General features: G+C 43.5%; 8 protein-coding genes and 1 long non-coding RNA gene across 25 annotated transcripts in view; 5 read left to right on the top strand and 4 right to left on the bottom strand.

Annotated features, from left to right (window-relative positions):
- The window catches only part of LOC120518989 (neuronal PAS domain-containing protein 3), a 716,144-nt gene extending 579,767 nt beyond the window's left edge, over positions 1-136,377 (bottom strand). Inside the window, exon 1 of one of the 4 annotated variants that reach the window (XM_039742042.1) lies at positions 135,095-136,377. In XM_039742042.1, coding sequence (XP_039597976.1) covers positions 135,095-135,249 — 155 coding nt within the window. In that variant the 5' untranslated portion in view covers positions 135,250-136,377. Of the gene's footprint in view, positions 1-129,888; positions 130,544-135,094 lie in introns of those variants that run through there. The other 3 variants (XM_039742043.1, XM_039742044.1, XM_039742045.1) reach the window with 3 other exon arrangements.
- On the top strand, positions 46,664-47,026 carry LOC120518593 (Sjoegren syndrome nuclear autoantigen 1 homolog). Its single transcript, XM_039741466.1, has one exon. The coding sequence runs from the start codon at positions 46,664-46,666 to the stop codon at positions 47,024-47,026; it is 363 nt and encodes a 120-aa protein (XP_039597400.1).
- A 53,212-nt stretch (positions 136,378-189,589) lies between the features above and the next one.
- Positions 189,590-575,093, bottom strand: akap6 (A kinase (PRKA) anchor protein 6). Of its 2 annotated transcripts, none has more exons than XM_039741461.1 (15): positions 575,014-575,093; positions 521,146-521,479; positions 483,016-483,267; positions 467,044-468,642; positions 445,151-445,273; positions 442,802-442,898; positions 435,466-435,629; positions 338,444-338,592; positions 319,517-319,637; positions 257,475-257,621; positions 234,104-234,328; positions 223,036-223,251; positions 214,621-217,650; positions 202,226-202,360; positions 189,590-190,432 (listed from the first exon to the last, which is right to left on the bottom strand). In XM_039741461.1, the coding sequence occupies exons 2-15, from the start codon at positions 521,434-521,436 to the stop codon at positions 190,385-190,387; spliced, it is 6,597 nt and encodes a 2,198-aa protein (XP_039597395.1). In that variant the 5' UTR covers positions 521,437-521,479; positions 575,014-575,093; the 3' UTR covers positions 189,590-190,384. The 2 variants fall into 2 exon arrangements, with proteins under 2 accessions (XP_039597395.1, XP_039597396.1); XM_039741462.1 differs by lacking the exon at positions 575,014-575,093 and adding an exon at positions 546,443-546,556.
- Positions 575,094-575,232: 139 nt separating this feature from the next.
- On the top strand, positions 575,233-582,719 carry LOC120518591. The gene is made up of 3 exons (XR_005631259.1): positions 575,233-575,471; positions 578,842-578,930; positions 579,351-582,719. It is a non-coding gene; the product is annotated as an uncharacterized LOC120518591 (long non-coding RNA).
- An 11,097-nt stretch (positions 582,720-593,816) lies between these two features.
- Positions 593,817-785,182, bottom strand: arhgap5 (Rho GTPase activating protein 5). 2 transcript variants are annotated; one of them, XM_039741922.1, is made up of 7 exons: positions 784,958-785,182; positions 716,499-720,374; positions 706,116-706,266; positions 642,206-642,283; positions 639,394-639,525; positions 614,241-614,346; positions 593,817-595,012 (listed from the first exon to the last, which is right to left on the bottom strand). In XM_039741922.1, the coding sequence occupies exons 2-7, from the start codon at positions 720,216-720,218 to the stop codon at positions 594,688-594,690; spliced, it is 4,512 nt and encodes a 1,503-aa protein (XP_039597856.1). In that variant the 5' UTR covers positions 720,219-720,374; positions 784,958-785,182; the 3' UTR covers positions 593,817-594,687. The 2 variants fall into 2 exon arrangements, with proteins under 2 accessions (XP_039597856.1, XP_039597855.1); XM_039741921.1 differs by lacking the exon at positions 784,958-785,182 and adding an exon at positions 784,270-784,496.
- A 31,017-nt stretch (positions 785,183-816,199) lies between these two features.
- Positions 816,200-881,607, bottom strand: nubpl (nucleotide binding protein-like). Of its 2 annotated transcripts, none has more exons than XM_039741418.1 (11): positions 881,442-881,607; positions 869,077-869,224; positions 865,728-865,762; positions 863,682-863,772; positions 861,030-861,069; positions 860,847-860,937; positions 852,321-852,414; positions 839,254-839,339; positions 824,176-824,296; positions 819,274-819,356; positions 816,200-817,718 (listed from the first exon to the last, which is right to left on the bottom strand). In XM_039741418.1, the coding sequence occupies exons 1-11, from the start codon at positions 881,565-881,567 to the stop codon at positions 817,656-817,658; spliced, it is 978 nt and encodes a 325-aa protein (XP_039597352.1). In that variant the 5' UTR covers positions 881,568-881,607; the 3' UTR covers positions 816,200-817,655. The 2 variants fall into 2 exon arrangements, with proteins under 2 accessions (XP_039597352.1, XP_039597353.1); XM_039741419.1 differs by lacking the exon at positions 881,442-881,607 and adding an exon at positions 873,506-874,163.
- A 7,817-nt stretch (positions 881,608-889,424) lies between these two features.
- On the top strand, positions 889,425-894,204 carry dtd2 (D-aminoacyl-tRNA deacylase 2). Its single transcript, XM_039741938.1, has 3 exons — positions 889,425-889,753; positions 893,518-893,587; positions 893,778-894,204. Exons 1-3 carry the CDS (start codon positions 889,646-889,648, stop codon positions 894,101-894,103), a joined length of 504 nt encoding a protein of 167 aa, XP_039597872.1. The 5' UTR covers positions 889,425-889,645; the 3' UTR covers positions 894,104-894,204.
- Positions 894,205-900,506: 6,302 nt separating this feature from the next.
- heatr5a (HEAT repeat containing 5a) lies at positions 900,507-1,058,192 on the top strand. 3 transcript variants are annotated; one of them, XM_039742071.1, is made up of 38 exons: positions 900,507-900,669; positions 925,813-926,011; positions 928,386-928,597; positions 931,764-931,872; positions 937,880-938,029; positions 943,308-943,479; positions 946,338-946,447; positions 947,125-947,172; positions 953,487-953,736; positions 955,096-955,251; positions 956,569-956,819; positions 960,879-960,990; positions 967,401-967,553; positions 972,474-972,573; positions 973,375-973,484; positions 974,817-974,980; positions 977,182-977,354; positions 977,447-977,552; positions 978,301-978,491; positions 987,309-987,468; positions 988,199-988,388; positions 994,358-994,527; positions 996,986-997,012; positions 1,015,691-1,015,835; positions 1,016,130-1,016,309; positions 1,023,882-1,024,121; positions 1,027,514-1,027,695; positions 1,032,275-1,032,343; positions 1,033,598-1,033,777; positions 1,033,866-1,034,091; positions 1,037,314-1,037,553; positions 1,039,953-1,040,080; positions 1,044,857-1,045,004; positions 1,045,578-1,045,850; positions 1,048,577-1,048,801; positions 1,053,293-1,053,444; positions 1,055,212-1,055,425; positions 1,056,649-1,058,192. In XM_039742071.1, the coding sequence occupies exons 2-38, from the start codon at positions 925,880-925,882 to the stop codon at positions 1,056,954-1,056,956; spliced, it is 6,156 nt and encodes a 2,051-aa protein (XP_039598005.1). In that variant the 5' UTR covers positions 900,507-900,669; positions 925,813-925,879; the 3' UTR covers positions 1,056,957-1,058,192. The 3 variants fall into 3 exon arrangements, with proteins under 3 accessions (XP_039598005.1, XP_039598004.1, XP_039598006.1); XM_039742070.1 differs by lacking the exon at positions 947,125-947,172 and having other exon boundaries at positions 946,338-946,495; XM_039742072.1 differs by lacking the exons at positions 947,125-947,172; positions 996,986-997,012 and having other exon boundaries at positions 946,338-946,495.
- Positions 1,058,193-1,072,857: 14,665 nt separating this feature from the next.
- hectd1 (HECT domain containing 1) overlaps positions 1,072,858-1,153,433 on the top strand; it is a 90,481-nt gene continuing 9,905 nt past the window's right edge. The window contains exons 1-37 of one of the 9 annotated variants that reach the window (XM_039742353.1): positions 1,072,858-1,073,075; positions 1,084,833-1,085,049; positions 1,092,845-1,093,079; positions 1,093,223-1,093,450; positions 1,093,557-1,093,838; positions 1,095,549-1,095,819; positions 1,095,982-1,096,058; positions 1,101,797-1,101,895; positions 1,101,988-1,102,102; positions 1,104,141-1,104,315; positions 1,107,499-1,107,637; positions 1,110,819-1,110,989; positions 1,113,032-1,113,254; positions 1,117,187-1,117,450; positions 1,117,553-1,117,629; positions 1,118,538-1,118,672; positions 1,121,507-1,121,653; positions 1,121,736-1,121,830; positions 1,121,923-1,122,028; positions 1,122,982-1,123,116; positions 1,126,307-1,126,446; positions 1,127,685-1,128,008; positions 1,130,294-1,130,460; positions 1,130,550-1,130,726; positions 1,131,911-1,132,744; positions 1,138,065-1,138,283; positions 1,138,433-1,138,578; positions 1,140,560-1,140,716; positions 1,143,055-1,143,277; positions 1,143,384-1,143,438; positions 1,143,681-1,143,863; positions 1,144,268-1,144,481; positions 1,145,719-1,145,798; positions 1,145,894-1,146,021; positions 1,148,620-1,148,815; positions 1,150,455-1,150,592; positions 1,151,551-1,152,158. In XM_039742353.1, the coding sequence (XP_039598287.1) occupies positions 1,084,910-1,085,049; positions 1,092,845-1,093,079; positions 1,093,223-1,093,450; positions 1,093,557-1,093,838; positions 1,095,549-1,095,819; positions 1,095,982-1,096,058; positions 1,101,797-1,101,895; positions 1,101,988-1,102,102; positions 1,104,141-1,104,315; positions 1,107,499-1,107,637; positions 1,110,819-1,110,989; positions 1,113,032-1,113,254; positions 1,117,187-1,117,450; positions 1,117,553-1,117,629; positions 1,118,538-1,118,672; positions 1,121,507-1,121,653; positions 1,121,736-1,121,830; positions 1,121,923-1,122,028; positions 1,122,982-1,123,116; positions 1,126,307-1,126,446; positions 1,127,685-1,128,008; positions 1,130,294-1,130,460; positions 1,130,550-1,130,726; positions 1,131,911-1,132,744; positions 1,138,065-1,138,283; positions 1,138,433-1,138,578; positions 1,140,560-1,140,716; positions 1,143,055-1,143,277; positions 1,143,384-1,143,438; positions 1,143,681-1,143,863; positions 1,144,268-1,144,481; positions 1,145,719-1,145,798; positions 1,145,894-1,146,021; positions 1,148,620-1,148,815; positions 1,150,455-1,150,592; positions 1,151,551-1,152,158 (7,103 nt within the window). In that variant the 5' untranslated portion in view covers positions 1,072,858-1,073,075; positions 1,084,833-1,084,909. Of the gene's footprint in view, positions 1,073,076-1,084,829; positions 1,085,050-1,092,844; positions 1,093,080-1,093,222; positions 1,093,451-1,093,556; positions 1,093,839-1,095,548; positions 1,095,820-1,095,981; positions 1,096,059-1,101,796; positions 1,101,896-1,101,987; positions 1,102,103-1,104,140; positions 1,104,316-1,107,498; positions 1,107,638-1,110,818; positions 1,110,990-1,113,031; positions 1,113,255-1,117,186; positions 1,117,451-1,117,552; positions 1,117,630-1,118,537; positions 1,118,673-1,121,506; positions 1,121,654-1,121,735; positions 1,121,831-1,121,922; positions 1,122,029-1,122,981; positions 1,123,117-1,126,306; positions 1,126,447-1,127,684; positions 1,128,009-1,130,293; positions 1,130,461-1,130,549; positions 1,130,727-1,131,910; positions 1,132,745-1,138,064; positions 1,138,284-1,138,432; positions 1,138,579-1,140,559; positions 1,140,717-1,143,054; positions 1,143,278-1,143,383; positions 1,143,439-1,143,680; positions 1,143,864-1,144,267; positions 1,144,482-1,145,718; positions 1,145,799-1,145,893; positions 1,146,022-1,148,619; positions 1,148,816-1,150,454; positions 1,150,593-1,151,550; positions 1,152,159-1,153,433 lie in introns of all 9 variants that reach the window. The other 8 variants (XM_039742358.1, XM_039742356.1, XM_039742354.1 and 5 more) reach the window with 8 other exon arrangements.

Genomic DNA, 1,153,433 nt, shown 5'->3' with positions numbered 1-1,153,433 from the left:
TGTTAACTTTGTATAAAAGCCGTGGGATTTGCCCTGCATTCTCAAAGACACACATGTCATGTTCAATGTCAATTCTAAACTGGCCACACCTACTGGAGTAAGCCCTGTGATGGACTGGTATCCCATCTGCGGTATGTTCTTGCCTCATTGTTGCTGTCAGGAGGGCTCCTGGTCCCCGAAATACCTTGAACTCAAGGAAGCAAGACTGAGAATTTGTAAAAGTGACAACAACTTCTCTTCGCTGAGACTGTGTACCTTTTACAGTGCGAGCAACAGTCCACACCACACACAGACCAAGAAAAAAAAACACCTTGACCATCTAAGCCTAAAGACCAAGTGGCATTACACAACTTTCCAGCGATTGTCAGTTGTAGCCTTCATTTACATGATCATAGCAAGTCACAGGCAGTCGACAGTGTGCTAATGTGAATTCAGTCATATAGTTTGACATCCTTAGCATGACACCCCATCTAGTCCATGACTTGCCTTTCAAACAGGGTTGAGAGTGGTCTTTGTGTGCATGACAGCGGACAACCAACATGCAAGTGAAGTACAATGCCCGTAAGCCAGTCATGAGGAGTAAGGAATTCAGGTGTTTAGAGCTGACTAACAGAAGAGAAGTTTGTCTGTCTTATGTCTTGTGTTTTATGTACTACGACAGAATGGACAGAAAAAGAAAGACCGAGACTGCTCCAAACTCAGCGTGACTATTAAATCCTTCAAATAGCAACAGCTCCATCAGGCAGCACATTATTGGCTGTCAGAAAAAGTAGGCAAGCACAACTGTACTCTAAAATCAGCATACAGTCACTGAATGTGACAATCCCAGTATAAACTGGCATAGTCTGGAGACAAGATCAGCAACTGTGGTCAGTAAATAACATCCAATAACTAGACATCATGTTATGTGAGATTGGCTTACCTGCATGTAGCTTTTGATTAAGACTTCAGTCAAATATAAAATAGTAACCATTTCACGTGTTTATTAAGTACATCAGAATGAATATCATTAACATAAATCAGAGAAAAGCCAAGCAAAATGACACCTTTTACTGGCTAACTAAAAAGATTACAATATGCAAGCTTTCAAGGCAACTCAGGCCCCTTCTTCATGCGAGATGTAATACAGAAACTGTAGTACCCTATGTTTATATCCGCACACTAGGACAAGAAACAACACTGGTAAATCTTTAAATGAAAAATCTTAAATGTAAAAAATTAATAGATTCATTCAGGCTAAGATTAATTTAACAAGAGAGAGAAGAATAATGTGTGGTCAAGATCTTTGTATAAGATAAATGTCCAGCAAAGTCCTTTGAAGTTTGTGATGAGTTTTTTAGAACAATGTGGGTCTGTAGACAGGTTAGCTGTGTCAGTCTGAGAGATGCAAACAGTCCTCACACCTGGCCATAAAACTCTTGTCTCTATTCAAGTCATGTTGTAATGTATTCAATTTTAACATGACTTTAACTTCCCATTCTTTTCTCTCTTGCTGTGTTTTGAAGTTGCCCATAAGCCCGGTGACTTTAAAGTTCCTCTCACAGTGTCCACGGCTGTTGAAGTGGGCCGCTACAGGAACATCTGTGTTGCCATGTTTAATGTGGAACCTGTGTAAATTAATTCTCTGGCTGAGTGTTTGTCCAGTTTCTCCCACATAGAGTGCAGTGTCTGGACATTTCATGCAGAGAATTAGGTAGATCACATTAGATGATCTGCAGGAAAATGATCCCTTTATGTGATGTTCAAGTCAGCAGTGTGGTATAACTATACGGTCTGTATTGTAGATGTGGGCACACGTTTTACATCTTTTCTATAGGTAGGGAGATGTGATATTTTCTGTCGGTTCATTTAGGGAGCTTCGGACAATTAGATGCTGAAGGCTTGGTGGTTGTCTGTATGCCAGGAGGGGAGTTTCAGGAAATACATTTTTCAGTGTTTGTTCGTTGTTTAGCATTGGCTGAAGTTTTTATAATTTTTAAGTGTTTGTTTCAAGATGTGGGTTGTAGGTGACAACAAGGAGGATGCTTGTTGTCTTTGTTTTTATATTCCAGAAGGTTGCTTCTGGGTATGGCAGTAGCTCTTCTTATTTGAGTGTCTGTCGTTTTGGGGGTATAAACTTGTCTGATAAAATCTGGTCTGAGCTCCTGCAGTTGTTGTTCCCGGTCTGTCGGGTCTGAGCAAATACGATTGTACCGTATTGCTTGGCTAAAAATAATGGAGCACCTTATATGCTTGGGGTGGAAACTATCACTTCTTAGGTAGGTCCGTCTGTCTGTTGGTTTGTGAAAAACAGAAGCTACAAGGGTGTTGTCTTTCAGTTGAATGGTGGTGTCAAGGCAGCGGACTTCTGTTTTTGAGTAATTCAGCTTCATTGTTGGGGTGAAAAGAATTATATTCATCACCCTAGAACTATTAGCATAAATCAAAAAGAGTAAAAGTCAGCAGATTTTAACTGGGACTGCTCTTAGATGGTTTGAGTTCTACACCTCGGACAGATCCTACAGTGTGTCCTGGCAAGAAGAGTTGTCAAGGGTGCACCAGACATGCACAGGTGTACCCCAAGGATCGGTGCTGGGTCCTCTACTATTCTCTTTGTACACCACCATGTTGGGCTCCATCATACAATCCCATGGGTTCTCTTATCAGTGCTGTGCAGATGACACACAGCTGTATCTGTCATTACCTAAGTCTCTGCATATCTTACTGATATCTCAACCCGGATGAAGGACCACCATCTACAGCTCAACCTGGCAAAATTCCAGTTTTATGTGATCCCAGTCTGCCATTTTCCTCATCTCCTTATCTCTGTACTGTTTGGCTCACTGTCACTAACACCTGCCAAATCAGTACGAAACCTTAAGATGGTGATTGATGAGCAGCTATCTTTTTCTGATGACACTTTTAACGGTTTCTCGTTTACACAGGTTCACGCTGTACAACATTCACAAGATCAGAGCTTATCTGACAGAGTATGCTGCACAACTTCTGGTCAAGGCTTAGATCTTGTCCCATCTGGACTACTGCAACTCACAACTGGCAGGAGTACCCGTATGTGCTGGACCATCTGCAGCAGGTCTGTCTTGTATTTAACCAGCCAAGACAGGCACATGCCACTCCTCTCTTCAGGTTGATACATTGGCTCCTTGTAGCAGCACGCATTAAGTTCAAATCTCTGATGCTTGCCTACTGAGGAGTTCGTTGGTCAGCACCTGAGTATATGGAGACACTGGTGAGGTGCTATGCTCCTTCTCGCCCACTCAGGTTTGCCAAGTGCACACCGTCTGGTGATGTCACCTCTGCATGGTGTCAAGTCTCAATCCAGACTCTTTTCCTATGTAATTCCAAGTTGGTAGGACAAGCTGCCCACTTCCATCCATACTGCTGACTCCTTCAATGTATTTAAGAAGCAATTGAAAACCCGTCTGTTCTCTGAATATCTGTGTAATTGATTGGAGAAAACTTGCTTTGTAACACTTTATATTGTTGGTTAAGTTGTTTTTAGATTAAGTTCAATTGCTTTGTCAATTGTAACCTAGGATTGTAAATGTATTAGGTATTGCATCTATTCACTTTTGTTACCTGTCCTACTACACTTGCTGAAGAAACAGGCCCAAGCCTAATGTTTCTCAATTATGTTTACGTCTTTTGTAAGTTGCTTTGGATAAAAGCGTCTAACAAGCAAAATAATGTAAAATGTCCCCAACAATTTATTAGTCATGTAAATTTCCACTGTCCAGCAACGAGATCAGCAACTGCATTCAGTAAGTCTGATATATTCTATGTGTTGAAGTCACATAAATAAAAAAACCTGCTGCCCTCAATTCAAGTGACGAATCAGCCTTCTGACTGCCTGGTGTTCTCTTCTTTGCAGTTGGCTCAATTAGTTTGATCCGTGTACCAAAATCATAAATGGGGTGGAGAAAATGAGTTCCACAAATTTGAGGGTCAATAATATCCAGCCGCAGAGCCATACGTTAATGCAGCTTTTGACCCAAATGTTTTCAGACGGATGACACGAAACATAATAAAGTTGGAGAGCTGGAAGAACTGTTGTACAGGAGTTAAGATTAGGGGTCAGTGTGCTTAGCGTGTTGTATACACAGTTAAGATGGGGGTAAGTTAAGGTTAGGGGTTTAAGAGGCTAGTATGTGCTACAGACCTGAGGTAGCACCAGTTCCATCATGAAACTGCTGGTCTAGGACCCATGGCTTACACCTGCAGTGACATACGGCTTTGCAGCTCTGAAGTTGGATGCTTCTCAGGGTATTCTGTGCTCTTGGCTCTGATGATCGCACATAATTAAACAGACATACCATTGACTACTTCCGGCTCTAGCATTTTTGCTACTCCAGGTGTAGTTGTAAATGGCACTTCCAAACCTTATATACTGTATATCATACATATTTTACGCCAAAGAGTGGGGTTGATCTTGTCACCTACCACCTTATTATTTTGGGAGTGCTGAAAAATGTATATATTATGACAAATTAGTGAAGAGCAGTTTAAGGAGGGACAGCAAGGAGTACTTTTAGGTGTTGATGAGTGTTTCTCTATTGGGTCTGTAATGTTTAAAATAAAATTAAAAATGGAGCCCACACCAGCTTTGCTACCCTAGGCCACAGCCTGCTTTACTTAAATGGTACAGCCCACTGCTGACCCCATCTGTGGTAGTGACAGGCATTTCAATTGAAATTACTGATTTGTTTCTTTCAAACTACCCACTCAAAGTTAAACTAAATTTTTGGTTCATTTGAATCATAAACAGAAGGTTGGTGCATACACGGAGTCCAGGGGATTTAGAGGGTCTCCTCTGATTGCATCACAAATATATAATTTTAAATTTGGTACATTTTATAAGTTTCTTAATATAACATGATTAATCTTCAAATGACATTGTCCTCTCTCAGTATAGAAAGCATGATAACACATTTAAGAAATCAAGTATACCAGATATACTCGCGTTTAAGTTCTCCCACGGATAAGTCGAGCCTAGATTTTACCGTATAATTTCCGGTATTTTATAATATTGGGCGGCGCGGTGGCGCAGTGGTAGCGCTGCTGCCTCGCAGTTAGGAGACCCGGGTTCACTTCCCGGGTCCTCCCTGCGTGGAGTTTGCATGTTCTCCCCGTGTCTGCGTGGGTTTCCTCCGGGCGCTCGGTTTCCTCCCACAATCCAAAGACATGCAGGTTAGGAGGATTGGCGATTCTCAATTGGCCCTAGTGTGTGCTTGGTGTGTGGGTGTGTTTGTGTGTGTCCTGCGGTGGGTTGGCACCCTGCCCAGGATTGGTTCCTGCCTTGCCTTGTGCCCTGTGTTGGCTGGGATTGGCTCCAGCAGACCCCCGTGACCCTATTCGGATTCAGCGGGTTAGAAAATGGATGGATGGATTTTATAATATCGGTTGTATAAGTCTAATGCAGAAAACTCACATTATTGGTCCAAGAGATTATGATATTCTAACGCCCACGTGAGTGAGGAAGCGTATTAGGGCCACGGAGAAAACTTTAGAAAACATCCAAAAGAGTGTAACGGACATGCTGAAGACCATACCGGTTGAAGACTTCCAGCGCTGCTACCAACAGTGGGAACAACGTCTCCATCGGTGTGTAGCTGCCCAAGGGAACTACTTTGAAGGGGATAACATTGATGTTTGAAAAAAATAAAAACTTTGGTAAATAAAAAATCTGTCTAATTACTTTTCTGCCACACCTCGTAAGTAATGTAGCACATTTAATGCTTTGTGTTAAGGGTTCACTGACCCATGTTACTCGGTACATGCTTCTTAAACTGACTTTCACTCTTCCTCTCCTCGACTTTATTCTCGGCATATACTTTTTTATTTTTCTTCGCTGTGGCCCAATTACGCTTCCGTACCTGATAGAGTAACCGCAGAGCGCAATGCCTTCTATGTATTGTGCCTATGTGGCCACACGTTAATACCTGAACTATCCTGAAGCGATGTTTGCACTGTTTTGTGTTTTATCTATCACACATCCTCATACACTTTTATCAAAAGAGCATCCCTTATCTACGATACAATGTTCGACCAGAAGAAAATATGAAGCTGGTTTTAAATTAAAAGTCGTTGAAGTGGTGAAACAAATTGGTAACTGCGCTGCTGCAATAAAATTTGATGTGTCTGAGAAGCTAGTGCGAGATTGGAGGAGGTAAGAATATGTAGAAAAAAAAGTGTCATATTTTTGAATGGGCGTGTAAATCAGGATCTGATTTTATGATCGATTTTTCAGGTTTCAAGACCCGACTTATAGAGGGTGGTCCAGATCTAATTATGCAATTTTCATTACGCTATAACTTATTAAGTTTATTACTCCGAGCCTGTATCAAAATGAATGGAGGACAGGTGGGACATTAGATGGAAAATCAGTGAATTAATTCAAAGTAAGTCCATTTTCATTTATTACAAGATATTTCAAACTATTCTTTTGTCTTGTATTGTTTTCCTGCATTGCATTAAAAGTTGCATAATTAGATCTGGACCACCCTATACATGAGTATATACGGTAGTTACAATGTTACTGAGTTCAAGTGAATGAGAACTATTCAAATCGCTCGCAGCTAATGATTCTTTGATGAAATTGTGTGACTTGTCCTTGGGTAATGATTCAGTTGGAACTCAAAAGAATAATTGAATGATATACACTGCGAATTCAATGTGCCATAAAAAATTCGTGCTCAAATAAAGTTGCAATTGAATAATCACTTAAAATTAGAATAATATTGGACACGGTTCAGTTTCGTGCGTCTAATTTGTTGACGATACAAAAGGACATAAAAACATTTGCACTTTAAACATCTAAAGAGGCTGACAGTTTTACACATAAAATATACAGTAGGTCTCCTGTTGAGCACTACTGTGTCGATTTGTTCAAGCTCACAAATCGATTTTCATGATTTAGTGTAAAACATCGAATAATAAAAAAAAAAACACGTCCCCTCTGCCTCATTGAGTCCAAAATGTAAAAACGGGGCAACCATAACCTCCGTGTATTAAAGCGCTACCCTCGTAAAGACGCGGCTCAGCCCGGGTCTGCTACGGGAATCCCCGCCGGCTTTGTTCCCAGCCCAGGGGGTCGCGCTGCAAAACTTTGGTGCCGTTCTCATGCAAATCAGGCGCCATGGCGGGGTGGGTGAGTGGGGTATTCCACAGCAGAGACGCAAATCACTCAAGAGGCAGCCTCTGTTTCAAGCGGAATAAAAACATTGCAGCTGAAATTTTAAACTTTTCTTTAAAAAAAAAAAATTAATGGTAGTGGTAGGAGGGTAATCTGCGTGGCCCTTCTTGAGTCCGGCACGGCAGCGTCCCCGTCTCTCTCAAAAGCGCGCCAAAGAACTTTGACAATGACCTTAATCACCTTCCCATTTAAATCGTGTAGCACTTCTCTAATTAATTCCATTGAAGTTCGCCTAATTGAATTTGCCTAATATAAACCAGCTGCACTTCCATCCACACACGCTCGCTCCGCAAAACTCGACTCCGAACGTGGCCAACTTATCGGCGCGCTGTTTCTGTGAACAGTGATAATGGCCAGCTAAGCCGACCCTTTTTAATTCGTCCGTTAATTACATATCGTTTATCTGTAATTAACATGTAATGTATTAAACGGGGGGTGGTGTGTTACTTCATTTTAGGTGAAGAAAAAAAAATCAAGTCCCCACTGATTTCCTCTGCTGTTTTTTCTTTCTTCTTTCCAGCTATGGCACCCAATTTTTTCCATCCAAAACATCACTTTGTTTAAGCAGCCATTCAATGCGCTTTTTCTAACACCTTGCTCTTTCAAAGCTGCACCAATTAAAAAATATAATGCAGACAAAGCCGCCTTGGAGGGGCAGCCCCCTTCTGCTCTGCCCCCTCTTTCCCATGACAGAATGGAAATTCCTTGACTTTGGAGTCACAGCCTACAAAGAGAAGATTCTGAGAAAGAAATGGCCCGAGCGGAGGCGCCAGGAGAGCCGCTTTTTGTGTCGGCTAATCTGCCCAGGGCCTCGACTCGCCACTCCTCGCTCGGGGCTTCACAGGCACCTGATTTGGGAGAGCGAGGGCCACTTCATCAACAGCTAGGTCACCGCCAAGGACTCGCTTTTTCTTTTCCCTTTTTTTGGTTTCCCAGAGCTAAGCACCATTGTACCAGCAAAAACAAAAAAAGGCCAGCTTATTTGCATTTCTGTTGTCGCTATGGTTTTCCAAGTGGCGTGATTGGGGACTTTTTTTTTTTTCTTAGACAGGTCACAAACATTTTCAGCAATAACAATCTAGTTTTATATCTAGGAGTTCAAAATGCTGAACAAACTAAAAATTCTAAATCATTGACTTAAGCATAAACATCAAAACCTGCCTAAACCAATTTCGGGTCACCAGGGAATGGAGTACTGCAGACAAGATGGGGGACCAACCATAGATGGACCACCCGGCCATTGCAGCTTTCACATAAATCTGAGTCTGCATTTTACATAGTGCCTTTTACATACATAGCATAAAAAGACCTTCTCAAAACTGTCTGATCCATGTCAGGGTCACGGGGGAATTGAAGCACTGGAGTTAAGACAGAAACCAATCCCAAATGGGGAGCCAGTCCGTCAAACCTTTTCATACATTTGACTTTTTAAATACGTTGCCTTTCACACATATGACATAAGACCTTCTAAAAACTGTTTGAGCTAATTCAGGGTCACAGGGGCTGAAACACTGGGGTCAAGGAAGGAAGCAACCCCAAATGATACACCAGTGTATGCCAACTTTTACATAGACCTTAGGTTTTCTTTTTTAATATGGCCAATTATATATGTATCTGAATCATTACAAGAACTTCACAAAACACCCTCATCCAATTTAAGGCGATGTGATATTGAAGCACTGGGGGAGTCAATGCAGGAGCTTAAGAGGAGCACCAGGCTATTGCAGCTTTTACATACATCTCAATCCTTATTTTATAATGTGCCTTTAACACATTTAGTGTATCAAAACTGTTCAAATCAATTCAGGGTTACTGGAATGCTGGAAACAAGGCAGGAATCAGTCCTGAATGGGATGCCAGGCCAGTGCAACTTTCACATATACTGGAAGTCAGCTTTTTCACTACAGTGCCTTTCACATTCATCTCAATCATTACTTTATATAGTCCCTTTCACACATATAAAACACTAAAACCTTCTCAAAGCTGCCCGATTCAGTTGAGGGTCACGAAAGTCTGAAGCACTGCAGTCAAGGCAGAAACCAACTTTGAATGGGGTAACAGGACATTCCAGCTTTCACATATATCTGAGTCTACATTTTATACAGTGCCATTCACATACAATATACAGCAAAGCAAAACCTATTCAAACCACCTAATCCAATTCAGTGTTCTGAAGGGCTGAAGCACTGGGATTGAGGCAAGAAACAGCCCTGAATGGGGCACCAAGTGATCACAACTTTCACACAGGGCTCCGTATTTTTTTTTTTATATAAATACAGTGACTTCCACATAAAACTTCATTTTTATTTTATATAGTGCTATATTCATATATATCTCATAACAAAATCTCAAATCTACTTAATCCAATTCAGGATTACTGAAACACTGGAAGCAAGGAGGAAACCAGCCTTGAATGGGGTGTCAATCCATTACAAACAGTTACATACTGCATATCTGATTTTTTTATATAGTTCCTTTAACACATCCTAAGCATTATTTTACATAGTCCTTTTTACATATATAACAAGTTACAGGGAAGCTACAGCCAGCATCCCAGCCAGCAATGAGCGAAAAGCAGTAAAGATCCCCAAACAGGGCACCAGTCTATCACAGGGTGAACACACACACACAAACACACACACACGGCCAATTTATCAACAGTAATCCATTCAATTCAGTGTTACTAGAACAAAGAAAGGAAGACTTCTGAATGGGATTCCAGGCCACTGCACCTTTCATATACATTTAAGCTTTCCTTTATTTTATATAGTCCCTTTCACAAATATTACATACCAAAACCAGCTCAAAGTTGTCTGATCCAATTCAGGATCATATTGGGTGTCAGACCACTGTAGCTTTTACATACACTTATATACATCAGTCATTTTTTATATAGTGCTTTAAACATTTCTATCTACAAAAGAAATGTATCTTAATTGTCTGTTCCGATTCAAGGTCACAGAGTGTCTAAAGCACTAAGGCCCAGGCAGGAAGCAACTGTGAATTGGGGTAATGGCCAACGCACTTTTCACATTTATTGGACTTCACCTATCACTAACTAATCATGGTGCTGGAGAACAATGACATCTTACATGCTGATTAGAACATCCAAGTATAAATTTGATTGTACTCAAAACCATAGAAACATATATTCTAATATATACCATACTATATACAATCTATTATATAGCACTTTTTATACTTAATATATAGCACCTTTCATTTAAATGTTATATAGAACCATTAATTTCTTCCTACTACTAATCAAGGTGCTGGAGAACAGTGATGCATTGTATTTTTGAATGGAACGTTTAAGTAAGACTTTCACTGCACTCTGTGGGCAAGAACATGATAACCTTATAATTTATTATACAGACCTTTTCACATCTAACTATTACATGGAATCTTTCATATCTACTACATTATTAGTCAAGGCACTGGAGAATGGTGACTTATTTGTACGCAAGTAAGGATTTCACTGCACTCTGTGTAAAAGGTAATAAGGGCCCTAAAACCTATTATATTGCACCTTTCACATCTGCACTCACTGGCCACTTTATTAGGTACACCTGTTCAACTGCTTGTTGATGCAAATATGTAATCAGCCAATCATATGGCAGCAACTCAATGCACTTAGGCATGTAGACCCTATCAAGATGATCTGCTGAAGGTTCAAACAGAACATCGGAATGAGGAAGGTGATTTGACTCACTTTGTATTTGGCCTGGTTGTTGGTGCCAGACGGGCTGGGACTGAGTATTTTGGAAACTGCTGATCTACTGGAATTTTCTCCCACAAACATCTGTAGAGTTTACAAAGAATGGTCATAAAAAGGAAAAACATCCAGTGAGCAGCAGTGGTCTGGGCAAAAATGCCTTGTTGATGTCAGAGAAGAAAAGCCAGACTGGTCCCACCTGACAAAAAGGTAACAGTAACTCAAATAAGTACTTATTACAACCAAGGTATGCAGAAGAGCATCTCTAAACACAAAACACATCGAACCTTGAATCAGATGGGCTACAGCAGCAGGAGACCACGAAGGGTACCATTCCTGTTAGCTAAGAACAGGAAGACAGGGTTCATAAGGTGCTTGCCATCAAAGGTACTATAACAACAACAACAATATTTATTTCTATAGCACATTTTCATACAAACAGTAGCTCAAAGTGCTTTACATAATGAAGAATAGAAAAATAAAAGACACAGTAAGAAAATAAAATAAGTCAACATTAATTAACATAGAATAAGAGTAAGGTCCAATGGCCAGGGTGGACAGAAAAAAAAAAAAAAAAATCCAGACGGCTGGAGAAAAAAATAAAATCTGTAGGGATTACAGTCCATTAGACTGCCCAGTCCCCTCTGGGCATCCTACCTAACATAAATGAAATAGTCCTCTTTGGATTTAGGGTTCTCACGGAAGGATTTGATGATGAGAGAACAAGTGCAGCATTTATCAGTTGTTCAGTGACAGGCTAAGGTGCAGAGAATAAAATCTTCTACGGGTGGTGAGGAGTCAGATGAGGTGGGACGCCCTTGGACCCCTTCTGGAAGGGAATATACAAGGCTGGGCCCCAGACATACTACCTGCAGGGATTCCATCTCTCAACTGACCAAGAAGTATTTGGGAATTCTGCATGGAGAGCTTGAAAGAGCAAATGAGGACACCAAAAATTGGTGCACCCACCACAGCAACAAAAATAGATCAGAAGTTGTTTTCCCAAACTGGCACACCTCCCCATTTGCACTGATCATGGGTAATGTTAAGGCACTGTAATTCAGTCCAGGATTGGCTCCTTCTTTTCTCATGCCCAATGCTGCTAGGATATGCAATGACCCCCACACCACCCTGAATTGGATTAAGAAAGATCAATAATTTCATGTTAATCAGGTGTTTCACTATCAGCCTGCCCATTATAAGATAAGAACAGTAGTATAAGGGACTTGTAAGGCGGCGAAACGTGGCATGTGCATCACTCGAATATCCAGTTGCTGATAAACTAGAACCATAAATAGCCTCACGGCTGATGCTAATATTTTTTTGCGCAAAGACAAAGGTTACAACAGAAGTTCTTCATTACATTAGCTCACTCCATACAAGCTGAGGGAAGGTCAAGCTCCTGAATAAAGCGACTGCGTGCAAATGAGTCCATCAAAATGGATTTTTGATTGAAGCAGATTTCTCCATTTGCGTCCCTGCGCCGGGCTGTGTGTTTCAGGTTGGCGTGATTAGCCGTACTCGGGTTGAAATTAGAGGCCTAATCTGAAAGTGTCCTCACATCTTCATCCATTAGTCGATCTGGTCTGGGCAGCAGCAAAAGTAGGTTGGAAGATTTGACGAATTCTCTTACTAAAAGGTGCTTATTGAAAGCCTTTGACCTCATCAACTGAGCTAGAAATGCAGAATTAGCCACTGAGCCACAGTGACCGGCAACCTCATTCAGCCATTTCACAGAGAGAGAGAGTGTGTGGCTGTTCATACACTGGCTTTATATAATATTATACGTGTGTGTGTGTGTGTACCTGTCAATCTGCATATAGCATACTATAAGCACTATCCTTTAATTCACTTGGTATTAGATATCTTTGCTAATTCTATAAATAAAACAAGTTTAGAAATAAAAAAATGAATAAAATAAAAAAAAATCTGTCTGTTAACTCAAATGCCCTTTACTTAATATCGGTCTTTGGTTAAACACCTTCTTATTGTCAACATTTAGTGTCAAAAATACTGTATGAAATAATAAAGGAAATCAGGATAGGAAGAGGTACTGCTTCCAAAGCACTTTACCTAACTCTCAAACTATAAATTTTATGTCTATATTTATATCACTGCCTATGTATACACATGTACCTCTTTCTACATACATATCTATATAGTACATAGTGTCAGACACGTGAGCATAAAGAGTATTTTCAGGCATATGCTGAGTTAATACAAGGAATGATTTCAGTGCGACACCACCACTAACTTTTGTTCTGTCTGTTTCCATAGAGTGGAGGAAGAGAAACAGCCAGAAGACAGCTGAGGACACGAAACTCCACCCCTCTAAGTGATCACCGGCAGTCACCACTGGAACTTGGCATTCATTACTAGACCATCCTCGCAAGGACACGATGTTTGACGTCTTGCTGTTGTACAACAAAGCAAATGAAAAAGAGTTGTGAGAGATGACAATCTTCTTAGGCACATCTCTACTTTCACTTATCAAACATCAAAATTAAACAGGGCATCCTCCTGGATCTTGTCCTTTGTTTCCTTTCACAATGTCTGTCTCTCTCTTTATATGTTTTTTATTTTATTTATAAACACACAAGCATAGGGAGGGTCTCACGGGTGTCGGGTCACCTATTATTATGGGGATAAATTTAGATGTGATGCTGCAATGAACCCATCTTTTGTTTGCCTTAAAATGGAGAAGGAGGACTCATGAGGTCACTTCTGCACTGGACCAAAAGCGCTCCATGTCTTCCGCTTCTGTTTTGCTATATATTCCACCTGCACCTTTTCTGGCATTACTAATACTAAAAAAAAAACTAGAGCACACAGGGACAAAAAGAAGCTTATGGCTTATGGTGTAGAATTCCTGAAATTACAGGCTTCGATATGACTGAGACATCATGGGGAAGCCCCCCCTCCACAACTGCCATTTGCTTTGCACACTTTATGCTATCAACAGGGAAGCCGTGCATTGTGCGGCACACTAGGTAAGAAGGAGCCGTTTGGTGTTATCCATTATTTATTTTTTGTTTTGCTACTGGTACTGAGGTCAGAAAGATGGTATCAATACTGGAGTCAAAATTTTAGAACCATTCCAAATTTATTGTGGACCTAGCCTTCAATGAGAGTGGTACTCAGCGAAGAGCTACACACCTGGGCACACTGCCTTGCATCGTTTTTTCTTTTTTTCTTTCTTTGCTTTTTGCCCAATAACAGCATACATTAACCTCCTTAGCATTGTGTTCATATCCCCTAGTTGGTATCTTTCACTTCTATCACTTCTTTCATGTATCTATCAATCAGTGATAAAGTTAATTTCATTTTTATCTATTGATCATATAGCACCTTACAATACTATATATCAATAAAGCATATATTTTAATCTATTGATCGTGTAATGTTTCTCATTACTATTTTAATCATATACAGCCTTTCATTAACACCTACAGTATAGAGTTTATAGTGAGCATAATATCTATTACATGGTGTCTTTCAAATCTGTTTGTTATATACCACCTTTCATCTGTCATATAGAGTGTCTTTCATCTCGCTATCTATTCATCAGTTAGAGTGAATTTCATTATCATCTATCTGATGATCATATAGCACATTCCAATATCAGTCAATATACCTATACCTAATTTACATTATTGATCATGTAATGTTTTTCATTATTATCTATCAACCACATACTGCCCTTCCTTAGCTAAATATTATGTAGAACGTTGCATATCGATTACACAGTGTCAGGCTAAACTGTATCTATTATAGTATGCCTTTACTAACTGTTATACAGTACTTTTCATTTATCAGTCAATTATAAAGTGTCTTTCTATTGATCATCTTGAACCTTTCAATATTATGTATAAACCTATTGATCATATAATGCCTTTCATTTCTACTAATCAATCACACCATGCCTTTCATCAGTATCTCTATATTTTAGTGTCTTTCATATCTATCCGCTGTTTTACGCCCTTCCTATCTATCAATCTGTTATATAGTGCAGTGCCCTTCTTAGCTATACATAAGGCATACAGTGCCTTTCATGACAATTTATCTATCATTACATTGTTACCTCTCCACCTATCATACAGTACCTTACATTAACATTTGCTATTATCACGATGACCACCGCCACCACCACTCATGTCACGGCACTTCTCAGGATGTTGGTCAAAGTGGCACAAGGTACAAATGGGTTCACTCCAGTAATGTGATCCTGATGCCACTTGTGTCACAAGCAGCTGTTGGCCGACGGTCTTTCCTCAGGTGGATCCTACTCGCCGCCTACAGTCCACAGATATGTTACTCAATGATTGTGTGTGTGTGAGTTTGTGTGCGCGCGCATGTGTGTGTGAGGTCGACCTGCCTCTGCCTTCTGCTCACTGCCGTCAAGCACCCCCTCACATTCTGACTGGGTGGGGGAAAAAGATGAATGGATGGATTCTTTTCTAAATCAGTTGCCCATTGTTTCATTGTTTCATGCTAGGAACAGACAGCAAGAGTTACACAGTCACTCAAGAAGGTGAATTGATGTGGATTCCGTCAACAATAAATACCAGTCAGTCCTCGCCTCCTCTGCTGTCTTCTCTAAAGGAGAGTCTAATACTCGGGGAGAAAAGCTGCCAACAAATGAAAGTGCTGGACACTCAGGATAAATTCTGCAAGGAAGTCAACTTGAAGGATGAGTCAAAGCGGCAGCAAACACGATGACCTGTCACATCAGTCACAGCAAAAGCTGACACGTACCGTTAAGTCCATACAGTATATAGAGATGGACAGGAGTGTGGGTGTCATGCATCATGGGGGACATAATTAACATCCATCCATTCTCAAAACCATTCTATCCAGTCACAGGGTTGCTGGGAGCCAAAGTCAACCCCTTCATTTAAAGAGCTGTTCTAGCTTGTCCTTATGAGTGAGAAACTTCAATGAAATTCAGCTTTGTCAGGTAGTACAAAATACACCAACTTCATTAGCCTAAAGAATTGGGAGTGCCAGATGTGAAGGGAATTGGTTAGGGGGGCAGCGAGAACTTTCCTTCAGGATCAATAAGATTCAACAGTTTAAATAGTACCTTTCATATCTATCTACAATATCGATGTATTATAAAGTGCATAAAACATACCTATCATATAGTGGACCACCCCCCTGCACTCCCACATCTTCATTTGCTATATAGTGCCTCGGATTCTAAATTATTCTAAATTAATATGTCTAATAATTTCCTCTGATGATGACACCTGGACATTTCCCACAAAATGTGTGTTCGGGCTTTAAATGATACTGTTGCTCATTGGTTTTTGTGTGTTGAACATGATGGCAAACAGGCTGAGACATTCCTGTAAATCATCTTGCACATATGAAGTATACTTTGTGAATAAATTGTTTCTGCTATTCAAATGTTAACATAATTTTGACTTGCTATGTATACAGATATATACTGTATATAGAAATAGAGAGATAGATAGATAGATAGATAGATAGATAGATAGATAGATAGATAGATAGATAGATAGATAGATAGATAGATAGATAGATAGATAGATAGATAGATAGATAGATAGACTTTAAGTACGACAGACAGATAAACAGAGAGATAGATATTTTGCAGTGTTGCTGACAACATTACTTTCTTTCTGAGATATTAAAGTTTAAATTCTTTTAGGCCCAAGAGACTGGTGAGGGCCAAGACCAAGCAGGCCTGCCTGCTCACTCTGCTCTTGCGCTCCATGAGTCGGGGGATTCACCACTCTGAGCAGAAACAAAAATACTGCATCTAAAATGCGCCCAGGATGGTCTCCTTTTCTTATCATTCCTGCTATATGTTTCTTCCATACAGGTATACAATTTTCAGTCTTCATTTATGTATGCCTTATTTTTTTTTTTATGCTTGGCAAAGCAGCCGATGAGTGCCGGAAGTCACATCTGGATATTCCACACTGCTTATGAATCACTCACTATATAAAACGCATCAAGCAGGAAAAGGAATGTGTTGATCTTCAGAGAGTAAAACAAAAGTAATGTGGATTTACAGGATAAACGCAATGGAGTGTGACAGTGATTTTGTACGAATTTGACCCATGATGTGTATTCATCTGTACTGTCACTTTTTGTGGTTATGGTTTAAACAATTGTGAATTTAAAAGAATACTCCACCCGAAAGTGATATTTTTTATCTGTTACCTACCCAATGTTGCTTTTAGTGATGGCCAAGAAAAAATTTTACAGATAACAGAAATAAATACGAAACATTCTGACAAAACAGGTGTCAATGGGAAGCAGCACTGAACAACAGAAAACCAAATCAAAACATCCGTGGAAAATATCTGAAGTTACTGAAGTCACATAATCCCTATATTAGATACTCGGTCACATGCTCATAACGGCCCAAACACATTGATTTTGTCAGAAATAATATATTTTTTTATTGTTACTTACTCTGTGCCGTTTGTAGTGATGCCTGAGGAAAAATATTATGTTTATATAGAGAACACGTTTATTTGCTACAACTAGCATTAGTGAGGGCTGGCGTAGAACAGCAACAAACAATAAAAACGTCCATGATAAAAATCGAGTTAATCGTGTGGCATAATCCACAAGTCATTTATTCATTTGTATGCTCACAACGTTCGAAATGCATGCATTTTATGCTACAGTACTGTTAAATAAATATGTCTGGGAAATTAGATCAATGCATGAAAGTGAAGCACGTTCCAATGGGATTGTATTTTTGAACTGAAAACCTGCCAACCGCTCACTTATTGCTCAATCAATGCAAAAGCTTGAATAAGCTCAAATTCGCTGTTCAACGTTTAGGAAGGAGACAGTAAAAGTCCTGCTCATAATCCCTTCTCATCCAAATAAAATTCAGCTCAACTAAAAACCCCCAGCTCCAAAAATATGACCCTTAATCCTCTTATGGTACAAAATGACCAGAGAGGGTGTGATTCTGAATAGAAAAAAAAAACAGATTTGTACTTAAAAAAAAAAAAAAAAAACAAATTTGTACTTGTTTGTTCCATGGGTGGAAGAGATTTGAAAATGTTAATTAAAAATCCTGGTCTAAAATAAGCAATGATCAATCAATTGAGCGAACCTTTTTTAGAGAGGAACACCAAAAATCTTAGCCATGAATGTTTAGTTGGGAACCAGTAATTCTAAATCAAAAATTCCTTTCTTCTTCTTCTTTTTTATTAATATTATAATTTGCATCATGTATTACCATGTGTATAAAATAGAGTACACAGTCAATTAAGGATGTCCATTTATCTGTAATAACTTTCTCATATAACAGGATGCCTAGGGTCTGATCCAGATTACCTTGCCATGTAGTAACTTAAGTTTGTAATCCTTTCTGTTGTAGTTAACAGGTATCTAGAGGCAATCTTACTACACATACAGCCTATTTTGAACTTCTTACTTACACATGCTAATCAATGTACAACACTGCGCCACTCTCTAGTGCCATGATTACTGAATACAACTACCTGGCCTTAAAACATCTGTCTTCATGATGATATTTTTAGAAACCTTGTGATTCAAAAGGGTTTATAAGGCTTAGAAAAAGAAATCACAGAATAACAGCAATTTGTGTTACACACAGTGCTACAACAATGACTAAGTTGTGCTCTTCCATTCATACCTTGAGAGCCTTTGTGGTTCCTTTTCGTCGTGTTTTTTTTTTAGTACAATGCTTGATATTCATACTCAGTAGGAGCTAGTTAAGTTAGGCAGCTGCTCTCACTGACCACAGTAATAAATCTAGCAATCTTTCCATCTAAGCATTATGCAAAACTACATAATCATTCTATCCTTATTAATTATTTTTGGAGAGTCTCTTACTTGATTGTTTAGACAACTCATGAAAAATCAAGTCACACCTTACTTATAAAGCACATTTACAGAAACCGAAACTGAACCAAAGTGCTGTAAAAAAAGGGTAAATGAGTCATATGTGTATAATATTATACATATATATGTATATATATCTATACTAATAAAAGGCAAAGCCCTGACTAACTGACTCACTCACTCATCACTAATTCTCCAACTTCCTGTGTAGGTGGAAGGCTGAAATTTGCATCCCACGTAATTGAGTGCCTGCCCATATAAGGTAAATATTCGCGGGTGAAGGACTGTGCTTAGCATATTCATAAGTGCAGCTACTGCAGAAACCCTCTGACGTTGAACAAGCCTTTGTACACATATCAATAGAAAAGCAAGGTGTAAAGCTTAAGTTTAAATTACGTTCATAGACACGCTGCCGCTAAATATATGCAGGCAAATCGACAACTTAATACCGGGAATGCCTGTTAAACATCTTAGATTCACGAGTACCGATTTGGGTAGTGATCACTTCAATGAATGAAACCTGTTTAAAAAACACATTACACAATTGAGAAGGCAGCAAAAGAATATAAGCAAGTGACACATACAAGCATATTCATAAGTGAAGAAACAAAGCACAGTGTAAACCTAACGTTTAAATTAAGTTCATACACAGGCTGCCGCTGGCGTTTGTCATGCCTACGACGAATACGATATTCGCGAGATACAAGTTTAATGAGAAGACACACGGTATAAACGAGACTTTTGATCACTTTGTAACAGAGTTAAAATTGCTGTAATGGAGTTAAAATTGCTGGTGAAGGAATGTGCTTATGCAAACAAATAGGAAGGCAGGGTGTAAAGCTTAACTTTAAATTAGGTTCATAGACACGTTGTTGTTGGCGTTTGTCATGCCTAAGACGAATACGATATTAGCGAGATACAACTTTTAAGTGCCGGGTCTGAGCTAACATTAAATAAAGCCGTGGACATTGCGAGATCGCACGAGATAGCACAAGCACAGCTGAGAAGCTTCGATGCATGTACTCCGAGCAGCTCACGTGAACTACTGTGGAAACCCTCTGATGCTGAACAAGCCTTTGTACACATATCAATAGGAAAGCAAGGTGTAAAGCTTAAGTTTAAATTATGTTCATAGACACGCTTCCGCTAAATATTCGCAGGCAAATCCACAACCTAATACCGGGAATGGCTGTTAAACATCTTAGAATCACGAGTACCGATTTGGGAAGTGATCACTTCGATGAATTAAACCTTTTCAAAAAACGCATTACACAATTGAGAAGGCAGCAAAAGAATATCAAGCGAGTGACGCATACAAGCATATTCATAAGTGCATCTACTGCGGAAACAAAGTACGGTGTAAACCTAAAGTTTCAATTAAGTTCATAGACGGGCTGCCACTGGCATTTGTTATGCCCACGACGAATACGATATTCGCGAGATACAACTTTAATGAGAAGACGCAGGGTTTAAACGAGACTTTTGATCACTTTGTAACAGAGTTAAAACTGCTGTAACGGAGTTTAAATTGCTGGTATGCCAGGTCTGAGCTAACATTAAATAAAGCCGTGGACATCGCGAGATCGCACGAGATAGCACAAGCACAGCTGAGAAGCTTTGATGCATGTACACTGAGCGGCTCACGTGAACTGACTTTGCAGGACTGGGAAAGGTTAAATTAAGTTCATAGACACGCTACCGCTAAATATTCGCAGGCAAATCCACAACTTAATACCGGGAATGCCTGTGAAACATCTTAGATTCACAAGTACCGATTTGGGTAGTGAACACTTGGATGAATGAAACCTGTTATCTTTACAACAGTTGACAAACACGGAATATAACTTGAACGCAACACTTCCTCCAAACATGAGCCTGACTGAAAGAAATAATGATAATCAAATCCTTGATGACAGCAACACTCATAACACTCACAAAACAATTACATTGACAATCATGTTACGTTATTTTCAAAATGTTTCCTTTTCTTTTTAATAACTTCTTTAACACACTACTTCTCCGCTGCGAAGTGTGGGTATTTTGCTAGTATATATATATATATATATACACATACACACACACACACAGTACAGACAAACTTAATATATATGTGTGTGTATATATATATATATATATATATATATATATATATATATATATATATATATATATATATATATATATACATGCGTGTGTGTGTGTGTATATATATATATTATATACATACATATATATACACACTCACACACACACACACATATATATATTGTCAGGGATGCCAGGGGCCATGACCCGGCCGGGAGGTCATGAGGGACTGGATGTGGGTCTGTGCCCACCCTGGATCACGTGGGGGTTGCCTTCCGGGTTGCTCTGGGGGCCACGGGTACAGGGCATGGAAGCTCCACCCTGTAGGGGCCCGTGGTCACCGCCAGGAGCGCCCCAATGCCTTGGGGACCTGTTACCCCAGCACTTCCGCCACACCAGGAAGTGCTGGGGGGAAGATTTAGGACAGCGCCCGGAGAGCAGCCGAGAGGACAGCCAGCACTTCCGCCACGCTGGGGCGTGGCCAAAGGAGGAATGCCGGGAACACCTGGTGCTCATCCGGGAACCATATAAAAGGGGCCGTCTCCATTCATTCGAGGCTACAGTCGGGTGGAAGGAGGACAAGGCAAGAGAGGAGAGTGGAGGCGGCCCGAAGAAAGGGATTGTGGCCAGGACTGTGACTTTGGGGTTTGTGCACTTGTGGACTGTGGGTCTTAGTGACCATATATTTTGTAAATATTGTAAATAAACGTGTTTGTGGTAGACATGAACGTGTCTGCCTGTCTGTGTCCGGGTCAACTTCCACAATATATATACACACACAGTACAGAACTGCAAACTTAACCAACAATTACAACAACGATAACTCCTTACATAAAAGAAACTCAAAACACCCACCTATGCATATACATTTATAATCATGAATGTACATCAACAAAAACAACATTTATTTATATAGTACAATTTCATACAAATAATGCAGCTCAAAATTTTTTACATGATGAAGAGAAAAATACAAAATAAATAATAATTAAAATATGTGAACACTAATTAACATAGAATAAAAGTAAGGTCTGATGGGCAGGGAGAACAGAAAAAACAAAAAACTCCAGATGGCTGGAGAAAAAAATAAAATCTGCAGGGGTTCCGAGGCCACGAGACCGCCCAGCCCCCTCTAGGCATTCTATCTAACATAAATGATCAGTCCACTTTGTATTTAGGGTTCTCATGGAAGAACTTGATGACGACGGTCATGTGGACTTCTGGCCTTTAATCCATCAATGTACATGAGCGAACATATACAAACGTAAGTACAAACAAAATTCCTGTTGTAACCCACAGCCTTTAAACCGGCCACTTCAGATATGTCATTGTTCTGCTTCAGCATGAGACAGTGCTATTTCTTTAATAAATGGGATCAGTAAATTAAACTTAGTCAGGAAGTCAAGTAACGGTCAAAACCAAAAATCAAACTGGTCTGTTGTCAAACATTAAAATGTAAAAAGAATCAAAGACCTTTATACCAGAAAGAAGTGTGTTACCCTGAAAAAGTTTAAATCAAAGAAAATCACACCCCAAATGGTATTATTTTCATCCAAATCTTGAACAGACTGGAAACGCAGGGTCGATCTTTATACTGTCACACCCGTTAAATCAAGCATCATGCTCTGACTTGACCACAACAAAATGGCATCAGAGAAAAAGACTAAATACTCAATCCTGTTTGATTTTGTCAAGGTGAATTGAGGACTACTTCAAATGAGTTGCTGGATATCTCAGATTACACAATATGAAAATGAAGGCTATAACTGAAAATCTGTTCAAACATTCATCAAATTCAAGTTGGCCCTGTGGGAGTTTTATGCTGCTGCCTTAAGGTTTGAACACCACACCCTGGTCACTGTCCGAGAAGTCTGCACCTTGTCTCCATATATGATTGGGTTTACCTCCCGCATATCCAAAGACTTGTGGCCGAGGCTCAATGGTTATTCCAAACAGATTCTATGTAATCAAGCTATGCAATTTCTCCCTTGATTCCCCCCTTGTGCCCAGTTTTGCCAATAGAGATTCCAGCCCACTGCAACCCTGAATTGAATTAAATGTGTTAAATATGAGAATCTTGTTGTTGCGGAGGGACTGGAAAATTAAGCCCGAACTGAAACAGATTCATAGGTACAGTTGTCAATTAAATTTGCAATCACCACACACTGTCCAGGAAGAACAATTGATGATGGCCACTTATAATTATTCATTAAATATGCACATCCAAACCATTCACAGAAATGGCTGAATTAACAGTTAACTGTGTCGGTGTAGTCAGAAACATTTGATTATATATGTGTGGTTTCTATAAACATATCAGAAAAATTTCACGTAGAACAATCACTATAATTGTAATCATAACATACTCTAACAAGTATAAACTATAATGTACTCTAAAACACATACAAACAGGAGTATGATAAAGAACAGTAGTAAAAATCTTACATCATAAGAAGGATATTGTCACTTTAAATCAGATATTAAAAAGAGTAATAATTATGTCCTCCCATCAGCTCAAGCACACTCCTGCTGCCTGATGGGAATTGCAGTCTCCACTGACCAATATGATATATAGCCTATACCTTAAAGTTGGACCGACTAAAATGCATATGCAACATTTCATGAAAATCAGTTCAGCCATTTTTGGGTAATTGGTGAAAAACAGACAGTTTACAATTTTACTTATGTAGATTAGTAAATTCATCAGAACAAAAATGGACAGTAACATTATTCACCAGGCACCATCTGCTACGCTTAAATACTTAAGAGTGTCATCTTCTTCCATGTTGATTAGCACAGGACAACAGAGACATTACAATTATTATATAGCGCTGTTCACATCTGTTTTACTATTATATAGCAGCTTTCACATCTACATATCACTAATCATGGCACTGAAGAGTGGTAATCTGCTGCATGTTGACTAGTATGTGCAAGTAAGTGTTTCATTGGACTCTGCAAAAATAAGCATAAAACTGATAACTCTCATGCTAACCAAGGAAAAATGCTGTAATGATGGGGTTAACTGACTGTCCTGAAATACAGCATGGAAACACAGCTTTGCTCATGGTGTGCTTAGCACACGGGTCATCAAGTACGAGGCAGCTGGTCATCTGACAGCTTAAAAAATTGAAATTCATTTGCTGTGATAATAAAAAAGCCGTAACTTGCCGTTTTGCACACCAGTGGTGCTTCCTTGCTTTTCCCCGCTGCTATAGTATACTTATCCGAGCGCTGCCGAGCACCCGCACAAGGGTGAGCTCTGCTGTAATTACATGCTTTACAACCAAAGGCCGTGCTGAAATTGCCGCACACACATCTTTCCTGACAGGCTGCACCACACTCCTCTTTTTTTTCCCTCTCCCCAGCTCAGTATTCTTCCTTTCACTCCTGTCCCAGCTGCATCTCCCTCAGCTTTCTCCTTTTCTGACTCCCTGATCCTCCCTAGCTGCATAAGAAAACCTGACTATCAATTATTTGTCTCTCCACCAGGGGTCAGGATAAGAACCTTGACCTCTCCTGAGACTGCACGAGCTGCTCTATGTCTTTCTCCATTCTGAATGCATTTCAGTGCTCGGCTCTTCTGAGGCTCAGGCTGATTTGATGCAACAACAGAATCATAATTTTAAGAATTAAGCAGCAGGGTGAGAGGATTAAACTGGAGGACGTTTATGTGTAATGTCTGAGTGCACCACTAATTTTGATCCTGTTCCCCCCTCAGCATAAATGTCCCACAGATTAAGTAGCCAGATCCTTCTAGTCTAAGACACTATATTGGTGCCATTCACATGTACAACCACATCCCAAGTGAGGTGTGTCTTTCTTTCCCTGTGTGGAAGACCACCTAGAGTACTCTTTCATTCTTTGCTTCCGATTCTTTGTTTTGCTCCAATTTTGTAATGGTCTGAAACACAAACTACTCCTGCTGCCATCACACCCAACATGGCCTAATGAGTGCCATTACTAACCAAAACATGGAAGCCCACAAAACAAAATGTGTTTAAGCACTTTTTGCTTGTTTTGAATTCTAATTCTGAACAAATCTCATTACTGTTAGAAGTATGCGTTTCACAGACAGACCTTCGTTTTGTTTCTAAGTCACATTGGAGTTTTTGAGTTTGAAGCCTTTTTGGGGCATGCAGGCAACATAGCCTGTTCCTGAGTTTTAGGGTCAGGCCTTCTTTAACATTCAAGGGATATGTGGGTGTACAGGCCATAAAGCCTGTTGTTCCTGAGTTTCAATTCCAGGCCTTCTTACTGTTTTAAGGCCTCATTGGGGTCAAAACCTAAATTTGACTTTGAAGCCCTTTTAGGTGTACAGATTACAAAGCAATTTCTTACATTTCATGACCATGCCCTCTTTATGTATCTAAATCTCGTTGGAGTTGTGAGGGCTAGTTTGGGGACAAGCTTTCTTCATGTTAATAGGCTCACTAGAATTTTTGACTCAGAAGCTTTTATTTGTTTGTGCAAGCCACAAAGCCTGTTGAATTTCTGGGCCAGGTCTCACTTGACTTTTTGACTTAAGTCTTTATGGGTATACAGGTCAAAGTCTGTTCTTAAGTTTCAGGACCATTCATTGTTTATGCCATCCTTTATGGTGCTCTGTGACACCACCACCTGATCGAACCACTGTGTAGCTGCCTGTGATTCTCAAATGAAGGTGGATGCCCCAGGAAAAACAAAGGTGGAATAAATGAAGGGAGAAGACCCAGCTATTCATGAGACTCATTATAAGATAGACAGACAGTCAGGAAAGGCACTATATAATAGACAGACATTTTCCAGTAAAGAAAACAGCAGTGCCCACAACATAAGACATTTTTACAACCCTGAGCCCACGTGAACTCATAAAATTAAACATCAAATTTAAATTTCTCATTGTTCGAAAGCCCTACGAAAAAGTCTAAGACAGACAGACATGAAAGGCACTACAATTTCTGCTTTTGCTTCTTCTATACAGGTCTTGGGTCTACCAGATAGGCCTTAACCACATCACCCCCAAACCAAACCCACATTTACTTATTTGACAGACACCTTCAAAGGTGACGTATAACTTTTGAGCTACGACTGGCTACTTTTTCTTCTGACTAGAGCACAGTCAGTTAAAAGTGACATTCTCATGTCAGTAGCAGGATCTGAACCCACAACCTCAGGGTTTGAAGCCCAAACCTTAACCACGACTCCACACTGCTCACAACCAATGACCAACTTGTGTCCCATCTGAATCAATGCTCCCCAGCCATAAACCTGAGGCATCCACAAGCCTGTCTAAACTGACCCTTGAATGCTGTAGGGAGCTAACAGACAGACCCTAAAGGTTTCTCTTGTTGGCATTTTGGCAGCAACAAAAAGTGCTAAACTGTTACACGGCAAGCATCATCCAATAGCTATTTCTGATTTCATTTTGCACATTTTAAACAGCAACAGTTCAAACATTGTTCTAAGACATGCAAAACACAAGCTTGTGAGGACCGGGCATCTTTCCAATCTGGAATCTTACAATGTGCGATATGCTGGAAGCATGCCAGCTTCACTGAGCCTTCTGAAGCAAATGCTTGTGACAGTTTTTTGTATCCTCAGCCAGAGAGCTTGCATTTGAGGGGCCCATCATGGCAATGCACGACGTGAGTCCAAAATGTCAGAAGCGCTGCTTTCTAGCAGAGCAGAGGGCACCCCCTCTGCCCATCTCAGTCGTGAACATTTATTTACATAGAGCTTCAGTGCCTGACTGTGCCAATATTGGCAGGCTACATAGTTATGACTGCTACATGTGAATGAAATGGAGCAACGGAAAACAGTGTTACAGCAACCACATGCTCACCTGCCCCCTGTTGGTAGCTGTCAGGAACTTTAGCTGTTGTGGATTATTTCAGTGTTCTAGAAATTCTCCCAAATCATTTTCATTTGTGTCCTCTTTACTATCATCCAGTGTGTGCAACACTCTGGTTACTATGGATGACTCTGTCCCCATTACAGTGCCACTAGGGCACAAATACCAGTTTTGAACATACTCAGTACCATATCCATTAAGGACAAATGATCTTCTGAATTTGATCTAACAAATAAAGACTTATGAGAAAATTAAAAATCACAAATTCCCGACTTAAGCATATTCTACAGCATAAACTAGTAGCCCTCACTGGATTTTTGAGGCCTAATATGGACCTTTTTTATTGTTCCCCTCTCCCATTTCTGGAATTTATAGGCTTTTGAAAATGGTCCCAATGTATTGCCCGATTCTAAACTTACAATAAATTAAAGTCAGAATTTTTCCAGCTTATCTACAGAACAGCGAACCACTGGGCCTAATCAAAAGAAACAAAATGAAAACCTTTCAACAATTCACTTTTAGGGCAAATTCAAATAGTGACCTTTCAAAGGTCTTCCTCCCTTTTGTCAACCTCATGTTCTCATGTGCTGTTCATCACCTGAACATCTCCTCCAGTTTGCCTGTGGTCTCCAAATGCTGGCTCACCCATTCTCAGTTCATTGATGAGCCACAATCCCCTGTGTCTCTCACTGAGATGCAACAGTATGGAAGAGCAAACCTGTTACAAGGCAGCAACACAAAATGCAGAAAAAAAGGTGTAAGGCATCCAAAAAGGAACAAAACCAGACCAGGACCCTTACAAACCGGAACCTACAATTTAAACAGGCAGCCTTCAAGGCCTAACTCAGGTTCAAAAATGGGACACAGGCTTTTAACAGTTCACTTCCCAGAAACTGTAAAAACCTCTGGTGTAAAGAACAAGACCATGAAAAATATTTCAAAGCAAAGAAATTCATTCAAAAAATAATAAAAAAATGAAAGAAAAGGAAAAGTCAAAAAAAGAATTTTCATCAATAAACCATCCAAGGCAAACAAGTCCCAACAGCAAAATCTACTATTATTTTTTGGGGATCATTGGAAGTCTCAGAACTTTTGGTATCAGGCCCTCACCAAGGTGACCAAGGTGGGGTTAGTCAAACTCTGACTTGGGCCAAGGATGCACTTTCCACGAAAGTTCTCCTCTCCTTATCCACAGCTCTCGTACAGGCCACTTCAGCTGCCTCAGTGCCATCTTAGATGCTAGGAATGGTAAGCGCCATGAAAATGGACTGGCCAGCGAACCGTGTGCAGCCTAGTTGGCTCACACCTCGCCTGCCACCCATTTTCTCTGCACTACTCCACCAGCTCTGCATATCTTCACTCTCTTCTTTGAATTTAACTCTTGGATCCACATTTCCCATGGAACAACAAGCTCCCTAAGTATGACCTGCCCGGAGGATTTGGAGGGTTAGATGTCTAAAATTCAGTAAACCAGAAAAATACAAAGAAAACAAAACTCAGAAGAAAGATGTGTACTTCAAAGACGCAACTCCTCAAACCCGATAAAAGGCTAAATATTAAACAATAAGCATAACAAAATTAACAAATATTACAAGAAAATCAAAAAACAAGTGGAAAACAATTCAAAATTAACACAAAAATAAAAAAACAGAAAATGAACATAAGTCATAAACCCTGGCTGTAACATGACAAAACCCAAACGAAGACTAAAAGAGCATTGAAAACACGTCAGGAACAGAATGAGAGAGGAGAGGGATGGGGACAAGACCACCTCAAAGGCAATGAACAGACCTCAGAGCTCAGTGCAGTCCAGCATACAGAAATGGACAAAATGAGAATCTGCAGCCATAATGCCACATCAAGCTGCCCCACAAGAATGGCACGGGTCAGAGTTTTTACTGTGATGCCATGTGTCACTCCTGCCAGTAACTGTGACTGGAGTGAACAATGCAGAGCTCAATAATCTCCAAGGTACAGAAGAAAAGCCCATGGATGAAAATAAGCACATGTCCCTGCCCATCAAGAATCTGCAAAAAGTCACCTGGAAGACCGTGCAATAATGTGGCAGAAAGTCTTGTGGTCTTTAACAATAACCAGTCTTTGTGGCGTAAATCTAACATGGCACATCAGCCTGCTGATACCTTCAGCACTGTGACAGTGTCATGTTGTGGGATGCTGCACAATCCAGACAGATCATGGAGGACAGCCTGCTGCCCTTGGCCAGAAAGCTTCAGCTGGGCAGGAGGTCTGTCAGTCAACAGGACGATGGAGTGGCTTGAAATGAAGGAAATAGACATCCTTGAGTCCTAACCTCAACCTCACAAGAGGAGAGACTTCAAAAATGCTCTCCAGAGCTATTGTCCAAATACTTGGGCACAACTCAAATAATTTCATAAGAAAATCTTAAAATGATTAAAACTGTATACAGACTCATCAAAAAGAGGACTTGCTGCAACAGGTGAGAGAGGTGGGTCACCCAAATACTAAACATGAGGGATGGAGACTTAGAAATCTTCAACGCATTTGGAAATTAAACTGTTTTAATGGTTTATAACTTTCTTTCTTGCTCTGAAAAGGAGTGTCTGATTCACAAATAAAAATCCCTATCCAAACTAATCTGGTGGTGACAATCATTTATAGATTGGGGGACTGGGGGCTAAAAACTTTCTGAAGGCACCGAATGCCGGAGCTGGACATTATGATAAGGATAATATGAGAACAAAGGAACAAGAATGCCAGACTCATGTATGTTTCTTACATACTGAATTCTTTAAGAACTAATGTCACACCTAAAGAAAATCAGCAAAATAGTAATAATAAAATTATCAAACTTTTGTAAAGCTACCAGAAGCTCCCTGGCTGTGCTGTGCTACCAAGTCCAGCACTGTCTATTTGATTGCCCTTGCCTGCGGCATTAAGTTCAATCCAGCATGTCGCACCTCAGTAACTCCACACAGAATAGAAAATTCTCACCCACGGGATTTGTTAACTTTCACATATATTCAGTTGTGTTGCTGCCCGGCTGCATCTGATAAACTTGTTGTTCCTGGTGCCGTTTGTTTTTGTTGTTTTTATTCCTCAGGTAGGAAGGGGTGGGCAGTAAAGACAACCCTCCATTTACAACCCTTTTGATGTATGTTGCATTTTACAACAAGGCCCTTTGATTTCTTATAGGACATTCACACATTGTACAAAAAGCATGCCTGTCACTACACCTTCTCCTGGCAGAGTACAACTGATGAGGTCTGAACTACCAGTAAGAGACTTGGCATCACTAAAATACACAGTTTAATACTCTTCTTCATACCCTGATTGTAAAAGTGTGTCAACATGTTGCTTTGCACATCACTGAATCGTACAGTCAAGGGGGAAATGAAGGCCTAGTGCTGTCAGGATATGAACCAAGGAGTACATGTGACAATATTAATACTACTGCTACTACAAAGTGCTGCCATAATGTGCTTCAAACTGTCGAGTTGCAATGGCATGCTGGTAACCCAGATGTCAGGACAACTTCACTGTTACAGGAATAAAAATAAAAGCTTGACAGCTTCATTGTCTGCACTCATTTTGATAGATATATGGACAGATGAGAAAGGTGATATACAAGTAGATATGAAAGGGCAATATGAGAAAAAAATCACATAGTTATTAGCCTCATGGCTGATGCTAATTACTATTTAAAGTTGTACTTTGTAAGAGACTGGATATTCTAACTGAGGCACATGGTGCAACTTGCATTCTTACCAGTCTTTTACTCCACTACTCTTAACTTATAACAGGTTGGCTAATCTTGAAACATCTGACTAATATGAAATTAGTGATTCCTCTTAATCCACCTCAGGATTGTAGGGGGGTAACTGTCTACCCCAGTAGCACTGGGCACAAGGAAAGAAGAAAGGTAGGAAGTCAGGAGCCAAACCTGGACTGAACAAAGGATTCTAACATGACACATGATCTGTGCCAGTTTGGGAAAACAGGTCACATTTCACTTGGTGTGATTGGTGTACCAGGCCTTAATGTCATCACTTCTTTTGAACTATCCTTGCAGAATTCCCAACTGCTTTTTTGTTAGGTAAGAGATGGGAATCATGCAGCATGTCTTGTACCCTGTCTTGTGCATCTCCCCACATAAGATGCCCGGGCATATCCAACCTCATCTGACTCCTCACCACTCTGAGAAGTAGCTGCTTTGCCTCATGCACTGCTTCAATAAAGCCATTTAAAATCTGCCATAGTGTTACAGCAAATTAAATTTCTTCAGCCATTATAAAGTGTCTTGTGCACAGTATTATAATCACACCACACTGATATAAAATTAACCGCAATCCTGCAACTGCGATGCATCCTCTTGCACAGCGAGCACCAACAAAGAGAGTTCTTACAAAACAATCAAAAGAGAACTGTAAACCACTTGATTAGGCACATCCAAATAGCAGCAGGTAGGACTCCCAATTTGGCCAAAAGGACACCATGAATCCTTCTACAGGGTGATGCAAACATTTGTGTTGGATTGTAGTCCACTCTGACTCGATTGGTCTATAGGGTCACAATTTTGACATGTACAAAGTCCAGTAAAATCCTTATTTACAATGTAGGAATCAATATGCAACACATGCCCAGCCTTCAGCAGGCTGTTTAGTGATAGATAGATGTGACAGACAGACAGATAATGTGGCCTGGGGGAGTTACAAAGCCCCAACACCTCAGACCCAAGTAGACCAAATCAGTCCTAGGATCAAATATAGTATTTCAATTGAATTAAGTACCTTTTCACTTGCTCTTCTCCCAATGACCACAATCCCAGGCCTTGTCACAATTCCAATTCCTATACATTTTATTCTCCTCCACTCTCCTCCTTGCAAGTCTTGTCCATCATATCCAAACTCCAACTACAGCTCCCAGACTGAAGTGAGATGGCTTCTTTTATGCTGGAGTGCTCCTGGTGTCACAGCAGTGCACCGATGGAAGCTCTTTCGGGTCAGGTGGAAGCACCTAAAGGCAATGATGGCCCTTCCATGTGGCTCCCCCTGGAGGTAGCCAAGTACCCCAAAAGACCCCACCGATCAGGACTACATCTCCCAATACACCCTTATAGGTATACAAATGGGAGGTTCACCAGAGGGATGCTGCCACCCATGGCCCCGGGAGGCTGTAAACAGTTCCTTTAGGTAGTAAATCTGTGGCCCCAAGTTAACTACTTCACCAATCTTCATCTACGTGCAGCTACATTACAACATAAATTTGACCCCCCAAGGGGTGGCCATCTAATCAACATGTCACAAAGTAAGGTAGCTAAGAGTAAAATGTCATATGTTCAAAAGGCAACTGTGTCTATGAGATATAACAGTGTTATATGAAAACAAAAATAAAAACAAAATGCCTTTACATTTTTATATTAAATGCCCTTTCCTTTTGTCTCTCTCCACGTACAACACCCCTTCAGACTGGGCAATGATGTTTGGTTACCACAGGTCCGCCACCTTAGGCACTCTGCCACATGACACTCAGATGCCGAATGTCACATCCCAGCCAGTGTATACAGTATACGTGATAAGAGCCAGCAGTAGTAGCGTTCAAATTACACAAGTAACTTTTATGAATAAAAAGTGACGCATCAATCACACACACACACACACATACACTCGCAAGTCGGTGGAATTAAAAGATGCCAAGAATAAAAAGCAAGTTATTTAAATGTAAATACACTACCGGTCTATTTTATTTTCCTCTCTCAGTCTCCCTTTTAAAAAGTTGGGAGCATTATCATAAAAATGCCTTGGGCTTTTCTTGTTGGTATCTAAGTCTATTATGCATTTTTCGCTAAAGGCCACAACACGAGGCACAGGAGTGCTAATGTTAACCTCCGACCCGCCTGTGAGAATTAATAGGACTCTGCTCCTGCCTGCCGGCGCAGGCTCTTCTCACCTCCGGATGATTACTACATGTCATTTTCCTTTGCCGCTATGCCATATACTAATGTTTAATTTTCGACACAGCCGCCCCCATCCCCCATTTGGGCTGCTTCTTCTATGACAAGTCATTGTCTCTCACCTCATAGCCATAAACAGCACAATGGTAGCAAAACACTGGAGAGAAAATAAAAAGGACAGGAGATGGAAGCTAAGCTTTTTGGGAGATTGTGGGTGGGTTTGGGAATTTTAAACTAGTTACCTGAGCACGAAAGGGTCTATTTGCTTGTGATAATACTTTTACCACATTTGCATAAATATAAACAAACCTCAATAAAATATAAAGTGATAGAATATCTTATGAGGTGGTGTGAACAACATGGCTTTGGTTCCAACATCTTCCCTAAACACAAGCCATTCCAAGCACTGGTTAAATTCAACAGTAGCAGCAGCCCTCCTGATTCAAACTGAAGAGGAAGGAGTGCAAGTGGTGCCCCTCACAAAATAAACCACCAACTATCACACCACCAAGCCACCCTCTAGACCAAGATTTAAGTCGCAGTGTAACATTCTCTCAATCCAACTCTGGGTCTCAGGTGGTCAGAGTTGGTGACAGCGCAAGAATGAAACATTGTGTTGAGGCCCACTCACACACCTGTCCAAACACAGCCCACTGGAAATTACTAATTAACCTGACCTGTACATATCTGAAGATGTGGGAGGGAGGCCATTTCTGACAAAGTGAGGATGTGCAGATGGTATATGGGCAATGACTGGGCATGGGGTTCAGACCCAGCACTCCAGTATCCAAGAGGCAACAGCAGTAACCACAATAACATTATTGTTTATCCATCCATTATCCAACCTGCTATATCCTAACTACAGGGTCATGGAGGTCTGCTGGAGCCCATACCATCCAACACAGGGCGCAAGGCAGGAAACAAACCCACCGCAGATTACTGTTTATACCTCCACATTTTTCTATACCTATGAACAAGTCAATCATATAGTGCCTTTTCTATCTCAGTATCAATTATATATATTATTTATATCTATCAACCTATCTATCATGTCTATCGTATCTTCTTCTTTCCAATATACCTACTTAATACTGTACCACTTTTCATATCTATCTATATATACAGTATATATTAATACCATATCTATTAACTCTATGCCCCTCCTCTCCTTTTATATTCATGTATTTACCATATAGTGCCTTTCATACTAATCACACACTTCTTTCACGTGTATCTCTCTGACATAGTCACTTTTTTAGTCTATTTCTGTATCAAATTGTAATACCTATCTCATGGTGAGTGTCTCTCACTTCGTGTCTTTGATGCCCTTCCTTTCATATCTGTACAGTTCTATTTATCATATAGCACCTTTCACATCTATTTATCTGTCCAGCTCAGCTGGAAAGCCATACAAGGGCCAGTAAAGAAAATGAGCGACACCCGGGGCTTCTCTATTGACCCCTAGGCCCTGGGGCAATGTTTCAGGTCATGGCAAATACAGAACAGGTGAAGAGGGTGTAAAAGAGCAGAACATAAAAAGAAAAACAAAAAGTCAGTGAAATGGGATAAGTCACAGAGGAATGGCCATCATATTCCTTGGTGAAGCAAAGACCGCAAAAGAGGAAAAGGTGCCAGCCCCCTTAATGTACCTTCAGAAGAAATCCATTACTAGACAAGAGGCTGTGGCAGGAGCAGCGATTTTTATCCCCTTTGTGATATGAAGTGTGGGGGGGAGGGTACAATGAGGAAACAGAATTAAAAGTCTGCAAAGAAAGCAGGACCCTCCACACAAAGGAGGAGTGTGGCATGAAGACACCATCCAATTGCAGACCCCAAACTTTCTATCATTGGTAGGGTGTGTGGTGGGGGAAGTGAAATCTCCGCAGATCTCATATAAGCAATTATTGCCTTTTCCACATCTACAAATTGCATTCTGAAAAGGCTACTTTGAAGTCGAATGCATTATTTAGCAGCCTCTATTTTGAATTCAAACATCTAAAAAGTGAAATGCGCTCAATTAAAATAACACGCACTGCTCATGATCGCCCTCCTAAGCACCCTTAGCCTGCTGCATTTTTAATATGCAGCCAGCCTCCAAAAAGTTTAAACTTGGAACAATAACTGTTTAACTGTAAATTAAATAGTAACAAAAGTCTTTTATTCGCACCATTTCATTCATTCGCCGCTGCTGACAGGATGCATTGTGGAGTAACTGCATGTGACAAGTCACCAATGATTTACTGGATTTCCATGCATCACTTTTATCATTTCACTCTGGAGCTGACAAAACAAGGCACATGCGCACACCAAAACCCCCACACCAAAGGCTTCCTCCCCACCTTCCCCAATACCGCTGCAAACAAAACAATCCAACAAATTGGGAACGTTCATCATTTTTGTCTGAAATAAATCCGACATTAAAGAAGAGCAGAAGTTGTTTTATTCCTGGCTGTAATTTTGGCCGCCTGCACACTTGATTTTATATTTAGAAATACTGGCCTTGATTCAAATTCACAGCAGTTAGAGAAACCAGCGTAGCATAGACTGATTCAGGTGGCAAGCATTAAATCTTTTTCTTTTCCAGCTGTCATGCAACAACAACCTTAATACAAATTAGGAATGCTGAACTTCGTTTCACGTGTTCACAAGTCCTTGATTCTGCTCAATGCCTTCTGCTGCATTATTTTTCGGTTTAAGATCTCCGCTCTTCCAGAATATAAGTGGTGATCAAAATATTTTGAGCCTCAACATTCTTGGGCTTTTCTGTAAGTAGCCAAAGACTGCACAGAAATATATGACTGACTACTGAGCTTCAGAACCAAGTTGACATAGATGTCAAAAAATGTAAAATTGTTATGTTACTTCCAGGATCTCAAATCTGGCTCTAGAGATGTGTTTGTTTTTTTTTTTTAATTTAAAGGAATTTATTTTAAATGTAACTTACCCCATGTACTTTGTAGTGATGGCCGAGAAAAAAACAGAGGTAACAGAGTTTATGCTTCAGTGGGAGTGGACAGTGACTGGATTCAACAAACAATATCAAAACGTCCATGAAAAACTCTCATGTTAATTGTGTCACATGCAAAGTCATCCAGTCATATACTGAAAATGTGCAAATCTCAAGCATTTACTGGCAAAATATTGAAACGATTCCTCCATTAGAACAGAACCCTTTCAGACAGGGTCGTGCTTTTGAATTAAAGACAGGACTTTTGGCCAACGTATCAGTGGGAGAAGAGGGCCTTCCATTTAAAAGCACAACCCCATCTAAAAGGGCTCCATTTTAATGGAGGAATCAATTTCACAATATTTTGCCAAAAATGCACATGTTTTGCACAGTTTGAGTATCAGACTGGATGACTTTACCTGAATTACGTGACGTTTTTCACTGCCATTTTGATAGTTTGCTGTTTCAACCGTTGGCCACCATCCACTTCCACTGAGCAATACATTTTGTTAGCTTTGTTTTCCATGACATTACATTTTTTTCTCAGCCATCATTAAAAAATACACGGAGGTAAGTGACATTTCAAAAGAATATTTTTTGGGAGGAGAATTCTTTTAAATGATGTATTTAATATTTTGTTATTGTATTCATAAGAATTCCTTCTGAACACTTTCAAATCACTTGCCCTCCTGACTCACCAGAACAAGACAACCCCCTGGTATACAGTATGATATACTGTTCAATACATCGTGTTGTCTGGTTATTCAAAACTTTTTGGGGTTCACCCCTACTTTTGGCACTATAAACACAAAAATATTTTGGACATTTTTGGAATATATTTTGTGCAGAAATTATAACTTTAAGGTAAAAAGTAAACCAATGTGGGACATCAGTAAAAATTATCAGAAAGAGTTGAATATCCACCCTCTGTTGGGATACAAGTAGCCAAAATGATTGCATTTCACAAAACTTTGCAAAATGAGGATAAATAATATGGGTGGGTCCTTTAACTTTCTGCACACTTCACTGTGCTGTGGATTTAACACTAAATGGATAGGTTTGCCATTTTTCCCTAGCCATCTACAATATACTCAAAACATACTCAGAAAGGTTTCAAATTTTATTTAAAAAAAATCAAAAACAAACAACTGACTTTCACGCTTGTTACTGTGCAGAAATCACATTAGCAGAAGCATCAAAGACATTCTAATGTCAACTGATGAAGGAACTGGCATTGTGATTACGTGAATAGATAAAAGCACAGACTTTGACACCACTGACCACTCTGTTGTGTTACCCAGCGTAAAGGTGGGCCAACACAGACTAGAACTGCAGCACAAGTGCCTTTCACATCTATCAATCATATACTGCCTTTTACAACTGCCAATCATATTTTGCCTTCCTATAGAATTTTATCTATCTAAATATCATATAGCACCTTTCACATTTACCTACAATATATTGTGTTTCATGTTTACCTGCTATATAGCCTCTCCTTCATCTGGGTATCAAACAGTACCTTTTAAATTAATCTCTGTCTCAACCAACTGTATCTCAAATGTTAGAAGTTGCCTTGAAAAAGGCATCGGCCAAATAATAAAAATAATATAATACCTTTCACAACTTTTTTTTAGAATAAACTCTTTCAAATCTGTCTGTTACACAGTAATTTTCATGTCTACCTGTTATATTGTCCCTTTTCATATGTATATATTATGGGGTGCCTTTCATTTCTATCAACTATACAGAGACTCTCTTAGTGCCTTACATATCTTAATTATAACAACTTTAAATCTATTTATTATATAATGCATTATATATTTATCAATTATACAGTCCCTTGCGTATATTATATAGTGCATTTCATCTATTGTGACATCCTACCTATTATACAGTGTCTTTACATCTATCATATAGTGTCTAGCTACATCCACCTATGTATATATTTATCTTATAATGAATTTCATCTCTATATATCTACCATGCAGCACCTCTCAATGATCTGTATGCCTATTACATAGTGCCTTGCATATCTCTCTTATCTGTCTTTCTTATAATGCATTTTATTAATCACATAGTGCCTCCTTCTATCTGTTTATCTATCAATTATATAGTGCCTTACAGATGTATCTATCAATTTTACAGTGCTTTATATCTATCAATTATGTATTGCCTTTATATCTATCTAGCATATAGTACCTCCCTACATTTACAACATGTCTATTTATCTTATAGTGCCTTTTGTCTATCTATTATATAGTGACTTGCACATCTATCTATTCATTTTATATTGCCTTACATTTATCACCAGTCAAATGTTTTAGAACACCTGAGTTTTTACAGTTGTTATGGAAATGCGTGCAACGTAATATCTTAATGTTTCATGAAATCAAGGCAGAGAACAAATAAACAATGGCAAAATAAAAAAATAAGTCAAGGAGTCAATTATTGAAATTTTTGATTCATCAGAGTAGTCAAAAATTGGTCAGAAAGATCTTCCCAACATTGTTGCAGAAGTCCCCACAGATGTGTTGCACTTGTAGGTTGCTTTCCTTACTACCCTAAACTAACTCAACGGAGTTTAAGACTGGAGCCTGCACAGTGTGTACCTTCTTGTTCTTTTCTTTTAATGAAGTTCTGACATAGCCTAGAGGTATGTTTTGGGTCATTTGTCTTGCTGTAGGATGAACCTCCGACATACTAGATGCAGACCAGAAGGAATTGCGTGGTGCTGCACAATGCCGTGGTAACCCTTTTGATTCAGAATGCCAGTCACTCTGTGCAAGTTACCAACAGCAAAACAACCTCAGGCCATCAGACTTCTTCCTCCATGTTTGACAGTTGGTGTCACACACTGAGGAACCATCCTTTCACCAACTCAACAGCGTATAAACACCCTGCGTGATGAACTGAAGATTTCAAATTTGGATTCATCGGTCTATAAGACTTTCTTCCAGTCTGCAGTAGTCCACAGCCGGTATTTTCAAGGCTCTATTGTGTCCTTTAAGGAATGACTTTCTTCCTGCCACTCGTCCTGTCAAACCTGCAGCACAAAGTCTGTTCTTCACAGTACAAACTGAAACTTGCTTTTTGTCATCCTGCACTGTTAAGCTGTACTTGAAGCTGAGAAGGTTGGCATCCTTCAACATCTGCAGTAAGATGCTGCAGATGTTCTACCAGACGGTTGTGGCGAGTGCCCTCTTCTACGCGGTGGTGTGCTGGGGTGGCAGCATAAAGATGAAAGACGCCTCACACCAGGACAAACTTGTTAAGAAGGCAGGCTCTATTGTAGGATTAAAGTTGGACAGTTTAACATCTGTGGCAGAGCGACGGGCACTAAGCAAACTCCTGTCAATCATGAATAATCCACTGCATCCACTTAACAGTGTCATCTCCAGGCAGAGGAGTAGCTTCAGTGACAGACTTTTGTCACTGTCCTGCTCCACTGACAGACTGAGGAGATCGTTCCTCCACCACACTATGCGACTCTTCAATTCCACCCGGGGGAGTAAATGCTAACATTAATTTTATTTTAATTTTTTTCTTTTTTATTACTATTTAATTTAATATTGTTTCTTTGTATCATTTTAATTTAATATTGTTTCTTTGTATCAGTATACTGCTGCTGGATTATGTGAATTTCCCCTTGGGATTAATAAAGTATCTATCTATCTATCTAAGATGCTGTGAAACTTGTCTTCTGATTGGCATGTGACTTTGGCTCGGCCAGATCTCTTCCTATCAGAGTTTCTTCCAGTTTCCAATTTCCTTTGGATTGAGTACGACACCACTGGACTCACTGACACTTCGATTTACCCCCATAATTTCTATAAATGGAAGGGCAACACTTCTAAGGGTAATAATGCTCTCCCTCATTTCATTTGTTATGCCGTTTTCTTTCCATTATCAATGGAATTTACTACTTTTTACAGCGTAATATCCCACAAGTTGTACTTCAGAGGCTTTTGTAACGCAGTCTGTTCCAGTTCTGCTTTAGGAAACACAGAAGGTTTATAAGTAATCAACAGAAGTTGAAACACCTGTGCAAATTTTTTGCTTCTACTTGCAAGGCTACATTTACCTTAATTTAAGCAGAACATTTGTAGGTTGTGACCTATTAGTTGTTCCTTGAAGAAGACTGATTTGTAATATTTTGAAACTTCTTTTTTTCAGTTTATGCTAACCTAAACTTGAAATTTAAGTCTCTTGCAGTTTACTGCTTACCTTTTCGCCATTTTAGGTCATTTGTTGCATTTCAACTGATTAAATGGGAAGAAAAACTAAGGTGTTTTAATAGTGTATATTTCATATAGTGCCTTCCTATATTTACTGTGTATCTATCTTATGGTGTCTTTCATCTATCTATATATTACATTGTGTCTTACATATCTCATCTCTTGAACACACAGTGCCACCTTCTATCTCTCTGTAAGTCTGTCTGTCTACCCACCCATCCTTGTTAAAGCCAATTCTAGAAGTCTTCCTACCAGTCCATCTAGACTGAGAGGTGGGGCATGCTGGGTTGTGAGGTGTCAATCAGGATTACCCTGGAATTACATATGGCTATTCTGGGGATTCACAAGCACCAGATAACTGCTATGCTAATCATAGCAGGTGAGCAGCCCAATACAACAGGGGCTGCTAACTTTCAAAGTGCTGTATGTCTCCCTACACTCTGCACTTGGTAGATGCCAAGATTTCAAAAGGCCAGATTAAGAATTTTAGCTCTCAGTGTGCTTTCACTTTCAAGGAAGCAGTACGTTTGTTATCAGACTCAAAACCTAAAAGGGGGGGGGGAGTCCATATTTCATTCCTGAGTGGAAAGACAATTATATGAAGTGAATTGCATATTTCATACATTTTTCTCTGTTAAGATTGCGCTCACTGTAATTCTTTTTATTTGAGCCGACCTTGTTAACTGCTCATTTGCTTGTCATTTTATTCAGGTATGTTTCTTTCATTATATTCAATGTAATTTACTCAATTGGCTGTTCTGTACGCACACAAGCACAGACGTCTCACCATTTATATAATGGCAGTCCAAGGACTTTGAAGACAGAGCCAGGCCGATGCTGCAGCTCTAACTCTCTTACTCGGCTCCTTTTTCATTAAGAAATTAATAATAATAGTGTAAGCTTGTATGTGTAAGATCAGTAAAATGCATGTGGGATGGAACATCAGTCCGAAGTGTACACCTCTTAAGTGTCTGATACAATTTCTGTAAAGGAGTGTACCCCAACACCCAGAATGACGACAAAAGTAATGAAATGTACTGTAAACCTGCTTCATCTATATCAGGGTCATGAAGAGTCGCAGCCTGTCCCAGCAGCATGTGGTTCAAGGCTCTGCACTGGGTGCCAGTCCATCATAAGGTGGACCCATATTCATACTTTATACAGAGCTCATGTGCCTAACCAGTTTATTTCAAATTACCTAAACATGACAACAAGCTTCTCCAGCCTTTGCTAATAAACCCAAACTGAGTCCAATATAAATAAAAATAGTAACAATGCTTAAAAATTAACTATTACAATAAGCAGTGGATTAACACTGAGCAGCATGAACCCAGAATCCAACCTTCCAATCTAAGTCTTGTCGGTGTTCAGTCTGCACGTTCTCCCAGTGTCCCCATGGGTTTCCTCCTGAATCCCTAACTGGGTTAATTAGAAACTCTAAATTGGCCCCGTGTGTGTGCCATCTACAATGGACTGGCACCTTGTAATCATCCATTAATCCCATTTCTGAAACTTATTGTCTCATTATCACATCAAAAAAGAGTCAAAGTGTGTTGAAGTAACTGCTCTTGAATGAAACCCTGGTTTATTATAGGGCACACACAATTAAAAGCCTCCCACTCTTCTTATATTCTGCTCACAAAACCTCAAAAGACAGACCCAAATTAGTCCACAGAATTCAAAGTAGTCCTGCTCTAAAACTCAAAATATGGATTCCAGCACACATACTCAAAAGTGAGAGAGGAGAGCTAGAGGAAAAAAAAAACTAGTCCTAAATGGTATTGTTTCTTTTAAATACATATATTGTACTTTTTTTAAAATAAACAGTCAAAAACCATACTAATCAAAGTTTTGAAAAAATATAAAGAATCATGACGCAAAATTTTCAAATAGTGCTTCGTAAAAGGCAACCAAGTAACAGCAAAAAGTAGAATTTGTAACTGAAAGTGAAAACTAAATAATAGAGCCAAACATCCCTCCATCCATCCATCCATCCTCTTCCGCTTATCCGGGGTCGGGTCGGGTCGCGGGGGAAGCAGCTTAAGCAGAGAGGCCCAGACTTTCCTCTCCCCAGCCACTTCTTCCAGTTTTTCTGGGAGAATCCCAAGGCATTCCCAGGCCAGCCGGGAGACATAGTCCCTCCAGCGTGTCCTGGGTCTTCCCCAGTGGCTCCTCCAGGTTGGACGTGCCCAGAACACCTCATCTGACTCCTCTCAAACACCAAACACCAAAACAAAAATAAATTAAAAGTTAAATGACATTCAAAGTGGCAAAATTCAAAGCATACTGAAAGGGAAGCCAAAGAACACTAGCAGGAGCTACTGGCTCAGTGCTAAGCTAGGGCATATCGGACCAGTACTTCCAGAAAAGGCTTTGGTTCCCCACAACCCTGAACTGGAATCAAAGTATAAATTAACAGTAACACCTAGCTGTTCCGGCCTAAAACTCATGGAGCTGGAGACACCTGTGTATGTGTGCTACACAATAAAATGTAAACATCAAAAGTTTCCTGAACTTTCCTGATGTCTTCTGAAAATCAGCATTCTCCCCCTCTCGTTACCAAATGTGATTCATAATCTCACAGAATTTCCATACCATTTTTTCTTTGTGCCTATCGTCTATGGGGAAGGAGCGAAACCCTTCGATTTGTCAAATATTTTGATCTCCAGTTTTCAACGGATCTCAACATTTTAGGGTGCCCAATACCGAAAACATCAATATCTCAATTAGGCTATTGTGTGTGTGTGTGTGTGTGTGCACGTGTGTGTGTCAGTAGACGGTGTAGAGCTAAATCGGCTGGACGGAAAAATACCAAACTTGAAACTTAAGCCTGTTATGAGATGGCGATGTGCTGATTAGTTTTTGAGACAAATCATGCAAGAGAAAGGCACTCGAGAGGAACCCTCAAATACCATAATTCTACAATTATTAATTCTTCACATCAATTGCTATCATAATGACCTATTTTATGATCAGAAAGATTAGGATCAGAGTGGTAAATAATTACTAATATGTTATCAAATAGTTTGTGTAATTTGGTTCATCGGGCACAAAGCCTACTGATGTTCACACCCAATTTTTTCTGTTGTTGAAGAAAAGAAAAAAATAATCACTGATTTATTTTTATTTATTTATTTTTTTCAAAAAGCATAACCCCCACCTTGTGTATTGGGTTTCACACCCTTCCACTGAAATCAATGCAGTGAGTTGCTTTTAAATAAATAGCTATGCTTTTAATTTTACTGAAACCTTCCCCCACCAAAAATCAATTTTACAAACCTGGGATGTTTAACACTGGATGTTTTTAAAGTAAAAGAGGCCTACCATTTATAGCACAAGGTTGCTAGTTAGCCATTCTTCCTCACATCTAATGGTTCTTGAACTCATCCAGCTTAGCTAACTTCCATATGAGCACCCTGTGCTTAAAAAGCCTTGACAAAGCCACTCATAGGTAGCTGATTAGACTGTTACAACCAGCGTAAGGAAGCCATACAAGGGGTAGCTGAGAATTAACAGAGCTTCATGCGTATGGAGGAATATTTTGGAAAAAAAATTAAATAAATATGCAAATAAATAAATAAGACAGACAGACCATCACACCTATATCATCTCATTGGGCATTGCATTACAAAACCATGAGCATTAATACGGAACTGGCACCTCCTTTGCAACCATAACAGCCTCCACTCTTCTGTCGAAAAGACACTAGAGAATGTTTGTGAGAATCCATGCCTATTAAGCCAAAATAAGCATTTATGTCCGGTATTAATGTTGAACAAGAAGACCTGGCTCACACATGACATTCCAAGTCACCTCAAAAAGTGTTCAGTAGGCTCTGGGCTCTGTGCTAGCCACTCAAGTAACTCCATGTCTTTATGGACCTAACTTTGTAGACAAGGGCACAGTCATGCTGGAACACAAAAGGTCTTTCAACGAACTGTTAACACTAGGTTGTCTAGAATGTCTACTGTAATATTAACAGTACCATTCACCTGGAACCAAGGGATCTAGCCCAAACTTTTCCATTGTCCCTCATCTATCATACTTTACAGCAGGTATCAGCTTTGTCCATCAAACTACCAGTTACTGAAGCATGATACATTACTCCAGAGAATGCATGTGCAATGGTCCAATGACTGTGTGCTTTACACCGCTCCAGAAAATTTCTGTCATTGTGTATAGTGATTTTTAACCCTGGCCATGGAAATTCATTTTATGAAGACCCCAAGACACAGTTCCTGAGCTGATCTTGCTTTAGGAGACAAAATGGAACTCTGTTGCTAGCAAGTTAAATTTTTCCGTGCTTCAGCCACTTTGTGGCTGAGTTGTTGTTGCTCCTCAGCGTTTCCACTTCACAACAGTAGCACTTACAGTAAACCGGGGCGATCTAGCTGAACTGAAATATCATGAACTGACATGTGGCAAAGGTGATATCCTATGACAATGCCATGTTTAAAAATCATGAACTCTATAGTACATCCCAATGTTTACCAATGTAGATTGCATGGCTATGTGCTGGATTTTATGTACCTGTTGATAACAATAAAACACCTGAACTCAAGCATTTGGAGGAAGTCCACATACTTTTGGCCATAGAGTGCAGGTAGGTGGATGGATTGATAGAAAGTCACTATCCTCTTTAATAAAACCCCTGTGTTCATCCAGGTGTCCGTGTGTGTGTCTTCTGGTGAAGTGCGCATGTGCGGGCCGCACCGTGCCCCTCCCATGCGCACGGCACAGAGTATGCACACACACAAGGACACGTCAAGTAGGACAAAAGACACGAACAATCAAATCCTATATAAGCAACATCTCCTGGAAGAACAGTCAGCTGAACAAGTAAACATCAACAAAAGGCTGAAAGACAAAGAAAAATACAAGCAAATAGATCGATTGAAGAAAAAGAAAATGACCGTCAGAAAAACGGTAAAAGAGAAAGACTCAGAAGAACAAACCTTAGAAAAAGTTGGCATTTACTTGCCAGAGCCAGTATTCAGCCATGGTCAGTTATATATTGCATTATCAAGAGTCAGAAGTTTTCCAGATGTTGTTGTCAAGTTTGTAGATGGTCCTGATCAAGGAAAACTGTTGCCAAACTCAGACAGAATATTTGCAAGAAATGTTGTCTGTAATGAAATTTTATAGAAACATTTCATGAGGTAAAAAAATAGAAAATTTTTCCTAAATATCTTCTTCAGATATTGTCTCTCACAGATTGTTACAAAGTTTTATACTAAGAAAATATTAATTATACTTACTGTGTTGTCATATACGTTTCTATTTTATTTTTATTATTATTTTACTTTAGGCTTCTTGCAAAAATATTTTTGACAAAATTAAATTAAGACAAGAAACAGAATGAGGTCAAGGTCCCTTGCCATTTAATATAGACTGTTCCTACTAATGTTTATGCACTACTGTCTAGTATGATTGATAAAAGAGAGAGATAGAGAGACCGACAGAATGTACTTTCATATCTGCCTAGCTATCTATTACATAGCACTTTTCATACCCATTTCTCTTTATTGTATAGTGCCTCATATCTATTTATTACATACTCCCCTAGCTAGCTATCTGTCTATTATAACAAAACAACCATCCTTTTAAATAGACTTAAGAATTACAAAAAAAGAAAACTTCTGACTTGGCTACAGATAAGACAGCAGTCACAGTGAGACACTATAATGGCATACGGGTAGACACAAAGGCCCTCAGAAGCGTTTCTTGACAAAATTCTGTTAAATAATTTATTAGATGAATGTCCTCAGTGTTAGTCTTACACAGAGAGGATGGGCATCATTTTTGTCTTCATTTTCTAATCCAGGGGTCCAGAGTGCATCCCAGAACTGAGCCTGCCTTTGTAATTAGTTTGTAGATCTGGTGGGCCTCTCTTGAAGTGATGCTACTGGCCCAGCACACCAATCTGGCCATCACAGAATTGCAGAGGATGTAAATGATGTCACTACATGCATTAAAGGAGTGTGGTCTCCTAAGAAAAAAAAAAAACAGGTTGTTCTGCCCTTTCATTATCCTACTGATGAATTTGGAGCTTAATGAAGGACTAAAATCTGTGCCATTCTCTCCACAGAGAAATTCCTGTCCACATTTTCTTGCATTCATATCTGTGACAGACACATATGATAACAATTTTAAACATGTGTTCAGCTTGCTTTGTGGATTCTGCAGTTCATCGCCCAATTTCTCTATACCACCATCCACTTCTGTGGTAGATATGAGTGAAGTGGCCACTTCAGTACAAGTGACCCCAATTTCATTATCAGGAGTCTGCGTCTAAGTTGTTGGCTGTAAAGGTGGCACTCAATTGGTGAAAATATTTATCCACTTTCCAGACAACTCACCAATCAAAACCCAGTACTTGCCAGCGCCCACCCTCTCAACTGTGATGGGTGAAAAGGACAGTTTTTAATGATAGGCATGTTTCATATGCATGCAGTGTCACTGAAATAAATGAAGGAAATAATTAAAGAAATACACAACAAAAACACTTAATCATGCTCACGTCGCGTTGTTATTCTTTATTGACAAATTAAATTATTTTTTTTTAATGTCCAGAATACTTCCCCATACACATGTACAGAATACAGATTTAGATTAAATGAGATTAAAAGCTGCCTGTATGTCAAACAGAGTGACCAGACTAGCTTGACTAAGTGCCGGCCATCTTTGCAAGTTCTTGTTAAACTGAGTTCCTTTGTCCTGTTGCTGTCCCCCATCCCATCCCCTTGCTCAAACCCTAGATCTTTCAGGATCCACCACTCCAGTGGTCATCTGTGAATCATAATGGAGGGCTGTTGAAGGCACGACAACAGGACTGGCACTCTCGTCCCTCTCCCCTATGGTACCATGGCACAGCAGGGAGCAGCGCTGCAGAACTACAACACGGAGCTGGTCAAATGCTTCGAGGAGCTCTGCTCCAAGCGCGATGAGCTCAACATGCAGATTGTGAAGCAGGAGAGAGAAAAGGTGAAGTTACAGAATGACATCCGCCTCCTGACCGAAAAGTTGTGCGTGGTCAATGAGAGCCTGGCATGTAAGCTGGCAGCCCGTAACGACTTCAACCGCACAATCACTGAGACAGAAGCAGCCTATATGAAGATACTGGAGAGCTCACAGACCCTGCTGAATGTACTGAAGAAAGAGGCTGGGAACTTAAGGAAAAGTGCAGATCAGCGTGGCTACAGCAAAATGACTTTACACAGAGAATAGCCATCAGGTGCAATGGGAAACACCTACAATCACTGGGCGGCACACAGCCTGCCAACAAGGATGAGAGGCAAGGACCAGTAAAGACAGCTGACACATTTATTGCTCAAAGTGTGCCTGAGATTAGACCATGTGCAACTCGGGCGGGCTTTAGAAAGCTGACATGCCATCCAGTAAAGCACTCAGCTGCACCACAGACAAAATATCCAGACTGATGAAGACCTTGTGCCATCAAGATTGTGTGCAGTCTTCACAAGCTTTACCACAATTATGGAGGACTCTGTAAGATAAGCCAACTGCTTTATGTCAGTCATTCCATTACCACATGGCTTTAAGACAAGGGAGAAAAGACATCTTCAATGTGGGCCTCCATATAAACCCCTAAGTTAAGGACTGACTTGAAGCAACAAAACTGTTTAAATCTAGCAGAAATAATAATAATAATAAAAAAGTTCTAATTTTACTTTGCAGATAATTATTTATGGACCAGCTCTGCCACCATCACATTAAACTGTTGCCACATCCATAAAACATTAAGTAGAATCAATACCGGAAAAACATCAGCACCATGAAATGACCAGGGATGTACAACACCAGGCTCATGACACCAAAGACACAGACAAATCTGGAGGGTGCTATATACTAGACAGATATGAAAGACATTATGTACTAGATCAGATCTGATGGGCACTACGTAAGAGAATGAAAGGCACTGCATGATACATAGATAGATATGAAAAAGGAATATATAATAGATATGAAAGACAATCTATAATAAATACATGAATATGAAAGTCACCATATAATAGATATGAAAATGTTAGAGTGATATACAGACTGATAGGAAAGGCACTTTATAAGAGAGAGCACTTTACTTATGAAAGGCACAATATAATAGACAAATATTAAAAGCACTATAAACAACATACTGTAGATGAACAGATAAAAAGTACTGTAGACATCTCAGATAAACAAGACACTATATAAGGCATTACAAAATAAATATATATATATATATATATATATATTATATAATCCAGCGTCTATCTATCCGTCTGCTTTTCACGAGAGAACTACTTAACGGATTTAGATCGGGTGTTTTTCTATCATTTGCTTGAACATTCCGGTTGATTTTGCGACTTCCCTCATCACACTAAGAATCATAGTTCACTTGCAGGAGCAATATATTCCCACTAATCCAAGACGGAGTCTACGGACAGAGGAAAGCGCGACATCAGGAGTAGGGTGCCGGGCAGGGCCCTCGTCACTGTCTTGTTTCACTTCCAGGCAAGCGGAGCCACAGGGGACGGCTAGTTAGATATGAGATGCACTAAATAACAGACAGAAAGGGACTACATGATAGGCTTAGTTACTGCCTGTATCCAAAGATATCCATTTTTATTTTATGATTTATGATGATATTTTATGTTGGATCGATAACAACTTATATGCAAGAGGAAGGCCTAAGAGAAGGTTTATGGATGTGATGAGAGAGGACATGCAAGCGATGGGTGTAACACAAAAAAATGCAGAGGACAGAAAGATTTGGAAAAAGATAATCCGCTGTGGCGACCCCTAACGGGAGCAGCCGAAAGAAGAAGAAGAATGAAAATCACTTCAGCCATTTTTGCATGATTGGCCAACAGACAATATGCGATCTGGAGGATGACATGAGGTCCTTATTGAGCAAAAAAGGATAAATAGCATCAAATGAAGCCAAAAAGTCTATAAGGCAGACAGGGGGGTATTACAGTTTTACTTATATAGATGAGATTTATTTATGTTTTTAACAAGTTGAAACAATTCCCTCACATATGTTTCCAGTGTATATCCTAATCCTGCACGTTATCAGAAGTGCCCCATTAACAAGGTGCATCAGGATACCAAACTTCATAATACAAAAGACAATTTCACAGGGGGGCTAAAATGGCATCCAACTCTAATCACCTGCCTGCCCTCTCCAGGCCTTTCAAGATGAGCACTGGAATCTTTGCACTCAGAAAAGCCAACATAATCTCCTCATTCCTACTTTACTTTGTTCTCTCTTAGCCGCTCATCTCCTACTCCACATTTCGTTATTCATGGCACATCCGGGGGTCAATTCATGTGTCTCTCATGATCTCCAGTTCCCAGCTACCTAATTTAAAAGGTGCCTGAACAGCAAGTCCCCAAGGCTCCCACTCTGGGTACACTTACTGCCAGTTACACTGAAGTGGGCATTGGGTTATACCCTGGAATAATCATGAAATACTCAGCACTACAGAACTCCCGGGAAAAGTCGATGCCTCTTACTAAGTACAGTTGGATTTTGCCCCAAGGACTGGGCCAGTTTTCTACACTGGCTTTCCATTCAAGCCAGCTAGTCTGATTCCCTTCACAGACCTGTGGCTTTCTCCGTCTCTTGCTTTGTGAAGCCTCCTACTCCTATGGGACCAGAACTGCCTGCTGTTCTTCGGTTGTCTTGCTTAATGCCTTACCCATGAAAAACAGATCCATAATTTGTTTCTTTCAAAAATCTAAAAACCAGTCCTATGATGTGCAACAGCAGGAGTTACAGTCGTTCACTTGCATTTATTAACAAGATCTCCTGTGCATTATTTTCCATGAAATGCAATGTTGGCATGAAGGCACCCCCTAAGTTGAGCATAGCCCAGTGCTGAGGAGGAGCAATCATTGCACATCCACTTGATCAATCTGCTGCATCCATCTTGCTCAAGCTGGCGCTCCAATCCATAAAACAGGCATTAATATAAAGCTATCACATCGCTCAGAATTTTCGTTTTAACTGGAAAGACGCCTCATTCATCAAAGTAGATGGCCTGTGTACCAGCAGCAGGTCCTCCAGGATCACTGTGAAGAGGGCACAGCCAAAGGGGCATGCTGCTCCTCAGTGTCATACATAGTGTGCCCCGCATCGGCACAGCCATGGCACAGAAAGGCCTCATCCAGAATGACCATTTCATGTCTCAAACGGCCATGAAGGATTCACAAAAAGATTTGTGCTTCACTACTTGACTTTTAGGGACTAAACGCTACAATGCCCAATTTTTCATTTGGACTTGAAAACATCAACTGTAAGAATCTTCATTGCATGTAACTAGCATTGGAAGCAACTACAAGAAATCAAGTCAGAGCAGTTTTGGCGAAGAGCAAGTTCAGAAGACAAAGGTAGCGTTTTTGGTATAAGAATTGTACTTCTTCAATATTAACGTGAATTCACCTCTATAATCAATCGCTCTCTCGTTGTTGACCTTTGAGATGCAGCTTCATGTCAGAAAAAAGTCAGTCTGACAATGTGAAGCTGGTGCCTGGTCTGTCTGGACTGGCATTAGATCGTCATGATTCTCTTTGACATTGGCACCATCTGACAACACACAGCCATGGCGATTTAAATGTAAAGTGAACCAACTTCTGCCCAGGCTGTGAACTGCCTAAACACCTCAAGTTTAGAATCACTGAGGTCTGAGAAGACTCGAACACAAGACGCTGGGACCATCCAGTAGCAGTGCTGACCACTGTACAACCACGAGTTTGCTACTAGAGAGTGCAAGGCTAGAAAACAAATGAAAAATTGATTTTAAACAGACCTGTTCTTTCTGCACTACTCTGAAACAGAAGCAGCAGGCTGCAGCAAGTGGAAGAGGTACAGGTATCAATATTATTTTATTAGAATTTATAGGTTGTAATTATGTCATGTATTTCATTTTGTTTTAGCGAATGACATATGTATATGCCAGATACTTAAGTATTATGAGTTCATTTTTTCCTTACTAAAAGAAATGTTTATTTTAATGATTATCAAATAGTGAAAAAAATATCTGACAGTCACTGAGCAATAAGCTTACAATATTTTTTTTAATAAATGAACAAAAAACACTTCTGAAGTGCAGTTTAATTGTAAAAAATACCCTGAATGACACGAACATGGGAAATAAAAGTGAGGTGGACTGGCAAATAATTGAGAATCTGTTCAATCTTTACAGAGGGAATTGGACAGCACACAGGCTTGACACATTTGTGGAGAACGAAACAGTGTCAGTAAATTTGAAGTATTACATGTAGGAAACAAAAATGGGAGGTCTGAAAACTGAAAGAACGCCATATGAGAAGGATTTAGGAGTCATAGGGGACTTGTCACTATCAACTGCCAGTCAGTGTTCAGAGGACTTTATGAAGGCTAACAGAATGTGAGGTTATATAGTGCCTTGATGTGCAGAATACAAGTCTAAGGAGGTTCCTGTTAAATCTTTAAAATGCACTGGTGGGGCCTCATCTGGAGTTCTGTGTGCAGTTTTGCTCTTTGTGCTATAAAAAAGACAAAGCAGTGCTAGAAAAAGTCCTGAGAAAAGAGACTAGGCGGATTCCAAGACTGCAGGGGACGAGTAATGAGGAAAATTAAAAGAACAGAGCCTTTTCAGTTTAAGCAAAAGGTAAAGACAAGACATAATTCCTGCCTAATACCATCCCTGCCGTGAAGAACAGTGGTGGCAGCATCATACTATGGGGATGCTTCTCAGCAAGCAGGGACAGGGAGACTGGTCAGAATTAATAGCAGGATGAATGCGGCCAAATACGGAGAGGTTTGTGAAGAAAACCTGCTCAGAGTGCAAGCTACTGTAGACTGGAGTGACAGTTTACTTTCAGCTCAGCACAACAATGACCAAAGCATACAGCCAAGGCAGGATTGGAGGGGCTTGAGGACAAGTCTCAAACTGTCCTTGAGTGGCACAGTTAAACCCAAGGTTAAACTCCATAGGATATCAGCGGAGAGTCCTGAAGATGGCAGTTTACAGATGCTCAACATCCATTCTAATGGAGCTTGAAAGGATTTTCCAAGAAGAATGGGACTATCTGCCCAAATCATGGTGTGCAAAGCTTGTAGAGTCTTAACAAGAAAAATCGAAGCTGGAATGCCTATCAAAGGTTCTTCTATAAAGTTCTCAATTAAATTGAACACTGCTAAGAATGAGATATATCAAGTTATGATTTTGAATAAATTTGCAAATGTTTCTGAAAACGTGACTTTGTCATTATAGGTTAGTGAGTGTAAAAATGGCAAATGTATCCATTTAAAATTAAATATACAATACAGTAAAGTGTGCAGAAAGAGAAGGGATTTGTATCCATTGTACTGTATAAAGTTGGTTTTGATGCTGCTTCAATTCCTCAATTAAGAAAAGAACCTAAGAAGTTAGTTGGCACCTTTCATGTTAGCACAATAAAACATGCTTAACATGGGAACTTACAGTAAACATATTTTTAAAGGAAAAGAAAAATCAGGCAATTGTGATAACTGATCAGGGATTGGTACTGTATTACTACATACTATTTGGCTGAGGCGTTTATCTAAGGAAACTTGAAACATTTGAGATACAATTAATTAATTTCTACTGTTTTTCCAATTGGAGTGAAGTGACTTGCTCACGATCACACAGTTTCAGTACCAGGCTTTGAATCCACAACCTCAGGAATTGAAGCCCAAGCCTTAACCATTTTGCCAAGCACTGCATTCCTGGTATTGGCTCTAAAAAAAACTGATTGGGGCATCTGTAATGTGAGTGGGCCTGGCCCTTTGTCCTGGTTGCGTCTGATGCTGATTTATTACTTAGAGAGTGTGGAGGCACAGTATTTGGGTTTTACAAATCTACTATGCCACTTTAAGTGCCCACAGCTAATAGCTGGCACCAGTATGTAGTCCCCAGAGTGGTTTGAACACACACATATGTTTAAGTGCGGCATCTCTCTGCTGGTTGTAGGCAGATTCAATAAACATGCACACTTAGCTTAGAGCGCAGATTACAGGTGGAGTAGAGATTTTGCCTTAGATCATTCTTGTTATTGCTAATGATGCCGTTTATCAAGAAAAAACATATTGACATTTGCAGCATGAAAAATAATTTACAGGAGGGCCAAGACAAAAATTAATGTAAAACACTTGTACTCTTGAATATAATGAATGCTTTGAGATTTCAGTTATGATATTGTTAAAATATTCATGATTAATATGGTGAAACGAGTCCGGCAGAGCAAAGAAAATGAGTGAGGATTCTCAAGTACAATGAAGAAAGAAAGAGGGGAAAAAAAAAAAAAAAGATGCAGCTTATAGCACTCTCGAGCTGACCATTATTAAAAAGTTCCATCAGACATTTGTCTGGGCAGCTCTGATGGCTTCTTCAGCTGCACAATGAAAGCATAAATAAATAAGGGGAAGTTATTGTCTCCCAGCGCATATGGATATTGTCATGCATTCAGTTTTAATTTTGAAAATGAACATCAATTTTTAACGTGCTGTTTACATTGAGCAATCCTGGAAAAGCGGAGTACAAAGATTTCATTTGGGCTCCACTTCACTGCCCAACCTCCTTCCCCCTTCTACAAGATATGAATCATTTATTTCCCCCCCACCCCACCAAAACCCACCATGTTACACAGAGGACTGAAGAGAGACTTCCTAATCTCACTTTTGATCGCACCTTCCTCCAGTGGTAACACTGCTGTCCTCTTCTGCAGGCAAAAGGCTTTTAAAAATAAAAGCCACTAGGTTTGTCAAGTTATAGTGGTCCTTGCAAAGGACAATGCAAGAAAAAGAGCACATGTTGAGATGATTCCTTTAACAAGGACATATTTATTTATTTATGTAAAAAACACATTGACACCTTTGGGGACACTTGGATATAAATTCGGGGTATACAACAGGCCAATGCCACAGAGAAGCTCAGACAAAGACAAGAAGTTAACTCCCCCATTTCTGGTCAACACCAAATTGCAACAATAAAAGGCCAGCACCTCAGTCAAAAGGAGAGAACCAGGCCCCTCACAAGTATGCAGCTCGCCGGCCTGGATTGTCTTCCGAATCAAAAGAAATTCAACATTCTCCTTTCCCTGCGTTTGTCACCCCCAATGCACATCTTTCTCTTCCTGTCTGAGCCGCTTGCTTTAATATCTTCATTGTTAAGTGACAGCTGAGTTCATGTGAAGCAGGCAGAGTGCCAAAAACTGTTGGGGGGGGGAGAGTGTTGGGGAAAGAAACTTCCCAAAAGATAAGCCTTAGCAAACAAAGGGTTAACCCCATCACATCAAAAAAAAAAAAAAATCAGACGCACAACCGCATCTGATTTGGTGACCAGTCTGGGAGCGGCCTGTAACCACACAAATCCTAATGACATTCTATAATTTATCGAAACTACAATTTTGGCACTTCCATTTTTTAAAGCCCAGGTTTCCACAGTGACGCTTTCCAGACTTGAAAAATGAGCAGAGAAAAAGCAAACAAATACAATTTAAAAATGTAACAGCCTTTAGGGAATTTACAGACCTATGGTGCTCCTCACTGCCAGGTTTCATACGTGTCTCTAGCCTCCAGTTTTTAACATAATATATCATGAACTTCAGCTTTAAATTTTATAAAGCGGAATTCACAGAGATAAATTATATACTGTATAATGAGTTTATTCTGTAAATTCAGATGTGTCCAGCATGTGGTATCCCGACAAAAAGCTATTATTTTCAGTAGTAAAATTGTGCAGGGCGATTTCTTATGGAATATCAAGGAGGAAGCCACAAAAGCACAAAAGGTGCATATGAAATTATGTATCTCTATTTTCAGGTGGCTTTTGATAAGGGGCCACATGAGAGACTGGATATTAAACTAAAAGAAGTGGGCATTTAGGGCGCTCTATACAGAGGGGTGCAAAATTGGCTTAGACAGATGAAGCAAAAGGATTATGGTGTGAGGAACCTGATCTGAATTAAAGAATGTAAACAGTGGTTTTCATTCCTGGATCAGCTTCTAAGGAAAGAAGAGCTTTGTAATCAGAAGCTTACTTCACAACATAGTCCACTGGTAATCACTGCCTTTTCGATTTTTTTTGCCCTTGGGGAATTATTGTAATTAAAAAGGGCATTCTCCAGATCCCACAGAATGACTGTACAATAAATATTGTATATTCACTCACTATATATATATATATATATATATATATATATATATATATATATATTTGTGTGTATATATATATATATATATATATACACACACAAAAATATATATATATATATATATATATATATATGTATGTATGTATGTATGTATGTATGTATGTATATATATAGATAGATAGATAGATAGAGATAGTATAAGCACACATGCACATATAAATACATACATGATCTGTTTCTCGCAACTGAGAGGAACGTTTGCTGACTGGCTGACCATCCACAAGCATTACACACACACACACATTTTTTATATTATATAGTTGGACTGTGCAGTACACCAACACTGAAAAAGTACCAGCTTTAAAAACAGTACAGTACCAGAATTCATCAATGACAGCACTGGAAGAAAATGGTGGTTTTCAAACCCCTCACTCTCCTGAATCAGCGCCATTGACACTGGCGATACCACTCTTAGATGAAATATACAAATTAAATTTAGCATGATCCACCAAGAGGGACACCCCCTCACCCACGTTCTTTGAACAGATACTGTATATTAATATAAACACACTGGAGATTCCTAAAGAGACAAACAACTTTCTCCGTGCATTGATTTGCGGGAAGCATTAAGGCAGAGAGGCTGCTATGAGATGGAGAAAAAAGGAGCAATAGGCAAGGAGTTATCTGTTATTTGCCTCAGTACCTATACTGATTCCTAAAGGCGGTACTGATAATGATGTCAAAATTTTAGCACCAACCCAAAGCTAATACAAAGTTACATATGAAAGCATGGGGTGTCTCCTACAGGGGTCTTTTTTTGATTACACTGTAATAGTAAGGGGATGGAACAGTTCACTCAGTCCATGTTTCCCTCTACTCTCTAGAATGGTGGAACACCACCAGAATGAAGAATTGGATCATTTCCACACTGCTGCTTCCAACCAGGAAGTATAAAAACTCAGCGCCTCCTCCTCAGTCCAATATCATTTGACTAGCAGATACCCAGAAGGCTGGACCAGGCTCCTAAAACTGTGTTTCTAGTTGGTTTAATGTTTGTGGTGGACAACAAAATTATTGATAGCATTTTTTTTTTTGCATCATTTACACAAGTCCTTGTTTGACTAATCATCCTTCATTTTAGATAAAAAGACTGACAGACTAGTTGGATAGTTAGGACAGACAGAAAAAAATATCTAACCTTTTTTTATTGTGTCCCTTCATTTACAGTGTTTGGGCAACTGATAAAGCCATAACATTGTCTCTTTTACCTTCTATTCTTTTCAGCGTAAAAAACATTTAACATTTTTCTCTTTTGCAGATACGCCCTCACACAGCCCTTCACCAACTCCACACACACACAAACAAACAAAACAAACACAGTAAGGCAAATGCCGTTATCTCTGTAGAAAACGCACTACAAAAGGGAGCTTGCTCAAAATCAACAGGCTACTAGATTGTTACAACTGGGACAACTTTCATTTACTCTGAGTGATTCTGTTAAGGACACATTTGATATCAAGGTAGTTCATTTAGTCTGGTGTTTGAACAATACTAATTTTTGTTTTGTTGGGAAATGTTATTGTCCTCAGGTTTTTGTCAAGAGGTACTCACCATTTTGTGGCAGCAGATGCAAAATAATTCACATTTTTTCATTGAAACACTTTCAAAGACAGCAAAAGTGTTCAAAATTAAGGGTCTAAATCACAAATTAAAACAGAAGCAATATGTTGCCTCTCCTGCTTTAATTCTTGCTTTTTTTTTTCTTTTAAGATTTTTTTTTTAGTTTTAGTTCATATTTAGTTGAGACTGTTCTGAGCTTCAGTGTTTTCAGACCCAATCTGATAAAAGACAATTATCTACCTGAACCCTCTGAAATAAATGATTGTTGGTCTACATTGATTTTGCACAATTCAACTGTTTATAGTAGATCTGTTTTTGAGTAATCATGTTCAAAGACCCACATGCTCAACATAAGCTTCATACTAATAGCAGCCCAATCACATTCAGGCATGTCAAAAAAACATACAGTCAATACATGCAAAGTGTATATAAACATATACATATATATACAGTATACGCCCGGTCAAGACTCCCATCTGATGAGAGGACTGGATAAGAAGATATGTCAACAGCAGTACCTCCCCCAAAACACGAGAGTGCAGCCCCAACCACCCCCACCCCCTTGTTTGCATTGGGGCCATGGGACTGGAGCTTGGAAGCGCAATCCTGTTGGGGCCTGTGGCCACTGCCAGGGGGCGCCTGGACACTCCAGAGCCTTGGACTGCAGCACTTCTGCCACACTCAGAAGTGCTGCCAAAAGATGATCAGGAAGCACCTGAAGCACTGTGGTATAAAAGAAGTTTCATTAAATTTAAGTGCTCTGGGTGACTGTGTCCAGAGCCTCACATCTTGATGCACAGACCTCAATCCAGGAGTAGTCTGAATATGTTAAAGGATGCCTAAAGCGTCAAAAAGAATTGAAACATCGAAACTGAAAGTTCAGACTTTATCAAAACTGATACAGTATTATATAACTATAGTACATGCAGAAAAAGTGAAAACACTAAAATGTAACCAAAAGATAAATAAACAAATAGAAGCACACAAGGATGTGTAGATACTTCAAGTATAGATACCATGTAGAAACGACAAACCAAATTACAATTATGGTATTTTCCAAATTGACATTGTATTAGTAAATTGTGCAACTGGAAAATGAGTGATGACTTACTCAATAAAAAGGAATGAAAACAATGAAATTAAACTTTGATACTAAAGCACTTATATGTTTGCACACATTAAAAGAAAAGGATTTCTCATTATAATTAGCTCAAACAGGAAAGGCTGAAACTGCCAACAAAACTTGCCAACAGCAAACTTTTAATTTTGTAAATTCATTTACTAATTTAAAGAAAAAGTGCTAAAAATGCACAAATTCACATTTCAACAGATATGAAAAATCCAAATTCATAAAAAAATACAAAATTGTAAAAAGTTCAAACTAAGTCTAAATATTCAGAGACCGAAAAGTCCACAATCCAAAACTAGAAATGTCAAATCCAAAATATAAGTCAAAAGAACAAAAAATCAACAACATAACAGCAAACCTTAAACCTTTATGATGTGGAGTCCCAGATATTGTGATAAGGGTGTGAGGCTTCCATAATAAGCCCCAAACACCAGACCAGGCCTTTTCTAGTCTACCCACAACAGACCTCAGCCCACACAGCTTCAGCTCAAAATCTGCTTACTCTTGTGCGACTCTCCCTTTGCCATTAGGAGCATACACACATACATACATATATACATACATACACACACACACACACAGTATCTGCCAAAAAATACAAAGAGTACACAACAAGTGTTTCGCCCTTATTGGGGCTCATCAGGTGTACGCACTTTTGCATTCCCTTATAGGGATTGAACCCCAGATGTCACAGCTTCTGGCTGGTTGGTCAGCCAGTTGGCAAACGCCCACCACGTCCTCTCAGTTGTGAGAAGCAGTTCGTGGATATGTGATATAGTATCTGCCAAATAATACAAAGATTACACAACATGTGTTTTGCCATGCGTTATTGTGGCTTAGAATGTGATTCAGAACTACAAATGTAATACTATACTCCGATCTACACCCTTTCAAATAAGTGAACCAGCTGCAAAAGTGCATACATCTGATGAGCACCAACAAGGACAAAAAATATACAGTATATTAACATATATACTTTAATATAAATATATTAAAAAGATAAAATTGAAAGAGTAAACTTCTTCCTGGTTGAAGTTTCACAGAATAATTCTGTTTTAAGATAATTGAAGTCTCATAAAGTACTTACCAACGCTATTTAATGGCTGATTCTGAAAAAAAACATATACCTGTGTATATATATATATATATATATATATATATATATATATATATATATATATATATATATATATATATATATATATATATATATATATATATATATTTATTCCAAGCCCTTTACCAGAGGCCCCCAACATAAGCAGGACAGACGCCCCCTCGCGTTCTGGAGGAGGCACAAGCCCTCCTCTCGTCCTCCTGGAGCCCGGCCGGGGACAACAATATATATATATACGTACATAGTGTGCCCTATTCAAAATGAAAAGTGAACTTTCTTGGCAAATATCCTTGAAGAATATGTGTGCTAAATTTTAACAGACAGACATTTTAAGTGAATCTTATCTTATCATCTTTAAAAAAACTAGAAAAGCGGCTGCAATTACGAAAAGCTCCTGAAATCACTAGAGTTTTCTCTCAGGAAAGGGAATGTATAGTATACTTTTCAAAATATTAAAGGAACACTTTTGAATCAGAGTATAGCATGAAGTCAATGACACTTGTGGGCTCTTGATCTGGTCAGTAAAGTTGCAGAGGGTCTTGTTATTCAGTTTCAGCTGCTTTGGTGCACTAGAGGGGGGCAACAATGTGACAGGAATGAATGGTTTAACAGGTGGAGGGAGGCCACTGACATTTTTCCCTCCTCATCTGTTTTGTCACTCGTTTTACATTTGGCTACAGTCAGTGTCACTACTGGTAGCATGAGGCCATACCTGGACCCTACAGAGCTGACACAGGTAATCCAACTTCTCCAGGATGGCACATCAATACCATGTGTCATTGCCAGAAGGTTTGCTGTGTCTCCCAGCACATTCTCAAGGGCATGGAGGAGATTCCAGGAGACAGGCAGGCAATTCCTCGAGGAGAGCTGGACAGGGCCCCTCGGAGAAGGTCCTTAACCCATCAGCAGGACCAACCAGTATCTGCTCCTTTGGGCAAGGAGGAACAGGTTGAGCACTGGCAGAGCCTACAAAATTACCTCCAGCAGGTCACTGGTGTGAATGTCTCTGAGCAAACCATCAGAAACAGACTTCATGAGGGTGGCCTGAGAGCCCGATGTCCTCTGTGGAGCTCGATTAGCACTTGCCATTGAACACCAGAATTGGCAGGTCCACCACTGGTGCCCTGTGCTTTTCACAGATGAGAGCAGGTTCACCCTAAGCACATGTGACAGATGTGAAAAGGTCCAGAGAAGCCGTGGAGAACGTTATGCTGCCTGTAACATCGTTCAGCATGACCGCTTTGGTGGTAGGTCAGTGATTGTCGGGGGAGGCATATCCATGGAGGGACGCACAGACCTCTACAGGCTACACAATGGCAACTTGACTGCCATTAGATATCGGGATTAAATCCCTGGACCCATTGTCAGACCCTATGCTGGTGCAGTGGGTCCTGGGTTCCTCCTGGTGCACGACAATGCCCGGCCTTATGTGGTGAGAGGATGACAGAATTGATACCATTGACTGGCCCCCAACCTCACTCTCCTGACCTCAATCCAATAGAACACATCTGGAAAATTATGTTTCGCTCCATCCAACGCCACCAGGTTGCAGCTCAGACTGTCCAGGAGCTCAGTGATGCCCTGGTCCAGATTTGGGAGGGGATCCCCCAGGACACCATCCATCGTCTCATTAGGATTTTGTCAGGCATGCATACAAGCATGTGGGGGCCTTACAAACTACTGAGTACGATATGGAGTTGCTGCAATGAAATTTAGGCCAAATGGACTAGCCTGCTGCATCATTTTTTCCACTTTAATTTTCTGGTATGTCTTTGAATTCAACACTCTGTAGGTTGATAATTTTTATTTCCATCAAACGATGTGGCATCCTTTCATTCCTAACAAGTTACCCAGTCCATATCCGTAGAGATATCCAGCAGGATTTTTTTCCCATTTAGATCTGATGTTTTTTCGAAGTGTTCCCGTTTTCCAAGGCCATTTACAAAACAAGTTATAATACATACAAGAATGATTAGAAGGTGCAAGCATCAAACACAACAGAGAAGAGGAAGTCCTAATATTAATACTACTGCTACTAAATAAATCAACCTGCAACTAGACTGAGACACACATCAGTATCCTACACTCTTTTTCAGTACAACAGTAGCTGTCCTAAAGGAGACACTAAGCAGTTACAAACAGTTAATGAAAGGGTACATTTTCAAAAGACACCTAAATAGCAGTATTTTGGGTGTAGTTCAAATAGCCAAAATTAGATCATTCCACAGCTTTGGATCAAGAATGGAGAAGCATTGTCCAGTCTTGGCACGTCTGGAAAGAGGAATGACAGACAGCAGACAAGCGGAGCAGAGAACCACAGGTCAAGACAAGGGTTTTGAGGTAGATTCTTGCACCAAAAGGAAGTCAGTGAAGAGACCGAAGCAGAGGAGTTGTACAGTAGCACTGAAACGAAGAACAGAGAACACCTTTCAAGCAGCTGCACACTAGAGGAACTGGAGAGATCAAAAAGCAGTGAAAGGTAGTCCCACCAAGACAGAGTGAACTTCTATAGCCCAGTTGAGAGAAGAGTTGCTTGGAATTATTAATGAGAAAGGGTCACGTCCTCTGAATGTTATGAAGAAACTATACGATTGGGTCACTGAAGAAATGCTTTCAATGAATGAATTAGAAGAATCCAGAGTCAAGCCAAGATTCCTAACCTAAATGTGATATCTTCAACAAGAGCAATGCTTAGAGGAAAATCTGAGGAAGGAGAATCAGAAAGCTAGTACAGGATATCTCACTTTGAAATGTTAGGTTTTATGTGATGAGCATTCATCCATGATGAAATGGCAGAGACACAGCTAGAGATCTGGACTGAAACCAGTATTGTAAGAGAAAATTAGAATGTACTTACACTAGCAATGAGTTGTGTGCCAGTACCATGTTTGTACCTCCCCCCAAAGTCTAGTTTGTTTGAATAGTGTGATCGCTCTGTGCCAGGCCAACCATTCCGTGCCTTGGCCTGCTTGGAAGAGGTGTGCCAGGGCATGGTAAAGTAGGATTTGGTAACAGTGCGATTGCTCAATGTGCCCAAGCACGGAAAACAGACATGACGTCAACAATGTGACATTTCATTCAATGCCATTTAAGTTAATACCAGGTTTTAATTCTAACTTTTACAGATGAACATGAGTTGTAGTTTGCAAGAAAAGCTGCAAGTTCCTCCCTTAACATCAGTCGTCTCCATAAAAATCTTCTCATACATGCAGAACAATTAACAAAAACACTGCACTGCCCTACACAGCTCCAAAAAAAAAAAACACAAAATAAGTAAAATCATTTTGATATGCATGCCATCACTCCAAGTTCAAATTTTTGTCTTGGCTTTACACAAGGTCGCATGATTATAACAGAAGCATGTTCAGCAGCAGAGCAGGGAGGGTGACAATTGAGGTCAGGCACGGCACAGAACAAATGCACCTAGTGTCAGTACACCCTCAGAGTAATATATGTGCATCATCAGGAAAGCTGTGCTAGGAGAAGCCATGAGAAGAAATAACATTGCCTGAGGAACAAATGTAGAGAGAAAACAGAAATGGACCCAATAGTGATCCTTGAGGCACACCTGTGGAGTGTTTCTGTGGTGAAGACAAAGAGTTACCCCAGGAGACACAAAAGAATCAGTCGGAAAGGTAGGATTTGAATGACTCTAGAGCTGAACTATTGATTCCGAGTTTATCAAGGGAAAAGCTAAGAAAAGAGTGGTTAACAATATTGAAAGCTGATGAAAGAAAAATAAGGACAAAGAAGCAACTTGAGCAGATCTAAGAGCATTTGTGACTGAAAGCCATGCAGTCTTGTTAGAGTGACCCTTGCAAAATATAGACTGAAGAGGATCTAGTAGATTGATATCGCAGTGATAACGGGAAAGTTGTTTGTGGATGCAGGTGGATGCATTTAATGCATCAATGTGTATGGATGGTACCATAGATGCTTGTGCCCAGGAACTCCATACAGCCTTAATGAGTTGCAATGGAGGATGCCATTTACGCTATTCTGGCTTATCCACACAGTAAATTTATGCAAGACTTTTTTTTTTCATTTTTTCTTAATTTATGTTTTTACTCCAAATCACTCTGTCAAGATGGCAAATAAAAAACGTTCTATAAAGTTTTACTATTATTACTAGTAGTAGTACTGTTCATATAATAAATGAATCATTTGCATTTAATAGTGCAATGAAGAAATAAAAAATAGGATTTTTTTCTTTAATTTAAGAAAAAGCTCCACATTCTGATCTCTTACATCATGAAAAAAGCTTCAATACCATCATCACAACTGCCTACAGAGGCCACACTGCTCACGCTCTGTGGAGGATGTTGTCTTTGGATTTTGTCCAGAACTACTGAAAGCTGTGGAAGAAATGACAGGAAGTGAAAATTTAGGAAACTCTTACAGATTTACTTGGGATTTTTGAGCTTTCATACAGTAAATGTTGGAAAATCAGTGACTGAGTGAGAGTACTGTATACCCACCATGATCATTATTATTTGGTAGGGATGATGGGCTTCTATTATTACAATGACATCCCAGACTCAAGCAAACATTTCGCTGTTTTTTTTTCTCTTTATCAAATTTTATTATGTATACAATGTTATTAATGTGTGTTTTTTATTTTAATGATTTGAATATTGTTTCATATTAAAATAATTTTATACTCATTCATGAAGTGCACTTATGGTTTAGTGTTTTAATTTATAAACCTTGTGTTTCATGAGTGGAGCCTCGGGAGGTAGGGCCACCACTATGTGTCATTCTCTAGGCGTCCAATGTGTAAATATACTGGACAGAGAGCCAAGTACTTCAGAAGATCACTGTGATTTTGCCAGTCTTTGGATTTTTCTGGTTTATTTTCACATTGGTCTTGTTTTTGGAATTAAAGGAATACTCCACCTAAAACATATATTTTTTATATATCATTTACACCATGTAGTTTGTAGTACTGGCCAAGATAAATTTTGAATCTCACATTTTCATGCAAAATTGAGATAACAAGCCAATGGTGACCAAAGCTGTACAACAGTCAATGATGTAGAAAAACATCCATAGACCAAAAAAAAAAAAAAAGATATGTGTCACATAACCCAGTCTTATCTTCAAATCAAAAACTCAGTCTCATGTGAGTTATGTTTCCTGTTAACAATGAGTGCTGTTTTTTACCAGATATATCTATCTAACAATTTTTTACCAAAAAATGAACATAGTTAACTGTCATGTGGAAACTGCAACAAGTAACATTAACTTTTTTTCTTTTTTCCATGGATGTTTTTTTAACATTGTTTTCCATTGTCCAGCATTTCAACCATCTATCAGTTACATATTGCCTCCATTATTCAGAACTGATTGTATCTATGCAGCTGTCTGTCTGTCTGTCTGTCTATCCATTTATTATAAGGTACCTTTATTGTTATACAATGCCTGATACAAAAATTGGAGAAATAGCAGAAATTTAGGAGGCAGCAAAAACAATTAAAGAAGATTTGGAGAAATTTCAGGACTAGTCAAACAGAAGGAAAAGTTCAAAGTGATACACATGCACAAAAGGAATCAGTTAGAGATGCAACAGGAAGAAACCTGTGAAAAGGATTTAGGGGCATACAGACTTTTTCATCATCTAAGCCAGTGTCTGTACAAATTTTTTTTTGTTAGTTTGCAAAGGTAGGTCATGTATTTTAGCCCATTCTTTCCCAAATGCCAGTTCATGGCTTTTGCCACTCATCAATCTATTCTTATTAAATGTAGACACCCATTACTCCAAGGTACTTGCTGAATTCCAGTTTCCACCTACTGTACATAGTCTGCAATGAGCCTGTCATACTTCAGATGGTACACAAGTCAAAAAGATTGAAAACCACTGACCTGAACAAAGTGCAGAAGCTATTAAAAAGGCAAATAAAATGTTAGGTTGCTGTATATAGTCAAAACTGATGAATATAAATCAAGGGCCATCAAGCTCATAATATAGAATGCACTAGCAAGGCCTCATCAGGAGTATTGTGTGCAGTTCTGGACAGAACACAAAAAAAAAAGACAGCAGCAGTTGAAGGTGTGCAGTGTGGCTCAACCAGGTGGATCATGGGATTGAAAGCTGTGGCCTACGGTGACAGGCTCAGAAAATTACATTTGTTTAGTCTCAAGCAGAAACAAGACTACAACCAGATCTAATCCAGGTTTTCAGATTCCTCAAAGGTAGTAATAAAGTATATCCAGCAGACTTTTTCAGTTTAATGTCGAGTTACATACTTGAGGGCACAAGTGGAAATTAAGGGAAAGAGTGTTTAGGACTGAGGCCAGAAAGCACTTCTTTACGCAAAGAGTTGTGGAATTCTAAAAAAAACTACTCCAAGAAGGAGATGAAACAGAAACCCTGACAACCTTTAAGATGGGGTAGCTTAGCTATTCGCTAAACAACAGAATGGTCTCCTCTCATTTCACCAATTTCTTAGATAGATATGAAAGAATGTAAGAATAACATCTATTTTAAATCATCTTTCATATCTGTTAATCTAATGCCTTTATGCCCATCTCTCTATCAAATAGTAATAGGGTTGTGCAGTACACAAGTACAGAAAACAGTTTTAAAAACAGTATGGTACCAGTAGTTCAGAACGTTTGGTTCCAAAAGAAAATGGTAGGTTTACTGAAGTGAAAGTTTTATCCAGTATTTGCTTCCGTACCATTGTGGTGTCTAAAATCTACCATTGGTATCCAAGTAAAAATTTTAGTACCGATCCAACACAACACAGTACCTTTCCTTTGTATCAATCAATCATGCAGAATCCTTCATATCTGTTATATAGTGCCTAACCCATATATCAATCTAGCTTTGCATTATATAGCACATCTCCATTGTTATTTTTGTAACTTATTCTCTGACATCATGCAAAGCACCTTCAGCTACATTCTTTGTATGAAAGTGTGCTATACAAATAAATATTGTTATTATACAACGCTCTACCATATACTACTGTTCACATCTACAACATAGCACATCAATGTGTCTGTTTATCTCTTATTCAGTGTCTTTTCCTATCTGTCTTTCTATCTGCTACATACCTTGAACACTGAAGTCAAAATTTTAGTATCAATCCTACACTATAGAGTATCTTTGTTAGATATCAGTCAATCATGCACTCTCTTTCTATGTGTTATACTGTGCCTAACTCATACTTCTATGTATTATATAGTGCCATCCATATCAATGATTCTCACAATGATTTACCATTATAAGAAGTATCAGGATCTGATCCAGGTTTTAAAAATTTTCAAAGGCTTCAGTAAAATTGACCAATTATGTTAAACATGTCTGACTGACATTCATTTACCTGCACGCACCAAAAGATTTAGTAAAGCTGTATAACTGAGGGAAGAAGCACAGCAATACATTGTTCAATAATTTTTCAGATTAGGAAAATGTAAGTTACAAGGGAAACAGGTGTTTTGAGGTCAGGTAGTTCAACTCACTCATCATGGTGCTGTAGAATGACAATCAGCAGAAGCAAATAAGAGTTTTACTGGACATGTGACATTACTGATTGTCTAAACCTATTTAAAGACAAACACAAAACAAAAACACTACATTATTATATCACCATGAGATTTGAGTAATTTCTACCCCTAAAAGATCATAAGCCTCTTGATTGACCAGACCTTGCACTTTTCACAGTACCCCCTTTTTTCTTTGACTAGAACCCCCACCCCAAGGCTCACCGTGCCTCTTGGCTGCATGTCGGCAGCTCTCAAATCACCAGAGGAGATGGCTGGGCCAGTAGCCCTGATGCCCGCTGATCATTGTGCAGACGCAGCCGCTCGTTTTTACCAGGATTGAATGATTTCTTTTTCTGGCAAGGAACAATAAAAACTGTTTCAATCAACTAAAGTGTGAGAACATTCTATCAGTAGCCAATTGCCCTGCCAAATGCTTCTGTTAAATTTTCTCTCAGCTTGCGAGAAGCTGTAAATCAATGGCTTCTTGGGGTCAGTCCAAATAGTAACTATTTCCATAATAATGATGAAAAGGAGAAATACATTTTAAAAAGCCGCACAGAATAGATGCCAGTTATTTGCTGACAGCAATGCTGTAGTTTATCATCGTGTTTCTAATTTTATGTTCCATTCTTACACATTTTACTATTCCACTGAACTCTGCAATTACGTAATTTCACTCCCAGGATCCGTTTATTAAGCTGCCTGGAAGTGAACTTGCAGGATGAAGAACAACAACCTCCAGCTGCGGGCTTTTTGATTTTTTCCTCTGTTAAAAGTCAGAAGGTTATGACCTCTTCCCGTACCCTCAGATACGTCTCTCTCATCTACAGTATGCTGACTGCCATTGAGAAATTAACACCTTTTTCTAGTGCTGGAATCTGTCCAGGGATCCTGTTATCTCCTGCAACAGATACCTCCATAAATCTGGAAATTCCTTTTAATATCTCAGCCTAGAAATGCTGACTCAGGACCTGGGAGAGATTATATTAGCCAGCAGGGTGCACATAGTCCTAGCATTTTGATGGCTTTAGTGGTGGGGGTAGGGGGTGGCAAAGACAAAAATCTTTCTCAAAAGAAAAGTGTCACTTGGGCGGCATTTAAATAATAACCCAAAAGTTCACTTTGCCAGTTTCTCCAGACGCACAAAAGCTTTCATATATCCCTTTTCTTTTGGGCTGAGCAAACAATGGCCATCTTTCTTCTCGCCGGACAAGACAGTCCTGTGTGAGGCTGGCTCCATCAAAACAGAGCGCGAGGAAGCCAGTGGGGGAGAAAAGAAACAAAAATGTGTGCACAACGAAGGCAAGTAAGGGAACTCTTTCGGATGTCAGTTTTTTCATTTTTATTTCTATGCTTATATATATATTTTTATACGTTTTTATAAATTGCATTGCAAAAAAATAAAAATCATAAATTCAAGGCACCTCCTCCCCCACTCATCTAAAGATTTTATGTGAGGTGACCACTTCATGCATGAAGTTTGCCAATTCATTAAGAACAACTTTAACAAATGGCCCCGCTGCTCAGTGTTCCTAAAGTGAATTGCATTCTTTCTAATTTTAAGTAAAATAGCAAATCTGTGGAAAGCTGATACATGTCTGTCTTGTGACTTGTGATATATGGAGAGCTTGGAAATACAGAAACCAAAGGCTGCTTTTAATGCTGTAGTGTACAGCTACATGTACTGGAGCACCTGATTTTATTTCTCATTTTTCTGTTGTACCATTTATACACCCTGAGGTTCTAACAATGTCATGTTATTGTGTATACACCAGCATCATATAAACACATATATTAGTAGGTAAGACAGACGTTTTCAGGTCAGGTAGTTGTACTATTATAAAACGCCTTTCATATCGATCACTAATCATGCAACTGGAGAGTGGCACCACAATGCATATGTAAATAAGAATTTCACTGTACACTGTGTAAGGGACAATAAGGAGTCTATAATCTGATAGACAGATAGATAATTCTTTATCATTCATTTAAATAGTAGGGAGACACTTAATCCACCACCAATGTGAAGCATCCATCAGGATTTTCCACCAGTATGCTTACTACACATTAGCTCTTACGTGGTTAAAGGGTTCAAGAGATAGCCAATTAGAGACAGGGGATTGTTAGTGGGACAGAATAACTAGGCCATGCACGGCAATTTACCCTAGAAATCCATATACGCTCTACTCTTTATGAAGGACGCCCAGGGATCCTTAATGATCCCAGAGAGTCAGGACCTCAGTTTTACGGCTCATTTGAAGGATGACACCATTTTTTTAGCAAAATATTCCCATCACTGCACTAGAGCAATGGAATTCACACACAGACCACAGGGTAAGCACCCCCTGTTGGCCTCTTTAACGTCTCTTCCAAAAGCAACCCAATCATTTCCTAGATGGCCTCCCATTCAAGTACTGGCCAGACATAAACAGCTTTCAGGTGGATTACCTATTCTGAAATGCATGTGGTATGATAGATAGACAGATATGAAAAGCACTAAACAACAGTTATAAAGATGCACAAAACGCACTATATAATGATAATATGTGAAAGGTCTGACAAAATAGAACAATAACAATGAAAGGCACTTTGTATTAGATATGTGAAAACCATTATGATAAGACAGACAGACATGAAAGGCACTATAACAGATAGACAGACACTATCCATCTATTCACTAATCGTGGCTCTAGAGTGTGGTAACATGTTACATGATGATTAGCACATGTAAGTTAGAATTTCACTGGACTCTGATAATGAGCCTCTAAATTATTACATAGTAAGTTTCATATCAATGTATTATTCATTACAGAAGCACACACTTAGCACTAAGAAGAACTTAGAAAAGAAGCAACCTACACTTGGAGCACCTACTTCACCAAGGGGTAAGCATGCTGTGACCAACATGTATTTATAGATTCTACATTGTAAGGCATCACTGACACACATGATGTTTCTAATGTAGGTTGTGTAAACAAAGAAAAAGAAGACATAAACAAAAATAAACTTTGTAAAAGTAAATCAAAATGAAACACACACTAAAGTTTAAATTTAATTACATAAAAACTGTCTTTAAAAACAAGATGTTACATTACATCTACAGTCTGTTCTCTGGCTTATATCTATTTTCCTTTTTTGCACCTTGATATTTTTTAATTATTTCTTATGTATCTATTATAATTACATATTTTTGTTAATATTGCTCTGTTTATGTATTGTGCTTTGTTGTTCTCTCGAGTTCCTTATGCTTTGTGGGTGGAACCCCCAGGAGGCAGAGCCAGCCTGACACCACAGCTGAAGGACCATCCTAAGCCCTTTTATTCCAAAGCCGAGAGTAAATCTATCAGTTATACATTGATGTTTGGACCGTGCTTTGTTTTTAGTCAGTACTGGATTGCAGATGAAAATTTGCTGCTGTGGGTTGCTTTACAAGGCAAACCATTTTGCATTTTTCTATCATTACTAATCTCTATTTTTCTCTGCTTTCATTTCCATCTTGTCTGTGGTGGCATTTTACACTAACACCACCTGACTGAAGCACTGCACAGCCACTTGTGATGTCTGTATGAAGGTGGATGCCAAAACACACTGCATTGTGTCTTCTAAGACAAACCCTGGAAACAAAGAATCCCCAGTGGGGGCTGTGTGGTCTTTTGGTCATGAACCCCAGCAGATTGTTTTTGTTTTTTTCTTCAGTTTTTCTGGAGTCTTTTTTTTCCTGTCCTCCCAACAATCTAATTTTATCATCACAACTCATCATTTGAGACTATATATAAGGACTCTACCTTCGACTAATTATACAGAATATCTGTTTAATTTAAGTCAATATTGATTTATGTTGTATGTTACATCTTACATTACATCTTATTAAGCACTTTGAACTACCTCCTGTGTATAAAACCATGCTATAGAAATAAATGTTTTTGTTGTTTACATTTTGTCTTATTTTTACAATTTTTGTTCTTCTTTGGTAAGATCTGAATCTCAAGCTAAGGCTTTGTACAGTTTTTCTTTCCCTTGATAGGCATTTTCATATTATTTAAAGTTATTCTGATCTTTAAAAGGCCAAAAGCACTTCTAATCCCATATAGGACATTGCCAGCCAGTAGAGTATTGTGGTCAGGCTGCCTTAGGTGTGGCTTCTCATCAGCCTAGGGAGAGCCCTAGCCTGTTTTATGGACTTTTTAACTCAATTTTATGTGTTACTCATCATAACTGAAAGATTTTTAAAAATAAATCCTGCAAAAATTATGCTATGATTTAGTCTCACAAGTTCTGAAAAATGGTGTGAAGTCTTCACAAACACCCAGGACAGCAGACCTGAATCACTCCTCCCTGCCCAAAGAAGAACACTAAAAGTTAAATATAAATAGACGGACGTTATAATATATATATATATATATATATATATATATATATATATATTTTAGATATATTATATATATATTACATTTCTATTAATATTTTCTACACACACACACATACACATACATACCAGGGGGGACATATTTTTAAAACATGTTTAATTTAATTTTCTGTACAAACTTCAATTAGTCTCCTTCAAAGTACTCTCTATTGGCTGAAATACACTTATCTAACTGTTAGTTCCATTGTTCGAAACATTTTTTAAATTCGTCTGAAGTAATGCCCATTAATGCTCTGGTCGTTTCTTGTTTTACCTCTTCGACGTCAGCAAAATGCCTTCCTTTCAAGTCTTTTTTCGTCCGAGGGAACAAAAAGAAATCAAACGGAGCTAAATCCGGTGAGTAGAGTGTGTGGTTCAGGGTTGTCATACCGTTTCAATAACAATAGTTTCTGCAACACTTTTTTCAAGAAGAAAACAAAATTTCACTGCCGCGCGTTGCTCACGATAATCGGTCATCATAAAAAAACGACGTTTGCACAAAACTACTTTTACAAAATTCACTGAACACAAGCACAACCTTCCAGACCGATGGCACTTGGCAGACTGACTTGTGAGGAGTGTAACTAGACCACCCTAGCCCTAGTTACATCGCCTAACCACGTACTACAAGTACCAACCTAACAACAATAAAATTCCGGTTATTTTTGGTCCCCCCTTGTGTGTGTGTGTGTGTATATATATACATATATACATATATACATATATACATATATATATATATATATATATATATATATATATATATATATATATATAGACTTTATAATACACTGATGAAACTAGATCTGGAGCATTGTGTGCAGGTTTAGTCACCATACTACAAGAAAGACATAGCAGCATTGGAAGCTGTGCAGAACAGAGCAAGCAGGAGGTCATGTCCTACTGTGACAGACTCAGAGAATTAGACCGGTTTAGCCACAAGTAGAGGAGACTGTATGGGAACCTATTCTAAGTCTTCATAATTATCAAAGGCACAAATTGTATTCTATAAAATTAACACTTTAGAGTAGATTCAGCAGAATTATTTTGGCTTAAGGATGAACCACATGCTCTGGGACATCAGTGGAAATTTAGGAGAACTGCATTTAGGACTGAAGCCAAAAAGTTAAGGGAATCTGAAAAAAAAACTACTAAGACATGCAGTTGAAGGAGAATCCTTGACAACCTTTAAGAAGTACCTGGATGAGATACTGGGACAGCTTAGCAAACACGAGCTAAACAAACAAGGATGATGGACTAAAAAGTCTCCCCTTGTTTATCAAATTTCTTATGTTCTTACATCAGCCTAGTTTCCACTTGAATGGCTGACTTCAGCCTACACTAAGCCAAAATACATTTCATGCTCAAAGTTCAAAAACACACATGAAATGCCCCAGAAGCAAGAGGATAACCATCAACTCTAGGCTTGTACAAAGCAAGGCCACAAGAAATCTTTATGAAGGAGGTTTTATTGATAGGAAAGGGAAAATATAATAAAAGTGCAAAACAGCAAAAAAAAGATTTGCCTATAAGGCAGTCCTCAGCAGAACAGACCCAAATTAAAATCCACTATAACAACCTAAGTAACAGAGTAAAACAGGTTTAAAACCAGAGCAAAAATTCAAGTAAACACAATCCTTACAAGATCTACCAAAACCTACCACAGTGCATTGAAATGAGCCAATCTGGAGTTTAGTTCCAAGCTACATTTATAAGAATGGGGCAGACCTTTAACTATGATGGACGGGTGGACCCACATTTTAGAGATCTACCCACAAAATATAAGGAATATAAAAGAATGGCAAAACACAAGACACTAATAACCAAATAAAATAAAATTAATAGATAATATATAAATAATACATGAAAAATAATATAAAGCAATAAATGATAATGAAAAGAGAAGAATGAAGGCAAAAAGAAGCACTTTAAACAGGAGCCAGGCAAGGAGCCCTGGCTTGTCCACAACAAATTAAATGTACGCTACCTACATTGTTAAGTCAAAATGAAATGACAATGTATTTCATAATAATTAGATGACTCATTTAAATTAATTGCTGTACTTTTTAATGTGGTTGTTTAGTTCATAATTACCTCTTTATTTCATTTTGGCACAAATTGTATTCTATAAAATTAACACTTTTTTTGTGTATTAGGGTTTTGTTTTTTTAATATCAGGATTCTGTTTTTAGGTAAAAGTAATCAACATGAAATGATTTTTAATTGGAAGTAGGTTCAGCCAATTGGTATTGATTGACAAATGAAACCAATCATGAAAAGAGGCATTTTGAAATACAGACCACTGGTTCTAAAACTGACATTCTGATAGATACCATTTGGGAAAAATGTACTTTGTTAAATAGAAACGGTCTTTAAAAATACATCCATTTTGAAGTAACACATGCAATAATTAAAATGTAAAAGGTAACAACTACATGGTTAAAACCAAAATAAAATGATGACATTGGACTTCATAATAATTAGACTTGAAGTATTTAGGTTTTCTTTTTCACTATTTTATAACTCATTTATATACACTCACCTAAAGGATTATTAGGAACACCTGTTCAATTTCTCATTAATGCAATTATCTAATCAACCAATCACATGGCAGTTGCTTCAATGCATTTAGGGGTGTGGTCCTGGTCAAGACAATCTCCTGAACTCCAAACTGAATGTCAGAATGGGAAAGAAAGGTGATTTAAGCAATTTTGAGCGTGGCATGTTTTTGGTGCCAGACGGGCCGGTCTGAGTATTTCACAATCTGCTCAGTTACTGGGATTTTCACGCACAACCATTTCTAGGGTTTACAAAGAATGGTGTGAAAAGGGAAAAACATCCAGTATGTGGCAGTCCTGTGGGCGAAAATGCCTTGTTGATGCTAGAGGTCAGAGGAGAATGAATGGGCCGACTGATTTAAGCTGATAGAAGAGCAACTTTGACTGAAATAACCACTCGTTACAACCGAGGTATGCAGCAAAGCATTTGTGAAGCCACAACACGCACAACCTTGAGGCGGATGGGCTACAACAGCAGAAGACCCCACCGGTACCACTCATCTCCACTACAAATAGGAAAAAGAGGCTACAATTTGCACGAGCTCACCAAAATTGGACAGTTGAAGACTGGAAAAATGTTGCCTGGTCTGATGAGTCTCGATTTCTGTTGAGACATTCAAATGGTAGAGTCAGAATTTGGCGTAAACAGAATGAGAACATGGATCCATCATGCCTTGTTACCACTGTGCAGGCTGCTGGTGGTGGTGTAATGGTGTGGGGGATGTTTTCTTGGCACACTTTAGGCCCCTTAGTGCCAATTGGGCATCGTTTAAATCCCACGGGCTACCTGAGCATTGTTTATGACCATGTCCATCCCTTCATGACCACCATGTACCCATCCTCTGATGACTACTTCCAGCAGGATAATGCACCATGTCACAAAGCTCGAATCATTTCAAATTGGTTTCTTGAACATGACAATGAGTTCACTGTACTAAAATGGCCCCCACAGTCACCAGATCTCAACCCAATAGAGCATCTTTGGGATGTAGTGGAACGGGAGCTTCGTGCCCTGGATGTGCATCCCACAAATCTCCATCAACTGCAAGATGCTATCCTATCAATATGTGCCAACATTTCTAAAGAATGCTTTTAGCACCTTGTTGAATTAATGCCACGTAGAATTAAGGCAGTTCTGAAGGCGAAAGGGGGTCAAACACCATATTAGTATGGCGTTCCTAATAATCCTTTAGGTGAGTGTATATACAGTAATCCCTCGCTACTTCGCAGGTTCACTTTTTGCGGATTATCGACTTCGCAGGTTTTTAAATATAGTAGTAGTATTTCCTAGTCTAAGAACAACAAAACAAGTTCGGACACTAAGTGCGTTGTAACACGGGCTGTGATTGGTACATGGGAGAGAGACGACAAATCACAGCTTCCCGCTCTAATCGGGCCCGTGATTGGTGCTTTGACTGATGCCCAGATCCCACAGCATCTCCCCTTGTCTCTCTGTCGCGGCCATTTCGCTTCAAGCTTTCTCGCCGAGCGGTTTAATTTACACTGTACTGTGTGTGATTTTTTTGTGGTTTCTTTGTGTTGAACTTTGCTTCAATTTTCACCCCCTGCAATGGCTTCTAAACGTGCTCCTTCTTCCAAGGCTGGTGCTTAGCCTAAATGCCGTTCGATCGGTCCAATTTTGCAACAAGGTCGATGACATCATGACTGCCTACAAGCTGCTCTTCAACCGGAAAAAGAAGCAGAGGCAGCAACTGCCGATCACAATGTTTTTGCAGCCTCGCAAAAAAGAGCCAGTTCCTACTACTACTACTACGGATACACCTTCGGAAACTGTGGAAGAGGTGCCCCAGGAAATGTTAAGTAGGTCCCTGTTATTAATAGAGTAAAGGGTAAAGGGTGGGTTGTAAACAGCACAGGGAGGGTTTAAAAATGTCCAAATACAAGTTAAATAATTAAATAAATATGGTGTCCCTACTTCGCGGAAATTCAGTTATTGTGGCCGGCCTTGGAACCTATTTCCCGCGATAAACGAGGGATTACTGTATGTATGCATATATATATATATGTGTGTGTGTGTGTGTGTGTATGTATGTATGTATAATAATGTATGAATATGTAATTTTTTTCTTCATAACTGCCACAAATGGCATTACATACAACAGGGTGCTTGTCCCTAAAGTTCCTTCTTTGAGGTCAATCGGTCAACCTAATGAAACCTGGGTGAACCTAGAAAAAGGCAGCTAAACTGAGAGACAGACAGAAAAAAACATTCTGAAAGTAGCTTTATCTAATTCAGTATCACAGAACTTCGAAGTCTATCCTGGGAGAATTATGTGCAAGGCAGCAACCAAACCTTGGACAGGACATCAGTTCATTACAGGGCCCAAGCACATACATATCACCAAAGGAACCAGACTGGAATCACCAGCTAGACTAAACTACATGTTGCAGGGGACTGTCAAAGGACTTGGAGGAAAACCCACGCAAACTCTACATGGTTACTGACTGGACACGCAGGATCTATGAAGTGGCCTATTTAAATATACAGGTTTACAGGGTCAGGTGTGTCATGTGTGTAATGTACAGCAAAATCCTTACTTGTGTGTCCTAATCACCTCACTCCATCACAATGGTTAGTAAGCCTAACTACCTGACCTTGAAACTTCAGTCTTCCTGACCTGAAAAATCTTACAGCACATTTACTAATTGAACTTTGTCATTGAAACTCCAGACTTTAAGGTCTTTTCTCACCTTGAGTCTCCCCCATCTGTGCACAGCTGTGACCACGCACAACCTGCCAGCCTTCTCTTTTGTGTCTGCTGGTTAGAAAGCGGGCCTGATTACCAATGCATGGTAACCCTCCCGTCAGAAAGCACTAATTATAGACGGCTACACTGTTGTGTATTTCCTTTGCAGATATGCATATAGCGAGAGATAAGAGCTGAGCCCACGGCTGTTTACCTTGCTGGACAGCGTATCATGACCTATGGCGAGAGGCTGAAAGGGAGTCGGCTTTGAATGGAACCCTGATAGAGTTTCACTCTTCCATAAATTTGTGCATCTCAGCATTTTCAAATCCAGTTAATGCTTATATAGCATTAATGTAATTTTTTTCTATTTGAAAGTCTTTAGGATGTATTTAAATGAGAGATTTAGTTAATGAGTTTGGGCAAACTCTGGAACAGTCTTTCAAGTATTATCGTTCTCATTAATTTTCAGAGTTACCCACTGTGTTGTGATAGCTGTCATGGACTTTAGACTTCAATTAACTACACACTTTATATATGTTTGTTTTTAACTGGCCACAAATTGAAGACTTCACATTTTATTCACAAACTTTCATCATTTACATTTGCTTTTAAAGGTCTAATGAGAGTGGGAGCCCTAAGCTCACTATCACAATACTAAAAACTGGGGTGGGTACTCGTGTTGGACACAAATACAAAACCCCAGTCCAGAAGGGCTTATTTTACTTAATTCATAACTTTTATATCCCTTTGCTGAATGAAGAAAAAAAATTTAGTTAGTTCTGTTTAAAAGGTGCTACATAAAACATTGACTCATCTGGTAACCCCAAAGTCTTCTGATGTACGGAGTTATTTACAGTGCCATTTGTGGGTCAGTAGGGCACCACATTTTTCCAAAATAATAACCCACACTCAGTCTTTTAACTTATAATTATAATGTTTAGAAAAACCCTTGGCTATGTCTCCGTAAGTATTTTTTTTTTCAATTTTCTTACATAAATTGGCTTAGGTACTGGACCAGTTGTCCCCACAATGTGCATGTGTCCAACCAGAACTATCTAGTTTAACGATGTAGAATGAAGTTAATTGCTCATATCAAAATAAAGACTGTCTATTGTTGCTTTTTTAAATGGAGTTTTTGAACTTCTGGTTTGAGTTTATGCAAATCAACACCATGATGCACACACCAGTGAAAAGGTACGAAAGGTCCAGAACCATTTGCTCCCTTAAAGGCGGTCACAGTAATTTGAAATAAAAATGAAAGGGGGTCAATCTGATGGATGCATCATTCACAAGATATGACGCTACATCTCAATTATCAACCACCACTGAGGAGGACTGTGCTAAACTTGAACAAAAGCCGCAAAGAAAGACTACGAATACCCATTATACACCACCTAGTGCAAAAAAGCCAGCAGTCTGATGCTCCAGTTTCATGGAAGCGGAGAAAGAACAGGTCTGCATGCACAACACTGTTTTTTCACTGGTTTGCTGGCATCTCACTGTGCTTTACATATCTGACCACATGGTGGTGAGTGCTGCAACTACACATGCAATAGACAGTCCAGTGTCCATTTTACATTTACATGTCACTGACTGTATTCTGTCAGACGATGACAATGTCAGATAAGACAGACCAACCACCAACATCACATTTTGTGATTTATTGTGCCATGAAAGGTTCTGAACCTGCACGTCTCACCAGTCATTAGCAAAATAGGAACAGGAGTGATTAGTGAGAAAAGTTTGTGTTATTATTAGTGAAGTCTGCTCACAGAAAGTTAAATTCTGGCGTGTTGCCCACACCAATTTTCAAACTACCACTAGTTATTTATAATATTTAGACTTTTTTTAGTACTTTTTTTTTTTTTTAAAACACACCCAATAAAAAACAGCCTAAAGAATTTATACAAGAACACACAGAATCTGCAATCATAGCTAAACTCAAAACAGACACATAAAAAGGGACAGCAGGTTAAAAAAGTTGCACAAAACTTCTGAACTGGTCAAATCATTTGTAAAACTGCCTTTAATGGTTTGATAGGAGGTTTTTATACCCAGGCAGTTATACAACACGACAAATTCTGCACCACTAAATTTTTATTACCTCTGGTATTTATTAAAAAGTTGCAAAGCACTGAAAAGAAAATACATTTCTGTAGTGGTTTGTGGGGGTCTTTAAAGTGCCTGTCCTCCCTAATCTACTGAAGGAAAGTGTCAAGTGTAATGGCTGTCTGTCATTAGATGACACGACTTCCAATTTCTTCACTATCACCTTCCGCCATCCATGTTTACCAAATCATGTCTGTCAGCTCCAATAATTTTGGTTGAATGTCTGACAACCTGCTGCTGCTTTTCTAAATGTTGGTTTGACTGACCATTGAATCAAGAAATGAAGAACTCAAAGTGAAGGTAGACTAGATCAGATAACTCAAGTCCCACATCCATGTTAAAAAAAATCATTTTTGGGTGTCACTTACCCCAAGTGTTTTATAGTGATAACCAGGAAAAATACAGAATCTTGTGTTTTCATGGAGAATGAAGATAAACAAAATGTATGATAGAATAAAGGTCAATGGAGACCACTGATTTACAATGGAAAATGATATTAAACAAAATGCACTTGCAAAAAAAATGTGTGCATAATCCACATGTCAGTTATATAATCATTTACTCACAAGGTGAAAGATGCATGCACATTTTGGTAAAATATTGTTAAATAAATGCTTCCAAAAATCAGCACACATCACTAACAGGAAGCACAAGTTACATGGGACCGAGTTTTTGAGTTGAAGATCCACCCCTCCCTCTAATTCATTGGCCAAGAGTCCACTCTTAAATTGTGTACATTCTTTAGGATGTTTTTGTGGACTTTGATTTAAAAAAGTGCTAAAAAAAGAATATTGAAAATAAACAGTGGGGTTATGGCAAGAAAATAGTGCTGGCCACCACAAACTTTTCTGTGTGCACAGTTCATTAAATATTCGCATTAACTTAATGCACTAACCATGCCTGTCCCTTTTTTGCTAGTAACTAGTGAGACATGAAAGTTCAGCACCTTACATTCACAAAAAATTCAACAATCAGATGCCGATGCCTGGTCTGTCTCATAAGTTCACTGTGATAGGACTCTTGACCAATGAGGAATAAGAGATGGATCTTCAAATCAAAAACTCAGATCTCATGTAACTTGCATTTCCTCTTGCTAATGTATGCCAATTTTTCTGAAAGCCTTCATTTTTTCAAAATGTCTGCAAAAAATGCATGTAATTTGCATGTTGTGAGCAAATGACTGGAGAACTGATAAGTGGATTGTGTAACACAAGTAGCAAGAATTTTTTTTTTCTTTTGCATGGAAATTCTTTATATTACTCGCCATTCTCTAGTATTGGCTACCTTTGCCTTATATTATAACAGACATATCTATAGGTTGTTAGAAAATTAGACAGCTGGATAGATCAATCTTAATTTACCCCAAGTTTTGTTTTTTACAGTAGTCCAATAAAAAATACAGCAACAAAAACTCCTCTCAAACACACAAAGGAATTACTAAAAAAAGAAGAAAACTACTGACTAAAGATACAAGAGTTGTCATAGTCACAGTGAGGCATTATAAAAGCATATTGATTTAAGTACGAAGGAGCCCCAGCAGCATTCCATGACATTCTTCTGCTCCATAATTTGTTGTCTGAAAATACTCAATACTAGTGTGTCACAATACCAAAATGTCAAACTTTGATATGATGCTAAGAAAAGAATTGAAATTCAATGCCAATTTTAATGCCCTATACAGTAAGTGATTTTTTTTATTTTTAAACAGTATGTGATTTTTTAAATTTTTTAATTACCATTTACAATTTCTTATATTAGGAATTTGTCATTTTTCACATACCCCAACTTACTATCCAGAGAATTATAGGGTCAGAGTGCAAGGTCAGCAATTTGTACAGCAACCCTTGAACAAACCCTAACAGTTTAAAGGTCTTCCTCAAGGGCCCAAAGGAGCAACATTCCTTCTGTCACTGCTGGGATTCCAATCGGCAACCTTTAAGTTACCACTCCAGATCCCTAGGCCATTGAGCGAACTGTAACTCAATATTTAAATAAATTGCAATTCTGCATGCAATGAAATCTTTACCTTGATGAAAACAAACAGAGACTTTAATAATTTGAGCACTGAAATAATTAGCTACATGACAAGTCAATAGCCTTTGGCGTTAACCTTAATGCACATTACAGCACATTCCAAAGACTACAGTTCCCATCTACCCACAATCATAATTTATATAGGCAGATTAGAATTTTTAGCTGGTTTCTCCAACAGCAAGGGGAAACTGCAACAAAACAGAGCCATCATGAAAATGAAAAAATAAGAATAATAAAATCACAATCATTGTTGTGCTGACCAACATTTTTCTTGATGCTATCAAAGGAAAATGCACCACATTGCTGTGTTTATGGAGACCCCATAGGTCAGTGGTTCTCAAATTGTGGGCGGGTCCCCCTAGGGGCGTGAAGTAACAAGTTAGAGTAGTAGAGTTAGATAAATGTCAATAAAAGTTAAGTAGTGTGGGGTACAGCTCAGACACAGACAGGTAGACATAATGGTTTCACCACACACACGCGTTTATTTACACTATTATATACAATCAAGTGCACAAAACCCAGTGCCGCAGCACCAATCACCCCTTTAAGTCCAGGCCTCACAGTCCAATGCCTTTCTCTCTGGTCCGCCTCCACTCCTCTCCTCCAAGACTTCGTCCTTCTTCCACCCGACTCCAGCCGTCGAATGGAGGGAGTCGGCCCCTTATATCCACACCCGGACGAACTCCAGGTGCTTGCCGACACTCCTCCACCAACACTCCCCTGTGTGGCGGAAGTGCCGGCTGCGCACCCGGAAGCACTCCAGGTGTCCCCGTTCCTCTTCCCCCCAGCACTTCCAGGTGTGGCGGAAATGCTGAGGTCCAGGGCTCCAAAGGCAGCGGGGCACGCCCCTGGCGGCAACCACGGGCCCCTACACGGTTGAGCTTGCAAGCTCCCTACCCGTGGTCCCCAAAGCAACCAGGGCCATTGCCCCCACATGGTCTGGGAAAGGTGCAAGCCCTCCTCCAGTCCTCCTGGGCGCCCCAGCCGGGTTGCCACCCCAGCCATCTCTGAGAGTAGGTATAATAAAATATGCATCTATGATATATCATTAATTAAAGAACAAATTGGTATTAGTGGGCTCCTTTCAAAAAAACTTTAGGGGAGTACGATTAAAACTGTTATGAAAACTCGGGTTGCAAATACTTAAAGACTGAGAAACACTGCCATAAGTGAAGAAGATGCCACAGCCAGCCAAATCAAATCAACTTTAACTTTCGTCACCATTCCACACTTCAGTTTCTCCTGTAATACACTGAGTATACAAGCACACGGAAGAGAAGCAGCACTGTTTATATAATTGAGCACTGAAAACATATAGTGCCTTAACTTATATTGTAAATGTGATGAAATATAATTTTAAAATCACATGTAACAATCAAAAAGTAACCTGCTGTGACAGCTCACTTCGCGGAAAGGGTTTATAAATGAAGGGCCTGACGTATTCATAGTGCTAAAGTGTGTTGCTCTCGAATGAACTGCACAGAATAAAACTGGTGTACAGGTAAAAATAATTGCAGACCCCCCCCCCTTGACTACATAAACTTTTTAAACCGTAGTAAAACAAAATATGTCACATCCCTCGTTCAAACATACCAGTTTACAAGCTTGCACTGATTAATGTGCCTAGAATTTTAAAAGAATACATTGTAAGAAATAACGCTGACACTTGAGTCATACCCATTGACAGCCTATGAGGCTCAACTGTCAAAAGCCACTTGGCTGAAGGTTTGAAATCATGGAAGCAATTCTAAACATGTAACAATAGATACCAATATTTTGATACTTTTAACAAAGTTAGCATCATGAGAAGAAATAAGCACCAATTGCATTTGGAATATCTTATTATATTAACATTCCAACTTAGATCACTGCCAAATATTTATATCTAGCCTCTAGTTCTACCACCTCACTCAAAACAATGAAAAAGGAACATACAGGTTTGAAGTCAAATACCTTTTTTTTGTCTTTTTGACTTTCGGCTGTTATTACAACAGTTTACTAAACAAGGTATCATCAATTGTATCATTAGAAAACTAGATAAGGAACAGCTGGCCATTGCTAGGTCTTACGTCGCTAGTACAGTGCAGTGGTCTGACAAATGTTGGACTGAGAAAGGCACGCTGAAAGGAGCGTGACGTGAAAATGGCCACAGCTTGTAACACAACCATACACCCAAACCTCCATCGTTAGAGGTTGCCTTTTTTATTTAAAAAATACTGATAACTCATACAACGCTAGATAGAAACAACATAAAATAATGTAATAAACGGGTACCTGAACCGTGTAATTCAAGGCGACACTTCATGTGGAATCCTTCCCATCACCTGCCCGTGTGTCGGAATTAAATGCATAAAGCAACAGTTAAACTGGGCATAACTTGATTTAACTGTAGTAGATGTCGAAATAATGTAATTCTGTGTAGTTTTCATGCTGAAGGTTTTATTAACAATTCAATATCCATTCCATTGCGCTGCTATTCCCAAGAATTCGACAACGGGTCTTCGCGTTCTGCTTCAAATCGCGGGCTTTCCGCGCACAAGGCTGCACTCAAACGCGCCCAAACCAACGCGCAGCCGCAGTGGGGCAGGGCTAGCATCGCCTTTGGAAACAATATGAATGGCATTCTGGGTAATGGCTTTAAAGGGCTACGGTCACTTAATCGACAGAGAGCCTAAGACAATTCGCGTACGTGTTACTTGAAAGAAATTACAACGCCCGTATAAAGGCCCATTTTCAGTTTTATTTTAAGCTAAAACATGCCTTAAGTTTAATACTTGTGATCACATGCTTATCCGATGGCAAAGAAACAAATTTTAAAGCTAATAAGGTTCGTCGTTTTTGCAAGTGTCTACTAAAATTCTTGAACTTTTTCCCCACAACAGCAGCCAGAGATGGAAAGGAAAGCCACGTTGTAAATGCGCGGGTTTTTTTTTAAACGCACGGGTTTTTGTTTCATATTAATCAGTACGCCTTTCTCACCGCCAGTGGGTCTCCTTGTTTAATAGGCTGGCGTTTTATTTCGTCATTTGTATTGTGCTTATAAGCAGTCCTTATGAACGCTTTGAAATCACTTCAGTTTATTTTGCTCGCCGCTTACTGACAACATGAGAAAACCCCGACATAGTTATGCAAGACCTCGACGTTTTGCGGGTTTTTTGGCCACCTAGACACCCCAAAAAACTACTTTTCAAGCCATTCTTGAATCATATTTCGTATAGGGAATTACACCCTTATGATAAAGAGTAAAAATGATCAGAAGGACTTGAAGTTGCGAGTGACACATCAGCTGACCCCCTAATTGGGTAAGAGGGCTCAATGGTACTCCTTTTCACAAAACATAAAAAAAATGGGGAGCATAGTCATGCGGAGTGTTACTTAATGCTAATGTGTGTTACCTGATCATGAATATAATATTTTTAATAATTCATAACTTACTGGTGGTCCTAGCCCTCTAACAGCCTCTCCAAGAAGGTTAAAAACAACACATTTCAAGCATAAGCATGTTGGATATCGTTTTAGACTTCTTCATCGCCAATGATTACAAATATGATATTTTTTGATCCATTACTACGAATCACACCCTCTATGGACTTCTACCAGAGGGCGAAAAACGACAAATTTCTAATACAGTCGAGAATATTTTGACTTTAAACATTTAAATGAATGCACATATTCTACATTTAAAAAAGCCCAGATGTGGGATTTATATTTATAAGAAACTAGTTGTGTTACATGGCTTTGCCCAGGAAAATTTCCAAAGACTTCAGTGGGCTTCAGTTATTGTACTGTTGGAAAACGCAATTTTACAGAAAACTGTTCTTTTGAATTCTAACAGGTCATCAGTAGAAATAATCGGAATTCTGGCTATACGTTTAATTTCAACTTGTAGCACATGCCACAAAAGTGGTAGCTAATGTCAGATTTAACTGTACCACCTTTATTTGTAACCTTCCATTGTTACAAAGTTTTGGACGGATTAGAACACCAAGCAATACACACTGAATCGTGGTTTATTCTAACATTACACACAGCATTAATGGTTTACACTCTGCACATTTACATGGCTCATGCAATGGACTAAAATGTTATAAGCCATGAACTGAAAAGAACAGACCAAAAGAACTAATATGGTGGACTATGTACAATAGCCACCTCCTCTATGGTCAGTCTGTGGGGGACCCCTTCAGTGAGCTTTGCAAGTGTTTAATCTGTGTCACTCCTGGCTTGTCTTATATGTAGGAAGTCTTGAAGTGGGCCGGTGTGCTGTACTGGCACTTCACCATTTTTGATTTGATATATTATGCAGAGCATAGCAACACCACATGGTCAGACCTCCAATGGGACACCCCAGTTCTCTGTAATATTGCATATATCTTCTGACCAAAAGCGAAATCCCCCTACATACTGTATATTATCGCATTCAACAGTCCAAGGAGGACAAAGACACCCCCAAAGAATGCATCTGTATTATAAGCCACATCACGAGGAATAAGAAGAAGCTGACGGACCGGGGAGTACTGACTGTTTTTATTCTTCCACATTCTTTCTGCTGGCTGCCTTTATTTGCATAAACTGGCAAACTCCATTACTCTGCACGATTATGTCAATAAAATAACATGGCACCTTATCATAGCCTATTTGATACAACATTACTATTATCTACAAATATCAAAAAATTAAAAAAAAAAAAAAAAACACAGGTCAGCAATTTTTTTCTTCTATAACAGGGGTCCTCAATCACGGTACTGGAGGGCCGCAGTGGCTACAGGTTTTTGCTCCAACCCAATTGCTTAATGGGAAGCACCTATTGCTCAAGTAACACTTCTGTTTCACTTTAGTTGTCACACTCGTTAAAATTTGGAACCTTATTGCTTATTTTAATCTTAAACAGCTGTATTATTGGATTTTAATGGCTCCTAATTAGCAATAACAGGCAAATGACAAAAGAAACCAGCATTTCCCCATTTAACTTGTTACTATTTACACCGGTATGTATTTATCATGCACTATTGGGTTTAATTAAATACTTGGAAGGAAAGTGAAGAGAAAAAAGTGAAGGACTGAGAATTACTCGTCCATTTTATCCTCCAAATCATCTGGACGATATCTCTGAAAGGGGAAAAATATCTAGGATATGAGAATTACCTGACATGGCAGAGTTAAAGCACTAACAAGCCATGAAATCAAATTATTGGCAAGAATTGCCTTCAATTTAAGCAACTGGGTTGGAACAAAAACCTGCAGCCACTGCGGCCCTCCAGGACTGTGATTGAGGACCCCTGTTCTATAACATCACCAAATTTCAGTGAAATGTATCAAAGCATTTTTTAGATTTTTGGGATTTTAGGCACAATAGTTTTTCTATTGTAAGGGTTGCTGATCTTGTATGTTGATATTGAGATGTCCTTTGTTAGTGAATACCTATTATGCCAGACATACAAACCTGCCAAATTTAAGTTTTGTAACTAAATGGGAAATTGTGTTCTTGTTGAATAGCGAGCAAGGGAGTGAGCCAGTCAGTCAACTTTGAATTTTATTTATACGTGTTGAGACATATTTGGGTTTTTCCCCATAGCAGTTAACTGTTTTTTTTTCATGTTGCAGTAACTTTGTTTCTGCTCCCCTATTTTTATCTAAATAATGACAAGTAACAACAATGAGGTCAAAGAGCTGTAAATGCTGAAAGACCCACAGAAGTGCTCATTAGTAAATAACAGCTTAAATAATAAATGGAAATCACGATGCTGGTGATGAAAATCTTAACATCCCAGATGAAAAAAAAAAAAAGATCTCCATGTAACATATAGAAATGCTCTCTTCATTGCAATAAAAATGGAACCACACAATTTTGTAATTTCTATATTGATAACAAAAACAGAAATTAGGAAATAACTTGCATAATTAGGGTAGGAGTTTAATAAAAAAAAAGAGAAAATTGTTGGGAAGAAAAGAAAACCACATAAGGTCACCAGGACTTAACTCGGGAATCACTGCTCTGAGCAGAGCCTCCACAGGATAACGTGCTGAGCTCCCAGTATGACAGTGTCAACTCCAGCATCAAATTGACTGAAGACCCCACCTTCACAGGGTCTGATCTCCAATACAAAGAAAAGGTCCATCTGCCCAGTCCGTGGTGCCAGGACAACAATCTGACATTCAATGTCAACCAAACCAAGGAGCTGGAAAGAGGCTTCAGAAAGTAGAAGGCAGACCACACTGGTAAACTACATCAGAGGGAATGCTGTGGAGAGGGTGGGCAGCTTTACATTTTATGGAGTGATCATTACTGATAAATTGAAGAGGGCACAAAACATCTCGGATCTTGTCAAAGAGGCTCAGCAGCACCTCTACTTGCTCTTCAGCAGGTGCACAATGGAGTCCATCATTACCATTACCTGCTTATCTCAAGAGAGGACAGTGGAGACAGCACAGAATATGACTGGCACCCAGCCACCTTCTGTTCACCACACACACACAACGCTTGCTGACCGAAAAAGTCAAACAGGATTATTAAAGACCATCCTCCATAGTCGCTCCCTCTGAACTACTGGCCCTCACACAAGTAGGTTCACAGTTAGTTAGTATCCACAGGTCACTGGCTTACTTCACAGCCAGTCATAAAAACAAATATTGTGACATAAATGTGGATGTGTGTGCATTCAAATGGAGTGAAAATCTGTGTTTACTGCAGAGGATATGTCCCTTTGAACTGAGATGTCTGGATTCTGCCAAACCACTGATACTCGACTTGATGTTATGGTGGAGACATTAGATGTATAGAATTGGGGAGCTTGTTGGGCTGAATGGCTTGTTCTGATCACAATTGTCCTAATGTTTTAATATACTTATTACTTGCAAATATGCATCTTGTGTGACTGATATGTATCTATATATCCATGTATAGATATACTGTGTGTATATATATATATATATATATATATAAAATCCAAAGTCTGTCCAGTTGTCTGTCTGTCCGCTCCACGAGAGAACTACTTAATGGATTTAGATCGGGATTTTTTCTATAATTTGCTTGAACATCCCAGTTGATTTTGCAGCTTCTCTCATTGCACTATGTATCATAGTTCGCTTGCGGTACCGATTTAATTGCGCGAATCCGAGAGAGATACAGCAGGGTGAGGGGAGGGGGGCAGGGCCCTCCTCACTCATGCGCCAGCCTCAGGTCATACCTTACCTCAGCTTAGCTAGCGAATGAGTGAACTACTTAACGGATTAAGATTTTTTTTTTTTTTTTTTTGTAATTTGCTTGAACATTCCGGCTGATTTTCTGACTTCTCTCATCAAGCTAAGGATCATTGTTCCCTAGCTGGAGTGATATATTTGCGCTAATCCGAGACAAACGCAGTGGGCCTAGGGGAAAGGAAGCGTGACATCAGGCGTGGGGAACCGGGTAGGAACCTCCTCACTGTCCTGTTTCAGTATTACGCGGTCAGAGCCACAGGGGACGGCTAGTATAATATATAAATACACAGTGTATTTAGCTAGAAACGCCTATCTGGGGAGTGCCTCACAAGTTCTGAACAGAAAGAAGCTGAGGGGAAGGGTATAGGTGTGATACAGTCCTTAACGTCCTGCCCTTCTTCATCTTCAGTATGGAGTAGGATGCCCCAGAGGACCACGGACATCATTTGTGCCCATCTCCCAGAAGTCCTGCCTATTTCAGTCCTTCCACTATACAAGGATGAGAAATACCAGATGTTCATTTTCTAACCAGTTTCTCAATAAGACTGACCTCCAATATAGAAGAAGCTTATAGACCACCACTACTCTAGTCTAGCCAGAAGTATTAGTCTTTAGAGACAGCTCGATTCATCTCACACTCTTTACTGCAATTGACTAGCTCGTACTAAATGGGGTTTGTGAAACCTGGACCCCAACTCTTTTCTTGACTTCCCCTAGCTTTATTACTCTCTCTGCATGTATATAGATTATATAAAGCCACCCGCATGTGCCTGCAAGACAGCTGAAAGGCTCTGATGATGGTAGTTGTCCTCCAAATCAGGGTTGGCACTGTTGCTTAACGCATTCTCTTCTCCTCCCTCTGCAGCTCTGCTGAGTGACACTCCTACCCTCTCAGACGTCACTTCATCCACCCTCCTGGACCCGCCTCTTCCTGTCTACCATATAATCAGCTCCCACTCCACCTGGACTCAGTCTTACTGTTGACTCGCGTCTGAAAAGGCCTAATTGCTGTTATTTACTTCTGTTGCTCTGAAATATACAGGGACCACATACGTACCCCAACTCTTTATGATCTGTTGTGTCTCGTTCTGCATCGAGAGGAGTCAGATGAGGTGGCTCGGGCATCTGATCAGAATGCCTCCTGGACGCCTCCCTGGTGATGTTTTCCGGGCACGTCTAACCGGAAGGAGGCCCCAGGGAAGATCCAGGACATGCTGGAGGGACTATGTCTCCTGGCTGGCCTGGGAACACCTCGGGATCCCCCCGGAAGAGCTAGAAGTGGCCAGCGAGAGGGAAGTCTGGGCATCTCTGCTCAAGCTGCTGCCCCCGCGACCTGATCTCAGATAAGCGGAAGAGGATGGATGAATGGATGGATGAATATGAATATTGAGTGAAGGATGATGAAGTTATAACCAGTTAAATCAAAGTATCAGAAAACAGACACAAATGAGACGGACTTTGAAGGGCTAATGGCTTCTGAACATTGCCTTGCAGGTGATAGTGTCGAGTCCACTATGACTGCCAAGTCTTCTCTTAAGCTGTACTTTCAGCTCTCAGATATCCCATTGTGTATCCAAGCCTCATGTTTTTATTTACTATGTGTATTCATTTACATTTACTGACATTAAATTTCACCTGCCACAAATCTTCCTATAGTCCTCTGTGATGAGTCAATGGATTCTCGATTATCTGCCAGTCCACCTGGCTTGGTTTCATCTGCAAACATAACCAAACCCTTGGTTTTCTCCCCTCATTCCCAAAAACGTGCGTGTTAACTTTATAATTGCCCCTGAGTAAGAGTGCATGTGTGTGTATTTGAGTCGGCCCTGTGACCCTGAATTGGATTAAACAGATTTGATGATGTTTTTACATATGCTGTCACAAAGAACACTGATTGGATGGGAGCCCGGCTGGGACGGATGGTTTGTCATCTTCATTTATCGTGAACGGATAAAGGGAAGCAGCCCCCCCAAGGGCCATGTGCTCTCTCAGTGTGATAGGGGGCAGCATCCTTCTAGTCAATATCCCATGTGCACATCTGCAGGGCTGCATGGGAGTTGTAGTCTCAATGTGCAGCCCCCGCTGGGCTTCTTGGGAGATACCATGAGGTGCTTTGGGATGAAGCATTCCTTGTTTTTGGGATGTTCCACCTGGCCCGGAAATGCTTCCCAGATATACTGTGATGGCACAGGTCCAGTATTAAAGAAGGCGCCTCACCTCACTAAGGCGAGCTGGAGTCCAGTGTGGAAGAAGGAGCAGTGGAGGTGGAGAAATAGGAATGGAAAGAAAGAGTGGTGCTGTCCTGCATTTTGAACAAAAGAAGCTTGGATGAAGGTATTGTTTAAATTAAAATCCCGTTATCTAAACTGGGATGGTTGTATTGCAATTGTGTCTGAGGGTTTGGGGCTTAGTGGCGCCCTCTACAGTCCACAATGTATGTAAATGTTCCTCAAGAGCCCAAAGGAAAATACAGTCATGCAAACCAGGCCCCATAATTAGGCGAGGAGGCACCCCATAATATGAAGATTGATCAATGGAGTCGCACTGAGGAAAAATTAGCAGTGGCAGTTGATTGGAGGCCGCCATTCATGGCCTGTTTCCCCCATCCCTCCATCCTGTCCCCCTGCTACAGCAGACCATACATTCAAGTGCAACAATGGTCACAACGTGAACAGCCAGATGCCTTTGCTGCATTTTTAATTTTTTTTGAGCTGTTTTGTTATCTGTGTACTTACATCTGTTTATTTTTTACTTGTGCGAGTGTGTGTGCATTTTTATTGTTTCATTCTCAAGTGTTCACATATCAGAGCCATAAGTATTTCATTACTGGTTTATCTGTCCAGAGGCTTGTGAAGCAGTAACAATTAACCCTCCCTTCACAAAGATTGATATAGGCTTTGCTTTCAATTTGTTCCACTACACAGATCATGAAATTCTGAATGCGCCCATCCTTATTGACCTACACTTTCAAAAGCAAGGCTACAATGAGATGAAAGTAATTATTAAAGGGAAGAGAGCTACACAGCCATGAAACAAAGTCTTTAAAAATCTTTTAGATGACCTTCTCGCAAAATCCGCACTGCTTCAACTAGAGTAGAGGAAAGAAGGAAGAAGAAAAAAAAGAAAAAAAACGGTAAGGTAGAAAGTAATCGGATTTCAATAAAAACGAATAAAATGAATGCCCACATATAGCAGTTTATAATTTGGTAGAAAGGGGAATGTCAGTTTTTAGCAAAGACGTGTTATTCTCTCTCATTACATGAAGCATCTGCAATAGCAATTATTAGAGCTCTTCGGGCATTGGTGAAATTAATGCAGCCATTTAATAATCAGCACTGGTGTGCGAGTGCTGGGAACGCCCCGATAAACAGAGGGCACACAAGACGCTGGGGAGAATCAACACAAAAAAAAACGACGACGACTCAAATGATATCTGCATACCACACTCCCTTCTGTCACTTTGGCTGTGATATATGACCTTTAGCTATGGATTAATCTGCTGGGGAATACCGTGCATCTCCGGCAACTAATTTCAGAATCACTAAATGTCGGAGTAACGTATGAAGCCGCACTGAGATATATATTACCACAGCTCTGACACCAGTAGCCTGCCCAACCTGAAGAAGGTTATTACTTCGACTCTTTCCAAAGTGCACCCCCACCCACAATCACAATGCTCTTGAAACTTTCGAAGTCAGCGACACCCTTGGGCGACAATCACTAAAAATGTCGAGTTGTCAGTTACAAGGCACTTTTACAGCTCAGCCACGTTGGGTCCTGCCCAGGCTCACACCTTTCCAGTTCTTCTTTCTTTCATTTTGGACCTAAAGGGATGTCACGCATGGTGTGGACTGAAGCTTGAAGTGGGCACAACATGCTTCGCCTCTTGGGAAGAACGCACGCCATCAGTCTGAGGCCATTCTCACATTTCTCAGTTTTGTTACCACAGATGGACAGTGGAGACCATCCTGACTGGGTAAATGACATCCTAGTACAGTACCTGCATGGCTCAAGAGCGTAAAGCACTGCAGTGGGTGGCAAAGAAAATGACCGGCGCCCTGCTGTGTTCTGTACAGAATGAGTGTAACAGTCACTGAATTAGAAAGGCAAACAGGATCATTAAAGAGATCAGCCATCCTGCACAGCTGCTTTTGCCTCTCCTGCCACCTGGCAAAGCCACTGGCACCAACACCAGTAGGTTCAGGAAGAGTTTCTACCACAAGTCAGCCAATCGTAAGAACAATATTATAAGAAACACTGTATTGTCTCATATATATATATATATATATATATATATATATATATATATATATATATATATATATATATATATATATATATATATATACACACACACACAGTACACACATACACACACACTTGCTTACTTAGCTATTAGCTAAGCAAACAAGGTTATTGGACTGAATCGTCTCCTCTTGTTGGTCAAAGTTTTCATGTGCCCAAATATTCATAAAGCAAATAGTGATAATTCTAGGGCAGCCTGTATTGTCTTTCATTTTTCTTAACCTCTTTTGTAATTCAAGGCAGTGAGGAGCAAAGAAAATCCTTAATCCTTGCAACATCTGTGGGTCAAATTTGACCCTGTTTTGTGTTTAAAGTCAGTAAAAGCACCTAAATTGAATCTGTTCAGGATGAAACTTTGTGACTTTTCCAACATGTCCTCTAATTAAAGAACAGTAAAATAGTAATAATAAAAAACATTTCATAATTTGTGCAGCATTGTTTTACCTTGCCGTATCCCATCATTGACTTTAATGGATGATCCAGTAACTTTATGGTAGTTTGTTTACAACCTACAAGAATATTCTAAATGGTTTTTCAGCTCAGAAATGTGAAGGTTTTTTTATTAAAGTGCAGCCCTAACTTTATATATAAAAAAAAAAAAATAAAAATAAAGAATAAAAGTGTTTCCAAATGTCACATTTTTGTACAGTTGCTACACTTTTTGAACACTGCCATGTCCTTTGGGTCAATTTTATACCCCCATATACGTCTTTAGACAGATAGATGTGAAAGGTGCTATATAATAGATAAATATACAATCTATATGAAAGGCACTACATCTCTCTATTATAATAAAAAAATCTGGGAAGACAGACGAGACCTGATTTTCTCAGAGAGACACTTTCACGTCCCGTGAGACGAGACTTTGGGCCAAGAGGTTAAACCACACCCAGGGCCGGAAATAAAAGACAAAGAGTAGATGACAAAGTAGAACGTCGTAAAGAATTCAAAAACGGCGCGATACACATGCAGAGCAGGTTAGAGATAATGGAAGTACAAAAATTCTAATATCTTAAAAAAATAACAGCAAAGAACGCATTAGCGCAAAAAAATTATTACTCGGTGAAATAACAGAACAGCGAAAACAGATCGAATATATTGTACTGATTTAAACTTTAAGTCGGAGACTTGTAGATCGTTTAATTCGTGTTGCCATCAGGGAAAAGTAGTGTTCCTTCCCAATGAAGAGGCGTATCCGTGAGAATTAAGATTTGTTATTTGGTGAAAGTGAAATCCACATACGCAAGCGACAGAAACACAAATTTACTGGCACGTAACGCTGACAGGGTGGTTGGTGAGCGAAGCAAGCAGGAGGCGAGGCCCCCTAATAGATATATATGAAAGAAGTGAGATAATTTGATATGAAAGATATTTATGCAGATAATTTAAATGTAAATCTAAGAAAGAGACTGAGCTATAAGAAAGGTACTATATGACAGGTAGGTAGAGAGATGCATATGAATGGCAATGAGTAAGACGATAGATAGATTGATAAGTAAGGCACTAGTGATAGACAGAGAGATGAGAGGTTGCTTATGCACATTAAAGGATCTCCTAAGACTAAAGAGTCTGTTCTGTCCTTACTTATATGCTTTCTCTGTGTTACAAGTCTAGCTCAGCCTGTCACTGATGTGGACCCCCAAGTACCTCTAGCAATGCTTCACCTCTACATTCACTTCCTGAATGGTGACGGGCTAGAGAGGCTCTTTGTTGCGGTTCTTTGGTTTTTAAGCTGCAGACAATTCTCCAAGTTGTCCCCCTTATCAATACACCCTATTAGTGCAGAATCATCAGAGAATTTCCGCAAGTCTAAGTGGATTTTACTCTTCATTTAGGGTACTGTGTTTGTTTACAACCCATGAAAATATCCTAAATAGAATCAATTCTAAAACATAGGATCACCGGTACTACAGGGTATTACGGTAAATCATTATAAAATAGGTTTTTGGGTGAGAAATTTGACATCCACTGCACCTAAAATGGGGTGACAGAATGGGGTCAAAAATGACCTGGATGGCAAAGCATTGAGTCAGCATTTGAAGACATTATAACAGTTAAAAAGCACAAGGCAGGAAGCCACAATTGACCAAATGTCCTGACTAATGTATAATAGGCTATAGTCTATTAGGCCATAAGCAATAGGGTGGGGTTGCTTGGGGGCACAGTGGTCAGCACTGTACCCTCACTGATGCAGTACTCTGGGATCAAATCACACACCCTGTCTGTCATTTTGTGTGTGTGTGGAGCAATCATTATATTATAGTGATAATTCATTTAATGTAGAATTTCTTGTATTAGGAATTTGTCGTTCTTCTCATACCCCAATGTAGTCTCCATCCAGAGACACACAGAATCTTGGGATCAGAGCGCAGGGTCAGCTATTTGTACAGCAGCCCTGGAGCAATTGCAGGTTAAGGGCCTAACAGAGTAGCTTTCCTTCTTGCACTACCAAGATTCAAACAGGCAACCTTCCAGGTACCAGCAGAGAGTGTTTAGCCAGACAGCCACCACTCCACGTTCACTTTCTCCTGATGTGTGCCATGTGCAGGTCAACATTAAATTGGCTATCCATGTATGTGAGTTGGCGCCACCAGGTGCTTGGTATTCCCTTAACGCTTTTTTTCTTGCTTTTCACACATGCTGCCACACCCCCGTGACACTGAATTAGATTAAGCGAGTTTGAGAATGTCATGTTCTGTTACACTGTGACAAACTGCCACCCACTGCAGGGACGGCACCTGCTGCCCAAAGCCCTGAACAGGAAAAGCGGATAAGAAAATTAATAAGTAATATAAAGCGCCTATTGTGTCAGCATATAGGAGTGTATGGTGTAGTGTGTGGTGCCTTCTGTGTGGATATGTCTACCTCTTCCTACAACAATTCAGGACAGCACTCCTCCATGACAAGAATGGATCTTCAGAACCCACACAACTGGAATAAGGAAAAAGAGATTTAAGCAAAAAATAAATAAATAAATACCAAAAAATAATCCTCAAAAAGGTGGTGCACTGCTACAAGTTCTTGGTGGTGCACATTAATGGCAGGCTGGGCTGGTCTCAAAACACGAAGAAACTAGAGGAGAAAGTGCAGAGTGGACTCTTTTTTCTTTAGGAAACTGCATTCCTTTAATGTGGTAGTGACATCCTTCACATCTTCTACACCTTGGTGATCACCGGTGTGGTGAGCTGGACAGGTAACATCACACCAAGAGAGGCCCACCAAATCATCACGCTAATTTAAACGGCATGTCTTCTATGACTTTTAGTGCTTTAAGTCCTAATGATCACGTAGATATCGGGTTCAACTTATTCTGTGACTGAGCAAACAGAGTCTACAGGCCAATTATAGATTCTCCATGAAGAACTCGGACAGAATCCTGAAAAACTACAAGGGGATTCATTCGAGGAGCACAAAAGGCAAAAGGAGTTGCCTGACACAACAAGGTAATCCAAAACAAATAAGCCACAAAAACACCAATCCAAAAGGGTGAAGTCAAAAACAGAGCAGAAGGTCAAAACTCCAAGCAATCACAAAGCACAAGAATTCACCGACTCCCAAATGTATTCAAGATGAACAAGAATCAAAAATGCTTACAGACAAAAACAAGCAACTTTGCAAATAATTAACCCAAAACTCAGGAATTTAGAAAAAGGACATGAAACAAATCACGTATTTGGTGAGTTTTACCCCGGCACCCAACACAAGAGCAGGCAAGTGCCCCCTACTAGCTTCACTCGCCAACCCGCGTGCGGGCCCTACGCGCTCGTCATTTCCCGGATCTGTTGCTTGCGACAAATCATGCTGTGCTTTTGGATAAACACGAATATCAACTCTGACTTTCGAACCTTTTATTGCTGACAATTCATCACATGTTGGCTTATTATACACATGCGACTGTGACCTTTCGGATTCATATAGAAATCCAAGAAAACTTCTTTCTTTGTCCGTGTTAATCAGATAAATTTCATGTAAAGTGCAATAGTTTTGGACGTATGGATTTGTATCTATTATTGGCTGTAGAATTTCTAATGCGTCTAATGCGTCCGATCGTTTAACTCTTTCGATTCTATGTTGCATCGCTTTTCCGTGATCATAAATATAAACCTGACCGAACTGTGGTTTGTTTGAAATTAAACTTGTAGTAGCTTTAATTGTTGTGGGACCACAGATTCTCATAGCGTATGGTCCTGAATCATGTAAATCTACGTTTTGAGCACTGAATGATGCGAACAGGTTATTATAGATGCAGATATTTTGCCTGTAGCATTTGTGGATTTCACTTTCACCAAATAACAAATCTTTTATTTCTCGCAGATACGCCTCTTCATTGGGAAGAAATACTACTTTTCCCTGATGGCAACACGAATTAGACGATCTACAAATCTCAGACTTAAAACATTAAAACCGAACAATATCTACATACTTCTATCAATCACTTATGTCCATATATTCGATCTCATTTCGCTTTCCATTATTTCACCGAGTAATAATTTCCATTTGTTAGCGCTAATGCAATCTTTACTATCAGTTTTTTGAGAGTTTCGAATTTTAGTACTTTCATAATCTCTGACCTGCTCTGCATGTGTATCGCGCCAACGTTTCTGGACTTCTTTACGACATTCTAATTTGTCTTCTACTCGTTGTCTTTTATTTCCGACCCCGCTTCAACCTGGTAGGTTTTCAATTCCACTTGGTCTGGGCTGATTATGACTTTGCTTATTTTCCCAATTTGCACTTAGATTATAATTGTTCTTTTTTGAATTCTTTTCTCTGCAATGCTTTTGGGCCTCTTTTTGACAGAAATAGATTGTATGTCTTGTATTAAAATGAGGAAAACGTAAAAATGTAAAAGAGCTGAAAGCACAGGAACTGTGTCTGACAATAGCATTCACACGAATGAAGTGAGAGGACCGTGGGCCTGGTTAAATCTCTTGGCAAAAAAGTCTCATCTCACGGGACTTGAAATTCTCTCTCTGAAAAAGTCTCATCTCGTCCCAGGATTTCTTTATATAATAGAGAGAGATTTCCTGCGGTAATGGGCCTCATTTATAGTCCCAAGGGTTAATCGGAAGTACAGAAGTACTATGTAAGTACTTTTCTGTAGACAGTTTGATGTTTTTTGGTTTCTTTTCCCAGGGGCTAATGCAGAGGTTCCAAACCAGACCTAAATTGGCTTAAAAAATCTCAAGTGTGGAAGACTTCAATTAGTTCCTGAAGACGACATGAGACTTGCTCTTTCAACAACTGCACCAAGAATATCCAAAATGGTAGATGAAAAGCAAGAACGAGCATCTCAATGAGTTTCATTCAGGTATACCGCTACCTGCTGATCATTAGTCACTTTTAAATAAGAGAAGTAGTCTTATTATGTGCTATTGTTATTTGAACTTAAAAATTACAAACAGTATCTTACAACTTACGCTTTGTCGATTGCTTTATTATGGTAGAGGTCAGTCGTTGTCTAACCCAGCGGTTCTCAAACTGTGGGACGCACCCAAGCTGTGCAAGGAGGGCATCGAATAAATGAACAAGACATCAAAATTAATTTTTTACATTTTTATTTCAAATTTAAATTTGCAAGCATATAAACACAACGAATGCATTATAACTAAAATTAAAATAAAACATTGACTAATATGTGCCTGCTTTAAAGTACACAGCCTGTCCAGGTTTGGTTTGATATTCGAGATACGACACTCGGAGCTCCTTTTCTATTTGAAGTTTGTTTCTATGACGAGCGGCGCTGCTTCTGCTTTTATAGTCGCGTATTTTCAATCCAGAAAGTTCAAGACGTGTTGGTATCTGTCGCGAACATTCAGGTAACAGCAGATCAGGTGATAATACGGTGGGACTGTACCACATTGGTAATTAAATAATTTACTGCGTATTGGGTTATTTACATGATGCAACTAACAGCGGTATAATATTTGTCAGACGAAAATACGTTCGTCTCATGCAGATTGACTTCATCGGTGTCTTCGTTTACGAGATTTTTAAAAATGAAAACATATTTAATCGTTTCTTTACATAAAAAAATAATTAAACAAGAATAAATAATTTATTCTTTGTTTTTGGGATTAGAATTACTACCAAAAACCACATGAGGCATTTTAACAGTTATTAAAGCACTTTAAAAAAATTGCAAAGATTTAATTGACATTAGCCGAACACATGCAAATCTTATGGAAGTAAAAATGATAGAATACCGCGACACGGCACGGGTGTCATACCTTTGTTAGTTGTATCATGGGTTATTCTCATCTATCTTATATTATGCAGAGGGCACAGAATTATTCCAGGTAGAAAAGGGGTTGGCGCAAAATACGAAAGTTTGAGAACCACTGGTCTAACCCGTTTAATCCTGAACAGGGTCACGGGGGGTGCTGGAGCCGATCCCAACTATCATTAGGCACCAGGCATCAACACATTTATGTATGTACTGGAGATCTTCTGCAGTGCACTTTTGAACATGGTTTGGTTTTTATTAAAAGCACTCGGCACTTCTGCACCAAGCCCTTGCTGACTGCGTGTGCCCTCGTTTGCCCGGCTCATCTCAGTTTATGACTAAATTGACAGTTCCGGGTTCAAGAGACTCCTGGAAGCATCAGGGAGCATGGGGCCAACCCGGACTGTCACAGCAATACGTTTTCAAGTGACAACTTGACTACTTCATCTAAGGAATTCATGGAAAATCTGTCCAAGATTCCAACATACCTGCCCACCTACACGCCCGAGAAAACAAAATGAAGGGTGTTTTGTTCTCTATTCCCTGCCAGTGAGGGCAGCCCCTTCGAATCTACAGACACTAGCGCAGATAATCGGCCCGGGACTCACAAAGTGAGACAGACAACATGCTGGATTCCCCCTTTGAGCCGTCGTTTCAGTTGAACGGCATGTTAATGAGGACTCTGAAGGAATTCTCGGACTCTTTTGTCTCCCGCTGACGTGTACTGGTTTGGGTAGAGGCAGCTGGTAAAGGTCACACTTCCCATTGTGAGCATCCCCCCCCAAAAAAAAAAGAAAAAACGCATAGCCAGACTGTTAAAGTATGAATAAGCTGCAAACAAAAGAACGCAGATACAGCAGTGACAAGATAATCCATGCAAATTTATCTATGACAACTTTGGCGAGATTAACAAATTACATTTGCACAGAGCAAAGGGGTGCATATGAGGGAAAGAGTGCATTGAGGATCTGAATTACTTCCTGCCGGGGCGCCACACACCTCCCAAGGACAACGTCTGCTAGCTTGTAGATTAATGTTCAAGTTCGGCTTTATTGTCACATACAAAGTACAATGAAATTCATACTCAGAAGCCTCCCACAGACTGCCGAATGTCATACCCCATGGCAGCGTTTAAGTTCAGCACTAGATGGAAACTGAGGCCTTAGAAGTAATGCACTTCATGGTGTCCCCAAAGGCATCCGCGGAGGCTGGCGTATGCTGCTTCTGCTGGCAGGCTTGCTCCTGACATGACAAAACACAGTCACACGGCCTGGCGTTACAACTTCAGCCTCCCAAGCCAAGAATTAGCAAGGCGGCCAAATTTAAATGGATAATAGGAGGAATATTTTGACATGCAATCCTCTTTGATCCGCGTTCTCTGTGCGCTACATCTGCGCTGACAGACCCAAACACCCAAGATGTTTGAGGAGCGAGAGGAGAACGTTCAGTCCGTGTGCCACCTTGTTTGGTTCGCTAATAACCAAGCTGATCCCAGTCCCTCATTAAGATCTCTTTTAACTCTTTGTGTGAAAAAGACTTTCCTGAATTACACTGTAATTTCACTTCTCTTAGTCACCACTAGGTGGGTTCGAGTATACAAGTCACCATTCATAAGAATATAATAAGACTGACAAAAGACAGGAGACCACTTACTCCATGAGTGTCTGTGCCTATACAGACAGTGACACACGGCTCAGTACCCAAGTATAAGAGACATTTGGCAAATAAGAGACAGCCGTTGACCCTTAAGGACAGCTGATGACAAAGCTGTCCCAATCGCTCATTCAGATCATTTTAATGTGAAAAAGTGTCTACTTGGTTCCACCGGGATTTCACTTCACTTAGTCTCCACTAGGTGGCTTCAAATATACTGTATGAGTCACCATTTATAAGATCATAATAGGACTGAGGAGAACATTTACTCCATGTGTTGCTGTGCCTGTACAGAGGACAACTCAGTACCCAAGTACAAAACACGTTTGGCAAATGAGAGACATCCAGGGACTCTTTTGGTTAGCTGATGGCAAAGCCATACCAATCACTCATTCAGATATTTTTTCAAATTTTATATGAAACAAAAGTGCTCTCTGGATTCCACTATATTTTCACTTCACTTAGTCTCCACTAGGTGGCTTAGAGTATACAAGTCACCATTTATACCGACATAATAAGACAGAGAAAGGAGAGGAGACCATTTACTTCACGTGTCTCTGTGACCATACAGACAGAGGCACACAACTCAATTTCCAAGTGCAAGAGACGTCTACGTCTAGCAACTGAGAGAGACGACCCTTTTGGTAAGCTGATGGCAAAGATGTCTCAGTCTGTCATTCAGATAATTTTTCACATTTTGTGGGGGTAAGAAAAAGGGTCTCCCTAGATTTCACTATAATTTCACTTCTCTTAGTCTTCACTAAGTGATGTATATGAGTCACCGTTTCTAAGAACTTAAGACCGAGAAAGGAGAGGAGACCATTCACTCTGTGTGCCGCTCATTTGGCTTGCTAATGACTAAGGTGTCCCAGTCTCTTATCCTGATACACGGTGGTGCAGGGAAACAGGAAATTTTCAATTGATGTTCAATGCATGAATAAACACATTACAAAATACATTTAATGATGAAATGTATTGTACAGGATATGCAATTAATGATGGTAATCAAAATTCATTCAATATTCATTTTATGTTTTGATGAAAACATCACAAAGGTGTTGTCCATTTCTCCGTACACATTCTGACAGCCCATTGTGGAAATTCTGCATTGTTCAAAATAACGCATCAAGAGGAGTGGCAGCGATTTCCTCTTCAGTCCTCCTTTTTAGTTCAGCGATGGTTCCAGGACGTCTGCAGTTCACTTTGCTTTTAAGATGTCCCCACAGAGAAAAAAATAATCACAGTGATTGGCTTTGGAATCTCATTGTTGCGTGAAATGACACAGCATTACAAACAATCGTCAAATAGCTGCTGCCATCGATTCACAGGCAGTATGCGAAGTGGCTCCACCTGGGGACATCGTTTTTAAGGCTGAACCTGTTTCTTCGAAATTACGCACCCATGTTGTAATCGCATGAGCAGATGGGACACGATCATAACGTCGTAACTGGTAAAGATGCCAGACAAGGCCCACTGCTGATCTCAGCGCTGACGCCAGCCCAGCCAGACAAGGCATCCTGGCCAAAATGGGACAACTGCAGCAACTGCATTGCAAAACCCAAATCTACATCTATATCTATCTATATATATATATCTATATCTATATCTATATATATATATATATATATATATATATATATATATATATATATCTATATATATATATCTATATATATATATATATATCTATATATATATATATATATATATATATATATATATCTATATATATATATATATATATATATATATATATATATATATATAAAATCCAAGATGTCAGTCTGTATGTCTGTCCGCTTGTCACGAGAGAACTACTTAACAGATTTATTTTGATTTTGCGACTTCTCTCATCGCGCTAAGTATCAGAGTTCACTTGCCAGTACTGATTTAGATAGATAGACAGATACTGTAGATAGGCACCGTATGACTGACAGACAGACAGACAGACACTTTATTAATCCCAATAATCACAAATTATTCACGTGAATCCGGGACAGAGACTGCGGACTGAGGGGTGTGGGCACTCTCACACACCAGCTTCCATTCGAGTCGCTCTACCTCTCGCCACGTGTTGGAGTGCCCCTTGCCTCTGCTTAGCTAGCTATACCTGCTTGTTCAGCAGACATTATCGTCTACAGATTGTTAAGGAGTAACATTTGACGTTTTTTAGAGACAGATCAGAGCCGCGTGTGTTTTAGAGGGTAGCTGCTCATTGACAGAGATGTCACGGCCATGTGCTTTTCTCCCCACGCAGGGGACCCTTTCCCATCAGTGCTGAACACGATCAGGTACAGTGCCAACATCTACTGATTTTTAAAGTTTGTCCCGTTTCATTACTACGTGGGCACAGCAGTGTCTTGATTGGATGCAGTGATCCCAAACATGGCAGTGACAGACAGAACACTTGTAAACGCCCCACAAGTTCATGATGAGAGGTTTTCAAGGTTTCCAAGTGCATTGTAGCTTCTGTCTTAACTGTATTTCACGTTTTCTTCCGCTAGTGTCCTTCATGCACTTACAAATTGGGAAGGTCGGAACAAGATGAGAGTTTTAGGAATTCCACCAGGATTGTAGAGTTTGCAGAACGATAGCGAGTCAGCCACAGAACACCTCATAGGGGGCAAAAAAAATGAAAACTAAAAGGAAACCCTAAAACGTCAGGAGTACTGCTGCAGAGACTCCATTCAGAATGCCTACCCGAGCTTCTAGAAGAGCGAGCGTCACCTCCAGTTAAGGAGTTTACACCGAGGCTGGTAGAATGATAGCTTTGCTTAATTTGTGCCTTCCACGCTGAGTTCTTTTACAAATGTGTTATCAATCATTACACTCTCAGATCCGACCCTGGCAGCACTGGGTACAAGGCAGGAGACAACCCCGGGTACTCGCACTTGTCTAACATGGTGTCGCGCATCAATCCCAGTGTGCACATCCTTGGGGAATGTGGGAGAAAAACTGGAACCAAAGTAAAATCCGCTCCGACATAAGGAGAGCATTGTCTTCTCCATCTCCCGATTTCTTCACCATTACGACTCCTCTTCCATTCTGGGTGTCCTCTTGGTGCCACTGCTATACTTCCAAGCGGTTTCCGCTAAACTGGAAAGACATCTGTGACATTGGGAGCACTGGAATCAACCGATGGAAGGACTCTGTCATCGGACCACACAAAACTTTACTGCGGAAGGACTAAAAGGGATGAGCGGCCAATTGGCTGAGGTAACCAGGACTGTGACAGTGTTGGACTGACTGTGGACCCCATAGAGGTTTGTCTTCCCTATTGATGCTTCCGATTGGACTTTTGGGTTTTCCTCTCTTCTGTCATCAGCTGTCCACAGCCCAGTCATGACATTAATGGACGGTAGTGTTAGGTTCCAATTATCAGCTTGGAAACGCTTCAGCTGTGTATTTAAATAAATCCATATCTTTACCAAATATTAATTACATGAAGCGTAAAGTGATGATAGTATTACATCTATGAAGAGCGATACATACAAATAGAGCTGACTTGAAATGAACTGAATTTACAAGCAGCGTTTCGCATTCTGTACAAAGTGATTTCCATAAGGAATATTTTTCACAACACTCTTTACAGAGCAACCAGTCCGTCCACTCGGTTTTGTGTTTGTGCCTCTCCACGGCAGAATTCCCTCCTTGTCATACAGTACAAGAGCGGAGGGCCCCCAGCTGCATCTGCGGCTGGACAGAAGCCGGTGAACGCGGAACCAGGCGAGATGAGCGAAGCCAGCTGGAGAACATCTCGCTCTGCATTTGGCTAGAGAGGCGGCTCGTGGACGTCAGCAGTAGGCCTTGTCTGTGGCTTACTTGATGGGAAGTGGCACATGCAGATGGAGGAGATTAGGACGGCCAGTGAAGGCAGCAGACAGAAGGCGTCTGAATTGGCACATAGTCATAGAATGATCTGAAATGATCAATATCACCTGGTGGCTCTCTGCAGCTTCATGAAGACAACAAGTACTCTTGAGCCCAGTGGAGATTTGTGTGTGTGTGTGTTTGCATATACATATACATATATACACACACACACAAAAATAAATACTGTATATATACACTCACCCACCACTTTCCAGTCCCACCACATCCCAAAGGTGCACTACTGGATTGAGATCTGATGACTGTGGAGGCCATTTCAGCCCAGTGAACTCATCGTCATGTTCAAGACACCAGTCTGTGATGACCTGAACTTTGTGACACGGCATTTTACCCTGCTGGAAGGAGCCATCAGAAGATGGGGACAATGTGACCACAGTAAGATGGACGTGGTCAGCAACAATAAACAGGTAGGCTGTGGCATTTAAATGATGCTCAATTGGTACTAAGGGGCCTAAAGTTTGACAAGAAAATATCCCCCATACCATTACAGCACCAGCCTGAACTGTTGATACAAGGCAGGATGGATCTGTGCTTTCATGTTGTTGATGCCAAATTCTGAGCCTACCATCTGAATGTCGCAGCAGAAATTGAGACTTATCAGACCAGGCAACGTTTTTCCAATCTTCTATTGTCCAATTTTGGTGAGCTGTGTGAATTGTAGCCTCAGTTGCCTGTTCTTAGCCGACAGGAGTGTCACCCGGTGTGTTCTCCTGCTGCTGTAGCCCACCTGTTTCAAGGTTCGACATGTTGTGTGTTCAGAGATGCTCATCTGTAACAAGTGGTCATTTGAGTTCCTGTTGTCTTTGTCTCTCTCTCTATATATATATTATATATATATTATATATATATATTATATATATGTGTGTGTGTGTGTGTGTGTGAGCGTGTGTGTGCCTCACACATGCATCTGAAGGACAGCACAAGGGCTCATTAAAAGATTGTTACACTCCGAACTAGAGGGTGGCGCTGTTGTCGAATGCCTTTTCAATTCCTCCCTCTACAGAACAGATGAATGACGGTCCTTCCACCTCTGACATCACTTCCAGTTCCTGCCCACCTGAGCCTGCCCTTTCCGGGTCCTCTGATTGATAACCGGCCTCCACGCCATCTTGGAGCAGTCTGCAGAAGACCCAGTCTTAACAGGACAACAATGACTTTATTTATTTATTTGTACCTCAAAGACTACCTTTCATTTCATTTCAATATCTGGGGACCCTTATGATGTATCCTCTTGTTATATTACTACACTAGCCACGGTACCTGCTGAAGACAGGTAATATAACGATTAAAAAAATACTCGCTATCTCTTGTTCTTACCAGTACCTTCAGAGGCTTTTCTCCTTATGTTAGAACCTCTCTTTACCGGTGCTCCCTTTCTCGAGCATATTCCCATAAAGCCTTCTTTTCTGACTCTGTCATTATTTCTCGCACCTGTCCAGTTTTTTTCCTTCCCAAATTTGAAGGTAACTCTGAGTGTGCATCATACACCTTTATTCATCCAAAGCCAAACTGACCAGACTGCTCAAGGGGAATGGACACACACACATAGACAATAGAATACTATATATATATATATATATATATATATATATATATATATATATATATATATATATATACACACAGTATATATATATATATATACACACACAGTATTTAGAATTCAAGTATTGTCTTTTGGCATTGCATATAATACCTAGGAAATGCGGGACATATTAATCGTTTCATACTTTCAATTTTCAATTTTCGGCATTCTATACAATGCCTGCGTTTCATACATTGCCGATAACACTGTATATATGTATATTTATTATACATATATTATATAGATAGATAGATAGTGCTTGTGTAGTATTGAAACAGGACAAACTTTAAAAGTGAATTAAAATAAAAAAATGTAATAATTTGTATTGAGAAGAATTTATATTGATAGCTTAGCCTCCTGCTATGCAAAATTTTTGGTTTTGCCATCGGGGCGAGAATGTAGCGGTAATCTCTTTGCTAAAAATTTGAAATGTTGGCAAGGTAGCTCTGGCCAAGTGGAAGTTAGGTACACTCTATCGTCAAACATCGGCACTGAATCCGATTGTGTTCAGAGAGCGTCTCTCGCGTGGTGAGAAGAGCATGTGGCCAAGAAAAGGACTTTTTAATCTGTCCTGAAAGTGATAAGGATCACATGAACTGGGGATTGGAACACTTCCAGGTCAGGGACTATAAAAAGACTGACAGCTCCCATACGGCGAGCTGAGCTGGGTGGAAGGGTGGCAACGCGTCTGGGAGTGGAGGATTGTTTATTGCTATTGTGATAGTGTGTATTAATGAGTATTGTGGAGAGGAGGGTGCTTGTCGCACTGTTGTTAATAAATATAGTCTACTTTTGGACTTTTATCTGGTGTCTGGAGTCTTGGACAAGGGTTCAAGGGAGCGATAGTGCCCCCTATCTGTCACTATATATATATATATGAGAGAGAGAGAGAGAGAGAGAGAGGTGTGTTACATGCTTCGTAAATGTTTTTCAGCTGTTGAGTAGAGACACGCAGGTAAGACTTTCACCGTTCCACACATCCCAACTTGTCATTGATATAAGTGGGTGTTGAATATACTGTAAAACTCCAAAACTGTAATAAATAACTAAATAAATAAAAAACAGAATGCATCCCTTACTACAACAAGCTTCGCAGCTGAAAGAAGGATGTCCTGTTCATGAAAGAAATCAAATATCAGAGGAAAAGTGCCAAATACTAATGATCTCAGCTGAGCAACAGCGAGCTTTAGAAAAGCGCATCCAGGATCTTTAGTGACACTGCCAACTTTCACTTTGTTTTATTTATTTTTTTTAAAGATGGCCACCAAATGTCTGCAATTTTTCCAAAGTTCGTTGTTTTAGATCTTGCCTCTCATCCGTATACACTAATTGAAAAATACCTATTACTATTAATTGACAATGTGCTAATATCTGCTACTATCCATTACTAAATAGTGTGATGTAGTGATGACTAACTATCCAAATTACAGCCCTAATGTGACACTGTGGACCTCTAAAGACGTATGCGTAGTTCTGAAGTGCTCCAGTAGCTGACCAAGATCTTCAATAGTTTGCCTTAATCTTATTATAGCACCTATATCTGCTGCCTTGTATGGTGCCTATAAAATGTAAAAACCGAGCCCAAGCATCAATCTAAAGGGACACAGGAATGGCCTCAAAAACAACAGAAGGCACTTGGGGGAGTGTGAAGTCCACTGGAAGAAGGTTCTGTGGTCTGATGAGACCCAAGTTGAGCTGTTTAGCCATCAGACTAAGCTTTGTGTTACACACCATCCCTGCCGTGAAGGAGGCTGTGGGGATGACTCTCTGCAGCAGGCCCTGAAAGGCATGTGAGGGGAAAACGAATGCAACAAAATATGGGGAAATCCTGATGGGGTCTGCAAGAAGCCTTCAAATCAGGAGAAGACCACAAGCCCAAGTTTAAAGCCAAAGCTACACAGAAATGGCTTCCAAAAAAAAAAACACTCTCAAGGCACATGGTAGACTCTGACGTCTGTGGTCTGATGAGACCCAAATTGAGCTTTTCAGCCATAGGACAGTACACCATCACAAACACATTATCCCCACTGTGAGGCATGGCGGTTGGCAGCGTAAGTCTGTGTAGGACTTTAGAGGGTGAAGTGAAGGCAGCAAAAAAAAGGGGGAAATTCTGGAGGAAAACCTGCTGGAGTGTGTAACCAACCAGCACACGGGGAGAAGACGACAAGCTTAAACGGAAAGCCAAAGCTACACAGCAGTGGCTTCAGAACAACAATATAAATGTCCTGGAGTGGCCGAGTCGGAGTCCAAATCTTCAGTAGGTGAAACCACCTGAGAGAGCCCAACTAGCTCTGAAGAAAAATGGAAATATGGTTCACACATACAGTATATGGCTTGAATAAAATATTAAGAAAGAACCTACACTTATTAGTTACACCTGCTTATTGACACAAATATCTAATCAGCCAATCACATGGCAGCAACTCAATGCATTTCGGCCTGTCAGACATCATCAAGACTACCTGATGAAGTTCAAACTGAACATCAGAATGGATAAGAAGAAAGGTGATTTAAGTGACTTTGAACGTGTCATGGTTGTTGGTGCCAGAGGGGCTGCTCTGATTATTTAAGAAACTGCTGGGATTTTCACACACAACCGTCTTTAGGGTTTACAGAGAACGGTTAGAAAAAGGGAAAACATCAGTTAGTGGCAGGTCTCTGGGCGGAAATGCCTTGTTGATGCCAGGGTTCAGAGGAATATGGCCAGACTGGTCTGAGCTGTTAGAAGGGCAACAGGAACTCAAATAAGCATTCGTTACAATTGAGGTGTGCAGATGAGCAACTCTGAACAGACAACATGTCAAACCTTGAAACAGATGGGGGGCTACAGCAGCTGGAGACCACACCGGGTGACACACTTGTCAGCTAAGAACAGGCAACAATTCACACGGGCTCACCGAAAGTGGACAACAGAAGGTTGGAAAATTTTTGCCTGGTCTGATGAGTCTCGTTTTCTGCTTTGACTTTTGGGCGATAGGGTCAACAACATGAAAGCATGGATCCATCCTGCCTTGTATCAGCAGTCCAGACTGGTGCTGGTGGTGTTGTAATGGTGTAGTGGATATTTTCTTGGCTACTTTTAGGCCCCTTAGTACCAATTGAGCATCGTTTAAGTGCTACGGTCTACCTGAGAATCGTCACTGACCATGTCCATCCCTTTATGACCTCCATCTTCTGATGGCTCCTTCCAGCAGGATAACATAACATGTTACAAAGCTCAGATCATCTCAAACTGGTTTCTTGAACATGACAATGAGTTCACTGGATTGAAATGGCCTCCACAGTAACCAGGGGCCTCATGCATAACGCCATGCGTAGAATTCACACTATAAAATGGCGTATGGACAAAAGCAGAAATTTGCTTATGCACAAAAAATCCAGATGCATAAATCTATACATATGCCAACTTCCACGTTCTTCCGCTACATAAATCCCAGTCAGCGTGAAAAGTAACGCACATGCACGCGCCTGCTGTCACTCCCCAACTCCTCCCAGAATTACACCTCTTTGAATATGCAAATCAATACAAATAGCCCTTAAGCTCAGCCTTCTGTGAAAAGGCAATGGCAAAAGCACGGGGGAAAATAGAAGAATTTCAGCAAATACCAAGTGGAGGCAAAGAAAAACATACAATTTGTTGGTTTAAACAGTGGAATAAACAACAAAAGGAAGTTGATCAAGTGACACAGAGTGTCGTAGAAACTCGAAAGTTCAAGTTCAGAAAGTTGCACAGTGCCCGAAATAAAAAAAGAAGTTGTCAGATATCAAAGTCGCCGTGAAAAGGCGAGTCGTAGCCCACCATCTGAGTGTCAAAAGAAAGCTTATTAGGGTACAGAGAAAAAAAGGCACACAGTGAGAAAAAAGCATGAAATGTCAAATTTAATCTCTAAATTTCCACTTTAATCACATAATTTGTCATTAAAGTCATAAACTTAATCTTAAAATTGTTTAATTTGCTAGTTTATCAAACCTATTGTAACTAAAGTAGCACGTTAAATGCTTTTTTTTTGTATTTGATCTTCTGTGTGTGTGAATCGATACGTGCTTCAATTCTTTCTCTTCCTCCGACAGGATACAGAATCCATTACATCTGTGATATTACAGCTCTCTGAATAATTTAAATACTGAGATGTACACGTGATATCACTTTCATGATGATAGGAATTAAAGCCTGTTATTAAACATGGGCACACGGTGGTGCGGTGAATGTTCATGTCACATGCAAGATGCTTGCTGCGCAGTGTGCTACCTTCGATGAAATACTTTATTGTAGCAGTACTGTCTCTCTCAAATGTACTAATCTCCAATTCCTGTCCTTACTTTTCTTTCTCCAAATACCCAATCGCCACACAATCAGCTCTGTAATAGACATTAAGCCATCTGTAAGTTTAGAACACCGATTCTTCAAAACCTTTAAGGAACATCGAAATATCTCCGTAGTATGTATTTAATTATTCTATCCATCTATCCTTCCAGTGTCATGCCAGTCCCAGTAAGAATACAGCGTGAGGCAGGAACAATCCGTGAACAGAGCTCCAGCGGATTGCTAGTGCTGCAGCACCATGTAGTTAAAGTTAAACGTTTATCTGCATAATATAATAAACATATTTTGCTGCATTTCATCTTAAAAATGATGTCGTCATCATATGTAAATACACGCTTTATAAAGTGGCTCAGGTTGTGTAATATTATAACTGTATCGCAAGTTTACAGTAAGGTGATTGTACTTAGAAGTCCTAACAGTTCTACAAGGAGCACTTGATGGACTGACTGAGTGCGTTTAGAGCTCTTGGCATGAAACTCTTTCTGAATCGCGAGGTCTGTACAGGAAAGGCTCTGAAGTGTTTGTTGTATGGGGGCAGTTCAAATAGACAGCATGGCTGAGGCAGCGTATGCTTGATGCTGTATACTGTTAATTCTCTTTCCGATCAGCTGCTGTACAGCTGTGATTCACACTCAGATGCAGTGATATAAATACTCCAAGTGGTGCAGTGAGAGTAATATGGAAAAAGATAATCCAATGTGGGGTCCGAGGTGCAGTGAGAATAACAATGCTAAAGCAGCTATGGTATTTGGAATAGTTTGACCATTCTGTGAGCCATTATATTGTTACTGGTTAATTACAATCAGATGCATTAAACTAATAAACAATATGCGGTTCATTTCAGTGTATTTATAAAGCCGCATCAGGGATGTGGATCTAAAAAAGAAAGGATAACCACACAGGAACAGTAGCACTGCTTTGACGCTGGGTGCCACCAGTCTGCAAAACCGAGCAGAGAACTTGCGTACGACCGGGTATGAGCTACCGTGGAAATGTGCGTGGGTTTACACCAAGTTTAGGTTTTATACATTGCGATTTGAACGTGGAAACATTCTTACACAATATTTTTGCGCGTAGGCACCGTTTATACATGAGGCCCCAGATCTCAATCCAATAGAGCACCTTTGGGATGTGGTGGGACGGGAGATTCACATCCTGGATGTGCAGCTGACAAATCTGAAGCAACTGCGTGATGGTATTGTGTTAATATGGACCCAAATCAATGTTTCCAGCACCTTGTTGAATCTACGCCATGAAGAATTACGACAGTTCTGAAGGCAAAAGGGGGTCGAACTGGATACTAGCAAGGTGTGCCTCAAAAGTGGCCGCTTAGTATATGTAAAGGATGTGAAATTACAAGTGTTGATTTATTTTTTCCATCGCTTATGTAGTGTCCGTAATTATTCTACAATTCAAATATGTAAAAAAAAATGAAATCAAGATCCAAAAAAAAATAAGGATGTCGAGCATGTGGGACTTGAAGCGAGTTTCTTCAGAGCCGAGCACCCAGATTCAAGGCTGTCATGGCTGTTGTCTTGTAACTGCTGACTTGAAGGGGCTGAACACTTAGGCAATCGATTTTTGTGTTTTAAATTTGTCATTCATTTTGACCCCTTTGCAGAGAAGGCTTGTCACTTTGACATTAAAAAAAAAAAGAGTCTTTTTTCTGTTGATTGGTGTCAAAAACACCAAATTAAATCCACTGAGATTCGATGTTCTTTAACAAGGCAACGTGACAACCTCCAAGGGGGTGAAGACTTCTTCTGGACACTCGCTGCTCCTCGTGTTGCTCACTCCATCATATACATATGGGGTCTGATCTTGCAAGGCTGCGTACCCCCCCTTCAGATGAGCCCCGCTTGAGGGAAGTAAATCCTCAGCCGTTGCTTCGGTGTCAAGGCCAGCCGGCCGACCGGGCATTCAAACTGCCGTGACGGGTAGAAAGGGACACTGGGACTTCTTTCCTGTTTTGTTTCAGTTAGCTACTTTTTGCTCTGTAATTAAGTCATTATTCATGCATATTTTTGTTAATTGGCTAATTTACAAGGGAAGACAGGGCTGCTCGGTATTGCCTCTGAAAGGGGAGGAGGGGGGCTGCAGGAGGTCTCTGGGGGTCATCCCAGGCTGGTGAGAATGAGGTTGAGAGAGTGAGAGTTAAAAAGGCCCAGGGTCGAGCCAGGTGCCAGCAAAGAGAGAGAGACGAGCGCAATTAAGCCAGTCTCTTCTGCTCAATGTGGCCTGGCGAAGCTACGAGGTCACAGGTTTAAATTCCCAGCTGAAAGCCTTTATCTCTGCAAAACCCGAGAACACAATCATTTCATTGTACGGCTCAAGGGGAGAGATTCTCAGACGGTGCTGGCCATGAGAGACGAGGTACATGTGCTGCTGAAGGATTGATCTAATGCTGTAACTGGGCCCAGTTTCAGTGGGCTTGTTTGGGAAGTGTCACCAATTTCATGGCCTGCTTTGGCATGCAGGCACATTACAAAATCGAAAGGCCAGTCTGGGATGACTCCAGAAATGTCACTTGACAGCCCACTCGTCAAATTGTCCTTCAAACCGCGGACGGTTTTCACACCTCAGCAAAACTTCAGGAGAGTCTCGGAAACCAGCTGTCATGTGCATGCGCACAGGGGACAGACAGATTAAGGGAAATTGCCCGGCCGTTCCACAGATTGGCACTGTGTACCAACACAATTTCTCTTCCTCCTCTGCAGACCGGAGCACTGACAGCTTTAACATCGATGACATCACTTCTGGTGTCCGTTCACCTGGACCCACGTGGAAGTATTTAAAATCGAGTAACTGGCCATCTTTGATCAGCCACTGCTGGACACTCATCTAAAAAGACGTTTTTCAATGTTGTTCTCAAATTCAATTATACAGGTGCCCCAACACTATGTATCTCTGTTTCTTATACAGCTTACAATAAACCAGAGGGTCCAGTAAACACAGGAATGTCACCTCATGACAAGGTGTTATGTGTAAAAAGAGAATTCAAATCCCCAATCATGAGCAAATAATCCTTCCATCATTAGGATGCCTTTAAGATGTCATCTCTGTTGTTAGTCATTAGCACTAAAACATCAGTAATATGATTGTTATAACTTGTTACTAACCCTCACCTGTTCCATTTCTCTTCTCGGTACTCAAATGTGCCCACCTGACTGCCTCAGGTAAAGTCATCTCTGATTCGCAGGAATCATCAGGTAGAGGGGTCCTTTCATCGGATTGGCTGGCCCAGTGCTGACTGCTGTGGAATGGCCAATAGGAAGAGACAGCTTGATGGCCGAGGTCTCCAGGACCCTCTGGACAAATCCAAATCGTATTATGGGATATCATCTACTGTTGAATGCTGCTTTGTACTTTTAATATTTATATTTTACTACTAGGAGGCTCACCCCCTGCTTGCTTCGCTCGCCAACCCCCCCTTGTCTTACGCTACACACCAGCCACTTCACGTCTCTGCCGCTCTGAGATGCGGTCCCTCCTCTGAAACCCCCTCTTAAACGGTGATACAAAGGGAAACAAATACCATTTAATTTTTACCTCCTCTTTGCTCAATCAGCTGCTGCTGCCACATCTGCATCTCGCACGGCGCTTCAAACATTTAAAAGCCTGTACAGCCATTGTCTTTGTCATCTACTCTTTGTCTTTTATTTCCGGCCGTGGTTAAATCTGTTGGTACAAAGTCTCGTAACGTGGGACGCGAGTTCCTGAAATTTTTTAGTTTATAATTTAAAAACAGAACAAGAATCTGAAATTCTAACAACATCATATTAAAGTTCGATAAATTCGGAAAAGATTGATACCAAACATATCGTATATGTAGGTTTTAAAATAAGCCTGATTTAAAACAAAAAACGTGACATAAAATCGTGGCACTTTTAGGCTATGGATTTGATATATAGAGAGTAGATTATATTGTATCGAGGATGACTTGTGTTCTGTTCTGTATATTGTATTGTATTTACCCCTTTTTATGTTTTTGACACCCACTGTACACCCAACCAACCTGGAAAGGGGTCCTGACACAGAAACCCCCTTTTTTGACACCAACTTCATGCCCTACCTACCGAGAGCTGCCTTTTCCAAGGTGTTTTCCATTTTCTGCCTAAAAAGGGTTTTTTTTTTTTTTTCCTTGTCTTCTTAGAGAATCAAGTCTGGGGGGCTGTCAAAAAGCAGGGCCTATTAAAGCCCACTGCGGACCTCCTTATGTGATTTTTGGGCTCTACAAAAATAAATTGTATTGTATTGTATTGTATTGTAAAAACTAATGCCAAGCATACACTGTGCCATCTCGGCACAATTTTTAGCCCAATTTGCATTGGCCAACTAATATTACATTTACACTTCTTCACTTAGTAGGCATTTTTATTCAAAGAGGTCAAAATAATCGAGTAAACGTCAGTCTGGGTGACTGTGTGGGGACAAGTGTGACAGGTCAAGGATACAAAAGTAACCTCACAAGTGGGGAGCTCCAAACAAAATACTCCTAGATTATAAAAACCTAATATCAGTTTGATAGAAATTCACCAACCAGGAGGGTCTTCAAACGCTTCTTGAACACTTTGAGAGGGTCAGAATTCTGAATGGAGGTGGGCAGTTCAGCTCGATCCACCAGCCAGGAGCTAATGGACTGAGATCTGATATCACCCAGAGGTGGCATCATCACGCCATTCATCAGCAGACCTGAGAGTTTGAGAAGGGCCGTAGGACCTCACGTGTGTCTCCATATATAAAGCTGCCAACCCACTGACCACTCTCTAGCCAGGTATCAAGGACAGGAACGTAATGCGTTTTGCAGCATGGAGTCAAAGTAGCGATCTGAAGAAAAAGGAGTGACATGTGCCCACCTCCAGTAGTCAAACACCAGACGTGCCGTTGCATTTTGAATCTTCTGAGGCGGTTTGGTGGCACATACCAGTCCTCTTGCCAGCAGGGAATTGCCATATGCCCATCCAGGACAAGACCAAAGCCTGGAGCAGGTGTTGTGCTGCTCACTCTGTCAGATATGATCTGATCTTGTAGATGTTGTAACTGAGTGAATGTGTAAGACCAAAAGTCTGTAGCAACATGGTCCCTGAAGGACAGCTGGCCAAGATCACGTACCGACTTGGTGGGTGTTAGTAATAATGAGCCAAGCTGAATGGAGATGGGCTGCTGACGGGTGAGCTGGGACAACAACAAGAAGCTCCATCATCCACATTGGTATATGAGCGAGACATGCGGAGATCCTGAGTCAGCCCGAGTTTTGGCCATGCAGTGTGTTTACAATAAACCTCTTCTGCCCCAAATCTGCCCAGGCTTGGGTGTCGTTCAGTTCCCTCTCTGTGCTGATTTAGCGGAGTCTACAATATCTGCACTCCCACTTAGTTTGCCGCATCACCGTCAATACTTCAACAGCCTGTTCTTCATCTTCTCATCAGATCACTTATGTTTAGTAAAAAGGGCAGCCGTGCCAGTATTGCCCCTTGACGGATACCACTCGTATAACATCACCACATTTTAACCTAATTCAGAAAAGGATCCTCGTACCATAACCCATTTTTCCCTTTCTTCTGCCATCTTAAGAGGGCATTAATGGGTGAGCCTCAAGTGCGTCAGATGCCCATTGAAGGCTCCGTAATGAAGACTGACTCCTAACTGTTGGTCTTGGCACAGAATTTACCTTCATTACAAATCAGTCTAATAGGACAGACTGGCACGGGCAGCCCACTACGTGAAAGCGCGACCCAAAATACACCCGGGAGTCAGAAAGAAACTGGCAACACTCAAGGTCTACCAAAAAAAAAAAAAAAGGAGGAGGAAAAGCCGGAATATTCAATTTAAAAAACTTAAAAATTATGCAAACATCAGCTGAGCCAGATCACGGAGAAATTTCTGACAGCTGGCCTTGACAAAGTGTTTAAAACCACAAGGGTAATGTTGCTCTTTTGAAGCTTGCATTCTCTGCTAAAATTGTATTATGTAAGCTCTCGACTTCAGATGTATGATGTGTACTCCCTGCTCTCATATATGTTATGCAATTTTTAAATCACATACTTTAGTATAATAAATAAGCTCGATTTTAAGAGTACTTCAATAGACCAAGAAGGGAGAGCCAAAACAAAGTACCCCATTTCTCAAGGTCATTGTGCGAGGTGGGTGGGGGTCCTTTGAGAGGCGACCCCTTGTAGTTTTCAGTTGGCCATTGATTTTGCATGAGGACCTCGATTTCCATCCGTACAGAATGATGGCAGTGCAGGAACTCACCGAGAGTGACTGGGAGAGCCGTGGAGAGTCGTGTGCCAACATTCTGCAAACCGTTCATCGAGATGCCATCGTCAAGTGACCTCAGCCACGGGCACATTTCCATGTGAATGGTTGCGTAAATAAACCAATCTCGCTACTGGGCTGAAACCCACCCTCATGAACTTCATCAGAGACCCCCGCACAGTGAGCACACGTGTTACAGTTTGGTGCGCCGTTGCAGAATTTGCCATTTTTTTTTGAGGAGGGGGGAGCAACGGTCACCGTCACTTCAGAACGTTACTCTGAAATGCTGGAGAACTGGAGGAAATGGATGTGGTGGATGCCTGGAGTGGCAGCTCATAGCAGAGATCCATGCAAGTTTTACGGGAGATGTTTCCGGGGAAGCTGATCTCCCTGCGTGGCGTTTTCGGGTGGCCTTCACGTTTGCCCGAACTCGCTCCGTGCGATTTCTTCTCAAGTCGAAGGTTTACGCACACCGACCCCAAAACCTTGAAGCCCTCAAGGACGCTATTCCCCTTGAAATGGCCCAACAAGTCATGTGAGCGTTCAGAAACCGTCTCGAAGAGTGTATTGCTAATGATGGCCACCACCTTGACGACAACATTTTGAAAACACAGTGGAAAATAATCTATTTTGAATACCCTTTCTTGTGTCGTAATGAAATCTATTTTATCTTATAGCGTTTTTGTAGAATAAACATTTGAAATGTGGTACTTCTTTTTAGCTCGCACTCTCTGCAAGGTTTGGTTTTCATTTATTTGTTGTTGCAGAAATCATACTTAGTAACTGGCTGCACATCGTAAATCATAACTGATGAAATCTGCCAAAGAAATGAGTCAAAAAGCAAAGCAGCTTTGCATAATGGGCACAGCAGCGGCACTATACGATTACACAGACATACAGGGCCTATAGGGTCTTCACCTCCTGGGAAGTTCTCACACTTTACTGCTATATAATATTCAGTCCCCAGCGGGTTTCATTTGGGTTTTTGGACACTGGTCAACAGAAGACGACTCCGTAATGTCAAAGTAAAACACAGATCTCTGAAAACTAGCTGGAATGAATGCCAAGGCACTAGTAGTAGGGTGTTGTACCACATTAGCCATTACGGATACAGTGAGTGAAATGATAGTTTTTATCGGCTAACTGAACAGATTACAATATGCACACTTTTGAGGCAGCTCAGGCCCCTTCTTCAGGCCACAGGTGTGAAGAAGGTCCAGTAGTTGTCCCTTGACTCACTTCTGTTGACCAAAAAGTCCTCAATGCTAGGAATGTGCAGTCTCGTTCATAATGGCCGTCAGTTTTTATCATCCGCGCTGCAGGGGGTGGGGGGTCTGCCAATTAGAAATTCCAAAATCCCACTACAGATGGTGGCACTCTGACCAAAGTCGAGAAGCTCGGTGATCCAACCTTGTTCAAGATTGAGCTCTGCTCTACAAACAGCAGGGTGGCACAGCAGCTTTTCATTAACCAAGTGGCTCCAGATGGCATGAAGTGCCAGGAATTATGGCATCTTCTTTGGAACAGTCGAAGTGATATGCCAACTGATGGCAGTCCAAACTTTCTGGGATGTGCCACTTAATGTGTCCCATATCTCCAGTATCTCAAAGCATTTCATGTCACTTGTGGCGCAAAACATACCAGCAACCATATAATCGGATGGGGTGATGAGATAGAAGTGCGGGTTTTGAACTGGCCGAGTCACAAATTCCAATCTAAACCTGAAAGGATCTGAAAGGAGCCATCCAGACTTGAAGAGCAGGAAGGAGCAGAGTTGGATCAAAACTCTTCCACAGACGAGTGACGAACTGATGGACGTGGTCACAATTGGGTTTTAGGCAATTATTTAGTATGCCTTTGTACGTGTATTGGGGGTTAAGGATGGCCAGATTCTGGTCCTTCAGTTATATTTGAACATTAAAACAATCTAGACGAGAACGGGCCATTCAGCCCAACAAACCTCGCCAGCCAGTCCTATCCAGTTAATTCTTCTAAAATAACATCAAGCAGAATTTTGAAGGCCCCTAAAGTCCTACTGCAAAGTGTCCACCACACTACTTGCTATAAGATTGCAATGAGAAGTCAAGCAGAGTGACCCCTTTTATCGGTTAACAGAACAGATTACGGTATGCAAGCAGGCAGGCCCCTTCTTCAGGTAAGGAGTAATCGAAAGCTTGCATATCGTAATCTGTTCTGTTAGCCGATAAAAGGGGTCACTCTGCTTGACTTCTCATTGCAATCTTATAGCAAGTAGTGTGGTGGACACTTTGCTCGACTTACCATTGGATCCATAATGGTTAACACAGTACAAAACCCTATTAAAAGTGGTATATAAATGTAATGAATTGTTATTATTATTACTATTGGTATATGATTCAAATCTGTAAGGATTCAGATATTGTGTCTTACTTTGCAACGTCTTAGGCGCCATTTTAGGTCCTCGATCGGCACCATTTTGGAACTTCTCGGAGGTCATGACATGTGCTTAATCGACGCAGCAGGATAAAAGGACGGCTGGAGAGCCATTTCCTTATCCTTGTGCAAAACGTCTTGCATGTGACTTTCAGTTTTGACCTCTTGCTTGTTCCCTTAGCCTCGAGTCTTGTCTCGTTTTTGGCTTCAGTTTTTCTTTTGCTCTCATACCCTTGTTTGTTTCCACATGTGCATCGTCAAGCTCGTGCTCACAAAGTTTATCTTTCGAAGAGTGCCAACAGGACAAACATCTACACAAAACAGGTTTTGGTGCTAAAGGAAGAAATAGCCACTTTGACTTCAAGGGGCAATTACTTTTTCACATTCAGCAAAGTCGACTGCTTAAGTCAATGAGATAATGGAGATTTAAATTGTGTTCTCTCAGGGAGTCTTACTATAACGTTACGTATCGGTTGAAGTTCTGGTAGCACCCACTACGGCAAAGTACGCAATAATGCAGAAAATGGAACTTGACACCGTGAGTGTAGGACACGCGCGTCTAAGGAGATGGCGGCAGAAATCAACAGATGATTGCTCAAGTACGGAAAGAGTTCAGATGCAGAACTGGAAGGCAAATGTTTTACTGAGTTTTACACAAAAGTTAACATTTATCTGCTGCTCACGCGACGTGATCTCGGTGATCCACTCTGATAACGTTTTCAATCACGGCACGCAGGCCTGCGCGCCGCTCCCTGCCGCCAGACTGTGCCCGCTTTCTTCTAAGTGCTGCCGTCTTCTTTGTGACACATACGCGAGACGGCTCCTGGTAAATCATTTTAGGCACGTGTACCAACATCTCAAAACCATTTGCACTCTTGTCACTGGCGCCTTCTTCTTCTGTGCTGAATGTAAAGATGGCCGTTTCATCAAGCGTACCCGTGTGAGAGAAGGAAGTGAGCCGCAAATATCAGCGCTCAGCTGCGTCACTGCCATTTACGCTTTCAGACGTTTTCAGATATTCTTGCCCGCAGATTCGGCTTACATTTATACACACATGAAAAGTAGTTCAGCGTGTAAATAACAAAATAAAGTTAAAAAAAAAAACAAAAATAAAAACTAGTTACTTTTTAGTTTGAATGCTTTTTTGTAATTATTTTGATATAATATAAAATTACCATAAGCAACAACAAAGAAAAAACACTCATGCCGAGACAACTTGATCTAATAATCATATTATTTGGCGTTTTTTACACTGCTTTGTGTATCCACCTTAATAAAAGGATAAGTGTTGGTGAGTCTGGGTATCTTTTGGTTTGTCTGGTTGCTACGTCTCTGTCATTTCAACACATGGCGCATCACAAGCATTTATAGTATTAAAATACAATGCATTTATCACTCTGACAGATGGTGCATCACAGATATTGCCACTGCTTTTACAAATTCCATAACAAATGGCATATAACAGAGACATATGCATTGCATTTATCACTCCAACAGATGGCGCATCACAAACATTTATAGTATTAAAATGCACTGCATTTGTCACTCCAACAGATGGCACATCACAAACATTTATAGTATTAAAATGCACTGCATTTGTCACTCCAACAGATGCCACATCACAGACACTACCACTGCTTTTACGAACTCCATAACAAATGGCATATAACAGAGACATATGCATTGCATTTGTCATTTCAACAGATGCCGCATCACAAACATTACCCCTGCTTTTACAAATCCCATAACAAACCGTACATAACAGAGGCATATGCACTGCATCATTACAGCAAACGGAGCATCACAAAACATATGTAGTATCCTATGGGTACCTGGGGGTCAACATCAATGGCAGCTTGGACTGGTCACAAAACACAGAGGCGCTATATAAGACTGGGCAAGGCAGACTTCTTTTTCCTAAGGACACTGCATTCCCTTAATGTGGGAAGTGACATCCTTCACATCTTCTACAACTATGTGAAGGCCATTGTGGTGGGCTGGGCCAGTAAAAACTAATTAGAAGGGCTGGCTCGGTTATAGGATGAACTGTACACCCCCTGGAGGTTGTAGAGGAAGAAAGTATGAAGGCAAATCCGAGTGCCATTATGAACAATGCTGCACATTGTCCCTCTGACATACAGAGCCTATAGCCAACAAGTCATCCAGCAGAAGTGTGTCCAGGAACACAGCCAGAGGTCTTTTACACCAACAGAAATGCATCTTTTTAGCCCTTCATTGAGAATGGAATTGCCAAGTCAGAACTTTTCTTTCTTTTTAGTCATTCTGATGTGTGGTAAGACCACAGTGTGCGCACAATTAAATTTATTTATTTATTTAAAGAGCTTCTGTAAAAATATCTCTCTCTCTCTAATAAAATGCACTACATTTGCCATTGCAACAGATGGCGCCTCACAGACATTAACACTGCTTTTATGAATCTCATATCAAATGGCATATAACAAGAGGCATTAGCACTGCATTTGTCATTCCAACAGATGGTGCAAAGAGATTCGTAGTAATGCGTTTTATTTCTATAAATGTTTGTGATGTGCCATCTGTTAGAATGACAACTGCAATGTATTTTAATATGATAAGCATTACAAAATACATTCCAAAAGAGACAGTGAACTGCAAACATTAACACTGAGGTCTACAAGGACTTCAAATCCGAGATGAGATCTGCAGCAAAACATTTTGTGCACACCGAGAACAATATCCTTCCATCAGCCCCAGCACACTCCTGCTGCCTGATGGGAACTGTAGTCCACCTGTCTCCATGATCTGACATAGCATACATTTCAAGTACGACCAACATGCCACATTTTGTGAAAGCTGGTTCATCCATTTTTGTGTGGTTGGTGAACAAAACACAGACATGGTGCTCAATTCCCCCTGCTCTGATGATTGCACTCCATTCACCAAAGAGGCCAGCCCCTTATATGATGTTTGTGCTGAATTCTTCATTGGTCACAAAGACACTGTCCTAAAGAAGAACAAACTATTTGTTAGGTTTTTCTTTTAGTAATGAATTTAGTATTTTACTCTGGTTTATTGTTCTTTATTCCATCTCATGCTTTGTTATCTGTTTCATTGTTCTATTCAGGAAAACATTTGTATCCAATGTTACATATACCCTGCTCTTTTTTCTAAGACTATGTGAAGTGCCTTGAGCATCTCTCCTCTGCACATGTCCAAACCAACGCAATCTCGCCTCTCTGACTTTGTCTCCCAACACGTCCAACCTGAGCTGACCCTCTAATGTCCTCATTTCTAATCCTGTCCATCCTCATCACACCCAATGCAAATCTTAGCATCTTTAACTCTGCCACCTCCAGCTCTGTCTCCTGTGCCACCGTCTCCAGCCCATATAACAGAGCTGGTCTCACTACCGTCCTGTAGACCTTCACTGTCACTCTTGCTGATACCTGTCGGTCACAATTCACTCCTGACACTCTTCTCCACCCATTCCACCCTGCCTGCACTCTCATATTATATATATATATATATATATATATATATATATATATATATATATATATATATATATGTGTGTGTGTGTGTGTGTGTGTGTGAGAGAGAAACATCCTCGGAGCTCTGAACAGGTAAGCAATACCACCTCCTGAACAACAGGGGGCACTCTTGTTGACACATCATTTTCCCGCCCCCCCCCACAATTCAGAGAGAGACATTGGCCAGAGAACGAATGACCTCACATTCATCTCTCATCTTTAAGCCCCACCTCTTCAAGGAACCAGTGCTTTAAAGCCACCCAGCACCGGATGGAGGTAGAATACTCCCGAGTTCTGCATTTGTTTGTATTTAAAGCACCTGCGTGTGTCATTCTTTTGCTGTTTACCAGCTGCTTTAAATGCAGGCTCACTGGATGTCCAACCCTTTGTTTGACTCCTGCATAATTATTTATTTTATTTATATACATACACACACACACACACACATATATATACACTGACACATCTACACGTGCGTCTGTCATTCTACTCAGAGTGTCTTCTTTTCTTGCTCTCTGTACATGGAGGCCATCTAAGGAGTCAGACTAACCATCTCAGAGAAGCGGACGCTTTTGATTTTTGATTGTTGTGTCAGCACTGATTGAAAAGTGTGGAGATTAAAGATGGCTTTATAGGCCCCCACAGTGGTCTCTAACAAACTTATCTAACTCAGTCTCGCATTGATAAAGCATTTACATGGCTACCTGTGATTGATCATCCAAGTGATGCAGAATTGCGTTCTTCCAGCATGTTGCCTGCCCTATTTTTTTTTTTTTGGCTAGTCAGAGAGAGCTCTGAGGCACCGAGTATCCGTTCCTATTTTTAAAGTCAATTTTTGGACATTCCAATGGAGCTAAAGGCTGAACTCTCCTTCATTTCCAAGCGAGAGACAGAAGCGACATTCATTTACAGAAATGACAGTCAGGCGGTCTCACATACCAGCAAAACTGACTGTGAGTCCGCAGAAGTCACATGTATAATTCAGAAAGAAAGAAAAAAAAATACAACTAACTTCACCCAGTAAAGCTGTCCTAGCAGTCAGCCTGGTGTCATGTCGTTTTGCCCTCACGTCTGACCAGATGTCAAATCAATTTCATGCATATTTAACAAAGCTTCATACAGCATAATCTTAATCCGTGGGGATTATGAGGCACTAAAGTTTCTTCCCACTTGTTATGTTTAAAAAGAGAGAGCAAAGGACTGATTGACTGATTGATAAATTGTCAAACGCCGATTGGCTGATGTTGGAAAACGCACACAATCACAGCTTGGGCCCGACAAGACATTAAGGCGGGTGGAAGAATCTTAAAGGGAGCGAGAGAAGGAGTTTGGGGTGATCACTTGTGAAGTACAACCTGCAAAGGAACGAGTAGAAAAGCTTAAAAAAAAACACAACTACATTAAAACAAAAAAGACAGAGAAAGAAAGAGAGAGACATGGGCTACTTAAAATGGCTGTTTTCCATGAACCCACAGTGGGGGAAATGAATGCTCAACAGAACCATCAGAAAATGAAGGCTCATCTCATGTGCTGCGCATCGGTACTGCTGTTCAGTGTAACCAAAGGATACAAGGGCTGGTAATTCTATAAACTGCATTTCTGAAATTGAGAAAATACTGATTTTTTTTTTTTTAATCCATGAATGGAGTGCTGTACACTCAAAAGACTGCAGTAAAAATAAATCTACTAAAACATCACTTGAGATAATATGAGGCCTTAATGCAAAATTGCAATTGTCCTGCCATTATCTTTGCAGGGCGCATCTTTTCCGAGCGTCTTGCCCACACAGCTGACCTTCACAATCACAGAGCAAAGTGGCAACTTAACTAAAGCAGCAGCCTACGGTACTAACAACATGGGCTCTCGAGCTCGAAAAGTAAAAAAAAAAACACATCAAATGGAAACAACATAAAAACCACCAAAACAGCAGGATAAAGAAAGCATCGCGGCAATTCAAGTGCGCTTCACACCGACGTGGGTGACACCGGCCTGCGTAATATACAGGCAGCTCATCAATGTGCTACGCGGCCCAAGAAGCACCCCGCATCCTAATAAAGGACCGACAGGCGAGGACGGGCTGCCACTGCGCCGCTGGACTGGCATTCTCTTAAAAATCAGCATCTTCAGCGCAAGCCTTCTTAAAAATTACAGCCGGGCCTAACAGGCGGGGAGATCTCTTTAATAAGTTCCATTATAAACTGTTGGCTATACAACTGTAAGATCTAATATCCTTTCTGGTGGCTCAGTGATATGTCCATGCATTACTGTTCTTGCTGGCAGTCTGTTGCCTTGGAAATATTTCATTATTTCAGTTTTTCCATTTGTAGACCCTTGGCCTTGTGATATGAAGGCCACTCTCTTTCATATTTTTCGATTACCATTTTAGCAATCTCCAAAAACTATATATATATATATATATATATATATATATATATATATATATATATATATATATAAGAAAGAAAGATTGTGTGGTTAAACAATGAACAGCTAATTTTTCTCACCTGGCTACTGTAGTGGACAAAATGTGTCCCCCAAATTATACAATTATACACCAGAGAGCAGAGCCATGGCCGAGCTACACAAGTCAATGCCTTTATACCCATCTGGAATGACGGCAGAAAAAGATGCTGACCTTGACAGTCACTCCTGTCTCCTCATTCACATGCTTTTGATTGTTCTTTTATATGTACACATTCCTGAAATACCACAGTGGAAAATGTAGACCACAAAGTAAGTGGATATTTTTAATATCACAGACAAACACAAGTGTATATATAACAAAAACAGAGTGCACAAACATATGTAAAAACACAGTGTGTACACATATGTAATATATGTATAGTACATACAGAAAAATAGTCTGCATACAAACCTATATATATATATATATATATATATATATATATATATATGTATGTATATATATATATATATATATATATATATGTATATACACACACACACACACACACTATGTATAAATGTAGAAACACAGGAAGCACACAGTGTGCACCTATATGTGAAAACAATGCACAAAAATGTATCTATATATGTAAAAGCGCAGTGTGTACACAACTATTTACATATACAGTGCATAAAAACAGTGTGCTTGCACATTTATACGAGTATAAAAACAGTGTGTACACACATATCTACAAATATTTAAAAGATTGAAAGATTTTTACATATGTTGTCTATAAAAACCTGGTGTACACAATATATTAAACCACAATGTGAACACACATATTGTATACTCATATATGTAAAAGTACAGTGCGTAGACATGCCTCTATACATACAGCTTATGTAAAAGCACACTGTGTCCACACATTTTTGTATGTATATATATCTCATTTGTTTTCTACACACACACACACACACAGTGTTTACACTGCCTGAGTTAAACATAACCAGCATACATCATTACTTCTTAATATGACCATCCTGACTACTGTACACCATATCTGGCCGGGAGTCTTTAATCAAAGGTAACAATGGTCTCCCAAAATTTTCTTCTGTCACCTGCAGAAACAGCTCAGTGTCAGGCACTCGCTCTTGTATTTGGGGTCAGGGTAGTTAACATGGGGTGACGCAGTGTGTGTGTGTGTGTATGTGAGAGGGCCCTGCAATGGACTGAGAAAGACAGGGTGTACATGTATGCAGCATGTATACAGTATATATATATATATATATATATATATTTATGTGTATAAAAAGAGAGAGCAGGCAAGCAGATATATAGATATATATGTAATTATGTTTTGTTTTTTGATCCTCCAATATCATCTTATCATCTTATTTTGGACCCCCTTGTTGCACACCGTATGCCCAGCCCTGGGCATTAAGAACCGAGGTCCATGAAGTTGGGGTCAGGCCACCTGTCTGACTTGGAATGTTGAATTTTATTCCCCTGCATCTTCCTTTAGCACTGAATCAAGTTTGACTCTTAGTGTATAAAGATTTGACAGAATCAGAATAAAAATCAAAATAAAAAGAAAAAGAAGAAGATAACAAAAAATGGATCATTCCAGAGAAAGTTTAAGTGCAGGGAACACCACGAGAGTACACGGATTTCAATATTTAAAAATAATGAGGCGGCTTTTGCCTGGGGCTGTAAAAGTCTTCAACGTACTTTCTAGCAACATATCAAACACACAGCCTCTCGCACTCATGCCTTAGCAAACAAGGTGCTGGCGGCCCACCATTACATCAGACGGAAAAATAAAGCAATACATCCATATTAAATCGGAAGAAAAGACGGTCTGGCTCTCGACAGAAGCTAAATGCTAACAATTGGAAGCACTTGGATGGCAGGAGAAAAGCCCCCAGAGCACCGAGAAGGGACTACCAATGGTGGAGTATCGGCAACATGACAGATCCTTGGGCTGGTCCAAAAGGGGGCAGCATCATAAGCCGACGGTCCCCCCGATTAATCTCCGCGTGCCCATCACCTTCATCTGGGATACGGCAGAGTGTGGGCAGAGCGCGAGGAGCTGCCACGGCTCCCCCGTCAATGCCCTCTTTATGTGCGCCTCTGTTCTTCTGCTTTGGTTTCATTTGATTGGATTTGTTTTTCTCCCGAGCCTTGTGTCCAGAGTCTCCGTGAGAGACCGAGGCCAGCTTTGTGGTGGCACTGCTCTCTCTGAACCCCTGCCAGCCACATTTCTCCCGAAAAACGTCACTCCTCCCACTTTTTTCCCCCCTCTCCATAGAGCCGCATTTTCACAGATTTCAGTTGGCAGAATGGAAGTGTCGACGCCAAACAAGAAGAAGATGCTATTAAGGAGCATTAAATTCAATATATCCTCCTACAACTTCAATCAGAATTTCAGACCAAGTGTTATTTAGTTCAACTCTCAAGTGGAGCAGAATAACAAATCACACACTCTGATTTACCTTCTCCGAATGCCAAATGGAGACAGGTGATAAAGAAAGCACTCATGCACAGGCTATGAAGTTTCTCCTTGAAATTAATTCCATCTTCAAGATTCCGATCTCAGAGAAATACCCGGAATGGCACACAAATATGCTCCTGCCAGAGAGATTACTGAAGACTGACTTAGCATAAACATTTGCAACTGATGCAGCTGTAAATACTCTAGGAAAACATGTCACCCAAAAGACACTATACACACACTTCGGCCACATTTCACGCACTGGCCCAGAAAGCAGCAGGTGGCCATATTTGAACTGCCACCCCAGCATGGATGTCTTTCAAAATTAAAAAAAAAGGGGGGGAGGAAAAAATGAAGAAAATAAAAAGTTTCCAGGATGTGTGGTCACATAGGAAAGTGAGGGGCATCAAAACAGGGAGAGGTGGCACAAAACTGGCAGGCCCACCGCCACCATATACTGTATATAAACACTCCAATTGTGTACTCAATATCTCACTGAGTGTTTTAATAATCCAAGCGGATTTTATTCTCTTTCTCGTTTGCTCTTCAATCTTTTCTTGCAAACGAGCCCAGCTAAATCAGACGCCTCAATGAAACGCGTCCCACCGCTCCGTTCCTAACTTGTGCCACGGCTTGCTTGCTGTTGACTTAACCCCTCAGTCTGCACCGACTAACACGGCCTTCATGTGTTCATGGCACGGCCGGCTCATTACGGAGTCTCGGCAAGGCCTCGCTCACATTCTCATATGAGGACTTCAAACATGTCCTTATGTACACTGCACATCTGTACCGCACGGCGCATCTTTTAATGGTGTGCAAAGACGAGTCGGGGAGCGGGCTGCGCTTTTGTTTTGCAATAATTGGACGTGCCGTTTACATCTAGAAATTGCGTTTATAGCTTTTACACGTTATTTAGCAAGTTGTCAGCACGGGCTTATAATTTCTAAGTCACTTTGAATATGTGAAAATAAACATACACTGTATAGGCATTACATTCACACACTCAGTGCAACATCGACACACACATTTCCTTTTTTTTTTTTAATGAACACACAGTATTGTTTTTTTGGTAGTTTTTATTACATTTTGATAGCGGTATTGCAAGCACAAGTTTTAAGACCATTAATATTCACATAAAATTGGAATGACACCCGACAGGATTTTTGTTTTAAAACTGCCTCGGCCACAACTTAAATTCACCATATTTGTGTTGGTCTGTTTTAGCAGGGGAAAAGCAAAATGTTCACAAATGAATGACACGGCGTGTGAAAGCAGAAAAACACTTTTAACACTAAGGGGCACGAGAAAGAAAGAATGACAGACAGACATGAGAGGGGCAATTTGATAGACAGACAGATATGAAAGGCACTATATAATAGATAAACACAGTAGAAAGACAGGTAAATGTGAGAAGAGCTACTTGATATACAAACAGATAAAGACAGACAGGCAGGAAAGGCGCTATATGATAGATAGATATGAATGGCGCTATTTGATAGACAGTGAGACTATCACCATATAACAGACAGACAGAAAATGAGGATAGATACAGTAGATATCTTTTCTTTCTTTTTAGTTTTCTTACTTGTTATTCACCCTTGTGTGTATCTGAGAAGGGGTTTGTTATTTGTCATGATATAATAATTAAGATATATTGATTGGTTGTTTTAATTTATTGAGCTTCTGTAAAAAGCCAAACTTTCCCACAGGGACAAATAAAGTGCTGTTTACCTATAGATCTATATCTATCGAGCATTTCATATCTATCTACCTGAATATATAAAATGCTACATAAGCGAGAGACAGACAGATAGATATGAAAAATGCTACATAGATATTAAAATTGCTTTATAACAGAGACACTGATATGTAAATGGATGTAAAATATATAGATAGCGAGACAGACATGCATACACAGATAGATAGATAAACTATATACAGTAAAGAAATCAGATTTTAAAATTGCTGTATAACAAATGGATAGGCATACAGAAAGACGTACAGATATGCAGATAGATAATAAAACTGCCATGACACAACAGGCGAACTGATATCCATAAACGTTTTTTTTTTTCCCAGCTCCAATATGCAGATACGTAACTTCAATTTATTTCCCATCCTTTCCATTAAGCACTGGCGCTCGCCCAGGATCAATGTCTGTCTTGCTCCCGATGCTGCGGGGACAGACTCTGGACCTTGTGACCTTAACCCTGAATGATGCGAGTTCCGAATCGATAATGGATGGATGAATTTACCAATAAACAGGTATTCGACCATCCCCACCACCCCCTAAACCCCCACGTGCTGTGTTCGTCGATAATGGGGTTATTCTAACATTGACAACTAAATCTTTTTTTTCTTCTTCTTTGGCATAAAGCACAGCTTTAAAGATTTGATTCGCCTGCCTACTCGTTTGGTTGCCTCCGACCCTAACAAACGGTTCGACTGTTTGCCGTGGAGAGCAGTCCAGTTGGTTTGTCGTTGCTTTCCTTTCTTTCCTTTTTTTTTTTTTAATCTTCCTTTCCCGGTTACCGATTTCTTTTCTAGCTAAGCTGGCGGCGAGGTGATCCGTATCTCGATCACACTTGTCCGTGATTCGGTGACTGAGGATTTTCAGGCAAGGTCAAATGCCAGTACGGCGTGCACACGCAGTCCGAGTGTCTCTAGTCGAGTCACATCGCGGCGGCACGGTCGTTTTCTGGGATGAATTGAGTGAGTCGGTGAATCAGCGAGTGAGACTGGTGCCTTAAGGAACTCGTCCAATTCCCGGGCGGGCGAGGGAGCGAGCCAACGCGCGCACGCGCGCGTGCATGAGCGCGGGTGGAACTTTCCAAGGCTACCTGTCGTGCACTTTGCACAAGCCCCGCCGTGTGCACTTTTGACAGGCGGTCCCGACTCCGCAAGCTGCACGCCGCAGGACTGTTTCGATGGCCGAGAGCGCGTCCACCGATTTCTCCCTACACAAATCCCAGTCCAGCACTGCACGTCAAGCACAACCTTAAAAGCAGCGCGCCTTCCCCTGTAAACACCCGCCTGTACTTAATAAACTGACGAGTGCAACGTGAACATATGCGTGACCAAAAAAAAAAAGAAAAGTTTCCGCCGAGGTGATGTTTGCCGCGCCACCAGTGCCCCCCGGCAGACAGCTCGTCTCGGCCTAGCTGCACGCGAATGCACTCCAGCGAAGCGTGTCGGAGCCCCCCGGCCTGCGGAGAAGGGGCACTTGGCGGAGCCGTGCACACGCTCGCGCTGCCCGAGTCGAGTAACGGGATCGCCCCGCAGCTTGTGTTCGCAGCCCCCGCGGCGCCAGGCGCCGTGCTTTTTGACGCTGTACCTGTTACCCTATTGCGCGAAGGTCCCAAATCTCACACGTACTCCAGCCGGCAACTTGTGACACCGCACGCAACGCACCAGCAGCCAAAAGCGTCCCACCGCTTTCCCCCCCGCCGAGTCGCGGCGACAGTTTGACAAATAAAAGAATCCGCTCGTTACCGTTCTCGTCTTGAAGGATCTTGCTGAATGCTAGGCTTGGTGGGCGCCATCTTCCTGATCTCTCTCTCCCCTTCTCTCTCTCCCTCTTTTTTTTATTTCTTACTTTTCTTCTTCAGATGGATTCTGGCTTTGCAGAAGAAGGGCACGGCGACAATGCGATCGGCAACACTAGCGAACGTCTAAAAGAAGAGCCATAGCGCTTTCTCCGTTCCAGTTCTTGCTCCGGCTCCATGAATCGCCCGCTCACAAGCGAGAAGAAAGGAGGAAAAAAAGCCGAGATGAAGCTCTAAAGGCATGCCAAGAAAAGTGGAAGGAAAGCCGAGGGACGCTTCTGAAATCCGGCAAGCCTCGCATGGCAGTGGCCTTGGGACTGGAGCGTGCAAGAATTAGCATCTGGGCACAAGCATCAGATGCCCCCCGTCTCTGTTGCTCGGAAAATGCCTTTCTCTTTCTCTCTTTTTCGGTGCATTTTTCTGCTTTTCCTGCCGGAGTCTCTGTGAAAAGGGACACATTTTTTTCTTCTCCTACCGGCGCAACAACGCCACTCAGTTGTAGTTGGAGACAGTTTTCATTTTGTACATCCTCAAAGATGCACCGAACTTCACGTTTTCGCCTTTTTTTTTGGTCAATGGGAACCGCATGAAGCTGCAGGCTGGCTCGGTTTTTATTATTTTATTATTGGTATACACGTGGTCGTTTATGGTGGATTTTTATTTATGAATTTGACAAATCGGATTCTAAAATATTCCGGTTTAATTTCTGATAGTCAAATAATAATAATAATACTGATAATAATAATGTCTTCCGTAAGGGGTTGTTGGATGAATTCTAACTTGTCAATTAGGAGCACATAGCGCATATCACTCAAAATTCCGGCGTATCAATGAAACAATTTCTTCTAGGTAAAGACAACCCTGAACGTTTAGCGCAGAGAATGGTCCCGTCTAGAACTGGCACACGAATATCTTGAAAATGTCGTGGGCAACGAGGGCGAACGACCCATGGGGTTCTGTCAGAAGATGAGACGGCACCTTCTCTCTCTATCTCTGCCAAAACTTACTTCATAACAGATTGACTCTCCGGTATAACACGCGCGCCTTATCGGGGCATACGAGGTGGGATTAGTGCAGAGGTCTTCATCTGCCGAGTCGATCAAGCGATTTCAGCCTTTACAGTTCTCCAGGATATTCACTTGTGTCCTTGCGGGGAAAGCCGGCTGAGGAATGTGGGAAATAACTGCGTGAGGTGCAGGTGTGTGCACGCTGCGGACATTGTTATCGTGTGCTAGCTAGTTCATATACACACACGCACACATTTACTCTTACAGGTCAAAGGCGTACTCGTACACCTCCGAGTACATTTCAACATTTCTTTAATGGATGCATGCATGCAAAAACGTGTATATGTTTTACGTCAGCGTGTACACATATACAGTATGTGTTCGTGTGTTGGCTTGGTGTACATGTGCAGACATCCACGTACAAATCTGAACTCATTTTAAAATCCTTGGTTTGTACCTCCATGCATGTGAATGACTGATGTCTCGTTTTTTAAATATCAATTCAAGTTCGGTTTTTTTGGGTATATTCACCATTAATGCACGCGTTTATTTTGCGGTACACACGTGCGGACCACTAATGCATAGACACAGTCACCCTGCACAGTAGAATCAACCGATCGACTTTTTTGATGAGATAAAAAAAGGTGAACCTGAAATTACCGCAGCATACGAACGCGTTTTCCTTGATTTATTGGAAGTGAAATTTCGAAAGTGGCGAATATGAAGAGAAAATGAGCTGCAGGTTCCTAATGTCCTGTACATTCACCTGAAATACATGGGCAGAAATGGACACAAATATATAAATTGATAAATATAAAGGACACTAAACTGTAGACAGAAAAGGCGCTGTATAATAGAGAGAAAAGGACAGTATAGAAAAAAGAGAGGCGAACGACCCTATACGATAGATAGAAAAGGCAGCATACATTTATTAGAGAGAAATAATACATGGATGTATGGATGAAAGGCACCATATTAATGTATAGATAGACAGAAAGGAGAAGAACAGGTACAATATCACAGAAAAAACAGAAAAGGCAGTATATAATTAAAAGGAGTGAAAGTAAAGAGATTAATTGAAAAAGCAGCATATAATGGATAGATAAGAAAGAAATTGTACTGTATAATAATAAACAAAGAATTTATACAGATTGATGGAAAATGTACTATTATAAAAAGAGTAAATAGCATATTAATAGATAGATAGGACACTATAAAGGAATAACAGAAAAGGTAGATACTGTATATAATTAATAGATTTTAAGGCATAAATAATGGACAGATAATCATATGCTGCCTTTTCAATCTAACTGATAGAAATGGCACTCTACAATAGACAGAAAGATAGAACAAGCTAGTATATAATTAATAGATGTGAAGGACACTATACAATTGACAGACAGATGTAAAGGAAACTACTGTATATAACAGATAGAAAAAGGTACTACATTATTGAAAGAAAAAAGCAGTATGTAATTAATTGTGTGGTGTAGCGGTTAAGGCTCTTCAGATCCTGAGGCTGCGGATTCAAATCCCACTGCTGACACTGTGTGACCCTGAGCAAGTCACTTCACCTGCCTGCGCTCCAGTTGAAAAAACAAAAGAAATGCAACTACTTGCACCTCAAATGTTGTAAATACCTCGGTCGATATACAATAAAATAGTCAATAGATATGTGTGATGAGCATTATAGAATACATAGAAATGGAACTACATGCTAAATATAAAAGCAGAAAAAGCAGCATATAATACATATGAAGGAAACTATATAATAAATGGGAAGGTAAAATAGGTAGTATAAAATAAATGTGAAGAACGCTATATAATAGAAAAATAAGAGTTTAAAACAGATTTATGTGAAGGACGCTATATAACAGAAAGACAGAAAAGGAAGTATTTAATAAACTGATGTGAAGGACACTATATAATAGATGGGAAGGAAAAAAAATAATATCAAACTAAATGTAAAGGACACTATATAACAGAAAGACAGAAAAAGTAATATATAATATATAGTAAGTGCACGTGTGGGTGGTGAGTGGCTACTGTTTTTGCCAGCTGCCCCCCTCTGTGTAATTCCCAGTTTCCTTCACATTTCTCAGATCCCTTTAAAATTGCGCGAAGTGACATTGAAGGGTCGCCCGGGTTGGTGTTGTGTCGTGTCACGCAGCTTTACCTTCCACTTTGATTTGTGCACGTCTCGTTGTTTTAATTCCAAATGAGATTGTGTAGCCTGGGAGTGATGCGCTCGACATGTCACCTTCTTCTTCTTCTACCTGTAGAGACTTGTAACACTAACCTGTTGTAATTCGTTGCACGACGCTTTCGCACTTTTCGTCTTTTTTTCCAGCTTTTTAACTCACGGCTGACGACTATTTTCTTGATCTTTTTTAGTTGACTTACCTTGTGTACCTTACAGGACAAAATATGTCTGGGATTCAGTGCTATAAACTGCGTCTAACCAAATGAATAAGAATTCAATACAAGAAAAAAAAACTAAAGTATTCCCGAAATCTAAAATCAGGAGTTTTCCCTGCCCTGGGGAAAAAAACACAAGACGTTTTGAGCCTAAACGCTAATGTGCAAGTCAGTGTGTTGATAACATAAAAATGCGAAAAGGTAATGGTGTTGTTTTTTTAGTATTATGTATACTAAAACAAGCGCCATGGTGGACAAATCCGACATCCGTATTGTAACAGAAAAGACTGAGTGTAAAATGCAAGGATTATTATAGCGCCTTAAGCGCTACTTTAGCGCATTATTTCTTTCTTTAAATACGTTGAGAGGAAATATATAAAAAAAAAAATCCTGTCCGAAAAAAAGATGAAAGCGTGAGGTGCGCGTAGAGGTCTGAAGATTATAATCTGTAAAATAAGACATTGTGTGTTACTGGGAGATAAAACTGTATTGGTGACAATGAAAGATGTAGTTAGCTATAAATGGGAATAATCTGGGAATTCGAACAATAATATTTGTCATATCAATCAGCGAAGAGTCCGCCCTGATGGACACTGGAGTCAATGATGAAGTCGCTGTTAAAATATTTTCGATCTAATTGACAACAGACACGCAGCCACAGAAAGCATCAACTCTTGTCTATTGTAATGGTAGCCTGCCCGCCGTGACCCCTGACAGATGACTCCATAAATTGAATTTATTTCCCAAATAAAAAGGATTTTTTTCTTCTTCTCAGTCCATATTGATATTTTGTACAGAAAGCGTTGTTTGTATAAATGAATGCAGATGTGTAAAAGTTTTCCAGATATAAAGAAAGCGGTGTCTCCATAAGGAATGACACATGTGTGTCGCCTTCCTGCTGAGAATCGAGTTGTACTTCTAGCTGAGGTCATTACTTAACGTTTGTATGATGCTTTTATTTATATATATATATATATATATATATATATATATATATATATATATATATATATATATATATATATATCCCTCAAGTATTTAAAACTTTCGAGATGGAAATAATTCAACATTGGAACATATATATTTACATATGTCCCGAGTCCATTTGGAGAAATAATCAGATAGTGTGGCAGCGTCTAAATGGAACATCTGGAATTCTGCCACTGGCGACTTTCAAATGTTTAAGCCCAATTCTTCATCTCCGTCCAGCTTTGCTGTTCAAATTCACGGCTTTTCTTTGCCTACTTCGAAACTGGTAGGTTTGCGTTTTCCAAAGTCAAAACCATCCCATTTTCGGACCCGCTGCTCTGAAACTCTGAAGTGTCACTTAAAAAAAGAACAACTAGTTTGCCTGAGAGCGGTGACATGCACGGTTGTCCCTTCGTAGTCTTAATTACACAGAAGCTGTGTGATGGCGAGGGCACGAGATGAAAGGTTTGCTTTTCCGCAAGTTGAGGAAGAAAAGTTCCCAGGGACAGTTCACGATGAAATGAAAGGTGACATTTTTGGCAATACGTGTTTTCGTATCAGTGCACCCACCCGCTCCCGTAAAAACAACAAACATTCCCTTAACATTTGTGACATAAAACATCTTAAAAGACACTGACACAGACAGGCAGGTCAGCGCGGTGTGCTTGTTCTCCAAAGCAGCTAAATTAGGATGCATTGAAAAGAAATCCCTCAGAAGTACTTAAGAGCGACCAGAAGACACCAAAGAGGCCGGCATACCTTTGCTGATACGAAGTGATGCCCTGGACGTTCGCGCCGGTGCCGTTGGTGGTGCCGGGGACTCTTCCCACGCCGGGACCCGCTGTCACTCCGCCGGTTGCCCCGCCGGCCGCAGCCGTCACCTGAACGCTGAAATCCGGGAAGATCCTGATCATCCCCGCTCCAAGGAGCTGAACACCAAGCGAGTCTGTAGATGTTTACGCGAGTAGCAGCAGCCTTCCCTCCAGCAGAGCAAGTCACAGCACAATCCCATTAGTGATGGTTAGCAACTCTTCAGCCATCGTACGTCTTGATTTCTCTTGGAGTGTTAAGAGAGAGAGAGTGAGTGTGTGTGTGTGTGTGAGAGAGACAGAGAGAGAGAGACTGGGGGGCAGCAGCTTCTGATGAAGAAAGCAAGCGCGCGATCGGCGCCGCTGTTGCTGCTGCCTGATCGGGGGGCTCAAGTGCGCGCGCGGACCCTTCTCCTCAAGTCGATCAGATGCCGACGCCGCCGTCGCTGCTGCTGCTATTCTGGTTGCGGGCGCGGACACGCGCGCGCGTGCGTGAGTAAATATCTCCGCAAACTTTCACTCGCCCATCTGTCGGCGCAAGGAAATTATTCTGCTGCTGGATGCGACCGCACCACACGCTTGATCTCCATTGCCGGGAAAAAAGAAGGATGAAAAGAAGGTGCAACGTACTTGTCGTTTGCAGCAGTGTCCTCAACTTCTACTCAGGCTACAGAGATAGAAAAGTTAGCTAAACTATTTGGTCCTGTGCGCCTTCTTGCCAAGCGTGCGTTTCGATTTGCCACTTTTCCTCGTTCGTTCGTTTCGGTGGAAATAAACAAAGCGATCTTCTGCCAGTATCCAATATAAGCAGGGTATATAGCGCACGCAACTTTGCGCTCTCTTGATTAATGGCTAACTAATTGTCTTCTCAAGCGCGGATCGTGCAACGCGTTCTTGCTTGGCCAAAGTGATCTTTTTCAAATCCCAATGCCATTTTAAGGGTTCAGTACCACTTGCACATTCCATAGACCATCCGTTCGCAACGTCGATGGGCAGTTTAAAATAAAAAATAAAAAAAAAACACGAGAGCAATTCGGTAGTAATAAAACTCAGCTGGAAGATTGTTGCCTACTGCAATTCTTACATAACAATCTCAAAACCGCTTAATCCAGTTTTGTTTTTTTAATGTTGCATACATGTATGTACAGACAGAGAGCACTCGCAGATGTGTGCAGCTTGTTCCCTCTCTGCCTCTGCATTGCAATACGCCCAGTTGCTTGCAACTCTTTCTCTGGAGAAGTCGTGTCATATAAATGGAAGCGTTTGCTGCGCGGATTCTCCCAGTGAAAGTGTTGTGACGGGCTATGACGCGCAGCCAAGCCATGCCTGGCGGGGAAAGGGGGTATGGATGGGAGGGGGGAATGTGCTTGTGTGTGTGTAGATATTGAACTTGGCCTCAGCTGCAGCTGATTACCCTTAGCGCGCGCCTCCGAGCGCAGCCAATCGGAGACAAGCACAAGAGCGCGCCTGAGACTCGCGGAATTAACCCCGTCGGGCCCACAGCGTTCGGAGCCTTCCGCTTCAATAGACCTTACGGATTTTAACTCTTTAAACTCTGCCCCTTTATTATCCCTTTTCTACTACTTTGACTGAACTGGCTAAAACTTTATCTCCCATACTCGAATATTCATGTTCTACCCCATAAAATAAAGGTCAAATATTTCTTTGGAGAATTAGTTGTACACATATGTTGCAGCACAGCAAGTTACAAAATTCAGTAACGTTTTTATTAAAAAATAAAGGCGAACTTTGAATATTATTCTTAGTTTCATTAGCGTTGGAATAAGCTTAGAAACATTATTTAAAAAGTGTTAGCGATTCTGTCAGGAACAAAGAAAAAAAATTAATAAAAATATTTACAAGTAATATGTCCATAATAAGCGATCGAGTCACAGAATAAGCGTCTAAGTACTAGTGTGGTAGAGAACAGACTTGATTTTATTTTGGAAGAATTAAGTGGTCAGGACAGGCACGATGTGTTGGGCTGACTGGCCATCTTCATTGTTCTAATTTGTATAACAAACAGGATTTATTTTCCTCTGCTTTTATCGTTTTGACATAAGTTTCCATAGTATACCTATCCCTTACTGAAGACCTCTGGTCCATGTATCATTCTGAAGGGCATGTCGCAGTATATACAGTTGATAAAGAAACTATACTGTGTATCCAAATTAAAACACCAATAGTTGCAAGATTCAAAAACATCTTTACTTGACAAGATTATTAAAATTTAGAAAGAGGAATGTGCCACCATTTTAAAGTTTAAAACTGCCCTCTCATTTAGTTGTCTGTCTAAATTGCATACAACCGAATCAGAACATTAACAAATACCACAGAGGCAGGAGCTGCTGTGTTACATCAATTGGGCCATCTTTAAATTAAATTAAATTCTTTCCATTTCTATATTGCTTTTCTCACTACTCAAAGCGCTCAGCAATTGCAGGTTAAGGGTCTTGCTCAAGGGCCCAACAGAGCAGAGTCCCTATTGGCATTTGCAGGATTCAAACTGGCAACCTTCCGATTGCCAGTGAAGATCCCTAGCCTCAGAGCCACCACTCCGCCATCTTTGAGAGTATAAGTGCTTTGCAAGTGTTACAAAGGTCCAAAGAAAGACGTGTTACAAACCAGAAAATGAGGTGCACTTTTGCAGTACCTAAGCTAACGTGCTGTCAAGATTTCAGATTCCTACAACATATTAGGAAGTTTTTCAAAGCCCAAAGAACCAACTTCATGTGCAAAGAACCCATCCCAGAATAAAATGGTGTTTAGTCAAACCAGTAAAGAACCAGCATTTGTAAGTGTATATAAAGTAGGGAGTGTGATGTAGTGGTCAAGGCTCAGCCTAATATTAAGTAATAATAAATAGATAGATAGGAAAGGTGCTATATGATAGACTAGTTGTTCACCATGGCTACTCCCGCATAGTACTGAAGCAGGACAAACTTTAAAAATCAATCAAAGAAAATGTAATCATTTGTACTGAGAAGAATTTATATTGATAGCTTTCGTATCCGAGGGCCTCTTGATGTACAATAATTTTGGCTTCGCTATCAGGGACGAGAATGTAGCTGTGCTCTCTTTGGCAAAAATGTAAAAAGTTGGCAGGGTATCTCGGGTCAAACAGAAGGTGGGTACTCTCTAACGTCAGACATTGGCACTGTATCTGATTGTGTTCGGCTCTGATGGGTACCCTCTGAAACACATGGAGCTCTGATCTCTCTCTCAAAAACGTCAAGCGTTACTCCTTAACAATCTCTAGATCAGGGGTCTCCAACCTTTTTTCCCCTGAGAGCTACTTTTACAAAATTAAAATGGCTGAGAGCTCCTCATGTTTTCTAACATTTATTCTCATCGCTTATTTCAACCCAGACAAATTGAATAAGCTTGTTTTGCCTGAACAGTTACAAAACGTTGGTGTCCACAATTAACATTTTGCATATAAACATCAACCACAATGTCCAAGCAAATTATAGAAGAAAAAAAAAAGTTAAGTAATTCTTTTGGGAAAAGTGGACAGACATACAGACGTTGGGTTTTATAAAAATATTGAGACAGACAGAAGGCACTACATAGTAGACAGATAGGAAAGACACGATGATCGATATCTTGATAGATACGCAGGAAGTCTGGTGTAGCAGTTAAGCCTTTGGACTTCCAATCCTGAGGTTGTGGATTCAAATCCCACTGCTGACACCATGTGACCCTAAGTAAGTCACTTCACCTGCCTGTTCTCAAATTGGAAACACAAAACAAATGGAAGCAACTGTATCTCAAAGGTTATAAGTCACCTCAGGTGAGTAAACAATAAAACAGTCAATAGATATATGTGATGAGCACTATATGCTGAATATTAAAAAACAGAAAAGGCAGTATATAATAGATGTGAAAGAAACTATATAACAGAATGGAAAGACACAAGAAGGCAGTATTATTTTAAATATATACATATATATGTGTATGAAAGACACCATATGATAAAGAGGAAATGCACTATATGGTAGACAGACATACAGTATATGAAAGACACTTTATAATAGATACACAGGAAAGGCGTGATAAGACAGAGAGATTCAGAGATAGAAGAAGCAATATATTCTAGATAATTAGACAGGAAAGGCACTATATGATTGACTGATTGATTGATAGGAAAGACAGTATATGGACAAACAGACAGACCAGAAATACACTAGAAGCTAGTTCAACATACATGATAGATATTCAAGGTGCCATAGGATAGATACATTACATACTGTGTGATAGGCACCATGTGATTGAATAAATAATTGACTGAAAGGAAAGGCACCATTTTATATGATAGATACATAATGCTAGTTACACATACGAAAAGCACCATAGGATTGACTGATTGGAAAAGCACTATATTTATATTTATATACTTGGCCGACACTTTTATCCAAAGCGACTTACATGTGAGATACAATTGGTTACATTTCTTTTTTTTTTTTCTTCTAACTGGAGCACAAGCAGGTGAAGTGCCTTGCTCAAGGTCACAGTGTGTCAGTAGCAGGGTTTGAACTCACAACCTTAACCACTACACCACACTGCCTGCCAATATGATAGCTAGATAACTATATGATAGTTGCAGCACTATGTGATAGATAGATAGATAGATAGATAGATAGATAGATAGATAGATAGATAGATAGATAGATAGATAGATAGATAGATAGATAGATAGATAGATAGATAGATAGATATGAAAGGCACTATATGACAGATACATATGAAAAGCACTATATAAAGGACAGGAAAGTGATTATATGATAGAGAGACAGACGAGAGAAGCTCAATATGCTAGGCAGACAGACAGATATGAGAAGGACAATATGACTGATTGGATTGATAGACCAGACATGATAGGCAGATATGACAGGTGTAATACCACAGACAGATATAAAGGTGTCATACCAAATATTAGGAAGACTAATAGGTTCAGTATGGAAGGCAGTATATAAAACAGATAGATGTACAAAGTGCTCTATAAAATAAACTTTTGCTTTTTGGCCCTGTTAATACCAAATCAGTCATCACTTGAATGCCACGGCCCACTTAGAGTATTGTGCAGCTATTCATGTCCACAATCTGCTCATCTTCAAATGGTTACTTCCTATGCATCGTGACACAAAACAGGCTGCTTTCATGAACATGCCAAGGAGTTCAGTGTTCTTCAGTGGCCTTCCCAGTTAACAGATCTGAGTCCAGTAGAATGTGCTGGAATGGGAGAACCCTATAGAAATTGTCGACTTGGACCAGAGAGTCTCACCAATTGAACTTCAAAACAGCAAGAGCAGGGTAAGCGGAGTTTACCTTAATGTTGGAGGTGGACTTTTACATTGCGTGGTGGATTTTGTTTGATGTCCTTCCATTGCCAAGCTCCATCTTCTCCTCCTCCTCCTCATCCTGTCTGCTGGATGGTGTTTCTCAACCTTTCTGGTTTCACAGCCTACTTCATCCCATGTAAGTGTCTTCGCGACTCACCAAGTGGTGGGGGCAGTTCACTAATGAGGATGATCGTCAGAGTGGATTGGTGGGATTTAATTAAGCGCTATGATCACAGCAGGGAGTGGGTTGGACAAAGGCGATCATAAGAGAGGCAACTTGCTGCCACTATGAAGTGCAACTTGTGAGTCACCGGTGGCAGCCTGCTATCCAAAAGTTGCATGCAATGCTGTGGTTGAGAAACACTGGTTTAAAGTATTTGTTCACTGTTTTTCAGGTTGAAATTATCTCTTCAAAATTTCCCACATAGAATTATGTTCTGAATCATTGTCTTTTCTTGGTTGTTAATGGATACTACTGGTCCGTAGGGGTATATCTCTCTATTATAAAAAAAAAAAATCCTGGAAAGCAAAAGCAAGGTGACAATACGTGATCTTCTCGGAAGTTCTCGGAAGACATTTAAAAGACCTGTGAGGCAAAAGAGACTTGCCACGGAGCATCTCGCGAGGACCGTAAACATGAGACTTGGTGCCAAGAGTTTGTCCCAGGGTCGTCTCGCAGGGACGTGGAACATGAGATTCTTTCAAGACACGCCCTACTTACAAAAGATATCATATAAGAGCACACCCATCAAAAAACACTCAGACGTGTAAAAGCACGTAGTGCCCACACATCCTGTGCTCTCAGCACATATAAAGTGTATAAGGACAATATGGAGAATAGAGACCCAAAGGCGTTGGAGAGAAAAAAAGGCAGATAAGAGATTATGAAAGCAGTGGAATTCGAAAGGCTCAGACAAACGATGGCGCGATACACATAGAGAGAAAGGTACAGAATATGAAAGCAGTAAAATCTGAAAGTATTGTAGCGTCCCAGCCAGGTTGAGGCCTTTTTGGTTTAAAGTGACTGTTCAGTTCGATTGAGGGAGGGCGGAGTACAGCACAGAAGACTGATAGCGGGGTATTGATTGATGGGGTAAGGGCGGGGCGAGACCTGGGGAGGAGGGGTTGGAGAAGGTGCTAGAAAGTTGTGTTTGGGGTTAGGAAGTCGGCGACTGTTCAAGTAAAACTTTTGTGACACTTTATCATGTCAGTCGCTACAGTATCAAAGAAAAGATAGAAAAGATTGAATTACCGCAAACAAAAGGTGATTAATCATCAGAACCAGGTGTAATTGAAAAAATAGCAGGACAAATCGAGGTCAGAAATAAAAGGCAAAGAGGAGATAACAAAGTCTTTTCATATTCGCATCATTCAATGCACAAAACGTGGATTTACACACTAATGGACCATACGCTATGAGAATCTGTGCTCCCACAACAGTTAAAGCAACGACAAGTCGAATTTCAGAGAATAAACAATTCGGTCAGGTGTATATTGATGATCACGGTGAAGCGATGCAAATTTTAACATGCACAAAGAAAGGCAATGTATATATTCCGTAAATAACATTACACACCAAAGGAGATCGTGATACGCCATTCGTATTAAAATGGTTTACACTTTACCGTGAGAATAGGTTTTGCTATGACAATCAATAAATCACAGGGACAAACATTAGAAAAAGTCGGATTATTTATTAGAGAAACAGAAACAATAGTCACTCACAGGGAGTTATACGTTGCGTTGTCACAATGTGTCTCCGAAAAATATTGTTTTTAATGAAGCTTTAAAGTAAAAATGCAAATAATGAAATTGAAACAATTCCATAGAAAAAAAAAATTTAAATTGTTTATCCGATTAACCAAACACAGGGGTTGGCGAGCGAAGCCCCCTAGTTTATATAAAAAAAAATTTAAAAATCAGGTTTTCACACCATCTATCCAAAGAAATCTCACAATGGCGCAATCCCATGACTGAGTGTCCATGTTCATTTGGCCTTGGCTTTGACTAGACTAACAGAAGAGAGCTGCACTGTGCGTGTTCAGACCACCCATAAGCCATTATGAACGTGTTGTATTGCGACAGCTTCTATCCGTTGCAGTTACTGCCTTTACTTTTTGATTTACCCTCATATGTAAGAAGCACAAAACATCTGAGAAATGAGAGGAGAACATTCTGTCCATCAGGCCCATTTGTTTCACCAACAGCTAAGCAATCCCCACATCTCCTCCAGGGTTCTCAAGGTTTCTGCTTGACCTCCACATCTCTGTAGTTTGTTCCAGATTCCCACAACTCTGCGTAAAGGAAGAGCTTGCTGGCTTCAGTCTTAAATGCATAAACCCTCTGTAAAAGATGCCCCGGACACAGACAGCCACCGCAAAACACACACGTTTTTATTTTTGTTTCCGCACACAGCACAAACACAGTGCCCGAAGACTCACAATAATTTAGTCCTTAATTCCATGTCTTTCTTCCCTCTCTCTTCACCGCCTCCACTCCTCTCCTGCAAGTTCTGTCCTCTTCCACCAGACTCCAGCTCCCCCAGTGGAATGTGCCCGGAAGTGCTCCAGGTGCTTCCTGATTAACATCCGACAGCACTTCCAGGTATGGCAGAAGTGCTGCATGCCAAGGCTCAGGAGTTGCCCAGGCACCCCCAAGTGGTGACCACAGACCCCAACAGGCTTGAGCTTTAAAGCCCCATATCCGTGGCCCAGATGCAACCCAGGGTGGCCGTCCTTTCACGTCACTGGGAATGGCTTGCTCTTTTCTCGGTCCCTTGCACTTCCAGACTTTCCCGACAGGGCACAATCCCTGGCCATCCATCACACCTCATACCTCGATTGTGATTCCCCTGTGATTTACACAGTGGCAGGTGCCTGTCACAGGTGGCATCAAGAACAGCAGGACTGGGATGGACCTTCTGCAGTCAGTGGAAAGCAGCTCCATGGCTGCCAATTTCCTCAGCTTTTAACATCTTTGAGGTTTGTAAAAAAAAAAAATAAATAAATAGAAAAAGATAATGAAATCACCTCTGCACGCTCAATCTTATGTGGTTAATTTAGTCCCACTGCACCCATTAGAAAACTCCTGAGGACACATAAATGAATTTCAGGCTGCCAGACACTCAGAGCACAAAAGAAATCAATTGCTGCACAAATATCCAAATGCATAAAGCTTTAATACTGTAGGTGCACATTTGTGTGGCTGCTTGTCTTAAAGAGAGTTTTACCGATTAGGATGCATAAAAGAGAAAAGTAATAAACATTCAGGACATAAAACTTCATATCAAGGCGCATCCACCCTGAACGGATCTGCACTGGGGGCTCCCTTTAAAGCACCCTGGTTCAGCTCAGCACCGTACGGTAGAAACAGAAGAAACCTGCTGCCCAGCTCACCGCACCCCCTCAGTGGGTGTCAAAGCTATAAATCAGGGTGGGGAAAAAAATGTGTGGGCATAGGCCTACTCGGGCCTAGTCCTAGCACTGTGTCCATTTTACACCACAGTTGCGTCTTTACAAGCCCACTAAGGAATCAGCAAATAATGTCACAGAACAAATTTTATATGAATTATTTAAAAGGGTGCTGAATTTGACACCATAGTGATGACAGTTCTTGGTCTCCCTACATCTTTTTTTTTTCCTCCCATTTTGTACATGATGTAGAATATATAAGCGTATAATTATAAATATTGTTGCTTTTTGGAGACTTTTTTTTTCCTTTAAATTAACCTATTTCTTCCTATATCTGATGTGGTCTATGGCCGGCTTGTCATCCAGGCCAATACCCCCAGGACGCCTACAAATGACTCTCTGGGCTCTCCCTGCAGCATGGAGGTTCCCCGGATACCAACAGGGAATTATGGACGATGGAGTTTTCCTTTACAGCCCTGCTGAATACCGCAGGGGTCAACAGAGGACGCTGCAGGGAGGCCCAGAGAGTCATTTGTGCCCTATAACCCGGAAGTGCGTCTTAGTCACAGCGACAGGGGAGATGACGTACTTCCGGGATGAAGAAGAGGACTTTTTATCTGACCCGGAAGTGATAAGGAGTCACATGACCTGAAGGATGAGAAACACTTCCGGGTCAGGGACTATAAAAGACTGGGGAAAACACCAGAGCGTTGAGCTGAGCTGGGTGGAAGGGTGGCAACGCGTCTGGGAGTGGTGGATTGTGTATTATTATTGATTATTGTGGTGTATTTAATGAGTATTGTGGAGAGGAGGGTGCTTTATGCACTGTATAGTCCGAATAAAATGAATTATTGGACTTTTACCTGGCGTCTGACGTATTGTTCGAGGGGACGATAGCACCCTCTATCTGTCACATTGATTATTATTATTAAAATGTCAGAAGTGCCCAATATATAATACTACCTTTAATGTTTTATTTTAAAGGTGCATTTATGACATATCATTTGCCTGGAAGGTATTCTCTTTGCATAATTACTTCATTATAAATACCCTCATTATTTAAAATATCGAAACACTTCTTGGCACTTTTCTCTTTTTCAGTACATGCATACGTTCTCAAAGCCGCTTCTTCCAACTCCAAGTTGCAGGGGGGCAGGAGCCTATCCCTACAGCGCTGTGTGCAAGGCAGAAAAAGCCCAGGAGAGGGCGCCACTCTGGCACAACACACATACGTGTTCAGAGGCAGACTCTAGAACACCAAACTAAAGGATAAGTTCAGTAGTTTTCAGGTTGAAGGTATTTCTTTATAACATCGTATATATCCATTTGCCACATTAAATTGTGTTGTAAAGTTAAGCATTTTTTATACATTGTTTAAAAATACAGAGCCAGTCCTGCTGTTTCTCAATGGAGCCTTATGGGGTATGGTAGAGACTCAGCAAGCAACAGCTTAAAAACTTACCAAATACGTCCATTTCTCAAGGCAAGGCAGTTGTCAAGTCTTGGTCCACGCCTTGCGATTACACACACACACATAGTAAAATTGCTTACATGGGTCATTTTTGAATGAAAAGCACCACTATTACGAAACCCAGCCATTTTATTTTATTTATTTTTTAATTTTAGTGATTTTATTGACCTCACACAACATTCCATACCAATAAATCAATTTTTACAAAAATAGGATTGAAAACAAATCAACCCCCACCCGTGAGAAAGAGAGCATGGCCGGCAGAGTAAAACTTAAAAGCTAGTAAAAATAAGTAGACAGATGAATTAATAAGTGAATAAAGATAAACGGAGAAGAAATCGAAAAGGGGAGAGAATCGGCTTCCTCAAGTTTCAAAGATTCAGCCATTTTAAAAGAAGATCAGCTAGCTGAGCGCCTGTTTTCTTCCGTAATAACCTTTCACTCTCACCCCATAACCCGAGTGACAAGGCTTCCTCTCAAAAGACAAAATCCAAGTAAGCTTTTCATACCACTTGGTTGGATTTGTTTTTGATTTACTTCCGCATTTATCTGAGAACTCACACAAGCAAATAGAAAATGGATCCTTACTACGAGACAAACAGCACCAGGAAGATGCGATAAAACAATTAGTTTTCATATCCCTTTTGTTGTCACAAACACAGTAGGCAATACTTTCTTATATTGAAACCTTTTCCAGTTCATCGATATGATTTTATGCTTTTATTTTCCAGTGGCGCCTCCTGCCTCATAAATTTCCCTTGCTAAACAGCAGGACAGGCTTTGCATTTTTTTTAATTTATACAAAACACTTAACATTTGAACACAATTTTGCATGACAAATGCATATAATATACTGTACCTTGTTTAGGAAGAAATAACTTCAACGTGAAAAAATACCAAACTTATCGTTTAAGAATGTACAGAATTGTTTTTGGCATGTTGTCACACATGGTCACATGAAGATCACCTCAGAGCAGGGGTGGGAAGATTCGGTCCTGGAGGGCTACAGTGGTCGCAGGTTTTTGTTCCAACCCAACTCCTTAATAAGAAGCCTTATTGCTCAAGTAACACTTCTGCTGCACTTTAGTGGTGTCACTCATTAGGATTTTGAACCCTTATGGCTTATTTTAGTCTTAAACAGCTGTAGTCTTGGCTTTTAATTGCTCCTTTTTAGCAATAAGATGCAAATGACAAAAGAAACCAGCATTTCTTCATTTAGCAGGTTTCCATTTACACCTGTGTATATTTATCGTGCACTACTGGGTTCAATGAAATACTTGGAAGGAAAGTGAAGAGAAAAAAGTGAAGCACTGAGAATAACTCATCGGTTTTAGACTTCAAATCATTTGGATGATAACCTTAGAAAGGAAAAAAAATCTAGGATATGAGAATGACCTGACATGTCAGAGTTAAAGCACCGTCCAGCCATGACATTAAATAATTGACAAGGATTGGTTTTTAATTAAGCAACTGGATTAGAACAACAACCTGCAGCCACTGTGGCCCTCCAGGACTGACTTTGCTCACCTGTGCCTTAGAGGCTCAGACAAAGTATGCAGTATTAAAGTATATGGATGACAAATTGGACTGGACTGCCAATACTGATGCTCTATGTAAGAAAGCTCAGAGCAGACTTTACTTTCTGAGAAGGTTGGCATCCTTCAACATCTGCAGTAAGATGCTGCAGATGTTCTACCAGACGGTTGTGGCGAGTGCCCTCTTCTACGCGGTGGTGTGCTGGGGTGGCAGCATAAAGATGAAAGACGCCTCACGCCTGGACAAACTTGTTAAGAAGGCAGGCTCCATTGTAGGATTAAAGTTGGACAGTTTAACATCTGTGGCAGAGCGACGGGCATTAAGCAAACTCCTGTCAATCATGAAGAACCCACTGCATCCACTGAAGAGCATCATCTCCAGACAGAGGAGCAGCTTCAGTGACAGACTTTTGTCACCGTCCTGCTCCACTGACAGACTGAGGAGATCGTTCCTCCCCCACACTATGCGACTCTTCAATTCCACCCGGGGGAGTAAATGCGAACATTAATTTTATTTAAATTCTTTTTCATTTTTATTACTATTTAATTTAATATTGTTTCTTTGTATCAGTATACTGCTGCTGGATTATGTGAATTTCCCCTTGAGATTAATAAAGTATCTATCTATCAGTAACCCACTGGGGCAAGAGGGGGCGCCAACGCTAACAATCCTATCTTTTATTTCATCTGCAGCTCAGAGAAGTCGCGCAGTGTGAGCTCCTAAGCCACGCCCCCAATCCACCAATTCACACCCCCTTCCAGTCTGCACAAGATACATTCAGAGGCTTCTGGAAGACGTCTGTGATCTAAATAATCAAAGTGATCATCTTATTTAATGCGTTACCGTGGTTGTCTGTTTGTCTGTCCAGGATTTTAAATTACCTTTAGCTCGCAAACTGTTTGAACTATTGACCTGAAATTTGATACACATACACTACATGATGTCTACTGTTCGCTTTCAGGGTGAGGATTGACCTCTAAGGTTATTCCTCTTTTTATTTTATTGTAGAATCAACTCGTGCGGTGCATGTGTACGGGCGCCGTTCTCATCCCTACCACCTTCACCGTCACATCACCTATCTCTTCATATCTTGAATCATTCTTGAGGCAGATTGAAGACTTAAGTGCCAGCTTAAGTGAAAAATTAAGGAACACGTACTAAGTAATTGCAACACAAACACTGACTTAATCAGTTTTAACGCGAAAAGATGCTGACGAAAGAAGAGAAGAAGCGGCCGCAAGGGTGGAGAAAAGAGCTGCTCGGGAAGCAATAAGCATATCAACTTCTGAGCAAACGAATGCTAAATGTACAGAGAAAGAGGATAAAAACTAGGAATGCTCATGTCAAGTGTATTCAGTGCATGTTATCATTATAGCAGTGCAGCGTTACTGGTAAATAAATAAATAAACTACATACATCTAAATAAATCTGTCTGAGAAAGGCACACCCACATGATGGGAGTTTCCCAGTCCAGACCTGCTCGAGAGAACCTTTCAAAGCTTTGAAAAACTGACGCTTCTTATTTCTGTTGTGCCACCGTGTGCTCATTTTTGTTCCGTTTGTCTGGACTTTGGAAGTAAATGGGGTGACCCAGTTGGCACCACAACTTGTGTTTGGTTGTCCTCATTATCATTTGCACCTCACATTGTGCCTAAGACTGTTGTACTAATAGATTAACAATAACTAAGGGTGACACACAGGGCTGTCACAAGAAATGAGGCTACAGTACCAAGTCGATACCACAATTCCTACTCAGTACTGAGCTCATTTGTGACTGCAATTACTCTGCAAGGTACAATAATATGCAAGAAAAACGCAAAAACAAAACGACCTATAAAAGTCTCTACCAAAGTTTCTGATAGAACAGGACTCAATAGTGACCAACGCTGGCCAACACAAAAAGTACAAAAAATGTACATAAAATAAAAAATCTCACATCACTTGCGTTGCAGAATCCATAAGTCATCCAGTCATATGCTCACAAAATGCAAAATATATTCTTAAATAAATACCTCCAGAAAATGAAAGTAGTCAACAAACAGGATGCCCCTTTTCACATGGGGGTCATGCTCTTGTATTAAAGATCCGCCTTTCCTCTTCATTCATTGGTCACGAGTCCTGTCTGCTCTACAGGGGAAGAAGAAAAAACATATATTAAATACATAGACTGAAAATAACTGATGCACAATGCAATATTTAATAAATAAAACACTGAAAAGACAAAAGTAAGAAAATAATCAATAACGCAAACCACAAAAAAAAAAAAAAAAAGTTTGAGCCAGGGATTAAACCATAACTGAAAAGTAAGTTGGATATTAAAGGTGCTACATGACTCTATAATACAGACCGGTGCGAAAGACAGATACAAAACAGTTCAAGGATTTCATACTGATGTAGTCTGTTTATGTTATTCACAAAGGTTTATTCAATTTCAAGAAAGAATCCTACAGATGTGATGTTTGCTTTAGAAGTGTTGATGAAGAAATGCAGAAAAGGTTGTTACATCGCGTGTTTGTGGATTTAGAGAAAGCGTACATGTTGCCAAGAAAGGAGTCATGGTACTCTGTGAGGAACTTAAGACTAGCAGAAAAGTATGGGAGGGTGTTACCAGATATGTATGAGGACAGTGAGCCTACGGTGAGATGTGCTACAGGAATGGAGCCTGGTTCAAGGTGACAGTGGGATTACATCAAGGATCATCTCTGAGTCCTGACCGGTGTGCAATCGTGATGGACACGTTGACAGATGAGGTCAGACAGGAGTCTCCGTGGGCTATGATGTTCGCGGATGACAGCAGGTTGAGATGGATCTGGAGAGGTGGAGGTACACACTGCAGAGAAAGGGAATGTGAGTCATGAGGAGGAAGACGGGGTACATGTGCATGGAGGAGAGGGAAGGGTGATAGAAGAGTGCAGCGGCAAGGTGCAGTGGTGGTGAAGGTAAACAAATTTAAATACTTGGGTTCTGCAATCCAAAGCAACATATAGTGTGGCAGAGAAGTGAAGAAGAGAGTGCAGGCAGGGTGGATTGGGTGAAAAAGAGTGACAGGAGTAATTTGGGATAGGAGAGTACCTGCAAGAGTGAAAGGGAAGGTCTATAAAATGGTAGCGGTTTGGAGAGGATGGCACTGAAGAAAAGACAGGAGGCAGAGCTGGAAGTGGCGGAGTTGAAGATGCTACGATATTCGCTCAGAGTAACGAGGGTAGACAGAATTAGGAAGGAGTCCATTAGACCAGGGGTCCCCAACTCCGGTTCTGGAGGGCCCCCAGTGGCTGCAGTTTTTCATTCTAACCCTTTCCTTAATTAGTGACCTGTTTAAGCTGCTAATTAATCTGTTTTGAATTCATTTTAATTGACTTGCTCTTGAGTACTCACACCCCCTAATTGTTTCTTTTTCCTAAATTAGCTGCCAAATAATAATGAGATACAAAATGAGCCAAAACATGACCAGCAAACTGTGACCATCATACAATATCTGAAAATAAAAAGAGGTGAAGGTCTCAGGAATGTTGATCTGCTCAGGTCCCCAGTGCTCTTAGAAAAGAGAAAATCCACAATTTCAGAAATGTCTGGTATTGCACAACTAGCAAAATACCCGCGCTTCGCAGCGGCGAAGTACTGCCTTAAAATTTTTATTAAGAAGAAAATTAAACCTTTTTAAACTGAGGGAAAATATGCCAATAATTATTTGTTAAGGATCTCTTTGTATACCATGTTGTCAGTTCGGCCCTCCGGTTGTAATATGACCAAGCTGTGCGCTGAGCTTACTCTTGAGCATGCAACGTACAGTCGGCGATGTGAACAGTAATCTTGTCTCATATCTCACAGCTTGGATTGCTGCGGTCATAATCGGTTTGAGTTTCATGGTTTGTTTCAATTACGACAGTATTTGCAGGATTTGTTGTGTTGAAGTGACATTCGGCATCTGTCAAGCGTTGTAAGTATACAACCGGTTTCATTGATAACTTCACATCCAGCTTTTGAGAGTTTAAACATTCATAAACATCAAAGTGTCCACTACTGAAATCGTCACCTGTGAATCTAAGATGTTTAAGAGGCATTGGCGGGTGTCGAAAGGTGTAAAATATTTGGCCATTTTGGTACACTTGAAAGCGACAACCGAACAATTCAGCGGCAGCCATCAACTCACATGCAGAACTATAGGTGAAGGGCTTAAGCATTTCACTCTTCTAGTGCTCCTGTGTAGTCTAATTATCTCCTGTACCGTCATCAGTCCACACCTTGAACCTGTCCAGTCATTCAATACATAAGACAGAATGTTCCTCCGGATATCAAGAGTGAACCTGATATGGCCGTGCAATATGTAACAAAGAGAATGGAAAAGGCAGGTGCCATCTCCGGGCATGGAAACCACTCAGTAAGTGACAGTTCTTTGATCGATGGTGATCACCTTGATAGACATGGTAATGGGGGTTGGAATGATAAAGGAAATGGGTAACTGAGCAATGTAAAGTAAGTGTAAAATACCTATACAATAACTATAATTGTAATAAACAAACAATAAAACAGCGGAGAAGTCGTGGATTAAACAAAAAGGCTGTAGTTATCAGTAGGGAGACGTGAATCCCGTGGCAAAGTAAGGAAGGGAATGTAGAGACTGGAGCGACGGACGGCCTTATATAGGCAGGTAGCCAACAACGTGGGAGGCGTTGGGATGGGGGACCCAACGCCACCTCACATGTTGACCGAGGTGCAGGCTATGGACGTATATATATACGTAAGTAGGATTCAGTTAGCGTTGGGAACCCGTGTACCAAATTTCTTGAAGATGGGCCCATAAGTAACAAAGACTGTTGAAAAGTTCAATATGGTGGCCAACAGTGGCATCATACCACCGAAATAAGTACGTATATTGGTTTCGGTTAGTGCAGGGAAGCCGCCTACCAAATTTTGAGAAGATGGGGCCATAAATAAGAAAGTTCAACATGGCGGACGTTGTTGACCGTTATGACCATTACGTGTAGAATTTCGAAATGAAACCTGCTTAACTTTTGTAAGTAAGCTGTAAGGAATGGGTCTGCCAAATTTCAGCCTTCTACCTACACGGGAAGTTGGAGAATTAGTGACGTTTGGAAAATTCAATATGGCGGCCGACAGTGGCGTCATACCACCGAAATAAGTACGTACATCGGTTTTGGTTAGCGCAGGGAAGCCACCTACCAAATTTCGTGAAGATGGGGTCAGCCTTCTACCTACACGGGAAGTTTGAAAATTGGTGAAGTTGGAAAGTTCAATATGGTGGCCGACAGTGGCGTCATACCATCGAAATAAGTAAGTACATCGGTTTCAGTTAGCGCAGGGAAGCCACCTACCAAATTTCGTGAAGATGGGGCCATAAATAAGAAAGTTCAACATGGCGGACGTTGTCGACCGTTATCGACCGTTATGACCGTTACATGTAGAATTTCGAAATGAAACCTGCTTAACTTTTGTAAGTAAGCTGTAAGGAATAAGCCTGCCAAATTTCAGCCTTCTACCTACACGGGAAGTTGGAGAATTAGTGATGAGTCAGTCAGTGAGTGAGTGAGTGAGTGAGTGAGTGAGTGCTTTGCCTTTTATTAGTATAGATGAGAGCAGCAACAAGCCATGGAATTAAAGAACGGGTTTAATTAACGACAAGAATCGGTGCCCAATTACACAACTGGTTGGAGTTTTGAGGCCCCGACTTAGTTGGTCTTCTGTTGGCTCACTCACTTCACATTTCATTTCTGTTTAAGGAAAAAATGAAGCAATTCAGAGGAACGATAAAGAAATTCGGGGGAACAAATCTTTAAAAAAACAAGTCAATTAAAATGAAAGGAATAGGAGTTAGTTAGCAGTAAAAACTGGTCACTAATTAAAAAATGGGTTAGAATGAAAACCTGCAGCCACAGCGGTCCTCCAGGACTGGAGTTGGGGATCCCTGTATAAGATGGTCAACACAGGTACCAGAGTTTGACAACCAAGTGACAGAGGAGAGATTGAGATGGTGAGGGCACGTTCAAACGAGAGATGGAGGGGTACATCGGGTAAAGAATATTGAGGATGGAACTGCCAGGCAAGAGGAAAAGAGGAAGGCCAAAGAGGAGGATTTATGGATGTGGACGTGAAGGCACTCAGTATGGCAGAAAATGATGTAAAAGACAGGAAGAGAAGGAGACGGATGATCCAATGTGGTGACTCCTAAATGGGAGCAGACAAAAGAGGAAGAATCATCTCCATAAACGTTTGTATAAACCAATGACTTACATGAAATGCAGTAGGCCATTTTTGTTTTCCTTAATTTCAGAAACAAACCAAATCAAACAAACACTCTGTAAAAGCAAAATCCTCTAAGTTAAACTTAACACTTAACAGCACACTAACGTAAAATTCCCCAAAATAAAACAGGCAGGCGATGCCACAAAAGTAAGGCTGCAAAGCTTCAGCCAGGGCCCGATATCACGCAGGGGTCTGTCAGTTGGAGCTCCGTCCTATAGTGCAGGGGTCGCCAAGTCCACTCCTGGAGGACCACCGTGGCTGCAGGTTTTCATTCTAATCCTTTTTTTTTTTAGTGAGTGCCGTGTTTGTGCTGCTAATAAACTTTCAATTTTAATTGAATTGCTTTTTTAAGATTTGTTCCCTGAATTTCTTCTTCGCTCCTCTGAATTGCTTCATTTCCTTCCTTAAATGGCACCCAAACAGAAATGAAATGTGAAGTGAGGGAGCCAACAGAAGACCAACTAAGCCAGGGCCTCAAACTCCAACCAATTTCACTCCAACCAGTTGCTTAATTAGGTGCCGCTTCTCGTTGTTAATTAAACTTGTTCTTTAATTCCATGGCTAGTTGCTGCTCTCACTGTGCAATAGCAGACATTTCCAAAATTGTTGATTCTCTCTTTTCTAGGAGCAGTGTTAAAATGTTTTAGGGACCTGAGCAAATCAACATTCCTGAGACCTTCACCTTTCTTTAATGTCAGATACTGTATGATGGACACCAGTTGGTTTGGCTCACTTTGTATCTCTCGATTGTTTGGCTGCTAATTAAGGAAAACGAAACAATTAAGTCTTCAGGAGCAAGTCAATTGAAATTAATTCAAAAGAAGTTAATTAGCAGCAAAAACAGGTCACTCATGAAGAAAATGGTTAGAAGAAAAACCTGCTACCACGGTGGTCTCCAAGGACTGCAGCTGGCGACCCCTGCTATAGAAGGTTCAGATAAAGAAGGAGACGACTCCTTCCAGACAGAGCTGCCTTTATATGGTTGAGACCAGAAGGGGCGGGACATCTTTAAGCAAAGGGGGTGTGGCCAGATGTCCCTAATAGGGCGTCTTCTCTGAGCTACAGAGGAAAAAAAAGAGTTAGCGACAGCACCCCCTCTCATCCCACTGACCTGATCCAAGCCGGCAAGGTGACCCTCTTGCACACAAGCGCGACACTCTTCAGCCTCAACCAGGAGACAACAGACCAAGATTCCCTTTTTTTGTGTGTATTATCAACCTTTTTCCTTTTTAATTTTCTGTGAACTCTTTAATTTGAATTTCACTGAAATCTTTTAAACAAAGACACCTGGACTATGGAGCTTTTCCTTGTAGGACAAGTGATGCTACAACTTGAATGTCTTTCTGGTAACTGCATTTGCACTACTCTGAACTACTCGGAAACCCTTGACAAAAACACAGTTACACACTCGTTAACGCTTTTCATGTTCTTTCCTAGTCATTCGAAATGAAGCCATGAAGCACTACAGCCATGAATATCAATGTAATGGATGTTGCTTTCAGACTCTCTTGATTGAATGTGTTCATTTTCTCAAGTAGCAGCTCATCTGTACCAACAGTCTAGGTTGCTCCCCCCTTTAGCTTCGAGGTGGGCAGCTTGCTTGTCTGGGTGGTGCCCTTTTAGGCGACTAATTCAATTCTTATTAATGTGTAGTTTGCCGTACTCCCTCTAAACAGAACATAAATTTGTGTGCTGCTATTTAGTAATTGCTGGCATCCATGGTGAAAAATGAAAAGACAAATGGCGTTGTACCCCGCAGCTAAATGGTGGTCAGTTAACAGTCCTTCTTTCAGTGGGGTATACATGGTTGTTAACCCTTTGGAAGGACCTGCTTTTCTGCATTAATTGGTTACAAAACGTGATCTGATCTTCCATCAAGTCACAAGTGTAGACAAACACAATAAGGTTAAGCTAATGACACACAAACCCATGTACTCTGTCACGTCCTTGTGGAACACACCTATCAAATGTTCACAGTGGGTTATGGAAAAGGTAAGGGAATTTATTAACTAGTTGCATTATCGTGGCATTTCCCTCTACTTACCCTTTACCTATTTTCTTTAAGGGTAAGTGTACTCGTCAAGTTCGTTACCAGGTTGGTCTACTGTTGCACTTTAAGATTAACACACATACAGTTAGGTCAATCAATATTTCGACAGAGACCACTTTTTTCTAATTTTGGTTCTGTACATCACCACAATGAATTTTAAATGAAACAACTCCGATGCAGTTGAAGTGCAGACTTTCAGCTTTAATTCAGTGGGTTGAACAAAACGATTGCATAAAAATGTGAGGCAACTAAAGCATTTTTTGAACACAATCCCTTTACTTGTCAAGTAATTGGACAAATTAAATAACTGGAGATGAAATGTTCATTTCTAACACTTGGTTGAAAACCCTTTGCTGGCAATGCCAGCCTGAAGTCTTGAACTCATGGACATCACCAGATGCTGGGTTTCCTCCTTTTTAATGCTCTGCCAGGCCTTTACTTTCAGTTGCTGTTTGTTTGTGGGCCTTTCTGTCTGAAGTTTAGTCTTCAACAAGTGAAATGCCTGCTCAGTTGGGTTAAGATCAGGTGACTGACTTGGCCATTCAAGAATTTTCCACTTCTTTGCTTTAATAAACTCCTGGGTTGCTTTGGCTGTATGTTTTGGGTCATTGTCCATCTGTATCATGAAACGCCCGCCGCCCAATCAATTTGACTGCATTGAGCTGGATTTGAGCAGACAGTATGTCTCTGAACACCTCAGAATTCATTTCTGTCCTGTGTCACATCATCAATAAACACGAGTGTCCCAGTGCCACTGGCAGCCATCACACTGCCTGACTCCACCGTGTTTCACAGATGATGTGCTATGCTTTGGATAATGAGCTGTTCCACGCCTTCTCCATACTTTTTTCTTGCCATCATTCTGGTAGAGGTTGATCTTGGTTTCATCTGTCCAAAGAATGTTTTTCCAGAACTGTGCTGGCTTTTTTAGATGTTCTTTAGCAAAGTCCAATCTAGCCTTTCTATTCTTGAGGCTTATGAGTGGCTCTCACCTTGCAGTGCACCCTCTGTATTTACTTTCATGCAGTCTTCTCTTTATGGTAAACTCGGATATCGATACGCAGACCAAGCCCTGGAGAGTGTTGTTCACTTGGTGGGCTGTTGTGAAGGGGTTTCTCTTCACCATGGAAATGATTCTGCGATCATCCACCACTGTTGTCTTCTATGGACGTCCAGGTCTTTTTGCGTTGCGGAGTTCACCAGTGCTTGCTTTCTTTCTCAGGATGTACCAAACTGTAGATTTTGCCACTCGTAATATTGTAGCAATTTCTCTCAAGTGTTTTTTTCTGTTTTTGCAGCTTAAGGATGGCTTCTCTCACCTGCATGGAGAGCTCCTTTGACCGCATGTTGTCTGTTCACAGCTAAATCTTCCACATGCAAGCACCACACCTCAGATCAACTCCAGGCCTTTTATCTGCTTAATTGATAAGACATAACGATGGACTTGAACACACCTGCACATGAAATAGCCTTTGAGTCGATTGTCCAATTACTTTTGAGCCCCTGAAATGAAGGGATTGTGTTAAAAATACTTTAGTTCCCTCACATTTTTATGCAATCGTTTTGTTCAACCCACTGAATTAAAGCTGAAAGTCTGCACTTCAACTGCATCTGAGTTGTTTCATTTAAAATTCATTGTGGTAATGGACAGAACCAAAATGAGAAAAAAGTGGTCTCTGTCCAAATATTTATGGACCTAACTGTACATAGATATACGCATACACACAGACCCTAACCACAAAAGTACAATACAATACAGTTCATTTTTGTATTGTCCAAAATCACACAAGAAGTGCCGCAATGGGCTTTAACAGGCCTTGTCTCTCTAAGAAGACAAGAAAAACATCCAAAAAAAAACACCTTTTAGGGAGAAAATGGAAAACACCTTGGGAAAGGCAGTTCCTGGTAGGTAGGGCATGCAATGGGTGTCAAAAAAATGGGGGTTTCTGTGCCAGGAAACTTAGAAATGTAGTTGGACTCTACCAATCCTGCCAGAATGAATGGGTGAACTCTCCAAGTAGAATTCTGCCAGATGCTTGTTGATGGTTACCAGAAGCTTATGATTGAGATGAAATGTGCTAAGGGACATCTAACGAAGCATTAAGTGTGTTGTATGGATAATTTTCACCCTCTATGTATAAAGGGACGACACGGGGACACAGCAATAGTGCTGATGTCTCATTACAAGGAGACTGGAGTCACATCCATGGAGCTCCTCACACGGAGACTGTATCTTCTCCTTTTGCCCACCAGAGGTTCCTCCTACAGTCCAAAGATATGAAGGTTAGGTGGACTGGCAATTCTAAACTGGCACTATGTATGTGTGTATATACTCACCCTGCAATGAACCAACACCTTGTCCAGAAGTTGTTCCTACCTTGAATCTAATGTCTGCTTTGATATCCTCCAGATGTTTAGTAAACCTGCCCTGAATATACGTGATAAGTAAACGCGTCGATGATTCATAATTTTCTTTCATGGGCGGCTCTTTGGAAAAGGCTTTGTTTTATGAACACAATTTCCCAATCACACTGATCCAAATCAACTTTTATGTAGAAACGGCCTTTAAAGCTGAAGACTTCAAGGCACTCTGTGTATCACCAGGGGTGTAATTTGAATTAAACCCCACCTTTCATTTTAAGACTCCCCCCTGTGACTCATCTGCCAATATACACATTGTGCCACTTTTAAGGTGGTTTTGAGTGTCAGGTTGGGATGTCACATTCAGGGCATCTGCAGACTACCTGAGCCTCCATTTCTTAAGAAGGGAACCCGTATCAAGTGAGACAAGCTGCAAGGTAATAAATGATGTGGTGACCACCCAGTTAGTGAGGCGCTAGATCAATGGAGTGCCACAATTAACTCCTGATTGTGTACCTCCAGGGCCAAGAGGAGACGAGGACGACGACGGTTTTCCAAAGTGGCGTGTTTAATATCGGTGCCATTAGGTAATCACGGCTCCCTCCTTGTGAAGTATTGCAATGGTGCTTGAAGGAGGCAAGGTAGCCGCGCTAATCAGAGTCAATTTGTTCGGGACGCTCGAGATGTCTCGAGCACAAAGCCGTTTGTGCAAGTGGAGGATTGCTGGGGTGTCAAACAATTGAATAGCTCGCTCATCGTGGAGGGCCGACGCTAGCGGAGAATGAATTTTGATGCTCTCGAGGGTCTGCACTCAGCTGTCATCGTTTACTGCACGCTAACGTCACTCAACACAAAACACCCAAGATACCACAAACACATTGAGTCCTGTGACGAGCGCCACATGGGGAATGTGACACGGGTGGCCCTGTGCTAGCAGGCTATTGAATGGCCTTGGAAGGTTCAAGTACAATGAAAAAAAAAAATGGCTGGGTGGCTACAGGTCACTTTGTGAATCCCCTGTACACCCAATGACCCCAAAGTCTTCAGGCCCCCTTTTCTCTTTTGTCACACTTTGTGATGTTGCAGCCTTGTGCTGAAAAATCATTCAAATTTATCAACTCCCTTACACTGTCAAGCAACAAGGACTTTAGAAATGTAAAAAGAGAAATTTCACATTGACCCCCAGCATTCAGACACTTTAGTCAGTGCTTTGTTGATTCTGGCCTGGAGTCTTCTGGTGTGGTCTTGGGGATTTTCTGCCATTCTCCTCTGGTCAGCAGTGTGTTCTGCTCCTACTCTGTTCAATGCTGGCATGGACTGGATGTTTGGCAGGGTCGTGGGGACCAGAAGCTGGAGGGCATCTATTGGTGAAGAGAGATTCACCGATCATGACTTTGCAGACGATGCTGTGATCTTCAATGGAGGCTCTGATGGGGGCTCTCAAAAGACTGAGCAAGGAGTCCGAGGGTCTGGGCTTGTAAGTGTCCTGATAAAAACCAAGGGCCATCTTGGTAACAGCCATCAGCAGTGTGTCTGTCTGCTGAGAGAGTGTTGACCTCATCGAGAGCTTTACTTACCTCTGCGGGAACATTCACGTGACTCTGGTGACTCTTCCTATGAAGTCAGTACATGGATTGGGAGGGCATCGGAGGGGGGCCCATGAGGTCACCATAAAGGGGTGTGTGGCGCTCCCGATATCTCAGCAAAACGACGAAGGTCCAAGTCTTTAGAGTCCTGGTGCCCCCGGTTTGTCAGACATACATTATCCAGTGACCTGAGACCAAGACTGGACCCCTGTGTCTCCTCAGAGAATCCTTGGGTACCGCGGTTTTGAATTTGTGTCCCAAATGAGGCATGTGACCTCACACCTACGGCACTACAGCCATGTGCCACCATTCCCCAGGCAGGATCTTCTTTTTTTAATTATTTATTTTTTTTATTTTATTGAAATCACAAAACTTTCCTTACAAATAAATCATTTTTACAAAAATATGATCGAAAAACAAATCAACTCCCTCAGGAACCTTTGTTGAGGATCCGAGTGGTTGGACCAGGCCAAGAGGACGCCCATGCAACACCTGGCTGCAGCAGATAGAGGGTCATTTCTGGACGGTGGGTCCTGACCGCGTGTCTGCCTGGGAGGTTGCCAACCAGGGTTCTGAGATGTTTTGTCGAGTGATGGGTAGGGCAACCTGCTGTACCAGTGCATGCTCCCCAACCTGACCTGACCTTCTCAGCAGACCCTCTCAAGGAGACCACCGATGGAGGGCTATTTTCAGATTTCTCCAGAGATGTTGGATATTCCAAGAGTTACCTCTAAGCCACTTATTTGGTGTCTTTGCTTTAGGACCCTTTGGCTCTCAGTGGTCAACAGTTCTCTGCAGCAGATTTTCCTTAAGGATCGCGCTGTACTTTGCACCATTCAGCTTACCTTCAGACTTGACTAGTCTCCAACCACCATACTTCACCCTTGGAATGGTATTATGTAGGAGAGGAGCACTGCTAGGTTTCTTCCAGATGCGACACTTGGAATTGGGGCCAAACAGATCAATTTTGATTTCATCAGACCACAGAATCTTGTCTCTCACAGTCAGAGTCCTTTAGGTGCCTTACTGCAAACTCCAAGGGGGCTTCCATGTGTTTAACTGAGAAGAGGCTTCTATGTGACCACTCTGCCATAAAGCCCAGATTAGTGGATTGTGGCAGTGGGTGGTTGTCTGTCTTGAATGTTTCTCCCATCTCCTTACATGTTTCTCTGGAACTCTGTCAGATGGACAACTGGGTTCTTGGTCACATCTTCTACCAAGGAAAAGTTTATAAGAAAACCCAAGAAATTCTTAGAGGATGTTACAATTTGGAGGGATGATACTGAGAAGGCAGCGAAATGAATTCACAAAGACCTGAATAAGCTTTAGAGCTGGGCAAACATTTGGAAAAGGCAGTGCAGAAGTGCTACAGGTGGGCGAAAGGAGCTTCGGTTATCAATACAAGATCCAAGACAATGTCCTACGGGAAGAGACCTCTGTAAAGAATTTAAGGGTTTGTGTTGACACAACATTAGAACAATCTGGACAAGAGAGCCCAACAAAGCTCGCCAGTCCTGTCCACTTTATTCCTCCAAAATAACATCAGTTGCATTTTAAAGGTCCCAAACCTGCTGTCTACCACTCTACTTGGTCTCTCATTCCATGTGTCTGTGGTACTCCGTGGTACGTTTGTGTGAAATACACCCTTAACAAGTGTCCAGCTGAGTACCCTGGTGTTCTGGTTCGACTCAGTTCATCTTTTTATTTGTAACTAATTTTCGGACCGAGATAAGTTCATTTGTACTTACCGCCATGGGCCATATGAAAACAACAGGGTAACCATGTTCTAGAAATCGACAAAAGCAGCCGCACAAATACATTTTTCATTAATATCATTACTATCTCACTCAGTTTCACATGGTGTCTGACTCTTGGAGGGCCCTTTCAGGTTTGTTTTGATTGGCACCAATCCACATGGCCTTCCTTTACACCAGTATCTCTAAACCTTTATGGTCCCTCGACCCAGTTTCCCCTTTTTAAATTCATTGATGACCCGCCAGCAGCAACTGCAGACCACCCCTTGGTGAAATAAGCTTGATCAGGGGTCTCTCTTGGTAAAATGAGCTCACTTATAAACAGGGAAACACATCCTGCAGAGCTGCCGATCACTTAGGTGACCCACCGGCAACCCAGCAACAGCACCCCGTATGGCAGCTCAGTGGTTGAGACACACTACCTTAGGCAACCCGGCACGACCAGCTCACAAACCAACAACGGCCAGCCATGACACACCGGCAGCATGACCGTGCAATTGAGAAACCCTGCCTTACACGGACCCCACACAGAGATGCCAGGACTCAAAGATGGCTTTGCACTAGCCTTGTACCAGCAGTTAAGCTCTGCCTACCGTTGACCCACAGATGGCCTGCAGCCAAGATGACATACTGCCAAATGGCCGGTGGTCCCAAATGGAACTGTAAGTCGGTACATGACCATTTTGAAAATTGCTACTTCAAGGTTTGGTATTTTTCAAGTTATTTCTTCACAAGCATGGTCTATTTGTATTTACTGCACGAAACTGCGTTCTACAGTTGGCCATTTTCTCTAAGATAAAGTGAAAAGAAAAAAAAAAATACATAGCCTTCAGTGCAATCAGGATTTCACGGGACCCTAACCTTATTGCTTCGACGCAATCTGAACTTCTAAACGAGGGGAAAAAATGCAAAAAACCCCACCCCCAGAGTGCAGATCAAAGGATATGTGGAGTCATACACCCCCTCAGTGCCTGAGCACACGCCTCTGGATTTACCAAAATGTCACCCCTCGCTATTTACAGAGCAGGGGGGTTGAATTTCCAGAAAGTGCGCATGTCCCTTAACTTTCAGAAAGGGCACTACTCAGAAGAAAGCGTTCTAGATGGCCACCTAATAGATTAAACGGTTTTTCCCCCAAATGTGACCAGGACCATCACAGCTATCAATAGGGAAGCGGCGCGAAGTTCAGCACAATTAGGTGGTGCACCAGGAAGACTGGAATAAGACAGGGGAATTTTGAAGTTTGACATTATTTCCTTCAGAAGTGATTTGTTACCAGTACCAAAGTCCAAAAGTTGGTATCAATACCAACGACAAAATTTCAGTAGCGATCCAACACTACCTTGGGTAACGGTGTTGGCCAAATGAATAAATGCGTCATTCCCTAAGCGGGTGTTCTTGACTCTAGGTATGAATGTTATGGGGGCAAAGACTTTTTCACACGGATGGCAGGAGTGCTGGATAACTTGAATGAATAAAGTCACCATTTAAATATCATATTATGTTCTCCTTTTACTAATAACTGCATTTTGTCTCAAGGTCTGAGGCCATGCATTGAGGGAAATATGCAAGAAACAGAGAATATTAAAACTATTACTATAAATAACTCTGACTGAATCACTACTTATAAAAACAAGAGCTTTGGAGATGGGGGGATTATAAAAAAAAAAATTGCCTTGTATGTGGGGGCACAGTGAGTAGCAATCAAATCTTCTAGGACCCGAGTTCATGGATGGATGGACTTTATGAATACCCACAAATTTACACAACTTTTATTCTGTACTGGGTGGCCCAGTGCTGCCTCACATGTAAAGAAAAGAAATGTTCCCCAAGTACAAGTACATTTCCTTATTTGGCAGACGCCTTTATCCAACATTTATGGTACAACTGGTTTTCATTTCTTTTTTGGTTTTCCAATTGGAGCTCGGGCAGATCAGGTGACTTGCTCAGGATCACAGTGGTGTCATTAGTGGGATTGGAACCAACAGCCTCAGGGTTGGAGGTCCAAAGCCTTAACCGCTACATTACACTGTCTGTTTTATTCTCCCTGCATTCTCCTGGTTCTCAGACTTCATTCCAAAGATGCCCAAAGATGTGCCATCCTCTCTCAGCAGGACAGACTTTGGCATCCCACAGCCCTCAAATAATAATAATAAAAAAAACCAGAAAAAAGCGTCTTGAGAAAATAGATGGCAGTTGGACGTGATCTTGGTGACATCTGGCCGAGGGCCTTGTCTGTCTTAAAGAGAATCATTTGACAGTAATGGTGTCCGACTGGCGCACGTCGTACTCGGTGCTATCATGCGAATACACACATCTGTCGGCCGTAAACACGTCCAGTGATATGAGACTCTCAGATATTACACTTAATGGAAAATACGGCATCTCCCCCCCAAAAAAAGCTTATCTCATTAAAATGAGGCCGCATCAAGAGTGAATACATATCTGCGTGTGCCATTGTTTGAAATGCATTCGGCATTAAAGCGAGAGAATTAGCGCCCCGGCTTCTAGGTGTGCGCAGTAATACGTTTTGAAATATGGCTTTAATGTGTTTGCAGAAGGCATGTGGGTGAGGAAAATGATAAATTAAATGCTGAAAAGAATTAGGGCCGCAGCATTGAGGAAAACTTTCAATATGGAAATGGCTTGCTAGCAGGTCAAGTGACAATGACATCATCATTTTTATTTATTTTTTATGATAAGCACCGCATGCCCTTTCCCACCCTGGTGTGATTTTATATCGCACTGTTTGTTAAAGCGGCTCGATGACACGCCGGAAATCTAATCGGCCGGCGTTTAATTACGGCAGCTGGAGTCGTCTCCCACATTTTCATATCCAGTAATGAGCCTCCCCGTCTGCCTTTCCCTCGGAAGGCACGTGTGAAGAACTCCAACATCTGAGCTCGATGCACAAGTCCTCACCTTGACTGAAGTGCCAGCCCTGGAACTGAGAGCCACTGTTAACAGCCCATTTGCTGCCTTTTAGACAAGGCCACCAGGGTTGGCTCTGAAACGCCCTGAATGGCACTATAGAGCAGCAGGCCGACACCATTGTGGAGTGAAGCCATCGTGGAGTCCGAGTTCTAGGAACGCAAGTCGTCTTTGTAGTCCTTCACTAGCTGTATATTCATGAGCCACTTTATTGAATTAAGCCATAATAGATTCAATTCAAATTAGTCTTATTAAGCGCCATTAATCCTTAAAAGCCAAGCATGTTATGTAATTGTTACAAATATTAAAAAAAGCATCAAACACTAATCATTAACATTAATACAAACAAAGAAACCCCATGCAATATGTGAAAAAATAAACACGTGTGGGCAGTGACGGCCTGATCTGTGGGCACCTCAACCCAACATGAAGCAATTGATGTGAGCTTTGAGGTTTTAGTGTCGATTTCCAGCAAAGAGGAAAAAAATAAAAAAGTAAATGGAGAATGGCAGCACATGTGAAAAAGTAAGTGCACCCACCCCCAAGGAACCAGTTGACTTCCTCAACATATCTGAATAGGCCAAAACTGAATGTTCATGCAAGTGGTGCCTGCAGATACAGTTACAAACGCTACAAACTGAAAATCTGTCCAGGACTGGCCAGCCCAGCACATTCAGCCCAAGAGCTCCAGAATTTCATTACCATATCTTCAGGTAACTTCTTTCAGCAGTTGGCGTCAAAGGGCATGCATCAATAATCAGAAAAAGATGCCCCAAATGTGACCTGCAAGTGTTGTGTGTCAGGAAAATGTAAAAACATTAGACAAAGACAACAGTTTGTCATCTGTGGGCACCAGAGGTGCACCTGCTGCCCCAACCCAACACAAACAGGCAACGATACCAGTTTAGTCCAGCATAAAGTCCTTTATTCAGGGAAAGCACCCGACCCGGAGCAATCTCCAAGGACTGATACCAACGGTCACAAGCACAGTAAACACTCTCCCTTTTCCTCCAGAGCCTTGCAGCCTTCTTCCTCTTCCCCATTCATTCATTCATTCTTCCTTCCTTCCTTCCTTCCTAGCATCACAAGCGTTGTCCTCCAACTCTGGCTCGCCTCTGTGAGGCAGTTGGCTCCTTTTTAAGTCGCACCCTGTAGCACTCCAGGGGGTTCATTAGGGAGGTCTGGCATTGCTCCGAGGTGTGGCTCTGCAGCTCCCACAGCTCCTCCTGGCAGTACCCAAGGAACCCAATAGGGCTGTGCCGGCAAATAGTAATTCCCATAAAGCCCTGTGGGAATCTGAGGCACTGTTACCACCTGGCGGGGCAGGGGGCTGCATAGTAACAGTTCGTTGGAGGTAGTGTCCTCTCCCAATGTCCTTCAATTCTGGAGGCATCCTGGCCAGATAACGGCTCTAGCTGCCATACGTCACACATCGAACATCTAGGCCACGGGTGTGCAGCGTTGGTCCTGGAAGGCCACAGTGGCTGGAAGTCATCGTGCCAACCCAATTGCTTAATTAGAATCCAATCCTTGACACCCTCAGACTGAAGTGTAAAACAGATAAGAGAAAAGTTTGATATGACTAAATAGTGTACGATGAAGCCACACGGGTGTAAATGGAAACAAGTTAGATTAAGAACTGCTGGCTGCTTTTTCATTTGCATTTTATTGCTAATAAGAAGCCATTAAAAACAGTGAATGCAGCTGTTTAAGACTGAAATAAGCAATGACGGGTGGGGAACCTTAACAAGTGAGACCTCTAAAATGAAGCATCAAAATGTCACTTGAGCAATAAGGGTGTCATCAGCAATGATGGACTTCTCATTAAGAAATGGGGTTGGAACAAAAACCTGCAGCCACTGTGGCCCTCCAGGACCGACACTGCCCACCCCTGATCTAGGCCAACCCCAGGATTTCTGGAAGAGTGCAGTGGAAGAGCTTTGCAAGCACAGTAACAGTAGATACGTTTGGTACAATCGAAAGGCAGCATTTCAGGAGACAAACCTTATACTGAACCTGCTTTGAAGAAGGACGGTCGAAATGTTCTGGTTTGGAGTTGCTTGGCTGTCTGGGCAGCTTGCAGTCACAGAGTCGACTATGAATTCTGCATCAGATCAAATTGTGCTCGAGAGGAAAGTGAAGCCATCTGTCTGAAAGGTGAATCACAAATGGATCTTTCAACATGATAATCATCTGAAGTGCAATAGCAAACCCACCAGGGAATGGCTCAGAAATGAAGGGTCACGTCAAAGCTCTGATCGGAGTCCTGTTGAAACGGGTAGGACAAAACATCTTGGGGCACTTCACATAAAATGTCACGGAGTCTATGGCACAGACTGCAAAACGCCTGCAAGAAGTCATTTCTGTTAATGGGGGCAATAGCAAAACCGTGGACTCAGTAGGCCATGACATCTATGGATATTTTTTCTTAAATAAATGATTGAAAAGGCACATTTTCCTTGAGTTTTTATTCAGGTATATCCTCTTTAGCTGAAGGCACTATTTGCATGAAGATCTACCATCTGCCTCTTTAGAAATGTTGAAAAACTCAATTTCCATGGGATGCATCGACTTTTTCACACAATTGTAGGTCATGGGGGTGGGCACACAACATCGGTAATGGGTATCGAAATAGTAGAACTTTGTATATGTGGCCCAGCTATTTAAAGTGACTGAAGGTTACTGGACACATGAATGTTTTCTTAAATAAACGCTGCCACCTTTACCACTTAGATGTAAAGCCACCTTAAAGAGCCTGATAGAATTGTGACAGGGTGGATGGTAGACATTGCCACCCAAACACCAATTGTAAATAACGTTTCAGGTATCCCAAATCCACCTTCATAAAAATCTAGAGTGGTCTCCCCTCAACATTCTCGTATACTCAGATATGGGGATGGATATTTGAGGAGTAAACCACAAGACAAGGGTTATATTTTTATATTATGTACATTAAAAGAACCTTCAACAACAAACCAAATCAAATTAATCATATATTGAACAATTATAAAAGTAAAGATGAATAAATTGGACAGCTGCAAGAATAAAAAAGTACCACTTCTGATTAGTGAAAATAGCTCAAAAGTTGATAGAACAATTCCAAAAATGTTATTTTTGGAAAGCATTGAGATTCATCAAAATATCAAAGTCAAATTTTTGGGATATTCTAATACTTTGTATATCTTCTTCTTCTTTTGGCTGCTCCTGGTAGGGGTTGCCCCAGCAGATTATCTTCTTCCATATCTTTCTGTCCTCATCATCTTGTTCTGTCACACCCATCACCTGCATGTCCCCTCTCACCACATCAATAAACCTTTGCTTAGGCCTTCCTCTTTTCCTCTTGCCTGGCAGCTCTATCCTTAGCATCCTTCTCCCAATATACCCCTCTTCTCTCCTCTGCACATGTCCAAACCAACGCAATCTCGCCTCTCTGACTTTGTCTTCTAACCGTCCAACTTGAGCTGACCCTCTAATGTCCTCATTTCTAATCCTGTCCATCCTCGTCACACTCAATGCAAATCTTAACATCTTTAACTCCGCCACCTCCAGCTCCGTCTCCTGCTTTCTGGTCAGTGCCGCCGTCTCCAGCCCATATAACACAGCTGGTCTCACTACCGTCCTGTAGACTTTCCCTTTCACTCTTGCTGATACCCGTCTGTCAGAAATCACTCCTGACACTATTCTTCACCCACTCCACCCTGCCTGCACTCTCTTTCTCACTTCTCTTCCACAATCCCCATTACTCTGTACTGTTGATCACAAGTATTTAAACTCATCCACCTTCGCCAACTCTACTCCCTCATCCTCACCTTTCCACTGACCTCCCTCTCATCTACACAAATGTATTCTGTCTTGTTCCTACTGATATCATTCCTGTCCTCTCTAGAGCAGATCTCCACCTCTCCAGGGTCTCCTCAACCTGCTCCCTACTATCGCTACAGATCACAATGTCATCAGCAAACATCACAGCCCACGGGGACTCCTGTCCAATCTTGTCTGTCAACCTGTCCATCACCATTGCAAAATAGAAAGGGCTCAGAGCTGATCCCTGATGTAATCCCACCTTCATCACTCCTACTGCAGACCTCACCACGGTCACACTTCACTCGTACATATCCTGTACAACTCTTACGTACTTCTCTGCCACTCCCGACTTCCTCATATAATACCACAACTCCTCTCAGTCACCCTGTCATTTGCTTTCTCCAGGTCCACAAAAACACGATGCAACTCCTTCTGGCCTTCTCTAAACTTCTCCATCAACATTCTCAGAGCAAACATTGCATCTGTGGTATATGAGAAAGTAAAAAAGGACAAATGTCTGTGTATTCGTGTCCAAAATTTCCAACAGAACAAATACTTGAAGTGGTAAAATGCATTGCATTTGTCATTTCAACAAATAGTGTAAACATCAACACTGCCTTTTACAAATTCCATTCCAAATGACACAAAAGACCTATGCATTGCATTTTTCATTCCGACAGATGGCGCATAACATGTCTTGTAGTGCACTTTATTAGAACGAATGTTTGTGATGCATCACATAACACATTCCTACAGATGGGGCACTTCAAACGTTAATACTGAATATGCAGAGATCTACATTGAATACTGAGATTTCAACCCATCTAAGACAGGCAGCACAACTAGAGTCTGAATAAACGAGATAAGCAGGATTACCGGGCTCATGCTGGACTCACTGTCCATCATGACTAACTCTGCCCACTATCTCCATGACACCTTCAGTCACCGGCTCATTCTACCATGATGTGCTAGGAGACACTACTGGGGCCAATGACCATCAAACTATAGTGCAGTGTCTCCTCCAGAATGTGGTGTCCACCTTCACTCTCAACCAGGGGTTGGCAAATGTTTTGTTGGTGACCGTGCAGAAATATCAAAAAATGGCTCATACAGTATGAGAGGGGGTATATATAATTCTAGCATACGTGTTCATCACAGATATTAACTTTAAAAGTGTTTTCATTTATTTATTTAAGTGTTGTGAAGAAGCTGTCTGTTGTTACGGTTCTGCCTTTGTCCGGTCCGATAGCAGTCACAGGACATCGTATCTTTGATTGCCGGTACAACAAACAGTTCTGAGCAGACATCAAGCACAGCACTAACTGTGGCCATCGCTGCTGTTGTGAAAAGAATGGAGATAAACGCCATCAACTCAGAGAGGGAGAGGGAAGTTCATTGTACTATGTGAACGTCACTGAAAGAATAAAACTGAATAACAATTTAACAAAAAAAATAGTGAAAACTTTTACAAGTAGCCAAAACATACACTGGGTGTTACAGACTTGAATCAAATGTATGTTTTTATTTTATTAATTATAGTAGTAATAATAATAGCAGCTCACTACTCAAAACACAGACTCGAACCCAGAACCTTTTGGTTGTAAGGCAGCAGTTTTTACCCTCTACACCATCCAAGAACACGTATTAACTTTCTGTCAACTGACATTTCAGCTTGGGTTTTTAACTCATTGACGGAAACATGTAAATTGAAATTTTTTTTTAACTTTGGTTATATTTGCACGTGTTTATTTGATATTTGGACCAAAGTCTTCATATATTATACACTTCACGTCATTATTATTATAACATGGAAAAGGTTTCTGCTTTAAGTATGTGTTCAGCATCTTGCCTCACATTTCCTGTCATCCTACACTTACACAGATCATTGTAGGCACGGAAGACACATGAAATGCATGTATTCCAAATAACGATATATTATTTACCCTCTCCAACTCCAGGTACCTTACACCACGATAAAGAGATTTGAGCTGGGAGAACTTTTTGCCCGAGCTGAGCTGTGGTGGTCATGGAGGTGGGATAGCAGGCTGCCTGCTGCTTGTGCTGATCGACACATTTACAAAACAAAAGACACCGATGGAGAGGTGTGAAGGAATTTAAGATGGCCTGAGATTACGAGTTGTTTCGTAGGGATTTTAGTGTTAAGGAAAGGTTTTCTTCCTGCCACACAAACCTGAAGCACAAAGTCTCAACCTTCACATTACAAACTGTCACTTGGCTTTTGTTGACCTGTACTGTTAAAACTGTTGTGCTGCGAGGGGCCTGTGATCACACAAGCTAGTGACCCCCCAGAAATGTGTCTTCTGATTGGCTTGTGACTTTGGCACTTCCACATCTCTTCCTATCAGAGTTTCTTCCATTTTCACACCACTGGACTCACCGTTTTTTTTTTTTTTTTGCAAATAAAATGGAAGGCCTACACTTACAAGGGTAATAATGTCCTGTCTCATTTCCTTTGTTAATTGCCATTCTACAGTGGAATATGGCCCAAGTCGTACTTCAGAGGGTGTTAAAACGCATTCTGCGTTAAAACAGAAGGAGGGTTTTTAAGTAATCTACAGATGTTGGGACACTTGTGAAAATTGCTTGCTTCAACTCGCAAAGCTTCTTTTACTTGAACAGCTGTAGCTTGTAACCTATTAGTTGTTTGCTGAAGGAGGTTCCATTTGTAATATTCTGCAATTTACTTTTTTTCCAGTTTTTGCTAACGTAAACTTGAAATTTAAACCTCTGGCTGTTTACTATTTATCTTTTTACCATTCTAGGTCATTCACTGCATTTCAATTGATTAAATTTGAAGAAAAACTGAGGTGTTCTAAAACTTTTGACAGGTAGTGTACTTCCTGTTGAGATACTTTCAGTGGTTGGACTTTCACCATGACATTGTACATGAACATGATCATTTCTACTCAAATTGTTAAACGAGAAGTTTGGGGTTTTTTTTTTTTTATTTTACACATCAAACTTATATCTTCTTTAACATGCTATGTATGCAATTGCCACATGAAAAAGTTGTGTTTTCAAGTTAAGTGTTTTCTATAAATTTTCAAAAATTATCTTGCCCATACTGGTCCTTTACATTGCAGTCTGTGTGTCATGAGGGAGGAAAACTTAAAATAAATAAATAAAACTAACAAATATTTCTATTTTTCAAGCCAAAACAATTGAGAAGTAATTGTAGGAGTGCTAAATAAGGATGGCCTAAATGGTACGTGTGGTTTGTGAAAACGGTGGGTGTTGTCTCTTTAAGACACGAATTCACCCACCTGTATAAACTGGCCTGGTGCCAGTCCTACGCCAGGTATGTGAGGAGACCTACGGCTAACTGGGTGTTACAGTAAGGAAGCGAAATCTGTGCCTCAAAATGTTCAATTTTATGTGGTAGGTTTTTTAATTATTTTAAAGGGATTTTTTAATGGGAATTTTAAGTATTTATATTATTTGTAAGAGTCAAGGTGTTTTAACTAATCACATTCTGTTTTGTAGATACAATGGGGCTTGTCGCTTTTTTTACTCTTTACACTATAGTATTGTTTGTTTGCCTATGTGTTATTGCTGCACTGTTTATAGGTTGAGTTTTTTTTCTGTTTATCATTTCACTAGTTTTTGGGAGGTTTATGGGGTTTAATTGCACATTTCAAAGTTCATTTGTATTCGGGGTCTAACAGAAGCCTTGACGAGTCGTATTGTATTTATTTACCTGTAATAAGTGTTATTTATATGACTCTATAAAAGGTAAGACCATTTATCTTAAATGCCGGTCTTGTACTACATAACGATTCGTATCTTTCAACACACACACATATTGTAAAACAGCTTGTACATGTAGTTTCTAAAAACTATTTAAAAGATTCAATCATTTTGAAAGAAGAGATGTGCACATTATATAATGGATGGAGATGTGCACATCATCTCAGCGCTCCTCTTCTTCCATTGTCACCATACACCCTTCCCTCCATGGGACTGCCTTTTAAAAAGACCAAATCACAGTAAAACGTTTTACAACACGTGGCTGATTTTGCTTCGATTTACTTCCATATTTATGTGAGAACTCAAACAACCAAATAGAAAAAGTGTCCTCATCACGAGAAAAATAGTAGCAGGAATCCGCAGCAACGTGTGTCAGAAACATGGAAGACGTGTTTTCTTAAATGGAGACTTTAGCAGCTTCCCTGTAGGTTTTTAGGCTTGTAATTTCCCTTGACCTCCATTGTAAAGAGTCAGTGCGGGTAAGATACGTGTTTTCCACAAATATAAAAATATTTTTGAACACAATTTTATGTTTAAAAAAACATGCACGCCATTTTTGTGAGGAAATAACTTTGACTTGAAAAACACTTAAGTTCTCCTTTAACTAAGAACGCAGTCTTCAAAACAGTTCATTCATTACAAAGGTTTATATCGGTTAGTGCGCTCTTCTATTCTTGCCTTCAGTAATTTTCTTTTTTGAAATGAACTAGAAGCGCAGCCCAATAACGACGCCATGTGCATGGAACGCTCGCGGAGCCATGGAGGCCAAATGCGGCGTAATGTGCAGCTTGTAGAAATCAAGTAAAGAAAGCTTAATAAACTTACTTTCAAGTTCACATTTGCAGTGCAGTACGTTTTCTTTCGGCTAAACACTTTAAACAGCCAAAGAAGATGAATGGATTGAAAGAAACCTGTCTGGCGCCTTAAATCCTGTAAGCGAGAATCAAATTCACGACGAAGGAAGGCAACCTTCGCTGTAGAAGTCCTCACGTCGGTCTAAACAATGACCCCTAACATTAGGAAAAGTTGGCATGTTTGGTGTCTCGCAGTGGACTCCCATCATTGCGTAACACATAAATTAACAGCAGTTCACCAAACTCAAAGGAGCTCACCTGGAGCACCGTTAACTCCCGTCCTCTTCCGACTCCATGATGATGCATCTGAAGAAAAAAAAAACGCACGAATTTTCTAAAGGCACAGTCGCTTTGTCGCAGGCTGTTGGGACATTTTATTCTTTGTCTCACTAAACAAACAGACTGAAGGACAGAAATATTCCACGTTAGTCAGTCTGCTGCCAAAAAAACGCCACCTGTCTAACTAACCGCCTTCTTACACGTTTAGAAACGGCGCTTTGTAGTCTGATTTGTAGAAAGACCCGGATGTGAACTCGAAGCCACGCCTTCAAGGAGGCCCCCAGCCAATCGGATCCGTCCCTTTAAAAACTCTGCCATGCGGAAACTCCTATACTGTATTTAAAAGAGGAATATTTCGAGTTAATTTAATGATTCGTTTCTTTTAACTCATTTATTTCGTTTAAGTTCATTTAGAGTGCGGCGTATATGAATATTCCGGGGTCTCCTTTGGATCGCATCACAAATATATAGTTTAATAGTTCGTACATTGTTCCATCCATCCATCCATTCTCTTCCGCTTATCCGAGGTCGGGTCGCGGGGGCAGCAGCTTAAGCAGAGAGGCCCAGACTTCCCTCTCCCGGCCACTTCTTCCAGCTCTTCCGGGAGAATCCCAAAGGCGTTCCCAGGCCAGCCAGGAGACATAGTCCCTCCAGCGTGTCCTGGGTCTTCCCCGGGGCCTCCTCCCGGTTGGGCGTGCCGAACACCTCACCAGGGAGGCGTCCAGGAGGCATCCTGATTAGATGCCGAGCCACCTCATCTGACTCCTCTACTCTGAGCCCCTCCCGGATGACTGAGCTTCTCACCCTATCTTTAAGGGAAAGCCCAGACACCCTGCGGAGGAAACTCATTTCAGCCGCTTGTATTCGCGATCTCGTTCTTTCGGTCACTACCCATAGCTCATGACCATAGGTGAGGGAAGGAGCGTAGATCGACTGGTAAATTGAGAGCTTTGCCTTACGGCTCAGCTCCTTTTTCACCACGACAGACCGATGCAGAGCCCGCATCACTGCGGATGCCGCACCGATCCGCCTGTCGATCTCACGCTCCATTCTTCCCTCACTCGTGAACAAGACCCCGAGATACTTGAACTCCTCCACTTGGGGCAGGATCTCTCCCCAACCCTGAGAGGGCACTCCACCCTTTTCCGGCTGAGGACCATGCTCTCGGATTTGGAGGTGCTGATTCTCATCCCAGCCGCCTCACACTCAGCTGCGAACCGATCCAGAGAGCTGAAGATCACGGCCTGATGAAGCAAACAGGACAACATCATCTGCAAAAAGCAGTGACCCAATACTGAGTCCACCAAACCGACCCCTTCAACACCCTGGCTGCGCCTAGAAATTCTGTCCATAAAAGTTATGAACAGAATCGGTGACAAAGGGCAGCCCTGGCGGAGTCCAACTCTCACTGGAAACGGGCTCGACTTACTGCGGCAATGCGGACCAAGCTCTGACACGGTTGTACAGAGACCGAACAGCTCTTATCAGGGGTCCGTACCCCATACTCCCGGAGCACCCCCACAGGATTCCCGAGGGACACGGTCGAATGCCTTTTCCAAGTCCACAAAACACATGTAGACCGGTCGGGCAAACTCCCATGCACCCTCCAGAACTCTGCTAAGGGTGAAGAGCTGGTCCACTGTTCCGACCAGGACGAAAACCACACTGTTCCTCCTGAATCCGAGGTTCGACTATCGGACGGACCCTCCTCTCCAGAACCCCCGAATAGACTTTTCCAGGGAGGCTGAGGAGTGTGATCCCTCTATAGTTGGAACACACCCTCCGGTCCCCCTTTTTAAAGAGGGGGACCACCACCCCGGTCTGCCAATCCAGAGGCACTGTCCCCGATGTCCATGCGATGTTGCAGAGACGTGTCAACCAAGACAGTCCTACAACATCCAGAGCCTTAAGGAACTCCGGGCGTATCTCATCCACCCCCGGGCCCTGCCACCAAGGAGTTTTTTGACCACCTCGGTGACTTCAGTCCCAGAGATGGGAGAGCCCACCTCAGAGTCCCCAGGCTCTGCTTCCTCATTGGAAGGCATGTTAGTGGGATTGAGGAGGTCTTCGAAGTACTCCTCCCACCGACCCACAACGTCCCGAGTCGAGGTCAGCAGCGCACCATCCCCACTATATACATAGTTCGTACATTGTTTGAGTACGTATATACGTGTGTGCGTATATAAACGTAAATAATTCTGTGTATTGATTTATAATTAATCATATATTTAACCTGATAATTCATATGATTTTCTCCTGTTTCAGTACGCAATATAACACATTTAAGATGCATAATTAAAAATAGGATGCTTCATTACAGAATCAAGTATGAATGAGATCTGTATAACTCCTATCGATCTGTTTGTGAATCAAGACCCAGTCTTGGTTGTTGACATGTTTGTCAATCATACGAGTCGACACTGATAATGCAGGGTTACCAGGTCGAGTTTTCCCCCCCAAAAAATGGCCCGATACCTGATGTTGATAAAATGACACACCGAAAAAGGGCTGGGGGGGAGGAGGAGGAGATATTTGAAAGTGATAGAATGGGTATATACAGTAAGCCATTACACAAAAGAAGATTTTGCAACGATAAAGTACATAGATACTGCAAATAGCAGAGGCAGGGGTATCGGATGGATGAACAACATAGTAATTATGCGCGGGAGCCCAAGAAGTAGATCAAAAAACTGCAGCCCAATTTTTTTTTTCCGCGATCGCCAACAAAAAAATAAGCCCGATTGGGCGGGAAACCCATAGACCTGGCAACACTCACTCATGAGTCAGGCTGGTCCTGAGCATGCGCTTTAAACGTCTACTGGTGTCCGCCAAACGAACTATACTGATGACGTCACGCAGGATGCTCAAGAGCTTCAACCCTCCCGTTGAGCTCCACGGAATCGATTCGTATGAGTCACTGGGAAGACTCGTTCAAAAAGATCGAGCAAGTAGTTAAACCCTTAGAATGCTGCAGACTGACTAAGAGTATTTATTGATTTTTGTCCGACTGCAGCAAATGGGAAATTATTACACCATTCTGTAGCATCTTCACGTTAAGAACGACTCCTGAGGGCTGCAATATAACAAATATTTCTACAAGAAGCCACTGGGCCGATCGTGCTCAGACCGCGGGCCGTAGTTCGCGACCCCTGAAGGCAGTCACAGTGCACACTTTGGCATAACTCAAGATTTTGTATTATTATTATATCATCATTATTATATTCTATACAGTTTGAGTCTGGACTTAGAGCTTGTTTTGTATTGTGAATCAATAAATGACTATCTGTCTAATATATAGTGCCTTTCCTATCATCCATCTATCTACTATATAGTGCCTTTTGTACTTTTGTTACTTTTATATCCATGTTTTTTAGATGCTATATGTGCATTATATTATGACTTTTGCATATTATATATTACTTTTACATAGCGCCTTGCATGTCTTTCTTTTAATCATGTGGGAACCTGGACATACCTCTCTGTTATATAGTGCCTTTCACATCCAAGTATTATAGTGTTATCTAATTTCAATAACACCTTTCACATCAGTTTTATGTATTACATATGGTCTTTCATTCTTAACAATCTTATGTGATGTCTTTCACCTCTATCTATTATATAGTGCCTTTCATATACAGCATATCTATCTATCAATCTAGTGTCTATTTATTGTAGTTGTCTGAGCGAGAGAAGGTCACCGCAAGTGAAGAGTTTTGGGGCACCAACATGGCCCTACCCAGTTATTTTCAGTCACAAAAAAAAGCCTCACTCAACGGTGTACACATTCAACAAAAAGTAATTGCCACATAAAGAGAGTGGAAGCTTATTTAACTGGCTCTGACATTGGGTTGACTGTTATGGGTGGTTGTCCTTTTGCCCTCATTGAGCAGTTTCTTTTAATGCTACAGGAAGAAAACAACAAGACAGTTAGTGGCAGCGCCCACTCTCAGCCCAGAGTGGCATCACAAACCTGAGAAAAGCTTGGATGGTGATCTTTAGGCATGTATGCATGACATCTACAGTATCTATCTATCTATCTATCTATCTATCTACAGCACATCTGTAAAGTATTCACAGCGCATCACTTTTTCCACATTTTGTTATGTTACAGCCTTATTCCAAAATTGATTAAATTCATTTTTTCCTCAGAATTCTACACACAACACCCCATAATGACAATGTGATGAAAGTTTACTTGAGATTTTTGCAAATTTATTAAAAATAAAAAAATTGAGAAAGCACATGTACATAAGTATTCACAGCCTTTGCCATGAAGCTCCAAATTGAGCTCAGGTGCATCTCGTTTCCCCTGATCATCCTTGAGATGTTTCTGTAGCTTCATTGGAGTCCACCTGTGGTCAATTCAGTTGATGTGACATGATTTGGAAAGGCACACACCTGTCTATAGAAGGTCCCACAGTTGACCGTTCATGTCAGAGCACAAACCAAGCATGAAGTCAAAGGAATTGTCTGTAGACCTCCAAGACAGGATTGTCTCGAGGCACAAATCTGGGGAAGGTTACAGAAAACTTTCTGCTGCTTTGAAGGTCCCAATGAGCACAGTGGCCTCCATCATCCGTAAGTGGAAGAAGTTCAAAACCACCAGGACTCTTCCTAGAGCTGGCCGGGGAGAAGGGCCTTAGTCAGGGAGGTGACCAAGAATCCGATGGTCACTCTGTCAGAGCTCCAGAGGTCCTCTGTGGAGAGAGGAGAACATTCCAGAAGGACAACCATCTCTGCAGCAATCCACCAATCAGGGCTGTATGGTGGAGTGGCCAGACAGAAGCCACTCCTTAGTAAAAGGCACATGGCAGCCCGCCTGGAATTTGCCAAAAGGCACCTGAAGGACTCTCAGACCATGAGAAACAAAATTCTCTGGTCTGATGAGACAAAGATTGAACTCTTTGGTGTGAATGCCAGGCGTCACGTTTGGAGGAAACCAGGCACCGCTCATCACCAGGCCAATACCATCCCTACAGTGAAGCATGGTGGTGGCAGCATCAGGAACTGGGAGACTAGTCAGGATAAATGGAAAGATTACTGCAGAAATGTACAGAGACATCCTGGATGAAAACCTGCTCCAGAGCGCTCTTGACCTCAGACTGGGGCGACGGTTCATCTTTCAGCAGGACAACGACCCTAAGCACACAGCCAAGATATCTAAGGAGTGGCTTCAGGACAACTCTGTGAATGTCCTTGAGTGGCCCAGACTTGAATCTGATTGAACATCTCTGGAGAGATCTTAAAATGGCTGTGCACCGACGCTTCCCATCCAACCTGATGGAGCTTGAGAGGTGCTGCAAAGAGGAATGGGCCAAACTGGCCAAGGATAGGCGTGCCAAGCTTGTGGCATCATATTCAAAAAGACTTGAAGCTGGAATTACTGCCAAAGGTGCAGAGACAAAGTATTGAGCAAAGGCTGTGAATACTTATGTACGTGTGATTTCTCAGTTTTTTTATTTTTAATAAATTTGCAAAAACCTCAAGTAAACTTTCATCACATTGTCATTATGGGGTGTTGTGTGTAGAATTCTGAGGAAAAAAATGAATTTAATCAATTTTGGAATAAGGCTGTAACATAACAAAATGTGGAAAAAGTGATGCACTGTGAATACTTTCCAGATACACTCTATCTATCTATCTATCTATCTATCTATCTATCTATCTATCTAACAATAGCACCTTTCACATCTATCTCTCTATATGTTGTAGACAGTTAGAAGATTGCAGTTCACGGATGCTTCCCTTTTATTCTAATGGAGCTTAAGAGGCTCTGCCAGTAGAATGGGACAAACTGCCCAAATCCAGGTGTGCAAAGCTTGTAGAGACTTACCCAAGAATACTCAAAGCAGGAATTGGCATTTTCTGGGACTGTGACGTCACAGCTTAGTCTGTTTAATCGTGTGTGCAAAATGATTCAATGGATTTGTCCCCATTGTTGATGCCAGCAGGTCCATAATGTGTCACAATGGTGGTCAAATTCTAGATAATGTGAAGCAGGGATGATGCTGATGGTATTTGCTGTTCTTTGGCAGTGAGGTGGCCTGGACTCATCTGATCCTGATGTACCCAAGATCTTCTCCTGCTTTTTTCTTTTATTAATTCATGGTGCCCACCTTCTCAGGTCTACATTATATTCCATTCAGAAGCGCTCATTGGACAATACAACATTAACATGTGTGGACATGCAGGTGACACTCCAGGTTATCCGTGTCATTTTAAAATGATTGCATTACGCCATGACAGCCTCACCCTGGGTGCCATCCAGCCCAAATAAAGCCCGCCAAAAACTGACCAGGACTGAAGTCTTTGCTGACTGGGCCAAATGTTTCTTGGTCAGGATCCTGCAAGAAGGCCTACTTGAAAGGTGGAACTCTGCCACCTCCCTCATTTTATAAAGAGTCGTCCATGGTCAGACCTGTTTAATCCAGTTCTGGGCTGCGGTGTTAGTCCTGGCATCATCAGTTGCATGGCAGAAACCAGTTTTAAGTGGGGTGCCAGTACTTCACTTAGTTGGCATGGGTTCAAGCCTCACTGCTTCTTTCCTCAGTTTTGATTCCATATGTAAAAATAAATGACACTGTGAAAGGCGCTATATAAAATAAAAACTAATTGATTGCTTTATTACTTCACTGCCTGATACTTTGGGATTTACCCGAGGGGAAAGTCAATGCCTGAGGCATTAGCGCGAGGAATTCAAGCGGCTCCTGCCTTTTATTGGCACATCACTCGGCTCTAGGTAGGTTTACGGAAAATCAATTTTCCAATTAGGAAATCTTGAAGAGAATTGACATTTACATTTTTATATTTTAATGTCAGCTGCTATAAAACCTGCTATAGCCATTCTGAACTGGAGGAGCTGCTCCATTTCTGCTCGGATATGATGCCAGGGGCATGGGTGGCAGGTGCCATGGAATTAGGATGTCCGAGAACTGCAGCAGAGTGACACGTGAGACCCTTCTGTCAGTAATTCGATCCACCTTAAAAAAAAAAAAAAGTAACATCATGGGGAAAACTTCATCCGCTTTTAACCTTTTGTTGTGCTTGTGAAGGAATTCCCAGGGAGGAAGTGGCATTTTGTGGCATGAACAGATCAGTGCCCATTATTGATCAGGTGTTACTCCTAGGGACTAAACTACAAGTCTGAGATAAGAATCTGCCTGACGCCACAGTAGGACATCAGCAGTAGCTATGAAGTGTCCCTCACCCACTGCCAGCAAGGAGTGAGAGTTCATCTTGTGCCATCCTGAGGTGCAAACTGGCACTCATGAAAACTTTTTATAGTTTGCTTTTAAATCAAGATGACGTTTTGTAGTTTTCTGATACTAACGCTAAGGCTTGAAACCATTTACCAGAAGACCCCAACAATCTGGAGTCCTTTGGGACACCAACGTGGTGCAAATCCCATTTAAGGGCAGGCTGAAATAACAAAAGGTAATGTGTGCTCGGGGGCACAAAAGAAATATCGGCAACAATAGCCCAAGGTACTGCTCAGGAGCAACAATATTGGCTTTACAATGGAGCTCTGTCCACGTGTGAGTCCAGGTCTCAGAAGACACCTTCTGCCGGTTGGCACGTCAAATATATAGCACTGGGCCAGGAAGAGGCGGGGCTTACCCTGGAATTGCAGGCGGGATTAGACATCCTCACTGGCTGGTTTCTCCAAACTGTCGGTAAGAGAGAACGGGTTGTAAACGTGAGCACCCCTTTTTGCCCCTGGGTGGTATGGCTTACCTCATTTGAGCCTTGAAGGTGATCCTCAGGCACACATGCATGACAGGTTTCACCACAAAGATAACAGTAATAATTAAAGTAGTAGGAGAAGAAGATTAAGGAAAACATAAGGTAGGAAACTGTACTCAGCTGCACATATTTGTTGCCACTTAACAAAAGGACAAGTGTCTGTGTATCCACGTGTACATTTGTTTTCTGTTTCTCTTAATCCAAAAGATGGCACATCACAAATATTTTTAGTAATTAAATGCATTGCATTTGTCGTTCCAACAGGTGGCATGTCATTAACACTGCTTTTACAAATCGCATACCAAATGGCATACAACAGACATATGCATTGTATTTGTAATTCCAGCAGATGGTACATCAGAAACATTAGCACTACTTTTACAGATCCCATACCAAGTGGCATGTGGCAGTTATATGTATTACATTTGTAATTCCAACAGATGGAGCATCACAAACATTAACACTACTTTTATGACTCTCATACCAAATGGCATATGCATTGTATTTGTCATTCCTACAAATGGCACATAACACACAAAATGTATTATTGTTATTATTATTAATAACACTGCTTCTATGAATCCCATACCAAATGGCATATAACAGAAATATGCATTACCCTTGTGATTTCCAACAGATGGTTTCATGAGAAACATTAGCACTGCTTTTACAAAACCCATACCAAATGGCATTCAGCAAAGACATATGTTTTGCATTTGTCATTCCAACAGTTGGTACATCTCAAACATTTGTAGCAATGCATTTCATTACTACAAATATTTGTTATACGTCATCTGTTGGAATGACAAATGCAATACATTTGTTTTACGTCATGCATTACATTTCAATAGACGGTGCATTGCAAATGTTAACACTGAGGTCTACAGTATGTCGATTATTTAGATTTTAATCCAGTTTTGATGGATAGCACATCTATTATCAACAATTATACAGTAATGAGCACCAAGATGGAAAGACCAAGACACACACACAGAATGAGAGTTAAGCCCAATAGAAGAAATGTTTATTTATCACCTTCCCACTGTTATGGCCACAGGACAATACCAGTTAGACTGAGACCAGCCATGGCTTATTTCGAGGTGCTGACTCTTCCAGAGTTTCTGCTCGTCCTCCACTGTGGCCTGTCATGTCCCTCTCTGTGACCCTCTGTTCATCCAATGCCCCTGGGAGTCTCTGACTATCTTCGACTTGTAAAGTTTCAGGGGTTCTTGGAATGCAGAGCTCAGCCTACCTGTGTGACATTTGGCTGTCAATCATCCATCCAGCCCCGCCCATCTTCATTGTAATATGCTGGCTATTAGAGTTCAGTTTGCTTCAATGAGCACCTGTGTGTCGATATTGTGATATCGCTTGAGACTGACACACTCTGGGCAATGATCTCTATGGGTGTGGGCCGTAAATCCCACCAACAACTCCAGGAAGACCAGACACGTGATAAATACGGGCACAGATCTTTATTTCATAAAACAATCTTTTCAGGGTGGAAATAACCGTCAGCCCTCTTGTTCCTTTGCAGATGCACACTAACATAACATGGTCCTTCACCAACTCCATATTTAAATATAAATATAAACTCACCCACGGTTTATATGCAATATATATGTGTGTGTGTGTGTGTGTGTGTGTGTGTGTGTGTAGATAGAGATAGATGTATACACCAATCAGTCACAACATTAAAACCACCTGCCTAATATTGTGGAAGCGCGTCACCAGAAGAGCTGTGACCCATCGATGGTGTCCTCTGAAGGTATCAGGCACCGGGACATTAGCTGCAGATTCTTCAGGTCCCGTAAGTTGAGAGGTGAGACCTCCATGGACATCCACCGCATCCTCCAGATGAAATTGAGCTTTGAACTCTGTCATTTTCCGAACAATGTGTGCAGTGTGCATTGCGTCCTGCCGAAAGAGGCCACTGCCATCAGGGAGTCCCGTTGCCGTGAAGGGTTGTACATGGTCTGCGATGATCTTTTGGTGGGGGATACGTGCATAGAGTAACATCCACATGAATGGCAGGTCCCAAAGTGTCCCAGCAGAATGCTGCCCAGAGGGTCACACTGCCTCCACTGGCTTGCCATCTTCCCATAGTGCACCTTGCTGCCATCTCTTCCCCAGGTAAACGACATAAACCCACCTGGACGATCACACAATCAGAAAGAAAACAAATTTCATCAGACCAGGCCACCGTCTTCCATTACCCCATGGTGCAGTTCTGACTCTCACATGCCCATTGTAGGCCCTGTCAGTGGCGTCAGCAGGGGCACTCTGACTTGTCTGCAGCTACGCATTTGTGTGTTCTGACACATTTCTCTCATGATTGGCATTACATTTATTTTTTTCTCAGCAATATGTGCTCCAGTAGGCCTTCAGTGGGAGTGAACCTGATGGGTTAGCCTTCACTTCCAATGCACATCAATGAGCCCTGGGGGTCCATGACCCTGTCGTTGGTTCTTCAGTAGTCCTTCTTTGGACAGCTTTTGGTGGGTACTACTAACTGCATTCCAGAAACACCACACGAGACCTGCCATCTTGGAGATGCTCTGACACAGTTGTCCAGCCATCATCACAATTTTCCCCCAAATTCGCCTCAGTCCTTATGCTTGTCCATTTTTTCCACTTCCAACCCATCACCAGTGTATCTATTAACATATCCATATCTATATCTAAATCCATATGTATATGAATATTTCCATATCTACATCTACATCCATATCTATATGTATATCCAGAGCTATAGCCATATGTTTATCCATATCCACATCTATATCTATATTTACAGTATATCCACATCTACTGTATATCTATATCCACATCTATATAGCTGTATCTATATTCACATCAACAGTATATCCATATCAATATCCATATCTACAGTATATCCATATCTATATCCATATTCATATCTACAGTATATCCATATCAATATCATTTATCCATACCAATAACTATATCTATCCACATCTATATCTATAGCTATAATTATATCCATATGCACATCTATATCCTTATATATAGCTATATCCATATCTACAGTATATCCATATTTATATCCATATCTGTACTTATATATATATATCCATATCTACAGTATGTCCATATCTATATCATTTATCCATACCAATATCTATATCTATAGCTATATTTATATCCATATGCTCAACTATATCCATATCTATAACTATATATATATCCACATCTATTTCCATATCTATAGCTAATCTATATCTGTATCTATTTCCATATCTATATATGTTATTGTACATAATGCCCATCGCTCACAGGTGAAAGTGCACTTGATAAGAGTACATTGAATTTTGGGCTTTAGTGGCTAAAACACTGGACTGTAACCCAAACCCAGAAGGATGCCACTTTATTCCCGACACGTACCCCAGGGGTGACCCTCAGGATGTCACTTGTCCTGCCGGCTTTCCAACCCTGGACCCATATTTATAAACGGTTGTGTCCTCTCCTAACCCTGTAAGTCACCTTGAGTGAAAGTGTCAGCCAAACCTAAAATTCTAATCCTAATAGCTGAGAGTTTTTGTCTAGATGTTTATTGCCCCCTAGTGGCTAAGGGCAGCAGAAGGCCACCAGGTCATCAGCATCCATTGACCCTGTTAGTGGGGCTGAATGACTCACACCACCTGCTGGTGAGGGTGCCACAGTTGGGTGTCCTGTCCCCTTCTCAGCTCATATATGCCTGGGAGAAAGTGCAGCGGGTGCCACCATCACAGTTCTTTAACCCTGACTTTGCCAGACTTGTGCCAAGTTGACAGCCCCTCAACTCCCCGAGAGCCATCAGATCATCACGTCTGCCCGGTGTGGCTGTCCACTGCCATCTTGTCCTTTCTGCCCTTCTCTTGTGGTTCACCCTAATCCTAATCCATTATTTATTTGCCAGGCGTGAAGTTCTTTCTTCGTGCCGCTCAGTGATTAGCACAGAAGAGCAGATGCAGGACTTTTTCTATCAGAGGGAAGTCAGCTTCAATTGGGCAGGACTGGAGTGAGACAAACATCTCTCAGGTTAAAGCCAGAGGCGAAACAATCTGAGGATCTGTTTTAAGGCTCCCATCAACTGGGACTTATTGTTCGGCTTTGATCAAAAATGAACAAAGTGAAGAAAATATCGGCGCCGTTTGATATGGGATACAGCGCCTAAGACGCACCCTAATTCTCCGAGGAAGAAGTCGGACGCTTTATGTAAGTGGAGTGTTTCACCTCCAACTCTCCGCCGTTTCCTCCCACAGCTCTGCTCCGGTCTTTGAAGCACAATTTCACATTTTAATTCGACCTTGTGGCCTGTCACTGTGACACCGGTGTCTTTAGGTTGAGCAGGGCAGACTGCGTGGTGGCCCAACAGTTAGCAATGCTACCTCCGCACTGATTGACGGAGTCTCAACCCTTACTTGGGTGGGATTTGCATGTTCTCGTGTGTCAAAGTGCATCTCTTTCTGATTTTCAGGTTTCATGGACACGTAAGCCAGGTGAATTGGTGACCAGGGTTGTTCTTGCCTTATGTCCCATGCCATTTTGCTAGGCTCAGACCTCCATGACCCTGAACTGCAGTGTCCATCCAAGTCACATTTTTTCTCCAATGCTCCTCCCATCATATGACACACATGTAATTAGTAGGGCAAATAGAAGACAAAGGAGGGGCTAGGGGTGGAGCCTAACACATAGATAGGAGAACCCAGTAGCAAATAGTAGGCAAAAAAAGCCAAGGGGTGGAGCTTCGATACAGATAGGAGGAGCCAAGGGGCAAATATCAAGAAAAAGGAAGAGCTAAGGGTGGAACTTGAGACACAAATAAGAGAGATCAACAGCAAATACCAGGCAGAAAAAGGGCAGGGGGTGGCACCTCAGACACAAATGGGACTGGCCAGTGACATAGAACAGGGGAAAAAAAAGGGAAGACTGAGGGTGGAGTCCAAAATACAAAGAGGGGCTAAGGAAAGAGGCAGAGGCTCAGAGATAGATGGGTGGAGTCAGTGGAAAATAGCAGGAAAAAGCAAGGGTTAGGGTGGAGACTTAAACAGAGATAGGGAAAATGATGGGCTAAGGGTGGAGTCTCAGACACAAATGGGAGGAGCCAATGGCAGCTTAGCAAAAGGTTTAGGGTTGGAGCCTAAGACACAGATAAGAGAGATCAGTAGGCAAAAAAAAAAGGCTGGGGTTGATACCTTAGACACAAATGGGACTGGCCAGTGACATCTAGCAGCAAAAAAACGGAAGACTGTGGGTGGAGCCCAAAATACAGATAGGAGGGGCTAAAGAAAGAGGCAGAGCCTCCGAGATAGATGGGTGGATTCATCAGGTAAAACCAAGGATTGGGGTGGAGACTTACATAGAGATAGGCAAAAGGGAGAACTTAGGGTGGAGTCTCAAACACAAATGGGCAAGCTTAGCAAAGGAAGAACTAGGGGTGGAGACTAAGACACAGATAAGAGAGACCAGTGGCAAATAGGCTGGGGTGGAGTAAAAGGAAGGTTTAGGGCGGAGCAAAAATTTGGCAAAATAAGGGCTGGGGTGGAGTCTTAGTTACAGATGGGAGGGTCCAGAGACAAATAGTAGGCAAAGGCAAAGTCTAAGAATGGAGTCTTAGAGTTGATCCTGCCTTCAGCCCCATGCTGATATGATTGGCTCAGGCTTCCATGACCCAGAATTGGAGTATCCACCTGAATCTCTTTTTTTTTAATCTTCACTGCCCTTCCCATCATATGACTGCTTTGTAATTAATTAGGGAAATAACAGACCAAAGGAAGTTACAGGAGGGAGCCTAAGACGCAGTTGAAAGAAGCCAATTGGCAAGAAACAAAAAATAATGGATGGGGGTGGCGTCTCAGACACAAATGTCAGGGGCAAGCGGCAAATAGCAGGCAAAATAAAGGGTTTGGTTGGAACCTTAGATACAAATAGGAGGGGCAAGTAGCAGGCAAAAGGGAGTGCTGGGGTGGAGTCTTGCACATCAATAGGAGGAGCCAAAGGCAAATAAAGGGCTAGAGGTGGAGTCTTAAATTAGATACAAGTAGGAGGAGTCACAGGCAAACACCAACCAAAAGGAAGGGCTAGGAATGGAGTCTGATATACAAATGGGCGGGACTAAAGAGTAAACACCAGAAGAGCTACGGGCTGGACCCTCCGACACACATCAGCAAATAAATAAAATGAACAACAACAATAACATTTATTTATATAGCACATTTTCATACAAACAGTAGTTCAAAGTGCTTTACATAATAAAGAATAGAAAAATAAAAGACACAATAAGAAAATAAAATAAGTCAACATTAATTAACATAGAATAAGAGTAAGGTCCAATGGCCAGGGGGGACAGAAAAAAGAAAAAAAAAACTCCAGAAAGGCTGGCGATGGAGCCTTCGATATAGATAAAGCAGCAAGTGTACAACATAAATAGGAGGGGCCAAGGGTAAATAAGCAACACAACTGGGTGGAGCCTAAACACAGAGAGGAGAAACCAGCAGCAAATAGCAAACCAAATTAAATAGCTGGGGTGGAGTTTTAGTGACAGAGAGGAGGAGCAAAGAGCTGGCAAAAGGAAGAATTTGGAGATGGAGTCTCAGGCTCAAATGGGAGGGGCCTATATCAAAAATCAGGCAGAAGAAAAGACTGGGCTGGACTACTGGTTACAGATAGTAGTGGATAAAAAGTCAGGGCTGGGGGTGGAGTCTCATAGACAAATAGGAGGAGCTAAGGGCCAAAATAAGGTCTAGGAGTGGAGGAATCGGGGCAAACAGCAGGGATAAGGAATGGTTGGGGTAGAGCCCTACCAGCAGATTGGAAGGAAAGTGGAGTTTCAGGCACAAATGGGAGGGGCTGATGACAAATAATAGGCAAAATTAAAGGCTAGGTATGGAGGATTCAACACAGATAGGTGGGGCAAAAAGGGGTCAAAATGAGTGGTGGGGATGGAGTGTCAGGTACAGATAGGAGGAGCCAAGGGTAAATAAAAGTAAGAGTAGAGTTGTCCTTACCTTCTGCCTCATGCTGTTATGAAAGGCTCACATGTTCACCACCCTGAACTGGAGTATCAATCCCCCTTTTTGTTTCCAGTAAGCCTCCCATCATGCGACTGAGATGTCATTAGTGGGGTAAATAGCAGACAAAATGAGGGGCTGGAGGTGGAGCCTAAGACACAGTTAGGAGAGACCAGGAGCAAATAGCAAGTAAACAGAATGGATGGGGTGGAGCCAGAGGCAAACAGCAGGCAAATGATGTGCTTGGGTGGAGCCTCAAATGCAGAAGGAGGGTCGGTGCAGCCATTTCCTGACCATATATAGGAATTCCTCTCAGAGGTTAAAGCCATCTAAAGAGCAGTAAGAGTCCAGTGGACTTCATGTCCCTGCCTGGTACTGCTGCCATCAAGTCAAACTGCATAATGTGGTTGTGGGAGGTGTGACTGGACCTGTTTATGTGTACTTATGACCAAAGACCACGACAATGACATTTATGGAAAGCGGTGCCCATGTGATCATTTTTGGGTCAAGGAGGTGGTGTCCCAGCTCTCAGTGTTGCTCTGGAGTGATGAAGTAGACCACAGGGACAAATTCAGGTTGCCAGCATATGCTGAAGATTCCTCTTGTGCACCAGTAAGTGGGAACGAGATTCAAAGTCAAGTGTCGTTGCATTGGCAGCCTCATGGCAGTGACGACAGTGAACAGAATGGCATTGCCTCGCTCAGGACTCTCCGATGACAGGTAGCCCATCATTAGTCAGTCATGGGAGTAGTGCAGTTCATCTTGACGGTAACCCCCTTGTTACACTTCATGCCCTGGCACCACCATGTTTGGAGCAGTCGCTAAGCAAAATTCATCAGAAATTGCGACACCGCAATAGGATACCAGTCAGTGCTGACACTTCATGATCATCCGAGGTTGCGGATAAATCCTTGAAATCAGGAGCAAAATATTCTTCTGCTAGGCGTCTTCTTCCTTGCTCAGCTCCGAGTTAGAGGTTTTTTGTTTTGGGATTGTCAGCAGATAATTTTGGAATTCTTGGCATCGAACTTTGCTTCGTTTTAAGGGGTAACGTTTCCTCTTCTGCTCATTTTCTCTTTTCTTAACCCTGACCCCCTTTTTTCGACACCCATTGCACGCCCAACCTACCTGGAAGGGGGTCTCTCTCTCTGGATTACCCTTCCCAAGATGTCCTCTATTTTTCTGTTCTTCTTAAGAGAGTGAAGGCTGGGGGGCTGTCATAAAAAACAAGGCCAGTTAAAGCCCACTGAGGCATTGCTTGTGTGATTTTGGGCTATACAAGAAATACGTTGTTGTTGTTTGTTGTTCTCCTCTACTGGTTGCTTTGCTCGTGCAGAACACTGGGAGCCTAGCACTTGTGCCAGCATGGCTATCTGGAGCCATCTGATCAAACTCGGGCCATTCTCTGGTCTGGAACCTGAAGGGGGGCCTCAGAGAGGACTTTAGAGGGTAGGCAAATAGATTTAGAGGTTGGACTCTTTTTTTAGGTTAGTTACTTCCGAGATGGGAGGTGAGTTGGGGCAAAGGCTCGACGGTCACAAAGACATCGATTGGTGTAGACGAGGAATTCTACAGGCTTTCAAACCCAAAACGGGCACAAAAAGAATTTAAAAACGTAGCAGAAAGGCAACAAAAACTCAATCCATGAGACCAGCTATAAAGAACAATAGGTGTACCTAATAAAGTGGCCACCGGGTGATACAGAGTTGCTAAAAAAACAGTGTGCCTCTTATGGGGGTCCAGTACCAAAATTAACATTCCTGTATCCAGGTGACTAGAGAACAGAACTATGGCACTGGTCACATGACCGGGACCCACCCTGGCCTGGCAGCCAGTTCCTCATCATATGATATTAAAGTAAGTAAATAACTCAAAAGAAGTCATTAACAAATAAGAAATATGCCAGTGTTTGGGTGGGGTGATTCACCCGCCTGCCATCTCTTCCTATACCCCCAATCTGCACCCCCCCACCAAAGTGGCCCAATTCAGGTGCCAGGGCCACCTTCTCTTACCAGTCACACGTACAGAGTCTAGTAAAATTCGGATTTTATTGTCTTACCTGCTGCCACCTAGTGGTTATCAAGAGTAACGCGGCTGTCCAGCCAACTCCACCTTGGCCTCTTTTCTCTCTGTGATGCCATCCAGAGCACAGGGTTACCTGCCATGCCCTGCTGCCACGGCTTCTAATCAGCCCATGCTTATGCCATCTTGTTAAATATGAACGAATGCTTTTGACGTCAAGCTGGAGGAAGAAGGAAAAAGGAGACGGCCGAGTCGGCGGGCTTGTTTAATAAATTAACTTTATTTACCACCTCGTGTTTCCACGTATTGTGTGTTTGTCATGCAGTCTAGCACTTTTAAGGCGGATTATTTTTGCACATCACTGAACACTTGCCACTCTGACGTCAAGCTTACCGTTTCACATCGATATTTGCACATACTTGTACATATATACAGAGATTATTCACACGTCCTAACCTTGCTATTCCGTTGTGTTTACAGCCGCTAGCTGGGAAAAGCAATAGAGTGTGTTAACAAAGGGCGTAAGAAAGACAGCAAGGCACAGCGTTTTTTGGAGTTTCACACGTTTCCTCGACTCGGAAACCCCGACGTGTCGTGTTGGAGGAGTCCGCGCCCGCCTTCAGATGCAACCGCCGGATGTTGCATAGATAAGACATCGATGCACTGCAGTGGGCTTGACGATGGCAGCTCCAGCGCGGAGGGTCTCCTGAAAGCTGGGATCTTCGTCCCTTTCTTCACTACGACGTGTGTCTTTGCTCGTTCTGCCATGTGAGCACACTACTTGGAGGAGACAGAGCCAGAGAGATGCCGATACACCAGGTTTGGGGGACACAAGGGGGAGCTTGAGGTAGCCGGAAGTCCATAATGGGGGGGGGGTGTGAAGAAAAAAACAAATGGAAGAGAAGAGGAGCTGGCTGCTCTGTCTGACATCGCGGGAGTTATGAGGGTCACCGTCCCAACGCTACGAGGAGAAGCAGAAGCGGCCACATGACCTCGTGGCAAAGACGACGAGTGGGCAACTCTCCATCTCCGTCTCCGTAGGAACGGCAGCAGCGTCACGGGCCGGCTTTCGGGCGCGATGGAGCCAAGTTGCAGACGGGTCTCTGAAACAGAAAGAAAGAGAGAGTGAGAGAGAGAGAAGAGTGAAGAGAAGGCATTAGGGGCATCCCTGCAAGGCCACGCTGTCAGAACGTCCATGTGCAGCCATGGAGGCAGCGGTGGGATTGGTGAGCAGTCTTTTTACTTTCTTTTTGTTGCTCGGGCTGAAAAGAATTAAGGTTAGGGTTAGTTTTAGGCTTATACATAACATACATTAGGTGAAAAGAAATTTGACAAACGAGAATGGACCATTTGGACCACCAAGTTCATCAAACTGAGCTGTCCTGGTAGCTCCTCCAGATCCTTCCTAAAGGTTCTCCAGGTTTCTGCTTCAACTCCATGTCTCGGTAGTTTTGTTCTAGAGTCCCCAACTCTTTGTATAAAGAAAAGCCTCCTGGCTTCAGCCCTAAATGCACTTACTTTTAGTCTCCACGGGTATAATTCTGCCAGATCAATGCCTCAATTACAGCCGTAGCCAAACGTTTGGAGAAGGACCCAAGTGTTGGTTTTCACCGGGTTTGCTGCTTCAGTGTTTTTAGATCTTTGTGTCGGATGTTTCTCTGGTGTACTGAAGTAGAATCACAAGCAGGTCAAAAGTTTCAAAGGCTTTTACTGACAATGACATGAAGTTTATTTGTAGTGTAGTCCAGATTTACAGTGTTGGACCTTCTTTCTTTTTCAAGACCTCTGCAATTTGCCCTGGCAGGCTGGCAGTCAACCTCTGGGCCCAATCCTGACTGATGCCAGCCGATTCTTATATAATCAGAATTGGTGGGTTTTTGTTTGTCTGCCCACCTTTGGACCCCAAGTTCTCAATGGTCCCCAAATTTCAATGTTTTGTTCCCCGAGCCAATAAGTTGTCACTTTTGCCTTATGGCCTGGTGCTCCATCATGTTGGTCACCAAACTATTCTTGGATAGTGAGGAGAAGTTGTTCTTAGAGTTTGTTTGGGTCCCATTCTTTATTCTTGGCTGTGTTCTTAGGCCAAATTGTGAGTGAGCCCTGCACTCCCTTGGTTGACATGAATGGTCTCAGGATGTTTTACTGTTGGCCTGACACAGGACTGATGGTAGCGTCGCTCACCTTTTCTTTTTTCCGGATGCCCCAAACAATCGGAAAGGGGGATTCATCTAAGACAGTGACTTTCCCCCAGCAGTCCAATCCCAGAATATCAGTCTTGTCTTCTTTGCTGCCCTTCTTGACACCCACCAGGCCATCCTCCAAAAGTCTTCTCCTCACTCACACCTGCCCAATGTCATTCCTGAGCAAGCTCTGCACTGGTGGCGCCTAAGAACACAGCCCTAAATAAAGAATGGGACCAAAACATCCTCTGAGAGCAACTTCTACCAACCATCCAAGAACAGTTTGGTGACCAACACGATGGGGCACCTGGGCCATAAAGGCAAAAGGGAGAACTGAGTGGCATCGACATTTGTGTCCATGGCCAGGAAACTCCCCATTGAGAACTTGTGGTCAATCCACAAGAGGCAGGTGGACAAACAAAAACCCACCAATTCTGACAAACTCCAAGGACTGATTCTGCAAGAATAGGCAGCGGCCATCAGTCAGGATTGGGCCCAGACGTTGACTGCCAGCCTGCCAGGGTGAATTGCAGAGGTCTTGAAAAAGAAAGAAGGGCCAACACTGCAAATAAACTCATTGTCAATAAAAGCCTTTGAAACTTCTGAATTGTTCGTAATTCTACTTCAGTATATCAGAGAAACATCTGACACAAAGATCTAAAAACACTGAAACAGCAAACTTGGTGAAATCCAACCCTTGGCTCATTCTCTAAACCTCTGGCCACGACTGGAGATTCAGACAGGAATTTCTGTGGACGTGTTTGTAGTATTTTTTTTACAGATCTCTTGTACCCAATTCGGGTTTTCAAAGGTTAACATTCTTTAACTGTAAAATTCGAGATCTTAAGTGGTGGTGGGGGTCGTAAAGGGTTGGAGTGCGCACCACTTAAGTTACGTTACTCATCTCAATTTGAAATGGCACCCATTGGTACCCATAATGCACATTCACCACCTTCAGCATTATTAGATTTCAATGCCCTCTGTGGGTTGCCCCCTTTGCTGTCCAGAGCATGTGGCCCTTGAGTTAGCAAAAAAGTGCCCCTCAGTGCCCAAAAATTTGGGGGCCTTAAACAGTTAGAGTGCGCACCACATGGGTTACACAGTTAGTCTTGATTTGAAATGGCGCCCCTCGCTACCAACAGTGCGCATTCAGTATAACTGGACTTGAAGGTCCAAAGGGGGGCAGCACCCCTCAGTGTCCAGAGCACGTGGCACTTGAGTTAGCACACCAGCGCCCCTTGGTGTCCAAAGTGTAGGTGTAAAGGGTTGGCACATGGACCACTTGGAGTTACAAAAACAGAACCCCTCTGTATCCAGTATTATAAGATTTTTAAGGACCAATTGGGAGGTCCGCCTTGATGTTCCAAACATGTGACCCCTTGAGTTAACAAAATGGTGCAGTTTGAGATCCACAGCATGCTTTCAGTGTAACTGGATTTCAAAGACCAAAGGGGGGCTGTAACCCTCAGCGGTGTCTGGAGTGTGTGACCCTTGGGTTAGCAAATGGGTGTCCCCCCGTATCCATGGCATGGTGGCAGGATTCTGGAGCGCGTGATGCTTGAGTTAAATAAGCTGCACTTCTTGGCGTTCGGAGCGCATACCTCTAAACTTTCATAAACATAATGGCGCCCTAGGCATCCCCCCGTGTCACCTCTTGGATTGGCCGGCTCTGTTCTGCACGTATCGAATCCCCCCCGTTGACTGGTTCAATTAGCTGACAGACAGAATGAATGGCTGGACTGATACAAACCGAGATAGAAAGACGAATCTCTCTTTTTCATTGGGACGTCAGTAATACGGTGCTTAGCCACCAATCTTTAGAGGATTATGCAGAAGTCGGATGAGGAGAACAGCAACAATGGCGCCCCCTGCAGGAATGTGCTCTCAAGAATTCGGCCAACTTGCCGGTTGCCTCTAATCTCGTGTTGTCATTCTTAATCTTGATGGCGCACTAAGCAGGAGGGGGCGCTGCAGCAGATTAGCTTGGAGACGCTAAGGCTTGTAATCGCGGAGTAATTGGACTCCAAATCCGCTAGGTGCGCTGAAGATTATTAGGCACGCTTGTCAATCGAGACAGCTTTATAGGGGATTTCAGTTAAAAGCGGGTGGAGGCGTGAGGGGGGATTGGGGGGGCTTGCAGGGATAATTCTCTTTTCATTTCCACTGGCCACATCCTCCTTAACTCCTCCAGCAGAATGTCGTCCGTTCACGCTTTCCAAGTCGAAGCCACGTAATTGGAGGCACAGGGCGGTGCAGTCGTTAGCGCTGCTGTCTCAAGAACCCTGTGTTATGAAGGTTATATGATCTGTTTATTTATTTTTTTTTTAACTCCTGTTATTTTTTGGATATCCTTTTGTAAATTTTGCAACTGAAAAGTTTTTTGCTTTCTTTCTGCATTACTCCATTCTTCGATTCTCATCATCTTGTTTAGTACCTGTTGTATATTTTTTGTTAATTCTGTTAGTAATTGTATGTGTGATATACCTAAGGGGCGGGGCCTCCAGACACTGCTGCTGGAGGATCGCCCCGCCTAGGCCTATAGAAGTGTCTGCCATCGTTCCCGTTTTTTAAAAGTTAGGAGTTGTGATTCGTTTTTACAACTTCTGGTGCTGCTTCTTGCAGTGAGGTGTCCTATGGCGACAGTCTCTATGTATCCCCACCATTCCTGGGTATCATCCATGCATGTAATGGTGAAGTTAAGGGTTGGCACATGGTACAAAACTTTTTTAAGTGTCCTCCTAAATTAAATTCCAGAGATGGGGAAGACAACCAATCAGCTACTGTAGGTCGCCTTCCAGCCTCACCTAAGGTATGTGGTAGCACCCCAGGATGAGAGGGGGCGCTGTTGCAGTCTTGTTTCTGTTTTCTCTCACAACACTGCCCCTTGAGGGCAATGGAGTTGGAGCAGCCCCAACCACTTTGGTACAGCTGATATAAAATGGAGGGGGTGAGGGACGGTGCCTTCACTATCCATCTTGTCTCTTCTCTATGCAGCTCCAAAAAGAGGGGCTTTTGACCCGCCTCCAACGACCACCCTTCCGGGCAAAGCAGGTGTCCCCGTCTTCTTTTTGAACCGTTGTGGATGACTCCCAACGTGTAGGACCCGGAAAACGCCACTAGAGGGCGAAGAGAGGCCATTTGCTGTGTTAACTGCTAGCAGAATGTCACCCGTTCATGCTTTCTAAGTGGAAGCCACGTAATTGGAGGCACACGGTGGTGCAGTCGTTAGGACCCTGTATCCTAAGGCTTGTTTTGGTGCAGCAAGTCAAGTCAAGTTGGGGAGCATGTACTGGTACAGCGTGTTGCTGTACCCACTACACAAAGAAACGGCTAGGAATCCCGGTTGGCAACCCCCCAGGCAGACACGCGGTCCAGTCCCACCCTCCAGAAATGACCCTCTATCTGCCGCAGCCAGGTGTTACGTGGGTGACCCCTTGGCCTGGTCCAGCCACTCGGGTCCCCAACAATGAGGGTCTTACGAGCTGATCACCCTCGGGGAAACGTGCCACATGGCCGTAGTGCTGTAACTGGCGCTCCCTCACAGTGCAGGTTATGTGTCTCATTCGGGACTCCATGAGCAACACAAAGTCAAACCAGCAGGATCCAAGGACTCTCCAGAGAGACGCACATGAAGGAGTCCAGTCTTCGTCTCAGGTCACTGGATAGCATCCATGTCTCACAACCATATAGTAAGACAGGAATCACCAGGACTCTAAAGACTTGGACCTTCGTTCTTTTGCAGAGATATTGGAAGCGCCACACAGTCCGTTCCAGTGACCTCATGACCCCCCCATGCTTATTATATTATCTGATTATATTATCTGTTTACAATGACCACAGAAGGCCCCTCACCTTTTGGGTAAAGCGGGTGTCCCCGTCCTAAATTTGGACCATTAGGTATGACTAACAACTTGTACTACCCGGAAAACGGCACTAGGGACAATAATAGGCCATTGTCTGTATTAACTGCTAGCGCCACACTGTGCCTAATAAGTTCATTTTTTTTTCCGTTGTTTGGAATTCAATGGGGTTTGCCCAGTTGGCACCCCATTCTCACTCACGTCACCCAACCTGCAATTTCCCCCTCCATGTTTTTGTCCTGTCACTGAAGAGATGACAAAATTGCACACATTTTTACAGACACAATTTGGAGTTGTCTATCAACCTAAGCATGGAAAGTAACTGTAGGAAGCACACAAGGACACAGGGACCTGGCCAGGGCACACAGTACCTAGGAAAAGTTTTGGAAGTTTTCACATTTTTATTATTTTACAGCATTGAAATCCCACGGGATTTAATTTGGCTTTTTCGATAATGAACAATAGAAAACGACTCCTTAATTATCAAAGTGATCTACAATAATTACAACTAGAGAGCAGCAAATCACCGATCTTGTAAAAGCCACCCACCTTAATCCGACACATCGCTGGCACAGCCACTTAGCTTTACAAGTCACGTGACTAGCTCGACGGACATCACCTGTCCTGTATGAGGGAGGGCCGGCGCTCTGCCCAAGCAGCGGGATTTCCATGTCGGGACCAGAGGATGAAACGAGAACAAAATGGAGGACGCGCTGGGGTCCAAACCACTGAGACAAAACCCATCTTTTACAGGAGACCAGAATCGGAATCAGAAGTCCGAAAACTGAAAACACGGAGGAGCGCACGTGAAGATCTTTTAAATTTTTATCAAAAATACGGTGTCCTGCCGTGACAGCTGTGTTTCATTGTGGTTTGCAGCTTTTGGCAATGGGAGTGTTTTATTGAAGTTAACAGGCTGGTTTGAGTTTGGCCCACCACCACTAACCGATGCTGTCTGGTGTATGCCCCCGGTGTCAGGACTAAAAGGGGGCTTCATTTGAATACTGACGTTTGTGGTGGTTGTCTGCATTAATTGAATGTACAAACATATAAACAGTAACCTCTGCAGCAGAAAGTCAGTGTTGGGTGCAAAACGTCCACATAGAAGCTGCAATGAGGTAGAAACGGCAAACCCAGCATGACATGAATGTGAAGGAGCAAAAGACGTCTGGAAAACAGCAAAAGAGAAAAACAGAACATCGAAGCGGCTTTAAGTGGTGAGAAGGGAAAGACAGCAAAGCACAAGTATAACCCAACGGGTGAAAAAAAAAACAAGCAAATGATCGAGTTAAGGAAAGTAAGAAAGAGGACATTAAAGATGGCCAAAGATAACAAACGGAAAAAAGAGTAAAAGAAAAGGACAGAGAGAAGGTGAGAAAAAGACCGAAATCTCCAAGATGAGAGAACCCCAAAATTAAGAGAGGCATTTTGAATTTATATTTATGATTTACGACTGCTGTGGTGGGCAGGCGCCCTGCCTGGGATTTGTTGTGCCCTGCGTTGGCTGGGATTGGCTCCAGCAGACCCCCTGTGACCCTGTGTTAGGATAATGACTGACTGACTGACTGATTTATGACTAAACTAGGGGGCTTCGCTCGCCAACCATGCGGCCTGCATTACGCACCAGCAACTTCACATCTCTGCCGCTCGCAAACAACCAATCTTTTATTTCTTGTGGATACGCCTCTTCATTGGGATGAAACCCTACTTTTCCCCGATGGCAACACAAATTAGCTGATCTACGAGTCTCCGACTTAAAGTTTAAAGCCAAACAATACCTACATACATCTGTCATATCACCTCTGTCCATATACTCGATCTCGTCTCGCTTTTCGTCTATCGCATTGAATTTTGATTTCGTGTTTGGAATTACTACATCGTGACAACGCAACGTATAACTGCCCGTGAGTGAGTATCGTTTCTTTCTCTCTACATGAACTGTGTCTGACAATAGCATTCACACCAATGAGAGATGACTGAACCGTTTACATGGTTGTAAATGTTTAAAATGTGACCAAATCTCTTTGCATAAAGTCTTGTCTCGCGGGGCTTGAAATTTTCTCTCGCGAGATTTCACTTTCACCATACAAAAAATCTTTTAATTCTCACAGATACGCCACTTCATTGGGAAGAAACACTATTGATGGCAACAAGAATTAGACGATCTACGAGTTTAAATCCGAACAATATATATAATATATAATCTCTTTTTGCTGTTCTGTTATTTCACCGAGTGTTGTGATGTGAAATTTTGCATACAAGTTGCTAAATATTTTGTATGTCTTTATTTGTAACTTAGACAAATGTAATATTATAATAATAATAATAATTATAATAATAATAATACATTTTATTTATACAAGGACACCGAACAAACAATAAATAAATAAATAAAAAACACAATTATAAACAACTTAAAACATCAGAAAATCTAAAAATTAAAACCAAACAAAACCACTATAATTAGGAGGAAGAAGAAAAAGCCATTTTAAACAAATGTGTTTTAAGTTTACATTTGAATATGATTTGATATTTCGGAGATCCGCAGGTAATGAGTTCCAGTGCTTGGGAGCAGAACGGCTGAAAGCTCTGCTCCCCATGGTGGTTAGACGGGCGAGAGGAACGGTCAGATGGGTGGAGGAAGAGGATCTAAGGTTATGGGATGGAATGGCAACATGTAGAAGGTCAGACAGATATGGAGGTGCGAGGTTATGGATGGCCTTAAAAGTTAGTAGCAGAATCTTAAAATCAATACGAAACTTGATCGGGAGCCAATGAAGCTGCTGCAAGACCGGAGTAATATGGTGAAAAGATGGGATTCCAGTGATGATACGTGCTGCAGAATTCTGGACTAACTGAAGCTTGTGAAGAGATTTATTAGGGAGACCAAAGAGGAGTGAACTGCAGTAGTCCAGCCGAGAAGTGACAAGACTGTGAACACGAATGGCAGTAGTATGAGGAGTGAGGGAGGGACGAACGCGATTAATATTACGTAAGTGGAAGTAAGCAGACCGGGTGATGTTATTAATGTGACATTGGAAAGGTAAGAGTACTGTCGAGGATGACACCCAGACTCTTGACCTGAGATGATGGGGAAACAACAGAGTTATCAATAATAAAAGAAAGATTACTGGTTTTGGATAATGATGATTTTGAACCAATTAGATTTTGAATATTAGTGTTACATTAGTGAGAAGCATTCATGTTTACCCCCTTTAGGACTGAGTCTCTTTGTAATTTTACGACAGGATTGGGTGAAGTGCCTCAAACAAGTTTGGCAAATTTTTCTCTGCTAGAATTTCTCAGTCAACCCCCACAGGAAAGCCAGGCTGCCCAACTGCCAAGCTTTACCTTAACATATGGTTTGGGGGGATGGCAGGCGTGAGGGTATTCTGTGCCCCCATTGATCTGAAGTATGGCTGTTTTGAACTGGCTTGAATCAGAAGCCTTTATGTACCACGACGCCCTATTGGCTGCAGGGGTTGGACAGAAAACCTATAAATGTGCTACTTTACCTCACCCTCTCTCTCTCTTACCATCTCACATGACATGAACTGAAAAGGACAACACAATGAAGAGCATAGCTCAGGCAGCCATATTGAGACAGGCATGCTGACCACAAATGACGCCTTAACTGGAGACATTTTAAGTAACTAACAAGTCTGTGTGCCGCCTGAAACTACACATCACCATTGATCAGGTTGTATGGTTGCCAATATTCAAATGTACTTTGCATATTGTTATTATTTATGAATATTATCAATAATACATTATTTAAATTGTAACTTAACTCCTGCTTGTCTTTTACTACACCTAATTGCCTGAGGTTATAGATGTAGAAGGGAAGGTGGGGAGAAGTTACAAACTTTTACACAGAGGTAAGTCTGGGAGATTTGAGGCATTCTGACAAAGGCTACACAATAAAGAATACAAAAAGGGAAAGTAGAGTAATATATTACTCCACCAAGACAAAACACAGAGTAATAATTTCTGTTTATTTGCAATAATGCGATCTTTACTATCCTTTTGTTGAGACCTTTGAATTTTCGTACTTCCCTTATCTCTAACCTGCTCTACATGTGTATCACTCCAACGTTTTTCAATTCGTTACGACGTTCTACTTTGTCATCTACTCTTTGTCTTTTATTTCCGGCCCCAGGCGTTGGTTAAATCTCTTGGGTCAAAGTCTCGTCTCGCGGGACGTGAAAGTGTCTCTCTGAGAAAGTCACATCTCATCTTTCTTAACAAGATTTATTTTTATAATGGAGAGACTGGCATGTTCCAGAAGTGACCATATAAACAGACTGAGAATCCGGGAGTAAATCTAATTGTTTTTAAAACTAATAAAAAATTAGAAAAATAAAACAAATGTGAATTAAGAAAAAGAGTAAAGAAAAAGTGTTCCTCTTGATAAATCGAGTGTGTCAGTCTGTTTGTCACAATATATATATATTTTTTTTTTGGTCATGTATCCTTTGGGTGCTCTGTAGGATTCAATGTTGTCTAACAATAAAAATGTGAAAACTTTTTATAGTCCTCATAAACTCGGATCCCTGGAGCCAGCCACTTGGTGCCAGCCACTTGAGCTGCTGGAGGTAAAACACATCAACAGTTTAAAGGTGGGCATTGTGCCCCCTAGAGGCTAACAAGTCAGTCTGATTCCAAAGCAATCATGTGCTTTGGAATGGGGCTCACTGTGGTAAGGCACTATATACAATAAAAAAAATAAAAATAAAAAATCTGCTTCTATCCCATCATTGGGAGTCTTATGTTGAAAGGCGCTATACAAAATGAAAATCACAAGGTCATCGGCCTGACGGTGTGACCCTGAACTCTTCTTTGGAAAACGAACAGCAGCAGCGAGTGCCACTGCCTGGGTTCAAATCCTGTGATGCACACGGCCATATCTGTGAGGCTTTTTCCTAGAAGCCAAAAACGACCTGGCACCTCTAAATTGCCCCCCAATGTAAATGGGCCCTGGCGTCCTGTCCAAGTTGGTTCTTCACTAGTACTGCCCTGTGAGCCTGAATTGGACTGTTAGTACAGGGAGAGCCAAAATGAAGTACCCCATTCCACAAGGCAGCCGAGGGGGCTGGCGGTCCTTTGATAGGCGATTCTTTGTGGTTTTCAGTCGGCCACATGCATTGTTCCGGTGCACACCATTGCTTTTGCTGTCACAAGCGTTCTTCAAAAACAACAACTCCACCATCACTACGCAACGCGCCTTCTGAACGCACTTCAGCATTCCTCCTGACGGTGGCGTCCCAAATCAGAAGACAATTCTAAATTCAGACTGACGGGTAGAACGTTGAACAGAAAATCTCCAGGCCGTCCTCTGACTGAACGAACGCCTGAAAACATCCAAGCTGTAAGGACATCCATTTTGCAGTCTCCTAGACGTTCAGTGCGCTTCTGCCTCAGGCGTTTCCAGCACGTCTCTGATTTTGCACGAGGGCCTTCATTTCCATCCATACAGAGTGATGGCAGTGCAGGAACTCACTGAGAGACTGGGAGAACCGTAGAGAGTTGGGCGCCAACATTCTGCAAACCGTTCATCAAGATGCCATCGTCATGTGACGTCAGCCACGAGGCACATTTCCTTTTAAATGGTTGCGTAAATAAGCCAAACTTTCACTACTGGGCTGAAACCCACCCTCGTGAACTTCATCAGAGACCCCCACACAGTGAGAACATGTGTTACAGTTTGCAGAATTTGGCACTGTAGGCCCTTACATTTTTGAGGAGGGGGGGGAGCAACAGTCACCGTCACTTCAGAACGTGACATTGAAGTGCTAGAGAACTGGAAGAAATGGATGTGGTGGATGCCTGGTGTCAACAAGATGGACTGACATCTCATATGGCCTGCACGCAGATCCATGCAGATGTTTTGTGGCAGATGTTTCAGGGGGAAGCTGATCTCCCTGTGCGGCGATGTCGGGTGGCCTTCACATTCGCCTGATCTCGCTCCGTGCGATTTCTTCAAGCAGAAGGTCTACACACACCGACCTCAAAACCTTGAAGCCCTCAAGGACGCCATTTGACACGAAATCACCGCTTCTCCCCTTGAAATGGCCAAACGAGTCATGCGAGCGTTCAGAAATCGTCTTGAAGAGTGTATCGCTAATGATGGCCGCCACCTTTTTAAAACACAGTGAACAAAAAAAAAAATCTGTCCTGTATCCCCTTTCTTGTGTCATAATGAAGTTTATTTGATCTTGTAGCGTTTCTGTAGAATAAACGTTTGAAATGTGGTACTTCTTTTTGGCTCACCCTGTATTTTATGTAACGTCCCTCATAGTCGACTCTAGGGCACCTGTGGCAATATATGACTGGCATGATTATCAGTGGGACACTGGCACCCCAAAAGTCTCACTGGACCTCAGCAAGCTTTTCAGTTCCCATAAGAGCCGAGTGTGCAAAAAAAAAAAAAAAAGGTGACAGCAAAGAAGAAAAAGAGCAAAGAAAAAAGGCAGATAATAGCTGAAGCCGGCAAATATGCGGCAAATGTTACGCAACTGCAGCATTTCAAGCCAATTTGAAGGATAAGGGAATCTTCATGATGAAAGCGCAGTTGCCTGTAATTTAAATCATGCCACGGCTGGCGCAGATGAGACAAAGTCATCATCAAGGTAAAAAGCAGGTCCTTATGTCTGATCATGGCCAATTTGCAAGGGGCTGTATAGCACAAAAAAGAAAGAAAAAACCGCCAGGGCGTTTGATTGAAACTCTGATGATGAGCCTCATCAGCGCCGGCTGGCCGGGTGTGGGAAGAGGGGTCTTCACCGAGAGAGGCAGCTCTTGTCGCGAGCACGTTTAGTGGGTAAACACGAGAGTGTGATTGCGCGCCGTTCGTTACCTTGGGCAGGCCGCTGGCAAGCCGTGCCACCCTGGGGATCTGGGAAGTGGAGGGAGCGGCCCTGTAGTCGCAGGTGTTGGTGCCTTTGGCTGCTGCTCTCCGGTCGCCTTTCGGATGCTTGTCTGAAGTCAGCGCCTGCAAAAAAAAAAAAAAGTTGCAAATGATGAGAAATACGCGGGCATCGTGCAGATCTTCACGTAAAAAAAAAATTAAAATCCCTCCAAATGTTAAAAGTGATTATTTTTCATGGCAGAGTCGTAGCAAATCACAATCGATGTGGGGTCAACAAGCCGCTGCGTGATTACTACAGAACTCTCCGGAAGGGTCCCGTCTCTTCCACAGCTTTGAGTAGTGAGAACAGCGCTATACAAATGTAGTGAATTATTACTATTATTAGACGGTGCCATCCAACGGCTGAGTGTCGTGATTAGGTCTCGCGTGAACTCAGTTGGTATTTTTTTTTTAACGCCCTGAATGCTATTTTCTTAGGTCCTTCTATGGCCGCCATTCTGAGAACCAGTCGCTTTCCCACGTTGCTAGGGGCGTGGCTTCTAGGGTCGTGACCCGCACAACGGGATAAAAGGTCAGCCGGGAGATCCTTTTGTTATCCAAACCTCCTAAATTAAAAAAAAAGAATAAAAATAAATAAATGACATCTGTTGTGTTTGTGCTTCCTGTGAGTTTCGTTTGCCAGTTTTTTTCGACTTCAATTCTTGTCTATCGTTGAAATTTGGTCGCTACGTTTATTTTTTTAAATTTGTTTTGGCACTTTATGAGGTTCAGCTCGGTAAATAAGCCACCTTTGTCCGGTTCTTGGCAGGACACGGGGGGGTGACAGCAGCACGATGGGTGAGGACACAGACGCAGGGGTCGAGAAGAAGCGGCCCCAGGCTGGCGAGTGCGTGACTCTGCAACGGGAGAATGCCAGGTGAGTTGCCACCTGTCCTCGGGTCTCATTTATAAAACTTTTGTGTGGATTCGAGCGTGAAAAACAAAATCTGATTTGTAAAATGTGGCACATGTACAATTTCTACACAATTTCCTCGTATGAGTCACAATCCTCTTGTAAATGTGTGAACGCACCTCGAACCTGCCGCCCTGAAACAACCATGTATGGACAATGCTAATGCAGTCTCAATGGAGCAGAGCTTCATTGGCTGGTAGAGCAGCTGCCCACCTGACTCCCCGCCCCCTGTGTCTGAGCAGCCCTATGGCACAGCATTGAAGCGCCTCTCCTCTGTATTGTGGGAGTTGGGGAAAGGCCTAAGGCGCCAGCATCAGAGCGGGCAGTCGCTATCACCTGGCGCATGTAACAACGAGACTGCTGTTACAATAAACAGTACGCGCCATCTAAAAAACTGAAGGTTCAGCCTCCATGTACGTCACCATCAGAAAGTCATCTGATCAAAGATACTCGGCCTAAAAATAAATAAATCACACATTGACTTTGGCCACCGAGCCATGTTGTTTGTCACTCTCATCTTGGCATCTCAGGTGACTTTAACTGCCAACCATTAATAAACAATAATAACAAAATTGGCATCATTCTCGTTAGGCGATCCTTAAAGTGCTGTCAGTTGCCCCGATTACATTAGAAAACCCAAAGCTGCTGCAAATTTCATTTTAATGTCCGCACATACAACCCAACCATACGGAAACTGAATATAGCGCCCCATCAGTCCATTATGGCTTCCAGCACAGTGGGTATGATGAAGCTAATGTTGGGCTGAGATATTCCTGACCTGTTCCCTCCAAGGTGCCTGTTGCTAGAAAGTCAAAACCTCGTAGTGGCCTGAATTCGGACTGCCTGTCTGTCTTTCCAATGCTGGTGCCAACTCGGCTCAAAGTTCTAAGAGATCGGCTCATCACCACGGGCAAGATGATCCAACCAGTCCCTAAACGATCATTTCCTTCATATCTGACCACTTACATAGTCAGCACCAAACAAGCCGTGCTGTGTCAAACCATTGAGCTATGGAGAGGCTGTAGGACATGAGGTTTAGAGCTTTCTGTACGCGGCGGGTGAATCACCCGGGCTCTTTAACTTCAAGTTATTACTGACTAATCCACTTGGACCTCAGCGTTAACATCTGCAGTACACCATCTGTTGGAATGTATTTTGTAATGCATGTAGTAATAAAAGTGCATTGCAGCTGTCATTCCAACAGATGGCACATCACATTTTTGTTTGCATAATTTTACATCAGCTATTTATGTTTGAATGCCGGTGTACGTGTGTTCATGTACGTTTAACTTTTTACTTTAGCTGTTATTCTATACTTTTAATTGTTTTAAATATGCTATATAAATTAATAAAACCATAAAACCGTTATGTTTTGTTTTCTGTGTGTTTTAACAAATGTGTGTCCTTATAATGTACTAATTCTGTATTTAGTGATTAGAATGACTTATACTTGCATTTTCCCTCAGAATTTGTTTTACAGCAGTCGGTGAAGAGCGCTATACAAAAATTCATGTACTGTACTGCATTGTAATATTAACAAGAAATTATCATTAAAAATGAACAAAACTGAAAAAGACATAAAGGTAATTTAATAGCAGCCCTTGAAGGAATGGACCACCTGCATGGCATTGAAGCGGGCAAAGCTAAGCACACCTGACTGGCTGGCCTCCGACAAGACAACATGGAGGATTTGAACCCGCAGCATGTTAGTGGGGTGGGGTGTGGGATTGGCTGCCTGCTCCCTTAAGACATTCCGACATTCCTACTCTGAGTGAACGTAATTCAAAATCCAGTGATTCCGGGGGGGGGTTGGGGTGACTTAAGTTTAATGACTTATCTCATCACGAATGGATTATTCATTTATTAATTCTTATCTCGATTTATTTCTTCAAACTTTCAATGAGGGAGAAATTCCTCTATCTGGGCTGAGAAATTGGCTTCTGGGAGATAGCATCTTTCCTCGCATGATTGTTATTTTTATATTCTCTCTTTCTCGTTCTGAAGCTCTCTCCAGGAAGGCGGTGTGGCTCGACAGTTGAGGACGTGGAGTGGGACGTCCCCAGGTGACCCATATGGAGGCCTAAAAGGAAGAAGGCGGGTGATCCCAAAGCCCAAAACTCTTCCCTTTGGTAGGTGCATCTCCGGCCATTGACCCGTCGTTTTATGGAAACCACTGAGGTCCACGACTTGATGACACCTGGTAGGTGGCCTGTCATTGTCCCCCTAATCCCAGTGACTACCAGTGTATGTTACCATCTGTTATGGCTACGCCAGGGTTCCCCCCTCCGGCTCCTGTTTAAATTGCCTCTTTATATTCTTGCTTCTTTACCTTTCTTTGTGCTCCATTGTTTTTTATAATAGCATTGTGTTCATTAATTATTACTCGATCTGTTAATTTTATTCATTTTAAGTTATTCTGTAGTAGCTATGTGTGTCTCCTATGTTGCTTGTATTTTATGGGGGGATTCCCCAAGAGGCGGAGTCACCTGTCCATCACCATTAAAGCACCACCCCCAGTCCTATTAAGGGAAGCTGGGAATTGAAGTCCAGGGCAGATGATCCGCTGAATTGTGGTGGATCTCCTAAACGTTGTGTTTTCCTGGATATTCGTCTCTGGTTTTTGAATTCTGTTGCCACGTTACTTGCATCATTGTAGAGCTTTTTAATCTGAGGATCGCGAGTTGCCTTAGCGGGTTATCATATTCAAAAAAAAAAAAATCTGCCATGGCTTTCATGTTTTAGTGGGCCACTGCTGGCAGATTTCAGTTCTTCACCCAGGCAAAGTGATATTTTGCTTCTGCATACTGAAGAAAGTCCAGTTAGGAACAGATGACCACCTGTTTACACGGCATCACGCGCTTCATTCAGAGAGCCAACAAACACAGACAAGTCCTCTGGACTCTTCTAATTCCGCATCAGCCTCACAAGATTCATCCCAAAAAGCTGAACCTAACAGGAATGCCGAAAGTACGTAAATACTAAAGATTATCTGAGGTCAAGATTTACTTCTACCATGAAGCGTGGTGAGCAACGGCGTTACCTGTGGTGGGGTTCTACCAAACCAAACCAAAGCAAACCAAACCTTGGAGCCTTCCAGCCTTTCAAGACATCGAGAAACAAAAAAAAAAAAAACTTTCTACATACAGAAAAAAATTTGGTGGACTTTTTCAAATGAAAAAAAGTCTGCATTAGCGTAAGCCCCCCACTCATTCAAGGTGCTCAGAAGTGACTTCATGAGGCAGAAGTGCATAAAAAACAAGAAGAGGTGCATCCGATTATGTGAAATGTTAAAATGCGTGACTCACTTTTTAAATGTTAAAAATCAAAATACATTCTCGATTGTAATAGAAATCCTGTCATTTGTCACCCCCTAATGGAGGTCCATAAAGGGGGCTACGTCCTTCGCAAAGGATCAAAAATAACCTCATAGTCGTAATCTCTGACCTTGAAATTGTCTAAAACGACAGGCCACGTGCTTATGTTTGACATCATCTTAGTGGGCTAGGACCACCGGTAAAGAATCAAAAATCAAAAATATGATCATATTTGTGATTAGAAACTTCAAAATAGCATAAAACGACTCCACGTGGCGATATCAGTCGTCCCCTTCCTTTCAAAGTTTTGAGAAAAGGAGAAGCTTGTATCCTATTACAGGGAGTCGCTTTATGTGACATGCACAACTTCAAGTCCTTCTGATCATCTCCAAGGAAGACAACTATGGGTTTACTCCAGAATTCCCAGCACAAAAATATCGGGAGTGGTCTCCCCTTGACTTTCTCACATATACTCAGATATGGGGATGGATATTTGAGGAGTAAACTGCAAGATAAGTTTGTATATTCTGTACACTAAAGAACCATCAACAACAAATCAAATTAATAATATGTTGAACAATTATTATAAAAGTAAAGTTGAATAAATCGGACTCTGCAGTTCCATGAATAAAAGGTAAAGTGCCACTTATGGTTAATTCAAATAGCCCAAAGGTTGATAGAAATCCACGTTTTGTACCGAATACTTGTATGCAAAATGTGGTTGGCCGAAGTGAAAGCGAACTCAAGTTATCGTGTTTACACGCACAGACTTAATTCCTAAAATGGTATCACCAGACCTCGGGGAGGTCTAAAAAGTCACCATTCATACAGTAAAGTCTTGAAATTGAATTTTTGGACGATTACAATACTTTCCCTACGAGAAAGTAAATCGGACTCGGGGAGGTCTAAAACGGCGATTCACCAAAATCTCGAGGTTGAATTATTGGACGATTACAATACTTTCCCTATACGTCATATATGAGAAAGTAAAAAAGCTCATTTTTATGCCATTTTTGGACAAGTTTTTATGGGTCTAGAAGGCCAAAAATAGCGGGGCACCCCAAAAAGCTTGAAGTCTTGCATAACTTGACATCAAGACGAGTCCAACGGTGTGTCATATGTGGGGGTTCTCTTGGACTGTTATTCCTAACTCAGGCCCCTCCAGGACCCCGTGATTACCAGAGAAGACTGTGCAGAGGGTACAGACCTATAAATACCTGGAATTGGACTGGACTGCCAACGCTGATGGTCTGTGTAAGAGAGGACAGAGCCGACTATACTTCCTTAGAAGGCTGGCGTCCTTCAACATCTGCAATAAGATGCTGCAGATGTTCTACCACACAGTTGTGGCGAGCGCCATCTTCTACGCGGTGGTGTGCTGGGGAGGCAGCATAAAGAAAAGGGACAAACTGGTGAGGAAGGCAGGCTCTATTGTAGGCACGGAGCTGGACAGTTTGACATCCGTGGCAGAGCGACGGGCGCTGAGCAGACTCCGGTCAATCATGGAGAATCCACTGCATCCACTGAACAGGATCATCTCCAGACAGAGGAGCAGCTTCAGCCACAGACAGACTGCTGTCACCGTCCTGCTCCACTGACAGACTGAGGAGACCCCACACTATGCGACTCGGGGGATAAACATTAACATTATATAAAGTTATTGTCTGTCATACCTGCATTGTTATCACTCTTTAATTTAATATTGTTCTTTATCAGTATGCTGCTGCTGGAGAATGTGAATTTCCCCTTGGGATTGATAAAGTCTGTCTGTCTGTCTGTCTGTCTATCTATCTACTGTATGTGTTCATCAAGTAATTCTTATGAACCTAAAAATGAAAATCTTAAGGCTCCACAAAAACAAGGACATTCCTGCGTGTTGTTTTCAAAAATCTTTATTTGTGCGAACCAAATTTGGCTTCTTTGCGTCTTTGAGACCCAGAATGGTCCCCAACAGCCAATCCCGGGCTTCCCCATGGAGAATCGCCACTGACATTCGACCCTCGACAAGACAACCCGTGACCCTCGTTTAAGAAACTTTGCTCTGGCGTGTCTTTACACCGAGCCAGCAGGTAACTCGCTGCACGTCAAATTAGCAAGTTTCCAAAAGCACGCACGATTACAGGTGAACGTATCTTGTCACCTGTGACATTGTGCCCTGAAATTCTAGACGAGTCCATTGCCTACAAACTAACTCTCTTCACTTACTCCTGATTTCGACAAATTTGTGAAAAATCAGACAATCCCTGGTTGCCCATTCAAAATGGACGTCAAGTCTGATTCAGTAGTAAACCCCATCCGTCTCTTATGAGACTCCATGTCTGAGGATTATTGGGAAAACAAATAACCATGTGATGAATACGTGAGCTTCGAAACGTTTAAGAGAGCAAACAGGTCAGTATGAAAAAGTCGCAGTTCAACATCAACTTGTGGAGTGATGGCCTCCCATTCTCCTCAAGCACACTTTGATGTGACGCACAATTCCTAGTGGACTTGATGTCCTAAGCGAGCACAACAACCCCAAGCCAGAACATGTCCACCACCGCGCTTCACGCCCTGTATGAGGTTCTTCAAACACGTCATTGGTTACTGTGGCCAAACAACTTCATCTGTCCAGAGCTGATTGTTCCAGAAGGCCCCATCTTTGGGTCTTTGTCTAGATGCTCAATGGCAAACTCTGCTCTTGCTAGAAAGTTCTCTTTCCCTTTTTCCAGGAAAGTCAAATTCTGCACAATCTCGTTCTGATTGTAGCTGGACACACTTTGTCACCAACTTTTTGGAAGTGTTACCTGAAGATCCCAAAATGACATTCCGGGATTCTTGGAGACCTTTTTTTGTTTTAGTCTCAAACTGGTTGCTCTTGGGCTGAATTTGCTGGGTCGGCCAGTCCTGGAGAAATTAGTGGCCGCTTCAGATCCATGCCACTTGCAGATGGTTTTCCTCACAGTGGAATGTTTGATTTGGAGATCTTTTTTGAAATCCTTTATCAGACTCCTAGAAATCCACAACCTTCTTTCTGTGGGCCATAGAGAGCTCTTTTGATCTTGGCATGATGGCACCACAGATAACTATAAACGGAGAACGTTATACCAAGTAGTGTGGAAGGCAGCAGGGGCCTTCAGAGCTCAATGTGATGTTATTTTAGGGGATTTACCGTTGTGATGGATGGCTGGAAGCTCAATCCGGCCAATACACCCAGGACGCTAGATGCCGACTTCCCTGCAGCATAAAGGTGCCCCGGATTCCCGCAGGGCATCATGGGAAATGGAGTTTGGCTTCACAACCCTGCTGGGTACCGTGGGCGATGCTGCAGGGAGATGCTGGGATTTCGGTTTCCATTATAGTCTGGAAGTACTTCCAAGTCATGGGGATGGAAGCCCAGAAGTACGTCCGGGCTGAAGAAAATTCAAGTCCTCCATTTGATCGGAAGTACTCCCAAGTCATGGGGATGGAAGGACAGAATTACTTCTGGGCTGAAGAAAATGTGATTCTCCATCTAACCTGGAAGTGCTGACAAGTCACATGAACAGAAGAGGAGAAGCACTTCAGGGTCAAGGACTGGTGGAGACCCAGCAAGGGAGCCGGAGTTGGGAGGGAGTGTGATGGAGCTGCTGGGAGGAGAGAAGGAGAGAATCATTGTGTTTATTAATTGTGTTTGGTGGATGTGGTGCTTTAGAGGCACTATATTGAAGAAAATAATTACAATTCTGATTAGTGCTTTTAAACTTGTGTCCTGAGCATCTGTCTGTTGGGTTTCATGGGGCAATAGCACCCTTTAATTTCCACACCGTATATACTCGTGTAAAGCTGAAACCCAAAAAATAAATCATAAAATCAGACCCGACTTATACGCCTGTTCAAAAATACAACACTTAATTTTATTTTACATTTTCTTGTGGGCAATTTATCCAGGACATTGGGATACCCCCTACTCTTTACAACGGATGCCCAGGGATCTTTTATAATCACAGAGAGTCAGGGCCTCAGTTTTATATCTGATCTGAAGGACGGCGCCATTTTAACAGCACAGTGTCCCCCGTCACTGCACTGGGGTATTGGGATCCACATTCAGAGCACCAACACCTCTTCCAGCAGTCACCCAAGCTTTTCCTAGATGGTCTCCCATCCCAGTGCTGGCAGGGCCTGAACATGCTTGGCTTCAGGTGGGTGACCTATTCTGAAGTGCAGGTGGCATGGCTGCTGCTCTAATGTTTTGATGACGCCACATAAATCAGCAGCAAAGAGAACACCAGACCCTCAGTATCCATGGTTTAAAATCAAAGACCGTCTGGTCTACCTTCAGGTTCCATAAGAAGGTTCTACTCATTGGCACCTCCTCTGGAACACATGATTCTAACTTGATGGATCTGTGGTGGTGATAAATGGAGTGGTGGGCTTATTTTATCCATGTGACAACATTGTTTGTTTGTTTAGATTATGAGGAATCAATTTGGTATTCCACTTGTTCATGTAGACCACCTTTATCTGTAGTCACTGTTTGCATGAAGATCTGCTGTTCAAATATGTTGGAAAAGTCAGCAAACTTCACCAAGACTTTAACGACTTTCAAGACTCGACTGGATGTTGTTTTACTTTCTCGTATATGAACTATAGAGAAAGTATTGGAATTGTCCAAAAATTCCACCTCGATTTTGATGAATCTCAACATTTTAGACCTCCTTCATTTTCTCGTATACAAACTATAGAGAAACTATTTGAATCGTCCAAAAATTCCATTTCGAGATTTTGATGAATCTCGACATTTTAGACCTCCCTGACTTTTTTGTATATGAAGTTTAGGGAAAGTATTGCACTTCAAAGCCTGCCCTTGAAGAGCAAGGGGGTGGGATGTTAAGGGTGATTGACAGTTGACCCCACCTCTTGGGGAATCCACCTACAAAATACAAGGAACATCTTGGGACGAGACGTGACTTTTTGAGAGGCTTTTTGGAATGAAGTCCCGCGAGACGGTGACTTTTACCATGAGATTCTTTCAAGTCACGCCCTACTTAACAACCATTTTCAAACAAGACCGCGGTCATCTAACCTCTCAGTCGTGTGAGTGCTTTTGGCAGACACACTTCCTGTGCTCTCAGCTCGTATACATAATTTTATCCGTTCTAGATGACACGTCAACGACTAATCGAAGAAAAAGTTCTGTAATTTATTAGAGATAAAGAAACTAAATTCACTCATGTTTAGACCTCCCTGACTTTCTCGTCTACGAACTATAGAGAAAGTATTGGAAAGATTTTGGTGACCTCCCCGAGTCTGAAAAATGCCATTTTTGGAATTATGTCTGCCTGTATGTGTATAAACACGATAACTTGAGTTCGCTTTTACTTTGGTGACCAAATTTTACATACAAGTATTATGTACAAAACGTAGATTTCTATGAACTTTTGGACTATCTCCGCTAACCGGAAGTGGTACTTTACCTTTTATTCATGCATCTGCGGAGTCCGATTTATTCAGCTTTACCTTTATAATAAATGTTCGATATATTATTAATTTGATTTGTTGTTGATGGTTCTTTAGTGTACGTAATATAAAAATATAATCCTTGTCTCCTTAAATATGCATCCCCATATCTGAGTATACGAGAAAGTCCAGGGGAGACCACTCTCGATTTTTAGAAGAATTCAGTGGACAGCACTGGCGAGCTTTGTTGAGCTGAATGGCCTCTTCTCGTCCAGAATGTTCTACTGTACTCAGGGTGAGTAAGTGTTGGTGTGTCCTGTTGTGGTCTGACACCTTCCCAGTGTTAATTCCTGCTTTTCATGTAATGCTGTTAGAGTGGGCTGCCATCCATCCAACAGTGAATTGGAAAAGCAGGTTAGGAAATGGATGGATGGAGGTAAATGGTGACACTATGAGCTATGACATTGAGGACTATCTAATCAGATCTAAAGCTCACAAGCAGCATTAGGCAGACATTTGAACCCCTATTTATACAGGGAGATGTTTTGTTGTAAGGATGAAGCAATCTGAACCAAACAAATACACTATACAGTAGACCCCCGTGAAGTCACGGTGCAGAGTTCGCAGCCTCAGTTGTTCACAGATTTTTCCTGACAACCTAACTAACAGTTGTTTGCGGAAACCGCAAAATATCCTCTGCAATTTTTTGATGGTCTTTTTGTGGCAATACCGTAATGCAGAGAGAACAGGATGCAACCGTAGAGGAAAACGCGGCTTGCGATGGTGAAAGTAGCCAATCCGAGAGCGTTATTCATTTCTCCTTGCTGCCGATTGGCTGCTGCTCTGTGGCACATCTCCGGCAGATGCAGCCCAGCATTCCCGTTTATAACAGTTTACCGCGTGTAGCTCTCTCGAGTGTTTCTCTAAGTGTTGTGTTTTTCATTTTTGTTCTTCTTAAAGCCCTAAGAAGCCACCCAAACGCCCTGCACCTTCTAAGGCTTCTAGTAATGAACCAAAGCGCCAGAAGAAGTTTAAGACACTCTAGGAGAAGGTTGAACTACTGGATTTGCTCCCGGAAGTAAAAAGTTATGTAGCAGTAGCCCCCCGAGGAGCTGAAAATCCTCTGCTTTGCTGTGCAGTCGTTATCTTCATTACATGCCTACATAGTACTGCACAGCTAATTCATCATCATCATCATCTTCAATCAATATCATTCATTATTGGTGAGTACCCGTACATTTTGCTGTATTTTTATTATATTAAATTAAATGACTTCGTATTTACCGTACTTATACCAAAGAAAACGCACTTGCATGAATTCCAGTACATTGCGGGGTAACATCGGTGTTTTACATTCTAGCATTGCAGGATACACAGCAGTACAGTACTGGACAGTAGACGGGTTTACCTTTACATTCTTTTTTTTTTAGGGTAATCTATCAAGCTGAGTTTGAAATGAAATTAAAATGTTTTTGGGCATATTTAGGGTTTAAACTATAGAAATAGGCATTTATAGACATTTTTCTGGCCACATCCAAAATTATCGGTTTTTGACAATTCGCGGGTGCTCTAGGAACATAACCCCATGAATTTCAGGGGTCGACTGTACACCTTGATGTATGTGGAATCGATTGCATGACGTGCGATGCTGGTAGTTGTTTCAGTTTTCTGCCAGACACTCCATATTGCTGAACGTATTGGCAAGCGTCTCTGGGGGAATAGCAGCAATTTCACGTTGGATGTTTTCCTTCAAATCTTCCACAATGCAAGGCTTGCTCTGATAGACTTTTCCTTTGAGCAGACCCCAAAGGAAGTAGTCTGGTGGTGTCAGATCCGGCGAACATGGTGGCCAAAGCTCCTTTCAAATGACCCTGTTACTGCCATGCTTCTTGCCGATGTGTGACACGTTGCTCCATCTTGCTGGAAGTCACCTTCCGTTAACTAACAATCATCCATTCTGACGTCGCTTAAACGAATTAGCGACCCAATAGGTTCGCACCATGAAGACGCGCTGCTCAATACACCACCATCCTGATGAGAAGTCGAGTGACTGAGTGAAGGGGTACGTGTGTACCCCAGAAGTTACAAACGGAGGTTAAACGTCATGACGGCTGTCCGGCACCTACCTCATCGCTCTGATGCAGGGGCATCCCGGCTTGTTCGAGGAGCACATTGCATGTTGTTTCGTCCGAGCGAGAGTTGTTACAGAATATTCAGGGGCCTCTTTCGAGTGAATCTCCCTGTATCATAAGTACAGGCGACGTCTTCTCGCAGCTTGTCAGGGCTGGCAATTATCTGTTCTGCATGGACACCTTTACAAAATGCCTCAAATCTAATACCCGGGCCTGTTCACCCAAGGTACAAATATAATTTGGGGTCATTCCATGGGGTGCACTTACTTTTTCACAGGGTACATATTTGTAGGCTAGCTGGCTGAGCAAGGAGATCGAATAAAGGTAAGAATGAGGCACTGATTGTGAAATGGAATAAGAACCCTGTGGTCATAGGGGGTCCCGCAGGGCTGAACTTGAGGCTCACTGCTGCGGGTCATTTGGTTTTTTTTTGTTTTGGGTGAGCTCTAAACTGGTCAGAGTGTTAATTTCTGCTACCCAAAGGAGGCCAATAGAAGTTCATGCCGAATCCTCACAGTGACCCGGGGGACAGAGCCGGCACTGTCACACTAACCTAGTGTCACCTACCTGCACACGGGGTGACTTGGCCTCCTGAAGAGCGCGACATCCGCTTCTGCCGTGTTTCTGTTTCATCCGCGGTGAAGCCGGGCTTTTCTCGTCCCTATCGCCTTTCCTCATCTGAGGACAGTTAATTTTAGGATTAATATAAAGGCCGTCTTCCTCTTTTAAAGGATTTGTACTGGAGCAAGAGTCTCTTATCTTAGTCATTACAGGAGAAATATTGGATTCAAGCGTTTTAGTATCTGCAAAACATTCAGCAGTGTCTATCAGGGTTTCACACGGAAAAGGATTAAGATAAGACGCCTCATTATGGTCCTCTAACTGGCTCCGAGCCGCACTTCCTTTCAAAAGAGGAGCGGCCGCATTTGGCTTCTCGCCGCTCGTCCCGGTGGCCGGCCTGTGGCAGTCGAGTTTGGGGCCGTCGTAGTCGTCCTTCTCACAGGCTTCGAAGAGCAACTCCTGGTCTCCGTCTGCCAGGGCGGTGGGCAGAGGGGTGCTGCTTTTCTCCTCATCGTAGGTGTTGACTTCGCCGCAGTCACTGTCGTGGGAGGACAGGGAGAGGTAGGAGTAGAAGTCGCCCTTTTTCAGGCGGATCGGTCGGTGCGAGTGCTCCAGCACCTTGTCTCTGATCTGGGCCACTGGGTTGGGACTCCCGGCCTCCGAGTCCGAGTGAGTTTTGGGATTCAGTGCCTCCGATGCCATGTCGATGATCTCCATCACAAAGTTGTGCACGGAGCCGTCGTCTTCGCCATTGTCCTCCTCGTTGGGCCGCGACTGGTGGGTGCAACACGAGCTCCCTTTGTGTCCTTCTTCACAGTTTGCGGGGCAGAGGTCAGGACTGCTGTCATTGTCGGTCATCTCTTTGGTGTACCCTTTGGAGTTACGGAGGGGCAGGAAAGAGCGGAGGTGGCTGATGGAGCTGCAACAGGGAATTTCTCCCCGGAGTTGATTTTCCAGATAGGACTCCTTGTAGAGCGAGGATGGTAGGCTGCGTTTCGAAGATCCAGCACCCATGGCCAGGCCCTTTGCACTATCCGCCAGCGAACAGAGAGCCTCCCCGCCGTTGCCGAAAATCGTTTCCTCCTCCTCCTCGTCTTCATCCTCCTCCTTCAGAAGCTCATCCTCCTCGTCTTTTCCTTTCAGATGCCTACCGTCGACATTGCCGTTTTCCATGTCGTCGACATACTGACTCCGGTAAGGACGGGTCTGCTCGGGTAGAACCTTCCGACCGAACCCGTATTCCTTCTGGCGGATTCCTTCGCTTTTCGCCTTGACGCTCGATTCCAGCAGTTTCAGCGCAGAGCGGCTTAAGAATCGTCGTTCGTGTGCCGTTATCACGGGCTTGACTTTCTCGCCACAGAGGGCGCTGCACTGCAACTCGTCTCCCAACGCAGACTCGAGCTTCTCCCTCGCCGGGCTCGTTTTCGGTTTAATCCAGTTCTGGAGTTCGCTCTTCATGTACTCCAGTCCCGAGACGAAGCTGCTCTCAATGTATTCGTCATCCGTGGCAATGCTCGAGTTGTCGTCATCGTCGTCATCTTCGTCGTTCTGGACGCCCAACTCCTCTTCGGTCAGAGTCAGAGTGGAACTCGATAGCAGATCGCTGTCGTCTTCGTCATCATCCGTACACGCCGAAGTGCAGGACACGTTGACGATCATGCTGATGCTGACGTCGGCCTCATCGGGGATGGCTATGTGATGGACTTGCTTTCGAAAGGAGGCGTTAGAGTCCACGATTCGGTTTCTCTGGACGGCGATGTCCTCGGAACAAAGGGAGAAATCCTCGCTGCTGCTCAGCTCGGTGAGGGACGCCGCCGAATCTTCATTTATCGAGGAAGTGACGTCGAGGGCCAGCTGGCCGGCTGGCGCCGCTTTCAGGGAGCTGCTCTGTAGCGTGATGTCTGAGATGCTGCGCTTCATCTTCTGGCTTAAGGGGTTCTGGACGTTCTCCAGGCGCTTCAGCAGGTCCAGCGTCCTCTTGCTGAGCTCGCCCAAGGAATCGCTGCTCAGACCCAGCTCTGCCCGACTCTGATGCCTAGAGATTTCCTCAGTGCTCCTGCCAGGAGCTAGCCAGCTTTCCAGCGAGGTGCTGCGGTGGAGAGCCTCCCGGCTCGACGTAAACAGATCTCCGGCGATGGAGAGCGAGTCCAGAGAAGAGCCGCGTGAGAAAACGGCGAGCGCTCGGCTGCTTTTCGAGTCGCTTGAAGTCCCATCCTGAGCTTTGGTGGACTGGACTCCTTGGAACCCAATATCTCCCTCTACTGGCCGGGCGTCACCCCTGCAAGTGATCTGCTCCGTTTCTGATTGGCTCTCACCCGAGATTGGCTCCTCCTGATGCATGTCCTCATCGTTTTTGCAAGGCTGAGCTAAGCTGTACACTAAACCTGTGCTCTCCCTGGTTTCGCAGTACGACGAGTCATTGCTTCGGCCAACGTCGGTCTGGTTGGGGTCTTCACCCCGGCTGCCGGTGCTACCGCTGCCCTGCTGCTCCTCGGCAAGCTTCAGTGAGCAGATCTCTGAATTAGCGGTGGTCTCGGTGTCGCCTTCACTCACGATGCCACTCTCGCTTTCTGACCGCCGAGTCTCGTCACCACAGTACACGTATTTGCCTTCCTTGATGGTGATGATCCCCCCGAGTAAATCCGGTAAGGACTCGGTGGAGGAGAATGAGGAGTCTTTGCTGAGGCTCTTCTTCAACAAGTTGGGCTGCTTGACGTTTGAATCTCCGGCGGGTGTCTTTGGACCAAATGTGCGAGGACCACCGTACAGCTCGACGCCATGCAGACTGTACACTTGATATATCTGTGGGTGGGTGGGTGGTAGGCAGAGGCTGGCGCCCGGCGTGTGCTCATACCGATCCATGCAGACATCATGAGCCACGCTGTCCGGGGTCCGGCTGGGTGCTCCTTCAAAGTCACATGACTCCATATCGATGCTAATCAAGTTGTTACTGATGTCCGTCTCATCCCATTCCCAAGAATCCTCTGTCGTGGAGTTCAAATCCAAGAGTGCCGGCTCGACGATGTTCACAGGTACCTTAGCGTGAATAGAAAAGAAGAACAAAATGGTCACTTCAGAATACAATGATACCATTTACAGAATACAGAGATGGGGACTTAGAGGGTCAGGCAAGGGATTGTCGACTGGATGACCTGGGACGTCGGCCACTTCAGCAGCTGTGCTGTGGCATTTGTTTGGGGACCTGACCGGCTTCCCTGGTGGCAGCAGTCGAGCACAGGAAGATGGCTAAGCTGCTGGCTATCGTGTGGCATATAAAGCTGATTATAAAGCAGTGCTCCAGGGGGCGCTATTGGGGGCTTATTTATCAGCCATCATTACATGTGACAGTGTAATCTTTAGCTATGTTAAGATGCTCATTTTAATTGGGAAAAAAAGGACAAACCTATTTAATACACAGTTGATTCTCTCATTCTGAGTGGTTCCTGTGTGTTGGTTGCTTTAATTCTGCACTTTCCCCTCGTGATCAATCAAGTGTCTGTTTATAGCGCCTGTCCTGTCTGATAATAGCGGTCGTATTGTGACAAACAATGAGATTCTGACCTACATGTCTGACTGGTAAGCAACACATCATCTTCCTTGGGAACCATAAGAAGAACAGTTAAATACAGAACTCATTTTAATACGTAAATGTTTTTAACAAACACTGTGAAGGCGTCATGTCCAGGTTACAAGCACAGTTTACAGACTGGAGTAGCACCAGGGCAGCATGGTGGCACAGTGGTTAGCCCAGGAGACTAACAGACACAGCGTCTTGGATTCAAGGCAGAGGCCTGACGCGGTGACTGCACATGGATACATAAACATGAGATGCGGTACATTGTACAAAAGACACTGTGAAAGGCGCTATATAAGAGCGGTGTGTGCGATGAGTGCCCCGGCTTTCCTCCAATTCACCCATCTTATATGCTGCCTTTCATATCAGTCTGTATATTATACAGTGCTAGGAAACCTTTTAGTGCCTTTCACATTGTCTGTGTATTATATATACTGCATCTGATATCTATTTATCCTATATAGCGCCTTTTCACATCTTTCTTCCTATGTATTTTATAGTGCTGTCCAACTTGTGTAGTATCTTTAACATCTGCCTGCCTACCTACAGTATGTACTATATGGTGCCTTTCACATCTGTCTTAAGATTTTATAGTGCTATCTAGCTTATATAGTACCTTTCACATCTGTCTACCTGTACATTATATAGTGCCTTTCACACTGCCTTTGTGTGATATACTGCATTTAATATCTATCTTACACCGTGACGTTTAAAGATATTTAAGTATCGCATACTGCTATCTAACTTATATAGCACTGTGTGCATTGACTGTTTACTACACACTGCATTTCATACCTTATATTTTACATCTATGTATTTTATAGTACTCTTTCACATATACCTACTTCTTATATAGTGATATCTAACTTATATAGTGCCTTTCATATTAAGCTATTGTGCCCTGTGTTGGCTGGGATTGGCTCCAGCAGACCCCCGTGACCCTGTATTCGGATTCAGTGGGTTAGAAAATGGATGGATTATATAGTTAATTTCATATGTACTGTATATTCCTTCTTATATTGTGTCTTCCACATCTATCTGCATATGCATTATATAGCACCTGATGAATCCACGTATGTCTGAACAGTGCCTTTCACATCTATCTATCTATCTATTATATAGTGCCTGTCTATCTATCTATCTATCTATTATATAGTGCCTTTCACATCTATCTATCTATCTATTATATAGTGCCTGTCTATCTATCTATCTATTATATAGTGCCTTTCACATCTATCTATCTATCTATCTATGTATCCATTTTTCCAATCTTTCATCTACCTAAATGTCTAGTGTCTATCTATTATATAGTGCCTTTCGTATCTATCTATCAATAATGTCTAGCATGTTTTTCTTACAGTGTGCCTGTATATCATGTCATGCACATCCCCTCCGTGTCTATCTGTCCATTAATTTGTTTAGCTATCTTTTGTTTCGTGCCATGTACAGTCTATCTCTCTGTATCTAGTGATGCCCTTTATATGGTGCCCTTTTGATCTCTCTCTCTATTTATTCCACAGAGCCTTTCGTATCTGTGACCACCTTCACCTGCCAGTGCTGACACAGAGTGCCGATGTGTATACTTACAGTGCCTTATGCCAGCCCTGTGAGCCCTTGAAGAGTGCAGGTGCCGACTTCACATGGTACAAACACTTCTCATAGATAGATGTTAGATGTGAAGTGATCTGCCGATGTTCTGAGGGTTTTTCCCAAGCCCGCTTTTCCATTGGATTGGTCATATTTTACACATGGCATGCTTCAGTTATCTCTCTACTTCCCTGTATCTCTGCGTTGTGTTTTTTTCTCTTGTTGCCCAATGTGCCTGGGGACTGGAGAGGTGGCATCATGGTGGGCTCCTGTACTTGTTTTGACAGTTTAGGTGTTTTCTCTTTCTGCCTCCTCCCATCATTTCCAGCCCAATCTCTGCTTCGTCTGGTGTTACTGACACTGACGCTGGCATTCCCAGGATATGTTGCTCTTCCACGTCGTTCCACTCACCCGCCCCCATGTTTTATGCCCAGTTTTGTCATTTTAGTCTCAGAAGCTTAACTAAGCACTCAAAACCCCTCCACAGAGCCAGCATTGGACACACAGAGGGGCCGCCGGTCCAAACACCACAGCCACACTGCAGAGTGGGGATGAGCTGTGCAGCTGTAAGTACCAAGCGCCATGCCCGGTGTGGCTGTAAGTACCAAGCATTGTGCCCCATGTGGCTGTTTGTACCAAGGGCTGTGCTCAGTGCAGCTGTAAGTACCAAGGGCTGTGCCCAGTGTGGCTGTAAGTAGCAAAGGGCCGTGCCCAGTGTGGCTGTAAGTACCAAGGGCTGTGCCCCATGTGGCTGTAAGTACCAAGCGTCGTGCCCCATGTAGCTGTTTGTACCAAGGGCCGTGCCCAGTGCAGCTGTAAGTACCAAGGGCTGTGCCCAGTGCAGCTGTAAGTACCAAGGGCTGTGCCCAGTGTGGCTGTAAGTACCAAGGGCTGTGCCCAGTGTGGCTGTTTGTACCAAGGGCCGTGCCCAGTGCAGCTGTAAGTACCAAGCGCCGTGCCCGCCAGGCGCTGTTTCAGTTCCAGGCTGACTCCATGTAGCGGCCTGCCCAGCAAACTTCAACAGTTAAACAGATGACTTGAACTCGAGTCCCAAACACAAAGGTCTCCTCACATCGAGCTCCTTCATCTTGTTTAATCTCACGCGCTGGCAAATGGAACACTTGCTTAGGTGGGTCGTAATCTCCTATCATGAATTTTTATTCGATTTCGCTTTTGTTCTTTGCGTGCTGATAACAGAAATACTAATGAGTGAGAAAGGACGGCTAATGCATAATAAAAATCTCATGTGCGAGAATAATCAATCAGACTAATCAAATAAGAAAGACGCAGCGGCCAGCGACAGAGCCACCCGCTCAACACTGGTGGGCTCAAGGAGGATGGACAGAGGAACGGGGAGACAGACAGATAGGGCAAAGATGGGAAGAAGAACAGATGGACAGGAAGAGCAGCGAGCTTTCAAGAAAGTACAGACAGAGGGACAAGCAGAGGAATGGACAGATGGCCGAATGAATACAGAAAAAGTGATGGCTGAAAGGGCGGGCAGAGGTGTGAAAGTACAGAAGGGTGGACGGGTGAATGGAAGGATGGAGGGGATGATAGACAAATGGAGGGCAGGAGAAAGGGAGAGACATGTGAAAGTAGCCAAGGATGGACAGAAGGAAGACAGTTAGCTGGATAAATGGAAGAATGAAACCAGGGATGGAAAGGTGGGTAATGGTTCAGAAGGGGCCATTAAAAAGATGACAATAGATAGATGAATGGAAGGATAAACGGAGGGACATGTGGAAGTGTGTGTGGAAGGATGGAAGAACAGAAGGAAGGATGGATTGTTGGAGGGATGAATAGAAGGATAAACAGAGGGACATATGGAAGAACAGAAGGAAGGATGGATTGTTAGAGAGGTGAATGAAAGAAAAGATGGAGTGACATGTGAATGTATGAATGGATGGATGAATAGAAGGAAGGATGGGTGAGATGGAAAGATGAATGAAGAGATGGAGGAGGTGATGGGCAGAGAGATGGCAGGAGAAATGTTGGAATATATGAATTGTATGTGTGGATGGATAGATGGACAGAAGGAAGGATAGTCTGATGGATAAACAGATAAATGAAAGGATGGATGGATAGTAAAGCAATGATTACAGGAATGGAGGGAGATGACAAAGGATAGATGAAAGGAAGGATAAATGGAGGGGCATGTGGAAGTATCTAAGAATGGATGAATGGAAGGAAGGATCAATGGGAGTATGGATAAAATGATAAATAGAAAGACAGATGTATGAATGGAAAGATGCACATATTAAAAAATGTAAGGGTGGATGGATGAAGAGAAGGAAAAACTGTTGGATAGATGGATAATAAACAGGTTAATTAAGTGATAGAAGGAAGGATGGACGGATGGAAAATTGATGTTTGAAAGGGAGGATGGAGGTATGAATACAGGAACAGGTGGAATGAGGAATGAAGGGATGGAGTGGATGATGGGTAGGTGAATGGAAGGATAAATGGACGTATGGATAAAAAGATGATGGATGAACGGATGGATGCTTACAGAAGAAGATAACTTGCCATTCTCAGTTCAGGGTGGCAGAGGCCTGGCACTTGTCTATTAATGTCACAAATGAAACTGACAAGGCCTTCTTCCGCCTCACCAGCTCCGATAAACAAGCTTGTTTAAAGCAGACAAGGAGACACAGTTGTTCTCTGCCGAGCCCTTTGTCTTTGCTTAAACTGTTTTATGTGTTGTCCTCCTCCACTGCAGACTGGACACCTCATGTCGAAGTCTGAAAGGCTGGCAAAGGCAGTGCCACCACTGAAGTGTCACAGACTGACACGCTGAGTGAGCACTGTCACTTAAATGCACTGCGCTCATTAAAGGCTATCCCACCGCTACCACCAATTTAACCAACATCAGTTCTCCCTCTCGTGTTCACCCCTGGCTTGGACTGGGCAGTGCCATGTGCTGGCTGGGCAAACTCAATGGCTGAGCTCAAAAATAGCGTGCACAGGTACAGGCTGGCATGTCATGAATGACATCTGAATGTCAGATTAGCTGGATTAATTATCACATGGTGTACAGGGGGCGGGGCTAACCTCAAAAAACAATGACGTGTGCTTAATTGGGGACTTCAGTTAAACAACCCTAATTTCATATAGTGCCTTTACCTAGTGGCCATTACCTAAATATCATTTCTTGCTTTATTATCCTTAAAATAGAATGTATTCAGGTGAACACATAAACAAATATCTGAAAGCCTCAATAATTCTGTATGGGGGGCACAGTGGTTAGACAAACCTACCTGATCTTCCCCAAGACTTTTCTGCAGCCGATTTTGCCACTGAATAGCTTGCATGACAATGGCTTCCCATCTCCTTTCCAGGTTGACAACAATGAGTTGCAGGGATTGTCTCTCCGAATCGAGGACGCAGGTGTCTTGGTCTTCTAGAAGCCGCTGGCACAAGCGTAGGACAGAGGTGACACCACGCCGACGCTGCTTAATCTCAGAGCACAGGGACTGTGGAGACAGAGGCACGATCATTCAGAACAAGGACCACAGAAAGAAATATGAATGACATAACCTGACACTCTTAGTCTAGTTTAGGGTCATGGAGGATAGGGGTAGGTGGGCTGTCCCGGCAGCATTGGGTGCAGGGCAAGAAGTGACACCCCCACAAGGAGCCAGTCCATTGAAAATCCCACTGGAACACATGTGCACCCTGAGCCCACCCTGAGCCACGAGATAACTCAACCTTTGGTCAGGGTGGGGGTCTGGGGCTTGGGGGAAGAGGGGAACAATGGGGACTTACAAAGACACAGTGAGAACAAGCAAACTCAACAGAGACAAGGAGCAACAGGAGTGTGAGCTCCGGAGGCAGAAAGCAGTCCTGCACGCCTGTACCACCCAACTGTTAAAATGAGCTGGGGTCTTAGAGCAAAGAGCAGGAAACCACTCAGTTGTGAATGATCATCCACACGGACCTCCAAACAACATCTGTGGTCACACCAAGACATGAAAACAATGAAATGGGCCACAATAGTCAGACGTGATGATCAGCCTGTGATGATGAAAGACAAACAAAACAAAAAATGCATTTTAGGGATCTGTGCACACAGGATTGGTGAATGATCTGTTATATAGTGCCTTACATATAGATCTGCATGTATACAGTGCTTCACATCTATCTATCTATCTATCTAATCTTGCCACTATGCTATCTATCTATCTATCTATTATATAGTGCCTTTCATATCTATCTATCTATCTATCTATCTATCTATCTATCTAATCTTGCCAACTACGCTATCTATCTATTATATAGCGCCTTTAATATCTATCTCTATTATATAGTGCCTTTCACATCCATCTATCTATTATATAGTGCCTTTCACATCTATCTATCTATTCCTGCTGACTGCACTTTCTATCTATTATATAGTACCTTTAATATCTCTCTATTATATAGTGCCTTTCACATCTATCTATCTATCTATTATATAGTGCCTTTCATATCTATCTATCTCTATCTTTTACTGTCTTTCAAAAAAACAGCAAATATAATAAAGGAGGTGCAAGGAGAAGCCCAAAAGGCAATCCACAGCAAACAACGTGCCAATCACAATGCAGAAATCAGAGTCCTTAATGTGAAGCAAAAACACAGAAACTCCTGCGGCACACCCCTCTGCTCCCCAAACCACATTCAACCAGAATGTCCCAAATCGCTTGGAGAAGGCCGCTATAGGTGGAGGTGTGAGAAGATCCTTACGGATCCATCAGGCGGTCAAAATCCATGGACAACAAGAGTCACCACCTGACCTTGACTTCCAGTGCAAGGACAAGTTTCAAGAGCCCCCCTACCATTTTACGCCATGCTTCCGGTTGGGAAACGTAAGTGGATTTCAAAAATGAAAGTTGTCTTTCCAGCAGAGGTGTCACTCTGGCCAGATTTGATTCTGCTATCCAGAATACAAAAAGCCATCGTGGAAGCTGAACCTACGAGCTCCCTGGGGAAGCCGGCTGAGCAGATCTCACCTGATCAAGAGCGCCAAGTATCAGGACTTGATTGATGAGGTTCTTGTCATAGGATGCTGCTCAGCATTGTTCTCCATCAAAGTTGGATGCCATGGATTTCCAGCAGCTTTTTAATTATTTTTTTTACAGAACAACCCCAACAGCTGAAGAAAGCCACTAGAAAAAACTGCCATGACGACTGAGAGCAGGTCAAGATGGCTATGGCTGACAAAAAGCTGTAGTTGACACCCTTCTGCAGGTGAAGGTTAATGGAGTCTTCTATGCCCCACTCAGGTTAAGGGGTGAAGCTTTTGTGACCCTGAAATACTTACTGAAGACACAGATGGGCTTCCTAACCTAGCAGCCCCCGCAGGTCCTGCGTGTGATGGAGCATCTTTGAAGTTTACTGTAGTTGTATTAAGCCAAGAATCAGGATGGCATTGTCCCAAGGAAGAGGGCAGTCACTGCCATATTTCTATTCTGTTGGCCCTTGCAGGACTTTTGATGTTGCGGTTCCCTAACTGAGCCACTAGGGGCAGCTAGAGGGCCTGCTTGCTCTTTAATAGTAAGCATGTCGTGTGGTTGAGCACCCAGCTACAATCAAAGGGATCGTCGCCCCCTAATGGTTCCCCCTTGGGCTAACAGCATCACACAAGGGTGCACCCTGGTGGTGCACTCTGTCCACGGCTCAAGAAACCCCGTCCTCTAGGTGATGGCAGCACTCTGTAATATGACGAGAAGCCAAAGCTCAGCAGGGAAGAAGAAGAAGAAGAAAAAAAATGACAAAATGACCAACGTGAAATTGAAACCATTTAACAAATTTCTCCTTTTTCATCAGTTTTTTAATACGCATGCACAATATGGCACTAAGCACCGACGGAACCCACCAGAGATTTGAATCTCCTTAACCAACATTAAATAAAATAAAAGGAAGCTGGCCGTGCCCCCCTGCAGCAGCCCCCTTCATAATTGCATCTCTGTGGCGCGCCACTTTTGTGCGCCACATTAACTCGCGATGAAGAAGTAAATGGCTTCATTTGGCACTTCTACACGGACGCACCCGCACTGACCCGACATTGTCGACACTTGCCGGCGGACGGCTCTTCCTTATTCCTCATCATCACAGAGCTATTGATATTGTGTTTGTGCTGTCACATTCAATTAGTCTGAGGGACGCCATGAGAGTTGAGTGTGTGCGCCAGCCGGACGCTCCTCTCTGGACGCTGACCTCACCAAAGATCACTAATGACTTGACGTTGTTGCAGTTGAGTTGATGTGTCGGCGGCACGTGTCCCTCCTCGAATTGTCACACCTCATTATTTCTAAAGCCTTTGTGTAGCCGTGTTGTTTATGGCCACCGCTCTGCTAGACGTCGATATTCTTACCGGAAGAGGGTGGGTTGGCAGCGGTCCGCACACTCCTAAAAAGAGGAACATGTCTTGTACTCGGTCGCATAAACGGGCATGGTGGGCAGAGGGTGCCAGTAGTTGAGCCTGTGAGTATAAATGTTATAAAAGTGAATAGAAAGGTGACATCAAATGCTGTGACTTCAACTCAGAGAGCAAGTGAGTCTTAATGGGCGTAAGTTGTTGGTTTGTTGTCCCTCGCGGATGTCACATCACACAACTAACAACCACCAAATACCAAAAATATGACTCTATAGCCTCTCATAATGTAGGCACGCAGAGTCCTAGTGCTCAAAGTGGGCTTCCCCCCAAAACTTTAAGCAGGCTGCGGCCTAAACAGGCCCTAAAGCTGAACAGTGCAGCAACAAAACTTTCCTTGTGGTAGGATTTGTCCTTGTTTTTTTTTTGTTTTTTTCTGTGACATATTTGTGACTGGTGACCAATGGTGTCACTAGGGTTGATGTCACCCACAGTTGGATTAAGACCCCCACAGGCCCCTGGGAGACTTGATGAGTAGAGCTCCTTAACAGGGAGTTGATTGCATGTTAAACAATGGTGGGAATGCAGTACAATGAGTCCCACTATTAAGGGGTGGGGGGTTCTGAATACTGAAAACTATTTTCCTTTGTAAAGATTCTTTGGTGGACTATTCTTTACTCAAGCCACAAATTTTCTATGTTTTTTTCCCCTTCCCCTTGTTTTGAATTTTTGTGATATTTAAGTGTATTTAAACATTTTTGAACCCATAGCACCACTTGGCCAGGTGTAGGCTGGAGCTGGCCGGCCTTTTGAGTAGTCATTTGGTTTGCAGGGAAGTGAGCCTTTTTATTGGGGTGGGCTCAGCAGTACAGTTAAGAAGCCCCACACTTTCTTCCATTTCATAATAGATATCGATATTCTTGCGAGACTCTTCGATTCTGAAGCTGCATTTATTTTCTTACGGATGCCACCATTTGTTTACTGTTACCTAGGAAACGAACCAGATGTACAGGTGTGTTAGGTCATGGAAGTGACAGGTCAACAGGTCAATCGCCATGTCATCTATCTATCTATCTATTATATAGTGCCTTACACATCTGTCTATCTATCTATCTACTGTATCTATCTATCATATAGTGCCTTACACATCTATCTATCTATCTATCATATAGTGCCTTTCACATCTATCATCTATTATATAGCGCCTTTCACATCTATCTATCTATAATATAGTGCCTTTCACATCTATCTATCTATCTACTATCATATAGTGCCTTTCACATCTATCTATCTATGTATCATATAGTGCCTTTCACATCTATCTATCTATCTATCATATAGTGCCTTTCACATCTATCTATCATATAGTGCCTTTCCCATTATCTATCTATCTATCTAAGGTTACACAGAAGGCTCTCACAAGCGTGATCACGTCTTAATCATTTTGACCCCGCTCCATTGGTTTCCAGTCCTCTACAGAATTGATTTTAAAATCTTGTTATTCCTTTTTAAGCGTTTGACTGCGATGGCCCTGTTTACACGCCAACGAGAGCACTGCAGTCTGCAGTCTGATGCTCTTAGTGGTGCCAAGGTTGAAGTTGAAGCAATGAGGGAAATCAGGTTTTTTTCAGGGTTTGCTGCTCCCTCCCTCCATTCTGAACAGCTTACTTTATCATGTCAGTTCTGCTGTGACGTTGTTTACTTTTAGGTCTTCATTAAAGATATAATTCTTTTCGCTGGCCTTTGAGCCCATAAGAGATTACATATTATGTTGGTATCTTTTGGTCAGGTACAGAGTGTGTGTACTGTATGTGTGTGTTTGGGTTGAAGTCAGTCATTTTCTAATCTGCTTACTCTGCCTAGTGGCTGCTGGAGTCTGTCCCAGCTAGTGTAGGGCACAAGGCAGGAGCAAACCCTGGACAGGGCGCCAGTCCATCGCAGTGCGCACACACACACACACACACACTTACACAAGACAATTTAGTATCACTAACCCACCTAACCAGCCTGTCTTTGGACTGTGGGAGGAAACCCACTCAGACACGGGGAGGACATGCCAAATCCATGCAGGGAGGGCGCAGGAAGTGACCCGTGGTCTCCTTACGGTGAGGCAGCATTGCCACTGGTGTGCCGCCATGCCGCTCCTATGGTGTATTCTGGGTATATCTCTTATGTACAGTTTTCCAGGATCGTGCTTTTGTTACGTGTTTAAACATTTTCATTATTTCCTTTAGCTTATCTTGAACAGCACTTTGTTTCAGGTTAAGCTGTTCTTTTTTTAATGTGCTTTATAAGTAAAGTTTGACTCGACTTTGACATAAAATACATACATTTATCCCCTAAGCCAACACATTTATGGTTTGCTTGGCAACAATGTCAAATTCTTCTTTATCTGTTCTCTAATTCAAACGTGAGCTGCTGTCCTAAACACAAGCTCGCTCAGCGTCCATTTAACCCGGGAGCGTCCATTTTCATTTCATAGTGGTAAATACTGGCACAACGGCCCACCCGTCTATCGTCCTAACCCTGCTGGCCTGAATGACGGCCTACACATATCTGCTAAGCAGCGCTACAGTCAGGCTACTCCACTCTCCATATTGTGCGGTCCTGAAAGGCTGCTACGCCTCTCCGGGTTGTCACCAGCTGGCTGGCTGGTCAGAATGGCAGCCTTCGCTGTCTTAGACTACGCACTTCACATAGCGATGTCTAGTTACGTAAGTTACACCGCCGTTTTTTTAGCTGCATCTTTGTTTTTTCTCATAGGTTTCAAGAAGTAAACAGGGGATGATCAGGGGGCCAGAATGACCAGGCTGTGGTGGGCAATTGAGATGTACCCTTCTTTTTTATTGGGGATGCCCAGGGATCTTTAAGGACCCCAGGCAGTCAGGACCTCAGTTTTAGGTCTCATCTAAATGACGGCGCCATTTTTACAGCGCAGTGTCCCCGTCACTGCACTGGGGCACTGACCCCCTCAGGGTAAGCACCCGATGCTGGCGTCACCAACACCTCATCCAACAACTCTGTCGGTCTGTCTGTCTGTATGTGTCAGTCACTTCAAAAGGTGGAGCATCACAAACATTTTTAATAATAAAATGCACTGCATTTGTCATTCCAACACAGGGCGCATCACAAACATCCACATTAATCAAAAGATAACTGTCTGTCTGTGTGTGCAGTCACAATGTGTCCGTCATTTCAAAAGGTGGCACAAGCTTTTCCTGGTTGGTCTCCCATCGGAGGACTGGCTGGGCCCGAACTGGCTTAGCTGCAGGTGGATGACCTCTCCTGCAGTGCATGACAGCCACGGTTCCCACAAGGGGGCACAGTTGAGTCGAGGAGACCCTCATCTGGATGCAGCAGTTGGATTTGTACAAAGGGTTTCCCATAGTGGCCAGTCCTCCTATTGGATGGACAGCTGACAGGATCAATACGAGGGTGGGACGCAGCCGCACAAAGCGAGTGGCGACTTTGAATTAAATTAGGGAGCGTAACGAAATCAATGTGCTGTTAACGAGCGGCAGCCTTCGGCCTCAGCGGCCTGGACATGAAGCGGGAAGCGTGGAGAAGAAGTCCAGCGTCGCCAGCCAGTGCATCGTGGGCTCCGGCCAACAAGGGGGCAGCACTCTGGCGCCCCCCCCTCCTCCCCTTGGTGTATGGCAAGGCTGGAAATTGTTTCCATACAATCAAGTGGAACACGAGCCGTAAAGCAATATTCCCCCGCTGATAACCTTTCTCAAAGACTGTAATTATAGCGGCTCCACATATTGGATCTCTTTCTGCAGCATAGCCAAAGCAGATATGGGATCGTTAAACGCTCTTTGCTCAATTTTTTTCTCATTTTCTGCCTTTTTGCTTTGTAATGTAATGAGTGTTCTGTCCAGAAGACTTGTGCTCATCAATATTTCTAATCATTTTTTTTTAAGCCCCACCATCGCTAACAAATCAATGGTAGTGCTGACCGGCCGAGGACCACCTTTGGTAGTTTGATGATGTCCGCCTGGGTGCCGCCTAACCGTGGATGGGGGTCTCGCCAAAAATAACGGAATACAACTATTTGGTCTTCATTTTTATGAAATGTTACTTCAACCTTGATGTGAAGTGGTCAAGACGGTCACTGCAAGTGGATGAATGAATGAATGAATGAATGAATGTTAGCTTATTGTGTTCTTTCAGGTTCCTTTCTTTCCACATTTTTTTACTTTATGGCAAATTCCTCCTCACCTTCAGTTTCTTTTCTTAACCTCTTTAGTCTTAATGTGGACTGAGCAGACGTGACATGACATGTGGTGGGCAGGAGTGGTGGACGTTCCTCCATTTCTGTTGACTTGCAGGCTCAGTCTTTCATTTCTTTCTTCATTTAACCCCACAAATATAACTCGCCTCGCAGTCAGGAGACCCGGGTTCGCTTCCCAGGTCCTCCCTGCGTGGAGTTTGCATGTTCTCCCCGTGTCTGCGTGGGTTTCCTCCCACAGTCCAAAGACATGCAGGTGAGGTGAATTGGCGATTCTAAATTGTCCCTAGTGTGTGCTTGGTGTGTTTGTGTGTGTCCAGCGGTGGGTTGGCGCCCTGCCCGGGATTGGTTCCTGCCTTGTGCCCTGTGTTGTCTGGGATTGGCTCCAGCAGACCCCCGTGACCCTGTGTTTGGATTCAACGGGTTGGAAAATGGATGGATGGCAGTATAACCTGGGCTGAGTCTTGGGGGGCTGCACTAATGAGCTACGAAACACAGCAGCTCTGGATTATGTGGCTATCTCTTTCTTGTCTAATGAGTTAATTCATTCACTCACTCATTCATTCATTCACTTATTCCACCAAGCTACATACATACATAAAGTGAATATATGGGGGTACTTAGGGTTTTTGCCCTTTTTTTGTAAATTTCCCCTTGGGATTAATAAAGTATCTATCTATCTATCATATAGTGCCTTTCCTATCTATCTATCTATCTATCTATCTATCATATAGTACCTTTCATGTCAATCTATCTATCTATCTATCTATCATATAGTACCTTTCATGTCAATCTATCTATCTATCATATAGTGCCTTTCATGTCAATCTATCTATCTATCATATAGTGCCTTTCCTATCTATCTATCTATCTATCTATCTATCTATCATATAGTGCCTTTCCTATCTATCTATCTATCTATCTATTATATAGTGCCTTTCATGTCTATCTATCTATTATACATTCATTCTGTCATTCATTTCCCCCATGATAAGGAGGGCTGTGCAGACATTAAAATGAATGCATATGTCATTTTTAATGATTTTTATTACTTTTTACTTTATTTATTTGACTATTTTTTGTTCAATGATAAGTTGGACTGCGGTGGGCTGGCGCCCTGCCCAGGGTTTGTTTCCTGCCTTGCGCCCTCTGTTGGCTGGGATTGGCTCCAGCAGACCCCTGTGACCCTGTAGTTCGGATATAGTGGGTAGAATAATGGATGGATGGATGATAAGTTGGAACACATGGCTAAAATACTGAAGATTGTTATACATCTTCCATGTCTCTCTTGTTTTCATTTATTTACACATTCTTTCATCATTCATTCATTCCACCAACCATGGGCAGAACTAAACTGATATGAAACTGAATAGATGAGTAGTTATTTATTATTGCACTCGTCTACTTTTGTTTCCATGTCCATCCATCCATCATCATAAACTGGACTGAGTTAATATGAAATAAAATTGATTCATTCATTCATCCATTCATACCTTCTACCACGAGTGGCACAAAACAGACATGAAATCAAATTGAAATGTATTTTCCACTTCTCTTATTTTTTGTTCTTGTTTATCTGCATGTTCATCTGGGCCTTTATTCATCTCACCAAATCATTAGCCGGAATGAAATGATATGATAGCTAATAGCCATACTTATAAGAACTTCTATCACTGCAATTCTTTACTATATTTATTATTTACATATTAATTCCTTCACTTTTTCATTTGTCTGGAGTAAACTGATACAAACTGAATGAATGAGTATTCATTTATTTTGTATGACTCTATTTCTTTATTTCTTGGCATATTCATTCATTCATTCATCCATCAATCCATCTCCACCATCACGAGTTGGATTAAATACGTATGAACTTGGACAAAGACGACATTCATTTTGGATTTTTCTACTTCTTGTTTTCATTCATTCATTTCTTAAATTCATTCAATCCTTTGGCTCCTCGTCCATGAGCTCAATTCAACTGCTATGAAACTGAATGGCTGTTTATCGACTCTACTGTACTGTAGTTCTTTATTTATTTGCATATTCGCTTGTTCATTCATCATCCATCTAATCACCCACACAGTCATAAGTTGAACTAAATGAATATGAAATCAAACAGAGATTATATTTACTAATTTTTCGTTTTTACATTTCTTCTTTTCATTCATTCATCCCTTCTGCCATGAGGTGTACTAAACGGAAATAAAATCAAATAGATATTTATTTTCCAAGGTTTTCTATTCTTTGTTTTTATTTGCATATTCATTCATTCGTTTGTTCATCCCAGCAATCATTAGGCAAAGTGAAATGATACAAAATATGATATGTATTTGCATCAATTTAGAGTATATGAATGTCCCCTTGGGATTAATAAAGTATCTATCTATCTATTATATAGTGCCTTTCATATCTATCTATCTATCTAATACTGTCTTTCATATCTATCTATAAATATTGTGTTACTATAATTCTTTACTGTATTTCTCATTCATTCATTCACTTGTCTTCTCAACTATGAGTTGGAGTAAAGTGATAAAACCCGAAATGATGTGCTTTTTGCATTTCTCCATTTCTTTAGTCATTTGCCTATTTATTCATTCATCTACCAATTCACACCATTATGGGTTGGATTAAATGAATATGAAATCAAAAAGAGATTATATTTATTAATTTCACCTTTTAATGTTTTTTGTTTTCATTCATTTATTGATTCATTCATTCATTCCACCCTGAGTTGTACTAAACATGCCATTTATTTTTCCATATGTTCTACTTTTTGTGTTTACTTGAATATTCATTCATTCATCCCGTCAGCCTGACTCAAATGATACAATAGTTAAACATTCATTAATGTGGCATTAGTTATATTTCTTATTTACATATTCATTCATTCTTTTAATACCACATCCAGCAGTAGAAGAGAGTGGTTTGTAAACTCGAATGATAAGAATTTATTTTGCTTTTCTCTTTTTTAAACATTTCCCTGCAGTCTAGTTTATTCATTCATCCAATGGATAAGAATGGATATGAAATGACATGGATGGCTATTGATTTACTGTGTATCTGTCTCCTTCCACTTCACATTTTGCACAAGGAACCTGGAAGAACAAAATAAGAAAGTTCATTCATTCACTCATTCATTCAGGCCCCTACCGGCGCGCTGGGCTGTGCAGGTGTGATGGCACTTTGCAGTTAATTTGTTTGGATTTTTTCTATTTCAAACTTGATATTTTTTTACATGTCCATTCATTCATTCATTTGTGGATTCAGGAGTGAACAAGCCCAGTGGATGGTTTGGCATCTCTTCTCTCACCCGTCCCCCAATGTGCCCGCACAGGCCCAGAGCTGCTGAAGGTCGTGGCCCCGATGGACGCTGTGCCCACACTTGTGCCAGGACTGACAGCCTTTCTCAAATCATGGGACACCAGGTGGTAGCTGTGCAGCCCATGTGTAGAGACCCCCTGCCCCCGAGATGCTCCTGCTCAAGACCCCAAAAGAGAGTGCTGAGATTGGTCAGTGAAGCCTCACAATTTAGCCTCGTGACACGCGAGGGTCATCACCCCCTCAGTGGTCCCACACGGGCCCACACAAATGAAGAGATGCCACGCGGGGTACTGCAGGCCACCTCTTTTAGGGAGCTCAGGCTATTCAGGCACATCGCCCTGACCGAGGGGCTTGCCTTTCAGGGTTTGGCACGGCGCTGGGCCCAAAGCGGCGGGAGCTGGCGAGTCCACATCACCTTCAAGTACTGCAGCTGCTTGTGGCCCTGCTGGCTCGTGTCCTTCTCGTGCCGATGACAGGAGTTGAAGATGAAGAGCTCCGTGTCTCGCAGCCAGCCCTTCAGCTCTTTGATCCGCCCTTGCAGCTGTGTCACCAGACTCCCGGTCTCGGGGGACAGCAGGTCACGTTGAGCCACGGCAGCTGGTCCACCCGTCGGGCTCTGAGTCCTCTCAGCCAGAGTTTTCTGATACAAAAAGAAAACAGAAAAAGTAGAGAGAGAGGCATGGCGTTAGACACGTTGGACGGGCAGAGTGGCACTTTTGGCTTTTCTTTAAAGGGTTTCCTTTCTACTGACTGGCACCACCACCATCCACTAAAAAAATAAATAAATCTGCTCTGTCTCTTGGGAGTTTTAAGAGCCACATGCTGGTGATGTCTGATTCTAGGGTGGCACGGTGGCACAGAGGCTACACTTCTGAGCTCCTGCTTTGGTGGAGTTTCCATGCCCTTCTCGAAGGTCCTGAATTCATCCCCAATTCCCAGAAGTGTGCAGGTTAACCGGTGACACCACATTGGCCCCCTTGTGAGTGGGTGGGCCCTGCAGTGGACTGGTGCCCGATCACCATGGACTGGCTGGATAAGGCTGTTCTTTTTTGTGTTAGTGTATAGAAAATAACAAATCATGTAGACTTGGTAAGTGTGCCACCCCATGGCATTCATTAGCCCTGCCTGGCCACCCCACTAAAAATCTTCTGCAGGCGCCCCTTCCCTCTGGGTTAATAAAGTCTACCCTAACCTCACCCATGGCACCGGCATCCAGCCACCCTGAAAATTAAAATGAGCAGATTACAAAAGGGATGAATGGATTTTTTTTTCTTGCAATGAAAATGTTGTGTGCCAATACTTTTAAAAAGAAAAATAAATAAATAAAATGAAGTCCTAATCCTGGACAAAATCTAGCTGACCCCAGTGATGGCATCTGGTGCCCCTCATCTTCACATAATGGCACCAGTGGGCCTGTGACACCTGCGCAGAGGCCATAATGAATGAGCAATGCCGTGGCGATTTGGGCACATCGCTTCAATTAGCTGCTTGTTAATTGCCACACTCTGCATGCGTTTTTAATAATTACTCGTGGATTAGCGCGTTTGTGTCGCTCTCATTACCGGCAAATGTTTACCACACGGCTAATTAAGAGACCAGCAATGCAGACGGAGGGAGCGGCCCGCACCTGCCGCCCCCCATCATCAATATTACCCAGCATGCCAAGGCTGGGTACAGAGTAGTGAGCTGCACAGAGCCGGAGCCCCCACAATATGCCCAGACACTGACAGGCACACTCACGCCCTCCATCTTTAACGTCTCACTGAGAGGACTGGCAAACTGCCGGCCGATTCCCATTTCTAATTTCAAACGGCAGATTGTCTTTGACGCCGTTTTATTTCACTTGTTGTCCCCGTTTTGGGGTGGGTTTTCCACCCTGAGGTCCTCACCACTGGGACACCCTGACAACCCTAGCGAGGACAGCCAGAGGGCCCCGTCATCAGATCTCCTCAAAACCAGCACAGGAAAAATATGCCTCAGCTTTCTGAAATTAATAGTTTGTGTGTTTTTACGCCATAACCGAACAGTGAGAAATTGCTGGGCCACTTCGCATGGCCTTATAAATTCTCTCCGTGCCCATTGCTGAGTTTGTGATAAAATATTAAATCAGAGTGCGGAGGGCAGGGCTTCGCAGAGTGGGCGGGGCGAGAGGAGAGTCTGGGCGGGGCTTGATGTTTGAGTGGCGGAAGGCCACATTCTTTAAACCAGGGGGTGACTGTATCTTCATAGACCCAAAATGGGACACACACAAGTCATTAACAACTTATTAAGTGTTTCCAAAGTGGAGCTTAGAGCTCGTTGTTCGACGCTTATTAAATTGAAGAGTGGTCGAGGGGGTCTCCCTTGGAGTTTCGTGTGTTTTGTTAGATGAATATAAAATTAAAGATCGTTTGGAGGTGGGGGGCATCCCCTTGCAGTTTTGTGCATGTTGTCAGACACACATTAAATTGAAGATCATTAGGTGGGTGTCATCTTGCAGATTTGTGCACATTATTGGACGTATATTAAATTGAAGAGTGGCTGGGGGCCCTCCTTAGATTGTTGTGTTTGTTGTACTCCTGTCAGACAAATATTAAATCAAAGAGCAGTTGTATTCCCCTTGGAGTTTCAGGCACATTGTTAAGATATAATAAACTGAAGAGGTGGTTGTTGTGGACCTTGGTAGTTGTGTCCTGGCTGAAAAACAGCGCTTGTGCTATTCCTGACTAGCCAGTTACAAACGGTGACGTTTGACTCTATTCGAGTTATTTATACGAGACGCAGTGCAAAAAAAAAAATGGGACTGTCCCCGAAAAAAAAAACCCATAACGTCTCAGCAGTCTATTTATATTAAGAGGGTTCGATAAACAGGGCGGAGGATATTCTTAAGGAACTATTAAATCGGAGTGCCGCGCAGGTGTTGCTGTGCGGCTGAATCGATCTGTTCAATAAACAAGTCCGTCATTGGGATCATTCTATGGTAGTGCTAGCGAGAGGACTTCAGTTCCCAGCATTCACTACGGGTGCACAGGGGGCCGTTGGGAGTTGGCGCTCAAGTTCAGACTTGGGACGAAGCGGTTCATGCAAAGCCGCAGCGGCCATTGACAGGTAGCGTTTCGGTTATATATTCAATTATCGCACGTAATACCGGCGTGTTTTATTCATTTGCAGACTGTATAATGCAATTCGTATTCCCAAGATATGCGTATCTTAACGGTAACACTCTAAATATCTACTTTATTGGTTATTTTGTAGTACCAGATTAAGAGTTCAGTGCTCAGCCAACGCCGATAACCACAGGACATTTGGCACGCCGACCACATGCCTTTTAACCCAAGGGGATGAAAACGTTTCCTTATAACTGTTAACAGGACTGTAGTTTTACCCAGGAACTTAAATAAACTTTCGACGTACAACGCGGTCTCCGAAAGAACGTTTATTCGCATAATGGCTGACCTGAGGGGAGAGGCAAGTCGGATTCATAGGCAGGGCCACAACACCTGGCAGCATGATCGGCACAAGCCTTCCCTCCATATAACAAAGTTCATGCTTCACAGTTTCCAATACTGATTATTTTTAATTGAGGATTGGATTATTTTTTGTTAATGATAAAGACAGTGTTGTTGAATGGCATGTTATTAATCGGTACGGGTCAGTTTACGTGAAATGAATCACGTGATACGTGCTGGTCGCCATAACCGAATGATTACAAAATCGGTGATAATAGGGCGAAATAATAATGACAGACCCAGTAAAGATAATGCGAAAGTTTACATTTTCATAAAGATTTGCTTAATGCATGTTAGAAAAAGGCTATCATTTTCTAAAACTCCCTCCAAAGCTGTGAAGTTTACTAAAAAACACCATATTCCCACATTTGCATTTTCAGTTACGTTCTGACATTTCTTCAGTTTTATCAAAAGGAGAGCTTGACGTGTTAGCTTTAGTCTTGAAGTTTCACACGGGTATTTACGAGAGGGCAGCCCTGCTAACATTCTCAGACTCCAATTTGATTTCCAGGTGTATGTTTTTTTTTTAATAAGAACAGGGGCCCTGTTTTCATTCTGATCAGCCTCTCAATACAACACAATTTGAAGCTAAGCATGAAAATGATATTTTAATAATCGGATCGAGGTTGTCATTAGTGCTGTTAAAATAAGACTAAACTCCCTAAAATTGACTGAGTGATGAATGTTATTTTTATCTGCATTTACTGAGTCACCTTTACTTTGACAAAGAAAACAAACTCATTTTCATCATCAAATTAGGCAAATTTCTCAAGTGTTTTGCATAATATTGGCTTTTCAAACATGCTTATTTGGGCAGATCAGTTATACTGTCCAATGCACTCTAATTGCATTTAAAAAGGGGTATTTTTCCCTTATGACAAAAGCCGCTGACAGTGAAGCTTCACACTGTTATGCCTGGTACTGCATTACGCCCAACAGTGGGCTTAATGCGTTATAATTAATAATCAAACAACAAAATGTGCAACTAACCTACAGAGTCTTCAGTTCAACCCAATCCCTGTCATTTGGCCAGCAGCAGAGCGACCTGGAAGACGTTGCTCCCCCAGGAGTGTACAGTGTACAACACCACACTGGCTGCTGGGGACTGGTAGGACATTCCCGGCAGTTGCTGCACACACCAAAAGACCTGAGCCTCAGGAAGTCCAGTCTGCTCCGGCCCTTCTTGTACAGCACCACTGTATGGTCAGACCAGTCCAGTTTGCTGTTTATGTGGACCCCTAGGTACGTCTAGCTCTGCACCACTTCCACGTCCTCCGCCTGAATGGTGACTGATCTCGGAGGCTCCTTGACACGTGCTAATCAATATGCAAGTCATCACTAATCTCCAACACCATAGTTAATAATAGATACCGTAACACTGGATGGCACTATACCGACGCTTAACCCGACACACATACACTGACAGCACGTTTTAAAACACCAAGAAGCTGTTTAATTTCTTTTGCCTTCTTGCACAGTGCCCAAAGCACCTCCACCACAATAACCAAATACACAAAATAATATTCAGATCTCTCCTCCACACCTCCCAGCAAGCTCTGTCCACTACCACCCAACTCCGGCTGGGCTTGCTGGGTCCTGCTGGGTCCCCATCAGTCCTTTAAATAGTCTTTGACCTGGAAGTGCTTCTGTCCTTCTGACCATGTGACAAGCTGGCACTTCCGGGTCTAATGAAGAACTGAGATTTTCTTCAGCCCGGTTCTGTCCTCGTGACTACCTCATACTTCCGGGCTATAAGGAAAGAATACGTCCCCAGGTCCTTTGACAGCTCCTCCCGGCGGTACCCACGGCACCCAACAGAGCTGAGAAATCAAATTCCAAGTCCCAGGATGCTCTGTGGGAATCCAGGGCACCACTACACTCCAGGGGAGCTGCCATCCAGTGTCTTGGGGGAAGCAGTGTCAGCAAGTAGCTGCCTTCCCCCATTCTTCCATTCCAGGGGCGTCCATCACAATACATATGAAAGGTGCCTTGTAGTCAGAGGACAGGCAGGATATGAAAGGCACTATATAATAAATAGATACATAAGAAAGGTTCCAAATTATATTAATACAAAAGATCCTGTATAACAGAAATGTAGATAAATATGAAGGACAATACCAACGAAAACTACATAACGGGGGGATAAATATCATGTAAAAGACGCATTTTTAAATAAGAAAAGCACCATGTTTATATGTCTCTGTCTGTCTGTCTCTGTCTGTCTGTCTCTGTCTATCCATTCTCAATAAGCCTGTATAATGCCACACTGTGTTTATAATTGTACTCGGTTTTGTCTTCATTCTGTCATTCACTGCCCATAACTAAGCCTGCCTTCTTCATTAGCTGGTTCTCTCTTGAAGTGAGCACATCACAGTGACCATCACCAAGTCTGCTCTGGCCTTTCTTGTGAAGTGCTTCTGTGTTACTACACTGTTCACTGATGTAGACCCCCAACATTTTTGTAACAGTACATAATGTCCACATCTGCTGCTTAACAGTGGCTTGGCTTAGAGTCTAAATGGCATATAACCCATAACAGTGATGAGATGGCCTACAGAGAAGGAGGTCAGCAATGTTGCCACAACAACAATGTGATTCTTCATGTAGGCAAAACCAAGGAGCTGAGCACAGACCACACTGCCATCAACGAGAGAATGACTACCATTGATGAACTGAAGTGGGCACCACACACCTCGGCTCGCGGCAAGAAGGCTCAACAGCCCCTTAACTTCCTCAAGGTGTCTGAGAGCATCTGATGTTTATCCATCTGTTCTCATGAACTTCTACAGATGCACAGTGGAGTCCATGTGAATAAAATATCTATCTATCTATCTATCTATCCTCACCATCCTATTTTCATAAAACCCTGTATAGGTTGGTGAAGATGGCACAGAATATAACAGGCACCCAGCTTCCTCCTTTTCAGGACTCGTGTAACACTCGCTGAGCCCAGAAAGGCAAACGGAAATACTAAAGAGCTCAGCCGCTTTTCTCTGTCTTTCTTCAGGACCACTGAAGTGTTACTGCATTCTCCATCTTACATGGATGTGCTTATGCTTGTGTGTACAGTATGTATACCTGGTTTTAGTGTACACATGTATACATGCATATATATATATATATATATATACAGTGGATGTTTAAATATATATTTTATATTTACATCTAACATTTAAATGTATATACAGTATCTGCGAAAAATAGAAAATGGATATACACAGTATGTGTCTGTGTTCTTTTGTTTTATGCACACCTATGTTTACTGCATATATAGTTGATGCGCTTATGCTTTATGTTTGTTTTTTCTTGTATTTGTATGCACATTAAATGTGCATTTTTATCTTCATATATGTGTGTGTGTGTGTAATGTCACACATGTGCGACTGGGAGGCAGCTAGAGGGCCTGAATAATAGTAGGACCATGCCAGACCAGGGGTGGCGAGCTGCACTAACACTCTCTCAATCCTCTGTAGACCATCCACGGGAATTCCCAGTAGGTCCCAGCGCCATTGAGGACATCAGTTCCGGTCCAACAACGCTATTGAGGACATCGATCCCGGTTCAGATGATGTCACTTACTGTCCTGGCCTTTGAAGCCACCATATTTTTCCTCTTAGATCAGTTCTGTTTTGGACTCAAACCTGTGAACATCTCTTCAAAATTACCTAATTGCAGCCAGGGCACAATATACGGGTGGCTGCCCCAAACCTTTTCAATGTCTTCAGTCTGTTATTGTGACTCTATATATATATATATATATATATAATTGTATTTTTTTTGGTGTATATACAGTACCTGTGACGCTGCTCAGGAATAAGAAAATAGAAAATGGATGGCTAGATGGCTATGCAGTATTTATGCAGCATTCGTGTGCGTGTGTGTCCTTTGTTTTCAGTATACCTTATATATACTGTATATACAGTATAGTGGATATGCTTGTGTGTGTGTGTGTTTTCCTTGTCTTAGTGTAGTAATAATATTAACTTTATTTATATAGCACCATATCAGGCATTTACATGCAACTCAAGGTGCTTTCCACAGATTAACGGACAAAAACAAAGCTATACCACATTAGACTTGGATTATTATCATTAATTAATACTATGATAATTTCTAAGAAATGTTAAGTATACTAAATACAAAATCAACCAGGCATTGTTAAGAAAAATGTAATTACTAAAGTGCAAAGCAAACCTTCACTCTGATCAGAAGAATCTTTTCTAATTAAAATATTTACACATTAAGGCAGACAATAGAACCCCCAGATCTAATTAACATATATAAAACGTAAAAGTGTACACTGCACGTGTATATTTGTATCTTTATATGAATGTATACGTCTCGCTGTGTATACAGCACATCTGTGCCGTGCTTGAGTGTACATGTGGACACGCAGATGTTTGTATTTCTTGGTGTGTGTGTGGTGTTTGCACAAATGTGCCCGTTTGCCGTGCTCTGACTTTGCGCCACTCTCTTGTAGTGGGCACGCCGATGAGGGCTCCGCACACGGGGGGCTCTTTGACGGCCCAGCGCAGTAAATCTACGATTTCTGCTGATGAGGTCTCCAGGTTTTCGTGATGATTATTCAGCAATGCAGTAATCCAAATATTTAGAGGCGCGCCCGTGTCTCCCAGCACGGTGCCAGTGAAGCGTCCCCCCGATTCCACCGTGTTTAACACCCACCGCCAGCGACACACGGCTTGTCGTTTTTTGTGGTGTGAATATTGATAATTTGAACGCCCTCAATGGATTCCAGATTTAGCTATTGTTTTGGTGCAGTGACAAATGTAGCAGCAGGAGGTGAAATCAATGCCCTTGGAGGGTAGGGTTACAAAAAAGAATTTATTGCCACTTTATTTTGTTCTGGAACAGTTTGCAATCATAAATTCTTCATAAGCAGAATACTTCAGAGAATGGTCTGTCTTCATAAATATACGACAGAGGACATCAATTTCATTTAATTCACAATTTGTGTCAGTACAGCAGATGCCAATGCCTGCCTTGATAGGCTTGTTTAATATGCAATTGAGACAGAGTAATGTGCAGCACGGGGAACAAAATTTCACAGATTAAAGTCTACGCACCACTGACATTTCATTCGAATGTATTTTCATTCCGCATTGCTCACCTATGATGAAAGAACGATTCAAACCAACAGCATTTTATTTCATTTTTTTTTTAATTTGTCAGGATTTAAATTCCTCAGCCTGTTTTCTTCTTCTTCTTCTTTTAAAGCCACAGCATTGTAATTAATATCTGAAGCCAGTCTGCTGGAAATGTTTTTAGCATCAACTTCCAAATTAAAAGCCAGCTTGTTTATTTTATTTTGTTTTTTTTTTTTCCACAAAGCAAAACAAAAACACTAACAATAATGCATATGCTAATTAGGCAAATTTGATTTTCTCATTTCTATTTCATCCTCGATGTTCAGGGAATGAGACAAAACAATATAATTTGCCTTTTTTCTACTTAAATAGAAATGTAAATGACTCCGTGCTCTCTAACTGTGCGAGGCGTTTGCGTTTTTTTTTTTTTATTTTAGCGCTCGTCGTAATTGTCACCCCACTTTAAAAACGCCTCGCGCCGTCACTGCCTGCGTTGACTTCATCTCGTCGGTCAACAGTGCAGACTCTCAACTAAATTACCGCTTTCATCGGGTTCTTTGAAGCGCGTGCACATTACTGAAACACAGAATGTTATATAGTGCCTTTTAACAGGAGCAAAGTACGTGTCTTATGGAAACACGCGATGGGGTTGTACAGTCAGGTCCAGAAGTATTAGCACAGCGATACAATTTCCATAATTATGCGTCTGTGCGCCATCTCAGTGGATCTGAAATGAAACAGTCAAGATGTGACTGAAGTGTAGACTTGCAGTTTTAATTCAAGGCGTTTAACAAAAACATGGTATGATCCATTTAGAAAAGGCGGCCATTTTTATACATGGCCCTCCTTGTTTCAGGGGCTCAAAGGTATTTGGACAAACTAACATAATCATGAATACAACGATCATTGTCAATATTTGGTTGGAAATCGTTTGCAGTCCATGACTGCCTGATGTCTGAACCCACGGTCATCTCCAAGTGCTGGGTGTCCACCCTAGTAATGCTCTGCCAGGCCTTTACTGCCGCTGTCTTCAGGTGCTGCTTGTTCGTTGGACTTTCTGCCTTCAGTTTGGTCTTCAGCAAGTCAAATGCACGTCCGTCTAGGTTCAGGTCAGGAGACTGACTTGGCCATCGAAGAATATTCCACATCTTTGCATTGCAAAACGCTTGGTTTTCTGTCACAGTGTGTTCCGGCTCATTGTCCGTCTGTACTGTGAAGTGTCGTTCTATCAGTTTTGCAGCATTTGTCTGAATCGGAGCAGACAGTATAGCGCCCCCTGCACTTCAGAATTCTGCTCCTTATGTATACCAGCAGTCATATCTGTACTAATAAAAGGCAAAACCCTCACTCACTCACTCGTCACTAATTCTCCAACTTCCCGTGTAGGTAGAAGGCTGAAATTCGGCAGGCTCATTCCTTACAGCTTACTTACAAAAGTTAAACAGGTTTCATTTCGAAATTCTACGCGTAACAGTCATAACGGTCAACAACGTCCGCCATGTTGAAATTTCTTATTCATGGCCCCATCTTCACAAAATTTGGTAGGCGGCTTCCCTGCGCTAACCGAAACCAATGTAGATACTTATTTCGGTGGTATAACCACCATATTGAACTTTCCAACGGTCTTTGTTACTTATGGGCCCATCTTCAAGAAATTTGGTACGCGGGTTCCCAACGCTAACTGAATCCTACTTACGTACATATATATGTCCATAGACGCGGTGCACTATCTGAGAGCGGTTTCTCCACACTCTGAATCCTCCAGGCACTCCTGCTCATAATCTAACTTTGAAGGTTGGGGCACCAATAATGTTACTGAGAAACTTAGAGCCACCGAAATTTTGTAACGGCACGAGACTTCAGGTCACGTGTCTGCAAAAGAACCTAATTGAGGCAACTATTTTTACTGGCAGTGGCTCAGGGGAGAGAGTTTTTATTCCTCGCATCCCCGTTATACCCTCTGATCTCCCATTTCAATTCAAACGCCTTCGATTTCCAGTAAGGCTCTGCTTCGCAATGACAATTAATAAGTCTCAGGGACAAACCCTACCAAAGGTTGGCATTGAATTGAGACAAGATTGCTGTTCACATGGCCGACTGTACGTTACATGCTCAAGAGTAAGCTCAGTGCACAGCTTGGTCATATTACAACCGGAGGGCCGAACTGACAACGTGGCATACAAAGAGATCCTTAACAAATAATTATTGGTATATTTTCCCTCAGTTTAAAAAGGTTTACTTTTCTTCTTAATAAAAATTTGAAGGCAGTACTTTGCAGCTGCGAAGCGCGGGTATTCTGCTGGTCATCAATGAACTCCAGTAACTGACCTCCATTGGCAGCCAGGAATGACCAGGCCATAACACGGCCTCCGCCGTGTTTCACAGGTGATGTGGTATTCATCGGATCATGGGCCATTTCTTCTCTTCTCCATACTCGTCTCTGTCAGTCATTCTGGCACATATTGATCTTAAGTTCATTGTCCCCAAGAAAATTGTTCCAGAACTGGACAGGGGTTTAAAAAATATTTTCTACCAAAGTCAAATCTGTCTTTCCTATGCTTGAGGTTTACCAGGGGTTTGCACTATGTGGTAAGCCCTCTGTCTTTACTTTCATGAAATCTTCTCTTGCTTGTAGACTCGCCACCCGGAGAGTGGTCTTGGTTTGGCTAAATGTCATGAAGGGGTTCTTCTTCACCAAGGACAGAATTCTGCAGAGAATCCAGCACATTTATCTTCTGTGGTTTTCCAGACCTTCTGGTGTTTCTGAGTCACCAGTGTGTTCTTTCATTTTAAGAATCTACCAGATGGTTGACCTGACTGACCACTCCTGGTGATTCTGCTCTTTCTGATGGGTTTGTTTTACTTTCTCTGTCTAATGATGGCCTGTTTTTACTTGCATGGTCAGCTCTTTGGACCTCATAATGAGAGTTGACAGTGACAGTTTCCAAAAACAAATTCCACACTTGGAATCAACTGCAGACCTTCTGCCTGCTTAATAGTTAATGAAATTATGAGGGACCTGCTCACACCTGGCTATGGAACAGCCTGTCAGTCAAATGTCCAAATCCTTCTGAGCCCCTGGAAATGAGGGGGACCATGTATACAAATGGCTGTCACTATTCATACGATTCTTCTGTTAAACCCTTTGAATTAAAGCTGAAAGTCTACACTTCAGTCTTGTCATTATTTCTTTATTTCAAATCTACTGTAGATAGATAGATAGATAGATAGATAGATAGATAGATAGATAGATAGATAGATAGATAGATAGATAGATAGATAGATAGATAGATACTTCGACGTGCACAGAGCCAAAATAATGAAAACTAGCCCGACGCCGCCGTGGCATACGGCGGTGTAAGAATAGAAACGGAAAACGGTGAGAAACTAATTCAGAAATCAAGAAGAAAGAAATATTCTTGAAAGACACAGTTGTGAATTGGTATTTTGCTGGAGACGACAGATGATGAGTCGAAAGATCTAACCGTAGAAAAAGCCACGTACAACTGACCGTGGCTGAAGACTGGTTGTTGCAAATCTTTGCAAACGTTTGTCCTTGGGACTTGTTGATAGCCATGGAGAAGGCGAGTCTGAGTGGGAAATTGTGTGCGTTTAAATTTCAAAGGGAGATTGGTGTCGGAAGGAAGGAGAGAGATTGTGGGAATGAAGATTGTTTCAGAATTTTGGATAGCGATCAGTTTGCACTCAATAATCTCTTATATATATTTCTCTTCTGGTTCGTCCTGCTTCCTCTTCAAACCAGGTCCCCCCCACATACAGTCCACACAGCATTTCTTGATTCCTATTCCTCCTCTTCCAAACCCTTCCCCACGCTGGCTGCGGCCTCCCATACACCCTCACGCCGCTTTTCTCAATCCTATTCCCCTTCGGACTACCACGTTCCCCGTTCCTCTCTCATGACCCCAAAGTGAAAGGTCACGCGGTCAGGCTAGATATAGGGCCGTGACGTGACGTGACTGGGTTTGAAGAGGAAGCAGGATGAACCAGAAGAGAAATATATATAAGAGATTGTGTCCCTGTCCAAATACTTATAGACCTGACTGTATTTAGAGTTATTTGGTTAATTTTTTGGGGGGTTTCCCTGGAGTATCTAAATGAGATATATGTCTAATCGGGTCTTTTTTCCTTCTTATATATATATCATCAGTTTTACTCCTAAAAGGTTTAGATGTGTTATTATTTCTCTGCAATGCCATCTTTAACTTGCTGTCAACACCATGCATCAGGACTTTTCTTGGCAATCCTTCCCAGAATTCTCTGGGAAATGCAACATGCATGACGACTTTGATGCGACTGCATTTAGACCGGCACAGGTGTTTATTTCCGTATCCGAGATTGACGGATAAACCTCTAGTCGCATGCGATGAAACTTTTCAAATTTTTGTCTCCCAGTAATTCGAACTTAGGTTCTTTCTTTTGGTTTCAGGGGTTTCATTTTTGATGATCCGTACAATTGCTTTTCTGGCTTAAACCTTGGTTTGACTGGACTGTGTCTTTCTCCCAGTTCTTACGTCAAATCCTAGCTACCTTTTCCCCGAGTTGGAATAAATGGAAGGCATTGGCGGCCTTAGTCACTTCCGCTACCTTCTTCCTTTACCACCCACTGCCACTCTCCTATCATGGAGGCACAAATGAATTGCCACGGTGCCCTTGGTGATTTAGTGTACTCCCGGTCACCTGCCCATCCAGACTTACAGTTTAGAAGCCCACACTGCACTTCTTCATGGTTGATGTGCACCACAGCCATAAAACAGAACTGAGGCGAGTGGTGAGCTGCGGGTCGGAAAAACAAAAAACGCAGGAAAACACGCAAAGTGTGAATGAGGCTACTCCATCCACCCCAGCATACCTTTTAAAAGCCTTCGTTTTCGTCTGTTTATTGTTTCACAATTGCAGAATCGCATACGAAAGAAATTTCAGCGGCCATTTTGTATTTGTTCATCACTCCTCGTCGATCAGTAAAAAACTGAGAAGGAAAGAGTTTACCAACTGAATTGTATTAACACAGAAATGGGCTCGTTTTATTATGATTGGTATTCTTTATTCACGTTTCCCATTTTCTACTAAACCTATTCCTTTATATGGTATATATTGTATGTTTTTTGGATCACAGAATTTATTTCTGTCAGAGAGCTGAGACTGTTATGTTTTGGTTTGATGCCATCTTGCTTTTCTTGTAATCCCACTGCTAGGATGCATGGAGGTCATGGCACCTGACGTCACTGACGTAACATGTTCAAAGCTCTTCTGTAACGACCTTTGGCAAATAATTTAAAAGAAATTTCTGTGGATGTCGTTTTGCTCTTTATTAGAATTCAACTTTGATTTTCAATGTACGATTAAGCTTTAACGACAGATAAGATGGACCCTCAGTTGCAGTCTTTTTTGGTTTATATCTATTGACTTTTTGTCTTCCGTTTTCTTTTATTCAAAGTTTGCTTCCTTTTATGGCAAACAAAACACTTTTTAGGTATTTACATGAGATACAAAAGCATCTACTCTCATTGTCGTGTCTGTGTGTCCGCATGAAACAACTTTCTCCCAATTTGCATTATATTTGTCAAGAAATGTCTGTGAAAATGAAATAACATGCACTGGGAAAACAGAACAGCAAACAAAGGGCAGTGCAAACCGACCTAACAAATGCCTACCAAGAATGAAATAACATCCAGAAAATGGAATTGGACTGGCCATGTCCCGACAAGACAAAATGTCAATGCAGTGGAGCTCATGGGGAAACCACAGGGTAGAAGAAGATCCACAACCAAGAGAAGCCAGACGAGCTGCCAAGTCAGTCGTACGAATGCACTTGGCTCCAGTTCCCAGTCTGTGGAGGCTCTTCACTCAGAGGAGCACAGCCATTAAGGAAAGAATTACCAGATAGTACACTAGAGACTAGAAAACCTGACATCCTGTAAAGTGGATGGGATTGGAGAACTTGTTGGCCTGAATGGTCTGTTCTCAGAGAGGTGGTTTTAATGGCCTGTGTCACATGAGGGCAAATCAAAATGTAAAGGTAAATTGAAATTACGTGGTCACTGCAATGGACAGACGGCAAACATTAACAGCGCAGAACTCTACCATTAGTCAAGTTGAAGCCGAAGTCAAATGAACATGCAGGCTCTGCTGTGAGACTGTGCCATTGTTGACCCATGTGCCAGAGGGAGATGGGCAGAGGGACGGAAACCTGCTGCTGTATTTCCCTCTGGGGACAAATAAAGTTCTATCTATCTGTCTATCTATCTAGTGCCTTTCACAAGTATCTGTCTATCTATTATATAGTGCCTTTCACAAGTATCTGTCTATCTATTAATTATATAGGGTGGTCCAGATCTAATTATGCAATTTTCATTACGCTATAACTTATTAAGTTTATTACATAGAAAATCCCCCAAAAAATCCTGGACCATTGAGAAGTGTGCAAACTGACAACATGAAGAATCGTCTTTGCACCGAACTGGAATTGTCCCCACATAAATCAAAGTCGTCCAGACGATATGGATCTACATCATTAGATCTGGACCACCCTGTATAGTGCCTTCACGTCTATCTATCTATCTATCTATCTATCGTATCACGTTGTGTCCTTCATATCTCTTTATTCACTGACTATATCATGCCATTCCTTTCTACCTTTTATACAGTGCCTTTCATATCTGTCTTTCTGTCAGTTGTATAGTGCCTCCATCATTATCTATTTTATATAGTGTCTTTCACTTCTATTTATACTGACTGAAATTGGGAAACAGTACATCCTATTTATCCCTTTTATGTCATGCATGTTGTATCTGTCTTTTATAGCCCTTTCATTGTCTATCTATCCAACGGTGCCTTATATAGCGCTTTTCATTTTTTATCCTTCTGTATTATAGTGCCCTCTATCTATCCATCTATCTTATATAGCGCCTTTCACATTGTTGTCCTTCATGTCACATGCCTTGTGCTATGGGGCCACCTGACACTGCAGTGCCATTTAAGAGCCCAGCACATCGTCAGCAAGCTGCTGTCTCTTTGGTTTCCTACTTCTGTCTTTCAACTCTCATTTGGATTGAGATTTTCTTCATAAGTATTTTTTTTTAGTTTTAAATTGTTTAAAGGGTTTTTTTTTTTTTTAATGGTTAATTTAAGGTTTGCTCTTTTATTAGAGACACCTCTTTGATTCTTATTTTTGCTCTGCTATCATTTTTTGGTTCAGTCAGTCAGTCATTTTCTAACCCACTTATTCCAGAAGACCCGAACAGAGTTGCAGGGGGTGCTGGAGCCTATCCCAGCTACCATAGGGCACAATGCAGGAATAGTTCCCTGGACAGGGTGCCAGTCCAACACACACACACAGCAGGACTAATTAAGAGTTGCTAATTCACCTAACCTGCATGTCTTTGAACTGTGTGAGGAATCCCACGGGGAGAGCATGAAAACTCCATGCAGGGAGCCCTGATCCCCATACAACAAGCGGCGCCAAAGTGCTGCCTCAAGTCCAAAACAAAATTATTTAATTGAATGTATTAAGTAATCAATAAATAAAAATGAATGCTTAAAAAGGCAGCCCAAGGAAAACAAGTACTAATGGTTATCCCAAAACAAATTCCAAAAAACAGAAGCAAAAATTCAATAAAAACAACAGCCATAAGTTGACCGTCACTCCACAGCAATCTGAGTGAGAGGACCCGGGATGCGAACCCTGGGCTCCTTAACTGCAAGAGAGCAGTGCCACCATTTTTGGTTCATAAAACCTTAAAATTGAAAGACACATTGTTTGTGACTTGTGGACCATCCCTTCCTGACATTTTCTAATTTAATCCCTTCCTTTGCTTGCTTCTTGAGTTTAAAAAGTGTCGTGCATTTGCATCAGAGGGTCTTCTTCCAGGCTTGTCAGAGGGTAAGCATTACCATGATCTCTGACTCTTCTGTTTCTTTTTCCACCCCCAGCTTTGAGAAGTCTACGAGATATAAAAGGATTGAAGGGGTCTCACTCGGGAGTTGAGCCACCCGCGCTATTGAGCTCCGACCCTGAAGCCTGGCCACTCTCTAGAGCCATTAAAAACAAGAGCCTAGGGCTACATGTTGCGTTTGTTTTCTTGTCGTGGCATTTGTGTGCTTGCTAATTTAAGTAAACGTATTATTTTGATTCAATGGGGTTGGCCCGGTTGGCACCCCAGCGTTTCATCTTGACTCCTGTCTTACCCTCGACTGACGATAGAGGTGAGGCTGATTTTGGTAACTCTGCTTGTTTTGTGATCTTTATTTTTATTTTGCAGTCATTCCTCGCCATTTAGAAGTAACCTAGGCATTGTTTTGGGGGTTGGGGATGCCAAGTAAGTCGATGGTCGATGGTCACGCGTGTTTTTCATTTAGACATGTTCTTAATAATACACTTTGTGGTGCTGCCATTTTGTTTTTGTTATCAGTGCCTCTATTTTATTCATTTTGTTTGGTTCGGTTGCCAAGACGTTCCTAGGGAAGGTCAACAGGAAGTGTGTAACGCATGACCTCACCAGGTCAAAGGTTAAAAAAAACAAAACATTCATGGGGTTGACCTGGAGTTATTTTCACTTGTTTTCTAAATTTGGCCCAGTTTGCATGTTAATGCCTTGGTTTGGACCTTCTCAATCCAAATCTTGACACCTTTTCTTTCACGTTTTGATCTCTGTTTTCTCATTTCTTGCTTTCCCAGATTTGACCTTTGCTAGTTTTTTTTTATGTATTTTTTACTACCACAACCTGGCTCCTGATTCCACTTCTCTTTCTAAGCAGACGCTGCTCACTGCAGTCAGCACACCTTGAGGCCATCCTTTGGAGGAAAAGCCTGGGATTGGAGTTACGATCAGCTGGGCCTGACGTAGGAGGACTTTGAGCAACACCCCCAGGGTGATTCCATGCACCAGCCTCCATTAGAAGAAGCCATCTTCAGGGACTCCATATTTTTGCACTGTGAGGTTTGGCAAGTGAAACGTCTCACTGAGGTGACACACAAAGATGTGGTGAGGACAAACAGTGTGAACTCGGGCCTTATAGCCTTAGCCACTAGAGGGCGCACTGCCCGTTAGGCACTGTTATAGTGTGCCTGTGTGAGACTGGGAGGGGTCACTGTGGTCAGGGTCTCAATGTGGGGGCTTCATATGGCACCTTGAAATGTCAACAGCACCCAGGGTGTATTAAAGGTGTTGCTTCCATATTTCTACACTGTGGGGTTTGGTAAGTGAAATGCCTCCCTGAGGTGACACATGGAGACGTAGTGATGACTCATGATGGGACGTTGCCCTTTACAGCCTAGGGGGCACACTGCACGCCAGATACTGCTGAAAGGTAAAGTGCACAGTGTGTTTGTTTCTACAGTGGGATGCAAAAGTTTGGGCAACCTTGTTAATAGTCATTATTTTCCTGTATAAATCGTTGGTTATTACGATAAAAAATGTCAGTTAAATCTATCATATAGGAGACACACACAGTGATATTTGAGAAGTGAAATGAAGTTTATTGGATTTACAGAAAGTGTGCAATAATTATTCAAACAAAATCAGGCAGGTGCATAAATTTGGGCACCACAAAAAGAAATGAAATCAATATTTAGTAGATCCGCCTTTTGTAGAAATTCCAGCCTTCTAAACGCTTCCTGTAGGTTCCAATGAGAGTCTGGATTGTGGTTGAAGGTATTTTGGACCATTCCTCTTTACAAAACATCTCTAGTTCATTCAGGTTTGATGGCTTCCGAGCATGGACAGCTCTCTTTAACTCACACCACAGATTTTCAATTCTATTCAGGTCTGGGGACTGAGATGGCCATTCCAGAACGTTGTACTTGTTCCTCTGCATGAATGCCTTTGTGGATTTTGAGCAGTGTTTCGGTTGTTGTCTTGTTGAAAGATCCAGCCCGGTGCAGCTTCAGCTTTGTCACTGATTCCTGGACATTGGTCTCCAGAATCTGCTGATACTGAGTGGAATCCATGCGTCCCTCAACTTTGACAAGATTCCCAGTCCCTGCACTGGCCACACAGCCCCACAGCATGATGGAACCACCACCATATTTTACTGTAGGTAGCAGGTGTTTTTCTTGGAATGCTGTGTTCTTTTCCTCCATGCATAACGCCCTTGTTATGCCCAAATAACTCATTTTAGTTTCATCAGTCCACAGCACCTTATTCCAAAATGAAGCTGGCTTGTCCAAATGTGCTTGAGCAGACCTCAAGCGGCTCTGTTTGTGCTTCCTCTTGCATCACTCTCGCATACAGCATCTCCTTGTGTAAAGTGCGCTGAATGGTTGAACGATGCACAGTGACTCCATCTGCTGCAAGATGATGTTGTAGGTCTTTGGTGCTGGTCTGTGGGTTGACTCTGACTGTTCTCACCATTCGCTTCTGTCTATCCGAAATCTTTCTTGGTCTGCCACTTCGAGCCTTAACTTGAACTGAGCCTGTGGTCTTCCATTTCCTCAATATGTTCCTAACTGTGGAAACAGACAGCTTCAATCTCTGGGACAGCTTTCTGTATCCTTCCCCTAAACCATGATGGTGAACAATCTTTGTCTTCAGGTCATTTGAGAGTTGTTTTGTGACCCCATGTTGCTACTCTTCAGAGAAAATTAAAGGAGGAGGGAAACTTACAATGGACCCCCTTAAATACTCGGATTCACCTGTGTATGTAGGTCAGGGGTCACTGAGCTTACCAAGCCAATTTGAGTTCCAATAATTAGTTCTAAAAGTTTGGGAATCAATAAAATGACAACGGTGCCCAAATTTATGCACCTGCCTGATTTTGTTTGAACAATTATTGCACACTTTCTGTAAATCCAATAAACTTCATTTCACTTCTCAAATATCACTGTGTGTGTCTCCTATATGATATATTTAACTGACATTTTTTATCGTAACAACCAATGGTTTATACAGGAATATAATGACTATTAAGAAGGTTGCCCAAACTTTTGCATCCCACTGTATATTGTTACAGCCTGAGTGGGTAAAGAGGGGTCTCACAGGGGTGCAAGGCTGAATGTAGTGAATTTATATAGACTAAACAGCACCAAGAGTGTCTTAAAGGTGTTGTTTCCATAATTCTGCACTGTGGGCTCTGAGGTGACACATGGAGGTGTGGTGAGGACCACCGTGGTGCTTAGGGGACACATTGCCTGCCCAGCACTGTTCAAGGTAAAGCTTTCCATATTACATTAGCATGAGCCCAAGCAGGTAAAGAGGGGGTCACACAGGGGTCTGAGGCTGCATGCAGTGAATTTATATAGCGCCTTCAAGACTGAAGAGCACCAACAGTGTATTAAAGGTGTTGTTTCTGCACTGTCAAGTTTCACAAGTGTCACTGAGGTGACTCGCTGAGATACGGTGAGGATCAATGATACAACCTTGTGCTTTACAGCCGTGGCCACTAGGGGGCACGCTGCCTGCCTTGCCTTGTTCAAGGTAATGGCAGAGTGGCCCTGTTTCCATATTACTTAAGTATGAGCAGGTAAAGAGATTTTCACTGGTTACACACGGGTTGAGCTGCATGTGGCGGCTTTAAATAGCACCTTGAAGAATGAACGGCACCCAGGGTGTGCTAAAGGTGGTGCTTCCATATTTGTGCGTTGTGAGATGTGGCAGATGAAACGCCTCGATAAGGTGACACACTGAGCTGTGGTGATCACCAGTAATGTGACCTGGTGCTTTACTGCCTTGGCCACTAGGAGGCACACTCCTGCCCAGACACTGTTCAAGGTAAATGCGCAGCGTCACTGTTTCTAAATGAATAATGATAATAATAATGCATTTTAGTTATACAGGGTGGTCCAGATCTAATTAAGCAGATCCAGATCGTCTGGATGACTTTGACTTATGCAGGGACGATTCCAGTTCAAAGCAAAGACGATTCTTCATGTCGTCAGTTCGCACACTTCTCGATGGTCCGGGAGTTTTCAGGTGATTTTCTATGTAATAAACTTAATAAGTTATAGTGTAATGAAAATTGCATAATTAGATCTTGACCACCCTATATAGTGCCTTTCACAAGCTCAAAGAGCTTCTCAGAAATAAAAAAAAATAGCATTAGTGAACAAAGCGAAAAAAAAAAAACGATCAAATGCCCAATATGGCCAAAAGTATCTACAGCCTGAGCCTTGGTAGCCTTTCAGTGGACACCCGGGTTTGGGAGTTTATACAGCACCTTGAAGAATGAACACCACCCATGGTCTGTTCAATGTGTTAAATCTGCATTTCTACACTGTGGAGGTCGGCAATTTAAGGGTTCACTGAGGTGACACATAGTGACGACTGACGATGTGACCTTGTACTTTACAGTGTTAGCCACTAGGGGGCACACTGCCTGCCAAACACTATACAAGGTAAAGGTCACAGTGGGCTTCCTTCTTTATTACTATGACTTGAGCAAGGCGCCAAATAAATACAATGTATTCTTATTATCGGTGGAATTGCAGAGGTCACATTGGGTCAGGGGCTGAGGGGGGATTATATAGCACCTTGAAGAGTGAAGACCACCTATGGTGTGTTACAGGTGAGGTTTCCATATCTTTGTATCGAGAGGTCTGGGCGATGAAAGACCTCACTAGGATGACACGTCGGACCCATGACGCGACCCTGTATTTTACAGACTTAGCCACTAGGGGGCACACTCCCAGCCAGGCACCATTTAAGGTAAATGCATGGTGCGCTTCTTGCAGAGGTCACAGGGGCTGAACGTGGGGTCTTCATATGGCACCTTAAACAGTAAGCAGCACCCATGGTTGAGTTTTGAGTCTTGCCTGCTGATGCCCGCCAGAAGCGTACTGAAGACGCCACCACGGCCGTTTTTACTCCTTGCTTTGAACTTGATCTCCACTAAGCGTCCACCCCATTAACATGGCTCATTGCCAGTATCTGGGCCATTTATTCCTCCTTCCCAGCAGACTGCCCTCTAAAAACGGGCATCCTCATCGACTGCCAATGCGGCTCTAAATTCGCAGGCAACGTGTGCAATGATTTGTTGGCAACGCTGCTGCCCCGATTCCTTCCCTGGTCTGGAAATTAAAGATGGCAGGTAGTCATGATGAACGGCTGCTTTAACAATTCCGCATTAGGAAAGGAAAGGGCAAAACTGACTAAAAGATTGACGGATCTCATTATTAATACATTTTAAAGCAGATGGTGCTGAGAAAAATCAAAAAAAAAAAAAAAAAGGCAAGAGAAGCCAGAAAATGTCCGGCCTTGGAGGGTCCCGAGCATCAGCTGACGGGGCAGACGCTATCGGTACGGTGGGGCGGACGGCGGTGATTCACCAAAGAGCCAAAGTGTTAAGGATAATTGAAGATGCGGCGGCGATACGTTTGGCGTAATGGAGGAGATCAATTATGATGGCTCTGAAATTGGCTTTTAAAAGCAAAAGTGCCGGCGACCCCCCGCGCCATCGTGGGCCAAACTCAACAATTAATAATTTCGTCATTGAGCCTGCGGGAGGTGAGATTCCACTTTGGATCCCATCCAGGTTGCTGACTTTCCCCTTCTTAATGCTCTGCGCCTTCAAGGGAGCTTCAACGAAGGCCGAGATGAGCTTTGTGTTCACCTTGAAACCTGAATTCATATGAATAAATTGGGTGGTCACTTGGGGGGGCTGACCTTTTGAATTTTGGACCATTTGTTACCTTGTGAGGTGCAGTGTCCACCAAGGATCTGGTGTCCTGTATAGCAGGGCCATCATAACGCATGGGCACACTGGGCAGTTGCTATATAGCACCTTTCAGGAGAGGTGTCACCACTTCCTGAGCTGACCTGCTTGCGGTCTTAGAGCATTTGGTGAGCTCAGTTGCCCAATCGGGCCATTTGATGCCCACTTTAAAGCCATTGTGCATGAAAAAAAGAGAGGCTTAGGTGTGATTCTTCAGTTTGGATTTTGTAAAAGTGAAAATGTCGATTGACGTTTCAACGCTCCTTTAGCCTGTGAGACCCCCCACGATAGTGAAAGGGCACACGGCCCCCTCCGTTTAAAGTCTCACAGAGATGACCTTGCAGCCTCGGTCACTCCCACCCGATTATCGATAAACTTTGGCGGTGCAGGTGGGTTCAGGAGGGGAAGGGGAAGGAGAAGGGAATCCCATCTGAAACAATCGACAACTTCTGTGCTTTAAGACAACACCGTGGCAGCTAAAGACTGCAGCAGACTTGCTAAGTAACGTGTTTGGATTTGAGTTCAGCCTCCACAGAAATTCGAGTCGTGATCCCCTCTTTGCTCTGAAGTTTGGACTTTCAGCCAACTGGAAAAAATACTCTCAAAAATCGATCCGCCTAGCCACGCCTCCTCATGCAAATTAAGTTCCGATTGTCCAGTCAGATTAGAGAGGTTTGTAGTTTAGGGGCCAGGTGCCAGTTTGCTTCCTTGAAACAGACTAACCAATAGTGGGCTAGAGTGTGGGCAGGGCTTGACTGTGATTGGGCTGTAAAGTGCCTGTCAAATCTGCCCTGTGAATGGGTTGCTGAGACAGCAGCTGTTTAACCTCCTGACCACACGAGGCGCTGTCCCCCCAGCAGTGTAAGTGACAGACCATGAGGGGTGGACACTTTTAAAGGCTGAATCACTCGATCAGTAATATGTGACCAGCAGAGCACATGAGGGCAGGAGAAACTTGTCATCGGGAAACAAGCAGAAATGCAATGGGACTTGGGCTGAGCACATGGCTTGTCCTTTTAAAGATGGCTGCTATGGCCATGTGATGTCACACCTAGGCCACACCCCCTACAACATATGGCATCACAGCAGTGTGTTTCAAAATGGCAGTGCGTGGTGATGTCACCAACACCAATTACTAAATAACATCAACAAGAATCAGGACACAGTATATCTGATGTGTCCCTATTATCTCTAGAAGGTCACCAGCGGTCCATTTGTCAACCTGCTGTCGAGCTCAGGTTTGCACCTGGAGCCATTTGGAGGGAACCAACCCTAGAAGGGAATGCCAGCCCTTACCTGCTTACGCCAGGCCACTTCAGGGTTGTCCAGCTAACCTAACGGTCAGTTTAGGAGTCCCATGCAGACACAAGAACCCCAAAGCCAGGATCCTAAAGCAACCACTGCAATGCCCGACAAGCAACGATAGCACGAGACCCTCAGGCAGCTTCTCACTCCTGGAATCTCCCGGAGAGGGCACTGAACCTGCACTCACTGGCGCAAACTAAGACCAAAATTAAGACCAAAGTACCTCCAGGAGATCCCACTTTGTGGTCAATACCGCCACCTTCGTCTCCACGTCGTCCGGCAGGGCGGCCCCACTTCTCTGGACGGCCTCCACTCTGCTCAGCAGTTGCATCTTCTTTGGCCGCCAGATCACCATTTCTGCAAAGCTTCCCTGGGAGGAGCAAAAATAAATAAGTCATCAGATAAATATGAAAGGCGCTATATAATAGAGAGATAGATATAAACAAATAAAAGTGAGTAAATGGACAGGCATACTGGGCATGGCCTCCTCGCCTCAAAATCACTGACAAAATAACTTGACGTTGAACAAGCAAATCAACGCGACATCTGAAAAACTACTGACGACGTGCAACAATCATAACTCCGTCCTCCTGAAGTCGTTCACTCAGAACTGATAAATATGAAAGGCACTATATAATAGAAAGACAGGAAAGGCGCTATATAATAGATACAGTGACAGATAGGAAAGGCACTATATAATAAAGAATGAAAGACAGGGAAGGTGCTATATAATTGATACATAGATAGGAAAGGCACTATATAATAGACTAGGAGACTCGCCCACCCCGGGTTTGGTTTACCAGATATACAATTTAAAGAGATTGTTAGTTTCGTGGGAATTGTTACATATGCATTATTTTCACTTTTATTTTAAAGCTTTTGTAAAAACAATACTTTATTTCCGGCCCTGGGCGTGGTTACATCTCTTTCTCGCAGGACGTATAATGCTGCTCGCATTTTGAAGGGGGTGTGGCTGAATGCACGCTAGAAGGAGATGCCGCCGGATCATCTGCTGTCTTTTTGCTGCTGGCGAGCTGCATGTTTTGCTTGTCTCTTGTCGTTGTTTTAGGAGCTGGGAGCATGTGATGTGTGTCTGCCAACAGCAATCCAACAACTGCTAGGTTAGATGTCCATGGACTTGTTTTAAATGATGTCTCACAGCCTTGTATCGTATGACGTTGTAAAAACAATACTTGTCCTTTATTTCCGGCCCCTGGCGTGGTTAAATCTCCTTCTCAGGACTTATAATGGCTGCTCGCATTGTCTGGGTGGGGGGGTTTGGCTTCTTTACGCATGCTAAGGAGGTGCCATCAGATCACCTGCTATCAGTCTTCTGTGCTGTACTCCACCCTCCCTCAATCAGACCTAACATTCACTTAAAACAACAAAGGCCTCAACCTGGCTGGGACGCTACAATACTTTCAAATTTTACTGCTTTCATATACTGTACCTTTCTCTGTATGTGTATCGCGCCATCGTTTGTTTGAGCCTTTCGAATTCCACTGCTTTCATAATCTCTTATCTGCCTTTTTTTATCTCCAACACTTTTGGGTCTCTTTTCTCCATGCTGCTCTTTCTTCTTTGCTTAGTCGTTGACGTTTCATCAGAACGTATTGTCCTTATACGCTTTATATGTGCTGAGAGCACAGGATCTGTGTGTGCTACGTGCCTTTACACGACTGAGTGCTCTTATTTGATATTGTTTGCATCTCACGGGTCTTGTGTCTTCCGAGAACTTCCAAGAAGATCATGTCTCGTCGTCCTGCTTTTCCTTTCCAGGATTTTTTTTTTTATAATAGAGAGATACATAGATAGGAAAGGCACTATATAATAGAAAGACGGGAAAGGAGCTATAAAATAGATACATAGATAGGAAACAATATATTATAGATAGGAAAAACATATAATAGATAAAAAGATAGACTGGAAAGGTGCTATATAATAGATACATAGATAGGAAGCAATAGATTATAGATAGGAAAAGCATATAATAGATAAAAAGATAGACAGGAAAGGTGCTATATAATAGATACCTAGATAGATAAGAAACAATATATAATAGATAGGAAAGGCACGATATAATAAAAAGACAGGAAAGGCGCCATAAAATTGATACGTTGATAGATTGGAAACAATATGTAATAGATTGATAAGAAAGACACTATATAATATATATATAGATATAATAAGTTTAATTTATATAACGCCTTTCCCATGCATTATAGATGTAAAAGGTATTGAATAACTGATAGAAAGATGGAGAGAAAAGGCACTACATAATAGATATACAGATAGACAGGGTCGGCAGACATGAAAGGCGCTATACAGACAGATGTGAAATATAATATATAGATCAGTTATTCTATATACTGTGTATATATACCCGACTTACGAGCTGGAAATGAATCGCCTCAGAGGAGCCCAAGGGTAGCGCGGGTGCGCAGAGGCGCGTGTCACGTCGTCACCGTCGTTGAGTTCGCAGGCAGACGTTTAAAGCACACGTGCTGCACGTCGGAGTCGGGATTGGCGGTCATTCGAGTTTGATGTGAATGACTACAGGTGAAGAAGATCTTCTCTGTCCCGATGGGCGTCTCGTTCAACACGCGAGTATAACGAAGTAACGTCAGTGACGCCTTTAGGTACATCAGGACGTTCTGTTGGCTTTGTACCATTTGAAGTTGTACTCGTTATAAAGAGACCATAGACACAACATCAAACTAACACGTATTTAAAACACTAGTCAGACGAAATGTGAACTGATTAAGAGGATTATTTTAATATGTTAACAATGACTTCCTTTCTACTTTAATGGCTCATCGACTGCACCGGACTCGAATCACGCGGTTCTCCTTCGCATACGACTCTCTAACGGCTCGTCTTATTTTAATTATGTATTTTAACTTCGTTGTCATGCTTTGTGCCTTCACACGGGACGAATGATCGTTCGTATTTCACACATAATGTATTGTGTACAGTATAATTATGTAGAAATTATTAGATTATATATTTGCGATTCGATTCCTTCACAGGGGACCCCCGACCCCACCAATGTTTTTTTTTACTGCTGAAAGCCCCTGACTGCTGTAGGAGATGCATGCGGTGTGAGAAGAACTGATAGATCAATGTTAATTAATCGGTTAATTCATTACCAGCATTGTCAGTAAATGATTAAAAAAATAGATAAGTAAAATGGTAAGAGGCCCACATGGCAACAGCCAAACTAGTGCAGTATGTGCGTGTGTGTGCGTGTGTGAGGAGTTTGACTTCTGCTTACACAAGGATCTCTGTTTCACCATAAATATGTAGAGATCTCTGCAATTTATGGACAAGGAGAAAGTCAGCGGCATCACTGGGGGACTTTTGGAGCTTTAGCCCCTGATCTTTGAGAGCCAACATCCCATCTAATGGACGTGGGCTTCCATCACCAGATCCTCGAGAGCCCAACTCTTCTTTCATTCGTTTTGGAGAGTACAAGATCTTCATGCAGGAACCCCTACTAATTCTTTGACAGCATGCCCCCCTCCCCACCTCTTCATCAACACTTATTAGAGATGCATTATCGTGGTAAGTGCTTAAGCCAGTGAAAGTCTACATTAAAATGAGCATGGGAAAGGCGTTATATACAGTAAATAAAACGTATTATTATTAATACTAATAATAATAAATACTCGCACTTTCTCTCTTAGTGGTTCAGATGTGGTGTTAATACTCACTTTCAACTGGTAACCCAAACACGCTTGCTGCCATAAACCAAATAATACAACTTATAAATAACATAAGGATGCTAGAAGATGGATACACGCAAGTGTCACTTGCCCACTTACGACTCCATTTGGGACCACCACATTGGCCGTACGTTGGACTCAAAGTGTTCTGGTCAAGCACTGCACTAACCCGCCCCGCAAGCAATGACGGCACGAGACCTTCAGGCAGCTTCTCGCGGCACCACTCACTCCTGACAGTGGGGTCACTGAAGCCGCGCTCACCGGCCCACACCCCGAAATCTGAGAGCAAAGACCTCCAGGAGATCCCACTTTGTGGTCTACAGCTGGGGCAATGTGGGTGTGGCGGCCGCCTTAATGTTTGGGCATAAAGGGAACTGGTCGGGGGCCCCCGATGTTTCTGATGCCTACGTATGTACCTGTTTTGCTATCAACACAGGGGCCCCAGTGCGCGGTCCTATGATGCTGGTAAGATGGCCCCTGGTTAGTGGTACGCAGACCTTAACTGCCGGTACGGAGAAGCACAAACCGATCCTCGCGTCTTGGCGAGCGCACGTGAGCACTCATTCGTTTCCGTTTTTTTACCTTTATTTTTAGAGGTAGTGACGGATATAAACAAGTCAACGTTCAGTTTAACAGTCGAACCGCTAAATATTTTAATGCTGCAAGTCCACACGTTTATCTTTCTACAAAAACCGATGAGTGTAAAAAAGTAAAAAGAGCTCTGAACAGACGGCATAAGAGCGGCCGAATCGCACAAAGCAGCGCTGTGCGCGTTCACACCTCACTCGCTCAAAGTTCACTTCGCAGACTCAAATGAATACATTCACGCTCAGAGTTCACCATTTCAATTGTGAACTCGTTCATGTTCAGTTCTACTTCGATTTTTTAAGGAGTGAGAATAAGTGACCCGTGAGTTTATTTTTTTCAGTTTTGCATGCCTTATATTAGGCTATTACAGTGGACTTCTTAAATAAAATACAATCATTATGATGACTTTTTTATTTAAATACACTTTATTGAGTTATACCCAGCAACAAAAACGTGTCATCATATATGCTAACATCCTCCCGGTAAAAAAAGGAAATTAAACAAATGCAAGTAGACATATAAATGACCGCTCTGTTTCCAACCGTGTGACACAAAGGGTGACTGTGGAAGCCGCGTGTTCGTGAACTAACTTATTACGCTGCCAGTCAAAATTCGCGTCACATATTGTACGTCCAACGGGGGAAAATATAAAGTGGCCTCGTGAAGTCCGACGTTTTCCTAAAAGCGAAAGTGGAGCTTTACCGGGTGCTCGTGTCAGCGGGGGTGCACCTTAAGCACAAGCAGGCAGACACAGACAGGGCCGATTTGATTTGACGTTATTTTTTCCTAATAGAAAAAAACGGCAAAACAATAAATATTCGTAAAAATCCACTACTTGTGGTTATCCTAATACTGTATTCAGATTCGGCTCCACCCCAACATGACAGAGTAAGGCAAAACGTTTAACCAGATCCAGAATGTCACCTAAAACTGAACTCGCTCACCTTCAAGGTCTTCACCTGCAAATACGTTACGTTAAGTTCACCGTTCTCAGAAAAATGAGTTTGTTGAATGAAGGCGCTCGTTTGAACTCGTTCGTGCACAACACTGCGCCACACGCATTCAATATTTACATTGTGCAACATTGATTTTAAACCAAAGGGTCTTTTGCGGGCTTTTTTTGGCCGTTGACTTAACACACTAAACAACAGCAGACAAACGTAACACTTTCATAAACGTTATTGACTTGAAAGCGGGAGCGGGTTCTATTGCCGCACCTGATCTTCTGACCTAACAGCAGATTAGCGACGGGAAGTCGTCAACGATTCGTTCTTTTTCAGTGAATAATGAGATTTGATTTTCAACCCTGAAGAAATCGATTCAGTGGAGCCTAACGGGAAAGCTAAAGCCGCATGCGCGTCGCCACCCGCCTCCTTCGTTTAGATGTCTCAAGCGCGTGTGCAGATGCTGCCCACCATGATTTATGATTCTCGTAAATCGTTATCATCAAACGGGAATGCGGTCACTGACACTTCCCTCAATACGTTAATAACATATTTGAGAGGGACGTTCAAAAAGTTTCCACACTTTTGTTAAAACTCTATTTATTATGGATTTCCAAAACAAATTCTATCACTTTTTTACACAGTCACCTTCCTTTGCGATGCAATTTTCCCAGTCACATGACACTCAGACACGACCAGTTACTCCTCCCTCCTTCACCGTTTCTAACGAAATTAATAAAATTCGGAAACTTTTTGAACGTCCCTCGTGTATTAGAATGTTTGAATGGTTTGTTTTGTACAATTACTTTGCGGAATTGTTTTAAACAAACGATATTAAACAAATACATTTATAACTCTTTGATCATTCAACAAGTTAGTCACACAAAACAGAACCTTATAAAAGTATCCTTCTCAACTTTAACAATTATTTGATTCCGACTTTACTTTAGCACACACTTGTTAGTGACTCACGAGCCCGCGTCACTCCCGGATGCTTTTGATTTTTGAACTGACTCATTACCAGAGAACGATTCACATGATTCACATTCATTTGCTTTGTTAACTGAGTCATTACCCAAGAACGAGTCGCACAAATCTCGTTCTTCCGCGTTCATGTGCAGAATCATAAGCGGAGAATAAGTCACATGATTCACATTCATTTGATTCGTGAGCAGAGACCACCCAAATCTCGCTCATTTGATTCATGAAGTGGATCTTTACCTCAGAATAAGTCGCAGGGTTCTTGTTCTTCTGATTACTAAAGGGAATCATTAAGCAGAATGGGTCACAGGATTCTCATTCCTTTGCTTCGTGAGCTGAATCACTTCTTTAGGAATAAGTCCCATGATTCTCGTGCGTTTGGTTCTCAAACCGAATCCTTAATCAGAATGAGTCACATGATTCTCATGCATTTGATTCTTGAACGAGTCGCACGATTCTCATTGGTGTGATTCTCAAGCAAGTCAGACAATTCTCGTTCGCCTGATTCCCCCAAGAAGGAGCCACATAATTGTCATTCACTTGATTCATGAACAGAGATCACCCGAAATCTCAGTCATTCAATTTATGAATGTGAATCATTCCCTCAGAATAAATCACACGATTCTCGTTCATTTGCTTTATTAACTGAATCATTACCCAAGAACGAGTCGCACAAATCTCGTTCATCTGATTCATGAAGTGGATCTTTAGCTCAGAATAAGTCGCAGGGTTCTTGTTCTTCTGATTACTAAAGCGAATCATTAGCAGATTGGGTCACAGGATTCTTGTTCATTTGGTTCTCATATTGAATCGTTAATCAGAATAGGTTATGTGATTGTCATGCAGTTGATTCTTGAACGACTCACATGATTCTAATTGATTTGATTTCTCAAACATGTCAGACTTTTCTCATCCGTTTGATTCCTGAACTGAAACCCTGCCCAAGAATTAGCCGCACAATTGTCATTCACTTGATTCATGAACGGAGATCACCCAAATTTCATTCATTTGATTTGTGAATGTGAATCGTTACCTCAGAATAAGTCACAGGATTCTCGTTCGTTTGATTCTCAAACTGAATCAGTAATCATAATGAGTTGCATGAGTCTCATTTGTTTGATTCGTGAATGAGCCACACGATTCTTGTTCACTTTTATTCATGGACTGAAACATTACCCAAGAACGACTTGCACGATTCTCGTTCATTTGATTCATGACCTGAATCGTTCCCTGAGAATGTCATACAATTTTCATTCATTTGATCCTCAAACCCAATCTCTAATCATGGTAAGTCACCTGATTCTTGTGCATTTGATTGTTGAACGAGTCGCGTGATTCTCATGGATTTGATCCTCAAACAAGTCAGACGATTCTCATTTTCATGTGATGCATGATCCAGTCACACAATTTGCTTCACTTGTGAACTGGACCCCTGTCCGGGAACAAGCCACACAATTGTCATTCATTGGATTCACAAACTGAATCCTTGGTTGAAAACGAGTCGTGCGATTCTCACTTAACTGATTTGAAAGCTGAATCATTACCCGAGAACAAGTCGCTCAATCAGGGCTTGTTCATTTATGATTCCCAAACTCAGTGTTTTAATTATATATTTTCACCCTATTGTCGTGCTTTGTGCTTTCAAATAGGTTAATATGATAATAAGTGTCAGAATGTTTAATATACAGTATAATTTAATAAATATAAATTAAATAAATAATTTGCCATGCATTCAATGTGGACATCTGAAAAAAAGAGTTTAGTCTTTTTATAATGGATGAATCAAATAAATCGATTCACTTAATCAGGTCGTTCAAAAGCCTTGACTCACTGAAGTGAAATACTAAAGTGGATGCACCTCGATGTCCACAAACAAAGAAAAGTCGTTTGGGTCACCACAGTGGATGCCCAGCCTGACAGTGGATGTCTGCAGCTGGACCCTTTGGCCACATCCTGTGTCCTGTTATACGAGTGTTGCCATGTAACAACCGTGTTAGGTGTGTATTTATTCATTCGAGTCACTGGAGGTCATTTTCTTGGTAGTAATCATGCAGTTTATTTATTCATCAGCATCACCCAAAATTTACAAAACATCATAAAAGAAGAAAATCCAAAATGACCAACATTTGAATTTGTATGCAGAAGTGAATGATGTGAAAAGTCCAGCTCAAGATCTGCAGCACCATGGAGCACTGGGGGGTCCAGCCCCGGCCCCCTGTTGACCGTTCATTCATGCCAACCAGAAACCTAAACACACTTTTCCCATTTTCTTTTTTTTCCCCTCATCTGCAACTGCCATCAAGACGCCTGATCCACAAACAGCCACTACTGAGTAGCAAGCGCACTGCGACAGTCTAAAATGTCTCATCAGAATAAACTGCCAGAAACATTTCACAGGACCTGCGGCCGGTTCTGACATTGCCTGGTCAATAAATCGACTTGGGAGTGAAGATGGAGTTGGCCCCCGAATTCACAGCTGGAGATGGTGCGGTGAGAGGGTCTGGGGACAAACGGGTGAGCGGACGTCATTTACCTTATCAGAAAAGACGGTCCTTCTATCCGAAACTGCAGGCAAAAGCCACCTGATGTTATCAGTGAGCCACTAATCCCATGATGTGCCCGGAGGTCCTGGCCGACCCACTTCAAAGGCAGCCCACCTGTGGCTCCGCCTCTAAAGCCTTACAGAACAGAACTTTCTGGGACATTCAAGAACTTTTCTCCAGTCTGTTGGTACAACACGCAAGTGACATGAAACTGAAGTACGAAAAAAAAAGCAAGCGTTCACGATATGCCGGTCTCCCCCATCTTTGAAAACAGGCGAGGGCGGCCGTCCTTCCTGTGAGCAACTCACGGACTGGAGCTCCAGCTATGAAAAGAGTTTAGAGACGCCGTGGGGTCAAGTACGCCCGGGGGTCTGTGGCCAATCTGAGCAGGTTGCCAGTGTTTTTTATAACAAATCGTGCAGCTCAGACCTCGTGACTGTATGTGTGTTTGGGAGGAAAGCCACACAGCCATGGAAAACTTAATGGGGGAAATGGGCTAATCGTTCATTTACCCGCAGTTGGCACAACTGTCCCTCATCGAGGCTCAATGGAATCAGAAAACGATCTGAACAGCTCAGAAAGGGGAGAAAACGAAACGCAGCAGAGGGAACACCATGGAGAAAGGGAGAGAGCAGGATCGGGAAGGTGGGAACGAGGCGAGTGCCCCATGCCAGGCAGCCCAGTTTGGAGCAGGGTCGGTCATGGGCTTATGGGGGTCCTCCTGGACCTTTGGCGGTAGCAGGACGACAGACTGTCCCAAAGGGTTAGTGACGGAGGTGGCTGGGACGCGAGTCGGATGGTGGGCTACATTTGTTGGTGCTGAGCAGACCACTGTGGGTGAGCAGGGGAGACAAGAGATGGGAGTTGGATGATGGATCCTGACTTTGGGCCTATTCCTGCCGTTGATTTCGTCTTCTTCTCCTCACTACTAATTATTTGCTGAAGACGCTGTCCGTCTGTTTTAATAAACTTGTTGTTGGTGTCCTCATTCGTCGTACTCCATCTTGGTTATGACTATCGATGTCCCAGGTGACGGAAGCAGACACCCGAAGTATGACACGTTGATTTACAGGAAGCTTGTGACATCTGCTGCGTGTCATTCATACAAATTGCTCGCCTTGTGGTGGTGCCCATCCCAGCCTCCGGAGGTCTCCAACCTACTGTGGTGTCCCCTGAGGGTCCGGACCTGAGAAGCAGGGCACACACACTCCTCAGGTGACATCTACGAGGGGGTGGGGCTAAGTGAGGAAGCTCGACGAGTGGGGTCTTATCAGTCAGATACAGCATTTCTGGAGGCTGGTAGAATTGGCAGCGAGTCTTGGATGGGGACATTAGGATTAGGTTGGCTCATGGAGATGGGGGAGGGGGGTGTGGCATACGGGTTGCTTCTGACCCCTGGAATGAGTGGGTAGAAGTGGAGCCATGTGGCATGTACGAGCGGGCAGAGGGTCCACGCAGCTGGCAGCATGTCTGGCCACTGAAGATCTGAACAGCAGGGCACAAGAAGCCACCAAAGATCCATTTCGGGGCCACCCATCAGCAGCCCCAGGTTGTAACAATATTTTATAAAGCCCCCCCTTACAGGGTCTCAGTCAAGGTAGATTTCTCCTACCCTGAAGTCGTATCCGTCCTACATTTGTATGTTTGGTGTGCTAAGATGTGGATGGCCCTTGAAATTCACTGTAAAAGCTGGTGATTGTGTGTCGAGAAGTTGTGGTGGCGAATGTCCCTGACTCTGAAGATCAGTCCTGCTTTACCAGGTTGTCCTTCTGTCAAGATATTAAAATCTGCTCTAAGGAAAGTATACATCTTGCTAAAAGGGACGCTTAGGATTTGATAACGATGAGTAAAAAGTACAAGAAATGTGGCATGATGGCAGCTCCACAGGAACATTATGGTCACAGCCAGACCACAGGGGTCACGCGTGAAAGGGGACATCCTTAAAACCACGGATGGTCTCCCCTCTCTCTCCGGACTTTGAGAGGAGGCATTGAGCATTCCTAATCTGATTCCAAAGGTGATTAAGAGCATCTCTTCATCTCCAAAATGGAAGACATACGGCTCGTAAATATTTATAAGGTCAGCTTTATTGTATGGCGGACGAGACGGGAGCGGCAGTGGCACGCTGGCCAAATCAGCTGGCTTTTCATATTTTCTGCCTGACGTTAAAAGAGTCGCCAAGCGAAATTGCATAAATCATTTGTCTCCGAGAGCCACGAAAGCACGGCGAGAATTAAATGAGTGTAGACAGGCTCATATGAGCCTCGAAAAGAATGGCGAGCGGGCCGCGGCGAGATTAACACTATTAAAACAAAAAAAAAATAATAATGGAAGACCTCCGTCATGTGGTGGAAACCGTGGGGACAGGTAAAGTTTAGGAGACCAAAGAGCGCAGAACTGCGTTAGTGACACCGGCGTGGGCTCGGAGGTGACGTCTGCCTTGGCTTAATAAAGAAGTGCGAGAAGAAGTGGGACAAATGGGCATCCCAGCGGAAGCGTTCACGTGATCGTCCCTCCAAGTGGGACATTTCAGAGATAACTGTATTACCTAATTAGCTCAGATGTGGCATAACGCTGACTGCTCTCCTTCCGAATAATAAGAAGAATCCGATCAGCCAGAATGGCGTTTTTAGTTTACACTGAATATGGAGCGATGCCTTTTATTTGTATGGACACGTGACAGCGGCTCCTTTCCTGCTTTATAGCGGCGATCTGCACGTCATAAGCGATGACCGGGAGTTCACAAGTGAGAAGGAGCGAAAGCAGAAAAGCGGTAACTCCGCGCATCCTCTAAGCACGTGACGGCAGCGCTGGCCAATGAGCTTCTCGGCTATGCAGCAGCCCGAGTGTCCACCTCTCGTGTAACGACGATAATAGCAGTGCCCATGTGGAAATTTAACGTCACCAATTCACGTAATGTGCATGACTTTGGACTGTGGTAGAAAAGCAGAATCCCAGGAGGAAACCCACACAGAGATGAGGAGAACATGCAAACTCCACACAGGGAGGAACCAGGAAAGAAACCTCGGTCTCCTTACTGCAAGGTAGCAGAATGACCACTGCTCCACTGTGCCCTCCAAGGCACTCTATAATAGATAGATAGATAGATAGATAGATAATGTGAAAGGTGCTATATAATAGATAGATAGATAGATAGATAGATAGATAGATAGATAGAGTGAAAGGCACTATTAGATAAATAGATAGATAGATAGATAGATAGATAGATAGATAGATAGATAGATAGATAGATAGAGCACTATACCGAGTGATAAGACAGATGGCCCCCAAAGCCACCAGAGCATTAGTTTATGTCGCCCATTTTTGTGCTTTCAGGTGACACTGTGAAGTTTCAGGTTGACTGACTTGGAACGTACGCAGCGCATGAAGTTCAAAAACTGGAACAAGTTTTTTTGTTTAACGTTATTTTCCCCCCAGTGGTTTCACCAGCCACTTGTTCGCTCGTTACATGCTGCTGGCTCCATACTCGTTTGGCTCGGATATTCGTTGATATTAAATCGCAGGTTTGAGTTTCGCTCGCGCTTTAATCGCCCGATCGCTTCTTTTCCTTTGACACGACACATGGATGTCGCCTCTGACGTTGGAGTGTGCGGAGCTGCCACTCGATACTGAATTGGGATGTCGTCCGCCGGAGAGCTGCACTGATAACAGCAGGCCGGGTCCCATTCAAAGGGCACCTCAGAGAATGAAGCCGGCGCGGTGCTAAAGCACTGAGATTCATTCATAAAAACACAACTTCGTTCGCAACTCGCCGAGTCTTTTCGAGTCCCGCGCTGCCCGCAGTCGCTTAGTAAACGAGACCCTCTGTACACGGAGACCACTGGCACAACAGTTTATGCTAAGTGGATGCCTTTGTTAAAAGAAAAGGGAAAAAAAGAATAAAAGTTTTCACGAAAATTCACGCCCAAAAATTGGGCTTAGTCGGGAAGTGGAACAAAGCCTCGGAACACAGTTAATTGTTACCATGGCGACCAGAAGAATAAGCCGTTTTCAGGCCTCGGCAGAGAGCGCGCATTGAGCGGCTCGGGCATTTTTCAGCCTCCCCTGGGTGTCTTAGAACAAGGTGCCCAGTCACAGAGGGGATCAAAGAAAAAAAAGTGCGAGCGAGGCTGTGAGGGTCTGCCGCCAGTGAAACGCAAGTTTGTTTAAACAAAAAAAGGAAAGATGCGGCTGTGTCCGCGTGAAGAACAAAATCCACAAAGTTACTAAAAAGATCAAAGAAATGACGCGAAACATCAGAAAACCTGACGACTGACCGGCGGGAAGACTTAGGGGTCCGAGAGCAACAGAAATTGAGGACAGTTAAAGATCTTACAGAGCAGTTAAGGGTCCTAAAGTAAAAAGCCAAGTATGCTCTATCTATTATATAGTGCCTTTCAGATCTATCTATCTATTATATAGTGCCTTTCACATCTATCTATCTATCTATCTATCTATCTATTATATAGTGCCTTTCACATTATCTATCTATCTATCTATCTAACGGTATTATAGGGGCCCTACAGGGCATTTAAGGGTCCTAAAGCCCTGTTAAAGGCCCTAAACAGCAATCAAAGACCCTAAAGGACATTTAAAGATTCTAAAGGACCCAACCTCCCCCCATACACAGGGATAGCTGTCAATGGTGATTTTGGGTGTCAATGACAGAAAAAAAGAAAACTTGAATTGTGAGAAAAAAGGTGTAAGAACCATTATCATAAGGCACTCTGTCACAGACGCAGGATTGGGGACAACAAAAGGGCTTGAATAAATGAAATTCCATGCCTGACCAGGGGGTGGCAAAGTGTACGGATTCTCTCTCTCAATTCCTTGCAGAACATTCTTGAGAAGTCCCGCCTGATTCTGGGGCAACCGGCCCTAATGACATCATATCCTCTACGTGCATTTAAAGGCCGCCATCTTAAGGCAGCAGTCAGTTCTGTTTTGGACTCCGTCATGTGAACATTTATTTTGCAGCCAGGAAATATTATATGGGGGGCTGCCCCACACCTTTCCAATGACTCTTGGTCGTTCTTGTGACAACCGTTTAAGGCCCTATGGGGCAGGTGAAGGTCAGTGTTTCCCAGCCTAAAGTGGGTTGTGTGGTGTGGCTGGTGGGTGCATGAGTGGGTTGTGGTGAGTGGCTGAGTAAGGGGGACATATCACAAAGGGTGAACTCTTACAATTGTGACTATTTCACCAAGAGGGTCATGCTTGTGAGTTGTAAAACTTTGTTGCAAGACCATCATGGTTATTAAATGACGCCGTCCTAAAGAACGGCTGAGGGTCTTACAAGGCTGTTTAAAAGTCTTCAAATAACTGGGGTCCTATAAAAGGTCCTGAATGGTTGTTGAAGAAACTAAAGTATTTTCTGGTAGAGTCCCAATTCCTACTGTCTGTGTCAGGCTTGGGCTGAGCCATTGGGTGGTTTTCTGTGGCATGTGGCCTACGTGTAATCGTGTTTGTGAACTTCCTCACTTTGTATTAAAATGTCAGCTTTCTGTCTTTGTAAGTCGCTTGTCCCACACGTGTGTCGCAGGATCTGCTGTTGGGATGGATGGAGGGTGTAATAACCCGCCAGGGCGAGAGGGGGCGCTGACGGTAACATTCTCTTCTCCTCGTCTCCCTGCAGCACTGAGAAAAGCGCCCAGTGGAGGAGCACTTAGCCCCGCCCAGTGGAGGTGCTTAGCCCCACCCCCTTTCCAGTTTATCCGCTTTAAGAGACCCGTCTGCTCAAAAGGAAGAGAGAACCCCCCGGCCAGAGCTCCTGTGAATGACCCCCTAATTCTGTCTGTTTTGTTTTTTATTTTGCCTGAAGGCTGGAAACGTAACAGCAACTTTCGTTGGATTTTTTTTTTTTGATTTAACGGGTTGACCCGGTTGGCGTCCCAACTTCTATCTTTGTGTGTGGCCTGTCATTACGCACCTGGCCACGCTGGCCTCTAAGGGGTGTCCATAGGCTTCTGTGTGGTGTCTGTGGGACCCCAGCGGTGGACAGGATGATCACCTTGTACGTTTTCCACAAGTGCCGTATTTCTCCTGTCAGTTCTGCGCTCTTCTGCACTTTTATTTCTGGGCGTATTTCGTAAGTGGCGTGCGTTTGGTATGGCAATGCCATTAAACATATGGAGTTTGATTCTATGCGTCCACCAGGGTTGTGTCTGGTCTCTTATGGTGGGCTGGTGTTGTCTGTGCCAGTCTTGTTTCTGCATGCCATTTTCTAGTCCTTCTTACCTGGTGGGTTGGCATCTGCTGGTTTGTGTTGCAGCGCCACTCCTTGATGTTTGCCATCTGTCATGGCGTCTGTGCGGGTCAGGAGTTTACAACCTGACGTGATGTGGTGGATTCTTTATCTTCACGTCCTTAAGGGCGCGTCTCCTTTATAACACCATCTTGAACCACCGGTGTAAACCCCCCAAACATCTCACCAGGGGTTTAGCTGGCTACTTCACGAGGGTGTCTGCCATGCAGTGTTTTCTTGCTCCGTGCTGGTTTTTGAAGTTGCGTGGTGGTCTCATGTCCTGCGGTTTAGAGTTTTGTGTCTGCTGCTCTGCGTGGCATTCATGGGGGCTGCCGTGCGGGGAAATGCTGTGAATTCTGTCTCTGAGACCCTCAGCCCATGGAAGAGGGAGACGTTCCAAGGCTGCTGCTTGTGTTTGGGGGGGCAGCATGTGTGTTGTCCTGTGGAGCGGGTATTAACGTTTTTATTTTATTAACGTTGTTATGAGGATTAGCAGTACGGCCATCAGCAGTGTGTCTGTCTGCTCAGAGAGTGTCGAACTCGTCATTGAGAGGCTTACTGACCTCGGCGGTGACATTCATGTGACTCTGCTGACCCTTCCTATGAAGTCAGTATACGGATTGAGAGGGCATGGGGGTCATGAGGTCGCTGGAAAGGGGTGTGTGGCACTCGCAATATCTCAGCAAAAGGATGAAGGTCCAAGTCTTTAGAGTCCTGGAGCTCCCTGTTTGTGAGACATGGACGCCATCCATGACCTGAGACCAAGACTGGACCCCTCTGGTCACTTCAGAGGGTCCTTGGGCACCGCTGGTGTGACTTTGTGTTGCTCATGGAGTCCCGAATGAGGCACATGACCTGCATTGTGAGGAAGCGTCAGTTACGGCACTACGGCCATGTGGCACGATTACCCGAGGGTGATCCTCTGCAACCCAAGTGGCTGGACCAGGCCAAGGGGACGCCCACGGAACACCTGGCTACCACAGATAGGTGGTCATTTTCGGGGATGTTTCACTGGACTGAGTGTCTGCCTTGGGGGTTGCCCACCAGGATCCCGAGTTGTTTTGTCATGTGGTGGGTGCGGCAATGGGCTGTACCAGTATGTGCCCCCCACACCTGACCTGACTTGTCTGTGTCTTCAGCACAGCCGTCTCCATCCGCACTTCCATTATCCAACCCGCTATATCCTAACACAGGGTCATGGGGGTCTGCTGGAGTCAATCCCAGCCAGCACAGGGCACAAGGCAGGCCACCCACACTTGTCAGATTATTTTAGATAAAGTGTTTGGGGCAGGCTGCTCCATCGGTGCTGGTGTAATAATAATAATCATAAAAAGTGTGCCATTCATTGGCATCATGGCCATCTTCTGAGTGTGCAGGTGTCTTTTTATTGCTGTCAGAATCTTCAGCACAGATTGCTATGTGAGCAACAGCCTGATATTATTAACAATAATCATAATAATAATAATAATAATCAGAATATTTCCATTTGTCTTAATCTTTGGCACACTTGCAGTGCTGTGGATGCCGAATAACAATGCCTTTCATTTGTCTTCATCGTCCGGACGTCTTGCTCTATCAGCACTACTGTAATAATAATAATAACAATAATCGCCATAATCATAATTCTATTTGTCCTCATCTTAGCACGGCCTCTTCTGTCTGCTGCTCTCTTTATTATTGCTGTCCGGGGGACTCGTCTGCTCTGACTGAAGAGGCGCCGCACTATCAACAGGTGGCACAGTCGCTGGCGCTGCCCCCTCACACACTCACGGCTCTCCCAGTGCCCGTCTCCACCCGCAGACCCCAAAGCTGTGCTCCTGTAAGCTGATTGGTGGTCTGGCGTGTGGCCGTGTGGGTGACTGGACCCCATGATGACCTGGGGACCCAAATTAAGCCTTTTGTATGGTGGTGCTAGGGTGGGCTTCGGCCCCCCATCAGTCTGAATGGGATTAAATGGGTTTGGAGGGTCTAAATAATAATAATAATAATAATAATAACAGTAAGTCTTTTTCATTTTGTTTGTAACGTCAGCACTGCTGTCTCCATTTGGGTTTCATTACTCCGACGGTTTTCCTGAATCTTAAGCACAACCTGCTTGGTCAGCAGTGGGATACAAAGAAGAAGAACAACGACGGTGACACCCGTGACTCCATTTGCCTTCATCTTCAGCGCACTCCACGCTCTCTGAAGCACTTTTAGTATTTCTTTCTGTTCAGATCTTTGGTACACTTTGCCACATACGCAACAGAAGAATTCATTATTATTATCATTACTGTGAATGGACTCATCTTCAGCATTTTGTTTTCAGTTCTCTTCTATTCAGAGTTTCCATGGATGAGCTCCGGCTGCCCAGTGACCCTCCTGAGGAGACAGCGGGCTTGGAAGATACTTGGACGGGTGGATCCTCTACAGGCAGGACCCTACGAACTGCACTTCTGGTTTTATTTAAACCTTCCAGTCGGCCCACAACACAAATAACGGCGCTGCTGCTGTTAATTCTGCCATCTTCAGCACACTCGTGGCGCTCGTCCGTCTTCTCTTTGCTCTTTCATCATCATCATCATCAGCCCAGTCTCCTTCTTCATCAGTACTTCTATGATTTTTTTTTCCATGTAAATCTTCTGCACAGCCTGATCTATAAGCACTGATTATTATCATCATCATCATCATTATTATTAAACTACTGCTGAGAGAAAGCAGCGCTGATAATGAAGACAAATGAAAAGTTACAACAAGGCCTTCACCAGTCTGCACTACACTGCTCTTATTATTCCTCTCTCTCTCTGTATTGTTTTTATTATTATTATTATTATTATTAGTAATATCATTCAGATTTCCATTGGTCTTCACTTTGACACACTCCTACCTGCAGTCCTCTCCCTCACTTCTTGACTGAGGTTGTCTTTTTTTGCCTTCATCATCAGCCCCGTCGCCTCAAACTGCAGCCATTTTATTATTTCTGCCCTGTTCTGTCATCAGTGCTCTAGTATCATTATTACTATTATTGATATCATCATCTTCATCATTCTTACTGCTATTAATATTTTCATAGACCTTCACTTTGGCCATCACACCCTTTCTGTTCTCCATTTCCCCTTCAGTCCCCTGCACCTCCTGTACTTTTATTTTGTTGCTCTGTTCTGTCTGCAGTCGTTTTATTATCATCCTCATCCTCACTAATATCATTGGTCTTCACTTTGGCCCTCTCTGTTCTGTCTGCTGTCCTCTCTCCCTTTCATCTCTGGCCCAGACTTCTCTATCTGCAGTCATTTTATTACATCTGTCTCCTTTTATCATCACTGGTGTATTATTATTATTATTAATATAAATATTATTAATATTATTATGCATCAATTTTATATTCCACTTATTCATTTTAGGGTTTTGATGAGGAAGCATTGGACCCAAGGCTGTCATCAACCCTGAATGGGACATCACATTCACAAAGTGGGCCGATTTATTACTATTATTATTATCATTATTATTATTATTAATAATAATAATAATATTACTGGTCTTGACCTCCACATCTGTACTTGTCTCTTCAGTTCCCTTGACCTTTAGCGCAGTCTCCTGTATCTGCAGTCATTTTATTATTTCTGTCCTCTTCTATCATCACTGGTGTATTATTATTATTATTATCATTACCATTAGCATATTATCATTATTATTATTATTATTAATTCATTTTATAATCCACTTGTTCAGTTTAGGGTTGTGATGAGGAAGCGTTAGACCCAAGGCTGTCATCAACCCTGAATGGGACCTCACATTCATAATGTGGGCCCATTTATTATTATTATTATTAGTATTATTATTATTATTATTATTATTATTATTAGTATTTCCACTGGTCTTGACCTCCACATCTGTACTTGTCTCTTTAGTTCCCTTGACCTTTAGCGCAGTCTCCTCTATCTGCCATCATTTTATTACTTCTTGTCCTTCCTCTTCTATCATCACTGGTGTATTATTATTATTATTATCATTACCATTTGCATATTATCATTATCATTATTATTATTATTATTAATTCATTTTATAATCCACTTGTTCAGTTTAGGGTTGTGATGAGGAAGCGTTAGACCCAAGGCTGTCATCAACTCTGAATAGGACCTCATGTTCTCATAGTGGGCCCATTTATTGCTATTATTAATTATTATTATTATTAATATTATTGGTCTTGACTTTGGCTCACTCTTTTCTGTCTGCTGTCTTCTTGCTCTTTTCTTGCCCCTTTCACAGGCTTCTCTATTTGCAGTCATTTTATTTCCTCTGTCCTCTTTTGTCATCACTAGTGTATTATTATTATTAATAATATTTATTTATTTCTGTACTCCACTGCTGTCGATTTCAGCGCCCCTTGCCGTCCCACAGGAAGCCCCCCTACTTGACGCCACTGAGCTCTTAACAAAGCCTCCTTTACTGGGCGCCCCCCTGAGCCCGCCGTGCGCAGGAATCTGCTGGCGGTGGTCGGGTGTGCCCAGGCCTGTCGGTCCTGTGCCCATCTACAGGGGGTGTTTTTGTGGGTTTTTATTTCCTTTCGGCCTCGGATCGCCCTAACGGCGGCTGCCAGGCTCTCAGCGTTTGCCCCTCGGGCTCTGCCACTTCTGGGCGCAGTTTAAAGGGCGGTCGGCCTCTCCCAATATTTACTTAGCAAAGCCCCCACGACCCCGCTGTTCGCCGCCGTTGTGTCTGCTCCCATAATACGCATCATAGGAAGCAAATTGCAGACAATCAAAGCGCTGACAAGTTGCCTGCTTTCACTTTATTGATAATAATTTAAGGCAAATAACTGCAAGAATGCAATAGAAATTATAAATGCTTGGATGATTGTCCTTGTAAATTAATAATAGTCTCCCCTGATCAGGATAAATTTGCTGCCCGGCCTTTGAAGAAGGGGGGGAGAAAAAAAATTAAAAAGTGCAATGTCATTTAAAATCGGCAGAACTCGGGGTGTAAATTACATTTGAGGATTTGAATCGGTTTCTTTCTTCCAGCTTATTCCATTTGCATTAACTGAAAATCATATTACATAGGCCATGCATTGTTAATTGGACGTATATTGCATTACCCTTGATATAAATCAAACGACAAACATTGAAATGAATTGCAAATTCACTAATAGAAGATCATGAAACAATCTTTTTTTAAGTATCCCCCATTAATAATTTAATTCTAATTATATCACTGAGGGCTTTCGTTATGAGACGCGACATCTTATTCCCCGAGATTTTTCCAGTAGCGCCCCCCCCCCAAACGAACGCGGTGGGCCATTGTTTTAAATTTATGGGAGACACCACGGAGATAAATGAAGAGTCCGACTTCTAACATCAGGGCTGTGAAAGGCGCTATATACTACAAGAACTCCCCCACACACACACACACACACATACCCGCCCCCCACAGCTGGAGCGTTTCACGCGCTCGTCCCGAAAAGCCTTTTCAAGACGCCGTTATTTTAGTGGGATGATGGCCGTCACATTCGAAGAGTGGGCTCCATTGTGACCGTAATGGAACAAAAAAGGGTTTGCTTAAAGGAGCGCGTCCCGATAAAAAGGCGGCGGGGGCGTCCCTCTGATTTTCGTACAGATTGTTTTTGTGCCAGGCCCTTTTCTCTTCGCCCAAATAACCAATTAAGTGCTTCTATTTAAACCTCATTAAAAAAGCGTTTCTTTGAGCCAAAAGCGGAGTGAATGAAAAGAGTTAAATTCCCAGCAGCCCCCGGTGCCAAAGCAGAAGCCTCGAGTGATCCTCCTCCCCTGAATTGAGCGGAATGAAAAGAAGCAGTTGGAAAATAGCGGCAATCATTTAATGCAGATGACCTCTGACAGGCTCGCAGCTCTCCTAGCTGAACAGAAATTTGCATGGGGTCTGTGCGCCGAGGAACAATGTAACCTAAATGGTAGACAATCTTTATTCTAATGAAGTGGGTGTCAAGGTCAATGTAAAACTCTGATGATAAATGGCGCACTAGCAGGCAGGAGAAGTCGCGCGGGCATTAGGGGGCTTTCACATTAATTGTGAACTGAAACGCGCCCGGCCAATTCCGCCGAGGCCAGGGAAGATTCAACTGTCCGGGAGTTTCCTCGCATGTGGGAAAGTCGAGAAAGAGAAAGGAAGACGAGGCAAAAAAATAAATAAATAAATAAAATGAAACGTTCACCTGGTTAACTGGCACTCTGTGCCCACTGAAGAAAAAAGAAAGAAAGAAAAAGAAATGACAACGACGACATGTGAAGCACAATCTGCGCTACCCGAGAGTGGCGGCGGGTTTCAAGTTTGGTCAGAATTTCACCAGATTCCGGACAACCTGGCAATGCATCCAATAAGACCACCAAAACGTACCACGTCATACCCTGGCATGACAAACTGACCCACTAGGAGGCACAGCCTGTCACCACTGGGCACCAATACTGAAGTGAAGCTGTGGACATGCAAGTCCAAATTTCATAGGACTCTGGACACCTGGCAATGTGGATAATGAGACCACCAAAACGTAGTGGACCACATCATACCCTGGCACGACAAACTGGCCCACTAGGAGGCACAGCCTGTCCAGTCACCACTGATCACCAGTACTGGAGTGAAACTGGAGGTGTGTTGGACACCTGACAATGTGGCTAATGAGACCACCAAAACGTAGTGGCCCACATCATGCCCTGGCATGACAAGCTGGCCCACTAGCAGACACGGCCTGTCAACACTGGGCACCAATACTGAAGTGAAGCTGTGGACATGCAAGTCCAAATTTCATAGGAATCTGGACACCTGGCAATGTGGAGAATGAGACCACTAAAATGTAGTGCACCACATCATACCCTGGCATGACAAGCTGGCCCACTAGGAGGCTAATGAGACCACTAAATCTGGTTAACGAGACCACCAAAACGTAGTGCACCACATCATACCATGGCACGACAAAACTGGCCCACCCAGAGTCACAGCATGTCTGGTCACCACTGAGTGACACTTGGAGGTGTGTTGGACACCTGACAATGCGGCTTATGAGACCACCATAACATAGTGGTCCACATCATACCCTGGCGTGATGTCACATGACAAACTGGTCTAATCTAATTTAGGAACACAAGGAGCTTCAGTCTATTCCACCATCTATGGACACCAACACTAGAATGGGTGCCAACAAAATAAGGTCCACTTGTACTTACTAAATACTTGTTGGTCATGTCATACCATGGCATTAATTGTGGACTGAAATGCGCCCGCAAGTCTGGTGGCACCATGAAGATGCTCAGTTTAACTGTCTTGGAGTTTCCTCACATGTAGGAAAGTCAAGAAAAACAAAGGAAGACGAGGAAAAAGAAAATGAAATGTTCACCTTGTTAACTGCTGCTCTGTGCCCACGGAAAAAAAATAAATGTCAACAACAACATATGAAGGACAATCTGCGGTACCCGAGACTGGCAGATGTGTTTCGAGTTTGGGCAGAAACACAAGTCAGAATTTCACAGGAATCTGAACAACCTGGCAATGCGGCCAATAAGACCACCAGAACATAGTGGACCACATCCTACACTGGTGTGACAAGCAGGCCTGATCTAATTCAGGATCACAAGGAGACGGAGTCTATTCCATCACCAGTGGGCACTTTCTCGTTCTTTCTCCAAATGCCCAATCGCCACACAATCAGCTCTGTAACAGACATTAAGCCATCTGTAATCTTAGAGCGCCGATTCTTCAAAACTTTTAAAGAACATTGAAATATCTTCGTAGTACACGTTTAATTATTCTATCCATCTATCCTTCCAGTGTTGCGCCAGCCCAGCAAGAATACAGCGCAAGGCAGGAACAATCCGTGAACGGAGCGCCAGATCGTCACTAGCGCTGCGCCACTGTGTCCTTACATGTTTAATTTTTAACAATATAGATTATTTAAATGATGTTAACATTTTATCTGTATAATACAATAAACATATTTTGCTGCATTTCATCTTAAAAATGATATCGTCATCATATGTAAATACACGCTTTATAAAAAGTGGCTCAGGTTGTGTAACATTATAACTGTATCGCAAGTCTTTTAAGTCCTAACAGATCTACAAGGAGCACATGATGGCTGACTGAGTGAGTTTAGAGTTCTTGGGATGAAACTGTTTGTGAACCACGAGGTCCGTACAGGAAAGGCTCTGAAGTGTTTGCTGTATGGGAGAAGTTCAAATAGACTGTGCGCATGGCTGAGGCAGCGTGTGCTTGATGGTGTATCCTGATAATTCTCTTTCCGATCAGCTGCTGTAGATCTGTGATTCACACTCAGATACAGTGATATAAATACTCCGAGTGGTGCAGTGAGAGGAATATGGACAAAGATGATCCGCTGTGACAACCTAATGGGAGCAGCTGAAAGGAAAAGAAGAAGGAGCAGTGACAGGAACAACGCTAAAGCAGTTATGGTATTTGGAATAGTTTGGCCATTCTGTGGACCATTATATTGTTACTGGTTAATCACACTCTGATGCATTAAACTAATAAACAATATGCGGGTAATTTCAGCGTATTTATAAAGCTGCATCAGGGATGTGCATCTAAAAAAGAAAGGATAACCACACAGGAACAGTAGCACTGCTTTGATGCTGAGTGCCGCCAGTCTGCAAAACCGAGTGCAGAACTTGCGTACGCCAGGGTATGAGCTACCATGGAAATATGTGCGGCTTTACACCAAGTTTAGGTTTTAGACATCGAGATTTGAGCGTGGAAACGTTCTTATGCAAGATTTCTGTGCGTACGCACCATTTATACATGAGGCCCAAGGAGATTCCTCACATGTGGGAAAGTCGAGAAAGAGAAAGGAAGACGAAGGGAAAGGGAGGAAACCCGAAACGTTAACCTTGTTAAGTGGTGCTCTGTGCCCATGGAAAGAAGGAAACAACAATGACAACATGTGAAGCACAATCAGCAGTACCCGAGAGTGGTGGCGGGTTTCAAGTTGGACTCCAGACAACCTGGCAATGTGGCCAATAAGACCACCATAACATAGTGGTCCACATCATACCCTGGTGTGACAAGCAGGCCTGATCTAATTCAGGATCACAAGGAGACAGAGCCTATTCCATCACCAGTGGGCACCAATACTAGAATGAGTGCCAACTTGGGGAATCAACACGAGAATGGGTGCCAACAAAATAAGGTCCACTTGCATTTAGTAAACGCTTGCTGGTCACATCATAACAAGACATGACATGGCATGACAAAGTGGCCTGAACCAATGCAGGAGGGCCATGAGGAGCCAATAAAGTCAGCACTGGGCACCAGAACTAGAGACACCACATCATGACATCAGGACACACCATATCTATATACTGTATACACGTAGCCCACTTCTCCCACTCCATCACTTCCAGGCGCCTTTCTCTTCTCCTGTCCACTTTTAGGATTTCCGTCTTTGAAGGTACCTCTAGGTGTGCCTCCTAAGCCTTCACTAATCCTCGTGTGCCTCACATTTGCATTCCATCTTTCCATCGCAAAAATCACCAAAAGCCAAACTGACCAATCACATTGCTCCGAGGGACTGGACATACACTCATACTTTAGTGTTTTATTGTATAGTAGAAATATCCACCTTAATAAAAGGATTTGTGTGTCCTTCCGTTTGCTATGCCTCTGTCATTCCAACAGATGGCGCATCACAAACATTAGCACTGCTTTTACAAATCCCACACCAAATGGCGTAAAACAGAGATGTACACATTGAACGGTGCACTGCAAACATTCACGCTGAGGTCTACATTGATAACTTGGATTTCAATCCATCTTGGATGGGGAGCACAGCTGCTGGGTGAATATTCTGGCATATTGTAGCACCTGAGAGAGTGGCGACATGCTGCATGCTGATCAGATGTGCATGCTGGACGCTCTACACATGGCAGTAACACTCCTATGACCACACCGTACCATAACACGACACAACATCCAGTTTAGGACCACAGGGAGTTGTAGCCCATCCTGTCACCTTTGGGGACCCACACTAGAATGGGAGCCAACAAAACAAAGACCACCTCTGAGTAGTAGATACTTGATGATCATGGACCTGGAGGGGGCTAATGTGTGGCGTGTTGGTTAGCCATGCCAGTCAGAATGTCACCACACTCTGTACATGTCACAGTGCCACTTCTATTACTGCTAATACTACAGTCGGCCACCTCCCTCTCTCCCTCCTTACTGCTTACACTGCATTTCTTTTCTTTGGCAATTTTGCTCTGAATGCTGTTATAAAGTGAAGGACCGAAAGGTATTAGGGCGCTATATAAAAACTGCATATTTATTTACTTATTGAAATTCTGTAAAAAGCCAAACTTCCACCTGTGGGCAAATGAAGTTCTATGTTTGTTTTAGCACCTTTCTTATCTATCTATCTATTAGTACCTTTTACATCTATCTATGTATCTGTCGATCATATAGTGCCTTCACATCTATCTATCTATCTATCTATCTATCTATCGTATCATTGTGTCCTTCATATCTCTTTATTCACTGACTATATCATGCCATTCCTTTCTACCTTTTATACAGTGCCTTTCATATCTGTCTTTCTGTCAGTTGTATAGTGCCTCCATCATTATCTATTTTATATAGTGTCTTTCACTTCTATTTATACTGACTGAAACTGGGAAACAGTACATCCTATTTATCCCTTTTATGTCATGCATGTTGTATCTGTCTTTTATAGCCCTTTCATTGTCTATCTATCCAACGGTGCCTTATATAGCGCTTTTCATTTTTTATCCTTCTGTATTATAGTGCCCTCTATCTATCTATCTATCTATCTATCTTATATAGCGCCTTTCACATTGTTGTCCACATGCCTTGTGCTATGGGGCCACCTGACACTGCAGTGCCATTTAAGAGCCCAGCACATCGTCAGCAAGCTGCTGTCTCTTTGGTTTCCTACTTCTGTCTTTCAACTCTCATTTGGACTGAGATTTTCTTCATAAGTATTTTTTTTTCACATCTATCTATCTATTATATAGCACTACATAACAGATAAATAGACAGATATTTAGTATAGTAGGCAGGATAACATACAGTGGTGTGAAAAACTATTTGCCCCCTTCCTGATTTCTTCTTCTTTTGCATGTTTGTCACACAAAATGTTTCTGATCATCAAACACATTTAACCATTAGTCAAATATAACACAAGTAAACACAAAATGCAGTTTTTAAATGATGGTTTTATTATTTAGGAGAAAAAAATCCAAACCTACATGGCCCTGTGTGAAAAAGTAATTGCCCCCTGAACCTAATAACTGGTTGGGCCACCCTTAGCAGCAATAACTGCAATCAAGCGTTTGCGATAACTTGCAATGAGTCTTTTACAGCGCTCTGGAGGAATTTTGGCCACTCATCTTTGCAGAATTGTTGTAATTCAGCTTTATTTGAGGGTTTTCTAGCATGAAGCGCCTTTTTAAGGTCATGCCATAGCATCTCAATTGGATTCAGGTCAGGACTTTGACTAGGCCACTCCAAAGTCTTCATTTTGTTTTTCTTCAGCCATTCAGAGGTGGATTTGCTGGTGTGTTTTGGGTCATTGTCCTGTTGCAGCACCCAAGATCGCTTCAGCTTGAGTTGACGAACAGATGGCGGACATTCTCCTTCAGGATTTTGTGGTAGACAGTAGAATTCATGGTTCCATCTATCACAGCAAGCCTTCCAGGTCCTGAAGCAGCAAGACAACCCCAGACCATCACACTACCACCACCATATTTTACTGTTGGTATGATGTTCTTTTTCTGAAATGCTGTGTTCCTTTTACGCCAGATGTAACGGGACATTTGCCTTCCAAAAGTTCAACTTTTGTCTCATCAGTCCACAAGGTATTTTCCCAAAAGTCTTGGCAATCATTGAGATGTTTCTTAGCAAAACTGAGACGAGCCCTAATGTTCTTTTGCTTAACAGTGGTTTGCGTCTTGAAATCTGCCATGCAGGCCGTTTTGCCCAGTCTCTTTCTTATGGTGGAGTCGTGAACACTGACCTTAATTGAGGCAAGTGAGGCCTGCAGTTCTTTAGACGTTGTCCTGGGGTCTTTTGTGACCTCTCGGATGAGTCGTCTCTGCGCTCTTGGGGTAATTTTGGTCGGCCGGCCACTCCTGGGAAGGTTCACCACTGTTCCATGTTTTTGCCATTTGTGGATAATGGCTCTCACTGTGGTTCACTGGAGTCCCAAAGCTTTAGAAATGGCTTTATAACCTTTACCAGACTGATAGATCTCAATGACTTCTGTTCTCATTTGTTCCTGAATTTCTTTGGATCTTGGCATGATGTCTAGCTTTTGAGGTGCTTTTGGTCTACTTCTCTGTGTCAGGCAGCTCCTATTGAAGTGATTTCTTGATTGAAACAGTAATCAGGCCTGGGGGTGGCTACGGAAATTGAACTCAGGTGTGATACACCACAGTTAGGTTATTTTTTAACAAGGGGCAATTACTTTTTCACACAGGGCCATGTAGGTTTGGATTTTTTCTCCCTAAATAATAAAACCATCATTTAAAAACTGCATTTTGTGTTTACTTGTGTTATATTTGACTAATGGTTAAATGTGTTTGATGATCAGAAACATTTTGTGTGACAAACATGCAAAAGAATAAGAAATCAGGAAGGGGGCAAATAGTTTTTCACACCACTGTAGATAGATAGATGAAAGGGACTATATAATAGATAGATAGATGTGCCAAACGAGAGGAGACCATTCAGTCCATCAAGCTCATTTGTTCCCAAGCAGACAGACGAATATGAAAGGCGCTATATTCCGGACAGACAGCAGACGGCTGCACACCCTAAGGACTCAAGTTGATTGCTCAGTCTGCCCGGCTTGTTTCAGGCCTCCCTCAGTTTCATCTGTGTGTGATTCATCAGGCCTGCTAGAGTGACAGCCCCAGCCGGCAGACCCCAGTAGGTGGTGGGCTTCAGGCCTGTTAGGAGGTCTTAATGGAGGATGGAATTCCAACTAACCTTGATGTGACCTCAAGGAATAATATTGAAAAAAGAAAAAGAAAAAAAGAAAAAAGCACCAGTGAGTGCGCCGGTGGGGTCAGCCCAGTGGACCACCTCAGTCATGTGACTGTCCAGCCCATGATAGAGGTGGATGGGGGAGGGGGGGATGGCTGATTTGTGCCTGATGGCCACTGAGAGTCGAGCTGAGAAAGTAAAACAAGAAGGAATGAGGAGGAGCAGCCAGGCAGTTGAGTGAATGACTGGGCGCTGCAGAGGCATGTGAGCTGTTTGGAGTGAGTCCAGTCACACACACACAGAGTCACACACTGGCCAGTGCTGCGGTCAGCTGGGCCTGCTTGTTCATTCTTTCTTTCTTTTTTTTTTTTTGTTTTTCTTTTTTTGTCACCAACACAAAGCCAGGATGACATCAGCGCACTGAAATCAGCCACTGTGGCAGTCAATTGAGACGCCTTCTGTAGCTGCATGGAAGAAAAGAAAAAAACAGAACTGGGGGGCTGCAAAAGACCACATAGGAAAAGGAAAAAATAAACAAACACACAAAGGCGTCCATTTATAGCGTCTAACGGAAAATGAAAGTAAAAGCATGACAGAGTCAGAAGTGCTCAATCAAACTTGGGGAAGGTCTGTCCTGCTATCAATGGAAGCAGCACAAAATACAATGGAGCTTCAGTGTGAGTGGACCACCGGCCCAGCCTTCTGTGACACGACAGGCACGGCACGCAGCTGTAGATTGTAAACCTGCATGTGCAGAGACCCTTGTTGTACCACCTAGGATGGCAGGCACAACACAAGAATCTGCCCGGTTGTCCATATTATGTGCTAACAGACAAAAGAGGAGACGGCTCAGCCACTTGCCCACCCTCTTAACACCACCCACCACATCCCAACTCCTGCCTACTAATCTGGACACTCTTGGATCCACTCTGGAAACAAAATTCTGTACCAAAGACCACATCTTATGTCAGGGACACCACCAAACTGGTAAAGAAACCAAAAACACTGTCCTCTAGTGGCCACCCTGGGAACTGCAACCTGACACCTCAAAATAAAATATGTAAATGGTCGAGGCACAGAGCACACCGAGAGCACCGGGGACCAAGTGATGTACTAAGAGGAACAGACAGAGTGACAGGCGTCAAAAAGTACAACAACTAAACAGACAACAGATCGAGAGATGTGAAAGGCACTATATAACAGATAAATAGACAGATATTTAGTATAGTAGGCAGGATAAAATAGATAGATAGATAGATAGATAGATAGATAGATAGATAGATAGATAGAGTGAAAGGCACTATATAATTAAGACACTATATAACAGACAGGCATATAGATACACTGGTGGATTTGAAAGGCACTATTTAATAGAAGCTTTATATAAGAGACAGACTGATTGATGTGAAAGGCACTATATAATTGAGGAACTGTGTAACAGCTGTGTTTAAGGATGTGTAAGGCACTATATAACAGAGGCTCTATATAACAGATAGATTGATATGTAAGGCACTATATAACAGCTGAAAGAATGAGTGGCTCTACTCTGTGATCAGTCACCTTTGTGGCCTTCTCTAATTGTCCATGGCAGCACCAGCAGGAAGATGCCCGGACCTTCATGCAGGTCAGGTTGTCAGTCTGGCTGTGAGCTGGCATGGTCTTTGGTGGGCTGGTATCCATCACTAACTGGCATAGTTCCAGGCCCCTATGACTTCTTAACTGCAAGGACTTTCTAGCCATCCTGTATTGTGTGCCACTAGCCCCACGGGTGACTGAGTGCATGTCGTGGATTTTTAACACTCATAACTTTTGGCCAGGCTGGTCAGCGTTTCTGGTGGACTGGTCCCCGCCACGCCAATCCAGCCCTGATGGTCCTGCTGGATGCGCCGTGTTTTGTGTTTCTCTGATTCCTCGCAACGCTTTTGCTTATTTCACATTCAAAACAAGGAAAAGCTTCGTAATTTGCCAAAGCAGGCCTTTGATGGCACAGGGCTCTTCTAAGAAACTCCGCGCTTTTCAATAATTCAATTCTTCTACACAACTGAACGGCGTCCAAGAAATCCAATTGATCAAGTGAAACTTTCCCGAAGCCTCTGTGCAGAGATGGGGTCCGTGTGCCTTTGAAGCCCCGCTGCTCATCGATGAAGACCTCTGGCCAGGCAGACGAGTGTGGACTGCAGGAAGCCCAGTGTGCTGTCTGGGCCTGGTCCATGTCGTGCTGCTAGCGTGTTGGTGTCTGTTAGGAAGACCTTTTCTATCAGCTCTTCTTTGGTTTATATAGCACCTTTCACAATGAGCACCTCCAAAATGTTTTGTCCCTTTTTGTATCCAGTACCCATCATAGCAAATGCCATCTCAAAGTGCTTTATAAAGCACTCAAGAACTCAATATGAAGCAGGTCCAAAAAGAGTACTGTGAAAAAGTATTTGCCCCCTTCCTGAGATCTCTCTGTCACGATGAATGGCTTAATAGACATAATAGAGTATTGGATAAAGGAAACACAGAACATCATGTCTAAATTGCTTTTTAATAAATTTAACTAATAATGTAACAATGGGGCAGCACGGTGGCACTGTGGGTATCGCTGCTGCCTTGGAGTTGGTAGACCCGGGTTCGCTTCCTGGGTCCTCCCTGCGTGGAATCTGTATGTTCTCCTCATGTCTATGTGGGTTTCCTCCGGTGCTCCGGTTTCCTCCCACAGTCCAAAGATACACAGGTTAGGTGCATTGGCGATCATAAATTGTCCCTAGTGTGTGCTTGTTGGGTAAGTGTGTGTGTATGCGCGCCATGCGGTGGGCCGGCGCCCAGCCCGGGGTTTGTTTCCTGCCTTGCGTCCTGTGTTGGCTGGGATTGGCTCCAGCAGACCCCCGTGACACTGTAGTTTGGACAGAGTGGGTTGTATAATGGATGGATGGATGTTACAATGATTACTATTACTTCTAAAGGTGATGAAACCAAGTAATGAAACTGTGGGGGCATTTACTTTTTCACATTGGTGAACGAAATGTTAGTTGACTTTGTCCCTTGCATACTGCATGTTGTCTAAAGATCTGAAGCCATTCCCTATCTAAAATATGCACATATTGGCGAAGGGCAGCTACTTTTTCACAGCACTGTAATTCAAAGACTGGGCCACCCCAAACACTGGGCCAATGACACAGCCACCTCTCAGGGCTTGTGATCCCCAAGTGTTGAAGGAGCTGAGCTCTAGCACAAAGTCACAGGTTTATATTCCCCACCACTCATCAGAAATCGCACAGTGGCCAATCATTTGGTCTTCACTTGTGCCCCCCTTTCGAAGGTATTCACTCTGGAAAGGCGCTATATACAGCAGGCGTTATGTACAGTGTCAATGCTGAAGGCTAAGTCTGCCTGTAATGGGAAAGCTATACAGGGGGTGGGGGGGAAGGGCTTTTGGAGTGACATCCTGACTTCTTATTTGCTCTCATCCAGTGGCCCCGCCTCCAAGCCTGCCCCTTCATATCCTGCCCACATAAAAGCTTCAATGAATTGGAAGAGGATGTCATTCACTGGGCTGGCAGCAGACAGAAAGGATCCCTCGACGTTTAAAGGTTCCCTCTTATGATTTTTATTGATTTGAACTGCCATCATTTAACTGTCTGACTAATAAAGGGGGGGTCTTCAAATTTTGAACTTCCATCATTTAACCATCTGAATAATAGAGGGGGGTCTTCAAATTGGACCCCCCCACCCCTTACGGTTTTATTGATTTGAACTGCCATCATTTAACCTTCTGAATAATAAAAGGGGGTCCTCAAATTGGACCCCCCACCCCCTTGTGGTTTAATTGATTTGAACTGTCATCATTAAACCTTCTGAATAATAAAGGGGGGGGGTCTTCAAATTTTGAACTGCCATTATTTAACCATCTGAATAATAAAGCGGGGTCTTCAAATTGGACCCCCCCCCACCCAATTTTTGTCATCTACTCCTGTGCTTTGCTTTATTGGAACAGATGCTGCCACACTGGATCACTCTTGTGCCCGTGCACTGCTGCCACCGCAGGTGGTGTTGATGCTGCTGGTGGGGGGGTGTTATGGTTGGGGGCTTGTTGTCCCTTCTACACAAACAGGCAGTGAGGAGGTGGTTCAACATTTGGCAATGTGCTGCTTGGTTAAACATAAAAAATGGCTTCATCTTCAGTGCCGCTAGCAGCTCACGGGGTCCCTGATGTCTTGGAATGAGTTGTGCTAAGGCAGCTGTGAGAGAATCACAGAGCATTATGGGAAACTTGGCTAAACAAATCATGGAGCTAGAGCCCCTATATAAAGATGTCGAGATCAACTTCGGAAACCAGAGGAGCCATTGACCAACTGAAAAACGGTAAATCACCCGGTGGAGACTTCTGAGTAACAGCAGAAGCCCTTAAATATGGAGGAGGAGATATCATCACAGGATGGAAACGCCAGGTGAGTAATGAGGTCTACAAAGCAAAAAGAAAAAGCACCAAAACGATTCACGACATCGTTGACTGTTTTACGCTCCCAAAAAAGGGAGACCATTCACAGGTGACGATTCACGGAGGAATAAGCCCGACGTCGAAAGCATCCAAAGTACGCGGTGCGACTGATGGCAAGGGGGCCTACCTACCCTATGAAGGAGTCACGTCGGGTTGTCTTTAGTAGACCAGACCTCCTTTGTAATTTCCACCAACTTTTCCACCGATTCCAGAAGCTGAAAGTTGCCACTGCTAGGAAACGTCCCGAAAGGTCTTCCCTCGGAGTCCCCTCTCATTCCACCCATGATGTACGACACAGGAGGCATGTGACGGTGGGAACATCACGAGAGCACAACTTTGAACCGAGGCACCTGCTGATGTCCTTCTCTTTCCTGAGTTGGACCACCACTGAAAAGTTCGCAGACAGCCTCAATGGTTTCGGCAGGAACTCTGACAGAGTCCTACTCAACATCAGACACTTGAGGAAGGAGAAACTTCTGATGAATGGAAAAGTTGTAAATGTGACTCCAGCCGTCAAAAAATGGACGCTGCTAACTACAGGCCAGTAAGTGTTACTTCTGTGCCACACAGAATTCTGGAAACTATAACAAGAAATAAATTGGAAAAGTACCAGGATGAGTGGATGAAGTAGAAGGATGGAAGGGAGGGCCTGTGCAAAGGAATTAAAGACATCGGTGGTAGTGACCGGGACCCCATGGGGCCAGCCGCGTGCAGGACGACGAGGACAACAGGAAGTTGCACCTCGTTGGATGGACCACGGATGGTGGTTGAGTTGGTCTAAGTCAGGACCTCACATTGGACCTTGCTGACATGGGTGGTCCTGTGAGGCGTTAGTTTCAACTAGGCTAATGTTGGAGCGCTACACTGTGCTGCGCCACACAAGGCACACGTGACGGCGGGAGCATCGCGAGACTGCAACTTTAAACCGCGGCCTCCTTATTTGCCAGATTTGACACCTTCTGATGTCCTTCTCTTTCCTGAGGTGCAGAAACACCTGAGCGGTGGCCATCTTGACACAGACGGTGCCATCACTGATATGGGGGCTACAGTGGTGTCACTCGCAACAAGTCTCATTTCATTCTGAGGGCACCTGGTGGTTGGTGGGAGAAGTGTGCCCACCTTCTGAGAGATTATCTAACGGCATTGTGCACTTCCTTCTCAGGTGGGCTTGCTTCCCGTCAGACACCCCTCGTATGTAACAAGATCCTGCCAATCAGAATCAAGGACACTGAGAGGAAAGCAGGCAGGCTTTCTTTCAAAGAGGGTGAAATGGCAAAGAACGAGGACGTACTCAAAGAAGGAGAAACGAAAAGAAGATCCCAGCATAACGGCGTAGTTGTGTCGCCTGTGACTCAATCAAGAATACGGTTCTGTTCAGACCCCACAAGCCACTGCAAACACGTCACACTGCGTCACCTTCTATCCACTGCTGCTTTACGCTCGCATTTTGATTATTGCTGATTTTCTGGCCGTGGTGATATTTTTCCTGGTTTTTGAAATCCCCCTCTTGGATTTTATTTTGGGACACTTGAATGTTACTAGGATTGCCCAATTTTAGTTCCCTGGCTTATAAAGGGTGGTGTACGAAAAACCGAACTGTCTGTGACTGGCGGGCTTGAGCGATTATACAGGGGGGTGCCGTCGTGATGGCGGAGCCTCGTTGTCGCGACGGGGTCAGCAGCCCCAACTGTGCATTAATAAGGAAGCTGTGAGCCAGCGGGTACGCCGTCTTCCAACAGGATGGAGTGACATGTCGCACTTCTCACGAGTCACTTTCTCGAATTCACAACGTCAGCAAAGGTTTGTGGCCACCAAGATCACCGGACCTGTCCACTTGTGACTTTTACCTGCGGGGTTGGCAATCTGAAGGGAAAAGTGTATGTCAATAATCCAAAGACGTTAGAGGAACTGAAGGACAATATTCAGAGTGAAACTGGAAATACTGAAGTGGCTGAGCTGCGTCGCGTCTCTGACATTGTGGTGCGGCGTGCAGAAAAGTGTATTGACACACAAGGTCTCTCTAACCAATAAGTACAGATTTTTGTATTGCGTATCTTTCATTTTGTGTACGGGCTAAGAAACGTACGTTGACGTTGGAGGTGGAGATGTTTCGATTTTTCGTATGCCACCTTGTATTTATTTTCCTTTTTACTTTCTCATATGGAGAAGTTTAGAGAAGGCCAGAAGGAGTTGCAGTGTGTCTTTGTGGACCTGGAGAAAGCAAATGACAGGGGACCTCGAGAGGACTTGTGGTATTGTATGAGGAAGTCAGGAGTGGCAGAGAAGTATGTAAGAGTGGCACAGGATATGAACGAGGGAAGTGTGACCGTGGTGAGGTCTGCAGTAGGAGTGACGGAGGTGGGCTTACATCAGGGATCGGCTCTGAGCCCTTTCTTATTTATAATGGTGATGGACAGGCTGACAGACGAGATTAGACAGGAGTCTCCGTGGACTGTGATGTTTGCTGATGACATTGTGATCTGCAGGTTGAGGAGACCCTGGAGAGGTGGAGATATGAGAGGAGAGGAATGAAGGTCAGTAGGACCACCAAGACAGAATACATGTGTGTGAATGAGAGGGAGGTCAGTGGAATGGTGAGGATGAGGGAGTAGAGTTGGTGAAGGTGGAGGAGTTTAAATACTTGGGATCAACAGTACAGAGTAATGGGGAGAGTGGAAGAGAAGTGAAGAAGAGAGTTCAGGCAGGGTGGAGAAGAGTGTCAGGAGTGATTGGTGACAGACGGGTATCAGTGACAGTGACAGGGAAGGTCTACAGGACGGTAGTGAGACCAGCTGTGTCATATGGGTAGGAGACAGAGCTGGAGGTGGCAGAGTTAAAGATGCTAAGATTTGCATTGGGTGTGAGGAGGATGGACAGGATTAGAAATGAGGACATTAGAGGGTCAGCCCTGGTGGGACGGTTTGGAGACAAAGTCAGAGAGGCGAGATGGCGTTGGTTTGGACATTTGCAGAGGAGAGATGCTGGGGATGTTGGGAGAAGGATGCTAAGGATAGAGCTGCCAGGCAAGAGGAGAAGAGGAAGGCCTAAGAGAAGGTTTATGGATGTGGTGAGAGAGGACATGCAGGTGATGGGTGTGACAGGGCAAGATGATGAGGACAGGAAGAGATGGAAGAAGATGATCCGCTGTGATGACCCCTAACAGGAACAGCCGAAAGAAGAAGAAGACTTTCTCGTATACAAAGTACAATGGAACCTTGGATTGGGAGTAACTTGGTCCGCGAGTGTTTTGGAAGACAACCTAAAAATGTTAATAAATTTTGACTTGATAAACGAGTGGTACGTATACGCTTTGTCTACCGAGTGTCACGTGATCAAACTGAGCTGTTGGTTCTTCTCTCTCCACGGGATTGTGGGTAATCGTCTCCCATGCAAGGCCTCAGTCAGCGTGCCTCACTCATATAGGTCAACGTCCGTACGAGTGTATACTGTTCACTATAACATTGTGACCACGTGTGTGTGCTGTGACATGCGAGTCCCTGTCTTGCACCCAAAAACACCAAGCTGAGTCTCAGTACTTTAGCAACACCGTCTTTATTCAGCTTGAAACAGGAGCAGCGCGGTTATTTATTGTAGCGGGATCTGCAATACACAGACACAGCAGTCAGGCAGGGTTGTGCCCAGGTTAGTGGCCAAGTGATACTCTGCCCTGCGCATTTATAATGTTCCTTGTATCACCCATCAACGGCAGGTGCTTGACCGCGATCTTTTCGGATTCGCTTCTACGGTGAACTGCTACAGCGCTGGGAGCCTGCGGTTGCTTCGGGACGCTCTTCCGCATGTCGTCCCGTTGGGTGAAATCCCACAAGAGTTTAGCAACTCACTCACACCAGCCATGATTCTTTTCAAAGGCAAAGTGCAGGTTAATTTGTTTTATGTATTTTTACTTTATATTTTGTGTTAATCAGTTTTATATGAATAGTTTGTGGTTGTGCAATGAATCATCTGAGTTTCCATTATTTCTTATGGGGAAATTCGCTTTGATATACGAGTGCTTTGGACTGCGAGCACATTTACGGAACGAATTCCACTCGCAAACTGAGGTTCCACTGTATTGGAATCGTCCAAAAATCTGATTTCGAGATTTTGATGAATCTCGATGTTTTAGACCTCCCTGAGTTTGAAAATACCACTTTTGGAATTATGTCTGTGTGTGTGCGTGTGTGTGTGTGTGTGTGTGTGTGTGTGTGTAAACACAATAACCTGAGTTCACCTACACTTCAATCAACCAACTTTTACATACAAGTATTTGGTACAAAATGTCGATTTCTATCACGTTTTCAGCTATTTACGCTAACCGGGCGTGGTACTTTACTTGAAACGTTTCCCCCAAAATATTAAAAATGTGGTCATTTCACATCATATTAAGGTAAAGCACCACATTCTAAGAATTTTTTGTCGCTTTGCATTTCTTTGTAAAACGACCGGTTTTTTGAGATAACCGCAGTTTTCCGTTTTGACGTTCAGATGGTCATACGCACTGTATGTATTTGGACGCTGGATTACGTTTTGCTTTACGTAAATGAAGTGTTACACGACACACATCACTAAAGTCTCTGGCAACTTTTCACCCACTTCCGCTCACTGAATGTGGTAATTTACCGGAAAATAAAATGATCATGGCAAATTTTTTATTTATTCAACTCTACTTTTATAATTGTTCAATATATTATTAATTTGATTTGATTTGTTGTTGATGGTTCTTTAATGCACATAATATAACAATATAATCCTTGTTTTGCGGTTTACTCCTCTAATATTCATCCCCATACCCGAGTATACGTGAAAGTCGAGGGGAGACCACTCCCGATTTTTATTGTTATTTCTGAAGTATAATTCTTCATATTTTTTATTAATCATGTTTAAACCTTATCTAGTATTTATGAATTATGTATTTCTATTTGGCTACACTCCTCCTCGAGTTCTGTGGGTGGAGCTGCTAGAGGCGGAGTCACTGTGATGTCACTGGCGAGGGCCCGCCCCTTTATATTTCCCGCTGAGATTGCTGTGGACTGCGTGTCACCTCATGAGTGTTGTTTTTATTGAATTGTTGTTCCTGCTGTCTGGATTGTTGTCTTAGGGCAGCCATCAGAACTTGGGTTGTCTTTTTAGATGTTCCCCTTTTTTTCTTCTTTGATTATTTCATGGGCAACACGGTGGCACAGTGGGTAGCGCTGCTGCCTTACAGTAAGGAGACCCATCTGGGTTCACTTCCCGGGTCCTCCCTGCGTGGAGTTTGCATGTCCTCCTCTCTCCTCTGCGTGGGTTTCCTCCCACAGTCCAAAGACATGCAGGTGAGATGCACTGGTGATTCTAAATTGTCCCTGGTGTGTGCTTGGTGTGTGTGTCCTGTGGTGGGCTGGCACCCTGCCCGGGGTTTGTTTCCTGCCTTGTGCCCTGTGTTAGCAGGGATTGGCTCCAGCAGACTCCTGTGACCCTGTAGTTAGGATATAGTGGGTTGGATGACGGATGGATTGGGACACCAAGGCTGTCTGAAAGGCATTTAAAACTTTTTGTCCAAAATGTTGTTAATTTGGTACACATCACCCAGAAGATGTGGCCCAATGAGGCTGGAGCTCGATTACAATGTTCACAGGTTGAATCTTGACCTGGAAACATTGTGGACAATTTTAAAACGAGATTAATGTGCTTGATAAAAGATTTTAAGTCGAATAATTGATTCATTTGCACATACGGAGCTCGAGTGTATTCTGTGCATGGCTGCCTTCCTCTCTGTTTCTGAAATACGCAGTGACAGACCCTCTCCCCAATCGACTCTGGGGGACTTTAAAATGTTTGTAGAAGTTAGAGAGATTCTACCTCTGAGTCTTTTTAATTATTTCTTCTGGAACAGAACAAGGTGGGAGGTGAGGAAAATTGGGCAGATTCTGTTGAGCAAAGCTTCTCACTTGAAAGGAGTGGAAGAATTGTGTGGATGAGACGTTGAAGTTGAAGCGTAACTGTGAAGACATTATCTATGTACTAAGTGTTTTAATCCTGGACATTTTCCAGACATGCTGTAGATGTTTGAGAGGGCGGGAAAAGGTGGCTGTGATATGGAGGTGCAACAGATAAGAGCTTCTCTGTCTTAACGTGCATCCTATAGTCGTGGCCCAAAGTTTGGAGAAGGACCCAAGTGTTGGTTTTCACCAAGTGTGCTGCTTCAGTGTTTATAGGTCTTTCTGTCAGATGTTCCTCTGGTAGACTGAAGTAGAATGACAAGCAGTTCAGAAGTTTATGCACAGAGCCAATGTTGGCAGTGTTGGCCCTTCTTTTCAAGACCTCTGCAATTTGCCCTGGCAGGCTGTCTGCCAACTTCTGGGCCAAATCCTGACTGATGGCAGCTGCCCATTCCTGCAGAATCAGTGCTTGGAGTTTGTCAGAATTGGTGGGTTTTTTTGTTTGTCCACCTGCCTCTTGGGGACTCACTACAATAGGATTAAGGTCTGGGGAGTTTCCTGGCCATGGACCTAAAATTTTGATGTTTTGTTCTCCAAGCCACTTAGTTGTCACTTTTGCCATATGGCCTGGTGCTCCGTCATGTTAGTCACCGAAATGTTGTTGGATGGTTGGCAGAAGTTGCTCTCGGTTGATGTTTTGGTCCCAATCTTTATTCCTGGCTGTGTTCTTAGGCCAAATTGTGAGTGAGCCCTGCACTTCCTTGACTGACATGAACGGTCTCAGGATGCTTTACTGTTGGCACAGTGACACAGGACTGATGGTAGCGCTGCTCACCTTCTCTTTTTTTCCGGATGACCCCAAACAATCAGAAAGGGGATTCATCAGAGACAGTGACTTTCCCCCAGCAGTCCAATCCCAGAATATCAGTCTGTCCCTGATGGCTTCTTGGCCGCCCTTCTTGACACCCACCAGGCCATCGTCCAAAAGTCTTCACCTCGCTCACGCTTACCCTGGCAGTGCCCACAGCTGAATCAACTTGAGGAGACGGTGAGACGGTCCTGGCACTTGCTGGCCTTTCTTGGGCACCCTGACGCCTTCTTCACCTCTCTATTGTAACTCAGTCAGTGTGGCAGAGTGACCTCCAGCCTCGTCCTTGTCATTGTCACCTGTGTGAACGAGAGGAGGTCCTTTGGTGGCAGGGCTGACATGCAGTGGTTTTTTGGGGATTAAGTTCATTTTCATGGCAAAGAAGGACTTGGCAATGAATTGCAATTCATCTGATCGCTCGTCAGAACATTCTGGAGTCGATTCAAATGGCCAACATAAAAACGGAGGCAGCAAACTTTGTGAAAATTAATATTTGCGTCATTCTCAAAACCTTTGGCCACAACTGCACAATGGTTCCATATTCTGAGAGAATGAAGGGCAAATAGATTATTGGTGGGAGTTTGTATCACCTGGGGCGCACAGCAGGGAATATAAAGAAGTACGGCAAGATTCTATTTCTATTGCTATCAGTTTATGTCGATGTCTCCAGGTCTTCATAGCTTGTATATTTGCCACCCTGTAACAGAATTGAAAGTTAGGTTGTAGCAGTGCTACCATGGGAGGAACTCCATTTCCCAGCAGCCCAAGGGGGTTTACCTCCATAGGATGACTGAAACAGAAGACGGGGCAAAGAGGCCAGCGGGAAAACTGAAAAGGGAGTCCTGATGGAGCAACAGGAGATCATTATTTTCGTGTATCCTGTCCAACGTGTCGTCTAAAAACTGAATTGTGCCCCTGGATCATTTCCCGTTAGATCAATGGAGTGTTTCGTGCCTGCCTGTCGTGTGTCTAGTGGTGGATTCATCGTCGTGTGTCTTCAAAAGGAGCGCTCCTGCAAATCGTACCCCTCGCCGCTCAAGACGACCGGTAGGACTGTGACGCTCATTTATTACAGCAGCTGTCCTCGGGAATCTCATCTTCACGCCAAACCATTTCACCTGCTTTTGCTGTATTGGACTGTATAAGGGCGGCTTGTCGTGAGCGTTTATTACAATTGTATTGCCGTAAGGAAAAGGGGAGGTTGGTCTGATTGTTGTTGTTGTGTATTGGGTTTTCATGTAATATTTTATTTATTCATTCGTTGACTTTGTGTCTCTGCTTGTGAGTGTGTGAGTCTCTTGGACGGTGTGAATCTCAGTGGCACCGGAGCACTACCAGGTAGTGCCATGCCACCTTCTGCTTTAGGTTGCTTTAGAGTCGCCCTTTGGATGCCAAATAAATGAGGTTATGATTGAATCTAATTCCATTAAAATAAACGCGCCCGTTACCAGGTGAGTGTGTGTGTGTCTCCGTCTTTCACCTCGGCGCTCGTTACTTTATTATAACTGATGTTGTTGTTAAGTGGCAACAACTACGGGCAGCTTAGCTCAATATCCTACCTCATTATGTTCTCCTTCTCCATGTTATTATCATGCTTGTGTTAGTATCAGAAAACTACAGAAGGTCATCATGAGTGCCACTTTGTGGATTGTGTCACCATAAAATCGTAAACGTCATTCATTCTCCAACGTGAACTCTGACTGCTCGAGGGCGCTTCGAAACTTCTTCTCACGTCCAACTCTGGGGAAGGACAAGTTCTTATCCTAGCCAGCCTTTAGCACAATTGTTAGGAGTCATTCTGAGACGCTTGATAAACACGGGCACTGATCTCTTTAAATTGATTTAAATTACCAACAGTGAAGCCCCTGATGTTTCCTTCTCACGGCCCCCACAACCTTCTAAACTTCACAGCCTCCATGAATAAAAGAGAGAAACAGATGAAGTACAAAAAAACATGGAGTCAAAACGACATCTTCACACGATCGGCCCTCCTCATCAGGCCAATAAGCCAACACCACCCGTCAACAGGTATGAACTGAGGGGGCTTCTTCATGGGCAACAATGAAAGGAGCGAGTGAGCGAGAGTTCTCTGTAAAGCCTTCCCAGCATGCCGCAGTCTCCCCCTGATGTTAAAATAATGAAGACGGATCTGCAGGACTCCTCTTAAACTCATCAGACGAGCCTGTTTACATTTAACAAATCACGGCCGCGCTTGCCTGAGATTTATCTCTATTTATAAATATGGTGTGCATTAATATAAATGAGGCCTGTCAAGCGGCTTCAGCAACTTTAATCTCGGCTAATCCCGTTTTTAATTTTATTCGTTTTTTGATTCAGTGTAATATTTAAAAGGTTGACTTTGAGACTGGAGATAAAAATAAAACGTCCGATTGCAGCCCAAAGAAACCCGACGTTGTGCTGCGTCTCGCTAGCAGCTGACTGCCAATGGTGAGGGCACCACAGACATTTAAACCCTAATGCTCATCCTTAGAAGACGCACGCACCTCTCCTCATTCCTACACCTGTATACGTCCTCCACGGTCTGTCCATATGGCAGCTCAGTGGTCCGGAGACCCAAATCAGCAGACCACATGTAAATGGACCACAAGTGCAGCCCACCCTCCAGGAACAGGCTCCTCCTGAAAGTACCAGTGAATCAGGCACCTCTAGTGGTGTCTTGCTGCAACTGCAGTGAGTCAGGGTGATGTGTCCCAGCATGCACTTCTATCCCTTACCTGATCTCTGAGAAGGTCCTGCAGGATGTGGAACTGGGTGGAGTGAGGTGGGATGGGGTGGAGTCCGATATGAGATCCTTCATATATAACAGAGGGTATTTACTGTAGGCCAGAGGATTGGTCAGTTAGGATTGGGGTGGGGTCAGATTTTAGACCGTATAAGAGAAAGCACTGACTGTGAGACAGAGGACTGGTCAGGTGAGATGTGGGCGGGGTCAGATATTACCTCCTTAAAGATAATGTATTTACTGTGAGACGGGGGTGGGGTCAGATATTAAAGCCTTCACATTTAAGAGGGTATTTACTGTAGGCCAGAGGATTGGTCAGTTGAGATGTGGGCGGGGTCAGATATTAGACCACATAAGAGAACAGCATTTACTGTTTGATGAAGGATTGGCCAGATGATATTTAAGCAGTGTAAGGTATTTTATTCTTATCATATTAGTGGTAGTATTTACTGTGAGACAGTGAACTGATCAGGTGATATGTCGGTAGGGTCAGTTATTAGCTCCTTACCATAACAGATAAGGAGACGTAGGATTGAGTGGGGTTGAGATGTGGGTGTGGTCGGATATTAACCGCTTACCATGTAACAGAAGGTATTAACTGTGGGGCTGATGCCCTGACTGCCTGAGATCCGCTCTTCTTGTACTTAAATAGCCAGAAGGAGATCTCATGGGTGGTGCATAAGGGTGGTCCCGCCTTTTGGGGGTACCACTCACAGAACACTAACATTTAAAGTGACAGCATGTAATTACTAAAAAAACAGCAACAACATAACGGTATGAAGAATACCAATCTGAATATAACAAAAACAACAATATAAATAACATTAAATATATATCAACCCAAGGTGATACATAACAGGAATAAATATAAATATGCAAATACCTAACAAATTATAGTAACAGCTATAAAGGGGAGACACTGGCCTCCCAGAACCTGAGTTTGAGACCCCTGAAGTCAGACCATCAGTATGACTTTTATGGTTCAACCAGGGTCATCAACACTGACTTATTAAGTTTATTGCTTATTTATTTATTTATAAATAATTTTATATATTATGTTATTAACTCTGTTTTTGGTTTTTGTTTTGTCTGTCTGTATTTGTAATTTTATGATTTTCCTTACTTTTGTGTTCCTATGTAGTGTTGTTTGTGATCTGCCCCGCCCCCTGTGGGTGGTGCCTAAGGAGGCAGGGCCACCTAATCAGGCAGCAGCAGCCACACCCGGCAGCACCTCAGACAAAGCTTCAGTGAGCTCGTCAGCTCTGGCATTACTAGTGACGGTGGTGTATTTTCACTCTCCCTTTGCTTTTGTTCTTGGATGGTTTCCCTGGTGACAGTCACTGGGCTCCACTTCCTTTTTCATTATTTTGTCTTTCCTATCATTTTTTTTGCATTTAAAATTTCCCTTATTAGTTCATAGCGCTTGTTGTATGCACCATCTGTTGGAGTGAAAATTCAACACGTGAAATTAGCACAAGTGGCAGACGACAGCATGTTGAGAATGACAGTCTTGAGTGAGTGTGTCACGTGCACACTGCAGTTCCACTCCATTGAATTCACTTCAATAACGTGACACTTCTGAACTCTGACTTTAGCACAAGTCTGACACCAAATAGTTTATTAGAAAAAGCAAACCAAAAGATGACAAAACTGTTTAACAGAAGGGCAAGTCGAGTTGAGGCCACAATTTAAAATCAAAATCCTAATACAAAAGCATAAACCAAAGACTTACAAATTAAAGTACAAGGTCAAAAACTCAAAATTTACAAAAGAGCCCAACAAACACGAGTGTAAGCCAATGAATGCCTCAGCACCAACAGCAGCATCAGGAGGCCCCGCCCCCCTAGGCTCACCACACAAAGGACAAGGAAAGAACAAATAACATCAACCAAATGAAAATACAAAATACAAAATACATATATAAAATTAAATACATATTAAAGAAGAGTAAAAAAAAGAGAAGAGAAATATGTTTTAGCTAGAATTCCTTTCCTCTCTTTTTTATTCATTCTTTATTTTGCAATTACTATCACTTCTGTTAATATTGTTATTGTTACTTAACTTCTATGTGTGGAATCTTATTTTTCTTTGTTTCTTAATGTTTGCCCACCCCCTGTGAAGAGGCAGGACCATCAATGCTAAAGGACCACCCCAACACCCCGGCCCCATAAAAGGAAAGCTGGGAAGTGGAGTCCCTTGCGGTTCATTGAGTGGAGTGTTGATGTTTTTTTAAGTATTGTTATTGTCTTTTGATTTCTGTCCCCCAGATGCTTTTTTCTTCTAAGGACTATGATTTATTATTTTTTATTGGGACTTGTATGCTTTAAGATTGCCTTTTTGGCAGCTCCTTTTTTGCTCTTTGCAGCATTTTATTTTTTAAATTTTTGTTAATAATTCTCCTTTAAGATTTTTTGGTCACTTCTCTCTACAGGCCAGGTGTTTACAGTAATCTTCTCCCTTGTGAGGCAATTTTGATAATATTTTGGGACTATATAACTCTTGAAGCCATAGCCCACTGGGTCAGGTGTAGGCTAAAGCCAGCCAATCGGAGTAGGTAGTACATATTTGGGTGGGCTAGTAGGGGGCCTGGACTGCTTTATGGCTGAGGTTTTTAAGGCCCCACACCTTATTGGCATATTACATGTGTGAATCTCAACAAATATTCTTAGAAACATAAATTACAAAGGAATATTCAAAGAACAACATAATAAAGAAATCAAAAGAGGGGTTGCTAGAGGCGGTGATGAGACTGTGTCAGACACGTGGGCATCGGCAGTGCATCAAACTCTGACAGACTCAAAGAATGAAACCTGTTTAGTCTTGTGCGGAGGGGATGGCATCAGGTCCTCATCCAGGTCTTCAAAATCTTCAAAGACATCGAAAAAGAAGATCCCGCAGGATTCTTTCAATTAAACGGTGAGTCGCGTACTCGAGGACGCCAGTGGAAGTGCATTTAGGACCGAAGCAAGAGAACTCGTCTTTACGCAAAGAGTTGTGGGGTTCTGGAGGCGTGGAGATGAAGCAGAAACCTTGAGAACCTTACAGAAGGACTTTGGAGGAGATATTGGGAAGGCTTAACTATTAGCTAAACAAACAGGTCCAAGGAGGTGACGCTGAGGCGTTACGACGCACTGGTGAGGAGGCCTCAGCTGGGGTTCTGGTCTCCATAAAGACATAGCAGCACTAGAGGTGGTTCAGAGAAGAGTGACTGGGCTGATTCAGGGGCTACAGGGGATGAGTTAGTAGTGAAGATTAAAAGAGCTGAGCCTTTACAAAGATGAAGAGGAGACCTGACTGAAGAGTTTAAAATGATGAAGGGAATTAGTCCAGCAGATCGAGACGATGACTTTAAAACGAGTTCATCAAGAACACGGGGACGCAGTTGAAAACTGAAGGGTAAATTTCACATAAACATTAGAAAGTTTTTCTTTACACAAAGAACGATAGACACTTGGAATAAGAGACCAAGTAGTGTGGTGGACAGTAAGACTTTAGGAACCTTCAAGACTCGACTTGATGTTATTCTTGAAGAAATAAGTGGACAGCACTGGCGAGCTTTGCTGGGCTGAAGTGAATGGCTTGTCCTCATCTCGATTGTCCTGATGTGTGATGAATGGGCAGCACAGTCTCCTCCCACTGTTTTTAGTGGGAGCTCCTACTGGTCCTGAATTGGATTAAGCTGGCTTGTCCTGTAATGTCACTGTATGATGAGGTCCTTAACGTTCGGGTAGTAATATCCGTCACATGGCCAGGGGTACAGAGTTCAGTGAAATTCTGATTTTCACCTCCACCCCACCTCTGGTTCCATGATCAGCGAGTATTTGCTAATTCAAAGCAGACCTTATTTTGCTGCCCCCCATTCCAGCCTTGGTGCCAAGTGGTGACAGGACCGGCTCTGGCTCCTCGTGGTCCTGAATCAGACTAGGTGGGACTGAATGGTCTCCTCTCGTTTCTCAGATTTCTTATGAGCATTTTATGGGTTTATGAGTTGGACGAATACGGAGGAGGAATTCAGTGTGACACGGCCCCACAAAATTTGCTTCATCTCTTTTCTTAGAGTGGAGGACCACTGAGGCCATGTCTTGAACCTGTGAAGCGGGGGGGGGGGCAGATATATAAAACAAATGACCATAAATATGGACCCTCTTCAGAGGAGACCGGAGCTCTGCCACCCTGAGGAACTTCTGCTTTAAAAGGGTAACTGGATTGTGCCCCAACTTTATCCTTTAGACAACACAATTAAACCCACGGGACCCTAACCCTCATCTCCTTGTGTTTTATCTCTGTTTACAGGTGTCAGGATTAAGTGGCACAGTATACACATCAGGTTTACCGATAATAAGTCGTTTTATTGACATTCTTATCATAATGGCATCACGTAGATGGGCACCAGCAGCCCAAAAGCCTGACCCTCTCCTGAGGTCACGCAGGCCTCTCTAATGAGCACTCACGAAAGGGAGTCATAAAGTGAATAAAAACTGATTACCCATGAAATGGCACCATTTGGGCACCACATGCCACTTTTGCAAATGCAGCACTGGGCATGGCCATCCTCGCTCTCCTCGACACTTGATGCATTTTCATTAAGGCTGTCAGCAGTTGGCCGGCCTTTCCTTTTTCCTGGCCCCGCCTATCTGTGCCTGTTGCTATGCAACACCAGTTCCATGCCGGGAGGGGGGCGTGGCCAGACAGTGGGGATTTCAAAAGCTGCCATTCAAGTTGTTCTCCCATTTTGGGCTTTGGTCCTTGTGCTTCAGGATTTCTCATTTTCATTCAGCGCGGTTATCCTTGTTCTTGAACGTCAGCGCCTGTTTTCTGGCCATCCTCTCAGGTCAGAGACATTCGTTAATTAAGTAATAGTTGGTTTTTTACAGTCAGCGCACCCCAATGCGCACAATCACTCAGATACAAACAGCCAGCCGGACCACCACCCTGCATCTTGGCTTTTCTGTAATGAAGCATCTGTGGGCACGTCTGGGCACCTCGGGTCAAGGTGGTGTTTTACACACGTGTGCTTAGGGGGCACCTTCATGTCTCTTGCCAGATAAGTGATTTCACCCCAGTATGAGAGGGGGCGCCGTTGTTAACTTCCTCTCCTTTTCCTCCAGCAGTTCTGACGGTCAAGTCCCGAAGACACCTGACTTGACTTCTACCCTCTCATAAGGAAGCAAAAATATAAGAATTTCCAGCCAGAAGTAATCACCTGTTCCGCACGACCCACCCATTGTGTTATTGTGGGCTGCCAGACCACAATGCTTAGCAGCATCGAGATTTTCCCCGACATAAACATTGATGCTTGCTACCTTGTGAACCGAGCTTACGGGGGTGAATGTCTTTACTGTTCTTCAACTTGTCCCCGATCATTTCATCTTTTTGTCACATAGATACTGCACCCCACTGACTTAAGTCACTGGGCTGTCATGGTGGTTGGTCGCACAATTCACATTGTCATCACTTATCTCTTAAATCAACCCAAGGGTAAGCTTCAGTTTGTTCAAAAACTGGCTTTACAGCTTCTCATTTACATGCCATTGTGCATTTAGTTGAAGGCTCCGCCCTACTCATGAATATTAATGAGTTACAATACTGTAGAGTGGAAGTGTGCATCGACATACTCGTTTTTTTGCTTTTTTTTTGCCACATGATATTAAATCACTCACTAGATGGCAGCAGAATGCCATCCCGAGAGTTGTTCAGGATTAACGCTTAACGTCACTCCGAGTCCGACTCGGGCTGAACCGCATTTCCATTGAATTCTGATCCCGAGAGACGCTTGGGGTTGATGACAAACTCAAAACAATAGCAAAATGTTTCAAAAAAAGACTTGAGGTGTGTGTGTGTGGGAGAAGTGTGAAAACTGCAGCTTGAGAAAAGACAAGTCCACGTTCAATCTTTATTATAACAGAGGAGGTGTCCTTAAAATAAAACAAGCAAAATATAAAGCAAGGCTGTAAAGAGCAACAACAAAAACAAACGCCGCTTCCAAAGAGGCAATTGCTCAGCCCGAAATCCAGAGAAAGAAAGCTTTAAAGCCGATAATCAGAATTCCTGATTCCTGGTTGCCCTTCTGAATGGAAGACAGGACTCTCGACCAATGAATGAGGGGGAGAGGCAGGTCTTTGATTCAAAAGCCCAGCCAAGTGTCAGGGGGCTTCCTGCTTTCCTTTTGCAGAGTTATTTATTTAACTAATGCATTTTGCATATTTTGAGAATAAAACGGTTATAATTAGATGCAATTAGACCAGCGGGAGTCGCAAAATGGGCTACACTTCCATAACAGCGAATCATCGAGAATGGAATCCGTGGAGAGTGAGGAGTTCCTGTTGTCTGGCATGCACTCTTGAGGGTCTCCTGAAGGGCTCAGATAATCTGAACGTTACCGACGTCTGGGCAGGGGGAGGCGCTGCTGCTGCTGCTAATCCTATCTCTGGTTTCCTCTTGTGGACTATGGACGGCCATTCACCCCGGCCAATACCCCCAGGCCGCCAGGTGGAGCCCTCCCTGCAGCATGGAGATGCCCCGAATGCCAGCAGGGAATTATGGACAATGGACTTTTTATCCTCAGCCCTGCTGGATACCACGGGGGCTGCTAGAAGGCGATGCAGGGAGGAACAATGATGGTTTTCCGTACAACCCGGAAGTGCATCCTAGTCACATGGACAGAGGAAATGACGTGCTTCCGGGTTGAAGAAGAGGAGTTTTTATCTGACCTGGAAGTGTTACCAGTCACATATAGTATAAAAGTATAAAAGACTGAGAAAGATACCACATGATGAGCTGAGACGGGTGGGCAGGGTGGCAACACGTCTGGGAGTGGAGGATTGTGATTGTTTATTGTGTTTATTTATGAGAATAGTGGAGTGGAGGGGGCTTTGTGCACTGATTTGTCTGAATAAAAATAATATTTGGACTTTTATCTGGTGTCGGGCGTCTGATCAGAGGGTTCAAGGGGACGACAGCGCCCCCATCTGTCACACTCTACATTGTGAAAACATTGACACCTGGCCCCGCCCCCATGAAGGATTGGAGGTGTGGCCCCAGCCGGGAGCTTGCCGATTATAAACGGGCCGATTCCAGACTGTGGTCGTCATTTGAGCCCAGGAAGGAGAGGCAGACGGAGCTCTTCTCATAGACGCTAGTGGGGTTTTTCACGAGGGGTGTACCTCGTATTTATGTTGGGTTTCCTTACAAGAGACTTTTAGTTTGCTTTGTTCAGAAGTAAAAACGGGGGAATCAGCGGGTGGGCATCCCAACAATTCTTCACGTCTCAGCCAATCTTCAGCTCATGCTGTATATGAAGTGTTGCGACTCGCTTTACTGTTGTCTGCCTCCTGGAGTTTTATTTACGCTCCTCCTGTGACGCCATTTTGTTTTCGACGACAACAAGCATTGTATGGGTTGTCACCATGGAGATGACATCAAACAAGCGGCGGTGTGAAGTTCAGGCCCATTCATTTCTGGGGTATCCGATCTTGACGGATGATTAGCGGCCCACTGCAACTCTTCTTTTGAATGTCCGCTCATTTCTTGACTTTGGATTTTGTTTTGCGTCTTGGGCTGCTTCTCTCCGATTCGGTTTTCACATCTTCTGGTTATTTTCCCTTTTTTGAGCTCCGTCCTGCTGAGGCAGACTACTCTCGGCGAACAAGACTGTCAGGAGATCATCCTGCGCTCGGCACAAAATTTCAGGACGTGAGAAGAAACGGTAGACGAGGAAACACCAAAAAGAGACACCAAAAAGGGCCGTGTGCCTCATTAGGGGTATTCGGGAGTTTGTGCTCGAGGTTGTCAGGTCAGCTGGTGGTCTTCCGTCTGGCCGAGGCCCCTTCGGATCGGTCAGCGGGCTCCCACCTTTTGAGGGTCTTTCTTGGCGCTCTCCTCCTGCTCTCACAAGTTCTCTCTTTAACCAGACAAGTGGCCACGGTCTTTCACATTTAATATCCTCTCCAGATAATGGGATTCATTAAAAAACGAGGCCTTTTATTTTTACACCGAATACAAAAGCCCGTAGCTTTGCTGGGCGACGCGGCTTGAAGCACCATAGGCGATGGGAAATTGGAGTGCTCAGCGAGGGGAGCGCGCGGTAACCTTTGTAATTAGCCTAACTAAAACACAATACTCCGCCAAGTTGAACCTGAAAAGTGCTTGAGGCAACAAGTGGCTCGTTTTCATGTGAAATCATCTTGCTGCTCTGCTTTAAAAAAGAAATAAAATAAATAATAAATAGATAATAAAGTATTTCGTGCATTTGCATGCGGGCACCGCAGAGACGGCTCACTTGGGCAGATGCGCTCGGCGGCCTGGCGGGGATCAGGAAGGTGCCGTTTGCTCACAGAAAAGATAAGAGCCGGTGGGAGACGTTGAAAGTGGCGCCACCCTGTGGACACACCAGGCAGCTCGCCTCACTGATAGGGGAAGGCCAGCTTGGAATACACGGGGGACCCCTCGGAGGTGAGGGTTAGGTGGGATTGGTCTGGAATGATTTCACAGAAAAGATCTGTTGTGACCAGCAGGGGGCGCAGTGGCACCACAACCCTCAGACTCCACCACACAAACACAAGTCCTGGGTTCAAATCTAAGGTTTATTTTTACCAGTTGCCTTACAAAAGCCTTCTTTAACACACGCCATCACAAAGCCACACTCTTTCTCTTTCTTCCTCTCTTGCTTCTTCTCCTCCACTCCTTCCAGGTGACCCCTCGGTCCTGCCTTTGTCTGCTTCTGCCCGACTGGATGAAGTCGAGTGGTCTCTTTTGTCTTGGACCCGGAAGTATTTACAGTGCCACAGCATAGCCCAACGGAAGTCCAAAAACTCAGAGCACCCAGTAGCACCAACTGGTGACCCCAACAGGGCTGCTCTACAGCACACCAGCTCCCAGCATGCCCTGCTGGTGTCCAGTGGTGTACCTGACTCCAGGATTGCTGCCACCTATCAGTTCGGGGGAGCATGTAGCTTCAACAGTTCAGCTCCCCCAGTCCGTCCTTCAAGCTGGCCCACCGGGCGGGTAACATTCCTCCATCTAATCCTGCTGGGATGCCCAGATCCTTGTGTAGGCACCTCCTGCCACTTTTCATGCCTATTTACGGGAAGTGAGTCCATTCTGCCATCCAATACATTGTTGATGTAGGCCTGGCCCAGAAAGGCAGTAGGTGGTGGGCTAAGCTACTCAGCAGCCCTTCTTTGAAGACCCAATTGTAATATTTCCTCCGAAGAGTCTCTTGCCCCAACTCGGCCAATCTGCCCTCCTTCTTGGAGCCATGTGCAACACTACAGGCCGGGGTTCAAGTTTATCTGCGACTTATTTCATCTTTATGTTATTATTTAAATAGTAGGAGACACGCAGACCTCCGCTCCTCAAAGACGGGCGGTTCATGTGCTTCTTCTTCCTTCTTATTGTCCTGAAGCTGTGCAGACAGCTGTCTGTGTTTGTCACCCCTGCATCGTGTATCCCACCATGGGTCTGACTGGCCTGTGCAATGCGCTTCACTCTGAGCATCGTTTGCCATGAAAAGAACCCGCAGTCTGATTACGTTGCTGGGGATGCCCGCACCTCCACATTTTTGCTATAGGGGCACATATCACATCATAAGCTCTTGGTTAAGACAAAGCTCAAGGTTCAAGGCCCAGTGGTTCTTGAGTGTTTGCAAGATAGGCGGAGAATCCTTAGCATTTTATAGATATATAGATCATTTTTGACATTCTACGTAATTACGGTCAAGCCTGAGGCAGACACTCACCCATGTGTAATGATCAGAAATTTTACAATGTTACGCCGGAATTACTTTCTGGATGGTATTCTGCTGCCATCTAGTGGATGAAATAGCATCAAAGAGCATCATATGGCACAAATGAGTACACCCCAGGGAATTCTGGGAAGGAACTTAATGGAGAGGGTTGCAAGCATAGCCTAAAATGGTGGCATCTGTCACGATAGAATGTAAACAAATTATGATCTTTTTTAACAAGGCAAGAGAAACTGTAAATTCAGGATAAAAACGCCATAATCCATACATCATTAACTAAAAGTTCCACTTAGACCTGAATAAAAAAAAAGTTCATAATACACCCTGAGCACAACAACAAAACAAGAGCAAAGGGCAAAAATAAATGTAAAAAATCAAAATACGACCTGCTGTTAGAGCCAACGTGCGTGACTCGGGCTTGGAATTCAAGGTAAACACGGTTAAGCCCGAGTGAGACACTCAGGTGTAATGATCTGCGTTACAGTGTTACGCCTGAATTGCTTTCTAGATGTTACTCTGCTGCCATCTAGTGGATGAAATAGCATCACAAAGAGTGGCATTCAAGGTAATTACGGTTAAGCCCGAGTCCGACTCGGTGTGACGTCTGATGATTTGCGTTGGGACAGTGTCGTGCTGCCATCTAGTGGATATCATAACACAATGCTGCAAAAAACATCCAGAATATTTCCATTCGAAGGCAACCCATCAATATTCATGAGTGGGGGCGGAGCCTTCAACCCGCACACACAATGGTGTATAAACGAAGGGCTGTAAAGCCAGTTTTAGAACCATTTAGTTGACGACCATGTCAATTGGTCATCACACGTTAAAACAAAGAGTATACGGCTCGGTACGGACAAACCGCCGTGATATGCCCGGTGAATCCGGTGACATGAATGTTCACTGTTGTGCAAAGAGATGGGTGGCAAAAAGGCAAAATGACTGAAAAGCCCGCTAAGCACCACTGTGCCCCAAAAGTTGATGTCTATGTCACGAGAAGTCACTGTGGTAGGCCACAATAACACAAGGGGTGCATTGCGCAGATCAGGCACTGCCGTACTACCCTCTCACGGTCAAGCAACAGGCAAAGAAAGATGCATCCACGGTCTCGATTGTGACATCAGACTGTGTGTTGGTGACACAACGTCACATGAAGGACGAGTACAAAATACTGCATCAGTACAGCGGCGGACACTCGGCTTGCCTTTCCAACTGTGCCCACCTAAAAAAATCTCAAAAACCATACAATTACCGAAAGGCGTAAAGTTGCCAAAATCCTGAAACCGGAAATCCAAAAAACGAGAGTCGCCATGAATTAAAAATCAACAGGCATCTGCCCTGAAGCTGTTTGACTGTTGGATTCGGAATCTCGGACGCCGCACAGAATGCTTTTCGAGGTTATAAAGCAAAGGATCCCTGAGGTGCCATAAAGCACCTTGTGGGAGACGATCCCTAGCAACAGAGCAGCTCATTTCAGCAATGCAGTCACACCACGTCAAAGTTCCGAGTCACGAAATCAAGCGACGCGCCTTACTATGTGTATACACCCTGGAATGTAATTAATAATCCAAAAATGTGACTGTCAGAAGCTGACAACCTCAAGGCAAATTGACTCCAAAATCTCAAAAGCCGTACAATAACTAAAAGGCATAAATCCACCAAACTTCTGGCATCCAGAAACGAGAGTCGCCGTGAATTAAAAATCAACAGGCGTTGGCCCTGAAGACGACTGACTGTTGGATCCGAAATATTGGACGCCGCACCGAATTCGGCTTCAGAACACATAATGGCACCCCTTGTTGCTTAGCAACAGTGCAGCGCACCTTGGCAACACACTCACACAATGTCAAAGTTCCACGTGATGCACTTAGCAATAAAAGCATAATTCAATGACATTCACTTGTGGCTCATTTAATACCACATGATGTCCATGTTTTAAAATTCCTTGAAGCCTCTAAGGACCCACAGCAAAAAAGAAAATTGGCCGAGACAGGTCCAAAGCATAAGACAGAGAAGTTGAGGGAATTTGGGGTAAAATACTGAGGGGTCTTCTGATGAGCTGGGAATGCATTATTAATGTTCCTGGGAAATAGATGAACATAGATGTAGGAATAGCCCCCAATATGCCGAACCCCTGCCAGCTGTGCCGGAATCGTTGCAATTCCTCCGTCTTCTTCCGTCATGTTCTTTTTTGTTTTTTTGGCATTTGGTTAACATCTGGCCTCCATGCCCCCAGAGTGTGGTAAGCTCTAACACTGCATGCATTGTGCTGGCGCTACCAGCGTGTGCCCAACTGGACACTAAATTTGGGTTTTTATATCCATTTGTGTTTAGGCCCTAATTCCCAGCGTTTGTGTGTCTCCATTATTCCACTTTCTTTCCTGTCCATTAAAAAAAGAAAACAAGTCTCCCATTAAAGTCTGCCATGCTTGTGGTGTCCAGCGTCTGTGCCCAACTGCACGCCATTAACGCCAGGCGTCTAACGGATCTCTGTTGCTCTGCGTGCAGTCTACGCTGTCCTGTCCCTCCAGGAATGAAGATTTGGAAAGCGTCCCAAGAGCCCCCCCCCACTTGGCCACCCTAAGCCCCCTGAATAAGTGTTTGTGTCAGAATATGACAGGGTGCCAGCACAAGCCAACTAATCAACCTGAAGCTGGCAGATAAAAAAAAGCACAGGCTGGTTGGCAAGACGTACCTGTCATGGGCACTGGCGGGGGGCTTAGCTGTGCCGCTCTTTTATTACCGTTTTCTTTAAAAGCAATTTCTTAAAAAAAAAAAAATCATCAAAATACACACAAGAGTCATTCTGCTCGTCTTTGGGGGGCGATGCCCACGTTTATTTAAATGTACAGCCAACCCAACTCCTGCCAAGTGGCACCAATGGTTGCAAGCCGTCCCGGAAGACTTTTATTAATAGTCAAAAAAAAAAAAAAAAAACTTTTGTCTACTTTGGAAGTGAAACCCCGTTGCCAGGGAAACGTGAGCGAGGCCAGCGTCCCAGAGACACACAGCCGCTTTGTGTGCCCAAACTGATGTATGGCGCCCCAATGTGAACAGAACAAGTAAATTAAAGTTCCTACCAGTCTGTCAGCGACCCGAGGGTAGGATGATAGTGAGGGGCAAACACTGTGTTATATAGCGCCTTTTTGCAGAGATCCCCGTCTTATAGTGCTTTCCAAGTACTGAAGACAACAGACAATGAGACAGCAGCATCTACAGTGCAATATGTGCACCAGCGGGGGACTGACTGACCTGGCAGAACAGTAATTTAATATAGTGCCTGTCCATAGGGAACTCCCACCTATTGTGTTTTATGGGTACAGCACACTCACCTTTATGGAATGCCCTTCCAAAGTAAACCCCAGGCCAAGGTGTTTTACGGAAGTAGTACACTGACTGCTATATAGTGCCTTTCCATTATGAGGTGTTTAATAGCCATTATACGGTGACTTTCCATTGTAACCCTCTGAGGGTACAATACACTCAGTCTAATATAGCGCCACTTCAGAGTGACCCTGATGCCATGGTGTTTTACGAGTACAGTACGCTCATTTATATAGTGACACTTCACAATGAACTCTAGGCCACATTGTCTTATGAGTATAGTACAGTCACTTTTATATAGTGCCTTTGAAGAATGAACTGTGTTTTATGGGCATTTTACATTTATATAATGCCTTTCCATAGTAAACCATTCACCAACAAACAACCCCACTCCCCCATCCGGCCATGGAGTTTTAGGGGTACAGGACACTCATTTATACTGTATGTATAGTGCCTTTACAAACTGCTGCTGATGCCACAGTGCTTTATGGGTACAGTACACTCATTTATATATAGTGCCTTTTCTTAGTGTAGCCTAGGCCATGTTATCTTATTGGTAAAGTATATTCATTTATACAGTGACTTTGCAGAATAAACCCCATGCCATGGTATATTATGGGTACAACACACTGCCCGGGGTTTGTTTCCTGCCTTGCACCCTGTGTTGGCTGGGATTGGCTCCTGCAGACCTCCGTGACCCTGTAGTTAGGATATAGCGGGTTGAATACTGGATGGATGGATACACTCATTTATATATAGTGCCTTTTCTTAATGTACCCTAGTGTGCCCATTGTTTTTTTCTAGTAAATTATATTCATTTATATAATGCCTTTTCTTAATATACTCTACTGTACCCATAGTGCTTTATTGGTAAAGCATACTCATTTATATAGTGCCTTTTTCAGAATAAACCCCAGGCCATGGTGTATTATGGGTACACAACACTCATCTATATAGTGCCTTTTATAGTGAACACAGGATAGACAGATGGAGAGATAGGAAAATATGAAAGGCACTATATAATAAATTCAAAAATAGGAAAGGCACTATAAAATAGATATATCAGTGTGAAAGGTGGAATATAATTGCATAGGTATATGTGAAAGGTGCTGTATAGATAGATATGAAAGACACTGTATACCAAATATCTAGATATATATGAAACACACTATATAATAGATACAAAGATGTGAAAGATACTAAATAATAGGTAGATATGAAAGGTAATATATAATAAGTAAATGTGAAAGGCAATATAGACCGAAAGTACAAGGCACTATATAACAGATGTGAAAGGTGCTATATACAAGATACATTGATACATTTGAAACACATTATATAATAGATACAAAGATGTGAAAGGTGCTACATAATAGATAGATATGAAAGGCAGAATACAATAGGTTGGCAGAAACGACAGGCATTATAGAATAGATGGCTAGATGCATGTGAAATGCACGATATGAAAGGTGCTCTATAATAGATATACCGTATATGAACGACATATATGTAAACATCAAAGGCACTATTCAATAGGTCGACTGAAAAGGTGCTATGTAATTGATAGACATACATGAAAGATGCTGTATATATACAGTATATATATATTATATTGATAGAAAGATATGAAAAGCATTATATAAAAAAGAGTAGAAGACTCTTACACACACACATACACACACACACACTCGCCGCCTAGTCCACATTGTGCTCCACACAGCTCCAAATCCCGGCCCACTCCTGGACTGTGTGGAGTCTCCATGCTCTCCCAGTATGTCCGCTTACTTTTTTTTTTTTTTCACTGGACTTTTCCTCCCTGATTTCTTTGGGTGGGCCTGAATGCCGATGCCCTCAGCTGTGATCCTATAGAGCCGGCTCAGTGAGTTCAGTCAGCCATAAATGAGCGAGCGAGACTTCAGTTCTACTTCTAATATCCATGAAATGAAATGAAACTGGTGGCTCCGGTTTGGTCTGGCATGAGCAAGTGTGCCCTGTGGTGGACTGGCATCTCGTACTGGATCGGCTCCTGCATGTCACCCAATGCTGTCCAAATCACCCCACCCTCCCCGCTTTGCCACAAACCCACCTCCTCTCTCCTGGAGCCCCTGGAGAAGGTGTGGGGGACAACAGTCAGAGTGGCCGTGTCCTGCCACATGGTGAGGTGACAATGACAGCGATTTCCTGTCAGCTCTGAGAACGACAGGCCTGTCTGGGAGCCATGCAAATGAAGGCCACTCTTGCCATGGCTCGTTTGATCCACTCAGGGTCGCAGCTCGCAGAGCAGGACAGGAGACACCGAGAGCAGCGTAGGCTCACCCTGGGGAGAATAAAGGGGGCTTCGCCAGCAGAAGACCTGTCAGGGGACGCTTGTCAGAGGCTTGTTGTGTAGGAGGCGGAGGAAATGCACTGAAAACACCGGCTGGCTGGCTGGCTGGGTGAGGAGTCGAGGCCGAGTGTCCGGTGGGCTTCTCTTCAGCTCCGGTAGCCTCGGCAGAAACTCTCAGAAGTCACAAAAGCCCCGAAATCAGTGGCGAGGCAGTGTCACCAGTCGCCACTCCGAGTTTCCAGAAGCAATTTGTCAAGATAACTATTAGCCGCCGAACAGTGAATAGCGCGGAGATGAGTGAATACAATTAGTTAAAATTACAATTTAGTTAAAAATCAAAAGCACCCATTTAAAAGCCAATTAGGCTATCCACTAGACAGTAAGATTGTCGACATCTGTGGCTTTTAGTAATTATAATTAGATGCTGACATATAATTATAGCCATTTGCTTTTATTTTTAAGAAGACCTTCATTTGGGGCAATAAACAAACTGATGGCTTAGCGCGCATCTTGCGGCACAACAGCAACAAATTCTTCACATTTCGTCCACGATTTCAAAGTTCCGCCTGACAAATGGCTTTCTAACCTCAGCTTGGTGGCACTTCATACAAATTCAGTTGTGAAATCTTTAAGCTGGATGCTTAATGGCCAAGGCCCGGTAAACAGCGGAGGTCTTGTGGACTGCCGAAGGCGCAGACCCCCCGAAGGTGCTGTCCGCTCGCAGCGGGTCTTCTATACCAGGAAATACGGTAGGCGCGGAAGGCGGCTTTCATTTTACGAGCTGACAAAACATCAGATCTCAAAAAAATAAGAAATAAATAAATCTTCGCTTCATATTCAACATGCAGAATACAAAATACCGCAGAAATGGAAAGTTTAAAAGCACATCGAGCTGCTGGATATGGCGGAACCAAATCCTATCATCACCTCATTTCAGATATTCTAAGACGGCGCGTCTCTACATCTCAGTAGTTATCTGCTTTGCTGCAGGTTTATCGCCGAATCCCGTCTCATTGTCACTCACACCGGCAGGTCCCGTGTGGTAAACGACATGCAGGTCCCCGTTGTCAGCTTGTGCAGCCTGAATGCACTTCGCCGCAATACCTGCCAATAGGACCGGGCACGGCGGGCACGGGTGCGCCACATGCTGCGGTGGTCTGGACGGGGCTGGGGGAGCGTCACGTCACACGCAGGTCATTTTACGGGGTTTTTATTATACGAGTTCGGTGAAAGTCACAGACAGCTTTGGGGCGACAAACGAAACGAAAAACGGACGGCGACCAGTGCTGACATTCTGTGTACGAGAGACGAACACTTAAGTTTGGTTAATCGCTGCTCTTATTACACCTGCTGCTTCGCTTCCTGCAATTGGCACCACCATAAAGACTGACAAACGAATTCCTGGGGCCACACGAGGACAGACACGTGAAAGGCGCTGTATAATATACGGTATACTGTATATACATAGCGGGGAAGAAGAGCGTGTATGGAGGGCTGTGCAGGAATCATGATGTAACTGGCACCTCAGCAAGACACTTGGGCAGCGACCACCATCAGTGCAGCCTTCACTCGGGCATTTAACAGAGCAACTCCCTGAAACACGTGCCACGCCTTCCCACCAGTTAGGGCAGGGTCTCGTTTCACACAAGACAGACAGACGGACCACCAGGCTAGTGGAATGACAGACAAACAGACTTACAGAAACATAGATAGATAGATAGATAGATAGATAGATAGATAGATAGATAGATAGATAGATAGATAGATAGATAGATAGATAGATAGATAGATAGTCAGTAACTTCATCCATCTTTGCCTTTTTGCTCATCCACTCAAGTAAAATCTGCAGTCACAGTGATGGTGTACAAAAGTACTGACCTGCTTAAAATGCAGAAAGTTCTGGATAGACAGACAGCCCTCTGAGCTCAGAGCAGTGTTAACATGAGTGAACAGATTTGAGAGGCTATTGATCGAGGTCTCCTAGTGCTCCAACAAGCAACAAGATAAAAAATTAATACATCTTGTAAGGCATCTGCATGGCTGTGAAGCCTGGTGATCAGCAACCACACTGAGTCATAAAAACTCAAGACATCGGCGCACTTCTCTATAGGGCATTTCAGATCTGTCTATCCATCTCTCTGTTTACCACCTTTCATATCTAATCTATCAGTTACAAAGAAAAATGGGAATGGTGTTACATCTGTTGTAGAGTACACTCCATATTTATTTATTAAATCTGTTATATTGCACAATTATCTATCTATCTATTGATCGTGAAGCCAACCTGGACACAGACAGGCAGGGGGACACAGGTTCAACACAGCTCCCAGTTTATTTACAAAGCACACTGTGCACAAATCACCAACACACACAATTCAGTCCCTTACTTGCCACCAGTCCATCCGCATCCACTCCTCTTCAGGCTTTTCCTCTTATTCACGTCTTTGGCCTCCAAATGCTGGGGACTGGCCCCCTTTATAGAGCACCTAGAAGGACTCCAGGAGCCCAATGATCTTCTTCCTTCCACACTTCCACAAGTGTGGCCAAATAAGGCCCTGTAAATGTCCATATGCCTATCTATCTATCTATCTATCTATTATATAGTGCCTTTCTATCTATCTGTCTATCTATATTATATAGTGCCTTTCTATCTGTCTGTCTATCTATATTATATAGTGCCTTTCATCCACCTATCTGCCCATCCACAGTGCCCTTCATACGTATCAATCCGTTATTTTTTTATGGCTACTTACCTTTTACAATTTGCCGCCTTTCATGTCTGTTTTTTAGAGTGTCACAATGCTCCTAACCTGTCTCCCTCTCTTTCTCTCTTATATTTATCCAGCCAACTCATTTGTTTTAAGCACCGTTCACATCATATCTATTTCTGTCTAATATGTGGACCATTTTAAATCTGCTCCGTTTCTTTAGTTCCTTTCAAATCTGTCTACCTGTGTATCCATTGTATCCTGTGCCCTTCCTATGTATCATTTATTTTCTGAAGTACTGAGCAGTGTGATATTAGACTGAATCCGATTAACACAGGAAGTCAGCGCACAGCACAGCAGCTAGGAGGTAACTGCCCATGGCTGTACGTACCATTTATATAGTGCCTTTCACATGGACCTGTTTCATATAGTGCCTTTGTTGTACCTGTTTCACGCACTGCATTCACAGTGATCTGTTTGATACCTTGCCTTTCATTTTTCTCTCTGTGTTTTTTATTTAGTGTCCTCCGTATCCATCAACCTGTTTGTCTCAACCTAAATGTCACTTCATAAGAAAAGAAACAACGCAATTTGTGAGTCTGACGCAGAGTGAAGCATAAATAACATTAAATGTACAGCATCATCAGACATGGCTGAAGCGCCCAAGTACATACACACAGCACACACTCGCCAACAGCACCCGCACACGCAGACACACAGAACACACAAAGAGGACATGATCACACAGTTTGCACACTCACACCCACTTTTACAGAATACATGCACCAATAAAGCACCAACAGAGAACACTCGCCTACAGCACACACACACTCAGTACCTACAGAGCACCCACGGCAGGTGCCAGGCTCTAATGGGTAAGTGTGCCACATCCACACCATAAAGCGCCTTTGCGCCGCGGGCAGAAGCAGCAGGCGGTGAGGGGGGTGCGGGTCCGGGGCCCACCACAAGTCTATCAGCGGGACGCCGGAGTGGCCAGCGTGGCGACCGTGAGGCTTCAGGGCCAGCGAGTCAAGCGAGCCGAGAGAAGCCCACGCTGCGCGGGGTCCGCCGCCGCCTCAAAGTTTCGCGCTTACAAATGACTAATGATAAGGTCAATATCTGGGATGTGAGAGAAGATTAGTTTTGACCTTGACTGCAACCTTTGTGGTTTGGAAATGAAAATTTCGGAAGAAAATGCTAGGGGGTAGTTGTTTCCTGTCATTATGCTGTTTCCAGTTCTGAAGGTGGTTATTAATTTTATTTCTTTATGATTCACAATCTGCTCTTTGAAATATGCCATATGCTCAAAGCAATTCAAGGATGACGAGTGTCAGAATGCGTACAATAAAAATAGCCTAAATGAGGTTGATTTACTGCCGCTGACACCTCGGCACCCCCACCACTGCCACCCAACTCCCCCATAATAAAATTCCCAGCATCGGGAGATAACGTGCGGCCTGTGAAAGGACTTCCAAATTTTCCTTTTCATCAGTCTGATGTTAGGCAGCCGCATTGTGATACAAGTTTATTAGGAAGAGCAGGGCATGGAATCAACACGGGAGCCCAACATCAGCTTGTTTTAATCACAGACGGACATATTGACTTAACACAATACGCCCGGCTTTATCTTCCACTAATAAAAATTCACCGAGACGAGCCTTGCGTCGGGCGGGTGGGCCGGCGGGCAGAGCGGTGCACCACAATCCAGACGGACCTCCGTCCCTTCTCTCCGCCGCTCCCCGGCCCGCTCGGCCTCAGAGAAACATCTGAAGGACGGACCCCCCTGCAAATCAAAACGCCTCTCCTTCCATTTGCTCGCCGTCTGTTTACGAGCGCCGCTCCCCTTTTTGTTTTTTCCGTTCGTCTGGAGAGGAATCTTTGTTCTTTTATGAAATTACACCTAATGGAATGTGATAAAGGGAACTTTCTGGCAATTATGATGTCGGCTCAGGCTGCTGACAAGCAGGAGATGGAAATGAGACTGGGGAGCCGGGAAGGGAATTCTAATGGACGCCGTGATGCGGACGAGGAACATGGAGTTGTCCTCCAACGGCAGATTGGGGGGGCTTTGACTTGCCAGGCTAATCAGATTTTTTTTTCCAAAGCTAAGGTAAAATAAATAAATAAATAAAAAATAAATAAATAAAAGCACGGACGCCACGCGGCCAACTAACCTTGTAGAGATGCTGCTGCTGCTCCTCTGACATCATCAGGTCGTGGCTGTCCATCATTATGGATTCCATGTCAGTCAGCCAATCCCAAAGCTCCTGGTAGTCCAACTCAAAGTCCAGCATGCTGGAGGAGAGAAGGAGAGAAAGCAGAGTCGGAAAAAAGAAGAAGGCAATCAGAAAAACACGCCGAGACATCCATTCACATTACAGTCACACCGTAATACCAGTTAGCAGTGGGAGTACTGGGAGGAGGCCTCATGTTGGGTTTCTTGTCATGTGTGCTCAGAACAATGAAATGCTTATCTGCAATGTCTCCACAGAGCGGATCACAACACCAAATCACAGCACACACTCGGCCCGAGGAAGAGGGAAGGTGAAGATCGAGCGGCGCAAGTCTACAAGGGGAATGAGGGCCAGCCATCAGCACGGGTTCAAACTGGTGGGGGGGATAAAAGTGGCCCTTGTTTTTGAGACCCGATTCTACAAAATATTCATGGGAGGAATCAAAAACAGGTATGGGGGGGCAAAAAGAATTGGAGGGCTACAACACCGACAATAATCCATCAACAGCAATAATAATCGTCAAAGTGGCGGAGCGTGGGAGACACAGACGCAGCAAAATCAACCATCGACACGGCAACGGGACCGCCCTGCTTAAGGCTCATCTGATTCAACGTAGAGGCGTCTCTCAGGTGGGCTTCCAGTGACACAAAACATCGTCCAGCACCGTTCATCACCACCGTCCTGCACGGACTGTATGGTGGTCTTGTGTTATTCACATACTCTGATGTGGACAATGTTTAAAGATCATCCTCCTCCTACAAAATGTAGTGACTTTTCTGATTATATTACGAGAGTCTGTTTATTCCAGGGAGCTTCATTTAGTTTAAACTAGGGGGTGTGTGACAAGATGACGATTCTCCTGTCACCATTACTGTCAGTGACCTTTTAGGCTGGGGTGGTTAAATAAAGTGCTGGCCATTTCAACTCAATCTGCTGACTTGATTCTCACAAACCACATGACTAAGTTACTCAACTCATTTGATTTGTTTAATTCATCAAAAAAATTAAAAAAAAACAAACAACCCATTTTAGGTAGGCAGGGGGGTCCCCACTTGAATGACTCACAAATTAATTATTATTTATTTAATTACAATATACTGCGGTGGGCTGGCGCCCTGCCTGGGGTTTGTTTCCTGCCTTGCGCCCTGTGTTAGCTGGGATTGGCTCCAGCAGACCCCCGTGACCCTGTAGTTAGGATATAGCGGGTTGGATAATGGATGGATGGATGGATAATTACAATATATAATTTATATTTATTAAATAACATTCTGTTAAATCTAAAATGTATACTATTTACCCCTTTTAAAGCAAGGACCATCACAATATATTGAAAATGCATAATTAGGCATTGAGTTTGAGAATTATCAGTTAACAAGAATCATGTGACTCGTTCTCGGGTAACGACTCAGTTACTGAATCAAAGTGACTCACATGTTCTTGGGTAATGACTCAGTTCACAAATCAAATGAACAATAATCATGTGACTCGTTCGCAAAGCAAATGAATGAGAATCGTGGAACTCATCCTTGGGTAATGATTCAGTTCACGAATCAAATGAACGAGAATTCATTGTTGGGTAAAGAGTCAGTTCACAAATCACACGACAAAAGAATCATGGGCTTTTGAAGATCACCTGACTTATTCACAGGTAACGTTACGGTTCAGGAATCGAGAGGATGAGGACCGTGTGGCTCATTAGCACGGCAAACGAACATGAGTCATGTGACTTGTTCACAAATCCAATGCTGCAGAATCACGTGATTCATTTTCATGGAGATTCAGTTTGTTAATGAAATGAAAGAGAATCATGTGCCAGTATAATGGGTAGTCCCTAAAGAGTTTGGTGACTTTAAACGTGGCATTGTATTGGACGTCACCTTTGCCACAAGTCAGTGCGTGAAACGTCTGCTCTGCTATTTTTGTGAAGTGGAACCATCGAGGAGCAACAACAACTCAACCATTAAGTGTTAGACCAAGCGAACTCACACAGTTGGGCCGCCAAGTGCTGAAGTGCATAACAATGGCCTACCCTCTGTGCCATCACTCACAACAGAGTGGCAGACTCCTTCTGGAACAACTGTGCCGCTGTTGCTCTGGAGTAGTGAAAACGTACCCTCGGGAGTGAGAAATCTTGCTTCACTATCTGGCAGTCTGACTGGGAAATCTGGATTTAGGGGATGCGCCTACTGTAAAGGTTGGTGGAGGAGGGACAATGGCAGGGTTTGGATGGGACCCCTTGGTTCCACTGTTAATACTAAAACAGAGAGAACTTGGTGCCAACAGTTTCTTAAAGGCCCTTTTCCTGTTCCAGCACGACTGTGCCCCCGTGGCCCATAAAGACATGGAGGAAATTGAATGGTCTGCACTACCCTCAGCCCTACTGGACATCTTTTGGGATGAATTGGAACACCGACCGGGAGCCTGGTCTTATCGTGCAACATTCATCAATCCATCCATCCAGATTCCTTAATCAACCTAACCAAGGAATGTCTTAGGGAAACTGGAACCTATCTCAGCAAGCTTAGGATGCAAGGCAGGGACAATCCCTGGACAGGGTGAAAGTCCGTCTCAGACATCAACACCTGACCCTCATTAATGCTCTTTTCACTGAATGGACACAAATTCCCACACCCACATTCCAAAATCTTGGAATAAGAAGAGTGGAGGCAGGTAGAAATTCAAAATGGGGGCTCACTTGGCAATGGGGTATTCAGCAAACTTGGTAGGGTGATGGTCAGGTGACACAAACTTTCGGCCATATATTGCAATTGGGCCGTTTTTCTGCCACAGTTTTTGCTTTGAGGTGCCGTTGTTACGACGCGGTGTTGGTTGCAACAGAACACGTCTGCAGAAAAATCGTAAGTAACGTGCTCGACGATATAAAAATCGGGAGTGCTCTCCCCTCGACTTTCTGGTATATTCTCAGATATGGGAATGGATATTTGAGGAGTAAACTGCAAGACAAGGATTATTATTTTTATATTATGTGCATTAAAGAACCATCAACAACAAATCAAATCAAATTAATAATATACATCCATCCACTATCCAACCCGCTATATCCAAACTACAGGGTCTTGGGGGTCTGCTTGAGCCAATCCCAGCCAACACAAAGATTACAAGGCAGGAAACAAACCCCGGGCAGGACGCCAACCCACCACAGGACACACACACACACACACTAGGGACAATTTAGGATCGCCAATACACCTAACCTGCATGTCTTTGGACCCACGCAGACACAGGGAGAACATGCCAATTCCATGCAGTGAGGACCCGGGAAGTGAACCCAAGTCACCTAACTGCGTGGCAGCAGCACTACCCACTGCGCCACCGTGCCGCCCTATATAATGAATAACTGTTATTAAAGTAAAGTTGAATAAATCGGACTATGCAGCTGCATGAACAAAATGTTTTCACGCATGTGCGAATAGGAGGACGTCATATGGACCAAATGAGGGTAATTCCACGCCAGGCCAGGGGGTGGCGAGGTGCACTAAACCTCCTTCTATTGTCTCTGCAGACCAGCCGCAGGAAAACCTGTCTGACTCATCCCTGACGACGTCACTCCCGGTTGTGATGGCAGAAGAAGGTCACTTCCGGTCCCTTTACGTCACTTCCTGTCTTTACAGTTAAAACCGAAGTCAGTTCCATCACAGACACTTCTGTGCAATTTCAAAACCTATTGCAGCCAGGGATAACACACGGGTGGCTGCCCCAAACCTTTATGAGTGTGTCGAGTCTGATCTTTTCACAAGGTAAAGGACCACTTCCGGTTAGCAGAAATAGCCCAAAAGATGAAAGAAATCTACGTCTTGTAGCTAATACTTATATCCAAATTTTGGTTGACCTAAGTGAAAGCGTACTCGAGTTATCATGTTTATACACACACGCAGACAGGCATAATTCTAAAAACGGTATTTCCAGACTCGGGGAGGTCTAAAACGTTGAGATTCATTAAAATCTCGACATCGAATTTTTCGACGATTCTAATACTTTCCCTATAGTTCGTATAGCAGAAAGTAAAAAGCAACTTATCAGGCACGCTGTTATCTACGTTGGCGGATATCCTCGTTAAACAATCTTACATGCAGGTGCACTTCACTTCTTGTCCTTCAGATTCCAGAGTTTCCGACTCTCTCCTTCTGTTCTCCGATTAGCGTTTTGGTAGTGGCGATCGACAGGGCCGATCTCCTGGTTCAACGTTCGTTTCGGTTCACGTTTCCCCTTCCTGTCATCCTCATTTCTCATTTCATTTGCTCCCTTGCTCATGTGTTGTTATTATAATTTGAGGTTTTTGTTTTTATATAATTTTGATTAATATTGTTATATTTACTAAAAGCTGTCTGCCGTGGCTCCGCCCACACAGTAGCGAAACAGGACAAACTTTAAAAATCAATCAATAAAAGTGTAATTCTGGCCAGTTGGAAGGATGGTGCACTCCAATGCTAGACGTTGGCAGCGTATCTGATCGCGTTCAGCTGTGACGGGAGAGCGCCCCCGCGTGGCCGTGATATCTCTGCCTCTAAAACACACGTAGCTCTGATCTCCCTCTCAAAAACGAGTCTGCCGAGTCGCATTAGGAGTTGCTGTGATGAAATTCACGCCACTTGGATCAGCCTGGGATTTCAGTTTGTGATGTCTGGTGTGATGTCGAGTCAGCCCTCCGTGGGTTGGCAATTTTGCTTTCCACTGCCCGTTGGCACATCATTTTTTTTTCTCAACGAATTACGCAGCATTACTCAGTCAAGGTTTTCCACTTTGATTGCGATGGGATGTTTGATTTAAGCGTTCCCTTCATTTTTTTTTTTTGTGCAGTGTATTTCAGGCGGGCGACACGGCCCCTTCGGAGGTCCATTGCTTGTCAGAGTGTCAGCGGCGGTTTAATAATAATGATACATTTTATTTATATAGCGCCTTTGCCATGCTTTGTTGTAACAAGGATTTGAAAACACAGAAAAAAGGGCGCGTGGCCTTGAAAATCAGCCCCAAAAACAGGCCAGGGCCCTCACTGGCCTACCCAGTCCGGTTTGCGATTGGACTACTTATTTATTTGCTATTTTGAGGGATGTGATACTCATTTTATTTCTGGACACAGACTCGATCTTTTTTTAGTGCCACTTGTTTGTTAGTTAGTTGGGTTAAACTGACAGAAGGATTTTCTTAGTTATGTTACAACGTGTGCCCATTTAGCGGTGCAGAGGCAATGGGAGTTTCTATTATAACCCCACACGTTAAACCCAAAATGGAGTATTCTGATTATTTCTGGTCTCTCTGACTATAGCTGGCAGTTTCAAACCCCCAATATGTTCGTAGTGAATGTACTCAAGTTACCCCCAATGAAAGTCTGCCATTGAGAAATAACACAAACCCCACTTATAGTAAGTAGCTGAAGTGTAACACGAGAAAGCTAAGACTGTAATGAAACTGAGAAAAAAGCCCCCGTTTCCCTTTTGTTCTGCACAGTTAATAACTTCTTTCTGAATTGTTGTGATTTTTTCTTTTTGAATTTCCACTAAACCTTTAACATAAACCTTATTGGACTAAAAAATGTAATTTGTTACACGTTTGACTCATGCTGGAGCAACTCAGTAGCTGCTCGAATTTGGGAAGCCGGAAAAGACGCAGTTACTGCCGTTTCGATCAGAAGCTTGTTTTCTTCTTTTCATTTCCTTGTGGTTTTTGATCTGGACCCCATTTGTCTCGCAGTGCCTTTAAGTAAAGTCCTCTCTTGATTTTTTTGTTTGCTCTTCTGAGCCTTTTCTTTAAATTTGACTTTTCATTCAATGGATCCTCCTACATAAAGATTTCCTGTGGCCTTGCTGTACACAAGCCAGGGGTTGACGGTGATCCTCTCTCTTGTGGTGCACTTTGAGTGCGTTTTGGGACTTCGCAGAATGTCGTTTTGAACTCTGAGAGTGAAGTGCATTTTTGAATCCGGCCACTCAAGTGGAGGGTAGGCTGCTTTTTTGGGTGGACCTCCAATGGGCAGGCTGGTGGGATTCAAGCCTGCTTCCCTGTTTTTTTCTGCTAGCCTTGCCCACCTTGGCCACTTATGAGATATAAATCACAACAGCTGGCATCTGCGTCTGCCAGTCACCGTCATTTCAGTAAACATGGCTCTCGTGCTCTTTCTATAAAGAAAGACAAAGCTCTTGCTTCATTACCATGGCAATCACAGATCCTAATACCTGTATGTTTGTATGCACGTTATACATATTTATTTTAAAATATTGCTACAAGTTGGAGTAGGAGACCTGAAACAAGGGTGCAAGGCCTCTAAAATAAGCCACAATTAGCAGGACAGGACCTTCAGTGACCAGCCCAGAAGAGGCAGCAAGTCCCCAAACTGCTACCTGCAAGCTGTGACCTGCACAGTGTCCTGTTTCAGACAGGGTCTGTCCCCCCAAAAACTTGTGTTTAAATTCTTTTTTGTCTTTTTTTGCACATTTTTGATTTTTTTGTTAATGTCAGAATTGTTACTTATTAATATTAATTAATTACATATTAATAAAAGGCAAAGCCCTCACTGTCTGACTGACTGACTCATCACTAATTCTCCAACTTCCCGTGTAGGTAGAAGGCTGAAATTTGGCAGGCTCATTCCTTACAGCTTACTTACAAAAGTTAAGCAGGTTTTATTTCGAAATCCTACACGTAACGGTCATAATAGTCGACAACGTCCACCATGTTGAACTTTCTTATTTATGGCCCCATCTTCATGAAATTTGGTAGGCGGCTTGCCTGCGCTAACTGAAACCAATGTACGTACTTATTTCAGTGGTATGATGCCACTGTCGGACGCCATATTGAACTTTTCAACGGTCTTTGTTACTTATGGGCCCATCTTCAAGAAATTTGGTACGTGGGTTCCCAACGCTAACTGAATCCTACTTACGTACATATATAAGTCCATAGCCTGCAGCTCGGTCACCGTGTGAGGTGGCATTGGGTCCCCCATCTCAACGCCTCCCACGTTGTTGGCTGCCTGCCTATATAAGGCCGTCCGTCGCTCCAGTCTCTTCATTCCCTTCCTTGCTTCGCCACGGGATTCACGTCTCCCTGCTGATAACTACAGCCTTCTTATTTAGTCCACGGCTTCTCTGCTGTTTTATTGTTCGTTTATTACAATTATAGTTATTGTGTAGGTATTTTACACTTACTTTACATTGTTCAGCTACCCATTTCCTTTATCATTCCAGCCGTACCCCCATTAACATGTCTATCGAGGTGATCACCATCGATCAAAGAACTGTCACTTACTGAGTGGTTTCCATGCCCGGAGATGGCACCAGCCTTTTCCATTCTCTGTGTTACATATTGCACGGCCATATCAGGCTCACTCTTGATATCCATTGTGTCTTATGTATTGAATGACTGGACAGGTTCAAGGTGTGCACTGATGACGGTACAGGAGATAATTAGACTACACAGGAGCACTAGAAGAGTGAAATGCTTAAGCCCTTCACCTATGGATCTGCATGTGAGTTGATGGCTGCCGCTGAATTGTTCGGTTGTCGCTTTCAAGTGTACCGAAATGGCCAAATATTTTACACCTTTGATCAACCGCCAATGCCTCTTAAACATCTTAGATTGACAGGTGACGATTTCAGTAGTGGACACTTTGATGTTTATGAATGTTTAAACTCTCAAAAGCTGGATGTGAAGTTATCGATGAAACCGGTTGTATACTTACAACGCTTGACAGAGGTCGAATGTCACTTCAACACAAGTCCTACAAATACTGTCGTCATTGAAACAAATCATGAAACTCAAACCGATTATGACAGCAGCAATCCAAGCTGTGAGATTTGAGACAAGATTACTGTTTACATGGCCAACTGTACGTTACATGCTCAAGAGTCAGCTCAGCGCACAGCTTGGTCAGATTACAACCGGAGGGCCGAACTCACAATGTGGTATACAAAGAGATCCTTAACAAATAATTATTGGTATATTTTCCCTCAGTTTAAAAAGGTTTAATTTTCTTCTTAATAAAAATTTTAAGGCAGTACTTTGCCGCTGCGAAGCGCGGGTATTTTGCTAGTGTTTAATATTTGTCCAAGTCTATATTGAACAGTTTTAGGTGTTATTTAGTTTCTGTGAGCCTCTGCTTGCCCTGTTGTGTTGAAGCAGCTTGTGGGTGGTTCCCCAGTAGGAGGGGCCACCTGCCAATCACTGCACATGGACCGCCCTCAGCCCTATAAAGGCTGTGGAGACAAAAGGTCCACTGAATGTGCTTTGTGGTGGTGGTGGTGAGTTCTGTGCAATTGAATTTATTTAATTTCAGTACTTTTGGACTTTCTGCTCTGTTTTTGACCATTTCTTTTTACATTTGGTATTGGGACTTGTCTGCTACTGGGTTGCCCATTTCACACAACTCCTTCTGTGTCTTTTGTGCTCTTCTGCGCTTCCTTTGTTTTCAGAGGACTGTTGCAAAATAAATCTTTTATTTATAAAGAATCTTCTCTAGTTTGGCGTTTTGCTAGTGTCCTTGTCACTACTGGTACCATGAGGCAGGACCTGCTGCTGATTCACGTGGCACAGGTGGTCCTGCTCCTCTAGGATGGCACATCCATACATGCTGTCAGAGAAGGTCTCAAGAGCATGGAGGAGATACCAGGAGACGGGCCCTTACAGCAGGAGAGCTGGACAGGGCCATAGAAGGGCATCAATCCAGCAGCAGGACCGGTCTTTGGGTGATGAGGAACAGGAGGGGCACTGCCAGAGCCCTACAAAATGATCTCCAGTTAGTTAATGGTGCGCATGTGTCTGACCAAACAGACTCCATGAGACTGGCATGACAGCATGACATCCTCTAGTGGGTCCTGTGCTCACAGCTCATCACTGTGCAACTGGATTGGCATTTGCCACAGAATACACAATTGGCAGCTTTGCCATTGGCACCCCGTCCTCTTCACAGATGACAGCAGGGCACATGTGATAGACATGAAAGAGTTTGGAGATGCTGTGGTGAATGTTATGCAGCCTGCAACATCATCCAGCAGGACCGGTTTGGCAGCGGGTCAGTGATGGTCTGGGGTCGCACAGACCTCCACATGCCAGGCAGTGGTACCTGACTGCTGTTAAGTATAGCAATGAAATCTGAATCTTTTAATTATAAAGATTCTTCATTTGCCTTTTGGGCTTCAAACAGAAGGCTGGTGGATCCTTCCTCTTGTGTTACAGTTTTTGAGCCATTTTGCTCTATTGGCCAGTTTCCCATCCTTAGGACCCGCTTCCCCAGCTACTCTGATGGGCCATATTGGGATTTCATAAAGAAGCACTCCTCCATTTATGACACGCATGTCCAACAGCAAAGAGCTTGCTTTTCAAGTTCAAAATCATACGGAGAAATTGTTACCATCCATCCATCCATCCATTTTCCAACCCGTTGAATCCGAACACAGGGTCACGGGGGTCTGCTGGAGCCAATCCCAGCCAACACAGGGCGCAAGGCAGGAACCAATCCCGGGCAGGGCGCCAACCCACACCCACACACCAAGCACACATTAGGGACAATTTAGAATCGCCAGTCCACCTAACCTGCATGTCTTTGGACTATGGGAGGAAACCGGAGTACCCGGAGGAAACCCACGCAGACACGGGGAGAACATGCAAACACCCGGGTCTCCTAACTGCGAGGCAGCAGCACTACCACTGCGCCACCATGCCGCCCGAAACTGTTACAATGCTGGTTTATAAACAAGAGGGAAACGGTGAATCTTTGTAAATTCAGTTTGTTAACAAAAAATAGAGAAAGAAAATGTTCAAAAGAGCAAAAAGGGACGTCCCAAAAAAAAAGCAACCCAAAACAAACAAGACCCAGCACACAATCCAAAGGCGTCCAATTGAAAAATCAACACTCAGTGCTCCATCCACCGAGGGGTCTCGGTCTCTCTCTGCCAAACTAGTAAAGCCAGAAGGAGGAGCCAGCAGCAGTGATGGCTGGGTGACCCCGCCTCCTGGGGGGCTCCACCCACAAAGCACAGAAAAACGGCAGCATAATTAAAGAGACAATACAAAAAAACCAAAAAAAGAGCCAGAATTAGCATAAGATGCCCTAATAAGAAATATAATGATTGACTTCATGAGGCAGAAGTACATAATACACAAGAACAGTTGTGTCAAATATCTGAAATATTAAAATGTGTGCTTCAATTGAAATGTTTAATAATAATAATTCTTTACAGTTATAGAGTGCATTTCTCATTACTCTCCACACATGGACTATTAGCTGGTGAGAGACAATGAGCCAATCAGGGACGGGGGACAATTAGAGGGTCAGAATGACTAGACTGTGGTGGGCAATCGGGATACACCCTGCTCTTTATGAAAGATGCCCTGGGATCTTTAATGGCCACAGAGAGTCAGGGCCTCGGTTTTATGTCTCATCCAAAGGACGGCGCCATTTTTACAGCACAGTGTCCCCTGTCACTGCATTGGGGTCATTGAGAGCCACACACAAAGAACTGAGTAAGTGCCCCCAGCTGGCCTCACCAACACCTCTGCCAGCAGCAACTCAAGATTTTCCAAGATGGTCCCCCATCCAAGTACTGGCTGGTCCTGAACATGCTTAGCTTCAGGTGGGTGACCTCTTCTGAACTGCATGTGGTATGGCTGCCATACTGTATACTCTCCATTACAAGACAAATTTGCAATGTTTGCCCTCCTGACAGAGTGAGTATATCCCTTATAATGGATCAAAAATCAAAAATAACCTCATATTTGTCATCAGTGACCTTGAAATAGTCTAAAACGATACTCCACATGCTTATGTTTGACCTTTTAGGGGGCTCTTAGTGGAATAGGACCACCGGTAAAGAATCAAATGTCAACAATATGATCACATTTGTGATTAGCAACCTCAAAGGAGCGTAAACGACACTCCACGTGTCTATGTTACCGAGACCCGTTTTGAGTAAAGGAGTAACTTTGACCCCTCGTATCCCATTAGGGGGTCAGTTGAAGCGATCTGCACAACTTCAAGTCCTCCTGATCATTTTTTGCTGAAGACACCTTTTGGTTCACTCTTTATCACAGAGGGCGTCATCTCCTGCAAAAAATATGGGGGCCTAAAAATGAAGGTTTTTAAGCTCTAGGAGGTAGGTAGATTGGGAGAATGAGCTGATAACGCACCAACCACACGCCAGACCACCCAGGGGACAAAAAATAGGAGGAAACTCAAAATGTCTGAGGTCTTGCATAACTAGACATAAAGACGAGTCAAATGGCGCATCGTATGTTGGGTTTTTCTCATACTGGTGAGTCTGGAGGTGGCAGACAAAAAAAAAACAAAAAACTGAAAAGATCTCAAAGCGTTCAGAAGAAAAGCTGAATAACACAAAATCATATACGGGACAAAGACTGTCAGAAAATAAACTTTAGAGGCACAGAAACGACAGACAAAAAAGGGGTTTTGAATCCGCAGACTCGGATGATGAAATTCCCGAAACGGTGACCTATCATGTCGGAGGGCTCTGAAGGCACGAACGACAACGAGGAGCTGCTCTCATAGCGGAATGGCAATAATGGCCGTGATGGATAAACTGCGCAGATAATTTAACCGACATTACGCACAACTGTTCATTTTTGCAGAAGACACCTATGGGTTCACTCTTTACCAGCAAGGTGTAAATTCCAACACAAAATATGGTCCAACAAGTGGTTTTTTTTTTTTTTTTGGATCTAGAGGTACACAAACGGTTTGGTGGGGTAGGAGGGACCCCTAGACGACATCAAGGCGAGTCCAACGGTATGTCATACGTCGGGGTTTTCTTGTACTGGTGAATCAGGAGGCAGCTGGACAAACCGTTCAGAAGGAATTCTTAAAAAACGCAAAAATAAACAAACTGAAGAGAAATCAAACAAAAACATGGCAATGTCTGGCTGTAACACCACATTTTTATTATTATTTAAATATAACTTTTCATACTATGTTATTACTGGCTTTTTCATAATCTGAGTATGGACTGCTGTTTGGTTCAATGGGCTGTTTACTCGTATTTATGCATTTTGTTATCTGCCCTGTCTCCTATATGTGGAGCCCAAGTATATTGTGTCATTAATTCTGTTGTTGATTGTATTCTGTCTGAGTGCTACTCATTTACTGTTGTTCAACATTGTGCCATTTTAAGACTACATGCATTAATTTGTTTCGCCCTCTGTCCTGTGGAGCCCAAGGTGGCAGAGCCACCTGACTAGACAGCTGGGATGCTGGCCCAGCAGTACAAATGGAGAAGCTGAAGGAGGATCGACAGCCTCGACGTTGCGTTTATTTAGTCTGTATTTATATATATATATTGTCACAGGTGACTGGGGGGTGACCTGGCCGGGACGCTCTGGAGGACCGGAGGAGGGCTTACGCCTCCCCCAGACCACATCGGAGTGAATGCCCTGGTGGCTATGGGGACCACGGTTGCACAGCTTTGAAGCTCAACCCTGTAGCCTTGGGAGCCCTGGACCTTAGTACTTCCGCCACACCCGGAAGTGCTGGGGGGAAGAGGATCGGGGACACCCGGAGTGCTTCCGGGTGCGCAGCCGGCATTTCCGCCACATTGGGGAGTGCCGGCGGAAGATTGTCGGAATGCACCTGAAGCACATCCGGGTGATTATAAAAGGGGCCGCCTCCCTCCATACGATGGTTGGAGTTGGGAGAGCAGGAAGGACAAGGTCTTGGAGGAGGCAAGGAGGCGGCCTGAAGAAGGAAAAAGCATTTGAGTTGGCCTGGACTTTTGGGGTTTAGTGTGCACTTGTGTAAGATGGACAGTGTAAATAAACGTGTTGTGGGTGACCTGTCTGTGTCCGGGTCAGCTACCACAATATATATATTGTGGCTGATAGAGGGCGCTCCAACCGCCCCAACCCGGCACAGAAAAACACAGGAGGCACAAGTCCAAGCACACAGATTTTAGGCTTCTTTTTCCCTTGTGCACCTCCCCACAAGTAAGACACAGTTCCAGCAAGTACAACACTCTCTTTCTTTTTCTCTCTTTTCTTTTCTCCTCCACTCTCCCCCGACAAGCTTTGTCTCCCTCCTCCCGACTCTGTCTTCAAACTGAATGCAGGGTGAGCCCATCCGTTCTCAGGCAACCTCGGCTGGGTGGGAGACAAAGCGGGACTTCCCATCCTGCTTTCATGTCGATCGAGACTGCAACACTGTTATGAATGCCAGCATCTGGGCCACGGCTGGAGGTGCTGTCCGTTTGGATGCCAGAGGATGGTCTCAGGGCAACACCTCCCCATCCCTTTCTTCTTGTTTCATTTCAGGTAGAAGACATGGACCCAACAGCATCGACTCCCCTTCCTAAAGAAAGACAGCCCTTGCGGAACAGACCACTTCGCCCCACGTGACTCAGCTGAAGGAGGGGCAGTGTGGAGGAACAATGGCAGCTCCCCTGGGTTTCAATGGTGGCTAGGACTTAAGCAGGGCTCCATGGGAGTTGGAGTTTGGTGCTGCAGCAGCTGCTGAGGACTCATGGGCAGTTCTTTCGTCTCACCTGGAAGTGCTGCTGGAAGTCGGTCATCAAGCACCTGGAACACTTCCGGGTGCCTTATAAAAGGGGCCATAAACTGCTACTCTGAGAGTCGGGAGGAGGGAGACAAAGCTTGTCAGGGAAGAGTAGAGGAGAAAGGAAAGGAAAGAAAAGAAAAAGAAATCCCACAAGGGGAAAAGAAAACTAAACTCTGTGTGCTTGGACTTGTGCCTCCTGCGTCTGTCTGTGTCGGGTTGGGGCGGTTAGTGCGCCCTCTATTGGCCACTATATATATATATATATATATATATATATATAGATAGAAACTGTACTCTACAAAGACTCTTGTTGTTTGTTTGTCTGTTAATCACAAATGTCTTCTGAGATTTTGTGGGTGAGGAAGGCAGAAGCTTGTGGTTGCCTTGGCTGGAGCCCTGACGTTTGTTTTTGAAACCATTGAACATTCAGCTCATGAGACGCCAATGCATTATGCATGGTAGGCAGAGAAATACATGGTATAGAATCCGTCACTGTAAAGACTGGATACCAGAAAAAAAGACAGCGGAGAAAAAAAAAATCACCCGGCTCTGCCTGATAAATACAAGCGTAATGTCGGGACCCTGACGTACCACCACCTCTGACCCGTTTCCCTAAAGCCGTTGTCTCACTTGATTGGCAAAAATTGTTCCGAGCTGCCAGATTGAGTGGCAAAAATGCATGCAGTCCCGGCGTTCCCGACAGGCATGAGCGAGTGTGGCAGGCGGATGAGAAGTCCTCCGGATCCGGCCTTAGACAGGTCTTCCCCAAAGACGTGTTTCTGTGCAAAGGTAGGGCCAAGAAGTCAAAACAATGAATCCTTGAATAGGCAGCAATCGTTACAATTCAAAGGAGGATCATTACAGTTATCAACAAAAATAAATCATTAGGGCGAGGGGCTTAATGGGATTAAAGGGCCGCGGGATTCAAAGCCGGCTGACAACGTCGAGTCAGGACTTGGAGTTGAGGGATGAGGGGGATGAGGATCACAGCGGGAAAACAGCATCAAGGGCGCAGCCCACTGTCTGTGCTGACCCAGGGGGGGCAGAATGGACAGCCCACCCTCAAATGGCCCACAGTCCACCTGGTGGGCTGACATCGTTGTTGCTGTTCTGAGGGGCAGTTGACATGGTGGCAAACTGAGTGACGCTGTAACCCTGTTACTGATCAATGCCCGGGGTAGTCGTGGATGTGTGGTCAGGTGTACTGAGTCCGGGGACATTCTGACAACGAGAAGCATGCCGCCACCTGGCAGCGCCATGACGAACAAAGAGGGCACCAGAACAAATGTACTCTGTCTTTGTTGTTACTTGGCATCTTCTGCCAGCTTTCTGGAGTAAAAAAAATCCTCCATGTATACCAGCTTTCCTTCAACAGGCATACAGATGTGAAAGTCACTATATGATAGATAGGGAGAATATCAGGTACTATACAGATGTGAAAGACACTATATGAAAGAACTTTATAATACATTGGTAGATGGATGTGAAGTACCCTGTGCAACAGAGAAAGATATGAAAGGCACTACATAACAAATAGATAACTAGATGTGTAAGACATTAATAAGACAGACAGATATGAAAGACGCTATATAAGAGACAGATATTAAAGTCCATGTATAATACATAGGTAGATAGATAGAAGTAAAATGCAGTATAGAATATAAATCGATAAAAATACACTATATAATAAATGGATGTGAAGTATCCTATATAACAGAGATAACTATGAAAGGTACTACATAACAAACAGTTAGCTAGATGTGTAAGGCACTATATAAGACAAATAGTTATGAAAGGGACTATATAACACACAGGTAGACAGAGATGAAAGGCAGTAAATAAGATAGGTAGATATGAAAGGCACTATATAATATATAGGAGGATGGAGGAGAAGTACCCTATACAACAGAGATAGATATGAAAGGTACTATGTAACAAGGGCGGTATGGTGGCACAGTGGTAGCGCTGCTGCCTCGCACATAGGAGATCCGGGTTTGCTTCCAGGGTCCTCCCTGCATTGAGTTTGCATGTTCTCCCCGTGTATGCGTGGGTTTCTTCCGGGTGCTCTGGGTTTCCTCCCACAGTTCAAAGACATGCAAGTTAGGTGCATTACCGATCCTAACTTGTCCCTAGTGTGTGTGCTTGGTGTGTGTGTGTGTGTGCCCTGCGGTGTGCTGGTACCTTGCCCGTGATTTGTTCCTGCCTTGCGCCCTGTGTTGGCTGGGATTGGCTCCAGCAGACCCCATTGACCCTGTGTTAGGATATAGCGGGTTGAAACATGACTGACTGACTTAGAGACACTGGTTTCGGTGCTCAAAGAGTATCACTCGGCAGCTCTGGGGTCCTTGTCATGCACATACAATGATGTGTTGGGGGCTCCAATCACGAGAGCACAACAGGTAACGGGTCTTTCTGAAGCACACACACCAACTTCTCTTCCACTTCCTGCTCAAGAACGAAGGAGGAGCCAATGGAGGAAGAGCGACCTCACGTCCAGAGCCTCCCGGAGCTGTCAAATCTTCTTCCATCATGTAATCGGCGTCTGCAATTTGCTTCACACTCCACAGATGTCGCCACACTACTTCTTCTCGATCGGTCACCCAATGCAGTTTACCGTAAGAAAGACGTGAGCACTGATAACTTTGCGGAGGTCTCTGGTGGCCACCTCTTGTGCTTCGTCAGCGTATTTTACTTCATTTTCTTTGGATTACGATCAAGAAAGTTTTGTGAGAAACCACGTGACAAAGAGACACAAACCTTAGCATTTGATATAGCGAGATTTGGAGCCATGTTTGGACTCCATTTCAAATTCTGCTTGTCTACCATTTTGGATTTTTTAAGGTGGTGTTTCTAACCTAGAAGCGTTAGGGTCTCACCTCCAGGGTTTAATGATATAAGGGTCTTCTTTAGCACTTTCTCCCTGTCTGAATTTGTGGATTAACTATGCAATTCTCAGTGTGTTAATGTCCAATTTTCCGCTCTCTAATTTGGATTTTTGGCCAGCGGACGGGATTCATCAAAAGACAGGAGCCACTTTTGGGTTTGAGCTTTGATGGTCTTTCAATGTTTCTTCTCCTGCTAATTTTTCCAGGCTTCCTCTCACAGTAAATCCTAACAAAGTCACCTACTCACTCCGCTCTTTTTTATTTTTAGGTATGGGTGGCACAATGGCATAGAGGTAGTGCCGCTGCCTGGCCACCAAGAGACTGGGCTTAGGGGTTCATGTCCCAGGTGCGTGGAGTTTGTATGATGTCCTCGTGTCTGTGTAGGTTTCCTCCCACAGAGCAGACATGCAGGTAGGTTGCTAAATGGGCACGTGTGTGTGTGTGTGTGAGACAGAGACTGTGTGTGTGCTCACAGTGCAATACACTCACACCCTCTCCTGGGAGATTATTCTAGAATATTTATTATTACCAGAATATATGGAGCCCTTATGGTCCACCCACGATCAATGTCCCAGCCCTTGTAGGTCATGAGCACCAACAGGATGCACTCAGTGGCAATTGGGCCTGTCACTCTTCTTCATTCTATCATGTTTGCTTCGTGTGTGTGTGTGTGTGTGTGTGTGTGTGTGTGTGCTCACCCTTCAGGACACTGGCGCCCTCTCCTGGGATTATTCCTGCCTTGCACCCGATATTTGCTGCGATAGCTTGTTAGGAGGAGTATAGGAACCTAATCAAGGACTTTGTTAAATGGTGCGACTCAAACCACCTACACCTGAACATCAGCAAAACCAAGGAGCTGGTGGTGGGTTTTAGGAGGACCAGGCCCCTCATGGACCCCGTGATCATCAGAGGTGACTGTGCAGAGGGTGCAGACCTATAAATACCTGGGAGTGCAGCTGGATGATAAACTGGACTGGACTACCAATACTGATGATCTGTGCAAGAGAAGACAGAGCCGACTATACTTCATTAGAAGGCTGGCATCCTTCAACATCTGCAATAAGATGCTGCAGATGTTCTATTAGACGGTTGTGGCGAGCGCCCTCTTCTACGCTGTGGTGTGCTGGGGAGCCAGCATAAAGAAGAGGGACAAACTGGTGAGGAAGGCAGGCTCTATTGTAGGCACGGAGCTGGACAGTTTGACATCCGTGGCAGAGCGACGGGCGCTGAGCAGACTCCTGTCAATCATGGAGAATCCACAGCATCCACTGAACAGGATCATCTCCAGGCAGAGGAGCAGCTTCAGCCACAGACTGCTGTCACCGTCCTGCTCCACTGACAGACTGAGGAGACCCCACACTATGCGACTCTTCAATTCCACCCGGGGGGTAAACGTTAACATGATACAAAGTTATTGTCTGTTTTACCTTCATTGTTATCACTGTTTAATTTAATATTGTTCTGTATCATTAATTCCCCTTGGGATTAAGTATCTATCTATCTATTATATAGTGCCTTTCCTATCTATCTATCTATCTATCTATCTATCTATCTATCTATCTATCTATCTATCTATCTATCTATCAGTTATATAGTGCCTATCTATCTATCTATCTATTATATAGTGCCTTTCCCTATCTATCTATCTATCTATCTATTATATAGTGCCTTTCCTATCTATCTATCTATCTATCTAGTCAGTTACATTTCTATAACATGCACAAAGCACTTTACATAGACAGTGGGAGCCACTTCAGACCACCACCACTGGACAGCATCTCCTTGGATTGCGTGATGGAAGCCATTCTTATGCCAGCATGCTCAACACACTTTAGTTATTAGGAGGTGGGATGGTGAGATGGGGGGGAGGGATAATAGTTAGCCAATCAGGTACAGTAGACAATTAGGGGGCCAGAAAGGCATGGTGGGCAGTGTAGCCAGGACATCTTGGGACACTTTTATCTTTTATAACTGCAGAGTGTCAGGACTTCGGTTTTCCATCCCAAATGTGCAGCACACTGCACTGGGGGCACTGGGAACTGGGAACCACACACCACACACACTCACACAGACCACACGGCAGGGCATGTGCCCCCTTGCTGCCCTCACCAACACCAATCCAAGCGTCTCCCACCCAAGCACTGGCCAGGACCCAGCATGCTTCAGCGTCAGGTGGGTGAGCTGTACTGAAGGGCAGGTGCTACGGTTGCTGGCTCAGGATAAGTGGGATGGACAGAGGGGTAGATGGGAGTTTTAGGTGTCCCTGAACCTGATTTGACCCCCTTTGTTTCTGGAGTGATGTCTGTCTCACTGTGGAGACAAAAATTCAAAAACTAAAATGCCAGAAGCCTGCGGACTCGGACCTCAAGGGCTGATGCCGAACAGACATTTTTTTTCCAACAACATCACCAGCTAAGCAACACGTTTATTTGTGGACGATCATGTTGGATGTTTTTTCCCCTTTGGTACCTTTTGCTTCCTGTTGTACTGGCCTTGGACATCTCGGCAAACTCCTTCTTTCTCTGGATGCTGCTTGAGTATTGGTGGCTGTAGAGCTTGAGACTCATCTGCTCGACCACATCTCTCTGGGCATCCAGGTGGCACTTCTGCTCTTCTCCCTGTGGTAGGACATAAAAAAGAAGAACATGGCATTTGTGGATTAATAACTTAAAGCTCCCGTAACGCTGGGGTCACAGGAAGCCACGGATGCTGCAGCTCGGCCTTTGTTGGCTCTTACCCTTTGAAATACCCCTCTAAAATGTTTTATTTGAATCTGAAATTTTGTCTGTGGTTCGGGGCTCAGTGGCACCCCCTTGTGGTTACATCTGAATGTTTCCCTTCTTTTGTCTGCTAAGTCTGATCGCCTGAATTTCCTGGGATGGCCATTCCGGGTCAGACATCACACCAAAAACACCACAACCTCTGAAGATAGTGCCACCTGATGTCTACCAGCCAGTGTTGTGAACTCCAGCCCCACATTAAAATACCAGGTTTGGTTTCACCCAGGCAGCCTATCCCCAGCTCAAATGGAAGGCTTAAGGCTTTTGCCCCCCCCAAAAAACAAATGGGGCTTTTACAGCTGAAAAATATCAAGCGTGTCCTTAAGAGGAGAGGATGACTGTAAACCTCTAGTCCAAGGACACATCAACATCTTTAAAATGAGTTAAAAAGGCCGCCACACCTCCCTCTACTCAGAGCCCTCGTCCTCGGGGGCAACATCAACTCTGACCACTGGGATGGCAAGGTTTGCCCAGCCTGATGTATGTCTGCCTTGGGTCCAGCCGTGAGAGGGACACGCGGTCCTCAGTTGGCCAAAGCTTGTGCAAAATGGGGGGGCAGACCTACCTGGAGAAGCTGGCATAAACGCTGCTGAGCGAGTGGCGTTTGCAGACACTGCACTTAGGTGAGCACTTCAGACGTGTCTCCTGGCCACTAGAGTCCATCGGATGTGGTGGACCTTGGCCCTGGGACAACTCAAACTGGTGGCATCAGGGCCAATGGGCATTTAGCAGCCAAAGTGCTCTCCGAGTACTGTGTCTGCGCCACCCAAGACGATACCACTCGCCAAACTGCTTTCATGCTGGCCTTTCCAGATAGCACCGCCCCCCTCAGACAGGTTTGAGCCCCCTGATTGGTGTTTAGTGCTCAGCAATTTTCGGAAACAGTTTAGGAACGTCTCTTTACCAAAAGTTCTGTTTAACGTTTTAGGTTTGAGTCAGTGCTGATTTATCAACAAAGTTTTCATCTCCTGGTCCCTAAACCTCATATAAAAACCCTTAGAGTTGCTTTGCATCTGAATAAATAAATAAATAAATAAATAAATAAAACGTTTGGCTCCTTCCAGCCTGTGCAGGCCCGGGGCCTGCTTCTCAAGTTTGGAGGCTGGACGTGAGTCTTTGATGGAAGCCTTCTTTGTTTTTGAGTTTTAATTGAGCTCAGCAATCCTAACGAGTGCTCTGACCCACGAATGGCGCCCCCTGGTGAGTTGTTGGGCCAGAAACGCCTCTCTCTTGTACTTGTGGGGTTTTCCTTTTTTGTTATAACCTGTCACCCCCCCAATGGCTCAGATTTTCTTTTTGGCAACACCACACTAAACTTAAACGAATGACTCAAACCAACATTTCAGAAGTGACTCCAGAAATTCTCTTTCAGTAGATAAAACAGGCAGCCAGAAACTCTTTTGTGTATTTTTAGTCGATTCATAGAAAATAAAAAAAAAGAAAGAAAACGCAACCATCAAAGAGAAGGTACACGCGGAACACGAGGCGGCTGCGCTGCGTTACACAAAACCGGAGGCTGCCGTCCCTTCTGCAAGGCATATTTTGAAGTTGGCTTTCATTTCTGATTTATTCCGTCCATGTTGCCAGTGTCAGAATCCTAATTACCAAACTCCATTGGCGCTGCGTCTACTGTACACACAATAATGACTGCTGCAAACTACAGACAAAAGCAATTTAGCCCAGTCACCTTGAGCTCTAGGACAGCGTGGAGTGCGCTTCCTCGTGCCGTCATGGCTTCAGCGGAATTTCAGAGCCTCTTTTATTCTCCGGATTGGATGACAGCAAATATGGCAGTTACGGGATTCAAAGGCGGCACTCGCGGAGAAGATGAGAATCGGCTGTGAGGACTCGACCGACTTTACCGTAAGGGGAGTCGAAGGGGGGACCCACCCTGCACATCAACAGCTCGGCAGGACATTTCAGTAAAATAAAGTGCACCTTCCACTGGGCCGCATAAGGTGGTGGGGGGTGGGGGTGGGGGGTGCATGCCAATGTTGGGCATCAGAGAAATGGGGCGGTGACAGCTGGAGCGGAGCCCAACGCGGCCTGAAGTGAGGATGTGCGCTCAACATGGCGGCACTCATCAGAACACAGAAATCCAGGAGGGTTCAGGGTAGAAGGGTCTTCATTTCATGCCATTTTAAAAGGGTCACTAGGCATCTCCTTCTAAGTTACAAGAATCAAGTTGGCACTTTCCATTCAGTGCTACTGACAGCTGCAGTATAGTACAGTAATAATAATAATACATTTTATATATATAGCGCCTTTAGTATAGTAGTATAGTGCAATATAGCATGGTAAAATGTGTTATCTTGTAGTACAGTGTGGCATGGTATAGTGTGGTATAATATAGTACAGACCACCAAAGAGGGCATGAAAACCAGCCAGGCCATGTACCCACTTGGAGGTCTACCTGCCACTGGATTAGGCTGAACTCGCTGCAGCTGATCGAGTCCATTGGAGACCACCTGCTGCCCAATGTGCCAAAGAGCGTGGGAGGACCTAACTAGCCAACTAAATTAACTAGGATAATAGAGCATAGTGTGGTATATGGCAGTACAGTATAATAAGGTATTATATGGTGTTTTGTAGTATAGTGTAGTGTAGTGTAGTGTAGAGCAGTACAGTGTGGTATGTTATAGTATAGTATGGCATATTGTAGTATAGTACAGAATAGTGTGGAGTAGTATAGTGTGACAAAGTATACTATAGCATATGTGGTATAGTGCAGTATAGTGTAGAATAGTGCAGTGTAGTATATTATATTATAGTATGGCATATTGTAGTATAGTGTACTATAGCATCTATGATATAGTGTAGTAGAGTGTAGAATAGTGTGGTGTAGTATATTACGGTATAGTAAGGCATATTTTAGTATAGTGCAGAATAGTGCATAGTAGTACAGTGCAATATAGTATACTACAGCATATGTGGTATAGTGCAGTATAGTGTTATGTGGTATATTAGGGTATAGTAAGGCATATTGTAGTATAGTGTATTATAGCATCTATGATATATGTGGTAGTAGTATAGTGTAGAATAGTGTGGTAGTAGCATATTTTATTACAGAGTATAGTAAGGCATATTTTAGTATAGTGCAGAATAGTGCAGAGTAGTACAGTGCAATATAGTATACTACAGCATATGTGGTATAGTGCAGTATATATGTGGTATATTAGGGTATAGTATGGCATATTGTAGTATAGTGTACTATAGCATCTATGATATAGTGTAGTAGAGTGTAGAATAGTGTGGTGTAGTATATTACGGTATAGTAAGGCATATTTTAGTATAGTGCAGAGTAGTACTATAGCATCTATGATATAGTGTAGTAGAGTGTAGAATAGTGTGGTGTAGTATATTATATTATAGTATGGCATATTGTAGTATAGTGCAGAGTAGTACAGTGCAATATAGTATACTACAGCATATGTGGTATAGTGTAATATAGTGTTATGTGGTATATTAGGGTATAGTATGGCATATTATAGTATAGTATACTATAGCATATATGGCATATTGTGGTATTGTGTAGAATAGTGTAGAGTAGTACTGTACATTACAGTATAGTATAATATGGCATATTTGCTATAGCAAAGTGTAGTGTAGTATATTGTAGGAGAAAACAGAATGGTGTAGTGTAGTATTTTATGGTATGCTGTAGTATAGTGTAGTGGGGTATAATGCGGTATATCACAGTATCATTTATTTATTATTTTTTCTCTTTTTTGACGCCGCTGTAGGGATCAGTTGCTAATATTATTATCATGCCGTCTTGGGGTGGGTAAAGGGTCTCGTGGCGCAGAATAAATGTCTTTAGACACCTCCAGCAGATGACCCTCATCCACCACCCTTATTGATCATCAAGGGCCGGAGGGGCCCTTTGTCACCAGGACATCATCGGCGCCCACTTCCACTTTTGGGGACGTCGAGGCTGAGTGAAGCCGAAAAGCAAACACCCACCGGGGCTGCCTTTCCAGTGCAGATCTTCCTCGGCGTCTTTCACAAATTAAATCCATGTGCAGACCTGCATGACAGGCAAGCCCACCCCGACCCCCCTAAAACACACTCGATCCATGCTGTTAATAAACACTTCCTGCAAAACAAAAAGAGGAGGCCGCGCCAGGTAAGGTCCACTGCCTCGGCGCTGCTGATTTCACAATAAACCAAACCAACGAGTCGACTGGCTGGGAAGAGGACCAATCGACGGAGCTCGGCGTACGCCTGCCTGCCGCTCAAATATCCGACGGCCTCTGGAAGGCTTAGCTTCTGCAACATTTATCAGGGCGTGAAATTAGCAATCGCTGGAAACCAAATTGCTGCTTCTTATTTAATTTTGCTGCTGAAAGGTGACATTTAATAGCTGATCTTTGCCACCGCCGGCTCTCTAAAGAGGACTGAGACTGGCACATGTGACAGCGGGAGCGCAGATGTGGGTGCAAGTGGGTGAGGCGTCACTGTGGGTGGCTGGCGTGGAGTCCGTTTGTTACGAAACAGGGTCCTGTGGCAACATCAGGTGCAAGGTGGGCACTTTGGAGAACACAACTTGTCAGGTGGAAGCCCTTGGTTTACGTGAAAAAGTAAGTGCACCCCATGAAACGCCTTTTTCTTTTTTAACATGTGTGGGCATATCGAGACTTGACGTTCATTTAAACAAGCAACTACAGATAGAGGTGGTCTAACAGAACTGACGGTGGGCCACATTTGCATTGCGATGGCCACTGAATAATTTAAACAAACATCAATGCAAACTACACATGTGGGGAAGGTAACCTCAAACCACTCAGTGATGAGAGGGGACCTCGCCTGACTCTGTCGGACAATTTGTTTGCTTTGCTCTTTGTTCTCACCCTGTGCAGATCTAAAGGGTTCTCTGAGCCTTCAGAATGGGACCTCCAAGGTGCCTCCAAGCCTGGGAATGGGACTGAACAAGAAATCGAGCATCCCACAGTTGAGAAGATCATCGACAAGTTGAGAAGATTTCAACCCACTTGTCCAGAGCAGGCCGCCCCAGCAAGCTCAGACACATGAGAGCAGATATGTACTGAACAAAGTCTCCAAGAATACCACCGGGAAGCTCTGGTGATGTCAAAGTGCATCAGTCTACCATCAGAAAGTGGCTGCACAAAGGAGATCTGCATGGGAGGTGCACCAGGAGGAACATCTGGACAGGACTGGGCAAGGAACAGGACTCCTGGAACGATGGGCTCTGGACGGATGAGGCAAAGACAAAGAGGTGTTTGGCCAAAGTACCAGAAGACGCCATCTATCCAGAAGACCCTGACAGCAGCTGTAAAGCAGAGCGGTGGAAATGGGATGTTTTGGGGTGGCTTTGCTGCGTCACAGAATCCAGCGGGAATCCTTCATTGTACTGCAGGGGGTTTGAGGTTAATGTGAGACCACCAGTCAGAAGATTGAAACTCAACCAAAAGTTGACCTTGCAACATGACAACGAGCCTCAACATAGCAGGGAATGACTGAAAAGAAAGCAATGGAAGGCTCTGGAATGGCCAAGTTGAGATGCTTGGGTTTGTGCATACAACACACCCCTGAAACTCCACACAGCTCAAAGAATTCTGACACTGAGGATTGGATTAAACTTTCTGCCAGTCAACGTCAAAGACTTCTGGACAGTTGTGCCAAGTTGAGGGGGCAATGCCAGTTATTAGAGCCAAGGGGAGATCAAAGATGAAAATGGCATATCTGTTCATTTCTCGTTAAATAAATTATTAACAAGGTTACTATTATAATTAAATTATTGCAAAGTTACACTTTCATTAGGTTTTTTTCCAATTACATCAACAGTTATCTATAGATGCTGATTAAGTGAGGATCAAGTCTCGATATGTCCACATACGTCAAAAAAGGAAAAATCATATCATGGGGTGCACTTCCTGTTTCACACGGGACTCAATTTGTCTCCATTGGTACTTTTAACTGCACGTCTGTCTCAGCTGCACAAGGTGTCGTCTAGTGTTTGTCCTATCTATCTATTATATAGTGCCTTTCATATCTGTCTATCTATTACAAAGTCACAGTGCAAAAAAAGACAACCCTCAAAGTAAAACTCTCAAAAACTGAACTATTTAAACAGCTGTAATCAAAAATCCCTTTATACATCCATCTTTTTAACTTACTTATCCATGGCATGGTCATGGGGCAGCTGGAGCCCATCCGAGTTAGCACTGGGCACAAGGCAGGAACACAATGTTGCAAGTTGTCTTGGATAAACGTATCAGCCAAGAAAGAGAACAAAAGGGTCCATCAGAGGACAAACACTCACACACACTCATAGGGGCCAATTTACCAACACCAACTCACCTAACCTGCATCATGCATATGTAGGCCAAGAAACATATCAGCTGGGCTTAACACACAGAGTACAAGGCACCTAACCGCCAGTGTGTCAGCATCTGTTATATAGTGCCTTTCATATCTATCTATCTATCTATCTATCATATAGTGCCTTTCATATCTCTCGACCTATTACATAATGCCTTTCATCTTGTAGCATATAGTACTTTTCACACCCGTTAATCATAAAATGCATTTCACATCTATTTACTTATTATGCAGCATCTTTATCTATCCATCTTCCTCCTGTCTGTCTATCTGTGCATTATATAGTGCTTCTACTATATGATATCTATTCTCAGAAATTGGCCCTATCCCTAACTTCAAAATTAGGCTTCAGGCCTATAAAGTCCTTAAAACAAGCGACAGGCATTTAATATACTGTAAAAAGAAACAGAAATGTCAGTATTAAATCTGCCTTAGGATGTCATTGAGTGTCTTTTGTATCTTTCCATTATATACTGCCTCTCATATCTAATTATCTATTATATAGTACCTTTACTATTAATCTATCATACAGTGCCCTATCTATCTATTTATTTATCCATCTATCTATATAGTGCATTTCATATCTATCTATCTATATAGTGCCTTTTATATCTATCTATTATATAGTGTCTTTCACGTCTATCTATCTATATAGTGCTTTTCACATCTATCTATTATATAGTGCCTTTCATATATATCTATCTATCTATATAGTGCTTTTCACATCTATCTATTATATAGTGCCTTTCATATCTATCTATCTATCTATATAGTGCCTTTTATATCTATCTATTATATAGTGCCGTTCATATGATCTATCTGTCCAATCTATTATATGGTGCCTTTTCTATCTATCTTTTGTCTGTATTTGAAGCGTTTTATTTTATTTTGCACTTTTAAATAGAATGCGTTATTATTCTTATTGACCCCAACTCCATCACAAGGCTCGCCCACACTGGTGACACTTTAAAGTCACTGATTGACTTAACATGAAGACCTTTGGAGATGTGGGAGGACACAGGGAGAACAAAACAAAAAAAGCCCTCCCTGCAGACAACAAGAAGTCATGGGCTTCAAACCCTGGATGCTGGATGTGTGAGGTGGCAGCAGCATGTTAAGCTCTCACAAACAGACAGGACTTGTGGGGATGTTGGAGGAAAGCCGGGGTACCCACTACAAACTCACACAGACAAAAAGAGAGACACGGACAGCAGCCACATGACATGGAGACACAGACAGTGAGGTAGTTACACTAAGTGTGTGCTCACCCCCCCAATAACCTACCACAGTTCAGGGTCCTGGGATGAGGACTGGAGTATCGAGAGGAAACCCATACAGGTACGGGGGGAATGTGCAAATCCACACACACACACACACACACTGGGCAGGAGTCTCCTCCATGCGCCACTGTGAAAAGGTGTTATATAAAATAAAGTTAGAGTGTGGCTCAATGATCCTGCAAACACAATCCCACCTCATCTGTCACGGTGTGTCACTATATTAATGTGCTCGCATGTCCCACACGTGCAAGTGATCATCCAATTCTCCGCCTTTGTGTCTGAGGCTGTGCACCACATTTTTCTGAGGTCTTAAGAATCAAACTGGCACCTGCAATGCCCCCCTTGACCCCTGGCTGCCCTGCTGAGCTGACAAAGTCTGGATGTTTAAACGCCGACCACCACGTGCAGCGCTGGTGTCCCGCTGGACGGATTTGAGGCAGCAGATTGACGGCACGGAGGAGGCTTACAGGAGAGGAAATTAAAAAAGGGGCTGAATGTCCGCTCTCGTGACACACCAGGGATTGATGCTCTCATAACAGCTGCCTTCACACACGCAACCGAAGGCGACACAATCAGAGGTGGCCATTTCAGTTAAACGTGATGTCACAAGATGTCGTTTAGAAGAAGTGGACGCCAAGCTGAGAGGCCGCTGGTTTACTTCCTGCACCAAGTCATCCGGCCGGCCTTGGTGACACGTGTCACCTTTACGATTTTGGATCACGGATGTACTGCCAGTGGCCTCCAAGCAGCCTGCAAGCCCATCTTGTCCCCCCCAAGTCCATAAGACCTTTAGAGCCACAGACACTTAACTGACGGGGATGACGGTGGATATGAAAGAAGAGGGCAGGCCCACCATGGCAAAGATCCTCGCCCGTTATCTAGGCTGGCAAAGGAAGCCTTTTATGGAACATTTGGAGGCCTCACATCCCCTCTGCATTGAGGAGTGTAAAGGAACTCGCTCAGCTCAGTTTGCTTTTAAATTGAAATGCTTCCCCTTCGTTGTGGGGCCTGAGAACTTACTTACTGAGCCAAACCGAGAGGAGCACATAAAAAAATAAAATTAAACCAAAACCAACAAAGATAAAAACCAAATCCTAACGAGAGACGAGAATCAAAAGTCGAAAAAAACAAGCAATGAGGTCAAACCAAACGAAACTCACGAGAGGCGCAATAGCAAAAGATTTCTGTTTAAGTAGCTTAAGATGTTTTTACCCGCAGGTCAGAAACAAAAGGATCCCCCAGCAGACCTTTGATCCCGTTGTGCTGCTCTCCCGTGGTCTCAACCCATCAAGGCACCCGCCCAGCAACGTGGGGAGCAGCGCCAGCGATGGCTGTGACAGGAGAACGGAAAAATGGCAAATGAACAAATCCACACGCACTTCAGTCATGACACCTGAAACCAGACATTTTTGGGGACAGTTGATAGATAGATAGATAGATAGATAGATAGATAGATAGATAGATAGATAGATAGATAGATAGATAGATAGATAGATAGATAGATAGATAGAGTAGATAAGGCACTATATGATAGATAGATAGATAGATGTAAAAGGCGCTATATAATAGATAGATAGATAGATAGATAGATGTGAAAGGTGCTATATACTAGATAGATAGATAGATAGTCGAGACACTATAAATAATATATACCTGCATTTCTTTATATATTTAATGGATGAATAGACAGGCAGTGTATAATATATATATATATTGTCACATGTGTGCAGAGGGGACAGCTGAAGGGCTCTACTGACTGTAATTCTACCACCACTCCAGGGGTTGGCACTGTGTCCTAATGCCTTTTCTTTGCCTGCCTCTGCAGACCGGATGATTAACGGCTGTAACACCTCTGACGTTACTTGCGCAGTCCGTCCACCTGGATTCGCCTCTTCCTATCAGAAGGACTCAAAGCCGGAAGTTCCGTCATCTTTGCTAGTTTACTTTTCACTTTATTTTTCTTATTTTTACTTCATTACTTATACAGGGTTACCAGGATGGTACCCCATCTCTTTATCGTTGTAATGCGTTTCTCTCAATATATATACATGTATAAATAAAATGGTATCACACTCACACACTTGGAGGACACCATCAGGGCTTATGCAAGGTACGCACTCACAACACGGGACAAGAGGGGGCGCTGTCGCCAACTTCTTTTTCTCCTCCCCTATCCACTCTCCCCTAACCATACCTCATGAGCGCCACTGGAGGCCCCGCCCTTTCCAGGGCGAGCGCTATATATATATTCAGTCCCGCCACCAGAAGTGACCGTTTAGGTCAGGCTCCGTACGCGAGACAGTCACCTCACATCTTTTCTGTATGTCACTCACGGCAGTGGCTTTTTTGTTCTCAGCTTTGAGGCCGACACTAAATGAGGTACCCTAAGCCCTCCAGTTTGTGACAAAGGTTAGTAAAGCTTCTATATATTTATATTGTATATATTCCGAAGGACTGAAAAATGGCAAATATCATCCCATTATATAAAAAGGGTGACAGGGCAGATCCAAGCAACTATAGGCTAGTAAGCTTAAAGTGCATCACAGGAAAATTAATGGAAGGAATTATTAAAGATAAGATTGAGCAACACATGGCAAGGAGAGGAGTTATTAGGAACAGTCAGCATGGGCTCAGAAGAGGGAGGTCGTGTTTTACTAACATGTTGGAATTCTATGAGGAGGCAACAAAAGGATACGATCAAAGTGGAGCTCATGATATTATTGATCTGGACTTTCAGAAAGCATTTGATAAGGTGCCACATGAGAGGGTGGGCATCAAGTTAAAAGAAGTGGGAGTTCAGGGTGATGTTTTTAGATGGGTTCAGAATTGGCTCAGACACAGGAGGCAGAAGGTGATGGTGTGAGGAACCTCATCAGAACTGGCCGATGTTAAGAGTGGTGACCAGCAGGGGTCAGTGTTAGGGCCGCTGCTATTTTTGATATCTATAAATGATTTAGATAGGAATATAAGTAACAAGCTGGTGAAGTTTGCAGATGATACCAAGATAGGTGGATTAGCAGATAATTTGGAATCCGTTATATCATCACAGAAGGACTTGGATAGCATACAGGCTTGGGCAGATTTGTGGCAGATGAAATTTAATGTTGGCAAATGTAACGAATTACACATAGGAAGTAAAAATATTAGGTTTGAATACACAATGGGCGGTCAGAAAATCGAGAGTACACCTTATGAGAAGATTTGGGAGTCATAGTGGACTCTAAGCTACCGACTTCCCGACAGTGTTCAGAAACCATTAAGAAGGCTAACAGAGTGTCAGGTTATATAGCGCCTTGATGTGTGCAGTACAAGTGTAAGGAGGTTCTGCTCAACCTTTATAACACACTGGTGACGCCTCATCTGGAGTACGGTGTGCAGTTTGGGTCTCCAGGCTACAAAAAGGACATAACAGCACAAGAGAAGGTCCAGAGATGAGCGACGAGGCCGATTCAGGGCTACAGGGGATGAGTTATGAGGAAAGATTAAAAGAGCTGAGCCTTTACAGAGATGAAGAGGAGACCTGAGTGAAGTGTTTAAAATGATGAAGTGAATTAGTACAGTGGATTGAGACTTGTATTTTAAAATGAGTTCATCAAGAACACGGGGACACAGTTGGAAACTTGTTAAGGGTAAATTTTGCACAAACATTAGGAAGTGTTTCTTTACACAAAGAACAATAAACACTTGGAATAAGCGACCAAGTAGTGTGGTAGACAGTAAGACGTTAGGGACTTTCAAAACTCGACTTGATGTTTTCTTGGAGGAAACAAGTGTATAGGACTGGCGAGCTTTGTTGGGCTGAATGGCCTGTTCTCGTCTCGAGTGTTCTAAATAACTTGTAATGTGGTCTAAACTGGCACTAATTCACTCATTCTAAATATAAATAATGACTGGTTGGCGCTGCTTTGCCAAAGCTCCGGAACTCGAACTTTAAACCCCACCTGACGTGTTTCCCTGCCTTGTGTCAGCCCCCCATCCACCGCACCCTGCATGCCTGGACATCAATGTGTTACCCGAGGACTCACTAGCTTGTCCAGTAACTTAACGATCTTGAGCTGTCCATAAAAGACGCCATATAAAACGGCGGCCGATGCTTTGTTTCACCTGACATGTCAGTCGATGGCGCGCCTTGTCTCTTTTTTTTTTATTTTATACGTTTTCTTTTCTTTAAATGTGGAGCTGATCCAAAGCCCGTTTATAACTGCCATGCGTAACAAGTGAAGAAGTCAGCAAAAATAAAAGGCTCCCCCATCAGTTTATTAATTAAGGAACACTCCAGTTTCCAGGCAATATATCGCCTTGAGATAAGAGCCCGCCTCGCGTTATCTCGCCTCATAACACACTCGCGCGCTCGCTCGCTCTCTTCAGTTTATTAAACAAGCCGATTGCTGAATGGCGCTCTGTTTAATGCACTCTTCTTTTTTTACGGCACGGATGAATTATTCTGAAATACTTGTGTGCTTAGCAGCAGCAGCGGCAGCCCCGGCGCCGGTAAGCCCACCCGCCATCCATCCGACACTTGGTGCCCGCCGATGCTCGCTCTCGTGCGCGGCCCCGTCAGTTTAATGGCCGTGTTGTGCCACTGCCCTGCGTCTGGCCAAGGTGGGCTTCACTGCGCTCTGGTAAAGAGGCTTGGAAACGATCAGCCAACCGTCAGTGAGGAACTTTAACCCTTAACAGTTGTGGTGAAAGGTCCTCAGCCCCTCATCTAAGGGACATGCCTGTCAGGGGGAGGGTTAACTGGGCTTTCAACAAATGGCCTTTCTGTGGCTGAATGTCTGTATGACGTCCATCTTTATTACAAATCGGAGCCTGTGAATTTATTGTGGGTTTTCTGAAACCATCACTGGCTCAAAACTATCCTTCACCTATGATGTTTATGAATGAGGTGGGTCTGGAAGTTCCAGAATGTGCTTGAACTTGGGGGTCTCTAAACTGTCTGTCAGTGGTCAGGATCGACGTCAGCGGCCCACCTCTTTGTGTTGCTCATTTGACTGCTCATTGGACAGACCACCACACACTGCAGTGGAAAACTCCAAGGATGTGAGAAAGAGACCCCTGGATTTACACAAGTCAGGAACGTCTCTTGGTGCCATTTCTAAACTGCGTCAGATTCCGAGGTCAGTCACCCCTTCATACAATTGTTCTCTGGACTTGGGAGTCTCTTTGCCAAGGTCTGGAAGGAGACCCCCAAACTGTCACCCTCAGCTGAGAGGAAACTGATCCGGGCGGTTCAGATGCAAGCGATGAAACACCAAGAAGCAGGTCTGCCATGAACTGCCAGCAGCTGGACCACCAGTCTCACAGCCCACCAGACAAGCGAGGTGTGTAGTTCAGCGTGTGTCACCTGGGTGGACTGTGGCTGGTCCTCTATGACCTCACAGCTCTTAAACTCTAACTCTGAGGTGCTGCTCTCTCAGTTTAGGTGGGACATCGCTGGTGACTGTGAGGCATGTCACACGGCACCTCAGTGGCCTGAGGGGGCAGACCAGGCGCTGTGACGTGCACAAGAAGGACAGACATGACTAGCGAGGTATGTTCATGGGACCATTAGAGTGGAACATTCTGGGGACGGCCCACCATGAGCTTCAGGACAGAGATGCTGCTGCTGCAATTCTGTACATCAGACAATACACTTGAATGTATCAGTCCAATTACAGCAGCATACAGAGCCTGTCTATTATCGATGCGTTACATAGTGCCTTTCACATCAATGGATCGTATCTATTACATAGTGCCTTTCACATCTATCTATCTTTTATAAAGTGCCTTTAACTTCTACCTTTGCACTGCAGAGTATCTTTCACGTCTAGATATCTATTGCTCTGTTACTCAGTGCCTTTCACATCAATCTTTGTATTATATAGTGCCTTTCACATCAGTCTGTCGATTGATCTATTATGCAGTGTCTTTCACATTTAAATATTTATTATATAATATCTATCTAACTATTATATTGTGCCTTTCATATCTATCTATTCCTCTTTTATATAGTGCCTTTCACTACTCTGTCTATTATATAGTGCTTTTCACATTTAACTATAAATTATATAGTGTCTTTCAAATCTATTACATAGTGCCTGTCACATCTATCAAGCTGTTATACAGTGCCTTTCATATCTGTCTGTCGATCCATTATGCAGTGCTTCTCATATTCATCTATTTATTATATTGTGTCTTTCATATCTATCTATTGCTCTTTGTTATAGTGCTTTTCACATTTATCTATAAATTATACTGCGCCTTTCACATCTATCAATCTGCTACAAATGTATTATTAATATTATTATTGTTATTATGCAGTGTCTTTCATATCTATCTATCCATTATATAACCTTTCAAATCTATTATATAGTGCCTTTCATATCTGTGTTTTATGCAGTGCCTTTGTCATATATCCATCAGTCTTATAGCACCTTTAATTTCTGTCTATACACTCTTGAGTTTATTTCATATCTCTCCACCTATTGATCTTTTACACTGTGCCTTTCACATCTGTTATACAGTGGCTTTCACATTTATCTATAAACTAATACAGAGTATCATTCAAATCTATTATATAGTGCCTTTCATATCTAGCTACCTTTTATAATAATAATAATACATTGTATTTATTAGTAGGCACCTTTCTAAACAATCAAGGACACCGAACAATAGATAAAACAAACATTCTAAACAAAACTAAAATACAAAAATTTAAATCAGACAGAGCAATTGTAGCCAAAGAGAAAAAGCAGTTTTAAACAAATGAGTTTTAAGCTTAGATGTGAAAAGTGAGAATGATTCAATATTTCTAAGTTCAGATGGTAGTGAGTTCCAGAGGTGGTAAGACGGACGAAGTGGACGGTCAAGTGGATGGATGAAGAGGATCTAAGGGTGCGGGAGGGAATAGCAACATGGAGGAGGTCAGACAGATATGGTTGTGGAGAGCCTTAAAAGTTAACAGAAGAATTGTAAATGGAATGTGGAACTTAACTGGAAGCCAGGAGTGATCTGGTGAATAGAGGGGGTTCTAGTAATGAAGTGCATTTAACTTGTATCTGTGCGTTACAGAGTGTCTTTTACATCCGTCTATCTACTGATCTGTTATACAGTGCCTCTCATATCTAGCAATCTATTATAGTATGTCTTTCACATCTCTGTATTGAACTTTTATATAGTGCCTTTCACATCTCTTTATCCATCTGTGTTTTATAGTGCCTTTTACATCTGTCAGTTATATAGTGCCTTACGTATCTCCCTATCCATCTTTTTTATATAGTACCTTTCACATTTACCTCTTATCTGTTATATACAGCCTTTCACAGCTATCTGTTATATAGAGCCTTACATATTTCTATCGTGCTTCCTATTATATGGTGCCTTTCATACCTATATGTTAATATCACCTTTCCTATCTATTTATTATATAATGGCTCTCACATCTATCTGTTATACTATGCCTTACTTATCTCTCTATTCAGCTTTCCGTTATATAGCGCCTTTCATTTATACTATGCCTTACTTATCTGTCTATTCAGCTTTCCGTTATATAGCGCCTTTCACGTCACTATTATGGTGCGCACACAGTAAGCTGCTGACGCTGCACTCAGGTACCACTGCGGCTCTTGCGCCCCCTGGTGGTCTGGTCACTAACCGGTGTTGCTCTTCCCGTTAAATACGAAGAACGTTAACGTGGCCGCTCCGAGCTGAGCCAAGTGAAGTCATCCCGACTCTGCTGTGATTTTATTTTATTTTCGCTCCGTTTGAATCAGTAAAGCTACTAAGCCCGCTTTTTGATGGGTAAAGCACCGGGCTTACTTTCAACTTACGGCTAATCAGGGCTTCACTTGAGGGGGATGCATTTTAATCAGCGCCGTTGTGCTCGTTTGATGCGGTTTGATGTCCGATGCTTGCTTTCCCTTTAGTTCCCAAGTCATCGGGCATTAAGCGCCTTTTATCAATTAAAAACGCTGGGAACAGCCTGTCACTCGGCGGCTTCCACACGCCGCGGCAGCCTGACAGGTTTTTATCTGCACTTGCCGTTTATTTTTTTTTTTACGCAACCTTAAAGACAACTCTTTGTAGGCACAAAGGAGCGAAAGAAAGAAAGGAAAGAAAAGAAAAGTGGGGAAAAAGGGAGAATCAAAGAAACGGGTGGGAAGTGGCGGCTTTTAAAAGGTCGTATGGCTCCTCTTGGCAATCACAGACGGAAATTGATTTTACTCATAAGACAAAGAAGCAATTGTAAAGATCGATGCATAAAGCTGGAACGCAATGTAAAGAGGCAGACTCGACTATTTCATTAACAGCAGGACAAAAACCCGAACGGCTCACAATGACAAATGCCTGAGAACATTATATACACATTGCAGGTAAGTGCTCGAGGCCACGTTAAATTCGATTTCTCTGCTCCATTGTATTTCTATTTATTATTTGTTGTATTTGTTCCAGCCAGTGGATGCTGTAGCTTTTAAGGCTCTCATTTTTTTTTTTTTTTTTTTTTGCCCCCCAGGATGCATCCCTTCACTAGGAAATGTAGCATCACCATCATATCGAACTAGCAACCCATCATTTGTGCAGATAAAGTGTCAAGAACATGGGCTTTTTTTGGGGGGCACATGTCCACTGGGCAAATCCACCCCATGTCAACAGGAGGCGCTGTTATTGACTGCCATCTCCTTTTTTATTTGCAGTTCAGCTTGAAGCCAGACAGAGAAACTGACCTCACTTCCTCTCTGACCCAGAAAACCCCGCCCACTACTTCCTCTCTGACCCAGGAAGCCCCGCCCCTTCTGGTGGGCTGCTATAAAAACCTGCAAGCGCTGAAGTGGAAGAGGAGGAAGAAGCAGCTCCTTTCTTTTCTCAGGAGCGTTCTTCCTCTTTTTGAGACCTTTTATTTATTCATGGCAGTTACCGTTACATTTGCGCTCTAAGGTGCCACTGATTTCTTATTTCAATTCCACCGTTAAACGGGATTACCAGACTGGTACCCCCAATCTTGGCATCTTGTTGCCTGAGTATGTCAGATTACATAACCAGAAATAGCTGGAGATGCCACATTTGATACCACCTGGTTAGATGGGATGTCACAGTTGACAAATGCAGATGTTGATCTCATCGGCTAGGGATGTCAGATCACCTAACTAGGAATCACTGGGGGTGTCACATTACATGACGTCTAGGCAGAGGGGAAGTGAAACTTGACAACTTCTGGTGCCGATCTCATCGGCTAAGGGTGTCAAATTACAAGGTTTCTACTCGGGGGCGGGGGATGCCAAACTTGATGCCCGCGGGTTCTAATCTCATCTTTCTGATCAGCTCCTTTCTTTTCTCAGCAGCGTTCTTCCTCTTTTTGAGGTCTTTTCTTTATTCATGGCAGTCACCGTTACATTTTCGCTCCAAGGTGCCACTGATTTCTTATTTCAATTCTGCCGTTAAACGGGATTACCAGACTGGTACCCCCAAGTCTTCAGGCCGACCCTCTCGCTTTATTCTATCAAATGCCTTTCACAGTAACCTCTACTATGTGCCCAGTCCTTAACTGTAGAAGTAGGCCAATGCCAAATTACACGGAAATGTAAACTTGACAGTTCCCGGTCTCGTCACCTGAGGGGGTCACATTACATGACCTCCGGTCAGATGGGAGGTTAAACTTGACGAATGCAGGTGCTGATCTCATTGCCTCAAGATGTCAGATTACCTGACTGGGAATCACTGGGGATGTCACATTACACGACTCCTAGGCAGAGGGGACATCAAACTTGACAGCTCCTAGGACTGATCTCATTGGCTAGGGGTGGCAGATTACACGATTTCTACTCGGAAGGGATGTCAAACTTGACGACTGTGGGTGCTGATTTATTTAGCAGAGGATGTCACCTTATATGACCTCTAGTCGAAGGGGATGCTAAACTTGTCAACTGAAGGGACATCTTGTCACTGGAGTATGTCAGATTACACAACCAGAAGTGGCTGGAGATGCCACATTTGATACCATCAGTTAGATGGGATGTCAAACTTGACGACTGAAGGTGTTGATCTTGTCACCTGAGGATGTCAGAGTGCATGACGAGGAGTCACTGGGGATGATTTGGCTTCAGTTACCTTGAGCCGCTGATTTCCTGAATGGACGACGGCAATTTCAGCTTTTTATTTCTTCTCAGCGTCAAGTCTTTCATTCTCTTCCCTGAAATCCCAGCGATGTTTTAAAAACTCACGGACTGGAGGAATGGGTGGTGGGTGTTTTAGTTAGTAATCTTGTTGGGTGAGGTTATGCTGCGCCGGATTTCGCCGCCCTTCACTGCACACTTTGTAACGGGTTGAACCGCAGACATGCGTTCTTCGTCTGACCACCCTGTCTGCCCGCCGTGAGACTATTGGCTGGTAATATTGGCAAACACCAAATCTTTATCAAATAAAAAGGTTTATTTCACAAAAATCTCTGTAGGGTGTTTTCCTCTATGAGGCGCTAACTCCCTGGTTGGAATAATTTCTTTTGTAATTGCGGCATCTTAAGTAACCTGAAACTATATAGATATAAAAAGGCGATACCCCTCCCTTAGTGATACGGCGGTAAGAAATCAGATAGGAGAAATAACTTTAGCTTCCTTTAATGATGGTTTATGAGAAGACCTTCGGGAGTGGGGGCCCGACGTATAGAGTCTGCCATTTTCATCACTGCGGTGGAAGGATTTTCAGGATCGGATGACGTTATCTCCAGGGCCGGATTAAGGTGGGTGCTATTGATGCTGCAGCATTGGGCCCATTCCTGAAATAGGCCCAGATGAAAACAGACGAGAATTTTCCGGAAGCTGAATAGTTTTCCTTTGCTATATTAACCTCAAAATAATTCTTAGAATGAAATTTGGAATCCGACTTTCGGACGCCTAGACACAGCGTTACTTATTATACAGTTACTATTGTTCTTTGCACTGTGACGTAACTATAATGTCGTTGTGTTTATTGTTAACCGAAGATTTCAGGTTAATGCTATCAATTTTACGTTAAACTGTTTACTGTGTTTTTTTGCAATATCTTGCGGATTCTTGCCACTTTATTATTCTTCAGTAAGTGCCACGTAGTAAATTTTTCACCTTGAAAGTTAGTTGTACAGTAAAAATCGATGGCTATTTAAATAATTATCTGTAAAACTAAAAGCCGGCCCGCGGGCCTGGCATGGATGTTTAGAATTTTTAAAATCCTCGACAGGATTCTGGTCTAATTATGAAATTTAAATCGTGGACAAATTTTTACCCTCAAGAGCCTGAACTGAGTCACGTCGACCCAATGTCTCTGCAAATTCATTTTTTCTTCCTCTGTTTCGTAAGAGAATTGCGACATTTGGTGTATTTCATTGTTAGGTTTTCTGCATTAAGTGCACTTTTCAGACAATTGCTATTGAGTGTTGATGTTACATAGTCTGATGTTAGTCTCGAGTTGTTACGATACTACGTCGTTATTATTATTCGTGTTCAGTAAATGCTGGCTGGTTGCGTCGCAAGCAATTAAGTCTCCTTGGTCGGTCTGAGTGCGCAGGTACGGTGAGTGTCGAATACACAGGCGCCAATGCCGAGAAAAAATAGGGTTTTTTTTGCGCTGCAGCATCAGGCCCAATTTCGTCTTAATCCGGCCCTGGTTATCTCCTAGGTCTGCTCTCCTATCCGTCTGTCGGCTTCAAAGGTGTGCCGGGCAATGTGCCAAGGCTTTATACCCTTTCTCCATGTGTAGGCCCCCACTTAGGTGAATCATGCCATTCCAAACAAGGGAAAGAAGATCCAATGTCATGTTGACTGTGTCACACAGAAATAGTACAATGCCCATTTCCGTAGTTGTCCCTTTCTTGCCTAGCAGTTCTAAATGATGAGCCCCTGTGTGCTAAATCTGGCTTTCTGTTAGCTGTACACGTGAGAAGAAGCAGATGTATAATATTTGAGCACAATGACATTAAACGTATATTCTGATTACATAGGTTACAAAGATCTTAAAAAAAAAGGAGTTTTCATGGCAAACACGTCCAAATATGAGACCCCAAGATCAACAGGTCACAGAATCCAGCAAATCATTTGGTATCCGAAATTCACAAAAAATACGCAAGAACTCACTGACTCTCGAGTGCATTCACAATGAATCACTAGGGACTGTGGAGAACATAAGAAACATTAGAAATCTGACAAACGGTGGGAGACCATACAGTCCATCAAGCCCGCTTGTGAAGAGAGTGGAGGGCAGTAGGTGGCAGTGATTGGCAGGTGGCCCCGCCTCTTAGGGCATCAACTGTAAAATACGTGGAACAAACACACAGCATTGAAACACTTCACTACATCACTGAGCGTCTAAAAAACTCAGCAGAGCTCACCGACTCCACAGCGCATTCACAATGAACCGCCAGGGGACTGTGGGAGACCCTTTAGATGTAAAGGAAGGTAGGTGTGGTTCCGCGCCTCTTGGGAGACCATCCATAAAACACTCACATAACAGAGGCAGCTTACGGACATCATTGAGGTCAAATTGGACTGGACTGCCAATACTGATGCTCTATGTAAGAAAGGTCAGAGCAGACTATACTTTCTGAGAAGGTTGGCATCCTTCAACATCTGCAGTAAGATGCTGCAGATGTTCTACCAGACGGTTGTGGTGAGTGCCCTCTTCTACGCGGTGGTGTGCTGGGGTGGCAGCATAAAGATGAAAGACGTCTCACGCCTGGACAAACTTGTTAAGAAGGCAGGCTCCATTGTAGGATTAAAGTTGGACAGTTTAACATCTGTGGCAGAGCGACAGGCACTAAGCAAACTCCTGTCAATCATGAAGAATCCACTGCATCCACTGAACAGGATCATCTCCAGGCAGAGGAGTAGCTTCAGTGACAGACTTTTGTCACTGTCCTGCTCCAGACAGACTGAGGAGATCGTTCCTCCCCCACACTATGCGACTCTTCAATTCCACCCGGGGGAGTAAATGCGAACATTAATTTTACTTTAATTCTTTTTCATTTTTATTACTATTTAATTTAATATTGTTTCTTTGTATCAGTATACTGCTGCTGGATTATGTGAATTTCCCCTTGGGATTAATAAAGTATCTATCTATCTATCTATCTAAAAAACAGAGAATTTGAACAGTCAGGACGAGAACAGGCCGTTCAGCCCAGCAAAGCTCGCCAGGCCTCTCCACCTATCCATCCATCCAGCATCCAACCCGCTATATCCTGACTACAGGGTCACGGGGGTCTGCTGGAGCCAATCTCAGCCAACACAGGGCGCAAGGCAGGGACCTCTCCACCTAATTCTTCCAAAATAAAATCAAGTTGAGTTTAAAGCACATAAACAACTGTCACACACGTGCGCATGGGAAACGGCTAAAGGGCTTACAAAACAGTAGTTATACGCCAGACCAGGGGGGCAGCGGAGTGTGCCAACCGTCTCTCTCAGTCTCTTGCAGATAATTCTCAGGAATTCCTACTTGCTTCCAGCGCCAACTGTGACATCCCTTCCGGTCAAGGAAACATCACTTCCTGTTTTGGCACCGACGACGATGTCACTTCCGGTCAGGAAGACATCACTTCCGGTTCCGATGACATAATTTCCCTTTTGATCAGTTAAAACCGCCATCTTGTCTCCATGCGATCAGTTCTGCTCTGGACTCTGTCCTATGCACATCGTGCTACTTTTGCAGCCGGGATAAACAATATGCGGGTGGCTGTCGCAGATCTTTATGATGTTGTAGCGCTGCCACATAAATATAATATGTTTTCTGCTGTCGATTGGGTGTTGTGGCGATCGTTCTTGCATCTGGAGATTGACAGCGGGGACCCAAGAGGTGGAACTTTCGGTTTAACTTTTTTCTTTCAGGGAGTGATTTGCATAAAGTGCGCCGTTTTAAAGGGAGAAGGAAGAAGAGGAGGGGAAAAAAGAGGATTGGAGAATAAAAAACATGTAAGAAGTCCAGGAGCTCCTACAGTCCTGTCAGAAGGTGCAAGTGATTCTTTTGATCGGGGAATTGAACGTTCAGCTAATTCCTACGGACTCGGGTGAGCTATATCAAAGGACTTACTGTATTGTATCATGGACTGTATGTCTTTTATGACAAAGATGTGATTGCAGCTAGGAGTCCACAATTGTCAGAACTCCTTGTTTTGCCTGCCGGCATCAGCGGGGCAGAATTGTGGACAACTGTGGACTTATTTACCATCTCTGGAAGGGGAACTGGGGGAAGGAATATTGTTATTGTGTATATATATTGTGATGGACCGCCGGCGTTTTAGTCTGGCTGGGATGTCCCTCAACTGAAAGAAAGAGCCTTTTCAGGGCAATACATCCCCCGGGACACTAGATGGCAGCTCCCCTGGACGGAAATGGTTCCCCGCATTCCCTCAGGGCAGCATGGGACATGGAGTCCATTTCTTCAGCCCTGTTGGGTACCGTGGGAGCCACCAGGGGGAGCTCACTAAGAACCTGGGGACTATTACGGTGACGCTAACCCGGAAGTATTTCAGAGTCACGAGGACGGACTTCTGGGATATCTGAAGAAGGCGTTTGACCCGGAGAAGGAATACTTTAAAAGGACTGTGGGAAACCCAGCAGATTGAGCCGGAGTTGGGAGGAAGTGTGACGGAGCTGCTGGGAGCGGAGGATTGTTTATTTGTGTGATTATTGTTATTGTTTATTGTGGAGTGTGCGGTGCTTTGTGCACTTTTGTTGGAAGAAATTAATTAAAGAATCTCCTTGGTGCTTTTAGACAGACAGACAGACAGACAGATAGATAGATAGATAGATAGATAGATAAATAGACATGAATGGCACTATAATATAGATAGATAGATAGATAGATAGATAGATAGATAGATAGATAGATAGATAGATAGAGAGATAGAGAGATAGATACTTTATTAATCCCAAGGGGAAATTCACAATGTGTGTCCTCGATGTCTGTCTGGTGGGTTCAAATGGGCAACAGCGCCTCTAGCGTCCACAATATGTATATATTTGTGGCGCTACAATATAAGGGTTATTTGGGGGTGTGCATGTGTGAGGGATTGTATTCTTTTTATTTTATATATTCCTTATGTGACAATAGATATTGACTATTAGTTTTTTGTGGGCTATAAATGCATCAGCATTAAGGGACTGAAATGTGTAGAATAAAGGGTATACAAGAAATTTATTGGGGTGTGATATTGGCCTACCCTTTTATCAGCGCATGGGACGAATTGTTACAATGTCTTTGACTCATTCTTATGACAGTGTGTAGTCGTTTCTATTGTTTGGATTAGTTCCTCCATAGTGTGAAAGTCTCGGGCAAAATTAATGTTAAGACCTTTAGCAAACATAAAGCAGGCTACCTGCTGCACGACTTGGAGGGTGGAGAGCTCAAAAGGCCGTAGCCGTTGTGCCCACCAGTTCCCAAAGAGCAAAAGCTCGCTCTCGGGTCGATCTCTCTGGATTGTATTCCCAGGTTTGTAATATCTTTACCTGCTGGTCTGGGGATAGCCCACATTTCTCTGGGAGACCTCAGTCCCAATGGGCGGCTCAGCCCACGCCTGTGGGTCTCCGCCACACAACATAAAGCAAAGAATGACAAATGAATAAAAGACAGAAAACATGAATCTGAATGCCAGCCAGGGCTCCACACACACACACACACAGCCAAGGTTATGGAGGACACTGCAGGGCCAACTGTTCTGACCCTAAATAGAAAAAAAACAGGCTGGCGTGAAGAGAATTCCACAGAACGAACTACGAAAAGTCGTGAGGAATGAGAAAGTGGAGGGCAGAACGGCTTCCGAAGACCAAGCTCTAATATAAATAGTAATGTAATAAAAAGTGATTTGTGGTGACACATGTCCCATGTGACTTGCGTTTCCTATTTATGACACACGCCGATTTTTCTGGAAGAATCGATTTCACGATCCTTTCGCAAAAGCTGCCTGCGCTTTGCACTTTTGGAGCATGTAACGGGACAACAGCCAGCCGGATTGTGGGACACGACGGAGACAGGATTTGTTTTTTTTTTCTTCACGTTGTCGCTGCACAGCGTTGGTTGCCATTGACTCGTATTCCACCATAAACTTTGTTATTATCAGTGACATGGAGTAAGTATAACCCATGTGTTAAAAAAACAATAAACCCAAACGTGTCTGTGTGGAGTACTCCTTTCAAGTCTGACATTTTTCCAGCTGATCTACAGGACGGCACCCACCAGGGCAAATCAAACCCAAATCCAAAAAAAGGAGACGTTTCAAAAGTCTTCCTTCCTCCCTTTTGTTAATCTCGGTGCCGCGTCTCGCCTGACTGACTCCCCCAGCTTGTGGGTGGTTTCCAGTGTGTTCATGAGACTCAGTCCACCAACATCGGGCACTGAGGTCCAACAGTACGGTAGACCAAACCAAAATGAAGACAAAAGCGGGCGCTGAAAACAAATGAGAGAAAAGGGGGACTGAGCAGAAAAACCACCAAACATCCAAAGACAACCAGACTGACAAGAGATGCACGATTGGGACCAACGCCTAAACTTCAGCATAAAATCCTTGGGTGCAAGTCTCAATCAAGTGATGTCACAGTGGCCCCACCCACAAAACATCCATCTTAATAATAAGGATACGTGTCTGTGTGTCTGCCGGGTTGCTATGTCTCTTATGTTCCAACAGAAGGTGCATCACAAACATTAGCACTGCTTTTACAAATTCCACACCGAGTGGCGTATAACAGAGGAGTAAAGAGACGCGTGTATTGCATTTGTCATTCCAACAGATGGCGCACCACAAACATTAACATTGCCTTTATGAATCCCAGATCAAAAGGCAGATAGCAGAAACGCGGGCATTGCACGATGCACTGCAAACATCAACGCCGAGGTCCATGCTGATGATTTAGATTCCAACTTGTCTTGCACAGATATAGACAAGTTAAATACACATTCCAACTGATGGCGCATTACAGACCTTCACACTGCTTTTACGACTCCCATACCAAATGGCATATATGCCATACTATATATATTGTAAAGTGCCTCTGCTTTTATGCGACACATCTGATCCACCTTAATAAAGAGACGGGTGTATGTATGTCCATCTGGCTGCTATGTCTCTGTCATTCCAATAGATGGCGCACCACAAATATTAACACTGCTTTTACAAATACCATGCCAAATGGCATATAACAAATATATTCACTGCATTTGTCATTCCAACAGATGGTGCACCACAAACACTTAACACTGCTTTAACAATTCACATTCCAAGTGGCATATATCAGACATGGTGCACTGTAAACATCTACATTGATTACTTAAATTTCAACCTGTCTTAGATGAGTGGCACAGCTAGTTCCATATAAATTGCAAAATGCCTCTGCCCTGATGCCACACACCTGTTTTTATGAATCCCAGATCAAATGGCATATAACAGGCACACAGGCATTGCATGGTGCACTGCAAACGTTAACGCTGAAGTCTGCGTGGATTACTTGGAGTTCAACCCATCTTAGACGAATGACACAGGTAAGTTCCATATAAATTGCAAAATGCCTCAGTCTTGATGCCACACATCTGATACACCTTAATAAAAGCACGCCTGCCTGTACGTCCATCTGCCAGCTATGTCTCTGTCTTTCCAAACAGATGGCGCACTGCAAACATTAACACTGCTTTTACAAATCCCATACCAAATGTCACATAACAGAGACGTGTATTTCACTTTTCATTCCAACAGATGGTGCATTATAAACATTGACACTGTTTTTATGAATCCCAGATTAAATGGCACTGCAAATGTCAACGCTGAGGTCCATGCTGATGATTTCAATTCCAACATGTCTCAGACAGGCAGCACAGCTGGTAAGGAATAGATTTAGACAACTTAAACACACATTACATAAAGGCTAAGTCAAAACGAAAAATAAAAATATCAGACCCTCGTGACCCTGTGTTAGCATATAGCGGGTTAGATAATGACTGACTGACTGACTTTCAAACAAAAACAAAAAGAGGGAAAAAAATTCAAAAACAACAATAAAACAGAAAATAAACACAACCCTTGGATGTAGGAGAACAAAACCAAAATGAAGACTAATAGCTGCTAGGGTCCGGCTCCCGTTTAAGTGCTCCTTTTTATCTTCTTTGTTGACTTTTTATTATTGTTTTCCATTATTTTGCTAACCTTGTTCTCTTCATTTATTTGTCTTATTACGTAATGCCGACGGGGGTCAGGATCGGATTTAACAAGACACAATGCCGCAGACCCTTATGGCTACTCCTGCAGGTGTTGGGCCCACTGGAGGATGGACCTGTGTTGCCCCTTTGGGCTGTGGCCAGCCTCGTCCCATGGTTAAAGGACCCTCTCCCCCCCGGGGGGCTCCAGGGCCCCGGTTTCCCTTTTTCAGATGAGGTTACGGAGTCCATGCTTTGACTTCCCATTGACCTCAATACATCCACTTGAGGTCTGCATACTGTAATGGACTGCCTGCCACAATGGGCTTTCTTCCCATGCCCGGCCAGGAGGCCCGGGTGACAAACGGGTACGGAAAGTGGCAGCAGGTTCTCTGTCTACTCAAGGATCTGGACATAGAATGCCATCTGAAGACTGGCATTAGATGGAGGAACACCACCTGGCTGGGAGGCCAGCTTGAAGGAAAGCCAGGGGGGAGCTGAATTTTTAAAGCTACATACTCCTCCAGACAGCTAGGTGGCAGTCAGGTACACCAATGGACACCCGCACGGCATTCTGTGAGTTGTAGTGCTGTACAGCTGCTTTAAAATATTAAAGTGAAACAAAACTGAAGCCCAAAACAAGGAACAGTAATTGATCAACTCTGTACGTTTCAGAGATTTGGTATCCGCAGATCAGATAGGGATTTGCACCCATAGCCGTCCTTTAATCCTGGCACGTCGATTTACGGCCTCAGAGGCCACGCCCCTAGCAACGGTTACAAGCAAACCTAACGACGGAAATAAACACTGGCGGCCTCTGAGGACCCCAAAATCGTGTCAAATCAAGACACGTTGTGCATTGTCTTATCCTTTTCTTTATGGCTCTGCACTCCGTACTAATCCCTGCTTTCTCTGTTGTTCTTTTTCTGTTTCTTCTGTGGTGGCCATCTGTGCCTGATCAGGGCACCTTGCAGTCCCTGCGTTGATGGATTAAAGGCAGCACCCCAGACGTCTACATGACCACCATCATCAGATTCTGTCATGTGAAACCTGAAAACCACAAGGACTGGGGGGGCTGGGTGGTCTCATGGCCTTGGAAACCCTGCAGATTTTTTTTTTCTGTCCTCCCAGCCATCAGACCCTTACTTTATTTTTTGTTACTTAGAATAGCCTAAGCTTATTTGTTACATTTTTCTTTTTTTTTTTTCTTTCTTCATCTTGTAAAGCACTTTGAGCTGCACCATTTGTAAGAAAATTGTGCTCTAGAAATGAATGGTGGTGGAGGTGTTGACCCGGCGGACACTTAGATTAGGAATATCACACAGCGGTGGTAACCACACAGAGGTGTGCCCGACATAAAGAAACCCAAATTCCCACGTATACTTCAAAAAAAAAAAAAAAAAAAATAAATAAAAGAAAAAAATTATTTAAAAAAATATTTCAAGGAGAAATAAATCCTCATAACACTGAGAGGATCAGCCAGGAAGAATGAGAGAAAAAGCCCAAACGGAGGTGTGCAAAGCTTGCAGAGACTCGGACCGCCAAAGTGAACTGCATGAGGGCTCCGAATGCTGTTTATGAAGGAGACACTTCAGCTTTTCCTTTTTTTTTCCAGTACATTTGCAAACCTTTCTGTCAACACGTCGTCACTTTGTCATGATGGGTGATCGAGCGTAGATTGGTGCGAAGAAATGGCAACTTTATCTGATTCAGATGAATTCAACAGCACAATAAAGTGTGCAGCAAGTGTGTGTGCGGGGTCTCAATACATTCTGAAAACAATTAAATTACAAATTAAATTATAACACAAGATCAAGATGAGGCTTGGGGGTCCTGGAGGATGCCCCCCCAATGAAGTCAACAACACAACAAAGCATGCAGCAAGTGTGTGTGTGCATGTATGTGTGTGTGTGTGTGTGGAAGGTGGGGTCTCAATACATTTTTGAAATCACTGTACAGTCTGCAAAATTATAATGCAGGGTCAGAATGAAGTTTGGGGGTCCTGGAGGATTAAAAATGAACTCAACAACACAATAAAGCGTGCAGCAACTGTGTGTGCGTTTGTGTGTTTGTGTGTGTAGAAGGGGGGGTCTTAATACATTTTTGAATCCACTGTACACTCTGCAAAATGATTATGCAGTGTCAGGATTAGGTTTCGGGGTCCTGGAGGATGAATTAAGTCAAAAACACAATAAAGCATGCAGCAATTGTGTGTGTGGGGGTCTCAATACATTTTGGAATCCACTGTGCCCTCTGTAAAATGATAACACGGGTCAGGATGAGGTTTGGGGGTCTTGGAGCGTCCAAAGGACAAAAGAAAAAGCGCAAGGGACGCCACACGTGAAAAGGCGCCTCCTGGTGGCGGAGCTCCATCCTTGCTACAGCCCCATCATGTCAATATTGGCGACTAAGTGCAGCCTGATGGACTTCTCCATTTCAACTTCATCCTACAAAGCCTCTGCACTCTTTTGAATCCACTGTGAAAGGCGCTATATAAACTAAATGCATTATTATTACTGTTATTGCTACTGTACCCTTCTCTTATTTCACTTTCTGCTGGTGCTCTGACTGGGCAGCACTTGTAATTACTGTGCACCGCGCTGGGATTATAGGCAGAGGTTTCGCTTTAACACAATAAATTGAATTGAATTCTAATGAGCCCATACTTCAAAAAAAAAAAAAAAAAAAAAAGGTGAACGTCTCCTTTAAGGCGTCTCGTCTCGCATTCCCAGTAACTGAGCTGGAAAGATTTATTTTCTCGCCTGCATTTTCCACCTCCTTCTCCAGCTTTACACTTTGTACGGATTGTCGTCTCCTTCTTCTTCTCCCCATTTTATTAGAAACACCAATCAAGGTGCCCATGAATAATAAATACAGTATGCCGCCTTCTAATCCCTTATGTCGTCTCCACTCGGATCTTATGTCTCTGCAGTAAAGCCGGGGATTATCTCTCCTGGTGCCTCCTCTTGGGGGTCTGCTGTGGCCCTGGCGTTAAGATGGACGCCCCACCCTCACCGGTATCCCCCCTGACGCCGCAGCAGGAGCAACCTGAAGATGCGGGACGGCGTGGCCGCCAACGGGTTAAAGAGCCGGCGCGGTTTGAACCTGAAGAGTTGGCGGTGGCGGCGGCAGCGGGCCCGACTTTGGCTCTCCGGTGCTTAATTCAACCAGTAAGCCACCTTCAAAGTTGCTGTCAGGTAAATGACCTTGTATTTCATTAACTGATAATTAAATGGATTTATTCCACTAACGGTTTTAATTAAAATGCTAGAAATATTGATTACCCCTATCATCCCTACTCCCCCAGATGAAAAAAGGTTTTAGGAATGTTTATTTAGAGACGAGAGAGAGAGAATTAAATTAGATTGAATCTCCAACAGACCTAAAGAAGGCTTCTTACTTTTTCTGCTGCTCAAGCAGAAAAAAGGTTTCATTTTTTTTTTTTTTGGATGTTTGATTAATTATTTTGAAATCCATTTTTGCTTACCTTGATATTTAATTAAAATATCATTTTAAAACATAATTAACTTGGTGGATATAATCCATGGGGCAGAAAGCCTGGAATTGAGCCGTCTGTCAGCTTTCTACCATTCGACTTTCGACAAAAATGTCCTGCGGCTTGTTTGGAGTTACCACCGGTGTTGGCGCGGGGGTGTGGGGTGGTCCGGGGGGGTCCAGGGTTCAGGTGCCGTGAGAAGCCACTTTATAGTCAACATCATGACGCAAAAGTTAAGGGACTCAAAGCAGGGAAGGCCATTGGAAAGTGAGGGTGGGCATCACAGGCCAAGAGGTGGGCTGGAAATGGAGAAATTGACGGGTCGTCTCCTTAAGGAAACTCGTAGGAGCTTTGAATGGGGAAAAAAAAAAAATCCAATCGGGGTGCCAATCAATCACTCTGCTTGCCTGCAGATCTGGCAAATTGACTTGTGGAAATGTGGAACCACCTGAATGCCACCTCGGCCTGGTCATGGAGGCATGGGCCGCATGCTGGAGACCCGGAATGTCATCTTGGAATTGTTATTTTAATAAGAGCGTCCAAAGGGCACAAGAAAATGCACGAGGGATGCCACACATGAGGAGACACCTCACGGTGGAGCCACTGAACGTCATGTTAGACTCCTACTGAACACAATAAAGTATGGTGGAGCCAGTCAATGTAAACTGGGCCGCATGTTGGAAACCCTGAATGTCATGTTAGTCTAGTCCAGAATATCATTAAGCATAGTGGAGCCAGTGAATGTTATCTTGGCCTCGTTATTTTAATAAGAGAGTCCAAAGGATGAAAGAAAAAGCACAAGGGATGTCACGTGTGAGGAGACACCTCACGGTGGAGCCACTGAATGTCATGTTAGACATCATTAAGTACAGTGCAGCCAGTCAGTGTAAACTGGGCCTTGTGGTGGAGACCCTGAATGTCATCTTGGCTTCCATCCATCCATTTTCCAACCCGCTGAATCCGAACACAGGGTCACGGGGGTCTGCTGGAGCCAATCCCAGCCAACACAGGGCACAAGGCAGGAACCAATCCCGGGCAGGGTGCCAACCCACCGCAAGACACACACAAACACACACAGCACACACCAGGGCCAATTTAGAATCGCCAATCCACCTAGCCTGCATGTCTTTGGACTGTGGGAGGAAACCCACGCAGACACGGGGAGAACATGCAAACTCCACGCAGGGGGGACCCGGGAAGTGAACCCGGGTCTCCTAACTGCGAGGCAGCAGCACTACCACTGCGCTGTCCCTCATCTTGGCTTCGTTATTTTAATTAGTGGGTCCAAAGGACAAACGAAAAAGCACAAGGGATGTCATGTGTGAGGAGACAGCTCACGGTGGAGCCACTGAATGTCATGCGTCAAATGAAATGACAAGAGAGCCAGAAAAAAGGTTTGGGGCAGCCTTACTTATACTTGAAGCTCAGCTACAAATTTGAAATTTGGTTGCACAACGGAGCGATTTTTGAGTCCAGAACAGAGCTGCTGACATGGATGAGGCAAAGATGGCGGTTTTAAAGGAAGGCTGAGGAAGTGACATCATTGGGGCCAGGCGGAATTTCACGTAACTGGTCTGCAGTGCAAAGAGAGGACGGATTAGCACGCTCTGTTGCCCCCTGGTCTGGCGTGGAATTAGCCTCATTCAGGCCCTTTAGCTGCCTCCCATGGGCACGGGTGTGACAAGGCACATTCAGCCCAGACCCATCGGGACGGTTGTTCCTGAGAAAGAGTGTCCGCGTTGGCGTGGAGAGATCCTCGTCAGTGAACAAGCGAGAACTTATAAGGCAGTAGGTCAAGAAAACCACCTGGTGACCCGCGGATTCGACTCCTTGTGCAGGGCCGTCCATGTAAAGGAGCCTGATCTGTAACAGGGGTGAATTCCCGGCCTAAGAGGTAGTACCGCAGCTGCGTAATTGCCCATTTGATCGCCAAGGCCTCCCCTCTCCACCGCCGCATACCTGGTTGATCCTGCCGACTATGCCAGTTGTCAAATGAAAAGACAAGAGCCAGAAAAACTGTTTGGGGCAGCCTCCCATATACTCGCCTGCAAATTTGAAATTTGGTTGCACAACAGAGCGATTTTTGAGTCCAGAACAGAATTGACTTGAATGAGGCAAAGATGGCGGTTTTAAAGGAAGGCCGGGGAAGTGACGTCATTGGGGCCAGCACACTCCGCCACCCCCTGGTCTGCTGTGGAATTACCTTCATTTGAGCCCTTTAGCTGCCTGCCATGTGTGACAACATGTTAGACTCCTACTGAATGTCATTAAGCATGGTGGAGCCAGTGAATGTAAACTGGGCCTTGTGATGGGGGCTCTGAATGTCATCCTGTCCTCAAGGTGGGGCCAGTAAATGTCATCTTGGCTTCGCTATTTTAATGAGAGCATCTAAAGGACAAAAGAAAAAAGCACGAGGGATGCCACACATGAAAAGACACCTCACGGAGGAACTGCTGAATGTCATCCTGGCCTAAAGGTGGAGCCAGTGGATGTCATCTTGGCTTCATGGTACAGCCAGTGGATATTCTAAGGAAAGGAGAACCTTTAGCACTGCATTTAGCTGACCAGGTCACCAGTGTGTCACACCCGTAAAAGGAACTTCTTTAGCCAATACTCTGAAGAGCCACCAGGGGGCAGAAAATTCACTAGGCTTAATTAGATGCTTCACTTTATGGCATTTCAGTTGCTTTGCTCTTTACAAGCCAGGGGTTTACAGTTATCCCTTCCCTTGTATTGCATTGTTGATCTATTTTGTGACATCTCTGTAGGTTTTGAACTTTTAAAGCCTGCGCTATTCATTTTCTGAGGTCCTGGCAGACTTCAAATCTGCCTACCTGTGGAGCTGGCCGGTCAGGGCTGCCTTTGGTAAAGCCTTTGCATTGCAGGGTATGGAGGGCCCTGGCTTGTTAAGGGGTGTTTTTGAGGCGTTGACTTCTTTTTCACCACATTCCTGACTTTAAACTCTAATGGGAAAAGGAAAATTTGAAAAAAAAAAGGTAAACTAAGAGACCAAATTGTGACAAGCCACGTCACTGGAGTGAGGGAATATAAAGAGACTTCAAAAGAGGACCACCGAATCAACAATCTAGTTAAAAGGACACAGTTATGGGATGCACTCTGGACCCCTTGGAGGTTGTAGAGGAGGAAAGAATGAAGTCAAAACCGAGTGCCATTGAACAAAGCTGCACATCCTGGGCTCGCTGTGACACACCAGCACTGAGGACTCTCAGCCAACAAATCATTCAGGAGACGTTTGTCAAGAAACACATCTGGGTGTCCGTCATACCAACACAAATACCTCTGTATAGCGCCTTACTGGGACTGCCAAGTCAGGAGTTTTCTTTCTTTTTAAATCTTCTTCCTTTTTAGTCATTCTGGTGTGTGTTCAAACCATAGTGTGTGTGTGCGTGTGTATATGTATTTATCTGTTGATTTATGTATTAATTTATTTAAAGAGTTTCTGTAAAAAGTCAAATTTCTCCCTGGGGACAAATAAAGTTCTGTCTCTCTTTATATAGTGCCTTTCATATCTATTATTATATAATGCCTTTCATATATATGTATTATTATATAGTGCCTTTCATGTTTCCATATTTATCTATCATTATATAGTGCCTTTCATGTTTACCTATTTATCTATCACTATATAGCGCCTTTCACATCTATCTATTATTATATAGTGCCTTTCATATATATTTATTATTATACAGTTCCTTTCATGTTTATCTATTATTATATAGTGCCTTTCATATATATTTATTATATAGCGCCTTTCTTGTCTATCTATCACTATATTGTGCCCTTCTCACCTGTCTATCTATCTATGCAGCAATGAAAAGGATGGGCGACGGCGGGCCCCATAGCCGTGTGAATCTGGGGGTGAGGTTAGTGATGTGGTCCTTCTGCCAGGAGTGACAGTGAATACGTGAGGAGAGCAAAGCCCTGAACGAAGCAGTGGTGGGCGGCAGGCTCAGTCTCTTTGGTGTAAATTGTTTTATTAATTAATTTGTGGGTTTTGTAACTTGATCGATTTTCGCTTTCATTTTTTGGCCGTATCTTGGTCATGCCAGGGCTGGGTTGGCATGGGGTCTCACAAATCCTGACAACTGCGTAATGATGAAGAGGGCTGACGAGGGGGGTGGGCTGGGGTCTCAAATCCACCGGACCTGCAGGTTTTCATGCCAAACAAATGCCTCAGTGTAAGGTCCGTTTTATTGTTCATTGTTTTATCTCATCTGCGACCTCTGAATTATTTGTGATTTTATTTTATTTTTTGTGACTTCTTTCCGACTGCTGCCACGGAGTTTGACTGCCGAGGAATTGCTTCTTCATTTTGTTCTCTTTTGTCTCATTTTAATTCACTTGGTTGTCACTTCTTTATTGTTTCTTTTCACTAACTAGGAGGCAATTAACCGAGGCTCACATAACAAGCGAAACAACAGCTAATCAGTTCAATTGGGGCAATTTGCAGCACTTTTAATAAAATAGTCTGAAATTAAAAAATAAAGAAAGAAATAAAGCAACTGAAGGGGTTCAGGAATCCAAACACGCGCTGGTTGAAATTTCTAAAGCGGCACAACGATTAAGAGGTAAATGACGCGGCATGTCGAATTAAACGGCGTGTTCCCGAAACGACAGATTTGCTTTTTAATGTTAAGTTTGTTTGGAACAAAAAAGGCGCAGCCACTTCAGCCGGGAATTACGCGCCTGGGCTTGTCAAAGGGGCTCAGTGGATCCCCACCCTGTCCCGATCAAACGCGATCAAAAGCAAAGACGGGGCGGGAGGAAGCCGGCAAATGCCTCAAGGGAGACGAGGAGATCGCGAGGAGTCGGCCGTACGTGGGGTCTGGTGCAGGGAGTCGAGCCGCCCACCACTGCATTGAATCTTCTAGAACCTTTCATCAGGCACGGATCAATTTGAATGGAGAATGGACAGTTGGGGACTCAGGGGGCTTTAGCCCTCAGAACCATTGGAAGGTTACTTTTCTGCAGCATCCTTGAAATAAGCATTTATTTTATTTTCCTCTCCAGTCGTGTGACCACTGCACGTTATCATATGGACAGTGATGTTTGCTATTTGAAGCGTCAGTTACGTTCTTTTTAATACTTGTAAAGCCACACATACATGAAGTGTGCAATAGAAATAAATGCGGGTGTTGTTAGGGGGCCACAGCTCCATCCGCACTACTACGACGTTGCCGTTTTAAAACGAACAGACGTTACTCTGCGTTTTCAGTCTGCAAAAATGGAGATTGTATTGAAAACGCGCACTCGTACGAACACTCACATAACAGCACTTGCCGGACGGACAAGACACGCTAAAAGGAGAGAGAGATCTGACAAGGTAGACTCTGATTGGCTTGTGCTTGTCATGCGGCCGGGTCCTGATTGGCTCGTGCGCGTCCCAATGCGTCGTTCCATGATTGGTCAACCTTCACGAAAAAAACAAAAAAACAAAAACAAAAAACAAATATTCCAGCATGGCGGACACAAAGGAGTGACTTTCTATGGCGCTTGCTGTGTTTTTTTTACCTGTAAGAATCTAAATTGTGTTTTATACAGTTGTGATATCCTGTGAAGTGTATTGTACACTAGATAGAGAGATATGAAAAACTCTATATGAAGGACAGATAGCTGTGAAAGGCACTATATAACAGATAGAGAGGTACATGTGAAAGGCACTATATAGTAAATGGATAGATGTGAAAGGCACTATATAACAGATAGAGAGGTACACGTGAAAGGCACTATATACTAAATGGATAGATTTAGCTCTAAATCTCAATCGTTTGTCCAGTGACCAGCCCTGCCTTCTAAAGAGCCAAAGCCTAACAAAGCAGGACTGTCACCGTTTTAGATGATGCTTCTTCTCCTCGAGTCCTTAAAATCAAAAGTATCATATGCCATTCCAAGGGGGAGCACAGGCTATGGCACGGTGAGGTCCTCCGTGGTGCGCAGTTCATCCTGGAATCGGCAGATCAGCAGGTCTGGTCATGGGGGTCACGGCAGGAGCGTTCTCGTCACGACCCACGTCTGCAATCCTATTACACCCCTTAACCACAATAAAGTTACTATGCCTGCCAACAGAGGGCACCAAGGTCACGCGAGAAGGGCGCTGACTGACATCTCTGCCAATGTCGAGGGACTCACAGGAGCCAAACGAGATATCCTGGCAAAAACCACCACCGTCATGTTCTCTGTCTGCAAAGAGACTCGTCGAGGCTCAAACAACAACCACCCACAGGTCCCTGGTATGAAGCGAACACTTAGAAGGCCAGCATCAGAAATATGGCAGCGCCATCTTCACGCACAAGGACGCTTCAGCACAAGACCCAAACTAATGCCACATACGGCAACGTTGCCACTTTAGAATAAAGGCCATCACCGCCACCTGATGAAGCCTTAGCTTCTTAGCCTTAGCTACTTAGCCTTAGGGGGTTCAGGATTTCAAATTTTTGCAACTGCCGGCCCGATAGATAACAACGATGCCAGTCATTACGTGCTGCCAGCCTCTCGTAATCGCTGCAGACAGGTCTCCAGACGGTATCGCTCTTTATCTGTGAAAGCATTCAGCGGAGCGTTCCTTTCTGTGCTGCTGGCTCCTTTCAGGGAATTGCAAGTGCCAGAGCGCTTCCACAGGCGAGCGGGTGTCAGACGGGGTTAAACTCCCCCGACCAAATCGGCTCAGGCTTGTGAGCGGAGTTTCTCCTGACTCTCCGCAGCAGAGCAGATGAATTCCCCCTGCAGCCCCACCGCGTGCACAAGAAGCAGCGCTGCGGATCATGGGGTCAATGTGAGGCGACCACAGATACAGCTAAGGTGACGGCACTCGGCCGAGCCACGTGGCGTATTTCAGTCCAGCGGGCTCAATTTCCTCGTATCTTGTATCTACCCTCGCTGACAGGCATGTGGCACACAAAAGGGATGTGCAAAGCTACACCGTTAGGGAAGCAATCCAGCAATTCTATCAAGGAAGGAAAAAAGAAGCTGTGGAGTGACCACTAGTGTCCAGTGGAGGAACTGCAGGAAAGGACCTGGGAGATCTGAGAAGTGTGAGCCCACTCGGTCCATGTGACCAGTTCAGATAGAAAGTAAAAGAGCAGACCAAGTCATCCAGCATGACCAGCCGGACTCCACTTAAAGCACATGAGTGGGCTGTCTGGACACTAGAGGGCACTGCTGCTCCTCAAACCCAACACAACAGACACGGGGCACAAGTTAAAAAGCACAAAGATCTTATTTATTAAAGAGGAAAACTCTTCACAAGCGTTTCCCACCACCACAGCCACAAGTACAGTGAATACCTGGCATGGCACACAGTTATTCTTCTCTTTCTCCTCCGCACCTCCCAGCAAGTTTCGCCCACCTTCCACCCGACTCTGGCTCGTCCCTGTGAGCTCGTTGAAGTCCTCTTATATTGGCCAACCCCGAAGTGCTTCTGCTCTTCCACCCACGTGGGCTGCAAGCACTTCCGGGTTGGGTGGAAGCCTCATGCCATATAGCACCCCCTGGCAGCACCCACGGTACCCAACAGGGCTGACAAACAGAACTCCAAGTCCCATAATGCCTTGTGGGAATCTGAGGCCCCACTGCAATCCAGCTGCCGTCTAACGTTCTCGGGGGAAGGCAGTGCCCTAAAGAAGCTAAGGTCTCTTGGGCTGCCGGCCGTCTCTTCCGGCTCTTATTCTAGGAGGACAATAAGGAGCAGGAGAAGGAACACTGATGGAAAACCGGAATAACTGATGTGGCAAAACTAAAGCGTTACCCCAACTCGCAGTCAGAATCAAAAAGCCAGAGAGTTCACAAACCACAGCCTTCCAGTCATCCACAACCGCGGACGCCCGGGAGGTGAGCGACGCTGATCGTTGTCCCTGGCGTCACGCCTGCCTCAAGCTTTTCATTTGTTTTGGTGGCCTTCTTTCTGAATGTTGTTTTGTAACTTTTGTTAATGTTTATCTCTTCATTATAAACTGATTACTGATTCTAAGCCGAGGGTCACCGACGTGGACGAATTTGTTGGGCCTCCCCCAACGAAGAATTGTCACAAATTACCACAAATGTCACTAAAATCACTTGAAACTGAGAAAAATCATCGGCCCCCATCGTTGTTTATTCCGTACTGAACAAAAACCCGACTTTGCTTTATTGTTTGGATTCAACAGAAGGTGTCAAATAAAATGATGATGGGACCCTCAACCCGATATTTTGTCACACAGCCTTTAGAGACTCTGCAATCCATGCACACATGCCATTTCTGGAGGTCTCCATGGCACTTCTGCGCCGCTCCACAGGTCACCTGGCCCACTCGTCCTGAGCGAACTGCGCCAGCTGGGTCAGGTTTGAAGGGGGTCTTCTCCGGACTGCACGCCTCAGTTCTTTCCACGGATGTTTGATGAAATTCCAATCAGGACTCACAGAAGGCCATTTCAGAACAGTCCAATGTTTGGTTCTCTGCCATTCTTGGCGGATTCTCGCTGTGTGTTTTGGCTCCTTACCCTGTTGGAAGGTCCATGACCTGTGACTGAGATACTGGCCAGTATGTTTGGCTTGATGGCCTTGAGATTTCATCGTCCCCTGTGCAGACTCAAGACACCCCATGCCAGACAAAGCACAGCAGCCCCCAAAACATAAATGAGCCTCCTGCATGTTCCACAGTAAGTCTGGTGTTCTTGTCTTTGAAATGTGGACCACCGGGGGGCGCAGCAGCCACCCAAACACCCGACACGATGGACACAAATGCAGTAAAACAGAAGGCTTTTATTCTGTGGCAAACGTTTTTCAGTTGTTTCCCACGAGCACCAATCACAATAGAGCCCAGAAATACGGCACACAGCACTTCTCCTTCTCTTTCCCTCCTTTGCCTCAACTCCTCTACAGGCAGGCGTCGTCCCTCTTCCTCTTGACTCTGACTCCCCGAATGGAGTGTGGCGGCTCCTTTTTAAGCTGACCCTGGGAGTGTCCTTCTGGAATCGTGTGGTGAAGGTCCCCCCTGTAGGGCTCTGCAGCTCCCCCCGGCAGCCCCCATGGAACCCAACAGGGCTGTGCCACACTCCAGCTCCCAGTGTGCCCTGCAGGAATCCATGGTGCCACAGCTGCCAGGGGCTGCCCACTAGCATCCTGGGGAAGGTAGCGCCCTGCCAATACTCTCTCTACGGTCCTTCCATCCAGCTGGCATCCCGGCTTCACGTCACAGACAGGTTGTGTCTGAAGTGTGGCACACTGCAGCGCCCCCTAGTGGCCACAAGAGTTATGACCATTTCCACCGGTCAGTGGTTTCAGGTCGTCTTTAACCCTCTGAGAGGCGGGCAGTGGTCTCTTCAAAGGGCCAGAGGCCACAGCCCCCTGTGAGACCTTGTGAGTGGTCTACCTGCCAAAGAGCGTCCTCCTTGACGTATTTTAACCTTCCATCTAACACCCACTCCTGGGCAGGTCTCGATTCTCCCATCCAGCAGAGGTCCATGTGGCATAACATCCTGCTGTCCTTCACAGAATCAAAGGCCACATCTGGAGCACCATATGCACATCTGGTCACCACACAACGAAAAAAAAACCACGCAACGGTACTGAAATATAATGAGACCATAAGCCACCGAGGCAAAGGGGGCTAAAAGGAAAAGGGGCCACGTGAGGACTTGAGTCACAGAAATTAAAACTCTCAAACGGCAGCAGAAGAATTCTTGGTGTTACATTGGGAATTACCGACTTGAGGACTGGAAGGATGGAAATGAAGGGGAAGGGCACTGACGACGAAGACCACCTCTCTGGGCGTCTGGCACAAATAACCACATCTCATCCCCGGCTCACGTGGCTTCTCATGTTTGTTCCACCACAGATGTAAGCCAGCAGGCCATAAGGGAGCCGGGTGATGACAGGCGGGGGGGTCAGAGCCGAGAATCAACAACCCAAATCAGAGGCTTGGGTTTAGTCCACGCTAACGTCGAGACCTTTGAAAACGCCGTCGTTGTGTTAGACGTCTTCCATCCGCACCAGATAGTCTTCGAAGAAAGTCTGTCATCCGCAATGAAATGGCGAAAAATGCAGAAATCTTTCTTGTTGGGCCTGTTGGGTGCGCCAAGAGTTCTGTTTGGATACAAAGCAACCCAGAAGGGAATCGAAATGCCAAAAGAATGAGGAATAAAACAAATCAGACTTCTTTGTGAGGGCAGACATTGAAAATACAGCATCACAAGTAAATATAAAGCTCTTACTCAACAAAATGTTGCTGTGTAGCGTGTGGCCAAAGCCCTTCCCCGGCCAGGACGTCTCCACGCTGGGAGGACTGGGGGGAGCAAGCGTGGCCAGAAGCGTTACCTCACCCCTGGGACACTGGGACGCCTCCCCCCTCGGGTTGCAGTGGTGTCTCAGACCCCCGCAGGGCATCTTGGGAGTTGGAGTTTGGTGCACCCTTATTGGAACTCGCAGGTGCCAGCAGGGGGTGCTGCAGCAGGAGTGCAACATAAAAGAGGCCACCTCACTCCATTCAGGGAGGCGGAGGACAGCGCTCGTGCCAGCTCCTTTTATAGCCCACCCGGAAGTGCCACTGAAAATGAGTCATCAAGCACCTGAGCACTTCCAGGTGGGCTATAAAAGGAGCCGGCAGCCACTACTTGGGAGCCAGAGTCAGGAGAAGGAAGACAAAGCTTGACCGCAGTAGTGGAGGAGAAAAGGAAGAGAAGGAAAGAGAATTGTTTTGTGCTTGTGGGCTCGTGGGGACGGGGAAGACAAATGAAGGAAAATAAAAAAAAACTCTTTTTATAAGTGTGCCTCCCGTGTCAAGTCTGAGTCAGGTTGGGTGGCTGGCATGCCCACTTGGGGTTCTGTCACAACTGTTTGCACAGAAAAACAAGACGTGCATAGACGGTCTACCCTCCATCTTACTTTAGCAGGGAGAATGAACACAATCGAGGTGAATATCCTCCCTAAGCTTCTGTTCCTATTTCAAAACATCCCCATATAAATTAACAAATCATTTTTTGAAGAAATTAGATTCAATCATAACTTCATTCATTTGGAATTTGAAAAATCCACGCATTCAAAAGGGGCGACCCTACAATGACCTAAATCAGAAGGTGGCATGGCACTACCAAAAATAAATGGAGAGAAATATCTGAGGGTACCAGTCGGCTGATGCCAAGAAGTTAGGAAAAGCCAATCCTGACAACGAGGATGAGGTCACAGGGGACAAAATTGAAGTCGGGGCCTAATCACATGACCACAAATCGCATTTGGGATATTTTGGGACTTAATGACGTATTTTGAACTTTAAAACCCAATGTCCCCCATTGTGGGGCCCTCTCTACTGGGCTGACCGGTGAAGGTCCCGGTCTGCTTTAGGGATAAATTTACAAGACGCTGTGCACGTTCACACCTCACAAGAACTCCCTCAAAGTTCAGTTCACAGATTAAAATGAATACATTCACGTTCTCAGTTCACCATTTTGAACTTGTTTATGTTCAGCTCATTTTGTATTTTTTAAGGAGTGACAATAAATGACCTGCGAGTTATTTTTTTCAGTTTTGCATACTTTATACGTATTAGGCTATTACAGTGTTCTTGAATAAAATACAATAACTAGGAAGACTTCTTTTATTTAAATACACTTGATTGAGTTACAGTATACCCAGCAACTAACACATAGAACCATTGTAAGAGACGACTGGCAGCTCAACCCACCTGGGACGCCCCTGAAATGACAGGATGGAGGAAGGCAGCTTTTCCAGGACACGGCCTCCCCCAAGACGCTAGATGGCAGCTTCCCAGGACTGTGGCGGTGCCCCAGATTCCCACAGGGCACTATGAGATCTGGAGTTCGGCAACACAACCCTGCTGGGTACCGTGGGTGCCACCGGGAGATGCTGTGAGAAGATGGCCGGAGGAAGAGTTCTCACCTAGCCCAGAAGAACTAAGGGATCACGAGGATGGAAACCCCAAAGTACTTCCGGGCTGATCGAAGAACTTGAATTCTCTGTCTGACTTGCCAGCACTTCCGGGTCAAGGACTTTATAAGGGACTGCTGAAGACCCAGCAAGGGAGCCAGAGTCGGGTGGAGGTGGACGAAGCTTGCTGGGAAGATGTGGTGGAGAAAGAGAAAGAGAAAGAATTGTGCTTATTTATTTGTGGCTGTGGTGCTTAGGGCACAGCACAAGAGGAAAAGAAGAATACCAAAGAACTTCTTGGTGTTTGACACAGGAACACAGGGTCAGTCTGTTGGGGTTAAAGGGGCGCAACTGGGACCCCTAGCGTCCACTTCTTACACCAAATATACTAATAAAAAGAAATTCAACAGATGCAAATAGACATATAAATGGCCGCTCTGTTTCCGACTTTGTGACACAAATGGTGACTGTGGAACCCGCATGTAGGTGAACTAACCTGATACGCTGTTGGTCAAAATTCACGTCACATATTATATGTCCAATTGGGGAAAAATATAAATTGGCCTCGCAAAGTCCAACATTTTCCTAAAAGTGAAAGCGGAGCTTCACCTCGTGCTAGTGTCAGCGGGAGTGCAGGCAGACACAGACAGGGCCGATTTGATTTGACGTTATTTTTTCAAGAATACAAATAAATGGCAAAACATCTGAACAAAATAAACATTTGTAAAAATCCATTGTTTGTGCTTATCTGAATACCGTACTCCGATCCGGCTCTTCCCCTACATGACGTTTAAAGTGGACCTAAAGCAGAGCCAGAATGTCACCTAAACTGGTCTTCACTTGCAAATACGTTACGTTAAGTTCGCCGTTCTGAGAAAAATGCGCTTGTTCAATGAAGGCGCTCATTTGAACTGACTCGTTCACGCACAACGCTGGCTTTGACTACGTTTGTGACCGCGTTTCTGGTGTGCATTTCCGACGTCCTGCTCACAATAATACTAAGGCGGTGGTCTCGTAACAAAACATTAGCAAGTTCTCTTACACTTTCACATATTAAATAGAGGGAATGTCAAAGGCAACTGCTTTCAAGAAAAACTTTCAATATTGAGTTCACGAGAATGACTTCTAAACTCTTTGAAATTACTTCAGTGTTTTTGACTCGACGGTACAAGATGGCCCTCACATACGATATCCCGTTTGACGCGTCTTGATGTCCAGTTATGCAAGATGTTGAGAGTTTTGGGGTTCCTCCCTAGTTCTGGCCCTGGAGAGCTGACAAGACAACATGAAATGTCCACAAATCGATGAAAAAGTCACCACAAGAGGGAGGATTACCGTCAACCCCCAGCTTGAGAACTTTAAAAATCAAAGGTTCATTTATCAAAAATGTGAAAACGCTCAACAGAGGAAAAAAACAGACACATTTTTGTTTTGCCTAAAGATGACATTCCACAGTAATCAAGTCTCAATACTCAATCTGCAATAACAACAACAACACGTTGCACGTTTTCATGCAAATGGTGTAACTCAAAGTGCTTTACAAGATGAAGAAAGAAAAAAGAAAAATAAGCTAAGGCAATGCTAAGTGACAAAAATAACAGTAAGGTCGATGGCCAAGAAAGAAAAACTCCAGATGGCTGGAAAAAGAAAAAAAAAAAAAATCTGCAGGGGATCTGAGGCCAAGAGACCACCCAGCACCCCACCGGGCAAGAATTTAAAAATATTACAAGGATTTTTAACAAAATCAGAAACCAGTGTGGAGTTTCTAAAAAAGCAGCACTTGAATGAAATGATGCCCGGTTCCTGAGCCTTCTCAGCTGACTTAAATAGCCAGAGGGAGTGGTCAGGATTTGGTGATGTCACAGTGGCTCTGTCCTCCTGAGACTCCACCCACAAAGAACAAGGTGCAGAGTTACATTCAGAAGGACAGTCCACGCCACACAATGGAAAATACATCACGATACGAACACAATCAAACAAATAAATACACGTTAATATTTAACAATCTGCACTGCCGTTTTCATTGGTGGTTCAAATCCATTTGGTGCTCATAAGAACTCTGAGGGTATGATATGCCGTTCGACTCGTCTAGACGTGTAGTTAACCAGCAACAGGTCCAGGTTCTTGAGGAACGTCTGACCCTCATTGTTAGGACCTCACACCCTTATGGTAAAGAGAAAACCAATAGGTGTCTCAGCAAAAATGATCAGAAGGACTTGAAGTGGTCCGACCTCAGGGTCTCATCATCCCCAGTGGGGGAGGAGGGGGGGTGAAAGGTACTTTGAAAGAACGATAAATGGTGACATTGGCACGTGGGTTGTCTTTTTATACCAACTGAAGGTTGCTGATTGTGAATATCATCACACTGCATTTTTAATATCTGATTATTGATTGGTGGTCTAAAAGCCAATCCCAAACCTAAGCATGTTGGGGGGTGGGGGGTATCATTTTAGACCAGGGTTTCCTCGTTTTTTTTTGTTTTTTTTTTAAATTATTGCTCTTCTCAGTGTGTTTGAGACCCTTGACAATCGGCACAGTGTGGTGTGGGGGGCTGGAGAATCGCCTGTTCACTTGGTGGGCACGTTCCCATATAATACCACTGTGACTCACGACCTTACTCTGTTTCGGACCAATTCGAGGTCAGCGATTTTATGAAAATGCTGTTCATTTGACTTTTGATTCTCTACCAGCCTCCTGTGGACCTCAATCTGAGGGGCAGAAATGACAAATTCCTGTTACAATCAAGAATATTAAGGCTTTAAACATTTCAATTGAAGCCCACGCTTTAGTATTTCAGATATCTGATACAACTATTCTTGTTTATTATGTACTTCTACCTCATGCAGTACCTCATGACATTTGAGGCCCCCCCACCCAAATAAAGGCATTTTATACCATAGACATAGAATTACTAGACGACACATGACCAGCAGCATCGTACGTCAACGTCGCCGCCATATTGCGAGTGGCACTGCTGTGGAGTGAAGTAATGGATAATGCGCTGCTTGGGATTACAAACCGCTGTACGCTCCAAACCAGATCCCGGGGGATTACATTTCATAGGTAAGGCTGAACAATTGTTTTGGTTATATTTGGCCATCAGAAAATCCTGTTTTATAATCTTAGCACTCAAGGTCACCTTACAATAAAATTAAACAACATTAGTAGAATTAAAATAAGAGAATGATAAATTAAAAAGCAATAATTAGCAAACAAACAAAGATAACCGACAGTAACAGTGCAAAATTCACAATTGGTATGCCAGTTTGAAAAGATAAGTTTTGGGGGCAGTTTTAAAATGTGTTATTGAATCGAGCTGACGAATACGAGAGAGAAGAGAATTCCCGAGTTGAGGAGCACCAGGAGAGACGCTCGAGCTGCCATAGCACCGAGTCTGACGTGTGGCACAGAAAGTCGAGCTGCAGAGGAGGATCTGAGTGAGCGAGAGGAGTGCCAGTCTGGAGGAGATCAGCGAGGTGTGGACAGTTTAAATGGAAAGAGCGGGATTTAGTTATCGTACTCTGTAGTGAACAGGGAGCCAGTGAGGCTGAGAGAGAATCGGTGTGATGTGTTCAGTGGATTTACAGCAGCAGCTTATTATCCTGGCAGCAGAATTTTGAAGAAGTTGTAAGCGATGGACACGTTTTTGTGGGATGCAAGATAGAATAACATTACAGTAATCTATAGGTGAGGTGACTCGGGCATTAACTGATACTTCAGTACTGTGCTGCGTAAGAACAGGACGACGTCTAGAAATGCTTCAGAGATGGATGAAGGCAGTCCGAGAAATGTTACTTACTGTATATGGGAGGAATTATTTATTAATAATAATAATAATTATTATTATTTAATAATTCCCTTTATTTGTGTATAAACTGATATAAATAATTGCATGTAAACGATTCGCCAAAATCTGTTGTATGTAAACGATACTGTTTTAAACGTTATTGTTTTTTCATCAGAAAACCCGGTTTCCACGTCTAGCTGTATTAGTTTAAATGGCACTTTTGTCACTCGCAATATGGCGGACGCGCTGACGTATCGTGTCGACTGGCCAACACAGTGAATGCGGCGTCCACCTGTATATGTCTACGGTTTATATCAATGCTGAAGTCAGCGTCACCGGTCCAGATCACGACATGACGCGCCTTCCTAAGTGTCGTCATTCAGATCTCAAGTGTTAATTAACGTCGCGTTCCGGCACTCATTTAATAAAACGCGCTTGTCAATCATAAATGTCACCCCCAAGCCATCTGCCGTGGTCCACAGCGGTGGGAATAATGATCTTTTTTTTTTATTATTTACCGGAAGCGACACAGAGAAGCGGCTTTTTGATGAAAGAAAACGCCGATGAAATAAACCTCAAAATGCCATTGGTTTGTGGGCTGCGAATTCACCTCTTTATGCCGCTGCTTTTACACGTCCGGCTTCTGTCAGACCGAAGGGGAGCGAAGCTACAGATACGACGGCGACAACAACGAGGCTTTGCTGGAGGAACAACACGCGCGGGCCTTCCAGACGAGGGTCTCTTCTGCCATCTACTGGACACCCGTGGAAGCACAGGAGCCAAAGCAGAAGACGCTTTTATGAACCTCTCAGGACGGAAATGGGGGTGAGCTTTGGCAGTTAAGCCCGCAGGTGTTAAAGAAGCTGCATTTTAGGGTTTCGGCTCAGTTGAATTTCATTTACTCTTATTAAGCCCAGCATGCTATGTAACATGAAGGAAGACATGCAACAGGAAACAGTGAATCACCCACCCAGGAGTGTCAGCTTGCCGTAGTGGTGGTGCGGACTGCGCACCTTAGGGGTGCTCAGAGTTGCTCACCTGGAGCTTTGGGCGTCTGGTCAGGTACCCCCTAGGTGAACAGACAGACACACAGACAACAGTTCACAATGAGCATCATGACGGCAGAAATTAGCGGACCACCCTGTCTGGGATGGGGTCACCACGACCAGTACTTGATCGGAACTCAGATATGAATTTCAATATCGATACCAACTTTTGAGACTCAGTAACTGGTACCAAAATGGCACTGAAGCAAGTAACTGATAATTAACTCCTTGCCACCACCACGATCCCCACCACTGGCCTCAACACAAGACCCCCTGCTCCACAGCACAATCGATAGATAGATAGATAGAGAGAGTGAAGGGCACTATATGATAGATAGATAGATAGATAGATAGATAGATAGATAGATAGATAGATAGATAGATAGATAGATAGATAGATACTTTACAAGGACCAGATCTCTTTGGAGCACATTGTTATTGACATAAACACGGGTTCAAATGGCTGGTGACTGGGGACCCCCTTGGTGAGTCGAGCTACATGTGATATGTGCATTTCATTGAGGAGTGGTGATGGGCAGGTCAATTTTACCAGTTGCCATCACATTAATGAAGTGCTGAGCAAGAACTAGCAGGTAATGAAATGAACCACTTTGGGTACCAGATTGGGTTTTTTGGTACTCTTTTTTTTAATGCCATGCAGCCCTATCTGGAACCCAACCTACAGTAGGAGCGTGGTCAGGGGTGGCAAGAGATGATAAGCCACTGGCAGCTGGGCAACCCACAAAGCCCAGCTGGGCAATGTAGTGATTGGGGGTCACCTCCTGCAGGACAGAGGGTGGGTATCAGAGGGTAAGCTATTTTTGTGATGCACTATCTGTTGGAATAACAAATGCAGTGCTTTTTATTGTCATGATAGGGGGAGCCCCCCCACAATAATTTCAAAATAATGCCCACTTTTGGAAGAAGCCCATTAGACCCTAGCTAGATGTAATGGGTCACGTAGAATCTTAATGAAATGAAATGTTTATTCTTGACAAAATCACCCCATAGAACACAAACACAAAATGGATTTGCCTAAAAAACAAAGGCAATGCAAAGCAAAATAAGCCCCAATACGGTAAAGTTTCGATGCAGACGACTCAAATCCCAATAGAGTATCCCACATGAAGTCAAAAAACAGAGCAAAGGGTTCAAAAATACCCAAATATCCACCAAAGGCACCGCAGAACACAAGCAACTCACCAAAATCAGCCACTGGGGACTGCAGAAGGGGATCAGCTGGTGGAGGGCAGATCCTGGCTGTGATTGACAGGTGGCCCAGCCACACGGGGAACCACCCCTAATACACACACAAGACCCTAAACATGAACTTGAACCCCTGGGGGCGGGAACCCTGGTTGCGATATAACGTTTAGGACTACATGCATTACAAGATGCATTCCAACAGATGGCGCACTGCAAACATCAATGCTGATTACTCTCATTTCAATCACAGTGAGAAATTAATAATGAATCCTCAGACTGGCTCATCGTCAGAGATGTGGTGTCATGGCTACTGTCTGATTGGGTCCTTTGTTCTCCACTTTTTAGGTCTCTTTTGTGTAATTTAAATGAGCTTCTACCTGTGGTCACGTGTTCTGCTATGTCCCATGTGCTTTTGTGGGTGGAGCCCCAAGAGGCGGGGCCACCGGTCCGTCTCCGGGTCAAAGGAGGCTCATTTGAATACACTGGGTGGTTGTGGTGAGATTTATTGTGCTTGTTGTTTGTGATTCCTGGGTCTGTCATCTCCATGCTTGATTTCGTGACCATTGCTGCTGGATTTGTGTTTTTGGGGCTTTCAGGCAACTCTTGCTGTGTCTTTTGTAAAAGACGTATTTATTTATTAAGAATCTTCACCTGCCCTTAATGTCTACAAACCTACAGCTGACAGATCTTTCCACTTGTTTTTGAAAATTTATGCTAAGGTATCCCCAAGTTTGTTATTAATAGGTGGCAAAATAAAACGATGAACGCAGCAACACAACAGCAGCAGCAGACTTGGAAGACACCCCTAAAGACGGATTCTGTTCAAGTATAAGCAGCTCTCTGAGGGGCTTCCATTAAAACGCGCGTGAACACTCGGCACATCTCGTCCTCTGCTGTTCACCGCCATCAATTCCGCTCTTCACATTTCGTCACTGTCGACTCTTCTCTAGCACCGCTCCAGTGCGGCTCACAATGTCCAAGAGGTAGGATGAAAAACGCAACGGGTGTGTGTGTAATTCTCAGGGTGTCATGCTCAACATTTTTAATTTGATAAATCCACAATGACAATGCTGCCGTTACCAAAGCGCCATTTTTGACATGATATTTAAGTGGGGGTACTCATCCTGCCCAAATGCCCCCCTAGAGCCAGGTCTTGACCTACTAGTCCCCCATCTCCACCTCTGTCTTGCGTTGTACTGACTGATCAGCCGGCGTCTTCAGTTTTTTTTTAATGCCCTGACATGAATCTTCTAAATCTAATGGACGGAGTGCTATGTTGCCTTTTGCCAGATCACCAGGTGGAAGCAGGTGGCCTGAGCTGGTGCCCTTGTTGGCAGAAACCCCTACCACCCATGGACTCTAATGGCGGGTATCTGATCCTTAAACTCCCCACTTAGTTTAATTGTTTCAGATGTTTTGTCCTGAGTACCATATGGTGGTCTATATCTTCGTGCTTCATCCTTGGTGGGGGGGAATCCTGTGGACCTGTGCCCACTGTCCAGTCATCCTGCCTGAAGTTCCATCTGTACCACCGGGTCAAATATCTTTTTATCTCGTCTGCTCAGTTGGGCCATCATCTTCCTTGGTGTCTCAGCTAATAGATGGAATACTAAATATTGGGCTTATTAATCATCAAACTTAATTCAAATATAGGACAGCATCGTGACCCATGGTCATGTATTACTGCCAAAGTGACAAACCCCACAATGGCAGAAAGAAAATGAACAGCAGGGACACCTGCTGATTGTCAGGCAAATCGCAGAAGGCGATTAAGTGATGAAGAATGAGAAGACAAGACGGCGAAGCGCATTAACAAGCAAGACGTAGTCCTGAATGCAGCCTGAGATGTTCTGGAAATTCATCAGGTCATGGCAACCTGGTGACCCCTTTACTGGTGGCCACAAACCTTTTATTGTAATAAAAGCATCGTCCCCACATTCAGAATTAACTATCACGAGTAAGCATTGTGCTTATTGATCTCCGAACACTGAACTTAATTAAATATAAATAAAGAACAGAAACGTTACCTGTGGTCATGTGTTTACGGCTAAGTGACAGTAAAATCAAGTCGTAAACACCATAATGAAACAAAGAAAAAAGAAGAGCAGTGACATCTGCTGAGGGTCAGGCAAATCACAGAAGATGACTAAGTGATGAAGCCCGAGAAAGAATAAGACAAGATGCTGAAACGCATACACGAGCAAGAAATATTCCTGAATTAAGCCTGATATATTCTGGAAGCTGAAAACAATTTAAGTCATGGCAACCTGGTGGTCAGACGATTTTCCATGTTAATAAAAGGATAAGTGTCTGTGTATCCATCCATTTGTGATATCTCTGTCATTCTAACAGATGGTGCATCACAAACATTTTTAGTAATAAAAAGCATTGCATTGCAACGTGACCTGTGGTTGTGTGTTTACAGCAAAGTGCAAAATCAAGTGATAAACATCATAATGGCAGAAGGAAAAATGAAGTGCAGTGACATCTGCTGAGTGTCAGGCAAACGGCAGAAGAAGAACAAGAAAGAATAAGAAGACAAAATGGTGGACCACACTGACAAGTGAAAAGTAATCAGAGGTAGTGAATAAAATGTCTATTATATAGTGCCTATCTATCTATTTATTATATAGTGCCTTTCATATCTATCTATTATATATTCCCTTTCACATCTATTTATTATATAGTGCCTTTCATATCTATCTATCTAACTATATAGTGCCTTTCACATCTATTTATTATATAGTGCTTTTCACTCCTACAGTATCTGTTTATTTATCTATTATATAGTGCCTTTTATTTCTATTTATCTGTCCATCTAAAATCCATCCTGACTTGTAGAGGAGCTCAACGTGGCGGCCATTCAGAAACACACACGAAGTGACAACGGCTCCTCATCTTTAACTCGGTTCCTATTTGCATTTTATTTCAGGGCCGTGTCGTTATTAAGAGAATCGGCGGCTCGGGGCTCGGCGCACAAAATTAAAGCAAAGCTCACGCTGCAGTTTTCATCCTGCCGCGGTTTTACGGTGCGCCCCGCCTGTGCTCTTCCCTTCTCATCTGCCTTTCTCTCCTCTTCTTTATGCACCGTTGCCGCTATCTTACCTTCAGCCGTTTGGGTGCATTTCAGTGTCGAGAGAACCAGAGGGCAGACATTAGAATTTTATATTGCTGTGAGACGGCGGAGAGGGAAGACATATGAAGCCACAATGACATTCACTGAAGGCTCCCCAGGGACGCTAACACATGTTTTTTGCTTTTCACCTGCTAGGCATGTTAAATCAGCGCAATGATAAGGTAATTTCGGGAGAGATATTTCATAACAATTTCGACACTTTTATGTTTGCCATGATGTCGTCGAAAGAAAGAAAGAAAGAAAGAATGAGAGAAAGAAAGAAAGAAAGAAAGAAAGAAAGAAAGAAGGAGCCCGTGTGTGACTCTTGCCGGTTTGGACTCCCCTCATTGCAGAGGCTGCTCAGCCTGCTCGCCCCCGAGTGAATATTGGATTTTCGCCGCGTATCGAACATCTAAATAAATCCGACTTGATGCCGTGATTGCTATTCCGGCAAATCTTTGCCTGCAAGTATACTAAAATATTCATGTTCAATTATAGCACATGGTCAGCTTATTTACATGGCGTGATAAACGAGCTGTGAACACACAAGGCCGTGTTTGCGTGGTGTGTCGATTCTGCCCAGTCTTGTTTATTATGGAACTCTATTTGGGTCGTAAACGCCTGACAACGCTCCGCGGGTTTCTTTACCCTTTTTTGGTGGAGGAAGTTAACGGCGCGGCGCAACCGACGTGGAGGTGGTGCGGCGCGACTGGCAGATATGGGGACTGGGGCAGGACAGGGTACACCACGCAGTTTGGGAGCTGAAGACACTACAGTGTCACGTGTTTAACCGTCCTGTCCCTGAGGAAGTCACATTACCCTGGGAAACTTGAACTTAGGTGGGAAAATTAGATTTGTAAAAAAAAAAAAAAAAACGACAGGAAAACACCTTGGAATGAGGCTTACCGTGGAATACACCATATCAGACGATTAAGATTTACCTTGTGACCCTGAAAGAGAGGAAGTGGGCCCGAGAGTGGGACGTGAGAACCCTGGAACTGGACACACGTGACAGACTTATGACAGTGACATGCGTGCCGCACACTCACGACATGACGCTTAAAGTTGCAGCTTATGGACATCGAGGCACATTCACCTTTAACAGTGCTTTACAGGCAAAGAAAACTGAGTGGCAAAGATCTGATTCGAATAACGCTACTTATGAAGGGCACTATATGATAGATAGATAGATAGATAGATAGATAGATAGATAGATAGATAGATAGATAGATAGATAGATAGATAGATAGATAGATGGTGGTCCAGATCTAATTATGCAGATCCAGATCGTCTGGATGACTTTGATTTATGCGGGGACGATTCCAGTTCGGCGCGAAGACAATTCTTCATGTCGTCAGTTTGCACACTTCTCGATGATCCGGGATTTTTCGGGTGATTTTCTATGTACTAAACTTAATAAGTTATAGCGTGATGAAAATTGCATAATTAGATCTGGAGCACTCTATAGATAGATAAAATATGAAAGGCACTATATGATAGATAGATAGATAGATTTTCTTGACATGCTTCTGCTGAATAATTCATTGGCTGAAAGTCAGAATCGTCTTCATTTGCTTCCACTTGAACCCAGTGCCTCTCTCACCAGTAAATCCCCCCAAGTTCATCACCCTGGGGTTCTTAAGAAGGCTGAGACCCCGGTGAGTGCAGTAAACCTCCTCCACATCTTGACCCCCCCCCTTCCTTTGACGTACATAGGGACCCAATGTGAAAAAAAATTGGAAAACAATAGTATAGGAGACCTGCTATTATTCTAAATATGTGTTAATAAGCGCCTTGAGCATTGGAAAGGCGCTATATAAATAAAATTTACTATTATTAACATAGCATGTGCGTGTGCAGAACATTTTGTAAACCTTCCTTAAACTCGTCATACCCACCATAAGGCAGGCACTGAAGGGGCGCACTCAGAGCTCGTTTGTCGGTTTGCCTTTCCGTTCGTTTCCGTCTGTCCCACACCGTACACGGGACGAGAGCACAACAGCACCGTCTACCGGTGTCAAATTGTTTTCTCGTGGTGTTTGATTGTTTCTTTGTCTTGCTATGTTTGTACCTTTCAGTCTGCCGCTGCCGATGTGGTTGAATCGGTGGTCACACGTATCGCGCAGGGGTCCACATATGCGCCGCCGTGCAGACGCTGTCTTATTAGTGCCTGCTTCATTCTGCGCAGATAGGAAACAGACGGTCACTCCAACTGGAAATCACAGAACTAACAGCAGCCAGAAACAAAAAATACGCTCATTTACAAGGCATTTACTTAAATTTAAAATGTATATACTGTAAAATGGCTAATTCTGAGATGGTGTTTGTACTTTGAATAGATTCTTAGAACTTGACGGCCATATAAAGGGACACGAATTCTAACCTGAGTCAGGACTAATGGTAGCTTCCAGAAGGTGGGCGGAGTTAGAGCCTCTATAAAGGGGCCGTCCTCAGGAGACGCGGGTCTCAGGCGCTCGTTATATTTGTGTTTTTTATTCTTTCGTTATTTGCACTGTTATTTGGTTATTTTTGCTTTGTTTTTGGATAATATTATTTTCCTTAATTTTATTTTGCATGTATATATGTTTCTTTACGTTTTTTATTTTTTTGTACATAAAAGAAAAGTTACTGCGGCTGAGCCATTATTGCTTTCTTTTTGGAGATGTTTTTAACCTCACCTGAAGTGACCCTGTTTTGGGGGAAGAGACCATGATATTGGCTGATGACTTGGGAGAGCCCCCCAGAGTATCAGATTATGACATTTGGTGGCAGCAGTGGGATGATCAGTCACGGTACTCCATTGTCTCTGCATCACCCTTTGACGTACGTTGGACGATCCTGGGAGTGTTCAGCCACTGTGGCATCCCAAACCCCTGGAGTGCCAGTCCTCTGACTCATACTGGGGGGCCTCCTTGTTCTCCACATCGATTCGATCCCCCAAATTCCACCACTATCTCTCTTTTTTTTTTTCATCCCCTCATTCTTGGTCTTTTCTTGTCTCGGCTTCTCCCTCTCTGTCCCACTCGGACCCCTTTTATCATTGTGCTGTGTCACTAATGGCCCCCCCCACCCAGAGGGTGAAGGGCTCAGGGTGAATCAGGTACTCGAGGACACCTGGTGGAAATGAAGGGGAAGCCCATTTAAGACTGAAGCCAGAGTTGTGGGACCCTGGAACAAAACTACCACCTTGAGAACCTTAAAGACGAACCTGGAGGAGAGGCTTGATGGACTGAATGGTCTCCTCTCGTCTGTCCAATGTTCTTGAGTGTCAATGGAGAATATGGCTGTGCTGAGCTGAGCACACAACTTCATCATTATAACTCTCCACCCCGCCTGGACCAGCACCCCCATAATCTGAGCCACACTGTTTATAAAAACCAAATGCCACCACGGACCCCAAAGACACTTCATCATAGTGGCGAGCTGAGCGGACAAAACCAGTCGCGTCAGCAGTCAGCCTTTGCTTTGCCTGGTGACGATTCGCTCACCGGAGCACACAGAGCTGACAAAGCAGGCCTTGCATTACAGAGAAGGGAGCGGACCGGGGCAGCTGCTGGGCACCCACACCCGTTTGTCAAGTGCGCCCTCACTTTTTTAGATGCTGACAGTCAAAGCCTGCATTCCAGCGCCGTCGTTTAATTGAGATGGGCGACGGCGCTGATGTATCAGAGTGCTATCTGCTCGAGTCTTATCAGCCCTGCCAGCGGGCCATTGTTGTGCAGGGCCCGCTGTGAAGGAGGCACAAAAGGAAAGGAAATAAATATCCACTTAGGTCAATTAGCTGTGACCCGAGGATGTGAGAGGAAGACGTCTCCCTCCGCTTAGCAGGCACTTCATACCTGCAATAATACGGGAGCAGATGCGGCGGCCGACTGTACGAGATGTCAAGTGCGCGTCAGACACCCGGAGTTATTATATCACAACACTGCCTATCAGATTAGGCCTTATTGTGTTTAGCCTAATAGGATTCATTAAACATCTGCAGCTTTGGCAGGCAGACACCCAGCTCACCACAAAGGAAATCAAAGTAATAGCTCTCTATTATATTTCACATTTTCGAAAATTACTCAGACTCTAATAATTACAGCCTCGAGTGCTCCATGTTGGTTTTATTTGCTAGAAGCTTTTATGATCTTTGATCTAATTGCCAACTGTTGAATGCACAATACCAATAAAAAAATAAAAAAATAAAAATCTGTTTTCGATTGAAGTTTTTCAGCGCGCACACTTGTAGCCAAAGGGCGACACGGAGGTGAACTCCTGACTGGTGAGCACGTGTGTGTGCCGCTCTGTGTCAGCTTAGGGGGGAAGAGTGCTACTGTACTGGGTGCTGTGGAGGGGCCGCCGAATCGGGCAGGCCGAGCGGACTTCTCAAGAGGGGGCGGCGCTCTTCTAACGTGACCCTCGGGTGCCAGTAGGCTACGCTCACCGGCGTGAGGGGCACCACACTGTACAAACATGGTACACAATGTCGTATGCTTGCCACCATTATTCTCTTTGTGCTCTGTATGCCAAGGGGGCGCCACTCTTCAAAAGTGACCCCATGTGCCAGTAGGGGGCGCTATACTCACTGACTGAAACCTGCTACACAATATTGCACCAGTTTGTCACCATTATTCTCTTTCTGCTCTGTGTAACAAGGGGGTGCCACTCTTCAAAAGTGATTTCATGTGCCAGTGGGTTGCGCTCACTGGTGTAGGGGGTGCCACACTTTGACTGTATGAACACGGTACACAATGTTGTATGTTTGCCACCATTATTCTCTTTATTGTTTTGTGTACCAAGGGGGTGCCACTCTTTAAAGGTGACCCTCGTGTGCCAGCAGGGGGCACCATACTCACTGACTGAAACCTGCTACACAATATTGCACCAGTTTGTCACCATTATTCTCCTTCTGTTCTGTGTGCCAAGGGGGTGCCACTCTTCAAAAATGACCCCATGTGCCAGTAGGTTGCGCTCACTGGTGTAGGGGGTGCCACACTTTGACAGTATGAACACGGTACACAATTTTGTATGTATGCCACCATTATTCTCTTTCTGCTCTGTGTGCCAAGGGGTTGCCACTCTTCTAAGATGATCCTCGTGTGCCAGTAGGCTATGTTCACTATTCCCAGTGCTCCCCGTTTGTGAGACCTGGACGCCATCCAGTGACCTGAGATGAAGACTGGACTCCTTCATGTGAGTCCCTTCGGAGGGTCCTTGGGTACCGTTGGTTTGACTTTGCGTTGCATATGGAGCCCCGAATGAAGCTCAGGACCTGCATTGTGAAGGAATGTAAGTTACGGCACTACAGCCAAGTGGTGCGATTACCCGAGGATGATCCAGCTCATAGGGTCCTCACTGATGTTCAAACTGTACTATAGAAATAAATGTTGTTGTTGTTTCTTGGGCAACAATCAGTAACTTGAGACAAAATGTTTGGAGAGCATAGGGGGTCATGAGGTCGCTGGAAAGGGGTGTGTGGCGCTCCCGATGTCTGTGCAAAAGGATGAATGTCCAAATCTTTAGAGTCCTGGTGCCCCCGTTTGTGAGACATGGACGCCATCCAGTGACCTGAGATGAAGACTGGACTCCTTCATGTGGGTCTCTTCGGAGGGTCCTTGGGGGCCGCTGGTGTGACTTTGTGTTGCTCATGGAATTCTGAATGAGGCTGAAGATTACCCGAGATTGACCCTCGTTGTTGAGAACCCGAGCAGCTGGACCAGGCCAAGGGGACGCCCACGTAACACCTGGCTGTGTCAGATAGAGGGTCATTCAAGGTGGGTGGGACTGGACCGCGTGTCTGCCTGGGGGGCTGCCAACCAGGATCCCGAGCTGTTTCGTCGTGTGCTGTACCAGTACCTGCTCCCCAACCTGACCTGACCCGATACCCACAGCCCGACACTCAAGTTGTAACATGAGTCGTGTTTTATTTTCACCTTTGCAAACAGCAACGGCGTTTACAAATTCAAACAGTTAGGGGGCCAATGCAATGAATGGAATGGAACAGGAATTCTGAAATTGTTCTTCAAACTGGTTGAAATGGCAGCACATAACCTCCAGTAACACGCTTCGGAAGGCCTCTTAAATGATCACAGTCTACAGACGGAAATGGAGATTTGGACAGCAGGAGTGGGAATGTTAGAATGAGTACCTCGGTGGGTGGGGGGCTTTGTGAGAAGCAAAAAAGTGGTAAATGTCAGTACTGTGTTTGATTTTCTCCCTGTAAATATTGTGACAGACGTCCGGGGACGTTGCCTGTGGTAGTGATCTTTTTGTGGGTACAGGAAAAGAGATGCATCAGTCTCAAATGCAGGCAACCGAAGGAGTGAGCTTCAAAACAGGAGTGATGAAAGGATTGTACAGAGGAGGATAGGTATGAAGTGAACTACACGTAGTGCCCAGCTCTCTTCTCTTGAGGCCTCGTTACCCGAGTTTTGCTGGTGTTTAAACTTTTCCTTCTAATGAAGCAACACCGACAGTCGCAGCGGCTGGCTCGCCGTCAAGACTCATAGTGTGGTTGCTAAACATGTCTTACTTGAGTTTCACTTATTTTTTCTTCATCCACTTGACAGCTCACTTCCCCACAGTACTTCACCCAGTCTCTTTTTCCTGTACAGGACGCCTTGTCTTTTTCACTCACCGTCAGCCCCATTTTGTTACCACCACAGGTTCATCAGTTTGTACTGCTGTGCTGACACCTCGCCTACAAGCCCTGTTTCAACACATGATCAATTTTCAGGGCTGAGCCAAAAAAAAAAAGGACGTGGTGCCCAAGAACAACCCACCTGCTACAGCAAATATCAACAAATAAAAAAACACGGGGCAGCTTTTCTTTGTTTTTTCTTTTATAACGTCACCAAATTTCATTTAAATCAGTCAAAGTGTTTTTTGAGATTTTTGAAGTATTTAGTTTTTCTACTGGGGGGTTGGTTTACCCCTAAAAAATTAAATATCGAATTGCCCCTTCTTCCCAATGCCTCCAGTCCTAGACCGGCCTGTTAAATATCAGCTTTTTAACCAAATGGGAAATAGTCGTTGACTGATTTTATATTATATAGATATATATATATATATATACCTATATCTATATTAATAAGAGGCAAAGCCCTCACTGACTGACTGTCTGACTGACTGACTCATCACTAATTCTCCAACTTCCCGTGTAGGTAGAAGGCTGAAATTTGGCAGGCTCATTCCTTACAGCTTACTTACAAAAGTTGGGCAGGTTTCATTTCGAAATTCTACGCGTAACGGTCATAACTAGAAGCTATTTTTCTCTATTTACTATAATGGAGTTGAGCTCGATGGCCGTGGGGGGCGGAGTTTCGTATGACATCATCACGCCTCCCACGTAATCACGTGAACTGACTGTCAATGCAGTGCGTAGAAAACCAGGAAGAGCTCCAAAAAGCGCTGAAGAAAACATGCATTATATAATTGAGAAGACAGCGAAACAATAAGAAGCGAGCGACTGACACATACAACCATATTCATGAGTACTGCTACTTCGGAAACAAAGCACGGTGTAAACCTAAACAGGCTGCTGCTGGCGTTTCACATGCCCACAGGTAATGCGGGATACAAGTTTAATGAGAGGACGCAGGATATGAACGAGAGTTTTGATCACTTTGTAACTAAGTTAAAATTGTAGGTGAAGGGGTGTGCTTATGCAAATTCCGAGAGACTGTGTTTGTGGGGATTGACAGTTAAGGCGGGTGGGGAAGTCACGTCATCATCTCCCCTCCCATTCACCTCATTTCGCTCTGAGCTGAGCTCCACGGCTAACGCCGTCTTCTGAAGCAACTTCATCACAGTGCCACCAAATACTCACAGAAAAATCCACAAGTTAATACACACGCTGTCTCTAGAGTTTCTCCACACTGAATCTTCCAGGCACTACTTACAAAAGGTTACATTGACAATCGTGTTACGTTATTTTTAAAATCTTTCCTTTTCTTAGCACAAGCACAGCTGAGAAGCTTCGATGCATGTGCTCCATAACGCATTAAAAAATAATGCATTTAATCACACTTTGCAATACAAGCAAAGGGGAACTTCTGTCAATGCATGATTTCCTGGTACACCGATTACATTGATGTACACATCAGAGCTACAAAAATGTAAGAGTCGGAAGAAAGCGCGTTGCTAGGAATGATTGGAGGAAAATTTCGTTTCAAAAGACGGAAGCCTTGATAAAAGCGTGGTTTTGTGCACATATATATATGTGGATGTATATGTACACCTATATATATACTGTATATATGTGTCTGTGTGTGTGTGTATATATATATATATATATGACAGCAACACCCATGACAATGACAATGTCAATCATGTTACGTTATTATTAAAATGTTTCCTTTTCTTTTTCATTACTTCTTTAACACACTACTTCTCCGTTGTGAAGCGCGGCTATTTTGCTAGTATATATATATAAAAGCCAAACACCACTGACTCACTCAACACGAAATCACTCAAACCACGAGGACTTGGGACTTGACATTTGGAATGTAGGTTACCCTCGGCCCATAGTTGCTCGCTAAGAAACGTTTTTAAAAATGTCGTGGTCCAAGCGCATTCTGTCTGTATGTCTGTCCGCTTTTCACAAGAGAATTACTTAATGGATTTAGATCTGGTTGTTTTCAATAATTTGCTTCAACTTTCCTGTTGATTTTGCGATTTCTCTCATTGTGCTAAGTACCAGAGTTCGCTTGTGGTACCGATGTATTTATGCAAATCCAAGAGGGTGGCTGTGGGCCGAGCAGGGGGCGGGGCCTTCCTCATTCTCGCACCAGTCTCTGTTTGAGTCGCTGTACGTCTCACCATGTGTTGGAGCGCACCTTGCCTCTGCTTAGCTAGCGATACCTGTTTGTTCAGCAGACTTTATCATCTACAGATTGTTAAGGAGTAATCACTGAGAGATCACAGCTATGTGTGTTTTAGAGGGTAGCTGCTGATTGGCAGAGATATCACGGCCATGTGCTTTACTCCCCACGTGGGAACGCTCTCCTGTCAGAGCTGAACACGATCAGATACAGTGCCAACGTCTATTGATTTTTAAAGTTTGTCCTGTTTCATTACTATGTGGGCGAAGCCACGGGGTACAGCTAGTATATATATATATATATATATATATATATATATATATATATATAAACTGCTCAAAAAAATTAAAGGAACACTTTGAAAACACATCAGATCTCAATGGGAAAAAGAAATCCTCCTGGATATCTATACTGATATAGACTGGGTAATGTGTTAGGAACGAAAGGATGCCACATCGTTTGATGGAAATGAAAATGATCAACCTACAGAGCCCTGAATTCAAAGACGCCCCAAAAATCAGAGTGAAAAATTATGTGGCAGGCTAGTCCATTTTGCCAAAATTTAATTGCAGCAACTCAAAATTGTATGCAGCACTTTGTATGGCCCCTGTGTTCTTGTATACATGCCTGACAACATCGGTGCATGCTTCTAATGAGATGACAGATGGTGTTGTGGGGATCTCCTCCCAGATCTGGACCAGGGCATCACTGAGCTCCTGGACAGTCTGAGGTGCAACCTGGTGGCATTGGATGGACCAAAACATAATGTCCCAGAGGTGTTCTATTGGATTTAGGTCAGGAAAGTGTGGTGGCCAGTCAATGGTATCAATTCCTTCATCCTCCAGGAACTGCCTGCATACTCTCACCACATGAGGCCAGGAATTGTCGTGCACCAGGAGCCACTGTACCAGCATAGGGTCTGACAATGGGTCCAAGGATTTCATCCTGATACCTAATGGCAGCCAAGGTGCCTTTGTCAAGCCTGTAGCGGTCTGTGTGACCCTCCATGGATATGCCTCCCCAGACAATCATTAACCCACCACCAAACTGCTCATGCTGAATGATGTTACAGGCAGCATAATGTTCTCCATGGCTTCTCCAGACCCTTTCACTTCTGTCACGTGCTCAGGGTGAACCTGCTCTCATCTGTAAAAGCACAGGGCACCAGTGGTGCATCTGCCAATTCTGGTATTCTATGGCGAATGCCAATCGAGCTGCATGCTGCTGGGCAGTGAGCTCAGGGCCCATTAGAGGACATGGGGCCCTTGGGTCACCCTCATGAAGTCTTTCTGGTTGTTTGGTCAGAGACATTCACACCAGTGGCCTGCTGGAGGTCATTTTGTAGGGCTCTGGCAGTGCTCATCCTGTTCCTCCTTGCCCAAAGGAGCAGATACTGGTCCTGCTGATGGGTTATGGACCTTCTATGGCCCTCTCCAGCTCTCCTAGAGTAACTGCTTGTCTCCTAGAATCTCCTCCATGCCCTTGAGACTGTGCAGGAGACACAGCAAACCTTCTGGCAATGACACGTATTGATGTGCCATCCTGGAGAAGTTGGACTACCTGTGCAACCTCTGTAGGGTCCAGGTATCGCCTCATGCTACCAGTAGTGACACTGACTGTAGCCAAATGCAAAACTAGTGAAGAAACAGTCAGAAAAGATGAGGAGGGAAAATGTCAGTGGCCTCCACCTGTTAAACCACTTTTGGGGTCATCTCATTGTTGCCCCTCTAGTGCATCTGTTGTTAATTTCATTAACACCACAGCAGCTGAAACTGATTAACAACCCCTCTGCTACTTAACTGACCAGATTAATATCCCATAAGTTTCATTGACTTTATGCTATACTCTGATTAAAAAGTGTTCCTTTAATTCTTTTGAGCAGTATATATATATATATATATATATATATATATATATATATATATATATATATATATATATATATATATGTTGTCAGGGATGCCAGGGGCAACGACCCGGCTAGGACGCCGTGAGGGACCGGAAGAGGGTCAGAAGACACCCTGGATCACGTGGGGGCCGCCTTCCTGGTTACTCTGGGGGCCACGGGTACAGAGGATGGAAGCTCCACCCTGTAGGGGCCCGTGGTCACCACAAGGAGGCGCCCCAATGCCTTGAGGACTTGTTACTCCAGCACTTCGGCCACACCAGGAAGTGCTGGGGGGAAAAATTAGGACGGCACCCGGAGAGCAGCCGGGAGGACAGCCGGCACTTCCGCCACGCTGGGGCGTGGCCAGAGGAGGGATGCCGGGAACACCTGGGGCTCATCCGGGGACTGTTTAAAAGGGGCCATCTCCATTCATTCAGCGCTAGAGTTGGGTGGAAAGAGGACAAGGCAGAAGAGAGTGGAGGCGGCCCGAAGAAAGGCATATTGTGGCCAGGACTGTGTGTGTTTGGGGTTTGTGCACTAATTTGGGGTCTTAGTGACCATTGAAAACATTTGTAAATATTGTAAATAAACGTGTGGTGGTTGAGAAACAACATGTCCGCCTGTCTGTGTCCGGGCCACGTCCACAATATATATATATATATATATATATATATATATATATATATAGGAGGGCTTGTGCCTCCTTCAGACCGAGAGGGGGCGTCCGTCCTGGTTATGCTGGAGGCCTCGGGTATAGGGCTTGGAAGCCCAGCCCTGTAGGGACCCGTGGCCACCACCAGGCGGCGCCCCGCTGCCTGAACAGCCCAGGAGCCCAGTACTTCCGCCACACCAGGAAGTGCTGGGGGGAAGACGACAGGGGACACCCGGATGGCTTCCGGTGCGCAGCGGCACTTCCGCCACACTGGGGTGTGGCCAGGACTGATTGCCGGGAAGCAGCTGGAGCCCATCCGGGTCCCCATATAAGGGGCCGCCTCCCTCCAGTCAGTAGTGGATGTCGGGTGGAAGTGGACAGAGCTGGAGAGAGGACTGGAAAGAAAGGCACAGGAACTGTGAGCCCTGGACTTTGGGGAATTGGTGCAGAAGGCACTGGGGCTTGTGGTGCACGTGATCTTTGTAAATAAACGTGTGTTGGGTGAAACAAAGATGTCCGTCTGTCTGTGTCCGGGTCAGAGTTCACAATATATATATATATATATATATATATATATATATATATATATATATATATATATATATATATACCTACGTTCTGGACGTTATGTGATTGGGACGCTGGGCAAACAACACCTTATATACAGTACTTAGCAAAGCTGTATGAGACACTGTGGTGTACCTGTTTAGACTAAGTAGCCAAGACTGTCAAGGGTGGCCCCGCCTCCTGGGGTATAACCTACAAAATACAAAAAGGAACCTAAATAGAAGGCTAATAATAAAAAATAAATAATTACAAAAAGACACAAGAAGGGAACATAAACAGAGAGGGAGCACACCCTGACAGACACACAACACTGTACGGTGATTTTTTGTTTTCTGCCCTGTTTATTGGCTAATTTTCGGTCTCCCTTATTATATAACCCCTACCACTGTTAGTTTTTTGTTAAAAAAACCTCTTCATTTGTGATTAAGGTTATGTTATAATCAGGACTCTCAAATGTGGTGAAAGGGGTGTGAGGCCTCCCAAAAGAGCCACCAATCAAGCCCGGATCTTCACCAGCTCACCCCAAGCTCACCCCAAGTCTACCCGCAGACTCCAGCCTATGCAGGCCCAAAGATGGGGAGCTGGCTTTAAATGTTCAAGACTGCCCATTAAGAGAGAGGAACTATCAAACCTCTGGCTTGATGAGACATCTTTATGAAATGAAGGTATTTAATGACAAAAGGCAAAAATAAAAATGGGGTTTCCAAAGCAAGCAAGTCCCAATACACTAATATGAAGGAAAATCCAAGGGCAGAAGCAAAATGTCATCACAAAAACGGTAAATCCAAAGAAGAAGAAGAAGCACTGACAACGACTGCAATGCAAACTCAATGATCCGCTGCTGAGATCCCTGCTCTGACTTAATGTATACCCAGAGGGCTTTGCTAGCAACAGTGACATCATGGTGGCGTTGCCTCTTTGGGGGGGTTCCACCCATGACCATGCATTTAAAGAGACAGAGGACATAAACCCTCAGTCATATAGGTAACAGAATTAACATAAAAATAAGGGAAATGCCCTTATCACACATCTGCACATGGGACACAGCTAAAGGGCATCAATGAGAGTAATTCTACGCCAAACCAGAGGGTGGCATGGTGCACTAACCCCTTCTCTCACTTCTCTGCAGACCAGTTACGGGGAAATCCCACCTGGCCCAGATGACGTCACTTCCGGTTCCAGTCTAACGGATTACGGCACTTCTGGTTCCGGGCCCATGAATGATGTCACTTCCGGCTCCGGGGCCATCGATGAGGTCACTTCCTGACCCGGCCCTGATGGGGTCACTTCCGGTTCCATTGATGACATCACTTTCTCTGCCTGTCTTTCAAACTGCCATTTTGGTCATCTCAAGTCAGTTCTGTTCTGGACTCTGATCTGTACGCATCAAAGTACACTGATTTGCTCAGTTTGCAGCCAGGAAATAACTTGCAGGTGGCTGCCTAAAACCTTGCTGTGACTTTTGTCATTTTTTGTGACAGCCCTTAACACACCACGCCATTTTCTGAGCCTGTTTAAACTTGACCAGGGTTAGTGGGGGGCAAAGGGCTGCCCCAGCAAGCACTGGGCGCAAGGCAAGGTAAACAACACACACACACGCTGGGGTCAATTCAGCATCGCCAATCCACCTACAAACACCATGAAGAAACATCACAATGAGTGAATGAATAAATGCCAGCCAGGGAGAAAAACCCAAGTTGTTAACACAACAGCTTAGATTTTGCTTCAGATTACGGTAGCAGATGTCAACATTTATATCAGGAAGTACTTTAGCATGAAAGGCACTATATAAAGTGAAGACAGAAAACAAAAAACAGCTACCCATATAGTAGCCCAATTTGTTGTACTGTATTATTAGGCTGACGCCATTTCCCCAAGGTGACTTGCAGCATTTGAGATACAGTTGGCTCCTTTCCTTTTTTGTTTTACCCCACAATCAGAGTACTGGCAGGTAAAGTGACTTCCTCAGGGTCACACAGTGACAGCAGCCGGATGCCAACGCACAACCTTAGGGTTTGAAGTCCAAAGTCGACTATGCCACACAATTTCAAACGAGTGCCAGCTGTGCCACATTTCAACTTTCTTAAACAAGAAGCAGAGGTCCTCTGTCCCGCATATGAAGCAATGTAAGTGACGGCCTCTTCAGGCCTGCGTTTGTGGGCGCTCTGCTCTTTATATATTAAGATAACATGTGTACCTCTTAATCTGAATGAATCCCAAATACACTCTCCTCCTGGCGCCACGCGCACTTGCCAGTGAATCCTTTCACTTCTCCGCCTTTCTGTGTACTTACCCGCGCCATCAAAGCAAATTACATTTCCCTGCAAAATGTCATCCCCTGCTCATTCGAGCCCCGTCAAGTCAATTCCTTTTCTATAGGTTTAGCACCTCTTCATCACGAGTCCCTTAATACGCCAGATAGCGAGAGCCACCTGAATGCTAATGAGGCCATTTGTGCAGCCGTGGTTGTAGGAATTCACTTCAGAGGATGCACTCTCAGCTCCGGGCTAACGGCCACCAGTCGGCGGGAAGCTCACCACGATGAAGTCAGTTCAGGCAAAAGAGCCGCTCGGAAGGAACAGGAGGCGCCCCAAAGGTGGATTACAGAGCAAAAAGAAGGGCCGTGTATGATCACGAAGGGTCTGAAGGGGACCCTGTCCTCATCTGAGGACTTTCCATGTAGACCCGAGTATCTCCAGACTTTTCACTCCTGCTCTGCTAAGTCACACTGACCAGCCTATCAGCAGCCTGCAGCAGCTCCACTTGTGGTTGTCAGGATTAGGAGTCACCAATGTATAGAACAGGCTCACCCCATTGCGATTGCTGAAAATCACCCGTGCAGCTCCTAACTCTTAACCTGAAATTGCTGAGCGCTTTGAGTAGTGAGAAAAGCGCTATATAAATGCAAAGAATTATTAATTATTATTATTGCTATTAAAGAATTGTGGATCTGCACACTTTGCCTGGGGGGGACGCCAGCCTCAAAACCGTGATTTGCATGCCCTGTGATCTTTCTGTCTGACGTTTCTCGCCATTTTATTTATCTTATTTAGTACAATAAACTTAGACAACTTTCTAATCAATGGGCTCAAAACATATTTGCAGATTTTTACATTTAGGGGTTTCTGTGCCCCTAATCCCCGAGAATCGCAAGGGACAACTGTAATCACAAATCCAGAGAATCCAAAAGAAAAGGGCAACACCAACTCCTACAAACTCCAATGAACCACAACTAAGGTCTCTTCCCTGCTTCAATAAACCCAGAATTCCTCAGAGTGCACGTGTCTGTGACATCATCCAAGTAACGTGTTGTCAGGGATGCCAGGGTGCGACGACCCGGCCGGGACGCCCTGAAGGACCGGAAGAGGGTCTACGCCCGCCCTGGATCACGTGGGGGCCGCCACCCTGGTTGCTTTGGGGGCCACGGGTAGAGGGCTTGGAAGCCCATCCCTGTAAGGGCCCGTGGTCACCGCCAGGGGGCACCCCAATGCCTTGGGAACCCTGGACCTCAGCACTTCCGCCACACCAGGAAGTGCTGGGGGGAAGAGAAGCAGGCACACCCGGAGAGCTTCCGGGAGAACAGCCGGCATTTCCGCCACACTGGGGCGTGTCAGCTGGAGATTGCCAGGGAGCACCTGGAGCTCATCTGGGTGCGGATAAAAGGGCCGCCTCCCTTCATTCGGGTGATAGCAGGACAAGGCAAGAGAAGAGAGAGTAGAGGCGGCCCGAAGAAAGGTGTTGTGTGGCCAGGGGTTTGTGTGCACGTAAGACTTGTAAATATTGTAAATAAATGTGTGGTGGTGGAAAAGAACATGTCTACCTGTCTGTGTCCGGGCCACATCCACAGTGTGTAGATGCCACATGGGCATCCTGGCGGGAAGGAAACAAGAAGCAGACTCAGAAAGAAGGATACGAAAAGATAGACAGAGAGCCCCTGTAAAAGAAAAGATAATTGCTGGAGAGTTTTTATTCCCCCAGCATGCTAGATGGCAGCAGCCCCGGATATCCGTGCCCCAGTGGGAAGACAGTCCGGCAGGGCAGTCCTGCTGGGTCACTGGGTGCCACAAGAGGGTGCTGCAGGGAGACAAGCTTCCTGTTATAATGACCCGGAAGTGCTTCCATCGGGAAACCACCCTGGCATCGGAAATACCCCCGGGTCTGTAATAAAAGGGACCGCACTCCCTTATCCAAGTGAGTCGGAGCTGGGAGGTAGAGAGGCAACACTTGACTGGACGAGGAGGGCAGTGCAGTGGTGAGAGAATTATAGTAGAGAGAGAAACCTGTAATTTATTCTTATTGTGACATATTTTAAGGACATTTGGTTAATAAACAACCTTTATTTGAACCCGGGACTGTGCTTCTGTGATCGTGTTGGGGCTTGGGCTTGTTGACGCCTGGGTTTCCATCACACATGTTAAAGTTCGTCCTTGGCATTTTCAGGGTATCAATGCTGGACAGATTATTCCAAGATTGAAACATTAGTTTCTTGACGTTAATATTAGCGAATGTTTCGCTTGTGTTTTTTGACCCCCAGATTTTTTGATGCCGTTACTGGCTTTGATAAAGCATCTAGTTTTGACTTTGGCCCCCGTTCCCCGACTACTCAGCTACTGTTCTTTTTTTTTTTTTTTAGCACTGCCTCTTGCATGTCAGTTTAACCCCAACTGCAAACTCCACCGGCAGGCATCGGCCTAACCAGGCCCAAAATGGCAACCCTGGCTTTTAAGGCTCAAAATGTGCTTTTAAATTACAAAAAGATCTGAAAACACTGAAGCAGCAAACTTTGTGAAAACTAATACTTGGGTCATTCTCAAAACTTTGGGCCACAACTGTGCAGATCGGCCCTTATGATTCATCAGTCCTCATATTTGTGAGTTTGTCCTCAATAATTAAACAGAAATCATTCTGCTGGTTTTGCAACCTACTGTAGAAAACCGCAGATGAAGCTGCAGCGGTGTTACTTAAATGGACTACAAATCCCAGCAGCCCCGAGAGCACTGGGCAGCTTTGGTGGTGGCCACAAGGGGTGCTGGATGAAACAAAAGGAAGCCATAAGGTCGTCAGGTGTCTTTCTGTTTCAGTGTTTCACTTCACAAGGGGATAACAATCGCACTGTTTTCTCTGGATTGGTATTCATGTCCTGTGCCCGCTTGTTTGTGTGATTTCATCTGTGTAGGGGAAAGTCTTCGTCTGGGGAGCGCCACCAACTTCTACAAATCTTCACTTACATCAGCATCGCGTTAGGAGAAACCCTGACCTAATTTTCAGGAGGCTGTCCACTGGGGACTTCATTTCATAATAAACACCACCATCACCTGCATCTGCGAAACTGGACCGTGTCGTCAGTGGTTATCGTTTATCGTTTTGTGCTTAGAGTTTTGTTTGTATTTGTAATATTAATCATTCTTATCACTTACTACCATGAATACAAGTTCAACTTTGTAAAAAGCTACAGTTCACTAAAGAATTACAGATCTATAAACGTGATTCGCATGCCCTGTGATCTTCCTGTCTCACGTTTCTTGCCACTTTTTTCATCTTATTTAATACAATAAACTTTATAATCAATGGGCTCAAAATAGATTTGCGGATTTTTACATTTACAGGTTTTCTCCGCCCCTAATCCCTGTGAATCTCAAGGGACAACTGTAATCACAAAACCAGAGAATCCAAAAGAAAGGGCAACACCAACTCCTACAAACTCCAATGAACCACAACTGAGGTCTCTTCCCTGCTTCGATAAACAGCTAGCGGGAGGTCTGAGCAGTGGCGACATCAGGGGTACCAACCCACAAAGCACAAGGGACCAAAGTGAGGAACACATTGTACATAGATACTGTCCCAAAGCAAGTCAAGCCCATCAAGAGGGGCAAATCCCATCAAAAACCCTGGCTTGTAACACAGAGAGGGCACACAGAATCCTGTTTAAAATGTTTATTCTTAACAAAAACGTTCTGAAATAAAATGAAGCTCCATGGAGCACAAAAAATGCAAAAGTGAACGAAGTCCTAATGCACAATCTAAAGACAAAGACAAAAAGCAAAATGATCACAACAAAAGAAACTCACCGACTCCCAAGTGCATTCCAATGAACCGCCAGGAAACCCCCACCTTAAGAATGAAGCCAGGAAGTTTATGCAAAGGATTGTGGGAATATGAAACAGACTACCAAGAGACTTGGAGGGTAAGCATTTACAATAACTTATATGGCTGACACCTTTATCCAAGGCGACTTACAACATTTGTCATACAACTGGTTCCATTTCTTTTGGCTTTCCAATCGGAGCACTAGCAGGTGAAGTGGTGTCAGTAGTGGGATCTGAACACACAACCTCACGGTTTGATGTCCAAAGCCTTAACTGCTACACCACATTTGATAACCTGAGACAGCTTAGCTATTAGGAAAACACACGGGCTGGATGGACTGAATGGTCTCCTCTCGTTTGTCAGATTTCTTATGTTCTAGAACCTTCTTTGTAAAGTTTAGTGATAAACACACTTCAGGAAAACTAAATGTCTGAGGTTTAAATCAGAGGGTCAGATCTCTCTCGTGACATTCTGGTCATTTACACCTTGTTCCATTCTGAGGTAGGGGGATAAATGTTTGGGGGCACTTACTTTTTCCTCACATGCAAAATTTTCATTTCTGGTAATTTCAATTATCCAATGGACTATAAAATGTAAATGTGGCTTGATGTTTGCTCAAATATATCACCTTAATGTAAAGATCCTAAAATCTTGAAATGTCCGCATATATCAAAAGAGGAAAAAAAAACCAGCCGTGTCATAGGGTGCACTTACAGTGGGTACGGAAAGTATTCAGACCCCCTTCAATTTTTCACTCTTTGTTATATTGCAGCCATTTGCTAAAATCATTTAAATTAATTTTTTTCCTCATTAATGTACACACAGCACCCCATATTGACAGACAAAAAAAGAATTTTGAAATTGTTGCAGATTTATTAAAAAAGAAAAACTGAAATCTCATCTGGTCCTAAGTGTTCAGACCCTTTGAACCCTCAGTATTTAGTAGAAGCCCCCTTTTGAGTTAATACAGCAAGGAGTCTTCTTGGGAAAGATGCAACAAGTTTTTCACACCTGGATTTGGGGATCCTCTGCCATTCCTCCTTGCAGATCCTCTCCAGTTCTGTCAGGTTGGATGGTAAACGTTGGTGATCAGCCATTTTTAGGTCTCTCCAGAGATGCTCAATTGGGTTTAAGTCAGAGCTCTGGCTGGGCCATTCAAGAACAGTCACAGAGTTGTTGTGAAGCCGCTCCTTCGTTATTTTAGCTGTGTGCTTAGGGTCATTGTCTTGTTGGAAGGTAAACCTTCAGCCCAGTCTGAGGTCCTTCGCACTCTGGAGAAGGTTTGTGTCCAGGATATCCCTGTACTCAGCCGCATTCATCTTTTCCCTTGATTGCAACCAGTCGTCCTGTCCCTGCAGCTGAAAAACACCCCCACAGCATGATGCTGCCACCGCCATGCTTCACTGTGGGGACTGTACTGGACAAGTGATGAGCAGTGCCTGGTTGTCTCCACACATACCGCTTAGAATTAAGGCCAAAAAGTTCTATCTTGGTCTCATCAGACCAGAGAATCTTATTTCTCACCATCTCAGAGTCCTTCAGGTGTCTTTTAGCAAACTCCATGCAGGCTGTCATGTGTCTTGCCTCTCCTCAGTGTGTGGAGACAACCAAAAATTCTTTTTTTTTGTCTGTCAATATGGGGTGCTGTGTGTACATTAATGAGGAAAAAAATTAATTGAAATGATTTTAGCAAATGGCTGCAATATAACAAAGAGTGAAAAATTGAAGGGGGTCTGAATACTTTCCGTACCCACTGTACATGGCTGTGTTTGTCGTTTGATTATCTGTGGTGAATCTTTGCTTTCAATGACTGGTGGGACCCCCTGGTGCAGCAAAGGGACATTTCCACCTAACTGTCAATCAGCCCTGCACATCGGCTTCGAGGAATTTGTGCAGAACTGCTCAGAGATCTGGGTGGGCTTCCTGGCACAATCCGCTTGCCTGAATGCCAAAAAACGGCAAATGTAACCCACTGATATTCCAAGTTGTCCATCCATCCATCCATCCTCTTCCACTTATCCAATATCAAGTCGCGGGGGCAGCAGCTTCACCAGAGATGCCCAGACCTCCCTCTCCCCAGCCACTTCTTCCAGCTCTTCCGGGAGAATGCCAAGACGTTCCCAGACCAGCCGGGAGACATAGTCCCTCCAGCGTGTCCTGGGTCTTCCCCCGGTTGGACGTGCCCGGAACACCTCACCAGGGAGGCATCCAGGAGGCATCCTTATCAGATGCCCGTGCCACCTCATCTGACTCCTCTCGATGCGGAAGAGCAGCGGCTCTATTCTGAGCTCCTCACCTTATCATTATGGGAAAGCCCAGAACTCATTTCAGCCGCTTGTATTCGCAATCTCGTTTTTTCGGACACTACTCATAGCTCATGACCATAGGTGAGGGTAGGAACGTAGATCGACTGGTAAACTGAGAGCTTTGCCAAGCTGTATCACAATAAAATGTGAAAACTTCCAGGAACTCGAATAAAGTTTTATGGAGTTGTGAGGACACCATTGACCTTCTCATTCTGATGTCAAGTATAGTCATCATGGGCCCCTCCCACCTCGGCGTCCCACCCAGCACTTGCTCTGGCTTTACCCCACATGCTGCTGCCCATTGCCCTGTAAAACAGGCAGCCACTACTGTGCCCATCTGGAGTAATCCGCCTCGACACGCCGATGATGAAGGCAAACTCCTCACTTCACAGGTCTGTCTTGGCAGAGGATTTATGGTGCACTCTTGGAATAATGCGGCCTCATCATTAGCGCCACATAATGCAACCTGCTCGCTTATGGACAGAGTCGTAAAGCTTTGCATTTAAGCAGCTGACAGCGAGTTTGTTAGCCTGTCTTAGAAACACGCCGCTTGGTGGCATGTCGTGTTTCTAGTGCTTGACAGGCTGCCAGCCATGGTTAAGGAGGTGTGCCTGACGCGACAGGAGAGCCCGGAGTGGCGTCTGCAGTTAATCACAGGCTAATGACACCCAGGGAGGAGGCACACGTGACAGCCGGCCATTAACACTGCGGCCGCTGCCATGCGAGGGTCATGAAGGGACCACTGGAGGAAGACAGCACCCCTTGTTGAGAGACACTTTGTGTTTAGCTGAAGTGGACTGCCACCAGGAGGCGACCTCTTTATGTCAGTTCTTGAGGCTTAGGGGAGCGAGGGGCCTGGTTTTGGGGGGATTAGGAGAAGCTAATTTGCTTAGCACCAGTTAGCCAGAATACAAAATCATTGAATCAAGCAGGTCCCACGAAGAAATGATCAAGGCTACAGTGCACCTATTGGCCACCAGGGAGCAGCATGGAGTCTTGGGAGAGTGGGAAAATGAAGGGCCTGAGTGGGTGAAATTCATTTGCTGACCTGCAGAGGGGGCACTGTACAAAATGTCTGGTGGTGTTGCCAGAAAGCACAGGTGTAGAGGGCGGGGCTGTGCTGTGTGGAGGGAGGGGCACTAATAAACGATCACGGCGGCAGTACACCAAGTGGCCACTAGGGGCAGCATGTGGTCTTACATTTACATTATATTTGCTTAGCAGATGCTTTTATCCAAAACAATTTAATAACAATAATTATAATAAAACATTTTATTTAAAGGCACCTTTCAAGATACTCAAAGTCACCTCATAAAAAGTTCAAAGATAAAATAAATAAATCTATATAAATAAAACAGAATGCCTGTCTCTTTGTATGTTCCCTATATGATTCAACACCCACTGAACAATCTAGACCAAATCGTGAATGGTTGCTCTCCAGGACATTATGGACATGACAGACTACTTTGGAATCCAACATATTGACCCAGGGGGTTCCAGTGTTTTTCTGTGTGGTACAGATGGCACACCAGTGCCACCTGCTGACTCAGAGGAAGTGAAACACCTGAACGGATTGAAGACAAACTGCCAGACAGAATGATCAGAGCTCAACAACCGCATGTGCTGCTTCTGTCTGCTGTAATGTAAAATGGGGTACCGTGCACTTTTTTCAAGGGTGGGGTGTTAGGTGGGCTTGGCCAACAGTGGAAGTGCAGGGCAACATTAAGGAGAACCAAAGGGCTGTTGCTTGATTCCTGCATTTGTCAGCCTTCCTTTATAATTTAAGTACTCCAAAATGTCCACCTTGAACTGAGAGGACGAATCAGACATGACAGCCTTCATGGTTACAACCCAGCAAGGAGTTAGCACGATTCCGGAGTCCAATCGGACCCCAAAAGGAACACATTCTCGAGAGGCAGTGCGGGTGATGGATGGGAGAGCCAGCAGTAACAACAGGGGTTACCTTTGAAAAGCACCCACACCTTTGCTTTCATTCCTTAACCCATTGTGACAGACAGCCACGGCCATTACCTGGCTGGGACGCCAACTGTACGGAAGGACTGGGCGGAGAGAGCATCTGCAAGGCGCCACCTCCTCGGGGTCGCTAGAGGGCAGCCCTCCTGGGTGGCCGTGGCACCACGGATTCCTGCAGGGCACACTGGGACTTGGAGTTTGGGTTCTGTGGGGACCACCAGGGGGAGCTGCAGAGCACCTCTAATGGACTTCCACCACACCTGGGAGTGATTCCAGGTATTTCAAATGAGCCACCTGGAGCACTCCTAGGAGTAGAACAAAAGGAGCCGCCTCACTCCATTCGGGGAGCCAGAGACGGGAGGAAGAAGGATGAAGGGTGCGAGGAAGGACTGGGAACTGTCTGCGTACAGCGCTGTACTTGGGGGGAGTGAAGAGGAAAGGCTCCCCGGCTGTGTTGTGTGGCAAACTTGTGTCTCTGCCTGTGTCGGGTTAGGACGGCTGTACGTGCCCTGGTGATCCACACCATTTTATGAATGTACCTGGGCAATAAATTAATAAATAAATAAAAGCACCAAATGCAGTGACCCTAATAGAAACAAACATGACAAAACAACAGGCCGTGAATTTCCCAGTATGTGTACTCAACCTAAAGTGATGAGCTCTAACAGCTCTCTTAAATGGCGGTAAGACAGTCCAGTTGGCGGATGTGATATAAAAGTCAATTAAAGATCAAGGCCTCAACACACCTACTGGCCACCCGGGCAACATGGTGCCTGGCGGATTGGGGGAGGTGGAGGACACTCATCTGCTGGCCACCAGAGGGCAGCACTACCCACCATAGATGGTAGTCTTGCCAGAATACATATGAATAGAGGAACAAGTCAGGGGAATGAATGCAGTTGCAGTACAGCCAGTTGCCACTGGGGGCAGCATGAGGCTTTGGACAATAGCGCAGCACAGGGCCTGATATTTGGTAAGGGCTGAATTCATTTCATCACCACCAGAGGGCATCACTCCATGCTCTCACTGGTACTGTAGCCAGAATTCAAAGATCTAGAGAATGGGACAACTTGCTATTTGGATGGAAGAGCAGGTCACAGTAATACAGAATCAAGGCTGTAGTACACCATTTGGCCACTGGGGGTATCAAGGGGTCTTGAAGTTTACAAGTGCACGTGGCCTGATTTCGGAGTAAGAGAACCTCACATGGTGACCACCACGTCTCCGCCAGAGGGCAGCACTGTACATACTGGCTGATTTTGCCAGCCTTAAGCACTGTATAATGGGCTGACCCTGCACTCTGACCCCCAAAGTTCATGTGAAAAAATAATTTCACCTCAGGGATTAACAAAATATAACAGATTGAAAAAAATCTTAATTGTGTAGGCAGAAAGCAAGGGTTACGTTATGCTGATGGAACAGTAAACAGATCTGAGAAATTAATAATCAGAACAGCAGCAGCGCACCTACTGGCCACCTGGGCAACATGGTGCTTGGCGAATTTTAGAAGAAACTCATCTGCTGACCACCAGAGGGCAGCACTATACAACATAGTTGGTGGAATACAAAAGAATAGAGCAGCGGGCTAGAGACAAAAAAAATGCACTCGGCTGCAGTACACCAAATGGCCACCAGGGCAGCTTGTGGTCCTGGGGTTTCAGGAGCTCAGGGCCTTTGGGTAGGAGGGAAACGATTAGCTTCTTAATCTCTCCCTTCATCTTCTAATGTCAGCCTTTTCTCACCTCCCGTCTCCTTTTCCCATTTCTTCTGCCTTCACTTTGTTCCCTTTCTATGGGATATCCTGTTCAAGTTCCTTGAAGTTGTGGGTGGATCCCATTAAGGCGTGGCCACCCATCCATCACCATTAAGGGACCTTTCCCAGTCTTATAAAGTGTCACACATACACACACAGTGACATTCAGAACACTGTCAGGGCACTGCTAAGGTAAGCAAGTCCACCCCCCCCATACTCAACCAACGGCCCCGCCCCTTCCTGGGCTCTCCTTATAGCCTCACCCAACAGCCAGTGATGGACTTAATTTAGGGAGCCATAAAGCTTCTTAATCTCTCCCTTCATCTTCTAATGGCAGCTTTTTCTGACCTCCCATCTCCTTTTGCCATTTCTTCTGCCCTGACTTTGTTAACTTTCTATGTGTTATTCTGTTCATTTTATTTACGGGTGGATCCCCATGAGGTGTGGCCACCCATCCATCACCATTAAGGGTACTCCCCCAGTCCTATAAAGCAAGTCCACCCCCAGACAAGAGGAGGGGCTGTCACTAACAACCTCTATCTGAAGGGCAAGCCCACAGGCTGCCTCTGACCACGCCCCCATACCCAACCAACGGCCCCGCCCTCCAAGGCTCTCCATATAGCCTCACTCAATGGCCAGTGATGGACATTCACTTAGGGGGGCCGACTCTAAAGCAAGAGGACACTCTGCGAGTCCGTGTTTGATAGTGAGTAAGTAAAATGGCGAGTGCTGTAATTTCTGTTGCCATTTTGTCTTATTTTATTCATTATATTAAAATGGGCTGCCGGAGTGGAACCTCACCACTTGAACCCTTGTTTCTCATGTTTGACAAAGGGCAGGCAGGGAGGTGAAGTTCAGGAGAGTTCACTTCAAGTAAGCTCAGGAGGATCTGGTTGGTATCTGTGAGTCTTACGCTCTTCTTTGCATTTCGCTCCAATTCTCGAATTTCAGCTTCTGTTTCTCGGATTATTGTTGCGGATTTCAATTTTGGAACTCGTTTGGCTTTTAGTCATGTCCTTTTCTCACTATTTTGAACCTTTTCTTAAAAAAAAATACATATTTCTTGAGGCCTTGCTCTATACAAGCCAGGGGTTGACGGTGATCCTCTCCCTTGTGGGGCATTTTAAGTGTACTTTGGGACTTTACAGGATATCCTGAATGAACTTTGAGAGTGAAGCGCATGGTCACTCAAGGAGGAGTCTGGCTGCCTTTTGGTGCACCTCCACCTGGGTGGGCTGGGGGGATTCTGGCCTGCTTCCCTAGGTTTGTTTGAAGGCGTCACACCACCCTGGCCAATTTGTGAGATTAAATCATGCCAGCTGCCCTTGGCCAGAAGGCTTCAGATGGACAGAATGTTTGTCTGTCAGCAGGACAGAAACGCGCTGGAGTGGCTTAACATGAAGAAAGTGGCTCAGGAGGGGTCCTCACCTTCACATCGTCAGTGGTGAGATCAGAAAATGGGGGTCCAGCACCACACTCTGAATAACCTGGCATAGCTTGAGCAGTTAGGGAAGGAGGAGGAGAACTGAACAAATGTTATAAAAATGAGCAGACGCTCCGCACGAGACGACTGGCTGTCATGGCTGGCCGAGGTCACGCCACACGTTTGATTTATAAATAAAAAAATCCAATCCAACTAATCAGATTGTGAGACTCACGCATCTGAGAAAAGGTGGCTGATGACTTTTTTAAGCTGCTGTATTCTGGGCGGTCTTTTCGCTCTCTTAAAGTGAATTCTTGAGAAAAAAAGGGCATTATCATTCTGACAGCATCCCACAGCATTAAAACTTTATGGTCCTAGCTAAAATAATTCAGCCCCCAAAAAAATGACAACATGAGCATATGTTTAGCGCAATAATAACAAACCGTTATAGCCGTCAGGAGAGATTCACGTAGCTTTATGCACACCTTAATGGCGTACGGGGGGGAAATGTGAGTGGCTTCTCAACGTCGTATATCACAGGAGCGACAGACAGCGAGCAAGCGAGCGAGCGAGGGGCTGATGTGTGCCGTTTCACCAGGCGTAATTAACGAGCAGAGTGCTCGCGAGGTGCCACTCGACTGGAACGGTCCAGAGATATAACGCCCCTCACACGCGTGGCACCGACAGAAAACAAGGAGCAGCTTACCTCAGAAAAGTGACACGGGAGCTACGAAGCTTATGACAATGTCACGGTGACTGACTGACGGGCTGTTACACCAACACGTTCAGCGTCTGCTTTATACTCCACAACGCGACATCCAAATCAGCCGGCCGGGCTCAGCAGGCAGCACTAAAAGGGGCTGCAGGCCATTCAGCACCCCAAAGCTCGCCAGTCCCGTTCACCAACTTCCTCTAAAATAACATCGAGTTTTGAACGTCCATAGAGTCCTACTGTCCACCACACTACTCGGTCGTTTATTCCACGGGTCTGCATGTTCTCTCTGTGAAGAAAAAGCTGCGAAATTTACCTTCATTTACTTTAGTAATATCCATCCATCCATCCATTTTCCAACCCGCTGAATCCGAATACAGGGTCACGGGGGTCTGCTGGAGCCAATCCCAGCCAACACAGGGCACAAGGCAGGAACCAATCCTGGGCAGGGTGCCAACCCACCGCAGGACACACACAAACACACACTAGGGCCAATTTAGAATTGCCAATCCACCAAACCTGCATGTCTTTGGATTGTGGGAGGAAACCGGAGCGCCCGGAGGAAACCCACGCAGACACGGGGAGAACATGCAAACTCCACGCAGGGAGGACCTGGGAAGCGAACCCGGGTCTCCTCACTGTGAGGCAGCAGCGCTACCACTGTGCCACCGTGCCGCCCTTTAGTAATAATAACACAAAAATGAAAACCCCATTTCTCAAGGTCATTGTGTGAGCGGGTTGGCGTGGGTGGGGGTCCTTTGACAGGCGACCCCTTGTAGTTTTCAGTCGGCCACATGCCTTGGTCTGCTGCACGCTGTGCTCTCGCTGTCCAAGTGTTACAATACAATACAATTTATTTTTGTAGAGCCCCAAATCACACAAGAAGTGCCGCAATGGGCTCTAACAGGCCCTGCCTCTTGACGGCCCCCCAGCCTTGACTCTCTAAGAAGACAGGAAAAACTCCCAAAAAATCCCTTGTAGGGAAAAACATGGAAGAAACCTCGGGAAAGGCAGTTCAGAGAGAGACCCCTTACCAGGTAGGTTGGGCGTGCAGTGGGTGTCAAAAAGAAAAAGGGGGTCAATACAACACAATACACAGACCGGAACAAAGACTCAATACAGCATAAAAATAAAAATATTAGAAGTACGGAGTAGAATTTAACAGGAGATGATATCACATAATATGGTTTGGATTTGTTTAGAATCCTGGAGACCTCAGCCATCAAGCTGCCTCCCCTATTTGGCCATTCCACAGCTGAAATAGCGCTAATCCTAGACGCTAGACCTCAGTATGTGCGTCTCGGGCACTGCAGGTCAGACATTGTGGTCAGCAGCACAGGAGCGCCGCAGGGGACTGGACTTTCTCTGGTCCTGTTCAGCCATCATACATCTGACTTCCTATACAACTCGGAGTCCTGCCACGTGCAAAGGTTCAATGACGACACTGCTATGGTGGGCTGCATCATGGAGTGGGCAAGAGGAGGAGTATAGGAACCTAATCAAGGACTTTGTTAAATGGTGCGACTCAAACCACCTACACCTGAACACCAGCAAAACCAAGGAGCTGGTGGTGGATTTTAGGAGGCCCAGGCCCATCATGGACCTCGTGATCATCAGAGGTGACTGTGCAGAGGGTACAGACCTATAAATACCTGGGAGTGCAGCTGGATGATAAATTGGACTGGACTGCCAATACTGATGGTCTGTGTAAGAGAGGACAGAGCCGACTAGACTTCATTAGAAGGATGGCGTCCTTCAACATCTGCAATAAGATGCTGCAGATGTTCTACCAGACGGTTGTGCCGAGCGCCCTCTTCTACGCGTTGGTGTGCTGGGGAGGCAGAATAAAGATGAAAGACGCCTCACACCTTGACAAACTGGTGAGGAAGGCAGGCTCTATTGTAGACACGGAGCTGGACAGTTTGACATCCGTGGCAGAGCGACGGGCGCTGAGCAGACTCTTGCCAATCATGGAGAATCCACTGAACAGGATCATCTCCAGACAGAGGAGCAGCTTCAGTGACAGACAGACTGCTGTCACCATCCTGCTCCACTGACAGACTGAGGAGACCCCACACTATGCGACTCTTCAATTCCAACGTTAACATTATACAAAGTTATTGTCTGTTATACCTGCATTGTTATCACTCTTTAATTTAATATTGTTCTTATCAGTATGCTGCTGCCGGAGTATGGGAATATCACCTTGGGATTAATAAAGTATCTATCTATTTATCTATCTATCTATCTATCTAATCCGATGACAGGACCCCTCTTTCAACGATTCCTGTGATCCTCCATCAGGGATGTCTTTACCTTAGGCAGGCAAAACAACTTGGCAGGAGGGCCGTGGCACCAAGTGCCACATTGGAGTACCGATAAGAGAAACAGAATAGGTGAGGGTTTTGTATCTAATTATAACTATCATGTTACTTATGTTTTAGTGCTAATGAGTAACAACAGAGAGGCAGTGTGTTCTACAAAAACAACGAATCCATCATCACTACGCAATGCGCCCTTCAGCATTCCTCCTAATGGTGACGTCCCAAATTGGAAAACAATTCTAAATTTAGACAAGACGGATACAGCATTGAACAGAAAATCTCCAGGCCGTCCAAGCTGTAAGGGCATCCATTTTGCAGTCTCCTGGACGTTCATCGTGTTTCTGCCTTTGGCTTTTCCAACATGTCTTTGATTTTGCATTAATAAGTTCCAAAAGATCTCCAAATAATGCCCATTAGAGGGGGATACCATTGCATAACCCCAGCTAGTACTGAGGGCAACCACCGACTCTTTACGAAATAATAAATATTTTTCCCACAAAACACTCTGTGACTGCGGTGGTTTGTTCCCTGCTTTGAGCTCTGTGTTGGCTGGGATTGGCTCCAGCAGACCTCCGTGACCCTGTAGTTAGGATATAGCAGGATGGATAATGGATGGATGGATGGAACACTCCGTGAATACATGAAGTTCACAAGGCAAAAAATGTTTTTTTTTGTGCTTGTAATGGCGGTTCATTCATTCATTTTGTTATGAATCCAAAAATATGCACTAGAGGGGGAAGACCCGTCAAAAAAACCCCGGCTAGTAACGCATAGGGCCAACGTAGAATCTTTCTAAAATAAAATATCTACTTTCAACAAGGCTCTGTTAAACAGTGAAGCTCCGTGGAACACCAAAAAGGAGTTGCCTGCAATGCAATCCAAGATGAACAGAAGTCCCAATGTGAAATCCAAAGAGTTGTCAATATGAGCACAGAGTTCGGAAAATCCAGTAATTCACAAAGCACAAGAACTCACCACTTCCAAGCGCATTCGAAAAGAACTGCAAGGTACTGTGGGATACCCTCCATCTTTACAGGGCTGAGGGCAGGTGGCCCCGCCTCTTAGGGATCCACCCACAATACACACGAAACATAAGGAAAACAAAATAATAAAAAAAGCTAAACAAAGGAATCACAAATAGAAGACAAGAAAGACTCAAATTTTACATTTGAACCCCAGGCAGTGGGTAACCCTGGCTGAAATACTCTCCTTGTTTGTCGTTCTTACATTCTGTATTGCATGGATGTCTGGCATGGCGAGTATTAGAGCTCCTCGAGGGCTCTGAATATTCAGGCTTCCTAACATGTTGTCGTCGTTCATCACTGAAGCGGCCGTCACGGTGTGTAGCGCTGCATTTCTTGATCACAGGGATCACTTTGGTGTGAGGAGAGAAGCGGTCAAGCGCAGGCATTTGTCTTTTATCGTGTGTGTATTCTGTTTCCCACAACACAGGGGATGCACAAACCAGTGTGTTTCTTCGTGCCAGTCCCAAGCCCGGATAAATGGGGAAGGTTACGTCTGGAAAGGAATCCGGTGTAAAATTTTGCCATATCAATATGTGGACAAAGATGATCCGCTGTGGCGACCCCTAACGGGAGCAGCGGAAAGAAGAAGAAGAAGAAGTATTCTGTTTCCCATACTTCAAGTAAGTTCAGCAGAGGGCGCTGCTGTTCTTTCTCTTTTTAAACCCCTATAAGCAGCCTCTGCAATGCGCTTCATGCTCAGCATATCTTTTCTTTTCTGCCACGGCACCCTGTTGAGCAGTCTGCTGTAAGAAAGACGCAAATCCCAATAACTTTTAGAAAACCCCAATAAAAAATAAATAAAAATCAAATAAATAAATGAAACCCCAATGACTTTGTGGAGATTGGCCACTGCCTACATTTTTTGCTTCACCAGCATGTATCACATCAAATATTTTTGATTGAGACTAAGATCAAGGTTTTCGCACAAGTGCCACACGTGTAATCGCCTGACAGATGGGAACAACCTTTGGCATTTCATTTCTACAGATTGTTCTCTTCATTTGTTATTTGTCTAATTATGTGTTATCTATTAATGTTCTTCTGTTGTGTTATTACGCAGTATCTATGCCTGTTTTGCGGTTCTCTTACGCTCCCTGTATTATGTGGGTGCATCCCCAAGAGGCGGAGCCACCCATCCATTACTGATAAGGGACCACCCCCAAGCCTGTAAGAGGAAGCTGAGAACTGAAGCCCAGTTCGGTTCAGTCCGGATAGATCTGGTGGGGTAACGGTGGCTTTCTACGTATTCTGCTCTTTGTGATTAACGACTTTCTGTATTTGGTTGTCGACTTCACGTGGCTCTGGATTTAGGATACTCTTTCGGATTGTGTCTACTTAGGATTCTGTTTCTGCGGTTTTCTTTTGGTAACTGATTTTTGTTGCTGATTTTTTTGCTCCCTTTTTATTAATAATCATCCTCTTTTCTCCAGCCGGAGTTTTCATGGCTCTCCCTCTGGTGAGACTTTTCCGCTACTGTTTTTGATCTTTAAAGCCTGACCTCCCTTCTGAGGACTAGTCAGACCTGAAGCCTCCTATTTTCTGGGCTATTCGGGGAGGCCTGTGCTGTCAGAGCACAAAGGAGCCCCCTAGTGGTAGGAATGAAATGTCTGCTTTGTGACTTTGTTTCTGACTTTGCTTTCTTTCTTCCATTTTGGCCTTTGATATTTTGGTTACTCGATTCTGATTTTCTCCCTATACTTGACCCTCCTCTTCTCCTTCTCTCATTGTGTCTTTTCTCTCCCCTTTTCATCTTCTCGTCACTTTGCTCACAATCATCCTCAGGCATGGCACGTGCCCTTAACATTAAAATCCTTTTCTTTTTGGAGTTTCATGAGGCAAACTCATAATATTTATGTGGTAAAAGTCCTGTTTCCAGGGTAATGGCATCTTTTTATGAGGCAAGCATATTTTATTTTTGCAATAATGTCATCTTTTTAAGAGATAAGGATAGATTACTTGTGAGATAATGTCATTTTTTTTTTTTTTACAAGATAAGGTGGGATTATTTTGGGGTTCGTATCCACCTTTTATGAGATAAGGTTTGGCTATTTTTGAGATAATGTAATCATTTCGCCCGATAAGGACATGTTAATTTCAGGATAATTATTTTATGATGTGCGGAGAGCTTCCCTTTAAGATCAAGTAATTATTTTTAAACTGCAAGGGTCGCTTTTATTTCCTTAGGATAATGTAATCTCTTGAAGTGATAAGGATGTGCTTTCTTAGGCGATAAGAATCTCCTGCTTTTGAGGATGGTGCGATGTGCCACGATGAGGGGTGCGTCACGTGACAGGTGCAGGGTGCATGTGACCAGCCTGATGGTCACTGCGGTCCCAAATGGATTTGCAGGGATCTTCCCAGTTACATGTATGGGTCTGAAGCCCAATCCGGGGTGGGGGATCAAATCCTGCTTTGTGCCCCATGCTGCTGGGGTGGGGGTTCAGCATCCTGTCATGGCATGGATAATGGATAGAAAACACATTTTTGTCGATTTGTTTCAAACCAGTTTTGTTAAACTCGACTAGCATGTATTATTAAATAAGTAAATACTAAATAAAAAAATGAACACATTTACAGGATCACTGTTTTTTTTTTTGACCGATTGTATATTTCGATAGTAATGTCACCTCGTTTTAGAGCTCGTCTGTGTGCTGCTGCATGTTTTATATGTCACAAATGAACAGACAAAAGAGTCGAGATTGTAGCCACACTCTCTGTACCCAGAATGCACTCGTACAGCACATCCCGCATGAGCTCCAATGTCGTTGCTGCTCTTTTTGTGTGTGTAGCTCTGCATTTCTTGATCACAAGGATCACGTTGGAGTGAGGAGAGGAGCACACATCAGTAGAGCGCAGGCATTTGTCTTTTATCGTGTGCACATTCTGTTGCCATACTTGATGTTCAGCAGAGGACATTTTTTTTTTTCTGCTAGGGTTTGCCTCCTGCTCGCTAATTTTTTTTTTTTTTACCTCTTCTGTGCTCGATCAGCTGCTGCCGTGCTGCGTGATCTCACACGGCACACTTCTGTCATATCACCTACAGTATGTCCATATATTCGATCTCTTTTCGCTTTTACCTGTCAGTATTGCATTTAATTTTGATTCCGTGTTTGGAGTTATGGGGCGGCACGGTGGCGCAGTGGGTAGCGCTGCTGCCTCTTAGTTAGGAGACCCGTCTGGGTTCGCTTCCCGGGTCCTCCCTGCGTGGAGTTTGCATGTTCTCCCACAGTCCAAAGACATGCAGTTTAGGTGCGTTGGCAATTCTGTATTGTCCCTAGTGTGTGTTTGGCCTGCGGTGGGCTGGCGCCCTGCCCGGGGTTTGTTTCCTGCCTTGCACCCTGTGTTGGCTGGGATTGGCTCCTGCAGACCCCCATGACCCTGTAGTTAGGATATAGCGGGTTGGATAATGGATGGATGGATGGATGGATGTTTGGAGTTACATCGTGACAACACAACGTATAACTGTCCGTGAGTGAATATCGTTTCTTTCTTTCTCTCTACTAGAAATGTGTCTGACAATATCTCGCAGGACGTGAAAGTGTCTCTCTCTCTCTCTCTCGTCTCCTTCCAAGATTTTAGTTTTATAATAGAGAGGTAAGCAGTCTCTGCAATGTGCTTTATGCTCAGCATGTGTCGTCGCTCTTCTTTTCTGCCACGTCAGCCTGCCGGGCAGTTTGCCGTAAAAAGACGCGAACCCCAATAACTTTGCAGAGGTTGCCTCTACCTAAATGTTGCACTTCTCCAGCACGCATCACGCCATACATTTTCAATCTCAACCGAAAGCGATTCACAAGTAATCGATCGCATGACAGACGGACACAACCCTTAGGATCCTGTCGAGAAACGGAAGGTGATTTAGTTACTGAGCTAAACCTGGAGAAGTGCGTAAAAATGAAAAGAAAACATGAAAGTAAAACGAGCTACAAAATCCTAATGGGAGACAAGAATCAAAGTCAGAAAAAAAAAATCAAACAAGATAAAACTCGCGAGAAGCACACTAACAAAAGATTTCCTTCATTCAATTTTTTTGGAGGTTTGTATTCGCAGAGCAGATAACGAAAGGAAACCCCAGCCGACCTTTTATCCCATTGCACCCATTCTCTGCAGGTTATGACCCCAGAAGCCACACCCCTAAAAATGTGGGAAGTGGCGGCAACAGCGGCTCTCAAGATGGCAGAAGGAACTAAAAAAAAAAAAATCATGTTCTAAACATTCCAAAATACCAAATTTAAATCACGCAAAACCTAATCAGGACACTTAACAGGTTGACACCACACACAATGTGACACTTTCATGATGGCTTCACTGTCCGAGTGTATTGTGAAAGCAGAAGATTATTATGAGGAAGTACCGAACGTCCGGTACCAAACTCATCAGAGTTCGCCTGTGGTATCGATTTATTTGCGCGAATCCGAGAGAGACGCACCGGGGTGAGGGGAGGGGGGCAGGGCCCTTCTGACTCACGTGCCAGCCTGGGAGCGTATCTTACATCTGATAGCTAGCAAACAAGAGAACTACTTCATGAACTACAACATTTGTGTCATGATTGGTTGTATATGGAGCCCCTAAAGGGACATGAGATGTACAAAAAATATACATATATATATATAATATGATAGTTAAAACTTGTTATTAACCCTAGCCCTAAGCCTAACCCTCACCTGTTCTGTTTCTCTTCTTGGTACTCAAATGTGGCACTTGGTGCCACTGCCCACCTGCCAAGTTGTTCTGCCTGCCTAAGGTAAAGTCAGGATAGAGGGGTCCTTTCATCGGATTGGCTGGCCCAGCACTGACTGAGCTGTGGAATGGCCAATAGGGGGAGGCAGCTTGATGGCCGAGGGCTCCAGGACTCTCTGAACAAATCCAAATAATATTATGGGATATCATCTAGTGTTGAATTCTACTCTGTACTTGTAATATTTCTATTGTGATTTTGGGCTATAGAAAAATCAATTATATTGTAAATTACATTGAGGATTACATGCGTTTTGTTCTGTGTATTGTGTTGCCCCCTGTTTTTTGACACCCACTGCATACCCAACCTACCTGGAAAGGGGTCTCTCTTTGAATTCTATTTTTTTTCCCTACAAAGGTTTTTTTTTGGGAGTTTTTCCTTGTCTTCTTACAGAGTCAAGGCTGGGGGACTCTGAAGAGGCAGGGCCTGTTAAAGCCCATTATGTGATTTTGGGCTATAGAAAAATAATTGTATTGTACTGCAAAATGTCCTGCCAAATTTCAGCTTTGAAATTCTGCATGAGTGAGCGAGTCAGGCGGTCAACGTTGCCTTACGTATTTAGATTTTGAAATTGTTTCCTGTGTTGCTTTTGAATACTTATTTATTATATTTGTATGCCATTTCTGTTGCTTCTGTCCATAATTGTCACTTTAAGTGTGCTCATGTTCCATAAGCTTTGTGGGTGGAGCTCCCAAGGAGGCGGGACACTCTGACATCCCCCTTTCTGAGCCCGCCCCCTAGCTATTTAAGCCAGAGAAGCAGGAGCTCGAGCAGCTGCTCGTTGAAGTTGCTGCAGAGACTTAAGGCCTTTGTGTCTTCAGTATTTACATTTTGCTGTTTTTTCGATCGTTTTGCTCAGTTTATTGAATTCTGTTTTCTGAATGGCATTTGGGACTTGTTGGGTTGAGGACTGCCTTTTGGAAATTCCTTTCTGCTTCACCACTGCTTTAACTTCTTGCTCTTTAATAAAACATTGCCTTTTCACTAATCCTCATTGCCTTTCAGTCACAAGCTGGAGTTTTTACAGTTTCTCCTCCTCGTGAGGCAGTTTGGGATGGTTTATGTTTATATCAGGCTAAAGCCTCCTGGTGATAATGGGGGAGTAAACTGCTCTGGGCTGACCAATGAACCTTCTGGCCCGCTATATCCTCTTTTGTGGAGGCCTCACACCCACTTTTCCATTTTCAAGTCTCTTTCACAGAACAGCTAACCAGTCCTCCAAAGACACTAACAGGGTGGCACTCCAGAACTATAACTTCCAAGCACCAGAAAAGGAACATCAGAGGAACACTGCCACCTAACCCCTGGTCCTGGGAGGCCGTCCTCCTCTGTTCAGCCTAGTGAGCAGCAGCCATCCCATGTTGTCCTTTTACGGTGGCCACCTGTCCAAGACAGTGAGCGGCAGATGCCCTGGGAATGATGCCCACCCGGCTATGTAGTCCTTCCATTATGGCTGCATGCAAGTGTTCTCTTACTCGCCCCGCTATGCCAGTCTATCCATGTCGTCCATGACACCAGGTACAGCTTCAGCTTGCTTTTCCAAATGTTTACATTCAATTGCTGCTATTTTTTGCAGTCAGTACAGAGGCGCTGGGACTCCATCCCAGCAACATCGGGTACAAGGCAAAAGCCAACCCTACATGGAGTGCCAGTACATCAAAGAGCCCACTCATGCCCACTCACACACAGCTAATTTAGACCTACAAAAATACCTCTTTAGGATTTGGGGAGAAAACTGGAGTATCCAGAGAAAAAACGTAATATGTGTGGTTCATCAATTGAAGGAGAGGATTAGGCCGCCTGCTTCCACCTTAGCTAAAGCCATTTTCTTCCCTGATTTCCAGATTTACACAAGCTGAGTGTGGAGTCGGGACAGCGGGTGGTGGCACGAGTTTAGTTGGTGGAAGAAAAGAGATCCGAAGTGCTTGGTACCCCCTATCCTTAGGTGGGTCCTGACAGGATAGTTTATTTTCCCTATTCTTGGAGTATTTTTACCTTTTTGTAATAAAATGATCCATTTCTATATCGTCCTCTGTGCTATTCTGGGATCAGGGCTGACCCGAGAGCGTCCCCTAAACATACCAAGGGATATCTGGCTTGTTATGGCCAAGCATTCGTAACGATGTCACTTCCTGATTCACCAGCATTTGGATTACAAGGCGGTGGGATTTGCCCCTCGTGAGACAGGTTAGTCCTCCCCGACTGATTGTCCCAACAGTGACCGTGTGCCCGTACTGCGAGGAACTGGCAGGTTCAGACCCAACTTCGCCCAACCACAGCTGCACTGTTTGCCCACATCACCGCAAGTCTAACTCCCCGATACTCGGTGAATCTGGTCACCCTGCCTTGACTGGGCAGTACGAGACGCTATAAATAAAATGGACCTTGAAAACCTGGCGAGCTCGTCTGCTTACACGCACACACACACCTTTTTTATTTATTTATCAGTCCTGGCCCGGGTGCACATCTCCAGGGTCTGGTGGAGCTTTAACAAACACCTGCCGCGCGCGGCTCATTCCAAGTTAATACGGGCGCCGGCCGCGGGCTGTCAGTCACCGCAGGCAGGGAAGGTGCAACCCTGACAAGCTTTGTCAACAGGTGCTCTCCAGATCAGCGACCTCTCGGCCTCCTCGCCGACAAGCGCTTCTTTATTCAGTCCGCGAGCGGCAGCCGAGGGGATCTCAGTGCAGTAAGATTTGCAGCACAGCATATGACCTTCCTCCCACGACGCCGGCCATCCTCTAATTAGGCAATGCATCTGATAGTCATTAACAGCAATGAGATAATGAATCACTTTCTCTCTTCTTTGTTAATTTGCTGTAACCAAGCGGCTAATGGATGTCAGAGCTGAATGATTACACTGATTATGGTGATTTATAATTGCAACACAATCGTTTCGAGGCGTTCACATAGTTGCACAAACACTAGTAGTGTTTATTGAGCACACATCCACTCTGTCGGTCTGTCGCCGTGTGGCCTCCTCCTCCTCCTCCTCATCCAAACACCACATCACGGCACTGGGCTTTGACTCTAAAAGTCGTCTTCATCCTCCTGGGGGTTACGGACTGCAGGAGGGGCGTCCTTGGTGATTTGTATTCACCCACATCTCCTGCTGCATTTTGAAGAATCGAATCGTTCTTATATAGCGACTTTCACTGGACGCCTTTTCAACTTGGCCACCTCATATGGGTGACAAACATGGAACACAAAGAAAAAAATCCAACGTCTTAGTGTTCTTGGCGGTTATTAAGAATTCAGTTGTCCTCGTGTATCAAATGTCCTGCTGTCCTCGTGCTGGCGGCTGTTACTAACTGTCCTTCATCCCACTGCCCTTGTGTTCCTGCCTAATAGTTAATGTCCTGTTGTCCTTGTGTTACTGGTTGCTATTATGGTATATTTGGCTGTTATTAAATAGTCACTTTTACTTGAAATTGTCTGTTATTGTATTTGTGGTTTTTATTAAATGTCCAGTTGTTCTTGTGTTGTTGGCTATTACTGTGACCTTAGCTATTATAAAATGCCCCCGTGTTCTCGTGACATTGTCTATTAACAACAACAACATGTATTTATAAAGCACGTTTTCATACAAATGACGTTGCTCAAAGTGCTTTGTAAGAGGAAGAAAGGAAAAAAAGAAAAAATATATACAAATTTGACAATACTAATTAACAAAAAATAAAGTAAGGTCCGATGGCCAGAGAGGGCAGAAAAAACAAAAAGCAAACTCCAGAAGGCTGCCCTAATAGCCTTGTGTTACACAGTGGCACTGACTATTAAATGCTGTTGGTTATTATCAGATGCCCTAATATCCTGATCTTATTGGCTATTGTTATGGCACTGACTATTAAATGCCCTTTTGTTCTTGTAATATTTTTTTATTGCACTTTTTGATTCTTATTAAATGTCCAATTGCCCTTCAGTTACTGGCTAAGACTGTGGCATCAGCTATTAATAAATGTCATATTGTCTTTGTGATATTGTGTATTATTGTGTGTTTGTTTAATATGAAGTGCCCTGATGCCCTTGTCTTACTGGCTATTGTTAAATGCCCTTGTGTTATTGTGTATTATTGTGGCACTGGCTAATAATAAGTGCTGTCTTATCCTTTTGATATTTGCATTGTATTGTGTGTTTGGTTATTATCAGATGCCCTACCTGATCTTATTATTCATTATTTGTATTGTTATGGCAGTGACTATTAAATGCCCTATTGTTCTTGTGGTATTTTCTTTTGTCGTTTTTCCCTGACTAATATTAAACATTGTACAAGCCTTGTGTTATTAAATGTTCTGTTTTTGTGTTACTGGGTATTACTGTACATTTGGCTATTATTAAATATCTCGCTATCTTTCTGATATTGTCTAATATTGTTCTTGGTTATTATCAAACACCACTTTTAAATGCCCAATTGTTCTTGTGTTACTGGCTATTATTGTGGCATTGGCCGTTATTAAATGCTGTATTATTCTTGTAATATTGGTGATTATTGCAGCATTGGCTATTATTAAATGATACCTTGTCCTCGTGATAGTGTGTATTATTGTGTGTTTGGTTATTATTAAATGCCCTGAAGTGCTTGTGTTATTTATTATCTATGATTGTGGCACTGGCCACTGTTAAATGCCCTGTTTTTCCTGTGATATTGTCTATTATTGTGTTTTTGGTTATTATTAAGTGCCCCACTCTCCTTATGTTATTGGGGGTTATTAAATACCCAGTTGTTCTTATGTTATTGGTTATTATTCATCCATCCATCCATCCATCCATTATCCTATAAAGTCCTTGTGCTATTGTCTATTATTGTGGCACTGTCTGCTATTAAATGCCCTATTCTTCTTGTGATCTTTCCTGTTATTGTAATATTGGAAGGAGAGATGATGGGTATATTGAGAAAAGGATGCTAAAGACAGAGCTGCCAGGTAAGAGGAGAAGAGAAAGGCCTAAGAGAAGGTTTGTGGATGTGCTGAGAGGGGACATGCAGGTGATGGGTGTGACAGAACAAGATGACGAGGACAGGAAGATATGGAGGAAGATGATCTGCTGTGGTGACCCCTAATGAGAGCAGTCGAAAGAAGAAGAAGAAGATTGAATGTCCCACTGTCCGGGTGCAATTGGTGTTACTGTTTATTATTAAATGACCTGTTCTCCTCCTTGTGTTATTAGCTATAACTCTAGTATTGTTTATTATTTCATAAGGCGCCACATGAGATGGTGGGCATCAAACTAAAAGAAGTGGGAGTTCAGAGTGATGTTTTTGGATGGATGCAGAATTGGCTCATCCACAGGAAGCAGAGGGTGATGGTTTGAGGAACCTCATCAGAACTGGCCGATGCTAAGAGTGGTGACCAGCAGGGGGCAGTGTTAGAGCCGCTGCTATTTTTAATATCAATAAATGATTTAGATAGGAATATAAGGAACAAGCTGGTTAAGTTGGCAGATGATACCAAGATAGGTGGATTAGCAGATAATTCGGAATCCGTTATATCATCACAGAAGAACTTGGGTAGCAGACAGGCTTGGGCAGATTTGTGGACGATGAAATTTAATGTCAGTAAACGTAAAGAATAACACACAGGAAGTAAAAATGTGAGGTTTAAATACACAATGGGCGGTCAGAAAATCGAGAGTCCACCTTATGAGAAGATTTAGGAGTCATAGTGGACTCTAAGCTATCGACTTCCCGACAGTGTTCAGAAACCATTAAGAAGGTTAACAGAATGTCAGGTTATATAGCGCCTTGATGTGCGGAGTACAAGTCACAGGAGGGTCTGCTCAACCTTTATAACACACTGGTGAGGCCGCATCTGGAGTACAGGGTGCAGTTTGGGTCTCCATAAAGACATAGCAGCACTAGAGAAGGTCCAGAGAAGAGCGACTCGGCTGATTCAGGGCTACAGGGGGTGAGTGATGAGGAAAGATTAAAAGAGCTGAGCCTTCACAGAGATGAAGAGGAGACCTGACTGAAGTGTTTAAAATGATGAAGAGCATTAGTCCAGTGGATCAAGATGGTGATTTTAAAATGAGTTCGTCAAGAACATGGGGACACAGTCGGAAATTTGTGAAGGGTAAATTTCGCACAAACATTAGGAAGTTTTTCTTTACACAAAGAGCCACAAACACATGAAATAAGTGACCAAGTAGTGTGGTGGACAGGAGGACTTTTGGGACTTTCAAAACTCGACTTGATGTTTTTTTCAGAAGACTGGATAGGACTGGCGAGCTTTGTTGGTCTGAATAGCCTGATGGGGCATGATGGGAGTTGCAGTGCCGAGAGTTAGCCCTGCTAGGTCCCATGGGAGCTGCCAGGGGGTGCTGCAGGGATTCACAACTCCTAACTTTCGGGAAGTGTTTCCTTCGGGCTTTGCCCTGGCACTGGAAGTACTCCTGGGTCCGACATTAAAAGTAAGGTGAGTCAGAGTGTCGGGAGGAAGGAAGGAAGGGAACACACGCTGGAGGGAGGCGGACGGAGAGAGAAGAGACAGAAGGAGGAAAAAAGAAGAATATCGTTTACAGAGAAACCTTTGTGAGGTATTTAATAATAATAATAATAATAATACATTTTATTTATATAGCGCCTTTCCCATGCTCAAGGCACTTACAGAATATAAGAAAGAACGTCAGGGTATACAGTATATAACATAGTATTTCTATAATAAAAGCCTCCGTTTAAACCCGTGACTGTCTGTGTGTCTGATATTTCGAGGGTTTGGGGCTCAGTGGTGCCCCCTATCTGTCACACATTGCTCAACTCTAAGATAGTTGTGGTTGTAGCTTAGTGTGCAAGTATATTTCTGCTGTAAACCCGTCGTGGACGAGTCGCTCCGCTAGTCGTATAAACGTATCGTATGTCGTGTGCTCTTCATGTGAGTGTGTGTGTGTGTGTGTCTTGATTTGGAGTTTAATTTAGAGATGCAAGTAAGAATCACCCTGCAGTGAACTGGCACCCTGCCCGAGGTTTGTTTCCTGCCTTGTGCCCTGTGTTGGCTGGGATTGGCTCCAGCAGACCCCCATGACCCTGTAGGTTGGATAATGGATGGATGGAAGAAAGAATCACCTTACACAACGTATGCACGACAATAAACTTGACTTGACGATTCAATGACTAACGCTGGGCTAATAAACTGATGCTCTGTACCCCACACTGGTATGCATGTGTTTGCGGCCCGGGCGCGTACACAGACAGGCACAACACAAGCTCGACACACAACACCCGGTGTACTTACAGTTTTGTGCACACAGTCCCTTCTCTGCCGCCAGTCCGTCCGCCTCTTCCACTTCTTCCTCCCGACTGGCCACTGAATGGAGTGAGGCGGCTCCCCGGAGAGCTCCAAGGTGGCTCATCAGTATTACCTGGAATCATTCCCAGGTGTGCTGGAGGGTCTGCAGCTCCCCCTGGCGGCCCCCACAAAACCCAACAGGGTTGCACGAAAACTCCAGTTCCCAACATGCCCTGCGGGGAATCTGTGGTGCCACAGCCGCCCAGGAGGGCTTCCCTCTAGTGTCCCAGGGGAGGTATTGCCTCACCAATGCCTTCTCCCCTGGTCCTTCCATACAGTTGGCACCCCAGCCATGCAGTGGTAGTGGCCGCCCACCACACATGCTAACAGTCAATTCAGCCAATCATAGGATTTGACTCCATCATGCAATGTGACACGACGCCACGAGGGTAAGCACCCCTCATAAAACGTGACGCTCTTACCAGATAGCATCGTATAAAATAAGGGACTGCTGAGCACCACATAAAATACGATCAGAGCGCGACACACCAGCACGTGAGGGGCATGAAACATTCGACTACTGTGTGACGGAAAATGTGACACCAGTCTGCAGTGGAGAAGTATCGCTAATAAAAGGACACCAGAGGATTAGGGTACAGGAAAAGGTGACACTACCTGATAGCGCTACATACAGCCCAGAAAATACGATACAACTCCAGGTTAAAGGCTGGGTTTTTAAAACAGGGATAGGGCCAGCCATGATGTATAGAGCCGAGACAGCAACAACAACATTTATTTCTAGAGCACGTTTTCATACAAATGATGGAGCTCAAAGAGCTTTTCAGGATGAAGAAAGAGAAAAAAAGACAAAATAAATAAGAAAATAGAATTAGGGAATTCTAATTAACACAGAATAAAAGTAAGGTCCGATGGCCAGGGGGGACAGAAAAGAACGGCTAACAAGATGTGATGCTACTGCGAAAAACGACGTCCATCACGTCAAATAAAGTACAACTCCACGCTGTTCTATGTGGCATGTAAAAAAAAAAAGTGATCAGAGGTCCACAGCAGTAAAATATTTACCACGCCACGTAAAACACGACACCAGCCCAGGGCAGCAAGTGAAGCCAATAAAATGACACCCGAGGCCAACGGTGGGTGCAGCTCATAAAATGCAAACAGTTTGCACCTCAAATAAAGTACAATTACAATACAATTTATTTTTCTAATGCTCAAAATCGCACAATGGGCTTTAACAGGCCCTGTCTTTGGACTCTCTAAGAAGGCAAAAAAAAAAAAAAACTCCACACAAAGAGCCTTTTAGGGAAAAAAAATGGAAGAAACCTGGGAAAGGCAGTTCATAGAGAGACCCCCAGGGTGGGAGTGCACTGGGTGTCAAAAGTCACCCTCAGTACAGTACAATAGTACAATAGAAATACAGTAATCCCTCGACTTCACTCTATCGCGCATTTTATATGTAAGCATATCTAAATATATAAACGCGGACTTTTCACCGGTTCACGGATTTCTGTGGACAATGTGTCTTTTTATTTCTGGTACATGCTTCCTCAGTTGTGATCACTTGCTCACCTACCAGCGACTGGAACAGTCGGGTTTTACGCCTAAGAAGTCGACCATCGACCACATCCAGGCACTGAGGGTTCTCATGGAGCGCAAACGCGAATATCGGCAGAGTTTCTTTGCAGCCTTTGTCGGTTTTCGTAAAGTGTTCGACTCAGGTGATCGAGCTGCCCTGTGGGACATCCTGAGGGTTCGTGGGATCTGCTCAAGGTGGCTGGATATCATGGCCGGCCTGTCCACTGGTACTGTGAGTGGTGTGCAGAGTGGAGGCAGGACCTCTGCGTTTTTCCCAGTTGATTCTGGGGTCCGTCACCCGTGTGTTCTGCTCCTACTCTGTGTGCTCTAAACTGTGTCACACATGGGGGGCAGTCTAAGGGTTAAGCGGAGGCCTGTAAACAACAGAGAGACTGGGGTCAATGAACTGCACTAACACCTTCTCTCCCTCTACCACAGACCTTCAGAAGGAAAGGCCAGCGTAAACTCCGCCCACTTCCGGGATCAGGCCACTCCCTCCTTCTGACTTCACTTCCCCTTGTGTCCCGCCTCTTCCTCCCAAGAACACATAAAAGAGCAAACCCTCCACTTATCAGGCAGTCACTACTGACTCAGTCTCACATGTCTACTCTTTGCTAGTACATTATACGGGTTGGACTCCCCAACTCTTTATCGTTGCTCCTTTCATCTTTTTCACAACTGTTTTGAGCAGACCACAGGGTCAAATGGGGTGCTCATAGTCAGCCATGGTGAGTATCTGAAGAGGGAACAAACATGAACTGCCAGCAGGGTGTCGGGTGGCCGAGGGGTCTCTGAGATTCGTGCTAACACTGCAGTTCACCCATCTGTGTCTTCTCGGCCATGAATGCCTGCCCTCCATATGTAGGAACCCACCATACGCTGCAACACCGACGCTCCAGCAAACTGTTCACTCTCCCATATTGAACTGAAACATCTGGACTCCTCTGGCTGCCATGTTATTAAAATCCACCAATCAGTGAATGAATCTGTTAGTAAAGGCGGAGTTTTCTTACCCATCATCACTGAATTTGACACACAAGATGAAGAAGCGGCTGCTAATCTTAAAAGTGCGAAGAGCAGGAGCAGCATTGAGTGTACAGTCGTGGTCAAAAGTTGTGAGAATGACACAAAAATTAATTTTCACAAAGTTTGCTGTCTCTGTTTTTATGATGGCCATTTGCATCGACTCCAGAATGTTCTGACGAGCAATCAGATGAATTGCAAAGAACTGCCAAGTCCTTCTTTGCCATGAAAATGAACTTAAACACCAAAAACCCACTGCATGTCAGCCCTGCCACCAAAGGACCTGCTGACGTCACTTCAGTGATCCTCTCGTTCACACAGGTGACAATGACAAGGATGAGGCTGGAGGTCACACTGCCACACTGACTGAGTTACAATAGAGAGGTGAAGAAGGCATCAGGGTGCCCAAGAAAGGCCAGCAAGTGCCAGGACCGTCTCACCGTCTCCTCAAGTTGATTCAGCTGCTGGCACCGCCAGGGCAGAGCTTACCCAGGAATGGCAGCAGGCAGGTGTGAGTGAGGCGAAGACTTTTGGACGATGGCCTGGTGGGTGTCAAGAAGGGCAGCAAAGAAGCCATCAGGGACAGACTGATATTCTGGGATTGGACTGCTGGGGGAAAGTCACTGTCTCTGATGAATCCCCTTTCTGATTGTTTGGGGCATCCGGAAAAAAGAAAAGGTGAGCAGCGCTACCATCAGTCCTGTGTCACGCCAACAGTAAAAAGCAACCCAAGACCATTCATGCCACGTAGGGTTGCTTCTCAGCCAACACAGTGGGCTCACTCACAGTTTGGCCATGAATAAAGAATGGGACCACAACATCATCCGACAGCAACATCTCCCCACCATCCAAGAACAGTTTGGTGACCAACATGACGGAGCACCGGGCCAGAAGGCCAAAGTGAGAATTTAATGGCCCAGGGAACAAAACATCAAATTTTGGGGTCCATGGCCAGGAAACTCGCCAGACTTTTAATCCCATTGAGAACTTGTGGTCAATCAAAAAGCCACCAATTCTGACAAACTCCAAGCATTGATTATACAAGAATGGGCTGCTGCCATCAGTCAGGATTGGGCCCAGACATTGATTGCCAGCATGCCAGGGGGAATTGCAGAGGTCTTGAAAAAGAAAGAAGGGCTAACACTGCAGATTTTGACTTCATGTCATTTTCAATAAATGCCTCTGAAACTTCTGACCTGCTTGTCACTCTACTTCAGTACACCAGAGGTACATATGACACAAAGATCTAAAAACACTGAAGCAGCAAACTTGGTCAACACCAACACTTGTGTCCTTCTCAAAATCTTTGGCCACGACTGTAAAATCAGGGGTAAGAAAGTAAAGGGACAGTAGGACCAGTGAGGAAAGGCGTCCATTAAAATTGCAGAAGGGCATTCCTGGCTGTTCGCACTGCACATACGGGACCAGGGGTTAGAAGAATGAGAAAGTGCTGAACTACAATCAATCAGTTGGAATTATCATAAAATATAACACAGGGCCTTCAAGTCATGACGCGATAACATCTTTAATTTGTAACATTTAACATTTACTAATTCGGCTGACGCTCTTATCCAGGGCAACTTACAGCATTTATGATACAATTGGCTCCGTTCCTTTTGGTTTCCCAGTTGGAGGTCAAGTGATTTGCTCAAGAGTTATTTGAATTGAGAATTTGAACCCACAACCTCAGAGTTTCAAGTCCAAAGCCTTAACCATTATGCCACACTGCCTATGCCACTTCCCCAAAGTAATTAACGTCACACCAAAAGCCACCTATTGACATGTAGCGGACCCCTCCATAGCAGTCACACCAGCACAGCACATTAATTACAAGACTCCCCTTTAGAGTATCTATCTATCTATCTATCTATCTATCTATCTATCTATCTATCTATCTATCTATCTAGAGGGGCTGCATGGGCGGTAAACAGATCACAACACCCAGTAAAAACAAAACACCTTCCCTGCATTGTCTTTACAGAGCAACCCTACTTCTCTCAGACACAATCAATACACAGAATTTTATTTTTAATTACTACGTCACTGAATCTCTACTGCACAATAAAGACCGGGCTCATTTGGCTTGGATCCCATTAACTGTGCATTTGAGATCACATTTCAAAGTTTGCAACAATGTCGCCCAAAAAAAAGAAATTGCCAACCCAGTAAGGCTTCCTGCGGACTCGCCGCGCTCGCTGTATGCTAATAAGAGAAACGTACGCGTGCGCTCTCTTTAGTCATAATATGCATTCGGAGGAAAACAGCCCTGGGGGGACTGGACTTCAGTGTCAACCAGTTCAAAACGAGCCAGGAAATAAAGAGGAAATAAGTGCAACTTCAAGCCATTTACCTTGGGGCTGCCCGCTCCATCTTCTTCCTCCTGAGACACATCACTAGCCAGGATCTCCGCTTTGATGATCTCTAAGGCTCGCAGGATCCAGCTGTGCTGACGCTTGATTTGTTTCTGCAGCTCTTTCCACTGACTTAAAATCATCTGGAGCATGTCCTTCAGTCCTTGAGACACACAAGGGGAGAGAATGAGGCTCCCGCCTGGAACGGCATTTTACAGCTTTACTCCCTACATAATTATAAAGACGGGGTGGTACAGCGGCACAGGGCTTAGCACAGCTGCCTCTACAATCTGCTATGCTGGGTGGCACCTGCATGTTCTCTCCATGGCGGACTCAACTTGATTTACCTCCCACATCCTGGGACAAGTGCAGATTAGACTAAATGGTGACTCTAAACTGGGAGTGTGCAAAATGTATATGGACATTACCTAATTAATCCCTAAACACAGATATAATATAATATAATATAATATAATATAATATAATATAATATAATATAATCCATCCATCCATTTTATAACCCGCTGAATCCGAATACAGGGTCACGGGGGTCTGCTGGAGCCAATCCCAGCCAACACAGGGCACAAGGCAGGAACCAATCCTGGGCAGGGTGCCAACCCACCGCAGGACACACACAAACACCAAGCACACATTAGGGCCAATTGAGAATCACCAATCCACCCAACCTGCATGTCTTTGGATTGTGGGAGGAAACCGGAGTGCCCGGAGGAAACCCACGCAGACACGGGGAGAACATGCAAACTCCACGCAGGGAGGACATGGCAAGCGAACCCGGGTCTCCTAACTGCGAGGCAGCAGCGCTACCACTGCGCCACCGTGCCGCACATAATATAATATAATATAATATAATATAATATAATATAATATAATATAATATAATATAATAAGGACAAGTGTCTGTGTGTATGTCTGTGTATCTGTGTGTCTGTCCAGTTGCTAAGACTTTGTCATATGGTGTGGAACTGATAAAAGCAATACTAATGTTTGTGATGTGCCACCTGTTGGAGTGAAAACAAATGCAATACATTTTATTACTACATGTGTTACAAACCACCTTCCAATAGATGGTCCACTACACGTTATAACTGAACAAACTGTTAGGTTTGTGTTCATTACTTAGCTTTCAATCTGTCTTAGATGGGTAGCACAGCTAATATAATATAATATAATATAATATAATATAATATAATATAATATAATATATAATAAGAACCAGTGTCAGTGTGTGTGTGTCTGTGTCTCTGTGTGTTTGCTACGTGTATGCTTCTTTTACTTGCCATTTGGCATGGGATTCACAAAAGCAACACTAATGCTTGTGATGCACCATTAGTTGGAATGAAAAATGTACTTTTTATTACTACACGTATTACAAAATACATTCTAATAGATCAGTGGTCTCCAGCTCCGGTCCAGGAGGGCTGCAGTGGCTGCAGGTTTTCATTCTAACCCTTTTCTTAATTGGTGACCAGTTTTTGCTGCTAATGAACTCTTTTTCCTTTCATTTTAATTGACTTGTTTATGAGATTGATTCCCCTGAATTTCTTCCTCATTCCTCTGAACCGCTTCATTTCTTTCCTTAAGTGGCACCCAAACAGAAATGAAATGTGAAGCGAGTGAGCCAACAGAAGACCACCTAAGTCAGGTCCTCAAACTCCAACCAATTTCACTCTAACCAGCTGCTTAACCAGGCGCAGATTCTTGTTAATCAAACCCGTTCTTTAATTCCGTTACTTGTTGCTGCTCTCATTGTTCAATAGCACACTCTTCTGAAATTGTTTTCTCTTTTCTAAGAGCTCTGGTCAAATGTTTTAGGGACCTGAGCAGATCAGTATTCCTGAGACCACCACCCTTTTTATTTTCAGATGTTGTATGATGGTCGCAGTTTGCTGGTCCTGTTTTGGCTCATTTTGTATCTCACTATTGTTTGGCAGCTAACTAAGAAAAAAGAAACAATTAAGGGGTCTGAATCTTCAAGAGCAAGTCAACTAAAATGAAAGGAAAAGGAGTTAATTAGCAGCAAAAACAGGGCAGTACAGTAATTAAGAAAAGGGTAAGAAAGAAAATCTGCAGCCACTGGGGCCCTCCAGGACCGGAGTTGGGGGACCCCAGCAATTGATGGTGCACTGAAAATGTTAATGCTGAACATGCTGAGGCCTTCATTGAGTACTTAGATTTCAACCTGTCTTAGATGGGTGGCACAGCCAGTATAATAGAATAGAATAGTAAATACTAGAATAAAATGATAATCGGGCATTTGTATATAATAGAGCTACTATTTTATTAATCCCCAAATACAATCTAATAAGTTAACTGGTGACCCTGAATTAGCTGTGTGCATGTGCTGGGATGCCCAAGGAATGGAAGGATGGGGGAAGGCAGCTTCTTTAGAGCACAAAGAGGATGAAGCCTGCCAGAAGGGAAGTGGAGGCAAAAGAGAGGGAGAGATGGAAGAAGAAAGAAAGGAAAAGAAAGGGCTGTGTGCTGTAAACTGTGCTGGGTGCTTTGTACTGTGGCGCTGAGGGGTGCGAGGGAGAAGCACATCCCCACGTATAATAAAATGTGTGTATTGCTGAACTTGTGTTCTGGTGTCTGTTGTGCTGGGTGTTTGGGGAGCTGTGTCACCCCTGGTGACCACATATACAGACACACATACTAATTAACCCCTTAATATAATATAATATAATATAATATAATATAATATAATATAATATAATATAATATAATATAATAACAAGTGTCTGTGTGTGTTGATGTATCAGTGTGTTCATCCAATTGCTATGTCTCTGTTATATGCCATTTGTTATGGGATTTAAAAAAGCAACACCAATGTTTGTAATGCACCATCTGTTGGAATGGAAAATACTGTGCAATCTATTGCTATATGCATTACAAAATGTGCTCCAATAGGTGGTGCACTGCAAACAATAATGCTAAATATGCTGATGCTACCTTCACTACTTGGATTTTAGTACAGCAAATATAATATAATGTAGACAGATGGTATTTTATTAAACCCAGAATTTAAAAACTATAGTTCAATATAGTTCATTGGTTGCTCTATATTGGGTGTGTGCATAATAGATATATACAATTTTATTAAACCCTGTAATATAATTCAATCCATTGACTTATGTTTAGGTAGGTGTGTGAGTGGTCCCCAGTCCGGGGCTGATTCCTGCCTTGCACCCTGTGCTGCCGTGATTGGCTTCAGCAGGCTGTGACCCAAGTTTGAGGAGGACTGCATGTCTACCATGGCACTACCATTCTGTCCACTAATCTTAATGTAATGTGGCTCTTTTAAAAAGTGGCTTTACAATCAGCTATTTTCAATGAAAACAGTTAATGCCCACTATCGATCAGCTTCCACAGTGCCTTGCATAGTGAGCACCATGGCAATCATCATTGTGAACTCAATATATGTATGTATTTACAATTAAATCCTTGCACACTTATCAAATACCCATTTGGTAATGTATTTAATAACGTTATACAATGATTCATCTGTTTACTAAACCCACTTATTTCCGTGTTATTTCTGTTTCACAAGGTGCTGGCACAGCAGCACTGGGTATGTCAAACTCAAAGACTGTCACACTCAGGGGAGCACCCAGCATCTGCCTGTGCCTTGCTAAGATTATGTAATGAAATGTGTGACTAAAAGTCACTGGCAAGGTCGTCCAAAGTGACAGGGTCTTAATCTGCCCATCCTCAGGAGGTCAGAGGAGAACAGAGTAGCAGGAGAAGAGCAGGTGTGTGATAAAGGAGAACATGCAAGCACCACACAGATGCCCACAGAACTCTAAATTAAGTCCAGATCTCCAGAGATAAGCGGCAGCAGCTCTGACTGCTCTGCTGCTGTGTCACCTCTGCAATCGGTCAGAATAGCTGTTAAAAAAAGAAATAATTTGATGAATAAACCAATAAGAGTGTGACTTTCTAAAAAGAAAAAATAAGAATATGTAAAAAATGATTACAATAATTATTGTTTGTGTAAAATGGCTGACACTAACTAAGCAGAAGGATAATAGTGCGAAGAAGCACAAGAAAAATCAAGTAATAACTAAATGTACCCTGTGGTAGACTGGCGCCCTCTGCTGGCATGTCTCACCACAAGCCTCTCACTCCCACATTAAAAACGGAAATGGAATGAAGGGACAAATGAGAAAATGCTGAAGTGGTCATCATACATAAGTTGTTACAGCTGTTGCCCCATGGACCCAGTGTTCTGGGTTCAAATCCCACATTCTGTAGTTGGCATGCTCTCCTCGTGTGTGCTTTGATTTTTCTCTTTGGGTCTCTTTTCTGCCGCCTCCCTAAGACATGCAAGTTAGACTGACTGGCAACTCAACTTTGACCCAGTGTAGGCAAGTGTCCCCAGCGATGGACTGGCACCCTGCTGGCCCCTGCCTGTTAGGCTGGGTTAAGTGGGTTTGAGACTCTTATATTATTTAGAAGCAACAATAAAAATGAAACAAATGAAGGTGATTTGCTGATTTATGTATTCAGACGGCTGCTGTTTTCTTTTTTATAAGTGTATTCATTAATTGTTTCCCACTTTTATTTCATTATTGATTTTTTTTCAGTTTTATTTCTTTAACGTGGCACAAATTACATCCACAGTCAACACAGGCCACATTTCTTGCTCAGGGTGAGTCAGTCGACCTTCTCTCAGGCTGGCATTGTGGGGTCGTGGTGAAGGGAGGGTGCCAGTTCAAGTGCCATGGCTGACATGACTCCCAGGGCTCTAGCTGTACAGATGTAAAAACAACTAAAGAAAGACTTATATGAGATAAAGTGGAGGGTACCTTCAAGTGGTGTTCATTTCATAAAGGCACTTTATAAGATAAAGTGGGGACATGTTTGAGTACTGTTTACTACAGAAAGGTGCTTTATAAATTAAAGTTGGGGCACCTTTAGGTCACATTCATGAAAAAAATGTATATATGGTAAGGAGGGTAGCATCTTTTTAAGAGGTGCTTAAAATAGAAAGGCAAAGTAAAGTAGGCAGTACCTTCCATTGGCGGGCACTAAAGAAAGGTAGTGTATAAGGCAAAGGGGGTACTATCTTTCTAAGTGGTATGCAGTACAGAGAGGTGCTATATGAGGTAAAGAGGGGGCACCTTTGAATGATATTCATGATTAAAAAGTGCTCTACAAGGTTGTTGTATCTTTTTAAGTGGTGTTTATAACATAAAGGCACTATATAAGGTAAAGTGGGGGGCACCTTCAATTGGTGTGTACTGTAGAAAGGCGCTCTATAAGGTAAAAATCATGAAATGGACAGATTTGTTCTGGCCCCTCCTCTCTGGTGTTGTTAACTGGGTGGAGACAGACTTGGCTCCGCCTCTGCACACGATGTGCTGATTGGGTGGTGAGGACTGGCCCTGACTCTATATTTAATGAACTCATAGAGGGCAAATTCTGACCCCTCCTATGTGTCAGTTTCAGTGGGGGGTTACATTACAAAGTAGTGGAGACCATTCCTGGACCCTCCTCTCTGTATGTTACACTTGGGGGGTCACTGTGTGCGTATGATGAATTAAGTGCTCAGTATTAGCTCTGTCTCCCTATATAATGAGCTTACGGGGGTCACATACTAGCCCCGTGTCTCTGTGTGTTTTTAGCTTAACCAATAATGGACGGTAAGGACTTGTGGTGGGTGCACATTCTGACCCCCCTTCTCTGGCTGTTTGAGTGTTGGGGTGGGGGGGTATTAGGTCTGTACATGATAAAACTGTAGGGAGGGACTCTGCTTGGTGTGTAATAAACTAGGTGGGCATTTTACAGACCCTTTTATCTGTCCGTCTGGCACTCACTCTGTGAATGATAAACTATTGTGAAAGGGTGAGGACCAACCCCACTTTCTTGTGCAGAGGCCTACATTCTGCCTGTTTTACTTGGTGGGTTAGGCTTGGCCCATCCTCTGTAGATGATTGGTGAAGGGGACAACGATTGGCACTGCCTCGTTATGTAATGAGTTCACTGGGGGAGGGAGGCAAGTTCCAGTCCCTCCCCTCTATCTGTTTTTAACCTGTGGGGAAAGGCCTGGACCCCCAAAATGAGCTCAATGTACAAAGGGCCTGACCAGTCCTCACCTCCTCCCAATTCTTTATACACAAATGACGGGGCAGGCCTGTCCCCAACCCCACCATCTTACTGAAACAGACTGTCACCATCTTTTTTATATAGGTGGGTTTTACTTGGTGGGTTATGCCCGGCCCCTCGTCAGTACACAGTTGGTGAGGGGGGTAGGTCCCCTCCTCTTTGTCTATTTCTAACTGGGTGGGGTTACCTGACTCCTTCTTCTGTTAACGATTGGTGTCGTGGCTCAACCAGGACCCCTGGCAGGGAATCAAGTTCAGGTTTTATGTCATCTTTGTTCACTTTTGGTTCTTCTGTACACATTGTTTATTTGTGTTTATCTGCCATTGCCTTGGCTATGTTCTATGATTTTTGTGGATGGTCCCCCAGGGAGCCCTATAGCTGCCCTATAAATTGGAGGGTCTCCCATGGTTCTTGATGGTTCATTTTGAATGTGCTAGGGGAGTTGGTGAGCGTTCTTCTGCCTTTTGTTTTGTGATTTTTCGGGATTCCTGGCTCTTTTTTCCCCCTCTGTTTCCTGACCATTCTTTGGATTCTGTACTTGGACTTGATTGCTTTTGAAATTACCCTTTTGCATTGTGGCACTGTAAGCAACAGAGCTTTTGTGAAATAAACCCTAATAATTTGTTTTCCAACAATCCGTTTGCGGTTACTACTACCTGGGGTTTGACAGTGGTATTCCCCTCTAGTGGCCATTTTCTGAACTGTTTGAGACTTATGTGCTTTGTGTATCTCAATTCATAGCAATTGGTAAGGGGGCAAGGACTGGCCTGACCTGTGGGTATAGTGAATTCACTTGGGGAGGGGGGGGCTCGTCCTGCCCACTCTTCTCTATTCCATTGGGACGTGTGGAATGGCCACTGCTCTGTGTATAGTCATGTTGTGGTGGGTGGCATCATGGGTGGTTGGGGGCATTATGGGCTGTTCTCCCCACAGGCATGGGATTAGGAAGTAAAGTGAAGTATACCCCCAAACCAAGCTCTGCTACTCCCCAGTCACGCTCCCCTGTTCATTACATTGTGGTCATCCCAGTACATGACGGCTGAATTATGCCTTCCATCATAGCCTTCTTTTCAAAGAGATGCAGTTGCTGGCACATTTATAATTCCTGAAGGTCAGCAGTGTTAATGTAAACATGAATAATAAATAAGCAAATTTACCGCAACACCCGTCGCTCTCGCACAGGCCTGTCAGGCACCAGGCTGGGCCTACCTGATTTGTGGGACACGATGAACTCCAGGAGCTGGCGACCCTCCTCCAGTACGGCATCCTTCAAGGCAGCGTGGCTGTCCACATTCAGTTTGAAACTCTGAAACAGGAAAGCATCAATAAATAAATAAACAAATAAATAAATAAATCAGTGCTCTCATTGTCATGTGTGAACAAATCACCAAAAACCACGGCATCTCGATGGGATTCCAATCCCATTTGAAAAAAACAGTCTGTGGGGTGTACTTTCTTTTTCACATGTCCATATTTCAGTGGGTCAGTACTTGCGCCACCACCATCTACTCAAAGCACCGTGATGTTCCAACAATGATGGATGGATTAAAAGCCAGAAGTCTGTATGACCATCAACATCAAGTGACTCTGTGAGCTCCCTAATTACAAAGAGGACTGTTTCATTTATGTTAGGTAGAATGCCCAGAGGGGACTGGGTGGTCCCGTGGCCTGGAACCCCTGCAGATTTTATTTTTTTTCTCCAGCCGTCTGGAGTTTTTTTTTTTGTTTGTTTTTTCTGTCCACCCTGGCCATCGGACCTTACTCCTTTTCTATGTTAACTAATGTTGTCTTATTTTAATTTCTTATTTTGTCTTTTATTTTTCTTTTCTTCATTATGTAAATCACTTTTTGTATGAAAATGTGCTATATAAATAAATGTTGCTGTTGTTGTAATGCTTTTCCCTCATTTTTCCCCTACAGATGAGATGACCAGCAATTCTAGTGATGACACTTTCAGGTCATGGTCCCTTGGCCCCGTCCCTTCTGGTCTGGCTTCTTCTTAAGGAATGCCACCAGCAACTGGTTTTAAACTTTTTTTTTTCCATCAATTGTACAGAGTTTGTTCTGAGGGTGTTGATGGAGAAATAGAGAGAAGGCCAGAAGAAGTTACATTGTGCCTTTGTGGACCTGGAGAAAGCAAATGACAGGGTGCCTCGAGAGGAGCTGTGGTATTGTATGAGGAAGTCGGGAGTGGCAGAAAAGTATGTAAGAGTGGCACAGGATATGTACGAGAGACACGTGACTGTGGCGAGGTCTGCGGTAGGAGTGACGGAGGTGGGATTACATCAGGGATTGGCTCTGAGCCCTTTCTTATTTGCAATGGTGATGGACAGGCAGACAGATGAGATTAGACAGGACTCCCCGTGGACTGTGATGTTTGATGATGACATTGTGATCTGTAGCGAGAGTAGGGAGCAGGTTGAGGAGACCTTGGAGAGGTGGAGATATGAGGAGAGGAGATGAATGAAGGTCAGTAGGACCACCAAGACAGAATACATGTGTGTGAATGAGAAGGAGGTCAGTGGAATGGTGAGGATGAGGGAGTAGAGTTGGAGAAGGTGGATAAGTTTAAATACTTGGGATCAACAGTACAGAGTAATGGGGATTGTGGAAGAGAAGTGAAGAAGAGAGTGCAGGCAGGGTGGAGTGGGTGGAGAAGAGTGTCAGGAGTGATTTGTGACAGACGGGTATCAGCAAGAGAGGAAGGGAAGGTCTACAGGACGGTAGTGAGACCAGCTGTGTTATATGGGCTGGAGACGGTGGCACAGGAGACAGAGATAGAGGTGGCAGAGTTAAAGATGTTAAGATTTGCATTGGGTGTGGCGAGGATGGACAGGATTAGAAATGAGGACATTAGAGGGTCAGCTCAAGTTGGGCGGTTAGGAGACAAAGTCAGAGAGGTGAGATTGCGTTGGTTTGGACATGTGCAGAGGAGAGATGCTGAGTATAATGAGAGAAGGGCGCTAAGGATAGAGCTGTCAGGTAAGAGGAGAAGAGGAAGGCCTAAGTAAGAGAGGGCATGCAGGTGATTGGTGTGACAGAGCAAGATGATAAGGACAGGAAGATATGGAAAAAGATGATCCGCTATGGCAACCCCTAACAGGAGCAGCCAAAAGAAGAAGAAGAAGAAGAGGAGCAGAGTTTTCCTTCAAGGTGTCCCAACTCTTGTCTCCTGTTTTACAAGTGACTTCCATAAACAGGCATGTTGCTTGTCAAATCACCAGCCATGAAAGGTACTACACGCAAATAAATGTGTGGCTGGACCATCTAATCACATTATGTTGTCTGAAGAACGAGACAAGCTTCACTCATTCAGTATCCCCTCCCTGAGTGATGACCATCAGAGCGGTGCTTCGGCGTGCCCATAGTTAATCCCCAGTTTCCTGAATTTCCTATGAAATTAGTAAAGAATGAAGAATTGGCTGTTGACACGTCTGGTGAAGAAGATCTTGAGTTTCAGGCTGGTAGAATCTGACACCCCACATCAACTCCATGTTTGTAAAGCAGAGGACACACTGTGACAAAGTGACAAAAGGGAAATTCTAACTGCAGTCCTACCAGGTGGGTCTCCAGGTAAAGCTTGAGGCTGTCCGTCTCTGCTCTCGGTGGAGTCCAGTTCTCCGTCGTCTCGAGGGCCTCGTGCAGCCAGCAGATGAACTCGTCCAGCTTGTTGACAAAAGCCTGAGGATCAAAACAGTGATGTTAGTAAAAGCAGTTACTCTTTACTTCATCTGGCCAATAACAGACGGAGACCAGAATGACATCTCATTACAGGTCCCCTGAACACAAGGGGAGCACACAAACTCCATCAACACCCGTGCGGGACCCTAAAAATGAATGTAAGATAAAAAATACAATTCTTTTTAAAACACTGCCTTGTAAAGTGTACATCAAAACAAAGTACTGTGTGATGGACCGTGGCAAGGGTGGACTGCAATCTTGTGTAGTGGGTGGACAGGGGGAGATGGCCTCCCAAGAGTGCATGCTCTCCTGACAAGCTAGGTGGCAGCATTTCTGGGCCAGAATGCCCAAGCATGCTGGGAGTTGTAGTCCCATGCAGGTAGCCCTGCTGTGCTCCATCGATACCGACAGGGGGAGCTGCAGGGGAGGACTGTCCCTACTTTCTGGGTCTCCCATTTGACCCAGGAGTGTTTCTTCCTTGACACCGAAAGTACTCCCGAGTCCACCATAAGAAGAGGACCACCTGCGTCCACTCAGGGTGTCAAAATCGGGAGAGGAGCTGGGCAAAGCGAAGAGGTCTGGAGGTGCATGAGAGACAAAGGAGCACCACAGGAGTATGTGAGGGTTGTCCAGGGGGTGTATGATAGAGTGAGGACCTGGGGGTCAGGGTAACAGAGCAGATTCCAGTTGGAGGAAGTCTGCACCAGGGATCTTCTTGAGGTCCTTACCTCCCTGATTTGGTTAGGTATGTGTTGCCTCATGTGACAGAAGTCCATTCTCTCCAGCGCAGACTTTTTGCTGATGACATTGTGTTATGTAGCACCAGAAAAGAGGAAGTTGGAGGAATGGAGAAGGACTTTGGAAGACAGAGGATTGAAGATAAGCAGGAAGACGACGGAATATGTGAGGATTAATGATGATCAGGGTTCAGAAGATGGCCTGCAGGGGGAGCTACTGAAAAGAGTGGAGAAGTTTAAATATCTAGGATCAGTGATAGCCAAAGATGGAGAATTAGATGTTGAATAACCCACAGAGTGCATTGTGGACAGAACAATTGGAAGACCATATCAGGAGTGTTGTGCGATCACAGAATTAAGGTGAAGGTTAAAGGTTAGGCTTTTAGGGCCCGCCATGATGTATGGAGCCCAGACGTGGGCATCAAAGTGAGCACAGCAGAAGTAGAAGTTGGATGTGGCAGAAATGAGAAAGTGGAGAAGGATGTATGGAGCTACAAAAAAGGACAGGAGAGATTAAGTAGATTGAAGTGGTGTGGACATGTGATGAGGAGAAACAATGATGGACATGAGGAAGAGAAAGCGGGAGGCTGAGAGCTAAGGTGGATGGATCAAGGTGGGATCTGCAGGGGCTGATCAGCGGTCAAGGGGCCAAAGGCTGATTTGCTGCCACACCTTACTGCTGGACGGAGCACATAGAAGTGTCACTGCCCTGGCACGGCATCGGTCATATATTGACTGGCATTCTAAAGATGCACCAAGGCCCTCTCTGTCGCCCTCAGGCAAATCCTACAGTACAATCAGAGCTCCTCACGCCAGACGCCTGCCGCTACCTCACGTGCCCAAACGCCTCCCTGCCAAAAGCAGATGTAACTTTACGATTTTCATCCTAACACCCTATACTTACCCCCAACCATCTTCACACGACAAGGAACCATGACAAGGTGACATGAGCAAATGTGATAGCCTGCTGAGGAGCCAAACCTGCGGCTGGCCTCTGAAAAGAAATCAGATAAGCAGCCCCATCAAATATCACTCCTCGAAACGTCGCAAATTCATTTTTTAATATTTCCAAAAGCCAATTTTCCGCCTTACAAGCAGCCATCCTGTTGCTGATTGGAGGAAGATAGTATACTTATCATCATTCTGACCACCTGGACCCCTCGGAGTGGGCTGAAGGCTCTTCTTCGAAAGCAGCAAACAGTGACTGCAAGTTTTCATTCCAACGGCTTTTAATATTTAGAGGCACATCCCGACTCCAAGGGGCTTTCTCTGCTTGATTTGGCATCTCTAAGATGATTTTAGGAATAACTGGCTTGAGCTGGCACTACATGGACCCATGGAGAACACTACAGCACATCATCTGTGCAGTCCGTCTGCTGCAGATTGAGGTGGACAAAGCAATGGCTGACAGCCATGGACAAGCAGAGCATGCGAGGAGAAGGGCTGGGGATCAGGCTGATTAACAACTGGCGGGATAAAATCAAGCAATCAGCCCTTCATTTTACCAGATTCTTTAAGGAATGCATTATAAGAAAAGGAATCAGTATTCAACACACAGTATATAGTGCCTGTCACCGTGTCACAAAGTGCTTGGCTTAATTGTGGCTAAAACAAATCATTCAATATGTCGGTCAGACTTCATGGGGAAAAAAGCTTTTCACCCTACAGCATCAAACATGATGAGATTTACCAATGGTGGTTTCTTCAGTCATTCTGTATATTATATAGCACCTTCAGTTGTAAGACTACATGAAATCCATTTCATTTAATAGACTGCTGTGACCAAGAAGACATATACTGTATGGTAGATTCTGGCAGTGTGAGACCCCCGATTAACCCTTTGGACAACCCTGAAGCCTTTAAAACTGAAATGCTTTGTCCCTGAAAATACATCTTAAAAACATGTCATGGAGCTTTACATCACTCAGTGACCATTGCTGGGTTTGACAGAAAAGTACTGCAGCATCCAGCAGGTGGCGCATGACAGGCATGGCACACAGGCATTGAACTGGAAGATCTTTTTATGGGCAAGGTGGGGGCTAGAGGTGTGAGTGAAAGTATTGTAGGCAATGATACATGTGTGAGTGGCAGTAAGCTGGGTGGGGCTAGAGGTGTGAGTGGCAGCAGGCTGGGTGGGGCTACATATGTGAGTGGCAGTAGGCTGGGTGGGGCTACATATGTGAGTGGCAGTAAGCTGGGTGGGGCTAGAGGTGTGAGTGAAAGTATTGTAGGCAATGATAAGTGTGAGTGGCAGTAAGCTGGGTGGGGCTAGAGGTGTGAGTGGCAGCAGGCTGGGTGGGGCTACATATGTGAGTGGCAGTAAGATGGGTGGGGCTAGAGGTGTGAGTGGCAGTAAGCTGGGTGGGGCTACATATGTGAGTGGCAGTAAGCTGGGTGGGGCTAGAGGTGTGAGTGGCAGCAGGCTGGGCACGGTTAAAGGCATGGGTGGGATAAACACATGAGTGATATTTGGCCTTTCCTGACCAGCCTGTCAGCCTGATCCCTCTCCTTACTCTCAACTTCAGTTTTTACAGCTTGTTCAAATCATTACTTTCTTATGTTTCTTTATGCCAATTTAGTACTTATAAAAGCAGCATCTTAGACTTCTGTTTATTTCTGTTTCATTTTGGATGACTATCCATTTGTCTAACAAAATTATTTATCAATCTTATAAACAGCAACCATTCAAATCTTTAAATCTGTTTACATATCTATTTATTATATAATGCTTTTCCTATCTATCTATCCATCATATAGTGCCCTTCATATCTATCTATCTATGTATTCATCTACTATATACCTCCTTTCATATCTATGTATCTATTATATACTACCTTTCATATCTAACTATCTGTCTGTCTATTGCACCTTTGAAGTCACTACATCAATTTGAACATTTGTGCATTTATCCATTATAGTGTCTTTAATATCTGTAATGTAACACCTTTCATAACTCTACTTTATATAGTACTTTTTATATCTATCTGTAATATACAGTAAAGTCTGGTACATATTTATTTTAAACAGTGCTTTTCGTAGTTATCTTTTATATGGCACCCCTCATAATGTAGATATACCTATACCTATTATATAGTGCCGGTCATTTCTCTAATATAGTGCTCTTCATCTATTTGTCCAGTACGAAGCAAAAATTTAAATCTCTAAATCTATTCAAGTGCCTTCCCTATCTGTCTAGTACACTGTACCTTTCAAATCCTGAAATCTATTCGCATACCTGTGTATTTATGTATTATACTGTCTTTCATATCTGTCATTTACTAGCTGATATCTCCAGTTTATATAACACTTTACACATATTGTCTTGCTCATGCACACAGGGGACAGCTGGAGTGCTGTAGTGACTGTAATTCTACCACCTCACCAGGGGTTGGCGCTGTGTCCTAATGCCTTTCTCTCTTCCCCCAGTCCTTTGCAGACTGGATGATTGACAGCTGTAACACCTGTGATGTCATTTCCAGTATCTACCCATCTAGACCCGCCTTTTCCTGCCAGAGGGACTGAAAGCGAAATCTTTGTCAGTTCGATCTTAAACTTGCGCCTGAAACACCGTCTCCACAATTATTGTGTGTTTTTCTTTTTTTGCTTGTAGAGAAAAGCCAAGCAAAATGACACCTTTTATTGGCTAACTAAAAAGATTACAATATGCAAGCTTTTAGGCCCTTTCTCCTACAATTCAGTTATCCGGGGTTACTGGGCTGGTACCCCAACTCTTTATCGTTGTCATTTCGTTTCTCTTACAATATATGCGAGGGACATTCAAAACGTTTCTGCACTTTTATATTTTCATTGGAAACGGTGAAGTCGGGAGGAGTAGTGATTGGGCATTAAAACATTGGTATGACCCTGGGAAAATGACATCGCAAATGAAGGTGACTATGTAGAAAAGTAATTCTTAATAAATCAAGTTTTTGAACATCCCTCATACATATATATGCTGTCTGTAATATAGTGCCTCTTATATATTTATTTTATGTAATGCTTTTCATAGCTATCTTTTAAATTGCATTCTTGATATCCTTATGCCATCCATCTCTATTTAATATACAGTATTGCTATTCTCATCTATTATAAAATACCCTTTTATAGCTCTAAATATATCTGAATATCTGCCTATTATATAGTGCCTTTCAATCTGCATTTAATGTAGAGCTTTTTATATATATCATATACTGCCATTCATATCTATCTTTCTAATATATAGTGCCTTTCAAGTTGCTAAATCTTTTTGTCTATCTACAAGTTATATGGTACCTTCCATTTATGTTTGGCTTTCTTATATAGCGCCTTTCCCACGTACTTATGCGCCTATCAAAGCAGCCTTAACCAGGCCTTAATGGAGGGTCCTGTGAAGAGGCTTGTTTTTTTCTTGGATGTCTGAGGTCTGTGCCCACTGCTGCCCGGCCGTGCCCCACACTATCAGGCCTCACCGCACCAGCGTGCACCCAGCTTGTGTCCTTCACACTCATACTCCTCACCCTCTTCCTAGGGTCAACGGGACGCCATTCCCAGGGCCACGTCACCCACGTTTCTGGTCTTAGCTTCCTAAGGAGAGCTCTGCTAATCAAATCTTTTCCATCAGGTTTTATTCCACCGAGTGCCATCGGCTGTAGGAACGGCACGGCTGGCGCTGGCACATACGCACACCCACTGGGACGCTGAGCTCACATGAAATCAGTGGCCTGTTTGCCATATGCATATCAGCAGTGGCACGTGGGTGGCGCGGATGGTGGCGCTGGCTGATTCCTGCACTAAAATGCCTCATTTTGACCGGGTTATGTTTAATCGAGCTCATGCTTCAGCACATCGATAAGTGGCTCCCCACTGACTCCCAGTAGTGCTAACTCTGAATTGACCTGGCTGTGTAAAAATAAAAATGGCACAATGTGTAAATAGTCACCGCCAGGCTACTGCCACGCACCATAACAATGGAAAGCAGACAAAGCAACAACAAGACTTGTGGGAAAAAAAGAAACAACTGAAGCCGGTACCATACAGCAGGACGGCAAAAAAGTCCAAAATAATAAACAGCCAGCCATTTACTTACTTACAGTACTAAAGCCCCTCCTAACCACAGACCACCAGCAAGTGACCTCCTGGCCTCTCTGTCCTGCGCCTTGCATTTTCAGTTGGCTGCAAGTCAGGCCCATCTTCATGGTGTCTGCTGCCAGATCCCGGCGCCACAGGTTTCTTGGTTCTTCCTTTCTTCCTTCTGCGTTGGGACCTCCAGGTCAGGGACAGTCTAGTGATGGTGGGAGGCCTTCTAAAAGTGTGTCCAGTCCAACCTCATTTCTCCTTTAAAATCTCCGCTTCTGCAGGCATCTGTTTTCTTCTTTGCCAAAGGTCATTGCTGCTGATGTGGTGGGTGTTGGACCAGCCCTTTTGCAGGGCCCTTCGTAGAAATGTGCGGATGAAGGTCCTAACTGTCATCCTGCAGGCCTCTGTGCCATGAAGAAGGACCGGCGTAACGTTGGTATTGGGTGTGTAGCATAAGCTCCTCGGAACTCCAGATGTTTTTCAGTTGCAGAAATGCTGCCCTAGGCGTGATGATTGTGGGCCTAATCTCAACAAGAAGGGACCACACTGCCCAGGCTTCCCCACCCACTTGCAGTGGTTGGCATTGGTGTTGGTCGTGATGGCCCTGATGACCTTTGTCTTTCCATTTTTAATGTAAAGGCTAGTGTGGGAAGTGCTGGCTGCAAAGTTATTGATCTTATCTTGCATCTCCTGATGCGTCTCCAACAGTTCAAGTCAGGATCATTGAGCTTCTTCCAATGAGCTCACTGGATCTGACTGCACGTCTGACATGTTGATGACTTCATGATAAAGTCGATCATGAAACGATGAGAGTAGGCAGCAATCGCGGGTTGTCCACCATGGATGACTCTGCGTGACAACACAATTCCTGATGATGGTGGTGATGAGTTTTCGAGGCACACCACATCCAAAGGGATTCCCTGTCCACACCGTCAAACGCCTTTTCACAGTCTGATAATTAAACGGACGTAGGGAGGCAAATTCCACTCCATCATCACCTCCATTCTTCTCACTTCTCAGAATTCCACTCCGTCATGCAGTATTTCAGTCCGGTCCGTGACAGAGTTTGTTCTTGTGAAAGCCAAACATCCACCCAGCCAGCCATTGCCTGTACACACTTTGTCTGATTTGTGTAATGGGGCCATAATACGCCATAACGAGTGACACAAGTCAAATCTCAAATGCAAAGGATGCTGGGCCCACAAATCCATGCATTGGGGGTGGCGGTGGTCCCAATTCAAAATTCACACAACAGCATTGCGTCTCTCACTTCCCAGGCTCTAAATATGGTGACTCGCAGGAGATAGCAAGAGGGAATGAGATAACTGGGAGATACATGTGATCAGAAAAACAACCAAAGACAAAACCATAAGCCACTCACCAAACGACCCTCACTCAAAAACCAGGAACTGAGTAGGACAACAGCAAACGGCCAAACGTACGACACATGTAGCAGAGGGTTTTGTCTTTCCACAAATTCACATACCCCCAGAACTACCTTGGGCTGACCTTTCTACCATTAACTAGTGTAGAAGACCTACTTGGGTGGACTGCAAGTCCCAGCAACCCCGGAAGTACTAAAATATTGGGCCGCTTCGGATTTGCGCAGGGGTTGCTACTTCTGTTAAGTGCGTCTGAGTCAGCTGTGGTGGGCCAGGTATGTCAGGACGCTTTACATTCTATGAGCCCAAACCGTAAAATGAAAGATAATCACATGACCCCATTCAGTTAGCCTACCATCTGCTGAAGATGCCGTCTCACCTGCTCCTCATCTGGACAACAGAGACGCTTCTGTTAGGTTCCTTTTCATTGACTTCAGTTCAGCTTTCAACACCACCATCCCTCAGAAGTGGAGTGCAACTTGGTGCTGGACTTCCTGACAGAGGTTTCCCCCCTGACAGTCGGCGCTGGAAACACCATCTGCAGCACCATCATGATGAGGACTGGCGCCCAAGCCAGGGTTGTATAGTCAGCCTACTTCTCTACACTCTGATGGCCCACCGTTACACATACAACTCTAACACCATCATTGAGTTTGCAGATGACACAACGCTGGTGGTGGGTCTCATCCACAAAGGGGATGAGTCTGCTTACAGAATGGAGACACGACAATTGGAGGGCAGGTGCGAGTGTGATAATCCATCTCTTTATGTGGACAACGCGAAAGAGATGATCGTTAGCTTCAGTCAGGCCCGTGCTGTCCACATCCCACTTCACATCGAGGTCTCCGAGGTGGATATGAGCACCAAATTCCTTGGCATTACTTGGTCAACTAGCACCACTGCCATAGCCAGGAAGGTGCAGCAGCATCTCCACTTCCTTCAGTGGCTGAAGAAGCCGAGACTACCTCTACCCATTCTCACCACGTTCTACGGGGGCCAACATCAAGAACGTCCCGACAAGCTGCATCACTGTCTGGTTTGGGAACTGCAGTGTCTCTCCAGCGCGTTCCCATAAAGCCTGCATCTCAAACTCTCTTATTTCAAGGCTTTTTGTCTACCACCAATGGCAGACAGGGCTCCCTATTACCCTGGGGCAGATCCACCATCAAGGCATTCTGGGTATGTGCCCAGGGGACCTTGACAACAAGGGGACTTTTTGTTGGGTGCAAGGCCCATTTTCAATGTAATGACTGAGTGCCCATGTGCCAGAATCACCAAGTGGGATCCCAAATCCCCCTACCTTGGCAAAGCAATCAAGTATCCGAGCACCAACAGCTAAAGAGGTAATTACCATGTGCAAGAAACAACTAGGTATCCACATGCTGCATTTTTTAAACTACGATACTTCCTGCCATTGAAGGCGACTCTCAGGGTGTCTTCTACACCTCTACCTCTCCTCATGTCTCCCAGCCTTTCTTTCCCAGCAGTTCCCCTGTTAATCGTGTCACCAAGGCCAAACTGACCAATCAGATTGCTCGAAGGGTCCAGACACACACACACACACACACACACACATACACACACACACATAGAAAGCACTATTTTATTAGATTATATAGACATATATGTATCTATACACTGTCACATGTGTACATGGGAGGCAGCTAAAGGGCTCAAAAGAAGGCAATTCCCGATCAGACCAGGGGGTGGCAGAGTGCATTAATCCTTTCTCTCATCTCCCCGCAGACCAAATGTGGGAAATTTTGCCTGGCTCCGCCCCAGATGACATCACTTCTGGTTCAGCCCCCCAAGAAGTCGCAGCCCGATGAGCTCATTTCCGGTTCCAGTCCCAAGATCCCTCCTCTTCCTGCCGTCCAACAATATATCCGCCGTGCTTCCTAACCTGTGCAGTTCTGTTTTGGACTCTTGTCTGTAAAGACCGTTTTCTCAATATTTTTTCACATTTAAAACCAAGTATACGGGAGGCTTCCCCAAACCTCTTTGTGCATCAAGGCTTGATTATTAACCACGACACACACACACACACACACTGCATTCTGTTTATATACATTCATCTGTTGTATTCTAGGAATACTTGTGTGTATGTGTCTGTTGGTATTTTATTATTTGCATTGTTCTCAGGGGAGAAGCAAGTAAGAACTTCCTTGAACTGTGCATACATGACAATAAACTTGAACTTGGAAGAAGACACTTTGTTATTAGGCTACAGTCCCTCTGGTGGCACCCGATTCCACTCGACCTCTGATCTTCAAACGTATTTAATGTAACAAGAACTCCTAACTGATCCTGGCACGTCTGCTGCTCGCTGCCATAATAGGCAGCCTTCAGTTTTATTCTTACAGAGTGAGCTGATGCTGCCATCTAGTGGTTAAGGTAAATAAAGTCGGCAGCTTCCCAGTGATATCTATTACTCTCCTCTCAGTAAGGTCCTGACAGAGAATTTATGTTTTCCAGTCAGTAATGTGGGCTTCCCTCTCCTTTCCTTTGTCTGGTGCCAGTTTTGCTCTAATGCCAATTGTACAATGTGGTCGGCTGCACAGTTTATCAGGCAAATACAAAAGTACTTATTTATCTCAATGTGTGATGCATGTAAAAAAAATCAGGAGTGGTCTCCCCTTGACTTTCTCGAATACTCAGATATGAGGATGGATGTTTGAAGAGTAAACCGCAAGGGAATCATTATATTGTTATATTATGTATATTAAAGAACCATCAATAATAAATCAAATCAAATTAATAATATAATGAACAATTGTTAGAAAAGTAAAATTGAATAAATGTGACTCAGCAGCTGCATGAATAAAACATTTTCAAACAATTCTCGTAAATTACCACTTTCAGTAAGCGGAAGTGGGTGAAAAGCTGTCTTTAGTGATGTGTGTCATGTAATACTTCATTTACGTAAAGCCAAAACATTCTCTAATATGTATGTATTACCATTTGAAGGTCAAAGCGGAAAATTGAGATTATCTCAAAAAAATTTTGTTGAAAAATTGCAAAGCAACAAAAAATGTTTAGAATGTGGTGCTTTACCATAACATGATGTGAAAGGATCACATTTTTTAATATTTTTAGGGAAACGTTTCATGTAATGTACCACTTCCGGTTAGCGGAGATAGCTAAAAACGTGATAGAAATCTACGTCTTGTACCTCATACTTGTATGCAAAGTTTAGTTGACCGAAGTGTAAGCAAACTCAATCAAAATCAAATTCATCAAAATCACGAAATGAAATTTTTGGACGATTCCAATACTTTCCCTATACTTTGTATACAAGAAAGTAAAAACTGTTATTTGCATTATAAAAACTTGTAATGAAGACACAGACTATGAATTTTAATATTTCTTACCAATATAGGAAAGATGTCATATACTGCATGTTACATGTTGCCTATTATCTTTATTTTTAATAATTCTAGTGTGCATTTGTTTATTACAATATGTATGCATGTATTTACTTCATTATTGAAAGGCACTATATAATAGATAGATAGATAGATAGATAGATAGATAGATAGATAGATAGATAGATAGATAGATAGATGAAAGGCACTATATGATAGATAGATAGATAGATAGATAGATAGATAGATAGATAGATAGATAGATAGATAGATAGATAGATGGATGGATGGATGACAGGCACTATATGATAGATAGATAGATAGATAGATAGATAGATAGATAGATAGATAGATAGATAGATAGATAGATAGATAGATGAAAGGCACTATATAATAGATAGATAGATAGATAGATAGATAGATAGATAGATAGATAGATAGATAGATAGATAGATAGAAGGCACTATATAATAGATAGATAGATAGATAGATAGATAGATAGATAGATAGATAGATAAACAGGCTAGCTCCCCAGCCAAGATGGACCCCGCAGGGACACTAAGGCGAGGGATGTTCATGAAGGACCAAGTACAACTCCCACCGCTGGTGAGAAGGCGGGTGTGGAGAAGCACCGTGATAGCTGCCAGGCTGAGATTAAATGGAACTCTCTTTCCTGGCTGGGAGGCTAACGTCATGGATGGATGAACTCGAGGAACCAGGATGCTTGCTGGTCCTCTTTCCGGTCAGAGTGACCGAAGTTTCAGTAAGTAGCCCCGTGCACGACTGCTTATTGATAATACTGTAAAAATGTTCTGCCCAATCGCTAAGGGGCAGCATGCCTGCTGGTGAGCCCCAGTATGGATGTCAACAGAGCACCCTGGGAGTTGTAGTTCAATAGGGTTGCCCTGTTGGGTTCCATTTTAGATTTCTGTGATTAACTAGGTTATTAAAATGCAAGTAAACATGTTAATTAGAATAGAACAGAAAATCTGAGCATGAAGAAAGGAATTATTTCAAAAGCCAGACACTAATACATTAGAGACAAGGACAGTGTGAATAGCAAGTGTGTGAAATCCCATTTCAAGGTAACACCTTCCTCTTGTGGTTCCTGACATCACACCTCACACTGGACCGCATTTGGTATTGCAGCTAAGAACAAAGTGTAAAGATGACGTCACACGCTAGTTTTTAAGACTTTTTTGTCATTTCTGTTCCTGGCAGTCACTTGCTTTTGTGAGAACTGCAACTTCTGTGATCATTCTGTAAGGAGCACAGTGAACTGCAGTCGGGACACACGCGATTTGGCCGAGTGCCTCCTTAACGCACCCTTCACTCTGTGGAGTCCACGGCATTGAGGACAGCCCGCCACATGGGCAGCTCCTTGGTGTCTCGTATCCTTGCACATGAACCGTATTGATTGGATTTATTTTTTTTTATGTCCACCTTTAAATTTCACAGCCACAGACGATCCCAGATCAATAGATTTGCTTTAATGTGACCGTGCACAACCCAGCCTTTGTGCAGAACTGCTAAGGGTGGAAAGGTCAGGCATTTGGTTATAAACAGCGTTTGACCTTTCAAGTCGTAAAGAGCCACTGGAGTTTTTGTTACTGGGAGCACATTTCATCAATCAGCAGCGGGCAGCAACAAGCAAACCTCTGTGGTCTGATCTACTGAAGCCGTGTTTGTATAAACCCATCAATGTGATTTACATGGGCATCGTAATTTACAACCTGAGAAGTCGAGTCGAGTGACCGGCCTGAGAATACACGAGTACGATTGTGTGGAGTGTCACAAGACGAGCTGCGAGACCACCGGGTGAGCACTGCAGGAAATGGAATGGTGATGGCCTTCAGTCGGTCAGTCTTTGCCATAGAAGACACGATGCACAGTGAAGATTGGTAGCCCAAACAATGAAATGTGATAACGATGGGAACGTACGTACAATGAGGAATCTCCAAAGAAACAACGGACATGGTAGAGTCGGTCTAAAGCTAGGAATGAAGTTCTGGGGGAGTAGGGGTAAGAAAGGACTCAAAAATCTGCGATGAATTGGATGAAAACCATCATAAAATAGATTTCTGTAGGGGTTCAAACCATCGATCCACCCATTTGGAAAATTTCGATAAATCCCAAACTCAATTGCAAAAAACGAAACTCACTTAAAAGGGGTTTGTTTTGGGGGGAGGGAGGTTTATGGTTCCTTTGAAATTAAAGGGCAGACTCCCCTGTCAGGGAAGTGCTCACTGGTTGCATTGCTGATGTGCCAGAACTTCTCCCAGCTCCGGGTTAAAAAGATGTGCTCGAGCTTCCCCAGGTGAGTCGAAGTCAGACAAAGCTGACATGGGAGGAGTGGAGGAGAAGAGAGAAGGAGAAGAAGGAGCTGCAGAGTGTTTGAAGGGAGAAGAAGCCGAAAAGTGAAAAGTGACTTTTGTTAATAAAACATACTGCGCTTTACTTGAACCCAGAACTGTGTTAGTGCAGTTGTGTCTGGGGTTTGGAGCCCACTGACGCCCCCTACAGTCCACACCAGGCAGCAACAGACAATTAAAGGGGCGTAAAGGACACAAATTTGAGCCACACTCTATTAGCTACTGGCTATCCCCTGCGGCTGTGCCCGCGTAGCAGTGAAACAGGACAAACTTTAAAAATCAATAAAAACGTAATAATTAGCATTGAGAATAATTTATATTGATAGCTTTCGTATCCGAGGGATTCTTCCTATACAATATTTTTGGTTTTGCTGTCAGAGATGAGAATGTTGGCAAGGTATCTCTGGCCAAGTGGAAGGTGGGTACACTCTTAACGTCAAATGTTGGCACTGTATCTGACCGTGTTCAGCTCTGACGGGAGAGCGTCCCCCGTGTGGGGAGTAAGAGCATGTAGCTGTGATATCTATGCCAATCAGCAGGTACCCACTAAAACACACGTAGCTCTGATCTCTCTCTCTCTCCTAAAAACGTCAAATGTTACTCCTTAACAATCTGTAGATGATAATGTCTGCTGAACAAACAGGTATGGCTAGCTAAGCGGAGGCAAGGTGCGCTCCAACACGTGGCGACAGGTAGACCGACTCGAACGGAGGCTGGCGCGTGAGTGACGAAGGCCCTGCCCAGCTCTCCACTCCTGAGGTCCCGCCTCCCCCTCCCCTCGGCCCGCAGCCCGTTTCTTGGATTCGCACGAATAAGTCGGTGCCGTAACCGAACTCTGATACTGATGAGATGAGAACGCAAAATCAACCAGAACATTCAAGTAAATTATAGAAAAACACCTGATCTAAATCCATGAAGTAGTTCTCTCGTGAAAAGCGGACAGACAGACAGATGTTGGATTTTACATATATGAGGAGATGATTAAAATGGCTCATTCACAATTATGCCATAATGAAAAACAGCAATTTAAAAAAATACTAATCATTTAATTCCTTTCATAATGTGTGTTGTGTTCACAACCCTTTATGAAATGTGCTGTTAATAAAATGAAAAACGCACGGCCTAATGCTTTGAGGATGAATTTCCACCAACCGAACCTGTGTTGGGTTACACTCAATTGTGTGTTTAAATTTCATTGCCGGTGCCTTTGTGATACCGTAATCTGCCACAGGATGGTGCTGAAACTCTGTTTTCTTTTCTTCCACCGGTTTGTAAATGTTAAGACTTGTGGATTTTTATATTCTGCGAGTCTCTTTGACTTTCATATTATGTCGTTTCAACTATCAAATTAAGAAGGACCTCAGTTACATTTCACCTTTAGATCCCTCACAAAATTAAACTCCCTCTTCCCCTGCATTGGCAAAAGAGAAGACACCACTTCACTTGTGAGAAGTGTGAAAGAAGCTGATTGCGATCAAGTTCAGAGCCTAAAAGGGAGAGGATCTCGCATCGGGTCAGAGCCCACAGGGTTTGCAGTTATTTGAGCTGCAGTCACCTGATGGGAATGAAAAGACTCAAAGCAGCCCCAGCCATAGATGTAGTGGATTGAGAAAGTACGAGCCATGCCACCTGCACTTCAGAAGAGGTCATCCACCTGAAGGTTCAGGCCCGGCCAGTACTGGGATGGGAGACCATCTAAGGAAAGCTTGTGTTGCTGCTGGAAGATTTGTTAGTAAGATCAGCAGGGGGCGCTTACCCTGTGGTCTGAATGTGGAACCCAATGCCCCAATGCGTTCGGGGGTGATGGGGGACGGGACACTATGCTATAAAAATGGCGCCGTCCTTCAGGATAACACATAAAACCGAGTCTGTAGTCATTAAAGATCCCTGGGCATCCTTCATAAAGAGTAGGGGTTTTCCCAATATCCTGGCTAAATTGCCCACCAGTGCCTCATTTATTCTGGCCCCCCGTCTCTAATTGTCTCTCTCTTTCTCACCATTTCACCACCTAATAGCTCATGTGTGGTAAGTGTACTGGCACAAAAATGGCTGCCATTGCATCATTCAAGTGGGTGCTACACATTGGTGGTGGTCGAGGTGGATCCCCACTCACCAAAGCCCTTTGAGTAGCGAGAAAAGCACCATATACAGGTGCCGGTCATAAAATGAGAATATCATGACAAAGTTGATTTATTTCAGTAATTCCATTCAAAAAGTGAAACTTGTATATTAGATTCATTCATTACACACAGACTGATGTATTTCAAATGTTTATTTCTTTTAATTTTGATGATTATAACTGACAACTAATGAAAGTCCCAAATTCAGTATCTCGGAAAATTAGAATATCAATTAAGACCAATGCAAAAAAATGATTTTTAGAAATGTTGGCCAACCGAAAGGTATGAACATGAACAGTATGAGCAGGTACAGCACTCAATATTTAGTTGGGGCTCCTTTGGCCTGGATTACTGCAGCAATGCGGCGTGGCATGGAGTCGATCAGTCTGTGGCACTGCTCAGGTGGTATGAGAGCCCATGTTGCTCTGATAGTGGCCTTCAGCTCTTCTGGATTGTTGGCTCTGGTGTATTGCATCTTCCTCTTCACAACACCCCATAGATTTTCTATGGGGTTAAGGTCAGGCGAGTTTGCTGGCCAATCAAGAACAGGGATACCATGGTCCTTAAACCAGGTACTGGTAGTTTTGGCACTGTGTGCAGGTGCCAGGTCCTGTTGGAAAATGAAATCTGCATCTCCATAAAGTTTGTCAGCAGCAGCAGGAAGCATGAAATGCTCTAAAACTTCCTGGTAGACGGCTGCGTTGACCTTGGACCTCAGAAAACACAATGGACCAACACCAGCAGATGACATGGCACCCCAAACCATCACTGACTGTGGAAACTTTACACTGGACCTCAACGTGGATTCTGTGCCTCTCCTCTCTTCCTCCAGACTCTGGGACCTTGATTTCCAAAGGAAATGCAAAATTTACTTTCATCAGAGAACATAAATTTGGACCACTCAGCAGCAGTCCAGGCGAGACACTTCTGACGCTGTCTCTTGTTCGAGAGTGGCTTGACACAAGGAATGCGACAGCTGAAGCCCATGTCTTGCATACGTCTGTACCTGGTGGTTCTTGAAGCTCTGACTCCAGCTGCAGTCCACTCTTTGTGAATCTCCCCCACAGTTTTGTTTCACAATCCTCTCCAGGGTACCAGCGGTTATCCCTATTGCTTGTACACTTTTTTCTACCACATCTTGTCCTTCCCTTCGCCTCTCTATTAATGTGCTTGGACACAGAGCTCTGTGAACAGCCAGCCTCTTTAGCAATGACCTTTTGTGTCTTGCCCTCCTTGTGCAAGGTGTCAATGGTCGTCTTTTGGACAACTGTCAAGTCAGCAGTCTTCCCCATGATTGTGTAGCCTACAGAACTCGACTGAGAGACCATTTAAGAGTTCATTAGCTGATTAGAGTGTGGCACCGGGTGTCTTCAATATTGAACCTTCTCACAATATTCTAATTTTCTGAGATACTGATTTGGGACTTTCATTAGTTGTCAGTTATAATCATCAAAATTAAAAGAAATAAACATTTGAAATACATCAGTCTGTGTGTAATGAATGAATCTAATATGCAAGTTTCACTTTTTGAATGGAATTACTGAAATAAATCAACTTTGTCATGATATTCTCATTTTATGACCGGCACCATATAAATGTAAAGAATTATTATTATTCCAACCCCCTCAGTTTCTGCACACTTTACTGTGCTGCAGATTTCATCTTATATAGATAACGTTTGCCATTTTTGCCCATGAATCCCCACTCAATAACATGAAAACAGGTTTTCAGAACGGTCTTCAAAGTTATTAATATCCAAAACTGAAATCTCTCACCAGGGCTGTCTTAACAGCATCATAGGCCCCTGGGCAAAGTAGAGCACTGATAGCAAAACAGAAACATACACAGACATCAGAAAAAAACTTCACTCGTGGTGCCCCCGGGCAACTGCTCAGCATGCCCATGTGTTAAGCCGGCCCTGTCTCTCATTCCTAGAAGTATTCCGACCTTTTGCTTGGGCAAAGAGATGTTTCTAGAACTTGACTGGTGTCAACCTGTGGCAAACTGAATTGACTGGACATCATTTAGAAAGGGAGGCCGGCTCCTGTCCCACGATTCAAAGTGTGTGCCAGGATATGGCCAAGGAACTCTCTGCAGACCACCGTGATCAAATTGTGGTGGGGTGTAGATCAGGGCACAGGAATAAAACCAGAATAAGACCAAGAGCCTCATGGTCACCCTAACAGAGCTAAAGAAGTCCTCTGATGAGATGGGAGAAAATGTCAGAAGGACAACAATCTCAAGAGCACTCCATTAATCGGGTGTCTATTGTGGAGGGGTCAGATGGAAGCCACTCGAGTCAACAACATTTAACAAAATGAAGAGATTCTCTGGTTTGATGAGACAAAACTCTCTTTGCAGAACTCCAAGCACTGCATCTGGCAAAGACCGGGAACTGCTCATCAGCTGTCTAATCCCATCCTGATGAAGAAGTGCAGTGGTGGCAGCATCATGCTATGGGGGCGCTGAGACAGGGAGACTGGGTGTTTAGACTCAATGGAAGGAGGAATGCAGCTAAACACAGAGAAGTCCTAGAAGAACGCCTGCTCCAGAGTGGACGCCCCCTCAGACTTGGGCAACAGTTCAATGATCTGAAGCAGACAGCCAAGACAACGCTGGAGTGGCTTCAAGACAAGTCTCCGAGTGTCCTCGAGTATCTCAGACTTAAACTCTATTGAACATCTGGGGAGAGAGACCCCAAGATGGCAGTCCACGGATGCTTCCCCCATTCATTCTAATGGAGTTTGAGTGGATCTGTTAGGAGGAATGGGATAAATGGCCCAAATCCAGGTGTGCAAAGTATAACAAGGCGCTATATAGGCACCTGACCCGACACAGACTCACACCCGGAGGCATTTATAAAACAAAAGAACTTTTTATTTTCTTCACCTGTGGGGCACGTCATCCCCGTGACCCCCACAGGCACAACACATTCCCCAGTACACAAATAAACACACAAACACACTCTTCCTTGGCTCCACCACTCCTCCTCTAAGCTTCGTCCTCCACCTCACAACTCTGGCCATTGAGTGATGGGGTTGCTGGGCCCTTCTATAGTTCACCCGGTGTGGCGAATACGCTGCCCATACGGGCTCAGGAGTCCCAGCTGCAGCACCCCTTGGTGGCTCCTGCAGGACCCAACAGGGCTGCACCCATGGAGCCCTGTGGGAGATCGAGGCACCGCTCCAACCCAGGGGGGCGGCCATCTAGCATGCAGGGGAAGGCATTGCACAGTCCAGGGCTGCTCCCCCTGAATATACAGTGAAGGGGCGTCCCAGCCAGGCATGGACCCCAGCCGTCTGCCACAAAAGCTTGATGAAACTTAAAGCAGGAATGGCTGCCAGAGGGGCTTCAACAAAGTACTGAATGAAGGATCCGTACCCTTCTAGAGATTTCAGTTCTTTTTTTTTTTTTTAAATTTGCAAACCTTTCTGGTCACATGCTTCCACTTTGCCAGGATGTGTTATTGAGTGCAGATGGATGGGCAAAAATGGCAATTTGATATAAGTGACACCCTGCCCAGGATTTACTGAGCCTTGTGCACTCTGCCTGCTGGGATTGGCAAATTGCTATACAGTTGTGCTTGAAAGTTTGTGAACCCTTTAGAATTTTCTATGTTTCTACATAAATATGACCTAAAACATCATCCGATTTTCACTCAAGTCCTAAGAGTAGATAAAGAGAAACCAGTGAAACAAATGAGACAAAAATATTATACTTGATCATTGATTTATTAAGGAAAATGATCGAATATTACATATTTGTGAGTGGCAAAAGTATTGTGAACCTTTGCTTTCAGTATCTGGTGTGACCCCCCTTACTAAACGTTTCTGGTAACTTCTGATCATTCCTGCACACCGACTTGGAGGAATTTTCGCCCATTCCTCCGAAACAGAACAGCTTCAACTCTGGGATGTTGGTGGGTTTCCTCACATGAACTGCTCGCTTCAGGTCCTTCCACAACATTTCGATTGGATTAAGGTCAGGACTTTGACTTGGCCATTCCAGAACATTCACTTTCTTCTTCTTTAACCATTCTTTGGTAGAACGACTTGTGTGCTGAGGGTCGTTGTCTTGCTGCATGACCCACCTTCTCTTGAGATTCACTTCATGGACAGATGTCCTGACATTTTCCTTTAGAATTCTCTAATATAATTCAGAATTCATTGTTCCATCAATGAAGACAAGCCCTCCTGGCCCAGATGCAGTAAAACAGGCCCACACCATGATACTACCACCACCATGTTTCACAGATGGGATGAGGTTCTTGTGCTGGAATGCAGTGTTTTCCTTTCTCCAAACATAACACTTTTCATTTAATCCAAAAAGTTCTATTTTGGTCTCCTCCGTCCACCAAACATTCTTCCAATAGCCCTCTGGTTTGTCCACGTGATCTTTAGCAAACTGCAGACGAGCAGCAACCCTGCCATGCACACCATTGTTGTTCAGTGTTCTCCTGATGGTGGACTCATGAACATGAACATTAGCCAATGTGAGAGAGGCCTTCAGTTGGGGTCCTTTGTGACCTCGCCGACTATTACACGTGTGCCTTGCTCTTGGAGTGATCTTTGTTGGTCGACCACTCCTGGGGAGGGTAACAATGGTCTTGAATTTCCTCCATTTGTACACAATCTGTCTGACTGTGGATTGGTGGAGTCCAAACTCTTTACAGATGGTTTTGTAACCTTTTCCAGCCTGATGAGCATCAACAGCTCTTTTTGTGAGGTCCTCAGAAATCTCCTTTGTTCGTGCCATGATACACTTCCACAAACGTGTGTTGTGAAGAGCAAACTTTGATAGATCTTGTTCTTTAAATAACGCAGGGTGCCCACTCACACCTAATTGGCATCCCATTGACTGAAAACACCTGACACCTCACCTTCAAACTAACGAACATACTTTTGCCACTCACAAATATGTAACAGTCAATCATTTTCCTCAATAAATAAATGATCAAGTATAATATTTTTGTCTCACTTGTTTAACTGGTTTCTCTTTATCTACTTTTGGGAGTGAAAATCTGATGATGTTTTAGTTTATATTTATGCAGAAATATAGAAAATTCTAAAGGGTTCACAAACTCTCAAGCAGAACTGTAGGTGGCCCCCTGCCCACACTTTGCTCCTGCCTTGTGCCCTCTGCCAGCTGGGATAGGCTTCAGTGCCACCATGGCCCTGGTCTGGAATAAGCGGGTTAGAAAATGACATGATATAAGTGGGCTCAATAATGGACGAAAAGAAGTAATGAAGTTGCAATGGCTGCGAGAGGGGCTTCAACATAGTCTGAATACTTCTATGAAGGAGAGATTTCAGTTTTTGATTTTTAATAAATTTGGAAGTCGTTCTGAAAATATGCCGTCATTAAGGGTTATTGAGTGTAGGCTGATGGGCAAAAACAGTAAACTTCATATGAAAATGTGCGATAGAAATCCCAATCAATCTAATCTGCTGTACCCGCACATCACCGTAGTCACGACTTGACCCGATGAAGCCACCAAGGCCACACACTGCCACACCATGTACTTGTACGCATTCTTTTCAATATTTGCAAGTCGATTCTCTTGGCCGCCCAATGGCCTTCCACTTCTGCCCACTCATTCCTATCTCTACCCTCGGGATTGGCGCATTTCTGCACTTCCTTCAAAGCTTCCTTTAATCTCCCAGTTGCAGTCGATACTTCACAGCCAACAGTGACTGCAGGATCAAAGCCGAGTGTGCACCCGGTGAATGCTTCATTCATCTTTAATAAAGCCTTTTGCGTCTATTGACACACAATCAGAGCTAATGCCGCCCTAATTGAACGCTCATTAAAGACTTATTAGCCGTGATTGCGGTTGAATTAATGTCAGCAGTTGTCATTTCTGTCCAGCACTATCCTGGAAATCTTTTTTTTTCTTAAGATGAAAGAACCTAAAACTATCAGGCACTTCAGCACTGCCCCCTGATGGACACCACTTCTAAGGTCACTAATTCTGAATCGGCTCCTCTCAGCACAGGGCCACTGCAGGTTTACTCATCATCAGTATATGAGGACTTAATAAGCATGGGGCGCGACACCAAAACACACACAGTGCATGCTACACTACAGAACATTGGACAATAAATAAATAAATAATAGTGTAGGGGTGGCACGGTGGCGCAGTGTGTAGCGCTGCTGCCTCGCAGTTAGGAGACTTGGGTTCGCTTCGCGGGTCCTCCCTGCATGGAGTTTGCATGTTCTCCCCGTGTCTGCGTGGGTTTCCTCCCACAGTCCAAAGACATGCAGGTTAGGTGGATTGGCGATTCTAAATTGTCCCTAGTGTGTCCTTGGTGTGTGTTTGTGTGTGCGCCCTGCAGCAGGCTGGCGTCTTGTCCATGGTTAATTTCCTGCCTTGCACTCTGTGTTAGCTGGGATTGGCTCAGGCAGACCACCGTGACCCTGTAGTTAGGATATAGCGGGTTGGATAATGGATGGATGGGCAATAATATAATGCTGGTCCCAGGAGCAGACCACCCAGGTTTGGATATGTATGTAATTGTAAGGTCACACTTACCTCTCATTGTTTTCTTATTTCATATTGATTAAAACAAATGTGAAAATGGCTGCCCTTACCAAAGGGCCGCCTGAGGCGATTGCCTCGTTCCCTCACCCCACACGCCTTCCTTGCATACACGCATCACCCCACATCTTGCCGTTTTATTTCTAACCTCTGGTATGGCACTTTATCAAAGCATTCAAGCATTCAGGCCGAGCTCCTTACCTCCATCTTTTCCCAAATGGCCTCGTAATTGTCCTGGTGGCGAATGTCTTCAAGCAGCTGTTGAATGAGAGCCGATTTGCTGAGGTTGGGGTCGTCGGCATTGCGGGAGGTGGGCACGCTCCACTCCTCCCGCTGTTTGGTGCATTTTTCCGGTAAATGGAGCAGCTCTTCTTCCGACAGAAGATCACTCAGAGTCCCGGACTCGAGACTCTCATCCAAAGAGGGCGCAATGTCGCTGGAAGACGTAGGAGAAATCATCCCTGTGGTCAGTTCCCTGCCGTGTCTCCGACTGGGCTGGAAGAGAGGGTAGGTCTCACAGTCCGAGTTCACTTCCGACAATTCCCAGTCGTCAATGTCCTGGAAGATCTCCTCTCGGGGATTCTGAGGTACGACTTTTGCAAGGTTTTCCAGTTTTAGAGCTAGCAGTTCTGTTTTCTTCAGTTGTGACGGCAGGGACAAATACTCGTCAGAACCATACCACGTGTCACGGTTTCCGCGGCTCTCGATGTTTTTCGGTGACGCCGAGTCCTTGTCTTTTGCTGGGACAGTTGAAACCGGTAAATGCTGTGACTCTGTACGGCAAAATGGTGCTGCTGATTCTTTCCCTGATGGGATATCATTGTCTTTACTCTGAGCAGAAGTCTTTGGAAGAGTGGCTCGGGCTTTCTCTTCTCGACCACTTAGCATTTCCTGCCCATGATTGGAAATTCTTGGACTGTTGTCATGTTGAGGAAGGTCGAGAACTTTCTTTTCCTCGGTGAGTTCACTTTTTCGATTTCTCTCCAAAGAGTTTCTTTGGGTGCCCAGTGGCTGCATGTCCTTCTGCTCTTCGATTTTATTGAGACACTCGTAGGACTGGCTTATGGCCGAAGGGGGATTGCTGGGGTAGACCGACTTCAGTTCCAGCCAGAAGTTGGACCTGTCGGGCGGGTCAAGCAGAGAAGGGCTACTTCTGCTTACCTCTGCTCTGCACAAAAGAGAAGATGGCTGAATTTTGTTGAGGATGGACTCAATGTCATCTCTGGACATGCCTTTGAAATACATAGCCTTCTTTGGTTGTGACGGTCGGGTCGGCGACACTTCATTGTCATTAAAGCAGTCTCTGCTGGTCCTCTTGGACAGGAGGCTTTCACAACATGACTGATGGCGGCTTTTCATGGATTGATCGGAGTGGGGAGGTGACCCTGAATGCGTGATAGAGGCACTATCCACAAGCCCGGCGTTTTGTCCTACATCGGGCGGAGAGACGCTGATTGACTGATTTTCATTGGTCGCCACCTGGGTTTTAGAAGAGATGGGCAAAGAGACGTCCTGTTGGGTGACATTTTCTTGCACAGGGGACGTGCACTCAGCTGTTACCGTTAACAAGCCCATACTCTCGGTAATATCCGGAAAGTCAGGGTAACAGCAGACCTTGTGGGATTTGGGATTCACTTGGCTGGAGGTCATCGCGTCTACCTCGGTGGGCAGGTCTTCACTTGGGCTGTAATCGCTCAGCTCATACGCAGTGATTCCGCAATCCAGTGAGAAATAGTCCTGGCTGCACTTGATGGTCAGTTGGCCCGAGTCGTCCACCTCAGTTAAAGAGTCGAGACGAGCCTGCAAAATAAAAATAAAACAAAGCAAGTGTGAAGGAGACGTCTACTTGAGTATATGTGTGAAGAAGTCCTCACCAGAGCCGAAACAAAGGAGTCCCCCATTCTGGATTACCCAACCAGATCACTGATGTTTACAGGACATTCCTTTCATTCATCCATTTTCTCATCCTGCTTTTTTTCCGCCATAGTACCCACAAACAGTTCCATCAGCAATTGATGTAAAGAGGAGGACCAGCCCTGTAGGGGGCACCATTCTACATTAGATCTGACTCCTGCTAGAGCACTATGGAGATGTCAAGCAACCTAAAAGTATGCGGCATCATGAGGTGGCAATGCCACATGCTATAACCCCAAGCTGCCCGATCTGACATGCAAATTACTCGACTTGACTTAACCCTTTTGGCCCCAACATCCCATTACGAGTACAAATATATGCAGCCGTTTCTGTAAAGCACAGATACATTTGCAGCCGTTGGAACCGGGCATGCTACTATTAGTGCGGACAGGAGAGACTGGAATACAGTCCGCGAAACACGGAAGTGAAAATGGACGCCTCCGGACTGTGCGCACCACTTTCAATTTTATTTCCTCAGGAAGACTGAAGTATTGGACAGCTATTGTATAATAATAATGATGATGATTTTTTTGTTATTTGTTTCATTTTTGAGCTTCCTATAAACCCCAAAGGTAGAATGTCTCACAAAATAATTTTTTCCCATAAAAACAGAAAATCCAGGGCCAAAAGGGTTAAGATTATATTTTGTAGACGTTTGCAAGATATGGTTATCTGCTTGTAGGATATCAAAACGGCCATGAGACAAAGTTAAGATAACCAGAACACAAAGCCCATCAACTGTGACTGATAAAACACATTTCATCTCGCAGAATTGGAATAAATTGGTTTGAGAAATGGAAGGCTGACTGGGCATCTCCAGTTCACACCAAATCACCAGTAACCTGATGGAGGTAAGGCTCGAGTGCCACAGTTTTGTCCATGGCCTGGCCTATGCATTTACCCACAATAAACCCAGAGACACCGTCCCATAACAGTTGCGAGACCAGATGGAGTTTGTCCTCGAGTCCTTAAGGAGTGTGCCGAACACCTCTGTGGTGTCCCCTGCCACCGGGCCAGTCTGTCACTAAGGCTCCAGAAAGTGCTGCAGCTGCGTAAAACATGCTGGTGTTACAAGGTGGGCGGCTTTTCACTTCATGACTACAGACCAGTGGCCTTTATGTGAAGACCTTCAAAAAACTGACCCTGTTAGTCCTCTGGTAAAAGACCACTTGGGAGTTCTAAAGTTTGGCCTATTGGACACACACTGGATTGGAAGATACAATTATCTATCTACTCCACCAGGCTGGACAAAGCAGGTGGCATGGTGAGTATGATATTTTTTGATTTCTCTAGTAGCTTTAAAACCATCCAACCTTCCCTGTTAAGGGGTCACCTCAGGGATATGCAGGTGGATGAGCTTGTGGTGTGCCAGGTAATGGACCATCTAATGGGCAGACCACAGTTTCTGAGGTTCAAGAACTGTGTGAGGAACAGCGGAGCACCAAAAGGAACAGTCATGTCTCCTTTTCACTCTTCACCTAGAAGTACACTTGCAGAAATTCTCAGATTATTCTGCACTTAAGCGGTGTTGTTATCAACAATGAGGATGAGATAGAGGAGAGGAGTCAGGTGGAGGACTTTGAGGACTGTCTGCAAGTCAACATCAGCAAAACAAGGAGCTGCTGATTGACGTATGAAAAGAGTCACTACTGACGAGGGGATGTGTTGAGGTGGTGCACTGGTACTTGGGGGTCCACATTAGTGACAGGCTAGACTGGTCTAATAACACTAAAGTATCCATTTTCTTAGCAGAATGTGTTCATTTAATGTGTGAGTGAGATCCTTTAAATGATCTATAACTCTGTGATGGCCATTGTGGTATGCTGGACCAAAAACATCACTTCAAGTGAGGCCCACCAAATCAAGAAGCTGATATGAAAGGCAGGGTCAGTGACGGGATGCCCTCTGGACCTGCTGGAGGTAGTAGCGGAGTGTTTTGTTTTGGGTCTGATTCAAATTATTTTCCTCTTTTAGGCCTGTTATATCAAGTTACAAAACAGAAGTAATTTTTTAGAGGAGTGGAATCCAATTTTGGCCTCAGTTTTCTAAGTGGAAATTGTTTTTTTTAACAGTTAAATCTTTTTTATGTCTTTATTACCATTATCAGCATCAGTTGTATCAAGTTTTATAGTATGTCAATTTGGTTGAAGAGTGAGAAAATCTCTGCAATTTATCTTTGTAGACTGGCTGCAGTTTCCTGCCTGTTTAGGTCCGACTCCCAGAATGCTTTGCAGGGATTGCTATCAAACTAAACTGGCAGGCGGATATTTTAAGAAGTGGCACCTTGAAGGAGAAGACAGAGTCGCATTTGATGGAGGAATACTGTCGTATAATTTGCAATTGTCTTGGGGTGAGGAGCCGTGGTTTGTAGTCAGCAGTTGACGTAGCAAAGACTGAAGTGCGTGGGTGGATCCCCAAGAGGTGGGGCTGCCCATCTTTCACCATTAAGTAACCACACCCTCAGACCCATAAAGGCTGCTGGGAACTGAAGTCCAGGGCAGTTCATATTGAGTGCACTCTGGTGGATTTGAGAAGTTCCATATTTTCTTTGATTTTGCTCTCTGGCTCTCGCATTTTCTTTTCTGAATTTTGTATTTGGACTTGATTGCTTTGAATATCTTCCTAGGCAAGTCCTTTTTGCTTTTGTTTTGCTCCTGTGAACTATTTTGTTGCAATGTGTTCAAATGAATTACTTCTGGTCGCTTTGTATTCACTTCAATTTTGACTTATAGGTACAAGAAAACCCACAAATGTGACATACCGTTCATTGTGTCATGATGTGTAGTTACGCGAGACGTCAAGCTTTTTTGGGCCCTTCAATTTTTAGGATATTTTTGGACCATACTTTATGAAGGAAATGACACCCTTATGATAAAGAGTAGACCAATACGTGTCTTCAACAAAAATTATCAGAAGGACTTGAAGACGTGTAGTCACATCAGCCTTCCGCAGGGGTTCACCCCCTAATGGAATCAGTATTATCGACATGTGGAGTGTTGTTTTATGTTATTCTGAGGTTACTGATCACAAATATAATCATATTTTTGATATCTGATTGTTTACCTGTGGTCGTAGCCCTCAAAAAGGCACCCCCAGAAGGTCAGAAATGAGAAATTTCAGTTTTAGACTACTTCAGATTCAGTGATTTTGAGGTTATGAGGTTATATTTGATTTCTGATCCTTTACTAGGGATTAAATCCTTGTTACAGAAAATTCTTAGTCAATAAAGAAGAGTCTTCAACCATCGCTATATCTGGCTCAAAGCCCTCTTGTAACTGACATGGCATGGCAGACATCTGCTGACTGGCCAACCAATCACAAGTGTTACCTGGTAGATAACCATCCAGTATATTTTTTGATCGTGCTGAATGCCAATGACCCAAGTGGAAGCCAGGCTGCTTTCTGGTGCACCTCCACTGGGCAGGCTGGTGGAATTCAGGCCTGCTTCCCTGGCTGTTCTGTTTTTGAAGGCCTCACACCACTTTGGATAATTTGTGAGATGAAATCATAGCAGAGATGAAATGACATCCTTATGGTTTTCAGTCCAATTGCCAAGCCACTAGGCCACCCAAGTGCCTCTTTGTCATAACACAAGATGTTCAGCTTCTCTGTAGTCACAATGCTTGGCACGGAAAAGTCGGCTCTCCTAAGCAGGCCTCCGGAGTTCTTTCTTAAGAGATTATTTGAAATGAGCAGCTGGTGCCATTTTCTTCATTCTCTTTATAATTTAAAACTGCTCTGTCAGTCTCTACTGAGGGAACACTTACATCCCACAGTCCCACCCAGAAGCTCGTCGTACTCCGGGACCTCATTATTAAAGTTCAATCCAGTCCTCAGTGGCAGGCATGGCTAGGATCCTGATGTCGATTAACTTCCCGCCTCTCCTCGGCTTTAATGGTGTGTCACACCGGTGGAAAGCTGCCACCCTGCACTGCCTGATGGGGCTTCAACCAATAGAAAGAACTTGTGCTGCTACCGAAAATGTGCACTGGAGTGCCCCCTAGAGGTCAGCCTAACCCAAAATAAGAGTGAAGAATGTACAGAAGTGAAGTTGCTGAAAGAAAGTGCAGTGCAGCACCTCCTAGAGGTCAATCTGTCCCAAAGCCTAAAAACAATGGACTAAGGGAGCAAGAGGAAGAAGGTAAAAGGAGAAAGATAAAATGCACAATAACCAGAAGTGATTCACCCCACACTGTCCCCCATTTGCATCGTCCACTCTCCACCTGCAGTACCCTTGTTATGATTTGTGTTTTTCATTAATATTTTTGTGTCGTTCTGAATGGATTCTTTCTTTTTTATTGATTTTAATTAGAAGCAGATAACATTCTATACCATCAAGTCAAACTTAAGACAGCAAAATTAAATTCCCACCCAAGGGAGAGAGAGGAGAGCCAACAACCGCAGCTTCTCTTTAAAAATAGCTAGAAAAGAAGAGTATCCTTTTCCTCAAAATGGAAGCTTATTCTAAAATGTCATTGATTAGATCCTGTCGTATTTTTAAAACATTTTTAAAACTGACCCTCTGATTGAGAATTTGATTTTTTCCAATTTCAGATAGCATCGGACATCAGTTACCCAATGACTTAAAGGTGGTGGGCTGGGATTCTTCCCGTTGAGTAAGAGAAGTCCACGTGCTAATAGTGAGGTAAAGGCCATTACAGTTCCTTTGTTCTGCTCCACTTTAAGCCCCTCTGGGAGCCCACCAGACACAGCTGTTAGTGGCTTTGGAGTGATCGTGACGCCAAGGCTGTCTGAGAGGCATGCAAAGATTTTTGTCCAAAATTTTGCTAATTTGGTGCCCACTCAGAACACGTGGCCCAGTGAGGCTGGAGCTCGACTGCAACATTCACAGGTTGAATCTTGTCCTAGAAACATTGTGGACAGCTTTAAATGAGATAAATGCCTTTGATTAAAGGTTAAAATGCTTTGTGCATAAAGGAGCTCGAGAGAATTCTGTGCATGGCTGCCTTCCACTCCTTTTCTGAAATATTAAGTGACAGATCCTTTCCCCGTTGTGCCCTGGGATCTCTGAAAGGAACGGACATTTTATAAATTGTGGTGGTTCTGAGTTTTCCAGACTGCTCAAAATTTTTTCTGGAATAGAACAAGGTGGTAGGTGAGGAAAATTGGTCAAGTTCTGCTTAGCAAAGCTTCTCACTTGAAAGGAGTGGAAGAATTGTATGGATGAGACATTACATTTGGAGCGTAATTGTTCATAGGATTCAAAGATATTATCTACTGTATGTACAAGTTTCTGAGGGTTTTAATCCCGGACATTTTCCAAACATTATATGCTTGAGAGGGTGGAAAAAAGGTGTCTGTCATGTAGAGGTGCAGCATTTAAAAGCTTCTCTGTCTTAAAAGTGCTTCCTACATTGGTTCCATATTCTGAGAGATTGAAGGACAATTGGATTATTATTGTATTGATGATAATTTGTGTTAATTAGGGCACGGAACAGGGAATATAAAGAAGTATTGTAAGATTTTATTTCTACTGCAGACCAGGCCTGTGTATATTCATCGATTTATGTCAACGTCCAGGTCTTTATAGCTTGTACTGTACATTTGCCACCCAGTAATAGAACTGAAAGTTAGGTAGTGCCATGCCACCTACTGCTTTAGCTTGTTGTAGAGTCGCCCTTTGGATGTGTGGATGTTTTAAATTCCAAATACATGAGGTTATGATTGAATCTAATTTCTTAAAAAATGATTTGTTAATGTATATGGGGATGCATTGATATAGAAAAAGAAGCTTGGGAAGGATGTTCATCTTAACAGCATAGGTTCTCCTTGTTAATGTAAGATGGAGGGTAGACGAAGTAGTCGCATTTTGTTTAATTTTTCCATGCAGACAGCAAACTTTTGTTGAGAAAGAACTTTACATTTACTTTTGATATTTACCCCTTGTAACAGATGTCCGGGATGCCCAGAGACTGGACGGATGGGGGAAAGCAGCTACTTTCGGACACTGCCACTAGATGGCAGCTTCCCAGGACTGCAGTGGTGCCCCTGATTCCCACAGGGCACCATGGGACATGGAGTTTGACATCACAGCCCTGTTGGGTACCATGGGTGCTGCCAGGGGACGCTGTGGGACACTGGGAGACAATGTTCTCATTTAGTTCAGTCACAGGAACGGACACCCTGAGGTACTTCCAGGAAATTAAAAACTTCTCCATCTGACCTGGAAGTGTTGGCAGGTCACGTAGATGGAAGAGCAGAAGCACTTCCAGTTCGGAGTCTATATAAAAGACTGCTGAAAACCCAGCAAGCGAGCCTGAGTCGGGAGGAGGTAGATAACGCTTGCTGGGAGGTGCAGAGAAAAAAAGTATTGATTGAGAATTGTGTTTACTTGCCTGTAAACCTGTGGCTGTGGTGCTTGGAAGGCATTGAGAAAGAAGAGAAAGAATAAAAAATGTGCCTAGTGCTTTTACCCTGTGTCCTGGTGTCTGTCTGCTGGGTTTAAGGGGCAGCAGTGACCCCTACCGTCCACACCCTACATATTTAAACGGATCTGCTAAGATAAATAGGAAGGTATGCAGTCCAATATTGTGTGCTAGAGAATTCACAGGAAAAGGAACATTTTTATTCAAATTAATTTTGAGTCCAGATATCTTTTGGAAATCTTCTAATGCTTTTAGTACTGCTGGCATGGAATTTTGTGTGTCAGATATACAGCGCATCCGGAAAGTATTCACAGCGCATCACTTTCTCCACATTTTGTTATGTTACAGCCTTATTCCAAAATGGATTAAATTCATTTCTTTCCTCAGAATTCTACACACAACACCCTATAATGACAACGTGAACAAAGTTTACTTGAGGTTTTTGCAAATTTATTAAAAATAAAAAAAACTGAGAAAGCACATGTACATAAGTATTCACAGCATTTGCCATGAAGCTCCAAATTGAGCTCAGGTGCATCCTGTTTCCCCTGATCATCCTTGATGTTTCTGCAGCTTCATTGGAGTCCACCTTTGGTAAATTCAGTTGATGTGACATGATTTGGAAAGGCACACACCTGTCTATAGAAGGTCCCACAGTTGACAGTTCATGTCAGAGCACAAACCAAGCATGAAGTCAAAGGAATTGTCTGTAGACCTCCGAGACAGGATTGTCTCGAGGCACAAATCTGGGGAAGGTTACAGAAAACTTTCTGCTGCTTTGAAGGTCCCAATGAGCACAGTGGCCTCCATCATCTGTAAGTGGAAGAAGTTCAAAACCACCAGGACTCTTCCTAGAGCTGACCGGCCATCTAAACTGAGCAATCGGAGGAGAAGGTCCTTAGTGACCGAGAACCCAATGGCCACTCTGTCAGAGCTCCAGAGGTCCTCTGTGGAGAGAGGAGGACCTTTCAGAAGAACAACCATCTCTGCAGCAATCCACCAATCAGGCCTGTATGGTAGAGTGGCCAGACGGAAGCCACTCCTTAGTAAAAGGCACATGGCAGCCTGCCTGGAGTTTGCCAAAAGGCACCTGAAGGACTCTCAGACCATGAGAAACAAAATTCTCTGGTCTGATGAGACAAAGATTGAACTCTTTGGTGTGAATGCCAGGCGTCACGTTTGGAGGAAACCAGGCACCGCTCATCACCAGGCCAATACCATCCCTGCAGTGAACCATGGTGGTGGCAGCATCAGGAACTGGGAGACTAGTCAGGATAAAGGGAACGATGACTGCAGCAACGTACAGAGACATCCTGGATGAAAACCTGCTCCAGAGCGCTCTTGACCTCAGACTGGGGCGACGGTTCATCTTTCAGCAGGACAACGACCCTAAGTACACAGCCAAGATATCAAAGGAGTGGCTTCAGGACAACTCTGTGAATGTCCTTGAGTGGCCCAGACTTGAATCCCATTGAACATCTGTAGAGAGATCTTAAAATGGCTGTGCACCGACGCTTCCCATCCAACCTGATGGAGCTTGAGAGGTGCTGCAAAGAGGAATGGGCGAAACTGGCCAAGGATAGGTGTGCCAAGCTTGTGGCATCATCTTCAAAAAGACTTGAGGCTGGAATTGCTGCCAAAGGTGCATCGACAAAGTATTGAGCAAAGGCTGTGAATACTTACGTACATGGGATTTCTCAGTTTTTTTATTTTTAATAAATTTGCAAAAACATCAAGTAAACTTTGTTCACGTTGTCATTATGGGGTGTTGTGTGTAGAATTCTGAGGAAAAAAAATGAATTTAATCCATTTTGGAATAAGGCTGTAACATAACAAAAATGTGTAAAAAGTGATGAAGCGCTGTGAATACTGTCCGGATGCGCTGTATACAACACCATATCATCTACATACAGTGATTATTTCTGTTCAAGTCTTTCTCTAAAAATCCCCTTCATCTCCGATGCATTTCAGATCTATACCGCCAATGGTTCAATGGCAATTGCAAACAGCAAAGGTGATAAGGGGCATCCTTGTTGAGTACCACGTTCTAGTTTGAAGTATGAAATAATATTGAAAATATGGACTGAGGCTTCTGAACTAGCATAAAGTAGTTTGATCCATGCACATTTGTTTGGGCCGAACACAAATGTGTGCAATGTGGTAAAAAGGTTGCCCCATTCAACCATATCAAATGCTTTTTCTTTATCTAACGATAATAAGATCTCTGGAGTGTTAAATTTAATGGGTGAATATATTACATTAAACAAACGTCAAAGCTTAGAAGTGTCTGCTTTTAATAAATCCGGTTGATATTACAGAAGGAGGCACTTTCTCAATCCTTCTAGATAGAACTTTGCAGAGTATCTTGACTTCATTATTCAGACATGATTTAATTATATTAAACACAAGTACAAATAAGCATGAGCAGCAAACAAAGGGCTCAGAAAGAAACAGAAAACAACAAATATAAGGCAGCAAAAGTTCCAAAGTCCGAACCAGCCCCAAGTTTATGGTACGGCCTCCAAGAAACTGACCAGGAACAGATGGGCGAAGGTAGAGACCTACCAGGACCTGACACTGCAGCATCGTCTCCAGCCGAGAGAGTTAGCGGGAGCAAAACTGAGAGCGAGGAGGGCAAGGAGCATTCATCGATTCCAGCAGGATCATTGGAGCCGAGCATGGCCTTTTTATCCCCACTGTCAACTACAACTAACCCCCATGAGTTTGCCACATCATCCCTCACTGGACTCTCAATTCTGCCTGTGAAGCACGTGGATGTTCAAACCGCACTTTCCAAGCTGAAGGTAATGATTGTCGCACTTGGGAGGAACACAAATGATATAAAAATATAAAGAAAGACAATAAGGGATATAAAGAAAGAAATAAGGGGCCTAAATGAGGAAATAAAAGGCCTACTACAACCTTTACATCTCGCCTGAAGAAGGGGCCCGAGTTTCCTCGAAAGCTTTCATATTGTAATCTTTTTAGTTAGCTAATAAAAGGGGTCATTTTGCTTGGCTTTTCTCTACAACCTTTACTGAAATCCATCCATTATCCAACCCGCTATATCCTAACTACAGGGTCACGGGGGTCTGCTGGAGCCAATCCCAGCCAACACAGGGCGCAAGGCAGGAAACAAACCCCGGGCAGGGCGCCAGCCCACCGCAGCCTTTACAGAAATGCTACTAAAAATTGATGAAAAAAAAATACAGGAAAATACGAGTAATTTAGAGAATAAAAGATTGAAGATGTTAAATAAACGTTTATGACTCGTATTGTGATAGTTGAATAATCGACTTTGGCCGTGGATGAAAAAGCAACGGCTACAAAATTAGACTGCAAAGGGCTTGCTGACAAACTGGCTGGGCTGGAAGACAGATATAGAAGAAACAACATCAGAATTGAAAGTCTAAACCCAATGAAATTCATAGCTGAACCATTCTCTAAAATAACGACAGAGGACAACGTGATCTCGGAAGCCTACCGTATACGTGGATCAAATGCCTCCAAACCGAAAAGCCTGATAGCCTGTTCTGACAAACTACAGGCCAAAGAAAACATGAAGTCCCTTCTTAGATTGAAAGAGGAGATTATATTTTAAAATAACCGTATATTTGTATCTTCCTAGATTTCTCTTCTGTAACAGCTGCTAAACTAGCGCCATTTTACAGCAACAAACAGTGCTTATGTGGAGCTGAAATCGGAGGCAGCCTCGGCCAAACTGAACGTGATTATTGAAGTTTTACTTTTGTAGTTCTCTGGGTGAAGCAGACAATGAGCTAAGAAGACGGATCCCGACATTCTTTTGAAACATGATCATGAGTCACACTGTGCTCTGGTGAGGTAAAAAAGATTCTGCTTGAAGGTGGCAACCTGGACCGTTTGTAATGTGACATTTGCCCTAACTATATATTATATTTTATTTCCATTTTGACCACCACTTTCTTTTTCTTAAGTTTCAATTATTATATTGAAATCGCTTTCATTAATTATATGTACATTTTGGCTACCATAAAGTAACTAGCTATTGACAATATGTATTTATTTATTTGGTGTAAGTTTCATTTATTTATATTTTTTCCATTAATTATATAACCACAAAGTAACTTAATTATTATGTTGAAATTTCTTCCATCGATTATACAGAATATGCACTTTACATCATACCCTTGGTTTATTATATTGGGACTGTTAAAGATCATATCCCTGGTTTGTTGTATTTGGACCGTACCTGCACAAGATAGCTCAGATTTAAACTTCACTACATCGCTGCTGGGAGTTCATTTCTTTCTGGACAGAAACTGGACATGAGTTGTCATTTGAACATCTTTTTTTCAATCTTGCCCAACCTCCCTGCTGATTTGATTTTAGTTTTGTTAGGTTTGCCTTGACTTGATTGTATGGAGTGGTATATGCTTTTAATAAATTTAATTTAAAAAAAAAAAAAAAAAGAAAGAAAGATCCAGAAAGCAGTAGGCGGGCTAAACAAGAAGCGGAGGGGGGAAAGGTGGGAGGTGCTTGGTGATGTAGGGAGAGCAACAGCCAGATGGGAGGCTTTCTTTTAATTCAAAGAGGGTGGTACAATAGGAGAATGAGAGAAAGACAGAAGAGGTGGGCGTAGTAATTCATGCAGTACAAGTGTATATTTTGATCTTTCTAGTGATTTTGTGTTTAAGGTTTTATTTTCGTTTTGGGTTATTTTGAGAAGGGTTCATTTGTTATTTCCTGTCTTATTCTTTGTTTAGGCCAACACATTAGGAACCGTCACGTGACCACAACAGTCTCACTGGTTACGTCACACGGTATAAGTATGGCGTTGGTTTCAACATCCCGTGGCTGGATAAAATTCAATAAAAACAATTCTACTGTTAGTTAACTTTTTAAACTAGTAGGCCCGAGTGTCAGGTTTTGTTTTGGTGTATTGAACGATGTTCTGCCCTCGACTTTGCTTCTCGTGTTAAACCTCATGTTATGTCTGCCTCTTTCTGCACTGACCTGTTTGCTTTCTATTAAATGTTTCTAAGCTCACGTATTCATCTCCTGTTTATTGATTCCCCCTTCTCAAAATAATCCTTGGATGTGGAGTTTTATATGGTGGGCCCAGGAGGAGGGGTCTCGGTAATGACCAGACAGGGTGCAGGGTGACCCGGGCAATGCAGTCCACCTGCAGACCTCCAGAGCTCCACTCCACTTTGCATGATACATCACTGATGTTACGTGTTACACCCGGTTACACTGGTGTGGTTAGGGTTGATGGAGGGTAATCTGACTTAAATAATGAAGACTTTGGAGTAAACCAAATGACCTAAATGTGAAATCCAATTGGATGCTCGACAGAGCCCCCCGAGTCGTGGATCTCCAGAGGTCATGCGGCTTCACGTTCCAGGAGCCAGGCAGAATGCTTCCGATAATGTTACCGACAGGGAGAGGTGGGGCCATGTAGGAGGCACCTGGGGGATGTGGGCAGACATTGTGGGGGTCTGGGGGACTAGGCCAGAAGGGAGGAATTCATTGCTGTAGAGTGACATGTACAATATGAAAGCAGGTGGGGTTAGGTGGGATACGTCTGATAATATGAGGTGGAAGGGGACATTCAGAGACAGGAATGCAATGTAGGAAATTGGAGGGCTAAGGAGGGGCTTAGTAATGTGGACAATAGCAGAGTGATACAAGGAGTGGAGGGGTCTGCTGGCAGGGACTTCGTGTGGCACAAAGTTGGGACATGTCTGATAATAGAAAAGGTTGGAGGGGTCCTGGGAAGGTAAGGCCAGGTGAGAGGTACTTAGTAATGTAGGGAGGGTCAGTATAATACAGGGGGTTATCAGGCCAGGCAGGAGGTAGCTGGAGATATTAGGAGGTCAAGGGTCTTAAGGGGGGTACTTATTGATTTGGTTAGGGAGGATATGATACAAGGAGAGATGTGTCTGGTAATATATGCAGGGGTGTAGCAATCCTGGGACAGGCAGATGGACAATGCAGGAAGATCTGGGGCCAGGTGGACTGGAGCAGTACAATGGGAAGAGGGGTGGGATGTGTCTGATAATGTGAGGCGGGAGGGGGGCATTTAGATGTAGACATACAATGTAGGAAGACGTGGAGCTCAGGGGGGCTGTTTAATTTAATAGCAGGATCATACAGGAAAAGGTGGGGGTCTGGTGGGTGGCACTCAACGCAACCTGAAGAAGAGGAGCAGAGGAGGATGTGTCTAATTATATAAAAGAATTGAGAAACCAAGGGAAGCTTACTAGAAGGTGAGGCCAGGTGATGGGTACTTGAGAATGGAGGGGATGCCAGTAAAACGCAGGGGTGACCTGGGCCAGGCAGGAGGTACCTGGAGACATGAGAAGGGCTGGGAGGACCTTAAGGAAGGTAACTTCTGGATCCAGGTGAAGGTACAATACCCATGAGCCAAAGAAGACCGCATCTGATTATATAAAATAGAAGAATGGGGGAGACAGATGGACGAGGCATGAAAATGTGGAGCCAGGCGGGACGTACTCGGCGGTGAAGGAAGCACTGGGGCCTGGTGGGATACGTCTGCTAATATAAGAAGAATTTGGTGGTCAATTCAAACAAAGTCAGGGAGTGTTGTAAGGTACTCAGTTTTGCAGAGAGGTGTAAGGCAGATGTGACATGCCAGAACGGGTGGGACAGTGAAGAGTAAAGTGAGGGGGAGTTGGTAGGAATGAACTGTGAAGTTTGTGAGAAGGCCACCAAATAGCAGGTGAGGTCAGAGCTGCATAATACGACCACCTTCACCCTGACCCCATTGAAGACAGTGTTCAGAAGCCATTAAGAAGGCTAACAGAATGTCAGGTTATATAGCACCTTGATGTGTGGGGTACAAATCACAGGAGGTTCTTTATAACACACTGGTGAGGTCTCATTTGGAGTCCCGTGTGCAGTTTTGGTCTCCAGGTTACAAAAAGGACATAACAGCACAAGAGAAGGTCCAGAGAAGAGCAACAAGGCTGATTCAGGGCTACAGGGGGTGAGTTATGAGAAAAGATGAAAAGAGCTGAGCCTTTACAGTTTAAGAAAAAGGAGACTTGACTGAAGTGTTTAAAATGATGAAGGGAATTAGTCCAGTGGATCGAGACGGTGACTTTAAAATGAGTTCACCAAGAACACGGGGACACAGTTGGAAATTTGTGAAGGGGAAATTTCACACAAACATTAGGAAGTTTTGCTTCACATAAAGAACGATAGACACTTGGAATAAGCGACCAAGTAGTGTGGTGGACATGAAGACTTATGGGACTTTCAAAACTCGACTTGATGTTTTCTTGGAAAAAATAAGTGGACAGGACTGGCGAGCTTAGTTGGGCTGAATGGCCTGTTCTCATCTCGACAGACTGAGGAGATCTTTCCTCCCCTACACTATGCGACTCCTCAATTCCATCCGGGGGAGTAAATGCTAACATTATTCAAAGTTATTGTCTATTTTTACATTAATTTTTATTACTCTTTAATTTAATTTTTTTTTTTTTGTATCAGTATGATGCTGCTGGATTATATGAATTTCCCCTTGGGATTAATAAAGTATCTATCTATCTATCTAAAGTTCTCATATTCTAAAGACAGCTGGCCTTTCTTCTCCACCCAGTCACATTTGCAAATCCTAATGTCAGCAGGTAACATCACGCATGACTGATCTTTCTTTTTTAAATGCGATTCCTCTGTCAGAGGGTAATACACTTACTAACACCGACATATTCCCGGTCAATTAAAATACTGGTATAAAACAAGGGCTCAAAATATCCACCATTGCTCCATCCAGTTAAACAGACAGGGATTATTAACCCACACCAGCCTGTCCCACAAGAAAAACCAGGACCACCAAACTACCACCGCCCCACGACTTTCACCTTACCTCATTCTTATCTTCTGAGAAAGCCTGCAGTATGTCCGTCTGGCGGGTGTAGTTTCCGTTGGAGTCCTGGAGACCCTGCAGGACTCGTTCCTTGAGGACGAGGACGGAAACGCGAAGCTGATGCCACAGGAGTTGCACGGTGTGGATGTCCACGATAATGTTGACCGAATAGGAGAGAAGCTTCAGGGAAAACTCCGTCTCTAGCAAGGCGTGAATCTGCTCGACATGATCAGAGATGTCCTCATAAATATCCTGTAAAATGCAGAAGGAGGAATTATGAAGCTAGAAAAATCACATCTGAAGTTGCCATTCATGAAGTTGGCACATGCATGGCCATGGGTTGCAATAAATGTGCAGTCATGGTGACAAGTTTTGAGAATGACACAAATATGAATTTTTACAAAGTTTGCTGCCTCAGTTTTTATGATGGCAATTTGCATTGACTCCAGAATGTTCTGACGAACAATCAAATGAATTGCAATTCATTGTGAAGTCCTTCTTTGCCATGAAGATGAACTTAACCCCAAAAACCCACTGCATGTCAGCCCTGCCACTACTGACGTCATTTCAGTGGTCCTCTCGTTACCAAAGGTGAGAATGTCGACGAGGACGAGGCTGGAGGTCACTCTGTCATGCTGATTGAGTTACAACAGAGGGGTGAAGAAGGCGTCAGGGCACCCAAGAAAGGCCAGCAAGTGCCAGGAGCTTCTCCTAAAGTCGATTCAGCTGCGGGCACCACCAGTGCAGAGCTTGCTCAGAGATGGCAGCAGGCAGGTGTGAGGGAGGCGAAGACATTTCGAGGATGGCCTGGTGGGTGACAAGAAGGGCAGCAAAGAAGACAAGACTGATATTCTGGGATTGGACTGCTGGGAGAAAGTCATCGTTTCTGATGAAGCCCCATTTCTGACTGTTTGGGGCGTCCGGAAAGAAGAAAAGGTGTGTGGCGCTCCCATCAGTCCTGTGTCAGGCCAACAGTAAAGCATCCTGAGACCATTCATGTCAGCCAAGGCAGTGCAGGTCTCATTTACAATTTGGCCTAAGGACACAGCCAGGAATAAAGAATGGGACCACAACATCCTCCGAGAGCAACTTCTGCCGACCACCCAACAACAGTTTGGTGACCAACACCCTACACGGGAGAGCCGGGAACTGTAAAAGTCAAAATGCAACATTGACACTTTAAAAAGATGAGGATTTATCACAAGTGGGTAGGTGGCTTGGTTGGCAGGGTGGGTAGCCCTGCAGCTTCACACTTTTGGGTGCCCACTCCACACAGGTGGGGGCTCTAAACCGGCCAAGTGTGAGAGACGGATGGGCGCCATAGCCAGGGTTGCTGTCTGTTTTATGGCTGTGCTGTCAAGAAGAGCTCTGTGTGATGCCGGTCACAAGTACAAGGTGGCATGGCTTTTGTCTACAGATGGCCATCCTTAAAAGGCAGTTTGCTTAAAGTCGTGTCCGGTTTCCCTACCATAATCGGAGCACTTTACTGCACTCATATTACAATATGGGCACCAAGACTAAATGACGCTCGCTGCTTTTGTGAACTGCAAGCTGTCTCGTTCCATTAACGCACAAGTTATCTGTGATGTGGCCGACAAACTTGGTGAGTCTCTGTGGCCTTGTTCAGCCTGAGATTCATTTATTTTGAGGTAAAGTAGCTCTAGCAGAGGTGATGGTGCTGTACATGCTGGCTGGCTTATCGGAGAGATAATTGGGTGAACCCGCCAGGTCTCCTATGGCCTGCACTGTTCATTGTAACAGCAAGCACGTCATTACATGCGCCAGGTGAGAGCGGCTACCCCCTCAGACACCGGCACCTCATGCCTTACCCGGACCCCTAGAACGCAGAGGAGAGTCGCTATAATGTCATACATGCAGTTGAGGAGCACAGTCAGGTAGCGGGGTCTTGATGAGTCGGGTGGGAGGCTGTTCTATCAGCCAGTGAAGTTCTGCATGAGGCTGATTAGCATGCCCCACAATTAAATGTATTTAAGCAGCATTCAACGCACCTTCGTGTACGCGTATTTACAAGGTGATTGTGATTTATAAAAGGTAAACTGCGTAGAAATGTTTACCTGGCTTTAAAAATCAGATTTTTTTTAAAGTGCACATTTAAAAGTTTTATTTGGCCTAAACATATTTTCACATGGGCAGCCGGGTCCTCCCTGCGTGGAGTTTGCATGTTCTCCCCTTGTCTGCGTGGGTTTCCTCCCATAGTCCAAAGACATGCAGGTTAGGTGCATTGGCGATCCTAAATTGTTCCTAGCGTGTGCTGGGTGTGAAAGGGGGGCAAAAACAGAGCACAGAGGTGAAAATCCAAAATTAAGAAAAAGTAAAACAATAATCACAGAAAACTCTCCAACACCCGGCGCATACAATGCACACCACAAGGACCTGTGTGTGCCTAAAACCTTTATAGGGCTCAGGGCGGTTCCTTGTCAGTGATGGACAGGTGACCCCGCCTCTTGGGGAACCACCCACAAATACAACAAACATGGCAGAACAAGCATGGCCACCTAGAAACTAAATAATACACCAAACTAATCATTAAAAAAAACATCCATCCATCCATTATCCAACCCGCTATATCCTAACTACAGGGTCACGGGGGTCTGCTGGAGCCAATCCCAGCCAACACGGGGCGCAAGGCAGGAAACACACCCCGGGCAGGGTGCCAGCCCACCGCAGTAAAAAAAACAAAAAAAAAAAAACACACAAAATAATACAAATAAACTCAAATAAGAAAAGAAGTCTGAATTAGTGTAAGCCCCCCTAAATCGGGGTATTCATTGGAAACATTGTGATTTACTTCATGAGGTAGGTGCAAATAATAGATTAGAATAGTTATGTCAGATATTTAAAATATTAAATGTGTGTTTCATTCTAAATGTTTAAAGTCTACAGGAAATATTCTCGGTTGTAACAGAATTTTGTCATTTTTAACTTTCAGCGAGTGGCTCTTAGAGGGCAAGGACCACCAGTAAAGAATCAAAGGAAAGAGAAAGGTTTATTTTTCCTGTTCTGTCCACATATTAGAAAGCAGAGCAGGTCAAAGCCCATTCAGAGCCCTAGGCGAGGCAGCCAGACGTTGTCCCTCGTTGGCCAGAGTGGGTAGTCGGTGTTTTTAGACTTCAATGGCCTCTTTCACCTCGGTGTCTAAAGCATGCGCCCCTTTAGTAGCATAAATGGCACCCCTTTGTGTAAATATACTTTAAGGAGGGCGTGCCCCTTGGTGTCCAGAGCGTTACACAGTTTTACTTTCTGCAAGTTAACAGTGCCCACTCACTACCATCAGAGTTCAACAATCAGGGGACCCCCTTGGGGTCCTGAGTGCAAGCCCCTTAACTTTCATAAATGGCAACCCCCTATATTGCCCTAAGGATTGACCGGCTCAGTTAGAAACCTTTTCGAAGCCCAAAGAACCAATCTCAAACGCAAACAGTGTGCTGTAGCGATTAATTGGGTTCAAACTCTGCTATTGACACTGTGAGACCCTGAGCAAGTCGTTTCACCTGCCTACGCTCCAGTTGGAAAAAAAAAACTAAAGAAATGTAACCAGCTGCATCTCATATGTTGGAAGTCGCCTTGGATAAAGGCATCAGCCAAATAATAAGCAGCCAACCTTTCCACGAGGAGCCTCCCAACCCAGTAAAGTGCAATTACAGAAACATAAAGAGTGCTGGACTGAATATGAGAAGCCCTTTGCTATATTCCCTCGCATTAAAACAAGCACAAAATGTTACACTGGACCCCTCACCACCGTTATGTGCTGCCGCTCGTTACTGTGTACATCGGACATGCAATTACCCCTGTAAAGGTCACCCGTCCTGTCCCTGCCTTTTTACCATCAGATGTGCGGTGCAAAAATGAGATGCGGACCGAACCAGCTGACCGTCGTGTTCCTAGCGCGTTTCCGGTGCGCGCGCACACAAACCGCCCCGCTTGGCCGCAGAGGTCAGTGAAGTATCGGGAACGCGGCGCGCGTACATCCCTCCCGTTTAAAATCTCCACACCTGATCCTTACGAGCCTGAACCTCAGCGCAGCGCACCCGCTTCGGATTTTACCTTTTCTGACGACAGAAAGTTACGACATCTTGGTCCCCATGTTGAGATGTGCACCGCTTGGCGACTCTTCAGCTCCGGGGTCTCGTGGCACGACAGCTGAGCTCACAATCACAGCTGTTAGCGACTGTCACCGGACTTGTCTGTGTGGCTGGGGAGCGGCGAGCTGGGACTGGGAGGGCGAAGTGATTCACGCAGACCGCATCACGTGGAAGAAAATGCTCATCGTCATTATAATAATAATAATAATAATAATAATAATAATAATAATAAAAATATAAACTTTCATCCAGCCCCCAAAACACAATTAAAATCGTTTTTTATACTGCGATTTTCTCTGCAATCTTTCAAACTGGAAAAACGAACCAATTGAGGTATTTAAGTTATTTTAACTTTAACTGGTCAGGCTTTGTTGATATTGTGTAGATGTTCGTAGATATATTGACATAAATCTTTCAAGTGTCACATTAAATTAATGAATTGAGCCACTGTGTTTATTATTTTCTCATTAAAACAGGGACAGGTGTCATTATTCACCAATTTCAAGTAATCTCGCCCGAAATTATTATTATTATTACTTTTTTACACTTAAATCACAGTATGTCCATTTTCACTTGACACACAGTCACATTAAGTTGATTCAAACCGGGCAAGGTGGGCACTTGTCACTCCCAGCTTTAGCTTTACACTTATTAAGGGCTTAGAAAGCTCCCCAATAAAGTGGTTAGAAAAATTGTGGGGGGTGCATGGGGGGCTCCTTTAGAGTTTTTGTAGTGTCGAAGAGCTTTTGTCAGACCACTGAAACAGAAGGAACAAGGGCTTGGTTTGAGAACATTGGGGGCTAGAAGCCCAAGTGCATTGCACTGGTGGGGTTTCGCAGATCAGACGCTCAATGCCCAGACATCAGGGGCTTACTGCTGCTTTCCATTTGAACTGGGAAGTTAGAATTTCCGAGATCCTAGTTGGAATGCTCAACAGGAATGCCCCCACAAGTCGAATTACCTACCCGGACACTCAGGCCTGGTCTGTCAAGTGTGAGTCTGATGGACTTCATATTAAGACGTCAATCCAAATTTTAGTGAACGCTGTACGATTATCCTGTTTATTACCATTTCTGTCTATTTGTGTCTCACACTGCACTGTCCAACTTTATGTCGACATGTTGTTACGATATTTGAATACGCAGAACACCACATAATAGAAGAGGTGTTGGTGAAGCCAGCAGGGGGCGCTCACCCTGTGGTCTGAATGTGGATCCCAGTAATCAATGCAATGTTACAATTTTCATCAAATTCTTTTTGTCCATTTTTTAAGCCTTTTTATATCAAGTCACGTTATTTTTTAACCCACTTGATCTGGACCAGGGTTACAGAGGAGCTGGAGCCTGTCCCAGTTAGCATGAGGGTGCAAGGCAGGAACATCACAGGGTGCCTCTTATATCAGTTTTCCATTTCTGCCCATCAATATCCACTCAGTAACCCATAATGACAAAAGTGACAACATGTCTTCAGAAAGTTTTGCAAATTTGTGAAAAAACCGTATTAGTACAGTTGTGCTTGAAAGTTTGTGAATGTTTGATATTTCTGCATAAATATGACCTCAAACATCATCAGATTTTCACTCAAGTCCTAAAAGTAGATAAAGAGAAACCAGTTAAACAAATGAGACAGAAATATTATACTTGGTCATTTATTTATTAAGGAAAATGATCGAAGATTAGATATTTGTGAGTGTAAAAGTATGTGAACCTCTAGGATGATCAGTTAGTCTGAAGGTGAAATTCGAGTCGGGTGTTTTCAATCAATGGGATGCCAATCAGGTGTGAGTGGGCACCCTGTGTTATTTAAAGACCAGGCCGTGGAATGCCACCGTTGCGTGAAGTGAGCATGGGAAAGGCGCTATATAAATAAAATGTATTATTATTATTATTACCTTCCAAACAATTGTTGAATAGTTGCCATCGATTGTTGGGCAGTATGCAAAGTGGCTCCACCTGTGGACTTCTTTCTTAAGGCTGAATCCGTTCCTTTGAAATTACGCACCCACGTTGTAAATCGCATGAGCAGACAGGACACGATCGTGATGTCCTAACTGGTAATGACGCTGAAATTCCCTTCACTACCACCATTCTTACAAATGGCTTTCAGCACGAACGCTCGTCATGCACCACTCCACTGCTCCATTATAACTAATAGCAAGGGGTCCGACACCCCAGGGTCGCCAATACCTAGTTCCAACATTTCCCGATTCCCTGTATAATAGAGAGATAATTATAACAATACGCATAATCACGTTTGTGGATGACACCACCATGCCTGGCCTCACCAGTGACAAGGATAAGGCTGCTTACAGGAGGGAGGTAAAAGGGTGCCATAACAAAAAACCTCTCCCTAAATGTCGACAAGACAGGTCAATGTTGACTTCAGAAAGAACAAAGGCAGCCACGCTGCACCCCCCACATCAACGACTCCCCCCGTGCAGGCAGTTAGCAGCTTCAGGTTCCTGGGTGTCCAAGATCACCGACTGCACTTCATGGTCTGTCAATACCACCCTGCGTCCTTAAAAAGGCTTTTTTATTCCTGAGGAAGGTAAAGTGCTTTGGGGTGGAAACCAAAATACTGATGAACGTCTACCACTGCACTATTGAAAGCATCCTGGCCAGATGTGGTTTGGTCACCTGACTTACCAGGTTGGCCGACTCCTCAAAAGGACTGTCCGTACAGCTTCTAAAATCAGAGGGGCTAACCTTCCACAGTTTCATACCATCTCCTCAACCAAAATCCATCATCTCTGATGACAGCCGTCCTAGCTCACCCCTAGTTTGCACTACTGGAGCCCTGCCAATGGCATTACCCGCTTCAGTGACCTGACCCTGCCTGCTCTGTAATATGTGCTGTACCCACCTGCTGGTTTATGTGGAGGTGGACTGTATGTTACTTTTTTATAACTCCAATCTTATTTACTGTATTTATTTGTGCTGCATTTATCTGCTGCTACTCTTAGTTATTTACTGTATTTCTTCACATATCATCACAATGGCCGCACAAGCACTTCATTAAGCTCTTGCAGTGCAAGTGACAATACAGATCTCTACTCTCTAGTAATAATATTCAAAGAAGTGGTAGTAGTAAGAGGAGGAAGAAACATAATAAGGCAGAATATCATGCTAAGCCTCACAGAATTCTGGCCACTTCACAACAACATAAAGAATAAGCCAGTAATGGGCACCGAAAGAAGAAAAACACAAGGACACAGTTGGAAACTTGTTAAGGGCAAATTTCATACAAACATTAGGAAGTTAGAACCACAGACACTTGAAATAAGCGGCCAAGTAGTGTGGAGGACAGGAGGACTTGAGGGACTTTCAACACTCGACTTGATGTTGTTTTAGAAGAATTAGGTGGACAGAACTGGAGAGCTTTGTTGGGCTGAATGGCCTGTTCTTGTCCAAATCGTTCTAATGTTCTAAAGAAAAAGTCAGGAATCGCTCATATCACATCTATATTTAATACAGTATATCTATCTACAGTATATCTATATAAACTGCTCAAAAAAATTAAAGGAACACTTTGAAAACACATCAGATCTCAATGGGAAAAAGAAATCCTCCTGATATCTATACTGATATAGACTGGGTAATGTGTTAGGAACGAAAGGATGCCACATCGTTTGATGGAAATGAAAATGATCAACCTACAGAGCCCTGAATTCAAAGACGCCCCAAAAATCAGAGTGAAAAATGATGTGGCAGGCTAGTCCATTTTGCCCAAATTGAATTGCAGCAACTCAAATTTATGCAGCACTTTGTATGGCCCCTGTGTTCTTGTATACATGCCTGACAACATCGGTGCATGCTTCTAATGAGATGACAGATGGTGTTGTGGGGGATCTCCTCCCAGATCTGGACCAGGGCATCACTGAGCTCCTGGACAGTCTGAGGTGCAACCTGGTGGCATTGGATGGACCAAAACATAATGTCCCAGAGGTGTTCTATTGGATTTAGGTCAGGAAAGTGTGGTGGCCAGTCAATGGTATCAATTCCTTCATCCTCCAGGAACTGCCTGCATACTCTCACCACATGAGGCCAGGAATTGTCGTGCACCAGGAGCCACTGTAGCAGCATAGGGTCTGACAATGGGTCCAAGGATTTCATCCTGATACCTAATGGCAGCCAAGGTGCCTTTGTCAAGCCTGTAGCGGTCTGTGTGACCCTCCATGGATATGCCTCCCCAGACAATCATTAACCCACCACCAAACTGCTCATGCTGAATGATGTTACAGGCAGCATAATGTTCTCCATGGCTTCTCCAGACCCTTTCACTTCTGTCACGTGCTCAGGGTGAACCTGCTCTCATCTGTAAAAGCACAGGGCACCAGTGGTGCATCTGCCAATTCTGGTATTCTATGGCGAATGCCAATCGAGCTGCATGCTGCTGGGCAGTGAGCTCAGGGCCCATTAGAGGACATGGGGCCCTTGGGTCACCCTCATGAAGTCTTTCTGGTTGTTTGGTCAGAGACATTCACACCAGTGGCCTGCTGGAGGTCATTTTGTAGGGCTCTGGCAGTGCTCATCCTGTTCCTCCTTGCCCAAAGGAGCAGATACTGGTCCTGCTGATGGGTTATGGACCTTCTATGGCCCTCTCCAGCTCTCCTAGAGTAACTGCTTGTCTCCTAGAATCTCCTCCATGCCCTTGAGACTGTGCAGGGAGACACAGCAAACCTTCTGGCAATGACACGTATTGATGTGCCATCCTGGAGAAGTTGGACTACCTGTGCCACCTCTGTAGGGTCCAGGTATCGCCTCATGCTACCAGTAGTGACACTGACTGTAGCCAAATGCAAAACTAGTGAAGAAACAGTCAGAAAAGATGAGGAGGGAAAAATGTCAGGGGCCTCCACCTGTTAAACCATTCCTGTTTTGGGGGTCATCTCATTGTTGCCCCTCTAGTGCATCTGTTGTTAATTTCATTAACACCACAGCAGCTGAAACTGATTAACAACCCCCTCTGCTACTTAACTGACCAGATTAATATCCCAGAAGTTTCATTGACTTTATGCTTTTTGCTAAAACATTGCACACACGGCCCATTCGATACGATACGATACGAGACGAGATACAGTGTGAAGACTTCTAGCCATCAAAGCCTTACCAAGTGCAGGGCAGATTACAAACTGGGACTGATCTGAAGTCAGAGGGACAAGAAATAATTAGAATATTCCATTTCAATTTAGCCTGTGTGGGATATAACAGAATCTCCCACAGACTATGTATTAATATAAAGGCAAACATGTTAACATAAGGAAGAAAATACTTTTATCAATTTAACATAACCTTAACCTAACATAATAAATGGCTCTTCCACAGATACTTCTGGAAAGTTAGAAGAGTGCACAAAAGTGCCAGACAAACTCGAGCACTCTCTCACACACAAACACAGATTCTACTTTAAATATTAGACTAGCTGTGCTACCCACCAAAGACGGGATGAAATCTAAGTAATCAGCTTGGACCTCAGTCTTAACGTTTGCAGTGCACCGTCCGTTGGAATGTATTTTGTAATGCATACTGTAATATAGTGCATTGCATGTGTCATTCTAGCACATGTTTGTAAGTTACCCTCTGTTGGTAAGACAAATGCAATGCATTTTCTTATTTGTAAACGTCTATGCGTGGAAGTGTGTGTGTGTCTGTCCGGCCTGGAAGTGAGAGGTGGAGTTGGCATAAGGGCTCCGCCTACCGAGGAAACAGAAAACTCGCTTAGCCGCTAATAACACAAGCGAGGTGAGCACGAAGAAAGACAAAGTCCTTTAGCTGCTAACATCGGCAAAACGGTATCCCTTTAACTTTTTCTCCCGCTGCTAATGCACAAGCGATGCAAGGATGTCGATAAAACGAATCCTCCTAGGAGAGAGACGCCCAGAGTAGTTCCTTTTAATCACATGGCATCTCTACATTTCAATTGCTTTTCTGACTTTTTCTTTAGTTTCTAGGATCCCGGGCTTTTTACAGCATGGGAATACACAGCTAGAAATACTATAAATGTTTGTGAAGCACCATCTGTTGGAATGACACAGACATAGCAACTGGACAGACACACGGACACTTGTCCTCTTCTTAAGGTTTTAAAGGTTTATAAAGTTATTATTTTCACAGTAAAATTCTTCCGTGCATGTGCTAATCAACATGCAACATGCCACCATTCTCCAGCACCATGACTAGTGATACGCAAATGTGAAAGGTGCTATACAATAGGTCATAGGGCCCTTATGATCCAGCAGCCTTAGAACAGGTCATCCACCTGAAGCTAGGCATGGTCAGGCCTGGCCAGTAATTGGACAGAAGATCAACCAGGGAGAGCTTGGGTTGCTGCTGGAAGTGAGGAGTTGACATGGCCAGCAGGGGGCGCTTACCCTGTGGTCTGTGTGTAGATCCCAATTCACCATTACAGTGATGGACATGCCATGACTATTACGGTTTCTCAGCTTTAATTTTATATTGTATTGCTCATAATGATCACTCAGTCAAGGTTCTTTGCTAACTATCCAATCCTCCATTTTCTGAAGTAACTTAGTCCATGGCAGCCTTTTGAAGCTTATCTTGGCCACACTTGTCCCAAGACAGGAACCAAACCAAGATGAGATGCCAGTCCCTCACTTCAAGCACAAATTAACAGACACCAATTAATGCAACACGTGTATCTTTGGGCTGCCCAGTCTCAAACACAGATACGGGCAGAATGTGCAGAGTCCAGAATGGCATTGGCCAGGCACTGATTTGTACCAAGGCATTTGCCATTTTGAGATAGCAGCATTAAACACTGCACTACTGTGCCGCCCCACACCACTAATATGATACATTAAACTGCAGATCAAACATTTCCTCATCCAATGTCAAAGGCGCTACATACCAGCAGGGATTAGACCTCCTCACACAGGATGGGATGCCAATGCACTAATAAGGGACATGCCATCTGGGCAGACAGGGAATGGCACACCAGCGCCACCCTGCGTCCACCCTAAATCAAGCCCAACAGATGTCTGGTTCCTGCTACTCAGTACCTAATGCCACGTAGGGCAAATAAGCAAGAAAGTCAGGACACAGAGGTCGCAGTCCGTTCTGTCTGCTCCTCCTGGCGCACGTCCCAGAGAGCCGGAATGTCGGATCACAGGCATGGAGACAGGGAAGGGGCAACAGTCACCCGAGAGGCCCGATGAAAACACTTCACTTTTTGGCTCCCACACTTCCTGCTTCCCAAAATAAAATCGGCTCCGCACAAAGTCGGTCACACTTGTTGCCGAGGTAACCAAAATACACAGGCCATGTTTTAATTTTGGGCAGCGCTGATAAAAGGCTTATTGGCAGGCAGACAGTGGATGCCAACTGTAGGCTGAACAAATGGCTGTCCAGTGAATAACTGTGCCGGCGTTCTTTCATTTCTGGATTGCCTTTATGCCTTTGCAGAGACGCGTAGAGATGTACCACCCACAGGACTGGAATAAACCCGGGGTGGGATGCCAGTTGGTGCACATTCACACCCACTCAACACGGAGAAAACCAGTCAACCTTTTTGGTGTTGCGTCCCACTTTTTTCCCCTCATTCAAGAGTCTTCACAACCCATCATCCCTCTCAGTGAATTGGGTGTGATTTTCAGAGCAGGCTGGGTGGGGGGTCCTCAGTGAATGGAGTTTGATTGTTATTGCTTTTGGGGGTGGTGTTCCCCCTTGTTGAATTGAACACAATTTGAAGAGCAGGCAAGGGGTTCCCCCTCGGCAAATCCAGCGTGATCATCTGAGGCGGTGAAGAGCTCGACTTAGTGAATCGAGTGCGATCATGACAGTGGCAGTGAGGGGAGGGGGCTGTGTGAAGCTTGGCTGCTGGAGCAGCGACCCACCACAAACAACTACCAATAGAAACAACAGCAGCTGACCCAAAGGCTGGCCGTGACCCCGTGGTTGACAAACCCCGTCCTGCCATACATGTCCTCATTTCTAACATTGAAATACCCAATGGGTTTTTTATGGTGACATTGACCACCCTAACCCACTCTCCACCCATCCTTTCTGCTGAGAGAGTTTCTCCACCACCCACAATTACAGCAGCCCAGGTAAACAGTGAACTGAGGAGACTTCGTGCCAGCAAAGCAGCGGGTCCAGATGGAGTATCGCCACGACTGCTGAAGGCCTGTGCACTGGAGCTGGGGAGTCCTCTACAGCACATCTTCAATCTGAGCCTGGAACAGGGGAAAGTCCTGAGGCTTTGGAAAACATCTTGCATCACGTCCTGGTGAGCTGAATGACTTCCGGCCTGTCGCTCTGACGTCACATGTGATGAAGACCATGGAGCGGCTGCTGCTTCACCACCTGAGGCCACTGGTCCGCCACGCCCTTGACCCTCTGCAGTTCGCATACCAGGAGAAGGTGGGAGCGGAGGATGCCATCATCTACATGCCACACCGATCTCTCTCCCATTTGGACAGAGGCAGTGGTGCTGTAAGAATTCTGTTTCTGGACTTCTCTAGCACCTTCAACACCATCCAACCTCTGCTCCTTAGGGACAAGCTGACAGAGATGGGAGTAGATTCATACCTGGTGCCACGGATCGTGGACTATCTTACAGACAGACCTCAGTATGTGCATCTCAGGAACTGCAGGTCTGACATTGTGGTGAGCAACACAGGAGCACCGCAGGGCACTGGACTTTCTCCGGTGCTGTTCAGCCAACATACATCAGGCTTCCAATATAACTTGGAGTCCTGCAACGTGCAAAAGTTCACTGATGACACTGCTATGGTGGGCTGCATCAGGAGTGGGCAGGAGGAGGAGTATAGGAACCTAATCAAGGACTGGTGGTGGATTTTAGGAGGACCAGGCCCCTCATGGACCCCGTGATCATCAGAGGTGACTGTGCAGAGAGTGCAGATCTATAAATACCTGGGAGTGCAGCTGGATGATAAATTGGACTGGACTGCCAATACTGATGCTCTGTGTAAGAGAGGACAGAGCTGACTGTACTTCATTAGAAGGCTGGCGTCCTTCAACATCTGCAATAAGATGCTGCAGATGTTCTGTCAGACGGTTGTGGTTAGCGCCCTCTTCTACACGGTGGTGTGCTGAGGAGGCAGCATAAAGAAGAGGAACAAACTGGTGAGGAAGGCAGGCTCTATTGTAGGCACGGAGCTGAACAGTTTGACATCAATCATGGAGAATCCACTGCATCCACTGAACAGGATCATCTCCAGACAGAGGAGCAGCTTCAGCAACAGACTGCTGTCACCATCCTGCTCCACTGACAGACTGAGGAGACCCCACACTATGTGACTCTTCAATTCCATCCAGGGGGGTAAACGTTAACATTATACAAAGTTATTGTCTGTTATACCTGCATTGTTATCACTCTTTAATTTAATATTGTTATTATCAGTATGCTGCTGCTGGAGTATGGGAATTTCCCCTTGGGATTAATAAAGTATCTATCTATCTATCTATCTATCTATCTATCTATCTAACCATCGCTCTGCTGTCACTCCATATACAGTATTTATAATTACTGTCGTTCTTTTTGGCATTACAGGGTCACAGGAGCCTGAGCTCATCCTGACAGCACTGGACACACAACAGGGAGCAGCACTTGTTAGGTTGAGAGTCCAAAACGCTCACAGCCCAGTAATCCAAGGTAATTCAGATTTGACGATTTGTCTACCATGTGTCTCCTCGAAATGTAAGGAAGGTGGAGGAAACACTGGCACGGGGAGAGCAAGGTAATGCCACACAGAGAGACAGTAAATCAGATCAGCAATTGAACTCTGATCCCTAGAGCTGAATGGCTTCCGAACTAACCACTGGGCTACCCTGCAACTAATTTATGGTGGGGGGAGTCAGGGTGAACATGCAGACAGCAACATGTCCAGTAGTGCCACGTGAGCAGGCAGGGTGGGCATCACTTACGGGCCCACAAGGGTATGAAACTAGGACAGAATCACCCTCCACGTCTCACTTATACTGCAGCTTCACCACATAATGACCCAATTATCACCCAGCCACCTCACCTTCCTCAGGATGAACCCTCACCAGTTTGGTGCCCCTGCCATGAAAGGTGATTTATATATCTATATATAAATAAAAGCCAAATCCCACTGACTCACTCATCACGAAATCTCCCTGTTAAGGGGGAACCTCAGAGATATGCAGGTGGATGAGCCTGTGGGGTCCTGGATGACGGACCATCTGTCAGGGAGACTGCAGTTTGTAGGACTCATGGACTGTGTGAGCAACACTGGAGCACCACAAGGTACAGGCCTGTCTGCTTTACTCTTCACTCTGAACACCTCCGACTAACAGCAGGTCACTTGCAGAAACTGATTCTGCACTTATGGGGTGTGTTGATGATGGATGAGACCAGGGAGAGGACTCAGGGGGAGAACTTTGAGGATTGTCTGCAACTTAATATCAGGAAAACCAAAGAACTGATGATTGACTTTCATCACACCAAAGTGCTTCAATGTCCCATCACTGTTCAGGAAGAGGATGTGGAGGTGGTCCACTCCTGCAAGTACTTGGGGGTCCACATCAGTGGCAGGTTGGACTACAGAAGGAAGGGCAGAGCAGGACCTCTTTTTTCTTAGAAGACTGCGTTCCCTTAATATGGGACGTAAAGTCCTTCACGTCTGCTACAACTCAGTGATGGCCGGTGTGGTGCGCTGAGCCTGTAACATCACTTCAAGGGAGGACCACCAAATCAACAAGCTAATTTAAAGGATAGGCTCACTAATGGGATGCACTTTGGACCCCCTGGACGTCACAGAGGAAGAGAGTATGAAGACAAATCTGGGTGTCATAACACTGGGGACTTTTCAGCCAACAAATCATTCAGTAAAAGCATGCGAACAAACACAATGGGGGTCCTTTATACCAACAATAATAAGCCTGCATAGCGTCACCCTGGGACAGGGATTGCCAAGGCAGAAGTTTTCTTTTCTTTATTTTTAAAAGTTTCTTCCTTTCTAGCCATTCTGCTGTGTGTTCAGACTACAGTGTGTGCCTGTATATGCCGTATATAATGTTTACGCACTTTGTTTTTGTAAAAGTCTAAATTTCCCACTGGGGACAAATAAAGTTCTATGCATCTATCAGCCTAAACCTCATATTGAGCCGTTAAAGGATACGTTTGGTATTTTTCAAGCTAAAGTTGTTGTTTCACAAACACGCAATGTATGCATTTGCACGTGAAATTGTGTTCTAAAGTTAAGGGCTTTCTATAAATTTTAAAAACTCATCTGGTGCTTTACATTGTAGTCTATGGGGCACGGAGGAAACCTTAAAAGCTTACTAAATACATCCTTGTTTTCAAGCCAAGATGGTTGACGAGTATTTAAATGAATCACATGTAGCGTCAATTCCTTCTTTTGATAAAGTGCCTTTCTTCCTGCCCCGTTGAGTTCCATTTCTTAGTCTACGGCCGATGATGCTGGAGAAAAACTTAGAGGCTCCAGCAAGTTCATGGATGGATTCTGCTGCAGCACGCCATAGATCACAACAGGTTCCAGGCTACAATGGATGGAAGGTAAACTGGAGGCAAACACGTGAATTGCTAGTCTTTCAGATTCATTTGACGGGATGGCGTAAGCAAAAATAATCTGTAAGCTTTGGTAACGTTACACTCTTCCATGTGGAGGTTCCAGAAAGAGCCGCTTATTAATTTAGCTCCATACAGTAAATGGCCATAAATAAATGGTGTGAAATCCCAGTGGGCCCCAATTTTAAAAGGACTCTCGCAGCACACAATACCTGAACTTAGCCGGTGGTTTTCTTAATCTAATAACGTCCTGCAAGGAACAAGAAAGAATACATGTGTGTGAATGAGAGGGAGGTCAGAGGAGTGGCGAGGATGCCAGGAGCAGAGTTGGCAAAGGTGGATGAGTTTAAATAGCTAGGATCAACAGTACAGAGTAATGGGGAGTGTGGAAGAGAAGTGAAGAAGAGAGTGAAGAGAAGAGTGTCAGGAGTGATTTGTGACAGACGGGTACCAGCAAGAGTGATAGAGAAGGTCTACAGGGTGGTAGTGAGCCCAGCTATGTCATATGGGCTGGAGAAGGTGGCACAGGAGACAGAGCTGGAGGTGGCAGAGTTAAAGATGCTAAGATTTGCATTGGGTGTGACAAGGATGACAGGATTAGAAATGAGGACATCAGAGGGTCAGATCTGGTGGGACGGTTTGGAGACAAAGTCAGAGAGGCGAGATTGGGTTGGTTTGGACATGTGCAGAGGAGAGATGAGGGGTATATTGGGAGAAGGGTACTAAGGATAGAGCTGTCATGTAAGAGGAGAAAGGACTAAGAGAAGGTTTATGGATGTGGTGAGGTGGTGGGTGTGGCAGAGCAAGATGACGAGGACAGGAAGAGATGTAAAAAGATGATCCGCTGTGGTGACCACTAATGAGAGCAGCCGAAAGAAGAAGATAGCTCACTATATGTACATTTGGGATTTCAGGTTTTTCTACATTATTAGGAAATTTTCCAAGCCTGAAGAACCAACATCATGTGCAAACTTCTCCCAGAATTAAATGGTGCTTTGTCAGGCGATGGCTTTATGAGGAACCATACAACCCAGTAAAGATCCTTAAAGTGCTATTAAAGAACCAGCATTTTAAGAGTGTACTCTGGTATAATAATAATAAATAATAACAAGTGTGCAAAAAAAAAAAATACACTATAGTCCTAAAACGGATTAACTACCGATGTAATCACCCGTTATTCTTTCTTCCGATATAGCGCCTTTCCGGCTTATGCTTTCCACGTTGGATTCCGTCGCTTAGTCCACCACCGATACAGCTGGAAGCAAACTTCGATGCCCCTGATAGTTCAAAGATGGATGGATGGGCTCTGCTGCCGCGCATCACTTACCACAACTAGCGTGAGCGTCGTTTCTCGATTTATGAATAGGAGGGTACTGCACATACGACCCCCAGAGTAAGACGAGAAGCAGAAGAGCAAAGACAGAATCGTAAAAGGCGAATGTCCAGCAAAAGACCCCGAACAGGCGCGGGTCGCATCGATCATTAATTGAACGAAGCGGCGAGGCACAGTCGGCGGTTATACCGGCTGAGGTTTTGAGCTGATATTTTAATTCCACGTTGCAGTTCAGCGACACTCCGTCGAAAGCGTAACTCCTGTGTTAAAACGGCCGATGCCGACGCCGTTCATTCAGCAATTCGGCTAATGACACCTGCGCCGTGTTGGCGGACTTTGACAGGAAACATCGAGCCGAGCCCACACTTGGCTGTCCGCGTCGTGCAAACCTGTAATGCAATCGCAAAGCAAAGCGAGGCGCCGAGCAGCGGTGGGGGGTCTGGGGGGCTACGACCACCTGTCCACAAAAGTGTCACGTCAGTCGCGCTTTTACCTGCAGTCAGGAGTGGCTCAGCATTCCGTCACACACACGCCGGCCCCAGCCGTGACATGGCTCCTGCACCCGGGTGGTCAGCGAGGACAGCGTCTGCCCCCTTCTCTCTCTCTCTCTCTCTTCAAGTCAAACACCCCCCTCCCCACCCCCCCTTTTTGTTGCACTGCACGCTGGAATTCCTTAAGGCATGTGCTACTGAGTCTGAGATCGGGGGGCTATTTTAGGCTCTAACCAAGCCCCTAGCAGAATGCTGCCTGACTCATACTCATCATAACTTCCCAGTCAAATGTGCAAAGGCAGCTGGCTCAAGTTGTTCGTGATGTCATTGAAAGAGAAAGGTGGACGCTTGAGGTCGGGGCTCCAGTTTAAATCGAGGAAGTGTCCAAGTCCAATGTGCGCAAGCCGGGACCCCCCCCCAAAATATCCAGCCCACTCCAGGCGAATGTCATCAACGAGCCCAGTCTGCCACCTTCTGGCGGCTCGCCGAAATGATCCGCCTTCTGCAGGCTGCTCGATCAGTTTATTTATTTATTGTCAGTCAAGTTACAAATTGTCACATGTACTCAATGCAGTGACATTTTTACTTGCGTCTCCTCGGAAAAGTGAACAAAAATACGAAACAAAAAATAAACAAAAGGTGTACATAGCAAGCACCATATGCAGTGTGTGTGTGTGTGTATGAATAAATGTGTGCGTAAATACTGTCACGCCCCTGTGTCTGAGGACCACCTTGCCAACTTTGATCAGGCATGCGATACCACCGCAAGGCGAGAGTGGGCGCTGTTCACAGCTCAGAGAAAACACTCTAGTAAGCTGAGTGACCACGCCCACATCTCCTTCAAAAGACCCGCCCCTTCTGGCCCGAAATATAAAACATCTCACTTGTGTCCGGAGCCTTCAAGAGGCTGGAGGTCCCAGTTAGACCGATTGATACTGAAACGCTAGTTAAGCGATTGTTCATTTTCTAGCGCCCCTGTGCGCCTGTTTTATTTCTTTGAACTTTACTATTATTTGTGTCTTGCCTTGCATTAATAAATTTAGAAACCTTTCAGAACACATTTTCACTTTGTCATTGTGGGTTATTGAGTGTAGACTGATGGGCAGAAATGGCAAATGTATCAAATAAAAATTAAATCTACAACACAGTGTAAAGTGCCATACATTCTAAAGCAACTGAACGAATGTGTATGTACGCATACATATTCATATATAAAATACACCATTCTTATGACTGACTGTTCGGCAACTTTACAACTTGTGAGTAGAAGCTCTCTTTGAACGTATTGCTGCTGGTGCCAACGGTCCTGTCAGCAGCCATATTCCCTGTGGCTTCAGAACAGGTCATCCATCTGACGATAAGCAGATTCAGGCCCAGTCAGTACCAATGTAGGAAAAGCTGGGGTTGCTGCTGGAAGAGGTGTTGGCAAGGCCAGCAGGGGGCACTTACCATGTGGTCTGTGTGTGGATCCCAATGGCACAGTGCATTGACGGGGACACTGTGCTGTAACTATGACAACCATCCGTCAGAGGAGACGTAAATCCGAAGTCCTGACTCTATGGAATCCCATTAAAGGATTCCTGGGCATTGTTCAGGAAGAGTTAGGATGTATCCTGATGTCCGGAATAAACTGCCCATCACAGCCTGGTCATTCTGGCCCTCTAACCATCCGCTGTCTCTAATTGGCTCTTTGTCTCTCTCACTCCTTCACCAGCTAATATGTGGTGAGCATGCTGGCACCAATAATGGCTGCCGTCACATCAGCCAGGTGGGTACTACATATTGGTGGTGGCTAAATTGGTTCCAGAATGTCTAAGTAAAGCAATCTGAGTAGCGAGGAAAGCACTATATAAATGTAATTAATTATTATTATTATTATCACCATTTGCCAGGTGGAAGGGGAATACAAAAGCGACTGTGCAGGATGGCCGAGCCCTTTAATGATCCTGTTTGCCCTTCTCAGTCAGTGAGTGTTGTGTGGGTCCTGAGCAGAAGGCAGGTGGGCACCATAACTGTTCTGTGCCTCCATTATCGATCGCCCGCTGTGATGCTTTACCCTCCTGAGCAGAGCAGGTGTCACACTGGGATGTGATGATGAAGATGGGACTCCACTGTGCATCTATAGACGTTCACAAGAACACCGTCGATTCCTTACTTGTATGTGACACTGCACTGGACTAAACTGGTTAGATGATGGATGGATGGACGGACAGACATCTCTGTGTGTTCAATACAATCACAAAATTATGAAATCTGTCGAAAAGTCTTTATTTAATGCACATGCCTGCTCAAGTGTCATACAAATAAAGGCTCACACTAAACAATATTATCACACTTGACACACTCCATTTTCTGCTCTATTTTTTAATTTCCTTTTGGTTTTGTTTATAGCCTGTTGCTATGTTAAGGTGCTATAAGTTGTGCAGACTGAAATTTCAGCTTCAAAAGGCGTATTTTAATTAAGCACAAAACCTTCATAGTTTGTCTTCCACAATACATTTTTCTTTCTTTCTTTCCCTCCAATCCTCCCAGCCAAGCATTGCCCTTTCCTTATCCCGACTGTGACGCGCCTGGATGAGGCAGAGCGACTTCCTTTATGTCACACCCAGGATTACTTCTGGTGCCACAACCCCTTTGAAACACCTCCATGCCATAAAACAGGGGATTCCTCTTCTGACAGCACTCTCTGGTTACCCCTTATGGCAAACAGGGCTGCCTTCCTGGACTACAAGTCCCAAACCACCCTGCCGGTGTCCACACTGGCATGGCACGGACCAGAGGAGCACTGCCACCTATGGTACTCGAGGTGAACAAATGTTCTTGGCAGGCAGTCTCCCCTCCAGTCCATCTCTATATATAGAAAATCCATCGTCTGTCTGTCTGTCCGCCTGTCACGAGAGAACAACTTAACGGATTTAGATCTGATTTTTTTCTAGAATTTGCTTGAACATTCCGAGAGAGACACAGCGGACCGAGGGGACAGGTAAGCGTGACGTCAGGAGTGGGGAGCAGGGCAGGACCCTCCTCACCCTTCGAGTCGCTGTACCTCCGCGTGTTGGAGCGCACCTCGCCTGCGCTTAGTTAGCGATACCCGTTTGTTTATTGATTTTTAAAGTTTGTCCTGTTTCACTATTACGCAGGAAGAGCCACGGGGGGACAGCTAGTCCCATTATACGAGGGATGTTCAAAAAGTTTACACACTTTTTTTTTTTTTAACTCTATTTATTAAGAATTTCAAAAACAAGTGACATCACTTTTCTACACAGTCACCTTTCTTTGCGATGCAATTGTCCCAGCGTCTCACCAACTTTTTAATGCCCTCAGCAAAAAATGTTTTCGCCTTCACCATTTTCAATGAAAATATAAAAGTGCGGAAACTTTTTAAACATTCCTCGTATCTTCACCGTAATCTCAAAAGCAAATAGGACCCACATCGACTGGGATGAGTATCCATCTGTGCTGTTCTTCCATAATGACCAAGACCATTCACCATCCTGGTCAGAATGCTAGTCCATCTGTTACGTCTATCACAATATATTAAAGTTGAATTGAACAAAAATAACGTGTTTTTATCTGTTCAGCGCTCCTTCTGGTCATCTTTACTAATAATAAGACTAATACAGTAATACATTTTATTTATATAGCGCCTTTCCTGTGCTCAAGACACTTACAGAATTTAAGAAAGATCGTCAGGGTATACAGTATATAGCATTGTACTAAACCAGATAAATAAATAAAGAAGATTACGACAGTGAATTCAGAGAATAGCCTAACAGACAACATCATTGATGATCTGCACACACACACAGGTGACGTGAGCATCTTGACATGGAGGTAAACTGAGAGAAGGGGAATAAAGTCAAGTCGAGCTAAAAGCCTACCTGAACAGATGAGTTTTAAAAGAATTCATGGAGTCAGCTGACCGGATTCATTTCGGGAGGTCATTCCAGAGTCTGAAGGCCCTGCTGCCACCCATGGAGTGTAGATTAGTGTGGGCACAGAATCAGAGGACCTTAGTGGGCAGACAGGCACATAGTGATGGAGAAGGGCACTGATGTAGTTTGGCGCGAGGTCATTTAAGGCTTTGTAGGTTATTAGTAGGATTTTATATTCGGAGCCAATGAAGACGGAGCATGATGGCTGTGATGTGCTCGCTGCTGCTGGTTCGAGTGAGGACTCTTGCAGCTGAGTTTTGAATAAACTGGAGCTGTGATATAAGATTAGATGGGGCACCTGCCAGCAGCGAGTTACAATAATCGATACGGGATGTGATAAAATCATGGACAAGTTTCTCAGCATTAGAAAGGGAGAGGAAGGAGCGAACACGGGATATGTGATGGAGGTGAAAGTAAGAAAGTTTCTTAATGTGGTTTATGTGGGCGGAATAAGAGAGGGAGGAATCCAAAATGACACGAGACTCTTCACAGTAGAGGCAGGTCTGATGAGATCACCACCAAGATGGACTGGGAAGGAGCTCATTTTATTAAGTTGCATTTTAGTCCCAATTTGCAGGAGTTCAGTTTTGTTGCAATTTAATTTTAATGAGTTCTGCTCCATCCAGGTTCTAATTTCACTGAGGCAGGTTGTGAGCTGAGAAAGCTCTGATGAAGTTCCACTTTTAACATTGAAGTAGAGTTGAGTATCATCTGCATAAAAATGATAGCCCTGTCCATAGCTACAAATAACATGGCCAATAGGAAGCATATAAATACAGAAGAGAAGAGGGCCGAGGACTATATACTAATCACATTCTCTTTAAAATTAGAATACTAAATGGCTTAGTAAGCCATCCCTGCCCATGACAAAGGCGCTATAAGTAACACTGCTTGGATTGAATTGCATGCACCACTAAATATACCAAAGGCTCCAGAATACCAATATGTTCGTCTCTAAATTATGTCTATGAAGCACTGACAAGCTGTGACCACCACTGACAGACCTAAGAATGCCAGGCTGCAGGATTCCATTGGCACACCCAGATACAGACATGGACCAATCTGTTGGTCCCCATCCATGTCATTGAAAAAGGGCTGTATGCCTCGTGAAAAGTGACAAGAGGGAAAGCAGTTGTCCCCTGTGTACCTGCATATGTCAACTAGCACAGCTAAGCAAGTGTGACAAGAGATCAAGTGTGGCTTATTCTACAAAGATCTTCTTACACCTTAACACCAGCAAGACCAAGGAGCTGGTGGTGGATTTTAGGAGGCCCAGGCCCCTCATGGACCCTGTAATCATCAGAGGTGACTGTGCAGAGGGTGCAGACCTTTAAATATCTGGGAGTGCAGCTGGATGACAAATTGGACTGGACTGCCAATACTGATGCTCTAAGTAAGAAAGGTCAAAGCAGACTATATTTTCTGAGAAGGTTGGCATCCTTCAACATCTGCAGTAAGATGCTGCAGATGTTCTACCAGACGGTTGTGGCGAGTGCCCTCTTCTACACGGTGGTGTGCTGGGGTGGCAGCATAAAGATGAAAGACGCCTCACGCCTGGTCAAACTTGTTAAGAAGGCAGGCTCCATTGTAGGATTAAAGTTGGACAGTTTAACATCTGTGGCAAAACGACAGGCACTAAGCAAACTCCTGTCAATCATGAAGAATCCACTGCATCCACTTAACAGTGTCATCTCCAGGCAGAGGAGTAGCTTCAGTGACAGACTTTTGTCACTGTCCTGTTCCACTGACAGACTAAAGAGATCGTTCCTCCCCCACACTATGCGACTCTTCAATTCCACCCGGGGGAGTAAATGCGAACATTAATTTTATTTTAATTCTTTTCATTTTCATTACTATTTAATTTAATATTGTTTCTTTGTATCAGTATACTGCTGCTGGATTATGTGAATTTCCCCTTGGGATTAATAAAGTATCTATCTATCTAAAATTGCCTGGACACATCTTTTGAGACACCTAGAAAAAATGCTAAATAATTGGAGTTGAGGGATTTGACAAACTCGCTGTTTTCTTAAATTCGTATCAATCAGTCACTCAACCGATTTAAATGGAGAAAAGTCGTCACCCTGGTGTTTGGTGTCATCGTGTGTCCCCATACTGGACATGGACCAGAGAAAGCTGAGGAGAGAGTGGTCTGAGGGGATCAGAAAGAAAATGGTAGACAAGCATCTTCAAGCAGCGTGATGTTCCTGTGACAACACTGTCAAATATTATGAAGAAGTTTAGGGTCCATGGGACTGTAGCCAGCCTCCTTGGATGCAGCTGTGAGAGGAAAATTGACCACAGAATGGGCAGAAGGACAGTGGGAATGGCACACAAAAAGCCAAGGACAACCTCCAAAGAAATACAAGCTGAACTCCATGGTCAGGGTCCGTCCGTGTCTAATCGCACCAACCATTGTTTTTTGAGATACATTAGGCTCAATGGAATAAGACGCAGGAGGACTTCACATAAAAGCACCAGACTGGAATTTGATGAAATGCATCCTGACAAGTCACAGTGCTTCTAGGAGAATGTCATTTGGACAGCTGGGACACAAATGGAGATTTTGGTCAAGTCACATCAGCTCTGTGTCCACAGACAGAAGAACGAAGCTTTCAAAGAAGACACCACCAGCCCTACTGTGAAACATGAAGGAGGCTTTTTAATGTTTTGGGGCTGCTTTGCTGTATATGGCACAGGGGACCTTCAATCTGGCAAGGGAACAATGAAATGTCAAGAGCATCAAGACATTCTGAAGTGAAACGTATTGCCCAGGGTCAAAAAGTCCTGTCTCATTCGTGGGTCACGGATTCTCCAACAGGACGATGAGCCAAAACACACAGTGAGAAGCACCCAAGAATGGCTTATAACAAGACACTGGACTGTCCTGAAGTGAATCTCATCAAACATCTCTTGAAAGAAGTGAAACATGCAGTCTATGTATTGACATTGCTCTGACGATCATCCTTGATTCTCCAAGGATGACAACTGGAAATAACTGTTCAAGTGGAACAACGCAATGCATCGACAATTGTCGAGACATTCAACGCAGAGCAAGATTGGGTCACAACAAAAAAAAAAAAACAAAACTTGAAGAAACCCTGCCCCAGCTAAATGCCCATCCACCGCCCTCTAATGTGGACCATCGACACCTTCAGCTCTCTGCAAGCACCCAGTCATTTTAACTTTAGCCCTCCTCTCCCGCATGTCCTGCCGCCTGCACTTTCAGTTTGTGTTTATTTTGCAGATTTTCACTTAACTCCACCCTTTGACATTACCCCGCCCACTGTGGGCGTGGGACAGTAATAGAAAGCTGTCTGGCTGGAGCTCCTGGTTACAGTGCAAGCAACAATTGTGAAATGAATGTGGGCCAGCTGCTCCTTTCCAGTCATGTGCCCTGTGGGTGACACTTACGGCCATGAGCTGGCACGCGGAAGCCTTCCATTACGTCATGCATTTCTGCTTTCAGCTCTTCCAATGACAGATCAAGGGACATGCTCATCACGGCCCTCACTGGTCAGTGTCGAGGAAGATCACAACATAGAGGATAGAGTTATGATCTTGTGGGGGGAGCAACCCAGCCTTCCAACATCCCAGGAATTCCTCAGCACCCTGTGACATCATTCAGAGTAATGTGCCATGAAGCAGCTGCCCACCACTCCCATCTGAATGCAGCTGTTCTTTACAATGACATCTTCGTGCCTCACTGAGGCGAGGCCCATAGTGGCAGACTCCAGGAACTTTAAAGTGATCAGAGTGGCAGGAACAAGGAGCATGGGTGTTGACCAGGAAAGGCGCTATATTACGTAAAGAATGAGTGAAGCGGAAGCCCTCCTGGTTCAGTGCCTTCTCTTTCAGTGCACAGTGCTCAGCATGAAAGATTCCATGTGATTCTTGGGTCCATGAAGCACAGGCAGCAATGGGCAGTAGCGGGCTAAAGATCTGCTTCCATACTCTGCCATCCAAACACAACATTGCAGGCATTCTGGGCTTGAACTGTGTGACTAATTCAATAAATGGGTCATAAAATTTAAAGATGGATGGATGGATAAATAATAAACCAATTAATCATTCAAATCACCTGTTCAGACCTTCATCTTCCTGGAGTGGTTTCTTCCAGTACAGACTGTCAACAAGCAGCAGGCAACCTAAGAGAAGATGCCAACTCCTTGCAGGGCTCACATGCTCACAGACTCTGAGCCAATTCAAGGCTGGTTAATTTTAACATAACTAGGGGGTTCTGCCCCCTGCTCGCTTCACTCGCCAACCCGCAGGCGGGCGCTACGTGTTAGCCACTTTATGGTTCAGACTCTGGCGTATGAGTAAGCAGATGTACAATTTAAACAGATTGTTATTTTCATGGGAATTGTTACATATGCATAATAGAAGTAACTATTTTACATCATAGTGAGTAATTAACCATAGTAAAAAAAGAGTAAAATATAATAAATTGAAAGTAAATTATGTTTCACTTGGTGTTAAGAGTTACTTGTTGAGTAATACGATTTAATTCTGTTTGGCTTTGAAATTAACACGCAAATACTTTTTAAACATACACCTTTTACTGTAAAACCTCAGTAAAAACACATTTTTGAATTAACTTTTCGTCAATATCACATTGAATTTTGATTCTGTGTTTGGACTTTCATCGTAGCAACGAAACGTATAATTGCCCGTGAGTGAATTCCGCTTCTTTCTCTCTAATAAATAAACTGACTTTTTCGAATGTTTGTCTCTGTGATTTGTTCATTGTCATAGGAAAAGCTATTCTAACGGGAAACTGTTAACATTTTAATATGAATGGCATATCAAGATCTCCTTTGGCGTCTAATGTTATCCCCTGAAGATGGACTACATTACCTTTCTTTGATGCATCCTTCTTTTTATAGTAACTCATAGACCAGACGGTGTTGACAGTTGTAGATATTCTTCGTGATAATGTAAGTTGATGTTTTCATCTTCTGCACCATCACCACCAACTGTTTCAGCAGAGTCTATCGATACGCATTTAATCAATCTGCAGTGTAACCGATTGACAATTTTTGTGTAAATTCATTTGACTTCATCGTTTCTCGGTGCTGCGATTGCCTGTGTACTCATTTCTTCTGTTGACAACCCTTCGTCATGAAATTCTTCAATAAGATTTGGACACAATACGTCTTCTTTAATTGGAAACTTAAAATGAGGAAAACGTAAAAATTTATATGAGCTGTGAGAGCAGGAACTGTGTCTGTCAAAAGCATTCACGCCAATGAGAAGCGAGAGAGCCGTGCGCGTGGTTGAATATGGTTGAGAGAAGGGCGGGACTTGAAAAAATCTCATGGGCAAAAAGTGTTGTCTCGCGGGACTTGAAATTATCTCTTTGAAAAAAGTCTTGTCTCAGGATTTCATTTTATAATAGGGAGAAATGTCGATCTTTGAGGACATCCCAACAGCAACCAAACTGAGAATTGAGCCCAGGGGGTGTTGTGAAGGAGATCAATCAAATTCTGTGCCACCTTCAGAATTGTTTCCAAAGAGTTTGGTCAACTTACCCTGCCAGAGCAGACCCTTTACAGAAAAGCAAACAGCTGTTCTATACTGCAGCCGGTGGTTTAGGGGACTCCCACTAGGAGCCCATGAGTTTACTGGGTATTTATCTATGTATTTATGCACTGCACTTAATTATTGGACACTTTTGGTTTGAATAACATGCACTAAGCACCCTTGGAGGTGCCACTCTTGTTGTTTGTGTGTCATCATTGCACTTGTCCATCATCGGTTTTTGACTTTTTGACTTTCAATGTCCCGGGTTCAAGAAGCTAATCTCAGTTGAGAACAAAGACTAATGACTGGACTAGAGGAGCTCGTCTGCTAAAGACAATTTAATCCCAGAACGATAGGTGGTAGTGCTTCTCTGGCATGATCCCTGGGTTAGACACCCAGAGGGCTAAATGGGACCTGTAGTTCTGAAGAATAGCCTTGTTGGGGTCTCTGGGCACTGCCAGAGGATCCTTGAGTATGGGAAAGGTGCGATATAAATAACATATTATTATTATTAATAATAGTAATAATACAGTGCCAGCAGAGGACCTCCCTGGTTTGGGGAGCTTCTACATGACCCATTAGTGGTTCCACCATGTAATGCTATGGCACCAGAAGTATTCCCAGCTCCAGCATAAAAGAAGGCGCCTCATCTTGATCAGTAAGTCCATGTCAGGAGGCAGAGGACAAAACTCTTTATAGAAGTGGAAGGAGGAAGGACACTGATCCGAGTTTGTGCTGCTTTCACTGTGCTTACCTGTCTATTAAGGTACTGCGATTAATAAAAAGGGACAGAGCTTCACCCCATGATGGCTGTTATCATGTCTGCGGATTGGAGCTTGTTGGCGCCCCCTGCTGGTTACACTAGATAGACTGGAGGTCATTTTTTTTTGTCGCTACAGAAAACAAAGACTGAAGGAGTACAAAATGAAAGCAAAGCAAATGGTTGGCTATGCCGACTTGCACCCCGGACCATAAGGAGTCTGGCAGAGTGGCCACAGGAGGTATGACTTGTGCACTAATCTCCTCTAATGTAAGCGACACTAATTTGTATTTACCCACATAGTAGACATGAAAGAAAATAATGTGGATGTGAAGGGTTTTTTGTTTTTTTGTTTTTTGGACATTTTAGAAAAGAAGAGGAAGGGGAAGAAGAATGTGATGGGGGTTTAAAACAAGCTGATGTGCTGGGGTTCCATTTGCAGTATTGTTCATCGTTTTCATTTTGTGTTAAACGTTTGAGGGATGTGTGCTGCAGAGGGTCTTTGTCTCTCCATCCCCCTGCTGTCCCAAGCTGGTTGAAGCTTTTATAAGGTGCTGTTCCCACTTTGACCACTAGGTGGTAGCCCAATTCCACAATATCATGCTGTTGATTCAGGTGTCCATTTACAGAGTGAGACTTCAATGGCATGCTGTTAATGGAGGTCTGGGGGGACGTGTCGCATTTTTAAGACCTCTCCTACCTGCTTTCTAAAAACTTTCATCGTCCACACTTAAGTTGTGTCCCAGTTCCACCCAAATACTAAACAACAACAACAACAACATTTATTTCTAAGGGACATTTTCGTACAAAGGATGGATGTGCTCAACGTGCTTTACAACATGTTAATGAAGGATATTCAATCCATCCATCCATTATCCAACCCGCTATATTCTAACTACAGGGTCACGGGGGTCTGCTGGAGCCAAACTCAGCCAACATAGGGTGCAAGGCAGGAAACAAACCCCGGGCAGGGCACACACACCCACACACCAAGCACACACTAGGGACAATTTAGAATCGCCAATGCACCTAACCTGCATGTCTTTGGACTGTGGGAGGACACGGGGAGAACATGCAAATTCCACGGAGGGTGGACCCGGGAAGCAAACCCGGGTCCTCTAACTGTGAGGCAGCAGCGTTACCCACTGCGCCACCGTGCCGCCAGAAGCAAATTCAATTTTCAAAAACAAAATAAAAATGAATAAACAGTCTACAATACATAAATAAATAATGCACACTTACACAGGAAAGACGTATGATTAAGAGAAGTGGAGTCCTTAAATACAGATTGTTTTTGTAAGTTTCTTTACATCAGTCTGATGACAAGGTGAACAAAAAAAAAAAAAAACAAAATCTGCAGTGGTTCAGTGGTGGGGCAAAAGACCACCCAGCTCCCATTGGGCATTCTGCCTTCCAGAAATGCTTTTAAGTAGTTGTGGATGAGCCACCCAGGATACATTGATTGTTTTAGGCTTCATCTTAGAGGATCCAACACAGTGGGTCAAATTGGGGTATCCAGCTTCCTTCAGACATCACAGGCAGCTGCAATGGACATTGATCAGGTGGTGGCCTAACGTTTCCACGAGAGAAATGTGCTCCAATAGATTACTTGAAGGATGCTGCTAACCTGAATACCTGAAATGGCTGGAAAAATTGGGCTTGTTTGTTGTTTTCTCTGTATTTATGGGTCATTGTTTGGGCATAAATCATTTTTATCCCACCTAGCTTTTCAGAGGAAACCTTGGAAAAATAATAGTATGCAACATCAAAGGCCAGGAGTCACCTCAACTTGAATTGGCACTATAAAATAACAGCAAGTAGTGTGAGGGTAGCAATGGGCACATGAACACCCACAGCAAAACGCAGAAACAGTATCTGAAATGACATAATAAACAGTAGGGGTGTGTGTGGGTTTATGTTAGCGTTGGATCAAAATGTTGATTTTGGTATCGATACCAACTTTTGAACCTCAAAACCAGTACTAAAACAGATCTGAAGCAAATAACCTCCTATCTTACTCCAGCCTCACTGGTGTGCTGCACCATCACGCTGCACTACACACCGCGTCCCTTCTGAAACCCGTCAAGTTCCAGACGTGTCAAAGCAATGGGGGTGGTCCTGTGAAGTCCCAAATGTGACAAATCAATAAGGGGGTTTTACTTCCCCTGTGAAGTTTCAATCACATCAAAGCATCAAAGCTTCAAATTCACAAAACGGATGTTCTTCCACAAAAGCAATAGTGAGTGACGATGAGGAGAAATGAGAGGACAGACGAGGTTTACTTTCAGTACTGAAAAATGTGGGTACCATACAGTTTTAAAACTTGGGTTTAAGAGCATACTTCTAGTAGCGGTAATATCACCCAACCTTAATGTACTGTATGTATGTATGCAAATAAAATCCAAACGTTTGTCTGTCTGTCTGTCTGTCTGTTCCCTTTTCACGAGAGAACTACTTAATGGATTTAGATCGGCTTTTTTCCTATAATTTGCTTGAACATTCAAGGTTGATTTTGTGACTTCTCTCATCTTGCCAAGTATCATAGTTCATTTGCAGTACCAATTTATTTGTGTGAATCTGAGAGACACGCAGCTGGCAGAGGGGAGGGGGAGGCAGGACCTCAGGAGTAGGGAACTGGGCGAGGGGCACTCCTCACTCACGCGCCAGCCTCTGCTCGAGTCGCTCTCTCTCTCGCCACGTGTTGGAGTGTACCTATATACAGTACAGGCCAAAAGTTTGGACCCACCTCCTCATTCAATGTGTTTTCTTTATTTTCATGACCATTTACTGCACTCCATCACTCTCCTTCTTGGTCAAATAGCCCTTACACAGCCTGGAGGTGTGTTTGGGGTCATTGTCCTGTTGAAAAATAAATGGTCGCCCAACTAACCTGACTTCTGCACAACACAACTGCTGGTCCCAACCCCATTGATAAAGCAAGAAATTCCACTAAATAACCCTGATAAGGCACACCTGTGAAGTGAAAACCATTTCAGGTGACTACCTGTTGAAGCTCATCGAGAGAATGCCAAGAGTGTGCAAAGCAGTAATCAGAGCAAAGGGTGGCTATTTTGAAGAAACTAGAATATAAAACATGTTTTCAGTTATTTCACCTTTTTTTGTTAAGTACATAACTCCACATGTGTTCATTCAGAGTTCTGATGCCTTCAGTGAGAATCTACCAATGTGAATGGTCATGAAAATAAAGAAAACACATTGAATGAGGAGGTGTGCCCAAACTCTTGGCCTGTACTGTATGTGTACGCACACACACATATAGTGTCACACACACATGCACATGGGAGTTAGCTAAAGGGCTCGAAAGACGGCAATTCCATGCCGGACCAGGGGATGACAGAGTGCACTAACTTTTACTCTCTTTCTTCTGCAGATTCTATATGGGAAATTCTGCCTGGGCCCGATGATATCACTTTTGGTTCCGGACCCGCCAACATTACTTCCTCTGACCAGCATTAAAAAACGCCATTTTGTGTTTACAGTCAGTTCTGGTTTGGACTCAAGTCTGTAAAGACTGACCATTATTGCTTTTTAAGCAACCCATATAACCAAATATAAGGGGTTGCATTTCACTATATATGTATTTGGGATATAGCAGGTTGGGTATGGCGGCACGGTGGCGCAGAGGGTAGGGCTTCTGCCTCGCAGTTAGGAGACCTGGGTTGACTTCCCGGGTCCTCCCTGCGTGGAGTTTCCATGTTCTCCCTGTGTCTGCGTGGATTTCCTCCAGTTAGTACTCCAGTTTCCTCCCACAGTCCAAAGACAGGTTAGGTATTGCATTGCCGGTTCTAAATTGTGTGCTGTGTGTGTGTGTGTGTGTGTGCCCTGCGGTGGACTGGCACCCTGCCCAGGGTTTGTTTCCTGCTGGGATTGGCTGCGGCAGACTCCCATGACCCTGTTGTTAGGATATAGCGGGTTGGATAATGGATGAATGGATATATATATATATATATATATATATATATATATATATATATATATATATATATATATATATATATATATATATATATATATATATATATATACACACACATATACATACATATATACACACATACAGTGCATCTGGAAAGTATTCACAGCGCTTCATCACTTTTTCCACATTTTGTTATGTTACAGCCTTATTCCAAAATGGATTCAATTCATTTTTTTCCCTCAGAATTCTACACACAACACCCCATAATGACAACATGAAAAAAGTTTACTTGAGGTTTTTGCAAATTTATTAAAAATAAAAAAACTGAGAAATCCCATGTCCATAAGTATTCACAGCCTTTGCTCAATACTTTCTCGATGCACCTTTGGCAGCAATTCCAGCCTCAAGTCTTTTTGAAGATGATGCCACAAGCTTGGCACACCTATCCTTGGCCAGTTTCGCCCATTCCTCTTATCAGCACCTCTCAAGCTCCATCAGGTTGGATGAGAAGCATCAGTGCACAGCCATTTTAAGATCTCTCCAGAGATGTTCAATCGGATTCAAGTCTGTGCCACTCAAGAAAATTCACAGAGTTGTCCTGAAGCCACTCCTTTGATATGTTGGCTGTGTGCTGAGGGTCGTTGTCCTGCTGAAAGATGAACTGTCGCCCCAATCTGAGGTCAAGAGCGCTCTGGAGCAGGTTTTCATCCAGGATGTCTCTGTACATTGCTGCAGTCATCTTTCCCTTTATCCTGACTAGTCTCCCAGTTCCAGCCACTGAAAAACATCCCCACAGGATGATCAACTGAATTGACCACACATGGACTCCAATGAAGCTGCAGAAACATCTCAAGGATGATCAGGGGAAACAGGATGCAACAAGCTTCACACCCCTGGATTTGAGAATTTTCTGCTCTCCTTCCAGTCTAAGTGTCAGTGTGTCCAGTGATTTCCCACACAATCCAAAGGTGGAAACCGGAAGAAACTCTGATAGGAGGGAGACCTGTCAGAGCCCGAGTCACAAGCCAATCAGAAGGCAGGTTTCTGAGGGTCACCAGCCCCTCACAGCACAACAGCTTAACCATGCAGGTTGTAAAAGCAAGTGTCAGTTTGTACTGTGAAGAGGAGACTTTGTCCAGTCTGCAGTGGTCCACAGCTGGTATTTCAAGACCCTATTCTGTCCTTTAAGGAATGGCTTTCTCACTGCCAATCACCCTGTCATACCTGCATCACAAACTGTTCTGCTCCCTGGCATAAAACCAAAGCATGCCTCCTCTATGGTAGTCCTTTCTTAAGCATTCCCTCTATAACCCTTTCCCAAGTAATGTGTGTTGAGGAACGTGATGATTGCATTTTACTTTTGAATTTGTTTCAGAGCTCCAAGCTCGCACTTACTGTGTAGCGCTCAAGAAAAATAAAATGAATTGAACTGAACCAAAGAAGATCCTATGGTGCCCTCAGACTGTGTTATCCTTGCCTATTCTGTTAAATTCTGTGGTTTTAATGACACCCACTATGTAGCAGCCAGAACTGAGGCGTGGGTGGGATACTTTTTCTTGTCAAGGGTGAAGTACAATCCTGGGTGACTGCTAGGACTCTGAGGCGGCCGATTACCCAAAATCCATTTCTCATATGTCACTTACCAGGGCGGACATCTTGGGCAGCCGTCTGCAAACAAGACCACGTCTCATTAGTAAGTCAGTGGCGTCTACCTCTATTCAGGTCACAGCTCCTTCTGCGTGTCCTACTTTCTGTTCTACTTCAGTTTCCCCTGAAGGGTTTGGGGCAGAGGACTTAAAAAATGGGCTGTTATCCAACACAGCTTTAGACATTGACCAGCTTGATTCAGAAAGTACTCAAACTCCTCTGCTTTCTGCACATGCTTTGTAGATTTCATTTTAAATTGCTATTTCATCAATCAAATGACAAAACCTGTTTTCAGGTCTGCAAAATTTTATTATTTTTTTTAATTCAAAACTGAAATCTCTCATTCCTAGAAATATTCACACCCTATGCACTGGCACTCCAAATTGCACTCAGAGGCCTCCTGTTTGCTTGAATTATCTCTTGGAGATTTCCAGAACTTGTCTCGACTCCACCTGTGGCAAACTGCATTGATTGGATATCGTTTAGAAAGTCACATGTGTAACCTGTGTACAGAAGGTCCCAGAATTCTCACTGCACTTCAGGACCAAAACCAAGCCATTAAGTCCAAGGAATTCTCTATAGACCTCCAAGATAATAAGACAGGTTTGGCTGGGGAGCATGCACTGGTACAGCTCAGGATTCCGGTTGGCAACCACCATGCAGACATGCGGTCCAGTACCCCCTATAGAAATGACCCTCTATCTGCCACAGACAGGTGTTACGTGGGCGTCCCATTGGCCGGGTCCAGCCAATCGAGTCCTCAACAATGATTGTCCTGTGCGCCGGATCACCCTCGGGTAATTGTGCCACACGACAGTAGAGCCGTAACTATGCAGTGTGAGGGACGGCCGACAGTTCAAACTGGCCAGAATGTCCCAAGGATGGAAAGGAGGGGGGAAACAACTACTTTGAAACCCTGCTTCCCCCAAGACAATAGATGGCAGCATCCCTAGAGTATAATGGAGACCCGGACTCCCACTGGGCATTATGTATTTTGGAGATCGGAATCGCCCACCTCAGAAACATACAAGGACCTTTATTTTCTGTACAGCCCAGAAGTACAATCAAGTCACGAGGACGGAAGACCTGAAGTACTTCTGTGCTGAAGAAGAAACTGGAACTTTTACATCTAACCCGAAAGTGTGGATGAGTCACATGATTGGAAGGACAGAAGCACTTCGGGGTCAAAGACTATTTAAAGGACTGTTGGGAACCCAGCAGGCATGCCAGAGTCAGCTGGAGGTGGACAAAGGAAAGAGTATTGCGTTTATTGTTGTATTTAGGGAATTATTTGCCTGTTATTGTGGCTGAGGTGCTTAGGGAACACGGCTTATTAAGAAGAACAGAATTAAAAATCATCTTAGTGCTTTTACTTGGTGTCCTGCGTGTCTGTCTGTTGGGTTTAAAGGGGCAACAGTGCCGCCTAGTGTCCACAGCAGGTAATGTGCTTCATTCAGGACAAAGTAAAACCAGCGGTACCCAAGGACTCTCCGAAGAGACACACATGAAGGAGTCCAGTCTTCGTCTCAGGTCACTGGATAGCGTCCATGTCTCACAAATAGGGAGCACCAGGACTCGAAAGACTTGGACCTTCGGCCTTTTGCATAGATATTGGTATAATAATTCATTTACATTTCATTTATACAGTGGCTTTCCCATGACCAAATTGTGGTGAGGCACAGATCAAGGCAAACTGATTAAACATTTTCAAAAGCTTTGAGTGTTCCCAAGTTTGGAAGCACCAGGAGCTTCGGAAGTCCTCTGCCGAGACAGGAGAACCTGTAGGAAGGACAACCATCTCAGTAGCACTCTGTCAATCAGGCATTTATGATGGGAGTGGCATCTGTCCAGCCACACTGAGTACGTTTACCAAATGACATTTAAAGGTCTCAGAGAGCAGGAAGGAAAAAATTCTCTAGTTTGATCAGACGAAAACTGGAACTCTTTGGGCAAACTCTGATCACTATGACTGGCGAAGACCAAGCGTTGCTCATCAGCTGCCTAAGCAAGCAGCCTCAGTATTTCTCACTGTTAAATAGCTTCTGTGAAAAGCCAAATCTATCCCTGGGGACAAATAAAGTTCTATCTGTCTAATGCCATCTGTATGGTGAAGTATGATGGTGGCAGCATCTTGCTATGTGTGTGCTTCTCAGCAGTGGGAATGGGAGACGGTTCAGAACTGAGGGAAGGATAAAGGCAGCCAAACACAGAGAGGTCCTTGAAGAAATCCTGCTGGAGAGTGTACGCCACCTCAGACTGGAGTGATGGTTCACCTTTTAGCACGACAATGACCCAAAGCTGGAGTGGCTACGGGACAAGTTTCTGAACGTCCTTAAGTAGCCCAGACTTAAACCATACAGGACATGTGTGGAGAGACCTGAAGATGGCAGTTTCTCAGACGCTTCCCATTGTAGGAGAAGAACGGGCATCCCGGATGAGACGGAGGAAAAAACACGACCTGGACGGAAGGCTGGAGCGATGATGAATTGGCCAACAGAACGGAAAAATAGCTTTATGTCCAGATGGCAGGATATAATGGACGGACCAGTGTAGGCTGAGATTCGGGAAAGGTTCCATCCCTCATATGGAAGGTGGCAGCGGACCTCACATGGGGATTTGGAGTCCGGAAGAGCAGCCCCGTCGGGGTCTCTACATTCCAGTTGAGGGTGCTGTCATTATTGGCCCGAAAGTGCTTCCTGGAAGACACCGGAAGCATTCCTGGGTCCGGCATAAAAGGAAGCTCACTGCCACATATGGACAAGTCAAAGTCAGGAGGCAGAAGACGACAGTCAGTGGAGGAGAGAAGGAGGAAGAATAGTATTGGTGGCTTATAAATGTGGAGTATTGTGTTTAGAGGTGCTTGTGTGAATAAATAGTCTATTTTATTCACACATCCTGTGTTTTGTTACCGAGTCTGTGGTTTGAGGCCCCGGTGGCCACACCATCTAATCTAATGAAGCTTAAAAAGACATTTGCCAGGAAGAACGGCATAAACTGCCCAAATCCAGGTGTTCCAAGCTTGTAGAGATTTACCTAAGAAGACTCAAACCTGCAATTAGAGCCAAATAAGCTTTTACAAAGTACTAAAGGGGTCTGAATACTTCCAGGAATGAGAGACTTCAGGTTTTGATTTTTTTCTTCCCCGTGATTTGATTTTCTGAAAACGTTTTCACTGAGAGTGCTGTGGATTGTTGGGCAAAAATGGAAAGTTCATCCTTTTAAAATTAAAAATGACAACATCATAAGGTGTGCAGAAAGTTATGGGGTCGGAATACTTTGTGATTCCATTTCAGTGAGGGCACAGGTTTTTACCTAACATGTCCTCAACAGGTTCCCAGAGTATCCGTCTCGCACACAGACCCACATCCACCCTGAGAAGCTGCCAAGTAAGGTCAATGGGCTTACTGACTAAGAATGCCACGGACAGCCAGGTGATTCAAACCAGTGTACAAAAGAAGTATCACTAGGAGGCCATCATTCTTCAGACTGTGGAGTACAGAAATTCACATCCTCCATAACATTGGGAATTGTCACCATTGTCCTTTAAGTGAGTAACCTCTATTTGAATTAATTAATTTGACAGAGCACCCTTGAGTCACACAGAAAACTTGAAAATCTATCGGCCTAAGACAGGGGTGTCACACTCCAGGCCTGGAGGGCCTCAGTGGCTGCAGGTTTTCATTCTAACCCTTTTCTTAATCAGTGACCAGTTCTTACTGCTAATTAAACTGAAGGGAAGAGAAGTTAAGAGCCCTGATTTTAAGGATTCTGTCCTCCGAGTTGATTTGTTTCTTCATTAAATGGCAGCCAAACAGAAATGAGATGTGAAACGAGGCGACAGATGGCCAGCTGCATCAGGAGTGGGCAGGAGGAGGAGTATAGGAACCTAATCAAGGACTTTGTTAAATGGTGCGACTCAAACCACCTACACCTGAACACCAGCAAAATCAAGGAGCTGGTGGTGGATTTTAGGAGGACCAGACCCCTCATGGACCCCGTGATCATCAGAGGTGACTGTGCAGAGGGTACAGACCTATAAATACCTGAGGGTGCAGCTGGATGATAAACTGGACTGGACTACAAATACTGATGATCTGTGTAAGAGAGGTCAGAGCCGACTATACTTCATTAGAAGGCTGGCGTCCTTCAACATCTGCAATAAGATGCTGCAGATGTTCTATCAGATGATTCTTCTATGCGGTGGTGTGCTGGGGAGGCAGCATAAAGAAGAGCAACACCTCATGCCTGGACAAACTGTATGCTGCTGCTGGAATATGTGAATTTCCCCTTGGGATTAATAAAGTATCTATCTATCTAAAACTGGGATTTCCAACTCCAACCAATCTCTTAATGAGACGCCGATTCTTGCTGTTAATTAAACCTGTTCTTTAATTTCATGGCTTATTGCTGATCTCATTCTGACACAGCAGTCATTTCCAAAACTGTTGAGTTTCTGTTTTTTCTAAGAACACCGTCAGAATGTTTGGGTGACCTTACTGAGACCTTCACCTTTCTTTGTTTCCACATATTGTGTGATGGGCACATGTGAGCTGGTCGTGTGGCGGCTTGTTTTGTGCCTCATTATTGTTTGGCTGCTCATTAAGGAAAAAGAGACTAATGTGGGTTAATTAAAATTAAGGCAAAAGAAGTTAATTAGCAGCAAAAACTGAACACTGATGAAAAAGATGGTTAGAATGAAAACCTGCAGCCACTGCGACACCCGTGGCCTAAGATATGAGGGCATCAGTCAAGACTCTGCTTCCATTAACGTCAATGACTGAAATGGGTGCCTCATAATTTTCAAAAATGAGTTTATTATTAAAACATTCAATGCTCCTACTGGAATGTCCCAAAAGGCATCCTTACCTTGAGCTGCACCAGGTGCACATCGACGTGCTTGTGCTCGGCGTCCTGCTGGACGGAGTACGTCAGGTCCCGGACCCTTTCTGTGGTGAGGCGCAGCCACGTCTCGATTTCGGGCAGGTGAAGGACCACCTTCCAGTCCGCCACAGTATGCAGGGGTGGAAGCTTCTCGTAGCGCTGGCCCGGGTCGCATTTTTTCTCTGTCTCCTCTCCCCGGGGCTCCACGGTGGGTGTGACAGATGTGATCATCGGAGATGTGGCGTCGGTGGCCATTGGTGACACAGCAATACTCATGGCAAGAGGGAGAATCTCCTGGGGACAGGACCTTCAATATTAGCTGAAAATAGAAGTAGAAAGACGGCAAACTTAGCCCGAGGAATTTGGATTTCTACCCACTTCCTTGAAACCCCCAGCACTAAAATGATTATAAAAAATGTTAGATTTGAATTGGATGTTGAGGCACTTTACACAAACATCCCCCATGATGATGGCATATTGGCATGTGAAATGTACCTCAGACAAAGTCAGTAATAGAAATGATAAAATTCACTCGGACACATAATTTATTCTCTTTTGGACAAGATTTCCACTTGCAACAAATGGGGACTGAAATGGGCTGTCGGTTTGCACCTAACTATGCAAACCTATTTATGGCAAAATTGGAGGAAGACTTTATGTCAATGTGCGTCCTAAAACCAATGTTGTATCTCCGTTACATAGATGACATCTTCATAATCTGAACTGCCAGTGAGGAGGACCTCCTCCATTTTCATAATAAATAGAATTCTTTTCACCCCAACATAAAGCTGAAACTGAATTACTCAAAAACAGAAGTCAGCTTCCTTGACACCACCGTTCAACTGAAAGACAGCACCCTTGTGACTTCTGTTTTTCACAAACCGACGGACAGACGGATCTACCTGAGAAGTGATAGCTTCCACCCCGGCGCTCCATTATTTTCAGCCAAGCAATAAGATACAACTGTATTTGCTCAGACCCGACAGAATGGGATAAACAACTGCAGGAGCTCAGACAAGATTTCATCATACCCCCAAAACAACAGACCCTCAAATAAGAAGAGCTACTGCCATACCCAGAGACCACCTTCTGGAATATAAAAACCAAAGACAACCAGAACTGCATCCCCCTTGTTGTCACCTTCAACCCACATCTTGAAGCACTTCGAAAAATTATAAAAGATCTTCAGCCAATGCTAAACAACGAACAAACACTGAAAAGTGTATTTCCTGAACCTCCCCTCCTGGCATACAGACAACCACCAAACCTGCAGCAACTAATTGTCTGACGCTCCCTAAATGAACCAACAGAAAATGGCACAACTCCCTGCCTACAGAAACAATGTAAAACGTGTGCCCACATCTACAATACAGACCGTATAGTTATACCACACTGCTGACTTGAACATCGCATAAAGGGATCATTTTCCTGCAGATCATCTAATGTGATCTACCTAATTCTCTGCATGAAATGTCCTGACACTGCACTCTATGTGGGAGAAACTGGACAAACACTCAGCCAGAGAATTAATTTACACAGGTTCCACATTAAACATGGCAACACAGATGTTCCTGTAGCGGCCCACTTCAACAGCCGGGGGCACTGTGAGAGGAACTTTAAAGTCACCGGGCTTATGGGCAACTTCAAAACACAGCAAGAGAGAAAAGAATGGGAAGTTAAACTCATGTTAAAATTGAATACATTACAACATGGCTTGAATAGAGAAATGGGTCTTATGGCCAGGTATGAGGACAGACTGACACGGACAACCTGACTACAGACACACATTGTATGGAAAAACTCATCAGAAACTTCAAAAGACTTTGCTGGACATTTATCTTATACAAAGATCTTGACCAGACATTGTTCTTCTCTCTCTTGTTAAATTAATCTTAGCCTGAATTAATCTATTCATTTTTTACATTTAAGATTTTTCATTTAAAGATTTACCAGTGTTGTTTCTTGTCCTAGTGTGTGGATATAAACTCCAGTTTCTGTATTACATCTCACATGAAGAAGGGGCCTGAGTTGCCTCGAAAACTTGCATATTGTAATCTTTTCAGTTAGCCAATAAAAGGGGCCATTTTGCTTGATATACTGTAGCTAAGAAAGTTCTATCTCATATTAACTTAGAGGGGAGGCTATACCATAATCTATAGCTATGAAAGAAAATTATATTCTATTCAAATTAAGCAAACACTAATATGAATTTAACTTAAAGCATTAACTTTCAAAGACTGGCTCTTACAGTGCTAATTATTGCAAAATAACGCAATTCTTTTCCAAAATAACACACTAGTTATTGAGAAATAAGGCAATTCTTTTGTGAAATAACACAGTTCTTGAGTGGCAGCAGGGCCGTCTTAACAGCATTATAGGCCCCCCCCGGGCAAAGCAGTGCAGCGGAGCCCCCTACCTACACAACCACTCAGCAAGTCACAACACAGTGTAGATTAACACGGGGTCCCTGTGCTCGTGGGGAACTGCCCAGTGTGCCCATGCGTTAAGACGGCCCTGAGTGGCAGGAATGAGCTTCCGTCCCAAAGTGTTATTAGACGCTTTTCTCCCACAGTGCCAGTCAAATTCCGGATTTGCTCAAAGGACACAGACAGCAGGAAGGCACAGGTTTAGAACTCCTGATGCTGGATGCGTTTCTTAGTTTTACAAACATGCTATGCTGTTGCCTCCCATTTCTGATGTCAGACGTTTGGGCTAAAGAAGCCAATTTTGGAAACATGACTTTAATAATAATAGTAATAATACATTTTATTTATTTGTAGGTGCCTTTCTAAACACTCAAGGACACCGAATAGATAAAACACAGATTAAATACAAAATTAAAATACAAAAATAATTATCAGACAGAGCATTTGTAATCAAAGAGAAAAAGCAGTCTTAAACAAATGTGTTTGAAGTTTATATTTGAAATAGTGAAAATGATTCAATATTTCAAAGCTCAGATGGTAGTGAGTTCCAGAGCAACTGAATGCTCTGCTCCCCATAGTGGTAAGACGGACAAAGGGGACAGTCAAGTGGATGGAGGAAGAGGATCTCAGGGTACGGGAGGGAATGGCAACAGGGAGGAGGTCCGACAGATATGGAGGGACGAGGTTGTGGAGAGCCTGTAAAGTTAACAGAAGAATTTTGAATGGAATGTGGAACTGAACTGGAAGCCAATGAAGCTGCTGCAGGACGGGAGTGATGTGGTGAATAGAGGGGGTCTAGTGATGATGCGGGCGGGCAGCTGAATTGTGGACCAGTTGAAGCTTCTAAAGAGATTTGTGAGAAAGACCAAAGAAAAGGGAATTACAATAATGGAGACGAGAAGTGACAAGGCTAGGAATGAGGATAGCAGTGGTGTGGGGCGAATATGATTAACGTTATGCAGACCGGGAGATGTTATTGATGTGGGACTGAAAGGATAAAGTACTGTCATTGGATGACAACTGTGGGGAAGGCGAGACAGAGGAATCATCAATAACAAATGAAAAGTGATCGGTTTTAAATAATGTTGATTTTGTACCAATGAGGAGAACCTCAGTTTTGTCACTTATTTAATTTAAGAAAATTTGAAGAAAAAAAAAAAAAAACAGGATTTGATTTCTGCTCTGCAATCAGTAAGTGAGGAGGGTGGAAAGGAAACAGCAGGTTTGCTAGTGAGGTAGAGCTGGGGGCCATCAGCAGAACAGTGGAGGCTAATGTGATATTTATGAAAGGGGAAGGAGGTCAACAATGAGGAGGAGGAGGAGGGGGTCCCAGGACAGAGCCCACCTAAAGTAACCGCGGTGGGTTGGCATGTGAAAGTTTTAAGCTGAACAAACTGAGTGCGGCCTGAGAGGTGGGATCTGAACCAGTCTAGTGGAGTGTGGGTAATGCCAATCGAAGATAATCTATTGAGAAGAGTCGAGTGACAAAGAGTGTCAAAGGCTGCACTCAAGTCAAGGAGGATGAATGAGAATAGGAATTAAGCAGTTTATGAAATCAGTGAAAGAGCCAATCAAAATAAGAGAGAAGGGGGGAGTCAAAAAGTCCACCAAAACATGAGTTACGTATAAATCAAGACATTCCAGTTCAGTGCAATATTTTTTAATGCAGTGCCCATCATGTTGGCTATCACAGGATTCTCTATGAAACGATACAAATGTAAACTGGTAAATCAAGTCCCAGTAAGGGCCTGGTGGCAGCAGAAGAGGCGAAAGCGTAAATGAAATATGGAACAACGAAAGCCGGGTGGGCTTATGGCAGAAAGTTCAAAGTTTGTCACTGTCTAACCACTCCCTGAGTGACACATAAAACCCAGTCCCAGAATACTCTGCTGCCATTTAAATATCACCACTTGTCACATCCTTAATGCCAGACTGGTGAGTTGATCCCAACGGATGTGAACTTATCAGTAAAAACTATAAAAAAAAAAAAAAGTTTGAAGATTACCAAGAGACCTAATTCAACAGCCCGAAAAGAAAAACAGGACGCTGGGTACAGAAGTCACACAACAACAGGATGGGCACACTGAAAGGGTTAACCAGAAGAACAGTACTCCCCATGAAGGTCAATGGTATGAAGGTGGCGCTGCCAGCACCTGCCAAATATGGACATGCCAAATGACAAATGGCATATTCGCCCAGCAGCTGGGGCACCGTTAAGAAAACGCTCCACTCCAGCTTGTTCTTTGGCCAACTGAGTGTCTGCCGAGGCGATACACAGTCTTATCACTGTGAGATACCTTCGGCTTCTGTCTTCTCTCTGCCAAGTGCACGCTGCTAATCTCAGCCCATGAGCAGAGCGTCTAGGAATCTCCTGCTGCATTTCACCTAGTTAATGAAAATCAATGCCACATGGGAACAATAATGAGGACCCGGAGACACCTCTCTAAAGAGAGGGCATCCATAAGTGACAGCTTAGTGTCACCGACTCAGCAATCCGTGTGCCACCTCAGGCTTACTGGATGGCTTTTAAACACACTGGCTCTCAATATCCCATATTTCCATGTACTTAGGTGGAAGTAACAGCGGATATCAACATCATCAAAAATCACAAGCCCATCGAGTTTATTAATCTGTGTGCACACAGTAGTGGGTTATGGGGCACTGCAGGCATACCCTGGAGTTGGTGCCAACCTATGCTACTGGATATTGACACTCGCACATTCATTCTCGATATTTGCTTACAAAGGTCAGGCTAACACTGAGCAGGGTCCCAGACATGGGTGCAAGGCAGGAAGACCATTTAAACTTACCCTGTCTAAGGCAAGGGGTCCCAACCTTCCTACATTTAAGGATAACTTTTCTATTAGCATATAAGTTATAAAATAATAATAATAAATCACCTTTATTATTGTGTTGCATAACATATGGGATTGGGCATATCAGGGGTCATTATAAACAAATTAAACTCTTTCTCTAGGATAGATTTACATAAAATAATTTCTCAACTGAAACCCTCCACCTGCGTCCTTGACCCAATACCAACAATGTTTTTCAAAGTAGTATCGGGCGTGCTAATTGATGATATTCTGGACATACTAAATTCGTCACTAGATACGGGGGTCTTCCCAGACTGGCCTAAGACTGCTGTAGTTAAATCCCTACTCAAGAAAAATAATCTTGACCCCTCGGCTCTTCTCTAACCTGCCTTTCTTAAGTAAAGTTCTGGAGAAGGCAGTCATTATGCAGCTAAATAACCACCTAAATAAACCTGCTATTCTTGATAAATTAGTGTCGGGTTTTAGAACAAATCACAGCACAGAAACTGCACTCGTTAAAGTAGTAAATGACTTGCGAGTGAATGCAGACAGAGGCCATTTATCTGTTCTCATCCTCTTAGATCTGAGTGCCGCATTTGACACCATTGATCACAATATTCTTAGAAATCGCCTTAGTCAATGGGTGGGCCTCTCTGACAGGGTCTTAAATTGGTTTGAATCCTATCTGGCAGGGAGAAAATTCTTTGCTAGTTGTGGTAATCACATCTCAAAGACACATGATATCCGATATGGTGTTCCACAAGGCTCTGTCCTGGTCCGCTGCTCTTCTCAATCTACATGCTTCCGTTAGGTCAGATTATCTCAGGGCACAACGTGAGCTACCACAGCTATGCTGATGACACACAGCTGTACTTATCAATAGCACCTGATGACCCCGACTCTCTCGATTCACTAACTCAATGTCTGACTTGTATCTCAGAATGGATGAATAGTAACTTTCTCAAGCTAAATAAAGAGAAAACTGAAATCTTAGTGATCAGCAATAATGGATACAATGAGGCTATTAGAAATAAACTGGATACATTAGGATTAAAAGTCAAGACGGAGGTAAAAAGCTTAGGGGTGATTGTTGACTGTAATCTGAATTTTAAATCGCATATTCATCAGACCACTAGGACAGCATTTTTTCACTTAAGAAACATAGCAAAAGTTAGACCTCTTATATCACTGAAAGATGCTGAGAAATTAGTTCACGCGTTTGTTTTCAGTCGACTAGATTACTGTAACGCACTCCTCTCAGGACCACCCAAAAAAGACATAAATCAGTTACAACGAGTGCAGAATGCAGCTGCTAGAATCCTAACTGGGAAAAGAAAATCTGAGCACATTTCTCCAGTTTTGATGTCACTACACTGGTCACCTGTGTCATTCAGGATTGACTTTAAAATTCTGCTTATGGTTTATAAAGCCTTAAATAATCTCGCTCCATCGTATATATCGGAATGTCTGACATCTTATATTCCAAATCGTAACCTTAGATCCTCAAATGAGTGTCTCCTTATAATTCTAAGAGCAAAACTTAAAAGAAGTGGTGAGGCGGGCAGGCGTCCTTCTGCTGTTCTGCACCTCAAATCTGGAATTTCCTGCCAATAGGAATTCACCAGGCTGATACAGTAGAGCAGTTTAAAACACTGCTGACAACACATTACTTTAACATGGCCTTCTCATAACCTCACTGTAATTTAATCCTGATACTCTGTATATTATAATAACTATTCATGGTGGCTCTAAAATCTACACTAACCCCTACTCTCTCTTCTGTTTCTTTTTCCGGTGTCTTTTTGGTGGTGGAGCACCGTGATGTTCCAACAGTGATGGATTAAAAGCCAGAAGTCTGCATGACCATCATCATCATCAAAGAGGACTGTTTCATTTATGTTAGGTAGAATGCCCAGAGGGAAATGGGTGGTCTCGTGGCCTGGAACCCCTGCAGATTTTTTTTTTTCTCCAGCCATTTGGAGTTTTTTTTTTGTTTTTTCTCTCCTCCTTGGCCATCGGACCACCTTACTCTTTTTCTATGTTAACTAATGTTGTCTTATTTTAATTTCTTATTTTGTCTTTTATTTGTCTTCATTATGTAAAACACTTTGAGCTACTTTTTTGTATGAAAATGTGTTATATAAATAAATGCTGTTGTTGCCCCAAACCTTTATCTTTGTGCTTTGTTTCGTTTACAATATATCTCTCTATTATATAAAAAAATTCTGGGACGAGACGTGATTTTCTCGGAGAGACGCTTTAATGTCCCGCAAGACGAGACTTTGTGCCAAGAGATTTAACCACGCCCGGGGCTGGAAGTAAAAGACAAAGAGTAGATCACAAAGTAGAATGTCGTAAAGAATTGAAAAACGTTGGCATGGTACACATGCTGATCAGGTTAGAGATAATGGAAGTACGAAAATTCAAAAGTCTCAAAAAAGGATAGTATAGATTGCATTAGTGCAAACAAATGGAAAGTATTACTCGGTGAAATAACGGAATAGCGAAAAGAGATCGAATATATGGACATAGGTGATACGACCGAAGTATTAAGATATTGTTTGGCTTTAAAGTTAAAGTCAGAGACTTGTAGATCGTCTGATTCATGTTACCATCAGGGAAAAGTAGCGTTTCTTCCCAATGAAGATGTGTATGCACGAGAATTAAAAGATTTGTTGTTTGGTGAAAGTGAAATCCACGTACGCGAGCTGCAGAGAAGTGGCTGGTGCGTAGCGCGGGCAGGGGGTTGGCGAGCAAAGCAAGCAAGGGGCAAAGCCCCCTAGTTTTTTTAAATGTGAATGTTGTGGAAGAATATGCCTTGTCTCACACGATTGCACGATTAGGGGTCAGCCAACAGACTCGACAGAGTGTGGAAAACCGCAGGAAGGGACTACCAGGGGACAGGGCATTAACGCCTTTCTCTGTTTTGAAGATACGAAGTCCGACAAAACATAAAACGGATGCTCCAAGAAAGACTTGCCGACAACACACTTACGATCAGTACTACAGTTGTCATCCCTGGCCATCGGACTTACTTTTATTCTATGTTAATTAGTGTTCCCTTATTCTATTTTCTTATTTATTTTGTCTTTTTTCTCGTTCTTCATTCTGTAAATCACTTTGAGCTACGTCATTTGTATGAAAATGTGTTCTAGAAATACAGTAAATGTTGTTACAGTTCCCCCCGATGACTTCCTTTCCGCTCCCTCATTGATGTCCTCACTTCCGGCTTCCTGCGCTGACGTTCCCTTCATCCCGCCTCGCTTCCGTCTCCCTCATTTCCCCTACGACTTTACTTCTTCTGGTTCCACTCCATAAAACCTCCCTCTGGCAACTGTTTTATTGTCTGATGTGTACTTTTGTATGCATACGACCGGTACCTCAGTGCGAATTCATTGCCTGAGCAGTACACACTATACGGGGACGGTTTCCTCAACCCTTAATCAGTTTCTCTGTGTCTTTTAATTAACAAAGGAAAAGGTTTGGGATGGCCACCCGTATACTTGAATTAAGGCTGCAGAAAAATTAGGCAATTTGGTGCAAGTTGGTTACAGGTTCGAGTCCAACACAGAACTGTCTGACAGAAGAAAGATGGCAGGTTTTTAAGGTCGGTCTGGGGAAGTGATGTCATTGGGTCCAGAACCGAAAGTGATGTCATCGGGCCCTGTAGTGACATCATCGAGCCTGGGACCAGACATGTCGCCATCGGGTCCAGGTAGAATTTCCTGCGTTTGGTCTGAAGGGATAAAAGACAAAGGATTGTTGCACTCTGCCACCACCTGGCCTGGCGTGGAATTACCTAATTTTGAGTCCTTTAGCTGCCTCCCAAGCACACGTGTGTGACAAGGTATAGAAAATCCAAAGCAGACGGACTCATTTGTTCACTCATTCATCAACTCAAACACTCCTCATTTAGTTAAAAAGCTGTAAACTGGCAGGATGGTACATTTAGGACAGTAGGAACCCACTAAGCAGGGACATTCCAGTATATTTAGGGGTAATCCGTCCCAATAGAAAAATTAAATACGTACTAAAGAAGCACAAAAATGTTTTGTCAGATTCCACTGACATTTGGTGACATTACATGACTTTTTTAAAATTAATTTACTGATATTCATGGACATTATGCTAATTTACCGTACACGCTCCACACTGCACTAAAAGCCTGCTTTATGCCAACAAAACACAAAGCAGAAGCCACTGACGGGCCACGCGAATGCCACCACCAACCCATAGATTGGACAGACAACTGAAAATGAGACGAGGTCCTGAACAGGGAAAAAAAAAAAAAAAAAGAGAGACATGATCACGTTGTGAAATGGAAAGAGAAAGTGCAGCAAAACTCAAGGAAGAGGCAAATCTGACTGGTTAGCTAGCATTGATTTTTTGCACTTTATGCTTAATGGCTCTCATCTTGGTTATCCACTCTGCTCTTTTGACCTTAATTTCCCAGTAGAGGAAATGAACTGAAAAGGAGGACTGAACTACCACAAACAAACTACTCAATCACGGTGCTGCAAACGCTTAAGGAGACCCCCCTCAAACCCCACCCCTTGGAGACCACAGTGCTTAACTCGCGCAATACCCCAGGGTCAATCTTAGTGCCGCTTGAATTTCTCATGGGGAAGCCACAGAAATGATGTCATGACACTTAAAACTGCTGAATTAATGTGAATAGCAGCACTTTTAACACACAGGGTATCGGCACGTATTCACATCCACTGCTTTGCATATATGGACTCTAAAGGGGGTCTGCATACAACTGACGAAAAACACTGAAAGGGAACACTTGAGTGAACAACATGAATGAAAATCACACACATCTAATACTGATAATATTTCACATTACAGATGACCCCCGAAATTCGCAGGGGTTACGTTCCTAGAGCACCTGCGAATTGTGAAAAACCATGAATTTTGGATGTGGTCAAAAAAATGGCTATTTTTATAGTTTAAGTCATCATCATCTTCTTTCGGCTACTTCCGTCAGCTTCCATCAGCGGATCATCTTCCTCCATATCTTTCTGTCCTCATCATCTTTCCCTGTCACACCCGTCACCTGCATGTCCTCTCTCACCACCTCCATAAACCTTCTCTTAGGCCTTCCTCTTCTCCTCTTCCCTGACAGCTCTATCCTTAGCATCCTTCTGCCAATATCCCCAGCATCTCTCCTCTGCACATGTCCAAACCAACGCAATCTCGCCTCTCTGACTTTGTCCCCCAACCGTCCAACTTGAGCTGACCCTCTAATGTCCTCATTTCTAATCCTGTCCATCCTCATCACCCCAAATGCAAATCTTAACATCTTTAACTCTGACACCTCCAGCTCCGTCTCTTGTGTCACCGTCTCCAGCCCATATAACACAGCTGGTCTCACTACCGTCCTGTAGACTTTCCCTTTCACTCCTGCTGATACCCGTCTGTCACTCCTGACACTCTTCTCCACTCTGCCTGCACTCTCTTCTTCACTTCTCGTCCACAATCCCCATTACTCTGTACTGTTGATCCCAAGTATTTAAACTCACCCACCTTCACCAACTCTACTCCCTCATCCTCACCATTCCACTGACCTCCCTCTCATTTACACACATGTATTCTGTCGTGGTGGTCCTACTGACCTTCATTCCTCTCCTCTCAGATCTCCACCTCTCCAGGGTCTCCTCAACCTGCTCCCTACTATCGCTACAGATCACAATGTCAACAGCAAACATCACAGTCCACGGGGACTCCTGTCTAATCTCGTCTGTCAGCCTGTCCATCACCATTGCCAATAAGAAAGGGCTAAGAGCCGATCCCTGATGTAATCCCACCTCCATCACTCCTACCACAGACCTGACCACGGTCACACTTCCCTCGTACATATCCTGTGCCACTCTCACATACTTCTCTGCCACTCCCAACTTCCTCATACAATACCACAGCTCCTCTCAGTCACCCTGTCATTTGCTTTCTTCAGGTCCACAAAGACACAATGCAATTCCTTCTGGTCTTCTCTCAACTTCTTCATCAACATCCTCAGAGCAAACATCTCATCTGTGGTGCTCTTTCTTAACATGAAACCACACTGCTGCTCACTAATCATCACCTCACTTCTTAACTGAGCTTCCACTACTCTTTCCCATAACTTCATGCTGTGGATCATGAATTTTACTTCCCTGTAGTTACTCCAGTCCTGCACATCCCCCTTATTCTTAAATATCGGCACCAGTCCACTTCTCCACTCCTCAGGCATCCTCTCACTTTCCAAGATTCCATTAAACAATCTGGTTAAAAACTCCACTGCCATCTCTCCTAAACACCTCCATGCTTCCAGGTATGTCATCTGGACCAACGGCCTTTCCATTCTTCATCCTCTTCATAGCTGTCCTTACTTCCTCCTTGCTAATCCGTTGCACTTCCTGATTCACTATCTCCACATCATCCAACCTCTTCTCTCTCTTGATCTCTTCATTCATAAGCCTCTCACAGTCCTCTTTCCATCTGCTCAACTCACTCTCCTTGCATGCAAGTATGTTTCCATCTTTATCTTTATCATTTATCACCCTAACCTGCTGCACATCTATCCCAGCTCAGCCCCTCTCTGTAGCCTGCTGGTCCTTTTCCCCCTCCTTAGTGTCCAACCTCTCATACAACTCATCATACGCCTTTTCTTTAGCCTTCACCACCTCTCTCTTCTCCTTGCGCCTTATCTCCTTGTACTCTTGTCTACTTTCTGCATCTCTCCGACTATCCCACTTCTTCTTTGCCATCCTCTTCCTCTGTATACTCTCCTGTACTTCCCATTCCACCACCAGGTTTCCTTTTCCTCCTTCCTCTGTCCAGATGTCATGCCAAGCACCCTTCTTGCTGTCACCCTTACTACATCTGCTGTAGTTTCCCAGCTGTCTGGTAACTCTTCACTGCCACCCAGTGCCTGTCTCACCTCCTCCCTAAACTCAACCTTGCAGTCTTCCTTTTTCAACTTCCACCATTTGATCCTTGGCTCTGCCCTCACTCTCTTCCTCTTCTTGATCTCCAACGTCATCCTACAGACCACCATCCTATGCTGCTTAACTACACTTTCCCCTGCCACCACTTTGCAGTCTTCAATCTCCTTCAGATCAACTCTTCTGCATAGGATGTAATCTACCTGTGTGCATCTTCCTCCACTCTTGTATGTCACCCTATGTTCCTCCCTCTTCTTAAAATACGTATTCACCACAGCCATGTCCATCCTTTTGGCAAAATCCACTATCCTCTGACCTTCTTCATTCCTATCCTTGACACCATACCTACCCATCACCTCCTCGTCTCCTCTGTTCCCTTCACCAACATGTCCATTGAAATCCGCTCCAATCACCACTCTCTGTTCATCACATCATCCAACTCACTCCAAAAATCTTCTTTCTCATCCATTGCACACCCAACTTGTGGTGCATATGCACTAACAACATTCATCATCACACTTCCAGTTTCCAGCTTCATAATCATTACTCTGTCCGACACTCTTTTCACCTCCAAACACTCTTGACGTGCTGTTCCTTCAGAATAACTCCTACTCCATTTCTCCTCCCATCCACACCATGATAGAACAATTTGAATCCACCTCTGATCCACCTGGCCTTACTCCCCTTCCATTTAGTCTCTTCACACACAATATATCAACCTTCCTTCTCTCCATCATATCTGCTAACTCTCTCCCCTTACCAGTCATACTGCCAACATTCAAAGTTCCTACCCTCAGTTCCATTCTCTTTATCTTTCTCCTCTCCTCCTGCCTCTGGCCATGTCTCCCCCCTCTTCTTCGGCCAACAGTAGCCCAATTTCTGCCAGCACCCTGTTGACTAACAGTACTGGTGGCGGTTGTTATTATCCTGAGGCTCGACTGATCCAGTATGGAAATTTGTATTGTTGTCCGCATATTGATTTTGCTAAATTTTACACCGGATGCCCTTCCTGACGTAACCCTTCCCATTTATCTGAGCTTGGGACTGGCATGAAGAAACACACTGGTTTGTGCATCCCCTGTCGCTGGATTTGTTTAAACCCTAAATATGCCTCCAGAACAGTCAGTCAGTCATTTTCCAAACCAGAAATATCCTAACACAGGGCCACGGGGGTCTGCTGGTGTCAATCCCAGCCAGCACAGGGCGCAAGGCTGGAACAAACCCCGGGCAGGGCGCCAGCTCACTGCAGGGCGCACACACACACACACCAAGCACACACTTGGGACAATTTAGGATCACCAATGCACCTAACGTGAATGTCTTTGGACTGTGGGAGGAAACCAACGCAGACACGGGGAGAACATGCAAACTCCACGCAGGGAGGACCCAGGAAGCGAACCCAGACGGGTCTCCTAACTGTGAGGCAGCAGCGCTACCACTGTGCCACCATGCTGCCCGCCCACAAAACACTTTAATTTCATTTCAAACTCAGTCTAATACATTACCCAAAAAAAAAAAAATGTAAAGGTAAACCCGTCTGCTGTCCAGTACTGTACTGCTGTGTCTCCCGCAGTGCTAGAATGTAAAACACCGATGTTACCCCACTTTGTACTGGAATTCATGCAAGTGCATTTTCTTCGATATGCGCTGTCGTTTGCTTTGGTATAAGTAGGGTAAATACGTAATAATTTAATTTAATAAAAATACAGTAAAATGTAGGGTACTCATAAATAATAAATGACATTGATTGAAGATGATGATGAATTAGCTGTGCAGTACTATGTAGGCATGTAATGAAGATAATGACTGCAAAGCAAAGCAGAGGATTTTCAGCTCCTCGGGGGGCTACTGCGGCATAACTTTTTAGTTCCCGGAGCAAATCCAATAGTTCAACCTTCTCCTGGAGTGTTTTAAACTTCTTCTGGCGCTTTGGTTCATTGCCAAAAGCCTTAGAAGGTGCAGGGCGTTTGGGTGGCATCTTAGGGCTTTAAGAAGAACAAAACGAAAAACAACACTTAGAGAAACACTCGAGAGAGCGACACGCGGTAAACTGTTATGATACGGGAATGCTGGGCTGCATCTGCCAGAGATGTGTCACAGAGCAGCAGCCAATCAGCAGCAAGGAGAAATGAATAATGCTCTCGGATTGGCTACTTTCAACATCTCAAGCCGTGTTTTCCTCTACGGTAGCTTGATGTTTACTACTAAAAATGGGGCTTTGCAGCTGTATGCGGGTAATAAATTAATTAAAAATAAAAAAATCAATCAGTCGTTTCAAGAAGAAAGAGCCAATAGCAACAGTAGTAATTCCTCAGCTGTTTTAAAATCAGTTTACTGGTATCTTGTGCTATGCATGTGCCCCACTGGGTCAACTTCCAGGCTCACCCAACGTAAGTAGTACCACCCTATGATGACAGGAGGCGCTGCCACTAACAGACTTATCCCCTTCTTCCCTCACAGCCTTGAGAAACCGGCGTCCCTTCAGGTCCGCACAATATAAAAGCAGAGCGACCACAGAGGATGGCGTCTCATTTTGTTGTGTACCGACACAACCCTGAATCGTCCCACTAAAAAAAAAAAAAGACTACCCTCTGTTTAAAGCTGCACATTGAAGTGCTTGATGTTCGTTATTTTCCTGCTTTTTGCTCAAATTAAACAGACTTTTGTGGCTGACGCTTTATAACGCACTGGTGAGGCCTCATCTGGAGTCCTGGGTGCAGTTTGGGTCTCCAGGCTACAAAAAGGACACAGCAGCACAAGAGAAAGTCCAGAGAAGAGAGACTTGGCTGATTACAGGGCTAGAGGGGATGAGTTATGAGTGAAGATTAAAAGAGCTGAGCCTTTACAGAGATGAAGAGGAGACCTGACTGAAGTGTTTACAATGATGAAGAGGATTAGTCCACTGGAGTGAGACGGTGACTTTAAAATGAGATCACCAAGAACACGGGGACACAGCTGGAAACTTGTGAAGGGGAAATTTCACACAAAAACATTAGGAAGTTAGAACCACAAACACACAGAATAAGTAGTGTGGTAGACAGCAGATGTTTAGGGCCCTTCAAAACTCAACTCAATGTTATTTTGGAGGAATGAAGTGGATAGGATTTGTTGTGGTGTGAAATTCTGTATACAAGTTGATCAATATTTTGTATGTCTTTATTTGTAACTTAGACAAAGCAAATGTAGTATTACATTACACCTGGGGAGTCATGGTTTCCTTATAGCCCTGAAGTGCTAGGAAATCGTGAGGATGGAAGCTCCAAAGTACTTCTGGGCTGATTAAAGACCTGGAATTCTCCATCTGACCCAGAAGTGCTGGCAAGTCACGTGGGAGGAAGAACAGAAGTACTTGTGGGTCAAGGACTATATAAAGGCCTGCTGAAAACCCAGCAAGCGAGCTGGAGTTGGGTGAAGGTGGACGAAGCATGCTGGGAGGTGTGGTGTGGAGGAGACAGGGAATTTTGTTTATTATTTGACTACTTGCCTGTTTATTGGTAGATGTGAACGCTACGCGGCACTGTTGCCCCTTTAAATACAACAGACAGACACATCCACAGCTACCAATAAACAGGCAAGTACATTTTTTCAAAACAAATCAAAACTCAGGATAGAAAACTTGCAATGTGTGAAAATGAACAATCAAAGTCACACTTGGCCTGCCGTGCAGTTGTACTGGAAGTGAGCCCAACTTGTGCTGGTGGACGAACACCACGCTGCTTCTCTACTTGAGCTAAACATGTGGCACTACTCGGGTTGGGGAGAACTGGGGGTCAAGGGAAGGACTGGGTGGGGGTGTGGTTTACAAGTACATATTGTTAAAAAAAACATTCCGTATTCTGTAACCTGTGCCATGGCGCAGTATGGGATGAGTGGGCTGTGATTTATGTTGCTCACCTCATTTTTCCATCCTGAGTTTTAAGGATGAATTTTCTTCTTAAAACCTCAAGACGGGGAACTGTGTGAGCTGTCAGCACATGTTAACGTGCCAAGCTCAGTGTTTACTCTTTGAAACTTAAAAATAGGATGTGACTCAGAATTACACTTACAGCTTACATTTTAGTTTTAAGAATAAAAAAAGGAAATTGTGTGTTTTCAAATAATCACTGAAATTCTGTCTGTTTGTATTAAGTGGGCTTGATGATAGATAGAGCTCTATAAATTAGATAGGAAAGGCACTGATAGGTAGGTAGGTAGGTAGGTAGGTAGGTAGGTAGGTAGGTAGATAGATAGATAGATAGATAGATAGATAGATAGATAGATAGATAGATAGATAGATAGATAGATAGATAGATAGATAGATAGATAGATAGATAGATAGATAGATAGATAGATAGATAGATAGACAGACAGACAGACAGACAGACAGACAGACAGACAGACAGACAGACAGACAGACAGACAGACAGACAGACAGACAGACAAACTAACTAACTAACTAACTAACTAACTGGCTCCTGACCCTCAGCTTCCTTGTTCAGGGCTGTGATCTCCACAATCCCAAGGGACGCAATAACTGTCAGTCAAAGTATCTGAAGCAAGGTTATTCTAGTTTTGCCTTTATGTATTATTTTTTATTTCTATATTTTATTCTGACCTTACTTGAAAATTCAGTTTAGTTTTAGTTTTCCTTCATCGTGTATTTTTAGTTTTAATTTAGTTTTTTTTTTTTTTCCACAAAGACATTTCTATTTTATTTGTATATATATTAGTTTCAGTTTTAGTAATTATGGCAATGGAGCTCCTAAGGAGTTTAGTTTTTATGTCACAATTCAGACAGAACTGTACACCTAGCGGATTTGGATATAATAGGAGTTTAATTTTAGTGGAAGCTTACTACACTACATGGTTTATTTACTATTTGGCTTTGTTTTTGTCTGATAAAAACAAGCATAATCAACAATTTTATAATTTTTAAAGTATTTTCTATGTCATTTGTGCTGAACAGAAGTGTGCTGACTGTTGGCACCTATTATTGCCCAGAAATGGCCAAATTGTAATGAATTTTGGGTGACTTAAGGTTTGGATTTTTTGTTTTTTTCACTCTAAATGCCCACAGCACACAACATATCTCGCTACAAGACAATGTGCTTACAGTGAAGGCCTTCAATAACCCATTTAAAGATCTCCCATACTGTTCTTTAGTTTCTACCAGCCATATTGATCTCTAATTCCGTCTGAAGCACACACAATTTATAGACAGAATTTTGCCACTTGCAGGCCTGAAAAAACACCAAAAATGAGAAAAGAGATTCTGCTGTGTTCTGGATTTAGTTTTTCAACAGCCGACAGCCTCTCTTCACCTACCTATCTGTAGTTCAGTAGAGACATCGTCAACTCAGGACAAGGTTTGTGTTGCTTCGTTGTTAAATGACCTTTTTAAAGCAAAAGTGATTGGTCAGTAACAATACACTGATCTTGTATGATGGCCTAGTCAGTCTCTAGATCAGTGCCGTTTTATCTGTCTGTTATTAAAAAAAAAATCTTGGTAAGGAGACGAGACGTGATTTTCTCGGAGATACACATCACATGAGATGAGCCTTTGTGTCAAGAGATTTAACCACGCCTGGGGCCAGAAATAAAAGATAAAGAGTGGATGACAAAGTGGAACGTTATAAAGAATTCAAAAACGCTGGCGCGATGCACATGCAGAGCAGGTTAGAAATAATAATTCATAATTCTTGGCTTTTATATAGTGCTTTGCTCACTATTCAAAGTGCTCAGCACTTGCCAGTTAAGGGCCTTGCTCAAGGGCCCAACAGAGCAGAGTCACTTTTGGTATTTATGGGATTCGAACCGGCAACCTTCGGATTGCCAGTACACATCCCTAGCCTCAGAATGGAAGCAAGAAATAATGGAAGTAAGAAAATTCGAAAATCTCAAAAGAAGGATAGTAAAGATCGCCTTAGCGCAAACAAACAGAAATTATTACTCGTTGAAGTAAGGGAACAGCGAAAAGAGATTGAATATATTGTTCGGATTTAAACTTTAAGTCAGAGATCGTGTAATTTGTGTTGCCAGCGAGAATGAAAAGATTCCAAAAACGTTGGCACGGTATGAAGTCCCGTGAGACAGAGATTTTTAACATGAGATTCTTTCAAGTCACGTCCTACTTACAACCATTTTCAAACGAGACCACGGTCATCTAACCTCAGTCGGGTGAATGCTTTTGGCAGACACACTTCCTGTGCTCTCAGCTCTTATAAATTTTATCAGGACAATAATTTAATACGTTCTAGATGACACCTCAATGACTAAGCAAAGAAGAAAGAGCATGGACAAACATTTGAAAAAGTCGTTTTATTTATTAGAGAGAAAGAAACGATATTCACTCACAGGCAGTTATACGTTATCAAGATGCAAGTCCAAACCATATTCAAAATTCAATGCGATCTTAAAGAAAAAGTTAATTTCAAATATTGTTTTTACTAAAGTTTTAAAGTAAAATGTGAAAATAATGCAAATGTAACAATTCCCATGAAAATAACAATCTCTTTAAATTGTATGTCCGGTCAACCAAACTCAGGGGTGGACGAGGGAAGCGAGCAGGGGGCAGAATCCACTAGTTTTCAAAAAGGATTTCTCATGTGTGGAGTGTCAGGCACCTGAGAAATAAACTGAAACGTTACTCACTCGTGATTTTTCTGTCCATATGGTAAAGGTTTTGTTAAAAACCACATTCCGATTTCAAGCGTTTGGATTACATTACGCAAATGCTGTGTGAACACCTGCCCTCCATCACCAGCCGCCGTTCACTGGATGAATATATGCGAGTGGCTTGTTGTGGATGACTTTCCGTTTTAGAGTCAAAAGTTACAAGGATTATTATTTTATTTCAGTTAGTCTTTCCAGCTACAGTACTTTAATAGTTTTGTTAAGTTTTTCATTTCAGGTTTTGTTAATTATTATATTTCAATTTATGAAATATATAAACTATACACACACATACACATAACTGAACTGAAAAAGAACATGAAGATGAAAAGTAACAATATTTAAATGGTTATAGAGCAAAACAGACTAAGATTACCGGTAAATAAATAAGCTCCTATGCAAATACCGACATGAAATAAAATCTCTTTAGAAAAGAAAATAGATGAATACTGTCACACACGTGCACGGGAGGCAGCTGAAGGGCCTGAATGAGGGCAATACCACACCAGACCAGGGAGAGGCGGAGTGTACTGACCCCTTCTCTCTTTCCTCTGTAGACCGATTAAGGGAAATTCTGCCTGGTCCTGATGACGTCACTTCCAGTTCCGGTTTGGAATATATAACTTCCTATCTTCTACCTTAAAACCGCCATCTTTGCCTCATCAAGTCAGTTCAGCTTTGGACTCGAATCTTAACACTTATGTACTCCTTATTCAAATCCTTTGCAGCCAGGAAAAATTATACAGGTGGCTACCCCAAAACTTCATGAGACTCTTTTGACAATATATACTGAAATTATTTATATCAATAAATAAATAAATAAATATACACACACACACAATGCATGTAGTAAACGGATTGGAGTCAGGGCCTATCAACAGTCATAGATGCCCAAGCATAACATGGCCTGGCAGAGATACAAAATGGAAATGCAGAAAACAGCACCCCTTAAATTACTCAAAGGATGTATATATAGTGGGGTGATGGAGAGGAGCGCACAATAAAAGAGGATCCTGTCCCCAACCATGTAACTGCTGGCAGCAGGAGGTTGCTACTGGGGTCCCTGTAAGCTTTTATGGCCCTCTGGTTAGAAATGGGGCACCAGTCTGACAGGGAGCTCCAGAAAGACAACCCCAGGGGTTGTGTAGGGTTATGCCTGAGCCAGAGATACTTCAGAGGAGGCCAAAAGTGACCTCAGAAGTAGTCCAGGGATGGGGTGCAAAAAGAGGTCAGTGGCCACTGGTTTGGTGAACTTGGAATCGGGGGGGAGCCCGGATGAGAACTCACTTGGCAGGAGGAAGGAGAAGACAAGGGGTTCAAGGAGGGAGAAAGGTACAAGGTGCAGACAGGGGGAGGCAGGAAGGGTATTTTCAGTTTGCTTTAATACCTTGTGTGTTGCGATTTGCTTGAAATCCTCTGTAACCTTCTTTATTCAGTTCTAATAAAATCTTTCTGCCCTACTATTTTTAGTTTATTTGGCATTTTGTGCACTCCAAGAGACCACTCAATATAAAATTATATATATATATATATATAATTAGACTATGAAATCAATAAAATCAACAAGTCCCAATACATAAATGCTTGTAGAACAAAACAGAATAAAATGGGCTTACATGTAAAACAACGATTATGAAAAGGGATCACATAAACAAGAATTCATAAGGAAAACTTTGGAAAAAGAAAAGGGGTCAAAGGCAATCCATAGTGAACTATGAGGATGAGTTTAACTTTGCAGCTGGCAGTGTAGGTGGTTCAACAATAGGCACCCATTAGAGGTAGAGGTAGGCATGGCTGTCTTCTTATCTTCCGACATCATAAAAAGAAGTCATTCTGTGCCAGAATGGTAATTATTCAAATGAATGTTAGTCTTTACATCAACTTTGTTAGAGTACTTTTGTTGCTTATAACTCCCATTACACGCTGCTCTAATGTTAGGAGCTCTTTGCTATCTTAACTTCTTATGGAATAAAAAAGAAGACAATTAAACAAAAGACTAAGTGTGGAACATTCCGCTAGACTGGGAGTTTTACCACTGGGCTTGTATGTTTTGATCGGCCTACCAGTGGCTGACTAGCCCCATCCAGTCCACTTCATGGTTTCCAGGTGAATCTAATATGGTAGCCCCTGCAGTCTTCCTCTGTTCTCTCCTTCTGCACAGTAAACCTCAAGGCCCAAACCTCAAACACGGGTCCCTTGACTTCATTTGCATTACTAATATGGTGAAAGGAGGCAAGGCCTTTAAATTCGTGTCCAGTCTGGCATCCGTTTACCCCAAACTTTCAGAACCTGCTCCTTTGCATTGAGGGTCTCCAATTATTTCCCAGCCATAGGCAAGTAGGGGTATCTTACTGTCCAGCTTTTCAATTCATTCCTCTTTCTTTTATGTGCCACTTTGATCATTGTTGAAGACGAGGGGTTCCGATTTCCTCTGCTGTGTCCTCTCACCCTCATTCACTATCTCATTACTAAAAGCTGCCATCTACCTAATAACACAACAATATTTTCCTTCAGCCCTCCTCGTGTTCTTGCTTTCAAAAGTATTCCTTTGGTTTCCAAAAACCCTCTGATCCTTAATATCATTACAGTTCCTTGAGTATTCCACACACATATTTTCAGATCTGGGACCAAAGCCTTAAACCGCTAAAACAAACTGCCTACCAAAAATATTAAGCCTTCATAAAACAAACAAGTACTGTATACAGAGAGGAGAGGTTAGCAGCACACACTGATACAGCGCATTGCTGCACCCACCACACGACAAACCAACTCAGAATCCCAGATTAGGACCCGAGTGCAGCCATGCAACAGGTGACACTCTGGTTCAGATGGAATGGGACCAATGGGAGGTTTTTTATGATGGCCAGAGTGCCAATTCTGCCACCAACTCCCAGGTTTTTCCCTGCAGGTTGCAGGGCTGGATGCATCTCTGTCAAGATGCTCATGTAACCCATATGTGAGTGTGTGTGAGAGACCATCAATTCTGTTGTCTGTTAGGCTTTTTTTCTCTGAATTCACTGTCGTAATCTTCTTTATTATTTATTTGGTTTGTACTATGCTATATACTGTATACCCTGCCATTCTTTCTTATATTCTGTAAGTGCCTTGAGCATGGGAAAGGCGCTATATAAATAAAATGTATTATTATTATTAACGTCATACCCAGGCAGAGTAATTGCAGGTTAAGGGCTTTGCTCAAGAGCCCAACAGAGTGGAGTCACTTTTGGGTTTATGGGGTTTGAACTGGCAACCTTCTGATTACCAGCGCAAATCTCTCGCCTCAGAGCCACCACTCCGCCACTTTATACAGAAAAGCACTTCATTAGTTAGATAGTGATTCTGGGACACCAGATTAATCGCGCCCTTAGAGGATTAATAAAATATATCAAATCAAATATATGTGTGTTATTTATTTATTTATTTACTTGCACATTTGTTTTTATTTTGTCTACATGTTGAACATTGAAAAGCCCCTTTTAATTGTTTTTTTTTTTTTCTGTTCGACTTTTCTCCCTTCTTTTTAAGTTGATATTGTATTAGTCGTATTGTTTTAAATTGTGTAAATAATGTAGACAACTTATATTTTGTTAATTAATTATCCACTTCTGTGTGTGTGTGTGTGTGTGTGAGAGGGAGAATTCAACCTGTGATGGACCTTCATCCTGTCCAGGGACTGTTCCTACCTTGCACCTAATGATACTGGGATAGGCACCAGCTTCCCAGAGACCCTTCTCAGGAAAAAGATGGAAGGATGGATGAATAAGAAGGTTAGAATTTTAATGTCCTCCCTGTCACTGACATGTTGAGGCTTTTTTCTTGGGTTTTAAGGCCCAGAAATCTGTAAAGATGCCTTGTGATGATTCTAATTGTAAAATGTGCTACAGAAATAAAATTTGATTTTAATTGGCCCTGTTTCATTCACCCAGTATGTGCACATTAGAAGGATGACATTTCCTGTTTTTGTAGTCCACACAACATTTTGAAAAGTACATCTTAAAATATTGTCAGGGATGCCAGGGGCAACGACCCAGCCGGGACGCCTTGAGGGACCGGAAGAGGATCTATGCCCGCCCTGGATCACGCGGGGGCCGCCATCCTGGTTGCTTTGGGGGCCACGGGTAGAGGGCATGAAAGCCCAACCCTGTAGGGACCTGGACCTCAGCACTTCCGCCACACCAGGAAGTGCTTGGGGGAAAGAGGAGCAGTGACACCCGGAGAGCTTCCGGGAGAACAGCCGGCACTTCCGCCACACTGGGGTGTGTCCAGGGAGGAGTGCCGGGAAACACCTCGAACCCATCCGGGATGAAATAAAACGGGCCGTCTCCCTTCATTCGAGGCTGGAGTCGGGTGGAAGCAGGACAAAGCAGGAGAAGAGAGAGTGGAGGCGGCCCGAAAAGGAAGGCATTGTGTGGCCAGGACTGTGGGGGGGTTTGTGTGTGCACTTTTGATACTTGTAGATAATATTGTAAATAAACGTGTGGTGGTGTTTAACAACATGTCTGCCTGTCTGTGCCCGGGCTGCGTCCACAATATATTTAAGAAACATCTCCTGGATGCACTGGGACGCATCATTAGTGATGCATCCTGAGGTCATCGGGCGTTTCGGGTCTCGCAACATCATACACCCTCGCTCAGGCGACCCAGCCGGGGTTGATCAATCCCCAACTTGCGTCCCAGTAGCGATCCACGGATCAGCCCTCTTTACCCAAAGCCACATTGAGGCTTTATCTGCGGCTTCACTTGCAGATTTAATGGCCCTCTTTTTGGCCGCTCCTGTGGAGGACTCTGCAGAGCGAGCGTCCTGCAAATCCTCTGCAGCCAACAGCCAACTTCTATGGGCTCGATGTAGAGCGAGCTCAACCAGCTTGTGTGCTAAAGACCCATAAGCAATGTCTTCATTTTGTATGACCCTTGCGGGTTCGTGGAACTGCACTCGGGACCCAATCCAGGTGGTTCGTCATGTGGTGGGTGTGGCAACGCACTGCTGCTAACCTGGGAAATCTGGGGGGCTTAATTCAACTAACATACTAAATATACAGATAGTCGATTCAACTTAAAATGCTTCATTATTAAGTCTTGGCTTTTGTCATTGAGTTGGTATTACAATTTTTCATATTAACATTTTGATTGAACCTTTAAAATGATGCATTATAAAACACATTTTTAAAGTATATTTAAAATTGGAAACGCCCGTATTAATATACTGAATTTCTGAATGCAATACTATATTTTCTTTGTAGTGAAAAGTCAAGCAAAATGACACCTTTTACTGGCTAAATAACAAGATTACAATATGCAAGTTTTCAATGCAACTCAGAACTCTTCTCAGACAAAATCTTTTATTTTTTTTTTTCATAATTTTACAGTGAGCTCCATGTTAAACTAAAGGATATATAAGACCAATTTTGAGCAGACCTACCATGAATACCATATACCTACAGCGGAGGATCACAGTGTGAACAAAAACTGATATTTCCAAATAAACGCAAGAAATAACTGATCAAGTGGCAGTAACAGGACTGTCATCATGTTTTAAAGGAATTGCAATGACAAGGGTTTGGACCGAGTATAAAATTCAGGAGTCAGAGAACAAGCAGACATGAAACAATACAAAATAAATAAATAAACACACCTGCCTCTTCAAGGATTGGACAATTCAAGAAGAATGAACATAAATTCATGGAGCAAAGACGGCGTGCACTTCCAGAAAACCAACCACCAAGGGAATCATGCGACTATTGTATGTGAACACCACAATATCCCCCTCCCTCCCCGGGCTGTGTCCGAAGCCCCCAATGTGTGTCATCTTTTCAGAATATGCGCTGATGTAAGAGATGAGTCGATTCCATGGACTCCTGCACACCGCTCGCGGGCCCCCTTTCTGTTCTCGGGGTCTTCTGCATCACTGAGCCATTCAAGACACAAAGGCAGCCAAAGACACGGACGAGCCCTGCGATGAGAGTCCAGCTGGATGCTGACCAATCACCAGCGAGGATGTCAGCAGCCATGTGCTTGCGTGCGTACGCGTGCGTGAGATGTGTCGGGCGGCGCTACGGAGAAAACATAACGACCCCTGAAGCATCACAACTGTTTTACGAATGCAACTTTCCTTCAGATGCTGTGAAACACCAAACCTTTTTTTGCTGCCTTCTAACAACGTTAAGTGTTTTCCGCTGAAATTTGAAAAAAGGGCGACTCAAAAAGTACGCGTACAGGTGCAGCGGCACACGCCCCCGTGGGTCTTTCGGCGTGATTGAGGGTTTTAGTTTCACTCCCAGCAGCTGCTATTGAAACAACGGAATGAGAAAACTTTACGCAAATTATAAGAAAACACTCTGGCGACATAAACTCGACCTATCGGTCAGCAGTTCAGAGCTAGCTACTGTGCCTCATTTCTAGACCCCGAAAAAGAGCTCCGTATTAACGGTAATTTCCGTTATGTACGCAAACAGAAGTCACGTACCAGGTTGCAGGAAGATGTACGCCGTTAGGCAGCGGTGCCGATGCCAACGAGGACCACCTTCGAGAAGCCATAACGCCACCGGTCAGATACCAAGCAGGTCAAGCACGCCAAAAAAACGAAGCTGTCAGCTCAGCGAGGACCCGGCAGATCAGAGCGGCTAAGTCCCTCCCACGTGACACAACCCCGCCCCCGACAAGTGTCAAAGAAATCCTGCAGCCAGCGAAGAGAAAGACGGACGAGCCGTTCCAGTCAGTCCTCCCGCAGAATAGGACGGAGTGTGTAGTGTGAGAGGTGCTTCTTATTTCGTCTGCTCCCATTTAGGGGTCGCCACAGCTGATCAAACGTCTCTATCTATCCCGATCTATCATCCCTATCATTTTCTCTCACGCCGACTGTCTTCATGTTCTCCCTCATTACATCCATAAACCTCCTCTTTGGCCTTCCTCTTTTACTCTTGCCTGGCGGTGCCATCCTTAACATTTGTTTGGCGCTGTTTAGTGATATTATTTATACAATAATAATATATTTATTATTTGTTTTTACAAGAGCAATAAATATATCAATGATATCGCTAAATAGCGCAAGAAAAAAGCGCGTCATGCACTAACAAAATACAGTTCTTTCTTCCATGGACACAGTAATAGGATGGATTTAGGAGAAATGTATTTTGCCCATCTTGGATTGGTTAATAGTTATAATGAAGTAAAGGGTTAATTCGTGGTTTTCCACGGTGTTTTTCGCTTTACTGGGTTAAGCGCTTCAGGGAATCCTCTGTGAACAAAGAATCAATCAGACTCCGAGTGACAGAAGAAGAAAAAGAAGAAATGTATAAGGAACGGCATTTAGCAGGGCTGTGGATTCATAGCTTAACACGTGTAGTGTAAGTCAGCCAGGCGTTTCAGTAGCTCGTTACTCCATTTTAGTTTGCTTGCTGGGACAAAAAGAAATACTCCACCAAAAATAATATATATATATATATATATATATATATACATATACAGTGCATCCGGAAAGTGTTCACAGTGCAGCACTTTTTCCACATTTTGTTATGTAACAGCCTTCTTCCAAAATGGATTAAATTCATTTTTTTCCTCAGAATTCTACACACAACATCCCATAATGACAACGTGAAAAAGGTTTACTTGAGGTTTTTGCAAATTTATTAAAAATAAAAAAACTGAGAAAGCACATGTATAGAAGTATTCACAGCCTTTGCCATGAAGCTCCAAATTGAGCTCCGGTGCATCCTGTTTCCCCTGATCATCCTTGAGATGTTTAATTGGAGTCCACCTGTGGTCAATTCAGTTGAGTGGACCTGATTTTGAAAGGCACACACTTGTCTATAGAAGGTCCCACAGTTGACAGTTCATGTCAGAACACAAACCAAGCATGAAGTCAAAGGAATTGTCTGTAGACCTCCGAGACAGGATTGTCTCAAGGCACAAATCTGGGGAAGGTTACAGAAAAATATCTGCTGCTTTGAAGGTCCCAATGAGCACAGTGGCCTCCATCATCCGTAAGTGGAAGAAGTTCAAAACCACCAGGACTCTTCCTAGAGCTGGCCGGCCATCTAAACTGAGCGATCGGGGGAGAAGGGCCTTAGTCTGGGAGGTGACCAAGAACCCGATGGTCACTCTGTCAGAGCTCCAGAGGTCCTCTGTGGAGAGAGGAGAACCTTCCAGAAGGACAACCATCTCTGCAGCAATCCACCAATCAGGCCTGTATGGTAGAGTGGCCAGACGGAAGCCACTCCTTAGTAAAAGGCACATGGCAGCCCACCTGGAGTTTGCCAAAAGGCACCTGAAGGACTCACAGACCATGAGAAACAAAATTCTCTGGTCTGATGAGACAAAGATTGAACTCTTTGGTGTGAATGCCTGGCGTCACATTTGGAGGAAACCAGGTACCGCTCATCACCAGGCCAATACCATCCCTACAGTGAAGCATGGTGGTGGCAGCATCAGGAACTGGGAGACTAGTCAGGATAAAGGGAAAGATGACTGCAGCAACGTACAGAGACATCCTGGATGAAAACCTGCTCCAGAGCACTCCTGACCTCAGACTGGGGCAACGGTGGATCTTTCAGCAGGACAACGACCCTCAGCACACAGCCAAGATATCAAAGGAGTGGCTTCAGGACAACTCTGTGAAAAAAAATGATTTTAATCCATTTTGGAATAAGGCTGTAACATAACAAAATATGGAAAAAGTGATGCGCTGTGAATACTTTACAGATGCACTGTATATGTATGTATATATATATATATATATATATATATATATATATATAGTAGCGACGGATGGCACTGACTTCCCAGGAGGCTCTGCGGCTATGTAGCTAAAATTAAACAGTTAATTATGATTTAATTTACTATTCGCTATATTTTAAAAGTTATTGTGTTTAATGTTGGGTTATAGCTTTTGGTAACGGGAGTGTTTTATTAAAGTTTAAAGGGGAGGTTGGAGTTTGCCTAGCACTACTAACCAATGCTGCTTGGTGTATAAGTCCGGGTATCAGGACTAAAGAGTTGTGTTGAAGTTGAGTATTGTCGTTTTGTAGTCATTACATTACTTGAATGTACTGTACAACTCTAATAGTATTAAAAGAAAAAAAGTGTTTTTTTATACATTGAGTGTTTATGTGTCACAATATATTGTGACAGGCAAGTGGCGCACAGCTTCCCAAACCCAACACAGACAGATGCAGGACACAAGTTAAGTATGTTTCTTTATTTTTTTGTGGGAAACGCTTTCCTTTGTTTCCCACCACCAATGCACAGTACAAAGCTTAATATAATAAAGCACACAGCAGTTTGCCTTCTTTTCTTTCTGTTTCTCTTCCTGTCTCCCTCCCTCTCTATCTCTGTCTCTGTCAGTCTGTCAGTCTGTCTAAGAGTGTGTGGTTCCTGGAACAAAGGCAGGCAGCTCCCTTTAATCTACACCTGGGAATGCTCCCAGTTATGGTGAAAACCCAAAGTAGGGCTCTGCAACTTCCACAGCTCCTCCTGGTGGCATCCATGGAACCCAAAGGAGCTGTGGTAAACTCCAACTCCCAGAGTGTCCTGTAGGAATTTCTGGTGCCAGAGCAACCCACGGGGCTGCCCTCTAGCACCCTGGAGGAGATAATGCCCTGAACACACTCTGTCCCCAGGTCCTTCCATCCATGGGGGCCGGGCTCCTTTATATATATAAAATTTATGGGTTGGAATCAGGAAAGCCAACCAGCCATAAAAATCACTCTGGAACCTTTAAAATATCAATCCCACACAGAAATAGGAAAAGATGAAGAAGAAGCAAATACTGTATGTGTGTATATATATAGTGTCAGGCACCTGCACTTGGCAGGAGGTAGCTTAAGGGCTCAAGTGAATGCAGATACCTGCCATACCAGGGGTTGGCGCTGTTTTCCGATTATTTCTCTCTCTCTGCAGATTGGGTGAGTGTCAGTCCTTCCTTCCATCACTGATATCATTTCTGGTGTCCCTCCTCCTGGACTCACCTCTTCCTGCCATCTATCGGCATAACCCAGAATACCAGCTACCTGCTTTAGCTTTGTTGTGGACTCAACTAATTTCATGTTTATTTCCTTCAAACCTTTCAAATTATACAGGGTTACCCTGGTGGTACCCCAAGTCTTTATCTGTGTTCCTTGTATCATTCTACTATATATTTACTACTATCCACTTTGGGGGTGATGATTGACCTCCAAGGTTATTCCTCTGTTCAGTTTTATTTTATTTTATTGTAGAATCAACTCTCAACAATACAAAAACAAAGCGTACGGGTGCCATTCTCATCCCTACCACCTTCACCGTCACTTCCTCTATCTCTTCATATCTTAAATCATTCTTGAGGCAGGTTGAAGACTTAAGCGCCAGCTTAAGTAAAAAAATTAAAGAAAACGTACTAAGTAATTGCAACACAAACACGGACTTAAATCGGTTATAATGTGAAGAGATGCCGACAAAAGAAAAGAAGAAGTGGGTCGCTAGAATGGAGAAAGCAAAAGCTGCTCAGGAAACAGCAAGCACATCAACCTCTGAGCAAACGAATGGTAAACAGTGACAGAGAAAGAGGAGGAAACCTAGGAATGCTCACTTCAAGTGGATTCACTGCATGTTATCGTTACAGCAGTCTGCCATTATTGGTAAATGTATATGTTACTTACAGTGTTTTGTAGTGATGTCAGAGAAAAGTTTTCATTGAGAATGAAGATAAAAAGCCAGTGGTGACCAAAGCGGCACAGCGGCAACGGAACTGACTTTTTAAATTGAAAAGAGGAGACCCTTCACTGATGAACGAGGAGGAAATGAGGGTCCCATTTGATTAGCTTTAACTGTTTGCAATGTGCTCTGATTTTTTAAAATATTTTACCAAAAACAAAGCATGTGTTTTGCGTGTGGCAAGCAAACAACTGGACAGCTGACCTATAGATTATTCAAGACAAGTACCGTGATCATTTGTCAATGGATGTTTTTTCATGTAGGTTGCCAATCAGCAGCCTCTACACCACAGACTGTAATTGCAGCCTGCAATACCCGTGCATCATGTAACGTCCACGTCAGTCACAAATCACCCACTGAATGGCCATCTATCTCCCTACTGCACCACCTAATGACTAAAGTGTGGTGAGTGCATTGGCGTAATAAATGGCTGCCATTGCATCCTCCAAATGCTTCACATTGGTGGTGGCTGAAGTGGCTCCCCACTCATTGAAGTGCTCGGAGTAGTGAGAAGAGCGCTATATAAATGTAAAGTATTATTATTATTATTATTAGTGCCATCACTGACCTGCACTTACAGCTCCAGCCGAAGAGGCTCATCTTGCATTGTGTGACTTGTGCCACGTAAACTGAAGTGAAATATGTTTAATAACAGTAGAGCACAGTTCAGCTAAATACCTGCTCCTTATATACACAATAACATTGAATTAGTAGAGATCTCTTAAGAAGTTGCTGAGTCTGCCTGATCCTGCCATGCCATGTCTTTGTGGGAATGGCAGCTGCTGGCTCATTCTCATTTCTTGGCTCAATAACTTGAAGCCGGCTGACTTATTTTTTTTTTCCACAGTCCCTTCATGCCAGGCCATCTGGCCTTTTGCCATCTTGGAGCGTTCTTAGATTTTAATGGCCATCCATGCAGGAGTTGGCTATGTTGGTATTCACTGTCACAACCCCCTAAGAACCTTCATTAGGATGACCTTGGCTCCTCTCTTCAGTTTCTGTTTGACAACATGCACTTGTGACACCTCTCAGTTACAAATGATATCAGCGTGATGAACAGTTTGAGCATCGCCTATGGGCTTCTGACCACTGAAGGAAGCGGGCAGCACAGTCTCAAAACACAAGTCGAGCTCCTTTACTTCCAAAACTGCCAGCCGCTCTGCCTCCATACTGGTCACTTCTCATCCCAGTGTGTCTCCAGTTAGCTTGACGCCTCCTTCTTTTCCTGTAAATAGTCACAACCACAACTCATTGGGGATGGCCATTTATATCCAGAGGCCTCTTCACGTTCAACGACAAATCCAAATTTAAAAAGACTCAAGGCCTCCATACAATATTACCACCTTGTGGCCACTAAGTGCACTGCACCTGTCAGCCATATTCTTCATTTGCACTGCTAGCCACTCCAAGCAACCCCCTGGCTGCCTGCCCGCCCCTTGCCATTGCATGGGTAGCTCCGGAATTCCCTAGCTAGTAAGGCAATAAATGGGCAGGCACTTCATTCTGTACCCATTGGCAGTATGGCTGCACTGTTCAGGGCAGGATCTCCCATCACCGTAGGGACCTTTAGAGGATCCCCTCCAGGACCTACACTGCAGCCACATCCATTTTAGTCTATATTTTATCACAACGTACTTATAAAGGCGGATCCATACTTGACCTATCAGCCTAACCAAAATCCAATACAGCCTGGGGGATTGATCCTGTTAGAACATTAGAACAATCTGAAGGAGAACAGGCCATTCAGGCCAATAAAGAACAATCTGGAGGAGAACAGGCCAAGGAGAGGAATCACATTATACCCTGAAGGTGCACCAGGAGCTAAAATCCTCATCGGTTTGTCAGAATCGCCGTAAGGACTTGCTCAATGTTGTCATCAGAAGTGGCCATGGATCGGTGTCCCCCTCCTTCTTAAGGTTTAACACTTATCCAACCATTTTTGAACCCCTCAATCCATTTGTAAACACTCCACCATTGTGAAACACGGTCACAACATTGTGTAGGTTGTCTACGGATTTTAACCCCTGCTACACCTTCAGCCCATACAAAACAAATCGCTGCTTGCTGCTCATGTTTGGCACAAATGGAGAGCAGGAGTGGCCAAGTTTACTCCTTTAGAAAACAACAAGAGAGCCTGAATGGCTGATCAAAGTTGAAAGTTTACCACTTTGAGCAAAGACACACCACGTGTTTGCAGGGTTAGCTCTACAGCAGGGTTGTCAGGTCCTTAAAAAATGTATAGCCCAAGGCCAGCCTGAAAACAGTGAATTTGCCCAAATAATTGCCCAATACTTGCGGTAGTCAAAATGACACACTGGAAAGTGGGGGGCAGCAACAGAGAAAGAGGGTTAGGTAATACCAACTTGGGCTGGTGTGGAGGGGACCCCTCAAAGTGATAGAATGGGTAGATACCATCACACAAAAAATGGAGGAGGGGAGATTTTACAATGTTAAAGAACATATACACGTGAGAATAGCAGTGGAAGTGGTTCTGGATAGATGAAAAATATGGTAAAAATGGGGGGGTTTGAACAATTGGTCAAAATACTGCATTGTTTTTAACTGCAATCCTCGACACGCCATTTTTTCCTGTGGATCATCTTCTTCCATCTCTTCCTGTCCTCGTCATCTTGCTTTGTCACTCCCATCACCTCCATGCCCTCACTCACCACATCCATAAACCCGATTGGGCGAGAAAACAAACAGACCTCACAACACTGATGTACAGCCAGCCCAAGCAAAATGGTCACAGCTGTGAGGATAATTCGCGATTTGCCCTCATATTTTATTCTGGGTGGCGCACAAGTCAGCACTCCTGCCAGACAGCTTCAAAAGACTCCATATTTGGTCTGATATCCACCATTAATTGGCTCAAGATGAGTGTAGGGTACAGGGTTGGTTAACCCATTTAGGCAACATGAGCGGCTACCTACGGTGACGTCATCTGTTTAATTAGGACAAGGGGCGCCATTTCTTCTCTTTACTATAGTGTGACTGCGATACATCGATATTACCAACCGTGCACTTAAAGCGGTGGTGGACAAACTCCCAAATGTTTAATATGAATGACTTTGCAGACTTAACACTCGTAACACCAAGGGTACTCCTTCATCATTACGAGGTATGGGCTCAATATTCACAACTTCACCTACAGTATGGTCTCTTTTTAAATGGAGGTTTAATTGCATTGTTTATGCGATTACTTTGTCATGTTTTTTTGAGAGGAGGAACACCAGTGGTCGAACGACACTGGTAGTGCTGTGTGCAATGTGTGTGTGTCCCCTCCTGGGTCGTTTCCTGCCTTGTCCCTGATGCTACCAGGGTAGTCTCCAAGCTCCTGGTATATGTTGACTGCTTTAACTGACAGATTTAAACTAAACAGCTGAGATCTGACAGACTTGTCAATATGAACAGTAGTGCAGTGCATTCTGGGAAGGCTGAAAGGTCAAGCAGGACCTCAAAATGTTTTGTATGGCCAGTCAGTTTGCAGCCAAGTGCAGCTTTGGATTCCCACGGAAATCGACCTTAAGTTTGTGCTATGGCTTTCCAGTGTTTTGAGAAACTGTACAAGTGTTAGCTGCTGTGCTAGCGGACATTCAGCTAGAAATGTGGACTTAATTAAAGTTAGGTTCAGCATTTCTCAAGTCAGAATTAAACATGGTATACAGTATATGCATTTCCCACACAGAATTGTGTTCTAAAGTTAAGCGTTTCTTTATAAATTAAGAAAAATATCTTGACTGCACTGGAACTTAATAATGAAGCCTTATGGGCCACGGAGCACCAACGGAAAATAAAAGCTTAAAAACTAACCAAACACATCTATTTTTCAAGCCAAGAAAGTTACTCAGCATTGATCCACGTCTTGAGATTACACACATCCAGTAGCCACACCACCATCCACCTGAAGCTAAGACTGTTCAGGCCCAGACAGTTCATGGACGGGAGACCATCTAGGAAAAGCTTGGGTGGCTGCTGGAATAGGAGTTGGTGAGGTCAGCAGGGGGCGCTTACCTTGTGGTTTCTTTGTGGATCCCAACGCCCTAATGCAGTGATGGGGGACACTGTGCTGTAAAATGGCACCGTCCTTCAGATGAGCTGTAAAACCGAGGCCCTGACTCTCTGTGGTCATTAAAGATCCCAGGACATCCTTTGTAAAGAGCATTGTATATCCCGATGTTCTGGCTAAATTGCCCACCTCAGCCTAGTTATTCTGGCCCCCTAATGATCACTTGTCTCTAATTGTCTTTCTCTCTCTTTCACCACTTCACCACCTAACAGCTAATGTGTGGTGAGTGCACTGGTGCAAAAATGGCTGCTGTCAAATCATGCAGCTGGATGATGCACATTAGTTTGGTTGAAGTGGCTCCTCATTCTCTATGGAAAGCACTTTGAGTAGTGAGAAACACGCTATATAAATGTAAAGAATTATTAATATTATTATTATTGGTATTATGATATTGGTATATGAATTTCCCCTTGGGATTAATAAAGTATCTCTCAATCTATCTATTATCATACTGTAAAATAGCTTATACATTTAAAAACAAAAAACTAAACACCAATATTATGAGATTCGGCCATTTTGAAAGACAACCAGTTGTGCGCCTCCCTCAGTGCATGTCTTCTTCTGCAATAACCTTTCACCCCTCCAGGGGGCGTGGTTTCCTCTTAAATGATTAAACCGTAGCAAACGTTTCCTGCCACCTGCTGGTCATTGTGTTAATTTACATTTGTATTTATGTGAGAGAACTCCTCCCACAAAGTCACTACTGAGACACAAGCAAATAGAAAATGCATCCTTACCTGGAATATGCAATGTAACGATTATTTCCAGTTCCCTTATGTTCTCAGTAGCATGGAAGACATGTTCTCTTAGATTCTTGATTTTTTGAAGCTTCAAAGTGGACACTTTTTTGATGCGTTTTTAGGCTTTTATTTTCTACTAGCCAACCTGTAGCATACGCCGCATATAATTATTTATTGATGAGTGAACACTTCCTGAAAGACACAGTTGTCCAAATGGGGTGGGTTTGAGGATACGACTGTCAGTGAATGAAAAGATGGAACTCTGGAGAGAGCAACATACAATTGTCCGTGACTGAAAACAGGTGTTGGCAGATACAGGCATATCTTTTTGAAAGTTTGGCCCTGTGCCTTATAATTGTCATTGCAAATGCCAATCTAACAGGAAATTGTCTGCGTGCAAAAGTAAAAGGCAAATTTGAATCTGATGGGGTCAGTGATATTCGGGAAAAAAGGACAGTTTGTGAGGTAGCAGATGTGATAGTCTTACACTCCAGTACATTGCGGCGAATGCTGGTAACAGAAAGTCTAGTGTCATGACAGAGACGGATCTCCTCAACCAGGTGCAAATCCATTTGTCTGCAGCCACGCTGATGTGACGTCACCTTCCCACTATCCTCTTATTGAAGAACATTTACAAACGCATTTCACACCGGAATTTCAATGCAACATTTGCTCAAAAACCTTCACGCTCCAGAAACATCTCAAAGCACATTTAAACACACACTCCACTGAACAAACGCATTCCACACTGGTCTTTCAATGATGCACTATTTGTTCGAAAACGTTCCGACTGCAGAGATATCTCAACGCACATTTAAAATCACACTCCACTGAACGAATTATGCAATGTGAACATTGCCAGCAGTGCTTTAAAACAACTCGTGCTCTCAAGAAGCACTTACAAACTCATTCCAATTCCTTTCAGTGTCAACTCCCAAACCACAAGCACAGTCGGCGCATTCCGTTTTACACTGCTTTTCAAGAAGATACCGCCATTCTCGTCCAAGAACAGAACATTGGCCTACCTACCGCAGTATGTACTTCTTGTAATGCTCTTCATTGGCAATCAGAGGAGTTGGTGGGTCTGGCCCTGTCGTGCGTATCCCATGGTATCCCATGGTCTTAGAGTTGGCGGGCGGGGCTCGATGTCTTGCGTGCGGTGAAAAGTCAACGTGGCTCAGAGGTGCATGTGGACTTTTGCACAGACGAAAGCGACTGAGGCTGTGTTTGTTGAGTTGTTGCGTGCGGGCACATGAGCAGGCAGTGCACATGCCTATAGAGTGACGCTGGACACGGGAGGACGGTTACAGTTCCCATGCGTGGCTCTGTCGTGCGTATCCCATGACGTGGTAGGAGGATTAGAGTTGGCGGGCGGGGCTCTGTCGAGCGTATCCCATGGTCTTAGAGTTGGCGGGCGGGGCTCTGTGAGTTGGCAGGCGTGGCTCCCTGTCTTGCGTGCCCTTAGTGAATTATATATATAGACTGGTACTCCATGCCCCATTTCCTCCATTATAAAACACTGATGCAGGTAAGATTTGTTTAAAAATGTATAAACAATGCTCAACTTTAGAACACAATTTTGTGCAGTATGAAATTTTTAGTTAATATTAGCCGTCCCCTGCGGCTCCACCCGTAGTAATGAAACAGGACAGTGAGGAGGGCCCTGCCCTTCTCCCCACTCCTGACGTCACGCTCCCGCTCCCCTTGGAGTAGCGCGAATATATCGCTCCTATAAGTAAACTCTGATTCTTAGTGCGATGACAGAAGTCGCAAAATCAATCGGAAAATTATAGAAGAAAACTCGATCTAAATCCGTTAAGTAGTTCTCTCGTTCGCTGGCTAAGCAGATGTAAGGTACGCCCCAAGGCTGGCTTGTGAATGAGGAGGTCCCCACCCCCCTCCCCTCAGCCCGCTGCGTGACTCTCGGATTCTCGCAAATAAATCGGTACCGCAAGTGGACTCTGATACTTAGTGCGATGGCAGAAGTCGCAAAATCAGTTGGAATGTTCAACCAAATTATAGAAAAAAACCCAATCTAAATCCGTTAAGTAGTTCTGTTGTGAAAAGCAGACAGACATACAGACAGATGTTGGATTTTATATATATATATATATGGAGAGAAATATAATCTTTTTCAATCTATTATAAGTATATACCTAAATGATGTTCTAACAACAAATTATTGAAACATAAGGAAAAGAATTGAATGTAACTAAAGGGCTCACTAAATGTCGTGTTAAACCTGAGCACGTGAGACTTTTGCCTCATCTTAGAGGAGCCACCAAAGTAGTTACTAAGTTTAAAATGAAGTAAATGAGGAATGAACACCCCCTTAAAAAGTGAGGACAAACTAGTGAGAAAGCCCAAACACCCCTATTTTGAAGCAGTGATAAGATCAATGGGAAATCCCGTAAGACACCCAAAGAAGAGGCGCTTAGAATAAGGGAAGAATCAGCATGAATATGAAATCACTGGTGACTGTAGTTGATTGGTTAAGATGACAGAATTCTGCATATTAAGAGTCAGATGTCGTGATGTATCACATGAGGTAATGGGAATAGAAAAGTATAAAAGAAAATGAATGAAACATGGCGGCTTTAATAGACCTGCCACTGCTGTGAACCAAACATTATGGTGCCCTGAAATGGGGGGACCAGGTAGAAACAGTGGTGTGACCAAAACGTCTGCCAATCCCGTGAAAATGAACATCTGCAATGTGCACTTTAATCGCGATGTCTGAATTGTTTGATGTGTGATTTGTGGGGGACGGCAAGCATCCTTACCTGCCAGGGACACCCTTAGGAGGGAAGGACAGGGGGAGACAGCTTACACAGGGCTTTGTCTCCCCCAGGACACTAGATGGCAGCAAGCTCAGGCTTGAAATCCCCAAACGGGTGCCCGCAGAGCATGCTGGGTATTGTAGTCCCAGGGGACAGCCCTGTTGGATCCCATGAGGGCTTTTAGGGGGAGCTGCAGGGCTGGGGAGTCCCTGCCTCAACCAGAAGTGCTTACAGACCACATGTGCAGAAGATCGGGAATATTTCTGGGGCGGCTAAGATAAAATTGAACTGCCTACCTGGCATCATTGAGGACAGAGGAGTGGAGGAGGCAGTGGCTGAGAGAGAGAGAAGAAGATAAGAGTTGCATTTAGTCCTGTGTTGTACTTGTGGCTGTGGAGTGGGGAAACATTAACCTCTAAGGAGGTACCCACATTGAAGACATTTTACATTTGTGTCCGAGCCTTTATGTCAAGTATTTGGGGAGCTGGAGTGCCCCATGGTGTCCACACATTTTAAACTGTGGAGTATAGTGGCAAATCAAAGAGAAATGGGTCTTAGTCCCAAACACTATGGTGGACACTGTACCTTTGGTGCTAGGGCCACATCAGAGGTGGTCTGATGACACAATAAAACACTTGTATTAATGGATGGATGGATGGATGGATGGAGCAGTTCTTCATTTTAGCTCATGCTGGGGTCATCTCAACACTTTTGTTTAATATTGGGCGCCCCTGGATCTGTAATATGCCAATGGAATCATTTGCATCATTCTTGAATAATGAAAGCAATAAACAGCAAGCTGAAAGTTCAAGTTGCTGCATTAGCTGACTGCAATCACTGGAAAGTCTTAGGCGGTGACCTAACTGGCACCAGAAAATGACCAGCACAGAGGGTCTCTCAATCTCCGGGGACTTCTGGGGACTCTACTTTGTCAGATTACATCACTCCGACAATTGACAGAAGTCCTTTCTGTTTTAATGAAATGGGTATCAATCAATTGATCGATATAATAATCAATATTATCATCGGGACGCCCACCCTGAAGCACTTTTACTAATTAGCCCCGGGATTCATGGGACAGATCGTGACAGATTTATACCAGAAGCCATCTCTAGAAGGTCAACACCTGCAGAAGGGAGCAAAAGCATCAGAAAATGTAGGCAGAGCGTAACGTCCATGTGAGTCTGAAGGCTGACTGTTGGTTTGAAAATTTTCTAATTACCCCGTCAGAGTTATTTATCAATTCAGTTGAGTTTCTTTTTCTTTGCTTTCACCAAGAATTACTTCTTAACAATTGGAAATCACTTCAGTTTTGTTATTTTTTTTTTTTTACGTGTCCAGTACCTCCTGACTCACTGGTACAATAAAACCCCACATATTGATATGCCATTTGAATTGTCTTGACGTCTAGTTATGCGAAACATCGACGGTATTGGGGTCCCCCCTACTTCTGAATCACCTAGACCTGAAAACAAAACTCATTTTTAGGCCATTATCGGACAATGCCACCCTTATATGATAAAGAGTAAACCAATCACAAAAATGACCCTGAAGTTGTCTGACCCCTGGAGTTCACCCCCTAATGAGATATGAGAGGTCTTCACAAAACTTCAAAAAAATGGCAATCGGTAATATTCACATTCGGAGTGTTGTTTCATGCTATTTGGCAGTTTCTGATTGTGAATTATGATATTTCATGTTTTTGATATTTACCGGTGGTCCTAGCTCCCCTCACCCAAGTCAAGTCATGTCAAGTTGGGGAGTATGCACTGGTACAGCACATTGCCGCACTCACTACACGACGCAACAACTCGGGGTCCCGGTTTGCAACCCCCCAGGCAGGCACGTGGTCCAGTCCCACCCTCCAGAAATGACCCTCTATCTGCCGCAGCCAGGTGTTACATGGGCGACCCCTTGGCCTAGTCCAGCCACTCGGGTCCCCAACAATGAGGATCTTACGAGCCGGATCACCACATGGCCGTAGTGCCGTAACTGTTTTGGAGTTTTTTTTTGTTTTTTTCTGTCCACCCTGGCCATCGGACCTTACTTATTCTATGTTAATTAATGTTGACTTATGTTTATTGTGTCTTCTATTTTTCTATTCATTTTGTAAAGCACTTTGAGCTACATTTTTTTGTATGAATATGTGCTATATAAATAAATGTTGATTGATTGATTGATTGAACTGACGCTCCCTCACAATGCAGGTCATGTGCCTCATTCGGGACTCCATGAGCAACACAAAGTCAAACCAACGGTACCCAAGGATTGTCCAAAGAGACACACATGAAGGAGTCCAGTCTTCATTTCAGGTCACTGGATAGCGTCTCACAACCATATAGCAAGACTGGAAGCACCAGGACTCTACCTTGTGCGTAGATATCGGGCGCACCACACACCCCTTTATGGTGACCTCACGACCCCCCATGCTCTCCCAATCCGTCTACTGACTTCACAGGAAGAGTCACCAGAGTCACAAGAATGTCACTGCCAAGGTAAGTAAACCTCTCAATGACGAGGTCGACACTCTCTGAGCAGACAGACACACTGCTGACGGCCGTGCCCAAGAGGTCATTAAAGGCCTGGCTCTTGGTTTTTATCAGGACCCTCACAAGCCCAGACACTCAGACCCCTCACTCAGTCTCTCAGAGCCTCCATTGAAGATCACAGCATCGTCAGTAAAGTCAAGATCCGTGAATCTTTCTTCACCAACAGACGCCCCACAGCCGCTGGACCCCACGACCCCCCAACACCCAGTGCATGTGACCATTGAACAGAGTAGGAGCAGAACACAACCCGTATAGTGTACTAGCAAAGAGTAGACATGTGAGACTGAGTCAGTAGTGACTGCCTGATAAGTGGAGGGTTTGCTCTTTTATGTGTTCTTGGGAGGAAGAGGCGGGACACAAGGGGAAGTGAAGTCAGAAGGAGGGAGTGGCCTGATCCCGGAAGTGGGCGGAGTTTACGCCGGCCTTTCCTTCTGAAGGTCTGTGGTAGAGGGAGAGAAGGTGTTAGTACAGTTCATTGACCCCAGTCTCTCTGTTGTTTACAGGGCTCCGCTTAACCCTTAGACTGCCCCCCATGTGTGACACAGTTTAGAGCACACGGAGTAGGAGCAGAACACACGGCTGACGGACCCCAGAATCAACTGGGAGAAACACAGAGGGTCTACCTCCACTCTGCCCAGCACTCGCAGTACCAGTGGACAGGCTGGCCATGATATCCAGCAACCTCGAGGGGATCCTGCAAACCCTCAGGATGTCCCACAGGAGTAGCTCGATCACGAAAAACGCTTTACGAAAATCGACAAAGGCTGCAAAGAAACTCTGCCGATATTCCGAAGGTTAAAAATGGCAGATTTCAAACATAGGCATTGTGGGCTGTCGTTTTAGACCATTTCAAGGTCAGTGGTGATGAATTTGAGGTTACTTTTGAGTTTTGATCCTTTACTAGGGGTCTATGGACCTCCATCAAAGGGTGAAAAAAAGACAACTTTCTACAGCAATAGAGAATATTTCAAGTTTGAACCTTTAAAGTGGAGCACACATTTTTACATTTCAAATATTTCAAATATTACTCTTCTTGTCTATTGTTCATTTCTACCTCATGAAGTAAATCATCGCATTTCTTAAAACCACCCCAAATTAGGGGGACTCACGTTAATTCAAACTGTTTGATTATTAAATACCAATGCAACGGTGGGTCATATTAATGTAGTCGTGCACATTAACTGTGCGTGCACTAAACAAGGAAACGTGTGCTCATCGAGGGCACAAATGTGTGACGTGTCGCTGCCCACACCTACACAATCCAACATTAAAAGTCAACCAAATAAAAAGAGATTGTCATGAAAGATTAGTGATACATTAAAGGCAGAATTTAGAACGCGGTGTACGCATCACCTCTGTGAAGATAACGTGTTATGTTGGCTAGCAGCTGTAAATCGGCCTCCCAGCAGTGACTGCGATGGGAAATCACCGAGACCCTGGGAAAAGATGAACGTTTGCTTGGGCAGAAGTGGAAATGTCCGCAAGATCGATAAATAAAAGGCAAAGAAAAAGAAATAGTACTTAATACGATTAACAGACCTGCGTGCTCAGACATTGTTGGGAAGTGTGTCTGCCGTGGTCAGCGTCCAAGTATGAAAGGGTCTTCTGAGGGCCTCACTCCACCGTCCAATCGGCATCAAGGGTGGGCGGTGCGTACGAAGTGGGGTGACTTCATCAGTGCTATCTGTCGACGAGAAACTAAAGATCTTTGATTTTTTTTTTAAATTACGTTGCTGGCCAAAAGTGGTCTGTGAGGTCAGTAAGAACAAATCGAGCATTCGCGCAAAAAAAGCAGAAAGAAGCTGAAAACCGCGTGTTAGTGCGGCTCGTGATATCGTAAGTAATCTAGAGGTGATTAAAAGTACAGTATACCGAAGGATGTGTGCAGGTTATACGCAAATGGCGCGCCATTTCAAATAATGGACATGAGCGTCCGCAGATTTGGGTTCAAGGCCCCAAACCCGTGGATACCGTGGGACGACAGAATGGAAGGCCATTGTACTTTTCAATGAGACTCATTCCTCTAATTCCTGTGTCGTTCATTACCATCACTCATGCCGACAATTCACAAAATTCATTGAAGTCTGGATCATGCTGTTCATAAGAAACACCTGAGACCTTTCCTAGCCTTTCTCCATTGAAGGGTGCTGTTATGTCTAAGTTACCAGATCCTCCAACTTCTTCAGGGAATGCCTGGTAACGGCGGCCACGGTGGGCTTTGCTTTGCACCATCTTTTCCTTTGTTTCTGCCGGAGACTCTACCATCAAGAAAGGGGGGAAATATAGAAACTGCTACGTACTACCAGAATGTTCAGGGGAACATCCACTCACCACTGAATGACGAGAAGACCGATGTCGTTGTCTTTCGACCTCCTACAATATTGATACAATGCTTAAGGCGAGGCTGTCGTTTTACCAGTCGACCTACGTTCCTACCCTCACCTATGGCCACGAGCTTTGGGAAGTGACCGAAAGAGCAAGATCGCGGATACAAGCGGCCGAAATGAGTTTTCTCCGCAGGGTGGCTGGACTTTCCCTTAGAGACAGGGTGAGGAGTTCAGTTCTCCGGGAGAGACTTGAGTTGAGTCGCTGCTCCTCTGCATTGAGAGGAGTCAGTTGAGGTGGTTCAGCAATCTGGTCAGGATGCCCCCTGGGCTGGGGGGGGTGTTCTGGGCATGTCCCACTGGGAGAAGGCCACGGGGCAGACCCAGGACACGCTGGGGGGATTATATCTCCTGGCTGGCCTGGGAGCGTCTCGGGGTCCCCCCAATGCAGCTGGAGGAGGTGGCTGGGGAGAGGGAGTTCTGGGCTTCCCTGCTTAGGCTGCTGCTGCCCCCACGACCCGACCTCGGATAAGCGGTGGATAATGGATGGATGGATGCTTATTTCTCTGTCAGTCTACCGTTGAATTTTTACTAAAAACCTGGGAATTTTAATGGATGAGTGTTTTAATTTGCAGAAGCAAGTAAATGGCGTCATTCGTACAAGTTTTTATCAGCTGTGAGCTCTGGCTAGAGTTAAATAAATGCTTTTTAGCCCTCTGTAATTAGAAGAAGGTCATTCCTGCTTTTTATATCCTCAAGACTCGATTACTGCAACTCCTCATATTACGGAATTTGTCAGAAAGCCCTTTCTCGACTGCAGCTGGCACAGAATGCTGCTGCCAGGTTTCTCACTGGTACTCAAAGATGTGAGCGCATGTCGCCAGTACTGGCTGCCCTACACTGGCTTCCCATTCGCTATCGTGTTAATATTAAAGTTTTAATGTTAGTTTATAAGGCTCTTAACGGATGTGCTAGGCCTACACGGTTCATCTTTCAGTACCCTCTACTGCCGCCTGTGCCCTTCGATCTCTTGCTTGCCCCTCTGTGCACGAGATGAAAGCCGAGTGCTGATCGATCTTTTGCCAGCGTTGCTCCGAAATTAAAGAACAGCCGACCTCTTAGCATAAGAACGCCATCGTCTCTGGCTGTCTTTCAGAGTGGCCTAAGAACTCTTTAGTATTCAATGGCACGTCCGAGTTGGTTCTGTTAGGTTTATTCTTATTATTCTTTTGTACAGCGGCGGTTGTTTTAACACTTTGACCTCGATTGTTCTGGGAATCCCACCTTAGTTCTAGAATGTTCTCCGTTTTGGTTAGGAAGTGCCTTTGGTTTGAAATGTTCAGAACGGAGTGACCTCGAAATGTTTCACAATCAGGTCGAAATTTCACAGGTAACCATGCCACCCCTAAAGGACGAAACTTAAGCCCTGTGAAGAAAGGAGTCCCCGGAAACTTAAAGACCAACGCTAGACAGCTTTGCGACAAATTGCTAAAGCACTACGCTTGGGATAATGTTCACCGACCGCATCTCGAATTACTTTCTTTAAGAAGAGCAGGGTACTACGATGTACTGTCAAAATCCTCAAAGTAGTCATTTCTCCTGCCGTCTATTTGTGTGTGATCCACACGTCATCATCATCATCATCATCACCCCTCTTCATACATGGTGGGGACACCAGCTGATGTATGTCGTCGTCTGATTGGCTGCTGCTGCCCCAGTCCTGTGTGTCTGTCATCAGGTGCTGTAGCTTCAAAAGCCACTGGGATGGGCGCTACATAAATGGGTATTGTCAAAGTGACCCAATAAAACACGCCAGTGACGCCGGGTGGTCCTGTCCCGTTAGGAATGTGTCCATCCATTTTTGAATAGAGCCACAGGGTCCGGAGTCTAACCTGACTGTACTGGGGTGCAGCAGGAACCCACCCAGAGCTTTGTAGGATGCATCCCCGTGTTCATTCACACCAGGCTCCTTAGTGCCACCAGGTGATCATTTTAGATTGTTTCTGTGGCACTTGCTTTTATAAAATGATATAATTAGCTAACATTATACGTATATAGCTTTTATAAAATTAGTCAATTCCCATATAGCGCCCAGCACAGAGATGATGCTACACCTCCTTTCAAATAAAGTCCCTCTGATGCCCCCTGAGATTTCCCTCTTTCCTACATTTGAGCCTGGTGGCTGGCTAGTTGGCACAGCACAATATGGGGGTCCACCTTCCATGCAGGGTGTTTATCTGCTCAGTCGGTGTCTCGTTTCTTTTTATGCTGTCCTTACATTTCTTTCTCGGATGAAAGGCACTATATAAAGTGAAGCTATCCAACCTACTAGATCCTCTACCCATTTACTGAAACTTGGAAGACACCTTTAAAAACTAACCCACCGCTGACACCTGTACAGCCGCTCAGCCCTTCTCTTCATCAGCCTGCACCCCAAAAGCTGGAAGCAAATCTCTGAGCGTTGGCCTACAGCTCTAAAGCTCCTGGAAATGGAGTCCATTGTGGAAGATGCCGTAAAAAACATGGACTGAATATGTGACTCTACTTTGTAAGGGAGATGCCATTCCAATAATCTTTAGCCATCTCTGCCCAGTGGGCTCAGTGAGGCGGGTTTGCTCTGTATTTGAGATGCTGTCTGCCATGGAAAGGTGCTACATGAGTCAGAGGGTGCTTCGTTAGGTTGTGTCCTCAGCATACTGGTCAGCGTTGACCTCTAGGTGGGGCTCACATGCCATGCAGACATACTCTTCACATCCTGCTTGGTGGACCTCCAGAGTGTGCTCTTTGGTCTGTGAATTCCATAAGGCCAACCCTACCAATGCAGCAGCCGCCCTCAGGGCTCAGCTTTGAACCCACTGGCCCAACGGTCAAGACAAAGCACCTGCTTCTCAAAATGGGCATCAAAGACACCCAAAAACCCAAAGCTTCTTCACAGAGGTCAAAAGCAGCAAGAAAGAAAGAAAGAAAGAAAGAATGTGTCAGGCATGCACATCAGAGAGTCTCCTTCCAAGTTTCTCACAGGTAGGTGATGCCAACCCAAGCCAAGAGGGGTCGCTGTCTTTGCTAACTGCCTTGTCTTCTCTTTGTTCCGCAACACAGAAAGACCACCCAGTGAGGGCAACTAACTCCGCCCCTTCTGGTCCCTGACCTAAAAAATCGAGAACATCCTGAGGAGTGATGTCACTTAAAGCTTAAACCACCAACGAGAGGAGCTCCACAAGCTGACCGAAAGAGCCATGCGAGATGAAGCTTTGATTGTTTAGGGGCAACCTTGTTTTGATGTATGCTGTTATTAAACGCCATTGTGTGTTGTTTTATTTGTGCATTTTGGCAAGTAAGTGGGGGATAGCCAGCTGGGCACCCCGGAATGCTGCAGCTGTACCAGCCTGACATTCCTTGGATGACCAGAAAAGAAAGAAAGAAAGAAAGAAAGAAAGAAAGAAAGAACTAGCCTGGTTAGGAAAGGCACTATATATCCTCAATAAAGAGATGTGCAGCCTCTAGAATAGTTTGTATTAGTGCTGTTCATGAAAGGCACTATATGTCACAGAAAGAAAGACACATAGCTTTACAACAGTTCATATTAGTCCTGCTTATGAAGAAACACAATATACAAAAAGAAAATGCATAGTTCTAGAACTGTTAGGATTGGTACTGGTTATGAAAGGCACTATACATTATATAGAAACAAAGATATGCGGTGTTCTGGAACAGTTTGGATTGGTTCTAGTTATGAGACCTGCTATACTACACAGACGAAGAAAAAATATATACGGTTTTAGAACAATACATTACTACTGGTTATGAAAGGCATTATATACAGTATTAGACAGAAACAAAGAAATATGAATAGTTCAAGAACAGTTTGTATTAGTACTGGTTATTAAAGGCATGTGTTATACAGGAATAAAAATGTATAGACAGTTCTAGACGTCTGTGTTAGTACTGTTTATGAAAGGCACTATATGTTGTAAAGGAACAAAGAAACATGTATAGCTAATAATAATAATAATATGTTTTATTTATATAGCGTCTTTCCCAAGAGGTTCATGTTAGCACTGATTATGAAAGGCACTATATATTATACAGAGACAAAGAAACATGTATAGGTCTAGAGCAATTTGTGTTAGTATGGGTTATGAAAGACACTATATGTTGTACAGGAACAAAGAAATATGCGCAGTTAATAATAATAATAACAACAATAACAATAATAATAATAATAATAAAGCATTTATTTATTTATATAGAGCCTTTCCCAAAAGGTTTCTGTTAGTATTAATTATGAAAGGCACTATATTTTATACAGAAACAAAGAGATATGCAGAGGTCTAGAACAGTTTGTGTCAGTACTAATTATGAAAGGCACTACATATCATTCAGAAAGGATAAGAAATGCTAGTAGGTTTTTAGTTACATGTGAGGAAGGGGTCTGTAGAGGATGTGGGGTAATCTCTCCAAAAGTACAAAAGAAGGGGCAGTGGCAGGCAGTTTAAGGTCAGTGGATGTCTATATAGCGCCTTTCACAGTGTTGCCACTAATTGGACGAGTGTGGACCTTAAGCACAAGTTTTCGACCCACACCATTTCCGGTCTAGCAGGCGCGTTATTCTGATTAGCGGACCGCAAAGAGGCAGACCAACTTTAAATGGATTGAAAGGCGCTATATGAAAAACAGCAGTGTCGGGCATTATATCCAGACACCTAAAGTGACCAGAAATTTTGTTTTTTATAATTTCGACTCTCACAGATTATGCACAAAGCCTTGTTTATGTAACAAACCACACGTGCCATCCTAACGGCGAGCCCAGTTAAAACGTCGCCCTCGCGTCGCAGTCCCGCTAATGGCTACACGCCGAGCTCCGATCGATCGTGAGTGATGAGCCGATGAGCTCAGCTGTCAAACGAACCCCAGACCCTCCCCCAAATGACAGCCAATAAATAATTTAGCTTTGTCAAAAGGGGTAGAGCCCACGTGACAGAGGCACAAAAGCAATGCGCGCGCCCGAGGCCTCATGCTGCCCTACACAAGTCCATGCGCGCACCCCAGACGCTCGCATGTGAGGACTTCTCTGCACTCCGTGCACCTGAACTTGAACCTGAGCGCGAGCGCGAGCGCGCACGGAAACGTTTGGGACCACCAGGTGGGATCCCCTTCTTCGGATGGGTGCGTGTCGGCAGCATTTAGTGAGGCTGTGACCACTGTGAAAGGCGCTATATAAAACAAAGTATTTTTAGCCAACTTTCGGCTTTATTTTCACTGGTTTTGCTGATGTCCTTGAGGGAATACTACGGAAGGTGCTATAAAAACTAAACTGCCCACGTCATTTAGATAACTTACGTGTTTCTTCGTGTTTTTGTAATTAAAAAAGTGAAGTGAGTTATTAAAAAGTCCGACAGCCGGGAGTGATGTCTCTGATGTTTTCCTAGTGGATGTTTTAAAGGGGCGTGGTCCTATTAACGTAAGCGAGTGACGTCATTCTAGGTCATTAACAGCCGGCACTTGGGAATCACCTACGGCAAGCCGGATGCAAATACGGGGGTCTCATTTATAGTAAGCGTCATGTGAAATCCCGTTAACTAAAGTGTCCGCTTTCTGTGAAGACGCTGTTTGAAATTCAGGCTGATTGTTCTTTTAGTAAACACCATGCAAAACTCAGCTGATCTAATGCCACCTTATTGCAATGTCATGTACTGTATGAGCACACTATACCAGGGAAGGCGCTATATTAAATTCAGGCTGGTTGTTCTTTTATTACACATGAGTTAAACTGAGTTGATTCAGGGCCCGCTTACTGTTATGTATGTGCACACCGTGGAAGGGTAAATGTTCTTTAATTATCATGTAGAACTGAGTTGATTTAGGGCCCACTTATTATGATGTTATTTATGTGCACGCCATACCATGAAAGGCGCTATATAAAATTCAGCCTGATTGTTCTTTCACTCTAAGCATGGTATGAAACTCAGCTAATTTAGTGCTCACTTACTGTGATGTTATGTAGTTGCACAATGTGAAAGGCGCTATAAAGGTTCAGACTAAATGTTCTTTTCTTACAAGTGTGTGTGAAACTCAGTTGATTTAGTGCCCACTTACTGTGATATTATGGATGTGTATGCCAAACCATGAAAGGCGCTATATAAATCCAAGCTAATTGTTCTTTTACGCTAATCATCAAATGAGAGTCGTTTCAGTGTCCACTTACTTTAAGGATATGCATATGCACAGCATGAAAGGCGCTATATAAGTTCAGACTAAAAGTACTTTTCTTGCAGGAGTGTAAAACACAGTTGATTTAGTGCCCACTTACTGTTATTTATGTGCACATCATGCCATGAAAGGCGCTATATAAAATTCAGGCTGATTATTCTTTTACTCTAAGCATTGTATGAAACTCAGTTGATTTATTGCCCACCTACTCTGATGTTATGTATGTGCAGGCCCTGAAAGGCGCTATATCAAATAAGGACCCGCAGGGCTCTTTTATTTGTGTTTAAAACACTCTATAAAGTGCTGTCCGCTCCTGGTCGGCTCTGCCGGTCTGCTCTCCTCACTTCCGCCCAGAGGTCATGTTGCCCTTTTTATCATTCAGCTCTCTGGTTTCAGGCTTCTTCTGGCGTCTCTCCATTGAGAGCTCAGCCCAGCCTTATCGATCGCCATATGCAGCAGAACATGTTAGGCCCCATGTGCCAAGCCAGCATGGCGTGACCATGGCGTGGATGACCACTCCTGTTGTTCCAGGCCTCATGTAATGAGCCTTACATGCAAGCAGGAAGCTGACGTCACGAGGCCGATGGCATCTAACCAGGTGACATCATGCAGAGCTGACTGTGCTCCCTAATCAGGTGGTCTGATGTCTTTCCATAAACCCTTTGGCATATCATCTTGTTCTGATAGGAAATGCCCGCCAGCTCATCCTGTAAGCACACAGGCATGAGCTGAGGTGACCATTGATAAGTCGGACAAGAAGAGAATCCTTCAGAGAGGCAAACATGAAAACCTCAGGGCCAAAAAAGCTCAGCAAATAGTCATGTTACCACCATACCCTCCAGAGATACAGCTTTATAGCGCCTTTCATAGGAGTAACAAAATGGCTGTGTTCCTTATGACCTTACGTACTCGCTGTACTGACTGTAAACCTGTGCATATTTACAAAGAGACTGGAATCAGACCAACCCAGCAAACCAGTATATAGAGCAGCCCCCCGAGACAGTGCATACTTTCATATAACACAGGGGGTCTATTAGCTCAAGTGACTGAGGAAGAAGTGAACACTGATGGCAGCACTGCACTGACGCGGCACAATCTGTATGTCAACTGACCAAGGATTGTCTGTATGAACTGAATAATTCCCCCAGATTCTGCCGGTTAGTCGGCGTCTACGCCTTGCACTGGTGTCAGTAGTGGGATTTGTCAAATTTCAGCGACAGCACACTGAACCCATAAAGCTCTTTAGTGGGTGAGGCCTTGTACTTATCTTGACTTGTGGAAGGATGTCACCCAGGCTCCTGAGCCCAACAACTGGTGGGGTGGTGGGGGGGGAGACTGCTAATGTCAGATCTCTTTAAGATCCTCATTGGTGTGAGACGTCATGTCAAACTATATAAATTCTTATCAGTGTGGATTTACCTATTCAAAGAGTCATTGCCAGAACAGGGAAGTGAAAGGCACTATATAAAATCACAGTGGACAGACTGATCATCGGCATTTTTTGGGTCCCCCCCTCAGCTTCCCCCATATGTCCTAACTGTTCCTTTTGCCTGAAATTTGCCCCCAGCCTCTCCCATCAAGTGATTGATACTTAACTAGTGTTGCATAGCAACAGGCACAAATAGGAGGAGCCAGGGGCTGCTAGCAGGAAAAAAGAAACACCAAGGGTGGAGCTTTGGACTGTTATGGGTGGGGCCTCCGACACACATATGGACAGGACCTCAGAATCTTATGGGTGGAGCCTCTGACACATATGGGTGGAGCCCCAGCCAACTTCAGCCAGTCAGTTTAGCTGCCCTAATCTTTTATAGCGCCTTTCATTTGGTTTATTCTGTGTCAAGTGGTGTCTGTAGCTCTGGGAAAGGAAATGACTTTATGAAGGGTCAACGGTGGCCTTGTTCCTGTGCACGGCCTCCTCCAGAAGGTCCGGGGTTCAAGTGTCACATCACTACTCCCTCAAATGGCTCACTAGGACTCAACAAGTCTAATCCGGCATTATTCATTTGGTTATCAGTGCGTGCTTCATATATCCACTAGGTGGCAGTACAGTCATATTCGCACTCTTACCCGCAGGCACTCTTCATCACCTGTACACCCCCAGGATTAGCCAACATGGAAAGAAAGTCAGGATTCACTCAGATTCCAAAATTCAACCTCAGGAAGGCACTGCTTTATGAAGCATCACCCTACTGGTGGGTGGCCTGCTTATAATGACGGTCATCTCACACACACACACCATTTCACAGGTCAACCCACCTACTCAACCCCTTGGACGATGCAGATTTCTGGGTGACTGATCAAAAGCTGAGGTGATCGGTGACGTCTTCATGAAGCCAAAGTCAACATGGACTTGTGGTTCACATCAACAGGGGGGCCAGGGCTCACCTACCACCACCACCACCAGCAGCAGCAGCAGACTTTCGCTCAGGTGGAAAACTCTACTTTCATGATCAATACATCGAGACACAAAGCATGATAACGGGTTACAGCAAAGTCATGAAACGTGGACACCTGCAATCACAGGAGATCAGTTCACCGTATCAAATGACAGGAGCGTCACACCAGGTGAGTGCACTCAGGTCGGTTCTTATTAACACAAAAGTCAGCTGGAAGTCCATTGTCCTCAACCAAGCCAGCCAGACTGCAATTCTGTGAGGAGGACGCCAGCACCTGGGGACTCAATGGTCAAGCAGCATAGAATGTGTGTGTGAATGACCACAGGTCACTTGATAAATGACATCTGCCATCATAAGCAAGGGACACCTGATGATGATGATGATGATGGTGCTGATCATTTAATCAGCCTGCATCCATATTATAGCGCTGGGGATCTTTCCACATGAAACTCTTGTCACACACGGGCGCATGGGAGGCAGCTAAAGGGCCTGAATGAGAGCAATTCCACGGCAGACCAGAGGGTGGCAGAGTGCATGGTCTCTTTATCTCACATCTACAGACCAGTTATGGGAAATTCCGCCTGGCCCTGATGATGTCACTTCCAGTTCTGGGGCCCATTGATGACATCACTTCCGTTTTCTTTGCACCCTTTGTTGAGGTCACTTGCAGTTCTGGGGGGGTGGGGGTTTGGGGTTTGGGGGGATGGAGTGTGTGTGTGTGTGGTTCCACTGATGACATCACTTCAGGTTCCTGGCCCAATTGATGACATCACTTCCTCTTTAAAACCAATAGATGGTTAGCTGCTCCAAACCTTTCAGTGTCTCTTTGTCAAGTTTATGACACTTCTCTGTCTTCCCTCACAGTGATGGACATTTCACCACATGGTTTCATACTCGGGTGACCATATTGTAACCCAAATGGACACCACTCTGTTGTGACCAGTATCCTATCACGTAGTTTCTGCCTGTCAAGATCTTGAAAGTCCAGCTTGGACTTAGCAGAACATGGAATCTCAGGTCAGTCTTCATCCTCCGTACGCCCTTCTGTGTCACTCATTGACCCTTCAGAATGAAGGGTCTTGTCATCCCAGTTCTTCAGAATGGACACCAATTTGGACAAAATGTGTCTAGAGATGCCAACAAAACCAGCTTCACTAAATGGGTCAAGGTTGGCCAAGTGGGAGCAGGTGAGACCAACAGGCAAGGCCGGGAAGGGCAAATGAGGCATCAGCAGACCTCCTGGTCAGTCAGGACGTCCAGGGTAACTGGTGCTGGGACGTATCCACCAGCAGTCTAGGGTTAAAGTGTCCTCATGGATGAGTCCCCTTGGCCATTTGTGGACACACACACACACACACACACACACAGGTGAATCCCTGTTAAACATCTGGAGTAAGGTGCGTCACTCTGGTTACTAAACAGGAAATCAAGTGACCGAGTGACCCCCAGGACTAGACATGGGGACATCACATAGGTGTTCAGTAGCTGAGGACATCTAGTGGAAACTAAGGCGGCGGTCAATGGAGGCAGAAATCAGGAAATTTGCTGAGTCATGGAAACGAAGAGGAGAGTCATTGCCTTTAAAGGAGGAGACGGCAGACAGTTGAGCAAAGAGGACAGGACTGAAAGGCCACTAGTGATGGACAGGACTTGACCCCAAGTCACATTAACACTCAGAGGAGCTGGGATGATGTCAAACTGGGTGGGCTACAGCAGACATTGAGCGTTTCTTGGTTTCTTTTTATTTTTCAAAGGTGGAGCTGAGTGATCTGCAAGATTGCACTGGAGTGGTCTGGAGGAGAGACCAGTAAGTCCAGTGTAGCTCATTCACTGTACCTTCCTTTAAATGGATGGGGTAGGTGGTGACAGGACTGCCCTGTTTTGGGCATGGGGATGCCACTGTCAGGTTATGAGATTTCCACAAAGGAGTAAATTGGGATCAGCAAGTGGACAGATTTGAGCAGAATGGGGAGGGGCCTTCTGGTAAGCCACACCCTGTTTCATACACAGCCACACCCATTAATGAACCACTCCCACATCAACATATTGTGGCCACACCCATTCTTGATTTAAAAATGTTGACATGAAATCTCAAAATATTCAAAGCGGTGGGCTACACCTGAGATTTTAGCAGGCTGGACCCCCTCGATGTTTTCTTATATAGCGCCTTTCACTGAAGGTTGGCTCAAATTACTTTACAGGTAATAAAGTGCAACAAAGTTTGAATGAAAAGGAACCAGCAGACACTGGTAGTTAGGAGAGATGAGACCTGCTGGGATAGTCCATCCATTTTCTAACATGTCCAGGGTGGCAGTGAGCTGGCAGTGCCAGTTTGGGGGCATCGGGCACAAGACAACCCAGGATGGGCTGCCACTCCCTCTATCGATACACAGAAGACACACAGATGAGAAGAGTAAACACAAGGTGGTCCTGAAAGAGGTAGGAAGAACAGCAGCCACCTTACAGAGGGCCAGCCAGGATTGTATATAGCGCCTTTACCAGAATGGAGGTTGTGTTTCCCCCTTGGGCATTAATAAAGTATATCTAATGGCTGTAAACAGCGTCCATTCTGTCTACGTTAGGTGGTACCCTGGGCGGTCCCAGACATCAAGCTGCCCCATCCACACACAGGACCCCTGCTGGAGGGGCGGGGGGAAGGGAAGCTGGAGAGACAGCACATCCGCCGCCTCATTGATTTTCCTCAGCCACTCCCCTCCACCCAAAGCCAGCGAGACCACCGACAAGGTCCTCGGGGGGCTGGCGGGGAAATCTGACAGCAAGTATGGGCCAACAAAGTAGAGAACAAAAGGAGGCCAGACTGTTAAGACGGACACCCAAGATTGGGGTGGGGGGGGGCGCGGTGGTTGGTGAATGCGACTTGTGGCCTGCCAGCCAGCCTGGCCATCTCCCCTACACACAAAATAAAACAAGCGCCCACCAATAGCGGCGCAGACGTCAGCCCGAGTTCAGCAAGTGCATCGCATCAGCAGTCCGCGCGGCGTCTCGCTCTCCATGGCAGCCGGCTGAGCCGCTGCTCCACAAAGCCTCTGACAATCACGGCGGCACACATGGCAGTCGGGCCAGCAGACCCTGCCTGCCCACCCCTGCCAGTCGTAGGCCCCACTCGGAGCCTCGGGTATTTGTGTCTGCGACAGCTGCTGTCTCTCGGCCTTTCCACAACACACCCAAAATGCCAGCATCTCTCGCAAGCAGAAAAGCCTCAGCAAAGGAAACGTAGAAGAAGAAGAAGAAGAAGAAAGTGGCAAAGCCCCAGACTCACCATCGCCTGCCTCCTGTGTCTCCTCCTATGCCATCCTCCTCTCAGATGTGCTCAGCACATCTGTAGGGCACGACGTGAGCAAGTGAGGAGGTGCCTCAGTTGACCCGCTGCATGCTGCTGTTACATCAGAGCGGCTGATGCAGCTCATTATGGGAGAGAGCACCGTTGCCTTAGCAACCAAGATGGGATCTGCATGCCCTTCTCCAGCGCTATTGGTGCTCACGGCAAGGTGGTCCCTCGGCGAGGCTCAGCAGCTCAGCTGGGAGGGGCCGACAGGCAGAGTCCAGGAATGAGATGCGCAGAAGGGAAGAGGAAGACGAAGGGCCAGGAGAGAGAGAGAGAGAGGGAGAGAGTCAGGCCGAAGGCCACCACAGTAGCTGACGAGGTGGGAGGTGGAGGAGAGCCGGGGGTCTGCTGGATAAGCTGCACCTTCTTCAGCACAATTAAAGAAAGGACAGGTGAGGCTGGATTTACAGTCATCACAGCCATAGAGATGAAAGGCGCTATATTTAAAAAGAGATAAAACACTAAATGAAACAAAAGTGAACGGACACAAAAAGCACTGCGTGGCGTAGAGTTCGAGAAAAGAGGTGCAACTTGATCGATCCCCATAAAAATACATAGGAAAGGCACTATATGATACAGAGATAAATGGAGAGATTGGAAAAGTGGTGTACAACAGACACGAAAGACGCAATATAACAAACGGGAAAGGCGCTATATAAGGAATCAACAATACAGCTGTAAAGGGTGTTATAGAATAGATAAGGACAATATATGATGGGCATGTAAAAAGGCACTATATAACAGATACATGTTAAAGGTGTCATATGACTGAGAGAGAGAAAGAACAACATAGTTAAGGGGCAACACGATCAATAGAGGGAAAAGGTGCTATAGAGTAGACATGAGGGACAGATTAATATGAATGGAGCCATAATGAAGACAGAGAGATTGGAAAGTGGCTATACAACAAACATAAAAGGTGCTATAGAAGAGATAAGAAAGGCACTATATAATGGATTAACATGAACTGTGACGTATTAAAGACATATATTGGAAAGGCAATGCACAAGATTGAAAAGGTGGTGCTGTGATAGATAGACATGAAGGGCACAGTATGATAGATGTGAAAGGTGCTACAGAATACATGGCACTATACTTTAGATAGACATGGAAGGCGCTATATAACAGATAGAAAAGGCACTATATAACAGATAGATGTAAGAGATGCTATACCAGGGTGGCCCACCTCCACCGAGATGACTCCTGTCTGCCACCCAGAGTGTACACGAACACCGTGCTGAAATGGGCACAGAGATGTATCGACGCACCAGGAGATCACTTTCAGCATCTTCTGTAAATGTGAGGACCAAATGCGATCATTTTGTCTCTTCGCCACGTAACGCAGTCGCCTCACTGGAGGGGGGCCACCCTGTATAACTGATAGAAATAACAATATATAATAGATATGAAAGGTGCAGCATATTTGATAATGGAAGAAGAGTTACAGAGTAGATAGGAATGGCACTATATGATAGATAAATATGAACAGTGCCACAGTGAAATATCAAAGACTGACGGATCAGACATTTAATACGTGTGAAAGGTACTCGATTTTAGATTGAAAAGGCACTATATAACATAAATGAAGAAGTGATAGAAATAATACTCTGTAAAAGTTAGGAAGATGGCAATGTGATCAACATCGATTGATACACTGATCAACAGATTGGAAAGGCACTTTGATAGACAGATGTGAGAGATCCTATAAAATGGACAGATGGATACAAGAGCTGCTCATTTATAGCCAGACAGACAGACAGAACATGCACTCTGCAGTAGATGTGAAAAGACATGTCAGCAGGAAAGGAGGCACATTATAAATGGACAGAAAAGGCAGTATACAGTATGACTGATCGACGTGAAAGGTGCTATATTATACCCAAATACTGTAGATAGACAAGGCTATAGAACAGATAGGAGAGGCACTATATGGTAGACGTGAAGGGTGCTATATAAGAAATTGATACAGTGCAGTATTTAAGATAAAGAGGAAAGGCACTATATACAGTAATAGATATGACAGGAGTTATATAAAGACACAAAAGAAAGGCACTATATAATAGATAAACAGATGACCGTTACGTTTATTACTTGTATGATTATGCATTTTTGTCACTTTTGACGTTTCTGTGTATGAGAGTTTGTTCTGCTCTGTCCCTTATGTTTTGTGGGCGGGGCCACCTGTCAATTGACGGACAGCTCCCCGTCCAATAAAGGTTGATGGGAATTGCAGTCCCTCGCCCCCGTGTTGCCTGTTCTTCTCTTTCTGGATTTTTGCCGTTTTTTTAGCCCTGATTGAGGATTTTGACTTTTGATTAACGCATTGGGAGTTGGTTACTGTGGATTTCTCGGCTACTGACTCCTTGTGTGTCTTTTTTTGCTCTTTCAACTTGTTTTTATTTTTTGTAATTGATGTTTTTGTTCGTTTGCCTTGTCTGTACAAGCCGAGGGTTTCCGGTCACCCTCCCCTTGTGGGGCCCGTGTAAGTTTTCAGAGGCATTTCTAGTTCCCAGCTCTCCCTGTTTAGGGCCAGCTAGGCCTAAGCCTGCAGGGATTTTGGAGGAGTGACTGGACTGAGGTGGGCATTTGCTGGGCGGCCCTGTTAGGACTCCCAAGCTTCTTTTGGCTCAGATACACGAAAAAGGGAAAATTTCTCGATGGCAGAAAGTGTGATGGGACCTCTGTCTGCGATGTGAATGAACTGGAATGAGGCTCAGAACCTTCTGTGGTGAGGTATAAATCGAGTTTCCATTTTAAGAAGCCAGACACTGATAATAGGAACGAGGAGGTCATCGGTGTGTAGGCCAAGTAAGAGCAGGGGCTGATCCGTCTCCTGCTATTCCAAAGAAAGCACTTAAGGTCCATCAGATGGGGCGAGTGTCGCTCGATAACGGAGTGAAGATGAAACTCGAGACAGAGCCGGGCGGCAAGCATTCATGTGAATCACAGAAAAATGAAGAAAGAAGCAAAAGCGCCAACGTCCAACTGCTCCTTAGTGGGGGACCCCAGCCGAGCGGACCACACCACAGGCATTAAATGACACTCAGTGTCCCCACGTGAGGCTGGTTGTCACATTTCAGCCTGCATTTCCCTCCCGGCTGGCGTTTTCGGTCTGATTTTGTATCATTTATTTGTATTTGTGTTTCATTTGTTCATGACGTATGTTTTCGGTGTTCATTTGATTACGCCCCATGTTTTTTGTGACCTGCCAATCACGGCCCACCACCCCGATACGCTGGAGGGTATTCCAGGGAGTGGAGTGGAGTGGAGTGGAGAGTTTCTTGTGTCTGCTCTGCTTTTCGTGATTTTCTGCATTTTTTTGAACCCGTGCTCCATTTCTGACTTCGCCTTGGGATTCTGGATTTTGTTTGCAATTCCTTTGCGCTCGGAGGAGCGTCGTACATCGCAGCGCCTTTGATTTCATAAAGAGTTTCCAAGGCCCTTTTTTGTATCGAGTCAGGGGTTTTGATGTTATTTCCCCCCTTAGAGGTCAGTCTTCGAAAGTGCTTTTGGGATTTCTGAGCTTTAGGGACCCCCGAGTCACGACACCGCGACTGAATATGAAGTGACTTTACAAAAAAACCTCCGTCTGATGAAAGCTAACGTTCAACGCCAGTCGATTTATGGAATTGTGGTGGTCAACGTGAGTAATTTGACCGTTGTGTTCCTCTCCTCGATCTCGTACCCGACGCTGTCCGACTTTTGTACTTGTACTACTTTTTCCTCATTTGACGATGCCAGGGGACTTTTTTTCATCTGCAGGTGTTATACCCAAGGACAACCAGGACAAGAGGCAGTGAGGGGGGCTACGGCAGACCACCGAAGGCACAGCAGAATAGCAGCCACTTAAGGTAAGAAATGACAATCGAGTCACTCCTGTCTGAAAGGTCTGATATCGCACCGTCACCCACAATGCAAATGGAGTGCGGCCCCCTTTGAGAGGGAGAAGGCAGCAGCAGCCGCATTGCAGAGACTGAAATCAGACAGGCAACTCCATTTGGTTGTTTCTACTTGTCTCAAACTCCCTAAATCAGCTCAGGGTCCCGCATAAGCTAAGAAGCAGCGTAGCCCCCCTTGGTCAGGATCAGCCATCTGGCACTGCGCTGGATAATCTGCCGTCCATAGGCAGAGCGGGCCATGTAAGTGTTTGCCCCGTTTCGATGGCGTCACACGTGTGCTGCTGTGGATCATCGTCTAAAACGGGTAATACCACCCTGGGGGCCAAGAGGGGGCGCTTGTGCTGACCACGTCCTCTTCTTTTACCTCCACAGTGGTGAGAAGACCCCCACAGTGAAGACAACTGACTCCGCCCCTTTAAAACCCACCGCTATCAGAGAGAGAGGCAAGTCCCTTTTAAGTCGACTGAGCCCAAGGATGAAATTCTGAATACCTTCGAGAACTGAATGCGGTCTTAGGACGTCACTGTAGCTGTTGGAAGTTCTTCTGTTGCTTCTTCACTTGCATCCGCCATTTCCAGGAACCAGTCGACATGGCAGAGAATGAAATTGAAGTTTACAGCACCCGCTTAGACCTGCCCAGTGAGATCACCAGCCTTACCAACTTCACATTCACTGCCTTCAGCACATCCTCATCCTCAGCATTGGGACTCCCCTTAATGTAAGTGCCGACACCCAACTGTTCACACCTCTTAACTCAACTGTCGATGCCCACCTGTCGACGCCCCTTAACGTAAGTGCCAACACCCAAATGCCAATGTCACTTAACTCAACTGTCGATGCCCACCTGTCGACGCCCCTTAACGTAAGTGCCAACACCCAACTGCCAATGTCACTTAACTCAACTGTCGATGCCCACCTGTCGACGCCCCTTAACGTAAGTGCCAACACCCAAATGCAAATGTCACTTAACTCAACTGTCGATGCCCACCTGTCGACGCCCCTTAACGTAAGTGCCAACACCCAAATGTCAATGTCACTTAACTCAACTGTCGATACCCACCTGTCGACGCCCCTTAACATAAGTGCCAACACCCAACTGCCAATGTCACTTAACTCAACTGTCGATGCCCACCTGTTGACGTCCCTTAACGTAAGTGCCAACACCAAATTGCCAATGTCACTTAACTCAACTGTCGATGCCCACCTGTCGACGTCCCTTAACGTAAGTGCCAACACCCAACTGCCAATGCCTCCTAACCCTACTGTCGACACCCCTTGCCCCACCCTCTTGATGCTGATTGGTCATTTGTTCACCTGCAGCACTGGCTGATTCACGCAGGGTACTGAAATGCAATACGTCTGCTTTGCTCTTAGTTACGACCTGCGATCCACGGACACAAATTAAAATGTGCTTTTTATGCTGCATTTTATACCGACACGAAAAATTAGTTGACGTGCTTTTAATTCGGATGCACTAAAACTACACCAAAATAAGTGCAAATATATTGCATTGCAACATAGTCACTGATGCTAAAGATGGCGCTGCCAGGCAAGAGGAGAAGAGGTTTGTGGATGTGGCGAGAGGGGACATGACAGTGGTGGGTGTGACAGAGCAAGATGACGAGGACAGGAGGATATGGAACAAGATGATCTGCTGTGGTGACGCCGAACAGGAGCAGCTGAAAGAAGAAGAAGAAGATTGTGAAGAAGGCATAGCGTCCCCGAGAGCCAGCGCTGTGACAATGGCATTTCTCAAATTGCTGTGCAGTCCCAGGAGTCACATGGTGCTTCTCCTTCCTTCTCTAACCCTGTAGAGTTCAATGTCACAGTCACAGATAGCGGGTGCCTCTCCCGTTAGCACCGAGTGAAAAGCATGAAACGGGAGGATGAAGTTGACAAACACACAAATGCGTGCAGACGCGCACTCAATGCCCACACGGACAACGACCAGGCACACCATTCCAACCCTTGGCGCCAGACGTGTGACGCGGCAGCAGCGGTGACTGCCACTTCAGCAGAGTCATCGGTGCACATGCGAACAGGACTCACGAGAAGGCCTTTCTGAACTGAAGACCCGCCTCTCCTCTTCATTCATTGGTCAGGAGTCCTGTCTTCAGTTCAACAGTTCCACCCACAAGTCTTTGGGTTTCCTGTTTACTTGCATGCTGATGATTCCTGAATGGACTATTAGTCAATATTTTAGCACAAAGGTTTTCATTATGCACGTTTTGAGATGGCGGCTGGATGACGGACACGCGGATTATTCAACACGAGTAACGCGAGGTTTTTTCTTTTTTTCACAGTTTTTCCGATTTCTTCGAAATCTTAAACTTCTTTCTCTCCATTTCAAATGAATGTGTGGGACTGAAAATTGTTCTCGACCACCCATACAAAGTACACGGGGTATGGGACATATTAAAAAAAGGGTCATTTCTGGAAGGAATATTCGTTGACGGGAAACCAGAAATCAACACCAAAGTCAAAACCCAAAGCAAAACGTTCCCAGAATCCTTTGAAATGCTAACGGACGCCAAGTTCATTTTGAGCGTAGACTCGTCGGCCAAGAGGTACCTGACATATCGGCCAGCGGCGCGGCGATCGCCTCCCAGGAACAGCGAGAGGACTTCAACACCGTGCTGCCCAAAATGGGGCTGTGCTAAAAAAATGAAGAGAACGATAAAATAAACGAAAACAGCCGAAATCTGTTCGAGGAGAGTAAAACTGGTCAACCACCAAAATCAATTTAACACGTTAAAAAAGAAAAATATAGCGTTGTGTTGGGAAAGCAAGAAGATTGTAAAAGGACAAGCCAGGAGATCGATAAACAGAGAAACAACGAAACGAAAGAGCAGGACGAGAAGAGGAAAGCGAAAGTCGGGACAAACCCAAGGAATCACATCAGAAATCAAAGAACAGACACGCGACACGCTTAGCAAAGGTTTCTCAATCGCCGCTCGCGTAAAGACACGGCCAAGGGGGCGCCTATTTAAACCCACTGCTGCAAATATCGGTGGGTGACAAACGATGGGAAAGGTCACTGCCAGAAGAAATAAATTCAAAAATATAACATACATGCGCTGCATATATATATATATATATATATAGAGAGAGAGAGAGAGAGAGACACTAGCCGTCCCCCGCAGCATCGCCAACGTTGTACTGAAACACGACAGCGAGGAGGACCCTGCCCGGCCCCCCACTCCTGAAGGCCCACAGCCTCGGATTAGCGTGAATATGTCACTCCCATAAGTGAACTGAAAATCAACCGGAATGTTGAAGCAAATTATAGAGAAAAAAAAAAAACCCGATCTAAATCCGTCAAGTAAAAGCAAACAGACATGGGATTTTATTATATAGAGAGAGATCTGCGCACACACACACACACACACGGGCTTGTCAAGTCTCTGTCATGGACTTTTACAAAGAGGGTGTAAATAGCAGTAGGACATTTATTTACTAAGCATCTGCTCTCCTCTTTAGTGCGACATCATTTCCTTCATAAGCCCCGCCTTTTCCTGTTTGATGGGATAAGAGAGCCTGTGACAGAGTGACCAGCTGTCATTTGACAACAAGAGGCTATCGAGAGGAAAACTCCTGCATTTTCTTTTGAGAGCCACGAGAGGGCGCCAAACCCTCTTTTTTTTGATTCAATGGCCTGATTTTTCAGTGACACTCGTTTAGTTTTTCTTTAATTATGCAATGCTGCACATTAAACTGGGCATTCCTGGCAGGACCCCCAACACTGACTCCTCTGTTTGTATGTCACTATATATTGTGATAAACGGAAGAAAGGATGGTGTGCCAACCAGGTCCCAAAAAAAAAAAAAAAAAAAAACACTCAACACAAAGAAGCCACTCGGTGGCACAACAAAAATCAGGCTTCGAAAGTGCTGACTCGGCCAACTCGACTCTGCAGTAAAAGGGGCACATCTGAGTGGGTCAGTCATACGGGCTTCTGTCATGCTGAGGCTTCTCCCTGAAGTGAGTCGCCATCCTCTGGGAACATCTTGGTTTTATAGCATCCCAGTACACATGGGCTTGGCCTCTGGGGGGTGTGGCTGTCATCAAGGGGTGGCTTCTCAGTGCAACAGAGGCAAAAAGAGATGATAGGGTTAGTGACTGCGCCCTCTCTCGTCCTGGGGTGGCACTGCACACCTTACTAGAGTCCAGATGGTAATTCACAAACGCCCATGCATGGCAATACATATATACACCTGTGCAGATAGATAGATAGATACTATAAAATAAATAGGCAGACAGACAGACAGACAGACAGATAGATAGATAGATTTGAAAGGCACTATATAATAGATAGATAGATAGATAGATAGATAGATAGATAGATAGATAGATAGATAGATAGATAGATAGATAGATAGAGTGAAAGGCACTATATAATAGATAGATAGATAGAGTGAAAGGCACTATATAATAGATAGATAGATAGATAGATAGATAGATAGATAGATAGATAGATAGATGGATGGCACTATATAATACACACATTCACCCTGACATTACTGAAATGGAGACCACCTGGAGTACATGTTGGGGGGGGTCCATAGACTTCTCAGCGTTGTGTTTAATCCCAGAAAAAAATGTCCAAAATGGTGATTTTTTTTAACAAGTAAAACTATTGTCCCTTTATAAGCCGAACAATAAAGGCTGATTTACAGCAACTTCTCAAAATATTCCGACACCTTCCCTTTCTGTTATGTTGTAGCCTTGTGATGACCCTAATTTATTATTTATTATTATTATTATTATTATTATTATTCCGCTGGCGGAGTTTATCATTATTATTAAGTGCCGACTCTTCTACCTCCCGAGGGGGTTTGCGTCGACTCTGCCCGTCGCTGTATACGTCACACCAACTGCTAACACCAGAGGTAGGCGCGAGGAGCTTAATGAACTCTGCCAGGCCATCAGAGAACAACAAACGGCGCACCCGGATGGAGTCCTCATCACAGCAGGAGACGCCCGCCACGCAGATTTAAAAGTTTCATTGCCCAACTTACACCACATGTGGACTTTCCTACAAGAGGACACAACTCCCTGGATTTGGTGAATACGACCTGCCGAGCGTCCCCCCCACTCAGTGTTGGTCTCTCTGATCACATCGCCATCATGCGGAGACCTCAGACCCAGAGTGAGATCCATCAGACCAACACACAAGCAGGTCGCCTCCAGTGCACGACAGACTGGGACATTTTCAAACAAGCAGCCACTCACAATGACCACACAGGCACTGAGGTGGTTACAGCAGACATTGCAAAATGTACTGATGATGTCACACATTACAAAAATCATCTCACTGTCTGTGCTAACCAGAGGCCATGGCCGACAGGTTTCTGAGGGCCAGTGACACTGCAGGACTAGCAACAGCCGGAGTCAACCTGCCACGTGGCAGTACAGCAAGAAAAGATCTGGACACTTCAGCAACACCAGAGGCGCACAGTCTCTCTGGCGTGGCACCCAAACCCTCACTAACCACAGAGCTGTGAAGGTGACATCACACGGCTTAACTGGCCGGTTCGAGACACAGTAGAGCTCACCGGCACAGAAAACCAGTGGGCAAGCAGGCCACATGTCTGGCCCAGCCAGCGTGAAGAGGACCCTCTCTAAGGATCAACCCACGGAGCAGACAACATACCTGGTCGTGCTTTGAAGGACTGTGCTGAGGAGCTCATGGATGTCCTTGCTGACATCTTCGACGTCTCCCTGGACCAAGCCGTTGTTCCCACATGTTTTAAAGTCTCAACCATAATTCCTGTCCCTAAGAAGCTATAATGACGATCGGCCCGTAGCACTGACTTCCACCATCATGAAATGGTTATGCAGAGCATTCTTCATCCCATCCTCCCATACTGGTCAAACAGGTCCATAGAGGATGCCATTTCTGCTGCTCTCCATCCAGCCCTCACCCACCCGGACTCAAACAACTCCTACGTGCGACTGTCGTTCTTAGATTTTAGCCCAGCATTCAACACAATCAATCATTCCTCAGCAGCGAATACCAAACCTCAGCCATTTAGGACTCAAGACCTCTCTCTGTAACTGGGTGTTGGCCACAAAACGTGCGGGTGGGCCTGTAAGACCATCACGTTGAGCACTGGGCCCCACAAGAGTGTGTGCTTGGCCCGTTGCTCTTCACCCTGCTGACCCACAACCGTGTGCCAATCTACAGTTCCAATCACATTGTCATGTTTGCGGACGATACAACCGTGGTCTGCCTCATCACCAACAATGACGAAGCCAACTACAGGAACGAGGTGAGCCAACTGGTCCAGTGAGAAAGACCAAAGAGATTGTGGTCGATTTCAGGAGAGCTCATCCACAGCACCCACCACTGACCTTCGACAGTGCAGCTGTGGAAAGGGTGAGTAGCACCAAGTCCCTGGGGACGAACACCTCCGAGGACCTCTCCTGGTCAGGTAACACCACCTCACTGGCCAGGAAAGCTCAAACCCGCCTCTACTCCTACGCAGACTGAGGAGAGCACAAGTCCCACCCTCCATCATGTGCTCTTTCCACCGGGGTACAATCGAGACCATCCTCACCAGCTTCATCTCTGGGTGGTATGGAGGCTGCACTGCCTCCTGCAGAGGTCCCTGCAACGCAGAGTGGATGCGGCCAGTAAGATCATTGGTGCCCCCTCTGCCCTCCTTCAAGGACATTTTCCACACCCGCCTCACCCGTACAGCCATCAGCATTGCCGTTGACTCCTCCCACCCCTTTCACTCCCCTTTTAGCCGCCTCCCCTCCGCTCCACAGGACTGTCTAACAGCTTCATCCACCAGGCTGTCAGGATGCTGAGCTCAGTCCACTACCTTCACCTCCTGCCGCTGGACCGTAACAAGAGTCGCTGTCTCAGGTACCCTACCTGAGCTGGTATTATACACAGACTCCATATTACATGTGCTGCTACCTGGCCGTCTTTCTGTACGTCTCATAAGCTACTCCATAACGCACCTTCTCATTTTTTACTGGAATTGGCTATTGCACCAATGACTATTACACATTGTACGCAGGTCTACTTTACAAGTTCTAATGTTATTTATCTTATATGTTATACTTTTTTATATTTTATTGTGCTACAAAGATGAGAGAGGAACAGTATTTCGATTCTCCTCTATGTTCTGCACATATTGTGGATTCACAATAAAAGGCTATTTGATTTGATTTGAAATAATTTTCCAGAATTAAGCAATTGGGGTCTATCACTAACAGTTAAACTGGCGTTCTGCTTTCAGCCACTAGAGGGCGGCAGCAGACTTCAGTATCGCATAACGCGCAGGCGAGCGAGCCGAGGGGGCGGGCGGGAGACGTCAATCAAATTGGGAAGTGAAAGTAAAGTGGCCCGTGACGTCATGCGGAGCGTGCGCTCATTTTCTGAAACGAGAATAACTTTGGGGTGCGGGGTGGGGGTGGGGGTTTTGTTATTTCTTTTTTTCTTTTTTATGGCCATCCAAAATAAGGGGGGAGCGAGTTGAGCAGAACGAGGAAATGCGTTGGCAGACATGGAACTTTGGATCCAGTTGAGGTTATATAGCGCCTTTCGGTAGTGAACCTCATTGCAGTGTGGCTTTACTGATGCCCGTCCCATTTGCACAAGCAGAGCACTGGCATTCTGGGCGACTCCTTGGTCATCACAAAGTGGGTCAGCCTCGGGCACTCAACAGTCCCACTGTGCACTATATAGCGCCTTTCAATAATGGACTAAACTCGACGGCACTTTAAGATGCCACGCAGCCCTTCTATAAGTAGACCTGCTTATAGCTACACCGTCCTGGAGGGGCGCGCCCCCCGCATCTGGGTGATTGGCAGGGGGGTTTCCAGCGAGCTGGAATGGACTGAGAAACAATGGTGGCCAGAAAAGGAGCTGATGTAGCGAAGTGAGAAACTGGAATACTTCATAAAAGAAAAGAAAGGAGAAAAGCGCACTTGGACTTGCAGGCACGACTCAGTCCGGCCCGGCCTTTCTAAAATATCTAAATAAATAAAAGATAATAAGCGTCTGTCTGTCTGTCTGTGTGTCCCCTGAGGCTATAAAATGCTTGGCAGCTCACAGTTGAACCTTTGATTTAAGAAGCGGACACTGGAAATCCCAAAAGCTTTCCGTTTTATTTGCGATCCACGACGGTCCACCCCGACGTTGTACAACATTTTAAAATTCACTTTTCTAACATTTCATTTGTGGCACTCGTCTGACTACCCAGACATTGTAAAATACTTAGAAATGTCAGTCATTTTCTGATCCTTAGTAATGAAGAGGGCCGCGGGGGACTGCTGGAGCCAATCCCAGCCAGCACAGGGCGGAAGGCAGGAACTAACCCCGGGCAGGACGCCAGAACATTACAGGGCAGACAGACACACCAAACCACCCAACCGGGGCCAATTTAGAGTCACCGATCCACCTGACCTGCATGTCTTCGGCTTTTTGGGGGGGCACCCGAGCACCCGCAGACACGGGGAGAACAGGCGAACTCCAAACAGGCAGGACGCGAACTGCGATCTGCAGCGGCGCCACCACTGCGCCACCGTGCCCAACGACGCCATTCACATCTAACGTCCGTTCATTGAAAACGTTTGGACATCCCGGTCAAATTCTTCGTTTCACTGACGTTTCAAGTAATAAAAAAAGAAATCTGAAGTCCTCCCTCTTCACAGACTCCACTTTGGCGTCCATTAAAGTCTGACACTCACAGGCGCGGCGGTTTTGGTCTCGAGGCCCCGCCCCCTGATAATATTCCACGTGTTTCTCCGATAAACTAAGCGACATTTCAACACACGGCACGGCACCGAGACTGTATGATGTAGTTTTACCCACTAGAGGGCAGCAAAGCCCACGAGATAAAGACGACTCGCCATTCATTTTCAGGACAGGAAACGCCGGCAGTCGGTCTCGTCAAAATAAATCCTCTGCCGGGGAGGTGCTGTGGATTGTCGAGGACTCGGATTCTGCGCAGTAAGAGGAGGATTTGGGGCTGTGGGAGGAAAGTGACAAGGACAGGGCCGCGGAGAAGCCATTTTGTAAGTTTTATGTGTTTTTTCACAATCTGGGTTTGACCAAACAACAAAAAACGAGTTGCAATGAGCCGAGTTACGTGTTTATGTTATGTGGCCGACAGCCACGGACCTGGCCCGGCTGGGATGCCCCTGTGATTGAAGGTTCGGGGGGAGAGGCAATACCTCCCCCAGAACACTAGAGGGCAAACCCCCCTGGGCTCACAATGGGGCCATGGGGTTGGAGCATAGACACTCATCCCTGCTGGACGGCCAGGAGGTGGTCTTAGAGCACTTGTGGGTACCCTTTAAAAGAGGCACTCCATTCGAGGAGCCAGAGTCAGGAGGAGGCGGACGAAACTTGCTAGGTGAGGAGTAAAAGCGGTAGAGGAAGAGGAGGAGAAGAAGAAGAAGAAGAAAAAGGGGGACTCTGTTTTGGTGTTTTTTGTACTGTGCTCTGTAATGGAGAGTGAAGAAAATGAGCTGCCCCACTTGAAATGAATGTGTATGCGGGGCAGTAATTGCGTCTGTCTGTCTGTCTGTGTCGGGTGGCTGGTACGTCCTCTGGTGGTCCACAGGTGATGGGGTGGCAAAAGCGCTGAGTGAATATACTGTGCCAAGGGGGGCGGGGCCTAACCCAGTGTCTGCCAGAAGATCAATGCTTTGGTAGCCGCAGCTTCTTCAAGAACGACTCCGCCTGCCGATATTGAGAACTGACTGACTGACTGACTGGGCCACAAAGACAGCAAACAATGACAACAACATTTTAGAAAAACGTTAACGCGCTGCTACAATGTATTTGATGAAAAAACTGAACGTTAAGGTATCCCTTCATTATGTCATCCGTTAGTGTGGCTCAGCCCATTAGGCGTCACTCTGGTCAGGAATTGTACGCTGATAAGCCTCAGAAGTTCTTGGCCTCCTCAAACGTTGTGTAACACTCGGCGACCGTGGGCTTCACTAAAGAATTGAAAATTCCACAAAGAGATGCCTACGAAGCAGGAGAAGACTGCAGAAAGTTCTCAAAGCGCGTCCAGCTAGCCAGGTCGACAATTCAAAAGTGGCACTTAAGGGGAATCGTAACCCTACAGTCACACAATCACCTTCTGGGTGACACCAGGGGGCGCTGTGGCTGACGATGTTCTCTCTTCCTCCACCCACAGCCCAGAAGAACCGCCCAGTGAGGGCAGCTGACTCCGCCCATTCAGGTCCAGCCACTATAAAACTGAGAGGCTCCCAGCAGGAGTTGTCTTCATGGCTGGACTGGACAAGCAGACCGCTGGACGGCCATTGATCACCGAGCAGACATTGTCTCACTGTTTCTGTTATCGGCGCCATCGAGTGCCTGTTTCTTTTTGGACTTGTGTGTTATTAAAAGGGGAGACGCAGTTGGCGCCCCAACGTTACTTTGGTGGGTGCTGTGTGTTCCCTCGGTCCAGAGGACCACGAGAGACCTGCTGAGGAAGGAGTGGTGGGTGCTCTGGGCCATCGTGGAAGTGCCATCAGAAGAATGCGATCTCATCACTTCAGACTCAAGATGACCCCTGGCCGTTGCAGCATTTGAGGAAATGAACAAGGGGTGGATCAGTTATGGCAGCTAATGGCACAGGAAACATCATGCAGGTACAGCGAAGAACGGACTCCACTAAATATCAACAAATCCTCGAGGGGAACATCAGGCAATCAAGTCAGGAAACCGAAGCTGAAAAAGGGAGGAGGGCTTTGACAACAAGACAACGATCCTAAACGCCCCTGGGAATCTCCTGGAGAAACACGAGGTGAAGGTGAAGTCCCCCCCAGACTTGAACGTCACTGAAAATCTGTGCGAAGATCTTAGACGTGCTGTGCAAGCCAGAGAGCTGGAAGAGATCTGCAAGGAAAGAATGGGGGCAACACATCCAGAGCCAGAATTCAAAGACTCCCTGCTGGCAACAAACAACGTTTGCAGTTTGTGATTTTTGGCCAAGGCTGGTGTGACGAAGTTCTGACTACTGATGATCGGCAAAATACACCAAAGCATTTTTACTGGGAGACTTTGTCAAACTTATCCCAGCACCCCATGATGGGTTCTGAGGCCAATGTGACATCACAGAGCTCTAGCAGCCATGTTGGGTGGGGATGTCACTACCTCATCTGTGCTACCTGCCCGATTTGTGTTGTGCATATGCAGCACATTCACACCTGCGTACCGTACGTAAACTCCACCTCACGTTTTATGGCGCCGCCCAATCAGTGCAAGTAATTTACGGCGCATACACACGTGTGATGTCACCACCCGACTGGTGCCCCTGCCGGATTTGCTCCTGGGAATTGTCATTTGACGGGTACATTATAAAAATACTTCACGGCTGGGTTAAGACTGTTGTGCTCCTTGTTACGTGGCACAGATCAGGTATTGACAGGGGCATCAAGAGAGATTGTAATGCTGACCCCTTAGGCTCTGGTGGCGTCACTTAGTCGTAGTGACGGAAGCTCAGGAGACGCAGATGGAGATAAAGGACTCGGAGTCTGGCATGGGGGTGCTGCACTACTGCCTCACGCCACATTTTTGGTCACAGTAAGCGGTCCTGCATATTTAGCAGACGCTTAACCAACCCTCTGGGACACTTCAAGGACCCCTGCACCATTATAGGCCCGGCCATTACTGGGATGGGAGACCAGCCAGGAAAAGCTTGGGTGGCTGCTGGAGGAGGTGTTGGCAGGGACAGCAGGGGGCGCTCACTGTGTGGTCCCCAATACCCCCAGTGCAGTGACGGGGGACACAGTGCTGTTGAAATGGTGTCTTCCTTCAGATGAGACATAAAACTGAGGCCGTGACTCCCTGGTCATCCTTCGTATAGAGTAGGGGGTATCCTGAAGTCCTGGTCAACCTGCCCACCACTGACTCCCTAATCACCCCCCACCACCAATCTCTAATTGTCTGTCTCAGCACTTCACCACCTAACAGCTCATGTGTGGTGAGGGTACTGGCACAAAAATGGCTGCCGTCACATCATCCAGGTGGGTGGCTCAGGTGGCTTCTCATTCACTGAAGTGCTTTTAGAAAAGTGCTATAGAAATGTAAAGAGTTATTATTATTATAATCCACTCAAAGCCAAAGCAGTTTCCCCTGCCCATTCATTTCGCTGAAATCACCTGAAATCCCCCAACATTTCCGTGATTTTCGACCAACTCCTGGTGAGGCGAATTCAGCGGAGTTCACTCATCACTAGAGCTGACTCAGCCGGGTGTCCACACAGCTGCAAGTTTCACATTTGTTCTTTAGATTTTGTTTTCAGTTCATCAAATAAATCACAACCGCACACGAACACGTTCATAAATACGCCGTTGTTTCACTCGACATGTAATTTGGCCAGGGACGATGATAAAGATGGAGACACACAAGCGAGGAGAGGGTGATGAGCAGATGGAAAGAGGACTACGAGAGGCTGATGAATGAAGAGAACGAGAGAGAGAAGGTTGGATGATGTGGAGATCAGGAAGAGCAACGGATTAAGCAAGGAAGAAGCAAGGACAGCTATGAGGAGGATGAAGAATGGAAAGGCCGTTGGTCCAGATGACTACCTGTGGAAGCTTGGAGGTGTTTAGGAGAGATGGCAGTGATTGTTTAATGGAATCTTGGAAAGTCAGAGGATGCCTGAGGATTGGAGAAGAAGTGGACTGGTGGGCCGATATTTAAGAATTAGGGGGATGTGCAGGACTGTAGTAACTACAGGGGGGTAAAAGTGATGAGCCACAGCATGAAGTTATGGGAAAGAATAGTGGAAGCTCAGTTAAGAAGTGAGGTGATGATTAGTGAGCAGCAGGATGGTGTCATGTCAGGAAAGAGCACCACAGATGTCATGTTTGCTCTGAGGATGTTGATGGAGAAGTAGAGAGAAGAACACAAGGCGTTACATTGCGTCTTTGTGGACCTGAAGAAAACAAGAATGAGGAAGTCGGGAGTGGCAGAGAAGTACGTATGAGTGGCACAGGATATGAACGAGGGAAGTGTGACCGTGGTGAGGTCTGCGGTAGGAGTGACGGAGGTGGGATTACATCAGGGATCGGCGCTGAGCCCATTCTTATTTGCAATGGTGATGGACAGGCTGACAGACGAGATTAGACAGGAGTCCCCGTGGACTGTGATGTTTGATGATGACATTGTGATCTGTAGTGAGAATAGGGAGCAGGTTGAGGAGACCCTGGAGAGGTGGAGATCTGCTCTAGAGAGGAGAAGGAGAAGGTCAGTAGAACCACCAAGACAGAATACATGTGTGTGAATGAGAGGGAGGTCAGTGGAATGGTGAGGATGAGGGAGTAGAGTTGGTGAAGGTGGAGGAGTTTAAATACTTGGGATCAGCAGTACAGAGTAATGGGGATTGTGAAGGAGAAGTGAAGAAGAGAGTGCAGGCAGAGTGGAGAAGAATGACAGACGGGTATCACCAGGAGTGAAAGGGAAGGTCTACAGGACGGTAGTGAGACCAGCTGTGTTATTTGGGCTGAAGACGGTGGCACAGGAGACAGAGCTGGAGGTGGCAGAGTTAAAGATGTTAAGATTTGCATTGGGTGTGACGAGGATGGACAGGATTAGAAATGAGGACATTAGAGAGTCGGCTCCAGTTGAACGGTTTGGAGACAAAGTCAGAGAGGCGAGATTGCGTTGGTTTAGACATGTGCAGAGGAGAGATGAGGTGTATGTTGGGAGAAGGGCGCTAAGGATAGAGCTGCCAGGTAAGAGGAGAAGAGGAAGGCCTAAGAGAAGGTTTATGGATGTAGTGAGGTGGTGGGTGTGACAGAACAAGATGACGAGGACAGGAAGAGACAGAGACATCCGCTGTGGTGACCTCTAATGGGAGCAGCCGAAAGAAGAAGATGAAGAAGAAGAATGTAATTTGGCCAGGTGTGTCCAAACGTTTGCATGGCACTGTCATACTGAATAATAAAGGCAGCTCAGGCTGGTAAGGGTTACCGTCAGGCCCACATCATTTCTTTCCTCTCTGTTCCTCCTCCTCCGACGCCGACTTCCCCGGGGGTCCTGAGTGAGCTCGAGGCACCTCCGGAATCTTCATCTGGTCATTTCAAGGAGATCCGTGAAGGCCGCGACTGATTAAGGGGCTAAGAAACAACCAGAGGAGAATTAGACAAACATCTACAACAGAAGCAGAACTCGAGACCCAGTGAAAGAGGCGAGCCTGGCAACAACAAGACGAGACGTCGACCTCTTAGGATTAATATCTCAAAATCATTTATTTGACTATAATACATAGCATAGGGCCCTAAAATCTGAAGAGTTTGTACATCGTTCTAAATGAGGCAGTTCTTAGTGACAGATTTGTTATAAAAATGAAAAGAAAAAAAAAAAAAGAAAACCAACATACATGAAAAGTGGGAGAGCAGCTGCAGATTGGGACCCACCAAGGACAGACAGAGGGGCTCAGTGGATGTGAACGAGGACCACAGCGAGGTTCGTCCAAAGTCTCTTTAGAAGCAGCAGCAGCTTTGTACAGCAACGTAAAATGAGAGATGTACCAAATGTAAAAGAAGGGAAAGCAACGAGGTTGTTTTATTGGAACGCGGTGAATTAAGTACACAGGAAACCAATCGTTTAGTACAACAGAGGAACACAGAAAGAAACCGGAATACAAGTTTTACAGGATTATACAGAGAGGCCTACGGAACAGTACCCCACGGTATGTTTATTGCTACATCAGCAACGTTTCAGGGTAACACACAAGCAGACGAAGAAATCCAAAAAGAAGACGTTTCCAGTCCTGGAATAACCCTGATTTCAAAGACATCATTGTGGAGAACAAAATACCAAAAAAAAAAAACAAAAAAAAACGGTGGGAAAAAGAAGAAAAAAAAAGAAGAGTAGGAATTATGGGTAAAGAAAAAATAGATGAACAAAACACGCAATCACGTAACCATGAATATCACATAAGTGTGCGCATCCCACCACCAAAAACATCTTCCCAGAATGCATTTGGATTTTTAAATAAGCAAACCTGCAGCAACACCTCCAACACGCCAAACGTGGCATCAAACAAAGCTGCTAAACCAAAAAGGGGATGAGGAGGAAAAGTCGAGTTAACGTGAACCCCAGGACTTACTGGGACGACCCTGTGGAGCGAGCAGGCAGATGGTGTTAAGGTGAGATGTTAGACCTCGGACCCCCCCGTAGTAGCAGGGCAGGCCCCCACACCTTCCCACCCTGATGGAACTTCGGGTTTGGAAAAAAAAAAATCCCCCAAAAGGAGCAAAGACAGCCAAGAAAACAGGCTGCGCCGAGTTTGTAACGTTCACTGAGAGGAGGGGCGTCTTAAAAAACAAACCAAAAAGCAGATTCTTAAGTTTCTCTATAAATATGTCATCCACAACAATAAGGAGCTTTAGAAAGTTCCCACAGACAGTTGCCAGGTGATGGACTGAGACTTCATGCAGCAGCAGCCAAACGACATTTTGCAGCCTGCTCTGTTCTCTCCGGCCAACAAGACTTGGATAGCAGTGTGCAAAGCGACTCCGCGGGATAAATTAGGAAGCACTGCCGGCATGACGGTGCAGCTGCTGTCCAAACAAAAGCTTCGGTTTTTTTTTGTTGTTTTTTTTTGTGCATCTCCCCCCGCCACCCCAACCCAAACTCTGTGCAACTTCAAATGGTGGGCAGCCATTCTTCAAAATCCACGTCCAGGTTGGAACATTCCCGGCGGCGAGTCTTACTTTATTATACCAAAGGGTCTGCTGGCAGCGGATGAATAAGCTGAGGTTGTAAAGGAGGTGGCAACAATGGCATCAAGGGTTCTACCAAGGGTCCCGAATTGGACATTTGCATGGGTGGGGGTGTGGACACAGTGTTGCACGTTTCGACGATTTCACCGTTGTAGAAGAAGTACTGGCACTGCTGAATGAAGGACTCGATCACAGACTGATTGAGTTTAGTGGTAGACAACGTGTCCCGGTTTTCAAAGTCGGGTCTCATCAGAGTGGGCCAAAAGCAAATGGAGAGATTATCCGCCGTCATTAAGTTGGCTTTACTCTGCTGGCTCACCCTGCGGGGAAACAAAAGAGAAAGAGGTGAACTACAGGGAAGCGAGACGGAAAAAGACACAAAAATCAGCAACCCACCATAAGGCACCTGTCAATCAAACATTCATTTTGCACCATCTTATGTGAGACCGGGTCACAGGGGCAGCAGCCTTACCAGTGAGGCCCACACATCCCTCTTCCCTCAGCAACACTTAGCAACTCATACTGTGGGGTTGTTCCCAGGCCAGCATGGAGATATAATACACCCAGTGAGCCCAGGGGCTTCTCCCAGCATGTTGTGTCTGTAAAACCTCCACGGTGAGGCATCCCCACAAGATATCCAAACCACCTCAAATGGCTCCTCTCGATGTGGAGGGTCAGCGGCTCCACTCAGAGCCTCTCCTGGATGTCTGCACTTCTCACCCTGTCTCTATGGGAAAGGCCAGCCGATCTGTGGAGAGAGCTCATTACGACAGCTTACACCCAAACCTCACGGCCATCAATCAGGCTGAAGAAAGCAGCACTGAACTGGCAAAGAGCAGACGCGGCTTGTTTGGTTTAATTGTGATTTCACGTCAGTGCATCTGCAGGCCTTCACCGCTCCACAGTCCTGGTCATTTGTCATATCTGTTAGCATGTTGTCTTTGCTTTTATTGTCAGCCTTGTAAATTAAAATATGCCATTTTCCCCAATAATAAAAATGTGTATCTATATATCTATAAAAAACACTGTCACATAATTACTTGTGCACTACCCCTCGGTATTAATTGAAAGCTTACGACCGACCCGTCATGATCTTGAAACTCCGAACATTTTAGGTGATGTCAACCTCAGCAGAAGAGACTTGCATTTGTGTGTTTATTATGACAAAAAGAACCAGAGACATGACAGAAAGAGAAAGAAGAGCGGTGGCATCTGCCGAGTGTCAAGCACATTACACAAGGCAATTAAGTGACAAAGAACAAGAATAAATGAGCGGACGGGACTCTAAAGAACATAAAATAGCAAGGAGTAATCCTGAACGTTGCCCGGCATGTTTTAAGAAATCCAATAAATTTAGGTGCTGGCAACCTGGTGGGAACTTTACACTTTATTGTAATAAAGACGCGGACGCCACAAGCCCATCCATGTTCAGAATCTATCATCAAGTCGAGGTATTGCGTTGATTGCTCATCAAACACCAAACTTTATTACATTTACATTTTCTGATTAACGACATTGATTCTGCTGTAATTTGTAAACTTGTGAAATTCACAGTTAAAACTAAACTTCAAGGAATGGGTCAGAGTGGGCTTCTTAGAACACCATGGTGGAATGAGCCTGTGGCTAAACGTGCACCATGACAGGGCGCTTCCTGGAGGGGATTTTTCAAGATGGTGTCCAATTTTGCCACCATTCTAATTTCCACAACCACTTCCAGTGTGTCTGGGGCTCACTTAGTGATGGCGCAGGCCTTCCTGAGAAGTTTGTTCAGGTCATTGTGCGTCTTCTGAGCTCCAGTTACTTCCCCAGGAGAGCACAACATAGAACGCCACACAGGCTACTATGGACTGGTAGAACATTTCCAGCAGCTTGCTTGCACACATCAGAAGACCTGAGAATCTCCTCAGTAAGTCCAGTCTGCTGCAGCCCCCTCTTGTCCAGTGTCACCGTGATGTCAGGCGAGTCCAGTCTGCTGTTAATGTGAACTTTGAGGTTCTTGTAGCTCTGCACCACTTCCATGTCCTCTCCCTGAATGGAGGCTGATCTCAGAGGCTGTTTGGCATGCCGGATGTCCACCACCATCTTGCTGATGCTGGGCTGCAGGTGGTCCTTCCCTGCACCACAAGACGAAGTCCTCCAAAACCACCCTGACTCATCTCCATTATTAATGTAGCTGATGATGGAAGAAAAAAAAAACTTCTATAGATGGCAAGGACTGGCACTGTGGTGCGAATTGTGCAATGTGAATGGCACGCAGTGGGAATTGTGGGACCTTCCAGGTGCGGGTATACGTGTGCCCTTCTGGACAATGTTTCATTGAGTCTGCCACAGATGGACTCCAATCAAATTCGAGGAACATCTCAAGAAGAATTAAAGCAAACGGGACCACCTGACCACAGTTTGGATTTGAATACTTCTGGGAAGGAGAAATTTCATTTTGGATTTTATAATAAATATGCAAACAGGTCTTCACTTGGTCATTATGGGTTACTGAGTGTAGCCTGATGCACAAACATGGCAGATGTATCCATTTAAAGTTAATTCGTGTGCAGACGGTGAAGGGGGTCTGCATGTGTCGTATGTGTTCCGGTATTATCTCTGCCACTCCAGATGCGTCTTCCTCAAATACACGTCGACATTTTCTGCTGGCAGTGCGTCATTGTAAAGCACTAAACTGACACTTGTGCTTTTTGCACACTTATCGATGGTCTTCCTCGGTGCCGGCGTTCCGTCCGTGGAGGTAATCTGTGTGCACACGTCAGTGATGGCAGCCGAGCTCTAAAGTGACATCCTGCCTCGAGTGAACTGCTGCCTTTCTCAACGGAGCTGAAGCCAGCAGCGGGCACTTTAATGACAGGCTTTGGCCCAAGATGATTACACGCGCTAACCAAAATGTTCAAGAAAACATACTTGGTTCAGCTATTTTTAGCACCTTCATTGTTTCCCGGCCAATGTTATGACTTGTAAACACCATTTTAAGTAAGTAATTAACGTTCTTCCTAAAAGATGCACATCTAGCAGAGAAATGTGAATGGGAGACGCCAATCGCCACATTCAGATTCTCATGCTTCGAGCTTAAAACAGATGCCCAACAAATGACAGGTTACTGAAGAAAGCTGCAATCCTTCAACCACTAGGTGACACCCTAAGGGCACGAGACCGCCGGATCATGTCCATGGCTGCCTGCCCGCCCGCTGGAGAACAAAACCAAACCTCCTCAAGAAACTTTACATCTGCGACTTTCAGTCACCTCCCTGGGAATGGATGCCTCTCTGCCTCCTCCACATCCTGAAGCGACACTTTGTCACATGCGCTTGTGTTCAGAATAACAGCAGTGTGTTTGAAGAAGTGAATTAAGCTCAAAATCCTTATAATAGCTTTTATTTCCATACACGCTGAAGCATTGGGGACTCTGCACATTCTCTTCAAAACCAAAACATGAAGAAAAATTGGATCAAATCTGGTCTTCATTCCTTTACGGAAAGTGAAGAAAACGGAATGTTCGGCTGTTCAAAAAAATAGCAGGGTCCGCCTTCTTCTATACAAACTCAAACATTCACTGTATAAACTGAAAAATGTTCCAAGATTTTGCTTTCCCTTAAATCGCTGAACTCATATTTCATTGTTTCTGAGAACGGCTGCACGTCTGTGTTGCATGGAGTCGACCAACTTCTGGCCCCGGGTTTTCCAGCCCAGGATGACTGGACTCCATTCCACAATTCTTCTCCATTTCTTGGTTTTGCCTCAGAAACAGCATTTTTGATGTCACCCCACAAGTTTTCTGTTAGAGTAAGAAGGTCCAGGGATTGTTGCTCGGGTGCTGGGGTGTTTGGGGTCGTCGTCTTGTTGAAGCCCCCATTTCAAGGCAACATGAGCTCTTCAAGGTATTCAAACTGATCCCTGGTATGCGACACCATAGGATGAGAACCCCATATCCCCATATCATGAATGCTTACGCCGCCCTGCTTCACAGAGTACTGTGGCTTGAATTCAGTGTTTGGGGGTCGTCTGAGGCCCCTAGACCCCACAAGAACAATCTTGCTTTCATCAGTCCACAAAATGTTGCCCCATTTCTATTTCGTGTGTTCTTTGTAAACTGTAACCTCTTTACCTCGCGTGTCTTTTAATCCCAACAATAGGACTTTGCAGGGGCTTCTTGCCGACAGCTTGGCTTCACACAGGCGTCTTCTAATTGAAACACAGGTACTCGCAGTGTCACACACGTGCACATGGGAGGCAGCTAAAGGGTCTAAATGAGAAGAATTCCATGCCAGACCAGGGGGTGGTGGAGTGAACTGACCTTTTTTCCTCACTTTCCTATAGATAGATAGATAGATAGATAGATAGATACTTTATTAATCCCAAGGGGAAATTCACAAAACTGTTCATGGGAAATTCCACCTGGCCCCCGATGATGTCACTTCCGGCTCGGGGCCCTTAGATGACGTCACTTCCGATGAAAAACCTACGACTGAAGAGACTTCCGGTTCCGGCCCTTTTGACGTCCAGGTCCAAGCCTATGGAGGAGGTCCCTTTTGCTTCTGCCCTCGATGGCTTCACTTCCCTTTCTGGCCTTTACAGCCGCCATATTTGACTAACCTTATCAGTTCTGGTTTGGACTCCGTGCTGAGCACGTCAGTGCTTGCAATTTACTCATTTGCAGCCATGAAATATTACACAGGTGGCTGCCCCAAACCTTTTCATGACTCTGGTGTCTGCTTATTGTGACAACAGGTAACTTTAGACCTTCTTGGATCTTCCTGGAGCTGATCATTGGCAGAGTCTTTGCCATTTTGGCTGTTCTTCTATCCATTTCAATGGCAGATTTCCATTTTCTTCTTCATCCTTCAGGTTTTGGTTGCCATTTTAATGCATTTGTGATCATTTTAGCTGAGCTGCCTAATAGTTTTCTGCACTTTTTCATTTGTTTTTCCCTCTCCAGTCAACTTTTTAATCAAAGTACGCCGTTCTTCTGAACAATGTCTGGAACGATCCGTTTTACTCAGATTCTCAGAGAGGGACGCACTCTAAGCAGCATGTACAACATGAGCGGCCTTCCTTCCTTAAATATGGGCCTCAATTGACACCGAATGAACGACCTCACTAATTCAGCTATTATTGTGAATGATTCAATTACACAGAATCAGCAGCACGCATGTCATGACGGTCGGTTTTCTATTACTCTACTACACCTACTAGTAAATTATTTGCCTTGTAGAAATATAATTTTTATCAAAAACAGAGACTGATCAGGTTAGTGATGTTGGACTGCAATTATTTTGTGTTAAAAAAAAAAAAAAAGTCAGTGCGTTTAAGAAAAGTGAACTATTTTTCAATTGCTGTTATTATATATTTCTAATGTAGTGGAAACATTACATGCTCAATTCCAAATCAAAGCACTAACAAATTTGATCAAGCCTGCATTATTCTTTTACAGGAAGCAAAGCAAAAGACTATGAATCTGTTCAAAGAATAGCAGGGTCGCCCTTTTTCTCTTCAAGTTCCCGTGAATGTCTGGGTTTTGCTTCAGAAACGGCCATTTTTAATGTCACCCCACGGCTTTCCAGTGCGGTTGAGCTGCCTACTCCATTACCTCAATCCTTCTAGTCAGGAACCAAAGTGTCGCTTCATGTGCTTGGAGGGTCGTCGTCTCGTTGAAATGGCCACGTCAGGGGCATATGACAACGTAATCTCTTCAAGTCTTTCAATGTATTCAGACAGATCCGGGATCCCTGGTATACGATAAACAGGCCCAACACCGCAGTATGAACAACATCCCCTTACCGAGACTTTTGTGCCACCAGGCTGAATGGTCTTCACAGGGTCCGGGGTGCTTGAACTCAGTACATGGAGATCCTCTAATGTTCTGTTAATGACCACAAGGCCTGAAAAGAACAACTTTACTCTCAACACGCCATTTCTCTTTGGGCCAATCGATGTGTTTCCGATTCTGCTCATACCGTTTTTTTCCAACAGTTGCTGCTTTATGGGGGCTTCTTGGCTGATAACTTAGCTTCGATCAAACGTCTTCTGAGTGTCATTTTCGATCATCTTTGATCCTTCTGGAGGTGATGACTGGCTGCCATTCTGACTAGTCTTCAATCCGTTTTAACACAAGTTGTTCGTTTTCCTCTGTGTGTTTCAGGTTTTTGACTCCATTTTAAATCATTTAAGATCATTTCAGCTGAGCATCCTATGGTTTCCTGCACTTCTTTAAACGCTTTCCCCTCTCCAATTAACTTGCGTTGTTCCTCTCAACACTGTTTAGAACGGCCCATTTTTATTAGCAATTCAGAAGGGAAGATCTTTGTATCACACAACGTGTGAAACATTTGCTTCCCTGACGGCTGTTTTTTTTCTCACAGAATGAATGAATTCTCTAATTTAACTCCGCACTTATGCTATTATTATGAGCAATGAATGAGTCAATAACTCTGAACAAGCAGGGTACTTGTCATGACTCGACTGTTTTTCTACTACACTGCTACATCTACGTACAAGGAAATTATTTGCCGTGCAGAAACATCACTGCCACTACTAATCCGAGTGCTTCATCAGGTTACTGATGCTATTCTGCTCTTGTAATTGGGGGGAAAAAAGAGCCAAACTGGCTGTGAGCAAAGAAATCAGTTTACACAAAAAGAGGAAAATGATGAGCTAGAGCTCTGCCTGATGGGTCCTCGTTAAGATCATTTATGATGACAACAGAAGTGCATGTGGCAATACGCAAAAAAAAAAAAAAGATAGCAGCACAAATGTGTACGGGTGTAACGGCACAGCACACGTGAGTGTAATGATGAGCTGCTGCCATTTACAGTGGCTTGCAAAAGTATTCGGCCCCCTTGAACTTTTCCACATTTTGTCACATTACAGCCACAAACATGAATCAATTTTATTGGAATTCCACGTGAAAGACCAACACAAAGTGGTGTACACGTGAGAAGTGGAACGAAAATCCTACATGATTCCAAACAATTTTTACAAATAAATAACTGCAAAGTGGGGTGTGCGTAATTATTCAGCCCCCTGAGTCAATACTTTGTAGAACCACCTTTTGCTGCAGTTACAGCTGCCAGTCTTTTAGGGTTTGTCTCTACCAGCTTTGCACATCTAGAGACTGAAATCCTTGCCCATTCTTCTTTGCAAAACAGCTCCAGCTCAGTCAGATTAGATGGACAGCAGTTTTCAGATCTTGCCACAGATTCTCAATTGGATTTAGATCTGGACTTTGACTGGGCCGTTCTAACACATGGCTATGTTTTGTTGTAAACCATTCCATTGTTGCCCTGGCTTTATGTTTAGGGTCGTTGTCCTGCTGGAGGGTGAACCTCCGCCCCAGTCTCAAGTCTTTTGCAGACTCCAAGAGGTTTTCTTCCAAGATTGCCCTGTATTTGGCTCCATCCATCTTCCCATCAACTCTGACCAGCTTCCCTGTCCCTGCTGAAGAGAAGCACCCCCAGAGCGTGATGCTGCCACCACCAGATTTGACAGTGTGTTCAGAGTGATGTGCAGTGTTAGTTTTTCGCCACACATAGCATTTTGCATTTTGGCCAAAAAGTTCCATTTTGGTCTCATCTGACCAGAGCACCTTCTTCCACATGTTTGCTGTGTCCCCCACATGGCTTGTGGCAAACTGCAAACGGGACTTCTTATGGTTTTCTGTTAACAATGGCTTTCTTCTTGCCACTCTTCCATAAAGGCCAACTTTGTGCAGTGCACGACTAATAGTTGTCCTATGGACAGATTCCCCCACCTGAGCTGTAGATCTCTGCAGCTCGTCCAGAGTCACCATGGGCCTCTTGGCTGCATTTCTGATCAGCGCTCTCCTTGTCCGGCCTGTGAGTTTAGGTGGACGGCCTTGTCTTGGTAGGTTTACAGTTGTGCCATACTCCTTCCATTTCTGAATGATCGCTTGAACAGTGCGCCGTGGGATGTTCAAGGCTTTGGAAATCTTTTTGTAGCCTAAGCCTGCTTTAAATTTCTCATTAACTTTATCCCTGACCTGTCTGGTGTGGTCTTTGGACTTCATGGTGTTGTTGCTCCCAATATTCTCTTAGACAACCTCTGAGGCCGTCACAGAGCAGCTGTATTTGTACGGACATTAGATGACACACAGGCGCACTCTATTTAGTCATTAGCACTCATCAGGCAATGTCTATGGGCAACTGAGGGGGCTGAAGAATTACGCACACCCCACTTTGCAGTTATTTATTTGTAAAAAATGTTTGGAGTCGTGTATGATTTTCGTTCCACTTCTCACGTGTACACCACTTTGTGTTGGTCTTTCACGTGGAATTCCAATGAAATTGATTCATGTTTGTGGCTGTAATGTGACAAAATGTGGAAAAGTTCAAGGGGGCCGAATACTTTTGCAAGCCACTGTAAATAAAGTGACACCAGGCGTGCAAATGAACGCATCTTAAAGCTGACGTCACGTTACATGAAGGAGGTGAGTAAGGCAGGATCAAGTGCGGGCCACACACGTGCCGAAAGTTCGTTTTAAAACATTTTGTGAAACTTCAAAGCAAACAGTCTACACAAGAATAATGAAAAATAAAATATATAAAAAATAAATAAATAAATAAAAATTAGTTATAAATGCACTAAACAGCAAAAAATAATTTTTTCTTTAACCACAATTTTTGTGGTTTTATGTGACTAAATAAAATTGTGGGGTGCACATCAACTAATTGATTTAAACAATTTGTTTAGCATTGGTGGGGAATTACAATGTTGTTTTTTTAAAAATATATTTTATGATGAAAGTAGCTATTCTATTAATCGATTGAATGAATGAATTTATTTTTGTGCACCAATTCTTGAGTAAGAGTGACGCACAGGTGTGAACAGAAAGAATAGGCTCTTGAGTTTGGGTTTAGGAATCTCCAGGGGTCTGATAAGTCGTGATCAGTTACAAACTGTGTAATTGTCTTTGCTGTGTTAGAAGTCATTGCCCCTGTGGCAGGACAGCCATCTAGGTCTGGATTTCAAACACAATTAAAGTCACCAGCCATTATAATTTTCTGAGTGTTCACATTGGGAATGGATGCAAATACGCTTTGGATGAAGTCCCTATCATCCACATTGGGTGCATAGATATTTAATGATAGAAAATATATAAATATTTAATTACCCATGACAATCACATATCACCCTTCAGGATCAGATACTACATCTAATACTACAAATGACATTGTTCGACGTATAAGAGTTCCCACACCTCTAGTTTTCTTTGTAAAGCTGGAATGGAATATTTGGCCAGACCTGTCTCTGTGCAGCCAAAACTGATCCTTGCTCAATGAGTGGGTCTCCTGTAAAAATACTACTTTAGCGTTTAGACCTGCTAGGTGGGAGAATGCTTTCTGTCTCTTTTATTCGTGATTGAGACCTTTAACATTCCAGCTCACAAAGTTAACTGTTTGGTGATCTTTGGTTGACATTCTGTAGTCTTAATTTAAGTTAGTACATTATTACATAAGACAGGTTTGACTTTAATTTCCAATTTTGTCAGGGGTTATTGCCATGAAGCCTATTGTTACGTTGGTTCTTACAATTATAAGGATTAAAAGGATAGATAAGAAGTAAGTTGCTTTCCTTCTCCCCCCCAGTCCCCTCGCCCCCCCACGTGAGGCTGGACCCCACTTCACAAAGTCCCAGTCCTCTGACATACCACATCCAAAACACAACTAGCCCCCCAGCAGCAGTGCATGAGGATTAAAATAAAGATATCTGTTGATAAAGATATATATCTGTATCTATGGACAGTACAGTTCAAATACTATATACATAAAATGTAATCTTAAACAGATTTGAGAGAATAACCCAGGGAATGATGTTAAACAGCAGACCTGGATAAGCAGATAACGTTTGATAGTAAGCCCTAATACAACAAACCAAGGGTATGATGTTAAACAGTCCACTATAAAGAAAAAGTAATCATTTTTAATGAACAGGAAAAGCGTCTTTAAAAGTATTACATAATATATCTTCTTTGCAGAAATATCTGAAAACTAAAAAAATGTATTTTTTGGTCTCTATTTTTCTGTTCAGGCTCTTATGGGATTAGCGCTCAGTCGCTGAGGTAAAAAAAACTTTCGACGACAGAATGGCAAGCTTACGGCAATACTTCCTCACCGTGATCATCAAAGCTCCTGCTTCACAAGAGTAAACGAGTAGTAAACAAGTTGGCAGCGTATTTACCGACGTGTCTGTCACTCGTATGCTCTGATATCGCACTATATTCTCTCTCCATCATTGTTGTGTGTGCATTAATTGGAATTGCATAACCATTGATTATGGTGAAATTTGTCTTGTAATTGCATCAGTTTTGACAAATTATTGTATTGTCATCGTATGCAAAATTTGAAGAAAATTGCTTCGCCAAAAGTGGGCGTAAAAAATTTGACCCAGACAAAGACAGACAGAGGAGTCAAGTTAAATATAATCGTTTAACTAAAAAGGTTGTTACATACGTAGAATAAAAGGCAAAAAAACTGGAAAAATGTCTTCTCTAAACGTAGCTTTTCTTGTCAAACTTCAGTTGTTTCTACACTTAAAGATGCTTTACTTCACCTTCAGGACGCTGAGAGCATACGGCACTGAACGCTCAACAGAGCACGTTGTGTTCCATTCTATTGGGCACTTTAAGGCCCGGTTTAAAACTGTGTGCCCTCCATGCCCTACACACAGCAAGGCAGGTCACTAACTGAGACTAATCTGCAGTCAGAGAGACAAGAAAGTGTTAGAAAACACCACTTCAATTCAGCTGGTGGGATTACAAGAACCTCCCACAGATTATACACTAATATACAGGCAAACATTTAACAGAACTTAATAACTAGTAAACGGCTCTTACAGGAGGGGGTGTCAAACGTGACGATTTCAGATGCTGACCTCGTTGACTGAGGATGTCGGATTGCACGTCTAGGTTTTTGCTGGGGAAGTCGAATGACATGACTGTGTGACGACTTTCTGGCACAGTTTCACAATTCCAAAGTGTCACCTGCTCGCCCCTTTATCTGACTGAGCTGGGGGTCTTGTGTGAAGGGTTTACTGATACGGCCTCAATTTCGGCCCCATTCTGTCGTGATACGCAAAACATAAGACATCAGACAGACGAGTGTCTCTTCTGTTTGACAGGTCCAAGTCATCCGCATTCCTTATTCCTCGTATTTACATTATACGTATTGTACTTCCAACTGCATGCTCATTGGTTCTCAACTCACACACACACACACACACACACACACACAGAACCTGTCCCTACGACTTAAGATAAAACTGAACCTGTTGGATTCTGGCGGGTCGAGTCACCGAACGGTTGAGTCGAGCGAGTCACTGGGGACATCTCACTATACAACTGGTGGTTACGGGAGCGGCACAAAAGCCGAGGACTCATTAAAATTATGTAAATAAAATCGATAATTGAAAGATCCTACTTCTTTCTTATAAGGAACATCAATGGTGTCATCTACTTTATCTTAACTGCCAAAATGACTTTTTGGCTATCATTGGCCACGAGGTCAAACCCAATATCCTAGGCAACTGAAATCAAACTTTGGTTTTGTCTTCAGTCGTCAGAGCAGCTCGAGTGTATGCGAGTGCCAACAGCCAATTAGCAACAAAACACATAAAGCATGAAAGAGAAATAAAGAGAAATAAGGAATGACGAGGGTCCAACTGCGGCCTGCAATGCCTGACAAAAGGTCATGTAACGGCCACAATGTCTGTCCTGAAATGCCCTCTGAGTCACATTAGCCTCGCACAACCGCAGTCTTACTGGGCATACAATGGGTGTTTCGTGACTGATCTCATAAGTATGGCGGACTGCAGTCACACTCTGTTGTAAGGAACTCTGCTGTCTTGGACCTCGCACACAGAAGAGGGGCTTGTCTGTCTGATGTTGCGTGTTTTATGTACCACAACAGAATGAGGGGTGGGGTCCGAGGGCTGAGATTGTGTCTAAGCTTGACATACCTGTGAAGCCTTTGCGGTGGGCACCGACTGTGCGAGGCAGCAGGTTACTGGGCACGAGCTTATGATGCTTAGGAAACGTGAAACTGTGCTGGAAACTCATCACAGAGGCATCTTAATTTGTTATTGGCTGTGAGTGCTAATTGTGTAATTTGACATCCTCAGGCGACTAGAATAGTGAGTGCAGTCGTCAGGTCTGACGCCCCCTTCGACTAGAAAGTCATGTAATGTGCCACCTGCTTTAGCCAAGGTGCCAACCAGGCCTCTTGCACAACAATTGTCTCTCTTTTTTAGATGCACACCACGCCCCCCCCTCTGTGTGCAGAGGAACATCTAAGCAGACATCTGAAGAAAGTGCCAACCCCACGCGGGCATTCTGCTACAGGGGACATTCATGAGCCATGTGCCAGTCCATTTAAAGTCACCAATGAAATGAACCTGCACCTGGAGAACAAGCCATGCAGACAGGAGAAGAACATTCAAACTGCACCCAGACAGCAACCAGGAATGTAAACCCAGAACTCCAGGAGCTAACAAGCGCCAATGCTTACAGAGCTAGAGTGCCAGATCTGCCAGACGAGTGTACATGCAATATTTCTCTATTATATAAAAAAAAAAAAAATCCTGGAGAGAAACAGTAGAGAGACGAGATGTGATGTTCACGTTAAGATCACGGAAGACACTTAAAAGACCCGCAAGACACTCCGTGGCCAATCTCTTTAGTCCCGCGGGTCTAAGCACCAAGAAAAATGGACACACAATGGCGTACGAACAACACAGTGCAACGCCACTTGGCAGACTGCTACAGAATACTGCGAGTGTGCTACACCTAGTGGCGAAATTTGCAACGAAGTCGAGATTGCGCACCAGGTACAGATTCCGGTAATTTTTGGGTACCCCCTCATATATCTCTCTATTATAAAAAAAAAAATCCTGGAATGAAACAGTAGTGCGACGTGACATGATGTTCATGTTAAGATCACGGAAGACACTTAAAAGACCCGTGCGACTAGAGAGATTGGCCACGGAGCATCTCGCGGAGACCTTAAATGTGAGACTTTGTGCCAAGAGATTGACCCAGGGCCGTCTCGCGATGACGCAGAACATGAGATTCTTGCAAGACACGCCCTACTTATAACAAATAAGAGCACGGGCAGCCGGCAACACACTGCGTCGTGTTTTGACTTTGAGCACACACAGATCCAGGGCTCTCAGCGCATATAAAGCGTACAAGGACAATACGTTATAAATGAAACGTAGACGACTAAGCGAAGAAGAAAGCAGCACGGAGAAAAGAGACTCAAAAGCATTGGAGAGACAAAAAAGAAAAAGAATAATTGAGGTGCAAATTCAGAAAATAAGGAAAGTAATTATCAGCCTAGAACAAGTGGAACTGAAAAAAAAAAAAGCAGGTCCAATCTGGAAGTTGGTGCTATGCACATGTAGAGCAGGTTAGAGATTATGAGAGCAGTGTGATTCGAAAGGCTCAAAAAAAAAAAACGTTGGTGCGATACACATGTGGAGAAAGTTAAAGAATATGAAAGTAAGAAAATTAGAAAGTATAAAAAAAAAAAAAAAAAAAAGTAAAGATCACAGGAGCGCAAACGAGCAGAAATTATTATTCGAATAAGGGAAAATAATCACCACGGACCAGGTGTCACTGAAATTAAAAGCAGGACAAAGTGAGGTCAGAAATAAAAGGCAAAGTAGAAAACAAAGTAAAATGTCATAAAGAGGTTAAAAAACAAGGGAGGAAAACACATGCAGAGCAGGTTAGAGAAAATGAAAAAGAATTCAAAAGACTCAAAAAAAACATAGGAGCGAAAAACACATGCAGAGCAAGATACAGAATATGAAAGCAGAAAAAAACGACAGTGTCAAAACAAAGAAAGTGAAGATCGTATTAACGCAAAGAAAAAGAAATGATTACTCGGAGAAATAACGAAAAGGCCAATAGAGATTGAATATATGGACACAGGGGATATGTCAGAAGTATGGAAATAGTTTAAGTCAGAGAATTTCAAAAACGGAGTTTACCTCACATGCATTTATTGGTTACTTTGAAAAAAAAAATGATTATCTCCTGATGATGAAGATCGTTTTGTCTGTGCTGAAATTCCAAACAGAGAAGCCTATCCTGAATTAGAGTACAAAGTCATTAAACACGTCTCACTGACCTCATTAAAAAGATTCAGCACATTGGGACTCGAAAGATTTCAAATACTGATTTTACAGAAGTTCTGAAATAAAAGTGAAACTAATGAGATAGCAACAATTCAAAGAAGAAAAAAAAGTGTGTATCCGGAAAAACAAAAAAGGGGGTTGGCAAGCGAAGGGAGCAGGGGGCAAAGCCCCCGAGTAAAGATTAATACAAAGACTCAGAATACACCGTGGCCTAGAGGCCAAGTCTCTGGGCCACCAAAATCAGCCAAATAAAAATTAGCAAGACAAAAATGGACATAGAAACCTCAGTTTTAAGGTCTGAAATACTACGGGAGGTCAACCAGAAGGCAACTCAACCCACTGTGATCAACGTAATGAATTCTCATTAACATCTAGAAGTCCTTGTTAAGATCAAACAGTTAGACATCTTGTCTTTGCTTTTCATTTACAGAAGTGTTAGAAATTCCACTTAGTCATTAAAGAGACACATTTATACTGCATACATTAGCACGTGTTGGCAGTGAACTGAACGCACAGCTGTAAACTTGAAGAAATGCGCGCACACACACACACACACACACACACAGGCACACGCGGTTGCATCTTTGTATGGAATTTCAATATCTTGTGGTCGCAGTGAACTCTGCTTTGGCAGCTGGATTCAAATGCCCAATCACCACATCAATAACTGCATCTATTCTAATACTTCTTTTTACATTAGGCATCCACCAGTTACCTTGATATAACCTTCTCCACAAGGCCGATGGACACGGTCAACAAAGGGGCTTTTTCAAAAACACAAAGTTAATACTAAATCTGACGCTCTACACTTCAAACCTTGCTTGTGAACCACTCAGTAAAACACAGCAGAACCCCGATTACCTGAGATGATGTGGACCGATGATACAATGGAGAAAACGATTGGCCAAAGCCATTTTGGATTCAGCATTACAGATATAAAACATTTTGGCACAGTATCACTTCTAACACTTTGAAGGTGAAGTCGTATCTCACTGAGCCCGTCAAGGTGCTCCGTTACAAGAGAACGTAGGAGACCGCCACTATGGACGCAGTCAGCTTGCTGGCGTCTCAGTTATTTACTATGCTGCTGCAATCTAGTGGTGTTTTTTTGGTTTTCTGAAAATAGTGAGACAGTTCTGAACGCTTTTGAGTCCCTCCCTGATGGGACGACACATCGAAACGCGATTGACGTGTCCGTCGAGGGCTGCTTGTCCACCGCCACAGGTTCACAGCATCGAGAGAGGCAAGTGCAAGCTCACCGCCTACATGCGCAACACGTCTGTCGCCCGATGGGTGATGCAGCGAACGTTATAACTTAGCCACTGACCTGTCCCCGACCCCGGCCCTGTCAGTGTGTTGCAGGCTGTTAGCTCCTGCCACAATAAAGAATCTTGCCGTTCCTGTTTCGAATTGATTAAAGCTGATTTTGTAAAGAACCGAGTCTCAGTCTCGTCTTTGGGGTGCAAGGCACCGACTCACACGTCTCAACCGTCTGTTGTTATGTCGATGTGAAAAAAGTATAAAGCTGCTGATGTTCTAAAACAACTAGATTTAATGCAAGATGAACATTTTGATGATAATGGCGGAGACTGCGATAGTGACAATCGATTAGATGATGTGAAACCTGAAGGCTCTGAGCCTGATGCGGATCATCATCACAAGACTTTCGACTACCTGTCAGGACAGCACGACATGGACATTCAGCCACCCACTGAGCATAAATGGACACCAACTTCCAACTGTGTTATGTGCACCAAGTGTGGACAGCGCAAAGAATCCAATCATATTTAGGGCACGTGTGCTTCAGCGCCCGTACCATGCAAGGTGCCGTACCTTCTAGGACTCTCCTTCAAATGGAGGCTTTAAGTCGTGTGGCAGGTGAACACAAAGTCACTTCTTTACATTTTGACAGAATTACTGATGATAATAAGACCACCGCCTTTTTACAAGAGTTATTATTAATATTTATCAAACATGCATGGACCTCCACGGCAGCCCCCCGGTAGTAAGCAGTCCAGCAGTCAATTTGTTAAGCCTCTTTTCATACCTTAGTGACTTTAATGTTGTATAAAAGCAAAAAAAAAAGTTCACATTCACTCTTCTTTATTTTTGCAGTACATCACTTAATACACAACTACAGTTTTAAGGCCCGGGTTTCTACTTGCTGCAGCCGACGCTCCTGCTATGCAAGCGTTGTACTGTGTATACTTGCGTGCGTACTTTACGTAAATCTGGAGGAATCCACCAGAAGGCAGTGCGAGATATCATCACGGTGAGAACAGGTTCGGCTTCGCTGTGTTGTGAATTGCCTGGGTCACCCATTAAATTCAGATGAAACCCATCAGTCCAGGGATTTGTCCATTCCAGCAAGCATTGGGCACGAGGCAGAAGCAATCCCTGAACGAGGCATCAGCTCATCAAGGTGAATACAAGCACTGACATACACTGGCGTCATTTTAGTGTCACCAAATCTGAATATCTTTGGAAGGAAACCGGAGCACACGGTGGAAACCCAGCAGGAAAACATGTACACTCCAGGCAGGGAATATCAGCAACGTGACTCCCTGCGAGACAGCAGCGCTAACGCTCCACCACCGTGTCACCCCCATGTGTGTAATTATTAACAGGATTCATAATTTAAACAAATTACCGATTTATCTGTAAAATGTAACATACATACTTCAATGCATTTCATCATGAAAGTGATATCAAGTATAAATCGAAGAGTTGGAATATCATACATTTAATGTACTCAGTGTGGTGATCTATTGCTGTTTGCCGCTGCTGTCAGTACCGGAGGAAGCCCAAGAAAAAAAGATGGCACAGAAGACAGTATGTGAGACTTTTAAAATGCATCGTGTCATTACGATCGGGAATATGCGACGCTTGAATATAAAAGCATCACGAATGCCTCTGTATGTCGGCATTTTGCTTCAGCACTTCGAGCCATTCATCAAACATCGAAGCGCGCACACCGATCTCGTAGGATCTGCAAAGCGGCTTTCTGTCACATGTAGATAGTAAGCAGAGACTCTGACATCACGTTCCAACTTTTAGCACACTGCGCACCCTGACTTTTTGCTGGTACTGCAACTCGCGCACGCATCACATGAATTTCTGAGGACCTGCTCAGATTACGCATCAAATGAACACTGGATACGCGTGGCAGCCATGATGCGGGCACATACACGTTCTGAGTGTGAAGTATAAACAAGCCCTTAGAGTAAAACGGTGTACTGTTGGACTTACATTTTAATATGAATGGCTTGCCTCACATTGAAATTAAAAATCAAATGAAAAAAAGTTATCAAAAACAAATACATGCTATTGTCTAAAACTTCAGAGATTTGTTTTTGTTTTATAGCTATTCCTTGCCTCTTTTGTGTTGCATCTTTTTGCTGTTCAATGTGCACCAGTGCTGTTCTCAATGGCCATCCGTATAACACGGGGTGGGCAAAGTCGGTCCTGGAGGGCCACAGTGGCTGCAGGGTTTTGGTCCAACCCAGTTGATTAATAAGAAGCTCTTATTGCTCAAGTGACACTTCTGTTTCATTTTATTTGTGTCACTCGTTAAGATTTTGAACCCTTATGGCTTATTTTACTCTTATACAGCTGTATTCGCGGTTTTTAATTTCTCCTTATCAGCAATAAGATGCAAATCACAAAAGAAACCAGCATTTCTCCATTTAGCTTGTTTCCGTTTACACCGGTGTGCGTATTTATCGTGCACTATTGGGTTTAATTAAATACTCGGAAAGAAAGTGAAGAGAAAAAAGTGAAGGACTGAGAATTAGTCATCCGTTTTAGACTTCAGATCATCTGAATGATATCCTTAGAAAGGAAAAAAAATCTGGCATATGAGAATGTGCTGACATGGCAGAGTTAAAGCACTGACACGCATTGGAATGAAATTATTGGCAAGGATTGTTTTTTAATGAAGCAACTGGGTTGGAACTAAAACCTGCAGCCACTGCGGCCCTCCAGGACTGACTTTGCCCACCCCTGTTATAAGAAATCGTGTGTGGATTTTCATTTATAAGATTTTATCTACATATATATATAAATAAAATCCTAAGCCTAAAAGTGCAACGATTTTATGTGACTTTTTTGTCAGGCTTATTTCAACACCTACATATATATGTTTGATATCATTCTTTTCAGAATTTATTGAACTTTAATGTGATGATGTTGTTAGATTTTCAGATTCTTACTCCATTTTTAAATTATAAACTAAACAATATCAAGAACTCACGTCCCGCAAGATGGGACTTTGTGCCAAGACATTTAACCACACCCGGGGCCAGAAATAAAAGACAAACAGTAGATGACAAAGACAGCTGCTGTACAGGCTTTTAAACGTTCGAAGCGCCACACATGATGCAGATCAAGCGGCACGGCAGCAGCAAGCCAGCTCTTCACAATGCGAGTGGCACAGACGTGAAGTGGCTGGCGCACAGTGCAGGCCAGGGGGGTTGGCAAATGAAGCAAGCAGGGGGTAACACCCTAGTAAATCATTACGCTTCCTGGTTGGCATTCTGTAATGTGGAATTTCGGTTAACTGGGGTGTAGATAGTCGGAGCTCTGCTGTATATCAAAATCTAACTGATAAAATGGAGAAAAAAATCAAATAAGTAGGTAAATATGCAAATAATGAACTGTACTGTTAAATGCGACTATAAATAAATAAAAATCACAATGCGATGTCAGGGTAAATAATTAAGGTATTAACAATCCCTACTTTGTGGAGTTTCCGATTGACCCCGACGTATTTTCATCGTGCTGTGACCCAGCACCAGAAGTACTCCCGGGTCCAAGATAAAAAGAGACGACTTGAGCTCATCCAGGCACGTTGGAGTCGGGTGGAAAGTGGACAAAGCTCAACTGGGAGGTGTGGAATTGTGTTGTGCTGTATTTAGGATATGTTTGGCGCATTTGTTTGTAAATGTAAACCTTTTATTATATCGGGACTTGTGTCTGTGAGGTGGGGCCTGGGGTTTCCACTATCTCTCCACTTTGATGAACGAAAACAACAGTTGTCACTTCAAGCTGTATTATATGTTGTGTGGTGTCACTGCACTGAATAAATGAAGAACTGCCACCCCTGCACTTCTCTCAGAAAATCGGCTTTAGTCTTTGCACGTTTATTTTTTTTGTTTGCATTGGAACAACAAATAAAAAGCAGAGGAATAACATTTATTTATGCTCACGTATCACTGTGTGACTTAATTTATTGCCGCATTTCACAACACATTTACCTATTTGTGTTGAGCGTCCCGCCTGGAGGACACCAGCCATGGCTCATTACCTCTTGTGTAATTTATTTATTTCATTTTGCCTGAAACACTCCTCCACAGCATGAAGCCTGAGCGACAGCATTATCAATTCACCTACCTATTCAAGTGAGTGATGACGTATTTAAAAACTTCGTAATTCACAGGTGGGAATTTCTTCACAATTTCCTTGAGTGCCAGCAGTCTCTCCATTTTTTCAGGTATTTCTGCAAAGTGGAAAGAAAAATGAAGAAAAAAAATTAAATTAAATATCTATATCATAAAAATCTGACCATGGGCTGCCAATGTTCAACAATAAGCACCCGAAGCACATGCCGCACCTCGGGAGGTTAAAACCAATCTGGCCTGCACAAAGAAGCTCACAGGGTGTTGTGTGGCACTGAAAGGCGCTTGATTAAATTCAGGCCTCCACCAACCGTTGGAACGTGTTTGGATACATCAGAGAGAAAAAGCTGTGAATTTGCAAAGCAAAAATGATTTCAAAAAGTAAAGGAATGTGATTTATACTTTAGCACCCACTGAGCAAATCACAACTCATAAGGCCAAGCTGATCTACTGGGTAAAAAAAATCAGGAGTGGTCTCCCGTCGACTTTCTCGTAGACTCAGATATGGGGATGGATATTTGAGGAGTAAACCGCAAGACATGGATTATATTTTTCTATTCTGTACATTAAAGAACCAGAAACAACAAATCAAATCATTTTGAACAATTATTATAAAAGTGAAATTGAATAAATCGGACTGTGCAGCTGCATTAACAAAATAGTACCACTTCCGGTTAGCGGAAATAGCCCAAAAGTTGATAGAAATCTACGTTTTGTACCTCATACTTGTATGCAAAATCGGCTGATCTGAGTGAAGGCGTACTCAAGTTGTCGTGCTTACATACGGTCACACACGTGCGAGTAGGAGGAAGCTAAAGGGCCCGAGTAATTTTAATAAGACATCCAACCAGGGGGCGGCACAGTGCGCGGACTGTCTTTCTCAGTTCCCTACAGACCTTTGTTGGGAAATCCTGCATGCTTCGGGACCCCTTAGATGACGTCACTGCCGGTCCAGAAGACATCACTTCCGATTCCGGCCCCTTTGATGACATTATAGGCCTTTAAAGCCTCCATCTTTGTCTCATGTAATCAGTTCTGTTTTGGACTCAGTCTTGTGAACAACTCTTTGAAAATTTACTATGTTTGCAGCCAGGATACATTATACGGGTGGCTGCCCCAAGCCTTTATGATGTCTGGTGTGATTCTTTGTGACAATACACACAGACAGACCTAATTTCAAAAATGGTATTTTCAGACCCCGGGAGGTCTAAAACGATGAGATTCATCCAAATCGAATTTTTGGACGATTGCAATACTTTCCCTGTACTTTGTATACAAGAAAGTAAAAAAGCAAAGACCTGCATGTGTCTGTGTGTTTACAGTCCTTCAAAGCAATCTGATTGGTCCGTTTGGCTTTGGTGATGTGATCAAAAGAGGACGTGCGAGTGCGAGACACACAAGGAGAAGAAAAGACGTACGAGGACCACCAAGAGTCGCCTTTGAAGTATAAAAGCGGACAGGAGGTGAGCAAGGTGGCTCGAAAATGTTTGAGAGATCAGCACCGGGCGAGAGAGTTTCAGACACACGAGGATACCAAGGTAAGGTGCTGAAAGTACGCACAGAATAAATTAAATAAATATTTATATCCTCTTACCCTATTACCTGTGGCTAAAAAAAAATAAATGCTGTAAAAAGATCAGACTGGCAAAATTAAGTTAACTTCTACAATCCATTATTCTGGGCTTTATGGCACATGGAAGCCCACCTGAAGTTTACAAAATGGCACCTCTGCAAAGGATTCTCAGAGAATGTGAGAAACAAAATTTACTGGTCTGAAGAAACCAAACCTGAACAGTTTACCGTCAATTCTAAACGTTACGTCTGGAGGAAACCAGACATGGCTCATCATCTGTGTGTTAGCATTCCAACAGTGAAGCATGGTGGTGGTGGAATCAGGGACTGGGAGACCAGACAGGGTGGAGGGAAAGCTGAACAACTCAAACTTCAGAGGTTACCCTTAGAGAAAGCCTCCACTGAATGCTCTGGACCTCTGACTGGGCCAAAGGTTTACAAAGCAAAGACAGCACCAGAGTGGCTTAGGGGACACTTCTGTGAATGTTAAAGAGTGACGCAGCCAGCACCCTGACTTGAAGCCAATGACACATCTCTGGAGCAACCTAAAGACAGCCTGCCATCAATGGTCACCCCCATCCAACCTGACAGACCTTGAGAGGAGCTGCAGAGTAGAAGGGCTGAAAAATCTCCAAATCCAGGTGGGTGAAGCTCATTGCATCAGACCCAAGAAGACTCCAGGCTGGAACTGCTGCCAAAGGGGCTACTGCACTGATGCGATGCCCACTTAAAGGGTGCAGTTTGCTTTTGAATTTTCACATCAACAACTGCAGCTAATGTTTAACTGCTGCTTATTCTGCAGATCAATGATCACCGAGTATCACTGTACCACTCCAAATCACTGCACATACTGGCAAGTCGCATACGGCAAGCAAAGTGGGGAGATGAGATGTCACAAGTGAAAATTCACATAAAGTATGAGCACAGCAAATCACTCAGCACAATCATTTCAGACAGACAGACAGATAAACAGACAGGAAAGGCACTACATGATAGACTGACAGACAGACGGATAAGAAAGGGACTAAATAACTGAGACTGATAAATGTGAAAGGCACTATACAATAGACACACATAAAGATACATGAATACAAAACATGCAGTATCACAAGATTATACATACTGTAGCTACGTATGAAAGACACTATATAAAAGAAAAACAAATAGATAAATAGACAGACAAATACTTAGATGGGTATGAAAGGCACGTCACACATAGCTATGAAAAATGATATACCCAAAATTATAGCTAAATATAAAAAGCACTATATAACAGATAAATAGATTGACAGATAAAAGGCACTATATGATAGATAGATAGACAGACAGACAGAAGGCACTATATAACAGACTAGCCATGTGCACCCAACTACGTTGCGCGTGTTAAAGTTGTCTGTGAAGGGCTCCCTGTTTAAACGCGGCTGCCAGTCGTGAACTGGGCCCTTCGTCGCACAGCATTATGATTTTTTATAAGGGACACAAAATTACAAAAGAAAACTCCTTGGACAATGATTCGATAGGAACGGCCCACTCGGAATCACTGTCCGAATCGTAATTATGTGGTGGTGTACGAGCATTTCTGCTTCTGTCCGTTCACAGTCCGTCTCGTTTTCACGACGCTGTCGTTTCCTCTCATGGTCTCTTTTCAACATTTCTCCAATCTCGCAGGTTGCTTTGTGGCAATCCAAAGAGTAAGGCAATATACACGGAGCAATGGTTATAAAAGGGGGACACACAGGTATCCAGGCTCTTTAAAGCATAAATAGGGATCACTTTACTGACACGTGAGCATGTACAACTGTGAGACGCGCAGCACTCGCCGGCTACAACGTAACAATAATATTTTCCAGAACATGCTGTTACGTTGTCATTCATTTTACCGACTGTCTTTCTTTCATTCATATGGTATGTAGGCACCTACCTTTTATCTTCAGCAATCTCATTCTGCAACCAGGCCTCAGGAGCTAACCAGCGTAACACTGTCCACCACTCCTTTCATTATTCTGGCACATTGTTGACATCCGTGAGTAACAACAACGTACTAAACTGGGAGGTGGTCTACGCATGCGTGGAATTCGCGGACAAACAAAGATCAAGATCTAAATGAAGATCTCTTTAGTTAATTTAAAGCACAACAATTTGTTTAATGTTTGAATGTCTGTGTTTTGAGGTGTGACTGGCGTACTATAGTCTTCAGTAGTATAGGCCTGGAGGAGATTCTTAATGCAATGCCTATGTTTTAGCTGTCTCTACTGCCATCTAGTGCTGCTTCTTCTAATTCATTCACAGACAAACAAAGATCAAGATCCAAATGAAGATTATGTATAGAGATAGATAGATAGAGCTGTATTTGTCCCAAGGGGGAAATTTGGCTTTTTGCAGAAGCTCTTTAAATAAATACACACACACACACCAGAATGACTATAGAGCAAGAAAATAAAAAACAAAGAGTAAAGTTCTGACTTGGCAGTCCCAGTGAGGCTCTATAAAGGTGCATTGCTGTTGGTGTGAAGGACCCCCAGTTGCATTTCTTGACACTCTTTTGTTGAATGGCTCGTTGCCTAAAAGTCCCCAATATGGTGGCTCTGAGGCTAGAGATCTGCACTGGCAATCGGAAGGTTGCCGGTTCGAATCCCGTAAATGCCAATAGGGACTCTACTCTGTTGGGCCCTTAACCTGCAATTGCTGAGCACTTTGAGTAGTGAGAAAAGCGCTGTATAAATGCAAAGAATTATTATTATTAATGTTGGTGTGTCACAGAGAGGACGTGCAGCATTCTTCATTATGGCACTGAGTTGTGTCTTAGCGCTCTCCTCTTCTACTACTTCCATGGGGACCACAGTGTGTCCCATTAAACGAGTCTGCCCTTTTAAATAGCTTGATGATTTGGTGGTCCTCTCCTGAAGTTGATGTTACCAGCCCAACACACCATACTGGTGATCCCCAAGTTGTAGAAAATATGAAGGAGGTCACTTCCCACATTAAAGGATGAAGAGCTTGCCTGCTCTGCTCTGCCCTTTCTTCTCTAGTTCCTCCTCATCACCTGAACATCCACTCCATGAACTCTGACCAGGCATTTCGGCTCATTGGTGCAGTGAAAGTCAGTAAGCAGCTCTTCGGGTTTTGCTGCTGTTAAGTTGCTAAAAATTCTCAAACTTCTCCCCCTGACCCCTCTCCCTGTTCTCGTCCCCCTTTATCAATGTGCTGACCCCGGTCCCCTTTAAGTGCAGAATCATCTGAGAATTCCTGCAAGTGACCCGACCTGCTGTTATATTTATAGTCGCAGGTGTATCCTTCGTTGTTACTCATCTGGATCAAAGAGACGGCTCTTCAATGGAGTCGCAGTGCATAATAAACGGAGCAAAAAAACAAGATCTGCAGAAATCACTCCACCAGCATTGTGCACAAAATTACAGGCCTTCACCAAACTTAAATGAACGCCATCATGTCTTTGTGGATTGCAGCATGTAGGTATTACTTTAGAAGATGTGATGACTCCAAAGGAGTTGGGATAAAAGAGAGCCTTGTGTTCAGGGAATTGATAATACAGTAATAATAAATAAGAAACACTCCACTGTACAGAAATTACAAACCCCGAACATGCAGCCTTAATAATCATCATTTCCAAAGAAAGAAAAAAAAAAAAAATAAGTGGAACAGCTTTCTGAAGTCAGAAGAACGACTTTGTGAGTGTCTCTGTAATGTAGTGAGCACTTCACAGCTTCCACAATTCATTTTAAAACAGCAAAGTCCCTCGTGGTGTTTTCACACCAATTCATTTGGATAATTCAGTGACGACTTTAATATGAGGACAGGCGGCGAAATCTCACAGGGTCAGGAACAGCAGCCGTCTCTGAAACGGAGAGAGGGGAGGTCAGGCGCCTGCACTGATACAGCCACCACACCACGGCCCACCTCAGGATCCCAAATTAAGAGCCGAGCAGGTGGCGGGTGACACCTCAGCACCACACAAGTTCGACTGGAGTGGAACAGTGCGAGGTTTCTTATGGCGGCTGGAGTGCCAATCTTCACACCAAAGGTCGGAGGACCTGGATGCAGGTTAACAGCTTTGGCTCAGGTGGACCACATTGTCATTTTTTTCTTTCTTTTATCATTTAGATGTTTGGTATCCATCTGTGGTCAATTCAGTTGATTGGACTGATCCAGAGAGGCACACACCTATCAATCAAAGTTAGAACTTTACAACAGTCAGGACGAAGACGGGCCATTCAGTCCAACAAAGCTCACCAGTCCTATCCACTTATTTCTTCCAAAAATTACTACTATTATTATTTACTTATTTATTTAGTAGACACCTTTATCCAAAGTGACTTACAAATCAAGTAGTCAGCACTTTGCAAACCTTAAGTCCAGCCAATGAAACGAGATTGGAGGTGTGGTACGCAGGACAAAGCGATTTTGCAGGTTAAGGGCTTTGCTGAAGGGCCCAGTGGAGTTTACGGGATTCAAAGACGACGCGTTTGCATGAATTACAGTACGTACAGCGGTAACATCGGTATTTGACATTCTAGCACTGCGGGAGACACAGCAGTACAGTACTGTACAGTACACGGGTTTACCTTTACATTCTGTTTTTAGGTAATGTATTCAACGTATTAAGCTGAGTTTAGTTAAAGTGCTTTGGGGGCATACTGTATTTAGGGTCTAAACTATAACAATAGGCATTTAAAAGGCATTTTTAAACCACATCCAAAAGTCGTGGTTTTTCACAATTTGCGGGTGCTCTAGGAACGTAAACCCCCGCGAATTTCGGGGGTGTACTGTGTTTGAAATTGGAAAAAAAATCAAATCCTCAGTTAGAGGATCTGTGCAGAACTTTTTCAAAACCTGGCAGGATCTAATCCATAATATTTTAGAATAAGCTCTTAAAGCACCGAGGAAGTAATTCTCTTTGCATTTCTTTTTCTTCTCCATTCATCTTTATCCACCTATTAAACTCATCAATTTATGTATTTTTACTAGCTTTTAAGTTTTATTCCGTTGGCCATGCTCTCTTTCTCAGGGGTGGGGGTTGAACTGTTTTCAATCCTATCTTTTGTAAAAATTCATCTATTTGTATGGAATGATTACAATAAAATAAAAAGAATCTGTCATGTCTTTATTGAACTCTAAAAAAACAAAATAGAAAAAGTTAGCTCCCTTTAAAAGAGGGAGTTTAAAAACACAAACTCTGCTCAGGAGAGGAGCCGTGAATGCTCCACGAGTTACGAATCTGACAACGTGAGCGGCGTGAGCTTCAAGCTGACTCACAATAGGGCTTGAAAAGTGTTGGTTGCCAGTTCTGAACGTTTCTTTCCCCACATGACTAAAATGCACTTTTATTTTTGGTGCCGTTTCAATTCCAGTTGTTTGAATCAATGACTTCTCTCTTTATAGCAACCATTGACTTCTTGCAGAGGCCAAAATCACACCAGGAAGACTTCAATGGGCCTTGTTTTTTGACAGCCCCCCAAGCCTTGACTCTCAAAGAAGACAAGAAACCCCCATAAAAAAAAAAAAAAACACTTGTAAGGAAAACCAAATGTAGAAATCATCTGAAAGGCAATTCAAAGAGAGAACCCCCTCCAGGTAGACTGGGTGTACAAAGGGGGTCACAAAATGGGACATAAACACAACACAGAACACAAGTAGCCCTCTTCAGACAGCGAGATGTCCAGTCTGTCATGGCCACCTCAGATCTTGACTGCATAAATGACTTTTTTCTTGCACTGCACTCCCCACCAAGCGCAGAGGCACAGAGCACCACAACAACTCCCAAGGGGAAAATGGAAGAATATGTGAGAGCACTCACTAAATCCAGAACTACCACGTATGAGGATACAGATTTGTCAAATACACCAAAAACAAAGAAGAAACGAATGAACATAAATGAAAAAATGGCAACATCTGTACATCAACGAACTGCAGAGCCACAGCCAGATTATAGAAAAGAGCCGAGCCAGACACGGTCAGAGTCCTGGAGACCCCGTCCAACTAGCCACATCCCCCCTACTGACCATTCTACAGCTCTGATTAAAGAAAGGACCCCATAATTCCATGGCAGTACTCAGATAAAGGTCTATCTCCACATGCTGTGCTTTATGGGTCTCAGCTCTAACACCCCTTTTTTAGGTGCCCCGGACCCTGATATGGAGTGACCATCTTAACCTGAAGTACCGACGATCCTAACTTTTACAACTGATCACATTTAGGACATTTTTTTTATGGGTTCACCAGATGAGACACCGAAGGTGCTTTTGCTGATTTTAAAAGTCTGACCTGAAGACATCATATGGGTTAAGAGTAATGGAGTCCATCGGCTGTTTGTTTCTCTTAAATAACTTCCTCCAATGTTCACTTAGTGTTTTCTTTAGCTTCAAACAAAGATTCAGCAACAGTCAACTTATGCTCGACATTACCCGGAAGCTGCGATTTGTGTCATCCATTTCTACTAGATATTGCATAATGTCATTTGTACAGTCCTTACTATTTAAAAAAAATGATAAATAAAGAGCATATACAGAAAGTCTACTAACCATTAAGCCATTAGCTCAGCCAGTGTGCAGTGCACACAAATGATGAAGAGATCTTTCAATTCACCAACCCTCTATTAGGCTGACATAAATAAACTCTGCCCTCAGGATGGCGAGGATGTCGCACAGATCTTCAGTAACAACGTAAAAGAAATGTTTAAAAAAAGAAAAAAAAAACCCCTTTTTCATCACGCAGTCATGCAGACTGCTGCTGACACACTCGCCTTGTGCTTGGCTCTTACTGTCTTCTGAGGACATAGATGTCACTCAACTGTGTCTGGTCACAGGCCACACGGCTCCAGCACTGAAAGGAGGCCCTCTTTGGTTCAAGTGGTTCAGGGTTAGGTGACCAGTCATCAGCTCCTGCTGTCCCACCACATAACTCCTGCCATTCTTCTTCTTTTTCTTCTTCTTCTCTCCCTCAGGGCCTGCTATGGGTGCTCATTCCTCATGACGGGCTCAATGTGAACTGCGTGTTTCCAGAATGTGTGATTTAAAGTGCCTGCTGTGTTCACAGGAATGAACTTCTCAGTAATTTGAAATCACTTCAGTGTGTTTTGTCCAGTGCATGAAATCCACCACTTCTTAGAACAACCTGGACGAGAAAAGGCCATTCAGCCCAACAAAGCTCGCCAGGCTTGTCCACTTACTGTATTTCTTCCCAAAAAACACATCAAGTCAAGTTTCGAAAGTCCCTAACATCTTACTATCCACCACATTACTGGGTCGCTTATTCCAAGTGTCTCTCGTTCTTTGTGTAAAGACAAACTTCCTAATGTTTGTGTGAAATTTCCCCTTCACAAGTTTCCAACTGTGTCCCCGTGTTCTTGATGAACTCATTTTAAAGTCGCCGTCTCAACCCACTGTACTAATTCACTTCATAATTGTAAACACTTCAGTCAGGTCTCCTCTTCATCTCTGTAAAGGCTCAGCTCTTTTAATCTTTCCTCATAATTCATCCCCTGTAGCCCTGAATCAGCCCAGTTGCTCTTCTCTGGACGTTTTCTTGTGCTGCTATGTCCTTTTTGTAGCCTGAGACCCAAACTGCACACATGACTCCAGATGAGGCCTCACCAGTGTGTTATAAAGCCTCCTGTGACTTGTACTCCACACGTCAAGGCGCTATATAATCTGACACTCTGATAGCTTTCTTAATGGCTTCTGAACACTGTCTGGTAGTTGATATCATAGAGTCCACTACGACTCCTAAATCCTTCTCATAAGGTGGACTTTCGATTTTCTGACCGCCCATTGTGTATTCAAACCTCACATTTTTACTTCCTATGTGTAATTCTTCACGTTTACTGACATTAAATTTCATCTGCCACAAATCTGCCCAAGCCTGTCTGCTACCCAAGTTCTTCTGTGATGATATAACGGATTCCGAATTATCTGCTAATCCACCTATCTTGGTATCATCTGCCAACTTAACCAGCTTGTTCCTTATATCCCTATCTAAATCATTTATATACATATACATTTCCTCCATTGTTCACTTAGTGTTTTCTTTAGCTTCAAACAAAGATTCAGCAACAGTCAACTTATGCTCGACAAATATTAAACATAGCAGTGGCCCCCACACTGCCCCCTGCTGGTCACCACTCTTAACATTGGCCAATCCAGATGAGGCTCCTCGCACTACTCCACTACTCCACTTCCTGTGTCTGAGCCAATTCTGCACCTATCTACACACCACACTCTGACCTGCCACTTCTTTTAGATTGATGCCCACCCTCTCATGTGGCACCTTATCAAATGCTTTCCGAAGTACCGTTTGACTCATCTAGTTATGTAAGACATCAAGTTTTTTGGGGTTCCCCTAGTCCCCAAAAACAAACCTTGCTTTTAGGCCATTTTTGGACTACATTTTGTGCAGGGAATGAAATCCTTATGTCATCAGCAAAAATGATCCCAAGGACGTGAGGTTGTGCAGGTCACATCAACTGATCCCCCTGATGGTATCCAAGGGGTCAAAGTTACTGCTTTACACAAAACTTTGGAAAAAAACAGAACAAGTAGTATAAGAATGTGGAGTGTTGTTTTATGCTATTTCAAGGTTGCTTGTAATGAACATCATCATATTTTCAATGTTTGTTTCTTTTCGGTGGTCCCAGCCCTTTAAGAACCACTCTCGGAAATTGAAAAATGGCCAAATGCAAACATAACAAACACGTGAGGTGTCATTTTAGACAATTTCAAGGTCAAATTTCACTTTTGATTTTTGGGCCTTTCTATCAGACAGTGAAAATGACAAAATTTCTATTACAATTTAGACTTTAATATTTAAATTAAGGGCACAAATTTTAATATTTCAAATAATTGATGCAACTATTCCTGTTTATGAAATCAAAAAGTAAAGGTAAGTTTAAAATGACGCAGGAACTGCAACATATAGCAATACAACGTGTTTGCAATGGCTTATAGGTGATTTGAACAGGCACAGTGCAGCACTCTGTCATTAGTCGAGTGGAAGCCACGGTCAAATAAACATGGACTCTCCCCTATAGGACAGCACCACTGATGAACAGGGAGATGTCTTTGGGCAGAAGTGAAACCTGCCGAAATTCACCCAAGGATGGCTCAGCATGGAAGTGAAAACAGCAGGACTCGACGAAAAGTTTATGAATCAGCAGGAAGGTTTTAAAGCAGGAACAACAAGTGGAACCAACAAAGCTTGATCTGGGTGACCATCAGTATCACGCATACAAGCCCACATCGGCATGGCGAATGCCTTCATCACAGGAGACTGACGGGTTACGTTATCCGATGCTGCTGCACATTTGGATGTCAGCTGTGGATCTGAACACATCAAAGTGCAGGATAACTTGGGGCACCGTAAACTTTGTGCAAGATGGCTACCCAAACAGCTTACTGACCTGCTTAAGCCAACACCCTCCTGTGAATTTCAGTAAATTTCACTCCGTCTGCCCAAAGGTATATCGTTCAACAATGGTGCAATCCCCCAGCGCAGCGTCCATGTTTGTGTGGCCTTGGGTTCAAACGGCAGAACAGAGCACTATGGGTGGTCAAACTACCCATAAGCCATCGCAAATGCATTGTATTGCATCAAGGTTTATTATCTGTTGTGGTTGGTGCGTACTTTTCAAATTGCCTTTACTTTGTGATTTACATCGTATTACTTCTACATCGTGAAGAAAATCATTACATTTCTAATGAACGCCTCAAACTGGGGCAGCATACGCTAATTCAGACTATTTCTTTTTTCTTCTTATTTCAAAGCCAAAACAACCTGGCAATGAAAACCACAAAATCAAGATCTGCGCTGTCACCGACTGTGGCCTGTCAATGGCCTGGTGGTCCTCTCGAGGGCAGAAAGGAGCTTTGGCTTTCTAGTATTCGGATTTCAATGAGACCACAACTTTAGGTTATTTTCAGCCACAATATCCTTTCCCGATCTCTTTCATTATTAATAATTAGATTTGTAGATAATGACGCGTCAGACAGCAATTACAGCTAGTCATGAAAAAGCTTTACATTATATATATATATACTAGCAGAATACCCACGCTTGGCAGAGGAGAAATAGTGTGTTAAAGAAGGAAAGAGAAACAAAAGGAAACATTTTGAAAATAACGTAACATGATTGTCAATGTAATTGTTCTGTCACTGTTATGAGTGTTGCTGTCATATATATACTTGTAGCAAAATACCCGCGCTTCGCAGCGATGCCGTGTGTTATATATATATATATATATATATATATATATACAGTATATATATGAGCTACCTGCACTCTAATGGAATAATGGCTAAAAGCTCAAGCACTGATAGAGAAAAATAACCAAAATTCATCACAGGCTAAAACGGTTACAGGAAAATAAAGGGTTAACACCTCGCCGGGTGGCGTCTGCTCAAAAGGCGGGTTTGCCGGTCAGCACCAAGTGACCCCAGCATAAGACCACAGTCAGGTGCGCTCAGGTGAACGTCAAGAACAAATGGCAGGGGGGTCTCCATGTCAGCGGGGGGAACATAAAAACCCAACTGCACTGAGGAGGAATTGGAATGTTTTTATTTCAGATGCTAGGTTTCAAGTATTACAATCGGTTAATATATGTTAGTAAAAGGTTTATGAAACACGTCGAGGTTTATGGGAACTGATGGTAAGTTTGTCTTTTAGATGAACTGCTGCTTTCCATGTTACTCTTTTGTGGTTTACTTTGACGTTTCGATTTGACCCCATTTTTGACAGCCATTGCACGCTCAGCCTACCTGGAAGGGGGTCTCTCTCTCTCTCTCTCTTTCTCAATTGCCTTTCCGAAGTTTTTTTGGGGGGAGTTTCTTGTCTTCTTACTTAGTAAAGGCCGGTTGGCTGTGAAAAGCCCATTGAGGCATTCCTTGCGTGATTTTGGGATATTCAAGAAATACACTAAGGATGCACCACATCACCAAGGTGATCTAGTGGGATGAAATCTGGTGAAGGTGGAGGCCATTTGAGTCCAGTGAAGTCATTATCATGTTCAAGAAACCAGTTTGTGAGCTTTGTGACATGGCGCGTTATCCTGCTGGAAGGAGCCATCAGAAGATGGCGGTCATAAAGGGATGGACATGGTCAGTGATGATACTAAGGTAGACTGTGGCGCTTAAACGATGCTCAATTGGTACTAAGGGACCCAAAATGTACCAAGAAAATATCCTCCACACCACCACCAGCCTGAACTGTTGATACAAGGCAGGATGGATCCAGGCTTTCATGCTGTTGATGCCAAGTTCTGAGTCTACCATCTGAATGTCACAGCAGAAATTCAGACTCATCAGACCAGACAATGTTTTCCAATCTTTTATTATCTAACTTTGCTGAGCCTGTGTGAATTGTAGCCTCAGTCGCTTGTTCTTAGCTGACAGGAATGTCACCCAGTGTGGTCTCCTGAAGCTGTAAGCTCACCTGCTTCAAGGTTTGACATGTTGTGTGTTCAGAGATGCTCACCTCGGTTGCAACTTCTTGTTGTCTTTCTATCAGCTTGAACCATTCTGGCCATTCTTCCCTGACCTCTGGTATCAACAAAGCATTTTCACCCAGAGAACTGCCGCTCAGTTGATATTTTTCCCTTTTCCAGACCATTCTCTGTAAACCCTACAGATGGTTGGGCGTGAAAATCCCAGCATATCAGCAGTCTCTGAAATAATCAGAGCAGCCCGTCTGGCACTAAGAGGTATGCCACGTTCAAAGTCACTTCAGTCCCCTTTCGTCTCCATTCTGATGCTCAGTTTGAACTTCAGCAGGTGGTCTTGATGATGTCTAACAACACCGCGTTGGTGCTATGCTGCTATGTGATTGGCTAATTAGATATTTGCAATGTTAAAGAACTGAACAGATGCACCTACTAACGTGAGTGCACGTTATTTTATATTGATCCACAGTTCTATTTGGTGTGTTGTTTTGTTTCACAAAGCTGAACAGACTTCTTTTGTGTATTTTTGAACATTCATTTTCTTTAATAGATAAGAACTTCACCTGAGTTCTACTCGAGTTTACGTCTCAAAGGGTCTTTTTAGAGATTTTTTTTTTTTTCAATGATGTAAATTTTAAGACTTATTTGAAGGCTCGAGCTATTAAATGGTGGGTCTGCTTCCCGGGTCCCCCCTGCGTGGAGTTTGCATGTTCTCCCCGTGTCTGCGTGGGTTTCCTCTCACAGTCCAAAGACATGCAGGTTAGGTGCTTTGGCGATTCTAAACTGTCTCTAGTGTGTGCTTGGTGTGTGTGTGTGCCCTGCTGTGGGTTGGCACCGTGCCTGGGGTTTTTTCCTGCCTTGCGCCCTGTGTTGGCTGGGATTGGCTCCAGCAGACCCCCCGTGACCCTGTAGATAGGCTATAGTGGGCTGGATAATGGGTGGAAGGATGGATGGATGGACCGGTGGTACAGCGTTACACACAAACACACAGAAAAGCTGCAAGCCTGCAGTCCTGAAGAAAATACAAACCCCTGAACAATTGTTCAGCCCCTTGTTGCTTTATTACTTGTAACATTCTTCACAGGCCCCCAGAAATGCTTCAAACCTCGAATTCCGCTGTTGCCACCACCACAACACCTCCTGCCTGAGCACACTTGCTACAATGGGGAAGGCAGAGCGGCTCGGCTAGGTGTCATGGCTGAGGTGTTAAAAGGAGCCACGGCGTGCGGCTGATTAAAACTACGAGATTCAAATCCTGCACGACTAAACCGCAGACCTCAGCCCCGCTTCTGTCTTCTGTACTTTTGTCGCACCACCCACACAACTGATCCACCACTCCAAGGGGAATTCTGCAAAGCGTGTCTACTAATAATAGCACAGGAATTTTTACAGATCTTTACAAGGAAATTATTTTTGTAGCATATCAGACTATTAATGGCACACACACATATTCAAAAGGGGGGCTGCTGCTGCTCAAATGTAATCAGGACCTCACTACCCGTGTGATGTATATGTACACACACACACACATATTATATATATATATATATATATTGTCACACATGTGCGCATGGGAGGCAGTTAAGGGGCTTGAGTAAGGACAATTTCCGAGTCATACTGGGATGTGGCAGAGTACCCGGACTCTTTTTCTCCCTTTCCTGTAGACCATTCATGGGAGATCCCACCTGGCCCTCTTGACGTCACTTCCGGGACCGAGCCTATGGAAGGAGACCTTGCCGGCTCAGGCCCCTGTGATGTCACGTCCAGACTCGAACCAATGGCTGAAGACATTCATGAGCCTGACCCCTTTGATCTCACTTCCTGTCTCCCCCTTTAATAGCCTCCACCCTTTTCGTATTCCCTCAGTTCTGTTTTGGACTCGGTTTTGTGCACATCAGTGTTGTATTTATTTGAGCAAATTTGCAGCCAGGAAATTAATTATACGGGCGGCTGCCCCAAACCTTACACAGTGTGTATATATATATATATATATATATATATATATATATCTGTACTAATAAAAGGCAACGCCCTAACTCACTCACTCGTCACTAATTCTCCAACTTCCCGTGTAGGTAGAAGGCTGAAATTTGGCAGGCTCATTCCTTACAGCTTACTTACAAAAGTTTAGCAGGTTTCATTTCAAAATTCTACGCGTAACGGTCATAACGGTCAACAACGTCCGCCATGTTGAACTTTCTTATTCATGGCCCCATTTTCACGAAATTTGGTAGGTGGCTTCCCTGCACTAATCGAAACTAATGTACGTACTTATTTCGGTGGTATGATGCCACTGTCGGCCGCCATATTGAACTTTTCAACGGTCTTTGTTACTTATGGGCCCATCTTCAAGAAATTTGGTACGTGGGTTCCCAACGCTAACTGAATCCTACTTACGTACATATATACGTCCATAGCCTGCAGCTCGGTCACCGTGTGAGGTGGCATTGGGTCCCCCATCCCAACACCTCCCACGTTGTTGGCTGCCTGCCTATATAAGGCCGTCCGTCGCTCCGGTCTCTACATTCCCTTCCTTGCTTCGCCATGGGATTCACGTCTCCCTGCTGATAACTACAGCCTTCTTATTTAGTCCACGGCTTCTCTGCTGTTTTATTGTTCGTTTATTACAATTATAGTTATTGTGTAGGTATTTTACACTTACTTTACATTGTTCAGCTACCCATTTCCTTTATCATTCCAGCCGTACCCCCATTAACATGTCTATCGAGGTGATCACCATCGATCAAAGAACTGTCACTTACTGAGTGGTTTCCGTGCCCGGAGATGGCACCAGCCTTTTCCATTCTCTGTGTTACATATTGCACGGCCATATCAGGCTCACTCTTGATATCCATTGTGTCTTATGTATTGAATGACTGGCACAGGTTCAAGGTGTGGACTGATGACGTACAGGAGATAATTAGACTACACAGGAGCACTAGAAGAGTGAAATGCTTAAGCCCTTCACCTATGGATCTGCATGTGAGTTGATGGCTGCCGCTGAATTGTTCAGTTGTCGCTTTCAAGTGTACCGAAATGGCCAAATATTTTACACCTTTCGACAACCGCCAATGCCTCTTAAACATCTTAGACTCACAGGTGACGATTTCAGTAGTGGACACTTTGATGTTTATGATTGTTTGCCCAGAGGGGACTGGGCGGTCTTGTGGTCTGGAACCCCTACAGATTTTATTATTATTTTTTTTTTTTCTGTCCACCCTGGCCATCGGACCTTACTTATTCTATGTTAATTAATGTTGACTTATGTTTATCTTTTATTGTGTCTTCTATTTTTCTATTCATTTTGTAAAGCACTTTGAGCTACATTTTTTTGTATGAATATGTGCTATATAAATAAATGTTGATTGATTGATTGATTGATTGAATGTTTAAACTCTCAAAAGCTGGATGCGAAGTTATCGATGAAACCGGTTGTATGCTTACAACGCTTGACAGATGCTGAATGTCACTTCAACACAAGTCCTACAAATACTGTCGTAATTGAAACAAATCATGAAACTCAAACCGATTACGACAGCAGCAATCCAAGCTGTGAGATTTGAGACAAGATTACTGTTCACATGGCCGACTGTACGTTACATGCTCAAGAGTAAGCTCAGCGAACTCAAAATGTGGTATACAAAGAGATCCTTAACAAATAATTATTGGTATATTTTCCCTCAGTTTAAAAAGGTTTAATTTTCTTCTTAATAAAAATTTTAAGGCAGTACTTCACGCTGCGAAGCGCTGGTATTTTGCTAGTATATAATATATATATATATATATATATATATACACACACACACACATATACATATACATATATATATAAATTCATTCTTATCCAAGTCATTTATACATATTAAAAATATACACTGACCCCTCTTAACGTCAGCCAGTTCTGATGAGGTTCCTCACACCATCGCCCTCTGCTTCCTGTGTCTACACCCATCTACACAGCCCACCCTGAGCTCCCACTTCTTTTGTGGCCTTCAGAGCCAACATGAACTTTATGTCACACACACACACCAGCTTTCCTGATTGCACATTCAGCTTCCTACCAGTTAGGCTACTGTCGAAAACAATGGCACTGTTATTATTATCATTTTACTTGTGTGCAGATGTGAGCTTCCGTTTGTTGGGCACCATTTGTACTCATAAGTTGGCCCTGGATAGTAACGTGGCTCTGCTCAGTCCTTCTGGCTGTCACTTGATTCAAACTGCCATCTGTGCTTTTCTTTAAACCAAACCTGCACCACACATGACTTACACTGACAGCACGACATACACGTGTTACACGGGGAAACATACAAAATCTGTAGGTCTGCCGTTTGTTTAAACTCCGGTCCTGGAGGGCCACAGTGGCTGCAGGTTTTCATTCTAACCCTTTTCTTAATTAGTGACCTGTTTTTGCTGCTAATTAACTCCTTTCATTGTAATTGACCTGCTCTTGAAGACTCAGACCCCTTGTTTCTTTTTCCTTAATTAGCTGCCAAACAATGAGATACCAAGTGAGCCAAAACAACTGGTGTCCAAAGTCCAATATCTGAAAATAAAAAAAGATGAAGGTCTCAGGAATGCTGATCTACTTAGGTCCCCAGTCCTCTTAGAAAAGAGAAAGTCAATAATTTCATAAATGTTTGCTAAGGCACAATGAGAGCAGCAACAAGCCACGGAATTAAAGAACGAGTTTAATGAACGACAAGACTCAGAGCCTGATTAAGCAACTGCTTGGAGTGAAACTGGTTGGAGTTTGAGGCCCTGACTTAGTTGGTCTTCTGTTGGCTCCCTCACTTCACATTTCATTTCTGTTTGGGTGCCATTTAAGGAAAGAAATGAAGCAATTCAGGGCAACAATGAAGAAATTTAGGAGAACAAATCTTAAAAAAGCAATTCAATTAAAATGAATGGAAAAGGAGTTCATTAGCAGTAAAAACTGGTCACTAATTAAGAAAAGGATTCGAATGAAAACCCGCAGCCACTGCGGCCCTCCAGTACCAGAGTTGGGACCCCTGGTTTACACAGGCAAAGTCGATTTCTTGGATTTTATAAATACCAGCCAGGCTGCTGTTTGAAGTCACAAAAAGAGGACATTGTCGAGAATAAGAGGAGGTTTGGTCACTTTTATGTTTTCATCTATTTATGAATTTATTCTTTTTTGATAAAGATATATCAATTTAAAGGGAAAAAAACTGAGATTTACTCACAGCTGTTTGATTTTTTTGCCCCCTTATAGATTCTGCTGTTTAAAAAAAAATCCACTTGGGAGCCCAATTTACTCAAAGTGCCCTATTTAGGGTAAAGCAGTTGGCAGCAGATTGGAGCCTCAGGCAGGCGTGGGATAAAGCAGTCGGAGATGGGATTGAATTCTGGTACGACTGGCTGGGAGCAGTCAGGAGAAGGACTGAAAAATCAGTCCTGTGCAGACCTCCAAAAGACTCCACACGCACACGCCAGTGCCGAGTACCTCCGGTGAAATCTCTGCCAGGTCAGTCACGTCCGTTGTCCATACCGCAGTTGTGAGTTTTGTTTAGTGGCCGTTTCGGCGTACAGAGAGCTCTACAGCTCAACGTTGTTGTGTATCTTCATGCCCAGCTGGCAGTAGGTATGTTTTTAGACATTTCCCTCCGATGCAGAAACCCGATCTAAATGGAGTGCCGCTACCCGAAGAGAGAACTTTAAGGTTATGCTGCCCATACCTGAGTTGACTTTGTGGCCAGCATTTTAAAAAAGGAGCAAGGGTCTGAGACGGGGTGGGAGGGCGACAAGGGAGCGGTTCCTGCATTGTTCGAGTGGGGATACAAGATGACACACCAGACGAGGAGGAGCATAAAAGCCTTGAGGCCCACGACTACGCTTCAGCTATGGATCCAGTAGTTGTTGACCTAGTGCTTGATGAACACAGGTCTCTCACAGAGGAGGTCCTCCAACAGAGGAAACAAATGGAGACCCCTACAATGAAGCAGTGGTTTGACATTCACCGCCCACACAGGGGCATGAGCTTTTTTTACAAGGCAAGATGCCCTGCAGACTCCTGTTATTAAGTTTACATTCAAATTCATCTGTCCCTGAATAAAAATTAATAAATAATTATTGAAACTGTTTTTCTAATCACATATTTGACCCATGAAAGTTCTCAGTAGACCTCCATGTTTGTAATTCGTCCGGATCTTACCTTCGTAATTGTGGATGTAGCTTGAAACATACAGTTTAGGTTGAAGCCTTTCATTGTGACGTTTGGCCCAATGTTTGAATAACGCGACTCGTGTCGCTTTCCATTAGTGTGAGCACGGCGTAAAGTGACCAAATGAAAAAACGCCATAGTTTGTCTGTTTTGATATTAGCACCAGACGTGCTCTGTACTTGTATTGATGATGACTTGTGTTGTATTGACCCCCTTTTTCTTTTTGACACCCACTGCATGCCCATCCTACCTGGAAAGGGGTCTCTCTCTAAACTGCCTTTCCCGAGGTTTCTTCCATTTTTTCCCTACAAGGTTTTTTTTGGGAGTTTTTTCTTGTCTTCTTAGAGAGTTAAGGCTGGGGGTCTGTCAAGAGGCAGGGTCTGTTGAAGCCCATTGTAGTGCTGCTTGTGTGATTTTAGGCTCCTCACAAAACTAAATTGTACCGTAAATTGTAATTGTAATTGTATTTAGGGGTAATTAGTGACGCTGACCTATATTTGAAATCACATATTAATCAGATTACCAGGACAGCATTTTTTCACTTAAGAAATATAGCAAAAGTTAGATCCCTTATAACTTTTCAAGATGCTGAAAAATTCGTTCATGCTTTTTTTTTCAGTCGACAAGATTACTGTAATGCACTCCTCTCAAGACCACCCAAAAAAAGACATCAATCAACTGCAACGAGTGCAGAATGCGGCTGCCAAAATCTTCACTAGGAAAAGAAAATCCGAGCACATCACGTCAGTTTTGATTTCACTACACTGGTGACCCGTGTCATTTAGAATTGACTTTAAAATCCTGCTTATGGTTTACAAAGCCTTCAATAAACTCACTCCACCTTATATTTCAGAATGTCTGTCACCTGACATTCCAAATCGTAACCTTAGATCTTCAAATGAGGGTCTCCTTAGAATTCCAAGAGCTAAACTTAAAAGAAGTGGTGAGGCGGGCGGGCAGGCGGGCGCCCTTCTGCTGTTATGCACCTCAAATCTGGAATACGAGGTTACTGATAGAAATTCACCAGGCTAATACAGTAGAGCACTTTAAAAAGTCATTAATGTAACATGACTTCCGCATAGCTTCCTTTTAATTTAACCCTGATCTTCTGCATATGTATTTAATTCTCATCATCATTCATGGTGGCGCCATAATCCGTACTGACCCCTACTTTCTCTGCTGTTCTTTTTCCAGTTTTCTGTGATCTGCGCCATCACCACCTGATCAAAGCACCGTGATGTCCTTACATTGATGGGTTAAAGGTCACATGTCCACATGACCGTCATCATCTAATTCTTCCACATAGAGCCTGAAAACCATGAGGACTGGCTGATGTTAAGTAGAATGCCTAGAAGGGGCTGGGTGGTCTCGTGGCCTCGGACCCCCTGCAGATTTTTTTTTTTGTCTCCAGTCCTATGGAGTTTTTTTTGTTTTTGTTTTTGCTGTCCTCCCTGGCCATCGGACCTTACTTCTATTCAATGTGACTTAGTATTGCTTAATTTTATTTTTATATTTTGTTCTTTCTTCATCCTGTAAAGCACTTTGAACTACATCATCTGCACAAAAACGTGAACTAGAAATAAACGTTGCTGTTGTATTGTAATTGTTATATATTGTACGTGAAACAGCTGGTTGACGTGGAGTCCAGAAGAGAGTGTACATAGAGCCGGAACTTGTCACTGACAAGGACTAATAACTTGTATCAAACACAACACTCATCCTTTAAAAGCAGGCTTGAAAGTTCTCCAGATCGAGACTGTTGTCTAAGGACCCTGAAAAGTGAGCTGGACACATAATGAGTGAATAATAAACGAACAATGCAAAGCCTAAACTCACTGGAAAAACAAACCAAAGCAAACATCTGCCTTCATAAAGGGCACGCGTCCTAACGTCATTCTTTTAGGCGTTTTTTTTTTTTGACAAAATGGTGGGCCAACACAAACACTCTTTCAGCTCAGAAAACACATCTGCTGGTGTCGTCTTGATCTTTTAATGGAGCTTCCTCTGGTGTCTTAAGCCTTCCTTATTGTGAAAACCTGCACGATTTATGAGGCAAAGAGGGAAGGGAATTCAATGTGACATAAATCATAAAAACAGCAATGCACACCGTTCATGAATGATGACTGATGAAAAATTGTTAAAAAAGGAGCTCAAGAATGTTCAAGGAGCGCACCTGGAGTCAGACTCTGATGCAATTTTAAGTAATAAGCAGTTTAGTGAATTGGGTTATTTTAAAAATGTACATTTCAAGTATGTGAAAGCAACCTTAACGTGAACAGGCACGACAAGCCACAAGGGTGGTGGAGTAAGTGCGCAGTTCACAATCACAGGGAATATAATATAAAAAAATATATATATATGTTCTCTGGTCTCCCTGTTTAGCATGCCAGAAACAAACATTACTTAAAATGTTCAATTTTCTATTCATCTCCAGGTCCTCTTTTTTAGTTCGCCTACTTATTAACATCAATAACTTGCTCCTTCAGAGAAGAATAATAATTCTTTACATCTTGCTACTCAAAGTGCTTCAGTGAGTACGGAGCCACTTGAACTGCCACTAATGTGCAGCACCCACCTGGAGGTTGCGACGGCAGCCATTTTTGCACCAGTGCACTCGCCACACATGAGCTATTAGGTAGTGAAGTCCTGAGAGAGAGAGAGATAGCCAATCAGAGACAGGGGATGGTTAGGGGGACAGAATGACTAGGCCAGGAGCCCCCAACTCCGGTCCTGGAGGGCCTGCAGTGGCACCTCAGAACGTTACATTGAAATGCTAGCGAAGTTTTTGAGGCCCTAACTGGAAGAAATGGATGTGGTGGATGCCTGGAGTGACAGCTCATACGGCCTGCGCGGAGATCCATGAAAGTTTTGCGGGAGATATTTCCAGAAAGGAGGCATGGTGGGGCAGTGGTAGTGCTGCTTTACAGTTATTAGACCTGGGTTTGCGTCCCGGGTCCTCCCTGCGTGGAGTTTGCATGTTCTCCCCATGTCTGCGTGGGTTTCCTCCCACAGTCCAAAGACATGCAGGTTAGGTGCACTGGTGATTCTAAATTGTCCCTAGTGTGTGCTTGGTGTGTGGGTATGTTTGTGTGGGTGTCCTGCGGTGGGTTGGCACTCTGCCTGGGATTGGTTCCTGCCTTGTGCCCTGTGTTGGCTGGGATTGGCTCCAGCAGACCCCAGTGACCCTGTGTTTGGATTCAGCGGGTAGGAAAATGGATGGATTATGATTGCCCACTTAGCGTCTGCGTGGGTTTCCTCCCACAGTCCAAAGACATGCAGGTTAGGTGCACTGGTGATTCTAAATTGTCCCTAGTGTGTGCTTGGTGTGTGGGTGTGTTTGTGTGTGTGCGCCCAGCAGTGGGCGGGTGCCCTGCCCGACGTTGTTTCCTGCCCCCGTGATGCAGAAGGTTGGATAATGGATGGATGAATGAATGTTTCCGTGGAAGCTGATCTCCCTGAGCGGCAATGTCAGGTGGCCTTCACGTTCGCCTGATTTCACTCCGTGTGGGGCTCTCTCAAGTCGCAGGTATACACACTGTGAATGACAGCCGGGTCCCATGCCCGGCAGGGACGCCCCTGCTACTTATGTTCCGGGGGAGCTGCCCTGGGCAGTCCAATACCTCCCCCGGGACGCTTGGTGGCAGCCTCCCTGGCCGACGGTGACTCCCCAACCGCCCGCAGGGCTCCATGGGAGATGGAGTCCTCTACAGCTTGGTTGGGGTCCGGCGTGGCCGCTAGGGGGAGCTGCCTGCTTCCCACAGCCCGGCTGGACGAGCTTTCAACCCCGCCCGGAAGTTCAATTAGGACCAGGTGGTTAATCACCTGGAACGCTTCCGGGTGGGCTATTAAAGGGCCCAGCCACCACCACTCGGAGAGCCAGGGTTGGGAGGAGGAGGACTAAGCTTGCAGAGGAGTGGTGGAAGAGAAGGTGAAGAAGAATTGTGGTTTGGGTTTTGTTTGGTGCTTTGAGACTGTGTTTGGGCTGTGTGGCACGGGGAAGACGTGTCACACAGCTGAAGAAAAATAAAAGCCTGTGTGTTTTGTACACGTTGCCTCTGCATGGTCTGTGCCGGGTCGGGCGCTATATAGCGCCTTTTACAACACACACAGACCTCAAGGACGCAATTCGCCCCTATTCGCCGCTATTCCCCTTGAAATGGCTGAACGAGTCATGTGAGTGTTCTGAAATCGTCTTGAAGAGTGTATTGTGCAACACTGCAAAACAGCACCTTTGGGATGAAATGAAATGGAAAAATCTGCAGGGACGGTGCAATACTATTGAGCCAACAAGGATTGAAATCCCTAAGGAATGTTTTTAGGACCTTGCTAAGTCAACGCCTCCAAGAATTCAACCTGTTCTGGTGGGACAAGAGGGTCCTACCTGGTACAAGATCAAGTGACTGCTGAATAAATCTGTTGCTGCTCACACTGACACTATGAAACATATCATAATAAGACTCCATTACAATATCATTCAATATTTAGAATAAGAGCAGCACATGAAGTTCAAAGAGGCAAACAAACTAAACAAAAACTACAGGCTGGGAAAAATGTGCCCAAATTAGTAAAACAGCAGCATTCATAAAAAGGAGTCTGAAAAAAGAAAGTACAATGTATAAGAATACCAGTGGAATCTTAGTGGACTTGTCGCTGACGGCCATTTGTAATGCCAAACAGGTCATATCATGAGAAGACGAAGGACCTCGATGGTCAAACTAAACTTAATTACTACGTACCTGGATGGTAAGCACTGTACTTCTGTGCGATACAGCAGAGATGTTTTCAAATTGAGACTTTGTGTCGCTTTTAATTATTCACATTCTTTTTTTAAAGGATTATTTGCTAGTGACAAATGAAACACTCATTTAGAATTCCAAAGTTCTAGTAACAAGAACTACCTCCAGACTTATTTACTGTCTACAGAAAAGACAACTTGAAGACTGGGAATCAAAGGATGGAAGGACTCCACAATCAGATCAGATGGCCCAGCCTAGACTGGTACTGTGACCAGAGTGGTGGGTGGCCAGTTGGCCGAGGTCTCCAGGACTGCTGTTACGGTCTCTGACTTTGTGCTCTAACAGAGGTTTTTCTTCCCCATGGATGCTGCTGACTGGAGTTTGTTTTCCTCTTCCACATTTGTCACCTGGCCAGAGCTCAATGGTAATTTGAAAGGACAGATATTATAAGTTTCCATTCATGTTAGTGGCAGCATGGTGGCGCTGCTACCTCTCAATAAGGACACCCACGTTTGTGTCCTGAGTCCTCCCTGCAGGGTGTTTTGCATGTTGTCACACAGGTGCGCATGGGAGGCAGCTAAAGGGCTCAAACGAGGGTAATTATATGCCAGACCAGGGGGTGGTGAGGTGCACTAACCCTTTCTCTCATTCCACTGCAGACCAATTATGGGAAATTCCGCCCAGGCTAGATGACGCCACTTCCGGTTCCGACCCTGATGACCTCACTTCCTCTGTCATCCCAAAAAACTGCCGTTTTATCTCATCTGAGTCAGCTCTGTTTTGGACTCGAATCAACACACACAACTGGGAAACCAGTTCACTGATTTTTGCAGCCTTATTTCAAGTATACGGATGGCTGCCCCAAAACTTTTTTGTAGTATGTTGTCTGTTCATTTGATAACGTACTCCCCGTGCTAGCTGGGATAGGCTCCAGCAACAATGACCCTGGTCTGGATTGAGTGGGTTATCAGACAATGAGATGACATTCGTGATAGTCAGTTTGGAGCCGATTTGTTTTACTGCAACTTTATGTGTGTGCATTATGTCATTCGTAAAGTCTGTTAATGGCTCAGTGAAGAGTGCTACAGAAAAACAAATTGAATCGATTTACATTGAAGAAAAGCGTGAAATGATTCAAGATAAACCAGCTGACTTTCATGCATATTTCAGCCTTTTTGTGAACTCCACATATATATATTTTTTTTTTACTTACTAGCTGCTTCCACCAATTCTGGATGAAGGTTGTAGGGAATAAGTGGATCTGGCAGATCAGCGAAGAAAGCTTTAAGGGCCCCTGCAACGGCGTTTACTGCGACATCCATAGACGCAAGATCAACACTGTGGTCTGCAAAACAAGAACAGTAGCCATAAACATTCTCAGAAAAAACAATGGACACGCACCATTTAGTAATATCAATTACTGTACAACATGTCAAAACACAACTTATACTTAACAATTGGGTTCATTTATATAATAAACTAGCCGTCCCTCCGCGTAGTAGTGAAACAGGACAGTGAGGAGGGTCCTGCCTGGTTCCTCACTCCAAACGTCAGGCTTTCTTCCCTCCCCTCGACTCGTACCCTCTGTCTCGGATTAGCGTGAAAATATCGCTCCTGCAAGCGAACTATGATTCTAACCACGAGAAGAGAAGTCGCAAAATCAACCGGAATGTTCGAGCAAATTCTAGTAAGAAACCCCGATCTAAATCCACTAAGCAGGTCTCTCATTCGCTAGCTAAGCGGAGGTAAAGAACGCCCCGAGGCTAGCGTGTGAGTGAGGAGGGCTCCGCCCCCTTCCCCTCAGCCCGCTGCATCTCTCTCGGATTCATGCTAATAAATCGGTACCGCAAGCGAACTATGATACATGGCGCAATGAGGGAAGTCGCAAAATCAACCAGAAAGTTCAAGCAAATTATAGAAAAAATCCCGATCTAAATCCGTTAAGTAGTTCTCTCATGAAAAGCGGACAGACGGACAGACAGATGGATGGATGTTGGATTTTATATATAGAGAGACTTACATAATGGCTTTTCTAGAAACACAAAGAGCTGGACAAAGACAGTAGGGAGCCAATTCAAGTGCCACCAATGGGCAGCATCTCCCTGGATGATGGGATGGCAGCCATTCTTGAGCCGCTACACTCACCACACATTAGCTATAAGATGGTGAGAGGGTGAGAGAGATAGACAGGGATGATTAGGGGGCCAGAATGACAAGGCCTTGATGGGCAGTTTAGTTTAGCCAGGACATCAGAGAAACAGCCCACACTTTTCAAAAGATGCCCAGGAATCTTTTATGACCACAGAGAGTCAAGGTTTGGAGTCTTGTTTAAAAGGTGGCACCAAAATTATCAACACTGTCTCCCCGACATTGGGAAACACACAGAGGGCAGGACAGAAACCCAAAATGGCCTCTCCAGCACCTCTTCTGGCAGAAATCCAAGCTTTCCTGGTTGATTTCCCATCAAAGAGCTGGTCGGGCCCAAACACCTTTGGGATATTCTGAAGTGCAGGGGGTATGGCTGCTGGTTACAAATGTTTAAATGTTCTATGAAAATGCCAAACACCTTTTAATGAAAAGGCGGCTCTGCTGGGAAAAAGGAAGTCCTACCTGGAGATGGATCTACAGTGGCTTCAGAAAGCATTGAGACCCCCTTCACTTTCTGTACACTTTATTGTCTTTTAGATTTCATTTTGAATGGACAGTCAAGCTACACTCAGTTACCCATAATGACAAAGTGACAACATGATTTCAGAAAGATTTTCAAATTTATTAAAAACCACAAACTGCTGCAGCTCTTCACATTGTGCTCGGGTGTCTCCTGCTTGCTTTCTCTCTCCTTGAGATGTTTCTAGAACTTGATTGGTGTCCACCTTTGGTAAACAGAATTGATTGGACATCACTTAAAGAGGCCCACGTGTACCTGTGTGTAGAGGGTCCCACAATTCACAATGCATGTCGGGACAAAAACTAAGTCCGAGGAACTCTCTATGGAGCAGGACAAGTGGACAAAGCCATTTTTGAAGCTTTGAGTATTCTCAGTAACCATGAAAATGAAGAAATGTAGAAGCATCAGGACACTTCCTAGAGTTGGTCAGACTGCATCAGGTTCATCTCCAGGATTTCCATGCATTTTGCTACATTCACTTGACCCTCACAACCCTTCTAGGGCCTGCTAAAGAGAAGCATCACCACAGCCTCATACTGCCACCTCTGTGCTTGGATGGTGTGCTTTTGATAATGCCCAGTGTAACATGGCATTTAGTCTGATGGTGAGAAAGCTCAATCTGTATCTCAACAGCCCATGGAATCTTCTTCCAGCTGAACACAGTCTCTGTCATGTGCCTCCTGCCAAGATGTCCAGTGTGTTTCCTCTCTTTTCCACTATCATATAAAGCTGTGACTGAGTGTTGCGAGTGTAACGGCAGGCGCATAATAAAGGATACGGAACGCAAGACCGAGAACAACAGAGAGGTGGTATGCTGACAGACGAGCGGCACTCTCGACACTTCATGAGCATTACTCAGGAGCGCAAAAGAAAGTCGTACTCGACCAAAGAACTGGAGGTGCGGGCCTCTGCCGCCATGTGATTGGGCTTGGGGTCTTATGCAAGTCATACACTCTGAGTGCAAATGACCAACATACACACAGGGAGGCCACGTAAAAAGTGCCGGAGTGACTGGGGATTCTGGGTGTTTTCTAAGACACGTGTAAACTGCTTTTCTTTAAGGATCAGAGGTCCGAGTGTTTCCTACTGTGATAATACAAAACCAAACGAGAACGATAAAAGTTACACTTCACCGAACATTATAAGCAGTTTAAATACAAACATCACCTTACCAACAGTAAATCAATGGACAAATATCATTGGTTTCCATTTACGTTAATCAGCTTATTTGTTTTACGGTGTTTTCAAACAAATCAGTCTTTATGATGCAATTCTGAATATGGTAATTTGTAAAATTTATACCTGCATTTTACCGATACCAAATAAAAATATAAAAATAAAGAAATAATAATACTACCTTGGTCAAACTGCTTCTGAATATTGTCCTGATCCGTCTTGTTTCCGCTAACGCGGTATAAACCTTCAGCAGACAACCCTAGAGAGAGAAAAGCATAAACAGAACATCAATTAATGCTTAACTTAATCACTTTATAAATCGTTACCTTTTTAATCTCGTAGCCTCCATGGCCGTCTTTTTTTTTTTTTTTTTTGAATAAGCACCCCAGGCTCTTCACAAAGCCCCCTTATGGCTCTCACAAGGACTCTCTCGACGACTGTTGTTCGTTTCCTCAGCCCACCCCTTCAATGTCTGCTACTTGGCACACCAGTGGCTTCTATTCATTTTTTAAGCTATTAGCTAGTTATTTATTTAGCATATATTTTATCATTTTAATGTAATGCACAGTATTGCTGTTACCCTAACAGTGATTTTTATGAATAATTTTTAAAAAGTTATGCTTTACTCTTTATTGTCTTTTATATTCTTCTTTATCACAGCTAAGCACTGCACTCCACATTGTACTGCATGTACAACTGTATCTTCTTCTAGCTACTCCCGTTAAGGGTTTCACAGCGGATCATCATCTTCCATATCTTCCTGTCATACAACTGTATGTGACAAATAATATAAAATCTGACTGGCTTTTGATTGGTCTTCTGCATTAGCCACATAGGCAGTGCCACGGACACTTGACAATAGTGAATCGCTCAAGCCAGGCTGTCAGCTTGGTGACCTTCGCTCTTCTACCACAACATCCTGCTGCCACTTAAAGCTGAACAAAAGACCTCTTAGCACGTTCTGAAACTCTGATAAGGGTGACTCACTGGGCAGACATCGACACCACTCGGCCGCACCGGAGCGGCCCCACCTGCATCCTTAAAATAGTGTGGAGTGGCAGACAATGTCGCATTGTATTCGGTACGTGGCACGATCGAGTCGCCACTTCCTGTAAAGCGCACCAACTTGCAAATAACCTCTTTGCATTTTCTGGCAGGAGAGACTGCAAGGTCCTTGGCAGGTGGGCAGGAAGCTTAAGGTCACACGTTTAAAAAGCCAACTAAAGTCAGATAGAGCTATGCATTTACGAGGTCAGGTTTATTCCATTTTATGTTATGGAGCACAAAGTAGCGTTCAAGGAGCTCTGAATCAGTGGGTGGGGTTTTTACACTGAGTGGCTGAACATGGCAGAAGCGTGCAGTGAAAGAGGAAGAGGAGAGCATGGCAGACTTACTTTACGCTGCCGTTTGCTTTCCTTCCAAAATGCCACTGTGGCCTCAATCAGTCTGACAGGTGGGATATGTCATTAACACCAGTGGGGTACAAATAAAGAGTCTGGGAGAATTGTCACATTTTACTGTTCTACACTGAACCACAGCTGCTCCTGTTAGGGGCTGCACAGTAGATCATCTTCTTCCATATCTTCCTGTCCTCGTCATCTTGCTCTGTCACACCCGTCACCTGCATGTCCCTTCTCACCACCTCCATAAACCTTCTCTTAGGCCTTCCTCTTCTCCTCTTACCTGGCAGCTCTATCCTTAGCACCCTTCTCTCATTTATACCCCTCATCTCTCCTCTGCACATGTCCAAACCAACACAATCTCGCCTTTCTGACTTTGTCTCCCAACCGTCCCACCTGAGCGGTCCCTCTAATGTCCACATTTCTAATTCTGTCCCATCCTTGTCACACCCAATGAAAATCTTAGCATCATTAACTCTGCCACCTCCAGCTCGGTCTCCAGCCCATATAGCATAGCTGGTCTCACTACCGTCCAGTAGACCTTCTCCGTCACTCTTGCTGATGACTTATCAACAGAAAAAGTCTTGTTAATGTCAAAGAGATAACTGACTTTTGCAATGGGCTGTAAATTAACAACACATATAAACCTCAAAGGAATCGACTGCATTGGCATTCACCCCCAGCAAGTCCGTGTTTAGCAGATGGCGGCCATGACGGCCTCGAGCCGCTGTGTTCACCCCTATAGAAACTTTTTGGGGTTCAAGTTTCACCTGTAACCTTTTTATTTTTTTTTTAATTTTTTGATCTTAATATGCATGCAAACATCAGGATTTCTAACAGAAACCTTGACGGGGAGCATACATATATTTACGGCAAGTCTGACTCCACCATGTTTTGGAGAAAGTGGTAAGTAACGACCCTACTTGAGCAGTCCAGCCAGCCAGATGACAACTCACACATGGAATAATTCTTCTCACTGAGCCATTGCTGTAATGTGTGTTGGTTGATGTGACAAACACATGACACCTCAAAGGTGATGAATATGACACACAGACTCTGTTTTAGTTCCATTTTTAAGAGGGCCAATGCTGCGTATTTCCACTGAAGAGGTTTTCTTGTCAGTTTGTGTCAACTACCTGCTGTCACCTCTCAAGTCAATGGCCGACAGGCCTGGAATACCTCAGCCAAGCTTCACGCCGTCATATCCACTGCGCTGGGAGCCATTAACTCTTTCAGGGCAGGTGTCGACTTATGGTGACGATTAAGGCAGATGTCCATATTAGTCAACATTCAGTGGTAGTCAGCTGTAAACATCGACAAGACCCGCTCTTACGTTATAGTGCGACTCCCTTTGTTCGTAGTCTGCTGCTTGCAGTGTGTGTCACATCGGTGCCACTGTTTCTGTTGCAGTATGCAGCAACAGTCGCCTGAAACAGCGGCACCAGTGTGACTCAAACCGCTAGCAGGGTAATATGGCAGGGCAGGCCATTGGCTGCCTCAAACGTTACCGTGCCTTGCAGGTCTATGCTATGGAATAGGTAATGTGGTGGGCAGATGTGACACTCCGGTAATGGAAGGACTAGGGGAGAGGGCATATTCTGGGCAATAAGAGAGGGCAACCCCCCTGGCTCATAATGGGGCCACGGGCTTAGAAACTCAACTCTGCTGGGGCCAGTGGCCACTGCCAGGGGGCACCTGGACAGTTTCTGAGCCCTGGGCTGCCAGGAGGTGGTTTGGGAGCACCTGGAGCCCTTCCTGGTGCCCTATAAAAGGGAGAGCCAGAGTCAGGAGGTGGTGGATGAAGCTTGTTGGGAGAGGAGTGGAGGCGGCAGAAGAAGGAAGAACTGTATATTATCATCTTTGGTGCTTTGTGTGCTGTGGTGTGTAGTGGGGAGCAAAGGAAAAGCGTAACCCCACGTGAAAGAAAGGTGTGGTCTGTCATTGTCGGGAGGGGTGGCTGGTACACCCCTCTCGGTGGTCCACATGAATTCAGAGGCTCGTGGAACATAAAACACAGTGACATTCGTCATAAATAAATATGCTGATTCATGTATGAAACCAATGCTTTGTGTGCTTTTTCAGAAAATTGAGTTTTTTGGAAAAAATCTTCGGCCTTCAGCCAAAAACGTAAATCTAAGAATGAAGTGACTGGCGAGCCACTACTGCAGTTTGGGTACGGTGTGGGTGCACACACGTAAAACACGAGAGGTGTTCGCCAACATGCAAAGGCGTCCTAATGTAATCGGAGCACTCACTGACTGCGCTCATATGGGCACCGAGCGAGAAAGAGGCTGCTTTTGTTAACTGTGAGCGGTGACACGCCATTAAGGCACACATCTGACAAACATCGAGTCTCGATTGCCTGTGTCAACATGTGATTCGTTTATCTTGAAGCAAAGTAACCTTGGCAGATGTTATGGTGGCTGGCTAACTAGTAAGATAACTAACTGGCTGAGCGCCCCCCATGTCTCACAAGGCCTGCACATTGTAACTGCAATCATGTCATTACACGTGTCAGGTGACAGTGGCTACCCACTGAGACGCTGGCATCTTATGCCTTTCTGACCCCCGGAATGCAGATGTGGGGTGCTAGAATGCTACGTGATCTTCATACCCTCCGTTGTGGTGTACAACCATGTAGCGGTCCGGTGTCGCTAAGATTCACACCGTTGATAAGATGGCAATTTATTCAGTTTTTTGGTGGAGATTCCAGGGATGCACCCAGCCTTGGGCTGACCCGATACACACACACACAAGCAGAGACAAAAAAGCAACCCAGAAATAAAACAGCAATTAAAGAACATTTTCAACAATAATAAATGAAACAACGATCCCACCCCAGTTCCCCATACGGCGATGTACAATCGCCAACGAAAGCCACACGCTCTGAAGTCCATGAAAACGGCAACTGATGAACTGAAATGAAGGTAGATAGTCTAGAGATCAGCACGTTGTATGTGACTGTAAAGGTCAGTCCTACCGGTATTTCTTGATGAGATAATGAGATGATGGCATAAGAATGGGATCAGGAGCGCTCCTTTCTTCCTCCGACAGGCCATACGCCCAAAACAGGAGACGATCCCGGACAAAACAAGAATCCACAAGTATCAAAGCAGGCGACTCCCGACATGAAACACAAAAGACTTTTCCCTTTTTGGTATCACTGGCCCCCTTTTAAATGTTGTGCCGGCCTCCTTGCACCCCCAGCAGACGACCAATCGGAGCCACTGCAGGGACTGCTGGGAGTTGAAGTTTCAATCCCCAGTAGCACCACTACAACCAGATACTCAGGAATGCAGGTGGCAGGGGAGGGGTTTTGGGGGGCTAGTCTCAACACGTCATGTGGGAGGCGGCTTTCCCAAACATCGTGATAGCATATGTAACAAGACTGATTAGCATGCTCCATATATGGAAGTTTCGGGGTGGCGTTCAACATTCGTTCCCATACGCATATTTACAAGGTGACTGGGATTTCTGAACTGCGTAGCCAGATGTTTTAGATCTCATTTTTATTTGGTGTATGCCTTCTCAATTTTTTTTTTTTTTCTTTTTTGCCGTGTGCATGTTTTCAAGCTTGAAACCACACAAAGCTTTACAATTGAGGCCCACCTGGACATCTAAGGGGAATCACAGTCCCGTTACTTTACTTCAGGATTGACACCCAAAAACAGAAAATGGGAAATAACAGCCTGCTTAGTTACGGCAGGAATTGAGCTATAAGTAAATGCTGGTTGGGATGAAAAGCGGCAAACCACGGGAGGCCCCCCAGGGGTAATAGTGGGACACCCCCCCACTGTGAAACATTTGACATAGGAAATCAATGAAGAACAACATTAAACATTAAAGTGCAGCAGGTCCTCTACTAAGCGCCATGCTGAACTCCTGCAGTGGTGCCTTCTGTTTTGTAATTTATTGATTTTTTTGGCTCCACATCTCCTTTTAAAACATCCAGGAGCTTCTTCAGAACCAAGAAAATCAAATCAGATCACGTGAGAGCACACAGACACACACGTACTCATCTCCGTTGAGGTGTCCCACTGGTTTCTCTTTTATGGCTGCTCTGGTCAGCTAAAAGGGATCTGTGGCTCCAGAAACGACTGTGTCGCTGAAAACCACTAAAAGTTAGTGGGGAGTGTGGTGTGTCACTTCAAGTTATGTTAGGAGGTGCAGAGCAGGTTCAGCAAAAGGATGAATACAGCGCTCTAAAACCATCCATCCATCCCACTATATCCTAACTACAGGGCCATGGGGGCCTGCTGGAGCCAATCCCAGCCAACACAGGGTGCAAGGCAGGAAACAAACCCCGGGCAGTGTGCCAGCCCACCGCAGGGCACACACACACACGGGACAATTTAGGATCGCCAATGCACCTAACCTGCATGTCTTTGGACTGTGGGAGGAAACCCACGCAGACACGGGGAGAACATGCCAACTCCACACAGGGAGGACCAGGGAAGCAAACCCGGGTCTCCTAACTGCAAGGCAGCAGCACTACCCACTGCGCCACCGTGCCACCCAACCCTAAAACCACCTTCAGGGAAATCACGAGGGCCTGCAAAAGGGTCTCCTAAAGAAGGGGGAGTAGGCAGGTTGAGCTCAGTGGGGGCACAGTAACGTCACAACCCAGCAGTGGGGTATCAGCTGCAAATTAAATCCACGTGTTCTGACTCGAGGAGAGACAAGAGAGCTCTTTAAACTGAGACAGGAGTGGCCAATAAACACGGCAGGTTTAAGCCGGGAACTCAAACAATCGATTTTCAAAGCTCAAAACACAAATCAGAGATCAAAAGGCCATCCATCCATCCATTTTCTAACCCGCTGAATCCGAATACAGGGTCACGGGGGTCTGCTGGAGCCAATCCCAGCCAACACAGAGCACAAGGCAGGAACCAATCCTGGGCAGGGTGCCAACCCACCACAGGATCAAAAGGCCACAGATTTAAAAAATAAAGGTGTGCTGACAACAGGTGACAGAGCCCTAACCGCAGACGACGTGTAAGTAGATGGGTCAACTTCATGACAAGCGGCACAAACCCAAACATCTCTGAGTAAGACTTCCATGGGAGCAGACAGACACAAATGGCGGGCAACCTGTCACAATAATGGAGTCACGCGGAAAGACGCAAACAAATGTCAGCTTGTGAAGGACACATTCGGGGATGGAAGAAACAAACGCGCTTCACGGCGACGTGTGTCATTACTGTCACATGAGCATGGTGATAACGTGGCAACAAATGCGGACAGCCAGAACACTAGAGGCTAAAAGCAGGGGTCCCCAACTCCAGTCCTGGAGGGCTGCAGGTTTTCATTCTAACCCTTAAGTAGTGCTCTGTTTTTGCTGCTAATGAACTCCTTTTCCTTTCATTTTAACTGACTTGGTTTTTAAGATTTGTTCCCCTGAATTGCTTCATTTCTTTCCTTAAATGGCACCCAAGTGGAAATGAAATGTGAAGTCAGTGAGCCAACAGAAGACCACCTAAGTCAGGGCCTCAAACTCCAACCAATTTCATTCCAAGCAGTTGCTTAATCAGACTCTGAGTCTTGTCGTTCATTAAACGCGTTCTTTAATTCCGTGGCTTGTTGCTGCTCTCATTGTGCAATAGCAGACATTTACACAACTGTTGATTTTCTCTTTTCTAAGAGCACTGGGGACCTGAGCAGATCGACATTCCTGAGACCTTCACCTTTCTTTATTTTCAGATATTGTGTGATTGGCAATGTTGGTCATGTTTAGCTTCATTTTGCATCCCATTATTGTTTGTCTGCTAATTAAGGAAAAAGCAGTTAATTAGCAGCAATGGCAGGTCACTAATTAAGAAAAGGGTTAGAATGAAAAGCTGCAGCCACTGGGCCCATCCAGGACCGGAGTTGGGGACTCCTGGGCATCAGAGTGGCAAATATGGTGTCAGACACACAGGCACAAGCCTCCCGAAAGAAGCAAGGGCTGAAGATGGCTGTATTGGAGGCTTGGCAGAGCATCACCAGTGAAGACCCCTCAGTACCTGGTGATGTCTGTGAAGCGCAGGCTTCAAGCAGCCATTGTATGTCAGGGACATGCGACAAAGTCCCAAATATGACCTGCTATGTGCCAAACATTACGGTGCCCTGACAGTGCGGGAAAAAGTGTTGTGTGGTTGAAATAAGTGCAAGCCCCCTTAAATGAAAGTCTGCAGTGTGCACTTTAATCACAATGTCTGAACTGTTTGATTTGTCGTTTTAAACTGTGGAGCAGAGGGGGGAGAAAAATCAAGATAAAAATGTCACTTTGTCCCAAACATTGTGGAGGGCACTATAAAATCACCTAACACAGCAAAGGGTCCAAATTCTCCTACAAGTGAGACATCTCAGTTTGTGATTTTTAATACATTTGCCAGTCTTTCTCAGAAGATGTTTGCATTCTGTCATTATGGGTTATTGAGCGTAGATTGTTGGGCAAAAATGGCAAATGTATCACAAAACGTGCAGAAAGTGAAGGGGGTCTGGACCCACTGCATGTTACCACCTCTTATTTATCTGCGATCAGGTACTCCTCCAAAAAAAAAAAAAAGAGAAGAGAAAGTAAATGACATGACGCTCAAAAGAAATAAATAAATAAAAAGCTTCAATGACACGCTGGCAGAATTTGCCAATGCAGACAATCCACACAAAAGCCAGATCAGCCAGCTGCAGCATTCAAAGAGAAGCAGTGTGACCCCCGCACACAATGTACCACCTGAGCTACCGAAAGGGTCCACAAGAGTAAAGCAGACACAGGCGATGGCACACATCAAATAGATGCGACATCATTAGAGAAACGGCCCGAGGCGGAGAGGAAACTGGCAGATCAACACAGCTGCCTGGCGCCGCGGGCACGGAGCTGAAAACAGCAGCGGCCGAAATCAAACTGCAGCACTATGTCATGTCTGCTGAAAACCGAACGTGGGATGTGCCACATGGGCTCAGGTGCCAGGCTGGTTATTATCAAAAGATGGCAAAAGTCAAGATAACACTTAGGCCGGGTTTATACTTCACACGACGCGACACTTGCTGCAACGGACGCTCCTGCTACGCAAGTGTTGTACTGTTTATACTTGTGTGCGTACTTTACGTAAATCTGGAGGAATCCAGCAGGTGGCAGTGCGAGATACCATCACAGTGAGAACAGGTTCGGCTTCTCTGTGTTGTGAACTGCCTGGAACATCCATTAAATTCTGATGACACCTAACCGCAATATCTCTGAAAAGGATGTTTAAGGATTAAATCCATCAATCCAGGGATGTGTCCATTCCAGCAAGCACTGGGCACGAGGCTGAAACAATCCCTGGATGGGGCATCAACTTATCGCAAGGTGAATACAAGCACTCACACACATACACTGGCGTCATTTTAGTGGCACCAAATCCCCAAATCTGCATATCTTTTGAAGGAAACCGGAGCACAGTGTGGAAACCCAGCAGGAAAACATGCAAACTCCAAGTAGGGAATACCAGCGACGTGACTCCATGTGAGACAGCAAGGCTACCACTCCGCCACCGTGTCACCCCCATGTGTGCAATTATTAACAGTATTTAAACGAAATTAACAATTTATCTATAAAATGTAACGTACATACTTTAATGCATCTCATCATGAAAGTGATATCAAGTATAAATCTAAGGATTCTAAATGCGCAGAGTTAGAATATCAGACGTTAAATGTGTTCTGTGTGGCGATCTATTGCTGCTTGCTGCTGCTGTCAGGTCCAAGAAGCTCGTAGCGATTAAAAATTAGGATGACGTTTAAGACGGTCTGCTTTAATGATAAAGTAAACTACGAGGTTACGAGGTTAAAGCCAAAATTTCCACTTTTATCACAAAGTAGATCTTTTCACTGTGTCCTTAATTTTTTTCCTCTGTGGCTCAAATACAGCGCTGCACATTATGTTGCTGTTGCGAAAAAGACGGCACATGAGACTTTTAAAATGTATCGTGTCATTACGATCGGGAATATGCGACGCTTGAATATAAAAGCACCACAAATTCATCTGTATGTTGGCATTTTGCTTCACCACATCGAAACATTCATTAAAACATCGAAGCTCACACACCGATCCCGTAGTATCCGCATAGAGGCTTTCGGTCACATGTAGATAGTAAACGGAGACTCTGACGTCACATTCTGACTTTTATTACACTGCGCCCCCCGACTTTTTGCTGGTACTGCAACTCGCACACGCGTCGCGTTAATTTCTGAGGACCTGCTCAAAGGACGCGTCAAATGAATGCTGGGAACGCGTGGCAGCCATGATGAAGGCACATATGCATTTTGAGCGTGAAGTATAAACGAGCCCTTAGAAATAAAGAGAGAAGATAGGAACTCAGATATTCATTATATCTGATATATATACACACATACAGTGGGTACGGAAAGTATTCAGACCCCCTTCAATTTTTCACTCTTTGTTATATTGCAGCCATTTGCCAAAATCATTTACATTAATTTTTTCCCTCATTAATGTACACACAGCACCCCAGATTGACAGACAAAAAAAAGAATTTTTGAAATTGTTGCAGATTTATTAAAAAAGAAAAACTGAAATCTCACATGGTCCTAAGTATTCAGACCCTTTGCTCAGTATTTAGTAGAAGCCCCCTTTTGAGCTCAAACAGCCAGGAGTCTTCTTGGGAAAGATGCAACAAGTTTTTCACACCTGGATTTGGGGATCCTCTGCCATTCCTCCTTGCAGATCCTCTCCAGTTCTGTCAGGTTGGATGGTAAACGTTGGTGATCAGCCATTTTTAGGTCTCTCCAGAGATGCTCAATTGGGTTTAAGTCAGGGCTCTGGCTGGGCCATTCAAGAACAGTCACAGAGTTGTTGTGAAGCCACTCCTTTGTTATTTTACCTGCGGCCCAGTCTGAGGTCCTTAGAACTCTGGAGAAGGTTTGTGTCCAGGATATCCCTGTACTTGGCCGCATTCATCTTTCCCTCGATTGCAACCAGTCGTCCTGTCCCTGCAGCTGAAAAACACCCCCACAGCATGATGCTGCCACCGCCATGCTTCACTGTGGGGACTGTATTGGACAAGTGATGAGCAGTGCCTGGTTGTCTCCACACATACCGCTTAGAATTAAAGCAAAAAGTTCTATCTTGGTCTCATCAGACCAGAGAATCTTATTTCTCACCATCTCAGAGTCCTTCAGGTGTCTTTTAGCAAACTCCATGCAGGCTGTCATGTGTCTTACCTCTCCTGAGTATGTATTATATACACATATACATATATACATATACATACATACATACATACACTGTACTAGCAAAATACCTGCGCTTCGCAGCGGTGAAATACCCGTGGATTAAATAAAATCTACACAATAACTATAAAAATCGTAATAAATAAACAATGAAACAGCGGAGAACCCGTGGATTAAATAAAAGGCTGCTTCGTTGAAGCAAGGAAAAAGGACTTTCTTACATATCGTTCGTTTATAAAACAGTGCATATACATACACATATACATATATATATATATATACACATATAAGCTACAGCTCTTTAAAACCTGGCCAGGAGGGGGGGGTGGTTCCTTACCCGGATGGGAGACTCCTAATAAGCAGATAAGCATCTCGGCCGGGGAGGAAGAAGGGATCAGACAGGAAGGAAGGACCAAAAGGGATGGACGGACAGCCCACTGGGAAAGAAAGATGCTGAGGGAGGCTTTCTATTCCTCCAGCACGCTAGATGGCAGCAGCCCCAGAAGTCCATTATAACCAGAAGCTTGTCTCCTTGCAGCACCCCCTTGTGGCCCCCCAGTGACTCCAGCAGGTCTGCTCTGCCACACAATACTGTATCTCCCGGCATGCCTTGCAGGTTTCCTACTGGGCACCGACATCTGGGGCTGCCCCGACTTATACGTGGGAGAACTTAAACACAAGTATATATGATAAGTGTACACAATATACTGTAGAATTTAAAAAGGAAAACAGGGTCACCACAGGAACCCACACAACTTTTTTTTATTTATTAAAACTGGGGGAAAAATACAGTTTTTCCTTTCTTTCTGTTTGTCTGTCTCTCATATAGCAGCTTTACTGTCTGTCTATAGCTGAACATCGACTATAATCTCCCCAAAAGCAGTTGGGCCATGGATCAATATATAAAAGAGAGAAAACACGATGGCCCACTGGGAACTCGAGTGCATCCCACCACCCCTACTAGCCTATAATGGCTGGTGCTTGCGCCCCACTCACTGGTCAGTCTGGTTAGACTTAAGCAAAATCACAAGCCTGTTAAAATAGGAAAAAGGTTGAAAACATTGTGAAATGCGACTGACTTCAACTTTAAAAGTAGTGACTGAACAACATCAGCTGTAAACTGATGCCAACACACTCGTCACATAGGAATGCGGGCCTATGACCGCTGGATATTTTCTAGCTGTTTGTAATGCTGATTGGAAATTGTCCATCGCCTGGAATTCTTGTCCGACAGATGTGCGACACTCCCAGCAGTTAACACACGGCACCGATTGCACAAGCAGTCCTGATGACGCGCTGCTCAGAATATTTCCAGCTTATCCTGTTCGGCTGACTTGTTAAAGTCAAGAGTTTCATTCTGGTTTCGTTTTCCTCTGCTCTTCCTCACACTACACTAGATGTGGTGCACCCCATCCCATCTGCAAAGACGTGACCAACATAAACCTGCACACACAACCTTCTACCCTTGATTGAACGCAAACATGAAATTGAGTTCCTTTAGGTCATGTAGGGTATGGGTCAGAACTGTTCTGGAAGGAGAAGAAAGAAAAGGTGTGGAGCAATGAAAAGCTGAGACCCCCCCGGCTAAAAGTGCTCGTCGGTGCTTTAAGGCTTTCCTCTTCCACTAAATCAGGTACATACAATTTAAATGATAAACTACAATTTACAGAAGCTGATCAATTTCTCTTCAAAGACCTAAGCATACACTATACTGCCCAAAGTATTGGGACGTCTGCCTTTACCCACACGTGAACTTTAATGCCATCCCATTCTTAATGCATAGGCTTTAATATGGAGTTGGCCCACCCTTTGCAGCTCTAACAGCTTCAACTCTTCTGGGAAAGAGTTTCCACAAAGTGTAGGAATGTGTGTGTTAATGGGAATTTTGGACCAGGAGAGCACTGGTGAGGTTAGGCACTGATGCTGGATGAGAAGGCCTGGCTCGTTCACAGTCTCCCCTTGAATTCATCCCAAAGGTGATCTATCAGGGCTCTGTGCAGGCCAGTCAAGTTCTTCCACACCAAACTCGCGCCTCCATTTCTTTATAGGCCTTGTTTTGTGCACTAGTGAAGTGCAGTCATGTTGCCATCCCATAAACTGTTCCCACAACGTTGACAGCATGAAATTGTCCAAAACGGCTTTGTATGCTGAAGCATTAAGAGTTCCTTTCACTGAATCCAAGGGTCCAAGCCCAACCACACCATAATCCAAACTTTCCACTTGGCACAATGCAGTCAGGTGGGTGAGTACCACCAAACCCAGACTCGACCATCGGATCGCGTGATTCGTCACTCCAGAGGACATGTCTGCACTGCTCTCGAGTCCGGTGGCAGTGTGGTGGGCTTTACACCAGTGCATCCGACGCTTTGCATTGCGCTTGGTGACGTCAGGCTTGGCTGCAGCTGCTCGGCCATGGCGACCCATTCAGCCCATGAAGCTCTCTCTCTATGCTGCACTGTTCTTGAGCTTTTGGAGGTCTGTAGCTGTTGACGACTTCTGCCCACCTCAGCATGCGCTGTCCCCGCTCTGTGTCCTATCACTTGGTGGCTGAGTTGCTGTTGTTCCCAATTCCTTCCACTTTGTTATAATACCACTAACAGTTGACCGTGGAATATTTAGCAGCGAGGACATTTCACGAATGGACTTACTGCACAGGTGGCATCCTCTCATGGTGCCACGCTTGAATTCACTGGGCTCCTGGGAGTGACCCGTTCTATCACAAATGTTTGTAGAAGCCGTCTGCATGCCAAGGGGCTTGAGTGGCCATGTAAGTGATTGGAACGTCTGAATTCAATGATTTGGAGGGGGGTCCCAATTCTTTTGCCAATACAGTATACATACCTTTAGAAGACTTCGGTGTGGACACACATATAGAACAATTATTGAGCAAACGCTTTAAGAAAAGGAATACAGTAATCCCTCACTACTTCGCGGTTCACTTTTCGCAGGTTTTTAAATATAGTAGTAGTATTTCCTAGTCTAAGAACAACAAAACAAGTTTGGACACTAAGTGCATTGTAACACGGGCTGTGATTGGTGCATGGGAGGGAGACGATAAATCACAGCTTCCCGCTTTCTAATCGGGCCCGTGATTGGTGCTTTGACTGATGCCCAGATCCCACAGCATCTCCCCTTGTCTCTCTGTCGCGGCCATTTCGCTTCAAGCTTTCTCGCCGTGCGGTTTACTTTACACTGTACTGTGTGTGATTTTTTTGTGGTTTCTTTGTGTTAAACTTTGCTTCACGTTTCACCCCCTGCAATGGCTCCCAAACGTGCTCCTTCTTCCAAGGCTGGTGCTGAGCCTAAACGCCAACGAAGAATGATGACGATCGCTGAGAAGGTGAAACTTCTGGATATGTTGAAGGAAGGCAGAATGTTTGCGGCTGTGGCTGCAGACTGGCTAAGTATCTGCAAGAGCGGTCATAGGAATGGGATGACGATATGGTTCGATCGGTCCAATTTTGCAAGAAGGTCGACGACATCATGACCGCCTACAAGCTGCTCTTCGACCGGAAAAAGAAGCAGCAGCAGCAACTGCCGATCACAATGTTTTTGCAGCCTCGCAAAAAAGAGCCAGTTCCTACTTCTACTACTATGGATACACCTTCGGAAACTGTGGAAGAGGCGCCCCAGGAAATGGCACCGCCGTCTGAAGAGACATAAAACACAGTCATCGGCTGCGCAGTAAAAGTCATCGTCACCTTCATCGTCATCATTTTTACTGCACAGCATATTCATAACCATCATCACATGGTCATATATAGGTACGTGTACTTCGCTATACAGCAAGTGTAAACTTATTTACCGATTTCATATTGCTTAACAGTTGTCCTTGTTATTAACAGAGTAAAGGGTGGGTTGTAAACAGTACAGGGAGGGTTTAAAAAACGTCTAAATACACGTTAAATAATTAAATAAATATGGTGTCCCTACTTCGTGGAAATTCAGTTATTGTGGCCGGCCTTGGAACCTATCTCCGCAATAAACGAGGGATTACTGTACTTCAAGATGGCCACAAATTTCTACTAATTGTAAATGCATGTATACATTACTCAAATGTGGATAATATGCACTCTAGATGGTAGGCGATATATCGGTTGCTCTGATATAATGGATGAAATTCGTCTTGCAGCACAGATTTTAAGATAACTGTTATACCGTGTCAGACATGTGAGCCTAGAGGGCATTTAGCAGGCTCTGTTCAGCTAACACTTGAGTGGAACGATGGAGGGGTAACTCAGTCGTTAACTTCTAGTCGGGTAAAGAGGGAGAGGAAGTCAACGATTATCTTAGAATGGAGGAGGAGAGCCTCTGCCGCCTCTACTGCCCCAGCTGGCTCCAGAAGTTCCCTATTTAAAGGCCGCACAAGACTAGAAGTCCGTCTTCATTCAAGGCCCAGCTACTAGAAAGCAAGGAGCCACCCTCATGGAAGCAGCTTTTACTGGAAAAAGAAGCCTTCACATGGGCCGGATAGTCCAACAAAACAATGAAACCTTCAAATCAGTTTGGACCCCAATCCTTTAACTGCCTTCCATTCTAATTTTTACTTATTTATTTATTTTAATCTGGTACATGAAAATTAATGGAAAACCTGAGAACACATTTAAATATACAGTAGAACCTCTGGTCACAAACATTACCGAACACATACAAATTGGGTTACGACCAAAAAAGTTAGCCAAAATTTTTCATCTGTTCACGACCACACACTCTGGTGGCGAAGAAAAACACTGGCGGCCAGCTTCCCTACGCGCGTTCGTTCCATCCCGAGCGCACGCAAACAGCCGGTGACTTCCTACCCACACATGCAGTCTGCTGGTGTTTCATTACCTTGTATTGGAGATCTGTTTGCCGTTAGTGGCGGCTCTCGGAGGTGAAAAAGAGGAAAATATACAAGTTGGTGTAACCGCTGCCTAGGTAAGACTGAAACAGTAATCTGATTCACAGTTGAAGTCGCACGGGGCATTTCGTTGTTTTAGGTTAGATGAGCTCACAAATTCGCCAGTGCGAAGGGAGATTGAAATTTTAAAACTGTGTGCAGCACGACCGGTTTAAGATATCGCAACAAAAATTGAACTGTTTCAACTAATTTCCTTAAAGAGTAAGTGTGCCACATTTCAACAAAACTGGTCCACAGGGACTCAAAAGTTGTTTCATGCAGACAGACGGGCTACCACAATAGGTGCCTTGCACATTATATGCAAAACCAGCCATAAATGAGTGAATGTGGACGTACAGGTGGGCTCCTGTGCCCTCCCTAATACTCCAGATCATTTCTGAGGCAAACGTAACCTGGAGTGGGGTGAACATTTCCACAATGAGCTTTATAAATTGTGCTCTACTGCTAACGCACCCCCCACCCCCAAATGAACATAACATTCATTTTCAGCAGAACTACACAGAAATGACGACTTGAGGCAGCGAAGGCCAAATGCTCATTGCTTAAATGCATCCATCCGACTGTGTTGGTTTACAGGAATCCTGACAGCTAATTAAATGTTACGCAACTGAGTGCGGCTCACTTGGAGCTGATCTTCTGTTCACTGCGGACTAAACATTTGTTTCATCTTCAGCTCCCATCTTTTAGCCTGAAGAGAATATGGCTCGACAGAATGTGCTTGCTCATTTGCCTGTGCCAGTGTTGTGAGGAATTCAAGCCTTATTTTTTTATTTTTTGTTTGGTGGCAGTCGCCCAGTTAAGTCGGATGACTCATCGGCTGTGGAATCTTTTTTAGGTTTGGAGCTGTGACAACAAACCACATTCTTAATCGCTACAGGTCTTTTTTCCTCATTTTTGTGTAGGCAGATTTAAAGTGTGGGTTTTCCAGTGTAGTTCTCATCACCGTGACGCAGTGACAGACTCTCGCTGCTTTCTATACGACGTGCCTTCACTAGAAACGACAAGAACGGTGCGTAGGCTGTGTCTGCAGGGTACGAAGATGTATATTCTCTTAGGAACAAGCACCCCAACTAATTAATCTGACATTCTGAATATGCGAATATTATTAAACCTTAGAATTAAGTGCACGCTTGCAATCCATTAGAAGACGGGATACACTTCTGTAGGCTATGATGATATCAGTGCCTTTACTTAAGAGGCACCCAGGAGCAAGAAGGGAGCTCAGGGCCGACCGTCACAAATGGTGGCAGCGGTGGGATGAGGAACAAAGAGCTGAACAAGATTCAGCAAGTGGGTTTGGTGCCAGGCTGTTTTAAGAACCCACCCACTCAAGCCGGAGGAGGATGTTTCAAGATATTGTAAGAGAAGGCCGGCAGCTCAATCCCGGCCGGGAAACCCCTGCGATGGAAGTATGGGGGAAGGCAGATTTTCTAGGGCACGGCCTCCCCCAAAACGCTAGATGGCAGCTCCCCTGGAGTGTAACGGTGCCCCGGATTCCCACAGGGCATCCTGGGACTTGGAGTTTGGTTGCTCAGCCCTGTTGGGTAACCGTGGGTGCCACCAAGAGGAGCTGTGAAAGGACTGGAGGAGTCACGTGGACGGGAGCCCCAAAGCACTTCCGGACTGATTAAAAGAACTTTTAAATTCTCCGTCTGACCCGTAAGTGCTGGCAAGTCACATGGACGGAAGAGTAGAAGCACCTCGGGGTCAAGGACTATTTAAAGGACTGGTGGAGACCCAACAAGTGAGCCGGAGTTGGGAGGTGGAGGACCGAGCTTGCTGAGAGATTTAAATATTATTGTGTTTATTGGTTTAGTGAGGTGGAGGTGCTTTAGGCACTATTTATTTAAAGAAAAGAAATTAACTTCTTGGTGCTTTTAAAATGTGTTATCAGTGTCTGTGTGTCAGGTTAAGAGCTGGTATAGCGCCAGCTAGTGTTACAATTCATACTTTTAATGGATTATTTATTACAGATTTTTTATTGTCTTTTCAAGTTCTTATTCTTTTAATGTCCTGTTTTTACAAAGGGAGCTTGGGTTTCATGTTATGGGGTTCTTAGTGCGGTGCAGGGTCGCCATTTGCAGTGTGTTGGGAGGAGTACGGAGTTCTTGGTTGTGTGAGATAAGCGTTGAAGAAGATTTAAATAAAACGGCGCGAACCCGAGAGCAGGCAGGCTTGGAACGGGCATAGGGGTGCGCATGATGGCGCCACTCTGGGGTTAACTGTGGTGCCTGGTTGATCGCACATTCACATGCGAATGCGAGCAGATCAGTAAGGTGCCCGAGTCATACCTCAGAGTGGACGGGGCGTCACACCATTACGATAATGTAACGAGGAAAAAAAGGACTGGAAAGAGAGAACGGAGGTTAAAAGCAGATGAAAGAGAAAGAAAGACGGGAGTGAGAGAGCCCACGTGGAACAGAACGGAGGTAGGAGGTCGAGTGCGAGCATCGGGGCTGAGGAAGGGGCGACCAGATATGTGAGGGACTGGCGCTGGGAGACGTGTGTGGCTCAGCGCAGTGCCTCATGGATGTCGAGGGCCCAGCAATGGAAACCTGAGCCAGGAATACACGGTTAACCTGTACCGTAACCTGTCGGGAGGACGTCTTCTCTGGCTGCAAGAGGGGGAGATGTTAACATTAGAAGGAAGTATTGGAGCTCTTGAACGGTTTTTACTGGCTCAGGGATTTTAATCTCCTTTTTATTAATCTATTTATGGGATTTCCATATTGCCAGCACCAGTTACCTCCCAGGAGCATCATGTGACTGAAATCCAAATATATCTTACGATTTTGAAAAGGTGTGCCAATACCTGTGCCAAGTCCACTTATGGAGTTCGGTTTGGAATGACATCAGACTAGACTTTGTTTGTGTGTGTTGTTCCAATGCAAACAAAAGAGCAAAGCCTTTGGAATGGCAACAGAGGTGCAGGGGTGCCAAGAGATTTGTCCACAACTGTAAGAACTACAGCGTATTGTCAGTGTGGCTCAAACTCCATTTCCATATTTAAATCAAATGCAAATCTGTCACAATTTATGACATCGTGGTGTCTTAACACAGAGTCAGTGTTTCGACTTGTGCGACTGCGTTGTTTCCAGGCGTCCGCACTTCTGACATTAAACTCTTAAGGTTTTTTTTGAGGGCTGCCGAGGATGAGCAGCCACCTTCTTTTAGCTTCCTAAATGAGTTTTTAACAGACAGCCCCCCGAGAGAGGGATTTGCACAGTTTAACGCCTCATCCTTAATGTCGGCTCCAGGCTACGTTATTTGTGTAGTAAGCTAAGTGAAGTGAAGGATAGAAAAGCCATTAAGATCACCTTTCTGAGCTGCAATTAGCAGGAAAATGGCCTGTTAATTAGAGAAGAAAACAACAGTAACACTGGAGGGGATACGTTACAAGTAAAAGCGGATGAATATTCAAGAGATAAAATACATAGAGTCGCACCCTTCTTCATCTTCCACAGACCACCATTTCATGTTCAGTGGTCACGAGATGCAGGCATTTGGAGGGCCACGGTCTGAAATGCTAAGTCGGCACATGTGAAGGACCCGCCATTGTTCTTACCCAAACTGCCGCCTGCTCCCGCTAGTGTGGCGCGTTCTGCTTTGTTGTATTTTCACACGTGTAGAGTTTCATTCTGGGTTTACTTAGCACACTTTCATTCTTTTATTGTTTGCTCCCGTGTCCCGAGGAAGCCTTGACAACCGTGGCAATACAATGACTTCCTCTTATGGGCGGGTGCAACTGCTTGTTAACCCTTAAACCGCCACATACTTGGGGGGGTTAATGCGCCCCCCCCAACACCAAATATGTTTTTACTGCCCTTTTTAAGGAAACGTCACAATTCATCAAGAAAAAGTGAAATTTCAATGGAAAGAGCATCTCAATTATTGTAACACTGATCATTTCACACACTGCCAATGAACAAAACTACTGCAACCATCTACTATGATATGTACAAGGTGCGAGTGATGCCATTGATGAAATTCAGTAAATCCGAGAGCCAACTGCGCTTGAACTGGCTGCACATGAGCACACAGAGGCCGGCCAACGCGGACACCAGCAGGCCAGTCTAGTGCAGCGGCTCAATCCTGACAGTGAGGCCGATTCACTAGGGGGCACCAGTGGTCACGAGCTGACAGCTCAACGAATGCATGGCATGGAATGATCAGCTCTGGCGTGCTGGCACATTGCACTGGGAACTGATGATAGCTGGTTTCAGCGATTTAAGGGTTAATACAAATATCTAATCAGCCAATCACATGGCAGCAGCTCAATGCTTTTCAGCCTGTTAGACATCGTCAAGACGACCAGCTGAAGTTCAAACTGAGCATCAGAATGGAGAAGAAGAAAGGTGACTGAAGTGACTTTGAACGTAGTGTGGTTGTTGGTGCCAGAGGGGCTGCTCCGAGAGTTTCAGAAACTGCTGATCTACTGGGATTTTCATGCACGACCATCTCTTGGGTTGACAGAGAATTGTCTGAAAAAGGGAAAATATCAGCGAGTGGCAGTTCTTTGGGCGGAAATGCCTTGTTATGCCAGGGTTCAGAGGAGAATGGCCAGACTGGTCCGAGCTGAAAGAAGGGCAACAGGACCTCAAATTAGCACTCATTACAACTGAGGTACACAGAAGAGCAGCTCTGAACGCACAACACGTCGAATCTTGGAGCAGATGGGGGACTACAGCAGCAGGAGACCACGCCGGGTGACACTCTTGTCAGCTGAGAACAGGCAACTGAGGCCACAGTTCACACAGCCTCACCAAAATTGGACAACAGAAGACTACAATAATGTTGCTTGGTCTGATGAGTCTCGATTTCTGCTGCAACATTCGGGTGGTTGGGTCAACAACATGAAAGCAGGGAACCATCCTGCCTTGTATCAACAGTTGAGGCTGGTGCCGGTGGTGTAATGGTGTGGTGGAGATTGCCCCTTAGTACCAATGCAGCGTCGTGTAAATGCCACAGCCTACCTCAGTGTTATTGCTGACCATGTCCATGTGATATAGCGGCTCCGAATGAATGGCCAATTTTTAATAAATAATCAGTTTGGCCGTGTCAGTCTCCGGGGGCACACTTGTGCAACCGCAGTAAGTCGACGAGGTAATTGGGGCGAGACGCACCCACACGTGAAGGTGCCATCGTTCTCAATTGCTTCATCGGCTTCCCGCGTTGTGTGAATGAGACGCTGCGCCTACAGAGCCTTACAAGAAAGAGGAGACAGAAACGATAGAGAAAGGCATGCAGAACGGGAGTGTGGCATTGGGGCAGAAGAAGAGGACAAACCAGCCGGCTAGAGAAAGAGAGAAGGCAGTGTGGTCAGGGGTCCCACGCAGCGCTCTAGGGACGGATTGTACCCACTGATTGTGCTGAGGAGTGGGTGCGATCGAGGGGGCGTCCTCTCCAGGGATCCGGGAGACAACTGCGTGGGTGTGAAGGATGACGAGAGGACAACCGACCCCAGAGGCAACCAAGACGAGGGTCGGGATTGAGAGGGCTGCCGCTGCGGACGTCTCCCCAGCTTAACAAGCAATGGGTGAGCTGGGAGACTTAGGAGTTGGGCTCAGCTTGGCTGACCCAGTGTCTGGTGGTTTTTATTCTCGTTTCTAGCCTGGTTTCAAACATTTGGATTTTTCACTGTTTTTATGGACTATTTATAAACTTACACAAACGGTTTCGATTTTTTTTATTGTTAATAAAAGCCGTGTTACACTTTGCACCAACCCGTTGCTAGAAGTTTGTTTTGAATCCACCTGCCAGCTCATCTGGTTACGTCATCGACGATGGTGGGTTGAAGAGGCTCCCAAAACTGGAAGAAGGAGCATGGAGCCTGACCCGCACTGTCACAGCCCAGTGTCCCCATCTGGCAGGATAATGCTCCATTGTCACTAAGCTCAAACCATCTCAAACTGGTTTCTTGAACGTGACCGGACTGAAATGGCTGCCACTGTCAGCAGATCTCAATCCCTCAGAGCACCTTTTGGGATCAAAAAGCATCATGGATCAAATCTGCAGCAACTGTGTGATGGTACGACATCAATGTGGACCAAAATCCCCAAGGAATGTTTCCAGCACCTTGTTGAATGTATGCCATGAATGACGGCAGTTCTGAAGGCGAAAGGGGGTCCCGACCCGGTACTAGTAAGGTGTACCTAATATAAAGTGGCCGGTGCGTGTACGTTGATGCTGTAGCAGGAGGCAATGCCACACTGGGCCCAAGGCTCAGCTCATAAAGGCACCAATTAACCTAACGAGGGAATCTTCATGATGTGGGAGAAACGCTTACTGCCTTTACACTGACACACTGAGCGCCGTATGAAGTCACCATGATGCTTCATCTGGTAAAGACTGCAGCAGACATTTAAGGCCCTCTTCAGAGTGGATCACATCAAAATTCATCCAGCGTTTCCCTTCAATGTGTTCTGCTCAGCGATTTCCACCCGCGTGCTCCCGATGATGCACTCCCGCCTTTGCCGTTTTCACTTCGAGCGTTGTGTCCAAGGCTGTGCTCATTCAGCCGACAACGCAGGCCCATTACTCCTAATGCAAAGAGACAGGCGGCGAGCCACGGGCCCCTCCAGCAATGCCAGTGAAGGTGGCTCTGCAGTGCTTTAATAATCCACCCTGGAGACCGCGCTCGGTGTGACTGCGCCCAGCTGCAGGAGGTGCAAAGACACTACAAGGAAATCGGTGTCACTCAGAGAGCGCTCAATGACGCGCCCTGACAGCCCACCGCTTTACCGACACTCTGATCTAATCCATTATTAGGAGAGCGTATGGCCCCGCGAGATGCCACGGCCACAGGACGCGAAGAGGTTTTACTTTTTCCTCACAAAAAAAAAAAAACTTTGCCGACATTACAAACAAGAACATCTTGAAGCGAGGAACCTCAAAGGAGAACACACGTCCGGGGACAACCCGTTAAACAGTTGGTGATCAAGAGCGGCCGGAAAAACTATGCGCTCTAAAGGCTCCGCCCACAGGACTTCTTCCAAAAACTCCCGCCCCTCAATTCCTCCGGTATTTGCACTTCAATCTGCCGGGGTGGGAGAGAGCAAAAAAAAAACTGAACAGAAAACACGATGAAGATGAGAGGAAATAAAAAGCTAAAACTGCTGTTAACCGCTCAAGAGCTCAGAAACACAAGGGTACTGAAGCTTAACGATCTCCCTGCACGTTGTACTGTAATGCGCACACGTCGACCACCACAGCTACTGGGCTCTGCATGTTTGAGAAGAGTCTCCGTCCGCTACGGCACCTTTCTGACACTTTAAGTATTGCATCACAGTATGACACAGTGCGCTCCAAAAGGACAGGAATTGCAAGGCCAATCAATTTGTTTTCTGAAGACATTTGTGTGTGTACGGAAGCCGAGAGAGGACGTGCAAAATCGTTTTTTTAAATTGTCTCCTCGAGATAACAGACTAATTTTATCGAAATCTCGAGAAAACGAAACTTAACCTTTGCTCCTGGCATCAGGCTCGCTTAGATTGCGACGCTCATACAGCTGAAGCCTTGCTAACTGTCTTCTTAAATGACGGACACTCACGTTATTATTTTCTAAACTAAGGCATAAACATATTTCAGCCTGCATCAGCCCTTGATTGAACAAAAATGATCAATACAGTTCTGCTCTTCTGTCATTTCAAACAGGACGTGGCTTCAATAAGTTAAACACTAACAATTAGATACAATTATTTCATAATTTCGAGGAAATTTGTTTTATCGAGATCTCGATAAAATTATTCTGTTACCTTTGAGAAAACAATTAAAAAAAAAAATGATATTGCACGTCCTCTCTTGGTTTCCGTAGTGTGTGAGATCAAAAGATGAATATTAGAGAAGAGAGATACCATCCATCCCGCTATATCCTAACTACAGGGTCACGGGGTCTGCTGGAGCCAATCCCATCCAACACAGGGCACAAGGCAGGAAACAAACCTCGAGCTGGGCGCCAGCCCACTGCAGGAAGAGAGATTAGAGATTCGAGTTTCAGATTTTCTTTCCTGCTATTCCCATCTCGATGCGTGAAACAACACAGGACGGAGCACATTCTGGATCAAACCACCCTGTCTTTTCAAGCGAGCGAAAGTATTGGAACAGAAGGTTTCCAACTAAATTCAAGTCAGAAATACAGTAAAACCTCGATGATCTGTCACTCGATTAACCATCAGGCCCAAATAATAAATAAATAAAAATATATTGTGCACGCCAACGCCTGTGTATTACTGTACTACTACTGCCATGCGGTAAGCTGTGAGCTCTGTACGCAGTGACGTGTGGTGGGGTTCAAGGCTGGTGACTCCTTCAGACTCAGATTTACAAATATATGAACCCCAAAGAGTCGCTTATTCACTAATCATTTGGCAACCAGCCTGCACATCGACTACTGGTTATGTTTCATATCTCATTCTTTACACACACACACAGGTAAGGTGAATATTGGGCTAAGAAAGAATGTGACGTGTATAGCGGAGAGAGAGAGAGCGCATTTGCTCCTCACCCGCCACGTGTTCTCAATTTGCCGTTGCAATTCCACACTTCGTGCTTATTCAATACAAATTAAAGTATAGAGTGGTGTACAAAAAAACTTTTAAAATTTTGACCTGAATTGAAATATTTAGTATTTTTAAAAAAAGCTTTTAATTCTGACGCTTTAATCAATTTTAACACAGACTGTTAAACAAAAGGATAACAAGAAAAACAGAATATTTTATTTAAGGTCAAAATTTAGTTTTTCAATATTGCATTTTTTTTTTATACAACTGAAAACCGTTTATGGTCTTTATTTGTAAATGAAGTCCATGCGCCTATCCTTCTCCACAAAAATCTCCCGTCACTTTCTTGTAAAAGTCCTCCTTATTTTCCTTTAGTTTTAAACAATCTTAATTTTCCATTTTAGCAGTCAGTTGGAACAAAAAATAAAAATAAACGGAGCGCTGCACTGCACTTGACTTTCTGATGTCGCTAACTTATTGGCACCTCTGCGTAGACAAACAGCAGCAATGAGAACCTGCTGGGCTCACATGCGCCCCCTTTTAGGCGCCACGGTACTGTCTGCCTCCCCTTGTGCCTCATCACTGCGGTCGTATATATCCGATCAGCAAGACTAAATATGTCACACACATCCACTAAAGATATCAGCCAGACTGTGGAAAGTCAGGGTGTATAATAAACGTGTCTGCAAACCTTATACTGGCGACATACCAATTACACGCATCACCCCAGTGTGTGCAGGAGAGCGCAGTCCGAGGGGAGGTGAGGCTCGTCGCTGCCACACCTCGCGTTTTTCCGTGGTATTTGAATACGAAATGCACCAATTCAGCGATTCTGATTATAAGAATGATCAAAATTATTGGAATCACACAGAAAACAAATGTATAGCACAGGCCAGAGGACACATTTATTTTATGTTATCATTGTTAGTTTTTTTTACTTTTCATGACGACATCCCCTAACCGCACATCCCTGTCTGTACTAAGCGCTAGTGCGTAGTGTTCATTCCCAGCACCACGTATCACGCCACATTCTGATATCACGTTGTCAGTGACCTTCAGCTTTAATAGCGTTTCGGAGCTTTTCACTTTTGTTATAATTCATCTATTATACATTGTAATGGCTGATAAATGTATGCGTGTGGTGTCAGAATTATCCCAAAAAAAAATGTAAATTATTAAACATGTATGAAACGGCAAACATGCTTCAAGTGTCGCTTCAATTTACAGAGTACGATGAACAACAGTGGCCAATATAAAGCGCGATGCTGACAAAACCGAAAAAGCGTTTTGATTAATGTTAACATTCTTCCGTATTGGAATTTTCTTTTTAAATTCTGTTATATTATGTTTGTGTGGGAATGAACGCTGTAAGTGATGGGACTGGGGGAGGGGCGGAGACGTCTGTTAGGTGACGAGATGACAGGAGAAGTCAGGAGGACAAGGACGTTACGGTGGAAGGAAGTTTTGAGTAGAGAGTCAGGAGAAAGCCACAAAGTGAGTGGCCGGAGATCAGCTGACTGGTAGGGAAAGCTTTCTTTGACTGCTTTGGAGGTCTCTGTAACCCCGATAAGACAGGGCACCGTTTGTTACGGAACAAAGTCCAAGTAAAACGTAGAAAGCTCCAGTACCTCCGAGTTGTATTTGTCTATTAGGCTGACTGTTACAATATTATCTGAATTAATTCATTTTGTTAATAATACAGGGTGGTCCAGATCTAATTATGCAGATCCAGATCGTCTGGATGACTTTGATTTTATGCGGGGACGATTCCAGTTCGGTGCAAAGACGATTCTTCAAGTTCGCACACTTCTCGATGGTCCAGGATTTTGTAAAATTATGTAATAAACATAATAAGTTATAGCGTAATGAAAACTGCATAATTAGATCCGGACCACCCTATAGATATTTTTTTTAGGTAAATACTAGGGGGCTTCGCCTGCCCACCCCCGTCACTTGGCGTCTCTGCCACTCGCGTTGTGAAGAGGGGGGCTGAACGCACCCCAAGGAGATGCAGCCGCTCCTCCAAAACCCCCTCTTGAACGGCGATACAATGGGAAACAAAGACATTTGTTTTTTACCTCCTCTTTGCTCGATCAGCTGCTGCTGCCGTGCCACGTGATCTGCATTTCGTGCGGTGCTTTGAACGTTTAAAAGCCTGTACAGCAGCTGTATTTTTGTCTCACTGCCTTGTCTATCTTCTTCCCCAGACATCTTTAAACACTATTAAATCGGTTTTCGCTGCTCCGTTATTTCACCGAGTAATATTTTCCATTCTTTTGCGCTAATGCGATCTCTACTATCGTCTTTTTGGAGACATTCGAATTTTCCTACTTCCATTATCTCTAACCTGCTCTGCGTGTATATCATGGGACTTGCTTCCAAAGGTTATAAATATAATGTGAAAGTGTCTCTCTGTCAAAGATCATGTCTCGTCGCAAGATTTTTTTTTTTCTATAATAGAGAGAAATACAACTATTCTCTAAACTAGTCTACTGTATATCATTTTTAAAGCATCTGTTCTGTTATCCGTCACGGCCTTGCTCCTGTCCCCTGACAGTAATCGAGGTTTTATTGCACCTCACATGTGGTCACATATCCCCTGCTCGCTCACGACAACTGCATTAAGCCTACGACCCATCGACTCCAGCAGATCTCTCATTTCCTCATTGGTTGTGCCTTTCCAAATTTTTCCTACTGCATCTTTTAGTTGCTGTCTGTCTTGAGGGGTTTCTTCCTTCAGTCTTCTCATCAGGAGGTGAATGCATGTGCAGTTGGGTTAAGATCTGCGGATTGACTTGGCCAGACCAAAATCTTACGTGAGAACAGTTCATCGCTTCTAACACCCCCTCCACACCTCATAACATGGCGGCAGCGACGGCTTAACGTTAAGTTGTGTGGTTGAGTTTCATCATCACGGAACGGACAGGTTTGTTAAAACAGAGGATCGGCAAAAAGGACAGCAACTCGCATTTTATTACGACAACACCCTCAAAAAACAAAGGCAAAGCTGCACTTGAACGGCTTAAAAGGAAGAAGGAGAAACTTCAACAGTCCTGACTGAAATCCCACAGAAGGTGAGACTGCTGGGTATTATCACTGAGCAAATAACGTGCAAGAACAGTGGGAGCCATCGTGTAAGAGTGAATCAGCAAAGTGTCGAAAAACTAAAGACTTGAGGCTCGCAGTAAAATGTCAAACGCCTAAGAGTTAAAGGGGGCAAGTGCCTTTCACCTTTACCTTCCGTATCAAGTGTGATTACGGCCAATCAAAATGAAAGAATTGTTCTGTTAAGGATGTAAAAAATCCAAATTAAGTGAGAGAGAGAAAGAAAGAGAGAAAGAAAGAAAGAAAATCCATTCACGTAAATTACTTAGAGCAATTCAAAAAAAGCGCAGCGTCTCCTGAATGCCAGCCATGTACTTATTGACTGATGACAAGAAGATAAACTGATGCTGCTTTTGTGCAGCAGAAAACATTTTTCGTTTCAAAGCGGAGGCGATCGTTATCAGAAGGCGGCTCGAGCACGCGCCAGCAGGGTAATTGGCACTGCGGACTCCTGGCTTTTTTCCAGAAATAACGGAACACTCCCCAGTGACTTCGATACAACAATAGGGTCCAAATTGGGGTGGATGGGGGTCCAGAAGTTTGACTTACGCCTACCCCAGCAGCACCAGGAGCAGGGCAGGACCAAACCCAGGGTGGCCTCTTACATAAGAAGTTCATTTCAAATGCACAGCCACAGTGCCTCGGTCTGTCAGCTTACAGAATCCGGAAACCACCTGTAACTGTCATCTCTGAACGGGTCACAAAACCACAGTGTGTCTCTGAGATGGGTGCCAGTCCCTTCTTCAACTTTTTTTTTTTTTTTTTCTGAAGTTGTAGCGGGCACTAAATCAGTACAAAAAGAACACTCTTTCACGTTTCTTTTCTGTTAACCACATTGTGAATTGAACAATAAAGTGGGCGACAACACAAAAACAAACCCAAGCTCTGTAGTCGCAGCTCCTTCACAAGTGTTGCTCTCCTGTTCACATCTGCACTTCGCAGTATTTCCCACTTTCTTTGAGTGCGCAGCCATGACTGCTCCTTAGTAACTCTGTCATTTTAATCCGACGAACACTCAGTTTATTTTGTGACAGACAGACGGACGGACAGAATGGAAAGGCACTATATAACAGATAAGACGGGGAGATAGATAAAACAATACAAAAGGCACTATATGATAGACAGACCAACCAACTGATCAGACAGATATGAAAGGAGCTATATGAGAGCTGAATAGAAAGAGGTGAAAGGCACTATATAATAGGTAGCTAGACAGACAGACAGGCACTATGCGACTCTTCAGTTCTACCCCCTTTAAACTTTAATATTATACAAAGTTATTGTCTGTCTGTTATACCTTCATTGTTACCACTCTTTAATTTAATATTGTTCATCATCAGTATGCTGGAGTATGTGAATTTCCCCTTGGGATTAATACAGTGCAGTATCTATCTATCTGAGATCTGGAGTGAAAGAGGTAAAAGGCACTATATAATAGCTAGCTAGACAGACAGACAGGAAAGTCGCTGGCAGATGGATGGATGGATAGATGGATAGATGGATAGATGGATAGATAGATAGATAGATAGATAGATAGATAGATAGATAGATAGATAGATAGATAGATAGATAGATAGATAGATAGATAGATAGAGGCACTATATGACAGAGTGACAGACAGACCAACTGACCTTAAGTTGCCCCAAAGGGATAGTTTAACGTTGTACAGACGCTTTAGTAGATAAACATTATTAACAAACAACATCAGCGCCTCTCAAACACACACCAGCATAACTAAAAAGACTTGGCCATCCCAGTCCCAGTCCCAGTCCCAGTCCCAGTCCAGCGCGATACGGCATACTGTCATTGGTATAAAGGAGACCCAGTTGCGTTTCTGGTGACAGTATGATAACTCTCCGCGCCTCTCCTCTGTATCCTGGTGTGTGTGTGTGTGAACGTCTCTTGACCGGCGCTCCCATAAAGCCTGCGTCTCAGACCCTGTCATTATTTTTTTGAGGCACATTTCTCACCTCCTGTCGGGTTTTACTCTCACAGACTCTGAAGGTGACCCGCTCAGTGCACCTCGTACGTCTCACACTCGCATATCCTCTTTCGATCGCAGCACCGATGCCAAACTGACCAATCAGACTGTGGAGAGGGCAGGACCTGGACACTCACACACAGACCTGTGTTTTATTATACGCTAGACAGAGGTTTCATTCTGCCTATGCTTGCTTGCGTGCAAGTCTTTTGGTTGGCTTTGTATTTACTTCTGCTATTCGGAGAAGACAGGCAAGACAGAAAGAACTGAACTAGGTACACGTGACAAAGAAGTTAAATTAAAAATTGAAAAAACAGAACAATATCATTCAAAAATGACAGAAAATGTTCAAAAATAAGATATAACTATGCAGAAGCAGGAGGAGGACAGATATGGGGACAACACACAAGCTCCACACACACCCCTCCCTGGTCACTGTCCCACTCTGCACATAAAAAAAAAAAATAAATTTGAATTACACACACAAATAATGAATCCACCCACCTAACACCAATTCACATTTTGGTGGTCCATGAGAGGCACAGACCCACCGTCTGCGTTCACACAACAAACTGAATGACCAGCAACCTCCAGGTATCCGACACTGGCCACGGCTTGTGCTGGGCATGCTGTGCCCGTCTGGCCCTTGTCACTCACACATCGGTGTTTTGATTTTCATTAGGATTAGGTGGGCATCACCATACTGAGCGCCCGCACGTTTCTTTGAGGTGCTTGGAAATGAGAAAACAAAGAAATCCCAACTGGACGCACTTCAACGGCCGCTTCAGAAGGTCACATCGAGAACACAGACGACGTGTGACTTCAAGTCTCCCTCGTTGCGGTGCAGACGCTAATCTCTGCCCGCCTCACCTGCTCAGCCTCAGCCAGACGGCAGCACTGCATTTTCATTTTGAATAAATTTCGTTTTTGTCCAGGCAGCGAGTGTGTGTGTTGTTTTTTATTTTGGTTGGTGTGCACAATGTTATAAAACGCTAAGTGGGCAATCATAATCCATCCATTTTCCAACCCGCTGAATCCAAACACAGGGTCACGGGGCTCTGCTGGAGCCAATCCCAGCCAACACAGGGCACAAGGCAGGAACCAATCCCAGGCAGGGTGCCAACCCACCGCAGGACACCCACACACCGGCCAATTTAGAATCTCCAAGCCACCTAACCTGCATGTCTTTGGACTCTGGGAGGAAACGGACACAGGGAGAACATGCAAACTCCACGCAGGGAGGACTGGGGAAGTGAACCCTTAAGGGTCTCCTAACTGCGAGGCAGCAGCGCTACCCACTGCGCCACCGTGCCGCCCCGCCCTAAAACCACCTTCAGGGAAATCACGAGGGCCTGCAAAAGGGCCTCCTAAAGAAGGGGGAGTAAGCAGGGCGAGCTCAGTGGGGGGCACAGTAACGTCACAACCCAGCAGTGGGGTATCACAAAGTAAAATAATAACAAGAGGACAGATCAGCTGTGCAAGGCACCATTAAAAATAAGAAAAGAGGAGGAGGAAGGGGGGCAAAAATAAAAGAAGTAGACGTAAAAGAGGAAGGAATGGCATCTGGGACACTAATGCTATTACAACAGCTTACATAACAGAGCGCCCCACTACAAAACGCTAACGATATTTGCTGAATGTCAACCGCCCAACAAATGCACCGAACAAAGGCTGGAGCGGACCAAACGCATTAGTGTCATAAGCACAGAACGGCCGTCTGTCAAATGGCCCCAGACCGTTTCTCTCTATTTATAAAATGTACTGAAATGAAAGCGTAAGGAAAACCATGGTAACTGTTTTTATTTTTATATACGGCTCTTCAACAGCACAGACCACCCAATACGCCAACTATCACTCAAAACAAGCAAGTGCAGCGAAAGTACTCGGGGCAAAGGAAATGAACGTAGAAACGCTGGCTCTCTTTACATGTTTGGCAATTCTCGCCAGTAGGTTTCCCCATTACTGACCAATGAATTAACTGACAGATTTTGGTGGGCTTCGTTTATATTATTCACTTTCCAACCACTTTGTTTAAACAAATCTGTGTCTTTATGGGTACTCGTTATGTAATTCGTAACCCTTGAATATCCAATTGGGGGGGCACATGTGCCCTCTGGCATTGTTCTGGGCACTCACCCGGACACTCCGACAATCACCACGGCAGCAGAATCTTGGGTGGGTCGCGGCCAATCCCGGACAACACCTAGCAACCACCTCAGTGCTACCATTGTCATAGTCACAGCTTGCTAAGGCAACACTCAGTGAGGAGCGCTACCCCAAAATAAGCTGAATTCAAGTCAACGGTGGGCAAAACAACTAGGCTTTTTAGTTATAAGAACATTAGAACATGAGAACACTCTAGATGACAGCACGCCATTCAGCCCAACAAAGCTCACCAATCCTAACCATTTATTTCTTTGGTCTGGCCAAATTTTTCACTCTAGCTATACAAAGAAAACCAGGGGTGTGGGAATCTTAATACATAGAACTAACCCATTTGTAGTTCATAGTAGAACAGGTCATGCCAACAGACTTAAGTTAATTAGGAAGGTTGGCACTGATCCGGGCACTCACCTGGACACAGTGGAATAAGAATGATGTTAGCCAAGATGCTGGCCATGAAGAACATCTCACACGCTCTGTACGACACTCTGGTCAACCAGTGATGTCCCTCGATCAAGGCAGATTCTACCATGGTTCTTTCCAACATTGGGATGGTACCCATGCTCCCTCTGGTATTGTTCTGGGCACTCACATTCACAGTGGCAGCATATCAGATGGAATGCGGCCAATCCTGGACAACTTCAGCAATGTCAGCTCTTACCATCTCACTCGATTCACTCTGGAGGACCACCAAGTCCCATGGCGGACCACGAACACACAGGCACAAAACACCTTGAGCATGGGAAAGGCACTATATGATTGTATTATTATTATTACTACAAGCCATCTTGCCCCCCAAATTGGTGAATCTAAAACACATTCATCAAAGTGTTCTTCCTTGATTTCTCAATAGTGATCATGGTAACAGCTGGGTTTGGTGGAGGAGGTTTGGTTTGATGCTCCCCCTTGGTGAGTCAAATGCAATCATCCGAGCATTCCCCTTTGATTATTCAACTGTGATCGTGGCACAGAGTGGGATTGGTGGACTTTTGGTTTAAAGCAACCACCCCTCTGCATTGGTGAGTCGAACGCAATCCTCAGAGCAGCCCCTCCGTGAGTCAGGCACAATCATCCGAGCATTCTCTCTTGATAATTCAATTGGGATCGAGGCACCGGGCTGGTTAGGTGCTCCCTCCTTGCCAAGTTGAGTGCAATCCTCACAACAGCCACTCACTACCGACCAACGTGGTTGAGAGGCCCTGTGTTATCGTGGAGGTGCCTTGTTGCATCATGACCATACTTGGCCCCCTAACTGCTGGAACCATCGAGGACCTGCACTTCCATAGCTGCCATACTCGCCCAGTGCTTACCACTTCTTGGGACCACTCAAAGAGGCGATGGGCAGGAAGGCTTTCAAGTGAGATGAGGAGGTGCAGCAAGTGGTGCACGAGTGGCTGTGCACACGACCAATAGACACTTTGTCCCATTTCAAGCCTGTCACATTCTTCAGTGTTTTATTAAACCAAATTAGAGCATTAGAACGTTAGAACAATCTGGACGAGGGCAGGCCATTCAGCCTAACAAAGCTCAACAGTCCTATCCACTTGTTTCCTCCAAAAAAACATCAAGTTGAGTTTTGAAAGTCCCTAACGTCTTACTCTCCACCACACTATTTGGTCGCTTATTCCAAGTGTCTATTGTTCTTTGTGTAAAGAAAAACTTCCTAATGTTTGTGTGAATTCACCCTTCACAAGTTTCCAACTGTGTCCCCGTGTTCTTGATGAACTCACTTCAAAGTCACCATCTCGATCCACTGGACTAATTCACTTTATAATTTTGCACACTTCAGTCAGGTCTCCTCTTCATCTCTGTAAAGGCTCAGCTCTTATAATCTTTCCTCATAACTCATTCCCTGTAGCCCCCCATAATCAGCCTCATCGCTCTTCTCTGGACCCTTTTCTAGTGCTGTTATGTCCTTTTTGCAGCCTGGAGACCAAAACAGCACTCAGGACTCCAGATGAGGCCTCACCAGTGTGTTATAAAGCTTCAATGTCACCTCCTGTGACTTGTACTTCACACATCAAGGCGCCATATGACCTGACATTCTATTAAAAGTTGATATCTTAGAGTTCACTACGACTCCTAAATTCTTCTCATAAGGTGGACTCTCGATTTTCAGACCTCACATGGTGTATTCAAACCTCACATTTTTACTTCCTATGTGTAAAACTTTACATTTACTGACATTAAATTTCAAGCCTGTCTGCTATCCAAGTCCTTCTGTGATGATATAACGGATTCCAAATTATCTGCTAATCCACCTATCTTGGTATCATCTGCTATCATGAATTTCCCCTTGGGATTAATAAAGTATCTATCTATCTATCTATCTATCTATCTCTGTCTAACTTAACCAGCTTGTTCTTTATATTCCTATGTAAATCATTTATAGATATTAAAAATAGCAGCGGCCTCAGCACTGTCCCCTGTGGAACGCAACTACTAACATCAGCCAATTCTGATGGGGTTCCTCACACCATCACCCTCTGCTTCCAGTGTCTGAGCCAATTCTACACCACACCCTGAACTGCCACTTCTTTTAGTTTGATGCCCACCCTCTCCTATGGCACCTTATCAAATGCTTTCTGAAAGTCCAGATCAATAATATCATGAGCTCCACTATCCTATCCGTATCCCTTTGTTGCCTCCTCATAGAATTCTAGCATGTTCTGAGCCCATGCTGACTGTTCCTAATAACTCCTGTCCTTGCCATGTGTTGCTCATTCTTATCCTTAATAATTCCTTCCATTAATTTTCCTGTGATGCATGTTAAGCTTACTGGCCTGTAGTTGCTTGGATCTGCCCAGTCACCCTTTTATATAACAGGATGATATTTGCCATTTTCCAGTCCTTTGGAATCTCTCCAGTGCGCAGTGACCTCCTAAAAATATGAGTCAAGGGTTTATATATGTGTACGATGAATCCACACAGGTGCAAACGGGAACAACTTAGATGGAAAACTGCTGGCTCCTTTGTCATTTGCAGCTTATTCTGTATGCAATATTTATTGTTATTATCTGTATTCAATTAATTATCATTACTATTCATGGTGGCTCCAAAATTCATACTAACCCCTTCTCTCTCTTCTGTTCTTTTCCTGGTTTTCTGTGATGGAGACCTGCGCCACCATCACCTAATCAAAGCACCATGATGTTCCTACATTGATGGATTAAAGGCCAGAAGTCCACGTGACCGTCATCAGCAAGTCCTTCCATGAGAACCCTGAATACAATGAGGACTGACTGAGGTCATTGATGTTAGGTAGAATGCCTAGAGGGGGCTGGGTGGTCTCATGGCCTAGGCCCCCTGCAGATTTTTTTTTTTTTTCTCCAGCCGTCTGGAGTTTTTTTGTTTTTTCTGTCCTCCCTGGCCATCGGACCTTACTTTTTATTATGTTAATTAGTGTTCTCTGATTTTAATTCTGATTTCTTTCTTCATCATGTAAAGCAGTTTGAGCGACATTATTTGCATGAAAATGTATTATAGAAATAAATGCTGTTGTTGTTATTGCTAATAAGGAGCCAAAAAAAAAACAATGAATGCAGCTGTTTAAGAATGAAATAAGCAATTTAAGGGTAGCGAACCTTAATAAGTGAGACCACTAATATGAAGCATCAAAATGTCACTTGAGCAATAACTGACTTCTCAATAAGAAACGGAGTTGGGACAAAAACCTGCAGCGACTGCGGCCCTCCAAGACCGGCAGCGCCCACCCCAGTCTGTTGGAACCCATGTACTTTGTAAACGCTGGAGTTGAGAAATGATAAACTGTATGACACTTCTGCAGCAGTAACTTATGGGGGGTATCCAGGTTTTCATACGAGTTACCCTCATAAACCCGAGACTCCCAGTGAATTTAGGATTTGGAAACTAAAGAGGCTCCTATCAAAAACACAACACAGATTAATCAGAACAATGACCACGGAAAAGAATTACCTCCTGACTAATTGAAATTGCGAAACAAGAAAATATTTGAGCTGACTTTAATAAGATTAATAAGTTGCTATCAAGTCCTATTTCAGTCACACGCCTTCATCTGGAAAGTACAAGAATCCAATCGCAGCGGCGGCTAAAATGTGCAGCCATTAGCTACAATGAGCAGAGCTTGGAGGGCAGTGTGCTGAAGTGACAGCCCACGGTGGTCCAGTTCAGGCAGTGGTGAAGCGCAATTACTGCTCTAATTAATCACTGTCAGAGCAATCAGCCCGCGTCTCATCACGAGCGCCGAGAAGGCTACTGTATCATCTCAAAGAGCCATTAGGGATATCAGGCCAACTTAAATCTTCCTTTCTTGGTGTTACGGATTGCCACGGATTACTTGGCACTCCTGCCAGGACGCCCTCTGGCCTGCCGACATCACAGGGCATCGGGCACAATTAATGATGGAATCAGACTGGGAATTCAACTAATTATGTGTCTTGGTTGACCAACACGGAAACAAATAACAAAAGCGCATTCAACGAATGGGAACAGCAACAAATAGAAACACGAAAGGAAGTCTGATGGGAGGCTGAAGACCACATAAAGGTTTAGTTTATGCGGAGGATCACCTTCCATCTGAGTTAGGCGATACCCTACCAGGACGAGAGGGGCCGCCGTCACTAACAGTCTTGTCTTCTTTTGTTTCCCGTACAGTGCAAAGAAGACAACCAATTAGGGCTATTAAGACAGAGAAGCCCCGCCCCTTCCAGTCCAGAACAGTATAAAAAGCTGACGTCCCTGAAAGGTTTTCTGAGATCAGTGCAGAGCTCCCCAAAGCCTGACCCTTCCATTAAAGAGAGTTGTTTCCAGTCCGGGTTTTCAAGGCAGTTGCCCGTAATTTCAGACGCTGCACCCTTGGGTGTTGATTTCGGTTACTGAAATCTGTTTTTGTTCTGAGTCGCCTGGCTGACAACTCTTGCTTTTCTTCGGGACTGTTGTCAAGTTTGTTTTCCCAATCTGAAAAGGTTTAAACTTGAAAATGTAAACGAATATGACGATTTTATGTTATAGTTTTTATTGTTCACAAAAATTAGAAAAAATGCAAAGATTAAACAAAGAGATTAAGTAGACGTTCACCTACCAAAAACCCTATGATAAGCAATCTCACCGCTCCGGGGTCTCGAGCTCAAATTCCAGCTTGGCGTCTGCCTACGTGCGATTTCCATGGTTTCACCAAGTCACATTGCTTTATTGAGTTATCCAATCACCGGTGACACATTAGACGACTTTTCCAGTCTTTTTCAGATGTGGCCTTCAGTTATTTAATCTTAGCCAGCGGACCTCCCCTGTGAAGTCCACCCGTTGACCATCTTAACCTGTAGTACTTGTGATCCAAAGTTTGAGAACACAGGACGCTTCAGATGTTTTCATAGGTTGTGATCAAACACACTACCGTATATACTCACGGATAAATTCTCCCGTGGATAAGTCGGGACTTGATTTTAACGTATAATTTCTGGTATTTATCCTGCTGGTCGTATAAGTCACGTATGGGAAAACTTGCGCTATTGGTTCAAGAGATGATGATATGCTAATGCCCACCTGAGAGATTAACCACGGAGCACACAGCCTTTTTGTTTCTATGTATTGTGCCTACGTGACCACACAGTAATACCATTCAAAGCGACGTTTGCACTGTTTCGTATTTTTTGTATCTCATACACCTTTATCATAAGAGCATCCCTTATCTACGATGGAGCGTTCGATCAAAAGTAAATATGAAGCTGGTTTTAAATTAAACGTCACTGACGTAGCAAAATAAATTAGTGACTGCGCTGCTGCGACAAAATTCGATGTGTCTGAGAAACTGCTGCGAGATTGGAGGAGGCAAGAAGATGGTTGTAAGGTTAGTTTGAGGGCATTGGTTGTGCTGGATTTCATCAGATCCTTCTTTGGGATCAGGCAAATCCTGAGTCCGTTCTAAAAAGCAGCACATTTACCTGCAATATTTGGCCACACGGATCGCGTGATCTGGCTTAATCTGCAGGGGGAGCTGAACCCGGGTTTTTGGGAACAGAATTGGCCCGATTTCCGTGAGCCCCAATTCACTTTAACAGGATTTGACACTAATGCTGCTTTCAAGAACAAACCTCTGGGGTACTCCAAATAATGCTATTAAAGGATTAATAGTAAATCCAACACTAATTGATCATCAGCTCTTAGGTATGGCATGGTGTGCACTGCCAGATGGTCACTGGGACCACTCGAGGGACGTCTCAATTACAACCTCAGTTAAAGAATGGACTTGAGCTAATCACAAGATGCCTTCTCTCTTACTTTTAACCTACGCAAAAGCACGACAATGCGAAACAGCTTGCTGACACAACGATTAACATACCTCATATAACATATATACTCATGTTGAAGTTCTCCCACAGATAAATCGGGACTTGATTTTAACGTATAATTTCTAGTATTTCAGTCGTAGAAGTCGAATGTGAAAAACTCCCACTACTGGTCCAAGAGATGATGAATATGCTAATGTCCACCTGAGAGAGTCACCACCATGTACTGTGCCTACTTGACCACACGGTCATACCCAAACTATTCTGAAGCGACGTTTGCACTGAATCGTGTTTTTTGTATCTCACACTCTCATACACCTTTATCGTAAGAGCATCCCTCATCTACGATGGAGCGTTCGATCAGAAGGAAATATGAAGCTGGTTTTGAAATTAAACGTTGTTAAAGTAGTGAAAGAAATTGGTAACTGCGCTTCTGCAACAAAATTTGATGTGTCTTGAGCAACCGATGTGAGACTGGAGGAGGCAAGAAGACGTAAAAACAAAAAAAAAAATAAATTGGTCTGATTTTATGATTGAGTTTTCGGGTTTCATGACCAGACTTATATGCGAGTTTATACGGTACACAAAATGCAATGTAAAACCCAATAAAGCTAACGGTGGGTCAAAAGTGACTCGAAAGAAAGGGCAAGCTGTACAAATAATAAAAAAAAAAAAAAGTATAAATTGTCGAGAGAAATTCTCAAAGTTTCATCCTGGACAGACTAAACTTAGGGTGGTACTTCTGAGGAGGAATGGAGGAAATCTGACCGGACGACTTTGTAAACTTTAACAGGGTGTCCACAGAACCTCGGCTCTAAAGGAGGGTTTTTCCTTAAGCAGCTTCATCATCCATCGATTAAAGTCACATTTTCCAAATTGCTTCTCCTGCCCCAAAGGAGGGTGACATGACAGTCTCAAGGCCCGCACAAGACCCTATTCAGGTCTAACAATGGTCTCTGTTTCTTCATTTGTTTTTTTTTTTTTTTTTTAGTTCAGACCACTGTTACAATACATCTGGTTAAGCAGACCCCCCACTTAACAGTCTACTTTTGTTACAAATCCAAACCCAATATTATTATTTCAGGCATTAATATCATTTATAAAAACTGTTTGTAAAAAGCACAAAGCTTAAAGCGAAACACATCCGAGGAGGCTGGCGCACGCCGTTGACTAAAAACATCTCAACGCACACGTTACAATGCAACCAGACGTGCACTCTCCATAATCCCAAATACCACTTAATGCTCCTGGACATGTCCGATTTTATCGAGATGACAAGTTATACTAATTCAGCAAAAGTGCCTGCGGTCGTTGCTCTAACACAAGGAGAAGGCGGCTTTCAAGTCAGCACACTGTTGGGAGTAAGAGAAGGTAAGAATATTTCACTGTTGTGCTGACAACACTGAACGATACTCTGCTTTATTAAGGAAATAAAGAAATGGCTGATAAAGCAGCTGCTGTGAATCATGGGAAATCAAAGGCAATGATCTGCCGCACCATCCAGGATCGGCTCCTGCTTTGCGTCTAAGGCTAACACAATGGGCTCCGTCTTTCTGAGATTATGCAGGGCTTGACAATGGATATACAAATAAAAATTACAGGTGTCAAACAATTCTATTTTTTTTTTCTTTTATATAAACACAAGCCGTTGTAAAATTTTTATTCAGTTAGTCTCACAGATTTAGCTGACGTGATTTGGGTTCCTCAGTGATTTCCAGGAGTCCCCAGTCAATACCCCACAGCTTTATAACTTCTCAGCTGCTCAAACATTGAAGACTTGGGGCTTTCACATAAATCATCGATTTACTTAACGCCTCACGTGTCTCAGCATTGTCAGGCCTCGCTACCTGAAGGACGACATCTCTCAGCCTTAAGACTTCAACTGCATTTAGAGCTCTGCAGTCCATTTTTCAATAGTGGTAGTTCATGTTTTTTTTGATAGACGTGGATCACGGCCTGCCACTGATTCTGCGGCTTTTCACAGCATCATGTTTTGCTCTTGCTGTATGTTCTGACACCTTCCTCTCCTAGCCAGCATTACATTTATCAGCAGTTTGTGTTCCAGTAGCTCTTCAGTGGGATCAAACCAGACAGGCTAAAACCCACCATCCACGTGCATCAATGAGCCTTGAGTGCCCTGGACCCTGTCGTTGGTTCACCAGTTGGACCACTGTTGGCAGGCACTAACCACTGCATACTGGGAACACCTAAAACACCTGCCCTTGTGGAGATGCTCTGGCTCAGTCGTCCAGCTATCACAAAGTGACCCGTGTCAAAGTCACTCTGGCCCTTAACGTTTGTCCATTTTTCCTGCTTCCAAAAAACTGACTGTTCACTTGCTGCCTCATATATGCAAACCCTTGACGGGTGCCATTATGTGGCAATGGCATTCAACTGACCGGTCAATGGTGTTATAAACTGATCAGCCACAACACTATATTTAATAAAAAAAAATAATATATATATTATATATATATTATAAAATTTATATATATATATATATATATATATATATATATATATATATATATATATATATACACACAGTATATACATACACACAGTATTTATAGATATATGGTGTAGCGGAGAGCTGGGGCCCTTGCCCAGCAGGAACACGGTATAATGGATAGTCCTGGGGAGAGAGCGTCTTCAGGGCTTTATCTCCCCCAGGAGGATAGAGGGTAGGCCCCCCTGGCTGCTACAGCATTACAGATTCCAGCAAAGCATGCTGGGAGCCAAAGTTTGGTACAACCCTTTTGGGTTCCGTGGGTGCCACAGAGCCTGCACAGCGCCTACTACGTTGGGCTTCCCTCACACCCAGAAGTGTTGCCGGAAGAAGCTCACCGGAGACCTGGAGCACTTCCGGGTTCCCCATAAAAGGAGCCAGAGATGGGAGGAGGTGGACGAAACTGGCTGGGAGGGGAGAGGAGTGGAGCTGGAGAAACAAGAAGGAAAGGCTTTTGTGTTGGACTGTGCATTTGGTGCTTTGTGTACTGTGCTGTAGGGAGCAGTAAATAAACGTGTGCTGTGTGGCAAACTCGTGTCTCTGCCTGTCCATGTCGGATTAGGGCAGCTGCACACACCCCTGGTGTATATATATATATATATATATATATATATATATATATATATATATATATATATATATATACATACACACACACACACACACATATATATATATATATATACATATATATATATATATACAGTGGTGTGAAAAACTATTTGCCCCTTCCTGAATTCTTATTCTTTTGCATGTTTGTCACACAAAATGTTTCTGATCATCAAACACATTTAACCATTAGTCAAATATAACACAAGTAAACACAAAATGCAGTTTTTAAATGATGGTTTTTATTATTTAGGGAGAAAAAAAAATCCAAACCTACATGGCCCTGTGTGAAAAAGTAATTGCCCCCTGAACCTAATAACTGGTTGGGCCACCCTTAGCAGCGATAACTTGCAATGAGTCTTTTACAGCGCTCTGGAGGAATTTTGGCCCACTCATCTTTGCAGAATTGTTGTAATTCAGCTTTATTTGAGGGTTTTCTAGCATGAAGCGCCTTTTTAAGGTCATGCCATAGCATCTCAATTGGATTCAGGTCAGGACTTTGACTAGGCCACTCCAAAGTCTTCATTTTGTTTTTCTTCAGCCATTCAGAGGTGGATTTGCTGGTGTGTTTTGGGTCATTGTCCTGTTGCAGCACCCAAGATCGCTTCAGCTTGAGTTGAACAGATGGCCGGACATTCTCCTTCAGGATTTTTGGTAGACAGTAGAATTCATGGTTCCATCTATCACAGCAAGCCTTCCAGGTCCTGAAGCAGCAAAACAACCCCAGACCATCACACTACCACCACCATATTTTACTGTTGGTATGATGTTCTTTTTCTGAAATGCTGTGTTCCTTTTACGCCAGATGTAACGGGACATTTGCCTTCCAAAAAGTTCAACTTTTGTCTCATCAGTCCACAAGGTATTTTCCCAAAAGTCTTGGCAATCATTGAGATGTTTTTTTAGCAAAATTGAGACGAGCCCTAATGTTCTTTTTGCTTAACAGTGGTTTGCGTCTTGGAAATCTGCCATGCAGGCCGTTTTTGCCCAGTCTCTTTCTTATGGTGGAGTCGTGAACACTGACCTTAATTGAGGCAAGTGAGGCCTGCAGTTCTTTAGACGTTGTCCTGGGGTCTTTTGTGACCTCTCGGATGAGTCGTCTCTGCGCTCTTGGGGTAATTTTGGCCGGCCACTCCTGGGAAGGTTCACCACTGTTCCATGTTTTTGCCATTTGTGGATAATGGCTCTCACTGTGGTTCGCTGGAGTCCCAAAGCTTTAGAAATGGCTTTATAACCTTTACCAGACTGATAGATCTCAATTACTTCTGTTCTCATTTGTTCCTGAATTTCTTTGGATCTTGGCATGATGTCTAGCTTTTGAGGTGCTTTTGGTCTACTTCTCTGTGTCAGGCAGCTCCTATTTAAGTGATTTCTTGATTGAAACAGGTGTGGCAGTAATCAGGCCTGGGGGTGGAAATTGAACTCAGGTGTGATACACCACAGTTAGGTGATTTTTGAACAAGGGGGCAATTACTTTTTCACACAGGGCCATGTAGGTTTGGATTTTTTCTCCTAAATAATAAAACCATCATTTAAAAACTGCATTTTGTGTTTACTTGTGTTATATTTGACTAATGGTTAAATGTGTTTGATGATCAGAAACATTTTGTGTGACAAACATGCAACAGAATAAGAAATCAGGAAGGGGGCAAATAGTTTTTCACACCACTGTACATATACATACATACATATATCTATAAAAATTCAACGTCTGTCTGTCTGCATGTCTGTTCACTTTTCACGAGAGAACTACGTAACGGATTTAGATCAGGTTTTTTTTTTCTATAATTTTCTGGAACATTCCAGCTAATTTTGCGACTTCTCTCATTGTGCTAAGTATCAGAGTTCTGTTGCAGCACCAATTTATTCGCGCAAATCTCAAAGAGACGCGGTGAGCTAAGGGGAGGTGGAGGCAGGACCTCAGGAGTGGGAAGCCGGGAAGGGACCTTCCTCACTCACGTGCCAGCCTCCGTTCGAGTTGCTCTACCTCTCACCACACGTTGGAGTGCACCTTGCCTCCCCTTAGTTAGTGATACCTGTCTGTTCAGCAGACATTATCATCTAGAGATTGTTAAGGAGTAACGTTTGACTTTTTTGAGAGAGAGATCAGAGCTACGTGTGTTTTAGAGGGTAGCGGCTGATTGGCAGAGATATCACGGCCACGTGCTCTTCTCTCCACATGGGGGACGCTCTCCTGTCAGAGCTGAACACGATCAGATACAGTGTCAATGTCTTAACATTGGAGCGTACCTACCAGAGATACCTGGCCAACTTTTTACATTTCACAGCTCCATTCTCCATCCTTTTACTATTAATATATATTATTCTCAATACAAATTATTACATTCTTTATTGATTCTTTTAAAGATTGTCCTGTTTCACTTCTATGCGAGCGGAGCCACAGAGGACAGCTAGTATTCATATATACACACATACATAGTCAATGTAAAAATGGTGAAGCCCGAGCGTCTCTCTGGTTTATGCTGTTATGATCCCGGTAGACTGTTATGCCTGAATGACGCTCAGGACAGTATCCTATTGCTATGTAATGTATAAAAATAACACTGTGTGGCAAATAGGCAGGCAGTAGGGTGTAGTGGTTAAAGCTTTGGACTTTTGTTCAAATCCCGCTACTGACAATGTGCAACCCCGAGTGAGTCACTTGACCTGCTTGTGCTCCAACTGGGAAAACAGAAGAAATGTAACATATATAGTATCATAAATGTTATAAGTCGCCTTGGATAAGTTTGTCAGCCAAATAACTACACGTAAATAGCATCATGACTATTTCTCTGTGTCTTGAGTGGGGCTGAGCCGTGAAAACACACACACACACAATGGCAGGTAAATGAAGAGCTGTAAAGTCAGTTTTAGAGCAAACTGAAACTGAACCATTAGTTGAATTGAGGTATAGTGATGATCTTGTGAACTGGTCATTAGACGCTGATACAGACCGTTAAACTGATGTACATGGCGCTATACGACTGAACCTCTGCAATAGGCCTGGTAACTTCAGTCGTGTAAAGCTTCAGAGTGGTGCAGAATCTACGTGGCAACACTGCAAAAATAACTGTGATCAAGTGGAAAGACAAGACAGACATTTGCTTCCTATGCACTGTTCATAACACAGCAATGGTACAATAACACAAGGGGCATGACGATCTTGTGGATCAGGGACTGACACTCCACCCTCTCATGCACAAACAACAGAAACAAACATAAGAAAAGTGTGCAAAGAAACACGCACGCTTCTACTGTCCTGACTGCGTTGTCTGGCTGTACACTGGCACCTGTCTCAAGACACGAGGCATGAAGGACGCGTACTCAATGTGTACAGCAGTCCACCCCAGACAGACCTTTCTTACTGTATTTATTTTAACATTTTACTATTTAAATGTTTCTGTCACACGTACACGATTTTACATGGGGAACACTTAACACACGGGCGATCATCTGGGCAAAAACAAGGAGTGCGTCTCAAAGACACTAAAAAGGGCAAGACTGAGTCACAGCCAAAAAAAAGTTAAGAATCCCTGCCTTAGATGATCACCTCGTCACCTCACCCTGTGTGCCCACCATGCAGATCAGGGTGCCAGTGCACCCATAGTCACTCATGCCAGGCTGATTTACAGCCATTAAATTAACATACCCTGCACGTCTGTGTGTGATGTGACAGATCAAGAGAGATAAGGCCTATGACAATGGCCATGACTACAGAGAGAGCACCAGCAGCTGAGGCGAGACCCTCAGGGTACTGCACCTGTGTCCTTGATGGCTACAATCTCACACCTCTGCTTTTAAATCAAGCTGCCAATTTAAATCAATCCCTTCAGACTGGTGTCAACGACCTGTTTTCTTGTATGTGATACGCACAGCGACAGGGAGGCCCCGCTACTCATTGAACCTAAAAATATAGAAGATGGACGACAACAGGATGAAAACAAAGAACACAGCATGGACTCTGCGGTACCGTTTAAAATGTACACTTCACTGCGGGCTTTAAAGGACAGTGCCAGCTGCATATTTCACTTGCTGTGAATTTCACTTGTCTTACTTTTTCCCCCTTTTGTTTTTCTTGCCCCTTTCAAGTCAACCTGTGTTTCAATTTTTTTAGACATGGAGTCCAAGCAAGACTAACTTGAATCTTCATCACAAGCTCACAAGGCGGCAGATTTAAAGAAGTGGTGTGTGAACCCGGTAACCTGTGCCCGCGTGAAAAATGAGGAGCTGGTCACTCCAGTAGCCGAGGCACTAAGGGCCACGTGATGGACGCAATGAAGAGGAGGAGGAGTGAGGAGACTGACCTGCTCAGAACTGAGGTCTGTCCCGCAACTTTGATGTAATGTTTCCTGCTGCAGGAAACAGACGCTTGGATGGCATGGATGCTGCCTGAACACACAGAAAGGACTTTGCCAGCTTTGGATAGTGTGCTGCATTTGTTTCTAACTAGCCATTACATACGGACATAATTAACCCACATGCTGAACTAGCAATCATATTTTTCGTCATCTTTTCCCACTTCTATGTCGGGTCGATGAGCTTGATGAACCATCTCTACACAGCTCAATCCTGCACATCCTCACCGGTCAAGCCCTTTACCTTCAGATCTTCTTCTACATCTCTCTATTATAAAAGAAAATCTTGAGATGAGACTTTTGCCATGAGATTTTTTTCAAGTCCTGCCCTCCTCTCGACTATTTACGGTTAACAGCCCACACCCGCGATCCTCTCACCTCTCAAAAGGTGAAAAAAGCAGACTAATGTCTGCATTTTAAAACAACAATGTAGTAGTGTGGACGTGGCTTCAGCCTATTTGAACTGGCTGAGAAGGCTCGGGAGTGGGAAATCATTCAGCAATGCTTCTTCAACAATTTTTATTTTTTTCCTCAAGTCCCAATTTCACTTATGTTGTGTCTTCATTACCAGTAAGCGCTGCAGAAAGGCAGCCGATTATCATTCATAGTGGGGGATTCCTCCCTTAATTAATTGTCACCGATCACCGTCCACTTTGCGCAAACCAACACACAGCTTAAGACACACTGAATTAAGGATTTCCGGTTGTTGGTTTTCCGACTACATTTCACTTCATCTTACGGATTTCTGGACTGTGATTTGGACTTTTTGTTTGCTGTGGATTGCCTTTAGGGACAACTTCTAGTACCTCACTCTGCAACTTGGTGCTTTATTTTCTATTTTTTGGTAGCAAGTCTTTGTTTTATAAAGATTCTCTTTGTTGCACAAGCCAGAGGTTGGGGCTTTTGCTTTATTTTTAGGACTATGAATAGTGCTTTGAGCATGAGAAAGGCGCTATATAAATAAAACATATTATTACTATTGGTTGAATTGACAGCTGTTCAAATTTAGGCAGGTAGCCTTAGGGGCCTGGTTGAAATCAGGTGAGCCTCTGCCGGGCAGACCAGGTAGGATTCTAGCATGCGCCTATTTCATGACACTGTAAGGAATCTATTAGCAAACAGTCTTGATGCATGCTCAATAATCAGGGTAAGGAAATTCTAGAAAGTTGATTCTGTTCATCTGGACATAGTTTTTTCCCCCCATCCCCGGAACGTTTAATCACAAATCCAAGTGACTTCAGTAGTCTCAGTCATTTGGATGAGTGATGAAACGTATCGGGAAAAAAAACTATGTCCAGATGACATAGATCAACTTTCTAAAATTAGCAAATAATCAAAATAAAACCAATCTGTCACTTTACATTTTTCACTAAATGACATTTGAAAGTTCTAAACGTGTCCAGTTTGATGCCATTGTGTGTGTGATTGTGTCTTCTCCTTATCCGGGACTGGTTTCTAACCTTATGGCCAGTCCTGCCATGACCTTACTCTCGCCTCACAACACAGAAAAGCAGCGTTGAAAATGGCCGTGTGGATTGATATCGGGTTACACGATGTACTATAGGCCACTTATCCATTTTCCATACCCATTTATTCTGATACTGGGTGGCAGAACAAATCACAGCAGCAAGGGTGTCCTTTACCAAGCTTAATTACTGCCGCCAATCAATACAATTATATAAAGAGCCGGTCGAGAGGGCTTTGTCATTATGTGCCCTCAGTTAACCCGCAGGCTTCTATCAAAATCACACCCACCTGTGACGTCGCTGGTGTGGCTCAAAATAGTCTGCTGTACTCAATCTGCCTCTTTATTTCCACTTATTCATTAAGGGCTGCTTATCTCCTTGTGTAAAAGTTCCTTAGGATGTGGACACTTAACAATGACGTGACTGCATTTGTGTAAGCCAACTCGGTGGCTCCCAAGGCCGGTGCACACCTGGCACACCCTGTGCTAACTTTCTGTATTCTACTGTATTCTAACTATTTGTTAAAACGGGCATATCGTCATATGTGGCTGCAGTACAGAACTGACGTCCTGATTTTTAATTACAAAAGCAAATAAAAAAGAGGCTAAAGTAGAAACTTCAACTCATATAAATAACATAATGATTATACCAGTGGGCTGCAGAATACGCTGAGCAGCACAAGGAATGTCGACCCCACATAAATATGGGAATGGTGACAGAAGCAGAAGACAAAGAACACTGGAGCACCACAACGGACAGGCCCGTCTCCTTTACTCTTCACCGTGTACACCTCAGATTATAAACAGAACAGCAGGTCAGGTCACTTGTAGAAAGTCTCCAAGGATTCCGCACGTATGGAGTGTATTGGTGAGCAGGATGAGGCAGAGGAGACGAGTCAGGGGGAGAACTTTGACAATTGTCTGCAACTTAACTTTGGCAAAAACCAAGGAACTGCTTATTGACTTTGACCACATCAAAAAGCCTCGGTGTCCCGTCACTATCCAGGGATGTGGTACACTGCTACAGAATCTTGGGGGTCCAAATCAATGACTGGTTGGACTGGTCTCATAGCACGGAGAAGTTATACAAGAAAGGGCACAGCAGACTCTTCTTCCTTAGAATGCTGCGTTCCTTTAATGTGGGAAGTGACATCTGTCACAACTTGTACAACTCTGTGATGGCCATCTCGCCTCTCTGACTTTGTCTCCCAACCGTCCAACCTGAGCTGACCCTAAAATGTCCTCCTTTCTAATCCTGTCCATCCTCGTCACCCCAAATGCAAATCTGAACATCTTTAACTCTGCCACCTCCAGCTCTGTCTCCTGTGCCACCGTCTCCAGCCCATATAACATAGCTGGTCTCACTACTGTCCTGTAGACCTTCACTGTCACTCTTGCTGATACCCGTCTGTCACAAATCACTCCTGACACTCTTCTCCTCTCACTCCACCCTGCCTGTACTCTCCTTTTCACTTCTCTTCCACTCTCCCCATTACTCTGTACTGTTGATCCCAAGTATTTAAACTCATCCACCTTCGCCAGCTCTACTCCCTCATCCTCACCATCCCACTGACCTCCCTCTCATTCACACCCATGTTTTCTGTCTTGGTGGTTCTACTGACCTTCATTCCTCTCCTCTCTAGAGCAGATCTCCACCTCTCCAGGGTCTCCTCAACCTGCTCCCTACTCTCGCTACAGAAATTAGGACCACCAAATTAACAAGATAATTAAAAGGGCAGGCTTAGTTATGGAACACACTCTGGACCCGCTGGTGGTCGAAGAGGAAAAGAGAATGAAGGCAAACTTGAATGGCGTTATGTCCAATGCTGCACATCCTCTCTCTGACACATCAACACTAAGGACTTTAATCCAATGAATTACTGAGTAGACACCACTGGGGTCCTTCATACCACACCTCACAGGGACTGGGACTGCCAAGTTAGAAGTTTTCTTTCTTTCTAAATGTTCTTCCTTTTTAGTCATTCTGATGTCTGCACATTTATTTCTCGACATACTGTATCTATCTATTTAACAGGCTTCTGTCATAAAGGCAAATTTCCGCCCGTCTATTGATCTGTCTAATCGTGTATTGATGCACTGCAGGCTGGGAAATGCAGTTCTTGGAGTCCACAATGCAGAAGTGATGAATTTCCACCTGTGGCTGCCATTCGTCAACGTCCTTTATTAGCGCAGCTCATCACCAGAAGAGCTGCCACCACCACTCCCCACTCAATCACGTCATTCCTCCGTCTCTGTAAGGCAGGCTGGCCTTTGTAAAATGTGACCTTAAACCGCACGGCACTCAATCAACTGGCCTTCTGCGTTTCCAGTTCAACACCAAGGCCTGCACGCCGCTCAATGCGGACCGCTCGAGCCGAACGTTACGCTCCGTCAAGCAGAAATCTTTATTGTTTGAACGTGTTATTCAATTCCTGCTTTTGTGACTCAAACAAAATTGGGTATTAAGAAGTAAGCAACCCCGAGTCTCTTAAAGTGTTCACAACATCGAAAGAATCCGAGCTCCACGGAAAGGCCAGAGTGGACAGAAATCGAACCACAAGATTTTCTTTTCTTTTTTTTTGTTGTAGCTTTTTCTTCCAGCGTAATCATCTCCCTCTTGGCCTGAAGGGGACTGACAGTCTAAGCTGGATAATGAGGTGCGCCATAGCAACGAGACAGAGCCATGTTGACTGGTCAGTTGCTTCGTGGTCTTCTTATTAATCCACACAATTTAAGCGCACTGAGCGGTTGGCTAGAATGGGGGCTTCTTGGACTCTGGTCAGCAGTTTTGTTCTTTATTTTTTCTACTGAAAGGTTCACTTATTTTGTATTACTGAGGCTATTTCTATTTGTCTTTATACAATTTCAAACACATTCCTCAAAACAGAACTTGTTTTCATATAAAACGTAACGTTTGAATTCACGGTCACATCCTGCTTATGTGAGCTTCAGTAGATTAAAAAAATACTGAACACGGGAGAACAAAATGAAGCGGCAGGTCCCAGGCTGAATGGCCTGCTCTCGCTCAAATTGTTCTGATGGCCTAAATAAATTCCCACAAGTCTGGATTTACAGGTCATTTATCCCACCCCTGGGTCACCTTTCATGCCTGCCAGTTCTTATTTGCCAATCATCACCTTCACCTTCACGTCGTGAACACACATAACCCTAACAGACTAAAGCCAATGTCACTTCTAGTCATGGGGTATATGTCACATTTGCTCAGCAAAGTCGTCACACCATCTCAATATAAATACATTTAAACAAAATCACTGCCTACATCATACTTGGCGATCACGTGCCAACTGTCCACCACAGTTATGCTCACTCCTCTGTACGAAGGGTTAACAGCTACAGCAACTTCAGCAGCAATCTCTGCACTTTTATTTTCCTCTTTGCATTCTGTCGTAGTGCATAAAACACGAGACATCAGACAGACGAGCTTCTCTTAGAATTTGTGAGGTCCAAAGACCCCCCCACCTCGTTTTCCTTATTCACTGTCACTTTTTTTATGCAATGCAGTTCCAGATAAGCGTTCATTGGTGGCCAACTCTCATGGACATGGAGACAAAAATCAAACCCACCAGGCACAAGTTGGAGTGAGTAATTGGGCATGTCACATTACTGACTGCCTCTGACCCGATAAGATTATGTAAATCAGAAGCCATTAAGAAGACTAACACAATGTCAGGTCATATAGCGCCTTGACGTGTGGAGTACAAGTCACAGGAGGTTCTGCTCAAGCTTTATAACACACTGGTGAGGCCTCATCTGGAGTCCTGAGTGCAGTTTTGGCTACAAAGAGGACATACAGTGGGTATAGAAAAGAATCCCCCCCTTCGACATATTCCCATTTTTTTGCTTTACAGTCTTAAATGAAAACACACACAAAAATATTTCTTCCCAGCTTGACTTACTCAATGCCATCTCTAACATCGAAGTGAAAGATATCACAGCTACAGTTCAGAAGAATGATTAAAAATCAAAAACGAGACCTCCTGAGATTAATAAAGGATCAGCCCCCCATGTCAATGTCATTTTGCTGACCCCCCCTTTTGTTTAAATGACAGCCTCGAGTCTGTTGGCATTCTTCTCTATCAGCTTTGCACACCTAGAATGAGCCCACTCAATATTTGCCCCCCACTCTTCTTTACAATTTAACTGTTCGAAGTTTGGTCACATTGGATGGTGAGTGTTGGTGGTCTGCTATCTTCAGATGTTTCCACAGATTTTCAGTGTGATTTAGCTCTGGGCTCTGACTGGCCACACCAGGACTTTTTTTCTCCTTCAGCCACTGTGTGGTCCATTTTGCTGTGTGCTTCGGGTCGTCGTCGTGTTGAAAGGCGAACATTCTGCCCATCTTCAACTTTCTGGCAGAGGGTAGCAGGTCTTCCTCAAGAATTTGATGGTATTTTGCCCCATCCATTTTTCCTTCTACCCTAACGAGAGCCCCAGGTTCCCCACAACAGGATGCCTGCCCCTCCATGCTTTACTGTAGGTATGGTGTGTTGTGGATGGTGAGCTGCATTGGTGTACCGTTTGGTGTTGAGGCCAAATAGTTTGATTTTGGTCCCATCTGACCATAAGATCTTTTTTCATTTGACATGAGAATTTTCAAGGTGCTTTCTGGCAAAGCTCAAACGAGCCTCAATGTGGCCTTTCTTGAGAAGTGTGACCCTCCTGAACAAGCCACAATGGTGGAGCGCTTGTGAAATTGTCGTCACATGCATACCATCAATGACCACTCTGTGCCATCAAATCTTGTAACTCCTTCAAAGTGGTCATTGGCCTCTTGGTAGCCTCTCTTCCCAGTCTCCTCCTTGCTCTTCCATCCAGTTTGGAGGGATCAGCCAGATCCAGGGAGGCTCCTAATGGTACCAGACACTTCTTTATGATGGACTTTGCTGGGCTCATTGGGATTGATAAAGCCTTTGAGATGTTTGTGTCTCCATCTTCTGCCTTATGTCTGTCCAAAACTCTTTCCCTGAGATCTTTTGAAATTGGCTGGCCACCCATAGTCAGTTGCACTACCAGGCAGGGGAATGAATGGACCAGGAACAGCTTCACTAATCACACTCATTACAGTTAATCACAGGTGGAAGGAAGCCAGTAACCGCAATGGAAATGGTGGGCACTGACACCTGATGGAGTTTGGGGGGGGGATCCTTTATTAATCTCAGTAGGTCTTGTTTTTGATTTTATCATCATTTGTCTGAACCGTAGCTGTCATATCTTTCACTTGGATGTTAAAGACTGCATTGAGCAAGTAAAGCTGGAAAAAATATTAGTTTGTGTGTTTACATTTAAGGCTGTAAAGCAAAAATAAATTGGAATATTCTGAATGGGGGGGATTCGGTTCTATACCCACTGTAGCAGCACTGGAAAAAGTAATAGTTGGCAGACTCCCTGGTCTACGGCACATGCATGGATACTCGCAGGGAAGGCTGGGGATTGCAGTCCAGTGGGACAGTCTTTTCGGGGTTCTTGGGTGCCATTAGAAGAAGGTGCAGGGGAATGGCTACCCCTACTTCAAGGGACCTCAGTTTGACCTCTGGCACCAGAAGTACTCCGGGGTCCGAGATATAAGACGACGTCTTACCTGCCACAGGGAGTCAGGAGGCGGAGGATGAAGCCAATCAGAGGAGCGGAGAGAATTTATAAATTATCTGTCATTGTGGTACTTTGCTGGCGCTTGCCTGTTCTTTAAGGTATTGGGATTAATAAAAGACACTCTACTTGAACTTGTGACTTTGTTGGGTGCGATTGTGCCAGGGATTTGGAGCTCTGTGGCGCCCCCTACTGGCTACAGTGGCTATAGTGACTCGACATTTGCGTGATAGGCATATGCGCGCCGACAAAAAAGCACCGGTCAAAACGCGCCATCAAAATCGCGAAAGTTTCATTAAATATGAATTACTAGTTTAAAGCATATATAATAATGTTTATTTTAGAAGTCAATATTTATGAGACGCGGCATGCCATCAGCACGGCACGCAGATAGTCCTTAAGATCACGCCCTGCATATGTAGGAAGAATTGCAGCAAGGGCGTCCCACTCTCTTGGCCTCGCTCGCGATTTTGTCGAAAACCAGTTAGCGGCTTTGTCGGCACTCATTTGTCTATCACGCTTTTGTCGGTGCACCGTGGCTATAAAGTGCAAAAACTAACCTGCAAAATACTGCAACTCAATGGCAAAACAAACTATTGTCCTCTTACAATGGAAAGCCAGCTTTTGCTTTTGAGTAAGACCTTTTACAAATAAAGTCATTTTATATTTGAATAGCGACGCTCGGCCTAGCAGCCCTATTTACATGCACCTTGACAGTCTCCGCCCGGTGTGAGATTTCATTCATTAGTCATTTACTTTCACTACTAAAGACTATGCAACGTACAATAAGTGGGGGACAAACAACAACCTTTCAGGATCTTTCAAGTCATCCAGGGTTCGACAAACTCACGACAAACACAGTCCTAAACAGAATAAGGGGCACAAAAAACGTCAGGGAAATGGAAAAGAGTGAAGTCTGCTTTTGGGCGACTGGAGAGGACTCGGAAAATGAAGGAATGCGTAAATATTTAGCGCTTAAATCCTCACAAGGGAGCACAAGTTTCTCTGCAGGAATCAGTAAAAGTCTTTATTTGCTGCCAGTAAATCCAACATCCATGGCGAGCAAACGCATCCATAAATAAGCTGTAGATATGCAAAATGACTTGCTTCAGCTTTTCTTTTCCTCTTTGTGCCTTCCAAAAAACCTTTTACTGTAAATGAGAATAAAATAAATAAAGAAACAAATACATTTATAGAGAATTAACAAAATGTCAAGATAGAAGGTACATACTGGCTGGCTGTAAGTTACGAGTTCTCTCTGTTAACAAGCAGCAAATCCTTTTGGGGCTCCTGGCTGTGGACTTCGATCCCAAACACTAAACACCAACATGAGAGAACAAAGTACTAAACGAAAATGGAGGAGTAACAGCAGCAAAGGAAAGCAGGACTGGCACACAAGACAGTCAAACAACAAAACCTAAGCTTAGCTTCCTAAAGCTGTGGCTACAGAAAAGTAAATTCTTCAAGTTGATCTTCATCTTCTTTCGGCTGATCCCGTTAGTGGTCGCCACGCCGGATCATCTTGTTCCATATCCTTCTGTCCTCATCACACCCACCACCTTCGTGTCCACCACATCCATAAACCTTCTCTTAGGCCTTCCTCTTCTCCTCTTCCCTGGCAGCTCTATCCTTAGCACCCTTCTCCCAATATACCCCTCATCTCTCCTCTGCACATGTCCAAACCAACGCCATCTCGCCTCTCTGGCTTTGTCTCCCAGCCGTCCAACCTGAGCGAACCATCTAATGTCCTCAATTCTAATCCTGTCCATCCTCGTCACACCCACTGCAAATCTTAGCATCTTTGACTCTGCCACCTCCAGCTCTGTCTCCTGTGCCACCGTCTCCGGCCCATATAACACAGCTGGTCTCGCTACCGTCCTGTCGACCTTCACTGTCACTCTTGCTGATACTCGTCTGTCACAAGTCACTCCTGACACTCTTCTCCACTTTGCTTGCACTCTCTTCTTCACTTCTCTTGCACATTCCCTGTTGTTCTGAACTGTTTATTCCAAGTATTTAATAAATTCCTCCACTTTCACCAACCCTCCATAATATTCTTAAAGTTGGTGATCTGCATATATTCAAAGAGAATTGTGAGCATATATGAAAGTAAGCCTTATATCTTCGTACACCTTAGTTAACTAAGAGTTAATTCACAAAAAGGCCTGGGTATTTTTTTTATTTTTCTTAGTAAGCTAGAAACCATCAATATTTCATAAGTCAAGGTCAGGTATGCAGAGAGGGGCTGACAGGCAGATTCCACACACCGCTTCCCATCTATAAAGATGGGGAACACAAGCCGAGGACTTGGAATAATGGTGGCACGAACTGGATGGGTGCAAGGTGGGGAGAGGGCCTGTCAAGTGACCGTGATGGACAGAACACACTCATTAGGCTGGGAAATACTGGTGGAGCTAATTAGAGGCAGGACCAAAGTCATAGGATGCTGGGAGTCAGATGAGGGGGACAAATGAGCTAAGCGAGGTAAGAAGTTCTTGATAAGAACTGTAATGATGTAAGTAAGATGGCCCCACTGCATCGATTCTGCTGCCTGTCCTGAGACTCCAAGTGCCTTATTTGGGCTAAGGGTGCCCACCTCCGCTTCGACACAGCCCACAATCCTTTGCTCACCTTCATATGCCAGCAGCTCTCATTCTTTAACTTTCTGTTCTTTCTTCATCTGCAGTTACTGTCAACTCTGAGCTCAGCCACACTTTTGCTGGAAGGGGCTTTTCACCCCAGCCAGGCCCATATTAAGAAACAATGTGACGAGGTTTCTGTAGACCAGGGTTGCCAGGTTTGCCCAGTGACTGCTTAACACTAGAATTCCTGAAGCCTACGAAAAAAACCCGTAATCCTGGTCCACCTTAAATCCCTTCACACCTCCTCATCAGCGTCTTTTGTGTTGTAAATGCGTCGATCAGCATGAGCAGCAAGCAGCCTACTATCCCATCAATCGCCTTGACAGAGCTCAGCTCTCCCGGCTCAAGCCAAGGCTTCTTATCTGTGTATGATGTGCCTGGAGTTGTGGAGGGTAAATAACACAGTATATCGTTATTTGGAATACATGCATTTTATTTGTTTTCCATGTCTACAAAGATCTGGGTAAGTGTAGGATGAAAAGAAATAAATGCGAGAAATGCGGAACACATACCTAAAGCAGAAACTTTTTCCATGTTATACTAATAATGACGAGAAGTGTATAATGTGTGAAGACTTTAGTTATAACCAAAGAAAAAATTTACATGTGCCTGTCAATGAGTTAAAAAGTCAAGGGAGTTTACACGTATTCTTGAATGGTGCAGAGGCAAGATACAACCCGAAGGTCCCAGGACTGAGACCGGGCGTTCTGTGTTTTGAGTAGTGAGCTGCTGCTATTATTGTTATTTCTATAATATAACAGAAACATACATTTGATTCGAGTCTGTAACACCAGTGTAAATTTTGGTTACTTGTAAAAGTTAGCACGCTTGTTTTTGTTTATTATTCAGTTTTATTCTCTCAGTGACGTTCACGTAGTACAACGAACTCGCCTCTCCCTCTCTGAGTTGATGGCGTTTATCTCCATTCTTTTCACAAGAGCAGCGCTGTGGCTGATACCTGCTCAGAACTGTTTGTTGTGCTGACAATCAAAGATACGATCTCCCGTCACCGTTATCAGACTGGACAAAGGCAGAACCGTAACAAAAGACGCTTTCTTCACAGCGCTTTTGGTGGCTAATAGACTGCTGCACTCTGCTTGGCACTATAAAGTAAAATGGGACTTCCACCCGCAGCTAAAGTCACTTTGGTACGCGAGCAATTCGCCATCTGCCAGCATTGATAGTGTATGGACCCAAGAAGAAGAAGCCTTTGATTTCAGTCTGTTTGGGCACACAATGGCATCCTGGTGGGTGGTGCTGTCACAAAACGATTTTGCCCAAAAAAATAAAAAAGCCCAATGCCTGACACACCAGAAAGCGAAGGGCAGTGTGAAAGCGAGAGGGTTAGGTACATAAAATACCAAAGCCCGAGTCTGTGGAGGGGGTGTGGCGGTCCCCTTTCTGAGTGATAGAATGGGTATATACCATCACATGACCGGGGAAGGGGGATTTGGAATGGTAAAGAACATAACATAACTGCAAACAGAAGGGGAAGGGGTGCCAGATGGGTGAAAAATAAGATAAAAATTCATTTTGGTTGAAAAATAGCCCAAAATATCAGGTTTTTTTTTGAGAAAGTAGCCCAAAAAACTACAACCTGGCAAAAACCCATTTTATCCCATGGTTGGCAATCAAAAATAGCCCAACTGGCCGAGAAAACTGCAGACCTGGAAACACTGTTGTGGATGAACCTGTGAAAGGATGATCGCCAAGCGTCGAGGGGTAAAAGTATGGGGGGTTGCGGGACGGATGCCCAAATCCACCCCAAGCCGGCCTCCTGCCAGACCCTGACCTCATGTTCCCTATAGGATCAATGCTCAGAATCTGAGGGGACTTTCAAGAGCATAACCCCGAAGGGTAACAAGAACTGACCGTCTATGCAGCAAATATTAAACAACCAGACGCACCGCCTTTCCTTGTGACGGACCTTTAAGATGTCCGTGATAAACATATAATAAACATTGACGTTGCTTCATAGACATTAAACTGGCTCTGAATCCGAGTTAAAAAAAAAAAAATAAAAATTAACGACAGAATCAACTTATCACAGTCTATAAAATATAGAATGATAAGAGAATAATTATACATTTTTTTTAGCAAAATACGGAAACGCATTCAGTGGGCAACACAAACAAAACACACTTGAAGGATGAGCAGCCTGGCCTAAGGGGGATCGACCGGCTTCTCTGCGCTGCTCCTTCTTCTTTATTGTGAGACACAAGGCCAAGGCTACCTAGGTGTAAAGACCACTGAAGGTGGCAGATGCTCATTACTCACAGCAGATGACAGGACCCATTTTCTTGAAATATGCGAGTTAAGTCCAAGTGCCAACACTTAAATCAAACAACAATAAATAAACAAAACCAGAAAGCCACGGCGTAAATTGGGCTTCTGACTTCATGGATGGCCTGGCGTATCCCAGATGATCTTTCTGCTCATTCATCTAGCCTCCCATTTTCTGACTGTGCTTGCGTTTTTTACACTGCCAGCTTTAGAGACACACCGAGGTGCAGCGATCGATTTCCCACTGTGCTCCTGATTAACTGCTTTCTCCTTTTCTAAAGTGAAGGCAACAATATCTAATCAGACGGTGAAGACGGATCCACAATCGCAAAAATAAAATCCAATCCCGTCACCTCACAAGCTGGCTACTGATAGCTTGGAGAAAGTCAAACACACCGGCAGGTTCCCTGAAGTGCTGAAAACGCTAAGCAAGGGATGAAAATGAAGTCATGCAGTTCTTTACAGATGCAGGTTAGAAGTGTTTCAGCCTCCTGCAGCCCAGAATTTAAGTCTCAATGAGCAGCCCATGTCACATTAGACGACTTTTTCAGCCGTAGCCTTCACTGACATAATCCTAGCCAAATGGAGGCCGTCAGAGGCGATAGCCCAATGTGACATACCCAACGGCAGGCTACGATGAAACCAAACAGGTCTGTTTACCTCGTTAGTCCGAGGGGCACCTTCTTACATGCAGGAGTCCTGACAGACAAATGAACCAATGAAAGCACAATGTGTAGAATGTAGCAATGAGGGACAAAGAGCACACGTGCTTTGAAAGTCACAAATTGAAGAGAAGCTCGCCTGGCTCATGCCTTGCCCTTTACATACCACAAGAGAATATCTAAAAGACGTGAGGGGAAAGAACTGATTGACGCTCAACTCGCTGCAACTCTTAATCTTATGTTAAACAGACAGGTCCATCAGGCCACATGCTATTGGCTGTCAGGAAAAGGGGCGGGCACAATCGCACAGGATGATCAGCATTCGGTTGGTAAATGTGACATGGGCTGCAAGTCTCAGTCGGCGACCACAACCGGATGTGACTGAGTAGATGAACAAGTGGAAGGGGGGATAGACAGACAGACAGAGGATGAAAGGCACTATATGATAAACAGACAGCCTGGCAGACAGACAAACAGATGTGCAAGGTACTATATACTGTGATATAAATAGATAGAAATGAAAGGCACTACATAATAAGAATAAGAGACAGACAGACAGATATGAAAGGCACAATGTAACAGATAGATAGCTAGATAGGCAGACAGACATGGATGGATATGAAAGGCCTTTTATAAGATAGATAGATAGACAGACAGACGACAGGCACTATATAATATAGACAGACAGACAGACAGACAGACAGACAGACAGACAGATAGATAGATAGATAGATAGATAGATAGATAGATATAGATAGATAGATAGATATGAAAGGCACTATATAAGAAAGATAGATAGATAGATAGATAGATAGATAGATATATAGATAGATAGATAGATAGATAGAAGGCACTATATGATAGATAGATAGATAGATACTTTACTTGTCCATGTGGATTTTTGTTTTGTACAGAAGCTCATTAATAATAATAATAATAATACATTTTAGTCATATAGCGCCTCTCTTATGCTCAAGGCATTAAATAATAAATGTAACTAAAGTAAATGCACACACGCACACACAGCAGGGTCTGAGAACACCCCTGACATGGCAGTCCCTGTCACAGCGAGGTGTTACACTTCAAGCACAGCTGGCGTGATAACACGATGCGTATCATTACGCCACACACTTGAATGGTTCCATAAAAATCCCAACTGGGCTAGAACAGAAAATCTCTTTGTAACTTCTTGAGCAGCATTTGTTCTGTACTGTTATAAAGACGATTGCAGGAAAACATATTTAGTAAAAACTCTATGTGGAAAAAGGCGAGTATAAAGACTGGGGCGCACGGGGAGTTTCAAATGTTACTGACGATTTGTACATACGTCGTCATCAAAGAGCCAAACAAAACAGCCAGTCCCTTGAGCACAATGAGACTCATCCGTTTATCGAGATCTCTACACAGGAGGCCAGACAAGGCGTGCGCTCAAGTTATGCAGAATGAGCTTCAGAGCTCGAGTCAAAGCCACACTCCCTGACAGGTCAGATCAGCAGCCCGCACTTCACACGGCTCGACTATTTGCATTGCTAAACAGAGCTTTGGTTTTTCAGGTTAGACGTCAGAGTAGCCAGCAGTGCCTAAACGATTACACCCTTAATAAGTCACTTCATGAAACACTTAAAGACATCAGCAGAAACAGCCAGCCACATACCACATGTCGTGTCAACTGAGGCACATTTTAAAGCACTTTGTCGTCACTTAGGAAGGTTGAAAATGTCCGATGGGAACTGAAAATTCAAGTGCATTGTCAATAGATTGAGGAAAGCAAGCAGGAATCAGGCAGCACAAACACATACATTAGAAAACCACTTAAAAACAAAGGCTAACTCTGAAATCAGCGCTAAATGAAGCACCAGAGCAAATGACTGGCTGGTCTGCTTGGGAACGTAAAGTCATTGAGCAAACATTTAGGTATCAATGCAATTATCTAATTAACCAATCATACGTCAGCAGGACAATGCATCAAATCCTGCAGATACAGGTCAGGAGCTTCACTTAATGTTCACATCAAACACCAAAATGGACCATGGCGTGATTGCTGGTGTCAGGCAGGCCGGTTTGAGTACTTCTGAAAGTGCTCATCTCCCAGGATTTTCACACACAACAGTCTTTAGAGTTTAGTCGGAATGGAGTGGAAAAATGAAAAGCATCCAGTGAGCGGCAGCTCTGAGAACAGGAGCGCCTTGTCGATGAGAGAGGTCAAAGAAGAGTAGGCAGACAGGTCTGAGCTGACAGAAAGGCTACAGAAACGTAGAAGACCACTCACTCTGTGCAACTGGGGTGAGCAGAAAAGCATCTGGGAATGAGCACCACGTCAAAGCTTGAGGGAGATGGCCTCCAACAGCAGAAGACCACGTTGAGATCCTCTCCTGCCAGCCACAAGCAGAATTGGGCACAGGCTCACCTAAACTGGGCAGCTGAAGACTGGAACACCACGGCCTGGTCTGATGAATCTCAGTTTCTGCTGAGGCACACAGACGGCAGTCTCCATGCACACAACCCGCCCTGTTTCAACAATCCAGATTAATGGTGATGCTGGTGTAAAGGTCTGAGGAATGTTTACTTGGCACACTTTGGGCCATCACTTGAATGCCAGGGTCAGTCTGAGTATTACTGCAGACCATGGGCATCCACCCTCATGGCCACAATTTACCAATCTTCTAATCGCCACTTCCAGCACAATGCATCATGTGACAAAGCAAACTCGTTTCATGAACATGCCGAGGAGTTTGGTGTTCCTTCAGTGGCCTTCCCAGTCACTAGACCAGAATCCAGAAGAACACCTTTGGGATGTGGCAGAACGTTGAGATTCACAGCGTGAACGTGCAGCTGACAAAACTACAGAAATGGTCGACGTGGACCCCGATGTTGGCAGCACCCACCACACAAAAGGAATGTTACAAATAGAAAACACAAAATAACCAATGAGAATAAGAGCCCACCCCCCATGAATCACTAGTGGGGCTGCCAGCTGGCTGGCTTTAGGGGTCCCAGAATGAGTTCAGTGGGGGGGTTCTTGCCTGTCTAGGGATTTCAGTTGATTGTCGTCTAAATGCACCTTATCTGGAAGGTCCATCCTGTGCGAGCAAGCAACTCCACGGAAAGGGGGCTGAAAAGCACAAGTCAGGGGATGGAGACGAGAAAATAAGCGAGTCACTGAAAATCCAGGTAAGTCAACCGCAAAGAAATGGACGAGAACGCGGTGGAGCTGGAAATCTGCTAGAGCAGGACATCCATTACAAAAATGAGTGGCCAAGCAAAATGAAGCCACCAAGAGACCCCCGAGAACTCTGAAAGACTGGCAAGCTACAGTAAGCCGTGGAGAGACTGTGCAAACAACAATAGTTCCACCAGACGCAGCTTGGTGACAGCGTGGCAAAAAGAAAAACCACAGAGGCCATCTTGTGGAATCCACGTCATGAAGAACTGAGGCTGCTTTGACAACATAAGGAGGACCTACAGTGGGGGAAACAAGTATCTGATCCCGTGTTGAATTTGTAAGTTTGCTCACTTAGAAAGAAATGAACAGTCGCTCATTTTTATGGTAGTTTCATTTTAATGGAGAGAGACAGAATAGCAACCAGAAATCCAGGAAAAAAAAAAAACACATTCCATAAAATTTATAAATTAATTTGCAAATCATTGAGAGAAATAAGATTTTGGTCCCCTACAACCCAGCCAGAATTCTGGCTCCCAAAGTCTGGCTGTGTGCCCGCCCATGTGACACACCGATTACAATCAATCGATCAATCAATTACAGACACTTCTAATTTCAACTCGTCATGTGTATAAAGAACGCCTGTCCACAGAATCCATTTCTTCCATTCCATCCTCTCCACCACTGTGGGCAACACCAAAGAGCTGTCAAAGGACGTCAGGTTCAAGGCTGGAATGGGCTACAAGACCACCAGCAAGAAGCTTGGTGAGAAGATGACAACTGCTGGTGTGACTATTCAGAAATGGCAATGACTCCGGGGAAAATTGAAAATTAAGGTCAAAGTGTCTTATCTTAAATTAAGACTACGAAATGACAAAAAAAAAAAGTTCAGGTGCAATGACTCCATGACCAAACAGTTAACTTGGTGAGCTGGAATGTTAAAGGTCTCAATCACGAATTAAAGAGAAAGAAAATATTCTCTCACCTAACAGGTCTAAACGCTACAATAGTATTTTTACAGGAGACCCAATTATTAAGCAAGGATCAGTTTCGGCTGAACAGAGACTGGACTGGCCAAATACTCCATTCCAGCTTTACAAAGAAAACTAGAGGTGTGGGAACTCCAATACACAGAAGTCCCTCTCTGTTCACTGGCAAACTTAAGACGGGCCTGTACCTGTGCCTTCTTGAGCAGCAGGACCTTGTGGGCACAGCAAGAGTTCAATCCATGACAGCGTAATTGCGTTACCAGTGGAGTTCTTGGTGACTCTGGTGGTCCCAACTGCCTTCAGATCATTAACAAGCTCCTTCAGTGTAGTTCTGAGCTGATCCCTCACCTTCCTCATGATCATCCTCACCCCATGAGGCAAGACCTTGCATGGAGCTCCAGACTGAGGGTGATTGATGGTCAAGTTAAATTTCTTCCATTTCCAAATAAACGCACCCACAGCTGTCATTGTCTCACCAAGCTTCTTGCTGGTGGTCTTGTAGCCCATTCCAGCCTTGAACCTGACGTCCATTGACAGCTCTTTGGTCTTGCCCACGGTGGTGGAGAGGTTGGAATGGAAGAAATGGATTCTGTGGAGAGGTGTGCTTTATACACATCACTAGATGAGATCAGGAGTGTCTGTGATTGATTGATTGATTGATTGATTGTAATCTGTGTGTCACATGGGCACACAGCCAATCTTTGGGAGCCAGAATTCTTGTTGGGTTGTAGGGGATCAAAATCCTTATTTCTCTCATTGACAAGCAAATCAATTTATAACTTTTATGGAATGTGTTTTTTTGGATTTCTGGTTGATATTCTGTCTCTCTTCATTAAAATGAAACTACCATTAAAAATGAGCGACTGTTCTTTCTTAGTAAAGCGAGCAAACGTACAAATTCAGCAGGGGATCGAATACTTACTTCCTCCACTGTATCTAGTATTGCTCTAGTGGTCTGCACACTTTTCATGGCCTTTGTGCACAGAAACATAAATTAGTTGACCATTCTGTTGTGTTTGGAGATTCGCTGCAATTCTGGGGTTTGTGACAAATGTAATACAATACAGAATTTTAAATTCTCAAACGTCTGCATGCAGCTCAGCATTGCAGCAAGCAGCTCTGGAATGGGGCACCGAACCATCAGAGGAATTGGCGTCATCTACACAGGCTGAGTTAAGAATCGACAATCAACCCGAGATGTGTAACTCTGTGGACATGGGAGGAAAAGCAGACGTTGACATGGGGGTACACGCAACCGCCACTTAAGGAACCACCACGTCACTGGATCCATAAGCTGGAAGTGCCAACCACTGCACCAGTGTGCCACCCTTCCATTTTCAGGACGTTCACTTCAGTTAGATCTTACAGTAGAGTTACTTAGAGACGTGCAGAACGTTTATCTTTTTTGGTTCATCTTGACAGTAATCTTTTGTGTCAGCAGCTGCAGCATTACAATCTCCCCGTGGGATCTTCCCCTGTATGATAAATAGCAAAAGGGGTACGGCTACTCAAGCAAGGCCCGTATTACACTAATAATGTAGATTTATGAGGGTGAGGATGGCAATAGAGAAGACAAACTCAATTACATCAGAAGTGATATCAGATTAGACCATCAATTGCTAGTTCATGTCCTGTGGTTCAAACAGGAAACCAGCTTATATCAATATCTTCATACTTCAGAAGCTCAAAATGGCACACTCGTAGGCAAATAAACATTTGTAACAAGAAAACAGAACAATCTGGACGAGAACAGGCCGTTCAGCCCAACAAAGCTTGCCAGTCCTATCCACTTGTTTCCTCCAAGAAAACATCAAGTCGAGTTTTGAAAGTCCTTCATGTCTTCTTGCTTGTCCACCACACTACTTGGTCGCTTATTCCAAGTGCCTATCGTTCTTTGTGTAAAGAAAAACTTTGTTTGTGCAAAATGTACCCTTCCCAAGTTCCCAAATTATCTACTAATCCATCTCTGTTGGTATCATCTGCAAACTTAACCAGCTTGTTCCTTATATTCCTATCTAAACCATTTATATCTATTAAAAATAGCAGCGGCTGTGCTGGTCACCACTCTTAACATCACCCAATTCTGATTAGGATCCTCTCACCATCAGCCCCTGCCTTCTGTGTCTGAGCCAATGATGCACCCATCTACACACCACACCTTGATCTGTCACTTCTTTTAATTTGATGCCCACCCTCTTATGTGGCACCTCATCAAAAGCTATCTGATGTAACGTGCATAAGCGGTGACAAAAGAAAAAAAAACATAAAAACAATAAAAGAACCTTACCGGTAGCTTCAATGAAGTCCACGCACTTCTCAATAAAGAGTGGTATTGGCTTCTCTTGAGTGACCAAATCCAGAAGCGGTACTCCAAAGTAATTGCTGTCCCAATTCCGTCTGGTCGGTGGATACAACGGCTTTGTGGACTTTTGTTTGGACTGAAACAAAACAAAAATAATAGTCAGCGTTTGTGTCATGTAGGCCCAAGTTTCCTTCTTTTTCCAATCAGTAGGCAACTCTTAACCGAAACAGCACAGGACAACAGCCTCCATGTTCCTGCACTGCGGGCACGGACAGCGAGGTAGGGAGGTCAGGCAGACTTTTATTATCCCAGAGGGAAATTTGTTTGCAGCAGCAAAGTACAAAACATAAGGCACTGACACGACAGAAACAAGAAATGAAAGATGAAAACTGACAAGCAGCGTTATCATGGGCTCACACACTCGGGATTAGTGCAAAGAACAGGAATTAAACCTTTAACGGCACACAAGGTAATCATCCAGAATTCTGCAACCGAACTCAAAACACTTACAAGCTCTACGAAATAAAGGAGTCCTTAAATCTGACGCGCTTCATCCTGGGGAACCAAAACGGCAACAGCTGGAATTTAGGAAAAGGAGGACGGCACACAATCAGAGCGGCACACAGTCGGGCCACCCTCTTCTTAACCGGTTTGTCATACAGTCGGCTGCAAATCAAGATGTGAGCTGCTGATCTTGAGCTCTCATTAAGGTGGTTTAAATTCTGAATGCTGAGGTTGCTAAACCAACATACAAAGGCAAAAGTAACAGCAGCTGCAATAAAAGTGTCATTAGGGGTCACAGTACAGTAAGTATATAGTAAGTAGTAGGGCCATTATGGATGCAAATACAAGTCAAGCAAAATGACTCCTTTTATTGGCTAACTGAACACATCACAATGTGCAAGATTTAGAGATACTCAGGCCACGTCTTCAGGAAAGTTGAAATGTTTGAAGAAGGGACCTAAGAAAGCTTGGATACTGCACAGCCATGGCCAGAAATTTGGAGACGGACCCAAGTGTGCTGCTGAATAAAGAATGGGACCTAAACATCAACCGAGAGCAACTTCTACCAACCATCCATGAACAGTTTGGTGACCAGCATGATGGAGCACCGGGCCATAAGGCCAAAGTGACAACTAAGTGGCTCAGGGAACAAAGCATCGAAATTTTGGAAACTCCACAGACCTTAATCCCATTGTGGTGAGTGATCAAGAGGCGGGTGGGCAAATAAAAGCCCACCAATTCTGACAAACACCAAGCATCAATTATGCAAGAATGGGCGGCTGCCATCAGTCAGGATTTGGCCCAGAAATTGACTGGCAGACAGCCTGCCAGGGCGAATCGCAGGGGTCTTGAAAAAGAAAGAAGGGCCAACACTGCAAATATGGACTCTGCACCACATAAACTTCATGTCATTGTCAATAAAAGCCTTTGAAACTTCTGAACTGCTTGTAATTGTACTTCAGTACACCAGAGAAACATCTGACACAAAGATCTAAAAACACTGAAGCAGAAAACTTGGTGAAAACCATCACTTGGGTCATTGTCAAAACTCTGGGCTACGACTGTAATCTGTTCAGTTAGCCAATAAAGGGTCTGGATAGATGAGACGCACTATATAATACAGACAGACAGACAGACAGATGTGAAAGGCACTATATTATACACACAGACAGACAGACAGACGGATAGATAGATGGATAGATAGATGATGTGAAAGGCACTATATAATACACACAGACAGACAGACAGACAGATGATGTGAAAGGCACTATATAATACACACAGACAGACAGACAGATGATGTGAAAGGCACTATATAATACACACAGACAGACAGATAGATAGACAGATGATGTGAAAGGCACTATATAATACACACAGACAGACAGACAGACAGACAGATGATGTGAAAGGCACTATATAATACACACAGACAGATAGATAGACTCTCAATCACTCTATTCTCATTTTTTTTTCTTTTATTAATGTCTCACTAACTTTATCAGACTATATAGTGACTCAGATCATACTGCTCACCGAGCAGCACAGGCCCCTAGTGGCCAATGCTGCGTACTTTAATGACACCGGAGCATTTTGACAAAAGGATGAACTCTACAAGATTACTTGCGCGTGTAAAAACAGATTTTCAAGACGCCAGGTGACTGCCTTAATTGAGTTATTTTCCTTAACCCGGTTATGTCTATGCACGTAAAGGCACTGACTGACAGAGTCGCCTGCATATTTCTGGCGACGTCTGTCCTCGTGAAGTGGTGAAGTTGAGGTGACTCAGAGAGGGTAAACCATGGAGTTAATAAGAATTATTTTTTACATTTCTATACAGCTTTTCTCACTACTCAAAGTGCCTTCCATAGTGAGTCAGGAGCCATTTCACCCACCACTAATATGTAGCATCCAACTGGATGATGTGATGGCAGCCATTTTAGTGCCAGTACACTCACCACACATTAGGTGTTAGGTGGTGAATTGGAAAGAGAGAGAGAGAAAATTAGAGACAGGGGACAATTACAGGGCCAGAATGAATAGGCTGTGGTGGGCAATTTAGCCTGGACATCAGGATAAAATCTACTCTAAATGTAGGATGCCCAGGGATCTTTTATGACCAGAGTCAGTCAGGACCTCAGTTTTACAACTCATCTAAAATACAGTACATTTTTTAAAGCACAGCGTCCCCATCACCTCACTGAGACATGGGCATCCACATTCAAGCCACGAGGTAAGCGCTCACCAACACCTCTGCCAGCAGCAACCCAAATTTTTCCAAAATGGTCTCCCATCCAAGTACTAGCTGGCCCTGAACAGGCTTAGCTTCAGGTGGATGACCTCTTTTGAATTGCAGAGAGGCCATGAATTGGTGACAGACAGACCAAAGACCTGCCCACTAGACCACTCTGTGTCGCACAATTTAGAGGCACTCTACAATCAATAAAGCAAAACAGAAGGCAGGAGCCTCAATTAGAGAAAAGAAAGACGGATGATGTTGTAGTATAACGATATGGAGCACAATTAAGACAAACGAATCACAGTCGGAATTAGCCACTCACTGACCCTCAGACCATAAGATAATGGTCATATGCAATTAAACAAACCTGCCAAGTAATTATGCCTTCTAATGAAATTGGTTGCTGCAATAATTAACAGTGCAAAGCAAAGAAGGCCTGTGCAAGTGCACCACATCTACTGAGACACACAAAGGACCCTCAAAAACTCCAGATAGAAATCAAGCAGGTCTGCTTCCTAACAGGAAACCGCAAGAAACTGGCAATCAGCAAAGCAATGAGATGAGCAGAGCGATGAGACCTGAGGTGACGCGACAGCACAAAATGCACTTCATGCAGTGTTGTGAGGAAATCGGACTGCATGCAAAGCAAATTCTAAAGAAGTGAAAAAATGGAAATGAAAAAGAAATTGACACAGCAAAGCATAGGAAAAAAAAGAAAAAAGCGTCAGAGGGCTGATGTTAGTGGGTGTTGTAAATGCCACGAAAGGAATAGAATCAAAGATACAGTATATATACTGTACAAATATATAAATATATATATATACAGTCACCTAAAGGATTATTAGGACCACCATACTAATACGGTGTTTGACCCCCTTTAGCCTTCAGAACTGCCTTAATTCTACGTGGCATTGATTCAACAAGGTGCTGAAAGCATTCTTTAGAAATGTTGGCCCATATTGATAGGATAGCATCTTGCAGTTGATGGAGATTTGTGGGATGCACATCCAGGGCACGAAGCTCCCGTTCCACCACATCCCAAAGATGCTCTATTGGGTTGAGATCTGGTGACTGTGGGGGCCATTTTAGTACAGTGAACTCATTGTCATGTTCAAGAAACCAATTTGAAATGATTCGAGCTTTGTGACATGGTGCATTATCCTGCTGGAAGTAGCCATCAGAGGATGGGTACATGGTGGTCATGAAGGGATGGACATGGTCAGAAACAATGCTCAGGTAGCCCGTGGGATTTAAACGATGCCCAATTGGCACTAAGAGGCCTAAAGTGTGCCAAGAAAACATCCCCCACACCATTACACCACCACCACCAGCCTGCACAGTGGTAACAAGGCATGATGGATCCATGTTCTCATTCTGTTTACGCCAAATTCTGACTCTACCATTTGAATGTCTCAACAGAAATCGAGACTCATCAGACCAGGCCACATTTTTCCAGTCTTCAACTGTCCAATTTTGGTGAGCTCGTGCAAATTGTAGCCTCTTTTTCCTATTTGTAGTGGAGATGAGTGGTACCGGTGGGGTCTTCTGCTGTTGTAGCCCATCCGCCTCAAGGTGGTGCGTGTTGTGGCTTCACAAATGCTTTGCTGCATACCTCGGTTGTAACGAGTGGTTATTTCAGTCAAAGTTGCTCTTCTATCAGCTTGAATCAGTCGGCCCATTCATTCTCCTCTGACCTCTAGCATCAACAAGGCATTTTAGCCCACAGGACTGCCGCATACTGGATGTTTTTCCCTTTTCACACCATTCTTTGTAAACCCTAGAAATGGTTGTGCGTGAAAATCCCAGTAACTGAGCAGATTGTGAAATACTCAGACCGCCCGTCTGGCACCAACAACCATGCCACGCTCCAAATTGCTTAAATCACCTTTCTTTGCCATTCTGACATTCAGTTTGGAGTTCAGGAGATTGTCTTGACCAGGACCACACCCCTAAATGCATTGAAGCAACTGCCATGTGATTGGTTGATTAGATAATTGCATTAATGAGAAATTGAACAGGTGTTCCTAATAATCCTTTAGGTGAGTGTATATATATATATATATATATATATATATATATATATATACACACACAGAGAGATATTATATACTGTATCTGCTAGCACTCACTAACTTTATCAGAGCATAAAAATGTAATGCATGTAAGGTGTGTGGATAAAGTCACAGTATTTACTGACGCAAATCATAATGCTCACTGAACAGTGTACACTGTATACTGTGTATATAGACTATGTGTACTAAACTGAGCGATCGGGGGAGAAGGTCCTTAAGTCAGGGAGGTGACCAAGAACCCGATGGTCACTCTGTCAGAGCTCCAGAGGTCCTCTGTGGAGAGAGGAGAACCTTCCAGAAGGACAACCATCTCTGCAGCAATCCACCAATCAGGCCTGTATGGTAGAGTGGCCAGACAGAAGCCACTCCTTAGTAAAAGGCACATGGCAGCCAGCCTGGAGTTTGCCAAAAGGCACCTGAAGGACTCTCAGACCATGAGAAACAAAATTCTCTGGTCTGATGAGACAAAGATTGAACTCTTTGGTGTGAATGCCAGGCGTCACGTTTGGAGGAAACCAGGCACCGCTCATCACCAGGCCAATACCATCCCTACAGTGAACCATGGTGGTGGCAGCATCAGGCTGTGGGGATGTTTTTCAGCGGCAGGAACTGGGAGACTAGTCAGGATAAAGGGAACGATTACTGCAGAAATGTACAGAGACATCCTGGATGAAAACCTGCTCCAGAGCGCTCCTGACCTCAGACTGGGGCGACGGTTCATCTTTCAGCAGGACAACAACCCTCAGCACACAGCCAAGATATCAAAGGAGTGGCTTCAGGACAACTCTGTGAATGTCCTTGAGTGGCCCAGACTTGAATCCGATTGAACATCTCTGGAGAGATCTTAAAATGGCTGTGCACCAACACTTCCCATCCAACCTGATGGAGCTTGAGAGGTGCTGCAAAGAGGAATGGGCGAAACTGGCCAAGGATAGGTGTGCCAAGCTTGTGGCATCATATTCAAAAAGACTTGAAGCTGGAATTGCCGCCAAAGGTGCATCGACAAAGTATTGAGTAAAGGCTGTGAATACTTATGGACATGGGATTTCTCAGTGTTTTTATTTTTAATAAATTTGGAAAAACCTCAAGTAAACTTTGTTCACGTTGTCATTATGGGGTGTTGTGTGTAGAATTCTGAGGAAAAAAATGATTTTAATCCATTTTGGAATAAGGCTGTAACATAACAAAAATGTGGAACAAGTGATGAAGCGCTGTGAATACCTTCCAGATGTGCTGTAATAGATATATCACTCTGCACATGTAGAAATGACCAAGGGAGGGTGGGCGCAGCTTGATGAAACGATTGAGGCTCCACCTGTTAAAATGAAAACTCAACAAAAAGATCCACGTCTCCTCGTGTCAAAATGACCAATGGGAAAGGGTCGATAAAACAACTGAGTCTTGGCCTACCAAAATGACACCCAGCCCCACCACCACTTGATGAAATGATGACTGTGTGCCAAAACAAAAACCAAAGGGGAACACCTCAATGAAACAATCGATTCTCCATGTGCCAAACTGATCAAGAGGGAAGGTTCGATAAATCTATCAAGTCTTGGCCTACCGAAATGACACCCCGTCCGCTCAAACTTGATGAAATGATCACTCTGTAGAAGAGCGACACCTCGATAAAAACGAATGGAGTCTCCACGCACCAAAATGACCAAGGGGAGAGAGTCCATGAAACAAGTGAGCGGCCGCTTCCCAAAATGACAACATGATCCACCAGGGGCCTGTGGGGGTCTCAAGCTGGGCCTGCCATCACTGTTGCATGAATACAAACTACTGTAAACAAAAGAAATCAAGTACGGTGAGTAATAAGTGAGTAACCTGTGAAGGAGGAGCATCATTTTTGAATAACAGGAAAACCACCAGAACTCTTTTGAGTGTTTGCATGCATCACCATGGAGTAAATACAGAAAAGGCTTACTGATAGCTCTGAACTGCCACACCGCACCGTAACATCAGACTTTACACGTGAAGTCAAGGAACAGAAATTTCTCTTCATCATGTTTTGCATTTGACAAAACCTGAATCTGCACAATTCCTGCAATAACAACAGCCGTGTGACAAATGCACTGAAAATGTGTGCCCCTGTATAAAGTATTCACCCTCTTAGACGTTTCCACATTTTATTGTTCTACATCTTTGAATCACAGTGGACTGGCACGGCTGTCAGAGCACCTTCCTCCTTGGTGAATCAACATCAGTCATCAGTGTTTCTCAACCTTTTTTGATTTTGCAACCCAAATGTGTCTTCACCACCCACCAAGAGGGATGGGGGTCCCCCCCTTAATAAATCAAGCAGGTGGGGTGCAGTTTCCCCTTTGATGAATTGAGTGCAATTGTCAAGAGCATTAGAGCGAGTAGTGGATCGAGCGTGATCATCGGAGCGGTGACCCACTTGGCAACCCACTGACCATCGTAAACAATAGCATCTTGAGACCCACTGGCAGAGAAGCCTGCAATCCAAAAACGTGTTGTGACCCAGAGGTTGAGAAAAACTGCTGCAGTGGTTCCGATGCGTATCGCATGAACTCTTTTAGGGCGACAACGGGGTTGAGGGCAGATGATGACTAAAGTCGACATCCATGGCTGGAGAGCGATAATCAGCTGTAAACGTTGACAAGGCTAACCATTGCAATGTAGGTGGAATGTCGAATCCCTGCATGTGCGTGAGGAGCAATCCCTAGAATGGCATCAACATCTGGCAAGAGGGCAAAGCGAATACATAAAGCAAAATACTCAGTGGGAGACATTTTATGTATATTTTATTATTTCGAATTGGACTCTGACTTGTCGGACTCCAGTTTTGGTGCAGGTGATCTGGAGATCGAGATCTAAAACGAAAGTGACGTACCGGTATCAGCTGCGCTCTGATCTGCTGACGCCACCCCCATGCAGCGGCTGACTCTGCTGAAATAAGGCATTGCGTGCAGCAACAGATGCTTTACATCGACACATGTGAAAAACTGTTGCTTTATATGCTTTCAGAAAATTACGTTTTTTGGAAAAATATTCATACTGAAAAAAAAATGAGCCCTAAAAGAGTTAAAAAGATGTGTAAGAGTGGGAACAACCCTAGTGCTGGGGTGAACACAAACAAACACACACACACACGCTAGGTCTAATTATGCATCGTCAATCCAGCAACACCAAAACGCTGAAAAGAAAAACGGAAATGTCCAGAAATGCTTGGAGGTCCAGGCGGAGGAATTTCAGCCCACCACTGCGGGATTTGTGCTCATTAATATAAAAAAAAACCAAAAGACACACAAGCACAGGCTTTCGTTACTGACACGTTCACCTCATTATGGAGTCAGTCCAGAAATAGATGGGAGACGTGAGGTGACCATTCAGATGCGAGTTGTAACCATTTTAACTTTTGTAAGGGCAGATGAAATGATGGCGAGATGAATGGCTTTTTAACACCTCGTCCTACCCAGTCCGGAGTCTTTGCATTCACCCTTTCAGTTATTTAATTTTCATCCACTTCTGTCTGATGTCTCAAGTTTTTAGCACACACACATTAAACCAGGAAAGTCAGAATTGTAAGTGATGAGTGAAAGGAGCTATAAAAGACAGAGGCCAGCACGGTATATTTATTATGATTTTGACCAATCATATTTCAAATCTCTTGGTAGGTACTTCTTAAATTTGAAGTGTTATTGTGCGCGCGCACACACACACACACACACACACAAACACACACACGAGCACAACGACCACGACTTGTGTGCAACGAGGAAGGTCTAAGCTATTGGTAACACTTTTAAACCTGCTCTATCTAGCAGGGAACCAGAGACAAAAATACAATTTTTGCAGCATCTTATAAATAAACGTCTACGCACGTCTGTCTGTCTGTCTGTCGGGCCCAGAAGTGCGAGGCTACAGAATGAAGTTCAAAGAGCCGGTGAGGCGGCCCCAAGTTAACAAGAAGAAAGAATAAAGTAGTACAAGGCATGCATGAAGTACAGCATGAAGCTGAAAGAAAGCGACTCTGTCGTCAAAGGAAAAGACAAACCAGAGAGAAACTCGCTTAGCCACTAATACTACGCGAGGCAAGCACATCGGCAAAATGAAACCTCCGAGTAGAGAAAAACTCGCTTATCCGCTGATAGACAAGGGGTCCTCGCACATCCGCAAAATGAAACGGCCGACTCTGCATTTTAAATTTATTTTCGGACGATTTCACCAGTTTCTAGAAGCCCGGACTTCTTATAACATGGGCTTACACGGCTAGTCTTTCATGAAACATGCAGGGGATTCGACATTCCGCCTAGCAAGGATGTTCTACCTATATTGCAATGGTGAGTTTTGTCAACGTTTACAGCTGATTATCACCCTCCACCCATGGATGTCGACTTTAGTCATCATCTGCCCTCAACCCCGTTGTCGACAAAAGCCAACATCCGCCCTAAAAGAGTTCATGCGATACGCATCTGATCCACCGCAGCAGTTTTTGTCAACCTCTGGGTCACAACACGTTTTTGGATTGCAGGCTTCACTCAAAGTGAAACCGCCGAGGAAAGACAAACCAGAGAGAAACTTGCTTAGCCACTAATACATAAGAGAGGCAAGCACTTTGGCAAAATGAAACCTCTGAGTAGAGAAAAACTCGCTTATCCGCTGATAGACAAGGGGTCCGCGCACGTCCGCAAAACGAAACGGCCGACTCTGCATTTCAATTTTTTTTCCCCCAGACGATTTCACTAGTTTCTAGAAGCCCAGACTTCTTATAACACGGGCTTACACAGCTAGTCTTTCATAAAATGTGAAGGAGATGTTAGGTCAGGATCATTCCCGGCCTCAGTGTGAATATGCAGGCTCGTGTTTTGGGGAAAGAAAAGCGAATCTACATGGCAGACTTGACCGCGTTTTCTCACCCGCTTCATCCTTCACACATTCATTTGCATGTCAGGTTGACTCCTTACCTTATCTTTCGCATTGGTCTTAATCTTTTTGATTTTTCTTGGTGTTGTCTTACGGTAACTGCCTGTTTATCGACATCTAAATTTTGTTAGAGTGTTTAATTCTTTATTTATGTGGCTTTATTTAGCTATTGAGGTGCAGGTTGCAACAATGCAAGCCCCCAAAAGCTCCTCTCTTGTCGATGTGCAGAACAAGACTCTCAATTGTAACGCGTACGTCTACACATGTCCGTCCAAGCATCCATCCATATACAGTTCAAGGTCAAAGGGAAAACCATGCACACTTCCACAGTTACGGATATAGGACTGTGGGAGAACTTCATGACAGCTGATTTGACAACAGTTGTAGCCAATAAAAAGTCTGAAACGAAGCAGCCGTTTGGTTTGTCAACGCCAAATGGAGCCTCTCCATTTGTTGACATGAATTTTCACTGGTATTGATCTCGAATGCAAAAAAAAAAAAAGTGGTACCGTGACATCCCTAGTGCACACATTCATTCAATTTGGATTTTCGTGGTACTCAAAGTGACATCAGAATAAATTCCAAGTAACCTGTCAACTTTAAAACAACCCATTTCAGGCAGCACAGTAAAATATTAGGAAAAAAAGAAACGTGAAGTACCTTTTTGGGTTCTTTGGTCTTTGGTTGTTTCTTCTTTTTCAGTTTCTTATCATCCTGTTCGGGATCAGATGTGATGGCGGGATTATCTATTCCTCCCTTCCACGGATCCACAGGGGAAAGGAGTGGATCCTCTTCACTCCCTCGGTGACCCCGGCCCTTCTTCTTCTTTTGTACCGAAAGTCCAGTCTCTTCATCGCTGGCATCCGAATGGGTTCTTCGATGATAGGCTCTCGTCTTACTAAAGAGAGTTTTTGACCTATGCTTGTATTTAGATGGCCTCCTCCCACCCTGCGACTTAGCGATCCGGTCAAAACCATTTTCCTCGTCACCCCGTGAGTTGTGCATGCCTCCGATTTTAAACATACGGTACTGACTATCCTCCGGGACTGTGTAAATATCGTCATTCAGCCCTTTTGATTTTAGCAAGGTATCGGCGGGCTCGGCATAATTATCCGAGCCTTCTAAATCCTCAGAGTGGGTCATATGAACCCGTGACTGTTTCCTAGGTATTTTCCCAATCCCTGCTTCAATTGTCTTTAGGAGGTTTGGATCCAGTTTTTTGACGTTGGCCTTGGCCATCGTTGGCTTAGGCCTGACAGGGGGAGGCACTTTGTGGTTGCGTTCATGTTCGTGAATGTTAACTGGAGTGCTGTAAATTGGATACTCATTCCCTTCGTTATCTATCCGGCATCTGGCCCTCTCACTTGGAGTTGGAAGCAACTGTACATCATCTCCTATTGGGCTGTATGGAGGAGGTGCTTCGGTATCGTCGTCTGAATCGGGATAGTCGTTGTAGACCGGTGAATTTCCATGTGGTGACTGAGGGAATATATCTTCCCCTGGGTTGATGGAATCTCGTGTTTTGTCAAATATAACCGAACTCTCAATGTTGGCCTTCTTTTCTAGAACTTCACTGAAAAATGGGGTGAAGACTTCTGTCTGCCGATGGTACTGTGACAAAGAATACAACGCGGTAAATTTGGCGGATATTTCTGTGGCTATGTGCTCGCCCTCTGTCATTAACTCCTTGATGGCCTCGTTCTGAAAAAAGTCAGCCTGACTATCCGTGATGGCCACCATCTGTACCGGGATGACATCCTGCACTTCTGCGAGAAAGGCTCGAAGCATCGCCATGGAGGATTTGCGCTTGGCTGAATAAACCAGGATGTAGCCGTGTACCAATTCGTCCTTCCTAATTCCGATTGAGGAATGATATGAGAGAATAGTGATCTGGATACGCCGTCGACTATCGCCGATTATTTTATCGAGAATCAACGTGTTGTTTTGGCCCGGCTGAGCCGCGCTACAGGAATGGGAATCCAAGAAAGGCGAGAGAATGAGGTCTACGCTAAATGGGTCTCCACACATGGCACACATGACGATCCGCAAATCTGTCTCCGACAAGTCCTTAATGGAAGGCAAGGGGCTCATGCTATCAATATTGTGCTTTAGTGCCTCCAGGACTCCGCGCAGCGCTTGTTTGATTTGGGTCTCGCTAAACTTCCGTGGGAACGTTCCAGAAGGCAGGTCAATAAAAGTGCACTGTAGCTTGTTGGCAAGCTGTTGGCCCTGATGCCTTAAGATGGGCAGGTTTTTACACACACTGTCCCTCTGGTTGGCTAATATTAAAATAAACGGTAAATGAGGTGAATTTCGATCCCTCCGGTTTTGCATAGTTTCTGCTCTAATTCTTCCGATGCAATCACCCACAAAATTAAGTGACTCGATAGAGCTGAAAACACAAAAACAACCGTGAGGTTTGAAGGAAGAGGTCCATAAATTGCTCAAAAGGAGTGCGGAATTTGCATCAATCGGCCGAAGGTCTAGCTCGTAGATTTTGCCATCTAGAGTGTACTCGTCATCCGTCGACTGTGCTCGGATTTCATTTGCAAGTTCTTGTGCAAGGCCCTCCCGACCCAAAAGGAAAAGATTAACCTTATCGATGTTGGCACAATCGTGATAAAGGTTTGACCGCCCGTGGTCTAGCTGAACAAGACTATTAGAGAGGATGTGCTCGACTTTGATGTCAATACAGTTTGGGCCACTGAGGCAAGTCTCCTTAGTGGGATGATAAACAAACCCAATGTGCTTTAGTAGTAAAGACTCCCTGTCCGGCAGCAGCTTCTGCAGTGCCCTGTACCTCGGCTCTTCGTTCAGAACGGTATGGATTTCACTCATTTTATCACAGCTGGGGGTCGCATTCAGGTCCAAGTCGTAAAAAAGCTCGGCGTGCTCAAAAAGCATCTCCTGAAACTCTTCTTTGGCCTTTTCCACGATTTCCCGTTGATGCCTACTGTAGACGTCTCTCCGATCGACCTCGCTTATGTACTTGTAGGCCTCATCTTCCATTACGAAACACATGACTTCCTCCCACGGCTGCCCCGGGCTGATAAACTGCACCCGTTCCAAAGTTTTCTTGAACTTCTCCTTCATCTCCACCCTTCTTTTCTCTGAAATTAAATGCTGCACGTGATTTTGGTAAATCTTCTCCCCGTCGGGTGTACCGAGGAGGTCAAAGGGAACCCTCCTGTCATTCACTTTGTCTATGTGGTCAGTTTCATTCCACGGGGTGTAATCTAAAATGACAAACCAGTATGGAAACTCGGTCCGACTCTTCAAAAGGTTCTGAGCTTCCGGCCAGCTCAACGGCTCAACCTCCTCCAGGTCACTTAGTAGAATATTGAGAATTTTTGGAAGGGTTGACAAATATTCCTCTTTTTTCTTTCGGATGTGTTCCTGTTTGAGTTGTTCTATGTGTTTGGCGAATGTGTTTCGCGCCTTCTTCGTGCCTTCCAAGTTTATGTATTCCTCGTAATCGGGATGGTTTTTTAACTTGTTACTAACCGCTTTCCAGCTCGTGTGGTAATCTTTAGCAGACTGCACGATCAGCTTCTCAAACTTGTCCGTCGCGGTCGCAACTAGCTGCCTCTGAATTTTGTACGCATCAAGATACGGAACCGTTTTAGGTTTTCCTCGGGTTTTATCCATCAGCTGAATCAACGCATGAAAACATGACTCCACATTCACACTGGCACGCGAAGAGGTCTCCACCACAAGGAGATTCTTCTTGTTGGATGCAAAGGCTTGAACCTCCCGCAAGTACTGGTCCACACATTCGTCGCATTTTGTCGCTGCAATTACAATAGATTTTTTGGATTTCGCCAATTGTGCGTGGAGATTATTTATAAATTTCAACTGGTCGTCAAATTTCCTATTGCACCCTTTACTGACATCTACACACAACAGAAAGCCGTCAATGTTAAGCTTCCCGTCCGGCATTTGCTTCTGCTCAAAGTCTTGCTCCAAGCCAAGCTGGTCCGTACAGATGTACATCAACTTCTCCGCCGACTGCAGTTTGGCGGCGGCCGCCCGTTTCGTATACGGTTGTAAATTTGTGCTGCGGTGAGGAAGAAAAGTCTGGTCGTCAATGAACTCAGTCTGCTCAATGACATGAATTTTACACTCAAGGCCATCGTCACCTCTGTGCGTTACCTCACCCCAATACAAAAAGTGATCATTGTTAACGACGCGCCCTCCAAAGTCAATTGTGCTCAAGACGGAGGTATGCTCCGGGTAATAATCGTCTGCTTTGGGCCGTACGTATCTATTGCAAAGGCAGGACTTCCCGACTCCACAGTTGCCCTTTTCCTTCTCGGTTCCAGATAGCCCAACCACGCTAATGGCATAGGTTGGGGGGCGCGGCTCCTTGTTTTTTGCCATTATAGTCCCACTGTCATCGTCTTACATTCATCAATGGATTCAAGCCTGCCGATCATTCTTTTTCCATTTCAAGGGGTTATCAATGCCGTACTTTCATTTTGCTTCAAGGGCACGGATCTGCTTTCCCGCAGCTACTTCCATACTTTCATGGTTATCCTGTAAAACAAAAGAAACACAAATGAATAATCAATACTCAGGAGTTACACGCTAAACAGATACATGAATCATTCAGACTAAATCAATTCTCCGATAACGAATAACATTTACCTGAAACCTGTTAGGCCGCGAAACCCCTGACGCTACGCGACTCGGATGCATGCGGACGCTGCTGCTACGCAAGTGGTGTACTGACTGTACTCTCGTGCACACTTCATGTAAATCTGGAGGAAAACAACAACCCGGCCCGTTTTCGGTGCATTGTGAGTTGATGGAAGAAAGATGTTGAAGATAAATACTCTTTGTATTCTGATGCTGTTTGCAAAGGTGAAAACAAAGACGGCAACATCGACACAGAAGACGGTATGCGAGACCATTAAATGTGTCACGTCGGTACGATGGGGAATGCGCAACGCACAGAAAGGAAAACTTCCTAATGTTTGTGTGAAATTTCCCAGCTGTGTCCCCGTGTTCTTGATGAACTCATTTTAAAGTCACCGTCTCGATCCACTGCACTAACTCCCTCCATCATTTTAAACACTTCAGTCAGGTCTTCTCTTCATCTCCTGTAAATGCTCAGCTCTTTTAATCTTCCCTCATAACTCATCCTCTGTAGCCCTGATCAGCCTAGTAGCTCTTCTCTGGACCACCTCTAGTGCTGCTGTGTCTTCATGGAGACCCAAACTGCACTCAGGACTCCAGATGAGGCCTCACCAGTGTGTTATAAAGCTGAGCAGAACCTCCTCACGTCAAGGTGCTATATAACCTGACATTTTGTTAACCTTCTTAATGGCTCCTGAACACAATTTGGATGTAGATAATGACAAGTCCACTGTGACTCCCAGGTCCTTCTCCTATGGTGTGCTTTCAGACCTCCCATTGTCTATTCAGATCTCACATTTTTACTTCCTCATGTAATTCTTTACATTTACTGACATTACATTTTTTGGTCCATAAATTTACCCAACCTGTCTGCTGACCAATGATTCAATGGTTTTGAGATGAGCTGCCAATCCACCTATCTTGTTACCTCCTGCAAACGTAACCAACTTTTTCTTTACAATCATATCTAAATCATTTCTATAGGGTGGTTCAGATCTAACTATGCAATTTTCATTACGCTATAACTTATTAAGTTTATTACATAGAAAATCACCCGAAAAATCCCAGACCATCGAGAAGTATACGAACTTGAAGAATCGCCTTTGCACCGAACTGGAATCGTCCCCACATAAATTAAAGTCATCCAGACGATCTGGATCTGCATAATTAGATCTGGACCACCCTGTATATATTAAAAATAGCAGCAGCCCTGGCACTCACCCGCGCCCCCTGCTGGTCACCACTTTTAACATCACCCAATTCTGATGAGGTTTCTTCACACCATCACCCTCCACTTTCGGTGTCGGAGCCAATTCTGCATCATCGACACACCACACCACACCCTGAACTGCCACTTCTTTTAGTTTGATGCCCAACCTGTCATGTGGCACCTCATCAGATGCTTTCTGAAAGTCCACATCAATAATCTCATCTGCTCCACTCCGGTTTTATCCTAATGGTGCTTCCTCTTAGAATTCCTGCTTGTTGGTAAAACACGACCTCCCTCGTCTGAGCCCATGCTGACTGTTCAGTAAATCTCCTGTACTTGCCAGGTGTTGCTCAATCTTATCTTGTATATAAACATCTACACGTGTGTGTGTGTGTCTGTCTGTCTGTCTGTCCGGCCCAGAAGTGAGAGGCGGAGTCCGGGTAAGGGCTCCGCCTCCGAGGAAACAGAAAACTCGCTTAGCCGCTAATAACACAAGTGAGGGCAGCAAAGAAGAAAGACAAAGTCGCTTAGCCGCTGACATCGGCGACACGGTATCCCTTTTCCTTTTCCTCCCGCTGCTAATGCACAAGTGAGACGGACACGTCGGCCAAAGAATCCTCCTAGGTGTGAGATACCCAGAGTCGCTCCTTTCAATTACCTGACGTCTCTACATTTCAGTTTGCTTTCTGACAATTTCAATAGTTTCTAGGACCCCAGGCTTTTTACACAATGGGCTTACACAGCTAGTCCTTAATAATCCCTTCCATTAATCTAACGTGTTTCTACTCACAGCTGTGTGTATTCATCAGGAACTGTCTGGTGTACGGGGGGAGTGATGGACTGGGAAGGGTGCGTCTGTTTTAGGCTTCTGCTCATTTGTATGACAGGCTTGGAAAGGAAAAAAAAATGAAAACAATACAAGAAATGACCTGACAAGTCAAGAAATTAAATAAGATCTGCAACTGGCATGGACTGGAGTCTAATTAAGCAACTAGGATGCAACAAAAACCTGCAGCCGCTACGGCCCACCGGAACCGCCATTGGCTCACTCCTGTCCTAAACGGTTTTCAACCCCAAGCCGGTTAAAGGTCTAAACGTTTTTAACTCTCACCCCGAGTCTATGACGCTGATCGTCTGTAAACTGAATTAAAATCGGAGACCCTCCGCACAGGACAGGCAGCCTTGTGTTGTTTTGTATGTTTATGGTGGTCTAGTCTGAATAGCAACACTCACTACGGTACAAAAGCCACAAACGACATATAAAGCAACGCATTTATTATTGATTATTATTCCCCTTTTGTTCAGGCTGTTTCAAAATGTGACTTCCCGCTGCTGCTAAGAGTTACTGTAATAGCGCGATGCCCAATGGCACTTGGATAAGCAGCACCTAGAAAGCCAAGCCCACCTCAGCTCAACTCTTTTAGGGCGGATGTCGACTTTTGTTAACAGGAGAGGTTGAGGGCAATCATCGACGGTAAATGGGGACCAGAGCCACCGTTACGTGTTACTTCGACTCTCTGTGCTAGAAGGAAAGTTAGCTTTGTTGAGTTGTCCGAGATTCCCTGCGCTTGAATGAGTAGAGCAGAGCAAACAATGGCAAAAAATGGCATCGGCATCTAGCGAGACTGTGAAGCAAATGCAAAACAAAGCAAAATACCCCATGGACTGCGTTTTGCATATTATCTCTGAATTGGAATCTGATTTGTCGGACTCCGATTTTGAGGTGAGTGATCTGGAGATCAAGATTGGGGTACTGGCATCAGCTGATCACGTGTACCTGACCTGACTAAAGTAACGTTCACCTGGGAGGACCGCCACTTGACACAATGTACAAACCAAATTGCACTGCACTGAAACCATGACCTCCGTTGTCACCCCTGCCTCGTGAAGACAGCCTGGCAGCCAACCTGCCATGCATTCCTGCCAACCGTCGTGCCACCCGTGAGCGGCTCAAGCCACAAGAGATGGCAAACTGGCAGCCACAGCGCCAGATGTTTTATGTTGATTTTTGTGTGAAAATACTGAATTGGTATGCTTTTAAGAAAACTATTCAGCCGTCAAAGAGTTAAAGGGGGTGCTGGCCTCACATTACCCGAGGACCCCTCAATTCAGCCACCGATTCTCGTCATCCTCCCCGCCTTCAGCGGCCCCGCGAGGCTGAATCCATTTCAGAGATCCCACATATAAGAACACGAGCTGGTGGGAGGACACACAAGCTACAAAGTGGGCCGCGGAGCTGGGAACGCGTCTCTGGCCCGTGGGGGGCAGCCTGGTGTGAACGCGGAGATAACGAGCAAACTCCACACAAAAGGCAGCACAGCTGGGTCTCCCGCCGGGCTCCAATGGCCGCGATGCGGCAATTCTGCTGCCTGTGTCTTCATACGGACCCCCTACCGAGTAATTTGATATAAATTATGCATTAGGCCTATAGCTAAGTAAACAAAAATCTGAAAATAGCATCCACTCAGGCTTTAGTGTTTATATACTAATAATAAAAAAAACGAGAATATTTGCCGGAGTTCGAGACTTAGGAGCTTTTGTATTTTGACAAACAGTTGCCATTGAAAAAGCAATTTGACAAACACACAAAAAGCCTGTGAAGTGCACTTTTACCCCCAACACGGTCGAGGAGAAATGATGTCTGATCGGGTCACCTTTGAAAAGGCCAAACCAAGGCAAAGGCCACCAGAAACGAGGGAGAGGGCCACTGCCACACTGCAGGCAGGAACGTCACGTGCCAGTGTGGTCAGACGCTATGGATGAAGCCACTCCACCACTTCTGCACTGCTGTCAGCAGAATGGCAGGACAGATGACCACCCAAAATCTGGTTGTGATCGAGTGGTCACCCCAGAGCAGGACTGACAACATTAGACTGGACCATCTGAGGATGTGCCACCCATGCTGCTGCTGCTGCTTAAACCGCTGGCTGACACGATGCCCACATAAGTGACAGAGCCACAGCACAGTGGTGTCCTGTCAGAGGGTCTCTGTTCATGCCACTAAGATGTCAATGCCTGGACCGAAGCAACTGCTGTGGGGATACTGTGTGCAGGTCCGGCCTGCCATCCCTTCTGTCGCCCTGCCCCACAATATTTGGAAAGACTACAAAACTACGCACATTTGAAAGACACAAGTGACCAAGTAGTATGGCGGACGGTAGGACTTTAGGGACCTTCAAAACTCAACTGGATGCTGCATTAGAGGAATTAAGAGGACAGGACCGGCCAAGCTTTGTTGGGCTGAATGGCCTGTCCTTGTCAAAAGTATGGAGTGGAGACGTGAACAATTAGCCGGTGGTCAAATAATTTACACCAGGGGTTCGCAGCAGGGATTAAACGTAACCCCACAAGTCCTCTTGGGCTGACAAATATGCTCAGAAAATCGAAAGTCGAGAAGAAATTTGGTGAAATAGCCTCCTTACAATGTGCTACTGGTAGTGTTACTGTTACTTGAACGTAAAATAAAAATGTTAACCCTTAAACCGCCACATACTTGGTTTAATGCACCCCCCGGAATGGCAAAAACTCTTCTGCTGCACTTTTTATGGAAACATCACAATTCACCCAGAAAAAGTGAAATTTGAATGCAACAGAGATTATTTTCATGTAAACGGCATCACAATTACTGCAACACTGATCATTTTACACCCTGCCAATGAACTGCAAAAACTATAAAAATAAACTACTGCAACAGTCTATTACGATATGTAGAAGGTGCAAGTGACGCCATCGACGAAATTCAGTAAATCACCGAGCCAACTGCTCTTGAACTGGCTGCACGCGAGCACACAGAGGCCAACACTGACGCTCGCAGGCCAGCCTACTAGTGCAGCGGCTCAATCCCAGGGACAGTCAGGCTGATTCGCTAGGGGGCGCCAGTGGTCATGAGCTGAACGATGAACGTACGGCATGGACTGATCAGCTCCGGCGCGCTGGCAAATTGCACCGGGAACCGGTGGTTTAAGGGTTAAAAATAAATCGCGTCTTAAAAATTCCACTAAACTCAAATTAAGGAGCAAATCAGGGTGGTGGTAAATTTAGCTTCTCAAAGTTGCCATGTTGTGAACCCCTGACTCGTGTAAAGAGTTTATACAATACTAGCTGTGCCAGATGTCAAAGGCGGGTTGAGATCGAAGGACCTCGGCATTCAAGTTTGCAGTGCACCGTGCAAGGCCTATGTCTCTGTTATAATCCCTTTGGGATGGGCTTTGTAAAAGCGGTGTTCAGGTTTGTGATGTGCCATCTGTTGGAATGAAACATCCAGTGCATACATCTTTGTAACATGCCATATAAAACGCAATGCTATTGTTTGAGATGTGCCATCTGTTGGAATGGCAATGCAATTTAATTCTACAAATGTTTAAGGTGTTCCATCTCTATTACAATGACAAATGCAATGCACATTTGGTATGGGATTGGTAACAGCAGGTTTATTATTTGTGAGGCACCATCTGTTCAATTGGCCTTGGAACCCCTGCTGATTTTGTTTTCTCTCCCGCCTAACTGGAGTTGTTTTCTTTCCTGTCCTCCCAGCCATCTAAACCTTACCTTTTCTTGTTAGTTATTCTTTAATATTATTGCCTAGTCTTAAAAGTTATTTTCATGTGAGTTTCCTTTTGACGTCTGGTAAAGCATTTTAGCTACACTGTTAGTGTGAAAATATGCTATAAATGCTGTTGTTGTCATTTGGTTTGCAATTTGTAAAGGCAATATTATTGCTTGTGATGTGCCACCTGTTGGAATGAAGAATCCAATGTACTTTACTACAAATGTTTATGATGCGCCATCTATTGGAATGACAAATGCAAGCATGTCTCTGTTATGCGCTATCTGGTATGGGATTTATTGTTTAAGAAGTGCCACTGTCATTGTTTACACAAGTCTTAAACAACTATTATCATAAACTGATAATTTCTGTATTGTCTGCATCTATTATTTATTTATATTGCATATCTATTGATTATATTTATGTATCTAGATTGCAAATACCATACATTGCATCAATGTTCATATTCCCAACTACACATCAATGTTGCTGCTACTTCTTTGTCTTGTCTTGTTTGTGTTATAATTTTAATTTTTTTTTTTTGAATTCTATTTTTAATTTATTATTTGCACTTTATGTTGTTACACTGTGGACCCTGTATACTTGTATATAGTACTAGGGTGTTGTGCCGTGTTAGCCATTATGAATGTAGAGCAAAGCCAAGCAAAATGGCGAACTAAAAAGATTAGAATATGCAGGTTTTCGAGGAAACTCAGGCCGCTTCTTCAGGCGAGATGTATTGAGACGACAATAAAGTTCACTTTGACTTTGACCTGTTGGACTGAAGCATGCAGTACATTACGTCTCTGTTACATTCCAGCTAGTATGCGATTCGTAAAAGCAGTGTTAACGTTTGTGATGTGCCACCTGTTGGAATGACAGAGACGTAGCAACTGGACGGGCACACAATCAGATGCCTATTAAGGTGGATAATCTTACCGATTCTTTTTAAGACCCTTAGAACCATTTTGACAACAATTCAGTCCAACAAGCTTGCCAATCCCGTCCACTTACTTTGTCCAAAGTAACATCAAGTCGAGTCTCGAGGGCCCCTAACGTGGCCGCCCACCCTACTGAACTTGTTCCACGTGCCTGTGGTTTAACTCTTATTTTCCCCTTGACAAGCCTGCATGTGCCCCCATTTTCTTGGACACGTACAGTGCCTGTTGAGTGGATTTCATTTGACTTCCTTGACGTGACCCCCCCCCATGGCCTACAGCTTTGTCAGGCCTGTCCGCAGGTCTCGGATGACATCCCACAACAGCAGACTGTGAGGCTCTCTGGAGGTGGCGAGCAGTGGTGGCGGCCACAGGTGCTTCACCGAGACGTCAAGGACTACAATACGACTCTTGTTAATGACGACGGTTGCTTCGATTTTCCTGTTGTGCTGTTTTGTTTTCCGGTTCTTCTCATTTGTTTATTGTTATCTTTGGCGTGGGGAGCTGAAACTTCACTCCAACAATAAGGACTCTGTTTCGTGTTTTCAACAGTAAATGCAGTGTCTGTATATATAAAATAAAAAAACACACTAAAGTCTTCGCCCCCTCAGACGTTTTCACATTTAATTCTTTTACAAATTTAAAACCCCAGTGGATTTTATTTGCCTTTTATGACACTGACCAATAGAAAAAAAAAAGACTTTTTAACGTCAAAGTGAAAACAGATTTCTGCAAAGTAATCAAAATAAATGACAAATATAAAACACAAAAGAATCGATGGCTTTAAAATGACACACTACTGGGGCAGGCCACTGGTTTTTAGAAGTGAATGGAGGACTTGTGGTCAGTCAGCATGGTGGGCCTCACCTACACAATGAAGGCAGAAGAACTCAACAAGCAACCCTATGAATATCAGGGGACGGAGACGAGAAAATCGCCAAGTTGGTCGAATTGAAATCAAATCGCGAAGAAATGTGAAGAGTCGGGCAGAGCTGGAAATCTGTCCACAAAAACTCAAGAAGATGAGCGAGGAAGGCCATCAAGAGACACCTGAGAACTCTGAAGAAGGAGTTACAAGCTACAGTAAGTCAGATTGGAGAGAATGGGCAAATAACGACTGTACCCGAGTGCGGACATGGCCAAGAGGTTAGAGAATGACACAAATATGAATTTTCACAAAGTTTGCTGCCTCCGTTTTTATGTTGGCGATTTGCGTCAACTCCAGAATGTTCTGATGAGCGATCAGATGAATTGCAATGAAAGTCCCTCTCTGCCACGAAAATGAACTTCATCACAAAAAACCACTGCATGTCAGCCCTGCCACCAAAGGACCTGCTGACGTCACTTCAGTGATCCTCTCGTTGGCACGGGTGAGAGGGGCCTCTTCTCTTTTATTATTCATCTTCTTCCTCTTGGTGATATCTTTCGTAAATTTAACATTCATTTTCACTAATAGATAGATAGATAGATAGATAGATAGATAGATAGATAGATAGATAGATAGATAGATAGATAGATAGATAGATAGATAGATAGATAGATAGATAGATAGATAGATAGATAGATAGATAGATAGATAGATAGATAGATAGATAGATAGATAGAGATACTTCATGACACCCAGCCCTGCCTTGCTAGTAAACCCACCGCCTCTTCTTTTCCACCATCTTCACTTATTGACTGCATTGTTGTCTTCCTCACATTTTCTTAATTTGAACACTGAGGTTCTCCTGGTTGGTACAAGATCATCATTATCCAACACCGATCATCTTTCACTTGTCAAGGGTCTGGGTGTCATCCTTGACAGTACTCTCGTCTTTCCAGTCTCACATTAATAACGTACTTCCACCTACGTAATATTAAATCACATCCGCCCCTCCCTCACTACCCATACCACTGCCACCCTTGTTCACAGTCTTGTGACTTCTCGTCTGGACTCCTCTCTGATAAATCTCTTCATAAGATTCAGCTGGCCCATAATTCTGCTGCCCACCATATCACTCGAACCCCGTCTATTCACCATATCACTCCTGTCTTGCAGCAGCTTCATTGTCTCCTGATTACGTTTCAAACTGATTTTAAAATTCTGCTGTTAATATTTGAGGCCATTCATAACCTCACCGGGCAACACGGTGGCGCAGTGGGTAGCACTAGGAGACCTGGGTTCGCTTCCCGGGTCCTCCCTGTGTGGAGTTTGTATGTTCTCCCCGTGTCTGCGTGGGTTTCGTCCCGCAGTCCAAAGACATGCAGGTTAGGTGCATTGGTGATCCGAAATTGTCCCTAATGTGTGTGCTTGGTGTGGGTCCTGCGGTGGGCTGGCGCCCTGCCCGGGGTTTGTTTCCTGCCTTGCGTCCTGTGCTGGCGGAGACTGGCTCCAGCCGACCCCATGACCCTCTAGTTAGAATATAGCGGGTTGGATAATGGATGGATGGATAACCTCGTCCCTCCATATCTGTCCGACCTTCATCATGTTGCGGAGTCGGTGGCAATGAAGAACCCATAGATTAAGAAACTCCAGTCTACTCGAGTGGCTCTTAAACGTTTTTGTGTCTCGTGACCCAATGTGGCCAAGTGTGTGTTTTCGTGACCCGTTAATCACTGCAAAACAGCAGCTGAGCACTTGTGGTGTTACCCCCGAACATCTTTTACATGTCCCACTCAGGGAATCACCGCCAACCGCCATCCTTGGAGGTCCCCACTTGGAGAGTCGCCGCTGAACGCTTTACCAGCCTTGGACAAACCCCAGGGCATGTCGCCCAGACTCTCCTTTCAGAGGGATTGGCCCATGGGGTCCGGGTTGTTTCAGCCATGTAAGTGTCAAGCAGTCACAAGGCTCGTCATTTACATTCGATTGAAAGTGCGACCCAAGTAGAGATTAGAGACGGTTTAAGAAACAAACCCCTCAGTCAGGTCTGCGTGCACCACAGAGCCTCGAGCACGGGAAAGGCGCTATATAAATAAAATGTATTATTATTATTATACAGTCCGGCATATATGGATTGGAGCAGACTCTTCGAATCAACTCTCTTAGGGCGGATCACAAGGGGTTGAGGGCAGCTCACCGTCACGTCATAGGCAGACCCTCTTTGCTGGGAGGACCGTTGACCTGACATCAAATTCCCTGAGTGGGCCTGAGTAGCAAAGAGGAAACAACATCGAGAATGGCAGAGACATCGGGCGAGAAGGCAAAGCAGGTGTGCAAAGCGTATTTATTTATTCATTCATAACCTCGCCCAGTGGCGGGCGGAGGGGGCGGTCTGCTCCCGGGCGGCACATTTTTGGGGGTGGCATTATTGGCCAAAAGGCTCAGTACAAGTCGTGTGTAAGCAGCAGGGTTCGGAAAAATATCACACATGAATAAAAAAAAAAGGAAAATTCTCAGCTTATTATCTTCAAATGCTTCAAAAAGAATTTTCAGGCTGTCCTTGTGTGACGGCATTAGACACAGCAGCTGAAATTTAGGAGGCAATAACACAAATACACCTAAACTTTACACCGATAAGAACTTCTAATTTACAATTTAGAATTTTGTTTCACTATCAATCCCAATGCGTTGCTGCTCATCTCACCTATCACTGGTACTCTATACTGGTTCTGGTTTTCGCAGCGTAATTATATTAAACTAATAATTAGAACACGGCTTATCAGTGCGTCTATGCAATATTCTAGTCTAGCTGATGCTTATAAATGATTACATATGAAAAATTATTGCCGTTTCTCTATAGATGAATAAATCTATGCAAAATGTGTCTTCATTTTTTTTCCTCTATATGTCATTTTAATTTTCTATTTAAATAGTTTAACATATTCAGATATGCTGGAGGGCGGGAAATTAAAGCACCGGCCCGCCCCGAGTGGCACAAACCCGAGCTACGCCACCAATCTCTGATCCACACCTGTCTGACCTTCTTCATGTTGCCATTCCCTCCCACAACCTTAGATCCTCCTCCTCCTCCTCCTCCTCCGCCCGCCCCCCTCGCCCGTCTCCCCACCAATGGGAGCGGAGCATTCAGCCACTATGGCACTCACTACCTACTGAGCTCAGAAATACTGAATCATTCTCAACTTTCAAATGTCAACTTAAAACCCATCTGCTCAAAATGGCATTTTCTTTATGATTAAATGGGCTTTGTTTGATTTTAACTTTTACATTTTCTGATGTTTTAAGCTTTGTTTATAATGGGCTTTGTTATGTTTTTTTTTTTTTTAATTCAGTGTCCTTGAGTGCTTAGAAAGGTGCCTTTGTATAAATAAAACGTATTATTATTACATTTACATACTGCAGAGGCTCATGGAACATAAAAGAGAGTGATATTTGTCAAAAATAAGCATTTTATGTTGATTTCTGAATGATTTTAAAAAAATATTCAGCCCTGGGACAGAAGAGGGGAAAAAAAAATAATTATCCCAAGAAGAGTTAATGAAGAGGTGAACCTAATAATACGGCCACTAAGAGAGTGTGTGTGTGTGTGTGTGTGTTACAAGGTAGAACACCATAAGGCCAGCAGCTGGCAATCTGAGGAAGACTGACATATTAACATATAAAAAGAACTCCAAGCTCTCAAGATCGGATCTTCGCCTTTAATTCCCATCAATCTAAACCGCCACATACAGTATAACGAAGTGAACGAGCTCCTCTTCTTCACCGATATGCTGTGCCCACTTACACCCATTCAAAGGGCACTCAACAACACAGAACACTCCGTTTGTTTCTACACTCCTTAAGCACACAGGTAAAGAAGGAGCTGCGCGGCTCTCTGGGTCGCTTGCCGCTGCCTGGCGCTGCCACTCCCTGGGCGTGTTGAAAGAAGTCGGGCGAAACCAAGGAACTGAAAGTGAAAAAAGCTGGGAGGCAAACATCAAATAAAAGAGAAAAAAAAAAATGCAAGAGGTTGGCGGGTAAAGCCTAACAAGCACGGCGTGCGTGCACGCGGATGCCGAAGAGTAAAACGGGAGTGCGCGTGGTGAAAGGACTTCTGTATTTACAGCTAAAATCTCAAGGTCATGAGATGCCGACACCAGCCTTCAGTTTTATGATGCCATTTATCATTGCTGTTTCCTCTATGCTGCGTGAGATGGCACAGCTTTCACCCTGAATACAAGCTTCACATCCCACTTCAGAATAAGGCAAACCCCAGAGACATTTTGTGTTTATTAGCACCCATCTGAACAACAAACTTTTCAGTCCACCTTAATAAAAGGAGAAGTGCCTGTTTCTAGGTCTCCGTCATTCCAACAGATGGCGCATCATAAAAATTCACATAGCTTTTATAAATCCTGTACCAAATGGCATTGTATTTGTCGTTCCAACAGATGGCACATCACAGACGGTAACACTGCTTTTAACAAATCCCATACCAAGTCGCATATAACAGACACACAGGCACTGCATGGTGTGCTGCAAACATTAACACTGTGGTCTGTGTTGATTACTTATTAGACTTTAACCCATCTTAAACAAGGGGCGCAGCTAATTCTATATAAACTGCAAAAAACCTCTGCTCTGATGTCACATACCTGATCTGACTTAACCAAAGGACAGGTGTCAGGATGTTTGACCAGTTCCTAGTCTCTCTCTCTCTCTCTCTCATATTCCAACAGACGATGCATCACAGACATTTGCAGCAATAAAATGCACTGCATTTGTCACTCCAACAGATGGCGCATCAAACATTAGCAGCACTTTTACTAGTCCGATACCAAATGGCATATAATTGAGATATGTGTATTGCATCTGTCATTCCAACTGATGGTGCATCACAAACCTCTGTAGTAAAAAGAGTCCCATACCAAACAGCATATAACAGAGACATAGGCATTGCACATCACAAACATTTGTAGTATTTAAGAATTCCATACCAAATGGCATATAACAGAGACACACGGTACATATTGCACTCATCATTCCAACAGATGGCACATCAAACATTAGCAGCACTTTTATGATTGAGACATGTGTATTACATCTTTCATTCCAACAGATGGCGCATCATAAACCTTTGTAGTATTTAAGAATTCCATACCAAATGGCATATAACAGAGACACACGGTACATATTGCACTCATCATTCCAACAGATGGCACATTAATACAAACCTTTGTAGTAAAATAAGTCCCATACCAAATGAAATGTACCAGAGACATAGGCATTGTGTTCTTCATTCCAACAGATGGCACATCACAAACATTTGTAATAATGCATTTTAATACTGCAAATGTTTGTGGTGCGCCATCTGATGGAATGACAAATGCAATGGCAATGTTTTTTATTATTCCATTTCATTACCGCTACATACTAGATTGTGATCTAAGGTCGCATGTTTATTACGTGTGACTATCATTTAACTGCCCACTGATATCTTTACAACACCCTCACTGATGTCCCATTGTTAATATAGTTGGCCTGCCTTATCTGTAGGTTTGGCGTCTGTAGTTTTGACCCACAACGGTACAGAATTATTTCAAAAATAAACCCAAAGTATTCTTGTAAAAGAACAAGTGCTGCCCACTAAGAGCATGCACGGGCTGATGCCCCTCAGACACGGCGTACCCAAGCCCAGCTAACCCTCAGTGCCGCTCTCTCTCAGCCCTCACGGTCCCTTCATGAACACAACTGCTTTGATGCTTTTCTACAAATCCTGAGCAGTGACCATACAGTATAAAGCAGGGTGACTTGTATGCACTTTTTAAAACACATTTCATTTAATGGACTTCCTTCCAATCATGCCATTAAATCGAGGGTCTTCTGTATATTTTAAGGAGAAAAGTGAGTAAAGTGATAAATCCACCCTCCAGGTTTGGGCTTGTAGATTCTTCAGTAAAAACTCGAGGATGACTTCTGCAGACATTAGCTTTAGAGCGGCCAGCGGCCAACTGAATAAAGAGAGTCCAAGCATTAACTGGATGTCCTAATAAATTACAGAAAATCCATCCCACCTTTCAGCTCCCTGGTCTCTTCAGCTTCTTCATTCCCGCAACACCCAATGATTTTACCGAATCCCCTTTGGAAAAGTAAAGGCGACTTACCAATCCCAGCCCCACACCAATCACCCCAGGCATTAGTCTAGCGGAGCTAAGGCCCCGGAGCAGACACTTCTCTGTCCCTGCAATCAGCCAACAAACTAACATGGCGACTGAAACGGCAAAAGCAAAGCAGAAACTAACAATCAAGTCTGAGTGGCACTGATGCAGGGCGAGATAACAGCCATCATTACAACATAAAATGAAGGAGCGGCTTTATAGTGATGGCTATTTAGAGCTTTTAATACTGATTATTGTCACGGTGTTGCTGTGAGGGCTCATTTATACTTCACGCTCAGAACGCATACACGCACACATCATGGCTGCCACGTGTTCCCAGCGTTCATTTGATGCGTCCTCTGAGCAGGTCCTCAGAAATTAGCGCGACACGTGCATGAGTTGCAGTCCCAGTAAAAAGTCGGGGGCCGCAGTGTGAAAAAAGTCGGGACGTGACGTCAGAGTCTCCGTTTGCTATCCACACGGGACAGAAAGCCGCTTTGAAGATCCAACGGGATCGACGTGTGTGCCTCGATGTCTGATGAATGGCTCGATGTGGTGAAGCAAAATGGCGACATACAGATGCATTCGTGGTGCTTTTATATTCAAGTGTCGCATGTTCCCCAGCGTAATGACACGATCCATTTTAAAAGTCTCACAAACCATCTTCTGTGACGTCTTTTTATTTGCACCTTCAGTTCGGCCACAGAGAAAAAAAATAAGGACGCGGTGAAAAGATCTACTTTGTGATTATAGTCGAAATTTCGTCTTTAATCTCAAAATGTCCGCTTTAACCTCGCAGTTTACTTTATCATTAAAGTAGACTGTCATAAAAGTCATCTTACAACTGATTCGGGTTTAATCGCCACACAGAACACGTGACATTTATGATATTCCAGCTCTCTGCACATTTAAAATCCTTAGATTTATACCCGATATCACTTTTATGATCAAGTCGAGTCAAGTCAAGTTGGGCAGCATGCACCGGTACAGCGTGTTGCCGCACCCACCACACGACGAAACAACTCGGGATCCCGGTTGGCAATCCCCCAGGCAGACACGCGGGCCCAGTCCCACCCTCCAGAAATGACCCTCTATCTGCCACAGTCAGGTGTTACGTGGGCGACCCCTTGGCCTGGTCCAGCCACTTGGGTCCCCAACCATGAGGGTCTTACGAGCCGGATCACCCTCTGGGTAATGCGCCACATGGCTGTAGTGCCGTAACAGACGCTCCCTCACAGTGCAGGTCATGTGCCTCATTCGGGACTCCATGAGCAACACAAAGTCAAACCAACGGTACCCAAAGATTCTCCAAAGAGACACACGTGAAGGAGTCCGGTCTTCATCTCAGGTCACTGGATAGCGTCCATGTCTCACAAACATATAGCAAGACAAGAAGCACCAGGACTCTTAAAGACTTGGACCTTCGTCCTTTTGCTGAGATATCGGGAGCGCCACACACCCCTTTATGGTGACCTCATCACCCCCCACCTCCATGCTCTCCCAATCTGTCTACTGACTTCACAAGAAACGTCATCAGAGTCACATGAATGTCACTGCCAATGTAAGTAAACCTCTCAGTGACGAGGTCAACACTCAGACAGACACTTCTGATGGCCGTGCCCAAGAGGTCATTAATGGCCTGGCTCTTTGGTTTTTATCAGGACACCCGCAAGCCCAGACACTCAGACCCCTCACTCAGTCTCGAGACCCCTGATCAGAGCCTCCATTGACTCAGTGAAGATCACAGCATTGCCAGCAAAGTCGAGATCCGTGAATCTTTCTTCACCAACAGATGCCCCACAGCCGCTGGACCCACGACCCCCCAACACCCAGTGCATGTGACCATTGAACAGAGTAGGAGCAGAACAGACCCCTGACGGACCCCAGAATCAACTGGGAAAAGCGCAGAGGTCCTGCCTCCACTCTGCACAGCACTCACAGTACCAGTGGACAGGCCGGCCATGATATCCAGCAACCTCGAGGGGATCCCGCGAACCCTCAGGACGTCCCACAGGGCATCTCGATCAACTGAGTCAAATGCTTTACGAAAATCGAGAAAGGCTGCAAAGAAACTCTACTGATATTCACGTTTGCGCTCCATGAGAACCCTCAGTGCCAGGATGTGGTCGATGGTCGACTTGAAGATGAATTACAAACACACAACCTCTCTGAAGAGCAGGGGCAAACTGCCAGACAACAAGAAACACTACGACGGGATTAACTAACTAACTAACTAACTCCAAACAAGATATTCCATTTATATTACGGCATTTAGCATATCGTACGACTATCAGTGAGTCATAACGACAAACGTTTAATAACGTCAGAGTTTATTTGCCAGACCCAGTTGTATATTGAAACCCGAGTTAAATGTACGGGTATTTGCATGTTACACATGCACAATAACGTTTATGCAACAAATTGCGTTTTCTTTCAATTCTTACAGACGTCAGTGTACTACATGACCGGACGGCCACACTTCACACATAGTGACTTACACGTTCCCTCCGCTTCCCTTCTTATCCAATACGTTCTGTTGACCTGTTCATGTGACACTTTGGATTGTAAATATTCCTGCTGTAATGACATCCCATACTAATCATGGGACTATTCTAATATGGAGTCCGCTACTTATTAAAATTATCTCCTTCCTCACTGTAACATGTGATGTTCTTCTCTCCCTCGTCATCCTTTCATTAACGCTTTGATTCTTGCGAAATTTTCACAAGCACCCACAAGTTCACAAGTTGTTTTGTTTTTTTTGGGCAGTCTGCACCCTTCATTGTTTCCTAATAATGATAATTAAAAACAAACAGAACTGAATGACGAAAGGCTGCAATAACTTTAGCGTCAGACCCACTAATTAGCGGATAGTACATTAAAACACATCAGAACACCTAAAAGAGCAGGATGAAAATCGGGCTGAAAATTGTTGAAAAGTTAAAACTCTCTCCTTGTAAATGCTTACTACATTTTAATAAAAATTTACCAGACTCGCTTTTGTTATTTCTCCATTGACTCCAAAACACAGAAACTGGGAAATAACAGCTCACTTCAACTCATGTCATCCCTGATGGAGGATCGCAGGAATCGAGGGGTAGAGGGGTCCTGTCATCGATTGGCTGGCCCAGTGCTGACTCAGCTGTGGAATGGCCAATAGGGGGGAGGCAGCTCAATGCCCGAGGTCTCCAGGACTCTCTGAACAAATCCAAATCCTATTATGGGATATCATCTACTGTTAAATTCTACTCCGTATTTGTAAAATTTAGATTTTTATACTGTATTGAGGATTTGTTCTGTTCGGTGTATTGTATTGTATTGACCCCCTTCTTTTTGACACCCACTGCACGGCCAACCTTCTAAATTGTGCTTGATGTGTGTGTGTGTGTGGGTTGGCTGGCACCCTACCCGGGGTTTGTTTCCTGCCTTACGCCCTGTGCTAGCTGGGTTTGGCTCCAGCAGACCCCCCCGTGACCCTGTAGTTAGGATATAGCGAACTGGATAATGGATGGATGGATGGATGAACGGCCACCCTACCTGGTAAGGGGTCTCTCTTTGAACTGCCTTTCCTGAGGTTTCCTCCATTTTTTTTCCTGTCTTCTTAGAGAGTCAAGGCTGGGGGGCTGTCAAGACGCAGGACCTGGTAAAGCCCACCCATTGTGGCACTTCTTGTGTGATTTGGAGCTCTAAATAAACTGTACTGTACTGTATTGTATTGGGCCAGGAGTCCAAATAAAAACACAAGTTGGTTGGCACAACAGTTTGCAGCTCCCCAGGACTGAGATTGGGAAGCGCTGTCATATGTAATGACCAAAAGTTTGTCAAGTGACATTAAGAGTGTCTAGTGTCCCTGTAGATGGCCGATTTCCTTGACGTTGTTCACTTGATTCAGGCTCCTGTTCACTGCCCTCTACATTTACTTGTACACATTATGGTTACACGTTGCCTGATGAAGGGGCCATGAAAGCCTGCATTTGTAATCCATTTAGTTAGCCAATAAAAGGTGTCATTTCACCCTACTGACTTTCTCCCGTATCAATCTATGGCTAACACGGTACAACACTCTACTGCTTTGTACATATTAAATATGACACAAGTGAATATACTTGTGGGCTGGCGCCCTACCCGGGGTTTGTTTCCTGCCTTGCGCCCTGTGTTGGCTGGGATTGGCTCCAGCAGACCCCCTGCTGTAGTTAGGATATAGCAGGCTGGATAATGGATGGATGAATGTACTTGACTGTATGTTATTGCCCAGTACTGCTATGTGTATTGTGTTATTAAACCTTTAGCTGAGCAGCTTTGTGTGGCACCACTAAAGTGTCACTGCCAGGGATGTCCCGGGCGGCTCATTCCATACGCTGTTAGCAGAACAAGAGAATTCGCCACAAATAATCCGTGTTCATGTGGTGCTTTTCACATTAAAAAGGACTGAACAAAAAAACATTGAGAATACCCCCAAAAAAACAAGACAAACAAAGGTGGCATCCGTCCTGGTCAGCGCACTCCCCTTCACCACTTTATCTAACGGGAAAACACCCACTGGGAAGAAAAAAAAAAAAAAGATTTTTTAAATTGCACCTCATGAAGTCCCCCTAAATACTGTTTCCAGTTCCCTTTACACATCACAATGGACAGTTTAGGCCTTGTGCTCCGTCGTCAAGTTGATTCTCCGAGGAAGCGAAAAAAGATAAATAGACACGGCAATGAAATGTTGAGCCTGGCAGAGAGCGAGAGTCCATTACAGGAAGAGAAGAAAAGATCAGCTGGCTGCCTGTTAGAGGGGCTCGGGGTAACAAAAAGAAAAAAATATTACAGTTTAAGAGCCCAGCAGACAGCCGTTGTGCACAGACAGGAGAGGCCGTGCCAGCGCTCGAGACCCCCCAAGGTGTGATAACAGAGAAGAAAGAGAGGAGACAACCAGCGAGGAGCCACAGCACTTAGCAAATGGACGCCGCATGAAGTCCAGTGGATCGAGACGGTGACTTTAGAAGGAGTTCATCAAGATCACGGGGACACAGCTGGAAACTTGTGAGGGGTGAATGTCACACAACATGAGGGCATGGAGAAGACCAAGCAGTGTGGTGGACAGGAGGACATTAGGCCTGTGTGCTGGTTTAGAAGAATTAAGTGGAAAGGACTGGTGGGGGCTGAAGGGCCTGTCCTCGTCCAGATTGTTCTGATGTTCAAGCGGTCTGAAGCGTCTTGTTCCGGCACATTCTGCATGCTGCTTTATATTAACCGTGCTCTTCTCTTTCTCTCTCGTCCTCATTTTGCAGATCCGGCGAGCCGCACACACACACACACACACACACACACACACACGTCTGTGCGCTCTTCCTCCTCAAATATTTTTGAAAGTTACGACGCGGCACTTTCCCCGCCGAGTCTTCCCGTCTGTCTGTATGATTTCCCTTGACCCGCTGCTTTGTTTCATTTCGCTTTTTCTAATTGCTTCTCTATTTTAATCTATTGAAAGTTTGCCATTTCTTCAAAATTATTTGGCAACAGCGCTTCTCTTTCCACTTTCTTTTTGATATTCTTTGCATGTGGTTTTCATGTCTTTAACTTTACATAAATAAAACTAGTAAGTTCATTTAGAGGCTCGCTGTACAAAAGGTAGCTTCTGGATTTTCCGAGTCTGAGGTCAACGTAAAGATTATCTAGCCAGAACTAAACAGATGACATAATACAAGAAAATCATCTTAAAAAACGCGCTGCGGGACGTCTCAATTACTGTTAACTCAGAAGACACTACAAGGAGTTTTTAAATCTGCTGGGACAGACAGACCAACCGATAGACAGAACTTGATTGGTCCCCGAGAGGGCACTGTGGCCTTTTACAGAAGTTCAATAACTAAATAAATATTACTCTAAAAAAACAATGCCCCCCAACACAAATACACACTAGCAGGTTGGGAGCCTGCACTGATTACAGTGTGTTGCAGCCGCGTGACGGGTGACATCACGGCAAAATGATTAAAAAACATCAGACTTGGCTAAAGACACAAAAAGCGGTCAAGCGTCCCAGCGAGGCATCGGCCAGGCCCCGTTGCTCTTTACAGTATGTGTGTGTTTAAGAGCGCTCAGGTCAAACATCACAATTTGAATGTTAAAAACAAAACAAAGAGGCGGCCATTGGATTGTCAAAGTGCACTCGTCTTGGCATCGTGTTACTCCAGAGCTGCACTGTTTTTGCACTTCCCTTCCATGATCAGCCATTTTGAATGGTTAGCTCGTTTACCTGCATTAGTGAACACCGTACATCCGGACCCCTTTAAAACGTCACTTTTCACCTTTTTTCATCCTACTACTCTGCACTTTGATCTACAAGTGTATGAAGAGCAGTGTTTCTATATGCTTGTCCAGTTGTTATGCGCCTCCATCGCTCCCGGTCACTCGTACACTGAGGACCCCCGAACGCTGTTTCATACTAAGAGCTTCTCATTAAAGCAAAAGGGCTCAGAACTGTAACGGTCCCAAGTCCCGATTTTCCGCTTATCACCCTCACTTTCAAGAATCTCGTCAGTCAACACTCTTAGTGTCCGCTTCACGTGGCTGCTGCTGCTTTGACATATAATGATTAAAAACTAAACCTATTCAGCCACCTTTATTAAAATATTGCTTCATCTGTAGACAGACCGTGCGGACCGGACCCTGCCTTGATACTGTTGGTGCTACAGGTGCCAACCGGCTTCTTTTCTGGAATGGTGGGATATGAAGGGTATGCTGCTGCTGCCGCCCACTGGATAACAAAACATGGCCGCCTGCCTCTTGTCAGCTCTTGTACTTGGCTCGCTATTCTCACCCCCCTGATGGTGCCTGTTTGGTACCAAAGCACTAGTCTTCACCCCTCGAACCCCCTTTGAAAGATCGGAGTGACTTGTACTCTCACAAAATGGGCTTCTCCTGGGCTGCACTCCACTCGTCACAGCACCAAGCATGATATGTTTGTAGCACAGGACACCAGCTGAATGTAACAAAAAAAAAAAAAAAGATATAAATATTAATAACTGCAACATGCAGTGCAGTGCCAGCGTGTCCAAGGCTCCTTTCTGTGGCGGCTTTTAATCGTGCTGTCCCGAGAAGGACTTGAGCATCCGGCCATCACTACAGGACTGAAAGAAATACGGCAGAGCAGACGCTCGGAATTTTAATGGCTCTTATATTTAAGGAACAGTTGCCCGACTACTGCTAGAAATCTTTGTGACTCTTGTTCATCTTTCTAATTTTAATGTCACTGCAGCCGCTATCATAATAATAAAGGATTACAAAAGCACATACAGATGGACCTGCAACATCCACAGTCACGGAGCTCAGTTCAAATATACAGACTCACTTTTTAATTAGAACATTCAAACCTTATTTTAGGGCCAATCTGAGAGTCGTAATGCGTTCATCCTGGCAGGAGGGGCGACTGGACTCCCAGGGATCAACAAACGGGGTCTGCGGGATTTTACTTACCATGTGTGTGCAGGTTGTGTTGGGTGCTGGCAGGAGAAACATCACTTCAAACCCTGAGCTAACGTTACATTACTGTCTCAAAAAAACATGCAAAAAGCCTGGCATTCAGAATAATATATTGAAAATGGCATCACTTTGTAGCCTGAGAACGGGCGCAACGCTGAGCAGACATTGATGATCTGTGCAACAATGGTTGAATAAAACATTCCCGCAACACTGGATTGGCCAACGTGGGCCCGTGGAATGGCCATTTCCCCATTTGACCTTTTCCGGTGGGGTTACCTAAAAGACGAGGTGCATCAACATCACATGCACAATGGGGCTGAGCTACATGCAGCTATCACGGAAGAATTTCAGAGGATGCCAGTACAGATGTGCCAAGCCGCCTGTGACAACGTTGCTCTTCGTCTTCAGGCGTGTATCGATCTGGATGGCACATTGGTAGACCACGCCAAGGAGAACAGGGGATGACAAAACATGTAAGGTTCTTAATGTTCATGCGCCATTATGTTGTTTGATGATAACGCTGGTAGTTTCCTGACACTAACGCCTTTTCAATCATAACCATAAATATGGGCCACCCTGTGTGTATATATGATCTGCCTTTTTATGTATTTATTAATTTAAAGAGCTTCTGTAAAAAAGCCAAATAAAGGACACAATATCTATTTAATAAAGCCTCATTTTCCCTTTTAATCACCGAGGGTACCAATATGGGCAGAGGGTGGATTGTCAGGGGCTTCATTCTTTCAATCTTTCTTGTCCGCTCACGTTTTCTGTTGAGCGTCACTTGGCTCTTTGTGGCTTGTGGACTGACAGATTACTGCCATGTGGTTATCCTGCATCTGGCACACGTAAAGTTTTAGGTCAGCGAGCCGAGCGCACAGTAGAGGGGTTAATGACATTTCATTTTCTGGCCCCGTTAGCTTGAGTGTCTTCGTCTGCCTGTGCAGATCCAATCTGAAGAGGGCCGAGCGGATTTCTCCGACATGGACGACGACTCACACAATCATTCATTACAAATACGCTCTGTGTGGTTTGGGATCTGCCCATTTCACCCCCATAAGATGAGGTCTTCTTTTAAAGTTGCTAGGAAACTTCCACATTTGTTTTGAACCTCAAGACGTTTTACAAGCCCTAGCAAGTACCTAAAAATAGAAAAGAATTTCTGAAGCATCAAACTAATTTGAAACTTCCCTTCTGCCACTGCCAGACCAACTCTGTAGTTAAATGAACGTATAACAGCCCACTAATAGGAGTTTCCAGCAAGTCTTCCACTAATGGGACCGAGAAGGAGCCAAACCACAGCAGACCCCACCGACTGAGTGCCAAGGTGCACAAAAACCAACGTGGGCCACAGGGAAAGGTGCAACATCCGCAGAGACGCCAACCCACTGGAGACCCGGAGCTCGGCTCTAGAAGACATGACGGCGTGCTAGAAACACACAAACTCCTAAAGAGGTTCACTGGGTCCACAGTGTCACGTGTGCAGGCTCCAGTGGAACTCCGCACTTGTTTGTGCTCATCAACGTGCCACATGTCACTGCTCTCCGGTGCCAGAACTAAATGTAACGAATTATTATTATTATGTTACCGAACAATAAAAAAAACCAAATCCCTTGGAGAAGAAACGACAAGCACCCTGGCTACGGGGTCAACAAGGAGCTGACGCCTGCCCCAACAGCACTGGACACAAGGCAGGAAGCCCTCGGTTCAACAGCACCACCATTCATTTCCGTAAGCACATTTTCATACAAATGGAGCAGCTCAAAGTGCTTTACAATATAATATGAAACAAAAATAAGATTAGACAATACTAAGTAACAAAGAATAAAGTCAGGTCAGACGACCAGGAGGACAGAAAAAATAAAACCAAAAAAAATCTGCTGGGGCTCCAATGGCCAAGAGACCACCCAGCCTCCACTGGGCACGTCAAGTTAAATCTTACACAGACAAAGAGATATAGCAGCTATAAACAGAGGTCAATCATCACCCCGAAAGTGGACAGTAGACGTCACAAAGTATATGTGTACCAAATTTCAGGTCAATAGTTTAAACGGTTTGCGAGCGACAGGTGATTTACAATACTGGACAGACAAACGGACAGCCATGGTACCACATTATATATATACACATAAAGATAGTAGGGGCTTCGCTCGCTAAACCCCCCCCGGGCCTGTGCTATGCGCCAGCCACTTCGCGTCTCTGCCGCTCGCATTGTGAAGAGGGGGACTGAACGCACCCCAAGGAGACGCAGTCGCTCCTCTGACACCCCCTCTTAAACGCTGATACAATGAGAAACAAATAGTTTTTCTTTTTTTTTACCTCCTCTTTGCTCGATCAGCTGCTGGATTTCTGCTGCTGGGCCGCATGATCTGCATCTCGCGCCGCTGTGCAACTTTCTAAGACAGGAATAAAATCTATATATTCAGCACAGACATTATCGTTTGCACCACACCATGCAATGCCTACGTCTCTGTTACACGCCATTTTGTGTGGGAATTGTAAAGTCAGTGCTAATGTTTGTGATGCACCATCTGTTGGAATGACAAATCCAATGCCATTTGAGGATTATATGCAATTATGGGAGTCATAAGAGTAGTGTTCATGTTTTCAATGTACCATGTGTTGGAATGACAAATGCAATGCATTTTACTACTACAACGGTTTATCACCACGCCATCATACCATTTCACGTGTTATCACATATTGTCACGACAGACACACAGACACGTGCCTTTTTATTAAGGTGGATGACTTGTCATGCTACCCTTCAAAGACAGATTGAAATCTAAGCAATCAATGTGGACCTAATCGTTAACATTTGCAGTGCACCATTTACTGGAAAGTATTTTGTAATGCTTGTAAGTAATAAAATGAATTGCATTTGTCATTCCAACACATGGCGCCTCACAAACACTTGTACTAATGCTGGAATGACAAACCCACTGTATATGTCTGTTATAAGTCATTTGGGGATTATATGCCACTGTTGGAGGTGTAGACGCTGCGTAAATATTTTGTGATGCACCATGTGTTGGAATGACAAATGCAACACATTTTCTTACCACCACTGTTTGTTACATGCCATCTGTTGGAATGACATAGCGACTGGATGGACGCACAGACACTTAGCCCTTCATTAAGGTGCACAGAGATATTCACAGAAGAGGAAACCCCAGCATTGAATTCGGATTTATCCGGGAGGAATGAAAACACCAACAAGCCACATACCGAAATGCCAAGTGTTACTGTAAGTACGGACTGTCTTCCAGTTAGAAAATGTGGTTGGACTGAAAACCTGGAGCCTCTGTGAGACGTTGACGGTGGACCCCTGCACTTGGGTGAACAAAAAGCAGACATCAGTTGCAAAAAAAAATTTCTACTGAATATTACAGAGGGCTTGACTTGCCCTAAGGATGGATATATTCTGGGAGTGGGGGGCTGGTCCAACTAGTGACCCCTTTAGACACTTTTGAGCCTAACAATAAAAAATGTGATTTTAAGAGACAAATGCCACATAAACAGACCCAGCCTTGAAAATGGCAGAAAGAGGACGTCACTGTGGGCGCCGTTAGCGCACATCACAAAGGACGGCTACAGAGTGCGCAAGAAGAGCTGCTGACGCGACGCCCTGGAATGTCAAACTGAATCCAGGGAATCGGCGGAATGAAGGACAAAAGACACAATTCGGTTGCACAAAATGATTTTTTTTTCTCTTTTGCAGTCAGACATTTTGGTGAACGTATTTTCTTATTTTCTTGACCTTGGAGCACAAAACTGAAATATGCTGAATATGAGAAAGTGAGGACAATGAAATCTTAAGGGCGAACTGCGGCTCTCAGCTCAGCCACCAAGCGCACTGCCACTCTTACAATCACCTCAGAGCGCTGGATTCTGCCATAAATCACTGTGGCAACTTCCGGAAATAACACGCTGTAATGGAAATTACTCTACACAATTAAAGCAACGGCGCAAAGCACGATTCGCTTAAATGCCCGCTTTGGATAAAACTGCCTGATAAAAAATGCCATCAGTCCATGGGTGATGTTGAATTCAATGGGCAGAATTGGCATACTTCACCAGAAAAGAAAAGGGGTTAATGTGCCAAATTATATTTGTTCTTTATAACGTCAGAGTACTGAATGATTATAAACTGCTCAAAAAAATGAAAGGCACACTTTGAAAACACATCAGAAAAAAAATAAAATCCTGCTGGCCATCTTGACTGCTATGGACTGATATGGTGATGTGTGAGGAACGAAAGGATCAACTGACAGAGGGACACCCCGCAAATCAAAAGGAACAAATGATGCGGCAGGCAGGCAGGCAGGCAGGCAGGCAGGCAGGCGAGTCCATTTGGCCAAAATTTCACTGCAGCAACTTCAAATCGTACTCAGTAGTTTGTATAAAACCTGACAACGTCCTAATGAGACCATGACGGATGGTGTCCTAGGGGATCTCCTCCCAGATCCAGACCAGGGCATCACTGAGCTCCTGAACAGGCGTCGGATGGACCCAAACATAACGTCCCACCCAGAGGAGTTCTACTGGATTGTGGTCAGGCGAGTGAGCGTGTGGTAGGCAGCCAATGGCATCAATTCCTTCATCCTCTCGCCACACGAGGCCGGGCATCGTCGTGCACCAGGACGAACCAGCATAGGGTCTGACAATGGGTCCACGGATTTCATCCCGATACCTAATGGCAGTCAAGGTGCCCACCGTTGTCTAGCCTGTAGAGCTCTGTGCGTCCCTCCATGGATATGCCCTCCCCATGACCCACCACCAAACCGGTCATGCTGAACGATGTTACAGGCAGCATAACGTTCTCCACGGCTTCTCCGGACCCTTTCAAGTTTGTCACATGTGCTCAGGGTGAACCTGCTCTCATCTGTGAAAAGCACAGGGTGGTGGGCCTGCCAATTCTGGTATTCTATGACAAATGCCAATTGAGCTCCACGGTGCCCACTAGAGGACGTCAAGCCCTCATGCCACCCTCATGAAGTCTGTGTCTGATTGTTTGCTCAGAGATATTCACACCAGTGTTCTGCCTGCCTATTGGAGTTCATTTTGTAGGCTCTGCCAGTGCTCATCCTGTTCCTCCTTGCCGAAAGGAGCAGATACTGATGGGTCCTGCTGATGGATTAAGGACCTTCTACGAGGGTCCTGCAATCCTGGAGAAGTTGGACTACCTGTGCCAGTTCTGTGGGGTCCAGGTATGGCCTCACGCTACCAGTGGTGACACTGACTGTAACCAAATGCAAAACGAGTGACAAAACAGATGAGGAGGGAAAAATGTCAGTGGGCTCCCTCCACCTGTGAAACCATTCATTCCTGTTTTGGGGGTCATCTCAGTGTTACCCCTCTAGTGCCCCAAAGCAGCTGAAACTGATGAACAAGCCCTTCTGCTACTTCACTGAGCAGATCAACAGCCCACAAGTGATTCAAAGGTCTTCCGTTCATTTTGTGAGCAGTGTATATAAAGGTGTGTAATGTGAGGCAGCAAAGTGGTGGTCCGCAGCTCGCTCCCAATCTCATAGCTTCCTTCCTCTATTATGTTGATAGCATACTAAATCAGAGACCACACGCTGGCACTTGACCCTCACCGCTTTACAGCCCCAGTGTAATCAGACCTTGCGTGATCTTCATTAACTCTTTTAGGGCTAATTATTTTTTTTTTCTTCCGTTTGTCCCAGGGCTGAATACTTTTCCAAAATACTCAAAACGCACACAAAGCAATGGTCCCATGCATAAACTACTCATGTTGTCACTCTGTTTTATGTCCCAGGAGTCCCTACAGTAGGCACATTCACATACTTATTACATACGTGTTTGTCCCATCACATCACTCATAAGCATTCTGGGACTTTCAGGTACAAATACGGCTTCAAGTAGGTGAGTAGCCACTAATCTGAAGTGTCCAGCAGCAGGCCGTGTCGTCTGGTGAAGTCCAGTTGCCAGCTTGTCTCCCACAGATCGATATCTGTGTAGACCGCCCAGAGCGAACCTTTTTGTTGGCGCGTCAGCTGCACGAGCGTGTCCAGCACTATGATCGGCTGATGCAGGCACCGGACTTTCGTTTTCCATCTCCAGATGACGTGTATCATAATCGGACTTCGATAACTCAGCGAGTCCGATTCAGCAGTGATACGCAAAAAACAAAGAAAGAAAGAATACGCACAGAGTATCTCGCCCCGATGTCAATGCCATTCTAGACGTTGCTTACTCTACGCTACTCGCGTACACGCAGGGTTTCATCGTCAAGTCAGCGAGTCTAACAGTCCTAATAGCACAGAGGGTCTACCTATAAACGTAACGGTGAGTTTTACCAACATTTACAGCTTTCTTTTGCCCTCTGCCCCTGATATCCATCCTCAATCCCTTGTGTCGACAAACGTCGACATCTGCCCTAAGAGAGTTAAGGTGGATGTTGATGTTTGACTCACACTGACAAAAGTCGACATTCAGGGGCAGAGGACAACGATCAGCTGTAAACGTCGACAAACTTGCCATTACGTTTCAGGTGAACTCTTGTTTGCTTGGAGGAAAGTTAGACTCGCTGACTTGACATCTAATCCCTGTGTGTGTGTGTGTGTGTGTGTAGCGTAGCCAACGTCCAGAATGGCATCAACATCCGGCGAGGCAGCGAAGAGAAGGCGCAAAGCAAAATATTCATCTCATATTATTCATTTATTGCATATTATTGCTGAATCAGACTCGGACTACTGAACTCCGGATTTTGATGCCGGCGATCTGGGGACTGAAAACAAAGGTCGGGTATTTGCGTCAGCTGATCGGTCCCTACTACTGCAACGTTCACCCTTGGAGGACGACAGAGACCAAGATCTGTGGGAGGCAAGCTGGCGACTGGACTTGATCAGACGACACAGCCTGCTGGCGGACATTATGGATCACCAGCAACTCGATGACCTCAAGATGTCCCCCCCCACCCAAGAAAGTGCCTTTCAGCTGATGAGTGAATGTGCACACTGCAGAGGCTCATGGGACATATGACATTTGTCATAAAGAACTATTTAATGTTGATTTACGTGCGAGACCACTGCTTTGTGTGCTTTTCAGAAAACTGAATCTTCTGGAAACAATATTCAGCCCTGGGCCAAAAAGGAAAAAAAATAATTAAGCCTACAAGAGTCAACATACAGTGGGCTCAGAAGTATTGAGACCACTTCGCAAAATGTCCATTTCATGAACCATCTAGTGGGCTCTGGCAAAGGTGGCAACCCACTCCTGGGAAAAGTTCCAGAAGTGATTTGTGGCTACTTACAGCACATTCAAAAAGCACTGAGACCTCTTCACTTTCTGCACGCGTTGTGCTGCAGATTTCATTTGAAATGAATACATTTGCCATGGCACAGTGGGTAGCGCTGCTGCCTCGCAGTAAGGAGACCCGGGTTTGCTTCCCGGGTCCTCCCCGTGTCTGCGTGGGTTTCCTCCAACAGTCCAAAGACATGCAGGTTAGGTGCATTGGTGGTCCTAAATTGTCTCTAGTGTGTGCTTGGTGTGGGTGTGTGTGCCCTGCCCAGAGTTTGTTCCTGCCTTGCGCCCTGTGCTGGCTAGGACTGGCTCCAGCAGACCCCTGTGACCCTGCAGTTGGGATATAGAGGGCTGGAGACTGACTGACTGACTGACAGACATTTGCCATGGTTGCCCATCCATCCCCCCAATCAATCTCAATAACCCAAAATGACCAAGTGAAGACGTGTCCTCAGAAAGGTCTGCAAATGTATTAAAAGAAAAATATCAAAGACTGAAACCCAAACATTCATTCCCTTAATTCAGTGCTTGGTAGAAGCCCCTTTGGAAACACTTTCAGGTCTTCTTGGGGAGGTCTCTACAAGCTTTGCACATCCTGGGTTAGGGCTGTTTATGCCACTCATCCTGACAGATCCTCTCAAGCTGTGTGGGAAGCGTCTATAAAGTGCCATCTCCAGGTCTCTCCACACGTGTTCTGGGCCACTCAAGGATATTCTGAGAGACTTGGACCTAAAGCCACACCAGAGTTGGTCAGTCATGGTAGAAAGTCTAAGGTGGTGTGAACTGTGAAGCAGGTTTCCTTCAAGGGCCACTCTGCTTTTGTTGGCATTCGTCTTTCCCCCCCAATTGTGACCAGTCTCCCTGCACCCCTAAGATCAAGAGGCAGCCATCACCCTGATGGTGTTCGGCAGATGATGAGCAGTTCCTGGTCTTCACAGACACAGAGATTGGAATTCTGCCCAAAACATTCAATGTTTGTCTCGTCTGACCAGAGAATCACTTTCTTTAAGCTCTAAGAGTCCTTTAAACTGTTATAAGACTTTTACTCAAAAAACACGCAGAAAAAGTGTCACTTCTACATAGTGTGACCGGGAAAAAATGCAAATCCTCTCAAACAGACGTGTGCAATGTGCTCTTTAATCGCGACATCTGAATTGTGTGATGTGTAACTTTAAAGTGTGGAACGAGGCGGGGCAATCGAGAAAAAAAAAATGGCTCTTTATGGGGGGCACAGTGCAAGTCAAGCCAAGCTGGGGAGCATGCACTGGTACCGTGTGTTGCTGCACCCTCTACACGATTAAAACAACTCGGGACCCCCCAGTCAGACACGCGGTCCAGTCACCCCCTCCGGAAATGGCCCTCCATCTGCCGCAGCCAGGTGTTACGTGGGCGTCCCCTTGGCCTGGTCCAGCCACTCGGGTCCCCAACAATGAGGATCTTATGAGCGGCTCTTAGATATCGTTAGTCATTAGAACTAACATGTTTTCACTTTACGGGCTTCCACTGGGATCTCTCATTAGATGTTCAGGTTCACTCGTATGCAGATGATGCCCAGTTCTACCTTTCTTTAAGATCAAATAAAGCTTCTCCGATGTTGTCTTTAATTAGTTGTGTTAGTGAATTAAAGGAGTGGATGGATGAGAACGACTTGTCTTTAAACACAAATAAAACAGAGATGTTAATTAATGGAAGGAGTGACGCTGATCACAACGATATTCTCTCATCATTTAACTCCATTCATTTTACCGAATCAGCCCGCAATCTCAGAGTTCGCTTTGACTCTAGCAGGTCATTTAAAGTGCAACGTTGTCCAAATCAGGTTTCTTCCATCTTCAAAATGTTGGGAAATTAAGGCACTTTCTAAATAAACAGGATTCTATGTAATTAATTCCTGCATTTATTTCTAGTAGGATTGACTCCTGCAATGCGGTGTTCACTGGATGTTCAAACTGTTCTTTATTCAGCCTCCAGTTACACATAACTCCAGTTCTTCAATCCTTACACTGAGCTCCCAGTTAAGTTTAGGGCAGATTTCAAAATCCTCCTTTTAACATATAAAGCATTAAATGGCCGAGGTCCGGCTTACTTATCTGAACTTATCATGACTTACAAACCTGAGCGCACATTAAGATCTCAAGATGCTGCTCTGCTGAGGATTCCAAGAATTAATAAAATAACCGTGTGAGGTCGAGCTTTTAGTTACAGGACCCCCTAAACTGTGGAGTGGTCTGACGGCTACTATAAGAGATGCCCCTTCAGTCTCAGCTTTCACGACTTCAGTTTAGCACACCCTGACTAGAGCTGCTGATTAACTGTGCAGACTGTCATTAGCACTAAATCATAAGTAACAGGACAGTTCTCATTTGTTACTCACCCTCACCTGTTCTGTTTCTCTTCTCGGTACTCAAAGGTGCCACTTGGTGCCACTGCCCACCTGCCTGCCTAAAGTAAAGTTATCTCTGATAGAGGATCGTAGGAATCGTCGGGTAGAGGGGTCCTTTCATCGGATTGGCTGGCCCAGCACTGACTCAGCTGTGGATTGGCCAATAGGGGGAGGCAGGTTGATGGCCGAGGCCTCCAGATCCTATTATGGGATATCATCTACTGTTGAATTCTGCTCTGCACTTGTAATATTTCTATTGCACTATATTATATTGCATTGAGGTTGACTTGTGTATTGTATTGACCCCCTTTTTTTTTTGCCCGCCCAACCTACCTGGTAAGGGGTCTCTCTCTGAACTGCCTTTCCTGAGGTTTCTTCCATTTTTTCCCTTACAATGGTTTTTCTTTGTCTTCTTAGAGAGTCGAGGCTGGGGGGCTGTCAAAAGGCAGGGCCAGTTAAAGCCCACTGCGGCACTTCTTGTGTGATTTTGGTCGATACAATACAATACAATTTATTTTTGTATCATGCTGAGCACTGGGTGCCCCCTCAACACGGCTGTGTACTGAGCCCACTTGTGTTCACTCTGCTGATTCACGATCAGCTCTAACACCATCATCAAGCATGTGGGTGACACAGAGGTGACGGGTCTCGTCAGCTATGTGGATGACTCAGTTTACAGCAGGGGCCTGGGGGGCCGCAGTGGCTGCTGGTTTTTATTATAACCCTTTTCCTAATAAGCGCCCAGTTTTCACTGCTAATGAACTCCTTTTCTCTCCGTTTTAAGAGCCCTGTTTTTAAGGATTCAGTCCTCTGAATTGATTCGTTTCTTCATTATATGACAGCGAAGCAGAAATGAGACGTGAAATGAGCGGACAGATGACCAGTTAAATTGGGGCTTCAAAATCCAGCCAATTTCACTCCAATTACTTTCTTAATGTGAAGCCGATTCTTGCTGTTAATTTAACCCATCATTTAATTCCATGGCCTGTTGCTGCTCTCATTCTGCCACAGCAGAAATTTCCAAAACTGTAGATTTTCTGTTTTTTCTAAGCACGCCATCAAAAAATCTGAGAGATCAACCTTACTGAGACCTTCGCCTTTCTTTACTTTCAGATATTGTGTGATGGGCACAGGTGAGCTGGTCATGGGGCGGCTTGTTTTGTGTCTCACTATTGTTTGGCGGCTAATTAAGGAAAAAGAAAGAACACATGGAGGGCGGAGTCACGTTAATTAAAATTAAGGCAAAAGAAGTTAATTAGCAGTAAAAATGGCTCACTAATGAAGAAGATGGTTAGAATGAAAAGCTGCAGCCTCGGCGGCCCTCCAGGCTTACCGAAAGGAAACACAATGACTGGAGGACTGGTGTGAGTGCAACAAGCTGTCTCTCAACGCAGACAAGCTGAGAAGAGACGACTGTTAACTTCAGGAAGGCCCATGTGGTCCACTCCCCTCTGCACATCAAGGGCTCTGTACTAGAACTGGACAACAGCACCAAGCAGCTGACCTTACTTGGTTGAACCAGACCACCTCTACAGGCCAAGAGGTGCAGCAGCGTCTCAGCATCCTTTGGCGTCTTAAGGTGGTAAACTGAACCCCCCCCCATCATCCTCTAGAGTAGGGGTCTCCAACACGTCGCTCGCTTGCGACTGGTAGTTCATAACTGGTAGTTTCCAAGTAGCTCGCCAAGGGAGTTAATGAATCCTAAATAAATTTGAAAACTTGATCAGTCAGATTAGGGGAGGCCGATCTTCCCAAAAAAAAAAAAAATATCACATCACGATCCTTCTAACACAAAATCACGATCCACAATCTGAGTTGCAATCTCTCTTTTCAATGTGGCAGACGCTTAACAGAATATCCGGAAAGACCTCAGTAACACTTTACTTTAAATATCAAACAAAGTTGAATTCAATTGTTCTCTCGTTCGCTCACTAAGCCGAGTTAAAGCGCACGCGAGTGAGTGAGTGAGTGAGGAAGGCCCGCTGCGCGTTTCTGGGATTCGCTCAAATAAAGCGAATCTGCAAGTGAACTGTGATACACAGCGAAATGAGAGAAGTCACAAAATCATCAGGAATGTTCCAGCAAATTATAGAAATAAATTTGTTAAGTAGTTCTCTCGTGAAAAGCAGACAGACCGACAGCGAGACATTAGATTTTTCTATATTAGTAAACCTTCAACATAACCTGCAGTTAAAGTCTCAACAGCATTCTCAGCATTTCTGGAGCTTAGCAGAGCCTGATAACGATAAGAATCTTCACCAAGCGGCAGCTCTGAAAATGTCTGCTCTGTTTGGGTCTTCATACCTTTGTGAGTCTGACGTGAATGTCATGAAATCGAAGTTCAGAACACGACTGACAGACGAACATTTAAACGACTCCATCAGAGTGAACCTGAGGGGCTCCACTGCACCACACACCTCAGTGCCGGTCACCTGACTGACTGAAAAACACATCACACATGCGACTGGACCTGTGAATAAAGTGACACAGTGACATGTGACAAAATGATCAATGAAGAAGTCGCATCTGTGGATTTGGAATCGCATCGTTTGGTTTTGATAGCCTTCATGTTTTAATTCAATAGTGTGAGATACACGAGAAAATGCAGACAGACGTACAAAATGCACTTGCAGGTGAACTATTTATAAATATTTATTGTGACGATTTAATGCAAAATGTGAGTTGTGGACACCGACATTTTGTAAATGTGCAGGCAAACCAAGTGTATTCAGTTTGTTTGGGTTGAAATAAGAGATGAGAATAAACGACAGAAAACATGAGGAGCTCTCGGCCATTTTCATTTTGTAAAAGTAGCTCTCTCGGGGAGGGAGGTTGGAGACCCCTGGTCTAGGGGGTCCACCATCAAGCGCATTGACCAGCTGCATCACCGTCTGGTTTGGGGACAGCAGTTTCTCTAACCGGACACCCAGCCACAGGGGATGCACAAACCAGTGTGTTTCTTCGCACCGGTCCCAAGACTGGATAAATGGGGAGGGTTACGTCAGGAAGGGCATCCACGGTAAAATTTTGCCAAATCAATATGCGGACAAGATGATCCGCTGTGGCGACCCCTAATGGGAGAGGCCGAAAGAAGAAGAAGAAGTGTCTCTAACCGGAAGATCCTACAACAGATACGACAGGAAAGATCACCGAGACCTCTCTGTCCGCCAGTCAAGCCAGCATTGTGAAGGACCACGGCCACCCTGACCCCTTGTCTCTTTGTCCAAATTCAATCTAGCAGAAGGTACTGTAGTACTCAAACCAGTCCCGGCAGATTCTACAACAGCTTCAACCTCCGGGTGGTCCGCACCCTGAACTCTGTGCTGCCCCACCTGCCCTCAGATCTGCTCCTGGTAGTTTACTTGTATTACACTTCTTACTACTCTTGTTTTTTATTATTAGCTGCTATTTATTTATTACTACATATTTCAAATTATTACTGCCAATTCACTCTACCCATTATTTATCTGTTTATAGTACAGTACAGTTCTTTATGTAGGTTACACTTCTTTATCCATGTGCTGCGCTGCGGCCCTCTTATTTTGTGCCACTGTATGCTGTGTGGCGGATGCCTGGAAGGACCTGGAGAGGGACTTTACCTCCCCTGGGCCACAAGAGGGCAGCCGCCCAGGTTTGTATGGGGGCCACGGGAACAGAGCATAGAAGCTCAACCCTATTGGGGCTCGTGGTCACCACAAGGGGACTCCCACAGGATTGCGACGCCCTGGACGTCAGCACTTCCACCACACTCGGAAGTGCTGATGGAAGGAATTCCTGCGACACTTGGGAGTGCTTCCGGGTGCTCATGTGCCACTTCCGCCACACTAGGAAGTGCCGCCGGAAGATCGTCAGGGCTTCGTTATGACCTGTGCCGGCAATTCTCCAAGGGGCCGGGCGACAGATAGTCGGCAGCGATTCTGGGCATCAAAGACACAAAAATGGCAAAAATCAGGTCACGAGAAGTAAAAGTCCATTTCAGATGGCCTAAAAGATCCATCCATGTGAAGGTTCTAGAAAGCCCCTTGATTTATTTTGATCCATTACCGGCCCCCATAAGTAACCATGAATAGACAAGAAACTTATGAAATGCCAGTGGGTTCACTGCACACAATAACGGGTGGCAAAGATCGGGTTTTCTTGATCTGCAGACTATACATTGACGATAGATAGATCGATCGATCAATTTGAAAGGCACTATATAATAGATAGATAGATAGATAGATAGATAGATAGATAGATAGATAGATAGATAGATACTTTATTAATCCCTAGATAGATAGATAGAAAAGGCACTATATAATAGATAGATAGATAGATAGATAGATAGATAGATAGATAGATAGATACTTTATTAATCAATCTAGGGATTAATAAAGTATCTATCTATCCATCTATTTCTATTTTGTCCACATATTAGCAGCCTTCTCAAAGCCCAAAATTCAAATTCAAACACTAAGAACCCAACACAGACTAAAATGGTTCTTTGGGACGCGATGGTTCTGCAAGGAACCACACAAGCCAGCAAATTGCCATTACAGACAAGAGCGGACATTCGAGACCCTGAGCTACAACATTTCTACGGCAAGGGACGTCAAACTCCTGTGTGTATGTGTATATTTAGAGACGGCTCATAAAAAATGAAGGAATCACTTCAATCACACATCGGATCTCAATAAATGAAATATTCAAGTAGAAAACATTTAATGAGTATCCATCCATTACCCAACCTGCTATATACACTACAGGGTCAACTGCATGCCAATCCCAGCCAACACAGGGCACAAGGCTTTACTGAGTAACGCTCTAATTCATCAAGAAGAAAATGATGCCACAACGGTCAATAGAAACCAAACCCACCAACCCACTGAGGGGCCGACTCAAAAATCACACCAAGAATCAAAGTCAACAACCGAAATCCCAGGCCGATCCAACTGGCCTGAATTTCATCACAGCAACTCCTAATGTGACTCAGTATTGGGTATTGGATGTGGCCCCCCCACGTGTCTGTATAGACCCCCAACCACATCTGGACCTCCTCCTGATGAGACAGCAGATAGCATCCTGAGGCATCTCCTGCCAGACCTGGATCAGGGCATCAAGTGAGCTGCTGGACAGACTGTGGCGCTACTTGGTGGCATCTGATACAAAACGTCCCAGAGGTCCTCACTTGGATTCAGGACTGGGCGAACATGCGGGCCAGTCAATGATAAAAGTCGACCTCCGCCCTGAAAGAGTTAATTAGCGACCAATTACTGCTGCTAGTGGAATGACCTCCTTTTGCTTAAATTTCAAATGACTTGTTTTGATTTTTTTTAGATTTTAAGCCTTTAACTGTTTTCGTTTCCTTAACCAGCTGACAAACAATAATGAGATACAAAGTGAGCCAACTGAAGACCAGCTAGTCAATAAAATATGTGAAACCAAACAGAAAAGATCAGAGAAACATTCATCAGTTCTGGTCCATAAAACATGTTGATGGTGCCCTCGAAAAACAAAAAGTCAACAGCTTTGGAAATGTGTGGCGTGGTAGAATGAGCTCCAACTGGCAACAGAATGACATAACAGGCTTCATTAACGGCAAAAACAAACGCGCTATTAATTAAGAAATTGGTTGGAGCAAAAACAATGTCCTTCTAAGAACTGAACTTGAGACCCCCAGAGTGAGCTGGTTAAGGAAATTAAAAGGAAAGCAAATCACTTAAAAGTCAGTCAGTCAGTCATTTCCCAACCCGCTGTATCCTAACTACAGGGTCACGGGAGTCTGCTGGAGCCAATCCCAGCCAGCACAGGGCGAAAGGCAGGAAACAAACCCCGGGCAGGGTGCTAGACCACCACAGGGCACACACACACACACTAGGGACAATTTAGGATCGCCAATCCACCAAACCTGCACATCTTTGGACTGTGGGAGGAAACCCACGCAGACACGGGGAGAACATGCAAACTCCACGCAGGGAGGACCCGGGAAGCGAACCCTTAAGGGTCTCCTAACTGCAAGGCAGCAGCGCTACCCACTGCGCCACCCTCACTTAAAAGTACGGTCTGTAAATGTAAAGATGTAAATTCCGTTAAGGCCACGTAACCTGCGATTTTAAGCCATGGGCTCCGTTCGGATAATCTTAGCAAGTCGGAGGCAGTTGTGGTGTGCTGGTGTTACTACCCATCGTCCAGTCTGACATGCCCAGCAATGCCAACTGGGTTCTCGCTCTGCCCAGCGCTCTTTTAGGTAGCTCACCTTCATTAAAATGGTCGCTTGCTATGGCCGCACAAGTGGGAATTCTTTTTGAGACTTTGTCTGGCTTGCCTGTTTTTAACGGGTTCCCTGGAGCCGCTCATTTGGTTTGATGGAATGTCCGCTCATACGACTGATCTTCAGGCTAACGCGACTTGTCGGCAGTGTTTCAGTATTTTTTTATTCACTGCCCATTTCCCCAAACCTGCTTATCCTGGGCAGAGTCGCAGAGCAGCTGTGTTATATTTTACATAACCTATGCAGCGAGAGGTTTGCTCACCTTGGCAGTGACATTCACGTCTCTGGTGACTCTTCCTATGAAGTCACATATGGGGGGGGGTGTCATGAGGTCACCATAAAGGGGTGTGTGGCGCTCCTGATATCTGTAAAGGATGAAGGTCCAAGTCTTTAGAGTCCTGGTGCTTCCTGTTTGGGAGATTTGGACGCTACCCACTGACCTGAGATGAAGACTGGACTCCTTCATGTCTGTCTCTTTGGATTGTCCTTGGGGGACAATGGTGTGACTCTGTGTTGTTCATGGAGTCCCGTATGAGGCACATGACCTGCACTGTGAGGGAGCATCAGTTACAGCACTACGGCCATGTGGCGTGATTACCTGAGGGTCATCCTCATTGTTGAGGACCTGAGTGGCTGGACCAGGCCAAGGAGATGCCCACGGAACACCTGGCTGTGACAGATAGAGGGTCACCTGCAAAGGGTGGGACTGGACTACATGTCTGTCGGGGGGGGTTGTCAACCAGGATCCCATGCTGTTTTGTAAGTGCAGTCGGTGTGGCAACAAGCTGTACCAGGGCATGCCCCCGACCTGACCTGACCTGTATGTGTGTATTTATACACTGCTCAAAAAAATGAAGGGAACACTCAAATCACGCATCGGATCTCAATGAGTGAAATATTCAAGTGGAAAATCTTTACTGAGTAAAGCCCTGCAGTTCATTGAGAACAAAATGATGCCACAACGGTCAATGGAAACCAAAATCACCAACCCACTGAGAGCTGACTCAAAATCACACCAAAAATCAAAGTCAACAACTGAAATCGCAGGCCTGAATTTCATCAGAGCAGCTCCTAACGTGACTCAGTAGTGGGTGTGTGTGTGGCCCCCATGTGTCTGTATGGACCCCCAACACCCTCTGGACAGGCTCCTGATGAGGCAGCAGACAGCGCCCTGGGTGATATCCTGCAAGACCTGGATCAGGGCATCAGTGAGCTGCTGGACAGCCTGTGGCGCTACTTGGTGGCATCAGAGACACCGATACATAACGTCCCAGAGGTTCTCACTTGGATTCAGGACTGGGCGAACATGCAGGCCAGTCAATGACATCAATGCCTTTGCCATCCAGGAACTGCCTACACACTCTGGCCACATGAGGCCTGGCATTGCCCTGCAGCACCAGCATAGGGTCTGACAATGGCTCAGAGGATTTCATTTCGATACCTAACAGCAGTCAGGGTGGTCTATGCCACCCTACAAGGATATGCCTCCCCCAGACCAACACTGATCAACCGCCAAACCGGTCACGCCGCAGGATGTTCACCAATGCATCTTTCAAGTCTGTCACATGTGCTCAGTGTGAACCTGCTGCCATATGAGGACGGAGTGCCAAAGGCACAGCTGCTAATTGTGTATTCTCTGGAGAATGCCAATCGAGCTTTACGGTGATGGGCTGTGAGCACAGGACCCACTAGAGGATAGGCCCTCATGCCACTCTCAAGGCATCTGTCTGTGACAGTCTGGTCAGAAACATGCACACCGATAGCCAGCTGCAGGTCATTTTGTAGGGCTCTGGCAGTGCCATTCCTGTTCCTCCTCACACAAAGGAGCAGATACCAGTCCTGCTGCTGGGTTGATGCCCTTCTACGGCCCCATTCAGCTCTCCTGGTATAATGGCCTATCCCCTGGTATGTCCTCCAAGCTCTTGGGACCTTCTTGTGACAACACATATAGATGTGTCATCAAGGACCACCTGTGCTACCCGAATGAGCTGCAGGTACCACTTCATAGTACCAGTAGTGACAAATGGCGCTTTTCCACTGCATAGTACGGCACGACACGGTTCAGTTCAGCTCACTTTTGGGGCGTTTTCCACTGAGAACAGTACCTGGTCCTTTTTTTAGTACCACCTCAGCCGAGGTTCCAAGCGCGCCGAACCGTTACCAAAACGTGACGTGTAAACTCTGCTGGTCACTGATTGGCGGAGAAAATCGTCATTACTGCGTCACTGGCTATTCTTTTCTTTAAAGGTACACACGCAGAAGTTTGTGTCCCGTCTCTCCATCGCTGGACGCAGTTTGTTGCATAAGTGGATGAATGTTTCTTCAGACATTCGAAGGTTCTCCAGCCACTGAGTGTTTGTAAAACCGGGAACAATCACAACCCACCACTCTGAAGCACGGTTAAATGTCCAAACAGATGGTCTGTTGCGACTTTTTTTGCAAAATGTGGAAGATCTGTAATATACAGAATCAGCATTTTAATGTTACACTGGCAGTTAAGTTCATTTTATGCTTTGCAACAGTGATAAAAGTTAGCTAGTGATGTGCTTTTTTTAGATGCTTACCCTTGCGCATCGTCGAGCTAAAGTGTTGTCGTTGTCTGCGTGTTGTTGTAAAAGTTCCACGGTGTCACGGCAGTAGAGGCGGCGCAACTATAACGACACGTGAATAATCCCACCCACTGTAAAGCGGTACTGAACTGCAGTCGAAACGCAAACCGAGCGAACTGAGCCGAACCAAGGTGAGCTGTACTGAACCGTGCTGTGCCGTACTATGCAGTGGAAAAGCGCCAAAAGACACGAGCAAAACACCAAACTAGAGAAGAATCAGTCAGTCAGGAAGAATAAGGAGAGAGCAACGGTCTGTGGCCCCCATTCCCTTTTTGGAGGGTGTCTTGCTGGTGCCTCTCCAGGTCACCTGTTGTCACAGTCATTTGAACCAAAGCAGGTGACGTTGATTCAGAATCGCTTTTGCTTCCTTATTGGATATCCCTGAAGCTTCACTGACTTGGTGTTAGACTGGCATGAATGCATGTTCCCTTCGTTTTGTTTTATTTGGAACAGTGTATAAATATCAAAACACACATACAGTGCATACACTATACTGGCAAAAGTATTGGGACCCCCTTCAAATCACTGAATTCAGGCGTTCCAATCACTTCCATGGCCACAGGGGTATAAACCTGAGCCCCTCGGCATGCAGACGGCTTCTACAAGCATGCGTGAAAGAATGGGTCGCTCTCAGAGGCTCGGGGAATTCAAGCCTGGTACCGTCATAGGAGGTCAAATGTGCCATTCGTGAAATTTCCTCGCTACTAAATATTCCACGGTCAGCTGTTAGTAGCGTTACTAGGCTGACCCGCCTTTTAAGTTGACCACTTCTTAAGGCAATTCAATATTTAGATCAATCTGATATTTTATACAAACTTATTAATTTGGTTACATTTCATTTGAGCGGTATTACTTTAATACTCGTAGTTTCTGTTATTTTTGTGATGAAATTGAAACTTTTTTTCTATATTGAGGTCGCCCTTTTGAACCCCCCTGATATTTACTACGCGATGAGGCATTTGTACTCCATCAACATTAATTATTTCCAGAGACATATTTTTCCAGTGCATCGCGCACAAAAGCAAGGGAATGATGGGAGCACCAGAACTCTGCTCACATCGCGTCGCTTCGTACCGCAAGCTCCAAGTAGTAAGTCTGCGATAAGCGGAATACTACTACGCTTTCCACTCACGGGACGGAAGGACAATCCTGACCGCTTTTATATAGTAAGAAAGAAGAAGAAGAAATCGCAGTCTGGAGTAGAAAATCATGTTACCTGGAAAAACGAAACTACAAATCCCATCGTGCACTGCAAAATGGACGGGGCGTGTGTGAAACTCCGCACCTGCGTAGCACTCATGGGACGGAAGGACAATCCCGACCGCTTTTATATAGAAGGATGGCAAAGTGGAAGCAATTGGGAACAGCAGTAACTCAGCCATGACAAATCACAAGAGCAGGGACATCCATCCATCCATCCATCCTCTTCCACTTATCCGAGGTCGGGTCGCGGGGGCAGCAGCTTAAGCAGAGAGGCCCAGACTTCCCTCTCCCCAGCCACTTATTCCAGCTCTTCCGGGAGAATCCCAAGGCGTTCCCAGGCCAGCCGGGAGACATAGTCCCTCCAGCGTGTCCTGGGTCTTCCCCGGGGCCTCCTCCCGGTTGGACGTGCCCGGAACACTCACCAGGGAGGCGTCCAGGAGGCATCCTGATCAGATGCCCGAGCCACCTCATCTGACTCCTCTCGATGCGGAGGAGCAGTGGCTCTACTCTGAGCCCCTCCCGGATGACTGAGCTTCTCACCCCATCTTTAAGGGAAAGCCCAGACACCCTGCGGAGGAAACTCATTTCATCCGCTTGTATTCGCGATCTCGTTCTTTCGGTCACTACCCATAGCTCATGACCATAGGTGAGGGTAGGAGCGTAGATCGACTGGTAAATTGAGAGCTTTGCCTTATGGCTCAGCTCCTTTTTCACCACGACAGACCGATGCAGAGCCCGCATCACTGCGGACGCCGCACCGATCCGCCTGTCGATCTCACGCTCCATTCTTCCCTCACTCATGAACAAGACCCCGAGATACTTGAACTCCTCCCACTTGGGGCAGGATCTCTCCTCCAACCCTGAGAGGGCACTCCACCCTTTTCCAGCTGAGGACCATGCTCTCGGATTTGGAGGTGCTGATTCTCATCCCAGCCGAGATCCCAGGCATCCCAGGCAGAGCAGGGACAGCGCATGCTAAAGTGTGCAGAAGTCACCAAGTTTCTGCAGAGTCGATAGCGTCAGACCCCCCAAAAGCTCAACAACAGTGCAGCGTAGAGAGGGAGCTTCAGAGAATGAGTGGGTCTCCATGGCCAAGCAGCTGCAGCCAAGCCTGACATCACCAAGTGCAATGCAAAGCGCCGGATGCAGTGGCGTAAAGCCCACCGCCCGCCACTGGACTCGAGAGCAGGGCAGAAGTGTCCTCTGGGGTGACGAATCACACAATCCGATGGACGAGTCTGGCCAGGAGAACGGGACTCGACTGACTGCATTGTGCCAAGTGGAAAGTTTGGATTATGGCGTGGGGTTGTTTTTCAGGGGTTGGGTTTGGCCCCTTAGTTCCAGTGAAAGGAACTCCTAATGCTTCAGCATACAAAGCCATCCTTATATATAATTTGATACTCTCCGTATGTATGGTGTTCGCGTCAATACCTCGACTCAATACAAGATAGAACCATGCAATTTGGCATCCGTCCTTCTGACATCTATTGGCAAACTGAGCCATGACAGCTGGGTATTAACAACGGTCACTGTTTACATTTTAGCTGATCTCAGATCTAAAATGAGCGACGATCGCAACGCAGCCAGAAGACCAGCGGCCGCGGAAAGGATGCGTGGTGCCATGAGTCGGACTGTTGATCCTGACCATCACCTTTGCACATTTGTTACCATTCTACATACATACATCTTACATTGTGGGACTGGCCGCCGGTTCAGGCCCTCTGGTCTGTTCTTGCCAGTTTTCAGTCCTCCATTCTTTCTACTGTTGCACCTCCTTTTGGTGGATCTTCGTCTCTTCCTCTTAATGTTATTCTCTTTAGAAACGACTGCTGCCAAAACAATCTCCGCCAGTCACTGGAAATCCCCTGACTTCCCTCCGCTTTACCTATTTGGAACTCTTCTTCCTATAAGCCACTCTTACTTGAGCTCTCCGCTGCCGTAAAATACGGTTTGTTTGGAAAATTTGTTTGCCGGAAAAAATCACATGAGGTGTGCCGAAGAGCTGAGTTCACGTGTCACAGAGATAGATAGAGAGATAGATAGGATAGATAACTTTATTAATCCCAAGGGGAAATTCACATAATCCAGCAGCAGCAGTATACTGATACAAAGAAACAATATTAAATTAAATAGTAATAAAAATGAAAAAATAAAAATAAAAAAATGAAACAGGAAGCTCTTCGTTACATCGGCCGAGCAGGTTTACTTTAAGCACAAATCAGTGCCATGATAACAAAATCATTTCAAGGACTTAAAAACACAAATAATTATTTGCAGACAAAGTATGGACTTCACAAACGTCGAATTTGTAGGCCGTTTCAATCGGGCCCCCAGTCGCTATTTTTTGGATGATTTCAAGCTCCCAACTTGGGGCTGGCAACATGACTGCGCAGGCACCAGTGCACAAAGCAAGGCCTCTAAAGAAATGGAGGAGCGGGTCTGGTGTGGAGGAACCTGACTGACCCACTCAGAGCCCTGACCTCAACCCGACTCCCATCAACACACTCCTTCCTACACTTTGCTTTCCACAAAGGGTGGGCCGACTCCATATTAGAGCCTGTGTGTTAAGAGTGGGACGTCGTTAAAGTTCGTGTGTGTGTAAAGGTAGGCGTCCCAACACTTTTGGCAACATAGTGTACTTTTAAAACTGTGACCTCATAAACTTGAAAGAATAGGAAAAACCTCAAGTATATCTGACTGAACAACTCAACAATGCACTTTATAAAATCATCCACCATATAAGAAGCGCAATGAACACAAACGGAGGTCACACACACACACACACACACAGAGTGGGTCAGATCCCATAAAGTCGTCCCTTCACATACATTTTATTCAGAGGATGCCTTAAAGAATAATAGGACACCTGTCTCCATAGTTGTATGGTGTGAGCTCTTGCACATTAAAAGACTTGCTCAGGGTCAATAATTCAGTCCAAAGCCGTACATGTGAGCTCAACACTCACCTCAGCTCACCCCACCAGGCCTTATGGCTTATTGATGGCAGTTGATAAAGTTCATTTTAATGTCTCACTATGTTGAATCATTGATTCTCGAGTCATATTAAGCTGAAGTATCATATTCCTATAAATCAAGCTACACAGTTGAAGACCCCAGTGTGCTGCTATATGCATTACCAAAGGGTAAATTCAAAAGTTCAACTGCGGCTCGATACCACATCCATCAACACAACGCTTACCATCAAGCTGGTGGTCTGCCCAGTATGCGATTCTGTGTGCTGCGTCCTACAGGCCCTCACCAAGACCTAAAATGGCAGTGCAGCCTTTCCTGTGTCCCCTCAATCTCATGGAAATTGGCCTTTAAAAATATGACTTTTCTTTTTTTTTGCTAATAATCCAAACCACCAGCATGTTGTATAAACTTTATCAAACCTCCACCCCAAGCGTGGTGCCATGAGTCGGACTGTTGATCCTGACCATCACCTTTGCACATTTGTTACCATTCTACATACATCTTACATTGTGGGACTGGCCGCCGGTTCAGGCCCTCTGGTCTGTTCTTGCCAGTTTTCAGTCCTCCATTCTTTCTACTGTTGCACCTCCTTTTGGTGGATCTTCATCTCTTCCTCTTAATGTTATTCTCTTTAGAAACGACTGCTGCCAAAACAATCTCCGCCAGTCACTGGAAATCCCCTGACTTCCCTCCGCTTTACTCTTCTTCCTATAAGCCACTCTTACTTGAGCTCTCCGCTGCACAGACAAGCGGGTCATCTGGCCCCTTTATTGGAACGTGGGAGTCGGTGGTGAAAGGGGGTGCACAATATTCCAGTACCGAAAAACCCACATTTTGAAACAGAACGGTACCAGCATTTTGGCCTTTCCGTCCCATCCACTTCCCTCGACACTCGCGATCGCAGTTCAGGACTTCACAAAACGAACGTACATGCTTTGACGTGATCTGAACTTAACGGGAACCAAACCCTACTGCCTCAACGCAATCGCAGCTTCACGGGGGAGCCTTCCTAATTTCTTAGGTAGGGGTTTGTTCTTCGCACAACGCGACTCGTGCGCCAGTGGACGCTACTGCCACGCAAGCAGTTTACCGTTTATGCTTCATGTAAATCTGGAGGTGGCAGTGCGAGATATCATCACGGTGAGAAAACAACGAGCAGCTTTTTGCTGTGTTGTGAATGGTCTGAAACATTCATTAAATTCCCAGAACACCTTGTCACAATGCGGTGGGCTGGCACCCTGCCCGGGGGTTTGTTCCTGCCTTGCACCCTGTGTTGGCTGGGATTGGCTCCAGCAGAGCCCCCCCGTGACCCTGTAGTTAGGATATAGCGGGTTGAACAATGACTGACTGACTTTGCCACAACAATATATCTCTGAAACAGATGGATGTTTAGTAATTACGTTCATCAATCCAGGGAGGCACCCATTCTGGTAAGCATCGGGCGCGAGGCAGACTTTTGATAAAAACGTAGTGTCTTTGTTTCGTTCTGCAAGCTCAGTCTTATATTTAATGTCACTCAGTGTTTGTAAGCAGCAGTGGCCTCGTTACAAACCTCTAAACCCAAACTTTTTTAAACAGGTTAGCATGCTAAAACGCAGCCTGATGGTTCACAATGGCACTGACGAATGGCCTTGTGTGTTGTGTGCTTTCAATCAACGCAGTAAATGTAGGAGTTTAATTACAAACCGAGGAGCCGGAGTCGGTGGTACCAGAAATTGAGGAGTTTGAGTCGGAGTGAAAGCTTTTGTGTAGCAACTCCACAGCTCATCACAAGGGGAATACAAGCGCACACACACACACACACACACACACATACAGTAGAGTCATTTTAGCATCACCAGATCTCCAAACCTGCATGTCCTTGGAAGGAACCCGGACTTCACTGTGGAAACCCACCAGGAAAACATGCAAACTCCAGGCAGGGAACACCAAAGACACGACTTGCTGTGAGACAGCAGCGCTACCACAAAGCCACCGTGCCACCCAAACACGAATCAATTATTTAAAATTAACTTAATGATTTACTGGCAAAATGTAACATACATGTTTTAACACATTTCATCATGAAAGTGATATCAATTATAAATCTATGTATTCCAAATATGCAGAGAGTTGGAATATCATACATTTAATGGGTTCTGTGTGGCAATCGCTGCCTGCCGCTGCTGTCGGTGCAGGAGGAAGCCCCAGAAGCGTGGAGCGATTAACAACTGGTTCGGTTTTAAGAAGACGTTTACAAAGTTCTACGTTAATGACAAAATAAACTACGAGATTAGAGTCGAAATTTCCACTTTAATCACAAAACAGACCTTATTTTCTTCACTGCGTCCCTTCTGTAATAAAATAAAAAAAAAGACAGCACAGAAGATGGTGTGTGAGATGCGAGACCTTTAAATGTATCACATCATTATGGTGGGGAATATGCAGCGTTCGTATTGCCTATACAAGTACATCTGCACGTCAGCATTTAAGTTTGATGATTTGCTTCACCACATCGAACCATTCAACACACATCGAAGCACGCACGTTGATCCTGTAGGACGGCGGTTTGCTCTCACATGTTGATAATAAAATAATAAACAAAGACTCGGATGTCACGTTCCAGTTGAACACACTGCGCACCCCGATTTCTTTGCTGGTGCAGCAACTTGCACACGCGTCACATTCATTTCTGACATGAAGTTCAAACTGGCCCTTAGAAGTGATCGCAGCTTCATAGGGGGTCCCTGCCTAATTGCTTTGACGTGATTGCAGCATCACAGGGGACTCCCTCTGACTGTTTTAATGCGATCAGAGACTTTACACGGGACCCTCCCTAATTGCTTCGGCACAATCCGAGACTGCACTGCTTCAAGAAGGACTAAGTGCCAAATGCAGCACGATGGTGTATCGGGGAGGCCAGCAATGGTGTGACGTATCAGGAAGGCAGGAGTCCTTTAATTGCTGGTATTGACACCAAAGTCAACATTTTAGGACCGACCAGTGTGACACGAGCGATGAAGCGGATTCAAGATGGGATGGCGGGTACCCAGGTGCACTAACCTTGCTCACTCTTAATATCTGAATTTTTAATCTCCCTGTGGAGCCCCTCTCTCTGGGTAGCTCAGACAAACTCAATCTGCTTGATTGGTTTCTTTACCAGGCTGAGCTGGTCTGGGTAGGGGAGCACTGATCATCGATATTTAAATGTTTATAAAAGGTTATCAAACACACAAAAAAGTAAAGGCTACCCATCCCTCAAACTCACAAACAGGACTTGTCATCCACTGGTCAAGTGTCCTGTCTTCAATTCGACAGCTCAGTCTCGTCTGAAAGCATTTGCTGCTCATCAACTACTCTGGCTTTCCAGAAGTATTAAATTAACAACATTCGAGTAAAAATGCCTAAGCTTCGGTACAAATGGACGACTTGACAAGTGGATCATGGGACACAAGATTTTTATTTTTCCATGGACATGTTGTTCAATATTTTCGCACCAAAGTACGATTTAGTTTCACGAGGCACGCCGAGTCGCATTTTACATTTGCAAAATGGTAGAAACAGAACAACTGGGGACGCAGTATTTGACTTGAGTATAAGTAACTTCTGGTTTCCTGTTGGTAGGCATTTATTCAAATCTATTTCAGGATGAGGCAAATCTAATTTAAGAGTTTTGTACCAATATGGCATTGTGATATTGTAGCAATTTTAAATCAACTTGCAACAAATGACCTTTGAATTATCGTAATAATAACTGAAAACTGGTGCTTGTGCGGAGCTGCAGCAATCCATGAGACAACAAAAACTACCACATCCCGACCTAACACACCCGCGGGCCAATACCGCACCGCCCAGTGAAGATGCGTTCTGCAGTACACGGGTAGAGCAGCTGATGATTTGTAATCCAAGCATAAAACGATGATATCTAACATCACTGATGTTTTGAATGACGACGTGAACTTTTAAAACATCACACAGCCCTAAAGTGCAACGTAGATAAAGCAGCTATGAAGAATAAGGAGCGCGGGTGTTTGGACCTCGCCAAAAGAAGACGAGCTTGTCTGTCTGATGTCTCGTGTGTTAATGCTGTCATTTAATTTGACATACTCGCCGTTTTTTTTTTTTTTTATGTAATACATGATCAGATGATTAGATTTGCAGTCGTGCAGACCCCTCGTGTAATGGAACATCAGCTTAACGCGACTGCTTTTACAAAAATCTACTCAGTCTTCTTAAAGCTCCGAATCCACAGTTGAGTTACTCCTCTAGATTCGGGCCAGTATCTCTACTGCTTCTTCATTACACTCCACCTAATTTGTATGCACTTCTGCTCGTTGTCTGTACTGTAGGCACCTGCGTTCGATAAAGACTCACGATGAAACCCCACGGAAGCTCACTGGATCAGTCAAACTACAATTTAAACCGGATTGCTTATGTTTAACATGTTCCCCACAGTCCAAGCAGACACAGAAAGGCAATGGATGGACTTTACTCATCTGATAAACTCATCCTCCCATGCTGAACTTATGCAAATAATTAAAGATAGGCTTAAGAAAACCGCGCAATCATTTGGGAATTCTGTCACGCTGTTGTGGGTAGAAAAGCAAAGGAGAAAAACAGGGAGATGGAGGGAATGAAAGCAGGTGGGAGACCAAAGACAAGGTGGGAGGAAAGCATCAGATGATTTGGAAAGTACGGGTCTCAACCCAAAGGATGCCCAGGGGAAAAACCAGTTAGACCCAGAAAATGGCTGTGAAACCAGTGCAGAGTCTTAAGATGGCAAGATCTTCCACTTCCAATGCAGTTGCTTCAGGTGCCCGCAGTCTCTCTACTAATTCAAAGGTAGACACTGAAAACCTACTTTGGATTCATTTGTGCGAGTTTTATATATTTTGGGGTGCTGAATTCAAAAATCAAACCCATTTTTTTTTTTAAAATCGTGCAACGTTTGATCACAAATGCTGTCACTGCTCCACTGACAGACTGAGGAGACCCCACACTATGTGACTCTTCACCTCCACCACAAACTGGTGAGGAAGGCAGGCTCTATTGTAGGCACGGAGCTGGACAGTTTGACATCCGTGGCAGAGCGACGGGCGCTGAGCAGACTCCTGTCAATCATGGAGAATCCACTGCATCCACTGAACAGGATCATCTCCAGACAGAGGAGCAGCTTCAGCGATAGACTGCTGTCACCGTCCTGCTCCACTGACAGACTGAGGAGACCCCACACAATGCGACTCAGGGGGGTAAACGTTAACATTGTACAAAGTTATTGTCCGTTATACCTGCATTGTCATCACTCTTTAATATTGTTTTTTATCAGCATGCTGCTGCTGGAGTATGGGAATTTCCCCTTGGGATTAATAAAGTATCTATCTATCTATCAAATAACATTTTTTAATTGTCAATTTATTGTCGTTGCACTGAAAACAACAAAGCTACAAGTACCTGGGGGAAGAATGAAAGCCCAAGACGGTGGAGAGTGACGGGAATTAAGGCCACTAATAGCTAACCAGGGTGATGGCCAATAAACCAGTTGTCTTGTGGTGCAGGGACAACAACCTACAACTCAACACCAGCAAGACAAAAGAGCTGGTGATAGACTTCAGGCATGCCAAGAAGCCTCCGAGACCAGTAACCATCCAGGAGGAGGACATGGAAGTGATGCAGAGCTAGAAGGACCACCAAACTGGACTGGTCAAAAAACACAGAGGAAGAAGACAAGAAGGACCAAAGCAGACTGGACTTGCTAAGGAGACTCGGTTCTTTTGAGGTGTGCAGTAAGCTGCTGGAAATGCTCCACCGGTCCATAGTAGCCTGTGTGGCATTCCATGCTGTGGTCTACAAGGGAAGCAGCTTGAGCTCAAAAGAAGCACAATACCTGAATAAACTTACCAAGAAAGTCTGCGCCATTCCAGGGGGCACCCCAGACACAATGGAAGCTGTTGTGGAAAAGAAGATGATGGCAAATTTGGATGCCATCCTGAAAAGTCCCCTTCCTGGAGGTGCTCTCTTTGATCACGGTGTGCTAAGAAGAGCCTCTGGGGGCCTCGTCCAGCCTCTGCTATAAGGAAATTCAACGCTTCTGCTCGATGTACTCGTCAACTTTATTTTTATTCATTTACATACATATCGATTCACCGATTGGCTGGCTGCACTGTCTGTATCCTTGTTTTTTGTGTCTCTGCTGCTCTGTGAATCGGATTATACCCATGGGGTTGGTAAAGTTTATCGAATTTTATCTGTGATTCTCTATATTCTATTTTAAAGATTTGAATGTAATATTTTCTAATATTAAGATCAATGTTTAAAGCAGCAGAACAGTTATTTTATTTTCACACTAGCTGTCCCCCTCGGCAACACCCTTGTTGTACTGAAACAGGACAAACTTTAAAAATCAGTAATAAAAAATAATAATTTGTATTGAGAAGAATTTATATTGATAGCTTCTGTATCCAATATTTTTTCGTAACCAATATTTTTTGTTTTGTTCTCGGGATGAATGTGATCTCTTTGCCAAAAATGTAAAAAGATATCTCTAGCCAAGCGAACTCTCCAACGTTAGACGTTGGCACTGTATCTGATTGTGTTCAGCTCCGACGGGAGAGCGTCCCCCACGTGGGGCGAAGGGCACGTGGCCGTGATATCTCCGCCAATCAGCAGGTACTCTCTAAAACGCACAGAGCGGTGATCTCTCTCTGAAAAACACCAAACGTTACTCCTTAACAATCTCTAGATGATAATGTCTGCTGAACAAACAGCAGAGAGGTAGAGCTACACGTAGAGCGATTCGAACGGAGGCTGGTGCGCAAACAAGGAGGGACCGCCTGGCTCCCTACTCCTGAGGTCCCGCATGACGCTCCCCTCGGCCTGCAGCCCGTCTCTTGGATTTGTGCAAATAAATCGGTGCTGCAACCGAACTGTAATAATTAGCGCAATAAGAGAAGACGCAAAATCAACTGGAATGTTCGAGCAAATTATAGAAAAAACCAAATCTAAATCCGTTAAGTAGCTCTCTTGGGAAAAGTGGAAGCATAGACGTTGGATTTTATTTATATTATATATATATATATATATATATATATATAAAAAACTACTTTATGATACGCGATTCATTTTCTCCCTTTGCGGATCTCCAACTGAAAACAAGCAAACCGTATCACAGACCTTCTCTTCCATATATAAATATATATATATACACACACATACATATATATTACACACACATATATATACAGTATATAGATAGTGACGATTCAAAGTTCTATGCATCTTACTGGGTCGGCAGTCAGGCCAAACATAACTCCTAGTAGGACAACAAAGCCAAGATTTGACACTGGGATCAGAAGGAATGGCTAGCTAGGAAAAAAGCTACATCTCAGTGCCACAAACATCATCAGACCAGAGCTTGTTGGATGGAGACACCGTGCTACCACCATCACTCCACATCAGGCAGGGATTAATGCAGCAGTTGATCAAAGCACCTCTCCAAAGATGTTTAATGGATTGGTCTCGGACGTTTCCAGGGCTGCCCGAGGATAAATCGAAAGAGATACCAGAACACGCATTCCTGATGCAGCATTTGATGTTGCAATGAACGACCTGGAAAGAGAGGCGCGAGTATCACTCACAGAAGTCATGTCTACGTTTTTAAAGTAACAAAGATCCAAATCACAAAGGTGTTGGGAAAAATGCAAGTTGGATGAAATAGATTGCAACACAAGTCTCAATGTTCACTTTTTGTTTTCTTGTGTACGAAGTATAGGGAAAGTATTGTAATCGTCCAGAGATTCAATGTCGAGATTTTGATGAATCTCGACTTTTTAGAACTCCCCATGTCTGAAAATATCATTTTTGGAGTTACGCCTGTGTGTGTGTGTGTGTGTGTGTGTGTGTGTGTGTGTGTGTGTGTGTGTGTGTGTGTATACACGATAACTTGAGTACACTTTCACTTCGGTCAAACAAATTTCGCATACAAGTATGAGGTACAAAACGTAGATTTCTATTAACTTTTTGGTTATTTCCGCTATACCTTTTATCGGTGCAGCTGCAGAGTCCGATTTATTCAACTTTACTTTTATAGTAATTGCCCAATATATTATTAATTTGATTTGTTTTCTTTACCGTACATAATATAACAATATAAATCCTTGTCTTGCGGTTTACTCCTCAACTATCCATCCCCATATCTGAGTATACGAGAATGGCGAGGGGAGAGCACTCCCAATTTTCGCATTTGCACTTGAAATTTTTCCCTGAAACTCTTAGAGCGGGGCGTGAAGGACCAGGGAAAAGAATAGCAAGTGCTTGGAAAGAAGTCGTGAACTTCTTAGGATGTCAGGATGATGGCGGACTACCGCTGTATGATTCACAGGGACGCACCAGAAGAGGAGGACAAAAGGCAGGTCACCAAACGAAAAAACAAGAATAGTTCTGGGGAAGTCAAAGAATATGCGTTGTTGTCTTTACAAATATTTTTTTTAAATATTAGACTGACTAAATGTTTTCATATCAAATTGATTTTAGAGTAATACTGTATAAATGAATGGTGTAATTTGTTAAATTTGAACTGCGTTTCATTTCAAATTTGTACTTAAATGGGACGCGGTGAAAACATTCTGATTATTTTTTTTTATTGTGTTCATGAATGCAAATAAAAATAACTCTTCACAATTCAAACCCCACTTTTTACGACTTTAATTTTGCAGGCCTGTGATTTATTGCATTTCCAATCAGGATTATTCCCAGATGACTTAAAACAGTCGTGGATTGAAAAGGTGGTGTAACCACTACACGTGGGCCGTGTGTGCCAGTCTAAGGAAATTCCCAAACCGACCAGAGACGTTCATGTTGGATTTAATGAGGTGAGTGAGGCAGGGAGTCATAAATCTGCACTTCCCACTACAAAACAAGACAGACAGCAGATGAGCTGACCGCTTCAGTTCGAGAAGAGCAACTCCAGCCCCCTGAACAAGTGCAGGCAGCGTCCGATTGCAGCGTGCAGGACGTGTCGGAGCAGGCAGCCTTCTCGAAAGCCGCCATTCTCTAACCACTTCCTCATTTTAGGTACCACATAAGAGGAATGCTCAAGGTGTCTGATGGAGCGTACTGCTTTCTCTAAAGCAACAGAGAGCTTCGACCAAAATATACGCGACATTAGTGAAAATCCGAAAGGGCCTCAAAGTTTGGTCATTTTTTTGCGTAAAAAAGACAAAAGTACAACTCCACGTTAAAACTGCTGCCAGTCTGCCCTGAAATAAGTGAATACTCTTATCTACTCTTCCTGCTTTTAAGCTACTTAAAAATCAGTCAGGCAGTCCTTTCCTAACCCGCTTAGGCCTGAACATTTTTGGTGGTATGGGGGGTGTTGGAGCCTATCCCATCAAATACAGAACGCAAGGCAGGAACAAACTCCTGGATTGGTCTCGTCTGTTACGGGAGATGGACATCCGAGATGGAACTCCGCCAGCTGTGGTGTCATTTTACCTTTTTGTGTTATCATCTCGAGGTATCCTGAATTAACTCAACCCGAGGGCCTTTGATTACAGCATATACAAGTATATATAACTAGGACTGGCAGAAAAAAGACACGGAAAAGACAGCTAAAGCTTCGTCTAAGTTGAAATAGGCCTCAAGTTCAAGTTCAACATACAGCCTGGCCGAGACTGACCTGGAGCAGATAGGCGAAAAAATGGATCTCCGGGCACCTGACGCTGCAGCAGCGCCTCCGGCTGAGAGCGAAAATGGGAGCAAGTCGGGCTGGGAGACCTCGTCGATTCCAGAAGGTTCATTGAAACTGAAAATGGCCTTTTTTTCTGTGCTGTCAACTACCCCTGAGGTGGGCTGGCGCCCTGCCCAGGGTTTGTTTCCTGCCTTACGCCCTGTGTTGGCTGGGATTGGCTCCAGCAGACCCCTGTGACCTTGTAGTTAGGATATAACGAGTTGGATAATGGATGGATGTCAACTACCCACAGCGGGCCAGTGCCACCAACTCCGACTGGGCTTGCTACTCCATCTGCGGAGCTCGGAGGAGGAACAAACTCTGGATTGGGTGCCAGTCCATTGCAGGGTCTACACACACACCCCCCAAAAAATCACACACTAGGGCCAATTTAGGATCGCCAATTCACCTAACCCGCATGTCACGGGACTGTAAGTTTTCAAATAAGGTAAGAGCGGACCACATGTCATGTAAATACAACAACAACAACATTTATTTCTATTGCACATTTTCATACAAACAGTAGCTCAAAGTGCTTTACATAATGAAGAATAGAAAAATAAAAGACACAATAAGAAAATAAAATAAGTCAACATTAATTAACATTGAATAAGAGTAAGGTCCAATGGCCAGGGTGGACAGAAAAAACAAAAAAAACTCCAAAATCTGTAGGGATTCCAGACCACGAGACCACCCAGTCCCCTCTGGGCATTCAACCTCACATAAATGAAACAGTCCTCTTTGGATTTAGGCAAATAAAAGACTACAAGCACGTAAGTACCGTTCATTCAGTTTCATTCAACTTCCTTATTACAGTACAAAGATCCATGGCTATCCCAGCAGCCACCGACCCAAGCCGATGAGACTGCTGCTCGCAGAGCGCAAACACACACGCTCATAATGTAAAAATCAAAAGTCGCCAATGAGTCGAACTTGCATGTCTTCAGAAAGCATGAAAGCGCGAGGAGAATAAACTCCACATGGATAACAAGCAGCTGTGCAATTTGAACTTGGTGCCTACCAGGGCTGCATGGGCGCCAGAACAGGACTGCAAACCCCAACTTTTAAAATGGCACAGTGTCACCCTTTTGGGATTTTTAGTAGCGGACGTAAACATCAGGTTTCCTCGTAATCACTCATCCCCTCTCTCCCTTTCCCACAACAATTCCCTTTTGCGGTTGTGGAAAAACATCAGTTTCAATAAGAACATCAGAACAATCTGGATGAGGACAGGCCATTCAGCCCAACACAGCTCGCCAGTCCTGTCCACCTAATTCTTACAAAATAACATCAAGTCGTGTCTTGGAAGTCCCTAAAGTCCTACTGTCTACCACACTACTTGGTCACGTATTTCAACTGCCTGTGGTTCTCCGAGTGAAGAAAAACTTGCTAAGGTTTGTGTGACATTTACCATACATAGTTTTCTAACTGTGTGCCCGTGTTCTTGATGAACTCATTTTGAACTCACCGTCTCGATCCACTGGACTGATTCACTTCATCATTTTAAACACTTCAGTCAGATCTCCTCTTCATCTCTGTGAAGGCTCAGCTCTTTTAATCTTTCACTCATAACTCATCCCCTGTAGCCCTGGACTCAGCCTAGTCGCTACTCTCAGGACGTTTTCTAGTGCTGCTGTGTCTTTATGGAGACCAAAACTCACCAGTGTGTTATAAAGCTTGAGCAGAACCTCCTGTGACTTGTACTCCCCACGTCAAGGCGCTATATAACCTGACATTCTGTTAGCCTTCTTAATGGCTTCTGAACACGGCCTGGCAGTTGAGAGTGTCAAATCCACTACGACTCTCAAGTCCTTCTCATAAGGCGTACTTTCAGTTTTCTGACCACCATCTGTGTATTCAAACCTCACACTTTTACTTCCTACATGTAATCCTTCATATTTACTGACATTAAACTTCATCGGCCACAATTCAGGCCAAGACTTTGTAACAATTCAACAAGTTTGATATTAAGTGCCAATCCACCTAAGCTTGATATCATCTGCAAACTCCACCACTTTATCGTTTATACTGTACACTTATTCAAATCATTTATACACATTAAAACAGCAGCAGCATTGTTACAGACTTAAATCCCAAACTTGGGCAGATTTGGGTACAAAAAAGGAGTCCGCTGATTACCTCTGGCAGGGATGAAGTGCCTGGTGTCTCGTACGTTGAGAGCTTTCAATCAACACATGAAACACAAACAGAGGAGTCGCCAGAAATTGAGGAGCCCAAGGTTTTCTGTACCGACTCCAGAGCTCTGGCACAAGGGAGGCGAGTAATTATGTGGCACACCAGGTAGGCTGGTGTTAGACTGGGGGGGTTATGAAATTATTTGTTATTTGCAGGGCTGTGGAGTCGGAGACAATTTTGGGTACCTGGAGTCGGAGTCGGCAAAAAGTTAACCGACTCCGACTCCTACTAAATTTAAATGGGAATTAAAAAAGAAAGTTGAAATGTCCCAATTCACAAACAGTCATAATGAACTACTTCTCTGCTGTAAGAATAAAGCCCAATGCATGCAGTGCATAATGTTACCACAAAACGAACATGTCAAGTAACCATGAAGCACGCTTTTCATTGACTGTATGCGTCACTATATGGGATGTAATGCACAGCTAAGGTGCGGCACCGCTTTCCATTGTGTCGTGTTCCACTGTTACTGTGAACTGTGAACCTAGCCTAAAGCCCCCCATACATTTACAGATGCACTGCCGATTTTTCGGCCGTTCAACGAGTCATCACGTGTCAAACGCCTGAAAAATCATCTGGTGTGTTCTCAGCTCCGTCGGCTCCCCTTCGCTATGCGCTAGTGAAGGAGCCGAGAACACAGATCTCCCTACCGGTCTCCAGCAGAGGCTCGTCCTGCTGATCAGCTGGCCGGTGACTGACACAAAGCACTAAACTTCCGGCTGGCTGACAGAGGAGACGGCCACCGCAGCAGACAGAGGCGTCACGTTACTTTGGATGGGGGCTGTGGTCGAGATTTTCGGCAAGCTGGATCTGCCCGTCCATGTGGATACCCGCTATCTGCGGCCGCCAATCAATTGCCGCGATTGTACACGCACATCGGTCGGTGGCAAAATCGGCCACGGATCGCTGCGTATTTGGGGGCCTTAACTCTCGCTGATAATTAGGTAAATGTTTGTTGCAGGACTAGAGACACTTTAAAGGGAACCCGAGGTCAGAGGAATATGGAGGCTGCCATATTTATTTCCTTTCCTTTAACTATAACCGTATTCCAAGTTTAATATAGGTTTTCCAGATATTGTTTTTAGTTCATATAGTTAAGCTTTTTTTTTTTTTTTTTTTAAAGTTAAAACTACCAAAGAATGTGGTTTGTATTTTTGAACCAATACATTTCCTGTTCCTGATTTTTATGCCTGCTATTACTATCCAGACACTTGTTTAAAAAAAATAAATAAATAAACAAAACCTTGTTTTCATTGTGTTTGTCTTTAATCTGGCATTATAGTCGAGTGTTGGCTTCCTAGCCAGTAGTTCTGTGGTGAAATGACATGCATGTTGCCTTCCTTTCCTTCAATGGATGTAGAAAATACATTAGCATAGTAAATACATACAGAGGAGTCGGAGTCGGGAGATTTAGAAACAGAGGAGTCCGAGTCGGAGCATTTATCTACCGACTCCACAGCCCTGGTTATTTGCTTCTGAACCGTTTTAATAATAATAATACATTTTATTTATATAGCGCCTTCCACATGCTCAAGGCGCTTGGTAACGGTACTGAGGCCTGAAAGCTGGTATCGATGCTGAAGTAGCAGTCCAACACTACAGCCCACAGCTCTGCTGTCAAACTGCTTAACTGTCCACCCCTATCCATTCTCGATGTGAAGCACTTTGAGTAGTGAGAAAAGCGCTATACAAATGTAAAGAATTATTATTATCATCATCATCTCAGATGCTGGGAGCACTGGAATCTTTGGATGGAAGGGTTTGCTGGTCAGACTGGACAGCCCAGCACAGGCTCTATCACAGAATGCCCAGGAGGTGGTGGGCAGCCAGTTGGCGGAGGTCCCCCGGAGTGTGACTGAGCCACACTTTGTCTTTGACTTTCTCCGTTTTAACTGATTGTGGACCATCCAAAACCCCCAAGATGCTGACTGACTTGTGCCGCCCCCATCAGTGCCCACATCCTCATTTGTCTACTGGCTAGAGTTTGACATTAAAGTTATGGATGGATGGATGGATACTGCATCCATAACTTTAATTGCATTTCAAAACTTGTGTCTTTACGTGTATTGATCTGGGAAAGTTTACACTTAGGCTTTCCCTGAGAATGTGTCACAGCGCTCTGTCCCTGCGCTCCGTGAAGAGAGCCACACACAACCAAACTGAATTGAACTGAAGCCACCATGCCAGGTCACCGGTGAAGCTGACAATTCGTCTTCACTTCTTTTATGCAAAACAACAACGGAGGTCATGAGCCTTGTGCAGACGTTTCAGGGATCCTTAACCAGGATGAGATGCTTTACATGCGATCGCTCGCTGTAGGTCGGTTAGATTGGAGGCGAGGAATGTGGAGTGGTGATGCTGCGGCACTAATCACCCCAACAGCAGCGGGTTATAAAATGCAGCCGTAGCGTGTCCATACACAACTTGATGCGGATTTTCCTGCGTTATAAATATTTCTTTCATCATCGACGAACAACCCTGCTCCACAAAGCCCCACTCTGAGGGGGTCACTCTGAGCTCAACTGCTTTTCAGGTTTAGCGGAGGTCACTTTCTCAAAAAACTGACTTTATAAGGGCTTGGCATTTCAAAATCTGGGCCAGACGGAGGTCCTTAATGGTTCTCCCTGCGTTTATGTTGGTTTCCTAACACAGTCTATCAAGTTGGGAGTGCAAATAAAAAGGGGGGGAATGAAAACAAATCATGAACGCCGCGCTCTCCGACACACTAAAGGTCATGCATGTCACATGGTGTAGCCTCTATTTACACAATCTTAGCAATTCTGAGGGGCACATTTAGTGAAGCCAGTCGTGTAATGCGACGTGCCCAAGTTTGAGTTCATCGTTATTCGTACGGGTGGCTCCGTGTGCATGACAACCAACGACCAATTAATGCTCATCCAGAAGTACAACGCAGTGACGAGGAGTTTATGACTTTACAAATAAGAGAGAAGCCCGTCTGTCTGACGTCGCACGTTTTACCCACCACAACAGAACAGAAAAAGAATTTCAGTGACTGCAGCAGAACTTGTTCTACCTGCTCGAACCCTTCATACAACGCTGGCTCCATCAGAGAGCCTGTTATTGGCTGTCATGACATATGACAACATGTCACGTGCTGGAAAGTCGTCATGCATGCAGTGAAGTAAACCGACATGGCCTGGTAACTAAATCAGCAGCGGCATTCAGCAAGTCTGACATACCCAACAACTACAAGTCACGTAATGAGACATCAGCTTAACACGGAGGACTTTCAGCCAACAGAATTATTCAGCAGATGCGTGATAAGAAACATTCCATCATACCAACGGCAGGCAATACACGACTTACACCAAACACATTTTAGTCACCAATGCAATACACTTGACCCAGCACTTCTGCCGACGTTTTTCTTACAATCTCTACCGCCTCCCGTGATTTTTTTCCATGAGTAGAAAATTGCGTTCCCTTCAGTTTCGATTGAAAAAGAAGTCCAGTCACAGAGTGATCTAGTGAATTTGGGGGTTGTGAAAGAACCACCACAAAAGCTTTTGGTCAGAAACTCTTTTTAACTGACAACGTGATGTGGGCAGGTGGTTTTAAATTGCAGCTTTTACGAGCGCCACATCACTCCAAATGTGTCCCGCATACGCCTCAGCAGTCCAGTGAAACGTCGTCTGTTCACGAGGTAACAATTAACAAGTTTGCCAAAAAAGGGATCATCGTTGTTTCGATGTTCAACATGACCTGGCGTGCTTTTTTCGGCACATGCAAGTGTGACTGTAGACAAAATGTCAGAAATCCGCACTCGACCAACTCGGCACGATGCCACTCGGCAGATGGATTATCGAGATTGTAGGCGTCCGGTACCTAGCAGCACAGTCGATAACTACGCCTTAATCCCATTCTATTGACAGATTCCAGGATTGAGTGCCCCTTGCTGAATGCCGCAATGTGACTGGGACAGTCAAGTCAGGCGTTTTATTTCTTTATCATCATACTTTGAGAGGGGGTTGCTGGTTTGTCAATATAATAATTAATTTATTACGCTTCTATAAAAAGTTTAGTCTCCCCCTAACCTGTCCTGCCTCACCTATTGTAATTTGTTTATTTACCCGATAAAAGGGGTCATTTTTGCTTCACCCCTAAAAATGATAGACTGGCTGGGCCTGGCGTTGTACCCAACTCAATACCACCCTGTGCTGGAATAAACGTTGACTCCGATTATACGGGGTGATTCAAAAAGATTCATCCGACTACAAAGCGCCATATTTTTACAACCGTGAGGTGCCTAGAAGGCAATCAGATACCAAAGAGTGGGAGTTTCTGACTGTTACCAGAAGATGGCTCCCTCCCTCACCGCTGGATTGGCAGTACAGGAGCCCCCCTGATCACCACATGTCACACGGTGTGATTGTTTTTTGTCATCGCGGTACGTTAAGGATTCTATTTACATGCCACCACTCACAACAACACTGGATGATCTCCGAAATCACATTGAAGGAGCCGTCCCAAGTACAGCGACACTCGACATGCTCAGTTGACTACGGGATGAATTTGACTAATCACGTTGATGTCGTCCATACGTAGGTCAATTGTCAAATGACATAATAAACTTTACGCTCACCTAAACCATTTACAATTTACTGCACCGCTCTGTAATGATTTACAAGTGGAATAAATCATTTTGAAATCGGATGAATCGTTTTGAATCCCCCGGTATTAAAAAATAAATATAAAAAAAAAAAAATGAAGAATCAGGTTTGAAAAATTGGAAAAGGGGTAAAGGGGAAAGTTATGAGACCTGACAAGTTAATGCAAGGGCGAAGGGTAAAGCGTACAAAGCGGTGGTCAGTATGGATCAGACGCGCGAGCGGTTAAAAAGGTGCGTGAAAGGAAACAGAAATGAGGAGGCAGCGAGTGTGTTCACATGCGCTGTAATTACCCGGCTATTCACAGGAGCCTGCTTTCTGAAATGCCATGTAAAGTGTTATTCCGCTCAGAGAGTCCAGGTTAACATTTCTCTGCGAATAACCCAGCTATGTGGCCACGTAAACCCTTAATCAGGTTACACTTGAGGATTTGGTAGTCTGCGCACGTTTGCTGCTCTCTGATCGCCTGCGCACTTATTACCTTCGCACACGCTTTCAAAAGCCACGGGCAGAAGCGTCCACAACCTAAATTTCCTGAGGCAAATGCACAAGTGATTGTATTATTACGACTCCCGGTCACGATATTTCAGAAACCGCCAACATTTCTGGTGATGAGCTGAACGCACAGTGCGGAGCACAGCGGCACCATCTCGAGAACAGTGTCAGGGGTAACAGGTTAATAGTTAACATGCATTACGTAGTCCGATCACATGTTCAACTAACCTAACGCAATACTGTACTGGTTTTATTTAAGGAAAAATACCTGCGTTCTTCTTATCCCATCAGACATGCACACATACAGGTACGCCGCTGCATTTTAGGGCTCAATCGTACAGAAAAGCGTGTGCCGCGTGCAATCTGGTAAGACACACAAATTAGTAACGTGTCACTTTAGTTTAGTTTGATACAGTGGTGTTGAAACAGTGTGGTTTGGTGACGCAGCGGCTAGTGTCCATAACGGTCAGGGATGTAAAGAGTAATGAATGTGTTTAACAGCACATGAAGGACATAAGAGATTTGAAAAACAAGAGGAGATGGCCATTTGGGCAATGCCCGGTGGGCCATGGCCTCTAGTCTGGTCATACGCCGGCTGTTTCATGAAATAAATTTTATGTACTGGTTACTGTTTGACATTAAAATTAATGTTCTAAACCACAACTGCAATTTATATAGGCCGATACACCATATTACATCATCAAGTTGTTTAAGTTGTCAGTACACAACGTCGCAGCGCTGTTTCGATAGCGCTACATTTCGGTTAGCATATACATTACAAGGTGCTACTCCATTTGAAGCTCTTAACTGATGCTTACAAGCTCCTGCGAACGCTGCCTGTGTCGTAAGTGCAGTGTGAAAGATCATTCTCTGCGTTCAAGGGAATCAAAAGCCGCCTGAGAGGCACAATGACGCAAGAACATCTTGAGGCTTTCATGTTCATGTCGGTGGTGAAAAGTATCCTATAGCCAAACTTGTGGCTGCTAAAAGCAGTGAACTGCGTAAGCTACTAGAGTACTGGCACTTGGACATGACATTGACATCTGACATGTACTCGAATGACGTGTAAGCCGTGTTACTACATTTTTATTTTTCATTGAATGTTACTTCTAAGCATGTCGTCAAACTTGAAGTTGTGTCTAAACAACAGTGTAAAGATTAAGTCTGGCAACAGTTTAGATGGAGTTCATATCATAGGGGCTCATAGTAAGTAGCAGGCCGCGTACTCATCACAGATTTTAAGAAAATGACAATGAACAACAGGCCGAGTGGGTCGAACTCGTCACCTCACTCGTTGGCCGCTCCTGGAGACCACTCAATCCATCGAGCCCTAATAGCTAAGCTGTCTGAATATGTCAGCCAGATTCTTCTTGATGGACTAATGGCCTATAAAATAAAGGAGTGAACAATTTATAAAACACAAGAAAATGACCACAGGCTTTGTGCCCGTTTTCACGCTCATGGTGGCGGATGTTGACATTTAACTCTCTTTTTTGCCGAAGGAGAACTCCAGAAGTGTACCTGCACAGGTAAACAGGGATATTTAAGAAAGCCGCTTTCTGCCTTAACCAGGTTACTCACTCGTGAAGACATTTATGTGTGGAGTTGCAAAGCTTGAGAGAATCAAGAGTTACAATTAAAGTTGGGGAAGTCTCAAAAGAAAATATAGGAAAGAAGCTTAAGTACACAATGAGAAGGATCGTGGATATGTAGGCGAAGAGGACAACCAAAGAATACGAGGATGGACTGTGTGAAGCTGGGGTCCTAAGAGAGAAAGGGGTGTCAAGCGAGAGAAGTGAACAATCCAGCAGACTAGATGGTTAAACACAGCGACACCACATGCACAAGAATAAGCGATAATCAATTAATGAGCAGCACCCTAAGACGGTTTTATCGACTGCCATCTCTAACGTGTGTACGCACACATCAGCTGATGTAACGTCGTCCCGTCCAGAGTACGTTCAAGCTTGCCCTGTTCTCCTCGCGGCTAAATTGTAAATAAAAAATGCAACGATGAAAAGAAAAAAATATATACATATATGATCTGCTATTCGGGATGTGAAAGGAAAAACTGAACTTCCAGGAGCCACCGAATGCCTGGCGCTCGCCCGATCCACACTGGAATCCACAAGTCCAAGTGGGCTCCCCCTTCGCGAGGTGTGTCGCCGTTCGAGCTCTTAAAATTCCACACTTGCCCCCCGAGGTTTATTTTCTTTCTGCATTCATGTATTTATTATTTTAATGGCTGGGTCTTCCCTCAAGGACTGCCCGCCTTACTTCATGGGAAGGCTGCACAATAACGTGTGACGCTGGAGTTTTGTTTAGGATCAGTCAATTCGTTAAAAAAAAAAAAAAAATCTCGCCTCACAAAATCACCACTCGCAGAAGGGGGATCGGTGGTGGTGGGGGGAGAAGACGGGTTCGGCTTCGGTCAAGTAGCCGCCGAGCTTTCTGGTTTTATTTTTTTTTTTATTTATTTATTTGCTATTCGCCCCTGTGGGCCTGCTTTGCATCATCACCTGGCCGGACAGGCTCGACTAGCAATCTGCAGCCTAAAAGAGAGGCACACGGCGGGCGCACCTATCTGTCCGGCCGGCCGGCCGGTCCCTCGCTCGGCCGCGTCAGTCCGTCCGCACGCCTGCACGCCTGCCTGCCTGCCTGCCTGCCTGCCCGCCTCAAGTCTACGGTACGTCCGTGTGCGTCTCTGCTGTCTGTCCCCTCAAACCTGTCAACGTCTGCTGTTCCGAATACACCGTGAAACGGCCGGGGAGGCGCCTTACTGACAGCACCTGGCTAACCAGACTGGTTCCAGCCAGTCCCCTTAATGTATTCCTATCCCATTCCATTGAGTAGCAAAGTCTTCACAGTTTGATCCTGAAAAGAAGGGGGGAAAATCTCTCCTACCTAACATGGTCGCTCCCAGCTCCTCCGACGCGAACGAGCGGCGGCATTCCTCGCGCTTTTCCTATTTCCCAGTCAGCCCGGTATAGTCTCTTCTCCTCAGCGTTCAAAACATCCTCGAGTGGTGCACAGATAATCCCTGAACGGTTCCGTTAAGTTTTTTCGGGTGAATCCTTTTTTTACGGTACGCGTAACCCGAGCCTCTCTCTCTCTCTCTCTCTCTCTCTCACACTCACACTCACTCACTCACTCCTCGCTCGCTCGCTCGCTCACCCCCCCTCTCTCTCTCTCTCTCTCTCTCTCTCTCTCTCTCTCGCTCCCTCCCCTCTCGCTCCACTTCGGTAATGGCGGCGAATCCTGAGCCCGCTCTGCCGCTCGCTCTCTCTCCCAGTCGCGCGCGCACGCGCACACTTCTTTCACCCGCGCGCTCTCTCACGGTCCTTAACTTTCCTGTCTGGTTTTAGGATACGCGCAGAGAAGCGCGCACTCCTAACCAGTATCGCTCCGAGTACGCGCGTCAAGAAAAAAAAAAGAGGCGCTGCGCACGGAGGAATGTGTGCAGGCGCGCGCACACGCGTGCGTGCGCTCCCTCGCTGGCTGGCCGGCCGGCCAGATAGCTAGCTGGCTGATCGAGGTGAGCACGACGTGAACTTAGCCCCCGCATAAATTAAACAAATAAATTATGACTCACAAGAGTTGGCGAGCTAGGGCGTAGCAGACCCGATTCTTCGTTCCGCCTGCCTCCTTGTAAAATAGTTGCTATTCCCTTTTTCTTTTTTTTTCATTCCAGTGTGCTTAACGCCAAGTTCCTATTCGTCATGGTTACGTAGCAAGGCCGGTCTGAGTGCGCCCGGACCCCTCCGTGTTTTACGGTTTATTATCTCGTGTCTCCTACGGCCCTGAAGTTAGCAGCTTATTCTCGAGCAGCCAGCATTAATTCACTAAGCTTATGCAAACCAAAACTTATTATTCGTTAGCAATAAGACAGCATATTCTATGACGTATATGCCCATTTGCTTAATAAGTTAATAAGCACCCACATGGGTACAAAAGAGCTATTTGGATCACCCTACTTTTCACAGTTTTGTGTCAATCAGACTGGCAAAGTTGGTATACCCAAATATTTAATGAATGTGATTTACTTGGATGTTTACCGGGAGATGCAAACAGTTAAATGAAGTTGGCAAGTACCTGCATCAAATGGACTGGCAAAGTTGGCATATGGGCACTTATGTGACATGGGCTGGCAAAGCTGGCATAGCCCCATATCTAAAGAATGGGGTTTACTATGATGTCCCCACACACAATAGTAACATCGTCCATCTGCCCACTAAGGTCCACCAATTCTGGTCATCCCGTTGTGCTCCAAATCAGCCTGTGCTCTATGGGTGACAGAGAACTCCATTTTATATTCCTAAATTATTGAGATCAGACAACTCAATTTATTTTTTCCACAAAAACTTCAAACTCATTTGGTCAGGATGGCTGTGACTTTGCGACCCGTCCTCCTACTGTAGTTTGCCATCTCTGTCCAGATGCCCAGGAAGATTTGTGTTTGTATCACAAATTGTCTTATTTGTTCAGGGTTTTCTTGTAGTTTTCATATTTTTGTATTCTATTTTATTGTTGTTTATTTGATTTCAATGGTGTGTATGTCCCATAATTATCTTTCTTTAGTGTATTATGTGGGTGTTATTTGTACCCAATGCTGTATATGCCATGTTGTTCTTTCTGAATTTCTGTTAAGCACTTTGAGCATTGGAAAGGTGCTATATAAATAAAATGTATTATTATTATTGTGTTCAATGGGCAGTGAAAAGGGTTAAATGACATTGGACCACCCTCATTTTCACACATATTTGTTTTACAAAGTATAGACTCCTTTGATAAACTGCTGTCAAGTTTTACCAGGCCAACATGGGTACATAGGTCAGATGGGCTGGCAAAGGTGGCATACTCCAATGTCTAATGACAACATCTGTGATGTTTATTGCGCAGTGTAAATGACGTTGGACCCCTCTAGTTTTGACACCTTTTTTTAAATACTTTTGTTTAATAATTAATTAATTAGTTAATTCCTAATACAACTCGGAGTCCTGCCATATGCAAAGGTTCAATGACGACACTGCTATGGTGGGCTGCATCAGGAGTGGGCAGGAGGAGGAGTATAGGAACCTAATCAAGGACTTTGTTAAATGGTGCGACTCAAACCACCTACACCTGAACACCAGCAAAACCAAGGAGCTGGTGGCGGATTTTAGGAGGGCCAGGCCCCTCATGGACCTCGTGATCATCAGAGGTGACTGTGCAGAGGGTGCAGACCTATAAATAACTGGGAGTGCAGCTGGATGATAAACTGGACTGGTCTGCCAATACTGATGATCTGTGCAAGAGAAGACAGAGCCGACTATACTTCATTAGAAGGCTGGCATCCTTCAACATCTGCAATAAGATGCTGCAGATGTTCTACCAGACGGTTGTGGCGAACGCCATCTTCTACACGGTGGTGTGCTGGGGAGGCAGAATAAAGAAGAAGGACAAACTGGTGAGCAAGGCAGGCTCTATTGTAGGCACGGAGCTGGACAGTTTGACATCTGTGGCAGAGCGACGGGCGCTGAGCAGACTCCTGTCAATCATGGAGAATCCACTGAACAGGATCATCTCCAGACAGAGGAGCAGCTTCAGCGACAGACTGCTGTCACCATCCTGCTCCACTGACAGACTGAAGAGACCCCACACTATGTGACTCTTCAGATCCACCCTGGGGGGTAAACGTTAACATTATACAAAGTTATTGTCTGTTATACCTGCATTGTTATCACTCTTTAATTTAATATCAGTGTGCTGCTGCTGGAGTATGGGAATTTCCCATTGGGATTAATAAAGTATCTATCTATTTATCTATCAATTATTTGTTTAATACTTTTGTTTTGTTCCTTTGTTCAATTGTTGTTGAGTTTTGCCAGGCTAACATTGGTATACATGGGTGACATGATTTGGCAAAACTGGCATACCTCTGTGACTACTGAATGGAATTTATTGCAAGGTTCACTGCGTAGTGTAAAGGGTTAAATGGCATTGGACCACCCTAACTTTGACAGTTTCTAGTAACAACAGACTTTTCTAAAATGCAGTTGAGTTTTGCCTGGCCCAATGCGGATACACGGGTGACATGGATTGGCAAAGTTGGCATACTCCTCTGTGTCTAATGAGATTGAGTTACTGGCATGTTTAATAGGCACTGTAAGGTATTAAACATGGCAGTGTGCTGTCTCTACCGCTCCATTTCACCCAGGTACCCATGTTGGGCCTGGCAAAGCTCAACTGCAGTTTAACAAAAGTGGCCGTATTTTCTTAGGCATCCATCCCAATGGCATTTAGCTATTTAGAATGCCCATTACACATCACTGTTAATCCCATTCATTAGACATAGGATGATGCCAACTTTGCCAGTCCTTTTGCCCCAGGTACCCACATTGTATTGGGCTAAAACGTAACTACAATGTAACAAAGTGGCCATTCTTTTCTCAAAAGTGTTTCGATTACGGTGTGGCGACGTGATTATCGTAACTCAGGCTCGGCTCCAGGGGGTCCTGGTGTAGTCCTGCAGTGGAGGGTCCACATTCATTCGACGTTGGCTTCAACTGGACTAACGGCAGAGCACTTCGCTGTGAATATTCCAACAACCCATAAGCCATCCTGAACATTGCATCAGATTGCCGTTATTTTTTGATTTACCTGCACAACAATAATAATAATAATAATAATAATAATAATAATAAGACTAACGTGGCAAAACAAAACAATCAAAACAACAACAGAACTGCAGCTCTTGAATGCTCTGCCAAAGGCTGATTGAATTTAGAATTCAAACTATAATTATTTCCCAAATGGGCATGCATTAAAAGTTACGTTAAAACTTAGAAATATCGTAATCGTGCTCCGTTTTTCACCGCCATCTATGAGATTCACTCTTGTCACGGTAAAAACAAAGTGTCAGTGGATAAAAACGCTCTGAAGCAGTACATTGATTGGAGAGTTACAGTACATAATTTGCATACGTGCGGCTACGATCATTAGGAATTCTGGGTCAATATTTAAATGTTTCCATTATATTTCAACCTCATTAAAGTTTGTGATATTTTTCAAGTTTATCAACTTGTTTAATTCATTTCAATAAAATGTATAGTATGTTAAGAAGCTCCCTTATTAAAATGATAACTCGACTGTCACCATCATTGTAAGGCACCTGTAAGTAAGGGGTAACTGGTTTAAAGTTTATATTTTATTCTGCGCTTGCCAACCCCCCCCCGCCCTGCACTACGCGCCAGCAACTTCTCGTCTCTGCCGCTCACATTTGTGGATTTCACTTTCACCAAACAACCAATCATTTATTTCTCGCGGATACGCCTCTTCGTTGCGATGAAACACGACTTTTCTCTGATGGCAACACAAATTAGACGATCTATGAGTCTCTGAACAATATCTGCATACTTCTGTCATATCACCTCTGTCCATATACTTGATCTCTTTTTGCTTTTCGTCTATCGCATTGCCTGAGACTGTCCAGCCCCTTTGCTCCTTCTCTGTTGCCACACGGGAAGAGGTGGAGGACGTCATCAGGAAAATGAAACCGTCTACCAGTTCCCTGGACCCTTTTCCCTCAGCCTTGCTGAAGGCCAACATTTCTGCTATTTCTACACTTATCACCAGGATTATAAACCAATCCCTTTTGGTTGGCCATATTCCTTCAGCACTAAAAACTGCTGTCATCAGACCTCTACTAAAAAACCCACCCTGGATCCGGAAGTTCTGTCTAACAATAGACCCATCTCTAATCTTCCATTTCTTTCTAAAGTTCTGGAAAAAATAGTTGCAGTACAACTTCGTGATCATCTCAAACTGAATAATCTGTTTGAAAAGTTTCAGTCTGGTTTTCGCCCTGGCCATAGCACCGAAACAGCCCTGGTCAGGGTCACAAATGACCTTCTGATGTCAGCAGATACTGGTTCTCCTTCTTTACTCATTCTCCTTGACCTGACAGCTGCTTTTGATACAACTGATCATAATATTCTTCTTCACCGTCTGCAATACACCCTTGGACTTTCAGGAACTGTTCAAAATTGGTTTACATCTTATTTGACCGGTAGAACTGAGTATGTCGCACTTGGCACCCATAATGTTACCTGTGGTGTTCCACTGGGCTCTGTGTTGGGCCCCATCCTTTTCATCATTTATATGCTCCCCCTTGGAAGTGTCATTAGCAGACATGGTCTTTCTTTTCATTGTTATGCCGATGACACTCAGCTTTATCTTAGGACTATCCACACCTCCTCTGCTGCTCCTCTGCCAACATCTGCACTGACTATTTGTTTGGAGGAAATAGAGGCATGGATGAGGCTCAACTTCCTTCAGCTAAACAGATCTAAAACAGAAGCCATTTTAGTTGGCACACCACAGCAGCTTCGTTCCACTACCATCACCAGTATCACCTTTTCTGGAAAAAAGATACCTCTTTCTACATTTGTTACAAACTTGGGTGTTAAAATGGATTCTCAACTAACTTTTGACACCCACATTAAACATCTCTGTAAGTCATCTTTTCACCATCTCAGGAACATTGCTAAACTCCGTCCAACAATTACCCTGGCAGATGCAGAGAGGCTTGTCCATGCCTTTGTCTCGTCCAGGCTGGATTACTGTAATGCGCTCCTCATTGGGATTCCTGGCAAGAGTATCCAGAGACTTCAGTACATTCAGAACAGCGCTGCCAGGATCCTGATGAGGGTGCGAAAGCATGACCACATCACTCCTATCCTGAAAACCCTTCACTGGCTCCCTGTACCACTTAGAATTGAGTACAAGGTTTCCCTCCTAACCCATCAGTGCATTTATGGATCTGCTCCCCTGTATTTACAGGAACTCCTCATCCCTCAGACTTCCTCACGCACCCTCCGCTCTGTGCATACCAACACTCTTCAAGTTCCCAGAACTAAACTTAGCAGTCTGGGTGATAGAGCCTTTTCTTCGGTGGCACCGAGGCTGTGGAATTCCCTCCCCGACTACTTGAGAGCCCCACAGTCGATTGATGCCTTCAAAAGAAACCTAAAAACTTATCTTTTTAGAAAGGCTTTTTTGTTAAATTATTTCTATAGATTTTTTTGTTTGTTAATTTTATTCTTATTTTGTAGCACTTTGAGATTGTTAAATATAAAGCGCGATATAAATAAAATCTATTATTATTATTTATTATTATAATTTTGATTCCGTGTTTGGAATTCCATCGTGACAACGCAACGTATAACTGCCTGTGAGTGAGTATCATTTCTTTCCCGCTACACGAACTGTGTCTGACAATAGCATTCACACAAATGAGAGATGATGGATCCGTGTGCGTGGTTGTAAATGTTTTAGATGTGGGTGGGACTTTTCCAAAACTTTTTGCGTGAAGTCTTGTCTCGCGGGATTTCACTTTCACCAAACACCAAATCTTTTAATTCTCGCGGATCCGCCTCTTCATTGGGAAGAAACACTACTGATGGTAACATGAATTAGACAATCTATGAATCTCCGACTTAAAGTTTAAATCCAAACAATATATTTGATCTCTTTTCGCTGTTCCGTTATTTCACCGAGTAATAATTTCCGTTTGTTTGCGCTAATGTGATCTTTACTATCATTTTTTTGAGACTTTTGAATTTTTGTACTTCCATTAACTCTAACCTGCAAATTTCTACTTTGTCATCTACTCTACTCTTTGTCTTTTATTTCCGGTCCCGGGCCAGTTTAAATCTCTTGGCACAAAGTCTCGTCTCGTGAGATGTGAAGATATCTCTCTGAGAAAATCACATCTCGTCCCAGGATTTTTTTATTATAATAAGTCAAGTCAAGTCGGGGAGCATGCACTGGTACAGCACATTGCTGCACCCACTACACGTCAAAACAGCTCGGGATCCCGGTTGGTAACCCTCCAGGCAGACATACGGTCCATCCAGTCCTACCCTCCAGAAATGACCCTCTATCTGCTGCAGCCAGGTGTTACATGGGTGACCCCTTGGCCTGGTCCAGCCACTTGGGTCCCCAACTATGAAGATCTTACGAGCCGGATCACCCTCAGAGAAACACGCCACATGGCCGTAGTGCCGTAACTGACGCTCCCTCACAATGCAGGTCATGTGTCTCATTCGGGACACCATGAGCAACACAAAGTCAAGCCAACGGTACCCAAGGATCTCAGGTCACTGGATAGCGTCCATGTCTCATAACCATATAGCAAGACAGGAAGCACCAGGACTCTAAAGACTTGGACCTTCGTCCTTGTGCGTAGATCTCGGGCGCGCCACACACCCCTTTATGTTGACCTCACGACCCCCATGCTCTCCCAATCCGTCTACTGACTTCATAAGAAGAGTCACCAGAGTCACATGAATGTCACCGCCGAGGTAAGTTAACCTCTCATTGACGAAGTTGACACTCTCTCCGCAAACAGACACACTGCTGACGGCCGTGCCCAAGAGGTCATTAAAGGCCTTTATTATAATAGAGAGACATTAAATAGATCAACATTAAAAATCAATAAATGCTAATACATCCCAATTCCAACATGTATTGTTTGAAATGTCACCCTTCACGAGTGAATTTTTCAGAGACTGTGTCACACACGCACGATTTAGGGGGCAGCTATCGGGCCCTGCAGAGCGTGAAAGGACGTGGGATGGGAGTGCAGGACTGCTTTTAATGCCTTTCTCTCTTCCTCAACAGAAAGCACAAAGACCGACCCGAAGTCTGAAAATGTATAACTGAACATACCGCAGACGACCTCCCGGCCATGAAGCCCAACGCACTTCTGCACCCACTAACTGTCCTCGCGTGATGACTTCAGTTCCAGCTCCCGAAGATGATGTCACCTCTGCTCCACTCCGTTCATGTCACCCCCATTTCCTCTACATCTGTTATCCTTCCGGTTCCGACTCCATAAAGCCTCCCTCTGTCTTGTGTGTACTTTGTATGCAAATCGTTTTTACAGCTTGAGCAGTACGCAGTATACGGGGACTGTCTCCTCAACTCTTATTCGATTCTGTCTGTGCTTTGTACTTCACAACTGTCTTCTAATCAGACTTTGCAGCAAGTAATCAAACGTCCCGCCGGACATCCTCATATTGTAAACGCACTCTTTTGTATCCCAGGCCTCCATATGTGGCTCTCCTCTTTCATGTCTCTTGGTTTCTATGCACAGGTCTGGCAGCGATGATTTCCACGGAGAGCAAACAGGGCAGTGGCAGGGGAGCAGTTTATAGCTTCACCCATGAGCCAGCCCTGGCAGTTGGCATGTACTCCCCTTATCAGCGTGGGTGTCCTCCCACAGTCCAAAGACGTGCTGGTCTAGTGGATTGGCAATGCTAAATTGGCCTGTGTGAGTGTGTTCACCCAGCAATGGACTGGCACCAAGCCCAGGGATTGCTCCTGTCTTGTGCCCAATGCTTGCTAAGATGGATCTCACCTTCCTCACAACCCTGCTTAGGATGAAGTGAACTTGGAAGATGGATGGACATTTGTGACATGAAGTGGCATTTCCAAAGGTTCATAGGTTCACAGGTCAATATTGTTCGGTGGAATTCTTACTTGTTGACTGGAAGTATCATAACGTGTTAGCCATGTTGACCCTAAGATTTGAATTCCGCCTGATTGACTTCTCTTAATGAGATTTATTTGAAGTAGTTTGTGTGGAAACAAATCCAGTGATGTTGATCCAAATAACGTAAAGGGTTTACTTTCATTAACAATGCCACTCGATATCATCATAGTTTGACGACTGGTAGGGTGGGGTTTCCATGTCCTCGTTCCCTCAGTATTCGGAGCACATGCCCCTCCAATTGTACAAATGGTGCCCCTTTTTACATATTCCACGGACTTCATGGAGTGTGCCTGACCCTTGGTGAATGGAATGTGTGCACTTTTACTTTCATAAAATGACAACTTGGGTGGGAGGGTCCCTGGGTGGGAGGGTCCCTGGGTGGGAGGGTCCCTGAGGGTTCCCAGGTGGGAGGGTCCCCTCAGGTTTAGTTTCATTAATGACACCCACTTAGTAGCGTCAGAGTTTGACAACTTGAGTGGGAGGGTCCCCGGGTGGGAGTGTCCCTGGTGGGAGGGTCCCCAGGTGGGAGGGTCCCATCAGGTTTATTTTCATTAATGACACCCACTTAGTAGCGTCAGAGTTTGACAACTTGGGTGGGAGGGTCCCTGGGTGGAAGGGGGTGGCCCCCTCATTGTCCAGAGTAAACACCCCTTAACTTTTATAAAAGGCAGCACTCAGATGATGGCGCCCTAGGCGGTCACATATTTCGCCTAATAGATTGACAATCTCCGGGCAGACTGATTTTACAACATCCATCTTTATTACACATTTTTAAAAAATGAGAAACTTAGACGAGAAGTGTAAATGTTCTGTGGGTTTTCTGAAACCATCACAGGGTCAAAATTACACACACCAGGTCCAGACAATCCATGCCACCCACCTCACATTTGGTTCCGTACCCCTTGTAAACCCCAATCAGATGCGTCTGGTAGAACTCTAGTCAGATATCGGACCACTCTTCCTGATAGAGCAGTGGTTCTCAACCTGTGGGGTGGGCCTCCCTAGGGGGGCGCGAAGTAACAAAAAGGGGGGGCACAAAGATGTGAAAAAAAGAAAACATCTGTTGAAACCAAAACAAATGAACTTAAACTACACTCTGATACTCAAACAATAAATATAGAGTTAGATAAATGTCGATAAAAGTTAAGTAGGTATAATAAAATATGCATCTACATTTCAAAAAAATGTTAGGGGGGCGCGATTAAAACGGTTATGAAAACTCGGGTCACAAAAACTTAAAGGCTGAGAAACGCTGTGATAGAGGTAAACTCAATGTGTTCGTTTCCTGCCACGGTCCTGACTTTTAAGCACAGTCCACGTATTTTCAGTAGGATTTGGGGACCGGACTTTTGGAGGGCCAATCCGACTGTTTCATGTTAGCCTGATTCAGCCATTCCAACACCAGCTGTGACGGACATGTATTTAGGGTCCTTGTCCTGCTGAGACACCTAATTGTGTCCAAGTTTCAACCTTCTAGCTGATAGCCTGAGGTTATCCTGAAGAATTCCAAGGTAATCCTCCTTCTTCATTATCTCATCTACTGGCAGAGCAACAGCTTGAGGGCATGGTGCCACCACTACCAACCACCATGCTTAACAGTTGGCACAGTGTTCCTTGGGGTTAAATGGCTCATCCAACCATCCAAATGTCCTCCAAAAGGCTTTTTCTTTGTCCACCTTGAAGGTGCCCATTTTGGAGCAGGGGCTTCTTTCATGGATGGCAGGTTCTCAGCACGTGACAAATTAAAACTCGTTGGACTGGTGGACAGTGGCACCGGTTGGAGTTCCAGAGGCTTAAACGTCATGGTAGACGTGCTTCTTGCTGGTTCTTGGATTGATCATCCGGACCAATTTCCTGTCAGTTTGGGGTGCCAGTTTGGGCCATCTTCTTCTAGACCTTGGCAAAGTGAAAGCAACTCCAAAGAGCTTAGGAACAATTGTTTGACCTGATGATCTTGACCTTATTTAGAAATGGTGCCAAGCAGCGTCCTCTAAACCTCTTTGTCACGTCGACACTGAGATCCTTGGACTTTCCCCGTTGTAATGTGCGTTGATCAATCCAGTGAGTGGTCAAACAAGCCCAACGCAGAGAAGCTACCAGCTGTGCCCAGTCATGACCACTACTGGGTATTTAAGAGGCACCAAGTTCAAGTGCAATTCATAAGTAGGTGGATGGATGTTTTGGATATTTTGGACCTGCTGTGTAGAACTTTCATCCTGTGATGGTTACAGAAAATCCAGAATAAAATGTTGTGACCACCAGGGGGCGCCACTGAACCCCAACATCAGACACAACTCAATCACAGAAGAGTTCCACAATCAACTCAATGATAATGAGATATTAGATATTAGCACTGTACTGTACTGTACCTCCTCAGGCTGGGATCAGACCAACGCAGAACAACCACAAAGCTTCCGTCCCCTGCTTGTCCTTCTTTTGAGACTGCCACCCAACGGGACGTCCTCCTTTTATCTCACACCTGGGACCAACTCTTTGGCCGAGCCATTAGCCCAAGGAAGTATTTCCAGGTCATACAGAAGCTTCCAACTCAGATGGCACCCACGGACCCCAACAGGGTCACTCCTCCAAATTCCAATTCCCAAGCAACTGGGGCCCCATTGTTGGTAGCCAGCTAGACAAATACATTCAGTCAATTTAGATGAATTGTCCATAAACATCCGTGTCCCCTGGCCCTTCTATTATACGGCCTTCCCAAAGCGAATTGAGGCTCAGCATGGCCGGGTTGCACCTCCACTCCTGTGGTCCTTCCATTATGGCATCCTGGCCGGAGTGGCACCATCCTCTGTGGTATTTACTACATAAGCACTAATTTGTGGGATTTTTTTTGTTTGATAATAAAGATGGACATTATATAATCATTCTGCCCCAGAAGAAGAACGGATGAAGAAATCCTTGGAAGTCCAACTCCTGTCCTGACATGCAGGTCCATTTTAGGAGGCAATGGAAACGTTTGCCCACAACTGCATTTTAATAAAGGTATCACGTCCTAGTGAGCTGAATGACTTCCGGCCTGTCGCTCTGATGTCACATGTGATGAAGACCATGGAGCGGCTGCTGCTTCACCACCTGAGGCCAAAGGTCCACCACGCCCTCGACTCTCTGCAGTTCACATACCAGGAGAAGGTGGGAGCAGAGGATGCCATCATCTACATGCTACACCGATCTCTCTCCCACTTGGACAGAGGCAGTGGTGCTGTAAGAATTATGTTCCTGGACTTCTCTAGTGCCTTCAACACCATCCAACCTCTGCTCCTCAGGGACAAGCTGACAGAGATGGGAGTAGATTCACACCTGGTGGCATGGATCGTGGACTATCTTAGAGACAGACCTCAGTATGTGCGTCTCAGGAACTGCAGGTCAGACATTGTGGTCAGCAGCACAGGAGCGCCGCAGAGGACTGGACTTTCTCCGGTCCTGTTCAGCCAACATACATCGGACTTCCAATACAACTCGGAGTCCTGCCACGTGCAAAAGCTCACTGACGACACTGCTATGGTGGGCTGCATCAGGAGTGGGCAGGAGGAGGAGTATAGGAACCTAATCAAGGACTTTGTTAAATGGTGCGACTCAAACCACTTACAACTGAACATCAGCAAGACCAAGGAACTGGTGGTGGATTTTAGGAGGCCTAGGCCCCTCATGGACCCCGTGATCATCAAAGGTGACTGTGCAGAGGGTGCAGACCTATAAATACCTGGGAGTGCAGCTGGATGATAAACTGGACTGGACTGCCAATACTGATGTTCTGTGCAAGAGAGGACAGAGCCGACTAGACTTCATTAGAAGGCTGGCATCCTTCAACATCTGCAATAAGATGCTGCAGATGTTCAATCAGACGGTTGTGGCGAGCGCCCTCTTCTATGCTGTGGTGTGCTGGGGAGGCAGCATAAAGAAGAGGGACAAACTGGTGAGGAAGGCAGGCTCTATTGTAGGCACAGAGCTGGATAGTTTGACATCTGTGGCAGAGCGACGGGCGCTGAGCAGACTCCTGTCAATCCTGGAGAATCCACTGCGTCCACTGAACGGGATCATCTCCAGACAGAGGAGCAGCTTCAGAGACAGACTGCTGTCACCATCCTGCTCCACTGACAGACTGAGGAGACCCCACACTAAGTGACTCTTCAGATCCACCCAGGGGGGTAAACGTTAACATTATACAAAGTTATTGTCTGTTATACCTTCATTGTTATCACTCTTTAATTTAATATTGTTCTTATCAGTATGCTGCTGCTGGAGTATGGGAATTTATAAAGTATCTATCTATCTAAACGCCATCCTTCTGCTGGCATCTGGGGTGGTAGTGGGGTGGCCAACTCTGTGTGGCTGGGCCTTTATGACAAAACCAGAGTCAGGGATAGAGAAGAGAGTGCTAGCGACAGTGCCCCCTTGTGTCCTGGAGCGGCAGGGTGGTCCCTAGTCACACATGCGTGACAACATGTAAGTATTTATGTTTTCGTGGGTGTGTGAGGACGTGTTGAGGATTATGGAGTGGAGTGGGCATGGCTGGCATGATAGCCCCCACCCCATTGGGCGGCCCTGAGCAAGGAGCTCAAGTGATCGAAATCTGCGACTCCGCCGCACGACACATTGCAGATGAGCTGTTAACGACTTTATTTTCATTGAATCGTTTTAGATCTGCGCCTGAAGCAAACGATAAACTAAGCTTCACGCACAAAGCGGCCTTCTTATCTCACACGGCGGCACTTATAAGAAGTCAAAGCGCACATCAAGGCTTTGTCAGTGCCATGAAGATATGCATCACCAGGGGGGCTCCGCAGGAAGTCGTCAGCATGCGGACCACCAGATTCGGGCACATCAAGGTGGCACCGTGAAGAGTGGCTACCCAGTTTATAGCGCCTTCTGCAAGCCCTTCACGTTTTGTGATATTGAAGCCTTGTGCTGAAATCGTTTCGATTTGTTTTGTCCCTCATTGTTTAGCACTTGATACCCCAGAATGACAGAGCGAGAACAGGCAAATTTATTAAAAATAAAAAAACTGAAACATCGCACAAGTGACCCCTTTACTCAGCTGGGAGACTTCTTGGGTCTCACAACGACAAGCTTTGCACCCCTGGATTTGGGGATTTCCTGCCCCTTCTTATCTGGAGACCATCAGCGGAGGACGGCTGTCCTCAGGTCTCTCCAGTCCTGGATCAGGACGTGCCGCTCAAGAACCTTCCCAGAGTTGCCCCTCAGCCACTCCTGCGTTGTCTTTGCTTTGTGTTCTGTTGAAAGGTGAACCTTTGGCCCGCTCTGAGGTACCATGTGCAGGTTTTCATGAAGGCTACCTCCATACTTTGCTCTGTTTAGTTTTCTACCAACCTTGACTAGGTGTCCCTCTTCCTGATGGTACCACCACTGGGCTTCATCATTGAAATGGCATTGCACAGGGATGAGCGATGCCAGGCTTCCTTCAGACATACCACTCAGAACTGAGGCCAAACAGTTCATGTTGGTTTCATCAGACCAGAGAGTCTTGTTCCTCCCAGCTGTCAGACACGTGCCCATGGGTGGCAGTTAAAAGGCCCAATTCCACGCCAGATCAGGGGGTGGCAGAGTGCACTAACCCTTTTAACCCTTTCTCTCTTTTCTCTGCAGACCAGTTAAGGGAATGTCTGCGTGCCCCTGTTGACATCACTTCCAGTTCCTTTGGGGTGGGATTTGGGCTCCGCTGACCTCACTTCCTTTTCCTTGAACATAAAACCGCCATTTTGTTTCCAGCGAGTCACTTCTGTTTTGAACTTGGTGACTACGATCATTCATATCGTTTGCATTTTTGAACCCAACCTCTATTATGGGGGGCGGCTACCCCAAACCTCTTTGTGGCGTTTTGTCTGTTCATTTGACGCACTCTATGAGTCCTTTAGGTGCCTTTGTGAAAACTCTAAGGGGGCTTTCATGTGTTGATCCCCCTCTGCCATAAAGTCCAGATGAGCAGAGTGTTGCGCTGGTACTGGTCCTTCTGGAAGTTTCTCCCATCTTCACACAGGTTCTGTGACGCTCAACCAGAGTGAGCATCTGATTTTTTTTTTGGCCACCTCTCTCACCAAGGCCCTTCTTCTATGGTGGCTCCAAATAATGGAGGACACCTTCGATATTCCAGCCTTTCTCCAGCCTCATCACAATCCTGTCTCTAAGCTCTGAAGACAGCCCCTTCGACCTCATGGCTTGGGTTTTGCTCAACGGGTGGTCCTCCTCTTGACAGATGCGGGCCTCTTCTGGGCAGTTGAGTTGTCCTAAGCCACTCCTGTGTTGGAAGTTGAGCCATCGGCCCCCAAGTTCCAGGGGGCTTCAGAGCAGATCTGGATGAGGGATTTCTCTGTACTTTGCTCTGTTCGCTTTTCCCTCAACCCTGGTTAGACTCCTCCCAGATGCTGCCACCACCATTCTTCACTTTTGAAATGGCACTGGGCAGGTGATGAGCAGTGCCAGCTTTCATCTAGACGTGACTCTTAGAATTGAGGTCAAACTGGTCCATCTTGGTTCCATCAGACCTGAGAATCCTGTTTCTTATAGTCTGGGGGTCCCGTAGGTGCCTTTTGCGCCAACTGCAAGTGGGCTTCCTTGACTTTTCTGCCATAAAGCCCATCTCCACCCTTGGCTTCTTGGTCACCTCTCTTACCGAGGGCCCTTCTCAGATGATTCCTCAGCTTGGCCAACTCTTAAGAAGACTTGTGGTTGCTCCCAAATTCCATAGAGGCTCAAATGGTGGCATCTCTCAGTCGGCCCAGGGGTTGGCGCTGTCACCTGATCCTTTCTTCTTTCGTCCCTCTGCAGACACCCCTCAGTGACATCATCACCGGTTCACCTTCTGTTGACGTCACTTCCGGTACCCAAAAGCCACAGTCCTGCAACATCTGTTCCAAAACTCCCCCTCTTCCGCCGTTCAGCCATATTTACAGAGCAGACTACAACCTGCTAGTTAGTTCGGCTTTGAACGCCACCTTGTGAGGACGTGTTTTCTTTATTTTGTGGATTTTTCAGTATACGGGGTGGCCATCCCCAAACCTTTTTCTGTCTGCTGCTTGTTCTTTATTACGTAACCGGCCATGTCGATCTGGACTATACCAGAGCTGCACGAGACAAGCTGTCCTCGTCCTGCTGGACCACTCGTCTACGTTTGACGCAGTCAGCCCCCAGATCCTCCTCGCCACTAGAACCGCCCTCAGGTGGTTTGCGTCCTACCAGGAATAGGTGGTGACCCATTGATCTGTGCTGGTCCTCTTCCTCTTCTCTCGATGCTCTTCCTCACTTAGATGCACCGCCATTTACAGTGCACTCCAGTGGCCACAATCAAACTTAGCTGCTTTCTTAAACAGTTTAGACATCACATCTGACCACAGGACAGCCCAAAAACTTTGAACAACCTCACAAAATCCTGCCGACTACGCCAAGTGTTTGTGATAGAAACGGATATGCAAGAAAAACAAAACCAGGAATTCAGAATATAAATGCACAGCACTCGGAGATATCCAAACACAGATAGCAAAATTTGTGTCACAACGGTCTATGATGTTATACGTCATATCATGCAAAAGCACACCCCTGGCAACTGGGACTAGCAACTTGACGACAGATTCACAAAATGGCAGCAAAAACAAAATGGTGATGTGGTACATAAAGTACATAGCGAAAAATAAAATAAATCACTTTACATAGTGAATAATTACAGCACTTTAAACCTACCGGACTTCATAGAAGAAAAATCAAATTTCCAAAAGAAAAACTGAATAAAATCCTGCAAATCCAGAACATAATATGACGTCACACTAAACGTCCCTCTGAACGTGTAACAATCAGTGAGCTTTAGTAGGATTAGTAGTTCTTCTTTCAGCTTTTTTTATTTCCTATCATTTATTTCTATATCAAATTTTCTTCTTTAGATTATCATTTCAGTCATATGCGCCACCTGTTGAAATGAAAAATGTAACACACATTATTGGTACGCTGACAAACACCTTGGAATGGGTGTGTCAGGAATGATGACCTCAGATGAGCGTGTGGCAAGTGACCGCTACACACACACACACACACAAACAGATGCAGTCACTGCTCATATAGCGCCTTTTATGATATAATCATTATGTTAGTGTCAGCTGAGAGTTCCATTTTGCAATGTCCACATTCCATGTCCTTAAGTACTTCACACACACACACACACACACACTTAAAAGTATAGTCACTGGTCATATAGCACCTTACACAAAGAATACATTCTGAAATTACTTTAGAGTCCCCTAAGAGACTCCTTCTCCCACACAGGTCCTAACACACACACACACTCACAAATAGTCACTGCTCATATAGCGCCTTTCACAGGTGACCTCCGTGTCAGCCGAGAGGTTTGTTACATCAGTCAGGACTCTGTGGTCTCCAGGCTGGACTTCACACAGTCATATAGCGCCTTCCACTTCCAACCCCTTCTGCTCCTCAGGTGATGGGAATCTCCCACCTTTAAGCCCCCTGAGCCGTTGTGCACCCCTCCTCCTCAGTTTTCTTTTGTTCTTTCTTTGGGACTTCCCGCCTCTGTGTCTTTGGTGTCTTTCCACCTCGTCTTTAATTTTTTTTACCGTTGAGATTCGTCAGCCATCAGCTGTCCGTCTGTCTGTCTGTCCTTTCCCAGCTAAAGGGCTCATAAAAGGATCATTCCATGGCAGACCATCCACTGATCCCTTCTCTTTTTCCTCTGCAGAACAAACACAGAAAAATTCCGCCTGGGCTTGATGACATCACTTCCGTTTGCTAGGCCCGATGACATCACTTCCAGTTCCGGCCCAGATGACATCATTTCCCCCTGCCTGGCTTGACAACCACCCTGCTTTGTTGGTCTTGCCAGTTGTGTTTTGGACAAGTGTCTGGCTTTGCTTTTTGATTGCCGATGTAATGGGCACCTACTGTGAACGTTATGTCAATCTGTCCGCTCGTCTGCCCCTTTGTCTCAGCTCCATGCCGACCGATTTTGTTGACATTTGCCACACTTCTCCTTCATTGCGATTTGTCCTCACATTTTGGTCTCGACTACAGCACGCTGGGCACAGTTTTTGAATTTTTGAAATTTCTGTCTGAGAATCACCGGCGAATTTGCGAACTCGTTTGTGTTGAAGTAGAAACCTTCTGAGCGACTTCAGCTACGGATTAGTTTGCGGTTTCAGATTGACTGTAAGAGCGGCCACTCCTGGTGGGGGCAGGAGGGGGGGGACCACCAGAATGCCGCGTTCCTTGTTCTTCAGGTGAGCGCTAAGTTGGTCATCAGCTCTCGCACACGGAGCCCCCTGTTTGATTTTGTCGAGGCGAGTGGCTGATTGGTTGGACTGCGGAGTTCATGGGTGTGCGCTGCGAGTTTCTCCAACTCGCTAAGACCACGTGAATGAAGAGCCGCACTTGGGCCTGTAGAAGTGGCGTCTTGAGTAACACCCCCCCATCCTCACCAACTCAATTTCCAGGGAGTTGACATTTGTGGACCACTTCAAACACGTCATTAACAGTACGGCTTGATGCTCTGACTGCCCTTTTCGTTTCATTTTCAGAGGTGGAAATCAACGAGGCCTCACCCCAGTCACCTCTGTAATCGGCGTATTACTTCCCCTGCTTAGACTCGAGAATGTGATGGCACATCATTTGTAAGGTGGCGAGCACAACGTAAACCTCTCAGAATTCTTTCACAAGTGCGTAGAGCGAATAACAGCGTGGATGATGTGTACTGAACATCGTGGAGGCCCAACACAAAGGTCGGTGGTTTAGTCAATACGGTCGTTTACGCAGGTTTGTGCCATCTGTGGGATAAGTTTGCCAGTTGAAACATAAAAAGAATGTGGCATCGACAACTAAACGCTTACACGGACATCACATGACACGACTTCTACTCAAACTTCACGACTCCAGATGCTGATCTCGTCGCCCGTGTACGTCACATTATGTGACTGGCAGTCACAGGGCATGTCAGATCATACGATGCCTCACAGTTTCTATTTCCATTTCTAGTCTTATGTGCTCAGCCTTCAATCTCAAAGCCAATGACTCGCTGCCTGGCACAGCTGTTGCCCATGCAAAGGGTTTACAAGTACCAGGCATTCAGTCACACTCCGGGCCCCGTGTCCTCTTCTTATCTCCTGTCTGGTGTTGTACGTAAAATACGAGACATCAGACAGACGAGCCTCTACCCTCTCTCTGAGGTCCACGATAGCAGCTCTCCTTGGTCTCCACCATGCAGAGGACCTCCTGGCGAACTTCTCCATCTCTCACACATGGTGCCCACCTCTGTGACCCCTTTGAGTTCATCAGGGTGAGTGGCAGACTGGTTGGACTGAGTCGCTGGGGATGTCAGACTCCATGACTGGTGTTTGACGGGAGTGCACTGCAACTTTCACCAACTCCCTAAGATTATGACGAAAATGAAGTCCAAAAAGTCGTGTGCAGTGACGGGGTCTTGTATTTGGACCACCTGTGTGAAATGTTGGGGTTCGTTTACAGCGGCTGCTCAGACTCTGCCACAGCTACAAGTGCCACTCTCTGCACCAACGGGGCAAATGTGAGGTGGGGCTGGCAATATCTGTTATCTCGGGCGCTCTCTGACGCGGCAAAACCGGAAACGCGGATGTTTGTTTGTTGAGAACTTTCACTTCCCTCTCATAGGGTCTCAGTTCTTAATATTTGACATGGACTATATATAGTGTGGTGGCATGGTGGCGCAGTGGGTAGCGCTGCTGCCTCGCAGTAAGGAGACCCGGTTTGCTTCCCAGGTCCTCCCTGCGTGGAGTTTGCATGTTCTTCCCGTGTCTGCGTGGGTTTCCTCCCGCAGTCCAAAGACATGCAGGTGAGGTGCATTGGTGATCCTAACTTGTCCATAGTGCGTGCTTGGTGTGTGGGTGTGCCCTGTGGTGGGCTGGCACCGTGCCCAGGGTTTGTTTCCTGCCTTGCGCCCTGTGTTGGCTGGGATTGGCTCCAGCAGACCCCAGGTACCCTGTAGTTAGGATATAGCAGGTTGGATAATGGATGGATGGATGGATGATATATAGTGCCTTTCACACAAATCTAGAGCCTATATATAGCGCCTTTTACATCTTTCTGTCTCTTATGTAGTGCCTTTCAATTTCACATCTAGATCAATCTATTGTGACCAAAGCACAGACTTACACGAGTCGCTCTGGCAGGTGGGTGACCCCGTTTAATAAAACGAAATGAAACAAAATCTGAGCCTGATGGCCCAACAAAACGACGCCATTATCAGCCTAATAAGAACTACGTGTAAGTGTAAAGGCAGCAATCACCTCGGGTCCACCAGTGGACGCCAGCCACCCTTCAGGGACCCTCTGGGCTTACAGAGCAGCTCTGGGCACTGTGGCCGGGTCAGCTGGCCTCACTTGGTGGCTTCTTGGAGCTGCGGATGGAAAAGAAGAGACAGTCAGTGTGAGCGCCCCCTCTCGTCCTGGAGTGGTATCACTTACCTCAGCTGAGCCAGGAAGAAGATCCCCAAGGTCCACGTGTACTACAATATATCGATTTATCTACTATATAGTGCCTTGCATTACCATCTGCTATATAGGGCCTAACTATTATATAGTGCCTTTCATATCTATCTGCTATATAGTGCCTTGCATACTGTATCATCTATATATTATATAGTTCCTTTCATGCCTATCTATCTATTATATAGTGCCTTTCTCTTTCACGTCTGTATCCATCTTCTGTAACAGATGAAGAGGCTGGTCACAGGAGTGACTGCTCAGTTGGTCACATGGTCGTCACGGGTACCACGATCACCGGTGGGATGTTCATCAACATGTCAGGTTTGTGCCAAGCACAGCGCCCTCCCCTGGTGCCTCTCTCTTTTCAGCCTAACTTTGCCAGAGCTGTTCGTGACATAAACAAGATGGCGGAAGACGAGGAGAAGGAGGGAAGAACTGCAGAGGCCGCCACTCACTAGAAAAACAAACCACAAAAAAAAACAAACTAAATTGCTCCTGGGTGACCAAAGCGGCCACTGTCCCTTGTGTGACCAGATGTGGTGACCACTGCTGGATGCTTTTCTCTTTACCTAAGCGGCCACAATTTGCTCTTCCTCAGAGACCAGATGGAGCTCTACTTGCTGACCATTGACAGATGTTGATGGTTGCGGGTCCAGACGCTCCTTTTGGGCTTGTGCTGACCACTGCTGGACACCAATAGAAGTGCTGGTCTGGATGTGGTGACAATTGCTGGATGCCTTTCTCTTTTCCTGTGGCCCTCCCCAGAACAGGACGGTCTCACAGTTGGCCCCGTTGACCAGGTGTCCGGTCTCCCAGCTAAGTGAAGCTTGTGGGCAGTTTTCTCCATCATTGGCGGCCCCTCATTTGTTCTCCGTGTGCCCCTCACTCTGCTTTTCATTTTTTTGTGTCTCCACAGACCACTAAGAAGCCATCATCTGAGTTGATGAAAAGACCCTCAAAGTGAAAGCAGCTGCTCAGCCTGAGAGTTAGAGAATCCAACAGTCTGCATGGCTGCCACTAGAGGGCGCCAATTGTGCCAGGCCTTTGAGGCCCCCACAAGTTTGTGTTAAGAAAGTCAAATCAAGGGGGGCCGCCGGCAAGATGAAGGCCCCCTGGGCCTCGGGCAGGCCACCCCACTGGCTCAAGGCGGACGTTGGCGTCAGAAGGCGAGCGGCGGTCCGCTGCAATTGGAAACAGCTGGCGGCATCTGACATCCGAAGACCCCCAAGCCAAGGCAGCCTGGGAAAACCGCAGCGCAGCGGAGAGAAGAATATAAACAAACAAAAATAAAAAAGAAAAGAGGTCACTTAGAGTGGGCTTGGAGGGAAAGTCATCAGAGCCCAAGTTATATAGCGCCTTTCACAGTCCAGAGACCTCCTTGGAATCTGCAGAAAGGAAGAAAATCCTAACACCCTGTGCTGCCTTGGGGGGTACCTCTCATTATTAGCACCCCCTACAGCTGGCCTGATGTGGCCCAGTGGACATGCCATCCTAAGGACACCCATTCAAATCCCACCTTCCACCCATGTGGGCAGCATGTGGGGATGGGCCATGGGATGCCATTTACTACAGAAGGGCACTATACAAGCTGTGTTTGTATAATTTAAAGTGATTACCTGTCCCAAATAATGTATGACTGTCCCCTTCAGGGTCACCAATGACATGAGGCATGTCAGGTCAGCGTCCACAACTAGGTGGCAGTAAAGGCCATTAGGCTTAGCTGGGGTCTTCAGAGAGCAGCCTGCCTGGTGGAAAGTCAGCACCTCCACCTCGGGGTTCCTGTCACTTAGTGGATACGCTGTGTGGGACCACCGGTCACCACCTGGACTGGGTGTCACAGCCATATGGTTAACAAATCCTCCATAAATACTCGGACCACCCTACATATTCATAAAGGGAATAAGCCCAGTTGAGCAAATTCAGGGTTGGGGAGGTGGGGGCTGAAGCCTATCCCAGCAGCACTCGATGCAAAGGCAGGAAACTCCTGTGACCTGGGCACACACCCAGTAATGACCCCAAAGCGCTAATCATTCACTCTTAATGGGCTTTACTGCCATCTAGTGGTGGCTCACTCTCTCTCTCTCTCTCTCTCTCACACACACACACACACACACAAACCCGAGAAGCCAACTGTGAGCCACTCACTCACCTACGCTGCTCTTGTTTGGGGACACTGGGAGAACATGCAATGCCCACACCGACAGTGACTAGCGCAGGGTTTGAACCTCGATCTGTGAGGTGCCTGTCCTAACTGTTGTGCCACCCTGCCACCCCCAATGTAAAGCATCTCCTGGATGAAGTCATTGTGGCGTTTGCATGTTCTCCCCGTGTTCAGATCCCACAGACCTGCCAGTTATGTTAACCTGGGACTCTAAACTGGCCTCGTGTGGGTATGGATGTGTGCCACCACTGGAGGGCAGTAGAGCCCATTAAGGGTCATCAATGAGAAGAGGCACATGAGGCCAATGTCCACCACTAGATGGCAGTAAAGCCCATTAGGGTTAGTCGGGGTCTTCAGAGTGCAGCTGCCTGGTGCAAAGCCAGCATGTCCACCTCAGAGTTACTGTCACTTAGCTGTGTCGGACCACCAGTCATTACCTGGACAAAGCAACACAGCCACGTGGTTAACAACTCCTCCATCAATACTCAGACCACTCTGCATATTCATAGAGGGGATTACATCCACAAACCCACTTAAGCATATTCAGTGTCTTCTGGAGCCAATCGCAGCAGCACTCGGTGCAAGGCAGGAAACTCCTCTGAACTGGGCACACACCCACTGATGACCCCAAGGAGCCGGTTTTTCATTCTTAATGAGCTTTACTGCCATCTAGTGGTGGCTCACTCGCTCAAGAAGCCAACACAGGGCCACCCGTTAACTTAAAACTGCTCACTGGGAGAACATGCAATGCCCACACCGGCAGTGACTGGCACAGGGTTTGAACCTCGATCTGTGAGGTGCTAGGCCTAACTGTTGTGCCACCATGCCACCCCCAATGTAAAGCGTCTCCTGGATGATGTCCATGTGGTGTTTGCACGTTCTCCCCGTGTTCAAATCCCACAGACCTGCCTGTTCTGTTAACTGGGGACATGTGGGTATGGATGTGTGCCACCACTAGATGGCAGTAGAGCCCATTAGGGTTAGTCAGGGTCCTCAGAGAGCAACTGCCTGGTGCAAAGCCAACATTTATAATGAAATTACGAGAAGCCCCTCAGGGTTATTGACACTTAGTGGTCACCCCTGAGTGAGGGCACCGCTTATCACCTGTGAAACTTGGAACTGAGTGACACAGCCATTTGATTGGCAGCTCCTCCATAAATACAAAAACAGCCCTCACATACATATATAAAACCATTTCATTCAGTTCAGGGTCTCGGGGGGCTGGAGCTCATCCCAGCAGCACCAGGTGTAAAGCAGAAAACACCGGCCTAACCTGGCTGATCTTTGAAGACCCCACTAATCTGAATGGGCTTACTTCCCATCTAGTGGTGGCCATTGATGACCCTGTCAGCCAGTCATTCATTCCTTATGAGCTCTGCTGCCATCTAGTGGTGGAGGACAATCACACCCACAAAAGGACAATTTAACTGGCCACTCTAAACTGGCCTTCTGTGGGTGTTTACAGGAGCCGCCACTAGATGGCAGTGACATTAGGAACGAACGACTGGCTCCTCAGGTTCTCAGTGAGATGATATGTGAGGTCACTGATCCTCCACTAGATGGCAGTAAAGCCCTTTAGGGTTAGTCGGGGGTCTTTAAAGAGTAGCCTGCCAGGTTCAAAGACAGTTTTCCTTTTTCAAATGTTAGTGGGCAGCCCCCCTCAGGGTCACTGTCACTTTGTGAATATCCAGCATGGTACCACCGGTCATCTCCTGTAGAATTCAGGACTGAGTTACTTAAAATACGCAAAGGGAACATGATAACCACAAACTCACTTAATTCAATTCAGGGTCTCAGGGGGGCTTCAGCCTATCCCAGAAGGACCCTTGGAAGGCAGGGAACACACCCAGAAGGTACCAATTTGAACCCAAGGCGCGGAATCCATAAGGACTATTGTGGCTAATGGTCTCCCCCCGATTCCAGCCTGTTGGGCTCATTAGCCACTCTAAACTAGCCTTGTGCGGGTGTGAACATGAGCCACCACGAGGTGACATTAAATCCCATCAGCAACGGCGGACTTGCTGTTATTGGTCACCATTGAGAAGAGGCGTGTGAGGGCACTGATCCACCACTAGATGGCACTAAACGCACAAGAATTTCAGTAGTAGGGGTCTTCAGCGAGCAACCTGCCTGCTTGCCAGCCTACTGTGCCACCCCACTCTAAATGGTCTCCTGGACGTTGGCTGTGTGGAGTTGGCACGTTCTCCATGTATCCACACAGGGCTTTTTTATTTTGTCCACATCCCAAAAACTGTGCCTGGCGACTCTAAATTGCCTCCAAGTGTGATGGACTAGCACCCTGACCAGGGTTTGTGCCCACTTTGTGCCAAGTGCTGCGGGGTCAGACTCTGGCTGCCTAAGGCCCTCATCTGAATTAAGCCAGTTGGAGAATGTGATGTGAACGATGCCATTTGTTTAACTGCTGTGGGCTCAGCTGCCTAAGTTGTGATGAGGGTACAATGCCCGCTAGGCCAGGCGACGCCCAGTCTGAAGTGCAACTCTTGAGTGGCCTGCTGTGATGTGGATTTACACCTGGCACCCTGAGTGGGCCTGATAGCAGACAGACAACTTAAAGCAGACAGAGTGACCAGTGAGGGGTCGGAGATAGGCGGGCACCCCCAAGACGCAGTGAGCAGGCATCTGCTTCCAAGGCGCTGTTGTGTAAACATGTCGCTGGCACCGGATCAGCTGTGAAGCCTAACTGGCAGACGGCACACTGGCGCGCCTGGCAGCCAAGCTCTCTTTACGGTGTTGTTGTGCTAAATTCCCACTTTTAACACTACAGCCCCCTCATCACGAGGATGCCAGTTCAGTGCCCGCTGTGACCTTCAGCGCGTCACCTCACCAAGTGTGAAAAGACACCCAAAGGCCATCGAGCTACAGGGTGGTGCGGGTGAAGCGCCTTGCCATGTGTGTGCACCCTAGAAAGACACTACATACAATAAAGTGGTGCCTTAAGTGGCACTGGCCTCAAAATCATAAAGACGGCAGAATGCAACTCCAGATTCAAGTGTAGCAAAGAAAATGGGGGGGGGAGGTCCTGCCATGGAAAGGCGCTATATAAAATGAAGATTAGCTGTTTGTTAAGGGGTCTGAAGTGGCAATGACCTAGAAATCTTAAAGATGTCCGCTCAGTCGACACGGCACGACACAGCCCCTGATTCAGGTGTAACAAAGTAAATGGGGGTCCTGCCATGGAAAGGCGCTATATAAAATCAAAAGGAGTCTGAAATGGCACTGGATGTCAGCTCAGTCATCATTCCATACTTGGCAAGATATTCTACCTGCCTCTGGTTTGGGCATAAACACATTCAAGGGGGTGGGGGGGCACCCCCCCCGAGCTAAGCATCCTGCCATGGCGTCTATTATAGAAAGGCGCTATATAAAATAAAGACCGGCCATTTACAAAGTGGCACGGACTTGTACATCTCAAAGATGTCAGTTCCATATTCACCTGCCTCTGATTTGGTTGTAACAATATACACTACGTGGTGGTCCTGCCATGTAAAGGCGCTATATAACATCAAGGACTCTGAAATGGCACTGAATGTCAGCTCAGTCATCATTGCCCAGTGCAGCAAGTTATTTCACCCACTCCTGATTCAGGTGTATAAAAATACAAGGGGGCCGTTGTACCGCATGTGCCAAGCGTCCGGCCATGGCATCTACTACAGAAAAGGCACTATATAAAATAAAGACTAGCCGTTTATGACAGAGTCTGACATGGCACTGACCTAAAAATCATAAAGATGTCCACTCAGCCGTCACGGCACAACACAGCCTCTGATTCAGGTGTGACAAAGTAGATGTCATGTGTGGCGGACGGAAAGGGGCCTTCTGATGAGAGGACATGTCAAGAGCAGTACCTACCCCCAGAACATAGAGAGGGCAGCCCCCTGGATGGTATCGGGGCCGGGGCCATGGAAGCTCAACCCTGCTGGAGCCTGTGGTCACCGCCAGGGGGCATCTGGACAGCAGCACTCCTGCCACACTCGGAAGTGCTGTCAGATGATCATCAAGGAGCACCTGGAGCGTTCGAGTCGTATGTCGCCATGACCCGTAGTCACTTTTCTGAGGAGGTGGGTGTCAGGCTACGCCGTGGGCTCAGCACAGCCATTTAATTGAGCGTTCAGCGAAGGAAACCAACCTCACAACATGAGGCCACCTGCTTCCACTGCCTCAATCTGGTAAGACGCAGCTCGATGCCGACAGCTGAACTTTAACTATATGAATGTTAAAAGGAAATCGGCGAGATGAGCAGCGAGTGTCTGCAGCCATCGCCTCGTAAACTGCAACCGTGTTACGTCAGGTGGCTCAGGCTACGACACACAGCTGTACTGTTGAGGGGCGCTATAAAACGTCCCCAAAAACCATATTAACTTCAGAGCACTGCGGGGCCCGAGCCTAACCTGACAGCTTTGGACACAAGGCAGGAACCAACAGTGGAGGCTGTGCCAAGCCACACCCACTAGACAGCACCCTCAACCAATTGGAATCACTAGGGGTGTGGGTGGGGAAACTCACAATGACACTGGAAGAAGGGACGACGAGTGGCCGTGGGTTTGGGTCCATAGGACGACAACACAAAGCACTGGGCTGCCCTTTTTATCCGTCGGTCATTTAAGAAAGAACTGTGTGAGGGGCTCTGCCAGGGCCATCCTTTGTGTTTTGGCACAGCCGCGGGTTAAAGGGGGTCCAGTTCGGTGACCTCAGGATCTCATATTTCTTTTTTAGCAGAGGATGTTGTCCGGGTTATGTCATGGGCTGGCAACCACAGCATGACAGTCAGTGATGGTCTGGGGAGACACGTCCTTGGAGGGTCACACAGACCTTCAGATGCCAGGCAGCTGTTAGCTATTGGGATGAAATCCTCCGAGCCATCGTCAGACCTTACACTGGTGCAGGACAACGGCCGGCCTCACGTGGCCAGAGTGTGTAGGCAGTTTGTGGATGGCATTGATGTCACTGACTGGTCGACACATCCCTCAGACCTGGATACAACCGAGGACCTCTGGGACGTTACGTGTCGGTGTATCTGATGCCACCAAGTTGCCCCACGGACTGTCCAGGTCTGGGAGGAGACTCCAGGATGCCATCTTCTGCCTCATCCGGAGCATGTCGAGTCGTCATCGGGGGTCCACACACACACACACTACAGGATCACGTTAGAGGAGTTGCTGTGATGAAATTCACACCAGTTGGATCAGCCTGGGATTTCAAATTTTAAGTGTTGGTTGGTCATTTTGGTGTCTATTGACTGTTGTGACGTCATGTTGGTCTCAGTGAAGATTTAAGAGTTGAGTAACATTTTATTTATATATAGTGCCTTTTCCATACTCGAGGAGCTTAACTGATAATTAATTAACCATGTTAAAAATTCATTTTTCAAATCCCACATTAGTATGGGGTCCTCCTGGGTGGCCATCTTATTGATTAATAATCTTCAGAAATCCTACAGCGCCCCCTCCAGGTTGGTGGGGAGGTGCAGAATCAAGAGGAGGACTTTTAAGTATTTTGGAGTCCTGTTCACGTTATGGGGACACTGCACTGCTAGGTCGTGGTGAAGAAAGAGCAGGGGCCTCATGTATAAATGGTGCGTACGCACAGAAATGTTGCGTAAGAACTTTTCCACGTTCAAATCGCGATGTATAAAACCTACACTTGGCGTAAAGCCGCGCTTTTCCACGGTACCTCATGTCTTGTCGTACGCAAGTTCTCCGCTCGGTTTTACAGACTGGCGGCACCCAGCGTCAAAGCAGTGCTACTGTCCCTGTGTGATTACTCTTTTATTTTCCTGACGCGGCTTCATAAATACACAGAAACTAACCGCATATCGTTTATTAGTGTAACGCATCTGATTGTAATTAACTTGTAACAATATAATGGAGCAGGAAACAGCCATAGTATTCTAAATACCAGAACTGCTTTAGCGTTGATACTCTCACTTCTTCTTCTTCTTTCGGCCGCTCCCGTTAGGAGTTACCACAGCTGATCATCTTTTTCCATATTCCTCTCACTGCACCACTCGGAGTATTTATATCAATGGATCTGAGTGTGAATCACAGCAGCTGATCAGAAAGAGAATTATCGGTATACGGCATTAAGGACACGCTGTCTCAGCCACAGCAAAACGTCTCAAAGCCTCACCTGTACGGACCTCGCGGTTCACAAACTTTAAATTCACTCAATCAGTCCATCCAGTGCTCCTTGTAGAACTGTTAGGACTTATAAGTACAATCACCTCACTGTAAACTTGTGATAGTTATAATATCTCACAACCTGCACCACTTTATAAGGCGCGTATTTACATATGATGACGATATCATTTTTAAGATGAAATGCAGCAAAATATGTTTGTTAAATTATACACATAAAACTTTAACTTCATTTAAATAATCTAAATTCTTCACTGGGACTGGCGTGAAGGATAGAATAATTAAACACGTACTACGAAGATATTTTAATGTTCCTTTAACATTTTGAAGAATCGGCGCTCTAAGCTTACAGATGGCTTAACGTCTATGACAGAGCTGATTGTGTGGCGATCCACCGTGCATAAGCTACCATACTGACATTGGACTTTCTCTATCGGACATAGAGCCGCCCCTGAGTACTGCTGCAATAAATAATTTCATCGAAGGTCGCACACAATCACTGCGCCGTGAAACTCATGTTTAATAACGTGCTTTAACTCCTATCATCATAAAAATGACATCACGTATACATCTCAGTATTTTAGTTATTCAGAGAGCTGTAATATCACGAATGTCATGGATTCTGTGACCAGTCGGAGGAAGAGAGCCGGTTTAAGAAGCAAGTAGTGATTCACACACAGATCACATACGAGTAGAAGATCAAATACAAAACAAAGCATTTAACGTGCTACTTTAATTACGCTCCTCCTTGAACCGTCACCTTATCGTGGTGGAGGGGTTTGCGTGTCCCAATGATCCTAGGAGCTATGTTGTCCGGGCTTTATGCCTGGTAGGCCACCCAAGGCAAACTGGTCCTAGGTGAGGGATGAGACAAAGAGCGGTTCAATAAACCTCTAATGAAGAATAAAACCTTGGACGACGTTTTCCCTTGCCCGGACGTGGGTCACCGGGGCCCCCCTCTGGAGCCAGGCCTGGAGGTGGGGCTCGATGGCGAGCGCCTGGTGGCGGGGCCTGCACCCATGGGGCTCGGCCGGGCACAGCCCGAAGAGGTAACGTGGGTCCTCCTTCCCATGGGCTCACCACCTATGGGAGGGGCCAAGGAGGTTGGGTGCAGTGTGAGTTGGGTGGTGGCCGAAGGCGGGGACCTTGGCGGTCTGATCCTCGGCTACAGAAACTGGCTCTTGGGACGTGGAATGTCACCTCTCTGAAGGGGAAGGAGTCTGAGCTAGTGGCGAGGTCGAGAGGTTCCGGCTAGATATAGTCGGACTCACCTCGACGCACAGCTTGGACTCTGGAACCAATCTCCTTGAGAGGGGCTGGACTCTCTACCACTCTGGAGTTGCCCCCGGTGAGAGGCGCCGAGCAGGTGTGGACATACTTATTGCCCCCACTCGGAGCCTGTGCATTGGGGTTTACCCCGTGGGCGAGAGGGTGGCCTCCCTCCGCCGGGTGGGGGAAGGGTCCTGACTGTTGTTTGTGCGTATCGCCGAACAGCAGTTTGGAGTATCCACCCTTTTTGGAGTCTCTGGAGGGGTTGCTAGAGGGCATACCTTCTGGGGATTCCCTCGTTTTGCTGGGAGACTTCAATGCTCACGTGGGCAATGACAGTGAGACCTGGAAGGGCGTGATTGGGAGGAATGGCCTCCCTGATCTGAACCCGAGCGGTGTTTTGTTATTGGACTTCTGTGCTCGTCATGGATTGTCCATAACGAACACCATGTTCAAGCATAAGGGTGTTCATATGTGCACTTGGCACCAGGACACCCTAGGCCTCAGGTCGATGATCGACTTTGTGGTCGTGTCGCCGGACTTGCGCCATGTGTCTTGGACACTCGGGTGAAGAGAGGCGGAGCTGTCAACTGATCACCACCTGGTGGTGAGTTGGCTTCGATGGTGGGGGAAGATGCCGGTCAGACCTGGTAGGCCCAAACGTGTTGTGAGGGTCTGCTGGGAACGGCTGGCAGAGTCCCCTGTCAGAAGTAGCTTCAACTCCCACCTCTGGCAGAACTTCAACCACGTCCCGAGGGAGGTGGGGGACATTGAGTCCGAATGGGCCATGTTCCGTGCCTCTATTGTTGAGGCGGCTGACCGGAGCTGTGGCCGCAAGGTGGTCGGTGCTGAAGAAGGAGTCCTATAGGACCTTTTTGTCCTGTGGGTCTCTGGAGGCAGCTGATAGGTACCGGCAAGCCAAGCGGAACGCGGCTTCGGTTGTTGCTGAGGCAAAACTCGGGCATGGGAGGAGTTTGGAGAGGCCATGGAGAACGACTTTCGGACGGCTTCGAGGAGATTCTGGTCCACCGTCCGGCGTCTCAGGAGGGGGAAGCAGTGCAGTGTCAACACCGGGGAAGAAGTAGCCAGGGAGAGGGAAGTTTGGGCCTCTCTGCTTAAGCTGCTGCCCCCGCGACCAGACCTCGGATAAGCGGAAGAGGATGGATGGACTTTAATTACGATGTGATTTGAGAAACTGGTTAATTAAACGATTTTAAGATGAAGTTTATGATGTTCTACTTTAATGACAAAATAAACTACGTGATTAAAGTGGGAATGTCGAGATTGAAGTTGACATTTCGTGCTTTTTCCCCACCGTGTGCCTTTTTTCTCTGTACCCTAATAATCTTTCATATGACACTCAGACAGTGGGCTTACAACTCTTCTTTTCACGGCAACTTTGATACGTGACTTCTTTTTTATTTCCGGCACTGTGCGATTTGTGAACGTGAGCTTTCAAGTTTCTCCAACACGCTATGTCACTCGATCAACTTCCTTTTGTTGATTATTCCACGGTTTATTTGAACAAATAGTATGTTTTTCCTTTGCCTCCACTTGGTATTCGCTGAAATTCTTATATTTTCCCCCGTGCTTTTCCCATTTTTTTTTTTCCACAGAAGGCTGCGCTTAAGGGCGATTTATATTGATTTGCATATTCAAAGAGGTGTAATTCTGGGAGGAGTTGGGGCGTTACATAAAGCGCGTGCACGAGCATTAGTTTTCACGCTGATCGGGATTTATGTCGCGGAAGAACGTGGAAGTTGGAGTATATATACTATAACATGGCGTAAACACAAAAGCCGAAACGTGCTTACGCACAGAAAAATCCAGATGAGGTCCCAGAGCCGAGTCAAAGCCCTCGTTCTATCGCTTGATCGGCGTTCCTACCCTCGTTTTAGTGCAGTGACTACAAATACTCAATCGAGGGTACGAGTGGCTGAAATGAGCTTCCTCTGCAGAACATCTGGGCTCGGCCCTTAGAGACACGGTGAGGAGCACAGACGTTCAGGAGGAGATCAAAGTATGGCCGCTGCCCCTCCACAACGAAAGGTGAAGTGTTCCAAGCATCTGATTAGGACATCCCCCTGTAGAAGTGTCTTTGGGGGTCTGTCCGACAAGGACGACACCTTGGGGCCGACCCAGGACATGCCGGAGAGATCACATCTCTCAACTGGTGTGATGTCTGGGGACGTACAGCCGACACAGACGTGCAGGGCACATGTTCACCACACAACACACACCTTTATTCTTCTCTGGAATATACAAATCATGTCCACAATGACAGCACAGTCCTTCCACCTCCAGTCCTCGCCCTCCTTCCTCCCGACTGGCCACCTTTAATAGGACACCCAGAAGGATGCCAGGTGTCCAACGACCTTCTTCTGGCAGCACGTCCTGGTATAGCGGGAGTGCTGCCAAACAGGGCCCAGCAAATGTCCAGGTATCCCCTGGTGGTGACCAAAGGCCCCAGCCGAGTTGAGCTCCAGGCTACCAGGGAAGAGAATGTCCTGAACAAGCTCTCTCTCCGCCTGGCCCTCTGCACACTGGCCACAGAGGAGGTGGGCAGGGACAAGAGGGCATCTTTTACTTACACAGCCGCCCCCACAAGCTGAATCATAAAAGCAATACAAAATAATTGGACGGACAAAACCACAATGGACGAATACCTGAAGCCAATCAAAAGCGTGGGAAGCTGGAAATCCTCTTCTTCCGAACAGGCCCGGAGTGGGCGATGCCACAGGAGTCCGTCTTATTCTTCACGCGACCACATTTAGCCAAGGTGGGGTTTCGGGGGAAAAATGAACAGCAGCTTCTTTGGGTCCACACCGAGGTTTCACAGCAGAGAGCAACACAAGTTCCATCCTGTCTTATTTATTCAAAACACACTCCGGCCATCTTGTAGAGTAAGAGTCAAAGACAGAGAGCTCCGCCGTGTGCCGCGTTACACAGGAATGGCACTAAATAACCTAAGAGCTAAACTTTTGCTTGCGCTTAGCCCACCGACCGGAGAATTCAAATAAAACTCCAAGCCCTCTCTTCCCACACCACACCCCCCGTTTTGGTGTACTTTTAACCCTTTGACGACTGCTTCCGCTGCCTCTGCTGCAAATAAACGTCAATGGATGTGTGCGCCACTGCTGTGGGTTTGCAGGCCCTGCTTTCTCATCTTGTGCTGCTTCAATGGACGAACGGATGCTTCTCAAAGTGCCTCATGATGGCGATTTACTGCGAAAGGCACTATATAAAAAAGATGAATTCGTTCTTGTCTGCTTCGCGAAGCCCACGGTAACGATAAAATAAAGATGGCTGTCTGACCGACGGATGTAGAGCACCATACACGGGGGGCCCGCTCTCTGCCTCCACCCATAAATACCGCAACGCGTTTAACGCATCTCACCCCTACATCCTCCGACTTAGCTGTTTAAACACCACAATTTGGCGTGTGAATTTCTTCAGTCCAGGGGGTGCCCTCAGTCACCCCATCAAAATCATTCATCCCCCTCCCCTCCCCTTATTTACTGCGGCCTCACTTCTGGTGATGGGTGTTGCAAGAGACAAGTCCAAGAAAAAGAAGAAGAGCGCAAACCAGCATCCGGCGAGTCTGAGGAGAGAACACAGAGATGTGCCAACGCACAAGACGCCAGGCGTGGTGGCACCCCTCACGCTGCTGGTCCTTGCTGCACTCAGTCTGTTGGCGTCGGCAGTCGCTCGATCACTCTGGCAGCAACTCTCAGGTAGGCGATGGCCTGAAACAAAGCAGAGACTCGGTCAGTCCTTCCGGCCCCACGCATTTGGAATCTTTACAGCGAAAACCGATCAATAAAGACGAGGTGAAGAGATACCATCCACCTCAGCCAAAGACTTTCTAACTCCAGGTACCTCAGCTCAACCACACGTCATCGTGTCACCACTCAATCCCTCTGCTGTCATTTTAGGGTCTCTACTTTAGTGGTGATGTCACAATAATAGCTAAGAGCTAGCTGCGAATATGCACCTGACTTTATACTCATAAAACAAGGGTCAAATACTCAGTTCAAAATATTCGTTGACGCTGCTTTGGGCATTCCATGTCAAAGTACCTGTACTAATAGAGCCGTTGCAGCTTACCGTGTATCAAACTGGCTCACTCGCCTTGTGATCGTCTTCTCCGATACACCATATTGATCTGCAATCTGTCGTACTTTTAAACCGCATAACAGAAGGTGTTCTATTGACTCAGCTGGAATGTCAAAGGATGGACGTCCAGAACAGGAAACTGCGTCACCTGAACTGAAGTGTACTCGAGTCCATTCCACCTGTTCTTCAATAATTTCAAAAATAGTTTCTACATCGGAGTCTAAAAGAGCCGCCAACATTGTAATTTTTCCTGATAAATCTTCAATTCTCTCTCTGAAATACGCAATATCTTCGGCAGAATCCAATTCATCGGCAGTAGTAAGCATTTTTCTATTAATTCTTGTGCTATCGATTCACCAATCAGTAACTAGAGGGTGTGTTAGAGCCCACCCTCTCAAGTTTGACGAGTGAAAGTGACGGTTTTATTTCAAGTCGTATTTCATGATGGTTTGGAGGAATGTTACGGACAACATTAAAGAAATAAGCAACCAAAAACATATTTCGTGACACATTTATTTATTTATGCTCACATTTCACAGTACTTTTATTTATTTGCGCCTTTATTTAATTTTGTCCGAAATATTCCTCCATACAGAAAGGCAAGCAATTGTGTGGTGGAGTAAGACGGGGCATTGGAGTGATCCACGATTTGCTTTGCTTTGTGTTTTGGTACCGCTGAGGTCCAAAAGCTGGTATCGATACCGAAGTCAAAGTGTTAGTACCAATCCAACACTACTGTTGGGTTACAGCCGTTATGATCCAACATACAGTGTTAAGTCCGAATGACATCTAGTGGATGAAATAGAATTATGCTGCAAAAAAAGTCATGAATATTTCTATGCATTTTGCCACTCCGAGGTGATTCATTAATATTCATGAGGGAGGCGGAGCATTCAACCAAACCACACAATGGGGATTAAGCCTAGAAAAGGTAATGCAGGGTTGTGGTTCACAATTTTGTGTGGGATTCTGCAATTTTCCCTCACTCCCTTGATTTTGGGAATACTTGACTCAAATGTCTCTAATTGATCTGTTGAAACTTTGCAAGTGTGAAACACTCTTCGCTGGAATTGCATCTTTGCTGCTTAGAAAACCAATTGTGATGTTAATGTCTGTAAAAGGCACTACATACAATAAGAATGTACTAATTCACAATATCAAACATAGAAATGGAATTAACCCAACCTCAGGGCTTTCAGGATCTGACACGACCACTGGTTGTCCTTTGTCCGACTTCTCCCTTATATTAAGGTGCAGTGGGATGTCCCCTAAAATTAAAAAATGGAGATCAGGTCTTCATGATTTCTGAGAATTAGGTGAACTTCATGTAGGGTGCCTTCAGAAAGTATTCAGATCACTTCACTTTTACCTATTGTACCTACCAGAGAGGAGGGTCTGGCATCTCAACAGGGGATTGAGGGAGATTCCTTACCTGGCTGGGTTGATATGATGGAAGGACTACTTTAGTGGAGATGCAGCCCAGGCGAGCGGAGCCCCAATTCATATCAGGGATGAGTAATGGAAGGACCAGGGGACATGGCTGTGCATGTACAATTCGCCTCCTAGCACTAGAGGTGGTAGTGTTCCTGTGACTGGCTACCATGTCAGACACCTGTAGGATTGTCTGGGAGTTGGAGTCCGGGAAGATGACCCTGTATGGGTCCTTGGGTGCCACCAGAGGGTGCCATTAAAAAGCAGCTTGCAGATTCCATGCAACCCAGAAGCATTTCCGCAGGTTAACACCTCAATCCATGAAGCACTCCTGGGTTCAAGATTAAAGGGATACCATCTCAAGGCATCGGGGAGCCCGAGTTGGGAGGGAGTGACAAGATGTTGGAGGAGGAAGAGGAGGACAGGAAGGAGACAAAAGATATTAGTGTGCTATCGGACGATTGTTGGATTAATGCCTTAAAAAGGTACTGTTGTTAACAAACCACTGTTTAATTGAACATGGGACTGTCTGTGGTCATTGTGTCTGGTGTTGGGGCACTGAAGCGTCCCCAGGTGGTCACACTATATTGAAACCTTATGTTAAAATCGTTTAAATTATTTTTTGTTCCCCTCATCCTACACTCAATACTCCAGAATCATAAAATAAAAACAGGATTTTAGAAACTTTTGCAGATTCAGTAAAAGAAAACCTGAAATATCACATTGGCACAATCCTTAGCTGAAGCTCCTTTAGCATGAATTCAATTCTGGGCTCTTCTTGGGTCTGACTTGACAAGCTTCACCCTCTTGGATTTGGGGATTTTTTTGCCGTTTTCTCTGCAGATCCTCTCAAGCTCTGTCAGGCTGAATGGAGATCGTCGGTGGACAGCAACTTTCAGGTATTCCCCAGAGATGTTCGACTGGGTTCAACTCCAGGATTTGCCTAGGCCACCCAAGGAATTTCCCCAGAGTTTTCCCTAAGCCAGCCCGGTGTTGTCTTTGTTTAGGTGGAAAGTGACCCTTCTGCCCAGTCTGAGGCCCAGAGTGCCCTGGAGCAGATTTTCATTATGGATATCTCTATACTTTGCTCCCTTCAACTTCCCATCAACCCAGACTAATCTTCCAGTCCGTGATGATTCCACCAGTAGGCTTCACCACTGGAATGATATTGCAGAGGTGATGAATGGTGCCTGGTTTCCTCCAGACATGCCTCTAATCTTCAACAGGAGATCACCTTGCTCACCTACCATCGACCGGAGCAGTCTGGTTTAACACCTAAGAAGTCCACCATCGACTGCATCCTGGAATTGAGGGTTCTCATGGAGCGCAAATGCATATGTCGCCAGAGTTTCTTTGCAGCCAATTTTTGTAAAGCATTTGACTCAGATGATCATGCTGTCCTGTGGGACAACCTGAGACTCTGTGGGATCCCCACGAAGTTGCTGGACATCATGGTCGGCCCGTACACCTGTACTGCGAGTACTGTGCAGAGTGGAGGCAGACCCCCTGCATTTTTCCCAGCCAATTCTGGGGTCCATCAGAGGTCTGTTCTGCTGCTACTCTGTTCAATGATCACATGCACTGAGTGTTGGGCAGAGTCGTGAGGTCCAGTGGCTGTGGGGCATCTGTTAGTGAAGAGAGATTCACTGATCTTGACTTGCTGACAATGCTGTGATCTTTGCAGAGTCAATGGAAGATTTGATCAGAGCTCTCAAGGGACTGAGTGAGGAGTCGGAGTGTCTGGGCTTGTAAACACCCTGATAAAAAACCAAATAGCCAGGCCTTTAATGACCTCTTGGACACAGCCATCAGCAGTGTGTCTGTCTGCGGAGAGAGTGTCGAACCTCCTCGAGCGGTTTACTTACCTCAGCAGTTAGATTCATGTGTCTGGTGACACTTCCTGTGAAGTCAGTAGACAGATTTGGAGAGCATGGGGGTCATGAGGTCGCTGGAAAGGGGTGTGTGGCGCTCCCGATATCTATGCAAAAGGACTAAGGTCCAAGTCTTCAGAGTCCTGGTGCTTCCTGTTTGCGAGACATGGACACTACCCAGTGACTTGAGATGAAGACTGGACTCCTTTGGTGCTGCTTCTCTTCCGAGAACCCTTGGGTACTGCTGGTTTGACTATGTGTTGCTCACGGAGTCCCAAATGAGGCACATTACCTGCATTGGTAAGGAGTGTCAGTTAAGGCACCATGAGCATGTGGCATGATTCCGCGAGGGTGATCCCGCTCACAGGATCCTCATTGTTGAGAACCTGAGTGGCTGGACCAGGTAACACCTGGCTGTAGCAGATAGAGGGTCATTTCCGGAGGGTGGGACTGGACCGCACGTCTGCCTGTGGGGGTGGACAACCTGGATCCTGAGCTTTTTCACCATGTGGTGTGTGCAGCAATGTGCTGTACCAGTGCAAGCTCCCCAACCTGACCCGACAATCTCAGAGTCCTTCAGGTGCCTTTTTGTAACCTCAAAGCGGGCTTCCATGTGTCTTTTCCTGAGTATAGGCTCATAAAGCCAAGATGTGGGGAGCGTTGAAGTGATGGTTGTCCTTCTGGAAGTTTTTCCCATTTCCACACAGGTTCTCCTCAGCTATGCCACAGTCACCTTCAGGTTCCTGGTTACCTCCCCTACTAAGGCCCTTCACCCATGGCTGCTTAGTTTGGCCAAGTAGCCAGCTTTAAAAAGAATTATGGTTGTTCCAAACATCTTCCATTTAAGAATTATGAAGGCCACATTGTAATTTTTGTACCCTTCACCAGAGGAGCACCTCGACGAAGTCCCAGCTCTGCAGGCAATTCCTTTGGCCTTATGGCTTGGCTTATTATATATTATGAGACCTTCTGTAGAGAGGTGTGCACCTTTCCTCAACAGGTCCAATCTACTGAATTGACCACAGGTGTAGAAACATCACCATGATGATCAATAGAATGAGATGCACCAAGCTTCAAGTGTCACACAATTTGATTACTTGTGTCAATATGATATTTCAGTTTCTTTTAATATTTGTTTGAGGGCAAATGAAAAAGTAATAGCAATTTAAAAATGACATGGTAACTGCAGCAGATAGAAGCTGGTGCCTTAACAACATGTTCGTGGTGGCATATTGGTAGTTTGGACAAGCACAGTGCAGGGCCAAGGTCAAATGAATATGGATGCTCTGCTGTGGGATTGCACTATTGTTGAACAATGCACCGTAGTGAGACTTCTTTGGGTGGAAGGAGGGAAACCTGCTGAAAGTCACCAAAGGATGTTGGCTCAGTACAGAAGTGAAAACCGAAGGACTCAACGAAAACTGTATGAATGGGTAGAAAGGTTCAAAGCAGGATGAACAAGTGCAACCAACGAAGCTTGATCTGGTTGACCATCAAAAAGGCGGACATCGATACAGCGAATGCCTTCATCAGAGAAGACTGACGGATCACATTGTCCACTATTGGTGCACATTTGGATATCAGCTGTGGATCTGCACCTGTTGTAGTGCTTGATGACTTGAGGCACCCAAAGAGCTTATTAATCTGCACAAGCAACAGCATGTGGAGGTTGTGCCTCAACTCCTAAAATGTTATGAAGAAGAACCGAGTGTTTAGGAGAGGATTGTCACAGAAGATGAGACACGGGCCCATCACAGTGAGCCAGAAAGCAAGAGACAAAACATGCAGTGGAAACGCCCATCTTCTCCAGTAAAGAAGAAACTCAAACGACAGCCCTCCATCAACCATGACGATCTTCTTTTGGGACATGAAGGGTCCAATTCTGGCACATTTCTAAGGAAGACGGACAATCCGTGAAAAATGTAACGTAATGGGCTAAGCTTACAATAGAGAGAAAATGAGACCTGAAATTTGCAAAGAAAAGAAGAGGACTACGGTCAAGAACAGTCTTGCTGCTCTGCGACAACGCAAGTCTCCATGTAGTGGCCGCAGTGGTGGAGGGGACAAAACAGCTACGGTTTGAATGTCTTCTACGTCCCCTTTACGACCCTGATCTGTTGTCCTCTTAAAGAGGCTCTAGGTGGTCGTAGGTTCACTTTGGATGATGAGGTTAAACAAGAGATGGAGACCTGGAATTGAGAGCAGCCAAAAAACTTCTTCTCCCAAGGAACGAAGAAGTTAGTGGACCAATACAAGTAATGCACTGACCTACAGGGGGCAATGTGGAGAAGTGGCAGAACTGTTATGTTAGTCTGCTCACAGTTACTGGTATTAAAGTCCAAGTTGCCCTCACTTTTTGATTCTTCTTTGTAAAAATATCTCAAATTCTGCTTTCGTTGTTTTGATGAGGGACAAAATGAACTGAAATGATTTTAGTAAAAGACTTCAACAGAACAAAATGTGTAAAGAGTGACAGGATCTGAACACTTTCTGAATTCACTGTATTTCTCAAATTACTTTGTTATGCGATTATATTTAGTGAGAGGACTGCGAGTAGCCAGCAGCCAGCCTTTTATAAGGTGCCAGTCTAACACAGAGAATACATCAACACCTATGCCATCTTACAGTCACCAAGTCCCCCCGAGGAACACAAAATGGAAAAACCTGCCAATTTCACACAGCTGAACTCCAGCTCAGAGATGAACCGAGAGAGCCCTATGCACTGCCCCACCGTGCCATCCTTCTCGATGACATGAACAACTCTCTATTACGCTCTTTTCCTTACCCAAAATTTCCACATCCAAGTCCAGAGCCAGCTGCTGTGCGCCATCCTCTCCGAATATGTGAGTTTCATGGTGGCACTTGGGACACCTGAAGACACTCATGTTTTGCACCAGCCCCAAGACCTAGAAGTAGGAGGACAGTCATTATTAAAGGATTAAGACAAACAGAAGACGCACACAACTAAAGGAACTGAGGATGCCTTAAGTGCGTGGATGGCTGGCCGCTATTGTGTCACATTGTTCCAAATCCTACCCCGGCCATTTCACGTTTTTCTTGGGTAAAAGATGTGACAACTAAAGAAACAGAACAACTCATTTTTAAATCAAGACATCATTAATATGAACATGGAGAGAAAGCCAATATAATCTTAGCTCAACAAATCCACAAGCAATAAAGTTTGAAATGCAATCCCAGCAATTACCAACAGGAACGGAGACAAAATCATTGACCATAAAAACATAATGCACACATTTACAGAATACTACAAGTTCTGCTCAGATTAAAGAAGACAAGACACAATGTAATACATTTTGGGATGCATTATAGATACCACAACTAGAAACTCTCGGGGCAGAGGAATTGGATAAATCTCTGGCACTATCAGAATTACTAGATGCTATAAAACTCACTTCAGAGTGGGAAAGCAGCAGGCCCTGATGGCTACCCTGCTGAATTTTATAAAGAAATATCAATTAAGTTAGCTTCCCTTTTATTAGCAACATTTACAGAAGCTAGAGATAATAAAATTCTACCTCAGACTTTTTACTAAGCATTAATTACCGTCTCTACTAAGCAAAATAAGGACTTATTACAAATTACATCATAGAGACCAATCTCACGTTTGAATAATGATGTTAAGATACTCTCCAAAGTCCTAGCTAGAAGGATTGAGAAAGTGCTTCCTTTATTTATGCTTCCAATCTTCAACGCTTGTTTAACTTTTTTAGGGCAAATTTTTTTTTTGTTTCTTTTCTCCCAGGGCTGAATATTTTTCCAAAAAACTAACTTTAAAAAAAAAAAAACACAAACCAATGGTTTAACATATCAAATCAACAAAAACTATTTACTTTTGACAAACGTTACTGTCTTGCATGTTGTATGAGCCTGCATACTCTAGGATTTCACATGCATATCACATACATGTTACACAGCAGTCTGATCTCGCTCAAAGCAGCCAATTGCATGCATTGCCACATTGCACTGCTTACTTACAATACAGTGGTGTGAAAAACTATTTGCCCCCTTCCTGATTTCTTATTCTTTTGCATGTTTGTCACACAAAATGTTTCTGATCATCAAACACATTTAACCATTAGTCAAATATAACACAAGTAAACACAAAATGCAGTTTTTAAATGATGGTTTTTATTATTTAGGGAGAAAAAAATCCAAACCTACATGGCCCTGTGTGAAAAGTAATTGCCCCCTGAACCTAATAACTGGTTGGGCCACCCTTAGCAGCAATAACTGCAATCAAGCGTTTGCGATAACTTGCAATGAGTGTTTTACAGCGCTCTGGAGGAATTTTGGCCCACTCATCTTTGCAGAATTGTTGTAATTCAGCTTTATTTGAGGGTTTTCTAGCATGAAGCGCCTTTTTAAGGTCATGCCATAGCATCTCAATTGGGTTCAGGTCAGGACTTTGACTAGGCCACTCCAAAGTCTTCATTTTGTTTTTCTTCAGCCATTCAGAGGTGGATTTGCTGGTGTGTTTTGGGTCATTGTCCTGTTGCAGCACCCAAGATCGCTTCAGCTTGAGTTGACGAACAGATGGCCAGACATTCTCCTTCAGGATTTTTTGGTAGACAGTAGAATTCATGGTTCCATCTATCACAGCAAGCCTTCCAGGTCCTGAAGCAGCAAAACAACCCCAGACCATCACACTACCACCACCATATTTTACTGTTGGTATGATGTTCTTTTTCTGAAATGCTGTGTTCCTGTTACGCCAGAAGTAACGGGACATTTGCCTTCCAAAAAGTTCAACTTTTGTCTCATCAGTCCACAAGGTATTTTCCCAAAAGTCTTGGCAATCATTGAGATGTTTCTTAGCACAATTGAGACGAGCCATAATGTTCTTTTTGCTTAACAGTGGTTTGCGTCTTGGAAATCTGCCATGCAGGCCGTTTTGCCCAGTCTCTTTCTTATGGTGGAGTCGTGAACACTGACCTTAATTGAGGCAAGTGAGGCCTGCAGTTCTTTAGACGTTGTCCTGGGGTCTTTTGTGACCTCTCGGATGAGTCGTCTCTGTGCTCTTGGGGTAATTTTGGTGGCCGGCCACTCCTGGGAAGGTTCACCACTATTCCATGTTTTTGCCATTTGTGGATAATGGCTCTCACTGTGGTTCGCTGGAGTCCCAAAGCTTTAGAAATGGCTTTATAACCTTTACCAGACTGATAGATCTCAATTACTTCTGTTCTCATTTGTTCCTGAATTTCTTTGGATCTTGGCATGATGTCTAGCTTTTGAGGTGCTTTTGGTCTACTTCTCTGTGTCAGGCAGCTCCTATTTAAGTGATTTCTTGATTGAAACAGGTGTGGCAGTAATCAGGAAATTGAACTCAGGTGTGATACACCACAGTTAGGTTCTTTTTGAACAAGGGGGCAATTACTTTTTCACACAGGGCCATGTAGGTTTGGATTTTTTTTTCTCCCTAAATAATAAAAACCATCATTTAAAAACTGCATTTTGTGTTTACTTGTGTTATATTTGACTAATGGTTAAATGTGTTTGATGATCAGAAACATTTTGTGTGACAAACATGCAAAAGAATAAGAAATCAGGAAGGGGGCAAATAGTTTTTCACACCACTGTACATGTTGCACTGGTGCCTCCTTTTCAATTGTCTGCTGCCGCACTTTCTCACATATATTGTTAGTGTGTACTGTAGAGAGACAAGTCACCCATTTGACATCGTGCCATGCCAATGCCACCAAGTTTTCCGCCCATATGAAAAGCGTATTGTCACCTCTTTTCATCTTCAGCCTGTGAAGTGCCTGTGACTCCTGTTCACCCTCACTGTGCCACAAGCTCCAATCCCCCTGCTCTGTAGCTCCATGAACAATTCTGGGCATGTATAAAGATTGTCCAAATGTACACAACATGACCCAAATGTTCATAGCCCTGAAGCAGCTCCAGCACAACCTGACTTGTCAAGGGACAGTTCTCTCTTTGAAAGAAATACTTTCCTGTATATGTGATTACTTTTAGGCAGACACCAGTGTCTGCTTCTGACAGTATAAAATCCTTCATGCCATACTTTGTGGGCTTGTATGGCATAAATTGGCAGAAAAAAAAGGCGTCCCCTTTATTTTATCATAGATTCATGCACAGACAAATCACGGCCAGGCTGATAAAATTGTTTATATGTTGGTCCACAATGTCAAGCTGGGACTGAACTTTATACGTGGGGTTATAGCCTGGCTCACCCCTTGGGATTTGCTTCTGGTTATCACAGAGGTGAATAAAACTTTGCAGCAGCACGTACCTATCATCACGCGGCATAACCTGTCCAAAGCCACCAGGAGACAAAGCACGTTTGGACCAATGAAGCTCCCTGAAGTGATATCGCTAGTCCAGTCCCATCTCTATTTGTAAAGCCACAACGCCCTTCATTTCGTCTTTTGTTGTGGGTTTCCCTTTGAAAAACGAGAATACGGCGCAAGTGCAGTCCACGATTCAAAAAATTACTCTGCCTACCTGTTTGTCTCGTCTGACAGTAGCTGAAAAATGGCATCAGGAGAGAGCAGTCTAAAGTAGTCCAGCGGCTGGTAATCTGTCGAGTCCAACAGCAAGCCATGCTGTCTTGTGAAGTTCGGTAGCCAGTTTGGCTCCCACGGATCAATGTCTGGGTATTCCTCCCACACAAACCTTGCCGTAAGTGCATTGGCCTTGTGAATGCGCTCAGCTGGGGTTCGATCAGCTGATGCCGGCTCCTCACTCTCTTGTTCGATTCTCCTGATCACTGTCAACAAAATCAGATTCTGAAAAATCAGAGTCCGACTATTTTGTTTTCCGCACTCGCTTCGCTCCCTTGTGAGATGTTGATGCCATCTTGCCTTTGTTTTCTAACTCACGCACACGCAAGGATTAGATGCCGAGTCAAGGAGTCGAACGCTCCTCTGAGCAGAGGGGGAAAGCCTGTGACGTAACAGTGAATAATGTCGCCATTAACAGCTGATTGTCGCCCTCTACCCCTGGATGTCGACTTTTGTCGACATGTGCCTTAAAACCCCTCTTGTCGATATCCGTCCTAAAAGAGTTAATGTAATATATTCACCCACGAAGTCTAACACTCCGGAGAGAAAATTATGGGTGAGGGTTGATTTATTTCAAACCTAGTTTTGCAAAACTTGACTTGCTTGTATGGAATGTTATTTTATTTTAATATATTCAATAAAATTTTAAAAATAAATAAATAAAAATAAAAAAAAGGTGGTGTGCCAATACCAGTTGGTAACCACCAGCATATGCTCATGCAGGGCTGTGTCATCATGGTCACTCTCCCCTGCTGGATTTCACCCTCCAGATTGGGATGACCAACATCACCTTGTACACCTATAAACCAACCGGATTATGAGTTTGTCCACCAATGGAGTCTGAGCTTGTGCCCCCCTGTCCATGAACTAATCACACGGGGGTGCCTAATCCATACGTCACTGGACACAGAGTATGTACAGAGTTGCTGGCAGTGACAAAACAGCGGGAAATGATGCGGCCATCTTCATAGAAATTGTCAGAGAACTGTGCACCAGTGATGTCACTGCTCTGTTGAGCTAGCAGAAGAGCTCAAAATCCCAAGAATGTATGCAGCGGAGTGAGCTTGGCTCTGTATGGCCAGCCCGTCTTCTAGTCACTCCATTGCTTCTCGAGGTTCGAGTTCCACAAGCTCAATACTAGACCAGGGAGGTCGCCGGTCAGCTTTTCTCTGGTGATTTAATTGAAAATGGCCATACCATTCAATTTTGCAATTTTTTCAAAGCACCATCATGAAAGACTGCCTCTTGCTATTAAAAGAAAGGAAAATGTAACTGCTCTCTTTTAAATGGGTGTTTCCCACCTATAACTCGCGGGTATACAGTGTTAAATCTTCAATGAAACACTAGAAGGGCAACAACAAATAAATAAATAAATCGCAACAAGTAGAACATGGCCGAGTCCCTCAAGAGAAGTGAAGTGTAACAGTGAAGAGTTAAGCTGCTTCATCTGCTTGGACAATAAATTCACAATTTCAGGCTTTAGCCCACTAATCGGTGGGTAATCCTCAAAACGCTCCATGTCACGCTTGGTTTGGGCTCCACTGTTACGTGGCCTCTCGCTCAGACTTCCCCTTCATCATCTGCCACAAAGCACTGGGCACAGCCACACAGACTCGGCACACTGGGCCCTGGCTTAGCAGTCACATCCTGCCTGTGCTGATATCCAAGCTAATCTGGAGAGACTATGAGGATATGGTTTTTATATTACAAAGAAAACCACAGGATACAATAATTATCACAACAACAAGATAGGAATAATGATAAAAAAAAAAATTTATAATATTCTACATAAGATGAAATGATGAAAAATTTGCTTTGTGCAAAAGTCTAGGCACCCAATCAGAATATCATGTAAGGCTTTAAACAAACATAATAAAATAATGAGTATGGTGTTCAACTGTCTAGGAGTCTAATGGGTGGCACTGTGGATGTTCACCAAATGACAATCTGGCTGAAAGGCTATTGCGGCAAAAAGTGGTCACTAGCAACGGTAAGGTCAGTGCTGACCAGGTAATGCCCCTGATGTAATATTCTAACTATAAGAAAGGGTAATGGGAGCCTGCCACAGTGCCAGCCATAGTCACTTGAAAGGGAAGCCATCCTGTGGGCTGCATATACACACTTCACACCTTCATGCCCGCTAATCCAACTTGAGGTAATGGAAGGCGAGAGCCGAAGTCAGCAACACTGGGTAGAGACCAGAATTGTGGCAGAGGTCATAGACGAAATGCACCTGTGTGCCACCATTGGGCTCTATCAACAGGAGTCACTATCAAGTATAAGAGTCAGGTGGAGAACTATCCGCATCTGAACATCAGCAAGACCAAGGAACTGCTTATTGACTTTTGCCACACCAAAAAGTCTCCGTCTCTAGTCACCATTCAGGGAGTGGATGAAGAGATGGTGCTTTCCTACAAGACTTTGGGGGACCACATCAATGACAGGGTGGACAGGTCTCATAACACTGAGAAATGGTCTAAGAAATGACAGAGCAGCTTCTTTTTTCTTAGGAGACTGTGTTCCTTAAATGTGGGAACTGACATCCATCACATGTTCTAACAACTCGGTGATCACCAGTGTGGCGTGCTGGGCTGGTAACATCACTTCGAGAGGCCCATTGGATTTTTTTTCGCCTGCACAAGAGCAAAAGTAGCTGGATGTTTAGAAGTGCACTTGGAAATGTTACTTGTACTTGTTCTTGTTATCTGTATCTGAACTAACATCGAGGAGGTAGGGTAGAAAGCAGCAGTAACTGATATCAGCATTTGTAAGCATATAACCAGACAGTAACTGATTCCTTATTTTAAAAGAAAAGAAAAAAAGGCTGATGACTGTAAAGGCAGTAAAGGAGAAGGCTCAGTGGTGTGCAGGTAAGCGGGCAGCATTAAGACACCCGATCAGGCAAAAGAGGCTGTAGGAGCAGATAAGATGGTAAAGTTTTATTTATTTACTTATTTCAGATTGAACAGTTCTTAAGTGGTCGAGTGGCAGAAGAGTTAAAAGTGGGCAGACAGCGTAAAGGTTCATTAATACGGGGGAATACAAAGGGTGTGAGTGGAGAGCTTTTAAGCACACCGTCTCTCTCTGACGCACCACCAACGAATCATTCAGCAGGAGTGTGTCAACAAACACCACTGGGGGTCCGTCACAACAATGGCAATACGTCTGGATAGCGCCCCTTGGGACCGTGACTGTCAAGTCAGAAGTTTTTCATTCTTTTTAATTTTCTTTGTTTTTAGTCATTCTGGTTTGTGTTCAGACTATAGTGTGTGTGTGTGTGTGTGTGTCTATGTATTTACTTATTTAAAAAGCTTCTGTAAAAAAGCCAAATAAAGTTTAATCGATCAATCAACTGGTGGTGTTTTGCATTTTAAAGAATAGTGTGGTAGGTCCACTTGTGTTTCTTTATTATATTTTGGACTAAATACATTTTTCTTTTAGTTTTTGAAATATGGGAAATTCAGTGGTACCTTCATTTTATATTATATATATATACACACACATACATACAGTGGGATGCAAAAGTTTGGGCAACCTTGTTAATAGTCATTATTTTCCTGTATAAATCGTTGGTTGTTACGATAAAAAATGTCAGTGAAATATATCATATAGGAGACACACACAGTGACATTTGAGAAGTGAAATGAAGTTGATTGGATTTACAGAAAGTGTGCAATAATTGTTCAAACAAAATCAGGCAGGTGCATAAATTTGGGCACCGTTGTCATTTTATTGATTCCCAAACTTTTAGAACTAATTATTGGAACTCCAATTGGCTTGGTAAGCTCAGTGACCCCTGACCTACATACACAGGTGAATCCGAGTATTTAAGGGGGTCCATTGTAAGTTTCCCTCCTCCTTTCATTTTCTCTGAAGAGCAGCAACATGGGGGTCACAAAACAACTCTCAAATGACCTGAAGACAAAGATTGTTCACCATCATGGTTTAGGGGAAGGATACAGAAAGCTGTCCCAGAGATTGAAGCTGTCTGTTTCCACAGTTAGGAACATATTGAGGAAATGGAAGACCACAGGCTCAGTTCAAGTTAAGGCTCGAAGTGGCAGACCAAGAAAGATTTCGGATAGACAGAAGCGACGAATGGTGAGAACAGTCAGAGTCAACCCACAGACCAGCACCAAAGACCTACAACATCATCTTGCAGCAGATGGAGTCACTGGGCATCGTTCAACCATTCAGCGCACTTTACACAAGGAGATGCTGTATGCGAGAGTGATGAAGAGGAAGCACAAACAGAGCGCTTGAGGTCTGCTCAAGCACATTTGGACAAGCCAGCTTCATTTTGGAATAAGGTGCTGTGGACTGATGAAACTAAAATGGAGTTATTTGGGCATAACAAGGGGCGTTATGCATGGAGGAAAAGAACACAGCATTCCAAGAAAAACACCTGCTACCTACAGTAAAATATGGTGGTGGTTCCATCATGCTGTGGGGCTGTGTGGCCAGTGCAGGGACTGGGAATCTTGTCAAAGTTGAGGGACGCATGGATTCCACTCAGTATCAGCAGATTCTGGAGACCAATGTCCAGGAATCAGTGACAAAGCTGAAGCTGCGCCAGGGCTGGATCTTTCAACAAGACAACAACCCGAAACACTGCTCAAAATCCACTAAGGCATTCATGCAGAGGAACAAGTACAACGTTCTGGAATGGCCATCTCAGTCCCCAGACCTGAATAGAATTGAAAATCTGTGGTGTGAGTTAAAGAGAGCTGTCCATGCTCGGAAGCCATCAAACCTGAATGAACTCGAGATGATTTGTAAAGAGGAATGGTCCAAAATACCTTCAACCACAATCCAGACTCTCATTGGAACCTACAGGAAGCGTTTAGAGGCTGGAATTTCTGCAAAAGGCGGATCTACTAAATATTGATTTCATTTCTTTTTTGTGGTGCCCAAAGTTATGCACCTGCCTGATTTCGTTTGAACAATTAGTGCACACTTTCTGTAAATCCAATAAACTTCATTTCACTTCTCAAATATCACTGTGTGTATCTCCTATATGATAGATTTAACTGACATTTTTTATCGTAACAACCAACGATTTATACAGGAAAATAATGACTATTAACAAGGTTGCCCAAACTTTTGCATCCCACTGTATGTATGTATGTATGTAGACAATAACTTTACATTTAGGTTATATCTTACTGCTGGAATTCCTATGCCACCATTTTGGGTAGCAGTTGCCAAGCCGCAGGTCCTGGTTGCCATGCCCTCCTATAAGTCTCATTGCGGACATCACTGTCACTACGCTATTTAAGCCAGCGTCATATCAGGCTTGGTGTCCAAGACACATAATAATTCTTTAACCTTTTACTGTGCTTCTGCTTTCTAAAGAACTCTGGTTTATGAACATCGCATCCTGTGTTCTCACATTGACTTTCATTAGCGATTTGACACAGACACACGTCAGAATAGATTTCCTCACTTCAGCCCTCACTTCATTCCTTGACTCCATCTTGGACATCAGTATTATGCGTTTTGATTAAGAAGTTTATGGGGTGGATGGCGGGACTGCATTTACAAAGACGGTGTCACCTTCAGTCCTTCCTTTGCCTTTAAAAACAAACAGAGCTGTGTTTTGGTGGACAAAACTTTTGCCTGTGTGTGGGTCTTTAAGATTTACCACAACAAGGACTCATTTTGAAATGATATACTGTTTTGGCATCATTAGTAGTTTTATTATTACTGTTATATTGTTCATTTCATATTATTATCTTTATTCATCACTAGCTGTATCCCGTGGCTGCACCCACATAGTAATGAAATGGGCCAAAATTTTAAAATCAATAGACATTGGCACCATATCTGATTGTGTTCAGTTCCCCGCGTGGAGAGAAGAGCATGTGGCCGTGATATCTCTGTCAATCAGCAGCTACCCTCTAAAACACTCGTAGCTCTGATCTCTCTCTCAAAAACGTTAAACTTTACTCCTTAACAATCTGTAGATGATGTCGTCCGTTGAACAAACAGGTATCGCTAGCTAAGCGGAGGCGAGATGCACTCCAACACGTGGCGAGATGTGGACCAACTCGAACAGAGGCTGGCGAGTGAATGAGGAAGGCCTTGCTCTCGGCCCTCAGCCACTCTGTTGGATTTGCATAAATAAATCAGTACCGCAAGCAAACTCTGGTACTTAGCACGATGAGAGAAGTCGCAAAATTTACCAGAAAGTTCAAGCAAATTATAGAAAACAACCAGATCGAAATCCGCTAAGTAATTCTCTCGTGAAAAGTGGACAGACATACAGACAGAATGCGCTTGGACCATGAAATTTTTAAAACCTTCTTAGCGAGCACCTATGGGCCGAGGGTAACCTACATTCCAAATTGCAAGTCCTAAGTCCTCGTGGTTCGGGAGATTTCATGATGAGTGATTGAGTGGTATTTGGCTTTTATATACAGTATTTCGATTACTATTATTATTCGTATTATAATTTTGAGATTTAATAAAAATGTAATTTTTCACACACTTTGTTTGTTTTTTTATTTTCTCATATACGAAATATAGGGAAAGCATTGCAATCATCCAAAAATTCAATTTTCGAGATTTTGATGAATCTCGACATTTTAAACCTAGTATAATCAAACAGGTTTGCCTGGCAGACCAAACGACCACAGCAGCCGCCCATCAGAGCCACAGTCACGTTGTGCCAGTGTTAATATGGCCAGGCGGTAAATACCAAGTGGAGACGGGCATCTTCATTAAATCAAATCAGACATAACTAGTCAAAGAGTGACACTTGGACAAGATAAGTGGCAGCCACTAAGTTGGCACAGATGCCACATCGATTTATGAGTCTATTAAAAAGCAACATGGAATTGAAAAATAATAATGCAAAGTTAAAAAAAGAAAGCCATGTGTTAAGTGTGGGCTGACAAAGAAGGTACCCTCACCCTCCACATGGCATCACTGTGCGCTCAACTGCACATTACTCATGAATGCCATCCTGTTGGTACTGTAAAAGACCTCAGAGGCAGAAAGCTGTGAACAAGGTGATGAAGAGCGAATACAAAGAGCTGTGAGGGAGCAAACCAGCACAATGATTTTTGAGACATTTTTAATGATAATATTTTTTGTGGTCATTTGGAATTCTTATTATTTATTATTAGAGTTCTTATTTGGAAATTGATTATTGTTTGGCTGCCATATTAAGGATTAGTTTTGGAGTTGGCGGCTCTTATTTGGTTAGCAACTCCTCCAATAGTGTCCACCAACAGAGCTCTCTGCTCAGTGGATGAGCCAATCAAATTGCACAGTTTAGCAGCCTTTGCTTTACACGTCGTTCGTGCTGCCCAATATGTCCAGTCATTTGTGTCTTTCCGAAAACGCGCCTTTCAAGATGCACCTCACACACCGTTCTCATAAATATCCTTACACTGTGGTTAATATGGGGGTTACCTCGAGTAGTTGAGCCATGAAACTGGATTGTCATGCAGTGCTTCGGGCCGCAGTCTTTGAAGTTTTCATTGTGTACATCATGTGACACAAACATGAAATCCGATTGGCCGCTCAGTTCTGCATTGCTGGTTTTGAGTCCATTTTTTTAATCTATGATTCCGTATTATGTTTTAAACTTGCTTTTGCATGTATATTTTAATCCTTATGTCTGTTTTACTTTTTGCATTGAAATTAAATTGATACAATTTTACGGTCTTAGTTTTGTCTTGTCTTGGAACTGGTTATGTGACCGCCATTTCAAACTTGTAATGTCACGCAATGTTATATATAAAAATGGCAAAAATCTCACTTTTAGATTGCGGATAAAAATGCTGGAGTAACCCCATTTAGAAAGAAAAGAAGACTAAAGAACAAAACACAAAGCCTAAGTAAATAGTCCCTGTTGAACAGAAATTGCTAGGAATAAAACGCTGGTGCTCTGCTGGGCGGGGGGATGAATAGCGAGAACAAGCTGTGTGCCCAGACTCCTCCCTTTAAATGACACCCTGTTTAGTGGCATTACACTTTTTATCTTGGCCAAGTGGAAGAGGCGGGACTTGAGGAGGATATGATGTCAGGCGTCTTCCTGCTAGTATTCTTCCAATCAAAGAAGGGAAACAGATATTGTGAGGGAGGTTGATCTACCGGTCATCATGTTACCTTAAGACAAGTCATGTAGGTGGCTCCCAACGCCTGCATGCATGACAAGGTGGATACTAAATGGACTTTCTTTACATTATTAGAATTAGTTATCTTCACGATCAACTCCTGATCTTTTGGCTTTGAACTCTCTGTTCTTTGAGTCTCGATCTTTTGTCTTGTCTCTTTGGTTTTGGTTGCACAATTTCATTTTGAGGTTTGCCCCTTGCCTTCCATTTTTTATTATGATTATTGTCTCTTGTCATCTCCTGCTCCTTCATCTCACAACAACCTTCTTTGGATACCCTGGTTTTGAAAACTGCTTCAAGGATTTTCAGGCAACAACTCATTCAGCAGAGATGTGTGAAACACACACCACTGGGGGTCCGTGATACCAAGAGCAATACACCTGTACAGCGTACAATTGGGGCTGCCAAGGCAGAGGTTTTCTTTCTTTTTATTTGTCTTCCATTTTAGTCCTTCTGTTGTGTATTCGGGCCATAGTGTGTGTGTGTGTGTGTGTGTATACAGTACCAGTGAAAAGTTTTAGAACGCCTCAGTTTTACTTCAAACGTAATCAACTGAAATGCAATGAATGACCTAAAATGGTGAAAAAGTAAGCAGTAAACTGGCAGAGTGTCAAATTTAAAGTTTAGGTTAGCAAAAACTGAAAAAAAAGGAAATGTCCGCATATTACACATGGGTCTTCTTCATGGAACGGCTAATAGTTGACAACCTACAGGTGTCCTGCAGAAGTTCAAGTAAATGAAGCCTTGCAAACAATTTGTACAGGTGTCCCAACTTCTGCTGATTACTTCAAAACCCTCTGCATGTGTTAAAGCAGAGTTAGAACAGACTGTGTTACTACTGGATGTACTCTGAAGTACTACTAAGACAATATACCAGTGATAATGGCAAGAAAATGGCAACTAACAAATGAAATGGGACAGAGGATTATTACTGTTAGAAGTATAGGCTTATCATTTAGAGAACTTGCAAAAACAATCCAAGTGTCAGTGAGTCCATTGGTGTCCTACAGGCAACTGGAAACTGGAAGAAACTCAATTAGGAGGAGATATGGCAGAGCCAAAGCCACCAGCCAATCAGAAGACACCGGCTTGAGTGATCGGCACCTCACAGCACAACAGCTGAACAGTGTCAGTTTGTACCGTTGTCCAGTCAGCAGCAGTCCACAGCCGGTATTTCAAGGCCCTATTTTGTCCTTTCAGGAATGGCTTTCTTACTGCCGCACCAAGTCTCAATTATTTACCTATTTACGCAAGTATTTATGTGTTTGTTTATCTGTAAAAAGCCAAATTTCCCCTGGGGAAAAATAAAGCTCTATCTATATCAAAAATCCCCCTCATTTGTTGTTACATTGGGGTAAGGACCCACGTCTTATCACAAAAGTAATTCAAGTCCTGAATACGCATACCAGACAAAAGGTGCGCCCAGTGCCCAACCCACTCCTCACAAATTAAACAATGATAGAAATAAATAAAAACTTTCAACGCAATGGAGTAGATGCTCAGCCTCTGGGAAGATGCTAGCCAATAAAAGTAACTACATGACGGCTACCTGTATAGTTTTAAGGGCAGCATTTTCCATCATAAGACATAAAGCTCTTGAGGGCAGGCAGCCCCACATGCCTTCACTAGCCCTCGTCAAGCTGTGCCAGGCTTGGGATGCACAAAGCAGAAGGGCTCGCTGAAGCAACGCAAATGTAAACCGACTTTCAGATGTCTGAATTAGGACTGGATGAGCGCCTTCAGAAATGTGTGCTCATAAAATACGAGATGGAAAAATACGTTTAGAGGGTCTACTAATCCACATTCCACAGACGGACGGGTATGCCTGGCTGATTAACAACTCGAAATTAGTCCTGTGTGGGGTGAGTGAGTGAGTGAGTGTGCCCCATAATAAGACTGGCACCTTGTCAAGAGTCGGTTCCTACCTCTCCTACACTGAAGTAGGTGGGCTCATGATATGGAGGAACATGAACCCCTTGTCTAAATTCACATCACTCACTCTGTTCTGCCAGAAAATGAATGATTGAGTGTATACGCTAAAGTACGCGAGATTGAAGGGGTTACCTATGTTACAGTGGCGTGTGGCCTAAAGAGTACTGGCACTGTGAAAATACTGCATGTCCACAGGTCAAATCTATTGTGACAGTCACATGAGCAGAGTCCAGTGAAATTCTTACTCACATATGTTAATCACGATGCTGCACGTCATCACTCTGGAGCGCCATGATTAGTGAGCAGAACCTCCTAAGCTTGAAACAAGCAGCTTTCTGCAGTGCACGTGACCTCTGTAATGCAACTGCTTACACGTGCAGTCATGTCAAATGAGTACAGACGTCGGATGGAAATGGTTGACTTCTCCAACACAGCTGAACAGGCCAACATTAGATCTTCATGCAAATGGTGCCTACAGATAAAGGTGCTCGCACACTTCAACAAATGACAGATAAAACTGTCAAGGTGACTCATTCTCATAATCTAAAGTGCCAAAATGCACACTCGTTATGTGAAAACTGTAAGTCCACTATTTCATTTATCACCACTTTACATTCATTAGATTAGAATCAGGTGTTCCAGATGAGGTGCCAATGATTAGAACCCCCTTAGGGAACAAGCAGGTAGGCCCCATCTTATTTAAATTGCACATATCGAGGTGTCTGGTGTTCTCTTTGCTATTGACATGGAGTGGTGCCATCATGCCAAGGTCAAAAGAACTCTCAGAGACCCCCCAAAAAAAGAAGATTGAAGATGTCTGGCAAAAGATTTAGGGGTCTCCTTTATAACAACAGCTATACATCTGTACAGACCCTCAATGGGACTGGGACTGCCAAGTCAGACGTTTTCTTCCTATTTAGTCATTCTGGAGTGTATTGTGTGTGTGTGTGTGTGTGTGTGTGTGTGTAGTGTGTGTAGTGTAGTGTCATTACGCCAAGATCAAAAGAAGTCTCCGAGACCCTCAAAAAGAAGATTGCAGATGCCTGGAAAGGGTTTAGGGGTCTCCGTTGTATAGATTTGCCTGTTTGTTTTCCTGGACTATATACAGTTATTCTTACACTGACAGGTTAGGCCTCTTTCTTGTTTTGGGATCACACTGGTAGTCAATGGCTGGAACTACAGAAGACACAAAGACTATGAACTCCAAATTGCCCCATGAATGAAAAACGTTAAAAAAAAAGTAAAAATGTGAAACTTACTTACAGGCACGTTTACCTTCTTGAACATTTCTGCTCCTCTGCGAGCGTCGATGAGGGCGAGATCTTGAGGAGTGGTCACGATCACGGAGCCTGCGACAGACAACACAACAGTGAGTGTGAGGCTTGTGATTAAATTTTAATCAACAAGTACACTTGATATAGACAAGAAAACATGAAAGCCTTCTCCTTTTAATATTATTAACAGAATAAAAACATCCAAAATGTCAGAGTGGTGTCTCTGTGGCTAAGCATATATAAACGGCTGCAAGTTCAAATCCTGTTACTGCCAGAAGGGATCCTACTCCATTGGCCCCTTAACCTGACAATTGCTCCAGGTGCCGGGTACCCGGAGGTCATGCAAAAAGACAGACAGACAATCTCCCCTTGGGAATTAACAAAATATATCAAATCAAAACATACTCCACACATCCACTGCTGCCACAGTCTTGAAAACTGGTAAAAGTTAATTGACGGAAACAACAACAGAAGACGACAGCCGCCAAGCAGCAAGATAACAAATATAGAAGACTGAAGAACGATGAAAAATGGCGATGAAACATGAAACACAACAGAACTGCACTAAGCCATCATGGAGGAGTTGGGGATCCGTGAAGAAGAATGTTCCAGATTGGCTGGGTTACAAGAAGAACCCTGAAGCTCTGGTACCCCCCTCTGATTCAACATCTTACTTGCATTTTAAAATGAGTAATATCCTCAAGCAGAAATCTTATGCGCTGGCAGAAATGAAAACATGAGGGCCTTAGAAGTAAATTAAATCACTTGGCGGAAGTTAAAAATGTAGCCTTTATTATGGACTCCAACCTGAACAGCAAATTGCACATCACAAACGCAGGGTGAGTCAAAATTACATTAACACTAATGGTACTGCTATGGATATACTTATATACAATTTTTGTGGACAATTTATGTGCCACATATGGTCCATGTGCTGAACGTGATGGCGGACAGATTGAGACATTCCTGTAAATCATCTTGCACATACGAAGTGTGTTTTGTGAATAAATTGTTTCCGCCATTCAAATGTTAACATCATTTTGACTCACCCTGTATTACTAGAATGAAAAGATCACTGCAAAAGTTAGGCCTCGAATAACATCTCAAGACTCTGAAAAATAAATGTACACTTTTGTATTTAGCGGACTGGATTACTGTATTGCACTCCTAATGGAACTACCTATGAATGAAATCCATTGGCTAAAGTCGGCTTAGAATTCAACAGCAAGAAGTTAAATGTGTAAAAGAAAATCTGAGCGCATCTCACCAGTCTTGGCGTCATTACATTGGTTACCAGTATGCTTTAGAACAGGCTCTAAAATAGCAGAACTTGCACCTGTGCTTTAAACGTCTAAACGAAAGAGGCTGATGGCATCACACGTGCGCTTTAGCGTTCCCGTGGAGCTCTGCTGAATCCACTTGTTTGTGCTTGCAAATTGATTCCCATGATTCACTAAAAAGAGTCGCTCAAAAAGAACAAATCATTCGCAAACCACCTGTCACTATACCAGACCATAGCATCAGACTTATTGTGACAATCATTAGAAAGATAGAGTCCATAACTCCATTAGTGTACTTGTTTATCTGTGTTAAGTAAGTACATATCGATTTATTCTGCACTGCCTTGCATTAAAAAGACCAGGATTTGCATCCTGGGTCCTCTCCATGCGTAGAGTTTGCCTGTTCTTCCCGTGCGTGTGTGGGTTTCCTCCACGTGCTGTGAGTCTCTAACCAAAGACAGGCAGGTAACGGGTACTGGCCCAAGGGTGTGCATGGTGTGTGTGTCCGCCCTGCGATGCCCTCGCTCCTCGTGTTGGCTGTGATAGGCACACCCCGTGACCCTTTCTAGGCCTAAGCAAGTTAGAAACTGACTGGTATTTCTTTTAGTTATACATTTTTCTCTTTAACACTTCGAGGTACATGTTATATGTTAATTTAATGTAGGAATTGAATGTTGTTCAAACAGAATACGGTAAAGAATTAATGAATGCATGTATGTTGTGGCAGAGGGTTGGGATGCTTCCCTAGCTGGGAATGCCTGGAGAGTTGAAGGACCGGGAGAGAAGCGATATCTTCCCCGGGACACAAGAGGGCAGCCGTCCTGGATGGCATTAGGACCGCGGGAGCAGAGCTTGGCAGCTCAATCCTATGGGGGCCCATGGCCAACGCCTGGGGGGGCCTGGACAATCCCAGAACCCTGGACTTCAGCACTTCCGCCACACCAGGAAGTGCTGCCAGAAAATGATCAATGGAGCACATGCAGCACATCGGGGTCCGACGTAAAAGGAGCCACTTCACTTCATTGGGGGAGCCGGAGTCGGGAGGCAGAGGACAGAGCTTGCAAGTGGAGGAGTGAGGGCAGCAGAGAAGAAGGTAGACAAAGAGAAAAGGAAAAAGAGGGAAAAGGACTGAGCTGTGATTGCTGGTGATTGTGCACAATGCTGTGCAGAGGCAAAAGAGGAATAAACGTGTGCTTTGAGACTTGTGAGTCTGCGTCTCTGTTTGTGTCCGGGCTGATCCATCACAACATACAGTCATATGAAAAAGTTTGTGAACCCCTCACAGCCAGCATAATTATTGACTCTCCTTTAAATAAATAAGATAACAGTGGTATGTCTTCCATTTCTTAGGAACATCGGAGTACTGCAGTGTTTTCCGAACAAAGATTTTCAGTGACGCAGTATTTAGTATGAAATGAAATCAAATGTGAAAAACTGGCCGTGCAAAAATGTGGGTCCCCTTGTCATTGTGCTGATTTGAATGCCTGTCACTGCTCAATGCTGATTACTTGGCTGGATGAGCTCGTTCAGCCTTGAACTTCATTGACAGGAGTGTCCAATCATGAGTGGTCAAAGGTATTTAAGGTGGTCAATTACAAGTTGTGCTTCCTTCCCTTTGACTCTCCGCTGAAGAGTGACAGACAACATGGGATCCTCAAAGCAACTCTCAAAGATCTGAAAACAAAGATTGTTGAGTCTCCTGGTTTAGGGGAAAGCTACAAAAAGCCATCTCAGAGGTTTAAACTGTCAGTTTCAACTGTAAGGAATGGAATCAGGAAATGGAAGGCCACAGGCACAGTTGCTGTTAAACCAACCAGCAGGTCTGGCAGGCCAAGAAAAATACAGGAGCGGCATATGAAGAGGCAGGATTGTGAGAATGGCTACAGACAACCACAGATCACCTCCAAAGACCTGCAAGAACATCTCGCTGCAGATGGTGTATCTGTACATCATTCTACAATTCAGCACAATTTGCACAAAGAACATCTGTATGGCAGGGTGATGAGAAAGAAGCCCTTTCTGCACTCACACCACACACAGAGTCACTTGTTGTATCAAATGCTCATTTAGACAAGTCAGATTCATTTTGGAACAAAGTGCTTTGGACTGATGAGACAAAAATGGAGTTATTTGGCAGAACAAAAAGCACTTTGCATGGCAGAAGAAGAACAGCGCATTCCAAGAAAAACACCTGCTACCTCCTGTCAAATTTGGTGGAGGTCCCATCATGCTGTGCGGTTGTGTGGCCAGTTCAGGGACTGGGGCCCTTGTTAAAGTCGAGGGTCGGATGAATTCAACCCAATATCAACAAATTCTTCAGGATAATGTTCAAGCATCAGTCACAAAGTTGAAGTTACTTAAGCAGGGGTTGGATATTCCAACAAGACAATGACCCAAAACACAGTTGGAAATCTACAGAGGCATTCATGCAGAGAGAGAAGTCCAATGTTCTGGAATGGCCGTCACAGTCCCCTGACTTGAATATCATCGACAGTCTATGGGATGATTTGAAGCAGGCTGTCCATCAAATTAACTGAACTGGAGAGATTTTGTATGAAGAATGGTCAGAAATACCTCCATCCAGAATCCAGACACTCATCACAGGCTACAGGAGGACAGCGTTGAGAGACTCAAAGGAGCAAAAGGAGGCTCAGCTAAGTATTGATGTCATATCTCTGTTGGGTGCCCACCTGTCTAATTTTGTTATGATGCATATTGCATATTTTCTGTTAATCCAATAAATTTAATGTCACTGCTGAAATCCTACTGTCTCCATAAGGCATGTCAGATATTAAAAGGAAGTTGTTACTTTGAAAGCTCTGCCAATGAGAAACAAAAATCCAGAATTTAGACGGGTTCCCAAACTTTTTCATACGACCGTATATATGGTAAATATCTTGTGATGGATGTCCGGCAAGAGTTGCCGGCCCTCACCCCCAGGCCGCCAGGAGGAGCTCTCCCGACAGCATGGACGTGCCCCCGAGTTCCAGCAGGGCCTCATGGACTTTGTAGTTTTTATACACAGCCCTGCTGGATACCTTGGGGACCACAAAGAGTCGCTGTAGCGAGGCTCGTAGACTCATATGTGCCCTATAACCTGGAAGTGCATCCTGGTCACGTGAACGGGAGGAATGACGTACTTCCAGGTTGAAGAAAAAGAGAAGTTTTACCTGACCCGGAAGTGATAGAAAGTCACATGGACTGAGGGACAAACACTTCCGGTTCAAGGAGTATAAAGGACTATGGGAAATCCCAGACGGACGAGCTGAGTTGGGAGGCAGGGTGGCTAAGCGTCTGGGAGATTGGAGGATTTGTTTATTGTATATTTGATTATTGGAGTATTTGGGAGTGGAGGGTGTTTTGTGCACCTATTATTATAATAAACAATAATTATTTGGACTTTTACCTGGTGTCTGACGTGGTGTCTGAGGGTACAAGGGTGCGAGGAAGCCCTAAACTGTCACAATCTATGTAAGGAAGGTCACACATTGGACACATCAGATACTTCCAATCTTTTTTAATTTGGGATATGAAAAACACCAAAGGATGAGACGTATTGTGGCTCTGAATTGATGAGTCACCCCAGGCCTTTCAGAAGGCATAGTTGTGATTCAGGGCAAGAATCTTCTACTACAGCATGGCATCTGCTCTGAGTGGTTGCCGAGTTAACATCAAGTTTATTTTCAGGCCAAGCGATGCATTAAGCAATTACACACTTGGCCCATACCGACCATAGCGGCCCTGGGGTCAAACACACACAATCCCTGCCTTGTATCACAAAATAGGGACTAGGAAACCTCATGCTGAAACATGAGTCAGCAGCACTCCAAGAAAACTAAAATTCACCCACAGTTCCAGCCTTGTGTTTTTGCTATGAAAGGCAGTCAGCAGATTTTTAGACGTTGGCATTTAGAGAACAATTCAGCATATGCTCATTTAGACTCTGGGGATGCTTTTTATGAAGGCACAATACACAAAATGACAGCACCATAGACACGTTTCTCATTGACATCCCTGTCAGATCCCGTAGACGACAGCACACACACCCACACACACCACTCTGAGGACTTTCGAGGTTTTTCTCTGTGGTCATAGTGCCCCCTTGTGGTCAAATCCTTCCAAAAGCTCAATCTGTGACAAATTCTGCATAGAACAACATACCAGATACAATCAACCGTCATTACCTGATTCTAACGTGTTCCAGGAAACAGCTCAGGAAAAATTAGATAATGAAATGCTATTATTTAAACCTCTTTATTTAAAAATGGCAAAAAGAACAAAGAACTCCCTGCCTGCTTGAACCCCCCATTCATTTCCTCAAATAGCACTAAAACACATTTAAACACAAAGTATTCAGGCCCCTTCACCTTTTCACATTTTGTTATGCTGTAGCCATAGCACAGATTTAAAACATTTTTTTTTCCAATAAGCAACACTCAAAAACCCAAACTTATTAAAAAATAATAATAATAATGGTATTGTTTTCGAAAGCATTTTGACTTTATAACATTTATTCAAACTGCCTGAGACTTCTCCCCTGTACTACTTACATACAGTGCTGTGTAAAAGTCTGGGCCCCTCTAAGGTTAGGTCAGGGGTCCTTAATCCCAGTCCTGGAGAGCCGCAGTGGCTGCAGGTTTTTGTTCTGACCTGGTTGCTTAATTAGAAAGCAATTCTTGCCAATAAAACACTAACACGCTATGAAATTAAATGAACTCTGCTATGTCAGCTCATTCTCATATCTTAGATTTTCTTTCCCTTTCTATCATGCAAATGATTTGAAGGCTAAAATGGACGAGTAGTTCACAGTCCTTCACTTTTTTCTCTTCATTTTTCTTCCAAGTATTTAATTAAACCCAATAGTGCAGATAAATACACACAGAGGTGTAAATGTAAAGAAGCTAAATGGAGAAATGCTGCTCTCTCGTGTCATTTGCATGTTATTGATAATAAGGAGCAATTCAAATAGCTGTTTAAGACAAAATGGGCTCAAAATCACTAAAGTGAAGCACAAGTGTTACTTTAGCAATAAGTGCTTTTTATTAAGCAACTGGGTTGGAGCAAAAACCTGCAGCCACTGCGGCTCTCCAGGACCGCGATTGAGGACCCCTGGGTTAGGTGATAATTTGCTCTTTTTAATTACAGAAATGTAGACAAGGAGATGTTTATCAGACCAGAATTCTCAGTGTAGCAGTACTGAGTTGTATGAAATAAAATAAAATGTTAAAAAAAAAAAAAAAAGGATGTGCAAAGGTTTGGGCCCCCTTTAAATTGCATTCATTTGAAGCCCTGTAGTTCTTGAATGCCGACAGGTTGCAGCACAGAGCTGCTTTGATTAGCTCATCAGACCTTAAACTACAAAGACAGATGCAACCAATCATGGAAACGGTGATTTAAAACTCTTTCAGGGCTGAAGTCGACTTTTATCAAAAGGAGGAGCTGACAATGGTAATCAACTGTAAACGGTGACAAAACCAACCGTTGTCTTTTAGTTGGACTCTCGTTGCTAGAAGGAAGGTAGCTTCATTGGTTTTGAGCGAGATTTCCTGCGCTCCTGTGAGTAGCAAGGCACAAACAACAGCAAAAAACGGCCCTGGCACCTGGCGAGAGATCAAAGCGGACGTGTAAAGTAAAATACTCCGTGGACGGCGTTTTGCCTATTCTCTCCGAACTGGACTATGACTTGTCGGACTCCGATTTTGATACAAGCGATCGAAAACCAATGTGTGGTTCCAGCTTCAGCTGACTGGTCCCCAGCTAATGGTGGTGATGAACAGGTTCAAGTAGCTGATACGCCTGTGGCACTTGTTCGCCTGGGAGGACTGTCATTTAATGATACGAAGTAGAAACCAGATTGCAATAAACTGCGACACTGACCGCTGCTGCTGCCCCAGCCACAGAAAGACAGCCTGCCAGCAAGCCTGTCGCACATTCTTGGTAAACTGGCAGCCATGGCATGCAGCAAGAGACATTTAATGTTGATTTCTATGTTAAACCATTGTTTTTCAGAAAACTGTTTTTTGTAAAAAAAAAAAAAATATTCAGCCCTCAAAGAGTAACTCTTCCAGGAGAAGAACTTGCTGGTGGAGGGTCCACTGCTAGCTGTGCTTGGCTCTCTCTTAGAGAGGGGCAACATGGGAACCTCTGAAGAACTCTCCAATGACCTAAAAACTAAGATAATTCGTCATCATGAATTAGGAGAAGGGTACTAGAAATGATCACAAAGGTTTGGATCGTCCGTCTCCACAGTCAGAAATTTAATTAAGAAATGGAAGGCCACAGGAACTGTCCTTGTGAAGGAAAGATGTGGTAGGCCAAGAAAAATATCTGAAAGGCACAGCCAAAGGCCGGTTAGAATGGTCACAGACAAACCAAAGAGCACCTCAAGAGAGCTACACGGACATCAGGCTGCTGATGGTGTCATTGTACGTCGTTCAGCGCACTTTGCACCGGGTGATGTGCGAAAAGCCTTTTCTGAGTCCTCACCACAAGAAGAGTCGCATGAAGTGTGCAAAAGCACATCTGGACAAGCAGGAAACATTTTGGGAAAAAAATACTATAGGCAGATGAGACGAAGGTGGAGTTATCTGGTCACAACCAGAGGCGCTATGCACGGCGAAAAGAAACACACGGCATTCCAGAAGAAGAACTTGCTGGTGGAGGGTCCATCATGTTATGGGACAATGAGGTTAACACAGGTACTGGAAAACTTGTTAAAGTTGAAGGCCGCATGAATTCCTCCCAGTATCAGCAGATTCTTGACAAGAATGTTCAAGAGTCAGTCACAGGATGTTTTGCTCCAGGATGTCTTGATGGTCTTCAGATTTCACTTTTCCCTGCCAGATACAGAAAAGCAGCCCTAAAACATAAGCAAGCCTCCTCCACATTTCACAGTAGCTGTAATGTTGTTTTCCTTAAAAAGGTTCATTTTCTCGTCTGTGGACATTGAGCTGATGGGACCTGCCAAAAGGCTGCAGCGTTGTCTCATCTGTCCAAAGGTTGCGAGTTTTCCGCATTCGACTTATGCGACCGACATTATAAAATACCGGAAATTATACGATAAAATCAAGCCATGACTTATACACGGGAGAACTTCAACGCGAGTAGATACGGTATAAAACTTTGTGTGGATTCAAGTGTGAAAATATGTACACAGGCAAAACGGCAAAAAAAAAATATCGTAATGTGTACAGAATGTAGTGAGATTCCATCTTGAATGTCTGACCATCATGCAAGACATTGACACTCTCCAACGGTATGACAAAGAAGAATGTATTAAAATATAAACGTTTAATAAATACAAAAACACATCACATCAGCTTGACACAAATTAAAAATGTATGAAAGAACAGACAAACACCAGTATCTCCAAACTGGTTTCAGGCCTGGCCTCTTCAGACTAACAGATGTGTTAAGAAGTGCACACTTTTGCTATTTTTATCCTCAGCCAATCAAAGAGCACTGGGCTGTTATATAACAAAAAAAAAAAAAAAAATTGGAACATTTAACTTGTCTTAATTTGAAGTGCCGGTATTTTCCAGCTATTTTTTGAGAGTGCCACCTGCAGGAAATCACACCTGGTCATTACTGAAGGCTCCGTTATTTTGGCCATAAGGGACAATGAATAGGAACAACGCCAGCTGACACCAACTTGGCATCATCAAGACTGCTATACTGCATTACGGCAAACAAAAGTGCCATTCCAACATCTCGACATGAGTCTGCCGTGCAGCCTGCTGCCACCTGATCCACCTGTTTTAAGTGACAGCTCTGACAGCTGCCGACACAAACGTACATCTGTTTTAGCTCCGTGAATCGTCTTTTTGTTTGAACTGTTGACTGTCAGCAGATGTAAAACCAACTCCACCCCCACCTCAGAGAGATGTGCAGGTTTGCCAGGTGTCCTTTATTAAAATACTAGCTGTCCCCTGTGGCTTCGCCCGTGTAGTAGTGAAACAGGACAAACGTTAAAACACAATTACATTTTTTTTTTTTTTAATGCAATAAGTTGTACTGAGAAGAATTTATATTGATAGCTGTCGTATCCGAGGGCCTCTTGATGTACAATATTTTGGGTTTTGCTATCGGGGCGAGAATGTAGCCGTGATCTCTTTACCAAAAATGTAAAAAGTTGGCAAGGTATGTCGGGCCAAGTGGAAGGTAGGTGCCCTCCGACGTCAAATGTTGGCACTGCATCTGATGGTGGTCAGCTCTGATGGGAGAGCGTCCCCCATGTGGGGAAAAGAGCACTTTAAGAGGAGTTCCCAAACGTTTTCATATGACTGTATATATATATATATATATATATATATATATATATATATATATATATATATATATATATATATATATATATATATATATATCCATCCATCCATTTTCCAACCCGTTTAATCCGAACACAGGGTCACGGGGGTCTGCTGGAGCCAATCCCAGCCATCAAAGGGCGCAAGGCAGGAACCAATCCCGGGCAGGGCGCCAACCCACCGCAGTGTATATATGTGTGTGTGTGTGTGTGTGTATATTATATATTTACACTCACCTAAAGGATTATTAGGAACACCTGTTCAATTTCTCATTAATGCAATTATCTAATCCACCAATCACATGGCAGTTGCTTCAATGCATTTAGGGCTGTGGTCCTGGTCAAGACAATCTCCTGAACTCCAAACTGAATGTCAGAATGGCAAAGAAAGGTGATTGAAGCAATTTGGAGCGTGGCATGGTTGTTGGTGCCAGACGGGCCGGTCTGAGTATTTCACAATCTGCTCAGTTACTGGGATTTTCACGCACAACCATTTCTAGGGTTTACAAAGAATGGTGTGAAAAGGGAAAAACATCCAGTATGCAGCAGTCCTGTGGGCGAAAATGCCTTGTTGATGCTAGAGGTCAGAGGAGAATGAATGGGCCGACTGATTCAAGCTGATAGAAGAGCAACTTTGACTGAAATAACCACTCGTTACAACCGAGGTATGCAGCAAAGCATTTGTGAAGCCACAACACGCACAACCTTGAGGCGGATGGGCTACAACAGCAGAAGACCCCACCGGTACCACTCATCTCCACTACAAATAGGAAAAAGAGGCTACAATTTGCACAAGCTCACCAAAATTAGACAGTTGAAGACTGGAAAAATGTTGCCTGGTCTGATGAGTCTCGATTTCTGTTGAGACATTCAAATGGTGGAGTCAGAATTTGGCGTAAACAGAATGAGAACATGGATCCATCATGCTTTGTTACCACTGTACAGGCTGGTGGTGGTGGTGGTGTAATGGTGTGGGGGATGTTTTCTTGGCACACTTTAGGCCGCTTAGTGCCAATTGGGCATCGGCTACCTAAGCATTGTTTCTGACCATGTCCATCCCTTCATGACCACCATGTACCCATCCTCTGATGGCTACTTCCAGCAGGATAATGCACCATGTCACAAAGCTCGAATCATTTCAAATTGGTTTCTTGAACATGACAATGAGTTCACTGTACTAAAATGGCCCCACAGTCACCAGATCTCAACCCAATAGAGCATCTTTGGGATGTAGTGGAACGGGAGCTTCGTGCCCTGGATGTGCATCCCACATCCCACAAATCTCCATCAACTGCAAGATGCTATCCTATCAATATGGGCCAACATTTCTAAAGAATGCTTTCAGCACCTTGTTGAATCAATGCCACGTAGAATTAAGGCAGTTCTGAAGAAAGGGGTCAAACACCGTATTAGTATGGTGGTCCTAATAATCCTTTAGGTGAGTGTATATATATATATATATATATATATATATATATATATATATATATATATATATATATTCCTTGTGCCTACTCTGTGTGAAGAAAACCTTCTTAATGTTTGTGTGAAATTTACCCTTAAGTTTCTAACTGTGTCCCTGTGTTCTTGATTAACTAGTTTTAAGGTCACCATCTCAATCCACTTGACTAATTCCCTTCATAATTTTAAACACTTCAGCCAGGTCTCCTCTTCATCTCTGTAAAGGCTCAGCTCTTTAAATCTTTCCTCATCCCCTGTAGCCCTGGACTCAGCCTAGCTGCTCTTCTCTGGACCTTCTCTAGTACTGCAATGTCCCTTATTGTAGCCTGGAGACCAGAACAACACACAGAACTCCAGATGAGGCCTCACCAGTGGGTTATAAATCTTTAGCAGATCCTCCTGTGACTTGTACTCCACACATCAGGGCGCTATATAACCCGACACTCTGTCAGCCTTTTTAATGGCTTCTGAACACTTAATAGTGTTGAGTCAACTACAGCTTCGAAATTCTTCTCATAAGGTATATTTTAAATTTTCAGACATCCCGTTGTGTATTCAAACCTCACACTTTCCTTCCTACATGTCCATTGTGCAACTTTTTAACTGCCCAGGCTTCTAACCTATACAACAATGCTGGTCTGACCACTGTTTTATACAGTTTACCCTTTAGATGGAAACACTTTATAGAGTCCTTCTGGCAAGAAATGTGGAGATGGATGAGAGAGATGAAAGTACCAGATAAGTATGTAAGAATATGTATGAGCTGGCCTACACACAGGCCAGGTTTTAACGTGTACAAGAAGGGAGATGAACTAAAGTAGTCTTAGAACAAATATGCAGAGTAACTTAAATTCTAGCCCAAAGCTAAAGTGCAAAAAGTAATGTAAGTAACTCATTAAAAATTAATGGCCTTAATGCTAGGAGTATTGAAGAATAAAGCAAGTGAGTTGAAGTTGTATGTAGATGAGCATAATTATATTATTAGACCAACAACAAAAACCTGGTTAAATAACAAAGATGGGGAAGAGCAGAACATAGATTGTTACAATTATTTGAGGGAGAAGAGACAATAAAAAGAAAAGAGGGGGTGCCACTTTGTAACTCAAACAGAATTTAATTGCAAGTTAGACAATATGCCACATCTTAGTGAGGACGTCTGGATTCATCTGGAAAGCATTAGGGACAAAAGCCTTTATTTTAGGAGTATGTTAAAGCCCCACCCCACCCTATGCAAACAGTAATTATAATACACATTGTTTAATAAAATTAAAAACGCAGGTTTCTGGGGGGTGTTTTAATTACCCAAAAAATAACTGGGCTAAACTTGCAAACAGAGGGGTGAAAGAAAAGGTGTTTTTTGATGTATTCAGTGACTTTTTTTTTTTTTTTTAAAAACACAGTATGGTAAAGCGCCAGGGCAGTAATTAAAGATACAACTCTTGATTTATTGGTTGATCTACACCCTTGTTCTCACCTGTAGTCATGATCTGTAGGTAATGAGCGAAAGAATGAGATTGTGAGCACAAGCAGCCCAAATGACATTTGTTTGAAGGGTGGCTGGGCTGACACTTCATGGTAGGGTGAAAAGCTGAACAGTTCATGAGATGAGTCAGAGCACAGTCCCCTAGATCAAGACGATCCCCATGAAATGGTTTGGGCATTTCACAAGAATAATACCCCCCGCCCAAGGCAGATCTCCCTAGAGCCGTTCCAAGCTGCGCCAGGAAAGGCTGGAAGGATTCTCTCTCTGTCTCTGCTGGCTTGTAAATGCCAGGCAATCTCCCCAGAAGACATGGAATCTATAGCTGGGGACGGGGAAGTCTGGGCTGATCTGCTACCATTGGGACTCCTCACCAGGAAAAAACATTCAGCAACAGAGATTTTAACATTGTGCAATGTGATAAACAAGCACCAACTACAGATATCTATCCATCGCTACAATGATGGCTTCTGACTCCCTAAAATGCAGAGTATCAAAAACAGGTACAAAAATAAAAATAGAACCCTTACCAGAAACAGGTATGCTCTGGGTGATGGACAACTGCACATCTCCGGTGCCAGGAGGCATGTCTATAATTAGATAGTCAAGATTCCCCCATGCAACCTGGAACACAAAAAGACAAGATCCAATGTGTTTAGAGTTCTTTAAAAAGAAGAAAAACTCAATTAATGGATTACGTGAGATTGTGAGACCCAGGCTGTCTGAAAGGCATTTAAAGATTTTGGTCCAGAATGATGTTAATTTGGTGCAAGCCCAAAAACATATGGCCTAATGCAGGTTGGCTCTTCCACATGAAACATTTTTGGACAATTTTAAGGTGTGCTCGATAAAAGATTTTAAGTTGTATAATTGCATGCTTTGTGCATGTGGAGCTCGAGTGAATTCTGATCCTGGCTGCCATCCACTCCTTTTCTGAAATGTTGAGTAAGAGATCCTTGTCTCACTGTACCCTGGGATCTTTGAAAGAGAAGGACTTTAAAATGTTTTCATATATTACAGAAATGCTGCCTGAGTCCTTGTTATGGTGTATAAAATCTGTACATTTTGGTTTCCATTATATTTTGTTCAAGACAAGACAACAGATGAAATTAACAAATTAAAGCAGGTTTTCTTCCCTTACACCTTACTTTTATAACACTTGTTCATAGCTTCGTGCTAATTTGGTTTTATAGCCCGGGAAAGGATGCTGAGGTGGTACCTCAGGCTATTATGGATGGACATCTGGAACAACAAAGTTTAGTTTATAGCCTGGGAGTGCTACCTCAAAGTACATCAAAGGTTTTGTTGTGTGGGAAAACGGACATTGAATTAATTCATCAATCATTTGGACAGCCAGCCAATCAGGTGCATGTGTTGTGAAACCAAGGCTTGACATTTCATAATAAATATGCCTTGGTTTGGAAAGAAGAGGAGAGAAGCAAAGGGAGAAGAAAGAGAAGCAAAGGGAGAAGAAGAAAGAAGAAGAGGAACGGACGAAAACGGCCCTGGTCGTCAGAAAGGCATCATGAACATCGATTGCTAAATCAAACGCCTCCCTGGGACATTCATCCTTGTCATCTGTAACTTTTTCGTAAGCTTTTTCTAAAGACTATATATATATTCAGACTTTCCTATCACTACCTATTTTCTAGTATTCTTTGTTCTTGTGGTATTATTATTATTTATTATTGTAATAAATACCATGCTGCTTTTAACTTTCAATGCTTTGTCTTAATGTCTAGAGTGATTGAAGTAATAAGTTAGATTTCTTTGAGCACCTGGTGACAGCCGGATTTTTGCCATTATTTCTGTGCTGCGAGGTTTATATGGCTGAGAGTGAAGAGCGCTATACTCAACAGAAGGGACAGATACGATAAAGAAGGTATTCTTGGCTGATGAATGGCCTATAGTCAAGAGTGCTGAGTCTTTGTATGTTTAAATGTATTCTTGTAGACCAAAAGTAATATTTAGGTCTGAGATATCACTAAAACATCGTATTGTTGTTCGTGCCGAAAATAAGTAAGTCTCTTGAAGTGCTGAATGACAGGCTGTTATTCCTATAGCACTTGTGTGGTTTAAAGTGCTATGGGTTAATCAGCGTGTGTGTGTCATTCATGGAGCACTGTTGTGGTTAGGGTCTGTGTGTGTGTGTGTTCATCTTAAAGTGCAACAGTAGACCAACCCGATAACGAACTTGACGAGAACACTTACCCTTGAGGAAACAGGTAAAAGGGCAAGTGGAGGGAAAATACCACGATAATACATTTATTGTTTTATCTTGGTAGAGTAATATATGTATTGCTCTACTTTCCCCTATTGTATTATTAATATGCAGCCTTAGAATGCCTAATCTCACAGACTTACCACTGTATATAAGATATTATTTTATATAACTTATCCCCACCTTCCCTTCTATATCTATAACCTCAGGCAATTAGATGTAGTAAAAAGACAAGCAGGAGTTAAGTTACACATAAAATAATGTATTACTGATAATATTCATAAATAATAACAAAATGCAAAGTACATTTGAATATTGGCAACCATACAACCTGATAAAATGGTGATGTGTAATTCAGGTGGCACACAGACTTGCAGTTACTTAAAATGTCTCTAGTTAAGGCATCGTTGGTGCTCAGCTTTCAGCCACATGTCTGTTCAATATGGCTGCTGAGCTGTGCTCTTCAATGTGTTGTCTTCATCATCATATGTGGGTCAGTCACAGAGAGAGAGAGAATGTGGTTGAGCAAGTACATTTATAGATGTTCTCTCCAATTCCTAGAACCAATAGGATATCATGGTACTTGAAGGCCTCTGAGACAAGCCAATTCCAAACAGCCATACCTCAGACCAATGGGTGAAATAGAACATCTTATCTCCTGCCCCCAAGACCATATATTACACTAACCTGGCTTTGTGTGGGGGATGGGGGAAAAGACTTTAGCAAAGAAATGCTCATCAAACTGGTTTAAGACACATCCCCAAATCCTGTCGTAAAATTACAAAGAAAAGTCGAAAAATGGGGGATAAACAAGAATCCTCTCACCAAGGTACCTCTAAATTACATTGGTTTGCCTAAATTATAAATAAAGACATACAAAACATTTATCAAGTTATATGTAAAATCTCACATCACAACACTCCACCCCGATGAATGTTTTGTACAATGTCTTTATAACCAATGTCTTTAAATTGATTGTGCATTGATTTGCAGTATTTGCTCACCCAGTGTTAAAAGTTGTCCGTGACCATTTGTCCATTACATATCTTCTTTATTTCAAAGACAATCTGAAGAACTTGGAAGCGCTCCTGATGACTTGTATCTGCTCCAGCTTGCGTCAACTCTTTCTGCAGTCTCATATGTCATCAAATCTGGTGGTTCAAAATGAGACAAGTCCACACCTTCCACTAAACTAGCCCACTACAATTTAGTCTATTGTGTGAATTTTTACTCTGTACTTGTTCTCTGTCTAACTGCTAATTAGACGCCTGTCCCAAACTATCTAAGCATATGCAACTGTACAATTAACATCAAAATTTGAAAGGTAACATGCCACAGGTGCCAGTACAACCACTTCTGCCCAAGTGACAGCCATGTGCCACTGCATAAACTGTTCACAAACCAACATTTGTGGCCCCTCTGCACACATTTGGGGTTGACTTAGTTGCCTCTTGTGCTTTCCTACCCATGGTGCAACTCTTGACTGCCATCAGCCTTTACCAGTATAGGCTGGCATCACCACCATGAGACATCAAAGCTTGCAACTCTCATCATTCCCCGTAGGCCACCCCTAGAGTTGTTTGCTCACCATATGCATACTCATTGTGCTAAACACCTCGGTTCAGAATTGGCCCACTGGTCCTGTGCCTGTACCATAGCCGACAATCTCAGCAGGGCTTCCATATTTTCCCAATTAGACTATACCTAAACATCGGAGCCCATATGTCTTGCAAATGTATCAGCTGCACCTGCTTTCCTGAAAAGTTCACCAATTTTCTTAGTATACATTTTCCTTAATATTATTAATTATATTAATTATCCCACTTAATTAATTAATACCCAGAATGTATACTTTATGAGCCCAAAATGAATCCCCTTATTTTGGCATTCCTAACTGGTTTGTTCAGTTTCCACCCCTTGGAATATAAATTTGCTGCAGTAATGAACAAACCTTTCCTTTTAAACTATAGCTATTGTGACTAGTCCTATTATTGCATGACTTGTGGACTTGTTACTCACTTAAACCCCAGTAAGTGTCTTTTTCTTGCTGTCTCTTCAATTCTTCTTCATGTCTTTGTCTTTGGTCTTTGCATGTTGTCTTTTCTTCATTCTGCTATGTAGGCAGGTCTGCAAAATGGAAGGTGACAAAGCAGTTTCTGTCCATCTCATTTTCTTGGCTGTCGACCTGGTGCCAAAACTCAAACTTTGCTTCCAGGCATTCATTGGAACAGCTTGGCACTAGTGCCACGCCACTCCAATGTGCCAATGGTAACCCGATCTCCTGCATGGATTTTACTCTGCTAATTGCCTTCACTATTTATTACCTGCACCAAACCAAAGTCCATAAAAACCTTACAATAGAAGTAGCACTATTGCAAAAGGCCAGAAAATTGAAACAGAAATAACTGTTTTCCATTTCCTGTCTTCCTGTGCTACCCTTCTATTTTTTTTTCATTGCCTGTGTGTCCTTTTTTTATTGTATGGTAACTACTACCTGAAAGTGTGGACTGAAGCCTCTCCAGAACCCAAGTTCTAAATCCAGCATTTCTGCTAAAACTGACCTGTGTTCTTTACTAAAGACCAGCTCACTTTTCTCCATTTTATTGCATGGAGAGTCATAGGCTGTCTTTTGAACAACTGGTCAGTCAGGTTTCGAATTACTGAACCTAAGTGTGTGTGCTTTTTAATTACTGCTGGCCCTAGCACAGCTGTTAGGACCTTCACACCCCTGTGCATTCCTGGCTTCCTGCCTGAGCTTGTAAAACTTCCTGCTGCACCATCCCCCATCCTTTGTTCTTTGGCTTGTCCTGTTTCATTCAAACCAACTCCTAAACTGGTGCACTTTCTTTCCAACTCAGCCATTCTTGCACTAGCACATTCAGACCTTTCACACACAAGCACTTGAATTCCTTTCATTTCCATTGTTCTTTGTTTTAATTCCACACTTTCTTTACTCAGTACCAATATGCCAATATCCAGTTCATGCCCTCTAGTCAACAATTGCCATTCACACTCACCAGCTCCTCTGCCTTCTATCTGATCTCTTTGTCCTAAATCAAATTTCAATGCAGCACTGGTTACCTTTCCTAACAGTGGTGAAATATCTATCAGTGTAGCATGCTCTTTAAATACTGGACAGACCTCAGAATTACTTGGAGATTGTGGTGCAGTGGAGAATAAAGGAAGAAAACACCCTTGCTGTTTTCCCTTCCTTTCATCTCTCTCCTTTTCCTCACACTCACATTCCCACTCTTTATCTGAGCACACATCTGTCTCATGTAAGTCACCCACCCATGTTTTAGGGTTCCAGTCTGATCTGGTTACTATTGCCCTAACTTTCACCATGGGCAGTTTACATTTCTTTTTCCACTTCTTTCACTGCTTTCTACTTTAGCAGCAGGTGTTCTACATGCTAACACTTCACAATTATCACACCAACTGTTACATCTTTCAAAACTCTCACTCAACATTCCATAACTTTCACTTTCATTCACTTTGCTATTTTCTTCCTTATCATGATCTTCCTTATTACCAATAATACAAGCTAGTAAACCTCTTATAACAGCAGCTGTCTTCTTTAAACCTGATCTCTGTTTTCTTGCTTTTAATCCTTCCAGCCCCCTTCCATTTTGTGGCACACTCAGCTCAGCTTCTGCTTTCTCTACCTGAACTACAGGTTTCCTAGCTTTAGCCTGCTTCCTTCTGCCACTCCACTGGAAGATGGCTGACTTTAAAATGAACTTAGGCATTTCTAAGTCTACAATTTACTCTAATACAATTTGCCAAATTCGTTATGGGTTGGCCTACTTTTGCCCCTGTAAGCAAACATACACATACATACACAAAGATTCTAAACGAATAAGTACCGTATGAATGACGAATGCATGTCCCATCACTCCCTAGCACTTTAACCACTTAAATGCCGTATGAATGACGCATGCATCTTTCACCACTCCCTAGCACTTTAATTAGGGACTCACTACCACCAGTACTAACAAACATGCGGGTGTCCTTGTGACACACATGAAGTCTCTACACTTTGTTGGTTATATTCCATTCAGCAACCAAACAATGTTTTACTTCCACCGCATTTGTACACTGGGTGCCCTAAAATTCACATACATAAACAAACACATACATCAAAACAGTATTTGCAAACAGGGTGCAAAACTTGGTTACCCCAAAATCCTGCCGACTACGCCAATTGTTTTATCTTGGTAGAGTAATATATGTATTGCTCTACTTTCCCCTATTGTATTATTAATATGTAGCCTTAGAATGCCTAATCTCACAGACTTACCACTGTATATAACTTATCCCCACCTTCCCTTCTATATCTATAACCTCAGGCAATTAGATGTAGTAAAAAGACAAGCAGGAGTTAAGTTACACATAAAATAATGTATTACTGATAATATTCATAAATAATAACAAAATGCAAAGTACATTTGAATATTGGCAACCATACAACCTGATAAAATGGTGATGTGTAATTCAGGTGGCACACAGACTTGCAGTTACTTAAAATGTCTCTAGTTAAGGCATCGTTGGTGCTCAGCTTTCAGCCACATGTCTGTTCAATATGGCTGCTGAGCTGTGCTCTTCATTGTGTTGTCTTCATCATCACAGGTTAGCAGAGAGATGCTTCTTCATATGTGGGTCAGTCAGAGAGAGATGCTTCTTCATATGTGAGTCAGTCAGAGAGAGAGAATGTGGTTGAGCAAGTACATTTATAGATGTTCTCTCCAATTCCTAGAACCAATAGGACATCATGGTACTTAAAGGCCTCTGAGACTAGCCAATTCCAAACAGCCATACCTCAGACCAATGGGTGAAATAGAACATCTTATCTCCTGCCCCCCAAGACCATATATTACACTAACCTGGCTTTGTGTGGGGGATGGGAGAAAAGACTTTAGTAAAGAAATGCTCATCAAACTGGTTTAAGACACATCCCCCAAATTCTGTCGTAAAATTACAAAGAAAAGTCGTAAACATGGGGGGGATAAACAAGAATTCCTCTCACCAAGGTACCTCTAAATTACATTGGTTTGCCTAAATTATAAATAAAGACATACAAAACATTTATCAAGTTATATGTAAAATCTCACATCACAACAGTCCTCAACACTGATCAATGTTTCTTCCGGAATAGAAGTTGGTGCGAGGTAAGGAAAATTGGGCAGATTTTGTTTGGCAACGTTTCTGATTTGGAGGCAGTGGAAGAAATGTGTTGATGGAAAGTTAAATTTGGAGTGTAATTGTTTATAGGATGCAAAGAAGTTATCTGCTTATCAGATATTATTCCTAATTATTATCATGTTACATTGCTTTCTTTTCCTTTTTGTTATACATTCTTCATATAGACACTATATGTTAGATAGATCGATCAGACAGACAGACAGATAGATAGATAGATAGAACGGACAGAAAGACAGACACTTTCTCTTCAGGAGAAATGCTGAGAAAGTTTGTTATTAGCAGATATTTCTAGCTTTCCTTGTTAAATGATTGGATTATTGTACCAAAATGGTATTACAAGGGTAAATCAAAAAGTAAATGCAAATTCAAAACTATGCAATGGATAGAAGTGGACGCAACAATGGGTTCACAAAGGTTTATGGGTAGTTCGAACACACACAACACAGTACTCAGCCGTTAGTCTAGTTGAGGCCAAAGTTAAATGAACATGGATGATCCGCTGCAGGACTGTGCACCATTGCTGAATGCCGAGTGAAACCTGCTGAAATGCACTAAAGGATCTTCACCGACTGCCAGACTTTCAAAGAGCGTTTCTTGTGAGCTTGATTTTTTGGTTGTTTGAATTTACTGCTACTGTTCTGACCTTTGCTCACTGTGGTTAGCCAAACTTTTCTACCTTCAGTTTCGCCTGCCTTTGCTACTTTTGATCTTTTGTTCCAGTAAAAAATAAGATATTTTACAACTTTAAAAAATATTTTGATATTTTGAAGCCAAAGCCCCGTTTAGATCCGAAGCGGGCCAGTAGATTTTGTCTTAGGTAGGCCTTTTCTGGGCAGGTTAGGGAGGGCTCAGGTCTGTTTTAAGGGTCTTTGTAGAGGCCTTACAATATTTTGGCATTCAGAGAACAATGAATCGTGACACACATACATCCAAGCAGCCATACCACATACACTTCAGAACAGGCAATGCACATGAAGACATGAAGCGAAGTATGTTCAGGCCTGGCCAGTACTTGTAGGCAGGAAAACCTTTCACCCTGTGGTCAAATGTGGACGCCATGCCCCAGTACAGTGACAGGGACACTGTGCTGTAAAAATGATGCCACCCCTTGGATGAGATATAAAATTCAGGTCCTGACTCTCTGTGGTCATAAAAAAATCCCCAGGCATAGTAAAGAGCAGGGGATGGATGGATGGATAGATATGAAAGGCACTATATGATAGATAGATAGATAGATAGATAGATAGATAGATAGATAGATAGATAGATAGATAGATAGATAGATAGATAGATAGATAGATAGATAGATAGATAGATAGATAATTATTAATCCCAAAGGGAAATTGTATCCCGATATTCTGGTTAAATTGTCCTCCACGGCCTAGTCATTCTGGCCTCCTAATCATCCTCTGCCTATAATTGGCAAAGTATCTCTCACTCCTTCACCGCCTAATAGCTAACACGATGGCAGCCATTTCTGTGCCAGTACACTCACCATGTATCATCCAGGTGGATGCTGCACATTAGAGGTGGTTTAAGTAGCTCCCCACTCACTACGTAAAGCACTTGTAGTCCAAAAAGGTGCTATATAAATGTAAAAATGATATTATTTTTATTAGATAGACTTGCTTACCTGTCTCAATAACTTCTCCACTGCAGACATCACCATGAGTCCCCTCCACACAACAGGTGCAGATTCCTCAATCAGAAAGCCCATGGACATGCTGGCCGGAAGGGCAGATGAAGTAGAAACAATTGAATTAAATATCATCGGTCACTAAAACATAAAACAAACATCACTTGCACAAACACTTACCAAGAAATTCCATAATTCATCAACGGTCTCATTTGGTTTTCTACAAAGCAAACAAACAGAATTTAAAAAACGAAAAGAGAAAAAAGTTAAGAATAAACGATTTACATTGTTGTTAGAGCACTCCTGAACCTTTACTTTCCATTACAATTAAAAAAATCAAGTTTAGATAACCTACTCACATAAAATATACTGAAAAGTATTATTAATTTTGTGACAAAATTCACTGTAAAATACACACCATCACTAAACATTTCGTCTGCTTTTCTTACGTGTGTTACAACTGAGGAGGCTACACACAGGAAAAGCCGTGGGACCAGATGGAGTCAGTCCTCAGTTTCTTAAGGCCTGTGTTGTCCAACGTCATCTGTTCAGTCTGTCCCTAAGGCTCCAGAAGTGTCACTGCTGTAGAAATCATTCTGCATTGTTCCAGTTTAAAAGAAGTTCTATCTTGGAGTTTGCTAAAAGACACCTGAAGGACTCTGAGATGGTAAGAAAGTAGATTCTCTGGTCTGATGAGACCAAGATAGAACTTTTTGGCATTAATTCTAAACAGTATGTGTGGAGACAACCAGGCACTGCTCATCACTTGCCCAATACAGTCCCCACAGTGAAGCATGGCGGTGGCAGCATCATGCTGTGGGGGTGTTTTTCAGCTGCAGGGACAGGACGACTGGTTGCAATCAAGGGAAAGATGAATGTGGCCAAGTACAGGGATATCCTGGACAAAAACCTTCTCCAGAGTGTTAAGGACCTCAGACTGGGCCGAAGGTTTACCTTCCAACAAGACAATGACCCTAAGCACACAGCTAAAATAACGAAGGAGCGGCTTCACAACAACTCTGTGACTGTTCTTGAATGGCCCAGCCAGAGCCCTGACTTAAACCCAATTGAGCATCTCTGGAGAGACCTAAAAATGGCTGTCCACCAACGTTTACCATCCAACCTGACAGAACTGGAGAGGATCTGCAAGGAGGAATGGCAGAGGATCCCCAAATCCAGGTGTGAAAAACTTGTTGCATCTTTCCCAAGACGACTCCTGGCTGTATTAACTCAAAAGGGGGCTTCTACTAAATACTGAGCAAAGGGTCTGAATACTTAGGACCAGGTGAGATTTCAGTTTTTCTCTTTTAATAAATCTGCAACAATTTCAAAAATTCTTTTTTTTTGTCTGTCAATATGGGGTGCTGTGTGTACATTAATGGGGAAAAAAATTAATTTAAATTATTTTAGAAAATGGCTGCAATATAACAAAGAGTGAAAAATTGAAGGGGGTCTGAATAGTTTCCATATCCACTGTATATAAATATATTTGTGTGTGTGTAAGATAAAAACTTTATAGACACTCATTAAAAATATCAATATAAACATTAATATAACAAAACAATAAAACATAAGAACTTCTGGCTTGAAAAAGAGAGCTGCTGCTGTCATGTAATCTACATTTGAATTTAAACTTCTTTTTTAAGGTAAATGATGGATTAGAACACAATACTTAAATTCATAATGAACAATAAACATTATGCTTAGTTGTATATAATGTTTTAAAGGGGGAGAAAAAGACAAAAGGGAATTGTAGTTTATACCCGTCTGTTGCTAATTCACTGGCGGCTCCTGCCCACAGCACTCATTTGGCATTCTGTGCTGTGAAATATGCAGTCAGATCCATTCCTGCACACCTTATCTGTGGTCCACCAGCTCCATGTATTTTATTTTTTGATGCTGTTTAATGTGTTTGAGAAATCACAAGAGATTTTGTCTGGATTTTAAATGTTTGAATAAACTGTGCCCTAATCTGCATTCTTTTAATATGTCATCTCTTGCACGCAGAGAATTCCATTTTTGTGTTATGTTCAGTTAAAGGCTGTAGCTTTCACCAGCTTATTTTAGGCAACTATATGCAAGTTATATCCACTTTAGTCTTTGAAGATCTGCCACTATCAAAAACGGAAAAACATTCAGAAGAAAAAGAAATGTTAAAAAAGCACATATGGTACAAACATATATACATTAGAACATAGCGTAACCACTAGGAGGAGCTGCTGAGCCCCAAACCACAGACACAACAATGTCCAACACAATTCCAGGTTCAAATAAATGTTTATTATTTATTTGTTAGCACAAGTACATCATTCACTTCCTCCTGCAAAAGAGTGCTGTCCACTGGTCTCCTGATTTGATTTAAGTGACTCAGCAGCCACTCTTTTAAACTACACCTGGGAGCCAAACCAGGGCAGCGTTCCCCCGGCAGCACTCTCTGGCTGTCCTCAGTGACCCTGACAGGGCTGCGTTTCCGGACTTCAGCTCCTATCTCATCATGCTTGTGTCCAGTTTAGCCCTGGGGACACTGACACCTGTCATGTTGGAGAAGAAACGGCTACTGGCAAGCCCGTTCACCCAGTCCATCCATTATGGCCCATTAGCTGGGTTATGAACCCTTACTTTATCCCAGGTAGGAGGCCTGTCCTTCCTCTCTGGCACCTAAAATAGCTTATTTTTACTTTCTTTATTGAAGTCTTGGCTAAACCGACAGACCAAGGATCAAGTGCGTCTCAGTAAGAGATTTCCCTTATATACAGCGTGTGCAAAAAGGTTAAAGTAAAGCTATCTCACCGAGAATAAAAACATCAGAAACTAATAGTAATGACGACATACCAGTGGTCACTTCTGGGCTTCCACGAAGATTCATCAGTTTTGGGATTGAAGGACCATAAACATCTGCATCAAGCAGCCCCACTGTTGAATTCTGCAAAAGAAATAAAAACAAAAATAAAATTGTGCATGTTAGTTTGAAATATATAATTCATGAACACATACTGCAAGTGTATTTTATTTTAGGAAAAAGTCATTATCTGCAATGGTGAAGAAAAAATATTAACCAAAAAGATTCTCTGGTGTGTTGAAAGCAAGGTAGAATGGTTTGGAATGAGCAAACTGGCATACTGGGAGCAGATCTTTTTCTCCACATGACAGGTAAAAGTCTTCCTCGGGGCTAAACCCAATCAGGACATCGTGAAGGTGGCATAGGAGTTGAAGTCTGGGAACCCAGCCCTGTCTGGGTCTTTTAAGACCATCAGGGGGCACTGTTGGGAGAGGACTGCCCTGGTTTCTGCACGACCTGAAAAATGGGCAAGCATAAGGACCAGAATGCCTTTTGGCAAGGGCCACACTGTGAGGGTTAGAAGACTGGGTCAGAACATCTCCAAAACGACAGGCCTTGTGCAGTGGTGAGTTGCTACCAAAAGTGGTCCAAGAAAGGACATCTGGTGAACCGGCAGCAGGGTCATGAATGCCCAGGGCTCATTGAGGTGCCAGCGCATCAGGTCCGATACCACTGGAGAGCTACTGGAGCACAAACTGCTGAAAAAAATAATGCTGGAAATGAGCAGAAAGGTGTCGGAAAACAAAGTGCATCACAGATTGCTGTGTACTGCAGACCACTTTGGACACTCACGCTGACCCCTGTCCACCGCTAAAAGCACCAACAACGGGCACAAGTGTCAGAACTGGACCATGAAGCAATGAAAGAAGGTGGCCTGGTCTGATGAATCACAATTTCTTTTAGATCACGTGGATGCCTGGGAGCGTGTGTGTCCTCTACCTGGGGAAGAGATGGCAGAAGGGTGCACTATGGGAAGAAGACAAGCCAGCAGAGGCAGTGTGATGTTCTGGGCAATATTCTGCTAGGAAACCTTGGGTCCTGGCATTCATGTGGATGTTACTTTGACACATACCACCCACCTAATGATTGTTGCAGACCACGTCCTACACCCTTCCATGGCAACGGGAGTCCCTAATGGCAGTGGCCTCTTTCAGGAGGATAATACACTCTCCCACACTGCACAATTGTTCAGGAATGGTTTGAAGAACATGACAAGAAGTTCAGGGTGTTGACTTGACCTCCAAATTCTCCAGATCTCAATCCGATCGAGCATCTGTGGGATGTGCTGAAAAACAAACCTGATCCATGGAGGCTCCAATTGTGAGTTACAGGAATTAAAGGATCTACTGCTGACGTCTTGGTGCAGATACCATAGGACACTTCCAGAGGCCTTGTGGAGTGCATGCCTCAATGGGTCAGAGCTGTGTTGGTGGCACACAAGTGAACCCACAAATGGAGGTAGGTGTTTTAATGTTGTGGCTCATCGGTATACATGAACATCGTGTAATGTAGTTTGACGTACCACTCAGTGGCTGTAGGTTGCACTTTTTTTTTTTTGTTTTTTTCCCCCAAACCTAAGCCTCACTGGACAATTACATCAAAACAATTTTAGGTAAATATTCGGGGGAAAGTGAATATAGCACAAGCCTACACCATAATGCAAGGATGTCCCTTCGTGGCTCTTTTTTTTCCATTGCACCAAACTATGCCAGCACAGGCTCCAGTCCCACACAACGTTAAAAGAAAAAAACTTCAAGTACGGCACTCGTCACTTTTGACACAAATCTTCTGACAGAGAGGCAGAGACTGAACTCTGGTGAAGAACACGACTGAAATAAAAAAAAAATATATCTCCAGAAATGAAGGCCAAGACTCTAGGGTCAAGTGTACAAGGATTTCATTATTATTATTATTAAAAATACTTCACGTGTGAGCCTATCTAAAAAATAAATGTGCTTATTCACTATGATCAAAAACACAAAATATTACAAAACAAAAATTTAAAATACAAAAAAAATTAAATAAAAAACAGTATTTACCTTACAAACTGCTGCCAATCCAAGAGCCAGGTTCACTGCAATACAAGGTAAGAGTTAGTTTGTTAACGCTCTTAAGTTCAATAAAGTTAAGTCAAAACAATACTGAGAAAAAAAAAATCCATTTAGCCCCTCATTCTAACTAATAGAACACTAAACACAAGGCTCAGCGACTTCCACATTTCCCGACACAAACGTTGACAGTCACCACAGGGCTTAAGTCTTTCTTGTCCTCACACTTGATGACAACCATTTTGCTTTTTTGTCACTCAGCTAGTGTTAACACCACGATGATGAAGCTTCACGTGACTGAAGCCAGCAGACATATCTCGGCCGTTCTGTCAAACAGTGCAGGATCACACATCAGTTTCACTATCCGTGTCCATGTCTGATGACCAGTTCACATCGTCATCACTACCGCTCGATTCGAGCAATGGTTCAGTTTGTTCTTAAACTGATTTTTCATTTGCCGATGTGTTCTTCGATGACAAGGTACCATAAAGCAGAATATTCGTGTATTTTGGCAGTATGATCTACTAAATGGCAGCAAATCACTATCCTGAGAGTTACTCAGGCCTAACACTCTAAAGTGTATCGTTATATGTCACCCGAGGTCGACTCGGGTTTAGCCATAGAATTCTGAGCCTGAGTCAGTCATGCATGTGACTAACAGCAAGGACGTTAACCTGTCACGCAGAAAATCAAAGGTCATGACCCTCTGTGGAAACAACCTGGCACAATGTGGCTGCTGCCCTAACGATGGGAAGACCAAATAGTAGTGACTGCAAATAACCAAGATGGAGGAGACACTGGCACAAAATATCTAACTACAATAAAAGTGAGCTTCAAATCAGAAAACTCATGTTTAATTAGGAAAAAAAAAAAATAATGGCCAGAACTCACGGTGTGGAGGGGGAACATACAAGATATGAAATAATGGATCTACTCCTAACACAGAGCGGCACTTGCATAATTCCCTCTCCTTGCACATTAAATTTCTAGGCAAGTGACATTTGGGTTTTTGGTTTTACTTTTACAGGTTGCAAATGAGGCGAGTTGACATGAAAGCTCCGAGGTACGCTGGCGCCCTGCCCGGGGCCTGTTTCCTGTCTTGCGCCCTTTGTTGGCTGGGTTTGGCTCCAGCAGACCCCCGTGACCCTGTAAATAGGATATAGCAGGTTGGACAATGGATGGATGGATGGAGATGAAAGCTTGTGTGTGTACGGGCACCTTTCCTGGCATTTAAATAACTTCTATCAGGGATCTAATTTGCCATCAAAGGAAAGGTAAATCCACAAAATATACAAGACAAACCGTCCCCCACGATTCCGCCCATGTAGTAGCGTAACAGGTCAATGAGGAGACCCCGCCTGGCTCCCCACTCCCGACGTCACGCTTCCCCCTCCCCTTGGCCCGCAGCCTCGGTCTCAGATTAACGCGGATATATGGCTCCTGCAAGGGAACTATGATACTTCGTGCGATGAGGGAAGTCACAAAATCAACTAGAATGTTCAGGCAAATTACAGAAAAAAAATCGGATCTATATCTGTAAAGTAGTTCTCTCGTGAAAAGCGGATATACACACACAGACACACTGATAAGGTGACCCCTCTCAAGATAAACCTGAAATGGTAAACTAAACCATATTGAGCATAAAAAATTTGACAAACGAGGGGAGACCACTCAGCCATTCAACCGGTTCTGTTTAGCTAGTAGTACTGAACACTGAGCACAGTACTGAAGTGGCACGTAATGCTTCTCCGTTTTAAAATAGGCGAGTTTTCAAACTTTTCAATTCTTCTCGACGGGACATTAATTGAGATTTCTCAATGAAGACACAGATGTCCTTTCTGACTTTCCTTGAAGAGAAATCTCCCAATATTTCAAGAAAAATGGTACACTTGGAGTCAAGTTGTTTCATGTGGGCAGACACGCAGACTGACATGGTGATGATGTCAGTTGGCACTTTTCACAATGTAAGTAAATGCACTTTGAAAGAAAACTCAAGATGGCGTAAATTGTGGAGGAAGAAATCATTTCCTGTGTTATGATTAGGAGTCCCAAGACACCCAAGTCCCAAAACGTTGCAAAAGCACTTCTAATAATAATGCCCACTAGAGGGAGATATACTGCCAAACCCTGGCTAGATGAACAAGCAAACGGAGAATCTTTGTAAAAACGAAAAGGTTTTATTCCTCACAAAAATTCTGTGTTGTACAGAGAAGCTCCATAAAGCACAATGGGAATGAAAGGAAAAGTACCACTTCTGGTTAAAGGAAATTTGACAGAAATCTTGTACCTAATACAGTACTTGTATGCAAAATTTGGTTGACCAAAGCGTACTCAAGTTATCATGTTTACACACACATCATTCCAAAAATGGTATTTTCACACTCAGGGAGGTCTAAAACATCAAGATTCATCACAATCTCGACATTGAATCTTTGGACGATTTTAATACTTTGAACACTATTTACAATACTTGAACTCCAATTATGTGATACCATCTACTGTTAAATTCTGCTCTGTACTTGTAATATTTTTATTTTACTATTATATTCTACTGAGGATTACTTGTGTTCTGTTCTGTGTGTTGTGTTGTATTGATCCCCCTTTTTTTTTTTTTTTGACACCCACTGCACGCCCAACCTACCTGGTAAGGGGTCTCTCTTTGCACCACCTTTCCCAAGGTGTCTTCCATTTTTTTCCCCCTACAAGGGTCTTTTTGGGGATTTTTTTCTCATCTTCTTAGAGAGTCAAGACTGGGGGCTATCAAAAGGCAGGGCCCGTTAAAGCCCATTGTGGCCCTCCTTGTGTTATTTTAGGCTATACAAAAATAAATTGTATTGTATTGTATACTTCATACATGACAAAGTAATAATGGAGACTCCTAGAAACAAGGAAGTCAAGCAAAGTCCCAATACAGCAATCCAGAAACACAGTCAAAAACAAAGCATGAAGGTCAATATCTGAAAACTAACAAAGCACAGTAAACCCACCAAAACTCCGAGAGCGCATTCAAAATGAACCACCAGGAACTGTGGAAGACCCTCAGGATTTACATGGCACAGGGCAGTTCCTGGTCCCACCTCTAGGGGGAACTACACACAAAACACATGGAACATAACCCGGGTGGTGTACATACACAGACACAACCAAAAACAAAGACTAATGTAAATACTCGACAAAAGTAACATTAACATAAGTAACAGAATTAAAAATGAATATGACAGACTGAATGAATGCATTTGAAACCCAGCCGGGTTGGAAATCTGGCTAAAACACAATGTCCTTCCTGTGGGTCTCCACAACTCAATCAAGATCGTTAAATGTCAAGAAAGCCAAGGCTCACCTGCTGTGGTCGACTTCCCAACACCTCCCTTGCCCGAAGCCACTGCGATGATCTGCTTGACCCCTGGTATGGGCCTTTGCTTGGGTAGTCCTCGTGCCATGAGTTGCCGCTGCCTTTCCTGTGCAGACTTCCCAGTGGGAGAAGACGACTAAGGAAGGAAAGTTTTTTTCGGTGATCAAATTTGTATTAGTAGAAAGACAATAAAATATAATAAAACACACACATTAAATGGAAAAGAAATAAAAAAAAAAATCAAATCGAGACCACCCCATACAGGTTTATTTGAATGTAACAAGGCCAGGACTGGCATGATGTGCTCAGATTTTCTTTTTTGGCTAAGATTCTTGCTGCTGCATTCTGGACTCACTGCCCCCAATTGATGCCATTTTGTATCTTTTCATTAACTTTAATAAGATCAAACTGTTTCTATTCAATGGGTTGCCATGCACATACAGTATCCCTAAGTAAAACGTAGATATATACTGGATATATTTATTTGTACATAAATACCGGGTAAGTCAAAATTATGTTAACATTTGAGTGGCGGAAACAATTTATTCACAAAACACACTTCATATGTGCAGGATGATTTACAGGAATGTCTCCACCTGTCCGCCATCACGTTCAACACGTGGACCATAAGTGGCACATAAACTGTCCACACACATTGTATGTAAGTATACGAGGTGTGGCAGAAATGTAATGAGACGGATTTTTTATTTACCAAAGTTTTTCTTTTTTTCAAACATCAATGTTATCCCCTTCAAAGTAGTTCCCTTGGGCAGCTACACACCGATGGAGACGTTGTTCCCACTGTTGGTAGCAGCGCTGGAAGTCTTCAACCGGTATGGTCTTCAGCATGTCCGTTACACTCTTTTGGATGTTTTCTAAAGTCCCAAAATGACGTCCTTTAAGGACATTTTCAGTCACACGGACGGAGGTCAGGTGAATAAGGGGGCTGGGGAACCACAGGAATGCCTTTTGAGGTCAAAAATTCTGTTATGGAGAGGGCAGTGTGACATGGGGCGTTGTCATGATGGAGCACCCATTTGTCTACAATGTCTGGTCTCACGCGAATGACCCTTTTTCTGAGCCTTTCAAGGACGTCTTTATAAAAAACTTGGTTGACAGTTTGTCCTGGAGGAACAAATTCTTTGTGGACGATTCCCCTTTTGTCAAAAAAACAAATCAGCATTGATTTGATCTTCGATTTGCTCATTCGAGCTTTCTTTGGTCGAGGAGAGTTTGCAGTGTGCCACTCCTGACTTTGCCTCTTGGTCTCAGGATCGTATTCAAAATTCCATGATTCATCACCTGTGATCACACGACTAAAGAAATCTTGCTCATTCGCGATTCTGTCAAGAAGATCAAGACACTTGTTTTTTCGATTGTCCTTCTGCTCAATTGTGAGGTTTTTCGGCACCATTTTGGCACAGACCTTTCACATGTGCAAATGTTCAGTCAAAATTTGATGAACGGTAAATCTGTTCAAATTCAATTGTTCACTCAACATTCTTAATGTTAAACTTGAGCTCAGGATAAAGAATGTTCCCCATAGGCCGGTTTTAACTTTTCAAACGTCACACTTGCCGTTTAATGGCACAACGTTGCTCCAAATTCCGCTGTTCCATTTTGCGTGACACACAACCAAAAACACGACTTTGCTAATAGCAGTCACAAAAATCATGTAGTTAACGGAAGGAGGAGAAACTCGCACTGAGCTATGGGAGGGTACTGATACACGTGCTCTATCAAGGACAACAGCGCAGCGCTGCCAGATCGCTTAGTGTTGCCAGTCTCATTACTTTTCTGCCACACCTCGTAGACATAGCAGTATCACTAGTTCTGGTTGTTCTTTTGCCTTCTTCAATGCATAAACATTTCTAATGAGAAAACCTTTACCTGATAAGAGTGCAGGTTTTTTTTTTTTTTTGCACTTTAGTGGTTACATTTTGCTTAACAATACCTGTTAGATTTTGTATTTAGCATACTTACACTTATTAGAAATGATCGCAGTATTAATTAATGATAATAATCCAAATAAATGTGGGATGGCTTTGTTTTTGTTGCTTATTCTGTGGAAAGCACCTTGGATTGCATGTAAATATTTAATATTGTTTCTTTGTATCAGTATACTGCTGCTGGATTATGTGAATTTCCCCTTGGGATTAATAAAGTATCTATCTATCTATCTAAATCAATGATAAGGTGCTTTATAAATAGTTATTATTATTATTACCACTAATATCCTGGCGTTCAATACCATCAAGAGTGCAGAAATGGTGATTGACATTCACAACCAGCAGTTAGAACCTCTGCCATTAGATAATAAAGATTCTGCACTCAGTATGGTGGAAACTTTCAGATTTTGGGGTACAACTGTCATAGACACTCTCTGCTGGGCCATTAAGCCCACTTCCATTACTAAGAAGGCTCAGCAGCAGTTGTACAGGCTGGCACAGGGAAACGGGAAATTATCACTTGATGTTCAATGCACAACACATTACAAAATACATTTGTTAATGATGAAATGTACTGCACAGGCTATGCAATAAATGATGGCAATCAATTTTCATTTTAGGTTTTGAAGAAAACATCATGAAGGGGCTGTCCATTTCTCCGTACACATTCTGTCAGGCCTTTGTGGAAATTCTGCATTGCTAAAACATAGCACATCAAGAGGAGTGCCAGCGATTTCCTCTTCAGTCCTCCTTTTTTGTTCAGCAATGGCTGCAGGACACGTGCGGTACATTTGGCTTTTAAGATGATAAAAAATATCACAAACAGCAAGGTCTGGGTGTCTCGGAGGCCATGGAATTGATGAAGTGACACACCTTCCAAAAGATCGTCGAGTAGTTGCCATCGATTATCGAGCAGAATGCAAAGTGGCTCCAACCAGGGACTCCTTTTTTAGGGCTGAACCAGTTTCTTCAAAGTTACACTCCCATATTGTAATCGCATGAGCAGATGGGACACAATCGTGACGTCCTAACTTTTAACGACACCGAAATTCCCTTTGTGCAGCAGTCATACTATCGCCATTCTTATAAAAAGGCTTTCACAGCATACACTTGTTGCACACTCCACTGCTCCATTATGACTAACTTGCTGTGCAAGCCTGGGCTCCTGGAAACCATGGATTCTGGCAACTTCAATCAATCAAATCAGTTGTGCATTAGCAGCTAAGTGAGTTTCTCTCTCCTCGGAGATTTCGTTTTGCCGATTTGCTCACCTCACTTGTGTATCAGTAGCTAAGCAAGTTTCTCTCTTTTCTCTGCGGTTTCACTTTGACGACTGAGTCGCTTTCTTTGAGCTTCATGCTGTGGCATCGCACTTCTTGGCCGGACAGACAGAAAGACTTCCACGTGTGGACACACATATATATGTACAACAAACAAGACGAACCAGTTGACACCCCAAATTTTTCTAAATTTATGGAGTTTCACACTTGCACCCTGCCAAAGCATGCATTCGTGTGTAGCGGCCCGGTGCCGCTAAGATTCACACCGTTAAAAATGATGGTGATTTATTTATTCGTTTGGTGGAGATTCCAGGGACGCACCCAGCCTTGGCCTGACCCAACACACACACACACACACAAGCAGAGACAAAAAAGCAACTGGCAATAAAACAACAAGTAGATGACATTGTGATCTGTAGCGATAGTAGCGAGCAGGTTACGGAGAGCTGGAGATATGAGGAGAGGAATGAAGGTCAGTAGGAACAGGACAGAATACATGTGTGTCAATGAGAGGGAGATCAGTGGAATGGTGAGGATGCAAGGAGTAGAGTTGGTGAAGGTGGATGAGTTTAAGTACTTGTGATCAAAAGTACAGAGTAATGGGGATTGTGGAAGAGAAGTGAAGAAGAGAGTGCAGGCAGGGTGGAGAAGAGTGTCAGGAGTGACAGACGGGTATCAGCAAGAGTGAAAGGGAAGGTCTACAGGACGGTAGTGAGACCAGCTATGTTATATGGGCTGGAGACGGTGACACAGGAGACAGAGCTGGAGGTGGCAGAGTTAGAGATGCTAAGATTTGCACTGGGTGTGACGAGGATGGACAGGATTAGAAATGAGGACATTAGAGGGTCAGCTCAGGTCTGGAGACAAAGTCAGAGAGGCGAGATGGCGTTGGTTTGGACCTGTCCAGAGGAGAGATGCTGAGTATATTGAGAGAAGGGTACTAAGGATAGAGCTGTCAGGTAAGAGGAGAAGAGGAAGGTCTAAGAGAAGGTTTATGGAGGTGGTGAGGTGGTGGGTGTAACAGAACAAGATGCAGACGACAGAAAGATATGGAAGAAGATGATCTGCTGTGGCAACCCCTAATGGGAGCAGCTGAAAGAAAAGGAAGACTAAACAGTAATAAACAAAATATAACTACATGCTAAACGATCCCACCCCACAAACAAACCACAAACAAAAACCACTCACTATAAAAGTCCATGGAAAACGGCAACTGATGAAATGCAATGATGGGGGCAGATAGCCCAGAGATCAGCACGTTGAATGGGAATGTAAAGATCAGTCCTATCGGTATTTCCTGATGAAATGAAGACTGGAGCGCTCCTTTCTTCGCAGGTCGACAACAAATCCTCATACAGTCCTCAAAGATCTCGGGCAAAACAAGAATCCACAGGTATCAGAACGGAAGGCACACTGACAGGAAACTCCAGACACGAAACACAAAAGTCTTCTCCTCTTATGGTATCACTGGCCATCTTTTAAATGTCGCGCCGGCCTCCTTGTACCCAACAACCCCTGCACCCTCACAGATGACCAATAAGAGCCACTGCTAGGAGTTGAAGTTTCAATCCCCAGTAGCAACGCTACACGTGTGTGTGGGCGCACACACACACACTATAAAACATCTCCTTTATAACAGCACAATTCCGCCACTTTTAACTTACTGTATGCACGTTCTTTAAATTGTTATTATCACACATGCGTGTCGTGGGATCTCCTCACAGGCTTGACCGAGGTAGGCAGTAACCTACCTATAAGGACATAGGATAGCGTGGCCATGTTCAGACGCCTTCCTGACTGCTCCGTCTAGACCAGGGGTGTCGAACTCCAGTCCTGGAAGGCCACAGCGGCTGCAGGTTTTCATTCTAACCATCTTCTTAATTAGTGACCAGTTTTTGATGCCAATTAACTTTATCCTCAGCTTTAATTAACTTGACTCCGGCCCCTTAGTTGTTTTTTCCTTAATTAGCAGCCGGACAGTAATGAGACATAAAACAAGCAGGACACGACCAGCTCACCTGTACCCATCAAACAAAATCTGAAAATAAAGATGAAGGTCTCAGTAAGGTTGATCCCTCACGTTACCAAAACATTTTAGGAGTTCTTGGAAAAAAATACAGAATATCAACAGTTTGTGGAAAAAAGAGAGCAGCAACAAGCCATGGAATTAAATAACGGGTTTAATTAACAGCAAGAATCAGCTTCTCATTAAGGAACTGGTGGAAGTTTGAAGCCCCAATTTAGTTGGTCATGTATCTGTTGGCTCGTTTCATGTCTCATTTCTGTTTGGCTGTCATTTAATGAAGAAAGGAATCAACTCAGAAGACTTAATCGGGCTATTAAAATAGAGGGAAAAGAAGTTAATTAGCAGTGAAAACTGGACACTGATTAGGAAAAGGGTTAGAAAGAAAACCTACACCCGCTGCGGCCCTCCAGGCCTGGAGTTTGACACCTGTGTGCGTTTTTTCAGTTCATTTCCCTTATTTATTATTTCTTCAATTACAGACGACATCGGGGTTAGTAATTTATGATAGTAGAACACTTTTGGAATGGACGCATTTCACTGTGTGTTGTCCTGCACTGTATAACAATGCATGTGACAAGTAATAGAGAATAATATAACCCACTAGGGCGCAGAGGGGGCGCAGTCCCTCTCTCCCTGCAGCACCAAGAAAACACCCAGTAAGGGCACTTAGCCCCGCCCCTTCCAGGTCACGCGACACGAGAAGCTCAGCTGCCCAGAAGGAGGTGTCTTTTGCACTCTGAGCGACCCGCCGGCCGGAGCTTCGCTTCAGTACTCGACCTTCCATCTGCAGCAAAGAGCCGAGTACTTTTCTTGTTTTGTCCAAGAAGCCGTTTCTTTTCGCGGGGCTACTTTAATTAAAAACAGGATGACCCGGTCACTGCCCCCCAGCTTTTCATTTGATTCACGACCAGTCATTCCTGCACCCAGCTAGTTATTGATGTTCTTGTTTTCAGTTAAAAGCAGCTCCAATGCCACCAAGCTAATTTCCAGCACATTAAGTACTGGCGACTAAAACAGGGTTTTGATTCCGATTCCACAGAGATCATTTTTTTTTTTTTTAAAAACACATTTATAAGTGGCTCCTTCTCTTATTTAATTTAAACAAGATGGACAAAACGCCCATGAAACCAACACTCAGCCGACTGTGGACCTGAACAGTTTAAATCTTAATGGAGGTGAAAGAGAAGATCACCTGAGAATCCGGGAGAGTCTTTCAAGAACGAGAGCGGCTATCTGTTACGGGACGTGTTTAGATGGCGGAGGCTAAATGGGGCGATTCTGCTTTTGAAAAGCAGTGAGAAACTGAGAGCTGTTTGTCCGAGGTACACAAAAGATCAGACTTTGTGTGCCAAGGCCCCATTACGGTATATCAACTGGGAACAGGGGGGCTGCTTTTAGAAAAAGAAAATCTTCAAGACTGAAGAATACAAAGATTTTCTTTCATTTGCTCTGCTCCCTTCAAACTTTCCCAAATGTTGCTCATTGTTTCCCCCAGAGAGCTGGCACGACTGAAGTCACCCGGGCCCACAAAGAGATCAGGGGGTTGCTTCCTCGGCGAATTGCATTTTCTGCCTCCTTGGAAACGGACTGCGCGGAGGTGACGGGGTTGATGCAGGAACTGAAATCTCCCCGTTTGAATTATTTAGATACTTGGAGGATGGCTACAGGACTTCCTTTAAACTCTGAACACAACAGGTTATGGTGTACACATTCTTGAAGGAATTAGTATCTGTATGATTGGGGGTCAGCGCTGGGGCCTGTTGCTACTCCGTTTCTCATCCATCTTCATTCCGTTTATTCATTTCAGGCCCACAGGGAGACGACGTCTATCCGTGCAGCCTTGAACTGGACTTTAGGCTGATCACTAAACAGCCAATCGACCTCAAGGCCCCGTCACACTACATGGATTTTCCAGCAATTTGCAGTCACATTCTTTATTTGCATAAATACAGCAAATCAGCAGCAAACTCCCATGACTGCTCGATATCCCCAGCCACTCTGCAACTTAACTTGACCACGTTCGTTTGTTTGGCTGTTCTCCTCTGTGTTCTTTCTATGCTGAACCAAACTGGGCAGTGTGGCGGTCCGGCTTAGCGTATGCTCCCTTGTCGTTTCCAGGAGCCTCTTTATCCCGAAGCCATCGTATAGTCATGAACCGTACATTAAACACAATTTATGATATGCAACACGGGATAGAATATCAATATGTATCAACACAGTTGGGGAAAAAAAGTGTGATTTGTTTAGGGTTCATCTGACTCCCGACACTACTGTACCCAGCAGGGGGCGCCAACTCCCTGGGAAGGAGTTCTTTCGTGATTGCGGCGTGTTACGTAACCTGAATCTACATAGATATAAAATAAAAGTCGATACCCCTACCTAGTGATACGGTGGTAAGAAATCATGCAAGAGAAAGAATTTAGCTTGAACTCTTTTAGGGCGGACGCCGATTTTTGTCGACACAAGGGGTTAAGGGGGGATACCAGGGGCAGAGGGCGAAAGAAAGCTGTAAATGTTGATAAAATTCACCGTTCGGTTACAGGTAGACCCCTCTTTGCTTGGAGGACTGTTGACTGAAGACTCGTTGACTGCGTGAGTAGCGTAGAGTAAGCAACGTCTAGAATGGCACCAACATTGGGCAAGAGAGCGAAGCAAATGCACAAAGCCAAACACACTGTGCATATTATTTATTTTTTTATTTCTTTTTGGCATACGTTGCAGAATTGGACTCCGATTCTGATACAAGTGATCTGGAGATCGAAAACGAAAGACAGATCGGTCCCCAGCTGATCATAGTGCTGGACACACTTGTGTAGCGGACGTGCCCATGAAAACGTTCACCCTGGACGGACTACACAAACATCGATTACTGGAAGAGAAGCTGGCAACTGGTATGGGCTGTCGCTTTCTTTGGTAGAAGTAGGGTAAATACGTAATCATTTCATTTAATAAAAATACAGTAAAATGCACGGGTACTCACCAATAATGAGTGATAGTGATTGAAGATGATGAGGATAAAGAATTAGCTATGCAGTATGATGAAGGTATGTAATGAAGATGATGAAGCAGAGGATTTACGGCTCCTCGGGTGGCGCCTCTTCCTCAGGCGCTTCAGGAGTCGTCGTATCTTCTGAGGGGTCTTCTTCTGGTGGGGTTCTGTGCTGCCTGTTCTTCATAGGTATGAGGAACATCGTAATGGGAAGTTGCTGTCATTGTTTCTTCATGGTGGTAAGAAGGGTTTATCTGTCTGAATGGCAGCATCGATACCATCATTAACTTTGAGAGCCCGAGCCATATAGGGATCGCATGCTTAGGTTCACTGTCGGAAGCCATAGAAGGTGCAGGGCGTTTGGGTGGCATCTTAGGGCTTTAAGAAGAACAAAACGAAAAACACGAGAACACTCAGCGAAACACTCGAGAGAGCTACACGCGGTAAACTGTTATGATGCGGGAATGCTGGGCTACATCTGCCGGAGATGCGTCACAGAGCAGCAGCCAATCAGCAGCAAGGAGAAATGAATAACGCTCTCGGATTGGCGCCTCCGAGTACAGGGGTACAGTATTTCACCATCCCAAGCTGCGTTTTCCTCTACGGTTGCTTTGTGTTCTCTCTACAGTACTAAAAAAATGTATACAGTATTTTTATTTTATATGGAAATGTAGCTGAATTTAAGTGAATATTTATGTTACAAAATTAGTAAATTATATTGTTCTTAATAATTTAGCGTTAAAACGCATGAAAAATTATATAATTGACACGAAAAAAGCCATAAAGAATTGTGGTGGACATTTGCGGTTTCCGCAAACAATTATTAAGTAGGTTCTCAGGAAAAATCTGTTAACCACTGAGGTCATGAACTCTGAGCCGCGACTGTATTGAGAAAGATCATTTTAACCTGGAGAAAGAATAATGTGATCGTCCGAGGATTTCCCTCTAGAAATTTACCTTGTGGACGCCGGATGTGCGTGCAAAGCAAATACGTGAGCAGGGCTGACAAGTGGGCAGCCGACCTGCAGAGACTACAAAAGCCTTAAGGGTTCACACGGCCACATAAAACTGGATCATCTCTCTCTGTTAAAGGATCAGTTTGGAATTTTTCAAATCGAAGTTAATTCTTCAGAAACATGAATTTGTCAGCCGAAATTTTGTTCTAAAAGGCAAATGTTTTCTATAAATTTAAAAAAAAAAAAAGTGGTGGCGCAGCGGTTAGCGCTGCTGCCTCTAAGTAAGGAGACCCGGGTTCGCTTCCCGGGTCGTCCCTGCGTGAAGTTTGTATGTTCTCCCTGTGTCTGCGTCGGTTTAATCCCACAGTCAAAAGACATGCAGGTCAGGAGGACTGGCGATTTTAAATTACCCCTAGTGTGTGCTTGGTGTGTGTGTGCGTGTCGTGCGATGGGTTGGCGCCCTGCCCGGGATTGGTTTCTGCCTTGTGCCCCATGTTGGCTGGGATTGGCTCCAGCAGACCCCCTCCCCGTGACCCTGTGTTCGGATTCAGCGGGTTGGAAAATGGATGGATGGATAATTAACTTGCCCACACTGGCACTTTACATTGTAGTCTATGGGCACAAAAGAAAGCCTTAAAGAGTAACCAAATACAGCCATTTTACAAAGCAAGACTATTGTCAAGGACTGATGCACATCTTGTGACTACGCACAATTGTGAAATAGTTTATACAGGGCGTGCTTGAACAAAAAACACCAATATTATGCGATTCAGCCATTTTAAAACAAGTGCAGCAGTGTGCGACTACTCAGCACTTTGCTATCCTGCATAACAGCCTTTCACTTGCCCCGGAACCAGGAAGTACCAGGATCATGCGATAAATGATTATTTCTTGATCCTTTGTTGTCACAAACGTGCATGAAGAACACAAAAAAAAAAAAAAAATCAATATTTGGCAACTGTATGGATGCATTTGGCTGGTTTTTAAGCTTTTCCTCTGTGCCTCATACCCTCCATTGTAAAGCACCAGACTGGGCAAAGTCATTTTTTTTTTTTTAACTTATAGAAAGCGTTTAACATTAGATCACACAGTTTCTTTTTAAAAATTTTATTGAATTTATTAAAATCAAACAACATTCCATACAAGCAAGTCCAATTTTACAAGACTAGGTTCAAGTCAAGTCATCCCCCACCCATTAGAAAGAGGGCTGGGACGACAAAGTGAAACTTTAACAGTAGAAAAAATAAGTGAATAAATAGAATAAAAAGGAGAAGAGAATCCATCCATCCATTATCCAACCCGCTATATCCTAACTACAGGGTCACGGGGGTCTGCTGGAGCCAATCCCAGCCAACACAGGGCATAAGGCAGGAAACAAACCCTGGGCAGGGTGCCAGCCCACCGCAGGGCACACACACCTACTGCCTCAATTTAACTGCTTATTCTAAAATGTTATTAATTGGGTCCTGCCAGGTTTTAAAAAAAGTTTTGCACAGATCCTCCAAGTTAGAATGTATTTTTTTCCAGTGTTAGATAGTATAGAGCATCAGTTATCCCCTGGACTGATTCCCTTCATCCTTTTAAACACTTCAGATGAACGTCTGCTCTTCATTTCTCTAAAGGCTCAGCTCTTTTAGTCTGTCCTCCTAACTCATCCCCTGTAGCCCGGAATCAGCCTCGTCGCTCTTCTCTGGACCTTCTCTAGTGCTGCTATGTCCTTTTTGTAGCCTGGAGACCGAAACTGCACACAGGACTTCGGAATCCCTATCATAAATCTTCATATTTATTTGTTTTTTGTAGTTTTATACTTCCTTTCATTTTTGCACTGATAAGATGGCATTCAATTTTCTTGTAGTTGTGCAATCACAATAAAGATATTAATTTATTCATACCGTGCATGCATATGAGAGATTTAATAAGATACAGAGTATCAGTACAATAGTGTGTGGTGCAGCCATCATGGACTTTGAGGTCAAGGCTGGTGAAGATTTACCAACTTTCCCAGTAGGAAAACCAACTTATGGAGGCATTCCAGTTGATCCTTCCTACTTGGTGCTCAGAAATTCCGACTTCCCAAATAGAACACAGAACTCGCCAGTTAAGTAAGCCGTTACCTCCCAGTTTCTGTGTTTTGGTGTCAATACAGAAACAACAAATTAAGTTTGGCATTTTTTTTTTTTAATTATAATGAACAAAGAAGCTATAATTTTTTTTTTAACTTAACGATATTTTCATTTTAATTTCCAAGTGTTCTGGTTATTGAACCCACTATTTATTAATTAGTGGGCCTGATGCTGACGTAGTTGCAGCCTTTCATCATATGTTTTTTTTTTTTTTTGCCTGGGTGTCTGCTCTGCTTGCTTTTAAATATAATTATTAAAATTGCAATGAAGGAGCAAACTACACAAACGGGGCAGAATGACAGACCAAGAACAAAAGAGAGTTGAGCATTAAAATCTACAGCGAAAATAGAAATATTTCTAAACGTCTTCTTAGTTTTTTCTTTGTTAATTAGTATTACCCAATATTTTTTTTACTTTATTCTTTTGTCATCTTGTAAAGCACTTTAAACTACATAAATTGTATGAAAATATGCAACATAAATAATTGCCGTTATAAATGTAAAACTTATTCTGTGTTTTTCTGATTGCAGAAGAAGAGAAAAAGCCCAGCTAATTAAAAAATATCAGTTATTATCAATTATTAGCAGTAATTGTGAATCTGCTTGGAAAAAAACCTCCAATCAGAGCGGACAGGTATGGGGATCAGTACGTCGGAGTGCTCTGTACCAAATAAAATAACCAGAAAACCTACAAAAGAGAGATTAAAAGCACGATGGTGCAAATCTTAAATAACCAAGTGCAGCAGACACACACGGTCACGACATTCTAATACAATTGTAGAAAACGTCGTTTTGTAATTTTTGGATTGACAGCAAAACACAAAAACTGGGAAACAACAGCCGGCTTAGTTCAGGAGGGACGAAAGCCTGCAGCACGGGGGGCTCACACACACACAAAACTGACCTTGAAGACCCCCTTGTTCACATTGCTCTGACCCCCGCTTGTCATAAAACACCAGCCTCCTGCAGCACCACCGCGTGCTCCGAGCTGCTTCTCCCTCCCTCTCGCAGCGACATTCAGGATGCCTCACCTCGGCACGACAAAGCTGTTTTCGGACACATACAGCGGGACCACCCGCCGGCACGATCGATTTCGTCCACCTCCATACTCGCGTGGAAGGCTGAAGCAGTTTGGTGCAGATGCGCATCAACGGCATGTTTCCCACTAGTTCCGGGAAAAAGAAGGGCGCGCGCTGATGACGCCTAAACGGACCAATTGGACTCGTTCTAGAAGGCGTGGCCAGGCGGTGCTAAAACATACCTCAGACAGCAAATAAATAAGTAGGAGGAGGAGGAGGAGGTTGGGAGCATGCGCTGAGAGAGCGTTGCCACACCCACCACACGACGAACCAATTGGATTTGGACCCGAGTAAGCGAGTCGAATGTTTTATTACCGTTTATATTATTACAATACATATAATACAATATATTCAAAGAATAACCTGATACCAGGGATATTGTCACATATAACATACTAGCAAAATACCCGCGCTTCGCAGCGGCGAAGTACTGCCTTAAAATTTTTATTAAGAAGAAAATTAAACCTTTTTAAACTGAGGGAAAATATACCAATAATTATTTGTTAAGGATCTCTTTGTATACCACATTGTCAGTTCGGCCCTCCGGTTGTAATATGACCAAGCTGTGCGCTGAGCTTACTCTTGCATGTAACGTACAGTTGGCCATGTGAACAGTAATCTTGTCTCAAATCTCACAGCTTGGATTGCTGCTGTCATAATCGGTTTGAGTTTCATGGTTTGTTTCAATGACGACAGTATTTGCAGAATTTGTTGTATTGAAGTGACATTCGGCATGTTGATTTATTTTGTTTTATAATTGTGTCTTTCATTTTTCTATTCTTTAATATGTAAAACACTGTGAGCTACTGTTTGTATGAAAATGTGCTATATAAATAAATGTTGTTGTTGTTGTTGTTGTTATCTGTCAAGCTTTGTAAGTATACAACCGGTTTCATCGATAACTTCACATCCAGCTTTTGAGAGTTTAAACATTCATAAACATCAAAGTGTCCACTAGTGAAATCGTCACCTGTCAATCTGAGATGTTTAAGAGGCATTGGCGGTTGTCGAAAGGTGTAAAATATTTGGCCATTTCGGTACACTTGAAAGAGACAACCGAACAATTCAGCGGCAGCCATCAACTCACATGCAGATCCATAGGTGAAGGGCTTAAGCATTTCACTCTTCTAGTGCTCCTGTGTAGTCTAATTATCTCCTGTACCGTCATCAGTCCACACCTTGAACCTGTCCAGTCATTCAATACATAAGACACAATGGATATCAAGAGTGAGCCTGATATGGCCGTGCAATATGTAACACAGAGAATGGAAAGGCAGGTGCCATCTCTGGGCATGGAAACCACTCGGTAAGTGACAGTTCTTTGATCGATGGTGATCACCTCGATAGACATGTTAATGGGGGTACGGTTGGAACGATAAAGGAAATGGGTATCTGAACAATGTAAAGTAAGTGTAAAATACCTACACAATAACTATAATCGTAATAAATGAACAATAAAACAGCAGAGAAGCCGTGGATTAAATAAAAAGGCTGTAGTTATCAGCAGGGAGACGTGAATCCCGTGGCAAAGCAAGGAAGGGAATGAAGAGACTGGAGCGACGGACGGTCTTATATAGGCAGGCAGCCAACAACGTGGGAGGCGTTAGGATGGGGGACCCAATGCTGCCTCACACGGTGACTGAGCTGCAGGCTATGGACGTATATATGTACGTAAGTAGGATTCAGTTAGCGTTGGGAACCTGCGTACTAAATTTCTTAAAGATGGGCCCATAAGCAACAAAGACCGTTGAAAAGTTCAATATGGCGGCATCATACCACCAAAATAAGTACCAAACTTCAGCCTTCTTCCTACACGGGAAGTTGGAGAAGTAGTGATGAGTCAGTGAGTCAGTGAGTGAGTGAGTGAGGGCTTTGCCTTTTATTAGTATAGATTTGATCTGTATAGGTACATATTAAATACATTTTATATTTGGAAAACAAATGCTATAATTGCCTTACTATTTTTAATATTTTTGATAGAGTATATAAAAAAATATATGCCGAGATTTATTCCTAGTTACATTCTTTTTGAATAACAGAATAGGATGCTTCACCATTCTCTGTATTTGTTGTACTATTCATTTTTTTGTCCAAAACCCTTCATTAAAGCGAACCAAAACTTTTTCAAATGTACACAGTTACAGAAAACTTCAACACATTCATCATTTTCACCACAATACATTTAATGCTTCTGGAATAAATTTAGATATAAAACTATTGCATGGGTGATGTTTATGAATGATCCCAGATGAGATTTCTTTCACTTTATTTGTTAAACTGTTTCTTTAAGGACGTGTCCACACCGTATTCCGGTCCACCGCGTACTTTGATGCCCACGTAAGTTGCACAGCAGGATGAGTTTTTGGAGTTAGTAGGTCATTAATAAACTTTCTGTCTGCTACACTAATCCCATTTACAGAAATTGTTCCAAAGACTTCATGTGATGGGTGACTGTATTGTAGGCATGTATCTGTCGTAAGGGTGCGTCTCGGACACACGGCTATTCCTTTAACGAAACGGTAAAGTTGTTTTGAAGCAAGAATTCTCTGTACATAAAAAAACAGTGACCTCCTTCATCTACAGTCTGAGCTGACTTACTAATAGACTGTTATTCCTACACCAGTTATCAATGAATACACCTTTCCCTTTCTGTGGATTATGATTTAATTTACATATTTTTTACATTTTTATTGCAATTATTAAAAACGAGTAACATTCCATACAAACAAGTCCAACTTAGCAAAACTCAATCCAGTTCAACCTCCACCCAAGAGAAAGAGAGGAAGGCCAACAGCCAGAGTGAAAGTTGAAGAGGGAGCAATTCCCCAATATAAAAGTTTATTCTGAAATTTTATTGATTAGATCCTTCCAGGTTTTGAAAATAAGTTCTGAACAGATCCTCTTTTTCTTATTCCAAATGAGACAACAGTGTAGAGGGAAGTCGTTTTTGCAGATGAGCAACCAGGAACGCAATACATGGAAATGGAAGTTTTACCAACTTAATTGGAAGTTTCCCTACTGCATTAAGGAGATTATAACAAAAAGTTAAGACCACCAACATTTTCAAATATAAAATTTGGTATTATGTTCCGGATGCTATGAGGCTTTCTTAAATATCTTGTCCTCCTATTTATTTTCAAAATATGATTCAGGTCTGGTCAGGTTAGGGAGCAGGCACTGGTACAGCGCATTGCCACACCCATCATATGACCAAACAGCTTGGCTTCCCTGTTGGCAACTCCCCAGGAAGACATGTGGTCCAGTCCCACCCTCCAGAAATGACCCTCTGTCTACCGCAGCCAGGTGTCTCCTTGGCCTGGTCCAGTCACTTGGGTCCTCAAAAATGAGTTGGATCCCCCTCGGGTAATCACGCCACATGGCCGTAGTGCCGTAACTGACGCCCCCTCACAATGCAGGTCATGTGAAGAGACACACATGAAAGAGTCCGGTCTTCATCTCAGGTCACTGGATAAGGTCCATGTCTCGCAAACAGGAAGACCCAGCACTCTAAAGACTTGGACCTGCGTCCTTTTGCAGAGATATCTGGAGCGCCATACACCCGTTTCCAGCGACCTCATGACCTCCTCTACTGACTTCACAGAGAGAGTCACATGACTGTCACTGCCGAGGTAAGTAAACCTGTTGACGAGGTCGACACTCTCTTCACAGTTACGCAGTTGAATGTTATAAAATTGAGTATGTCGAGTCTGCCTTCACAATATTTGTTTTTAATTACATTTTTTTTTTAATTTCTTGTGATCCATTTTTCCAAATGAAATGAAATGATATTTTGTTTAAAAGGGTACAAGAGGAGTCTGGAACTTCTAGTACTGAAAATATACAGGAAACTCAGGCTAAGTCTTCTGCTTTCGAAAGTTGGACTCTCCCTCGAAACAGTCAGCCCTCTAACCAGCCAGGACTTGCGTTTTTTTTTTTTTTTCTTAATGGAGTCAACAACTGGGTTAAGGTTTGGCACATTGGCTCCTCTTGAGTGTTGGTTCAATTCAACTCCCAAGTAAGTAACTGGGCTTTATCACACACATGCACATGGGAGGCAGCTAAAGCGCTCGAAAGAAGGTAATTCCCAGTCTGACCAGGGGGTGGCAGAGTGAATGAATCCTTTGTCTTATCTCCCTAAGATCAAATGGGGGAGATTCCACCTGGCTCCGCCCCAGATGACATCACTTCCAGCTCCGCCCCAGAAGATGTGCCTCAGAGCATAGACATATATAGAGATAGACGCCGCATTCACTGTGTTGCCCAGTCGACACGATACGTCAGTGCATCCGCCATATTGCGAGTGGAAAAAGTGCCATTTAAACTAATACAGGTAGACGTGGAAACCGGGTTTAATGATGAAAAAACAATAATGTTTAAAACAGTATCGTACATACAACAGATTTTGGTGAATCGTTTACATGCAATTATTTATATCCATTTATATACTAATAATGGCATTTATTAAATAATAATAATAATAATTATTATTATAATTAACATTAATAAATAATTCCTCCCATATAAGTAACATTTCTCGGACTGCCTTCTTCCATCTCTGAAGCATTTCTAGACTTTGTCTTGTTCTTACCCAACACAGTACTGAAGTATCAGTTAATGCCCGAGTCACCTCACCTATAGATTACTGTAATGTTATTCTATCTGGCATCCCACAAAAACGTGTCCATCGCTTACAACTTCTTCAAAATTCTGCTGCCAGGATAATAAGCTGCTGCTCTAAATCCGCTGAACACATCACACCGATTCTCTCTCAACTTCACTGGCTCCCTGTTCACTACACAATATAATATAAAATCCTGCTCTGAACATTTAAAGCTCTCCACACCTCACTGATCTCCTCCAGACTGGCACTCCTCTCGCTCACTCAGATCCTCCTTTGCAGCTCGACTTTCTGTGCCACACGTCAGACTCGGTGCTATGGCAGCTCCAGCGTCTGTCCTGGTGCTCCTCGACTCGGGAATTCTCTTCTCTCTCGTATTCGTCAGGTCGGTTCAATAACACATTTTGAAACTGCCCTCAAAACTTATCTTCTCAAACTGGCATACCAATTGTGAATTTTGAACTGTTACTGCCAGTTATCTTTGTTTGTTTGCTAATTATTGCTTTATGATTTATCATTCTCTTGTTTTAATTTTACTAATGTTGTTTAATTTTATTGTAAGGTGACCTTGAGTGCTAAGATTATAAAACAGAATTTTCTGATGGCCAAATATAACCAAAACACTTGTTCAGCCTTACCTATGAAATGTAATCCCCGGGATCTGGTTTGGAGCGTCCAGCGGTTTGTAATCCCAGGCAGCGCATTATCCATTACTTCACTCCACAGCAGTGCCACTCGCAATATGGCGGCGACGTTGACGCACGGTACTGCTGGTCATGCGGCGTCTAGTAATTCTATGTCTATGCCCCAGAGGACGTCACTTCCATACCAACAGAAGAGCCCTCCTCCTAATGGCCTCATTTCCGGTTCCGGTCCCAAGATCCCTCCTCTTTCTGCTTTTCAACTTTATATCCGCCATGTTTCCTAACCTGTTCGGTTCTTTGTTGGACACTTGTCTGTAAACCATTTCTTCTCAACCGTTTTGCATTTGCAGCCAGTTCTCGAGTATATGGGAGGCTCCCCGAAACCTTTTTGTTGTGTCAAAGCTTCATTAATTATTATAGATTTTAATAGGAATTTCACAGATTTTAGTGCGCCAGCCGTTCACATTTGCTGATATTTAATTTCATCCCTGACCCTCTCGAAAATCTTTTAATAACATCAAGTGCTTTAATGCACTTCACTGGCATTTTATCAGATTAAAAAAGTAGTATCATCTGCCAGCTGTGAGATCTTTATTTCTTTTTAATTGAGTTTAACATCTTTAAGTTCACCCTGAGTGACCTACAAGCTAGGAATTGGAGAGGTAAAGAGAATGAGCAGGGTGGCAGCAGGGGCAACCTCGACAAAATCCTCTGTGAATTTCAAATCGTGGGGCAATTCCATGAGAAAGTGTAATTGAGCCATTACTTCCCTTATAAAGTGTCATAACTGCTTTTACAAATCAAAAGAATTACATTTTAAGAATTTTAGGGTTTCACAGATAAATTCATGTCCAGAAATTGAATCATTTTGTCTCCAGAAAGCAATTCATTATATTCAATCAAGTCTAAAATCAAACGGATATTATTAGATGTGTAAAGATCTTTTAGGAAACCTGACCGGCACTCATCAACGAGGTCATTTAGGCCTCATTTGAATCTTTTAGTGACTATGGAGACCAGAATCGCTGTCTTTCTCTGTCTCTGTTTCTTTTTAATAATAAATCCTTATTGATTTAGCATTTAAAAGACTCAGAGAGCCGAGGAAAAATATTCTCTGGTCTGACGGGACAAAAATAAACTATTTGGGCAAACCTCCAAGCACTGCATCTGGTGAAGAAGACCAGGCACTGCTCATCAGCTGCCTGATACCAGCCCTCCGGCACAGCAGGCTTCGTGCCATGGGGTGCAGACTGGCCCTCTGAGAGGGCCGCATACGGGTGTACAGGACCCCTTTAGTGCTCCATTAGCCTTTGTCTCAAATAAAGGGTGTAGAAGGGTGGAATGGAGCGCCTTTCTGCATATCTATCTATCTATCATATAACAACAACAACAACATTTATTTCTATAGCACATTTTCATACAAAAAGTAGCTCAAAGTGCTTTACATAATGAAGAAAAGAAAAATAAAAGACAAAATAAGAAATTAAAATAAGACAACATTAGTTAACATAGAAAAGGAGTAAGGTCTGATGGTCAGGGTGGACAGAAAAAAACAAAAAAAAAACTCCAGACGTCTGGAGAAAAAAATAAAATCTGCAGGGGTTTGAGGCCACGGGACCACCCAGTCCACTCTGGACATTCTACCTAACATAAATGAAACAGTCCTCTTTGTAATTAGGGAGCTCACAGAGTCACTTGATGTTGATGGTCAAACAGACTTCTGGCTTTTAATCCATCCATCATTGTTGGAACATCACGGTGCTTTGAGTAGATGGTGGTGGCACAAGCAGAAAAGGAAACAGAAGAGAGAGTCTGGGTTAGTACAGATTTTAGAGCCACCATGAATAGTTATTATAATGAGTTGGATATACAGAGTATCAGGATTTTAATTACAGTGAAGTTATGAGAAGGCCATGTTAAAATAATGTGTTTTTAGCAGTTTTCTAAAGTGCTCCACTGTATTAGCCTGGCGAATTCCCATTGGCATATATAGTACCTTTCACATCTATCTATCTATCTATCTAGTGCCTTTCACATCTATCTATCTATCTATATGGTGCCTTTCACATCCATCTATCTATATAGTGCCTTTCACATCTATTTATATATCGAGTATATAGGGCCTTTCACATCTACCTAATCTATCTATCTAGTGCCTTTCACATCTATCTATCTATCTATCTATATAGTGCCTTTCACATCTATCTATATATCAAGTATATAGGGCCTTTCACATCTATCTATCTAGTGCCTTTCACATCTATCTATTTATATAGTGCCTTTCACATCTATCTATATATCGAGTATATAGGGCCTTTCACATCTACCTATCTATCTATCTATCTATCGCTATCTACACCTCCCCTTGTAGTTTATCTGTAGGGTCAGGTAGACTGTTACTTTTCTTTGCCATGCGTATACAACGTTTCTTGAATATTGTTTTGAATTGTTGTCTGACAAAATAATTGATTGCAGCGAAAATCCCAAATAAATAATCTGCCCCGCCTAATGTCCTCCAAGCTGCAGAATCGCCTTCTGCACGCGCCGCACTCGAGGAGCTCATTTGAGGGGCGGAGTCTGATCGTATGAATGAGCGAAGCGGGAGATGGAGGGGGCGTGGAACGTTCGCGTGACGTCATTTTGATGACGTGAGGAGCAGGCAAACTGCTCCTTTATTAATTTTCTGTAGTGCCACTCGTGTTTATGAAAACAACTCTACATAAAGCTTCCCATACAAACTATTTTTTTTTCGTGACGGTGATTTTAAAATAACTGATTTAGGCGTAAATCCGCCGTACAACTCAGCGTGGGAGCCTACGGCTCGGGGAACCCATTGCAGGGCGTCGCGCTGTTGTCGCCGGACTGTTTAAGCGAGGCACGGCGGCTCAGTTGCCATGGCGGACGCCCGAGAAGTTTTGGCGAGGTGTCTCGTGCAGCAGTGTGTCCACGGCAAACTACAAGTGAAGGCTCCGGAGAAGGGCGTGGAGGGCGAGTGGGTGGAGGTAGGCGAACCCTGTTGGTCAGTCTGTGAGACCCGCAGGAAGCGGCGATGTTGGCGATTAAATGTCCGTCGGTTGCACTTCGGCCAGCCTTTCCGGGTTGAGGAGGCTCATTTGAGGGCGTGTTCACTGAGGTTTGACGCAGGCGTTTGAAGAGTAATCATCATTAGTGCAATTCTGCTTTTACACATGAGTTGTTTTTTTTAGTTATTTACTTATTTGTTTGCCTTTATGCAAGACGGATTATAACATTTAACTTACAGTTGGTTCCATTTTTTGTATTTTTTTTTCAGTCATAGCACAAGTTGGCATAGTGACGTACTCGGGGTCATACAGTGTCAGTAGTGGGATTTGAACCATCAAAATATAACAGCAGGTCCGGTCACTTGAAGAAATTGTCAGATGATTCTGCACTTATGAGGTGAATTGATAAAGCCATGGGGTTGGTGTGGGTGAGACAGAGCAGAAGAGTCATAAGGAGAACTTTGAACTGTCTGCAATGTAACAACAATAAAACCAAGAAACTGATGATTGACTTTAACCGCACCAAAGAGCTTCAATGGCCAGTCATTATTCAGGGAGTGCAGGTACAGGTGGTTCCCTCTGACAAATACTTGAGGGTCCACATTAATGACAGGTTGGACTTGTCTTGGAATACACGGGAACTCTTCTTCCTTCGGTGACTTGTGCTCCTTTAATGGGGCAAGTGACCTCCTTTACTTCTTCTATGACTCTGTGACGGCCAGTGTGCTGGGCTGGGTTGGTAACATCACTCAAGGAGAGGACCAGCGAATCAACAAGCTCATTTAAAGGGCAGATTCAGTTGTAGGATGCACTCCCGACCCCTTGGAGGCGGTAGAGGAGAAGGAGGAGGAGGTTGGGAGCATGCGCTGATTACAGCATGTTGCCGAATCCATGCAACCAACCACCCGGATTGGCACCTGAGTGCAGCTGTGCAACGGGAGGAGAGAACTTAAACAAAACTGAGTGCCATTATGTACAAGTCCACACATCCTATCTTTGATACACCAACACTGAGAACTTTCAGCCAACAAATTAATCAGAAGTGTGTCAAGAAACGGGATGCCTGCATAATGCCTCCCTGGGAGTGGATCTGCCAAGTCAGAAGTTTTCTTTCTTTTTACTTTTTTGCTTTTTATTCATTCTGGTGTGTGTTCAGACATCTATCTATCTATCTATCTATCTATCTATCTATCTATCATATAGTGCCTTTCATATTCTATCTATCTACAGTATATATTTACATTTACTTCTTACTCTGTAAGGGAGAAAAGGAGAGACTGCTGCATTTTAAAGGAAGCTGCATACATCTTTTCTTTTGTATCATATTTTCCTTGTCTTAATATTTCCGCCATGGTTACTGAAGGTGTATATTTAAAGGTTTAAACTGTGAGTTTCTAGCATTTTTAACAAAAACAGTTTCCCAGGGAGCATGCGCCCCCTGCTGGACACACCTGTAAAGGCTGATGAAATCCCACAGTCCCTAGCAGTTCATTGAATGCACTGGCGTTGGTGAGTTTCTACTGAGCTGTTTCTGAGATTTGATGAATGACTGACTGGATTTTTGACATCTGTGCTCTGGGTTTCATCTCTTCTTTGGATTTCAGTTTTGGGAACGTGTTTGCCTTGGATTGATTTTGCTTGGAGCTTATTTTGGTAGAGAGCATTTTTCTTTAGAATAAATCTTGACAGCCCAAAATGTGTTTACATGAAGTACAGGGTGGCACAGGGAAATGGGAAATTTTGTAACTAGGTGTTGGCGACCCTGGGGTTTCGGTAGTTGCTTGTGTCCAATGCAACTTCATTTAGAACGCCTTGCCATTAGTTATAATGGAGAAGTGGAGTTTGTGCGCGACGAGCGTTCACTGTGAAAGCCTTTTATAAGAATGGTGATAGTGTGACTGCTGCACAGAGGGAATTTCGGCGTCATTACTAGTTAGGATTTCATGATTGTGTCCCGTCTGCTCATGCGATTACAACTTGGGTGTGTAATTTAGAAGAAATGGGTTCAGCCTTAAGAAAAAGAAGTTCCCAGGTGGAGCGTATTGCCCGACAATCGATGGGAGCTGTTGAACAATCATTTGAAAGGTGCGTCATTTCACACAATTCTGACATTGCAAGGCCTCCAAGATCCCCTCTGAGATCTCACTGTTTGTGATTTTTTTAAACCTTAAAAGCCAGGTGTACCGCACACGTCCTGCAACCATTGCTGAACTTAAAAGGAGTATTTGAAGAGGAAATCGCTGGCACTCCTCTTGACATGTTACGTCGAGCAATGCAGAATTTCCACAACAGGCTGTCAGAATGTGTACGGAGAAATGGATCATGATGTTTTCTTCAAAACATAAAACGAATATTGAATGAATATTGATTACCTGCATTAATTGCTTATCTTATACAATACATTTCATTATTAAAAGTATTTAGTAATGTGTTCATTCGTGCATTGAACTTCAATTGAAAACTTCCCGTTTCCCTGTGCCACTTTGTATTTAGTCAGAAACAGGGGGTCAGAAACTATGTAGAAACAAATATAACAATGACTATCAAGAATGTCTCTTAATATATCCACTAACTCAGAATACAAACTTAGGAGAACTTTATACATTTGCCCTTGGAAGTGTAAGTAAACCCGTGACTTCTGGGTAAATTGCCTGCACAACACAGCAGTTGTCAGACTTCCCAAAATGGCATTAAAATGCCATGTGGTGTTTGCTGCCATCTTGTATGCATGTGGAGTAATGACTCAACCTGTCACATGACTGGGAACAGGCGTAGCAGCCATAAACAATTGGCCGTGCAGAAACAGTCGGTGAATGGGGTCAATCATACAAAAGAAACCAGAATACAAAATGGCATTGAAATATCAAAATGATATTAAAAATATAAGAAAATGATATTAAAATATAACAATTTTACAGAATGTTATGTGAAAAAAATTACTACAGGCATAAGCTTCAGCTGTCCCAGAAACCCCCGTAAACCTGTAAGAATAAATGTGTTTGAATACGGATCACTGGGTGGATTGCAAACAAACTATCGGTGTATCAGTAGAGTGCATTGTGTCGATATCCTCACTGATGGCGCACAGACAAAGAATAAAACAATGAAAAAATAGTCCTCATTACTTTCTCTTATAGGGAAAGTAATGTAATCATCCAAAAAATTCGATGTCAAGATTCTGAGAAATCTCGATGTTTTAGACCCCCCCTGACTTTCTTGTCTACAAAATATAGGGAAAATATTGAAATTCTCCAAAAATTCCATTTCGAGATTTTGATGAATCTCGATGTTTTAGACTTCCCTGACTTTCTTGTATACGAAGTATAGGGAAAGTATTGGAATTTGTAATCGTCTAAAAATTTGATTTCGAGATTTTGCTGAATCTCGATGTTTTAGTCCAAATGTACCATTTTTGGAATTATGTCTGTGTGTGTGTGTATAAACACGATAGCTGGAGTACTCTTTCAGTTAGGTAAACCAGATTTTGTATGTATTAAGTACAAAACATAGATTTCTTTCAACCTTTGGGCTATTTCCATTAACCGGAAGTGGTACTTTACCTTTTATTCATGCAACTGCAGAGTCCGATTGATTTTTCTCATTGTTTTGTGCAAATTTTGTAACTAAAGATATTGCTACCCTACTCTAATTTTCCCCCGTTTTCGATGATGCAGCACATATTTTCATTTATAATGCCCATAATGGTCTGTATTGATGAGTTTTTTCTTCTTTTCCTTTGGCAGATTGCACGAGGAATGGTGATTTACATTTGCTTCTTCAAAGGGGCCTCCTCAGAACTCATTCCAAAAATCGGTAAACCATTTTTAATGTTCACGTATTTACGTCAGCCATTCTGCATTTCTTCAAAAAAATCCAGGCAAGGTGCAACAAATAGGAGTTAGGATCTTATTATGTCTTGAAGTTTACCTCAACTGTCTTTATAAAGACCCCTAAAAGTCATAGCCAGTCGCTGATCGTTTGTGTCTTGTTTTCCCCCGACCAGTGAATACGCTGCTGAACGTGAAACTGTGTGAGACTGAAAATGGCCAGTATGTGTCGGCACTCAGCCTGCCGGCCAACATCCTAATAGTCCCTCAGGCCACTCTGGGGGGCAAAGCCAAAGGCAAGAGCATGCAGTACCACGCAAATATCGGAAAGGAGGAAGGCATGAAGCTGTATGCGGAGTTTGTGGCGCAGTGTGAAGGAGAGATTTCATCGTCCAGTCAGTGCAAAGAAGCTGGAGTTGTCGTGAAACACGGAACTTATGGCAACAGGCAGGTGCTAAAGCTGGACACTAATGGGCCTTATTCACACCTCGTGGAGTTTTAATCGAGCCAGCAGTTGTTTATTTATTTATTTTTTTTGTTGTTTCACATTTGGACATTTTACTCAGGACCTTAGGGATTAAATAAAAAAAAAGTGCAAAGGCAGACTTGTGTAAGAGAGTCGTTCGTGTTAAGAAGATAAAGCGGTTCAGGAGGTGATTGGTTGGCGTCTCCATAACCACACTGCGCCAAAGCCTTAGCTTGGAATTTCTTGCCACTGGGATTGTCTGCATGGAGTTTGCATGTTCTCCACAAGTCTTTCCCATCCCAGAGATGAGCATATTTTGTCAACTGGCGACTCTAAATTGGGCCAACATGTGAAAATGCACCCTCTATTATTTCTTGGTTAGGCATGACGTCTCTTTCAGGGTTTTGTGGTGGGTAATTGCGTTGCAAAATCTGGAGCTGGCGGTCAGATTTCAGTTAGTAGGACCTCATATAAAAACTTCTTTTGATGACGTTTCTTTTTCCTTATCATACTGCTAAGATTGGAAAATATAGAGTGGCAATATATGTAAACCCTTTGGAATGATGTGGTGTTCTGCGTTAATCGGTCATAAAATGCGATCTGAGGTTCATCTGAGTCACACGTTCAGACAAACACAATGTGCTTAAGCCAAAAACGCATTTGTCTTTCATGTCTTTAGTGAACACGCCCATCTAGTGTTAAATTGGTACCTCAATAGCAGCCCCAAAACGGTTCTGAACAAATAACGGATAACTTGCCCCAAAACCACCAAACATCTCACCCGTCTCACAGCTCCATCATCTTCCCCCGAGCTCACATGTATGTGCACCTTGCTGCCCTGCCTTACAATCTTGACCCTTCTTTGTAAGCGGCACTCCTGTACATCGATAAGAGGAACTGCCCTAACCCAAACACAGACGGGCAGGACATGAGTTCCAGTCCAGCACACACATTTATTGGCAGTTTGGGAGCGTTTCTTCTTCGCTTCCCAGAGCACGGTACTCAGACGATTCACAGTCCTCTTTTCCTTCCTTTCTTCCTTCCTCTCTTCTCTTCCATCCTTCTGCCTCCACTCCCTCTCGGGTAAGCTTCGTCCCCCTCCTCCCATCTCTAGCACCCCAAATGGAGTGAGGCATCTCATTTTAAGCAGTGTGACGATGTGGGTTCTGGCTCCACACTCCCTTTGCTATTGGAAGCACTCGAACCCCACACCGTCGATAATGCAACCGAGTGAGCTAGTCAGTGAAGGCAAATAAACAATTGAGCAAGGGGAAGGTAGAAAGTGCAAAAGTGCTTTTATTAAAAACCAACAACAACAGTGTTCAAATAAATAGTGCAGTTCTTCAATAAATAAATAATCCATTAAAAGAACATGTGGAGGTTAAAAATCAATAAGAAAAAAAACAATCCTTTAAAACGAGAGGTTAAAATCTTCTTATGGAAGCAGTCTTAAAAAAACAACAAACAAATCTGGTGCTTTTCTGGTAGCGTCTCTGTTAGCGTCTCACCTGCTTATCCCGTTTGGGCTTCGCAGCAGGCAAGACGCTCTCTGCAGCTGCCCTCCTACATCACACATTCGAGACTGGAGACCTCCCGATCCCTGGCTCCGGTATGGCACTCATCCCAGTCCCGGAGAACTTGGTTTCCCACAACGGCCAGGTCGCTCACGTTGGGGATTCCCACCACCAAGTCTCCCGACTTCCGCTGCCTTTCAATGGCCTCTCTGCGGCCAGTCGCCTTCCCTGGTCACTCCCGCTACCTGATCGCTCAGCGGGAGCGACATCAACACAAACGCCTGGGTGTCGGCCTAACACCCAGCTTCCACGCAGCTGTCCACGCGCTCATTCGCGCGCCGTCCGCTCGCTCTTCGCGGCTCTCTCTCTCTTTCACCGACCTGCTTCCTCTCCTGCTCCCGGTAACCTCCGTCCTCTCCTTTCCTTTCTCTCTCCACTTTTTTTCCCACCGAACGTTTCTTTCTCCCCCTTTAAAACCGACTCGCGCTTCTTTTTAAAATGAAGAGGGACACAGCAGCTGCAGCATTAGCCACGGGACAATCATGAATGTGGGCAGTTCCTCACCTGTGCACTAGGTGAGAAACGCCCACACCCTACGGATCGTCCCGCGGCCCACTATGGCCCAACGTCCCCTCACTAAGCCGCGAGCACATCGATTATTTATTTAAAATGAATGGCCTTTTGCTCAACGAGCTGTGGACCCATAACACCACAAGCAGGTCCTGGGATTATTCCAGGTGGCTCATCAGTATTACCTGGAGTCTCTCCCAGGTGTGGTGGAACTCCACTATAGGGCTTTACAGCTCCCCCTAGCAGCCCCCATGGAACCCAACTCCAACTCCCAGCATACCCTGGGGAATCCGTGGTGCCACAGCCGCCCAGGAGAGCTGCCCTCTAGTGTCCCGGGGAAAGTATTGCCTTGCCGATGCTCTCTCCCTCAGTCCTTCCATACAGTTTGCGTCCCGACCAGATAATGGACGTGGGCACCTGTCACAGTGCCCCTCCCACAGCTGGGCCTTATTGGATGAAGCATCTTGTCCCACGAGGTCTATTGTCCTCCACAATGGGGAGTCAATGCTGTCTGGACCAAAGCTCCATCCTGAAACAAATAAACAAGAAACAGACAGGGAGGCAGTACGCTGACACCCTCTCCAGGCATCTCTCGGCACCCTGTTAGGACAGCAGCTCCACCGGTGGTCCACAAGGTGGCAGTCATAGCACTGCCATTCCCCTCCTCTTACCCATACCCCACGGGAATCCATGGTGCCACACCTGCCCAGGAGAACTGCCCTCTAGTGTCCCAGGGAAGGTACTGCCTTACTGATGCTCTCTCCCCTGGTCCTTCCATGCAATTGGCGTCCTGGCCAGGTAATGGCTGTGGCCGCCTGTCACAACATATATATATATATATACACACACTAAGGGGATCCCCCTTGCTCGCTTTGCTTAAACCCCCAGGCCTGTGCTAGATGGCAGTCATTTCGCGTCTCTGCCGCTCGCGTTGTGAAGAGGTGGGCTGAACCCAAGGAGACACGGTTGCTCCACTGAAACCCCCTCTTAAACGGTGATACAATGGGAAACAAATGCAGTTTTTTTTTTTTACCTCCTTTTTGCTCCATCAGCTGCCGGCTTGCTGCTGCTGCTGGGCCGTGTGATCTGCATCTCACACGGTTTTTCGAACATTTGAAAGTCTGTACAGCAGCTGACTTTGTCATCTACTCTTTGTCTTTTATTTCTGGCCCTGGGCATGGTTAAATGTCTTGGCACAAAGTCTCGTCTTGTGGGATGAGTTCTTTATATTTTTTAGTTTATAATTTAAAAATGGAATAAGAATCTGAAAATCTAACAACATCACAGTAAAGTTTGATAAATTCTGAAAAGAATGATACCCAACATATATATGTAGGACATGATCGCTCCTCCGACTTAAACAATGATACAATGGGAAAGAAATAGTTTTTTTTTTTTACCTCCTCTTTGCTCGATCAGCTGCTAGATTGCTGCTGCTGCTGTGCCGCGTGATCTGCATTTTGCATGGCACACTTCTGTCATATCACCTCTGTCCATATATTTGATCTCTTTTCGCTTTTACCTTTTCATCAATATCACATTGAATTTTGATTCCGTGTTTGGAATCACGTTGTGACAACGCAACATATAACTTCCTGAGAGTGAATATTGTTTCTTTCTCTGTACAAGAAATGTGTCTGACATAACCACGCAGGACATAAGCTCCTGTCTCACTGGGCTTCTGGCCCCGGGCATGGTTACATCGTTTGGCACGAAGACTCATCTCGCAGGATGTGAAAGTGTCTCTGAGACAATCACGTCTTGTCTCCTTCCAAGATTTTTTTTTTAATAGAGAAATAGAGAGATATTTTGTCTTGTGCATAGGAGACAATTTAAAGACGAGAAACCACAGACAATCATAAAGAGTTGGGGCACCAATACAAACCCCGTATAACTAAAAACAAAATGCATGTTATTAACACGTTAAAATAAAGATGTCTACTCCAAGATGGTGGAATTTCCTGTGAAAAGGACTTCTGGCAGAAGGGAGCGGGTCCAGGTGGACAGACACCAGATGTGACATGGAGGGTGATAAATTCGTCAATCTTCCGGTCTGTAGAGGGAACAACAACAACAACATTTATTTCTATAGCACATTTTCATACAAACAGTAGCTCAAAGTGCTTTACATAATGAAGAATAGAAAAATAAAAGACACAGTAAGAAAATAAAATAAGTCAACATTAATTAACATCGAATAAGAGTAAGGTCCAATGGCCAGGGTGGACAGAAAAAACAAAAACAAACTCCAGACAGCTGGAATAAACAATAAAATCTACAGGGATTCCAGACCATTAGACTGCCCAGTCCCCTCTGGAAGAGATAGAGGAAGAGATAAGATGTTAGTAAACATCGCCATCTTGGTTCTGGCAGGGAATTACCGTCACCCAAGCCTTTAAGCTGTCCTCAATGCACACGCGTACAACACCATGAACCCTAAATTAAAGTCAAAGAAACATGACGGTTAATTTGAAACATGGAGGTCAAAAGCAACAAGTTCACTACACTAAAGACTTAGGGATTTATCCACAATCCCAGATAGGGATGTGATGTCAGTGCTGACCATTCTCCCTGTCTCATCATGGACGTCACGAGCTGCATACTTTCCTAGACCACATAGCAACAGAAAACATCAGAAACCATCAAACTGGTTAAGAATGCCTGTAGTGAATGTCAGGGGATGGCTGAGTGAAGAGGTGCACCAAGCTGGAGATTGAGGAGACGAGGCCCAGACGGAGGCCGAACAAGACCAGGTTGGAGTTGGTGTGGGGTGATATGTAAAGAATGGCTCTCATGCACAAAGGACATTAAGGACTGTGAAGAGGGGAGGAAAAAAGATTTGGGAGGCAACCACTAACCCGGGTCAACCCAGAAAATGACCTTTAAACTAATGGGGATTAAGGGCTCCCTGAGCCCATACTTCCACATCAGATGCTTACTTCTTGAATTTGGTGCGTTATAAGAAATCAACGAGGCATCAGGGCCGTTCTTTTGTTCACATTAAACCTCTGCAGTGGGGCAGATGCCGGCTCAGGTTTGCTGTGCTGGTTGTCGTTGTGTAGAGGCGACCATAGCGCTCAGCAAGTAAAGCCTAAATGACGCTGCCCTGAGGCTGCTGCCGCTGTCAGTACGGCTACAGTCGCTTTGACATGTGGTGCTCCTTTGTGGCTGTGGCCGCGACATGGAAACTGTTCCTGTATAAGTGACACAGTGAGGTAAGGGGAGAACAGCTGTTGGCCTTGGAGGGTGGGGGTCTCCATACTTTACTTTTTTATTTTAGGGGGAATTCATGCTCCACTCTTAATGGGAGGGATATCAAATTGGATAGATAAAAAGATCAGGGGCTTACCAATATTATTTTTGTACATTTACAAAAAAAAAAAAAAGATCAGGGGCTTGGCGTAATAGAACAGGGGCTGGTGATGGATGCCTCTTTGTGTTGCCATTTGACCCATTGGTGTCAGAGCACGTGGGCCTCCAGAAACACACGTGGACATTATTATCATATTTCTGGGTATGCCTCTTAATTTTCAGATGACGGTGCCCTGGTGGTTTCCTGTGTCTCCGTCTCCCATCCAAGTACTGGCCGGGCCCAAACACACTCACCTTATATGCAACTTACCTGCTCTGAGCTGTTTATGCTGTGGCTGATGATGGAAAGCCATTATATTGCCAATTACTTCACAAGATATTGTACATAACGTGCCTAAAATGCAAGGGTGCCAATAATGTGGCTCACAACTGTACACCATGATTGTGAAGAAATAGAAATTTCCCCAGATAAAGTAAGTTCTATCTATTTAAGTACCAAACCTTTTATTTGTGCTGTGTAAAGTTTACAGAATAGAAGGCAGGGAAAGGCAGTCAGACCCGCAGAGGGGCAGGCGAGGAATCCGCCCAGAACTGCAGTAGACAGTGACAGTAACCATTTGATGATTGCTGCCTTTAAAATGTAATTAAAATACCATCCGGATTGTCAGCAAATCGATTCTCCATTAGTCAACGAGCCGATGCCCGGCCGCGCAGCCGTCCAATGCATCTGCGCAGCTTTCTGCTCGAAAGGCTCACAACTGCGCACGCGCTGCAGTAGTTTCTGTTCTGCTGCGCAGACTGGATCGAACATTTCGCGGGGTATCTTATATTACTAGTACGATTTCGGGAAGCCTTCCGGTTTGCTTCAAGTAGTTCTCACTGCCAAATCCGAATTTTTTTATTTCATGATCTCAATTAAGAATTCGCAGCGAACAACGTAGAATATCGTCTCGTTCAATCAGAGATGTCTGCTCGACACTCGATTGCGCACACCTGACTCGCGAGGTTTGTGCTCCATTTGTTTTCCTTTGAGCGGCGGCGGCGGTGGCGGTGTTGTTAGTGCGCGCGCTCAGTCACCCGCCCGCGGGTCTGCTTCAGTCAGCCAGTGAGCGGTTCAGACGGGCAGCTGTAGCCGCTCAAGTGCTCTCTCTGGTTTGTCATCTGACAAGGAATTCCTTCAGTAACATCTGCGCCTCTAGCTACGCGGTAAGTACACTCTCGGGCCTGTCCATTGTGGTCAGTTCTTGTAGACTGTGTGGGGTTCTTGTCTCCCGCGTGCATTAGAATAAAAAAGGAGTGGAAACTGAGAGCGAGTTCACCCCACGGAGCAGCGCGCACCAGGCCAGTCTCGCAGGTCAGTTTATAGACGGTGGGCGTTGTGAAGCGAAAGAATAATCAATAAACTTGATGTTGCCTATATAGTGGTATGTAAACTTATTTATTTATTTATTTACTTATTTATTTTTTTACTAGAAGCTTCTGGAGAGTGTGTGTTTCGTTTAAAGTCCACAAACTCCGGTGTGTCGTAACTCGTCGACTTCTTGTTTAGTCGATCACGTTAATAAATCTCACGAGCGCACACCTATCTGTCAATGAGAAAAAAAAAGCAACACAAAAGCTCTCCGAAGTCCCCGGCACTGTGTAGCCGACTCGGTCTCGCTCTGCCGCCTCCTCGCTGATGGGCTCGCATTTCCATTGCGCTTCTTCCATCATTGAATTAATAATGATGATGTTGGAGCTGCCGGTAAATGAGCCTCGCGCTGGATTTATTGCACTTGGCAGCGGATCGTTTTCGCTCTCCGACTGTTTTGAATAGTGTCGGATCGAGAGCACGGATACGATCATGTAATGTGGGTACTCGCGTGAGTTTTTGTGGAAAGTGAATTTTGATTTTTTTTTTTTTAAATGCGAAGGAGAAAGCTAAACAGGAGTGGCTTTTTCCTGATTGAATTTCCTATCAGTCATGCAACCTTGAACCGTAATGTGAACTGCTCTTTTACAATTTTAAGGATTTGACTTGTTTGGTTTTATAGACTTCTCAAGTTGCTGCCAAAAACCTTTTTTAAAGACTAGCAGTTGTATTTCACAATGTCCATCTTCTCTTCTCAACCCGCTAGGAGCTGCTGTAGCCCATTCCAATATCTTATTGATTTATGTAGCAAATTTCTTAATCGCAGCCTAATTTTCTGTGTGTAGAGTTTGCATGTTCTCTCCATACCTGTAGGAGTTTCCCTTCCCCACCCTGAAAGATATGCAGGTTAGATGGTCTGCCATTTCCTTGTTGCCTCCATGTGAGATTTAGCATGAATGGCCACTATGATGGACTGAAGTCCTCTCCAGAGGCTCTGGTTTTGGGATAGTAGGTGGACTGAAGCCCTGTCCAGGGGGTGTTTTGTTTTGGGATAGTAGGCACTGGCAGTCCTGAACTGGATTAATCAGGTTTGAGAGTGTTATCAGGCAGTGTGGTATAGTGGTTATGGCTTTGAACCCTGAGGTTTTAGGTTCAAATCCCGCCACTGACACTGTGTGACCCCGAGAAGGTCGCTTCACCTGCTGGTGCTCCAATTGGAAAACCAAAGGAAATGGAACCAATTGTATCTGAAATGTTTCAAGTTGCTTTAGATAAAAGTGTTGGCTAAATAAATACAAGCAAAACAAATTATTCTGTATGTATTGGAGTGATCAGAAAGCAGTAGAGCAGGTCTGTCAAATTCACGTCCTTCCAGGTACTTCCTACATTGGAGCAATTGTGACGTGAACAGGCCATTCAGTCCAACAGGCACATCCGTCATATTCGCATAGGATTTCCAACATAACGTAAAGTCGAGATTTGAGGTACGTAAGACCTACAGTACTCTGTACCAGTGTTTCCCAACCTCAGTCCTAGGGGCACACTGTGGCTGCAGGTTTTTGTTGCAGTCAGCTTCTGCTTTTAATTGGACTCTTGAGATAATTAAGCGATGTGTTATTTCCCAAGTTCTGTGTTTTGGGAACAATATAGAAAAAAAAAATACACACACACACAGACACACTGTGAGGCTGGCCGGGACGCCCCTGCTGCATATGTTCCGGGGGATCCACCATGGGAAGCTCAATACCTCCCCTGGGACGCTTGGTGGCAGCCTCCCTGGCCGACGGTGATTCCCCAGCCTCCTGCATGGCTCCATGGGAGATTTTCAATTGTCATTAATAAGATACAACGAAGGAGAAAATCTGCACAGAGAAAGGACAAAATATAATGAAATCAACAAAAGAGAGTCAATAGCAAAAGCAGAAATATTTCTAAATGTCTTATAAATGCAAAAATCATGCTGCTGTGCTTTTCTGAATGTAGAGTAAAAGAAAAATAGTACTAGCTAATTAAATGAGATCAGCGTTATCCGTTGTCACTGATTAGGAATCCAGTTGGAACAAAAACCTTCAGCCATAGTGGGCCACAGGATCGAGGTTGGGTAACACTGGTCTATACCACATTACAGAATTAGACTGAAGTGCGGAAAATATATTTTTGTTATCCAGTTTGTTCAGGTGATGTAAATGGATTTGGGGGTGTTGAATCTAAATCTGACGGCATAATTCAGCTTTCAAGAGCTGAATATTTAAAATGGGGAAAAAGAAAAACACCTTTTTAGAGGAAAAAGCAATACATTTTACTTACATAATTATTTTTAAATATAATTTACTTACCTTTTTAAACACTAAAGTAGTCACTTTGTATTATTTACCTCTTATAATTCTTTGAAAGCATTGCACAAAATGGATTTTTAAAGACACTTTGCTCCCGAATGCTAGCAAGGAAGAGAGAGAAACAACTCAACTTGTTCCTTGTATTTTTCCATGTTTGTATTCCCAAGGAAATTGTGGCACACGCTTTGCTTTTCTTTTCTAGTAACGGCAGGTTCTGTGTTCTTTTACTGTTTGCTTACCGGTTACCTGGACAAGACAATGGATGGGCCAATGTGACTTTGCGTATTTCAGTACAAACCATTTAAACAGCTTTTTCTTTTGTGTACCGTAAGAGCCATTTGCTAGTTATTTAAGTTCTATTAAATGTTTGCCTGTATATTAGTGCATAGTCTATGGGAGGTTCTTATAGCACTCACAAGCTGAATTGAATTGGTATATTCTGTTTCTTGTCCCACTGAACATTAGAACACTCTAGATGAGAATGGGCCATTTAGCTCTTCAAAGCTTACCAGTCCTGCCCACTTATTTCTTCCAAAAAAACATCAAGTTTTGAAAGTCCCTAAAGTCTTACTGTCAACCACACTACTTGGTCGCTTATTTCAAGTGTCTACACTTCTGTGTGTAAAGAAAAACTTCCTAATGTTTGTGTGAAATTTCCCCATCACAAGTTTCCAGTTGTGTCCCCGTGTTCTTGATGAACTCACTTTAAGGTGACCGTCTCGATCCACTGGACTGATTCCCTTCATAATTTTAAACTCTTCAATCAGGTCTCCTCTTAATCTTCTCTTGCTTAAAATTTAGATTAGTCTCAGTTAATGGCCTGCCTGGCCACGTGTAAGGCATGGAGGGCACACAGTTTTTAAACTGTGCCATAAGTGCTCAATAGTATGAAAGTTAACGTGCAGCGCCGTATGTTTAGAGCGTACTGAAGGTGAAGTAAAACATCAAGTTTAGAAACAACTGAAGTTTGACAAGAAAAGCTAAGAGACATTTTGTTCAATTTTTTTGCCTTTTATTTTATGTGTTTAACAGTCTTTTTTCTTTCTTATGTGGACTGCTTGCTTTGAATTTTCTCTAAATCTTTTAAAACAAACTGTTGGCACACGTTTGACCCGTGCTTGATCCTGCCTTACTCGCCAGCAGCTACATGTACCTTTAAAAAGGCATCTTTCTAAATATAAATTCCTGGCTGTTTTGTAGGAATAAGAACAGATGGGGAAAAAAGTATTGATTAAGCGCTAAAGTCTGTTTCCAGAAAGACTTTTTGTCTTTCAAGAAAGATGACCATTTTTCAGTTTGAAATATACTTCAAGTAATATTCTGAGCATGAATAATACTTATACTATAAATCAAACCTGCCATATCTAATCGCATTTAAGTTCTCCCACAGATAATTCAGGACTTGATTTTTAACGTATAATTTCTGGTATTTTATAATGTCGGTCATATAAGTCTAATGCGGAAAACTCCCGCTATTGGTCCAATAGATTATGATATGCTAACGCCAACCTGAGAGGGTAACCACGGGGCACACTGCCCTTTTTTTGTCTTCTATGTATTGTGCCAGCGTGGCCAAATGGTGATACCCGCACTATTCCGAAGCAACGTTTGTACTCTTTTGTGCATCTCATACACTTTTATTGTAAGAGCATCCCTTATCTACAATGGAGCGTTTGAACAGAAGAAAATATGAAGCTGGTTTTAAATTAAACGTCGTTGAAGTGGCAAAAGAAATTGGTTAGTGTGCTGCTGCAACAAAATTCGATGTGTCCGAGAAACTGGAACAAGATTGGGGGAGGGAAGAAGAAGAAAAAAAAATTAAATGTCGTATCTTTGAACAGGCGTACAAGTCGGGGTCTGATTTTATGATCGTTTTTTTGGGTTTCAAGACCCGACTTATACACAAGTATACAAGGTAAGTGTTTTGAAATACATTTTTTTCCAAAACCGCATTTTGACTGGTATTAGTGGGTGTGCTTAGACTGCACAAGATTTCACACTGACTGCTGGAATTGTACCAGTAATGCTTCTTATTTAAGGAAATATGTTTAGTTCTTCATGTGCTGTGAAGTAAATGACATCCATCCATGTTTTCCATCCCCAGCCTGAGCCACTGAAGTGTGAATACTTGTGGTTGAGCCACTAAACTGCAGTGTTTTAAAATATTTATTGTAAATAATTGTATTAAACCTGATGAGATATTTTATAGGTTTCTGTACCCTGCAAAGGACTGGCATACCATACACCACGTTTGCTTCCTACGTTATACCCAGTGCTGTTGTGATAATCGGTGGCAACCTGTGACCTTAAACGGTGTGCATTAAATCTGTCACTAGGCACATGGAGCATGTATACCTGTAACTTATGCTCAGTTCTTGTAACTTGATTGCACACTATGCACATTCCTCAGCTCTCCCTTGCTAGACATCACAAGATGAGTAATCGCCCACGTGCATGAGGATACCAACCCCACCAGGCAATTTCTTTGTAAAATAACACAATAATTATTGCTCAATAACTACATTCTTTTGCGAAATAACAGGTCAGGTCAGGTTGGGGAGCATGCACTGGTACAGCACGTTGCTGCACGCACCACATGACAAAACGGCTCAGGATCCTGGTTGGCAACCCCCCAGGCAGACACGCGGTCCAGTCCAACCCTCTGGAAAATAACCCTCTATCTGCCACAGCCAGGTGTTACATGGGGTCCCCTTGGCCTAGTCCAGCCACTCAGGTCTTCCAACAATCAGAATCCTGTGAGCCAAATTGCCCTCAGAGAATAGCGCCACATGGCCGTAGTGCAGTAACTGGCGCTCCCTCACAATGCAGGTAATGTGTGTCATTCGGGACTCCATGAACAACACAAAGTCCAACCAGCAGCCCCCGAGTATTCTCAGTAAAGACACATAAGGAGTCCAGTATTCGTCTCAGGTCACTGGGTAGTGTCCATGTCTCAGAAACGGGGCATCAGGGCTCTAAAGTCTTGGACCTTCGTCCTTTTGCTGAGATATCGGGAGCGCCACACACCCCTTTATGGTGACCCCATGCTCTCCCAATCCATCTACTGACCTCACAGGAAGAGTCACCCGAGACATGAATGTCACTGCTGAGGTAAGTAAACCTCTCGACAAGGTCGACACTCTCTCTGCAGACAGACACACTGCTGATGGCCGTGCCCAAGAGGTCATTAAAGACCAGGCTGTTGGTTTTTATCAGGACACTTGCAAGCCCAGACACTCGGACCCCTCACTCAGTCCTTCGAGACCCCTGATCAGAGCCTCCATTGACTCGGCAAAGATTACAGCATCGTCAGTAAAGTCAAGATCCGTGAATCTTTCTTCACCAACAGATGCTCCACAGCCGCTGGACCCCACGACCCCCCAACACCCAGTCCATACAAGCACTGATGGGAGTAGGAGCAGAACACGCCACTGACGAACCCCAGAATCAACTGGGAAAAACACAGAGGTCCTGCCTCCACTCTGCACAGGACTCACAGTCCCAGTGTACAGGCCGGCCGCCATATCCAGCAACCTCGAGGGTATCATGCGAACTCTCGGGATGTCCCACAGGGCAGCTCGATCAACTGAGTTGAACACTTTATGAAAATCGGCAAAGGCTGCAAAGAAACTCTGCCGATATTCGTGTTCACGCTCCATGAGAATCCTCAGTGGCAGGATGTGGTCGATGGTAGACCTCTTAGGTGTAAAACCCGACTGCGCCGGTCACTGGTAGGTGAGCAGGTGATCACGGATCCTATTGAGGACGACCCTAGTAAGGACCTTATCCAGCACAGAGAGCAGTGTCATCCCCCTGTATTTGCTGCAATCCATGCCTGTGCCCTTCCCTTTCCAGATAGGGACACAGGTGGCGCAGTGGTAGTGCTGCTGCTTTGCAGTAAGGAGGCTGTGGAAGATTGTGGGTTTGCTTCCCGGTTCCTCCCTGTGTGGATAGCGCTTTGAGTACTGAGAAAAGCGCTATATAAATGTAATGAATTATTATTATTATAGGGATGACCGGTCCCGGTTTCCAGTCAGTGGTGATGATGCCAGTCTCCCAAATGGAAGCAAAGATTGCTTACAATGCCAGGATGACAGCCTTACCACCAGCCTGGAGAAGTTCACCCCGGGTACCACAGATCCCTGCAGCCTTCCCTACCCTATGCTGCTTCACCACCTGTGCCATCTCCGTGAGAACCGCAGACCCTGAGATGTGCAACGCCTGAGCCGGAGGATCCGCTTTAAACAGCCAGCCCAGCGGGTCACGACTGCAGTGTTAGGGTTAAGTAAAATAACAAAATAAACTTCCATAGTTTTTAACACAGATTGAGAACAGTTTTTGTTTTTTAAACAGTGTTTCATTCATTTTAAAATAAAGAAGTACAAAAGTCACAAACATCAAATTAACCATAATGTTAAAGTACAACATTAAGACTTGCATACAATAATGTTTTTCTAATAATGATTGTAATGATAAAGGGGTCAATTGTCAATTTAAAACACGCCCGCTGCTGTGCTGTAGCTGATTTTTCAGTATTTAATCGGGCCTTGTAAATGACCATTTTTAAAGGACCTTGGTGTTTAACGTGTGGTCCGGTGGGTTTGTGTGCTCTCGAATGTGTGTTTGGCAACAATACAAAGAGAAAACGACAAAAACCAGTCTCATGCTGTGTATTTGCAGCTTGCTCCGTGCTTATCGTGTATTACTGTGCATGTGTCTGTGTGAAGCAGCAGTGCTGAAGCCCACGTCCCCCGGGGCTCTGGAGTGTAGCTCTCTCTTCTTTTTGCATGCACAGTGTGTTACACAGTTAATCTTGTAGCTAATCTTTGATATATTAGAAAATACTGTCGCGTTGCTGAGCATGGGAAACGTATTGCATTCCAATAACAATCTGCTATGAACTGTCTGATTTCCGTTTCAGACTGGTGTGTGTGTGTGTGTGTGTGTGTGTGTGTGCGTGTGCGCCACACATTTTCACGTTGGGCAAAAAAAGAAAGCATCTGCAGGTCAAGGCTGGCCGTGTCTGTGCTGATAAAGTAATAGGCGCACCTTGGCATCGCAGTCGGGAGCCAGTGGGGTTTCATAGCAAGCTGACTTGTGTTACGTTCTAGTGGAACCGTCATATCGAGCCCTCCAGTGTGAAGAGGACTTAGCATTCTGGAATATTAAACAGCCAGTGATTCTTACCTGAATGCAGAAAGTCTTTTGTCATTGGGGAATCCTCCTTAGATTGGCCATGTTCTGCTTTGAGGGGTGAAAGCACAGGATAGAAGTGAGGAGAGGAGAGGAGTGGAGAGGTCGTCGGTCTGTGGTGCTTTTAAAGGGGTCAAAGTGAGCCACTGGTGTGAAAAACTGATGGTAATTTGGTTCTATGTACATTGTGTTCATCTTATGAACTAAATTTATTTAATTGTACAGAAGTAGTGAGTAGTCGAGCAAAATGACACCTTTTATTCCATCTCGCCTGAAGAAGGGGCCTGAGCTGCCTCAACAGCTTGCATATTGTAATCTTTTTAGTTAGCCAATAAAAGGGTCATTTTCTTTGACTTCTCGCTACATCCACAATGGCTGACACAGTTCAACATCCTCATACAATTGGACAGAAGCAAATTTAGATTTCTTAAAATAGCCCATCATATAACCAAGGAAGCTTTGTGGAGTACAGGGTTGTTGCTCCTGTTTCTGGGTGGCTTGGTTTGGACAACACGTCCTAAGGCTGGATGACTTGATGATTTCCAACAAAACGATACTTGGATGTCAACTCATAAACATACAGCAACACCCATTTTTTTTATTTTTTTTTTATTATAAGCTGATTGAAATATTAGTTACATTTGTGTAACTGTGCCCTGCAAGCAGGTCCTCCAACTCACAGGGAAAACTTGGGGGTTGGTGGCAGGACTGGCACTCCAGCCACTTTAAGAAACGTCACACTGTTCTATTCCTTTTGAACTGGTGTGGTGCTGAGGTGTCACATCTTACACGGCTGCAGTCGGGTCCTATGTTGGCATCCTGTGGTGGTTTGTCATACGGTGGGTGCTGCAATGTGCTGTATCAGTAGTGCCACAACAGCAACATTTATTTCTATAGCACGTTTTCATACAAATGATGAGCTCAAAGTGCTTTACAGGATGAAGAAAAGAGAAAAAGACAAAATAAATAGAATTAGGGAAGACTAATTAACAGAGAATAAAAGTAAGGTCTGATGGAAAGGGAGGACAGAAAAAACAAAAAATACTCCAGATGGCTGGAGAAAAAAAATAAAATCTGCAGGCCACGAGACCACCCAGCCCCCCTCACATACATGATCTCAATCAGTCCTCATGGTATTCAGGGTTCACATAGAAGAAGTTGATGATGACGGTCATGTGGACTTCTGGCTTTTAATCCATCAATCTAAGGACATCATGGTGCTTTGATCAGGTGGTGGTGGCGCAGATCACAGAAAACTGGAAAAAGAACAGAAGAGAGAGTAGGGGTTAGTACAGATTATGGAGCCACCAGGAATGATATTGATAATTAAATGCATATACAGAGTATCAGGATTAAACTAAAACGAAGCTCTGGGAAAGCCATGTTACAATAATGAAGTTTTCTAGCAGTGTTTTAAAGTGCTCCATTGTATACAGTGGTGTGAAAAACTATTTGCCCCCTTCCTGATTTCTTATTCTTTTGCATGTTTGTCACACAAAATGTTTCTGATCATCAAACACATTTAACCATTAGTCAAATATAACACAAGTAAACACAAAATGCAGTTTTTAAATGATGGTTTGTATTATTTAGGGAGAAAAAAAATCCAAACCTACATGGCCTTGTGTGTAAAAGTAATTGCCCCTTTGGTTAAAAATCACCTAACTGTGGTGTATCACACCTGAGTTCAATTTCCGTAGCCACCCCCAGGCCTGATTACTGCCACACCTGTTTCAATAAAGAAATCACTTCAATAGGAGCTGCCTGACACAGAGAAGTAGACCAAAAGCACCTCAAAAGCTAGACATCATGCCAAGATCCAAAGAAATTCAGGAACAAATGAGAACAGAAGTAATTGAGATCTATCAGTCTGGTAAAGGTTATAAAGCCATTTCTAAAGCTTTGGGACTCCAGTGAACCACAGTGAGAGCCATTATCCACAAATGGCAAAAACATGGAACAGTGGTGAACCTTCCCAGGAGTGGCCGGCCGACCAAAATTACCCCAAGAGCTCAGAGACGACTCATCCGAGAGGTCACAAAAGACCCCAGGACAACGTCTAAAGAACTGCAGGCCTCACTTGCCTCAATTAAGGTCAGTGTTCACGACTCCACCATAAGAAAGAGACTGGGCAAAAACGGCCTGCATGGCAGATTTCCAAGACGCAAACCACTGTTAAGCAAAAGAACATTAGGGCTCGTCTCAATTTTGCTAAGAAACATCTCAATGATTGCCAAGACTTTTGGGAAAATACCTTGTGGACTGATGAGACAAAAGTTGAACTTTTGGAAGGCAAATGTCCCGTTACATCTGGCGTAAAAGGAACACAGCATTTCAGAAAAAGAACATCATACCAACAGTAAAATATGGTGGTGGTAGTGTGATGGTCTGGGGTTGTTTTGCTGCTTCAGGACCTGGAAGGCTTGCTGTGATAGATGGAACCATGAATTCTACTGTCTACCAAAAAATCCTGAAGGAGAATGTCCGGCCATCTGTTCGTCAACTCAAGCTGAAGCGATCTTGGGTGCTGCAACAGGACAATGACCCAAAACACACCAGCAAATCCACCTCTGAATGGCTGAAGAAAAACAAAATGAAGACTTTGGAGTGGCCTAGTCAAAGTCCTGACCTGAACCCAATTGAGATGCTATGGCATGACCTTAAAAAAGCGGTTCATGCTAGAAAACCCTCAAATAAAGCTGAATTACAACAATTCTGCAAAGATGAGTGGGCCAAAATTCCTCCAGAGCTGTAAAGACTCATTGCAAGTTATCGCAAACGCTTGATTGCAGTTATTGCTGCTAAGGGTGGCCCAACCAGTTATTAGGTTCAGGGGGCAATTACTTTTCACACAGGGCCATGTAGGTTTGGATTTTTTCTCCCTAAATAATAAAACCATCATTTAAAAACTGCATTTTGTGTTTACTTGTGTTATATTTGACTAATGGTTAAATGTGTTTGATGATCAGAAACATTTTGTGTGACAAACATGCAAAAGAATAAGAAATCAGGAAGGGGGCAAATAGGAATTTGCCAGGCATACAGTGGTGTGAAAAACTATCAGTAAACTCGTATTCCAGATTTGAGGTGCATAACAGCAGAAAGCCGCCCGCCTCGCCACTTCTTTTAAGTTTTAGCTCTTAGAATTCTAAGCAGACCCTCATTTGAAGATCTAAGTTAATGATTTGGAGTGTAAGGTGACAGGCATTGTAAAGCCTAAGGTGGAGTGAGATGATTTAAGGCTTTGTAAACCATAAGCAGTGTTTTAAAGTCTCTCTCTCGCTGTTTCTTTGTTTTTTCTCTTCAGTTCAAAAGGACATCAATTTTTTTTTAAAGCCAGAAGTGAACACACTGTTCACAGACATCTACTTTAACAGTTACACACAATGTGGTCTAAATACACACAAGAATCACTAAAAAGAAAGAGAATTTAAAAATAGACAACTTCTGACTCCCAGTAAGGCGTTACACAGGCATGTTGCTGTTTTTATGAAGGGGCCCCAGTGCTGTTTCTTGACGCACTCGTCGTCTGAATGATTCGTTAGCTGAAAGTCCTCAGTGTTGGTGTGTCAAAAGGAACGATGTGCCACATTGTTCATAATGACACCCAGTTCTGTCTCCATACTGTCTTCCTCTACTACCGCCAGGGGGTCCAGAGTGCTTCCCATAACTGAGGCTGCCCTTCTAATTAGCATGTTGGTTCGGAGGGCCTCTCTTGATGTCCCCAGCCCAGCACACCACACCGGCCATCACAAATTTATAGAACACATGAAAGATATCATTACTCTCAGTAAAGGGATGCAGTCTCCTAAGATAAAAGAGCCATTCAGTTCATTTGAAAAAAAGCAAGCAGCAATGGAGGACTCTTAGAGGACCAGGGGTATTCAAATTAGCAGCGTATTGAAAACGATTCAGCTGCCGTGAGCGGAAAGTTATGACCGTAATAAGCATTTTTCTGAAGGTCACAGAGAAGAAAATCTGAAAGTACGGCTCATTTTTAATACTCGCAGACAGAGAGCTAAAGGCATGCCACACAGTTAAGTGACACGTTCCATTAACAGCAAGAACTGGCTCGAATAAAAACCCGCAATAAAACTCGACTCAAGGGGGGAAAACAATTTGCCAAAATGACGAGAAATGCATCAGCGAGTAATGGTTGCAAGTCCCAACTGTCAGAAACGCGTGCGTCCGTTCCATTCAAGCAAGTCCAGACTCCCCTTTCAGACGAGTCTCCATTGCACCCCTACCTTCAGCCAAGTAAAAGATGGTGTTCATGGACACAGAAAAAGAGCTTTATGAGAATATTCCAAGTATTGCTTTGCCAGTTTCAAAGAATAACAAAATAAGCAATAAGGGGGTAAATCAGAAAGTAGAGGCACTTTGAATATTGCACAGTAACAGCAACCAAGGTGAAATGAACATGGACGCTCTGCTGCAACATTGCACCATTGTTGAGCAACGTGCTGTGGCGAGAGTTCTTTAGGCAGAGGGAGTGAAATTCACAGGAGATTTGCAGATCACTAAGCTATTTGGGTATCCGTCTTGCACAATCTTCACGGTAACCCAAGTCATCCTATACTATGGTGTGTGCAGATCTGTAGCTGATATCCAAATGTGTAGCAATGGCTGACAATGTAATTCTTTGATCTTCTTCAAAGTCATTTGCCATGTCGACGTGGGCTTGTGTGCGCGATGTTGACGGTCTACCAGATCGAGCTTTGTCAGTTACACTTATTCTTCAAGCTTTAAATATTTCTACCCTTTCATTGACTACTGCATTGAGCCAACATACTTTGGGGTATTTCAGCAAAATTCTGTTACAGAAAATTCACTAACTTTTTTTTTTATGAAAAATGCACTTTGAATGTTACTCTTCTTTCCTTAGGGGTTGGAAATAATGGATGCTCTGATCAGGGCTCTCGAGCCGCTGGGGGAACATCTGTTGGTAAAGAAACAGACATTCACTGATCTTGATTTTGCTGACGATGCTGTGAGGGTCAATGGAGGGTCTGATTGGGGCGCTCGAGAGACTGAGTGAGGAGCCTGAGGGTCCTAATAGAAACCAACAGCCAGGCCTTTAATAACCTTTTGGGCCATCAGCAGTGTTGTCTGTTTGCGGAGAGAGTGTCGACCTCGTCAATGAGAGGTTTACTTACCTCACCGGTGACATTCATGTGACTCTGGTAACTCTTCATATAAAGTCAGTAGACAGATTGGGAGAGCATTGGGGGGGTCATGAGGTCACTGGAAAGGGTCCCAATATCTATGCAAAAGGACGAAGGTCCAAGTCTTTAGAGTCCTGGTGCTTCCTGTCTTGCTATATGGTTGTGAGTCATGGACGCTCTCCAGTGACCTGAGACAAAGACTGGACTCCTTTGGTACTGTGTCTCTCTGGAAAATCCTTGGGTACCGTTGGTTTGAGGCACATGACCTGCATTATGAGGGAGCATCAGTTGAGGCACAATTCCCCGAGGGTGATCCTCATTATTGAGGAGCCGAGTGGCTGGACCAGGCCAAGGGGATGCCCACTTAACACCTGGCTGCGGCAGATAGAGGGTCATTTCAGTAGGGTGCGACTGGACTGCATGTCGGCCTGGGGGGTTGCCAATCAGGATCCTGAGTTGTTTTGTCGTGTAGTGGGTGTGGTAACACGCTGTACCAGCGCCTGCTCCCCAACCTGACTTGACCTGACCTGGAATAATCTTGCAGAAACTATAAAAGTCCCAATGAATCTGTCAGGAATTCCCGGGGGAAAAAAGTTATGAAATAACTACAATTAATAGGGCTTGTTTGAGTGTTTTGAAGCAGTACAAAAAACAGGATTCTTTTTTTCTTTTATTGTTTCCAAGTAAGCATCCATAACATGAATATATGCTAACATTACTCAAAGTTATTGTCTGCTTTTACATACATTGTTATCACTCTTTAATTTAATATTGTTTCTTTGTATCAGTATACTGCTGCTGGATTATGTGAATTTCCCCTTGGGATTAATAAAGTATCTGTGTCTGTCTGTCTGTCTATACATTACTGAAGACCCCTGGCCTGTGTATGCAGGTGTGGCAATGATCCAGCAGTTTGGAAAGACAGACAAACATGGCCACGTAGTGTCGGGATTTGCAGTGCAGCATTTTAATGGCAGAACACTGTTCTTTCATTTTCTCATTGTTATAATGAATGATTTTATGCTGGGTTTTTTTTTTTGTTTTGTTTTTACGTATTTTGCATTAGTGTTCAGTCCTGCCGGTGGGACCAAAAGTTGGGCTGAGTTTAAAGGGTTAAAGTACACAGACTGGAGAAATTTAGGATGGGATTTTAGGAAGAAACCCTTTGGCGGAGCCTTTCCAGCACTGGATTTTGCAGCAGTTCATTACAAACTTTCAAACAAGTTGTCTCCAGACGTAGATTTGTGATCTGTAGCCTTGCAGGGACTACTGCTGTTTTGTAGTGGGGATGTTTAAGAAAGACTGGAATCTCTTATTTCAAGATTAGAACAAATTTAATGTGGAAATATCTCAGTTAACTTTTATTTATGTCATAGTATGGTCTAGGCTTTATAAAAAAGACACTAATAACCTCTGTTGATAATATGCAGGTGAATTTTAAGATGATTTAATTCTTCATAGCTGTGCAGGTAAACCGCCCAATGCGTGGCGTCGTAATATGAGCCTGAGGGAGACCACAGCTGCCAAGCTGTTTACAATACGAAATTAGTTCAGAAGTTCATTACTGTGATCAACCTTTAATTAGTGGTTGGATTCTGTTTTGTTTCAGAACCTTTTGATTTGCAATTTAGTAACACTCAAAACATTTCACCTTAACGCCAGCTGATAATACACTAGTCAAGTAGCCAATTAGGAACAATTACACCACCATTGTGCTATTTCTGTTTCTTGCTATGTTTTTAAATTTTAAAGTAAATACTTTTTACATGTGTAATTGGCCCAACTTGAATTTGTGCATTTGCTTTTGAATAATTTATTGCTAAGAATGTCATGTGACAACGACCCTATAAACCTATTTAATCATATGATCATACACTTGAAACTTTTTGTATTGCTGTTAAAGAAAGAATTTAATTTAGAATGCTTACTGTTTTTCTTTTACCTTTTCAAAAAGGATTGCAAGACCCTCACCTTCTGGACTCCAGGCAAAGCAGTTCATTATATCTGTGTATTTGTTCTCTGCCTTTTTACAAGGTGACTTGCAACTAGGCATGAGGCACAATTTCATTTATATCGAATTTCGTGATGCAAAATACTGTCAATACGAAATATGGTCTTGTCGTGTATTGTATAACATTAACACATGACTGAAACGAAACACAAAGGCCAGCAAAAACATCTTTTGTTGAAAGCAGAAAATTTAAATGTCCAACTGGATAAATATATATAAGCCAAATACCCCTGACTCGCTCATCGCGAAATCTCCTGAACCACAAGGACTTGGGACTTGAAATTTGGAATGTAGGCTACCCTTGGCCCATAGGTGCTCTAAGTATCATAGTTCGCTTGAGGTACCGATTTATTTGCGCTAATCCGAGAGCGGCGTGGTGGGCTGCCCTTGGGGGCAGGGCCCTCCTCACTCACGCACCAGCCTTGGGGTGTAACCTTAACTCCGCCTGGCTAGCGAACGAGACAACTGCTTGATAGATTTAGATGCCTGACTGCTGTGTCTGTGTATAGCAGAACCCGCTACATTAAATAACCGTGCTGTTCCTGTGTCAAGCTGAATAAAAGCTGTTTTTTCTAAACTACTGAGACTCAGCCTTGTGTTTTGGGGTGCAAGACAGAGACTAGCGCATTGCAACACACACACACACGTGGTTACCATGTTATAGTGAACAGTATACACTTATACAGATATTGACTGTATGAGTGAGGCACGCAGACTCGGACCGAGCACAATCCCACAGCGAGAGAGAGAACATCGGCTCAGTTGTGATCACGTGACGCTTGGCAGACAAAGCATATATACGTACTGCTCGTTTATCAAGTTAAAAATTAAAAACTTCCGCTCGTCTTGCAAAACACCCCCAGACTAAGTTACTTGCAATCCAAGGTTTTACTGTATACGTTATAAGTTCTTCAAAGATCCAGTCGAGACCCACAGCTGTCTGATCAGTAAAGCATTCAAGCAGGAAACAAGACCGCCATTGTTTCAGCAATGTTTGATATAATTGTTTTGTAATTTTATTTGAAGAAACTAACATTCCACAAAATCAAGTTAACTTCACAAAACAGAATTTAACCTCCACCCAAGAGAGAGGAGAGGAGAGCCGAGCCAACCTCATGAGCAAATCTTTTAAAAACAACTAGGAAGGCAGAGTATTTGTTTTCCCCAATATAAATGTTCGTCCTAAAATGTTATTACGAGGGACGTTCAAAAAGTTTGCACACATTTTTTTTTAACTATTTATTAAGAATTTCAAAAACAAATGATATCACTTTTCTACATAGTCGCCTTCCTTTGCAATGCTGTTTTCCCAGTCACATGACACTCTCAGACACGACCAATTACTACTCCGCCTGCCTTCACCATTTCCAGTGAAAAAGTGCGGAAAGTTTTTGAACGTCCCTTGTAATTAAATCTTGCCATATTAAAAAAATAAATAAATAAATAAAAGCTTTGAACAGATTCTCTAAGCAAGAATTTGATTTTGTCCAATTTCAAATAGTATCGAACATCACTTACCTGCTGACTTATAAAGTATGGGCTGGGATTGTTTAGTTGAGCAAGATAAGTCTACTTTCTACTAGTTTGGTATCGTCAATTACAATTGGTTTGTCCTTTTCCACTTTAAGCCCCGCTTGAGACCACCAAACACTGCTGTTAATGGGTTGCAAATGTTCATTTGGTGCACTTCCAAAATATGTGGCCCAGTGAGGCTGGAGCTCGATTGTAATGTTCACAGGTTGAATTCTGCCCTGGTTACATTTTGGACAATTTTTAAATGATATACATGTGGCTGATAAAGAATATTAAGTTGAATGCTTTGTGCATATGAAGATGGAGTTTATTCTATGGATGGCTGCCTTCCACTTCTTTTCTGAAATGTGAAGTGAAAGGTCCTTTCCCCATCATACCCAGAAATCTTTGAAAGAGAGAGACTTTAATAGATTTTTGTATATTAGTGAGATGCAGTCTGAGTCTGCAAGACTTCCTTCTGGAATAGAAAGGGGTGGGAGGTGAGGAAAATAAAAAACTGATTAATTTTAGAAAAGTTTCTGATTTGGAAGTAGTGGAAAAATTGTAATGCTGGGAAATAGTTTGAAGCGTAATTGTTCATAACAGGCAAATACGTTCTGTCTCTCCATCTATCTTTTTTATATAATATATATTGTTTTTGTACAGATAACTGTTAACATTGTAGTTCATCGACACTGCTAGTTTGTTAGTTTCAGTGTTATCTCATGTAGTGGGCATCATATAAGGCGACATGCACAAATGCTGAAAATAGGATTAAATACAGTCTCGGGACAAGAAGGAGAGTCTGATAGTTAAATGACACTTGCATTTGACTTGTAATTTGGATGCTTTAAAGCAGGAAGAATGGTCAAGGGGCCAGTCATAGGAACTGAGAAAATAAGGATGAATACTTGTATAAAATACTAATGCTTGCAGTAGGTTTTTACAACTCATTAGAGCAAACGTGATTAATGTCACAACTGAAAAATACTGTGAATTGTTATGAAGTGCTGCTGAGTGCTGGATAATTTTTGCTCTCCCTCTCTCTTGTTATCTTTTAAAAATTAAGGACATGGCTGAAGTTGTCATATTGGAGAGTCCCGAAATTTGTAGTTTTGGGTTTACGGCACAGAAATTGTTGTCATTGATTAGCCCACTGATTTTATGAACTGTAAGGCTCCACTCTGGTAGCCTTAGGGCCTATTTAAACAATATATAAAGCAGTTGGCACGCTGAAAACTGCATATTTATTTAATTAGCTTGTGATGTGGTATCCTAAAGCTTGGAACTGGATGCTCGTTAAATGCATTTCATCAAAGAGATTGTTGGCATGCAGGCGGTCCTGTCCATCTTTTTCATTAGGATGTTTGTATTTTCTATTTCCTTAAACTAATTTGTGAATTTTCTTTGCAGAAGTAATTAGATTTTCTTTTTCTTAGTCTGGCAGCTTTGGGTGCAAAAACTGTACACTTTAAACATGCAAGTCAAGCTTGTTATTATTGGGAACCTGGAATATTAAATTTGTAAATTACGGACAGGTTGTTTTCTGGCTCTGGTTTTGAGCTTCATTGTGTTACAAGGGTTTTCGATGCTGAGCAATCATATCAAATCATTTGTTTTTTTAGATTTGTTTTTTTTGTTCATTTTTGATTGAGGCCTTATTCCACTGCCATTTTGTTGTTTGTTCAGCTGTGCCAATTGCCAGCCTTTGTCCAGTAGGGATTATGGCTTCAGAGGTCAAGATCCTTTCAGTCATTCCAGGTTCACTTCCTTATACAACTTCCCTGATTCCAAAACCCTTCTTGCGCTTTGTCACAAGAATGACAAACAGACATCATAAAGGTTTGGGGCAACCACCCATATAATGTGCCTTGGGTGAAAAATGGCAGTTCAAGATTATGAGTTGTTCATAAGACTGAGTCCAAAACAGAACTGTCAGTACTGAATCATGATGACCGCTTTAAAGGCAGGAAGCGATGTCATCAGAGCCGGGACTGGAAAGAGTGACATCATCAAAGGCGAGGGAACCAGAAGTAACGTCGGCGAAGGCACCGGAGCCCTGCGGGATTTCCCGAGAATGGTGTGCAAGGGACCGAGAGACAGTCAGTGCACTCCGCTGCCCTTTAGTTGACTACTCCTCACACGTGTGTGACAGCTTGTATTTTATTATTTCATGTTTGTTCTCACTGGTGTAGAGCTCTGCAAGCCTTTCTGTCCTTGTTCTTGTCTTGTGGTTTTTGTTCTTCTGGTTCAGATCGTTGCTTCGTTAACCTTTCCTCTGTCCTTTTTTTTTTTTTCCATTGTCATTTTTTCCACCCTCTAGTCAGAATAGTCTTATGTACTTAGTACAGTGAAATTCTTACTTGCATGTCTCCTCAGATCAGCTGACCAAATACAATACCAACAGACACACACAGTGCACACTTCTGAGCAGAACCTGGATAAGTATCTCAGTCCTTCATCCTATCGAATCCTCGGGGGAAATGCCGGTGTCCATAAACACCAAGGCAGTTTCAATGAGATCACAACAAACTTTACTTTAGTCTAAGCTTATGATTATTTGCAACGAAACCAGACATATCCAGCACTAGAAATTAAGACAGAACAAAACTTACAAACTGAATGTTTTAAATTAAAGTCCAAACAGCAGGCTTCTCATCAGATTGTTTGTTGGGTTTTTTAGCTGCTGCAGGCTTTATCTTAATTTATTTATAAAGCACCTTCCCATTCTTAATCCAACTAAGGTGTACCTTTCACGTGCCTGCCCTGCTCTGTTGTTTTTCTCTTAGGCCTGACTTTTGCAAGTGGTTAGCTTGACAAATATGTCAAAGAAGTGACCCACTTGACGCGTCTCACTCTCTGATCTCCTCTTGTGATGTTTCCAAATCCTTTCTCTGTGGAGTTCCTTGGTGGCTTATCATGCAAGATTTAGCAATGGTTGAATCGCCTGAAATTGGACAACTGATGATTTCCAGTGATCTTGTCACTTGTCAGTGAAGATGCTTTTAGCTAAATAACATTTTGACTGCAAAGTCCCAAGCACCAGTTTTATATTTTCTTGTAAGCATATGCACACTGGTTAGTTTATCTGAACTTCCGGGATGAGTTCGGTATTTTTCAAGTCAAAGTTATTTCTTCACAAACATGGTCTATACATTTGCCGTGTAAAATTGTGTTTGAAAGTCCAGCGTTTTCTATACATTGTAAAAAGTATCTTGCCCTTGATGAAGCATGAAGCATCACTAGAGATAAAAGCCTAATGCTTACCGAATACGTCGTCTATGAGTTTCGACAAAAGATAACCTGCCTTCTGTTGATTTCCATGATTATGAGAACAAATGGGATTTGGAGAAAATCATTAAATATTCCTGGTAATGCTTTTCTTGAGGTAAGGATACATTTTCTATTTGCTTCTGCGAATTCTCACATATTGTAAAGAACAGAAGCAAATCAAAACAGAACCAACTGTGTGACGCCAACGGTTTATGATTTTATTGTTCAAGAGGAAATCATGTCACCACGGGGAGGTTAAAGGTCATTGTAGAAGAAGAGAAACACTGAGATGACAGTACATAGCTGGTCGTCTTTTGAAATGGCTGAATCTCATATGGTTTTTGTTTGAAAATGTACACGTACAGTGGTGCCTTGGTTTGCGAGCATAGTTTGTTCCGGAAACGTGCTTGTAATCCAAAGCACTCGTATATCAAAGTGAATTTCCCCATAAGAAATAATGGAAACTCAAATGATTCATTCCACAACCCAAAAATCTTCATATCAAAATGATTAATACATAATATAAAGTAAAAATACGTAAAACAAATTAACCTGCACTTTACCTTTGAAAAGAATCGTGGCTGGTGTGAGGGAGACGAGAGGAGAGGAGGAGGAGGAGGGTTATGGTGTAGGACGACTTTCACTCTAAAGGAATCGCTGTTATCTGTTGGTTCACTGGGATCTTTTTTTCTTTTTTTGCGACTTTTAACAAGGAACCTCTCCAATGACAGTTGCTTTTGCCTCCTTTTGAGGATTTTGCGGAAATGTGACATTGCATTGTCGTTAAACAGATATGAATGAGGCATGCCGGCTGAGACATGGGAGATGATTACCCACAATCCTGTAGTGAGAGAGAACCACCACCATCGGCTCAGTTGTGATCACATGATGCTTGGCGGGCAAAGTGTAGACGTACTACTCGTATTGCAAGACCTCACTCGTTTATCTAATAGAATTTATTAAAGATTTTTGCTCGTCTTGCTAAACACTCGTGACCAAGTTACTCACAATTGAAGGTTCTACTGTATGTGTCTGTAATCATAAGATTCTGATCAATGCTCAACAAACGTATTTGCTAAGTTTTAAGGGTTTTGTTTTCCGGTGACACTTTCTGGTCCATTAATTCCAGTATAAAGGTCCAGTGCAGGCAGGTTTTTATTTTTATTATAGAAAATGTTGTACTTTTGAACACAATTACGTGGCAAATGCATATATAACGTGTTTGTGAAGAAATGACTTTGACTTTACCAGACTGTAAATCTTATATAATCTACTAATTGTTACGCTGTTGTAATATTTGCTTTTACATTTGCATCTCTCAGTATTCTTCCATTTATTTCCAAGCATGCATCGTAGTATCTTCTCTCTCCTGAATAACCGCAATGTCATCCCGTAAGTCATCATCATGCGCTTGCCTCTTGCCTGTTTAAATGCACACCATCAAAAAACGATGCAAATCTATCTCATGAGCTTTGCAGTATAGTTTTATTTACAGAGCTTTAATCAGTTAAAAGCAGCCTCCTATCTCTATAATCCTGTAATAATCCTAATGACCTTGCTCTCTGATCCCCAACGGTCACGCAAAAAAGACACTTTCCCCTCGGGGATTTAACAAAATATCTCAAATGAAAATCCACAGATCCCCACAAGTCATCTTGGTAAGCTTTACTCACCTGATCCCATTCTTCGTGGTTGATCCTCTCACGCTGTATTGGGTCAGATGGGAAGAGTCTGTAAAGTGCCATCTTCAGGTCTCTCCACACATGAGGTTTATTTATGTCAGGGTTTTGACTGGACCACTCAAGGCCCATCAGAGTCCTGGAGCCACTCCATTGTTGTCCTGGCTGTATGCTTCAGGTGATTGAACTGCCACCCCAGTCTGAGATGACATGTTAGCTGAAGCAGTTTAATTCGAGGACCTCTCTGGATTTGGCTGAATTCATCCTTACCTCAATTTTGACAACATCATTTATTTTTGTCACATGTCTTCATACAAATGCTGTAGCTTTAAGTGCTTTACAAGATGAAGAAAGAAAAAAGAATATAAAGCAATACTAAGTAACAAAGAATGAAGTAAGACCTGATGGTCAGGGAGGACAGAAAAAACAGAACAAAAACCCCAGAGGGCTGGAGAAAAAGAAAAGCAAAATCTGCAGGGGGTCCTGAGGCCGCAAGACCACCCAGCCCCCCCCTAACATCAATGTTCTCAATCGGTCCTCCTGGTTTTCAGGCTTCACATTATTCCCCAGAGGGGACTGGGCGGTCTCATGGTCTGGAACCCCTACAGATTTTATTTTTTTTTTCTCCAGCTTTTGGAGTTTTTTTGTTTTTCTGTCCACCCTGGCCATCGGACCTTACTTATTCTATGTTAATTAATGTTGACTTATGTTTATTTTTTATTGTGTCTTTTATTTTTCTATTCTTCATTTTGTAAAGCATTTTGAGCTACATTTATTTGTATGAATATGTGTTATATAAATAAATGTTGATTGATTGATTGACATGGAAGAATTAGATGCTGATGGTCATCTGGACATCTGGCCTTCAAATCCACAAATCTCCCTGACCCTACAGCACGATGCTGCCACCTCTGTAGGGCTGGCATTAGGCAGGTGATGAGCAGCGCCTGGTCTTCAGAAGATGTAGTGCTTGGAGTTGTGTCAAAAGGCTTCACATTTTTGTCTCGTCAGACCAGAGAATCTTTGTCCTAATGAAATATTACCAGTAACAATCTATAAAAAGTACTGACTTTACTCCCTAGTACACAGCTGTTTGAGAGCCGTGTTTTTAAAAAAAGAGTGAGGTGACATGCTGTCTGCCTTGTATTTTGTGATTAAGACCTTTATCCTTCTTTATTTTGTCAAGGTGAGCACCATCACACAGTTTAATGAAACCCATTCACACTAATGTTCTGCTCTCTAATGGCTTCTGAAAAGATGTGTGATTGGCCTCCATTTAAAGTAAGTTTGGATTACGACTTCTTAGAGACATAGGTGTCCCGAGAGTTTGGTTTAACTGAACTCTTTTTTCCTTTTCCAATAACAACAGCAGCAGTATTTATTTCTAGAGCATGTTTTCGTACAAATGATTGAGCTCAAAGTGCTTTACAAAATGAAGAAAGAAAAATATAAAAATAAGATCAGGCAAAGAATAAAGTAAGGTCTGATGGCTGGGAGGACAGAAAAAAAAGACAAAATCTGCAGGGGTTCTGAGGCCAGGCCTTCTTGTCCAACATCAGCACCTGACCTCACCAGTGCTCTCCTGGACACAAATTGCCATCAACACACTCCATCCTACACTTTGTGGAAAGCCTTCCCAGAAGAGCTGAAGCTGTCAGAGCTGCAAAGGGTGGGCCGACTCCATATTAAGAAGGGGGCATCATTAAAGATTATGTGTGAGTAAAGGCAGGCGTCCCAATACTTTTGGCAGTATAGTGTAGTTTAATGTGCTTTACAAGATGAAGAAAGAAAAATATAAAAATAAGATTAGGAAATACAAAGTAACAAAGAGTTAAGTAAGATTCAATGGTCAGGAGGACAAAAAAAAAAACTCCTAGAGGGCTGGAGAAAAAAACAAAAAAAAAACAAAATCTGCAGGGGTTCTGAGGCCACGAGACCACCCAGGCCCCCCGGGCATTCTACCTGACTTAAATGATCTAAATCGGACTTCATGGTTTTCAGGCTTCACGTGAAAGAATTTGATGATAATGATGATGATGGTCATGTGGACCTCAGGCCTTCCATCCATCAATGTAAGAACTGCATGGTGCTTTGATCAGGTGGTGGGTGCACAGATGGCCACCACAGAGAAACCGGAAAAAGAACAGCAGAGGAAGAAGGGGTTGGTACAGATTGTGGAGCCATGATAGAAATGATAAATCAATGCATATACAGAATATCAGAGTTAAACTAAAATTAAGCTATTAGGAAGCCATGTAAAAGTAATGAGTTGTTAGCAGTGTTTTAAAGTGCTCCACCGTATCAGCCTGGTGAATTCCTATTGGCAGAACAGCAGAAGGCCACCTGCCTCACCCCTTCTTTTAAGTTTAGCTCTTGGAATTCTAAGGAGACGCTCATTTGAGGATCTGCGGTGACGACTCGGAGTGTAAGGTGACAGGCATTCTGGGATATAGGATGGAGCAGATTATTGTAGTCTTTGTAAACCATCAGCAGTGTTTTAAAGTCAATTCTAAATGGCACAGGTACCCAGTGCAGTGACATCAGAACTGGTTAGATGTGCTCGGAATTTTCTTTTCCTAGTTAAGATTCTGGCAGCTCCATTCTGCACTCGTTGATGTCTTTTTTTATTTTTTTGGGTAGTCCAGAGAGGATGAGAGATGCATTTTCTAGTTTAATACCAACTCTGAGGTAGATGATTACTATTTAGTTGTAACTCGTGCAAGTCTCAGTTTCTGTGCTAACGTTGCATTTTTTATCAGACGCTGGTGAAAACAATGCCTCCCATGTGGGATGTTGCCAGTTCATTTTGCTCTTCTAGCGGCTTGTATAATATACATGCAGAAACCATGAATTATTGACTTTCTTTTTTCACAGTGTTCTATATCACCAAGGCATTCTCTCATTTTACACTTCAATATCAGTAACAGGGTTAGTTATTTTGTGATGTCCCTTGGTGAAGGCAATGCTTTTCCAACTTTCATTTGTCAAATGCATGTGAAGATGACATACAAAAATGGGGACTGTGTGTATTAGCAGAAAATTCATTTTGTTTTTTGTATAACATCAAGCCCCTCTGCATGCAGATGGCTTCTACAAACATTTGTGAAAGAACGAGTCGCTCTCAGGGGCTCAGGGTATTCAAGCCTGGTACCGTGATAGGATGCCACCTGTGCAATACGTCCATTCATAAAATGTCCTCCCTACTAAATACTCTGCGGTCAGCTGTTAGTGGTATTATAACAAAGTGGCAGCAATTGGGAACAGCAGCAATTCGGACACAAAGTGATAGGCCACTGAGTGTGGACAGCGCATGCTGAGGTGTGCAGAAGTTGCCAGCTTTCTGCGGAGTCGATAGCTACAGACCTCCAAAAGCTCAAGAACAGTGCAGTAGAGAGAGAGAGCTGCAGGTAATGAATGGGTCTCCATGGCCGAGCAGCTGCAGCCAAGTAACAAAGAGTAAAGTAAGATTTGATGGCCAGGAGGACAAAACAAAACTCCAGAGGTCTGGAGAAAAAAAAAAAAAAACAAATCTGCAAGGGTTCAGAGGCCACGAGACCACCCAGCCCCCCCAATGCAAATGATCTCAATCAGTCCTCATGGTTTTCAGGAGCTTCACGTGGAAGAATTAGATGATGCTAATGGTCATGTGGACATCTTGCCTTCAGTCCTTCAATGTAGGGAGTGTATGGCGCCATGATCAGGTGGTACAAGTTGTAGATCTTAAGCTGAATAAAATCTTAAATTACTGCTGTGTTCAGAAAAATGTTAAATAGAAACCAGTTTTAAAACTGAACAACTTGATTTACTTGTTACGCCTATTTTATTTCAGATTTTGAAATGCCAGTTTTGTAGCAGGAACACGTGGAGCCAGTCGTGATTGAGCACATTCCAGAAGAATGGAGCTGGACCTGGCCCATGGCTTGCTGTTAAATGAAGACATTTGCAGTCAGCTCAGTGAGCCTCAGAGAGCAGAGTTTGTGTTTGAATGGCTGACGTTTCTACAGAAGCTACTAGTTGCTGCTGATAAGGTATGTAGATTTGAGATGTCTGAAACGATTGGCATGTGAGTCGTTTTTAACGTGTTTGTTGTTTTCCACTTTTCTGTGTAGTGTGCTAGTTATTAAATACTTAGATATTTGAAGTGGTGTGTTTTGAAATTAAAAAAACAAAACAAGAAAATAATCTGGCTACCTGAAAGTGACCAACTGGATGCTGTTAAAAACTGGCTGCTCTGTGCAATATAGAAACGCATGATGTTTCAAATAATTATTAGAATTAGGACACTCGCAGGAATGTCTGATAGCAATACCCTCAGTAGTGAGTTTTCTAAAGTTTTGCATTAAAAAGAACAAAAATGATTATTGAACTGTTGTTACAAATAATAAATAAGGCTTTAAAGTGTACAGTTGGCATCAGCACAAGTCGTTTTTCCAGAGCTTGCTTAAGCCAGTGTTACATTACGTGACTTCTAGTTGTAGGGTATGTCAGACCGTGTAGATTTACATGACTGCAAAGGTGACTGTAGGTCAAATTCAGCGACTGTTTGAGTTTCCAGCACAGTCGTGCCCACCGTTTTTTCTTGCACCCAATAATGTGCTGCCTGATGGAGCTGGTGCTGTACGCAGGGTTAACAAGTATGGCGAATTCAGACACGACCTTGGCCTTTTATTTTGTTTTTCCCATTCTGTCGTGGTACATAAAACATGAGATGTCAGACAGACGAGCTTTTCTTCTGTTTATGAGGTCCAAAATAGCCACATTTCTTATTCCTCGATGCTGCATTAAATGCGTTAGTCTTCCAGATGGTAATTCATTGGTTGTCAGTTCTCATGCACACGGTGTCCGCCCCTATGACTAAACACAAAATCAAACTGTTTTTAATTTTTGTTCGGGCTATTCACAGACTAGTTGGTGTGAGTCGCCGTTTATGTCGGACTATGCAACTGGCCTTTATAGGAGCTCAGCACTGATTACCGCCATTATGTACATAAGATTATGTACGTGAAGGTTACTACTGAAAAACACTGAAAACGTCATCTAGCATGACATGGCCTACAGATTTATTTATTTATAAAGCACTTTAAAAACAACATCAAGGCTGACTAAAGTACTGTACAATAAAACCCGACATATAAGACACACAATAACCAAAGAGTAAAAGAAACGGAGACACATCAGAGCTGATGAAATTCATAATAAAAGAGTACACAGATAGTCGACGTATCACACGGGGGTCAAAGGCCAGGGAGTCAAAGCGTGTTTTTAAATAAGATTTAAAGACAGCAAGTGAATTAGCCTGCCTAACTGCCTAATGGCAAATCGTTCCAGAGTTTTGGTGCTGCAACTGAAAAAGCCAGATCACCTCGGAGTTTGCATCGTTCTCTTATGGACAAGTAAAGGCATCTGGTCTGCTGACCTGAGATGGTGAGACGATACATAAGGGTGCAGCAGTTCTGACAGATAAAATGGGGCACAGCCATTAAAAGGATTTAAAAATAAATACAAGGATCTTAAAATGGATTCGAAAATGAAGTGGAAGCCAAAATTGGGGTAACATGCTCATGCTTGCTCGTACCAGTTAAAAATCGAGCAGGTGTAGGCGAGCAATGGAGGCCTGACTAATTCCAATAAGAAGCGCATTGCAGTAATCTACATGAGAGGTTATAAAAGCAGGTATAACTGTTTCAAGGTTGAGTTTAGACAAAACAGGCTTTGTTTTTGATAGCCACCTGAACTGGAAAAGGCAAGATTTTGTCTTTGGTAAGTCGTTTTAGTGTTTTCTAACAAATAAAATGAAGTCGTCAAGTCCGTCAGCACACGGAGACACACAAACAACCCAACCACACACTAGTGCCAGTTTAGCATCACCAGTTCACTTAACCTGCATGTCTTTAGACTGTGGGAGGAAACCCTAACAGATATGGGAAGAACATGCAAACTCCATTCAGGGAGGACCCGCGACGCAAATCCTGATCTCTACCACTACCCCACTGTGTTGCCCAAACAAAATGAAGTTGTGTATTTTCAGTGTATTTTGTTTATCATTAGGTTGGAGATTTTTAAATAAGATTTTCACTGTACTCTGTGACATTGACGGTGTGAGTGCTGCTGACTAAGCGATTAGCATCTTGGTTCAGACAACATTTAAAGTTTGCTTGTCCCATTTAATATGCTGATCATAGGGTCTGGAAAGCGGTGTTGTGTTACATGTTGATAAGCACGTGTAAGTAAGTGTGACACGTGACGGTAAAGACCCCATAAACCTATAAAAGTCTAGTTTTGTTTTTCCCTCCACTTGTTTTGATTGTGCGCTGCCATTTTGTTGTATGTTGAGTTTAATTTTGTAATTCGTACTTGAGCAATTGGTTTCATTTTTTTGTCTTTTTTTGTTTATTTCTTCAGGCAGATTTAAAGGAAAAGCAGAAGAAACTCGTTGAACAGCTGACAGCTCTGTTGAATAGTTCTCCTGGCCCTCCTACCCGCCGACTTATTGCCAAGAACCTTGCATTACTCTACAGTGTGGGGGATACGTTTTCCGTTTACCAAACTGTTGATAAATGCAATGAAATCATTCGAAGCAAGGATGACTCGCCTAGTTATCTTCCCACCAAACTGTAAGTCATACAAGACCATAAACTGCTTGAGTCCTAGTGAATGAGGAGATGTGCTCAAGATTCCTGGTTTAGTCACCAACCATTACGCCAACAGTTCACCCACGTGTCCATCTGTACATTCATTTGAGAAGCTGATTATCCTGTTTAGGGTTCCATTGTGGCCACAGCGGGCACAAGGTAGAAACCATGCCTGAAGGGGCCACTGGTCAATGGCCGATCACATGCACTTCAACCCATGCTTCATTATACTGGGCCATTTTTGAGTCGCATTCATGTCTTTGTAATGTGGGAGGAAAACTCTGGGCACAAGCCGTACGTGGGGTGGGATTTGAACCTTGGACACTGGAAGTTTGAAGCAGAATGGCTAATCACTGTGCCATTGGGCTGACCTGGCTCCCTGTGACCCATTAAAAATAAAAAATAGATATTGTGCTGTATTTAGGATTTGTAATTTGTGTTCACAGCATAATTGTGCAGTATAAAATAAGGCTGTTACTAATTTTTGAAGATACTTTACAGGGAAACATCAGGCCAAAATTTTCTGAAAATGAAGCAAGAAAGCAAAATTCAATGTCCACTTACTTATGAAGCATATCATAAATTCATTCTGTCGGCTACAAATTTTTGACTCTGCCTGTGCTCTTTCAACAATGTGGAAAACAAATGCCAATCTTTGTTAGCATCAGCTTTGAAAAAAGTGAATCATAATGTGGAAAGGGCTTGACCAGCGTTTCCGTATGCTGCCAGTAAATGCCACACACATTTTAATTTTGCTGTTGCTCTTCTTTCTCCTGGATACTCCTACCTGCACATTATTTACTAGAAGTTGTTTAGAGGTTTTGAAATAAAGCAAGGACCCGATGTAATATGCTCATTTTAGGTCAAGTTTGTGCACCCGAGTTGCCCAATATGAGTTTTCACAAATGAAGCTTCTTGATTCTCTGTGCTATAGAGGGAGAATAGGACTTTTTTTCCTTTCTGCCTCAATGGTTTCACCAGTGAACAATAAAAGGACTTGCATTTTCCTTCTGTAATCTTCAAGAGGATCTTAAGGCCGGGTTTATACTTCATGCGACACAACACATGCTGCAGCGGACGCTCCTGCTATGCAAGCGTTTTACTGTTTACTAGATAGCCGAAGCCCACCGTAGCATGCGGCGGTGTAAGAATAGGAACGGAAAACGGTGCATTGCCTCCGTCAACCATTTGTGTAAAGAAATAACCCATTGATAGGAACGGGAAGTTGCCGGATCCTGGAATGGAGATGACGTTGTACAAAAACCCGTCGACAGAGAAGATACTGTTGTTCATTTTATAACAAAGGCTTAGGAAGCAACCATCGCAGTATAACGAAAATAGCAAGGTGTATGGGAGGCCGCAGGCAGCGTGGGGAAGGGTTTGGAAGAGGACGAATAGGAATCAAGAAATGCCGTGTCAGCTGCGTGTGGGCGGGACCGGTTTTGAAGTGGAAGCAGGGCGAACCAGAAGAGAAATATATATGAGATACTTGCGCGCATACTTCATGTAAATCTGGAAGAATCCACCAGGTGGCAGTGCAAGATATTATCATGGTGAGAACAGATTCGGCTTCGCTGTGTTGTGAATTGCCTGGATCACCCATTAAATTCAGATGACACCTTACTGCAGTATCTCTGTAAAGGATGTTTAATGATTAAATCCATCAATCCAGGGATGTGTCCATGTGTCCAGGGCACGAGCCTAAAAAACAATCCCTGGACGGGGCATCAGCACATCGCAAAGCTCTCACACACACTGGCGTCATTTTAGTGTCACCAAATCTGCATGTCTTTGAGAAGGAATGCGGAGCACACTGTGGAAACCCAGCAGGGAAACATGCAAACTCCAGGTAGCGACGTGACTCCTTGCGAGACTGCAGCGCTACCGCGCCGCCCCCATATGTGTAATTTAACAGTATTCATTATTTAAACAAAGTTAATGATTTATCTGTAAAAGAGCTTAAACCTTTCCAAAGAGAACAAAGCCCATTTTTCTAATTGAAAGTAGTTAAATGAGATACTGTTTGAAAATGTTTTGTCAGGAAATACATTTCAAATGGTGGTACTGCCAGGACGCATGGACATGTAAGTTGTCTTTCAACCAATCAATGTGTCATTTCTGATAACCCAAGAAAAAATTACTCTCTCTTTCATTTAGTTTTTTTTTCTCTGCTATTTTGGGGTTTGGAAGCTCCTATTACAGATCATGTATGTGCCAATCAAACAACTTTGATGACAGGATTGTCATTTCACATGAGCCTTTACTGTTCATGAAGTCCTTATTTAGTACACCTCATGGTGATGCCCATTGGAATATTCCTTTCATTTTCATGTCTATTGAAACTTGCAGATGTTTTTTGCCTTTGGGAGGCTTATATACTAGTGGGTGGCACAGTGGGTTTGTGTTGCAGGTTCTCCCTCTGTGGAGTTTGCATGTTCTCCCTGTGTCTGTGTGGGTTTCCCTCCAATGTCCAAAGACAATACAGGTTAGGTGAATTAGCAACACTAAATTAGCCCAAATGTGTGCTTGGTATGTCGGTGTGTTGGCCCTGTGATGGACTGTTGCCCTAAGAAGGGTCTGTTCCTGCCTTGTGCCATATGATAGTTGGCATATGCACTCTGCGGCTCAGGTCTGGAATGAGCAGGATAGGAAATGAGATGACATGACACACTAGTTTAAACTGTACCTCCTTCATTTTGCTAATGATCTTCTTGTATAGTTAGTAGCCTATAGAGAAGAATAGAACTGCTTTTTCTCTCTGACTACAATTCCTCTGTCTGATTTAAAATTTTGTATATAAGTTTTGTTTATAGTGTGTGTTTCATCTATTGTTTGGTGTCCTTGAGTGTTTAGAAAGGTGCCTAGGAATAAATAAAATGTATTATTATTATTATTATTTTTTTTATATTTTTCCTGAAAGAAACTGTCATGTTAGTTCATTTTTCCCTTTCTATGTGAGTATTTTTTCTGAGAATGTTTTGAGAATATCTAACTTTGACAAAAATGGGTGTAAAATAATCACCAGTTCCTTGAAGATTTAATAATATATTTATGTGATGATTATGTTCCCACTTGTTTCAGTTTTTGATAAGGACTTTTTTTTTTTTTTATATATAAAAGTTCTTATATTTAACTCCTCTAATTTCAGTGCTACAGTGGCATGCTTAGGTGCTTTATATGAACAGTTGGGCAGAATGTTGGGCAACACTTTTACTGAAACAGTGGGGAACCTCTTGAAAGCAATGAAAAATGCTGAGGTAAGGAATGTAGAATAATTCACATTTGAATAAAAATGGATAACTTTCCTCCAGGTTTTGGTGAAATTATGAAAAACACTTATTTTTTGTAAAGTGATCTTCATTTGTGTGCAGACTCTGAATGTTTACCTGTTTATAAACATAATTCATTAACAGTAAATTATTAAGCTGTGCAATATATATACTCAAACTCACAATGAAACACAATCATTTCAGTAATTAACATATAAAAACAAATCTGATAATGCAAAGTCTTTTACTATTATAATTGAGAAATACAAGAGGGGGGACCCAAAAATAACAAGATTTTTTTTTTTTCCTCAGAAGTTTCCAAAATTGAATAACCCTCAAAATACTCCCCCTGAGACGCAGTACCCTTGTCCCACCGCTTTTTCCTTTGTTCAAAACTGTTCTGAAAGTCTTGCGAAGTGGTGGCCTTCAGTGCCACCATTGTTTGCTTCTTGACCTCCTCTACATTCTGAAAACACTTTCGTTGAACTCCTTCAGTCTTGCGAATTAGAAAAAAATTGCAGAATGCAAAGTTTGGGGAGTAGTGGGAGTAGGGTTTTTGAAGAACCCGTTTTGTCATCCCATTTTTCATGATAAACTGCCGCACACTCAGTGCTGTGTGTGTTGGTGTGTTGTTGTGATGCAGAAGCTTCTCACCTGATTGCCAAAACTTGGGTCGTTCTCTCTGTACTGTATCAGGCAATCGCTTGAGCACTTTAAGGACGCCACTTGGCCAAATGATGCAGAGGACAGTCAGGTAGGTACACACACCTAGCCACAAAATGTCACAACTAATGCCCCTCCAGTTTCCAGAAAAAAAATTCTCGTTATTTTTGGGTCCCCCCTTGTAGCTGGTTGATGACAGAAGAAAGTATTCTTGGAGAATGTAAACCCTTTAGCGTTGTACATTTGCTTAAAAGAGAGCTACAGTTATGATGATTTGGGTCAGATTTCAGTCTCTTCTGCCTGGACATTCTGTAGTATCGGAAGTACATGCAATAACAAGAATACTGAATCCTTTGTTTTGTTGATTCCCAAACCTCTCAAAGCCCCTGGTGGCACTTGTTGTGGACAGTTGTAGTTGCTTGGCAGTGAAGAAACGGCAGAGAGTATGTTCCTTAGCAAGTCATAATGGGTTTTTTTTTTGCCACTTTTATGTAATTTACTGCTGCATGCAACAAAGCAATTGAGTGTAAATCAGCTCTGTTGATTGCCAGTTGCGCAGGTCTTCTAAGGCGTAATCAGTATGCGATATACAATTGACATCATAAAAAATGTGCTCAGGATCTTAACTGGCACTAGTCTGGACCTGTGGTTTCTTTGGAGGTAGAGTACCATCACATTTATATTGTTTCCGTTGTTGTTTGGACTCATTGCGATGTATCCTGGTTCCACTATTAGTGATGAAACGCCATCGGCAATATCTCATCTCAGGAGTCAATATTTTGGGCTCCATGCATGGTACAGACTTTGCTCATGCTTAATAGGTCATGAAGAGCAGATTCAGTTTACCCATAATTAACAATGAGGGTTGTTCAAAACGTTTCCGCACTTTTTTTTTTAACTGTATTAAGAATTTCATAAACAAATTCCATCACTTTTCTACATAGTCACCTTCCTTTGCAGTGCAATTTTCCCAGTCAGATGACACTCTGACACGACCAATCACTACTACTCCCGCCTTCACTGTTTCCAACAAAAATATTAACGTGCAGAAAACATTTTGAACGGCCCTCATATAATGTCTACTACACACCATCAGCGAAAGCCTAGCCTAATCTCGGGTCATCTTTGTAAGACATCCCGCCTTAATGGAAATTTGACATATATGACGGGAGCTGGTCCGGGTACTTTTTGGTTAGATGAGAATGAACCTCTTGAAGGCATGTTGTTCTGTAGTATTAGGAACTCGGTGAAGGCACTATATTTGATTTTGCATTTTGTTGGAATACATGTTGGCGTCGTTCTGAATGAAGAAGCATATTCTGTAAGCCATAAATCCTATAAATTTAAATTTCACACATATATTTTACACAGACACTGATCTTTGTCCATTTTAAAAATTCATCAAGGAAAAATACTTTCTTTAGGTCCAGGCTCACATTGTTTTGAGCACACCTTTATAGTTTAATTTTTTATTAGGTTCACTGGCAAATAACACCTGCTTCTGGGAGACTGCGCCCTAGTTATTATATTACCAGTATCGGCACACTGCATGTTACACTTGACTTGTACTTTTGATTCTCTTTCTCTGTACATTTAGCATCCGTTTGCTCAGAGGTTGATGCGCTTGCTGCTACCTGAGCAGCTCTTATCTCCACCCTAGCGACCCGCTTCTTCTCTTCTTCTGTCGGCATCTTTTCACGTTAAAGCTGATTAAGTCGGTGTTTGTGTTGCAATTATTTAGTGCGTTTTTCTTAATTTTTCACTTAAGCTGGCACTTCCTTCTTGAGGCAGATTGAACACTTATTTAAGATATGAAGAGGTAGGGGAAGTGACAGCGAAGGGGGTAGGGGTGAGGACGGCACCCGTACACATGCACAGCACGGCTGCCCACTGTCGAGAATTGATTCTACAGTAAAATAAAAAGAGGAATAACCTTGGAGGTCAATCATCACCCCGAAATTGGATAGTAGACGTCATGTAGTATATGTGTACCAAATTTCAGGTCAATAGTTCAAATGGTTTGAGAGCTACAGGTGATTTAAAATCCTGGACAGGCAAACGGACAGCCACGGTACTGTATTATATGTAAAGATGATGGGTATATTCTACAGAAGCTATTTTTCTAATGTTTCTGGAAACATGCTAATGGTGAGTATTAGCAGTGGCCATACGAGAAAGCAAACTAGCCAGCCACTGTCCAGGCACGCTGGCACTAATGACACAGGCTCAATGGATTGTTTCCTGAATGGAGTCTGTCTGTAAGCAGTGCCATTTAAAAATGTGTTCAGAGCTTTCAAAAACTGTTCACTTAAGTTACTTTGCTGTCAGAAAATATTTTTCAAATACAATTTTGGGCTGAATAATCCATGTGACAGATTTTAATTAAAGGTGAACTGAAATTGCTGTAAAATCTGGCAATGAGGATCAGCCATTGAGATATCAGTTTATATTGAGATTGGTTTTTAAATATGTTTTCTTTCAGGTTTTAAACTGAAGTAAAAATCTTCCAAAGGGTTTTGACGTCTCCTTTCAGCAATTCCTAGTTAGACCTGCTTGCCATGAGGTTTCTCTCTGTTCTCCGCAATAATGCGCTCAGAATGCATGCCTCTTTAATGAAGCTGAATTTCAGCTGGTTGCTGTTATTCATACTGCTGGAAGTGTAGCTGTTCAACCCCATTTATGGCAAATTAAATGAATAAAATAGCAATTATGAAATAATTGTATGAAACAGTCAAATGATACGTATAATTGAGTCATTAAATTGTGAAAAAAATGCATAATTAAATGAGTCACTTAATTTTAATAAAAACACCATGTGATAATTGTATTTTGTTTTAGTAAAGTAGCTTTGCTAACCTTTTTGTATTGCAGGTTATTTTTGAAACATTGTCTTATTTTTCAACACAGTTCTAAATTAACAATGTTTTTTTTTTTCCTGATTGGGCCTTTTAATGCCAGTGCTATTTACAGTGCCCTCCATAATGTTTGGGGCAAAGACACATTTTTCCAGCTACAGACTTTTATTTCAGGTGCTTTGCGCACATTTTGGTCATAACACTTTTTCTACACGGTCCCCCCATTTCAGAACACCATAATATTAGTAACAATTGGTGTCACAGGTGTTTGCGATCACTCGGGTGGGTATCATGGCTTCATAAGATTTACCCTTTGGAGTATGTAGCCGCCTTGTTCAACATGAGGACAAGAGCTGCGCCAATGAAAGTCAAAGAAGCCATTATGAGACTGGAGAACAAGAATCAAACCACTGGAGCCATCGGTAAAACCTTAGGATGACCTCAGTCAACTGTCTGGAATATCACGAAGAAGAAAGAGCACTGTGGTGAGCTCAGTAATTGTAAAGAGACAGCTACGTCAAGAAGGACCTCCACTGCTGATGACAGAAGAATCCTCAACTGTGGTAAATGAGAAGTCAAGCAAAGTGAAAAAAAGATTAAAATATCCAAGCTTTCAAGGCAGCTCAGGCCCCTTCTTTAGGCATGCTTGACTTCTCATTGCATCCATAATGGCTAACACAGTACAACATCTTGCTACTACAAACTGCGGTAAAGAAAATGCCCCAGACGCCTGTCTGACAGATCAGAAACTGTCTTCAGGAGGCAAGTGTGGATGTGTCAGAGATGATGAAGTGCAGAAGACTTCAAACAAATTTATTTAAGCTCATCCACCTTCACCAGCTCTACTCCCTCATCCTCACCATTCCACTGACCTCCCTCTCATTCACACACATGTATTCTGTCTTGGTGGTCCTACTGACCTTCATTCCTCTCCTCTCATATCTCCACCACTCCAGGGTCTCCTCGACCTGCTCCCTACTCTCACTGCAGATCACAATGTGATCAGCAAACCTCATAGGCCACAGGGACTCCTGTCTAATATCATCTGTCAGCCTGTCCATCACCATTGCAAATAAGAAAGGGCTCAGAGCCGGACCCTGATGTAATCCCACCTCTGTCACTCCTACTGCAGACCTCACCATGGTCACATGTCCCTTGTACATATCCTGTGCCACCCTTACATACTTCTCTGCCACTCCCAACTTCCTCATACAACGCCACAACTCCTCTCAGTTACCCTGTCATATGCTTTCTCCAGGTCCACAAAGATGCAGTGCAACTCCTTGAGGCCTTCTCTATACTTCTCCATCAACACCCTGTACATGATATTCTAAGGTTACCAAATGCAACTTTGATAAACAAACAAACAAACAAACAGTCAAGCAGTACACTTCTAATGCAGTTTAAAATTGTTTTAAACAATAAGTGTTTGCTGCTGATGGCTCCTTGGCCAGTGACACAGATTTGTCAATGGCTGGTGCTCAAGTGTAGTTCTTAGTAGGACTGAGTTCAGTTTAGTGTGTTGTCACTGTTCAAATAGCATTTGGCTTTAGTCCTGATTGTGCAGAGACAGCAGGCACACATCAGCAAAGACAGAAATAAATATGAATACGATTGCTGCAGAATAAATTTATAACTATAAGTACAGCATCAGGTTTGATTTCATCTAACATTTATGTTGCTTCACGAAATGTTTTTTCTGGTAGCAGCGATGTCACAAATGCCGGTGTGTGGGCTTGTATGCAGATATATCCCTGACTGGAGATCACCGTATTGTGAAAAAGTGTTTGTAAAGTACAGAGAAAAATGCATAAATGCTTTTTGAGTTTCATCTTTCATGTTGTCAGAAGAGATTTTTTTATGATCTGGTAAAGGTAACTCCATTGAGCGTGAAGAGAGCCTGCAAGCCTGGCAGTCAGGCCGGGCTCTGGTGGCAATGGCTGCTGTCTATTCTGAATGTTTGCTAAGTTCATTGATAGGTGCAGGGAAGCATCCATGTAATTGTCATCTTTAACTGTAATAGTTTTGTGTTACTTTGTTCTTTGTGATTTGCTTTTAGCTAAATAGATGCAATCATTGTGGATTTATTGGCTAAATATTTAAATGTTCGTTTTTTTTCTTCAAATGTACAGTTGTGGAAATTATGCACTCTTTGTAGAGGAAATGATAAAGATTCTTTAAAATAAACTAATTTACATCCAGAGTAGTCCAGTTGATGAATCCTCGCCATGTGTCAATAAGCATGTTGTTATCGATTTCTCACACAAGCGGTTAGATGGTTTATAACTTGGCATGCATTGTCCATTATATCCTATTTGAATAAATGAAGTAACTTTCATAAATACAGCTAACTCTAGTACAACACAACATGTCTTAAATTGCAATAGTTTTCTTGGACATTGTCCCTAACCTCATTTTTACTGTTTGTTCTCAGGTCTGTCGTCTTGATTTTTTCTAATTGTGTTATCATTTATCAGTCTCAGGGTCGATATGAGATTATGATGAGCTTAAAAAAGATTCTTCGAGGTCAAGGAGTGAGTGCCGTACCCTGCCACCGAGATATCTACAAAGCAGCTCGAGTGTGTCTTACAGACCGTTCGATGGCGGTGAGGTGTGCAGCAGCCAAGGTATGCTTTTGATTTCATGGAAGAAGATAACCTGTGCGTGTTGAATTTTATAAAGATTGGGTCTTTTCAACTGTAACAGTTGCCTTGGATATGTGTGGGTGTCACTGGCACTTTGCATCTTTCCCCATTCCTGGTAATGGCGGCATGGCTGAATGTGTACGGCGGGCCAATGGTACAAGGGGAGGGGGAGCACGTGGCTCGGAAGACCAAACAAAGTGTACAGGGAGGAGCCAACCTTATATAAATGTGTGGAGAGGGAGAAGAGAGCGCCAGACCAAAAAGTGAAGCAGACGCCTTAAAAGAAAAAGGTACGAGGGAAAGCTATTCAACCCGCGTGGAAAAAGTCAAGTGAACCCGGGTTCATTTCTGGAGAAATTATTTTCCTTTTCTATGGAATAAGGTGAAGGCTTTCAGGAGCGGACCTGACGGGCCAGCACAAGGGACTGTTTAGCAGTACGTTTCCCTGAATAGGAGGTATGGTTTGGTGCATCCTTCCCCGCAACAGGCTATAGACGGTCATCTCTATGTTAATATTTAAAGGACTCTGATGGCATTTATTTCTTCATTTCTCTTTCCCATATTTATATATTAGTAGTGTATGTGGTTGAGCGTTTTGTGTCGTGATTTGTTTGGGTGGGAATCTCTGCAGCGCGATAGTATGTACATAGGAGTTTTGTTAGTTGTGTCCAATTTCTTATAATCATTTTTTTTTTTTAAACTTAACTCTGCCTTCTCTGGTTTGTTTCTGTACTTGTGGTGGTGTAGTAGTAGGGAAGTGGTGCTGCACCCCGTATTATTTAAAAAAAAAAAATTTTTTTCTTGTATTTTGCTGCCACTCTAGGATGGCAATGCATACTATAATCGTGCCAGCTCGGAGGGCAGTACACCACTATACTTCAAATCTAAGGATCTAGTCTTGGTGGCATTTTCAAATTTTGCAATAGTTACTGTTTGTTTAAAGCTAATTTTTTTTATTAAGCAAGTAATACTCTTCATTGTATACAAATTGTATATATCTTCTAGAACAGGGATCACCAACTCTGGTCCTGGAGGACCACTGTGGCTGCAGGTTTTCATTCTAACCCTTTTCTTAACGAGTGACTTGTTTTGCTGCTAATCAACTTCTTTTGAACTAATTTTAATTGACGTGCACTTGAAGACAGACTCCTTAATTGTTTCCTTTTCCTTAATTAGCAGCCAAACAATAATGAGATACAAAATGAGCCAAAACTACTGGTGTCCAAAGTACAATACCTGAAAGTAAAGAAAGGTGAAGGTCTCATTAATGTTAATCTGCTCAGGTCCACAAAACATTTTAACAGTGTGCTTTTAGAAAAGAGAAAATCAACAATTTCGGAAATGTCTACTAATGCACCACGAGAGCAGCAACAAGCCACACAATTAAAAAACGGGTTTAATTAATGGCAAGAATTGGCACCTCATTAAGCAGCTGCTTGGACTGAAATTGTTTGGAGTTTGAGGCCCTCACTTAGCTAGACTTCTTTTGGCTCCCTCTCTTCACATTTCATTTTTTTTTGGGTGGCTTTTAAGGAAAGAAATGAAGCAATTCAGAGGAACGATGAAGAAATTCAGAGGTGCAAATCTTAAAAAAAGCAATTCAATTAAAATGAATTAGCAGCACAAACAGGGCACTCAATTATAAAAGGTTAGAATGAAAACCTGCAGCCATGGTGGTCCTCCAGGACTGGACTTGGCGACCCCTGTTCTAGAAAGTCCTCTATCTCCCTTTAGAAATAACACTTTCTATGAGATCCTATACCATTAAACTGTTTAGCAAATCTGGTTTCATTGTCCAACCCGCTATATCCTAACACAGGGTCACGGGGGTCTGCTGGAGCCAATCCCAGCCAGCACAGGGTACAGGAACAAACCCCGAGCAGGGCGCCATCCCACCGCAGAGCGAACACACACACACACACCAAGCACACACATTAGGGACAATTTAGGATCACCAATGCACCAAACTTGCATGTCTTTGGACTGTGGGAGGAAACCCACGCAGACACGAGGAGAACATGCAAACTCCATGCAGGGAGGACCCGGCAAGCGAACCCAGGGCTCCTTGCTGCAAGGCAGCAGCGCTGTCACTGCGCCACCTTGTTGCAAATGAGCTTTCTCAGCACAAAATGTTGTTGGAACTTATGGCCTTCAAACTGTATGGAATAACAAGGGTGAGGAGTACAATGAAAAATACATGGTACCCCCAGTAAAGCATGGCGGTGTTCTTCTGATGGGTTGTATGGGTGTTACAGGTATCGGGGAATTACACTTCATTGATGGCATGCCAAATACTGAAGGAGAAAATGCTACCATCTCTCTGTGCCCTGGGTTGCTGGACACTCCTTCCACATAGTAATGACATCCAAGGCCACTACTACATTACTTAGGACGAACAGGGTGAAAGTGATTCTGTGGCCAAGCACGCCAGTCGACCTCAACCCAACAGAACACGTGAAGCTAAGCATCACATGGAATAACCTTCATTTCGAAAAAAAATAGCAGGCTAATGGGTTTCTTAAGAAAGCCTTTTTGTTTTGGCTATTTATGTGTCCATTACTGATATTTAGAAACGGCAATACCTTGTAATCCAGAGGAGGACAGTTGACTTGTCCCTTAGCTGATCTGGACAGAATTCTGTGATCATCCAGCACAGTTGTCTTCCATGGTTGTCCAGACCTACTGGTGTTTTTGAGCTCACCAGTGTGTTCCGTCTTTTTTAGAATCTACCAGATGGTTGATTTGAGCACTCCTCGTGTTTCTGCTCCCTCTCTCTCTCTTTGATGGCTTTATTTTCTCAGCCTAATGATGGCTTGTTTTTACTTGCATGGTCAGCTCTTTGGACCTCATACTGAGAGTTCACATTGACAGTTTCCAAATGCAAATTCCACACTTTGGATCAACTGCAGACCTTCTGCCTGCTTAATAGTTCATGAAATAATGAGGGATCTGCTCACACCTGGCTATGGAAGAACCTGTCAGTCAAATGTCCAAATACTTCTGAGCCCCTGGAAATGGGAGACCATGTATACAAATGGCTGTGTTTCCTAAGTGGCTTATATGATATTTCATTTTAAATGAGTGCTGAAGGCCTACACTTCAATCGTGTCATTATTTCTTCATTTCAGATCCATTGTGGTGGCGTGTAGAGGCAAAATTATGAAAATCGGAGGAATTTCAGAATTTAAGGTCTATTTAAACACCAAACAAAATAAATGTTACACATTTTTCATATAATTTAGTAATAATAGTAGGTTCTCCCACATCTTTTAAGAACAAGCTGAATGGCGTATTCAGCTTTTCCCTTTTAGCTGTACAGTGGAGCCTGATGCACTTCATGATCTGCTTTGGTTAGTTATTCAAGTCTGTACATTTTTTTTTTTTTTTTTAATTGTCCCTTAGCTGATTTGGAAATCAATTAAAAGTATTTTTGTCTTCTTCCTTTGCTGAGTGTCATTAGAAATTGATACTGCAAATATGTAAAAAAAATATTTCTGAAGGTCAGTGAAATACAAGCTTGCCACTGGCTCTTGAATATGCACATTGAATATTTTTGAATTCACTATTGGAGAAAAAAAAGAAAAGGTCAGGATAAAAAAAAAACATATAGTAGATAATAAAACACATTAGTTAGCATTAAAAAAAAATCTATTTAAGCATTGCATAATTCTAATTTATGGTTACTGGAGGCGGCACAGGGGCATAGTGGTAGCGCTGCTGCCTCGCAGTAAGGAGACCAGAGTTTGCCTTCCCCGGTGCTCCCTGCTTGTAGTTTGCGTGTTCCCTCCGTGTCTGTGTGGGTTTCTTCCCAAAGTCCAAAGACATGCAGGTTAGGTGGATTGGTGATAACAAATAGGCCCTACTGTGTGGTTGGCATGTGTGTGTTTGCTCTGTGATGGACTGTTTGTTCCTGCCTTGTTCCCTGTGCTAGCTGAGATAGACTTCAGCACCCCCTGCAACCCTTTTCAAGATTAAGCAGGTTAGAAAATGACAGATGATGACTGAAAAAAGTAGATCAGTGTAGAGCTGTCAGATTTGCCAAAGTAATGTTTGAATATTCCAATTAAAAATAAGTAAATAATTGAAAATTATATTACCAGTAATGGCGCACTGCACGTCTTGACTTATAGTTTTCATTCTCTCTCTCTGCACGTTGAGCATTGGGGTGATGTGCTTGCTCCTTCCTGAGCAGCTCTTCTTTTCTCCACTCTAGTGGCCTGCTTCTTCTCCTCTTTCATCGGCATCTTTTCGCGTTTAGACTGATTAAGTCAGTTTTTGTGTTGCAATTTTTAAGCTGGCACTTAAGTCTTCTGCCTCAAGAATTATTTGATATGTGGAGGGGTAGGGGAAGTGCCCATTGCTGAGAGTTGATTCTACAATAAAATAAAAATGAAAAGAGTAATAATTCATCACCCCAAAAGCAGACAGTAGAGGTCACATAGTATTTGTGTACCAAATTTCAGGTGAATCAGTCGAACGGTTTGCAAGCTGCAGACAGGCGTTTTAAAATCCTGCACAGACAAATGAAGAGCCATGGTAGCGTATTATATATAAAGACCAGTAACGGTGTGCAGTAAATACACTTGACGTGAGCATTCCTAGTTTTCATACTCTTTCTCTGTCTCTGTTTAGCATTCGTTTGCTCAGAGGTTGATGACACTTGCTGCTTCCTGAGCAGCTCTTCTTTTCTCCACCCTAGCAGCCCGCTTCTTCTCTTCTTTTGTCGGCATCTTTCCGCGTTAAAACTGATAGTTTTTGTGTTGCAATTACTTAGTATGTTTTCTTTAAGTTTTCACTTAAGCTGGCACTTACGGTAAGTCTTTAATCCTCCCGTTATGGCCTCCTGGCTGTGTAGGTATTCATCTCCAATCCCACTTGGGATACCAGCCCCTCCAGTCCGACTCTTACAGTGTACATACCTGTCGAAATGGTGCTGCTCTTCAACCTTTATATAGTTTTGAGAACATATCAAAGAAATATCCGATATAGCACTTTGGGTTAAAATAGTCATAATATCAATGCAGTTATATTTAGTCAAATATAAGCAAAATTGAGATGTCTTTTAGTTTTGTAGTAGTTTTTTATTTAATAAAATATTTAAGTGAAGATACAGTAAGAATCAGTGTTATACAATTACAGAAAAATTCCTAGCTAACTGTCATCCACCCTTCTTAGTCTTTCAGTTGCTTTATATTTCAATGTTTTATGACCCCTTACACATTTGACATGGTTTCCCTTTTTTATTTTAATTTTTTTCCAGTGTCTGTTGGAGCTTCAGAAAGAAGCAATATTTATGTGGAGTACAGAACTTGAGAATGTGGCCACGTTGTGCTTTAAGGCTTTTGAAGGCTCAAATTACGAAGTGCGTGTTGCAGTTTCAGAACTCCTAGGCACAGTTCTTGCTACAGCGGTGATGCCTAAGCAAGTTGTAGGTAAGTTGTAAGTCACTGCTTGCCGATAATATTAATTTGTTGTGATACATTTTTGAGTTTAATATTTGTATTGCAGCACTGGGGCATAAAATACGTACTATTCCAAATTGTTAGCAAAATCCTTTAAACTATGATTGGTCTGAAAATAGATGACACTGTGTTTTATCGTATAAAGTCTTATGGTGATCCTATTTTCCACTTTTATACTCTTTATTGTGTATACCTTTTGGAGTAAAGGTTAGGGGTGTTTAGGCCCCGTATACCGCAACAAAAAAGGTCAAACAATTGCCACAAATCATTAGACAAAGGAATGGGTGGATGGACATTTTAAAGAGCCGGACCGGAAATTAAGAACATGGAATGCTGGGAAGGCTTGGTGGTGGACAGGTATCAGACGTCATCAGTGGGGGACCAGAGGAGAGAAAGGGACCCGGAAATGTCATTCTCTTGGGTGTCCGGATAGAATCATGGCAGCGGTGCTTTGTCTTTTCTACAGAGAGAGAGAGAGAGGTTAGTACCCCGCCATTGTCCCCTGGCATGACTTGTCGCGATGCACTTTGGGTCCTTAAGCTGCTCCCCATGCGCACGTGTGTGACATCCTTTATAAAATGTCTTAAATTCCATACACTTAGCACTCTGTGATCAGGTACTTTAGTACTTCTTCCCCACTTTTCTTCTACATCTGTAACCTCAGACAATTAGGCAGAGTAAAGAAATGGATAAAAGTTAAGTCACACATTTAATTTTATATTGATAAAATGCCCAAAAATATTAAGGAAGCGAAATACTATATTAATATTGGCAAGCCATACCCTTAGAGCATAAGTAGCAGCGTATCTTGCGTCCATAGGCGGCTGTCGGCTTATCTTCAGGCTAGCTTGCTATGCTAGCACCTGGCCTTTGAATGGAGTATTGAAAGACGCTGTATGGCTGACGAGATGCAGTTGTCTTTATCATGGTCTTCATGATGAGAGAGAGCTAAAGGGAATGTGACCAACTTTATACCATCCTTACCACAAAACACAAACCAGTGGGATGTCATAGTTCAGAATGGCCTCTCGTTCAAAACTAATCATAAACAGGCATACTTCAGACCAGCAGAATTAGATTATCTGCCCTTTCCTGGCCCAGTTACCAATGAAAGCACTCGGGAACAACTCATCCAACTGTTGCTTTGTTTAGTCCGTTTATGGCCTTCCTGCGGTGGATGGCTTATAGGCTCAAAGTCCAAATACAGTCACCCTTGCCAAACTGATGTGATCCTCCATTTCTCTTATCGTAAATTTCACATCCTGAGTCAGTCCTAAAGGCCGGGGGATGCTGGGGGCAATTGGTTAGTTAGGTGAACATCAAAGCACCACTGTGGTCATCGAAGGAAAACATGCCTGCTGAAATACTATCCAATATCACATTTGCTTTGTCTAGTATTCAAATAAAGACATATAAAATATTTATCAGCTTACATGCTAGAGTTCACTCTACCACATAGGGGATAATTTTTAAATAAATATACACTAAGGCAGGGGTCCTCAATCACTGTCCTGGAGGGCGGCAAACCCGGTTGCTTAATTAAGAAGCAATGCTTGCCAATAATTTAATTTTTTGGCCTGTCAGTGCTTTTTAACTCTGCTATATCAGGTCATTCTCATATCCTGGATTTTCTTCCCCTTTCTAAGGATATCATCCAAATAATTTGAAGGCTAAAATGGATGAATAATTCTCAGTCCTTCACTTTTTTCTCTTCACTTTCCTTCCAAGTCTTTAATTAAACCCAATATTGCATGATAAATACACAGAAGTGTAAATGGTAACAAGCTAAATGGAGAAATGCTGGTCTCTTTTGTCATTTGCATGTTATTGTTAATTAGGAGCCATTAAAAAAACGAGAATGTAGCTGTTTATGACTAAAATAAGCAATAAGCATTCAAAATGTTAACGAGTGAGACAATTAAAGTGAAGCAATAAGTGCTTCTTATTAAGCAATTGGGTTGGAGCAAAAAACCTGCAGCCACAGTGGCCCACCAGGACCGTGATTGAGGACCCCTGTACTATGGTGTTAATTATTCTCTGAAATATAACATTTTTAATTTTACAAACCTGGAATGATCAATGGCTGGTTTTAAAATGGTGAACTGCACTGCAGGACGTGTATCTGGCCATATGTGAGTGCAATAGACTCCACGTCCTTATTGGGTTCAAAAAAAAAAATCTGAAAATTGCTAAAAAGTTATTTTTTTTTTTTTTTTTTAAATAATGTACTAGTTAGTTAGTACAAGCTTGTTGATTCGGTGGGCCTCTCTTGAAGTGATGTTACTAGCCCAGCACACCACACTGGCTATCAGAGAGTTGTAGAAGATGTTGAGAATGTCTCTTCCCACATTAAAGAGAAAAGAGCCCACTCTGCCCTTTCTTCAGCCCAGTTAGATAATAAGCCTGCCCGCAATAGGATGTCTCGAGTCCACTTTAGAGCTGATTTCTGTGGCTCTAAGAACTCATTGAAATGTTATGTTTATGTAGTGCGATGGAAAGATTTTGGTGGAGCCAGATTACCACCGTCATGATCTGTGCTGAGCTTTGTGATTGGGCCTACAAACTTTAATTTCATTTCGTTTATCACTTCATCAAACAAAGGAATCCATGAAGTAGGAGACAAAATGTAAAGACAATCCTTACATAGGCTTATGATAATCTGCCTGCTGTGCTTTAGAGTTTTGAGACGTCTACCTTTATGTAATGAATATTTAAGTAAAACACTGAGATCTTTTTGTGTTTGAATCTTGTACTCTGCTATGTCATGGCTAGTGATGTTTTAAAAGTTCATCCTTTGCCCTTCACTCACATTTTTATGTATTTTTAAGCTCCAAGGCAAAGTTTCAAAAGAAGTTCCCTTGAAGAAGTCATGGATCTTTTAGCTTCTGGTTTTCTTCGAGGGGGATCTGGATTTCTTCGAGCCAGCGGGGAAATGTTAATGGGATCAAGCTCTGTCAGCAGAGACCTTAAAGTTGGAATCACTCAGGTCAGTCTGTAAACATCACTCCATCCATCCATTTTCTAACCCGCTGAATCCGGTCTGTAAACATATCTTCTTATATAATACAGTACCGTGGCTGTCCGTTTGCCTGTCCAGGATTTTAAATCACCAGTAGCTCACAAACTGTTTGAACTATTGACCTGAAATTTGGTACACACAAACTACATGACGTCTACTATCCACTTTCGGGGTGATGGTTGACCTCCAAAGTTATTCCTCTTTTTATTTTACTGTAGAATCAACTCTCGATAGTGGGCAGCCGTGCTGTGCATGCGTACAGGTGCCGTCCCCTTCGCTGTCACTTCCCCTACCTCTTCATATCTTAAATAAGTGTTCAATCTGCCTCAAGAATGAAGTGCCAGCTTAAGTGAAAAATTAAGAAAAACGCATTAAATAATTGCAACACAACCACGGGCTTAATCAGTTTTAACGTGAAAAGATGCCGACAGAAGAAGAGAAGAAGCGGGTCGCTAGGGTGGAGATAAGAGCTGGTCAGGTAGCAGCAAGTGCATCAACCTCTGAGCAAACAAATGCTAAACTTACAGAGAAAGACGATAAAAAGTACAAGTCAAGTGTAAGGTGCAGTGTGCCGATACTGGTAATATAATAAATAAATGGGATCAAGCTCTGTCAGCAGAGACCTTAAAGTTGGAATCACTCAGGTCAGTCTGTAAACATATCTTCTTATATAATACGCTACCATGGCTGTCCGTTTGTCTGTCCAGGATTTTAAATCACCAGTAGCTCACAAACCGTTTGAACTATTGACCTGAAATTTGGTACACATATACTACATGACGTCTACTATCCACTTTCGGGGTGATGGTTGACCTCCAAAGTTATTTCTCTTATTTATATTTTAGTGTAGAAGCAACTCTCGGCAGCGGCAGGGGCCGTTCTCATTCCCTACCATCTTTACCGTCACTTCCCCTACCTGTTCATATCTTCAATAATTCTTAAGTCTTCTAAGTGAAAAACTAAGGAAAACTTACTAAGTACTAAGTAATTGTAACACAGACACTTCATCAGTTTTAACGTGAAAAGATGCTGACGAAAGAAGAGAAGAAGCGGTCCGCGGGGGGGGGGAGCCAATACCCCTCTCCCCCAACCTGATTTTGCTATAAATTGCCTTTGATTCTTGTCTTCTTATATAATACGCTACTGTGGCTGTCCGTTTGTCTGTCCAGGATTTTAAATCACCTGTAGCTTGCAAACCAATTGACCTGGACTTTGGTACACATATACTATGTGACGTCTGCTGTCCACTTTCGGGGTGATGATTTTTCTTTCTCTTTTTTTTTTTTTTGTTATTTTATTGTAGAATCAACTCTGGCAGCGGCCAGCAGGGTGGTGGTGCAGTGCTTGTGTATGGGCATGGCTCTCATCCCTACCACATTTGCCATCACTTCCCCTACATCTTCATATCTTCAATCATTCTTGAGGCTGATTGAACACTTGAGTGAAAAATTAAGGAAAACGTACTAAAGTAGCTGCAACACAAACACTGACTTAATCATTATAAACGTGAAAAGATGCCGACCAAAGGAGAGAAGAGGTGGGCAGCTAGGGTGGAGATAAGAGCTGCTCTGGAAGCAGCAAGCGCATCAACCTCTGAGCAAACGAATGGTAAACGTACAGAGAAAGAGGAGGAAAACTAGGAAGTCAAGTCAAGTGGATTCACTGCACGTTATCGTTATAGCAGTGCGCCATTACTGGTTATATATGTAGATGCAAGCAGTTCTATCAGTGGCTTCTTTGAATTTATTTTTAATCAAAATTTTAGATTTGTTTTGGTGTATTTTTTTAATAAACCAAAATTGCTAAATGAGATTCTTACCCACAAATCATATTAAGGGTGTTGTCTTACTTGCATTTTGGGAAAATAGATGCATGTAAATGCAAATAACCTGCATGTCATTAGACTGTGGGAGGAAACCCACACACAGACACAGGGAGAACATGCAAACTCCACGCAGGGAGGACCTGGGAAGCAAACCTGGGTCTCCTAACTGCGAGGCAGCAGCGCTACCACTGCACCACCGTGCTGCCTTGCTAAACTCATATTCCAGATTTTAGGTGCATAACAGCAGAAGGCCGCCCGCCTCACCACTTCTTTTAAGTTTAGCTCTTGGGATTATAAGGTAAGCTTGTTATACTCTCTAATCATAATATTGGAAAATGCCGATGTGTTGCACGTTGATTATTACATGCAAGAAACACCCCCATCATACTGCATGACGTTTTCAAGATTTTCAGCTGCAGGCTTTATTTGTATTCCTAAGCTAATTGGGGGCAGTCGCAGCACATTTCCATGAGCTTCAGTTGTGTACTTTGACACCCTAAGTGACTCAGTCAGACTGGCCTGTGAGCCATCCCAGTGGAATTTAAAATCAGAAGATTATTCAGTTTGCTAATGTAATTTGCTTAGCTAAAGGCTGCTGTGTTCCTGAAGCTAATTATACACTTTATATATATATATATATATATATATAGTTAAGGTTAAGTTAACTGGGTCTCTGCTTCAACAGCATAATCAATAATTTGTTCCCTAGGGCCAATGTCACATTACGTGGCTTCTAATCGTTGGGGATATCAGTCTTGCCAACTGCAGTTACTGATCTCATTGCTTACATGACTGCAGATGGCTGAGTCTGTCACATTTACTTTCTGCGTACCGAGCTTTCAGCCCAGTCATGACCACCAGTCATGTGCTGGCACTCTATGAAGGGTTAACAAGTTTGGCTAGTTGAGCCTCAGTCACGGCCCTTTTGTTTTCTTTGTTTCCATTCTGTTGTGTGTAAAACACAAGACATTAGACACATGAGTTTCTCTTCTGCTTGTCAGGTCCTAAACACCTGCATTCCTTATCGCTGTTTTACAATTCTGGATGAGCATTCATTATTTGATTTTCACAGAGGGAGTCTTGGGCAAGTTGAAGCGAGTCACTGGGTATGACAGATTACACGGCCGGCCATCGTGGGACTGCTCTGCTAACTGTCTACATCTCAGTTAAATTACGTAAAGGAAGGCTGTAGCTGAAAATTGCTGGAAAAGTTGTATAATGTGATATGGCCTGTAGTTCAGGTTACTCTTGTGGGAAAGCTTCCCACTTTCTGTTACTTACAATTCGTATAAAGATGAAATTGAAAAAAAAATACTCAATTTTGTGACAGAAAATTGAGCCAAGAAAATATTTTATTGTAAAGTTTCATTTTTTTACTGTTTTATTGCAGTTGACGCTTATTGGAGCAGAGTGGGATCTTAGAGTAAATAGAACTTGCCTTTTTGAACTTTCATTCCACCCCGGCTATTAATTACTTTTTACATCCTGAGCTCAGTTTTCCTCCAATTGACAATCCTCTTCTATCTTCGAGTTGCTTACAGTGGTTATAAAACAATGATTCGCTCCATTGGACCTTGTTCACATTTTATTATTATATACCATAGGACCCGAGTGGATTGAATGTTTTTTTTACACACTGATCAACAGAAAAATACTCTTTAATGTCAAAGTGAAAGCAGATCTCTGCAATGTGGTGTAAATTAATTATAAATGTGAAGCACAAAGTAATAGGTGGCTTAAGTATTCACCCTTTTTAATCATCATTGATTTTAGAAGTCACATCATATCACCTATCTGTAGTCAAAGGGTTTTAATCGGCTGTAGTATAAACACACCTTATCTGGAAGGTCCGGGCATGGAGACAAGAAAACATCCATGTCACTGAATATCCAGTTAAATCCATCATGATGAAATGGAGTAAGTGTGATACAGCTATAAATCTATTAAGAGTACACCGTCTGCCAAAACTGAAGAAGAGGGATTGAGGGCGACCATCAAGAGACCTCTGAGAAGGAGTTACAAGCTACAGTGGATGAGATTAGAGAATCTGCTTACAACAACTTTTGCTTGGGTGCTTCACCACAGAGTTAAAAAAGAGAAAGCAAATGTTTAAAAACCTCTTCCTCCACCTCTTCTTCTTCTTTCAGCTCCTCCCGTTAGGGGTCACCACAGCGGATCATCTTCTTTCATCTCTTTCTGTCCTCGTCATCTTGCTCTGTCACACCCATCACCTGCATGTCCTCTCTCACCACATCTATACATTTTCTCTTAGGCCTTCCTCTTCTCCTCTTGCCTGGCAGTTCTATCCTTAGTACCCTTCTCCCAATATCCCCAGCACCTCTCCTCTGCACATGTCCAAACCAGCGCAATCTCCAATAAATAAAATAAAAGCTGAGATGTCCTGTGCAGATAGTGAGTTTGACAGAAGGTTATAGTGGTGCTACTGGGTAAAGAAACTTCAGCTTCCAGCAGTTCCTGCAGTGGCTCCGATTGGTCGTCTGCTGAGGGTGCAGGAGCTGCTGGGACAAGGAGGCCGGTTCTTCAGAGAGAAAAAAAAGTCTCTTGTTGTTTCATGTCTGGAGTTGCCAGTCTGTTTGTCTTCCCGTTTTACTACCTGTGTATTTTTGTTTTGTCCTGGATGATCTCCTATGCGTGTGTGTGGGCTGTCTGGTGTCTGCCTGCTGTGTGAGGACTGATTTGGATTCTGTGTTGGTCTTCGAAGAAAGGAGCGCTCCTGATCCCATCATTCATCATCTGATCCTTCCATTCACATGCAGCAGGCTGATCTCTAGAATATATTTCTCCATCTTTTCATTCCATCAGTTGCTGTTTTTCATAGGCTTCATTGTGTGTGGTTTTTGTTAGTGCTCTGTTATGATTGAATTTGTGTTTATTGTATATTGCTGTAAAGGGAACTGGGCTGGGATCGTTGTAGTTTGTATAGTTATATTCCGTTTATTATTATTTAATTCAGTGTTCTATTTCTGTTTTATTACCGGTTGCTTTTTTTGTCTCTGTGAGGAATTGTGTGAGAGTCTGGCTAAGGCTGGGTGAGTTCCTGAGATTTCCTCCGTAAAAATAAATAAATCGCTGTCAAAGGCGATTAGAATGTTAGCTGGGTTTTAGTCCGCTACAAGGTGCTATAGTCAGATGAGACCAAAATTGAGCTTTTTGTCCATCAGCTTAAGCGGCATGTTACACTCTACGTTCTCAAAAAACATACCATCGCTGCTGTGAAGCATGGTGGTGGCTGCATCAGGCTGTGGGGAGGCTTCTCTGTAGCAGACCCTTAGAAAGCCTGTGAGGGGAGAATGATGCTGGAAAGTATGAGAAAACGCTGAGGGAAAACCTGATGTAGCCTCCAAGAGACCTAAAGCTGAAGCAATACAGGAATGGCTTCAAAATAACAGTGTTAACAACAATGACAATGGCCTGGAGAGGCCGAGTCAGAGTCCAATTCTTAATCCAACTGTGGATTTGTGACTGGACTTGAAAAAGGCAGTTCGCCCAGAATCGTCATGACACATCTGACAGAGCTTGAGCAGTTTTGCAAAGAAGGGGGAAAAATGTCAGAGCTGATTGAAAGAGACCAGTGCACACAGACTCGAGACCGTCATGACTGCCAAAGGAGCTTCAGCTAAATCCAGGCTTGAAAGGGGTGAATGCTTCTGCAGTCAATTTAGTGTTTTACATTTGTAATTTAGGCCTGTTTGCAGATATCTGTTACGATTGATAGATAGTTACTTTATTAATACTCCAGCAGCAGAATACTGATAAAAAGCAATATTAAATTAAAGATTGATAACAATGCAGGTATAACAGACCATAACTTTGTATAATGTTAACGTTTACCCCCCGCCCCCCGAGTGGAGCTGAAGAGTCGCATAGTGTGGGGTCTCCTCAGTCTGTCAGTGCAGCAGGACGGTGACAGCAGTCTGTCTCTGAAGCTGCTCCTCTGTCTGGAGATGATCCTGTTCAGTGGATTCTCCATGATTGACCGGAGTCTGCTCAGCGCCCGTTGCTCTGCCACGGATGTCAAACTGTCCAGCTCCGTGTCTACAATAGAGCCTGCCTTCCTCACCTGTTTGTCCAGACGTGAGGCGTCCCTCTTCTTTATGCTGCCTCCCAGCACACCACTGCGTAGAAGAGGGCGCTCGGCACAACCATCTGACAGAACATCTGCAGCATCTTATTGCAGATGTTGAAAGACGCCGACCTTCTAAGGAAGTATATTCGTCTCTGTCCTCTCTTGCACAGAGCATCAGTATTGGTAGTCCAGTCCAGTTTATCATCCAGCTGCAGTCCCAGGTATTTATAGGTCTGTACCCTCTGCACAGTCACCTCTGATGATCACGGGGTCCATGAGGGGCCTGGGCCTCCTAAGATCCACCACCAGCTCCTTAGTTTTGCTGGTGTTCAGGTGTAGGTGGTTTGAGTCGCACCATTTAACAAAGTCCTTGATTAGGTTCCTATACTCCTCCTCCTGCCCACTCCTGATGCAGCCCACCATAGCAGTGTCGTCAGTGAAGTCTTGCACGTGGCAGGACTCCAAGTTGTATTGGAAGTCAAATGTATGTTGGCTGAACAGGAGAAAGTCCAGTCCCCTGTGGCGCTCCTGTGCTGCTGACCACAATGTCAGACCTGCAGTTCCCGAGACGCACTTACTGAGGTCTGTCTGTAAGATAGTCCACGATCCATGGCATCAGGTATGAATTTACTCCCATCTCTGGCAGCTTGTCCCTGAGGTGCTGAGGTTGGATGGTGTTGAAGGCGCTAGAGAAGTCCAGAAACAGAATTCTTACTGCACCACTGCCTCTGTCCAAGTGGGAGAAGGATCAGTGTAGCATGCAGATGATGGCATCCTCCGCTCCCACCTTCTCCTGGTATGTTACCTGTGACATTAAGGATCAGCATCAACAAAGCCAAAATAAATCCACTCTGACTCCATGTTGTATAATGATAAAATGTGAAGACTCCCAAACGGGTGAAGACTTTTATAGGCCCTGCACTTTTCCTTGTTTTGTGTTTTAGATTTTATTCATTTCAGATTAATCAATTTTAGCTTTTCGGTGTTACAAATCTGTGAACAAATTGTTGTACAATTTAACTTTGTAAATTATTGTATTATTTTAGGCTTGTGTTGTGTTCGTCTGCAGTCTCGGTGGTCAGTGGCTGGAACGGAATTTTTCTGCTTTTCTGGTGCACATCCTGGAACTCGTTTCTCATCCCAAGGCCTGTCAGACGCAAGCTGATGCGATCTGTTGTCGTCGCTGCATTTCTTTTATTCTCAGAGCAACCGTCGGTGGCCTCCTTGGCGAGAAAGCTCAAACTGCAGCTGCCAAAGAAATATGCCTGGCTGTGGGCAAGCAAAACAAAGCTGTAGGTAAGGTGCAAATCAGAATTTCTTTTTAACATATTAAGATTTCCCAAAAAACAAAAAATCACTAATCAGTGCAGGGCCAAGATTAAATTGGTTATATATCTCCAGCCATGTGAAGTTAGTTTTTGTAACCATATACATAACAAATAACCCTAACCCTAATTTAGCTAAAAAAAAAAAAGTAATGTTACATGTTTGATTTAGTATAAAGAGGAAAACAAATTTTCTTGCCGATTGTCCTGTTTATTATTATTATTATTATTATTATTATTATGATGGATGACTGGCAGGCAGTGAGGCATAGTGTTTAAAGCTTTGGACTGCAGTCCCTGAGGTTGTGGGTTCAAATCCCATTGCTGACACTGTTTGACCATCAGCAAGTCGCCTCACCTGCCTTTACTCAAGCTGGTACAAAGAAAACACATGTGACCAGTTGCATCTCTCAAGTGTTGTAAGCAGCCTTGAATTGATTTGTTGTTGATGGTTCTTTAATGTACAGTATGTAAAAACATAATCATTGTTTTTTGGTTTGTTCCTCATCCCCATATCTGAGTATACGAGAAAGTCCAGGCGAGATCACTCCTAACTGCTTACTGTTTTGTGTGCTTATTCCAGAGTGTATGTGAGTAAACATATCAATTGGCGTTGCCCCTTCTCTCCCGAATCCATTTTGTGTTTATGAAGCAAATTAAATACAATAGATGAATGGAGTCTGTGCTGCTTGTGGTTTTTTGACAGCATGTGTTTGTTCATCCATCCATAATTTTAACCAGTTTGTTGCACTGAAGTAATCAGCCTGTCAAACTGTGTGTTTATGTGTTTGCAAGTAGATGAACAGATCTTCAAATGAATGTTTATCATGAAAATCCTTTTGGGCACACCTCAAATCCTAGATCTTCTCTGCCCTGTGCAGATACTTTTTAATGTGGACCCACACTATAATGTTTCATTTTTTTTCCACGTGTTCTATAATGGCACTTGTGGTGTACAGCCCATACTTAATTCTCTATCGTGCTACTCTATCAGTTCTGTTCAGCGTACACTTGATTCTCTATATTCTGCTACTGTAGCATTTCTGTTGCAGCATCCGCCTCGCCGCCTGATCCAACTGATACACTTAGACCTCAGCGCTAAAATAGGTTCTATAATCTTCTGTTTATGTTCAAAGTAGTAATATTAACTTATTATATGCCAAAGCGAAAGCAAATCAGGATGTGGCAAAGATCTTCTCTGCTATAATTATACAGTATGTCTTTGTTGAGTGACATGCCACTTTTATGCGTGCTTTTTGATATTTTATGCTTTTTACTATTCTATACTGATGCTTATTTTCATCCCTTGTTTTTATCTGATCTTGACTAGATGCAGCAATGACCGACAGCAACATCGAGATGCGAGTTGGCACAACAGATGTCACTGCAAGTCAGCATGTTCTTGTTTGTGCACTGCAGGAGCTTGGCAGCATTATTCTCGGTTTAGGGACGGCAGCCTCTCCCCTGCTACAGGACACAAGCATAGGTAAGTCTTAGAAGAAACGTGTTTTAGTGCTTGATCACACGACATTGTGTTTGGTGTGCTTTCTATTATTCTTTCTTTTAATAAGTTCCCTTTAAAAAGTGCCTCACTAAAGGTGTCACGTTAAGCACCACTCTAAATGCCCAAATAGCATGCCATAAAATGGCAGAACTGGTGTGCCATGTTCCTGCTATATGCTTGCATTATTTCATTATTTTTCTCTTTTGTTTTGAGCCTCTTTATTCGTCTTGCCCATCTACACTATTATAAATACAATGGGAGAAAAATTGAGGGAACAAAATCAGTCAGCATTCCGAAGCTTTAGTTGTCGGCCGTTTATCGACGTAATGGTTGTGATGTTGTGGTTAAACAGAATGATACAGCATTGTCTTCTTTTTCTGCAGCAGACTCTGCTTCGGTTACGTCTCGTGAAATTTAGTAGCTCGCTGTCCTTTTTCATCTCAAGTTCCCAGAATACGAGTCAATAATCTTTTTAAAGACAACCTTGTTATCTAATAACATGATAGCTGAATTGTGTTTTCATAGAGTCTTGGGATTAATAATATTTCTCCAAGCTGTTGTTTACAGAAAGTAAAAGAAATAATTGTATTTAAATAAATTAAAATTCGGGGATAGCAAGTATTCACTGTTTCTTTCATCTAATTACCGCTCCTTACGCAAATGATGTCCATTCCTCCTCAGTAGAAAAGAATCTGCAAACAGATGGTTGCTTCTCTACCTGTTTACCAGTGATTCTGCCCAATATTTAACTGTGGGATACTCAAAGAAATGAAAAATGTTCCCAGGGTTGCATCCATGGATCCATAGCTGCATCTCATGACAGTAAATGTTAAAGTCTGTGAGTTAATTAAGAAGATGTTATATGCATGCATATATTTGATAGGTGATATGCAAAATGAGTTTTACCTCTACTATTTTTTTTTTTCTTCTTTCTTTTTAAATACCCTGGGCCTGGTAGTGGAAACATACAATCTACTGTACACTTAAATTTCACAAACTGTTTGTTTAATGTAAATTGAGATTTTGGATAAGTGGCACATACGTATTAACTTATCATTGTCGTTCTATTGTGTTTTTTTTTTTCATTCTATTTCACGCCTTTTGAGGTGGCTTTGAAGCCTTAAGTGTTTATATGTAATGCAGTCAGACTTTAAATGTCCCCATTCATAATCTTAAAGCTACTGAATATTGGATCAAATCAAATTCATAAACGTTTTTGAAGCTTTGGTTCTCTTACCAGCACTCCGAGTTGCTTAAATCATTTACAAACTTTCTTGACATGCGTTCCTTTACTTTCAGGTGTGCTGGATACCGTAGTTTCTGTGCTGCTCCATCCTAGTGTTTCTGCCCGCCTAGCAGCCGCTTGGTGCTTGCGCTGCATCGCTGTGGCCCTTCCATCTCAGGTATCGGTTCTTCTGGATCGCTGTTCGGAGCGGCTGAGTGCTCTCAAGTCCTCCCTTGAAGCTGTGGCCGGATATGGTGCTGCTGTTGCCGCCCTGTTAGAAGCAGCACAACACTCCTCATTAGGGATACCTCATGGGAAAGGCAAGGTAAGAGTTTGCTGTTGCTGGAGTACATGCAGGTCTTGGGTTAAGTGCTACCTGTAGCTCTTATTACTGGCAAGTCTGGCCAGAATTAGGGAGTTTATTAAGAAATAAATACATTTTAGAGCTTTTGCTTATACACATCCATTTATTAAATCTTCTGTATCTCTCTCTCTGAAACTCTTTTTTGCCTGTAACACAATCCTATAGAAATGAGATTAGTCTGCAGAGAAACTGTTTAGCCTTACAAGAAGGTGATATATATACTGTGGTATAATACTGTATATATGATTAAACATTTTATAATGCTATTTATAGGATTACATTTTTGTGTGTACATTAGGTTTTTGAAAAAAAAAATCATATATGTTTTAGTTGCATTTACTCAAACAACAACGGTAGTAACATAATATTTTAGAAATAAGATTAGTTTAGAGAGAACTGCATTTGTCCTCAGAGAGAAATTTGGCTTTTTTATGGAAATTCTTGAAAGAAATAAATAGGTAGGTAAATAAATACACACACGCACACTTTGGTCTGAACACACAATGGAATGACTGTAAAGGAAGAAAATTCAAACGAAAGAAAACTTCTGACTGGGCTGTCGTAGTCCCTGTGAGGCGCTATACAGGCATATTGTCTTTGATATAAAGGAGCCCCAGTTGTGTTACTTGACACACTTCTGCTGAGTAATTCATTGGCTGAAAGTTCTCAGTGTTAATTAGTCAGAGAGAGGATGTACAGCTTTGTTCATAATGGCACTCAGCTTTGTTTTAATTCTAAGTCAGTTTTGCACCCATCAACACCCTGAACTCCCACTTCTTTTAGTTTGATGTTCAGCCTCTCCTGTGGCACCTCTTAACATGCTTTCTGAAAGCCAAGATAAATAATATCATAAGCTCCACTCTGGCTGTATCGCTTTGTTGCTTCCTCTTAGAATTCTAGCACGGTGGTAAAACACGACCTCCCTTGTCTGACTCTATTCTGATTCTTCAGTCAAACTCCTGTTCTTGCCTTAATTATTCCTTCCATTTATTTTCCTGTGATACCCGTTAAGCTTACTGGCCTGCAGTTGCTTGGATTTGTCCGGTCACCTTTTTTATGTGAAGGGTATAATATTTTACCATTTTCCAGTCCTTTGGAATTTCCTTACAGTGCAGTGACTTCCTAAAAATATGAGTCAAGGGTTTATATCTGTAGTCGTTAAAAATGCAGAAGTTCTCAGATGACTCTGTACTCGTGGGGTGTATTGATAAGGGGATGAAACAGAAAAGAGGAGTCGTAGAACTTCCAGAGCTGCCTGCAGCTAAACAAATCGACTGCTTTTTGACTTTCACCACATTAAAGAGCCTCTGTGTCTGGTTACCATTCAGGATGGTCTACTCCTACAAGTACTTGGGGGTCCACATTAATGACAGGTTGGTCTGGTCTCGTAACACAGAGAAACTGTATAAGAAAGGGCAGAGTGGGCTCCTTTTTCCTTAGGAGACTGTGTTCCTTTAATGTAATTAGTGACATCCTTGACATCTTCTATGACTGTGTGATGGCCGGTGTGATTTTCTACACTGTGGTGTACTGGGCTAGTAACTTCGCTTCAAGAGAGGCCCAGCGAGTCAATAAGCTAATTGAAAGGACAAGCTCAGTTATGGGATACACTCTGGGCCTCCTGGAGGTTGTAGTAAAGGAGATGATTTAAACAAAACTGATTGCTATTATAAACAATGCTGCACATCCCCTCTCTGACACACCAACACAGAGGACTTTCAGCCAACAAACTATTCAGCAGAAGTTTGTCGAGAAACTCCACAGGGGCTCCTTTATGCCAACAGCAATACAACTGTACCATACCGCACTGTGCCATTCTGTTTTTGTCATTCTGGTGTGTGTTCAGTCCTTAATGTGTGTGCATATTTCTTGATCTATTAAGCTATCTGTCCGCCTCTGTAAAAAGTCAGATTTCCCTCTGGGGACAAATAAAGTTCTTTCTAAACTTGTAAATTAAACTTTGATCTGAGCATAAGGGAATCTCCAGGCCTTACTTTAAATAGTGTAAACACAAGGAATCCACAATATACTCATTGATAGGCATATGTAGGTTGATCTGGAGTGTAAAATGAAACTAATGTCTACATTTTTATATCTGAATGAACAAATAATTTACAGGCAGTTGTCAACTTATGATCATGTTTGGTTCAAACAGACCGGTAACAAGTTGATCTGGACGTAAAACCGACTGGTCTATGTATTCAAACCTGACAGTATGTATAGTACTGCATAAGAAGTCCCTTAAGTCATATATGTTTTTACATCCCTTTTTTAATCATCATTTTTAGCACATTGTGTACGTTTTCTATCTCATTTTTTTGTGAATTATTTATTTTGTTTCATTATTACCGTTGCTCACATGAGTGCTGAACCCTGAACAGCTTTACGAATCCTTTCAGTGTCTGTGTTATGTCACCAGTGTGATCCTATCCCAGCGTTCATTGTTAAGTTGTACCGGCACAGTCTGAGCATTCGACTGTTTTCTGTTTTAACCTTTCAGCCTGTTGATAGTAAACATTAACAGATGAAGGAGTTCATTGGGGTTTCACTACCCCTTTGTGGTGTTTTGCACAAAGTGACACATCATGAGTCACAATGCAGAAGCTTCGGAGGTTAACCAGATTCAAAGCCAGATCGTGCAGTAAACACCAGTTACAATGGGGCGACGTAAAGTCACATGCAATCGCATTCACTTATTTTCCTCCGTCATGCTGCTTCATCACCTTCATTTTTATGCCAAAATCAATTGCCTTTTTTCCTGTAATTGTAAGACAAACATAATTGAATTTAGTTGAAACCACTGCAGGTAATAAACTGAGATCAAGATGAATGAGTCATGGCATACAGAACTGGCATGGCAAAATGTGTCATTTGCCCGTGAGATGTAGTAGCAGTCCTGAATACCAAAACTATTGTGGTTTTGGCTTTGAGTTTGCTATGTGTTTTATCGTGGTAGGGGAAAGTAGAACTATATATAATATATATATATATCTATTGTATTATTAATATGTAGCCTTAGAATGCCTAATCTCACAGTGTTTATAAGGTATTATTCTATATAACTTATCCCCACCTTCTCTTCTATATCTATAACCTCAGGCAATTAGATGAAGTAAAAAGACAAGCAGGAGTTAAGTTACACATAAAATAATATATTACTGATAATATTCATAAATAATAACAAAATGCAAAGTACATTTGAATATTGGCAACCATACAACCTGATTACATGGTGATGTGTAGTTTCAGGTGGCACACAGATTTGTAGTTACTTAAAATGTCTCTAGTTAAGGCATCATTGGTGCTCAACTTTCAGCCACATGTCTGTTCAATATGGCTGAAACTGTGCTCTTCATTGTGTTGTCTTCAGTTCCATGTGTGATGGTCTTCTTCATCAGATCAGTAAGAGAGAGATACGTCTACATCATCACAGGTTAGCAAGAGAGAGAGAGTGTGATATAAAGCAAGCAAATTTATGGGTTTTCTGTCCAACCCCTACAGCCAATAGGACCCCATGGTACTTAAAGGCCTTTGAGACAAGCCAATTCCAAACAGCCATACCTCAGACCAATAGTGGAATAGAACATCTTAACACCTGCCACCCCCCAAACCATATGTTAAATATCCTGGCTTCCTTGCTGGGGGTTGAAAGACTTTAGCAGATAAACATTCGCCAAACTGGTTTAAGACACATCTCCCAAATCCTATCGTAAAATTACAAGCAGACTTAGTCGTAAAGGGGGGCCAAACACGAATGCCTCTCACCAAAGTAACACTAAATTACATTGCTTTGCCTAAATTATAAATAAAGACATACAAAACATTTATCAAGTTATATGCAAAATCTTACATCACAACACTGTGCTCTAAATAATAAAATTCAGTTTTTTTTTTTCTTTTCTCTTCTCATGGCAGTTAAAGTTTTTGCATTGTCAAATGCACCCAGACATTGCTGGGTATTTCTACATGTTAGTATAAAAATATCTAATTGTTTGTTTTTGTTTTTTTTTTTTTTGGTAGGTTGTAGTTGCCTTAGCAGAGGACCTTCTTCGTTCTGCTGCTCAAAACAGTCGTCTTTCAGTACAGAGGACCCAGACTGGTTGGCTTCTGTTGAATGCACTAATGACCTTAGGTACAGTAGATACATTTATTGTCTTTTTTTTTTTTTTAACAGACAAATTGTTTTCGTTTACGTTATCATTTACTTTTTCCATTATTTATTAATATTCATTGACTTCTCTTCCAAGCATTATGTCTACTAGTGGTTGGGAAGTTACAGCGAGGGGTTTTTGGTAGTTGACAGTGTTTTGCATGCTGCATACAGTATCCAAAGCATTCTCCTTCATGAGTCTGTCACATCTTTGGTGTTACGATAAAACACAAAACTTCTCCATGGCAGAGAGGCCGGTCAGCAAAGGCAAATGCTGGTTTCAAACATTACAGCTTTAAGAACAGAAATAAGAAAATATGATGAGGAATATCTCACCTTTAGCTTAACCAGTACTGCTATAGAGAGACTGCAGTGCACTGTCCATCCATTCTTTCATCCATCCATCCATCCATCCATTATCCAACCCGTTATACCCTAAAACAGGGTCATGGGGGGTCTGCTGGAGCCAATCCCAGCCAACATAGGGCGCAAGGCAGGAAACAAACCCCGGGCAGGGCGTCAGCCCACCGCAGGGCACACACTAGGGACAATATGAGTCACTTGGAAATGTGTTTTCTTCAGAAAGAAACTGCAAAACTGTAGGTGTATTAAAATGGAATCCGTGCCTTCAAATGCTCTTATTTGCTTCCTTCAAACTGGCCCACCAAGTTTTCAAGTGTGAAAGCCCCACAGTATAGCAGAGGAATTCATGTTACTGTTTCAGTTTCAGCTATGGCTGATGAAGGAACTTCTAGGAAAATGAAGGTCTGAGAGAAGCAACTGACTGCAGCAAAGACCGTTTTTTGATAACATTTGTGAAGAGGTGCCTTGAAAAGAGTATTCAGACTCCCAAACTCTCCATGTTTTATCTCAAATTATTAACTTAGGATGTGTTAAATGGGGGTGCATTGGTAGTGCTGCTGCCTCACAGTAAGGAGGCCCGGGTTCGCTTCCCGGGTCCACCCTGCGTGGAGTTTGCATGTTCTCATCATGTCTGCGTAGGTTTCCTCCCACAGTCCAAAGACACGCAGGTTAGGTGCGTTGACGATTCTAAATTGTCTCCTGTGTGTGTGTGTGTGTGCGCCCTGCGGTGGGCTGGCACCCTGCCTGGGATTTGCTCTTGCCTTAGGCTCAGTGCTGGCTGGGATTGGCTCCAGCAGACCCCCGTGGCCCTGTGTTAGGATATAGCGGGTTGGAAAATGACTGACTGACTGACTGTATTAAATGATCATTTTTTCAGCTTCACCCCAAATAAAATTTGCCTGCTTAAATTGTGTTTGTGTTTTTACTGTAGAGTTTTTAAGTTTACATTTAAGCTTTTTAAGTTTGGTTTAAGTTAACTAAATAGTTAAGGCTCTTACTAAGTAATGTTAAAGTAATTGATTTTTTCTTTTAGCATAAATAATTAGGGGTTGGATGTGTAAGAGCCACTTGCCAGTTATCTAAATTATATTCAATGTTTGCTTATATATTAGTGCATAGTCTATGGGAGGCTCTTATAACCCCCACAAGCTGAACTGAATTGGTGTATTCTCGCTATTTCTTTTCCCTCTGACCATCGGTTAATCTCAGTTAATGACCTGCCTTGTTGTGGGTAAGGCCTGGGAGGCACACGGTTTCAAGCTTTTAGTCTAGCAGCTGGGAGGTAAGGCAGCATGGGTCAAACGCGTGCCTAACATGCTCCGTTGTATGTGCAGAGCCGTACGTTTAGAATGTACTGAATGTGAAACACTGCTTTATGTTCATCATGCATGTGCAACATGTCAAATCAAAAGAAACAAACGGAGGTTGGGAGCACGCGATGATTATAGCACGTTGCTGTACCCACCACACAGTGTTTGTTACGTTGGCTAGAGTGTCAGTCCTGCCACCAACCCCCAAGTTTTCCCTGCAAGTTGGAGGATCTACTTACAGGGCTGGAAGCAGATTAATGTCATACCTGGGACGCAGCAAACTAAAATCTTTCAAAAAATAAATAAAAAGGAAAAATTATAATGGTATGATTTAAAAAAAATATTTCTACGCTTTGTAAATAAAAGGCTGACTTTGCTCACTGCAAGTAACTCCCCCAGTTTGTTGGTGATCTCCACCTCATTGCTCTTCTGCTCTCAGTTAGTTCAGGATCCAACAGTATAGTAGAGAGCAATCCAACGTGAAGCAAAAAGAATCCAAAATAAGTCCAGGTAGAATTCTAGAGACGTGCACATCTGGAGAAGCGTACAGGACCACCTCAAAGGAGCTAAAAAAAAAACCTTGGAACTCGCTGCAGTCCATCATACAGGATTAGGAAAAATAAGAATCTGCAGCCACAGTGCCTAAGTCAGGTTGTCTTCAGTGACTGTGATTGGGGCGGATGTTCACTGCTCCACAATCTCCCAAGACGTTGCATAAAAAGGCCCTTCATGAAAGAAAGGCAAGGAAGAACCTGTGGCAGAAAAATAAATAAATGTGGTCACCTGTATAGGATTTGTAAAACGTCACTTAAAGCTGTAGAGTCTTAGTGCCTGATGAGACTAAAGTGACATGTTTTGGTTTGGAACACAAAGCGTTACTTAATGACGTAAATTTAACACGGCCCATCGTCCCTGTGGCGGTTACTTGTTAACAAGACTCTTGACCAGTAAATGAGGGGCAGAGACGGATCTTCAATTTAATAGGTTAGGGTTTTGAAAATTGCGTTTTTTCATTGACCACAAATTTCAAAAAACAAGAATAATGTACCTTAGCGTAATACACACAAATGTTTCCTACATTCCAAATATTTTAGCAAACCCTGCTTGTAATTTCTGGATTGACACAAAAATGACAGAAGCTGAGAAATAACATTTTGCTTATTGAAGATAAGACTCCAGTTAAAGGAAAAGTTGGTTGGAATGAACACCCGTAGTTACGGTGGTGCATACGATTGTACTTCAGTCTTGTTCAGTCTGATTTAATCCAAAGTAAGAGTGTGTTAAAAGTACTAAGTTGTAAATGTCACAGGAGCACATTACTTAGTGCAGAAAAAGAAAAGAAGGAAGGCCAGCTAATTAAACAATGAGAACAATAAGACCCAATGACCCATTGATCTGTGGTTCTGATTGAAATAAAGACCTGCTGCCGCCGTGGCACCCTGGGAATAAGCGAGACAACCTCTGAGATAGGCCAGCTGGACACGTAGCTCTGGAGTGAGTCTTAGTGTAAGTGACGGTCCATGCACTCTCACAATTGCTTTTTCCCTTTATATGCGTGTGTTTTTTTTCCTCAGGTACACTGTTTGTCTCCTATATCTCATACAGTCACATTTTAGAAATTGGGTTTCTGTGTATAATCGGATTATTTAAGCACAAGTATTCGCACTTATAGATGAGTGGCTGATTTGTGATTATAAATGGGTATATGCATGAGTGGTACATATCTTAACCCAACAGCCCATTGTCAGGCTTACTGTAGGTTCTTGTCATGCCTCATGCTGCATGGATAGACTCCAGTCCTGCTGCCCCAATCTAGATACAGTGCTAAATAAAGAGTAAGGTTATGTTAAAAAGAATATTTTGTAGCCATTGTTCCATACTTTAAGATTCCAACTGACAAGCATTTTGTTTTGTAAACGTTTTTTTCCCCCTGTTAGATCTTTTTCCTTCCGTTTCTTGTCAAGATGGAGGTTTACCATCGCCCTTCATGGGGTTGTCCTTCCATCTTGATAAACCTTCTGGGGTGTGACGTCTCTTTTCTAGCTGATCATCTTTTACATCTCCGAAAGGGTCTTTGAAAAGAAACAATATTTGCGATATGTAAAGATTACGTGTGCTTCTCCTCTGGTATTTTTATGTTTCTGGGAACACAAGAGAAAAAATCAAGGTGAATTGTTACACAATATACTGCATGGAAATGAAAGTTATTATTCTGGTAAAAGGACATGAGAGTGACATGGATTTGGTAAACTCAGCAATTGAAATGTGGTGAAAAATGAGTCCAAAATAAAGTCTGGCGGTACTGATACTGGCTGCAGTGTGTTGTGCTCCTTCCCGAAAACAAAATAACCTCACCGTGAAAAGTCCTGGCAATTACTGGTAAGAATTTGAACCCCGAGTTTCTCGGCTTTGGCTGTCGTGATGTTGAATCGGCACGCAGTGGAGTAGTGCAATGATCAGCAGTGATGAGTCTGAAAACAATTGGGTAAATTGTCTCCTTTCTCCTCGCCTCCTCTTTTTTAAATGCAAAATGTCCTGGATGTAACTGGTGAGTTAACGGGTGATTTCCATCTCGGGGCTGTGGTCTCTCTCCATCATCCTTCCCCTCTGCACTTATGGGGGCAACATTTACTGACGCACATATGATGGACAGTAAACGGGACGATGAAAACAAGACTCATTCCCCACAAACATAGAACATACTATCATACTATTAATTTGTAGCCCCGCTACATGTTTATCCCCATAATCTGATGATGATGCTGAGTAAACTGACATGTCGAGGCCCAAACGGCTCTTCTCCCTCATTCTGTCTGCTCAGTCACTTAAATGGTGGTTTCGAGAGCCGAGAGCCTCTATAGTCTCACTAATGGAAAGCTTCTGTTTAACCAGTAGGATTTACATTTTAATTACTAAATTAATGCTTTAAACCAGTGTTTCTTAAATTACGGATCACATGTCTGAACTGAGTTGCAAGTGACTCAAGTACTCAATGGCGGTGATTCTCTGATGTGGGAAGGACAATGATTGTTGGCGATTCTCCAAGGGGGATCCGCCTAGCACCCACAAACCAACAGACAACGATCAGCAGCGATTATCTGAGTGGGAAATTGATGGCAATCAGCTGCAGTTCCACAAGGGGGATGGCTCCCCTACATCAGTGGTTCCCAGGACCGAGTGTGGCTGCAGGTTTTTGTTCCAACCAGCTCCCATTTTTCATTGGCCCCTTAGCCTAATTAAGTGAGTCATTTATTTCCCATTTTCTGTGTTTTGGAGTTAATGTATAAATTACAAACTAAGTTAGGTAGATTTTTATTAAAATGTAATAAGCAATTATATGGGGAATATGTTTTTTTTTTTTTTAAGTTGTTAACAGTATTTTCAACTTCATTTTCATTCTGCTCTTCAGTGAGTCTGACACTGAAGTCGTTGCTGCTTTCATCATCCCGGAGGTCTGCTGTGCTGATTGTTAATCGTCACTGTTAGGGTTAGATGAAGGGAGCAAACTACACAGGAAAACAACAAAAGAGAGTTAAGCATTTATAGCTTTAGAAAACATAGAAATATTTCTAAATGTATCCATCCATCCATTAACCAACCCACTATATCCTAAATACAGGGTCACGGGGGTCTGGTGGAGCCAATCCCAGCCAACACAGGGTGCAAGGCAGGAAACAAACCCCAGGCAGGCCGCCAGCCCACCACAGGGCACACACACACATACCAAGCAAACACTAGGGAACAATTTAGGATCACCAATGCACCTAACCTGCATGTCTTTGGAGTGTGGGAGGAAACCGGAGTACCCGGAGGAAACCCACACAGACACGAGAAGAACATGCAAACTCTCTCTCTCTCTCTCACCCGTGAAGTGAACCCTTAAGGGTCTCCTAACTGTGAGGCAGCAGTGTTACCCACTGCACCACCGTGCCGCCTTTCTAAAAGTATTATAAATGTAAAAACCATACTGCTGTGTTTTTCTGAATGGAGAATAAAATGAGTAAAAAATAACAGCAAATTAAATGAGGTCAGTTGTTATCAATTATCACAGATTGTGAATCTGGTTTGAACAAAAACCTGCAGCCATTGGGGGGTTCCCAGGACCGAGTTTGGGAACCACTGTCCTAGATGATGCTGTGTGACGATTGCAGGTGGCAGATGCACACAAAAGGCAAAATTGGGTCGCAAGATAAACGGTTTAAAACCCTGCGCTTTAAACACCTTGCATTATTGTGCAACTCATCGTCCTTGCCATTCAGTAAGCAATGTCTGTACCACCAGACGTGCACTTAGAGTTACTGACCAGTCTGCTCTGTGGAGTCCTTATCCTGGTTTTTCCTGATATTTATGGTTTGAATTAGACACTTCTGAAAATGTGGTGTTTGGTTTTTCCATTTTGGTGGTTTAGTGATTTTTCTGAAAGTGGTAAACCTCCTTTGTTAGTGGCTCATGTTTCCCTTCATAACCTAACCTAGTCACGGCCTGTGATTTCTGTTTTTCTTCCATCTTTTTTTTTTTTTGTACTTTTTATGGACAAATCTGCAGAACAACCACAAAACTGTGAAAAATTATAATTTCTCTGGGGGCTAATTTATTTGATTATTTGGACTGTTTTTCATTGATTTAAACTTGGGTTGCCATAATTTTTTATTATCAAAAGAAACATTAGCGTCATCTTTGTTAGTGTTTATTGTCATTCTTTCTGCGATGTCTCTGCAGGTCCTACAGTAGTTCATCATCATCTTCCAAGGGTGCTTCTGCTATGGAAGTGTTCATTTCCGCAGTCGGCAAAGGATCTTGAAACTGAGAGAAGTCGTGGAGATCCGTTTACATGGCAGGTGACGCTTGAAGGCCGGGCAGGAGCTCTTTGTGGTGAGTTAACACCTGGCAGCGTTTTGTTATTTACCTTTTATACTGCTAGAAGCTGAAAAAGGAGATTAGCAACTTGTTAAGTTTGTGTGATATGCTGTGCCCTCAGACTAGCATATATTAGACTCCTGGGCATCTTGTAGTCCGTGGCTGAGCGCCAGTGGGGTAATGGGGGCACAGACACATGCGATCGAAGTGCAAAACAAAAAGCAGTCATTCATAGTTAATGTCAGTGTGTACTTTCTGCAGACTGTTCATTGGTTGTCTTCTGCATGTTATAAAGTAAAAGAAAATGAAATTTCTTAAAATCCCAATCCGACTCGGTTCTTCTTTTAAAAACGACACAAGTCCACATCATCACTTTCCCTTGATCCGCTGCACACCCCCTGCTCCCTTGACATTGTAGGCGGCCTGACTAGAAACGCTTCCTGATGCCTTCCTTTCCGCTGAAGCCTTTACTGTGTTCTCCACATTCTCAGATCCTCTTGACATCCGCCATTTCCTTTTGCACAGTGCCACCGGGATCGGATTGCCACCCACAAGTTTTCCTGTTCACTTGAAATCTGCTCAGCGTGCTCCTTACTGATCTGGAAGAGATACAGTGGGGGAAATAAGTATTTGATCCTCTGCTGAATTTGTAAGTTTGCTCATTGTCATCACTTACAAAGAAATGAAGAGTCTGTAAAGTTTATGGTAGTTTCATCTTAATGGAGAGAGACAGAAAGTCAACCAAAAATCCAGAAAAAAAACATTCCATAAAAGTTACAAATTTGCATGTCATTGAGAGAAATAAAGTTTTGATCCCCTACAACCCAGCCAGAATTCTGGCTCCTACAGATTGGCTGTGTGCCCAAGTGGCATAAAGATTACAATTAATCAGTCGATCAGTTGGCTCTGTGCCCACGTAGCATAAGATTGCAATCAATCGATCAATTCCAGATACTCCTGTTCTCAACTTGTGATGTGTTTGAAGCCCACCTCTCCACAGAATCGACTTCTTCCATTCCAACCTCTCCACCACAATGGGCAACACCAAAGGGCCGTCAAAGGACGTAGGGGACAAGACTGGAATGGGCTGCAAGACCAACAGCAAGAAGGTTGGTGAGAAGGTGACAACTGTTGGTGCGATTATTCAGAAGTGGAAAAAATCTAAGATGACCATCAATTGCCCTCGGTCTGGAGCCCCATGCAAGATCTTGCCTCACGGGGTGAGGATGGTCATGAGAAAGGTGAAGAATCAGCCTAAAACTACACTGAAGGAGCTTGTTAATGATCTGAAGGCAATTGGGACCACAGAACACCATTGGTAACACACTACGCTGTAATGGATTGAAATCTTGCAGCGCCCGCGTGGTCTCCCTGCTCAAGAAGGCGCAGGTACTGCACAGGCCCGTCATGATTCAGAGGTTCACTGGCAAACTTAAGACGGGAACAGATACCAAAAACACACGCTGTATTGTAGCCACTCTGGGCCTTAAATACTTTACCCAAAATGTCTTCAGTCCGCTCAGTGCCCCATACTTAGAGTGACTTCTTACTCTGCTCGCCATTTGTCATCAGCGCCCCACTACTGCAGCGTCTCCTGCATTCTCTCTGATGTGCTTTCATGAAACTTCAGTCTGCTGGGAATCTCCTCTGTGCCAGCTCCATAGCACAAGTAATGAATGCCAAGCTGACGGCTCTCCCAACAGTTGATATGCCGGCCTTCTAAACCCCACGCGCAACCAGACAGAACCTCGAGCTGTCGTGCGCTCGTCTACCACTGCCATGGTTGCTCAACACTGTGCACCACCCTGCTCCCAGATAAGTAATAGGACACAACTCTCGCAAGTGTTTCACGTCTCTGTGATGCTGTGTGTCACAGTTTGATAATTACAACTTAAAATAAAATAAATAATATTTTTTGAAAGAACATACGTTATATTGAATGCAGTTTTTAATATCGTGTAAACATTTATATTTCCATGATACAAAAAATTCGAATGGCTGTTTAAATAAAATGCTACTACTTCTGTTTGAGTCATTTTTCTCAAATTTTGTATCTGTTTGCTTTTTATCATTCTAAATATCAATGCAAAATTTGAATCATCTATCAGCAATTATAACCATAGTTTACTTGAAAATGTGCGAAAGTATTCAGTTAAAGTACCACATCCATTCACTGGAAGTGGCCCAAAAATTGATAGGATTCCTTATTTTTGATATAAAGCAGGTGTACAGAATCTCATTGACCGAGGAGAGCAAAGCATTTGAGGTATCGTGTTGACACACAGACGGACATTTCAAAAATGATGTTTTTGGACTCGGGAAGGTCTAAAACGTCAAGATTCATCCAAATCTCGAAGTTGGATTTTTTCTTGATTGCTATGCTCTCTCTATACTATGTATACAAGAAATTAAAAAGAGAGAAAAAACCTCCAACTTGGCAGTCACAGTGAGGTATTGTGCAGACCAATTGCTGTTGGGGGGCACAGTCGTATTTCTAGACACAATTCTGCTGAAAGACCTCCGTGTGAGTGTGTTAGAGAGAGGACGTGCAGCATTGTTCATAATGGCACCCAGTGTTGGTTGAATTATCTCCTTTGCTACGACCTCCAGGGGGTCCAGAGTGCATCCCATAACTGAGTCAGTGGGCTTCTCTTGAAGTGATGTGGACCCCCAAGTACTTGGAGCAGCGCACCACCTCCACTTCTGCTCCCTGAATGGTGACCAGGCATAGAGGCTGTTTGGTGGGGTAAAAGTCAGTAAACATTTCTTTGGGTTTGCTGATGTTAAGATGTGTCCAGTTCTTTTTGCACTAAGAAACACCGTTCTCCCCCTGCCTCCACTCCTCAGTCTCCTTACCCTTATCTGTGCACCCCATAAGTGCAGAATCATTGGAGGAGTTCTACAAGTGACGTGACCTGCTGTTAGTCAGAGGTGTACAGAGTGAAGAGGAAAGGTGACGGGCCTGTTCCTTGTGATGCTCCAGTGTTGATAAACAGTCATTGAGTCTCACACACTGGTGGTCTGCCCAACAGATGGTCCGTCATTCCGGAGCACCACAGGCTCATCCACCTGCATATCATAAAGTGTTATTTGACATGAGTATGCAGTCAAGGTAACATGCTAGGTTACTTTCTGTAAGACTTTAGCCTGTAAAAGACTCTTCTACAACCCCAATTCCAATGAAGTTTGGATGTTGTGTAAAACCTAAATAAAAACAGAATACAATGATTTGCAAATCCTTTTCAACCTATATTCAATTGCATACACTACAAAGACAAGATATCTAATATTCAAACTGATAAACTTAATTGTTGTTTTTCAAATCTTCACTCTTTTTGAATTTGATGCCTGCAACACGTTCCAAAAAAGCTGGGACTGGGGCAGCAAAAGACTGGAAAAGTTGAGGAATGTTCAAAAAACACCTGTTGTGAACACTCCACAGGTGAACAGGTTCATTGGAAACAGGTGTCATGATTGGGTATAAAAGGTGCATCCCGAAAAGGCTCAGTCATTCACAAGCAAGGATGGGGCGAGGTTTACCACTTTGTGAACAACTGCGTGGGCAAATAGTCCAGCAGTTTAAGAACAACGTTTCTCAACGTACAATTGCAAGGAATCTAGGGATTTCATCATCTACTGTCCATAATATCATCAAAAGATTCAGAGAATCTGGAGAAATCTGTGCATGTAAGCGGCAAGGCCGAATACCAACATTGGATGCCTGTGACCTTCGATCCCTCAGGCGGCACTGCATTAAAAACCGACATCATTCTGTAAAGGATATTACCATGTGGGCTCAGGAATACTTCAGAAAACCGTTGTCAGTTAACACAGTTCGTCGCTACAACTATAGGTGCAAGTTCAAACTCTACCATGCAAAGTGAAAGCCATATATCAACAACACCCAGAAACGCCGCCGGCTTTTCTGGGCCTGAGCTCATCTGAGATGGACTGACACAAATTGGAAAAGTGTGCTGTGGTCTGACGAGTCCACATTTCAAATTGTTTTTGGAAATCATGGACTTTGTGTCCTCCGGGCCAAAGAGGAAAAGGACCATCCGGATTGTTATCAGCGCAAAGTTCAAAAGCCAACATCTGTGATGGTTTAGGGGTGTGTTAGTGCCCATGGCATGGGTAACTTGCACATCTGTGAAGGCACCATTAATGCTGAAAGGTACATACAGGTTTTGGAGCAACATATGCTGCCATCCAAGGGACGTCCCTGCTTATTTCAGCAGGACAATGCGAAGCCACATTCTGCATGTGTTACAACAGCGTGGCTTCGTAGTAAAAGAGTGCGGGTACTAGACTGGCCTGCCTGCAGTCCAGACCTGTCTCCCATTGAAAATGTGTGGCGCATTATGAAGCGCAAAATACGACAATGGAGACCCCGGACTGTTGAGCAACTGAAGTTGTACATCAAGCAAGAATGGGAAAGAATTCCCCCTACACAGCTTCAACAATTAGTGTCCTCAGTTCCCAAACGCTTATTGAGTGTTGTTAAAAGGAAAGGTGACATAACACAGTGGTAAACATGCCCCTGTCCCAGCTTTTTTGGAACGTGTTGCAGACATCAAATTCAAAATGAGTGAAGATTTGCAAAACAACAATAAAGTTTATCAGTTTGAACATTCAATATCTTGTCTTTGTTGTGTATTCAATTGAATAGAGGTGGAAAAGGATTTGCAAATCATTGTATTCTGTTTTTATTTACGTTTTACACAATGTCCCAACTTCATTGGAATTGGGGTTGTAGATAGATCATATGAAAGGCACTATATAACAGATAGATGAGTAAAAGGTACTATATAATAGATCCTTGGATGGATGTACTGTACTTTATTTGTCCCCAAGGGGATGTTAGAACTTTACAGAAGTATTTTTTTGTGATAAACACTTGTCAGAAATGTGTAATTAGTCTCTTTCTTTGTTTAGCTATGAAGAATTTTGTTTTACATTGTGGGGACCTTCTTACTGATGAAGTTAATCAAAGGTTGCTTCCACCTCTTTCTTCAGCTATAACTTTATTAACACAGTAAGTATTGCTTCTCCGTCCATGATTTTCTGTACTTTGGTTAGGATTTTACTTAAGCTGAGCTTTATAGTCTAAAAAGACTAAGTGTACAACCAGTTATATATTATAAATTGGCCTTCTGGACTTCGGTTAAGAGTGTTAACTGGTTTCATCCAATTCAAAGCAAACCTTTAATTTGTGTGTCTCTTATGTACCTTCATAGCGTTGGTTCATCCAGTTAACGTCGGTGACACCTGTGGGTTGTTAGTGTTAGTTACTCAAGTATTGTTGAGACTGTTAAGCACTACTGCTTGATTCCATTTAACTAATGCAGTGTGTCCTGATTCATTGTTCAATTTTTGCTGTACAAAATAAAACAAAGAAGAAAACACACCATACAAATCATATTTTACACAAATAAGGAGTGTGTCTTTGTTAGGCTGGCTGACCATCTATTAGCACAGGACTACAACCAATAGTAATGATGAAAATAAAAATCCTTGCTTTTATTATTATTTAACGTGTTTGGCAAATATTCATGTAGCATTCAGAATTGTAACTTGTGTTCAAATATATTGGAACAAATCTATATTTTAATAACATTTAAATCAGAATTATTTGTCTAATTTGTCCATCTTATTTTGCAAGCAGTTTCATTGTGTGAATTGAAATGAACTAAGGCATATTTAATAGAAAGAAATGAACGCAGTATAGAGCTAAAGTGAGATTTCAAAGCCCTAGTCAACCTGTATGTGGCAAATTTGTCAACTACTTTCATGAAAATGAATCAAAGTTTAAAAAGTGTGTTTATTTATTTTCCAGGTTGCCTTTACTTACTAAATCATATGGAAATACCTTAAAGAATATAATTGTGCTCTTTAAACAAAGACTTTATGAGATCCTTGCTTTGCTGCCCAAAAAGACCTATGAAGGTACGTAACTCCTATTCTTATTTATGCCTTTACTGTCTGTGTGTTTTCGGTTTGAAATACTAATATTAGGGTTGTACCATTTGTCGATGTGTTTCTATTAAATGAAATCAATTTCTCCCTTACTTACAGATGTTGTTTTTGTGTTTTACTTTATTTTGGAGCGATAAGACAAAAAATAACTGCCACAATAGGCTTTAGCTCTTTCACCATGACACTGTTATAAAGCAGCGACTTCTGAAAGTGAATGAATAATAGCCCTTACATCTGGGATTCCCAAACCTGGGGTGCCTATATCATAAGGGGATGTGAGATGGCATTTCAGGCGGTGCGACAAAGAGAAAGACTGTGTCGTAGTTCACCACTCGACTTTATTGTGGTACAGTCGGTGTCTTGCAGTGTGCCGTCGTTTGTTGATCATTTATTAGGTAGTGTTCCTGTTCTATGATATGAAAAGAATCGAGCATTGTGCAATCAATTGTCATCTGTGAATGAGCCAGAGAAATGCACGTTTTCATGAGTTCTTTGCTGTGGGGCAGAGTGTTTGTACTGTAGAGGGCGAATAACTTTTTTTTAAGAGAGTAGAATTTGGACCTTTCAATGATCCACAGAGAAGGGTAAAGTCTACTATTGATTTCTGTGCAAGCCTTGTTCGTGACATAACAAATTTTGGGGTTTGATTGACATTTTTTGCCATCGAGGGGGACTAAATTGGTTGCAATGCCTGCTGCTTACATTCAACCCATCTCTCCTTCTGGCAGCAGCGCAGCAATTTTAATTGTGTGGCACATCTGTTCTTGAACTGCAGTGCAGGTGTTTATGGTTTGGTAAAGCTTGTTGACTGGTTTAATTGCTTAGCGGCACCCCGGCACCCGTTTTGTCATGGGGGTCTCCAATCTCCCAGACCCCTCGATTACTGATGTATGTCATTTCCTTGCTGCACTTGATGCTTTGCGGGATACCCCGACTTCTGGATTGTCACGGGGAACACATTTACAAGATTACCAAGGTGTATAAAGGTAAATTGCTTAATTTACATTTAAATTAGATTTTAATTCTATGCAGAGTTAAAAGCTTTTTTTTACATTTTTAAGTTCATTTTGTTCTTCCATAGTTCCATAGTATGTGGCTCAGTTTGTGGTTCAAACGTTAGAAGTTTGACTTCATTTGTGTAGGGTGCCTGTTTATGGGTGCAAGCATAGAAAAGGTTAGGAACTACTGGTTTACAGTTTTAGCTTTATAAGTTAGGTTAATTGTTTATTACCTTATCTTAGTAAAGATTGAATGGCTAGTGATAAACAAAAAAGCTTCTCTTTTACCTAATCATGTTCACAGGAAGAACTGACACAATCCTTAAACAGTTAACTACGGACCTGACTGGCCTTGAACAATCAACTTCACATGCAGCTTTTCTCCTTCCTCCTCTTTGCCATCCCGATGATATGCTTCTCCTTGGGTCTACACTTCAAGAAACAGACCACCGGTTCATTGAAGAGCAGGTGATAATGTTTTACCTTCTTATAGACCCTCCACTTTTTAGTACCTTTTGTAGAAGCTCCTTTTATTCTAAGAAATGTTCAATTTCAAGTTATTAATTTTCTCGTACATCACTGTCAGTAGCTAATTTTGTAGACCCCTGCATCTGTTTCTACAAAAGCCAGATCTTCTAAACATCCAATCATGTCCTTTAAACTGTCTTATCAATATGCTAGTGTAACATCTTGCGCTTAAGGGATTAAACAGGCAGGAAAACAGTAGTTTGAAACTGATTAACATAAAGTGGAGCCCAGCAACACTTGTCCATTAATTCATTGTTCATCTGTGGACTCCGGACTATAGCCTGTTGACATTGAAGGTGAGTAAAACAAAAACTCCAGTCACTAACATCCCTGGAGAAAATAAACCTCTGGGGAGTCCATGGTCAGTTATACCAGAGGACGTCTACGACAAAATCAGGCCCAGTCAGAGTCCCGGTTAATTTTCCCAACTGGCCACACACTCCCTCTGGGTATTCTGCAATGTTCTGTGCTGGGCTGTCCAGTCTGATGGTAGAATCTTTCCTTCTGATGGTTCCTTAGATGGCTTTTCCATGGACAGGAGAACCACTTGGCAGTAGAGCAGAGGTACCAAGTGCCGCAATAGGATACAGAGAAGAGAAAAAGTATAGATAATTATTAATTGGAGCAAAGGTCTGATGTACAGTTTGCATATGTATAGCTAGAAACCCACAAAAGGAGAAAATTAATCACATATTTTACAATAGTCTTTGATTCCTGAGCTTTTGTCACCGTGAGACATATGGGAATCAAAGGCAATATATGGAAAATGACGAAAGGGTGGGGTGAAAGAGAGGTAGATTAGTAAGGTGGGGTTCTGAGGAAAAGTCTTAAGACTTTTAAGGCCAACACCATGTGTCCTGTTTAGATTAACTTCTTTCCCCAGCACCTTATGATCCTTTGTGAGGCCAGCATGACATGACGGAGTTGTCGCAGCTATGTTGAATGTGGAATATCACTACTCAGTCGTGTATGTGCAGAAGTTCGTCACGTGCGTAATACAACAACATTTATTTCTAGAGCACATTTTCATACAAATAATGTAGCTCAAAGTGAAGATAGTGAAAGAAGACAAAATAAATAATTAAAATTAGGGAACACTAATTAACATAAAATTAAAAGTAAGGTTTGATGGCCAGGGAGGACAGAAAAAACAAAAAAAAAAACTCCAGATGGCTGGAGAAAAAAGTAAAATCTGCAGGGGTTCCGAGGCCACGAGACCACCCAGCGCCCCTCTAGGCATCTCACTACTCCACCTCACATTTGACGTTACTTCCCTATCTGCTTCATGCATCGATGGTGACTCTACCCAATGAATACTTGAGATGGATTTGTCCTTACCTTAATAAGAATACTATAAAAATACTTCATTGTTCCACCATGAATCATTAGACGCTGTGTCTTCACTGTTGGATTAAGCATATTATGTTCCCTGCTATGTAGCACAGATCAGGTAGTGAAAGGAACCAGAGCCCTGAGTATGTAACGCTGATCCTTTGAATCACAGGTTGTGCTGGTACTGTGAAGCTCAAGCAGAGATTTGCTAGTATGGACAAATGCAGTGGCACAAACCGATCTTTAAATCCTGGCGGCCTGAGCCCAAGCTGGCTCACTGGCCATGCACAGAGTCCATATAAGTTAAGAGAGCACAGACCGATAGCATACGTAATTAGCCACTTAGTGGTGCAGCAGTCAAAACTTACCTTAAAGTAGCCCAACCCCTCCCCGACATAGAGTCAAAAAACGCATGCCCCTCAGTGAAATAATAGTAATAATGTTTGCAGCTTCTTGATGGGAGCAAAAAGTGCAAAGCATTTGCACTGTGCCACGTGGATAATTGTGAATTCCAGCTGAAAGTCAGAAATTTCTGCGTTGTACAGCCAATTAGTGCCCTGAAGACTGCAACTCTATGAGCGTTGTGTTATCTGTCTGTCTATCCATCTTACTTTTTGCTAGTTTGTGGCTATTATTCAACCTGCATCTTATGTTGATTGAGACACAGTGGTGCAGTAGTTTGCTCAGGTGACATTTTTGGCCACAATAATTGGTCCATCATAGTTGGCAGATACTTGCCAGACTTTTATCACTTCTGATTACGATCCAAAATTTCCAGTCCTCTAATGGTGGTCTTTTCATTCTTCCAGTTACTTCAAGGTGGCCTTGCAGGAGGAAGCCTAGAGTATGACGCCTTTGCGATATGCCAGAGGTTATCCTGTGTGGATATGGTGCCCTTGCCTCTTTGTCCTGCAGCATCTGCCATCGTTGCAGCCGTCAATCTGTTTGGTGTCATGTTCCCTCGCCTTTCACAGATTCAAAGGTAAATGGAAGATGTTTGATTTGCACATCAAAACAAGTGGTGTTCTCCAGTGCAGCAGCTTTATCTAAAATTGCCTGACTGTACTATTCTAGAACCCAAGTCCTGGAACTGTTCTGTGACGCAATCAAGCAAGTTAAAGCCTCCCGACAGGAGCTGGTGCAGGTTCATGTCATTTCTGCTTTCTGCACTGCTTTAAAGGTAATGACTACAGTATTTCTCTTCCAATTCATTGCATGTATTGCGTTCAACACTTTGCCTTCCTTGTTGACATCTGTGGCTGCCAGTCAGTAAGCATTGGTCTCTCTTCTCTGGTTGACCATTTTCTGTAAGGAAAGACGAAGCTCCTGATTTGTTACTGCGCTACATGTGTTTATCTTAAATTTATTGCTTTACAATTTACATCATTGATAATGACTCTTAAGTTAAGATTTGTGTGCATTCCCATCTGTCTTTGTATCATCAAATTCATGCCAGTGCACATTTGAATGTGCCATTGTGGGTTGTTGTCTAAATGTTATTGGCGTATACCCAGGTCAGAATTGGGAAGACTTGGTGTGTGTGATAAAAGGAGAGAATTCAAATGTCGTTTTTATTACAATGTTTGGCTTAAAACACGGGTCTCTAATGGATTATGAAAGGCTTAAAAAGGAGAGCGCATTGCTCCTGTCTCATGACCTATACTTGAATTACAAATGTAGATGAGACACCAGAGCATTATGGGAACATAGCCTGCTGCGAAGGATAGATACATAACTCACTAAAACCTGCTTCTCTAGTTTTCAATAAAATGAACTGTAAATAGTTATTTAGTAAAGTTAACATTTTCAGCATATTATGCATATCAAACAATTTCATCTCCTGTCTCTTTTAGAATCCAGCTAATGAACATTTGTTACTGAATGTGTCATTATGAATTTCTGCTTTCTTTTTATTTGATTGAACAAAGTGTTTGGTGAACTGCCGGACGAGTTTAGGTGCAGACGAAGTGCAGAAACCCGCGTTGTCCCTTTTGATGGGTGCCTTGGAAAGCTCCAGCCCTCTCCTGCGATGTGTTGCTGCAGAGGCTTTGTCTCGACTGGTGCAAGTCGTCAATGATAACGCTTTTACGCTCGGCGTGGCCCAGATCAGTTTTGACAGGTAAGCAGACAAGATTCTGAAAGCGACTTTTGGTCTGTTTGTTCTCCTTCTTACTACTTCTAAGAGGTTTTCTAAATCAGCATTTTGCAGGTGAACCGAAGAAAATGACCAAGTCCTTACCTTTTGTTTTATAATTTACACATGATAAAGAAGATTGTTGCCATTTGTAATTTAACCTTGCCAAAAGTCATGTTAACTGATCTAAATGGGCTTCATATTTTAAATAAATCTGTTCCCCAGATATGTTAATGTTTTAATTCCCTGTGGTATACAAAACTGCATGTTTATCTGAATAGTCTGAATGATTAGAAATCAACACACATTTCAGGGTACAAACGTAACTATGTGAACACATCAGGGTTTGTCAAATGAGAGGAACTCTTGTGTCCGTCATGCTTGTTTGGTCAGCTAATAATAAAGGTGTTATAATATCTCATCATTTTACCTTCCACTTCTGCTTCACTGCTTGGTGGTAGTTGTAGGCTCCCTTAAACCCTTTGTTTGAAACGGCGATTCCTGGATTCTGTCCTGAATTTCCCTCCCTTCAATTCCAGTGCTATCCTTCCATATGTTTCCAAATATTTCATTGAAAGAATCCTGCAGGATAGGATTGCTTGATTTATTTTTGTACACTTTAATGGACAGCTAGACATTTTGAGACGGGAGTATCTTGAAAATGTGCTACATAAATGCAAAGTGCTTTATATAGATTGACTCAGTGGAAGTGGCTTCTGGCAATGAGCAACATCTGACCTGGATGATGCGATGGCAGCCATTTTTGCGACAGTATGTTCACCACACATTAGTTATTAGGCAGTGAAGAGGTGAGAGAGAGAGCCAATTAGAGACAGAGGATGATAAGGAGATTTAGCCAGGACATCAGGATATACCTTACACTTTACAAAAGATGCCTAGTGATCTTTTATGACTACAGAGATCCTGGACCTCGGTTTTACGTCTTAGCTGTAGGACGGCGCAGCATTTTTATAGAACATTGTCCCTGTCACTGCACTAGGTCATTGGGGTCCACACTTGGACCACAGGATAAACTCCCCCTGTAGGCCTCACCAACACCTCTTCCAGCAGCAAACCAAGCTTTTCCTGGTTGGTGTGCCATGTAAGGCCTGAACATGCCCAGCCTCCAGTGGGTTCTCTGTTCTGAAGTGCGTGTTGTATGGCTGCCTTAATAACTTTTAGGATTCATAACAGTATTCAGTAGACGCTCAGTCAGAAGAGTGCTTATCTAGCGCAATTCGAGATAGGTGGTTCAGTTGTAATAGGACATAGTATAATCTCTTGACTTTTGGCTTATTTCCATGTATCTTTACAATAAGGATATATATTTGAATAATCTTGTTGCAATCACAATTTGTGAAATCTGCATCTTCTTCTTTCGGCTGCTCCCATTAAGGGTTGCCACAGCGGATCATTTTCTTCCATCTCTCTCTGTCCTCTGCATCTTGTTCTGTTATACCTGCATGTCCTCTCTCGCCACATCCATAAACCTTCTCTTAGGCCTTCCTCTTTCCTCTTCCCTGACAGCTGTATTCTTAGCATCCTTCTCTCAGTATACCCCTCATCTCTCCTCTGCACATGTCCAAACCAACGCAATCTCACCTCTCTGACTTTGTCTCCCAACCGTCCAGCCTGAGCTGACCCTCTAATGTCCTCATTTCTAATCCTGTCCATCCTCGTCACACCCAATGCAAATCTTAACATCTTTAACTCTGCCACCTCCAGCTCTGTCTTCTGCTTTCTGGTCAGTGCCGCCGTCTCCAGCCCATATAACATAACTGATCTCACTACCGTCCTGTAGACCTTCCCTTTCACGCTGATATCCGTCTATCACAATTCACTCCTGAAACTCTTCTCCACCCATTCCACCCTTCCTGTACTCTCCTTTTCACTTCTCCTCCACAATCCCTGTTACTCTGTACTGTTGATCCCAAGTATTTAAACTCATCCACCTTTGCCAACTCTACTCCTTGCATCCTCATCATTCCACTGACCTCCCTCTCATTTACACACAAATTTGTCTTGGTGGTCATACTGACCTTCATTCATCTCCTCTATAGAGCAGATCTCCACCTCTCCAGGGTCTCCTCAACCTGCTCCCTACTCTCAGTACAGATCACAATGTCATCAGCAAACATTATAGCCCACAGGGACTCCTCTCTAATCTTGTCTGTCAACCTGTCCATCACCATTGCAAATAAGAATGGAGCTCAGAGCCGATCCCTGATGTAATCCCATCACTCCTACTGCAGACCTCACCTCTGTCACACTTCCCTCGTACATATCCTGTACCACTCTGAAGTACTTCTCTGCCACTCCCGACTTCTTCATATAATACCACAGCTCCTCTTGAGGCACCCTGTCATATGCTTTCTGCAGGTCCACAATGCAATGCAATACAACTCCTCCTCTGGCCTTCTCAATTTCAATTTTAAATTTTCAATTTGTGAAATCTGCATAACCTTAGAAAAAACACAATTTTGGGGATGCGTTAACTGTATAAGCAAGTGAATTCTAGCATGTGATGAAGTTGGCATTTGTTTTTCCGCTGAATATTTCATACTTTTCCCCTTAATACTTCATACTTGGTAGGGCTGCTGGCAGCTACTACAATCATGTGAAAAGGTAAGTACACCCCATGGAAACTGTTAACATCCTTTGAGCAGGTAAATAAATACCTACAGATAAAAATGGTATACTTGAATAAAAGCACAATGTGCCTTTTAGTTCATTTATTCAACCAAAATATCAATAGATATAATGGTCTACTGGAGAAAAGTAAAGACCATCCTTGGCCTCAGAAACTGGTATTGCACCCTTTAGCAGTTTTGCATAACTGCTCACCAGTCTCTGATATCAACCCAGTGATATTTTTGCCCACTTCTCCATGCAGAATGTTTTTTTTTTTTTTGTAACATGCCCTGCCCTTTTCAATACCCCTGACAACATTTCAGTTGTGTTCAAGTCAGGTCTTTTACTAGGGCCACTCCATAACTGTCCGACTTCTTTTTGAGCCATTCCTTGGTGGGATATGCTAGTGTGCTTTGGATCCTTATTGTGTCACATTCTCCTCAAATAAACCTTTGGTGTGATGCAGAATTCATAGTCAACTCAGTGACCGCAAGCTGCTCAAGCCCTGAAGTAGGAAGGCAATCTCAAACAGGACATTTCCACCACCGTGCTTCATAGCTGGTGTGAAGTTCTTCTCCTGAAATACTGCCAAACATGTCTTCTGTTACTGTGCTTGCCAAACCGCTGTCTCTACAACAGAAGGTCAGGTCTTTGCCTAGATATTCAATGGCAAACTGCATTCTTGCTCTGATGTTCTTTTTTGGACAGCAAATGCTTTTTCCTCTCTCACAGGTCAATTTTATGCAATCTCTTTCTGATTATGGGTGCATACATTTTGAAACCAACTGTTGTAAGAGTTGCATGGAAATCCCACAATGAAATTTTGGAGTCCTTGGAGGCTCCTTTTAGCATCAAATGGTCCGCTCTTGGGCTGGATTTGCTGGAGTGGCCAGTCCTGGACAAACTAGCAGTCGTTTGAAATCTATGCCACATTTAGATGATTTTCCTTTCTTTTTCGCATGGCTTTGGTTTGTATACTGTAAGGTTTCTAAACTCTTTTGGAAATCCCCACAACAGGACAACCCACCGAAGAGCATCCCGATGCACGATCGTTGTGTCTTTGGAAGACCGCTTCTCTGTTGCCAGGGCAACTGCAGGCTACCAGTGCTGTAGCGGCTCGCCGCAAAATCAAATCCGAGCCGATCACGGTCGTGCTATAAGTGCCGCCGTCGATGAGTGATGCAAGGAACATTATAAATGCAGCGAACAGGATTACTTGGCCACTAACATGATCACAACCCTACCTGATTGCTGTGTCTGTGTGTAAGAGAGAGGTAGATCCCACTAAAATAAATAGCCGTGTTACACCAGTTTCAAGCTGAATAAAGTTGGTTTTGCTAAAGTACTGATACTTGGCCTCATGTTTTGGGGTGCAAGACACGTCACAATACATTTTTCTTTTAAATAACACCAGTGACTCACTCTGATGTCTTTGCCATATCAGTTGCTTTTGCTTGATTTGGAAAACAAATACCGTATATACTCACGTGTAAGTCGGGAAATCCGAAAAATCGATCATAACATCAGGCCCCGACTTATACGCCCGTTCAAAAATGCAACACTTAATTTTTTTTTTTTTAAACATCATCTTGCCTCCTCCAATCTCGCTCCAGTTTCTCAGACTTGTTGAATTTTGTTGCAGCAGCGCAGTTACCAATTTCTTTTGCTACTTCAATGACTTTTAATTTAAAACCAGCTTAATATTTTCTCCTGATCGAATGCTCCATCGTAGATAAGGGATGCCCTTACAATAAAGGTGTATAAGGGAGTGAGATAAAAAAACACAAATCGGTGCAAACGTCGCTTCGGAATAGTGCGGGTATTACTGTGCGGTCACGTAGGCACAATAGAGAGAGAGAGGTGAGGAGCACATGCTGATACAGCGCATTGCCGCACCCTCATAGAAAAAAAAAAAGGCTGTGTGGTCCGTGGTGACTCTCTCAGGTGGGCGGGCGTTAGCATATCGTAATCTCTTGTACCAGTAGCGTGAGTTTTCCGCATTTGACTTATACGACCGACATTATAAAATACCAGAAATTATACGGTAAAATCAAGTCCTGACTTCTCCGTGGGAGAACTTATCCGCGAGTATATACGATAGATGTTTGTCTATAGTTCTGCAAGTGTAAAGTGCCATGAAACAGAGTACAATGTGGATGGCACTGTGTACATTTATTGGTGTGTTCTCTGTCTGTGTGAAGTTTTAACGTGAAATGCTTCAATATTTATTATGGACTCAGATATCAACTCCAGCATTGATTGGATTGTTTTAGTCTCTATTTATATTTAAGGTTTTTGGTGCCCAGTGCATTTTGTGGTTTGTGTCAAATTGTTTGTGAAGATTTTCCTTTCAGTGGAATGACTGATGTCAAACAATTTAATGATCTTTTTAAATTCCTTACCAGACTTCTAGGCGTCCACATCCCTTTTTTTCTGAAGGCCTTGTTTTCTGAGAGCTTGTTCGATTTGGCTTGATGACACCACACTCATCTAGCCAAGAGAACACCAGACCCTCGGTATCTGCGTTTTAAATTTGAAAGTCGGGTCCACTTGCAGACCCCCTAAGGAGGTTCTAATCATTGGCGCCTAATCTGGAGCATCTGATTTTAATTTGATTGATTTGAAGTGGTGATAAGTGGACGGGTGGACTTTTTCCACTTTGACAAATCTGCATTTTTGTTAATTGGGGTTATGAGAATGAATACACTTTATGAATTTGAAAAGTCTTTTGTTCAAGTATCTGTAAGGCACTATGTGCATGAAGACCTAATGTTTGCTTGTTCAAATATGTTGAAAAAGTCAACAGCTTCCATGGGGCGTGTTTGCGTTTTCACATGAACTCACTTAGCTACAATGGAGATTTTGAAAAAAGGGATGAATGTGGCAGTAAAGATACTCGTTTGTAGGAGACGGGCCTTTTTATGAATATTTGGTAACTGGGTGTTTTCTTTGCCAGAAATCATGGTTTCCAGAAGTTGTTTTTGTATCCAGCTAGAGTCTAGAAATTTGAGCCCGAGTCTTTAAAAATTTGTTTTACCAGCCTTCCTTGCTGCATTGCTCTAGCTTTGTAAAACTCTTAAGGTTTCCTTTATACATTGCATGCTTGAAATCTCACTAAAGCTTTTCAGTAATACTCACATGTGGACACTGTGCTGGCACATTTACTCTCTGTAAATCTGCTGTTTACGTTTGGATAGCCTTGAGCCTCAACTCTTCATCCTCTTTACAGCTTCACTATGTTTAGTGGATTGAGCTTGTTAGCTTCAGGGATTTGTTCATATTTAAGGGAATTCATTCTTCTATCCACCCACAAAGTAGTCCTTGCGCCTTTGGGTGCCATTCAAGTAAACGGTATCATATTACCTTCCCAGTGGCAGTGTTTCTCTCCATTTATAGTTACTGTGATGCTATTGTCTCACCGGATGCTAATACAGTTCAGTACAGACAGATACTGGACAGCAAGATTCTTAATAAGCTTTAGGTATGAACCGCAATGAGCAACATGGCAGCGAGTTTACAACGGGAACAAAAAAAAGTTTTTTGGACTTGCCGTCAGGTTGTTTCTTTCATTCCCTCCCCCGCTATTTGTTTCGGGTTTAAGCCTCACACGTGATATTCCACATTTACGGACCGGTGTTTTAAAGGTGACGCCGAAGCTAAACACAGTCACGGGTACCTGGGAAAGTCGAAAGACCGCTATAGGGGAGTCCATTTTGGATTAGTAGTGTAGGTGTACCGTAATGTTTCCGTTTGTATTTTTTTGTTATTTAGTGTTTTATTATGCGCATTTTGTTGTCAGATATTTTGATTTTTGCTCGAAGTGTATGATTTCCCCAGTAGGCCTGAAGTGGTTTCTCCTTATGTTTAGGAGAGCTGACCATGGGAATTGAGATGTCTTTATTAGTACATTTGTGGCCGCAAGACCGGGGAATGATGGTTCGGAGAGATTTAAGAAGAAGGGTTAGGCTGTGAGCGGATGCCAGTCTAAGAGGTGCCAGGTGGCTGAGCTGTTGGTTGATGTTAAGGAGTGGGTTAGGCTCTTGAGAACCCAAAACAGAGTTGTATTTATGACAGGGACTGTAACAGAGTTGTTTTGTTTCATTTTACAACAACAACATTTATTTATATTGCACATTTTCTTACAAACAGTAGCTCAAAGTGCTTTACATACTGAAGAAAAGAAAAATAAAAGACACAATAAGAAAAACAAAATAAATCAACATTAATTAACATTGAATAAGAGTAAGGTCCAATGGCCAGAGGGGACACAAAAAACAAAAAAAAAACTCCAGACGGCTGGAGAAAAAAATAAAATCTGTCGGGATTCCAGACCATTAGACTGCCCATTTTAAGGCTGCGGATACCCTTCTCTATAGATATATTAAAGCCAAATACCAGTGACTCACTCATCACAAAATCTCCCGACCCATGAGGACTTGGGACTTGATATTGGGAATGCAGGTTACCCTTGGCCCATAGGTGCTTGCTGAGAAACAGTTTTAAAAATTTTGTGGTCCAAGCGCAAAATTTCTTATAGTTCTTTTAGACCTGTTTGTATGTCTGTCTGTTTTTCACGAGAGAACTACTTAACAGATTTATATCGGGTTATTTTCTATAATTTGCTTGAACATTCCATTGATTTTGCAACTTTCTCATCGCGCAAAGTATCAGAGCTCACTCGCGGTACCGATTTATTAGTGCAAATCTGAGAGAGACTCATTAGGCTGCGGGGCCCTCCTCACTCACGCGTCTGCCTCGGGTCGTAACCTTAACTCCACTTAGTTAGCGAACAAGAGAACTATTTAATGTATTTAGATCTTTTCTTTCTATAATTTGCTTGAACATTCTGGTTGATTTTGCGACTTCTCTTATTGCGCTAAGAATCATAGTTCGCTTGCAGGCGTGTTATATTCGCGCTAATCTGCGGGCTGAGAGGAGGTGGGAACAGTAACGTCAGGAGTGGGGAGCTGGGCAGGGCCTCCTCACTGTCCTGTTTCACTAATACGCGGGCAAAGCCTCGGGGGACGGCTAGTATGAAATAAAAGTGACTGCTATATATCAGGGTAAGTTTCATAATTAGATTTTTTTTGTCACAGGATATTTTTTTTTTTGTGCAGTCATTTACATTGGCAACTGTGTGTTTTTTTTTTTTTTTTCCTTCTCTATTGTGGAATAATAAAATTACCTTTTTTTTGTTGAACATCTGCCTCTCTTATTACCCCCTCAGTCCTGGTTGGTCCCAAACTACTAGCAGGCCATCTGCTTTAGTAGACGGCTTATGACATTTATGGAAAATAAATTGGTTGGTTTGTTTTGTTTGATTAGAACATATCTCCTTGGACCAAAATGGTCTTTAACTTATTTCAGCTTCTGTGATTGCCTACTTTAGGATTGTGATGTCACAGGCACAGAATCCTCCTGTTATCCCTTTGATGGAGATTTGGTTTGTGTTAGTAAAGCTGCCCCTGTCCTTGACCACTCTGGGTTCAGCGACGCTCTTTCTGCAAGTGGTTGAAGTGATCTGTGGGTGGTGGATGGTTTGCAGTATCTGACCAGTTTTTAAACAGATTCCAAATATTTATTCAACTATGCATTTGTCTTTAATCTGCCAACTTACAGGGAAAACACAGGAGTCAGTGGCAAGATTGGCACTCCAGCCATTGTTTTTAAAAAAAAAAAAAACTTGCCCTGTTCCAGTGTGGTGCTGAGGTGTCACCCGTTGACCGGCTGTTGTCAGGTCAATGTGATGTAATCAGTGCCTTCTCCTCCTCCTGCCTTAATTTTAAGCTCAATCAGTGAATCACGGATTCCGGTGTTGACCAAGGGTGGCTAACTGTTGAATTTGCCCCATTCACATTTACCTATCTCATCTCATCTTCTGATGTTCCTTTTCCTGATGCTGGCCACAGTGGCAGCAGATCAAGGAGGTCAGTCTGTACGTTCTGTCCTTACCTACAGTTTCCAGTTCTCACCCTTCTCATTTTAGTAAATTCTGTAAATGATGAGTAATTGTGCATTAAAGTAGCAATGTGCAGAAATATATTGTGATTCGGTTTTTGTTGTACTGTGGCCATGTTAACAACAAATAAGACATGTACAGTACTTGGACCAGAGGTGTCTAGACCTGTGGATACAACTGTGCATCTGTTTCCATTTTAACTTATTTTTCAGGTTGAAAACAGCCAGGGATGTTGTGTCACGAACAGGCCATTCCTTGGCTTTGGGAACTTTGTATAGGTACATGGGAGGAAGCATTTCAAGCCAGCACCTCAGTGCCTGCGTCGGAGTTCTTTATACTCTTTCTCAGGACAACACCTCCCCTGAAGTGCAGGTAAAGTTACAACAATTAATATTGTAAGCCATTGTAATGTCAAACTGTCTGTCTATCTTTCTGCGCCTTTCATTTATTTGTCTGTCTGTCTATCTAGTATATACTAGTATATAGTGCCTTTCCTGTCTGTCTGTCTATACTCAATTTCCACATACTGTACTTTTTGTAATCAATCAATTAACTCTGGCGAGTCAATATGGCCTTGTGGTTAAGGCTTTGGTTTGCATAGGTTTTTTTTTAATTAATTTAATAATTATTTAAATCTGCACCAGTGACTCACATTGTAGTCCTCCGCATATCACTTGCCTGTACCTCATTTGTAAAAACCAAACAGATATTTGTCTATAGTTCTGCAAGTGTCATGTGCCATGAAATACAGTGCAGTGTGGAATGGCACTCTGTAAATTTACTGTCATGCTCATGGCCAGTGTGGAGTTTTAACATGAAACATTTAAACATTAATTATGGACTCAGTTGACAACTCCAGCTTTGATTAGTCTGTTTTATTCTGTGTTCACTGAGTATTTAAGATATTTGTTACCCAGTGCATTATGTGCTTTGTGTCATCTTGTTTATGAAGTATCTTTAGCTCTCTTATTCTACTTTGACAGTCACAAAGGAGATTCAGATTTTTCTTCATTTGTAAAATTCTGCCTTTTTTTAAATAAAATTTTCAAGATCTCATTAGTTAATTTCTGTTTGTGCTGAAATGTGTTATTTTGTGTTATAGATGTGGGCATTGCACTCTCTGTCACTCATCATAGACACTGGTGGACAGTTATACCATGTCCACATGGAGCAGACCTTTGCACTTGTTTTACTGCTGCTGTTAACGGTGCCTCCTACTCATGTAGAAGTTCATCAAAGCCTTGGCCGCTGCCTAAACGCACTTATTACTGCACTTGGACCAGAACTACAAGGTACAGTACTTTTGTAGTCATTAATGCACTGTACTTGTGTTTGTTGTGTTGTCCCTATTTGACAAGCAGAATTTCCTTCTGGGGGCAGCACGGTGGTGTAGTGGTATGGCTGCTGCCTTTGCAGTAAGGAGATCAAGGTTTGTGTCCCAGGTCCTCCCTGCGTGGAGTTTACACCTTCTCCCCATGTCTATGTGGGTTTCCTCCCACAGTCCAAAGATCTGCAGGTTAGGTGGATTGGCGATTCTAAATTGGCCAATGTGTGTGTGTGTGTGTGTGTGTGTGTGTGTGCGTACTTGCTTGCCTGCTCTGCGATGGTCTTGGTGCCCTGTCCAGGGTGTGTTCCTGTCTTGTGCCCTGTGCTAGCTGGGGTCGGCTCCAGCACCCTGCTTGACCTGGCTCAGGACACAGTGAGTGAGAAAATGGCAAACTGATTGAATTTCCTTGTAGCAGCCGAAGTACTGAACTGCAGATCACAAATGTGCCGCCTCAATACCTTGAGAAGGTCGATTCATCTACAAGTGAACATGTTGAGGAATATGCAAAGGGCAGTAATATGCATTTGGGATCTGTAAGTTGCTTTGAGTGAAATAAGGTTTGTCATTCTAACACATCATAAAACGCTTTGAAGAATGGTAATATTAATTCCAAATTAGTTCAGTAATGCAGCTGAATTTAATCTTTTATACTACACATGCATTGAGCTATGTGTGTTTACCAACTAAGCATAACAACGACATTTATTTGCTTCACCAAATGTCAAAGAAGTAAATATAAGAAAAGGAAAACAAATTCAATTATCTGAGAATAATAATGAATAAGTAACAAAACCTAAATTGATTTGGGCTTATATAGATATTTAATTAGTAGATTAGTGGAGTCTTTATATATAATAATGTATTCTAGGTTTCTAAAGATGAGCTATGATAATTACTCAAATTGCTGGAAGAACAGAAAAAGCAAAAGAACTCCACATAATGTGTAGAAAAAAAACAAAATCTGCAGGGGCTCAAAATCAGACCAGCCAAGCCCCCAGTGGGCATTCTACCCACCCTTCTTAATTCTTTCCTGTTTGTTTCCAGGTTCTATCTTAGAGGATCTGATGCTCTGGGTCTTGTGTACAAACTGAACACTGCAGGCACCGTCCCTGCACAGTCCCTCGATCAGATGGTGGTGGTGCAAAATGTCACCACAGACAAAAACTATAATAAAGCAGAGAAAAGTAGAGATTAGTAAAGATTACAACTCCATGAGGAGAATGATAGTTTTGCGCATATGCAGCCTATTAGGAGTACAACTGAAACTCAAAGTGAAAGGGGGATTTTAGGAGTTTTTTTTATATGATCCATAATGTTAGCCAGATGTATCTCTATTGGTAACGTATAACAGCGAAAGGCCGCTTCACCTCATCTTGTAACCTTAGCTTTTGGAATAGTATAAGCACAATGCTATTAGAAGATCTAACGTTGCGACTTTGAATGTAGGGGGACATGCACTCCAAAATATGGGAAAGGTCTAAGATTACTTAAAGCTTTCTATACCCATTAATAAAATCAATTCTAAACGACACAGGTAACCAGTGTAGTGATGCTAAGGCTGGTGCTCAAATATTCTTTTTCTGGTTAAGATTCTTACCTGAAATCTGCCAAATAACTTGAAACAAAACACCGAAACATAGATGTACCTCAGTATAAGTAAACTTAAAAAGTATCAAAGTATACCAAGACATGTTACCTATGATGAGTTGGCCGCAGTGAAGCAATGATCAAAATTGCAGTCTTGACTGACTGCCTCTCCTCTTTGCCAACTTTTTTTCTAGGCTTAGTTGTCTTACTAATAATATTCACCTTTAAGTCTATATAAAAAAAATATGCCAGATTTTCATCAAATTTATAATTGCTTGTAATTCATTTAGTATTTTACCAATGAGGATAAAGTAATCAAAGGTGTTCATTTTAATAATTTTGAGCAGATAGCTTTATTTACAAAAGCAAACTTTAATACAAGAACAGTGGATTAAAAATACAAAGTTAACAAAACTCTCAGAACATAAACAAAACATAGCAAAACTTGAGTGTAAGAATTTGTCTCCCAGTGCAATTTGATAACTTAGAAGGAAGTCAGTTTTAAAGTTTCATCCATAGAACACACAGAAACTGAAAACACCATAACAATAGGGAAAAAATGAAAACCAAGACAATGAGCATTGTTAACAGTAACATGGACTGCCACCACCACGACAGCACCAGTTTAACATGATCAGGGTGGACTGGAGACAGCAGGTCTTGGTGTGGACGTGCGAAGACTAGAAGGTTAAGTCCATATCAATGATGAGACCTTCAGCCCAGCTCAAGTTCTAGACCAGGGGTCTTAAACTTTGGTCCTGGAGTGCCACTGTCGCTGTAGGTTTTCATTCTAACCCTTTTCTTGATGAGTGATCAGTTTTTGCTGTTAATGAACTTCTTTTCCCTTTATTTGAATTGACTTTTTTATTTTAATATTCAGTCCTCTGAGTTGTTTCATGTTTTTCCTTAAAGAGCACCCAAACAGAAATGAGATGAGAAGTGAGCCAACAGACAACCAGCTAATTCAGGAATCCAAACCCCTACCAGTGTTTTAATCAGAAGCCAGTTCTTGTTATTAATTACACCTGTTATTTAATTCCGTGGCCTGTTGTTGCTCTTATTGTGTCACATTAGACATTTCCATAGTGGTTGATTTTTCTTTTTTCAAAGAAGATCATTAAAGTGTTTTGTGGATCTGAGCAGATATCCACATTACTGAGCCCTTCATCTTTCTTTATTTTCAGATATTGTATGATTGGAACTGGTTAGTTGGTCGTGTGTTGGCTTGTTTTGTATCTCATTATTGTTTGGCTGCTAATTAAGGCGTCTGAGTCTTAAATAGCAAGTCATTTAAAATGAAGGCAAAGGAGTTAATTAGCAGCAAAAACTGGTCACTAATTGAAAAAAGAAGAGTTAGAATAAAAACCTGCAGGACTGGAGTTGTAGACCCGCTGTTCTAGACCTTCACTTTAAAGAGTGTTTCTCTCATTATTAGCGTTTACATTTATTTGCTTGGCAGACTTACAAAACAGGTAAACATAATGGAGTAACATTAGGCTGGGCCCTGTTTGTTCAGCAAGCATAATTAGAGAGGTAACAGGAGTTGATTGCCACAAGTGAAAAGATATAATAACTAATACATTTACAATCCTAGATTAATAATCCATAAAGCAATTAAACTTCACAACAAATCTACCAACAATATGAAAGATCACAGAACAAAGTTTTTTTAAGTCAATTAGACAGATATTCACAGAAGTGATGGGTTTTCAATTGCTTCTTAAATACATTGAGGAATGTCAGCAGTTCAGATGAAGGTGGGCAGCTCGTTCCACCAGCTAGGACTTACATAGGAAAAGAGTCTGGATTGAGACTTGGCACCACCAGACGCGGTTCACTGGCAGACCAGAGTGAGCAAGAAGGAGTGTAGGGGCTTCACCAGTGTGTCCATATACTGTATGTACTCGCGTTTAAGTTCTCCCGCGGATAAGTCAGGACTTGATTTTGCCGTATAACTTCTGGTATTTTATAATGTCGGTCGTATAAAATCGAGTGCGGAAAACTCACGCTATTGGTCCAAGAGATTATAATAGGCAAACGCCCACCTGAGAGAGTAACCACAGAGCACACAGCCTTTTTTTTTGTCCTATGTATTGTGCCTACATGACCACACAGTAATACCCAAACTATTCCAAAGTGACGTTTGCACTGTTTTGCGCTTTTTGTATCTCACACCCTCATACTCGTTTATCATAAGAGCATCCCTTATCTACGATGAAGCGTTCGATCAGAAGAAAATATGAAGCTGGTTTGGTAACAAAATTTGATACGTCTGAGAAACTGGTGCGAGATTGGAGGAAGCAAAATTGAAATTGTCGCATTTTTGAACGGGCGTATAAGTCGGGGTCTGATTTTATGATTGATTTTTTATACACAAGTATATACGGTTCTCAGGTGCTGACCCACTGACTCCTCTGTAGGCAAGCATCAGGGAGTTGAACTTAATGCGTGCTGCTGCAGAGAGCCAACTTAGTGACATGTGCCCGTCTCAACTGGTTAAATACAAGACAGGCCGCTGTATTCTGAATCATCTGGAGCTCATTGATAGCACATTCGGGTACTCCTGCCAAAAGTGAGTTGCAGTGGTCAGGAGGCAACAAGAGCAAAGCCTGCACCAGAATTTGTGCTGCATATTCTGTCAGATAAGGTCTGATCTCGCGGATGTTGTACTGCGGCAACCTGCATGAACGAGAATGTAGAAATTAGCAGAATTACCACATTACCTAAATAATACCTGTCTGAATTTAAGGACAAATTATGTTCAATTATCCACTCTCTCTCTCACTTCACTACAAAGAGGAGAGGTTGGGAGCATGCTCCGATTATAGCGTGTTGCTGCAACCATCCGGAATGGGATCTGAGTGCAACCGTGCAGTGGGTGACACCTCAGCACCACACTGAAGAGTGTGAGTTTTTTTGTTTTTTCTACAGTGGCTGGAGTGCCAATCCTGCCACCAACCCCTAAGTTTTACCTGCAAGTTGGATGACTTGCTTACTTGGCTGGATGCAGATTAACGTCATACCTGGGACGGAGCAATTGCAGATTAAGGGCCTTACTCAGGGACCCAGTGGAGTAGAGTCACTTCTGGCACTTATGGGATTCGAACCAGCAACCTTCTGATTGCCAGCACAGATCCCCAGCCTCCGAGCCACCACTCACTACAGGAGACCCTTAATAGCATAACTGAAGTATTTCAGCTATGAGCATGCAAATAAACTTTATATTTATGAATACCCTCTGAGTTTTTCTTTAAGGTTGTACCTTATTTAAAATAGCGATATTTAACAATTGTTAAAGTTACAGAGGGACTGTAAATTTAACATACAGTGGAACCTGACGTGACCCGAAGTAATTTCCCCCATAGGATTATTGTATGTAAATACAATTAATCCGTTCCAGACCGTACACACTGTATGTAAATATATTTTTTTAAAGATTTTTAAGCACAAAAATAGTTAATTATACCCTAGAATGCACACTGTAATAGTAAACTAAATGTAAAAACATTGAATAACACTGAGAAAACCTTGAACAGAGAAAAGTAACATTGCAAGAGTTCACGCTACAGCCTTGTGAACCGCTCGCTGTAAACAGTTGAGTTTTAAGCACAGGAAAAAAATAAACATTTAAAAAATACTTCATTTATGCAAAAACTAACCATAAACAACCAAGAAAACTAACCTTGCATGAGTCGAGTTCTGGCATGAAGGAAGTGAGCAGGAAGCTGGGTGGAGAGGAGATTACAGTTTTGAGGGAAAGTCCCTCTGCGCGATGCACTTCTGACCGAGAACAATGTACTGTACAGGGGGAGACTGAACACGGGCGGAAATCATCGGCACGTACGAAGCGGAAGGCAAACTGGCTTGTTCATCACCCGAGTGTGTGGTCGTGAACAGATGCAAAAATTTGGCAGACTTTTTGCTTATAGCCCGATTTATACGTGTTCTGAGATGTTCATGACCCGAGGTTCCACTCTACATGTAAATGACGTTCAGTTCCAAATTTTTTTAAATTATTTTTTTTAATAAAGATTTATTAGTGGTTAATTTAGAAAAAATCTGGAAGCTTACCCTTCAAGACGGTTTGTGCGAGTAGACACTTAGAAACATGACTTGATGTAGTATTGTGATGTGTGGAAGCTGGAAAAGTCAATAAGCAACTCATTTGTTGTCCTCCGAATTTTTAAAGTATCAGTATAATGTTACTGCTATTGATTTTAGGTGTACTTGTGGCAGACTTCTGTATGCTGTTACTCAAACTGAAAGCCGGCATACAGCGCATGTGGTCCTAATGGACCTTAGCGTGCCTCTGATTTCAAATTAACGTTTCATCCGTTTGCTTTTTAGGTGGCAGCTCATCCATATCTGCACTAAGGAAATCCTGTCTCGTTGGGTGTGCAGTGATGCAGGATAACCCCGACTGCTTAGTCCAGGCCCAAGCAATCTCCTGCTTGCAGCAGCTTCACATGTTTGCTCCTCGGCATGTTAACCTCACCAATCTTGTACCCAGCCTTTGTGTAAGTTGGCTTATTAGGAGGTGTGTTTTTTCTCCCAGTATTGTTTCACTTATTTTTCATTGAAGTAGAATCAGTTTTTTTTTTTATTATATCATTTTCATTTTTATACTATACCGTTTCTTTAGCTTATTTCATTAGGTACTTAAAGAATAGAAATCTAAACTTTATATTTCATAGTAAAAGGGTTATGTTTCTTCAATCGTAAGTTGTAGTTGTTATCAGTTGACCTGTTTACTAAAACATGTCCACTTCAAGGTAACTGCTGTTTTTCAAAATACAGTCATGTGGCGAGTTAAGGCTCCATTTGGGACGGGCCATTTGGCTGGTAGTGGGTCATTAATGAATTTAAAAAGACAAAACTGGGTTTCAGGTCTATAAAGATTGAGAAACACTCGTGTGAGAGAGGGTGGCGTGGGCCGAATGCATTCGGATCAGTGCTGATCAAAAGAAACCTTAAAGGGCCCTCCAAGAGTCACAGTGATAGCAGCAATGAAAGACTTCTCACTGCTGCTGGTTTTAGCAATTTCTAGAAATTATTACCCTGTGGTTTTCCAATGGCCCTCTGCCGTAAATACAGTACAAATGGCTTCAACTCAGTTGTCTTGAAATTGGCGCATGACTGTATTTAAGTTCATTTTAAAGGTTGTATATTTCTTTGTCATACTTTGCATTAAGTTTAGCCTGCTCTAGGGTACACTTAACGTGACGTAACAATTAAAACTTTTTTTTTTTTGTTTTCAATTTGGATCAAGCTTTTCAAATTCCTGTTGTTGAAAGCATTGTACCTTCCTCCTCCTTTTTGAGAGAAATTCTTAAATAAAAAAAAAAGTAATCTTTGGAAGTTTCATTTTCTTACAAAAGGCACCTTAAAAACAAAAAGTGTTTTTAAAAGGATAAAATCATTCTTACCCTCAAACAAATAATGTTTTGGATAGGTGAATATTTCCAGTGAATTGTCATTAGAATTACCGTATATACTCGCGGATAAGTCAGGACTTGATTTTCCTGTCTAATTTCTGGTATTTTATAATGTCGGTTGTATAAGTCGAAGGTGGAAGACTCCTGCTAACGCCCACCTGAGAGAGTCACCATGGAGCACACTGTAGCGGTCAGGTGCCGCTCAGATTCACACCGTCAAGATGACAGTGGTTTATATATTTTTTTTATAGTGGATCACAGGGACGTTCCCAGCCTTGGCTCGACCCGCACACACTCCCAACAGAGACAAAAATACAGCACACTGGGGAATAACAATAATTAAAGAATGTATTGAAATTAAATAATATAAATGAAACCAATAATACCACCCCAGTAGCCCTATGGCGATTTACATTAAACATATAAACACAAACACCACACAGCAACGTCCATGGAATATCAAACCGGATGTACTGAGAGATGACGATAGTGAGCCAAGAGAACTGCACGCTGCAAGGGAATTATAAACAGTCCTACCAGTAGCCACTGTAAGGGCGAAGATGGATGGATGGTTCAGGAGCGCTCCTTTTCTTGTGGGGAGCCAATGAATCCATAATCAATCCTTAGGACACGGATAGACAGAAGACAATCCAGACCCCAACAACGAATACAATCCAGGACACAAAACTAATTATGGCTTAAACTATAGAAGGCAGTCTCACAGGTAAACAGAACCAAAATACAACAACAAAACACCCCCCTCTCCTTTGGCCACCTGCCCTCCTTTTAAACTACTTTGACCCCAACAGCCCCTGCTGGGACTGCTGGGAGATGCAGTTTTAATTCATAGTAGCACTGCTACATCACTGCCTTTTTTTTCTACGTAGGTGTGGCAATGCGCTGTATCAGCATGTGCTTTTCACCTCTCTCTCACTCTCCGTATTGTACCTACGTGACCACACGGTGATACTCAAACTATTCCAAAGAGACGTTTGCACTTATTTATGTTTTTCGTATCTCACACCCTCATACACCTTTATCATAAGAACATCCCTTATCTACGATGGAGCGTTCAATCAGAAGGAAATATGAAGCTGGTTTTAAATTAAACGTTGTTGAAGTAGTGAATGAAATTGGTAACTGCGCTGCTGCAACACAATTTGAGAAACTGATGTGAGATTGGAGGAGGCAAGAATTTATTTTTTTTTTGTTACATCTTAAGTGTCGTATTTTTGAACAGGTGTATAAGTTGGGGTCTGATTTTATGATCAATTTTTCGGGTTTCAACACCTGACTTATACCTGAGTATATACGGTATTTGTTTTCATTAAATTACTTTTCTGAGCTTATTAAGGATGAATGGCCAGTGCACTTCCAATGCATCCCAACACTTGTTCTGCACTCTTGCAATGAAAGATTTTTCTTTACTTTTTAAAATGGCGCACACTGTGATTTCTTGCTGACATCATAACTTTGGGGTATTTGTGTCCCTCTTTTTTCCAATTGTTGTGATCTGTTTATCATTTGCTCTTTTGTGCAGGAGATCTTATGGGATAAATCTGTTTTGGTAGGTCTAACCTTTGCAGCTTCAACATGGACTTTCCCTTGCAACTGCTTGTTCTTATCTTTTACTCCCTGTGTTATCTTTCGTTTAAACTAACATGACCCATATCAAGTGGTGCATGAACTTCCATTTCTGTACTTATTACTGGGGGTAGTGTTAAGGGAACATGCTTACAGTCATATTTGAAATGGTCAGCAGCAACTGTAAAGAAAATACGTTAAGATTACTGTAAAGAATCTTCATTTGGTGTGGAGCCTCGCATTGACCAGACTTTCCATCTGGTTTGGTGAGCGGTTAAGTATAATTCAGCCAGTCTTGGGTTTGTATCAGCAATATGTTTTGTGACGCACACTTTATCAGACACAACCCTGATTCATGAAATCTGAATGCCTTGCTGAAGATGTAACATTGCAGAAGGGATTTGATGTCAGGTAGCTATTGTTCATCACCCCCAAAGCAAATGAGCTGCTATGTTTTTAAACAGAAAAAGGATCTTCTGTGATGACGACTACGAGTTCTAAATACAGTCGAGTATTTGCATCTGACACTCTCTCCAAGACCTGCCATGGATGCCTGAAACCACAGATAGTAGCGTGCCCTTTATATCAGTCGTTTACATACACACTAGTAATAACGTTTAATTGATAAATTACGCACAATAAGACATTATCAAGAGCACATTGTAACACATTGTACGTTATTATATTTGTGCTGTCTCTTTCTTTCTATTGAAAGGGCGGAGTGGTGGCTCTGAGGTAGGGATCTGCATTGGTCAAATCCCGTAAACGCTAAAAGTGACTCTACTCTGTTGGGCCCTTGAGCAAGGCCCTTAACCTGGGTGTTAGGTTAATCTGCATCTAGCCCTTCATGTAGGCCCTCCAACCTGCAGGGAAACACCTGGGGCAGTCCAGCCACCATAAAAACCTCCCACTGTTCCATTCAGTCTGAACTGGTGGGGTGCTGAGGCGCACTTGGGTCCTAATCTGGGATCCTGAGTTGGTTTGTCATGTGGTAAGTGCGGCAATGCGCTCTATCAGTGTGAGCTCCTAACCTCTCTCTCTCTATTGATTGAAAGCAATTGTAACATTTTAGCTTTAACTCTCAAGGGGTGATGGAGCAATACAATTATCTTTTACACACACAGAGGTAAAACACATTTTGACATTACATTTTTACATGTATTTCCTAGAACATGTCCTAACCTATTGTGAGTACTCTCTGGCTTCTCCGTTCTTCATTGTTTTCACTGATGGGAAGCACTTCACGGCTCCTTTTAGGCTTTGAAGAACTGCCAACATTACTACATGTGCTTTGGTTCCCAGAGCCATTATTAAATAAAATATTTTCACAGCAACACTGCGATAATTTGGCAGCGAATGCAGACAACGAGAGCGCCAGAGTCTAAATGTTGGATTTTACTTTATTTGCTACTTCAGACACTTGGGCGTGCCCCCACGCTCTGAGATTTGCAGCAATTGTTTACTTCTGGAATCACCAGAACATTAGATGAGTCAAGCACAATCTTCAATAGAATTCCTACCTGATGAACTGAGCACAACCATCAAAGACGGGCTGAGGGCGTCATCCAGGATCGGCCACAATCAGCCTTTGATGCTTCTGCCGTGAGTCGAGTGTGTTCATTGGAATAGTGGAAGAGGTTTTGGCTGTGGTTGGCTGAGATGCTGCCACTGTGAATCAAGCGTGATCGTCAGACTGCTGGGGGTAGGTTGCTGGTATGGTTAGTCTGGGGTCTGTCCTGGCCCACCTGCGATGCTGCTGCCTTCCCACAGGTTGGAAAATGCTGCTCTAAACAACACGATGTTACCTCTGCCCCAAAGTGAAAGTCACCTAAAGCTGAATTGAAACTTCATATTCTCATACACTGCTCAACATCAGGTTGAATTTTAATGCACCATACAGAAGCACATCATCGTCTTGGTGTGATGTCCCAGTGCCATTCCCCATGCCGGCTAATCACAAATAATCTACAAAGATAAAACTGTGCAAAACTCCCCGTCTGTTTTAGCATATCAACCAGTGCATTAGTCACTTAAAATTTTCAGCTTGCATAAACTCACATTATCAAAGAATTTAGCTTTTCAGAGACTTTGGAGTTACCACTGGCTAATATACTTTATGAATGTTTCCCCCTAAAATGCCAACACTCCTCAGGGTCTTTTACAGAACCGCAGAAGCCAGTGATTGTACTTGAGAAACATTAGGGAGGGCATCGCATGCTTAAGAGTTCTATGTACCATTTTTGGGCATTTCATTTGAATTTTCAAACCTAGTTAGGCAAGGGAAGCAGGAAGTACAGTGGTACCTTGAGATAAGAGTTTAATTCGTTCCGTTACCGAGCTCGTAAGTCAAAATGCTTCTATCTCAAATCCATTTTCCCCAGCCCCCAAAAAACCACCCCAATTTTTTGTTAAATGTTTTCAACATAAAAATGTATTTATAATTAACAAATACTGTATACAAACAAAATTAAACATAATACATAAAAGAGAATCTAAAGAAATAAACAGATGTTGGCAGAACTGATTAGCGCATTGTAATTTTTTTTTCCTTGACTTCACTTTTGCTTAACTTAATTTTCTTCTTCTACTTTTTTTTTTTTTTTCTTTTTTGCCACACTTTCGTCATTTTCATTCTCAAGGCGTTTCAATAGAAACCTGTCCAAGGAGCTTTGTTTAGTCCTCCCCTTTAGAATGTTTCTGAAATGAGTTAGGCACGTGTCAGTAAATTGCGCCGCTGCACGACCAGTTGCAACTTTTTCAAGGTGTTTCTTTTCTTTAAAGTTCAAAACTTTTTCCCACATTGCAAACACTTCCTTTATCTCACTTGAAGAGAGAACCTCCTCTGTGATACCGATCTCCTGCAGAACCCCCATATGTTGCCACGTCTGTAGTTCCGTCAACTCCTCCGTCGTCAGTTCCTCACAATGTGCGGCGACAAGCTCTTTGATGGCTCGTATTTCGAATTTTGGCTTGTAACTCAAGGCAAAAAAATTGACCTAATGTCGGCTTACGTCTTTTGTTATATACAGTCGTAGATATTTTTTGGCTTTTTGTTGTGTAGTCCGCCTATATGATATAAGTTATGGATCATTACTGTCTGTTGGAGGAAGGTAGAGTTGCCTTTAATTAATCAAACTGAGGACAAAAAATGTCTAGCAATTTTATTTAGAAGGCAAAGCAGTTTAAGGAAATGCCACACATTAAAATGAGCTTCCTGCCTTATGCCTTGTGCTTCTGAAATAGACTTTGAATTAAGTTAAGATGGTTTGAGAATGTTATATTATCATCTAGTATTAATCTGTCATCCTTTATTTGAATCTTTTATTGAAAGCTGACAACACAAAATCACTTAAACAGAAAAAAAAATATCTACAGTGTCCGCCATAATGTTTGGCACAAAGACCCATTTTACTTTGATTCACCCCGGTGTTCTACAGTTTACAATTACAAATCTGACCGTTCAGATCATTTAAGGGGTTTGCTTACATCATCAATGAAGAGAAGTGTGCCAGGACCTGTGGCAGCCATAGATGTCCATGCCATAGCACCCTCAGCAACGTGTTTAACAGATGAGGTGGTCTGCTTTCGATCTTTGGCAGTTCCTTGTCATCTCCACGTATTGCTCTCGCCATCACTCTGATGCAGCAGGTTCATCTTTGTCTCGTCTGTCTATAAGACCTTTTTCCCAGAATTCTGAAGTCTTTTTTTGACAACTGCAGTCTGGTCATCCTGTTTTTGCGGTAACTAGTGGTTTGTGTCTTGCAGTGTGGCCTCTGCATTTCTGTTCATGAAGTCTTCTGTGGATAGTCATTTATGACTGATCCGCATTGGCCTCCTGAAGACTCTTTATGATCTGTCGTGCGGGAATTTGGGTTTTTTTTTCTTGACCATGGTGGGGATTCTTCCGTCATCAGCAGTGGAGGTCTTCATTGGCCTGCTAGTCCCTTGTGATTACTCAGCTCACCAGTGCATTCTTTCTTCTAAATGATATTCCTGGCAATTGATTGAGATGAACTTAAAGTGTTACTGATGTCTCGGATGGTTTTATTCTTGTTTTTCAGCCTCATAATGACTTCTTTGACTTTCACTGCCACTGCTCTTGTCCTCCTGTTGAACAATGGCAGGTACAGACTTAAGGGGTAGAAGCAAGCTGAAGTATCTGATGCCATGAAGTAACCCAATACATGTGATGCCATTTTTGCCCAAACATTATGGAGCTGTGAAATGGGAGATATGTAGAAAAAGAATTGTGTAACCAAAATGAATGCAAATCCCCTTAAATTAAAGTCTGACATGTGCGCTTTAATTAGGGCATCTGAGTTTGATTTGTAATTTTAAATTGTGGTGCAGGGGTGCAAATCAAGGAAAATTCTGTCTTTGGCCCAAACAATATGGAGGACGCTGTACACCTGTAGTACATCTCACTTTTTCCGGCAGAGACTTGCGAGTCCCTTCACTTTATTGAACTTTTACTATTTCAACGTTGGCACTCTGGTCATTGGTTACTGATGATGTCAGTCCTGCCATTGTGTGATTTTAGCAGTGCAGAAATACGGATTGAATTTCATAAATCACACTGCCCACGCAACAACAGACACATAATATATACCCACCGGAAAAGTCAAATCCCTCCATTTTAGTTTGCACAGGAGAATATTTTTGTTAGGAAGAAATAAGTAAGGGTTATCCCCAAGCTGTTAAAAAATAGAAAGGACATTTACAGAACACTTTTACTATATGACCTTTATCAGATGATTGTGGTTGTAGACTGTGCTTTACTTATTTGGAAGAGGAAGACGCTATTGGCACAGCATTTATTACATTACACAAGAACAGCAACAACATTTATTTCTGTAGATCAGTGGTTCTCAACTTGTGGGGAAGGCCACCCTAGAGGGGTGCGAAGTAACAAAAAGGGGGCGCAAAGATGTGAAAAAAAGAAAGCAAGAATGAAAAATATGAAAATTGCATCTATTGAAACCAAAACAAATTAACTTAAACTACATTCTGATCCTAGAAAAATAAATATAGAGTTAGATAAATGTCGATAAAAGTTAAGTAGGTATAATAAAATATGCATCTATGACATATCATTAATTAAAAAAGAACTAATTGGTATTAGTGGGCTCCTTTCAAAAAAATGTTGGGGGGCGATTAAAACTGTTATAAAAACTCGGGTCGCAAATACTTAAAGGTTGAGAAACGCCACTGTAGCACATTTTAATACATGACAGTAACTTTATAATAATAAGAGCTAAACAGGGTTACAAAAGACAGTAAAAAGTTAAAATTTATAACTACGGAAACCGAGAAAGAACATGCAATATCGTAATTTTTTTTAATTGTCTCCTCGAGATAACAGACTCATTTTATCGAGAATACGAACTTTGTTTTCTTGAGATAACGAAATTATTTCATAATATTAATAATAAGGTTTCATTTCGAAATTCTACACATAACGGTCAACAACGTCCGCCATGGTGAACTTTCTTATTTATAGCCCCATCTTCACAAAATTTGGTAGGCGGCTTCCCTGTGCTAACCGAAACCAATGTACGTACTTATTTCGGTGGAATGATGCCACTGTCGGCTGCCATATTGAACTTTTCAATGGTCTTTGTTACTTATGGGCCCATCTTCAAGAAATTTGGTACGCAGGTTCCCAACGCTAACTAAATCCTACTTACGTACATATATACGTCCATAGCCTGCAGCTCAGTCATCGTGTGAGGCGGCGTTGGGTCCTCCATCCCAACACCTCCCACGTTGTTGACTGCCTGCCTATATAAGGCCGTCCGTCGCTCCAGTCTCTACATTCCCTTTCTTGCTTCGCCACGGGATTCACGTCTCCCTGCTGATAACTACAGCCTTTTTATTTAATCCACGGCTTCTCCGCTGTTTTATTGTTCGTTTATTACGATTATAGTTATTGTGTAGGTATTTTAGACTTACTTTACATTGCTCAGGTACCCATTTCCTTTATCGTTCCAACCGTACCCCCATTAACATGTCTATCGAGGTGATCACCATCGATCAAAGAACTGTCACTTACTGAGTGGTTTCCATGCCCGGAGATGGCGCCTGCCTTTTCCATTCTCTGTGTTACATATTGCACGGCCATATCAGGCTCACTCTTGATATCCATTGTGTCTTATGTATTGAATGACTGGACAGGTTCAAGGTGTGGACTGATGACGGTACAGGAGATAATTAGACTACACAGGAGCACTAGAAGAGTGAAATGCTTAAGCTCTTCACCTCTGGTTCTGCATGTGAGTTGATGGCTGCCGTTGAATTGTTCAGTTGTCGCTTTCAAGTGTACCGAAATGGCCAAATATTTTACACCTTTGGACAACCGCCAATGCCTCTTAAACATCTTAGATTGACAAGTGACGATTTCAGTAGTGGACTCTTTGATGTTTATGAATGTTTAAACTCTCAAAAGCTGGATGTGAAGTTATCGATGAAACTGGTTGTGTGCTTACAACGCTTGACAGATGCAGAATGTCACTTCAACACAATAAGTCCTACAAATACTGTCGTCATTGAAACAAACCATGAAACTCAAACCGATTACGACAGCAGCAATCCAAGCTGTGAGATTTGAGACAAGATTACTGTTCACACGGCCGACTGTACGTTACATGCTCAAGAGTAAGCTCAGCGCACAGCTTGGTCAGATTACAACCGGAGGGCCGAACTCACAATGTGGTATACAAAGAGATCCTTAACAAATAATTATTGGTATATTTTCCCTCAGTTGAAAAAGGTTTAATTTTCTTCTTAATAAAAATTTTAAGGCAGTACTTCGCCGCTGCGAAGCGTGGGTATTTTGCTAGTTATTTCATAATTTTGAGAAAACAAGACCTTTTGTATCGAGATCTCGATAAAACTATTCCATTATCTCGAGATTGCGATAAAATTAGTCTGTTATCTCGTGGAAACAATTTAAAAAAATAAAGATATTGCATGTTCTCTCTCGGCTTCCGTATATAATATGTTCAACTTAATTATAAGTTATGGTTAGATGGCCAGGGAGGACAGGAGAATAAAAACCTCTAGTTGGTGGAGAAGATAAACGTGACGAGTTAGAAGGCCAAAAGACCAGCCAACCCCCCTGGGCCTTCCAGAGTCCATGCTTAGTGTGTTTGTTTTTCTTCTTCTTTAATTTAGCATATGTGGTGTTTCATTTTGCCCTTTTTTTTTGTTTGTTTGTTTGTTTGCCCAGTGGCAGGTGACAAAACAGCTTGTGTACAAGTGAACTCTTGCTTGCTTTCAGTTAAAGAAGGCTGAGCCAGGCCATCAACATCTTAACCATGTCCACATCTGTTCTAAAAAGCCTAAGGGCATCCTTTACATGCCAGATATGTAAGGTTTGACTTTAGTTCATGTCCAGCTTTAAGAGGCACACCGTTAAATACAATATCCGTCTTTATTGGTGGTTGCATTACTGTATTAGTGTAGGAAGAAATACACTTTTACCAAAAGAAACAAAATGAATGACAATTTGAGGAAGATGCTAAAGTGATTTTACCATAGCAACTCCTGTGGGTGTCTAACTGGCAGACCTGAGTTTGCCAAGCAACTTCTTATTCCACGCCGTTACGTTTTACTTGGACTCCTGTTGCTATAAGGAAAGTTTAGCTTCATTGGTTTGACGGAGATTCCCTGTGCGGTGTGAGTTGTGAGGAGCAAACAACGGCGAAAACGGCATCAACGGCATCTAGCGAGAGATCGAAGCGAATACGTAGCGTAAAATACTCTGTGGACGACGTTTTGCATATTATCGCTGAACTGGACTGTGACTCGTCAGACTTTGAATTTTGATACAAGTGAGGTACCAGCATCAGCTGATCAAAGTAGTGAACAGGTTTATGTAGCTGACGCACCAATGGCAACGTTTGCCTGGGAGGACCGCCACTTACAATGACAAGAGGTATAAGCCCAATCGCGGTGCACTACAACTGCATATGGCTCCAGCCGGGCATGCTTTCCTGACGAACTGGCGGCCACAGCATGTAGCAACAAACATTTTATGTTGATTTCTGTGTGAAACCATTGCTTTGGGTGCTTTTCAGAAAACTGTTATTTGGAAAAAATATTCAGCCCTCAAAGGGGATGGACGGTATTATTTTACATTGGCATCCAGTTGTACCACCATCCTCCTTTCCACAACAGTTTCCAGCTTGTCCAGGGTTTGCCCTGTGATGGCTTTCCTCATAGGTCTGTTGAGGCCATGTGCTTCTTTTGAGTTCAGACCGTAATGTAAGGCTACTGTGGACCAGTAGAACGTGACCAGCAGCTTGCTGCACACGTCGAGAGACTTGAGTCCCCTTAGAAAGTATTCAGCTCTGGCCACTGTGCTGTCAGACCAGTCCAGTTTGCTGTGTATGTGAATCCCCAGGTACTTGTAGCTCTGCACCACTTCCATGACCTTCCTCTGAATGATGGTTGGTCTCAGGGGGCTTCTTGACATGTCGGGAAGTCCACCACCAGCTCTTTTGTCTCACTGATGATGTTGTCTGTGCACCACAAGATGAAATCCTCCACAAGCCTCCTGTACTCTGACTTGTTTCCATTATCTGAAATCTGCATATTTATACATACATTTATATCTATATGTATATTTATTTGACAAGTGCCCTGCGTATTTTGCATCTTTTGCTAATCTCTAATATTTGCATATCTAGCTTAGTCCTTTGAAATTCAAGGAGTCTTAAACATTCTAATCCCAACGCTTGGCACTCTGTTGTTTGTGTACACAACCTTGAAGACCACCACCGATTTGATGGCATCTTACTGAGGGACCCCAAGAACCCGTTCAGACCAAGGCAGTGAAATTCATTTTGCTCTTTTCATCTGTGAACGGGATGGTTTGCCAATGATTGCTCAGTTCTCTCTAAATCTTCCATTAATCTTAACACTACCCCCAATTCTCTGTTTTCGCCTTCACCATTTAATGGCTGAAACTTTGATGTTTGCCGCTTTGAACATTGCATACAAGCATTCAATAGATTTAACAGATATGTGGAATGGCAGCAACACATGCTTCTGGTTTTGATTACTGTGTGTGTGCTTGTTTGTTTGTTTTTTTTTTTTGCTATTTAAAGAAATTCATCTGGATATTACACTGACATGGATGCGAAGGTATGGCTTTTTTCTTTCATTTTGGTTATTTTTTGATGTAGAGTCATTAATTTACAGGGCCTAGTTTCTAATCTTGACTAAAGTTCTTAGAATGTGTGCCTTATATTTTGAGCATGTTTATGGTAAGCTTTTCACTGAAATACGAATCCCTGCTGCTGTTTGAATATTAACTTGTCCATGACCCTTGATTCAGGTAATACTGAATTCTGTCGTCTGTACCTCACAATCCAAACACTGCATCTAGTAAGGAGGCTACTTAGTGCTCCAGGTGATTACTGCCTCTGTCATTGACTGGCTGACTTCTGAACTCTGGAAGATGTAAAGTTTCTATCTGTTTTAATCCTGAATGGCAACTGCAGGGTTACAGCAGCAGACATAAAAGACACAAATCCACATATAGCAAGAGTTCTAATAATAATCCTAAAAAGGTACATACACATATAACAAGAATTATCTACAAGTAAATTAACAGCGTGTTGGTGTTTACGAAGTGTTAAGTGATACGAAGTACACCTCTTTATCAATTGCATTTTCACAGTCCCGGATGTCAGTCAATGGCACAGGATGTTACACACAATGTCATTGTCCTTAGTAAGTGTCCTAATGGACCAACTGACACCTCGACTGAAATGAGGAGTGACATCTGGCCCAGCTGGAGGGGATGGCAGGGGGGTGGGGTTAATGGACAGCCACTGTAGATGGAAGTGTAACCTGCCTGGGGTGCTTCTTAATTATTATCCCTGTCAGAGTGAAAGATTAATGGATGGTCTTGGAGGGACTGCCTGTCAAGAGCAGTTCCTGCCCCAGTACAGTAGATGGCAGTGCTCCTCTGGAATGGGCACCCACCGGGTTACATGGGATTGGTCATCCAGAATGGCAGCCCTGTCAGGGGTGTCTATGTACAGAAGTGCATTAGGGGCATGGAGAAGAAAAAAAAATCCTGTCACAGTGAAGAAAAAAACGTGTATGTCGAGAATGAAATCAACATGCCGACTTTATTCTCGACATTTCCACTTTAATCTTGACGCTTATGTCTTCTTAAATAGAAGCACATTGAAAGCAAACATTATTGCCTAGCATTTGCACTTGCTGTGTTATACCTGTCTTGAGATCTTAGTACTCGACCTCGACGTGAGCATGCAAGGCATATATAGAGTATGTCTCTGTTCTGTGCCATTTGGTATAGGATTCATAAAAACAGTTTTAATGTTTCTGAGGCTTCATCTGTTGCAGGGGTCCTCAATCACAGTCCTGGAGGGTCACAGTGGCTACAGATTTTTGTTCTAACCCAGTTGCTTAATTAGAAAGGAATTCTTTGCAATAATTTCATTTCATGGCCTGTCAGTGCTTTAACTCTGCCATGTCAGCTGATTCTCATATCCTAGATTTTCTTCCCCTTTCTAAGGATCTCATCCAAATGATTTGAAGGCTAAAATGGAGGAGTAATTCTCAGTCCTTCACTTTTTCCTCTTCTCTTTCCTTCCAAGTATTGAATTAAACCCAATAGTGCACGATAAATACACAGGGTTGTAAATGGTAACAAGTTATAAAAAGAAATGCTGGTCTCTTTTGTCATTTGCCTGTTATTGCTTATTAGGAGCCATTAAAAACCAAGAATATGGCTGTTTAAGACTAAAATAAGCAATAAGGGTTCAAAATTGAAATGAGTGACACCACTAAAGTGAAGCAGAAGTGTTTACTTAAGCAATCAGAGCTTCTTATTCAGCAGTTGGGTTGGAGCCAAAACCTGCAGCCACTGCGGCCCTCCAGGACCGTGAATGAGGACCCTGATCTATTGGATGGTCCTCCCTGCGTGGAGTTTGCATGTTCTCTCCATGTCTGCATGAGTCTCCTCTGGGTGCTCTGTCCAAAGACATGTCTGTTAGGTGAATTGGTGATACTAACCTGGCCCGTGTGTGTGTGTTTGTGCCCTGCGATGGATTGGCACCCTGCCTTGTGCCCTATGCCCCCACACACGACCCTTGCCTGGGTCAGGTTGGAAAATTACATGACCTATTGTAATGACACATGCAATGCATTTTTACTACTGTAAATGTCTGTAATGCACCAACATTTTGGAATGACAGAAACACGGCAACGAGGCAGACATTTACCTTTAGATTAAGGGGAATGCGTCCTTACTTTTGGTTGAATCAAAATTCGGAAGTCGAATTAACACTTTTTATAATGCCAGAGTGATGAAGTCCTGTGTTGTGACATTAAGTGAGTAAATGATAGCAGCAGATATATTGCTGTCAACATTACAGGCCACTGGTGAAAACAGTGCAGAAAATGGTGAAGCCCATTAGAAAAGCGAACCACTATAAAATTAATAAAAAAAAAAAAAAAAAAGAACAGCGAACCACAAAATGGCAGTGTAGTAGTGTCGTGAAATTCAATAATAAATCAGAAAATTATGCATTTAAAAATAATACAGAAGAATTCAAATAGATTGAACCCCAGGGGCAAACTTGGCTTTTTACAGAAGCTCTTTAAATAAATAAATAAATAAATAAATACCTTAGTAGGTACTGTCTGAACAATTCGCTTCTCATTTGGATAGATAGATAGATAGATAGATAGATACTTTATTAATCCCAATGGGAAATTCCCATACTCCAGCAGCAGCAGCACACTGATAATAACAATATTAAATTAAAGAGTGATAACAATGCAGGTATAACAGACAATAACTTTGTATAATGTTAACGTTTACCCCCCGGTGGAATTGAAGAGTCGCATAGTGTGGGGTCTCCTCAGTCTGTCAGTGGAGCAGGATGGTGACAGCAGTCTGTCACTGGAGATGATCCTCAGTCTGGAGATGATCCTCTTCAGTGGATTCTCCTGGATTGACAGGAGTCTGCTTAGCGCCCGTCGCTCTGCCATGGATGTCAAACTGTACAGCTCCGTGCCTACAATAGAGCCTGCCTTCCTCACCAGTTTGTCCAGGCGTGAGGCGTCGTCCTCCTTTTATGCTGCCTCCCAAGCACCCCACCACATAGAAGAGGGCACTCACCACAACCGTCTGATTGATTGAACATCTGCAGCATCTTATTGCAGATGTTGAAGGACGCCAGCCTTCTAATGAAGTATAGTCGGCTCTGACCTCTCTTGCACAGATCATCAGTATTGGCAGTCCAGTCCAATTTGTCATCCAGCTGCACTCCCAGGTATTTATAGGTCTGCACCCTCTGCACAGTCACCTCTGATGATCACGGGGTCCATGAGGGGCCTGGTCCTCCTAAAATCTACCACCAGCTCCTTGGTTTGGCTGGTGTTCAGTTGTAGGTGGTTTGAGTCACACCATTTAACAAAGTCCTTGATTAGGTTCTTATACTCCTCCTCCTGCCCACTCCTGATGCAGCCCACGATGGCAGTTTTGTCAACAAACTTTTGCACGTGGCAGGATTCTGAGTCGTATTGGAAGTCCGTTGTATATAGATTGAACAGGACCGGAGAAAGTCCAGTCCCCTGCGGTGCTGCTGTGCACCTGACCACAATGTCGGACTTGCAGTTCCCGAGACGCACTTACTGAAGTCTGTCTGTAAGATAGTCCACGATCCACCGATGCCACCAGGTATGAGTCTACTCACATCTCTGTCAGCTTGTCCCTGAGGTGCTGAGGTTGGATGGTGTTGAAGGCGCTAGAGAAGTCCAGAAACACAATTCTTACAGCACCACTGCCTCTGTCCAAGTGGGAGAGGGATCGGTGTAGCATGTAGATGATGGCATCCTCCACTCCCACCTTCTCCTAGTATGCAAACTGCAGAGGGTCGAGGGCGTGGCGGACCTGTGGCCTCAGGTGGTGAAGCAGCAGCCGCTCCATGGTCTTCATCACATGTGACGTTAGAGCGACAGGCCGGAAGTCGTACAGCTCACTAGGATGTGATACCTTTGGGACAGGGGTGATGCAAGATGTTTTCCAAAGCCTCGGGACTCTCCCCTGTTCCAGACTCAGGTTGAAGATGCGCTATAGAGGAGGACTCAGCTCCAGCGCACAGGCCTTCAGCAGTTGTGGCGATACTCCATATTTATTACAAGTTAGTTTGCCTCAAGTCACTGGAAGCAGTTTGCTCCATTTGAGTTGAGTGAACATTTTGCTCTTTCTAACAGCGATAGTCTGGCACCTTCTGGAGGTTTCTTCATTACTGAAAGTTGAGAGTCACTCCCTCTAGTTGTGTTTTTTGTGTGTTGTCTCTGCAGTGGCCCAGTGTCCTCCTTGCAGGAGACCACATCTGTTCAGCCTCCAGAGTAAAGCCACTGATGCACCCTGTTAGACCATTTTGTCATAAAGTCAAACTCATTTTCTTTGATGTATATCCCAGATTTTTTTTTTTCTTTTAATTTTGAGTCCCAACTTGTGATTTGAGACCTTCGGTGAAGATGAGAAAGTAGATTAGCTGGTAATCTGAGTACTTTTTTGTATGGCCACATCTCATTGGGCGACTTTTTCAGCAATTTTCAGTCAAAACCTTTGTTTATATAAACTTGACTAGTCAGAAGCAGGTGCCAGCAAGTGCCCGTGAAGTCCAGTTGTTTAATGTGGCACACCGAGTGACTCATTCTAGTGAGTCTGCATTTCACAGATTTGACTTTGTCTTTAGTTGCAGGAGCAAGCTTTATGTGAATGAAAGTGGACCACAGATGATGTGATGTGCTTGAATGAAGTGACAAAGGAGTATGCAGTGTGGGTGTTTTGGACCTCACAAGCAGAAGAGAAGCTCAACTGTCTGATGTTTTACAGACTACTATAATTGAACGGTGGAGGACTCTCCATACTTGTTAACAATTCTCATATGGCACTGGCTTTGTCAGGCAGTTATCAGAAAAGGGGGTGAGCATGTCGCATAATTTGACATGCTCAGCAATTTTCAGACCTTTAAATTGCTATGGATCCAGTAGCAGCTGGCAAGTCTGACATACGTAATAACTGGAAGTCGTGTAATATGACATGAGCTGTAAAGATCAGCTGTTCTTTAACCAAATTTCTTCACTTTCTATTCTAGTCTTCAGTTCATTTTCTGTCTCAGTCTCCTGCTCCTTGCTGCCCCTGCTTGGGAAACGTACTCACAAGTCACTTGCCTCAGTTTTAAAAAGGTTGTGTCCCCCAAGCCAGGAAAGAGCAGATCATTCACCCAAGAGACAATCTCTGATTTATTGACATAACCTGTATATACAGTGGACTCTTGTATTGGGTTAATGTTACGTTCCTAAGCATTGTGTACAAAGCGAGTTCACATTTAATGAAATGTCCTGAGACCGTCCCTTCCATTTCTCCTAAAACAACTGCAAGCATTGCTTAACCTAAACCCATTAATATATGCAGTATGTACCTTCGTCAGTTGCTTCTCATGCAATCTTTCATCAGTAGTTTTAAATACAACTTGCCCACATACTGTAATCTGACTGAGCTGACAACTCCGGCTCTGTTTAGAAAGCTAGTGATGAGGCAGACAGCAGTTGACTTTACAACAGACCATTGTTTTACCAGTTTACCATTTGACATTAAGAGACTCAAGTGATGAGGAAGACAAAGCAGTTATACAGTAGTGGCCAAATGTTTTAGCAGTGACACAAATGTTGTGCTTTTGCAATCTTTGCTGCTTCAGCATTTTCAGATTATTTTTTTTACATGTTTCTGTGGTATACTGAAGAACAATTCTAAACATTTAAGTTTTAAAGGGTTTTATTGGCAAATACATCAAGTTTATGAAAGTGTCAATATTTACAGTGTTGACCCTTCTTCCTCACAACTTCTTCATAACTTGGCATCACAGGAAAAATAATGGAAGGAATTAAGGATAAGATTGAGCAACACCTGGCAAGGACTGGAGTTTAACTGAACAGTCAGCATGGGGTCAGAACAGGGAGGTCATGTTTTACGAACAGGCTGGAATTCAATGAGAAGGCAACAAAAGGATACAACCAGAGTGGAGCAGATGAGATTATTGATGTGGACTTTCAGAAAGCATTTGATAAGGTGCCACGTGAGAGGTTGGGCAGCAAACTAAAAGAGGTAGGAGTTCAGGGTGTGTTGTGTAGGTGGGTGCAGAATGGGCTCAGACACTGAAAGCAGAGGGTGATGATGTGCAGGTGGCGCAGTGGTGGTGCTGCTGCTGCTTTAGTGTAAGTAGACTGTGGGTTTGCTTCCTGGGTCCTCCCTGTGTGGAGAGCACTTTGAGTAGTGAGAAAGGCGCTATATAAATATAAAGAATTATTATTATTATTAGAATTGGCCGATGTTAAGAGTGGTGACCATATATATATATATATATATACACACAGTGTTGTGAAAAACTATTTGCCCCCTTCCTGATTTTTTTATTCTTCTGCATGTTTGTTACACAAAATGTTTCTGATCATCAAACACATTTAACCATTAGTCAAATATAACACAAGTAAACACAAAATGCAGTTTTTAAATGATGATTTTTTTTCTCCCTAAATAATAAAAATCCAAACCTACATGGCCCTGTTTTAAAGTCATGCCATAGCATCTCAATTGGATTCAGGTCAGGACTTTGACTAGGCCACTCCAAAGTCTTCATTTTGTGGAGGTGGATTTGCTGGTGTGTTTTGGGTCATTGTCCTGTTGCAGCACCCAAGATCGCTTCAGCTTGAGTTGACAAAGAGATGGCCGGACATTCTCCTTCAGGATTTTTTGGTAGACAGTAGAATTCATGGTTCCATCTATCACAGCAAGCCTTCCAGGTCCTGAAGCAGCAAAACAACCCCAGACCATCACACTACCACCACCATATTTTACTGTTGGTATGATGTTCTTTTTCTGAAATGCTGTGTTCCTTTTATACCAGATGTAACGGGACATTTGCCTTCCAAAAAGTTCAACTTTTGTCTCATCAGTCCACAAGGTATTTTCCCAAAAGTCTTGGCAATCATTGAGATGGTTCTTAGCAAAATTGAGACGAGCCCCAATGTTCTTTTTGCTTAACAGTGGTTTGCGTCTTGGAAATCTGCCATGCAGGCCGTTTTTGCAGGCCAGTCTCTTTCTTATGGTGGAGTCGTGAACACTGACCTTAATTGAGGCAAGTGAGGCCTGCAGTTCTTTAGACGTTGTCCTGGGGTCTTTTGTGACCTCTCGGATGAGTCGTCTCTGCGCTCTTGGGGTAATTTTGGTCGGTCGGCCGGCCACTCCTGGGAAGGTTCACCACTGTTCCATGTTTTTGCCATTTGTGGATAATGGCTCTCACTGTGGTTCGCTGGAGTTCCAAAGCTTTAGAAATGGCTTTATAACCTTTACCAGACTGATAGATCTCAATGACTTCTGTTCTCATTTGTTCCTGAATTTCTTTGGATCTTGGCATGATGTCTAGCTTTTGAGGTGCTTTTGGTCTACTTCTCTGTGTCAGGCAGCTCCTATTTAAGTGATTTCTTGATTGAAACAGGTGTGGCAGTAATCAGGAAATTGAACTCAGGTGTGATACACCACAGGTAGGTGATTTTTTAACAAGGGGGCAATTACTTTTTCACACAGGGCCATGTAGGTTTGGATTTTTTTTCTCCCTAAATAATAAAAACCATCATTTAAAAACTGCATTTTGTGTTTACTTGTGTTATATTTGACTAATGGTTAAATGTGTTTGATGATCAGAAACATTTTGTGTGACAAACATGCAAAAGAATAAGAAATCAGGAAGGGGCAAATAGTTTATATATACCATATATATATATATATATATATATATATATATATATATATATATATATATATATATATATATATATATATAGATATATATATATATATATATATAGATAGATATAGATATAGATATAGATAAATGATTTAGATAGGAATATAAGTAAGAAGCTGGTTGAGTTTGCAGATGATGCCCAGCTCGGTCGATTAGCAGATAATTTGGAATCCATTATATCATCACAGAAGGACTTAGATAGCAGACAGGCTTGGGCAGTAAATGTAAAGAATTACACATAGGAAGTGAGGTTTTAATACACAATGGGTGGTTGGAAAATCGAGAGTCCACCTCATGAGAAGGATTTAGAAGCCGTAGTGGACTCTAAGCTATCGACTTCCAGATAGTGTTCAGAAGATATTAAGAAGGCTAACAGACTGTCAGGTTATATAGCGCCTTGATGTGTGCAGTACAAGTCACAGGAGGTTCTGCTCAAGCTTTATAACACACTAGTGAGGCCTCATCTGGAGTCTTGGGTGCAGTTTGGGTCTCCATAAAGGCATAGCAGCACAAGAGAAAGTCCAGAGAAGAGCGACTAGGCTGATTCAGGGCTACAGGGGATGAGTTATGAGAAAAGATTAAAAGAGCTGAGCCGAAAAGGAGACCTGACTGAAGTGTTTAAAATGATGAAGGGAGTTAGTGCAGTGGATCAAGGTGGTGACTTTAAAATGAGATCATCAAGAACACGAGGACACAGTTGGAAACTCGTTTATTGTAAATTTCACACAAACATTTGGAAGTTTTTCTTTACACAAAGAACGATAGACACTTGGAATAAGTGATCAAGTAGTGTGGTGGACAGTAAGTTTTGAAAGTCCTTAAAGTCTCAACTTGATGTTTTTCTGGAAGAAATAAGTGGATAGGACTGGTGAGCTTTGTTGGGCTGAATTGCCTGTTCTTGTGTAGATTGTTGTAATGTTACAACAATACAATGTCACACCACTCTTATTGATTCCTACCAAAAGTGCTTGGGACTCTCCTCACACTGGCGTGACTGAGAAGGAGAAAGGGTCCTCCGGATGCCATTTCCTTATCTTTTGCACTGCCTCCTAAAAGTCCAAGAGTACGTTAGATTATCATGATGTGGTGACAGAAACTGATTGGAACAAGAACAAGAGGTGCCACTTGCACAATATTAGAAAAAAAAACATGTCCGCCTGTCCAGTGCCAGGTTTCTTTTTTGCACTTTTTTCCTTCCATTTTATTTTTTACTATAATTTGAGTAAAGTTGAATTTGCATAATTTGAGGTGCTTCAGTGTAGTAATAGAGAGTCAGAGTAAGTAAGCCTTCCATGTGTTGTCATTTTTGGGTCACCACTTCCTTATCGCACGAGGGCAACTTTTATATGCTGATGGGGCGGGCTGACATCAGTGTGCTTTAACAATCCTAATGCCTGGCTGTTTTGTGTGGGCTAATGCAAGACACATTTACTAATTTAAAAAAATGAGGTTTTGGAGCATAAAACTTAAACATGACAGACTAACCAATTAACCAAACAAATATTCTGAAGTTCTGCTTGTTGTTAAATAACTTGTTCTGTTGTTTAATTGCTCCACATTTTATTTAATTTTGGCTTTTGCTGAGTTGATTGTGTGTGCACTTTTATTTCTTGGTATCTTATACATGTCAGGTTAGGTAGATAATCTGTCTTGATTTTGAGCTGGTAAGTTCTGAAGTTGTTTTTACATTTGCATGCTGTGCCCTTACTGGATTAGAGAGCCCGTAACAAATTGATAAATGACGTTCTGGCTTTATTTTATTGCTGTGGTTAATGTGTCAGTCTTGAATGTGTTGACAGGTGAATCTCTGCAGTTCCTACTTGTCTCTGCGGAGGGCAGTAGTGGCCTGTTTGCGCCAGCTGACACAAAGGGAGGCCAAGGAGGTTTCTGAACATGCGGTTGCCCTTTTCAAAGATCTTCCCAGTCGAGATATGGCAACTCTAGGTAAGGTTGTTCTTGAACTGGTTTATGGGGCAGGTTGAAAAAATAAAAAAAAACACATCCTGTAAGAAAACCATAACCTGAGTTGTCTTAAAAGTTTGCATATTATAATCTTTCTAGTTCGCCAATTAAACTTCTCACTACATCCATAATGGCTAACACAGTACAACACCCAGTACTACAATGTATCAAAGAAAAAGGTTAACAAATTAAAAATAGATAAGAGAATAAACAATTAGAAGGCATACCAAAATTAGTAAATATAACTTAACCTACTTTACACTTTCCTTATTCCAGATGCAGCAATCAAAGAGAGTGGTCTCGAAGGGGCCTTATTCAGCCTGCTTGACAAAGAGTCCGATCAGCAGCTTTGCCAAGACATCAAGGAAACGCTAAATCACATGCTGACGTCCATGTCTGTCAACAATCTCTCTCATTGGATAAAACTTTGCAAAGACGTACTGTCTGCTTCTGCAGGTTTGTGTGTTCATTTTTAGACTTGTCATTTAATTTTACATAAATTGAATTCTGCAATGATAAATCTGGGTTTGAAAATGATACAACAATATAATCATTGTCTGAAAGTTGTGAAATGATCAGACCACTCGACACACTTAAAAAGGTTTGGGGCAGCCACCTGTATATTATCCCTGGCTGCAATGGGTTTTCAAATTGAGACTGAAGTGTCTCTGATGGAGTCCAAACAAGAACTGGGGATGGTTGAAGAAAATGGCTGTTTTAAATGTCCAGACAAGAAGTGACATAGGGGAAGCAGAAGAGATTAATTTCTGGGCACAAGAACCGGAAGTGATGTCTCCAGGGTTGATTCAGGCAGGATTTCCCATTTTTCCTCTACACAGACAACAGAAGAAGGTTTAGCGCAAACCGCCACCCCCTGGTCTCGCGTGAAATTACCTTCACTTGGTCCATAAAGCGCCCTCGTATTCACATGTGTGTGACAGTTTAAAAAAAATACTTGCTTAATCATTGATAAAGGATGTATGAAAAAATGTGGGTTCAGAATATGCTTTTTTCATAAAAAGAAGCCAATTAGTAAGTGTATGCCTTTTGATGGGAAAAACTATGTACGCTTTGGTTCATAAAAAATCACAAAACATTCAAAATGGCCTTATTTGCTTGTTTCATGCAAGAAATTAACTTTTTAAGTAAACCATCTTTTTGCTCAGGTAAACCGAACAATGGTGTTTTTTTTCAGTTCTCAACAAAGAAAATGTCAGAAAAGCTATTTGAAATAATAATGGAAACAGAGCTGGACTCTTCTGCTGCTTACATTTACATTATTTGTTTAGTAGACGCTTCTAACCAAAGCAACTTACAAAAGAGGTCTTGATAGTTGAGTTAACCTCAGTCATGGAGCACTGCATGAGAACCGATGTTACAGAACAAACGCACAAAAGTGATCACCACAAGTGAAGAGCTCAGATCAAAAGTACCACATGTCAAACATTTATTCTACAAAAACGCTACAGGTTAAAATAAATTTCATTACGACACAAGAAAGGGAATACAAATTAGATTTTATTCACTGTGTTTTAAAATTGATGTCTTCAAGGTGGTGGCCATCATTAGCGATACACTCTTCGAGACGATTTCTGAACGCTCGCATGACTCATTTGGCCATTTCAAGGGGAATAGCGGCCATTTTGTGGTGAATAGCATCCTTAAGGGCTTCAAGGTTTTGAGGTTGGTGTGTGTATACTTTTGACTTGAGAAGAAATCTCTTGGAGCAAGATCAGGGGAACGTGAAGGCCACCCAACATCGCCACTCAGGGAGATCAGCTTCCCTGGAAACATCTCCCACAAAACTTGCATGGATCTCCGCGTAGGCTGTATGAGCTGTTGCTCCATCCTGTTGACACCAGGCGTCCTCCACGTCCATTTCTTCCAGTTGAGGTCACAAAAAGTCCTCTAGCGTTTCAGTGTAACATTCTGAAGTGACGGTGACTGTTGCTCCCCCTTCCTCAATAAAGTAAGGGCCTACAATGCCAAATTCTGCAACGACATGCCAAACTGTAACATGCTCAGTTTGTGGGGGTCTCTGAAGTTCATGAGGGTTGGTTTCAGCCCAATAGTGAAAGTTTTGCTTATTTACACAACCATTCAAATGGAAATGTGCCGCGTCACTGCACGTGACAATGGCATCTCGATCAACGGTTGTCAGAATGTTGGCGCACGACTCTCTACGGCTCTCCCAGTCTCTCTCAGTGCCATTATTGTGTATAGACAGAAATGAAGGTCCTCGTGCAAAATCCAAGACGTGTTGGAAATGCCTGAGGCACAAGCATGCTGAACGTCTAGGAGACTGCAAAATGGATGCCCTTACAGCTTGGATGTTTTCAGACATTTGTACAGTCCGAGGGTGGCCTGGAAATTTTCTGTTCAAAGTTGTACCTGTCTGTCTAAATTTAGAATTGTTTTCCGATTTGGGATGTCACCGTAAGTAGGAATGCTGAAGTGCGTTCAGAAGGCGCGTTGCGTAGTGATGATGGATTCGTTGCTTTTGAAGAACACTTCGATGGCGAAAGCATGGTGGTGTGCAACAGACCAAGGCATGTGGCTGACTGAAAACTACAAGTGATCACCTATCAAAGGACCTCCAGCCCAGCCCACTCGGCTGCCTCTACCTCGCGCAGTGACCTTGAGGAATGGGGTAATTCATTTTGGCTGACCCTGTACAAACAAGTTGCAATTGCTAGATTTTAAACCCTACAGTAACCTCAAATATCAGTCAGAGAGAAATTCACTTAGCAATAGGTTTTCAAAAATCTTCCTAAACAAATTGTTTCAAATGGAGGTGGGCAGCTCCTTCCTACAGATAAGAGCTACACAGGGAAAGAGTCTAGACTGAGATTTGTTGCCACGTAGAGGTGGCATCACCAAATGATGATCATCTGCAGATCTGAGTAGCTGAGAAGGAGCTTAGGAACGAAGAAGTGTCTCCATATATGCATTGGTACTGACTTGTTGACTACTCTGTAGGTTAGCATCGAGGATTTGAGCTTAATACACGCCACTACATGAAAAGAGGAGTGACATGTGCCTGCCTTGGCTGGTTGAATATCAAACAAGCCGCAGCATTTTGCATCATATGCAGCAGCTTAGTGACACATGATGCTACTCCTGCCAGCAGAGATGTCTCAAGACCAAGTGTGTACCAGACGATGTGCTGCATAATCCATCAGACATGATCTGATCTTTGAATATATTGTACATAGTTGATCTGCAAGACTGAGAGACCCTAGCAACATGGCCAGTGAAGGACAACTGGTCATTGATCAACAGCCTAAAGCCGCGTACCAACTCAACGGGTGTTAGGAACAATGAGTCAAGCTGAACAGAAATGGGGTGCTGAATAGACGGATGAGCTTGGATAGCAAGAAGGTCCGTCTTTGCCTAGTTGAGCTGGAGATGCTGCTGTTTTAATTCAGGTTACAATATCAGTGAGATATGCAAACCTGCTATGATACCCTGGGCCTCAAGTCCTGTCACTCCAATAAGCAATGTTCCAATGGCAGCTATGCTGAAAACTGGAAATGGCAAATTTTAAATGAATGAGTCATGTTTACTTAACAAAGCAGCTGGGTGTTAATAATTATACAATTTAGCCCCATCAGTTTTTCCACATACTTTCACCAGATTATGAACAAGTTTGATTGTTAGCTATGTACATAGTTTAGTGTTTGGTTTAAGATATGGGTTTGTACAAAGCCTTACTTATGTTTAAGGTAATGATGAGCACTGGAGCTCCACAAGGCTGCTGTTTGAAAGCCGTACTCACTCATCGCCTGTGACTCTACAGCCAGATATGACACTTAACCATTGACAGTCATGAGCTGATTTATGGTCAACTAAGTTGTGGCAATTTGTACTAACGGCTGAGGGACATAGGAAAACAATAAATACACACACATTATAATTATATATATGTATAATATACACATACACAAATGTACAAATATATTATTGCACTCACAGAGTTCCAAACTTAGGGTTGTTAAACTGAAATAAACACGATGTTTAATTGTTGATAACATTTATTAGAGGCGCTCAGCAGCTCGCCCCCGAACACCCACCAGCCCCTCGCATAACCTCCGCCCCCCTTCTCCCAAGAGGCACATACGCTGGGTTAAATAGTGCAGGTGAGATGTTGTATATTAACAATCTCCCATATAATTTTTTTTTCAACAAAAAGAATAAAGGGGGAAACATATGTAACAAAGTCCTTGGTTACCATAGCAGAACAATAAAGGCCACAGCAAACACAACAAAACAGTAGTTACATATGCAATTGAAAGTGCATTGGCTTGGAATGTAGCCCCTTTATTTTTTATTAAACGTTTTGGTAAGACAGTTTTAGATAAGATTTCAGTAGCACCATAGCCCATCGCTGAGTACTTTTAATAACATGAGAGCAGATGCTCCCCTTTTTGTAAGACAATCAGCAAGTTGAGTTTTTGTGTCCAACCAGAGAACCTTCTTTCTTTTTTTACTCTGTATGAGCTCCTTTATACTGCTTATTTCCAGTCTAAGTCATTTCTCAGTGACCTGTTTTGTTGTCTTAAGAGCATCAAACAGAGAGTGATCATTCAGATCAGCATTTCCAGTAGTAAGCTCAGAAAAGAGGGTCGCCAGAAAGATAGCATTATCTATTCCATCTGACAGGGCTAACGTTTCCCCTGCCAGAGTGCTCCTCACCACACGTCTAATTCTCTTAGACTGCCAGAAGAGGGGAGAAAACTTCCCTCCTTCTCCCATGAGACCAATTAATATTCCCCCTTGTGTACCCCCATCAGGAAGATTTCCTAGGGAGGCATCACTGAAAACTGTCAGATTCAGAGCATCATTGTTTCCCAAATGCTGAAACCTGAGAGTGACTTTTTCAGATTTAAGCTTTCTAATGACCTTATTTATCTCGTGAATTGACTGAACTGTGGCATCTGCTTACATCAAACATGAGGTCTGGTCTGGTTTGTTTTGCAACCCACAATATCTGTCCAATTTTTGACCCAAGTTGCTCTTTTTCAGTCTCATTAACAGAGGCATCTCTCTGCAGGGCACGCACTGCTTGTAGGGGAATTGGCTGTAAGTTTTCAATGTAACTATGCTGATGAACATGAATTTCACCATTAAAAGTAACAGTCCATTCCCACATAGCAGAAATTTTCATGTTCCTCACGCCCCACCTGAAATGCAGACTTAAGCGTAGGAATCACATCTTTTGAGAAGTTTTGTGAGCCTGCCCAAAGAAAAATCATCAACATGACAAGCAAGTACTCCAGTAACCTTACACTGCTCATCCAACCAGTAGAATACTGCTGGATCTACTTTGGACATTTTACCACCTGTACTCAGCATGATTGTGATGCATCAGCAAGGCCGTAAACACACTTGTTGAGTTTCCATAGAGTATTTTTCTTTTCTGCTTCAGCAGGAGGCCGGATATGGATTTCTCTGGACAACTGCATGCCCTGTAAGAAAGCAGATTTGATGTCCATGGAATGGACGTGCCATTTGTTTTGACAGATTACTGCTAACAATAGTCCAAGAGACTCAGAAGCACACGTTGGAGAATCTTTCTGCAGCTTGTGAATAATAAGCTCTTCAAATCCTCTAGCTACGAGTCGTGCCTTGGGCACAATGCCATTAGGATTTTCTTTGAGACTACAGACCCATCTGGTAGAGACACACTTTTGACCTACATCGTCAGCTTCTTCAAAAACATTGCCACATCAAATGAAATGTCTTTTGTTATAAGCACATCACTCTCCTTAACAGGTGATTCAATGTTAAGATTATCAACACATGATAAATCTACTGACTCCTTTTGCCCATCACTTCCATCAGGTTCAATATGTTGCAAATTATACCAGCTTTTGTATTTTCCAGAAGCTTTGCCTGCTCTACCTAAAACCCTTTCTTTCTGTAGACCACCACCATCCTGCTTCATAAAGGTCACAATTTGTCCCTTCTTAATCTTTACACCAGTGGGAGAGGCAGGGTTATCACAAACAATGTGATCCGTTTCCATTTGTGTCATACTAGGATGAACCACTTCTCCTATATTTACCTCGCTGTCGCCGATTGTTTCCTGTTCGCTGTCTATTTTCTTCACTATCTGAGCTTACTGCTACATTGCTTAAGCTGTTTTTTTTTTCTTTTCTGCCTGTTGTCTTTTACAGTTTGCTCATCCTTAGATTCCTGATCCTGCGTGTTTATCTTACAGAGCCTGGATTGATGCACTCTTACAAGAATCCCCCCATGTCTTATAAACACCACAGCTCCATCCTGACCAATAACTACCCCTGGTCCCTTCCACTCTGGACAGTCCCCTCTTTGTAATATACCTTGTCTCCGGTCACATACGTTTCATCATTGGGCCTGAGCTGCTTACGTATTGCCCTTCTTATCCACTCAGAAGACTCGGCTTCTGTGAATGCTTTCCTGGAAGCATGTAAGGCAGACATATGTTCTCCCACTCTAGCGCTCATAGTAGTGCCTTCTAAAGCAGGTGGTTTATCGACTATCACAGAAGGAAGATTAGGATTTCGTCCAAACACCAACTGATACGGACTGTAGTCATGAACGTTTAACATACTGTTCTTAGCCATGAGGGCCCAATCAAGGGCAGTCACATCCATTCTCTCGTTTGACCTTCAGGATGATTTCAGTCAGTGTCTGATAATGTCTCTCGAGTAGTCCGTTGCTCCAGCGGCTGTATCCTGCTGCTGTTCTTGTCTCGATGTTAAAGTTCTCAGCCATGTCTCTGATCTCTTCACTATTGAATTCACCTCTGTTGTCGCTGTACAGCCTCTGAGGGGCGCCATAAACACTAAACCAAGTGTGAATGAAGGAGTTTACAATTTCAGATGACTTCTTTGTAGTCACAATGTTTCCAACGCTGAACCGTGTAAAGTGATCGATTATGTGAAGATACCACACACCTGGCTCTAACTCGTGCAGATCCACCGCCCCAGTCTCGTTATACTCTGAAGCTAAAGGTAACCCCACAGCAGGCTTTGGCTTTGTCCTTTTATACTTCTTGCATATTTCACATTCATTTACTATTTGTTGTAGAATAGTACAGCATTCTTTGTCCTTATTTCCTGAACTGTGAATATGTCTCTGTAGTCTGTCTGCTGCTGCATGACCAAACTGCTTATGGAGCTTCAGAAGGACTCTGCGTTTCTCATCTGTAGACATATTTACTGTCACTGTAAGGACCTCCTCTTCACTTTGAGGTTTTTTAGCTGCTTTGTCTCTGATGTCTACACAGTAATGTCCAGAACTAGTAAATTCAAGAGGAATGGATTGTTTGAACATCACTGCACTGTCCTTTTTCATGTCCAGAATGGTTCCTGCCTTCTTCAGTGACGTTTTACTTAGCATAAGTGGAATGTCAACCTTGACAACTTTGGTTTCAATGTTGCATTTTGTCAGTCCTATTTTAGCTGGTAGTTTCACATTTCTTGTGGAATACACCAGATTCCCACTGCCAAACCAAAATGGTCTGCAACTTGGAGTTTCTGTTTGCATCAGTTGGTTCACTTGTTCTTGAGTGAGGCCGTCAATATAGTTTTCCAGCCATTTTTCCCCACACACAGTACGAGTACAGGCCGTGTCAATAATCGCTGATCCCAATGATTCAGTCATAAATATCTCCGCATCTGACATGGAGGCCTTTATGAACAATGTGACATTACACTCTTCTACATTTGCATCTTCAGTTATTCGCACTTGTTCAGTTTTCTTATGAGGACAGTCTTTAGCCCAATGAAATGTACACTGGCAAATAGCACATCTGGATCTCTTACCAAACTTATCCAGTGGGTTAGTCCCTTGTAATGGCTGCTTTTGTAGTCCACTTTGCGACATTGCGTTCCATTTCCCTCTGCCTTGCGGTGCTGATTTATGTCAATGGCCTTTCTCAAAGTATCAAATTATGATTCTGTATTGAAGTTGCATTTTAATATAAATATGCTTATAATCAAAGAAGTAGGTATTAACATTTTGCTTTTTTTTGATGTTTAGATTTTGCAGCTGCTGCTCCTATAGAAACAACCCAGGAGGAAGAAGATGGAGATCGTGTGGATGATGCGTCAGTTTTTACCTCTAAGCCTGAGAAATCCAGTCCGTTTACCAACCCCTGCTGGTCTACTCGTGTCTTTGCAGCCCAGTGTGTCTGCTGCATCATCGGCCAGTGTGAGAAAGAAGACGAGGCTCATTTCAGCATGGCTCTTGCTCAAGAAAAGAGACTCCATGACCCCTCTAGTGAGTTACCTTGTTTTTCCTTTTAAAATAAAATTGTTGCAGGATAATTGTGTGGGAATGTGTAGTGGTATCTGAAAGAGTGCTGGAATGTTCACTGTTCTTGTGTGCAGAATCACTGAATTGAAATAGGTATTCAGACTGCCACAGGTGGACTCCAGTCGCACTCTCGAGGAGAATTCCAGCAATCAGGAGGCACCTTAGCACAAGATGGAGGGCCACAGCAAAGGCTCTGAATACTTCTAGCAATGAGAGGGATCAGTTTTTGATTTTTATTAAATGTGCAAACCTTTCTGAAAACAAGTTGTCACTTAGTCATTATGGGTTATTGAGGATAGATTGATAGGCAGAAGTGGAAAATTAATCTATCCACCTTAATAAAAGTATACGTGTCTGTCTGGTTGCTATGTCTCTGTCATTCCAACAGATGGCACATCACAAACATTAACACTGCTTTTATGAATCCCATTCCAAATGGCATATATCATTGACATATGCATTGCATTTGTCATTTAATACATTTTATTACCACAAGTGCAGTGATGTGCCATCTGTTAGAATGACCAATGCAGTGCATTTTATTATATTACATGCATTACAAGATACATTCCAATAGATGGTGCTCTGCTGGCATTAATGCTGAGTTATACGTAGAACACTTAGATTTCAACCCATCTTAGACTGGTATCACAGCTAGTTTATAATTAAATCAGCAGCACAGTTAAGTATACAGAAAAAGAAAGGGTCTGAATTCTTTATAAATCCACTGTAAATAACACAAGGGCAACAGCACTGCAACATATGTACAGTGGGCATAGAAGAGATTCCCCCACTTCAAAATATTCCCTTTTTTTTGCTTTACAGCCTTAAATGAAAAAACATACAAAAATATTTCTTCCCAGTTTTACTTATTCAGTGTCACCTCTAACATCCAAGTGAAAGACATCACAGCTACAGTTCAGAAGAATTGTAAAAAATCAAAAACAAGATCTACTGAGATTAATAAAGGATCAGCCCCCCCATGTCAATGTCATTTTGTTGACCCCCCCTTTTTGCTTTAATGCCAGCCTTGAGTGTGTTGGGATTCTTCTCTGTCAGCTTTACACACCTAGATTGTGTAATATTTGCCCCCCAACTCTTCTTTACAATTTAACTCTCCAAGTTCGGTCACATTGGATGGTGAGCGTTGGTGGTCTGCTATCTTCAGATCTTTCCACAGATTTTCAGTGTGATTTAGTTCTGGGCTCTGACTGGCCACACCAGGACATTCACTTTTTTTCTCCTTCAGCCACCGTGTGGTCCATTTTGCTGTGTGCTCTGGGTCGTTGTCATGTTGAAAGGTGAACATTCTGCCCATCTTCACCTTCCTGGCAGAATTTGACAGGATTTTGCCCCATCCATTTTTCCTTCTACCCAAATGAGAGCTCCAGGCCCCCCACAACAGGATGCTGCCCCCTCCATACTTTACTGTAGGTATGGTGTGTTGTGGATAGTGAGCTGCATTGGTGGACCGTTTGGTGTTGAGGCCAAATAGTTTGATTTTGGTCTCATCTGACCATAAGACCGTTTTCCACTTGGCATCAGAATCTTCAAGGTGCATTCTGGCAAAGCTCAAAGGTGCCTTAATGTGGCCTTTCTTGAGAAGTGCCACCCTCCTGAACAAGCCACAGTGGTGGAGCCCTTGTGAAATTGTCGTCACATGCATACCATTAATGACCACTCTTTGCCATCAAATCCTGTAACTCCTTCAAAGTGGCCATTGAGCTCTCGGTAGCCTCTCTTCCCAGTTTCCTCCTTGCTCTTCCATCCAGTTTGAAGGGACCTAGTGGTACCAAACCCTTCTTTATGATGGACTTTACTGAGTTCCTTGGGATTGATGAAACCTTTGAGATGTTTTTGTGTCCATCTCCTGCCTTATGTCTGTCCACAACTCTATCCCTGAGATCTTTTGAAAGTGGCCTGCCAGCCATAGTCAGTTGTTTGCTGTCAGCTGCACTACCAGGCAAGGGAATGAATGGACCAGGAAAAGCTTCACTGATCACACTCATTACAACTGAGCACAGGTAGAAGAAAGCCAGTAACCGCAATGGAAATGGTGGGCACTGACACCTGATGGAGTTTAGGGGGGTCCTTTATTAATCTCTGTAGGTCTTGTTTTTGATTTTATATAATTCTTCTGAACTGCAGCTGTGATGTCTTTCACTTGGATGTTAGAGGTGGCATTGAGTAAGTAAAGCTTGGAAGAAATATTGGTTTGTGTGTTTACATGTAAGGCTGTAAAGCAAAAAAAATGGGAATATTCTGAATGGGGGGGATTCGTTTCTTTACCCACTGTATATATGTGTGTGTGTGTGTGTGTATATATATATATGTGTATGTGTATATATATATATATATATGTATATATATATATGTGTATATATATATATATATGTATATATATATATATATATATATATATATATATATATATATATATATATATATATATATATATATGTATATATATATATATATATATATATATATATATATATATATATATATATATATATATATATATATATATGTATATATATATATATATATGTATATATATATGTATATGTGTGTGTATAAATATATATATATGTGTGTGTGTATATGTATGTATATTTAAAGGTTTTGCACGTTTAAACATCCAATGAGAAGGTTCATGATTGTAGAAAGCAGTATACGTCAGTTTAGGGTGATGACAAATACTTGATATTTAGTGGAGATAAGTTAATTAGTCATGTCACAACACTGAAAAAGAGAGCTATTCTAGAAATACATTAATATGTTGCATTTAATACCATTATTAAGCATTTAAAAATGTAATGGCTTCAAAGAGATAAACCATTGTTGGTGTTGTCACTTTAGGGAAGATTGCACAGAACTTTCTTGTTACAGTTGCTTTAGTAGAGTTGTTTTTTATTCTACTGTAAGTTTGTGCTCTATCGTTATAAAGTGTCTTCTGAGGCCACAGATCTGCGCTGGCAATCAGAAGGTTGTTGGTTCGAATCCCGTAAACACCAGAAGTGACTCTACTTCCTTGGGCCCTTATCCTACAATTGCTTAGTCCTGGATGTGAGTCCTGCGAGCAGCTCCTCCAACTTACAGGGAAAACTTGGGGGTTGTTGTCAGGATTGGCACTCCACGCACTGACTGAGGTGTCACCCGCTGCACTCAGGTCCCAATCCAGGTGCTTTGTCATGTGGTGGGTGCAGCGACGCACTATCGGCACATTCTCCCAACTTCTCCCTCTCTCTTGTTGAGTTGAAAAATATTGCAGTAATGAAATGTGACAAAAAAAAGAAAGTGTTATTGATATTGTTCTCTATATTTCTTAACGGTTAGTATTTTTCTTCTCTTAGGTGATTTCCTTGTGCTGCACTTGGCAGATTTAATCCGCATGGCTTTCATGGCTGCAACCGACCATAGTGACCAACTTCGTCTCTCGGGTCTTCAAACTCTCCTGGTTATTATCAGAAAATTTGCAGCTGTGCCTGAGCCAGAATTTCCAGGACATGTCATTCTAGAACAGTTTCAGGCCAATGTAAGGATGTTTTATTTCTTTCATGATGTGCTTGTCCATTGTTTCATAAGCCCCTCAATCACTCACAGAGTATGCTGTCACATACTGTTTTCTGAATTGCTTCTCAGTTTTGCCACCAAAGACATTAGTCATCAGGCTTTAAACCCCAGACTTGCTCTGTTCCCTTAACTTCAACTAATGTCGTGCCATTTTCTAACCCGCCTAATCCAGACCAGGGTCATGGAGAGGCTGGAGTGTGTCCATGCTAGCATAGAGTTCAGGGCAGGACCAATCCCTGGGCAGGGCGCCAGTCCATCACAGGGCAAACACACACCCACACAAACACCAACCACACGCTAAGGCCAAGTTTGAATTGTCAGTTCACCTAACCTGCGCGTCTTTGGACTGTGGGAGGAAACCCACGCAGACACTGTGAGAACATTCAAACTCCACGCAGGGTGGACCCAGGACACAAACACTGAACCCCTTAGTGAAAGAGAGCAGCCCTCCACCTTCCACTAATACAAATGTTTGAAAATGTTTAAAATAAATTCATGAATTTCCAGCCTCCATATGTCTCCAAGTGTCTGGTTGTGTGCCAATTTTTGTCAAATAAAGAATGCGAGTCATTTGCAGATTTAGGTGCTAATGTCCACTGTTGAGGTTTGGTGGTTTGTACATTTTTAATGAGTAGAGCACATTCTGAGAAATATGGGGGGGACCCAAAAATAATGAGAATTAAAAAAAATCATAAATTTCTCCGCACATTTCCAAAATGCAATCCCCCGAGACATAATACACTTGTCCCACCGCATTTTCCATTGTTGCGCACTGCTCTAAAACTCTTGCAAAGTGATCGCCTTCAGTGCCTCTGTCGTTTGCTTCTTGACCTCCTCTACATACTGAAAACTCTTCATTCTTAGAAATATGAAAAAATCGCAGGATGCAAAGTCCGGGGGGGTGGTGGGAAACTGTTGTGTCATCCTGCTTTTTCATGAGAAACTGACGCACACTCAAAGCTTTGTGGGTTGGGAGCGTTGTCGTGATGCAGAAGCCACAATTCGGGTCGTTTTTGCGGCATTCGCTCGAGCACTTCAAGGATGTCGCTTGACCAAACGATGCACAGAGCAGTCAGGTACACACACCTTGCGGCAAACATCAGAATGAACACCCCTCTAGCCTGCAGAAAGAAATTCTTGTTGTTTTTGGTTCCCCCCTCTTTCTCAGGTTATCTGATTGGATACACTTTATTTAAGTTGCATCGCTTTTAGAACTGGCACGATTGTAATATGCGCTGCCCTCCTAGAGTGGCAGCAAAGGAAAAAGAAAAAAAATAACCCGGGGCACAAGTGACCAACACTACTTTGCTACTACGCCACCCTAAGTACAGAGACCCCAGTGGTTAAGTTAAAAATGATTATTGGACGAAGATACACAGACGTACTGTAACAAAAAACCCTTGTATACATAATATCGCACTGCAGCACTTCCCACCCATCACAAATCACGGTACCAAACATTTTAAGCACATATGCTACTAATATAGAAATTTGAGCAAAAATAATAACATATTCGTAGTCCTTTTAAATATTCTCTTTACGGAATGACTATCTCAGTCTGCAGTGGGGATTGAGACGCCAAAACGTACAGATCAACAGTTCCTTGTGCTGGCCCGTCAGGTCCTCTCCCGAATACCTTCACAAGAAAGTCAAAATAATTCGTCTTGAACTGAACCCGGGTTCACCTGACGTTTTCCAGGTGGTGTCAATCCTTTCCCTCTTGCCATTTCCTGTGATGGTGTCCACTTCTCTCTTGGCTCTGCGCTTCTCCTCTCTGTTTTTCCCGCCACCCATTTGCATACTGTTGGCTCCTCCCCCTACAGTCTGTTGGCCCTTCAAGCCTGGTGCTCCCCTCAAAGTGTACAATTGGCCGGCCTTACAAATGCAGCCATTTCACTAATAACAGGATTGGGGAAAGGTACAGACTCAGAGAGAGACACACATTTTCCAGACAACCATTACAGAGTGAATACCCTAAATCAGGGGTGTCCAACTCCATTCCTGTTGGGCCACAGTGGCTGCAGGTTTTCATTTTAACCATCTTCATTAGTGAGCCGTTATTCCTGCTGATTATCTTATTCTGTCTTCGTTTTAATTGACCTGACTAAGACCCCTTAGTTGTTTCTTTTTCCTTAATGAACAGCCAAATAATAATGAGACACAAAACAAGCCACCATGTGACCAGATAACCTGAAAATAAAGAGAGGTGAAGGTCTTGGTCATGTTGGTCTGCTCAGGTCACCAAAACATCTTGATGGTGGTCTTAGAAAAAGCAGAAAATCAACAGTCTGCTCTGGCAAAATGAGAGCAGCAACAAGTCTGGATATTCAATAACAGCTTTAATTAGCAGCAGGACTTGGCTTCTCATTAAGGAACTGGTTGGAGTGAAATTGGTTGGAGTTTAAAGACCCAGTTTAGCTGGTCATCTGTTGGCTTGTTTCACATCACATTTCTGTTTGACTGGCATTTAATGAAGTAACAAATCAATTCAGAGGACTGAATCCTTAAAAACAGGGCTATTAAAATAAAGGGAAAAGGAGTGAATCGGCAGTGAAAACTGGTCACTGATTAGGAAAAGGGTCAGAATGAAAACCTGCAGCCACTGCGGCCCTCCAGGACTGGAGTTGGACACCCCTGCCCTAAATGATAGCAGTATTTATTTATAGGTTTCCACCACTTTGAAAGCTAATCCTTTTATATAAAACACAAAATATACAATCAAAATTGTATTACCATAATTGCGTAATCGTCATTAAGTGTCCCCTAGTCTTTAAAACATTCATTTTTGCCAACATATTTGAAAATTGACAGAATTAGTTTAATTAAAACACATCATCACAAGAAACAATAGCATGACACTTTCATTAATCACGGTTTGAAAAGGCTTCTGATGCTTTATCACTTCAAATTTCACCTTCATGGGAATGACCTGTCAACCTTTCCTAGAGAGACTTATAAGCAACATGCGTGAGATTTGCCTGATCCGTAGCATGAGATCACATTATCATCTGTGACAATCCCTGAAACTGACATTGGGCATTCCAAACATTCAGCAGGTTGCAATGAGGTGAACTTGGAGTAGCAGCAAAGAAAATCGACTGTTGGTGCCAGAAGTGCACGCTTAAATATCATCTGCGACTGATCATTGTGGGTGGAACACCCTAGTAAATCATTTTTTTTTGTAAAGTGGTTAACTGTCATTTGGGTGAAACCTGTGCATTCACTAACATAACAGTGTAAGAAAAGCAGAGGCCTGGTAATGACTGACTCACTGTTGTCACACACTTGAATGGCAGAGCCCGGTGACTTTCGTGTTCTTTGTAACTGGAGAAAGTAAATAAAGAAAATGCTATGCTGTGGTTACAGGGCAGAACCCCTTACCTGTTAACACGGGAAGTGAAGCAGACATCTCGCGTGGATTGAGACTTTGCACTCCTGTACTCATTTATGAGCCTTGGCAGAAGCAGACTACTTCATCTGGGATCAGTTGTTTTTTTATCCTTTCCTGAACAGTCCATACAGAGCTACAGTAGATCTGCTAGTAAAGGATCAAAAATGACATCATCTTCATAATCCGTGTCGTTGAAATGGTCTAAAACAGGGGTGGGCAGTGTCAGTCCTGGAGAGCCGCAGTGGCTACAGGTTTTCATTCCAACCCAGTTGCTTAATTAGAAACCAATTCTTGCCAATGAGGTGCAAAGCGATTTAAGGTGGGACGGATCTGCAAGTTTTTTCGTAGGCTCTGGTAATTCTAGTGTTAAGATGTATGTCATTTAACTGATGTCATGTACGGGTTACGACTCAGCTCCGTTTCTACAACAGTGATGTAATCTGAAGTCGAAACACACCCTAGACTAAGTCACTTACCTATCCTAACACATTTGTAAAATCATGATCTAGAACATAAAAACACAACTAAGCCACAGAAAAAAAGAAAAGGACATAAATATAGTGTAGTAACAGAAAAAATGACAAAAGGAATATGTAAAAAAAAAAAAAAATTCTTACCTTTATTCCTTCTGATCTCTTAACAATGTCTGATTTCACTTCCATCGTGATGGCTTTCCTCTTCTTCGAAGCACCTCCATCTGAAGACTCTGTCATTCGTTTAGGAGCAATGATAAAGGCCAGAAAGTCGCCAAACAAAGCAACACACACGGAGCAGTTGTGCTGCGTGCTGCCAAACTAGTAGTCTGTAAGTACGACGCGAACGCCATAAGCCGAAACACTCACGTCTCCGTTTTTGTACATTTTTATGGAAGTGAGCATTATAAACTCGAAACGTCATATGTCGGGACGTCGTAACGCGAGGACCCCCTGTATGTGATTTGTATGGGATGTTGTGTTCTGTTAGAAGCAGCACCAGAGTTACTTACGTATTGGTGAATAGAAGTGATTCTGTTTGGCGGTTGGATTCAAAATTAGCAGAAACTACATGATTGCCCTCACTGCCCACCTGCTAATCAATTTGTAACAGTGGACCCTGCCACCAGTAAACTATTTCTTTTTTTTTTTTTTTTTTTTTTACCTGAATTCTGCAGGTTGGGGCTGCTTTACGTCCAGCGTTTACACCCGACACGCCGCCAGATGTCACAGCAAAAGCGTGTGAGGTAAGAAAATTGTGTGTGCGTTCTAGCTGTTTTGGTAGGTGGCTCAGGTAACTTGGTCAGCAGAGGTCTTTTATCCTGTAACCTTTAGCTAAGTATGCATTTCAAATCCACCGAACTGTGACTGGCTAAAACTCGTGTGTACCCTATTGCCACCTCTTTCAATGGAACTGTACCGAGCAACATCATGGATGATAAGATTATAAACAGTTGTATTTGTATCTGGAGGTGCATACAAGAGCACAGTAATCCCTGGTGGTCCCTTGCTGAGTTGAGGGGCACAGGATGCAAAAATCTGCAAATACATTTTGGACACATGATCAGTTCTAGGTTTACTGCATTAAATAAGATGTGAGAAACGTGAGATTGAATGATCTCTGGGCAATCAAATCAAATCATGGCTGCCAAGACAAAGATGTGTGGCATCCCCCAGACAAAGTACATAATTTAGTGAAGTGTAACTTATTATAATAAAGTTGTGTGTGTATTTATGGACGTAAGCAACAGAAATGCTTAATATTACAGATGCAAAAGAAATCCAACAAAACCCTCAGGACACACAGTCCAGTTTCACAGATGCAGGTGATGATGATAATGGTGTAGTTATGAAATTGAATCCCCTGTGAGCCGCCTCCTGAAACTTGTGTTTTGTCCTACCAGGATGCCAATTTATGTGAGGATGTGTACAAATTTGGATGTTTTCCAACCCTGATGAAGTCACACAAACAAGCGAGCACAGCACAAGAACATAAATCCAGTAAAAATTATAATCTGATTGTGCAGTGAAGCACTGAAAGAAAAAAACGCCTCCGATTGCGATTCTGCCAGCTTGTTATGACTCACTTTTAAGACTAGCACCCTCATCTTTCACCCAGCAGCTGCCGAAGCTGCCAAATAGCTCAGTACTTCCGGGGTTGCTGGGATTTGCAGTCCATTTACATAGCAGGGCTATAGCATTGTCTGGTTTTCCAGAGTAAGTTGCAAAATTCATATAATTTCCATTTAAGTATAGATGACACATCTAGGAATTAGAAGCCCATGAATCGTAAAGGCTGACTTTTAAGCAAATGTTTGAAATGATAAATGTAGTGTATGCATAAAATGTATTATTATTATTACTAAATGTATGGAAAGCAGGAAAAATGAGTGCCTATAAAGTGTGTTCTCATATTTTCTGCTCCCTTTTCTTTTGCTGCAGCAGTTATGCCAGTTCTGCGGTTTAACTCCGCACTAAAGTGTACTGCTTGTAACTTGTAGGTTTGCAGTGCCTGGATTGCTAGTGGAGTTGTAAGTGACCTTAGCGACTTGCGGAGAGTACATCAGCTCCTGGTGTCTTCACTAGCTAATGTGCAGAGTGGCAAGGATGTGCAGAATCAGCTGTACAATGAGAGTGCATTCACCATGGAGGCTCTTGCTGTGCTCAAGGCTTGGGCTGAGGTACAGGAGTTGTCTCTTCTTCCTTCTCTTATATATCCACAATGTTTTTTGTGAGGGCTTACATTTCATCTTTTTATTTTTTTTTCAGGTCTACACAGTGGCAGTTAATAGCCAAACATTGATGGAGAGCCCCAAGAAACAACTTCTGAAAGCGTCCAGTGGATCTGAAGAACACAGTAATCAGTCTGTTGACGGTCTGTTTAGCCTGGTGCAAGCAGACATTGCAACTCTTAGTAAGCTCTGGCTGGCAGCCCTCCAGGATTATGCCCTACTTACGCTGCCATCAGAATACAACTTGCAGCTTCCCACAGGGGGTGTGTATAATTTTACGTGTGTATATATATATATATATATATATATATATATATATATATATATATATATATATATATATATATGTATATATATGTATATGTATGTATGTATGTATGTATGTATATGTATGTGTGTATATATGTATGTATATATATATATATATGTATATATATATATATATATATATATATATATATATATATATATATGAGATATATACACACAGGTATATATGAGATATATACATATATATATGCTTCGCAGCGGCTAAGTACTGCCTTAAAGTTTTTATTAAGAAGAAAATTAAACCTTTTTAAACTGAGGAAAATATACCAATAATTATTTGTTAAGGATCTCTTTGTATACCACATTGTGAGTTCGGCCCTCCGGTTGTAATATGACCAAGCTGTGCGCTGAGCTTACTCTTGAGCATGTAACGTACAGTTGGCCATGTGAACAGTAATCTTGTCTCAAATCTCACAGCTTGGATTGCTGCCGTCATAATCAGTTTGAGTTTCATGATTTGTTTCAATTACGACAGTATTTGTAGGACTTGTGTTGAAGTGACATTCAGCATCTGTCAAGCGTTGTAAGCATACAACCGGTTTCATCGATAACTTCGCATCCAGCTTTTGAGAGTTTAAACATTCATAAACATCAAAGTGTCCACTACTGAAATCGTCACCTGTGAATCTAAGATGTTTAAGAGGCATTGGCGGTTGTCCAAAGGTGTAAAATATTTGGCCATTTTGGTACACTTGAAAGCGACAACCGAACAATTCAGCGGCAGCCATCAACTCACATGCAGATCCATAGGTGAAGGGCTTAAGCATTTGACTCTTCTACTGCTCCTGTGTAGTATAATTATCTCCTGTACCATCATCAGTCCACACCTTGAACCTGTCACAGTCATTCAATACATAAGACACAATGTTCATCCGCATATCAAGAGTGAGCCTGATATGGCCGTGCAATATGTAACACAGAGAATGGAAAAGGCAGGTGCCATCTCTGGGCATAGAAACCACTCGTTAATTGACAGTTCTTTGATCGATGGTGATCACCTCGATTTACATGGTAATGGGGGTACGGTTGGAACAATAAAGGAAATGGGTACCTGAACAATGTTAAGTAAGGCTTAAAATACCTACACAATAACTATAATTGTAATAAACGAACAATAAAACAGCGGAGAAGCCGTGGATTAAATAAAAAGGCTGTAGTTATCAGCAGGGAGACGTGAATCCCGTGGCGAAGCAAGGAAGGGAATGAAGAGACTGGAGCGACGGACGGCCTTATATAGGCAGGCAGCCAACAACGTGGGAGGCGTTGGGATGGGGGACCCAACGCCGCCTCACATGGTGACCGAGCTGCAGGCTATGGACTTATATATGTACGTAAGTAGGATTCAGTTAGCGTTGGGAACCCACGTACCAAATTTCTTGAAGATGGGCCCATAAGTAACAAAGACCGTTGGAAAGTTCAATATGGCGTCCGACAGTGGCGTCATACCACCGAAATAAGTACCTACATTGGTTTCGGTTAGCGCAGGGAAGCCGCCTACCAAATTTCGTGAAGTTGGGGCCATGAATAAGAAATTTCAACATGGCGGACGTTGTTGACCGTTATGACTGTTACGCGTAGAATTTCGAAATGAAACCTGCTTAACTTTTGTAAGTAAGCTGTAAGGAATGAGCCTGCCAAATTTCAGCCTTCTACCTACACGGGAAGTTGGAGAATTAGTGACGTTGGAAAGTTCAATATGGCGCTGACAGTGGCGTCATACCACCAAAATAAGTACGTACATTGGTTTTGGTTAGCGCAGGGAAGCCACCTACCAAATTTCGTGAAGATGGGGTCAGCCTTCTACCTACACAGGAAGTTGGAAAATTAGTGATGTTGGAAAGTTCAATATAGCGGCCAACAGTGGCGACATACCATCGAAATAAGTACATACATCGGTTTCGGTTAACGCAGGGAAGCCGCCTACCAAATTTTGTGAAGATGGGGCCATAAATAAGAAAGTTCAGCATGGCGGACGTTGTCAAACGTTATCAACCGTTATGACCGTTACATGTAGAATTTCAAAATGAAACCTGCTTAACTTTTGCAAGTAAGCTGTAAGGAATGAGCCTGCCAAATTTCAGCCTTCTACCTACACGGGAAGTTGGAGAATTAGTGATCAGCGAGTGAGTCAGTGAGGGCTTTGTCTTTTATTAGTATAGATATATAGTGGTAGATTAGCCTCGGTACAGACAGACACGGACACAATGTTCTAAAAACCACACTCTTTATTTATAAAAGTCAACCACACAACACAGTGCCCCCTGCACCAAACACTTTCCTTCCGTCCTTTTCCTTCTGGACGTCTCCTGCCAACTTTCCACCTCTCCTCCCGAGCGTTGCCTTCTTCCTCCCCGACTCGGCTCTCTCACTTGGAGGAGGCGGCCTCTTTATAATCGCCTGGATGTACTCCAGGTGCTCTTTGATGATTTTACGGTGACACTTCCTGGTGTGGCAGAAGTGCCGCATGAGCACCCGGAAGTACTCCGGGTGTCCTTGGAATCTCTTCTGCTAGCACTTCCAGGGGGGAAATGAACACAACTAAAATCTGGCAATGTTCCTGTTACTGTCATCCATATCTGAATGGTCTGAAGTTCAGCTCTGACAAACAACACATTATTATTACATATTTCTACACGTTATTGGAAACTTTGCTCTGATTATTGTGCTCTTTATATATTAATGGGGCTGGAATATACCATAGCACCACTGGGACTGGACCTGGGGGAGGGGGGGAGAGACACACACTTCACAGGTGAACAGGGCCTGTCTGTGGGCTGGGGCTCATTCATGGAAAGAAGCACTTTGAGAATACACCTCTCCTGTGTTCATAAAATTGCTTTCCAGATTACACGTAAACCCGAAAACAGGCAAACTATTCAGCAAGCAAGCTACCGAGACAGATGGCTGAACCAGTGACCTTGACAATCTTTAGGAATTGTCTAGGTGTGGAATTGGGACAGCATAGCTGTTAGCTAAAATAAACCAGTGACTGCTGCTGGACTGAAATGTTCTCCTCATTTGTCAGATGTCTTAATGTTCTAACACGCTTTTCAAAGCAGACATTGAGTTTAATTTAAATTTTATCTTGGAAGATTTTGTCATTTGGTTTACAATATTCAGTCAAGCAAGTGTTCTTTTTGTTTTAATTTTGCCAGGTGGAGCGTTCTATACTGCCGAGACGGTGGAACACGCCAGGCCCCATTACTACAGTTCCTGGACTTCCATTTTGTATGCCACTTCTCTCTGGCTCAATAGCACTGGTTTCATTGTGATAGATGAAGGTCCAGCTAACCTGTCAAGGCCAGTAACGCCAACCTCAATGGGACAGTCTTCATCGCTGGCTATGGTCAAGTCTCCAGAGGATATCAATAGTGACAGATTTCATCTTATTTTAGGTTAGTTTGGGTTTCAGTGCTTTTGATGTACTGTTGTCTAAAATACTGTGACCAGGCTTCTTGCTTGTCCACTTTAATCTGATTTGAAGTTCAAGTAAGTTGTGTTTATATTTGACTAGCCATCCCCCCCGCGGCTTCGTCCACATAGAAGTGAAACAGGATGGTGAGGAGGGCGCTGCCCGGCTCCCCACTCCAGACGTCACGCTTTCCCCTCCCCTCGGCCTGCAGCCTCTGCCTCGGATTAGCGTGAATATATCGCTCCTGCAAGAAAACTATGATTCTTAGCGTGATGAGAGAAGTCGCAAAATCAACCGGAATGTTCAAGCAAATTCTAGAAAAAAGCTGATCTAAATCCATTAAGTAGTTCTCTCATTCGCTAGCTAAGCAGATGTAAGATACGCCCCGAGGGTGGCGTGTGAGTGAGCAGGGCCCTGCCCCTTGGCCCACTGCGTCTCTCTCGGATTTGCGCAAATAAATTGGTACCGCAAGCAAACTGTGATACTTAGTGTGATGAGAGAAGTTGAAAAATCAACCGGAATGTTCAAGCAAATTATAGGAAAAAATCCAATCTAAATCTGTGAAGTAGTTCTGTCATGAAAAGCAGACAGACAGACAGACGTTGGATTCTATATATAGGGTGGTCCAGATCTAATTATGCAATTTTCATAACGCTGTAACTATTAAGTTTATTACATAGAAAATCACCCGAAAAATCGCGGACCATTGAGAAATGTGTGAACTGACAACATGAAGAATCGTCTTCGCGCTAAGCTGGAATCGTCCCCGCATAAATCAAAGTCATCCAGACGATCTGGATCTGCATAATTAGATGTGGACCACCCTGTATAAAGAGATGTGGTTAAGACACTGCACTCTGAAGAAGGCAGAGAGGACACTTTCCAAGACTATGTTGCTGCCACAGGGTTATGACTTAGAAGTTCAGAGTAGTTTTACCAACTGTCACATGTAAACTGTATTTACTTGGGGGACTTTTATATGACATCTTTTTTAGGCGACATTTCAAGTTCAGTGCAATGTCTTAAAAGGATTTTTAATCTGTCTGTGGCCCACTTGTTTAGGATGTGAATTGGACAGGCGTCCCTGTGCTATTTCCCCAAAATCATGTTGCTTGACACCCTTAAGTTGTATTTATCATAAGAAAAGACACAAGAGTGGCACACACAGGGCTGTAGAATAATGGGAGAACTTGCAAAACAATCTATTTTTTACTGGACCTGGATGTTAATTTTATGAAAGAGCCTGTTTTCACCTTACATATGAAAACATTGCAATCACATTATCACTACAGCTGAGCATGTGGTTTCCATTAGTGATTAATGAACTTACGATACCAGACCTATACCCAGTAGTTTTCTGAAGTCTCATTTAAAGTATAAAATATTAAGTGGGGATAAATAAATGATGCCTTTGTCATGTCCTGAAATTCACTTGCTTGTACAGTTTACACATCCCCAAAATTCTTAAGGTTAGGTAGATTTCACAATCTAAGAGGGAATTGTGATTGTGACAGGATTATACAAATATAAAGCCTTGTTTCAAAGGTACAAGAAAATAAGCCAAAGGACAAGCGATTCTATGCCATTACAACTGGATCACTTGTCTCAGATCGCTACAGATAAGCAGACTGCTGACCGAGTGTGCCCTGAGTACCGTTATGAATGGCGACAGTTCATGAAGCAGCCACACCACATGCACTTCAGAACAGAGAATACGCCTGAGGCTGGGCATGTTCAGGCCCAGCCAGTACGTAGATGGGACACCAACCACAAAAATGCTTGGATTGCTGCTGGCAGAGGTGTTGGCACAGCAAGCAGAGGGCACTTACCTACTTACCAACACTTCCATGCAGTGAAGTGGATACTGTCCTGTAGAAATGGTGCCATCCTTCAGATGAGATGTATAGCCAAGGTCCTAACTCTGTGTGGTCAGTGAAGTTTCTGGGGCATCCTTTGTAAAGAGCAGAGTGTATCCCGATGTCCTGCTTAAATTTCTCACCATGGCTTATTATTCTGGCCACCTGTCTGTGAACAGTGCGTCTCTTCTGATCATTTAAGGCCTCTGCCTAAAAGTGTTATCCTTTCCTCTGCAGCATGTGTGTATGCTAAACATAATTTGTCTCACGAGGCACAAAATCAAAGAACTGTTTTTGAATTCTGGTTATCCTGTCCGTTATACCGGAGATACCTGGGAATTCTAATGAAAGATAATGGGATGGTAATGTTTCCTTCCTTTAGTTTTTCTAAAACTTTTCGGGTGCTGATCTCAGTGCTGTGTAGTTCTGCTAATCAAGGACGTGTTGTGTACTACTTTTAAAACCAGTAAACATGTCATTTATGTATTTATTCGTGTATATATTAATACAATACATTTTGTTGTAGGAATCAGTGTTGAGTTCCTTTGCTCCCCACACTCAGATGCTCCCATGGATAGCATAACAACGTGTTTACTTGCACTGCAGTCTTTGCTTGATGTTCCTTGGCCTCGTTCAAAGATTGGAAATGACCAGGTAGTTTATCTAAAAATGGATTTTGTTTCAGTCCCACATGCCATTGCTGTTATGTGTTGTTTTTTTTTAATAATAAATTTAAGTTTGTATTCTCAACTGCATGCACACTTGTTGTTGTCTTTCCAACTTATGTAGGAATGTATGAATTTCATTGTTTTTCCTCCTAACCCTTTACAGGTAATTGGGTTAAGTAAATAATAAATGGGTCAGTCATTTGAATGTTTTTAGTTTACCTCGATTGCTCTGAGGAATGTGTGTGAAATCTTTCCTTGCTGACTAGTCAGGTGTGTGTGTAGAAAGTGAGAGAAACATTTGAATTTATGCAAGGAAATTAAGGTTCCCCTCCTAAAATATTTTTTAAAGGGGGCTTATTTTTCTCCATCTGAACCAATCTTAGGAGTTTTTAGTTTTCCTGTCCTGCGTGTGAGCTGGTCAGCTCATCACATTCAGGAATCAAGAACTCCATCTGCATCCTTAATCTACTGAAACTACAGGGTGAGGCAGAAAGGATGGACGTTTTTTTTACAAAATCACAAAATTGTTAATTTTTTCTTACAAAGAAATTTATTGAAAGATTTGAGTTCATATTGAAATAGCATTTGACAATTTGTAGGGATGGAAATGCAGGTCTAAATGCAAAATACGCCTTACCGAACAATTACTGAGGCTAAGTTTAGAAGAATGCTTTGAGGCAGATCGACTTGGACTGCGCAGCAGGGCTAGTCGTACGCTTTCCACATTTTTAGGGGTATGTGCTGTTTGTGTAGCCCCCGGCGGTCTTTTGTTCATTAGTGTACCTCGTGTACGAAGTGCTTTAACCCAACGTAGGATAGTGTTACAAGCGGGAACAGCTTTATTTCTGTGAATATTGAAATGGCAACAAAACTCACACTGAACTATGGTAATGGATTGGTGGTTCTTGATAAAACAGTTGTACACACAGTTGTATCATCCACGACTCCATGGCTTCAACTAAAAAGAAAATAAAAAAATGCTAAGACTTCGAACCTAACGCCACCTACCGCACATCTGTTACTCCACCTAGTGGTGAGTGCTAGCCATTTCAAACATGTCCGTTTTTTCTGCCTCACCCTGTACTATGGACTGCGCTATCTGTCTTTGTATCTTTTCATTAGATGTAATAACATCAAACTGTCTCTACTTAATGTTTTGCCATGTACACATGCCTAAGTCAAATGCAGATATATACAATGTATATAAAGTTAAACCCCGCAGCACAAACTTAATTCATCCAGGAAAACTGGTTGTGGACAGAGTTGGTTGTGGACTGGGGCAATTTATCCCATAAGAAATAATGGAAATAGAATGAATCCATTCTAAGCCCCCTAGACTCCCAAACACAACCTATTTCATACCCATATTTGAGCTTTTTCTGTATAATAAAATATAGTATTGTTTAAGACTCCCATACCTAACCGATTTAATACCTGTAATTGAGTTTTCTGCATATTCAAATATTCTTTTATGGAGAAACACATGAATAAAGAATAAGTTGTACATTGCAAGAATACGCCTAGCATAGCCTACACAATTGAAATTAAAAAAGAAAATTTACTGTAACAGGACATCCTCTGTCAGCACTCCCTGAAGGATAATGATTCACAGTATGCGCATGTATTGCCCTGTAGCCTTTTCACAGATAATAGTCTCCGATAGGCTGTCACCAGCACACTGTCTTTCAGTTATCCAAAGTAACGATAATCTTTCAACTTCATCAGTTGCTGGTGGTCTGTTTTTAGAGAGTACACGTGTCACACCCTTAGAAACTTTAGCTTTTTTAATTTCCTCTTTGCTTTTCAAAATCGTAGATATTGTAGATTTACTCGTGCCATACGAAGCTGCAAGGTTAGTCACCCATATACCTCTCCGTATTTTTTGATCATTTCTTTCTTTGTTTCTTTTGTTATTGATCGTTGTACCTTCTTTGGTTTTGTGCTTACCTCTCTAGTTCTCTTTGGACCCATTATTATTTAGTAAAAAGCACACAGTAATCACTAAATAACAGTAATATCATGGGCACAGTAAGGAACATTGTTTACAAAGCACTGGGTAACGGTGCACTTAATGTTTTAAGGCTTTGTTTATGACGTGGAATGCATCCATCGGAACCTGTTTACTACTTTGGTCGGGTTTTTGGGCACGAACAACTGGTGGTACATTGGTGCTGTGGGGTTTTACTGTGTTAACTTAGTATCTCTTATATATATTTCTCTTCTGGTTCATACTGCTTCTTCTTCAAAACCAGTCCCCCCACACAGCATTTCTCAATTCCTATTGGTTCATCTTGCTTCCTCTTCAAAACTGGTCGCCCCGACATGCAGCCGACACAGCATTTCTCGATTCCTATTCCTGCTCTTCCAAACCCTTCCCCACGCTGCTTTTCACGATTCCTATTCCTCCTTTGGACCACTGCGTTCCTCGCTCCACTCTCATGACCCCATTGGTGTCACGTCACTGCCCTATATCTAGCCTGACCACGTGACCTTTCACTTTGGCCATGTGTGCGCCTGGGATTCTTTTCCGTAGCCTGCTACAGGAAGGTACTCTCTCAACCACTGGCATTGGCATTGGTTTTGCTCCTTGCTATTTTCGTTATACTGTGACGGTTGTTTCCTAAGACTTTGTTATAAAATGAACAACCGTATCTTCTCTGCCGACGGGTTTTTGTACAACGTCATTTCTATTCCGGGATCCGGCAACTGCCTTTACCTATCAGTGGATTATTTCTTGACACAAACAGTTGGTGAAGGCAATGCACTGTCACAGTAGATTTCGTTACATCACATTGACACAGATTTGGAGACGTTCTTCCTGTTGTTCTTTCCAACGCAAGTCGAGTTATCACAAGAAGTCATGAGTACTATCAATACATGGGAACATCTGGAGTTTATGGTGGTGAAGCTGAAATTCAAGCTCTTTCCGAGATTCTCCATGCTATCATTGTCATTTACTTCAAATACGACCCCAACATCCTGCCTTGCATTACGTTTGCAAAGATTTGCATTATTCAACAACAACCAGTCTTCAGCCACGGTCAGTGGTACGTGGCTTTTTCTAGGGTTAGATCTTTCGACTCATTATCTATCGTCTCCAGCAAAACACCTATTCACAATTGCGTCTTTCAAGAAGTATTTCTTTCTTCTTGATTTCTGAATTCCTTTCTCACCATTTTCCGTTCCTACTCTTGCACCGCCGTATGGTATGGTGGGCGTTGGCTAGTATACATGTAATTTAGATCTGGTTGTGTTCTTCCTATCTTTATGTATGAGGCTTTTAATGAGAAGACAATATGATCCTGTTTCTGATAAGAGCGAAAGTTTGTTTCGCACTTTAGTGTTTACATTTTGTTTAACAATGCCCAGGTTGTTTTTCTATTTCTTACACTTACATCTGTTAGAAATTCTTGTAATATGAATTAATGATAATATCCAAATAACTGTGGTATATGTTTGTTTTTGTTGATTAATCTGTGGAAAGCACCCTGAGTTTGCATGCAAGTGTGTGATAAGGTGCTGTATAAATAAAGTTACTATTATTAAAGGAACGTCAAATATTTGAAAAGCACATCAACACAACGTGTAAAGCTTTCTTGGAGCAGATTTTATTCATAAAGGTTAAAGGAATGTTTAACCCAAAAGTTTTTTTTTAAGATGTTATTTATGTCGGAAGAAAAAAAGTCTCTCCAGTTTTCATGTAGAATGGTGACCAACACTGGACAATCAAACAATATCAAAAATGTCCATGAAAAGATCTTGTGTCACTCGTGTCGCGTAATCTACATGTCATGTCATCCATTGGTACGCTCACAGTGTGTAAAATGCATTCAGTTTTTACTAAAATATTATTAAATTAATAGCTGTAGAAAATAAAAGTAGTCCACAGTCAAGAAGCTTCATCACACAGGTTTGCCCTTTTTTTGTATTGAAGACTGGACTCTTGACCAATGAATATCAATTTTCCGTGCAGTATTCATTTAAGCTTTTTCTCCTCTTTTCTTACTTTGGCTTAATATTGTGCAAAGAATATTTGGGATGTGCAAGTCTGAATTCCCCTTGTATCCTCATTGTAAAGAAGCGATGAAGAAAGGTAATCAGACATTGGGTTACATGTCGTCATGTGTGGAAGTTATACTTAAGTTATAAAACACCTAATTGTGTCCTCACCAGGGCTACCACATGCAATTTTGGTGTTCATATTACAAACAGACATAGCGGCGCTAGAAAATGTCTGGAGGAGAGCCACTGGGCCGATTCTTAGGCTATGGGGTATGAGCTGTGAGGTTCACTGAATGAACTGAAGCAAACAAGGACTGAGAGGTGAAATGATTGAAGAGTTTAAAATTATGGAAAGAATTAGTATAGTTGATCCTAGTTGTTCCCTTAATATAAATGTTTTGACAAGAACATAGTGACACAGTTGGAAACGCAAGGGCAGATTCACACAAATGTCAGAGAGGTTTTCTTCACACAAAGAACCAGACACACGGTATAAATTAGCACGTAGTGTGATGTAAAGCAGGACGCTTGGGACATACAACTCTTGACTTGATGTTAGTTTGAACAGTCTAGATGAATAGAGTTGGAAGGCTTGTTGGGCTGAATGGCCTCTTCTTGTTGAAAATTTTCTAAAGTCCTCAGAAGGCTTGAAGGAAGAACATCAGCATCGACATTTTGTCCAGCTGTCCTGAAAGATGAATGACAACAAACAGACACAAACAGATTTAAAGATAGGAATATTTTCCTTGTACTTTCACAGGTTTTGAGTGTTGAACTGTTGAATGTCCTGCATAGATTAATCGTGACAAGAGAATCTCCAGCCATCCAGCTAGCAGTCTTGGAGTTAGTGAAGCGGATTATCTGTGCTGCACAGGAACATGTAAAGGAGAAACGCAGAAGTGCAGAAGGTGGGTATCTTAAACTCTTCAATTTTCTATACTTTTGTAAATCACAAAAAACTAATAATCATGATATTTGGTAAGAAACATGCATCAGAATTATAGTAAATAAGAGTTCTCAATCTGCAAAAAATGTTAATGTGAATGTCCAAGCCTTAAAATAAAAATATAAACTCCAATTTCTCCTGGCTCCTGACCTTGGACTTTATTTACCATACCTGTAGATTTCGTCTTAACTCTTTATTTACATCAAATGTATTTTTTCCCAAACTATCCTCTATTCATTTCTCACATTTATCCTCTCATTCTGTGCGTTTACCCGAACTTTAATAGCCCAGGTAATCACAGAAAACTGGTTTCTAAAATGCCATCTAAACCCTTATTCTGGTGAGAGAAACCTGATGATTGGTCTCTGAGGAGCTTGGCTAACAGACGTAGACATCTCTGGGAGTAACGGTCAGCTCTCTGTCCCAGGACGGTTTCGAGCCAAATGACACTTTTACTCAAAGAGCCAGGTAGTCTGGATAGTGTAACATTTATACAGTGTGACTAAGCTTACTTTTGTCTATTACTTTTACGCAGTTGATGATGGTGCTGCAGAAAAGGAAACTCTCCCTGAATTTGGAGAAGGCAAAGATACCGGGGGTTTGATCCCTGGGAAATCTCTGGTGTTTGCTGCGTTGGAGCTGTGCCTGTGTATTCTGGTGCGACAGCTGCCTCAGCTAAACCCCAAGTTGGCTGGCAGCCCCATGACCTGTGGAAGTAAGCCCCAGATTCTGAATGACAGTGACTGCAAGCTGATAGCAACTGCTCTGGGCATTCTGTCTGAACTTCCTTCGGTCTGCTCACCTGAAGGTAGGAATGAAAGGTTGGAGGGAAGCTGTAGACGTAATGCATGCAAAAAGTAAGCTCAAAAAGTGCAAATTAGCTTATAGAAATGTTAGTCTTGTCTATTTGTAATTCTCTTTTCCCATTATAATTTTACAATATTTTCTTTAAGATTTCTAAATAGCGTGTCTCTTTTGCGATTACTTTTTAGGAGAGACTGCATGAGCCTTTACCGTTGTAACACTCTTCTTTCTGGGGTCTGTATTATCTCTACTTTCATCTGTCCTGTTTCATTTCTTGGTTACAGCAGCTAAACACTTTCTTTAGTTAGACAACTGTCTTTCACGTCCCTGTTGAGGAATTGTAGCCCACCCTGCTTTGCAGAACTCCTTTCGTTCAGACACATGGGTAGGTCTGCAGGCTGGAACTGCTCATCTCAGCATCTCTGTTGGGTGCAAACCATGGACTTTGACACGGCTATTCCAAAACTTGACGTTTTGTTTCTTCTGAGCCATTCAGTTGTACACTCGCTTTTGTGATTTGGGTCATTATAAACTGAAATTAGGCTTTGGATTCAGATCACCAACAGATGAGCAAATATTCTTCTTGCAAATATTTTGTTAAAGTGCAGAATTCCTCGTTTCTTCAGTAATGGCAAGTATTTCTGGTCATGAGGCAGCAAAGCCTCTCCACACCAGCACACTAGAACCCCATTGTTTTATCGTAGGTAGGATGTGTTCTTACTGTTGAATGACAGAGTAGGCCCTGTGTCATCCAAGGAGCTCTGCGTTTGACTTGTCCACCATCTATTCTTATTTACCTATACGTTTATCAAAGGCATCTACGAGGGCATACCCAAAAATAACTGGAGTTTTTAGGGCGGGAATGTTTTAATAATTTTTACTTACTGAAACTTGAGTCTCGTTCAGAGTCCTCTCGACATGAATGACTGCACTCGTTCCAATGGTTTTCCCACTCGTGGAAACATTTTTGGAATTGCTGAAGAGGAACATTGTCCAAGGCCTGCAGCGACTTTTCTTTGACTTCCTCACTTGCCTTTGAGTACTTTACTCATATGCGGGGAACAAGAAAAAGTCGCACAGAGCAAAAGATCAGGCGAGTAGGGAAGGTGGTGAGAACTCCACGACACGCAAGACAATTCTGAAATCTCTTCAATAGTCTATGACGATGATCTTCTTAAATTGCATTGCAAACTTTTTCAAGATTTCATCATTCCTAATTGTGGAAGGTAACATTTGAAACGCAAAAAACCCTCGTAGACCTGGGTTTTATTAAAGCTTCCTTTTTAAAAGCAGTTTTAAGCATCACAACAGTTTCAGCAGCTGTTTTCCCCTAAGAAGAACTTGTCGGTTCTTCACAATAATAATCTTCAGATAATGTTGTTCAATCAATTCAGTCTTCTGTGTGCTTACTGAATTGCTTTCCCCTTTCATTTTATTTCTATAGAAGTAACTTTTTTTTGTTATCCTCTATTAGTTAACTTACTAAAGCCGCAGGAGGGGGAGCTGCTGTGTGAGATGTTGGTGCAGCTCAGCATGGCATCTGACGGCATCCGCGCAGCTGTCAGACAAGTATAAAAGGAAAATACACAAAATGTACAAGGCCAAGCAAGTGCTGCCAAGGTGAACTTGAAACAGTAAACGCATTCCTAGCTGGAGTCGCACAGAACGTTTCTCCGTTTTTAAGATGGACGCAAATTCTCTACGCCTGTTCAATGGGAGACTTGGAACTTTCAAAACTTTGCACAGCGCACTCTGTTCAGGGTATCTGAGCAAAAATTGAACTGTCTTTAAAAATTTCTTTGAAAAATAAGTGTGGCCCATCTCAATACAGTTGGTCCATGGGGGGCTCATGTGGACAGACATTTGCTTTTTCAGTAGTTGTCTCTCTCCTATACAGTTACTTTGTAACAGCCATATGGCAGTGGTGTATAACACAGGAGCAAACCTTCATGGGAACTGGTGTGACTTTTAGGTGAAATGTGACCAGTGCCACTTTTAACGGGATGCCAAAGTAGGGGCAGAATATATTAGGAAGGTGTATGCGCATTTTATTTGAGGGCCCTTTATATAGGGGAAATGGGTATATGGGGGTCCCGGGACAGACAAGATGTAGTACTAACATGAATGGAAACCCACAAAAACAGAGACTTGACGCAATAAGTAATAAAATGGAAATGATTACAAAGCAAACAATAGGCAACCGTACAAATGATAAAGCAGTGCATAAAATATCCCATTGCAATTGGGGGCTCCATTAGTGCTGTCATGGCTGCTTAAACACTGACATTTTGCTGTGGTTCTATGGAAGATATAATAAATTAGCTGTGGGGAAAAAATGCCACCCACACCACCTTGTACCTCTGTCCAGTATCACAGAGAAGAGATTAAGGTAAGTTAGCTGAGAGAACGGATATGAGGAGCATGACATTTCGAAGGTACAGCAAAGTTCCTCAGCAACGTGAGGAGTCTTGGTATCCCATTAAGAAAAAGAGGACATCAGTTAAGTTGGTTAAACATTTAATTTCATTGAAAAGTTGCTCAAATTTGTTTACTTACAGAATTACAAATAAATGAAGCATTTTACTAAGTAGTGTAATTGAAAGAAGCAAGCTAGCAACCTTTAGATCCTTAAACTGCTTGGAAAACAGCCAGTCATTGTGTAATCATTGCCATATTCTTACCAAAGGTGTTTGCTCATGTTTAGTGTGTAAAATGAATTTTATTTTGCAGGAAGTGTATCCATTCTCCCCACTATTTTGTTCCTGATCACGGGTGTTATCCGAGAGATGGCAGTGAAATGTTTCAGCGCTCAGTCCTCCATGCCACTTTCTGCAGCACTTCAGGCACTAAAGACTGTTGTGGTTTCCCCCATGGCTCGAGCCGAAAAGAGCCGATTGGCCTGGACAAGTCTGCTGCGCTGTGCTGTCGTTACTTTATTAGAGGAACACAAGACTGGTGAGCTGCACCTTTAATATTCAGATGTCATTCAATAGATAGATGGCACCTGGTTTGTCCCAGGTGGATAGCTGGCTTTTTTACAGAGTCCCAGTAAATAAATATTATATTGTAACAAGCAACACTCCACAACCCCCTTACATACTAAAATGGCTGAAAGGAAAGACAACTTGTGACTAAGCTAAAGATGAAAAGAGCAGTCACTGTAAGATAGACAGATGGAACTTTTTTTGTCCCTAATTTGTCTTTTTGTGGCACTCCCGATATCTATGCAGAAGGACAAAAGTCAAGTCTTTAGAGTGCTTCCTGTTTGTGAAACGTGGATGCTATCCAGTGACCTGAGACGAAGACTGGACTCCTTCATGTGTCTCTCTTCGGAGAATCCTTGGGTCCTGCTGGTTTGACTTTGTGTCGCTCACAGAGTCCTGAATAACCTACATTGTGAGGGAACATCAGTTATGCCATGTGGCACGATTACCAGAGTGTGATCCGGCTCACAGGATCCTCATTGTTGAGGACCAGAGTGGATGGACCAGGCCAAGGGGACGCCCACATACTACCTGGCTGCGGCAGATAGAGTGTCATTTCCGGAGGGTGGGACTGGACCACGTGTCTGCCTGGGGGGGGTTGCCAATCAGGATCTTGAGCCGATGTGTGGTGGGTGCAGCAACATGCTGTGCCAGTGCATGCTCCCTGACCTGACCGGTCAATAAATAGTTAGATAAATAAATAAATAAATAAATATATATATATATATATATATATATATATATATATATATATATATATATATATATATATATATATATATATAATCACCTGAAAAATCCTGGACCATCGAGAAGTGTGCAAACTGATGACATGAAGAATCGTCTTTCCACCGTACTGGAATCGTGTCTGCATAAATTAGTCATTCAGACGATCTATATACTGTATATAATATATGGGTTTACAGCATTTTTATGGACTCAATCAGGGAAGTACAATTAATGGGGAGGAAACTACATCAGTAACAGATGTAAAGGCTGAATGCAGGATGGAATTGAAGTCATCGAAAGTGAGGTAGTACTGCAAAGGTGGAAGAAAAGTCTTCTTTGTTGTGCAATATGGAGGTGATTACGGAAGCGTTACGTCCGGTATGAATGTTTTATTCTTGCATCTTTCTGTAGACAAAAGGAGTAAAAAGCATTAGCACCCTGTTCTTTGTGACCCATCGAGCCCTTTGACACTCCCTATTCATGCGTGTGTGACAGTGTGTATGTGTGTGTGTGTGTGTGTATATATATATATATATATATATATATATATATATATATATATATATATATATATATATATATATATACCAGAATGACTAAAAAGAAAGAAAACTTCTGACTTGGCAGTCCTGGTCCCAGTGAGGCTCTCTACAGACGTATCGCTGTTGGTATAAAGGAGACCCAGTTGTGTTTCTCACATTGCTCTGTCCTTTCTTCTGTAGTCCCTTTGTGTTACAAGACCAGCCCAAATTGTCATTGATATGGACCCCCAAGTACTTGTTGAACCACTTCTACATCCACTCCCTGAATAATGTCCAGGCTGTTTGTTGTGGCAAAAGTCAATAACCAATTCCTTGGCTTTGCCGAAATTAAATTTAAGATCGTTCTTTCAGCACCTGACACCAAGTTCTCCCCCTGACTTCTCTCCTCTGTCTCGTCCCCCTTATCAGTACACCCCATAAGCGCAGAATTATCTGAGAATTTCTGTGTTACATTTAAAGTCTGAGGTGTACAGAGTGAAGAGAAGAGCAGAGCAGACAGGCCTGTTCTTTATGGCGCGCCAGTGTCTCTCACTTCTGAATCGGAGAAGACAGTCCATGAGTCTCTCAAACTACAGCCTGCCTGACAGATCGCCCACTTGGTTATCGATGACGTGAAACTCCGTCATTTTACATTGCGATAAGGGATGAAGTCATGCATGGTGTTGGTCTTTGACATGAAGAGTAATAGTTCATCTTTGTATACTCGTGTGCAAACCACACTCTACATCAGGGGTCTCCAACATGTCGCTTCATTTGTCAAATTAGGGGTGGGCGATTTTTCCAAAAATCATATCATGATCCACAATCTGAATTGCAATCCATCTTTTCAATGTGGCAGACACTCAAGAGAATATCCGGACTCAAACTCAACACCTAAGTAACACTTTAAATATCAAGCAAAGCTGAATTCAATTGTTCCCTTGTTCGCTAGCTAATTGGAGTTAAGGACCACACCCCGAAGCTGGCGAGTGAGTGAGGAAGGCCCTCCCCCTCACCATTTGCGTGGATCTTGGATTCGCGCAAATAAATCGTTACTGCAAGCGAACTCTGATACATACCGAAATGTGAGAAGTTGCAAAATCAACTGGAATGTTCAAGCAAATTATAGAAAAAAACCCGATCTAATCCCATGAAGTAGTTCTCTCGTGAAAAGCAGACAGACATACAGACAGAGAGACATTGGATTTTCTATATTATATACACTCACCTAAAAGATTATTAGGAACACCTGTTCAATTTCTCATAAATGTAATTATCTAATCAACCAATCACATGGCAGTTGCTTCAATGCATTTAGGGGTGTGGTCCTGGTCAAGACAATCTCCTGAACTCCAAACTGAATGTCAGAATGGCAAAGAAAGGTGATTTAAGCAATTTGGAGCGTGGCATGGTTGTTGGTGCCAGACGGGCCGGTCTGAGTATTTCACAGTCTGCTCAGTTACTGGGATTTTCACGCACAACCATTTCTAGGGTTTACAAAGAATGGTGTGAAAAGGGAAAAACATCCAGTATGCAGCAGTCCTGTGGGCGAAAATGCCTTGTTGATGCTATAGGTCAGAGGAGAATGAATGGGCTGACTGATTCAAGCAACTTTGACTGAAATAACCACTCGTTACAACCGAGGTATGCAGCAAAGCATTTGTGAAGCCACAACACGCACAACCTTGAGGCGGATGGGCTACAACAGCAGAAGACCCCACCGGTTACCACTCATCTCCACTACAAATAGGAAAAAGAGGCTACAATTTGCACGAGCTGACCAAAATTGGACAGTTGAAGACTGGAAAAATGTCGCCTGGTCTGATGAGTCTCGATTTCTGTTGAGACATTCAAATGGTAGAGTCAGAATTTGGCGTAAACAGAATGAGAACATGGATCCCTCATGCTTTGTTACCACTGTGCAGGCTGCTGGTGGTGGTGGTGTAATGGTGTGGGGGATGTTTTCTTGGCACACTTTAGGCCCCTTAGTGCCAATTGGGCATCGTTTAAATGCCACGGGCTACCTAAGCATTGTTTCTGACCATGTCCATCCCTTCATGACCACCATGTACCCATCCTCTGATGGCTACTTCCAGCAGGATAATGCACCATGTCACAAAGCTCGAATCATTTCAAATTGGTTTCTTGAACATGACAATGAGTTCACGGTACTAAAATGGCCCCCACAGTCACCAGATCTCAACCCAATAGAGCATCTTTGGGATGTGGTGGAACGGGAGCTTCGTGCCCTGGATGTGCATCCCACAAATCTCCATCAACTGCAAGATGCTATCCTATCAATATGGGCCAACATTTCTAAAGAATGCTTTCAGCACCTTGTTGAATCAATGGCACGTAGAATTAAGGCAGTTCTGAAGGCGAAAGGGGGTCAAACACTGTATTAGTATGGTGGTCCTAATAATCCTTTAGGTGAGTGTATTAGTAAATCTTCAAAATAATTTGCAGTTAAATTCTCAACAGCATTCTCATCATTTCTGGAGCTTAGCAGAGCCAGATAACGATAAGAATTTTCACCAAGCAGCTCTGAAAATGTCTGCTCTGTTTGGGTCTCCATACCTCTGTGAGTCTGACATGAATGTCATGAAATCAAAGTTCAGAACAAGACTGATAGACGAACATTTAAACGACTCCATCAGAGTGAACCTGAGGGGCTCCACTCCACCACACACTTCAGTGCCAGTCATCTGACTGACTGAAAAGCACATCACACATGCGACTGGATCTGTGAATAAAGTGACACAGCGACATGTGACAAAATGACAAATGAAGAAGGGATATCTGTGGATTTGGAATTGCTATGTTTTGTTTTGACAGCATTCAACTTTTAATTCAATAGTGTGAGATGCACGAGAAAATGCAAACAGACGTACAAAATGCACTTGCAGGTGAACAAAACATTTATTGTGATGTTTTAATGCAAAATGTGAGTTGTGGACACCAACATTTTGTAAATGTTCAGGCAAAACAACCTTATTCAGTTTGTTTGGATTGAAATAATCGATGAGAATAAACGTTAGAAAACATGAGGAGATCTCAGTCATTTTCTTTTTGTAGATGTAGCTCTCAGAGGAAAAAAGGTTAGAGACCTTATGTATGTATTTATAATATGTTATAAAATTATTGTTATTTTAATGAAGGTGTAGCAGAACAAAAGACATAAGGAGTTAATGAGACATAACTTCACTCTGCAGATTCTTTTCAGTCAGAAGTGGACGAAGTCGGCCTGCTCACAGCCATTACTATATTTGTATTGTCTGCTAGTCCCGAAGTCGTATCTGTTGACTGCATCCAAAATCCCTGCGTTGAAATGTTTAAGAAAAGCCTCGAGTCAAAAGACCCAGTGGTAAGTACGAAAAAAATGTGCACAACATTTATTCTATTTAAATACATTTTCCGTTAGTTTTATGAATTTTATGAAATTGTTTGGGTAAACCTTCACTCACCTTTGCTAAAACTATTCATTGCCTTTGAGAAACTTTTTTCCAGTTCAGGGTCATGGAAGACTGGAGATGGTGCTGGTCCTTGCAGTGGGCACCCTTGTGCATACCCATTACAACACTCACCCTATTCCAGTAAGAGGGAACTGCAACCACTTCACAGTTTATGGGGGAAATCAATCAATCAATCTTTAAAGTGAAATTATAAAGAATTTTAATTCTACAATAAAAAGTGGTAAAAGCATTGACTCCTTCACAGGTAATTCATAATGATGCTTAACTGATACTGTTAAGTACTTTCACAAAATAAATGCACTGGGGAAAATTTCAGTCAGAATTCGATTTAAACTGGGCACGACTGTTGTATCGTGCTGTCCGTTTAAAATGGCAGTAGACGCCGGGAGATGGCGTCGGGGCAGCACCTCCCTGTAGTTGTCTTGTTTGGTTGAGGGAGGAGCCGTGGACCTGATCGTTTTGACTCCCCGTCCTGGAGAAAGACGGCCCTCACGGGACGGACCGCTTTGCCCCACAAGGCTCAGCTGAGGGAGGGGCAGTGTAGCGACACCTCCATGCTGGAAGGACTGGGGGAGCAAGCGTAGCCAGAGCGTTACTTCCCCCGGGATGCTAGATGGCAAACCCCCGGGGTTGCAGCGGTGCCTCAGACTCCCGCAGGGCTTCATGAGAGTTGGAGTTTGATACAGCCCTTTAGGGATCCGACACCCAACAAACCCGTAAACGAGTAATCAAGCACCTGGAGCACTTCTGGGTGCCTTATAAAGGGAGCCAGAGTTGGGAGGAGGAGTGACGAAGCTTGACTGGAGTAGTGGACAGGAGAAAAGAGAAAGAGAAAGAAGAGACTTGTTGTATGGTGCTATGCTTGTGCTGGGACTGTGTTATACTTGTGGGAAACAAGGGAAAAAGAAAATAAAAATCAGTGTGTGCCTTGAACTTGTGTCCCACGCTTGTCCGTGTCGGGTTAAGCTGGCAGTGCCAGCCTGGTGGGCCACACTGTACATAGCAAAAAACATCTGCAGAGTCTACAGATGCTGTTTTTTTTTTTTTTTTAATTAATTTTTTACTTCATAACAGCATAACATTTAGACTGTTATGGCCTCTTGGGCACCACCCGTCTGTCTGCTCTGCACGTTCATACTACTTCCTCTGGCCGTCTTGCTATCTGAGATGGTAATACTTGATAGTGTTCCATATGTCTTACATTCCTACTCAAGTTCTCTTTCAGTATATTCTTTAAAACAACATGACCTTGCAACATGACCCACTGAAGAACTGTTTTCTGATATGGGACGTCACCGTTAGGAGGAGTGCTGAAGTGCTTTCAGAAGGTGATGATGGATTCGTTGTTTTTGAAGAACGATTTGAAAGTGAAAGCATGGTGCACACCAGACCAAGGCATGTGGCCGACTGAAAACTACAAGGGATCACCTATCAAAGGACCCAAACCCACATCGCGCAATGACCTTGAAGAATGGGCTACTTCATTTTGGCTCACCCTGTATATTTCATACTGTGTTATACAGTGCCGACCTGGTAAACTGAAACTGAACTTCAGACATAAGGGAGTCAATTGAATGTTCCTTGTCACATTAAACTGTTAACTATATCATAAGTCCTATTTGATGAGGTTTATTTGCATGTATTTCTTCTTTTGCTAGGTTTTGGTCAGATGCTATCAGATGCTGCAGTCCATATTTCAGAGTCCGAGTCGGTTGGTGTCTGTTCCTTACATCCAGGCTTTGGGTCCTGTCATAGTAAACAACCTTCAGAGTGTGGAGAAGAAAAAACCCGAGTGTATGCTGGAGTTCCAGGCTGTCCAGGAAGGAGTTAAAGCTCTTGAATGTCTCGTTTCGACTGTGGATGTGGAATACCGTGAGTAAACCGGACAGTGTCCGCATGTCTTTAGTTCAGACCAGGGGTCTCCAGCTCCTGTCCTGGAGTGCAACTTTTCATTCTAACCCTTCTCTTAATTAGTGACCAGTTTTGGCTCCTAGTTGACTTCCCATCATTCATTTTAATTGCCCTGTTTTAAAAGAGTCAGTGTCCTGAATTGCTTCATTTTTTTTTTCCCCCTAAAACGGCACCCAAACGGAGATGAGATGAGATGTGAAGTGAGCCAACAAATGACCAGCTAAGTCAGGGCCTCAGGCTCCAACCAGTTTCCTAATTAAATTCTAGGACCGGTTGTTGCTGCCACAGCAGACATTTCCAAAAATGTTGATTTTTTTTTCCCTAAGACCACCATCTGAATGTTTTTTGTATCCTAGCAGGTCACCATTACTGAACCCCCTTCACCTGTCTTTATTTTTAGATATTGTGTGATGGATATACAGCGGAGTGGTGGCTTTAGGGCTAGAAATCTGCGCTGGCAGTCAGAAGGCCACCAGTTCGAATCCCATAAACCCTTGAAGTGACACTACTCCATTGGGCCCTTGAGCGAGGCCCTTAACCTGCAATTGCCCCATCTTGAGTATGACGTTAATTTGCATCCAGCCTTTCAAGCGGGTCCTCCAACTTAGAGGGAATACTTGGGGGTTGGTGGCAGGATTGACACTTGAGCCACCATAAAAAAATAAAACCTCTAACTGTTTCAGTGTGGTGCTGAGGTGTCACCTGCTGCCCTCGTGTCCCAATCCAGGGGGTTTGTCATGTGGTGGGTGCGGCAAAGTGGTATCAGTGCATGTTCTCAACTTCCCTCTAGGATTCTTCTGCCGCTAATGCACAAGCGAGGCGAGCACATCAGTAAAATGAATCCTCCTAGGAGAGAGACGCCCAGAGTCGTTCCTGTCAATTACCTGACATCTCTACATTTCAGTTTTTTCTCTTGACTTTCAAGGACCCCCGGGCTTTTTACGGCACGGGCTTACACAGCTAGTATAATAACAGTAGGTCCATGCATGGGAATTCGACAACTTTCACTTACCTTTTGTTGCAGCTGTTCAGGCACGTTTATACTATCTGGTGCTTTTAGTTTTATTTTGATTATTAGATCTATGATCCTGTCTACACTGAAGGGTATTCTGGGTTTATTGTGGCTGAATAATAATAAACAGAATAATAATAATTGCAGCATTTGCTTGAATCTCTCGTTTCAGGATCCGAGCTCATTGCCATCCTCCTTCCACTGCTTATTTCCTTCCTTTTGGATGAGAACGCCTTGGTGTCCTCACAGAGTCCTGCGCGGTCGCTGCATGAGTTTGCCCTACAGAATCTGATGCGAATAGGACCACAGCACTCGGCTGTCTTTAAAAACCTGATGGCCACCTCTCCAGCCATGAAAGTGCGCTTAGAAGCAGCCGTCAAAGGGAACCAGGAGAGCATCAAAGCCAAGAATGCAGCCCACCAATCGAAACCCCCAGGAAAACATTCGCCCAGTATTCAACTGAAGACCAACTTCCTGTGAAATACCCTTGGCGCCTTAACCCATTTCTACAGCTAGGATGCTATTTGTAATCGGCTTGAAGAATTCAGGTGGTTTTGTTTTACTGAACATTTTTCAGAATGTGCTTTATGGAATCTCCAGAGCCGTCGTACTCCCAGCTCTGGCTTGAGTTTTGGGCAGTGCAAAGAAAGGAGCTGCTGCGCGGGTTTTACATAAAACAGGAGGGCAGCTCACCTCCACTCACGCGCAGTAATAGATGGGGCGTTTTTAGCAGGTGGGTGGGAGATTTCGTCAAACATGCAAATCACAGAATGAAATTGCACTACTGCTTCCTCGTCTCTGTACTCAGACGTGTCCTATGCAAATTCTAAAAACCGTCAAAGGCCAGAAATCTAACATGGAGAATATCTGCCTTGTCTGTTTACGGGAGCTTCTCTTTTGCTTTTCCAAATCTGCGTTGTTTCATCTATAACCACCACTAATGGGTAGGACAAGCATGTTACCAGTATGCTCTGAATTTTTAGTATTATTTCCAGTGTGCTAATATATTTTTGATTCATATTTATATTTTTTAATTAAAAATGACAATTAACAAGCACTCTAGTGAGATAATAACACTAACGTTACATTAAGTACGCTGCCTGCTCCGCACCTGTGCGTACAAGTTTTGTTTCATACTTAACAGTGAAACTGCATCTAAGAAGTGCTGTTTTTATTTCTAGTTTTAATTCTCCAATTGTGGGCTTCAGCAAATGTTCTTTTCTTTTTCTTAATCAGAATCTGCCTCCCAGTACTTACCTCAGTTTTCAAATCCAACATGCTCTGTGGTAACAAACAGCATTAGATATCTATTACAGCGCAATGAACCGTTTACTAACTTTTAATTAAAATGAGGAACTTTGTTTTAATCGATGCTTTTATCCAAAGTGACTTACAAACGAAGCCTGCGTGCTTGAAGACAAATGCGGGATGCCCGTACGATGGGACCCTCGAACAGTCTGTGCCTGTCGTTCACACACGCCGCTTCGACTTCCAGTAACCGGACACTGTGTCCACACAGAGCTGCGTGCGGAGGACTACGAATCCCAGTAGCCTTTGGCTGTGGTAAGAAGGATGCAGACTGTGGTGTTTGTTTGTTACTTGTGAATTTTGTACATATGTGTAAATTGTACAGGATTAACGGGTTGATCTAAAAATCTAACATCTAATTTTGTTTTGTAATGTATTTGAAAAATAAAAAAATAATCCTCTTTGGTGCTTGTTTTGCTCATGTCTTCCCTTTTTAGACCAGGGCTGGAGCTGGCAAAGCCACTACATGTCTGTGTTTGTTTTATATGGAACTCCATTTGGATCCTACGGAAGCTGAGAGAGGACGTGCAATATCGTTATTTTTTTCAATTGTCTCCCCGAGAAAACAGAATAATTTTATCGAGATGTCGAGAAAACGAAACTTAACTTTTGCTCCTGGCATCAGGCTCGCTTAGATTGCGACGCCTATACAGCGGAAGCCTTGCTAACCGTCGTCTTAAATGACGGACACTAACATTATTATTTTTTTAAACTAAGGCATAAACATATTTCAGCCTGTGTGAGCCCTTGATTGAACAAAAATGTGACACACTGATCAATACAGTTCTGCTCTTCTGCCATTTCAAACAGGACGTGGCTTCAATAAGCTAAACATTAAACGTTAGATACAATTATTTCACAATTTTGAGAAAAGAAGATCTCTTGTTTTATCGAGATCCTGATAAAATTATTCCATTATCTCGAGGAAACAATTTTAAAAAATAACGCTATTGCACGTCCTCTCTCGGCCTCCGTAGGATCCCACCTGTCAAAGATGAACAGTTTAGGTTGACTGGTGACTCAAATGGACCCCAGATGAAAGGATGTATGGAAGATTACTTGCCCAAATTAAACGTAATTCAACGTTTTAACTACGCTACAATGTACTGCATATGCAGGTGGGGAATTTAATTTTGGCACAGTGTTGTTGTGCCGATTAAACAAATAATTCATTGCTTCTCACTGTGGCATGCAGTTTTTCTGCCAATTTAAAATACGATACAAAACCACGTTGCATTTTTGTTCCAGTCCAGAGGTCGCATCTCCTTACTAAAAGCAAAGCTGGCATATTGCACTTGGCTTAGCGGCTGCTCAGAGTGGATTGCATTTCGCTTCGAGAGCATACATTAATCAGACCAAAACCAAATGTAATCAAAAGGGTGGAGCAAGGGGTGTGTCAACAGTTGGGGGTTGGAGTCGTCCCAGTCACGAGGGTCTTACACTGAGTGCTAAAGATGGCGAACGCAGAGTTGATAAGGCAGGGAATTGACTGTCCACCTGTGGCCTGGCAAGCTGAGGAACTTTAGACCTGACAAGCCGTACCTCCAAATAGCTTCTTCAATTGACGGTTAAATAAGCAAAAGCAACAGTACATAAAATAATGAGTACAGTGGAACCTCGAGATACGAGTTTAATTCGTTCCAGCACTGAGCTTGTATAGCGAATTTCTCGTATCTAGAACAAACTTCCCCATTGAAAATAATGGAAATCCAGTTAATCTGTTCCACACCACCAAAAATATCAACATAAAAATCAATTTTCCTAACAAATAACACTGATAAATAATATATACAAGTGGAACCTCGGTTTGCAAGTAACTTGGTTTACGAGTGTTTTGCAAGACGAGCTAAATTTTTTAATTAATTTTGACTTGATAAAACGAGCGATGTCTTGCAATACAAGTAGTATGGATACACTTTGTCTGCTCAGCGTCATGTGAGCATAACTGAGCTGATGGTTCTTATCTCTCGTGCGCATTTCTCTCTCCTTATCTCGCTCACGGGCCTCTCTCTCTCTTGAGGGCAATCGTCTCCTATTCTCCGTCTGCATGTCCGCGATATTTTTGGATACGCTTATACAGCGAAACAATGAAATCATAAGTGCACAAACGCGTAGATCCTCACGCTACGGGAGAACAAGGAACACTGAGTGAGCGGATGGGCTGGCAGCGTTAGCTTGGGTGAATCCCCGAGTCGAGGCGGATCGGGAAACGCGTCACGCATAGCCACAGCCTGGCTCGTGGCTCGTTAAGCGAGCCAATGCTCGTATTTAGATCTGAATTTTTCGCTCATACTTTCCTCTTATCTTGAATTTCTCGTATACAGAGGTGATTGTATCGAGAGGTTCCACTGTATATATATTGATGGTGAAAAGTGAACAAACGGCAAAACGATATACTGTATATACTCACGAATAAGTTCTCCCGCGGATAAGTCAGGACTTGATTTTACTGTATAATTTCTGGTATTTTATAATGTCGGGTGTATAAGTCAAATGCGGAAAACTCAACGCTATTGGTACAATATGCTAATGCCCACCTGAGAGAGTAACCACAGAGCACACTGCCTTTTTTTTCTATGTATTGTGCCTATGTGACCACACGGTGATACCCAAACTATTCTGAAGCAACGTTTGCACTGATTTGTGTTCTTTTGTATCTCACACCCTCAAACACATTTATCGTGAGAGCATCCCTTATTTACGATGGAGCGTTTGATCAGAAGAAAATATGAAGCTGGTTTTAAATTAAGCATCCTTGAAATAGCGAAAGAAATTGGTAACTGTGCTGCTGCTGCAACAAAATTTGATGTGTCTGAGAAACTGGTGCAAGATTGGAGGAGGTAAGAATATGTAAGAAAAATAAAAAATTGTGTCTCCGTTTAGAATGGGCATATAAGTCGGGGTCTGATTTTATGATCGATTTTTCGGGTTTCAAGACCGGACTTATACGTGAGTATATACAGTATATATTTCAATCCCTCCAAAGCCCCCCACACAACGCACACCCGGAAAGTGAGCGGTGCTATGAAATGATCAAAAGGCACAAACAAATATGCAGTACAAACCCTCCCTTGTCCCAACACTGAACATGACACATGTACGACACACAGAACACTTGAAAACACACATAAAAGTCCAAAAGATTAAACGGAGGATGAAGAGCGATTGTAAGCCTTATTCAGCTGGAAAAGTGTCCCATAGCAATTATGCACAATTGCAATTGATGGCTTGCTCCTCTCCCAAACAACAACAAACAGTCTCACCGTACTTTTCCTCGGTGCGTCGGCGTAGTGCAGATCCCCCCGGGGTTTTGCATTTCACAGGTGAAGTTGTCTGGCGTTGAAAGCTGCGAGCAGAAAAAGGTGCAAGTGATCTCGATCAGTGCTCTCTCTTGGCTCTGCAATGAAGTGTCAGTATAGTAAAACGGGGATCCTTTTTTCTTTTCGTCCTTAAGTTTACATAGTAATGACCCGGATGCAATTGATGGGAGTGACAGGGCAAATTATCACAAGGGACCACGGTTCCACCGCGTTATCCTTCCCCCTTTGTTTCCAGGGGACAATATTTGCACAGACAAACAAGATAACGCTATGAAAGATGTGACTCAGCACAGTACAAATTTAAGAAGTTGTTAATTATGTACCACCACTGCAACTTCATTCTCGTTCTGTGTCAATGGGCTCCTGGAAAGGGCCGATGTAAGAGAAGCCGTGACGGGAGAAGAATTTCTAACAGTAACATACTTAGAGCGCATTGAAGAGCAAATGACTCACAGAGCTGCAGCAGAAGATTAGGTAGATCATCATCTGGGGCATCCCAATGCTGATATTCCCCCATAAATATGGTTTGTAAATACAGTGCTGTGTAAAAGTTTGGGCCCCCTCTGAAGTTGCGTGATAATTTGCTCTGTCTTCAGAAGATCACAACAATATGCCATTGTTTACTAGAGAAATGTAGACAAGGGAATGCTTATCAGACCAACATTCTCAGTGTAGCATTACTAAGTTGTATGGAATAAAATAAAATGTAAAAAATGGGATGTGCAAAAGTTTGGGCCCCCTTTTAATTGCATTAATTTAAAGCCCTGTAGTCATTTAAAGCTGACAAGTTGCAGCACAGAGCTGCTTTGATTAGCTCATTAGACCTTAAACTACAAAGATGCAAATGCTGATGAAAAAGGTGACTTAACACACAATAAGTAATTACTAGTTGTGCTTGTCCTTGGTTCTCTTTTAGAGAGCGGCAGCATGGGAACCTCTAAAGAACTCTCTACTGACCTAAAAACTAAGATAATTCGTCAGTATGAATTAGGAGACGGGTACAAGAAATGATGACAAAGGTTTGAACCGTCTGTTGGTCTCCTCAGTCAGAAACGTAGTTAGGAAATGGAAGGCCACAGAAACAGTCCTTGTGAAGAAAAGATGTGGTAGTCCAAGAAAAATATCTGAAAGGCTGAGCCGAGGGCCGGTTAGAATGGTCACAGACAAACCAGAGAGCACCTGCAGAGAGCTACACGGACATCTGGCTGCTGATGGTATCATTGGATGTTTTTTTCACAGTTCAGTGCACTTTTCACCGGGTGATGCGCAAAAAGCCTTTTCTGAGTCCTCACCTTCACAAGAAGAGTTGCATGAAGTATGCAAAAGTACATCTTGACAAGCCAGAAACATTTTGGGAAAAAAAATACTATGGACAGATGAGACTAAGGTAGAGTTATTTGGTCACAACCAGAGGTGCTATGCACGGTGAAACGAAACACGCAGTGTTCCAGGAGAAGAACTTGCTGCCTCCTGTACAATTTTGGCAGAGGGTCCATCATGTTATGGGGCCATGTGGCTATCACAGGTACTGGAAACCTTGTTAAAGTTGAGGGCCGCAGGAATTCTTCCCATTATTGGCAGGTTCTAGATGAGAATGTTCAAGAGTCAGTCACAAAGTTGAAGTTATGCTGGGGTTGGATGATCCAAAAGAACCGTCCAAAATCTACCAAGGAATTCATGCAGAGGCACAAGTCCAATCTTCTAGAATGGCCACCCCAGACCTGAACATCATCAGTATGGACTGATTTGAAGCAGGCTGTCCACGCTGGGAAGCCATCAAACCTGACGGAACTGGAGGCATTTAGTATGGAAGGTGGTCCAAAAGACCACCGGCCAGAATTCAGGGACTTGTCAGTGGCTACAGGAGGGAGGCGTCTGCAGGCTGTGATTTTAGTAAAAGGAGGCTCTACTAAATATTGAGATTGGGATTATTCCTTTGGGGTGCCCACATTTATTCACCTGCCTATTTTCTTTAAATGCACAATAAATTGGTTCTGTTGGTCCAATAAAAAAAATTTCACTCCTGAAATGTTGCTGTTTCCATACGGTATACAATATGTTAAAATGAAGTTGTTGAATCCAAAAGCATAGCAAGTTATAAATTGCTAGGAGATTTTTATCAGGGGTGCCCACACTTTTACATGGCACAGTATCTACAGATGGGATGACACTATCAGGTATTGCACGCCCTGTCGGTCAGGACTATCAGAAGAACAATATGACATAAGAAGCGGAACGCCTCACACCCCAAGTGTTGATGTCCCTTGTCCCACCGTAAGACGCTGATTGGTCATTTGATGTCCCTTGTCCCACCGTAAGACGCTGATTGGTCAGTTGGTATCATGCAGTGTTGGCCTAATTAAGATGTGAATGTTTGAAGACATGATGGATTACGTTTGGTGGTGTGTCATTAGCCTAAGTGGACTGCGTTGGTCTAAGCTTTGTGATTTATGTAGAGGAAGATGTTATGACCAATCAGGATTAGAAATGAGGACATTCGAGGCTCAGCTGAGGTTGGATGGTTGGGAGACAACGTCAGAGAGGCGAGATTGTGTTGCTTTGGAGATGAGGGGTACAATGAGAGAAGGGTGCTAAGGATAGAGCTGCCAGGTAAGAGAAGAAGAAGACGGCTTAAGAGAAGGTTTATGAATGTGCTGAGAGAGGACATGCATATGATGGGTGTGACAGAACAAGATGACAAGGACAGGAAGAGATGGAACAAGATGATCCACTGTGGTGACCACTAATGGAAACAGCCGAAAGAAGAAGGGCAGAAAAGCAGGTCATTCCAAAGAGTTCACATGCTTTTTCTTTGCACTGTAAATGCTGGTCGATGGTCTCTGGGCGGATGAGGCTCTCTTTGAATTGTCGCCTCATCTACTCAGACTCCCACTTTTGTTATTTCCCTGTTGTCACAGCCGCTGATGGAAATCTCCGTCCAGCAGGCACATGAGTCACATATGTGGCTTTGTGCCAGGGTCATGTGTGCCTTCACACTGGACGAGTTTGATGGCCTGACTCACGGCTGTGTGCTGCCACCCACGTTGGAGACGGCTGCTCAGTCACCCTTTGGCCTCTTGGAATTCGTAAATCTTTTGGATTCAACACTTTTTTTTGCTCCTTTCCTCTCTCCCAGTCCAGCTGTTACAAAAGTAGAAGACCCGTCTTTTCCATTTATACTGTCTGACTAATCACAAATGGAGATGCTGCCATTACTTCTAGAGGGTGTGGCAGGCATGCCTGGCAGAGGATCATCGGCTGGGCTCACTGGAGGTATGCAGCACCACCCTGGGATGAGAGAGAGAGAGAGAGGACGCTGATGGTAACGGTCTTGTTCTCCTTCAAAGTGCTGAGAAGACACCCAGTGGGGGCAACTGAGTCTGAAAAACCTCAGCCCTTCCGGTTCAAATGAAATTGGAGCAGACGTTTCCAGAAGTTGGATCATCTGGAGTCTCCCCTTAAAAAGCCACTACAAGGTGGAACTTAAGCTGCTTGCCTGTGATTGTTTGTGTTTGAGTGTCACCGTCTGCCTGTTGATTTATTTTATCTTTCTGCTTATTAAATGTATTTTGGACTTCTGGCTCTGTCACTCGTGCCGCAGGTGACTCACTTGTAGCAGCAATGACTTGCTGAAAGTCCTACAGAACAGTCGTAGATTCAATGGGCTGTTGTATATGACATTTGTTATACAGTCGTACGACCCTAAAGCATTCCTACACTTTGAGCACTAGCATGGCATGTGAGTCAGCGGTGGGATTGAATTAGCAGGTTGCCGCCGTTGTCGTCACATGATTAGTTAATTATGTCATGCATTGTTTATGTACGGATATCAATTCATTCAAAGAGTCTATAAACGAATGGCGAGAAGAGAACAAAAGAGTTTGGTAGAAGGTGGGAGAAGAAGCGTTGGGAAAATCCCCAGCAGATAAACAAGTGGTGGTGGAATGGAGGGATACAAAAAGTCTGTAAATAGATGGTGGGAAGGAACAGGAATAGAAAAAAATGGGAAGGAAGGAATGAATGGAAAGAGAGCTAAAGTGCAAATACAGGGTGAGGCGTGTAGGGAACTGGAGAAAAAGACGTTAAGAATTGTAAAGGCTTGAGACAATTCAACAGAAGAAGTTACCCAAATCAAACGGATAAAGAGCTAAAGGTGACATGTGGTAAACTATAAAATTATGGAAGGCATCCTCAGAGGAATGTCCAAGGATACAGTTCAGACAAGGAGAACCAGATGAGGGTGTAGCAACAGGGATGAGTAGTGAAGAAGTCAAACAGGCCTTGGAAAGAATGAGAAGTCACCGGGGCTAGATGGGATACCCACTGAACCCTGAAAGAAATGGGTGGGGTGGGAGGTGAAGAAGAGATTTATTATGGGAGCCAACGTCAGACGTATACTGTGAAGGGCAAATGCCATATCAGTGGAGAAATAGTCTGAATGTGCCCTTTATAAAAGGAGAAGGGTGACCTAAGTGATTGTAGAAATTCTAGGGGTATAAAGTTGATGTCACACAAGGTGAAAATAAGAAAGGCGATAACGGGTAAAAGGCTGACAACAGAGATGCCAAAAGGGGAAGAACAGTTGGCATTTATGCCAGGAAAAGGTACAACAGATGAAATTTTCACCTTGTGACAAATTATGGAAAAATCTAGAAAGGAGTAGGAAGAACTGAACATGGCATCGAAAGATTTCTACAATAGAGAAATGTGGAGTTGTATATGAGCATAGTGAAGGATATGTATTAACTAAATTGCGTTCTAACAGTAAAAATCATAATTGACAACACTAACATGCAAGGGAGAAGTAATGGAGGAATGGCAGATGGATTTGCAGTAGTCTCTAATGTGTATGGCTGGAGACGACCAGGAGTGAATTGTGCTTAAAAGTGGGTGGGGACAATTAAACGGCTCACTGAGCGCCACGTACCTAAACCAATCCCACGTCTCATGAAGGCGGGGCTAAAATTAGGGCTGGGGATTTTGAACTGCAAAGATCAGAGGGGCTGTCGTTAACCTGGACTGACAGACAGCAAGCATCGGATTACGATGAACCTAAAAAAAGACCCCCTTTAAACAAATAATTGGGGAGAGCACATCATGTGTGTTGAAAATAAACCTCACCTCCTGCAAGGGACAAACGTTTCTGTCTGATCGGGTTATACACTGGCATTCAAGACATCAATGGCCGAGTGGTAAATAGTGAATGTTGTGTGGGTGCAGGCGCCGAGTGTGGTGTTCATTTACCACGATGGTATAGGAGTCCATGAATTAACAAATATTGGCATTTGAGGTCAGGGGTGTGTCACACCTCGTGGAAAGGAAAACGTTTTTCTCGTGGTGAGGATACGTTTCTGTGAATTCTCGCGTAAATAGAGAAGAAATTCCAAACAAAGCCAACCACAAGGCATAAAAAGCTGACTGTGATTTGATAGTTCGAGAGGAAGCCGCAACCTGAGGTGGCACGGACAGCTGGTGCAGCATGGTCCAATCTCATGTTGGTGTTTTTTTTTGGTCAAAAATGACCTGCATAAACAATTTTATAATGTGTGTGTGTGTGTAATCTGAAGACACAGGTCAGTACTCGACAACAGTCTTGGGGGTATTTGGTACGTTTTTAAGCCTTTAATTGCCAACTACTCAATTAGCCTCTATAGTAAAGTGACACTGCGGACAAGATTTTTTAATTTTTAGAAAACGCTTCACTTTACAACACAGTTTTGAATGGCAAATGCTTCCATACCACGTGTGAGAAGAAGTAACTTTTGACTTTGAACTTATCCTTTAAGATTGGTTGGAGAAAAGACAGAAAATCTACAGTTGAAGTCTGCGGTTTCTGTCCACTTACGGTGAATTCTTTATACCTCCCTTTATAAGCCCCCCACCGATTTTATGCTAACAAACTATAAATTTGGCATATGGTTCAATACATCTACTCTGTGCGGAGAAAAAGTCATTTTTTTCCAACAATGCACTCTGGTCCCAATCTAGGGGGTTTGATGTGTGGTGGGTGTGGCAACTCGCTATCGGCGTATGCTCCCACCATTGTTCACGGAGCTCGGAGTATTTCACGCTTTATTGACTACGCGCTGTCCCCTGCGGCTCCGCCCACGTAGTAGTGAAACAGGACAGTGAGGAGGGTCCTGCCCGGCTCCCCCCTCCCCTCGGTCCAAAGCCTCTGTCTCGTGAATATATCGCTCCTGCAAGCGAACTCGGATACTCAACGTGATGAGAGAAGTCGCAAAATCAACCGGAATGTTCAAGCAACTTACAGAAAAAAACACAATCTAAATCTCGTTCGCCAACTAAGCGGATGTATGGTACACCCTGAGGCTGGCACGTGAGTGAGGAGGACCTCGCTTTCCCCTCCTCTCGCCCCACTGTGTTTCTCTCAGATTCGCACAAATAAATCGGTACGGCAAGCAAACTCTGATACTTAGTGCAGTGAGAGAAGGTGCAGAATCAACCGGAATGTTCAAGCAAACTATAGAAAAAAAAAACCGATCTGAATCTGTTAAGTCGGTCTCTCGTGAAAAGCAGACAGACAGACAGACGTTGGATATATATATATAGAGAGAGAGAGAGAGAGAGAGAGAGAGAGAGATCACAATTCCAATGGGTTACAAGTTTACACACATTCTGTTATCTGAGCCTTTAAACATCTTGGAAAATTCTAGAAAATGATGTCAAGCATTAAGGCAATTAGACAATTATCACTGATAGCCAATTAGCCTCATTGGAGTCATCATGTGGATTAAGGCCTACCATCAAACTCACTGCCTCTTTGCTTGACATGATGGGAAAATCAAAAGAAATCCACCAAGACCTATGGAAAAAAAAAAAAAAATGGTGGACCTCCACAAATCTGGTTCATCCTTGGGAATGATTTCCTAACGCCTGACGTTTTCATGTTCATCTGTATAAACAATAAAGCGCAAGTATAAACAACTTGGGATCACACAGCCGTCCTACTGCTCGGGAAGGAGACGCATTGTGTCTCCTATTGATGAAAGTACTTCGGCATGAAAAGTGCAAATCGATCCCAACAACAGCAAAGGACCTCGTGAAGACCCTGGAGGACACTGGTAGGCAAGTATCGACATAACCTGAAAAGCCACTCAGCAAGGAGGAAGCCATTGCTCCAAAGCTGCCCTAAAAAGGCCAAACTTCAGTTTGCAGTGGCACATGGGGACAAAGAGCTTTGCCCTTTGGTCTGATGACTCCAAGATCAAACTGTTTGGCCATATTGACCATCGATATGTTTAGAGGAAAAAGGGTGAGAGGCCTGCAAGCCAAAGAACACCATCTTAACCGTCAAACAGCGTCATGTTGTGGGGGCTGCTGGTGGGACTGGTGCATATTATAAAATAGATGGACTCATGAGGAAGGACAATGACATGGAGATGCGCTGCAGCAACGTCTCAAGAGCTCAGCAAGGAAGTCAATGCTCAGTCACCAATGGGTCTTCCAAATGGACAGGGACCCCAAGTATGGCTTAAGGACCACAAGGTCTAGGTATCAGAGTGGCCATCACAAAGCCGTGACCTCAATCCGATAGTAAAAGTGTGTGAGAGCAAGGTGGCCTACAAGCCTGTTCCAGTTATACCAGTTGTCTGTCTGGAGCAATGGGACAAAATTCCAGGAACTTATTTGTAAGAAGCTCGAGGAAGGCGACCCAAACCGCTTGGCTCCAGTTAAACAAATTAAAGGCAATGCGACCAAATATTAACAACGTGTATGGCATCTTATGATCCACTGGGATTGTGAGACGGTCAATAAAAGTGAAACACTCGGAGGGCTGTGAACATTGTGGGTAATGATCACTTTGCCCTGCACAGATTAGATGTCTTAAAATGATACACCAAATTTATATTTTGTTAGTATAAAATCTCTGGCTTAGAAAGTGAGTTTTAAAGAATTCACCCTTCTTGCTTTTGGGAGGCCCTTGAACCCGAACCACCAATCATTATAGACTGAGCCGAGCCGGGCAAGTGAGGACACACACATAGCAAGGGGTAGGTGCAAAAAGTGATGAGTACTTTTATTAAAATCCAAACCTAACCGAGTTCAACAGCGCAGTGATTCAAATGTTCTTCAATGAATAAATAATCCTTAACATCCAAAGTGCTGAAGCAGAGCTTACAATCAATTCAATACGTATAATCTATAAATCCCAGGCAGGAGGCCATTCCTTTAAAAACTCCCGAGCCCCAGTCCGTCCTTCTAAAAGCCGACGTCTCCCCAGTTTACCGTCTGCAGATCCCGCAGCACCAGGAGACGACCTACCGACGGGAGTGGTCGCCCATCATTTCCCGGCTTGGGTCCCCAATGCCAGGCCTTTGCCACCCACACCCGTCGTCTCCTGCTGCCAGTCCTTTGATGTCCGTGGGAGACGCCACATTAACGGGCCGCCCCAACTCCCCTGCAGTGCTCAATAGGAATGCCCCCCTCTTCAGTACCAGGCTCCTCGACCCCAACCACCTGCCTTTCATTCCTCCACACCAGCTCTCTTCGCCCATTCCTGTCTTTCGCTTTTTGTTTGAGTTAACCTCCATTTATCTCTCCCTTTTTTTGTTTCTCCCCTTTGTCCCGGGCGGGCTCCTTTTATCTGCCAGGTTGGCGCGGGTGTAAATGTGGCACCTGACTGAAACTCACCTTCACGTGTGTGTGTGTGCATCTGATCAGCCAGGCAACCCAACCATACCTGGAGTGAAACACACCCTCTCCCGACTGGAGCCTGCACGTCACGTGTTGCGATTATTTCAAATCTGTGCCATGCCACGGACCATTCATCACACGGACTGGCGCGTTTCTTGCTTGTGTAGGTTCATTTTTGCTTTTTAATCCAGAACTGAACTTGAGGAAGGCCCAGGACCTTGCAACCCAAGTGAACAGAATGACACGTTTCAGCCGTGCTCATGTAATGACAAAGGTTTCTCTAATAACCCAAATTAGCATTTAGATTGGATTGATTAAGGGTTTTGACCACTGGGACACACAAGGAATGGTTGCTGAGGAGGAGCTTTGCTGTCCTGTCGGCCATTTTAGGCAGTAAGAGCCTGTAGAAACACCAGGCCAGTCTTAGCTGTGCTTTTATTGGTCCTGGCATCCCAGCAGCTGGGATTGGCTTTATTCCCTAACCCGGCAGGGAGGCCATTAGAATGGATGGTCAGAAGGGATTTCCCTTTTTCCATTCAGGAGCCTGTTGGGGACAGACAGTGGGGGTGGAGGGGCTTCCCAACTGGGATTGTTTGTATTAAACTGGCACACAAATGTGACTGAAGAATAAAGATGACGGTTAAAGGTGCGGTTTTTAAATCCGGGGTAAGACCAGCAAGGATGTATGGAGCTGAGACATGGCCAATGAAGGGAGTGCAGGAGAAGAAGCTGGATGTGGCAGAAATGAGAATGTGGAGATACAAAAAAGGACAGAATAAGAAATGAGACAATCAGGGGTCCAACAAAAGTGGGAGAGACATCTAAGAAAGTGGAGGAAAGTAAGTGGAAGAGGTGAGGAGAGACCAGGAATATGTGAGCGTAAGAGTGATGGACATGGAAGTACAGGGGAGAGAAGGTGGAAGTGGATGGATAAAGCAAAAGAAGATCTGAAGGACGAGGGTCTGACTGGGGAGGAGTGGTGCAGGAGTGAGCTGTATGGAGAAGACTGGCTTGTCACATCGACACAACGTAGAAGTGGGAAAAGATGATGATGAAGAAGAAGAAGAAGACGACCATCGTCTTGACCAGAGGTGGTTTCTGCTTTAAACATGCTGGCCATATTAACAGAGTCTGGTCCTGTCCTAAGGCTTCGTGTACCTCACTGTCCACCAGTCTAACCCCAGTGCCACTTCTGCTTCCAACAAGTGCCAGCTGGACTGTGGGTATATGACCCACCTGTAGCTGTCCCTGCCTCACTGTCCTCTCTTCTAATCCCATTACTGCTCTACTCTTGCTGGCCATAGCTCTCATATCAGTGCCCACCAGTCTGACTCTGCCCTCGGGTGCCTGCTTGGGGAATGGAGGGTAGACATATGGCCCACTGTACTGACTGTAGCTGCCCCTGCCTCACTGGTCTGATCCCATCATTGCTCTTATCTCACTGTCTACAGGTGCCAGTTAACACTTTCAGAGGCAGGCTTATGGATCCCAGTATTGACATCACCTATGCATGCCTCACTGGTCTAATCCCAGAACTGCTTCTCTCTCGTTTGCCCATCAGTCTGACCCTTGGGTGCCTGCTAGGATAATGTAGGGTGGGCACAGGACCTACAACACTAACTGTAACTGCACTTAACTCACTGTCCAGTGGCCTGATCCTTTAACTGTCCTTATCTGAATGTCCACCAGCCTGACCAGAGTGCCATTTATCTGTCCACAGGTGCCAAATGAGGCATTTGAAGGACAGTTCATGGAGCACAGCACTGACACCAGCTACTCTGGCCTCACTGCCCATTGGTCTAATCTCTTTACTCTTCCCCTGTCTCACTGCCCACCAGTCTGACCCTCATGTGCCTGCTAGGATGCTGGAGGGCAGGGCTTAAGGACCACTGCACTGACTGTAGTTGGACTTGCCTTGGTGGTCTAATAATCCGATCCCTGTCCTAATCTCACTGTCCACCAGCCTGACCATAGCGGTGCTTATGTATCCACAAGTGCCAGCTAAGGCAATCAAAGACCCCAGTATTGGCACCAGCCTCACTGCGCCCAAGCCTGGCCCTCAGGTGCCTGCTGTGGTAACGGAGGGCGGACTTAGGGGCCGCAGCACTAACTGAGCGCTCACTCTGCCCCTGCTCTTACCTCAGTGTCCACCAGCTTGACCATAGAGGTGCTTGTCTATCCACAGGTGCCAACTAAGGCAATCGAAGGCAGGTTTAGAGACCACAATATTGGCACCAGCCAATTACTCATTACTCTTCCTGTCTCACTGCCCACCAGTCTGACCCTCAAGTGCCTGCTAGGATGCTGGAGGGCAGGCTTTAACACAACAGTGCTGACTGTAGTTGGACTTGCCTTGGTGGTCTAATAATCAGATCCCTGTCCTTATCTCACTGTCCACCAGCACTAACCCTTGTGCCAGGTGGACGGCAGGCTGAATGACCACTACACTGATTATTGCTGGACTTGCCTCTGGGTCACTATCTTTATCTCACTGTCCACCAGCCAGTCCATAGTGGTGCTTATGTATCCACAAGTGCCAGCCAGCTAAGGCAATCAAAGACCCCAGTATTGGCACCAGCCTCACTGTGCCCAAGCCTGGCCCTCAGGTGCCTGCTGTGGTAACGGTGGGCGGATTTAGGGGCTGCAGCACTAACTGAGCGCTCACTCTGCCCCTGCTCTTACCTCAGTGTCCACCAGCTTGACCAACTGAGCTGCACTGACTTCCTCATCACTTGCTTGCTTTCTGCCTTGAGCCCGCTGCTGTTCCGCCAGGCTCCCACACTCCTGACCCCAGGACAGCCCCTCACCTCAGTGACCACTGCTTTGAACTCGGGGGAAGCCTTGAGACTCTTCCGTTTGGTGAACTTTCATTTGTAAACAGCACTCTCTGACCGAGTAACGATGACAAGTTAGCCAGCGCTCTGCTGCTTCCTTCCACTAACCTTCTGTCGCTCGTCTCTGAAGCCGAAATGCGCCTGCGCATTGTGTTACTCCTACACGCGATCATCCCCCTCCTCCTCCTCCATTGGTCAAACGCGCCACGTCACAGCGCCCCCTGGCGCCGGGTGGAAGTCTGTGCGCGTACCCCGCCGACGCGACGCCGTTTCCGAGCCTCGTGATGCGGACGGGGCGCCGCTCAGCTCAGTGCTCTCAGTTTGAGTCGCCGTATCGCCGCCGCCGCTCTTCGTTTACTTTTGACCTTTTCTGTTTATCTAAGTGTTATTCGGAGGGGGTTTCTGGAGAACCGCCTCGTATACTTCGGTCGCCACTCGATGTCGTTCGCCCCTCTCCCTCTAGATGCTCATCTTTTGTGAAGGTAAGTGTCCCTCTGGCGTCATTTCGTGTGTTTTTTTCCCTTAACCTATCGGAGGTCTCGTGAAAGCTAGGCGGGCCTCGGTGTTGAGGCCTCCGCGTCCCTCGTAAGTGGAGCGTCGGGGTTTGGTGGGGAAAGTGCAGGCCTCGCTGGCGTGGAGGGCCACGCAAAGTGGACGAGAAGGATTTGGGACGCGCGAAGGTGTCGTGCAGGCCAGCCCGCTGGCAGGCCTGGTGCTGTGGAGCGAGGCGAGGCGAGTGACGAGCTTGAGAGGAGTGTGGGTGGGTGGACGGACGGACGGACAACAGACGGCTGGACCGCTTCGAAGTTGACGCTTTGTTTTTGTTCCGCCTAGCCGACATGCAGTCCCGGGACAGTAGCGCGTGACCTCTGAGATTGTCCACCGTGGTCCTCGGCCGGTTCAGCCGGTCATCTTTGTACTTTGATGGGCCGGAGAACTTTGGAGGGCAGCGGGTTTGTTGAGGACGCGGCGCCCACCTTTTTGTGCTTCCCGTTCTGTTTTAAAGTGGGCCGTTTGAGAGGAGCGGAGGGGGGAGTCCGGTCCGGCCATTCCATTCACTGCCCACCCCCCGGTCGGTTTAGGGCCTTGGGGGCCGCCCAGCCGGACGGGACGCCGATATTCAGCGGAGCACAAAAGGTTTATTTTAATTAGAATCGGCGCACCCCACCCTTTTTTAGGTTTTCGGGAATGTGCCACCTCATAACACTTCTTCAGTTTGGAGTATGAACGGGCACTGAAGACCACCAGGCAGGATCCCCCTTGGATTAGATGTTAATCTATCGCGCCCCCCGAACCCGGTCAGTTCAGTTGCAGTGTGGACACCGGGGGTCAGCGTCCGTCCTGAGCTGTAGGTAGGTGGTAGACAGACAGACAGGTTATAGACCCCAAATGTTGGAGATTGAGATTATAAAGGTTTTCGGTGTTGGGGGTCTTCAATCAATTTTTGATTTAGGTTTGGAATTTGATCATCGTGTGTGCCTAAATGTTTACTCGAAGACCTTTTGGTTTTCTCAAACTCAGTTTGGTTTGGTGGTCCAAAGTTAAGTGAATTTGGGGTCAGAGAGAGGGGGGAGGGGGTGCTGATGAACCCTTCATGAAATTAAAATGGCTGGTAAATCGTGAATCTGTGTGTGGTGACGCAGTTTGACACCGAAGGTCTGGCCGAGTCGCTGTGTGAAGCACCTCAGTAACCCCAATGACACAATAAGTGGACCCTCAGCCTCGCGTCTGGTGGTCAGCCCTCCTAAGGTGTTGGCTTCTGGAGTGTGCTGTGGACAGAGGCTGCAGGGATTAGGGTCCGGTGCACATCCAGCCCTGTAGGTGGCAGACTAGAGACCCCAATTGTGGGAATGTGCGAAATAACGGATTCATTTTTGGGGGTCTTCACTCTCTGAGCCATGTGTGGAATCTGCTGATTGCGTGTTGCCAGTAGGCCTAGTCTGGACTTTTGGCTTTTTTCAAACTCATTTGGGTTTTAGGGGTGCCAACGAGCCCTAAATGAAATGAGGAGACCCCTAAATTGTGTGGTACTGCTGTACCACTTGAGGGTCTGACAGTGTCGGCATTTTTCCATCCAAAGTAAATGGAAAAGTAAAAAGTCTGTCTGGTGGTCGGCGCCTTTAAAGGTGTTGGCTTCTGGAGACCACCAGGCGGGTGCCCACCCTGGGCTGGATGTTAATCTGTCCCCCCCCCCCCACCTTTTCCTGCTCATACAGTTTAGTAGCACTGTGGGTACAGGCAGTAGGGAGTTGCACTGGGGGTCCAGCCCTTATTGGTGTCCAACTCTGGTCCTGGTGGGCTGCAGGTTTTCATCCTAACCCTTCTCCTAGTCAGTTTTCACTGCTAATGAACTCCGTCTCCCTTCATTTTAACAGCCGTTTTTAAGGATTCAGTCCTCTGAGTTGATTTGTTTCTTCCTTAAACTGAAATGAGACGTGAAACGAGTCGACAGATGACCTGCTAAACTGGAACATCAAACTACAGCCAGTTTCTTAATGGGAAGCCAAATCTCGCTGTTAATTAAAGATGTTCTTGAATACCACAACTTGCTGCTGCTCTCATTCTGCTGTTGATGTTCTGTTTTTTTTCTTAAGACCACCGTCAAGATGTTTGGGCGACCTGAGCAGACCAACGTGACCGAGACCTTCACCTTTCTTTAATTTCATGTGTGAGCTGGTCATGTGGCGGCTCGTTTTGTGTCTCATTAAGGAGAAACGAAACAATTAAAGGGGGTCCGAGTACCGCCAATGAAAACGAAGGCAAAACAAGTGAATCGGCAGCAAAAACGGCTCACTGATTAAGAAGACGGTTAGAATGAAAACCTGCAGCCTTTCCTATACTGGGATGTGAGACAGGACGGCCTTCAGTGCTGGGGTCTTCACATCAAGTTTGAATCCATGTTTGGAGTGTGCTCGGAGGGTTTCTCAAACTCATTTGGGTTTGGTGGTCCAAATTGAAGGGACTGTGGGGTCAGAGAGAGAGAGAGAGAGAGAGAGAGAGGTGGTGCTGATGAACCCTTAATGAAACAACAAGACCCCTACATTGTGTGTCACACCAAACATTTGACGGTGTCCGCGTGTATCCGTCCAAAGCAAATAAACAGAAAAAGGAAGAAGTGGACCCTCGGGCTTCTGTCTGGTGGTCGGCACTCCTAGGGTGTTGGCTTCTGGAGACCACCAGGCAGGAGCCAACCTTGGACTGGGTGTTCGTTGTCGTCGTCTCCTGCCACTCTCGCCAGGTCGGCTCAGTAGCTCTGTGGATAAAGGTGGCAGGAAATTGCCCCCCCCCCGGGGTCCTGCGCACGTTCAGCCCTGTAGGCATTGGGCAGGCTAGAGACCCCCAGACCTGTCTGTATAGCGCCTTTACTATTTAACCTTCCCATTTTGTGCCTTTTCTGCCTGTCTCTGTCTTTTTGTGTATGTGGTGCCTTCCCTATGTTGGCATTGAAGGTCTAACAGCCTTTAGTGACGGGGGTCTTTAATGTGGAGTTCGCTCATCACGTGTACTCCGAGGTCTTTGGTTTTCTAAAACCATCCCTTAGTTTTGGTCAGTTTGCTTGTCAAGAGAATTTGGGTCAGAGGCAGAAAGATGGGTGGGATAAATCTGAGCCAGGACTGTGAGCCCCTGATGAAACGGAGACCCCCTTTTTAAAAGGATGCTAAATTGTGTTTCTCACCAAGGGTCTGCCAGTGTCGGATGTGAAGGATCTGTGTGAAGCAACTGGGTATTAAGGTGGAACGACTGATGCTTGGGACCCCCGAAGTGTTGCTTTCTGGAGACCACCAGGTGGGAGCCAGCCTTTTTTTGTTCTTTATTTCGTCTTAAACAATTTCTCGTGTTAGGACTCTGTTAGTTTTCATATACCCCTGGAGCAATTGAAGGTTAAGGGCAGTGACGGGCATTCAAACCTTCGGGGTGCCAGCGCAGATCCTTCGCCTCCGAGCCTCGCACCGGATGTTAGTCCATGGCTCCCTCCACTCACACCAGGCCAGTTTAGTAACCGCGTGGAAGCACACGTCCTGCCCTCTAGGTGGTACCTGGGCCATAGACCCTCCAGCGTCGGGGTATGTGATGCAGCGGCCTTCAGTTCATTTTTGAAGCACGTGTGGCCCTATAATTTTAGTCCGTGGTCTTGGGTTTCTCAGACTAGTTGTGGTGGTTCAAAGTTAAGGGAATTTAGGTCAGAGAATGGTGGGCTTTCTCCCATCAAGGCCGGCAAGCCCTTAATACAATACAATACCATTCAGTTTTATATAGTAGCTCAAAATCACACTAGAAGTGCCTCGGTGGGCTTTAACAGGCCCTGCCACTTGACAGCCCCCCAGCCTCGACTCTCTAAGAAGACAAAGAATAAACCCTAGTAGGGCAAAACAAAAGCGAAGAAACCTCCGGAAGGGCAGTTCAGAGGGAGACCCCTTACCAGGTAGGCTGGGCGTGCAGTGGGTGTCACAAACAGGGGGTCAATACAACACAATACAATAGAATTAATGAAACAGATACCCTACAATGAACACTAAGTTGTGAAGCGGCGAGTGGTGGTCTGGCAGTGCCCATGTGAGGCAGGTGAGTAGTTGAACAGTTAAAAGTGAGCACTTGGGACCCCTAAGGTGTTCTCTTCTTCACTTGTGTGTGTCACGTGACACACAAGTCTAATTACCTGGTGACGCCTCCTCGCCATAACAATACAACAAAAGCTCTCAAGACGGCACTCTGATTGTACACAATGGACGCCGCTTAACGACTCCTCGGACGTTTAGAGGTGGAAGTGGCCTGCGGCAACAAGGAAAAGACGCCCTGGGCTGGAACCGCAGCTGAGCGCTCAGAGTCAGGAACTTTTGAGTTTAAGTGAATGGTGGGAAGTTCAGCAGGCGGGGTGGTTGGTGACGAGGGGAGCAAGGAAGGACAAAAAAAAAAAAAACCAGAAAACGCGCAGCGAGGTCTTGGGTTTAGGACTTCAAAAGCACATGAAAGAACCTCATGGTGGTGAGTCAGTGTGTGTGCCGCAGTGCGGACCTCCTCTGTGTAGGCCGTCAGTGAGGGTCAGGCACACCTCTGGAAAGAAATCGAGTACCTGCAGCTTGTCTGCCTGAGATATAGCGCCTTTCTTATCTGTGTCCTGGTGGAGAAGCACCCCGCTGTCTGTCCTGTCTGTCTCTCTAAATGACGCTACCTAATATTTATATAGATGTGTAAGGCGCTATATTATTTAGGTAGAAGGACAGACTGCTTTGCTGTCTATTTGTAAGGCGGCTGGAGAGGAGAGGCACTCTGACAGTAACCTGTCCATTTTATATCGTGTAGTGCTGTCTGTCACTTATAGTGCCTTTCCTCTCTAACTAGAGCTTGTGATGCGTTTTCTAACTGTCACTTAGTGCCATTAAGGTACCTTTTCTAACACTCCATCCATCATATACTGTAGGACCTCTCCTATCTATTTTGCTGTGTTTTCCATCACTTATATAGCGCCTTTCCTGTCTGTGTTAAGGTGGAGAAGCGCTCTGCAGTGTATATAGAAGTGAGGCTACCTAATATTTATATAGCTATTGTCACAAACTCCACTCCGAGTCATACCAAGGTTTGGGGCAGCCACCCGTATATTGGGTATCCTGCCTGCAAAGTTACAAAAATGTAAACCGCACTGATGTGCACAAAACCGAGAACTGAGGGAACAGGGAAGAGGTGGAGGACAGGAAGTGAGGTCAGAGGGGTCCAGCTCATATGGGTCTTCTACCATAAGCTCGAGGGGGCCAGAGCCAGCAAGGCCTTCCTCCATAGGTCCAGACCCAGAAGTGACGTCAACAGGGCCGTGAATGGTCTGGAGGAAAGCGAGATAAAGAGTCGGTGCCCTCTGCCACATCCCGCTCTGATTCGGACCTGCCCTTCCTCAAGCCCTTTAGCTGCCGCCCATGTGCACGTGTGTGACGCTATGTAAGATGCTATATTATGTCGGATAAAAGACGGATAAGCCATTTATAAGGTAGGTCGAGAATGGCAAGGCACTATAACAAGAATTGCCTGTCCTGTCTCTTAGAGAGTGACACGTCTGTCTGTCACTTGTGGTCCTGTCTACTGTATTTTGGGGTGTTGTCTGTCACATGTACAGTGCCTCTCCTTTTTTAAACTGTTGCTTATATGGTGCCTTGGCTGTCTGTCTGTCTGTTTATTTAGTTTGCGTCCCATCTGTCGGTCTGTGGTTTATATCGTGTCCTTCCTACCTGCCATTTGCTTAGATAGCAAAGGCCCCATATAAGCAATCGATAGACGGGGAAGGCCCAGATGCCCTGTGCTGTCCTGCTGTGATGGTGTGAGAAGAAGGTCCCTGTCATCGGCATAGGCCAGGACACCGACAGTAGAAGGAGAAATCAGAATAACATGAAGTGTGGAGTCTGACTTCTGGGTAGAAGTTAAGGAGCAAAACCTGGCACGTGGCAAGGCAGGAAGGTAGGTGGCAGTCCACCACATGTCCTTAGAACCAATAGGAGTTGAAGGTAGGGGAAAAAAAGTATGGCGTTACCCAACATAAACGGGTACAGCTCTGTTCAGACGGGAGTAGCTTTACTACCAGAAGGTGAGGTAAGGAGGACCTTCACACAGTGGTACCTCGGTATACGTCCTTAATCCGGTCCAGATCCTTGGACTTGTACCAAGCAGGACGTATGATGAACAAATTTTTCCCCTAAGAAATAAAGGGAAAATGATTAATCCATTCCCATGAAAAAACAAATCCTATTGTTATTGGCATATTATACATGGATGGGATTGTATAAAATAATTTAAACACTGCTTAATACTAAAATACATAAATACCAAAGCAATTAGATGAAATAAATGAAAATGTAGCCTCACTTTTTAATAACGTGTTTGTTTTTCACAATCATATGAGGTGTGGCAGAAAATTAATGAGACGGATTTTTTATTCACCAAAGTTTTTCTTTTTTTCAAACATCAATGTTATCCCCTTCAAAGTAGTTCCCTGGGCAGCTACACACCGATGGAGACGTTGTTCCCACTGTTGGTAGCAGCGCTGGAAGTCTTCAACCGGTATGGTCTTCAGCATGTCCGTTACACTCTTTTGGATGTTTTCTAAAGTCCCAAAATGACGTCCTTTAAGGACATTTTTCAGTTTAGGAAAAAGGAAAAAGTCACACGGACTGAGGTCCGGTGAATAAGGGGGCTGGGGAACCACAGGAATGTGTTTTTCCGATTGTCCTTCTGCTCAATTGTGAGGTTTTTCGGCACCATTTTGGCACAGACCTTTCGCATGTGCAAATGTTCGGTCAAAATTTGATGAACGGTAAATCTGTTCAAATTTAATTGTTCGCTCAACATTCTTAATGTTAAACGACGGTCTGATCTCACAAGAGTGTTCACACGTTCGATGTTTTCATTGGTTTTCGAAGTTGAAGGCCTCCCTGAACGGTGTTCATCTTCAACGTGTTTTCTGCCTTCCAAAAATGATTTGTGCCAGCGAAAAACTTGAGCTTGGGATAAAGAATGTTCCCCATAGGCCGGTTTTAACTTTTCAAACGTCACACTTGCCGTTTAATGGCACAACGTTGCTCCAAATTCCGCTGTTCCATTTTGCGTGACACACAACCAAAAACACAACTTCGCTAATAGCAGTCACAAAAATCACGTAGTTAACGGAAGGAGTTGAAACTGGCACTGAGCTATGGGAGGGTACTGATACACGTGCTCTATCAAGGACAACAGCGCAGCGTTGCCAGATCGCTTGCAGTGTTGCCAGTCTCATTACTTTTCTGCCACACCTCGTAGATACCGTCGTTCTCGGCATACGATATGCAGCAGCCAAGTCCCGGGTACGCATGCCACCTTCATAACCTTCAACAATCAATTCAAATTTACACGTTAATCACAGAATCACGTGAAAATTCACAGAGAGGTATAGCGCGGGTCGTTCACTGAATGCTAGTGACTGGCGTACTGACGCTCGTGGGCAGTCGTGGCTTTGTCTCGAGAGAGGTAAACCAGGGTAGCGCACACGCGGTGTTCTAGCACGTGAGTCTTATTCCAAACAAAGGTCGTATACAAAGCAAAATTTTTCACATCCAAACAGGACGTATACCAAGTTGTACTTATTCCATAGCGGACGTATACCGCGGTGCCACTGTCATTGTAATCCGGTCCAAATCGCTCAAATGGGTGGCCTCTTACTGACTTGTCGACTAGTTTATCCTGGCATCATTTATTATTTTTTTCACTGACTTTTTGTAGAAGGTAAAAAGCCCCGTAATCTTGGCTGAGAAGTGAGTGTGCAGTCCGTAAAAGTAACTGACCTGAGCGCTTTGGACAGGAATGAAATTACAAAGGTAATAATCAGTCGGGTTACTCCACCTTCTAAAACTAAACCCGTCTGACTAGGGCTTTAAAAAATGTGCGCCTGGTGTTACGTTCACGTTGGAGATTTCAGTTAATGTTTTTGAAACTTTTCTGTTTCTTATTTACTTATCATTACAGAGACACATTTTAATAACACCATGAAATAATGTCAAGGTACATTTGATTGAGTAAATTAATCGTTTTTCGAAAATTCAGCTTTGGGGATTTTTGAAATTTCCAACTTTTGTGCCGTATGCCCAGTTTGAGATGCTGTAAAATGAAAGCTGAGCTGAACCAAAACTTTTCCTTAAAGAATTCTCATGTTAGCCCCAACCCACTGAGTTAATGATGGCGTCAGTTGGTGCTTCGAATGCACCTAAAGAAACTGAAATGAACAACACAGTAATAAATAAGTTAGACGAGAAAGTTGTGAACCCTCAGGAGAGCGCAGTGGGAAACTCGAGATGTTTTAGATTGTGGCTGGCATTGTCCTAAAGTCACTTGGGAGAGCAGCAGTTAATTGAGTTTTAATTACTGGTGACGCAGAGAGTCAATCCGGGTGCTTTTTTCTGTTGGCTTTTTAATTTTTAATGAATGCCATTTAATACGGGAAGTTCAGGATGCTCTTCTTGGGGTGTCCACCTGTGCTTGTGTTTCACTGCCGAGCGAAGTGACTGGCGTCTCAGTGTTTGCCTTTTTCATTTTTTTCTACATTGGCTTTATGTACCTTTTAGTCTTGAAAGATTTTCGGCTTTGGCTCCAGCCCAGCACTCTCCTGATGGGATTTGTAGTCCTTGCGTCAGTGCTGGTTTTTGAGTTGCTGACTTTCTCTTCCCGATATGAAGTAGCCTGCTTTTTAGGTTGGCACAGTAAAAACTGGTTCAGCCGTCTTTGTGAGGTTAGCAGACAGATTTTATTTATGTAGACGTCCTGCTCTCTTCTGGCCCTGATGGTCACTTTGCGCAGGTAGGAGTCTTCAGGTATAGAAGTCCTGCCACACATTTTGAACAGTTGCTTTCTTGCCTCTAGGATGAGTTGAGCTTCTTCTTATTTTTTTGACCTCTGAGATGTGTTCAAGCTCCACTAACTACATATGCCATTTAACAACTGTGAATCGATTTATTTACAATCTTTAATTTGAAACCAATGCTGCACTTTGGCTCCAGTCTTACGACATCTTGATACCTCACTCCAGTTTGAAGTGCATGTTGATGCATCCGGTATTGGAGTGGGAGCTGTATGGTTTAGATGTTAGATTTATGGAAACATCCTTGTGCTTTTCATTCCAATACTTTCTTTTGTAAAGATAGGGAGCACAATGTTGTTTCCAGAATAACACCATTTGGTTGGTCTTCTCTGGATGCTGACCACTCGGGTGCCATCTTTTAAGATAAACCGCAAAATGAGAGCATTTTGTATTCTGCCATTGTAGGTAGTGCAGCAGGCCATTGGGACAGAAGTGCTGGGTCTCTAGATCAGACTGGGGGCTTGTTGTGAGGTGCGTCCTACAGAGAACTCCTGTGACCTACTGGTGGTGGTCTGTTTTCCTCGGAAGGAATGGAAGACCCCGTTACTAGGGATAAGGTAGCCTGATCTGTCGAGGTCGCCAGGACGTGCAGATGGAGAGCGGGCTGAAGGAAGTCTGTGTGCTTTAGGAAGGAAGGAGCATTGATATCGGCTTTCACTTGTGGCCCTGTGTTTACTGTCACTGGTAGCTGTGCTGCTTGGCTTCTTTTAGCCTCTTTTAGTAATTAACTGGATGACATGAGGCTCTGAGAGACAAAGCTTTAAGGGGTTGGCTTTCCCTTTGTCCTTGTTGACATGCAGTATTTGTTTTGCCAATTAAGTTTGCAGTTTTTAGCTTTGCATGGATCTAGTAAACTGCTACAGGCCTTGTCACTTGTGTAATATTTACGTGTGGTGTGTGCTCGCCCCACACAGGTGTGTATATAATGTGTGTGTGTGTGTGTCACGTTCAGTTCTGACTGGCTGGACGTAAGATGGACCAGTACGCTGTATGTATTCAGTTCTGACCGTTTGTATAGTACAGTATGAGAAGTCCCTTAAGTCCTATTTTATCATCATTCTTGGCACATAGTGAAGATGTTCTACCATTATGTTGGAAATTATTTTTAGTGTAACCTTTGTATTACCATTTTCTTAGTTCATTATAGAGAATAAGGGGGATGTGCAGGATTCCATTAACTACAGGGGAATAAAATTGATTAAAGTTATGGGAAAGAGTAGTGGAAGATTAGTTAAGAAGTGAGGTGATGATTAGTGAGCAGCAGGGTGGTGTCATGCCAAGAAAGAGCAACACAGATGAGATGTTTGCTCTGAGGATGTTGAGAAGTTTAGAGAAGAACAGGAGTTGCATTGCGTCTTTGTGGACCTGGAAAAAGCAAATGACAGGGTGACTGAGAGGAGCTGTGGTATTATATGAGGAAGTCGGGAATGGCAGAGAAGTACGTAAGAGTGGTACAGGATATGAACGAGCGAAGTGTGACCGTGCGGTCTGCGGTAGGAGTGACGGACGTTGGATTACATCAGGGATCGGCTCTGAGCCCCTTTCTTGTTTGCAATGGTGATGGACAGGCTGACAGACGAGATTAGACAGGAGTCCCCGTGGACTGTGATGTCTGATGATGACATTGTGATCTGTAGTGAGAGTAGGGAGCAGGTTGAGGAGACCCTGGAGAGGTAGAGATATGAGAGGAGAGGAGTCAAGGTCAGTAGGACCACCAAGACAGAATACATGTGTGTGAGTGAGAGGGAGGTCAGTGGAATGGTGAGGATGAGGGAGTAGAGTTGGCGAAGGTGGAGGAGTTTAAATACTTGGGATCAAATGTACAGAGTAATGGGGAGTGTGGAAGAGAAGTGAAGAAGAGAATGCAGGCAGGGTGGAGAAGAGTGACAGACGGGTATCAGCAAGAGTGACAGTGAAGGTCTACAGGACGGTAGTGAGACCAGCTGTGTTATATAGGCTTGTGACGGTGGCACAGGAGACAGAGCTGGAGGTGGCAGAGTTAAAGATGCTAAGATTTACATTGGGTGTGACGAGGATGGACAGGATTAGAAATGAGGACATTAGAGGGTCAGCTCAGGTTGGACGGTTGGGAGACAATTCAGAGAGGCGAGATGGCGTTGGTTTGGACATGTGCAGAGGAGAGATGCTGGGGATATTGGGAGAAGGATGCTAAGGATAGAGCTGGAAGGTAAGAGGAGAAGAAGAAGGCCTAAGTAAGAGAGGGCATGCAGGTGATTGGTGTGACAGAGCGAGATGATGACAGGAAGATATGGAAGAAGATGATCCGATGTGGCGACCCCTAACAGGAGCAGCTGAAAGAAGATTGTTATCAACTTTTTATCATCTTTCACTCCACTTGATTTAGATATTCAACGGTTTTCTTAGTTCTTATCTATTTTTACGGCCTATTTATTAACTTTCTTTTGACATTGTGAAACTACATTTATTATTAGACATGTTTAATGGTCTATTTTTCTTGTTTTTACCAAAAGCTGCCTCTTCACCACATCTGACCGTTAATCTGTCTGATCTGTGGAGTTCTGCACGGTCAGCGCTGCACTGAAAGTCCTCCCCTCACTCGTGTTTTCACTTTTATGAAGGTTCCCCCCTATACATTGTCTGAGTGACAGAGAAGAGCAGCCTCTGGTTTTAGGATTAGCGTCCATCTAATCCTGCTTAAGCTAAAGGGCTTTTTGCTTCCTAGTTGCTGCACCTTTGGACGTGGGCTGAGAGTTTGGACTGTGACAGTCGGGTGGGGCGTCTGTTGTTATCTTGATATTAAAGTGAAGCTTCTAATGCACACTGATGTCCGTGTGGCTATGAAGACCTCCCTCTAAATTATTATTTTCTTTTTTTTTTTTCTTTCCAGCAGCTGTTTCCGACACCGATGATTTAATCTTGACGTTGCACTCAGACAAGCACTGAGTTGGCAGAGGAGTGCCAAAAAGAATGGCAGATGTGGATCCAGACACATTGCTGGAATGGCTGCAGATGGGACAGGGGGACGAAAGGGACATGCAGCTGATCGCGTTAGAGCAGCTGTGCATGCTGCTTCTGATGTCTGACAATGTAGACCGCTGCTTTGAAACGTGAGTGAGGACCTCCATGGTTATTTACTTTGCTGCTTTGGGTGTTCAAAGGGTCAGGTGGCTTTTACTGAGCAACAGTTTAGCCTTGGGCTGCGGTCACCTGCTCTCGGAGTATGTGGCGCTCTCCGGGTTGTGACATTTCTCCTTCCCAGTCGGACTAGGGCTGGCTGATGTGACCTCAAAACAACATCACGATTACTTCGATTCCGATTCATGAACGGCCATTTTGTTGTTTGTTTTTGCCCTTATAGTTCATTGACGAGGTTTGTACTGGAAATGTGCTCAGCTGTTAAGCTAATGAAAGTGCATATCTTTGTGATTTTAAAAAGGTTGAAGGAAACACTCAAAGTACTTCTGGTTCAGCTCTTGTTGCAACTTCACTAATGTCGTCTTTTTTCCCCCCAACTGTAAGAAAAAACCACCGACTGTGTTTCTGCACCCCCTCGGTACCCGCTCCACACGTTGAGCTTTCATTGCATTTTCTGAAAGAAATGTGAGTCAAAGTGAGGTTAACACTAATGCTACTGCTATGGATAGACTATACAGTTTGTGTGCCACATACGGTCCACATGTTGATCATGATGGCCAACAGGTTGAGACATTCCCATAAATCATCTCGCACCTGTGAAGTGTGTTTTGTGAATGAATTGTTTCCACGCTTCACATCTCTCTATTAAAAAACGAAATCTTGGGACGGAGACGAGACGTGATCTTCTCGGAAGACAATTTGGCGTCCAGTGAGACCACATTTAAAACAAGTTCACGGACATCTAACCTCGCAGTTGTTGGAAAGCTTTTGGCAGACACACTTCATGTGCTCCCAGCTCTTAAAAACAGCGACAAGCGGAACACGCAGCTCGCCAGCAGCAGCAAGCCAGCAGATGAACCGACCGCATCTCCTTAGCGTGCGTTCAGCTCTCAAACCCACCGTCCCCCTTCACAATGTGAGTGGCAGAGACACAAAGTGGCAAAAGGACAGCTGACGTACAGACGTTGAAATGATTGACAAGCAGCAGCAAGCCAGCAGATGAACTGACCACTTCTCCTTGGCGCGCGTTCAGCAGCCGCGACCCCCCTTCACGACGCGAGACAGGGATGTTGCCACGCCCGGGGCTGGAAATAAAGGACAAGTATTGTTTTAAAGCAAAAGTGAAAATAATGCAAATGTAACAATTCCCATGAAAATAACAATCTGGTTAAATTGTGTACCCGGTAAACCAACACAGGGGTGGGCGAGAGAAGCGAGCAGGGGGCAGTGCCCCCTCGTGTTAACTTCATGTTCCTTCAACCTGCATTATATCATTGGTGGTGTCACTTGTACCTGAAGACTTTACAAACTTTATAGCTGATGCAAAATCAGTAAAAGAGGGGAAACGCCAAATTGCAAACTACTTATAAAGAATATCAGACTAACGGAGGATTTCTTTTATTTCTACTCTAATGATGAGCTTTATTACATTGTAGTGTGAAGTTGAAATTGTTGTAACATTAAGAAAGGTGCTATTGTTGTGGCAGAAACGCGCTGCTCACAGAAGGCCTCAGGATGTGCAGGCCGAATCGAACTTCATCACGTGATGTACACGAGGTCCCCAGCAATTAGTAACTCGGCCACCTTTCCTCCAGCATCCCGTTGCCTTGGTCCCGCCTCTAATTAGTTCCTCCGGTATTTCTCTCTTATCTTATCCAGCATGGCTACCTGGCAGGCCCAGCCATTTCCTGCCACCTTTATCTCTAGTCCTCCGCTCATGTTTGCCACCTCCAAATAAAGGCCGTCAGCCTCTCTCTGTGTACCTGAGCTTGACTTCATGAAATATTAGTGGTTCCCAGCTTGCTAAGGAAAATCAAAATATCCAGGCGCAAGCCCCTTGTGATTTAACCCTTGCTGTACTAACGCGCACTGTGATATAATTCTGATTTTCATTTATGCTCGTGATTCTCTTTCAACATACGCAAATCTCTAAGAATATACATTTCTATAACCCTTTGGGATTCACGAGATCCCCAACAGAATATGAAGTTTATTGTTGGCACAGTTTTTATTTAATGTGCTGAAAAACAGCTGTAGTTCAATTGTATGTAACAAAGTAAAGTTTCATTCATTTATTTATGTATTAATTGAAGTCACACAACATTCCATAGAAACAGATCAATTTTTACAAAAATAGGATTGAAAACCAATTTAATTATATAGAACCTTTTTAAAGACATGCAACAAAGTGCTTAACAGGAGCAGCAGCACGAATAAGTAAAGGAGTATTTAAAACAGTAAGGCCTATAAAAACAAGCATTCATTATCATTTATGACACACACAACCAAACACACGCAGAGCAGAGCAGAGCAGCAAGTCCCCACCCAGGTATCCTCATCTCGATTACTGAATATTGGAGCGTTGTGCTGTAACGTGCCATATAAATAAACGTTGTGTCGGTTAAACTGATGCGCACTCGCCTATTGCCAGGTTCAGCCCGTGTCCATCCATTGAGCTCTGCGGCTTTGACAGCATTAGCCGTATCGTAATGGCCGTGAGGTTCTTGTCCATGCGGAAAACACATTTCTCAGGCCCCGTCCAGTCATCTCTGACATGTGATCAACTGGAAAATATGCTGTGTCTGTTACGCAGCTTCCGTTCATCATCCGTGTAGTGCTCAAGTGTGGCTCCATCACCCTGCTCGATCAGAGGTCAGATGTGGTGACAAAGTGCCGAACAGATTTCAGTTCAGCAGCAAGCTTTTTACGGGCACCACAGTTTTGGAATAATTATTATCACAATGGTTTTAATGAGGTGTTTAAGCCCTCTGTGTGCCAGTGTATCTGTGCGAGCCTCACCCTTCACGATGCAGTAGGAAATGGCCTCAGTTATTTCTTTCCCATCTTCTTGAATCCTTTTTGTGTCGGATTTTTGTAGGAACTTACAACTTGTGTAGGATTTGTAAATGCTGGTGTTGTCAAGAGCTGCGTTGCGGAGGAACTTGTTGCCGGACGCTTGTCAGTCTCGGTCTATTTTTGAGCCCGGCACTGTTTATTTTCAATGACGTGGTTGGGCTCCAAGTGTTGAAACAGAACAGCGTTACCTCTGCCCGCTTTACATTCACCTTCTTTTTTGTTTGGTGTCATCTACACTGAAACCAAAATGTGTCCAGTCAACAGACACGGCATTTTTTTCTTTGGTAAGCATTGCTTGGTGTTTGAGTTCTCCTCCATGTTGCTTCCCAGTCTCAGACTGGACGGGCCGGAGCCACATGACAACCCACAATTCAGTGTGTTTTTAACGGGACGGTACATGAGCACACTCTGGGGAAAAGCATTAACAGAATTTAAAGAAAAGTACTAACAGAAGGAAGAAGAAAAAGCAGTAACCAACATGGGCACGATTACGCCAATTAGAGGTTCTGAATGTCAGTTTTTGATTGGACAATGCGGAGAAATGCAAGGTCAATGTTGATTTGTTACTTGGTCTGCAAGAAAAAAAAAATGGTATTTTTTGGTCAAAATAAAGAGCAAAGTATTTGTATGAAATGTGGACAACTGAGGTGAAAGGTCAGCATTTGTCACAACTCGGTTTGCGTAGCTTAGTTTTCTCAGAGTTTGTCCAATTTGTAGCGTTGCTTGCGTTGAACGTTCACACGAAACTTCTGACTCGGGTTTACCGTCTGTCCGAGAACTCGTGAACGCAGCACTAACGCTCCTATTGTGGAGAACGCGATCCCGTGACACTCCCTTCTGTTAAAGATTCTGATTGGAGAAAATCGGCCTCTCTGACGCCGTCCTCACTAATATCCTGCAGAGGGCGTTGCAGAGGTTTTCTAATTCAAGTAATATTTGGTTACTTACACTAGTGACGTCAAAAGCCAAGTTCATCTTACCAAGTAAGAGAGGTAGCCTTTACTCCGCCAGTTGAGTAAATCCATTACATACACAGGCCTGTCAGTAGGGGGCAGTGCTGCTCACTCGATGGTCTGGCGGTCGGTTTGTGTCGTTGATGTTTACGTGGTGTGCCCCGCGGAGCTGTCCTTGACATTCATCTTTGTACCAGCCGCGGTGCCTGTCGAAGACGGGCAATAGAAGAATCTTCTTGTACGCTACCCTGGCTGGCTGGCTGGCTGGCTGTCTAGGATTTCAAATCACCTGCAGCTCACAAACCAAGTGAACTGTTGACCTGAAATTTATACTGCGTGACGTCTAGAATCTGCTTTTCGGGGTGGTGATTGACCTGCAAAGTTATTCCTCTTTTTAATTGAATTTTATTTGATTGTAGAATCCGCTCTGGCAGTGGCCAGCAGGACGGCCGTGCAATACATGTGTATGGGCGCCGTTCTCATCCCTACCACCTTCGCCATCATGTCCTCTACCTCTTAGATAGATCGATACTTTATTAATCCCAAGGGGAAATTCATATTCCCTTCATATCTTAAATCATTCTTAAGGCAGATTGAAGACCGCTTAAGTGAAAAATTAAAGAAAACATACGAAGTGATTGCAACACAAACACAGACTTGATCAGTTTTAACGCAAGAAGATGCCAGCGAAAGAAGAGAAGTGGGTCACTTGGGCAGAGAAAAGCAGAGCTGCTCAGGAAGCAGCAAACGAGTGCTAAACGTGCAGAGAAAGAGTCTGAAAACTAGGAATGCTCACGTCAAGTAACGTGCAGTGCACGGTTACTGGGTTAAAAATATTAACCGCCTCTTGCCCTGTGTGTACCTTCACCGGCTTTCCTCTGCATTTGTGGCCGCTTTATGGTGAAATGTTCTTTCCACTTGCAGATTACGGCGCCCATTCAGAAGTTTAGAAATAAGTCTGTCACCAATGCCTTCAGGATGTTTTGCAACAGTAAGGTTACGAAGGTCCTGAGAGCGCGCTTTGCTTTTACCCATCATGAGGTGGTGCTTGTGTGACCCTTTGGGAATGAGAAACCATCAATTCGGACTAAAGCAGCTGATAGGGCTATCGGGATTGACCGAGTTCAGCTGCTTTCTTGGCTTGCCAGGCCTTTCTGCGCCTCCTCTTCTTCAAGTGTTCAGTGCGTATTCCCTGTGTCTTTCCACTTTATTACACAGAACTTTATTTATGGACTAATTTGTTTAGATTTCTTTGTATGTGCGGATTATTTGAGTTGTTACTGACAGTTGGCGTGAATGTCATGTCAGTAGCCCCATTCGAGATCTGTTTACTGGGACAAACGTTGACGTCTTCAATGCTAATTTTCCCCGCTGTATAAAGCTGGACCCTGCAGTCACGCCCTGCAGTCATCTAACAGTAGACTGTAAATTTCTGTGCTGATACGTCAGCCATGTGAAGTGTATCATCAGTAGCTGCTTTCGCTCACAGATAGATGGTGGGGAATTCCCTCTTAACTCTTCCAGTATTTGGTTTGCTTGTTTGCGTACATCAGTTCTGGACGGTAATTTCCCAAATCGGCAGCATTCACACACGAAAACTCCATCCAAGTAAGGAGCGGAGAACGGTCCTTAGCCACAAGGTCCTGTTGTCGTTTGTGACTGTTGAAAAGAAAACGCATTGGGGGAAGAGAAAAGGTCGAGGAGTGACAGTAGTCTGGTACCACCTTGGAATTTAACAGAATGTACTTGAACCGCAACGATGCATTTGACATGTAAACAGTTCAAGGGTTTGGAAATTGAAAAATAACAAAAGTGAATGCCAAGCAGCAGTGAAAATGCATGCAACTGTGTTTTTCACATAATTTCACAAAGTTCAGTTTCTACCATGTGAGCACCTTCAGTTTTATTGGAGCTCCATGGCTCCCTTCCATAATGGGAAAAGTCCAGTTTGAATTGTTTCAATGTCCAGATGCTTTCAAATCCTGTAAAAATGTTTTCCATCAAGTGATTGAATTATTCATATTCGTTGTTCAGAATGAGTAGGCCGTGGTGGGCCGGGACACAGGGATACCCCCTACTCTTCACAAGGATGCCCAGGGATCTTTTATGACCTCACAGAGTCAGGACCTCAGTTTTACACCTCATCTGGAGGACGGCACCATTTTTGCAGCACGGTGTCCCCCGTCACTGTACTGGCGCATTGTGAACCACATTCAGACCACAGGGTAAGCGCCCCCTGCTGGCCTCACCGACACCTCTTTCACCAGCAACCCAAATTTCTCCCTTCCCAAGTACTGGCCGGGTCTGAACGTGCTTAGCTTCAGGTCGATGGCCTGGTGGTCTGCAGCGCAGGTGGTACGACCGTTGGCTGAAATCACTTCAAAGAAGGTGTAAGTAAGTGGGAGGAATTGGACGCCATTGACTTCCAGGAGTGGCAGAGTTGATGCCTCACGCCCTAGCCTTTCTGACAGTATTTGAAAGCACAAAGATGTGTAAGGTGTCGGTGAAGGAGCACATTTGAGCCTTTCTTGTACCGTTGTACCTAAGATGTACCCGTTGTGATTACTGCTCTGTCATGAAGTTTTTCTGTTTGACTCCATGGTTTCTTAAATATTTTTAATTGCACGGATTCCAGACCTTGAAGCCATAACGTTTATGATACAGGTACTCTCTAATCACGGCTCTCACTAGTGAGCCTGGAGAGCGGCGACGTGTTGTTAATTGGCACATGTAAGTAAGAATTTCACGTGTGACAGCAATGACCCCGTAACCTCCTGCACTTTTACTGAAGGAACAGGTTATGAAAGCAAACTGACCACCGATGACACTTTAGAGTCGCAGGTCACCCTGACGGGCATGTCACTGTGATGTGGAAATAGAAGGTGTGTGACAGGAGTACAGACTGCGGGTGTAGTTGCTATACATTTAGATCTCGGCAATTAAGATTTTTTAGAGAAAGTAGGGAAGTTCTGCTATTTAAGCTGAAAGCACATTACAGAATTTCTGGTCAGAGGGTTAGGAGCTCACACTGATACAGCACATGGCCGTACCCACCACACGACAAACCAACTGAGGATCCAGATTAGGACCCGAGTACAGCCATGCAACGAGTGACGTCTCCGCACCACACGAGTTCAGATGGAGTGGAACAGTGGGGTTTTTTTTTTATGGTGGCTGGAGGGCCTACATGCAGGGACGGGTGCAGATTAACGTCCTAGCCAGGACGGAGCAATTGGGCCTTGCTCAAGGGCCCATCAGAGCAGAGACCCTTTTGGCATTTTATGGGATTCGAACCGGCAACCTTTCAATTGCAGATCCCTAGCCTCAGAGCCGCCACTAGCGGGTTGCCTAAGCTGTCCACGAGGCCAACTTCTGGTCAGAGAGTGCGTTAAAATTAACGTCTGCATTTGCTGGATCTCATTGCCTTGAGGTTGTCAACTTACATATCCTTGAATTGCTGGGAATAAAAAAAAAATAAAAATACATGAATGTAGGACAGATTCCCACTTTTTTAATCCTAGTGGATGAGCCTCTCTTCTGTCTTCAGTGTCCGAATACTCGACTCGCTTTCCATCTTTGTTTGTGGTGGCACTTGGTGAGCTCTCATTAGTTGGCAGTTCTCACTGTCTCTCTTTGCAGGTTGCGCACGCACACACACGCACACACACACACACATTTTACCGTGTGCGGTTATTCCCCGTGCGCTTTTTTCTGTGCGCTTCCTTCCGAGATTTTGAAATCGTAGTAGATGTAGCCTGATGCAGCTTCTCTTTCTTTCTGCGTTGGCTCACACTGGCTGCTCCCAGTCCTCTCATACCGCCATGTGACCCTCTGGCCTAATTTGCGTCACACTGCCATGTTTTCTCGTGTGGTGCTCACCATGTAGAATGAATGATGATTGTCAGACCTATTGTTTGCTGAATTTGGTTCATCTGTTTTCTTTTGTTTTCCAATGCAGGTGCCCTCCTCGTACTTTTCTGCCTGCACTATGCAAAATCTTTTTGGATGAAAGTGCTCCAGACAACGTGTTAGAAGTGACCGCGCGGGCCATCACGTATTATTTGGATGTGTCAGCTGAATGTACCCGGAGGATAGTTGGGGTTGATGGAGCCATCAAAGCACTTTGTAATCGATTAGTTGTCGTCGAGCTCAATAACAGGACCAGCAGAGACCTCGCTGAGCAGTGTGTGAAGGTGAGCAGCACCTAAAGTGGGATTTTGGAAATTGTGTTCGACTCCCTGTGGTTTTCTAATTAAGACTTTAACAGTAGCCTGGTATTTTTGGTCTGTAGCTAATGAGTAAAAAATGATTTATTTACTTATTTTGATACTTTTAGGTTCTTGAACTGATATGCACTCGAGAATCTGGTGCTGTATTTGAAGCTGGCGGTTTAAACTGTGTACTGAGCTTTATACGCGACAGTGGCCATCTTGTTCATAAAGATACTTTGCACTCTGCCATGGCGGTGGTTTCCCGGCTATGTGGAAAAATGGAGCCTCAGGATTCATCATTAGAAACCTGCGTGGAGTCCTTGTCGAGTCTGCTTAAACATGAAGATCACCAGGTAGAACGTCAGCCACTTTTCTCTGGGAAGCTTGTGCAGTAGGTTGCTTTTGTTCTTCGTGCACCTTGCTTCTCTCATTCATGTCCCCTTTCCTTGCCTTGAGTAGGTTTCTGATGGGGCCCTGCGCTGCTTTGCTTCACTAGCTGACAGATTCACTCGCCGTGGAGTTGATCCAGCACCTTTAGCCAAACATGGACTGACAGAAGAATTGCTGTCCCGGATGGCAGCAGCAGGTGGTAGCGTGTCCGGCCCGTCCTCGACCTGCAAGCCTGGAAGGAGTTCTACTGGAGCAACGGCAACAGCGGCGGATTCCAAGCTTAGCAACCAAGTGTCAACCATCGTCAGCTTGCTTTCTACCTTGTGTAGAGGATCACCTCTTGTTACACATGTAAGTCGCCAGTTTCCAGGCTTTCTGTTTTACGGACACCTGATCCAGTAACAAGGTTGACTGTTTGCTTTGTTAAAATTTAAATGGGCATCTGCCAACTCCCCAACCCTTGTTAGAAAATGCATTTGTTAGAATCATTAGAACGAACTCCGAACAGAAAGGGCCTGTCAGTGGGTCGACACTAGGTGGCACTGTTGCCCCTTTTTCCCAACAGACAGATGCAGGACTCTGGTTAAAACAGCAAGAAGTTTAATTTCTTCTTTAAATAAAGCCCTTCACGCACTACAGCCACCAATAATAATCAATTTCTCCTCCACACCTCCCAGTAAGCTCTGTCCTACTCCTCTCGACTCCGGCTCGCTTGCTGGGTCTCCAGCAGTCCTTGATGTATAGTCTTTGACCCAGAAGTGTTTCTGTCCTTCCGCCAACGTGACCTGTTTAGCACTTCCGGGTCATATGGACAACTGGCTTTTTCTTCAGCCCGGAAGTACTTCGGAGCTTCCGTCCTTGTGACTTGTGAGTACATCCGGGCTATGGACAAGACATGGGTCCTCCGGCCCTTTTACAGCTCCTCCTGGCAGTACAAACGGTACTCGGCAGGGCTGAGAAATTCCCTGTGGAAATGTGGGGCACCACTACATTCCACGGGAGCTAGCGTCTTGGGAGAGACAGTGTCCAAAAATAGCTGTCTCCCCCCATTCTTCCATCCTCGGGGCGTCCCAGCTGGGTTGAGATGCCGGCCATCTATCACAACCCACAAAACTCTCCCAGCGAGGGCATATTCAGGACGATGCCCACCATCTAGCACAGTTTGTAGGCATTTATGAATTGCACTACTTGTAATTAGAATTGCTTTGATTCCTTCTTTATATTTTCTGTGCATTCACTCTGGAGCTTGTGGCTGTAGCTGCATGTGTCCAACAGGTGGAGTGGAGCTGGTATGAGTGTAATAAATGTAAGAGAAGTTGAGAGTATGATGCACTGATAACACGACAAACCACCTCGGGATCCCACGTTAGGACCCAAGTGCAGCTGTGCAACAGGTGACACCTTGGCACCACTCTCGTTTGAATTGAAGTTTTCTTCTTTTTACAGTGGCCGGAGTGCCAGTCCTCCCACCAACGTGCAATTTGCATTTGCAGACTTCATTTACGTAGTCTTGGTGCAGCACACACACTCCTGTTAATTTCCAGTTGCATAGCCTGACATATCCAGCAACTCGGCCCAACTAGTCTGCAGCTCACCTAACAAAATGCAAACAGATTTGTAGGGTCAGGCTACTATCCGGGTGGAAGCTACTAAACTGTCCAGGAAAGTTGTCACACTGTCTTCAATTGTGATGAGCTTTGTGATTTCTAGTCATGTAATATGACAGCCTCAGGCATAGTGATCAGCTACTGCAGTCTTGAGGTTTGAAGTCGTCTACAGTAATGAGATATTGACTGTGTGTTTCATGAGTACCTTTCATGTAATCGTGCTGGTGATGATTCTTTAACTTACCTTTTTTTATTTTTACTTTACTGTACGGCTAAAATCAAATTTCAGGTTTCAGCTCCAGTAAACAATTTGTAGCTTCTAATGTGTCTGAAATGTGCGGGTGAGATTTGCAAGTCCTCGGTGTCCTACCGTAAATGTGAAGCCTTATGCCGTTGTCGTATCCCGGCATGTTTTTGCTTTCAGATAATTTGTTAAATGTTTCTGTTTTCTTAGGACCTCTTAAGATCTGAGCTCCCAGATTCTATGGAAAGCGCCCTGCAGGGTGACGAAAGATGCGTGTTGGACACCATGCGCCTGGTAGACCTCCTTCTGGTGCTTTTGTTTGAAGGAAGAAAAGCTTTACCAAAGTCCAGCGCTGGATCAACGGGACGAATCCCTGGTTTGAGAAGGCTGGATAGCTCAGGGGAACGATCTCATCGACAGCTGATCGACTGTATTCGCAGTAAAGATACTGACGCTTTAATTGATGCTATTGACACAGGAGGTAAGATCTCACTTGTATTTTATTTGAAGAGAAACGGCTTTTTATCGTGATTTGTTGTGGCAGTTAACTTTTGGCTACTGACTCTAAGCTTTGTTTCATGGTATCATTTTGAAATTGTTCTGCTTTTTTGTATGTCAATAAATTTTATTTTGTGTATTTTAGCTTTTGAAGTTAATTTTATGGATGATGTAGGACAGACCCTTTTGAACTGGGCCTCTGCATTTGGAACACAAGAAATGGTATGAGCTTAGTCTCCTGTAACTGGTAATACTTTGATCTGTACTTGCATTTAATGAAGGTGTCCGCCGTATAATTACTCTATTCTGAATCTGGGTGTTTGGGTGAAGTCAAAATGTTTTATTTTAATTACACACCGAAGAATGAGTCCCTCTGACATTTTAGATATATGGAGAGATCAATAAGTAGGTAGGTAGGTAGTAAGTACTTTGGAGGAAATTTAGCCTTTTATTGAAGCTCAAGAAATACTATGGAAAATAACAAAAATCTGTCAAACACATGAATTACAAAAAAAGAATAATGTGACTTAGCAGTTAAAGTACCACTGAGGCATTGCCAAGGCATATTGGCACAGGGAGTGTTTCTCGACACACTTCTGCTCAGTGATTCTTTAGCTGAAAGTCCTCAGTGCTAGCGTGTCAGAGTTGGGGTTTGCAGCATCTCTCTCTCTCTCTCTCTCTTTTTTAAAAAAAAAAAAAAAATTTGTAAAATAAGACGTCTGTCCATCTGACGCCCGTCTTTCCACTTTTGGAATGTTTTCCGGTGTTCACTTGTGGCCGGCATAAGATTATAAACCATGTATATAGTGGCGTACGCTAGTCCATCGCATCATTCCTAACAGGGCTGGAGTGCCCGACAACACAAAGCACAAAGAGAGGAACGTGAAGGCTAAAACTTCCAATGAAAAAGATAAAAGGAGGTAAAGCACATCTGGTGAACTGAGGATCACATCTGCGCAACACAAGTGAAACAGACAGATTTCCCATTAAGGTCCATCGCTATGCTAGTTGCTCATATGTAATGGCCATCAATTTTGTCGTCTTTTTCTCCTCCACTTCCGCCTCCAGCGGGTCCAGAAGGCATCCCATAATTTATCCATCCATCCATCCTTAATCAGGTTTTTGATTCGGTGGGCCTCTCTTGAAGTGTTGTTACTTTCTTAACACACCACAGCGTAAAAAAGGTTCCCACAAGTTATAGGCCATTAGTGAGGACTTGTATTCAGTGTTAACGTGCAGTTGGACTATTCAAAGCTCAAAGTTGTGTTGTTTCTTGACTTGGTCTTCTTTTACACAATCTGAGGTCGTTGGGCTGAATGGCTGGTCCTCTTCATGGTTTTTTTTTTTCTATTATTGTGAATGCAGTGAAGTCAGAATGTGAATCGTCAATTTCCAGTTGGACTATTTGGAGAAACGAGAGGTTGCTGTTAATTTGCTACTTCAAGTTTATAAAAAGCTCACAAAGATATTTTATGGTTTATCAAGGTCAGAAGACATTATCATGTTTTCAGCTGTGGTCGCTTGGGCGTTCACTTGGATTTTTCGATTCATTAACTCGCATTTACTGTCTAATAGCATCTGAATTAAACATTAGTGAACAGTTTAGGGACACAACGCAAACACAATGACGTATACAGTATGCCTTGCGATGGCTGATGACATTCTGTGTGGCTGATGATGTTGTGGCGGTACAAGAAAGTACAACCGTAATACAGTGGCTTAAGTGTGGTGGGGTGGGAGTTTAGTTTTCATTTTCTTTTAATAATCAGTACATCAAGACAAGTAACCTTATTTCAGTTCATGTGGAAGAAATAAAACTAATGTCTAAAAAAAAAAATGACGTTTTGGGATTTATTTTAAATTTCAACATTAATTACTTTTAAAGTATTTCAGATTGTAAAATTTAAGGGTCGTTGAACAGAATCCCATCTAACGACGTTGTGATTGAACGACGGAGCTTCTGTTGAGATAACGGTATATAAAGTTGAAAATTGTGGAAATGCCGTTGTTAGCAGTCCTGTTACAGTATTAATATTAATGTATTTCAAGAATTATTATGTTTGTGATGTACATATTATACTAATGTTATGTTCGGTTACTTGACGTTAAACTAGCTTCAGGTAAGGTGTTTGCTTGATGTGTCATTATGGTGAAAATAATACAAAGGTGTGACTCGGTGTGCTGCTGGCGTGTGGAATGCAGCGATGCAGACGTGGAGCCTTCTGTATAAAGTCATCACGGTGAAAACATCAGACACAGAGGACGCTCCCGCCCCTCAAGATACGCCACGACGTGCTGTCATTAAGCGAGACACAACTGTTTGCTGCTGGCAAGTCAGTCAGTGGGATGTGGGAGACAATTTGAAAAGGTTAGCAAATTTGTAAGAGTAATATGATATAAAAATTAAACACCACTAATTTAGAACACTCGAGACGAGAACAGGCCATTCAGCCCAACAAAGCTCGCCAGTCCTGTCCACTTATTTCTTCCAAGAAAAGTCGAGTTTTGAAAGTCCCTAACGTCTTACTGTCCACCACACTACTTGGCAGCTTATTTCAAATGTCTCTTGTTCTTTGTGTAAAGACAAACTTCCTAATGTTTGTGCGGAATTTCCTCTTCACAAGTTTCCAGCTGTGTCCCTGTATTCTTGATGAACTCATTTTAAAATACCAGTCTCGATCCACTGGACTAATTCACTTCATCATTGTAAACACTTCAGTCAGGTCTCCTCTTCATTTCTGTAAAGGCTCAGCTCTTTTAATCTTTCCTCCTAACTCATCCCCTGTAGCCCTGAATTAGCCGAGTCGCTCATCTCTGGACCCTTTCTTGTGCTGCTTGTCCTTTTTGTAGCCTGGAGACCCAAACTGCACCCTGTACTCCAGATGAGGCCTCACCAGTGTGTTATAAAGGTTGAGCAGACCCTCCTGTGACTTGTACTGCACACATCAAGGCGCTATATAACCTGACATTGTGTTAGCCTTCTTAATGGCTTCTGAACACTGTCTGGAAGTCGATAGCTTAGAGTCCTAAATCCTTCTCATAAGGTGGGCTCTCGATTTTCTGACCTCCCATTGTGTATTCAAACCTCACATTTTTGCTTCCTATTTGTAATTCTTTACATTTTCTGACATTAAATTTCATCGCCCACAAATCTGCCCAAGCCTGTCTGCTGTCCAAGTCCTTCTGTGATGATATAATGGATTCCAAATTATCTGCTAATCCACCTCTCTTGGTATCATTTGCAGACTTAACCAGCTTGTTCCTTATATTCCTGTCTAAATCATTTATAGATATTAAAAATAGCAGCGGCCCCACACTGCCACACTAAATAAATAAAAAATAGCAATGGCTCTAGCACTGCCCCCTGCTGGTCACCACTCTTAACATCAGCCAGTTCTTATGAGGTTCCTCGCACCATCACCCTCTGTTTCCTGTGTCTGAGCCAATTCTGCACCCATCTAAGAACATCACCCTGAGCTGCCACTTCTTTCAATTTGATGCCCACCCTCTCATGTGGCTCCTCATCAAATGTTTTGTGAAGGTCCAGACTAAATGAAGGAGAGTGATTTGTATTTCTGCCCAAACATATTTTTGAGTTTTTGCTAGTACTTTTTAAAGTGATACCCTAGTCGATGAAAGAATACATAAAAATCAATTCCTCCACACTGGCAGTGCTCCTTGTAGGACGTGACTGCATTTCTCTCCATTAACAGCCTAGTGTGGAGTATCTCAAAGAAATCCTCCTTGGTTGATATCATTTTATTTATGCAGGCCCAGATGATTAAGAAAGAAGCCTGTCAAGTGAGAGAATGTGAAGGTAGCCTGGCCCTGATGTGCACAGGCCGATGATGTCTTTGCTAAAGCCACGCGCGAGACTGTAGTGCCGATCTCTAAGTGAGACCCTGACACCCTACAAGCCGCTACATTCTTAAAACAGATTGCCGCTGAAGCACAGGGTAAGGCGGTGACCATTCTGGTACATTTTTACTTTAAAACACAGACGTTAGTCTCCATTTTTGTCTTTTATTTACATTACCCCGTCATTTTTATCCGTAAAGAGACTCACCAGAGCAAAATCTTTGATTGACAAAGAAAACGTTAGCTTTAACGACTCCATTTTTAAATGAAAGTTCAGTAGCGTGGATGTACCTTAAAAGTCTGTCTCAGTCTTTGTCATGGTCCAGTACTGTAAATGCTCATCAGAAGACCTCAGTGTTTGTTATACTACTTACCTGCTGTGATATGTCTGAGTCGTTCTCAACTGTTTTAGCGTTTTAAAGTTCTCTCTGTCAAAAACTCACACGATTTTCTGAAGCTGGTCATATTACACACACACGATTGGCTAGCTGTCCTGATGATGGATTGGTTCTGCCTAAAAGCTTTGATCCTCGTATTTTATCTGTTGTCTCCAGTTCTTTTAGATTGTTAGATAAACTTTATTAATGTGGTTATTTAAATGTATACAGTAGTAGAAACTTAGAAACAAAGATACAGGCTTACAGGACAAATAATACAATTGATAAATCTGTGGATGTTTATTGTGTAGAAATTGCAAAATAAATTTAAAGCATATCAACAATTCATTTTGGAAGTTGGGAGGAAGCATGGAATTGCCCAGTATCAGCGTGCAGAGAAGACCCCCGGGGGGCTTCCTGGCACACTGTGGTAGAATAAGCCTGTGGTTAAATGTGTTCCAAGAGAGCACCCGATGAGAGGATGTTTCATATTGCGTCTGACTTTGCTTTGCCAGTGAATTATTCTGAAGGTTGAGCAGAACCTCCTGTGACTTGTACTCCACACGTCAAGGCGCTATATAACCTGACATTCTGTGAGCCTTCTTAATGGCTTGTCTGGAAGTCGATAGCTCAGAGTCCACTACGACTCCTAAATCTCCTCACAAGGTGGACTCTTGATTTTCTGACCGCCCATTGTGTATTCTGGACAAGAAGAGGCCATTCAGCCCAGCAAAGCTCTCCTGTCCAGTCCACTTAACTCCTCCAAAATAACAAAGTCAGGTTTTGAAAGTCCTACTGTCTACCGCACTACTTGGTCACTACTTTCATGTGTCTGTGGCTCTCTGTGTGAAGACAAATGTCTCATAACTCATCCCCTGTAGCCCTGGACTCAGCCCAGTTGCTCTTGTCTGGACCTTCTCTTGTGCTGCTGTGTCCCTCTTGTAGGCTGGAGACCCAAACTGCCCACATGACTCCAGATGAGGCCTCACCAGTGTGTTATAAAGCCTACACAGAACCTCCTGTGACTTGTACTGCACACATCAAGGCGCTATATAACCTGACATTCTGTTAGCCTTCTTAATGGCTTGTCTGGAAGTCGATAAAATTAAATTTCATCTGCCACAAATCTGCCCCAGCCTGTCTGCTGTCCAAGTCCTTCTGTGATGATATAACAGATTCCAAATTATCTGCTAATCCACCTATCTCGGTATCGTCTGCAAACTTCACCAGCTTGTTCCTTATATCCCTATCTAAATCATTTATAGATATCAAAAATAGCAATGGCCCCACACTGCCCCCTACTGGTCACCACTCTTAACAGGTTCCTCACACCCTCATCACCCTCTGCTTCCTGTGTCTGAGCCAATTCTGCACCCACCTACAAACCTCTCCCTGAACTGCCACTCCTTTTAATTTGATGCCCACCCTCTGATGTGGCACCTCATCAAACAGGTATGTCGCGCACTCCCACTCCTTTATCCTCACTGTAGTAGCAATTGTGTGACTGAAACACAAGTTTGGTGGCTTGTCACAACACCCTGATTCCCCTGCTGCTCCTTCTCTGCAGTGCCGTGTGTAACCGTTTATTTTTTAACACTTAAACTGAACCTCTAAAGATGTGTCTCATATTTTGCAACTTTATAAAGTCTGCAATCTGCAGATTGGTGGACCGTAGGATGAAGCACTTTTAAGTCACCCCTCATCTTTTGGTGGTGTTATTTTTAGGTTGAATTTTTGTGTGAAAGAGGGGCAGATGTCAACCGAGGTCAGAGATCGTCCTCGTTGCATTATGCAGCTTGCTTTGGCAGGCCTCAGGTGGCAAAGGTTGGTTCTCTTTCTGTATTTCTTCCAAACGTTTTTTGAAAAAGTCGACTTTGCCTGATGTTGTTTTAACTAATTGAATTGTTTGCTCTCAGACTTTGCTGCGACATGGAGCAAACCCAGATTTAAGAGATGAAGATGGTAAAACACCCCTGGACAAAGCGAGGGAAAGGGGTCACAGTGAAGTGGTTGCCATTCTTCAGTCTCCAGGTTGGTATAAAAATAAAAAACAAACACCAAACTAATGAATCCAGCAGTATATGTTTTATCACTTTTTGGGGCCTTCCATGGAGTGAACGATGTGTCGATAGGGGGTTCACTTAACCAAAACACACATTTGCCATCATCCTCGTCCATCCACTTGGAGGTTCCAGCAGATCCGGCAAGAAGGATGGCTCTTGGGTTTAGATTTTTGCACTTTAGACATGAGTGGTTCTGCTGCTGTTGTGTGAGCTCTTGACTTCACAAATGGCGTTTCTCCCATAATGCATTCAACAGACAGGGAGGACACTGAAGTCGGAATACATTTTCTGTTTGGGAGTTAACGTGTATTTATTCTCTCTTTAAATGGTAAATAAGTAAAAACGGCCCTTTTCAATTTTTAGTATAAGGATAATGAAGCTCCTAATAAATCATTGTCAGCCCATTCTGTCTGTGACGCTGACCTGCAGCTTCTGGATATCGAGTGTGATGTAGTTTTGTTATGCGTTTGAAATGTTCTGGCACTTCTGTCTGTCCAGAAGTTGTCTGCTGGGCGTATTGAGCATTAAAGTTTGCAATGTGCCATCTTTTGTAATTCGTGTTGTAATAAAATTGCATCAGGTGGAGCATCCTGTTGAGAATCCTATAAGAAATACTGTAGTTGGGACAACACTCAAAATAACAATAACTTAGAAAAAGGAAAACTAGAATAGAGGAAATTAAAAAAAAGGAGTGCTAATCTCATGCGAGTCCCTGAAACCTGCAGAGCTGCACTCATTAACGTCGCAGAATGGCAGCAGGAATAAATGGTGTAAATAAATAAAATCCTTTAATGGTCTCCTATAAACTTGATTTTGAGACCCCTGCAGTCAGACCACTGGCTACTTCCCTCTGTGTAACAATCGGTGGCCTTCATAGGTTTTAGCACTTCCTCTGTCACCCATTTTATGCCACTGTCATTTTTTCTTTTCTATTTAAAATGTCCTTTATTAGGTTATGGTGTCTGTTGGAATGAAAAGTGCGGTGCAGTTTATTTGTACATGTGAGAGACACGTGTTGAGAGTTGACGCCCTTGAGTGACCGTGTCCCGAGTGATGATATTGGCGTTGTGGTTGAATAGATTATAGTGAGGTGACTCTTGTGCACTAGATGCTGGCGCTAGACTACCAGTCCACTATGATAAGAAAGCTTGGACAGTAACCCCTTTCGATCTGTGGGGGTCTAGTGCACAGGGACCCGCTAGTGTGAAAATTTACAAAAATGTTTTACACCCACGAATACTGTATATCCAAAGTTTATTGCAGAAAGATGCGAGAAACGTGGGATTGATTATGCATCGATCGTTCTAACGACGTGTGTAAAGCTGGCTGACGAGACAGTTCTGTGGACGCAGATAGTGGTGGTGCAGTTATGAAATGTAATCCCCTGTAGACAGCCTCCAGAAAGTTAAGTTTTGTTGTGCAGATGTAAAGAAGTTGGTAGCACTCCCAGACAAAGGTGATGTCAAGCCAGGCACACGACAAGAAGATAAATCCAGAAAAAAATTGTAATCTGTAATTTTGCAGTGAGGCACTGGAACAAAGAGACACTAGTGCCCTTCTCTTTCACAGTCTTTCCAATGACATGGTACTCCTGGGGTTGCTGGGATTTGCAGTCCTTTTTCACTAGCAGGGCTGCCATGTCACCTGTGGTTTTTACACAGTAGGTCGCAAAACTAACAATTATTGGTGAAGATCCGTGAATCATAAACCCGCAAATCACAAGGGCCGACCTGTATAGATATTAGTAATAGAGTTGAAATTTTAAACATAAATATACCTACACCTCATTACGCCTTACCCTCATGCTTCGTTTTTATTTCAATCACCAGTGTGTATACATGTTTGAAGGCCTTTATCTCTTAAGGTTCAGGCATCATCACAAAACCACCCTTCATCCATCTTAAGTCACTGCTTTAATTTATCAGACACCCTCCTCACTGCAAGAACTCAGTCGGTAGGCCTGGCCAGAGATGCTGAAAACTTAAAATGGCTGTTCTAAATTCTAGGAGACTGGATGTGCCCAGTAAATAAAGGAGACGACAAAAAGAAGAAAGATGTGAATAGAGAGGAAGAGGAGAGCAATGAGCCAAAGGGGGATCCAGAAATGGCGCCTCTCTACTTGAAGCGTCTGCTGCCTGTGTTTGCACAGACTTTTCAGCAAACGATGCTTCCTTCGATAAGGTGAGTAGACGCGATCAAAGTTCTGTTCAGTAATCGATTCAGATTACTTGGAAGGGTAAAGAAGTGAGAAGAAAAAGCTTTTTGGAGATATTTTAAACGTTTTGAGGGGTTGTGGCCAAAGGCAGCCATCTAATGCTCTGTGTGCGTGTGTCCAGTGACATCCCCTGGCAGAGTTAATATACCGTCTAGTCGGCCTCTGTATGGATTATATCCCATGCTGCCCCTGTGCATCAGAATTATGAAAATGCTCAGCACGACAAAGCAAAAACACAATTTTTGAACCTTTTTAAAACTTACTAAAAATAAAAAGCTGATGCCACATTGGCATAAGTATCCAGGCCCTTAACTCAGTTTGTTGTTGAAGCCCCTTTGGTAGCAGTTCCAACTTTGACTCGTCTTGGGTTTGACCTGACAAGCTCCATGTTTGGATTTGGACTTTTTCTGCTGTTTTCTTCTTAAGCTCTGCCATGTTGCATGGAGGCTGTTGGTGGGCGGCTACTTCAGAGAAGTTCAGTTGGGTTCAAACCGGTGCTCTGACTGACCACTTGAGGACTTTCACAGAGTTGCCCCTAAGCCACTCCTGTGTTGTCTTTACTTTGTCCTGTTGAAGGTGAATCTTTGGCCCAAGTCTGAGGTCCAGAGTGCTCTCAGCAGATTTTCAATAAGCGCTCTCTGTGCTTTGCTTTGTTCAGCCTTTCCTCAACCCTGACTTGTCTCCCAGTCCCTTATGCTGCTGCCACCATGCTTCACTCTTAGTGGTGTGGCACAGGTGATAAGAGGTTACCCCGTGTATTCCAGACATGACACTTCGAATTGAAGTTTCATCAGACCAGAGAATCGTTTCTCACAATCTTTGAGTCCTTCAGGTGGCTTTTTGTGAACTCCAAGCTGGCATTCAAGTGTCTTTTACAGGGGAGAGGCTTCTGCCCTAAAGCTGAGATTGTTTAAGTGTTCCAGGGATGGTTGTCCTTCTGGAAGTTTCTCCCATCTTCACACAGCTTTTGTGGGACCCTTTTTTGTCACCTGTTTCACCAGAGCCCTTCTCCCCCAATAGCTCTTGGACGAGCTGCCTATTTTATGAAATCTCTAGGCCGCAGTGCTCTTGGGAAACCTCAGTGTGGCTCAAGTTTTTTTTGTAGCCCTTCCAAAATCTGTGCTTTGACACAATCCTGTCTTTAAACTCTGCAGGCGTTTCCTTTACACTCTAATGTGTGGTAGAAATTTAACATCTTATTAAAGAAAGAAACATCCACTAACAGGACAAATCAGTAATCAGGCAGGAGAAAAAACGGTTCATTGTATCTTTTAATTACTCCTCGGCAAAATGCCTTGGAGGGAGCGTTCATGAAAATCAGTCCGTTACAGCCTGGTCAGAGAAACAAAGAACAGAGAGGATCATTTTATCCACCCACCCATCCATCCATCCAATACCCAACCCACTATATCCTAACTACAGGGTCACGGGGGTCTGCTGGAGCCAATCCCAGCTAACACAGGGAGCAAGGCAGGAAACAAACCCCGGGCAGAGCGCCAGCCTATGGCAGGTTTATTTTATAAACTACTGAATTTACATAACATTGTCAATCTCTGGTTGGTCTGTTGGTTTACACCCAAATGACTTCTATAAAATCAAAGTCTCATATTCTATTCTGGTGGTTCTTTATACCCTTGAGTTGAGCCACCACCCTTGACATTTCTGTGCCTATCACAACTGTCCATTCTGGTTGTTTGCAGGACTCCTCTTTCAGTCCATTTTATTGTTCTCTTGACCTTTATCTGGTTCCCAACGTTTATTAATCCTTGACTAGCGACTGGGAGCCTGATCGAATCGGGCTACAAATTCTACGTTTGTGAAATCCATACTTTCTCTGCAAAGAATTGTTTTTTTAAGTCCTTGAAATGATTTTGTTATCATGGCACTGATTTGTGCTTAAAATGGACCTTTTCGGCCGATGTAATGAAGAGCTTCCTGTTTAAATGGGGCTGCGAGACGTGAACTCAGCTCTTCGGCGCACCTCATTTGATTTTTTTCCGGCAAACAAATTTTCAAAACAAACTGTATTTTACGACTCCGAGTCAGACAAATAATTATGTTGGCGGGGTCATTTTAGATCTGAGATCGGCTAAAATTTAAACGATGACCGTTGTTAATACCCAGCCGTCATTACTCAGTTTGCTTATTAGATGTGAGAAGGACGGATGCCAAAACCGCACTGCCCAAAGATAGATTTCGACGTACCAAGCAAATGGCGATACGTTCTAAATTACTTACGGTTTGGGAGCTGTCGAAGGGTTTAAGTCAGTCGATGATGTCAGTCCTGGAAAGTACGCCCCACCAAACCAACGTTCTGAAAACCAACCGGACTGTTATCTGCTCGAACCAACACCGACTTACTATACTCTGCCATCCAGCGGCGTCACTGAAGCATTCAAACATTCTTAGCCAATCATGCAATACTGCGTCCGTGTGTGCCACATTATGTTCTAACTACAGAGGCAGAGTCCCATTGCATGGTTCTAACTTGTAGTGAGTCGAGGTATTGATGTGAACACCATATGTACGGATGGTATCAAATTATATAGAAGGATGCAATTTCTATAAGATGAGTGCTATGTTACCCCAAAATGATTCTTCCACAAATGGCGCGTGCCACCCACGCCTGCTCCCCAGCTAAGCTTGCTTTCTCCCAAACTGTAACCTGCCATAGACAAAGGATGATGGGTAAGATTGGTTGCAGCTTTAACTGCACAGTAGACATTTATCTTAAGTTTGACGGTTCTTATTCCCTCATCTACAAATTCTTTCCAGTATCCAGATAGGTTTTATGTCACCGTGGACTGGATTTGTACGTTCATCTTCTACATTTTCACAAATTGATCATTTCCTTTACCCCCTGCTTTCACATTCTTTGTCCTGTTGATTCCCTTACCATTTATATTGCTGGCCATTCTAATTTTGACCTTCTTGGGTACCAGACAGGAAAGCTGGCCGATGGCTGCCAATTTATTTAATGAGTTTTATTTTGACATGTGGATTTTTTTTTTTTTTCTTGGCTCGACTGATAAGGCTGTTCCCTTGTAGAAAGACGCGTAACAGGAAGTAAGAGATTTAAATTAAAAAGTGAATGTGTCTTACACAGAGTGGACATTTTATATGTTCTCTTTTTTTTCCCCACACTACAGGAAGGCTAGCCTTGCTCTAATCAGGAAAATGGTGCATTACTGCTCTGAAGCTTTGCTGAAAGAAGTTTGTGATTCAGATGCCGGCCATAATTTACCTACTGTGTTAGTTGAAATTACAGCAACTGTCCTTGACCAGGAGGTAGGACCTCACCTTTGTCTCATTTAACCTGCTCTTTTGTGTCACATCATTTGATTTTATGTTGGAATTATTTTTTTTTCCGAAGAGTTCAAAGGGGAACAGCAGGATATGAAAAGTGCAATATCAAAAAGAGAAGTCCGCATCCCACCAGCACCCCCAAACTCACAAAATATTTGGAGATGGCTGAAATCAAAAAGGTTAAACTGTCGGCAGCACGCGTTACACATCCCAATTAGAATTTAATAAATAATTTTTATACATACTAGCAGCCTGCCCTATACATCCAGCGTAGAGCAAAATAAGTACAACGGCTTTTCCTACGGAAGATGTTGGGGAGGGAGAAGAGAAATTGATACGAGCAGCAGAAAGTTCTAAAAGACCCAAGCTGTAAAATAAGCTCCTTTGTGAATTGATCAGACACTGAGATGCCAGCAGGACCTTAGCAGCTAAAGAACTCGCTGAAATCAATTTCTTATTTGAAGATGAAATGGAATCCAATTAAGAATTGAGGAATAAAGACGAGCCAAAGCAAACACAAGGTGGAAATGCGACATTCACATCATGTGATTTGTGTGTTTATACGACTGCAAAATATTTGCTGTTGCTGATTTTCTTTCTGGCTGAACATTCGACTGCAGTCTGCTGAAAGCGCAGGTTGTTTTATTTCGCACTGCGCTGTAGTAAAATGTAAGTCAATAAATTAATAAAATCTAAATCTGGTGTGTTGACAAACAACCAGAGAGGAGAATGCTGGGGAACTTTACTGGGAGACTGTGCAGAAAAAACCTGATAACATTGGAACAATCTGGATGAGAACAGGCCGTTCCTCCAGTCCTGTCTGCTTCTTTCTAAAATAACATTTGCCAGTCTGTAAAGTCCGAATGTCTGCCACACTACTTGGTCGCTTATTCCAGTGTCTCTGGGTCTCTGTGAAAAGAAAAACATCCTAACGTTTGGGCGAAATCTACCCTTAAGTTTCCAACTGTACCCCCGTGTTCTTTATGAAGTCATTTGTAGAGTCACCATCTCAATACGCTGGACCAATTCCTTGCACAATGTTAAACACTTCAGTCAGGTCTCCTCTACACTTTCTTCTGTTTAAACTGTAAAGGCTCCGCTCTTTTAATCTTTCTTCCTTACTCACCCACCCCTGTAGTCCTGGTTTCAGCCTATTTCACTCTTCACGGGACGTCTTGTAGCACTGCTACGTCTTTATGGAGGCCAACACGGCACACAGGACCCCGGGTGAGGCCTCACCAGTGCATTATAAAGATAATGGTATAACTAGCATATCTAATGAGATCCAAAATAACTCTCTGTTCCCATTTGCCTGGTCGCTCAAGCACTGGGTTGCCGTGTCCAGTGCTGCTAGTTGAGTTCACACCACTGAGACCCTTAGTGTATCATTTTACTTGCCAATACGTCCATTCTGCAAATGTGAAAATAAATTGTATATTTTGTGCTTGTGAGCAGCTGTTAAGAATTAGTAAGACTTTGGAAATTTCACAGAAAGTTAGGGTTAGGGTTTGATTAAATTCTTTTTTCTGTTCATTTGTTGTAAATATTCTTAAAAATCAAAAAAACAGTGTGACTGCTTGAACTTGGATCAGATATGAGCCATTGGACTTGAATCGGAATTCAGTCCCACATATGCTAGCAGCCTGTGTCAAATCTCAGAGAGGAAAAGCTTGGAGCATGGATTTTGGGTGTTTACTACAGAATTCGCTCTGTTTTTATGTACATTTATTTGCTAAGCAGACACTTTGAACCACTGCAACCTATAAAAGAGTTAAAAATATTCAAAGTAAACCTCAGTCTGGGGGACTGTTTAGGAACAAATGTGGTAGGACAAAGTGACCATCAAAGAGAAGAACGCAAAACAAAATACAAGTGAGTTACAGAAGAGCTCTGCAAAATGGAGTGAACATCAATGTGGGGACTTCTTGGAAACAAGTGTGTGAGGAGTCCTCACAAGTGAAGAGCCCAGTTACAAAAAGCCCTTAACATTTAGAAATTGACTGAATAACAGAGTCTTCTTAAAACACTTTGAGAGCGTCAGATGTTCTAATGGTGGTGGGCAGCTTGTTCCACCTTTTTGGGTCTCGCTTGAAGAAGGGGCCTGAGTTGCCTCAATAGCTTCCATATTGTAATCTTTCTAGTTAGCCAATAAAAGGGGTCATTTTTCTTAACTTCTCACTACATCCATAATGCCTAACACGGTTCAACACCCTAGTACTGTGTATCTATAAGTGACATTTTTGTGTTGAGGTGCTGCCACACAGAGCTTGCATAACCAGAAGCCGATTGTCTGCAAACCTGAGTGGGTGAGAAGGAGCTTTAGAGCAGCACACGTGTTTCCAAGTGTATTGTTGCTGACCCATGAACTACTTTGTTGGTGAGCATCGAAGATTTGAACTTAATATGTGGTGCGACAGGGAGCCAGTGCAGTGATCTGAGGAGAGGTGTCACATGTGCCCGCCTCGGCTGGTTGAACACCAGACGTGCCTCTGCGTTTTGAACCATCTGTAGTGGTTTGGTGACACATGCCAGCAGAAAGTTGCAGTAGTCCAGACGTGACCAGGCCAAAGGAAGAGACCAGGAGCCATGCTGAATACTCCATTGGATAAGTTCTCATCTTATGAAGAGAGATATGGTCAGTGAAGGACAGCTGGTCATCGATTACCACTGAGGGGATGCTTACAGACTTGCTCCCTATTAGCAATGGGGCGCTGAATATATGGGATGTCTTTGTCAGGGTGAGCAGGAGATGTTGTGGCTGCGGTACCAGTAAGACATGCAGAGATTGTAGCTGACACCGTGTGTCCCAATGGAGGGATCGACGGCTGAAACCACAGGACTGCAGGGTAGGGATTAGTCAGATGGTGTGTAAGAAAAGAGGACCCAAAACCAGTCCTTGGGGCACCGCCATGCTTGCGTTATCCATCCTTCATCCATCATATGGACAGGTTTGAATTGAATCCCATCAGAGTGGTGTACTGGATCTGTAATGGCGAGTCTGGACTGAAAAGCCAACATGTCTGTGGTGTTTTATTTTATTGTTTAGGCTGTTTAACTTTCAGGCGCATTGTTGCATTCTTTTTATGTTGTTATAACCTGGTATTTGGTATAATGTGACAAAATTAAAAACATTACAAAATTAAGACTGTTTTATTGTTTTTAGGATGATGATGATGGGCATCTGCTGGCTCTGCAGATCATTCGAGACCTCGTTGACAAGGGAGGAGATGTGTTTTTGGACCAGCTGGCCAGACTTGGTGTCATTAATAAAGTTTCAACCCTAGCAGGGCCAATGTCTGATGATGAGAATGAAGAAGAGTCCAAGCCTGAGAAGGCAAGTATAATATTTGAAAACTGAAGTCACTGAGGAACAAATTGATTTAAACACACAAGCCTGGATAAGGGAGCACCTGCCATCCTCCTACCAGCTGCTAAACAGTCAAAGCTTTAAAGATCTTAATTACGGTGTAACCGTTTTATCTCAACTTTTTCATTCTTTCTTTGCGATTTATTTCATTTACCCTTCTGTTAAGGGTGTGAAGATTTTGGGGTTTTTGGAGCACCTTCCATATTTAATGGCAAGCTCTTAAGTACTCTTTGAAAACAAACAAAAGCACTTCAATGTCTTAGTACGCTTGGGCACATCAAAGACCTGCGGACTAACATCGTCAGCAGTCACATCATGAAAACCTGCAGGCACTGCGGCTCTCCAGGACCAGAGCTGAGTACCCCTGCTTTGCAGCGTGCGGACATGAAAGAGATTTAGTTGGTGTTGGACCAAACATTGGCATTAACAAGATGTCCGGTGTCTAGAACATGGGGTGTTCTAAAAGATCCATTGGTCATCTCTAGGTGTGAACGGTCAAAGGAGAGTAGCTCGACTCGTAGAGCAAGCCCCCATTACTATCTTTGCGTTTAAAAACACAGACATTTGTCTCCATTTATGCCTTTTGTCCTCAATATCCCATCATTTTTAACCCCTGAAAGCGGAGACTTTTGAAAGTGCTCTCCAGAACTGCATTTTTCAGAAAGTGGCCATTCAGTGTTGATGGGTAAAAACAGAAAATTTTATAAACGCAGATTGTAATCGCACTCTGATTGGTTTGTGCTTATGTTGTCTTTCCCTGATTAGAAAGTGGCAGGTCGTGCTCCTTGTACTGCTGTAAAATGTCACCGTTCTTGTGCTGGTGTGAGTCTCAGTCTGCATTTTCAGTCGCTTTGCTCGCCTTGTACTCTTTCGTTACCCTCACTACCAATTCCGCCTTCTCACCAGTCCACACACATTTTTTTACAAATCTCTAGTCCTCCTTCCTATGCTTAGCTAATACGATTGGAACCCATGTGTATGTTTGTGCTGCCATAGCCCACCCAGGATGCCCTTCAGCACACCTTTGTTGTAAAGATCTGTTCTTTAAGTTTGTGTGGCCTTGCTGTTATCATAAGGTGGTGTCCACACTGCTACATTTGTTTGCAGAAATGTTTTTAAATGAAAACTATTTATGTCCACACCAGCATTTGTACATCGTTTGTGAAAGTATCTCTGTCCACACTAAAACAACCAGCACTGCAAATGCGTACACATTTGCCTACACTGGGAATGCCCACATTGATAGAAAAAGTTTGAACGATTAATAATTGTGCTGGCCATGGACTTTCGGCAGATTTGTATTTTGCACATGTATGCAGCATTCAAATTGTACAAAATGCAATATTGATGCATACAGAGAAGCAACGTGCCATGGAAATCAACTCTTCAATGCCCGCTGTGCTGTAGAGTTTGGTTTTCTTCCTTGAAGGTTGACCAGTCGGGTAAGGAGACATTGTGATGAGCAGAATCCAATCGGGAAGGCTGTGCAGTTAACACAAACCAATCCAAACGTGATTAGAACTTTTCAAAAGTCTGCGTTTTCACTTGTCCACACTGCAGCGGCGAGCTGCCATTTTTAGAAGTGTGCAGCTGTGGAAGGCATTTGCAAAAGTCTTCATTTTCAGAGGTTAAAAGTGAAGCTGTGGTTTAAATAATAGACATAAACAAATATAAATATCTTGAGATTTTAAATTAAAATTTAGCATTATGGACATAGCCTGAGATGTCTGAAAAACGGAGTGGATTAAGATGTGGAAAGAAAAGGTGCAGGAGTCTGGGACCGTGAGGCAGAATTTCTAACCAGTATGCAGGCTTTAAACAAAAAAAAAAAAATTATGAAATAATTTTTTTGTAATACGTCTCCATTCTCTTTCCCTGATAGCTATTAAAAATTGATTTGAAAAAACGTTTCCTGCATTCTAGAGGCCTTTTGTTTAAGCTGAATGAACTTACCCTACTGGACTAGCGTTGCACCCTCTCATTTCTCCCTGTTATGATTGTTCTGCTAGGAGGATGAACCTCAAGAAGATGCCAAAGAAATTCAGCAAGGCAAGCCTTACCATTGGAGGGACTGGTCTATCATCAGGGGCCGCGACTGCTTGTACATCTGGAGCGACGCGGCTGCCCTGGAGTTGTCAAATGGCAGCAATGGCTGGTTCCGGTTTATTCTGGATGGTAAACTTGCTACTATGTACTCGAGTGGAAGTCCAGAAGGGGGTTCAGACAGTTCAGGTGAGCAAACATAAAACTCTGCACGGACAGAGTGTGAAATAAGTGTGCTGTTTTTAAATCCCCTTTGAGAACTCAATTTAATTATAAATGTGATCAGCGTTTCAATTTGCAGACTCGATTGGTATGTTTATATTGGTAATGCACATCAGTTTATGTCTACAGTTCCAGAGAATACCTACAGGTCACCTACACCGTCTGCTTTATCCTGGGCACCAGTTTAGGGGGCTTATATTTTATTAAGTTGTGTAAGTCATGTCATTGTGCCAGACTTTAAAAATGACTTCAGTTGCGTCTGAGTGTCCCTGAAAAATGAAATGGGCCGTTCAGCTCCTTGTCAGAAAGATGCATGTGGTTTGTCAGATGTGTTGTCTGGCTGTGTTTATTTTAATGGCTTCCCGTAAAGTAAGTGTTGGGCCCTTATGCTGACGACAAACTTGAGAAGCTAAGGCCTACTTTAATCTGCAAGTATTGAAAAATGTGAGGGGGTTTCTTCACAGATTTACTTTACATCAGGGGTCTCCAACACGTCGCTCGCTCGTGACCGGTAGCTCACAACGCCTTTCCAAGTAGCTCGCCAAAGGGTCAATGAATCTTACATAAATTTGAAAACTTGGATTAGTCAAATTAGGGGTGGGCAATCATTCCAAAAATATTGCAATCTGTCTTTTCAATGTGGCAGACACAATTGTTCTCTCGTTCGCTAGCTAAGCTCGTGAGTAAGTGAGGAAGGCCCCTCTCCTCGGCCTGCTTTGTGTCTCATGCATTCGCAAAAATAATTCAGAACTGCAAGCGAACTCTGATACATAGCGAAATGAGAGAAGTCGCAAAATCAACAGGAATGTTCAAGCAAATTACAGAAAAAAACCCAATCTAAATCCGTGAAGTAGTTCTTTTGCGAAAAGCAGACAGATATACAGACAGACACAAGATTTTAAATTTTATATATTAGTAAACCTTCAAAATAATGTGCAGTTAAAGTCTCAACAGCATTCTCAGCATTTCTGGAGCTTTGTAGAGTCTGATAACGATAAGAATCTTCACCAAGCTGCAGCTCTGAAAATGTCTGCTCTGTTTGGGTCTCCATACCTCTGGGAGTCTGACGTGAATGTCATGAAATGAAAGTTCAGAACACGACTGTCAGATGAACATTTAAACGACTCCATCAGAGTGAACCTGAGGGTCTCCACTCCACCACACAGCTCAGTGCCGGTCATCTGATGAACTAAAAAACACATCACACATGCGACTGGACCTGTGAGTAAAGTGACAAAATGACAAATGAAGAAGTCACATCTGTGGATTTGGAATTGCATTGTTTTATTTTGACCGCCTTCATGTTTTAATCCAATAGTGTGAGATACACGAGAAAATGCAGACAGACGTTCAAAATGCACTTGCAGGTAAACAAAATACTTTTTGGTGATGTTTTTAATGCAAAATGTCAAATCAACATTTTGTAAATGTTCAGGCAAAACAAGCGTATCCAGTTTGTTTGGGCTGAAATAAGCGATGAGAATAAACGGCCATTTTCATTTTGTAAAAGTAGCTCTCGGGTGAAAAAAGGTTGGAGACCCCCACACTAGATAAATGTATTGAGTACGTCTCTCAGTTTAAATTAGTCATCTCCTCCAGATGTCACATTACATGACTTCTAGTTGGAGGCCAAGCTTGGTGACCGCAGCTACTGATCTCGCTGCGTTTATCATTTTGCACAACTAGGAATCGGAGGGAATGTCAAATTTCCTGGTCGCGTCACAACTTTCCAGCACAGAATTTACATCTCCAAAGAACTGCGTGCTCGGCCGTTTTTACTGGCTGCCTGAAACATACATATTCTCTTTAGTAATATTCCAATAACAAAATGTATAAAACAAAAAGCTACAACTATCTGATATAAATGTGTTCCTGTATTTTGCTTGTGTGATGAACAAGAGAATGATCAGTGACAGGTGTAGTTCACTGATTTGCGATTATATTTTAACTTGAGTGAATCCTAAATGAAATCAGACACGTGGTATTTGCATGTGTGCTCTAAACCTCTAAACTAAAGAGGCTGGCGTCCTCACGCACTGCTGCTCACAAATCCATTCCCATCATTCACTGAAAAGAGTCATTCATAAAGAAGGGATCCTTTTTTGAATCGCCCATCGCTCATCAGCTCTGTAATATACACACAGTTTCTAGACTTTAGGAGAGATGGATACGACTTTATTTGTCCCCAGGGGGAAAGATGCATCTTGTGTGTAATTATTTTAGGATGACGTACATATCTTAAACATTAGAGATCTTATTTCAAGAGAGAACATCTTTGTCCTTATTACCATCATGTCCCCTTCATGTATGTTTAGATTATTAGCTATAAACGTTGAGTTCTAGTGATGTCTTTTTTACGCCATTACACTGGACAACACCTTTTTTTCCCCCCAAAGATTTTTGCTTCCTGAAAAGTTTTTAGGGATCCACGGCATGAAGCAGAACACAAATATAATTTTAGGTTTAGTGTAAGATGTGGGATTTTGCTGAAACGTGCAATTTTATTAAACTGACACATTGCATTAGTTCATCCATCCATTTTCCAACCCGCTGAATCCGAACACAGAGTCACGGGGGTCTGCTGGAGCCAATCCCAGCCATCACAGGGCATAAGGCAGGAACCAATCCCGGGCAGGGCGCCAACCCACCGCAGGACGCACACAAACACACCAAGCACACACTAGGGCCAATTTAGAATCGCCAATCCACCTAACCTGCATTGAGCTAAAAATACTTTTGTTGCTGATGTCTCCATTTCTACTCGCCATGTGATTCTTGTCGTTTCAGTGACGGGCAGAATTCATCAAAACAAAACAAAAACATGAATTTTCTATCCAGCCAGCTGTCATTAACGGCACCCGTACTGCTTTACCTGAACATAAATTCTTTGATAAATGGCCAGGCTGTCTGTTTGTTTGGATCTCGTTTTGGTGTCCAACATTAGCATCGATGGACTCCTCTTGTTCTGCTGTTGATTTTCCATCGTGGCAGCGTCTCCATGTTCATCACACATGTGAATGCTGAAAGTGAATCTCTAGCTACACTTTGCACTTGGTGTGCTTGCAGGGTTTAGTTTGGTACTGTGCCTGTGGTGAGAAAATTCTTAACATCCTTGAATGCTTTCCACATGATTTCCTCTGGCCTGCCTGGCAGCGCCACCAACTGCATGTCATTGATGCCACGTCTGATTTGTGGACCAACCAGAATGCCCCCCTTAAGCTTGGCATCGGTTATCTGTGGAACCGTTGCTGTCATTTATCGAAGGGCTTCACTTTCCTTGTTTTTAGTTTGCACAACTTTTCATCAGTCCAAGTACTGTAGTATATGAAGAGGAGGCCAGAATATCTCTGTTGGTGTGTTTGCCACTCTCTTCTACCCTGATAATGGAGCAGCCTGCTCTTTGTAACGTAACAAGACTCTTTAGCACGGCCACCGCATGAAGAGCAGGACTTTGCATGTCCGCAGATGTTCCCGTTGTCGTTTATATGTACACCTTCAGTGTGAGACGAAACGGACAACAGTAGGCGGTTACTATAAAATGGTACGTGATAGGAAAATGGACATGTGATTTCTGTGGTCAGCAGACCAAATCCATAAGATGTGTCCACAAGAGTTAAGGAAACAATCTTCACTGTCCAGCACTCTAGTTTCATCTCACATGTCAAACATATTCCTTTGACTTTATTTGTAAATGCTAATTTACCAAGCACACCAGAGTGTGGATTTATGATTTGTTGGTATTGTGGCCAGGGTTGACTCTTACCTTTGGCTAGTGCTGTTGGGAAAGTCTTCCAGTTCCCTCAAACAATGCCATAGAAAGTATTGTTCGGAAAATGAATGGTAGGGCTAATTTTTAGTTTAACATCTGTTTGAACCTGTTTCATTGATTTATTTTACAGAAAGCCGAAGTGAATTTTTAGAAAAGTTGCAACGAGCTCGGAGTCAAGTGAAACCAGCAACTTCTAGCCAGCCAATTCTGTCCTTGCCCGGGTCAGCTAAACTCACAGTTGGCAACTGGTCATTGACCTGCCTGAAGGAAGGAGAAATAGCCATTCACAATTCAGATGGTCAGCAGGCGACCATTTTAAAGGAAGACTTGCCGGGCTTTGTTTTTGAGTCGAACAGAGGGACTAAGCACTCCTTCACTGCAGAAACCTCACTCGGTAAGTTTGTAGGTAAGTTCTGCATGACGTGGTTATGCGGTGAACCTTTTAGGTTACTTTCAAAGTTATAAATGCCAGCTACACTTGTGTTCTTCATTGTAGGCTCTGAATTTGTAACTGGATGGACTGGGAAAAGAGGCAGAAAGCTGAAGTCAAAGTTGGAGAAGACCAAACAAAAGGTAGGACAGAGGACAATGTGGAACTTCTCCCTTAGCTATTTTCGTTTTTATTTGGCGTCCTTATTTTTGAATGGACTTCTCAACAACTATCCATATAGAGGCTCCAGCAGGAATTTTATGACTGGAAGAACTTCCGGAAACCAACCCTCCCAGCTTATCTGGGCTTGGGACCGGCTCCAAAATGGAGGGCGTGCAATGAGGATGAGGAACAATAATGTGAATTTTGTTAAGCTTTTGGCATTTTAAAATGACAGTGGCAGAAAGCTTAATAGTTTTCTACCATTCGAGTCGTGAACTGTGCTTTGACGGCAATTTAAAATGGAGAGATGGCAACCATCAAGAACAAGGGTGGGCAAAGTCATTCCTGGAGGGCCGCAGTGGCTACGGGTTTTTGTTCCCACCAAATTGCTTAATAAGACACACTTATTGCTCAAGTAACACTTCTGCTTCATTTTTGTTTTCTCACTCATTACAATTTTGAACCCTTATTGCTTATTTTAGTCTTAAACAGCTGTAGTCTTGGGTTTTAATTGCAAAACTTTGTGCGTATCTTTAAATACGCCTGATGTCCTGGTGCTTTTATATAAAAACCCAACATTGTCTCTTTTGAGTCGGGACAGACATACAGCATTCACATTAATGAGTGCAGGTTAATTGTCTCCTCTCTTTCATTTTTGCTAGAACACAGCTGTTGATTAAAGTGTGTCTGTATAGTATGTTGTGCCATCCATTATCTTGCAGTTGACACATGCAGCATAATTGTGTTGCTTTGCGTGGAGCTAAGGAGTGTGGGTAGTGTCGCACTTGTGTGTGTGTTGAGGTGGATTTTCCTTCTTCCTCCTGGCGAAATGTTAACATAAAGAACTTTGACATTTCTAAGAAGTATTTTTTTTTTCTGCTTTGAACAGGTTCGGACCATGGCTCGAGATCTCTATGATGATCATTTTAAAGCTGTGGAAAGCATGCCAAGAGGAGTTGTCGTCACCTTGAGGAACATCGCTACTCAACTGGAATCGTCATGGGAGCTTCATACAAATAGACAGGCAAGGGGGCCAGCTGTGCTGCTAGTGAGGGTTGGCGTTGTGAAAGGGAATCCAGCGGTTTACATAGACCTTCAGTACACCGAGTATTTAGCTTCATCACCAGCTCAGTGTCACATCACACCATTTCTAAACTTGACGACTGCACTTGATCTCATTGTGTGAAAATGTTAAATTGTACTAGTAGGAATCGCAGGGGATGACGAACGTCACAACCTCATGACAACTTTCCAGCATGGTTTCACATTATCAGAGTGTTGTGTGCTCACCCATTACCTGCCGCCCAATAATGTGCTGTGCTGCCTGACCGCGCTGATGCGGTATGAATGCTTTTCTTGTATGGAGAGTTCAGGTGCAGTCTGGGCCTTCTCTTTTCCTTTTCCATTCTGTTGTGGTACATAAAACTTGAGACATCAGACAGATGAGCCACTTAGTTTGCGAGGTTCAAAGCATGTGCTTCCTTTGAAGCTGCCTCGCATGCATAATACTTAGGGGTGAGTGCTCATTGGCTGACCTCTGTCACATTTACAAGCTGCACCTCTATTCCTTCAGATAAATTCAGATCTCTTCGACTGGGAGCAGTGTCACCTGGTCTGTGGTTTTCCCCACCTAATTTGGCTATTTTTGAAGGGTGTCTGCAGGGAATAAAATGGACTTTCATAGTTAACATTTTTTTATTTTTCACCTACTTTTCTAAAATCTGCATGCTGTTTTGGGCTCTATTTCAATTCCTCTCCTCCACTTTATTACCATGTTGTTTTACTCATCTACCATTTCCCCTGCTAGTCACAATTCTATACGTACTTTATCCAAGTGTTAGATGGTATATAGCCCATTTCATCGCTCTCAAAAATCTCAAAGGGGGATCCCTCGAGCTTCGATTGAAGCTCTCTGTCGACAGTGCCATCTGTTTCTTTGTGTGCCACTTTGGCCACTTCAGGTTTTGGGCTCGGCTCTTTTTCAGGGTCATCTACGCTGTCTGTACCTGGACTCTATATGCAAAGAATTATTATTATTATATTTTTCAAAGATCTGGCAACTCTGGCGTGTGTCATGGAAGCATGCTACGGTTATATAAATTAAATCTTTGACTGAAATTGCTGGAAGAAGTGTTTAATGTGGAAGGGCCTTAGGAAATAAAGCAGCTTTTTACTTTCTCGTATATGAAGTATAGGGAAAGTATTGTAATCGTCCAAAGATTCAATTTTGAGATTTGAACATTTTAGACCTCCCTCCGTTCCGAAAATACCATTTTTAGAATTGTGTGTGTGTAAATATGATAACTTGAGTTCACTTTCACTTTGGTCAACCAAATTTTGCATACAAGTATGAGGTGCAAAACGTAGATTTCTATCAACTTTTGGGCTATTTCCGTTAACCGGAAGTGATGCTGTGATACCTTTTATTCATGCAGCTGCAGTGTCCGATTTACTCGGTTTTACTTTTATAATAATCGTTCAATATATTATTGGTTTGTTGTTGATGTTTCTTTAATGTACATAATATAAAAATATAATCATTGTCTTGCAATTTACTCTTCAAATATCCATCCCCATTATATCTGAGTATACGAGAAAGTCACGGGGAGTCCACTCCTGATTTTTTTATCTAGAATATTTTATATTTAAGTGCCGGGTAAAGGGACACCCATACTGTCGTCATGTAGGGTGGAAGTGGGTGTCAGTAACATGCGTATCACTTCTGTATTTTGTCATTTCATTTCTCTTAACCGTTGTAAGTTGAATAGAGTAAAACAGTCTACTAAATTTGGGGGAGGATTGGGAAACTGATACAGGAGTTTCTGTATTCTCATCAGGGTTGATAACTGATACAATGACAGGCTTATTTTTTTTATTTTAATGTATTTTTCCTATCTATAGGTACACGGCTCTTTGCACTAGTAATATTTGCTTTGTGCCATCTGTGGGAATGTAGAATCAGTGCATTTTATTTGTAAATGTTCAACAAAATGCTTTGCTTCAAATTTCCCACTGATGGCGCCCTGCAGACTTGAACACTGCTGCACACTTTCATACCTAATGGCCCTGATAAGAGAGTGCGTCTGTTTCTTATTTTGTTTAGTTTAGATAGATAGATACTTTATTAATCCCAAGGGGAAATTCACATAATCCAGCAGCAGTATACTGATACAAAGAAACAATATTAAATTAAATAGTAATAAAAATGAAAAAATTAAAATAAAATTAATGTTAGCATTTACTCCCCTAGGTGGAATTGAAGAGTCGCATAGTGTGGGGGAGGAACGATCTCCTCAGTCTGTCAGTGGAGCAGGACGGTGACAAAAGTCTGTCACTGAAGCTACTCCTCTGCCTGGAGATGACACTGTTCAGTGGATGCAGTGGATTCTTCATGATTGACAGGAGTTTGCTTAGTGCCCTTAGTTACTTAGTTTATTGTAGATCTAGCCATGGTACCTGTCACAGAGAGGAAATAGAAGAATTAAATGTTTGCCATCTCTTGCCTTACGTGTACCTTCAGCACCTTTCCTCAGTATTTGCCTGTGTGAACGCCACATTAGCTCATTTCTCCATTTCATACTCTCATTATTTCCGAGGCACCTTTCTCGCCTCCTGCCTGGTTTTATACTTGCCATCTTTTAAGACGACTCTCTTTGTGCGTCTCATACGCCTTTTTTCTGTTTTGTGCGTCTCGCGCTCTTTCATTGCATCACCAAAGCCGAACTGACCAATCAGCTTGCTCTCAGAAGCTGGACACAGAGACTTTAGTGTTTTTTTTGTGGATTCCTAATGCCGTGCACCCCCATACCTTGGTGATTTGTTGCTGTCTATTAAATTCTCTCCTCCTTTTCTTTATAGTGCATTGATGGAGAAAACATGTGGCGAGACTTGATGAAGACTGCTTTAGAGAATCTGATTGTGGTTTTGAAGGACGAAGGCACGATTTCGCCATATGAAATGTGCAGCAGTGGCCTTGTGCAAGCTCTGTTTACAGTCCTTAACAATGTACGCACACTTTTGCTTTTAAAGCTGATTTTGGAATGAATATGCAGTTCTTGGCACTTGTTCTTATTTGTTTTACTTTCAGAATGTGGACTTGGACGTGAAGCATGACTGTAGACCGCTGATGGAAAGAATAAATGTCTTCAAAGCAGCGTTCAGTGAAAATGAAGATGATGATAGGTGGGTTTACTTAATGTATATATTTAGTTTTTATAACACACAAATTGTCAGCTATTTTGTGAGATTCTTTCTTTCTTTTTTTCCTCTTTTAGTCGCCCAGCAGTTGCCTTAATTAGAAAGCTAATTGCTGTTTTGGAATCAATTGAGAGGCTGCCACTCCATCTTTACGATACTCCCGGCTCCACTTATAATCTACAGGTACGTCCCAGTTTTCTTGTGGTTTTGTAATTCTTCATATTATCTTGTTGCTTTGTAAACCACCTTGTATTGGATGTCATATTTTGGGATGTGATCAGATGGCTGATGTCTTGGGGTGCTGGGTCAGTTGTCCCGTGTGTATTCTTTTACATCTGTTTTCATTTCATATCAGGACCACTTGAAGGCTGAACTTAGCATTTTTATTAATTCCTTTAAAGAGTCGTAAGAAAGGATTCACTGTGCCTTAATACACTTTAGGACGACCGTGATGAACCAGGTTACCCAACCTGTGCCCTACGAGACATCAGAAATGAGGGCAGACTGATTACAGTGAGCAGAATGCTACTGGTCGGCATCCATCAGGTCATTCAGGAGGCCAGTACTGGGGAATGACCATCGTATGCAACAAATAACTGAAGGGGCCTCGATTACACCGATGTGTATGTTCAGCTGATGCTTTTAATGTGGCAACTTAAAACAAATCTTAAATGGTTCAGGCATTTGTCTTAGTTCTCCAAGTGACAGACTAATGGATTAAGTGATGTAGTGATGCTCAGTCATTTTTCCACTGCTAATTCATTCACGTCTCTAGCCTATTTAATCCGTTTGAAGAGATGATGTGAGCCAGAGCTCGCCATGTTGTATGAAGTTATGTGGCAGGGACTAGCCAGGCAAACTCGGAGCAGGCCAGTTAAGTTATTGCCACTGGGCAATATGACCGACACATTCTATGAGACGTGTGAGGTGAGCTAGTCATCTAATGAGACTGCGAATAACAAAACCTGCACAGTGTGCGACATCTTCACAGTCTGCGTAATGGCTGGGAAATTAAAAAAAAAATGAAAAAGAATCCCGTTGTTGGCCTACGCATGTATTCACTGGTATTGATTTATTCCATTCTATCAAAAATGTTCTCATTCGTGTTTCTGAATAGCAGTACGTTCCTTTTGTAGATTCTTACTCGGAGACTGCGCTTTCGGCTGGAGCGAGCCCCTGGGGAGACCTCCTTGATTGACCGCACCGGCCGAATGCTGAAAATGGAACCCTTGGCTACAGTGGAGTCTCTGGAGCAATACCTCCTGAAGATGGTAGCGGTTTCTTTTGTGTTTTTTTTTTTTGGATGTGTTAAGTGTTTCTGATTCAACAGCTGTTTTGGTCATGTATTGTAGTATTTCCCTCCACTTACTTAACCTTTACCTGTTTTTTTTCAAGGGTAAGTGTACGCGTCATGTTTATTACCGGGTTGATCTACTGTTGCACTTTAAGATTAACACACACATATATAGCTATACATATTCACATAGAAACTCAACAGTGCCCTATGAATGACACACGCACAGCTGGTTAACCTCTGGCACTTTAAACCACAAGAGTGCCTTAGGAAGAATAACACATCTGTTCACTCTCTCTGCACTTCAAGAGACTTGCTTATTATTGGCTGGACCAGCATACGCTATTTTAATGATATATCGGACCTAAATATTACTTTTGGTCTAAAAGAGTACATTTAAACATACAAAGGCTCGGCACTCTTTACTATAGGCCATTTATCAGCCAAGGGTGCCTTACTTTATGTACTGTTCCCTACTATTGGGTGGAGCTCTCACCCTTAGCCTTAATAAACCTTGCAGGACTGAGCGTATGGCAAATCTCCAGCTGCACCAGGTGCTTAACGAAATCTACCTTATTACTTCAATCACTCTAGACATGAAGACAAAGCATAGAAAGTTAAAAGCAAAATGGTATTTATTACAGAAATAATACCAGTAGAACAAAGAATAATAGGACTAATAGTAAAGTTTGGATATATATATATATATATATATATATATATATATATATATATATATAGATATATATATAGTCTTTAGGAAAAAGTAAAGATGACAAGGATGAATGTCGCAGGCGGCTTGTGATCTCGCACTCGTAGTAGTTCATGATGCTTTTCTGACGACTGGATGGAAACGACTTAATGTTGACGATGCTCTGTTTTCCTGCGACGTCTTCGTTCCTTCTTCCTCCCTCCTTCCTTACTACATTGCTTCTCAGACGAGGCATGTTTAATCTAAAATTCTATCGGGGGGTTTTGCAAGATGTGATTGTTAGATATTCTGATTGGTTGGCTGTCAATATGATGAATGAATTCGCTGTCTGTTTTCCCAAACAATAAAATTTGTTCTCTGAGGTGTCACTATTTCTTCCTTTCCCCATGCTGTAAAATAATTAGATGTCCATCCTTTTTCTGGTTATGAAGTACAGTGGAGCCTTGGATTGCGAGCAACTTGGTTTGCGAGTGTTTTGCAAGATGAACTAAAATTTGTAATAATTTTTGACTTGATAAACGAGTGAGGTCTTGCAGTACGAGTAGTACGTATATGCTTTGTCTGCCGAGTGTCATGTGATCACAACTGAGCTGATGGTACTTCTCTCTCTTGCTGTGGGATTGTGGGTAATCGTCAGTCAGCATGCCTCACTCATATAGTCAACGTCCGTACGAGCGTATACTGTTTACTACGGCATTGTGACCACGTGTGTGTGCTGTGACATGCGAGTCCCCATCTTGCACCCCAAAACACCAAGCTGAGTCTCAGTACTTTAGCGACACCGTCTTTAATCAGCCTGAAACAGGAACAGTGCGGTTATTTATCGTAGCGGGATCTGCCATTCTCCTCCTATACACAGAGAGAGCGGTCAGGTAGGCTCGTGCCCAGGTTAGTGGCCAAGTAATACTATGCCCTGCACATTTATAATGTTCCTTGTATCACCCATCGATGGCAGGAGCTTATAGCATGTCCGCGATCTTTTTGGATTCGCATTTTACAGCGAACTGCTACAGCGCTGGGAGACTGCAATTGCTTTGGGACTTTGTTCCGTGTGTCGTCCCATTGGGTGGAATCCCACAAGAGTTTAGAAACTCGCTCACACCAGCCATTATTCTTTCTAAAGGTAAAGTGCAGGTAAATTTGTTTTATGTATTTTTACTTTATATTTTGTATTAATCATTTTTATATGAATAGTTTTGGGCTTTGGAACGAATCTTCTGAGTTTCCATTATTTCTTCTGGGGAAATTCACTTTGATATACGAATTACACTCGCAAACTGAGGTTCCACTATAATTGAGCCGCCAGCACGTCTTCCTTTCTTTGTTGGAACAGCTGTTTTAAAAGTGAGGTATAACTGGGAAGACGACCTCCTTTGACTTGTCCTGAATGCAGTTCATCTGTTGTCTTGTCTTGAACAAAATATAATGGAAATACACACCAAAATGTACAGATTTTGTACCCAGTTCACATGATTATTTCTGTAATAGGCTGGTGTGTGTTTGCATTTTTTGTGGGTTAATTTATACCAATATTGAAATAATTTGCTTAATGGGTCAGTCCTTGTCTAACCTGTCTAACCCGCATATCCCTGGACAGGTTTGAGACTCGCTCATCTAGCATAGGGTGCAAGTAAAGAACAAACAAGAATGGGGCATCAGTCGATCACAGGGCGATCTATACACTAGGGACAATTTAACACTGCCAGTACACATCACCTGTGTGCCTGTGGACTGCGGGAGGAAAAGCCACTACTGTTTTACATAGTGTATTCTGGGTAGCCAAACAAACGCAGAACGTTTGAACTTTACAAATATTTTCTTAGTAACATTAATAATAAACAATTAAATAAATTAACAAGTAATATATAAATAAATATATATAAAATAGAATGTTTGTCTGTATGTTCCCTATGCCATCATTAGAACAGTCTAGACGAGAACAGATCATTCAGCACAATAAAGCTTATGAATCCTACACCCTTTGACTGACCTGGGCCACATTTTACCTTGTTGCTCTTTAGAACCATACGGACAAGTCAGATAACTTCGGAACCCATATTGTTGACCTTAGGAGTCCCCAGTGTGTGTGTGTGTGTGTGTGTGTGTGTGTGTGTGTGTCCTTTTCTGCTCCCTGCTACAGTTTGCACATCAGTGCCACCTGCTGGCTTAGAGCAAGTGAAATGTCTAAACAGGCTGAGGCCAAACTAGCAGACAAAATGACCGGAAGCTTGTTTAAGTTTATGATAATCACAAGGTCTGAGTTTGGCCATCTTGTGGCTTTAAAACATATACACTTTTTTTTTTTTTTTGTGTATGCACACACACACACATGCTTGGACATTTAGTTAAACCCGGTGTAGACGTGTCATCGTTGATGCAGTGGTCTTCAGCAGTTTGTAGGTCACACTGAGCCACAGGGATGCTTTTCTCATATTTTTTTTTTCTTTATTTTCAGGTGGCTAAACAATGGTACGACTTTGATAGATCATCATTTGTGTTTGTCAGAAAACTAAGGGAAGGACAGACGTTTACGTTCCGACATCAGCACGACTTTGACGAAAATGGGATTGTTTACTGGATTGGAACCAATGCAAAGTAAGCCTCTTCATTTATTTTGAGTCCTTTCGGTGCTTCCTGGTTTTATGATTTCTTTAAAAAAACAACACTTCTATATGTGTTTTGCAACCTTTTTAAAAAGAATTTATCAGTTTAAAAATACCAAGAAAGAAGAAACACCATTTTTTTTTTTTTATTATAACATGTTGCCGATATGCTAGCCACATTAAAGAGCTGCCTCCGGTGGGAGACACACGGCCCTTTTTTAAAAGAGTTTAAGAGTCCGATTCTGGTTTTGTGGTACGAGACATGACTGCCAAACCTTCCTGACGTTCCTTTTAAGATGAAAATGTTTATATGCTGCTGTCAAATTGTCATTTTGTGACATTTACTGTGATTTTGGTCATCTTGGCTGTTTGTCCAACTTGCTTTTAATCCCTTTGCTAGATTGTTATTTTGGCTTCCCCTCCCCCCAGTTGCACTATTTTACTTGCAGTGCTTGTCCATAAAATGTCATTTTGCTTACCTGCCTCATTAGCTGTGGTAGCAGAACAGAATTTTTGATGGTGGCATTGATGCGTCGGCTGGCAGTGTGCACCAGTTGCTTTAACATTGGACAGAGATGAGTTTCATTTTGAAACACTTGACGGTGTATCTTGTGCATTTCTGACATGCTCATCACCAAATTCACCTTTACATTTTATTATCACTTAGTGTTTTATTGAAATTGCCTGTTTGTAAGATTTCTTCTCTTAAGTACATATGTGCAGTACAACTATAACAGCTGGATCATCTGTAGTGAGCTAAAAGTAATTGCACTGCAGCTCAGCTAGGCCTTCATTTTTAAACAGAATGGAGCTAACAAAGTTAATGCTTATATGGAGGCAGGTGGTGATCGATACTGGGCAACAGCAAATAATATCAAAATATCATCGTGTCACATAGTCCTGGTCCGCTCATCCCATCGTGTAATTCAATGTGAAATGCTGCATTTTTGTAGTAAAATATTATTAAACTGATTCATCCAGTAAAGTTCAAGTAGCTCACAACCCTGAAGCTCATTCACATGGGGTCACACTTCTGAATTGAAGATGTGCCTCTCCCCATAATGCATTGGTTAAAGGCAGGTGTAAATCACAAGTAAGTTGTAAATAAGCTAAATTCGCACCTCTGCCCGCCTTAATAAATGAGTCATAGGGGGGCCATTTGTTTCAAAGTATTTTTGTTGCGTGTGACACCTTGAACTTAATCTCGTTAAGCACCTGCTTTCATTTCAGAACTGCGTACGAGTGGGTCAATCCTGCTGCCTATGGCCTGGTCGTGGTGACTTCCTCGGAAGGAAGAAATTTGCCATACGGGCGTCTAGAGGACGTTTTGAGCAGGGACAGCTCAGCTCTGAACTGCCATACCAATGATGACAAGAATGCCTGGTTTGCGATTGATCTCGGACTCTGGATGATCCCATCTGCCTATACCCTGAGGCACGCCCGTGGTTATGGCAGGTCTGCTCTGAGGAACTGGGTTTTCCAGGTTTCCAAGGATGGTCAGAATTGGACAACCCTCTACACACACGTGGATGACTGTAGTCTTAATGAGCCAGGGTGAGTGCGCCATTTCTTGTGTTCCTTAATCACCCCCACCCCGCAGACTTTGATGGGCTTCGCGGGGTTCATTGGCACATTTGTATCAGAGGGTCCTTGTGAAAGTCTAGAGACCCTGGGACACTTTGAACAGGGCAGCTACTGATTACTCATTTCATGTTAGTGGATTTAGCCAATTCCAGTTACACTTTGTTTTCTTTATCATTTTACTTTTGACATTTTTGGTTACACTAAACTCCTGTTTAACCAGATTTGTAGAGGCCTGATGTTTTATGTTATGTGGAAACTGCAGACCTCAAGTTTTACCTTCTAATTTTATAACAACAAAATAAAATTCTGTTAGGGTTTTTGTTCAGTTACCGTCTAATCGATATCAATAACACACATGCAACAAAATCTGCTTAAACACTTGTCGTAATTTTAAGTCACACGTTTAATAACATTGCTGTTTCTCTACATACAAGGCTAAAGTAATTAAGTTCACAGGTCAGATCGACACATTTGGCTCTTAAGCTAATAAGCCTCTCGTTTGTTCAGCATTGAGAGAAAATCCTTGTTTATCTGCTGTGCTGTCTTTGCTCACACAAGGAGTGTCCATTTTGATTCCAGGACAGAAATGAAAAGGTCTGCCCTCATTCTCGTTTAATTTCTTTTAAGGAAAATCCCAACCGTTACAGCTTCAACTGGACAGCGCATACACCTGCCATTCCTCCGTGCACAGGACGACTCCTCAGATTCCCTTTTTCTCAGTTCTTTACTCCTCTTTTTTTAATATAAAAGCTGATATTCCTGTCTTCACTCTTCCATCAAGTTTGACTCTCTGCTTTCTCTTTATAGGATGTTCTAGCAGCAAAATAACACATGCAGCTCCTCAAGTACTTTGCATAAAAAGTGCAGTGCATCTCAATTACCATAAAGCTTCGAAAAGCTGTTTCGTTTAAAAAAAATAATAATAAATCATTTTTGTAGCTTGCCTTATTTACCGATCGCCAATCAAGTCATTTCGGTGATAAATGACCTGATCTAGGTTGGTGGTCAATCAGTCGGAGCATCACTAATAAAATGTTCTTTTTTTGGTAAGGTCAGGTTGGGGAGCATGCACTGGTACTGCATATTGCCGCACCCACCACACGATGAAACAGCTCAGGGCCCTGGTTGGCTGACATGGGATCCAGTCCCACCTCCTCAGAAATGACCTTCCATCTGCCACGGCCAGGTGTTTTACATGGGCATCCCCTTGTCCTGGTCCAGCTGCTCGGGTTCTCAACAATGAGCTGGATCACTCTCGGGGAATCGTGCCACATGGCCGTAGTGTCGTAACTTATGTTCCCTCCCAATGCAGGTAATGTTCCTCATTTGGGACTCCATGAGCAATCGCTCATTGAACACAAAGTCAAACCAGCGGAACCTATGGATTCCCCGAAGAGACTCCACCGTACTGAAGGAGTCCAGTCTTCGTCTCAGGTCACTGGATAGCATCCGTGTTCTACAACCATATAGTGACATTTCCCAGACAGGAGCATCGACAGTTACTGCATTGTGAACCGTGCTTAAGGGGCCAATGCCTTGCTTATCTTTCTACTTGATTGCGGTCATTTTCTTTTTTGCCACACACCTACTTGAACCATGGTGAAGTTCACGTGACCAAATTCACCACGCCAGTTTGGTCGTACTGTGCCATATGCATGGGTGTTTTAATCCGTGTCGGTGTCTGATGGCCAGTTTCCATTGTCCTGTCTATTGCTCAGTTCAATTAGTGATTCAGTGTCAGTTTGTTCTAAAACTGGCTTTACACCTTTTCATTTACATGCCATTATATGTTTTGGTTGTAGGCCTCGCCCCTTTTATTAATATTCATGAGTTACCAATGTGTGGCAGATTGCATAAAAAAAAAAATTTGTAACCTGTCACCACCCACAACATGGCAGCAGAATACCATCCCAAGAATTATTCAGACTTAACACTCTGTCATCAAGACGACTTAACCCAAGAGGCACTTGGGGTGAATGGTTTTTCTGTAGAATTCCAAGCTCGAGAGATGCTCACAGTTGACACCAAGGAGGTTATACGTCATCCCTCCCTGAGCCTTCTGATGTGGTGGCTTACAGGACATGGAGTCACTTGTGTCTTTTACGTTGTTACATGGGAATGGTCCCTCCCGTACAGCTGTCGGGGAAGCTTTTTTGCTTTGGTTTCCGACTTAACATTTCTTTGTAAAAGTCGGAAGTTGTACTTGCTTGTTAAGTTTTATTTTTTTTCTTTTTTCATGTTCTTTCGTTGAAAAGGTCTACAGCTACGTGGCCTCTGGATCCTCCTAAGGAGGAGAAGCAAGGCTGGCGACACGTGCGTATTAAACAGATGGGGAAGAATGCCAGCGGCCAGACCCACTATCTCTCGCTCTCCGGATTTGAGCTCTATGGGACCGTCAACGCAGTGTGTGAAGATCAGCTGGGTGAGCGCAATACTGCCGTGTTTCTTGGGTTGTATTCTGAGCATTTGTGCTTCCATCTTACTGAACAAAGCAAATTCGTGATCCTGCAGGAAAGGCCGTGAAAGAAGCCGAAGCCAACTTGAGAAGACAGAGGCGTTTGTTTCGCTCTCAGGTGATGAAGTACATTGTGCCCGGGGCCCGAGTGGTGAGGGGCATCGACTGGAAATGGAGAGAGCAGGACGGCAATCCACCAGGAGAGGGCTCTGTCACCGGCGAAGCGCATAACGGTAAGAAAGCAAAGAGAGGATAAAGGGGCGCGGGGACGACCGTGACGTCTTCTAAAGGGAGTCGAGCGGGCTTTAATGGCGGTGTGGCATACTCCTGCCAGAAAGCTTTTCTTGTGTGCGCTTCCTTGGTTTAAATGCTCGTTTTCGGTGAAATATTTGAGTTTTAACCCTTAAAAGATGTTTTCATTTTTATTTTCTTTGTTTATCCCCCCCGCCTGAGAGTTTCTCCAGATAATCGCCGGTTGTGTGGTGCCACGTGGCTGCGTTTCTGTGATATCTGCCTCTCTTACAATTCCATTTTTTCCCTCCTAAATTCCTTGCAGCAGGCCACGTGTTTCACTCTGCAACTCTTCACAGCTGCCATCTTTGTTTCCTTCCCCTCCTTTTGTTTGTGTTCTGGTTTTTCACAAAGGCTGATTATGTTCATTTTTCTTTTTTTTTCCTCTTCACGATGTCTGCCAATGGAGTGTTTTTACGTCGCTTACATTTTTAATTTCCTCTGCAGTAATGAATGCTTTCCTTAAATTTTGCCATTTCTTTTATTACTACATACTTTATCAAAGCACTCAGGTAACGAATTGCTTTTGTTCTTTACACCTTCTCTCCATTACGGGTGGAACATTGGCCAGCCGGTCGTGCTGAATGTCTTCACACTTTTTATTTTCATTAATCAGCTAAGTGCATGTTAACGTTACATGATTTGCGTGCACTGATTGTACATTTTCTTTCCACTTTTTTTTTTTTTTTTTGGTATGTTAACAAATTTTGTTGGTAAAATTTAAAATCTTGATTTGCATTTCTCCCTGAGTGGCTTTTAGCTTGGCGTTTGCAAAATCCTACTTTGCTTTTTGTCATCTCTTGTAACTTGTGTTTCTGTCTCATTGCTTCTCCTGGACCAGACTGTGCAGCGGCCGGAGGTTGGCTCGCTGCCCTTTGCCACCTCGGCCGATTTGACCCTAAATTTTTAGGACTACTAAATTAAAGTGGGCCTTTTAACCGAGTGAAATCGGCCTGACTCGAAATTGACCACCTCTGCCTTCCAGTAATCGGAAGTGGCCCTGTTGACGGCGCAGCAGTTGAAAGACACCACGAGTAGTCTGGTCCAGCTTTCGATGAAGCTGCTGCTATCTGACTTGCTGCTGTCTGCTCTCTGCTGGCTCTCACAAACTCGTGTCCCTTTCCAGGCTGGATTGATGTCACCTGGGATGCTGGTGGCTCAAACTCTTACCGTATGGGTGCAGAAGGAAAATATGACCTCAAGCTTGCGCCAGGGTACGACCCTGAGTCAGCGCCGTCAACCAAACCTGTTTCATCCACTGTTTCAGGCACAGCGCCAGTGTGGAGCAGCTTGGTGAAAAATAACTGTCCGGACAAGTCTTCTGCAGCTGGGGCGAGTTCCTCTAGCAGGAAAGGAAGCAGCAGCTCTGTGTGTAGCGTCGCCAGTAGCAGCGATATCAGTCTGAGCTCGGCAAAACTCGAACGCCGATCTGAGAGTGGGATGGAGCAGAGCACAGCCTTGAACGCCGAGAGCCACGAGCCCATCGTCGTCCTCTCCACCACCGTGAGCCTGCCACACCCTGACGGAGGCTCTGCCTCAAGCACCAGCACTTTATTGGCCGATTCCGGCAACGATAATCCGGACAGGAAGATGGGGACCGATGGCACCATTCGTCCGGCTGGCGACCCAGGAGCCATATCGATGGGGATTGTCAGCGTGAGCTCTCCGGATGTCAGCTCTGTGTCGGAAGCGTCCAGTAAAGAAGCCGCTTCTCAGCGTCCTTTGTGCTCTGCAAACAACACCAGACTCTCCGTCAGCTCCCTGCTGGCAGCCGGGGCGCCGATGAGCTCCAGTGCAAGCGTTCCCAATTTGTCGTCTAGAGAAGCCAGCTTAATGGAGTCCTTCGTCCGACGAGCTCCTAACATGTCCCGCACAAACGCCACTAATAACATGAACCTGAGTCGCAGTAGCAGTGACAACAACACTAACACTTTAGGAAGAAATGTCATGAGCACTGCCAGTGAGTATGGCCTCCCTGCTCTCTTTCTCCTTAGCTCAGGGTGCATGCTGGCGCCTTAGCTCCCGCTTTTATGGGCGTTTTGAAGCTGGTAAATGTAGTCCTATCATTTTGACGTTAAATTGTCTTTACTTTTGGTGAGCGTTAAGTTTAAAGGCTGGTTGCCGGACCTTGGGGAAACAGGGCCTTGAACAGCAGCACAAAAGTCCACCAAACGTGTAGGCTTTTTGTCATTCGAGTGTCCGACTTATCGAAATTGAGTCTTTTCTGTTCACCATCAGACTGTGCAGGGTGAGGCCTGGCTTTAGAATGGCAAAGCTAATGGCCTGATAGGCTGTTCAATATGAATATCCTTCCTAGTTTGTTACGTTCATATGATTGCCTTGGTGGTGGATTCACAGAGTATTAAGACCCCCTGTTCACTCTTTCACGTATTTTGTAGCTGCACCCTTTGTGGTAAAGTCATTTCAGTTCGTTTTTTTCCCCTCATCAAGCAAACTCTCAGTAACCTAGAATGACAAAGCGGAAACAGGATTTGGGACATTTGTTTGCAAATCTAGCAAAAATTAAAAAAACGGAAGCCCCCATAATGACACAAGTATCAAGACCCCCTTTCAGTGCTTTGTTGAAGCAGCGACTCCTTTGGTTTGACGTGTAAAGCTTCACATGCCTGGATTTTGGAATTTTCTGCCCCCCTCCTCAGCAGCAGATCCTCTCGAGCTCTGTCAGCCTGGATGGAGTCCGTCGGTATTCAGTTATGTTAGATTAGATTATTGACTAGCGACTGGGAGCCTGATCGAATCGGGCTACAAATTCTACGTTTGTGAAATCCATACTTTCTCTGCAAAGAGTTATTTGTTTTTTTTAAGTCCTTGAAATGATTTTGTTATCATGGCACTGATTTGTGCTTAAAATGGATCTTTTCGGCTGATGTAATGAAGAGCTTCCTGTTTAAACGGGGCTGCGAGACGTGAACTCGGCTCTTCGGCGCTCCTCATTTGATTTTTTCCGGCAAACAAATTTTCAAAACAAACCGTATTTTACAACCCTAATCAGAGTCGGAGTAATAATTATGTTGGCGGGGTCATTTTAGATCTGAGATCGGCTAAAATTTAAACGATGACCGTTGTTAATACCCAGCCGTCATTACTCAGTTTGCCAATAGATGACAGAAGGACGGACGCCAAAACTTAACTGCCCAAAGATAGATTTCGACGTACCAAGAAATTGATGATACGTTCTAAATTACTTACAGTTCCGGAGCTGTCCAAGGGTTTAAGTCAGTCGACGATGTTAGTCCTGGAAAGTACACCCCACCAATCCAACGTTCCAAAAACCAACCAAACTTACTGTTATCTGTTCAAACCAACACCGACTTACTATACTCGGCCGTCCAGCGGCGTCACTGAAGCATTCAAACATTCTTAGCCAATCATGCAATACTGTGTCCGCGTTTGCCACGTTAGATAGATAGATACTTTATTAATCGCAAGGTGATATTCCCATACTCCAGCAGCAGCATACTGATAAAGAACAATATTAAATTAAAGAGTGATAACAATGCAGGTATAACAGACAATAACTTTGTATCATGTTAACGTTTACCCCCCCGGGTGGACCTGAAGAGTCGCATAGTGTGGGGTCTCCTCAGTCTGTCAGTGGAGCAGGATGGTGACAGCAGTCTGTCTCTGAAGCTGCTCCTCTGTCTGGAGATGATCCTGTTCAGTGGATGCAGTGGATTCTCCAGGATTGACAGGAGTCTGCTCAGCGCCCGTCGCTCTGCCACGGATGTTAACTGTCCAGCTCCGTGCCTACAATAGAGCCTGCCTTCCTCACCAGTTTGTCCAGGCGTGAGGCGTCCCTCTCCTTTATGCTGCCTCCCCAGCACACCACCGCGTAGAAGAGGGCACTCGCCACAACCGTCTGGTAGAACATCTGCATCATCTTATTACAGATGTTGAAGGAGGCCAGCCTTCTAATGAAGTATAGTCTGCTTTGACCTCTCTTACACAGATCATCAGTATTGGTAGTCCAGTCCAGTTTATCATCCAGCTGCACTCCCAGGTATTTATAGGTCTGCACTCTCTGCACAGTCACCTCTGATGATCACGGGGTCCATGAGGGGCCTGGTCCTCCTAAAATCCACCACCAGCTCCTTGGTTTTGCTGGTGTTCAGGTGTAGGCGGTTTGAGTCGCACCATTTATACCAGATATACCTCTGGTGTGCTCTATTTCTGGTATGGATTTTGTGAAAATGGTTTTGCTGGTTTTCTAAAAATGTACTGGTGCAGTGAAACTTTTTGGAAAATCTGTAAGCACAATTGAACTTAAAAGACAGAAAATTAGTGTGCAAAAACTGTGTGTGGACTGTGTGCAGTGAGTGAGTGACCCATTTTAGGATATTACCCAGAGTGCTGCGCAGCTCAAGCTGATGAGTGAGTCAGGAGGGCAAAAAAAAAAAGCAGCAAATGAGAGTAGAAACAGAGCTGGACCTTTGTGCTCCGAGAGACAACGCCGACTCGCTAAGATTACTAAAGTCAGCCATGGTAAGTAAGGTATGTCGTGTGGTGTGACAGGAGCTTAAGCTACGTATGGAAGAAGTTGACATTTTTTGCTGTAGTCGCTCCATCTTTCCCCAAGGTCTGAAAACCAGTGATTTGCACGTTTAAAATGTCCACAGTCTTGTAGCGGTGGTTCCTTTACACCCTGGTGTGTACGTGTTGTGACTTCCCCCACCTAGTTGTCTAATTTATAATTTTAAAATCTTGCATTAGATCCATAAAAGAGACGACATGTTAACTGCATGCTGCCCTTGATAAGAATACGTCATGATGCTTTTATAATTTGTCTGACTGCTGATATGCGAGTAAAAAATTTATCGTACTGGATGTGCATTTCTTTAGCAGGATATTAAATTTCTGCACCCAAATTGGTTACACGACATTGAAAATCAATGCAACTGTTAACCATATTTTAGATGTTGTAAGAAGAAGGCTGAACAACTAAAACTTTGGTTTTAATGCACCCCCTCCCCATTTTTGGAGGTTCTGTGTGCGCCACCCCAGAGTACTGCGACCCTTCACTTTGCTGACATTTTCTTACGTCGCAGCCTTGTGCTAAAGTCTTGCAGGTGACACGGTGGCCGCGCTGCTGCTTTGCAGTTAAGGAAGGAGGTTGTGGGTTCGATTCCCAGGTCCCCTCTGTGCAGAGAGCGTTGTAACGAGAACAGCACCATATAAATGTAAAAAGTTATTTCAGTTCATTTTTTTCCCCCTAATCAAACAGAACACAATACCCCAGAATCACAAAGCGAATGCAGGTTAGGAATTGGGCCAAATTTATTAAATAAGTAGACTTCATGTTGTGAAGAGGGGGGCTGAATGCAACTCATGGAGACGTAGTCGCTCCTCCGAATCCCCCTCTTAAACGGTGATACAATGGGAAACAGTTATTTATTTATTTATTTTTTATAAATGACCTCCTCTTTGCTCGATCAGCTGCTGCCCTGCCGTGTGATCTTCATCTCGCGCGGCGCTTCGAACATTTAAAAGCCCGTACAGCAGCTCTCCTTCTCGTTGTCTTTTATTTCCGGCCCCTGCCATGGTGAAATCGTTTGGCACAAAGTCCCGTCTCAAGAGATGCGAGTTCTTGATATTTTTTAGTTTATCATTTAAAAATGAAATAAGAATCTGAAAATCTAGCAACATCACATTAAAGTTTGATAATTCTGAAAAGAATGATATCAAACGTATATATGTAGGTTTTAAAATAAGCCCGGTTTAAAGCATGACGACATAACATCACCGTTGCACTTTTCGGCTTAGTATTACATATATATATATATATATATATATATATATATATATATATATATAAAGATAAACACCTGAAATGTCAAACTGACACAAGAATTCTGACCCTCTACTCCGTACTCCGATCGTTGCAGTGATGCTGTTGGCTCCACCCCTGGATTTGGGTTTTTCCTGCCATCCTTCTCGGCAGATCCTCGAGCTCCTTCAGGTCTGGTGGACGACATTGATGGGCTGTGATTTCACACACGCACTCCCCCCAAGTCTCTCCAGAAGGTGTTTGATTGGGCTCAAGTCCAGGCTCTGTTGTCCCCCAGCCACTCCTGTGTTGTCTTTGCTTTGTCCTGCTGGACGGTGAACCTTCAGCCCAGTCTCAGGTCCATCGTGCACTGAGCAGGTGGTTGTTAAGGACTTCTCTGTACTTTCAGCTTTCCCTCGGCCCTGTCTAGTCCTCCAGTCCCTGTTGTTCCACCGTCATGGCTCACTGCCTGAATGGTGCTGCTCAGGTGATGAGCGGCTCCTGGTTTGCTCCAGACGTGATGCTTAGAGTTGAGACCCAATAGTTAGCAGAGATTCTTGCTACTGACAGCCCTTCAGGTATGTGTTTCATATTTTTCAAACTCCAGGTGGACTTTGATGCGTCGTCTGCCCACTCTGTCGTAAAGCCCAGATTAGTGGAGTGTAGCAGTGGTGGTTGTCCTTCTGGAAGTTTCTCCCATCTCCACACAGGTTCTCCTGAGCTCAGCCTGAGTGACTATCAGGTTCTTGGTCACCTCTGTACCAAGGCACTTCTCCCACGATTGCTCAGTTTGCTGGTGCAGTCCACTCTAGAAGGTGTTGTGGTTGCTCTCAACTTCTTCTGTTTGAGAATCATGGAGGCCACCTCGGCGGGAGCCTTCCGTGCCACAGTCTAGCCCAGATCCGTGCCTCGTCACAAACTTTTAAGCTCTGCAGGCAATTCCTTTGACCTCCATGGCCACACCCTCTGTAGACAGTTGGGTGTGCCCTTTCCTAATCATGTCCAGTCAGTTGAATCGACGACAGGTGGGCTCCAAACAAGGTGTAGAAACATCTCTCTGATGATCAATAGAATGGGATGAACCCGAGTCAAAGCAAAGGGTCTCAATATTTGTGTCCGCTTGATTTTTTTCTTTATTTTTAATACATTTGCACTATTTCTAAAATCCTTTTGTCGCTTTGTCATTCTGGGGTGTTGAGTGTTGCCCAATGAGGAATAAAATGATTTTTTCATACAAGGCTGCAACATAACAAAAAGTGAGAAAATTGGAGGGGTCTCGGTTCTCTCTGATGGCAATATGTGTGTGTGTGTGTGTGAACAGGAATAGAATCTCTTTAGGTAAATTGGCTGTCGTAAGTTTATAGGATCTTTATTGTCACATGTGCAGAACCTGTGAAAGTCTGTCTTAGGTGTTTGTCAGTGCCCGGGCGTCCATAAGGCAGTGACTGATGTGTTGTCTCCTTTTCCTCCTTCACCTTTCTGCTTTCTGTTGCAGCGTCTCCACTTATGGGTGCTCAGAGTTTTCCTAACCTTACCACTACCGGTACCACCTCAACTGTTACATCGACGTCCATAGTAACCAGCAGCAATAATGTAGCCACGGCAACAACAGGTTTGTCCGCTGGCCAGTCGCTCAGTAACACTCTGACCACCAGCCTGACCTCCACGTCGAGTGAGAGCGACACGGGTCAGGAAGCTGAATTTTCCTTATATGGTACGCTCAGCCATGATTTTCCTTTGTTGTGCTTTTAGTGGGTGGAGTTGTGGTCTGTGATGAGTGGCTTTTGTTCAATTGTCATTGTCTTTGGTGGTGGTGTCTTAATTCTCCGCTAATACATCATTCCTCTGTGGCTTCGATAACAGATTTCTTAGACAGTTGTCGAGCTAATACATTACTAGCAGAGCTTGATGATGAAGAGGATTTGCCAGAGCCTGATGAAGATGATGACGAAAATGAAGATGACAATCAGGAGGACCAGGAGTATGAGGAAGTTCTGGTACGGTGCAGGGTAAACCTTGGTTTCCTCTTTTATTTTTTTTTACTAAATGTATTCTGTAGCTTTTAATTAATTAGTATGTCGCACCATCCATTTGTAACCTGCTTTTCCATCTCTCAATCGTGTTAAGACGGTCTGGTGTCCTTCCTGAGCAGCATTAGGCCTTAAACAGGCCCCCACACGCACACACTCTGTGGGTCCATTTTAAAGTCACAAATTCACCTTAAACTCGCTTGTGTGAAAAAGTAGGTGCACCCCATATATTGTGTTCTAGCATATATGGACAGGTCGAGATTTGATCTTCTTTTAGAAAGATAGATGATATAAAAGATAGATGTACTTTATTTGTCCCCGGTTTGGCAATTTACAGTGTCATAGTGTGTGTGTGTATGTAAGTAAGGGCTCATAGTGGAACGGCTGACCTTCCGCATCAAAAGGAGCCGATTGAGCTTATTGGAGCGTGATATGGATGCCACTTGGACGCCTCCTTGTAGAGGCTTTACGGGCACAACAAGCTGGTAGCCGACCCCAGGGAAAGACTCGGGGCTCTGTGGGAGGATCAGATTTCCCAGATGGCCGTGGGATCCCCCAGTCTGATTTGTTAAGTGTGGCTGGAGAAAGAAATGTATGGGCCTCTCTGCTAAGATTGCTGTCCATGTGAACTGGTCTCCGATAAGCATTGGAGAACGAACGAACAAACGAATGAATGAAAAAAATATGGAGGTCTTGTGCCCTCAAACATCACACAGCTGAAAGAATCCTGCATGGAGGAGAGGGGAAAAACGTCCTCCCCAGTCGATGTCAGAGACTGCGAGGCAGTTGAATGAAACTTGAGGGGTTTCTATCAGAGCTTGTGCTGTTTCCCATAGTAGAAATATACAGAAAACATGTCCAATATGTCAGATTTTCTTTAAGCAGTATTTCCATCAGGAGGTTTGTTAGATCAGTAGGACTTTATTTGTTCCCAGAGCGAAATTTGGCTCATAGCTTCTATAAAAGGCTCTGTGCAGAAGTGATACAAGCAAGGTTAGTGAGGTTAAAGATAAGCAAAAACTCCAATTCAGGATTAGAAAATTATGAGGAAGTAAAGGAATCTTCCACAACAGGATCATGTTAAGAGAGTTGGAGACAAATGGCCAGAAGGAAGCAACAGGGGCATGGTCCCCATACATGTCGAGTGATGTGCGTGGGACATCAGGAGAGCAAAGATCACACAAGACCTTGGAGAAAGTCCCATGACAAACACTTTTGTTGGGCGAGATATAGACAGGGTATGAAATTCAACTGAATGTCTTGTGGTTACCGGAGAGTTTATTCCACAGTAATGCCGGAGCAGGCGGAAAGCTGGGGGTGTTTGATGTTAGGCGGATTTAAATCGAATGACGTGTAGTGCGGTGACTATTTTCTTTGCAGAAATGAGAGAGTAAACCATATCATGCAATGGCTGAAGTTGTAGAGAGGACGACGAAGGTATACCACATTTTCTGGACACCTGAGATGAAGGTAGAAAAGGAAAGAAGCAGAACGAATAAGAAACGACGAAAGTGATCAGTAGAACAATAGGAGTTCCAAGTCGTCGAAAATGTCTCCCATTGTCTTTAGACTAACATCTGCCCGTGGAGGACATGATATACTGAAACCATCAGTTCTGAAGGCCACATGATGATTAAAGTGGGTCTGTAAGTGCTGTGCTGGGTGGAAACCAAGAGTTTGGGAAACTGCAAATTATATTTCATACAATTCTGCACCTTCAGAGACATCTGCATAGATGACGTTTGTGGATTTTTTGAACAAGGCATTAACTATAACTTTGCACAAGCTACATTTTGTGTGCATCTACCAGAAATTGTTTTGGAGGACGCCTTCCCTAATTGTCCATCATTACTGTTGGCGTTTACCACACATTTACTGATATATCGAACTTCCTAGTTTGCCTCTGGTGTCATCATTAAAATGTTACTAAATGATCTTTTTTGTTTTTTTTTTTCTTAAGGAAGAGGAAGAATATGAAACCAAAGGAGGACGTCGTCGGACCTGGGACGATGACTTTGTGCTGAAGCGTCAGTTTTCTGCTTTAGTTCCTGCTTTTGATCCCCGTCCGGGTCGAACGAACGTTCAGCAAACTACTGACCTTGAGATTCCCCCGCCAGGTACTGAAGTTGCCCGACACTTTGTGTTCTGTGGCTTGGTTTTATGTTTTTTATTTTTTTGTTCTGGTCCTGTCCTAACCTGGTCGTCTTTTGTACATGTTGATTCTGTAATGTGAGGTGGACTCTTATGTTTAAATGAACCCATTTAAATAGCCACATTATTAGCAAAAGGCCTTAAAGAATAAAGTATTGAGGCCTGTGGTAGTGGTTAAGTAAACTGGGGTGTGGATGCGTACTGTATATAAATAAATATAAATATGGGTGAATCACAAGGGATATGTCAACAGGCATTCCATGAGAAAATTGAACTTTCATTGTCGTCGTAGTACAACGAGAAGCAGGTTTGCCTGCACACACATACAAGGGTCTCCATCTTCCTTCCTGGAGAGCTGTGGCGGCTGCAGGTTTTCATTCGAACCTTTTTCATATTTAGTGCCATTTTGGCAGCTAAATAACTTCTCCCCATTTTAAGATTCTGTCATCTGAATTGCTTAATTTTTTTTTCTTAAACGGCACCCAAACAGAAGTTGTCTAACTGGACAATCGTAGTGGTGGGTATCTGTGTAGGGTTTGCGCCAACGTGACGTGTAGTCGCACTTTTGAGGAGGTGCCCGTCAGTGGGTGTTTTTATATTTTCGTCCAGTTGAGTATTTTGGACAAAATACAAAAAAATGCAAATAAATATAAGTAGTGTATAATGTTACAATAAGTAAATTAAAAGAACATGAAATGTAAATAATTGCCCTGCAGAATGTCTCTTGTTGCTTATTTATTTTTCTCTGTAATATTCCTCCAAATGCAACATGAAGTGCGGCTTGAATTTAAAACTGTCACTCATCAGAACTGGGAGGGCAAGCTGCAGTGAGTGCTGTTTTTTGATTGGTCGATTATTCAGAGAGTATGTGGTGGTTTTTAGCTTGACGTGGTGGCTCATGCTGTGCATTCTTAGAGTTGTGACTACACATGTCGACTAGCAGTGCAAGATAAGCGAAGAAGTGACTTGAATTCTATACGAGGTGAGACACAAAGTGAACCTGATTGGTAAAAAATAAAAAATATATTGAAGACTTACAGCCTTCATGGTCACCTTCTCTATACTCCGCCTCCCGATCTCCACACCACTCCAGACGTGTCGTCCATTGATTGAAACAGTGCTGGAAGTCTTCTGGCTTGAGGCTCTTCAACAGGCTTGCAGTTTCTGTCTTCACTTCATCCATTGAAGAAAAATGTGTTTCCGTCAGGTCACTTTTGATTTTCATGAAGAGGTAAATCCAGAGGATGATCGAGGACAGGAATGTTTTTATCGGACAAAAACTGCTTTACGGAAGAAGAGAAAATTCACAAAAAATGGAATGTTGATTCGCTGTTTGCTTTGTTTCACCTGACATTGTCGCGGCAGCTCGTGTAGTGATGGTTGTGCAAATACTGACTGGGCTGTTCACTGGATATACTGAGCCGGTAGGTCGGTTTGAGAGGGCGTGTCGGAGGGGATATCGTTCTATGATTTGCGTTCGGCCGACCTCCAGACGGTTTTCCAGGAAAGCCCCAAGCCCAGTCTGGTCTCGCCTCGTAAATTGCAGAATTGGGAGCCTGCATGTGAAGGGTCTGCTGTCAATGTGCCATTTGATTCCTGGAAGTTTAAGTCCATTAAACCAATTAGAACACAACACCCACTAGATCCCGCCTTCTCAGCTTTGACGAGTGAAAGTGACAGTTTTAAATTCAAGGCTTATTTCACGTTGCGTGTGTTATCATCAGTAACCTAAATAAAGGAAGAAACGAGCAAATACAATAAAGAAATTCTATTTTGAGACAGTTTCATAATTTATAGTTGCATTTCATGTTATTTATTGTCGCGTTTCACAGTACTTTTTTTTTTTTTTGTCCATAACATTCCTCCATAACCATGAAATTATGAAGCTAATATTTTTTCTTAGCTGTTACTACAAGCTTACATGAGGTAAATAATATTTAAAAAAACATTTTTAGGTAGTGTAGTGTTTTTATTTTTTTAAGGCAAAATCAAATCTGTTGGATTCTATCGGAGAAAGCTACAGACTGGTTTTTACAAATTCGGTTCAGATGTCAGACTGAACGTTTGATTGTCCCAGCGATTCAGTGCATCGCGACTGCGTCTCAGTTGCCTAGGTTATGTAAATGAAGTCTGCGGATGAAAATCGCTGGAAAAGTCGTGTTATCTGACGTGGCCTTTAGTCAGAAATCTCCTTCTGTGTTGGCAAGCAGCCGCCGCCTCAGGACCCTGTAGGGCCTGCATGAAGGAAGCCCCCAAATGAAAGTGCATGAGCACACTGTTGTGACTGTTCTGTTCCTAATGCAGGTACTCCTCATTCCGAGGTCCTCGAAGAAGTTGAGTGTGCGCCCTCTCCTCACCTAGCTTTAATTCTGAAGGTAGCGGGACTCGGAACTGCCAGAGAAGTTGAACTACCTCTTTCAAACTACAAATCCACCATCTTCTATTACGTTCAAAAACTGCTGCAACTTTCCTGCAACGGCAATGTGAAATCCGATAAACTTCGACGCATTTGGGAGCCAACGTACACGTAAGTAATGAAGAGTTCGAAATCGGATTGCGACTTCTGTTGAGTTGGTCAGCATTGTGCTTTGTTTGTTTGTTTGTTTGTTTTCATTTTAATATTTTGTTTGTAGGATAATGTACAGAGAAATGAAGGATTCCGACAAAGAAAAGGAGAGTGGGAAGATGGTAAATATGCTGAACTTTGTGTGTTTGTGATTTTGTTTCGAGCGTAGATCTCTGCCTCTGTCTCTCCAGAAGTCTTAATGCTCTCTAATTGTGGTTGGGCGATCACTAACCTCTGGTGGATATTCCTGACTGTGTATTCTGATAATTTTGTTTTAACTTTGCATGCTCCTGTTTGAATGGCATGTGTGCTCCATATGACTTTACAATCAGGGAAGGCCAACATTTGGTTCTTCCTGTTGTAGGGTTGCTGGTCTGTAGAGCATGTGGAACAGCACCTTGGCACTGATGAATTACCAAAGAATGACTTGATAACCTACTTGCAGAAGAATGCAGACTCGACTTTCCTTCGGCGCTGGAAATTAACCGGCACTAATAAAAGTATTAGGAAAAACCGAAATTGTTCACAGCTCATAGCTGCATACAAGGTATACAACAGCCTCAGACTCTCTTTTCTCCATGACTTGGTGCTCGACAGAACTCTTCAGCCTTTATTTTTAACCAATTTCTTTCAGCTTTGCCTTTTGTTTGCTGTGACTTTGTGCGTAGCTGCTTGTTTCAGAATATCTCTTAAAGCTTGTGTTTTTGTTTAATGGACTTGACCAGCTTTGGCTTCTGGGCTGGTGTAATTTAGAGGATGGAAATTTAGTTGGAAGTCATGCATGCCCTTTTGAAACTGAGGGTGGGAGATGTTCTTGCCAAAATAACCTTTTCATAGTAGAGAGTGGTGATGCTTTAAAGAACTCGGCTGTAAACGTTGAATTTAGAGCCGAGGCATGGCGGGGTGGGAAGCAGCGTCACTTGTTTAAAACTTTTTTCCACCCCTGCTCAGGATTTCTATGAACACGGATCAAAGTCATCGGGGTTAAGTCATGGATCCCTTTCTTCTCTCCAGAGCTGCAATATTCTTAGTTCAGCAAAGGAGCCAGCTCAGGCTAAGGCAGGCAGCGCTCAGAACGCCTGTGGCATGGAAGATGTTTTACAGTTGCTGCGTATTCTGTACATAATTGCCAGCGATCCCTACACGACAAGGAATCCGCAAGAAGGTAACATCCTCGTAGCAGGGGTACATTCTGCTGACGTAGTTCTTCTTTTCTTGGGGCAATTAAAACAAATCGTCAAGCAAAACTGGCCTTCGCTGTGCATACTTGGGTGTCTTTGGTTACGTCCGCACCACCGCGTATTTGAGTCTCCGGCTTTGTCTTTTGTCCATGCAAGCCTGAAAACGGACTTTTGAAAACACCCCCCAGAACCGTATGTTTCTGAAAGCGCCATCTTAACATTGCAGTTCGGATGTGTTTTTAAAAAAAAAAAAACGGCTGACTTTTGAAAGTGCTTCTGTGGCCCCCCTGTGATTGAATCCTGTTAGTTTGGTATACTCGGGAGTTACTCTCAGTAGTAACTCCACTGCACATTCAGTCCAAACATAGCAATCTCTTTTTTTTTTTTTTTTTTGCTATTGTCCGTGTGTGGACGCAGGCTGCAAATGAATGTTAATTGTGGAGGACTCTTCCTCTTCCTGTTTCCGCCAATGCATGCTCGGCCATCACAGGTGAACAGCTACATCAGGTCAGTGTGAGCTGAGATACATTGATAAGCGCTGATGTTAACGGAGATGGTTTCTGTTTAAACATTTTTAAATTAAAACGTAGGAGTGTGGACGTTGCCTTCAATTTTTTTTTTCCTCTCTAAATGGGCATCTCTAAGAAGTGTGACTGATTTATCTTGGCTTCGTATCTTTGTGATGTGGTTGGAGGGCTTACACCTGAATGGCCTTTTTTCGTCAAGATAGTACTTACAGTTAACACGACTTGCAACCAAAAGAGATCCTTCCCACATTGTTTCTCCTTAAACTTGTAGCCAGCTTCACTTTCCATTTAATAGAACAGTTCAGGAATTTTAGAAAGGAGTGCAAAATTCATACAGGTTGAATGTGATTTCGGATTTCATATCTTTTCAGATTTTGGAATATTTGCATATGCATAATAAGAGATCTTGGGTACACACAAGTGGGGAAATGAGGAGACTCGCGTGCGTATATATTAATTCATATCACCGAGCCGTTGACGTGACTAACATATTAAACCTCAAAAGTGATGAGCATGATGCACAGACTCTATTTTAGCTTCATTTTTAAGAGGGCCAATGCTGCGTATTTGGTTTTATGAAGACGATGATCTGTCTTCAGTTTCTTCCTTACCTTTACTTTGTGCACCTTTTTGAAGTTTCCAGTTTTGCACTAATAATGTGATGGTGGGGTGGGCGCCCCTTTTTACTCAACAGACGATCAGCTCCAATTCAACGTCTCTCCAGATGAGTTCACCAGCAAAAAGGTCACCACCAAAATCCTGCAGCAGATTGAGGTAAATGTTGTTGGCTGAACTTCATCATGCTTTATGAATAGACTAAAATCGTGAAATGTTCAGCGTCACATTTTATTTTTGCTCCTTTTATGCAGGAACCTTTAGCTTTAGCGAGCAGCGCATTGCCAGATTGGTGTGAGCAGTTAACCAGCAAGTGTCCTTTCTTGATCCCCTTTGAGACGAGGCAGCTATACTTCACTTGCACAGCATTCGGAGCGTCAAGGTAAGCGGCGTTTTGGTGACTTGTTTTATTCACATCTTCACTTTGTGTGGGCTGTGGCTGTGGCCTGCATATTTTGAGATGAGAAGCGAGAGCCACACGGGTCCCTGCCTTTTTGGTTCCTTAGTGAAGAATGTTTGTTCGGCCTGTGCACAATTGTATCCAAAGCAATTAACTCAATCGAATTAACTTCATTCTGGGGGCTGTTCAGGAACAAATGTTAGAGGACAAGGCGATAAAATTGATCAACACAAGCGAAGCGCTCAGTCAAAAATGAAATCATTGGATACAAAAACTTCACTGCGGTTGGACAGAAATTCAAACGCTTGTTAAACACGCTGAGGAAGTCAGGTGTTTGAATGAAGGTGGGCAGCTCGTTCCATCAGCTAGGGGGGCTGCACATGAAAGGAGTCTGAATTGAGTTTCGCTGCAATGCGGAGTTGGCATCGCCAGGTGCCATTCATCAGCAAACCTGAGTGGGTGAGAGAGTCAAGGACATCAGTAGGGTCTCCTTATATATTGATGTCTGACCCATTGACCAGTCTGAGGGCAAGCAGAAGGGATTTGGGCTGCAGCAGGGAGTCATGGTAATGATCTGAGAAGAGGAGTGACATGTAGTCATGTTGGCTGCTTGAACATCAGAGGAGGTGTTGCATTTTGAGTCTTCTGCAGCAGCTTGGTGACACATGCCTGGTAATCCTGTCAGCAGGGAGTCGCAGTTGTCCAGTATGGACCAGGAGTTGTGCCCATACCTTGTCAGATATGGACTAATCTTGCAGATGTTGTACAGGGAGACTCGCTCGAAAGAGGCCCTGAATATTCTGTTGTTAGAATGAAGCAATCTGAACCAAAACAGTCCGCTCTCCACCTTGACGTGTGTGTAACCAATACCACGACATGCGATGCTGGAACGGGTTTCTGTTTTCTGACCGACACATTTCGACGCAGCGCTCCATGTTCCTGAATGTATCTGCAAGTGTCTCTGGGGCACGGTGCGAGGCTTTTGTTCCGACAGACCTTTCCTTTAAGAAGTCTGGTGGTGTCTGATCCGGCGACCGTGGTGGCTGATGCTCCTTTGAAATGACCCTGTTGCCGTAGAAGGACTCCATTTCTGCCATGCTTCTTGCTGATGTGTGACACGTTGCTCCATCTTGCTGGAAGTTACCTTCAGTTAACTAAGCGATGTCAGAATCAACTGGACGATTGTTGAAACGAGTTGGTGACCCAATAGGTTTGCGCCATGAAGACAACAACATTTATTTCTATAGCACATTTTCATACAAACAGTAGCTCAAAGTGCTTTACATAATAAAGAATAGAAAAATAAAAGACACAGTAAGAAAATAAAATAAGTCAACATTAATTAACATCGAATAAGAGTAAGGTCCGTTGGCCAGGGTGGACAAAAAAAACTCCAGACGGCTGGAGAAAAAAATAAAATCTGCAGGGGTTCCAGACCATGAGACTACCCAGTCCCCTCTGGGCATTCTACCTAACATAAATGAAACAGTCCTCTTTGGATTTAAGGTTCTCATGGAAGGACTTGATAATGATGGTCACGTAGACTTCTGGATTTTAATCCATCCATCATTGTTGGAGCATCATGATGCTTTGAGTAGGTGGAGGTGGCGCAGGCCACGACCACAAAGAAACCGAAAAAAGAAACAGAAAAGAGAGAGTAGGGGTCAGTACGGATTTTAGAGCCACCATGAATAGTAGTTATGATGAATTGAACATACAGAGTATCAGGATTAAGTTAAAGTGAAGTTATAGAAAGGCCATGTTACAGTAATGTGTTTTCAGCCGTGTTTTAAAGTGCTCTACTGTATCAGCCTGGTGAATTCTTACTGGCAGGCAATTCCAGATTTGAGGTGCATAGCAGCAGAAGGCCGCCTGCCCACCTCACCACTTCTTCAAGACGTGCTGCTCAATCCTGTACACCACCATCCTGAGGAGAAGTCAAGTGACTGAGTGAAGGGGTACGGGCGGGATGCACCCAGAAGTTGCAAACGGAGGTTAAACGTCGTGACAGCCGTCTGGCGCCTACCTCATTGCTCTGACGCAGGGCCATCCCAGTTTGTTCGAAGCTCCATTTACGGAGGAGCACATTGCATGTTGTTTTGTTCAGATTGCTTCATCTTAGCGAGATTTATTACAGAATGTTCTGGGCATCGACAATCCACAACACATCAATTTTTGACAAGAGTGGCTGCTGGCATTGGACACCATGCTGAACTGAAAATGAATGCGGATCGGTCTTTGCTGCCATCTAGTGGGCGGCCCTCACTTCTTCAATTTAATTGAAGCCTTCAGTTCTTTGTTGTTGACACCCGCCTTGAATGAGTTAAACAATGTGAAACTGTTACAATAATTAATAATAACTTTATATACCGTGAATAAAGGTCTGTCTCCGTTCAGTGGTGGTTCTGAGATCTTGCTAGTGGACATCGTTGACCGTGTCCCACAATGCCTTATGGTCCAGAGAGTCCAGGAGCTAAACATTCCCCCACACCCCAAGTAGCCACTTACATGTGAACTCTCCTGTAGGCCTGAACACGAGTGCTACTCTGTTAATTCGTGGACTTGGCTTTGTGATTTCAGGGCAATAGTGTGGCTTCAGAATAGGCGTGAAGCCACCATGGAACGTTCCAGGCCAACTGTGCGGCGGGATGACCCTGGGGAGTTCAGAGTGGGGAGGCTGAAGCACGAGAGGGTGAAAGTGCCAAGAGGTGACAGCCTTATGGAGTGGGCTGAAAACGTGATGCAGATTCACTCGGACAGGAAGTCGGTTTTGGAGGTAAGTTGAATTTTGTAGCATCAGATTCAAATCCATTGCTTATGCGTCATCGGACCCCCATATATACACACACACACACACACACACACTGCAGCTAAAAGTGACACAGTTTCAATTTTTGCTTCATGTCCAATTTTTATTTGACTCTTTCAATCCAAATCTAATCACAAGTGTGTACAGGTGCCTATCTGGAGTGTGCGCCACTTGTGCAAATTTAATAAAAACAAATCCTGACAGAACGCCACAAACATCAGGAGGATGCAGCACTCCGTCATGGTGTTTTCAGCACTGGATGTCTGGGAATTCTTTTGCTTTCGACCGCAAGGAAGAGAATTTGAAAACTGATAAGATGGTAGCTATACAAGGAATAAGGGCGAGGCTTTTAAGCCAAACAACATGAAACCAACTGTGAAGAATGGGGGTGGCAGCATCTTATTGTGAAGTTAAAGGGTCTCGGGCACATCAGAAAATAAATGTCATCATAAAGGAGAGGATTATCTGGAGACAACATCTCAAAGACATCGGCCAGAATGTTAAAGCTTCATCACAGATTTGCCACCCAGGGGAACAATCATGCTAAGTTGTAATAAAATGCCAACAAAGGTGAACGTATTGGAGTGTCGCTCACAAAGCTCTGATAGGAAGTAAAAGTGTTAGGGCTGAAAAATCAAAAATCCACCTTTATGAGCAGGATTTGGGGGTCGTCATGAAGCCGACACTATCAACTGTCAGGCCGTGCTCAGAAATCATTAGGAAGGCTAACAGAATGTCAGGTTATATAGCGCCTTGACGTGAGGAGTACAAGTCACAGGAGGTTTATAACACACTGGTGAGGCCTCATCTGGAGTCCTGGGGGCAGTTTGGGTCTCCATAAAGACACAGCAGCACTCGAGAAGGTCCAGAGAAGAGTCCGGGACTACAAGGGATGAGTGAAGATTCAAAGAGCTGAGCCTTAAGGAGATTAAGAGGAGACCTGACTGAAGAGTTTAAAGGGAATTAGTGCAGTGGATCAAGGCGGTGACTTTAAAACGAGTTCATCAAAAGCACGGTGACACAGCGGGGAACTTGTGAAGGATACATTCACACAAATATTAGGAAGTTAGAACCACAAACACATGGAACAAGTGAGCAAGTAGTGTGGTGGACAGTTGGACTTTAATGACCTTCAAAAGTCAACTTGATTTTAATTTGGAGGAATTAAGTGGAGAGGCCTGACGAGATTTGTTGGGTTGAATGGCCTGTTCTCGTCCAGATTGTTCTGATGAATCCCATAGGAAAGTTGTGGGCTCCACTGATAAAGCGTGTCTGTCCAAGGAGGCCCACGAAGCCAACTGAGGGTTGCGTTTTTGTATTTCAATGTCATCACTTGTCTTTGCTGTTCTTCTTTCTCTCATAAGTTTAATGGAGGGGTGGATACAGTGGCACCTGGAATTGTGTCTTAAGTTCATTCAGAATGATTCATCTGTTGTTTGTTTTCAACAACAACAACAACATTTATTTATATAGCACATTTTCATACAAACAGTAGCTCAAAGTGCTTTAAATATTTTAAAACTGGTAAAGGACTGCAAATATACAAGCGGTCATCGGTAGCATTCGGACCTTGACTAAACCCTTTGTGTCTTGTCTGTCTTGTTAGGTTGAGTTTTTGGGAGAAGAAGGGACAGGATTGGGTCCTACGTTAGAGTTCTATGCACTAGTGGCAGCAGAATTCCAGAGAAAATCTTTAGGAATTTGGCTTTGTGACGACGATTTCCCGGATGACGAGTCTCGCCAGGTGAGTCTGTACTTTGCAGTACAAGCTGGGTGAAGTTCATCCCCTTCCTAAGGTGAACTTTTCTAATGTGAACATACAGTTAGCGTTGAATTAAATACAAAACAAGTGTGAGCACTTTTTGGCCCGACAGACTTCAAATGTCACCTCTAAACAATGACCTTAAGATGAAGGGGGGCAAGAAGACACGTCGCACTGCCGCATCGAGGCCAAATAGGTAGGGGCTGACGGGATGTTTTATTGTGTGGTTCTCCTGTATCACATTAATCCTTCCTAAACCCCAGGTCTATAAACGTGTAACCCTCGGTGTCACTCACACCTTAGTAAAATAAGAATTCTGAGAGGCCTGTTGAGCACCAGCGACTCAAACGCCACCAAGATAAGCTGCAGTCTCGTTAACAAGACTTCACGTCCTGGTAATGTCCCACGTGTTCTTGGTATTACACTGTTTTTCAGATCAGGGTGTTTAATTTCTACAATTGTCTTGAAGTGTACGGCTTTGCCGAGTGCTCCTAAGCACAAATGCATTGCGATGAGCTTAGCTGATTTATGGTGATGGGTAACAAAAGTGTAGCATGAGCAGAGTCTACCAGAACCCAACTCCATTGTCCAGTTAGACCAATGCTTCAGTATCTGTGGTTTCTGTTACGGTGGGGTGTTTGAGGAGTGTGACCCCTGTGAATAACGAGAATTGATTACTTCGTGTGATTAGAAGTCGCATGGATGACTAGAGATCGGTGCTTTTGGGTAATCTTAGGATCTGAAAAGTTGGAGTCGGCATTTTGTGAAGAGGACCTGAAAACAGGAGGGTTTGGAAGTGCAGACTTCAGTTTGTTGGTACAGGAATTTGTTTTATTATCGATGGTGTATGAATACATTCGTGATGCCACCTTATCCTGTTTCTTTAGCCGTACAGCCTGATCCGAGTCACCCAGCTAATACTCTGCTGTCTCCTTTGCAGGTTGACCTAGGAGGGGGTCTCAAGCCACCAGGGTACTACGTGCAGCGCTCCTGTGGACTTTTCCCTGCCCCATTTCCACAAGACAGTGACGAGCTGGACAGGATTAGTAAACTTTTCTTTTTCTTGGGAGTTTTCTTAGCCAAGTGCATACAGGACAACAGGCTGGTGGACATCCCGATTTCTAAGCCCTTTTTCAAGTTGATGTGTATGGGGGAGCTCAAAAGCAATATGAGCAAGCTGCTGTACGAATCCAGGGGCGACGGCGACCTGCACTTTTCTGAAATTCAGTCAGAAGCTTCCACCGAAGAAGGACATGATAATTACTCAGTGGGAAGCTTTGACGAAGACTCCAAATCGGAGTTCATCCTTGACCCACCAAAGCCCAAGCCACCAGCATGGTATCATGGAATCCTGACCTGGGAAGACTTTGAACTGGTTAACCCTCACAGGGCCAGATTCTTGAAGGAAGTGAAAGAGCTTGCAATAAAGAGAAGGCAGATACTGTCCAACAGGGCCCTCTCTGAGGACGAGAAGAACACCCGCCTTCAGGACTTGGTTTTGAAGAACCCTTCTGGTTCTGGGCCGCCACTCAGCATTGAAGACTTGGGGTGAGCTGCCCTTCTTTTCCCACCTTGTCGGTTTCTAATTGTGTTTTCAGTGATGTTGTCAAGCAGCCCACCTTGATGAATGAGTGGAAGCCTGGTTTGCACCTACGATGGCAGGAGGATTTACTTGTTGCATCAATTTCAGATTTAGTAGGACAAGTCAAGTCCATTTTATTTATAGAGCACATTTTAAAACAACAGAAGTCAACCAAAGTGCTGTACAGCACCAGACACAGTATGTACAGAGCGTGTGCGTATGTATAGAATTCATACATCAAAAATAGTCACATACAAGTTTAAAAAGCTAAGGCTTTAAAAAGATCGGCTTTCAGGCGGGTATTAAAAGTGACCAAAGTCGCTGCTGACCTCCTAGAAAAAGGTTAACCTTTCCAAAGTTAAGGGGCAGCTACTGTAAAAGTATGGCCTCCTCGAGAACTCTGCTTAACCAATAACTCCTGGTCAGAGGACCTCGGTGATCGTGAAGGAGGGTGAGAGTAAAAGAGGTCAGTAACATTAAAGAGGGCCAAACCAGTCCTGTGGAGAACAGGAAGCTAAGACTGGGGTGACGGGATTCGGCTTTCATGCGCGTTCTGGACACACTAAAGACGATTAACGGCAAAGTGTAATGAAGTTGCAATAGTCAAGCAGGGAAGAGACAAACGCATGATTGAACAGAATCACCTTTAATTTAGCAGTTTTTCTGATTCAATAACGGAAGAGATTACGACACCCACTTGGACCACGCGTTGAGAACATTCAGGCAGAACCCAGTCTAAAGCCGATCTCGTCATTACACGACTGGAAATCACTAGGCCTGACGGCGTGATGGCTTTACAGCCAATAGCGTGCTGCCTAGCGGAGCCAGTGCTGTCGTAGTAGTTAATGGGTTCAGCTGCAGTGTCTGCCATTGTTGTGGTCCATAAAACACAAGACATGAGGCAGACGAGCTTCTCTACTGCTTGTGAGGTCCTTGTCACTGCATTGTGTACATTGTACATCTGGGTGGGCCGCTGTCATGTTCAGATATCCCCCCCAAAGTGTGCAAGTGGGTTGCCTAAAAAATCAGCAGTACTGCTCAATATTTGTTCCTGTTTGTATCTGCGCTTGCTTGAGGGGGCATTCCCTACTCGCCTGATATTTGTGCGCTTGTTTCATGAAGGGGAACTGACCCCCCAAAATATACTTAAAGGAGAGGGTTGACAAGCGCTGCATCAGCATTTCGTGCTACTGTGTAGAGACAGACATGTGACCGAAGGCATTTTTTACAAGTGGCATTTT

The sequence above is a fragment of the Polypterus senegalus genome, chromosome 18, assembly GCF_016835505.1.
Source record: "Polypterus senegalus isolate Bchr_013 chromosome 18, ASM1683550v1, whole genome shotgun sequence".
NCBI lineage: Eukaryota > Metazoa > Chordata > Cladistia > Polypteriformes > Polypteridae > Polypterus > Polypterus senegalus.
Note: the sequence above shows the minus strand (reverse complement) of the source record. Positions and strands in the feature narration are given on the sequence as shown.

Coding starts and splice junctions, on each gene's coding strand:
- akap6 (XM_039741461.1), bottom strand. CDS start 521,436: ATGAGTATTGCTGTGTCACCAATGGCCACCGACGCCACATCTCCGATG. Junction 483,268..521,145: donor TGCACCTGGTGCAGCTCAAG/GTAAGGATGCCT, acceptor TGCATTTTACAG/GATATTTATGAGGACATCTC. Junction 217,651..223,035: donor AAAGTCTTGGGGAAGATCAG/GTAGGTTTGTCT, acceptor ATTCACGCTAAG/GTACCTGTGAACATCGTCGA.
- heatr5a (XM_039742071.1), top strand. CDS start 925,880: ATGGAGCTGGACCTGGCCCATGGCTTGCTGTTAAATGAAGACATTTGC. Junction 955,252..956,568: donor GCTACAGGACACAAGCATAG/GTAAGTCTTAGA, acceptor CTTTACTTTCAG/GTGTGCTGGATACCGTAGTT. Junction 1,033,778..1,033,865: donor TGCTCAAGGCTTGGGCTGAG/GTACAGGAGTTG, acceptor TTTTTTTTTCAG/GTCTACACAGTGGCAGTTAA.
- nubpl (XM_039741418.1), bottom strand. CDS start 881,567: ATGCCGTTGATGCGCATCTGCACCAAACTGCTTCAGCCTTCCACGCGA. Junction 863,773..865,727: donor GATTGGCAGCAGTTTGTAAG/GTAAATACTGTT, acceptor TTTCTTTTGCAG/AATTCAACAGTGGGGCTGCT. Junction 860,938..861,029: donor ATGAATTATGGAATTTCTTG/GTAAGTGTTTGT, acceptor CCTTCCGGCCAG/CATGTCCATGGGCTTTCTGA.
- arhgap5 (XM_039741922.1), bottom strand. CDS start 720,218: ATGGCAAAAAACAAGGAGCCGCGCCCCCCAACCTATGCCATTAGCGTG. Junction 642,284..706,115: donor GGACTTCATTGAAGCTACCG/GTAAGGTTCTTT, acceptor TTCTCTCTCTAG/GGTTGTCTGCTGAAGGTTTA. Junction 614,347..639,393: donor AGAATTGGTGGAAGCAGCTA/GTAAGTAAAAAA, acceptor TCCACTTTGCAG/AAATACCTGAAAAAATGGAG.
- LOC120518593 (XM_039741466.1), top strand. CDS start 46,664: ATGGCACAGCAGGGAGCAGCGCTGCAGAACTACAACACGGAGCTGGTC.
- dtd2 (XM_039741938.1), top strand. CDS start 889,646: ATGGCGGACGCCCGAGAAGTTTTGGCGAGGTGTCTCGTGCAGCAGTGT. Junction 889,754..893,517: donor TGGAGGGCGAGTGGGTGGAG/GTAGGCGAACCC, acceptor TTCCTTTGGCAG/ATTGCACGAGGAATGGTGAT. Junction 893,588..893,777: donor AGAACTCATTCCAAAAATCG/GTAAACCATTTT, acceptor TCCCCCGACCAG/TGAATACGCTGCTGAACGTG.